Raw genomic sequence first — 1,032,739 nt, forward strand, 5'->3', positions numbered from 1 at the left:
CTGAATGAAACCTCATTTTGAAACGGCTGTTTGAATATGGTACTTTTATCTGCTTTACAACACTAAAAATGTGAATACACATCTACTTTCAATTATTTTATTCTCAATAAACTGTATGAAAAGATCCAAAGTAAGGATTTAAAACTTACAAAAAAGAATAAACAGTACTACATTTAAGATATCTTTTATAAAATAAATAATCCCATTTTTTCTTTTGTTTATAAGGTTAACTTTTAACTACAAAAATATATATTTTTTTGATACTGTAATGCAATTTATTTTGCTTTATTAATCATAAAACTGGTGAATTTAAAAATGTGTGCTTTATCAATATAAAATAGTACTAATTTATATCAATAAAGACATTAGTTTTATGTGACTTGAAATATTTTACTTTCAATGTCAACAGTGTAAGAAGGAATGTCTTTTCTCCCAACCTATCTCCCCCCCCCCCATAGATCATGTGCTTTTAAAACATGCTGGGATTGAGAGAGAGAGACATTCACAATTATTAACAGCTTCCCTTTCTTGGGGAAGGCCAGTAACTAATCCAATTTTACTTCAATATTAAAACTATCATTGCCACAAAGATATCTGGTGCCCAAACTCCATTTCCTTCCACATACAAAACTGAGTTAGTCATGGAATTAATTTTAATTTATACTGTTGTTCACATTTTTATTCCTACTGAAAATTTAATAGTTTTATTTCTGTATTCAAACATTCAAATATTGTCCAGTATTCTGGAAGTTTAAACAGTATTTAAACTATATATTGTAATAATACTCAGATAACTAAAGGAACTCTTGCCAATTTATCCAGGTATACTATATACTGAACAGGAAAGTAACTACTTTGATAAAATGCAGTTTTGATGATAGGAATACATGCATCTGAATAAATGTGAAATTTTCTTCTTTAGCTTTTTGATTGATGCTGTATATGAAATGCTATCATTAAACAACCTTGAACCAGCAGGTAACTCTGATCTGGACCTTTTAAACAGTAATAAGACTCCTTATAAATGTCAGTACAACTAGAGAAAAATAAAATTTGCACCAAAAAATGACTAGAGAACAAATGTGTATATCTAAAAAACATAAATGTAAATTGCATTTACCAATTATGCATAAGTAGTACAAAACTGTCAAAATCTCATAAAAGTGTCTATTTTCCATGAATTATTTTAAAAATCTACAAAAATTCTGTAGCATATTAAGGAAAGACATCTTGAGTGCATGCACACCTCAAATTGGGATTTAGTTATATTGATAAAACTTGGCAAATTGCACTCATCCATCATGAACAAAATACTATGACCTATAATTCACTTATTAAAGCACATATAACACTACTCGCCCAAAAGTATTTTGTAAGTAGAAAAGTGCATATATCCCCTTCTGTGAATACTGGAGGGAACAATAAATGTGATACCAACTACAAGAGTGTAAGTTGGCGGTGCATATGGATTATAATATGTATTAAAACTATAAATGACTTACACATGTACAAGACTCAAGCATTATAATGTGTACAAAATGGCAACTAAGCTAAACAAATCCCGAGGAAGGACACTTCTATAGGAAGCAGAGGTCATATTGAAAGTTAAATGGAATGAAGATATTTAGTTTTAGTATACTGCAGTAAGCTGATATTTTAATTTAACTTCCAGACCCCTTTTAAACTGTTTCTGTATGTAAACGCTTTATATTTTTCCCTTGGGGAGGGGATCAGTATTTTAACTAACCTGGGGAAAATAGTTTATTCTCCCCAGGTTAGATTTTATAATTTGTATTAATTCAGCAAATTGTATCTATTTAATTTTCTTGTATTTAAATAACTACACTGGAATGACATTCATTTTGAATCCAATAAATTGTATCTAAAATCAAAAGAAAGTTATACTGTATATATAAACACACACACACAGTATCATTCCATAAGCATACCCCATTACCTTTCAAGATGGGAAGGTTTTTGAGCTCTACTTTTTCATACAGTTTTATTTGTGTGCTAGCAAACTGTCATTAAGTACTTCCTTTGTCAACATAAACAAGAATGTATTATTCAATAAACGTTATAGCATTGGTCAGTATGGACTGGCAAAAAAACATACACACATGTGATTAATGATAGGTTCCCTCCTCTATAGGCTAAAGATGAGATAACAGGAGGGGTACTGCATTTATCACTACTGACAGGATCAAAGTATTTTTTTTTTTTTTTGAAAATTATTTTCACAGAACTAACTTGTTGCTGCTGCTGTACTTTTTTGAAAATACTGTCAGGACAAACAGCAAAACACATTTTCAAACTCTGTTATGTTATGAAAAACAATTTCCCTGAACTACTCAAACCTGTGCTTGATTGAGATTATGCTGCAAATTCAAGGCAAGGGATGGTAAACTTCATGTACTTTTACTAGAATTTATACCTTGTACTGTTTTTATGATTGGACAGGTAATAAACAACACAAAACACAATCTGGAAGAGTAACCAGCATCATCAACAGGCATGCCAAAGGAATTCTTTTCCTGGGCATTCACTATACAATGAAGCAAAAAAAGAATGACTTAAGTCATTCTTTTTTGCTTCATTGTATAATGAATGACTTCACTAAATGCAGACACTAAACAAACAGCTGAACAACTGAAAAAGAGTACTTCATCAAAGTGGAAATAAGTTACCAATGCTGAAAGTACTATAAAATCTTAGTCTGGATGAGATATTAGCATGTGTGTTAATGTATGGTTTAAGAAAATTGGAAATATCTTTGACTTAGTTGTCAAAATCTTGGCAATACAACAGTTCTAAAGAAGTGGACAGATAGCAAAATTAATCTCTGGAAGGCAGAATGGGGAAGAGGATGATGATGATAATTAGTGGAAATATCTTTCACAAAGTTGTCTTGGCATTTAATATTTATTTTAAGGACATTTAGGATAGTTTTGAAGGAGATGGGAGGAAGCATCCAGTCTATTGATGGTGTAAATTTTGGAGAAATGTATATTATATCAGTGGGATTTCACTGTGGTTCTGAACAACACACATTTTCTGACAAATAGAAACAACGTAATTATTTCCTTTTTACAAGTCTCACAACAGTTCAGATTTGAAACTGAATTATTTAAACTTCACAAAGTGATATAATAGAATAGACAGCAATTTTTCAACAATACCAAAAAAAAGTGGTTGTGAGGACTGTTTTCCCCCCCCCCCCCTCAGGTAGAGGAATATAATGAAATATATCATACTTAAATGAAATTAAAAAAAAAGACAGACTGCATATGGGTTACTGCACTAATGGCCATAGCTGTTTTATGTTTTCATAATGAAAACAAAAACATAATTTATGGGAAATAATGTAATTTAGGAGTAAAACTTTCAGGCAGTAAAAATAAATAATAACTTCCAATGTTCACCATCCTAGAATTATGGCTAGCCACATTATAATAACTTTCAAATCATTACATTCATTTCAAGTCATATTCATGTTCTCAAACAAAAATTTAATTTATTGAAAATTTTTTTGCTTGGACTATTTAGTGAGAAATGCTAAATTTAATTGGGTATGTATTTTATACAATATTAAAATAAAATTTACTTTTTCAAATTGGAGAAATTGAAGCACTCCCCTACTGCAATGAAGAAAGATATATGCTGTGAAGGCCAGGTATGCTTGTATAAAATTCATATACATTTATTTATATGCATTATATCCAATGCTAAAATAAACTTTCAAGTGTAAGAAAGCAAAGCACTCCCCCACTGCAATGAAGATCTGGGTAAAACAAGTAAGCTAACAAGTATGCCGTGAAGGCTAGGTATTTTGCTGCAATCCACTAATAATATATTTATATAATGTTCTATATATATAACCTTTTTTTTTTTTACTCATTTCCACAGTGGGTATATAGTGGATTTGAATACAGGTGTTTACTGAAGATTTATCATTATTTGTTCATTCTGCACAAGAGAAAGAAAGAAACCTGGTACTATGGCACATTGTGTGGGTCACTAGAGTTCTTTATTAGCCACTGTCTGATAAACTGGTACTTTTTCATATACACTTAAGTGGATACGAGATAGTACCAGCTGTTATAGGCTATAAAGTAATTTCTTGAGATGCTAAGGTGATGGTATGTGTAATAATGAAATATTTCATGTTTTCCATGACTTTGAAAGGTTAGGTTTAAAGTCAGGCCTGAATTTTATTGGTCAATGGATAATGAAGTGGGAATTATATATGGCACAACTGTACTTGTCAGAAGTTTGTCTGTCATTAGATCATTCTAACTCAAAAGAAATGTTTTTGATTGTTTTTGTTGCCTGAGTAGTGCAGTGTTAGATGCAAAGGCTGAAAGTTAAGTTTTCTCAAAAAAAATTAACCGTCTTTTTTTTTTTTTTTTTGATATTCCCAAGCAGTGATCACAACAGATTGCTGTATCTATCATAAGATAGCTACATCCATTACTATTGATATTTTCATATACTGTCAAAAAATAGTTCATGTTGTTTGTCTTGGATAGTATATTTCTCATTTATTATTCCATTTTTAAGCTATGTATTGTAGTGTAGTAGCCAGTGAAGCCTCTCTGATTTTGTACTGAATTCAAATTACCTGACTATATTTCAGATCCCCCCCCCCCAACAAACTGCATAAACTACTGAAACAAATGAGTGAAATTCTAACTCTCAGCATGTAATCACTAAATGAACAGAAAAAAAAAATAAGTTTACACCACTATTGTATAATACAAGTGAACTTGATATGTTTTCTCTTAAAGTCGTATCACGAAAACTAAGTAATAATACTGGTACATAAAAATAACATTTGTGCTAGGTTTGCAACTGGATATCTTCCAGTTCCATGTTTGGTCTCTAGACAAGGTAAAAAAAAATTTACAAAAATTAATTAAAAAAAATCGTTCACCCACACATGGTACTAATGCACTATTAGGTTTCAGCTTTTCATGAGTGTTAGTCACATTAAAAAAAAGAAAAAGAAATGCTGTTGTGGTGAATTAGTATGTGAAATTCAAGCTTACAGAAGTTTTATGACAACTATTAAGTTCTCATAAAGTAAGGCTGTAAATTTCTACATTTTAGAAACCTGGAAGCAGTAAAGTAGCTTTCAAATTGGAAGAATAGTTCAAAAATCAAGTGTGTTGTCAGATGGGTATAAGTAATGTCAAGTTTCCCATGCTGCCAAACCTGCCTAATCTGTGCAAGTCACATGAAGATTGAATTAATGGTCTATTTTTTTCTTCTTTTTTTTCAGAATTTCTATAAACAGATCTTACAATTCTTGTCTCGTAAAGAAAAATCTTGTAAATTTTATTAAATACAAAAAGTGTGGTGGTACAGATGAAGTACAATGCATCCATGCCAAAACTTTAGAGGAAGTTTCCAAATCATCAAAACTAATGGTCGCTTATAGGGTATCTAAACATTATACCATAATTAGAGGGCTAATATTCTAAATCATGAAAATCACTGTTTATTGTGCTAATAGCACAATAAACAAGAATCAAATGTTCCACATGTTTCATCAAAATAAATATATTTTTAATATATGTATTTCAAGAGTTTTGTAAAAAACATAGTATAACTTTTGCCCCAAAAAATGAACTTAACATAACAGGGAGAAAAAAAAAAGGGAAACAAAAAAAAAACCACCTTTAAGTTATCAACTTGTATATCTCACTAACACTCATTTCTGGCAAATATGCCCATGTGGGATTAATATACTGATTTCAAAAAAGAAATGAAACAGGTGAAAGCATTATCTTGCAGCAACCTAACTCAGTGGATAAGCTATTGCAAAAAATCTTCTGTTTTGGATATATCATAATGGTCTCCCAACAAAGTTCACTATGACCAATGCTATCCATGCTTTTTTTTCCCCCCTAAAGGTTAATCTTCCTCACATTTAATTGTGGACAACACAGATTGTCAAGCTATTGATGAGGACCATATATTAATAGGAGAGCAAGAATTCAATATCAAGATGGTCTCAATTTTTTCATAAAACTATGTTTACATATCGGGATATAGCTACATTTATTTATACAACTTTTTATATATATATATATATGTATATACATGTAGATATATATATATAATATCTCACAATACTTGTCTCTAAAAATAATTTCAATTGCATATTTTTTATACCATTATAATATGAAAGATACAGACCAGAAGTTTATTATAACTTAACTAGAAATTATTTATACCTTCCCTACTTCTTCTCATAAATAAGAAATGCAGCAGAGATTCCTTGAGACCTTTAAAATTTTGGTGACTGGAATTTGTAATGCTTAGATGCATCTTTTGGCCAGACTGTTATTAGTCAGATGGTGTGTCTCATAGTTAAAGTGGCTGAGAAGTAAATGCATACCAGGTTTAAGCTATGCAAACTTCATATAAGAAATTTATTAATTTTTTTCAAGTTTCATGAAAAATTTAGTATTAGTACTGTTTCATGATAATTTAATTAAAATATTATTATATATTATCTAACCTTGATTAACATACTAAATGATTATTAATTACTACCATTTTAGTTTGCTTAATTTTATTCAGCATTAAAACACTGATGATAGACTTGACAATAAAACACATTAACATACCTATATGACCTAAATTTCTACAAAAAAAGTAAACTATTTATAAATTCAGGTATATACAGTATCTCAATATTATCTGATCACATCAGGAACCTGACATGTTGGTCAGTCAATAGAGTATGGCTAACGTGCTAATTCATCTGAGTTAAATGAGGGTTTGATTATTTGAGGCTCAGATAACTGAGATCACTATACTTTTTCAAGTTATTTTTTTCTTTTAAATAGAAGACCTTTATCAAAATGCTAAGCAAAACCATTAGTTTTATTTTATATAGAAGAAGAAAGATTATTTATTTATTTATTTTTTTGAAGAAATAGCAAAGCGCACCGAACACTCAAGGATGTTGCAGATGAGATTACAGGGGAAATTTTCCATTAGTAATACATTTATATGAAAATTAGTTCCAACTTTTCTTAAACAGACCTTATTAATAATAGATAATTATTATAATTGCTTACTGTTTAGTTTTCTTCGAGAAAATCTGGTATAGCTTATACTGTTACTAAAATGAATGACAGTCATGTAAATAATTTTAAAGTGCAGATCAGCTGACACTAAATCATGGTTAAGTGGTATAGTTTAAATGCATCCTCAAAATGAAAAAAAAAAATAATAATAATAATAATGAACACCTATATCAACCCATTAATAAAATCTGTATGCATACAATGCTTTTTCATTTTGATTTTTTTCCAATAAAAAGACAAGATAAAAATGTGATAGCACCAAATTCACTGAAAACAAATCTCTAGAATGGATGAATTGAGCAATTAACCATTTCAAAATAAACTTATCTAGTTTAGTACAAAAATGATTAAAATGTTACATTCATTAAATATCTAATATACATTGAGTGCAAAGCAGTTTTAGTACTCATTCTCAAGTGCACCCATGGTAATGATCAACTTAAAATCAGATTATCTCAAGATGGAAAATAAGTTTATTACTCCCCCCCCCCTTTTTTTTTTAACCACACAGCGTGGTGAACATAGATCACTATAAAATCTATTTTTGCAATGCAATTCGTAAAGTAAGAAAAAACAAAATCACGTTTGTAAATCTTAAGCTGATCCAGTATTAGTAATTCAGTAAATAAATCTGCTTAAATTGTTCCAGGTTGGAAGACAAGATGCTGTTCAATATATTCAATGCAAGCAAACCTGTAGTATACTGTCCATTTATACTTCAACTACATAACTCTTGCATAACAGAGAAATATTAGCATTTGTGTAACTTTAGCATATGTATAAAAATTATGTGATAAGAAGAAAGCAAAAATAAGACATTAGATATAACTTATTTTTACTTTATTTTTTAAAGATGATGTTTACAGAACTAAGCTGCCGATCAGGAATGAATATTTGTAATGTGTACATTTTTACTATAAAGAACCCTACTTATTACATAAATTCATCTGATTCTTGATGTATTGAATTAGCACAAGAGTCATACCACTGTGAAACAAATTTCTAAAAAGGAAAACTTTATGTAGTATGTTATTAAAATTACTCACCATAATTGAAGATAATCTTGGAAAAAATTCACTCTTTCAAATACATCTCACTAAAGGGGGAAAAAAAAAGGGGGAATGCCCTAATAATACTTTAAAAAAATTTTGTGAGTGCTAAAGATCTTTTCTTGAAACCTTTCAGAATATATATATATATATACACACACACACACACACACACACACACAGGTATCTCTTGATTAACGTGACTAATTAATCCCTCGATGTTATGGCGTATATCAAAAGCGCGTTAATCAAATATAATAATCAATGGTAAAAATTACAATTCGTCCATGATCGATTACTGTATTAATAATTCGCTTTATATGGTACTCTTTTAGGAAAGATAAAAAATGAATGAAAAGTGAATGTTTAATAAATGCTTGCACCAACATCAGTTATGGCAATTTTTTACCCAAAAAAAGTTATCAAGAGTCGTTTGAAAAGTTTTAGTTTTTTCTTATAAGCATATATTCTACGATAACAAGCAAAATGACTCACTAGACATTGGCAAACAAGCATTCTTCGATTAACATCCAGATCCATAACTTGATGCTTAAGGGATTCTAAACTGCAAAATCTTTTGAATTTGAATTCAATAATTCTTTAACATCTTCTGCATTAACACTATCAGAACCAAGGTCTTCACAATTGCAATGATTTCTTCAACCACATTGTTCACAGGATGTTGAAAACCACCTAAGTCATCGCATTCTGGCAAAAGTTTTTTCCAAACAGCTCTCATGCAGCTAGAAGACACTTGCTCCCAAAAGTCATGAATGTTTTCAATTGCATGTTTAATATTAAAATTTTTCCAAAATTCTTGGAGATAATCACATTTTCTCCCATTAATGTCTTTTTAAGAAAATAGGCTTTGAAAGTTGCAATGACGCCCATGTCCATGGGTTGTAGCAATGATGTCGTATTTGGTGGAAATAAAACTTTCACATTCTCACACAGATCATTAAGACAATATCTAAATATTTTTTTTTATTTATTATACAGCAGAACAATTGGAGTTTGTAATACACCTACTCTTAATGTTGAATGGGAAGGAATGATGTCATCATGCTCACAACTTACTTTCTCTCAGCCAGGAAACACTCTTCGAGGTTTCAATGTTTTTGCGTGGTAAATTTAAAGGCACATTAATTAAAATTCTTGTCGCTTATATCAAGGGGTTGTCGCAAGTAATTTCGCTGTGTTAATTAAATTCCATGTTAAGCAAAACTGCATTAAGCAAGGGATACCTGTATATATTATATATATATATATATATATGTATCCCCTCTACAGCTGCAATCATATATATATATACAAGGGTGGTCTGAAAAGTTCTCGGCCTAACAATGAAAAAGCGAATTTATAATTTCGAAATTATTTTTATTTCTCAACATAATCTCCCTTAAGATTAATACATTTATTCTAGCGATGCTCCAGTGCCATTATCCCGTCCCTGTAGTCGTCCTCAGTAAGATCTGCAAAATACTCCTCTACAGCTGCAATCACCTCTTGATTCGAAGAAAAACGCTGACCAGCGAGGAAGAGTTTTAGTTTTGGGAAGAGGCAGAGGGAGCCAAATCTGAGGAATAGGGTGGATGTTCCAACAATTCATAGTGCAGATCCCTTAATTTTCTCATTCCCAAAACACCTTTGTGGTCAGGTGCATTGTCCTGATGAAAGATGATTTATTTCTTCTGCAAACCAGGTCTTTTCTCATGAATTTTTTTGTCTAGTCTGGTTAAATGATTGGAATAATATTCCTTGGTTATTATTTTACCCTTTTCAAGATAATTAATAAACAAAATGCCTTTAGCATCCCAAAACACCAATGTCATGACCTTTTCTGCTGATGGAACTGATTTTGTCTTGTTTGGCAGTGAATAACTGGCTTCTCTCCACTGTCTTGACTGCTGTTTGGATTCTGATGGGGAATCCAAGTCTCATTCCATAGTAATAAATTGATGCGCAGTATCAGTTTTATTCTTGTTTAAAGCGCAGCAAGCACTGCTCAGAGATTTTAATGCGAGTGGGTTTTTGATCTGCTGTAAGTGCGGCACACATCTTGTGTAAAGCTTTTTCATTTGCAATTCTTCATGCAAAATATACCCTACACGTTCTTTTGAAATACCTATAATCTCAACAATTTTGCACACTTTAACTTGCTGGTCATCCAATACCATATTGTGCACTTGATCAATGATTTCTGGTGTTGTTACACTTTTTGGACATCCTTCACGTGGATCATCTTCAAGGCTGGTTCTGTCACGTTTAAACTTGGCAGCCCATTACTTAATTGTCGAACACGAAGGAGAAGAGCGCCCATAAACTGTTATGAACTTCGAACGAATTTCTTTTGGAAACCTTCTTTTACAAAGAATTTTATAACTGCACGATACTCAATTTTATCCATTTCAAGAGATATAGACAACACTTTTGCTTCAGACAGCTGTATAAAACACACAACTTGATAGAACGACTTGCAATTTCACATGGATGCTTATGACAGAGGAATTTAGAAAAAAAAAAAAAAAAAAGATCTTGCAGATAATGTTGCCATGTATGATTGAGGCTGAGAACTTTTCAGACCATCCTCGTATATATAAAAGACATGCAGTTTGAATGAGTTCAATAATTATACTCAGCTGACAATTCTACATTCTAAACAAAACAATATATATACACACACACACATATATATATTTATATATGTATATTTTATATATATAATTCTATATATCTAAAATTATATAGATATATATAATTTTGGTACCTTAAAAAATCTCAATTACTTTCCAGTTTTCAAAACATTTTTTTAAAATCAACTTACACAACGTAGAACAAAGACAACCATATTTGAGTAGCAGAATAAATTTTTTTTAGCAGTTTAAACCCAATAGTGAACTTTTTTTTTCTTTCTTTTTTTTTTTGTCATTCAGATTAAGCTTAGAATTTGCTGTTGCAGCATTGTGTAAGATTAAGGAAATACTGTTATGGCTACAGCGTTTCAAATATCTAAACTGCGTGATCAGGAAGGGAGAGGAATTACTAGTCATTATATTGAGTTGCTAAAATCTACACTACCATATTAATTGTGATAATTATTACCAAACTAGTTATGAACTACAGATAGGAAAAAAAAAAAAACCTTTTTTTTGGTTACTCATTGGTGATTTAAATTAGTCTGGTATTTTTTCTTTGAATATTATATGTAGTTACATATCCAAAAAGGTTTTTTTTATTTTTTACCAAAGCTATCTGTAATGAGTTTTTTAAAGAAATATAATTTATAATGATGCTGAGTAAATTCACTGTGCCATACATAACTGCACATTAGTCATAAAATTTATTCCTAAAAGTGGAGCATGAAAATATGATGCACTTAAAAACAAACTAAAAATGTGCAAAAATAATTTTTTTTTAAAATCATTTTTTGTTTGGTGGGAACAAAAAAAAAAGTTTCTTCAGCCAAGATTGCTCAGTGAAAATTATTTCCATTATTATTATTAAGAAAATATTGTTACGAGTACAATGTGCTGTGCTTCATCTTTCTTCAGAGGAGAAAGTATAAGGATAAGTGTTTTGTACTTAGTAAGTTGTTTAATATGATATTCAGAAATTGATGTATTCACCTTTTAAAAATTGCCATTGTAATATGTCATTACTGTGTGTGTGTGAGAGAGAGAAATAAAACTATGCATGTGTATATTATATTTCTACAAAAGAATGCCAATATTTCAAACCAAATTACTGACAGTAACATAATCTAAAATGACATTACTTAAGTAAAGGGGATAAAAATCCCTTATTGTTTTTCAGCCAGTATGCAAAACTCTAAGATCGATAACTACGATCTAAACGTTTCATGCCGACGAACTGTCGGTGGATCCAAGCGTAAGTGACCACTTGGTAGTGCCACACCAAGGCAACTCGATCCCCTTTTTATCCCCTTTACTTATCAACCTCACCAGAAAAAATAGCCGTTTGGCTTTTCATCTTAGTCACGACATTACTTAATTTTGTACACATGCATGCCCATTCCTTTCTAATCAGGTGCCATACAACAGCTCAACAAGAAATCTGTAAATTATTAAGGTAATTTGTTTTGAAGTCATTTTCCTCCACATATGAGTAACTAGTTATAAGATACTTTATGCACAAACATTGTTCTTGCTTGGTAATGAATGAAAACAGTAATATAATTTCTTGCTAGTATAATTTATTTTCTAAAACTATCTCTAATCCAGAGTATTTTAATATGGTCTTATACAATTCTGCTACTTTCATATAAACAATGACTTTTGTATTGCTTTAGCTCTCAGTATCCCCAATAGGTCTAGCCAGTGCCAGCTCTAGGGGTTATGGCACCCTGATGCAATTTTAAGTTGAGCACCCATATTTAATAAATGCTAATATTAAAATGTGCTTTTATTTTATTTTTTCTTCTCACTTCAGCACCCTGATGTGAGGCATCAATTGATTACCATGTTAAGCCAATACTGGGTCTAGCCCCAACTGATGAAATCGCAATAAAGGTCAAAACTGGTCTGGGGCATGACCCTTTCCATAATGCATAGCAATATACATTTCTGAAAGGATGCATGCTGCGCATTATTGGATACTAAGACAATTTGATGTCAATCTGCCTCCACATACAAGCAACTTAGTTGTGAAGATACATCACATACAAACTTTACTCATGCCTGGTTAAAGGATTAAAACAAGAATTCTTGCCTGCATAATTTACTTCTTTTTTTTTTTTAACAAGTAAAAAAAAACTTTTCTACTTTTCTATAAAAAGGAAGTCTTCTGTATTTGGTGGTGCACAAAATGATTTAGTAGTTTGCATGCACTGATAATTTAGGCAAATATTGCAACACTGATGATAAATGCATCAAGCATGGATTATACAATAAATTTAAACTAACTGGCAACTGTAAAAAAAATCTATATAGCACCTGAGAACTCAAACATTAGTGCCTCCCAAATCGATATTCAGATAATAAAGGACAAATATCTTGGGCACCATGTTATGTAAAAGATAAAACATACATACACATCAAAAGTGTCATCCCTAAGAGTTAAGAGAAAATTACAGATATTATAGCCCCACTAATCTTTTGTACAAGCTGATAATCACTCACACTGATATTTCAGATGCAGATATAAAAAGTAAAATAATTTATTATTATTTCCAGTATTCTACCCAATCAAATTGGCATTAAGGGAACAATACACCAATATACAGATAAATGCATTTAAGTACAATGCAATGTAAAAGCAAAAGGAGTGACAAAGCTATTGTCCTAAAGGAAATCCTAGTGAGTAAGCTGGACATTTATGACTTGGTTTGCAGGAAAGTATTTCCCCTTCAGAGCATCCCTGGACAAGCAGATATTGCAGACTGTCTGTAGTCTAAGGGTGAGGTATATAATAGCCCCCAGCATTGGCTAAAAAAGATGTTATGTATTTGAGTAAGCTTATTAGTAAGGGCATTATAAGAGTGGATTATGTTTTACTCTATTCACTATAGGTTGTAAAATGCTACATTGTTGGGATGGCAGTGAAACTATTAGTAGGTATAGTTATCTGAGTGTAGATTGTAGAGTACAGACTGTGAATGTTAAGAATCCATGAAGCTGGCATGCAATTAAGATTCATTATTTACAAGGGATATACTTATTTTATTTCAATGTAAAATGGATTTCAGGCTGTTGGCTGTTTAGATGTGCTAAAAGCAAATCCAGTATCAGAGCAATGTGGCAAATGGACAATGCATACCATGTTAAAAGTTTAATGGAGTGAAACAGCACTAAGAAACGATTAAAAATAATATTTATATTTATTTCTTCCAATATTTCATCTCAGTTACAGAGACACTATTTTTGATCCTTTGTTTCTCCCAGCACTTAAGCCTTAACACACTAACGATGCATCATCCGAATTAAAACAGCTGGATGGTAGGTATGTTAGAGAGTGTTAAGAGCATTATTTTCAGTCTTCATGAAAGAGGTGAGGAGAATAGGAAAACTCATGATTATGACTTCTATTTGTTAGGCAAAGACAAATTCACAAAGCTCATTACGAATTAATATTAAAATAAATCTGACCAAGATATCAGTGCCAGTATTGTAGTTCAAATTGTAGTGAAAGTTTGTAGTTGGTGGGAGAGTTAATACAATTCATAATGGCCAATTAGGTTTGTGAATATTGGATAACCTATACATCTGGTGGACTTGGGGGGGGAGATTATACAGTTTCCACTTCATCAAGCCAACAAGTTATATTTTTAAGAGATGTGGACATCTTTAGGTCTGTGAACTGATAGAATTTGTCTTATCAACATTAGTTGGAACACCAGATTAGTGAAGTGAATAATTTATGAGTATAATAAGTATAGTTCAGAATTACTGTGGCATCACCCTTATCAATTTTTATTACAGTTATATACAAATATCAAAATTATATCTGGTTCTGCCACCCAGCTACTCAGGACTGCCTGAGTATAGCGATAGGCAGCCAGTCCATCCTAAGGATCTCCTGGCCAATTTCATGACGTCTACTGAATTTATTGAATATAGTGACTTGCAGAAACCAGAATTTATAAACATTGGCCCTACACTACGTATTTGTCAATTAAATATTGAATCTATTAGCAAAGCCAAATGCGATTATTTATCGAAATTATTGTTAACCAACAATGTTGATGTGATTGCTGTCCAGGAAACACGTGCTGCTGATCCTGAACAGCTCCTTAAAAGAGGTCCCGTTCCAGGTTACACTGTTATTGGTGCAACTTATCATGAAGTATATGGAATTGCAACATATGTGCAAAATCGTCTTAAAGAAGTTTTTCTTCTATCTCAAAATATTGTAGAAAACATACATACAGTAGTGATAAAAGTTCAAGGTATTACAATTATGAATATTTATAAGCCACCTGGATCACCTTGGCCGGAAAAAATTATTCCTATTGCTGAACATCCCGCAATTTATATTGGGGACTTGAAAATAGTCACCATGAACAGTGGAATTATGCTTGAAACAATGAATGTGGCGAAAAACTTGTTGATTGGATCGAACTAAATAATCTTCACTTAGTCTTTGATGCCAAAGACAAAGGCACTTTTAGATCTGCAGCCTGGAAAAGAGATTATAACCCTGATTTATGTCTTGTGAGCAAAAATAATTCAGGTCACCCAATTCAAAATCTGAGAAGGGTCTTAACTGACTTTCCTCATAGTCAACATAGACCGGTATTAATCACCATTTGTAAGATCAAAGCCTATCCCATGCTGGAATTTTAAAAAGGCTGACTGGAATAAATATGCAAATGAACTTGACAAATGTATTCGCTGGATATCTCCAATAAGTAGTAATTTTCATCGATTTATAGGTGTAGTCCTGCTTGCTGCCAAGAAAAGTATTTCTAGAGGTATTAGACATAACTATATACATGGTTGGAGCGAAGAATGTGAATTACTTTATAATGAATATCAGACAAACAATGACCCAAAAACAGCAGACAAACTTCGGGATATATCCCGAAGGAAAAAATGGGTAAATACAGTTGAAGGTATAGACTTTACTCATTCCAGCCGTAAAGCTTGGAGCCTTCTTAGGAAACTAGGTGATAGTGCTCCTTTGATTAAAGAACAACTAAGAATCACCCCAGATCAACTAGCTATACATATTGTTAATATATCATGTATCCCAATCAATAAAAAGCATACAAGATATATAAAGAGAAAATTAAAAGAATTTAGCAAGTCTTCACCTATAACTTCAAATTTTGCACACCCTTTTCGCAGCAAGAAGTTGAAGCAGCTTTAAAGGGATTAAAGCCAGGTAAGGCTCCTGGTTTTGATAACATTCATCCAGAATTTTTGATTAATCTGGGAAGAAATGCAAGATTATGGTTAACAAAGTTCTATACTGACATTCTTACAACTGGTAAACTTACCACTATTTTTAAAAAAGCAAAAATACTTTCAATTTTAAAGCCTGGTAAGCCTAATCATAAACCGGAAAGTTACCAACCTATTACTCTCCTCAGTTGTTGTTATAAACTCTTTGAAAGACTTATTTATAATAGAATAAGCTCCACAATTTTTAAAAATGTCCCAATAGAACAAGCTAGCTTCAGACCAAATCGTGGGTGTTGTGACCAGGTTCTCTCTTTGGTAACTCACATAGAAGCTGGTTTTCAAAAAAGTTTAAAAACATCAGCAGCATTTATTGATTTGTCAACAGCTTTCAACACTGTTTGGAGACAAGGCCTTCTATATATATAAATTATATAAAATTATCCCATGTAAAACAATAGTCCATATTATTAACAATATGCTAAGAGATAGAAGATTTATAGTGACTATAGGTAATAAAACTAGCAGCGAAAGGAAGTTAAATAATGGACTGACACAGGGATCTGTTTTATCTCCGTTATTATTCAATCTGTATATATCTGATCTTCCCGTCACTACGTCAAGGAAATTTTGTTATGCCGACGATATAGCAATATAGCAATAACTACACAGCATAAATCGTACAGAAGAAAGAAATTCTGAAAGTTGACTTAACTATTCTGGATGAATATTTTAAAAGATGGAGACTCTGTTTAAATAGGAGCAAAACGGTAATATCTTGTTTTCATCTAAATAATAACTTGGCAAATGTGAAACTAAAAATTGAATTGAACAACACTATACTTCCATATAATACATTCCCTAAGTACTTGGGAGTCACACTTGACCGTTCTCTCACTTTCCAGCAACATCTTTCAAACTTGGCATATAAACTAAGGACATGTAATAATATCCTACAGAGACTCTGTGGCACTACCTGGGATTCTAGAGCCTCTACTCTTTGGACAACAGCTCTTGCTTTGGTATTCTCAAGTGATGAATATTGTGCTCCTGTGTGGCTAAATAGCCCTCACACAAGGATTATCAATTCTCAATTGAACAATACCTTAAGATTAATTACAGGCTCTATTAGATTGACCCCAACATATTGGTTACCTCTTTTAGCAGGCATTATTCCTACAGAACTACGTAGATTGAATTCTTTAGTCCGTGAATTCCAAAAAATTGCTGGTAATCCAAACCTACCTATTCATCAGGATCTCCCAACTCTTAACGTCAATAGATTGAAATCTCGCCATCCATCACTATGAGCAGCAGAAGAACTAGTGCTAAATAATTTTAATCCTTTATCAAAGTGGGAAGAAACATGGAAGGAAAATACAAAAGAACATTTGCATAACATCTTTAAAGGTGATCAAATCATCACAGGATCAGATCTACCTCACAAAACATGGACGGTACTAAATAGAATTCAGACAAATCATGGCCTATGTGGAGATACTTTCTATAAATGGAACAGACAAACATCTCCAGAATGTGACTGTGGTGCTCCACGACAGACTATGCAACATATTGTAATAGAATGCATCTTCCGTGCTTATCAGAATGACTGGAATGACTTTTTACAAGCGGCTTCTGAAGCTGTGACCTGGATTACGAACTTAGATCTGAATTTATAATGATATATATGTTTCTTTTCCTTTATATAATATATTAAGACTTTTACTTTTAACTCTTATTTTAATTTTCCAACTTCTTGGATTAGATCTGTGTTTTCCTTATTTTAAGTTTTAACTTAAAATATTTGAAATTCTTCAATTCTGTTAATATATAATGACATCATGATTTTGCCATGAGCTATGTATGTATGTAAGAAAGAAAGACTATTTTTGGAATCTACAGCATCCCTAAAGATGTTTCAGAAATTAACCCAAATTTAAACAAATATGGTTGCAAGAAAGTTCCCAAAATTTGGGAAACATTAATCCTTAGAGATCCCAATTTAAAACCTAGGCCTCCTACAAACACCCATAGAGGGTGCACCACCTAGATAGGACTCATGAGTCATAGCCATGTGTTTCATTCAATATTGTATGTTACAATTGTTAGTTGAATTGCCTGAAGATGTCTCAGTAACTGAGATGAAATAGTAGAAGCATTAAAAATAGTTTAAAAAAAGATTAGTTTTTAATCTTTCCTAGTACTGTTCAATACTCACTTAAACCTTAACACATGGATGTACTTATCTGCTGCATTCTTCTCCTGATAATGCCAATTAAATGATAGCAAAATACTGATATATTTTTATAATGTATATGTTATTTGCTTCTGAAAACATAAGCAGTTGAAGACTTTTTTAGAAACCCTCTCAACTCTCCCTTCCACCATAAGTTTTAGGTCAATTTTATTGGAATAATGTTGGCAAAATTTCATGTTGAGAGTTTAAAATATGTTTACAGTGACACTATCTATAGCAAACCTGTGAGACCCACAAGAATAGTTTGCTATAACAGACTTCTTTTACCACAGTACTGTGAATATGGGGTGACTTTTCAATAGTGTTGCAGCAATGTTTTGATGTTTGCTGCCCTGAGAAAATCGACTGCTTTCATTTTAATCTTTAAAATGAAGCTGCTTGCAAATTTATTGTAAATTGCTCTCATAGAACGTGCAGGAAAATGTCCTTTAAAAACAATCCTTATGTAGATTAAAATAAAATTACTCATCTCCAAGGAAAAATATATTAAAAAAAAGTTATGTTGAATTTTTTTCTTGACAATTATTCATAAGACTATTACTTGTGGTAGGATTACAGTGCTATAATTTATTCACAGATATCTCTAATAATCTTGACGCTGAGACATGGCAACTATTAGACAATATGATTAGCAACAGTTTTACCAAAACATTTAATCACAGCAAAAAGACACAAACTGATAAATTTAATATACTGTATGATAATCATAGCAACTGCAAACCGTCTCTACCAGATAACCAAGTGATAATTAACCTATCTAAACACGTTTTAAGTAAACCTGAGATCTCTATCCTCAAAAAAAAAAAAGGATTCAATTTTGCTTTAAAACCCACTGTCATTCCTAAAATGAGTTCATCTGCAACTTAGAAAAAGCCTTCTCATTACTACCAGTTCCAATTGCTAATGACTTACGATTAAAAAGCAGCATAATGCTTTCAGCTCAGTCAAGATCTCCTAACACCAACTCTAACCAAATGGAAAGAAGAACGCTTCCCAAATTAAGGAATAATAAAGATATCATCATACTCAAAGCTGACAAAGGTAATAATACAGTTATATATTAAATACTTCAGATTATGAAGAAAAAATTAAAAATCTATTATCTGACAGGTCTGTATATGAAGTTCTCAGTAGAGATCCTACCACAAAAAACCATAATGACACTAATGAATTATTATGTGGAATGAATAACTGGCCTATAGAAATTATAAAAAAAACTAAAATCTATGCACCCGCTTACTCCTAGATTGTATGGCCTTCCAAAAATTCATAAAGAAGGTATACCATTATGTCCAATAGTTGATGGAATCTATTCTCCCACTTACCAACTGTCAAAGTATCTTGTGAAGATTTTACAACGCATTCACATCGCGGATACTTATATTAAAAACTCAAAACATTTTATAGATAAAATAAAAAACATCCCTATTTTTGAAGAGGATATACTAGCAAGCCTGGACATTACATCTCTGTTTACTAACATTCCAGTGGTTGAAGTCATCAACATCTTAGACAACTTGTTCCCAAAAAACATCACTACTTTGTTCAATCACTGTTTAACTTCTATTTTATTTGGCAAAAAACGATCTACAAACAACTCACTGGATTAGCTATGGGTAGCCCCCTATCACCTCCTTGTGCTGGCTTATTCATGGAAGATCTAGAGAAAAAAATCTTAACCCAGATCATTCCAAAACCGAAAATTTGGTACAGATATGTAGATGACATCTTTATCATTTGGGATCATAAGAAGAACTAATGAATTACCTCAACCAAATCAATAGTTTCCACAATACCATCAAATTCACATTAGAAATGGAAAAAGATAAAAAAAACTGCCATTCCTTGACATTTTAATAAAGAAACAATCCAATAATAGTATCAACCTATCTGTATACAGAAAACCTACAAATACTGGACGTTACCTCCATTTCAACTCAGCTCATCACATAGCTCAGAAACTTAGAATTATCCATAGTCTCAAGAAAAGAGCTATACAGTATACGACAGACAAGGATGACCTACTAACGGAATTAACCACAATATCCAGAGAACTTTCTTTAAATGGTTACCCAAAAAGACTCTATAACAAGATTCTCTTTACTGATATACCACATTGACAACGTGATGACATCCAATACATCAGTACAATTACGATTCCTTTTGTCAGCAACCTTTCCAAAAAATTAGCTAACCTTTTAAAACCACATAAGACACATAAGATCAGAGTGGCATTCAAACCAATCAACACTATTCGGAAATTTTTAAGATCACCGAAAGATCCGCACCCATTCTACAAGTACTCTGGAGTATATAATATACCTTGCTCATGTGGTATTAGTTACGTAGGTCAGACCTCTAGAAGCTTTGAAATGAGAAAGAAAGAACACATAGGATATGTCAGAAATAACAGACAAGACATTTCAGGCCTTTCATGCCACTTTGCCTCTACTAACCATCACATTGAGTGGGATAAGAGCCTTATGCCATACATAGAAGATAACTACCATTCAAGAACCTTTAAAGAAGCAGCTACAGTCACCCATAAAACTGAAAACCTAAACAAGAATCAAGGTCTAATTTTATCAGAAATTTGGAAAACTTTTATCAGATCATTAAACATCAAAGAAATGAACTTTCATAACAATTACGTAATGAGCCATAACGAATAAATCAAGTTAACGAGACATGCACATTGTCAGGCACAATACCAATTTTTTCTATGAATTAGAACCATCAGTTATAACCTAGTCTGTAACCTTCATTTTAGCTTACTAGTTTGTATTCCCTGAGGATGCCAATAGAAAAAGATTGGCGAAACATGTAGGAGGATAAAATAAAGCTACTTGACAAAGATTATAAAAAAAGTGTAATAGTCATATTAAAAAAAAATTTAAGGTTGGAATTACAAACAGAGATGCAATTTTATGGTTTTCATTATTGTTTAAGTAAATAAACAGAGTACAAAAAGTCAGTCTAATTACTTACGACTTCATTATCATCTAGGTAAATGATAATGAAGTGAGGCATTGCTACTAGTTTCCTAACAATAATTAGTACTGCATACGAATAGATTGAGTGATTGGGCATGGAAATGGGGATGTGAATTCAATGTTGCAAAATGTGAGGTTTTAAAATTTGGAAAACAAAGATGGGATGCAAATTTTATGCTTGGTGAGAATATATTGTTGGAGGTAGAGGAAATAAGAGATCTGGGGGTGATAGTGGATAAGATCTAAAATTTAGGGGACACATTGCCAAAATTGTGAAGACAACACAAAAGGCTTCTGGGAATGATGCGGAGGACACTGACGTGTAGAAGTAGGGAGATTCTTGTTCCGTTGTATATAAGGCTTTGATTAGGCCACACATGGACTACTGTGCCCAGATTTGGTCACCGGGTTTTCAGAAGGATGAAGAGATGTTGGAAAGGGTCCAAAGGAGACTGACTAAGGTAGTTTCTGACCTCTGGAATGTCGAGTATGAGGAAAGATTGAGAAGACACACATGGACTACTGTGCCCAGATTTGGTCACCAGGTTTTCAGAAGGATGAAGAGATGTTGGAAAGGGTCCAAAGGAGACTGACTAAGGTAGTTTCTGACCTCTGGAATGTCGAGTATGAGGAAAGATTGAGAAGATGTAACATCTTCTCAATCCTATAACGACCCCTTACAAGTTGGTAAGGGGTTATGTTATAGGATCAATGCTGGAGAAGTTTTACAGAGAAAATAGTGGGAGATCAGGGGAGAACCAGAGGTCATCCCTGGAAACTGTATGGAAACTGTATAAAGAGAGTGTGAGTAGGGGAGTGAGAGGCAGGTTTTTTTCGTGCAGAGTTGTGAATGATTGTAATGCTGTGCCTGAGAATGTGGTGTCTGCAAAGAGTATGAATGTGTTTAAAACACAGTATGATGAGCTGTGTGTGTGTGATAAAAGGACCTCCCAGATGAGTCTTTGACTCCATGAGGTCTTGGGGTGGTAATAATAATAATAATACATCAGATTTTCAAAAATTCTCATAGGTATTTGTTTTGTGTTCAGAAATGAATAATTCAGTTAGCATTATTGATATTTTCATGCTCATAACTTGGAGTTAGCTAATATGCAATTATATACAATAGACAGCTTTGGCAAAATATAGCTTAAACATTTTATAAGTAAATTCAGGTTTGACCTCATAAAAAATTAGAAATGAAACTATTATTACACAAGTTATCCTTTCATTATACGAAAGGATAAATCGATCCTTTCATATATTGAAAATATAGGTATTTTTCAAATCTTTAAGCTTATAGCAGGTATTTAAGCTTATATAGAAAGTGTTTCTCAACCTTTTTTGGATCATGCCCCACCTCAACGTCTCAAAGATTTTGATGCTCCCCCCCTCAGCATAATAGTCAGCCAAATTCTGAAAAAGTGTAATATAAATATGTACATGTACATTTTTTAATTGCCCACACTGAGAAACACTGTTATAGAAGGTACATAAATATGGCAGTATAAATTATTGTCTTATGCACTATATTACATATACTTATGTCACAACCAGCTCATTATTTTATGAATATCATTCCTGATCAAGATTGCCATTAAATATTGCTTTGCAGTATTCTGCTTTGGTAGCGCTGTTTCTTAAAATAAAAGATCATGAACCAAATTATTATTTTAGTAAGAAGCTGAAGTATGAACATACTTCAGCTTCTTAGTTTGTGTAATGTGAAAACATAAGTTTGTTTCAGTCAATTTCCTAAAACCAGGACTAAATTTAAGTTCAAGTCAGTACTTCATTCATATAATGGCTTAAAGCAAATATGACCACAGAAATATTGCATGCAACTTAGATGCACATAAAAACTATATAACAATATGAAAGGGAAAGCAGTATCAGAATTTACAAATCTTTATATATATACACATGTGCAGGTACATTACAATTGCCACAGCACTGCACCCTGCATAACAGATGCTGCATCTTACATATACAAGGACCCTTTCTTTACAACTAATACTTAAGTACAGTTTTACAAAAATGTACTAAATTGTACGACACTGGAATGTTAATGATTTGTCACTGACTTCTGTATGCCTGCATACATAGTTAACTTTAATTACAACACTGACAAATTTCTCTATACCTCTAACATATTTTGCTAAATCATTTAACAGATTTATTTTCATCCAAATTCTTTACATACACATATAAACATCAGTGCATCATATGTAAGGAGGGAATTCCAGTCCTGTTTGCTCACTTTGATTTTAATATCAAAATACGCTAGGTATGTTCATTGCATATACCATGTCTTCTGTCACAAAAGATTTACATTTTGACTTCATCATGTAAATACTGGCAAAGGCCAAAAAAAAAACTGCTATGATAATGTGTATTATCACTTTATACATGGCAAAAATAAGAAATAACCTAGGTTTACTGATCCTAGATGCTGAAACTTTGTGCAAAATCAAATCGAAATATAAGTTATTAAGCCAAAGATTTTCTTGACCATACTTGATAATGAAGGATGATATTTCAGTTGACTTTGTGAACACTGTCTCAAATTTTCAAGCTATGGTCTTTCTGATGGAACATCTGATAATGGCAAATAAATAATTGGGAAAATCCCATTTTGGAATGAGGCAACAGTCTTTGGACAACATTAATTAAAATACAACATATATTGTCTGATGTTAACTATTTATTCACAGATAAGCCAGACCATGTGCTGAAATCAGCAAGACCTGGAGTTGAGATCTTGAAAGATAAATAAAAGTAGTTTCCTATAGGATGAGACTGCATGGTCATGCTACAGCCTCCTCTTCTTTTAGTGGAATGTCTATTTTGACAACATGACCATTACTGTTCATGTGACCATTTGTGACCTGGCCACTAATTGATGTATCTGCATCCCCTGCTGCAGATGATGCAGTGAGATTACTCTCCAGGGCTCGATACAGGAACAGGTAATCATCCTGAAAATAAATATGTTATATCAATATTGAACTGTAAGTTATAATATTAATAATAAATAAAAATATCCCTTCAGTATTATTTTGTTTGGCTCATGCTCTTTAACTACATAAACACTGGCTGAATATATTTCTTGTTGATACAAAAGCATTAGTATGTAGTAGTAGACTACATTCCAGTTTATGAAACTGAAATGTAGTCTCCTACATTAGGCAGTTCAAATCTATATTATATTATATTATATATTTGAACTCTCTAATGCAGTTTCCAAAATTTCTTGTCCACAACCCAATATTCAAAATGACATTCACCTTCAGATTCAAATTTTGCGACTCAGCACATTGGAAAATTGTTTTAGCATCAGTGCACATCACAGAATGAAATGTAACTTGAATATCAATTTTTGAAATAATTTCAAATTACCACAAGTTATAAGATATTTAAGTGATGTACATAAGTGAAATATACTCCAGCATAATAATGTATGCCATATTCAGTATGGTTAGTTACTGAATTTACAGAGCATTTAGCATACATGTTCCTGCTCCAACCAAAAAACCAACTAAAGCTTTTTATTCCCATATATAGGGAGTAAGTGAGGCTGTTCTAGCCCTTTCTAACTTTTGGAGACTGAATGGGGTTCAATCTCCACTGGTAGCCAATCAGAGAAAGCTGGCCCAAGGCTATCACTAATTTAATCAGCACACAGTGAAGAGATGACTAGCAAGTGCTGCCATCTTGTGGTCCCTAATCCTAACACAATATTTTTCATCATCATCATCAAATCATCTACCCTCAAAGGTACATGGCAGGAATTTGATGTACCCTTGAGGTTTCATGTAGTACATCAGGATATGATAGTACTACATGAAAAAAATTACATCATTACTAACTTCCTATCTACAATTTTCCTCCAAATCAGTCTGTTACTTGTCAAGACCCCAACATTATCAGATCTTATATTTCTATCGTCTAAGGCACTTTGTACCGTATCAATCCACCTATATCTTGGTCTTCTTCTGGGTCGTTTTCTAATCTTTCCTCGCCCATTCTATTTAAGTGACCATACCACCTGAGATTAGCTCTGCTAACGCATTGCTGGATGCTGACAATGTCAAGTTATTTGCTAATATCCTTGTTTTTAATATGATATTGCCATTGATGCCATCTGTTCACGCCTATAATCTTTCTCAGGACTCTCATATCTGCGGTCTCTAGTCTTTGGTCAAGTGTTTTACTTCTCACCCAGCTCTCAGATCCATAAGTTAAAACTGGTTTGAACACTGTCTTGTATACAGCTAATTTAGTGTTCCGACTAATTTCTCTCTTATTCCATATGAATTGACTTCCCACCATACCAGCTTTGCTGATTCTGTTGTCTATTTCTATATTTAATTTACCATCTTCAGTAAAAATCATGCCTAAGTAGCTGAAATGTTTTACTTGTTCCACAGGTTCTCCATTCACAACACAGTTGACATTTTCAATGATTCTGCCTATTTTCATTGTCTTTGTCTTTTTATTGCTGACCTTCATACCATATCTAATACAACAGCTATTGAATTTAGTCAGAGAGTCTTGCAGACTTGTAGCGGATTTATTTAGAAGTATAACATCATCCGCATAAAGCAAAGAGCTGACATTAACATCTCCAATTTTGATATCATGTTTAATACCACTTTCCTTCATAATGTGATCTATATAGATAATGAATAACAGAGGGGATAATGTACATCCTTGTCTCACACCAGATTTAACATTAAACCATCTTCCTGTACTTCCTTCAATTCTAGCTGCTGACTTACAACTCAAATAAAGACTAAGTATTGCTTGATATAATGCCCCACTGACACCATATAACTGCAGCGTATTGAATAGCTTCTCTCTTGGCACCTTGTCATATGCCTTTTCCAAATCGACAAAACTTAAATACAGATCTTTCTTATATTCCCATGCTTTCTCGACTATTTGTCGTAAAGTTAAGATCTAATCCTGACAGCCTCTATTTGGCCTGAATCCAACTTGTTCTTCGCCAAGCTTTTCTTCCACAATTCTTCTCAACCGTTTCTCAAGTATACTTGCATAGATCTTGCCAGGAACACTCAGTAGGGAAATACCTCTGTAATTCTCACATTCAGTTTTATTTCCCTTTTTATATATGGGTACTATGAGAGCTCTACTCCAATCATCAGGAATTCGCCCCTCTGTCCAGGCTTTCTGAACGATGTAGTGCAGCCACTGTAAGACTTTTATGCCACCATACTTGAGCATTTCTGGTCGAATATCAGCTACTCCTGCTGCCTTTCCACATTTCAAGCCTTTGATGCCTTTTTCTACTTCAAGTATGGATATGTATTCCTGACTGCATGCCTGGTCAGTGTTTTTTTTACCACAGTGCTGTCATCACTGCTTGTTTAATTTAGCAGTTTTTCAAAGTAATTACTCCATACTTCAAGGATATCTTTTTCTCCCATTTTCATGTCACCTTTATCTTCTCTAACTCCTTTTACTGCACTCTTTCCTCCATTCCTAAGCTTCTTCAACAACCTCCAGAATACTTTGCCACCTTCTTGATATTTATTTTCTATATTCTTGCCAAAGTCCTCCCATGACTTTTGTTTTGTGTTAGTAAAACACATGTTTTGTGTTTAGCATTCTTGCATTTGTCTCTATATTCTCTAAGAGCACAAGCTGACTTATTTGCCAGGAATTTTTGATAGGCTTTCTTCTTTTCCTTCACTGCCTCTTTAACTTCCTGTGTCCACCATGGAGTTCTAATTTTTCTATCCTTGCAGACAACTTCACCACATGCCTCTCCAGCTGAATTAATCAGGGCTTTCTTCAAGGCTTGCCACTGAATCTCCAAGGTTTGATTCCTGTTCTCAAACTCTTTCATTTTTTCTTCAATAATCTTAGTGTATTTTAGTCTACAGTTCACATCTGAGAGCTGCTCAACTTTTATTCACTTTAAAACTTTCTTACATGTTATTCTTTTCAATATGAAATTCAATTTTATCCTGCTCAAAACTAAATAGTGATCACTTCCCATTTCAAATCCTCTGTACACTCTGGTGTCCTGCACCAGGGAGAAAACATCACTATCAACAATAACATAGTGAACGAGACTTTTCTTATTCCTTGCTTCTTCTCTCCATGTGAATTTGTGCACATTTTTATGTTGAAACATGGTGTTAGTAATAGTCAGTCCATGTCCCAAGCAGAAATCCAACAGATATTTGCCATTATTATTAGCTTTGCTCTTTTCTCCAAAAATTCAATATTTTTGTATGTGTCATAATCATTTCCTACTCTGCTATTTAGATCCCCAACAAGGGCCAACTTTTCCTTTTTCATTGTGTCAGTTGGTTTTTCTAAAGCCTCAAAAAATTCCTCCACTTCTACCTTAGTAGAACCCTCTGTGGGACCATAGGCACAAATAAGTCTCATTGTCCAGTTCCCCATTCTCATATTTGCCCACATTACTCTGCTTGAGACTGACTCCCATTCAAGAAGATTAGCCTCGTATTTTGTGTTGAATACTATGGCTACTCCTTCTTTTCATTGATTGTCATTGCCTGAATATAACATTTTGTATTTATTGCTCAGAAAGATCTGACCAGTTTTTGTCTTTTTTGTTTCAGTCACCCCTATTATGTCGATCTGGCACTTATCTAATTCCTCAGCTAGCTCCATTTCTTTGTCATTCAGGCTTCTTATGTTGATAGTACCGATCTTTAACTCTGGTGATGTTGAGTTGGGGTGTGTGGTTTATCTAAAATCCACAAACATACCCCCCCCCCCCAAGACTTATAGTAGATGCCACTGATGCTCCATACTACAAATTGTCAAAACTGCTGGCTAACTCTCTTACTCCCTCCTCACCGGACTTACCACATTCTATACAAAACTCTACCCATTTTAAAACCTCGATTGAAAATCTAACCTTAAATAATATACATATATTGGTAAGCTTTGACATCACCTCACTGTTATCAATATTCCCTTAAATGACACCTTAACACTTTTAAAAACATTTTTCCTTCTGATATCTTAAATCTCTTTTCCTTTGTCATCAATTCTGGGAAGAACAAGATTTACAACCTGATAGAAGGAACCACTATGGGTCCCCTCTCCCTCTAACCCCTCTTGCCAATTTTTACATGGAAAATTTTGAAAAACAAGCCATAGACTCAGCCCCTCTCAAATCTTCTATTGGCTGAGGAAGGAGTCTAATGCTGGGCCACATTAGACTCCATCCTCAGTCACCTCAATAATCTACATCCAGGAATCCAGTTTATGATGGAAAAGGAAAAAAAACAATAGTTTACCCTTCTTAGACACCTTAGTAACGCGGCTTCCTAATGGTAACCTTTCCTTCACTGTATATAAAAAACCCACTCACACAGGTAGATACATTCTCAAACTTTCCCCCACCACCCCTCTCAACAATATGGCACTATTAAAACTCTAACCAATAGAGCTTATAATCTTTGTTCCGGTGTACCCTCTCTTTCAACCAAATTCAACCACATGTGCAACACCATCCATTCTAATGGCTGCAGTGATTACAGAATGGAAAAAAAAAAAGAAGTTCCTCCCCCATTCCCTGGCCAACCCTTCAGAGAAGGATTTCAGAAATGGCATTAACCATCCCCTACATCCATGGCACATCAGAAAAAATAGCCAGGTCTTTAAAAAAAAGTACAACCTCTACACAGCTTTTAAGCCCCATCAGAAACTTGCTAGCGTAATCTGTTCTACCAAATATCATCCCCCTCCTTCTCTCTCTCTCTCTCTCTCTCTCTGTGCCTGGAGTATATATATATATATAAAGTATCCTGCTCCTGCAAGTTGGCTTGCTTTGGACAGACAGGTAGATCAGCAATCATCCGTTTAGAAGAACACAAATCATACATCTGCAAACATGACTATTGTTAATCTGGCCTACCAGACCATGTATTGGATCCAACCCACAAGATCTCCTCAAAGAAAACCACCATAGTAAATTTAAAAAGGAAAGACTGTTTTTAAAATCTGCAGTGGCACTCAGAAATCAACTGAATTTAAATAAATATGGAAGCAAAAAACTTCCCAAAATTTGGGAAACAATAATTGTCAGAGGTCTCACTGGACATCCTAGGCAACCTACAAATGCCCATTGAGAGTGCATCACCTAGATAGGACATCAGTCACCCACATTCTTCATTCAGTATTGTGTTGTCTTTGTGTGCATGTGGGTTACAAGTTATTTCTAATCCCTGAAGATGTCTCAGTGACAGACAAAATATTGGAAGCATTAAAATTTAGTTTTTAATCCTTTCCTAGTGCTGTGAATATTCCATTAAACCTACAACATGATGTCCTCCCAGCACTTAAGCCTTAATACACAGAAGAGAAATGATCCTATAAATGTTTTGTATATTTTCAGAAATATAATTTGAATTTAAAGTGATATAGTGAATCATACTTAACCTTAACTAAGTGACTATGTAATGCTGAAAAAATGGTTGACTGGAAGTAGTACTTTTAAAATTTAAGGTTTGCCCACAAAATTAATCTGCAAGAAAATGGTTATTCCTTCTTAATAGGTAGTAAGCTATTAATACATCTTACTTGCAAAAAATAAGCACATATGGTATGTGTACAAATCTTACAAATAATAAGTACACACATGAACAATGTTTTCATGAAAATATTCCAACCTGAGTTTGCCAAATTCCTGGCCTGCGCATGTGGTAGAGTTTTGCATACATATACACATCTACACAGTTTTCATGTTCAAGCTGCTTATGCAGAGTGGTTAGACAGCAAAAGCTAGCAGCTTCAGTTCCTCCAAACCTAAATGGAAAAGAGAAAAAAAAAAAAAAATCATACAAAAAATTATGTACTTGGACTTAAAAAAATAATTTTTAACAGAACACAGAGAATTGCAAAAAACAAACAGAACTTTTGGAAAAAAATATCAACTTTTAAAGCTAATGGTAGTCAATATTTTTTAAACACAAGAAAAGGTGATTGAATATTGAATTATATAGTTAATCAAAATTAAATTCTGAATCAGCAGATGTTTAAAACTGTCCATAAACAGAATTTAATCACATTTCCTTGCTACAAATACCTCTCATCCAGAGTATCCTAATGACTCATGATACCACATTTTTCAACATGTGCATATATATATATATATATATATATATGAAAATGATTTCTACCACCGATGAGAAAACAAAAAATGTTGAAACCGAACTAGTTAGTGACTCTTCCTATAATGCATGGCAATACAGTCTGAAAGGGAGTATGCATTATGGAATGCTAGGGAAATCTGATGCAAAGTCATCTAGTTCTAAATAAAAGCAGCCTAGTTGTGAAGTTACTTCATGTACAAACTATTGTTTGCTTATGCTTTGGTAAAGGATAAAAATAAGAATATAATTTCTTGTTAAGTGTAATTTTTATTCACATTTGATGAAGCACTATAGCTGCTTCACTACAAAGATGGAATTACTGCCTTTCCAAGGATATATCTATTCTGTTTTATAGAGTCCAAATTAAGAATAGGTTGAAATTTTGGCTTAAGTACAGGTACGTGACTGGTGCAAGTGGTATGAGTGACTGTACAAATGACACGGAAAATGAAGAGAATGACCAGAAGGTAATGGATGAGATAGCACACTCACGTACAATTCTTCACAGAACAAAACATGAGATTGGTTGGGGACACCTGGTGATGGTATGACACAGATGCAAAAGAAAAGGGAGAGAAAGCAGAGTATGAAAATAAGGATCAGATTTTGTATGGTGATTCAATGATATGAAGAGCCCTTGAGGAGAGTGTGACAAAATCATGTTTTCTTGGAGCTAAGATAAAGAAAGAATGTTAGTTATGGTGTAAGGATGCAGAGATGTTTATTTTGGCTGGTACAAATGATTTAGCAGGTGACAAGTGTGGTATGCGAGAAGACATGAAAGAGTTGCGAGTGCATGCGAAAATGAAGTGAGAAAGTAAAAGTTGTGAGTTGGGTACCACAGTATGATAGAGGTGACAATAGATGAAGAAACGTTTTACTGGAGTGGCAGCCATATGAAGGTAAAAGATCATTGCTGGAAGACCTGATAGAGGTATTCTAAATAAGGTTGAGTTTTTGGCACTGGTCAGCACAACTTGACCAAAAGTTATAGGCATTAATGAGGCATGGTTGACTGAGGATGATATGGTCAGAGGAATAGAATGTAGTGAATATAATGTCTTCAGAGAAGATAGAAGGAACAGGATGGGTGGGGGGGTGCTAATGATAGCAAAGCTAAAACCAGTAGAGAGTAATCATGGGGGTGGGGACAGAGATTCAGAGGGCAGTTCATTTGAAACTATCTGGTGTGAGACAGAGGCTAACAGAAGTATGTAATTGGATGTGGCTATAATCCAGGAGGTATAAGGGAGAATATGGATGACATGCATTCACAAATTAGCATGATGAGATAATGAGCACAGATTGAGTAATTATTATGAGGAATTTCAACTATAGGAACATAGATTTGGAGGAGGAATCGTCACAGTCATGGAAGGAAATGGAATTTATACAGCTTCTGAGAGATAATTACCCGAGACAAGATATAATGGAGGGGACATTACAATGTTCAAGTGTGCTGGATCTGATCAATGCATCAGAGAATTTAACACTAACCAATCTTGCTATGCTGCCTCCACCAGAAAGTGATCACGTAGTCTTTAACTAGGAGATTGCCAGACATGCAGAATTTTCTATTAAGAAGGGACATATGAAAATTATCTCTTCCATGCACCACCAACATGGGATGTTGGTGGTGCATGGGAGGTAGTCAAGGAGTGTTTGAAGAAAGCAGACTGAACATATACCTAGAGTCAGAAGGATAAATCAGGTAGGTATTAGATGGATGAATAGCTTCATTAAGCAGGAGTTGCACACAAAGAAAGAGCTGTGGTGGGATTATAAAGAAAAAATTGATCAGCATGTACATGAACAGTATAAGGTGCAGGCAAGAAGGGTGGCTGGTATGGTAAGGTGGATTAAAGCTAAAGAGGCCAAAAGAAACCCTAAAAAGTTCTTTTGCTATGTGGCAAGTAAAAGGAGGAATGACCATGGAAGGATGACTTTAAAAAGTGCTGATGGTGGGGAAATAATGGAACCAAACCAAATAGTTGAATTACTGAGTGGGAATTTTGCAAGGGTATACTATGTAGGTAGTGACACTGACTAAGAGGAGAACAGAGGTTGAAGAAATGGAGGTGCTTAAAATATACTGCAGAACCTCAATGCAAACAGTACCATGAGATTAGATGGCATATCAGCCCATGTATTTCAAGAACGTGCAAGGGAATTATCAGCTCCTCTGACTAAGCTGTTTAAGTCCCAGTACTAAAAAGAGGACAAAATAGTCCCATTTCAAGATTAAAGATATGGGAAATTCTGGATGTCTGTATTAATAAGTACTGACAGAACTATGTATAAAATATTCAAATGAAATGCAATCAACAGTATAGATCAATACTTGAGGTAGGAAAAAAGCCATCAACATATATAAAAGTTTTATATGGCAGTACTGTCAGAAGTCCTGGTAAGAAGATCAAATACTTGATGATTGGAAAAGAGCTCTCATGGCATCAATATATATATATAAAGGAAAATAAAAAATTGAATGTGAGGAATGTTTCTACTGCGTGTTCCAGATAAAAGAAGAGGTTAAGAAAAATTGTGGAAGATAAACTTGAAGAAAAAGATAGTTTCATGTCAAATACAGGTTTTCAGGTCAATTTTTCACTTTAAGATCAATAGTTGAGAAATTCTGGTAATATAACAAAGCTCTGTTATTAAGTTTTATTGTTCTAGAAAAGACATATGCCAAAGTGCAAAGAGAACATCAGTGAACAATGCTGATCTACAACTCAAATATAAACTGCACATCACTTGATATAGTGTCCTGTTTACACCATGTAGCATTTGAGTTGTAGGTCAACAGTAAGAACTGAAAGAAGATAGTTTGATGTAAAATTAGGCATAAGACAAGGGTGCATTCCTCCAGTCTTATCCATCATCTATGTGGATCATATTATGAAAGAAAGTGGCACTAAGCCTGATATCAAAATTGATAATGCTCTTTATTTTATGTCGATGATGTTATATACCTAAATAAATTCAATACAAGTCTTTATGATTCCTCAACTAAATTGAATTAACTTCTGTAAAGAAGTTGGTATAAAAAGTAACAATAAAAAAAAAACAAAGACTGCAAAAACTGGGAAGAATATCATTATACAGGTTCCCATTGTTCCTATTCAGGATCCAGCTGGATCCTGAATAGGAAATAACAGAATAGGAAAATACAGAAGTAAAATATTTCAGCTAGTCAGGTACAATTTTTAGTGAAGATGTTTATTAGACACACACACACACACATGTATTCACAAGAATATAGTAATTTTATTGCTGCAAATATTTTGACCAGAAACTAACTGGTCATCATCAGTGCATCAGCATAATCACAAGATGAAGCTACAACAAAGAATGTTAATCCTATTTACAGAGCTGAGTCACATGCCACCTAGTGGGTGGTTACAATAAAATAAGATTAGAATTACAGCCTAAATTTAAAATCAAATGATTTGAAATAAAATTAAATTAGATACAGCATTATATTACATTAAATTAAAAAAAAAAAAAATAATTAAAATAGGGTTGGGAACATTATTGCTTGTCATTTATGAGGATGAGATGCTCACAAATCTTGGCAATAGAAAGACAGTCATTCCAATTTAAATTTGGCTGGTATAGAAGTGGTGCTTCAGCACTCTCTTTAAATAACTGCTCAAAACTAAACCGATGTAAAAGGCAAGTAGTGGACCATAGGATATCATGGTGATATCCTATGGTCCACTCCATGCTGAGCAAGGCCAGATTTTTCACATTTATTGTTGTTAATATAAGATTTTTGTTCTTATAGTTATTTTTCAACAGAATGTCCTGTTTATCCATCCAAAGTATGAGCAGAGGCACTTTTACTGAGTTCAGTGTGTCTCTGCTCAGTAACCCTCCCCCAGGAGTGAGTATTTACTGAGTGTGTTAGTCTGTACATATGTGCATGCATAACATAGCAGACTTTTAAAAAACATGATTATTTCTGTAACTGTCTTAATTCTTATTCTCATATCCATTCTAAAAATAGTTTTAAAAAATTTCTGAAGAATTTTTGCTGAGTGTTGCTGAACTATTATTCATTATATGATTAAATATCTTAATTTAGGTATAATAAATTTAGTTTAATCCTTCATCCAAGTGTAAGCAAACAAAGCTTGCACCTGAAGTATCTTCAGGACTGAGGCGACTCGTGGTAAAGGTGGACCAAGCTCTCATCACTCCTTGTCTTAGTATTTCCCATAATGCAAAGCACATCTCCTTGTGGACATGTATAATGCTATGCATTAAGGGAAGGGCCACTACCCAGCCTGGTTTCGACCTTTATCGAGGTCTCGTCAGTGGGAGCCAGACCCAGAAGTGGTGATACTAAGACAGAAGCAATGGAGAAGTCACACTTGGATTAAACTAAATTTATTATAGTCTAACCAAGTGGAAAAACACTTCCAACATCTTTCTCTAAATCCAGAGTAATTTAATAATAAGGTGTGATTGGCAACTTGTTTAGGTAAATACGACTTCTCCATAGTATTTCTAGTAAATCAGCCAAAGCACTAAACTAACAATATACAACACAGTGCTCTAACCAAGTTTAACTTTGATCTGATAGTTGATCAAAGATCAGAGACCACAGAAGCACCATAACATGGCAGTAATATCTGATTTTCAAGTGTTGTATATAGAAAGTGTTTAGCGAATGCTAAAATCTCTGTAAAAGAAAATTTAAATAGTATAGTATTTCTATAGCAATAATTAGGATTAAACAAGAGCATTAAGCTATTGTAAACTAGCATTACAGATTGGAACCTTAGATTCAACTATTTTTGTAAAAATTAATTTGTAAGCATATATTTGTAAAAGTATATAAAAAGGTGTGGAGAACATTACCGATCCACTACAACCATTGGTCCATTTTGATACTCTAAATGCCATTCCTGCACTAAATATACAAGATCAAAAACACTGCTTAATGGAGAACAGCATTCTGGCCACCCTGAGCACTGGATAACTCTACAAATGACTTCATAATCATCCTGAGTTGACTGCAAAATAAAATCTCGAGTAATAAAACTACCCTGGTATGATTCTTCATTCATTTTTACTTTAAAAGTTCCATAATCACTTTCTTCATCTTTTTCTGGCCAAAAGCATGGATATTCCTATAAGAAAAGTTCCAACAATTACTGTAATATATATGACACAAAGTAAGTTTTTGTTAAAATTATTTATTAATGATAATAATAGAAAACACCTGGCTCAATTTTTTTTTTTTTATAACATATGAAATGAAGATGCTTCCAGTTAAATCAATTAGTTGTAAATTCTCCAGCCATTCAAGTTTAGAAATGCTGTGTTTTAACAGTTAATAATGATGACATTGCGATTAAGTAAAATAAACTGAAAGTTAATTGTTGTTTATCTGCAGTGTTATTAAGTATCCTTAGGCCATATATGAGTAAGATGACCGTGGATGAACTGAGATGAATTTTATTGTCTGGTATGAGACCATGTCCTCTCAAGCCTGAGGTGGTTTGAAAAAGTTCAATGTTTGGTCTTTAGAGTAGGGTTCCTGTATTATACAAAAAATACTTTCACCATTAAAATGGTATGACTCGAACTATAATGGAATAGTGGGGAGGATGGGAGTGAGGGAAAGAAATCATTCATCACCTCTGAGGGGAAATATTTTTCCATTAAAAAAAACAATTAATTACATAGTGAGTGGAGTGTGTGTGTGGAGAGGGGAAAGGCAGAAGCATCTAACTCCTCATTAATCGATGTGTCAAATGCTTTGCCTAATGGTAGAACTTTTGTAAAAATCTGAGTGCAATTAAATGTCAGTGCAGTTTATGAAACATCAATCCATTTTTAGCTTATGTACACATATGCTTTTGTTTTGCTTAATTTATCACTGCAAAATGCCCCAACCAAAATTAATTTTGTTTGTCATTCTGCCAATAAAAATTATCTGACTGAAACCAAAACTGAACTGCGCAAACAAATTCTACATTCTAAATATGAGATTTCTTAAATTATGTCTAGACATAGGGAATCTATAGCTATATATGATTTTGAACCATTTTGTCCATTCAAATGATCTGAACACAGCAAAATCTGAGCTGGCCTGACAGACTCTATATGAATTCCAATTGTTAATAAAATCCATTAGTCCAGATAGAGCTTGCAAAATTACAATAATCAAGAATCCTGTCTAATATAAATTATTATTAGACAGGATTCTCTATTGAGTCCAAACTCAATGTGAGAAACCCACACTAATCATTACTGATACAATGTCTATCATAACTTTCCTTAAACTCATTTACTAATAAAGTAAATGAATTTAAGGGCACAGGTGCTAAGTGTCACATAGTGTTATGGCTCTGTATTTTTGTTTCTTTATTAGAGTATGTATTTAAGTATGATCCAAATTGATCCAGTCTTCTCCATATCCTTCTACCTAAATTTTATATCTTTCTCTTTAATATATAACCCGGGTTGACCCCTAGGGATATTTCCTCTTCAGAAACTGGCAAATTTATATTTTAACTGCGCCAGCCAGCTTCCTATAACAAGAATAAAATTCAGGCTCAGAGAAATATTCCTAGGTTTTAAGCATATATGTTAATCTAAATTCACACGCGAGTATATAGATCTCGGTTCCTTGCAGTCATGACCTAAGATCTAATCTCTATTATATAATTTTCTAAACTCTTTCCTGCTATTTGGTTCGAATTTTATAAGTGGTAGGTTGACACCTCGAATTCAGGCAAGACTCAGATTCAAATAACAAAACATGTTTATTAATACTAAAAGACAGGTACATTAAATCTTGTATCAAGTTATCAAAACTTCTGAATTTCTAGCTAAGTTAATGTCTTATGCTTATCTATACAAACTGTTCAATACTAATCTGACTTTCTCACATAAACTGACATGCAAAATCATGTAATACAATGGATAATTTAAACAATGTTACATTCAAGTCAAGTTCCTTCATTCACATTTACTTTAAATAGATATTTCTCATCTCATTTCTCTCTTAGTTAAGTTTACTCAATTAACAAAGGGTTTTCACTATTTCAATCATATACACGTTAGAGATTTATGATATACAATTCTTTGTCTAATAGAATTGGCTGTATTAATTACTCTATCCTATCAAAGTTCTCTAAAATGTCCTCAGTCTTGCTTTATCAAGACACAAATTCTACCTTCAAACAATCTCAAGATATAAAACAAAAGAATCTTTTCTTTACCAAGTCTCTCCTAAGGTCTATTAGCAGCCATATATTGCTCGGGTCATCCTTCGTCTTGTGACTGAGTTGTTCCGTTCTCTACTACCGGAAACAAATCAAGAAATGGCTGTTGCTACAAGCTTTCTACGCTTGCTCGGGTGGGTCGTTCAGCGTTTGGCACCATTCTGCACGAGATGTTGATTCTTGTACGGATCTCCACAGAATACTTCTCAGCGCAGGTCATGAATACGGCCGGCTGTCGTCAACATAGCACCCTCAGCTTGTCCTATCTCCGATCACTCGCCGAGAGTCCTCGATCTCCAAAATCCCCAAAGAAAACAGGAAAAAAGCCTTGAGCTTGGCGGGTATTGCCTTAAATACTTTTTCTCAGCGCCCTCTTTTCTGTATTGTTTTTCGCACGATCCATAGCTTACATTGCCCTTAGGTTGATCCCCTTTCTTTCCCTCCTTGCTATTAGATGTTGTTTTCGAGGAAAAGCACTTATTTCAGCCTTCCCCGTAAGCTACAGCCTTTGGCGTTACGACAGGTACTTGCGGCTTAGATGTGACCGTTGATCCTATTAATCATTTCTTACCTAGCGACTTACGATTTTATGATAGTTTGATAATACATAAATTAAGCCATTATTCTTTTACATGAAATGCTAATCTGACATTATTCTTGATTTTTAGCTTTCCATTTTACAATAAATAAATTCCAATATATTACTCATACTGATACATACTTTTATATACAACACCTTAGGTGTTTCTCACCTTCTGCTGGTAAGCAGGTATTATGCAAATTTCTTTGTAATTTTGTAAAGCTTACATGTTAGATCCTGAATGAATAACTTGTCAAGAAATTCTCCATTCAGTATCTAACAATAGATTTCTGTTTAGGCTATGTACTAGTCATTACTATGTAATGACATGTTTCAACAAAATAATATGCATAAATTCACAGGGAGAGAGAGAGAGAGAGATTGAAATTGAGAACATACATGAAATAAGATTCCACACCCAGTTGGAATTATGGCCAAAACAAATGTAGGCCATGAGGTCAGTATATACAGTAAATGCATATACTGACATATAATAAATAATAAATATGTAACAAAATAATGCACTATAACAAACTGCAGTTACGACCCAGCCTAGGTCATATAGAACCAATGCTATTTTAATAAGCTCACTTCTGCAAGCAGCAAAAGCACAAAATGTTTATAACAGTGAGCTGAATTTCTTTATGGCTTCATAATCCACATCACAAAATACAGCTGTTGGGAGTAACTGAATAAAATTATTTACATTTTGTATTAAAACTAGAAAATAAAAGAAACTGCTAATTAGATTTTTTATTTTTTATAGCAATTCATATTTGTTAATTATATTAATTCAATAAGAACCAAAAATAGACGTTTATCTTGATTTTTGACACTGGCGCCAGACACTAAATCAAGTCATTCATATTTATTGTAAAGAACTGGTTGAAAATTTTGTTGGCAATAGCAAAATGAGGGTAAAAAATTGAGTGGGGAAGATAATTCAAGGTAAACCTGTGTGAAACAGTATATAGAATTTTGACTATGACAATTACAATATAGAGTGCTACTTTGGGTGGATGGGAATCTGTAGCTGAGATCAAACAGAGAAAATGGCAGAAAATTGTGCACTGACAACAGACACAATGGACTGGCAGGAATCATACATAAAGCATATAAAACAACATGAAAAAGTACAAATACAAACAATAATTAGAAATATATAAGAAAGAAAATCACCAAAAGAACATAAAATTATGAAAATCCAGAATTTTCATTGTGGAAAAAAACACAAACTCCAAGACACCATCAGTAGAATTCAAGATTAGAATCAACATAAGATGCATCAACAGAAGAGAAGTGGAACAAAGAAATAGAGAAGAACCATGCTGACATAATGTTAATGAAAAAAACAAACAAACAAAACAGGTGACATTTTTCCTTACAGGATGTTATATTCAGGAAAGGAAGGTGTGGCTACAGCATTTAAACACTAAACAAACACAAGAATAAGCTTTTTGCATTGTGAGGCAATATCAAGCAGAGTAATGTGGACCAACATCAAAATGTGAAATTGGACAATGAGACATGGTCCCACAGAAAGTATCTACTAGAAAGACATGGAGAAATTTTTCAAGTCATTAGAGAAGGGAGCACTCACACAAAGAAAAAGTCAGTACTTGTTTCTTATATTACTGTCTTAACAGTAATATAAGAAATGGATATAGAACATACAGAAATGTTTTGGGAAAATTTAGAGAAAAGCTAATAAGTACCTGATGGATATCTGTTCAGAACATAGAGTAGTCAATTTAATACAATCTGAAATTCTGATGCAAGAGGAATGCATCAGAAATACACTTCAATACTGAAAGCAGAAAAAACAACTGCAATCATGATATATAGAAAGAGAGCTAAAGAAGGTAGTATTAAACCCAAGATGCTTTTATACTGCTATATTTAAAGCTAATGTTTGCCCTAAATCAGGTTTGTTCTATTTTCTTGCAAGCTTTTTTTGACTTCAGAAAAGGCTAAAAGGGGAAAATTGAAGAACATACCTGATTTAAGACAAACATCAGCCTAGCTGGCTGAGTAGATAGTATAACTGCATTCAAATTAACAGACTGTGAGTTTGAATCTCACCATGAGCATGAATATTTGTGGATGCCTTTACATAGTATATGAATGTCAATGTCTGATGTGAGATCATCATCTTGCTTGTCAGAGGCCTGAAGTGGCTTGAAATCAGTGGTGTAGCTAGAGCTTTTGCCACCTGGAGCAGTCCCTGAGATGGAGGGACCACCCCAAGTAATTTTGGTGTATGGAGGTCCCTCTCCATACACCAAAAATACCACAAAAAGTCAAAATGACTTATAGGGAAATAAATTAAAACACTATGTTTATTTTTGAAGTAAAACTTTAATTTCAACATTCTAAAATGTTATTTTTCTTGCTTTTCTGTTAGCAAAATTGTCGATGACATTGGCGAAGTCTATTTCATAGTAATGTAGGTAATTCTTAATCTATTTTATTTAAAAAAACTCCTCTCACAACTAGCAACACTTACAGCAATTGTGAAGAAAATTCGCAGTAGTATTACAATATTTGGAAATGAGTTCTCCATTATTTTAGAATTAACTGCAAAACTTCAAAGTGCCGCCCAGGGCGGACCGTCCCCTCCGCTCGTCCCTAGCCACACCTCTGCTTGAAATATTTCATGTTTGGTCTCTAGAGCAGCATCCAGATTATATAACCCTTAGCCCACCCACCTATTAATACTAATGCACTATAAGTTTATTTTTGAGATAATGTAAGACATGATAATTAATAAATACCATAAAACAGATTAACATTACGCACATATTTTAGTGTAGCTCAATGAAAGTGGTGTTTGCACTCTTCAGCACTAAACTGCCCCAAGATAGACTTAAGTTCCTCTATCTAGTCACCAACTAGAGGAACTTTTTCTAAGCCTATTTTTGGCTCTTCCCAAATTAGTCGATCTCTGGCACAGGCAAGCAGCAAGGTTTTTTTCTCATCCCATAAACTCAAGAAAATCAACTGTAGAAACCACACTATTTCAGACATTAAAAATATTGTTAGGGTCAGAGACCACAAGATGGTGGCACTTGTTGAACCGTCTCTTCACTGTGGGCTACTTAAATTAGTGATAGCATTGGGACAGCTATCTCTGATTGGCTACCAGTAGAGATTGAACTGCCCTCTGTCTCCAAAAGTTAGATAGGGCTAAAACAGCCTCGCCTACTCCCTATACAGGAATAAAAAGGCGTTAGCTGATTTTATTATATATTTTTTATTAGTACAAAATTTTTGCCCTAGTATCAAGCATAAAAAAAAAACAGAAACTTGCATATTCAATAATGACTGGTGCAAGCTGCATGTACGTGATGTAAAGTGTAATGGTCTAATTATTATTATTATTATGTAACACCTCCAGGGAGTCCAAAGACTCATCGAGGGAGAGTGTGCCAATAGCATTGAATGATTGAACCCTTCCAACTACTAACTGCGCTCAAACTTGCTTAACTTTTTGCAAGCCATTAGTAGCAGAGGCTCTACCAATCGACCAACATTTGGTTCTAGTAAAAATTATTTTAATAAGATTTAAAAAAAAAAGTCCCCGTATATGCCTGGAGGAGTGTCCTAGGTTCGATTCCTGTCGATGACGTGAGGAGTGTAGGATCTTCCTCAGCCTTAGCCAGTCTTGGGCATGGACAGTAGGGTTTTTTCCCCAGTTTATCCTGGGGTTTTTCATCCTGCAAAGCAGGCAAACCAGCCTTGAGAACTCAACACTACAGGGGCATAGGGCTGACCACCTTATCCTGTGAACAGTTTGAGGTCCGATGATTAATAAACCCTCGACACTGCAGGGTAAAAGAGGGTATAATGAAGATGAGATGAGATGATTTAAAAAAAAATATCTGGCAACTTGAGACTTTACTAACCAAATTGTACTCTACTGGCTTAAACTCAACATGATGAGATTTCATGCAGGCTGGGCTGTTGCCAAGTTAAACAACGTCCCCATTGTTTTTGTCAGGGACAAATAATGAAAAATGAAAAGATGCAATTGAAACAACTATAAATACAGAATATAAGAGTGCTTACTATACAAAACAATTTTTGACCTTTGTGCTTCTGATGATATTTTATTAATTAGGACAGTCATGTAGAATGAATGTATCATGACAATCAATATATTTTTTTGCTATTTTATGTAAATATGGGTAGAAAGTATTTAGTGGTCCATAAAATTGATAATGTCATGAATTGATTTATTCTTAAGGTTAATTAAGGAAATTTAAATGTATACATAGTAACCAATGAAAAATAATTGAAATATAATGATCAATAACTTTATTGATCTACTTACAATTCTATTTAAAGGTATGTAAACAGAATTTTCTAAACTTTCAAAGAAAGCAGAGAATGTACACAAACAACTATTAAAATCTGAAAAGTGTGATTAAAAAAATAAAATAATAATAAATAACTTTTAAGTGTAAAAACAGTAACTGACCTTTTCATCAACAAAGGACAACATGACTATGGTCTGACAATTGTGGTCCCACACCATTTTCCAAAAATCTGCTATTGTATCAAAGGTAGGATGCTGAGTTATAATGAATTCCCGTAACTTGTGAAATCCCTATAAAAATTAATAACATTTACAAAAATATACTATTATTTAGAATAAATAATATACTTCACAGTTTACAATAATAAGAAATGAAATTAGATTTCAAGTACACTTTTTTTTCATTTAAATCAGCTAACAGGAAGGAACATTGCTATTTTACATAAATAGCAATATTTCTTCCTGTCTCTCTTTAGTGTTTTATAATGTATAAAACAATACAATTGTACATGCTGAACACTTAGTTGCAGTGGCTAATACAGTGTTCTGAAGTGCAAAACTTTGTGAATGTGATAAGGAACTGAAAATACCTTTAACTTGGTTGTCTAACAAGTATTATAATAACAACAATTCATGTATGCTCTAGTACCACTCCATAAGAAAGGATCAAAATCAGTCATGAAAAACTATAAGCTAGTTTATGTTCCAGATGTGGGAGAGATTGGTTACAAAATAAAAAACTGAATTGATGAGAATAACAATACTATCAGAAAGTCATATGGGTTTGTTAAAGGGCAATATTATTTCTAATAATTTGACTGTATTTTATGATAGAGTACATCTGTATTTGATAAAAGCATTTGACAGAATGTAACATACCAAATTATTGTTGAAATTGAGTGGGATGAGGATGATAAATAATCAACTGGTAGCTACAGGAATGGATGATAGAGATGCCAGTGAATAGTTTGAGAACTTTTGATAAATATTGTAAAGAATTCTGTTTTGAGGCCTACTATTTAATTTATGTACTAACAATGTAGTTCAAAATTTGAGTAGAGATATTCAACTATTTGCGGATGATCCTAAATTAGGAAGAGTAATGATATACTAGTCTGAAAGGGCTGGCTAATGTGGAAGAAACGGAATTTGCCAGTTCCATTTCTAGCCAGACCAACATTAAGGTCTGGCTAGAGGAAATGGAATGACATTATATCTGTGGAAATGCATTCTTGCCTGTTCCACAAGGTGGAAGAGGCATGATGCATGTTAGGGAGAAGGAGATGAAGTTCAAGGGACATTACAAAAGTTGTGAAGGTCACTTTTACAGAACTACTCCAATAATGGAAAGGACATTGAGAAGAGATCAAGAGGTGAAAACACCTTAGCATAAGTCATTAATCAGGACACATATGGATTAATGTGCCTAGATCGGATCACCTTGATATCCAGGATATAAGAAAACAATAAATTGGAGGGGAGGTCCAAAAGCAAGTGATGACAGATTGTCATGGGACTGTGCAATCCTAAATATAAAGTTAGATTTACAGAATGTGATTTATAGACAGGAATAAGATAATATAAGACTTATAAGTTGATAAGAGGAGCCTACCATATAGATGTAGCAGATAAATTGCATAGGGCAGCATATAGCCACCCCATGCAATATATTATATATATATATATATTTACACCCAATTCTCCATTTACATGGTAGATTGGTTCCAGAAAAAACCATGTAAAAAAGAATACAGAGATATGAAAAAAATAGAAGAATGGTTCCCGATGTGAAAACTGATATGAACAATGTTATTTTCAAACAAAACACGTGAAAATCATCGAATAAAACTCTATTTAATTTTCATGAAATATTTTTTTTTATTTCAAATACTTCTTTAAAGTATATACATGTGTATTTTTCTTTAAAAAAATAGTGTGTCACTAGTAAAACAGAAATTCAAAAAGGCCCAAATACACCAGCGCATATGGTTATTAGTTAAATTTTATTTGGAGTTACTTTCTGACAGTAGCCGCATTTTCTTTTGTCACTTCCATCATTTGAAACACTTTGGCCATCCTATTCACAATGCAATGGTGAAACATTTTCTTCAGTTATTCAGTAAAAGGAACTAAATTAGCACTAATTTCCAATAATTCTAAAGACTGATTTTTAAAAAAATTTTTTTTTAACACGAACTCTGTAATTAATTGTTGAGATCCTGTTTAGACTAGATCTTTGTATAATTCTTCATATCACACCATACATGACTTCAGTTCATGTTTAAACTGTTCAGCTCATTCAGTATTTGGATCACATGTAGGAAAATGATTTTGCAATTTACTAGCCATTTGAAGCCCTTCTTTAATTAATCCTGCAGTGAGTGGAATCTCTTTATCATCATCGTGATAACGTTTTCTTTTTCACCGAGATTCTCAAGGTCAGCTTCTATTATTTTGTCATCACTAACAACCTTGTTAACCATCAATTCTTCAATATCTGCAGATGAAAAATCATGAAATCCTTCTCCACCAACTGCATGTGCTAATCTGATGATATTGGAATATTCAGTTGTATGGGGGTACAGGGTTTTCTTTATCACACATTCTGGCCAAGTAGCTTTCCAGCATGCATTTAATCCCTAAGACTTAGGGATTAAATGTATGGATTGCATTTAATCCCTATTAAATGCAATCCAAATGGAAAATTGCTTCCACACATCAGTAACTGGCAGTAAATTATCCTTATCTAGTTTATCCAAAATGTATTGGAATATTCTTATGTAGTAAGTTTTGAAGGTAGCGATCAGACCCTGGTTTAGTGGTTGTAATAAGGATGTTGTGTTAGGTGGCAGAAAACAAAATTCCACATTTGGGTATTCTAAAACAGGATGGCCAGGCGCAATGTCTATAATCAATAAAACTTTTAAGTCCAGATTATTTTCCCCATCAAATAGCATTTATCTTATGGAACAAAAAATTGATGGAACCATTCATTAAAAATTTCTTTTGTAACCGAAACTTTTTGTTTGCCTTCCGGTACACTGGTAACGTGTTAAAATCCACACCTTTCATTGTACGTAGTCTTAGGGATCAATTAATGAGTAATGGTTTTAATATATGATCTCCTGAAGCACTGCTGCAAAATAACAGTCACACGATCCTTACCCGCTTTAAAGCCAACAACACTTATTTTGTTATTTCACTATATAAGTTCTACATGGCATTTTTTTCCAATAAAAGGCCAATCTCATCTGCATTCCAAACTTGATCAGGAATATAGCCACTATTTTCAATAATTTTGGACAGTTTTGAAAGGAATTCCCTAGCTGCTGCTTCTCCTTTTATTTTACATTATGAAGCACGTATCTTTTGAGAAATTTTTTAAGCTAACCTGTGCTTGCAGAAAAATCACAACAGTTGTTTGATGTTGTTGGCTCCTTTTCCTGAATCTGTTTTTGTACAACCGCAATGCTTTCTGTTTAATTTTTCATCTAAAGGTATTCCTTTTTATGAGCAATCTTCTACCCACATGCATAGGGCCTTTTCCAAATTCACTTTTATAATGCCTTTCGTAACGATGACAACTTGGCACCTAATTTTGTTCCATAAAGAACAGATTTTCTAATGGCCTCTTCATTTTTCTTAATCATTCTCACAGTAGCTTTGTTCAATCCAAAATATTTCCCTAAGGATGTTGAACCTTCTCCAGCTGATATACAAGACATGTAAACAAGAAATGATTGTTTAGCAAACAGCTCAACTCCTTCCAAGCAGATTTATATAGGTGGACCTTCCACAATAAACCAACTTAACTTTGAGGAATCAGCATAGCACCCTTCTGCTTAACTTCAGGGAATCGTAATTACAAAAATAGATTTTTTTTGTTGTTATCGCCACAATTGGCTACATTCTGTAGCATAGAGTAATCCCTGATATTTAAAAACATCAAGGGGTTCCCTAAAATTCAACTATAAGTACATATGTATTGTTCTAGGAAATGATAATTATAATGGAAATACCCTTTTTAACAGAACTGAATTCAAACAGAAATTTTAAAAATAAGCACCATTTGAATCTTGTTAAATCAAAACATACCATGTAAAAACAGAATCGCCTTTACTTTCTAAACCGTGTTATTTAGAAATCGTGTAAAAAAAAAAAAGGCCATGCAGTTTTGCTAATCATTCTTTCCCCTAAGTGACCATATACAACCTAAGATTAGCCCTGCTCACACATTCTTCCTAAAGTGTATCATCTTACATTTGGCTACATTAAACTGGTAGCTATTTACCTTTGCCCACACTGCCAAACTGTTTAAGTCTTCCTACAGGATCTCTGCATCACTTTTTGCGGTTTAGTGTCAACAGCAAACAACTGAACATTTCCTATATCGCTGATGCACAAATTAAACAGAGGGCAAAGTACTGAGCCATGTGGTACACTACTGGTCACCTGCCTTCTTCTGGACTCAACTCCTTCATAAACAACTTTTTCATATTTGTTCATCAGCTACTATCTGATCCATAACCACCTTCAATTACTTCAATTTATGCAAGAGTTCTATGTGAAATCCTGTCAAATCCTTTGCAAACTCTAGCAATATCACTGAGTAGTTATTTCCCCTATCCAGCTCCATTGTCCCTTTATTATAAAAAGTAAGCAAATAACTAAGGCAAGTCCTATCCTTCAATCATGCTGCCCCTTACAGCGTATCATAGTCCTATGATACTCTATAAGGGGCAGAGTATCATAGAGTATTTATAGAGTATCATAGTCCTATGATACTCTATAAGGGGCAGTATGATAGAGTATCATAGTCCTATCCACCTAGTCCAGAAGTCTGTCTTTTACCAATTTCTCCAATATCTTAACCAACACTCCTGAGATGCTAATCGGCCAATAATTTAGTACTTCTGTCTTGGAGCTTCCTTTATACTGTGGTACTATTTTGCCCTCTTTCTACTCCATTGGTTCACCTACCCCAGTACTATGGAAAAGTCCAACAGTTTGGTCAGAGGAGCTGATAATTCTCTTGCACATTCTCACATAATACACGGGTCAATATGCCATCTAATTGCTTAATTCTCACATTCAATTTTTTAGTTGACTCTTGCTATTATTAAGTGGTAAGGACCAAAAGAATATTTTGCTATAATGGATAGTTTGCTATAGTGAATTTTTCGAATAGCATGGGCATTGTACCTATGGAGTTTTGCTAAGTAATTTTGGAAGTTTGTTATAGTGAGTAAGTTTGTTGTAGCAGGCTTTGCTATGGTAAGAGTCAACTGTATTTTCCTTCCTTTTTTTTTTTTTTTACTGATGGGTGCCATTAGAGTTCTGCTCAAATCATAAAATTCATCCCTTGTGACCAGTCCTGAATCACACAGCATAACTTTTGTACACTGTAAAACTTTTGTATCAAGCATTTCTATTCAAATACCAAACTTTTCCACCTGTCCTTTATATTCCGATTTTTGATAGATTAATGGCATGTCCTATACAAGCCAAAAGATACAGATTGAAGAAATAAGGATTCTGACAAAATGTTCTTTATTAATTCAATTAGACAGAGATTCCTGCATACATTCTAATCATAAAATTTAATTCTGCTATTTGGTTTACTTTTAACCAAATCAAATTCCAGGAATATAGCCATATTGGCCTATGCATACAAAGACTTGTCCACTGGAAACAGATGTTTCCTCCATCAAAGCTCAATAAATTAAATTCACCTATCTCTTCAAGGAATCCTGCTTCTATATCCCCTAAAAATGTACATAAATTCACATGGAGAGAAGAGAAAGGAATAAGTAAATAAGAATAAAATAAGATGTTTTCTCACTGGTGCAGGACAGAAGAGTGTACAGAGGATTTGAAATTGGAAGTGATCACCATTTCATCTTCAGCAGGATAAAATTGAATTTCATTTTGAAAATAGCATGTAAGAAAGTTTTAAAGTGAATAAAGTTGAGCAGCTCTAAGATGTGAACTGTAGACCAAAATACACAAATATTATTCAAGAAAAAACGAAACAGTTTGAGAACAGGAACCAAACCTTGGAAATTCAGTGGCAAGCCATGAAGAAAACATTGATTGATTCAGCCAGAGAGGCATGTAACTCCATTGTGGACACAGGAAGTTAAAGACAGTGAAGGAAAAGAAGAAAGCATATCAATAGTTCCTGGCAAATAAGTCAGTTTGTGCTCTTAGAGAATACAGAGACAAATGTAAGAAAGCTCAACACTGTGGAATACTAGTCATGGGAAGAGTTTGGCAAGAACATAGAAAATAAATATCCAAAATATCTCAAAATAATCTGGAGGCTGTTGAAAAAGCTCAGAAATGGAGAAAAGAGTACTGTAAAAGGAATTATAGATGATAACGGTGACATGAAACCTGGAGAAAAAGATATCCTTGAAGTATGGAGTAATTATTTTGAAAAATTGCTAAATGAAACAAGCAGTGACAGCACAGTTATAAAAAACACTCAACAGGCAATGCAATCAGGAATATATATCCATACTTGAAGTAAAAAAAAAAAAAAAAAAAAAAAGCCAAAAGCCTGAAATGTGGAAAGGAAGCAGGAATAGCTGATATTTGATCAGAAATGCTCAAGTATGGAGGAATAGGTCTTGCAGTGGCTGCATGGCATAGCTCACAAGGCCTGGACAGAGGGAACGAATTCCAGATGATTGGAGTAGAGCTCTCATAGTGCCCATATACAAAAAAGGGAAATAAAACAATGTGAGAATTACAGAGGCATTTCACTACTGAGTGCTCCTGGTAAGATTTATGGAAGTATACTTTGAAAATTGTGGAAGGGAAGCTTGGTGAAGAATTCAACATATATTTGGCCAGAATCCAACAAGCTGGATTCAGGCCAAATAGAGGCTGTCAGGATCTGATTTTTACTTTATGACAAATAGTTGAGAAATCGTGGGAATATAACAAAGATCTGTATTTAAGTTTTGTAGGTCTATGAAAGGCAAGTCTGTAAGATTCCCTGACTAAATTGAATAACTGTTGTAATAAATTTGGTATGAAAATCAGCAATAACAAGACAAGGACAATGAAATTAGGCAGAAACATTGAAAATATAAACTGCATTGTGAATGGAGAACCCATAGAACAAGTAAAATATTTTAGATACTTAGACACAATTTTTAGTGAAGACTGTAAATTAAATATGGGAACAGACAACAGAATCAACAAAACCAATATGGTAGGAAGTCAACTGAATAAATTTAGATGGAATAAGAAAGAAATTAGTCAAAACACTAAATTAGCTGTATACAAGTCAGTGTTCCAAGCAATTTTAACTTATGGATCTGAGAGCTGGGTTAGAAATAAAACACTTGACCAAACACTACAGATCACAGATATGAGAGTCCTGAGAAAGATTAGGGGGTAAGAAGAGATGGCATCAATGGCAATATCATATTAAAAACAAGGATATTAGGAAAGAACCTGAGCAATCAGGAATGTGTTAATAGAGCTAATCTCAGGTGGTGTGGCCACTTAAACAGAATGGGAGAGGAAAGATTAGCAAAACAAGTGTTCTCTGCCAGGATAGCAGGAAAAAGACCCAGAGGAAAACCAAGATATAGGTGGACTGATACAGTACAAAGTGCCTTAGAAACAGAAATATTTGATAATGTTGGAGTCTAGACAGATAACAGATTGATTTAGAGGAAATGGTTGATAAGAAGTTAGTAATGGTGTGAATTTTTCATTTAGTACTATCATAATATCCTGTACACCCCTTGACAGTACGTCAGGAATTTGATGATGATAGTTATCAGGAAATAAGAGCATTTAACTTAAAAAAAAAAGACAAGCCTTCTAAACTCAAAGAGCTACACATGCTTGTCTAGAGCATGTACAGCTCTCTAGAACAGTTTCTAGAGCAGGCTTCTACAAACATCCATGCCCAAGGCAGGATGTATTGGTTGGAGAGTGGGTAGCATACCCACTCTCCAACCAACTAGTTTTTAATCCCCCTCCCCCCAAATCTTAAACCAGGCAATTAATACATTTTTTTTTTTTTTGGATTACTTTATTTCAGTATAGGTGCTTGCATAGTCCTGTAGAAATAGCATTGTTATTAGACAGCTTAAAGAAAGCTGTTATAGATTCAAGTCTAGTTGCTGATCTCAGATCAGTCAATCTTTGGCACAAGCAGGTAGGGTTTTTTCCTCCCCACCTCCATGGTTAAAAACTGACTGTAGAACTTGCACTATTTCAGTATAATATATAGTTGAATAGACCTTAACCCTAAACCTTAAACACGTGTTAAGGTTTAGGGCTAAGAAATTGGCAATTGTCAGCTCTTCCTCGAAAGTCGATCCACTGATCAACCACTACCTGCCCTTTAGCCATGATTGATGGCTCATACACAGATCTTTGAAAAGTTAGGGATAAAGAAACTTTTCACATGTCCTTTAGGAATAATTTTTTTTCCCTTTCTTCCTCCCAATATGCTTTTATACTGTTGCAGTAGCATCACCTCTTCTTGTAAAGGCAATTATGCTCATAGAATTGTAAAGTTATTGCAATTATGCTCATGGAATAAAATAACCAAAGCCCCCTCCCTTTTTTTTTTTTTTAAAGTTATCTCTCTAATTTATAGCTCATGATAAACATATTACTTCTTTACTATAAAAATTTAGCAACATTTATTAGAGTATCTTTCTTTTAAGGTTACACGGTGATCAGCATTCATATTTATCAATTTAGGGACACAAAACACACATGTTGAAAAGATTATTTTACTAATTATTAATAAAATAACTTGACATTTCGACCCCTGTATTGAGGTCATCATCAGAAGGATACATGTGTATAGGAACCAAGCTACATGCTGTTGTACTTTATAAAGGTAAATTAAATTTACGTTGTTAACTAATCATTTTCTAAGCCTGACCTTTTGTGATAAAAAAAAAATTAAATAAAAACTACAATAAACTCTGCTAAAGTCCTCACGTACTAAGATTCATCTCGAATTGTACAGTTCATATTGTTATATTACAATATGTTATATTGTAATATGTTATATGTTATATTATGATTGAAACGATGTAGAGACAGCAACTTAATACCAACTGCATTGAACTAAAGAAGAAATTTACATCAGCTAAAGCGCTCCGTATCTATGCCAGGGTAGAAAAAGTGTTGTTAAGGGAACAGATCCACGAGGCACGAAAAAACATCTACTCAAGCCAAAGTGTTACAACTAAAATTTGAGCTATCCAGTTACATTAATCCAGAAATCTGGGATATTTTGGACAAGATCACAGACGACTCGGCCAAGCACCTATTACTCAAAAACAAAGAACAATTGATAAAGAAGGTTCAAGCATTAAAACTACAGGAAAGCACAAGACAATTACGACGCCATAACGAAAGGAGCAGCCATCACCCACAAATGAAGCTAGGAGCAACCAACCACCATCGGACAACTGTCTGGTTATCAACCAGTCAGATTACAATCTCACCCAAGGTGAACTCGTGCTGTTGGAGAAAGAGTTAAACTACGCCATTGCGCTGCGGTCAGTAAATAAACTTGACATAATTTATCATATCGAGAGAGGTTTAAGATCGCTCCCCGCCAATTTAGCTGACAAAATACGGATGGAAACTGCTTGTTTAATAAATTCAAACAAAAAATTGAGCAGCAACCTAAACAAAGCGGAAAAACTGGCCCTCAAATCCCTAAAAAAATAATCATGACATTATTATCACAAAAGCAGATAAAGGGAATGCCACTGTTGTTTTAAATCGGACAACCTACATAGAAAAAATGAACCATTTGGTATCGGACCACAACACCTACCAAATGGTAAATTACAACCCCCATGCAACGTAACAAAAAAACAAGTGAATTACTTAAATCAGTAAACACGTGGCCAGAAGAAACAATTAAAAAATTAATACCACAGTATGCCTGCGCGCCCAGAATTTATGGCCTGCCAAAAGTACACAAAACAGACACACCATTACATCCAATTGTGGAAGGAATCAACAGCCCAAATTACCAATTAGCCAAAAAATTAGTGGCCACACTCAAGGAATTAGTAGGTCATTCCCCTTCCTACATAAAAAATACACATTTCATAAACAAAATTAAAAACATTACACTCAACGACCAAGATCTAGTAGTCAGCTTTGACATAACTTCCCTTTTCACCAATGTCCCAATCAATGATACTATCTTGCTCTTACAGAACATATTTCCACATGACATCACAGCCCTCTTAGCCCACATCTTCTGCTCCAGGTATTTCGTGTGGCAAAACAATTTTTACCACTTCTCCCCCCCCCCCCCCAATAGCGAACTTTTATATGGAAGACTTTGAGCAACAAGCTCTAGAGTCAGCATGCCTAAAGCCCAAAATTTGGCTCAGATATGTCGACGATATTTTCGAGATTTGGCCCCACGGCCACGAAGCACTAAATACATTCCTTAGCCACCTGAACAAACAACACAAACACATCCAATTCACCATTGAAATAGAAAAAACAACTTTCTTCCGTTCCTAGACACACGTCTTCCTTCAGGCTGTCTCTCCTTCTCAGTCTACCAGAAACCTACACACACAGGCCAGTACATACACAAAATTTCTTATCACCACCCAACAAAAAAACTAGGGATCATAAGCACCCTTAAACACAGAGCTCAAACTATTTGTTCAAATGAACAGCTCTTAAGCATGAATATGAGATCATCAAACATACCTTTATAAAAAATGGATACAGTATAAAAACCATTCACAAGATCCTCCACAGAGATACCACTAATAAAAACAGATTTCAAGAATGCTATTGCCATACCATATGTTAGAGGCATTTCTGAAAAAATAGACAGAACACTACACAAATACAACATCAAAACCACCTTTAAACCCCCTACAAAATTAAGACACCTACTCAGTTCTTCCACGGATCCTCTGATACACCTAGCCCACCCAGGGGTTTACAAAATACAATGCACATGCAACATACCATACACACATAGGGGAAACAGGATGAACCATCCCAATCAGGAAGGATGAACACAAACGACACATTAAATACCTCCATTTTGGAGGTATTTAATGTGTTGATTGATTGGAAAGGTACCAAGTCCCTACACTGCACCAAAACCTGGTTCAAGTAGAAATTCAAAGAAGCATGTGAAATGCTCAAACATAATCCGAATCTGAATAAAAATGGTCTAACCATTCCAAGAATGTGGAGGACCCATCTGCAACCTTCATAGCAACCACAAAGAAAAATCTCAATACAAGAAGACTTGGTGAAGTGTTTTTTTTTCCCTGAACATTCAATAGCAACCTGAACTGTACAAATCTAGAAGATAATCGTAATATAACAATATGAACTGTACAATTCTAGATGAATCTTAGTACATGAGGACTTTAGCAGAGTTTATTGTGGCTTTTATTTATTTATTTTTTTTTTATCACTAGAGGTCAGGCTAAGAAAAAGATTAGTCAATAACGTAGATTTAATTTACCTTTATAGAGTGCAACAGCAAGTAGCTTGGTTCCTATACACATGTATCCTTCTGATGATGACCTCAATACAAGGGTCGAAACATCAAGTTATTTTACAAATTATTTTGTAAAATAAAAGATTGTGTTATTTGTGTCCCTAAATTCATAAATATGAATTTATTAGAGTATGTTAAATACTTGCATCTTAGTCTTTATCTTTTTGCTTCAAATACCAGATTTGATAACCTTAACCTTTTATCTTCTACTACTTTGCCAGCTATTTATTTGGAATATTATCTCAAGTAATTAATAATATACCATATTTGATAACCTTAACCTTTTATCTTCTACTACTTTGTCTGCTATTTACTTGGAATGTTATCTCAAGTAATTAATAATACACAGGTAACCCTCGTATAACACGGTCTACAAATTGTAGTAACCCTTGTTCAATGCGGTTTCAATATAACGCAGTCTGCAAATTGTAGTAACCCTATATCTTTTCATATATTTTTCACTGCATGACTTAAAAATCAAATTTTATGTTCATTAAATTTGCATCTACCCTTATTGCATATGTAGTTATAAGTAACAAATTTATATTAGGGGAAATATCCTTCAGCATGCATGTACGTCAGTTATTTACAGTAAATGAAGACGATTGAAATAGTTTTCGTTTTCTGCCAGGAAAGCACATTAAAAATCATAAGTGTTAATCTCAAGCTGAGTTCACTTTATTTTCTGATGAGTTACATACAATATGTAATGCTTTTTTATGTAAAAAATTTACTTTTATAGTAATGGCCACTTAGAGGGCTTTTGCGATATGGTTGAAAACGAAATTGGTAAATTAACTGATGGGAAAATAGATTTAAATTAGGAGGAACTGGTATAATTAATAGATGACGTCAAAATGAACAAAGTTCTGATTGTGACGAATCCTTAAAGAATTCAGTTTAAAGAAATTAGCAGAAGTTATTCTTGCAAATGAAGCTGACATCAGTAAAAGATGGAATTGCAATGGCAAAAAGAAATCTAATAAATAGTCATTTGCTCAGAGGAAGTCTTATCAAGGGTGTATGGGAACAGCAATATGTTTTAAAGAAGCGCTCAATAGAGCGTCCCAGAAAATTCACAAGATAATTGGATATTTGTTTAGCTCCATGTCATGAACTTAATAAAAAAAATTGCAGCATAGTGGTAAGTAAGGTTTTATTACTGACTTCTTGATAATTAAACCAGCCGAAGCATGCAATTAGAATTATAAATGATGAGTCTTTGACTCCATGGGGTCTTGGGTAGTAGTAGTAATAATAATAAGAGATTTCAAGTGATGACGATGTCTGGCCACTTGAAATAAAGAACATCTACGAAATGTTACTTTTGAAGACAGTGATGATGATTAAAGTATGCACTTTATTTTATTTTGCCTAAAACATTTGTGCATTATGTGCAATACAATTTTTAATTTTAAAATATGTATTTTTTGTTTCATAGTTTATATGTTTTTTTTAACTTACATGAATTACCTGATTAAATAAAAATATATTTTTGTTGAGTATATCATTGTTGTTTATATATATGTGTGTGTGTGTGTATATATATTTTTTAAAAAACCGATTTCGGAACCTAACCCTACTTTTTTTATGTGATCCGAGTCTCGCATAACGAGATTTATATAATGTGGCATTTCTACGGAACCTAACATATGCATTATACAAGGGTTACCTGTATATCATGCAGTGTCCTGCATATAAAAAAACCGTTCAACTTTTTTTAAATATAATGACAACATTAAAATAATTACTATTACAAAAGGCAAACTTAATTTTTATGCTGATAATTTGCTATTTAATTTTAACATTCTCTGTTGATCTGTTCTTTATATGAATTTTAAACTGAATGTTAAATTCTCACCTGTAAAAAGGTTCCATTAATGTAGTCAGATCCTTCCTTTCCAGGTTTGGGGGTAACAAGTACCCTGTGTGATTCAATTGGGACTAAATTAAGAGATCTGTTTTTCAATTTATTGCATGGTTTCAGTGCTGATACTATGCTGAAGTCTTTGGCTTTAAAACCAGTAACTAACTAAACAAACAAAAAAAGTTTATCAAAATAAATTGAAAGAAAACAATTCAAAGAAAAGTAACAAATAGTTTTCCTTAGGGAAATTATAAAATTAAAAGGTATGCAGTAATCTATCTTTTTAGGACAACCACTAAAAAAATTGAGAGAATGACTCACAAAAATTACTGTACAGAATGAAGATTATATTTAAAAATATGGGCATACCAATTTTCATTAATACTGTGTACCAGTGATACTGCAAGGAAATGGATTCTAAATGCTATCACAGATATCATCCTAACCACTGTATTAAGAAATCAATTAGTTCTTGCAAATGAAGCTGACATCAGTAAAAAATGGAAGTGCAATGGCAAAAAGAAATCTAATAAATAGTCATTTGCTCAGAGGAAGTCTTATCAAAGGTGTATGGTAGCAGCAATATGTTCTAAGGAACTACTTGAGAATAAAGAATTGTTTTGGTTTATCTAATTCCACAGCCATTAAGTATGCCGAAGTTATGGATAAGGAGATACACTCCACACTGACTGACAACTCAAAACATTCTGATATTTCTCTTCTGGAACAATTTGGTTTGATATTTATCAGTGTATTCTAGCTTATGTTACAATGCTGAAAGTCAAAGATTAAAATTTTTTTTTTAAAAAAAACATACTATAATGATACTAAAACAAGCGTATAAGTATAGGTGTGTTGGGACCGGCTCGTGCAAACCGGTTGTTAATGTTTTTAAGTCGGGTAAGCCAGTTATTAAAATTCTTTATGAAAGGATAGATAATGAATGATAGTATATACTTTTTCTCGTAAATATTTTGAAACTGTATAATAAACACTTACATATATTATTATCATCAAAAATAAATGCATAAAGGAGAATTCACTAAACATAAACTCAATTTACGAATGGGAATTTGGAAACGATTTTATTTACTAAACAATGTCTGTATTCATTAAAACACAAACACGTTATCAAAACTCCCGTACTGGGCATTTGAATAAACAATAATGCCTTATTTTTCGGCGAATTTCCAAGAACTTGCAACAATTGTTGCACTATTGATAAATATAAAAATTCATTGCGACAGCTATAGTCTCTGGTCATTTGATTGATTACTCACAGTGTATAATTGTGCCAGTCATAAATGGGTGGTAATATTAGCGTTACATTTTTTTTTATTTTTTGTTCAGGATTTCATTTGATAATACATAATAATAATCGTTGTAGGTAAAATAGATTACAGGATAGGTAAGTTGTATCAGAATACAGGATAGGTAATATAGGAAAATTTTCTTTATATGTTTTTATTTCGTTTTTTTTTTTTTTTTTTTTGTTTATAATTAAAATAATTTTAATCAGGGTTAGAGTTTTGTGGTCGAAAAAGCAGATAGCCGTTGGTTGAAAAAATGAAATAGAAATAAGCAACAATAAATATTCTGTTTTTTTAATAAATGTATGTAAGAACAACATAATGCCTTTCCATTAGAAAAATGTTAAGAAAATTTTTTTCTCCAGCCCTTGCTATTCAAAATGTCGAAGAGGCAAAGCGATTTACGAAACTTCTTAAACATTAAAAGGACAAAATTTGAAGAAGCAGAAACAAAGACATCTGAAGATACAATAGAATTTTGTGAAGAATCAAATTCTTCAAATATTGTAGAAGATTCGATCTGTGACGATAATGAAAATTCTTTATTTTCATTTTTTCATGAAAATTCCTTATTTTCATTTCATTATCGAAAACAACTAATAACTTTTTTAGAACAGTATAAATGGCTTGATATAAAGGAAGGGAAATTGGGATGCAAAGATTGTTTCAAAGTTGGAAATTGAGGACATTTAGGAGTATCTGTGGAGAAACGTGTGCATGTATCAAAAGAATGGAGTATATATTTGATTGCCCCAAATGGAAGCAATAAATGTTCTAGACAGGCTTTTTTGAGAAAAAAAATTTGAGAACATAATTTGTCAAAATCACATAGTCTTGTACAAGATTTATTAAGGAAATCAGCTAATAATGCTATACCGAATTTAATAGAAAAAATTAATTCTGAACTGATTGAAATTACTGTGAAAATATTTAACACTGTATATAAAACAAAATAGACCCTTAGCTGATATTGAAGGGACACTAGAATTTCAAGCAAAAAACGGTGTTAACAGAAGAAATTGTTTACATACACAATATAGTGCTACAAATATTGCAGAGCATATTGCAAATGAAATTAGAATAAAAATATTTAAAAATGTGATCAACGAGAATTCTAAAATTTGCATTATAATTGATGAAGCATCCACAATTTCAAAAAGAAGTACTTCAGAAATCTATTTACAATGTAGTGTACCATCCATCTCCAATCCAGTTATGTTGTTTGTTGCATTGAAAGAACTGATATCTACAACTGCAGAAAATATTTTAATGTCCACATGGAATCAATTTGGTTTTGATTATGAATATTTACAAGCAAATTTAATAGTTTTTTGTACTGACGGTGCCAGTACAATGCTAGGGAGGAAGTCTGGAGTGGCTAACAAATTGATGGAAAAATTTCCAAAAATAATTGTTTGGCATTGTTTAAATCATAGGCGTCAGCTAGCATTTGACGATTCCATTACTGATATAAAACAAACAAATCATTTTGAAATATTTTTAGATAAAATTTATTCAATTTATCACCAATCAAATACAAATAGAACCTGCAGCTATAGCAAAAGAACTCGATATAGAGATTATTAAAATTGGGCGAGTTCTCGGGCCACAATGGGCCGCATGTAGTTTGCAATCTGCTAAATCAGTATGGCGAACATACCTGCTTTGTATCAGCATTTTGCTCAGTCTGCAGTTTATACAGGTATGGCAAAAAGATTAACAAATATAAATTTTTTTAAAGTTCTGGCTCTAATGATAGACATTCTCAAAGAATTTTCTTTACTTTCACTTGGCCTTCAATCCCGAAAAACAAATTTAACCAAAGCTCAAACGTTAATAAAGCATACAATACGTGCTTTTGAACTTCTTAAAAACAATCACGGAAAGCATGAGCAACAAATTAATGAGTTAACGGAATCTGACAAATATAAAGATATTCCATTTTATAACGACACAAAAATAATGTCATTTTCCAAAGAAAAATTGCTTGACAAAATTATTTATTTTATGAATTTGCGACTTTTACCCAGCAAAGCTAATAAAGACTTAGAACTATTTGATTTACTAGATGAATCCACATGGCCTTATGAAAAATTAACTTCACCTTGGATGGAAGGAGAAAGAAAATTAGATCAATTAACTGAAGTTTTGAAATACCAGATAAATAAAAATGATTTTCGAGATTTTGTGGATGACAACATAAAAGGAAAAACTGAATCAGTTCCTACAACAATTAAAACAGCTAGAAAAATAATTAACACTATAGCAGTCAGTAGTGCTGAAGCTGAAAGAGGTTTTAGTTTAATGAACGTGATATGTTCAAAACTTAGAAACAGTTTAACAGTTGAACATATTTCTGATTTCATGACGATTAATTTACTGGATTAAAAGAATTAAAAGAATGGGATGCTACACCTTTCGTAAATTCGTGGATATATAAAAATCACAGATTGGCCACAGATATGAGGATATGACAGAAAAAGGAGAAAACTTTTTAGTGAAAATCAAATTTCTGTTTGGAAATTATTATAAAAATTTTGGAAAAATATTTTTCAATAAAAATAAATATTGAATTATTGTTTAGTTTTGTTATTATCACAATTTGCTTCATGAATGGATTTGAAAACTCACTATGTATCCTGTCAGAGACCGATGTGAAATATTCATCAATTAAATACCTTTAAATTTTCATTGTAATTTGCCGTCATAGTGCAATTTCTCGTGAATATTGCCCCGATCTAGACTCACAGATAAATATGTGAAAAAACATGATGGCAGAATATTCCACGCCGGCTTTTCCCTCTTTCCCCACATTTTTTCCCTGGTCACATCAGCCCTGGTTCTATAATTTGCAGGGCCTTGTGCAAAACAGAATAGCAATGCCCCTCAAAAATAAATAGTTTAGGGCACTTGCTTTGCCAGTGTGGGGCCCTCTACCTCTGCACTTGCCCTGGGTCACATAAAGCGAGCCGGTTGTTAAAAATTTACCAACACACCACTGTCTATAAGTATAATGTAAAATTAGCATATAAATGTTTCATGCTGTATAAAAGATAAAATTAATACAATGATATTGATTAATATAACAGGCCTGAGCACATAAGGCAGTAAAATAATGATGTTCATTAGAGAAATGAGGACAACCTGTCAAAATAGAATAACAGTACTCACATACAAGTGTGCATTGCCCATTAAGGGATGAATTGTGTAAGATGAATGACTTATGCAGAGCTAAGTAAGAACAACTTCCTCTTTACAGTTTGTAGACTGGACTACCACAGTTTAATTTCTGGATTAATCTAGAATAGTTTAATATTAATTTGTCTCTGCTACATTATCTCTACTTCTTGGATATTAGTTTTTCTTTATTGATTTACTGTAATTAGCATAAGGAGGCAGATGATGTTGTATAGGATGAACTAACCTAACTGCAGTGTCTGTGGCCTCATTCATCTTCATCTCACCATGTTTCAGGATCTAACATATACGTGAATGTTCATATAAAGCCTTCTTTGTTCCAACACAATAAATCTTGAAAGTTTTTCCACTTGGTTATACTATAAATAGTATAACCAAATTCCAGTAGGATCATGCAGGATATTCCACACACACAAATTAAAGTTATAATGTAGTAATTGTGAAGTTGTTAGTTAAATGTTGTTGTTTTTTAATTTTATTATTATTCTTTTTTTTTATGTCATAAGCACAGCATTTTGAGAAGTTTAGTGAATAAATGTGTTCATATGATTTGTAATTTTTACTGTATAACTAAACTTATGAAAGAAGTTGATGTGAGTAATGCAATTCACATTACAGGAATAATTAAATGGACTTTCCTTAGTGCATAAGACATTATATGAAGAAAGGTCATAAATTTAATTATCTTCTCTTCTTCAACCGTTTGGTTCTGTCCACTGCTGGACGAAGGTCGCCCCATGATTTTCCAGACCATTTGGTTTTTTGCCTCTCCCATCAATCTCATTCCTGCAATTTGTTCCAGTTCATCTCTCCACTTTCTTCTTGGTCTTCCTCTTTGTCTTGCTCCATCTATTGGTCTCCACTCTGTTGTTTTTCTTGTCCTCCTGTCACTGCATCTGACAATATGGCCAGCCCATCTCCACTTAACCTGTTTAATGTATTTTACAATATCCATGACACCTATTTTAAATCTTATCCAGGTATTTGCCTTCCTATCTCTTAATGTTATTTTCAGCATACTTCTCTCCATGTGATGTTGTGTTGTTCTCAGCTTTTTGTTTAGGGCTTCTGTTAAAGTCCACATTTCTCCTCCGTATGTTAGGACAGGAAGTATGCTGGTCAAAAGCTTTCCTTTTTAGACTCATAAGGATGTTACTTCTGAATATGTCACTCATTTCCCATAAGCCACCCATCCAAGGTGAATTCTTCGTTCAATCTCTTTTCTTTGGCAATCCTCAAAGGATAACAATTGGCCCAAATATACATATGAAGTAACTTGTTCTATTTCATGGCTTTCAATTTTGACAGTTCTATGGTTGTGTATTTATTCATCATTATTTTAGTTTTTTCTCTATTTATTTTTAATCCAATTACCCTGGAGGCTTCATTTAGCTGATTTAGCCTTTCTTCCAGATCTTCAAGATTATCTGCTATTAGGACAATATCATCTGCAAATTTCAGATGATTCAGCCTTTCTCCATTTGTGTTTATTCCTTTTGTCTCCCAATCAAGGCTTCTAAAGACTTCCTCTAGTGCAGCTGTAAATAATTTGAGAGTATGGCCTTGCCGGATGCCTTTTTGTATTGGGAACTTTTCACTGTTTTTATATAATTTAATTACAGAAGTTCATTATTGTAAATATGTTTGATTGTTTCAATATATGGTTTCTCAGTTCCCTGGGTTTCAAGTGCTTTTAGTATTGCAGATGTTTTAACTGAATCAAATGCTTTTTCGTAGTCTATATAGACCAGACAACATAAGGGTTTATTGTATTCAATTGATTTTTCAATGAGTTGTCTTAATGTATGAATTGGTCCAAAGTATTGTAATTCTTTCTAAATCCAGCTTGTTCACAGGATTGCATTCCCTCTAGTTTAGATTTTATTCTATTATTTATAATTTTTGTGAAGACTTTATATATGGTGGGGAGTAGTTTTTAATATCTTCCTTATTGCCCTTTTTAAAAAAATTAATATTAGAAGTGAATTGTTCCAATTTTTTTGGAATTTTTCTCTGTTTTAGGCATTTATTAAAGAGTTTAGTCAGCTGTTTGATGACAGGGCTTCCTCCAGTGATGGCCCGTACATAAGCACTGTGACACTGCAGCACTCCCAAGGAAAAAATGAAAAATTTAAAATTTGTTTGTGTTTATAAATAATAACATTGCTTACAACATTATATAAATGCAATACAACATGTTAAAGGTTATTACAGCTCATGTTTTGACAGCAATTCAGTAGTTAATAATTGGAATTGTTTGACTAACGCTTTAGATTACGAAACAAATACACTGCAATCTAACGCAGTATCAGAATTATCAAGTTCGACCAATCGCAGCCAGTCTCGCCGATATTCGTTTGCGCTTGTGATTGCACGTTACAAGTCATTCCGACACTGCTTGGTTGGGCAGTGTATCATATGCTTGCACGTGCTATTTCTGTGAGATATGAAACTTTTATTATTGGTGCGTGTTCGTGGTGAGGGTGAACTATTTTTTGCAAATCTTATTTTATTCTGTTAAAATAACATATAATTATTTATTTATTATAGATACAAGGCTGAATTATTATGAATGTCACTGTTGAAAATATGAAAAGAATTATATTTATTCAATTATCGTTACACGAAACAAATACACTGCAATCTAATGCAGTGTCAGAATTATTGCGTTTGGCAAAATGCAGCCAGACTCGCCAATATTTGTTTGCGCTTGTGATTGCACATTACACGTTACAAGGTCATTCCAACATTGCTTGGTTGTGCAGCTTGCGCACATTATTTCTGTGAGATACGAAACTTTTATTATTGGTGTTTGTTTGTGGTGAGGGTAAAATATTTTTAATAAAGCAATTTTTTAATATGTAAATTTATTTATTAATAAATTGGTAACTGATTAGGAAAAAAAGAATTTTTTAATTTTTAATTTTTTATTATTATTTTGTATATGCAGCACCCCCACTTAAAATTTTCACCGGCTGCCACTGGCTTCCTCCCAGTTTTAAGAAGTCTACCATAATTCCATCCTCCTGGGGCCTTTCCATTCTTCATTTCCCACAGTGCCATTTCTACTTCACCTTGTAAGATCTCAGGGGCATCATGTTCTTCCTCACTCGAGTTATCCATAGATGATTCTTGGATGTCTCGGTCTTTCTCTTTATAGAGTTCAGTATAAAATTCCTGAATTCTTTTGATTATTGCATCTCTATTTTTTATGAGTTCACCAGTTTTTCCTCTTACAGCATCTATTTCCTTTGTTCCAACTGATAATGTTCATCTTAGGACCTTCATGTTTTCTATTGTTTCTTTAATTTTCCTAGTATTATATGATTTAATTTCATGTTTCATCCTTTTACATATAGTTTTACAAATTTCTGCATATTCAATTTTATTGGTGTCATTCAAATCTTTTTTAATATCTCTTCTTTTCTTTATCAGATCTAAGGTTTCCTGTCTTAGTTTTTCCTCTATTTGGTGCCTTTTTACACCTCCTATTTCTGGTGTACAATTCAAGATAGATTTTGTTAAGATTTCATGCTAATGAAATCTTAAGATACTGCACTATTTTGCAATATCTAACTGCAATATGAAAAGAATTGCTGTCAGCATTTCAAGCAAGGTACTGAAACCAATAATGACAGTGCACAATGGTTAACTGAGTGATTGCAGTACTGTATTTCAAAGTACGTGCAAAGTAAAAAGAACGTTCGATGTCACTAAATGTTCAGCTGTTTGGAAGGGAAAAAACAGAAGGAAGAGAATTGTAGTATTGTTGTGTCTTCAATATAAGAAGCTTGAGCAGAAATTAAAAGTAAGTTAAAAATAGAAGACAGAGAGGAAATCCTGTAAAAAGAGACAGCTTATTGAAAGAGTGTGGCTTATTGTGGTTATTAATCCATATAGGATTTTATTCAGTTAAAACTGAAAGAAACTATTGCTTTCCACTTCATAGAGCAATGGGTATCAAGTTTGTTTGAGAGTCATACTTATTTTTTTATTTAGGATTCTCAGTCTAAAGCATAATTTGAAATTACAGATGTGGTTTTAGTTATTTTTTTAATGAAATATGTTAATAAAGTCAATTCAGTAAGCGATGAAACTGTTGATTTTAGTAGTTTATTCAGTGGAGTTTGCTGTGACTTTCATATAGAAAGTGACTTAAGATGAGATATTTTGGATGAAGGCATGATTCCCACCCAATGTTATGTGATTTTAGGATGCAGGAAGAATTCAACTCAGTTATGTTGCTCTTATATAGGAAGAAAGTTCCTGTATTAGCTTTTCCTCATAATGATATTATTTAAGGAAATTACAACATATACTATATATTAATTAAAATAATAGCTTTTAATTATCAAAGAAAGAGCCATGGAGCTTCGTTTCAGCAAAGTAAATTATATAAAAATAGTGGATATTAAAGACTCTTTCTTTGATAATTAATAATACGTACCAAACAAGAATTCACTTATGAGAAATACAACTGTCTGACATAGGACTGCTTTGGTACTGAATGAGAGTTCTTGCTTTCTTAAGCTTTCTCTTGGTTTCCAAAAAAGAACAGCAGACCTGTGCATTCTTGAAGTTTGGTCTGCCACTTTGGCAAATGAGAGTTTGACATGGTGGTGGTGGCACTTGCCTCTGGTTGTGCAGGGCTGAAGTTCGGGGGTTGATGATCGGATGGAGTACAGAGATTCAAAAGAAATCCAGTTTTGGAGCTAACTGAGTGTCCTTTTTGGTCACTCAAGAGTTTTTATAAGTTGGCAGTTTGAACAAATTGAATAGCATGGTCTCTGAAGAGAACCAACCAGTTTGAAACAGCCATCAGGCCAGTGAATCTTTATCAAATGCATTAATAAAAGAACACCAGGGCAGCACTCATGTCTTTTAAAGTAGTATAAGCTAAGACAACAACTCTGATGCTGAGGATTGCATCCGCATAAACTCTCTGGTCAAAATTTCAGAACTTCTTAACTTTCTACAGATATTCTGATGTGAAATAATTTTGGATCTTTAATATCCACTATTTCTATATAATAACTTTTAATTAATATTTCAGTAAAGTCAAATTGATATCATCAGAGAACAAAGAACAGATCGATATTGCATGCAGGCACTACATTGGGTAAGTATGACTGAAACAGAACACTAAAGGCAAGTCCTAAATAGTGCCTCCACCATAAGAACATCCACCCCAGCCTTCTAGTGGGCTGGGGTGGATGTTCTCAGATGCTGGGCTGAATTCTATGTACAGGGATGTGCTTCCCAGATTTGAGGCAGATTCATACAAGCAGATTTGTTGAGGTTTGGATAGTTCCTTAGGATGAAACAAATTCTAGGAAAATCCTTTCATATTTAAATTTTCTTCTATGAAGTAAGATGGCCTTTTCCCATTGAATCCTGTGGCAGGTGTCAAAGGCATTGGCAGCAAGTCCCAAATAGTAGAAATGGATGTAGTCCTTGTGTTTAGCAATTCCATGTCAGTTGTCCTGCCTATCTGGCCATAGTAGAACAGCTTACAGTTGCATGGTACCTGGTAGATATTGAGCAGATGTAGAGGTTGTGACTGGCTCTCTCTCTCTCTCTCTCTCTCTTTTTTTTTAAGGGGGGGGGATAAGGGATGCTAAGTGGTTTATATATATATATACTGACTTATATAATTTGACTTACTTACTCACTGCATCCAATTAGGATACTTTAAGTTTCGAGACACCATCTATAAACAAAATTTTGGCCTTGCAATGGGTAATCCGTTGTCACCTGTACTTGCGAACATCTATTTAGAAGATCTGAAAGCTAAAGCCATCTCTTCTTATCCTTTAAAACCAAGAATTTGGAAAAGATATATTGATGACATTTTCCTGATTTAGAGCCATGGCCATGACTATCTCCTGAACTTCCTAGAACATCTAAATAATCAACATCTGAACATAAAATTTACAGCTGAGTTTGAAGCTAATGGTTCTCTTCCTTTTTTGGACATCAAACTGACCTGTTCCTCAGAGAAATTAAAAATCTTGATTTACAGAAAAGTTACCCACACCAACAGATATCTCCACAGTCACTCCCATCATTATCCTCCTCAAAAGTTTGGAATCATTTCTACGCTAGGACATCATGCTCGCTCTCTTCTTGATGATGAGATAGAACTTAATATTCTCAGGTCTACTTTTCAACTAAATGGTTATTCACTAAAAACAATTGACAAATTTTTATTAAATCCACCTACTCGCAATAATGAAGAGACCAATATGGTGAAAGGTAATATTTCTATACCATACATAAGCTCTGTCTCACCCAAATTAGTCAAGGTTCTTAGGAAATACAACATACGAACTTTATTTACTCCTCTTCCAAAAATCTGCTCTTTAGTGAACCATCCGAAACCCAGACATCACAACCTTAAATATCCCGGTGTCTACCACATTTGGTGCAACTGTGATATACCATACTTTGGCCAAACATAAAATTGATCGAGTTATGCATTAAAGAACATAAGAGAGAGAGATGTCAGTTACAGGAGAACACGAGCCAGTGCTTTGTCTAATCATGTTCTGTTCTCGGTCGATTCTAATGAAGAAAACCTCAGCCATACAGTCCTATGGGACAAGTCTGATAACATTTTCCATTGCCAGAATGAATTAGAAAGAAAGATAATAGAATCCAAAGAAATCGTTCTCACCCCCCCCCCCCACTACATCTCAACAACAACCTGAGTTACAACCTTTCAGACTGTCATTCGTATTTCACTTTCCGTGTTGTTCGCGAGATGCTATTATGTGCATGCATATGCCCAACAACGAAGCCAACGAGAGAACAGTTTTGAATGTGCAGACTTCAATGTTTCTAAGTCGAATATATATATATATATATATATACACACACACACACACACTAACTTTCTGTGTTGTTTACAGTTATTTCCTCTAGATTTTACTGGTTATTTCTTTTTAATGTGCACCTGAAGAAGACTGATACAAGCTGAAACTAGTTGTGCTATTAAGCTTTGCTTTAATTTTTCTCGGTTTCCAGTCATTCAATATTTTTTAAAAAATGTATATCAACCAAGTAAATCAATCTTCCTACATATATATATATATATATATATATATATATATGATCTATAAAGTGGTTACATTTTTGCAATTTTTGAGGTTTTGCTATTTTTTGAGATGTGCCTTAGATATATGGAATGATGATAGATTTTTGTGCAGTCTGTTCTGGAGGGGAGAAAAGGAACGTGGCTTGGAGACTTTAATATTTTTTGGATTTGGTGGGGGATTGTGGCTGTTGGCTAAGAAAGTTCTGTGAATGTGTTCAAGTTCAGTGGTGAGGGCGTTATCAGAGTTAATCAATTTTCCCCTATTGTACAGGGTTTTAATAATCCTATACTCTTGTGGGAGACAGGGAGTGTGGATTTTCTGTAACCTGCTGAAAATGCCAACCATCTATTGTCTGTTGTTGTGCAATCAGAGTACCTAGGATGAGGAGGCTGTTTTTTTTTTTTTTTCTTTTGTCAAGGTGAACTGGATACTGGGCTGCTGGTTATTAAGCTAAGTTAAGAAGTTGTTAAGAGCTTCAAAGTCATGTGCCAAATGGAGAACATATCACCTACACAGCATATACAAACAGTAGGTCTGTGTGTCAGAGAGGTGAAGGCTTTTTTTTCCAAGGTATCCATGCAGTAGTTTGCCAAGGGTGAGGGAGTGATCCATGGCTGTCCTCTCTTATTTGTATATAGAATTTTTCTTGTCAAAAAAAAAAAAAAGTCTGAATTTATGGCGAAGTTAAACAAGACTGAGCTATTGGGAGGAAATTCTGTTTGGATAAGGCTAAGGAGTTGTTAAGGATAACACTGGTGAATAGAGATACAACATCAAAGGAAGAGGTTAAGGGGCAGAGAAAACCTCATACCTGAACACACTGACCATTATATCAGTGTGTTGGGGCATGAGGAATTTTGTGAAGACGTGTTGTTAGTATAACGAGTGAGCACTTTGGCTAAGTATTTAGCTACTATGTGGGTGAATCAACGCCATCCACAACTGGGCTTAGCTTATTCTGTGTGTGAGTTTTCGGCATCCCAAAGTAGGACAGTAGAACTGTCCTACTTTGGCCAAACAGGCAGGACAGCGAATATCAGAACACAAAGACTACATCCAGTTTCACCAGTACAGCCATTTTGGTCTTGCAGACCATGCTCTGGATACCTGCCACAGAATACGTAGGAAGAAAGCCAAAGTAATACACCACAGCAAGTTTAAGTACGAAAGATTATTCATAGAATCTGCCTCAGCTCTAAAAAACGCTCCAAACCTCAACAAATTTGGGTGCATGTGACTGCCCCAAATTTGGGAAACTTACATCATGAGAACATCAGCCCAATGGCCAAGACAACCCAATATAGCCTGCAAGGGGGGCACCATCGGGACTTTAGGAACAACAATAGTTTCTTATCTTCTGCCTCATTTGGTTTTTGTAGTGTCTGTGTGCACGTGTCATATTTGTATGTTCCCATGAAGATGGCAATGTGACGTTGCCGAAATATAGGAAGCATTTATTAAAGTTTCTTTTAATTGATATTGCAGTATACGTTGTGAATTCCTTAAATAATTTAATAGTAATATAATATAATAATATATTAATAGATAAAAACAATTTTATGCAGCTATGGAAATGGAGAATCTTTGCTATATTGAAAGCTGCTACACATACACTAAAGGAGGTAACTGCTAACATTTTGATTTTATTTAACTAAGCACAGGATCATCAATTTCCAAAACAAGTTTCATTTCATACTCCCCAGTCTCAAATAGCAACTTTTTAAAACAAACTGTTCTTTGAATGCTGCAAAATTTGTATCTGAGTACCTAGTTAAAATGTTTCTAGACTTTATTTTTAAGTGCTTACCTTAAACTGTTTTTCTAATAATGGCCATGAGCCCTTTTCACCTGTTTCACTATTACTGTCAGATGTTTGCAAACTCTGAATGTAGCGAGGTAGCTGACTGCTTGTTACTTCAGTTTCCCCACTATCTATAGCTTCTTGTAAAGCATCATGAATGAAGATATATTGTTCCTAAAGAAAACAAAAGAAAATAAAATATACTGCAGTGGCAGCCCATAGATAAGCACTGCGACACTGCAGCACCCCCAAGGAAAAAATTAAAAAATTAAATTTTGTTTGTGTTTATAAATAATAACAATGCTTACAACATTATATAAATGCAATACAACATGTTAAAGGTTACAGCTTATATTTCGACATTGATTGAATAGTTAATAATTGGAATTGTTCTATTAACGCTTTAGATTAAGAAATAAATGCACTGTGATCTAACGGCGATATTCGTTTGCGCTTGTCATTGCACGTTATGTCATTCCCAACTGTAACTGCTCAAACGGCAGTGTATCTTTAGTATGCTTCTGTGCGTTATTTCTGTGAGATATGAAACGTTTATTATTGGTGAGTGTGAGTGGTGAACTATTTTTTGTAAATCTTATTTTATTTTGTTAAAATAACATATAATTATTTATTTATTATAGATACAAGGCTGAATTATGACTGGTGTCACTGTTGAAAATATGAAAAGAATTATATTTTTTCAATTATAGTTGCACGAAACAAATGCACTGTGATCTAATGGCGATATTCGTCATTCCCAACTGTAACTGCTCAAACAGCAGTGTATCTTTAGTATGCTTCTGCGCGTTATTTCTGTGAGATATGAAATGTTTATTATTGGTGCGTGTGAGTGGTGAACTATTTTTTTGTAAATCTTATTTTATTTTGTTAAAATAACATATAATTATTTATTTATTACAGATACAAGGCTGAATTATGACGAGTGTCATGTAGAAAATATGAAAAGAATTATATTTTTTCATTTGTTTCATGTAACGATAATTGCGATCTAACACCGATATTCGTTTGCGCTTGCACATTAGGTCATACGATACACTGCCATTTGGGCAGTATATCATGCTTCCACGCGTTATTTCTGAGATATGAAACATTTATTATTGGTGAGTGTTCGTGGTGAACTATGTTTTGTAAATCTTCTTATTTTATTTTGTTAAAATAACATATAATTATTTATTTATTATAGATACAAGGCTGAATTATGACGAGTGTCACTGTTGAAAATATGAAAATAATTATATTTTTTCAATTATCGTTATTGAAACAAATGCACTGCGATCTAACGGCGATATTCGTTTGCGCTTGTCATTGCTATTGATAAGAAACTTTCATTATTGGTGTTTGTGGTGATGATGAAATATTTTTAATATGTAAATTTATTTATTAATAAATTCATTACTGATTAGGGGAAAAATTTTTTTTTTTTTTATATATGCAGCACCCCTACTTTAAATTTTCACTGGTCGCCACTGATACACTGGGTCCTCAAGCCATCATAACTTAAGCCTAAATGCATGTGCTTTTCTGCTGTATTATTTCTAAAATTATCTAGCTGGTAACATTTGTTTAGTTATTTTTACATGGTTAGCTACTTTTTTTAATTTTTACATGGTTAGCTACTTTTTTTAATTTTTATATGGACTGCATCTAAGATCGATTTTATTATTATCTTTTTTTTTTGTCTTGGCAGACAACTTCACCACATGTTTCCTTGCATAAGTTAAGTTAATCGACTGTCTTTATAATTTTGTCACGTAGTCAAAGTTTGATTCTTGTTTTGAATTTCCTTCTCTTTTCTCTCAATAATATTTGTAAATTTGAGTCCACAGTTTAACTCATTAACTGTCTGATTTTGAGTCATTCAGAATGCTATCATATATTTTTCTCTTCAACAAGATATTCTTTATTACATTCATTATTAGGCAGTGGTCAATGCCTGTTTAAATTCCTGTGTACACTCATCTATTGAGAGTAAATCTGAAGATATCACTTTCTACAAGACTTTTCTTGTTTTTTTTTGTGTTCTTCATATGCCAATTTCTGCATATTCTATACTGATTAGTCAATGCCATAAGCAGAAGTCTAACAAGTACATGTCATTATTAGCCTGTCCTTTTCTAATGTTTCTGATATGTCCTAGGGTGATTTTCTACTTCTAGTTCTTATTGTTTCCAACAAGAACTAGTTCTTATTTATATCGTTTGTATTAAAATGACCAGAAAAATGCCTGTACTTCGTGCCCACTAGTACCTTACACTAGATTACTGTAATAAATAAGTCTCTTTGTTGACTTTTCCATTTTGAAATTTGCTCATCTCTGGACTCTCTCCAATGTTTCCACATCATAATGAAAACCAAGTGACCAAATCTGAGCAGAATAGTCCAAGTGTAGTCTGATCAGTGCTTTATACAGTGGCATAACCACTTCTTTATCCCTACATTAAGCATCACTCAACCTGAATCCCATTCTACTTTACATAACTTCCAGGGATTGCCTCTGGTTCTTCCCTTCTCACCTTCTACGCTTTTTTAATCCCTCTAATTTTATTGATTAATCCAATAAAATCCTCTCACTAACTTAAATGTTTCTATTATATCATCTCTTTTCCTCCTATCCACCAAGCTCTGCAGTCACATTTCTTCAACATCTCTCCATAGCAAGCATTCCAAAGTCCTGTTATTGTCTTAGTCACTTGTCTCTGGACTCTCTCTCTCCAATGTTTCCACATCACAATGAAAACCAAGTGACCAAATCTGAGCAGAACAGTCCAAGTGTAGTCTGATCAGTGCTTTATACAGTGGCATAACCACTTCCTCATCTCTACATTAATCTCCTCAACCAGCCATGATGTCTGGTTATCCAGCTAAATCTGGATATGATTCTGTAACACACGTTGAATAACATGGATAAGAAGTGCAATTTGGTCTCTATTTCATCCACCTTGGCCCCTTGTTCTTTCAGCAATTGTAAGTTCAAGTTGGTAAGTTCTTTTATGTTGTCCATCCAACTCTTTGTGGTCTTCCTCTTCTTCTCATTCCTCAATCTTCCCTAACATAACTGTCGTTTCCAATGATTCATCAGCTGACATAATATGCCCAAAGTACATCAACTTATGTTTAGCAATCATCACCTCCAAGGAGCATTCTGTCTTTATACTCTCTAAAACCTTCATATTGTTCATTCTTGCAGTCCATGGGATTCTTAATAGTCTCCTCAACACCCATAATTAAAATGAATCAATTCGCTTTCTGTCTTTCTTCTTAATTAGCCAGGTTTCACATCCATATATCATTACTGGAAATACCACTGCTTTGACAATTCTAACTTTCGTGGCCTTACTCACACTTCTATCTTTCATAGTTTTTGTCAGGTTTGACTTTGCTGTTTTCCCATGACTATCCTTCTTTTAATTTAATTTTCACATTTACCATCATTTATGATTCTTGATCTCAGTAAATCATAACTTTCGACAATTCTATTTTATCTCTCTTTATTACCTCCCAGCTTTGTTATTTTCCCTCTTAACCAATAAAATCAACCTCTCCACATCTTTCTTAGTTTCTGCTATTAACCCTCCTACCGACCAAGGTGGAAGAAATAGCAAGACTACCCCAGACTTTTTCATGGATCAAAACTTCATCAGCATTCTATCTTTTATCAAGTATTTACCTTCCTCCACTGTTAATCCTTAACAGCAATTTGAGAGCCATTAATGGATTAACTGTGGTCGAGCGACTTTTGTGTCACTTGTCTTTACATGTACTGTGTTACTTCGAATTTTTTTCACTGTACTTGGATATTTGATCTTTTTTTTTTTTTTTTTTTTTTTTTTTGCTGAACAATTTATACGGGAACAACATAGGCATTAGCTGATTTATTTATTGTGTCCCTTTCCAAAAATAGAAGTTTCATATCTGCCAAAATAAATAATCAATCCTGAAATGACCATAGATCAGCTTTTGCAATGAATATACTTTAGCAATAGTTAACTTGCTCCACTTTACTGGCAATATAGATTATTTTTTTGCGAATTTTCAAATGTCTGTTTACATTTAAAATATTTTGTCAAATATTTATATTTTTAAATAACATTTAGTGAAATAAATATGACATTTTGCTTTCTTTCTTTGCAAAATAACTTTATATGGATTGTCACATTTCAATTTCAGGAATGATTGTTTTTTTTTTAATGAACAACAAATGATTATAAACTGCATTACTCGGTTTCCGATATTGTGTTTTTTTTAGTATCAAAAATTTATACCTAATGGTATTTTATCAGAGACTCTTCACCTTCTTCTTTTGCTGAAAATTGCTACAGAGGTTTTTTTTTTTTTTTTGTAGGATGCATATTGCTATAATATCCAGTGCTTAACCACTGTAGATATGTTGAAAATATAATAGGAAGGATATCCTCTATGGAATGATTAAAAATGTATGCTCATTTTTAGGATTTTTTACTGCAACCCCCCCCCCTCTCCTGTCCTGGAACTGAGTTGCATAACTACTTTAAATTTCTACAGCTTTGAAAGCTTTCAGACGGTATTCAAAATCTCTTATTTCAGTTTACCGTTTTGACAAAAGAAATAAAGCAATAATATTGTTGTATATCGAAGCTTCTAATTCTGTACTCTTTCTTTGAATCTGAAATCAGCGGTCTGTTGACATTATTCTAAGATTTAGAAATACTGTGCTGTATTTTCAACATGTAAAACTGTATACCACACAAAGAAATTTCCATTGCGTTATTTCTGTTTCTTTTTTTTTTAAAAAAAAAATCTAAATATTACTACTTCTATTTCTGCTGATTGCTATTTCTGAAATACGTCTTAGAAATGCTGAACAATAATCCTCTTACCTAGAGGAAAAGCTAAAAGTCATAGATTACTCTTTTGAGAAATACAAGACAGAAAGTTTCCGAGAAGTCGCACTAAATTGCCTCAAGCAAGAATGTCTTATTTCGTTTTCTGTTGTTCAGATATCCTAACACAGTAAAACTGACATTTCTTTTACAGGCTGATGAAGTATTTATGCCAAAAATGATTTCTTTATTTATAGTGATCAGTTTCACTTTTATTATCAAAAAATTCTAAATTATTTGATAATTATCTTGAAAAAAATTACTGCTATTGCTGCTGCTGCTCTTGCTTGCCATCTCACAAATGAATTGCATATTGGGTATACTTTCTAATATTCCTTTCTGCCCGGCAACGTAGACTAATGGAGATTACTAACTCCCCCGCCCCACACACACCACTGAGAACCAGATCAAAAGAACATGCCCAGAAGGCAGCACACTAAAGTACCTCGTGCAATAACCGAATATTTTACAGGCAGAAATTCCTTGTTCAGTTTTTCCATCTTTCTGATTGATTAGCAGACATTCAAAGCATATTCTGATATTGCATTTGTAGGATGACAGTGTTTTTAAATATTAATTTCCCCTATTAGCCAACGTCACATAACTTTCTGATTTATAATAATAATAATAGGGAAATAATATGTATATTTTCTTATTTATAATTTGCAAATTTATAATAATCAAAACTTAGTTTTTCTGTGTCGAAAAAAATAAACGTTATGTGGAACAATTATTACGGAAAAATCACGAATGAAATAAAAACTGTAACCTGAAAGCTGTTATGAAACAGCTTTCGGGTGTCTGGTAATGTTGCAACGGGAGGGGGTGATGCTATCAAAGTCGAAATAAAGTTCATTTCTATTGTGAAAATATGAAATTTCACATTTGATGCATGCACATATACATATTTTGTATTAGAGAATATATGCAAAAGTATCACTTATATTAAAATTGGCAAAAAATATATAAACTAGGAGAAAATATATACATATCAATTTAAATAATAACTGTTTATTTCATTCTATAAAGACCGATTATACAGGGAAACCAAGAAAGTGAAAGTACAAAGAACAGTAGATTACTATATAATATAAAGAAAAAATTTAGTGATATGATTAAAGAATTTCATGTTATTCTCTGTAAAGCAAAGTTGCTCCGGTGTGTCCTAAAGGAAATCTGTGAAGTATTATTCGATTTCGATGGTTTTGTACAAAAATAAAAATAATATAATCTGGAACGTCAACAGCTGGTTTTCTTTTCTTTTTTTAAAAGAATATTTCAAATAATTATCGTGAATTAATTTCTTTGAGAACAAAGCAAAATGTTTTGCCTAGAAAGCGATTAGCAAAAAAATAGCGCAAAAAATTAAAAATGAAATTGGTTCTCCAAGGTAAGGCAATATTTAAGTGAAGAAATTATGCAAGACCTTTATTTTGTCCAGAAATTAAAATTGTATTGTACAATAAAAAGAGAAAACAAAAATATAAATAATTTCTCTATTTTTAGTCTATCCTATATAACTAAAATCCAGTCACCCAGCATAGAACAAGTATGTACGTTTCTTGTTATAGGCAACTGAGAGGTAGCTATGAACATGAGATAATCCGATTAACCGTTCTCTTCAGCATGAGGATTTATCACACCTTCTAATGGACAGGACAGTCAAATTGCACTTCTTATCCTGATTCTTTAAACAGGTGGGCTGAATCATATCCAGATTTAGCTGGACGTCTGTAGACGTTCTGGCCGTTTGGTAGGTTAAGGAGGGTTGTATCATCTTAAAAACATTTGCCATTCGTAGACACCGTATGGTCACTCCCATAACTCAGAGTTTTGAGAGTGAAGTCCTCTGCTAGAAGTGCAGATGCTCTTTCCATACAGAGTAGGACAATCATAAACATCCATGCCCATGCTGGAATTCAAACCTGCAGCCTCTTGCCTGGAGAGCAGATACGCTAACCACTCGGCAAATTGAGCCAAGTGGTTATCATCTGCATATCTTAAATTATTTTTCTGCCAACAGTCTTAATTTCAGCTGGATCTTTATTTAGCTTATTTATTTATTTATTATTTATTTAGCTTATGCAACCAGGCATATTTAAATAAATAAATGTTCCTGTGCTCTTACTTTCTGGCACATAATTCTGCTCCTACATAATCTGCCAGGTCATGCTTGGAGGGGAAAGAGTCTAAGTAGTAGTATTTGTGAAGCATTATTGAGAACATGTTATGGCAAGAAGACCAGTCACTCTCTGTATGGGTGTCATGTGCAAGAGTCTATTCCTATCACTGCATGTAGCTATGCTATCCTTTTGCCTAACTGAATCAAAAATGAAACATAAGACAAAAAATGACAGCATCACTCCAACTGAAATAAATCTCCCTTAAAAACTTAATTCAACAACAATGCTAAACCAAGCACAATATACAAAACATGCTAGAAACTCTTTAAAAAAAAATTATGCATCCACTTTACCAACATCTGTGATATAAAATGCCAAACATGACATATTATCACTTACAGATATCCATTACCAGACAACCTACTTCTGACAGAAACAGCATACCTCAGTGTTTTGACAGAAGTACAGTGTAAAATGAAGTCGTACTGGAGCATATGAACTCCATTAATGACTCATATAAGACTACCAACATTAAAAGCCTTACATAAATCTAAGCTAAAACAGCTTCCTGTAGACTCAAATGCTGTGATAAAAACAATCACAACCAAATGTATAAAGGAAACAAATCAGCTCTTATACAGCACAGCTTATATCATTACAATGAAGTTTAGCTGCAAACTGCAAAACCCAAAGTGAAGCAATTAGCACTGTGGAAAATCTCGTTGGAACAAAAAGTCAACAAACTTTGAGCTGATCTGAGTAACTTAAAGAGTCTTAAAGGTCAGCTGAAAAATGACAGCATCAAAAACAAACTCATAAATATATATGATTTGGTCAACAAAACAATTGCTGAAGTTACAGAAGAGCTAAAGCCAAGAATTATTGCAACTGCACAGAAAATTAAAAGATACGAAGCAAGAATCGACCCCTACATACAAATATGCAATTTTAGCTGAACCAATGTCACTTCTTTTGGTTTCTCGAGAAATACAAATGCAAACAATCATTCATCAGGAAAAGAAGAAACACTCAAATTTTGGAAGCCAATCTAGGACAATGAACAATAAAGGTAATTAAGGAAATAGAATCAGAAATGATGAACTGCATGCATTTTGATTAAAGCATCTAACCAGTCTTCATGGTTGAATGGCAGAACAATTTAATTATTTGTAGCAGTCAGGCTTGGTGGAAGACTGAATGATATCTGAGCATACTTTTTTCTTTGCAAAAGATAAGAGTGCAAAACAGAAGTAACTATTTTCCAATAACATGCCTACCAACTGTACTTAAGCTGTTCACTACACTCATAGCAAATTCCATATACCACTACTTATCAGATGTATCTGATTGAACAAAAAGTCAATTTTTAAAACTCTAGAGGAACAAAAGACCAGATCCTTATTGATAAAATGATCCTCAGAAATTTAAAAAGATGAAAAATGAAGTTAAACATGGCATGGATAGACTACAAGAAAGAATCAGATTCCCTCCCACACTCCTAGATTCTAAAATCAATAGAAATATTTGGAATTAGCAAAAACATAAGTTCGTTTCTGGCTGCTGTTATGAAATCATGGAAAACAATTGTAATAGTCAATAGTGAATGATTTGGAGATATTAGCATTAAATGTGGAATTTTCCAAAGTGATTGTTTGTCATCATTACTCTTCAACATTTTTGTGATACCTCTCTCTATGATTTTGAAGAAAATGCAACTTGGATATGAAATTAATAAATATAATATTAAAATTTCTAATCTGCTATATATGGATGACTTGAAGTTATATAGAAAATCGGCACAGCAAATAGACTCATTAATGAACAAGGTCCGTATTTTCAGTCACTACATCAAAATGGAATAAGCGAGGAAAAAATTAATGATGCCAGAAATTTCAACTTTTGATCAAGGGAAATATATCAAAGCCATTTCAGCTAATGAACACTATAAATACAGTAGTCCCTCCCCTCTTATCCACAGGTTCGCTATCCAAAGTCAACCCCAGTCCAAAGATATTAAATGAAAAATTCCGAAAATAAACAATTTATAATTACATCGACAAAGTGGAATATTAGATCTAATATTATTTCAAAGTTGAATGTTTGTAGAAACTATGAAAGTTTCATAAGTTGATCTCATTGCTTACTAGAATACAATCATCGGCATCCCCGAGTTTCCTTAGCAAATTAAGTCAAGTAGGTAGTGAGACCCAGGGATGTCGATGATAGTATTCTCTTAAGCACTTCGGTCAATTTATGAAACTTTCATAGTTTCTACAAACATTTGACTTTGAAATAATGTTGGATCTAATATCCACTTTGCCTATGTAATTTTACATATCCGAAATGAAGCTGTATGGCTCTTTCTTTCAGTAATAGACAATTCAGCTGATCCCAGAGGTAGTCCAACACCAGGGCAACTCGTTGCGAAGGTGGAGAAAGCTACACACATGCTCAGGTTGCTAAGATTCCATTCACATTCAGATAACTTTATTACAGTATGTTATAATTGTTCTATTTTATTATTAGTTAGTTATTGTTCTTAATCTTTTACTGTGCCTAATTTATAAATTAAACTTTATCATAGGTATATATGTATGTATAGGAAAAAAAACATAGTATATATATATATATATATATAGGATTCGGCACATATTCATGGGGGATATGTCTTGGAACATATCCCCCATGAATAAGGGAGGAATACTATACCTAGGAATATTAGAAGCCAGTTATACTCTCCACTAAAAGTTAAACAACAGGCAGCAGCAGAATACACCAAAAGAGTCAGGAATATTCTGAGAACTAAACTTAATGGATTGAACACAATTGCAGCAATGAAATCTTGGGCTATACCAGTGGTCCAATACAGTTGGCATAATAGATTGGACAAAACTGGACTGCAAAATTAGAAAATTAATGACTATGCATCATGCATTACATCCATGGAGTGATATTGACCGGCTATATTTACCAAGAAGAATAGGTGGATAGGGTCTTCTCAAGCGAGACAGACTCTCAGAGAAGAAAAAATTAGTTTAAAAAAATTACACTGACAACAGCACTGAGCAAATATTTCAAGTCATTTCACAAAAAGGCCTTCTAAAAACAATAGGAAATAAATCCAATTACAAAAAGGAACAACAAAATAACAAAATAAATATATGAGCTGGAAAAATAAACCTTTGTACTGCCAATTTCTTTGAGATACTGAGGGAAAAATCGATGTGACCAAGATGTGGCAATGGCTGTAGTATGGATATATTAAAAATGAGTTCGAGAACAGGCATTACAAAGTATTGTAACAACAAATGCAGATTATGCAATCGGACAGATTGCATAATCTGTAGAACATCTAATCAGTTTGGATTATTGACATCACAGTACCCACCAATAACAATATCAACAATAAAGAATTGGAAAAAGTCACTAAATATCAAGATCTGGCAATTGAAGATGGTTGGCTGTGGCTTAAACACCAAAATCATCCCAATTATTATCGGCACATTTGATGAAATTTCAAAGAAGATATCCAACTATTTACAAGAATTAAACATCCACAAAGTGACTACATATGATCTACAAAAAATGGCATTACTTGGAACAGCCTATATTTTATAATACTATCTGACAGACTAATCTTAGAGATTATTGAATAGAATCTATTCAATAAACTGCTCTATATCAACAGTCAAATTGTTGTTTGATTGATATCTTGTTTTGAATGTGTTTCAATTGTGTGAATAAAATAATAATTCTCTACTTGATAATTACCTCTGTTTGAACTAGGAAATTCCTCTGTTGACGAATGTGCTTAAGGAAACCACAAACATTAACACTTTGACGATGTTTGATTTGCTTTAACATGGCATCTATTACTATGTATGTCCCTGTTCTTCCAACTCCAGCACTAGTAAAAATACATATAATAGAAAATAGATTATCTCTTCATATATGATCACAGATTATGCTTCAACATTCCATACAAAATCAAGTGATCACAAGAAAAAATAATAGAAAAATATATGATAAAAAAAACTCATAACAATCAAGTGGATATTAAATCCCAAATCCAGCATTATTTCAAAGCTGAATACAAAAACTATAAAAGTTTCGTATGAAGTTTGGGCAGAGAGCTTACGAGAATACACTCGCATTTACGAGTTGCCTTAGACGGACCTTATAGGTGGCATAATCGCTAGTCCAAGTGTCCGTATATTTGCCTCCTATTGGTCCATTTTGAAAAGGTTTCACTGGCCTGATAGCTGTTTCAAACTGGTTGGTTTTTGTCAGAGACCAAAAACTCTCTTTCAATACAAAGGAACTTGAAACGTCAGAGAAGTGTATTTTTCATAAGCGAACTCTCGGTTGGTGCATAAATGAAATAATACTGGATTTAATATCCACTTAATTTTTATAAATTTTGCATCGCCAAACTGAAGCCTGTTGGCTTTTTATTTTAGTAAATACTTTTATGCATTGATCGAGAGTTCGCTAAGATAATCAAAATACATTAAATCACTATTAATGGCAATATATCATCTCTGTCAGGTGTTTTAATATTTTGATATACTTTCTTTTGTATTATGTCAATTGCTATATGAGATTTTTACTTATTAAAATAAAGAGCCAAAAGGATTCAGTTCAGCAATGCAAAATTTATAAAAAGACTAGTCTTATTCTTGTGTAGAGGCTTAAGTGCTGTGAGGACATTATGTTGGAGGTTTAATGGTTTTTTTTTACAACACTCAAAAAGAATTAAATTAGAATTTAATACTCCTACATTTCGTCCTAGTCACTAGGACATCTACGGGGATTACAAACACAATTAATGTAACATGCACACAAAAACTTACAATACTAAGCCCAACCACGTGGGTGACACTAAAGTCCTATCTAGGTGGAGCGCCCTCTAAGGGCGGTAGTAGGTGGCCTGGAATGTAAGGTGGGACCTCTGGTGATGAGTGTTTCCCAAATCTTCGGAAGCTTAATGCAACCGTATTTGTTAAGATTTGGTTGGTTTCTGAGAGCTGCTGCTGCTTCTAAGAAAAGTCTCTCTTTCTTGAATTTGCTGTGGTGGAGCATGGTGGTTTTCTTCCATGATACTCTGTGGGTGGTGTCCAAAACATGGTCAGCCAAGCCTGAATGGCCATAGTTGTGTTTAACGATGTATGATTTGTGTTCCTCCAGGCAGATGGATGCTGATCTGCCTGTCTGTCCAAAGTATGCAAGCTTACAGGAACAGGGTACTTTGTAAACTCCAGGCAGAGAGAGAGGGGGGAGCTGATCTTTCGTAGAACGGATAAGGGTAGCAAGTTTGCGGTAGGGCTTATATGCTGTGTGTAGGTTATACTTTTTTATCTCAAACCTTCTATCTGGCTAAGATATGTAGATGATGTGTTCTCCATTTGGCCTCATGGCCCAGACACGTTAGACTCCTTCCTTGGTCATCTCAATAGCCTACATCCAAGAATCCAGTTTACTATGGAAAAGGAAAAGAACAATTGTTTACCCTTCCTAGACACCTTAGTCACGTGCCTGCCCAATGATACACTTGCCTTCACTGTATACAGAAAACCCACACACACAGGCAGATACATTCACAAACTCTCCCACCACCACCCCTCACAACAATATGGCATCATTAAAACCCTTACCAAGAGAGCCCACAATCTATGTTCCAGTGGAACTGCCCTCACTACTGAGCTTAACCACATACACAGAACTTTCCTCTCCAATGGCTACAGTGAACACAGTATCAAAAAAATAATCAATTCCTCTCCCATTCCCCGTCCCTCTCGTCAACAAGAATTTAAAAATGCCATCACCATACCCTACATCTGAGGCACTTTGGAAAAAATAGCCAAGATACTAAAAAAGTATAACCTACACACAGCATATAAGCCCTACCGCAAACTTGCTACCCTTATCCGTTCTACGAAAGATCAGCTCCCCCCCTCTCTCTCTGCCTGGAGTTTACAAAGTACCCTGTTCCTGTAAGCTTGCATACTTTGGACAGACAGGCAGATCAGCATCCATCTGCCTGGAGGAACACAAGTCTTACATTGCTAAACACAACTATGGCCATTCAGGCTTGGCTGACCATGTTTTGGACACTACCCACAGAGTATCATGGAAGAAAACCACCATGCTCCACCACAGCAAATTCAAGAAAGAGAGACTTTTCTTAGAAGCAGCAGTAGCTCTCAGAAACCAACCAAATCTTAACAAATACGGTTGCATTAAGCTTCCGAAGATTTGGGAAACACTCATCACCAGAGGTCCCGCCTTACATTCCAGGCCACCTACTACCGCCCTTAGAGGGCGCTCCACCTAGATAGGACTTTAGTGTCACCCACGTGGTTGGGCTTAGTATTGTAAGTTTTTGTGTGCATGTTACATTAATTGTGTTTGTAATCCCCGTAGATGTCCTAGTGACTAGGACGAAATATAGGAGTATTAAATTCTAATTTAATTCTTTTTGAGTGTTGTAAAAAAAAACCATTAAACCTCCAACATAAAGATTAGCCTTAATCTGTGTAATGGGAATTATACAGCAATGTGGTTTTGCTAAAAATGATCTGATTTAGCATATCTGCTAAATTCTGATGAATCTATATCAAAAGATAGAGATTCTGGTAATTACTAGGGGTGTGTGAAACTGCTCATTGAAATGTTTCAAATGGGTGGTTTCAATCAGCAGTACTGATAGGGATTTAGCAAGATGGATAAGAAATCGACTAGAGGTTTCACCCCTCCCCACCTAGCATTTAGTGGAATGACTTCCATGAGCTATGAGAGGAATACCCTAAAAAAATGGGACAAAATGAACAAAGTGCAAATTATAATTTCATACAGAGTAATATATAGACTGATACAAATTGAATGACAAGACTTGAGGAAAAAGTTACTGAATGCAAGGCATGTTGGTAATTTGATTGACCTAATACTAAATTCACAAATCATATTTATTTAATTAACATAATTAATCATATTTAATTATGACAAGTAGTAAAGCTGATATTATAAAATATATAATACTCATACTTCATTTCTAGAAGAAAGTGGCGATATAATACATATATCTCTAATCATCATGCAAATACTAGATTATGGTCTTAATTTTAGTGACTAAGATTTTTAATGGATGCCTGGTTGGTTGAGTGGTTAGCAAATCTGCTCTCCAATCAAGAGGCTGCAGGTTCAAATCCCTCCTAACTCTGTGTGGAAAGGGAATCTATTACCACTTCTTCCAGCAGAAGACTTCACTCACAAAACCCCATGAAGTGTGGGATTAACCATAAGGCATCAAGTGACATCCAAAAAATTAAAACAGAATCCTGAAGGTGTTTGGAGAAGATTTACTAAGTATACTGAGGGCATGTATAAGAATTATGAGATTCAGTTTGGCAGCTGTAATTTGATGAGTGCTGCAGGGAAAAGAGAGAAGAGTTAATTGAAGTTTAGAAGTCAGTTGAGAGACATGTAACACAACTAGATTGACTGCATTTAGCATGGGTGGTGCTACTAGGAAGCACAATAAAAAGTGAAAAAAAAAATTACGAAATATTTATCAGGTTAGGATGTGATTAAACTATAATATTGTGTAACTATTACTGCAGCTAGTATTTTGCCAACATCCAAACTGCATCATCCGAGTAAGGCAATGACTGATAAAACCATTACAAAATACTATAAAATAAAGAAAGATACACAGGACAACGTTCTGGATTTAAGCTGGGATATGTGTTACAAATCATGGCATAAACCAGAGGACAAGATGATTAGAAATGTAGACTACTATATTATACACAACAAGAAACCAGACAACTATATTACAATATATTACATATTACAAATATTGCCTCCTCTGCATCCACTAACTGCTCCCTAAAAATACTGGCTTCTGTATAGAAAGATCAGTTACAATGATTAACTATCTCCCCCTCTCTCTAAAACTCTGCTTACTTTCACACAGACATTCAGTTTCCCCCTGATGCATCTTCTATAAATATTTCAACAGTGACTGTTCATTGGTACTGGAATCAATTTCCCCCACACTCTGTCATACCTGTTCAAATGCGTGCAGTAGTTAATCAATACTTCTTTACAGTTCAAATCCAAACAAATCTATCCTCTTTGTTCATCCCTTCACAGTTCAAATCCAAACAAATTTATACTCTTTGTTCATTCCTTCTACTGCTGCTCTCTGGAACAGTCATCCACCTTGTATTTCCCAAGGAATACAATCTACAGCTATTCAAGTTAAATTTGAACAAGTTCTTTCTTGTCCATCTACAGTACTAGTGTACTACAGGATGAAAAAAAGAAGTAGGACAGCAGTCATGTTCTTTTAAGTAGTGCAAGCTAAGGCAACTCTAATGCTGATGATAGTATTCTCATAAGCTCTTGGGTCAAATTTTACAAAATTTCATAAGTTTCTACATTCGGCTTTGAAATAATGTTGGCTCTTTAATATCCACTTTTTCCTATGCAATTTTACATCGCCAAAATGAAGCCATATGGCTCTTTCTTTAGTAATGAATTAGATAACTGTTAAGGGTGGAGATTGTTCACTAAATAATATCAACTGATGGATTAATGAAACAGTTTAGGTAGAAATTAATATATTGTTAATAACACTGATAGGCTCTATAGCCAGTAATGACAATGACTTTTGGAAGAAAGTTTGAATCCCATCTAAGATAATTTCTCAACTGAATGTAAGTTAGGTGATTCCTAAGAAAGTGCAAGGTTTTCAACCCAGAAACTTGGATTTTTTTATCATTCTGCAAAAAAAAAAGCAACTATGGAGTATGTGCAACTGAAAGCAAGAACACACTAGATGTCCTTCATTGCTCGGTGAAACACTACCACTCTGCTTATTGGACCTGAAGTGGCAAATACTATGTTTCGCCTCCACAGCAGGATTTCTGGACTCCATCCCCCTTCCTCTCTTTTCCATGCAGTGTGGTCATACTCTTCAAGGGCATGCCTAACATACTTAGAGACCCAGATTCTCCTCCATTTTAAGGAGACTTTGTGGTAACACAGGCTGGCCAGCACATAGTATACAGGCACAAACCGATCAGTAATGAGTCAGGGGGCTTCCTGGTCAACTGGAGCATAATCCCACTGCCACATACTCTGCCATTCTTCCTTCGTGAGTGAGTGAGACCACAAACACGTAATGGTTTGTGGGAGGCACTGTCGAGGCCAATTAATGGCAAGGAGGCTGGTCACACTCTGCATAGGGGTTATGTTGACAGGTCTATCTCCTCAACTGCATGTCCCCACTCTTTTCTTTCATCTAATAAACCAAAAATGAAATATGAAACAGACAAACAATGATTGCAACATTTTGAACAAAATCAAACCAAACACAATATTCCAAACTTACCAGAAAAAACCCTACTGAAAAAAATTATTTCCACATCCACTTTACAAACATCCATGGCATAAATTCCAACATAAACGGCAATCATCACCACTTACAGACATCTAAACTAGACTTTCTTTTCTTAACAGAAACCCAATTTGCAGCTACATCAATCAGTTCATTTTCAATGCCCAAATTATACTCTTCACAATTCATTTCACCAGAAAGGTGGCACCTATGCCTTTGTACATTCTGACACTATGTGCCAGAGAATTACAAATTTAGAATCCCCAGCTTTGGATCTCCTCTGGCTGAAGCCTTCCTTGCCCCATCTGCTTACTCACAGATGCCACTAGGTCATACACCAGGTGGCGCCTGTGAGTAAACTACCATAAACTAGTGCTCCCGCATTTTATTGCTATTGCAAGAGTTCATTCAAATTAAACATCAAGCGGAAATCTTAACAATGGGTACTAAGGAGCAGAAAACTCCAGCACAACCTGTAAGTACTTTTAGTGCATTAAACCAGTTAAAAACTACTGTAAAGATTTCCGTTTGAAGTTTAATTTGAATGGGAAACTCTTGCAATAGCGATAAAATGCAGGAGCACTAGTTTATAGTAGCTTACTCACATGGTGGCAACAAAATCCAACGATGAACAAGCACCCGTGTCTCACCAGCGTAGCACTGTCGATTGCTGAGAAACCCATAAAGTGGTGCAACTACAAAATTGATATCAGCAATGAAAAAAAGGGTATAATGTGCGAATTCTGTTGCCACTGGATACACGCTTCCTGTGCAAAAATGGACGAATCGATGCACAAGATACATATCGACCTTAACCAGCCCTATTTCTGTTTGCTGTGCCTCCCATCTGTAAAACAGCTCCTGAACTTAGGCAAACGAATTGGAAACCTCGAACAGCACATCAGTGCTATGAATGAAACTCTTTCCTCCAAAATACAAGCACTAGAAACCAAGCTTGAATCAACTGACAATCAGCGCCACAATGCAAGTTCACTCTTCCCTGAGAATGAATTCCATGAAATAATCGCATCAATGGTACACAACTCAATGGAGGCCAAAAACAAAAAATTCAACGTCGTCATTTTGAACTTTCCAAAAGAAAACGGAAAAGCACTGAAAGAAGACATCATCAGGTGCCATTGTTTCGGATTCAAACAAAAGAAAGGACGGAACGAACTTTACACACCTCATAAAATGACTTGCAACACAGCGACAAGCACATCAAAACTAATAACAGCGATCAACAAGTTCAAAGACACTTATGTGCAATCGCACATATGTGCTTGACCAGATTTATCATTTGCACAAAAGAGAACAAGGACACCAGTTTCGAAGACAACTTGTAGAAAAACATCAAAATGGTGACTACAGCTGGACCATCAACTACAGACAAGCTAAATTGGTGCAAAAACCAAGTGACGCCACTAGCAGTCACCATGGTGACCAGTATGAAGGCACTGCATAGGAAACGTGCAAGACCGATGAAGTCAAACATGTGACTCACAAAACCCTATAAATCCACTTCACCAACATCCGTGGCCTAAACTCCAACCTTAACACTGTCCACTACCACCTGCAGTCTACCAAACTCCACCTACTCTTGCTGGCAGAAAATCAAATCTCACCTCCTTCCAGCACTATTCACCTCAACCTTCCAAACTACACACGCTTTAACCCCAAGAGTGACATCTGTGCATACATCTGCCCAGAACATACCTTGCCAGAAAGCTCACAACCTAGAATTGCCCAACTTTGACCTTCTTTAAATGAAAATATCCCTACCCAACTCAGTCAAATTTAAACGTTGTCTCTATCACTCCCCTAATGCAACCAACCACTCTGAGCTCTTCAATTTCCTCTCCTCAAAAACTGACTTTCCCAACAGCAAAATCATTCCCCTAGGAGATTTTAATGTCCATAACACCAACTGGCTTTCCTCCTCCAGCTATACAGATCGTGCAGGCAGAGATGCTGAAACATTTGCCATCACCAATGACCTTGCACAGCTAGGTCAGATGCCAACCAGAATATCCGATAACCCAAACCACTCTCCAAATACCCTAGACCTTTTCCTGACCAATGGCAAGACCCTTTCAAATACACAGTGAATGTAGAAATCCTGCTAGGCAATTCTGACCATGACCTAGTGCCCCCCCCCCCCCATGCAACAACGCTTACACAGCCACTCCCATACAATAGTTTGGCATTATAACAGTGCCAAGTGGGACAGCCTTCGCAACTTTTATGCCTGTATGGGCTCAACATAAAAAAAAAAAAATCTGCTGCATTTACCAGTCTCCAAACTGAAACCACAAAGATCTCTTCACCTTCTTCTTCATGAAACTCGACAAATCTACAATCCAGCTAATCCAACAGCGAAATCATTGCCCTGGTGACCTGAATATCCACAACTCCAACTGGCTTCCCCTTCTCCAACACTACTAATTAAGTAGAATGTGATGCAGAAGTTTCTATTAGAAGCAATGATCTAATGCAAATTGTGCAGCTATCTATCTACCTGAATTCCAGGTAATCCCTTATACTTTCCCAATACTCTTGATCTTTTTTTTTAAACTAATTCTCCTTCCAGACACACTGTAGAGATTAGCTCTCCTCTCAGTAACTCAGACCACCACCATCTTGTGCAAGTTTACAGTCTTACAGAATGTCCCTCTTTTTACCAAACCTGACCTCATGTCCTCTGGCACTACAAAGTGGGATGATCTCCAGCACTACTATTCTTCTTTTCCATGGCATGACTATTGTTTCCACTCTTCTGACCCAGACACCTGCACTGAGTGAGTCACAAAAATCATCCACATTGGCATGAAAGCATCCAAAATTCCCTTCCATCTTCCAAGCCCTGGTTCAACAGAAACTGAACTGTATGAAAGCGGTTGAAGAAAAAAAAACTCAGCTTAGCACAGGTGGGTTCTTGATGCAAACTACCTGTGGTAAGCTTAGTTTTTTTCCATACTTAGCTTATACATGGGCTAAGTATGAAATAAATGTAAAAAAGCATGCAATAAATGTAAATCAACTATCAGCAAATCAAAACCAACTTCATAAAGACGAATAGCAGAAAACATGTCCAAATGTTCCTTCTGATCCCTCACAAAAGCCATCAGATGCAACTGTGAATGAAATTTTTATGTATATTTTGTTCTTCATTCACATTTAACATAACCTATCATATATTAAGCATGACTTGTTTAAAATTTATTTGTTAATCCCTTGCTTAAGAATTATTTTTCATGTATTATTCCTGAATTTCATCAGCTATTATTTGATTAAATAATTTTAATGTATATTTTACTATTGGAAGGACCCAGTGATAAATATCATTTATCTTATTTACTTTATTCCTTCAATAATATTATGAGAAATTATATGTATATAATTTAATGTACCTTATATATATATAGTAACATATATTTTATTATTATTAATTGTAAATGAAATGAAAGAGAAAATTAAGTAACTGTAATATTTTATTAATGTTTTTCATTACTCAATGTAAAAGTATAGCCTTATGTAACATTAACGCGAATGTTTACGCTTTGTTCGTTGCCATGGAGAGAGAAATAAAATGGAACGTGCGTGGGTAGACCGTGAGCTTCGATAACGAGGAGAAAAGAAAAATATGAGTGGTAATATAAGAGTAAAGAAGAGAGAGTTTTTGAAGCGGGAAGAAGGAAGGTTATAAGCAAGGGGGTGAAAGTAAATAAAAAGGACTGAAGGGCAGGAATTCAAGAGAGTAGTATTTAAAAGTGTGCTAAGACGAAGTGAAAACTTATAGATAGCTGAAAGTAAAGTCAGCAGTGGCATTAATAGGAATTTGGTGCCATATTTGGATAATTAAAGGACTGGAAGGTTAATGAAGGATTCAGAATAGATCCAGTTAGCTTAGAATTACTACTTATTTCTATATTGCTTTTAGGAAGAATTGTACGGAGCTTAATTTGTTGTGAAGTAGTAAACAAGGATATCAATCTGCCCTATAGTTGCTGTCGAGAATTGTGAAGCGCGACAAATAATAATCTAGTTATGACCTTGAAGAATTCTTTTTAAATGTGTTCCATAGGTGTAATAAATATAATTTGAAGATGTACTTACATTAAATCTGACGTGCTGAAGATTAATTCCGGTAAGGACAGTCATATTTTATTTGTTTCTGTGTATGAAGACTTGAATGATAGTTCCATTTTTGCTCATTCTAACATTTACTGTGGCATATCGCCGAAGTTAGAAGTTAAAAATAATTTGCCTTGAAATAATATCTGCCGTGTTTAATGATATGATAAGTGCCAGGTGAGAGTTATGTGTGGAGTATAACTGAGAAATATGAGCAAACTAATTAAACAAGAAATTCTGTTGTATTAATCTGAGTAAGGAATCTTGTAATTGAGAAAACTGTGAAACTTGTATGTGAAGATTTGAAGACTGAATTAATATAAATGATTTGACCCGATGTACTAACCTAATTGTAATGTCTCAATTTAGAAGTGGAATTCATGTATTTATCATATAACCTTATATTAAATGTTTTGTTTTATTTATTTCAATACTGTGTTTGCCTGATTCTTTTTTATTGCACCGTTCATAAATAATTCGAATCTAGCAGGAGCCTCAAGTGAAAAATATTGAATTCGGCCTGAATGAGTAAGGAGACTGCTAATTTAATTGAAAATTGATTCTACTATTTTATATAGACTAATCTAAATATAGGGTGGCACAGTATAAATATAAATTTCTCTATATTTGTATTAGTGATCAATTGGCAATTAATAGATTTTATTAATAAGAGTACGTTACAACAAAATGGCGGATTCGAAACTAGGATGTATGTTCCAACACAACTTCTGCTCACCCTGAGCTCCCGCCTCTCACCCATCCAAATGGTACCACTGTTACAGCACCCCAAAAAAATAATTACCTCATAGCATCACATCTTCCCTAGATGCCAAAGGCAAATCTTCATACCATCCTTCAGTGGAGCATAAATAACCTAATCACCTTGAACGCCACCAAAATGTAATCCTGCCTTTTCTCTTGCTGTATACACACTACGAGACAGTCTGTGTACTGCTGTCCTTTCACCATAAAACTCCAAATCAATCATCACCAGACAGGATGATCTATCTCTCCTTGGACTAACCAACTATTTAGACTTACATGCTTCAATGGTTTCAACTCATTTATTCTATTAAACCCTATAATGACCCTGGACTGACATTTACCACCAATCTCATACAAATATTGATTATGCGTTTCCACCAAGAGAGGTTCAAACACATAATCAATAGCTACCTCAGCTTTTAGGCATTATTTTACATTAAAAAAAAAAAAGTTATTTTACACCCATCAGCTACTATGTTGTGTCATTATATATGCAAATTTACTTATCTCTCACTTTTCAAACGCACAAATCAATTACTCTTAGTACAAACCTGGATTCTTGGCTCTATCTCCTTTTCAAGCATAAACACATTTATTTAATTTAAAGACTGCACCAGTTCTATAATAACAATTTATACTATCAGGGAGATACTTCCAATAACCCAGAATATGTAACTATCCGTTAACTCCCTCAGTCAGTCATGGCCAAAATTCTCACTTTAATTTTACCCTTCCACGACAAGTACGTATTTTTAGAGCGGTGAGTTGACACTCTTAATCAGACAAGACTCAGTTTAGAAAAAGAACACGTTTATTCTATAATATCAATATACACTAAATAATTACATAAATTCACATAAATTAAGATTGCAATCTCATACAAATACTAAGTTAGGAAAGCTAGTTTCAGGGTTTGTCCCAGACATATAAAATCTTAACTCTTGGCAAATTGCTTATACTTAATCGCCATTTAACACATTACACACACAACAATTCCTATCTCTGCAACTTTATCAAACTTGTCTTAACAATCTCGATGTCAGGCTCAAGCCTAATTGAACAATCACTTAAAAGTCACTAGTTAATATTGTTCTGCTTTATCAAGTCTCTTGCATCTAAATTTCTTCACTAACTCACAGGCTTCCAAAACAAAAATAATAAAATGTTTACATTACCTTCACATGGTTTCTGAATGGGTCTGCTGGCTGATACTGTCGTGGTAGAACCTGAGACTTGATTCTTTGTTTGGACAACGTGCAGCATAATATTTCTGCTTAGTGGCTACCCTCGATATGCACGATGGCTACCTTCATTATCTGAGGACTTCACGGGAACATCGACGACTCAGCGCCTGCTTGCGATGAAAGCGGTAGCTTCGTCACGCTGGAAACTCCGTCCGTAAATTCAGGAACTGCTCAATTCAAACTTCCCGCTGCCACGCATCCTTGCCTGCCATTCTGCCTGGAACCAGCCACCTCGACTTTTTCCTTACGACCACGAAATCCTGGGAAAAAAAGTCCTATTCCTCCTCCTGCAATCCCTTATATTACGCATCCATAATACCCCCTATCCTCTCCTGAAACACCTTGTGCGGCGCTACGTTAGTCTCGAACTCCGGAATGATGTCAGCACTTTTTTTCTGCAGCAGGAAATCACGTGACTGTTGTTATGCACATCTGCTCCTCGTATCACACAGCCTCAGGCGCTTACACTAACCGTACCAAATCTTTGGACCCATCCTTACATGTAGCTCAGTAGAATATTTAAGTAAATTTTAGTTACACTGTACAAAACTAAATCTTGAGTTATAATTCACAAAAAAACTTCTAAATAACATAATACAATTTCAAATCTGTTATGCATCTTTATAATTTTCTAATATCTTGTTAGAAAGACTTATAAAGAAAACTGTTAAGCCCATACCCAATGGCCAATCTTAAAAAAGAAAAAAAAAGCTATCCCAATTTTGGGAGCTTACTCTTAGCAACACTCCTCAAATTTGTGCTAAGTGATTTACATTTTATTAATTATTAATTTTTTTCCATGAATTCTATTGTTTATTGCCTAATAGCAAGTGGAGAAATGATGTTTTCCAATTCACTAGAGCATTGACAAGGAAAGTACCTGTAGAAGAGCCACAGACCTGAAACATTGCATCTATGAGATAGAGGCTGAGTAGAGTGAGAGCCTGTGAGGGAAGGGTCATATATGAGCTGAACTGCTCTCCTCTGGAAAGCATCAAGAATTTTTAAGATTTTAGGTGCACCACTCCAAATGTGTGAACAGTATTCTAAGGATGGATGGATTTGGGATTTATATAGGATTAGTTGTTGAACTCTGAATGGTCTTGTGACTTCGTTTCAAGAGATCATGCAGATTTCAACAAGTACAACTTAGCATATTGAATTGTTCATAGTAGAAGATACTTGCATTTGGTAAAATTCAGATGATATTATGTTTAAAGTGTAAAATATTAAGATAATAAAATATAATACTTAGCACAAATTTGAGGAGTGTTGCTAAGAGTAAGCTCCCAAAATTGGGATAGATTTTTTTTTTTTTAAAGATTGGCCATTGGGTATGGGCTTAACAGTTTTCTTTACAAGTCTTTCTAACAAGATATAAATTTTGTGTAAGACTTTAGTTTTATTCCGATGAGTTCTATGTCCAGTAGATATCCAGTAGTGGTTAGGTTTGGCTGGCCAAACCTAACCACTCAGACTCATGGAGCAGAACATAACCTTGATGTTATCTAAGTGAATCTGTGCATACTCATCAGTCTGTCCATAATAAGAAAGATGACATGAACATGGAATCCTATAAACTTCAGGATATGAAAGTCGAGAGTATTTATCTTCTGGAAAGTCCAGGAACGAGTTTAATCACCAACCTGTACAGAAAGGAACTTGAAGGTTAACAATGTCTTTAAAGTATTGCAAGTCTTTCCAATACATCTTTAGAATATGGAATTGAAATCTAAAAGCTTCTTCTAGAAGAGGATTGGGTTGATGGCCATAATTATTTTATTGATCAGTTTAGTACTGTAAAGAATGGAGGTGAAGGTAGCTCTAATAAATGACAGTTCCTTATTCAAAAGGGAATCAGTTGAACATAAAATGTGTGCATGAAGCATTTTAATAATACCTGATTATTGAAGTGGGTGATGATGTCACACAGCATAAATGTACTAAATGTAAAATGGAAAGGCACCTGGACTTGACAGAATACTAACAGAAATGATTTAAAAATGGAAGAGATCCCTTGCATATAAACCAGCAGAATTGTATATGTGTTTAAGAACAGGAAGAACTCCTAAAAGTTGGAATAGGAAAATCATCTTTCTACACTGGTTTTCATAAACTAAGGAACAAAGAAAAAAATTACAATAATGCAAAAACTGTAAGATCAATTTTTATGCAATTCAGTGAAAAGCAATATGATGTGAGAAGTGAAAGAAACACAAAAAATATAAATGAACAGTTAAATTCAGTAACAAATGGATGAATGAAGACAATGATCAAAATGATATTGTCCAATTGCTTCAGTAAGGAATCTGATAAAGAACAGTTCATTATTCAAAATCTGCTGAACATAAGATGTGTGCATGATGTACTAGCATTTTAATAACACTTGATTTCTGAGATTGGTGATGATGTGACAGAGCATCGAGGTACTTTTCATCCCATATTTCCTAATGAGTGGAAGGAGAGCAAGGTAATACAGCCCATTATAGACTAATTTGTATATCTGGAGTAGCCATTAGGGTATCAGAAACCACATCCAGGTAGGTAGATATCACTTTGATTCTTTCCAGAAGACAGTGGCTTTATTAAAGTTAGATATTGCTTGGCAATCTGTTCACAATTTAAAATACAGTGAAAGCAGAATTGGATAAGGGATTGGATTATACTTCAGGATTTTGGTAAGGCATTTGACAGGATTCCACATTTTTATTATTTATTTATATTTTTAATATTACTTTCACACATGAGAGGCTACAAGGACTATAAGCATGTGATGGGTGAATTAGTATAGTAGAATGGCTGAATGGGTTCAGAAAGTGATATATGGAGGTGCTGAATATAAGAGATGAATGACCAGCGAGTAACCATAGGGTTCTATGGTTGGAACATTGCTGTTTAACTTTACACAGTTAAAGTTTAAAGGCCACACTACCAATATGACATCGGATGAAGAAGAGAACACTAACTTGTAGGAATAAGGAAATTATTCTCCCACTTTACAAGGCTTTTATAAGACTACAATTGGACTACTGTACTCAGATATAGTTGCTTGGCTTCCACAAAGATGAGGAAGAAGTCAAAATGATTCAGTGCTGCATAACCAAGATAGTACCTTGCCTGTGGAATTTTCACATGAAAGCAAATTTCAGAGTTTGAGAAATAGAGTTTGAGAAGATATATGTGTGTGTGACTCCCACACAAAAGGTTGTAAACCTAGTACTTCAGTATCTTGAAAGGGCTAGGGATTCTCCCCCCCTATTTTTATTCATTTATATCAACCCTATATATATAAAATGATAAGCCTTTTTATAAACACAGAGTCCAATATACAGCATATTGGACTCTGCATAAAGACTTGAAGAGTGATCAACTTCTTCAGGACTTTAGCGTCTTCTTTTGATAAACTTCCTGGCTGCTTGGACATCATAGGCGGTTGCTAGTAGAGCTTTTCTCCATTGGACATTCAATATGAAATCAGCCATAATTACTGCTGGGTTTGCGCGTATCTCTTGAGGAAATCGGTCTGCTGCAACCCAGAGACGAAGATCCAACAGCACTCAAAGGGAGAAAAGCCTTGGTGATGTGCAGAAGGAAGAGCCCCCTGACTATGACCGGAACCCAAAAGCCTCGATGACGAACGTAAGAAAAAGCCTTGAGCCAAGGGCCACAATCTCCTTTTATGCAAAATTGTCACCCTTTGTTCTCTATGGCTGTCTTTTTGAGATTAGCCTCTAGTGATGACATCAATTCTAACCAATCGGTTAATAACGGCTGACCTAGCAACCTTTGGTTAGTGTTTCGCCATTGCTAATCCCAACTCACAGATTTACATATAGTCAATGTACATGCACTTTTAGTGACACCTTATTTAGTACATTATACTTTAAATATTTCTAAATATCGAGAAAGAAAAATATGTAAAATTGATTGCAAAAAATTACCAAAGTAAAAATTATTCTGCAAGAGATTTTACACCCTAATGCAGAGTCAGGAAACTAGATCATCAAGGAAAGAATGAGGAAAATAGGTGTGAAAGTTCAGCTATATCATGCAAACATGATAAAGATATGAATGGCTTCGAACATGGTTATGCATCTGGCAAAAAGATGGAAATATATGCTTTGGGTTTGGACATTTTGAGTATGTCTGGGGAAGGAAAAGAGAAAATTCTACAACAAGGCCAAATAGATTGCATATATAATTATAAGAATAGGTTAGGTAGTATACATAAATGCCAGGAGCATCAGAAACAAAGGGTTGTTTGTTTGTTGCTTTACTGAATAAGAGTTAGTGAAATCTAGCTATCAGAATCAGATATGGTAACTGGAATTGAGTGTAATGGGTATACTATTTTAAGAATGACAGATGAGAGAGGAGAGGATGGAGAGTACTAATGATATCAGATGACTTAAGTCTAGTTAGGGGAGAATTGCAAGAAAACAATGACGGTAACAGTGTCCCATGTAGCAGTGAGTTTGAGGCTATCTGGTGTGAAGTGTCGGCTAACAGCATGAAATATATGGTGGGGTGTTGCTACAGACCTGGTGCTCAGTTGCAGGGGATGAAGAAATGCATCGCCAATTTAGTCTTATGTATGTACTAAATGAGTGATCATTATGGGTGACTTTAATTATCTAAACACTGATTGGGTAGAAGAGAAATCGCATGATAAGAATGAAGAAGAATTTATTGAATTGTTGTGAGACAACTTAGGAGAATACTATCTTTGGTCCTAGGCCGTCAGTTACTAAATGGGAAAAATGTCAGCAATGCATGGTAATCATCGAAAAAGTACCTGATTGTGTCCCTAATGTTCGAAGAATAAATAGGTTGGGAGTGAAATGGATGTGCAATCTTATTAAGCAAGAAATCCATAAGAAGAAAATGATATTGGAAAGAATAACATGCGAATAAGAGCGAGAGAGTTATGAAATATATATAAAGTGAAGGCAAGAAAAGTAATGAGGTAAACTGTGAGGTTACAAAAAAGTAAATTGTGCAAAAAGCTAAATCAGAGTATGAAAAGAAATTGACTATGCAAGCTAAAGGCAACACTGGACAACAAAATTTTATAAGTCATGTCCCCTAGATTAATTTAGTCATTCCTTACATATTTCGAGGTGCTGAACACAAATATGACAATGAAAATTGGCTATGGTTTAAATTAAGGGGATAAAAATCCCTTATTATTTTACAGCCAGTATGCGAAACTCTAAGATCAAAAACTACGATCTAAGAGTTTCATGCTGAAGAACTATCGGCGAATCCAAGCGTAAATGAACACCTGGTAGTACAACACCAAGGCAACTCGAAGCAAAGGTGGAGCAAGTTCCCTCACTATCCTTGATATTTTCTCATAATGTAAAACACAGCTCCTAGGAGATGTAATACTGCCTTACATTATGAGGAGAGGTCACTGACCTCTGACCAGTTTCAACCTATTTTGAGGTCTCATCAGTGAATAGGTAGACCTGGGTGATATCAAAGTTTAAGTGAAAAGAACTTACATACCTTCACTATAAGAATGCCAGAAAGGTATGCCCATATATTATAACTAAGATAAAAAGCCAAATGGCTATTTTTTATTCAGCATGAAACTCTTAGATCGAAGTTTTCGATCTTAGAGTTTCGCATACTGGCTGTAAAATAATAAGGGATTTTTATCCCCTTAATTTAATTAACTTTGCCAGAAAAAATACGGACATTTTCTTTGAGAAGATCCCATTGTATTCCCATTGTAGAAGTCCCAGTAACTCTGCTTTGCCTTGGACAGCTCCAGATTGTGAACAAGTTCGTTAAGTTCTTGTGTGAGAATGTGTGGTATAGATGACACACTGTGGCCAGCATATGGATCATCATTAGATGCCGAAGGCTCGAGAGAAACTGACATCAGCTCACCTCTGTCCTCTTCATCCTTTGAATTGATGGAAAATTCTTTTGGAGATTTGGGAATGGGAAGCCTTTCACCGTGTGGAACTGGTCAAAGAGCAGATGGTATATTCGGTTACATTACTGTCCACTTCTTTTTCCTTGTGATGCCTCCCTAAACAGGTGGTACCAAGCAGAAGTAGCGGTCATTTGCATGATTGTTTGGGTCCATCCAAACCATAGGAACAGCAAATGGCATTGACAGCTCACTACCTTTCAGCCACTTTGGAAGATTTCTAGCACATGTACTGCAACATATGTGTGGGGCTCAAACCTTGTCCTGGTCTCTGATGTTACATTTGAAATAAGGCTGATATGTCTTTTTCATCGACAGAGTGATGTCCTTTTTTCTGGCTTGCAAAAGTCACTTTTCCGCAAATGTAACAAAAGTTATTTGCACTATTAATAGAAGTATGAGGGATCACTACTGCTGGATTTACACTGCAGGGATCACTTGCATGGTACTTATGATGCAGTAGTAAATGGGAGTGTCGCCAAGGAAGTCACACAAACACTTGCTCACCCTACAAGACTTCACTTTATGCTAATGATTGCATCATCTTATGACATCGATATCATGACTCAACTGCATTGTATCAACAAATGAATGCAATAGCTCCCTGGGTTGTTGTTGTTGATGATTGACTGATGAAATATGAAGCAATATGTTGTAATCAGGAGATTGAAATACAGCATTGCCAAATGATATCTATGTACGCAATGCAGACTGAGTCTCTCCGGAACAAGAGCCAATCGACAGATTTTATTGTCATTTTTGGGTTCAGCACATCGAAATTAGCAAAGAATTGCTATTTTCATTTCAGAGGCAAATTGTGTGTTGCCCAGTGCAATCAAAGAATTTTATTTTTATGCTGCAAGCAAAAGAAATAATGCTGTAATGTTGAATAACAATGAAGTAAGCTAATGAGATTGTTCAATTAATGAGTGCTCACTTTGCTAAGATATATCAACCAGGTGTATGTAACATGGTGCATAGTGCTACTGCTACATTGGTTAAAGAGTTAGAGGTGCATAAAAATGAGGTTGAAGAGCTGTTGCATAACCTGGATAAGAATTTATCAATAGGGACAGACGAATATCAGCATGTTTGCTAAAGGTATGTATGATAATTCCATTTTACAAGGGTGGTGCAAAAACTGATGTGGTTAACGATCATGAGACCTAACAGCATCTTTGGGTGTGGCAATGAAGATTTTAGAGAAGTTAGTAAGAACTTGCATACAGATATGGGTAGACAAACAAGCTATACTCTGCAAGGAGTAGCATGGATTTACTATTCCTTGCTCACATTTTATAACAATGTTACAAACGATTTGGAGAAAGAGAACAGACTACACAAAAGGCTGTTGCATAAACTGGAAAATATGAGATTGGAATATAAACTCTTGACTTGAATCAATGGATGGTTGACAGACAGATATCAAAAAGTGGTATGTGGTGTGTGATTGGTGTGACTAGCACTTTAAATCTGCCAGGTGGTGTGCCTCAGGGTTCAGTCCTTAGGCGATTGTTGTTCAATCTGTACATTAATGACATTAGGAAGGGGTCTAACAGATGTGTAATTGTTTGCCGATGATGTTAAGATAGGCAGGGAAATCAGGGTTGCTAATGATATTCAGCGCTTACAATGGTTTGAATAAGCTGGAAATTTGAGCAAATGAAAATGGCTCTCAGTTTAGTGTTAGTAAGTATAAAGCTATGCACTTTGTCGTGATGAGATTTCCAGCGGCATATTATATTAACAGGGATATGCTACAAGAAACTGATGAGGCTAGGAATCTTGGAGTAATGGGAGACAGGAATCTGAACTTCAAAGGTCACATAGCAAAAGATGCAAATACAACTCAGAGAATAATTGCAATGTTCAAGCAAACCTTGACATGTAAGGATAAGGAAGTCATACAACTGGATTATTGTATGCAGATTTGGTCTCCCAGGTTTAAAGTGGATAAAGAAGCTGTGGAAAGGGTGCAAAGAGTTACAAAGACTATATCCACACTATGGGATTTAAATTATAAGGACAGATTGCGAGTATGCAGATTACAGACAGGTTAACAGAAGAAAGAAGTGTGATATGATAGAGGTCTAAAAACTTCTGAATGGGTGTTATAGGATATTGTATGATGAAATTTTTCATTATATGGAAAGTGGGGAGAGAAGATAGGGCATGGAAGTTAAGTTTTTTTGCAGCCAAGAAAGGATTAAGAGCTAGATTTTTCTGAAATGTAGCAGTGAGAGAATGAAATAATGTGCCTTTAGGAGTAGTGAGTGAGTCTAGTGTGAATGAATTCAAGGGAAGGTATGACAGCTGGTTTGGATGATTTATAGCCTCTCTCGGAGTCCTTGGCTCCACAGTTCAGGGTTTCCCAAATTGTGTTGTGCGGAACACCAGTGTTCCACGGAAAGTGAATAAGTGTTCTGTGATGTCAGTGACCAAGCCATGTATTTTTAAATGTGGAAGTAGTTTGGGAAAGGGAATACTGCTGTTTATGATTGGTCATAAAAAGCCTGCAAAGCCGATTACATTGTTGTAATCGGCTTGCAGCATATCCTCTGTTCTCAAAACTGAACGAAATAACATCTGTGTTGCAAATGTCAGTGACCAATCAGCAAGGAAGTATAAACTATAGTCTGTATCTGGTTCTTAAATCTAGTAATATTGAATACTTTCTTTGCAAGTTCGTATTCTAGGGTGAAAGTGCTTGTTTTGAAACCGTAGTGCCATGATTTTTTAAAAGTAATAGGCCTACAGATTTAAATTTTAATATGAATAAGAGACAAGGATCTTTGTTTAATTTTGGTATTAAAAAATCCCTTATTGAAGGTGTTTGTGACGCAACATTCATCTACCTCCAGCCTACAAAGCGATCTCCGGAATGTACAAAAGGAGGGGGAAACTACCAGCACACAGGAGAAAAAGGCTGCATTCACTCATAAGTACTTATAATAACATAAATTTTTGGTGATCAGAATGGGATATGTCAATGAAATCAGCACAAATCAATTTAATGATGTTGGCCTGAGGAAACTACAATACGCTACAAGATTTCATTAGTCCAGTGATTGATAACTGATTTAAATGTAATTTTATATTTGTCAACATGTCACACCATATAAATAAGTGTACTAATACTCTTTATGATTATGTCATAATTAATTATTAATACATTACAAAATAATCAAGTTGTTCCGTGAAAATTTCAGGATTTGTGAAGTGTTCCGTCGTAGGAAAAATCTGGGAAATGATGTCTTAGATAATGATAACAATTAATGAAGGGTCACTTCCCAGACCAGTTTTGACCTTTATTGAGGTCTCCTCAGTGTGAACCAAACCCGTGACGATATCAAGGATACTTGGAAATACTTTCAAAAACATGTAAACTCTTTCTTCCTCTTTGCACCAGATTTGGAGGGGAGGAGAAAGTACTTTTGTCATATGGAAGCTGGTATCTGATGCTAGAAGGTTTTTTTAAGATGAAATGCAAGGAGAAAGAGAGAGCCAAAGCCTACAATGCATGACCAAAGTAGTACATATATCAAGATCTGTCAGTTTTCTTCAATAACTGTAAGAGGTAATTAGTTATCTGCAGGAAATGGAGAAGGACAATGAGCCAACTTTACTACTCTTACATTTCAAATACATTTTGAATGTATTGTAATAAACTAAATACTGAATAATTTTCTATACACAACAAATGAAACATTCAATTTAAGTTTGGACTAGATATCTCATGGTTTATTTTTATTTATTTATTTATCTATCACAAAGAGACTCCTCTGTACATTAAAACTGAGCTATATGAAAAAAGAGGATTCTTGCAGTTAGTCGAGTCTTAGGCATTGGATAATCCCCCATCCCTACCGGCCTGGTTGGCTGAGTTTTTAGTATATCCACTCTTTAGCCAAGAGGCTGCAGGTGTGAATCCCAACTAGGGCATGGATGTTTGCGATTGTCCTCTTCACCGCTTATTATATGTACTTCTGTAGCCTGTGTCTTGGTGCAATATGACTTTTGATGACTTTGCAGCATAAAAATCAAATCAAGATTCAACCCCCTCCCTCTCCAAAAAAAACTTGGTTCTGCAATGAAAAGCTATAGTCATAACATAGGATATATAACTGTCAGCTGGTTAGCAAGTCGCAATCTGGAACTTGCTAACCTACACTACAGTTCACAGACTGTACTATAGTATTCTGAGGATCCACACATAACTGTTATTTCACACAAACTAATCACATGAAAACTTTTAATACTATATTTCTCACCTGCAATGGACAATAATTGGTCCTCCATTTGCTAAATTTGCTGATGATGATTTACGGACAAAACTAAGAACAGGTAATGGATGTTCTGGAACTCCATGATCAGGCCAATTTGTATAATGATACTGATAAACTGTTCTTTCAGCTGATGCCTTCTGTAAATAATAACTTAATTACTCAGTGAAGTAATAAGAATATTACCTTAGTTATATTTAATTACAATGGTCAGGCAATATTAAAAGAGGAAATTTTTTTTTTCAAATAAAAAACACATCCAACTGACTTCCTGTACATTATTTTACATGAGCAAATAAGAAAAGGGCAAAGAAAGATGAAATCTTTTAAATTAAAAAAAGATTAAAGTGTTTTGTGAAGAAAACTGCTTTTGTGGCAGATTTCTTCACAAAACTGACACAAAAGCACTGGAATATCATGTCTGGAATGTGACTGGAATATCATGTCTTATTTACAGTTTTAATGTCAAAAAACACTTAGCTGTTAATTAAAATTAATACGAGGGTTGTTTGATAAGTCTATGTAAAGTCAAAAAGATGGTGCCATCGAGGTTATTTTTAGTTGCTGGCAACTGTTGGAGGATCACACACTAAGTTTCAATCAGATAGATCTATTACTCTGTGTTTGGAGTTCATTTGATCGATCAAGTATCATGATTTGTGAAAAATGGATGAGAAAGAATTTCGTGTAGTGATTAAACATTACTTTCTTGAAAGGCAAAATGGCTCAGGAAACCAAAGCTAAGCTTGATAAACATTATGTTGAGTCTGCACCTTCAATTAGAATGGTTTATAAGTGGTTTAGTAACTTTCGAAGTGGCCATATGAGCACAAGTAACACCGAATGTTCTGGAACGCCCTGTTGAGGTCACTACTCCAGAAATTATTGAAAAAATCCATGATATGGTGATGGATGATAGAAGAGTGAAGGTGCGTGAAATTGCTAGGGCTGTGGGCATCTCAAATAACAACGTACATAATATTTTACAAGAACATTTACATGTGAGAAAACTATCCACAAGATGAGTGCACGTTTGCTCACACTGGATCAAAAGAGTCAACGTGTGAACTGTTGCAAGGACAGCTTGAAGCTGTTTCAATGGAATCCAGAGAAATTGTTGCATCGTTTCTAACAGTGGACGAAACATGGATTCATCACTACCAGCCTGAGACCAAAGAACAGTCAAACAATGGGTTGCAAGTGGGGAATCTGCACCAAAGAAAGTGAAAACCGTTCCTTCAGCAGGTAAGGTTGTGGCCACCGTCTTCTGGGATGATGCTCGTGGCATAATCTTCATAGGCTTCTTGGAAAAGGGCAAAACAATTACCGGAGTGTATTGAGTCTTTGCTGGATCATTTAAAAGGAAAAACGACCACACTTGGCGAAAAAGAAGATTCTTTTTCACCACAACATTGCACCCACTCACTCTTCTGCAAGTGTGATTGCAAAATTGTTAGATTTATGCTACGAAGTCCTTTCGCACCCCCACCCCCCCATCAGACAGTGTTCAGTGTGAACACTGTCTGATTTTCACACTGAAAATTGTGCTTAAACAGCTAAAATATTTTACTTGTTCTACAGATTTCTAATACACATCTAGTTAATGTTTTCAACGTTCCTGCCTATTTTCATACTCTCTGAGTTTTCAAAATAGCAAATCTCTGATTTTCATACTAAATTTGTTACAGCAGTTATTTAATTTAGTTAAAGAGTTTGCAGATTTGTACTGGATTTTTATAAAGTAAATAGCTGAGGGAAATAACTTCAATTTTGATATCAAGTTTAATGTCCACAGAGATAATGAATAACAGTAGAGCTAGCATATACCTGATACAATCTCCCATTTATAGCATGTAATTGCAGAATTTTGAAAAGCTTTATGCTTGTGACTTTATCATTTGCCTTTTCCAGATCTACAAAACTTACTCAAACCATGTTAATATGTTGCAAGTCCCACTGATAAAGATTTGTTGTAAACCTGGTTATACTATAAATTAAAGATGCCAAGAAATTATATTCTTGGTTTAATCCTTTATCCAAGTGTAAGCAACAAAGTCTGCATGTGAAGTAACTTCATGACTGGGCAACTCATATATAGAGGCTAATCACTTCACATCACTTGCCTTAGTATCCCATAATGCAAAGCACATATCCTTATGGACATGTATAATGATATGCATTATGGGAAGGGTAGTGACTGTGGTAGTTGCCCAGTCATGAAGTTATTTCATGTGCAAACTTTGCTTACACTTGGATAAAGGATTAAACCAAGAATATAACTTCTTGGCACCTTTAATTTATAACCAAGTGGAAAAACTTTCAAGATCTATCTCTAATCCAGAGTATTTTAGTAATAAGGTGTGACATCTCTTTTGGTTACTTGTACATGGAAATATGATTCTGCATTACTTCAACTTTGGTATCACTTATGGATCTGGCTTGCACTGATGAGACTTCAATAAAGGTTGAAACTGGTCTGGGTAGTGACCTTGCCATAATGCATAGCATTATATTTGTCCATAAGGATTATGGGATATTAATGCAAATGATGTGTAGTCATTAGCCTGTATATATGAGTTCCCGAGTCGTTAGGTTACTTCATGCATAAACTTTGCTTACACTTGGATAAAGGATTAAACCAAGAATATAATTTCTTGGCATCTTTGATTTATGTTGTAAACTATAGTATTGTTAGATCTTGAATGATGGTTCTATCAAGAATAGAACTGCTCCATTCAAGATTTAACAAGAACAACCATATCAAGCAAAAGCACACTCGTATTCTTGGCAAAACAGACATAATATGTAAAAATGCAGATGTTAACTTTGCTTAAGAAGGGAATTAAAATATAAAGGAAGAAATTGAATCCTAAATTAAAATGAAATTGAAGAAGGAAATAAATATTAGATTGTATTATGTTTAAAGTGTTGTTTAAAATAGATGGAAATCTTAAACTTTCAAAAGAACCAATATTAAACTATGCCATGTATAAAATAGCGTATTGTCGTGCGAACGAAAGTACAAAGGTTGCTGTGTGACCACCAAAGATGACGTAACGAATGATGAGTAGGCATTCGTGGAAGGCGCTTAAATTTTGCATTCCCCGAAGAGAGCGATCCTCATTCAGCGAGGAGGTGACAGCCAATTGGAAAGCATCATAGACAAGCTTGGAGTATGGAAGAGAGCGCTATAGAAGAGTTTAAAAACGAACTCACGGGACTGGAGGCTCTCTTAGTTCCCTCTACATTCTGGTTTTGGTTCCTGTGGTGTTCCCCAGTCGTGTGTGGCCCCCCCCCCCCACGTGGGTTACAGGCTCGTAGTTCTGAAGCGGGTCAGCGCACGGCTGATATCTGATAGCTTCTCTATTCGGAACTCTGACAAAATTTATTTATTTTAGCTGTGCCAGCCAGAGTCCTAGTACAGAAATTTCTGTTTCGGCCATCGGTCTGGTTCTAACCGATGAGAAGGCAGCAAAGGATTCTCTTTGAAGATAAATTGTGTTGAAAGCAGCGTCGCGAAAAGTTCTTAAGCCCAGAGGAAACAAAGGAAAAAAATCGGGATGAGTATGTGACTCCATGTGGTGGCAGATCACCGTACAGAGGGACAATCCATAACAAAGAACAGATGGAAGGATCGAGAAATCATCTAACAAGGTGGTAACGTACAAAATCTTCATTTTTTGTATTATCTATTAGTGATGAGTGTAAAAAAATGGACAGAGATTAGAAAAGAAGATAGTGAAAATTTAGAGACAGTTTCATGTGTTAAGTTGATTGAATTGGACTGGTAGTCTACGTTCTTAGATTGTCTAAACCCTAGTTAAAAGCAGTAATTTAGTTTGATATCGGGAACCATGTTTGTGATTTAGATGAATCATGAGAGTGTATAAATAACTTGCCTGTTTGATTACCACTGCCTTGCTTTACCTGTTTTTTAGTATTGATCTTGATTAGCTTTGAATATACGTGTTAGTCATATTGATCTAGTAGTCTGAAAGCACGAGAGCATGCAACACTTAGTTGAATGCGAATTGATCTTTGTTAGCAAGTTTTATTTTGAATTTGAACTAGTGTTTTATGATGAATGTGTACTTATTTAACCTAGAGATGTAAGATTAGAGTATTTTGATAATTAGAATGTTCCTTATTGTTTAGCTAGTAAATTAGAATTTTGATATGACATATCTTTGATGTGTGGAAGCTTAATGTATTATGTAATCTTGATAATTAATAAACATGTTTTTCCTATGTAAGTCTGAGTCTGTCTGAACATGAGATCGAAATTACTACTCGCTAAAGTTCGAACCTGTGAATAAGGGGAAATTAAAGAAAGTTTAGAAAACTGCAATGTTGAAGTTTCTATAGTCACTTAATACCTTAATAAGATTAGGTAATACTTAAACTCTGGGAAGGTTTCTTTGTACAAGAACTCTTCTGTACTAGGACTCTGGCTGGCGCAGCTAAAATAAATAAATTTTGTCAGAGTTCCGAATAGAGAAGTGGCCCCAGAGAGAGATAGGTTAGAGATTTCAGGCTTAGTTGGTATGACAAGGATTTAAGATAGAAAATTAACAAGAAAGTGATGCCACACAAAGAAGAAGAAGGAGATATAACAATGGCGTTATGGATTGTCCCCTTTTGCGGTGATCTGCCGCCACGTGGAGTCACATGCTTGTCCCGATTTTTTTCTTGAAACTGGTTCTGGGTAGTGACCTTGCCATAATGCATAGCATTATATATGTCCATAAGAATTATGGGATATTAAGGCAAGTGATGTGAAGTCATTAGCCTGTATATATGAGTTCCTGAGTCGTTAAGTTACTTCATGCATAAACTTTGCTTACACTTGGATAAAGGATTAAACCAAGAATATAATTTCTTGGCATCTTTGATTTATGTTGTAAACTATAGTATATTAATAAAGTGGGTGGATTAGGAATTTTATTTATTTTTACACAATCCAGAAACCCACTTTAAAAACCAAACACGGAACTCCTTCACGACACTTCACAGGGTAGCAGTCTTATACTGGACAATCCATCAACATTCAAGCCTGGTGGGATTTAAACCTCAAATCCCAATAGTTGGAGAGGGAATACATTAATCTCTCTGCTTATCAGGCTGGCACTTCTCAACTATCTCTTAAAGTAAAAAAACATGTTCTCAACAATTTGGCCTGAATTTAGAATGTCCATGGAAAGAATTCTCTTTCACAATTTTTCTTAACTTCTTCTCAAGTATACTAGCAAAATCTTTTCCAAAACATACAACAGGAAATTCCTCTATAATTATTTACTGTGCTCTGCAACATCATTAACAAAGAGAATGTGAAATTTTTTTAAATTGAAAATTAAAGAAGTTTAAGAAGAATAAGTTTAGTTAAAGTAATTTTTTCTACAAGATGTTTAATCATAAAACAGCAGTAACCACTACTGAAAATTTTCTGGCTGTATCATGTTTTTGGGAAACTTATCGATATAATAACCAGCTAAATTTTTGTAAACTCTGAAAGGCAAGTCACCAGCATGTTCATAGCATGCAGGAAAAGCATATGTCATTGTAAACTTACTAAAAGGTTGTTACTGATGTAGATATGAGATAACTGTGGTCTTTCCTCCGATTCTAAATGAATCAGAGGAAAGACCACAGAAAATTCATTTAGAATCCATCCCTTGCAGGAACATTCTCATGATGTTAAGCAGTACCACTTTCATGCTAAATCAATAAATGTTAAATTGCTAAATGTATTGCAATTTAATTTGTACAAAATCTATAACACATTTTTTGTGTAATATAATTAATTAGTATGCTGACAATAAATTTATGTCTACATTTACCTACATACAGGTAAAAAATGTAGTTCATTCTTAGCTTTTGGAAACTGTATATAAAAGTATAATCAGACAAGTTTCAACTTATTCATCTGAAACAAGAGCTGAAACAGTTAAGATCAACCAGATAGCCTACTACAGATATGAGAACTCTCAGGAAAATTGTGGAAAAATCAAAATTTGACAATATTAGAAATGAAAAAAGTGTGAAAGAGAGAAGAAAATACAAAAAGGGTGCTTTACAACCAGTAATTGAATGCGCAGCAAAGAGGAAAAAGAAATTGCAAAAGTATGCAAAATGCAAAAGCTCAGAATTAGATGTAAGCACTAGAACAGAGCTTTCCAAACTGTGTGTCGCGACACATTAGTGTGTCGGCTGTAGTATGAAGGTGTGTCGCGCGAACATAAAGCATTAAACAGAATAATCGCTGAAAATTTCCTCAGCGGAATCCATTTCTCAATGTACCTGTACGACTTTTAGTTAGCGCCGTTAAAGAAGATATTTGGTCAACTGCTCGGAACCTCCTCCCTGAGTCTATACCAATTTGCATGCAACCATCATCATCAGTTTCGTTTTCATTGGTTTCTATAGTTCATTCAAGTATGAGCAACAGTAAATGTAAACAGAAGCTAAATTGTGCAGAGCTGCACTAAGGAGTTCCAAAAATACTTTACTTTAAATAGAATGTAATTGCAAGATATTTTACGCTCTAGAATTTAAATTTCACTTTCAAAATTATATTATTATTACGGGCAACTCCAGGGAGTCATTAGACTCATCGAAGGAGGCCTCAAATCATATTCATCACAACTATTCGACATTCATACAGTATCTATCATACGTCGCCTTAAACTCATTCACTGTCACAGCATCCACCACAGACTCTGGCAGCCCATTCCACTCATTCACCACTCTAAAAGTAAAGAACTCAGCTCTAACACCTTTACTAACCACACTTTTGCCCAGTTTCCATGGATGTCCCCTAGTCCTCCCACAACCAGCCCTGTTCTCAAAAATATCTTCCGAATTAATTTTATAGAAATCCTTCAGTAATTTGAATGTCTCAATCATATCTCCCCTCCTCTGCCTATCAACCAATTTTTGCAACCCACAAATCCTCAACCTGTCCTCATAAGATTCATTCCACAGACCTGCTATCATCTTGGTCACTCGCCTCTGGATCCTCTCAACCTCCTCCCCATCAAGAAGAAACCTAGGTGACCAAATTTGGGCACAGTAGTCGAGATGGAGTCTTATCAAGGCTCGATACAGAGGAACAATAACCTGCTTGTCAACGTATTCTTCAGCAACCAAGTGATTTGATGAGCTGATTTGGCCACTTTTGCAACGTGCCCCCTAAACTTAAACTCCTTATCCGCCAACACTCCTAAATCTCGTGCCTCATCAATTTCCTGGAGTACAGTTCCACCAATGTAGTAAACTGCTGCTAATCTATTCAGCCCAAAATGTATAACCTTACATTTTGCCACATTAAATTGACATCCATTATCCTTAGCCCAGACCTCCAATCTATCCAAATCATCTTGCAAAATTTTGACATCATCTGCATTCACTATTGCCCTAGCCAACTTTGCATCATCTGCAAACAAATGAACTGTTCCTCTCAGATCCTTTCCTATATCATTAATGAACAAATTAAACAGCAGTGGTCCAAGAACAGATCCTTGTGGCACACCATTAGTCACAGGATGTCTTGTGGACTCTACTCCTGAATAAACCACTCTCTGATATCTCTCCGTCAACCACCCTCCTATCCATCTCACCAACCCTATATCCATCCCCATATGCTGCAATTTACTGATTAGAATTCCATGTGGTATCCTGTCAAAGGCCTTAGCAAGGTCCAGTAGAATCACTGTAAACCCATTACCCTTATCCAGTTCAGCCGTCACTGTGTTATAATACGTGAGCAAGTTACTGAGGCATGACCTACCCTTCACAAAACCATGATGTCCCCAATATAGTATCCCATTTTCATCTATCCAATCTTGTATTTTCCTCTTGACTATTTTCTCCAAGACCTTGATAATGATTCCTGTTATGCTGATTGGTCAGTAATTTTCAACAGCAGCCTTGGAACCACCTTTATGCAGCGGAACTATTTTCCCCCTCTTTTCACCCCCTTGGGACTGACCCAGACCCGAGGCTCAAATTAAACAAAATGGTCAAGGGCACTGACAATTCTTTAGCCGCTTCACGTACGACATGAGCTGGTATACTATCCAATCCCACAGATGTAATGACATTGAGGTTCTGTAATAGACTAGTTACCTCTACTTCATTCATCACAATTCCAGTATAAGCTGTTGGTTCTTCCATTCCTGCAATGTCACCACCTGGTTGATATACTCTTGCAAAGTGCTCGCTCAGTAATTCCACTATATCGACTGATTCGGTTACCTTCCTATCCTCAGCATTCTTTAAAATTATTCTGCCATGAACATTTTTCCTTTTACTTGCAACATACTGAAAAAACTGTTTGGGATTCTCTTTAGCCTGCATGGCCAATTTTCTTTCGTAATCCGTTTTTGCTTTTCTTACCACCCTTGTTACCATCCTGGCCTGAGCTTTATACTGTTCCTGCGCCTGCTGGTCACCTTTCTCCTTAAATTCCCTCCACAATTGTTTCTTTTTTTGCAGCTCAAGCTTAATAATGTTATTCATCCATTTAACCCCTACTTGATTTATTATTCGGACTCTTGGTATACAGTCAACCATTGCCTCCTGCAAACACTTCTTAACCATCTCCCATGCACTATCAACATCCAGCCCTTGCAGTTTTACATGCCATGGCAATGAACCAAGCACACTCCTAAGCTTGTCATACTTACCAGCTTGGTAATTCTACATGTACCCTGTCTTAATTGTAAATTCCACTCCTTTAGCCACCTCCCAAGTCATGACCTTATGGTCACTCTCACCAATTGGTGGCAACATGGTCATGTTCGTTACAGCCACATTCTCAGTTGCAATTACTAGGTCAAGCACTCTCTACCCCCTGCTATTTTCCACTACATGCTGTCGCAGATAGTTGTCCCTTAACCGCATAAAATCCAATTCCTTCCTCCCATGTGCCCTCTCCTCTTTCCAGTCAATGTTACCATAATTGAAATCACCCATAATAATTACCCTCCTTCCACTCATTTCTTCTATTTGCCTATGCATACTATCCCCACCATCTATTCCATTACCTGGTCTATAGCAGCACCCAATTGTATATTTTGTTCTGCTAGATTCTATCTCACACCAAACAGCCTCAAATGTGCTCTTTTCTCTATCCTGCAGTTCAACTTCTATACTCCTTGGCTGCAACTCATCAGCTATCATCAATAACACTCCTCCCCCCCTTTTTATTCTCCCTGTCACTCCTGAACATGCTATACCCATCACATTCAGTCCCACTAGCTTTATCATCTTCTGTCAGCCATGTTTCACTAATACCAACAACCTGTGGCCTGGAAGTGCCAACCAAGGCCAAAAACTCTTCCTTCTTGTTCCTAATACTCCTGGCATTAGTGTACATGAATTGCAGAAGCCCATTAGTCCCATCCCTACTTTGATGCCTTATACTAACTATCCCATTCTGATTTGTTGTTCTTTGTACTCGCTTGGGCATATTATACTCATTCATAGACTCAACTGCCTCCCTAAAGTCAGCATATCTACACTCCCCCCCCCCCTAATAAATCTAGTTTCCCTGAGTCTGTACATCCACCACATCATTCATTAACACTATTTCAAGTCTCCCTACACCAACTCCATTCAAATGTAACCCATCCATCTTATATAAATCCTTTTGCCCATCGAACTCACTCCACACATCCACAAATTCCACACCACTCTCCATGCATAACCCACGCATAAAGTCATTGGCAATAATGGCCCTCCTTCTAAACACTTCACTGTCATACCGCGGTAAAATACTCACCATCCTAACTCTCTCACTCTTCTCTTTTGCTACATCAAGTAATTCCCTCACATCCTCTATCATTTCCATTTTGTCTTCTTTCAAATCATTTGTTCCTGCCACGATTATCATTCTCTTTCACCCTCTGTTTTTGCAGTCTAATAGATTCGCTGATGTCCTTTATGTTCACACCCAGCTGGTACAATTTTGTCAAACTCTCAACTATCACACCTCTTAATAGCGAATCCCCATACGGCACTCGCTCCTTCATTTTATTGACGTTTACGAACATTCTATTATTTTTCGTAACAGACTTTCACCGTTTATTAGTCGGTATGTTCAGCACACATTTTTCCATACGCTCCAGTTGCCTTTTTGCTCTGTATATCGCTCCACTCAAACATGCGATTTCACTACTTGCATTTATCTCACTATTTTCATTATCAATCAAATCATCCATTCGTTCTGTATTTCTACCTTCATTTACTTTCAATGACGCTCTCACACCTATCTGGCACTACTTCGCAATTCTCTATCACATCGCCATTTTCTACATTCTGACTATCATTAACGATATCACTCTCGCCACCCGAAACACGCTTGAGATCCTCATTCTCCTTACACTTTCTGCACATATTAACTCCACTATCACCATCTAACCAGACTCCCACCGCTCTTCACAAAGCATAAATCTCACAGACAGCACATTGCATAAACTAGTTTACATCTAAGCTCTTAAACAAACATGGCGACCCGACTGCCATTTTTTTTTTTTTTTTTTTTTTTTTTAATCAGTGCCATATGTATGCTATCTTATCTGAAAAATTAAAATAACATAGAAAACACACAAAAATCGCACAGACACACCAAGAAACAGAAAGCAAACAATACTACGTAAAATTCTAGTAAAATTGCCAACGATAACACAAAAAACTACTAATCTTTTCAGGAGCTCTCGACAAGCCGACGATCATATCAGTGCGACACCTAGCGAAAAAGATAAGCCCATTAGTTCCATCCCTACTTTGATGCCTTATACTAACTATCCCATTCTGATTTGTTGTCCTTCGTACTCACATATATATACATATATACATAACATATCATATATACAAACTATCTTTTAATTATTTTTAACCTTTAAGAATATTTCATAAATATATTTCGATAAATAATGGAGAATAAATGCAGCCGAATTCATCCCTGTGGTTTTATCACGTAGTAGTTGCTCGGTTTTATTATTGTTCGACCAATAAAAATAAAGTGCCCCACTTATTCATACAATGATTATTATTAATGTTTATTCTAACTGCAACGTGAAACGAAGAGCTGGTGCTTTTATTTTATGTTTAGTTACTGTTAAAGCTTTACAATAAATTCATACCGTTTTATTTATCAAATTGGTGTTGAGTTGCCCATAAAATGGATAAGTTTCTAATTAATAAAATAAAAGAAAAGCTGAAGGTGACGTTTGTAATGAACAAAATGTATCGACTATACAGGAAACTACGCAAGAATCAACTGCTGAACGGTCTGCATTAATACAGAAGAAGTATAAAGGAAAATTTCCATGCCTCGTTTATACAATAAAGATTATATGAAATTGGGGTTCACATTTTCTGGTAATGAAACCATCCTTATCCCCAGTGTTTAGTTTGTAGGGTGATACTTGCAAATGAAAGTATGGTACCAAACAAATTAAAGTGCCATTTTACCTTAAAACACAGTCATTTGTCAGAAAAGCCAGTAGAATACTTTATTGAACTTTCAAAATCTATAAAGAAGCAGTCTACATCGTTCACCAAGAGAATGAAGACATCAGAGAAAGCTCAAAGGGCAAGTTACTTGGTTGCTCAAATAATTGCCAAAAACAAGGAGCCACACACTATTGCTGAAACCACTATAAAGGAATCTTGCTGTCCTATTGTTCGAACAATGTGTGGACCCGAATTTGAGATAGAAGTTAATAAAATCCTTTTGGCAGATTACACGATTGGAAGACGTATTCAAGACACGTCTGCTGACATTAAGCTGCAAATAAAAGATATTTTTCAAGATGATAATATAATTTTTACATTGAAGTTAGATGAATCAAGAGATGTCAGTGGGTTAACACAATTACTCGTTTTTATACGTTTCATTCATACTAACAGAATTATTGAGCAATTCTTGTGTTGTCTAGAGCTTCCAATGAATACTAGAGGCAAAGATATATTTAAAACAGTAGATTGCTTCATGAAGGAAAATAATTTGCTATGGTTAAATTGCGTAGGAATATGCACAGATGGCACTCCTTCAATGGTTGGTTCAACAAAAGGTTTCACAGCTTTAGCAAAGAAAGAGAATGAAAATATTATAATTGCTCATTGCTTTTTACATCGTAAAGCACTAGTCGCGCAAACCACTGGTAATGAATTAAAAAAAGTTATGGACAAAGTTGTTCAAATGGTCAATTACATTAAAAGTAGCCTTCTTAAATCAAGATTATTTGTTAAAATTTGTGAAGATATGGGGGTAAAATTTAAAAAACTTATACTACACTCAGAAGTTCGTTGGCTGTAAAGAGGTCGAGTGCTTTGTCGTGTATATGAATTAAGGGAAATGATGCTTAAACTTTTTGAGGAAAATCAACAAAATGAATTCTGCAATCTAATTCAAAACAAATTATGGTGCACAAAATTGGGACATATTTGAACACTTAAATAAAATAAACATCAGTATGCAAGGAAAAGGAGAAAATAAACAGCGGCTGATAAAATTTATGCTATGAGAGACAAGATAGAAATTTGGAAAAGGAAAGTGAAAGAAGGACATTTTGAAATGTTTTCCAAAACTGCAGACTGTGAACTAAAATGTGATATCAGCTCGCTAATTGTTGACCATTTAACAATGCTTGGAGAGAAAATTCATCACTACTTCCCAAATATTGAAATACAAGACTATGATTCGATCAGAAATCCATTTTTTTTCAACTGCAACGATTAACTTGTCACTTATTGAAGAAGAAGAATTAGCTGAAATAAAAAATGATCGAAGTCTGTTAATGATGTATGAAGAGGGTGATTTACACAACTTTTGGATTCGTGTTTCAAAAATGCATCCAAACATGGATGCATTTTAAAAATTAAAATAAAGAGTTAAAAATTATTTTGCAGTTTTTCACTACATACATGTGTGAAGTATTCTTTTCAACGATGGCAAACTTGAAGACATTGAAACGTGGAAGCTTAAGAATGCTTGATGATGAAATGCAAGTGTCTTTATCTACTATTCCACCAAATATTGAAAAGCTGTGTTCATCCCATAAAGCTCATATATCTCATTAAAATTCTATTATTATATATTTCTTTCTTTTCTTTCTATTTCTTATAACAATGACATTAATCTTGGAAATAAATATAAATATATTATATATTTTTATTTTGTATATTTTATTATATATAAAAATACAGTATGATCGAAAAAACTCAACAAGTGAGCTATGAAATCTGTTTTCCCTATGTTAAATACATTGAAAAATTAAGAAGAGAGAATCATTTCAGCTCACTTGATGTGTTTTTTATTCGATCATATTGTATTATATATTTTTAATAAAAATGAAAGGTTTTCATTAGATAAGTTGTGTCATGAAACAAGTTTAACCTCTGGTTTGCTAATAGACTGTGTCGTGCCCTCAAGACTAACTATATCACGCAACCTTTAAAGGAGCTCCATATTTGATCTTATCAAATATCAAAAGGAGTTGCTTGTTATAGTAATGATGGGATCAGTTTTAAAAGGAGTAAGTGACTTACTATAAATAGTGAATTTTTATTAACCTGGTATCGGATGAACAGGAAGAGATTTTTAAATAAACCTTCTAAAAGTTATACAAAATAATTGTAAAAGCATATACTTAAACTACATATGATCTGGCCACATGACCCATGAGAGGCACATCAGACTGAATTACTGTGCCGCGAAATTATGTTTGTCTAAAAAGTGTGTCACCAACATGCAAAGTTTGGAAAGCACTGCACTAGAATATGGCAAAAATGGTGGAAGGACAGATTACAATACATGGCATTGCAAGAAGTCTATGACCACAGGCAGAAGATGAAGAAATTATCTCAGCAAGCCCAAGAAAATCTCACCATCTTTTTATTATTTTATTTTATATGGTGAAAAAAAAAAGTACAAATTTTTAAGGAAGGGCAATGTTAATAAGATATGAGGATGAAAAAACCAGAAGAAACAGGTGAATTACTGAGTGATAACTCTGCTAGAGCATATTATCCAGATGAAGATAAAGCAGACAGATGTGAAAATAAAGGTAAATAAATTAAAAAAAACAAGAAATTTCTTTTTGTGCGACTTTTTCGAAAGCTCTTCTGGTCATTAACAGGATTTTTGCAAAAGAGAAAGCTATTACACTGGGTCAGCAGCAACACTAACAGATTGCTGAGTGCATTCTACTACAGAGATGCAGGAAGAGTGAAACAAAACAATGCAAATCAAAAATTATTTAATCTAGTTTAACAATATAAATAATTTCTTATTCCATTTGGTCAGTAAGAAATGCAGACAATACAGATATCTTTTTCATGAGTATATTCATAATAGAAGATTTCTACAAAATTTTGGAAAACAAACAAAAAGCAATCGCAGATCATAAAAAGATGCATTTGTCAATAACATTGTTGTGTACTGCAACCATTCATTATTACATCAAATGAACTTTTGGCAGTTCATTAAAAATTACAAAAATGAAATTTTTGTAATTTTTGACAAATGCACTAGAGAGACAAACACTGAAGAAAGAGTGAGCCTAGAAGACTTCACTTTTGCATATTAAAGCTATTCTATAAAAGGATGTTAAATATCCATTATTTATTTATAGTGAAATACATAGAACCTTAAGTTTCAAAAATAAATGGAGTACATACAGTAACAAAACTCTCAGCATCAGAACTTCCCTGGTATTGTAGTACTTAAAACATAATGAATTCAATGAACACTGACTAAACATACACACATAACCACAGTAATAAGATTTTTTAATAAATAAACATTTCATCCTAAGTATCATAAGGCATATACAGTACAGTTAATTCAAACACTACCAGGAGTGAATTCTAGCGTGAATTTGATGTCCTCGCATCAAATTCACGCAAGAAAAAGAATCTCCACAAGGTATCTCCTTCCTGGATGTACACATCCAAAGAAAAAAAGATGGTTCTATCTTCACTTCTGTCTATCATAAGCCAACATTGTCAGCTCGCTAAGTTCACAATTCTTCGTCTCACCATCCATCTCAAAAATTTGGCATCATTAAATCATTAGTAACCAGAGCACACAGACTCTGCTCCTCCGAAGAATCTTTAAACCAAGAATTGGAAACAATAAAAAATACAGCCATACAAAATGGATACAACCCCAAAACAACTCAAAATTATTTGTCACTTCCCCACACACACATCAACCTAGACAAAAACAAGCCTGTAGGATTCCCATACCTTATGTCAAAGGCATTTCCGAACGTCTTTCAATTGTCGTACTATGGACAGACATGTGGATCCATTAGCAAATGCATTTAAGAACATCAAGACCATATCCATTTTATCAAACTGCTGAAATCTGGCCTCACACACAACACGGAATTGAAAACCCAAACCACAGGATCCATTGGAAAAAGATCAAACTTCAACATAGATCTTTATATAAACATGAACGTGCTGAAGCCCTTCCTCACAGACCCAATTTGAACTGTAACGATGTTCTTACAATCCCTAAAGTCTGGTAAATTGTCATCCTAAATTGTGTAAAATAATATTATACATGTTATCTCATTTTAATGTAACTCTTTTTTTTTTTTTTTTCAGATATATTTTAATTTAATTCTATAACACGCTCCTGCAAGCATAGAGGGATTCCATTGTAAGCATGTGCCAGAACTGTATGTGATTCCTAGTATTGTTTGAATTAACTGTACTAAAGATGTCCTATGATACTTAGGACAAAATATTTACTTATTAAAAAATCTTATTACTGTGGTTACATGTGTATGTTTAGTCATGAATGCTCCACAGGTTTCATTATACAATGAAATCAATGAACACTGCTCAAAAGTACTAATAAAAGATTTGCCTTTTATTAGTATTTTTGATGTGTTTCTGGTTCTCTTCGTGGGATAAGCAGAAACCTTATGAGAGCAAAAACCATTTTCTCAATGCTGATGTTGCTCAATATTATGCTAAGTAAAGCCAACTTTATTTTGCAAAATTCTATCCATCTAGTTGAGACTCAGGTGTTGGATGTTATTCATAATTTATTTTGATGGTATTACAACAGCAAACAAAACTAAATTATAAAAGACTGTTTATTAACTGGCTTATATTTCAATGGATTTCAAACCAGCATCTCCTCAGAGCAAAACATTTTACAGGTTAGAAGAATGTTTCACAACCATTTGCTGACTTCAAAATCATCCAGTATGACTTTCCAAAACCACATACATAGAGCAAGCGCTATTTCTCTAATGATACAGTCCTTTCCACAGAACTCAACTATCTTCACCATACAAGGTGCAACTGGCAGAAGGCTGTACTAATAGTTGTTAGTACAGCAAAACTGCCTTCCGCCATACTAACAGTAGTTAGTACAGCCAAAGATGCCATTACCCAAGATTTCCTATTTTCCCATGTAATACACAAATTTGCTGTAAAAATATCAACTATGAAAGATAAATAATTCTACAGTAAGGAATACAAAGCATATTCATTATAAAAATCTTGAATTTGAGACTTTTTATTTTTTAAATTATATATATATATATACATAAATGGAGTTGACTGATGTTTATTCAAAACTTGGGCAAGCATTTGTTTTAAAATAAGGACACTTACATGTATTAAATATTACCTTTTTTATCTTTAAGTTACGAATGATGAAGGTGCGAACAGTGTATGTTGCCATTGCAACCTCTTGAAAAAGTTTAACTTGAATAATTCCATAGAGCTCTGTACCTTCCTTTGGCCAATACATGTCACATTTTCTCTGTTAAGTTAAATCACATAGACATTTGAAAAAATCATAGCAGAAACACATCAAGGAGAAAACAAACAAACAAAATCATGAATTCAGTATTAACTGAAATTTTATCTATTTTTCTAATCTACAATTATTATTCTGTTTTTGCTATTATTAGTCCTGGTATAAAAAATCATCACCATGATTTGTATTTTTTAAACATATTATTAATAATGAATAGTAAAATGTTATACAGGGAAAATTGATAATTATCAAATGGTCTGTAATTAAAGTTCTAATTATTGTAACTTTAGGAAATGTAAGAGTTTAGGAAAGCTCTAACTAAATATTGGTTTCAGGAAATAAACTGCAGAAATAATCTTAGTATCTGAAGAGATTTACAAATTTAATCTTGCAGGCCACAGTTTTTACTATTATTATGGTTTATTGAGCCCCAAAGTCAAGTTAATATTTTTGTTGTGAGCTCTATGTGATGGCTAGCAATCAACAGAAATCAATAATGCATATAGAAAATGCATGGTGGTTTATGTCGTCATGAAACATTGGGCCTGCTTGGCTTCTACAAAATTTGAATAATCTTACTAAGTATAGTCTGCCCTCATTAGAACATAGCAAACTCATAAGAACAAAATCAAAAAATAATCTTTATAGTGAATTTCCTTTACAACAGCACTGATGCTATTGAACCTTTACTCAGGCCTGTTTTAATAGTTTGTAACAGTAAGTTTATTAAAATGGTATGTGCTATAGCAAATATCATTTTATTTAATAAACAAATTTAATTTAAATTTAGCAAGAGAGCAAAGTAACCTGAAACAGTGTTCTAAGACATCATGAAGTCTCAGTTTATCCACTAACTTATATTCATCCATTACACTGGAGCAATCCATATGTTGGATGGATATAAGAAACATTCATAATTTTGAATAAAAAAAAAAAGATAACAGATATCAAAAAATTAAAATCAAGAAATAAAAGCTCCAGAATTATTTTATTTGTATTATGCTATTAGACTAAGCATTAAATAAACTGCCTTAACACATATTTATTGCAATCTTAAATTATTTTAGTTGAAACTCCATATAAACATGAAGCATATAACACAATTCAATTTAATTATATGAATATTTGACAAGTTAAAAGTCCATGACTTTCAACCCATACTTGATGGGTTAAAAGTTATGGATGTTAATCAGTTACCATAATAGACATATTTGCAGCTACAGTTTTAATACATTATCATCAATCATAAGTTTCAAATGCAATTAAATTAATTTTATGGTAAGAGACAATAATCAGGCTTCTATTCCCTAAAATGTACAGCAAAACATTTCTAATGAAACTGAACAAACTGTTAAAAAATTGTGCAAAAAAAGAAGAAAAACAGCAAAGACCATTTAAAAGTAGAAACTAAAAAAATAAAACTAATTTACAGAACCAAAAGAAAAAAAGGATCACATTATAAAGGGTGTTGGGAGAGAGATTACTTACGCTGTCATCCAAATCAGAGGTGCTAGGTTCGTGCTGGCATGCAAGAAAAGCAAGACAACATGCCCCATGAAAACCTACACATCTGATGGAAACTCTAATAAACTATATGTCAAGCAATCTTAGGAGAATGTATGCATAATACTGTTATAGAATTTCCTACAATTTTGAAATTGCTAAAAGTAATGCTTTGATATACAAAAAAAGGCTGTGCATGCAAATATATGATTACATACCGAGATGCTTTTTTTTATTCTTATAAGTATTTTGCATACAGGCTCCAGTAGAAAAATCACTAATAACAGCTGCTGATAAATGCATAAATGTATGAAAAAAAAAGTATGTACACACACACACACACACCAGTGGCATAAAACAAGATGTTTCTAAAGAAGTGGGAACTAATTTTCAATATTCACTTACACCAAAATGACAGTGCACAGTTTGTGTGCTATCATTTTGATGAACAAGTGTTTTGGTACAGCAGTCATATGCCACTAATACACACACAAAAACACATCATACATACATAAATATATTGTGACTTATATGCATACACACAAACACACACACACACACACGTGTGTGTGTTTGTGTGTATGCATATAAGTCACAATTAATGAAATATAAATAAATTACATGAAAATAGTATTAACTATCACATGAAGCACAAACTGTTATATAAATAGTTTTCTTTTTAATATTAATTTTTTCAAATGCTACACTATTTCAAGTGACTCTTGAGTCTACTAAATTAAATAAATAACTTCAGTTTTTATTAAAGGAATGAGAGATTCTTTATTTGCAAGATTCAGTGGTTGGTTATATGTGAATGAATAATTTCACTTTTCTTTTCATATAAATTGTTTATTTTATGACAGCGCGACCAGTATTGCTGACAATGATTTATGTCGTTGGAAGTTTTTTTTCACTTGGTTAGACTATAATAAATTTAATTTAATTCTTTATCCAAGTGTAAGCAAACAAAGTTTGGACCTGAAGTATCTTCAGGACTGAGGCAACTCGTAGTAAAGGTGGACAAGCTATCTTCACTCCTTGTCTTAGTATCTCCCATAATGCAAAGCACATCTCCTTGCAGACACGTATAATGCTATGCATTAAGGGAAGGGCCACTACCCAGACTAGTTTCGACCTTTATTGAGGTCTCATCAGTAGGAGCCAGACAAAGAAGTGGTGATACCAAGGTGGAAGCAATGGAGAAGTCATATTTACCTATACGAGTTGCCAAAAGGTGCCTCACCTTATTATTAAATTACTCTGGATTTAAAGAAAGATGGTGGATATTTTTTTTCACTTGGTTAGACTATAATAAATTTAGTTTAATCCTTTATCTAAGTGTAAGCAAACAAACTGGGACCGGCTCCCACTGACGAGAACTCAATAAAGGTCGAAACAGGTCTGGGTAGTGGCCCTTCCCTTAATGCATAGCATTATATATGTCTGCAAGGAGATGTGCTTTGCATTATGGGAGATACTAAGACAAGGAGTGATGAAAGCTTGGTCCACCTTTACCACGAGTTGCCTCAGTCCTGAAGATACTTCAGGTGCAAACTTTGTTTGTTTACACTTGGATAAAGGATTAAACTAAATTTATTATAGTCTAACCAAGTGAAAAAAAATTCCAACATCTTTTCATCAAAATTCCAACTCTAAATCCAGAGTAATTTAATAATAAGGTGAGACAAAAGTTTGGCAACTCGTATAGGTAAATATGACTTCTTCATTGCTTCCACCTTGGTATCACCACCTCTGGGTCTGGCTACCACTGAAGAGACCTCAAATAAAGGTCAAAACTGGTCTGGGTAGTGGCCCTTCCCTTAATGCATAGTATTATACATGTCTGTAAGGAGATGTGCTTTGCATTATGGGAGATACTAAGACTAAGAGTGATGAGACCTTGTTCCACCTTTATTATGAGTTGCCTCAGTCCTGAAGATACTTCAGGCATAAGCTTTGTTTGCTTACACTTGGATAAAAGATTAAACTAAATTTATTATAATGATTTATGTCTTCAGAATCAAAATTGCAACTGCAATAAATAAATAAACAAGTTACTAATGTGAATTATAGAAAATTATGCATATAACTTAAAGTATACAAATATAAGTTCATTAGAGAACAAGAATAACTGCCATTCCTTCCTAATGGCATATATTCACCTTTAACCCCCCCCCCCCCCCAATGAAGGAGTCAGTGATATAGGTCACCAAACTTCTGCTTCTATCACTGAAGAAACCACACACCTATAAAACTTATTGTAATAAATAATTTATTTATGAATTATAGTTAAGGTACCTGTGGCATAACTATAAACAACAAATTACAAGATAAACACAGATAATTAACTGCAATGAAAGTACAGATATTTCATACTGAAAATAACAGTACATCATCAGTGTGTAAAAACAAGTAAATCAAAGGAATACAAGGTATATACAACAATCAATTTACCAATTAAAAATGGTTGCTGCAAGCTGGATGTTAATATATTAATAAAGAATATTAAAACTATTTTTGATGTTTACATAAAATGAGAATCTCCCAAACTTTTTGGAGAGAGAGAGAGAATCATTCCAATTCAGGTTAGGCCAATGTAAAAGGAGTTTGCAACTTTCTTTGAAAAGGTGTTCATATTTAAAACTGCTTCTATGAAGAAGACAAGCTTCATTCCACTGTATACTGTGTTTAGTGTCAATACCATGCTATGTCAGACTAGACTTTTGAGGTTTCACACATTCAATGTAATACTGATGTTGATTAACATCACAGTCTTTCCAAAGTATGTCAAATTATATTCACAAGGGATCTGGTAAATATTAGCAAATGATAGAGGTGACAGTGTCTTTTGTAGATGGAAAGAGATGAGAAATTTTGTTGACATGGAAATATGTGGGAATAATCTGATACTTCTTCAAAATTCTGCCAACAGGTGTTGGAACATAGGAGTAGTCAATTAGCTGCCAGATTTGATGAGGGTTATAACCATTTAATTCTATTAAAGTTTGATAGTGAGAAGTTCTTGTTGTAAGCTTGAGGGAGAGGAGCATACATTATGTGCTTTATTAATTAAAGACTTGATAATACAATTTTTTGAGAGGTGTAATGAGCAGACTTTTGATGAATGTATCTACTAGCAAAGATACGTTTTTGATAAACACTGATTGACAAAGTGCCTAAGGCAATGTGAGTAAGAAGGATGTCTAAGAACGGTAAACTACCAGCATTTTATTTTTCCATGGTGAACTGAATTTGTGGATGAAGACTATTGATCTGTTGTAGGAAAGTGTTAAGTTCATATTTAGAATGAGGCCAAACATCAAAACATTAGTGACATAATGAAACCAAAGAGAGGGTTGGGGATGAATGGATGAAAACAAGGTACCTTCTAGATGGTTCAAAAAAAAAAAATAAATAAAATAAAATAGTTTTCCAAAAGTGGAGACAGAGAGCTACCCATGGCAGTGCCTTCAACCTGTCTATAGATCTTGTTTTTCCAGCTGAAATATCCTGATTGCATAACAAAGTCAAAAATCTTCACATCAGAAGGGAAATCATCATATAGTAAACTAACATTGTCAGATAATGAAATGTTGTTAAAAAGAGAAACAATGTCAAAGCTGACTAATATATTTGACTCTTGTATTTGAATCTTCTTGATTTTTTCGAGAAAATGTGTGGAATTCTTGATGAATGATCTGGATTGTCCAATATGGACAGTTAATAAACGTTAAAGAAATTAGCAATTCTATAGGTGGGAGAGTCAATCGATACAATTCACAGTGGGTCTTATTGGATAACATTCTATATGAATTTATTAGAATAAAGAGCTGAAAGGCTTGACTTCAGCGATGCAAAATTATATACTTAATTTATATTTTCAATACATAAATATATTTATGAATTTATTTATATTTGCTTGTAATATTTAATTTTATCATCAACAATCCTATACAATTCTTTTATTTTGTATAAAAAATAATAAAAATCCATCTTGTAGCACTTAGGAGGGCGAAGAACGCTATGTTTATATGCATATCATACTGCTTATCGTGTTTACTCTGGCTCTAAATATTTGGACATTACAATTAAAGACATAATATTTATTATAGTTTTTATTTTAGAACATTATGATAATGGATTTTATTTTTAAGTAATTTTGAATTATACTAGACTGTATAATTTGATAAAGATAATAAACAATATTTTTTCATGAAACAAAACAAGAAGAATATATTTTATTTTTAAGTAACTTCGAATTATACCAAACTGTATAATTTTATCGATAATAAATAATATTTTTCATGTTTAATTTTTTTTTAAATTTTTACCGCAATTTTGATATTTTATCCAAACACATATATACTTACTTACACAGTGTGTATGTATATTTCAAAAGTTGCAGCATCCCCACAATTTCAAGCCACGAGCCGCCACTGACTTCCACTTAATATACTATTATATATTTATAATTATATAATATATATTTAATATATTTATACTATCCACTGTATTTAATATATTCACTTAATTTATATACTTCTATAAGAATTTTTGGAAGACCATATAAATGAGGCATTCTTCCAAAATGGCATAAGTATCCAAAGTATTTTGATCCAAGCTAACAAATTAACTGTTTGATTTATGTTTTTATAGGGTTATAACTAATTTCTTGATAGGTAGAGGTGTCCTGTAAAAAGCAATCTATCTTCCTCTCATAGTCAGCATTATCCATTACCACTACAGCTTTACCTTTATCCACTTTCGAAACAGATATATAGTTCTTTTGTCTTAATGAAAACAGCACATGGATTTCAGTACTAGTTAATTATGTGGTGGTAATTTGCTTCTAAAGAGTAAAGCAGACTTCAAAGCATAGTTTATTATCATCTTTGCTTGGAAGTCTTGATAGATGGCATTCAATGTTATGCAAAAAATCCATTCTGTATCTTGATTGTTTGCATAACATCGAATGCCATTTGTTGGGACTTCCAAGCAAAGATGATAATAAACTATGCTTTGAAGTTGCTGTTTACTCTTTAGAAGCAATCACATCCATGTAATTTATCTAGTATGAATCAATATAACACTGAATATGTGAAACCTGAAAAGTATGGTCTGGCATAGTGTAGTATTGACACTAAACAGAGTATCTGGTGAGATGAAGCTCGTCTTCTCCACAGAAGCAGTTTTAAATATAAACACTTTTTTAAAGAAAAGCTGTGAAGCCCTTTTACATCAGCTTAACCTGAATCATTCTGATTCAGATTAAGCCGATGATTCTCCCCCACCAAAAAAAGTTTGAGAGATTCTCATTTAATGTAAACATCAAAAATAGTTTTAATATTATTTATTAATATATTAATAGTTAGCTCACAGCAATACTTGTTGCTGTGAGCTAACTATTAATTTCTAACACACTGATCATGTACTGTTATTTTCAGTCCAAAATATCTGTATGCAATTTGTTGTTTATAGTAAACATTTCTTATGATGTGGATGACATCTATTGTGGGACAGAAGGTAGACTGAAATGAACATGTCAAAGAGGACACAAAAACCTGGTTTAGTATTTCATAGTAACAATGAAAACATAGAATTTGTATAGGAAGAGACAAAAAATGTCATGAATTTCATAAAACAGCTATATAAGAAGTTCCAAGAAGTGGAGATGATGTGAACCATAATGCAACAGGAACCAAGGGATGATGCTAATTTATACAGTTGAGCAGTTCAACACAAATGAAATGGACTATGGAAGGCAATACATGCTAACAATGTGATGGATGTGATATATGGAGTAAATTATGTCATCACTCAAGGGCAAAAACAAACATTGTTTTCTATCAAGAATGCTTTAAAAAGTTTTCTGTTTGTAACTTTCTTTAATTCACTGTTGTAACTTCTTTATTTACTGTAACAACTTAGATTCTGGAGAAGCACTGACCAAAGAAATGGCTAAACTGGTTTAACTATATTAAAGATGATTTAATTATATGGAAAAATTCTGCGAAAGAAATCGGAGTAGATTCTTCATTTTTCGAAAGCAAGGTGTGGTATTACAGGAAAATAATAGTCAGAAATATCTGTATTAAATGTATACATGTAATATGTATATTATAATATTAAAAACAACAAAAACAGTGCAGTTTATGATGATCTGTCTGAATGATTCAAATTTGGATCAACTTACGGAATATCTTAGTCTGGTTCTGGCAAAGTCTATGACTGGTATGAATGGCAGGATGTTATGTAAAATTTATTAGGTACTTTGTATTCTTTGTATTCTTGAATTTTGATCTCAAAAGAATGACTAGTTTGTTCAACATAAGACAGCTGACAAGAACAAAGGCACTTGATAAATATCAGGTGTTATCAAATTTACTGCTGTCAACCTACTGCTCTCATCTCAGTGCTTTCTAAGGTAATGGGGAAGGTATTCAATAGTTAACTTCATCAATTGAATAACTACCAGCTAAACAGTAATCATTATTACAGATTCTGTCAAACTTCTCCAAACCAAAGAAAGGTTTAGAGAAGTTTGTGCTATTTCACTTGACATTTCCAAGGTATCTGGTAGGATATTCCATAGAGAGCCTCTCAGTAAATTATCATCTTATGGTTTATATAAACGAGTTTCTCATCGACCTCAAACCCTATCCATAGTTTAGCTGATGAGAGAGCACTTTCCATTCTTCTTAGTCATCCAACTCTTGCAGTGCTCAACCAAACCAAGCTAAAATGTATTCTACCACTCTATCTTTGATGATGACAAGTAATCATCCTCAATACTTCCAAAACAGCAGTTCTTCTTCCTTTACCTTTAATAACATAACACTCAGCTAAACAGTCAAGAGTCAGCTAAACCTCTAGCCATTACTGGCACACTATTTCTATAGCATTCTCAATCTCCAAAAAAACTTGGAATTCTTTTTTATTCAAGATGTTACTTTTGAAATGCCCAACCACTAACTTTGTATGAACTCAAGTCAGACCAACCTTGGGGGTAGTACACCAAAACCCACTGTTCAAAAGATCACTAACTGAGAACTCCTCCCTCACAGACTCTCTGCAGAATTTTAGTATCATATCTTTTCGACAGATGGGACATTGTTCAGCAGAAGTGATATCCATCATTCTTCACTTCTCTAATAAGTGCCCCACAATAATATCACCAGACCTGTCTAACATCCATTTACGGTTCAACTGCTAACTGACTCATCTTTCATTCCATGTATGTCTGTTCTCTGGAACAGCCTTCCACACAAAGTATTTCCCAAAAAAAAAAAACTACAATCACCAGCTATTTAAAATGATCATCAACAGATTCATTATATCTTAACCCACATCCATATGCAACATCAATTTGCTACAAATTCTGTATTGCAACCTGTCATTGGTAAACATTAACAAAAAAAGTAAGGATAAGGAGAGGTACTTTGTACTAGAATTTAGATACAAGGGAAAGACAGTTTTAAAAATGGTTTCAAGTTATATGTAGATTAGATTTGTGAAGAACTTGTGCTATCAGCTCTGATGTTCCTTTAAGGTAAAGTATGTCATCATACTTTACCTTAATGGCAACTCTTAACATTTGATTGGGGTCTAGCTGAGGGCTGATATAGATCAAAGATATTCTAAATATAATCAGTAACATCAATTAGCAATCGTAGCAACTTTGTTATTTAGTTCCTCCAACAGAGTGGATTCAGAACAGATGAAGTGAGTTTAGTAAATCAAAGTTTAACAAGACTTATCTTCTGCAAAGGATGACATGAGGACAATTGGAAGTAAAACTGTTTGATTCTAATTCAATAGTGAACATGATACAAATGCACATCACTGAGGTCTCACCAATAAGACCTCAAGAAAGGTTGAAACCAGTTTGGGGATCCTTTCCAAAAAGGAACTGTGCATGCGTGTGTGTGTGGTGCATTATAGGATGCTAGCACAATCTGCTGTGAAGTGCTTCTGCATACAAGCAGATCAATTGTGAAGATACTTCACGTGAAAACTTATTCTTGCTCCTAAATGCATAAAGGATGAAAGCAAAAAATTTCTTCTGAAATATGATTTACTTTCTAACTCAATAAAAACAAAATCTTGTTACAACTATCTTTCATACGGAGTGCTGTACAAATACTGTAATATACCATTTCATTTCACTACTTGCATTACCTCCCTGGGTCTAGCTTATGTTGTTGAAACTAGTCAGGTGGTAACTTTCATCATAATTCACAAAAATATGCATGTCCAAAAGGAAGTGTATGATACGTTATAGGACTCTGGGGAAATATGAAGTGAAGTCACGTACCTCTACATATAAGTAGTGAAGCTGTGCAGATATTTCCCATACAAACTTTTGGCTATTCACGCTTAAGTAAAAGATTAGATCTTCATCTCAAGCATAATTTACTTTATCACAAAGAAGGTTCCCCTTTACATGTTCACGTCAGGAGGTGTTTTGCATGTTTTTGTTGTAGCCCACGGGCTACAATAAAAACCGTGTGCCACTCCTTCATCAGACAGGTGGGCTCACTGACACAAAGTTTATATGGCATGTTAGTTGCAACTCTTTCAGTAGAATTTTATTTTAAGTTAGCATTCATGATCTATCTTAATGACATCTAAAATTTCAAATGCAATAGAGCAAACACTTATTTCATGTAACTGAAAATTTGGACAAATGTTAACACAGTTGTTTTTAGTTAGATACTGTGTTTGGCGGTACAATAAATGGTTTTGCTTGAGTCTATGCAGCATAGTTTCTGTGGGAGAGGATGTGTTTCATTAGGTAGTGCTGTTTTTATTTCAAATTAAAATTTTGGTGACAAATATATTACACAGACTGCAAATATTTCTGTACCTTATTCAGTGATACAAAGCACATCTCCTTGCAGACATGTATAATGCTATGCATTAAGGGAAGGGCCACTACCCAGACCGGTTTCGACCTTTACTGAGGTCTCGTCAGTGGGAACCAGACCCAGAGGTGGTGATACCAAGGTGGAAGCAATGGAGAAGTCATATTTACCTATACGAGTTGCCAAAAAGTGTTTCACCTTATTATTAAATTATTCTGGATTTAGAGAAAAATGTTGGAATTTTTTTCCCACTTGGTTAGACTATAATAAATTTAGTTTAATCCTTTATCCAAGTGTAATATCTTCAGGTATTTTCTGAAGTATCTTCAGAACTGAGGCAACTCTTGGTAAAGGTGGACCAAGCTCTCAGTTGCCTTAGTCCTGAAGATGCTTCAGCTGCAAACTTTGTTTGCTTACACTTGGATAAAGGATTATACTAAATTTATTATAGTCTAACCAAGTGGGAAAAAACTTCCATCTTTCTCTAAATCCAGAGAAATTTAATAATAAGGTGAGACACCTTTTGGCAACTTATATAGGTAAAGATGAATTCTCCATTGCTTCCACCTTGGTATCACCATCTCTGGGTCTGGCTCTCATTGATGAGACCTCAACAAAGGTCGAAACCAGTCTGGGTAGTGGCCCTTCCCTTAATGCATAGCATTATACATGTCCACAAGGAGATGTGTTTTGCATTATGGGAGATACTAAGACAAGGAGTGATGGGAGCTTGGTCTACCTTTACCACGAGTTACCTCAGTCCTGAAGATACTTGAGGTGCAAACTTTGTTTGCTTACACTTGGATAAAGGATTAAACTAAATTTATTATAGTCTAACCCAGTTGGAAAAAAACTTCCAACATATTTCCTCAACATTCACTTTGTAAATGATGTTTTTTTGTAGTGTGGTCAATCTGTTCAGAGACTGAATTCATATAGTTTATACATAAAATTAACTCCTTCTACAGCTGCATCAACTTCACCACTGAATGAGAATCAAACAGTTGCCTTCCCTACTTGAACTTGCACTCATACTGGCACAACTCAATTTCTGTCTGGAAGATTACTTTTACAGGTCATTACATCCAATTGTCCTTATGATCATCATCCATCACAGAAGAAGAGCACTGTCAAAATAGTAATGCAAATATGAACTCACACCAAGTGTTATACTGAATCCATCCGGCTGGTAGAACTAAACAATATAAAAGTTGCCACATGATTATTAATAGGTGTGAACAGGCTAACATTCAGAAAATCTTTGATATTTACCAACTAGACTTCAATGTTAGAAGAGAGAGAGAGAGGCACTTAATAAACCTAGAGTTTATTAAGTGCCTCTCTCTCTCTCTCTCTCTCTCGCTCTCTAGTCAGTGTACCTTATGTTTGACAAATTGGCCATCCCACTAAGATAACAATAAAGATTACTAATTTATTAATTATATGAAGAGCCAAAGGCTTCAATTCGGCGACATAAACTTGTTTAAGTTAAGGGATTTCATGCCGAATATAGTAAATATATAAAGTTCGGTGAGTCCAAGTGTAAGCAAATACCTGGATAGTGTTACAACTGACCCTTTAGGGAGTGCAACACTGAGGCAACTTATGGTAAGGGTAGAGCAAGCTCCGATCACTATTTTGTAGCAAACAGAACTTACATATACCCTACTATGAGAATTTGGTATTTCTACAAACTTGGTATTTCTAGGTCTACCTACTCACTGATGAGACCTCAATAAAGGTTGAAACCGGTCTGGGTAGTGACCTTCTCTCACTCAATGTAGAACACTAATACAGCTCTTAGGAGCTGGGTTTCACATTATGGGGAAATATCAAGAATAGTGATCGGAGCTTGCTCCACCCTTACCATGAGTTGCACTCCCTAAAGGGTCAGTTGTAACACTATCCAGGTATTTGCTTATGCTTGGACTCGCTGAACTTTATATATTTACTATATTTGTCATGAAACTCTTTGAGTTTCTTATTTGGTTATGAAACAATATGGAATGTAATATCCCTTAACTTAAACAAATAAAGATTACACTAAATACTCAAAATATGAAGAGAGAGATAAATGGAGATGTGTGAAAATTATAGATCTATAACATTGCTAAGTCACAGTTACAAAATCTTCACACACACATTATTCAAAATAGAATCCAGACTTTAAAGAACAAGATAATAGAAGAAATCAAGCAGGCCTCAAAACTAGAAGTTCTACCTCAGACCATATTTTACAGTTAATAAACTTGGTGAGAAGTACAGGGCATACAACTTACCTATATATATTTGCCATTTTATTGACTTCAAACAAGCATGTTGATTCCACTGACAAGAACAAAATGATTAATAGGAGAAATCAAACAGGCCTCAAACCTAGGAGTTCTACTACAGACCATATTTTTATAGTTAATAAACTTGGTGAGAAGTATAGGGCATACAACTTACCTATATACTCCATTTTATTGACTTCAAACAAGCATGTTGATTCCATTGACAAGAACAAAATTATAAACATCTTAAAATCTATTATGTTAAATTCAGAAATTATTTACACCTTTATTATGAATTATTATAAAGATACCAAAGAAACTGTGAAATTTAATAAAATAAAAACAGATAAATTCAAAGTAGAAAAAGGAGTAATACAGGGTTGCTCACTCTCACCAAATTTATTTACTACCTATTTCGAAGAATATGCAAATCCATAGTTGAAGAACCAGGTCTACAAATAAATATCAACCACATTAAATATATAAATGATTAATTATAATGAAGAGCCAAAGGCTTCAATTCGGCGACATGAACTTATTTAAGTTAAGGGATATTATATCCCATATTGTTTCTTAGCCAAATATAGAAACTATATAAATAAAGTTCAGCGATTCCAAGCGTAAGCGAATACCTGGATAGTGCAGCAACTGACCCTTGAAGGTAGTGCAAGCTGAGGCAACTCATAGAAAGGGTGGAGTAAGCTCCGATCACTATTCTTGATATTTACCCATAATGTGAACTTAACTCCTAGGAGCTGTATTATTGTTCAACATTATAAGAGAAGGTCACTACCCAGACCGGCTTCGACCTTTTTTGAGGTCTCATCAGTGGGTAGGTAGACCTAGTTAATACCAAGTTTGTAGCAAACAGAACTTGCATCCCTTCTATGATAATTGCCAAGAGGTGTCCTATTAAATTACTAATTATAATGAAGAGTCAAAGACTTCAATTCGGCAACATGAACTTATTAAAGTTAAGGAATATTATATCCCATATTGTTTCTTAGCCGAATATAGAAACTATATAAAGTTCGGCGATTCCAAGTGTAAGCAAATAACTGGATAGTGAGTTTCTATCAGTTGCCTCAGCTTGCACTACCTTCAAGGGTCAGTTACTGCATTATCCAGGTATTATAATATATAAATAATATTATTATTCTTGTGGAATCTAAAGCAAAATTGGAAAAAAACAATAATAATTTTAAACAAAGATTGCAAAACTTTTGGAATGAAAATTGATCTAAGCAAAACTAAATGAATTTAAATATTTCACAATAAACTTAGAAAAGCATATGCTTGAATAAGTAAAGTAATTTACATATCTTGGCAGTCTGTCTCATTACTTACAACCTCAACAACACAGAAAACAGTAAAATAGAGACTTAACAAAGAATGACCTAATATTAATAAATTAAACAAAAAATGAAAAAATAACACCATTTCAAAAAGCCTCAAACTAAAACCATTATTATATCTACAGAAACAAATGGGGCTGAGACATAGAGACTCAATCAGAAAGAAATACAGAAAATCATAGCATTCAAAATGAAATGCTTAAGAAAAATAAATAAGATTCACTGGTTAGAACACAAAACAAATGAGCAAGTCAAACATGAATTAAACTATAAAGAAGATAATATAGTTATATTCTCAAACAGCAATTAAGATGGCTTGGACAACTCCAGACAATGTCTTCTAAGAGATTACTAAATATTGTCTTGAATGGAATCACTAGAGAAAGATCATCAAGAGGCAGACCAAAAAAGAACCATTACAGTCTTTGAAGGAAAGGTCACAATTATCAAGCTTCAGAGAGAGATGACAGAAATCGCCAGAGATAGAGCTAAATGACAAATATTTCATATGGTAATAAACCCATCATCTGACGGATGATAAAGACGACTCATACTTGATGTTTAACAAGTGCTTCTCCCTAGTCAGCCTTTTGTTCTACAAACTGACCTTTCCATTAAGGTAACAAAAAGATCACATCAAGTACTCAGAATATGATTAAGATGGCTTCGTATCCGATGCCAATGACATTAGTCACTGGTATGGGATGCAAGATTCAAATACAATTTTTTCTTCTTGTAAACATGTGATACATTACTTCGATATCCAAGTCTCAATTATTCAGACTGTATAGCTATATCTCAGTTTTGAGAAGTGATTATCATAAACTGTCACTTAAATTAAAAAATAAATAAACATAAATAGAAAAAAGAGTATACAAGTAACCCTCGCTTATCACGGATGTCAGGTTCCATAGAAATGCTGCGTTATATCAATCGCATTATGTGAGACTCAGATCACAGAAAAAAGTAGGGTTATGTTCTGAAATAGTTTTATTTTTTTTAAATTATATAAACAACAACATATATATTTATTTAATTCAGGTAATTCATATAAAAGTTAAGAAAACAAACTTTGAAACCACACATCATATAAAATTATAAATTGTACGTAAACTTCATTGCACATAATGCATAAATGTCTTTGGCAAAATAAAAAAAAAGTGCATATTTTAATCTTCATCACTGCCTTCAAAAATAACATTTTGTAGATATTCTTTATGTATGAGTGACCGCACGTCATCATCACTTGAAATCTCTTGGACATAATTTGTATAATTCTCATTGCATATTTCGGCTGGTTTAGTTATCAAGTCAGTAATATGACCTTGCTTACCACTATTGATGAAATTTTTATTAAGTTCATAATATGGAGCTAAACAAATATCCAATTGTCTCGTGAATTTTCCGGCGTGCTCCATTCAGGAATCATTATCTGTAAAATAACTTCCTTGCCAAGTCCAATCCTTCTGCCAATTTCTTTAAACTGAATTCATTAAGGGATTCATCACAATCATAATCCTTGGCAGAACTTTCCCCTCCATTTGGTTCGATGTCATCTATTAACTGTACCAGTTCCTCCTCATTTGAATCTGTTTCCCCATCAATTAATTCACTAATTTCGTTTTCAACCATATTGCAAAGGCCCTCTCCACCAAAAATGTGTGCGACGTTTATTATACAACTTACCTCTTCATCCACTGGAGGTACGTTCTCGTACCTCCAGTTTGTCAAAGAACAATTTCAGGCCATATTTTTTTCTAGCAAGCATTCAGTGTAGAGGGTTGTAATTCCTTAATGGACAGAGAAATAATTTTCACACAATTCAATATTGAAAACTCTTTCCACGTTCGAGGCAGAGCCATGTTTGAATTCCATTTTTGCCAAAATTAATTGAAATGTTTGATGAATATAATATGACTTAAATGTTGATATTATTCCTTGGTCGAGTGGTTGAATAAGTAAAGTAATATTAGGCAGCAAAAAAGTTATTGTAATATTCGTATGGCTTAAATTTGTTTGGTGGCCTGGTGCATTATCTAAAATTAGTAGAATTTTGAAGTCGATATTCTTTTTCTTTGTGAAACTTTCTACATCGAATTCAAAAACACTTGAAAAAACAATTTTCAAACATGCTAGCTATAACCTGCTAAAGGGTATTTCTCTAATATAAATTCACTATTTATAACTACATGCACAACAATAAACACTTTATGCGGTAAACAATTGACGCTACACACACACCAAAATATATATATGTACATGCGTGCTAAAGAGTATTTCCCCTAATATAAATTCGCCACTTATAATTGCATGCATGATACAGACAGACACAAATTTAAAGAAGATAAAATTTGATTTTTAAGTTGTGCGGTAAAAAATATATGAAAAGATAGGGGTTACTCAATTTGCAGACCGCGTTATATTGAAACCGCGGTGTATAAGTACTGTGTTATACGAGGGTTACCTGTATATATATATATATATATATATATTAAGGATACCAAGTAATTTTATAAACGTGGTTTTTTTACTCCTTTTCCCAAGTAAGCAAAACAGTTAAGCTTGTGCCTGAATGTAGTTCAAGTCTAAAGGTAGTGCAACACTAGGGCAACTCGTTGTAAAGGTAGGTAAAGCTCTGATCGCTATTCTTAGTATTTCCCATAATATAAAACACATCTCACTAAGAGATGTATACTGTTATACATTATGGGTGTGTGTGTGGGGGGTCACTACCCAGACCAATTTCAACCTTTTTTGAGGTCTCCTCAGAGAATAGCTAGACCCTGAAATACCAAGGTTTTTAGTAATATAAAGTCTTATCAACTTTACCTATACAAGTTGCTATAAGGTGCTTTTACTTTTAATAAGAAACTCTGGATGAGATAAAGATGTTAAAAGTTTTTTTTACCTTGGGGATAATATATATTAAGGATACCAAGTAATTTTATAAACATGGTTTTTTAACTCCTTCTCCCAAGTAAGCAAAACAATTAAGCTTGCGCCTAAACATAGCATACCTTGAAATACCTTGGTATCCTTAATATATATTATCCCCAAGGTAAAAAACTTTTAACATCTTTATCTCATCCAGAGTTTCTTATTCAAAGTAAAAGCACCTTGTATAGGTAAAGTTGATAAGGCTCTGTATTACTAAAAACCTTTGGTATTTCAGGGTCTAGCTCCTCACTGAGGAGACCTCAAAAAAGGTTGAAACCAGTCTGGGTAGTGACCCCCCCCCACACCCATAATGTATAACAGTATATATCTCCTAGTGAGATGTGTTTTACATTATGGGAAATACTAAGAATAGCAATCAGAGCTTTACCCACCTTTACAATGAGTTGCCTAGTGTTGCACTACCTTTAGACTTGAACTACGTTCAGGTGCAAGCTTAACTGTTTTGCTTACTTGGGAGAAGGAGTAAAAAAAACCATGTTTATAAAATTACTTGGTATCCTTAATATATATTATCCCCAAGGTAAAAAACTTTTAACATATATATATATATATATATATATATATATATATAACTCTTGGATTAGATAATTTTGGCAGCTGATTGATTTTCTTTTATACTCTAACAGTCTGTTCTCCACTTCTCTTACAGTTGTGACTATGGCCCAAGGTAAAAGCATGGCTTATCACTTTTTAAATGCTTTTTACCATCTCTCACAATACCCATATAAAAATGGCAAAATACTAAAGGGAAAACTTTTTTTTTTATAATAAACATTAATTTTTTTTACTGAGTTTGATATAAAAATTTCTCTGAAGTTTAAAGTATAGTATCCCAAAATCTCAAAGTTTTCTGAACTGGCTAAAATTCATAAAAGTTATCTTAGTAGTGAAAACAGTTTCTTCTGTTAGAAAGATTTTGATTTAAACACCACATTTGGGATACAAGAAACATTTATTTCTAAAAAACATTTAATCTAAAAAAAAGTGAAGTAATGGAAAATATCATTAATTACAAATAATGCCATTCAAGTACTGGAATATTCTAGACGATGCCACATGGCCTACACTTTACCAGTTTTACAGAGATGGGCTATTCTTGCTTCAACATGACAATGCACTATGCCATAAGCACACTCCATTTCAACATTGTTTCAGGATATGGATATACAGAATTTGGAGCGGCCAGCTCAAAACCCCGAACTCAATCCTATAGAGGCCCTTTGGGATGAACTTGAACATCGGATTCGGGTTAGAACGACACATCCAACTTCTGTGTCTGAACTGACCACTGCTTTGCTGGAGGAATGAAAAAATATATCTGCAACTAGTTCACTGAAAGTTTTCATTTCATTGAAAGTGTGCCAAGGAGGGCCAACTCCTTACTGATTGTGCAATAAATGAAGTATTGTCTAAACAGCTGGTGTCCAACACTTTTTTTTTCCAGATAGGGTATATGCTACATTTTTTATGTGACTCCCATCCATGAAAAATAAAAAATTGTCAACATTGTTTAAAAAACAATATAGTACATTAACACCATGGGTCAGCAAAGATTTATTTATTAACTTATACTAGGAATTCTGACTTAGCATCCAATCCTCATCTTCTCATTGTGCACTTCATTAGTAGGTATCCAACTGGATAGATACTGAATAAACAAGGATAAACAGGCAAGTTGGGATTTAGTTGATGAAATTAGTTGGATGGAATAACAAGATTAAATATCATTCTGCATAGAGTACCCTACTCGAGTACTCCAGTTCCCTACCTCAACGGTTTCTGTCAGGGAAAAGTCAGCTATTCGTGAAAAAGCTAATCATTCACTGAGAAGTCAGCTACCAAACAAGCTTTCACTTAACATCAATAGAATTCTAGATAGATAATCATTAAGAAGTATCAGCAGAAAAGAAGTGGAAATAGCAGACGAAACAAGGAACAACCATCAATATAACTGGTTTTACCAACAAGAGAAACAGGTGCGATTCTGCTAAATAACAATTACAAGATGTTATATTCAGGCAACAATGATCATAGTTATACTATCGAATACTAAATATGAGGATAACATTCTTGAATACTGGCCAGTTTTAAGTAGAATGATGAGGGTAAACATCAAAACTGAAAATAGTAAAATGAAAGTCATCTGTGCCTACAGTTCCACAGAAGGTTCTACTAAGGAAGGAAAGAATGGCAGAATTTTTCAAATCATTAGAGAAAGCAGCATAAAGAAAAAGGAAAAGTTGGTTCTTGTTGGAGATCCAAACAGCATAGTAGGAAAATGAATACCACACATATAGAAATATTTGGGAAAAATTTGAAGAAAAGAGCAAAGTTAATAATGATGGTAAGTACCTATTGGATTTCTGTTCAGGACATAGAATAGTCATGCTGCAACATAAAGATATGCACAAATTAATGTAGAGAGAAGACACAAGATAATATTCATTTCATTCTCACCACCTAACTGTCACTTGCTATTGAAACACTTTTGATACAAACTCGTCTTCCATAAATCCTTTAATTTTCACAACAAATACATCTCACACACATTGCACTGTACAAAAAAAAAAAAAAAAAAAAACGACATTATTGTACTTAAACAAAACAAATAAACAAAAAACAAACAAAAAAAAAACATTTAATTACAAACTAAACAACTCATTCAATCACACACCTGTATAAAGCTTAACCTAATATTATTAACTAAAACATGAAAAAAATTACTTGTCTTTCAGCAGAGGTAATAACAACACAAGGAAATATTACTTTGAAAAATTGTTAAATGAAATAAGAAGTGACTAAGAGTGGCAGAAAATTTCCAAGAGGAATACAAGCATACCAATACTTGAGATAGGAAAAAACAATCAACGAACATGAAATGTTGAAAGGTAGCTGGAGTAGATAACAACTAAAAATGCTCAAATATGGAGGTCTAAAAGTTTTACAGTGGTTGGGCATCACTGCATAATTCAGGTCTGGTTAGGTGGCTGAATTCTAGATAATTAAGTAAACATACCAGCCACTGAATTAGAAATTTTTATACAATACCATGTTGGACCTCCTTTAGTGACTGCCAATATATATCTTCTTCAATTCCCTGTGCATAGTTTGGTAAGATATGGGTTGGGAACAGCTTTTATTAAATGCTTCAGTTAATTGCTGCACATAGGAAGTTCTGTTTGTCCATATAAACCTTCTCAGGCGACGCTGATCTTGTTCCTGACAGACTGTCTTAGGACTACAGTTACACCTCTTAGACAAGCAATGTGGGTTATTTTTCCACTGATTAACCATCCAAGATATCTAACCTTTAGAGAAACCAGTCAGCTCTGCTGTTTTCAAAATTGTGGCTCCAGCCAGTGGGTACCCACAAATAAGTCCTTTATCAAACTCTGAAAGATCCTTTGTTTTTTTTTTCATTTTGATCAACACTATTGCCAATTTGACCAGTAGCATTCTTAAGATAGTTGCATAGACAAGTGGTGATGCATATGACTAAGCATTTTGCATATAAGCTGCGTATGTGATGTTTATGTATATCTGCATAAAGGTTTCTAATTCAGTGCCTGGTATGTGTAGAATACTTATACTGCCCATCTATAAAATGAGAAATGAAAACTGAATTTTCCTACTCAGTGTTCCAGAAGATTTATGAAGCATACTTGAGAATAAGCCAAGAAAAATTGTAGTAGAGAAAGAAAGAGCAAGCAGAGTTCAGCAGTCAAATCAAATAGGGATTGCCATGATTTGTGCTTTACAAGATATAGCATAGAAATCATAAAATATAACATTCCATATTTTTAAGTTGCATAGATATGGAAGAGGTATACGATAAGATACCAAAACAAAAGCTATTCAAAACTCCACCATATATAGAGCAATACCTAGTCTGTAATTAAGTTGTTAGTTAATAGTCAGAATTGAAGATGTTAAAAGTTTATTTTTCACTTGGTTAGACTATAATAAATTTAGTTTAATCCTTTATCCAAGTGTGTGCAAACAAAGTTTGTGCCTGAAAGTATCTTCAGGACTGGGGTAAAGTGATACAACACCGGGCAACTCCTTGCAAAGGTGGAGCAAGCTACCAACACTCCTATCTCAGTATCTCCCATAATGCAAAACACATCTCCTTGTGGATGTATAATGTTATGCATTAAGGGAAGGGCCACTAACCAGACTAGTTTCGACCTTTATTGAGGTCTCTTCAGTGGGAGCCAGGCCCAAGTGGAGATACCAAGGCAGAAGCATTAGCAAGGTCAAAGGATTAAACTAAATTTATTATAGTCAGAATTGAAGGAAGTATGTGACAGTCAGTCTGTGAAGACAGTCTGATGTAAAATCAGATGCAAGACAAGGGTTGAAACTATTTTCATCATTCATCACCTATATGGATCAAATTATGAAGGAAAGTGACATTAAACCTGATATCAAAATTGGAAATATCAAACTTTAGCTTTTCACTTCATGTAGATGTTATACTCTAAAATAAATCCAGTAAAAGTCTTCATATTCTTTAACTAAACTGAGTAAGTGCTGTAACAAGTTTGATATTAAAATCAACAATAAAAAGACCAAAATTGAAAATAGACAGGAACAGTGAAAAGATTCCACTGCATCCTTCTGAATTGGAACCTAGAGAACAAGTAAAATACTTAAGCTATTTAGACACAATTTCTAGTGGAGATGGCAAATTATTATTATTATTTAGACAGGTATCTCCATGGAGTCAAAAAACCCATCACAGGAAACCCACACTATCTATTATTCACACAATACTTATCATATATCTCCTTAAATTTATTCACTGTTTGGTATCTCACAACCATTTCTAGTTCTATTCTCCAAGTAAAGAACATAGTCCACACATCCTTATAACCACACTCTTAGATAACTAAATGTGACCCCTTGTTCTTCCTCTACTTCCCATGTATTGAAAAATTTCTTTTAGGTCAATCTTATCCTTTTAGAAACATAACTTTCTATCATATCTCACCCATCTGTCAGCTAAACTCACTCTATCCTCAAAGGGAGCATTTCACAGACCTGTCACCAGCTTAGTGACTCAATTCTGAATCTTCTCCACCTCTTTCTGATCCCCAAGAAATGCGGGTGACCAAATCTGTGCACAATAGTGAACATGTGACAGAATCATAGTCTTATAAAGAGGGATAATAACCTATCATTAGTTGTCAAAGTGTTCTTCACCATCCAAGTAATCCTCTGAGCTATTTTGCCAACCCATGCAATATGTCATCTGAATTTCAAATCTCTAACCATCATCACCCAAAAGACCCTTGCCTCATCAATTTCCTGTAATCTAGTACCATCAGTATATGTATGTAATCTTATGTAAGTGATTTCATTACCTTACATTTTGTAACATTAAATTGAAAATGAGTGTCCTTTGCTCACACTGCCCAATTAATTTAAATCATCCTGCAGGATATCTACATCATTTCTTTTTTTTTTTTTTTTTTTTTCAATATTGCCATCACCAGTTTCTCATCATCAACAAACACCAGAATACTCCCCCCCCCCAAATCTTCCACTGTATCAGTAATGTACATATTAAAGAGCAGTGGTCCTTGTGGAGAACCCTGGGACGCTCTGCTAGTCACCCTCATTCACCTTGATTCCACTCCATTATAAACTATCCTATACATGCCACCAGGAGAGAGAAATTTAATATTCCATTATATCTGTATTTTAAAATTCAGATTTTATCGAAGAAAATGTATACGTTACATTTAAAAATGATGATATTCTGGTCAAATGTGATTACACAATCCAAAAATGTGGTTTGAGATTTTTTTTTTGGAAATTAACTCCTGTGTTGGGAGTTTATTTTTCACTTGGTTAGACTATAATAAGTTTAGTTTAATCCTTTATCCAAGTGTGAGCAAACAAAGTTTGCGCCTGAAAGTATCTTCAGGACTGGGGTAAGGTAGTGCAACACCAGGCAACTCGTTGCAAAGGTCGAGAAAGTTTCTCCACCTTTGCAACGGGTAAGGTAGTGTAACACCATGCAACGAGTTGCCTGCTGTTGCACTACCTTACCCCAGTCCTGAAGATACTTTCAGGTGCAAACTTTGTTTGCTCACACTTGGATAAAGGATTAAACTAAACTTATTAACTCCTGTGTTAACATTTGACATTTGAAAAATTCCTTATTTTTATTTTTTATTTTTTTAAATAACTTTTGCTGGAGCATGAGAAATCATAAAGATCATATTTCTCCCTTTTCTTACTATGTGCAAGGTACTGAATATTCATTAACAATCGCAGATTGTTCCCTCTCCACTTCATCATCATCATCATCAAATTCCTGCCATGTATCCTCAAGGAGTGTACAGGATATGATAGTACTACATGAAAAATTTACATCATTACTAACTTCCTATCTACAATTTTCCTCCAAATCAGTCTGTTACTTGTCAATACTCCAACATTATCAGATCTCATATTTCTATCGTCTAAGGCACTTTGGATTGTATCAATCCACCTATATCTTGGTCTACCTCTGGGTCGTTTTCCTGCCAACCTGGCAGAGAACACTTGTTTGCTAATCTTTCCTCATCCATTCTGTTTAAGTGACCGTACCACCTGAGATTAGCTCTGCTAACACATCCCTGGATGCTGACAATGTCAAGTTCTTTCCTAATATCCTCATTTTTAATATGATATTGTCATTGATACCATCTTCATGCCTATAATCTTTCTCAGGACTCTCATATCTGCGGTCTCTAGTCTTTGGTCAAGTGTTTTACTTCTAACCCAGCGCTCAGATCCATAAGTTAAAACTGGTTTGAACACTGTTTTGTATACAGCTAATTTAGTGTTCCAACTATTTTCTCTCTTATTCCACATGAATTAATTCAATTGACTTCATACCATACCAGCTTTGATGATTCTGTTGTCTATTTCTATAGTTAATTTACCATCCTCACTAAAAATCGTGCCTAAGTAACTGAAATGTTTTACTTGTTCCACAGGTTCTCATTCACAACACAGTTGACATTTTCAATGATTCTGCCTATTTTCATTGTCTTTGTCTTTTTATTGCTGACCTTCATACCATAGCTTTTACAACAGTTATTCAATTTAGTCAGAGAGTCTTGCAGACTTGTAGCAGATTTATTTAGAAGTATAACATCATCCGCATAAAGCAAAGAGCTGACATTAACATCTCCAATTTTGATAACATGTTTAATATCACTTTCCTTCATAATGTGATCCATATAGATAATGAATAACAGAGGGGGATAATGTACATCCTTGTCTCACACCAGATTTAATATTAAACCATTTTCCTGTAATTCCTTCAATTCTAACTGCTGACTTACAACTCAAATAAAGACTAAGTATTGCTTGATATAATGCCCTACTGACAGCATATAACTGTAGCTTTTTGAATAGCTTCTCTCTTGGCACCTTTTCATATGCCTTTTCCAAATCGACAAAACTTAAATACAGATCTCTGTTATATTCCCATGATTTCTCCACTATTTGTCGCAAAGTGAAGATCGGATCTTGACAGCCTCTATTTCACCTGAATCCAACTTGTTCTTCGCCAAGCTTTTCTTCCACAATTCTTCTCAACCGTTTCTCAAGTATACTTACATATATCTTACCAGGAACACTCAGTAGGGATATACCTCTGTAATTCTCACATTCAGTTTTATTTCCCTGTTTATATATGGGTACTATGAGAGCTCTACTCCAATCATTGGGAATTCATCCCTCTGTCTAGGCATTCTGAACTATGCAGTGCAGCCACTGTAAGAATTTTATACCACCACACTTCAGCATTTCTGGTTGAATGTCATCTACTCCTGCTGCCTTTCCATATTTCAAGCCTTTGATGCCTTTTTCTACTTCAAGTATGGATATGTATTCCTGACTGCATGCCTGGTCAGTGTTTTTTAATCACTGTGCTGTCATCACTGCTTGTTTCATTTAGCAGTTTTTCAAAGTAATTACTCCATACTTCAAGGATATCTTTATCTCCCGTTTTCATGTCACCTTTACCATCTCTAACTCCTTTTACAGCACTCTTTTCTAAATTCCTAAGCCTCTTCAACAACCTCCAGAATTTTTTGCTACCTTCTTGATATTTATTTTCTATGTTCTTGCCAAAGTCCTCCCATGACTTTTGTTTTGCTAGTTTTACACACTGTTTAGCTTTCTTACATTTGTCTCTGTATTCTCTAAGAGCACAAGCTGACTTATTTGCCAGGAACTTTTGATATGCTTTCTTCTTTTCCTTCACTGCCTCTAACTTCCTGTGTCCACCATGGAGTTCTAATTTTTCTATCCTTGCAGACAACTTCACCACATACCTCTCTAGCTGAATCAATCAGGGTTTTCTTCAAGGCTTGTCACTGAATCTCCAAGGTTTGGTTCCTGTTCTCAAACTCTTTCATTTTTTCTTCAATAATCTTTGTGTATTTTAGCCTACAGTTCACATCTGAGAGATGGTCAACTTTTATTTGCTTTAAAACTTTCTTACATGTTATTCTTTTCAATATGAAATTCAATTATATCCTGCTCAAGACTAAATAGTGATCACTTCTCATTTCAAATTCTCTGTACACTCTGGTGCCCTGCAACAGGGAGAAAACATCACTGTCAACAATAACATAGTCAATGAGATTTTTCTTATTCCTTGCCTCTTCTCTCCATGTGAATTTGTGCACATTTTTATGTTGAAACATGGTGTTAGTAATAACCAATCCATGTCCTGAGCAGAAATCCAACAGATATTTGCCATTATTATTAGCTTTGCTCTTTTCTCCAAATTTTCCCAAAATATTTTTGTATGTCTGACAATCATTTCCTACTCTGCTATTTAGATCCCCAACAAGGACCAACTTTTCCTTTTTCATTGTGTCAGTTGGTTTTTCTAAAGCCTCAAAAAATTCCTCCACTTCTGCCTTAGTAGAACCTTCTGTGGGACCATAGGCACAAATAAGTCTCATTGTCTAGTTCCCCATTCTCCTATTTGCCCACATTACTTTACTTGAGACTGTCTGCCAATCAAGAAGATTAGCCTTGTATTTTGTGTTGAATACTATGGCTACTCCTTCTTTTCCTTGATTGTCATTACTTTAATATAACATTTTGTATTTATTGCTCAGAAAGATCTCACCAGATTTTGTTCTTTTTTGTTTCAGTCACCCGTATTATGTCGATCTGGTACTTATCTAATTCCTCAGCTAGCTCCATTTCTTTTCCATTCAGGCTTCTTATGTTGATGGTATCGATCTTGAACTCTGGTGATGTTGAGTTGGGGTGAGTTTTAGGATTTGTTCCAGTAGCTGACTTTTCGCTGTTCACCCTGGTTCTCTGGCGAAAACAACAGGGGCCTTGTTTAACCGGGTGACGCCCCAGCCGGCATGAAATTTTGTCATGTTGTACCATCATTTTGTATTTTGGTTTAACCAATAAGAATACAATTTGGTCGGCTAAATCCCAAATTGCCAGCCCATCCTCGTTCTTTCAGTATCCAGGTAGATACCCAACAGGGTGCACCACGAGAAGGTGAGGATTGGAAATTAGGTCAGAAGCCCTGGTCCGTTCTCCGCATTCCTTTAAAGGCTATGTGGAGGTCTCCTCTCAGTTATACAGCTTTGACCCTTAAGCATCTCACTTCTTCCCCTCAAAATTCAATTCTTGTTTCTAATTGAAGATGTAATTGTGTCACTGGAAAACTATGAGATACCTTTTAGTAAAGAAGGAATGGAAACCCATTCTGCACCTATATAATTTAAAATGCTATAGTTTATAATTTATAAAATTCAATGGCTTTTTTGATCAAAAATTCTGTCGAAACAGATGACTGGCTTCATAATTAAATCTTCTTTTACATTAGAACTTTTTCCACACAGAAGATTCTATTCCTTTACTAATAAAATATTTTCTGCCAATGCTGTTTCTATAGTCATTACAATCTCAGAGAAATAAAAGTGGTATCAGGAAACAAAAGTCAAGTTGGTCGGTAGCCAAAGTGACTATGTGGTAGACTAATATTGTCATGTAGTCCTGCTGATCACTTGGCTATTTTTTTATGTGAATTCAACTCATGAACAGTAATAAACCTATAAGGAATAAAATAACTCTGAAACTCTTCTCTAAAGATATGGAACATTTTCATACTGCTTATATGCAAATCTCTTCAAAGATATGAGGACTTTCAGGACTTCATAACCTAGGCTTAGTTAATTATCCTAGATGAAGATGTCAGGGTTTTCCAATTTTAAACAGTTGAAACAGTAAGAAAACATTGCATATGTTCTCCCATCTCCACTTATGAAAAGTTGTAAATAATTAACACATTACTTCTTACAGTAGTAGGTTAAGAGATTTATTATATTTATTTTTTGTATTTTTTTTTAAATGTTTAGATAATCCAGAAACCTTGCTTTTTTTTTTTCAAGAACTTTTCTCAAGCCACTTCAGACTTCTAATAAGTGAGGCAGTAGTCTCAACACTAAGTGTTAAAATTCAATCTCTCACCTAAAACCACTTACAAACATCCATGCCAATGGCAAAATTCAAATCTGCTGTCGGTTGGAGAGCAAGTATGCTAATAACATGGCAATTAGGTCAGCAGCACATTCTCTAATAAACATATTAACAGATATGAACTTGTTAATCAAGCGAAACCAGATTCTAGCTGTCTCTTGCCTATACATTTGTTAATTCTGGTTGAGATCATACAATGAGGAAAATCAAGAATATTAGACAACTTAGATCATAAAAAAAGCTTTTATGTGGTGATTAAGTATATTTTGGGTGAATGAGATTCATTCCTCTGATTCATATTCTATCTAACTATATTTAATTTCCAAGAAGTTATGAGAGGTCAGACAGCACACTACACGAAATCTTTAGAAAAGAGCAAATTTGCAATATGAAACTTTAAGGATGATATCAGACCATGGAGAGAAAAAAAAACTTATTAATAGTTGTATATTTATCAGAATGAGTGGATGGAAGAGGACCAGAGAACTATAACAGGTTGTTCAATGTGTGTGAAGCTGAAACAAATATGAATAAATGGTGGCTGGACATGTCTAAAGAGGAAGGAATTTAATAATGTGTTATATGATAAAAGTAGTGTGAAAATGTCTATCTAAAATAAATGTTCGAAAAACTAAACATTATATTCTTTGCTTCTGCACACACACAAGCAACAGATTTTAGGGAGTTTTCAAAGCAACCACAGGTTAACTGATATAGTCAATTGTATATTTCAGTTAAATGACCAGCAAAATAGATTTTCCAATGCAATTAGATAAATTATTATTATATTATGTTGAAAAAGAAAAGAAAAATATCCAGTTTTATAATATTCAGGGAAAATGTGGCATGCTCATCACATGTAAAAAATATGTTCCTAGAAAGTGCCTCCTCTATTCCTGCCTACAGCCAGGTTTCTGTGAACAACATTAATATCTGTTCAAATGGAGGAATCATCCTCAGGTTATTTATCTCAGAAACTAACTCAGATTTTTCATCCTGCAAAACAGATCAGAAGAACACGTAACACACTGGCCTCATAGGCTTAGTTTTTTCATCTGTAATTTCAAACAACCAAAAGAATGAAACAGAACACCTCTGAAAGCTTATGAGTACCAAGAAATACTGGAGGTAAAATTATCAAGGAGAAAAATGATAGTTGTTTGAATCAAGGTACACTTAATTCTCACAGTGACTTCACTACAAACTAGTAAAAAAAAAAAAAAAAAAGTCCTACAAATTTTCATAGCAACAATGCCATTTTAAAGGAAGTTCACTACAACAAACTATTCCTTACTTTCTGTATCAGCTGATACTGTTTTGTATCAGTTCTATAATAAGGATTCATTACACAATCAGTCCACGACTAACGATAGAGTTCCATTCCAATGATCCCATGGTAGATTGGAAATTACCATATAAACCCTCATTAATATACCCAAATGTAAAATGTGTAGGTCTGGTTATGTTATATTTTAAACCAATTTTACTATTTGTTTATAGTGATGTAATACAATTTACAAATTACAATATAAAATTACTATGTACAGTACCGTATTACATAATGAAACATTCATGTACAGGGCTTTTGTATACTTACCAATAAATGAATCATCCAGGAATCAACTGGATGATTTATCACAGAAGGCAAGAGAAGCTAGGTAATCAACAACAGATTCTTCTAATTTGGGAATTGCAGCAAAGCATTTCATAATGGTTCAACATAAGCATAATTTATGGAAAGTTTGAGCTTATATTCAGGGAGGTGAGCGATGGGAGTGGACTTCCTTAAAAATATATACATTGTGCTCAATTTAGTCTGCACAGGTTTTCCTTTTCTTTTCTGCATACATTTCTCTGTAACAATTAATTGCAGCTTGCATCATAAGCACCTCTACCAATCTCACCCCCATTTTGGGGGGGGATCTAAGTGTCTTCCTATTCTGTTTTTTTCCTCTCATCTTCAATTTTTTTGTACGTTCTACTTATTCATTGTCGCCCTCCAATTCTTAGCTGGCATTATCTTACCAAAAATTTCTTGTAAGGCTTGTCTTTGTTGAATCTTGTGAATGTATGAACATGTATTTTCAACACCATTCACGCACTTTGCTGTTACCTTACTCCATATTGCATATACATTCTTATACAATACAAGCTATCATATTCCTTTTTAAAGTCTCTGAGAGCTTACTCACCATCAGTGGCAGCAATAGCTTGAGAAAAACAATTTCTTAAATATATGGCTTGAAGGCAGTAATAATATCCTGGTTCATGAGTTGCAGGAGTGAGATTGTATTCAGTGAACACATTAATGGATGGTTGTCGTAATTATGAGTGGTCACAAGTCGCATACATCATAGGTCAAGCACTGATTGTATGATCAACCCTCATTACGATAAGCTTGTTTGTGGAAATTTGCTATAGTGAATTTTCTTTAGATAGAATTAATGTTTTGGGTGGGACATTCTGATCACCCGAGTATGCTATAATGAGTTACCTACTCTATTAACAGAGGGAAGTTGAAGATTTGGCAGAATCATTGTTCTTAAGCCAGCTAGCTAAGCTAATGCCTTTTTATTCCCTTATAGGGAGTAGGTGAGGCCTTTTAACCCAATCTAGCTTTTGGAGACTGAGTGGGTCGTTCAATCTCTACTGGCAACCAATCAGAGATAGCTGGCCCATGACTATCACTAATTATAAGCCACCACCGATGAAGAGACCGGCAAGCAAGTGCTGCCATCTCTCAGTACCTAAACCCTAACAGGATATGTTACTGTCTGAATTAACACGTTCGCTGCCAACTACGAGTATACTCGTAGTTGGTATATGAGCCACACAAGCCAGCTATGAGTATACTCGTATGACGCTTACCGCCAGAAACAAGATTACCCGTACTGACCTTGAAGAAGTGAAAATGCTTGGCTTGTGGAGCTAGCAGCAAAACTGTGTATACTCAAAAAAAGGTATATGCTCCACACAAGCCAACGAGTATACTCGTATGTCGCTTACCACCGGCAACGAGATTACCTGTACTGACCCTGAAGAAGTGAAATTGCTTGGCATACGGGAACAAACTATCGCGAAGTAGCGTGGCAGCGAACGTGCTAATGTGGGTGCTACAGTCAATTTTCTTGAGTTCAACCGTAGAACCAACATTAATTCTTTGAGTTGAGATTTTAACTGCAATTTCAGCATTCTTTATCAAATGTAATTCCTACTATGAGCGGTTACAAAACCTATAGCACATAGTAGGGGAGGGGGGATTATCAAAAAGAAAGAAGGAACCTGTTCATATGTGGAGAAAGGATTAAATACCACCCAAGTCATATTATGTTTGTGATAGCAATAGGAAAAGCTGTACCACAGGTGTAAATGGAAGATGACAAATACTGAAAAAACTAGGTACATTCAATAATTTGGGGATTTTTGGGATCTCGAAAGTAGTTTTGTTCAAAACAAGATAACTTTACTTTTGTATTACTCATAATCCAATAAATTCTATTAGCCTGTCAAAGCAGTTTCTTTTATTTTCAATAAGCAGTTTTTCAGAATAAGTTGGTAATCTTATAGCATGTATAGCAAATATGTCAATACTGGCCTTTCTTTAAACTGAACAGATCAAAATTTTTGTCTTTCCTTCAAATGGCTGTAGCTGTAACTGCTATAAATATGAATAAGTTACAGCAGGACTCCACATAAGAATGCATCTTCTGAAGCTAGTTTTAAATTATTCTGAATGAATAAAAAATTAAAAATTAGTGAATTAAATATCAAGCTGCTGCAACTGTAGAGAAATGTACAGCAAAAATAAAATTTGAATAATAATTTAATTGATAACTTGCTTAAATGAGCAATTAAAACAAGTTATTACAACATTTTAATATTCAAACATGCCAAGATAAAACAAATTAAAAAAATAATACGAGTTTATAAGCATCATAAAACACGAACAATAAATATTAAGCAGCATGCTTAAAAAATATATATAAAATAAAATAAAAAAGACTGCATAGGAGCTGTAAATGAATTTGGTACACTGATGTCAATGTAGATTCATATGCAATAATTGTATCAACCTACATTTCTATCAACAGATTCCAGGAAAGAAATTCTTAAAAAATGTAATCATTAAATAAGGCTAACTCCTGAAACTTTCAAAACAAACTTAGCAAGTTGGTTATTAAAACTTACCCTTCCCCTTTCAACAAGATTAGTAATCATGACAATTATGAACACTCGTTGTTCCCAGATCATTCTCCAATAATCATCAAAGGTTGATGGTAATGGGCCTTGAGTTCCAATGTAGGCCCTGGATTTACAATATCCCTTAAAAAAATTCACTATCATAAATAGTTGTTTAATAGTTTTAATGGATATTAAGTATATAATTTAAAATCAAGTTTATTTTTTATAATCATATTTCATTTCCAAATCACACTTTTAAGTACAAAGCAAAACATCATCACTTAACCAACCAAATGGCTGATTCTGCTTGTGGATAAAACAGATATCAGTGGCTACCATTTCTTGTGGATGTAATTTGTTTGTCTAAGCTTTTAAAATCTATACACACAAGAATACTGACTCGACCACAATAAGATATGAATGCAATCTTTGGACACGTTCCTTGTATTGCACATTATCATGTGCATGTGGACATGGGATATATTGGTTCAGTTTTGGTTGTACCTAGAACATATTTACTGGATGGAATTTAATTATATTGGCATTTAAAATCAGTACTGAAATCTGCTGAGTAATATGCATTTTTGTTTCAAATGGTTTATTTATTGTGGCAAAACAAATTTATATGTTATGTCTACACAGTACATAAAGCCAAAAAGAGGATCAGTTTCATAAAACACAGACTTTTGACACTTTTTTTTTCCACACAAAATTCAACACTAAATGTTATCAAAACTCTGACAATTATGAAGACTATAATATCAAAAGTTGCTGCAATGAATTTCAATAATAGATTCAAGACTGACTGATGAAAACTCCTTCCTCTAAAATAGCACAGATTTTAGTGAAGACAGCAAATTAAATTTTGAAATAGACAACAGAATAAGCAAAGCTGGCATAGTGGGGAGTCAGCTGAATACATTTATATGGAATAAGAGAGAAATCCGTCAAAACATTAAACAACTGTCTGACCACATATCCGAGACCCTAATCTGGCAACGTGCCAAGAAGAGTCAATTCACACTAAAGGGGAGGGAAAGAAATAAAGGATGAGCGAATTGGTCACCAACACGCAAAATCACATGCTTTATGCATAAAATCTTCCAACTGTTATACAAACAAAATAGTTACCACTTTAAAAATGACTATGTTCATAAAACAAAAGTTAATTTTCCGACGTGTAATAATAAACAACTCACCCAACAAGACAGATTGATTACCCTATTATCGGAATGGATTCTCCTTCTTCTGACATGCGCAGAAGTGTCGAAGGGTCTCGCATCTGTGGGTGTACAGTAGCAGTATACAAGACAGTGCTCAAAACCAGTTTTTGACAGTTGGGCTTGAAATAAAGAACTTAATCAAAGATTGGAGACCATAGATATGAGAGTTCTGAAAAAGCATAGAGGAGTGAAGTGATGGCATTAATGGCAGAATCATATTAAAAATGAAAATATTGGGAAGGAACTCAATGTTGTTAGCATTCAAGGAATATGCGAGTAGAGCTAATCTAAATCAGATGGCTGAAGAAAGGTTAGCAAAACTGATGTTTGATGGCATGAAAAAGATCCAGAGAAAGACTAAGCTCTAGGTGTACTGATTCAGTCAGGAGGCCCTTAAAAGACTGAGATGTTATATACAACAGTATTGGAGCACTGACAAGTAATAGACTAATTTGGGAAAAAATTGTTGATAGGAGATGAATAATAATTTAAACTTAATCATACAGTGCTGTCATAGATCCATATATCAGGAAATTGATGACTACGACAACAACCTTATTTAACCAAGCAGGAGTAAACAAAAGTACATGAAATATCTCTATAACTAGGTAACTTATGTGTGTATGTGTATAGGGCAGGCATCATTTTACCCAGTGTTCATAAAGTGAATCATTCATAAACTGAGGTAAATTATAATGTGTTTAAATGAGATAGGTTCCTTCATTCTGAAAACTGATTTCTATGAGTTAATAATTTTGTAATTTTTATAAAGAATTATTATTACTTTATAATTATACACATGAATAATGTTTATAAATGGCATAAGACAATAAGTTATAAATTAAAGTAAAAATCCTGTACAATAGAATGACGCTCACCAGTTGCGATATGTAAAATCACTTCTATTTTTTCCTGAACGGTAAGTGCTTTACTGTTATTTTTTACTGAGGAAGATATGGAATTAACTATATGTTTACAAGGCATTTTTAATTTATTGTTTAAATACTAATATTAGTAAAACTTTCACTTCTTAAGCAGTCATTACAATGTGGTTCACAGTGGACCAAAATGTAAATAAACCCTTTTTTGTAATCTCTACACACAATGACACAGAACATAAAACAATTACAAACACTGCCAACATGCTGTATACATTTATTTCTGTCTTTCGTTTGGGTTCATTTACGTGTTTTGATTTTTTACTGTTGATTTTGAAATGTTCATTAATTTGAATCTTCATAAACAGAGGAAACATAAAAGAGGCCTTCCTCTCTCTTTCTCTGTACACACACACACACACATCATTATGGAAAGATTCACTATCCAGAACAGTTTTAAATGCTAGTCCCCACTAATGAGATTTCATAGTCTTGTCAGCTAGACCTGGAATCACTGAGGAAAAAACAATGAATCATTCACGAGTCATTTACAAGTTGTAGTTTGGCATAGTATGACTTTTGCTCTCCTTGTGTCAATAATCCTTAAACCATCGATCATTTACAAACGATTATTTCAGAGGGATAATCATTTGTAAATGCTGCAGTCTCTAGTATTATCCAATTTGGTTCTGTTCTTTAAGATTAGTCCAAAAGAAATAGCTGCCCCAATTAACCAGATTCTACTCTATAAATTAAATACTTTGTGAGTGGGGGGGGGGGGATTAAAAATTATGAATATCCCTATGGTTAAATAATTAAAATGGTAATTTCATATATGTTTATGATAATGAAACCATTTACTATCAGACTAGTTGTATTTTAGACACAAATTTGTTTTACTAATTTAGCTGTTTAATGAGGTGAACAGAATTCTGCGCGCGCGCGCGCACACACACACACACACACACACACACACACACACACACACACACACACACACACACGAGTCATTTAGAAGTTGTAGTTTGCCATAGTATGACCATAGGTTGTACAGAATTTTATGACAGTAATAAACAAAAAGTTGCATCATTAACTTCCTACCAACAATTTTCTTCCAAATTAGCCTTTCATCTGTCAACATTCCAATAACAGATCTTATATTTCTCTTCTAAGGCATTTTTTACTGTATCATAGAACCTATATCTTGGTCTTTTTCCTGTCAACCTGGCAGAGAACACTTGTTTTGCTAATCTTTAAGTACCATACCACTTGAGATTAGCTCAACACATTCCTGAATGCTAACGATGTCACAAAATGTGATACTGCCTATTGCCATCTGTTCAGTCCCCCTAATCTTTCTTAGGACTCTCATATATGTGGTCTCTAGTCTTTGATCAAGAGTTTTATTTTTAATTCACTCTCAGATCCATAAGTTAAAACTACTTTGAACAATGCCTTGTATATAGCTAATTTAGTGTTTGAACTAATCTCTCTCTTATTCCATATAAATTTATTTAGCTGGCTCCCTACCATACCAGCTTTGCTAATTCTGCTGTCTATTTCCAAATTTAATTTGCCATCTTCACTAAAAAATTGTGCCTAAATAGCTGAAATGTTTTACTTGTTCCATAGGTTCTCCATTCAGGATGCAGTAAATGTTTTCAATGTTTCTGCCTATTTTCATTGGCTTTATCTTTTTTTATTGGTGATTTTCATACCAAATTTATTACAGCAGTTATTCAATCTAGTCAAGGTATCATGCAGACTTAATTTCTGGATTTAATTAGGAGTATAACATCATCTCCATAAAGTAAAGAGCTGGGATTAACATCAATAACAGTGGAGATAATTTACATCCTTGTCGCACACTGGACTTAACATCAAACCATCTTCTTGTACCTGCTTCAATTTTAATTGCTGATTTATAACTCAAATAGAGACTATTTATTGCTTGATATAATGACCCATTTTTACATCATATAACTGGAGCATTTTGAACAGCATTCCTCTTGGCACCTTGTCATATGCCTTTTCCAGATCTACAAAACTTAAACAGATCCTTGTTATTTTCCTACGATTTCTCAACTAATTGTCTTAAAGCAAAAATCTGATCCTGACAATGTCTATCTGGCCTGAACACAGCTTGGTTCTTCTTGAAGCTTCTCCTCCACAATTTTTCTTAGCCATTCCTTAAAAATACTTGAATAAATCTTACCAGGAACATTCAGTAGAGAAATTGCTCTATAATTCTCATATTCAGTTTTCTTTCCTTTTTTATGGATGGGTACTATGAGTGTTCTACTCCAATCATTTCGAATTCGACCCTCTAAATTATGCAGTGTAGCCACTGTAAATTATTATTACTACTTGACACCTCCAGGAAGTCCAAGGACTCATCGAGGGAGGGCACCTACTCTACAACTCTGTCTCCACCACTCAATCCACCAACTACACCAATGCCATCTACTGCCAACCACTACTATTTTCACAGGCATTATACCTCTATATGTTAGCATTTCTGATTGCATATCATCTACTCCAGCTGCCTTTCCACATTTCAGGTTTGTGATAACTTTTTCTACTTCAAGTAGATATATATTCAAGATGGTATTTCTGTTGAGTGTTTTCTACCACTTTGCTATCACTACTTGTTTTATTTAGCAATCCTTCAAAGCAATTACTCCATACCTTAATCTTTATCTTCAGTTTTTATTTCCCCTTTGTCATCTCTAATTTCTTTTACAGTACTCTTTCCTCCATTTTTGAGCTTTTTTAACAGTCTCCAGAATATTTTAACACTTTCCTGATATTTATTTTCTATCTTCTAGCAAAGTCTTCCCATGACTTTCGTTTAAGAGACTAATTTTACACAGTGTTTAGCTTTCTTATATTTTTCTCTGTATTCTCTAAGAGTATAAGCTAATTTACTTGCCAGGAACTATCAATATGATTTCTTCTAATTTTCCTTGATTGCCTTCTTTAACTTCCTGAGTGCACCATGGAGTTCTGATTTTTCTAACCTTGCAGATTGAATCAATCAACTTTTTCTTTAGTGCTTGCCACTGTACTTCCAAGGTTTGGTTCTTGTTTCCAAGCTCTTTCAGTTTTTCTTGAATAATGTTTGTGTATTTGAGTCTACACTTCACATCTGATAGTTGTTCAACTTTCATTCATTTCAAAACTTTCTTACACATCCTTCTTTTCAATATGAAGTTCAATTTTATTCTGCTCCACACTATATGGTGATCACTTCCTATTTCAAAATCCTCTATATATTCATATCCTGAATGAGTGGGAAAACATCAATGTCGACAATAACATAATCAATGAGACTTTTCTTATCCCTTGCATCTTCTCTCCATGTGAATTTGTGCACATTTTTATATTGGAACATGGTATTAGTAATAACTAGTCCATGACCTGAGCAGAAATCTAGCAAGTACAGGTATAGTACGCCCACACTTTGGAGAGATGTCATTGGGTCAGTGCCAAAAAGAGTCAATTCATGTTGAAGGGGAGAAAGAAATAAGGCAATGTACGAATTGGTTACCAACACGTGAAATCACGTGCTTTAAACGTAAAATCTTCCAACTGTTATACAAGTAAAATAGTTACCAGTTTAAAAACGACAATGATCATAAAAGAGAAGTTAATTTTCCAACGTGTAATAATAAACACTCATTCCACAATACGGATTGATTACCCTATTATCGGAATGGATTCTCCATGCCAGAAGTGTGTAAGGGTGTCATATCTGTGGGCGTACTATACTTACCATTATTGTTAGCTTTACTCTTTTCTCCAAATTTTCCCAAAACATTCTAATATATCTAGTAATCACTTCCTACTCTGTCCAACACTAGTCCCCACTAATGAGATTTCATGGTCTTGTCATTCTAGACCTGTGGTATCAGTGTTTAGATCTTCACCGAAGACCAACTTTTCCTTTTCATTGTGTCAGCTGCCTTCTCTAATCCTTGAGAAATTACTCCACTTCTTCCAGTGGAACCTTCTGTGGGACTATAAGCACAAATAAGTCTCAATGTCCAGTTCCCAATTTTGATATTAGTCCAAATCACTCTACTTGATATTGCCAGCCATTCAAAAAGATTATCCTCATATTTAGTGTTTAATATTATAGCTATTCTTTCTTTTCCCTGATTGTTAAGGCCTGAATATAACATCTTTTATTTGTTGCTTAGAAAGATCTCACCTGTTTTTGTAATTTTTCTGTTTTGGTAACACCTGTTATGTCAATCTGGTACTTATCCAATTCTTCTGCTAGCTCCATTTCTTTTCCATTGATATTTCTTATGCTGATGGTACCAATTCTGATCTCTACTGATGTTGAGTTGGGGTCTGTTCAAGTAGCTGACTTTTCGCTGTTCACCCTGGTTCCCTGATAAAAACAATGGACCTTCTTTAACCAGACGACACCACCAACCAGCATGTAATCCATAGTGTTGTACCATCATTTTGAGTTATGGTTTAAGCCAATAAGAATACAATTTGGTCAGCTACATCCCAAATTGTCAGCCCATCCTCGTTTGTTCGGTATTCAGATAGATACCCAACAGGGTGCACCACAAGAAGGTGAGGACTGGACACTAGGTCGGAAGCACTGGTTGCTTCTCTGCATTCCCAAAAAGGCCATGTGGAAGTCTTCCCCTAGTAATCTAGCCTTGATCCTTAAGCATCCCCGATAAATATCAAATTACATTAAATTCCACACAGCGAGAGAGAAATTATCATTTTGAATTGTTCAAAATAGCAAAAAGAGCAATGCTGCTATTTGATACAGATGTCTGGTGGGAACAATGCAGAAATCAGTACGCTGGAGTGATTATGGATTTATAGTGACGACAGAGAGAGTGAGATTTTTAAATCACTCATATTTTATTCTCAGTTTTTTGGAGCCTATGGAATCTTTCTTCGGCAAAGTGCACCTGATCCAAATCGTTCTGGGTAGTGTGACTCTTCACGAGATGCATGACATTACATATGCCTGAAAAGAGGGTGTGTTGTTTATTAAGAGATATTAGATAAATTGATGTGAGGTCAACTGTCTCTATTAGAAGTAGCCTAGTCATGAAAATCTTTCACATTCAAACTTTAGTCTGCTCATGCTCTGGTAAAATAAGAATGAAAGCACTATAATTTGTTTCATTACATATACAGTTTTGTATTTATTATATAGCTATTATATATATATATATATATATATATATATATATATATATATATATATCCCACTGATGAGACCTCAATAAAGGTCAAAACCGGTCTGGGTAGTGGCCCCTTGCCTTTAATACATAGCATCATACATCTCCTCCAGGATATGTGCTGTGCATTAAGGGTAAATATTAAGAATAGTGATCAGAGCTTATTCTACCTTTACCACGAGTTGCCTTGGACTTGTACTACGTGCAGTGTTAGCTAGACTTGTCTGTTTGCTTACTTGGGAAATGGAGTAAAAAACCAGGTTTATATTTAAAATAACTTGGTATCTTTAACATATATTATACCCAAGGTTAAAAAACAAAAAAAACTTTCTACATATATATATATATATATATATATTTTAAAATGTATTATTTATTTTTTGATAATCTTTGTATTTTGCTATTAACAAATGATTATTTTGGTATTTTAAGACAGGAATAAAATCTCCATTAATGGTATCACAGTACAAGTATCTTGTTCTTCTAAAGTGATACTATCTGTTATTAAAAGAATTGAAACTTGAACCCAGTCAGAATGTGTGTGTGTACTATGGACACAATTTTCTCTTACGACTAAAACCGTCTAAATTCAAAATTTCGTTAAATTCCATCATTCCACCAAACAAGAGATGAATTATTAAAATTTCAAATTCTTCTGAAAATAAAAACAGATAAAACTATAATGAGGAAAAAAAAAAAAAAGCACTTTCAACCAGTCTACTTAAGACAGAAAATTAGGCTTGTTTATGCAAACCAAATTGTCTGCATAAACACAGGCTGAAATGTGTTGAATTTTTGATAGCTGATATGTCACTGTTTTTGATATCAAATAAGGGAAACAGATTTGTTAGAAACATCATTTAATAAATTTAAAATATTCAAAGAATGTCAAAATTTATACTGTACTTTACGATAGACTGTAGACAAAATTTTATTTTTGCCCAGTTTTGTGACTGGGATTTAGTTTCAGTTAGATCATTTCAGTTAGAAATGATCTAACTGAAACCAGAACTGAAATGACTTGATAAATTTTAGCATAGGTCACAAATACCAAATTTTATTTAACATTCATCCATCCAAGGCTAAATTTTGCCACTAAAAATTATCTAATTAAAACACATGGGCACATTCTAGTGTACTTCTTAAAAAAATCATACATCATCATCATCATCAAATTTCTGATATGTAGCATCCAAGAGTGTACAGGATATTATGATGATTCTACATAATTAAGTTTGTCATTACTAACCTGCTATCAATAATTTTCTTCATAATTATTTTTCTTCAGTTAACATGAAAAAACAGAAGAGATAAGTAACACTATTTACTTAAGGCCATATATTTCAGCCTGAATATTTGGCCATCATCAGTGGCAACAAGAGTTAATTACAAAGTAGAATGTGAACAATGGATCGTTTTTTTTTTTTTTAAATAGCTAATGAATCTATTGTTCATGTTCTACTTTGTAATTAACTATTATCACATATATTTGGGTGAGGTCAAGGGAAATGTATTATATTTTATATATAATATATTTGAAAAATATATATAATGTAGGCCATATATATTTCAGCCTGTAATATTCAGGCCTTAAATAAATACTATTATTTATGCCTTGCGATTTTTCCTGTTAACTGAAAAAAACCTATAATGGCACAAGTATCTCCTAAACAACTCAAACTATTTTGTTACCTGTAAGGATTGTAATACTGTCATTTTCTAAGCTTGTCTTCTAAGGTATTTCTACCTGCATCAGTCACTTAAGATATTGGCATTCCTTTGAGTCTTTTTTCCCCTTGATATCCTGGTATCAAACACCTGTTTTGAAAACCTTTCATCTCCTATTCTGTTTAATTATTAACTCTGCTCATACACTACTGAATGCTAACAACATCAAATTCTTTTATAATATCCTCATCTTTCATATGATCCTGCCACTGATGTCATCTGTTTACTCCCTTAAGTTTTCTCAGATATTTGTATTCTCTAGTCATCATCTATTATTTCTAATCTAACTCTCAGATCCATAAATTAAAATTAGTTTAAACATTGCACTGTATACTAGTGAATAGCACATGTTCAATTTTGTTAGGAATCCTGCAGACTTATGCTTCTAATAAATCAAATAAATATAACATTATCTACATAAAGTAATGAGCGGAGATTAAATCTGAGATGTCACTTTCCTTCATAATGTGATCCATATAGATGATGAATAACACTGGACATAATGTGCAACTTTAACAATATTGATTTAACATCAAACCATCTTCCTGTATCTCCTTCTATTCTAATTGCTGACTTAACAACTCAAATGTACACTGCTTGGAAAGAAGTCAATGGACACCATAGTATGAGGAACATACAGCCAATGGCACCCACCTTAATAAGATGTATGTAAGCCCTCCTTTCACTGCAATGACTACAGCAATCCAACACGGCACACTTTCCACAAGCATATGATAGTGATCAATGGGAATTTTGGACTATTCTTCCTGTAGTATTCCACAATAGTCCAGGACCTCATGTAATGAGGTCCTGAACTATTGTGGGGCAGATTTCCCTTGACCTCACCCAATGGTCCAGTTCATCCCAGAGATGTTCAAATGGGGGGAGATCAGATCTCTGTGAAGGTCAGTCAAAGTGTGGTGACATTCATGTCTACAAACCACACAATTACAGCAGCAACCTTATGACATAGTGCATTGTCTTGCTGAAAGAGACAATAGTCAGTTCCATAGAAATGCCACAAAGTAGGAAGCATTGCATCGTCTAAAATGTTCAGATGCCCTTCAGAGTTCAATGGTTCGTAGCACCGCAAACAGAGATGTGAGGCCAAACCAGGAAAAACAGGACCATACCATGACCACCACCTCCAAATTTCATAGTTAGAGTTACACACTCTGGTAAGAGACATTCAATGGGCATCTGCCACACCTGTCTATATACTGAGGTAGAGGATGTAGCATGATTTATCACTCAATAACACAGCTTTCCAAGTTTCCATGTCCTGCACCACTGAAGATGACACTGCATGTTGGTTCAGGTAATGTGAGGATTGCATACTGCAGTCCTCGCATGGAAATCCATGTTGTTAGCCTCAGTTCTGAATGTTTTTGTGCAGATTTATGTTCTATTCGATGCCCAGAACTCCACATTGAATGTGTCAGCTGATGAATGGCATTTTTTACATATTATCCTTCATAGCATCCTGTGGTCACGTTCGGTGAGTGTGGTGGGTCATCTACTGCAGAGTGCACTTGCAGTCGACTCCGTGTGCATCCATCTCAGTACGGTATCACTGATTGCTGAACTGGATGGCCCAGTTCATCAACAATTTGCTAAACAGATAGGCCTACAACATGGCATACTATCACAAGGCCTCTTTCAAACTCCATCAGTTCCCTTCTCCCAGCCATTTCACCTGGGCAAAGTTGCACCGAATTGGGAGCATTATATTCCTCCAATTCATACCGGCTACAAACACACAACTTGTTTCATGGCATGATGCACTATGCTAATGGGGGGGTTCCATTGACTTTTTTCTAAGTAGTGTAGATTGTGTACTGCTCAACATAATGTCCCATTTATATTATATTAACTGTAATGTTTTTGAACAGCTTTTCCAGATCTACCAAACTTAAATACAGAACCTGCACATTCGCATGATTTCTCAACTATTTGTGTGAAAATATCATCCTGATCATCCTATTTGGCCTGAACCTAGTTTGTTCTTCTCCAAGCTTCCTTTAATAAGCTAGAATGTAAAAATTATAGAACAATTGCCTTGATAAGTCACCTTGGTAAAGTGATGATGATCATATTGACAGAAAGATTGAAAACACAACTGGAAGCATACCTTGCAGACGAGCAAGCAGGATTTAGGAAGGATAGCACTACAATTCAACAGATTTTGACAATGAGGTTAATAGCAGAAAAAGCTAGGAGAAAAAACAAAAACATATATACTTGCTTTGTTGACTTTCAGAAAGCATTTGACAGTATTGACCAGAAAGTGACATTAGCAGTTCTGGAATCCTATGGAATTGATAAAAAACTAATAGCTATATTAAAAGATGTTTACCAGAATGCAGTTGCAGCAGTTAGAATAGGTGATGATTTGGGGAAATGGTTTAAAACAAGCAGAGGTACTAGACAGGGAGACCCAATATCACCAAGCATTTTCATCGCAAATTTAGAAAGAGCAATGGATAAAATGAAAGAAGATGCCAAAGGAATATCTGTACACAGAATGAGAATTAACAATCTGAAATTTGCAGATGACATTGTTATTATCGAAGAAGACAAAAGAGAACTACAAAAAACACTGAAACTGTTAAATGAGGAAGGGAAGATATTTGGACTTGTTATGAACTTTGAAAAAACAAAGACAATGGCATTTGGTGAGAAGAACATGAAACAAAAGATACAAGTGGATGGAACTGATATAGTAAATGTAGAACAATTCACATATTTGGGAAGTAAAATGATTTGGACTGTAAAAAAGAAATAAAGATCAGGATTGCAAAGGGAAGAACAAATCTGAAGGCCATGGATAACATCTGGAAAAGTAAAGTGATCAGTCTGCAAACAAAACTAAGAGTATTTGAAACATGCATCTTCAGTGGTGTACTGTACAGATCTGAAACGTGGGTAATAAATAAGGAATCAAGAAAAAGAATTTTGTCATTTGAAAGAACTTGTTACAGGAAGATTCTAAGAATAGGATGGGTACAGAAAATCACCAATGAAGAGCTCTATCAGAAGATACAACCAAAACAGAATCTAATGCAGAAGATTATAAAATGGAAGCTGCAATTATTTGGACACATCTGTAGAATGAGTGAGGACCGGAAGATAAAGACATTTATGTTTGGTATTTTGGATGGTTTAAACAGAAGAGGTAGACCATACAGAGAATGGATAGACGATATAAAAGACTGGTGTGGAATGGGTGTACAAAAACTGCGACTGTGCACTGGACAAAGAAAGGTGGAAGAAGATAGTGAAACAGGCATCAGACATCAACGGGCAATGAGCCCATGATTTGTGATGATGAAGCTTCCTTTCTACAATTTTTCTTTGAATAAATTTTTATCAGAAACACTCCATAGGGAAATTGTTCTGTACTTCTCACATTGTGTATTTTCCTGTATATTTACTGATATGTGCTCCTGACTGCATTTCTCTTGAATATTTTCTCTTGAATTTCTCACATTGAACATTTCTCTTGAATTTTTAAAAAAATTGCTAAAGCAGTGACACCATGCTGTCACTGCTTTAGCAATTTTTTTAAAGTCCAATCATCTAGAATATCTTTATCTTCAGTTTTCATGTCACTTATTATATATGATTCTTTTTATAGTACTCTTTCCTCCATTTCAAAGCTTTTTCCATTGCCTCCAGAATATTCTGTCACGTTCTTGATATTTTCTATGTTCTTACCACAGTCTTCTCTTGATCTCTGTTTATCTAGTTTTACATGGCACTTTGTTTTCTTATATTTTCTCTGTATTCTCTCAGAGCAAAAACTCACTTACATGCCAGGAAGTGTTGATACTTTCTTCATTTACTTCACTGCCTCTTTAATTTCCTGTGTCCACCAAGGTGGTCTGATTTTCTAATGAATTTCCAAGCTTAGGTCCATGGTTTCAAGAACTCTCATTTTTTCTTGAATAATATCTGTGTATTTGAGTCTACAATTCATCTCGTAAGGCTGCTCAACTCTGTTTCTTTTTTTTAAACTTTTCTTCTCAATACGATATTCAATTTTATTCTGCTCAAAACTAAAGGGTGATCACTTCTTATTTCAAATCCTCTGCATACTCTTGTATCATGAATGCATGATGGTATAACTGCCACCTCATTAATAACATAACATTAACATAACATGGTCAATGAGACTTTTATTTCTTGCATCTTTTCTCAATGTGAATTCATGCACATCTTTATGCTGAACTTGGTGATAACTAGTCTAATGGGTACTTATTATTATTATTATCTTTGATCTTTTCTCCAAATTTCCTCCCAAAAAATTATGTATGTCTGGTATGTATGTATGTCAGCCATACATTTATGTATGGCTGACATACAAAGAAATTTATGTATGTTATTTACCAGACTGCTGTTTAGATTTTGAAGGACAAATTTTTCCCTTTTTCTATGTCAAATGCCTTTTGTAATGTCCCAAAAAATTCCTCTATTTCTTCCTTAGTAGAGCCTTGTGTCATCATCAATTTCTCAATTCTGATATTTACTCACATTACTCTACTGATATTGCCTGTCAGTGTTGAATACCGTAGTAACTCCTTTTTCCCTGATCATTACTGCTTGAATACAACATTGTATTGTTGCTTAGAAAAATCTCACTTAATTCTATCTTCTTTTGCTAATACCTATTATGCCAATTTGGCACTTATCAAATTCTTCTGCTGGTTACATTTATTTTTTGTTGATGCTTCTTATGTTGATGATGCCAATCTTGAACTCTTCTAATGTTGAGTTGGGATTTGTCCTGGCCTGACTTTATGCTGTTTGCTCGATTCCCTGATGAAAACAACAGGGGACTTGTTTAACTGGGGACATCTTAGCTGGCATGAAATTTTGTCACATTGTATCATGGTTTAAGCCAATAAGAATACAATTTGGATGGCTAATCCCAAACTGCCAGTCCATCCACATGTGTTTGGTATTCGGGCAGATATCTACTAATAGGGCACCACAAGAAGGTGCCCTATTCACATCAGGTCAGAAGCCCTGGTTGGCTCTCTGCATTCCTTAAAAGGCTATGCAGAAGTTCAATGTTTCCCTCACAGTTACCCAGCTTTGATCCTTAAGCACCCCTGTACCATTTAGTTTTATGTTAAATAAAACTAATAGTGCATGCTGTTTTTTTTTCTTCTTTTTTTTCTAGTAGATGTTTCCAGTCTCATATTGATGACCGGGGTGCACAAGAAGGTGAGGATCTGATATTAGAAGCCCTGGTTGGTTCTCTGCATTCCTTAAAAGGCAATGTGGAAGTTTCCTCCTGGTTCTCCAGCTTTGAGTCTTAAGCACCTCCTGAACTATTAGTTTTCTGTCAAAGAGCTGTTGGAAAGGGAATAATTTTTTCAAAGGTTCTTCACAAGAGCAAATAGTTAGAGATATTGTTAATTTGTGATTAATTTTCAGATCATTAACTGACTTTGGGAATACAATATAAACTCCCTTTTGCCAAGCCTCTAGAAATTCATTCTCATAACAATCCTGTTGAAAAGGTAGAGAGCAGCTGATCCATGGAAGATGGTGACAGATATTTGACTACCTCATAATGGTTGCTCATTGTGCATCCAATCTGTTGCGGCATCAAAAAGAATGTGCAGTATATCTTCCCTTTGTTTTCTAAATTTCATCACATACCTCTTTGGTATTGTTCTCTCATTCTGAATTCTATCATGGTTTGTGAAATGTCCAGTAATACACACTTTGTAATATGATTCACTGCTTTCTTGATAGAGAGGGAGCTAGCTGTTGCAGAATCAAATTCTGCTGAAGATGAGAATCCATTTTCCATCATGAATATCATGATGAAATATATAATTGACAAGGAGTAAATGGTTTATTCCCCCCCCCCTCCTTTTAATCTCCTCTAGTGAGATGCTGACTAAATCATACCATTCAGGGATGATGTGAATGTAAGAAGGTTGGAAAGAGTCATATATGTTCTTTTCCTCTCTAGACATATTTTAGTGTTACTTTCTCAGTATAAAAGCTTTTTCAATTGGAAGTAGTGGTGGTACATGTTCTCTTCACCTTCTGATACACAATATTTGGGATGACCGAGTTTCTGGGCCCAACAGCCACATAGAATGTTCCCAATGTTTGGGATCCACAAGATATTTTCTAAAAAAATTTAATTATCAAAAACACAATACAGGCATTGTGTTTTTTCCACTCATTTTAAATTTGTATAATATTTTCGGTTGTCTGCTGTAGGCCATTCGATTTAAATGTTCTATCAATTTCTGTTTATACTGTCTTATGTAGTAATTAATTGGTTTTATATTTAGGGATTATAAAATTTCTTCATTTGTTTTATTGTCTCACTTAGTGCAGGTGAGTCAATTCAAATTTTGTTTTTTGTATTTATTTGCATTATGGGAAAAATGGCATTTGTATTTATATGTATAATATTTTATGTATGTTATTACTGTATATGTATTTATTAATGTGAAAAATATTATACACATGAATTTTTGTCTTTTATGAAAATTGCCTTGAGAACCACATGCAGCTTGCGAGCTGGGATCTGGCAGCTGCTGTTTTGAATCTTTCTAATCCTTTTAATTTTGGCATATCTAAGCTGAAATAAAAAGGAGTGGCTTCATTTGCTGACAATTCTAAAGATTGAATGATGCAACCAGTAGAGGTCACATCATGCAACAATTTCTGCATCAAATATGGAGTACTCTTGTTTCTTATAGCGATTCAATTGTCCTGATACTTTCCACTCAATTGGTACAAAACGGAAGGGGAAGCTTTATTTGCAAACTTTTATGTTTTATGGGTTGTATCAATCAACTGTTTTCAACTAAATTTGGAATATTGTTTTTTTTTAAGTTGCTGGGGTTCTATGGGAACTGCAGCATAATCGGAGCAAAATAATTGGTGGGACTGTAGAAAAGTGATAAAGTGAAATGCACAGACCACTAAGGGTTACATTGTTCAACCAATTTCACCCAGTTACTCTTTTGACTATTTCCTCCATTTCATTAAAAAAAAAAAAAATCTCATAAAACTACATTTCAGAATGTATATGCATGAACCAAATATTCAGAAAGCTGGAGATTGTTGAAATTTTGAAGCAGCTAGTGTAGCACAGATGACATTCTTTTACTAGTAAATTTTATTGTAATTTTTCCTCTCAATTTGGGTATTTCCACAACAGCAGCAACAACAAATAATATAAAATAATAATGTGCAAGTAAATTGCAGATAACTTTCTGCTTTCTCAGAATTTGGTACATTCTTACATGTGGAATGCCATTTTCCTTGTTATTTTTATTTGGTTGTACAAAATATTGCATCTTCCTCTGAAAATAAAATAAAAGAGACAATTAATCCCATTATAAGATTAAAAACTGGATTCCTGACTTCTGGGACTTGGTATAACAGATGTTAAATTAAATGGAGCAATAAGCATTCCTTGTTTGTTTAGCTACTGAACACAAAAGCAAGAGAGCAAAAGTTTATCAGGAGTGAGTTATATCATCAAGTTATTACCGTAATAACTACGTAACAAAATATCTCATCACACCTGAAATAAAGCAGAAATGATTTGCAATATAAGTTTTAGTCATTCCACACTTATTTAAATTTAAGTAATATAAGGATAAAGCTACTTGAACAAAATAACTCACATCAATATAATTGGCATTGACATAATCTGTACATTTCTTCTGACCAAGAATAGGTTTTAGGCAAACTCGGGTATGGTCATCTGCAAAATAAAGGTGTATATACATATACATATATTTGTTTGTTTCTTGTGATCAAACCAATCATACTGTTTATCATACTATAAAAAATAAAATTGAAACCATAATCTACACTTACATACTACCTCAACATTGTCATTTTATAAATATCAGTGCATCTGAGAACCATGCAAATGCCTATTTACTTGCAGCCCATCTATATAATGAGTATGCTGCACCCACCAACTGTTTAATTATGTTTAATAAATTAACTGATAAGAAGCATTTGAAAAAAAAAATGTTTGCTTCTAATGCTTAATGCCTGGTGAATGCTTTTTTCATTAGCTGCTACAATTTTGCATAAGTGGTATAAGTGACCAATGTTCCTTCTAATTTTTGCTGGCCTGTATGCACATGGGCTTCCAGTCTCCAATTCAATGTGTGTGGTATCCCAGCCTGTACTCAGAACAGTGAAAGTCACAAGCCACAAACTCTTAATTTCATATGCTTAAAATTGGTGACATTATAGTTGTTAAACGATCTTGTACAGTGCATGCTAAATATTTCTATGAAAGCAAACTAAATGCTTACTTCTTCAACTACTTAAATACTGCTTATAGACATAGCTTGTTTATAAACTTTGTTTTTAATTGTCAATTTTTAGGGAAAGACACAATGTATACTGTTATATTAATTAAAAAACTAATTAATACTTCCTATATTTTGGTAATGTTACATTACCATCTTCAGGGAACATAAAATTAATAACATGTGCATGCAGGCACTAACATTGAACAAATATGGCTGAAGACAACAACTGAAGTCGGTCCTAGAGTCCTAAAAGGTGCCACCTAGTGGGCTAAAAGAATGCAAGCTTCCCATATTTGGGGCAGTCTCATGCATCCAAATTTGTTGAGGTTTGGGGAGTTTTTTTAGAGCTGAGGCTGATTGCAGGAATAATCTCTCATATTTATTCTTGCTGCGGTGTAGTAAGGTAGCTTTCTTCCAGCGTATTTTGTGTGCAAAGCATGGTCAGCAAGTCCTGAGTGGCTGTATTGGTGGAAAAGGATATAATGGCACCTTTTAGGTGCTATTATATCCTTTTAGGACTCTAGGACCGATTTCAGTTGTTGTCTTCAGTCATATTTGTTCAGTGTTAGTGCCTGCATGCACATATCATTAATTTTATGTTCCCTGAAGATGGAAATGTAACATTACCGAAATATAGCAAGTATTAATCAAAGTCTTTTAATTAATATAACATTATACATTGTCTTTCCCTAAAAGTTGACAGTTATGTATCACAAACTTTTAAGTTTATCTACAAGAAAAACTATTTTTTTTTCTTTTTTATGTTGAGCCCACACACAAGAGATTGGTTAATCAACCTAAAGTATGTTAGTACCATGTATGGATAGTGGGTTGGGAAAGGGGAAACTTGTTTACATTTGATTTAAAAGCCTGTATATTGTGTTCCTTGGGAAACACACCAGGGAAAGATTGTTCCACAACAGAGCAGTAGCAGGGATGAAGGAGGAGCAAAAAAACACGTTCTATGGATTTCAAGATATTGGAAGTTTTTTTTTTCCCACTTGGTTAGACTATAATAAATTTATTGTAATCCTTTATCCAAGTGTAAGCAAACAAAGTTTGCACCTGAAGTATCTTCAGGACTGAGACAACTCATGGTAAAGGTAGACCAAGCTCTCATCAATCCTTGTCTCAGTATCTCCCATAATGCAAAGCACATCTTCTTGCGGACATGTATAATGCTATGCATTAAGGGAAGGGCCACTACCCAGACCGGTTTCGACCTTTATTGAATGTTCAAGTACAGGTCAAACTCCAAAAACTCAGCATTGTTCACCTCATTGTTCACCTGGTTGGCTCTACACCGTGGCAGGCTCACCCCACCACCAAGCAGAGCAGCTCATTTGCTCATATCTCATTTGATGGGTAACAGCAACATCCATGCCTCAGTTAACTTCATGGGCACCAGCATTGCCATTCATTACCCCCACACACACACCCAGGACCTGGGTGACAGCAACAACCAAGCCTCAGTTAAAACTTCATGGGCTACAGCATTGCCATTCATCACCCAAGCTTCCAACCGGTTTCGACACTTTTGTTGAGGTCTCGACAGTGGGAGCCAGATCTAGAAGTAGTGATACTAACGCAGAAGCAATGGAGAAGTCATATTTACCAATATGAGTTGCCAAAGATGTACCACCTTATTATTAAATTACTCTGGATTTAGAGAAAGATGTTGGAAGTTTTTTTCACTTAGTTAGACTATAATAAATTTAGTTTAATCCTTTATCCAAGTAAGTTTGTGCCTGAAGTATCTTCAGGACTGAGGCAACTCGTGGTAAAGGTGGGCCAAGCTCTCATCACTCTTCGTCTCAATATCTCCCATAATCCAAAGCACATCTCCTTGCAGACATATATAATGCAATGCATTAAGGGAAGGGCCACTACCCAGACCGGTTTTGAAATTTATTGAGGTCTCGTCAGTATGAGCCAAACACAGAAGTGGTGATACTAAGGCAGAAGCAATGGAGAAGTCATATTTACCTATACGAGTTGCCAAAAGATTAAATATGACTTCTCCATTGCTTTGGTCTTGGTTTCACCACTTCTGGGTCTGGCTCCCACTGACGAGACCGCAATAAAGGTCGAAACCAGTCTGGGTTGTGACCCTTCCCTTAATGCACAGCATTATACATGTCCATAAGGAGATGTGCTTTGCATTATGGGAGATACTGAGACAAGGAGTGATGAGAGCTTGGTCTACCTTTACCACGAGTTGCCTCAGTCCTGAAGATACTTCAGGTGCAAACTTTGTTTGCTTACACTTGAAACCATAATAAATTAAACTAAATTTATTATGGTTTCAAGATATACTGTGAACAGATGTTGAGCAGCAGCTGAGTGGGAGAATTTCTGATGCTATATCAGATGAATATTTACCATGGAGATATTTATAAAACACACATACTGCAGAAACCAAATGCCTGTGCAAAAGTGGGAGGAGTGAATTGGTAAGAGATGGGTTATTAATCAATCTAATTGCCCTCCTGTGTATTAAATCATGTATTTTGAAGGAGCTCTTAGGGGCCCACTTCAAATGTGAGAGCAGTTCAATAGGTGAGTAGATTTGTATAAGGTTAACAGCTGTTCAGAGGTGAAGTAACATTGTGAGTGAAAGAGAAATCCTAGTTTTTTTTTTAGAAGCTGAGGATGCAATAGTTGTGATGTGTTTGTGCCAGGAGAGTCTTGATGTCAGGGTGATTCCAAGAGAAATCTCATCTTGTCTGGAAATTTGAGTGTTGTCAAAAATAATACCAGGAGAAAATGGTTCTTTTTGTGAGAAATAAGACAGAACAGGGTTTTACTAGCATTAAAATTGATAAGGTTATCTGTGCCCCATTAGAGAATGGCTTGGAGATCAGAATTGAGGGTAGGTGGTTGATGTTCTGTAGGTTGATGTGAGTTGTGTAGAATAAGGTTTATCAAATGAAATATGCTGTCACCTGCAAAACCGTGTATTGGATTGGAGGTTAACTGATACATAGAAGGAAGAGGACTGGTGAGAGTAGAGAACCTTGTGGAACCCTGGCATTAGTTAGATGGTGAGAGGATGAGGAACTGTCTACCATTACACATAGTGCACAATCACACAGAAAGTTGGCAGTCCAACTGCAGAGGTCCTGAGACAGACCAAATGGTGGAAGTTTGCTTAGTAAGCCTTTTGGCCAGATCTAGTCAAAAGCTTAGGAGATATTAAGTGCAACTACTTGAGATTCACCAAACTTTTCCATGGTATTTGTCCAGAGATGGATGATATGTGAGAAGATCTCCTGTTGATCGCAACAACGGAATTCATAGTAGTGGTCGTTTATTAGTTGGGTGCCTTCAGGATAGTGTAGGAGTTGGAAATTGATAGTTCTGGTTCTCTCCATTACTTTAGATGGAACTGAGGTGAGTGAAATAGGGTGATAGTTTGGCAGCAGTGATTTATTGCCATTCTTGGGAATGGGTTGAATATAGGCCAATTTTCAGGTTGTGGAATAGATACCAGTGGAGCAAGAGAGTATATACAGGCGACATAGAATAGGAGTCAGTTCTGGTGCATAAACCTTCACAACAATTGGAGGAATGCCACCAGGGCCAGAAGACTTTTTGTGTTTAATTTAGACAATATTTTTCTGATCTCTTTCTAGCAAAAGGTTATGGGGGGAGGATTTTATATTTGGCATGTGATATGGTTGGGGGCATTTACCATTGTCAGTAAGGTGTGCAATTGAGGCAAAGTGTAAAGCCAGGAAATTGATTTTTCTGTAGGTGATGATGCAATAGAGCCATCTGGGCATGATATGAGTAGGCAAAAGTTACGACCAATTGCTTTGGCAAGAGACCAAAAGGCTCAGCTGCCTTTTGGACAGGCTGCAAGTTTCTTGCTTTTTGCTCTTTCAAACTCTGTTTTGGAAGAATTGATAGTTTAATTGCAGCTAATTTGAGCTTGAGTATAAGCACGAAAGGAGGATGGAATTCTTGATGTACGCCAGTTGTGGTATGCTTGATTTTTTTATTTGTATAGCTTTGGCACATCTTTTGGTGGGCCAGGGTTTAGGGAACAGTAGTTTAGAGTAGTATGGGCAATGTATGTTTCCATGCCAGTAAGGATTACTTCAGTGCATATGTTTGGGTTGGAAGGCTGGAAACAATAGTCCAACAGTGGGAATAATGCAAAAAAGTCACAGAGGCTGTCCCAATGTTATAATGCCAAACTACTCTTGTATGGGAGTGGCTGTGTAAGTGTTGTTACATGGAGGGGGGGGGGGGAAGCACTAGATTGTGATCAGAATTAACCAGGTAGGCCCACTAATTCACTGTGCATCTGGAAGGACCATTGGTGAGAAAGAGATCTAGGGTGTTTGAGGAGTGTTTGGGTTATCTGGTATTCTGGTTGGCATGCAAACAATTTGTGTAAGGTCGCTGGTGATGGCAAATGTTTCAGCATCTCTACCTGCTCTATCTGTACAACTGGAGGAGGAAAATCTTAGGATGATTTCACTATTAGGGAAGTGGGACTAGAGAAAATCAGTTTTTAAGGAGATGAAATGTAAAGAGCTCAGAATGGTTGGTGGCATTAGGGAAGTGATATAGACAGCAAATGAATTTGCCTGAATAGGGAAGGGAGCTTTTCAACCAAAGAAGGCCAAAGTTAGGCAATTCTAGGTTCTGTGCTCTCTGGCAAGGTATATCAGAGCAGAAATATGTGTAGATGTTACCAATGTGGCATCTGCGCATATTATAAACTGCATGTATACATGCAGTTTATAAACACATTATGTCAAGTTCTAGAATAGGTTGTTCGTTGATGTTGGCATTTCAACGTATTTGTCCAGCCATTCAAATTTAAATGAATCTGCAGCTTTTTTTCACTTTAATTTCAACCATGACTTTTGAGGGTTTAATGCACTAAAACCGATAATGTAACATTACTCATATTAATGTTGTCCTTTTTTTTTGTTTAGCTGCGACTTGTGAAATTGCAAGCACTAAATTAATTCACTTAAATCCATGTAGCTACAAAAATCCATCACCATTTACATGAGTGCAAGTGAGTGCACTGTCTAGACCAGGGGTGGCCAACCTTTTATAGTTCATGCATCAATTTTTTTCATTTTTAAGTTAGGATGCGCCATGCAAACTTATACCACTTTTCCGCCCTTTTAAAATATGATAATATGGACATATTTAACAGTTATGCATAAATGATTTATTATATATATATGGTAATATAGACACTTTTAGCAGTTTTAAATAAAAGGATTTCATATAAAGACAAGATAAACATTAATTATTTTATTGAGACTTTTGAAATTGCTTTGCTTTGGCTAAGCTTGTAGTTTGGAGTTAAATCAGTTATAGAAAGAATCAAACAGTTTTTCAAATTTGAATCAGTCAGTTGCGACCGTAGTTTGTTCTTAATCATTTTCATTGATGAACATGCTTGTTCACATCTGTATGTAGTTCCAAAACGACAGATATAACTGAGCAAATTTTCTCAGGTCTGGAAAATGTTCACAGGGCAACTATTGCCAGAAATTAATTATATCAGAAGCATCTGGGAGTGATGGAAGTTCATTAAATTTCATTTTCAATAAAGAATTGGTTCTGAGATCAATAAGTTCCATTTGTATGTTAATAGACATCGTCAAGATTTTTTGTTCAGTAAGTGAAAAGGGATTTATAAATGCAAGTATGCAGTCTTCTTCAGCAAAATCACTAAAACGACTGTTAAAGGACTCTTGCAATAATCTGAGTTTCTCAGTATATTCTGTAAAGTTGCCATTATCTTCAACAGATTCACTATGTTCTTTTAAATGTGGAAATTGACTTAAATCCCTGGTTTCTAACTGGGAGATGAACAGTTTTAATTTCATTTTGAATGCACTGATATCATTTACTAAGCTGGGGAAAATTTGTTCTTGCCCTGCAGTTTCAAATTTAGATCATTGAGGTGGCTGGTAACATCAACTAAAAATGCTAAATCAAATAGCCATTTCTCAGCACATAGCAGGGCTTTTTCCTCATGCAGCTCATCCTTCTCTTCCAGAAAATTATGAACACTTTCTTTCAGCTTCCAAAATCTACTGAGAACTTGTCCTTTAGAAAGCCAGCGCACCTCACAATGAAGGATGAGTTCACCATATTCCATATCTAGCAGTTCACAATATTCTCTGAATTCTCTTCTGTTTAACCCTCTTGCTCTAATTTTATTCACACACTTTACAACTAGTATCATAACATGCTTCAAATTTAGTTTTCCCACACAGAGATTCTTCATGTATAATACAGTGATACTTTAGTAGAGAACGACCTAAAAACCTTTCAAGTAAAGTCAAAGTCCCAGAAACGCTACCTACCATTGACGGTGCTCCATCAGTGCAAACACTGATGAGCTTACTAGAATCTAGTTGTTGATTTTCTAGACATGACTTTACTTTGTCAAATATGTCTGACCCTCTTGTTTTTCCATGAAGTGACTCAAGAACGATAAGTTCTTCAAAGATGTTAAAATTACCATCAGTTCCTCTTATAAAAATGCTTAATTGGGCTACATCACATATGTCAGCTGATTCGTCCAAGGCTAAAGAAAAGAAAGAACAAGCATGAACATGGACTTTTAATTGCTCATTAACATCATGGGGAAAGTTCTTCGATGCGTCTTACAATTGTTTGCTTGGACAGAGCAATTTGGTTTACTTTTCTTTCAACATTCTTATCACCATGACATTTTGCAAATTTTTCGAGATAGGGCTTAACAACTACCTCTCCATCAGAGAAAAGCTTGTGTTTTTTAGCCAACACAAAGGCAATTTCATAAGATGCCTCCAGCATCTTATCTTGTCTCTTTTTTTATTTCTTCCTTTTTCTTAAAATTCAGCTTGATGTTTTCTATCGTGTCTGTTAAGATCATGTCTTCTATTATCCGAGAGAGTGCTTTCATAAACAATGCACAACGGTTTTCCTGAAGGGTCCGCAATAAACAAGAACTCATTTTCCCATGGTTCATTAAACTGGCGCTTGCTATCACCTTCTGCTTTTCTTCTGCTCATTTTATTTTGCAAAGTAATGGGTAACTGACTGTAAAAAAAAATTATCCCAAAAAGTAAAGCTTATTATTAAATAATTTATTTAAATTATTTTATCGTTTTTAACATTATGAACATTCAAAAACAGTTCTACAAGTTTAAGATAAGATTCCTGTTTTCATGAAGGCCAAATACAGTTCTATAAGTTTAAAAATCATATATATATATTTTTTTTTCATAGAGAGTTTTCGTCTCTCTCTCGTAATATATTATGTCCAATGAAATACGAGATTGCTTCCTGCCATAAAACAATCGATCAGCTGGCAATCACACACACACAACCCAAACATCCTCATTACGAAAGCTTTGCTGATGATCAGTTAAATTTTAAGAATAAATCTACTATACGTAAATAAAAAGGAAAGATATTGTATAAAAAAAAACATAAAAACACACACATATAAATACAATGAATAATTGCAGGTTTCAATAATCATCAAATTAGTTGAGCGGGAAAGAACTTGGCATACGCGTTCAAAATGAAAAAAATTATTTTTAAATTTACAGAACTATATTAAGCCTTTATGAAAACAGAAATCTTATCTTAAACTTAAAGAACTGTTAATAAAAACATATAAGTTCAAAAACATGGGATTTTTCAGTCACATCGAATCAAAAGTTCATCGAACGTTATGACACGAGAGTCAGCTGTAAACTGATTGAGTAACTGGTGATGCATGTCAGCATTTGCCGGTGCTTGTTGCTTCAAGATCAAACAAGTATGATAAGTGCACACTCTAGAATTCAGTGGTAGGTTAATTGTATATATATATATATATATAAATCCCATAGAAAATTTTAAAAAAATTTTTCTCTGGGGTTCAGTGCACCACTTCTAATCATGTGATGCGCCACAGGTTGGCCACCCTGGTCTAGACAGTAAGCATTCTAAATAAATATGTCTCTGCATATTTATCAGTTCACTCACACATGTAAGTTAAAGCTAACTAATTAGTGTATTAAGCTGGAATAGGTTAGAGTAATATTGTAGTGGAGACAGTAGAGAAATTACTAAATAAAATAAGTGACAAGTATGACTTATCATATAATTAATTTTTATAGTACATTCAAAAATTATTGAGTGTAAATTAGACATTCCGAAAGCAAAAATTTTGTGTGCACAGTTAAAGTTCGCCCACCGATTAGAGATCCTTCGACACTTCTGTGCATGCATAAAAAGGAGAATCCATTCCAATAATAGGGTAATCAATCCGTATTGCGGAATGAGTTTTTTATTATTACACATCGGAAAATTAACGTCTGTTTTATGATCATTGTAGTTAACTATGTTGCTTGTATAACAGTTGGAAAAATTTACCTATAAAGCATGTGATTTCGCGTGTTGGCGACCAATTCATACGTCCTTCATTTCTTACTCCCCTTCAGCATGAATCGACTATTCTTGGCAAGTTTCCAAGTGGAGATCTCAAAAGCATGGGCATACTATACTAAGGGATGTGTGCTACCTTTTTTTGTCGTGTATATATATGTGCAGTTGAGAAGGAACATTGTGAGTGACTATTCACTTGTCAGTGCTGGCATGTGAAAGAATCAATTTTTGAGGTTTCAAGTCCTTTAAAGGCTTAAAGGAAATATTTCAAATAATAAAAAAAAAATAATTTTTTGTTTGAGTGCTATATTCCTGTAAATAAAATTAATATTAACAGTAAATTACAGTTCATTTTTTTTAAAACTTATGTATCTTATAATCTGAAGTATTATACTCTTGACAACTCCATAAAGTTGGGTATATTTTTTTCGTTCATTTATTTTGACATGTGAATTCTGTTTAGCTGTAAATAATCTAAAGTTCACAAGAAAGTATCAGTCAAACAGAGGAAAAAAAAAAGATTTCTTTTATATGAATTATGCATACATAGATACACACCTACATCTGAAATGTAACATTCTGTCTAGTAAGATACTTGCAAAAGTTGATGTCAAAGTGAAGTGCTTCACACAGTCAGAACATTTCGTGCATTTGTCTATTCATTAAGATTTAGGCTCAATTCTGCCTATGATGTAAGGCCTTTTCAAGTGAAAGAGTTCATATGTTCAGAGTCAATGAGATTGACTTTTTATAGGCAGCCACTATATAAAAGTAACAAACATGTTTATAGTTTTGACTGCTAGAGTGTGTTGTAATCGTAGGTACACTTTTTAAGTCAGACGACATAGCAGTGTCCATGTGGCAACCATTGAAGTAAGAGTGTGTGAGTGGAGTGCATCCTAAGTTGCATCATGAAGCAAAGAGCTGTGATAAAATTTTAATGTAAATTAGGAAAATCTGCTACAGAAGTGTACCAAGACCTAAAAAAAGGTTTTTGGTGATGACTGTCTGCACAGGTGTTCTGCTGGTTTTCAACATTTTAATAGGGGAGGGAGTCCCTGAAGGGTGAACTACGCTGTGGATGGTTTTTTTCCGACGCTGCTGGAATTCTCCACTATAAATTTATTCCCGAGGAAACCACAGTGAATGGTCAGTATTATTTAAGAGTGATGCAACGTCTGTATGCCCAAATGCGAAGTATCAAGAAAGAACTGTTCCACAGCAACAACAATTGGTTTCTGTTGCATAACATCTGATGTTTTTTTGTCCTTGATGGATGTATTATTCAATTATATACCTATATATCCATACAGTATACCACAAAAACTAAACAGAAGAATGCGTGAGCAAGTAGTTAAGAAAAAATAAGTTACTTATTGATAAGTTTCTTGAACACCTGGATGTCACAGCAGTCCAAAGGGGAACACAGTATGAGGAAACCTACTATAAAGAAAAGAGGCAGATGAAATGAAAGAAGACAACAGAAGTTTGTTCATAAGTTAAAGATCATCATGCATGAATGTTAACCAGCTGCTTACATTTACTTATAGGATAGTAGTGGAATGATGGTGGCTAATCCAATGAAGCAGTATCCATAAAAATACCTATGGAAAAAGGAATATAGCAGAAACTGAATATCTATGAAAAAGTGCATGGAACATGTGTGTGTGTGTGTGAAGGGGAAAGGGGAGTGAATTATCTACAGAATGTCCACTTCTGGAAATAAACAAGCATTTTAGGGATATCAGGGATATAATTGATATTCCACTCCAAAACTGAAAACAGTACTCTAAAGCTGGACAAAACATGGGATTTATACAACATTTGGAGATATACAGGTAAGAAGCAATGTCTTTTAAATAGAAGAGGATACCAATTTTTTGGAGGTTATGGATTAAGGTTATGGTTTTTGTGCCAGGAAAATCTACAGTTGTAAATCTAGAGAGGAGAAATCTGATTTTGACCAGAAATCACAACATTAACAAAGTTAAGTGGAAGTGAGATCTCTCTTATGAGAAATAAAACAGGATCATTTAAATTCACTAGGTTGTCCTCACTTCAATAGAGAATGACAATGAGATCAGTGGTAAAACATTAGTTAAGGAAGATCTTAAAACCTGTTTCATTGAAATTATATTTTTCTTCTTTCAAATGAATGGAGAGGAATGGAGAACTATCATTATCAAAACTATGCATAGCTTTCAAGTTAGTAAGAAGAGATCGTTGTACATGAGGATGAGCATAAGCTAAAGTATAGATCACTGCAACACTGGTGGCAAACCAGTTGAAAGGACAGAATTGGCAGATTGGTATAGAGGCCTCCATGCCAAATGCAACTAGATGTCCTGGAAATGTCCAGAGTGAAATTTCATATTAATAGTCAATTTGAAGTATTCTTCAAATGCTTCAAATTGCGTATTCAGTTATACTTACTAAAATTTTGCATCTAAAATATTTCTTTTTATTAGGAAAGAAATTAAAGTCAGTGTGGTTATCAAAAAGTCAGAATTTTTTACCTTAATAATAAAAGTTTTCATACACAAAATGAGCTGTTAACTGCACAAACTTCATAACTTAAAATTAAAGAAATACTGTATGTACATGTTTCTTAAATTTACAGTTTTAAGTTATGAGATCTTTATGATATATACGACATACTTTAAGTAAAATTTCACTTAAAGCTGCTCACATACTGTTTTGTTTACAGAACAGTATGTGAGCAGCTTTGAATTGGAATTGCTAAATCTTACTAAATAATAAGTATAGGATTTATTTTCAGGCAATAATGATCAAGGAAAGGAAGGAGGAGTGATACCATTCAACACCAAACATGGTGATAAACTTCTTGATGGGAAGGCAGTTTCAAGTAGTATTATGTGGGCAAACTTTAAACTGGGAAATAGACAATGAAACTTATTTGTGCTTATGGTTCCACAGAAGGCTCTTCTAAGACAGGAGGGAAGAATTTTTTTAAGTCATTAGAACAGGCAGCTGACATAAAGAGAATGAAAAAAGTGGTTCTTGTAAGAGATCTAAACAGCAGATTAGAAACTGAATCCCACCAAGCATAGAAATATTTTGGGAAAATTTGGAGAAAAGGGCAAAGCTAATTATAATGGTAAGTATTTGCTGGATTTCTGCTCAGGACACAGACTAGTCATTACAAATACCATGGTCCAACATAAGCATGTGAACAAGTCCTTGTGGAGAGAAGACACTTGAGATGTTAAAAACCTTATTAACTACATAATTGTTGATAGTGATATCTTCATGCTGGTTCAGGATACAAGAGTGTACAGAGGATTTGAAATTGGAAACGATTATTACTTAGTGCTAAGCAGAATAAAAATGGGTATTACATTAAAAAGAACAATATATAAGAAAGTTTTAAAAAGAATTAAAGTTGAGCAGCTTTTATAGGTAAATTGTAGACTTGAAAAACATTACTGAAGAAAATATGAAATAAATTGAAAGCAAGAACAAAACACTAGAGTCTCACCTGCAAACTCTGAAGAAGACATTGACTGATTCAGCTAGGGAGGTATGTGGTGAAGTTGTCTGCAAGGATAGAAAAAGAAAACCATGGTGGATACAAGAAGCAGTCCTGGAAAAAAAAGAAAGCACACCAAAAGATCCTAACAAATAAATCAGCATATGCCCTAACAGAATACAGAGAAAAAAAAGAGAACTAAGCTACATGTAAAAAGAGATAAACAAAAGTCATGGAAAGACTGGTAAGAATATACAAAATAAATATCATGAAGGTGGCAAACACATTCTGAAGGCTATGGAAAAAGCTTAGAAATGGAGAAAAAAGTAAAAGGAATCAAAGATGATAAAGATGAAATGAAAACTGAAGATATTCTAGATGTCTGAAGTAATTACTTTGAAAGACTTAACAAAACAAGCAGTGATGGAACCATACTAGAACATTTTCAAGTGGAACGCAAACAGAGTACATATCAATACTTGAGGTAGAAAAAGCCATCAAAAACTTAAAATGCAGAAAGGCAGCCAGAGCAGATGATATCTGTCTAGAAATGCTTAAATATGGAGGTATAAAAGTTTTGCAATGGGTACACTGAATAATTCAGAAGGCCTGGTAAGAAGCTTGAATTCCCAATGATCTGAGTAGAGCTCTCGATGTACAATTCGATGTAGCTTAAAAATTTTACAAGCACTTTACATCGATTTTTACAGAGATCACATCTAAAAAGTTTGTATGTATAAAAGAATGTATATAATCCTAAGGAAAATATAACCTGCCAAACAATGTAGTAAACAAGCAATAGTTAGAGTTAGTAACAAAGGAAAATGCTGTATCACTAGAAACTATATATCTTTGTTCTAACTAAGTGCTTTGAAAACCTTGTTTACATGCTCTATGCCAACCATCAAGGTCATTCTCAAAAGGGGTCGGCATGGATCACACAAAGTTCTGTGTCCGACTAATCGGATTTGTGTAGTACACCAGGAGAAGAAAGAATGGGTCGGCCTAAACAGAAGATCTAGGAGTTGCGCCGAATTCTTCGGGGCCTCGACCCTTCGTGCAAGGTCCCAGAGAATGTGAAATAAATAGAAATTGAGGAGAATATCGAGATGGGCAATCGGAAAAAAGTGGACACGACTATACGGCTAGGGCATGCCAGATGGCAGGGAGAAAGGGATGCCGATCCACCTGAGGCTGTTTTGATCTTGGATTTGGCTGTGAAAAATTACCAGAAGCTAATAATCAAGGAGAAGACTTCAGCGCCAAGAGGAGAATGCATTGCCTTCTGGACGAGACCGCATGAGTTCCACGTGTTGGACCCCCTCGTCCGAAGCCCAGGAGATCAGCATTCCAAAGCCCCCGCCAAAAATCCTTGATGAGGCACAGGTGAAGCACGACACTGCAGAGAGAAAATCTAAGACCTGAGATGAAAGAAAGTCTAGGACTCTAGTGAAAAATCCTTGAATAAGTGCATGATCCAGAAGACAGAGCATATGTGAGTTCATTCCAATTTTTTTCCATATTTCTTTTATGTAATATAGGAGAAATAATTTAGATGAACTGTTAAGATATAAGGTATTAGAAATAAGCAGTGTCTATAAGAGAGTCCTTTCATTTGTTAATAATTGGTGTACAATTTGTGAGATAACTTGGCATAGCTAGCTAACCTCTTTGTGAGTAAACTAGAGTTTCAATAAGTTGATTTAATAAGCAGAGAAGTAAATGAGTAATTGTACTGTAAAGTTATTTAGTATTGAAAAGGAAAGTTTTGTTTTATTACGCAAAAAGTCTAATGGATAGGTAGAGAGAGCAACCTCCCTATCGCTTAATTAATGTATTATTGTATTAAGGAGCCTGTGTAGCTCAGTGGATGTGGCATTTGCCAATCACGGCACTTGGCCGCACGAAGGAAGACTTGGTTTCGAGTCTAGTCGGCAACTAGAGGAAATTTTTCTAAGCCTTTTTTCGACCGGTTCCCGAGTTAGTCGATCTCTGGCACGGGCAAGCAGGTTTTTCCTCCTGGAAACTCGGGTTTTTCGTCCTGTAAACTCAAGAAAATTGACCGTAGAACCCACATTATTTCAGACATTAAATATATTGTGTTAGAGTTAGGGACCACGAGATGGCGGCACATTTGAGCCGTCTCTCTTCACTGAGTACCGCTTAATTAGTGATAGCCCTGGGCCATCTATCTCTGATTGGTACCAGTGGAGATTGAACTGCCCACTCAGTCTCCAAAAGTTAGATAGGGCTAAATGGCCTCGCCTACTCCCCATATACGGGAATAAAAAGGCGTTAGCTGAGCTGATGTAAATAAACGTGTTTTGATTGTATAACAACAAATTGCCGCCTGATCCTTTAAATTACAATGCACTGTTCCCAAATAAATGCAGACCTGAGAGCGGGAAACAAATAAGGCATTAAAAGCATAGTTTAAATACTTGAGAACCACGACTGTTTATGTAAAGCTTAATTGAAGGAATTTATGCTAGAGATTGAGGGATCTACCGGCCGCATTACCGAGTCTTATGCCAAGAAAAGACTACTGGTGGCGCAATCTGACAAATAAATTTTCCAGTACTCATAGGCATACAACAAATAGTGTGAAGGGTGGAATAGATTTTTGTACGAAAGAGTAAGGTCAATAAGGATTAAAGGGAGAAAAATAAAATAAAGGCAAAGATAAAAGAATAAGTAAGAAATTACAAAAGAGCACTACTATAAAGAATAAAGATAGAAATTAGAATAAAGCATTAAAGGGAAAATATTAAAGATAAATAAGATATTACAATGGAGCAGCAGCATTAATACACTAAGTAGTTAATACCCCCTTATTCCAAAAGTAGTAAATACCCCCCCACCACCATTTACATCATGGTGCCTAGCTATAAAAAAAGAAAATAAAACTACATGTGAGAATAACAATAATAGAGGATTATTACTTCTATATTACCTTAATAGAGGAATTTCTCTATTAAGGGTTCCAGGTAACATTTGTGCTAGTATACTTTAAAAGAGGTTGAGAAAGATTGTGGAAGAGAAACTTGGAAAAAAACAAGTTGAGTTCATGCAAAATAAAGGTTGTGAAGATCAGATTTTCCCTTTATTGACAAATAGTTGAAAAATCATGGGAATATGATAAGGTGCCCAGAGAAAAGGTTTTCAAAACACTACAATCATATGGGATAATTGGAATATTATACAGAGTAATATATAATCTATATTTAGTTGAAAGTCACCAGTTAGAATTGAAAGAAATACAGGAATATGGTTTGATGTAAAATCAGGGGTAAGACAAGGATGCACATTATCTCCACTCTTATTTATCATCTAGATGGATCATATTATGAAAGAAAGTGGTTATGCCTGATATTAAAATTGGATATGTCAAACTTAGCTCATTGCTTTATGCAGGTGATGTTGTACTTCTAAACACATCTAGTGCAAGTCCCCAGGATTCTAACCCAAACTGAATAACAGCTGTAAGAAATTTGGCATGAAAATCAAAACTATGAAAATAGGCAGAAACATTGAACATCAAGTCCTTTACAGAACCGTCTTTTTTCTAACCCAACTGTCAATTAGTTCATAACTTAAAACTGGTTTGAACTTAAAATATAACTTAAAACTGTCTAGTACACTGCTAGTTTGGTGTCTTCTAATTTCACTGTTATTCTATATAAATGTATTCAGCTGGCTACCCACCATACCACCTTTGCTTATTTTGTTGTCTATTTCCAGATTTAACTTGCCATCTTCACTAAAAAAAAGTGTACCTAAATACTCAAAATATTTTTCTTCTCTATAGGCTCTCTATTCATAATGCAATTGATAATTGCATTCTGAATGGAGAGCCTATAGAAACAAAATAAGCAAAGCTGGTATGGTGGGTAGCCAGTTGAATAAATTTATATAGAATAAGAGAAATTAGACAAAACACCAAACTAGCAGTATACAAGACAGTGTTTAAACCAGTTTTAAGTTATGGATCTGAGAGCTGGATTAGAAATAAAGCACTTGATCAAAGACTAGAGGCCATAGATATGTAGGTTATGGCATCGATGGCAGAATCATATTAAAAATGAAGATATTAGAATGGAACTTGGCATTGTTAGTATTCAAGAATGTGTTAAGCAGAGTTAATGTAAGGTGGTATGACCACTTAAACAGAATAGGTGAGGAAAGGTTAGCAAAACAGCTGTTTGATGGCAAGAAAAAGACCAACATTTAGGTGGATTAATTCGGTCAGAAATGTCTTAAAGCATGAAATGTCAGATATGACAATATTGGAATGCTGACAAGTAACAGACTAATTTGGAGGAAAATTGTGGATAGGAGATTAATAATAATGTAAACTTAATCATGTAGTTCTATCATAGTAGAACTACATGATTAAGTTACATGATTAGGTATCATGAACACCCCTTGAGGGTACATATCAGGAAATTGACAATGATTTACATGAGTTCACAGTCCAAGGATGATTCCAAAAGGAAAGCAGAATTTTTTTTTTTGGAGGGAGAGGGAGGGGGGGGGCAACAAAAAAGGAGTTGACAAAGGAAAATGCAAAGTTCATTCTAAACTTAGTTCATTCACGGCATTAAAATGCATTGCATATTTCCAACCTATCGTGAAGTATGAATTTAAAAACAGAATAAGATATGAATTGCAGACCTACAGAAATTACTTACAAAAGTTAAAAGAGTGAATGTTTTTCTATTTATTATTTTTTTAAAAAATGTGGCTTCACACAAGAAAGGTTTATTTGTAAACTTATCATAAATTTGTACTATGGATGGGCTAAGGATATTTTTTTTTGTATTTTTTACATTGCCCAGAAGCCCAACTCTAAGAGACCAAACATGGAACTTTTTCAAGGTCTCCAATAAACAGGGCGATGGTCTCATGCTAGATGATGAAATTCATCTCCTACCTAAAGACAATCACAAATGTTCATACCCATGGCAGGATTTTAACCCACAATTCTTAGATGGAGAGTGAATACACTAACCATTCGGCCAATCAGGCCAGCAATTTAAGAATAATAATGAACACCAAGCAAATTCTATTCAGGATATTGGCTAATCATTACCACATTTTAACAAAAAAAAGTACACAAGTAGAGAGAAAGAAAGCACATATGCATACAAAAAAACTTACCGAGTACATTACTAACGATAATTAGCAATGCTGGCCTGTTTGGCCGAGTGGTGCGTATCTGCTCTCCAGCCAAAAGGCTATGCGTTCGAATCCCACCGTGGGCATGGATGTTTGCAATTGTCTGTGAAAATACTAGTGGTAGTGGTGGACAGTAGGTGGTGTAGATGATGCGACTTGCTGTATTTGGTGAATTGAGTGGTGGAGACGGAGAGTCGTAGAGTAAGTGTCTTCCCTCAATGAGCCTTTGGACTCCTTGGAGGTATCACATAATAATAATACCTCTCGGAATTCAATTTTCATGGCACCACAAACAGAGGTCCAAGGTCAAACCAGGACAATACCACAACACTGCCACCTCCAAATTTCATAGTTGGGGTTACACACTTTGGTGAGAGATGTATACCACTGGGCATCTGCCCCACCCACCCTTCATTGCTCAGAAGATAGTGCAGCACGATTTGTTGCTCCATAACACAGCTATCCAAGCTTCGATGTCCAACTGTACATGCTTACAATTATATATTTGGTTTAATCCTTTATCCGAGTGTATGCAAACAAAGTTTATGCCTGAAGTATTTTCAGGACTGAGGCAACTTTCGGCAAAGGTGGTATAAGTTCTCATCACTTTTTTTTAAATGTTGGGCCCATATACGAGAGGTTGGCTGGTCAACCTATAGTACGTTAGTAATGTAAATGGGTGATGGGCTGGGAAAAGAGAAACTTGTTTACATTTGATTTAAAAGCCTGTATGTTGTATTCCTTGGGAAATACATCAGGGGGAAGACTGTTCCACAGTACTGCAGTAGCAGGGATGAAGGAGGAGGAAAAGAAACTTGTTCTGTGGGTTTCAAGGTGTACTGTGAAAGGATGTTGGGCAGCAGCTGTACGTGTTTTAATGGGCTTAGTACAGAGTGGGGGAATTATTGATGCTGTTTCAGATGAACATTTCCCATGGAAATATTTATGGAATATACAGACTGCAGAGACCAAGCATCTATGTGATAGAGAGGGGAGCGAGTTGGTGAGAGATGGGTAATTTATCAGTCTAATTGTTCTCCTCTGTATTGAGTCAAGCATTTTGAGGGAACTTTTAGGAGCCCACTCCAAATGTGAGAGCAGTATTTGATAGTTGGGCGGATTGTCTTGAGCGAAAGAGAAAACCTAGTTTTTTGGAAGCTGAGGATGCAATAGTTGTGATGTATTTATGCCAGGAGAGGCCTGATGTCAGGGTAATTCTGAGAAGAGAAATCTCATCTTGCCTGGGAATTTGAGTGTTATTGAAAACACTGCTGGGGAAAAATGGTTCTTTTTTTGTGAGAAATAAGACAGAACTGGGTTTTATTAGCATTGAAGTTGACGAGGTTATCTGAGCACCATTGGAGGATGGCTTGGAGGTCAGAATTAAGGGCAGTGGTGGTTGATGTTCTGTGGTTTGAAGTGAGTTGTGTAGAGTAGGGTTTGTCAAATGAAAGGGAGGAGTGTAATGTGCTGTCATCTGCAAAACTGTGTATTGGGTTAGAGGCCAACTGAAGTAGGTCATTGATATACATAGAAAGAAGAGGGTCAGTGAGAGAACTGAACCTTGTGGGACCCCAGCATTAGTTGAATGGTGAGAGGATAGGGGGCCATCTACCATCACACATAGTGTGTGTCCAGACAGGAAGCTGGCAATCCATCTGCAGAAGTCCTGTGGCAGTCCAAACGATGGGAGTTTGCTTAGTAAGCCTTTATGCCAGAATCAGTCAAAGTCTTTAGAGATATCAATTGGAACTACTTGGGATTTGCCAAATTTCTCCATGGCATTTGTCCAGCGATGGGTGATGTATGAGAGTAGATCTCCTGTTGAACAGCTTCGATGGAATCTGTACTGGTGGTTGCTTAATAGCCGGGTACCTTCAAGGTAAATTAGTAGTTGAGAGTTGATGGTTTTCTCCATTACTTTAGATAGGACTGAAGTTAGTGAGATAGTTAGATGGCAGTGATTTGTCACCCTTTTTAGGAATGGGTTGAATATAGGCCAGTTTCCTGGCTTTGGGATATATATATACCAGTGGAGTAAGGGAGTGTGTACAGATGGCATAGGATAGGAGTCAGTTCTGGTACGCAGACCTTCAGGACAACTGGAGGAATGCCGTCAGGGCCAGGAGACTTTTTTGTGTCTAATTTAGAAAGCAGGTTTATGATATCTTTTTTGCAAAAGGATACAGTGGGCATTGTATGGAATGACTAGAGGGCATTTGCCATACCAGTTATGTGTGGACTGGAGGCTAAGTGTGAAGCCAGGAGATTAGCTTTCTTCTATGGATGATATTGCAATTGAGCCATCTGGGTATGATAGCGGTGGGAATAGCGTAGGGCAAAAGTTACGGCCAAATGCCTTGGCAAGAGACCAAAAAGGCATGGCTGCCATTTGGAAAGGCTGCAAGCTTCCTGTTTTTTGCCAGTTCATATTCTGTTTTAGAGGCATTGATAATTTTTTAGCATCTGTTTAGGGTTTCAGTATAGGCATTGAATGAGGATAGGGTTCTTGATTTGAGCCAGTTGTGGTATGCCTGATTTTTCATTTGTACAGCCTTGGCACATCTTTTGTAGAACCAGGGTTTAGTTAGGGGACAGCAGTTCTGGGCAGTGTGGGGAATGTATGTTTTCATGCCATCGAGGATTACTTTCGTGATACGTTCGATGCATATGTTTGGACTGGAAGACCATAAACAATAGTCCAACCATGGGAATGAAGCATAGTAGTCTCGGAGACTGTCCCATTTAGCACTGTTATAATGCCAAACTCCTCTAGTGTGGGAATGACTGTGTAAGTGTTGTTGCATGGGGGGAGGAGATGAGCACCAGGTTGTGGTCAGAATTATCCAGGGGGGGCTCAATACATTCACTGCATATTTGGAGGGGTCATTAGTAAGGAAGAGATTTAGGGAATTTGGGGAGTGGTTCGAGTTATCTGGTATTCTGGTCGGTTTTTGAACAATTCGTGTAAGGTCGTTAGTGATGGAAAATTTTTTCTGAATCTCTGCCAGCATGATCTGCGTAACTGAAAGAGGAAAGCCAATTGGTGTTATGGACATTGAAACCACCCAGGAGGATGATTCTGCTGTTAGGAGAGTGGGATTGGAGAAAATCAACTTTTGAGGAGAGGAAATTAAAGAGCTCAGGGTGGTTGGTGGTATTAGGAGAACGATAAAGACAGCAGATGAATTTGACTGAGTGGGGGAGGATATTTTTAGCCAAAGAAGGTCAAAGTTGGACGATTTGAGGTTAGGTGCTCTCTGGCAGGGTATGTCAGAGCTGATATATGCTCACATACCACCCTTAGGTCGAAAGGAATTAAATAGTGTATAGTTTGGGTGGTTGAGATGGATAGTGCCGAGGGAAGGTGAAATTTAAGTTTCTGTTTTAAGAAGAGTAGGTGGGGTTTAGTTGACTGCAGATGATAGTGTAGTGGATATGCAAGGTTCTGTGAGGCATGGATTTGACCGGAAGAGTCTTGCACGTTTCCTATGCAGTGCCTGCATATTGGAGTCCTTGGTGGTTACTAGTGGCATCACTTGGTTTTTGCACTGGTTTGATTTGTTAGTAGTCTATTATCCAACTGTTGTTTCCATTTTGGTGTTTTTCTTCCAGTTGTCTTTGGAGTTGGAGCCTTTGTTCTCTCTCTGGGCAAAGGTTAAATCAGGTTGAGCAAGCATGCGCGACTGGGAGCAAGTGTCCTTTAGCTTGTTGTTTATCGCGGTTATAAGTTTGGATATGTTTGTTGGTGTGTTGCAGGTCACTTTCACGAGACGTGGAAAGTTCGTTCCGTCCTTTCTTTTGTTTATGGGTCCGAAATGATGGCATTTGATGATATTTCTGGAATCGAAATTGCATTCTCCTGCTAGTTTGCTGATGTCTTCTTTTAAGGATTTACCGTTTTCTGTCCAAAAGTTAAGAATAATGGCGTTGAGTCTCCTATTTTCAGCCTCGAGTGACTCATGTACCGTTGATGCGATTAGTTTGCGAAGTTCGTTAGCAGGCATGGGTGAACTTGCGATCGGGTGCTGGTCGTCGAGAATCTCGAGCTTAGTTTCCAACTTTCCAATTTTGGAGTAGAAAGTATCGATCATAGTATTACGCTGTTGTTCGAGGTTTTCAACTCTTTTGCCTAGGTTTAGTAGCTGTTTTACGGAAAGAAGGCACATCGTACAGAAGTAGGGGTTGGTTAAGATCAGTAAAAAGCTTGTGCACCGATTCATTTATTTTCGCACAGGAAGTATTATTATTATTATTGTTCTGGGAAACTCCAAGGAGTCGACAGACTCATCAAGGGAGGCCCTAACATCATGTCTGGAACAACTATTCAACATTCACACATATCTTGCCTTGAACTCATTCACGGTCGTAGCACCCACAACAGACTCTGGAAGCTTATTCCACTCATTCACCACTCTCCAAGTAAAAAACCTAGCTCTAACACCCTTGTCAACCACGCTCTTGCCCAGCTTCCATGCATGGCCCCCTAGTCCTCCCACCACCAGTCATATTTTCAAAAATATCTTCTGGATCAATCTTATAAAAACCCTTCAGTAATTTGAATGTCTCAATCATATCACCCCTCCTTCGCCTATCGTCCAATTTCTGCAACCCACAAATCTTCAACCTATTCTCATAAGGTTCATTCCACAGACCTACTATCATCTTGGTCACTCGTCTCTGGAGCCTCTCCACTTCCTCCCCATCACGAAGAAACCCTGGTGCCCATAACTGGGCACAGAAGTCCAGATGGGGTCTTATCAAGGCTCGATACAGAGGAACAACAACTTGTTTGTCTCTGCATGTTAAAGTATTTTTCAGAACCCAAGTGATTTGGTGAGCTGTTTTAGTCACTTTTGAAATGTGCTCCCTAAACTTCAACTCCCTATCCACCAGCACTCCCAAATCCCTGGCCTCATCAATCTCCTGGAGTACGGTTCCACCAATGCGATATACTGCTGCTATTCTTTTCACCCCAAAGTGCATAACCTTACACTTTGCCACATTAAACTGACATCCATTTTTCCTAGCCCAGTCGTCCAAACTATCCAAATCATCCTGTAAAATTTTGACATCCTGTGCACTCACAATTGCTCTACCCAACTTTGCATCATCAGCAAACAAGTGAACACTTCCTCTCAAATCCTTTCCAATATCATTGATGAACAAATTGAAGAGCAGTGGTCCAAGAACAGAGCCCTGCGGCACTCCACTAGCCACAAGATGTCTTTTTGACTCCACTCCTGAATAAACCACTCTCTGGTATCTCTCCTTCAACCACCCTCCTATCCATCTCACCAAACCTATATCCATCCCCATCTGCTCCAGTTTACTGATTAGGGTTCCATGTGGTATCCTATCAAAGGCCTTGGCAAGGTCCAGTAGTATCACTGTAAACCCACTACCCCAATCCAGTTCAGCTGTCACTGTGTTATAAAACGTGAGCAAGTTACTGAGGCACGATCTACCCTTCACAAAACTATGTTGTCCCCCATACAATATCCCATTTTCATCTATCCAATCCTGTATTCTTTTCTTGACTAATTTTTTTAAGACCTTGACAATGATTCCTGATATCCTAATCGGTCGGTAATTTACAACAACAGTCTTGGAACCACCTTTATGCAGTGAAACTATTTTCCCCTCCTTCCACCCGCTCGGGACTAACCCAGACCCGAGACTCAAATTAAACAAAATGGTCAAGGGTACTGACAATTCTTTAGCTGCTTCTCGTACTACACGAGCTGGTATACCATCCAATCCCACAGATGTATTGACATTGAGGTTATGCAATAGACTACTCACCTCCTCTTCATTCACCACAATTCCCGTATAATCTACTGGTTTATTCGTTTCTGCAATGTCACCACCTGGATGATATATTCTTGCAAAGTGCTCACTCAGTAACTCAACTATCTCAACTGATTCAGTTAACTCCCTACCATCGGCATTCTTTAAAATCATTCTGCCATGTACATTTTTCCTTTTACTTGCTACATATCTAAAAAACTGTTTAGGATTCTCTTTAGCTTGCATGGCCAATGTTCTTTCGTAATCCTTTTTTGCTTTTCTTACCACACTCGTCACCCTTCTGGCCTGCGCTTTATACCGTTCATGTGCCTGCCGGTCACCTTTCTCCTTAAATTCCCTCCATAGTTGTTTCTTTTTTTGCAGCTCAAGCTTAATGGTGTTATTCATCCATTTAACCCCTACTTGATTTATTATTCGGACTCTAGGTATACAGTCAGCCATTGCTTCATGCAAGCACTGCTTAATTACCTCCCATGCACTATCAACTTCTAGTCCTTGCAGTTGTACATGCCATGGCACTGAGCCAATCAAACTCCTAAGCTTGTCATACTTTCCAGCCCGATAATTCCACATGTACCCTGTCTTAATTGAAAATTCTACACCTTTAGCCACCTCCCAAGTCAAGACCCTATGATCACTCTCACCGATTGGTGGCAATGTGGTCATATTTGTTACAGCCAAATCCTCAGATGTAATTACTAGGTCAAGCACTCTCTGACCCCTAGTATTTTCCATTACATGCTGTCGCAGATAGTTATCCCTTAATAACCGCATAAAATCCATTTCCTTCCTCCCGTGTGTCCTCTCCTCACTCCAATCAATGTGACCATAGTTGAAATCTCCCATAATAATCACCCTCCTTCCACTCATTTCTTCTATTTGCTTGTGCATATAGAAGAAATGAGTGGAAGGAGGGTGATCTGTCACCACCATCTTTGCCATCACCTGGTCTATAGCAGCACCCAATTGTATATTTAATTCTGCTAGCCACAATCTCACACCAAATGGCCTCAAATGTGCTCTTTTCTCTATCCTGCAATTCAACTTCTATTCTCCTTGGCTGTAGCTCATCAGCTATCATCAACAATAATCCTCCCCCCATTTTATTCTCTCTGTCATTCCTGAACACACTATACCCATCACATTCAATCCCACTAGCTATCTCATCTACAGTCAGCCATGTTTCACTAATACCAATAACCTGTGGTCTGGAAGTGCCAACCATGGCCAAATACTCTTTCTTCTTGTTCCTAATACTCCTAGTATTAGTGTACATGAATTTAAGACTCCAATTAGCCCCAACCCTACCTTGATGCCTTATATTAACTATCCCACTCTGGTTTGTTGTCCTTATTTGCTCTAGCATATTATATTCATTCTTACATTCAACTGCCTCCCTAAGGACTGTATATCTACCCCCCCCCCCCTTAACAAATCTAGTTTCCCTGAATTGCCATCCATCTTATATAGATCCTTTCGCCCATCAAACTCACTCCACACACCCACAAATTCCACACCACTCATCATACATAACCCACGCATAAAGTCATTTGCAATTATGGCCCTCCTTTTAAACATTTCGTTGTCATACCGTGGCAAAAGACTAATCATTCTAACTCTCTCACTCTTTTCTTTTGCTACCTCAAACAATTCATTCAGGTCCTCTATCATTTCCATTTTATCTCCTTTCAAATCATTCGTACCTGCCACAACAATCATTTCTTTCACCCTTTCCTTTTGCTCTCTAATAGACTCAGTTACATCCTTTATGGTCGCACCAGGTTGGTACGATTTTGTCAAATCCTCTACTAACACACCTCGTACTAACGAATCTCCATACAGCACTCTATCCTTCATTTTGTTCATGTTCACATTCATACGTCTATTTTTCCTGTCATACCTTTTATTATTGGTTGGTTCATTCAGTCGACTTTTATTCATGCATTCTAGCTGCTGTTTTGCCCTTTCTATCGCACCATTCAACAACGCAATCTCACTCAAAGTATGTAGTGAGTTGCAGCAGAAATCGCACAATATACCTTTTTTCCTTTCTTTAACTTCAGTTTCACAGCTGCGACACTTCATAATGTCATTCGGTTTGTTGGTGGGCGGTAACACTACGATGACAGGACTCGAGGTAATCTTCCGTTGTTGGCCTTTGTTGTCGCCATCTTTACTTTGCACGGTAGGCATAGAGCTTTCATATGGCTGTTTTTTTGTTGTAAAAAATAGCTGATTTAATGGACTATGGGTACTTATGAATTGTACTTAAGTAATCGGCTCCTTAGTACCCTCTTTTAATTTTCCATTTACTGCTTATTTTGCACAAAAAAACACTCGCAATTACGATAAAATGCAGGAGAGCACAAGTTTAACGTTACTTATTCACAGACGCCACCTCATGAAGAACTGACTTGCCTTAGTATCCCATAATGCAAAGGACATCTTCTTGCGGACATGTATAATGCTATGCATTAAAGGCAGGGTCACTACCCAGAGGTGGTGATACTAAGGTGGAAGTAATAGAGAAGTCATATTTCCATATACAAGTAGCCAAAAGGTGTCACACCATATTATTAAAATACTCTGGATTAAAGATAGTTGATTATAAATTAAAGATGCCAAGAAATTATATTCTTGATTTAATCCTTTATCCAAGTGTAGGCAAACAAACTTTGCGTCTGAAGTATTTTCAGGACTGGGCTATCTCAACTTTCTATCTATCTATCTATATCTCTAAAAACAACTATCTCTAATCTAGAGTATTTCGATAATATGGTGTGACACATTTTTGCTACTTGTATATGAAAATATGACTTCTGCATTACTTCAACCTTTGGTGTCACCTCTGGGTCTGGCTCCCACTGATGAGACCTGAATATAGGTTAAAACTGGTCTAGGTAGTGACCCTTCCCATAATGCATAGTATTATGCATGTCCATAAAGATATGTGCTTTGAATTATGGGATACTAAGGCAAGTGATGTGAAGTAATTAGCTTCTATATATGAGTTGCCCAAATGTGAAGTTATTTCACATTCAAACTTTGTTTGCTTACACTTGGATAAAGAATTAAACCAAGAATATAATTTCTTGGCATCTTTAAGATTTTCAGATGTATACTTCAACCTGAAACAGACAAACATTACTAGGGAAAAGGGTGCAAGTGCTGAAAACAAGAACCAAACAATAGAGAACAAATCACAAAATTTGAAGAAAACACTGAGTCAGCAAGGATGGTACACCAGAGGTGTATCATCTTTGCCTGATTAACAGAGGCAAATACTCTGCAAATTTTTTCATTAACTTTTTTTTTATTTTTGGGAGGAGGAACTTGGTTCTTCATCTTATCCTGTTTCTCTTCTTCTGTACCTTGTTTGTAGCTGTGTCTTCCTCTAAGAACTCTTCTTCCACTGCTCTATATCTTCATTGTCAATCTCTGACTCCAGCTCTTTAACCAGCATGATCTTGTCACCTATCTCTTATAAGGCTTTGTCTTTATTAAATTCTGTGAATGTATAAATATGTTTTCAGCAGCATCTTTCAAACACCATTCAAACACTCTACTGTCTCCTCAATCCATGCTACATTTACATTCTTTGTACAATGTGAAATGTTATAACCCTTTCAAAAGTCTCCAATGGTTTCCTCATCATCATCAGCAGCAACAGCCTGAGAAAACTAAATATGCTTTGAAGGCAGCAACAAAACCCTGGTCATCATAAGTGCAAGTGGTCCTAAGTCAAGGACTGACTGTATATAATGGAAAAGTTTGTTCCAAAGAAATGAGCTAAATGGAATGAAAGTACAAGGGGAGTAGCAAGTTGCTCGTGTTGCTGTAGGTTTAATAGAGATAACTAACGCTAGTTCTGATGAAGAATGTCCATGGAAATATCTGTTAAAGAGACATAATGAGGAAACTGCGTACAAGACAGCAACTGAAGAGAGTCTCATCAATCAACTTAGGGCAATGAACTGCTCTCTTTTGAATAGCATCAATAATTTTTGAGGGGGCTTTAGGTGCAACACTCCAAATATTAGAACAGTATTCCACCAATGGGCAGATTTGGGATTTGTACAGAGTAAATAATTAGACTGATGAAAAGTCATTTCTTGAGCAAACAAGGAAGGAATGGTTTTTTGGAAGCTGAAGAGGCTACAGATTGATATGATCATCTCTCAAAAAATAAGTAAGAGTTAGTCCAAGAAGAGATCTGATTTTGACTGATGAGCGATGAAAAAAATAAGGGAAGAACTACATTTTTTTTTTTTCATCATCAGCAATTTCCTGCCATGTACCCGCAAGGGGTGTACAGGATATGATAGTACCACATGAAAAAAATTACATCATTACTAACTTCCTATCTACAATTTTCCTCCAAATCAACCTGTTGTCTGTCAAGACTCCAACATTATCAGAACTTATATTTCTATCATCTAAGGCACTTTGTACCGTATCAATCCACCTATATCTTGGTCTTCCTCAGGGTCGTTTTCCTGCCAACCTGGCAGAGAACACTTGTTTTGCTAATCTTTCTTCGCCCATTCTGTTTAAGTGACCATACCACCTGAGATTAGCTCTGCTAACGCATTCCTGGATGTTGACAATGTCAAGTTCTTTCCTAATATCCTCGTTTTTAATATGATATTGCCATTGATGCCATCTGTTCACGCCTATAATCTTTCTCAGGACTCTCATATCTGCTGTCTCTAGTCTTTGGTCAAGTGTTTTACTTCTGACCCAGCTCTCAGATCCATAAGTTAAAACTGGTTTGAACACTGTCTTGTAGACAGCTAATTTAGTGTTCCGACTAATTTCTCTTTTATTCCATATGAATTTATTCAATTGACTTCCTACCATACAAGTTTTGCTGACTCTGTTGTCTATTTCTATATTTAATTTACCATCTTCAGTAAAAATCGTGCCTAAGTAGCGGAAATGTTTCACTTGTTCCACAGGTTCTCCATTCACAACACAGTTGACATTTTCAATGATTCTGCCTATTTTCATTGTCTTCGTCTTTTTATTGCTGACCTTCATATGATATCTATTACAACAGCTATTCAATTCTCTGACTATTAGTCAGAGAATCTTGCAGACTTGTAGAGGATTTATTTAGAAGTATAACATCATCCGCATAAAGCAAAGAGCTGACATTAACATCTCCAATTTTGATATCATGTTTAATACCACTTTCCTTCATAATGTGATCCATATAGATAATGAATAACAGAGGGGATAATGTACATCCCTGTATCACACCAGATTTAACATTAAACCATCTTCCTGTACTTCCTTCAATTCTAACTGCCGACTTACAACTCAAATAAAGACTAAGTATTGCTTGATATAATGCCCCATTGACAGCATATAACTGCAGCGTATTGAATAGCTTCTCTCTTGGCACTTTGTCATATGCCTTTTCCAAATCAACAAAACTTAAATACAGATCTCTGTTATATTCCCATGCTTTCTCGACTATTTGTCGTAAAGTTAAGATCTGATCCTGACAGCCTGTATTTGGCCTAAATCCAATTTGTTCTCCACCAAGCTTTTCTTCCACAATTCTTCTCAACTGTTTCTCAAGTATACTTGCCAGCAACACTCAGTAGGGAAATACCTCTGTAATTCTCACATTCAGTTTTATTTCCCTTTTTATATATGGGTACTATGAGAGCTCTATTCCAATCATCGGGAATTCGTCCCTCTGTCCAGGCTTTCTGAACTATGCAGTGTAGCCACTGTAAGACTCTTATACCACCATACTTCAGCATTTCTGGTCGAATATCATCTACTCCTGCTGCCTTTCCATATTTCAAGCATTTGAAGGCTTTTTCTACTTCAAGTATGAATATATATGTATTCTTGACTGCATGCCTGGTCAGTGTTTTTTACCACTGTGCTGTCATCACTGCTTGTTTCATTTAGCAGTTTTTCAAAGTAATTACTCCATACTTCAAGGATATCCTTTTCTCCCGTTTTCATGCCACCTTTATCATCTCTAATTCTTTTTACAGCACTGTTTCCTCCATTCCTAAGCTTCTTCAACAACCTCCAGAATATTTTACCACCTTCTTGATATTTATTTTCTATAAAGTCCTCTCATGACGTTTGTTTAGCTAGTTTTACAGTGTTTAGCATTCTTGCATTTGTCTCTGTATTCTCTATGAGCACAAGCTGACTTATTTGCCAGGAACTTTTGATATGCTTTCTTCTTTTCCTTCACTGCCTCTTTAACTTTCTGTGTCTACCAGGGAGTTTTGATTTTTTTATCCTTGCAGACAACCTAACCACATGCCTCTCTGGTAGGATCAATCAATGTTTTCTTCAGAGTTTGCCACTGAATCTCCAAGGTTTTATTCCTGTTCTCAAACTCTTTCATTTTTTCTTCAATAATCTTTGTGTATTTTAGCCTACAGTTCACATCTGAGAGCTGCTCAACTTTTATTCGCTTTAAAACTTTCTTACATCTTTTCAATATGAAATTCAATTTTATCCTGCTCAAGACTAAATAGTGATCACTTCCAATTTCAAATCCTCTGTACACTCTGGTGTCCTGCACTAGGGAGAAAACATCACTATCAACAATAACATAGTCAATGAGACTTTTCTTATTCCTTGCCTCTTCTCTCCATGTAAATTTGTGCACATTTTTATGTTGGAACATGGTGTTATTAATAACCAGTTCATGTCCTGAGCAGAAATCCAACAGATATTTGCCATTATTATTAGCTTTGCTCTTTTCTCCAAATTTTCCCAAAATATTTTTGTATGTCTCACAATCATTTCCGACTCTGCTATTTAGATCCCCAACAAGAATCAACTTGTCCTTTTTCATTGTGTCAGTTGCTTTTTCTAAAGCCTCAAAAAATTCCTCCACTTCTACCTTAGTAGAACCTTCTGTGGGACCATAGGCACAAATAAGTCCCATTGTCCAGTTCCCCATTCTCATATTTGCCCACATTACTCTACTTGAGACTGACTGCCATTCAAGAAGATTAGCCTCGTATTTTGTGTTGAATACTATGGCTACTCCTTCTTTTCCTTGATTGTCATTGCCTGAATATAACATTTTGTATTTATTGCTCAGAAAGATCTCACCAGTTTTTGTCTTTTTTGTTTCAGTCACCCCTATTATGTCGATCCGGTACTTATCTAATTCCTCAGCTAGCTCCATTTCTTTGTCATTCAGGCTTCTTATGTTGATAGTACCGATCTTTAACTCTGGTGATGTTGAGTTGGGGTGAGTTTTCAGATTTGTTCCAGTAGCTGACTTTTCGCTGTTCGCCCTAGTTCCCTGGCGAAAACAACGAGGGCCTTGTTTAACCAGGCAACGCCCCAGCTGGCATGAAATTTTGTCATGTCGTACCATCATTTTTTATTTTGGTTTAACCAATAAGAAACAATTGGGTCGGCTAAATCCGAAATTGCCAGCCCATCCTCGTTCGTTCAGTATCAAAGTAGATACCCAACAGGGTGCTCCACCAGAAGGTGAGGATTGGACACTAGGTCAGAAGCCCTGGTCGGTTCTCCGCATTCCTTTAAAGGCTACGTGGCGGTCTCCTCTCAGTTATACAGCTTTGACCCTTAAGCACCCCCTTTTTAATGAAAAAAAAAAAAACAAAATTGTGTGTTTTGGAAGCATTGAAAGATAGTGTGCAGATCAGTGTTTAGAGCACTCATTGCAGATGACCTTGAAGTTTGAGATGTATGAGCTCTGCAAAGTTTGTCATGTGTATAGAACGAGTGGAGAGTGCTATCACCAGAGCACTTTAGAACACCTGCATTAATAAGAATATCTAAACAGAGAGAATAGCTTCTGCTACATTACATGTAGTGAACAACTTAGGAGAAAAATGGGAATCGTTTTACAAAGAAAGGCAGGCAGGCCAATAAGATTGCAAATTGCTCAGAAGCCCTTGATGCTTAACTACTTTTAATGTTTTGGAAATGTCAATTGCAACAAGCACAGGTTTCTTTAACTCTATGGCATGTTTACAGAGTTGGCTGATGCAGACAAGGAGATCTGCTGTGGATCTTGACTGGGAGAATCTGTATTGGTAATCACTGATTAGCTGACTGTTTTCTAGATGTCAAAGTTGAGAGTTGATGGCCGTCTCCATATTATGTCAATAATTTGATGGTAGACAAAAGACACATCACTTGTTTTTTGAAAATGACTTGCTATGGGATGGATGTCTGTTGACTACAATATAGCATAGAGATTATAATGAACATATGTTATTTCAGGAGAACATCTTTTGAGCCCAATGAGTGGGATTCCATCAGGACCAGAAGCATTTTTGTAACCAGTTTGTTCAAGATTGATGACTTTCTGGCAGAAGGCCAAAGGATGCAAGCAATGCAATGTTCTAGGTCAAGAAAGAACATTAATGCAGGAGATAGATGAGAAGAATGATACCAGGAGGTCAGCTTTATCTTTGTGTAATGTCTCAATACTACCAATGAGTGAGAAAGAGGTGAAAGCATAGATGGACAAAAGTTGATTCCAACAATTGATTTTGTCTACCAAAAATGCAAAGGACCAGTAGGCATGACTGCCATTTGCACAGGTGGTAAGTTTTCTATATTTAGCCATGTTAATGATGGTTTTGCAAGCACTGCATGCTTTAGTGTAGGCTGTGAATGAAGTAGAGAGTTTTTGTCTCAACCCACTTATAAGCTGTTTTCTTTTTTCAGACCACCCTGGGCCACATTTTGGAAAACCATTGCTTGGATATGATAGGAATTTTGAACAGTGGGAACAGAGGCTTTCATTCCAACATGAATAATTTCAGTAAAAGGAATGAGTACTTTATACTGAGAATTAGTATAAAATTCTGCAAACTGTGCTTACCTTTTAACTTGGTACTACAAAAGGAATGTGTTGCTTGTTCATTATCTGCCTTTGTGGTCTATGTTTTACAAGAGCAAAACTTTGAAAGTTTCTACAAGGAAAGAATCAATCTGCTGCTCTATAAAATTCAAAAGCATTTTATGCACACTTTCTTTCTTAAACTACATCATGAAAGGTCGAAAACCTGTGTATGCACCTTATGTAACCCCTGTGTGGCACCATAGTTACATAACTTGAGAACCCTGTTATGAAACCCAAGGAGTCAGATATAAATATTACAAATTATTAATATACACATATAATATTAACACTATTAATCATCTAAGAAAATCATTCTTGCATTCCTTACATGCCACAATATTGACATAACGATTTTTGTTCTTGTTCTCAGATAGCTGGGAATGCTCAGATGATAATTCCAAATCAGTAGCTTGCTGAATAGCCTAAAAAAAAAAAAAAAAAAAAAATACTATAAAGGCACTGTGAAACTTTTCTCTATATGTATGAACTTAATAAAGTATAAAAACCAATCTCTCTCTCTCTCTTGAGAAATTCAATGTTTTTGTTAAAAAAATGCTTAAAAAAAGAGAAGGTGATTTACTCATTCTTCTTTGAAGATAGCAGTTTCTCCCTCTTAGAAAATGTAGCAACCCACTGAATCTAATATATTAAAACATGTTATACACAAAAATCATAGAGACCAAACTAGACAATGCCATATAGACAAACTGGCCAGACAACAGATGCAGAAAAGGGATTAACTAAACCTTCCTACATGGCTGAGAGAACAGCATCTCCACCTTTAATCAATAGGACTATTTATATAATGATATCTGTGAATGCAGGCGAATTTCAATACAAAATGTGAGAACATCGCTCTGCTTAGTGAAGGCTTGATGTGACTTGAATGTTTCCTGTTTGGTCTCTAGAGTAGAGTTTCCAATTATCTAGCTCTTAATTTATCCACAGTGCTTAAGATAGTATATAGCTTTACAAGTTTTTGTTAGTGACATTCATGTGAAAAAAAAAAAAATAAATAAATGAGGAAAAGTATCTGGTTTCGATTCCTATTCATGACGTGGTCTCTTTCAATGAAAATAGATGAGTTTTCATCTATTTTCATCAAAAGGTGATTTAGAAGGTCTCATACAGAGGTAGAGGATTTTTTTCACCGGAAACTCGGGTTTTTCATCCCTCAGAACAGAACTGGCTCATGAACACACTCGGATCTATAGTCATAAAATACATACTTAATCCTTCATTAGGAGGGCTCAACCAGTCCTAATGGAAGATGGAGAAATGGAGGAACCCCCATACGAATAAAATTAAAAAAATTGAGGAAAAGTGAAAGATTTTGAAAGCAACAATGAAGCCTAAGAGAATGAGGCAAAAAATGAAGAAAATATTGATTAACAGAAGGAAAAGGATGTGATGAAGCTATCCTGTAGAAACAAAAAAATAAGAATGCCATACATTTAAAGAAGCAGTCAAGAAATGAAGAAATTATAGACAAAGTCTGGCCAAAAAGTAAGCATATGCTCTTGAAGAATAGAAAAAATATAGGAAAGCTAAGGTATGTATAAAAGTTACACAAAAGTCAAAAAAAGATAGTTGAAAGAACATGTTTCAAAGGTTATCAAAGAAAGCTTAGAAATGCAGGACAGAGTACCATGAAAGGAATCAAAAATCAAAAAGATGACATATTCTGAATGTCTTGAGTAATGAAGGTCATCAAAAGCAAACTTCATTATCACCTGGATGCCTACTAATATGAATTCAGTCATTTTCAATCATAGCACATCTCCTAACTAGCATTATCCACCTCTGGATGCAAGCCGTGGAAAGTTTTGGAAAAACTGATGTCGTCATTCTTGGAATTTCCAGAATATTTGATTAGATCAAGAATAGAGATGTGTACTTAGAGATACTTACCAAACTACCACAACACAGTAGTTTGGCAAGTACACTCTTTGCAAATTGATCACAATACAACCCTGCAATCTGAACTGTGATCTGACGATGCAAGATTTGCTCTTAATTTGGAAAGAACTTCATACCCTCTAGAATGTAAGAAACGTTCACAAGAGCTTACTTTGGGTGAATTAGCCAGCCTCCTATAACCAGGTTGTAGAATTTCTGTCTCTCATGGAAATCACACAAATCAAATAGAAAAAAAAGCAGTTAATATAGATAATGCAGTGGTCTCATTCTTAGTTGCATTATCTATAGTTCTAACTACTCAAATATTTTTACCAAAGCCAGAGTATTTCAGTACTTCAGAATTTACTCTTTCTCCCATATAAAAATGACTCTCTCTCATTAAGTTCAAATCCTTTCCATAGTTTTCTTGATGACAGAACTCTATTCTTGTTGTTCATGATTTGCCAAACCTTGTATGTTGCAGTTTTGAATTTATGGCCAAAGCAACTAAGGCTATAAAGTTAGCATATTATGTCAGCAAACCATTGTTCTTCTGGCTGGTTTGCATGTTTTTCAGTTTCATATGGAGATGAAACAATTTTTTCCTCTTGGAAACTCAGGATTTTCAACCTTTAAAACAGATGATCTCAAGAACACACACAATTTACAGATACAACACACACACACACTGGCTTCATAGTCTCAGTTGATATGTCTTAATCCAACACAACCAACCTGCTTTGGATAACAACAACAACAAAAAAAAAAAACCTGAGTTTCTGGGAGGGAAACCTTCCACCTCCCATATGAGACTGATTAACTCACCTTCACTGGAAAAGCCATTAATACGTTGATTGCCAACTATGAGATAATTCATAGTAGGCGATCAGGCCGACTATGAGTTTATCTTGTAGTTGCTAGACTTGCCTTTTTCGTAGTATATAAGCATAATTAAGGATAGTTGGCTTCTGGGAAGAGAATAAAAAATCAAGGCTGGTGTACATGAACAGAAAATTTATTCATACAGTGAAAATCAAGTACAAAGTAATAGAACAATTTTATTTTTGTGATATTTTTTAAAACAACCTTCCACACAAAGTGCTGGCTTCGCTTTGCAGGCTGGACAATAATAACGTGTTTCTTTTAGCTTGGGTACAAATTCAACATGGCTTGTCAGAAGCAGTTTTTTTTTCAGTAGGTGGGATACTCTCTAAATAATGAACATCTTCCGATCTAACTTTCTTTGAAACTGTTAGAATCTCTTTTCTAATCAATGCTTACAAGAATGCTTCTCTAAATTTTATAAGTTTTATGTTAGAATTAGTTACTTTATGAAAAAATTTGAACACATTATGTATATAGATTTCTATAATATATAATGCCATTTTTTTCAGCCCTATAATGGTCTTTCTTAGAGCTGAGTAGTATGACAGCATTTGATCTGATCGGTCAATGCGGACATTCCTTATTATAATCCCGAATTATGTTTAGTTTCATCAAAAATTTTCCGAAATTCTCTAGCAAAACAACGACAAGTCGAAGCGTGTCTGAGTACAAACTCATAGTTGGCAAAGAACGTTCTGTTACATATGCCAACTAGGATATAACTAGTGAGACCTTTTTTTCCCAAAAAAACACATTCTGTGTTTTTTGGTGATAACTATGCATTATAATTAGGGTTTTGAATAATATGATATGATTAAATCAAATTGGCTTCTGAGACCCGAAATCCTGAAAATTGATGTGGCAGTCAACGTGTTAAGAAACTTTTTTTTTTGGAGTAGATAGGATTGGAACTCCAAGTTTTTCCAACCATAAGGCATTGTGTCAATACTGACTGAGCTATGCAGGCTTGACAAACCTTACAAGAACTCTCACTATAGCTAATACCATTTGTTACAGTGAGTGAAAAGTTCAAAAGTGAACAATGGTATTCTAAAAGGAATTCATTATAGTAACATATACCCTATAACAATTTATTCTTGTGATTCCTACAAGTTTTCTATAGTGAATGTTCACCGTATGTTCAAATGTTCCAAGCTTCAAGATCTTCCATAATAATACCTTAAACAATGATCTCCCTGCCATAATCTAGTAAGGTGAAGACTACCTTGCCAACTTCAGTGAGACCAAAACACGATCCTGCCTTATTTTTCATAAGAAAGATTTTGCATTCCCAGTCAAGAAGATATTTCTTTTATTAGGTTGCTTTATACGTATCTAGTTTTTCCTGATACAAGAACATCACACTCACAGCCCATTCTGCTTCCAAAAACCTTTATGTCCCTTTCGACATCCTTGACAAACCTTGTACAATAAGGTTTGTCAAGTAAGTCAGGTTAGGTCTTGCTTAGACAAGTGTTCAATATAAACCTTAAATCCAATGAACTTTCAAATGTTGCTTTCATATTTGGGGAATGGTGTATGAAAAACTTCCCTAAAAATACTGGATGATATCAAACAATGACAATTTAGTTTATAGATTACACCTCCAACTAACTCCAATAACTTTCTCTTAGATATTCTGCCTTATGATTTTTCGGTTCTGCAAAACTGGCAACCACTGTTCCTCCACTTGCTTTATGTAACATAAATACACAAGCAAGCTCCAAAATGACTGAACTTCATATCATCTTTCATCTATCTCTGTTCTTGAAAAACCTGCCCCCCCCCACACACACATGCACAGTTTCCCATCAAGTGATGGATCAATGATGTGTTCTTTCCCCTTAACCATGCCAGATATGGTATTGATGTGCCATAGGTTTTTCAACTTCACATGTGCACGTATGTGGAAGGAAGAGGTTGGGTTGATATTAAAAAAAAATTACTTTGAAAATATAATTAAATTTAATAACAGATGATAAAATATGAACTGAAATCAGCAGTATACAACATTATTTAAGGCAGAAAAGGCCATCAGCAACCTGAAATGTTGAGATATGCTGGTTTTGCAGTACCCTAACTGCATGATCCATATACATAGTTCAATGACAGATGATTCAAGTAACACACTCATTTATATTCATTTACAAAAAAGGAAATAAAACTGAATGTGAGGATTATAAAGGAAGATCTCCACTGAGTGTTTAAGAAAAGATGCACAAGCATAAACTGAAATATTCTAAGCAAAACTAACTAAATATTCCAGGCAAAAACTAATGAAATTGGATTTAGACCAAAAAAAAGTCTCAAGACTAGATTTTTAAACCTGTTTGGCATAAATGGAACCCTATTCAGAGCAACACAATGCTTATACTTAAATAGTACATTCTCTAGCAAATGTGTATGTTTTGCAAATGAAACATTTTCGGCTTCCATCCTGCAATATTTGATTATGGAAGTGGAATGAAAAAGCTTTTCTAGAGACCATGCATGGTTTTATAACCATTTCATGTCTCTAATATCCAGTCTCTGATCTGCCAGAAATTTAGATGGCATTTCCTTCAACTAAGATATGCTTCTGAAGTAGTAATATCTTTTTCAGTGAAAGAGTATATATATATATATATATACATATATATACATATACACATACTGCATTTCATCAGTGCATTCAAAATTCATATGCTGATGCTGTACAAATAAAGGAAAATGGAGAATTTGAATTAATATAATCTAGAATTGTAAGCTGCAAAGTATTTTGGAATTTAGATTTTACATAAACCAAGATATGTTTAAATCTTGGTTTATGTCATTTATGAAACAAATTTTTAAGCTTTGTGAAGCTGGGTTCTCAGGCATAGGAAGGTTTTGGCATTTGGGCAGTTGCCAAGGGTGCCTGTGACAAGATGTTTTACCGAGTATCGAAACTGTCACACTATAAAAGGTCTTAGCAAAGAATTTGTCCAGGATATGCTTGTCTCTGAGTATATATCCAACAGTGGATCATAAGACCTATTGTAATGATTGAGCATTACTGAAAATTCATATGATTTATTTCCAGGATAAAAGGCAACCTATCCCGTGAATGTTGTTTAGGACTGAACAACCCCAGGTCAAAGAAACCTAAAGGATACAAAATTAAAAATTGGTTCTATTTATTATTATCCAGTTAAAGATATAAAATAATAGACATTTACAATAAGAAAAATTATACCAAAGGCTATTGATGATAACAGAATGCTTAAAAATAATGTTGTGATTGCATTTTAATCAAACCCATCTAAATACTAATTTGGTAAGACCTTTCACACAACCTGAATAATTTTCAGTACAGAATTTATTTATTTTTAATAATGGCACTTCATTAGCTGAAAAAGAAAAACTAGTCGAACTATCGAAAAATGAGGAAAAAAATCAACCACCGAAAGGAAGGAGTATAAGTACTCACTCAACCCCAAATGTAAAGAGTTGTACTGTACTACACGTGATAATCTTGTCCCAGTAAATACCATACCATACTATTGATACCTTAAGCGTGTTAGTATTTTCCCCAGAGATTAGTATCTTCTTAGAACTCACGTTATGACAAGAGGAAAGGATACATCTTAAATGTTTGGAATTTTCCAGATTAGAAACATTTTATTTAAGAGTTAGGAAAACTGTTGAACAGAAATACAATCAAGTTAGAATACAAGATTGTATACATAAATTACACAATAACTGAAGGTTAATGATAACATGTTTATTTGGATATTTTAAAGGCAAACTTTGCACTGCTGTTTGTTTTTCTTTCTTTCTTTTTTAATTAGATGTGATACAGAGTAGGAAGGCAGAAACAAAGTTTGAACACTGGATGGAAGTAGGGGAGTGCTGATAAATTTTTAACAATTGGCTTGCTAAAAACAAGAAAAAATAATAATGTGATGGGCTCTCCCTTTGTAACAGTTACAACCTCCACTTGAAAGTATAAATGAATTCCATTATCAGGCAAACATCTGCTTAATTTTACCTGGGCCACTTCTTATGGTAATGACCTTATTAGATTCACAATTCTAGAAATGAGAAAGCTTTCACAGACATCAAGCATAGGAATGTTATTACCTTAAGAAGAAGCCCAAGCAAATTTAAGCAAATGTTTGTATTAATTTAATATTCCTGTAAAATTGTTAGAGGATATAATCCTCACACAAGTTGCCATGCAGAGAAAAGAAGCACAAAGAGTGCCAAGAGAAGCACATCCCTTTGCTGGTTGGATTTTCTTTGTCACCATATATGTGTTATTTATACAAGTCACTATGAAGAATCATGCGATAGCACTCAAAAGATATGCTAATAAAATTGCTTGAAGGAAGCTCTTTTCATGAAGGAATAAAGTTTCACACTTGGATATCTTGTAAAGTCTCAAAGACATCATCTAGGTGATTTCACATGGAGAAGAATTATTGGAAAGCTTGAAGAAGGCTGCAGAATTACTGATATTACCAGAGAGTTTGGAATCTCATATACTGTTGTATCCAGGCTCTGGGCAGTGCTTCAAATCAATAGAATGTGTTCCAGAGGTTTACTAAGAGGTCGCCATCACTTTACCACAGAGCATAAAAACAGATTTCTGGTTAAGATAGCAAAATGCAATCAATGCACCATGGCAAGTCAGCTCCATTCAAGCACCGGTATCAGATATCTTTACAATTTGTGGCAAGACATCTGTGCCAAGTAGGCCTATATGCCTGAAGGCCTGTAGTCTTGCGTCCCTTTATCCATAGCTCAACGTAGAGCATATTTTCAGTGGTGTTGTATCCATAAAAAGTGGACACCAATGGGCTAATGCAAAGTTATTTTAGTCTTTCCTCTGATTCTAGATGACAGTTGATCTGGCATGAAAGTGGCACTGCTTACAATCACAAGAAACAAGAATGTTCTCGAAAGGAATAGATATGACACTGCTAGGGTCATGGTGTGACGATGCAATATGCTTAATGCATACACTGCGCTACAAGTGATGGAAAAAAGGACTATGACTGGTGAATGATATTGCAACGAAGTTCTTCAATGTCATGTTTGATTGTTCCAAGGTGCTGTAAAGATGAAGAAATCATTTTTATGAATGAGAATGACACACCATATCATACACGAGCAGTAGAGATACTTCTGGAGATTGAGGATATCAACTGAATTGAGTGGCCAGCATGCTCTCTTGATCTCAACCCCATAGAATACATTTGGGATGCAATAGGGAGATGTATTGCTGCTCGAAATTCACCCCCATAAAACAAACAAGACCTTATCCTTGCTCTGAAAGAGGAGTGAGCCAGTTTGCCTCAAAAAGCTCCTGAATCACTTGGTACTAAGAATGGCATGACATTGTGAGGGCTGTATTGCAGTGACGGGATGGACATATTCCATAATGAAATGTCTCTCCGCATAGTTTTCTATAAGCACAATGTGCATTAATTCTTTAACTATGTCCTGAGAAAATTTGTAAAATTAAAAAAAATTTTTTTTTTTTAAAATTTGTAAAAAATCTATAACACATTTTTTGTGTAATATAATTGATTAGTATGCTGGTAATAAATTTATGTCCACATTTGGCCTAGTCGTGAAAATTTTTTTTCATATACAGGTAAAAATATATTTTGTCCTTAGCTTTTGGACACCAGTGTATAAAAGCTTATTGCCAAATTCCATTAGCCACTGTGGATTGAAGTGTGCGTCTCTCTCTCTCTGCAGTTTATAGTAATTGTCGATTTAACAACTGGCTGTCCCAAAATTTTAGGATGATCAAGGATCATCCTGAAATGTTTAAAAAATGTTTTTAAAACAAACCTCCATGGCTAACCATCTTGGTTTACCTGGGAAAGTCCAAATACTTATCCTTTATCCTGAACGTGTGTGAAAATCCTGGATTTTGTGAACAAGGCATTCAAATTTTTAAAGAAAAAAGGGGAAAATTAATTGAAATTAATTTTATAAACTAGGATCTGTAATAAAGTATTAATTTCTGATGTGAGCAATTGTTATGATTCTGATTTCAGTTATATTTCAGCAATAGACCAATGTCCTTAAAGAAAATATGTTGCTTGTTTTGTGGTTCCACAGGTTGATACTGGGTCATTATCACACACATACTCTTAATAATACTTAAATCATTCTTCATTAGACAGTAATAGGACTCTACTTATAATTATTAAGAGTACTATTTATCAATAAATATGTAAACTATATATAAAAGGGCTGTGTAGCTCAGTAGAATTGACTTTTGCATCCGTTACATTTGGCTGCCATCGATGGAGGGCATAGATCATCCACACTAGCTGTGATACCTTCTCTTATACTAATTTACGTTGGATGCACTCACCACTTCAACAGGCAAACTGTTCTATTCACTCGCTGCTCTGTGAGAAGAAAATCTAGCTCTCACCCATTTGTTAGCTGCACACAAGTTTTACTTCCATGGATGTCCCCTTGTCTTCTTCCCACTTTCCATATAACGAAAAATTTCATCAGTTGATAACCTATATCACCCTTTCAGAAGTTTATAGACCTCTAATATATCATCCCTCTTTCTCCTATTTACCGGTGTCCTGCAGGCCACACTCTCAAACTGTCCTTGTAAATGACATTCCACAATCCCAATATCATCTTCATTACTTAAATAAATTATAATACTGGAATTAACTCATGTAAAATATTATTTATTAGTATAATTTTTGCCTGAGTATCACAGGCATCTTTGGTACAAGGTTGAACAATAACTGACAATTCCAAAAGGCACCACCTAAGTAGCTAATGCAAGATAACTAAAAAAAGGGCATTAAATTTCCTAACTTATTAAAAAATAAAAAAACAAATAAAAAATTATATATATATATATATGCACACAATTACAAAAAAAGTTAGGAAAGATTAGTTGACTTAAAAAGTACTATCTCCCACAAAAGGGATAGACATAGATCATCAAATCTGTTTAAGTTAAAAGAGTAAAGTAAAGTTTCATATGTTTCTTTATAAAGCTGTTCCAAGAGGAACCAACTTTTGTGAAGGGCTCTTGTCTTGTTCCAATGAACTCAATGTCTAGTGTTGATGGCATGCTCTGCGAGTCCGGACTGTTCAGGTTCAAGGTATTGAATATATAATTTGTGTTCTTCTAGCCGAATAAAAGCAGATCTTCCTGTTTGTACAAAATAAGATAACCCACAAGAGTAGGGAATCTGGTAGGCACCTGGATAATTGAGATGTGGAAGCTTGTATTTTGGAGAAGTGAGAAAGGTGGAGATTTTTCTGATGGGACGAAAGGCAACAAAATATTTAGTGATTTTAAAATGCATAGTAAAAGTTTTAATGACATTTTTTTAGTCATCTTGCATTAGCTACTTAGGTGGTGCCTTTTGGAATTATCAGTTATTGTTCAACCTTGTACTGAAGATGCCTGTGATAATCAGGCGAAAATTATACTAATAAATAATATTTTATGCGAGTTAATTCCGGTATTATAATTTATTTAAATATGTCTACTCATGATATTTCCTTACTGTAACACATCTTTATTACATTTCTTTCAACAGCTTCTTTATTCCCTCCGAATCCAGGAGACAAAATCTGCACACAGAGTAGGTCAGGTGCTGTCATACCAAGGCCTTGTAAAGTATTTACTGTATTTCATAGAAGCATGCAAATTTACCAGCTATACTTTAGTATTTGCAAAGAAGTACACAAAACAGTGAATTATTTCCCTGACTCAGTCAAAATAAAGTTGAGTCGACAATTAATGAAGACTTCTTACTATTCCTTCACAAAAATTTCAAAGCCCTTTTTTTTCTTTTGTAAGAGAAGAGAATGGGATGGGTGGATGGGGGAAACCTGCATCTCATTTATGACTATTCCAGTACAATAGCACCATCCAGCATAGAAATCCAGAAGATCATTTTCCGCCACTAATCAAATATGTATCAAAATTAAATAGAGTTTAAATGATAATGCTACTGACTGCTTATGTTTCTTAAGTGCCCACTTTATTCACACAGGCAGTGTGAATGCTTAAATATAATAAACATTCACAGTATCAATATATATATATATCCCCCATCTCCCCAGAATCACTATTTTTAATATTTTTTTCTTAATCAGAATCTTTAGTATTGTAATAAAAGTTTAATTCAAACATGAATTCAAGTAATGCCTGTCTGGGTATTCCTTGAATTACTGGCAGAGTGGTTAGCATACTTGCTTTCCAACCAAGAGGCTGTAGTTTCAAATCCCATCATGGAAATGGATGTTTGCGATGGTCTTTATGTGGAAGATAAATTTTATAGCCCAGAGCAGGATTTCCCAAATTGTGTTCTGTGGAAAGTGAATAAATGTTCTATGATGTCAGTGACCAAACAGTGTATTTTTAAACATGGAAGTAATTCGGGAAAGGGAATACTGCTGTTTTTGACCGTCATAAAAATTGCCCGCAAGTCGATTACAATGGGTGGCATATCATCTGTTCTCAAAACTGAACGAAATAACATCTGTGTTGCAAATGTCAGCTACCAAGCAGCATATTTTTAAACATGGAAATATTCATGAATTATCGTTAATTTTCACACATCAAAATCTTTCAACATTCGGGAAAGGGAATGCCACTGTTTATGACAGGTCATAAAAATTGCCTGCAAGCTGATTACAACAATGGGCGGCATATCCTGTTCTCAAAACTGAACGAAATAACACCTGTGTTGCAAATGTTAGTCACTAATCAGCAATGAAGTATAAAGAAAATTTTTCCACTGAAATTGAAGATCAAGGTAGTCTGTATTCGATTCTCAAATCTAGTAATACTGAATACTTTCTTTGCAAGTTTCATATTGGAGGGTGAAAGTACTTGTTTCAAAACTGTACTGCTGTGATTTTTTAAAAGTAATAGGCCTAAAGATTTAAATTTTAATATGAATAACAGACAAGGATCTTTGTTTAATTTTGGTGTTAAGAAATCTATTATTGAAGGTGCTTGTGCAACAAATAATGATTCATCCACCTCAAGCCTACAGAGCGATCTCCAGGATGTACAAAAGGAGGGGAAAACTACCAGCACACCGGAGAAAAAGTTTGCATTCTCTCGTAAGTATTATAATAATATTATAAATTTTTGATGATCAGAATGGGATATGTCAATGAAAATCGGCACAAATTAATTTACTAATGTTGGCCTGAGGAAACTACGACATGCTAGAAAGATTTCATTAGTCCAATGATTGATAACCGATTTAAATATAATTTTATATTTGTCAACATATCACACTGTATACATAAGTGTACTAATACTCTTTATGATTATGCCATAATTAATTATTAATACATTACAAAATAACCAAGGTGTTCCGTGAAAATTTCAGGATTCGTGAAGTGTTCCACCCTAGGAAAAATCTGGGAAATGCTGGTCCAGAGAATTTCATCATCCAGAGTACCACTCCAATTATTGGAGGCCTGAAGTAGCTTGAAAAAGTTCCATGTTTGGTCTCTAGAGCATGGTTTCCGGACTATATAAAAAATAAATGAAAAATATTGATTTCAAATCTATAAAATTAATAAGAATATATATATATATATATATATATATATATATATATATATAAAATACTTACCCCACCCATGGTACTAATGTACTACTATAGGGTTACATATAAACCTTTCATGGGTGGGAGTCATATAAAAATTTATTTTTTTCCTTTCTTTAGTACATCTGATTGTCACAGAAATTTATTGAGGAATATGTTTGTTTTTGGAATACAGGTATCCTGGTTTCATAAATTAAAAATACTAAAATACTGGTATTAAGATTCTGACTGGTATTATAGACTAGTATCTACTACATCAGCTTACTAGTCAACTACATAATTATAAAATTAAGAAACCATCAATCTAATAGAAATCAGTGAATTATCTTTTCTTATAAAGATGATTTAATTCTTTCTCAGGCGCTTCGATGTACTTTATTGAAAAACATTATCATCATCAAATTCCTGATATCCTAGGGGTGTACAGGATATGATAGAACTACATGAAAAAATTACATCGTTACTAACTTCCTATCTACAATTTTTCTCCAAATCGATCTGTTACCTGTCAAGACTCCAACATTACCAGATCCTTCTAAGGCACTTTTTACTGTATCAATCCACCATATCTTGGTCTTCTTATGGGTCTTTTTCCGGCCAAACTGGCATAAAACACTTGGTACAGGGACCATACCACCTGAAATTAGCTATATTAACACATTCTTGGATGCTAACAATGTTAAGTTCTTTCCTAATATTCTCGTTTTTAATATGATATTGCCATTGATGCCAACTGTTCAAGCCTCTAATCTTTCTCAGGACTCTCGTATCTCTGGTCAAGTGTTCTATTTCTTACCCAGCTCTCAGATCCATCCGTTAAAATTGATTTGAACACAGTCTTGTATACAGCTAATTTAGTGTTTTGACAAATTTCTCTCTTATAAATTAATTTCTCCATGTAAATTTATTCACTTGACTTCCTACCTTACCAGCTTTCTTGATTCTGTTGTCTATTTTCATATTTAATTTACCATCTTCAATAAAAATTATGCCTAAGTAGCTGAAATGTTTTACTTGTTCAATAGGTTCTTCATTCACAATGCAGTTGATATTTTCAATGCTTCTGCCTATTTCCATTGTCTTGTTATTGCTGACCTTCATACCCAATCTATTACAAGAGTTATTCAATTTAGTCAGGGAATCTTGCACACTTATAGCAGATTTATTTAGTAGTATAACATCATCCACATAGAGTAAAGAGCTGAAATTAACATCTCCAATTCCGATATCAGATTTAATACCACTTTCCTTCATAATTTGATCCATATAGATAATAAAGAACAGAGTGGGATAATGTACATCCTTGTCTCACCCCAGATTTTACATTAAAACCATCTTCCTGTACTTCTTTCAATTCTAATTGCTGATCTAACTCAAATAAAGACCAAGTATTGCTTGATATAATGCTCCATTATATCAAGAATGGCTTTTCTCTTTGCAAACTTGTCATATGCCTTTTCCAGATCTACAAAACTTAAATACAGATCTCTGTTATATTCCCATTATTTCTCAACTATTTGTCGTAAAATGAAAATCTGATCCTGACAGCTTCTATCTGGCTGAATCCAGCTTGTTCTTCATCAAGCTTCCCTTTCACAATCCTTCTCAAAGGTTTCTCAAGTATACTTGAATAAATCTTAACAGGAACACTCAGTAGGAAAATACCTCTGTAATTCTCACATTCAGTTTATTTCCATTTTTATATATGGGTACTAATAAGAGCTCTCCTCCAATCATATGGTATTTGTCCCTCTCTCGAAGACTTCTGAACTATGCAGTGCAGCCACTGTAAGACTTTTATACCTCTATATTTGAGCATTTCTGGTCAAATATCATCTATTCCTGCTGCTTTTTCCACATTTTAGGTTTTTGATGACTTTTTCTACTTCAAGTATGGATATGTATTCCTGATTATATGTCTGTTGAGTTTTTTACTACTTACTGTCATCACTGCTTGTTTCATTTAGCAATTTTTCAAAGTAATTACTCCATACATCAAGTATATCTTTTTCTCCAGTTTCCATGATGCCTTTTTCACTCTAATTCCTTTTACAGCACTCTTTCCTCCATTTCTGAGCTTTGTCAACTGCCTCCAGAATATTTTGAAACCTTCTTGTATATTTATTTTCTACGTTCTTACCAAGGTCTTCCCATGAGTTTTGTTTAGCTAGTTTTACACAGTGTTTAGCTTTCTTACATTTGTCTCTGTATTCTCTAAGAGTACATTGATTTATTTGCCAGAAACTCTAGATATGTTTTCTTCTTTTCCTTCAATGCCTTTTTAACTTCCTGTGTCCACCATGGAGTTCTAATTTTTCTATTCTTACAGACAACCACACCATGTGCCTCTCTGGTTGAATCAATCAGTGTTTTCTTCACTGAATTCACTGGCTTGACACTGAATCTCCAAGGTTTGCTTACTGTTCTCAAACTATTTCATTTTTTTTTGAATAATGTTTGTCTACAGTTCACATCTGAGAGCTGCTCAATTTTATTCACTTAAAACTTTCTCATATGTTCTTCTTTTCAAAGTGAAATTCAATTTTATCATACTCAAGACTAAATAGTGATCACTTCCAATTTCAAATCCCCTGTACACTCTAGTGTTCTGCACCAGTGAGAAAACATCTCTATCAATAATAACATAGTCAACGATTTTTTTATTCCTTGCCTCTTCTCTCCATGTGAATTTGTGCATATTTTTATGTTTGAACATTGTGTCAGTAATAGCCAGTCCATGTTGTGAGCAATCCAACAGGTAGTATTTGCCATTATTATTAGTTTTGCTCTTTTCTCCAAATTTTCCCAAAATATTTTTGTATGTCTGACAATGATTTTCTACTCTGCTATTTAGATCCTCAACAAGGACCAACTTTTCTTTCTTCATTGTGTTAGTTGCTTTCTCCAAAGCCTCAAAAAATTCCCCCACTTCTAACTTAGTAGAACCTTCTGTGGGACCATAAGCACAAATAAGTCACATTGTCCAGTTCCTCATTGTGATATTTGCTCATGTCATTCTACTTGATATTGTTTGCCATTCGAGAAGATTAGACTCCTATTTTGTGTTCAATAGTACAGCTACACCTTCTTTTTCCTGATTGTAATTGCCTGAATATAACATTTTGTATTTATTGCTCAGAAAGATCTCACCAGATTTTGTCTTTTTTGTTTCAGCCACCCCTATTATGTCGATCTGGTACTTATCCAATTCTTCAAGCTTGCTTCAATTCTTTGGTTCAGGCTTCTTATGTTGATAGTACCAATCATGAACTCTGGTGATGTTGGGTTGGGATGTTTCAGGGTTTGTTCCAGTAGCTAACTTTTCACTATTTGCCCTATTTCCCTAGCAAAAAACAATGAGGGTCTTGTTTAACCAGGAGATGCCCCTGCCGGGATGAAATTCTGTCGTGTTGCACCATCATTTTATATTTTGGTTTAAGTCAATAAGAATACAATTTGGTCTGCTAAATCCCAAATTTCAAAAACAATAATAATAATAATAAAAAAAGCATAAGCGGCATATCTATATAATAATAATATATCATTGTTATCAGAACAATGATTTAACCACTTCTTTACATGTACCTCATATTCTCTAGTAAATCCTATATCACCATCAGCATGAAGATCAGCCACATGTTTGTTCCAAAGTGTGACTGGAATGGATGCACATTCTGTATCTTCTGGAAATAAAAAAAAATAGCTGGAAATGATCTCAGTATCAAACACAAATTAACTACTATATTCTATGTATGATTTCAGTTGCCCAAAAGTTAAATCATAACAAATGTGAAAAGGCACTTTTAGTAGTTCACAAACATATAATGTTGGTTATTTAGTATTTCAATAAAATACTAAATTAATAAAAGCCTCTAGCAAGAGTGACCTTTATGATATATATATATATATATATATATATATATATATATATATGTTAAAGATACCAAGAAATTTTATAAACTTGGTTTAATCCTTTTTTTCCCCAAGTAAGCTAAGTTTGCGCCTGAAGAATTTTCAGGTCTAAGGCAACTTGTGGTAAAGGTGGCATAAGCTGTGATCGCTTGCCTTAGTATCTCCCATAATGCAAAGCACATCTCCTTGCAGACATATATAATGCTATACATTAAGGGAAAGGCCACTACCCAGACCAGTTTCGACCTTCATTGAGGCCTCATCAGTGAGCGCCAGACCCTTAGGTGGTGATACCAAGGTTGAAGTAATGCAGAACTTATAATTTTTACCTATACGTGTTGCCACAAGGTGCTTTGACCATATTAAATAAAAATCTCAGGATGAGAGAAAGATGAAGAAAGTTTTTTACCTTCGGTATACTATAAGGACACCAAGAAATTTTATATACATATAAACAAAAAGATAAAGTGCCACTGATAGGTGCTTGATATATACAACTGCATAAAGGAAGCCAAGAACTTTTTTTTAAGTTAATAAATTATGTTTTTCTCCCCTTTAATTTTATTATATGTTCACTAATTTCCTTTTTAATTCCGCCTATTACATTCAGTTTTAATTGTTAAACCTCTAATTTGTTTTAAATCTCACTTTGATAACTATTAGAATTGTTTGTAAGGAGGAAATCTTTTAAAAATTATTATTTATTTATTTTTAATCAAGTGCTTATTCCCAGGCATATATATATAGTGTTGCATCAGATACACATTCAAAACTTAGGATTAAATTTTCAAGTTACAAATAAAATCCACCTAAGCTCTATATATATCCTTTATCATTTTATTATCAACATGTTTATATATTTCATTTTTTATTTAAAAAAAAAATATATATATATGTATGTATACTGAGTGGTTATTTTATTACAAACAGCATTTAATACCAAGTGAAATCTCCTATTGCCTTAAGAATGGCCTATAATCTCTATGGCATTGATTCAATTAACCTTTAATTAGTCGCATGGGGTCTATTTGACCCCAGCCATCATTTATGTTAGATTTATGACACAACCAATGATGGATTTTTGTTGCAATTTCGAGTAGCTGAATTTCTTGCTGCCCTTGTGCTGAATCTGTCATATACTGGCTGTCAGTGCAATCAGTGGTGGAGTAAGGCGTGATTTCTGATGTTCAGACCCCATGTGACTAATTATGTAACAAAAAAAAAAGTGCAACTAATTAAGGATTAAGATCTAAAATGTTCTTCTGGAATGTTCATCCATCCTGTCAATGGCATTGCTCAGTTGTTGCAGACTGGTGGCATGTTGCTGCTGTGAACTGCTCATTCCACCTCATCCCAGAGAAGTTGGAGTTTGGGGACTCAGCTGGCTGATTTTCTTTTCTTTTTTTTTTGGGTCCACTAGAAGTTGGTTGATAAACCTATAGTACATTAGTACCATATATGATGAAGTAAAGAAAACTTGACATCACATTCCTCAAACTACTTCAACATGCTATGTGCTTTGTGGCATTGTCTTGCACGAAGTACCCCATTTCACAAGGGGTAAACTACGGCTATGAATCTTTAATGGTACTTGTAACATGGTAAAGATTATTAGACAAATATATTCATAAGAATAAAGAACGATAATTTTTATTACTGCAAATATTTAGGCCAGAACTTAATGGATTAATCATCAATGCATCAGCAAAATCACAAGGTGAAGCTAGAACAAAGAACATTAATCCTATTTACATGATCAGCCACATGCTGGAATGCCACCATATGGTTGGTTACAAATTCAAATGGGATTACAATTAAAGCTTAAAATTAAAATGATTTAAAATACAAAAATTAACTGCTTGGGAATTAGAGCAGATAACATGTGATCTAATGAGCAGATGCCTATTTTTTTGAGACAGATGATGAACTGGATCTTGCAGCAGCAGCCTGTGAAGACAGATTTGCAGTATTCTACAAATATTCTACATGGGGCACAGGAAAGGAGGATGTCTAGGAAGGCTAATTTTTCTGTCCTTTTCTTTTTCCCTGGTGAACTCAATGCACAGATACAGGCTGTCTGGCCAGATGACAAACACATCATCCACACAGCATGCCCAAAAGAAGGTTGAGGTTGTAGAGAATAGAGAGTTTTCAAGATGCTCTAAGTAGAAATTGGCAAGTGCAGGTGACAAGAAGCTTCCCATAGCAGCTCCTTCGATCTATTTGTAGAATTTGTTTCCGCAGGTAAAATAGCCTGAGTGCATAACAAAGTCAAACAGTTTGACTATGTCTGAGGGAACTCTTCTGATAACAGTTGGACAGTGTCAGCAAGAGGTACAGTGATAAATAAGGAATGAATGTAAGAAGCAAGATTCAGCCCATTATCCATCTCAAAAAATAAGCATCTTCAAGTCCTTACCCAATAGAGCACATGTATCTGCTCCAATTTCCAAACTAGAACTGAACACCATCCAGTACATCATATTATAGAAGGGCTTCACCTCAAGGAAGTTTAACCACATCCTGGACATATACAGGCCTGATCCCCAGAACCCTGGTTATCATCTACAAAAGATAAAGTGCCCGATCCCTCTCTGATATTTACCAGGTTCAGCGTGAGTGTCTAATGACTTTATCATAAGTTTATATACACTCAAATACACACTTCCATATTTTCACATCATCTTCCCTTTACATATTAGGCCCAATGACCTGTCATAGCCATGTAATTTGGAAGTATTTTTTGGCAAATGCTACTTTCTGATAAATTAACACAATCGTTATCTACACGCATGCACATGTGAGTGTGACATAATCAGAAGTGATGTTATCAATTGGCTTCCATTATGATGCGTTTCATGTTTTAAGGTCCAAGTTATCAGAATTTTTCTTGCAGGAGGAAAAATAAACAATAGCAGCAAATGTTCTTATGTACAGTCACACAAAACAGAAATAAAATATATACTTCAAATGTAGAATATTTCAGAATAAAATGCCAGGACAGCTTAAAAAGATTAACTTACAATGTAATCCCATCAGTTATTTCTATACCAATTTTAAAACAAGTCCTTTTCAACTACATCTCACATACAAAATTTTAGGTACAATAACTGGTTATTCAAATATTGACTATTCAATGATGAACGTTAAGAAGACTTTATTTCTAATGCTGTGTTGTTTTGATAGTTGCCAAAAGCGATATGTGGTTTTCCTATATTCAGTCAACTATGAAAGTTCGTTCATATTTCATATCATATCGTTGAGGAACAAAGCAAGTTAACTTTAGCAAAAATACATCTATTCCTTGCTTTAGAAAAAGAATTTTACAATTGTTTCTTTTTATTTTTCATCTATCTTTCCTTTCATCATATCTGAACATATCACACTTTGTATGTATAATGAGAATGCATAGTATGATGACATGATAGTTTAGTGACTGAACTTTAGTGAATGCATAGTGACTGAGATAGTTTCTTATGTCAGTGCAAACAGCTAGAGAAAGTAGTTTACTCATGGTAGATGAAGTACATTTATCACTGATAATCAAGATTAAGATTTTTCATTAACTTGATTTATTTTGGAACATAACTACAAGTACTTTTAAGTTCTAAGCAAATATGCTATGCAGATTTCTCTTGAACTAAAGCTTGAACTGATTTTTCCATCTGTTTCCCATCAATACTTCTTAACTATTAGGTGTGGATAGCCTTAGTGGCCTCACTAGTTTTTGCTAATAAATATAAATACTTCTGCTTCACATGCTTTACATAACAAGAAACAGACATCATTCTGAAAAGCAAGTTTAATAATATACAGCATAGCATTCTTTATAGTTTCCATAATCCAAATTAATAATTAATGATAAAATTTGTTTATAAACATATGATGTAAAGATGTTTAGATGGGTACTATGAAAGTTCTAATCCAATCACGAAATTCAACCTTCTAACCAGACTTGAGATATACTGTAGTCATTGTAAAATGTTTATACTTCCATATTTGAGCATTTCAGGTCAAATTATCATTAACTCTGATGGATATCTCTGATCCTGATCCATCAAGATGAGCAAGATGGGCAAGAAATCAGAGTTTGGCTGCTCTGTGTGCATTGAACAAATGAAGATAGACAGATGATGGTGTATGAGACTTCTGTAGTTGGCAAAATGAAAGGTTGTGGAATGGGTTGCAAGCTTGCCATGGATATGTTTGGTGCAGGTAATTTGTCAGCACTCATGCCAATAGCCGTCACAGCCTCTTTAACACGCCTGCTAAAAGAGTGGATGGCAGTCTGGCATGCGTGATGTAGAAAAAAAGAGACTAGTCCATGTAGCAAGATCTGGAATGGACTTTATTTTTAGGGCATAATTAAGGAAATATATTTTTCATCTAAGTGATAGCTAGGGTTCATTTGATTCAACATAAAGGCTTTGAACGGGAGGGAGATGTGTGAAAAAGCACTGGTAGCTTATCGGATACCTTAATGATAGACCGGGTCCAACCACCGGAGATGCTCTCCTTTGCAGAACTATAAACCTGGGACCCCATAATCAAGCTTTGAATGTACATGTGCACAATAAATGTGGAGGAAGGAACATCAATCAGCACCCCATTCAGTAGAGGATACAGTGCAAAAGATGTTCAATGCTTTTTGCACTTATCCCAAATATGATGAATGCGTGTGTTTCTATTAAAGATGAGCCCCAGAAACTTGGCCTCTGGAACTACAGGGATACTAGCTTGTCCCATTCTTAAATCTAGATCAGGTGGAGAGTGCACTTCTGGCAGAAGTGTACACAGATGTTTTTTTCAGCAGACAACCTGAACTCATGAACAGACATGATCGATTGCCTGTTGAAGTTGTCTTTCAATGACTCGCATACTGCAGGAGTGATGGTAAATTGTGAAATCATCGACATAAAGACAATTGCCTACATATATCCCCTCAGACCAAGAGCAAACAAGTCCTTTAATATGCCATTTCTCCAGGCTGTGTCACAGGCCTTCCTATGTTGAAGAACACTGAAACCACATGTTCTCGTTTCAGGAAAGCATCTCTTATACATGTTTCTAAGCAAAACATGTCTGAAAAGAAGTTTGTTGCTTTCTAAGTACCAGAGAAGCCTTGCATTTATCATTTTTTCCAAGACCTCAGAAAGACAGCTAGTCAGAGCAATGGGACGATAATTGTTGGTCTGAACTGGATACTTGCCTGGCTTTGGGATAGCAATGACAATCAACTTATGCAAAGAGTATGGAAACTCTTTCTCTGAACTCATGCCTAAATAGCCGAAATGTTTCACTTGTTCTACTGGTTTTCCATTCAGGATAAAGCTAATTGTCAATGTTTCTACCTTCAATGTCCTTGTCCTTTTATTGCTGATTCAATATCCTTCACATATGGAAATGTTTCTTTAATTATACAACAGGTAGGGTTTACCTGGCATGCTCTGCAGAGCTGGAGAAATCTAATTCTATTGATATATTTGGCAATTTAACTATTTACTTCACACAGATGTTGCACCTCCTGAAAACCAGCTTTCCATAAAGCTGAGGTCTGTTTATTCCCAGTGTGGGAAGTAATTCTGTTTAGCACTTGTCTCTGAACCCAAACCACACTAGAACATCAGTCGAAATTATATCATACTGCTCACGATTTCATGTCTGCATTGTTAATCTTGCTGTTGTATATGTATGCTTATAATTCTGTTTCATTTTTCATACTGAAAATTCTAGAAATTAAAGTTGTTTTAACCTTCCTACCGGCCAGGACATCTATAGACGTCCAGCTAAATATGGATATGATTCAGCCCACCTGTTGAAAGAACCTGGATAAGAAGTGCAATTTGACTGTCATGTCCATTAGAAAGTGTGATAAACCCTCACACTGAAGAGAACGGTTAATCGGATTATCTCGCGTTCGTAGCTGCAGTTGCCTATAACAAGAAACGCACTTCCTTTTTCCATGCAGGGTAACTGGATTTTAGTTATATAGGATAGAATAAAATAGAGAAATTATTTATATTTTTGTTTTCTCTTTTTATTGTACAATACAATTTTAATATCTAGACAAAATAAAGATCTTGTATAATTTCTTCACTTAAATATTGCCTTACCTTGGAGAACCAATTTAATTTTTTATTTTTTTTTTGCACTAATTTTTTTTCTAATCGCTTACTAGTCAAAAGATTTTTCTTTGTTCTCGAAGAAATTAATTCACGATAATTATTTGAAATATTCTTTTTAAAAAAAGAAAAGAAAACCGGCTGCCGACGTTCCAGTTTATATTATTTTTATTTTTATACAAAACCATCGAAATCGAATAATACTTCACAGATTTCCTTTAGGACACGCTGGAGCAACTTTGCTTTATAGAGAATAACATGAAATTATTTAATCAAATTACTAAATTTTTTCTTCATGTTGTATAGTAATTTACTGTTCTTTGTACTTTCACAATCTTGGTTTCCTTGTATAATTGGTCATTACAAAATGAAATTAACAGTTATGATTAATATTTATATTTTCTGCATAATTCAGATATTTTATTCTCCAATTTTTAAAGTAAGTGATACATTTGCTTATTTTTATCATTCAAAATATGTATATCAAATGTGAAATTTCATTTCCTTTCACAATAGAATTGAACTTTATTTCGCCTCTGATAGTTTACCCCCCCCCCCCAGTTGCATTATTATCACACCTGAAAACTGTTATGAAACATAGGTACAGTTTTTATTTAATTCGTTATTTTTCTCTAGTAATTGTTCCACATAACTTTAATTTTTCAATACTGAAACTATGTGGTGATTATTATAATTAACAAATTATAAATCAGAATTATTTCCTGATTATTATAAATCAGGAAATTATGTGATATTTGGATATAGGCGAAATTAATATTTAAAATCACTGTCATCCTTCAAATGCAATATCAGAATAAAGTGAAAAACCAAACAAGAAATTTCTGCCTGTAAAATATTCAGATATTGCTTGAGGATCTTTAGTGTGCTGCATGTTCTATTGTTCTGTTTCTCAGTGGGGGATGTTAGTAATCTCCATTAGCTTTGAGCTGGGCAGAAATGAATTACTGGGCAGAAAAGAATAATTAGTAAGTATATTCAAGACACAATTCATTTACAAGATGGCAAGCAGCAGCAGCAGTAGCAGTGACACTCATGGTAAGAAAAGAAACCTTCGTGGGATGCAGAAAAGTTGGAGCCTTCGCCTTTCGAGCAGCTCTTGTTCTACCGATGAGGAGAGAAATCTTTCTAGCTCTGAAGATAATGATTCTGCCTGTACTTTAGATATGTCTTCGTGCAGAAAATGGGTGATCGCCACTGAACGTACACCAGCTTGTCCACGGTTTCCTTTCATAGGTAAGCCAGGAATTACTGAAGACTTTGACTCCAGTAATATTTTAAGCTCTTTCTGTCTATTTTTAGATGATGATATTCTTTCCTTCATAGTGGAACAGACTAACCTTTATGCTTGCCAACAACATCAGCAAGTTGAGTACAGTCCGCAATCTTGCAGTAAACTTTGGAGCCCAATAGATATCAACATGCTCCTTACATTTATAGCACTCTTGATTGTGCAAGGTATCGTGAAAAAGCCCGCTCTCGAAATGTATTGATCTACAGACTGGATTCTGAACACGCCAATGTTTCGTGATGTTATGACTGAAAAACAATTCAGTCTTATCATGAAGTATTTGCATTTTCAGAATAATGAGGAATACGATCAGGCAACACATCCTTGCCCAGTCCTCAACAAAATTTATGATTTTCTGATGAAAATCTGTCAGAAATGTAGATCACTGTACATTTATTTATCCATTGTAATGCAGTAACCTTTCCCCAATAAAGGGTCTAGTAATGCAGTTACTAGACCCTTTATTGGGGAAAGGTTACTGCATTACAATGGATAATTACTATATGTGTCCTGAACTCGCTGATTTGCTTTTACAGCATTGTACAGATAGTTATGTTACTGTAAATGCAAAAAGGCGAGATATGCCTCCAGATCTGGCTTCAGGAAAGCTATCGAAGGGGGAAATCCGAGCTTATCAGCGAGGGAAAGTCTTTGCACTACGTTGGAAAGACAAAAGAGATGTTTTTCTGCTGTCTTCCCTGCACAATCCATCAACGGAATCCGTGGAGAAGCATGGTTTGAAGAAAGAAAAACCCACTGCTGTGTGTGCATACAATGACACTATGGGTGGAGTCGACAGGGCGATCAGAAGCTATCATTCTACTCTGTAATGAGGAAACAGCATAAAAAATATTACAAAAAAGTGTTTGGACATGTATTGGATTTTGTTATTTGGAACAGTTTCCTCCTGCACAAGAAAAAAATGTTTGTCTACCATAACATATCTAGAATACAGAATAGAAATTGCGAAAGCATTGCTGCATGCACATGCACCTTCTTCAGCAAGCAGAAAAACAGGAAATCCTGCCAGACATCTGACATTGAACGCTGCTAACTCCAACCATTATCCCGAAAATCTACCACCAACGGCTAATAAAAAAAAACCTGCACGCAAATGCTATGTATGTAATAAAAAAAATATCAGAAAGGAACCAAAAATCTGGTGCCCTGAGTGTAAAACTGCTTTGTGTGTTTACCCTTGCTTCAAGATGTTCCACACTGTTCAAGAATTTTAAATTCTGAACAGTATGAAATAAAGAATGTTTGTTTTCAAGGCCATCAAAACAGTCCTTTTCAGGACTACAAATATTGATAGAGGGATACCTGAATGTACTGTTTCTTTTTTCATCTTGAAGGCTAATTTTTAAGTTCTTCTTAAGACACAGAATGATATTTTCGAAGGAATAAAATATAAGAGGAATTGGAATACTCTTTCCAGTTCCTCTGGAACTGGAAAGAGTATTCCAGGTAAAGTATTTCACCAAAACAATAAAAAATAATGAAATAAAATCTACCCTATATATATATATATATATATATATATATATATGTAATACATTTATTTTTTTAACTTGGGGATATTGTATATTAGGATAACCAAGTTATTTTATAAACTTGGTTATAAATTTCAAAATAACCGGAAGGCGAGATATGCCTCCAGATCTGGCTTCAGGAAAGCTATCAAAGGGGGAAATCCGAGCTTATCAGTGAGGGAAAGTCGTTATTTTATAAACTTGGTAAAAATAACCAAGTTTATAAAATAACTTGGTTATCCTAATATATATATATATATATATATATATATATATATATATATATATATATATATATATAATGATGATAAGCCTTTTTATGTCATGTTTTTCAAAACGTTTTGAAAGTCAGGGGCTACCCTGAGTGTCGAGTCTTCAAAATTCGAGACATCAGAATTCAGGGGCGGAACCCCCTTTCGAGTTATCACAATTGAAGGAGAACTGGCCTACCATACCGGAACACAGGGGGTTGGGCATACCCCCCTAGTTAATAAATGAAATATATAAATAATAACGGGAACATTTTCACCTTGCCAACACTCAACATTGTGATGTGGGTTCCAAATTTCTTGTTTTGGAGATATATATATTACAAAGTTTTGTAATAAAAATTTCTGCTACAATGGAGTTTGGCAGAATCAACAATATTATTACTACCTTATTTCTGTTTCTCGTGTGGGAGAAAAACAGTAAAATGTCACTCTTATAATTATATGAGATGTTATAATGGCAAAAATATTAAGAAAAAAGTCATTTGAACTTCCTCTTCAAAACACAAAGAAAGAACATTGTAAATTCAGCCAGTGGAAAAGAAAATACTACATATTTTTCTTCTGTTATCTGATTTTTTTTTCTTGTAGTACAAAGAAGAAATCACTGCATAAACATGAAGTCTGCAGAAGGGAAAAAATCTGGAAATTGGTTACATTATAACGAATAGAGAAATCATGTCAGAAAAATTATTCACGTATGATTCTAATCTCAGCAGACATAACATTTTCTTCTAGATTAGATATCTAAAGTAACTGAACCTTTGCTACTATTTTACACTAAAATGAATGGGAATGTTCCCCAAGTGATTTATGTTTGTAACAGCTGTCTTGCAAACAATTTATGAAATAAATTATCTGAAATATCCGCAGATTGATTAGGTATATACCCCCCCCCCCCAAAAAAAAAAGAAGATTATGAAATGCATATGCACCTTTTCTTTGAAAATAATTCAAATCCTCTTTTTCAAGATAATTGTATGATTTAATTTCTAATTTTTGATAATAAAAGTGAAACTGATCATTATAAATTAAGCAATTATTTGGGCATAAATAATGTATAAGGATGTAAACGAAATGTCAGTATTTCTGTTAGGAAATAGATAATCAACAATCAAAAAGGAAACAAGACATTCTTGACATATTCTGCACTACTGCCTGAGGCACTTTAGTGTTCTCCCCTTTCTTCTCAATAGCACTGAGAGTAATAAGCCTTCAACTTTTCCTCCAGTTAAGAGGATATTACCAAGTATTTATAAGACGTAATATTTAGATTTTTTTTTAAAGAAAAACAAACAGAAATAATACTACTGAACTTTCTTTTGTGTGGTATGCATATAAACAATTTTGCATGGTGAAAATATAGCATATTATTTCTAAAATTTCACAAAATTTCAGCAGACAGTAGAACAGCTGGTTTTAGATTGCAAATAAATAGAACAGAATTAGAAGCCTCACGATACAATCTGATTGCCATATATCTTTTGTCAAAATGGTAAAATGAAGTAATTGATTTTGAATGCTGTCTAGAAAATCTTTCAAACCTGTATAGAAATTTAGAGTAGTTATGCAATTGAGTTCCAGGAGAGGATAAGGAGGGGGGGGGGGGAGAAGCATTAGAAAATCTTCAAAATGAGCAAAAATTTTAAATCATTCCGTATATGATATTTTTCACATTAAATTTTCAACATATCCATGAGGTTAGGCTAGATATTATCGTAATATGCATAATACAAATAAATAAATAAATGACGAAGGCAAAGAATCACTGCTAAAATATCATTGGATATAAATTTTTGATACTAAAAAGACACAATCAGAAACCGAGTAAAGCAATTTTGCATTTTAACATTTTTTTTAAATTTTGTCTTTATTCAAAAAATCGTTTCTAAATCTGAAATGTGATGATCCATATAATGCCATTTGGCTAGAAACGAAAGCAAAAGGACATATTTATTTCAATAAATATTATTTAAAAATATAAATATTTGACATAATATTTTCAAAGCAAACATTTGAAAATTCGAAAAAAAATTATTCAATTATTATACGTAAAGTGAAAGAACAACCAGTGCAACTCTTCCGGTGCACTGATTCATAGAATAAAATACACCAAAGTTACTATCACTGAACAGATTCATTGCAAAAGCTGATCAGTGGTCATTTCAGGATTGATTTTTTTCGCATATGTGAAATTCGTTTCAATTTTTGGGAAGAGACACAATAAATCATTTTAGAGGCAAGAAAGGTCAAATCACTTAGTAAATGAAATTCTAAGCAACACAATAGACGTACAGACAGGGGGAGGGGACACAAAGGTCACTCAGCAACAGATAATCCACTAATGGCTATAGAATAGCCATAACGAGATTAACGGTGGAGGAAGGTAATGGCATGATAAAAGGCAGAATACCGATGAAGTTTTGATCCATGAAAAAAGCTAGGGAGTGTTGACTATTTCATCCACACCGGCCGGTTGGGAGGTTAACAAAAGCAACTATTAATTCCTCTTTGAGTGATATTATTTATTAATTAACAATCAATAATTAATTACAATAATTGCTTAATTATTGTAATATGACATTTCTATTATAAACACATCACATGTTATTTCTCTAGCATATGATGAAGAAAGTGGCATGATCTCTGGAAAAAAATAAAGAGTTCTGGACCAATATAAAGAGTTCTGGTGTGTACATTGAATAATTAAGGCATAAAGACTTAACAGAAGGACATATTAATGATTTTACCATCAAGAGCCAGTAAACAATCTGTGATTCAAGTTAATAATTTTAGTGGCTTCCCCATGGAAATCTAGAAGGAAAACTGAAGTGTAAAGCAAGATGATCAGGAGCTAACTGGGACCAGGAGACTCAATCTTTCACGCACATACCCACAACCATAATCATTGCTATATAAGTGGGTGGTTTGAAAAGTTCTCAGCCTTGACCATAAATGGCAACACTATCAGCAAGTTTTTTTTTTCTTTTTTCCCTAAGTTGGTACATCTCTCATAAGTATCCATGTGAAATTGTTTGTTTTATACAGCTGTCTGAAACAAAAGCGTTGTCTGTATCCCTTGAAATGGATAAAATTGAGTATCATGTGGTTATAAAATTGTTTGTAAAATTAACGCCAAAAGAAATTCATTCGAAGTTCATAACACGTTATGGGCATTATTCTCCTTCATTTTCGACAATTAAGAAATGGACTGCCAAGTTAATCGCTGCAGTACCAGCCTTTAAGATGATCCACATGAAGGACGTCCAAAAAGAAGTGTAACAACACCAGAAATCAATGATCAGTGCACAATATGGTAGTGGATGACCGGCGAATCGAAGCGTGTGAAATTGCTGAGACTATAGACATTTCAAAAGAATGTGCAGGATATATTTTGCATGAAGAATTGCAAATGAAAAAGCTTTACGCAAGAAGGTGCTGCGCTGATCAAAAACGCACTCGCATGAAAATCTCTGAACAGTGCTTGGAGTATTTTATTAAGAATAAAATGATTTTGTGTGTCGATTTATTACTATGGATGAGACTTGGACTAGCCATTACCCACCAGAATCCAAACAGCAGTCAAAACAGTGGACAGAAACCAGTTGTTCAGTGTCAAAGAAGAAAAGGTCATGGCCTCGGTGTTTTGGGATGCTAAAGGCATTTTGTTCATTAATTATCTTGAATAGGGTAAAACAATAACTGTGGAATATTATTCTGACCTTTTAACCAGACTAAATGAAAAAAATTTGTGAGAAAAGATCCAGTTTGCAGAAGAAAAAAAAATCATCAGGACAATGCGCCTCCCCACAAATGTGTTTTGGCAATGGGAAAATTAAGGGATCTGCACTATGAATTGTTGGAACATCCACTATATTCCCCAAGATTTGGCTTCCTCTGACTTCTATCTCTTCCCAGAACTAAAACTCTTCCTCACTGGTCAGTGTTTTTCTTCGAATCAAGAGGTGATTGCAGTGTAGAGGAGTATTTTGCAGATCTTACTGAGAACCACTACAGGGATCGGATAATAGCGCTGGAAGAAATGTATTAGTCTTAAGGGAAATTATGTTGAAAAATAAAAACAATTTTAAAATTATAAATTCATTTTTTTCATTGTTAGGCTGAGAACTTTTCATACCACTCACGTATGTGTGTGTGTGTGCGTGCTGCAAGTAGTTTTAAACGGTTCATTTTGCTAGTGATTTTACAACTTCTCGCATGGTGGGCTGATAATATTAAAAAAATAAAAAAATAAATGGATAACTTCCTCTCTTCTCCACAGTCTTAGTCACTCTTCCTATTGTTGCTCCTCTCATATCTTTTCAACATCTGCTCCATTCTCACATCTTTCACTTATCTACCACTGGCACTCTCCAACTACCAATTACTTCTCTAAATGTCCTATCTCACTCTGCAAATCTCAATTTATTCCTCAATCTTTTTAGTTTTCTAATATCCTCACTTGTGTTCATATCTTTCGTAATAGCTGATTAACAAATCTTGAAGTGCAGTCTCATAACAATGCATATTATAATATTTAATTAATATTAATCTCTCTCTTTTGTATGATATAAACCCTAGATCAAAAATGATATTAAAGCAACTGATATAACCACAAGAAAGAACATACAACAATATAAGTCATCTTCATAACTCTGCTACCAGCTGTTATAACCACTTTCTTGTGGTTATAACAGCTGATTTAATATCATTTTTGTTCTAGTTTTTTAGCAAACTTTCCAGACACACCTCACATGCAACATTCATGCCACTATCAACCTTCTTTCACCAGATCATACACCTGCTTTTTCATAAGTTTCCTAAGATCACTCACTGCTCTTTCACATCATCTCTCTTCATTATCAAACAAGTACTCATTCTTCTTGTTACATTCTCACTACTCTCACCCATTGGTATAATATTGCCAATCAACTCTGCATTCAAGTCATATTTTGCACACACCATCCTTCTATCTCTGAAAAACCATAACTTATCCACTTATATTTTTCTTTTCTAAATAACTTATGGAATTGAAACAACGTAGATCTGAATATAAATTAAATTATATTTTAATAGATATTTCCAATATTTCGGCAATGTCACATTGCCATTTTCTAAAGGAACTTACAAAAAGGCAGGTGCACACAAGGCAATAACAATACAGTAACTGAGAATGAAGATTTGAAGCTATCGTTCTCCTAGAAGTCCTGATGGTGCCCTCTGGCGGGCTAAGTAGGCGTTCTTGGCCGTTGGGCTGAAGGTCTGCTGATGTATGCCTCCCAAATTTGGGGCAGTCGCATACAACCAAATTTGTTGAGGTTTGGAGAGTTTCTTAGGGCAGAGGCTGATTCCATAAATAATCTTTCGAATTTATATTTGCTCCGGTGTATAATTGTTGCTTTCTTCCACCGTATTCTGTGGCGAGTATCCAGAGCATGGTCTGCAAGACCAGAATGGCTATACTTGTAAAACCGGATGTAGTCCTTGTGTTCAGAAATTCTGATATTCGCTGTCCTGCCTGTTTGGCCAAAGTACGACAGTTTACAACTGCAAGGGACCTGGTATACACCAGGTAGGTCTAGGGGAAGTGGTTGGTCTTTGGTAGAACGGATAAGGGATGCCAATTTTCTGTAAGGCCTGTAACAGGAGGTGAGGTCATGTTTTTTTAGAATTTTGGTAATTTTTTCTGAGGTGCCTCGGATGTAGGGAATGGTGATGGATTTAGAGTAATCTTTTTGTGGAGGGGGGAGGGGGGGCTGTGGTTTGTAGGTTTTAATATTTTTTGGATTTTTTAGGGGGGGTAGCCATTGGCTGAGAAAGTGTTGAGGATGTGATTTAGTTCAGTGTTAAGGGCTATGTCGTTAGAACAGATTAGTTTAGCCCTGTTGTATAGTGTTTTTACCACTCCATATTGTTGTGAGGGGGGGGGATTGTTGGTGGATGTATCTGCCTGTATGGGTGGGTTTTCTGTAAACTGAGAAAACCAAAGTTCCATCAGGCTGGCAGGTGACTAGTGTGTCTAGGAAAGGGAGGCAGTTGTTTTCCTCTTTTTCCAGGGTGAACTTGATTCTGGCGTGTTGGTAGTAAAACAACCAACACGCCAGAATCAAGGAAAACAACTGCCTCCCTTTCCTAGACACACTAGTCACCCGCCAGCCTGATGGAACTTTGGTTTTCTCAGTTTACAGAAAACCCACCCATACAGGCAGATACATCCACCAACAATCCCCCCCCCCCTCACAACAATATGGAGTGGTAAAAACACTATACAACAGGGCTAAACTAATCTGTTCTAACGACATAGCCCTTAACACTGAACTAAATCACATCCTCAACACTTTCTCAGCCAATGGCTACCCCCCCTAAAAAATCCAAAAAATATTAAAACCTACAAACCACAGCCCCCCCCTCCCCCCTCCACAAAAAGATTACTCTAAATCCATCACCATTCCCTACATCCGAGGCACCTCAGAAAAAATTACCAAAATTCTAAAAAAACATGACCTCACCTCCTGTTACAGGCCTTACAGAAAATTGGCATCCCTTATCCGTTCTACCAAAGACCAACCACTTCCCCTAGACCTACCTGGTGTATACCAGGTCCCTTGCAGTTGTAAACTGTCGTACTTTGGCCAAACAGGCAGGACAGCGAATATCAGAATTTCTGAACACAAGGACTACATCCGGTTTTACAAGTATAGCCATTCTGGTCTTGCAGACCATGCTCTGGATACTCGCCACAGAATACGGTGGAAGAAAGCAACAATTATACACCGGAGCAAATATAAATTCGAAAGATTATTTATGGAATCAGCCTCTGCCCTAAGAAACTCTCCAAACCTCAACAAATTTGGTTGTATGCGACTGCCCCAAATTTGGGAGGCATACATCAGCAGACCTTCAGCCCAACGGCCAAGAACGCCTACTTAGCCCGCCAGAGGGCACCATCAGGACTTCTAGGAGAACGATAGCTTCAAATCTTCATTCTCAGTTACTGTATTGTTATTGCCTTGTGTGCACCTGCCTTTTTGTAAGTTCCTTTAGAAAATGGCAATGTGACATTGCCGAAATATCGGAAATATCTATTAAAATATAATTTAATTTATATTCGGATCTACGTTGTTTCAATTCCCTAAGTTATTTAGAAATGCATAACCAACGTATAAGCCTTTCTACGAGAATTATCCACTTATAATCCACTGAGTACATGTAGCACATCTCACATTTAACAAAACAACTAAAAAAATTTAATTTATAAGTAAACAAAGCAACTGCCATATTGTTTTTGATATCCATTAGTATATGTCACTCTAAGTCAGTGTTTCCCAAAGTGTGGTACATGTACCACACTTTGGGAAATGTGTTTTAATGTGTATTTTTTTAATGTGTACCACACATTAGAAAATATGGATTAAATTTTAATTACTTTTTCCTTGTCATTTATCTGTAACAATGAAGAAAGTTAAAGTTCTATACAAAACGTGCGTCTTGGCACATATAGACTAAAAATTTAAATCCAAATAGTTCGAACCACATTGTTAGAAGCTTTTTGCTAAATTTTGGAATAGTTTGTATCTTAAATTGTAAGTCATCAGCAATGTTTCCCCATGTATGTATGCATATATACATGTTTAGTCATGTTTGTCACAAGTTGTGACTGATGTACCAGTGTGCATGAATAATTCTCTAACTTTTTTTTAAGAAGTTGTGCTGTTAGTGATTAATAAATCTTGAAGTGCAGTCTCATAACAATGCATATTAAAATGTTTAATTAATATCTCTGTTTTGTATCCTCAAACCATTTAATATGGATTAAAAAAGTGATGACTGAATTGCATAACAGAATAGAGTGAATGAAATAAAATCAAAATGTTTGTGATAACCAAGAAAAAACACACAGATGCATCCAGATCAAATATTTGTAACAAAAGTAATGAGTGTGAAGCAATCATTTATTATAATGCAAACATTAAAAAAAATAAATACTTTATAATTATTCGTGTTTGAATGAAAAATTATTTTAACTTCTCCCAATCTGCCCGAGAACTGGTATTAATTTTAAAAGAACATGCAAGAACCGAAAGTTTGGAAAACCTGCTCTAAGTTTAAAGAAAACTGAAACAAACAAGCACACAAATTGCAAATACCACTACAAGCACAGAACTTCATCAAATTTCACAAATAAAAATATTAAAAAAAAAAACAGTTAATGAACGAAAAACACTTATCTAAACCCACAGCCCTCTTGCTCACATCTTTCTGCAAAGTATTCTCTCTCTCATCAATCTTTTCTCTGTACTGCTGGAAATGTTATATGCCCTGTCTCATAAGATTTTTATAATACCAATTTCTTGTGACAGATGGTTGTGGAATGTTGCATGGAAGTATCATCCATGTGTGCAGCATTGGTTTTTTTTGTAGACTGAATAGCTAAGTTTATTCTGTTCAAATGCCTCCAGGAAAGTGTCTTAAAATAAAGGCAGGGATCTCTTGTTTTTAATTTGATAGTGAACTATATGAGAGAGGATGAATGCTGCCAAGATGACCCAATTCCTGCCACTGTTTTACTGAGCTAGGCTATATAATGAATATATCAACATAGCATATACCCAATGTTCAGATTGTAATTTGTGATCCTCCAGGGCCTGCTTTTCAAACAATTGCCCAAAACCATTCGGTTAAAAGTAGACATAGTGATGAGTCCACCGCTAGGCCTTCTTTTTTGTTTGCAGAATGCATCTTGGAATTGAAAGAACATGTCATTGGTGCGCTATTCATATAACATCACAGTATCTGGTGAAAACATATCTTGTAATAGTCTAATGGTTTCTGTTTGAGGTACACTGGTAAACAGTTTGTGTCCAGGCTTGCTAGTGGATCAGGGTTTCTATTATACCCCCCCAACCCAAATGAAGTATGCAGTGTTCTTTAATAGGTGTCTGTCAGGCACATAAGTGAGGCTACCAACCGTGTGAGATACTCAGAAGAGAGTGGAATATTTGGCATCCACAGTAGCAAATGCATCTCTTGCTTGTGTATCTTTGGAGCTCTGTAAAATCTGGGAAAGAACTAGCTAGTGGATGTCTAGAAGACAAACAATTAGTTTTCATTTTAAAAATTTTTATGGAATTTACAACTGTGTTAAAAAATTTTTTATTATCCCGACGTTTCGATCTTCACATCAAGATCATCATCTGGAGCGTACATAAGTATACAGAACAAGCTGAGTTACATAGTTACATCATTAACTGTAAGCTAGAGAAACAATGATTTGATCACATGTTATTCTACTGGCGTGACCTCTGGTGAATAATTAAAAATAAAATAAAATAAAACTTTTTTTTTTTTTTTAAAAACTCTTTTTTTTCTCAACACTCTTTTCTAAAAAAAAAAGTTTTTTTAGAAAGGAAAGGAAAACAATTAGTATTTTCAGGCCAGTATTGTTTAATCCTGCTCAACATACATAATCATTCCAAAATAGTCTATATCAGATGTAAACTTTAAACATAAATTGCATGCATGTCATATATCATTTAAAAAGCAAAAAAAAAAGGAATTCATAAACATAGCACAGACTCTTACCAAACGTTTCTGACATTTCTGGAGTTGGTCGCTTACAGGGCGGGTCATCAAGATAATAGTATGCTGCCTGAAAATACTTCCTGCGATATAAATTAGATTTCTTAAATAATTATCATAAAAGAGAAAAATTAATAATATACATCAATATAAGAAAAATTATTTTTAAAAGAAACCCTTTTAAAAATTATTTCTTTAATAGTTTAACTTACATTTTATGCTAATAAACAACTTAAAAATAATAACTAACAAAAAAGATAATGATGTCTCACAATGAGCTGAAGTGTTTCTTTTTAAATGCACAACTCCTATGTTAATTTTATTATCTGAATAGAATATAGCAATTCTTGGCTTTAACACACAGAAGGTGAACAGCTTGGTTGGAATGATCAAACTTTCTATGACAGGTTTTTCTGTTCTGTGGGAATTCAACTAATACTTCTCACAATCAGAGGACAGTCAAATATTCTTTACTCAATGGAATACTTTAGTAGCATACAAAACTTAAAACTGTACTCAAACAAGTTCTTGATTATAAAGAAAAATTATTTACAAAACAAATACAGTCATACCCCAACTTACGCGAATCCGGAGTTACGCAGTTTCTTATATGCACGTATTCCCATCCCGCTTCACCACTAGTCGTATCTTTCAGGCGCCGGCTGCATTCGCCAGTGTCGTACATGCTGTGAACAAGCACTGATGTGTTTCGCGCGGTCTCCATTCCTACACGATTTTTATAGTCTACAAACCTCGCGATTGTTTAATGTTATGTTCTTGATAAAAATTTTATCACATAAAAAATAATAATGTCATCCGAAAGAAGCAAGTCCGATTCTTCTACTGCTAGCAAGAAAAGAAAAACATTGACTTTGGAAACAAAACTCAACATTATTAAGGATTTTGAAGGCGGAATGAAAATTTGTGAGCTAGCAAAGAAGTTCGATCTACAGGAATCCACAGTAAGAACAATCATAAAAGAAAGGTTTACAGATTTTGGAGGACATAGATTCAGACGAATCTATTAGATTTTATGAAACGATCAACATAGAAATAACTTTTTTGTACGAGAAACTACAATTATGATTAGATTTCTTAAAAAATATAGGTGTTTTTGTAAACCTTTGGTCCCAATTGTATGTTTGTATATATAAATTACATGCAAAATTATACCCCAAGTTATGCGAATTCGACTTGCGCGCTTTTTGTTGTTTCCACCTACCGCGTAACTTTGGGGTTTTACTGTATTCAGTTTTAATTAATGATGAGTATATATATATATTTTTTTTTTTAACAGACTACAGAAGTATCCATAAAAGAATGCGAAAAATAGCACAATGGAGATGGAAAACTTTTCAAGTCAGCAGATGATTTTTAAAAACTGATTGCACCAGATGCAAATAAGGATTATCCTGAATGGAGGGACTGATGATGCCCAGTTTCCTAATTTTCAAGAAACTATGATCAAAGGTTGTTTTACAGTAGAAATCAGACACAAAAAACATAAAATATATATATATAAAATTCTTACAATAAAAAAAAAAAAAAAAATTCAGTTTCTTGGACCTAAACACCATCCACAAAAACAAGTGAATGATACAAATGTTCAAAACAGCTATAAAAGTAGCAGTGCACTAATAACCTAATTTTCTAGGAGAAGCTTCTCCTCCTCTAATCATCCTTTTTCTGGAAAAACCAATCTCTCAAATATGTATACTCATAGATGTACACAGGCCCGTTTCCACATTTTGCGGGGCCCTGTGCGAAATGGAAAAGCAGCCCCCCCCCCCTGAAAGTTAGTAACATTTATGGAAATTTTCAATGGAAGGATATCTTGTAAATTAATTAATTAAATCAAATATGAAAAATATTTATGCACATAAATAAAAAAGTATGCTCTTTAGCATCAATTTAAGTAAAGGAAAAAAATTAGTTAAAAAATAAATGTGTTTGTATGTACATGATATATTATTTTATTATGTAAGTACACCTTATAAATAAGCCAGAACAATGATTTATTTAATAATACATAATAATCTAAAAATATCCATTTTTACTATAAAAAAATGAAATATATGCATAACAATGTATAAGATTTAATCTTAATATATTAAATTTTATTTAACCTAATGTGCTTATCAATAAAATCATTTAAAGGCTATCAAAATTCAAATTTTTTTTTCAATTTCATGCTCTATAGATATTATTGCCAAGGACGACAAACATTCATGAGACATAGAAGATCACAAATAGGTTTTTATTACTTTTAATTTGGAAAATGACCTTTCTGCTGATGCAACCTAACTGGACTGGTCAATAATATTTTAAATGTTATAGTAATATTTGGATAAATATCCGTCAATTTATTTGCAATTATGAATTTTAAAATATTAATGGGTGCATCTTCTGGAACAATATTTCTAAAAATAATTAATTCACTGTAAAATTCAGATTCATCAATATCTGTATTTAATTTTTGATACAGCTGTTGCAGCAAAATTTTAATTCATTTCCTCTCATTTTTCTTATTAATTTCATATTATAAAGAAATGCAAATGATTTTTCATGAATTTCATACAACTCAAATACTTTTTTTGACAGATTGTACAGCAGTATCTAAAATTACAAAAAAAAAATTCATCCTAAAATTATCTTTCTTATCACCTATGTGTGATTCATCAGGCGCTTCATAATCAAAAAATACTTTTCTTCGACATACTGGACTTTCTTTAAATTTAATTTCTGTTTCTAATAGATTTGACAGTTCTTTAGCAATCTCAAAACAGCTATCAAATCCTGATATTCTCTGCTCTTCAAAGTACTCTTTATTATGCTTAGTTGCTACGTCTATAGGAATTTTTGTAATACTTTACTTACTAAATTAACTTTTGACAAAAGCTTTTGACCAAATTACAAGGCTTAGTATAAACTCAAATGAATCTATATGTTCATATATTGAAACCACTTCTACTTTGATAGTATTATCTGATGCAGTTTTAGATAATTCTTTTAGTGCATTTAAAAATTCGGGAATTTGAATGAAAGCGTACAGCTCTAACTGATTCTATTCTACATTCCCATATTGTATCACATAGCAGTTTTGGAGTTAATTGTTTAACAAATTTCTTTAATATGTCCCAATGTGAAGTTGAGGCAGCAAATAATGTATATATTTTTTGTATAACATTAAAAAAATTTATAGCTATAATTGATGATTTAGCGACATCCCTAAAATCAAATTTAAATAATGACAGGTGCAAGGAGTATAAAATGCCTTTTCGTTTTCATTTAAAATGTAAGCATGGACTCCCTTATATACTCCTTTCATATTCGATCCGTTATGATACCCTTGCCCTCTACAATCTGACAACTTAAGATTTAATTTATTCAAAAGTGATTTTATATTTTCATATATACCTTTACCAGTAGTGTCATTAGTTATTAAAAACATCAAAAAGTGTTCAAATTTCAATATCTGCTTTATATATATGTAAAAAACTAAATATTAATGAAATTATTGAATAGTACTTTGCCTGTCGCATCATATTTACAATATTTTGTTGAATTTTGGTTCCCATATCAACAATTCATTCATTCTGCACAATTGGTGATAGATATGAATTTTGTTTCTTACCTATAATTTTTTCCCCCAAACATCGGTATTAAATGTTCTTTTAAAAGTGGATCAAATTCTGCAATTAATTCTATGATTCCTAAAAAATTACCATTATGGGCTGTGTACAAAGTATCAAAATTACCTCTTAAAAGGTAAATTATGTTCCGATAAATAAAGAATTGCTGCTCAAATTTTATGACATTTTGATTTGCCTGATCAGTTGTATTGTGATTTTTTAAATTGCATTCCATTTGCATCCATAAATACATGCATTTCATGTGCACTAGATTTCGTTCCTGCGACTTTAATCTTTCACTTACATGTCGCCAGTCAGAAAAGCCATTATTAGATAAAAAATTATCATCAAAAGAAAATAATTTGCAACAAAAACAGAAAATAGAGTTGGCAGGGTTTGAATATACAAACCATCTTCTGTTTTGCTTCTCTCCATTTGCAATTGTCCTAACACAGTGAGCTGTGGAAAAACACCTCTTGTAGTCATCTTTTGGAAAATCATTTTCAGTCAGAGGAGATGGTGGACCACGTTGTACAATATGTGTTAGTGTTGCGTTGTTCAAAATTTTGGGCCATGTTGCTGGATCATCAATTGTAAATAGTTCACCTTCCTCTGGTGTCTCAGTTTTAAGATCTTCAATACTCATTGTTTGACCAAACGCTTCATGTTCTCAGCTTCCTTTGAGTATTTCAGAACTCTCATTACTAATTAATGTTGAAGCCGAAGAATTCTGAAATAGTTATTTCAGAACTCCCGATATCAACTGATGTATCTGAACAAATATATGAGTTCAACTTCATAAATTTAAACAGTGAATTTCTTTGACGTTCCTCAGCTGCTTCTTTTTCTTGTTTTCGCTTTCGTTTTTCATGCCCACTTGGGTATTTTCTTTCATAATAATAATCTCTCTCGACTAGTCATACTTAAGAATTAAATACGATAGATTTAATTATAGAATAAGTTAATAAATTTTAAAAAAATTACTTACCTGATAAATAAAATATATCTAAAATAGATAATATTAGAAAATAAATAAATCTAATGTAGATTGAAACTGCTATTGAAGAAAAATTCTGATGTTGGATAACCTAAAACCATTTTACAAAATATATTTTTTAAGATGTTTTGCAAGTAATGTCACATACAAAAATTGCCTTGACAGTACGTGTATATACTTGTTCATAAAATCATAAACTAAAATCAAAAAACTCCTTAAAATAATTAAAAACACCTGTATCAAAATGCACTTTTCCCTATTTAACACTATGTTGTACGATATTGTTATATATCTTAGAGTAGTTTCAGATACTACCGCTCTAGCGCTATGATCTTAAAATTTATTCCCTATACCAATTACTGTTTATCCTAATGTTATTTCATCGAACAATAGAGCCAGACCGCTGGTCTGGCTCCGGCCATGAGATACTGGGCGAGCAGTAAGGCGGTTCAGTGCCAACGAAAGAATGACGCGCCATTATCAGTATAATTTTAATGTATTTTCATGAAAAATTCGGTGTTTATTTTACCAAGAAAATTTATAAAAATTGTGCGGTGCGCGAGGCCCTGTGCCACCGCACAGTTTGTACACCCATGAATACGGCTCTGGATGTACAGCATACTACACTAGTACTACATAATAAGTTTACATTATTACTAATTTAATTAACATTATTACTTAATCTGCTTTCTCACAGGACTCCAACATTGTCAGAGCTTAGATTTCGGTTTTCCACGGTACATACTTCTAACAGTATCAATCTGGCTAGAACTGAGAGAGTATTTTTTCTGGCCATACTATTTATCCATTTTTGTGTGCAACATAAAAATCACTGCCACCTTAGTTTGCAAAAGAGAACTTTCTGGTAGTTAAAAATTGAAATTGAAAATACTCATCAGAGCACTAACAGATCTTGGACAGGCCAAAAGATTTATCCACAAACTTACAAACAGTCACTCATGAAACATTTGAACATGTGAATCCAACTTGTCCTGTAATGTAATAGTATGCATATGAATTTAGACTTGAAAAATGTTGAGTGTGATTTGATGTCAGAATGCAATACCCATGGGGTGCTTAAGGGCCAAAGCTGTATAACTAAGAGGAGACCTCCACATAGTCTTTAAAGGAATGTGGAGAACTGACCAGGGCTAATCTGACCTAATGTCCAATCCTCACCTTCCTGTGGTGCACCCTGTTGGGTATCTACTTGGATACTGAATGAACAAGGATGGGCTGGCAATTTGGGATATGAAAAGAATAACATATAAGAAAGTTTTAAAGCAAATAAAAGTTGAGCAGCTCTCAGATGTGAACTGTAGACTAAAATACACAAACACATTATAGAAGAAAAATTGAAAGAGTTTGAGAACAGGAACCAAACCTTGGAGATTCAGTGGCAAGCCTTGAAGAAAACCATGATTGATTCAGCCAGAGAAGCATGTGGTGAGGTTGTCTGCAAGGAAAGAAAAATCAGAACTCCATGGTGGACACAGGAAGTTAAAGAGGCAGTGAAGGAAAAGAAGAAAGCATATCAAGGACTTATTGGCCAGTTAAATCTGGCAAATAAGTCTGCTTGTGCTCTTAGAGAATACAGAGATAAATGTAAGAAAGCTAAACACCATGTAAAACTGGCTTAACAAAAGTCATGGGAGGACTTTGGCAAGAACATAGAAAATAAATATTAAGAAGGTGGCAAAATATTCTGGAGGTTGTTGAAGAAGCTTAGAAATGGAGGAAAAAATGCTGTAAAAGGACTTAGAGATGATAAACGTGACATGAAAATGGGAGAAAAAGATATTCTTGAAGTATGGAATAATTACTTCGAAAAATTGCAAAATGAAACAAGCAGTGATAGCACAGTGGTAAAAAAACACTGAACAGGCACACAGTCAGGAATACATATCCATACTTGAAGTAGAAAAAGCTATCAAAGGTCTGAAATGTGGAAAGGTAGCAGGAGTAGATGATATTTGACCAGAAATGCTGAAGTATGCTGGAATAAAAGTCTTACAGTGGCAGCACTACATAGTTCAGAAGTCCTCGACAGAGGGACAAATTCCTGCAGACAATGTCATCTCAGAGAAAATGCCAAAGTTTTAAGTGAATCTTGAAGGAATCATTGTAGGAGGACAATCAAGTGGTAGACCAAAATCAAGTGGTTAGTTTTTGAAGGAACGGTCACAATTATGGAGTTCAGAAATGACAGATTTGGCCAGAGAAGATAGCGCCACATGGGAAAGATTTGTTCATAGGGGGACTCAACCTATCATCTGATGGATGAGAAAGAAGAAGAAGAAAAAGAAAGAGTAGCATGTGGAAGAGATTCACAGATAGAGATGACAAGCAAATTATGATCAGTATAAAGCACAGGCCAGAAGAGTGACTAGTATCGTAATGCAAAATTGATCGGAGTATGAGAGGGAATCAACCAAGCATGCAAAGAACAATCTAAAACAGTTCTTTCAGCATGTGGTAAGTAAAAGAAAGAAATGACCACAGTAGAATGATTTTGAAGAAAGCAGATGGTATAGAGGTGACTGAAGCAAATGAACTAGTTTCAGTAATTTACCAACTTTTTATAATAAAGTGACAGCTGAGTTGGATAAAGGTAATGGCTACATGGTGATATTGTTGAATTTCACAAAAGCATTTGACAGGATACCACATGGAATCCTGATATATAAATTACATCAAATGGCATGGGCATGAAGGTGGTGATGCATGAAGATGTGCATAAGAGGGTGGTTGTTGGAGAGATATCAGACAGTAGTTAATACAGCAGCAGCAGGACCCTATAGAAGGTCTGTGACTAGAGGCATGCCACAGGGCTCTGTAATTGGGCCACTACTATTTAATTTGTTCAGTAATGATATAGGAAAGGATCTGAGGGAAAATATTCAGTTGTTTGCAAATAATGAATTTGCAAATTAGGTAGTCCAATAGTCAATAAAAATTATGTTGATATTTTACAAGGATAATTTAAATAGACTGGCAGTAGCCTTAGTATTCACCACTAAATATGACGCTAATCTTCTTCAGTGGCAGGCAATTTCAAGTAGAGTGATGTGGGCAAATATCAGAATAGGGAACTGGACAATGACACTTATTTGTGCCTATGATCCCACAGCAGGCACAATTGGAGGAATTTTTTGAGGCTTTAGAGAAAAAAAATAATAATAATGGCAAATACCTGTTGAATTTCTGCTCAGGGCATGGACTGGTTATTACTAACACAATGTTCCAACATAAAAATTTGCACAAATTCACATGGAGAGAAGAGGTAAGGCAAAACATGAAAAGTATTGATAACTCATGATTAATGTTTTTGAAATGGACCTACCACAATGACTATATGGACTCCACGGAGGCGCCATATGTAATAATAAAAACAATAATTTGTGATAGGGATGCTTAAGGGTCAAAGCTGTATAACTGAGAGGAGACCTCCACATAGCCTTTAAAGGAATGCGGAGAACCGACCAGGGGTTCTGACCTAATGTCCAATCCTCACGTTCTCGTGGCGCATCTTGTTGGGTATCTACTTGGATACTGAACGAACGAGGATGGGCTGGCAATTTGGGATTTAGCCGACCAAATTGTATTCTTATTGATTAAACCAAAATACAAAATGATGGTACAACATGACAAAATTTCATGAAGACTGGGGCGTCGCCCGGTTAAATAAGGCCCCCGTTGTTTTCGCCAGGGAACCAGGGTGAACAGCGAAAAGTCAGCTACTGGAACAAATCTGAAAACACACCCCAACTCAACATCACCAGAGTTAAAGATCGGTACTATCAACATAAGAAGCCTTAATGGCAAAGAAATGGAGCTAGCTGAGGAATTAGATAAGTACCAGATCGACATAATAGGGGTGACTGAAACAAAATAGACAAAAACTGGCGAGATCTTTCTGAGCAATAAATACAAAATGTTATATTCAGGCAATGACAATCAAGGAAAAGAAGGCGTGGAAATAGTATTCAACACAAAATACGAGCCTAATCTTCTTGAATGGCAGGCAGTCTCAAGTAGAGTAATGTGGGCAAATATGAGAATGGGGAACTGGACAATGGGACTTATTTGTGCCTATGGTCCCACAGGTTCTACTAAGGTAGAAGTGGTGGAATTTTTTGAGACTTTAGAGAGGGCAACTGGCACAATAAAAAAGGGAAAGTTGATCCTTGTTGGGGATCTAAATAGCAGAGTAGGAAATTATTGTAGGACATACAAAAATATTTTGGGAAAATTTGGAGAAAAGAGCAAAGCTAATAATAATGGCAAATATCTGTTGGATTTCTGCTCAGGACATGGACTGGTTATTACTAACACCATGTTCCAACATAAAATGTGCACAAATTCACATGGAGAGAAGAGGCAAGGAATAAGAAAAGTCTCATTGACTATGCTATTGTTGACAGTGATGTTTTCTCCCTGGTGCAGGACACCAGAGTGTACAGAGGATTTGAAATTGGAAGTGATCACTATTTAGTCTTGAGCAGGATAAAATTGAATTTCATATTGAAAAGATGTAAGAAAGTTTTAAAGCGAATAAAAGTTGAGCAGCTCTCAGATGTGAACTGTAGAAGACTAAAATACATAAAGATTACTGAAGAAAAAATGAAAGAGTTTGAGAACAGGAATCAAACCTTGGAGATTCAGTGACAAGCCTTGAAGAAAGCCCTGATCGATTCAGCTAGAGAGGAATATGGTGAAGTTGTCTGCAAGGATAGAAAAATTAGAACTCCATGGTGGACACAGGAAGTTAAAGAGGCAGTGAAGGAAAAGAAGAAAGCATATCAAAAGTTCTTGTCAAATAAGTCAGCTTGTGCTGTTAGAGAATATAGAGACAAATGCAAGAATGCTAAACACTGTGTAAAACTAGCTAAGCAAAAGTCATGAGAGGACTTTGGCAAGAATATAGAAAATAAATATCAAGAAGGTGGCAAAATATTCTGGAGGTTGTTGAAGAAGCTTAGGAATAGAGGAAAGAGTGCTGTAAAAGGAGTTAGAGATGGTAAAGGTGACATGAAAATGGAAGAAAAAGATATCCTTGAAGTATGGAGTAATTACTTTGAAAAAATGCTAAATGAAACAAGCAGTGATGACAGCACAGTGGTAAAAACACTGACCAGGCATGCAGTCAGGAATACGTATCCATGCTTGAAGTAGAAAAAGCCATCAAAGGCTTAAAATGTGGGAAGGCAGCAGGAGTAGATGATATTCGACCAGAAATGCTGAAGTATGGTGGTATAAAAGTCTTACCATGTCTTACACTGCATAGTTTAGAAAGCCTGGACAGAGGGATGAATTCCTGATGATTGGAGTAGAGCTCTCATAATACCCATATATAAAAAAGGAAATAAAACTGAATGTGAGAATTATAGACGTATTTCCCTATTAAGTGTTCCTGGCAAGATCTATGCAAGTATACTTGAGAAACGATTGATAAGAATTGTGGAAGAAAAGCTGGGTGAAGAACAAGCTGGATTCATGCCGAATAGAGGCTGTCAGGATCAGATCTTCACTTTACGATAAATAGTCGAGAAAGCATGGGAATATAACAAAGATCTGTATTTAAGTTTTGTTGATTTGGAAAAGGCATATGACAAGATGCCAAGAGAGAGAAGCTATTCATACACTAGAGTTATATGGTGTCAATGGGGCATTATATCAAGCAATACTTAGTCTTTATTTGAGTTGTAAGTCAGCAGTTAGAATTGAAGGTAGTACGGGAAGATGGTGTAATGTTAAATCTGGTGTGAGACAAGGATGTACATTATCCCCTCTGTTATTCATTATCTATATGGATCACATTATGAAGGAAAGTGGTATTAAATATGATATCAGAATTGGAGATGTTAATGTCAGCTCTTTGCTTTATGCGGATGATGTTATAGTTCTAAATAAATCCTCTACAAGTCTGCAAAATTCTCTGACTAAATTGAATAGCTGTTGTAATAGATATCATATGAAGGTCAGCAATAAAAAGACAAAGACAATGAAAATAGGCAGAATCATTGAAAATGTCAACTGTGATGTGAATGGAGAGCCTGTGGAACAAGTAAAACATTTCAGCTACTTAGGCACGATTTTTACTGAAGATGGTAAATTAAATATAGAAATAGACAACAGAATCAGCAAAGCTGGTATGGTAGGAAGTCAATTGAATAAATTCATATGGAATAAGAGATAAATTAGTCAGAACACTAAATTAGCTGTATACAAGACAGTGTTCAAACCAGTTTTAACTTATGGATCTGAGAGCTGGGTTAGAAGTAAAACACTTGACCAAAGACTAGAGACCGCAGATATAAGAGTCCTGAGAAAGATTAGAGGCTTGAACAGATGGCATCAATGGCAATATCATATTAAAAACGAGGATATTAGGAAAGAACCTGACATTGTCAGCATCAAGGAATGCGTTAGCAGAGCTAATCTCAGGTGGTATGGTCACTTAAATAGAATGGGTAAAGAAAGATTAGCAAAACATGTGTTCTCTGCCAGGTTGGCAGCAAAACAACCCAGAGGAAGACCAAGATATAGGTGGATTGATACGGTACAAAGTGCCTTAGACGATAGAAATATAAGATCTGATAATGTTGGAGTCTCGACAAGTAACAGACTGATTTGGAGGAAAATTGTAGATAGGAAGTTAGTAATGATGTAATTTTTTCATGTAATACTATCATATCCTGAACACCCCTTGAGGGTACATGGCAGGAATAATTTGATGATGATGATGATGATGCGAAGAAAAGGAATTGGAAATTTCATCTGAAGGTGAGGATGGAGAGCAAGAACAAATTACGACTGCTGAAATCAAAAATGTTTTGGCAAAGTGGGAGGAAGTTCAAAATGTTGCTATGAAATGGAATCCAAACAAATCTGAGGTTATCAGAACTGCAGATCTATTTAATGAAAAGTCCATGCAGTTTTTCAGAAACATTTTAAAAAAGAGGCAGAAGCAAACGACCCCAGACATGTTTTTTACAGGTCCATTTGTCAAAACACTCCGAAGTAAGCCTAATTGTCCTTCTGGTGAAGATTGATAATTAAAAACTGTTTTCATGAACAATTCATTTTATTAATGTTCATTTTTTTGTACCAAATACATATATTGTATAATAAATAAGTGATATTTACCATATTTTTATGACTTAAATGAATATTATCCGCATTTTTAATATGTACTACGGTTGTGGGGAGGAGCCGGAACAAATTAATCGATTTTCAATTAAATCTTATGGGGAATCGCTAGAAATCGATAGAAATATCGATTTCTAGAAATATCGTTATGGGGAATCGATAGAAATATAAAATCTGATAATGTTGGAGTCTTGACAAGTAACAGACAGATTTAGAGGAAAATTGTAGATAGGAAGTTAGTAATGATGTAATTTTTTCATGTAGTACACCCATTGAGGGTACATGGCAGGAATTTGATGATGATGATGATGATAAGTTGTGATAAACACCACAGAGCAAGTATATGATTTCTTTTTTTTTTTTTTTACTGTTTTATTCAATCTACAAAATGTAGCCATTTTAACTAGGTAAAAGTAGTGATTTCCTGTTGCCAGCATATTACAGGAGTATTTTCACATCAGTGTAATTTAAGCACTTTGCATGCTATGAACTCTACAAAAACCTGTAGTCGTATACTTCAAAATTTTATAGATCAGCAGCTGCTTTTTCTTTCTCTCATTTATAACTATTTAAATCTTCATTAAGAAAACTTTTTTTTTAATAGAAACAGAGTAAACTGCACTTCTAACTTACCTCCACAAAATGAAGGACAAAATGGCTAACAATAAAGCAAATGAAACACACACAACCCCTGCTATAACACCTGCACTAACAGTAGAATCAGAGTAGGGAGCACTAGTATAACCTAAATACAAAGGAATTTAAAAACATGATTAGTCTTGAAACTAAAGTAACTTACAAAATACAATTAAGCAGTCAAAATATATTTTTAATATAAAATGACTACACACACACACACACACACACCTATTTCTCAATTTTAAGAATAGTTATTCTCTTCTCACTCTCTCTTGTACACAGTAATTAACATGACATCTATCTAGCTACTCAATATCTGACTCATGTATAACATAGAGAAGGATGACATATCGCTGCAAAGTCTTATCATCAACCCAGCCAAAAGTTCAGGTACCACTGAAACTTGAATCAACTGTGCTAGCATCCAGTGGTGGTTCCCACACACTTTTACAAGAAGAACAACAGCCAATGTTCATGTTACTTTCTCATCATCCTATAACGTTTACTCATAGAAAAAATAAATTATCACCTCTGTTCTCCACTCCAAGAAAAGGATCACTATTTCTTATATCCATCATGCCTCATAAAGATAGCTCAAAGAAGACAGTTTACAAGTTATCTTTCACCCTATTTACAAAAATGCTTTCTTGCATTTTTTCATGGAGAAAAGTTGGATCCATTGTCACATGTAGGAGCATACCAGATATCTCACTCACATGAGTGAGACTTACTCTGGTTCAAGAGAAAAGTAAGTATTCATCTGCCAGGAAGAATATCAAGAATATGATATATGATATGATAGAGGAGATTATGTTGAAAAATAAAAATAATTTTTAAATTATAAATTCGTTTTTTCATTGTTAAGCCAAGAACTTTTCAGACCACCCATGTATACATTCCATACATGCTATACAAAATGAAATTTTTCATATCAACTTCAAGCAAAAGATATCACCTGCATTGCTGTACCTCATACATTTTTTAATATGTATAAATAACTGTAAAATAAACAATCAACTATGTGCATGATTAATTAAAACAAAGATTAATCAGTAATTAATAAAAACACATCTTAATGGCAAAAAGAAACATAAGTGGTCATGAACAATACCAGTATCTTATCAAATAATACAATATTCTAAATATTCAGTAAATATTTAAATCCAAGTTTAACTTAATTAAATCTAAACCTAAACATAGTACAATTTTTTTTTAAAGCAATATCATTATTTTTAAATAAAAAAACAGGTATCTATCTTTTTGGAACACTCTTAACAGCCGCCTTCCTCAACATGCCCATGTAGTGGCTGACCAATGTTATACTCATTATATGGGTTTAATGGAATAAATACAGCACACATAAATAATTAAATAACACATTTAATCACTCCTATACAGCAATCCCTCGATTAATGCACCCAATGCATTCTTTAAAACAGGCGCATTAATCGAAAATGCACTAATCAAATATAATAACCTATGGGAAAATAAATAATTTGTTCCTCAAATTTCTTTTTTGACCCTTAATTTTTTTTATAAAAGAATTAGGGTATGTCTCAGGGCCTAGTTAAAGGAAAACCATGAAGCAGAAAGACAATAAAACATATTCAGAATATAAATTTATTATTCTGCTTCTTAACAAAGAATTGAGCTCACATAGTTTGGCAGGCATTCTGTTTCTTTTTTTGATACAACTGACAGTATGGCCCTATTGCCTCTTCTGCAAATTTTACTGGTTGTCTCTTCACCAGGGTCAGTCTTTCGTACAATCAAAGTTTTTAAGCATTGCTGCTTAAAAACTTTGATTGTACGAAAACTATTTTCAAATTGTTCCTGTGAAACCTCTTTGGGCTTGTCAGTGATTAAATTTTCTTCATATTCTTCAGGATCTTCCTGTTGTGCATCTAAATTTAGCAGGTCAGAATGACTCAACTTCTCAGAATGAGATTTAATTAACTTCGATTCATTTGAAAAGCCTCTAAAATCATTTGCACAATGTGGAAGAATGTGCTTCCAAATGGCTTGCACATTGCTAGCAGTAATTTCATTCGACTTTACGACTTTATAACCAGGCTGAAATTTCTGTGATTTAACTAGAAAAGTCCTGGAAGACATTCGCTTAAAAAAAAAAAAAAAAAAAAGGCTGGTTTCATCGACACTGAATATTTGTTGATCACAATAGTCCCCTTCTTACACAATTTTCTTCTAAATCTCTGGATATCTCCTTATCTGTGATTAGAATATTATGTAGGCTATTTCTCTTTTTGAAATGCTCAAATCACTGCATTAACGTGGAATTCTTCTTCTTTTCCATCATTGATAGCCCTTTCTTTCCAGGTTACAAAGAGACAATGCTTGATTTAATAAGACTAGTGTTTAGCTGGATCCGTGTTTGGTTACAATCTTCGATCCATGTAAAAAGAAGTCTCTCTAATTCAATCATTATAATACTTTGATTTTCAGTGCACGCATGATGAACTTGAAGCAGCCTTACCTTTTTCTTTGTATTCAGCAGTTGATTCGCCCATTTTTGCTCTGGACTCACCTTGTTCATTTTTCTTTATTATTTCAAGTTTTTCTTCCAATCAGATTACTTTTCGAATCATTTTCGCCCTTCTATTTTTTGCTCACTAATTCCTTTGCTCATGTTAAAGGTTAGGAAAATAATTTAAAATAAAAAAAGTAAGAAAAACAATTGCACGAGATATGATCAGCAAAATGCTATGTAAAGCAGATGACATAAATTTTGGTGGTAAATTTTGAACATAGTGTACATGGAAATAGTGTAGTATGCCATTAAAAAATAACTTTGTAAAATGTTTCAAATCGGTAACTAAATTATTTCATCCTGGCGAGTGATTTTTTAAAATAGTTAGCCATAAAAAATTTATAGATAAAATTTTTAAAATCTGTAACATTTATTTTTAAGATGTATATAGGCGCACTAATCGAATTTGGGTATCGAAAAAAATGAAGCACTAATCGAAAACTCACTAATCGGGGACGCATTAATCAAGGGATTGCTGTATTTCATCTCAGTCACAAAGACCTCATCATCATCAGGGAAACAATATTAAAACTGCAAAAACACATACAAATTTGCACAAACAATAAATAGAAATGATTGGACTGAAAGCGTAAAGCCCTATGAGGAAGGGGCAGTGCTCGCTATGGAAAGTGTTGGCTAGCCTTAGCTGTGCTGGGCAGCAAGCCTAAGTATTAGTTTCCTCGATCTTGGGAAGCTTAATACAACCATATTTATTAAGATTAGGTCAGTTTTTAAATTCTGCTGCTGATTCTAAAAAAAAAAGTCTTTCAAGTTTGTATTTTTGATGTATTAAGTACAGTATTTTTTTAACATTTCATTCTGTGCAAGGTATCCACAAGGCATGGTCAGCAAGACATGACTGACCAAAATTATGACAACAGACATTTTTTATGTTCTTCTAAGTGGATGTTAGATCTCCCAATTTGACCTTAAAAAGATAAATTGCAGAAACAAGGAACTTTGTAAACACTGATAGAGGAGGAGGTAGAGGATCCTTGGGAGAACAAATGAGAGTGGTCAGCTTCAGATAAGGTTTGAATGGCATGCAAAAATTGTACTTTTATTTAGAATTCTGGCTTTTTTTTTTTTTTTTTTTTTTTTTTTTTTTTTTTTGAGGTGTCCCTTTCATAAGGAACAATGACAGCATTGCTACAGTCAGCATGTTGAGAGGGATGCGAGTAGATGAGAGGAATAATTAATTTGTTGATCTTTTTGGCATTGTAGCTATTATACAAAAAATCTGGCGAATAAAGGAGAGTTTAGCAAGAACAAGGAACTGTGACCAAATAGAGAACTCATCAATGTATTATCTTAGGCAGACAGGTTTGAGAATAGCAGCATCAAGAGCATGTTTTCAAAATGTTCCATATAATAACTGGCTAGGGGGCTAACTCTAATTCTTAGGCCTTCTGCCAAACACAGCTAACAGCACCCATTTTCTGTTGGCCAGAACATATAAATGCCCCTCATAGATCAGCATCGGTAGAACAGATTGGAGGCTCTATTAACAAGGGTTTTGATAACACTTTTGTTGGGGGGGGGGGGATAATGGGAAAGTTTATGTATGTATCTACCCGTGTGCATGGGTTTTCTGTAAACTGAAAAAGAAAGGGTACAATTGGGAAGACATGCAATATGTATCCAAAAAAAATGAGGCTATTATTATTATTTTATTTTTCTATAGTGAAATGGTGCTGTCTGCTGAGATGGAGGAGGAAGGAGTCTAATGTGTCTAAGCCATGTGACCAAATAGAGAACACATCAATGTATCTTAGCCAGACAGGTTTGAGAATAGCAGCATCAAGAACATGTTTTCAAAATGTTCCATATAATAACTGGCTAGGGGGCTAACTCTAATTCTGCCTTCTGCCCAACGCAGCTAACAGCGCCCATTTGCTGTTGGCCAGAACATATAAATGCCCCTCATAGAATTCAAGGCTTTCAGTCTAATAATTTCCACTTATTGTGTGTGCAAATATTTGTGTGTGTTTTTGCAATTTTAATATTGTTTACCTGATGATGTCTCTGTGACTGAGATGAAATACAGCATGATTAAACAAGTTGTTTAATTATTTATGTGCTATATTTATTCCATTAAACTCCATAATGAGTTGAAACCAGCAAGGAAGTCTAAATATTCAATGTTATACTCTGAAATAAATACGGCAAGAATCGTCATGATTCTTTAATTCAAGTGGATTACTGCTGTAACAAATTTCGCATGAAAATCAGCAATAAAAAGGCAAAATCAAAGACAACAGGCAGACAGATGGAAAATATCAACTGCATTCTCGATGGAAAATGTTAAAATATTTCAAATATTAAAGACAACACAATTTTTAGTGAAGATGGCATATTAAATATGGAAATATATAACAGAATAAGCAGTGGTGGTATGGTTAGAAACTAGATGAATAAATTTAGATGAAATAAGTGGAAGCAGATAAAATGCTTAACCAGCTACATAAGACAGCATTGAAACCAATTCTATGTTATAAATAAGGAAGTTGGTGGGAGGAAAAAAAAAAAAAAAGCTGATCAAAGAACTAGATATGAGAGGTCTGAGAAAAATCAAGTTGGTTGATTTACAGTTTACTGGTGCAAGGACAGCAAAGGTTATGCTGCACCATAGCAAAGGCATTATTATAAGTTAATAATATTATGAAGTCTGGCATTATCCATCTTCTCTAATATCTTACAAATGCAGCTAGTCAGAGCAATAGGTCAATAATTGTTTGCTTGTGTTGAATCCTTTCATTTTCTGGATTTTATCTCATAATATTTTTGTACTGGCTGTTTGAGTAATTGATGAAGTGAAATGGATCCAAGATTGTTTTTGACTCGTTTTGGCTTTGGCCCAAGCATTATGTTGTGCTGGGGTATCTATGAAATATACCCCATGCTCTGTCTTGATCTTTTTTTTTTGGCTGGCTGGCACTTTGAGTTCCACCAAGGCTTTGGATAGAGTGGGAAGTGAGATGATGTTTTTGGAATTAGACTGTTGTTGCCTGGATAATACACTCTGTTACAAACTTTACTACTTCACTGATAGGTGTTTGATTGACTAAGCTTAGCAGAATTTAATTTTGCGGAAAACTATAAAATGCGATCAACAAATAATGACTAAGACCTAAGACTCCATGCTCTTGATGTTATGCATCATTTTCAATTTTAATTAATTTAACTGCTGTTACTTCATTCTTCTTTTTTTACCAGTAAACGTTAACACCTATTTTCTTGTCTTGAAGAAGCCAGACAGAATTAGCTGGCAAAACTTGCCGACAACTGTATATTTATGAATAACTATGGTCTACTAATAAATTCAAAAGGAAAATATCTCATACTGACTGTAGCAGCATTAAATTTGGTCAAATAATAAAATGAATTCCAGTCAGCCTGGTCCATTTTCCATATGAGGATCCATGAAGAAGAATAAGGTTCCTATGAAGACACTGTGCAAAAAACAGGAAAACAATTACTTCCATATATGTTCTCTTCGACATCCCACGACATTGGAAAAATAGCAGGGGAGCAAATTGTAAGATCTATTGCAGAATATGAGTGGGTAAAGTATATGGAAGAAGGTATTGAGTCCATTATTCAAAAGGGAGAAGTCATGACTGCCAAGGATTCATTCAATGATACAATCTCGTCCATTTGTGTTGGCGCTTACAGAGTGCTGTGCCCATTAAAGTAATCCATAAGAAGTACAGGCTCAGGAAGTTATAATATAAAATTATTAAACCCCATCTCATTTATCTCTATAACCTGTTAGTAAATAAACTGAACATACTGTAATAAGAAATTCCATACATAAATGAATTGCTTCCAGAACATTATTAAGCTGGACATAATGAAATATGAAATGTCACTGCACTATGAGCAGGACCATCTCCAATTCTGTTCTTGCATACAACAGTATGCAAGGACAGAATTCCTTAATGTAGGGTCCTCACTAGGTTTTAAATGTTTCCTGCAGACAGAAACAGAAAGACTTGTGTTTCTGCAGGAAAATCTTAACATTATCGATATTCTGGCAAAAACCACAGCAGTTCCATTGTAAAAACTGTCTTATTGTTTTGGTTTTGTAGACTTCTCCGATTTACAGGCGGTTGAGGGCTTACTTTTATCAGGTTTATATCTTTTATATCTATCAATTGATTTTGGGAAGTATGGATGGCCACTATCTATCTCTTCCTCTGGGAAAAAATTCAACACATCAATGGATGTGTCAGGATCTGTTGGTAAGTTTAATTTATGTTCAATAGATACTAAATCATTCATTTTTGCAGGGTGTGGAGAGGGAGGGAGGGGGGGGGTTGGTGGTTTGTCTTTAAGTGATAACCTTGCATTAAATTTTTTTCGCAAGTCGGTTCTCATCAAATAGAACCATTTTTGAAGTTGTTTCTGAAGCTGATGCACTCAACAGAGGAGCAGTCATGATTGTAAAGAGTTCAGGTATGGTGAAATAGACATACAAGTTTGAGTTACTGAGGATATTTTCTACTACCACTCTCTCAGCATAAGAAGTTCTCAGGACAGGTGTGATGGGTAACTTCCTTTTTGCATGCCAATATTTGTTCTGTTTTAATCTTTTGTATTTAATCTTTCCACTTCTGACATGCATGAGAGTAAGTGGGATGATCTCCCTGATGGTGGACACATTTAGCTTTCTTTTCAAAGCAAGTTTGTTATCATGCTCTTTATTACCACATAAGGCACAGGTGATAGAGCCATGACAGACACTTTGGGCCTGTCCATATTTCTGACATTTAAAGCATCATAGTAGATTCGGGATGTACAGTCCAACGGGAAAGTCGAGATGCTGTTCCTAAATGGAACCAAATGACAATCCCTACAGATCAGGATGCACCTTATACTTGTCACTCCCTGATCTTTAAGCCCAGAACATATCCCTTCATCACTGAACAATATGTTCTGAGCATAAAGATCAGGGAGGAATATGTTCAGAGGAAGAGGCACTTTGAGGAGAATCTATTCTGAGAACACTACTCTAAAAGAGTTGAGTGTTTTGTGTTTTATGAGGTCTTAATGTAATTGTATTCCAGCCATTGATGCTGTTCTGAGTAGTTTTTCCATATCTTGCTGACATGATGTTTCCACAAGGATATCACCAGAACATAATTTCTAACTGTTTTTAGAGAACCTGCCAATCCTTCTACCCCTTTCGAATAAAGAAGGGTGATATTTTCCCTATTGGTTTTTGATCTGTTGCATGGATGATCAGAAAAACTGGTACATTTATACTGGAAGTTTTTTCTCACTTGGTTAGACTATAAATTATATATTTAGTTTAATCCTTTATCCAAGTGTACACAAACAAAGTTTGCACCTGAAGTATCTTCAGGATTGGGGCAACTTGTGGCAAAGGTGGAATAAATTCACATCACTTTCCTTAGTATCCCATAATGCAAGGCACATCTCTTTGCAGACATGTATAACTATGCATTATGGGAAGGGTCACTACCCAGACCGGTTTTGACCTTTATTGAGGTCTCTTCAGTGGGAGCCAGACCCAGAGGTGATGCCAAGGTGGAAGCAATGCAGAACTCATACTTCCATATGGCCAGTTGCCAAAAGGTGTCACACCTTATTATTAAATTACTCTAGAGACCTCAATAAAGGTCAAAACCAGTCTGGGTAGTGACCCTTCCCATAATGCATATATTATACATGTCTGCAAGGAGATGTGCCTTGCATTATGGGATACTAAGGAAAGTGATGTGAACTTATTCCACCTTTACCACAAGTTGCTCCAGTCCTGAAGATACTTCAGGCACAAACTTTGTTTGCTTACACTTCCATAAAGGATTAAACTAAATATATAATTTATAGTCTAACCATAGTCTAACAAAGTGGAAAAAAACTTCCAACATCTTTCTCTAATCCAGAGTAATTTAATAATAAAGTGTGGCATCTTTTGGCAACCGGTATATGAGTGTTGCATTGCTTCAATCTTGGTATCACCAAGATTGAAGAAAAATGACACCTTTGGGTCTGGCTCCCACTGAATGTTCAAGTAGTTCTCTTGTTCAGTCGCAGACCTCCTCCCCACCCAGCATGGAGCCACACATGTACGCCCACTGAACAGCAATGACTGTACTCAGTAGTGGAAGTTATGGCTATCCCAGACCACGAGATGAGACTTATTGCAACACTGTTGACCCTTGCAGGCAAGCCATCAGCCAATTGATGCTGGAGCATCCAGGATCACTCAGCCAGCTGAAGCAGAGGCCGAAGTAGTGCAAGACTACTGAGATCCCCTTTCTAGATGTCAATGGGTCACAATACACAACAACATTGTAGCAAGGCATTGGATCCCAGTGATGATGGTCTGGAAGAAAGGATAGTAAAAAAGATTCAGGAGAAGAAGAGCAAAGAATATTGGGAAGAAAAGCAAAGAAAAAGAGGAAGATTGAAAAGGGCCAGTACCATTACTGGGAAGACCCCCCCCCCCAACACACCACTGAATAAGTGCCCCATGGGGAGGGGGAAATCAGGAATAAATATGGTATGAATGACAATATCATTTTAAAAATAAAGATAAGAAGAAGGAACTCTATTTATTTATTTATTTTTTTTTTTTTTAAGCATTCAGGAATGCATGAGTAGAGCTAAGGGTAGGAAAACAAGTATTTGATGCTAGGATGTCAAGAAATGACCAAGAGGAAGCCTAAGGTTAAGGTGAACTGATGTAATTAGAAGTGCCTTAAAAGATCTTAAATTTCAGTCTTCTGAAATATAAGCATTCAGGAATGCATGATAATGACAAGATTATGAATCTTTTTATTATCATGCTTTCTAATAACAAGATTATGAACAAACCTGTTGATAATCTTGTTATTTGTCACGATGAAAACTGGGAACAGTTTTCATCGTTAGTAATAATTATCACTAACCTCCTGATCAACAGGAGGTTAGTAATAATAGTTAGCTATCATAGTTTCCCCTACACCATTTGGAGGTAAATATCAGGATTTTTTGATAAGTAAGATAAAATATATATGTACCTACATAATTTCTTTTTTTTTTTTTATATAGGTGTAATTGCCTTGTGTTTGCTTGTTTTAAAATAAAGGGGAACTTATTGAAGATTAATGCTGAAACAAAATTTAGCTATTCTTTCTTATGCATTATTGCAGTCACACCTTCCTGGAAATCATGATATCGATGTTCAGAAATAAACCCTCATCAGACATAAGAAAACTATATTAGCATAACAATTGCACTTCTACTGAACCTGATAAGGGTTTGTTCCTGAGATGTCATGATGATTAATTAGTTTGGAATAATAATTTATGGTTCCTTGAGAATTAAGTGAGACTAATGCAGAAAAGTATGTTATTAAATCAAAGAACAGCAAGTAATTAATGAAATGATAGCAGGTTGTGCATTAAGCTATCAGTTATTGAAGATTAATGCACAACCTTTTTTTTTGTTTGTTTGGAGAAAAAAAAAAAAAAAAAAAAAAAACAAGAATAAAAAAAACTTACTTTGTAGTAATACTTTCCTAGGTTCAGAAAACTGTCCTTTATACAATTTGGTTTTTTCAGCTATGCTTCGTGTAGCTCCACGGACTTTAACCTCATACAAAGTGTTGGCAGTGAGATTAGGAATGAACATCTAGTTTTCAAATACAGAAGAAAAAAAAATAAAAATCAAAGTGACTTAATATGCAAGCTTTTTTTTTTTTTTTTAAGTATAAAAAAGGGCCACAATTGTGTGGTGTGTCAGAATAGATTACACAAATGAAAATCCTGATTTTAGCCATCTGGCTGAGTTTGAATTACAGCCAAAACAACTAAGGCTATGAAGGAAGTAAATGTCTGTTAGCTGCATGTTCATTTTGTCAACTTGCCTAGCATTAGAGGTTAAGCAAACTGACAAAACGAACATGATGGGAGGAATCTTTATCTGGACGATTTTCAATCGAAGGCGAGTTAGCCGATCTCATACGGAGGTAGCAGGGTTTTTTCTCCCGGAAACTTGGGTTTTTCATCCCGCATACAGACAAATTGGCCCTTCAGAACACGCACAATTTACAGACATAGAATACTAGTTGCAGTGGTGGTTGAGGTGGCAGTAGATGGCGTTGATGGAGATGATTCGTAGTAGAGGTTTGGTGTAGTGGTTGAGACAGCTGTATCAGTTGAGACAGTTGTAGGTGTCCTCTCGCGATGAGTCTTCGGACTCCTTGGAGGTGTCAGGAATAATAATGACTTTGGTATAGTAGCTTTAGTTTCATTGCCAAACCAAGCATTGTCATCACTCTGATCCATCAAGAGTAACTAACTGATCCAATGTTTTTTTTTAAGTTACCTGCAACCACACATGAAAAAAAAAATAATAATAAAATAAAAATGTATTACTGCATAATATACCTTATTATAAGAACTGCTGTATTACTTATGTTAGTATAAGTAATATAATAAGTAATTACCCGATTTAAACCAAAAGTAAATTTGGTCAATAAATATGGAGATTCTTAATGACAAATATGGAAATGATAAAAGAAGAAATAAAATAATGTATTTTGCAAAGGGATCTGATTTTGTTCATGTGGGGGAGAAAGGGAGGAGGAAAAACAAAAAAAACATTAATTTTTTGGCAACTCTAATAATAAGTCTTGCACAACTAGTCATCAGAAATATCTGATATTTAAAAGAGACTTCTTTTTATTAAAAATTCAATATAGTTAAAAACTTCGTGACTCACTTTAATACTCCCAAATAGTATTAATTATTCCTAACATTAAATGTATTTTTTCTTTTCAAATGGTAACTTCCATTTTAACTATCTCACTTTCTTTCTCTATGGGCAAAAAAAAAAAAAAAAAAAAACTAGTTGTGTCTTAAGGAATGTTCCAGGAGTTAGCATTAGCCTTGGCCTACCTGTTTAACAATAGTTGCAACAGCACAAGTCACAAAGGAGTGAAAGGAAGGCAAAATTGTTCACTTCACAAAAAGTGATGATAAGACTAAGGAACAAGTTATATGCCAATGTGCACATCTGGAGTTATAGTTAAGGTACTGGATTGGTTGGTGAGAGATAAGATACAAGGGTGATCTGAAAAGTTCTCGGCCTAACAATGAAAAAAATGAATTTATAATTTCAAAATTATTTTTATTTTTCAACATAATCCCCTTAAGACTAATACATTTATTCCAGTGATGCTCCAGCACCATTATCCTGTCCCTGTAGCAGTTCTCAGTAAGATCTGCAAAATACCACCCCCCATCTACAGCTGCAATCAAACAAAACACCTTTCTAATCGCTAGATTAGAAGAAAAAATGCTGACCCGAGGAAGAGTTTTAGTTTTGGGAAGAGACAGAAGTCAGAGGGAGCCAAATCTGAGGAATTGGGTAGATGTTCCAACAATTCATAGTGCAGATCCCTTAATTTTCCCATTGCCAAAACACTATTGTGGGCAGGTGCATTGTCCTGATGAAAGATGATTGTTTTCTTCTGCAAACCGGATCATTTCTCACAAATTTTTTCATCTAGTCTGGCTAAAAGATAGGAATAATATTCAACAATTATTGTATTACCCTTTTCAAGATAATTAATAAACAAAATACCTTTAGAATCCCAAAACACCGATGCCATGACCTTTCCTGCTGATGGAACCGACTTTGTCTTCTTTCGCAATGAACAACCGGCTTTTCTGTCCACTGTTTTGACTGCTGTTTGGATTCTGGTGTGTAATGGGGATCCAAGTCTCATTCATAGTAATAAATCGACACACAAAATTGGTTTTATTCTTGTTAAAATGCTCCAAGCACTGTTCAGAGATTTTCATGCGAGTGCGTTTTTGATGCGCTGTGAGCAAGTGCGCACCCATCTTGCACAAAGCTTTTTCATTTGCAATTCTTCATGCAAAATATATCCTACACGTTCTTTTGAAACGCCTATAGTCTTAGCATAGTCATCCAATACCAAATTGTGCACTTGATCAATGATTTTGGATGATCACATGGATCATCTTCAAGGCTGGTATGGCCACGTTTAAACTCGGCAACCCATTTCTTAATTGTTGAAAATGAAGAAGAAGAGTGCCCATAACCTTTTATGAGCTTCGAATGAATTTCTTTTGGCATTAAACCTTCTTTTACAAAGAATTTTATAACCGCACGATACTCAATTTTATCCATTTCAAGGGATGCAGACAACACTTTTGTTTCAGACAGCTGTATAAAACAAACTACTTGATAGAATGACTTGCAATTTCACATGGATGCTTATGACAGTTATAGCAACTTACAAAAAAATCCTGCTGATAGTTTTGCTATCTATGGTTGAGGTCTAGAACTTTTCAGTCCACCCTTATACAAAAGTGGGTTGATAACAGTGGTATTCTTTGTGCTTGTCAACGTGGGTTTGTTAAAAGAAGGCTGTGCTTTACCAACTTGTTGCTGTACTATAACAAGGTGGCATATGTACTGGACAAGTGAGATATACATATAGTGACATACTTTTATTTTGCAAAGGCTTTTGATAGACTGATACGCAAGTGATAACTAAATGGGAGCAGGTGGGATTAGATAGATTTGTGGGTTGGATAGGCAAATGACTCTCAGATAGGTATCAGTGAGTCATGTAGGCCAGGGGTGGGGAATCTTTTTAGTATCAAGGGCGAAAATTGCTAATTTAAAAACTTCCGCGGGAGACTGGTAAATTTTAACACTTATGTATAGTTTACATAGTGTGGAATATATATCTCAATAAGTAAATGTGCAACATTTTCATCTGATATGGTATCTTTTAATTACAATTGTGTAGACACATAATTATAACAATCAAGCAAAGGCTATATTTAATTTATTTAAAAAATTATATTTATTTTATTTTAACTGAGAACTTTATTAAAGCAATAATAGCATAATAAATATTTCATCCAAGTTAATGAAGCTTACCTTTAATCTTAAACCATTTAGTGAGAAGGCTGAAACTGATTTTTTTGTGAAAGCTTAGAAATATTCGCCGCCCTTGATGAGATGGCTACTCGTAGTTCATTGGCGAGATTTTCGTCAGTGAGTCTTATACAAACATGATTTTTTACCAGACTTAATTTTGAAAAAAAAATTGCTCGCATTGATAAATAATAGAAAACTGAGAAGCTATTTTCAAGGCATTATTTTTTAAAGAAGGGAATTTTTCAGAATCAATACATTTGTAAATGTCCAATATAGGCAGATTACTATATTTTGATCTCAAAGTGTTATATAACAGCAAAGGGGTGAATTGAAATAGACTCGTGGGCAAAATTTCACCCGCAGGCGAGGGTTTCCCCACCCCTGATGTAGGGAGATGTCAGGGAAGAGGAAAGTCACTATTGGTATGCTGCGGGGGTCAGTTATGGAGACATTGTTATTTAACTTGTATATTAATGATAATGGAATGGGTTTAGCTAGTGATATACAACTGTTTGCAGATGATGCAAAACTGAGGAGAGTGATCAGGAATCAAGCAGATGTTGTGGCTTTACAGGAGGACGTGAATGGATTGTAAGAGTGGGCAAGTGTAAGGTTGTGAAAACTGGTAGGCAACAATGGGATGCCAAATATGCACTTGGTGGGGAAATTGTGAAGGACAAGTGAGGGAGGGGACAAGAGAACTTGGAGTAGTGATGGACTGCGATTTGAAATTCAGAGGTCACATTGCATAAATTGTAAAGTTATCACATCAGATTATGGCAATGATGCAGAGGACCTTAACATGTAGAAAGAGAGGTTATGGTCCCATTGTATAAGGCAGTGTTTCTCAAAGTGTGGTACACGGACCACCGGGAGTCCATGAAAGGTCTTCAGGGGTTCCATGGCAATTTTTGGCTATGCATCATTAACGCATGGAATAAAATTTAAGTTTGAGATCATAAAACATTCCTATTGTATCACTGAATAAGGTACAGAGACATCTGCAGGCTGTGTAATATATTTCTCAACAAATAGTGCAATTAGAAACAACTGGGTAAAAACGGCACTAACTAATGAATCGCATGACCCCTCCCACATAAAATGCTGTATAGTAGACAATCAAAACCATATGGTGCACCGGAAACATATGGTTTTGTTTGAGTGAACATGTTAAAACTAAGAAATATACAGTGAATGTGTTTCAGATATTATATATTCGGTTTTCGGTTGAATTCGGTTGAAGAGAATTAGCATTTCAACTGAACTGTCGGCTTGCCTTTGTCAATTAGTAGCGCGATCTTTTGTTAATACCGCACCAATCATATGAACGTCTTCATAGCAGCTTTATCTCTACTGGCATACCATTGCTGTCTGTTTCGAGTTCTGCTTTCACTAGCCATTTGTTGAAGGACTGTTTGTTAAATACTGTAATTTTTTTTAGCTTTCAAATTCTTAAGTATGGATCACTGGTTAAACACTGGATTTTTAAAATGCGCAAAAGAGAGGAACATAGTAGATACAAGTAGCTGTCAGCAACAAGAAAATGTTGATATTGTATCTGGATCAAGTGAAATGGATAAGTGTGTGTTGTCTGACATCTCTAAAGAACCAACTAGGAAGAAGATGAGAAAACTTCGTAAGTACGATATAAATTACTTGAAATGTGGATTTTCATGGACAGGAAATGAAGAGGAACCTATTCCATTATGTGTAATTTGCTGTGAAACTTAAAAAATGAAAGCATGAAACCATGTAATTTAAATCGCCATTTTGAATCGAAACATAATGAATGCAAGGACAAACGTGTCGAATTTTTTCAAAATAAACTAAAAAATTTAAAAGAATCTCAAAAAGTGATGTCAATCGTGTCAGGAGGTGAAAACATGAAGGCTTTAGAAGCTTCATATCGTGTGTCGCTATTAATAGCAAAAAAAGTGGTGCAGCGGAAACAATTGGTGAAACTTTGGTCAAGCCAGCAGCAAAAATAATAGCGGAAATTATGATCAGAGATAATGCAAAAAGATCTTTTGATCGGATTTGCCTTTCAAATAGTATCGTTCATCGAAGAATCACAGAAATGGTTGAAAATATAAACCAAACATTATTATCCAATATACATAAGAGTCGTTATTATGCGTTGCAGGTAGATGAATCCACCGACATTACAAATTTTGCAAATCTTCTAGTGTTCATTAGGTACGAAAAAAATAAAAAAATTCACGATGACCTTTTATATTGCCAACCCTTCCCAGAACATACGAGAAGAAATATTCAACAGTATAAATACTTTTATGCATCAAAACAAGCTTGATTGGAAAGGTTGTGTTGGAATAAGCACGGATGGAGTGAAATCCATGGTTGGATCTAAAAAAGGGCTTGTTTCAAGGATTCAAGCTGTTGCACCAAATGCAAAGTCGACACACTGCTGCATATACAGGGAGGCTTTGGCTACACATATGATGTCTACAGACCTAAGAAAAGATCTTGACGAAGCTGTAAAAATCATAAATTATATTAAAGGCCATCCTCTAAATGCCAGACTTTTCTCTCAACTTTGTAAAGAATGGGAAGCAACTATACACAACTTCTTTTCCATACCGATATTCGTTAGCTTGCTTGTGGAAAAGTCCTTATTTATTTGAACTTGGGAATGAACTACAAGTTTTTCTTGATGAAAAGTTTGAATTGAAAAAACATTTACATAATTGGAAATGGCTCAGTCAATTAGCATACCTGGCAGATATATTTACTGTATTAAATAGTCTTAATTTATCTTTACAAAGCAAGGAATAACTGGTAATTAGTTTACGGAATTAACAACGCATATAAAGTATATTAATTAAAGGTAACTTTAATGAATAACTTCTATATTTCGGCAATGTCACATTGCCATCTTCGGGAACATAAAGATATGGTATGTGCACTCAGGAACTAACACAAAGCAAATGAGGAAGAAAGCAGGAAACTAATATTGTTCCTAAAGTCCTAATGGTGCCCTCTTGCAGGCTAATTTGGTAGTCTTGGCAGTTGGGCTGAAGTTCTCATAATGAAAGTCTCCGAAATTTGGGGCAGTTTCATGCACCCAAATTTGTTGAGGTTAGGAACGTTTTTTAGAGCTGCTGAAGATTCTTTGAATAATCTTTCGTATTTAAACTTGCTGCGATGGATTATTTTTGTTTTCTTCCAACGAATTTTATGGTGGGTATCTAAGGCATGGTCTGCCAGCCCAGAGCGGCTGTACTGGTGAAACCGGATGTAGTCTTGGTGTTCTGAAATCCTGATATTTGTTGTTCTGCCTGTTTGGCCAAAGTAGGACAATTTGCAGCTGCAAGGGACCTGGTATACACCAGGTAGGTCTAGGGGAAGTGGTTGGTCTTTGGTAGAGCGGATAAGGGATGCCAACTTTTCATATGGTCTGTAACAGGAAGTTTTTTTCACCAGTACAGCCGCTCTGGGCTGGCAGACCATGCCTTAGATACCCACCATAAAATTCGTTGGAAGAAAACAAAAATAATCCATCGCAGCAAGTTTAAATACGAAAGATTATTCAAAGAATCTTCAGCAGCTCTAAAAAACGTTCCTAACCTCAACAAATTTGGGTGCATGAAACTGCCCCAAATTTCGGAGACTTTCATTATGAGAACTTCAGCCCAACTGCCAAGACTACCAAATTAGCCTGCAAGAGGGCACCATTAGGACTTTAGGAACAATATTAGTTTCCTGCTTTCTTCCTCATTTGCTTTGTGTTAGTTCCTGAGTGCACATACCATATCTTTATGTTCCCGAAGATGGCAATGTGACATTGCCGAAATATAGAAGTTATTCATTAAAGTTACCTTTAATTAATATACTTTATATGCGTTGTTAATTCCGTAAACTAATTACCAGTTATGTCTAACCAACGTATAAGTCTTACTACTAGAATACAAAGCAAGGAAATTTCTACATTTCATGTCCAAGATAAAGTGAACACACATTGACAAAAATGAAGTTATGGCAAAAGCGGTTGGTAATGGAGAATTTGAGGCGTTTCCATCACTTCATGAATTGCTCGCAAGTTCAAATGAACAAATTAATGATGATGATGTGAAAATTACTATCATGCAGCATTTAAAAAAGCTTACAAATGAATCTAGAAAAGTATTTCCCTGAATTGGACATTAATATTGAGTGGATGATTTTATTGAAAGATACCCTTTCGATAAAAACAAATTTATGCCAAAGGGTCTATCGTCAATAGAGGAAGAACAACTTTTAGAACTAGCTTCTGATGGTTTCCTAAAAAATAAATACAACGAGAATACGTTATCATCATTTTGGCTACAAATACAGAATGAATTTCCTGAATTTTTCTATTTCCAAGTTCATATCTGTGCGAAGTTGGATTTTCGGCCCTTGTAGATATTAAGACGAAGAAGAGAAATCGCATTATAGATGTCAAACCGCATCTGAGATTGAAATTAACAACTATAGAGCCAAATTTTGCTGAAATTTTATCCTTTCATTGATGATAAATTATTTCAAGTAAGTAAAACTTTATAATATCTTTATAAAGTTTGTTCCATTGAAAAGAAATCATATTTTTTGTTTACATGAACATATAAATTCAAATAAAATAGATATTTAATTTTTTAATATTTTAAATTAATTTATTTGTTTTAATTAATTAATTTTTCAATTAATTAATTAGGAGGTACTTGATAATAATGAAAATTTAAGAAGGGGTCTGTGGATATCTGAAGTTTGAGAAACACTGGTATAAGGAATTGATCATGCCTAATATGAATTAATGTCCCCTGGTTTTCATAGTAATGAGGATATATTAGAAAGGGACCAGAGAAGGCTAAAGGTGGTAACTGGTCTTTGGAATGTGGGATATGAAGACAGATTTACGGAGTGCCATTTGCAAAGCTTTGTGAACTGGAAGAGAAGGGATATGATTGAAACATGTAAGTTGGTAAGGGCTGCTACTGAGTTAATGTGAGAAATTATTTATAGAATAGGAAGAACAAAGCGACATCCCTGGAAGCTGTATAACGAAGAGCAAGGGAATCAGAAGCAGGTACTTTGTATGGAGAGTGGCTGGTCAATGGAAAGTACTGCCTGACAGTGTGGCAAGTGCAGTGAATACAACAGATGAGTTTAAAGCACGCTTTAATGAACTTTGTGTGTAATATAATATCATCATCATCATCATCATCAAATTCTTGATACGTACCCTCAAAGGGTGTACAGGATATGACAGTACTACATGAAAAACTGACACCATTACTAACTTCCTATTTACAATTTTTCCTCCAAATCAATCTGTTAACTGTCAAGACTCCAACATTATCAGATCTTATATTTCTATCTTCTAAGGCACTTTTTACTGTATCAATTTACCTATATCTTGGTCTAACTTGGGGTCCTTTTCCTGCCAACATGGCAAAGAACACTTGTTTTGCTAATCTTTCCTATCCCATTCTGTTACCATACGACTTAAGATTAGCTCTTCTAACAAATTCCTGGATGATGACAATATCAAGTTCTTTCCTAATATCCCCGTTTTTAAAATATGATATTGCTACTGATGTCAACTGTTCACCCCTCTAATCTTTCTCAGGTCTCTAGTCTTTGGTCAGCTTAACTTTTTTGCTGAGCCATTAGTACCAGAGGCTCTACCAATCGACCAACCTTTGCTTTAATATAATCTTTGTTATAATCCCACGATTTCACAACTATTTGTCATAAAGTGAAAATTTGATCCTGACAACCTCTATTTGGCCTGAATCAAGCTTGTTTTTCACCAAGCTTCCATTCCACAATCCTTCTCAAATGTTTCTCAAGTATACTTGAATAAATCTTACTAGCAACATTCAGTAGGGAAATACCTCTGTAATTTTCAAATTCAGTTTTATTTCCTTTTTTATATATGGGTACCATGAGAGCTCTACTCCAATCATCTGGAATTTGTCCCTCTGTCCAGGCCTTCTGAACTATGCAGTGCAGTCACTGCCAATTTGTAAGACATTTATACATCCAAACTTGAGCATTTCTGGTCGAATATCACCTACTCCCACTGTCTTTCCACATTTTAGGCTTTTGATGGCTTTTTCTACTTCAAGTAAGAATATGTATTCCTGATTACATGACTATTGAGTTTTCTTACTACTCTACTGTCATCACTGCTTGTTTCATTTAGCAATTTTTTGAAGTAATTACTCCATACATCAAGGATATCTTTTTTCTCCAGTTTTCATGATGCCTTTTTCATCTCTAATTACTTTTACAGCACTCTTTCCTCCATTTCTCAACTTTTTCAACAGCCTCCAGAATATTTTGACACCTTCTTGATATTTATTTTCAATGTTCTTAGCAAAGTCTTCTCATGACTTTTGTTTAGCTATAATAATATTAGTTTAATCCTTTATCCAAGTGTGAGCAAACAAAGTTTGCGCCTGAAGTATCTTCAGGACTAGGGTAAAGTGATACAACACCAGGGCAACTCGTTGCAAAGGTGGAGAAAGCTATCAACACTCCTAACTCAGCCTGGCTCCCACCGAAGAGACCTCAATAAAGGTCGAAACTAGTCTGGGTAGTGGCCCTTCCTTTAATGCATAACATTAGACATATCCGCAAGGAGATGTGTTTTGCATTATAGGAGATACTGAGTTAGGAGTGTTGATAGCTTTCTCCACCTTTGCAACGAGTTGCCCTGGTGTTGTATCACTTTACCCTAGTCCTGAAGATACTTCAGGCGCAAACTTTGTTTGCTCACACTTGGATAAAGGATTAAACTAATATTATTATACTCTAACCAAGTGAAAAAATAAACTTTCAACATCTTTCTCTAAATCCAGAGTAATTTATTAAAAAAGGGTGGCACACCATTTGGCAACTCCTATAGGTAGAGATGACCTGCTAATGCTTCTGCCTGGTATTTCCACTAGGGCCTGGCTCCCACTGAAGAGACCTCAATAAAGGTCAAAACTAGTCTGGGTAGTGGCCCTTCCTTTAATGCATAACATTAGACATATCCGCAAGGAGATGTGTTTTGCATTATGTTTTGCATTATAGGAGATACTGAGTTAGGAGTGTAGATAGCTTTCTCCACCTTTGCAACGAGCTGCCCTGGTGTTGTATCACTTTACCCTAGTCCTGAAGATACTTCAGGCGCAAACTTTGTTTGCTCACACTTGGATAAAGGATTAAACTAATATTAAACTAATATTATTATACTCTAACCAAGTGAAAAAATAAACTTTCAACATCTTTCTCTAAATCCAGAGTAATTTATTAAAAAAGGGTGGCACACCATTTGGCAACTCCTATAGGTAGAGATGACCTGCTAATGCTTCTGCCTGGTATTTCCACTAGGGCCTGGCTCCCACTGAAGAGACCTCAATAAAGGTCGAAACTAGTCTGGGTAGTGGCCCTTCCTTTAATGCATAACATTAGACATATCCGCAAGGAGATGTGTTTTGCATTATAGGAGATACTGAGTTAGGAGTGTTGATAGCTTTCTCCACCTTTGCAACGAGTTGCCCTGGTGTTGTATCACTTTACCCTAGTCCTGAAGATACTTCAGGCGCAAACTTTGTTTGCTCACACTTGGATAAAGGATTAAACTAATATTATTATACTCTAACCAAGTGAAAAAATAAACTTTCAACATCTTTTGTTTAGCTAGTTTTACATGCTGTTCAGCTTTCTTACATTTGTCTCTGTATTCTCTTAGAGTACAAGCTGACTTATTTGCCAGAAACTTTTGATATGCTTTCTTCTTTTCCTTCACTGCCTCTTTAACTTCCTGTGGCCACCTGATTTTTCTATCCTTGCAGATAACCTCACCACATGCTTGTCTGGCTGAATCAATCAATCAGTTTTCTTCAGGATTTTACCACTGACTCTCCAAGGTTTGGTTCCTGTTCACGAAGTGTTTGATTTTTTCTTGAATAATGTTTGTGAATTTTAGTCTACAGTTTACATCTGAGAGCTGCTCAACTTTTATTCACTTTAAAACTTTCTTCATGTTCTTTTTTTTCAGTATGAAATTCAATTTTATCCTGCTCAAGACAAAATGGTGATCGCTTCCAATTTCAAATCCTCTGTACACTATAGTGTCCTGCACCTCTGGGAAAACATCACTATCAACAATAACATAGTCTATGAGACTTTTCTTATTCCTTATCGCTTCTCTCCATGTAAATTTGTGCGCATTTTTATGTTGGAACATTGTGTTAGTAATAACCAGTCCATGTCCTGAGTAGAAATCCAACAGGTATTTGTCTTTATTATTAGCTTTGCTCTTTTCTCCAAATTTTCTCAAAATATTTTTGTCCTCCATTTCTGAACTTTTTCAACAGCCTCCAGAATATTTTGAAACCTTCTTGATTTCAGTCACCCCTGTTAAAATAATGTATGTCTGACAATCAATTCCTACTCTGCTATTTAGATCCCCCAACAAGGACCAACTTTTCATTTTTCATTGTGTCAGTTGCTTTCTCTAAAGCATTAAAAAATTCCTCCACTTCTACCTTAGTAGAACCTTCTGTGGGACCATAGGCCCAAAGAAGTCTCATTGTCCAGTTCCCTATTCTGATATATGTCCACATCACTACTTGAGACTGCTTGCCATCCTAGAAGATTAGCCTCGTATTTAGTGTTGAATACTATAGCTAGACCTTCTTTTCCATGATTGTCATTGCCTGAATATAATATTTTGTATTTATTGCTCAGAAAGATCTCACCAGTTTTTGTCTTTTTTGTTTCAGTCACCCCTATTATGTCAATCTGGTACTTATCCAATTCCTCAGCTAGCCCCATTTCTTTCCCATTCAGGCTTTTTATGTTGATAGTACTGATCTTGAACTCTGGTGATGAGTTGGGGTGTGTTTTAGGATTTGTTCCAATAGCTGACTTTTCGCTGTTCGCCCTGGTTCTCTGACAAAAACAATAGGGGCCTTGTTTAACCGGGCAACGCTCTAGCCAGCATGAAATTCTGTCATGTTGTACCATCATTTTCTATTTTGGTTTAAACCAATAAGAATACAATTTGGTTGTCTAAATCCCCAATTGCCAGCCGATCCTCATTCATTCAGTATCCAGGTAGATACCTAACAAAGTGCACCATGAGAAGGTGAGGATTGGACATTAGGTCAGAAGCCCTGGTCGGTTATCCACATTCCTTTAAAGGCGATGTGGAGGTCTCCTCTCAGTTATACAGCTTTGACCCAAAGTATCCCCATATAATAATAATATCTATATCCTATAATAATATAATAATATATAATATCATATAATAATAATAATAATATCTGGTTTAATAATATCATTATCTGCATAAATTGACAGGATTAACATCTGGAATTTTGATATAAGATTTAATACTATTTTCCTGTATGCATTGTAATATCGATGTTTCTATATGTATGATTTATGCTTAATTAGTTGTTTACTTATATCTATCCTTTCTTACCTAATACCGTATATAACCAAAATCCTGCTCTATTGTTACATATTTACCTTTCGTTATTTATTCTTTCTTCTCTTACTTTAATCTTATTCTTATATCTAGGATTGTTTCCTCTTCGGATACTGGCGAATTTATATTTTGCTGCGCCAGCCAGTAGCAAAATATAAATTCGCCTGAGACAATATTAAGAATCTAGTATTGTCTCAGGGAGACAATACTAGATTCTTAGCTTTCTTACACAATATCTTATTTAAACTGCCATATAGATTCAGATTATTGCAGTTGTGACCTAAATCTATAATTATATTCACTCTCTAAATCCTTCCCACCAAATAGGTTCTATTTTTATAAGTGGTAAGTTGGAATCGTAATCAGGCATGACTCAGGTTCAGGTAAACATGACATGTTTATTGGAATATCTAAAACACAATACAAAATTCATACACTCACTTATGCTCAATACTAAATAAAACTCGAATTAAGAGATTAACACTTTCTAAATTAATTAAATCTTATAAAGCATGCTAAACACAGTAACTGCATATTGGGATAGATAGCAAATGATATGAAGTTAAGCTAAATACCTTTCAGTAGTATTACTCGCAAGAGAAAACTAACAAACATTCTAATGTCACTGAGATGCTAAATTCTACTATTCTTATCGCATTAAATTAATCCTATCACATACAAAATTTACAAAAGATCTCTTCCAATCAATTCTTCTTACTCTCAAAGGAGGTTAACTTTCAAAATAGAGACTGTCCACAGAGTTCTTTAGAATACAGTTCTTAATTTCACATTCGTAAACAATCTTCTCTCTTCTAATGAACTTTCACACAAAATTAGAGTAAGTGCACCTTACCGAGCTTTTTCCACGTAGTTCTGCGCCACGTGTATGCTTGGATACTTCTCATCTATTGGTTGTCCATACACCAATGTAGGGGTTACGCTATCTTCATTATTTCTGCTGAAAACGGACTCAAATCTTTGCATTTCAGGAACAACTCGATGGGACTTTTCAGCGACAGCTTGATTCTGCTAGGACTGGAATTTTTACCTTCAGCTTTGCATAGAATCCTACTTCATTTTAAGAACGCTCGCAGTCCGACATCTTATCACACACTTCACCCCCTTACGCGAAACTGCCCGCTAACTTCCAAACCACCACAGGAAACGTTACGACCAGAGAGACTCCTCCGATACGGGATCAACCCCCTATATTCTTCTATAAAACGTCCTTTTTTCTGAGTCCCTTTTTTGCACACGGCCCTTACGGTTCATCCTTCACCTTTACGATGCTGTTATACTTGGATTCACAGATATAACAACGTAATTTTCTGAGTAGGCTATAGCCGCTAGCATTACACTGTACATGTGTAGCTTTATGCCTTCCAGGAATTATCATTTAGCAACTTTTTAGATGACTCACAGTAAATTTTACATAGTTTAATTGAGGCTTAAATTTAAATCAGATTATCTCTCTTTTTAGACATACTTTAAAATGAAATCTTAATATAATCACCACAGCTTAAATATAAGGTACTTAAAATAAAGAATACAAATTTTACATAAAGTGAAGAAGTTTCGCTTTTAATTACAACTGATGTGCAGGTATTTCTCTTTGTCATCAAGTTTTATATGTTAGATTCCAAATGAATGATTCTTTCCAAGATTCTTTCATTTAGGATCTAACAGTATTCTACCATGTCTGCCTAATATATCATAGTCATGTGTTTAATCCTATATATCTGGCCTATTTATAAGCTTTTGTTAATGTTATGGGTAATTTTTAACCTGTATGACTACCAGTGTTGAAGTAAATGTGTTACATATGCATTATATTGTTTAACAGTCTGAGAAGAAAAAAATTCATACATTTTATATGTGATACAAGACAATTTATTTTATTATTCATTAATAATACCATCTTGAGTTACTTTTATAGGGGGGAAATAATAATTTTCTGTTCTTATAAACAATGACAGCATTCAGCATTATAAATTATCAGAATTCAGTGCATCCAATTCAATATAGATATCTCCTGAATGCAGTTTATTTTGTATTTATTTATTTTTTTACAGATTTCTGAGATCATGCCAACCCTTCTGGATGAAGAAGACTGACATTTTCCCAGTTGGACATTCACCTGTTGAGTGTGTAAGATTAAGAACAGTAGTGTACACTGCTTGAAAAGAAATCAACAGACATCACAGTGTGAGGAACAAACAGCCATGGTGCCCACCTTAATAAGAAATAAGATGTAGAACCTGCTTTTGCTGAGATGACTACAGCAATCCTATATGGGGTATCCTTTCCACAAGTGTACGATAGCAATTAATTGGAATTTTGGACCATTTTTCCTGTAGGCATGTAATAAGGTCCTGGAATGTTGTGGGGTGGATATACATTGACCTCATCTGACACTCCAATTCATTCCACAAATGTTCAATAGGGTTGAAATCAGGGATCTATGGAAACTAGTCAAGAGTGGTGACATTCATGACACAGGAGGTGTCACGTAATTATCTTGCTGAAGGAAACAATGGTCAGTTCCATAGAAATACCACAAAGTATAAAACATTGCATTGTCCAAAATGTTCAGATACCATCTGGCCTAGTAGGCTAAGTGCTCTCCACCTGCTCTCCAGACAAAAGGCTGTGGATTCGAATCCCACTGTGGGTATGGATGTTTGCGATTGTCTGTGAAAATACTAATAGTGGTGGTGGGCAGTAGCTGGTGTAGTTTGCTGTAGTTGGTGGATTGAGTGGTGGAGATAGGGAGCTGTAGAGTAGGTGCCCTCCCTCGATGAGCCTTTGGACTCCTTGGAGGTGTCACGTAATAATAATACCTCTCGGAATTCAATGTTTGTGGCACCACAAACAGAGGTCCAAGGTCAAACCAGGAAAAAAAAAACAGGACCATACTATCACAATGCCACCTTCAAATTTCATAGTTGGGGTTATAGACCCATCCACCTGCTCAGCAGATATTGCAGCATGATTTGTTGCTCCATGACACAGCTTTCCAAGCTTCCATGCCCCACTGTACATGCTCTTTGCACTGAAGACAACGCTGCATGTTGACTTTGGTAATGTGGAGCTTGCATATTGCAGTCCTACCATGGAAACCTATGTTGTGAGCCTTGGTTCTGAATGTTTTTGAGCAGATTTGTGTTCCAGTCGAATGCCCAGAACTCTGCATCTAATATGTCAGCCGACAAATGGCAGTTTTTGCACATTATCTTTCATTGTACTGTACAGTCACATTTGGTGAGTGTGGTGGGTCATCCATTATGGGTGGCACTTGCAATACTCCCTGTGCTTCCATCTCAGTATGGTAATCACTGATTGTTGACCTGGGATGGCCCAATATGCCAAACAGATAGGCCTGCAACATGGCATCCTATTGCAATGCCTCTTTCAAACTTCATCAGTTCCCTTCTCACAGTCATTTACCCAACACAGTTGCATTGACTTGGGATCATCATATTCCTTTAATTTATACCAACTACAAACACATGATTCGTTACATGGCATGATGCACCCTGTTGATGGGGGTGTCCATTCACTTCTGTCAAAGCAGTGTATGTATTGTATCTTCTGATGTTTTCTGTTTGTTATTTTGGTTTTCTGTTGATGATTTTATGATTTCTGAAACTGGCTGGGGTTTATTAAGGGTGATAAATAACATGATATAAAATTATTCGTTCTTATAAGGAGTTTGATTCAGTGCCAGAGCTCCTCATCCCACCATGAAGCCATACATGGACATCCACTCTCTGGCAACCAGTATCTGTGCTCAGGAGTGGAATTCCAAGACCAGTGCTGATGGCATAAGGGCAGCATAGCAAGCATCGAATCCTGTCCCTAGACCATGGGGATTGTAGCCAAGCCCACTAACCAACTGATCCTGGCCATCCAGGACTTCCCCCTTCTGCCAAATCAGAGGCCAAAGTAGTGCAAGACTATCAGGATCCCCCCCCCCTCTTTCTGGATGTTCATGGATCAAACAGAACAGCAAACATAGTGGCAAGGCATATGATTCCAGTGATGGTGGTGGTCTGGAATATAGGATGGTAAAAAAGGCTCAGGAGAAGTAGAGTGAAGAATATGGAAAGAAATGCATAGGAAATGAATAAGGATTAAAAAAAAAATACCATCATTGGGAGGCTTTCTCCACCATGAGCAGGTATATCTCACATTTTCACTAAAAATTATGCCTAAATAACTGAAATGTTTTACTTCTTCTATTGCTTATTTTCTATTGCTTATTATTGATTATTTTCACAGCCTGTCTTTTTACTGTCAATTTTCATAGCAAATTAATTACAGGAGTTATTCAATTTTTGTTAAGGAATTCTGAAGACTTGTAGTGAATTTATTTAGGAGTATAACATCACCAGTGCTCTTATCGGCTCACACCTAAACAATAACACAACATAATCAAATTTTATGCTGGTATCATCCAGTTAAACAAGGCCTACTGTTTTTGACAATGAACAAGTGCAAACAGTGAAAGTTGGCAACTAGAACAAACTTCACAAATTCAAAATTATGATCAGTGGAATTACAGATGAGCAGCATTAATGTACAATGCATTAATAAAAAAAAAAAAAGCAGTGGAACTGGCAGAAAAATCAGAAGTACAAGGCCAACATAATTGATGTCACTGGAAAAAAAAGGCCAAAAGCAGGTGACATTCTTCTAAATAATAAATATGAGTTACATTCAGGCAATAAAGATAAGGGAAAGCTATAGTATTTAACATGAGATTAATCTTGAATGACACACAATATCAAGTAGAGAGATGGGCAAACATCAAAAAGAGGAAATGGACAAGGAAACTTATTAGTAGCTAAGGCCTCCACAGAAAGTTCTACTAAGGAAGTAGAAGTTTTTTTAGTCATTGATTGATTGAATTCTGGCTTTATGGTGTAAAATCTCACATGAATAACAATGTATCATGTTCATTTTACAAGATTTACCTAAAGACACACACACATACACACACACACACACACACACACATATATATATAAAGAGAGAGAGAGAGAGAGAGAGAGAATTGTCATTGCCTGTAAACTTACCAAAAATTCTTTGTATATAATAATTTTATTACGAAACTACGTTTGGTCAAATGTATGACATATGAAGATCAGAACCCTAATAAGCATTTTGATTGCACATCACAGGAGTCTAAGAAATGCTCTGAAGTAGAACAAAGAGAAGGCTTGAAAAGGAAATGATAAATAAGTGAAAAAGAAGACTTAGTATGAAAGGAGACCAAATAGATAATTCAACAAAAATGGCAAAATCACAGCTGATGAAAAGGAGGTTGAGCAAATTCAAAATATCAATTTAGATAAAATGAATGAGACAAATAGTAAGAAGACACCCAAGCAACAAGACTGGTGTGAATATAGCTCAGTCTGGGCTGAAAGCCTATAAGACAAGATTATTGCTGGCCTGGTTGGCCAAGTGGTTAGCATATACGCTAAGCCAAAAGTATGACCATAGCCGTCCTTGCACATTTACAATGGTGCAAAGACAGCTAAGATCATACTGTGCCATGACACAGGTTACAGCAGTACACAGGATATTAATAAATAAATAAACAGTTATACAAGGTTTTAGTATCTACAATGCAGTATACACATATAAACAGATTTATGATCAAATATGTTTGAATAAATTAATTCTTTGTAAAAATTTTAAAATGTCATGCAATTTTTCTGAGTATGATAACATCTACCTGAACATACAGGGCTCATCCAGATAAGTAAAAATGTCATTCCTCTCTCGTGTGAAGTGTTGGCACTCCACCAGAAATGACTAATGGGGAGATGGGGTGTCGCATTTCTCACACATAAGTGGGTTATCAGCCCTCATTAAAAAAGAATGTATAAAATGACTATGACCTATGCAGAGTAGCAAGAACAACTTCTTCTCTTCTGTTCCTATGTTGAGTAGACTGCCAATGCTTAATTTCAGGCTTAATATCATGCAATTTGTTTGTCAGTGCTTCCTTCCTTCCAGGAGTAGGCATTGGGCAATTAACTTTGATTGCTTGTAGTATATTTCTTGTAGTATACTACAAGAAATATTTCTTGTAGTATACTACAAACAATATATTTCATATATTGTTTGTAGTCAGTATATGGTGTACCACCAAACAGTATGATGAAAAAGTATGAGCTGATCTGAGAATATGTGATGCCATTTCCCTTAATTCCCATCCACATTGGAACAATAGTGCCTCTCAGATGTATAATCCAAGCATTGGAGTTGGATTATACACCTGAGAGGCAATAGGCTGTAAAGAACTCAAAGTCTGTATAATTACACACTTTTGGTAGGAGTTTTCTTTTATATAATTTCTTTCACAAGTGCAAGCTGAATGCCATGCAACTATGCTGTATAATATACTACAATCAAGTGGGATCTGGTTGGAGACAGTAATGTTAGGAAACACAGCAGCACAGCCAATGGAGATCTCTGATCTTGAACCATCAATATATGTGGGCATTAAACAATTGAAGGTAGACAGATGAAGTTATGAGACATCTGCAGTTGACAAAGTGAGAGACTGCAGGATGGGGTGCAAGCCTACCATGGAGGAATGCTGTTTGTTTGGTTCTGATGTGTGTAATACTGGACCTCCCAATGTAGAGAGAGAGGAGACTAATCCATGTAGGATATCTGGAAGGGACTTCATCTTTAAAGCATAATTAAGATACAAATGTTTTTGTCTAAGGTACAAACGGGATTTATTTGATTCAACATAAAGACTTGGACTGGGTGATGTGTGAAAAGCACCAGAAGTTATTTAGATACCATGATGGTGAATAGGGGTTCAACCACTGAAGCATGCTCTCCCTTGCAAAACTGTAAACCTGGGATCTATAATCAAACTTTAAACATACAAGTGTGCAATAAATGTGGAACAAGGAACATCGACCAGCATCCCATTTTGTACTGGATAGAGTGCAGAAAATGTTAAATTTTTTTTTTGCATTTATCCTGAAGATGACTAATGTGTGTAAAGAAAGTTAGCATTTTGTCAAAGATGAGTTCCAAGAACTTGGCCTTGGGTGCTATTGGGATAACAGTTTGTCCCATTCTTAAATCAGGACTGGGGAGTGAAGAGTACATTTCTTGCAGAAGTGTATGCAGACAGTTTTTTTCTGCAGATATCCTGAACCCATGACAAAAAACCCACGAAAGGACATGATTGATTGCATGTTAAAATTGTCTTTCAATGATCCTCATATTGCAGAAATGACAGTAAATTGTGAAGTCATCACATCAAGGCAATTGCCTACGTGGGAGGAAGCTGATCAGTAACTGAGTTCATTTTAATACCAAAGAGGGTCACACTTAAGACAGCTTAAGGAATTTCCTTTTCTTGATGATGTGGCAAAGATAATGTGCTTCCCACTCAGACTTGAAAGACTCAGTTGGATCTTCTTCAGCTCATCTATCTCTTAGGATGGGTAGAGTCCCCTGCTAAGGGGTCACAACGAATTAATGCAGTGAGTAAATCACTCCTCTGCTGCATCTCGTAAGGGGGAATTTTTCTTTTGACTGTAGATCTGTGTTCATGGAGTTAGTTTGCCTGTTCTGAGAGAAGAAAATCCTAAGAAAAAACCTTCTACTTCTATATTAGACCAACTAACTCACCATTTGATTGAAGAGACCTCATAAATATTCCTCACAGCTGGATAGAAAGTTTTTAATAAGAACTTTTTATCCAGCTTAGGTTTCTCTTCATGGGCTTTGTCATGGGTTTAGGATCTCTGCAGAAAAAGCTGTCTGTGTACACTTCTGCCAGAATCAGGAAGGTGTCCCCTCAGACCAAGATGAAATAGGTCTTTTAATATGCTATATCTGCAGGCTGTGTCATAAGCTTTTTTTCATGTCGAAGAACATTTGATTGTGAAGAACATAATCAGAACTACATGTTCTGATTTCAGGAAAGTCTCTCTTATACATATTTCTAAACAAACAAAATGGTCCAAGGTTGATCAGTGTCTATGAAAGCCACATTGTGTGTTGGAAAGAAGTTTTTTGCTCTCTAAGTACTAGAAAAAACCTTACAAAGGGAGCTAGTGAGAGCAATGGGACCATAATTATTGCCCTGTGCTGAACTCTTGAATGGTATAGGGGTAACAACGACAACTGATTTATGCCAAGAGTCTGTGACCTCTTCCTCTATAAATATTTCATTGTACAGTAAGAGAAGGAGATCCTTCTCTTACTGTACTAATTGTGCTAGATTCTGTCTCATGGAGACAGGAGAAGAGCTGTTTTGAATTCCTCCTTAACAAATGGCTGATTGAAAAAGGTTAGCAGCTATTTCTTTTGTTGCTCTTTCAATATTTAAAAAAAAAAAAAAATCAGGAAGATATGAAACTGTTGCCGAGATTCTGGCAAAGTTTTCTCCCAGAGTGTCTATGATAATGTGCTCAAGTTAATGGGATCAGAAAAAAATACATCCATTATATTCCAAGGTAGACAAACAGTGTATTCTGTATCTACCTTTCATCTTCCAGATTTTATTCCATGCAATATTTGCACTGATTGTTTAATTAATCAATAATGTAAATTGAATCCAGGATTCATTTTGACTCTGACATCTCACATAACATACTTTGGCATGAGCATGTTTCAATACTATTAAGTTTATTGTGGTACAGTATCTACGAAATATACCCAATGCTCTATTTTGATCATTTTTGGCTCCTTGGCACTATGGGTTCCACCAAGGCTTTAGACAGGGTGAAAATTGGGAGGATTGTCTTTTAATTGCTGCAGTTACTGTCTGGACAATACAATCTGTTACATACTTCACTGTTTCACTGATAGGTGTTTGAATGACTGCCTCAGTATTAAATTTTGCAAGATTGAAAAATGTATTCCAGTCAGCATGATCCATTTTCCACATGGGTATCAGTGTGGAAGGACAAGGTTCCTCTGAAGACAGTGCTAATAATGGGAAAATAATCAATTACGTATATGTTTTATTTGACATCCCATGTGAGTAGCTGAAAAATGGCAGGGGAGCAGAGTGTAAGATCAACTGCAGAATAAGAGCTGGTAGGCATTTGGAAGAAGCTAATTACTGATATTAATAAGGGAGAGGTCATGATGGTAAGTGCCCATTGGATTTCTATTCAGAACACAGACTAGTCATTACTAACACTATGTTCCGATATCAATATGTGCACAAATTCACAAGTAGAAAAGACAATAAATAGGAAAAATCTTATTCACTTTGTTACTGTTGATAGTGATAATCGTGATATTTTCATACTGGATCACGACATATGAGTATATAGAGGATGTGAAATAGGAAGTGATCATCTGGCTGGGGCATTGCCTGGTTAAACAAGACCCCATTGTTTTTGCCAGGGAACCAGGGCAAGCAGCGAAAAATCAGCTACTGCAACAAATCTTAAAACATACCCCAACTCAACATCACTAGATTTCAACATAGGTAGGTACTATCAACATAAGAAGCCTGAATGGCAAAGAAATGGAGCTAGCTGAGGAATTAGATAAGAACCAGATCAACATACTACGGGTGACTGAAACAAAAAAGACAAAATCTGGTGAGATTTTTCTGAGCAATAAATAAAACTACACCTTCTTTTCCATGATAATCATGGAAAACAAGGTGTAGTTATAGTATTCAACACTAAATATGAGGCTAATCTTCTTGGATAGCAGGCAGTCTCATGTAGTGATGTGGGCAGACATCAGAATAGAGAGCTGGACAATGAGACTTATTTGTGCCTATGGTCCCACAGAAGGTTCTCCTAAGGTAGAAGTGGAGGAATTTTTTGAGGCCTTAGAGGAAGCAACTGAAACAATGAAAAAGGAAAAGTTGGTCCTTGTTGGGGGATCTAAATAGCAGAGTAGGAATTGATTGTCAGACATGCAAAAATATTTTGGGAAAATTTGGAGAAAAGAGCAAAGCTAATAATAATGGCAAATACCTGTTGGATTTCTGCTCAGGACATGGGCTGATTATTACTAACACAATGTTCCAACATAAAAATGTGCACAAATTTACATGGAGAGAAGTGGCAAGGAATAAGAAAAGTCTCATTGACTATGTTATTGTTGATAGTGATGTTTTCCCAGTGCAGGACACTACAGTGTACAGAGGATTTGAAATTGGAAGTGATCACCATTTAGTCTTGAGCAGGATAAAATTGAATTTCATACTGAAAAAAAAAAAGAACATTAAGAAAGTTTTAAAGTGAATTAAAGTTGAGAAGCTATCAGATGTAAACTGTAGACTAAAATATACAAACATTATTCAAGAAAAAAATGAAAGAGTTTGAGAACAGGAACCAAATCTTGGAGATTCAGTGGCAAGTCTTGAAGAAAACCTTGATTGATTCAGCCAGATAGGCATGTGGTGAAGTTGTCTGCAAGGATAGAAAAATTAGAACTCTGTGGTGGACAAAGGAAGTTAAAGAGGCAGTGAAGGAAAAGAAAGCATATCAAAAGTTTCTGGTAAATAAGTCAGCTCAGCTTGTACTCTTAGAGAATACAGAGACAAACGTAAGAAAGCGAAACACCATGTAAAACTAGCTAAACAAAAGTCATGAGAAGACTTTGGTAAGAACATAGAAAACAAATATCAAAGAGGTTTTAAAATATTCTGCAGGCTGTTGAAAAAGCTCAGAAATGGAGGAAAGTGTGCTGTAAAAGGAATTAAAGATGAAAAAGGTGTCATGATAACTGGAGAAAAAGATATCCTTGATGTATGGCGTAATTACTTCGAAAAATTGTTAAATGAAACAGTCAATGACAGCACAGTCTTAAAGAACACTGACCAGGCATGCAGTCAGGAATACATATCCATACTTGAAGTAGAAAAAGCCATCAAAGACCTAAAATGTGGAAATACAGCAGGAGTAGATGATATTCTACCAGAATGCTCAAGTATGGAGGTATAAAAGTCTTACATCGGCTGCACTGCATAGTTCAGAAGGCCTGGGACAGAGGGACAAATTCCAGATGATTGGAGTAGAGCTCTTATAGTACCCATATATGAAAAGGGAAATAAAACTGAATGTGAAAATTACAGGGGTATTTCTCTAATGAGTGTTCCTGTAAGATTTATTCAAGTATACTTGAGAAACAGTTGAGAAGGATTGTGGAAGAGAAGCTTGAAGTACAAGCTGGATTCAAAGCAAATGGGGCTGTCAGGATCAGATCTTCACTTTACGAAAAATATTTGAGAAATCATGGGAATATAACAAAGATTATTTAAGTTTACAGATAACACTAACAATAGGAATCTAGCGTTGATGTATATATATATATTTTTTTTTCACCAGAGGTCAGGCCAACAATTATTATAGCGGTTAGTCAGTATCTTTAAGAAACCAGTTTGATTGTAGTGTAGCTTGTTTTTTGTGTATAGTTGTATGCTCCAGAAGATGACCTTGACATAAAGGTCAAAACGTCGAATGTAGATTTTAGTTATATTAAACTAAAGTTCTTATTCAAACACGGTAGTTGTCCCCATAATTTTCAAAAATGCATTATTTAAGACTTTCCCAATGTGTTCAGATGACGACCACGAATAGTCGAAACGGTCCACACCCCGTCAACCACCTTTCCCCTTCCCCCTCCCTATTTTTAAAAAAATTAATCCTTTCACTTTTTTCCCCACCCTATATAAAAGTATATGTTTCTATATATTACGAAAAAAACCTGGGTTTTTCTAACTTATTCTACCAAACTGCCTACCACCCCCCCACACACACACTCTGCAGTTTTCGACATCGCAGACTGAGGAAAAGCCACAACACCCAGAAAAAGGTATGTGCAATTTTCTATTCCTCAGGCTACATATACTTTTTAGTACATCTACACTCATAATGCCCTAAGAATCCATGAGTAAATAGCCAATGACATTTAAACAGGGGTACTCCAAAACTGAAGCAGGCAAAATAGCTGTAATTATAATAGCATTATTTAAGTTTTTTGTAGATCTGGAAAAGGCATATGACAAGGTGCTAAGAGAAGCTATTCAATATGCTACAGTTATAGGTGTCAATGGGACATTATATCAAGCAATACTCAGTCTTCATTTGAGTTGTAAGTCAGCAATTAGAATTGAAGTAAGTAAGTAAGATGGTCTTATGTTAATTCTGGTGTGAGACAAGGATGTACATTATCCCCTCTGTTATCATTATCTATATGATTCAAATTATGAAGGAAAGTGGTATTAAACCTGATATCAAAATTGGAGATGTCAATATCAGCTCTCTGCTTTATGCAGACGATGCTCCTAAATAAATCCCCTACAAGTCTGCAAGATTCCCTGACTAAATTAAATAACTCCTGTAATAGATATAATAAAATTAGTTTAATCCTTTATCCAAGTGTGAGCAAACAAAGTTTGCACCTGAAAGTATCTTCAGGACTGGGGTAAAGTGGTACAACACCAGGACAACTCGTTGCAAAGGTGGAGCAAGCTACCAACAATCCTATCTCAGTATCTCCTATATAATGCAAAACACATCTCCTTGCGGATATGTCTAATGTTATGCATTACGGGAAGGGCCACTACCCAGACTAGTTTCGAACTTTATTGAGGTCTCTTCAGTGGGAGCCAGGCCCAAGTAGAGCTACCAGGCAGAAGCATTAGCAAGTCATCTCTACCTATAGGAGTTGCCAAATGGTGTGCCACCCTTTTTTAATAAATTACTCTGGATTTAGAGAAAGATGTTGAAAGTTTATTTTTCACTTGGTTAGAGTATAATAAAATTAGTTTAATCCTTTATCCAAGTGTGAGCAAACAAAGTTTGCACCTGAAAGTATCTTCAGGACTGGGGTAAAGTGGTACAACACCAGGGCAACTCATTGCAAAGGTGGAGCAAGCTACCAACACTCCTTTGCAACGAGTTGCCCTGGTGTTGTACCACTTTACCCCAGTCCTGAAGATACTTTCAGGCGCAAACTTTGTTTGCACACACTTGGATAAAGGATTAAACTAATTTTATTATACTCTAACAAAGTGAAAAATAAACTTTCAACATCTTTCTCTAAATCCAGAGTAATTTATTAAAAAAGGGTGGCACACCATTTGGCAACTCCTATAGGTAGAGATGACTTGCTAATGCTTCTGCCTGGTAGCTCTACTTGGGCCTGGCTCCCACTGAAGAGACTCTAGCTACTCACTGATGAGACAAGTTCCAGATTTAGCGGCCCCGAGAGAAAGCTCCATGTTCCAGTCTTCTTTTGGATTCCAGTTACCAGATCCCGAGAGAGAGCTCCTATTCCAGTATTGTTTGGTAAGAACCCTTCTAGTTTTTCCTTTGTTGGTTTTTATTTTTTGCGGCCTTGTTCCAATAGGTGCAGGTCCGTTTTAGGGTATTTCCTTTTGGGGACTGAAATTTGCTATTCCATTGATAAGGTATTTGCTTTTAAACAATGTCGAAATTCTTGCCAAGAGTTCGTACTCTCGGGATCGAAATTGACCCAAACATCGACAAAGCGACGTTTGTGAGAGCTCTTCTCAAAGTCGTCAAAGCAGAAAGTATTTACGGGCTTACCCCTTATGGGGGGGGGGTAGATTCCAAATAGTAACAAACAACATAGAAACAAGAGAAACACTCCTTAAGGGCGTAGAATGTGAAGGGAAAATATACCTACCCTTCCTAGTTGGAAGTATTTTAAAATCCATAAAAATTGACAGGTTTCCACTCGAATATCTAGAGAAAGGGGAGGAAATCATTAAAACCATTTTCTCCAAGTGGGGGACTGTCCGAAACGTAACATTCGGACAAGACGCGGATATCCCAGAGTGGAAATCAGGGGAAGTGAGCATTTCAATCGAGATGAAAACCGAGGTCCCCAACTTGATTTTTTTAGGCTCAGCAAGATTAATAGTCAATTATCCAGGCGTAAGAAAACAATGTTTTCGGTGCACCGCTTTGGGTCACCTTAGCGCTCACTGCCCGAAAAACAACACATGCCACAACTGCTTATCGACAGAACACACATTGAATCAATGTGAGTCACAGTGCCGTAAATGTGGGAACACATCCCATAAAATAGATATTTGTCCTAATAGGACCCTTGCAGAAAGTGCAGGAGGCGCCATAACACCTGCGGCAGTAGCCATTCCTAAGCTCTCAACACAGGACTCTCGAGCTACCGGCCAAACAGTAAACGAACCACAAACAACTGAACCAGAAGAGTTTCCAGCCCTCCAACCGCCAGTTACCGCAACGACTACATTAGGAAATCAGGCAATAACTGGGAGGAACGCAGAAGGGAGAATTAGGAGGAAAAAGAAACAGAACACTAAGAAATCTTACACCAATGAATCAGAAGGCAACAATAACAGCACAGAAACAGAGGAAATGGAAATCAACACCAGTACAACAAAACGACCCATCACGCCGGAAGAAGAAGGAGAAATGAAACGAAATAAACAGGACACCGAAAGCCAAATAGAAGCCTCAAGTTCAGATGAGGATGAGGAAGGAAATGAGATAATATCGTGAAACAACACAGAAAATGAGGAAGAAACCTCTTCATCAGAAGAAGAAGACAGAGAGCAAGGAAACAATCCAGAAACTAAGGAAGGAACAAACTTGGTTAAAAGCAATACTCCAAACGGCTCTGTCATTTTGAAGAACTTTAAGGGATCTCCAAAAACGGCAGGAAAACTATTTCAGATAATGACCACAAAAGGAGAGCCAACTTTCTTGCTCTTTAAAAGGAGCAATAGACTCATATGGGGAGAACTCTATGTAAAGGATATAACCAAGGTCGAGCCCCAGCAACTGGACTTAACAGAGGAGGAAAAACAACACTTATGCGACACATTGAAGTCGCTGACACGAGTAGATCTGGAAAAGAGATACCCAGGGATAATGAAGGAATTTGAAAAAAGAACTTTACCAGTAGATACAAACACCGGTTCTTCTCACGCCATTACAAAACCGGTAAAAAGAAAAGAACCCCGATATGAATATTCGAATGTAACAGAACGAATCCTATTCTATCTTAGGAATAAACCCGAGATAAAAATCAAAGTCCACACAGCTGTACAGGAAAAGGGAGACGTGGCTTTGCAATGTGAAGGTGAGCTAGAGAGTCTTAGAATATGGCTCAAGTTTGGGAAAGTCACTTACGACCGAGCGGAATGGAATGAATGCTTGAAGAGAATATGGCAACTTAATGATGAAGAGTCAGTACACGTACTCACAGTGATGGAAAACGTGGTAAAAGACTATGAGGTAGCGGTAAAAGATAGCAGGGCAAATATGACTTAAAAAAAAAAAAAAGCCCCTAAGTTTCTTGGTTCTATTTCTGTATGTTCACGCTTAATCCACATAGGAGGGGGAAGACCTGAGAATCCGAGCGGCGAAGGCTTACAGCTCCTTGCGGGCTGCATCACTCGGGCCAGGCTCTTCCCCTGTTCTTGCAGTACTTTTCTGTTAATTCACCGACTTTTGTTGTTCTGTTTATGTGTATTCTAGCTCCTTTGTCGTTTCTGTTTATGTGAATCTTAGTTCTTTTGATTTTCAATTTATGTGTGTCTTCCTGCATTTGTCTTTTCACTTTTCACTTCTTTCATCGGCCAGACATCTGAAGAGGTGGCTGTCCGGAGAACGCAGAGGAGAACGGATGGAGGGAGATGATGTCGGAGATCTGCTTGGTGCTGGCATTTAAGTCAGGCCAAGTAGATCGACTGAAGCCTCTTTTAACTATCTACTACTATCCACTCTACCTTTCCTCTCCTCTCTCACTATCAGGCTGACTCTCAGCACAACTTTTTTTAAAATCTAAAGAGGCCAGTGATGAAAGGCATGAACTCCCATTCTACCTCAATAAAGGTCAAAACTAGTCTGGGTAGTGGCCCTTCCCTTAATGCATAACATTAGACATGTCTGCAAGGAGATGTGTTTTGCATTATAGGAGATACTGAGATAGGAGTTTTAGTAGCTTGCTCCACCTTTGCAACGACTTGCCCTGGTGTTGTACCACTTTACCCCAGTCCTGAAGATACTTTCAGGCGCAAACTTTGTTTGCTCACACTTGGATAAAGGATTAAACTAATTTTATTATACTCTAACCAAGTGAAAAATAAACTTTCAACATCTTGTAATAGATATGGTATGAAGGTCAGCAATAACAAGCCAAAGACAATAGGCAGAAGCATTGAAAATATCAACTGCATTGTGAATAGAGAACCTATTAAACAAGTGAAAAATTTCAGCTATTTAAGCAAGATTTTTAGTGAAAGTGATAAATTAAATATTGGAATAGACAACAGAATCAACAAAGCTGATATGGTAGGAAGTCAACTGAATAAATTTATATGGAATTAAGAGAAATTAGTCAAAACACTAAATTAGCTGTATACAAGACAGTGCTCAAACGAATTCTAACTTATGGATCTGAGAACTGGGTCAGAAGTAAAACACTTGACCAAAGACTAGAGACCGCAGATATAAGAGTCCTGAGAAAGATTAGAGGCATGAACAGATGGCATCAATGGCAATATCATATTAAAAATGAGGATATTAGGAAAGAACTTGACATTGTCAGCATCCAGGAATGAATTAGCAGAGCTAATCTCAGGTGGTATGGTCATTTAAACAGAAGGGCGAGGAAAGATTGGCAAAACAAGTGTTCTCTGCCAGGTTGGCAGGAAAACGACACAGAGGAAGACCAAAATATAGGTGGTTTGATAGGGTACAAAGTGCCTTAGACGATAGAAATATAAGATGTGATAATATTCATGTCTTGACAAGTAACAGACTGTTCTGGAGGAAAATTGTAGATAGGAAATCAGTAATGATGTAAATATTTCACGTAGTACAATCATATCCTGTACATCTCTTGAGGATACATGGCAGGAATTGATGATGGAGAATGTAGTAACACTGTCTACAAGGACAGAAAAAAATTAGAACTCGAGGCTGAACTCAGAAAGTTAAACAGGCAGTTGTGGAAAAAGAAGAAAGGATATTAAAAGTTACTAGCAGATAAATCAGCATGGGCTCTGAGAGAATACAGAAGAGAAAAATGTAAGAAATGAAAGCAACTAAAGACTATTGAAAAAGCTTAGAAATGGAGGAAGTAAAAGGAATTAGAGCTAATAAAGATGACATGAAAACTGAACATATAAACATTCTCAATGTTTGGAGTAATTATTCTGAAAGATTGCTAAATGAAATAAAGTAGGAATACATATGAATAACAGAGGTGGAAAAATTCTCAAATGTTTAAAAGTAGCTTGAGAAGATGATATTCTTCAAAAATGCTCAAATATGGAGATATAAAATTATTATGGCTACACTGAATAATTCAAAAAGTTAAATTTGAAATGATTGGAATAGAGCATTCATAGTATCTATTTGTGAAAACAGAAATAAAAGTGAATGTGAGAATAACAGGAATTTTGTTACTGAGTGTTCCAGATAAGATTTATCAAGCATACTTGGAAGAAGCTAAGAAAAATTGTGGAAAAGAAACTAGGAGAAGAACAACCTGGGTTCAAGGCAAACAGTTGAGAAATTATGAGACAGAACAAAGATTTGCATTTCAGTTTTGTAGATCTGGGAAAGGTATGTGTCAAAAAGCCCACAATGATATGGTATAAATGGAATATTATATTGTATATCACAATATAGCACCTCTCTTTGAGTTGCAAGTCAGCAGTTGAACAGAGGTTGGTTGTAAATTCATGTGTGAGACAAGGTTGCACATTATTTCCACTATCATTCATCATTTATGTGAATCACACTATGAAGGAAAGAGACATTGAGCCTGATATCAAAACTGGAGATATTCAACTGAGCTCTTTACTTTATCGAGCAATGTTATACTCCAAAATAACTCATGGGACTGACAAAAATGCTGGATTAGAAACAGAGGTGACCATAGACTGGAGACAACAGATATGAAAGTTCTAAGAAAAAAATTAGGAAGGAACTTGGCATTGTTAGCATTCAGGATCACCTCAGCATTGAAGAATTCTAAAGTGTCATAGTCACTTAGACAGGGAGAGAAAAGGTTGACAAAACAAGTGCTTGTTGCCAGGATGGCAGGAAAACATCTAGGAGGAAGACAAAAATCCAGAGACTGATACAGTAAGAAGTGCCTTTGAAGAATGTCATATACAGTCTGATGATATTGGAGTCCTGACAGATAACAGATTAATTTGGAGGAAAGCTGTCGATAGGAGGTTAGTAATGATTTAGACTTTACATGTAGTACTAACATAATATCCTGAATGATATAATAGTTTGTTATATCATACAGGAGGGTGCATAACAAGAATTTGACAATGATGAATTTCAAAAAGTGCTGAGATTAACATCTCCAATTTTGATACTAGAACATGCTACTTGACTTTCATAACATGATCTGTACTCTTTTCTAACTGGAGACATATAATTCAAACACCCATTATGTATATCTTGATACATTGTTTTGTATGCACCAAATTATCGAAGCCTCTTCAACAGCCTTTCTCTTGGCACCTTGTCATATATCTTTTCCATCTATAAAACTTAAATATTTATTCTTGTTATGATTTCTGAACTATTTTTCTCAAAGTGAAAATCTGATTGACAACCTTTATTGGGATTGAACCCAATGTTCTTCTCCAAGGTTTTTTCCCACAAGATTTCTTAATTTTTCAATTTATATGTATTAAAAAATTATCTTATTATTTCCTAAATAAATGTTGATGACATTATTGTATGCCCACAGTTCATAGAACCGAGTCTGGCAGATTGCCAAGAATAGCCAATTCATGCTGAAGGGTAGAAAGAAATAAGGATATACAAAAAAGCAAAATCACGTGCTTTATACATAAAATTTTCCAACTGTTGTACAAGCAAACTAGTTACCACTTTAAAAACTACAATGTTCATAAGATAAAAGCTAATTTTTCGACACGTAATAACAAACATCTGATCCCACAAGATGGATTGATTATCCTATTATCAGAATAGATTCTCCTTCTTCTGACATGTGCAGAAGTGTCGAACGGTCTCACATCTGTGGGCGTACAGTAGAATGAATAAATTGCATATCTTAGTATAAATTAGGAACAGGTATATCCAATGGTGTGTTGGTAAATTTTTAACAACGGGCTCGCTTTATGAAAAATTTGATTCTTCACAAAGTTCTATTGTATCTTCAGATGTCTTTGTTTCTGCTTCTTCAAATTTCGTCCTTTTAATGTTTAAGAAGTTTTGTTCTATTTCATTTTTTCAACTAACGGCTATCCGCTTTTTCGACCACAAAACTCTAACCCTGATTAAAATTATTTTAATTATTAAAAAAAAAGAAAAAACCGAAATAAAAACACATATTAAAGAAAATTTTCCTATATTACCTACAACTTACCTATTATGAAATGAAATCCTGGACCAAAAAAATGTAACACTAATATTACCACTCATAGTCGATCAAATGACCAGAGACTGTGTTACATCCTGAATGAAGCACTTTATTAAAGAAACACTTCATTCAGGATTTAACAAGTCAGAAAAATCAGCTTGAGAGAAAAAACTTGTACTCGAGCAGAAGAAATAAAATACTAACTGTAAATGGAAATAGAATTACCTTCTTTTAATAGAATTGTAAGACCATGTAAAGAACTTTATGTATAAATTAGTATTATATGAATGCATCATGTATACAATGAATGGATAAATTAGATGTAAACAATAGTCCAAAGATCACGGGCAGGCCTGAGGCGTTGGCAATCTCAGAAAGCAATGCACGTTTGTTTCCCGGAAGACGTTGCTATGATCTTGCGATGTGCCGAAGCTGCTGAGGACGAAGAAAGTAGCGGGCGGGAAAAGATCATGGAAAGTAGTAAGAGGGCGCTATCGCAGCTAGTAAAGGGGGGGGGGGTGAGGAAGGGAGAATAAAAAGAGTTTGCACCCCTTTCTCAGGGCTTTTTTCGCCTGTTTTGCTGGATGATGATTTGACTTCTCTCGTGGACCGGTGGTTCCTGATGGTGTTCCTTGGCGATAGTTCGATATCGGAGGGTGCGCCTTTCCCTTCGATGTCGAAATTTCTGCAGGTACGAAAGCATGAGATGTTGGCATATCTGTCTTCGCTCCTTCGCTGAAAGTTCCAACAGAATAATATCGCGGACGTATACCAGAACCGGCAGTAGAAATGACGATGGTCCAAAACAGATCGAGAACAGACGAGGGGAAAAAACACCAGGTGCAGAGCACAGCTTAATCTGATGACCATAGTGACCCACCACGTGGACGCAGGCTTATGGAAGTATCGACAAGGTAATTCAAACAATGAAGGACAGTTCAGACGGACCTGAAGATCCTGCCCCAAGAAATGGTAAAGTACAGATTTTGTTGTATAATTACCCAGTCGGAAAAAGGGGAAAGATCATTGTAGTTTATTAATCGAGTATGGACAGTATTTAAGAACTTTAAGTGATTATTTAGCAGTGGCTAATGTCCGTAAGACAAATTGTTTGGAATGATTATAGAAGATTGTGACTGGTTTAATATGCAAGACAAACATAGTAGGTAGAATATAGATTAGAAGTGTATAATGTGTATATTATGTGTGTTTAGTCTTTAACTTAAGAGAAGGATTTATTGTTCATGTATTAGAGTATTAATCAGTTTGAAAAGGTTTGATTTAGCATGTCATTGAACTAATTGAAAGTGAGATTAGTCTAAGTGTATATTATGTCTTTGGATTCCAATAAATATGTTTTTTCTTTTATACCTGAGATTTGCCTGTGATATGAACCAAAACTACCACTCATGAATCTGAACCATAGGGGAGGAGGAATTGAAAGAAAGGTATAACATGTTGTTATAGAGGTTATGACTGCAAACCAGAATTTACTTAGCCATAGTAGAGCATTTGATTTATGAGTATAAGCACTAATATTCTCCTATGTGCACCAAAAGTCTGGAAAAGTCTCCATGAATAAGAGTCCCCTCTATTCTAAGATATTGGCTGGCTCAGCATAAAAAATAAATTTGTCAATATCTGAAGAGGAGACGGCCCCAGACAGAAATTAGAGGATTCGTTTCTTATAGCAAGGAATAACCTTTAATAGTCAGGGTAAGCAAGTGAGTAAAATTAGGAATTGGCCAGAAATATAGAATTTGCTTTCCTTATAGAATGAACACATAAGAAGTGATACAAATGTTAGAGTCAAGGAAATTTTGTAAGTCTTGTAGTTAAAGTAGAGAGGTTAAATACATAGGGTAAATAAAATATATTAAGGAAGAGCAAATATAACAATGGCACAAAGAGAAAATATAACAACTGTAGCCTTGCGATGAATTTTTGTATTTATCGATAGTGTAACAATGTTGCAAGTTCTTGGAAATTTGCCGAAAAATAAGCCATTATTGTTTATTCAAATACCAGTTCGGGAGTTTTGATAACGTGTTTGTTTTAATGAATATAGACATTGTTTAGTAAATAAAATCGTTTCCAAATTCCCGTTCATAAATTGAGTTTGTGTTTTGTGAATTCTCCTTTATGCATTTATTTTTGATAATAATATTAGAATATACATACAGCATGTTCCATCCTGTCTTGAGTTGTTGCCATAGCTATTTCTTCAAACTCCCAAGAGCTTTCAGAACGGTAATAAATGAAGTAGTAATCAATCCTGTTATAAACAACATGAGGCCTTTCCCACTGCAGGAACAAACTGTCCAATGATTGGCATGTCAAGTTCACAATATGAGGTGCACTTGGTCCTATTTAAAACAAAACTTAACTTTACCACAACAATAAAATATTTATTGAATTCCAAAGTGTGACAAAACACTGGTTCTCACATATTAGTAACAAGAACAAAAAATTCCATTTTAATTTAATGATATATGATTCTAAAGCAGTGACGGTTAATAAACATATAAAAACAAAAACCGTTTATAAAGTCTCACCACTAGTATATTGTTATAATACTATTCATTTATTATTCAATCACCCCCCCCTCAGCTTCAAAACAGACTTTTTCATTAGAACACTTTTTTTTTTTTTTTGAATTGTTGTTATTTGTTGTTTAGAATTGTGGATGAAGCAATTCAGGCTATAAGGCCACTGTGTTATGCATATATATTTTTAAATTGCATGTGTTCTTCTTGCTAGTTTGCCTGTTTGGTAGTATGAAAACCTTAAGTGTTTCAGATTTATTTTTATGAACTGTATGTAATTTTTTCATGAGAAAATGTGCCATATGCTTTATTCTTGAGATTAAATAAATTGATCATATCCAAAAGTTTAAAAAAAAAAAAAAGCTCTTTGAATTGAAGTTCTGTATTACATGCACTTTTGGGCATAATACAGAACTTCAAAAATCAATTTGCCTATATCATTACTAAACTATATTATTAGTAAACATTACTTCAATAGAATATGGAACTCAAAGGTGATGATAGACTGATCATACACTGTTTTCACTATATTATTTAAGGAAATTACAACGTACTAGGATATACATTAAAATAAATTTTAATTATTTCTATATTTCGGCGAATTTCCAAGAACTTGCAACATTAAGTTCTTGGAAATGCAACATTGTTACACTATCGATAAATACAATAAGGAGGAATAAGGAGGAGACATCAAACACACTGAATAATGGTCAGTTTTGATGTCTCCTCCTTATTCACGAATGTCCCACTCAAAGAATCCTTAGAGCTAATCCAAGCTAAATTTCCTCCCGATATCACAGCCCTATTTCAGTTCACAATGAACTCAGGCTATTTTGTTTAGCAAGGAAAATTCTACAAACAAATAGAGGGGACAGTCATGGGTTCTCCACTCTCCCCACCCTTGGCCAACTTTTATATGGAAGCGTTTGAAGAGAAAGCCTTAACCTCTGCCCCACAAAAACCAACCATTTGGCTTCGCTATGTAGATGATGTATTCGCTATTTGGCCACATGGCTCCGATGCACTCCTCCCCTTCCTAACACACTTAAACAACCAACACCCCAGTATCAAATTCACCCTAGAAGAAGAAAAAAACAACTGCATTCCTTTCTTAGACACACTAGTCACCCACCAACCTGATGGAATCTTGGTTGTCTCAGTATGTAGAAAACCCACCCATACAGGCAGATACATTCACCAACAATCCCCCCCCTCTCACAACAATATGGAGTCATTAAGACACTACACAACAGGGCCAAACTTATCTGCTCTAATGACAATGCCCTAACCACAATCTCAACACTTTCTCAGCCAATGGCTACCCCTCCCCCCAAAAATACAATCCCCCTCCCCCTCACAACAACACAACAAGGATTACTCTAAATCTATCACTATACCCTATATCCAAGGCACCTCAGAAAAAATCGCAAAAATCCTAAAAAAACATAACTTAACTTCTTGTTACAAACCATATAAAAAATTGGCATCCCTTATCTGCTCAACTAAAGACCCCCCCCGACCTACCTGGTGTATACCAGGTCCCTTGCAGCTGTAAGCTGTCCTACTTTGGCCAAACAGGCAGGACAGCAAATATCAGAATTTCAGAACACAAGGACTACATCCGGTTTCACCAATACAGCCACTCTGGTCTTGTTGACCATGCGCTGGATACCTGCCATAGAATACGGTGGAAGAAAGCCAGGATAATACACCGTAGCAAATACAGATATGAAAGACTTTTCCTAGAATCAGCTTCAGCCCTCAAATTTGGCTGCATGAGACTTCCTCAAATTTGGGAAACCTACATCAGAAGACCTCCAGCCCAATCACCCAAGAATACCAACATTGCCCGCTAGAGTGCACCATCAGGACTTTAGGAGAAATAACAGCTTCATACTTCTTCCTCACTTATTGTTGTGCTGTGCCTATGTGCACGTGTCTTGTACTTAAGTTCTTGAAAATGGCAACGTGACGTTGCCGAAATATAGAAATATATTAAAATTTATTTTAATGTATATCCTAGCGTTGTAATTTCCTTAAATAATATAGTGAAAATGCATAACCAACGTCTAAGCCTTTCCACAAGAATTACGATCATACACTGGTCTTAATGAAGATGAATATTCACCTGGAAACAATAAAAATTAAAAGAAAACAACCCCTAAAATGGGATCTGCAGATGGTACAAAATACAATACTAAAATCAAAATTTAATGAAATGTTTCAGAACTACTATTTGCACAGTTGCAAAATGAAAACGAACCTTCTCAGTGGAATAAACTACAAGCAGCTATCATAACATCTACTAAAAACCACATCAATAAACATGATGAAAGAAAGAAAAAAACATGGATAACATAAGAAGTAATTGACCTTATCGATGAAAGAAGAACATGGAAAAGCAGAGCAAATGAAGAAGAAAGATTAAGATATAAAACATTGGATAAAAGAATCAAATGATTATGCAGGAGATTGAAAGAAAACTGAATAAATAGGCAGTACATTGAGATAGAAGAATTACAAAATAAGAACAAAACAAGAGAAGCATTTCTGAAAGTGAAAGAACTTAATGGAAAAAGGAAAAGTACACAGTCTAATAACATCAAGGATGGGAACATAATCATTGATAAGGAAAAGATCAATGGAAGATGGGCGGAATCTTATCTCTATGATGATAATGGCAACATGATAGATGATTCATGACACCTTAAGTTAAACGTAGCAACAGATACCACTCTACCGACAAGAAAGGAGATACAACACATTAAGAATCTTCCTAATAATAAATCCCCTGGGTGCAATAATATCCTAGCTCCAATAACAAATATTTAGTGGAATGCATTCAGGACATCTATAAAGGAATAGAATTACCTGAAGTTTTTACAACATCTATCTGCATACCAATTCCAAAGAAAAATAATGTACAAAATTGCAAGGATCACAGAACTGAGCCTAATATCCCATGCATCTAAAATTATTTTAACCACTGTTAACAAAAAAATTGAAAGAGCCTTAATCAGTGAATTGAGTGAACAGAAAGGCTTCAGAAGAGAAATGGGAACCATTAATGCTATCTTGGAACTTAAAATACTAATAGAAAGATCACTTGAAAGAAATAGGAACATATATTTATGCTTCATAGGCTTTCAGAAGGCTTTTGACTAACCATAATAAAATGTACAATATATTAGATAAATTAGACATAGAAGATCATGTACTTAGGATTATAAAAATGATTTGCACCAAACAGAAAATGCAGCTGTTTAACTCTGAGACTTCTGAGGTGAAAATAAAAAGGAGTTAGACAAGGTTGTATCCTTTTATCAAATTTATTTAATATCTATTGTGAGTTAGTGATGAAAAAGATTGAAAAACAAAAAATAAGAATTAGTATTAATGGTATAAAATACAACAATCTTAGATATGCTGATGATACCATTCTAATAGCAGAAAACAAAAACAAATTAATCAAATTACTGTTACTAATTGAAGAAGGTAAAGAATTTGGATTAGATATAAATGCAAAAAAGATCAAATTTATGAAAATCTCAAAAGAAAACAGATCCGAGCCAGAAATATTCATAAACAATATAAAAATTGAACATACAACAGAATACAAATATTTAGGCACCTACTTTACTGCAGATGGAAAGCAAGATAAAGAAATAAAAAATAAGAACAGCCATAGCTAAAGATGCCTTCTGGAAAAATAAAGATCAGCTCAGAAGTTCTGTGGATATCGAGACAAAGAAAAGAATGATAAGAACATTAGTGTGTTCAGTTTTCACATATGGAAGTGAGACCTGGGTATTCAAACAGAGAGTAAGATAACAGATAATGGCCTTTGAAATGTGGTGCTATAGGATAACTCTGAAAATTTCATGGACAGATTATGTGACAAATACACATGTCCTACAGAGAATGAGACACAGATCTTTTATACAAGAAATGATCCAGAGAAAGATGAGATTGGCAGGACATGTACTGAGAGGTTCAGCAGGACATAGGATGCTAACAGTTTTAGAAGGAAAAATTATGGGAAAAGGATCAAGAGGTAAAAAAACGAAGGACATAGTTTGAAGATATAAGATCTTTGACAGGATCACATGGCTAGAAACAAAAAGGAAAGCCACCAACAGAGAGAATTGGAAGGACATGGTGCTGAACCCCCTCACTAAGGAAGCTACAACTCACCCATGGTTGGAGGTGAGTGGATTTCTTGATCCCCACTAAAATGTGTTCATTTCAAAATTTAATTTTGAAATGTCAAATGATTAAATGGCTATACAAGAAAATGATGTCACAAACTAAAGAATTTGAATTTAAACCACTAATATTTCATGAAGAGCATTTTGTTACATCATCAAAGCACATAAGAAGTGCTTCTGTTCTGCCACTCTTCCACCAGTCACATAGCATTATTAGGAACCTGTGGAAACTGAGAAAAAACTGTAAACAAACATAATCGAAAGGCAGATAAGAGCAAAGCTCACTACAAGATGTAAAAGTGTATAGCACAAAGCAAGTTTAACAAGAAAATGATTAAATTTACAGTGAAATTGATGATTATTTGTATACAATGAATAGAAATGTGTGTATGACACCATTCTATTCAAAGGAACCAGGAAATATATATAAGTCTCTCTATCTCTCTCTTCTATATCTATCTATCTATCTATCTATATATATATATATATATATATATATATATATATATATACAGGTGATTAAAATTAAAGTATCCCTGTTGAAGACCTTGTGGAATACCATCCAGTGATCCAAGTGTTGTGAAACTTTGCAAGAATACATTGCACATCAAGCAGAAGCAATATCTGAGGGAATTAAAAAGGTAATTCCAAAATTCACCACAAGGGACAATGTATGATGTACCAAATGTAAATGTAGTAATTTTTCTGTGTGCATCTAAGAAGGAAAAAAGTGACAGAAGCATAAATAACACATTTTTTTCACTTCCATTATACATTCACAGGATGTACTATTCATTGTGCCCCTTCCTGGAAGTTTAATATAAATTAAACATCCAACATTCCACAAACTGCCTCCTTTGCACAGTGTGTTCAACAGCAGAATGCAGTTGGTTGCGACTGCTGTTGTGTACATGCTAGATTATGCTGTCTTTCAGCACTGGCAAGTTATCAGGATCATGCCAATAAACCCTGTATTTGAGAAATCCCCAGAGCCAGAAGTCGCACAGGGGTCAGAGGTGAACAAGGTGGCCATGCAGTGGGAAACGTATAGCTGATTATTCTGACTACAGTAAAATGTTCTTGAAGAACCTCCTGTATGTATCAATCGATGTGTGGAGGGGCCCCATCCTACATGAAAATGTTTTAATCCATGTATAGGTACTACTGTAGCTGTGGCACAATAAAATTATTTATCATATAGCAATACCTCTCAGTAGGAGCTGAGCAAGTCACAGGACCCAACTAGTGAATGTCCTCAAAAAAGAATGGTCCAATGATAAATGAAGATGTAAACCTGCACCAGACAGTAACTCTGGTTTCATGTTGGAGGTTTAGCACTAGGAAAGGATTAAAAACAAATTTTAATGCTTCCAATATTTCCTCTCAGTCAACAAGACATCTTCAGGGAGTATAAATAACACTTTATAACACACACATAAACACAATACAATACTTAATGAAACGCAGGTCTCTAAAGTCCTATCTACGTGGTGTGCCCTCAATGGGCATTTGTAGGCAGCCTAAGATGTAAATTAGCACTTCTGACAATTACTGTTTTAGGAATTTTTATGCATCCATATTTGTTTAAATTAGGTTGATTTCTGCCGCTGCAGATTCCAAAAGCAGTCTTGCCTTTTTAAATTTACTATGGTGGAGTATGGTGGTTTTCTCCTAGATTCTGTGAATTGTGTCCAATACATGGTCTGCAAAGCCAGATCGACTATAGTCATGATTGCAGATGTAAGATTTGTGTTCATCTAAATGGATAGTGGCTGATCTACCTGTCTGTCTGAAGTAAGCCAACTTGCAGGAGTAGGGTACTTTATATACTCTAGGCACTGAGAGAGGAGGGAGCTGATCTTTGATAGAAAGGATAAGGGTAGGGTTTTCAGTGGGGTTTAAAAGCTGTGTGGAGGTTGTACTTTTTTTAAAGCCTGGTTAATTTTTCTGATGAGCCCCAGACATAGGGGATCGTGATGACATTTCTGAAATCTTTCTGAAGGTATGGCCAAGGAATGAGGAAGAACTGATTATTTTTTTAATTCTCTAAGCACTGTAGCCATTGTATAAGGAAGGTGTTGCATATATGGTTGAGTTCTGTTGAAAGAGAAGTTCTACTGGAACAAAGATTATAAGTTCTATTGGTTAGAGTTTTAATGATGGCATATTTTTGAGAGGGGTGGTGGTGAGAAGAACTGATTATTTTTTTAATTCTCTAAGCACTGTAGCCATTGTATAAGGAAGGTGTTGCATATATGGTTGAGTTCTGTTGAAAGAGAAGTTCTACTGGAACAAAGATTATAAGTTCTATTGGTTAGAGTTTTAATGATGGCATATTTTTGAGAGGGGTGGTGGTGAGAGAATTTGTGAATGTATCTGCCTGTGTGAGTGGGTTTTCTGTGTACAGTGAAGGAGGGTGTGTTGCTAACGTGTCTAGGAAGCTAAACTACTGTTATTTTCCTTTTCCATCGTAAACTGGATTCTCGGATGTAGACTGTTGAGGCGACTGATGAAGGAATGTGTCTGGAGCATGAGGCCGAATAGAGAACACATCTTAGCCAGATGGAAGGCTTGAGAGGGGTGTTCTATGCAAAAATTTTTCTATGCAAAAATAAACAAGTGGGGGATGAGAGGGAAGAACACATAGCAGTTCTCCCTGTTTATAAAGATTTATTTTTCCAACAAAAATAACCAGAATTGATGGCGAAGGAAAAGAGATCTAAGATATCAGAAGGGAAAACATTTCGTAACAGTGTTAAGGTGTCAATTAAGGGAATATTGGTAAACAGTGAGGTGATGTCAAAGTGTATCAATATATATATATACATACACTATTTAAAGTGAGATTTTCAATCAAGGTTTTGAACTGGGTATGATTTTTTATATAGGACGTGGTAAGTCGGGGGGGGGGGGGGAAGAGAGTTTGCCAGCAATTTTGACAATTTGTAGCATGGGAGCATCAGCAACATCTACTATAGGTCTTAGTGGAGAATTAGGTTCGTGGATTTTAGCTAAGTCATATATCTGTGGGGAGACAAGACCCAAAGCACTTGAGTTCTTTTATAATGTCCAGCTGCCATTTCACTATTAGGATAGTGGGACTGGAGGAAATTAAAGAGCTCAGAGTGGTTGGTAGTATTGGGAGAGTGATAGAGACAGCAGATGAATTTTACTCAGTGGGGGAGAGATATTTTTAGCCAAAGAAGGTCAAAGTTGGGCGATTCTAGGTTAGGTGCACATGCAGCACAGAATGATGTTAATTCTGGAGCACTAATTTTTATCTGATCTAGTGAATATCATCTGGAATAGAAGATTTATTGGCATCTGGGCTACTGAGTGTTTTTCTGATGTCAATTTGATGAAGGATCAGAGAAGGCATGCCATGGGTAGAATAGTGACGGAAGAGTTGACTTGTTCATCTAAACAAGAGTTGGAAGAAAAGACTGATGCAAGAGACTACCTTAATTATAAATGTAACCATTGTTCCAACAAGATGTGAGAGAAAGAGAGGCAAAAACATGGTAAAGCAAAAATTTTGGTTAACAGCATTAGCAAGGAACCATTTCTGGAATACTCTTGAGTTCCTTTATCACACCATGCTGGATATCAGCGATGTCAGAAAATCTTTGTCCTTTTAGAACAGTCATTAATTTTGGAAATAGCCAGAAATCACAGGGAGCTAAGTCGGGTGAATAAACAGGATGACCTAATTCAATAATCAATTTTTTGGCAAGAGACTCTCTTATAATGAGCATGCTATGGCTTGGCAGAATGTCATGATGGATGATCCGCTTGTCAAACCACAATTCAGGTCTTTTTCTCTGAACAGAATCTTGTAATCTTTTCAGCACCTCTAAATAGCATTGTTGGTTGACCATGTGTTCCTGTTCAATGAATTCATAGTGACTATCCCCTTGTGATCGAAGAAATACACCAGCATGGTCTCAAACTGCGAATGTGACATGCAAGCATTTTCCAGACATGGCAAATTCGGAGTTTTCCACTGCATGCTCTGGCGTTTTGTTTCGGGATCATACTGGAAGCACTAGGTTTCATTATCTGTAATTACTCTCAGAAACATGTGCTTATTTGCAAAAAGATCAGTCGCAACTTGAAGCCACTGCAGCTTCTGTTCGCCCGTCAAGATTCGAGGCACACACTTATAACAGCTTCAAGGTTTCAGTAGCAGTTTTGCTGATTTTCACACAAAATTTGATGTCAACACACTGCTCCAAATTTCGATCACACATTTTTACGCAAAAGTTTACATGCAGATCTCTATTGTTTTTGCAACAGCCAACTAGCAAATGGCTGTATCGACTTGAGGTTTATGCATACATTAGTTAAAAGATGTACAAACACAATTAGTCATGTGACTTCAACCAAATCACCACATGGGAGACAACTATGCAGCTGCTCCAGGAATTAAATTGGCACACCTCGTACAGGTCTATGCCTCTACTGCTGACAAGAATGATACCAAGATCAAAGAATTTTATGATCAATTAAAAGAACTAATTAGAAATACAAAGAAACATGATATTAACATCATCATGGGTGATTTCAATGCTAAAGTTGGAAAGTAGAGGTGGATATTAAAGTTGGAGAACCAATGAGAGAGGAGACCATTTTATTCAATTCTGCTAAGAAGAGGAACTAATAATCACAAACACATGGTTTAAGCTACCACCTTGAAGGCTATAAAAACTGAATGCATCTGTAAATACTTGAATACTTGGCAATGGATTATGAATACTTGGCAATCACCACAGGATAATAATACAAATAGTCAGACACCAAATTGATTACTTACTAGTTAATCAATGATTTTAAAGTTCCATAATGAGTGCAAAAATCTATCCTAGTGCAGATATTGTTTCTGATCATAATACACTGGTGACAGAGTTAAAACTTAGACTGAAAACTATCTTTAAGAAACGTCAACAAAAAAGGTTTGATCTAAGAAAGTTAAAAAAAACTCAGAGATAAGAAAAAAAAAGCTGAGTCAAGATCTGAATCAAGAGATAGAACTTATCAAGAATGATGATGGCATAAGAGTTGATGAATCATGGGATAAATTAAAATCTGTCTTCGTAAAAAATGTGCCAAATGTGTCCTGACAGAGCAGTAAAAAAGAAAGATTGGATAAGTTACAAAATTCTCTCTCTCATGGATCAACACAGAACAAGGAAAAGCATGACAGTTTTAATCTATACAGAAAGCTGAAAGAGACCTCAGGTATATTTAAGAAAAAACAACTACATATCCTTCAAAACAAAAAAAGGGAGAAATAATATCTGAAAAGGATGATAAAATACAATAATGGATGAAATATGTAGCAGAACTCTTTACTGCAGTGATTCTCTACCTAGGGATGTGCCTTCTTTGGGTTCGCAAAATACCTAAAGGGGGACACGAAGAAAGCGAAGAAAGTGGAAATCAAAGGAAAAACTGAAAAACTACTTTGTTGAAACAAAATCATTTAATGAAACTATTTGACACAAAAACATTAAATACACTCTGAAAATAAAATAATAAAATCCACTGTATTTAATAAACTAGTTATGCTTATGGGAACATATCAATATTACAAAATATACCGAGCAACTAATTAAAACTAAACAATATCACCGAATCTAAAAATTAATGGCTTCCTTGGGCCTGTTGCAGAGCAAAGCTTTTCATATGATGAATACACTGGAAATTGAGACCCATAGTTCTCTATTTAACTGAGATCTATATTTTGTTTTTAAGGCAGTCACCACAGAAAATCCGATTTCACAAATCAGGTTTCCTGAAGCTTTTAGCACAAAACTGAGCTAAGGAGGTTCATCCAATTCATACCACTTCACAGATGGAACCACCCTCCATGCCCTTTTAGGTATGTCCATCAGACTGGAAAAGCATGTAGCATAACCAGCCACTCCACAGGACCAATTTCGTTTGCTCCATCATCTAGGTTCTTCTGCATGCCACGGTCCAATAGACCAACTGATATTGTGTATTCACATCATCATTGCTAATAAACACTTGTGGAACTATAGCTCCTAAGTGAAAATTTGTGGCATTTATGATTATTTGCAGATGTTTCGTTTCCAAACAGATTCTCTAGGGTTTGAAAGTGAGATAGCCAGCTTTATTAAAGAGCAGACTCTTAGAAGTTAATGTTTTAGACCTATCTGACTGCACTTAGAAAATACTAACTACTGTGCAATAATAAATTTAGTTTAATCCTTTATCCAAGTGTGTGCAAACAAAGTTTGCGCCTGAAAGTATCTTCAAGACTGGGGGAAAAGTGGTACAACACCGGGCAACTCCTTTGCAAAGGTGGAGCAAGATACCAAACTCCTAATCTCAGTATCTCCCATTATGCAAAACGCATCTCCTTGCGGATATGTATAATGTTATGCATTAAGGGAAGGGCCACTACCCAGACTAGTTTCGACCTTTATTGAGGTCTCTTCAGTGGGAGCCAGGCCCAAGTGGAGATACCAAGGCAGAAGCATTAGCAAGGTCATCTCCTCCTCCTGTACCACTTTTCCCCCAGTCTTGAAGATACTTTCAGGTGCAAACTTTGTTTGCACACACTTGGATAAAGGATTAAACTAAATTTATTATAGTCTGACCAAGTGAAAAATAAACTTTCAACATCTTTCTCTAAATCCAGAGTAATTTAATAAAAAGGTGGCACACCGTTTGGCAGCTCCTATAGGAGGAGATGACCTTGCTAATGCTTCTGCCTTGGTATCTCCACTTGGGCCTGGCTCCCACTGAAGAGACCTCAATAAAGGTCGAAACTAGTCTGGGTAGTGGCCCTTCCCTTAATGCATAACATTATACATATCCGCAAGGAGATGCGTTTTGCATTATGGGAGATACTGAGATTAGGAGTGTTGGTATCTTGCTCCACCTTTGCAAAGGAGTTGCCCGGTGTTTGTACCACTTTTCCCCCAGTCTTGAAACTTTCAGGCGCAAACTTTGTTTGCACACACTTAGATAAAGGATTAAACTAAATTTATTATAGTCTGACCAAGTGAAAAATAAACTTTCAATAACTACTGTGCAAGCACAAACATTTTTTTCCAAATGATATTCAGACTACCAATTCCCTCTGAATTGTTGCTAATTCCTTCTGTGTACTTATTATTCAGCACATAAGATCAAAATAATTTCTAAATGGTTTGCTCAGAAGTCATTTCAATTCTTTACTCATCACAAAATTTGCATGCCTGGTGTTGTCATATCCACTTCCTGCAAATGGACAGATATCTCATGGTATTTGGTAAGACAGTGTATATTCTTCGAGTAATATAAAAATTTTTTAAGAGTGAGAAAAACTACATCCGAAATTCCTTACCTTGAACATCAGTTTTAACTTCTAACGGCAAGCTCGCTCCTCCCTCAAATTTAGCAGTGAAAGCTTTCACCCATACTTTATACTGTGTATATGGTTCTGAAATTTAAAAAGTTTACTGTTATCTTTCTGCTAGTAATTCACACAAAAACAGAAAAGTAAGTCTCTATTACTGAAATGTTATGAAGACATTCATGACATACAAGCCATACATTATGGGATAAGAGTCAAACCACTTTAGGCCTCTAAATAAACTAGGATGGTTGCACATTAAAAATAAAATTCACATAAAAAACCTGAAGATACTTTCAAAAATTTTAACTAGTTGGTTTGAAAATGGATATTTAGGAACATTCTTATACTAATTTGTCATAATTTGCCATTATTAATCGTGCTCTTTTCAAATTTATTTAAAAATTTTTCAAAATGGAAATTTCTCCATATTTCTATAAGTCTTGGATTTATTTCCTATTTCAATTTATCACTCGCTTATTAATTTACTTTTTTAAATTTCTTTCTCAATTAAATACCAGTTTATGCAATTAAAAGTCATTCATAAATCTTTCCAAATGAGCTAATATGTTTCACATATAAAAACTACTTTCATACTTAAGACTAGTATAGTACATTGACAAGATATACTTGAATAATATCAGACTTTTCAAATACACCCTCTTTACATGCTACACTCTGAATTTTTATATTTCCTTATTTTACACATTCATTCCGGGTCATGTATAGCATGAGTGCCACAATCAGGCAGCAGGTCATGTCCCATCCGGAAAGCAATTTTTATATTGTAATGTTCATTTCAAACATGGGCCAATAATGGGAAGGTGGCATACAACATACTACCTTTCTAAGGCAAGACAACATGCTCCGATCTTCGTGTAGTGTAGCCTATTTCTGCAAATGGAACTGTGATGACCCAAATGAAGTACAGTCATCTTCAAAAAGTCTACATTCCCTACTTGGAGAAAGGAGAAAAATGCCATCTAGATACATGAGTAGTTGACGAATTTCATTATTCAAAGAAACAACTGGGTTATACCACGGGAGTTAGAGGTGACTGTCACTATATTTAGTCTCCAGAGCAAGGTTTTAGTGCTCTTCCCATCTTCTCACAATCTGAGGTTATGCCCTTTAACGGTCAGCCTGTTTGGTCGAGTGGTTAGCGTATCTGCTCTCTGCCAAAAGCTTGCAGGTTCGAATCCCGCTGTGGGCTTGGATGTTTGTGATTGTCTGTGAAAATACTAGCGGTGCTGGTGTAGTTGCTGTTCGTTGTATATGGTGGATTGTGAGTGGTGGAGACAAAGAGTTGTATGGAAGGTGCCCTCCCTCGATAAGTCTTTGGACTCCCTGGAGGTATCACGTAATAATAATAATACGGTAACCTCACTATAAGAAGCCATTCCTACTACATTTGAAGATACAGCAGTAAAGCATTTCTGCAGGCTGGCCACTGAACCAATAATTCTTATAATGCATCCCAACTAGGTAATAAATAATCCTGTTGGCACTTATTCTGAAAACCAAGTATAGTGGGAGTACATTAAAGGAGAAAAGAAGCCGTTGGAGAGGCTGCACACAAACAGGAAGGCAGTGTTTCCTGTGTGAGAAGAGATATGTTTCTGAGTGTTCTTACTCAGTAATAAACTTTAAGATATTGCCAACCAGGAAAGACAAATTCAGTAGTTGATTCAATTTGAATTTTTTTTTTCTCCTGAGGATCAGAAAAAAATCTGACAAAATACAATGAAAAAAAAAGAACAAAATAAAAATCAGCATCCATGGGATCTAACAATTGGCTGTAAGATATGCCATCTCCAGAGGAAGGTTTTTGGACTTATAGATTTTTTTAAAATTCTATTTTTAATAATTTATTTCTTGTAGTCCAAAAACCCTGCTCTGGAGACGAAACATGGAAATTTTTCAAGACACTTCAGATCTCCATTAGCAGAGCGATGGTCTCACACTGGGTGATGAAATTAAGCTCCCCACCTACAGACAATTGCAAATATCCATCCAAGTAGCAGGATTCAAACCTTTGACCTGTTGGTTGGAGAATGGATAACCACTCAGTCAACCATGGCAGCTCAGAATTCTCATTTTATGCAGAAAGATAAGTAAAATGTCACATTATTAATACATGAAAAAAAAAATTTTTTTTTAAGAAGCAAATTAAAAACAGCAAAATATTTTTAATGTGTGATTAAAAAATCATCATTAACAAATTCCTAATTTAAAAATATTTCTCGACTAAAAATATACAAATTTAAAGTTTTGTGATTTACCATATGTCTACTAAAAATGCATAATTGCAGTCAAATACATCTAGTTCATGCATGGTCCTATAGGCATTTATTAAAATATACAAATACTTTATTATTGGTTATTTATTTATTCTGACAAATTATTCTTATCGTTGTCCCAAAAATGTATAAGATCATGTATTATTTTCTCCACTCTGCAGTGATATATTATGATATTCAGATAACACCTGCATATAAATATTTGCTAATTACAGATTATTTATTTTTTCCTTAACATATTAATTTCCTATTTGAGTTCCAGCTTCAGTGCCACATTCTTTGTATGAGATGATTCCTCCTTCTTCTTCCTTTCACGTATTAGGCCAATGGCCTGCTACGAGGCTATCCTTAGTCCTTTCGAACCATACCCACCCCCGTGGATAAGGTGGTCAGCCTTATACCTCCGGGAGTGTCCCATGTCTATAGATGTGTGTGTTCACGGGGTCGGTTTGCCTGCTTGCAGGATGAAAAACCTCAGATAAACTGGGGATGATTCCTATGCCACAAATCATCCCATTCAGTCTGAACAAGACTAAGCATGAGACCATTTGTTCTAATCTGATACAAATATGTTAACTGAGTATCAGCAATGGTATATGAATATTCTGTTCATAGTTATTCAAAACTGCCAAAAAGCAATGGAATTATCACCTAATAGCATTATTCAAAGGATTTAATTTATCCTAAGATGTGAATATATTTGAAACTAAATGAAAATAATGGAATTTTCAGCATGTATTAAGGTAATATGTATAAATAAATATACAGATTGTATGCGATTTTTGTATTTCTATGAATTTTTGTAAAATTAAAAGCTGTAGAGATTTTGTGTTATATATAAAATCTGACTGAACAAGACTCAAACTATTAAAAATAGTAAAACACATGGAACATTCAACAATAAAATGAACAAATCATGTAAAATATGTTTAATCCAGAATTATCTTCATACTTTATCTAGTATGTTTTGTAATCCTTCAAAGCCAAAATATTTGATATGTCATGGTTTGTGCCTAATTATCTGCATGTAGTCAGTATAGGGAAACAGGAAGTGTTTCATTAGGTGATGTGATCCCTGGCTATGGTATCTACAGCCTGCTGGTCAAATTTATATAGCAACTTCCGTTGTACTCTAGTATCTTTTCTATTAGCTGTCTTAAGGTGAATAATTGGTCAATTGTGCTTTGTCCTGGTCTGAAACCTGTTTGTTCTTCTCCTAGTTCTACATATGGCTTAATTTGTTTTTGGAATACTTGAATAAAAAACCATACTTGGAATACTGAGGAGACTAATACCTCTGTAATTATTGCACTGTTTTGTCTCTTTTTTTTGTATATATGAGTCATAACTGATTTGGTCCAATCAGTAGGTATTGCTTCATTTTTGTAGATCCTTTCAAATAACGTTTTTAATGGTTCCAAAAGTTGTTCCTTTCCTGCTTTTAAGAATCCTGCATGTATTTGATCAATACCAGGTGATTTCCTAGTTTCAAGTTTATCTATGCTGTGTGCTATTATTTCTTTGGTAAAAATATTTGTTTCCCATTCCATTTCAGTGGCTGGAATAATAATATAATCAGAGCTGTTTTTATTATATAAATCTCTCAAGTATTCTTCCCACCTGGCCATTCATTTTGTTTTACTTTCAATTAGTTGTTCCTCTTTGTTTTTGATCATTATCATTTTTGTTGTCTGTGTTCTTACTAATTTGATCTATTTGTTTATATAATCCATGGAGGTTATTTTCTTCTGATAGCTTCTCTGACATTTTGCATTTTTCTTCTAACCAGTTATTTTTGTCTCTTTTAACTAATTTTCTAATTTCTCTGGTTAATATACCATAAAATAACTTTCCCTCTTTGGAGGCATCTGTAGCTAAAACCAATAAATGGAATGAGACCAAATTTTATATTGAGACTTTTGAAGGCATGGGGAGATAACTTCCACAAAAAAAAAAAAAATTAGTATCAAAAGTCGCCGACAGGGGAAATTTTGGCACTGGAAGAGCCGAAAACAAGTGGATAATTACATTAAAGGCAGATAAATTGGAATAATAACATTTTGATGGTGTAAGCGACAGCCACATCACTCATTCCAGCTGGATATGTGGCGCGTTACAATGATAAGAAATTCAAACTTAACAAGCAACTTAACAGCCGCGTCACTCATTCCAGCTGGATATGTGGCGCGTTACAATGATAATAAATTCAAACTTCTTAATCATAGCTCTCAGTGCTACAGCTGACATAGGACCTGTATGCAGGTTATGAAGCCTTCTAAATTCCTGAAGGGCCACTATGGGATTGCACTGTTTAAGGTAAAACAACTTAACAAATAAAGTTAATCTCTATGTTGAGGGAAACAAATTACCCTTGTTTGCTTCGATGTCAACAACTGTCTCTACTATACGCTACGAAAATGAAATTCCTGTCAGATTCTTCCACGTGGATAACTCCATGGGAGAAACAATACAACACCCATCAAACTGCTACCCAACTCTTTGGTTTGGGAACAATGCTGAGGCAAGGTAGGATGCATATTGAGCACAATTCGTCAGTCATTTGAATAACTGCCTGAACATTCCCAATCCCGTTTTAAGTGGAATTGGTGGTGCTGCTGTCACATACGCACAGTAAAATTTGCATAAACCTTTTTACCTGCGTTTACTGCAAATATCTGACTGCTTTCGGTTCTGCCAGCAGCAAAATTTCCCCTGGTGGCGACTTTTGGTACTAAATCTTTTTTTTGAAGAATTCATCTCCCCATGCCTTCGAAAGTCTCAATATAAAATGTGGCCTCATTCCATGTATTAGTTTTAGCTACAGATACCTCCAAAGAGGCAAAGTTAATTTATGGCCACCCTGCATTATATTCATTTCTGTTGTAGTTCTGTTTTAACTTTGTGATTTTCCTTTGATCACTTAGCCTTTTTACTTCATCCCAGATCCAATCCTTCTTACTTTCTCTTTCTATGTAAGCTACTGTATTTTCTGCTGATTTTAATATTATTTCCTTTAATTAGCACCAATGTTCTTCAATGTTTATATTCTGTTTTGGTAGTTCCTTCAGGTTTTTATCTAGTTCTGGTTCATATTTTCTTAGATTATTGTCTTGTAGTTTATTTATATTCACTCTTCTTTTGACTCTAAAAGTGCTTGCAAATTTTAATTTTATTCTAAGTTTGCTAATACTAGCTTATGGTCTGATTCACAGTCTGCAGTAAAGGATCTGCAATTTAGGATAATTGAGTTCCATCTTTGGTTTACAATAATACAGTGGTGCCTTGGTTAACGATGGTAATCCGTTCCAGGATTACTGTCATTAACCAAAACTGTCATTATCCAAGGCGCGATTCCCCATAAGATTTAATTGAAAATCGATTAATTTGTTCCGGCTCCTCCCCACAACCGTAGTACATATTAAAAATGCGGATAAAACTCATTTAAGTCATAAAAATATGGTAAATATCACTTATTTATTATACAATATATGTATTTGGTACAAAAAAATGAACATTAATAAAATGAATTGTTCATGAAAACAGTTTTTAATTATCAATCTTCACCAGAAGGACAATTAGGCTTACTTCGGAGTGTTTTGACAAATGGACCTGTAAAAAACATGTCTGGGGTCGTTTGCTTCTGCCTCTTTTTTAAAATGTTTCTGAAAAACTGCATGGACTTTTCATTAAATAGATCTGCAGTTCTGATAACCTCAGATTTGTTTGGATTCCATTTCATAGCAACATTTTGAACTTCCTCCCACTTTGCCAAAACATTTTTGATTTCAGCAGTCGTAATTTGTTCTTGCTCTCCATCCTCACCTTCAGATGAAATTTCCATTTCCTTTTCTTCACATCATCATCATCATCAAATTATTCCTGCCATGTACCCTCAAGGGGTGTTCAGGATATGATAGTATTACATGAAAAAATTACATCATTACTAACTTCCTATCTACAATTTTCCTCCAAATCAGTCTGTTACTTGTCGAGACTCCAACATTATCAGATCTTATATTTCTATCGTCTAAGGCACTTTGTACCGTATCAATCCACCTATATCTTGGTCTTCCTCTGGGTTGTTTTGCTGCCAACCTGGCAGAGAACACATGTTTTGCTAATCTTTCTTTACCCATTCTATTTAAGTGACCATACCACCTGAGATTAGCTCTGCTAACGCATTCCTTGATGCTGACAATGTCAGGTTCTTTCCTAATATCCTCGTTTTTAATATGATATTGCCATTGATGCCATCTGTTCAAGCCTCTAATCTTTCTCAGGACTCTTATATCTGCGGTCTCTAGTCTTTGTTCAAGTGTTTTACTTCTGACCCAGCTCTCAGATCCATAAGTTAAAAATGGTTTGAACACTGTCTTGTATACAGCTAATTTAGTGTTCTGACTAATTTCTCTCTTATTCCATATGAATTTATTCAATTGACTTCCCATCATACCAGCTTTGCTGATTCTGTTGTCTATTTCCATATTTAATTTACCATCTTCACTAAAAATCGTGCCTAAGTAGCTGAAATGCTTTACTTGTTCTACAGGTTCTCCATTCACAACACAGTTGACATTTTCAATGATTCTGCCTATTTTCATTGTCTTTGTCTTTTTATTGCTGACCTTCATACCATATCTATTACAAGAGCTATTCAATTTAGTCAGAGAATCTTGCAGACTTGTAGCGGATTTATTTAGAAGTATAACATCATCCGCATAAAGCAAAGAGCTGACATTAACATCTCCAATTTTGATATCATGTTTAATACCACTTTCCTTCATAATGTGATCCATATAGATAATGAATAACAGAGGGGATAATGTACATCCTTGTCTCACACCAGATTTAACATTACACCATCTTCCCGTACTACCTTCAATTCTAACTGCTGACTTACAACTCAAATAAAGACTAAGTATTGCTTGATATAATGCCCCATTGACACCATATAACTGCAGTGTATTGAATAGCTTCTCTCTTGGCACCTTGTCATATGCCTTTTCCAAATCGACAAAACTTAAATACAGATCTTTGTTATATTCCCATGCTTTCTCGACTATTTGTTGCAAAGTGGTTCTTGAAAAGTTCTTTTAGCTCGTCAGCAGTCAGTTCTCAGTCATGCATCCTCAATAATTCTTCAACATCATCTTCCTCCACTTCCAAGTTATGATCATGAGCAGTTGTGACAATATCCTTTACCAATTTGTGTCCTTCATCTGAAGTTTCTTCATTACCAAAGGAAGGACACAGTTTCCTCAATGCTACTTTGAGACATTTCATTGTTGCTTCTTGCCAAGCCTTTACAATTAGCCTAATTGCTATGATGTTGAATTCTTCCTTCCAAATTTTCTTAGGGTTATGTTGGTAGCCTCACATATTTCAAAGCACCTGGTAAAAAGTGCCCTTGTGTAAAGTTTTTTAAAATTTGCAATTATCAGCTGATCATAGATTGAATCAGAGATGTAGTCTTGGGAGGAAAAAAAATCACCTTGATAAAATCTAATTCCTCTGGTAGCTCTTCTTGTAAGCCTGTTGGATGGCCAGGTGCGTTATCCAAGGTTAAAATGGCTTTTAGAGGCAGATTGTTTTGCTCAAGATAGGCTTTGACAGTTGGTCCAAACACTTCACGAATTCAGTCTCTAAATTCTATTCTTGTGACCCAGGCTTTGCTGTTAGACTTCCACAAAACACCGAGATTGGATTTAGAGACATTGAACTTTATGAATGCTCGGGGATTCTCCGAGTGATGGATTAACATTGGTTTTACCTTGCAGTCTCCACTTGCATTTGCTGCTAAAAGCAATGTTAACCTATCATTCATTGGTATATGCCCAGGAAGTGTTTTTTCTTCTTTTGTGATAAATGTCCTGTTGAGCATTTTCTTTCAAAATAATCCAGTCGCATCACAATTGAAGACTTGTTGAGGTAGGTATTCTCCTTCTTCTACAAGTCTTGTAAAGCTATTGACAAATTTATCTGCTGCTGCTTTGTCAGCACTAGCTGCTTCTCCATGTCTGACCACACTATGAATTCCTGTTCTTTTTTAAAGTTGTCAAACCAACCTCTGCTACCTTTGAAATCATTATCATCTACCTCAGAACTTGATCCCGAGGTCTTCTTTTTCAAATCTTGATAAATCTGTTTAGCTTTCTGATAGATTGCATTTTGAGATGTAGTATCGCCCACCATTTCTCTTTCTTTGATCCAAATTAGTAATAGATTTTCCATTTGCTCAAAAAGAAGCCCTCTGACATTCAACCGTGAAGTTCCCTTAGCAACCATAAGTTCTTCTTTCTCAGCCAAAATGGTTGATATTGTAGAATGACTGGTTTCATATATTCGAGCTAGCTGCATAACTTTCACACCCTCATGATGTTTTGCTATTATTTCTTTTTTCTGTTAAATAGAGAAAGTTTTTCTGTTTTTTTTTTTCCCCTCACTAGCTTTCTTTTTGGGACCCATTTTGTCACATGGTAAAAAAATTCACTCTATAAAAAATAAGATATGCAAAACACGGTATTATTACAAATTGTACAACACTAAGACGAGGGGTACAAAGAACATATCGTCACCTGAAAATAAAAGTAAAAGTTCAAAAAAAAAACTTTTTGAAATAAAAGTTAAAAGTTAAATTCGAAACCTGTAATTTTTGACTAAGTGCATTTTGCTTGTAAGGTGACGATATTAGATACAGTACTTACCATAACATACACTGATTAGCAGCTTATAGATACAACGATTATTATACAGATGAGATTTGATTTTGCCTTTTGATGGTGAACAAACAGTGACATGCAACCACCAATTTATTGTCTATATGAACCAACACATAAAAAATAAATGCTTAAATACTAATTTCATCATAAAACACATTTATAACCACAAATTTTAAAATAAAGCACAGTACACTACAAGAAAAGAAACGATAAACGGAAGACGTAAACAGTTGGCTATGATGGGTCAAACATATCTGAGCTTCACAGCTATGCCGCGTGGCTGTTCTCTATTCGACAATGTCTTCCCGCACGTAGCTGAGTGCGATTGGAAAATTCCGTTTTTTTTAGATCGGGTAGAGGTTCACATAATCAAGAGTCGTAAACCAAAGCCTGTGTCATTAACCAAGAGTTTTTTTCTTACAGCCACTCATCGTTAACCAAGTATGTCGTTATCTGAGGCCGTTGTTAACCAAGGCACCACTGTATAGTTGTTCATATTCTTGGTTTGTCTATCTGGTGATATCAATGTTCATTTTTTGGGGGGGATTTTGGTTGTTTAAATCCCAAACTAGTCTATTATTTGAGCAGACGTTTAGTAGTCTTTTGCCACATACATTACTTTCTCCATATTCAAACTGTCCATTTACACATCATCATCATCATCAAATTCCTGCCATGTACCCTCAAGGGGTGTACAGGATATGATAGTACTACATGAAAAAAATTACATCATTATTAATTTCCTATCTACAATTTTCCTTCAAATCAGACTGTTACTTGTCAAGACTCCAACATTATCAGATCTTCTATCGTCTAATGTACTTTCTACCGTATCAATCCACCTATATCTTGGTCTTCCTCTGGATCGTTTTGCTGCCAACCTGGCAGAGAACACTTGTTTTGATAATCTTTCCTCGCCCATTCTGTTTAAGTGACCATACCACCTGGGATTAGGCTGACACATTCCTGGATGCTGACAATGTCAAGTTCTTTCCTAATATCCTCGTTTTTAATATGATATTGCCATTGATGCCATCTGTTCACGCCTATAATCTTTCTCAGGACTCTCATATCTGTGGTCTCTAGTCTTTGGTCAAGTGTTTTACTTCTGACCCAGCTCTCAGATCCATAAGTTAAAACTGGTTTGAACACTGTCTTGTATACAGCTAATTTAGTGTTCCGACTAATTTCTCTCTTATTCCATATGAATTTATTCAATTGACTTCCCACCATACCAACTTTGCTGATTCTGTTGTCTATTTCTATATTTAATTTACCATCTTCAGTAAAAATCGTGCCTAAATAGCTGAAATGTTTTACTTGTTCTACAGGTTCTCCATTCACAACACAGATGACATTTTCAATGATTCTGCCTATTTTCATTGTCTTTGTCTTTTTATTGCTGACCTTCATACCATATCTATTACAACAGCTATTCAATTTAGTCAGAGAATCTTGCAGACTTGTAGCAGATTTATTTAGAAGTATAACATCATCTGCATAAAGCAAAGAGCTGACATTGTCAGCTCTTTGCTTTATGCGGATGACGATGTACGTCCATCTCCAATTTTGATATCATGTTTAATACCACTTTCCTTCATAATGTGATCCATATAGATAATGAATAACAGAGGGGATAATGTACATCCTTGTCTCACACCAGATTTAACATTAAACCATCTTCCTGTACTTCCTTCAATTCTAACTGCTGACTTACAACTCAAATAAAGACCAAGTATTGCTTGATATAATGCCCCGCTGACACCATATAACTGTAGTGTATTGAATAGCTTCTCTCTTGGCACCTTGTCATATGCCTTTTCCACATCGACAAAACTTAAATACAGATATTTGTTATATTCCCATGCTTTCTCGACTATTTGTCATAAAGTGAAGATCTGATCCTGACAGCCTCTATTTGGCCTGAATCCAGCTTGTTCTCCACCAAGCTTTTCTTCCACAATTCTTCTCAACTGTTTCTCAAGTATACTTGCATAGATCTTGCCAGCAACACTCAGTAGGGAAATACCTCTGTAATTCTCACATTCAGTTTTATTTCCCTTTTTATATATGGGTACTATGAGAGCTCTACTCCAATCATCGGGAATTCGTCCCTCTGTCCAGGCTTTCTGAACTATGCAGTGCAGCCGCTGTAAGACTCTTATACCACCATACTTCAGCATTTCTGGTCGAATATCATCTACTCCTGTTGCCTTTCCACATTTCAAGCCTTTGATGGCTTTTTCTACTTCAAGTATGGATATGTATTCCTGACTGCATGCCTGGTCAGTGTTTTTTTCCACTCTGCTGTCATCACTGCTTGTTTCATTTAGCAGTTTTTCAAAGTAATTACTCCATACTTCAAGGATATCTTTTTCTCCCGTTTTCATGTCACCTTTATCATCTCTAATTCCTTTTACAGCACTCTTTCCTCCATTCTTAAGCTTCTTCAACAACCTCCAGAATATTTTGCCACCTTCTTGATATTTATTTTCTATATTCTTGCCAAAGTCCTCCCATGACTTTTGTTTAGCTAGTCCATTTACACTTGGCCAGGTATCCCAGTCTTTGCCTAGTTTTGCATTTAAGTCCCCCCATTACAATTAGGAGGTCTTGACTTGATGTCTCCTGTACTGCTTTTTGCAGATCTCTATAGAACCCTCAATGTATTCTTCTGATGATATTGAAGTTGGTGAGTATACTTGAATAATAGTCAGTGATCCAACTGATCTTTTAAATCTTGCTTTAACCTAGGTGAGATAGGATTGTAAGACAATACAGAGTTTTGAGCCTTTAGTTTTAATATAATTGCTACTCCCTCTTGATGTTTATTGTCCTCCCTTCCTGAAGTTAAAATTTTGTACTGTCCATCGTGAAATTCTCCTTTTTCAGTCCATCTGCTTTAGCAGAATCCAATCACTTCCCACCTGTAGTTGTCTAATTCATGCAATAATATTTCCAATGCTCCTTCCTGGTGAAGGGTTCTTACGTTCCATGTTCCTATACTTATATTTTTTCTGTCTACTGTGATATTTTGTTCCAATAACATATTTTTTGCTTTCACTATCTTGGTTCCCTAAAAGAAAAGAAGAGAAGTCAATGGACATCTCCATGGGCAAGAAGCATTGCACCATGCAACAAGTCGCGTGCTTATAGCTGGTTTAAATTGGAGGAATATGATGCGCCATAGTCAGTGCAACTGTGTCCTTGTGAAATGGCTGCAAGAAGGAAACTGTGACACAGCTTGAAAGAGGCACTGTGATAGAATGTCAGTTATAGGCCTATCTGTTTGGCAAATTGGACCACCCCAGGTCAACAATCAGTGACACCATACTGAGATGGAAATGCAGGGAGTCAACTGCAAATACTACTAGCAGTGAACAGCCCATCACACTCACAAAATGCGACCTAGGATGCTACGAATAATATAGAAAAAACTGCCATTTGTTGGCTGACATAGTGAATGTGAAATTCTGGATATCGACTGGAACAAAAATCTGCACAAAAGCATTCATAACCCACACTCACAACATGGATTGAATTTCCATGTTCGGACTGCAATATGTAAGCCCCACATTACCTGAACCAATATGCAGTATTGTCTTCAGTGGTGTAAAGAGCATGTACAGAGCACATGGAAGCTTGGAAAGGTGTATTATGGAGTGACGAATCACACTACACCCTCTACCAAGCAGATGGATGGGTGTGGCAGATGCCTGGTGAACATCTTTTAAAGAGCGCATAACCAAAACTATGAAATTCAGAGGTGGTGGTGTGATGGTACAGTCCTGTTTTTCCTTGGGCCTGTTGGTGATGCCATGAACACTGAACTCCAAGAGGTATCTGAACATTCTTAACAATGCAATGCTTCCTACTTCATGGCATTTCTACAGAATTGACTATTGTTTCCTTCAGCCAGACAATGAACCGTCATAAGGATACTGCTGTAATTGCATGGTTTGTGGACATGAACATTACCACATTTGACTGGCCTCCACAGAGCCCTGATCTCAACCCTATTGAACATCTACGGGATGAACTGGAGTATCAGGTGAGGTCAAGAGACGTCTGCCCCACAACAGTGCAAGACCTCAATTACATGCCTACAGGAAGAATAGTCCAAATTTCCCATTGATCGCTATCATACACTTGTGAAAAGTATGTCCCATAGGATTGCTGGAAAGTATGTCCCATAGTCTTTGTAGCAAAAGGAGGTCGTGCATCTTATTAAAGTGTGCACCACGGCTGTTTGTTCCTCACACTATATTTCTGTTGACTTCTTTCCAAGTACAGTAACCCCCACCCGACTTACGTAAATTCGCAGTTACGTAATAAATCTCGAAAATTACAATTAATAGCGTGTATGAACATGTTTGCGGCTTTTGCGTTTTTGACATCCATTGCAGTATGCAATGACATAACGTTAACTAAACTCGGTATTCACAGCAAATGTAACGAATAGTAACGGGCAGTGACAGGTTACCAGTAAAAGTTGAGAGCAACAGAGGACAAGTGCGCAAAAGCCGTAACATTCAAACTGAAACCTACCAATTAGAAATAAGGACTCTGTAAACAATTCCTCCTTTCCCCGACCCGTCAGTAATCCATGCCTAGTGCAGCTAGTTTAGTCACTTGTTTATCACCGTTAGTGTTCGTTGTTTATTTACCCTTAAAATGGATTCAAAACGCAAAACCGAATGCGCTGGTAATAAATCTAAAAAATAAAGGTCTGCAATTACTTTAGAAGAAAAGTTGAAAATAATTCGTATGTATGAAGATGAGAAAATTATATCAACAATAGCTTGGGATATAAACCGACCTATTTTGACAGTGAATATGATAGTGAAGGATAAAGTTTGCATTGTTGAAAGCATGAAAGGTGCAGTAACATTGAAGGGTACAATCATTACCAAGAGGAGGCTAGGCCTGATTTCAGAGATGGAGAAATTGTTGTCTCACTGGATCGAGGATCTGACACAGAAGCCGTTGAGTTTTCTGATTATCCAGGAGAAGGCTATGTCTTTACATAAAGATTTACAAGAGAAGGCCGGCATCACAGACACAGAGAGTGCATTTAAAGCTAGTACTATGGTTCGAACGATTCAAGAAGCGTACAAATCTACACAGCATCAAAGTCACAGGTGAGGCAGCAAGTGCAGATACAGACACGCAAGTAAATTTCCCAAACTTCTGGCAGAAATAATTGAGGAGGGGGAATATTTGCCTGAGCAAATATTTAATATTGATGAAACGGCTCTGTTTTGGAAGAGGATGACAACACGGACATTTATTGCAAAAGAGGAAAAACCTATGCCTGGATTCAAGGTCACAAAAGATCTGATCACTGTTATGATTGGAGGCAACATTTCAGGGGACTTGAAACTTAAACCGCTTACAGTGTACTATTCCCAGGGACCGCAGGCCTTTAAGAACATTGACCCGAGTAGGCTGCCCGTGATCTGGAAATCCAATACCAAGGCTTGGGTTACACATGTGCTGCTCACAGACTGGTTCAATTACCACTTCATTTCCCAGGTGAAGGAATATTGTGCCAAGAAAGGAATCTCGTTTAAAGTGCTTCTCCTCCTGCACAATGTCCCCAGCCATCCAGAAGAGTTGGATGACATTCATTCTGATGTAAAAGTTGTTTACCTGCCTCATAGAACCACTGCACTGTTGCAACCTATGGATCAATGAGATATTGCGACTTTCAAAGTCTACTATCTGCAGCGTATGTTTTCCCAAGCAATCAAGGCCATTGATAGTGGTGAGGATATTACGTGATTTCTGGAAGAATTATAATATTCTTGACACTATCAAAAAAATCGGGGTGGCATGGGATGAAGTCAAGCAGACAACAATGAATGATGTGTGGAAGAAACTCTGCCCAGAAATGGTGCAAAATCGTTTAAAGGAAGAAGAGCAGACAATGACTGATACAGTTGTTGAGTTGGCACAAGAATTACAGCAAGCGACGGAGACATGTGCGCAACTGGCAGAGCAATTAGAGCTGGAAGTGGATAACGGTGATGTTAATGAGCTTCTTTTGAGTCACGATGAAGGCTTACTAATGATGACCTTATTCAGTTGGAGGCATTCCGAAATTCCGAAGAAAATACTATGCCGATTGAAAACCGCCAACTCCAGACGTTAAGAAATTTACAACAAAGGGACCAGCCGAGGCTTTTAACCTGATAGACATGGTGCTAGCAAAATTAGAATCGATGGATCTGAACACCAAGCGGTTCGAGAATGTTATGATGTTTCATTTATAAAATAATACTGTGTAAATAATATATATACCGTACATATCTGTATATATACAGTACATACATATAATAATAATAAACATTGCAGTTTCTTACGAAGTTACACTCAAGCAATTTACAAATTCGACTTGTGTAAAATTCAAGTTACGTACAGGTTTATGGAACGCATTACTTATGTAACTCGGAGGGGGGGGGGGGATTACTGTACTTATATATAGAAATGTGCCAAACCAGATAATGGTTTGGCCCATTTCAATATATAAGTGATTGGAAAGAAGTCAATATTTTTTTTTTTAAATGGAGAACCCATCCACAAGAGGTTGGTCAACCTAGTAATACACTAGCATGGCAGATGAGCAATAAGAAACTTGTATGCATTTTACTTGAAAAGCTGTAGATTGAATTCTTTATGAAATGAATGCAGTAAGATACTGTTCCAGACAGTAACAGTGGGAGGGATGAACAGTCTCTTGCCACATGAGAAATTTGTTCTGTGAATTTGGAGTTGAACCATGAGAGGGTGTTGGTCAGCTGTTGCATGCATTTGGACATATTTGCAAGAGGGTGGAGGAATTCTTGATGCCATTTATGATGAACAGCAGCTATCGAATGCAGGCTACAGAAACTGAAAGCCTGTGCGAAAACTCTGAAGCAATGTGCTGTTATCAGCAAAACTGTATACTGGATTGGCAGTCAGCCGAGGTACATCATTTATATATAGAAGGAAGAGAGTGGGCAAAAAAATAGAACCTTGTGGAACCCTAGTATTAGACCAGAGTGTATCGGGAGGTTGTCAATCAATGGCTGGGAAGATTTGTGATCTGTATAGGGTCAGGATTTTAAAGCAATTGAATGCTTTAAAGCAATTGAAATTAAAGAAATCTCTTGAGCAAAAGAGAAAGCCTAATTTTTTGGATGTAGAGGAGACCATATCTGTGATATGTTTGTGTCAAGAGAGATTTGTGGTTAGAGTTATTCCAAGAAGCTATATCTTATCTTGAATAGAGATTTGGGTACTGTCAAAAGGCAAGAGAAGAACATGGTTCTTTTTTGTGAAAAATAATGTGGAGCTGTGTTTTGCTGTCATTGAAGTTGACAAAGTTATTCAAACTCGATTGATGAATGTTTTGAAGATCAGAATTTAAGGTAGTAGGGGTTAAAGTTCTGCAGGTAGTGGCGAGTTGTGGTTGTTTTCAAGGGTTACGAAACGAAAAGGAGGAGAGCAATGTGCTGTTATCAGCAAAACTGTATACTGGATTGGCAGTCAGCTGAGGTACATCATTTACAGGGTGTTCGGGATAAATTTGACAGTTTCGTAAGGAAAAAGAAAATCTTCTTTGTATCTATTAAATTTAATGAATTGACAAAAAAACATTACAGGCAGAGTTAATTACAATACTATCAACAAGATTTACTCAAAATAACCACCATTAGCATCGATCACAGCTTCAATTCTGCTTCGGAACCTCGAACAAGCTGATGCTACAGTCTCCCTGGGAAGGGCCGCAAAAACTGTTTTAATTTTATCCATTAACTGGGCTTTTGTATTACTGGAAGTGCGATTGGTGTCTTTTTCAACTGCGCCCCATACAAAATAATCCATGGGGTTAAGGTCTGGGGAGTTTGGAGGCCAAACATTTGGACTGGTGAAGTCGTAGAAATTTTCAGACAACCATTTTTGACTTTTCCCAGAGGTGTGGCAAGGGGTCGAATCCTGCTGCCATACATACGGCCTACCATTGGCTACCCTTGTTATCCAGGGCTTGACTATAGTTAGCAACTCCACGAACAAAGCCCGAATTCCAATGCCAGGGTTCTTCAACACCTGTTCCTGCAGATTTGCGAGGAATTCTGCTGTACGAACGCAATCAGATCGTCTGCTAGGGATCTTTCTTCTTGCTACATCCTCGTAGTCACCATTGCAAGTCTCTAGTTCATGCCTGATTGTTTTTACTGTATTCAGGGAGCATTGGGCAGCAGTCGTAATATCCTTATTTTGATGGCGGGCACGAATCATCATGATACAAGTTATTCTCTTCCATGATTCAGGTGGGTTCCAGCTATCCATCCTTTCTGACATCTTGTATATGAATGAAGAAGGGTCCAAACTTTTAAATGAAGAGAAGTGTGTGTTAATACATGTAACTTACGGAAAAATATAATTAATTATAAATATGTCAAATTTATCCCGAACACCCTGTATATATAGAAGGAAGAGAGTGGGCAAAAAAATAGAACCTTGTGGAACCCTAGTATTAGTTGTACTGATAGAAGATAATGAGCCATCCACCATCAATTGAAGTGAGCATCAAGTAAAAAATCTGGCTATTCAATTGCGGAAGTCAGGGGACAGATGGAATGATGGAAGTTTACTTAACAGACCTTTATGCCAAACTCAGTGAAAAGTCTTGACTGAGATTTGCCAATCTTTTCCATGGTGCTTGTTCAGAGGTGGGTTACATATGTAAGCTGATTCTCTGTTGATTGGCAGTGAAAGAATTCATACCGTCCATCACTTATTAGATGAGAGTCTTCATGGTAGCATAGGAGTTGGGTGTTGATGGTTCTTTCCATTACTTTAGAAAGAACTGTGGTGAGAGAAATTGGATAGTAGTGTCTAAAGATAAAGAATTGTCACCATTCTTAAGAATAGGCTGTATATGGGCTAGTTTCCAGACTGCAGGATAGATGCCAGTGGAATAAGAAAGCGTAATAATAGGCAGCATACAGTGAGAATCAACTCTGAAGCAGACTTTTAGAATAATTGAAGAAATGTCATCAAGACCAGGAGACTTTTTTGGTATCCAGTTTGAGCCAAATTTTTCTGATCTTTTTTTTTTTTTTTTTTGAGCGAAATTCAGATGTGACATTAAGGTTTGGAATGGTTGGGGGACCTTTACCATGTATGTTGCATTATACAAGTCCGTAAGGATATGTGCATTGCATTATGGGATACTAAGGCAATTGAGGTGAAGTCATTGGCCTCTATATGCAAGTAGCCAGTTGTGAAGTTACTTCATATGCAAACTTTGTTTGCTTATACTTGGATAAAGAATGAAACCAAGAATATAATATTTGGCATCTTTAATTTATAGACCTTTACCATGATCAGTTATGCAAGAAATGAAGGAGAAGTAACCAGGAGGTTGGTGTTTTCTGTGGGTGATAATGCAACAGTACCACCCGGATGTAATAGTGTTGGGAGTAGTGCTGGAAGTTATGGCCAATGGTTTTGAGAGTCCAGAAGGCATGGCTGCCACTTTAGCAGGATGCAACTTTCCTGCTTTTAGCTCTCTCAAGATCAGTTTTCAATATGGTGATAATTTTCTTGCAGTCATTCCAGGCTTTGGTGTATGGAGTATAGGAAGATGAAGTTTTTGATGCAAGCCAGTTGGAGTATGTCTGACTCTTCTTTTGTGTAGCCTTGGCATACTTGTAGGAGAACCAAGGCTTACATAGGGAACAGAATTTAGGGTGGAACAGAGAATAAATGTTTCCATGCTGATGAGAATTATATCAGTAATTCATTCCGCACATAGGTTTGGCTATGGAAACATAGTGATGATCGTTCTATTTGGCTTTCTTGTAATGCCACACAACATGTGGATGTAAGTGGTTGTGTATATATGTTGCTCCATGGAGGAAAAAATCTGAACTAGATTGAACTCTGAGCTTCCTAGAGGGCAAAAAACATTCACAGCATATGTAGATGGGTCACTAGCGAGGAAGAGATCCAGGATATTATTTGGGGTTGTCTGGTATTATGGCAGGCATGTAGACAATTTGTGTGAGATAGTTTGTGACTGCAACAGTTTCAGCCTCTCTACCTGCTTGATCTGTGGAGTCAGAAGAAGGTAGCCAACTAGTGTTGTGAATACTGAAGTCAACAAAAAAGATGACTATGCTATTCAGAGAGTTGGATTGAAGAAAACCAACATTTAAGGAAAGGTGATTGAAGAGTTCAAAGTGGCTATTGGCACAAGGAGGGTGGTAGTAGAGACAGCATATGAATTTGGTAAAATGATTTTTAGCCAAAGGAGGTAAAAAACTGGGAGATTCCAGGTTGGATACTCTCTGGGCATGGTATATTGCAGTGAACATCTGCACAGACCCCCACATCTGCAATAAAAGGAGTCATAGTTGCATAGTCAGGAAAAGTAAACAAGGTTTTGCAGACTGGAGATGGAAGTAAACATAATTAAGGTTAGAACTGAGAAATTGAGTATATGTGCGAACTGGATCTGAAAGGTTCTGCAAAGTTTGCTGTTGACTAAATGGATCCCAGATATACAGTGTTAGGGATCAGGGACCACACTGGTTATTTGCAGAGTTTGATTTTTTCACTAGTATCTGTTCTTTATAATTGACTGTCCATGCTTTTTCGCCTGCCTGACATTTTTCTTCCAGTTCTTGTTGTAATTGCTGCCTTTTTTTTTTTTTTTTTTAAATCACTGCATGTGTCTGATCTAGCTAGGCTTGTGCATGTAATGTGGGACTGATGCCTTCCAACTTGTTATTTGCAGCTGATATGAATACCAATCTACTTGTCAGGGTATTGCAGGTCATTTTTATTAAATGCAGAAAGTTAGTTCTGTCTCTAATATTGAATTCAAATACCAAAGATAAGCTCACAAATAAATTTTCAAAATCTTTAAGTTTTTTAAATTTGGCTATAAACAAATATATCCGTAATATTATCTATCATAATTTTTTATCTATTACAAATTAAAGTATCTTTTCTCTATACTGCAATATCTGGTTACTCACCGACCGAGAGTTCACTCAAGAGGAATTTAACTTAATGACATAAGATAGTTGCTGTGGAATATCTGACACAGCGCTGTTGCTCTTTTAAGGTTTTGTTGTGTCTATGATGAGAATGAACAGTTCGTAACATTTATTGGCAAGTGAAAACCTAATCAGTAAACTAATAAAAGGTGAATATATGGCCTCTTGTGCAGAGATCACATCCTTGAAATACTGCAAGACAAGGCAACTCTAATGCCCTCCTGAAAAAATTCGATCAATGAATATGCTTGAAGCTGGTGTCCAAATAAATTTTCTCAGAAATTATACTGTAGAATAAAGTTATTTCATTAGCCTTGAAATTTTTTTTGAACAACTGAGCATGGCCTGTTATCCAATGCAGTCGTATCATCCATATAGTGAACTGCAAAAATTTTGCTTGTTTGTCATTGCATCTTTTTTTTTTTTTTTTTTTTTTTTCAGATTTGTTAATGTTAAATAACATTTGTTGTTTTGATGGATTTACTCTACATTTCATCTCTATGCTTGCATTTTTACATGATAAATCATAGAACTCTACTTCCTTTTTCCTGAATTACCCATATATATATTTTTTTTTTTGCATGTTTCACATTGTATAAATTTTGAATCTTCACATAAATTGTAAAACTATCAAATACTGCTTCATTATTTATGGCCCAAACTGTACTCTTTTGAAATATTTTAAGACAAATTTCTAATACTTCATAATATAATCAACTTTTAAGACTGCATAATATAAACTAAAATAAAAACAAAATATGAAGTGGTGCAAGATAAGGGAAGGCCTTCCCAAATTCTTTGTGTTTGTTATGACACACACATAATAGGAATTTTTTTGTTGAGAGACCAAATATCTGAAAAACACATCAAATCAGCTAAACTGAAGCAAAAACCTAATATTCACCACATCTCTCTATATATATATATTACTCATGAATTTAACTTAATGAACAAAACAGTGTGTGTGTGTATCTGACTTTAATATGTTTATTAATAATGTCCTAAAAAGGAAGACATTTAACCAGTGTATACTTCTAGTCATCACATATTCTGAAACTTGGTTACAAAATATAAAAATATAAAAACAAAATATGAAGTGGTGCAAGATAAGGGAAGGCCTTCCCAAATTCTTTGTGTTTGTTATGACACACACATAATAGGAATTTTTTTGTTGAGAGACCAAATATCTGAAAAACACATCAAATCAGCTAAACTGAAGCAAAAACCTAATATTCACCACATCTCTCTATATATATATATTACTCATGAATTTAACTTAATGAACAAAACAGTGTGTGTGTGTATCTGACTTTAATATGTTTATTAATAATGTCCTAAAAAGGAAGACATTTAACCAGTGTATACTTCTAGTCATCACATATTCTGAAACTTGGTTGCTACTAAAAACATTATCAAATAAACTAACAGCAACTCAAAGAAAAATGGAGAGGTTGATGCTAGGCATCACATTAAAAGATAAGAAGCAAAACACCTGGATACGAAGCCAGACCCACATCACTGACATCATTCTTCACCATAAGCGACTAAAATGGAAATGGACTGCCCATTCTCTTCTGAACATCTATCCAGAAGAGAAGATGAGCGATGGACCACCATACTAACGAACTGGATTCCAAAAGAAAAGAAATGAGGGTGAGGACATCCTAAAAGATGGTGGAGTGATGAATTGTCGAATTTCGTTGGGGAAAATTGGTCAACCATTGCCAAGAACAGAGAAAGGTGGAAAGAACTGGAGGTGGCCTTCATCCAGCAGAAAATGGCTGAAAAGAAGACAATTATTAATGTCCGAATCTAAAGATTACTGTTTCATGGAGTTGTAAAATTTTCACTTGATCAGGCTTTGTTTCTATGTGTTATGCTGTTTTTCTATTCTGACTGGTTCTATTAACAAGTATTACTACTTTCAACATGTTAACATTGGGTAGTGTCTGCAGGTACCAACAGTGATACACAAGAACCTGCTTTACTGTATTTATTGTTTCTGTAAGGTTTTTGCATTTTCAAACAGTTTGTATGCCATGTTAGTTGCAACTTTTTCAGCAGAATTTTATTTGTAAAATTTAACATTTGTGACTTGTGTTAATATCAAAAATTTAAAATGCGGTTCAAACTAATTTCAAGTGTTTATATACGAGATATAGCAGAAAAGTAATGAGACAAAATTTATATAAAATTGTGGATTCAATCAAAATATTCTAATATATCATGGTCATTTTCAATGTAGCATTCTTCTTTTTACCGTTCATTTTGGAAATTATGGACTTCACAACCATGTTATAAATAACAAATTTAATTTCCCAACATTTCAACCTTCATATTAAGGTCATCGTCTGGAGTATATACAAATATACAAGGAGAAGCTAAGTTATATTTCACACAGTATTCTAATGAAATAATGATTTGATCAACAGTTATTCTACTGGCATGAACTCTAGTGAAAATATAATAAAAAAATAAAATACATATAAAATTAAAAAATTAATTCATCAAAAATTAATCAAAGCTAAATTCTATTTAAGATAACATAAGAGAAACGTTCTTTCATATAAATAGTTTTCTTACAGTAACAATGATGTCCTATTTTTAACATGACAAATCGTTATATTAGATTTAAGATTCTGGATTATTTATAGTCCTGTTTATAGAACTATAGATAATACAGATAATCTATAGATAATAGATAGATAAGACTATAGATAATCTCTTAGGAAGAATGGTTCCATGATTAGAATATGTGCCTTCCATATTCCTGGGATTTTTAGACCATCATTATTGTTAAGATTAGGGTAGTTGATTGTTTACTTCACACCAAAACATGGTATGAAGTAAACAATTTGTGCTTTTCCAGTCAATTCTATGTAAAGTGTTCAGGGGATGATCAGAAAGGCCACCTTCACCATAGTTATTATATTTAATGTGTAGTTTACATTCCTTTTGTCTGATAGGAATTGTGTGTCGTTTCCCCTATTTATGGTAGATTACAGGTGCAATAAATATAGCATACTCCAGGGTAGGCCAGCAGAGGGAGTGGGTCTTTGGATGAGTTGAGTAAGCTTTTTAATCATCATAGTTTTATTATAGTCTGGTTTAAATTTGTTTTTTTACTGAGGTCTTGTAGAGAATTATGTTAATAGTGTTTTGGCTGTAACGATTTTTTTAGAAAAGTATTGCTGATAAATAATGTTAAATTCGTCTTTAAGAGTTTGTTCATTGGAGCAAATCTTCAAAGCCCTGTTATTTTAGAGTATTAATGACACCTAGTTTTTGTGTTGGGTGGTGGTAGGAGTTTGTGTGTATATATTGGCCAGTATGTGTTGGTTTCCGGTAAACAGTGAAGGAAGACATGTGACAAGTGTATATTTAATGTGTAGTTTACGTTCCTTTTGTCTGATAGGAATTGTGTGTCGTTTCCCCTATATATGGTAGATTACAGGTGCAATAAGTATGGTATACTCCAGGGTAGGCCAGCAGAGGGAGTGGGTCTTTGGATGAGTTGAGTAAGCTTTTTAATTTTGCAGGAGATTTAAAGGTGGCTTTGAGGTTATATTTCTGTAGTATTCGGTTTGTTTTATCTGATGTCCCTTTAATATATGGAATGGTTATAGTTTTATTGTAGTCTAGTTTATCTTTGTTTTTTATTGAGGTCTTGTAGAGAATTTTGTTAATAGTGTTTGGGCTGTACCCATTTTTTAGAAAAGTATTGCTGATAATTAACTTTAAATTCATCTTTAAGTGCTTGTTCATTGGAGCAAATCTTCAAAGCCCTGTTTTTTAGAGTATTAATGACCCCTAGTTTTTGTGTTGGGTGGTGGTAGGAGTTTATGTGTATATATTTGGCAGTATTTGTTGGTTAATGGTAAACAGTTAAAGAAAAATTGCCAGAAGGAAGACGTGTGACAAGTGTATCTAGAAACGGAAGTATGTTCTGCTTTTCAACCTTAATTGTAAACTGTATGCATTTGTGGTGCTTGTTTAAGTGGCTAAGGAAAGTGTCTAGCGGCCAGATCACAAAAACATCATCAACATATCTAAGCCAGACTTTGGGTTTTAAAGGAGAGGAATCTACAGCATGTTGCTCAAAATGTTCCATATAAAAGTTGTGTGACAAGTGTATATAGAAAAGGAAGTGTGTTCTGCTTTTCAATCTCAATTGTGAACTGAAAGTGTCTAGTGTCTGGCAGCCATAGGGCCAGATCGCGAAAACATCATCAATGTATCTAAGCCAGACTTTGGGTTTTAAAGGAGAGGAATCTAGAGCATGTTGCTCAAAATGTTCAATATAAAAGTTGTGTGACAAGTGTATGTATATGTGTGTGTATATATATATATATATATATATATATATTTATATATATATATTTATAAATATATATATATTTTCTATATATATATATATATATATATATATATAGAAAAGGAAGCGAGTTCTGCTTTTCAATCTCAAGTGTGAACTGTATGCATTTGTGTTGTTTGTTTAGGTGGCTAAGGAAAGTATCTAGTGTCTGGCAACAATGGGGCCAGATCGCGAAAACATCGTCAACGTATCTAAGCCAGACTTTGGGTTTTAAAGAAAAGGAATCTAGAGCATGTTGCTCAAAATGTTCCATATAAAAGTTAGCAATAGGGGAATAGGGGCGGATAATGACGAGCCCACGACTGTGCCTTCTTTTTGTAGGTAGAAAGCGTTTTGCCATACAAAATAACCAGAACATAATACTTGCGCAAAGAGCACAGTGATATCTGGACGGAATTTGTTCTGTAAAAGGATTGTGTCATTAATTGGGACATTCGTAAAGAGGGAAGAGATGTCAAAACTGACTAATAAATCAGCTTTTTCCAATGTAATGTCTTTGATTATGTTTATGAAGTGTGGTGTGTTTCTGATATAGGAGGGGGGGGGGGATTTTGTTCCTGTACCTTTGGTAGACCGTAAATTCTCGGGAAATGAGCGTATTGCAGAAGTAATTTTTTGACTGTATCTTCAGGCCATGTAGTAACTGATTTGAGTAGTTTCTCTGTTTTTTTTTTATTTTACTGGTTGGGTCTTAGTCAACAACTTGGTATTGTTATTTATATATTGGTATTGTAATAACTTCAGCTCTAGTTATTACAATGTCGGTATTTGATTTTAGTGATTTCACCGCTATTAATTCGTGTTTCGGTAAGTTGCTTGTTATTGTTTTCTTATCGTTTATATTTAAAATGTTGGCAGTTTCTAAACGTATTTTATCTGCTATGGCATTTGGGATGAATCTTAAGCTTCTTTCAATATTACAAATAAAATCCAGTTTGCTCATCGAACTGAGGGCTACGGCAAAGTTTAGACTTTTGCTGGGTAGCGACAGTTCATCTTTGTTTCAGGCATGGTTGGATATGTTAACTACCTTACTGTTACCTGCAGGCGATTGGTGACTCCTGTTATTTCTTGCTTCTGGTTGGTTGTTAACGTTCACTGCGGAGAAATTCAAATTTGTCCATTGGTTTTGTCAATCTTTTAATGAAATTTGGATATGAGATTTTCTTTCTTAGTTTAAAGGATATGGTTCACCGTGTTGTCCGTAATCTTCTCAAGGATAATCCAAATATCTGCGTTCAAGTAACTTGAAATTTCAGATTTTAAATTTTGCTCCTGGTTTTGAGTAAAGGCCAAGTTTTTTCTAGTAGCCTGGATCTGTTCTATGAGTAACGCGTTCTCCATGCAGCAGTATATTCATTGCGCCTTTGTTGAGGTAAATTTTCTCTTTAGTTTGATGCAATTCGGAATGATATCGCTGTCCCTACAATGTTTTAAAAATCTCAGTCGATTGATCAAACCAGAAACATGAATCTTCACGAATTATTTCTTTTAGTGTTACATGGTGATCAGCATTCATTTTAGAAATTATGGACTTTACAACGGTGTTATAAATAACTATTTTAATTTCCTGACGTTTCAACCTTCATAATAAGGTCATCATGTGGAGTATATACAAATATACAAGGACAAGCTGAGTTACATTTCACACAGTATGCTAAAGAAACAATGATTTGACCAACGGTTATTCTATTGGCATGATCACTAGTGAAAATATAATAAAAAATAAATAAATAAAAAAATTACAGATAAAATTAAAAAATTAATTATTTAGAAACTACATCAAAGCTAAATTCTATTTAAGATAACATAAGAGAAACATTCTTTCATATAGATAATTTTCTTACAGTAACAATGATGTCCTATTTTTAATATGACAATTGTCATATTAGATTTAAGATTCTGGATATCTACAGTCCTTTTTACAGTTAACTCTTAGGGAGAAAGGGTCTGTGGGTAGAATGTGTGCCTTCTATATCCTTGGAATTTTTAGACTACCGTTATTGTTAAGATTAGGGTGGTTGATAAGAATCTCACAGGCTTCCTTTAATTTACGTTCATACCATGTTTTGGTGTGATGTAAACAACTGGTGCTTTTCTTTACATAGTCAATTCTATGTAAAGTGTTCAGAGCATGATCAGAAAGGCCAGCTTCACCATAGTTATTATATTTAATGTGTCGTTTATGCTCCTTTTGTCTAATAGGAATTGTGAATCCTGTTTCCCCTATATATGGTAGATTACAGGTGAATAAATACAGTATAGTCCAGGGTGGGCCGGCAGAGGGAGTAGGACTTTGGATCAGTTGAGTAAGCTTTTTAATTTTGCAGGAGGTTTAAAGGTGGCTTTAAGGTTGTATTTCTGTAGTATTCGGTTTGTTTTATCTGATGTCCCTTTAATGTATGGAATGGTTATAGTTTTATTGTTATATCTTTGTTTTTTACTGAAGTTTTGTAGAGAATTTTGTTAATAGTGTTTTGGCTGTACCCATTTTTTAGAAAAGTATTGCTGATAATTAACTTTAAATTCATCTTTAAGCACTTGTTCATTGGAGCAAATCTTCAAAGCCCTGTTTTTTTAGAGTGTTAATGACACTAGTTTTTGTGTTGGGTGGTGGTGGTAGGAGTTTATGTGTATATATTGGGCGGTATTTGTTGGTTTCTGGTAAACAGTTAAAGAAAAACTGCCAGAAGGAAGACGTGTGACAAGTGTATCTAGAAACGGAAGTATGTTCTGCTTTTCAACCTTAATTGTGAACTGTATGCGTTTGTGTTGCTTGTTTAAGTGGCTAAGGAAAGTGTCTAGGGGATGAGAGAGATCGTGAAAACTTTGTCAACGTATCTAAGCCAGACTTTAGGTTTTAACTCTCTTCTTCTCATGAAACACACTGGTTCCAATGTTCCTTTCATGCAGTATAATATGATTGGAAGTCCTCTTCTGTTACATCATTTATGGCCTCTCTCGTGGCTTTTTGGACGTTTTCTACAGTCTTAAAGTGGCTGCTTTTCATCTTGTTTTTAAGCTTCGGAAAAAGAAAAAATTCACACAGACAAGTTCAGTGAGTATGCTGGCTGTTCCAACACTGGAATGAATTACTTGTGAAGTGACAACGCAGATTGAGAAGCCACATTGTCACTATATTAGAACCAGTCATTTTCAACCTCTGGATGCATCCATAAGATGCATTTTTGGAACCGTTCAAGGATTTCTGTGTAGTAGATGTGACTGACAGTTGCTCCAGAAGGTACAAATTTCAGGAGAACCATGCCAAGGCTATTGAAAAAAAAAATGGCAATCATGGTTTTGTTTTAAACTGACTTACTAATGCATGTCTTCTTTGGTCTTGGAGAATTTTTCATGTTTCACTGCAAATTTTGGCATTTTGTTTAGGATCACACTGAAATTACCAGCTTTTGTCCCCAGTAATAAATGATATAAAAAATTGGGTTTGGTATGAAATCAGTCCAGCATTTCCACAGAAATATTGCAGCAGCAATCTTTTTGATCATCACCGAGATTTTTTGGGAACCATCTTCACAGAGATCTTTCGCATTTCCAAATCTGCATTCACATTCTTGTGAATGGTGAAATATTATAAAGTCTCCTAAGATTATCTGGAGTGTTAAACATTGATCTCTGCAGACGAAGTGCTGTAGTCAGCTCAGCTGATGTCGTTGTTCATTCTTCTTGCGACAAAATGAACTACATATTGCTTATCTTCTACACTTTCTCTCCCCTCTAAAAACATCTTGTGCCATTTAAACACTTGAGCATATGATAAAGAATCATTACCACACACCCACTTAATTTTATCAAAAGTTTTGGGAAACTGTCATACAGTTTAACACAAAATTTACTCGCACAACATTGTTTAAAATTTTACTTCTCCATTTTTTTGATGAACACACCAGATACACATTTGCTATAATAACTCTACGAGTGTTTACCCTACCAATAAGAAATTGGTTCTGGCAGAAAGAGCAAGAATCACTAACATACTACGTCATTGTCTGCAATAGGAAAAAAGTCTTATTACCTTTCTGCTAGATCCTGAAATCTAGCAGAAAGAATTTTCTAAAGCTTTTTTTTTTTTTCTGAAAATTTGCTTTGCATAACTCATTTGTTTTCTGCACCCAATCACTGCTGCATTATAAACAGGCATAACCACATAAGGAAACCTTATGTGGTTATGCTATGTTCCATACTGGAACAAATCTGAAAACACATCCCAACTCAACATCACCAGAGTTAAAGATCGGTACTATCAACGTAAGAAGCCTGAATGGCAAAGAAATGGAGCTAGCTGAGGAATTAGATAAGTACCAGATCGACATAATAGGAGTGACTGAAACAAAAAAGAAAAAAACTGGTGAGATCTTTCTGAGCAATAAATACAAAATGTTATATTCAGGCAATGACAATCAAGGAAAAGAAGCAGTAGCCATAGTATTCAACACAAAATATGAGCCTAATCTTCTTGAATGGCAGGCAGTCTCAAGTAGAGTAATGTGGGCAAATATGAGAATGGGGAACTGGACAATGAGACTTATTTGTGCCTATGGTCCCACAGAAGGTTCTATTAAGGTAGAAGGTGGAGGAATTTTTTGATGCTTTAGAAAAAGCAACCGACACAATGAAAAAGGAAAAGTTGGTCCTTGTTGGGGATCTAAATAGCAGAGTAGGAAATGATTGTGAGAGACACAAAAATATTTCGGAAAAATTTGGAGAAAAGAGCAAAGCTAATAATAATGGCAAATATCTGTTGGATTTCTGCTCAGGACATGGACTGGTTATTACTAACACCATGTTCCAACATAAAAATGTGCATAAATTCACATGGAGAGAAGAGGCAAGGAATAAGAAAAGTCTCATTGATTATGTTATTGTTGATAGTGATGTTTTCTCCCTGGTGCAGGACACCAGAGTGTACAGAGGATTTGAAATTGGAAGTGATCACTATTTAGTCTTGAGCAGGATAAAATTGAATTTCATATTGAAAAGAATAACATGTAAGAAAGTTTTAAAGCAAATGAAAGTTGAGCAGCTCTCAGATGTGAACTGTAGACTAAAATACACAAAGATTATTGAAGAAAAAATGAGAGTTTGAGAACAGGAATCAAACCTTGGAGATTCAGTGGCAAGCCTTGAAGAAAGCCGTGATTGATTCAGCTGGAGAGGCATGTGGTGAAGTTGTCTGCAAGGATAGAAAAATTAGAACTCCATGGTGAACACAGGAAGTTAAAGAGGCAGTGAAGGAAAAGAAGAAAGCATATCAAAAGTTCCTGGCAAATAAGTCAACTTGTGCTCTTAGAGAATACAGAGACAAATGCAAGAATGTTAAACACTGTAAAAGTAGCTAAACAAAAGTCATGCGACGACTTAGGCAAGAATATAGAAAATAAATATCAAGAAGGTGGCAAAATATTCTGGAGGTTGTTGAAGAAGCTTAGGAATGGAGGAAAGAGTGCTGTAAAAGGAGTTAGAGATGATAAAGGTGACATGAAAATGGAAGAAAAAGATATCCTTGAAGTATGGAGTAATTACTTTGAAAAAATGCTAAATGAAACAAGCAGTAATGACAGCACAGCACAGTGGAAAAAAACACTGACCAGGCATGCAGTCAGGAATACATATCCATACTTGAAGTAGAAAAAGCCATCAAAGGCTTGAAATGTGGAAAGGCAGCAGGAGTAGATGATATTCGACCAGAAATGCTAAAGTATGGTAGTATAAAAGTCTTACAGTGGCTGCACTGCATAGTTCAGAAAGCCTGGACAGAGGGATGAATTCCCGATGATTGGAGTAGAGCTCTAATAGGTCCAATATATAAAAAGGGAAATAAAACAGAAAGTGAGAATTACAGAGGTATTTCCCTACTGAGTGTTCCTGGCAAGATCTATGCAAGTATACTTGAGAAACGGTTGAGAAGAATTGTGGAAGAAAAGCTTGGTGAAGAACAAGCTGGATTCAGGCCAAATAGAGGCTGTCAGGATCAGATCTTCACTTTACGACAAATAGTCGAGAAAGCATGGGAATATAACAAAGATCTGTATTTAAGTTTTGTCGATTTGGAAAAGGCATATGACAAGGTGCCAAGAGAGAAGCTATTCAATACGCTGCAGTTATATGGTGTCAATGGGGCATTATATCAAGCAATACTTAGTCTTTATTTGAGTTGTAAAGTCAGCAGTTAGAATTGAAGGAAGTACAGGAAGATGTTTTAATCTTAAATCTGGTGTGAGACAAGGATGTACATTATCCCCTCTGTTATTCATATCATTATGGATCACATTATGAAGGAAAGTGGTACTAAACATGATATCAAAATTGGAGATGTTAATGTCAGCTCTTTGCTTTATGCGGATGATGTTATACTTCTAAATAAATCCGCTACAAGTCTGCAAGATTCTCTGACTAAATTGAATAACTGTTGTAATAGATATGGTATGGTCAGCAATAAAAAGACAAAGATAATGAAAATAGGCAGAATCATTGAAAATGTCTACCGTGTTGTGAATGGAGAACCTGTGGAACACGCAAAACATTTCAGCTACTTAGGCACGATTTTTAGTGAAGATGGTAAATTCAACATAGAAATAGACAACAGAATCTGCAAAGCTGGTATGGTGGGAAGTCAATTGAATAAATTCATATGGAATAAAAGAGAAATTAGTAACAACACTAAATTAGCTGTATACAAGACAGTGTTCAAACCAGTTTTAACTTATAGATCTGTGCTGGGTCAGAAGTAAAACACTTGATCAAAGACTAGAGACAGCAGATATGAGAGTCCTGAGAAAGATTAGAGGCATGAACAGATGGCATCAATCGCAATATCATATTAAAAACGAGGATATTAGGAAAGAACTTGACATTGCCAGCATCCAGGAATGCGTTAGCAGAGCTAATCTCAGGTGGTAGGGTCACTTAAATAGAATGGGAGAGAAAAGATTAGCAAAACAAGTGTTCTCTGCCAGTTTGGCAGGAAAACGACCCAGAGGAAGACCAAGATATAGGTGGATTGATACAGTACAAAGTGCTTTAGACGATAGAAATATAAGATCTGATAATGTTGGAGATTTGACAAGTAACAGACTGATTTGGAGGAAAATTAGATAGGAAGTTAGTAATGATGTAATTTTTTTCATGCAGTACTATCATATCCTGTACGCCTCTTGAGGGTATATGTCAGGAATTTGATGATGATGATAACCACATATGTTCAGCAATAAAAATTTTGAAAGTGGATGTTAGGGCAAATGTATTCATGTTAGATAATGTGTTTGCTGCTACTATAAAACTGTTTTGCTAGCATATATTCAGAATAATGTGTGTAGGAGGGATGCATTTTTCATAATGTAGGGTCATTTTGATCCAGGTGTCTCTAATTAAATTCCATTATCTGTCACTAAATATATTACACAGACTGTAAAATGTCTCTGTAATGTATTTAGTGATACAATAAAATTACTTGGTTTACTTGCTCTTGCAGTATATCTGTTGAAGATTTTGAGATGTTTTTTTTACACTATTTAAATATTTTTAATTCCCTCTTAGGAAATAATAGATCAAATGAGTAAAAATTCATGTATTCCTGAGGAAGGAAAAAAGGAATCATTCTATTTATTATAAAAAGTGCACTGCATCTGAAGAGCCATTCACAAAAAGAAAAAAAAATCTTATGTAATGAATGTAGGATTTGTGGAAGGGTGGATAATTCCAATGATGATTGGAAATTTTATATATATATATATATATATATATATATATATATATATATATATATAAAATTCTTAGAAAACAAAGCAAAATATAAACATATGACACACACACACACACACACACACACACACACACACACACACACACACACACACACACACACACAACAAATTGTACAAGATGATTTCTTGCTTCATCAACCCACTGCATTCCTGCCAGATCTAGATGAATCGCCTATCAGTATTATTATTATCATCCCAAGACACCATGGAGCCAAAGACTCATCTAGGAAGTCCTTTTGTCATACACACACACACACACACACATATACAGCTTATCAATACCACACCTTAAACACACTCAGATTTGCCACAGACACACACTCTCAGGCAAGGTATTCCAAATCATTCACAATTCTGCATGCAAAAAACCTGCTTTACCAATACACAACTTGCTGATACCTATCAGATAGCCAGTCTCCGATCCAATACACTAATCTAATATCCAACCCCATCCACTCTAGTTTGACTATCAACTTATCATGCAGTAATCTATCAAAAGCCTTTGCAAAATCTAAGTATACTACTGTGCATCTCTCTTCCTCTGTCCAAGGAAGCCATCACTTTATTGTAATAGGTAAGTAGATTACTATAACATATATCCTTTTGGTAATCCATGCTGTCCATCAAAGATAATACCACTGTCGTCAACCCAATTCTGGATCCTAGTTCTCACAGCTTCTCCAACAACTTAACCACAACACGTGATACACAGATAGGCCTATAATTTGATGCTTGAGTTCTATCACCTCCCTTATGAAGCAGAACTATCTTTCCTTCTGCTACTTTGGAACTCGACCCAGTGCAAGACTGATATTAAAAAAATATGTCAAGGCAGATGTCAACTCCTTGGCACATGCCTTCAGAATATGTGGTGATATATTATCAAGTCCCACAGCTTACTACTTTTACTGATTGTAAAAGTAGTAATTACAGTACATCCATCTGATCAACTCTTAAACAATAAGGGAAAGAAACATGAAATTTAGAATACAGCTTCTTATCATAACTTAAAGCAACTCAAATGTTTGGTTTGGTTAACCAAACTATATCAAAATTTATCCAAGCAACACTAGCTATGACTACCCAATCTACCCAGTAGATTGGGTAGTCAAATTTTTCAACATTTTATGACTTGTATATTACATATTTTTCTTAGTGAGGAACAATGAATTTCATTTCAATAGTTCACAGAATATCATTAACAGTACAGGCAGATTTAATTTCTCATATGTATTATTTGCTTTTCTCCTTTCTGCTTCCCTGTTATTTTTTTATTAATATCTCCAGGCATACTCAGTTCTCACTACACCAAAATAATACAGAACACAGAAATAGTTTGCTATAGTTGATAGCCTTGACAGAATGCATTTCCTTTAGCCATTGTGTGCATATAGAGCTTTGGTCAGAACTTTTCAGCAGTTACAGTGAGTGAGTGAGCTGGTTATAAGTGTTTTGTAAAGGTATTTAAATATCTTTATATAATTTTGTTTACCAAAGATATTTATTGTCAGTTAGTTAATTAAAATCTGAATAAAGAATATATACATATATTGCTATGTTGATTAAATTATGTGTTTTAAAACATTATTCTCTTGTAAGAAGAAGATAGCAACAGGGCTTATAGTTTCAATATTAATAAATGACTAGCAAGGTTGTTTAGCCTAACTGTGCCCCAAGTCACTGACAGAAACAGTTTTTCCATTTTAGAAGCGACACCTATAGACATTTTTTATGCAGAGTACACGAACCAGACATGAAGTGGAAAAGAGCTGTTATCTTCACTGCACATTGATAAACATATCCCATCCACCATAACTGAGCTTCTCTTTCTGTTTGTGATATCCAGCTATTGTTACATCATGCATGCACAATAGTCAGAAAGAGAATGTTTTGAGCATACAGTGTATGCTCAAAACATTCTCTTTAGAGCATAACCGTACACTAGAGCAGGGGGTCTCCAACCTTTCAGAGAGTGCGGGCCGCATTAAAAATTTCAATGAAGCCCGCGGGCCACTAAGTTATACAGCGGTACTTAGAATTGTAAGATGCTTTCCAGATTCACAAGGAACGCTGTGCGTTTGATATTTTACATAAAATTCTATAAAAATAAACAAACTCAGCTTTAAGAGCATAGGTAGGAGTTGGGTTCATGATAAGTAAATACAATCAATACTTGAAAAAAGATAATTTAATGAAAAATCCATTTTTTACAATGTTAATGGGCAACTTGGCAATGTATTTCCTTGACCAGCTTGTTGATGTTGGCATCAATGTTGGAAGTCGCTATGTGCAGAGTATTCTCGAGATGTTGGTCTGTAATCTGAGTTCTTGTCTTGGACTTCACATGCTTCATTCTAGAGAACTGCTCACATATGTATACGCTTCCTAACGAAGCGCACATCTTCAAAGCATGCCGGCACAGATTAGGGAATGCATCCTCAGAAATGTAGTCTTTGTAAAATGTAAGCAAGGGCACATTGAATAATTTTTCTCTCAAAGAAGAGTTGTTTTGAAATTCAAGCAGCTCCATTTGTACCGAGCCTGGCATTTCGGCAACACTGACACTGAATGGCATTGAAAATAAATTTAAAGAACTGTTCGTCACGAAAATCACTAAATCTCTCTTCAAACTCACTTTGCAACATGGCTAATTTTGTAGCGTATTCATCAAGAGACAAACAGTTGGACTCAGCAAGAAGCTGAAAATGAGTAAAGTCTTTTTTTGCGAGTTGTGCCTCCCAAAGTTTGAGCTTGGCCACAAAAGTTTTGATGTGATCATATAGAGTGTGCACCAGTTGATCTTTGGATTGTAGCCGCGTATTTAGGTCATTCATATGCAACGAGATATCAGTCACAAAGCCAAAGTCTGTCATCCACTTCGGATCATTAAATTCTGCAATTGGATTCCCCTTGGTTTGCGGCTGTATTTCACTCCTTAAGTCAAAGACTCTTTTAAAAACCTTCCCTCTGCTGAACCAACGCACATCACTATAATAAACCACATTGCCGTGATCTGCTTCACACTCTTGGGTCAAAAACTCTTGGAATTGACAATGATTCAATCCTCTTGCCCTAATAATGTTGATGACAGTTACAATAACTTTCATGACATTCTCAAATCCAATAGTTTTCACGCACAAATTCTCCTGGTGAATTAAATCGTGGTAATGGATGAAATCTTTTCCTTCTAGTTCCGGTTCTTTCTGTAGCAGCGCAACAAACCTTTCATTCTTTCCCACCATAGCAGGGGCACCATCAGTTACCACACCCTCGAGGTTGGTTAAGCTGAGGTCGAAACGCTGGAGAGTTTTCTTGGCGGCTTCAAGAATATCAGTGCCTCTCATCGTTCCCTTCATAGGTACAAGTGCTAGCAGTTCTTCTGTCACATTGAATTGTTGATCAATGCCACGGATAAAGATAGTCAGTTGTGCTGTATCCTTCACATCCGTGCTCTCATCTAATGCAAGTGAATATGACGTAAATTTGGACGACCGTTTTTTTAAAGTTCCTTCAATGTTCTTCGCCATGTTGTGCTACAGTTACCCCAGACAAACTCGGTTTTTTAAATACTTCCTTATTATTTGGGCACAGAATATCCCAGTAGAGATGAGACACTCTTTCACAAACTCACCGTCCAAGAAGGCTTTTGATTTTTTAGCAATTTTTTAAACTATTACATAACTTACTTTGACACACGCTTCGCTCTCTTCTCTCTCCTTTTAAAAGTACCCTGCAGGCATTTTAAATCAATTTGGAGACGGTTCACTTTGTCCACACGAAGCCGTCCTTGAAGGTGATTGAAATTGGATGCATGCTTTGTCTCATAGTGTCATTTTATATTGTATTCTTTTGATACTGACACTGACTCACTTCAAATTAAACACACTGGCTTATCATCGATCGGCACAAAAAAAGTACAAATCGGTCCACTTTTCATTAAAAACCCGACAAGAATCACTTGATTTAAGCATTTTACTTGACACCATAGTGATGGAAGGTGAACCCAAAAAATGATCCAAAATGGCCGTGTAAGGGTTATTATCTACTGACTATGTCTCACACTAATGAAAAAAGTCTGGCAATATAAAACCACAATAGGCTATGGCTGACACGACAAACCTGCGTGCGCTTATTACACGAATATCACACTGCTCACGACTGACTGTGGATAAGATCTTCTTGTATTTATATGAAAATAACGAAGTATCGAGAACCTTCGAGATGTATCTGGAAGGCACTAGACAGTGCACTCGAATGAACTGCTGCTTCAGCCATCTACCTGCGACGTTGGTACTAGTACTTAAGTACTACTTGGTGCTGGTAGATGGCTGAAGAAGCATGTATGTAAAGTATCAAATGCACAGCGTTCCTAGTGAATCTGGAAAGCATCTTACAATTCTAAATACTGCAGTATAGCTTAGTGGCCTTCATTGAAATTATTTTTTATTTAATCGCGTTTTAATGTTAAGTAGTTATTTTTTCAAAATGGCCGGTGGGCCACAGATGGCCTGCAGGCCATGCGTTGAAGACCTCATGCACTAGAGCATAGACTGTATTCTCTACATGCATTAGAGCATACAGTGTATGCTCTAATGTGATATAATATTGGTTGGTTGGTGGTTTATAGACACAAATAAAGGTCATACTACTATGCTAACCCAGAGGTTAAAGCAGCACACAGGAAACAATAAATAATTGTAAAGAGATAAATTAGTAAATAATGTACTGTACAAAAAGCAAATTTTAAATAAATTAAGTTAAGCAATTCATTATCTACACATAAAGAGAATTTATAATCAAATGTGCTTGTATAAATTAATTCTTTGTAAAATGTTAAAATCTTCATGCAATTTGTCTGAATCTAATAAGATCTGCCTAAGTGTGTTGCATGGCTAGATTAGTAAAAATTTCATTCCTCTTTCTCTCATGTGAAGTGCTGACAGACACTCCACCAAAATATGATAAATCTTGAGACATATGTTGCATTTTCCAGACACAGGTGGGCCCCTCAGTAAATAAGAATGATTAAGATGACTGTGATCTACACAGAACTTAGCAAGAACAACTTCTTCTCTTTTATTTCTATGTTGACTTGACTGCCAATGCTTAATTTCAGGCTTAATCTCGTGAAATTTGTTGGGTAAACAGCAATAGTCTATATATGGGGCTATCAAACAGTGCATGGAAAAAGTATGAGCTGTTCTAGCAGCTGAACATGCAGCTGCTAGAACAGCTCATGGAATGCATCAGTTTCACAACTGTCTATGACAGTTCTACAATTTATATTGCAGTTGTAGAATTATACAAAACCCTAGATACAGATTGCACAAAGGAGAGGAGATAGCTTAATAAATTATAACTCTGAATAAATTATATATTTTTGGTAGGGTTTTCTTTTATGTGCACAAGAGCAAGATGAACGGCACACAACTCTGCAGTATAATTACTGCAGTTCAGTGGGGGATTGGGGATAATAAAGTTATGAAAAACAGCAGCACAACCAACAGTGGTCTTAGATCTTGAACTATCAGTACAGATAGGCAAGAATTCACAGTGGAATGCTATGTGTACATTAAACAGCTGCAGGTAAACAGATGGAGTATGAGACTTGTGTGGTTGACAGAATGAAAGGTTGCAGGATGAAGTGTAAACTTGTCACAGAGGAATGCCATAATGTACAGTGCTGGTAACATAATCTGTTTTGCATGGACACAAAAGAGGCATATGACAGTCTGACACTATGTCATATTGTGTAATATTGAGCTTTCCATAGTAGAGGGAAAATACACTACTCTATAATGGATGTTCTGGAAGACTATTTTTAGGGTATAGTTAAGAGACAACCATTTTCATCAAAGCAGCAGAGGCTTTATCTGCTTCAAATCAAGAATTTGAATGGGCAATGTGCCAAAAAGCATCCGCACGGTCAGCCTAGTGGATGTGTGCTTCACAACCATATGCCTGGGGAAGGAGTGTCCTAGGTTCGATTCCCATCGGTGATGCGAGGAGCTGAAGGATCTTCCTCAGCCATAGCCAAATTAGCTGGTCCTGGGTGTGGACAGTAGGGTTTTTTTGCCAGTTTATCCTGGGGTTTTTCATCCTGCAAAGCAGGCAAACCGGCCTTGAGAACGCAACATTATGGACATAGGATACACTGGGGTGTAGGGCTGACCACTTTATCCTGTGAAAGGTTCTAGTTCAATGATTAATTAACCCTCTACACCGCAAGGTAAAAGAGGGAAAAAAGAAGATGAGATGGGATGTGCAAAAAAATGCACCAATAATTATTTGTATACCCTGATGATGGATAGGGTCCAATGATCAAAGTATGCTCTCCGTTACAGAACTGTAACACTTGGGACCCATAATGAAGCTTTGATCATACAAGTGCACAATAAAGACAGAGCAAAGAACATTGATTCACACTCCATTCTGTAGAGGATAGAGCGAAGGATATTCAATGTGGTTTTGCACTTTTCTCTAAGTTGACAAATGTGTGAAAAGGAATGTAAGCTTCCTGTCAAATACGAGCCCCAAGAAGAACTTGGCCTCTGGTGCCACTAGAATAATACATTTTCCTGTAGAAAATTTTCAGTATTGAGACTACATGTTTTTAGATGTAATATGTTTAATAAAATAAACATTATAACCCTACAAGTTTTGTAAGTCATCAGACTTACATCATCACAAATATTAACAAAAAGTTATATACAAAATCCAGAAAAAATTAATTATGCACAGCAGCTGTTATCAGAACTTCACAATAGGTACATACAAACAAGTAACCAAAACAGGAAAAACGTTAAATTATCTATACACATTGGAACAATACTAGTTATTGTTCATTAAACATTATAACCCTACAAGTTTTGTAAGTCATCAGACTTACATCATCACAAATATTAACAAAAAGTTATATACAAAATCCAGAAAAAATTAATTATGCACAGCAGCTGTTATCAGAACTTCACAATAGGTACATACAAACAAGTAACCAAAACAGGAAAAACGTTAAATTATCTATACACATTGGAACAATACTAGTTATTGCCGTCATGTTCTGTAGCATTATGCATGTCAATCCCAGGTCCACAGTAGTTAGATTTTTACTGAAAGCAGACCAAACATGTAGAATTAAGCTTGATTTTTGTTAGTGTGGGGATTGGCAGCATTTCAAAAGTTTTCCTTAACTTTCTCACAAACAAGAAAGTGCAAGGAAGCCTCTAAAATGCTGCAGATCCACACATTATAACAAAAATTAAGGCTTAATCCAACACCAAGTTGGATCTGCTTTCATTAAAAATCAAACTACCACAGACCTGGCATACAACATGCACCATGCTACAGAATGTGACAGCAACTAGAATTGTTCCAACACATGTACAGCAATTAATCGAACATTTAGTATTCTGGCTACTTTTTTGTATGTACCATTTGTGAAGTTCTGATAATATCTAATATGTGTAATTAATTGTTTCCAGTCTTTTTTGTGTATAACTTTTGCTAATATCTCTGATGATGCAAGTCTGATGATTTATGAAACTTGTAGGGTTATATTGTTTATTTTATTAAACGTGTTATATGTCTAAAAACATGTGGTCTCAATACTGAAAATTTTCTATGGACCTGCTAAACCACAGAAACTTATATATTTAATACTTTGTCCTATTTTCAGCAGAAGTGTACAGAGACACTTCTTTCTGCTGAAAACCTGGAACCTTTGACTCAGAGGACATGAAGAGAGATATCAATTGCTTGTCGAAGTTGTTTTTCAATTACTCTCATATTACAGGAGTGACAATAAATTGCAAAGTCATATTAATATGAAAAGCATTGCCTAATGTGGGAGGAAGCTGATTAGTGACTGAATTAACTTTGGAAGCAAAAAATATCACATTTAAAATGGAGCCTTGAGGAACACCCTCTTTTTTGATGACATGGCCAAGATAATGTACTTCCCATTATCTTGGACTTGGCTGGACACGAAGTTTTTAATAGAAATAGGTGTCCTCTGAGACCAAGATTAAAGAGGTCTTTTAATATCCCATATCTTCAGGCTGTATCATAAGCTTTTTATCATGTAAGAGAAGATTGAAACCAGAAATTCTCATTTCAGAAAGGCATTTCTTATATAAGGAGTTTCAAATTACAGTACTCCTATTCAGAACAATCTATAGAGATAACCAATAGATGAAATACTCTCAATATTTGGTAGGTAACTCAACCAGATCATAGAAAAAAGATTTTGACAATAAAAAAAATTCAAAAATATCTGACAGGGAAAATATGGCTGTGAGCAGGAGTAAGTAACATTAAAATGAACTGGATGGCATATGACTGAAACGATTCAGACTCTATGACAAATGAAGTTATTTGATGATGCTTATTTCCCTCATTTCATAAAATAATGTGATACAAAAATCATATCACATAGAGATGACATGCTGCAAGGAATTGTCAAGGAGATTCGGATGATCAATGGAGGTGATGTTCAACGTACTGGTGTTTGTGCAGGACCAATATCTGATACTGCCATACAACAGAATGCAACTGATCTGTCAAAAGTTTCGTGCATGATGTGCATTCTGTCTTTCAAATCTGCCCAGTGGAGGACTTTGACTCGATACACCATGCTTTTGGGGTAACCCCCAAAGCAGTGGCGGCCGGTGAAAATTTTAAGTGGGGGCACTGCATATACAAAATAAAAATAAATAAAAAATTCTTTTTTTCCTAATCAGTAACCAATTTATTAATAAATAAATTTACATATTAAAAAATTGCTTTATTAAGAATATTTCACCCTCACCACGAACAAACATCAATAATAAAAGTTTCTTATCTCACAGAAATAGCGCATGCAAGCATACAATACCCTGCCCAAACGAGCAGTGTCTGAATGACTTGTAACGTGCAATCACAAGTGCAAACAAATATTGGTGAGTCTGGCTGCATTTGGCCAAACGCGATAATTCTGACACCATGTTAGATCACAGTGTATTTTTTTCGTGTAACGATAATTGAAAAAATATAATTCTTTTCATATTTTCAACAGTGACACTCATCATAATTCAGCCTTGTATCTATAATAAATAAAATAATTATATGCTATTTTAACAGAATAAAATAAGATTTGTAAAAAATAGTTCACCCTCACCATGAACATGCACCAATAATAAAAGTTTCTTATCTCACAGAAATAATGCGTGCAAACATACGATACGCTGCCCAACCGAGCGGCGTCGAAATGACTTGTAACGTGCAATTGCAAGCGTAAACAAATATCGGCGAGTCTGGCTGCGATTGGTCAAACGCGATAATGCCGAAACTGTGTTAGATCGCAGTATATTTGTTTCGTAATCTAAAGCGTTAATCAAACAATTCCAATTATTAACTATTCAGTCACTGTCGAAACATAAGCTGTAACCTTTAACATGTTGTATTGCATTTATATAATGTTGTAAGCATTGTTATTATTTATAAACACAAACAAAATTTAAATTTTTCATTTTTTCCTTGGGGATGCTGCAGTGTCGCAGTGCTTATGTACGGGCCACCACTGCCCCAAAGTCAAAATTCACAGGGATAACCTCAGTGACTTTCATCTGGTGAAAGTAGTTTCACGTCCTATATGGGGAGGTGCTCAATCTTGCATCAACACTATTGTATTCAGGCACCCTCTTTGCTGCAGTTGAAGGATGACAAAACTACTCAGCATGTTCCAATAATGCGCAGGCATTACCATGCAGATCATAGGCTAGTTTGATGAATTTATTCAAAGAAAAATGGCCCGATAACAAACTTAGCCATAAATCATATCTATACTTGATCTTTAGCAAATGAATAGAAACTTGTTGAAATGGATGGGGGATTCTCTGTAGCCAAGTTGGCAACGACAACTGACTGAATGCAATCAATCTTGAAACTCTTCCTGTGTAAGTATTCTTGTCTAGTAAGCAAAGGTGATCCACAGAAGATGATGGAAGATGTTTTGTCATCTCATGATGAATGTCATTAAACCATAGTGCACTGGGATGAGAGAATAACAGTGCTCGTTTCAGTTCCTGGTTGTATGGCTCTTGCAAATTTATAGAAAAGTTTAGCTGCTGTTTCTCTTGTTGTTCTTTGAATATTTAAAAGTCAGAAGGATACGAACAGCATATATTTCCTCACAAAATGTCAGTAAAATTGGGTTTGGGTTCAGCATCAACAACTTCATCTTGATCAAAAGTAGACAAATGCTGTGTTCTACATCTATGCTTCATTTTCCTGAAGCAAACTTGTTTGATTAATAAATAAAGAAAATTAGATCCAAGATTGGTTCTGAGTTGGATGTCTAATGTATAAGGGTGGTTCCATTTTTCAACATACTCTCCCTTTACTTCAAAACACTTTTCATATCTTTGAATTAGCATTTCTATGCCCTTGAAAAAATAGTTTGTACTTTTGACTGCAAAATGGCCTAAAACTGCATCTTTCACCTCACTGTCATTTACAAATTTTCCTCCTCAAAGGTCTTTCTTCAGTTTTGAGAAGAGGTAGTAGTCATGAGTTTCTTCTAGATCTGGGCTGTAGGGTGGGTGTTCCATCTCCTGAAAGCCACAGTCCTTCTGCAGCCTTCACAACAACAGCCGTATGGACTGGAGCATTGTTGTGACGCAGGCGAACACCATGTCTCAGCATTCCTCGTCTCTTCTCCTTTATAGCATCACGCAGTTTGTGCAGGAGCAAAGCATAATATTCTGCATTCATGGTGGTATTCCTTTTCTTGAAGAAAATCAAAGAATTCCTCAGCAATCCCAAAAGACTGTTGCATGATGTTGCATGACTGTTGCAAGAATGTTGCATGACTGTTGCATGTTGCAATGACTTGGTAGACTTGTGACCTTGGTTTTTCTCAACGGTGCTTCAAATCTTCCACTATATCATTAATGTACAAATTAAAGAGAAGTAGTCTTAGTACAAAGCCCTGGGGCACTCCACTAGTCACACTCATTCTCATTCACCTTGATTCCAGTCCACCATACACCACCCTCTGATGTCTATACCCCCACCCCCCTATATATTTGTTCTTCTGCTAATCAAAAGTGAAATATTTCACTTTTGATTAGCAGAAGAACAAAGTAATCAACTGATTACTTCGCTCTTTACCCAAGACCACAAATGGCATTTATTTGTTGTAGGCGTTGCAGATTCTTGAATGAGAGGTGACATCTATATCTTAATCTACATCTATAAATTACTACTCATAATTATGAATCCAGGATTGTCTTAGCAGAGCTAATCTCAGGTGGTATGGTCACTTAAACAGAATGGGAGAGAAAAGCTTAGCAAAACAAGTGTTCTCTGCCAGGTTGGCAGGAAAAAGACCCAGAGGAAGACCAAGATACAAGTGAATTGGTACAGTAAAAAGTGCCTTAGAAGACAGAAATATAAGATCTGATAGTGTTGGCATCCTGACAGATAACAGACTGATTTGGAGAAAAATTGTAGATAGGAAGTTAGTAATGATGCAAGTTTTTCATGTAGTACTATCATATCCTGTACATCCCTTGAGGATACGTGTCAGGAATTTGATGATGATGATAAATTAGGAATGGAAAGAGAAAGAAATTTATCTGATTCAATGATAGACATCAAAAAAGCAATTTAGTGTCAGTGATTTCAGACATTAATAGCAACTTTCAACCTTTTTTGAGGTTTCATCAGTGAGTAGGTAGACCTGGAATATCACAAGGTTTAAGTGAAAAGAACTTGCAATACCTTTACTATACGAATGCCATAAAGGTGTGTTTGTATATTATAACATAAATTGAAAGCCAAAAGGCTATTTTTCTGGCATTCGTATAGTAAATGTATGTAAGTTCTTTTCACTTAAACCTTGTGATATTCCAGGTCTACCTACTCACTGATGAGACCTCAAAAAAGGTTGAAACCGGTCTGGGTAGTGACCTCTCCTCATAATGTAATTACAGTATTACATCCCCTAGGAGCTGTGTTTTACATTATGAGAAAATATCAGGGATAGTGAGGGAGCTTGCTCCACCTTTGCTTCGACTTGCTTTGGTGTTGTACTACCAAGTGGTCATTTACACTTGAATTCGCCAATAGTTTTTCGGTATATATGAAACTCATAGATTCGTATTTATTCGTATATATTCGTATCAACTGCAGGCGCAAACTTGACATTTTGTCTGTTTGCTCACTTGGGAAAAATGGAGTAAAACCAGGTTTAAAATTGCTTGGTATCTTTAACATAATTATACCCATGTTAAAAATACTTCCTACATTTAGATCTCCTCCTGAGATTTTTATTTAATAAGGTTAAAACACCTTATGGTAACTTGTTTTGGTAAAATACTTATAAGCTCTGGATTACTAAATCTTGGTATTTCTAGCCTGGCTCCCACTGATGAGACCTCAATAAAGGTCGAAACTGGTCTGGGTAGTGGCCCCTTGCCTTTAATACAAAACATCATACATCCCCTTCTTGGAGATGTGTTTTGGCATTAAGGGTAAATATTAAGATTAGTGATCAGAGCTTGCTCCACCTTTACCACGAGTTGCCTTGGTCTTGCACTACCTGTGGGATCAGCTAGTCTTGCATCAATTGCAGGCGCAAACTTGACATTTTGTCTGTTTGCTCGCTTGGGAAAAAATGGAGTAAAACCAGGTTTAAAATTGCTTGGTATCTTTAACATAATTATACCCAAGTTAAAAATACTTTCTACATAGATTCGTAGTTCACCATCTTAGAGTTTTGCTTACTGGCAGTTGAACAACAAGGGATTTGTATCCCCTTAATTATTATTAAGAATGCCAGAAAAATAGCCATTTGGCTTTCAATTTATGTTATAATATACAAACACACCTTTATGGCATTCATATAATAAAGGTATGTAAGTTCTTTTCACTTAAACCTTGTGATATTCCAGGTCTACCTACTCACTGATGAGACCTCAAAAAAGGTTGAAACCGGTCTGGGTAGTGACCTCTCCTCATAATGTAATTACAGTATTACATCCCCTAGGGGCTGTGTTTTACATTATGAGAAAATATCAAGGATAGTGAGGGAGCTTGCTCCACCTTTGCTTCAAGTTGCCTTGGTGTTGTACTACCAAGTGGTCATTAACACTTGGATTCGCCGATAGTTTTTCGGTATATATGAAACACATAGATTCGTAGTTCATGATCTTAGAGTTTTGCTTACTGGCAATTGAACAACAAGGGATTTGTATCCCCCTTAATTATTATTAAGGATCTTTGTAGTTATGGAAGTGTAGAGTTACAAGAATTGTCATTAGTTTAAGGTTAGTTTGAATTCGATGTGTTGTATGTGCATTAATTGAGGAAGAAGTAAGACATTCATCTACATATTTAAAAGAAACACACGTATTAACCAGAGTGAAAATTATTTAATTGTAAATATTTCATCCTAAGTATCTTAGGACATCATCAGTACAGTAGTTTAAGTTTACTGTACTGATGATGTCCTAAGATACTTAGGATGAAATATTTACAATTAAATAATTTTCACTGTGGTTAATACGTGCGTTTCTTTTAATTATGATCTCACCACAGGTTTCGTTATTTAAAAAAAAATCTGCATATTTGTGTTAAGTAATCGGGTTAAGGACAGTTTGGATTTGTTAATATCACCTAATGAGAGATACCTATTGTGAACTAGATCTTGTTTGTTAATTTTTGCATAATTAATTTTAGGGACCTTCATTTAGCTTAGTTGTGATTATCATGTATTGTATTTTAGAATGAATAAATTTCTTTGTTTCTTAACCCAAAATATGTGTATGATCTTCAAAGCCAATGCACCATCTGCTAAAAATATCGAACCTGTATAAGTAAAAACGTGGGAAATGGTTACGACTGCTGTTTAAAAATATTAGTAAGGGCTTGTTTAACGTTGATATTTATTGGAATCATGATAATCTGTAGGTCAAATCCCTGACAAGAACCTCTCTCTTGTATAGGAATCAAGATGCCACAGCTAAACAAATAAATTTTCTTGATTCTGAAAAGGACTTGTCCCCAGAATTTATAGATCAGGAAGAATTCTCCTTGTCTGAAGACTTTGCACACGATTTAAGATTGAAGGAGAGGCCACGAAAGATTACAACAAAGGCGCAGCAGACAAGGGATATAGTTGAGGGTTAAACAAGACAAGAATTAAGATTTATCTTTGAATGAGTTTTAAGAGGTATATTAATATGAAAAATATAGAGGAGCACATATATGTAAAATAGTAAGCAATAATAAAATTAACAGATTTTAACAAAGGTACTTTGCAGAACAAGAAATATCACTGATTACAAATTTAGAAAACTATCCTTAACATATTTTGAAAAATATCTAACAATTGAACTTAAGAAATAGTCATAGTAAAATTTGTGTGGGTACTATTGTGTAAAGTGAAAAAAAAAAAGCAATAATTAAGAGGTACCTACTGAGATTATTGAGCACATGCTCCATTACAGGCTGTGGATTGAACACTTTTCTCATTTCTGTGAGGTTACGTGCCAAGTTTAAGAGATATACATGATAACCTTGAATCACTCCGTTGGGCGATTCTGGTTCTTGCCATTTTAACTTAAGTAATGTATCAGTAACTTTAACTACGGTCAAATTTCTTGGACGACTAGGAGCTAAAAAGACAAAAAAAAAAAAAAAAAAAAAAAGTGACACATGATGTTTAAATGAGATATTTAAAATTTATCATTAATTAATGGGAAAAAAAATTTTTATATATGGAAGACCATTATGAATATAGCCATCTACTTGACTAGACTGGGCATAATGAAAAGTTATTGATGTTAAAAAACTAGATAAGTTCATTTTTTTTATGGTTAGTGGAAAATATATAGAATAACCTTCACTTAGGGGTTATGTTACACTGACAATTTACACAGTTTTAAGATTGAAACAGATATATGTTACAGGTGGAAAGTATATTAAATAATATCAGCTGACATATGAATGATGAATAAGTAATTAGAAATCAATAATTATTAATGAAAGATTTGGTATACATAATTGTGTAAACTGGAGTGACTAAAATTATTAACTTAACTAATATTATAACTAGCATTGTTGAATGTGTTGGTTTTGTTAGCATCATTAACTACTACAGATGTTTACTGCAAATGTTAAATGATAGTTGACAGTAATATAGTAACAAGTTATAAGTGAAAATGAGTAAGTACCTATTAGATTTATTTTGTATATCCACCATATGCAAGTTATTCCTGGACTGTGGTTGGATGGGATTGAAATTTTGCATTTGGAATACTTACAAAAATTTGAGAAGCCATCTCAATTTTTGTTTCATTTGGACCTTTTGTAAGAGCAAACTATTTAAAAATTATATATGACAATAACCCCATCCTAACTAGATGGAATTTAATAAAATTTTATATTTAAGATATATATACTGGTATATGCCCACATGGTTAAATTTTAGTTACTATCTCATAATTTTTGGAAACATAACTTAAACTTATAGTAGTAACTTTGCACTGACTGGGTGGAATTCAATGAAAATTAGTATTTAAAATTTATTAAAAATTTGTTATTTCACTTTTGATTTCAATTAAAAACACAAAACAAAATTATAAATATAGTATGAAAAAAAAATATGTATATATAATATGTCATTAAGTTTCAGTAAGGAAATACCGTGAGTAGACATATTACTAACTATTATAATAACGTAAATTATTCTTTATTCATAGAATTTTCACCTGAGTATCACAGGCATCATCAGTACAGGTAGAAGGCTAATTAAACAATAACTGTTATATTCACAAAGCGCCACCTAAGTAGCTAAGGTTAAATTTCCTAAATTTATTTAATTAAAAATAACTTAATAATAAATAATAAATTAATAATAAATAAATTAAAAAAAAAATAAAAAAATAAATAAATAAATAATAATAATTAAATAAATTTAGGAAATTTAACCTTAGCTACTTAGGTGGCGCTTTGTGAATATAAAATATAAATATAATAGTTAGTAATAATATGTCACTGGAAGACCAATCATATATTATATATACAGATGTAGTAATTATACAGATAACAAATCAAATCTCCAATACCAGCTTGCAAAATTACAAGAAACCTGTAGAAATTATATTATTATTATAAATTCAAAAACAAAGATAATGAAAATTGGAAGACACCAGAAAGATATACATATAACACTTGATCAGGAAATTATAGAATAGGTTAATGGTTTTAATTACCTAGGAGCTTACTTGACTTCAAATTTAAATGACAGAGGATCAATAAAACACATTCTCCATAGCATGATCAATGATGAATAAACTTAATAAAATTTGGAAAACAACAAAATTCTTACAATTCTCAAAATAAAATTATATGAAAGGATAATAGTACCAAAAGCTCTCTACGAGGCAGAACTCTGACCTTAAAAAAAAAGGAGCAGAGCGGAACTTATTGGCTTTTGAAATGAAATGCTTCAGAAAATAAACAGAACTCATTGGACTATAAGACTAATGCAAAAGTTCTGCAAGATTTGAATATCCCTAACTCAACAATTCTTAACACAATTAAAAAGCATCAACTCTGTTCCTTTGGCCACATTGTGCAAATGAAACCAGATGAACTTCTTTATCAGGTATTTGAGGGCACTATAGAGGGTACAAGACTCAGGGGAAGGCCCAAATTAACATGGCATAAAGTCCTTAGAACTGCAATGGGCTTTCAAAGCTGCTGGCATATGAAAACGCTTGCTTTGGACAGAGAAAGGTAGAAGGCTCTTATCCATAAGGGACTCAACCTGTCCTGAGGACAGAAATAAAAGGAAAAAGAAAAGTGATCATTAGGTGAAGCAAAAATGATGGAACAGTTCTGACTCAGTACACCTGCAGTGTACTCAGTCGGAACTGTTCAGGGTGTGACAAGTTCAAATGTCTGTTTCTATTTTTATTTGTTAACTTTTCCTGACTATAGATTTGAAGATGTCCATGAAATTCAGTTGTTAAAAAAAAAAAAAAGTTATATCCACTTAATCTTTAATTATGTCATTTTCCTTTCTCTCAAGTATATAGTGAACAGAAAGCAGAAACAAAAGAAAATTTGACAACTATGAAAAATAGCCTCCAAAATTTAGAAATCAGCATATGGCAATAAAAGGCTGTGTTGTGAGCATTCATACTAGCTTTAATATGTTCTCTGAAACATCTTACATATTTAAAAAAAATAATCTAGTGAAAAATAATAACATGAATCTAGTGAGGCTTTTATGAATATATTATGAATTTAATAAGAATAATCAGATTATTTTCTAATCATGATAATATCCAACTTTTCATGTTCAAGTTGGTGCTTCATGAAACACTAACACAAAACGCTTCTTAAAACTAGCTGGGTTCAGGTGTGCTTGCATCTCATCTCATGATATATATATTTTATTCTTCCGTGTAGTTTAAAACTGATGGATGGAATGAAAGATGACTGGGATTAGCTTGTTTAGTGAAAGCAATTCAGCTACAAAAGGACACTGGGCAGCTGTTGCTCAGATTTGTTTGCTGTAGGTTTAGCAGAAATGGGTGACATAATTAATGCTAGTTGTGCTTAACAATGCCTCTGGAAATATAATGCAGTAACTGACTATCTTGAGACAGTGGCTGAAGAGAGTGTCAGAATTTGTTAATCATCCAATTAATGACTGGTTAAAATTACAACAGTCAAATGACTGTTGTAATTTTAACCAGTCATTAATTGGATGATTAACAAATTCTGACAAACTCTCTTTTTTATTACATCAATTTTATTATGTACAACACAAAGCATAAATGCAACAGTGTTTTCAAGGAATATGTTAAAAAAATATTATATATATATATTGGCATTTGTCATAAATGGTAGCATACCCTGCATAATTTTCGTGTCTAGGTTATCAACAACTCAAATCATTTTTACACACTAACTTTCAAACGGTATTAACTTCCAAAATTATCAAACACCATCAAGTCACGTAACTGTGAAAATAGTTCAAAATTGTAATGGATTTAAAATTAGTAATATCCTATCATGATGCCTTTAGGATGGGATTTAAAGTAGTATACAACAAATAGACTGATGGTGGTTTTAAAATTACCATTTCCCAAACACTGGCTTCATGGTCCTATCTAGGTTTTTTTTTTATTATTATTTTCAAATTATTTTTTTTTATGTTGCTCTCAAAGGTTATTGCGAAACAGTACACTTTGTACCATGGGTGGACTAAAGATTTTTTTTTTTTCTATTTGTATCAATTTTATGACTGGATGAAGAGAAGTTGTTTCTACATTCTTCCTGTAAAATAACCAGCACAAGCATTTGAATCTGAATACAGGTAGCCCTTGACAGGATTCCGTTCCAACTTCTCCGTCGTAAGTCGAGGACTTTTTTAAATTCTTGATTTGTTTGATTTCTGTTATATTTTCATAAATTAGGTTTCTCTTGAACTTAAAACAGTTAAAAATGTATAAACTCACATAAACATTTATAAATTAAGAAAGAAAATTTAAGAAAAAAATACATAAATACATATCAAAAATAGTGCACTTACTTTAATATGAAATTCCTTTAAATATCAGTGGGGTGCTTAAGGGTCAAAGCATTATAACTGAGAGGAGACCCCCACATTGCCTTTAAACGAATGCAGAGAACCGACCAGGGCTTCTGACCTAATGTCCAATCCTCACCGTCTCGTGGTGCACCCTGTTGGGTATCTACCTGGATACTGAACGAAAAAGGATGGGCTGGCAATTTGGGATTTAGCCAACCAAATTGTAATTCTTATTGGCTTAAACCAAATTATAAAATGATGGTACAGCATGAGAAAATTTCATGCCGGCTCGGGAATCGCCCGGTTAAACAAGGCCCCCGTTGTTTTCACCAGGGAACCAGGGTGAACAGCGAAAAGTCAGCTACTGGAACAAATCTGAAAAAACACCCCAACTCAACATCACCAGATTTAAAGATCGATACTATCAACACAAGAAGCCTGAATGGCAAAGAAATGGAGCTAGCTGAGGAATCAGATAAGTACCAGGTCGACATAATAGGGGTGACTGAAACAAAAAAGGCAAAAACTGGTGAGATCTTTCTGAGCAATAAATACAAAATGTTATATTCAGGCAAGGACAATCAAGGAAAAAATTAGCAGTAGCCATTGTATTCAACACTAAATACGAGGCTAATCTTGAATGACAGGCAGTCTCAAGTAGAGTGATGTGGGCAAATATCAGAATAGGGAACTGGACAATGAGACTTATTTGTGCCTATGGTCCCACAGAAGGTTCTACTAAGATAGAAGTGGAGGAATTTTTTAATGCTTTAGAGAAAGCATCTGACACAATGAAAAAGGAAAAGTTGGTCTTTGTTGGGGATCTAAATTATTATTATTATTATTAAACAAGACCTCATGGAGTCAAAGACTCATCTAGGAGGTCCTTTTATCTCACACACATCTCATCATACCGGGTCTTAAACACATTCAAACTCCTTGCAGACACCACACTCTCAGGCAAGGCATTCCAATCATTCACAACTCTGCACGAAAAAAACCTGCCTCTCACTCCCCTACTCACACCCTCTTTATACAGTTTCCAGGGATGACCTCTGGTTCTCCCCTGATCTCCCACTATTCGCTGTAGAACTTCTCCACCATTGATCCTATAGCAACCCCTTACCAACTTGTAGGTCTCTATCATATCTCCCCTCTTCCTTCTCTCCACTAGTCTCTGCAAATTACATCTTTTCAATCTTTCCTCATACTCGACATTCCAGAGGTCAGAAACTACCTTAGTCAGTCGCCTTTGGACCCTTTCCAACATCTCCTCATCCTTCTGAAAACCAGGTGACCAAATCTGGGCACAATAGTCCATGTGTGGCCTAATCAAAGCCTTATACAATGGAACAAGAATCTCCCTACTTCTACACGTCAGTGTCCTCCTCATCATTCCCAGAAGTCTTTGTGTTGTCTTCACAATTTTGGCGATGTGACCCCTAAATTTTAGATCCTTATCCACTATCACTCCCAGATCTCTTATTTCCTCTACTTCCAACAATATATTCTTACCAAGCATAAATTCTGCATCCCATCTTTGTTTTCCAAATTTTAAAACCTTACATTTTGCAACATTGAACTCACACCCCCATTTGCTTGCCCAATCACTCAATTTATTCAAGTCTTCTTGCAAGGCCACAACATCTTCACTACTCTTTATGGTTCTTCCCAACTTTGCATCATCTGCAAACAACTGAATATCTCCATCCAAATCTTCGCCAATATCATTAATATACAAGTTAAATAGTAATGGCCCTAAAACAGATCCCTGAGGCACTCCACTAGTGACTTTCCTTTTCCTGGATATTGCACCCCCATACACAACTTGTTGATACCTATCAGATAGCCAGTCTCCAATCCAATGCACTAATCTAATATCCAACCCCATCTGCTCTAGTTTGACTGTCAACTTATCATGAGGCACTCTATCAAAAGCTTTTGCGAAATCCAAGTATATTACTGTGTATCCTTCTCCTCTGTCCAAGGAAGCAGTCACTTTATTGTAATAAGTAAGTAGATTACTAAAACACGACCTCCCTTTAGCAAATCCATGCTGTCCATCAAAGATTATACCATTGTTGTCAACCCAACTCTGGATTCTAGCTCTCACAAGCTTCTCCAACAACTTAACCACAACACCCGACACACAGATAGGCCTATAGTTTGATGCTTGAGTTCGATCACCTCCTTTATGAAGTGGCACAATCTTGCCCTCCTTCCACTCTTTAGGGACTTGACCAAGTGCAAGACTCGTATTAAAAAAATATGTCAAGGCAGGTGTCAACTCTCTGGCACATTCCTTCAGAATACGCGGTGATATATTATCAAGTCCCACAGCCTTATTTAGATCTAGTTTACTCAACTCCCCAAACACCTCTTGCTCACTTACAGTCAGTCTCTCCTCCCCATCATCAACTGCTCTTAATCTCTCCATGAAGTCACATTCACAAGATTGAAAGATCTTTATGAACTGCTCATTAAGTATCTCCACCACACATTCTGCAACAGCTGTCTTTATACCATTTCCTCCAATCAATGTCATCCTTCCATAATCATTCTTTCTTTTGCTGGCTACATATCGAAAGAACTCCCTAGGATTCTTTTTAGCTTCATTAGCTAACTGCTGTTCATACCTCTCTTTAGCTACTCTCACCAACCAAGTCACTCTCCTTGCCTGGTCTTTGTAGAACTCATGAAATTGGTTACTTCCACTTCTCTTATGCTGCCTCCACAATGCCATTTTTCTCTGTATTGCATGCTTAATCTCTTTATTCATCCATCTCACACCTAACTTATTTAACCTTCTCACCCGTGGTATACATTTAGACATTGCATCCACTAAATATTTTTTGAAAATCCCCCAAGCTGCATTGATCTCTTTTCCAGCTAACTCCTCATTCCATGCTACACCTGCAAGCTGTCTCCTGAGCTCTTCATAATCACCCCCCTTGTAGTTCCACATATACCCTTTTTTCACAGGGGTCCTTGCACTGCTGGCAACCACCCAAGTAATCACCTCATGGTCACTTTCACCAATTGGTGGATGATTTGATACCTCATTGATAATTACATAAATAGCAGAGTAGGAAATAATTGTGAGACATACAAAAATATATTGGAAAATTTGGAGAAAAGAGCAAAGCTAATAATAATGACAAATATTTGTTGGATTTCTGCTCAAGACTGGGACTGGTTATTACTAACACCATGTTCCAACATAAAAATGTGCACAAATTCAAATGGAGAGAAGAGGGAAGAAATAAGAAAAGTCTCATTGACTATGTTATTGTTGATAGTGATGTTTTCTCCCTTGTGCAGGACACCAGAGTGTACAGAGGATTTGAAATTGGAAGTGATCACTATTTAGTCTTGAGCAGGATAAAATTGAATTTCATATTGAAAAGAATAACATGTAAAAAAGTTTTAAAGCGAATAAAAGTTGAACAGCTCTCAGATGTGAACTGTACACTAAAATACACAAAGATTATTGAAGAAAAAATTAAAGAGTTTGAGAACAGGAACCAAAGTTTTGAGATTCAGTGGCAAGCCTTGAAGAAAAGCTTGATTGATTCTGCCAGAGAGGCATGTGGTGAGGTTGTCTGCAAGGATAGAAAAATCAGAATTCCATGGTGGACACAGGAAGTTAAAGAGGCAGTGAAGGAAAAGAAGAAAGCATATCAAAAGTTCCTGGCAAATAAGTCAGCTTGTGCTCTTAGAGAATACAGAGACAAATGTAAGAAAGCTAAAGACTGTGTAAAACTAGCTAAACAAAAGTCATGGGAGGACTTTGGCAAGAACATAGAAAATAAATATCAAGAAGGTGGCAAAAATATTTTGGAGGTTATTGAAGAAGTTAGAAATGGTGGAAAGAGTACTGAAAAAGGAGTTAGAGATGATAAAGATGACATGAAAAGATATCCTTCAAGTATGGAGTAATTACTTTGAAAAACTGCTAAATGAAACAAGCAGTGATGACAGCACAGTGGTAAAAAACACTGACCAGGCATGCAGTCAGGAATACATATCCATACTTGAAGTAGAAAAAGCCATCAAAGGCTTAAAATGTGGAAAGGCAGCAGGAGTAGATGATATTCAACCAGAAATGCTGAAGTATGGTGGTATAAAAGTCGTACAGTAGCTGCACTGCATAGTTCAGAAAGCCTGGACAGAGGGACGAATTCCCGATGATTGGAGTAGAGCTCTCATCATTCCCATATATAAAAAGGTAAATAAACTGAATGTGAGAATTACAGAGATATTTCCCTACTGAGTGTACCTGGTAAGATATATCAAATATACTTGAGAAATGGTTGCGAGGAATTCTAGAAGAAAAGCTTGGTGAAGAACAAGCTGGATTTAGGCCAAATAGAGGCTGTCAGGATCAGGATTTACGACAAATAGTGGAGAAATCATGGGAATATAACAAAGATCTCTATTTGAGTTTTGTAGATCTGGAAAAGGCATATGATAAGGTACCAAGAGAGAAGCTATTCAATATGCTACAGTTATATGGTATCAATGGAGCATTATATCAAGCAATAATTAGTTTTTATTTGAGTTGTAAGTCAGCAGTTAGAATTGAAGGAAGTACAGGAAGATGATTTAATGTTAAATCTGGTGTGAGACAAAGATGTACATTATCCCCTATGTTAGTCATTATCTATATGGATCACATTATGAAGGAAAGTGGTATTAAACATGATATCAAAATTGGAGATGTTAATGTCAGCTCTTTGCTTTATGCGGACGATGTTATACTTATCAATAAATCCACTACGAGTCTGCAAGATTCCTTGACTAAATTGAATAACTGTTGTAATAGATATGGTATGAAGGTCAGCAATAAAAAGACAAAGACAATGAAAATAGGCAGAATCGTTGAAAATGTCAACTGCATTGTGAACGGAGAACCGGTGGAACAAGTAAAACATTTCACCTACTTAGGCACGATTTTTAGTGAAGATGGTAAATTAAATATGGAAATAGACAACAGAATCAATAAAGCTGGTATAGTAGGAAGTCAAGTGAATAAATTCATATGGAATAAGAGAGAAATTAGTCGGAACACTAAATTAACTGTATACAAGACAGTGTTCAAACCAGTTTTAACTTATTTATCTGAGAGCTGGGTCAGAAATAAAACACTTGATCAAAGACTAGGGACTGCAGATATGAGAGTCCTGAGAAAGATTAGAGGCGTGAACAGATGGCATCAATGGCAATATCATATTAAAAATGAGGATATTAGGAAAGAACTTGACATTGTCAGCATCCAGGAATGCGTTAGCAGAGCTAATCTCAGGTGGTATGGTCATTTAAACAGAATGGGCGAGGAAAGATTGGCAAAACAATGCCAGGTTGGCAGAAAAAGATTCAGAGGAAGACCAAGATATAGGTGGTTTGATAGGGTACAAAGTGCCTTAGATGACAGAAATATAAGATCTGATAATATTCATGTCTTGTCAAGTAACAGACTGATCTGGAGGAAAATTGTAGATAGAAAGTTAGTAATGATGTAAATTTTCCAGGTAGTACTATCATATGCTGTATACCCCTTGAGGGTACATGGCAGGAACTTGATGCTGATGATGATTAAATATTAGTTAACATAAACATAAACAAAAACTTATTAACGGCATCTTTAATAAGTTTTTGTTTATGTTTATGTTAACTATCACTCATTTGGACGATATGAGTATTTCTCACGATCATGAGTAGCTTTTTTAATCAGAAAATTGGTTAATGTTGTCTGTTGGTTTTTTTTTTTTCTTCATATATTTTGCGATAACGTCTGACTGCTTTTCGACTTTTTCAAAGCGATCAGTGTCTTGATCCATATTTTCGAACAGCTGAAGTCCTTGATTTAGTTTAGAAAATACTTCAGCTAATCCTTTTACAGTAAATTTTTTTAGCGATTTCTCTTCATCTTCTTTATTATTCCTTTCTTCCTCTACAACTCTTTTGTTTTGGAAAATCAAGTCTTGATTAGTCAGTTCACCTTCTTCGTGATCTGCTAATTCTTCTATATCGGTAATATTGATTTCTAGATCCAGTTTAATTTCAACGATTTCTTCACCAATTTGTTCTAACATACTATGCTCATTGTATTCCTCGAGTGTCTCCTGCAGTAGTAACTTCTTCCAAATTACTCGCATACATTGTTCTGATACTTCCTTCCATGAAGTTCCAATGTTCTAGATACACTGGTTAATATCGTAATTTTTCCAAAAATAGCGTAATGTTATAGTGTCCATCGCTTGAGAAAATGTAGGTTTCAGATATGTCTTGAATGTAGCAACTGAACCTTGATCCATAGGTTGAATCACAGCTGTATTGGGTGATAGATACATCACATTTATATTTTCATTAAAATCGGCAATGCGAAGAGGATGCCTTGGAGCATTGTCCAGTAGCAATAAAATTTTTAAGACAGTCGGCACGTACTTCTGGAATAAAACAATTTAAGAACCAGTCTTCAAATAAAACAATGTCATCCAAGCCTTAAGATTACTGCTGTAGTAAACCGGCAACTTATTCTCGTCAATGTTTTTCAAAGCTCTGGGGTTTTGTGAATGGCAAACAAGAAATGGTTTTAATTTAAAACCAGCAGCATTTCCTCCAAGAAGAAGAAGCATAATCCTATCTTTAAATGCCTTAAAACCAGGCACCGATGTAGCTTCTCTGTTCGTTCTGGCATTCTTTTCCAGAACAGTCTGGTTTCATCTGTGTTAAAAATCTGTTCTAGCAAATAGTTTTCATCATCTCTTTCAGATTTTTATTGAAAATTTCTGCAGTTTCAAAATTGGAACTAGCAGCTTCTCCCATTATTCGTATGTTATATAAGTTAAATCAGCTTTTGAATCGATAAAACTAACCTTTACTAGTGTTAAATGTATGCTTGCCATATTTATCTTCTTGTTGTTTCCTTAAATTGTCAAATACACTGCATGCTTTTGTCTGAATTGTAAACAAACTGAGAGGAATATTCTTGTTGATTTGATCATCTATCCATATCATTAAAAGCTTCTCCATTTCATAAATTGGCCCTTCTCTCTTTTTTTTTTTTTTTTGTTAAAATTGTACATTTCATATTAACTGCTTCCATTATTCTTGATTTACCTTTTATAATTGTTGAAACAGTTGAATGCGATAGTTTTCTTCTCGTGCTATTTCACCGACTTTCTTTCCTTTGTCATGTTCTTTAACGACCTTCATTTTAACATCTAAACTTAGCTTTCCTCGCCTTCTTTTTTATGTTGAAATTTTCATCAGTAGTATTACTTCTCTTGCTGGACATGATGATAGGGTTACGATGAGATACAAAAATTGCAAGGAGAGAAACGAACATTCGACTGTTGATTAGCACCTAACGTGCCAAAGGCTGTGACGGCTATTGCGTATTGATTGATGATAGGCTTTGCGTGTCGACTAATGGCGATGCTGCGATACATATTATTATTATTATTATTATTGTTCCGGGAAACTCCAAGAAGTCGACAGACTCATCGAGGGAGGCCCTAACATCATGTCAAGAACAACTATTCAACATTCACACAGTATCTATCATACCTTGCCTTGAACTCATTCACGGTCGTAGCACCCACAACAGACTCTGGAAGCTTATTCCACTCATTTACCACTCTCCAAGTAAAGAACCTAGCTCTAACACCCTTGTCAACCATGCTCTTGCCCAGCTTCCATGCATGGCCCCTAGTCCTCCCACCACCAGTCATATTTTCAAAAATATCTTCTGGATCAATCTTATAAAAACCCTTCAGTAATTTGAATGTCTCAATCATATCACCCCTCCTTCGCCTATCGTCCAATTTCTGCAACCCACAAATCTTCAATCTATTCTCATAAGGTTCATTCCACAGACCTGCTATCATCTTGGTCACTCGTCTCTGGACCCTCTCCACTTCCTCCCCATCACGAAGAAACCCTGGTGCCCATAACTGGGCACAGAAGTCCAGATGGGGTCTTATCAAGGCTCGATACAGAGGAACAACAACTTGTTCGTCTCTGCATGTTAAAGTATTTTTCAGAAGCCAAGTGATTTGGTGAGCTGTTTTAGTTACTTTTGCAATGTGCCCCCTAAACTTCAACTCCCTATCCACCAACACTCCCAAATCCCTGGCCTCATCAATCTCCTGGAGTATGGTTCCACCAATGCGATATACTGCTGCTATTCTTTTCACCCCAAAAAAACAAAAAACAAAACTACACAATATTAAGTAATTTGTATCGATAACTGAAAATGATACTTATCTTATCTGGAGCTTGCACGAACATGACACATTACGAATTCATCTAGCGGCGACTTCCCGACATAGATTATGTTATAAAACACTTTAGTACACTAACCACGCTAATAAAGCTCCAATAATATACCAAAGTTACACACTTAAGTCCATTAAATTGAATCCAAAACATCAATAAATCAACAAAAAACACAAATCTCTCAGGAGCTCTCCGATAGCACGTCCGTTCACCAGCTAGCCTCGACACCAAAAAAAAAAAAAAAAAATACAAAAGCAATGTGATATATGTATATATTGTACATGCTAGAGGCAAATTTAAATTAGAGAATTTTTAATAATAATTTTTGGCCATTGTAAGTGCAAATCGTCATAAGTCGAGGACTACCTGTAATTTAAAAATGTCAATGCAAGGAGATGGGTAATGACACAGGACTTAATCAAGGCTTCTAAAGCACTTCTGACTGAATCAATTCACCTAAACCTTGATCTTCCTCTGGATCTCTTTCCTGCCATCTTGGCATCAAACACCTGTTTTGCTAACCTTTCTTCACCCATTCTATTTAATGGCCACACCACCTTAGATTAGCTCTGCTGACACATTCTTGAATGCTAATAATGTCAATCCTTTCCTAATAACATAAATCCTTACCTTCTAATAATGTCAAATCCCTTTCTTCATTATTAATATCTTCATTTTTAATATAATTCTGCTATTGATGCCATCAGTTCACTCCCTTAATTTTTCTCAGAACTGTCATATCTGTGATCTCTAGTCTTTGATCAAGTGCTTTATTTCTAATCCAACTCTCAGATCCATAACTTAAAACTGGTTTAAACACTGTCTTATATACTGCAAGCTTTATATAATTATATGTTTTGGCTAACTTCTCTCTCTTATTCTATATAAATTTATTCAGCTATTTAAACTAAAAACCTAAATAGCTGAAATATTTTACTTCTTCTAGAAGATCTCCATTCAGAATGCAGCTGAAGTTTTCTGTGCTCCTGTCTATTTTCATAGTTCTGGTCTTTTTATTGCAAAATTTCTCACAGATATTATTCAGTTTAGTTAGTGAATCGTGGAGACTTGTGCTTGGTGTGTTTAGAAGTACAACATCATCTGCATAGAGCAAATAGCTGTCTAACATCTCCAATTCTAATATTAGGCTTGATGACACTTTCTTTCCTAATGTGATTCATATACAGGGTGTTCGGGATAAATTTGACAGTTTCGTAAGGAAAAAGAAAATCTTCTTTGTATCTATTAAATTTAATGAATTGACAAAAAAACATTACAGGCAGAGTTAATTACAATACTATCAACAAGATTTACTCAAAATAACCACCATTAGCATCGATCACAGCTTCAATTCTGCTTCGGAACCTCGAACAAGCTGATGCTACAGTCTCCCTGGGAAGGGCCGCAAAAACTGTTTTAATTTTATCCATTAACTGGGCTTTTGTATTACTGGAAGTGCGATTGGTGTCTTTTTCAACTGCGCCCCATACAAAATAATCCATGGGGTTAAGGTCTGGGGAGTTTGGAGGCCAAACATTTGGACTGGTGAAGTCGTAGAAATTTTCAGACAACCATTTTTGACTTTTCCCAGAGGTGTGGCAAGGGGCCGAATCCTGCTGCCATACATACGGCCTACCATTGGCTACCCTTGTTATCCAGGGCTTGACTACAGTTAGCAACTCCACGAACAAAGCCCGAATTCCAATGCCAGGGTTCTTCAACACCTGTTCCTGCAGATTTGCGAGGAATTCTGCTGTACGAACGCAATCAGATCGTCTGCTAGGGATCTTTCTTCTTGCTACATCCTCGTAGTCACCATTGCAAGTCTCTAGTTCATGCCTGATTGATTTTACTGTATTCAGGGAGCATTGGGCAGCAGTCGTAATATCCTTATTTTGATGGCGGGCACGAATCATCATGATACAAGTTATTCTCTTCCATGATTCAGGTGGGTTCCAGCTATCCATCCTTTCTGACATCTTGTATATGAATGAAGAAGGGTCCAAACTTTTAAATGAAGAGAAGTGTGTGTTAATACATGTAACTTACGGAAAAATATAATTAATTATAAATATGTCAAATTTATCCCGAACACCCTGTAGATGACGAATAAGAGTGGAAATAACGTGCATCCTTCTCTTATCCCTGATTTGACATCAAACCATCTTCATGTATTTCTTTCAATTCTAACTGCAGACTGACAACTTAAATACAGACTATGTATTGCTTTGCATGATGTTCCATTCATCCCATATAATTGTAGTGTTCTAAAAAGCTTTTCTCTGGAGACCTTGTCTATATGCCTTTTCCAGATCTACAAAACTTAAATAAAGATCACTGTCATATTCCCAAGATTTCTCAACTATTTGTCTTAAAGTGAAAATCTGATCTTGACAACCTCTATTTGGCCTGGACCCAGCATCTTCTTCTCCAAGCTTCTCTTCCACAATCTTCCTCATCCTCTTTTTAAGTATGCCTGCATAAATCTTACCTGGAACACTTGGTAGAGAAAGTCCTCTGTAATTCTCACATGCAGTTTTTTTTTTTAATTTAATTTAATTTAATTTAATTTTTTTTTTTACAGATGGTACTATGAAAACTCTACTCCAATCATTGGGAATTTGACTTTCTGACCAGGTCCTTTGTGAATTATGCAGCGTAGCCACTGCAAAACTTTGATACTTCCATACTTAAGCATTTCTGGTTGAATATCATCTACTCTGGCTGCCTTTCGGCATTCCAAGTTTATGATGCCTTTTTCTACCTCAAGTATTCCTCTTGAAAATATAGCATAGTTTCATCACTGCTTGTTTCATTTAAGTCTTTCAAAGTAATTACTCCAGACATCTAGGATATCTTCAGTTTTCATGTCATCCTTATCATCTTCAATTCTTTTTACTTTTTCCTCCATTTCTAGGCTTTTTCCATAGCCTCCAGAATGTTTTGCCACCTTCATGATATTTATTTTCTATAATTCTTTCAGTCTTCCCATGACTTTTGTTTATCTACTTTTACATGTAGCTTAGGTCTTTTACATTTTATTCTGTATTCTTTTAGGGCATGTGCCGCCTTATTTGCTAGGAACTTTTGGTATGGCTTTCTTCTTTTCCAGGACTGCTTCTTTAGCTTCTATGTCATCAATGTCTTCTTCAGAGTTTGCAGCTGAGACTCAAAGGTTTGGTTCTTGTTTTCAATTTGTTTAATTTTTTCTTCAATAATGTTTATATAGTTGAGTCATTTACCAGTAAAAGCTGCTCAACTTTAATTCTTTTTAAAACTTTCTTACATACTGTTCTTTTCAATGTGATATCCATTTTTATTCTGCTTAGTACTATGTAATGAGCACTTCCAATTTCAAATCCTCTGTAATACTCTTATATCCTGAACGAGCATGAAGATATCACTATCAACAATAGCATGGTCAATGAGGCTTTTATTTCGAGTGTCTTCTCTCCATCTGAACTTGTGCACATCTGTATGTTGAAACATGGTGTTAATAATGACTAGTCCATGTCCTAAGCAGAAGTCCACCAATTACTACCGTTATTATTAACTTTGCCTTTTCTCCAAATTTTCCCAAAATGTTCCTATATGCCTGGTAGGGTACATTTCCTACTCTGCTGTTCAGATCTCCAAAAAGGACCACTTTTTTCATTTTCTTTATGTCAGTTTTCTGTTCTAATGACTCAAAAAATTCCTCCACTTTTTCCTTGGAAGAACCTTCTGTAGGAACAGAATCATCGTCATCATCATGCATATCAAGGATTTAGGCCTAACATGGCCTGTTCCGGCCTTAGAAGTCATCGTTTAAGAGGACATCCTGATTTTCTTTTTCCTAATGGCTTGTACTTTAAGGCTTGTTTTGGTAATCTTTCTGTTTTCATTCTTTGAACGCGTTCCATCCATTTATGTTTATATTTTTTAATTTTTTCTATTACTGGTTCTTGGTTTAATTCTTTCATAATTTCTTCGTTTCTTTTTGTGATCAAATAGGGTATACTTTGCAGTTTTTCTCATAAACTTCATTTCTGCTGTTGTTAATCTCTGTTTGTCTTTTTGTTTTATTGTTCAGATTTCGCTTCCATACATTAAGACTGGTAGGGCTATTGTATTGTATACTTTTAGTCTGGTTTGTTTTTGAACTAGGTTTGGTTTAAATATAAAGTTAATTACACCTGTTATTTTTAAATATTTTGCAATTTTTACGTTTATATCTTTTTCTTTTTCATATGTGATCGTACATCCTAGGTAATTAAATGAATTCACCTGTTCTAAGATCTTGTTATCTATTACTATTTTAGTTCTTGCTGGATCTTGTCCTTTAAAGGCCATAGCTTTTGATTTTTCTGTTGATATTATCATACCATAATCTTTCGATATCTCATTTAGATCTAAAATAGCTTTCTGTAGTTTATCTTCAGAATTTGTAATTATTATTTGGTCGTCGGCAAAGAGGAGAGTGTTTAAGTTTACTGCAGAAGAAAGTTTAATTCCTTGATGTAAATTTTTATTCCATTTTATTATTATTTCATTTAAGTAGATATTAAAAAGAGTTGCTGAGAGGGGACATCCCTGTTGGACCCCTTGGTTTATCTCTCTCGTATATGATAGCTCGTGATTTAATCTTATTTGTATTTGATTATTTTCATATATACTTGTGATAGCTTTTAGGATATTATTTGGTATTTGTCTTTCTTTTAATATGTTAAATAAAATGTTTCTTTTAACTTTGTCAAATGCTTTTTCAAAGTCAATAAATGCAATATTTGTTTCTAAATTGTATTCTCTTCTTTTCTCTATTATTAATTTTAGACAAAAGGCCGGGTCTATACATGATTGTCCTTTTCTAAATCCATTCTGTACTTCTAAAATAAAGTTTTCGGAATATTTCATTAGTTTGCTATTTAAGATTCTGCTATATATTTTGCAACAGGAATTTAGTATACTGATATCTCTATAGTTTGGTAGTTTGGTATTTGTCTTTCTTTTAATATATTAAGTAATATGTTTCTTTTAACTTTGTCAAATGCTTTTTCAAAGTCAATAAATGCAATATTTGTTTCTAAATTGTATTCTCTTCTTTTCTCTATTATTAATTTTAGACAAAAGGCCGGGTCTATACATGATTGTCCTTTTCTAAATCCATTCTGTACTTCTAAAATAAAGTTTTCGGAATATTTCATTAGTTTGCTATTTAAGATTCTGCTATATATTTTGCAACAGGAATTTAGTATACTGATATCTCTATAGTTTGGTAGTTTGGTATTTGTCTTTCTTTTAATATATTAAGTAATATGTTTCTTTTAACTTTGTCAAATGCTTTTTCAAAGTCAATAAATGCAATATGTGTTTCTAAATTGTATTCTCTTCTTTTCTCTATTATTAATTTTAGACAAAAGGCCGGGTCTATACATGATTGTCCTTTTCTAAATCCATTCTGTATTTCTAAAATAAAGTTTTCGGAATATTTCATTAGTTTGCTATTTAAGATTCTGCTATATATTTTGCAACAGGAATTTAGTATACTGATACCTCTATAGTTTTTAGGGTCATCTCTATTACCTTTTTTAAAGATAGGAATCACAATTGCTTTTTTCCATTCTATTGGGGGGATACCATTTGAATAAATTTTATTTAAAAATAATAAGAGTCATTCTTCGAATCTAGTTCCTGCATAGAATATAAAGCACAAATAAGTTTCATTGTCCGTGTCCCCCATTTTGAATTGCTCAAATAATTCTACTTGAAAATGCCTTCCAATCAAGTAGTTTATCTTCATGTTTGGTGTTGAATGCTATTGCTATTCCTCCCTTTCCTTGATCATTACTGCCTGAAAATAACATCATATACTTATTTAGTAAGATCTCACCTGTTTTTGTCTTCTTTGTCTCAGTAATGCCTATTATGTCCACGTGGTACTTTTCCAGTTCTTCTGCAGGTTCGCTTTCCTTTCCATTAATACTCCTTATATTAATGGTTCCTATCTTCAGTTCTTCTGATGTAAGGTTTCTTCTTCTAGATGTTGAATTGTTCCAGTAGATTACTTTTCACTGTTTGCCCGGTTCCCTGATGAAGACAGTGGGAGCCTTGTTTAATGGTGATGCCCCAGCTGGCAAGAAATATCATCATGTTGAGATTTCATATGCATTTGTGGTTTAAGCCAACAGACAGTACAGTTTGGTCAGCTAAGTCTCAAATTGCCAGCCCATCCTCGCTCATTCAGTACCCAGTAGATATCTAACAAGGTGCACTACCTGAAGGTGAGAAATGGACATTAGGTCAGAAGTCCCAGTCAGTTATCTGCATTCCTGAAAGGGGATGTGGAGATCTCCTTCCAGTTACTTGGCTTTGATTCTTAAGCAAGCCCTTTTAATACCTTATAGGTTAGTAATTACAGCTATTGAAAAGAAAAGTGGATTTAATATGACGAAATTCCAATTATAAAAGTGCTTCTATGGAGTACAAAACATGAGTCCAATGAATCTTTCTGATGAGGTGTAGCATTAATATACCTTCCAGTGTTAGTTTTCTTTCTGCAATTGAAAACTGTAACATGCAATCTTAAGTTAAGCCAATCTAAGAAAAGAAGACCGAATTTATAAACTGAATTATTATTATTTTATATTTTATTTTATTATTATTATTTTATTTATTTATTTTTGAGAAGGTGGTGTGAACTTACAGTGAAGAGTTCCAAACTGCAAATATATCATTTAGAAATGTTTGATTTAAAAATATAATTTCTGACAAGAGAAATAAAGTGATATTAATAGGAATAGCATAAGACTGTCCACAAGGATAGCAATTCCTTCATGGACAGGTTTATTGCCTGTCTTGTAAAAGATGATAGTGATATACAAAAATGTGGGATCCTCACTGGGTTTCACAAGTCTCCTACAAGCAAAAGCACACTAGTTATGCTCCTGAAAGATGACCTTGATAGTATCAATGTTTTAATGAAATCTGTAAAACTTTCATTGTAGGAAGATATTAATTACTTATGTTTGGTAGATCTATCTGCTTACAGTTTTGGGAAATTTTAATTTTTTTGTTGATCTTGAATTTTTCCTTATTCCTCTGGAAAAATCTCTAAGATGTCAAAATTCTACTCCATCTTGGATAACTGAAATTTTGATATTTTTGGATTACTTTGGGAATACAGAAAAATCCTCTTATTTATTATCATATGTGGAGGCTTTTCCTTGTATTCTGGTGGTGCATGTGCCACTATTTTTTTAACCAGAGGACTTTTACGCAGCAGAACCAGTTTCAGTGTGTTTTCTGGAGAGGTCATAAAGATCACATACCTTGATTTGTTCTGATCAAAAGCAAACTAGATCACAAAATTCAGGGATGATGTACCTGGAAGAGGTGAGCAGCAGTCGTGTGTGTTTACTGTATCTCTGGACACATTTTTCACTTTTACCTTCTCACTGTAGTTCTGATATCCTTCCTCTTCACCAGCTGACAGAGAATGTTCTTTCTTATCCTTTTACTTTTAACATGCTCAGGAGTATACTGGATTTCCTTATTCTTTATAATTGGTGCATGCAGGTGTTCTGCACTTGTAGTGTGTTTTCATGCTTTTTACTGTCATCCTAGCCCCAGATTGCAGAGCAATGACAGGGGGTCTAAGCATGGACATATTTCTGGCACTTGAAGCAACTCAAAGGATGTAGAGCCTGGCAAGAAGTCGAGATAGACTACTTTCATTGATAGAGATTTAGGGATGTTAAACTGAAGGATGATATTCCTGGTGTTGGTACAAGATTAACATCCTTACAGATTGTCATTTCGGGTTGTCACTCCTTGATTCAGAAAAAATCTCATCTGGACCTCCTCTTCAGCGGTCCAGATGAGGAGATTTGCTACACTTAATGTTTTATGAGAACCGGATATTCCCCAAGCATATGTTGCTCAAAGGAGTTAGTTGCTTGGAGCATTCCCGAGAAAAATGTTTAGAATGTCTCCTGAACAGATTTATTCACTGATTTTGGAAATCCTGATGAAGAGTTACATTTCCCCAAAGGACTTTCACCTGTTGAATATATGACTAAGTGTTGAATTTTTTCCCCCCTTACTTTTTATGTTCGATGATGTGTCTAATCTTAGTTAAGGCTTTCTTTTTTTTCATGAAGGATTTAGGGCTATCACAGATACCATAACTGAAATCCTTGGACCCCCCACCCCTTGTCCTAATACTATGGAGAAGAAGACATATTGTTATGCCACTAATCCTTGCAGGTGAGCTCACTCACCGAATGACTGGCAGATCATCCAGGCTGTTTACCTTGCCAAAGCAAGGGTTAAAGCAGTGCATGCATATTGCTGGGATCCCCCTTTTTTTTGGATGTCCACAGGTGACACTACAAAGCAATTATGTTGTATGGCATTGGTGGTGGTCCATAGAACAGGAAACTGAAAAACACACAAAAGGAAGTAGACTGAAGAATATAGGAAGTCAAAAATACAGAAAAAGACAAAGAACGAAAAGGATGAGTACAATCAGTGTGGTGGTGGTGGGGTGGGGGGGGGTCATCTTGACCATTGTTACACCTGATATCCTGAGAATATAACATTCTCAGTTATCATGGTGTAACATGAAAAATAAATAACATAAATAAAAACCCCTGCATAAAAGGAATAATTAAATGAATAAAATATTCTTGCATCCAGTATAACTTGAGTAAAATGTAAAGGTCTATTGTTTAGTTAAAATAGCAAAAGAAAAGAATGTATTAACATGTATTATGACTAAACAAGGAATTTGTATTAAATAAGTGGCTATCTAAGAATCAATGTTGTAATGCGATTAAGAATGAAAGAGTTAAGTACATAAGTAGAAAAGAATGAGTCATGAAATACGCTATGTGAGAGGCTACAGATTAAGCATTAAGTAGAATTCTGAGAAAGGTATTTGAAAGGGGTTAAGATAGAGGCTAACAAGAGAAATAACGGAATATCGCTTAGGGCCTATACCCGGATAGAAACTTCGTTACGAGTTGCCGATCAAAATGACGTATGGCGGCAAAATGCTACCCAATTGGTAGACAGACAAAAAACAAGTAGGAGGCGGGAGAAAGAAGTAAGAAAGGGCGCTGTTAGGGAAGCAGCTATAAAAGGGTTGGTAACCTCCCCCTCGAGGCAGAGAAAAGGTAGGCTCTTTTGGTTTTTGGAGAAGACGTTTAGATAGTCAAGGAGGCTTGAGGCCTTTTTGCCTTTTGCCAGAGGAGAAGAAATGTTTGGATAGTCGTGGTGGTTTTAGTTTGGTTTTCTAGTGGATTTCACGGTGTTCCTGAGTGGAGAGATATGGCTTATATCCTCATGCCACAACAAGGAATCGAAGGTGAGCGGGAAAGCTATTCCCGTATTCCTATGTAGAAAGCGAAATATGCCATAGAGTCATGGGAAGCTGTGAAAATATCGATGTCCTCGTTTCGGATAGTACAGCCGACGGCGCAGATGTTTATATAGCCCTGAATTGCAAGAAGTTATGCATGCAAGTTCGTTCAGTAGAAGGTAAAGGCCCGTAAGTGAAGCTAAAGAAAGGTATTGTGAATTTTGTCTTATGTTAACTAGAAGTTGTTTGTGATAGGTACCATTGTCATAATACGGAACTGTTAAAGTGATTAGGGAGAAATTATAATAAGACTTCAGAATTTAATAGAGAGTGTTAAAAGTAAGTTAGCTAGTGTTGATAATTTGTGAATAATTAATTGTCCTAAGAATCTTGAGTGCCTACTATATTGTAAAAGGAAAGTTAATGACATAGTTGTGTTAATGAAGTAAATGGTTTTGTTAATATTGAGTTTGATTAGTGTGAATTGAGTAATCAAGTAGCCTGAGGAATTTGAATGCCTAGTGTGATGTGTAAAGAATCGGAATTGTCATAAGTATGTGCTAGAGTAGTTAATGATTTTGTTAGTGCACTTGAAGTTGAATAATCTAATAGTGTGTGGTAATCTAATTTGTCCATGTTAAGTGAATTCATGTTTTGTATGAAATTTTGTGGCGGCATGATCATAGTAACTTTTGTCGAATCATAGCCCAACTACTTGTATTAAGCTAATTTTAGTGTGTAAGTAATTTAGTTGAGTATTTTGATATGTACCATGTTTAGAGAAATAATAAACCTTTTGTTTAATGATAAAAAAGTCTGATATTGCCAATCCAATGCACTGAGCCTAATCACGCGGAGAATTATTGTTAAGAAACAGGAAGTCTAATGAATTGAGTTAAGTGTCACGACTGCAATAGTTACACTTTCAGATATTTGAGTTCCTTTTCTCTGTTTATGTATAAAATATCTTAAACTAAATATCCCAAAGGGCACAGTTAAAATACAAATACTAGGGATACTACGGGGAACAATAACTCAGATATTAGTAGGAATTTTGGTGATGTCTTGAAAGTAGAAGTTAGAAGAACATAGACGAAAGCAATTTGTAAGACAAACAAAATCGTAAGATAGGGACATGACACCATGAACAGTAATCCACATGGAGGCAGTCATTAGTGCTCACATAGTAAACATGACAGCAGGATACATCCCAATGATAGCAGTCTGGAGAAGAGTTAATTTAAAAAGGATATAGCAAAGGGAACACAGTAACAAAAGAATAGAAAAAGGGTAAGAATGAAAATTGCTACCACCACATCTTGAAGGTCATTTCCATCAGGAGCAGGTACCTCACATACAAGGGGGAACCATCAAGGTCCTCTCATCTTCGTCAAAGCAGAAATCAGAAATGAAACATTCAATAACTAAGCTCTCTCAGTGTTCATGGGTTGCACAAAAAAAAAATAATAATAATAATAAAAGATGCAATACACGTGATTTTGATGATGATAGATAAAGACCCTGAGAAACAAAAATACAAGAAATATGAAAAGGAAAGTGTACTCCAAGTATAAGTGTCCCAAAAAAAGACAGATGTAAGAGTATAAGAAGAGAAATTAAGACAGGACTGAGTTTAGAGCTTCAAGTTAAAAGCCTGTCAACTAGTATTCAAATTAACAAGAACTACAGAATCTCACTGAAGAATGGTTTCAGATCAGATTTTAAGGTTGTAAAAAGAGATATTCTAGATGATTGATTTGTATAAAGTGAAGTTTGCCACATAAGAAAGCATTGTGCAGTGTGTTGTAATGAGTAAAACTGAGTAAGAAAATGGAAACTTGTTCCCTAATATCACAGCATGTTAGACATAAGCTTTCAGGATGAATATTTATCAGAGAACAAGCTAGCAACTCATTTGCAAAGTCAAAAAATAGACCATAAGATGGGAGTTCATTTAACAGACATTTTTGCCAAACATGCCTTATAGGTATCAAAACAAAATTTGAATTTCCCAAAATGTTTCTATGGTAGAATTTTTACTGGCTTGCTTATTAGTTTGGAGGTTTACAGATAGCAGAGAACTATTAATGAAAATTTTCCTTACATGACAAAGAACTGAAAGCAAAGAATAACAGTCTAATGGGAAATATATATTTCCTCCTGAGGAACAGGCCAGATATGGACTAATTTCTTAGGTAAAACTAAAACAATACCGGACAGGATTATTGTACTATCTAGTATTGTTTCAGTTTAAATAAAATAAATAGTTTAAAAATGCAATCATTTTGGAGTAGAAAATGTTAGACAAATGTGAAATGTCATCAGATATTGAAAAAGCATCAGATGTTAGTTTGGAATGACAGAAAAATTACATTTACCTGATTATCAATATTGCATCATTCTATCAAATTTATTTGTTGTCTCTATCACTCTTCTTATGCCACTAACCATCTGAAATTTTTTTATTTCTTTTTTATAATTGAAGTAATTGTTACAGATATGGAAACATTTATTCCTCTTTTCACTTTAAATTTATTTCTCATCACTTAAATGTGCCAAGGAGCTTCCAGCAGAAGAATCATCAGATGTTGTTAGTTTGGAATGGGCAAAAGAATTTAAAAAAAACTAAAAAGCTAGGAGAAAGGAATTTTGTGGGTAATGAAGAAATAAAATCATCTCAATGCAAAAGAGGTGGAAGCAGGGTAGGAGAAAAGTTTCCACCAATAGCTCTGAAAATGGATCAGAAAAAATGACTGAACTTTGTCAGTTTTAGGTGTGCTTTAATATTGGCAGAAAAGGAAAATGGAGATCTCGAATGAATACATGTGATTCATCTGCTGAAGAGCCTTGGCACATTTTAAGTGATGAGAATTTAAAGAGAAAAGAGGAATAAATGTTTTCATATCAATTAACAATTACTTCAATTACACAAAAGAAATAAAAATTTTATAATGGTTAGTGGCATAAGGAGAGTAATAGAGACAACAAATAAATTTGACAGAATGATGCAAAGATAGTATTAGTTTGGTACATTTCTTTATTGTTCTGACATGGGATATATTATTATTATAACCTCAAGGCCCCATGGAGTCAAAAACTCATATCGGAGCAAATATATAATGGAATGCAAGATAACCTTTCCTTTAGTGTTACATAGTGATCTGCATTCATTTTGCACAAATTATGGACCTCTACAACTGCGTTATAAATAATTATTTTAATTTCCCGATATTTCAACCTTCACATTAAGCTTATCATCTGGAATATACACATATATATACAGAGACAATGATTTGATCAACAGTTATTCTATTGGCCTGACCCCTAGTGAAAATAAAATAAAATTACAATAATAAATGAAATGAAATAAATTAACTACATTAAAGCTATATTTTATTAAGACAACATCAGGGAAACATTCTTTCATATAGATAGTTTTGTTACAGTAAAAATTATGTCCTAATTTAACATGACAATTGTTATACCAGATTTAGGATCCTAGATTACCTATGATCCTATTTATAATTAACTGTTAGGGAGAAAGGTTAAATGGATAGAATATGTGCCTTCCATATGCTTGGGATTTTTAGACCATCATTATCATTAAGATTAGGGGTGATTGATAAGAGTCTCACAGGCCTCCTTAAATTGATGTTCATACACTGCTCAAAACCATTAGGGGGAAATATATTTTGGTTTTCTTGCAAATTATAAAGTTATAAAAATAATTTACAAATGCAACACATTTATTTTAAAATATTCTTAATATATAACAGTGTAGAACATGCAACTGCATACAAAATCATGTTAAGACTTGTCGAAAAGTGTCTTAGCTGTATTAGCATGTGGGAGGTATAAAAGCTTGTTGTGCTCACTTCCATAGTGCATAATTATCACTTCAAATGTAAACTTGTGTCACCTACCATCCATTATTTTGTTAAATATGGCAGAGCAACATGGTATCCCAGAACCCACTGGTCAATTAGAAGCTGGACAAATGCAGCAATTTGTCTTTCAAGCACGTTTCGTATCTCAAAGTGTAATTTTGCAACTTTGGAATCGCTCTCCAGAGATGGGAAATTCGAAACCATCTTCATGGCACAGGTTAATATGCTCGAAGACCAATGGTTTGCATTCCACTTACTGCAAATCACAAAAGAGCCCGAAGAATTTGGGCACAAGAACACTGCAATTGGACAAATGAGGATTGGTCTCGTGTACTTTTTTAGTGATGAGTTCAGGTTCAGTCTGCAACCCGATAACTGACGTATCTTGATATGGCGTGAAAATCCACAGTTTGTTTGTGAAAGACCACAACATCAAGGTGAGTTTGATGGTATGGGCTGGAATAAGCATATGTGGCCATACTGATCTCTATTTTATCAGAAATGGTTCCTTAACAGCTCAAAGGTAACGCGATGAGATTTTGGAACCTATAGTTCAGCCATATGCTGCTGCAATTAGCCAAGAATTCATTTTTATAGATGACAATGCTTGTCCACACCATGCAAATTTGGTGCAAGAGTTGGTTGAGAAAGAAGGTATGGAACAAATGGACTGGCCTGCCTGTTCACCGGATTGTAATCCAATTGAGCATTTCTGCTCGACTGGTGCCACCACAATCGCTTCAAAGCTCGAAACTGCTCTCACAGAAGAGTGGGGAAATATCCCACAAGAACTGCTTTTAACAAAAGCATTTTTGGCTATTCTTGTTAAAATTATTTCACACTAAAATGTGTACTTTGTTAAATTTGTAATAAATATCGATTATTTATACAATATCTCATCCATTACACCCTATCCATAAGTAAGAAATATTTATTCATCTATAAAGTACCCAATAGTTATAATTATTTGCAGAAATTTATAATTATCCAACAAACTAAAATATCCCCTAATTGTAATAGAAAGGGGGATGGTAAATCCCTTTATGTTTTTATAGCCGGGTACGAAACTCGGATCAAAATCCATAGGGTTTCATGCCATATGCTATTAACATATTCGCTGGTAAAATAGCCTTTCAGCTTATTAAATTAGTAATCCCCTAATTGTTTTGAGCAGTGTACCATGTTTTGGTGTGATGTAAACAACAGGTGCTTTTCCAGTCAATTCTATGTAAAGTGGTCAGGGCATGATCAAAAAGACCAGCTTGACCACAGTTATTATATTTAATGTGTTGTTTATGTTCCTTTTTCCTGATAGGAATTGTACATCCTGTTTCCCCTATATAGGAGAAATTACAGGTGCAACGAATACGGTATACTCCAGGGTGGGTCAGCAGAGGGAGTGGATCCTTGGATGAGTTGAGTAAGTTCTTTAATTTTGCAGGAGGTTTAAAGGCAGCTTTTTTTAAAGTTGTATTTTTGTAGTATTCTGTTTATTTTGTCTGATATCCCATTAATATATGGAATGGTTACATTTTATTGTAGTCTTGTTCAGAAAGCACATATTCTACCCACTTAACCTTTCTCCTTAAGAGTTAATTATAAATAGGCCCATAGGTAATCTAGGATCCTAAATCTAATATAACAATTGTCATGTTAAATTAGGACATCATTTTTACTGTAACAAAACTATCTATATGAAAGAATGTGTGGACAGACTGTTCGTCGAACATGTTGTTTATTATTTTAACGGTATATATTGGAACACAGAAACTAAGTAAATAATTAATTTATTAACTTATTGCTGATAATTTGTCAGCAATAAGTTAATTATCAGCAATAAGGAAATGCAACCGTGGTGATGGACACAACTGAATATGAAAACAAAATGCACACACTATTACAAGATCAGTCAATACACAAAATTATAGATCGCAATCCCACCAACACACAAAAGAATAAGGCACGAAAATTATTGAAAAAAGTCACTTCCTGGCCCAAAGACACAGTTAACAAACTCAAGCCCTTCCATGTTAAAACACCGAGGATCTATGGAGCACCAAAAATTCACAAGCAAGGCACACCCCTACGCCCAATTGTGGACAGTATAAATAGTCCCACATACAAACTGGCTAGACATTTAGCGAAGCTACTAGCCACTCTCACAAACAATTCTCCCTCCTTTGTCAAAAATTCAGCACACCTAAAAAGCATCTTACAACACCTTATCCTAAAAAGCTCAGACTTAATAGTAAGCTTTGACATCACTTCACTATTCACAAATCTACCACTAATAGAAACCCTCAATCTACTGAAGTCACACTTCCCCCCTGATATATTTGAACTATTCAAATTCACAATACATGCAGGATATTTCACATGGAAAGGGAAAATATACAAACAAATAGATGGGACAGCCATGGGCTCCCCCCTTTCCCCCCCCCTAGCCAACTTTTACATAGAACACCTGGAAAAACAAGCAATCAATACAGCCACTCTCAAACCAACACTTTGGCTACGCTATGTTGACGATGTGCTTGCTATTTGGCCACATGGCCCAGAGATATTGAAAACATTCTTAGCACATTTAAATAGCCAACATCCAAAAATCCACTTTACTATGGAACTGGAAGCCAACAACTGTCTGCCCTTCCTGGATACACTTATCACACGTCTTCCAGATGGTTCCTTATCATTTTCAGTTTTTAGAAAACCCACACATACAGGTAGATACTTACACAAACAATCACACCATCATCCTTCTCAACAATATGGCATATTAAAAATGCTAACCCATAGAGCGAGAGCAATCTGTTCCAATGACAAGGCTCTTACTGCTGAACTGACTCACTTACGCCACACCTTCTTGACCAACGGCTACAATCCACATAAAATAAACAAAATACTAAACACTCTTAAGAAACCCCTCCCACCATCCACCACAGAGAACTACAACAAAACAGTCACCATCCCTTACATTAAAGGCACACCCGAAAAGATCTCAAGAATTCTCAATAAACATAAACTACGCACTACATTCAGACCATGTAGCAAATTAGCTACCCTCATCCGCTCACCCAAGGACAGCATTCCTCCTTTATCACATCCAGGAGTCTACCAAGTACCCTGCTCATGTAATCAAGCCTACTATGGTCAAACAGGAAGAACTGTGAACATCCGCATCAGCGAACATAAAAGATACGTCCGGAATTATCATTATGGGAAGTCGGGCCTAGCAGACCATGTTCTGGATACCCCTGCACACAGGATCAACTGGAAAAACGCAAAAGTACTACACAGAAACCCATATAAATCAGAGAGATTGTTCTTAGAGGTGACAGAAGCCCTAAAACACACTCCAAATCTCAACAAATATGGCTGTATTAACTTGCCTAAGATCTGGGAGACAGTCATATTAAGAAAAAACTAGCACCTTTCTAGGACTCTAGTAATATGTGATAGCTTTTTTTTTTTTTTCAGATAGAGGGCGCCAAAATCAGGACTCTAGTCTTTGTGTTGCTGCTACAATTTTGTTTAAGTACACCATGTTGTTATAGTCTCGCGTATTGTGACAAACAGTGTTTTTGTGCTCTGAAGATGCTGGTTATAACACCAGCGAACTATCAGTAATAAGTTAATAAATTAATTATTTACTTAGTTTCTGTGTTCCAATATATACCGTTAAAATAATAAACAACATATATGAAAGAATATTTCCCTGATGTTGTCTTAAATAGAATATAGCTTTGATGTAGTTAATTTATTTCATTTCATTTATTTATTGTAATTTTATTTTATTTTCACTAGAAGTCAGGCCAGTAGAATAAAAGTTGATCAAATCATTGTCTCTTCAGCATACTATGTGAAATGTAATTTAGCTTGTCTCTGTATAATCCAGATGATGACCTTAATATGAAGATCAAAACGTCAGGAAATTAAAATAATAAGTTATAAATAACAAGGTTGTAGAGTCATAAATTGTGTAAAATGAATGCAAGATAAGTAGTGATTGAAGAAGATAAAGATGAGTATCTGCTAAGAAAGTCAGACAGACCTTTGAAAGACTGGAAAAAGAAATCAATAGTTCAATAGAATAGTTCAAATCAACAATGCTGGAACTAAGAACTATGCATATACATATAAGCTTGATCGTAAAGATTTGGGAAGGTTTGCCTTTTTTTTTTTTTTTTTTTTTTAACACAATTACACAATTAATTTTAGTTTGCTTGTCTTTTCCATAGCTACACATAAAGTAATGCTGTGACTGACAATTATATAATGGATTCTCTGCTAAGCCATAAATAAATTACTTAATTTAATTCTTCTAGAAATCATGGGCTTAGTGCTCTCCCCCCCCCCCCACTACTCAGATTATTCACTTTTTAAGGCATGTCTTAAGTGAATAAGTCTGCTGCCACTTTTACCAGAAGAGATTGGCTTTTCGGATCAACAGCCAAAGCAACTAAGCTAAGGCAGTGCTGAGTATTAGTCTATGAACTAAACCTGTTCCTCTTGAGGGGGGGGGGGGGGAGAATGACCTGTTTTGTGGGATAAAAAACCCTGTGGCAAACTTATGTTCAGCTGAAATGTCCTTATAAGGGTTCTTTGCATCCTAGACAGGATTCAAATGTAGGCCTTTTCAACTCAAAAGGCATTGTCAATACCAAATGAGCTCACCAAAAGAGAGACATCAGGACAATTCACTACCTAACATTGAAGCATTCCAAAATATTACCATTCATTTCAATTCACTATCTAGAGGCCAATATGTAGAATGTTTTAAAACATGTATTACTCACTCAAATAGAGAAATGATGGATATCTCTCCCCACCCCTTTCTCTTACTCAACATCACTTCACCACGGGAAAAAGAAAACCACAAATTTATTCTAGAGTCCAAGCAGTCTGTGGTCCTTCAGGCTTCCAACAAACAAAGTGAATAACATTACAGAAGCATTGACTTTGCTTCGAATGAAGTATGAGAGGTGCACATTGACATCCGCCTCCTGGTTCACTTATAGACAGTTAATTTCCAGCCAGATAGTTTAGTATTTCTTGATGGGAGGATTCATCTAGGGATAGTAACAGGCCTGCTGACATGAAGGTGTAGACAGAAATTGGTTGAGGCAAACTAACTGGTGTAATTGCTTAGAAGTACAAACAAAGCAAACTAAAGCTATGAAATAGATGCTGAAAGATGTTTCACTTGATTATACTATATACTGAAGATGCCATGAAATTATATTCTTGGTTTAATCTTTGCAGGTACTGCCACCTGTTGCTGACAGATGGCAAGTACTGTGCTAAAAAAAAACCTGTTCTGTTGTAAGTAGTGGAATGCTCAACACATTACATAATCATTTGAAAATATGCAGGGCAAGAGGGCAGCTGTAGAATGCAAGTTCTACTGTTTCCAATCAGTAACGAATGTCACAGATTGGATCTTCAATGTTAATGTACCTCCATTAACATTGGAGATAATATTGGCTGGAAGGGCGACCACATGCAAATCCCCAGACAAGATCCCTTCTGTTTGGGTATCCTTGGAACTTTAGTAAGTTATGAAAGAAAGTGTTGTCAGTACCCAACTGTGGAAGTTCATGGCAAAAGTGGTTTAAAGATATCTTTATACCAAATTTTACTTTTCAATGCCAGAATGTCGTAACAATCTTAGAGTTAAGAACAGAATTTTGTAATATTCAGGAACAACCTCAGCTTTTGGATCATTATTAATCATTTACTCCAAACAGGATAAGATGAAAATCCAGGTAGTACCAGAGAAGGTCTGCACATGTGTAATCAGTCTGCAACATTTGATGGATTTTTGAAGCTGTATTGCTGAAATAGCAGAATTTCAAGACTGGAAGCCCAATGCCTTCATGCTTCTTTCTGAAGAAATTCCTTTTTAACTTCTTGGTATTGGCTGGACCAAAAATATTGCACAAGTTTACTATATAATTACTTTTCTTCAGCTTCTATAATGGGATAGTTGTCTGTAATATTTATTATGTACAACTGAGCAGGGAATATTATGGTTTTAAGTACCATGGTTTTAGAAGAAAAGGAAAGTGGTTTAATTTTCCAGTCTTCTAAGGTTTCAATGTTTTTGTATATAAGTTCTTGTATATATAAGTAATATAAGTTCTTGAACTGGTAATATTAGATAAGTGAAGAACAGAATTTTTTCTGTTCTTCACTTATCTAATATTATCTAAACTTTTCTGTTCTTCACTTATCTAAAAGTTTTGTCTTAGGGGTTAGTCCAAAAAGAATACCTCCAAGATCTTTGCAAAAACTTTAATTGTGTCTTATCTGCATTAGCAGTTAATCCACTGATCTTGCTGAATTTTTTCAAAATACCAAAAAAGATGCATATGAAATCATTATCCTTCAAAGTACCTACTACATCGTTGGCATATATTAATACCTTATTTTCCTTCATAGTTGAAGGAACTGTTATTCCTTGCATAGCATGTGTATTGTCAATGTCCTGCAAGTAAGGTTCAAGAACCAATGCAAAGAGTAATGGATTACCTTGCTTGACTCCTTTTTGAATTTTGACTAGGTCTAATAGGAACCCATTAACTAGGATGTGGATAATTGAATTGGCATAAAGCTCCTTTAATAGTGGATAGCAGCTTTTTGTCCACCAATTTGATGGAGGATGTTGAACAGAAAGGGATGCTGGACATTATCAAAATCTTGAGTAAGGTCTACTGATAGCATTACCACTAGCTGCTTTTCATATTAACTAGCGAAGTAGATCACATAGAAGAAACATATTAAATTCTATTGTTCAGCCTGGACCTCCATACACCTGTGTGCTTCTAATTATACATCTCATTCTTACTTTAAGAAATAGGTCTCCAGCTGCTGATTAAGATATGATCTCTATTAGATTTTGGAATGAGGATGGTATGGCTTGCTACAAATTAACACGGTGTGTGTCCTGATGAGAGAAAATAATTAAACAGTATAATTAGAATGAGAAGAATAAAATCTCAAGCCTTGCAGTAAGTTCTATTTCTGGACGATCAGGTCCCGAGTATTTTCCTACCTGGCATTCTTTATAGGCTGTGATAACTTTAGATGCTGGATCTGTCAAGCCCATCTTGAATATGAACAGGAAAGCCATTAATGTTGCAAGAGTCATAATTTCCCACAGTACTTATTGTCTTGAAACAGATTTTTATAGTGTTTTTCAAAAGAGTCAAGGATGTCTTGAGGGGATGGAGTCTACACAATCAATGCAGATTTGAGTAAAAGTCCTTTCTTCACAGAATTTAGTGAATTGTCTATTGAAGAATGCAGCTGAAGGGTTATCTGCTAATTGCTGCTGTATTCTTATTTTAAAATATCTTTCTTCCACTAGTTTCTATCTTTGTGTTAATGTTTCTAATGATGTTGCTGCATTCTAAACCATTTGGCTGGTTTGTTACAGACCAGCTTCTCTTTAAACAGGTCTTTCATCATTTTTCTATCTCTTCTTCAAGATGGAAGTGATGCATAAGTCATATATTACCAACATATGAGTAGTTGAAAGTTGTGAAACCTTATTATTAAAATACTCTGAAATTTCAACATCTATCTCTAAAATTAGAGATAGATGTTGAAAGTTTTTTTCACTTTGTTATACTATGTATTGAAGATACCAAGTAATTATATTCTTGGTTTAATCCTTTATCCAAGTGTAAGCAAACAATGTTTGCACATGAAGTATCTTCATGCATAGACTACTTATATATATAGAGTATAAAGGTCGAAACCAGTTTGGGTAGTGGCCCTTCCCATAATGCAATATGCACATCTAAAAGGGGGTGTCCTTTGCATCATGGGATACTAAGACAACTGATGTGAAGTCATTAGCCTCTATATGCAAGCAGCCCAGTCGTGAAGATACTTCATGCACAAACACCGTTTGCTTACGCTTGGATAAAGCATTAAACCAAGAATATAACTTCTTGGCATCTTCAATATCTAGTGCACTGGTGTCCAAAACCTAAGGATGAACACTATTTCTGAAGATTATAACTGCAAATTCAGACAAATCAGCTGGTGGCAATTTGTATAACTGATGATTTTGAGTAGAAAGTGTATACACATTCAAATTTTTGAATTGCATGCAAAGGGATCACATGGTAGCACTCAACACAATAAAAGACAAAGTGCGCTAAATGAATTGTGTATGAAGGAAGCTGTTTTTGTGAAAGAAAGCTGCAAACTTGGATGTGTTACCCGCATGAAATCATCTAGATGATTTCATGCGGGTAAGAATCATTGGAAAGCATCATTAAGAAGGACGCAGAATTACTGATGTTGCCAGAGAGTTTGGAATTTCACATAGCATTGTATCCAGGCTCAAGGCAGCATTTCAAACCAATGGAATGTGTTCCAGATGTTTGCTAAGAGGTCACCCTCGCTCAACCACAGAGCAGGAAGACAGATTTTTCGTTATAACAGCAAAATATACTCAACACACCACAGTAGGTTGGCCCCATTCAAGCACATGTATGCAGATATCTCAACAAACTGTGGCAAGATGCCTGCGACAAGTAGGTTTATATATTTGGTAAGAAATAATATGTGCACATTTGGTTGTAGTCATGAGAATTTTTTTCATATACAAGTAAAAATGTAGTTTTTCCTTAGTGTTTGGACAGCAGTGTATAACCAAGTGACAAAAACTTTCTAACATCTATCCTAATCCAGAGTATTTTAATAAGGTTTGATGCCTTCTGATTACTTGTATATGGGTAATATATGACTTCTACATCACTTCTTTCTTGGTGTCTCTTCTAGGTCGGGCTCCCAGTGATGAGACCTCAATATAGGTCAAAACTGGTAGTGGCCCTTCCTATAATGCACTGCATTTATATACCTCTGAAAGAGTGTGTCTTTTGCATTATGGAATATTAAGGCAAATGATGTGAAGTCATTAGCCTCCATATACAAGTAGCCCAGTCGTGAAGATACTTCACGCATAAACATTGCTTGCATAAGCTTGAAGAAAGGATTAACCCAAGAATATAATTTCTTAGCATCTTCAGTATAAAACTATGAGGTTAGTGTATAATTGCAATTAATTGCACCTTCTGTGGTATGAAAAACCCTCGCTTCTTCATATATCAGACTGGCTAACTCGCATTCAAATGAAAAGTCCCTGTAAAGCTTCATGTGGATTTGATGTGTTTGAAACCTACTAGAATTCACACCATGCCAGAAATGTATGGGATAGGAACACATTGCATTGTTTCATTGTTGTTTGAGCTAGGCTTACAGGAATCAAAAATATGTTGTATAGTCTGTTCTGAGAAGCCATTCAGTTCATAAAATGTTTGATGTCAAGAAGTTCTTGCTGTAGCTGTTGTGATTTAGAGAATATAACATGAATAAGATGTAACAGAAGTTTTATTATTCCAGTCTTTTGAGAAGAATGGTGAGTGGAATGCTGTTGAATGTAGCATTCAGTAAAGGTAGGCTTTCAATAAATGGAAGTAATTAGTTCAGCTGAAGAGAAGTGAGAGATAAGATGTCTAGGAAAGCTAGTTCATTTTCCTTTTCTATTTCTACCATGAAATTGATTCAGTGATGATTCAGATTATTTATTTTTGATAAAAAGGCAGGTAATGTATCTTCATTTTGGGGCCACATGGCAAAGACATCTCATGTAATGTATCCAAATGAAGGCTGAGGTTGTATGGATGAGGAAAGGTTTCTTCTAGATGTTCTAGATAAAAGTTGGTAGCAGCAGAAGAGAGTGAACTCTCCGCAGCAGTTCCTTTGACTTGTATGTTAATTCTGTTCTGACAAATAAAATAACTGGTGTGGATAAAAGTCAAATAATTTGAATATATCTGGCAAAAAGGCTTCAAAAGAGAAGATGAAGGGATAGATTTCTCATTTATCCAAGAAATCCGAAGAACTTTTTATGAAAGAAAAGAAGTTTGCCAATTTTAGACTTTAATAAAAGGACTAAGAACTTAGTTCTACAATATGTGGTTCTCATCTTCATAAAATAAACATTCTTTCTTCTCTTCCAGGTGTCTTCTAAGTGTACATGACAGTCATGTTTCCTACTTCAGACAAACTAAATCTTCAGTAGAGAAAAGACTGCAAGTACAATACATCCATCCCGCATTGCCAATAAAAAATTTGAGAACACTAGCCTATCACAACAAGGAATTAATACTGACCATGATATTCTATGGACTGAAACATGCTTATCAAATTGTTGAAAATGGAGTAAGCATGTTTGAACATTTTTTTTTTATTGGCAAAAACGCAATTGTTTAAACAAAGTGCTTGCTCTACCAGCCACACTTGAATTGGAAAAACTGCCTTTCCCTATCAAAGATATGAGATAGTCTTATTTTAATCAAACATAATTAACATTTTTTTTTTAAATAATCCATTTCCTCTGTTATCCATTTGCAGTTTTCTATGTAAGAAGGTAGCCTGAAAGATTCTTGGCCTAACAATAAAAAAATGAATTTATAATTTCAACATTATTTTTATTTTTCAACATAATCTCCCTTAAGATTAATGATGCTCCAGTGCAATTATCCCATCCCTGTAGTGGTTCTCAATCAGTAGTTCCCCTCTACAGCTGCAATCACTTCTTGATTCAAAGAAAACCACTGACCAGCGAGGAAGAGTTTTAGTTTTGGGAAGAGATAGAAGTCAGAGGGAGCCAAATCCAGGGAATAGGGTGGATGTTCGAACAATTCAGAGTGCAGATCCCTTAATTTTCCCATTGCCAAAACATTTTGTGGGCAGGTGCATTGTCCTGATGAAAGATGATATTTTTCTTCTGCAAACTGAGTCTTTTTTCACGAAATTTTTCATCTAGTCTGCTTAAAAGATCGGAATAATATTCCCTGGTTATTGTTTTTATTTTTCAAGATAATTAATAAATAAAATGCCTTTAGCATCCCAAAACACCGATGCCAGGACCTTTCCTGCTGATGGAACCAACTCTGTCTTCTTCGGCATTGAACAACCGGCTTCTGCCCACTGTTTTGACTGCTGTTTGGATTCTGGTGGGTAATGGTGAATCCAAGTCTCATCCATAGTAATAAATCGATGCACAAAATCAGTTTCATTCTTGTTAAACGCTCCAAGCACAATTCAGAGATTTTCATGCGAGTGCGTTTTTGAACTGCTGTGAGCAAGCACAGCACCCATCTTGCACAAAGCTTTTTCATTTGCAATTCTTCATGCAAAATTATATCCTATATGTTCTTTTGAAATGCCTATAGTCTCAGCAATTTTACGCACTTTGACTCGCCAGTCATCCAACACAATATTGTGCACTTAATCAATACTTTCTGGTGTTTTCACACTTTTTGGACATCCTTCACATGGTTCATCTTCAAGGATGGTACAGCCACATATAAACTAGGCAGCCCATTTCTTAATTGTCGAAAATGAAGGAGAAGAGTGCCCATAAACTTTTATGAACTTCAAATGAATTTCTTTTGCCGTTGAGCCTTCTTTTACAGAGTTTTATAACCGCACGATACTCAATTTTTTCCATTTCAGACAACACTTTTGCTTCAGAGCTGTATAAAACAAACTACTCAATAGAATGACTTACAATTTTACATAGATACTTATGACAGATGTACCAACTTAGAAAAAAAAAAATCTTGCTGATAGTGTTACCATCTATGGTCAGGGCCGAGAACTTTTCAGACTACCCTCGTATAGCATCACATGGCTCTTACTAATTTTAAAACTAATCTATTGTGACTGAACAACCTATACTGTGTGAAATTATCTTAAAAATAAATAAATAAATATGGCAAAGCTGATCAAATTTTCTCTCAACTTTGGATACAGGTAAAAAACACATATTACAGATGCTGTATTTCATGACTTGGTATTTTGTAGTCTTTAATATTTTAAAGTTAATAAAAATTCAAGTCCCTTACCTCCTTCATCTGTCATGACAGCAACAGTTGCTGCGGGCCCTCTACCTGCTGGATTAAATACTTGGACAGACACTAAGTACTGGGTAAATGTGTTTAGGTTGCGAATGACATAATCCTATTGAAATATACAGTTTATATTTCACTGGCATGAACAAAATAAAGGCATCAATCTCTTTTGAATTCAATTATATTAACTACAGTTTAAACTGCATTTTTAGAACATTCCCAATTATTTAGGATACTCATAAGTATCCTAAATCTACCTCTCTGTTTGGTGGTAAAAAGAGTATCAAACAAAAATTAAATAATACAGCTACAATTCTTAAATGCTCTAAGAACCATGTTGAGCGAGACAATCGTGTATCTTAAACTATGTGAGTTATATGGCATAGTTTTTTTTTTATGATATGAAAGGAAAAGCCCGTATATAGATAGAAAACCTTGCTATCTTTCTGATGTCTGAGATGGCAAGTTTGTTTCTAACATGCAAGAATCCCACAGATATCCCTGCACTAATGCCAATGATAAAAAAAAATAAAATAATAAAAATAAAATCAAGTTTGTTTGTTTTTTTTTTAAACAGTTTTCAGTGTTTTGAGAAATTGCAGCCAAGATAAGTTAACTTTTTATGACTACTTTTAATACAGAAAGATATTTACATTCCAAAGCAAGAATTTGTTTTATGATTTTCAAAACTACATGCTATACTACCAATTTGAAGATGATATACTTAGCAAAGCTTTTTTTTCTCTAAGCATCAAAAGTTATTATTATTACTATTATTATTATTATTATTATTATTACTATTATTATTATTATTTTATCACACACACAGAATATACTCAGAAGAATGTAGAGGCTTAACAAATACATACAATTTAAATACAGCAATGGTATAATGCAAAATAAGATCATTTCCATTTATATTCTGAACATATTTAAAAACTGTGGAAGTATTTTTTATATAAAAAATAAACTAACATTTAAAACTATAGAAGACAAGAGAGGATCATTGAGCCACTATGCACACAAGATGCTCATGAATAACTGCACTTTATTAAGTTTAGCACCATGATACCAAATACACATGAGTGAAACATGCTAGTTAATCAGCATGACTTGAATCAAACAAACAGATTACATGCAAGGTAATCTGTTAGCTTCCATTTCACAAAATAACAGCTGCATCATTATCAGAGCATATACAAATTCTCTGATGACTAGAGAGAGAAAGAGAGAGAGAATGTGAAGTATGATGGAATTTTCAATTATGGTGTGTTGCATGACATCTGACCAGTTTAGTCTGCTTGGGAATGTGGAGGTTCGTTGATTAGAATAACTGGATATTAGGATAGTGCCTCAGTGTTCAGATAATAGGTAAAAGTGCAATAACCAATATGTTTAATAACTTATATTATGATGCTTATTTTCAGATGTTAGGTTGAGATTCTAAGTTAAGATAATACATAAATTTCAAATAACCAAATAAGTCTAATGAAAAATTAACTTTTGAATGTCAGAGAAAAGTTTGAAAAGGGCATACACTTTGGAGGATAGGTGCCAAAGTTACTTAAACCATAAATTAAGATATAACAACTAGGACCAATACAAATGGCTGGTGTCAACCCTCACAAGAAAACTACACTTTTTGTTGTACTGTACCGTACTGTACTTACAAACTCAAATGCACAAAATATTTAATTTCATATCTCAAATACATTTATTGCAAGTTTGCATAAATAATTATGAATTATGAACTTGACATAAAACTCTTATTCACTGAAAACTTATTTTAATGATATTATAGCACCAAACAAACTAAATTATGCAAAGATGTTTATTAACTAGTTTATATTTTGCCAGTTAAGAAAACTTCATAAGCCTGACATCTTAGCTGCTTATCTATGAATCTTACCTATTATATTTATTGATATTAATAAAACTGCTTAATAGACTATGGTTATTAATTCATCTATTTTTTTGTGGTTTAATTCACAACACAAAGAAAATTTAAAAAAAAAGTATATATGGGTATTTATTATCATCATCTTCAATATCCTGATAGTACAGTCAAGGGGTATTCAGACTACTATTACAGCACCACGTGATTAAGTTTACATTATTACTAATCCCTTATTAACAATTTTCCTCTAAATTAGTCTATTACTTGTTAGCATTCAAATACTGTCATATCTACTACTTTGTTCTTTCTAAGGCACTTCTGACTGAATCAATCCACCTAGAACTTGGTCTTCCTCTCAGTCATTTCCTGCCATCTTGGTCAAACACCTGTTTTGCAAACCTTTCTTCTCCTATTCTGTTTAAGTAAGCATACCACCTTAGATTAGCCATGCTCTCATACTCTTGAATGCAAGGTTTCTTCTTAATGTCTTCGCTTCACAATGTCTTCATTTTTAATACGATTCCGCCATTAATGCCATCTGTTCAGGCCCCACTACATTTTCTCAGAACTCTCATATCTGTGGTCTCTAATCTTTGATCAAGTACTTTATTTCTAACCTAACTCTCATATCCTGAACTGAAAACCAGTTTGAACACTGTCTTGTATATACAGTCTTGCGATAAATACCATTACAACTTCCACACAATTCTGAGCTTCCCAGAGAATTGCACAAGCCCAATTACATTAGTGGCACTATGTGCAACATTCGCATGAGTAAAGAGAGAGTTGTCTGGCTGTAAAGGTTAAAATGCAGTGGAGAAACTATGAAAACCATGCAGCTGTAATAGCACTTCACAAGGATGGAATGCAGCTGCCTGTTGTTTTCAGCATGCTAAAAACACTTGGGATCAGTAGGATGTTTGTGTATCAGACTTAACCATTATAAATATATAGAAGACATATCTGACTGCCAAAGAACTGGTCAAATATGCTGCATTAGGATGCAACAGCTTCTGAAGGCTGTGAAGGCAGCCCTCACAAGCTGTAATTCTGTGAGAACGATGTCACGTGTACTAACTGATGACCTGTGGTGAGAGCCTATCATCATTCTACTGGATACTTCCTAACACTACAACCTATGTAACAGAGGGTGATAAAATCAAAGGTATGTGAATAACAGACATAGAGATATCTTCTTCTTCACAGATGAGATTTTCACCAGTGAAGAATCATTTAACCATCAAAACGATCAGGTATATGTCCTGCAACATTGCCTCCAATTGGAGGCAATGTTGTGAACATTCTGAGTAGTTCTGTTATCAGATTGACTGTTGTGGTATCACAGTGCTTGTGTTCAAGTAACCCTTATTTTACTTAAAAATGGCCTCAAAGTGCAAGAGTAGTGATGCTGGTAATTCTAATATGCCAAGGAGAAGCTGTAAAGTGCTTCCTTTTAAGTGAAAAGGTGAAAGTTCTTTCATAAAATAATAAATAAATAATAAAAAAAAAACATATGAGGTTGCTAAGATTCCATTCTTAAAACACTTAAGGAATTGAACAACGTAGTTAAGGATATAAATTAAATTATACTTTAATAAATATTTTCCGATATTTCGGCAACGTCACGTTGCCATCTTCTAAAGGAACTTACAAAAAAAGGCACGTGCACGTAGGCACTACAAACACAGTAACTGGGAATGAAGAGATGAAGTTATTGTTCTCCTAAAAGTCCTGATGGTGCCCTCTAGCGGGCTAAGTAGGTGTTCTTGGCCGTTGGGCTGAAGGTCTGCTGATGTAAGCTTCCCAAATTTGGGGCAGTCGCATACAACCAAATTTGTTGAGGTTTGGAGAATTTCTTAGGGCTGAGGCTGATTCCATAAATAGTCTTTCGAATTTGTATATGCTACGGTGTATTAATGTATACTTGTGAAAACGGATGTAGTCCTTGTGTTCAGAAATTCTGATATTCGCTGTCCTGCCTGTTTGGCCAAAGTAGGACAGCTTACAGCTGCAAGGGACCTACACCAGGTAGGTCTAGGGGAAGTTGTTGGTCTTTAGTGGAGCGGATAAGGGATGCCAATTTTCTGTAAGGTTTGTAACAGGAGGTCAGGTCATGCTTTTTTAAGATTTTGATAATCTTTTCCAAGGTGCCTAGGATGTAGGGAATGGTGATGGATCTAGAGAAATGCTTGTTGTGGAGGGGGTCTGTGGTTTGTAGGTTCTAATATTTTTTGGACTTTTTTTGGGGGGGGGTAGCCATTGGCTGAGAAAGTGTTGAGGATGTGATTTAGTTCAGTGTTTAGGGCCAAGTCGTTTGAACAGATTAGTTTAGCCCTGTTGTATAGTGTTTTCACTACTCCATATTATTGTGAGGGGAAGGGGGGGGATTGTTGGTGAATGTATCTGTCTGTATGGGTGGGTTTTCTGTAAACTGAGAAAACCAAGGTTCCATTAGGCTGGTGGGTGACTAGTGTGTCTAGGAAAGGGAGGCTGTTTTTTTCCTCTTTTTCCAGGGTGAATTTGATTCTGGGGTATTGGTTGTTTAAGTGTGTTAAGAAGGAGAGAAGTATTTCAAAGCCAAATTCTACAAACAAATAGAGGGGACAGCCATGGGTTCACCACTCTCCCCACCCTTGGCCAATTTCTTTATGGAGCCCTTTGAAGCCTTAGCCTCTGCCCCACAAAAACCAACCATATGGCTTCGCTACGTTGATGATGTGTTCGCTATTTGGCCACATGGCTCTGAAATACCGTAGCAAATACAAATTCGAAAGACTATTTATGGAATCAGCCTCAGCCCTAAGAAATTCTCCAAACCTCAACAAATTTGGTTGTATGCGACTGCCCCAAATTTGGGAGGCTTACATATAAATTAAATTATACTTTAATAAAAAATATTTATTAAAGTATAATTTAATTTATATCCTTAACTACGTTGTTCAATTCCTTAAGTGTTTTAATAATGCATAACCAACGTATAAGCCTGTCTACGAGAATTAAGATTCCATTCACATTCAGAATGGAATCTTAGCAACATACTGTAATAACGTTTATTACAGTATGTTGTTATAATTGTTCTTTTTTTATTATTAGTTATTGTTGTTAATCTCTTACTGTGCCTAATTTATAAACTTTATCATAGGTATGTATGTGTAGGAAAAAACAGTATATAGTACATATAAGGTTCGATACTATCAGTGGGGGGGGGGATCTTGGAATGTATCCCCCTGCAGATGTGGGTGGGAACTCCTGTAGTCAAAAGTGTCACACCTAATTACCAAAACACTTTGAATTAAAGATAGATGTTGAAAGTTTTTTTAACTTGCTTATACTATAAATTAAAGATACCAAGAAATTATATTCTTGTTTTATTCCTTTATCTAGGTATACCCAAACCAGTTTCAAACTTTATTGGAGGCTCATCAGTGGAAGCCAAACCCAGAAGAAACACCAAGGTTGAAGTAAATAGCATCTCTTCTGGGTCTGGCTCCCAATGATGAGATCTCAATAAAGGTCTAAACCAGTCTGGGTAGTAGCTCTTCCCATAATGCAATTGATATAAAGTTATTAACCTCCATATACAAGTAGCCAATCATGAAGATACTTCACCCACAAACATTGTTTGCTTACACTTGGATAAAGAATTAAACTAAGAATATAATTAACTGGCATCATTAATTTAAGTACAGTATAACCATCATCATCTACACCAACACCATCTACCACCCATCACCACCACTAGATTTTCACCGACAATCACAAACATCCATGCCCACGGTGGAATTCGAACCCGCACCCTTTTGGCTGGAGGGGGGGGGGAATATGCTAACCACTCTGCCAACCAGGCTGGCAATATAGCAGCCAAATTAACTATAGTAACATCCTTATTTACATTGACTGTAATTCCAATAATTTATATTCTTCGAACACCCTTTTTAACCATGCGATAAGGCTTAAATGCTGGGAGAACATCATGCCCAAAGTTCAATGGAGTATTGACAGCACAAGAAAGGACTAAAAACTAATTTTAATGCTACCAATATTTTGTCTGTAACTGAGACATCTTCAGGAAGTACAAATAACACTTATAACATACACACGCATGCGCGCACACAAAGATAACACTATACTCAATAAAACATGTAGCTCTGATTCTAAAGTCCTATCTAGGTGACATGCCCTCTATAAGTGGCTACGATGTAAATTGGGATCTCTTTAAATTAACGTTTGCTAATTCTTGGGAAGTTTATTGCACTTGTATTTGTTTAATTTGGTTGATTTCTGAGTGCCACTGCAGATTCCAAAAACAGTCTTTCTTTTTTAAATTTACTGTGATGGAGCATGGCTGTTTACTTCCAGAAGATTTCAGTGGTATCCAATACGTGGTCTGCAAAACCAGATTGACAATCGTGATTGATTGCAAATGTAAGTTTTGTGTTCATCTAAGCCAGTGTTTCTCAACATTTTTTGGATCATGCCCCACCACAATGTCTCAAAGATTTTGATGCTCCCCTCTAGCATAATAGTCAGCCAAGTTCTGAAAAAGTATAATATAAATATGTGCATGTACATTTTTCTACTGTCCCCCAATATATTCAAATTGCCCCCCCCCCCCGTGGGGCGTACGTCCCACATTGAGGAACACTGATCTAAACAGATGGTGGCTCATCTACCTGTCTGTCCAAAGTAAGCCAACTTGCAAGAACAGGTAGAACGCATAAAGGTAGCAAGTTTCCAGTGGGGCTTAAAGCTGTGTAGAGGTTGTACTCTTTTAAAGACCTATTTCTTCCAATGTACATGTACTCCTAGACATATGGAATGATGGTGATGGCATTTCTGAAATCCTTCTAAAGGGATGGGCTAGAAAGAAGGATTAATTATTTTTATCATTCTCTAAACAATGTAGCCACTGGATAGGAAGGTGTTGTGTATATGGTTAAGTTCTGTTGAAAGAAAGGCTCACTGGAACAAAGATTGTAGGCCCTATACATTACAATTTTAATGATGCCATTGTTGCGAGGAGTGGTGGGGGGAAATATTGTGAATGCATCTGCCTATGTGAGTAGGTTTTTTGTATACAGTGAAGGAGAAGTTACCATTTGGAAGGTGCATCACTAGAGAATGCAACATCTACATATCTTAGCCAGATATAGGAATGTTTGAAGGTGAGCTGAATGTATGGTTCATTTTTCAAAGTTTTCCATGTAAAAATTGGCAAATGGAGATGAGAAGGGAGAGGACCCATAGCAGTTCTCTCTGTTTGTAAATTTTGTTCCTCCAAAAAAAATAACCAGAATCGATGGCAAAGAAAAAGAGATCTATGATATCAGAAAAAAGAAGAAAAAAAGTTTTTAAAATGTGTAACGTGTCATTCAAAGGAATACTGATGAACAGCGAGGTGATGTTAAAGCTGACCAACACATTGGAATTACTTAAAGTTAGATTTCCAATTGAGGTTTTAAAATGGGAAGTTTTTACATGGAATGTGTTAAGACCAGTGAGGGGAAGGGGGTAAGGGAGTTTGTCAGCTTTTTTTTTTTTTTTTTTTTTTTAAATGTAGGAGGCCTGTGAGATACTTTAATTATCCTGGATTTTGGTGGGATCATAGTTCAGTGGAATGTAGATAGAGTAATTGCAGAGAATAATAAGAATTATCATTATTAACAGCATCTCCATGGAGTCCGGAGATTCCTTGCAAGAGAACCAAAACAACCATCATACACACAAATCCTATCATACCTCTCCTTGAATCCATTTACCATTAAGGAACTCATAACTAATTCTAGCAATCCATTTCCCTCACTCATCACTCAATTGTTTCAAGTCCTGCTATCACAGTCATTTTTCCTCTTACTTGGCTGCATAATGAAAAAAAAACTCTTTGGAGTTTACTTTGCCTTGTTCAGCTAATTCTCTCTCATAACCCGATTTGGCCTTCTTACCATACTTGTCACCCTTCTTGCTTGCACTTTGTACTGTTCATGAGTATGCTGATCACTTTTTTCTTTATATTATTGCATCAACAGTACATGAGTCGATCGAGGCCAAAAACAAGAAACTTATCTCTGTTATTCTGAACTTTGCAATGGAAAACTGTCATTAAAAGAAGATGTTAGCAAATTAGTAGAAGAATGCCACTTCAAACCCAGAAACATCAAATGCCATCATTTCGGACCCATAAACAAAAGAAAGGACGGAACAAACTTTCCACATCTCGTGAAAGTGACCTATGACACACTGATAAGCACATCCAAATTAATAATGGCGATAAACAACAATTTAAAGTACACTTGCCCCCAATCACACATACATGCTTGACATGACTTTTCCCCAGAGGGAACAAAACCACCAGCTTCAAAAACAACTTGAAGAAAAATGCCAAAATGGACATAACAATTGGATCGCAAACTACAACAAGCCAAACTAGTGCAAAAATCAAGTAACACCTCTAGTTGCCACCAATGAGACCAGTATGCAGGCACTGCATAGCAAACATGCAATACTCTTGTGGTCAAATACATGCCTCACAGAACCTTGCATATCAATTTCACCAACATTCGTGAACTCAACTTCAACCTTAATAGTGTCCAGTACCATCTGCAGTCCACAAAACCCCACTTACTCTTTTTAGCAGAAATTCAAATCTCACTCCTCCCAGCACTATCCATCTCACCCTTCCAAACTATACACTGTTTAGCTCCTTTCAACCCAAGAGGGGCATCTGTGCATATATCTGCTCTGACTTACCCTGCAAGAGCACCTAACCCAGAATCATCTAACTTTGACCTTCTTTGGTTTAAAATACAAATCTGAACAAATCTGAAAACATACCCGAACTCAACATCACCAGAGTTAAAGATCAGTACTATCAACATAAGAAGCCTGAATGGCAAAGAAATGGAGCTAGCTGAGGAATTAGATAAGTACCAGATCGACATAATAGGGGTGACTGAAACAAAAAAGACAAAAACTGGCGAGATCTTTCTGAGCAATAAATACAAAATGTTATATTCAGGCAATGACAATCAAGGAAAAGAAGGAGTAGCCATAGTATTCAACACTAAATATGAGGCTAATCTTCTTGAATGGCAGGCAGTCTCAAGTAAACTGATGTGGGCAATTATCAGAATGGGGAACTGGACAATGAGACTTATTTGTGCCTATGGTCCCAAAGAAGGTTCTACTAAGGTAGAAGTGGAGGAATTTTTTGATGCTTTGGAGAAAGCAACTGACACAATGAAAAAGAAAATGTTGGTCCTTGTTGGGGATCTAAATAGCAGAGTAGGAAATGATTGTCAGATATATAAAAAAGGCATACAAGAGGCAAGGAATAAGAAAAGTCTCATTGACTATGTACACTCTGGTGCAGGACACCAGAGTGTACAGAGGACTTGAAATTGGAAGTGATCATTATTTAGTCTTGAGCAGGATAAAATTGAATTTCATATTGAAATGAATAACATGTAAGAAAGTTTTAAAGAAAAAAGTTGAGCAGTTCTCAGATGTGAACTGTAGACTAAAATACACAAAGATTATTGAAGAAAAAATGAAAGAGTTTGAGAACAGCAATCAAACCTTGGAGATTCAGTGACAAGCCTTGAAGAAAACACTGGTTGATTCAGCCAAAGAAGCATGTGGTGAGGTTGTCTGAAAGGATAGAAAAATCACAACTCCATGGTGGACACTGGAAGTTAAAGAAGCAGTAAAGGAAAAGAAGAAAGCACATGAAAAGTTCCTGGCAAATAAGTCAGCTTGTGCTCTTAGAGAATACAGAGACAAATGTAAGAGAGCTATATACTGTGTAAAACTAGCTAAACAAAAGTCATGGGAGGACTTTGGCAAGAATATAGAAAATAAATATCAAGAAGTGGTATTCTTCAACAACCTCCAGGAAAATATTCTGGAGTTTATTGAAGAAGCTTAGAAATGGAAGAAAGAGTAATGTAAAAGAGTTAGAGATGATAAAGGTGGCATAAAAACAGGAGAAAAAGATATCCTTGAAGTATGGAGTAATTACTTTGAAAATTGCTAAATGAAACAAGCAGTGATAGCACAGTGGTAAAAAACACTCAACAGGCACACAGTCAGGAATACATATCCATACCTGAAGTGGAAAAAGCAATCAAAGGCTTGAAATGTGGAAAGGCAGTAGGTGTAGATGATATTCGACCAGAAATGTGTAGATGATATTCAACCAGAAATGCTGAAGTATGGTGGTATAAAAGTCTTACAGTGGCTGCACTGTATAGTTCAGAAAGCCTGGACAGAGGGACGAATTCATGATGACTGGAGTAGAGCTCTCATAGTACCCATATAAATAAAACTGAATGTGAAAATTACAGAGGTATTTCCCTACTGAGTGTTCCTGGTTAAATATATGCAAGTATACTTGAGAAACAGTTGAGAAGGATTGTGGAAGAGAAGCTTGGTGAAGAACAAGCTGGATTCAGGCCAAATAGAGGCTGTCAGGATCAGATCTTCACTTTACGATAAATAGTTGAAAAATCATGGGAATATAACAAAGATCTATATTTAAGTTTTATCAATCTGGAAAAGGCATATGACAAGGTGAGAGAGAAGAGAGAAGCTATTCAATATGCTACAGTTATATGGTGTCAATAGGGCATCATATCAAGCTATACTTAGTCTTTATTTGAGTTCTACGTTAGCAGTTAGAACTGAAGGAAGTACAGGATGATTACATTAATATTAAATCTGGTGTGAGACAAGGATGTACATTATCCCCTCTGTTAATCATTATCTATATGGATCACATTATGAAGGAAAGTGATATTAAACATCATATCAAAATTGGAGATGTTAATGTCAGCTCTTTGCTTTATGCGGACGATGTTATACTTCTAAATAAATCTGCTACAAGTTTGCAAGATTCTTTGACTAAATTAAATAACTGTTGTAATGGCTATGGTATGAAGGTCAGCAATAAAAAGACAAAGACAATGAAAATAGGCAGAATCATTGAAAATGTCAACTGTGTTGTGAATGGAGAACCTGTGGAACAAGTAAAACATTTCAGCTATTTAGGCACGATTTTTACTGAAGATGGTAAATTAAATATAGAAATAGACAACAGAATCAGCAAAGCTGGTATATTGGGAAGTCAATTGAATAAATTCATATGGAATAAGAGAGAAATTAGTTGGAACACTAAATTAGCTGCATACAAGACAGTGTTCAAACCAGTTTTAACTTATGGATCTGAGAGCTGGGTCAGAAGTAAAACACTTGACCAAAGACTAGAGACCACAGATATGAGAGTCCTGAGAAAGATTATAAGCGTGAACAGATGGCATCAATGGCAATATCATATTAAAAACGAGGATATTAGGAAAGAACCTGACATTGTCAGCATCCAGGGATGTGTTAGCAGAGCTAATCTCAGGTGGTATGGTCACTTAAATAGAATGGGCGAGGAAAGATTAGCAAAACAAGTGTTCTCTGCCAGGTTGGCAGGAAAACGACCCAGAGATAGACCAAGATATAGGTGGATTGATACAGTACAAAGTGCCTTAGACAATAGAAATATAAGATCTGATAATGTTGGAGTCTTGACAAGTAATAGACTGATTTGAAGAAAATTGTAGATAGGAAGTTAGTAATGATGTAAATTTTCCATGTAGTACTATCATATCCTGTACACTCCTTGAGGGTATACCATGGCAGGAATTTGATGATGATGATTTAAAATATCCCTTCTCTACTCAGTCAAATTCATCTGCTGTCTCTATCGCTTTGCTGCCACCAGCCACTCTGAACTCTTTAATTTCCTCTCCTTAAAATTTGATTTTCTCCAGTCCCACTCTCCTAACAGTGAAATCATCCTCCTAGGAGACTTTAATGTCCATAACACCAACTGTCTTTCCTCCTCCAGTTACACAGATCTTGCAGGGAGATGCAGAAACATTTGCCATCACTAATGACCTTACACAAACTGTTCACGTCAACCAAAATACTTGATAACCAGAACCACTCTCCAAATACCCTAGATCTTTTCATTACCAATGATCCTTCCAAATACGCAATGAATGTAGTGAGCCCCAATGAGTAATTCTGACAATAATCTAGTGCTTATCTCCTTCCCCGTGCAACAACACTTACACAGTCACTTCCACACAAGAGTAGTTTGGCATTACAACAGTGCCAAGTCAGACAGAATCTGAGATTAGTATGCTTCATTCCCATGGTTAGACTATTGTTTCCAGTCTGCCAATCCAAACATATGCACCAAACATATCACCAAAGTAATCTGCACTGGGATGGAAACATACATTCCCAATACTACTCTCTGAATTGCCATCCCCTATCTAAATCCTGGTTCTCCAAAGATGTGACACGGCAGTACAAATGAAAAATCAAGCATACCACAACTGGCTCAAACAAGGGCTTCATCCACCTTCAATGCTTACACTGAAGCCCAAAATCGATGCAAGAAAGCTATCAATGCTTCCAAAACAGAATATGAATGGACAAAAAGCAGGAAACTTGCAGCATGTCAAAATGGCAGCTGACTTTTTGGTCTCTTGCCAAAGCAATTTATTGAAACTTTTGCCCTACGCTATTCCCACCCCTATCATACCCAGATGGCTTTATTATCACCCACAGAAAAAGCTAATCTCCTGGCTTCACACTTTGCCTCCAATGCACGCATAACTGACAATTTCAAATGCCCCCAGTCATTCCAACTACCCAACATGAAATGTCGCCTATATTCTTTTGCCAGAAAGTGGTCAGAAACCTATTGTCTAAAGTAGACACAAAAAAATCTCCTGGCCCTGATGGTATTCCTCCAATTGTCTTAAAGGTCTGTGCACCAGAACTGACTCCTATCCTATGCCACCTGTACATATACTCTTTTACTCCACTGGTATATATCCCAAAGCCTGGAAATTGGCTTATATTCAACCCATTCCTAAGAAATGGTGATAAATCACTGCCATCTAACTATGTCCTATCCCACTCACCTCATTCCTATCTAAAGTGATGAAGAAAACCATCAATTCTCAACTCCTACACTACCTTGAAGGTGCCTAGCATTAAGCGACAACCAGTATGGATTCTGTCGCTGCCGATCAACAGGTGATCTACTCTCATATATCATCCATCTATGGACAAATGCCATGAAGGAATCTGGCAAATCTCAAGTGGTTGCACGTGATATCTCCAAGTTTTTGACCAGATCTGCCACAAAGGCTTACTAAGCAAACTTCCATCATCTGGACTGTCTCAGGACTTCTGCAATTGGATTGCCAGCTTTCTGTCTGGATGCACCCTATGTGTGATGGTAGACTGTTCCCTATCCTCTCACCATCCAACTATGCAGGGGTTCCATATGGTCCTGTTCTCTCACCAACCCTCTTCCTTTTGTATACAAATGACCTACTTCAGTTGACCTCCAACCAATATACAGTTTTGCAGATGACAGCACACTACACTCCTCCCTTTCATTTGACAAACCTTACTCTACACATCTCACTTCAATCTACAGAACATCAACCACCAATGCCCTCAATTCTGACCTCCAAGCCATCCTTCAATGGGACTCAGATAACCTCGTCAACTTCAATGCTAATAAAACCCAGTTCTATCTTATTTCTCACAAAAAAGAACCATCATCCCCAATGTTATTTTTGATAACACTCAAATTTCCAGACATGATGAGATTTCTCTTCTTGGAAATACCCTGACATCAGGCCTCTCCTGGCATAAACACAGACCATAACCATTGCATCCTCAGCTTCCAAAAAAACTAGGATTTCTCTTTCGCTCAAGACGTTACTTCACCTCAAAACAGCTGTTAACCTTAGAAGTCATAATTCCGCCCAGTTATGGAATACTGCTCTCACATTTGAAGTGGGGCTCCTAAAAGCTCCCTCAAAATAGCAATTAGGTTGATAAATAATAAAGACTAAGTATTGCTTGATATAATGCTCCATCGACACCATACAACTGCAGTGTTCTGAATGGCTTTTCTCTTGGCACCTTGTCATATGCCTTTTCCAGATCAACAAAACTTAAATACAGATCTCACTTATATTCCCATGATTTCTCAACTATTTGTCATAAAGCAAAAATTTGATCCTGACAGCCTCTATTTGGCCTGAATCAAGCTTGTTCTTCACCAAGCTTCTCTTCCACTATCCTTCTCAACTGTTTCTCAAGTATACTTGCATAAGTCTTACCAGAAACACTCAGTAGAGAAATACCTCCGTCATTCTCAGACATTCAGTTTTATTTCCCTTTTTATATATGGGTATTATGAGAGCGCTACTCCAATTATCTGGAATTCATCCACCTGCCCAGGCCTTCTGAACTATGCAGTGTAGCCACTGTAAGACTTTTATACCTCTATACTTGAGCATTTCTGGTCGAATATCATCTACTCCAGCTGCCTTTGCACGTATCAGGCTTTTGATGGCTTTTTCTACTTTAAGTATGGATATGTATTCCTGACTGCATGTCTGGTCCGTGTTTCCACTGTGCTGTCATCAATTGTTTCATTTAGTAATTTTTCAAAGTAATTACTCCATACATCAAGGATATCTTTTTCACCAGTTTTCATGTTACCTTTATCATCTCTAATTCCTTCTACAGCACTCTTTCTTCCATTTTTGAGCTTTTTCAACAGCCTCCAGAATATTTTGACACCTTCCTGATATTTATTTTCTATGTTCTTGCCAAACTCTTCACATGACTAGTTTTACACAGTGTTTAGCTTTCTCACATTTGTCTCTGTATTCTTAAGAGTACAAACTGACTTATTTGCCAGGAACTTTTGATATGCTATCTTCTTTTTCTTCACTGCCTCTTTAACTTCTTGTGTCCACCACAGAGTTCTAATTTTTCTATCCTTGCAGACAACCATACCAAATGCCTCTCTGGGTAAATCAATCAATGTTTTCTTCAGGGCTTGCCACTGAATCTCCACGGTTTTGTTCCTGTTCTCAACCTTTTTCATTTTTTTCTTCAATAATCTTTGTGTATTTTAGTCTACAGTTCACATTTGCGAGCTACTTAACTTTTATTAGCTTTAAAACTTTCTTACATGTTCTTCTTTTCAATGTAAAATTCAATTTTATCCTGTTCAGGACTAAATGGTGATCAGTTTGAATTTGAAATCCTCTGTACACGATAATGTCCAGAGGGAGAAAACATCTCCTTATTCCATGACTCTTCTCTCCATGTGAATTTGTGCATATTTTTATGTTGGAACATTGTGTTGGTAATAACCAGTCCATGTCCTGAGCAGAAATCCGACAGATATGTTGCTATTATTATTAGCTTTGCTCTTTTTTCCAAATTTTCCAAAAATATTTTTGTATGTCTCACAATCATTTCCTACTCTGCTATTTAGATCCCCAACAAGGACCAACTTTTCCTTTTTCATTGTGTCAGTTGCTTTTTCTAAAGCTTCAAAAAATTCCTCCACTTCTACCTTAGTAGAACCTTCTGTGGGACCATAGGCACAAATAAGTCTCATTGTACAGTTCCCCATTCTCCTATTTGTCCACATTACTTTACTTGAGACTATCTGCCAATCAAGAAGATCAGCCTCGTATTTTGTGTTGAATACTATGGCTACTCCTTCTTTTCCTTAATTATCATTGCCTGAATATAATATTTTGTATTTATTGCTCAGAAAGATCTCACCAGTTTTTGTCTTTTTTGTTTCAGTCACCCCTATTATTTCGATCTGGTATTTATCTAATTCCTCAGCTAGCTCCATTTCTTTGCCATTCAGGCTTCTTATTTCGATAGCACCGATCTTGAAATCTGGTGATGTTGAGTTTGGGTGCATTTTAGGATTTGTTCCAGTAGTGGACTTTTCGCTGTCAACGCTGGTTCCATGGCCAAAACAACGGGGACCTTGTTTAACCCGGCAACACTCCAGACGGCATGAAATTCTGTCATGTTGTACTATCGTTTTATATTGTGGTTTAAGCCAATAAGAATACAATTCAGCTAAATCCCAAATTTCCAGCCCATCCTCATTCGTTCAGTATCCAAGTAGATACCTAACAGGGTGCACCACGAGAAGGTGAGGATTGGACATTAGGTCACAAGCTGGTCGGTTCTCCACATTACTTGAATGGCTATGTGGAGGTCTCCTCTCAGTTATACAGCTTTGACCCTTAAGCACCTCAGGTTTGTTTTCTGGAAGGTAAAATGGATAGAGTGACTGAGTCATTTTATATGAGAAGTAAGCAAGCAATAGATTTGGTAATGGTAGTGGAAACAAATGACTTGACTGGGAACTAGGAAAATGTGGAACTAGATATCAGGAAGGTGGAGAAGGATAAAAGATAATAGTGTGATAAGAAAGGTAGTCAGCATAAAGAAATACTGTTAACTCCCACTATAGTGAATGCTATTTTCATGAATTTATGCATTATCATAAGTTCTGAGAACTACTGGCTAAAGCTCCATAAGCAGAGATCCAAGTATGATGATGAGATGAGGTAGAAAGCAAGGATCGTGAATGAAGAGAAAGGAGGAAAGTTTGTTAATGTGTGGAATAAGTTTGAAGGAAGAACTGAACTGTATAAAAAGTGATAGACTGCATTTGAATGGTTTTGATGCAAGTTATTTGGAGAAATTCCTGCTGGAAGGGAAAATAATGAGTGCAGAGAATGGATCTGAACAAGAATGAAGTGATGTGGAAGAGTAAAACAGTAAGACAAACAAGGAAATGAGGGGTTGGGGGATCAGGGTGGACATGGAAACACAGTATGAGAAAAGTCATTCTTCAAAGAGGAAGTGAAGTGTGGGTAGACAAGACAGGAATGGAATGGCCTGGGATGTAAGGGGAACAACTGGGTTTGAAGAGAGTACCAGGATGTGTAATGAGAATGGAATGGAATGGAATGGAATGGCTTGAGGAAGGCATGGAGAACCCACATAAGTGGTATCACTTAAACTTGTTATAGAATCAGAAATGAACTGTTATGTCTAAGTTTTAAAAGAGGTATACTGTGAGTAGACATATCGATACAAAATTAATAACGGAAAAAAAAAAAAAACTCGCGTACAAAGATTATTTAATAGTATAATTTTCGCCTGTGTGTCACAGGCATCTTCAGTACATTAAGCTCAAATTAAACAATAACTGACAATTCCAAAAAGCGCAGAACATGCCATCTTCACCAGACACAGAGTTCATTGGAGAAAGACAAAAGTTCTTCACAAAAGTCAGTTTCTCATGGAACGCCTTTATAAAGAAACATGTGAAACTCTACTTCATTCTCCTAACTTAAACAGATCCGACGGCTTACGTCTATCCCCTTTATGGGAGATAGTACTTTACAAATCAGCTCATCTTTCCTAAGGAAAGTTATTGACCTTTTTAGTTATCTTACACCAGCTACTTAGGTGGTGCTTTTTGGAATTGTCGGTTATTGTTTAATTTGAGCTTAATGTACTGAAGATGCCTGTGACACACAGGCGAAAATTATACTATTAAATAATCTTTGTACGCGAGTTTTTTCCGTTATTAATTTTGTATCGAACTGTTATGTCTGTATACAAATTTCTGATACAAAAGTATCAAAAACAAGGAAATACAGCTTCCATGGATGGCATCTTGTTCTCCCTGTCGCTTGATATTCTATGAAAAATCTCATCCATACTAATCTGGTAATTAACCCTTACCAACTTATATATCTCGATCATGTCTCCCCTCTTTCTTTTATTAAGTAGTAAAAATGCAGTATGAGTAGCAGCTAATGAAGCAAAAAAAAAAAAACCTAGGGAGTTCGTTCTTTCGATAAGCAGCTAGCACACACAAAAAACAGAATGATTATGGCAAGATGACACTGACTGGAGAGAATGGTATAAGGATAACTCATAACTGCTGTAGAGGATATAGTTTAAATATTTAAGTTAGCAGTTTAAAAAGGTCTTTCACCCTTGTGAATGTGACATCATGAAGAATGAGAGCAGTGGATGAGAAGGGCCTGACTGTGAGTGAACAAGAGGTATATAAGTGGAATTGAGTAAACTAGATCTTATGGAATGCATTTTTGGAAATTATGGAGGCAACTACCGTGTTTGAATAAAAACTTTAGTTTACTATTACTAAAATTTTTTTTTTTTTTTTACAATTCGACGTTTCGACCTTTATGTCAAGGTCATCTTCTGGAGCGTACAAATATACACAGGAAACAAGCTATACTACAATCATACTGGTTCGTTAAAGACACTGACTAACCGCTACCACAGTTGTTGGCCTGACCTCTGGTGAGAAAAAAAAAAAAAAAAAAAATTATACATCAACGCTAAAGTCCTATTATTTGTTGTCTACTATATACATATATTAACATTATATTAACATCATTCCAGCCAGTTGGAGTGGAATGGTTTCTAATAATAGCAGATTGGCTAGAGTCCTGACTTGTGTTGAATCTTTCACATTAGGTTGGCTGAATGTGTGCCATCCAGATCCTTGGAATTTTCATACCATCTTTATTGTTGATATTTGGGTGGTTTATCAGGATTTCGCAGGATTCTTTAAATTTTCTTTCGTACCATGTTTTTGTGCGGTGTAAGGAGCAGGTGCTTTTCCAGTTGATTTGGTGTAAGGTGTTGAGTGCGTGGTCTGAGAGGCCTGCTTCACCATAATGGTTATATTTAATGTGTCTAATGTGTTCTTTTTTGCGTATAGGGATTGTCCGTCCTGTTTCACCAATGTACGGTAAGTTACAGGTGCAGCGGATGCAATAGACTCCAGGATGTGCTAATGGGAGGAGAGGGTCCTTAGAGGAGCTGAATATGGTTTTAAGTTTAGTGGGTGGTTTAAAGGTGGCATTAAGGTTATAGTGTTGTAGGATTCTGTTGATTTTTTCTGATAACCCTTTAATGTATGGGATGGCTATGGTTTTACTGTATTCTAGATTCGTTTTTGTTGTGGTTTTATAGAGTATTTTATTGACAGTATTTTTGTTATAGCCATTGTTTATGAATGTGTCACTAATGATTTTTAGTTCTTGTCTCAGGGCCTGCTGGTTAGAGCAAATAGTTGTGGCTCTGTTTTTAAGGGTGTTTATGACTCCATATTTTTGTACTGGGTGGAGATATGAATTCGCATGTATGTATTGGCCTGTGTGTGTCGGTTTTCGGTAGACCGTGAAGGATAGATTGCCTGAAGGAAGACGTGTAACTAGTGTGTCTAGGAACGGGAGCGAATTTTGGTTTTCGATTTCGATGGTAAATTGTATGCGTTCGTGTTGTTTGTTTAGGTGGCTGAGGAATGTGTTTAGCGTTTGTCGACCGTGCGGCCAGATCGCGAACACGTCGTCAACGTATCTGAGCCAGATTGTCGGTCGAAGCATGGCGGAATCAAGAGCCCTTTGCTCAAAGGTTTCCATGTAGAAGTTCGCGATTGGGGGGGATAATGGTGAGCTCATGGCCGTACCTTCCTTTTGTAGGTAGAATTTGTTTTGCCACACGAAGTAACCGGACTTTAGTACGTGGGCAAAGAGGGCCGTAATGTCGGGCGGAAATTTGTTCTGTAGTAGGAGAATTGTGTCATTGATGGGGACATTAGTGAAAAGGGCAGAAACGTCAAAACTGACTAATAAGTCGTCTTTGTTGAGTGTTATGTTTTTCATTATGTTTATAAAGTGTTGTGTGTTTTTTACGTAGGAGGGGGAATGACCTACCAACTCCTTGAGTGTTGCCGCTAATTTCTTGGCTAGCTGGTAATTGGGACTGTCTATTCCTTCCACTATTGGTCGAAGGGGCACATTTTGTTTGTGTATTTTCGGAACCCCATATATTCTGGGGGGGGGGGCGTAGTGGGGTTTGAGTTTTTTTAACTGTGTCTGGTGGCCAAGAAGTGACGGACTTTAATAGTTTTTCTGTTTTGTCCTTTATCCTCTTTGTTGGGTTATAGTTTACCATTTTATATGTGTTGTTATCGGCTACTAGTTGGTTCATTTGCAGTATGTATGTTGACCTGTCAAGGACAACAGTGGCACTGCCTTTATCAGCTTTCGTTATTATTATGTTTTGTTTGGCTTTTAACGATTTAATTGCTGCTAATTCTGTTTTAGTCAGGTTGTTCTGTATGGTTTTCTTGGTATTTAGGACATTACTGGTTTCTAGTCGTATTTTGTCTGCTATGTTGTTAGGAAGGGATCTGATGCCTCTTTCAATGTGGTAGATAAAATCTAATTTGTTTACCTTTTTAGGCGCTATTGCGTAGTTCAGTCCTTTATTCAGCAGCGTGAGTTCGCCGTTGTTCAGGGTGTGGCTTGATAAGTTGATCACATGGTTCTTGCTTGTCGGTGGTTGGTCGCTTCTTGTCTCCCTAGTTTGTTGTTCATTGTTGTTTCTCGGGGAGGAAGTCCTCTGATTGGCCGCCATATTTTGCCGTTGTTTCAACCTGTGGAATTTTTTCTTGAGTTTTTCTTTGTTCTTTTCCAGGGTATGCTTGGCCGAATTGTCAGTAATTCTTTCAAGTGTTTGTAGAATGTCTTGGTTAACATAGTTCGATAGCTCTAATTGTAATTCCGAAACTAGATTTTGTGTTGTAGCTAGGTTTCGGCGGGCTATCTTATGGAACTTGATATATCACCACTTACCTTGAAGGAATGGCAGGAAGTTGACATCTGCCTTGGCATATTTGTCAAGATTGAAAGGAGTGGAAGGAAGGAAGGCAGGATTGTATCACTTCAAAAGGGAGGTGACAGAACTCGAGCATTAAATTATAGGCCAATCTGCATGTCAGGTGTTGTAGTTAAAATGTTAGAGAGGTTACTGAGAACCATGATCCAGAATTGATTCTTCTTCTTCTTCTGCAGCTTTTCCCACTTAAGTAGGGTCACTGTTTGTAGTGAGTCTCCTCCACAACCTCCTGTCTTGTGCTGTAGCCACATCCAAGTTCTTCATCCTCAAGTCCTCCTCCACCATCTCCCTCCAGATCTTCTTTGGCCGCACACGCTTCCTCCTCCCCTGCACATTCATCTGCATGACTTTTCTTCCCACATACTCTTCCTCCCTCCTTATCACATGACCAAGCCAACTCAATCTTGCCTCCTGTATCTTTGCTCCTAAGTTCGTAACTTTCACCATTCCCCTTACATAGTCATAGTCATTTCTCAGACAATCCTTTCTGGTCACACCGCACATTCACCTAAGCATTCTCATCTCTGCTACCTCCATCCTGCTGATGTTATATTTCCTCAGGGCCACAGTTTCCATAGCATACGTCATAGCTGGTCTCACTACTGTCCTGTAGATTTTGCCTTTTAGATTGATCGGCACCCTCTTATCGTATAGTACTCCAGACATCTCTCTCCAGTTCCTCCATCCCACTTCCTTCTCAGCCTCACCATCCTCTTTCATTGTTGAACCCAAGTATCTAAAGTCACTGACCTTCCTGATGATATTTTCTTACAGCTCTGGATCTGTTTCCTACTGCCATCCACTTTGCAACACATATACTCTGTCTTACTTCTGCTCACTCTCATACCTCTCTCTTCCAGTACTTTCCTCGAACTTTCAGTTTAGCTACCACTTCTTCTCTTGATTCTGCACACAACATAGTCCAAGGCGTGTCTCCTCTCACCTCCTCCGTCACCACCTCCATCACAATATTAAACAGTTACGGACTTAATGCTGACCCTTGATGCAAGCCAACTGTGACTGGAAAACTTTCTGTCTCTCCCAGACAGGTCTGAACACTTGTCTTCACATTTCTGTACATCTCCTGCAACAGCCTGCCATATTTCTCTGGTACCTCCAGACTTCTTGACTTGGCACTCTATCGTACGTTTTCTCCAGATCAATAAATGCCAGATGTAGCTCCCATTGCTTCTCTCGAAACTTTTCCATCATCTGCCGTAACCCTAAGATAGCATGTGTCGTCGATTGACCAGGCATGAAGCCAAATTGCTCCTTTGCAATCTCCACCTCCTTCCTCAGTCTTCCATCAAGAACCCTCTCTGGGATTTTCATTGCGTGGGACATTAACTTTATTCCTCTGTAATTCTTACAGTCTTGTGCATCCCCTTTACTCTTGTAGATGGAGAAAAGAGTACTTTTCCCTCCATTCCTCAGGTATATTTTCCTGTTGACAAACTTTTATTAACAGCAGGTCACGTCCCTCTTCCCCTAGTGCCTTCCATGCCTCCACTGGGATCCTGTCAGGGCCAATCGATTTTCCATTCTCCATCCTCTTTATGGCCTCCTTCACTTCCACTCTACTAATGTTCTGCACCATCCCCTCATAAGGTTCCCCATCTACTCTGTGAGGCCTTGCATTTTATTCATTCAAAAGCCCTTCAAAGTATATTTTCCATCTGTTTCTTATATCCACATCCTTCCTTAATACCCTTCCTCCAGTCTTTGATCTGCCTCATATGTACGATGTCCTTTGATGCCTTATTTCTACATTTTGCCAATCGATAAATCTTTCTCTGTCCTTCCTTTGTTTCTAATTGATCATAAAGGTCTCGATATGCCATGGCCTTCACCTGTACAACAACTCTCTTGGCTTCTCGCGTTTTCTCTCTCTGTACTCCTCTCTGTCCTCTTCCACTCTTGACTCGTCCCACTTCTGCTTTGCCTTCCTCTTAGCCGTCACTGCTTCTTGTACATTATTATTCCACCATCAACACTCCTTCTGCTCTCTAATCTTACAGGATGTTTCACCAAGCACCTCAATTGCACAGCTTAGAATTGGTTTTGAATTATGTCTCCATCAATTTGTACACTTTCCAGTCCATCCGAAATCCTCTCTAACATCTTCTCCCTAAAACAGTTCCTCACACACTCTTCTTTTAAGCAAAACCACTTAATTGTCTTCCTCCCATGGCTTCCAAAGGTTCTTATCTTTGACCTTATTTTAAAGTCTGTGCACAGCAGCCGGTGTTGCTGCGCCACTTGATCTGTTGGGATTGCTTTACAATTTGTTACTGCCTTAAGATTTTCCTTCTAGTCAAAATGTAGTCAATCTGTGAACTGTTGTTGCCACTTCTAAATGTTATCAAATGCTCTTCCCTCTTACAGAAAAAGGAGTTCACAATTGCCAGATCAAACGCTACTGCCAAGTCCAAAATCCTCTCTCCATCCTGGTTAATCATTCCCACTCCATGGCCACCACGCACCCTTTCACAGCCCCTATTCTGTCTCCCTATGTGTCCGTTCAAGTCTCCTCCAACAATCACAATCTTGTTTTCTTCCAGTTCCCTCATTTCTTCATCCAGCATGTTCCGGAATTCATCTTTCTCTTCTGCTGTACAGCCAACTTGTGGGGGGTATACACATAAGACAACCAGTTGCTCTTCTCCAAGACCCAATTTCATTCACATGATCCTGTTGTTTCTCCTACCTACTTCCAGCACTTTGCCCTTCATTCTGCCACACACCACAATTCCAACACCATTTCTTCCCTCTTTATTCGCTCCAGAGTAAAACAATTTATACCCATCTCCTAGTTCTTTCGCCTTTCCCCCTCTTCCATCTTGTCTCCTGCATGTATAAAATGTCCAACTTCCTCTTCCTCATCATGTCTGCCACCTCTTTTCCCCTTCCAGTCAAGCTTCCAATATTCAATGTTCCCACTCACAACATTCTCTCCACTTGCTGGGCTCGCTTCTTTAACTGCACCTGCCCCTTGATGCGGTAGCCCTGGTCCACTTCTTGTAGCTGTAGGGCGATGTGGCTGCATGTCACTTAAGGGATACGCCCTAGCCCTTGTATCACTTTCTTTTCAACTCATTTGATCATAGCTAGAGCTGGCAGTGAAGTTTTATGACCAGATTCCCTTCTTGACATCAACCCTCGCCATGATTCATAATTGATTACCCCAAAATACAAAAGTTGCAGGATAGTTTGATACTTTACAGTGAAATGAACAAGTTATTTTTGCCAAAGAAAACTGGTAATTGTCATTGTATTATCATTGATGGACAGCATGGATTTGCTACAGAGAGGTCATGTTTTAATAATCTACTTACTTATTACAATGAGGTGACAGCTGCATTGGATGAGGGAGATGGATATACAGCAGTGTACTTAGATTTTGCTAAGGCCTTTGATAATTACCACATGATAAGTTGATAGCCAAACTAGAGCAGATAGGGTTGGATATCAGATTAGTGCACTGGAGTGGACTATCTGATAGATAAGCTGTTTAACCTGTATGCTAATTGTGCTAGACTTGAATGAGAATATTCAGTTGTTTGCAGATGATGTTGGAAATCTATGAGGAGTAGATGTTGTTGCCTCATAAAGAAGACTTGAATAGAATGAGTGAATGGGCACATGAGTTTTGCAACACTGAACACCAGTTCAGTGTTGCAAAATGTAAAGTTTTAAAATTTGGAAAACAAAGATGGGATATAGAGTTTATACTTGGTGAGGATATATAGCTAGAAGTGGAGGAAATAAGAGATCTTGGGATGATGGTGGATAAGGATCTAAAATTTAGAGGACACACTGCCAAAACTGTAATGACAACAATGAATTCCAGCAGAGTCCAGTGGATAGGACGAAAAAGGATATGATAGAGACGTATAAGTTGGTAATGAGAAGTTAGTTGAAGAGGTTTTTCATAAAACGGTGGGAGATGGCAGAGAACAAAAAAAGGCCTTCCCTGGAAGCTATATAAGGAGGCTGCAAGCAAGGGAGTCAGAAGCACATTTCTTGCATGGAGAGTTTGAATGATTGGAATGCATTGCCTGAGTGTGTGTTGTGTCTGCAGAGAATTTGAATGTATTTAGGGCACGATATGATGAGCTGTGTGTATGACAAAGGGAACTCCCCGTGAAGAGTCTTTGACTCCATGGGGATCTTGGGATGATAATAATAATATTATTTACATCTTGAAAAGTGAGAGTGGCTCCATAACAAGTTGACTACTTTGTTGCTGTTTTTGTAAATTTTACTACATCTTTCCTATTGAATTATTGTTCATGGATAATTTATATACAGTTACCTTTCATACAATAAATGAAAGGAAACAAAATTACCTTCTTTAGTTTTGTGAAATGGTGAGGAAGAGAGACCAGTTAAACTTCTTCAACAGGAAAAGTTCCTTATAAAAGATACATAGATAAAAATCTGCAACTCAAAGAGGTATTTGAGTTTCAGATTTGAGTATCTGTTCCAAAATACAAAAGTTGCAGGATAGTTTGATACATTAGAGGGAAATAAACAAGTTATTCTTGTCAAAGAAAACTGGTAATTGGTTAGTAGGTACTTGAACAGATGGAGAGGTATGTTAAAGAAAATGACATGCCTTTACAATAAGTCTTTTTCTCTTTGATTTTTAACTTTATTAAAGCAACTATCACTAATTTTTCAAATAGAAAGCCTGTTAGTTAATCAAACAAGATACAATGTGGACAGTATATTCAATGCTCAGATAGAAATCAGAAAACTTCACAACGTTTTATTATTATTATTATGTGACACCTCCAAGGAGTCCAAAGACTCATCGAGGGAGGGCACCCACTATACAACTCTCTGCCTCCACCACTCAATCCACCAACTAGGTCTGGTTAGCAGAGTGTTTAGTATATTTGCTTTCCAACCAACAGGCTGCAGGATCGAATCTCACAGAGGGTATGAGTTGATGCTTGTTATAACTGGACAACTTTTTTGGTGTGAAATTAGCGATTTTTTTATCTGTTTTGTTGTGTTTTCTGATCAGAAACTTAGATTGTTATAGTGCTATATAGTTAAAGACCACGTTGTCAGGCGATTTGAATTTGCAGGATATTATCCAGTGCAGTGTATGCACCAAGAAAATTAAAGAATTTGGGGAAGGAAATTGAAAACTGGAGAGAGAGAGAGAGAATATGTATTGAGTGTTTTAAAATGAGTGTCTGTTAGCTGACGAGGATGAAACAAATACCAACAATAAGATGGAAAATGATGTTAATAATATTGAACATGCGGCCATTGATACAGAGGAGGATGAAATGGATATCAATAAAGAAATAGCAAGCTTAAATGTTATCCTTCATAGGACAAAGCGTGAAATTGAAAATCTGCAGAAGCAACAAGAGTTAAGCAGGGCTGAAAAAGGAAAGAAGCAGGTGATATGAAAGAATAATAAAGACCGACTGAACAAACAAGAAAAACAAGTTAAGGAGAAAATTATGTATGGAGATTCAATAATCAGGGGAGTAAAAGTACAACAGTATGACAAAATCATGTTTTCCAGGAACAAAAATTCACGATATTAGCCACACCATCTGGATGCAAAAAGGTAAGTCGAAGGAAATGATTGCCTTGGTTGGTACCGATGATTTCAGAGGAAAGAAGTATTCCATGAGAAAGGATGTAAAGGAGTTGTTAAAAGAGGCAAAACTGAAGAGCGAGAAGGTGATGATTGTAAGTCTCCTATCACGTTTTGATAGAGAGGCGAACCGAGGAGGAGGAGGAGGGCATTGATAACCAATGAATCTATACATAGATTGTGCAAAAGGAATGACACAGAATTTGTGGGTCTGTGATCTCTGTTTTGAGAAATAAGGATTTGCACAATGTGGATGGACTGCATCTGAGTGGTTTTGGTGTTAGGTGTCTGAAGAGAGCTTTATTCACCGAGCATGCTGACATGCAAATTCAGGGAAACTTAAGAAATTAAGGTGGAAGCAAGTGAGTTTGTGTGAAGGCATCCATGAGGCGAGTGGATGTGAGAATGACCAAGTGAGGAATCTAGTCTCTCAAGCAAAAATATTGAATAGGATAGTGAATTCAGAAAGTAAAGGTGGGCAGGGAACTAAAGGGATTCTGCAGTTTCTATATACTAATGCCAGAAGCATCAGGAACAAGAGGAAAGTGTTTTTGGCATTGGTTAGTGCAACTTTTGCCAAAAGTTACAGGCACTGGTGAGATTTGGCTAACAGCAGACGATGTAGTTACAGGGATTGAATGTGAAGGCATGATAGCATGAAGGCATGAATTTTGAGGCATGATAGAGATGATAGGATGGGAGAATACTGCTGATGATAGCAGATGAATTGCAACCAAAAAGAACAGGAGACAGTGTTGTGTCCCAATTTATGATTATTATTCTATCTAGTGAAATTCTGTTTATCTATATTCGACATTTATCTATGTACGAGATATCACTCCAAAATACAAATATTTAAGCTATTTCTCCCCTTAGTGTCCCTAATATTTATATTATACTGTGCCTTTTGAGACATTTAGTTTGAGATATAAAATACAAAAACAAGGAGCAATTACAAATATATGTCTGAGTGTGAAAAGTCAATATTGCAGTCATGACACTTTATCATAATTCATCTAAATATTCCCCCCCCCCCCTCAACGTGATTAGGTTCGTATGTTTTCAAGTGGTGCATTGGGCAGCAATTTCAGACAACTGTATTATCAATGAACAAAAGTTTATTAAACTCATCAGCATGTTACAATTCAAATTCTAATATATAAAACTGAATTCAATACTAAGAAAACATTTACAAAATAACATTAGCTAACCACAATTATTTGGCTAAGATCCTATATGGGTATTGCGATCATGCCGCCATAACAAATTCAACACATACAATCATATGTATAATCCCAGATCTAATTAACACTTGAGTTAACTCTATAATAGTCTGAATACGCTATATGCTGTAGCACATGGACATATGTGATCAATTCACTCTATTTAACTATCTAAAACTATGTAGATTAAACTATCCTTTCACTGTGCTAATACATAACTTTGACATTTATAACTTTCCTATAAGTTACAATACACATGAATAAATCTCAGGACACTTGAATAGTTATATAATTAATATTAACAAGCATAGTCTCATTACGATCAGTCATGTACTATAGTCCTAGTATAATTTTCCTTAGTCTCTTCAACTGTTCAGTAATAGAACAATGATTACAATTACCTACGATTTCAATTAACATGAGATTTTTACAGTACCTTTTGACTTAAGTTTTCTATATTGGCCTCTACCGTTTTTCCGATTGTACTATCCTGGGATGAACTCCTCTATAATCTGTCACTCCTAAGTTCTTTTGGCATTAAACTGGGCTTTTGCGATCTTAAATTTTTGTACTTGAATTAAGGACACACTTAGAATCATCGATACAATGGCTGTGAAACTCACCATGTGGGCACTGACTCCTTTATAGATTTCTTCTTTTCGTTGTTGTCACTGGATGATGAAACACATAGATAATACCTTCTTTCCTTTAGCTAAATGGCATTCCTCGTTTCTTACTATAGGAATACAAAATCGAAATCCCGCTCACTTTTGTTCCCTTGTTGTGTCGGATGGAGATTAACTCCAACGTGCCACTCAGGAAAACTGCGTGAAAAACCTATACGAAAAGCTCACGAAGAAACTATCCAGGAAAAAGCCTGGGGGGGGGGTTCTAACCCTTTTATACCTTGACCCCTAATGACACCTTCTTTAATTTCTTTTCTCCTCCCCTTACTGGATTCGACTTCACCAACCAATTAGGGTGGCATTTTCCTGCCAAACATCCTGCGGTCGGCGAGCACAAGACTCACATGTAACGATGTCTCAATTCGGGAATTGACCCTGAGCGATAGTCTTTTGCTTTTGCTAGCCTCAAATTAATCTCCCTTCCAAAATTTTCTAAGAATTTACTTAATATTTTAATCTCTCATTTCAAGTGTTAAAACAAACTAGTCTCTCACATATAATTTCTTATGACTAATCTTTTCTCTCTTACTTAACTAATTTTTTCATATCACAACTGAAATATATTCCTTCTTTTATTATTTAGTTCAACAAACACTTTTTTTTGTTATATATTTTACTTGGATGCAAGAATATTTTTCTTTCTTTAAATAATTTATGTATTAGCTCTTATACAGGGGTTTTATTTTTTTTTCTCTCCATGTTACACCATGATAACTGAAAATTCCACATAGTGAAGGTATCAGGGTGTAACAACAGGCAGGAGGGTGACTGTTCATTTGAAGCAATCTGATGTGAGATTAAGACCAATAAGACAAAATATACAGTTGGTTGTTGCTATAGGCCAGGGAGTTCCACAGATGATCTAGAAGACATGCATCGCCAAATTAGTACAATGAGTACAGGTCGAGTGATTATTATGGGAGACTTCAACAATGGAGATATAATCCGGAAGGAAGAAAGATCACATGACAGAAAGGAAATAGAATTTATACACCTGCTGAGGGATAATTACTTAAGGCAGCATGTGATGGAGGGGACTAGGGGTGGGATAGTATTGGACTTGGTCATAGGATGAGAACAGCTATCCATAACCGAGGTGACAACATTGTCTCCAATTGGTGAAAGTGACCACATGGTCTTTAACTTGGGAGATTGTAAAACATGAGGAATATTCTATCAAGAAGGGGTATTTGTGGAACTACAAGGCAGGTGATTATGACATGCTTAGGAAAAAACTTAAATCTGCACCATGGCATAAAACACTGCAGGGTAAGGATGTCAGTAGTGCATGGGATATAGTTAAGGGTCATCTAAAAGAAGCAGTATTAAATTGTATACCTGGGGTAAGGAGGGTTAATCGGGTTCGAGTTAGATGGATGAATAATATCATTAAGCATGAGCTGCAGAAGAAGAAAATGCTGTGGAGGATATATAAAGAGAAAGGTGACCAGCAAACTCATGAACGTTACAAGGCTCAGGCAAGAAAGGTGACCACAGCATGGCAAGGAAGGCAAAATAAGATTATGGGATGAATTTAGCCGAGCAGGCCAAAGGAAATCCCAAAGAGATCTTTCGTTATGTGACAAGTAAGAGGAAGAATAATCTTAATGAGTGATGATGGTCACGAGGAGACAGAAACAGATAAAATAGTTGAGTTACTGAGCGACTACTTTGACCAGAAAGATATATACTTACCATATATCTTCCTGGTCAGGTTACTGCTTTAGCCTTTGTGGCAGACACTAATGTGGAACAGATGTGGATGAATTTGAGGTTCTTAGGGTATTGCAGAGGGATACTTAAGGATCAAAGCTATATAACTGAGAGGAGACCTCCACATGGTCTTAAAAGGAATGCGGAGAACCGACCAGGTCTTCTGACCTAATGTCAACTCCTCACCACGTGGTGCACCCTATTGGGCATCTACCTGGATACTGAACAAATGAGGATGGGATAGAAATTTTCAATTTAGCCGACCAAGTTGTATTCTTATTGGCTTAAACCAAAATACAAAGCGATGGTACAACGTGACAAAATTTCATGCCGGCTGGGGCATCGCCCAGTTAAACAAGGTCCCAAATGTTTTCGCCAGGGAACCAGGACGAACAGTGAAAAGTCAGCTACTGCAACAAATTTGAAAACACACACCAACAACAACATCAGAGTTAAAGATCGGTACAATCAACATAAGAAGCCTCAATGGCAAAGAAATGGAGCTAGCTGAGGAATTAGATAAGTACCAGATCGACATAATAGGGGTGACTGAAACAAAAAAGACAAAAACTGGTGAGATCTTTCTGAGCAATAAATACAAAATGTTATATTCAGGCAGGGGGATCTAACTAGCAGAGTAGGAAATGATTGTCAGACATACAAAAATATTTTGGGAAAATTTGGAGAAAAGAGCAAAGCTAATAATAATAGCAAATACCTGTTGGGTTTCTGCTCAGGACATGGACTGGTTATTACTAACACCATGTTCCAACATAAAAATGTGCACAAATTCACATGGAGAGAAGAGGCAAGGAATAAGAAAAGTCTCATTCACTATGTTATTTTGATTGTGATGTTTTCTCCCTGGTGCAGTACACCAGAGTGTACAGAGGATTTGAAATTGGAAGTGATCACTATTTAGTCTTGAGCAGGATAAAACTGAATTTCATATTGAAAAGAATAACATGTAAGAAAGTTTTAAAATGAATAAAAGTTGAGCAGCTCTCAGATGTGAAATGTAGACTAAAATATACAAAGATTATTGAAGAAAAAATGAAAGAGTTTGAGAAAGGGATACCAAACCTTGGAGATTCAGTGGCAAGCCTTCAAGCAAACTCTGATTGATTCAGGCAGAGAGGCATGTAGAGAGGTTGTCTGCAAGGATAGAAAAATCAGAACTCCATGGTGGACATAGGAAGTTAAAGAGGCAGTGAAGGAAAAGAAGAAAGCATATCAAAAGTTCATGGCAAATAAGTCAGCTTGTGCTCTCAGAGAATACAGAGACAAATGCAAGAAAGCTAAACACTGTAAAACTAGCTAAACAAAGTCATATAAAGACTTTGGCAAGAACATAGAAAATAAATATCAAGAAGGTGGAAAGATATTCTGGAAGTTGTTGAAGAAGCTTAGAAATGGAGGAAAGAGTGCTGTAAAAGGAATCAGAGATGATAAAGGTGACATGAAAATGGGAGAAAAAGATATCCTTGAAGTATGGAGTAATTACTTCGAAAAATTGCAAAATGAAACGAGCAGTGATAGAACAGTGGTAAAAAACACTCAACAGGCATACGGTCAGGAATACATATCAATACTTGAAGTAGAAAAAAGCCATCAAAGGCTTGAAATGTGGAAGAGCAGCAGGAGTAGATGATATTCAACCAGAAATGCTGAAGTATGGTGGTATAAAAGTCTTATAGGGGCTGCACTGCATAGTTCAGAAAGCCCGGACAGAGGGACAAATTCCCGATGATTGGAGTAGAGCTATCATACTACCCATATATAAAAAGGGAAATAAAACTGAATGTGTGAATTACAGAATTCCCCCACTGACAGTTCCTGGCAAGATTTAATCAAGTATACTTGAAAAACGGTCGAGAAGAATTGTGGAAAACAAAAGCTTGGTGAAGAACAAACTGGATTCAGGCCAAATAGAGGCTGTCAGGATCAGATCTTCACTTTACGACAAATAGTTGAGAAAGCATGGGAATATAACAACGATCTATATTTAAGTTTTGTCAATCTGGAAAAGGCATATGACAAGGTGCCAAGAGAGAAGCTATTCAATACGCTACAGTTATATGGTGTCGATGGGGCATTATATCACGCAATACTTAGTCTTTAATTGAGTTGTAAGTTAGCAGTTAGAATTGAAGGAAGTCAGGAAGATGGTTTAATGTTAAATCTGGTGTGAGACAAGGATGTACATTATCCCCTCTGTTAATCATTATCTATATGGATCACATTATGAAGGAAAGTGATATTAAACATCATATCAAAATTGGAGATGTTAATGTCAGCTCTTTGCTTTATGCGGACGATGTTATACTTCTAAATAAATCTGCTACAAGTTTGCAAGATTCTTTGACTAAATTAAATAACTGTTGTAATGGCTATGGTATGAAGGTCAGCAATAAAAAGACAAAGACAATGAAAATAGGCAGAAACACTGAAAATATCAACTGCATTGTGAATAGAGAACCTATTAAACAAGTGAAACATTTCAGCTACTTAGGCAAGATTTTTAGTGAAAGTGATAAATTAAATATTGGAATAGACAACAGAATCAACAAACCTGGTATGGTAGGAAGTCAATTGAATAAATTCATATGGAATAAGAGAGAAATTAGTCGGAACACTAAATTAGCTGTATACAAGACAATGTTCAAACCAGTTTTAGCTTATGGATCTGAGAGCTGGGTCAGAAGTAAAACACTTGACCAAAGACCACAGATATGAGAGTCCTGAAAAAGATTAGAGGTGTGAACAGATGGCATCAATGGCAATATAATAAAAATGAAGATATTAGGAAAGAACTGGACATTGTCAGCATCCAAGAATGCGTTAGCAGAGCTAATCTCAGGTGGTATGGTCACTTAAATAGAATGGGCGAGGAAAGATTAGCAAAACAAGTGTTCTCTGCCAGGTTGGCAGAGCAAAACGACCCAGAGGAAGACCAAGATATAGGTGGATTGATACAGTACAAAGTGCTTTAGATGATAGAAATATAAGATCTGGTAATGTTGGAGTCTTGACAAGTAACAGACTGATTTGGAAGAAAATTGTAGATAGGAAGTTAGTAATGATGTAAATTTTTCATATAGTATTATCATATCCTGTACACCTCTTGAGGGTACATGGTAGGAATTTGATGATGATGAGGATATTGCAGAATCTCAATGTAAATACAGCTGTTGGATTAGATGGAATATCAGTTAGGGTTTTGCGAGAATGTGCAAATGATCTGGCAATGCCTTTGACTAAGCTGCTTAATTTAAATCTCAGCTGTGGTAGAGTTCCAAGGGAGTGGAAAGAGGGTAAAATTATTCCTTTGCATAAAGGAGGTTCTAAGACTACAATAGCAAATTATAGGTCAATCAGAATTTCAGGCACGGTTGTAAAAGTACTCGAAAAATTGGTAAAAAAGAGAATTCAAGAGTGGGTAGATAAAAATATGATACTGCATGAAGGTCAACATGGCTATGTGAAGGGTCAGTCATACCTTAGTAATTTACTAACTTTTTATAATAGAGTAACAGCTGTTGGAAGAAGGAAAAAGCTACACAATGATTTTGCTGGATTTTGCAAAGGCATTTGACAGAATACGACATGGAACTCTGTTACATAAATTAGAACATATGGGGATGGATATGACACTGACTGCTTAAGTAGATAAGAGGGCAGCTGCTGGACAGATACCAAAAATTGGTATATACAGAGAGACAGAATCGAGGTTGAAACAGGTGACTAGTGTTATGCCACGAGGTTCAGTGCTGGGATCATTGTCATTTAATTATTACATAAATGATATAGGAAATAACCTGAAAGGAAATATTTAGTTGTTTGCTGGTGATGCAAAATTAAGTATAGTTAATCAAGGCGATGTGGAGAGATAGCAAGAAGATTTAAATAGGCTCTCACTATGGGCAAAAGTTAATGGGTGTCAGTTTAATGTCGAGAAATGTAAAGTTATGCATTTTGGGATAAATAGACTACAAGCTGTGTATTACATTAATGGCAGTGTACTCCAGAAAATGGATGAAGTTAGAGATTTAGAAGTGGTGGTAGATAGAGAGTTAAATTTTAGATGACATATTGCTAAGGTTGCTAAATTTTAGAGATAAGGAAGTTGTAATTCCTTCTTATAAGGCCTTAATACACCCACATCTGGATTACTGTGCTCAAGTCCCCTGGGCTTCTTGGGGATGAGTAAGCGGTGGAGATGATTCAGAGGCGAGTGACCAAGATGGTGAGTGGAATGTGGAATGTTCCCTATGAGGATCGATTGAAGGTGTGTGGATTGCAGAAGTTGGTTGATAGGAAAAAAAGAGGGGATATGATAGAAACATTTAAGTTGCTTAAAGGATTTTATAGGATAGATGCAGGGGAAATATTTCAGCACTTGGCTAGAGGGACCAGAACAAGGGATCATCCCTAGAAATTGAATAAAGGTGTGGTCAGTAGGGGTGTGGGGATTAGATGTTTTGCTTGGAGAGTGGTGAATGTGCGGAATAAGTTGTCAGAGTCAGTTGTGAGTGCTTTTTCTGTTAATGGGTTCAAGGAGAGGTATGATAGATTGGGTCTCCCATTCTATCGTACCTCTCCTTGAGACCCAAGGAGAGGTACGATAGATATGGGTACCTCCATGGAGTCTTCCGACTCTATGGAGGTGCCCATATAATAATAACTACAGCAAACTGCATCATCTACTGCCCACCACCACCACTAGTATTTTTATAGACAATCACAAACATCCATGCCCATAGAAGGATTTGCACCTGCAGCCTTTTGGCTGGAGAGCAGATACATTAAGCATTCAGCCAACCAGGCCATTTTCAGAGGAAATTTTTAGGTAACATAAACAGTCTAGGTGCGATATTTAGCTAATGAATGCCGAGATCTATCTGAATGGTGAAAAAAAAAAAACAGATGATGGCAAAGTATTTGATACATTTAGCTCACCTGAGGATATGGAAGATTTTAGGTAAACATTTCAGTATTTTGATAATAATGAAACACACTTTTAATAAATCCGATGAAGGAATACGATTTCATTTCAAAGTTGTAGGTTAACATTCAAAGATACATGATTTTTTTGAAAGAACAATGAGAAAGGACAAGTTTCCATTTCTGAAAACAGTCTAAAATCAGGTCGGTCCCAACAGTATCTCTCTTATTGTACTCAAATTGTGTGCCCCAGAGCTAAAACTTGTCCTATATTGTCTCTTCAATCTTCTATACTCAGCTGGCACCTATCCCATCTCGTGGAAACTGACGTATATCCAACCCATTCTAAAAAAGGAGACAAAAGCCTACTGTCCAAATGCCATCACCTCAATCCCCTCCAAAATAATGGAGAACATTATCAATGGTCAATTTCTTCACTATCTTAGCCTACATCACTTACCATTGGACATGTGCCATGAAAAGATTTGGAGAAACTTATACTGTTGCCCTTGACATTTCCAAGACTTTTGATTGTGTCTGTGATCAAGGCATGTTTTGCAAATTGAATTCCTTCAGTCTACTTGCCACCCTTTGACTGGACAGCCAGCTTTCTCTCTGGTCATTCATTGCATGTTATGGTGGACGGAAGCCTCTCTTTAAGCTTTGCCACCAGGACAGAGTACCTCAAGGCTGATTTTCTCTTATACATTAATGATCTACTCTCAATCACTACAAATTCTATTCACAGCTTTGCCGACAATAACACTCATCCTACTCCTTTGACAAAAGATGTAGTTTCCAGATATCCCTTTACATCGAAATTATGTGCAACCGGTACCTTAAATACTGATCCCCATACCATCCTTCACAGTGAGGCAAGGATGGTAGTCATATCCAATGCTGCCCAGTCTTTTTCTCTTGCAAAAGGGATCTCAGCTCACCTCTCATCCTCAGTAAATACACACAATACCAAACAGTGTGAACTCTATCTCCTTGGACTGACATTCACCTCCAACCTCTTTTGGCACAAAAGCATCACATCAATAGCTTCCTCAGCTTCTAAAAAACTAGGCATTCTTTTCTGCTCAAGAAGATATTTTATACCCACTCAGCTACTAACCGTATACAAACCCCAAATCCACCCATTCTTAGAATACTGTTCACACATCCAGAGTGGAGCACTTAAAACCTTCTTAAAACTTCTTGATGCTGTCCAGAGGAGAGCAATTCAGCTCATAGATAATCCTTCTCTCACTGGCTCACTTCAACCTCTATCTCAAAAATTGAGTGTTTCAGCTCTGTCTCTTTTACAGGTACTTCGATGGTCACTGCTCCAGTGAAATGACAAACAACATTCATCCACTTAAAGTTAGGCGTGTTAAAACAAGAGTGGTTGCTGTTCAACATCCCCTTACAGTACAACTGCAAACTCATAAAACCTGCTTCTCCATTTCCTTATTTATTCCATCTACCTCTGTTCTCTGAAACAGCCTCATGATGTGTTTCCCAACAATTTCAACCTACAGCTCTTTAAGAATATCATTAGGTTTCTTCTTCATTAATCCTTATCTATACCTCACACATGGCACTGATGTGCTATAGGTTCTTGTACCTCTCGTGTGGGATAAATAAAAAAAAAAAAATATATATATATATATATATATATATATATATATATATATTTTATAGAGTATTTACTAATTGTTTTTTAATAAGAAAAGCAGTTATTGAAAGCTTGTTGGGTTACTCCTAAATTACATAAAGGACAAAATCTTTGACTTTTATAAAAACAAATATTTTAATCAAAAAAAGCTTTTTCGCTTGGTATTTTCTTTATGAATTTAGGAGGAATTATAATAAGTGCTGCAGATGTTAACTCCCTTCAAGAAGTGGAAAGTTTTTTAATTGGTTATACCATAAATTAAAGACGGCAGGAAATTATATTCTTTGTTTCATCCGTTATCAAGAGTAATAAACAAAATTTGCACGTGAAGTCACTTCATGACTGGGCTACTTGTATATACATGCTAATGACTACACATCAGTTGTCCTAGTATCCCATAATGCAATGTATATATATCCTTACGGACATGTATAATATTATGCATTATGGGAAGGGCCACTACCTAGACTGGTTTCGACCTTTATTGAGACCTCATTAGTGGAAGGCAGACTCAGAAGTGGTAACAAGATTGAAGTAATGCACAGGTTGCATTTCCAGTCATGAAGTGACTTCACATGTAAATTTTGTTTGCTTACACTTGGATAAAGGATGAAACCAAGAATATAATTTCTTGTCACCTTTAATTTATAGTATAACCAAGTAAAAAATACTTTCAACATCTATCTCTAATCCAGAGTATTTTCGGGATAAGGTGTGATATCTTTTGATTACTTTTATATGGAAATATGACGTGTGCATTACTTCAACTTTGGTGCCACTTCTGGGTCTCACTCCCACTGATGAGATGGTGTAGACCACCCACATTATGCAATATTCACCACGGGGAGATAAAATTCTGTCTATTTATGCTATGAGAGGTTTTTTTACATTCTTCCATCCTCTTAATTCAATGTGGTCTCATAGTCAATTGCACGGATGACTGGAGAGCAATCCCAAACAGAGAAGGCCAACTCAAGGCTGTTAACTCAAACAAGGCTAATCACCTGGGTATCAGTCATCTTTGCGCTTTAGTTTCAATTGATCTTTTGGTTGTTCATCAATATGAGATTGTTGAAAAAGGAAAACTGATAACCTCAGGCTCTCTCGCACCCTAAACTAACTACTGTAGACCTATGATGAGCACCACTACTTTTTCACCTCAATAAAGGTCAAAACTGGTCTGGTATTGGCCCTTCCCATAATGCATAGCATTATACATGTCCGTAAGGATATGCGCATTGCATTATGGGATAATAAAACAACTGATGTGAAGTCATTAGCCTCCTTATAAAAGTAGGCCAGTTGTGAAGTGGAAACTTCATGTGCAAACTTTGTTTGCTTACACTTGGATAAAGGATGTAACCAAGAATATAATTTCTTGGCATTTTTAATACCTTCAGGACGGTTTGAATAGACTTTCAGATTATACAAACGGCTGGGAATGCTGTTTTAATAAGTTCAGGGGTTGCATTTGAGATAACAGAGATAAAAGGTTGTATGCTGTATTGGTGAAACTGCACTTGAGGAAGTGGATGAGATTTAGATCAGGGAGTGATGATTGGCAGGAACTGACATGCAGATGATGCACTGTAAATGCTGAAAAGATTACATATAAGGTGGCAATTGTGTCATTTCATTGTATAAGGCTCTGGCCACATCACCCATGTGTGCTTACATCTGGACACCTAGGTTTTACTGTGACATGGAAACAATGGAGAGGGTACCCATCTCTGTGTTAAGGCTTAAGTGATGGTAAAAACTCATGATAAATGAGTTCCTCCCCCCCCCCCAAAAAAAAAGTTTAATGGAGTGAAACAGCACTAAGAAACAATTAAAAATAGTATTTAATGATTCCAATATTTCATTTCAATTACAGTAGATATTTTCAGGGAATACAAAATAAGACAAGTGAACAAAGAAATATTAGGATTAGAGAATGTTGGTTATGGGGGGGGAGTTGAGATAATGTAAATTGCAGAAAATAGGTTATATGATGAAGATTTTAAGTTAGTGAGGGGATTTTACTGGATTAATATAATAGAATAACAAAAAGAGTTGAAGGTGAGAGAGGAAGAATGAGAGGCCATCCCTGGAGATTATGTAAAAGTGGTGGGAGGAGCAGTTTTTTTTTTTTACACGGAGAATGGTAGATGAATGGAATGCATTATCATTATGCAGATTGAATGCTGGAAGCATTAAGAAATTTAAGGCTCAATATAATAAATATGTTGCTAGTTAAGTTGGACCTCTTATGATGAGTCAACTGACTCCGTGAAAATTGCTGTAATAATAATTTAGAAAAAAAATGTAATACAATAATCTACCATGTATCTGACCACTTCAGGAAGGCAATTTGCCAAACCCAAAGAGGAGTCTGCATGCTGCCTTTCATTATAGTGTATTATATGGCTTCAAAGACTAGACCCAGTCATTTCAAAACTAATAATAATAAAATAAACTTTTATAATTAAAATTTTATAATTAAATTATAAAATTTCCTTAAGATATTTTATAATTTCTTAAGGAAAATGCAAAAAAAATGTTAAATCAAACTATATGGCTCTGTAAACTATATAGTTTACATTTTACTTACAGTTCAAAATCTGATCTGAAAGTAATTTCTTTTCCTTAAAATATAAGCAATGATTATACAATATTTTAAAACAGCAATCCCATCAACTAAAAGTAACTGATGGTACATCAAGTACTATGGAGGGGGATTAAGATTTAGAAAATCCAGGAACCTAACTTCAGATGTTAACAATGGCTTTAATGACAGGAAAACCTCGCTTAGCACAAATTCGATATGTGTGATAATCAGTACGCACGACTGAGTGAAATGATACTATCTCCCGCTTTAAGCGAGTAATTAATCAGTTAACGTGATGTTTTTACATTATGTAAAATTTTTTGTCGCCAATCTGCAGCGAACGGAAAAGCTGGAAGTCATTGAGAGACATGAAAGTGGTCCTAGTAATACATTGTGCAAGACCTGGAACAGCAAGTCTACAATTTGGGCTATATTAAATAAGAGCAAATACAAAGAACAAGGGAAAAAAAAGTTGCTATTGCTTCTTTAAGCATGCAAATTACCCAAATAGAAGCCATTTAATGATCGAGATAGAGCATCTTCTATCACTCTGGATTGAAGATTATAACCAAAAAAGAATACCTCTTAGTAGAGGGAATGTTAGCCTATGTTAGTTTATCGTGCGCAAAATCCAAGATCTAACATTATTGAAGAAATCAGCACAATTGGAAAAAAATTGGATTTAATGAACTGGATAATGAAGATGCGAGAAACTCTCGACTGCCATTCAGAACAGTTAAGCGACAATGATCTCCTTCAAATAGAAGAACAGTGTGCATATGAAGAAGAAGATAAGGAGCGCGAACAAGAAGAGAATGTTACGACTAAGAAGAGAATGTTACGACTAAGAAGCTAACTGCAAAGAACTTGAACTAGTTTTCAATCACATTGAGCATGCTACAGAAATTTTGTTTGATGCTGATCCTGATATGGAACAAAGCTTCAAAGTCTGCTGAAATCTTGATAAAGCAATTGCAGCTATCAAAAATTACATCACAAGATGAAAAATTCGAGCACAATTGAAACATCTTTACTTAATTTTTTGTAAAAAAATAGCTCAATTAAATGTTTAGACATTAAATAAAAATGTAAGCAATTGATTTTTATTAACTTCGATGATTTTATCCTCTAATATAGCTTATACTGTAATTTTTTTTTCCAAATTTACGCTAAATGATGGATTAATTATAATTATTCCTATTGTTTACTGTATTTACTTAACGCGATTTTGCTTAGTGCACATTAACTGATGAATTAATTAATCACATTAAGCGAGGTTTTCCTGTATTTTTCATCCCTACTCAAGCCACATCAAACCACTAATAAACAAGTAAGGCCCATAACCTTAACTGCACTGAGTGATGAGATCCATATATATCACCAAAACACCTTCTCAAACATCCATACACTGTTGGATTCAAACCAAAACTTGTTGACAGCATGGCAAACAAAGCTAAAAAGATTTAAACTCTTTATGGTGCTGCATCAAAGTCTTTTATGGAGAATTACCTCATATTTAATGAACTACAGTTCTACAAGACTACCCATCTATTTGTTAAGGCTTAAGTGCTGGGCAAACTCATGATAAAAGTTTAATGGAGTGAAACAGCACTAAGAAACAATTAAAAATAGTATTTAATGCTTCTAATATTTTATTTCAATCACAGATATTGTCAGGGAACACACAGCACAAAACTAACTGAAACATGTGGACGAAAGACTAGAGTCCTAACTAGGTGAGGTATCCTCTATGGACACCTGTTGGAAGCCTAGGATGTAAACCAGGATCTCAAAGTATTAGTGTTTCCCATATTATGGGAAGTTTTATGCAACAATATTTATTTAATATGGGTGCCGACAAGTGTCCATACAAGATGCCCCACCTAGTTAGGACTCTTCTTTTACAGTTCTACAAGACTACCCATCTATTTGTTAAGGCTTAAGTGCTGGGCAAACTCATGATAAAAGTTTAATGGAGTGAAACAGCACTAAGAAACAATTAAAAATAGTATTTAATGCTTCTAATATTTTATTTCAATCACAAATATTGTCAGGGAACACACAGCACAAAACTAACTGAAACATGTGGACGAAAGACAAGATGCCCCACCTAGTTAGGACTCTTCTTTCACCCATTTTTAGTTTCAGTGAGAGAGAGAGAGAGAGAGAGAGAGAGAGAGAGAGAGAGAGAGAGTGTGTGTGTGTGTGTGTGTGTGTGTGTGTGTGTGTGTGTGTGTGTGTGTGTGTGTGTGTTTAAAAGACTGATTTTGTACTCCCTGAAGATGTCTCTATAACTACACACACACACACATAGTATTTAATACTTCCAGTATTAAATACTATGTTTATTTGTTTCCTTAGTGCTATTTCACTCCATTAAACATATCACGAGAAGACTACAAATTCTCTGAAGCTAGGAGAATGCCCTCGTATATTGCAGACCTTTATAGTATTAACGACAGGAGAGCCACAGCAGCTATAAACATCTGAAAAGTGATTTGTTTAGCATTATGGTTTTCTGTATTTCAACAGGATGTACCAAGCTTTTTTTTTTAGCTTGGTCAGGAAGAAAATTATACCTGAAAAAAATTATATTCCTGATTTAATCCTTTACCAAAAAATAAACAAATAAAAGTTTGCACATGAAGTATTTTTGCAACTAGGCAACTTAACTTCACATCAAATTGTTTGAGTATTCAATAATGCACACTATATGTTCTTTCCAAAGTATATATTGTCATGCTTTATGGGAAAGGTCACCACCCAGACAAGTTTTGAAATTTATGAGGTCTCATTAATGGTAGCAAGATACAATAACATGCTGAGAGATATAAATAATGCAAAGTCATATTTTCCTTGTAGAAGGTTAGCAAAATAATGTATCACCATATTATTAAAATAATCTGGATGAAGGATAGTTTTTTCATCCGCACTTGCCTAGCAAATAGATTATACCAGACAAAAATTATATTCCTGTTTTAATCCTTTGATTATTTCCACATTGCATGGAAACATAAATTTCTAAAAATGGGTATGCTTCAAAAACAACTTTTATCATAATCAAATTCCTGATGTATGCTCTCAGGGAAGTGCATATGATATCACAACAGTACAACATGAAAAGTTAGTTTACATCATTACTAACTTGCTACCAACAACATTCCAAATTCATCTTTTAATTTGCTAGGATTCCAATACTGCCAGATCTCATATTCTGGATCTCTCAGGCACTCTTTACTGTGTCAATCAACCTAGATCTTAGGGCTCCTCTAGGTCCTTTTCCTGCCATCCTAGAAACAAACACCTGTTTCGCTAAGCTTTCCTTTCCCATTCTGTTTAAGTGAATATATCACCCGAAATTAACTCTACTCACACACATATTCACACTCTACTAACAATATTAAATTCCTTCCTAATATCTTAATTTTTAATATGATTCTGCCACTGATGCCAAATGTTCACTCTCCTAATTTTTCTCAGTACTCTCATATATGAGGTCTCCAGTCTTTGATCAACTGTTTCATTTCTAACCCAGCTCTCAGATTCATAAGATAATTTATTTGTATAGAGATAATTTAATATTTTGACTAATTCTCTCTCTCTTATTCCATATAAATTCTATTGTCTATCTCCACATCTGATTTGATGCTGTCACTAACAATTTTGCCCTTATTGAAACAGTGGCGCAATCAGGATTTAATCTTGGAGGGGGACGAGCACTAAAGATTTAATCTTGGGGGGGGGGGGGGGAGTTGAGTAGACGATTTTAGAACACACACTACACATTGCATACGAGCTAAGACTGAGCATCTGTAGTGATCGGCAATACATAATACCCGTGATCTCCTCTGGCCCGGCTCGGGCAAATGAAGTAGCGCCAGAGCACTACTTCATTCGCTTTGTGTTCACAGCGGCCAGGATTCCCGAGTGCTATAGGGTATTCCCACCTTATGTGATTGCTAATTCATAAGTAGCATAGAAATAGAAGGCACAACATAAATAAAATAATAATAATAATTTTAATTAGGAAAATATTTTTGGAAATTTTTCTAGTGTTTTTTCCATCCTCTTTTTTTTTGGGGGGGGGAAGGCCCCTTGGTCCCCTTCCTGGGTGTGCCAATGAGTTGAAATGTTTTGCTCGTTCTATAGGTTGTAACTTTTTTCATAGTTTTTCATTCCTTTTACATACCATTTCTAAGATTTTTCAATAGCCACCAGAACATTTCGCCATCTTATAATAAATTTAGTTTAATTCTACATCCAAGTGTAAGCAAACAAAGTTTGCGCCTGAAGTATCTTCAGGACTGAGGCAACTCGTGGTAAAGGTGAACTTCTCTCATCACTCCTTGTCTCAGAATCTCCCATAATGCAAAGTACATTTACCCAAGGACTTGTATAATGCTATGCATTAAGGGAAGACTGACGAGACCTCGATAAAGGTCGAAACCGGTCTGGGTAGTGACCCTTCCCTTAATGCATAGCATTATGTATGCCATAACATTAACATAATGTCATTAACAACAATAACATTATGTTGCATTATGTATAACATAATGCAACATAATGCAAAGCACATTTCCCTGAAATGTGCTTTGCATTATGGGAGATACAAAGACAAGGAGTGATGAGAGCTTGGTCCACCTTTACCATGGTTGCCTCAGTCCTGAAGATACTTCAGGCACAAACTTTGTTTGCTTACACTTGGATGAAGGATTAAACTAAATTTATTATAGTCGAACCAAGTGGGAAAAAACTTCCATCTTTCTCTAAATCCAGAGTAATTTAATAATAAGGTGGTACACCTTTTGGCAACTCGTATAGGTAAATATGACTTCTCCATTGCTTCTGCCTTAGTATCACCACTTCTGGGTCTGGCAACCACTGATGAGACCTCAATAAAGGTCGAAACCAGTCTGGGTAGTGGCCCTTCCCTGAATGCATAGCATTATACATGTCTGCATGGAAATGTGCTTTGCATTATGGGAGATACTGAGACAAAGAGTGATGAGAGCTTGGTCCACCTTTACCACGTGTTGCCTCAGTCCTGAAGATACTTCAAGCACAAACTTTGTGTGCGCCTGAAGGATTAAGGATTAAACCTGGATGAAGGATTAAACTAAATTTATTATAGTCTAACCAAGTGGGGGAAAACTTCCAACATTCTGCCATCATCTAATATTTATTTTCTATATTCTTACCAAAGTCTTTATATGACTTTAGTTTAACTACATTTACACACTGCTTCATTTTCTTATCTTTTTCTCTGTATTCTTTCAGCGCACACAAAAACTTACTTGCTAGAAATTTGCAATATGCTTCAATTTAGTTAAGCAATTTTGCAAACTAGCACTGGATTTAAGAGAACATTATCTGCATGCAGTAAAGAGCTAAGATTAACATCTCCAATTTTAGCACTTCTTTCATAATGAATGTTGATGAATATAGATGAATAACAGTGAAGAGAGTGTGCACCTTTGTCTTTAACCTGATTTTACTTTACATTTACTTGACTGATTTTGCACTGGACAATTTTCCTATATACCTCTCAATTCTAACTGCTGACTTACAACTGAAATGAAGACAGCATATTGCTTGATATGTCTCATCTATATAGTGTTTTGATCTGCTTTTCTTTTGGCAACTTGCCAAAAATTGCCTTTGCCAGAATTTACATTCAAGGTCCTCACAATTTCTCAATTGTCTGTTTGAAAGTTGTCTGATCCTGACAACCTCTACTAGCCTGAACCCCACTTGTTCAAGTTTTTTCCCCACAATTTTCTTACTTTATTACTTTTTTTTAGCCTTTTCCCAAGTATGTTTGCATAAATCATACCTGGATAACTCAGTAGAGATCCTCCAATTCTCACATTATTTTATTTAGCTTTGTAAGATATAGGTACTCAGAGAGCTCTGCTCCAATCCTTGGGAATTCAAGCTTATGACAGATCTGAATTATGCAGTTCAGCCAATGTTAAACTTTTATATCTCCATATTTGAATATTTCTGGTTGAATATCATCTACTCCAGCTGTCTTTCCACATATCAGGTTTTTGATGGGTTTTTTTTCCTTCCTCGTGTATTGATACATACTCCTGACTGAATTCCTCTTGCATCTTCATAACAGTACTTCATGATATAGACACTACTAAGAGAAAATGGATATATAATTAATGTACTGAACATACTAATATATTGCCAGTTTTCTACCCAGCATCATCAGAGCACAATTTAATTATGGCAAACACAAAGCACTCGACTAGATAAGTGCAGGAACAATTTGTAGAAATTTGGACGTGCTTTGCCACATGACAATAATAATAATTCCAATTGTAAGCAAAAAGAACTAATGTTCTCACAAGATGGCCTCTAGGGGCTGGATAACCATAAAATTTGGAAATTTTATAAGGTTGGAGTTCGGAGTTGGAGGTCGGACTTCATCAGCTATGAAGCACTCCTCCATGAGGTTGGAGGAGTGCTTCATAGCTGATGCTGATTCCAAAATTATCTCAGACCTATAGTAACTTGTAGCAAAGATGTCTTCCTCCATTTAATCCTGTGTTAAGGAATGTCCATGGCATGGTCTGCCAGTCTCAACTTGCCACAGATGATTGCAGATGTAATATTCATATACTCTTTTACGCAGATTTTAACAGATTATCCAGACTATCCAAATTAGGTTAAACTGCAGACATAAGGAACTTTACATATTTCAAGGATAAGGCTAATCCTTAGAACAGACAAAGGTATTAGCAGAATGAGTGGTTTGAAAAGTGGCACAGAAATTATGTTTGAGGAGAAATTAGTTATTTTTTCTGATATATCCTGAATATAAAAGATGGGATAGTTTTGCTGTGAACTTGTTAGCTGCAGGAGAGTGGTGTGGGAGAGCAATTCGATATTTCATCGATTTTATAATAGTTGTGTCTGAGCTCAGTTTCAAGGGCTATGTCATTTGAACAAATATCTTTGAATTTCTAAGCTACGCAGTTCGTCTGCGAGTTTTTTTCAAATTGTCGAAATCTCTAAAAAAATTTCCAATATATTTATTTAAAAAAAAACACATTTAAGTGGACTATATATATATATATATATATATATATATATATATATCCACACAGTTAGCCTAGTGGCTATATGCTTCACAACCATATGCCTGGGGAAGGAATGTCCTAGGTTCAATTCCTGTCAGTGACGTGAGGAGCTGAAGGATCTTCCTCAGTCATACCCAAGTTAGCCGTTCTTGGGTATGGACAGTAGGGTTTTTCCCTCAGTTCATCCTGGGATTTTTCATCTCACAAAGCAGGCAAACCGGCCTTGAGAACTGAACACTACGGACATAGGATACATAAGTCTGATGATTAATAAACCCTCGACACTGCAAGGTAAAAGAGGGTAAAAAGAAGATGAGATGAGATGCATATAGTAAGATTTATTCAAGTACTTAAGAAGCTATAAAAATCTCTGGAATATCAAGCTGGATTTAGGTCAAATAGGGATCAGAAACAAATATTTCAGTATATATAATATTTCACTTTATGGTGTTGAGAAATCATAATAAATTAATAAGGATGCACTAATAAAAAGTGACTATGGACTGCTGGGCAAGGTCCATGTCTTTTAAGTAGTAAAAGATAAGGCATTCCTATGTTGAAGGTTTAGTCTCATAAACTCTCTGGTAAAATTCAAAACTATTGTTTCATTACATTTGGCTAGTAATGTCTAATATCTTCATTATATATTAATAACTCTGCCAAACCAAAGCATTTTAAATGCTATGATTTCAGATCTTTATAATAATTATAAGAATCTGTTTAAGTTTTGTTGATCTAGAAAAGGTATATGATAAAGTGCCAAGAGAAAATATATTCAAATCTTTAGTTAGTTGCAAGTGCCTTGACAATGAATGAGTTTAAGGAGAAGTATGATAGATATTGTGTGAATAATGGTTAGTATGGATCTCCTGCAATGAGTTTTCACAGGAGATTCACACTACTAACCATTATTCACACAACACTTATTGTACTGCTCCTTAAACTCATTCATTGTTTGTCAGGGCACTCACAGCTACTGTGGCAATCCATGCTAGTCAATCTTAATAGAACCCATTTAGTAACTTATAAATATTGATATGTTTTTTTTGTGTGTGTGTGTGTGTGTGTGTGTGTGTGTGTGTGTGTGTGTGTGTGTCAACCATCACCACAAATCTTTAATTTCTTTAATTTAAAGTGTATACTCCATCTGCACTGTTTTTCATAATCTACGTGGATCAGATTTTGAAAGAAAGTGGCATTAAAATTCCTATGAAAATTGGAGATATTCCACTCAGTTCCCTGCTTTAAGCAACATTATGTACTCCAAAATAAATCCGATATACAAGATATTAGAAAGGAAACTGACAATGTCAGCATGCAAATATGCATGAGCAGAAATCTAAGGTACTGGTCACTGAAACAGACTGGAAGGGAAAAGCATGTCAAAATATGTTGATGCCAAGATGGCAGGGAAAAAACCTGCAGTCAATCAAGAATAACATGGATTGATGCCTTATAAGATAAAAATGTTAAGTTTAACAACAACAATAAATTTAGTTCAATCCTTTATCCAAGTGTGAGCAAACAAAGTTTGCGCCTGAAAATATCTTCAGGACTGAATATGGTGTTGTACTACCTTAATGGGGTAAGGCAGTACAACACCGGGCAACTCGTAGCAAAGGTTGACCAAGCTAACAACACTCCTATCCCAGTATCTCCCATAATGCAAAACATCTCCTTGTGGATATGTAATGTTATGCATTAAGCGATTGGCCACTACCCAGACTAGTTTTGACCTTTATTGAGGTCTCTTCAGTGAGAGTCAGGCCCAGAGGTGGAGATACCAGGCAGAAGCAATAGCGACGTTGTCTTTATATATAGGAGTTGCAAAAAGGTGTACCACCTTTTTTTATTAAATTACTCTGGATTTAGAGAAAGATGTTGAAAGTTTATTTTTCACTTGATTAGACTATAATAAATTTAGTTTAATCCTTTATCCAATTGTGAGCAAACAAAGTTTGCACCTGAAAATATCTTCAGAACTGAATATGGTGTTGTACTACCTTACTGGGGTAAGGCAGTACAACACCGGGAAACTCGTAATAAAGGTGGACCAAGCTAACAACACTCCTATCCCAGTATCTCCCATAATGCAAAACGCATCTCTTTGCAGATATGTGTAAAGTTATGCATTAAGGGATTGGCCACCACCCAGACTAGTTTTGACCTTTATCGAGGTCTCTTCAGTAGATGCCAGGCCCAGAGGTGGAGATACCAGGCAGAAGCAATAGCAAAGTCATCTTTACCTATAGGAGTTGCCAAAAGGTGTGCTACCTTTTTTATTAAATTACTCTGGATTTAGAGAAAGATGATGAACGTTTATTTATTAGTAAGGTAGTAAAACACCTTGCTGGTAACATATATACACATATATAAATACTTCTAAGCCACACTATTTTGAATTTGGTTCTAAATATGCAGTAATCATGTTTATGAATTTAATTAATAAGGAAATAAGTTTACATTTGTGAGTTCATAAAATTAAGACAATGCTATCAATGATAAATTTAAAGACTACAATTTCTTACATTATTTACCACAGTAAGGTAGTACAGCACCATATTCAGTCTTAAAGATATTTTCAGATGCAAACTTTGTTTGCTCACACTTGGATAAAGGATTAAACTAAATTTATTATAGTCTAACCAAGTGAAAAATAAACTTTCAGCATCTTTCTCTAAATCCAGAGTAATTTAATAAAAAAGATGGCACACCTTTTGGCAACTCCTATAGGTAAAGATGACTTCACTATTGCTTCTGCCTGGTATCTCCACCTCTGGGCCTGGCTACCACTGAAGAGACCTTAATAAAGGTTGAAACTAGTCTGGGTAGTGGCCAATCCCTTAATGCATAACATTATACATATCCACAATGCGATGTGTTTTGCATTATGGGAGATACTGGGATAGGAGTGTTGTTAGCTTGGTCCACCTTTGCTACGAGGTACCCGGTGCTGTACTGTCTTACCCCAGTAAGGTGGTACAACACCATATTCAGTCCTGAAGATATTTTCAGGTGCAAACTTTGTTTGCTCACACTTGGATAAAGGATTAAACTAAATTTATTATAGTCTAACCAAGTGAAAAATAAACTTTGAAGTTTAACAACAGTAAGGACTTGATAAATAATGCAAAGTTATTATGTCGCAATATCGTATTTAACAGCAGACCCTTTGAGGGCACTATTATTGCTCAGGACCTCCTTAAATTTGTTTGCTGTTCATGTTCTCACTACTCTATTAGAGAATGGATTCTACAATCCAACCACTCTCAATGCAAGGAAACCACTTTCAAGAACAACCATCATCCTTGCTCCTTCTCCCTTGTTCAGCCATACAAAAGATCTCCCCAGTGTCAATCCTATTACTACCTCCCAACAGCTGAAATGTCTCAATCACACCACCTCTTCTGTCTTATCAATAAAACTTGGCAGTCCACTTGCCCTCATTGCTAACATAGTTCAGTCCTGATATCATCTGTTATATGAATCTGCACCTTCAAGGGTAATTTATTCCCTTCAGATCCTGGTAACCAGATCTGAGCACAGTAATCCATATATGATCTGATCAGGACCTTCCACAATGGAATCAGCACTCTGGCTAGTGTCCTTCCAATACTGCTGAAATCCTCTGTGATGATACACTAGTGGAATTGAGGAGAGAACTGTAACCCCTTGTATGGCTCATCTCCTGCAAACAAGCTTTTGGCTACTTGCAAGCATCCGATCCCCCCCCCCCACACACACATTTGTATTTTATTTTATTTTTTAGCTCACACGCTTGGAGGTATTGTGGTATACACACGCTTATTGCTGTTATTTGAATAATCACGAACTGGTTCCAGGTGGGGAACCTATATATAGGAATGTTATCTTATATTAATAATTAAACTGGACTTGTGTATGTTTAATAGAACATATATATAACGCGAATCATAGAGCAAACAAATATTGTTCAAATAAAGGATGAAACACAGCTTACAGAAACTTCGAAAAAAATGGAGCTAATCATATACATACACACACAACAGAATTCATTTTTAGATGCATTTTGCATCTAAAATGCAAAAAAAAAAAAAAAAAAAAAAAATCATCAAAAACGTTCCCAAAAATTTCGACAACTGTCGACTATTGGAAATAGTGCGCATTAACACACTTGATCTAAATAATCAGATTATATAATTCCGTAGTTAATAAAGTAACAAGAAAGATACCCTAATTCTCTCATAACATTCCATGAAACCAACATGCAGTTTATGTTTAAAAACTTATTTGTTATTATCTATCCAGAATGGCAGAAAAATATATAGGATATTCTTAAATTAACAACAACCTGATAATCAATTACCTCTTTTCCAAATCGTGTGCTAATAAATTTATGTAAAGCCGTTCTCTAAAAAGGTAGTAATAATCTATCATTAAAACTGAACCAATTCCGCAAATTCATGTTTTTAAAATACCTCGTAGATATTTTGAGTTAGGCTTAACCTGATACGATGTTTTACCGATCATTATTATTTACCTGTGAGGACACAAGATGTCACTGAATAGCAACAGCGAACGCTCACATCCTCATAGGTGTCTGTTGCAGTTTTTTAAGCTGTTGGCAAACTATCGTTGTGTTTCATTAGTTCACCTGTAGCTATATCTAAAATGTTATTAATTTCCATTTAAATAAGAAACCTGAATATTATTCCTACGAGATAAATATTTCCGATTAATGTTTAGAAATAAAAAAAAGGGAAAGTTTTCCTCCATACCCTCTAGAATGCATAAAAATAACAGTCTGCACCTAATTAGTATAGTCACCTATTGAATCAAATGTTGGCATTATTTAAACATCTTTTTTTCTTAAGACCATTCTTAAATAAACTACATGTCGCATGCTATCAAAGGTTATCATTCACGAAAATATAGGCTAATTATCATTCAATCTGCATATGCAAAGAGAGGTGGTAGATTTAACAGTATTGCTTCTTTACTCATCCATATTCTAAATAGCATATCAATATTAATATCCCGAAACAGTTTTCTAAAGAAATCAGTTAGAAAATTGTTTCGGGAAGTACATAAAACGTGAATGGTGCAATACTAAATGGTTTGTCAAATGAAGAAGGGCAATGAAGTCTATTCCCTTCAGGAAACTATCAATACGATTTGGAGCTAGTGAAAAATCAGAATAAACATACCACCTGCCATACACGTACCGAACGACCAGTGCAGGGACTGGAGTTCTAATTGGATAATAATAACAAAAAAAGTTATCATAACATCGTAGTATAGTAAAAGGCTCCTGTGCGAGATCTGATCAAGTGGCTGGAAATGACACACCAAATATAAATAATGTTCGCTAAGAGATCTCCTGTGCAACGAGAGTAACAGAAAGCATATTGATTATCTACAGGTTGGTTGCTGATTACTGAATTCATTATTTTCGAGAAGGTCGATGAGATGATAGTTTGATATTGACAACTGTTTAGTTTTGGAGATATATCAAGTAGGAATTTATTTCCATATTGTTGAATGAAAGCCAGTTGAACACAAACAATTCTAAAGTTGAATATAAGATATGCGAGTCAATTCTGGATCATAAATTTCGAATATAATTGAGAAGGTATACCATCAGAAGCAGAAGATTATTATCCAAAAAGGATTCTTCTAATATCTTTCTGATAGAAGACCAAAAGAGGAATGCAATGAGCTGTTCATGATATCGCGGGAGGCAATTTCTCTTGGTCATTTATTATTATTCGTGACACCTCCAAGAAGTCCGAAGACTCATCGCGGGAGGACACCTATTGTACAACTGTCTGTCTCCACCGAACCTCTACTACCAATCACCACCTTCAGCACCATCTACTGCCCACCACCACCATCACTGCTAGTGTTTTTTTGTCTGTAAATTGCGTGTGTTCTGAAGGGCCGATTTGTCTGTATGCGGGAATGAAAAACCCGAGTTTCCGGGAGAAAAAACCGTGCTACATCCACATGAAATCGGTTAACTCACCTTCGATTGAAAACGTCTATATAAAGATTCCACCCATCATGACGAGAATCGAACTTAGGCCTTTGTCAATTGAAGGGCACAACGTACCGTCGTTCTTCCAATTACGCTATGGAGGCAATAATTAAATGAGAGTGAGCCTGATTTGCAGGATAAAAAACGCAAGCCAACAGGAGAAGCCCCAGTCATCCCCATATAACATTAATTTGCCTACACTTGGTAAACCCTACTTCGTGTCCAATGTTCTAAATGCCGCAGAGTTTTCTTAACTGTTATCTGTTTTAACCATTTTAAGGAGCTGAAGTTGTTGGACAAGCGTCAATTTTTTGAATGAATGAATTAAGAAGTTCGTTAGTGTACGACAGAAATAAGCTTTAGATAAAAAAAAAAAGTGAAAAATATGCAAAATGTGTCGTAGACAAAAATTCTAACAAATATAAAATAGACCTAATTTTATTGCCCATTATTCTACTGCTGTTTTTCTATACTCACAGTAATAACAGCAGGATCATGCGATTGCCTAGGATAGTTGACTCGCAGCTCCTTACAGGTATTGCATTTAAGATTTAAACTTAAATTTAAAATTTTATTAATGTGATTTTTTCCTCCAACGAGGAAGGAAAAATTACCCGATAAAAATATCAGAGATATAATGAGACACAAAACAACATGCTGCTGAGATAGTCTATTGATTGCCAATCAAAAATTATACAATGATAATGTGAAATGAGACGATTTTTAGACGCACTGCTTATTGGACGCATAAAGCTGCTTGAAAGAGACCATGTTTGGTCTCTAGAACAGTTTCCAGACTATGTAAAAATAAACATAATAACACAAAAATATATAAAACTAACTATAAATAAATAAAGGCCTGTGTAGCTCAGTCGAAGTGGCTCTTGCTTCCTCTGTAATTGGTTGCTTGAAGTTTGACTTAAGTTCAAGTCTAGTCGCCAACTTGAGGAACTTATACTAAACCTATTTTCGACCGGGATCCTGGGATTTTTCTCCCTGGAACTCAGGTTTTTCGTTCCGTAAACTCAAGAAAATCGACCGAAGTACCCACATTATTTCAGACAGTAACATATCCTATTAGGGTTAAGTACCAAGAGATGGCAGCACTTGTTTGCAGCCTCTTCATCGGCGGCTGCCTATAATTATAGTGATAGACATGAGCCAACTATCTCTGATTGGCTCCCAGTGGAGATTGAACTGCCCACTCTGTCTCCAAAGCTAGATAGGGTATAAAGGCCTCGCCTACTCCCTATAAAGGAATAAAAGGCGTTAGCTGATTTATATATATATATATCCTTAGCCCACTCACGGTACAAATGTGCTATAGGCTTGCAAATAGCCTTGTGGGTGGAAACTACATAAAAAAATACGTCTACAATACCTTCGAAAAACAGAATTCCTGAGTTTACAATGTTTGATAAACTCTACACTGGTGGTGCAAAAAAAAAAACTCCTCTTATAAATAAACATATCAAGGATTTGGAATTCCTAGGTAGAACCAGAAAGCTAAAACTAGGTATTCTTTTGGTACAAAGGACGAGTACTTCTCGATTATTCTTCTGATACGATTTACTTAGAGATGAAGCTCTTTGCCAATTACTTCACAAATGATGCCCGTTTACTCTTTAGTAAAGGATAAAAAAAATTAAAACTACGCGAAGATAAAAGCATCATTTGGTGCTGAGAATTTCCTCACTTGTTTACAAAAAAATCTATAATCCACGGTTAAACTGTATTCGCAATTAGAATCTATTCTATATCCTAAAGAGGAATCCATAACCAGTTTACATAAGAAGGTGTGACATTCTAATGCAATATTGCTCTCAATATCAGTTTCTGTAGATTAATAGAAAATATCTTCTCACAGTCAACTACTTAGTTCCCACTCATTTAATAAATGATCACAAGTATTGATTCTACCACAAACATTCCCTGGATTATTCTTTTAGCACAGACCTTCAGACAAATGCCATTGTGACACTAGAAGAAAACCAAGTCGTTGCTACTAACAGCAATGATATATATAAGTTTCTTGTAAATTATCACTCTATGGTTCTCCTACCTTTTGCAATTAGTTATCCTGTTTACATTTTACAATGTATGTGAAGCTTGTGGAAATGACCTTTGCTTCTACAAGGGTGGTCGGAAAGGTTCTCGGACTACCAATGAAAAAACAAATTTATAATTTCAACATAATCTCCCTTAAGACTTATACATTTATTCCAGCGATGCTCCAGCGCCATTATCTCGTCCCTGTAGTGATTCTCAGTAAGATATGTAAAATATCCCTCTAGAGCTGCAATCACATCTTGATTCGAAGCAGGGAAGAGTTTTCGTTTTGGGAAGAGATAGAAGTCAGAGGGAGTCAAATCTGAGGAATAGGGTGGATGCTCCAACAATTAACAGTGCAGATCCCTTAATTTTCCCATTGTTAAAACACCTTTGTGGGCAGGTAAATTGCCCTGATGAAACATGATTTTTTTTTGTTCTGCAAACCGGATCTTTTCTCACGAATTTTTTCGTGTAGTCTGGTTAAAAAATCGGAATAATATTCCCGGGTTATTGTTTTACTCTTTTCAATGTAATTAATAAACAAAACGCCTTTAGCATCCCAAAACACCGATGCCATGACTTTACCTGCTGATGGAACTGACGTTGTCTTCTTTGGCAACGAACAACCGGCTTCTGTCCACGGTTTTGACTGCTGTTTCTCATTCATAGTAATAAATCGTCGCACAAAATCGGTTTTATTCTTGTTGAACCGCTCCCAGCACTGTTCAGAGAAATGAATTTTTAATAAATGATCACCAGTATTGATTGAACCGTAAATATTTCCTGGATGATTCTTCTAGCACAGACCTTCAGGCAAATACCATTGTGACACTAAAAGAAAACCAAGTGGTTGCTCCTAACAGCAACGATACATATAGGTTTCTCGTAAATTATCACTCTATGGTCCTCCTACCTTTTGCAATTAGTTATCTGTTTACATATGGGTGGCAGAGTTTTTCATCTAGATAAACAGGCAAACCTACCAGAACAGAACAACACAACAACACACACACACAGATTGACACCCCCCACGATACATAATGAAGGTAGGATAAATTGCCTTATTGAGGCAATAATTAGGTGTTAACAAGAAACCAAGTTTTTCATGGTGCTGATATGCACATAAATTTATACGTAATTTGGGGTATATTTTGTTCACTATCCAACAGCTGTGATTCTATTCTTTTCCAAGTACTACACGCAATCCAAAATACTGCATTCTGTCTAAAATCATAAATCTGCATTATAGATATTCGTACTACTTACAGAATGAACAGTTTCCACAAGTTCATTCAAATTCAGCGATATCAGTGAACCTGTTAAAATTTAATTAACTGAAGCATAAACCGACCAAGAGTACCAAGTTTTTATTTTAGAGTTCTGTATATATTTCCACTAGAATAAAACAGTAATAAATCACTCTCTATATATTCACGCTTGGGGACTCTGTAGTATGGAAACATTTCTTCCACTGATATTCTTCCAAAAAGCATATACGAGTATTTCTAATCTCAAAACGGACCCTGTAATATATTTTAATAAAAAAAATAGCTCGGGTTTATAGAAGTATATAAAAATTTAAATTTTTCATATAACTAATCCGGAATTTTGATAACGTATACTATTTTATCCAAGGAAAAGGAAATAGTATATAAATATTACAAACATTTCTTAGTAGTGGCCGAACCACTGAGTGACTAATTTTCTATGAGGTTTGAAAATTTGCATGAAAAGTGTCATGCTAAAATTTAGCTTTTGCTGAACTTGTGAACTGAAGTACTTTCTGCGATTGAAACCAATCTGAAACGCAGAAAAACTTTTTTACTTGTCGCTCAAAAATTTGAATATTGATCCTTTCTCATGTCAGGCAGTTGACTGCTGAATAAAGTGCAATGAGCAAATACAAACAGGTCTGAAATGTATTTCATTTTGTGTGTTCATGTTTTGGCCTGTTTTAAATAAAACAGACCAAAACTATAAAACGATTTCTAAAGAGCTATTGTTTCTTCGAAAGTAAAGAGAAAGCAATTTGTAACTTATTTAATATATATAATAACTCAATTTTCAGATAAGAGAATCTTCTATTCTCTATGATAGTCATATTATGTAGTACATAAGCTAAATTGTTATATCTGTGGCTCTGTTCACTTTAATATTGCAACCCGCTCACCACAAGGAAGGTGCATATTCCTGTATGCTCCCTCTCCCACAGCCTACTTTACAATGAAGAGGGTTCTTTCCGAAACACTGGTTAGCACTGTCATAAGATCTGTGAACATGTTAGTTAAATCCAAGCGTATTTGATGTTGTAGGCCTTCTTCATTAGAGTTAGCCGAAAATAATACATGGCTGAACAAGGCGCTGGCCCTACTTCTGTTGTTTTAGGAAATGTCTCTTTCACGCTCTACTATACGGAGTTCGATGGATTTTTCTGCTCGACCATAGTACGGTTTGCCGCATTCGCAGAGGACTCTTTAGACACCAGGATACTGGAAATTATTATGTCTATTCCTTTGGACGGCTTAAGATTGAGCAGAGTTTTGGTAAAGTAGTGAAAAAAGTCATGATATTGTATTTCCTTAAAATTTTGCTAAAACTACACTCTCTTCCTTGATCTAGCCAAGATGTGAAATTAGCAGCTTCGCATAAATTTTTATCAAAATTTGCTTTGACTGACTCGACGATGTTTTATCACGAGAATTACAAATAAAAAAAAAAAATCTGGAGTCGTAATCGTAAATCGAAACACCTGCCTGGTCCGATATTTGGAAATCGTCGCGTGACCATGGAGCAATGCGATTGGTCAAAACAATGAGCCAGTTTATTTAGTTATTTATTTCTTGTGGTTTTTAAAGAAGCACTAATTTTTAGATATTTTGTTTAATTAAAAAAACTAAATATGCTCATAATTTTATGTCCAAAATATATTTTAATTGCATTCAAAGAAGAGACTATTTTATGTTGGTGAAGTTGACCGTTTTTTCGTTAGGGAAATTGAGTTGTTGCCATCTAAAAGTGGAACAGGGTATATATGTGTGTGTGTGTGTGTGTGTATATAAACGGGGTGGCCATAAAATAACTTTACCTCTTTGGAGGCATCTGTAGCTAAACCAATAAAAGGAATGAGACCAAATTTTATATTGAGACTTTTAAAGGCATGGGGAGATGATTTCCACGAAAAAAAGATTTAGTACAAAAATTCGCCGATAGGGGAAATTTTGGCTTTGGCGGAGCCAAAAACAAGCGGATAATTACATTAAGGGCAGATAAAATGGAATAATAACATTTCGATAGTGTAAGCGACAGCCGTGTCATTAATTTCAGCTGGATATGTGGCACATTACAATGATAATAATAATAATTAAACTTGCGAGAGACACAGAAATTAATGTAGTGATTGAGCTCGCAGGAAATAATGTTTTATTCATCAGAATCAGGATCCTCTGGACCACATACACGATTTTCAATGTACTGACCTTCCTTGTTTACAACAAATTGCATCTGGTGTGCGACATGATTTTCAGCTGAGTGTAAGGACTCGGATTGGATATTCATAACAGCCCGTTTTATGTTCTCTTTCAAGACATTCAAGTTGGGAACGCCACGAAACCACATAACGGATTTCAAATACTCCCACAACCAAAAGTCACACGGGGTGATGTCCGGGGATCGAGACGGCCATGCCGTCAGAAAGAACTGACTGATAACCTCTCATTACCGAAATGCTGGCATAAAAGGCTCTGTACTGAACTTTCAATGTGTGGCCATGCTCCATCCTGCATAAACATTTTGGAGTCCAAACATTGTCTTTGCTCCAATGCAGGATGGAAAAAAATTTCCAGCATTCGTCGATAAATCTCTCCAGTAATGGAACAGGTTACAGGACCTGTAGGGGTAATATGCTCAAAAACGTATGGTCCTATTATGAAATCGGCTGTGAAGCCACACCACAAGTTACTTTTGGAGAATGCAGTGGTACTTGCTGGATCGCTTGCGGATGTTCAGATACCCAAATTCTGCAGTTGTGAGTGTTGACCGACCCATTCAGATAAAAATGAGCCTTGAAGAATCATTGTCGACCGCCATTCGGGCAAGAAACGTTAGCGCGAAGGTCATGCACTTATCATAGTCTATGATAGTTAGTGCTTGCACACGACTGAACTTATGCGGATAGAAGTGAAACATTTTCCGTAAGATTTTTCAGACTGTACCATAAGCTACATCAAGTTTGCAAGCTATGGCACGAGCACTTGGACCAGTATTGGTCCCTGTGTCGTCGAACACTTCAGTAGCAACGCCTGTTACTGTCTCTTGCACTGCTTTCCGTCCTCTGCCAGGTCTAACTCCTAGTGATCGAGTTTCTTCAAACTTCTTAATCATAGCTCTCAGTGCTACAGCTCGCATAGGACGTGTACGCAGGTTATAAAGCCTTCGAATTCCCGAAGTGCCGCTATGGCTTTGCACTGTTTAAGGTAAAACAACTTAACAAGTGAAGCATGCTGAGGCAAGATAGCACTCATATTGAGCACAATTCGTCAGTCATTCAAATAACTGCCTGAACGTTCCCAATCCCTCTTTAAGTGGAATTAATGGCGCTGCTGTCACATATGCACAGTAAAATTTGCATAACTCTTTTTACCTGCATTTACTGCAGATATTTGACTGCTCTCGACTCCGTCAGCGCCAAAATTTCCCCTATTGGTGACTTTTGGTGCTATATCTTTTTTTTCGCGGAATTCATCTCCCCATGCCTTCGAAAGTCTCAATATAAAATGTGGTTTCATTCCATGTATTAGTTTCAGTTACAGATACCTCCAAAGAGGGAAAGTTAATTTATAGCCACCCTGTATATAAATAAAAAAAAAATCAGCTAACGCCTTTTATTCCCATATACGGGAGTAGGCGAGGCCATTTTAGCCCTATCTAACTTTTGGAGACTGAGTGGGCAGTTCAATCTCCACTGGTACCCAATCAGAGACAGATGGCCCAAGGCTATCACTAATTAAGCGGTACGCAGTGAAGAGAGACGGCTCAAATGTGCCGCCATCTCGTGGTCCTTAACCCTAACACAATATATTTAATGTCTGCAAATAATGTGGGTTCTACGGTTGATTTTCTTGAGTTTACAGGACGAAAAACCCGAGTTTCCAGGAGGAAAAACCTGCTTGCCCGTGCCAGAGATCGACTAACTCGGGAACCGGTCGAAAAAAGGCTTAGAAAAATTTCCTCTAGTCGCCGACTAGACTCGAAACCAAGTCTTCCTTCGTGCGGCCAAGCGCGGCGGTGTGCAAACGCCACATCCGCTGAGCTACACAGGCTCCTAACCTGTATATATATATATATATATATATATTTTTTAAAATTATATATATATATATATATATATATATATATATATATATAAAATAAAAAAATAAATCGGCTAACGCCTTTTATTCACTTATAGGGAGTGAGGCCTTTATACCCTATTTAACTTTTTGAAGACTAATTGGGCACTTCAATCTCCACTGGTAGCCAACCAGAGATAGCTTGCCCATGTCTATCACTAATTTTAGCGGTCACCGATGAAGAGGCTGGCAAGCAATTGCTGCCGTCGCTTGGTACCTAACCCTAACATGATATGTTACTGTCTGGAATAACGTGCGTACTACGGTTGATTTTCTTGAGTTGACGAGAGAAAAAATCCGCTTGCCAGTGCGAGATATCGACAAAATCAGGAACCGGTCGAAGAAAGGCTTAGAAAAACTTCCTCCAGTCGGCGACTAGACTTGAACTTAAGTCTAACTTGGAGCAACCAAGTGCAGAGGATACAAGCGTCACTTCTGCTGAGCTACACAGATCTATATAAATTTCTCTCTCTCTCTCTCTCTCTCTCTATATATATATATATATATATATATGTATGTGTGTGTATGTGTGTATATATATATATATATATATATATATATATACACACATACACACACACACATATATATATATAATTATTATTCAATTAATCTTCTTCATTCATTAAAAGCTCATCAGACTTTATTTCCAAGATTAAAGACTTCAAATTTTCCAAATCGGATATCATGGTAAGTTTGATAATGTGTCGCTTTTTACAAATGTCCCTACAGACTAGGTTCTTGTAAAGGACAAGGTTTCAAAAAAGATCTTCGTACTACTATCGCACTGGTCAAATCAGGATTTTTTAAATTCGAAAACTCTATTTATAAACAGAACTCCGGTTTAAGAATAGGAAGTCCATTGTCTCCAGTCCTTGCAAACACATATCTTGAAAATTTCGAATTAAAAGCAATTTCTTCCTCTCCGTTAAAACCAACGATATGACTCTGCTACATAGATGACATACTCTTGATTTGGCCGCATAGCTTAGATAACCACAAAATATATCAAAATCATTTGAACGATATTCCTCGAAATCATAAATTCACATATGAGCTCGAAGTGAACGGCTCTCTTTCGTTCTTGGATATTCTAATAACTAAATCAGCTGAACATATTAAATTCTCCATTTTTAGGAAGCCAACGCATACCGAAAGGTACGTTGACGCTGACTCAAGCCATTATCCGCCACTGAAGTTCGGCATCATCACAATTCTTGGTCACCGAGCAAGATCTCTGCTTGTCAGATGAACAAGAATTTAAAAATGAACTCAAACGCCTTCAAAATACTTTCATAAACAATGGATACTCTAAAAGTACTATAAATAGAATACTGTTTAACCATCACCATCAACAATACAATGAAGATACAACTAATACCAAAGGCTGCATTTCCTTACCTCATATTAGCTCTCTATCCCCAGTTGTAGCTAAAATTTTATGGAAATACAATATCAAGACTTTTTCACTACTTTACCAAAACTATGCTCAATCTTAAGCCGTCCAAAGGATAGACATAATAATCACCAATATCCTGGTGTCTACAGAGTCCTCTGCGATTGCAGCAAACCGTACTATGGTCAAACGGAAAAATTCATCGAACTCCATATAGTAGAGCATAAAGGAGACATTTCCTGTAACAGAAATCGGGCCAGCGCCTTTTCTAGTCATGTATTATTTTCGGCAAACTCTAATGAAGAGGGCTTCCAACATCAAATACGCTGGGATTTAACTAACAACGTTCACAGATCTCATGACGAATTAGCGTGACGGATTCTAGAATCCAAGGAAATCGTTCTTACTCCCGTCCATATCAATAGCAACCTGGGCTATAGTTTGCCAGAATCTCACAGCTCTGCCATTCATTACTGGAAATCACGAGACCTTATACTGCGTATAAGGTCTCGTGATTTCCAGTATGGCCATGTTGCTACAGCCAGAGTTCTTTCTTCCATTTAAACGGTAACCTCTGTTGTTTTATACGTTCAACTGTGTAGAAATTCAGTATTCTTATGGTTTTCTCTGATATTTTTTATGTCGTTTTCACTTACACCTGATGAAGTCTGTTCTCAGACGAAACTAGTAGTGTGTATTAATAAAGGGATTCGAACCCGCAGCCTTTTGGCTGGAGAGCGGATACGCTAACCACTCAGGCAACCAGGCTGACATTATATATATAAACACACGCACACGCACACATATATATATAGATACAAAATGTCGTTAAATTTCCGCAACCTTCCGCAAAGAGAGTGACTGAAATTTTGCAAGGAATATAAGTGCACCTCTTCAGATGCTTTGATTATTGCAATTATATAAAAAACCAGCGAATACACCTTAAAGGTCGGCTCTCTAGTTTATTACATGTGGTCTGAAAAGTTCTCGGCCTAACAATTATAAAACGAATTTATAATTTCAAAATTATTTTAATTTTTCAACATAATCGCCCTTAAGACTAATACATTTATTCCTGCGATGCTTCAGCGTCATTATCCCGTCTCTGTAGTGGTTCTCAGCAAGATCTGCAAAATACCCCTCTACAGCTGAAATCACCTCTTGAAAAACACTGAGCAGAGAGGAAGAGTTTTAGTTTTGGGAAGAGATAAAATCAGAGGGAGCAATATCTGGAGAATAGGATGGATATTCTAACAATTCATAGTGCATATCCCTTAATTTTCACACTGCCAAAACACCTTTGTGGGCAGGTGCATTGTCCTGATGAAAGACGATATTTTTCTTCTGCAAACCGGGTCGTTTTTCACGAAATTTTTCATCTAGTCTGGTTAAAAGATTTGAATAATATTCCCCGGTTTTTGTTTTACTCTTTTCAATGTAATTAATAAACAAAATGCCTTTAGCATCCCAAAACACTGATGCCATGACTTTGCCTGCTGATGGAACTGACGTTGTCTTCTTTTGGCGCTGAACAACCGGCTTCTATCCACTGTTTTGATTGATTTTTGGATTCTTCTGTGTAATTGTGAATCCAAGGCTCATCCATAGTAATAAATCGACGCATAAAATCAGTTTCATTCTTTTTAAAATGCTCCAAGCACTATTCAGAGATTTTCATGCAAGCGCGTTTTTGAACTGCTGTGAGCAAGCGCAGCACCCATCTTGCACAAAGCTTTTTCATTGGCAATTCTTCATGCAAAATATATTCTACACGTTCTTTTGAAATGCGTATAGTTTCAGCAAATTCACGCACTTTGACTCGCCTATCATCCAATATCATGCACTTGATCGATGATTTTTGGTGTTGTTACACTTTTTGGACGTCCTTCACGTGAATTATCTTCAAGGCTGGTAGGCCCACGTTTAAACTCGGCAGCCCATTTCTTAATTGTCGAAAACGAAGGATAAGAGTGCCCATAAACTTTTATGAACTTCGAATGAATTTCTTTTGCCGTTAAACTTTCTTTTACAAAGAATTTTATAACCGCACGATACTCAATTTTATCCATTTCAAGGGATACAGACAACACGTTTGCTTCAGACAGCTGTATAAAACAAACTACTTGATAGAATGACTTGCACTTTCACATCGATGCTTAGGACAGATGTACCAACGTATAAGAAATCTTGTCGATAGTGTTGCCATCTATGGTTGAGGCCGAGAACTTCTCTGACCACCCTCGTATATAATTGCACTAAAGAGCCTCCGTCGCTATTTAATAACTTCTATGATATTAGATCAGCATTAGTAAAATGTATAGATACAATTCTGACCGCTGACTAGATGAACTATTTTTTAAAGCCAAATCCCGTTAATTTAGCTTTGCAAAAAATTAAATAAGATTATCTTCAGAAAGAAACATGGATTGTACCGCTCTATCCCAGAAAATTCATCGGTAGAATTTTCACGATTACATGCGTGCATGCCACTACTCAGGAATGGGAATACTAGAATGTGGTGGTTCTCTGATACATCTTCCCCTTTCACCTGCTACACCTACTAAATTTCCATGCTGGTGAAAAGTGGAGATTCAGCATCCTACACTTATTCAAGGTTTTGTACTATAATAATAATCCGCTAACGATTTTTATTCCGTAAGAAGATTAAAACTGCCTCGCTAAATCCCTGTCTAACATCTGGAGACCGAGGGGACAGTTCAATCAACACCAGTAGCCAATCAGAGAGAGAGAGAGGTGGAAAGCTGTCATCAATTATACTGGTCACTCGGTGATCAGATGTTACTGAAAAGTGCAGACATCTCGTAGTACCTGTCTGAAAATAGTGGGTTCTATGGTACGAAAAATCTGTTTCATGATTTTAAAAAAAAACTGCTTGGCTGTGTTCAGCTATTCCAGTCGTCGATTAGAATCGAACTTAGAACGTTCTCTTTTTCTGGCAGCCTAGCGCGATCCAATGAATTACAAGGCTCTTTAATAGTAGTATAGAACAATAAGTTGCTTACTCGTTTTGCATAATGTATACCGACATTACTAGATTTATTGTCATTAATAATAATGATAATAGTAATAAATCTACAAATGTCAGTTTTTGGACGTCATTCACGTGGATCATCTTCAAAGCTGATGAAGATGAGGCCACGTTTAAAAAATGAACACATAAATCCAATAATGCTTTTTACTCCCCAGTGGATGGAAGTAAACGAGTTCGTTTTAAACCTTAAATAACTTTCTGAAGACTGAAAGTCAATTTCCATCTTTCAATCAGAGACAGCTGGCCCAATTCATCAATGAATTTAAACAGCATCCGGAGAGTACAGCAGAAAACTGCTATTATCGTGGTTCCCAACCCTGATACAGTAAGTTAATCTATTAAGGAGTAGTTTCTATGGTCTATTTTCGTCAGTTGAGAAATAAAACGGGATTTTCTAAAAAAACAACACTTCGTGTCGATGCCAGAGATAGAATAACTCGGAAAACAGCCAAAGAAAGTATACAAAATTCTTCTAGTAGACTACTAGAATCGAAGTGAGAACCATCATTCTCTGAGAGGCCTATCACTATGGATAGAAATATATACACGTTAACAAAAGAATAATGTTTAATTTGCCAAATATTTCGGTCTGAATATTACAGACCATCTTCAGTGGCTACATAGGAATAGTTTTAAAAAAATAAAGTGGAATACGAACAATTGATCATTCACACATAGCGATATGACGTCATGCGGCTCGTTCTAAGTATTAGAAGAGTAAACATTTTTAAAGTCATAATTAAAGATATTAATTCAGAAATTCATACAATAATCTTAAATAACATTAGACTAATATAAGAAATTTACAAAAAAATAAATAAAAAATAAAAAAATAAATAAAAATAATGTGTTATCCTAATTAAACTTTCCCAAATTTTTGATATAGATATACAGTCATTACGATTCAAGTTAGGACGTTGAAGTAAGGCCTCCGCACTTTTTTTAAATAAATGTTCAAATTTGTAGAGACAGCTGTGTAGGAGGAGAGTCTTGGACCAAAGGATGTTGTGGCTTGTTTCTAATCCATGCTGAGCTAATCCAGATTTCTCAGGTTTGTTGTGTTGAATTGATGACTGATGCTCTTGAATTCTTTTTTCTATAGAACGTCCAGTTTGTCCAAAGTAGGAAAGATTACAATTACAAGGAACTTGATACACACCAGGTAGAGACAAGGTTGAGCGTTTATCTTTAGATGAAGGAAAATAGGTGGATAATTTGTTAATAGGAGTATAAGTGGCTGTTAAATCCCATTTCTTCAGAATTCTTGAAATTGGTTCTGAAATCCCGGAAATGTAAGGAATTGGAATTCGGCAGGCATATTGAATCTTTGCTGTTCTGTGTTGGATTGTAAGAATCGAAAAGATGTGTACTCTTTTCGGAGAAGCCATTTAGTTTCATGTGATGTTTGATAGTCAAGAGTTCTTCCTGTAATAAATGAGCCGAATTCCAATTCCTTACACTTCCGGGATTTCAGAACCAATTTCAAGAATTCTGAAGAAATATGATTTAACAGCCACTTATACTCCTATTAACAAATTATCCACCTATTTTCCTTCATCTAAAGATAAACACTCAACCTTGTCTCTACCTGGTATGTATAAAGTTCCTTGTAATTGTAATCTTTCCTACTTTGGACAAACTGGACGTTCTATAGAAAACAGAATTTAAGAGCATCAGTCATCAATTCAACGCAACCAACTTGAGAAATCTGGATTAGCTCAGCATGGATCAGAAACAAGCCACAACATCCTTTGGTCCAAGACTCTTCTCCTACACAGATGTCGCTACAAATTTGAACGTTTATTTAAAGAAAGTGTGGAGGCCTTACTTCAACGTCCTAACTTGAATCGCAATGACTGTATATCTATATCAAAAATTTGGGAAAGTTAATCAGGATAACACATTATTTTTTTAAATTATTTATTTTTTTTTGTAAATTTCCTATATTATTCTAATGTTATTTAAGATTATTATATGAATTTCTGAATTAATATCTTTAATCATGACTTTAAAAATGTTTACTCTTCTAATACTTAGCGATATGACATCACGCGGCTCGTTCTATGTGTGAATGATCAATTGTTCGTATTCCACTTTGTTTTTTAAAACTATTCCTATGTAGCCACTGAAGATGGTCTGTAATATTCAGACCGAAACATTTGGCAAATTAAACATTATTCTTTTGTTAACGTGTATTTATTTCTAATCATTATGTCACAAGTATCGTTAAAATCAAATATATCACTATAGATGGAAACTCCGTTTGCACAGGTCACCATAAGCGTATAGAAAAAGATTTATTATTATTTATAACTATAGTTTTACAATCTTCTTCATCTTCTTCTCTGACACTACAGCTCTATGCAGGGCCTTGGCCTCCATTTTAGGGTTTCATAACTCGCTACGAGGTGGGGTTGTTGCCCCCACGCTATAGTCTTACAATACTACGAGTATTTTAACCATTCAAATTTTTCACTACACATTACTCTTTCCCTTTATGAGAAATGTGGTTAAATATTAATAATGAAATCAGTGCACAATCCTAAAACTCCTTTTATCCCTAAGGGATTAGGGGCATCTCTAATTCTAGCTAATTTTTGTAAGACTGGTAGGTGATCAAGCTTTTCTTCCCTCAGACAATTAGCTGCTGATATCACCGAAAGATGGCAGAAAGGCTGACAATGATTCAGCAGATAACTTCAGGTACCATGCATTCTCAAGTTCTGTCCTTGAGAAAGGAGAGTTATTACATGACGATTGATCCTTGAAGACATTCCCAATACCCGATTGATCCAGGCCTTGCTATTCAGTATCGTTCTAATTCTTCTTGCCGAAGCAAGGAGCAAAATAGTGCTAGAATATTAGGCCACTCCAAATGTTCACGTGTTGTTTTGTGCGCAAATATGGCATCGAGGCGCTCGATCCCAGTGACGGTGGTCTGGAAGGCAGGACACTAAAAAAAAAATTCAGGAGAAAGCGCGAGTACTGGAAGTAAAGCATAGAAAAATAAAAAGAACGATAAAGGGAAGTACCATCACTGGGAATTACCTTCCATCACGCACAAGTGTGTCACATGGAGGGGTTATTTTTCTGAGCTGCGATGTGAAACGAAAGAAATCTTCATTATTCAAGATTCACTTTTGTCGATTAGCATTCAGAAATATATCGCTAGCCTATACACGGATTCTCAATTTATTCCGAGGTAATTATTATAGAATTGTGTAATATCCTGGAAATCATACACAAGCAACTCACATATTGTGAATGTTAAAAAAATTAATCTATTCCAAATGATAAATCCAATAATTTTGAATGAGGGGATCCAAAACTAGAACAGAAGAAACCTGCGCCAGAGATCGACTAACTCTAGAACCGGTCGATGAAAGGCCTAGAATCCTCCCACTAGAGGAACCAGCACCAGTTTCCACTCTTTCAGCATTCATTGATGGTGAGCCCAAACTATCAATAAGTCAAAGCTTCTCAAGAGAGCAGCGGATAACTGCCGCGATCTCATGGCCCTAAACCATGGGTTTCCAAAGTATTTTACCTGCTTACCCCTTTAGAAAAGAAATTCTACTTAACTGAACCATTTATCCAAAAATACACGCATTTTAACTTTAATGGATGATCATAATAAAAATTTGTTAGGATTAATTTATTAAAAAATAATAAATTCATTATAATACATAAGTTACAATCAGTTCATAATAACTCTGATTTCATATTTATTTATAGTCAACTCTTATGTTACTCATGTAAAAACATCATTTTTGAATGTTGTTTCCCTCTAGCATAATAGTCAACCAAGTTCTGAAAAAGTATAATATAAATATGTGCATGTACATTTTCTAATTGTCCTCCAAAATATGCAAATTTCCCCACGTTGAGAAACACTGGTTTAAACACTATATTAATCCATAGGACACACGTTCTGATGTTAAAAAAAATCAGCTAACGCCTTTTTATTCCCGTATATATGGAGTAAGCGAGGCCGTTTTTATCCCTATCTAACTTTTGGAGACTGAGTGGGCAGTTCAATCTCCACTGGTTCCCCATCAGAGATAGCTGGCCCAAGGCTATCATTAATTAAACGGCACGCAGTGAAGAGAGACGGCTCAACAAGTGCCGCCATCTCTTGGTCCCTAACACTCGTATTTAATGTCTGAAATAATATGGGTTCTAGAATCGATTTGTTTGAGTTTACGGGACGAAAAATCCGAGTTTACGGGACGAAAAAAACCCGCCTGCCCGTGCCAGAGATCGACTAACTCGGGAACCGGTCGAAAAAAGGCTTAGAAAAATTTATTCTAGTCGCCGACTAGATTCGAAACCAAGAAGTCTTCTTTCGTGCGGTTAAGCACTGTGGTGTGTAAACGCCATATTCACTGAGCTGTTCAGATAATTTCTTGTTTTTCTCAGTAAATTATTAATATCAATGACAGCTTCTTCATGATAAGAATGCGGGAAAGACCCATTCATAGATATATTTTTAGATCATACAATTTTATATTTGTTATATTATAATTTGCTTGAGACCAGTTTCGATTTGTTAGCATCTACTCGTATATAAAACACTTTTTCAAGTTGTTCTACTCCAGTGCGTCATATCAAATCCGTTTGGAATCCCTCTCCTTAATGCTAACTTTATATCTTTATACCTAAACGTTAATTCTAATGTTGAATTATTTGAGATACGGTCTTGGGACTTTATTTCTTCTCCAAGGATCGACTAATTTGGGAAGAAAGATTCTAATATTTCCAGAAGAAAATATTAGAAACCATTTCCCTAGTCAACAACTAGGATTGAACCCATAACGTTCTTTCTGTGAGATGCCTAGCGCTGTTGATGAAAATGCTATTTCCAGAGGGCTACCAAGAGAGCCTACGAAAAGGTTTGAGAATGCTATGAAATTAGATTGCCAATTTATTTATTTATTTAAATAATTACTTTTTTTAAACCCAATTTGGAGAATGGAACGGGTTCTGGAGTTTCTATAGTTACATATGTTTACATATGCTGACGGTGTGCATGGTTGAATAATCCAAAGAGGATGTTTTTCTTACCCTTGTTTTTCTCACAGCAGAAAATGGACATTTTGAGAAATGTTTTTTGAAGTAGCATAATATCCCCCTTCACCACTGAATCAAATTGTCTAAATCAAAAGAAATAAAATCAATATATTTTACTGCTTATATCATCATCATCATAAGCCACTGTTAATCCCCTGCTGGATGAAGGCCTTTCCAAGATTATTCCAAAACTGTCTGTCCGTGGCTTTCCTGCCAATCTGATATCATCAATCCACAATGATTTAGGTTAGCATCGTGGTCGTTTTATCTCGTAGAATCTAATCTAGTACTTCTTTTGCCCATCGTTGATCTTTTCTCCGAGCAATATGTCCAGTCCATTGCCGGTTCACATGTTTCACTGTTCCTGATTTCAGACTGGTTTGATTTATTATCCACGTATTCCTTTCGTGGTCCAGTCTTATAATACCAACCATACTTCTTTCCATTCTAAATTGTGTTGTTCTTAATATTTGCATTTCCTTTGCATTTAGTGTCCATGTTTCACAGCCTTATTCAAACCATAGGAAGAAAAGATTGACTAAAATTTTCCTTTTCAGGCATAATGGAAGTTATGCCTGAAATGGCTTTTGAATATTGAATATAATTTTCCAAATGTATATAGAAAATTACATGTATGCTTGAATGTGTTTGGAATGTTATATTTTGTTTTGGAAATTATATTCAAATATTGAATGTAATTTTCCAAATACCTTCCACCCAGGCATCGCGCGTCTTTTAATTTCGTCAAGATATTTTGTTCCATTGATATCGTTGTCCTAAGTATATGTAATGATCTAACTTGCTTATTTCATCATTACTGATTTTTATTATTTCTGGATAGCTGTAGAACATAACTTGGGTCTTCATTAGGTTTATCTTTAGGCCAGCTCTTGTGCCAGCAATTTGGAGTTCATAGATACGAGTTTGCAATTAATTCGCAGATCAAGTAAAGATAACAATGTTATCTGCAGAGCGTAAATAGCTTAAATATATTCCATTGATCTTCAGACCTTTCCGTTGTCAATCAAAAAGTTTGAATATTTCTTCTAGGCACGCTGTGAATAATTTTGGAGATATTGTGTTACTTTATCTTATACTCCTCTGTATTTCCACAGTAGAGATGTTTCAACTGAAACGAATTGTTGTTGTGGCATTGGTGATATGATGGTTCTGACGTATGGCTCCTCCACTTGTTGATTTCGTAATGCTTTATGTACTGCACAAGTTTTTACTGAATCAATTTGGTTTTCTCATTGATTATGAGAAAACCAAAACATAATGATAAATTATATTCATTACACCGTTCGATAATGTGTTGTACAACTTGAATATGGTCCATTGTATTAAAGCCACTTCGAAAGCCTATCTGTTCTTTTGGTTTGCTAGGTCTAGAATCGTACAAAGCCTATGAGCTAAGCCGTTTGTAAATACTTTGTAAACCACTGATAGTAGACTTATGGGTCGGTAGTTCGACAAGTCTTCTACCTCATTTTTTTAAGTACAGGAATTAGGAGCCTTCTTTCATGTTCTTGGTGTGTGTGTGTATTCAGACAGGCAAATTATCTTGACGAGGTTAGAAATTTGGTGAATTAACAAAATTTTACTTAACACGTCATCTAAGATGATCTTCAGCAATACACACAGCTCACGTGACTCATGCGTGCTCTTTCCTCAGACTCGTTTTCAACACGAATGCGATAAGCGCTAATTTTAGTGTTTTATTGCTGCATATATGTGTGACGTGGTTGACCGAGGATGATATAGTAATAGGAGTAGAATGCAAGAGATAAAGTCCCTTTAGAGAAGACTGAAGGAAAAGGACATGGGTTTTGCTAATGAAAGCAAAGGAATTAAAGTCGAAAAGAATAGAAGTACATCAGAGGGACAAGGATTCAGAGGGTAGTTCATTTAAAGCTATCTGTTGCTATAATCCACGGGTATTCTGGAGAATGCTGGATGGCATGCACTCGCAAATTAGCATGATGAGTACAGGTCGAGTAATTATCATGGGGGATTCCAACTATGCGGATATAGATCTGGGAAGAAAATGGAATTTATACAACTGCTGATAGATAATTACCTGAGGCTACATATAATGGAGGGAACACGAGGTTCAAGACTGTTAGATCTGCTCATTGAATCAAAGAAATTAACACTAACCTGTCTAGCTAGGCCAGTGATGGCGAACCTTCTTACCCAGGTGTGTCAATCGTCTTTTTTTTTTTTAAATATTGACATTGTCGATGTGCCACTTGCATACATGCATTATAAATTTAACTATATAATCATAGATGATGACTTATACATATATCATATCAGGCTATTTATTTAATAGGACACTGATATAAAATCTATGAATTCATATTATACAATTAATTTAATAAAGTGAAATTATAAACTTACATTACATTTAATGACTTTTCTGTTGCTGAGTACTGGTAGAAAGTTGCTTAATAGAAGGGCTATAGTGTGTATGCATTTTAATGCTACACAGGCAGTGCTCAAATCATTGCTCAATCAATTTCTCCCTTTCGATTTGATATTATTTAAGGTAGAAAATAGAGTTTCACAAGAGTGTGTAGAAGAGAAAATTGTTAGAAGAGCTTTAGCAAAGGTTTTAAGAGCATGAAAGTTTTCGGGAAGGCTATTCCACACGCTTAGAATTTCACAATCTGAATTTTTACATGCGGTATCATGCAGACGTTCCCGCTCAAGTTCTTCTAATTCATTTCTAAGAGCAATAGACTTTATTTTCCAGATAGAATTACACTGGAAGTCGGCTAGTTGCATGTCTAGATCTTTTAAATTCAACCACTCAAATCCATCTAATTTAAGATCCATAAATTCTGTTTCATCAGGATACTTTATGAATTGGATTGTTTGTTCCAACATTCGAAATTGCTCAAATCTAGAAGAAAACTGATCAGTTACTGACTTTAGAACTTCGATAGATTGGTTGATATGTTATTCACGATTTTTGGGGTTGGTTTCGTTAAAAAAAATTTTCACTCTTGGGAAACACTTTCAATGAACCGAAACCTACCTTCGCCTTAACTGAGAGCGATCTTACACGATTTATCGCAGTTTTTTCATCGGAATACCAATATCTTTCAACATCCAAGGTGTGTCGCCTGAAACCTTCAAGTGTGTCAGTGCTGACACGCGTGTCATAGGTTCGCCATGACTGAGCTAGGCTGCCTCTGCTTGGAGAAAGTGACCATTTAGTCCTGACCTGGGAGATTGCCAGACATTGGCACTCTCAGGGAGGGGGCCAAGGGGCCCTGGCTCCCCCCAAAAGAAAAAGGGAAAAAAAAAGACTAGAAAATTTTCCAAAAATCTTTTCCTAATGATTATTATTATTTTTATTTCTGTTGTGTCGTGTCTTCTATTTCTATACTACTGTACTTATGAATTAGCGGTCGCTTAAGGTGGGAATACCCTCTGGCTCTCGGGAAACACGGCTGTTGTGAACGCAAAGCAAACGAAGTAGTGCTCGGGAAATACTTTGTTTGCCCGAGCCGGTCCAGAGATCACCGGTATCATGTATTGGCGATCACTGCAGATGCTTAGTCATAGGTCGCATGCAATGCGTATTATCAAATCGTCTACTCATCTCCCCCCCCCCCCCCAAGATTAAGTAATGAGTACTCGGCCCCCTCCAAGATTAAATCCCGAGTGCGCCACTGTTGCCAGATATGCATAAGTTTCTATTAAGAAGGGATATACGTGGAATTACAAACCAGATGATTATAACAAACTGAGAAGACAGCTTTCAGCAGAGCAATGGCATAAGAATTTGAAGGAGAGAGATGTTGGTGGTGCATGGGAGGTGGTCAAGCGGTGTTGAACAAAGTAGTATCTGAATGTATACCTAGAGTCAGAAGGGTAATATAGCAGTAGAATGCAAGAGATATAGTCCCTTTAGAGAAGACTGAAGGAAAAAGACATGGGTTTTGCTAATGAAAGCAAAGGAATTAAAGTCGAAAAGAATAAAAGTACCACCAGAAAGAATACTAAGAAGAAGAATGTACGAAATGAAAATTCGTCGGGGGGAAAAGAAAAAAAAAAAAAAAACAGATAAGTAAATATTTAGAAAAATGAAATTTGAGCTAGAACAGTGTTCATAAAGAAAGAATATATATATATATATATATATATATATATATATATGAGAGAAAAGGAAAGAAATCTAGGGCTTTGATCCACCTAACCTACACTCTAGTAGTTGTTGGTGATTTAGGTGATTTAATAATGACAGCAAAGTTCTTGACTGGTTTATGGCATGCAATTTGAAGCCAGTTAATGATGTGAAAGGATGCTACCATCAGACGTAAGTTTATTGCTTGAAAATGGACTACTTTTTTTAAAATTAATCCATAGTAGTGCTCCTAAAGCTCATCCACCAACAAATAAAACTATTTTCCAATAAAATCCTTGCACTGTTATTAACACTTCAGTTCGATAACTAAGGTTAAATGCATAAATTTTATAACGACTCTTCTTCTCCTAAGGAAAATAACTGTATTCTTTTAGCACCAACTTTTAGAAAGCAATAGACAGCTACTCTCAAAAGAAGTTCATCACCGGTACTTGAATTTAAAGTTAGTGAGAATTTTATGGCTTGGGGGTAAGAGTATTGCAAAAAAAGCTGCCGTCATTTCATGTTCTTAATCCTAACATGAATTATTATTTGAAATAGAGAGAGCAAGTTATGCGGTCGATTTTTCTGTGCTGGGAAGTTCAAATCAGAGTTTCTCGAGGGGGGGTGAGTATGTATTTTACCTGTATCAGTAATCAACAATCTGGAAAACTGATTTTAAAAAAATCTACAAAAGTTTCTATAGTCAGTGACCAGAATCCAATCTTTCTTCTGGCTGTCTCACATTAAACTGGAATCGTTATCACTAGGTTACACTGACACAGATGTGTTTCATTAATATAAAAAGCAGACACTATTTAAAAATTATTACATTCTTTTGATCATTCTACATTTGTTTTTTTAAGAGAGTTGGTTGATTGATTGATATGGATTTACTGCCGAAGCAACTCATGCTGTGAGACGTATTATGTCTGTTAACTGCGTTTGTTCTAATGCCACTTTGCTGTTTTATGGGATGGAAAAAAACAGAATTTCCGGAAGGGGAAAAAACCCGACCACCTCTATATCAGACCGATTAACTCACCTTCAGCTGATAGGCCCTGATAAGGTTCTTCGAACTCTTGATTTTAAGGGAAGGGTATGGAATTTGTAAGTCGACACCAAACTTAACATTATTTGGCATACGATTCGTTTTTAGGTGCCTTTAGCAACGATATTGAAGTACGTTATAAGTTTGTTTTGTCAGTCTGTGTCCATTTTGCTGTATATGCTAAGCTTCACCCTTGCTGTTTGGTAAATTTTGATGAAATTTAGATTTTTATCAAAATTTTTCAAGCTATAACAATTTTGGTTTACTGGTTGACATCACAAAGAATTTAGGCCAAATTTTATGAAAGTGTATATTCCCACCTTAACCTAATAACTGCTATGACTTGTCGTTTTTTTTTTTTTTTAAACTATGAAATATCATCTACCCTGATGTGACTAAAAATGCTCTTCACTTGCATAGGATGCTTAAACCTTCTACTTTCCTTTACAACAATTACACATATTCAGCTTAAACACAACCATATTTGGGTTTAGTTGAGTAAGTAATCTAGGAATGCAGAAAGCTGGGTTGCAGCACATACTTAAAAAATCTGCTTGTGAACAGATAAATCGCAAATAATTTAATAGAAGTCACAGGAAAACTTGGATGCTTTAGGCTTTCTGAAACAGGGGATTTCTTTTCTTCTCTTCATTTTTTTTTTTTTAGATAGTTTATTTTTAAGTGTCAATTCTCAGTGGACTGGAGTGTGACGTCCACAGCGCTAGATCGGTTGTAGTAAAGTTATATTCTAGTCGCTGTCTAGAGGAACGTTTACTGTCTTTTTTCGCCCGATTACCGAGTTAGTCCATCTCTGACACGGGCAAGTGGGGTTTTTCTCCCTGAAACTCGGATTTTTTCCCCATAAACTCAAAACTATCGACGGTTGAGCCCACACTATTTTCAGAGAGTAAGCATAGTGTTCGGATTAGGGACCACGAGATGGCGGGACTTGTCAGCCGCTTCTTTTCACCGGACGCATGTATAATTAATGATAGTCTTGGGCCAGCTATCTCTGATTGGCTACTGGTGAGTATTGAACTTCCCCCCCCCTCAGTCTCGAAAAGTTAGGACTAAAATGGCCTCGCCTACTCTCTATACGGCAATAAAAGGCATTAGCATATATATATATATATATATATATGCTAATATATATATATTAGTCGATTGATTGTAGAAATCAGAAATGACTGTCGGCTTCCAGTCATTTAACCAACTTGAAATATGTCTCTCAGCCTAGAAAATCCTTTATATTTTATATTCTTTGTTTTAGTTGGTGTTTCAATGGTTTTGAGTTGGATGGACTTGTTGAAGTTCCTGTTAAACCTGAGAATGACAGACGTATACTGGAAGTAGGCAATCATTCAGCATGAGACCTTTCCACCTACTTCGGATTTAAACATGGACTGCACCTATCCCGCAAACTGTGACTTCGCTCGAAACTTGAAATGCCAGAAATATCTCAGACACCATACTAGCATCATATTAAGCTTTGTACCTGTGATTAGACTGCGGGGAAGGGGGGCTTACTACGACACTGTTCATTCTATGATACCTCTAGTCCAGGGGTAGGCAACCTGCGGCTCGCGAGCCACATGCGGCTCTTTAGTTCCATACGCAAATATTATTTATTTTATCAAAAAAAAAATTTAAAAATCGTTCTGAATCGATTAACGAGGATTAGGCACCGATTCTATCTCTCAGCCACTTGTACTCGCTTTTCACCGCACCCCTCCCCCGTGACACACGCATCGTCACTGTCGTCAGTCCGTCGGAAGCTCTCGGAAGTTTATATGTTTGGCAATTTTCATTGATTTCGGCATAGCTGGGCATAACACCTTTAATCGTAAACTAAGTATCTAATATTTGCCAAAATTAAAAAAAAAAAACTAAAATGTGCAGACTGCGCCGTGATAAACACGTTCTGACAAGTCCGTTCGTGCCAGTTGGCGATCACCGCACACGGAAGGCGACCACAGATGCGACGAAACTATGTACTTATAGTCAATCAGTACGTGAGAGAGTGAGACAAACAGTGTTTCGTGTCTAAATTATTTATTTTAATAATTAAATTATTAGAGAATTATTTATTTTATTTAGGTAGGTATTTTTAATTGGGAAATATCGTTGTAAAATGTTTTTTGATAAATTATATTTCATTATGCCCAGCTTCTCGTATCCGCTAAAACAGTACAAGATAGAATAGCTAAAATGTCTTCAAATGTAACATATTTGCAGGTGGAAGATATTCAACCTTCTTCTGCCTTATCACTTGCTATAGATGAGTCTTGCGACATAAAAGACACGGCACAAGTTGCCCTTTTTGTCAGGTATATATCTTCCCAAGGTCCAAAAGAAGAACTTCTAGGTACCCGAGAGCGGTAGCAATCGGGACAAACTAGAAGGGAAGATATAGCGAATGCCGTGCAAAAATGCCTTGAAGACAATAAGATCTTGTGGCTCTTTAAAAACTTTTTAAAATTTTGTGGCTCTTTGAAATTTTGTAAATTGTAATTTTTGACTCTTCCGACTCAAAAAGTTGCCGACCCCGGCTCTAGTCGAATGACCACGGGCCATCTGGGACCGCTTGTCGTGCTGAATAAGAGGCTGAAATAGTGTATGCTTATGATAAAGATACCATTTGTGTGTGTTTTTACGAGTTGCATCGCATGACAAACGGGGAGGCATGGCGCTGGATCCTGGTGATATAGTGGTTTGGAAAAAAATCGACTAAAATAGGAATAGGGGTGAAACTAATTGTGATTTAACAGAACTTAAGTAGTATCGCCATATCTCCTTGTGATAACACAAAAAGTGAACTCACCAATGTTTATTTGTTGAATTGGAATGAATTCATCCTGATAATCACTTATATATATAAATTATAATATCCTTGCTGGATGGCATCAGAATTGATAAGACAATATTTGAAAAAATCGAGTACTGTACATTAGGAGCTGAGCAAATAAAACTCACACACTAAATAGAACCACTTACTTATTGGGAAAAATCAAAACAGGAACAAAATCAGAATTATGAAACGCACAAAAATGAGAAAATGAAATGGATCTGTTTGAGGATTTCCTAGGAATGCAGAAAGCTATGTTCCATAAAAAATCCAAAAAGTCAACACAGCATTGGTTTTATATAATAGAAAGAAAAGTCCAGCTCTTTGATGCCAGTCGTATGAGGTGAAGTTTACTATCACAAAACATTCTCAAACCGTTTCACAAATCCACTGAGCAGGCTAAAAATGAATTAAACTGATCTCTTTAAGGTCGCAAATCAGTGTTTAAGGTGACTTATATGCTAAACGTTCTGGTGAGTGACAGCTGAGAACAAAAACGAAAGGTGTGAGAAAGGGTAAAGTAATGCTCGAGTAAGCGAGAAAGTAAAATAAGGGAAAGATTTGTACTGCGATTATATGCTAGGATGAATGCTTGTGGAGAACGTGACGAAATCGTACTTCACGGGTACAAAGATTACCGATGTTAGCAGGGCTATTAGGTGGCAGAAGGGCATAGTAAAAGAGTCGATTGTTTTCGCAGGAACGAATGATCTGAAGGGAGAGGATATAAAACACTTATTGAAAACAGGAAAAGAAAAAGGGTTAAGGCAGCGAGTCTCTTGCCATGGTAAGCCAGGCGAGATGAAAAGAAGGGCAGGTTGCGAATGAATCAATGTGTTGGTTATGCAGAAGGAATGATATAGATGAATTGAGTGAGTCTAATGGACGAAAGGACTTACATAAGGCATATGGTTTGCACTTGAACGGATTCGGTCTTAGGAGTACGTAAAAGTGCTGTTGAACAAAGTGAGATTGGCAGGCGCAAAATCATGGAAACAAATGCTACAAGGGAGGAGGAGCATTTATACGAGTGTGCTCATTCTAGTGAGACAAATGAGTGTGAGAATGTACAGAAAAGCCTAAGATAGTATCGCTGGTAAATAACCACAATGCAATAGTTAATATAAAGCGTAAGGATAGCTGTAGGCCTAAAAAGCTATTGCGTTATATGATCATAAATGCCAGGAACATTCAGAACAAAGGAAGGGGAGGCGCTTTTGACATTTCTTCGTGAGTAAAAGTTACAGGCATTGCTGACATAAGATAATATAGTGAGTGGAATAGAATGTTAAAGCTGTAGTATTTCAGAGAGGATAGAGAGAAAGGAATGGGGGAGGGGTACTGTGGACAAAATATACAGTTGGTTGTTGTTTTAGACCAGGGAATTCAAACGATGATGCGGATGGTATGCATCTGCAAATAACTTTGATAATGGAAGATGAGTAATAGTAATCGCTATGTCGGGGGGGGGGAGGACTTCATCTTTGAAAAGACAGATGTAAAGGAAGGACATTTAGGAGGAAGGAAATAGAATTTATGCAGTTTGTACTGAATAATTACCCGAGGCAGCGTGTGATGGAGTGTACCAGGGGTTTAAGAATGCTTTATCTAGTAATTGCATCAGAGGATTTTTCTGTAGCTAAGAAGACCACATTAACACCAACTGCTCAGGGTGAAATATGGGGTCTTGACAAGAGAGATGGCTAAATATAGGGAATTTAGTTAAGAAGAGGTATGCGTGAGAACAGAGCTAAGTACAATCGACCGATCAGCATCTGAAAAGTGGTGGTCAAAGTATTGGAGGAGAAGTTGGTTAAAGGAAATCTCCAGGAACGGTAGATTGGAATGGGACACTATATGGGGCATAGCATTGTTTTGTGAAGGGTAGGTCATGCCTCAGTAACGAAGTTACTTTTTATGCGAGAGCTCAGTTGAATAAATGCAATGCCTATACTCCAGGATACAGCACCATTGTATCCTGGAGTATGCAAACAGGATACCACATGGAATTCTGATCCATAAATTGCAGCAAATGGGATGGATATGAATTTGGCAATGCAGATAAAAGGATAGGTGATGGAGAGATACGACAGCAGTTTATTTGGGGATGGAGTGCAGTAGAAGGCCTGTGACTAGCGACCTGCCAAGGGTCTATATCTAGGCTCGACTATTTAATTTGTAGATATAGGAAATGATCTGAGGAAAAATATTCAAATATTGGTTCTTTGGCGATAATGCAAGAATGCAGATTTTTTCAGCAGGATGATGTAAATAAGCTGCTAGTACAGCAATCCCTCGATTAGTGCGCCTAATGTGTTCTTTAAAACAGGCGCGTTAATCGAAAACGCACTAATCGAATATAATAACCTATGGGAAAAAGTATAATTCGTTCATCAAATTTCATTTTTGAACCTTAATTTTTTTTATAAAAGAATTAAGGTATCTCTCAGGGCCTAGTTAAAGGAAAACCATGAAGCTGAAAGACAAAACTTATTCAGAATATAAATTTTATTATTCTACTTCTTAACAAAGAATTGAGCTAACGTAGTTTGGGGGGCATTTTGTTTCTTTTTTTTTCATACAACCGACGGTATGGCCCTGTTGCCTCTTCTAATCTTCTGCAAATTTTACTGCTTCTCTCTTCATCAGGGTCAGCCTCTAAGCATTGCTGCTTAAAAACTTCGATTGTACGAAAAATATTTTCAAATTGTTTCTGTGAAATCTCTTTTGGCTGACTTTCAGTGGTTAAATTTTCTTCATATTCTTCGGGATCTTCCCGCTGTACATCTCAGTTTAGCAGGTCGGAATCATTCAATTCTTCAGAATGAGATTTAATTAACTCTTGGACGTTATCATTAAAGGGGAGAAAGAAATGAAGGACGTACGAATTGGTCGCCAACACGCGAAATCACCTGCTTTATACACAAAATTTCCCAATTGTTATACAAGCAAAATAGTTACCACTTTAAAAACTACAATGATCATAAAAGAGAAGTTAATTTTCCGACGTGTAATAATAAACAACTCATCCCCGAAGACGGATTGATTACCCTCTTATCGGAATGGATTCTTCTTTTTTGTGACTGCGCATGTCGGATGGTCTCAAATCTGTTGGCATACTATAGCAGACCACATGTCCGCGCGGTTAGCCTAGTGGCTATGCGCTTCGCAACCATATGCCTGGGGAAGTAGTGTTCTGGGCTCGATTCCCGTCGCCGATGTGAGGAGCTTAAGGATCTTCCTCAGCCATAGCCATGTTACCGGTCTTGGGCGTGGACAGCAGGGTCCCCCCCCCCCAGTTTATCTGGGGTTTTCATCCCGCAAGCAGGCAAACCGGCTCGTTGAACACACGGATCTAGAACCATAAATATTTAACCCCCCATGAGGGGGCTCAACTCGCCCCAGTAGGCACGGTGGAGAAAAGGGAGAAAACTCCATATGAATGAATAAATAAATAAAGCAGACGACGTAAATTTTTGCGGTAAAAATTTGGAACATAGTATACATGGAAGTAGTGTAGTATGCCATTAAAAATAACTTTGTAAAATGTTTTAAATCGGTAACTAAATTATTTCATTCTGATGAGTGATTTGTTAAAATAGTTTGCCATAAAAATGTATAGACAGAAAATTTTTAAAATCTGTAACATTTATTTTTAAGATGTATATAGGCGCACAAACTGAATTTTAAAGGCGCAGTAATCGAATTTGGGTATCGAAAAAAATGACGCACTAATCGAGGGATTACTGTATTGGGAAAGAAAAACTGATGCCAGTTTAATGTGGCAAAGTGTAAGATTATGTATTTTTGGGCGAAAATATTGCCAGCTGTGTACCGCATTGAATGAAACCAGGGATTTGGGGGCGTTGGTGGATAGGCGGTTGAAGATTAGGGTCATATTGTAAAACGTAAGTAAAAGCTCACAGAATTACCTGGTTATTGAAGAACACCTGATAAATAGAGTTACACGGGTTATTACATCTTTATGAGGCATTGAGATTATGTGCACAGATTTTGTTACATGGTGGTTTGGGGGATGAGGAGGAGTTGGAGAGGTTCAGCAGGTGAGTGACCAAGATGGTGGCAGTTCTATGGAATGCTCCTTCTCATGATAGAAATTACTGAAAATTTTATTTGATTGACATAGAGGAAATTTTTCAGTATAAGTCTGGTAGGGCGAGAACTAAAGGCTTCCTTGGATATTGAGCAAGAGTGTGAGGACTAGACTTTTTGCTTGGTGAGTGTGAATGAATGGAGTGGGATGCCAAAGTCTATTGTGGGTGCCATATCAGTGAATGAGTTCAAAGCGAAGTATGATAGATATTATGCAAATATTGGTTGGTGCTTGGCATGAGGCCTCTTTCGATGGGTCTACGGACTCAACGGAGTTGCCATCTAATAATAATAATTACAACAACAACAACATCACCAAAACAAAAACCAATGTTGTGAGCAATATTTGATAACTCAGGGTGGACATTTTCTATTAATGGTGGAAATGAGCCATAGGTTCAGTACATAATTCACTCTATTCGTCCCTTATCCTAATGTATATGCTGATATACAGCAGAGCTTCATTTCGTCTGAAATGTAATTGTGAAAGGACAACTTCCAAATGAAAAAGTTTCTATTAATTTTAATAGAAACTATCTCGTTTAATGTAGTACTGAAAGTGCGTGTACCAAGGTTGTTTGCTCAATGGTTATGGCTACATTTAGTCAGAAATGGCTTCGGTAGTGATTTAGCATTTCGCTAGGAATATGTAATAACGGCAAAAGTAGCACATCATCTTATAGATTCATGAATGACCTTTTTAAGAGACAAAGGAATAGTGAGTATGAAGAAAGTGTGATAATGAAGTGCGAGTTGAATGAGAATAAAATGCACGTAGAAAGATATCGATATAATGATATCATGAAAATTAATGAAATGGATATATGAAATAGAAGAAAAAAATAAAGAGAGTTTCAATATATGACGATTCAGAAAATACATAGAAAAAAGAATGAAGTGATCAAAGTCCATTACGGATCGAAAATTAAAGATGCATTTTAAGCTGCGGAGGGTATAGAAATGAAGTGAAATAGGTGGTTTTAATTGTAGATACACATCATCGATAGCTTTTACATGAAGCAGGATATGAAAATGAGACAGAAGAGAGTGAATGTATGGGATGTGCAGGTTGTGAAAACACGTGTTCATTTTATTACTGACTTTCGAGAAAGAAAGATTGAATAAGAAGGACGGTCTACGCTTAAGTTGGTTTCGTCTTCTGACAGGGGAGACAGTAAAGTGCAGGATAAGAGAGGATTAAGGATGGAAGCCTGCACGGTTTGATTGAAGAGCCCAAAAGTTAGTGAGGGGTGTGATTACAGAATGGAATATTTTCAGAAACGTAATTGTGCAATGGAGTTATGATTTTGTAATTGTAATGTTAGTAATTGCTAATAGGCGAAGTGGTGTTTGCTAAGAATACTCTGGAGAAGACAATGGCGAAACTGGAATTTGTATAAATCCATTAGTTCAGCATTATAACGCTTTCACTTATCGGATGCCACCGACTTATACTCTACTTTTTTTGTAATACCATTACTCTCGAAGCCAGTGATGTGTGGATCTGTACGCTTGGTCATTACTAAGAAGTCATAATGGACTCTCTCGCATGCACAATGTAAAGAAAGTGATTTGATAGAACTTAGTTTGATAGAAATATTCTGAAATTATTTAAAACTAAAATTACCACAATGATTAAAACTAAGACAAGAAATATTTGGAAAACTAAATGTTCATATATTAATAAATTCATAAATTAACGCTAAATAATTTTCTTCAGAAAGGAAAGAGGTTGATTCTTTACCACCCTTCAGTTACATCTGCGCGGTGGAAAAAGTGAAATCGAATTGTTTATTTGATAGAATAGTAACCTTCTGTGCGACCCCCCCCCCCACCACACAGAAGATTATTCTTTTGTCGCAAGGTTCTCATTGGAAAAATATTCTGAGCCATTTCGCATTAATCGTATAGTTCCTATATTAGGTATTTCATATAGCGAACGAAGGGTTATACGAGATGCATCGCATATTAGATATAATATTTTTAAAGAACAAACGTTTAGTTGAGCGATATATAACAGTTTTAGAAATGCGCATTTTTTTATTAATACCTTTTTATTGTATACTATACGTTATTTTGATAAATATGTTCTTAATATTCCACACCAACAATAATACTGCATGATATGTAAAATTCAAATGTATGCATAAAATCTCACAAAAGTTGCTCATAAAAAATATAAAATAAAAAAAATTAAAATAAAAACAATAATAAATATGAATTATTTTTTCTTCTCCAAAGAGTACGCGGGGTTCGATTCCCTTCCTTCCAAAATTATTTCTGCACGTGTAATATTATTGAATACTCCATACTGAACAGAGATGGTTGCCATGACTCTGAGAGCCGTAACACTCTGAAAGGTTTATTGATCATTCATGTTCCAGTAATGTATTAAAGCCTAGAAAAATACTAATATATCGCAATGGTTTTAAAACAATGTCTAAGATAGCAGAAAATATATAAAGTGGACGTACCCCGATGTCTGGATCACGAAGAATTATTTCTCTTTCGCCTCGCGTTTTTTCGCGTGGTCGATAGGCAATGCGATAGCCCAAAAATTCGCCATGGATGGTATGTCCAGGAGGTGGCGCCCACTGTAGGTATATAGAAGTACTACTTGTGTTATACGCTGTCGTTATATTTGGCTTGCCATCAGGAACTGAAAGAAAAACATAAAACACTAGATTCACCTAAAATTTATTAATAAATACGTCTAAACAAGCATAAGCCTAAATAAGCAGTTTTCATTACAGGTAAGTCCATAATATTATTTTATATATGTACTTGAGAAAGAAACTCACAAGGCTTGCATATAATGTTTAAGGTCTAAAGAAAAGCTCATCTTAATCAATAAAAATTACTTATATTTCTCATAAAATATGAATTGTTTCCTTTGGGACACACTCCATTTGTTTTGCACGTAAAATATATAATAAATTATATGGCAAAGAAGCGATGGCGAATTTAAGAAAAAAAAAAAACGAAAAAGCAAGGACGTTGATATGACCACACAGGCTACAAAAGCCTAAACAGAAGATTAGATCTTGACTATTGTCACAGGTTAATTTCGCCACACTTATAACCTGATGAGAACACGAGAAAGCTGTCCTGGAAAAGAATTTGAAATTCACTTAAAGCGACTATTAATTTAATCGTTTGAGCAACCAGTTTTAAAGAAAGAGTTTAACTATAGAACATTAATGACTAGGCTGACCATATTTCCTTGAAACAAAAACGGGACGGGGTTATGTAATATTCTGTATTAATGAAAAAAGTAAGACGATAAAAAAGTTTTACTTCGCCCAACATGTATGATGATAAAACGTCGGTAATTATTGCTCCTAATTTGGTACGTGCTGAAGAAAATTTTGATTCATAAATTTTATTGATCAATGTTGACAAGCTGTCCACGCGCTGTTCCTGCATAGGCATTGCGGAACTGCAGCACCCCCAATTTTTCTTCATATATAAATATGTTTATTAATATTTGCTTGTAATATTTAATTTTATCATCAACAATCCTATACAATTCTCTTATTTTGTATAAAAAATAATAAAAATCCATCTTGTAGCACTTAGGAGGGCGAAGGATGCTAGCAGCACTGTGTTTACTACAGTGTCATATTGCTAGTATTTGCTACTCGCGCAAGCACATGCACGTCATAGTGAGATGCGAGCTATGGTAATAGCGTAATGCGGCACTGTCCTTTGCGCAGTTCCACTGTTGTTTAGATGCAGTTTGAGCCAGTAGTAGTGTTCGTAGTGCTTATCGTGTTTACTCCGTCTCTTTAAATATTTGGGCATTAAAGACATAACATTTGTTATAGCTTTTATTTTAGAACATTATCGGGGTTACGATAATGGATTTTATTTTTAAGTAATTTTGAATTATACCAAACTGTATAATTTTATCGATAATAAACAATACCTTTTAATTTTTAATTTTTTTTTAATTTTTACCATAATTTTGATATTTTATTTAAACACGTATACACTGTACTTACAGTGTGTATGTATATTTCGAAAGTTGCAGCACCCCCACGATTTCAAGCCACCAGCCACCACTGGAGCTGTAAATTTGGGCGAAAACTTGGGCTGTGACCCACAGTATGACAAGCTTCACTTGTTGCAATTTTATCACTTTCGTTATCACCACCACATCTCACCATATACAAGCTAATGTTTTATTCATTATTTTTTTTTAGATGCTGATGTCGCTTCTGCCTCCATGAGCAACAGAAAAAATGGACATTACAATGTTGACATACTACTTTTGTTCCATCGTTACACAGTTTGTCCAGTTTAATAAAACTGGAGTTATTAAAACTGCAGTTTCGCCTCTTTGACATTGCAAGGATAGCCTTAAAGCTTTAAAAAATAAAACTTTAAACTTTAAAAAATACGAAATTTAGATCACCGACATTGAATAACAAAGCCACCAGTTAGCATACAGACAAAACAAAAAGTAACGCTACAGCAGAACAGACGCCGCGTCGTCCTATTTTATATTAGGATAATGGTGATGAGACAATGCTGGATGTGACATGCTGTGGAGTCTTATTCCGGAATACAAAAAAAAAAAAAAAAAAAAAAAAAAAAAAAAAAAAAAAAAAAAAGATTTCCATCCAGTTAACAAAGAATCAAAGATCCATATATATATATATATATATATATATATATATATATATATATATATATATAAACGCAGCCTTATTTTGTCCCCTTAAAAAGGGGACAAAATTGACCAAAAAAAAAAAAAGCGGTACGTAGCCGACATTTAGAACGATAATTTGTAAACAATCACATGCAAATATTTGTATTTTTATAGTAATCGGAATGTCTACAGCCCTTGGTTACGCACAGTTCCTTCCAGTCTACTTTAATTTTTTGTTCTTTATTCCTAAGTCTTTTCTTTTACTATCAATCTCTATATTACCACTTGGAAAATAATTGTAGCATATATTTTATAACATAGTATTACTTTTTAATATCTTCTTTAGTGTTAATAAATTTCAATTTCAAAAAAAAAAAAGTCACATTTTAAGGAAATGAGCATCCTTTGTTATAATGTATTATAGTTTTATCAGACACCATAAAACAAAATTTAAAACTAAAAAAAAAAAGTAAACTGCGTGCACTCTTTTTAACACAAGCATACAAAAATTTTATTATTATTTTGTTAAACTAGTAAAATAAAATTTTTGAATTTAGCTCAAAATTAACACACTAACGAATCTGCTCTTAAATTGGGGCCACATTTGTGGAAAAGTTTGGAGATCTCAATCTCAACTAAACTGTACATATCATTTTCAGAGAAATGCCGTAGAATAGAAAACGCCAAAAACAGCTTGATCATACAAAACTATTTATATTCCTAAAGGCATAAATTTAAGGGGGGGAAAGAAGGGAAAACACAGTCTGAATTGCCTTGGTTTAAAATTATATTTCATAACATTCCACACAGAAACGCATGAACTATTTGGCCGACTTCTAGCTAGTGACATCTGGCGTAATTACTGGATACTTGCTAGCAAATGCATATATATTTTCTGGTTTTTCCAGATCCTTTACTCGGTGAGCTATTTAGTTGTCCACGAAACTTTTTCCGCCCAAGACTACTTCATTCCTCCAATAAGCGCGCGCGCGGGGATCTTGCACAGGGTGTAGAAATTCGTCCGATACCTCAAAATGATATGAAAAACATACCTTAAATTTTAAATAATTTAAGACCATGTTTTTTAAACTGCAGGTCACGACCAACATTTTTGCAAAAAAATTAAATACAATAGAAAATATATTTAATTTTTTTAAGACATCAAGTTTTCAGATATATTCTAATAAACACCAAACTGGTACAGAATATTGCAACTCACTTTTGCAAGTCTTTCCTACCGAACAGCGAAATTCGAAAATTTTCAATGGGCAATATGACTTAAGAATCATTTTGAATTCTCTCGTTTTTTCTATTATGTGGAGATGCAGATGGCAGCTAGAATTTTAAACTTAATGCATTAAATATAGACGAAGGATCCTGCCAACTTTTGAAATTAGCTTAACTCTAGTTGGTCGAGTGCATAATGAATCCGCTTTCCAACTTGGAGGTTCGAATTTCACTGCGGCAAACATGTCAGCGAATGTCTTTAGGTGGTGGATGACTTTCATTACTTGGGGTGAAAACAGTAAATGCATATTGGTGGATGAAGTCTTAAAAGGCACTGTACCAGATCTCTGGAGTTTTCCCCGGATTATCTAATCCTTTTGTTCATCCTCGGTACTGATGTGCTCTAGGTTTGCACCACAAAAAAAACTGTTTTTCACTCTCACCGACGATGAATTGTGGTTTCTGATGTTAAATAACTTTACCAGATTTTGTAAATAGACTGAGAGATTTCTGTGCTTTCAAGACCCCGTCCCTATGTAAATATGAAAGTTCCAAAAGATCATCGAACTTTATTAAATCACGCCATTCACAAAATAGTTTATAAACTTGCTATTAGATGGCAGCACATTTATACATGACCACTACTTTTAAAGAGTTTCAACAGCTGGAAATTGCTCATAATTTTAGAAAGAAATGGAAGGTTTTTTTTTTATGGAAGGTTTCCTTAAAGATCGATGCACGAGTTGCTTTTAGATTTATAGGAGGTATTCGTGCTTTTCTAAGTATGCTCTCTCGCGAGCGTGTTTCTAAATATGAGAGGAGAAATCAATAATGATATGAACTGTAAGGATCTCGGCACAAGAAACGAAAGGGAGGGAGAACGAGATTAAATATAAGGAACGCGGCTGTGCGTGCTCCCAGAACTGAGGCAAACTGACATTTATGAAGCGCGAAATTTTTATGATTATTTTTAAGAGTGTTGGACTTAAGCAGGCTCTGACAGTCGATGGTGGAAAAGGATACACGTTTATCGCATTTTAAAATACGCAACTGGCAAAAGTCGACACGACGAAAAATGAAATTTCGGAACTTTGAAGTAAAGCGTATGGAAAAATATTCATGTACGACCTCGTAAAACATTTTCGTTTATGAAGTAGTATAAATGTACTTCTTGTTGCGTGAGACTATCACGAAATTTTATAATTATCTAGACACAAATGTAAGCTAAAAAGATTAAGGAAGACAATAAATTATGAGATATAAAAATACAAGGATATATGCACAACATATATCTCGTATTTCGCAAATTTTCATTCTAAATTGTGATTTTATACACGGTGTGGGTTAAGAAATTAATACTTGGTTTTAATCCTTTTCCCAAGGAAGCAAAACAATGTTTTGCGCGTGAAATATATTCACGTCTGAATTACTTGTATATAGAGGCTAATGACTTCTTATTACTTGCCTCGGTATGTATCTAATAATGCAAAGCACCCCCCCCCGCCCCTTTGGAGCGTGTAAAATGCTATGCATAATGAGAAGAGTCACTACCCAGACCGGTTTCGACCTTTATTGAAGTCTCATCAGTGGGAGCCAGACCCGGGAGAGATACCAAGGTTGAAGTAATGCAGAAATGTCTGGATAGTGGCCCTTCCCATAATACATAGCATTTTACAAGCTCGAAAGGGGTGTGCTTTGCATTATGGGATACATACCGAGGCAAGTAATAAGAAGTCATTAGCCTCTATATACAAGTAGTTCAGACGTGAATATATTTCACGCGCAAAACATTGTTTAGGAAAAGGATTAAAATCAAGTATATAATTTTTTAGTATCTTTAACGTATAATAAACCCCAAGGTAAAAAAAAGGTTTCTACACACACACACACGAGTATATATCCGTGGCCTGTGCAGCCCTGTGCAAATGGCATTTGCTTCTAGAGAGCTAGACCATCTAAAGAAAGACTATAATGGATAGGATTCTAGTTGCCCACTAGAGGAACATTTTCTAGTGTTTTCTTCCAACGGTCCTTGATGGCCAAAAAAAAAAAAAAACCCCTACTTCAAAACTAAAGTGTAATGCTCAAACATAATATATATACCTATTAGGTTATGGGGATGAGATGGTCGCGCTTTTTGGCCAAATTCTCTCTCTCTCTCTCTCTCTCTCTCTCTCTCTCTCTCCCCTGAAAGCCTTGGTTCATTGATAGATTCGAGTTCACTATCAATGAAGACTTAAAGGTTGGAGATCAATATGTCCACAGACCTTCAAAACATGAGGGTGAAGGAACTCCGCCTACTCCCTTTGGGAATAAAAGATGTTAGATGATTCATTTTTTATGCATATCACTAGTACAACCACTTCATATTTATGCTCTCCTCCTCATGACCTTTCCGGACCGTGGAAATATTAGTACACCAAAAGGATAATTTCATCAGCTGGCACATTTCGTCTACGTTGTATTGATTTTGCGTTTTTGGTATTTGGGATACCGATCTGCTAGTACAAAATAGTTACTCATCTTACGAAAATCAGACCTCATACATAGTCGATCTGAATATCCTTTTTACGCCAGTGAAATTCCTCATGAGTGTGTGTGTGCGCGCGCTTGTGAGAAAGATATAGTTCTTTATCTCATTTTGCGCATGAGCTAAATCAAAATTATATAAATCAGTATATGAGTATGTATATAAAAGATCCATTTACATTATTAATATGTAAATTAGAAGTTAAGAAAATTAAAGAAGCATTGAAGAAAGCCTCCTGTTAGAACCAGGTGGTTTTAAGAGATGTTCACAGATTATCTGGATTATCACTGAAATATAATCCAGGAGCCACCTCTGGAGAACACACATGGTATCCCCTTTTTTACTTCCTTCTGTTTTTTTTCCCTATCCTATTTCAGGCCTCTAGTAATAGACGGTGGTTTAATAGAACCTCGTCTTATACCTGACATTGTAACCTAGTTGATAATGGACTTAATTTATTTTTAATCATATATTTATGGAACGCACTTGTAGTAGATGAAATTAAAAGTAAATTAAGTACTTCATCCACTTGGTTGAGATTTTACTTTACACAGCTGTTTTATGTGTTGTGACTTATTATATAGACTTATTACATACAGTAGCAAGCAACTTAAAGAAAATTTTCAATTTTCAGGAAAATAAGTATAAATATTAAACTAAAACTTTACCTAATAATTTATATATGCTCCCTTGTTCCTGATAAGTTCATTACTTCGCTTAGGCATGGACTATACCAACGTAGAACACATTTTCTTATTTTTGCATCTCGAAACCATATTTTTTTTTATAACGGATTGCATTGCGTTATTCTTTGTATCACAATTTACTTTTCGAAGTATCTTTTTCGCTATGGCCCACAAATTTTCTATTGGGTTAATATCAGGAGAGTTATCTGGCCACTGAAGCAATGGGATGTTGTGATTTTTGAGGAACTCTTTCATATTTTTTTTTTTTTAAAGTGTAGCATGGAGCAGGATCCTGTTGGAAGATGAGTTCTTCATCTTTCTAGATCTGTGGGAGCACTCTTTTCTCCAGTATTTTTGTATATTGGTCACTTTTTAGCAAGCCGTCAACAGGCACAAGTGATCTTGAACATTCATGTGTAAAACAATCTCCCCTCCCCCCCCCACACACGTACAACACACAGATTATCTTTTTAGCTGGGTGTTTAGGAACTTCTTGGAGGTGGGTGGGAGGAGTCTTCTCAGCCGCTTATTTGTGAATATAAAGTACTTGATCTCCTTGGACAAATATATGGCTCTCATCTGAGAATCTGACCTCCTTCCACTTCTCAACATACCAATCTTTGTACATTTTTACACCACTAGAGCTTAACGTGACATCTTGACATTGAGTACAGCGCAAAACATGCAGCGCATCCCACCTTTTATTACCAGACTTACGCAGACACTCCCTGAATATTTGCTTGCGGTAGGATCCGAAATTTGCATGGCACGTAAGGTGTACAAATACTTTTGTGAATATAGTGTATATGCTGACTGTTCTTCCGTATATCATATATATATATATATATATATATATATATGCGATATATATGGAAGAATATCTACTGTGCTTTCCATTTGAGCAGCCTTAGTTTATAAATAAAAGCACTTGTCTGTTAAATCATTTTGCATTGGCCAAAGCATTAATTATACAGCTGCAAAAATATATCGAAAAATGATTTAAAAAAGCATCTACAAAAATTGAAAACCATCTGGCATGATTGTGCGCATCTCTTCAAATACCCACAGCATATAAAATACCCATATAAAATTGTTTTAAAAAAGTGCGTCCAGCGATCCTCCTTTTTGTGCTCGAAATGTATGCAGTAAAGTTGAAAGAAGACACTTGTATAGCATTACTTCATATTGACAGATCTAGTGCATCAGAAATTCCTGACGCACCAGATCCTTTGCATCAGAGAAAGTGATCAGTATTGTTTGACATTTGACTAAACTCACTAGTTTTTTCTTCAGCCAAAAAATGCTCCAAATGCTTGTAATATTTCATACATTCTGTGCCATCCATTACATTTGCCACAGTACACTCCTTGCTGTTTGAATACATCTAGCGAGACGAAAGGAAACTATATTTATTCTTTAGATTCGGTTCATTCAAAGCGTCCACTTGTTATCTTTTCATACAATCGGCGTTAGAACATGTTACCAAACATCCTCGATATTATTATTTCCGTAGTAATTTAGCCTCAACGTGGTTCACTGATTAACAGAGGGAAATCACAAACATATGAGCCCCATAGTTCAGTTCAGTATCGAGGATACATTTTTGTCGATAACATCTGGATTCGAACCCTGCGTAGGAAGAAAAGAACTTTTATGAGGGTTATTCAGCTTACGGATGTGGCAAAATTTTTTTCTACTAGAAACACGAGCTTTGCTTTCGCGCACTAAGGCAAATCGGCTAGAAGAACATACACAATTTACATACAAAATAATTATAATTTTATTTGAATAAGACTAACGACTTCCCCCTCTTAAATTTATGGTTATCCAAGGATAATGGCAGTTCGTGGCCATAATATTAGGCTGTTAGCGCCAATAATGAATTAATTACAAACCTGTTCAAGGTTTCAGTCGTTATTTGGCCCACTGCACAGTCGCACTCAAATTCGAAATATATTTTCTGAGAGAGAGAGACCGCTTTTATTGTCTAAAACCGAGCTCCCATTTTCCATGACTCCAGTAACCTCTTCTTGAATGCACGGAACTATAAACAAAAGCAATATTGACTGAATTTTGCTCTTTTAGAAATCATATCTCCACATGTTTTTGCTCTCTGATGTATCGCCATTAGCAAACAGCAAATTTGGTTTCTTGAAGATCAAGCAACATATCTTTAACGAATTCGTTTTAATTTTTCTGGAGGATATTTAACATATATTCCGTGTAAGTTGTTCGTTAAGTTTTTTTTTCCTGTATGAGGATATCACGAACCTGCAAATGCTATTTTGTTTTCTGACATTTCGGATTTTGGGAGTTGGTTTCATTCTATTAAGAAAGAGGAGAAAAGTTTTACATCATCTACGGAGAATAAGAACTCAAAAATGCTAAAACTACACCTTCACTGGCACTTGGATACTAGTTCGTACTTCCGTGGTGTTGAGTTCACAAAGTTTTCACGAAGAGATCAGTAAAATGGAGTGAATGCATGATGAGGCGCTTCGTTTGATCATAAAACACGAAAATAAAATTGCTCGCATGTGAACAGAGAATGAATCGCCTCATGACGCTAGTTGAAAAAGAGGGTAATGCTGGTATTAGCTCCGCCATATCGCGAAGTCAACTCGCATGAAGTAAGATGTGATCCTTCCATTCATCGGATACCAAAGGGGTTGCGTCATTCAAGTCGAAGAGGAAATCAGGGGTGACCTTTCACAAGTGCAGCTTGATAACTATTTTTAGACGCAAGTGTATGAACATTTTAAACTTTTTATTTAAAGTTTAAACATTTTAAACTTTAAAATGTTATTTATAGTTTAATACTATTCCTAAAGAATCTTCCAGGCAGTTCATGGCAAAATGCTTATTTGGTTTCAGGTTTACAAATCAATATGATAAATATTATATTATCTTTAATTCAAGAGAACGAAACGTTAATAATGTAGTATTTTGAAATATTTAGTTATTTCTTTTAAGATGTATTCTAATGTAAAAAAATCCTATCTAATGTACTCATTTAATACCTTTAGAGATTTTTTTTTTCTCTTGTGATAATCCCAGCAGTAAACCCGCTCGAGCAACAGACAGTTAAGAGCTAATTGCAACAATATTGCGTTTCCTCTAAGAAAGATGTTTTCCTCTGTGTGAGGAAATTCTGGTTTATTTATTTGAGTCTCTCTGATTGTTGATCTGTTTTTGCAAGACATTAACGGAAATATGATCCAAATACACTTTTACATCTTGACATTTTGTTCTCTTTGCTAACCATTTAAGTATGTTGTAGTTATAGAAATATTTTTGAAGAATGTTTAAAATGTCAATTTAACATAGGGGCTGTTATATCTTTCTTTCATTAATGAGGCTTTTATTTATTGCTTGATTTGAGAAAGAGAGTCAGGATCATAAACAAGATGACCGAGTATACGTCGGATCAAGTGAACGAGACTTCTTTTCTTAAATGGCCTTTCTAGACGATAATTCGCAGGTGTTCACACTAGTGAGATTTCAAAACTAATCACAATCGTATCAAATAAGAAATGTCCACATTAGAGATAATAGAGAACGCACATAAGATTGAATTATATCCATATAAATCAGTCTGTCTTGATAAAAACAAGATTAAGAACTTCGAAGTACTAAGATCAGTTTGCATCCAAGGCATGCATGCAAGTAATAATAACAGAAACTCACCTTCTCGAAGGGTCACCATGTAATAGGATTCTTTGCTGGGTGTACTAGATCCAATGGCGTTCACAGCTACTACTCTGAAAGAATACACCGTGTACGGTTGCAGACCGATCACCTGGTAACTTGTACGATTATCAGAAGTCATGATTCCATTCGACGTGTCCCAATCGCCCTTCTCTCCCACTCTGCAATTAAACGAGAAAAGAACCAGCTTGTTTGCATGTTTTTGGTTTGATGGCGCAATGATATCTATGATTACGCTGCGCCAGTGCACATGTAATAAGTAAGCGGCATATATGCCTAAAATTTGCATATGGAAAAAATGAAACATTTCTTAGAATGTACACAACATAAATAAATAAAAAACACTAATTTTTGCTTTATGCCGATAAACAGATAAAATCAATGTATAAAATAGGCATAAAAACAAGTACAAACATGCATTTGTACTTGTTAATCATAAATAAAAAAAAAATCACGTACTTGTTTGTACGTGTATATCATAAAAACAAGTTTTTAAAAAGCATATATACAATAAATTAACAATAATAAATTGTTTAACCCAATATCTAGAGCTTGTGAAAGCTTTTATTCGCAAGCCGAAGGGTCGTATGTAATGTGACGGATATTGTACAATTCTTCCACTGTAGACAAAAAAAAAACATTTGGCTATCTGGAATGGTCTGATGGGGATTATATTTTTGTAACAAATAATAAAGTCAACTGTTGACGTCGCAGCAAAAGGTGGCTCATTTGCCTCGACGTACACACTAGGGATTGGCGAATTTCGAAATGCGCCAAATGCAATTCTAATGGCTTGATGGTGAACAAGGTCTACTCATCGTAGCGTACATCCTTTGGTAGACGAATACACTTGGAATCCATAATAAAGTTTCGATCTCATAAGTGTGCCATGCAGACAGCGGAAATAACATTTGTCTGTACCCCATGAGGTGGAAGAAAGGGTGTTCATTGCTTTATGGTACTTATCTCGTAACTGACGTATGAGAGGTAGGAAAATGAGTTTGCTATCAAATATGACTCCAAAGATCTTGGCTTCTGATGCAACTGGGATTAATGTATGTCACAGTCTGAGTTCCAGGTTAGGATGATAACCACGTCTGCGCCATAAGTACACACATACTGTCTTCTGCTGTTAAAATCTGAACCCATTTGCAAGCGGCCATTTTGAGAGATAGTCAATGGCTTGTGCAGTTGTCTTTCTATAACCCTCATATCACACTGATGATAGAAGATGGTAAAGTTATCCACATATAAGGCATTACTTACTGTTAGAGGAAGTTGTTCTGTTATCGAGTTGACCTTGAATGTGAAATGCGCGGCACTTAATACTGAAACCATGTGAGACTTTCTCCTCTTGGGAATACGGTCGGAAGATAGAGCCGTTCACTCGAAATTAAAACATTCGGTTACATAAGAAGTGCTTGATAAAAACAGGGAGGTTCTTCCCTCTAAGACTAAAATTGTGCGGCTCTTTCAGTTCCGAATCTCCAAGGAGTATCGTATGTTTTTTTTCCAATAGATGCCTCCAGCCTGACTAGATGATCAGTAGTAGAATGACATTTTCGGAAGCAGCATTATGTTTTCCGGAAAAAGGGTTGTTCTCTCCAGAAATCATAAAAAACGAGAGGTAAATATTTTTTCCAGAATCATGCATAAGCAGCTGCTCAGAGCAATTGGACGGTAGTTATTTGTGGATTTTGAATCCTTTCCTGGTTTAAGAAAGTCAATTATAATGGTCCATTAGAGGTATCGGACAATATGCCCTCAGAAAATTTTGTTGTAAAGCTGCAACAATTGATCCATGGATGACGATGACAGTCTTTATCATCTCTTAATGGATATTATCTGGTTCAACAGCAGTTGGACGGCACTTAAGCAAAGCAGATTTCATATTTTATTTAGTGAACGGCTGTTCCATTCTTCGGTGCCGTCCGACGAAATCTGGATTGGCTGTTTTTCTGCTTTACATTATTGAACAGGGAACTCGGGAGGATATCAAGTTGTTAATGTTTCAGCAAGAATCTCCCCTAGAGTATCGGCAATCGTTGTTGGATCATTAACTGCATCAATTGTGTTCAATGATGGAGAGCTGGTGAGTGGTATATCTGACACTGATTTTTCAGCTTTTGCCTCAGACTTCTTTAATGTTTGATAGTTCTAGTTAAAGAAGACCGAAACTGGATCTAGGATTCCGACGGATATTTCTTTCTCGGGTTCGAGCACGTTTGAAAGCCATTAGCTTTGTGGGATACCTTCGGAAAATGCCCCAGGCTTTCTTCTGGGCTTTTTGGCTGCTGCAATCGTCATAACACGATGACTTGGAAGAAAAGTGGAAACCGACTAGATGTTTTAGGAACTGTGACAACTTGTATAGACACTATTACATGATTAACTGCATCGCTCATGGTAGATGAGCTGACCGTCGCAGAATTCAATTCTGATAATGAGAAAAATGTGGACCAATCATCTTTCTCAATTTTCCACCTCGATATACGTGGAGTATATGCTTGTCCATACAGAAAAGTGGTTATCACGGGATTAAGTCGATGGCAGTGAATGTTCGGGTAGGCACATGGAAGTGTGTTGTTTTCTGTGTTTACGTGAAAGACGTTTGTTGAGAATACGTCAATAACGATTCTTCTGATGTTTGTGGGGATACTACCTAACAGAATGTCTCTGATTAAATCCTCCATTAAGAGGGATGGTAACTGCAATATGACATCATCAAGGCCACCTTGAGGAATATCTGTGACAGGAGGAAGATAGATGTAACAACAAGGGGATATGGTTGTCTACAAGATATTGATTCCTCCGTGGGCAGATCCATCCCCTATCCTCCTTACCAATGATGGTAAAATTGTGGAATGAAGCATCATCATTACTGGGTTTATACTTCTACAAGAGAACGTTAATATTGTCTATGTTTTGTCGGAATCCACGATGATTCAACTGTAAGAATGTTTTCATTCTTTCTTTTTTTTGTGGTATCATTTGATTTCCTTATCTTGAGAAGATTTATTTTCATTAATCTTGGAGTTATATATTTTTTTAAATTGTGGACGGCCAGTATCCATCATTTCGTTTTTTTCTGGAAAAACATCCATGACTTCATCAAATTCAAATTTCCTGTAGGACACTGGGTGTATTAATTATTTTATCTACTTCAGGGGAAACGGAAGTATCCATGGAATCTGTTGACTGGCCATCTATTAGAGGATCTCGAGATATTTCTTTGATCCGCTCGGAGCACGTGCAATTATTTCTTAATAAAAGGCTTTCGTGTTGTTATACCATTTTTGGAATGTTTCATGATTTAGTCAATAAGGATATTTCTCATTAATTCGTCCTAAGGAGATACCAAGCAAGTCATATCATTCAGGGATGTTATAGTTATGAGAAGGTGAGAAAGAGTCAATCAGGACGCTTTCTTTGCAGTTGCCTTCTCAGCGTAAGAGGGTTTAGCAGATGTTGTTGCTCCTATTGTGGCATACAGCCTCTTGATAGATGATGCATTGCTCCCTCTCTAATTTTGTATTTCAGTTTCATCCTTCCATTTTTGAATGCTCAGGAATATGCAGGGTGGTTTCCCTCAGAGTTAGAGCATTTCAGTGTATTGTTCTTTTATAGTCTTTATTGCCACATCGGATATATGTGTCAGAGCTATAAGAGGCAGTTTGAGTATAACCATACTTCTGACTTTTAAGGCAGCTTAAAGGATTCGGGATATTATTATTATGCGACACCTCCAGGGAGTACAAAGACTCATCGAGGGAAGGCACCTACTCCAACTCTTTATCTCCACCAACTACAACTAACCGCAACTACGCTCATCATCTACACCAACGCCATTTATCTCCCACTATATATAGAGACTTACTGAACAATTCAGATAGCGTACTTAGGCAGATGTTTATAGTTTTGGTTTGTTGACAGTAATGATGATGTTCTTAGCGGGAACCAGATGTCTAACCCTACGTATGACTATCCTTCAAGTTAGTGCCGATCTCATCTGGAACATCAAGGAGGTGCCACTCTAACATTAGGCCTCTAGAAAAGTTAGAAACTTTGTGGGGTAACGTAATTGGTGTTCCTCCGATAGATGTTTCTGATTGTGCAACTATAGCTGCTTAAATAAGGATATCCCTTGAACGCGGTTTTTTACAGATTTTGGAGAAACTCCCAACCATTACAAACCATTTTGGATAAAGGGCGACATTTTTCCAGTTGCCCTGTTGAATGTAGGATTAAGAAAATGGTGTATCTGTAACAGCCCCTGATGTTTTTTGTTTCTTAATTTGCTTTTATATTTTGATAATTCTATGAATTTTTTTTTATTAATCTCGGTTGGGGCTTGTTCAGGGTTCTGTTAAACGAGAGGATGAAAATTATTCATACTCTAAGGGAGATTCAGCACCAGAGGTTCACACCCACCACGGAGCTACACATGGACACTCACTCTCCCTCAAACAATGACTGCGCTCGGGAGTGGAACACCAGGGCTACTGCGGACGCTATTCGGCCACCACAGCAAACCTTGTAACATGTCCCCAGGCCATATGGAAGGAGACTTTCTGCAACACTATCGACCCTTACAGGCAAGCCCACTAGCCGATTGTTCCTGTATCTCTCTTCTTGCTGAAGCGGAGATAAAAGTATTGCGAAACGACCAGGATCTCCCTTTCCGGATGTCAGCGAGTCGCACAGTACGTCAAACAGAGCGGCGGGGAGTTGGATCCCAGGGATGGTGGTCTGGAAGAGAGCACAGTATAAAATAAAAATAAAAAAAAAAAAAAAAACGGCTCAGGAGCGAAGAATATGGGAAAAAAGCATAACGACGAAAAGGGCCGGTACCATCACTGAGAGGGAACCCTCCACTACGAATAGGTGCCTCACTCGCATTAACTCAATATTATTAACTAATATTCACTCAGTTAAAAAATATCTGTATGATTAGGTTTACATTTAAAATCTCTGTTGTCCCTAATTGGTTTTGAACTATTTCAAATTGTTACCATTTCATGACAAATTCCTGTGTCCTTTAAGGATGCACAGGATCTATGATAGTAATATATGATTAAGTTTGAATTTTTACTAAACCTTATATCAATAATTTTTCTGCAAATTAGTGGTTTTATTTGTGAGATCTCCATATTGTTATGTCTTATACTCGAATGTAGGTTTTCTAAAGCAGACTAAGAACTTCGGTTTATAAATCAAAAACTGTACGTTGATAAAATAGAAGGCGATCCAAGTAGTTGTCATTACAATGCTTACACAAGGTGGCGCATAAGTCACGAAGGGATTTAAACATTTAACAAACTTTTATTTATTAATTATTTGTATTCCTTTTTATAGACCTGGAGTTTTTTTTTTATTAGTTATGAAAAACCACATCATATAAATGTCTTCCATTTTCGGACTCACAAAGTCGGACCTTTTCTCCGGCATGTTCCATGACAGCTGTTAATGTTTGTGGCTGCAGTGCCCTAATTTCTGCACGAATATTCTCCTTCAGCTGTTGGATTGTCTGCTTGTTGCATACACTTTTCCCTTCAGGTAATCCAATACGAAGAAGTTTGGAGCCGTCAGATATGGAGAACGTGCAGATCGCGAAACATTCTCTCACCGAAAATGTCGAGTTTCTAAGGCACAAATAAAATTGCACCATTTTAGTTCGTTATTGGATTGCGAACTTTTCCTTGATTAATTTCCAAAATGTTCCTTAGAATACCTGAAAACATATAATGAAAAATTAATAATCCAAAAAGTTATTCACATTTTAAACCCCTTCGTGACTTATACAAGAGGAACGCTGAATTAGTTCAATGGACAAAATTAAACTACTTCTTGAAAGAAGTTCCAAGAACTGTCCATAAACGTGGATTAGATTATATTAAATAAGTATAATCATATATAACTATTGATTGAGAGGGCTGGAAAGTTACTTAAAGTTACCTAGGATTTTCAACTGATACTGGGTTTGCTGGTCTAAACATTGAGGTAGAAATGTTTCTCTTGCTGGAAAACCAGTTTTCCTCCTACAAAATCGGAATGACAAAAGAAAAAAAATTGTTCTATGAAGTATTTTGTTTTCAGACCACTCATAGGTCATACTTAACTCTTTTTCCAAGTTTGTAGATGCATGCGTAATACAGAGCAGATAAAATCAAATACGCAACCACAGGTTCAAGACAGCAAAGGTTAAGATTGCACTAAGAAGCAGCCACCAGAATATTAGATCGGTGAAAGGTGAGTTTTCGGCAAACAAGTTTGTCAGAAAACCGAATTTTCAGGAACAACAACAACAACAAAAAAAAAAAAAAATAAATAAAATAAGCTGTCACTTCAGTATAAAACTGCTGAACTCGCGTTCATATCAAAAAGTCATAATAAAGGTTTCCCGCGAATTCTAGAAGGGATTTGAACCGGTCATTAAACATTATTTTCTACCGACTGCGCTAAGGAGGTGCTTCATGAAGGCTTACTCAGGATATATGTCACTCCTAGGCAGCATCTATCCTGCTATATGGATATATCTCCACTAGGCAAGCACTATTTTCTTGTTCCTAAATTAAAGAAAATATGTAAGATTAAAAAAAAACGGTGTTTTTATGGATGAGATACAATTTTGCCGGTTTTTTCACTCTTAGGCACTGCTTTAGTTGCGACGGCGGCCGTAGGCTGAAGTGCAACTTACTGAACCACTTAGATTCAAGACTGATGAAACCATAATTTTAGCAAATGCGATTCAAATATGTCAGCAAATATTCATTCTTTCCTTCATTTATTCTTTAGAACACAAAAAATACTAAAGAAAAAATAATTACTCTGAAGGTGTAAATGGTCTTTTTTTTTATAGTTATAGAAAACTTCAGAGAGCTTATCTTCACAAAGCTTCAGCTGAGAGGTTGCGATCAGCTTTATCACACAAATACATGTTGGTAGTATTCGGTAAGGATGTTCAGATCGGATTTCTACAGACTAACTTCTGAAAAGAGAGGGGTCACGTAGCAAAAATATCTGGCTGATGGGAAGGATCAAGGCAGCGAACTTGGTGAGGAGTTGTCACTAGAGTCTGTCATCGAAAAACCTAAGGAGAAAAATCCTCCATGCTTCCATGGAGGATTAATCTCATATTTCATTAAGCATAATGACAGTACAATTCTTAAATGAATATCCATGTTGGGTAAGTCAAATAACTTTTTTTGAGGGATGGGTTGGATATTTTGCCAAAGGTAAAATCAAACGTAATTTATTCTGACCCAAACATATTAGTGTGTGGAGCATGACTGTTACAAAAAATCTTATTCTGTAAATACCACACGGCAACATATGGAACTACGAGTACTAAAACTTTGTATGTCGTACATAAATTTCCGTTGTCAAAACATAATGGAGGGAACTATCGGTAGCAACAAGCGAAAAGATGTTACGTGCTCTTGTTTGAAAGCACATGAATGATGATATTAAAAAACCTACAACTAATTACATAGAATAACCTGTGGTGAATAATATTCGCTAAAGAATCATGTGATATCAATAAGGACTTATGTATGAAATTTTACACGCATTTGTATGATATATAGCACACCGAAGCTTCCATTATAATATTAGTGAGTGTTTCACGTCTTTCTCAATTTGGAAGTTTCACACCAAATAATCCCAAAAAGTCAAACCAGTAAAAGAAATTTACTAGGAAAGAAAAACTCAAAGCTCCTAAATATCCACACAGCTCGGAGTTGACTTGATCACACCCCTCTAGTGTCTTATACAAATTTCTCTTTAAGCCTCCAAACTGACATTTTAACGAATAAATAAATTTTTTTTTCTGCTTTTGTATAATACTCCCCCCCTCCCCATTAACCAGCAGGTTGATGCGTACTTCCTGCATGAATTCCGACATGGCTAAGCTCTTCAAATTCACCGTATTCACTTTGGAATATGATTAAGGCTAGAATATTTTAAAGGTGGTGTTTTTCCAAACACCAACTTTACTCGGTAAGTTGAGAAATACTGGTAACTCACACACTGGATATGTGTCAGTTATTAGCACTAATATAGAAAGCAAAACATCACTTGGTGCGTATATTAAAAAAAAATACAATTTATGTATTAGCATAAAATCAATGGGCATTAACTGAAGAAAAATTTCTTGTACTCCTTCACTTTAAATAATTGTAGCGCTGTTATATTTATTTAAACATCCATGCATCTGAAAGGTTATTTATTTTGTGTGTGTATTGTTTTATCTCTTGGTAGAGCTTCTCCCAGATCGACAATTTGTCACAGTTAAAACGCCAGTGCCACTTGAGGATCTTTATATTCACGTGACATCTTTTTTAAATTGCGTAATTTTAAAAACTTGTTTCGCATAGTAGCACGAAGCACGTAGTCCGCTGCTTTGGAAAATTAACAATGCTCGCAATAATTAATCACAAAATCAAACTGTGCATGCAACATACGCACATCACAGCGCACGCAAAATTTCAGTTTTTCATTGTGAAGTTTTCGCATCGAAACACACACACATGAATTTCTCAGCTTAAAATACTTAAATACATGCAGCATTTTTTTTAAATAAAAAAGAGCTCCCATTATATGGATGTCGATGTCTATGATATATTAAACAATATCTGAGAGTGCCCTCATTTTACCTGAATTGTTATTTTGCCGATCTCTACTATTGACTTACATTAATCATTGGCAGATATGAGCGCACATACAAAACTGCTGCGGACTGATAATACGTATTTTATTACTTGATGGTAACGTAGATGACTTTTTCGTCCAGTATCGTGCATTACTTCGCCACGCCCATTATTTCACTAGATAAGTTGACATACGGTGCGTTAGTCGAGAGCCTTCATGCATTACAAATTACCTAACCTATTTATTCGAGATAACTCCTCTTCTCAGTACAATAATTCAAGACGTGTATACAGGTGGATAAATTTCTCATATAGTATTCATGATGTTATTGTGAACAGAGGCAAATGTATTCTCAACATAGACTTCATTTTTTTTAAATCAAAGCTTTAAGCATCGGTATAAGCATTTTTTTTTACACTTTCCGCTTTTTTTAATGACATGCGAAAAACTATCCAGGTAGTTAACACCTGTGCTCATGGAATGATTATGAAACTTCACATCTGCGACTAGAGTAAATATTCACGGCGGTTATTTTCGTATAACTCGCTACAATTCAATTATTTTTTGAAAAATAAATTTATAAAAATTACCTTTAAGTGAAAGGTCCAACCCCGTACAAAAACTACCTTGCTTTTTAGGATATTCAAATCTCTAACAATAAATAAATTATTTACGACATATACACCGAGTAGCGTTGTTCCGAGAACGGAGTCTACCTGCGTCACCCATGTTTACGCGATATACTTACTTGACTCGCCCATGTCGTAGGACAATTATTCATATAGGGAGGAAATCGAGTGAATGAAAGGATATTCCAATTAGGAAGAAAATATCAAGATAAGGGATTATTGACATCTATTTTAATCGACGGACAGCTTTAGTTCTTGTCGATCAAATAGAAACTAGAGCTTCTGTCGATTAAATATACACTGCAAAATACAATGTAAAAAGTGTAGTCGCTTGATCATTCCCTGTGGCCACGTATTTAAAATAATTTCTTGTGGAGTGGGACTCCTCCCACTCTTGAATAATAACTAAAATCTTCATAGGAATCAGTGAACAGTGGATCCTCCACTCGGTCCTCAAAGATTTATAATCCCAAACTATCCTCCACTTTAATACCCCCCCTCCAAAAAAAACACTTTTTTAAATAATAGCAATATATCTATTTCAAAGCACCAGCATCTTATTTTCCATAATGCCTGTAACGATATTTTAAGAGCAATGCACGGCGTACTTGCAGTAAATCCTTCTTTTGTCCTGCTCGATGTAATAACAGAGGCTCTTGAAAGAAACTCCGATTCATTTTAATAAGACATTACTCCTCTTTCACTATGCACTTTTTTTTTTGATTACGAAAGAAAAAAAAAACTAAGATCTACAAGGCCAGTAAATTTGCCTGGGTTCTTCTGGATGGTTTGACTGTTTAGATGGATAAAAAAGTTTCGGTAAGAAAAAAAAACCTTCCATCTCCGTATGAAACCGGTTCAATTACCTTCAGACGAAAATACGGTTTAAAGGTCCTTCGGGAAACTGACGGGATTCGAACTCAGGCCTTTCCAACCAAAGGACATCGTCGATACTGACTGAGCTACCGAGGCTCAGTCTTTCAGCTCCATGTAATCTTTTTCTATTCTACTTAGAAAACTTCTTCATTCAATTTAAACCGCTGAAAAGAAGTTAACGGACACCCCATAGGCAAGGTATAAATTGAAGTAATATGATGCTCCTAAGTCAGTGCAATTGTGTTCGTTTGAAATGGCTGAGAGAAGAGAGCTGACGAAGTTTGAAAGAGCCGTTGCGATAGGATGCCATTTTGCAGGCTTATCTGTTCGGCAAACTGTTGACAAATTAGGCCATCCCAGGTCAACAATCAGTGATACCATACTGAGATGAAAGCGTAGGAATCAACTGCAAGTGTTACTCGTAGTGGATAACCCACCACACATCGTACGAGGGATAACAAGTAAAAACCGCCATTCGTCGGATACACACGTTGAATGCCGAGTTCCAGGCATCGATTGAAACAGAATCTGCACAAAAACATTCAAAACCACAACTCGGATTTCCATGGTAGGACAGCACAGGCCCCACATTACGCGAAACATCATGCAGAGTCGTCTTCGGTGGTACAAAAAAGCGTGTACAGTGGGACGTAGAAGCTTGGAAAGCTGGTTATTGAGCGACGAATCAAGCTACACCCTCTACCAAGTAGATGGACGGGTGTGGCGGATGCTCGGTGAACGTCTCTTAGCAGAGTGCGTAAATCCCAACAATGATATTTGGAGGTGTCCGTGTGATGGTATGGTCCTGTTTTCTCTGGTTTGGTCCCTGACCTCTGTTTGTTGTGCCACAAACATTGAACTCCGAGAGGTATGTGGACATTCTGGACAATGCAATGTTTCCTATTTTGTGACGTTTCTACGGAACTAAAAATTGTCTCTTTCAGCAAGACAATGCACTGTGCCATAAGTGGCGACTTTCATGTGGACATGAACGTCACATTGACTGGCCTCCACAGTGCCCTGATCGCAATCCTATTGAACATCTGTGGATGAACTGGAACGTCAGATGAGGTCAAGGTACGCCCACTCCACAACAGTCCAGAACCTCCTACATGACTACAGGAAGAATGGTAAAATTGGAAGGTATGGCTCATAGCATTGCTACATTCATCGCAGCGAAAGGAGGTCCTACATCTTATTAAGGTGGGAGCCGTGGCTCTTTGTTTCTCACGTTATGGAGTCGATTGACTTCTTTCCAAGTCCAAGCAGTGTATAATGTTAAGTAGTCCCGGCAAACCAAACTGTGAAGGGAGATTCATTGAAAGACTACAAAAAAGCCAATAGACCACGAAGAACTTGGCGTTGGTTGTTTTATAATAATAATAACAATCAAAGTATATCTATCATAGTATTATTTGAAGCGGCAGTGACTGCCAGTGTTGAATTTGTGTTGGTATATCTCAGGTTCTTCACATGTTGATTGTTGAGGCATTTTGGACAATAATGTCCAAATGGTTAGTTGGAATTTAGACCTGAACAGTATTTTATATTTCCCGATGGGCTAGGCGTCAAGCTCAAATTTCTAAAATAGGTTGGCAAATAGTAACTGATATTCTCCAGTTTCTGAAGTATTCCTAGATAGAGGAACAAATCAAAATCACTAATAGTATCACACTAGTAAATGGACGCATCTCCGTATTACTACATACCGAATGTTTATTATATTATATTGAATTCATTATATTTTGTATGCACTTCGATTAGAACTCCCAGGAAGCAACGTAGAGCGAAAAAAGTCAGATTTATAAAAGTAACTAAGTATAATTGTAGGCAGAATAACAAGTAATTATTTTGGCAATACTTATTACTTTTGAAAGTAATAAGCAATAAGCACTGCTTGTAGCCTTTTCTTTGCATATGAGATAGATCTTGCTGTGATATCTCAATGTGAAGCAGCATTACTAGTAACGATTTCTCAAACGATATTATGTGTTATTAGAAACGGTTATTTTTGTTTTCAGTTTAATACCGGAATTCATCATTCTAATTGCCGAACATTAGATGACACATCTTCGTGTAATTAGCCAGTTCCATTTGGGCAAACTAGGTTTTAATAAAACCATCCAACAAATGACGCTTTTAAAACGTACTTATTACCGTGCAAATGTATATAGCAGCCGATTGAAAAACGCCACTCAGTTTTAATGAAAACACCACGAGGTAACAAAGAGGATGAAATCCGAACTGTCACATTTTCACGATGGATGGAGACCATTAAAGTACTTCAGGGCCGTCATATGTGTCTCGACCATCCTTGAATACGCGAGCAATGGGAAAGAGAGAGGGAAGGGAAAAAAACTTGGAAGGTCACAGGTGCATGAGCCTAATGATATTCATAAAAGTAGGGCATCTAAGGTGAAGAGTAATTATAGAGGCACGGAATGGAATGAAAAACGGTCGTAAATCATGGAAGAGAAGTTTCTCAGCGCTACTTTTTTTAAACGGGACACTTGTGAATGAACGAATGAATAGGGGAATATCTCCAAGGAATCTTGAAATGTAAAATAATGTCTTTTAAATCAACCTTTTGAAATTTCACCACTCTACTAAATATATATCTTTACCTCGGAGATTTAAACATGCTAATTGCATATCCAATCAGAAAATTAGATTCTAAAAAGTGGTTTCTCGTAGTCTTGCACTAAAAAAGTTATTCCAAAGTTATCTCACCAGAGGGGTTCGAGTAATGCCGTAATAGAATGAAATGGAAAAATCTCAGGCGCTGTGGAGAATTGCGATGCAAATCTCACTTTTTTTGCAATTTCTATTTCTTCTCCACTCTCCTCCTCTCAGTTACTAGTCGCAGATGAAAAGCAAATGCAGGATTTGCATTTGCTTTTCATCTGATTCTGATTGAAACCTCTAATGCAGTGCAGTAACTGTAAATTATCTGAATAATGTGCAAGTTAGTCACTAATTAAATCTCGTGTTCTTTGAAGTATGTTTTAAACACAAAACCAAAACAGTCTTCTATAGCAGATGCTGCAAAATTTCTCTGATCATGTTTCGTATCTCCTTCATTTATCTCTTAAGCCGAACAGGCTGTTATGCCAAAAAACTTCTCTTCTTTGGTTAATTTTTCTAAGATAAATCAATTAATATTATTTATTTTTTTACTACTCTGCTCTCTGTCAGATGAGTTCTGTGGCCAACCTAGCTTCGTAGAAGTGAACAAAGCTGTCATTTGTGACCATCCACCCAACCTTCACAGTTGAAAAATCCCTCGTGTCTCATATCTTAGACTGGATTCGAACCGCTCGGCATATGTCATTTTCCTAATGCCACCGAGGCAAATTAGCATACAATACAATCGTGTATTGTATGCTAATTTGCTAAATAATTTTATCTAGTAACAGTTAAAAGAAAGCAGATCAGGTGAGCATTATATTCCATGTTATAAAGAAAAAAGAAGCGAAATTCCTCAACATTCTTCAGGCGAAATCAGATTTAAAAATATGATTTATCTTCTCAGAAGGTTATTCTCGGAAAACCTACAATGTGAACCTACTTTTACAGATATCTCATAAGAAAATTCTAATTAATGCATTTTATCTTGGATCTGTAATTATGAATTGAGAAGAATCTTACGATAATAAAGATAACAGATATTCATAGAGAAGTGCTATTTACGATTCTGAGGACGTTGCGGTTCCTTCTAAGTACATCCTGTAGCAACGACTTGAAAATTCTGGAGTCGTATCTCGTTATAAAGGAAGGAACTTTCAGGCTAATTCGCCTTCGGGTGAAGGCGAATTAGCGGGAAAGTTCATCCCTTCTGCAAAACAGACAAATCACGAACTCAAAGACCCACAGCACAGCAAAGATCGGATTGACTTCCCTATCATAACATTAATTAAGTTTATATGAAGCCGAGATTGTTTTATATGTAACAAGGTTGCCCTTCAGAATCCCATTCTGAAGGGCAACCTCGTTACTTTAACCTCTTCCCCCAAGAATACATTTATATGGATGCGTTTCCATAATACATGGGGGATCATTTCAAAATTGTTTTTGTCTTAGTTTCGCAAGATGTTCTCACTTTCACTTCCTTCTTTGCCAATCTCAATTGGTTAGTGTCAATAACACGAAGCACTCCGAAACATCTACCTAACCTTAGAAATTTGCATAATTTAAATTGCATATCTAGCCCATATGCAATATTATATTGCATATGATACACGCGAACATGATACAGGGATGTGGTGTCTAAGTAATCTCAATAAGAGCGGCAGCGTTTCTCTTTGCTTCATCTGTTGACTGGTCTTGGATGAGATTTTGATGCAAACTTGTTCTTTTACGCCTTTCTCGTGTTCCAACTATAAAATTAAAACCTTGCACGCATACACACACATACTCTCTCTCTCTCTCTCTCTCCAGTAAACATTCCACTTGACGAGCTCACCTATTAAGAACAGGGGACAGATTTGGGGGAGGAAAGGTTTCTAGTAGAGGGAACGCGTTACATGAGAAACAGCAGCTCTTTTCCAGATTTTAATGGTTCAGCGTCTGGCGTCGAGTGGCAATTTACATTACCGCTCACGAGACTCTCGGCGAACAGGGCGATTAATGGAGGTCCAAGCTGCGTTAGGGAGGTAGTAAAAGTAGCCGTCGACGCCGTCGTCGAATATGATGTAGAAAGAACGCAGTTTGGTTTTTCTCCAGGAAATGTGGAGAATGCTGGAACGTCAATTTGCATGCCTGATTTCGTGTGGTCACCTACGCCACAGCCTTTTGTTAGGCACACATAGAACTCTTTATTAGGTGCGGGAACAGCGCCATCTATTGTTGTTTTCTCCTTACAAGGAGATTTAAAATTTTAAGGCCTACGTTGTGCAGTTAATACTGAGCAGGGGTGGATTTTTTTTTTCTTTTCTTCTTTTATCCCTCGAAAGAAACCGAGTGTAGTAATGAATGGACTTTACAGTATTTCTTCCTTCTCACTTTCTTCCATCACCACCATAAACTTTTCCGTTAGTTTGCTTAAGATAGGAATGGCGAGGGATCATAAAATATGAACCGTTTACTCATGTTTACGGGCACTGCGAGTTGAGTTTTCTGGCGTACATGAGATTCTCGATAAAGTACGTTTCTGCATTTATGTGTGGGGATCGTTTTAATGAAGGCTGGTTCCTTAAGTTCACTCGCTTATTGCGATAGTTCGCTAACTCTAAAATATGTCAGATATTGCTTCTTGTCCATGAGAGGCACGTTACAAACCACAGGCCTACCAGACGCTTTCTTAATGTTCAAATATAAGATTACATCGAAGTCACGCTTCATAAGGAGAATTTCTGCACGTTATGCATACATTACAGCAAACATTTTCATAAGATATTATCCGTGCTTGTGGAATGTTGATCTGGAATCAGCTTCTCTTAGACATTCAGATCGAATTATATTTAATTATGCCAATAAATATTTTATTTATGCCAAACTGAAGCCTTTCGGCTCTGTAGTTAAGTGTTTAATTGTTAACAGATATTTTCTAGTGTTTCATGTATGTCATGTAAGGCTAGGGAACCCTAAACACAAACCTACTTACGACTATTGAGTAATACAGCACAGACACACATTCTCGTGATGATATCACTATTAAGATGGCACTATATTTCAGAAAATCTAACTTGGAAAATTCAACGTCTTAGACTTTCCTCTGGATCTGTTCACATTCTTATGTCTTATATTTAGACAGTTCTTTCTTTGTTAGACATAATGTCGGCCTGGTTGGCCGAGTGGTCAGCGTATCCGCTCTGCACCCAAAAGGTTGCAGGTTCGAATCCCGTCGTGGGCATGGATGTTTGTGTTTGTCGGTGAAAACAATAGTGGTGGTGATGAGCGGTAGATGATGGTAGTTGCGGTTCGTTGTAGTTGGTGGATTGAGTGTAGAGACAGAGCTGTAGAGTTGTTGCCCTCCCTCGATGAGTTCTTGGACTCACTGGAGGTGTTACGTAATAATAATAGCCTGCTCTGATTCAGCGTTCTGGGTCTTCTCAAAAGTGTTGGTTTGGGAAGATTGGGACTCTGTGCAGGCAAGTAAAGTTTTTTTTTTTCCACTATATTTTCCTTCAATCATTACTCACTAGCACGTGAAGTCTGACATGACTCATTGTTATGCTGAAAGAGACACGTGGATCTGTTCTATAAAACTGCCACAATGTTGGAAGAATTGCCTTATTCAGAAGAAATGCCTATTCATTGGCATTAAATCCACTAGAGATTCTCTCCCGAACACAAGAAAATCGGCGACCGTCTCTTCTTCGCCCTATCTACTTAATATGACTACTCTTTTGCAGTTTGTGCTGTTAAAAATGGAAACAAACGGTATCTCTCTTTACATAGTTGTCTACTATGAATTCCAATAAAAAATACGGTTGATGGTTTATACATCGGATTTCCTTATCATCTAGGCCATGGTTTATATAGCAAGGATAGCCTTGCCATCCTTGTGAATCTAGATGTATTAATCGATATTAATTAACATTTCGTTAAAATTAAATGTTCATTTTATTATGTATAAATAATATTTTATATGAAGTCCATAAACGCGCAGAAAGATAGCTTCCTGCGATTTTGACTTATGCGGAACTCGTAGATTTCCATCGGCTGATATTGCCTTGCCTCCCACTGCTTTTGAGTGATTCAGTTTTTACTATCACGAAAGAATACGGCATTGATATAGCATCCTGTGACAAGTTGTTTTATCATAAGTTGCTTGTTTTATACAGCCGTACAGACCGCCTATACTTATTTCAACATAGTGTATATCATTGTACTCAAAGGTGGAGAGTTCAAAGAGGTCTGTCTATCCCCCTATGAAAACACACTTCATATTTTCATATTACAGCTAAAGTATTGACCCATTTTGTTTTCGATTACTTGCTTCAAGTTGTTCAGTAAGATGTACTCGTATTTTAGCGACAAACATATTAGCTAAACTTTCTTTACATATATATTTGAGAATCCACCCAAGAAAGACTGCAGTACATTGTCATTTATTAACGTGGATATGATAAAGTTTAGATGAATTAGAAGCCTTGTTCTAAACATTCACAGGACTTCTATGAAGGGATTCGAACCCAAATCCTGGGGACTGGACACTTGGCCTCTAAGGCCGGAGTGATATATTAGATTATACGGAACAAATGCCCACTGCAAAACGAAAGACAATTTGACCAGCACAAAAATAAAAATCCTGTAGAACATTCAATCGGGATTTGACTGTATTGGAGGTCATGATACCCATTGCAAATAATAATTCTTTACAAACACCGACGCAGTGGTTTCCAAAAACTTTACGCAGCGACACCTCTTCATCTTAGGAATGTTTTTCTTCACCTTTATCAGCATAATTCTTACATTTCTTTTTGTTCGGTAAATGATCTTCATACATAATTGTCATAATTATTATTAATAGAAACATTTATTAATGCATCCATCTAAAATGAATTCATTCATATTAGATGGATGCAAGTAATCACATTTGCCACTTATTTCATTTAAAATATATTAATATATTGGAATACTTTATTTTTTAGCTTATAATTCATAGACAGTTGTTGAGCTTTAAAACTAGAACAGTAAATAGTTTTATCAAAATTACGCTTAAAATAGGAAAATGCGAATTCTTTATTTTATTTGTGTATAAAACTTTACATTTGTTGAAGCAGTTAAAATTCATTATGTTTTATTGTACACTAAATTTAATTGAAATATATTTAAAATAATTTTTTTAAAAAATTTAGTTATGAAATATAGTTTTCTTCCTTTCACGGTATTGCCTACTGCCTGCCCCGGGTCCACACCATTTCTTTAATGGTATTCCTGTTTCTTTATCCTTTGGGTTTATATTTTAAGATTATTTTTGGTAGCCTATTCGGTGGCGTTCTGTTCACATGTCAGATTTATTTGTCAAGATGTGTCCTTCTGTAGTTCTTGTAATATTTCAGCGTTTCTTTTCATTTTTTTTTTAAAAATCTGGTTTAGTGCATCCTGCTGTTCGTCTTAAAAATATTCGCTTCTGCTGTTTATTCTTCGTTGGTCTATTTTTATTATTTATTTCTTTCCATCGTCCATGTTTCACTTTTATATAACACAGTGACTTTAGCTAAAACATTTAATATTCTTAATTGTGCATTTTTTGTACAAAATTTGATTTAAAATATCATAATCATACTTATAATTTTGACGAATTCATTATTTTCATGTTTTGATCAATGTTGATTATAGTAGCCAAGATAATTAAAATTTTTAACTTGTTCAATTGTTTTGTTATTCAGTACCATTTTGCTTCTTATTGATTCGCTTCCTATAAATGTCGTAAATTTTGTTTTCTCAGAAGATATTTTTCATTCCATGTTTGGTAACAATCTTGTTAAGGATGTAGAGCTACTCATAGTTCATCTTCTTATTAGCAAATAAGATTTGATCATCTCCTCGTACATATAATAACATATTCAGCCGGTAATTTGATTCTAACTGTATTCCTGCATATTCGCACATTGCCATTCTTTTCTCATTAATATATTAAAAAGAACTGGAGATGAGCTACATCCCTGCCTCCATATATTTTTATTCATTATGTAGATATGTCATTGTTTGTTACTGTTATAGCATAATTTTCGTATATATATTACCAGTTGCTTTTATTAACTGTGGATATAATTCGAGGATATTAATTTGATGAAGTCGAATTTTCGTCAAGTTTTTTGTTTTAGTTCACAATAGTTTTCATTTTAGTTCACTATTTTAGTTGAGTGCCGTGTGTTTTAACTGTCTCTACCATGTTTCTTAATAGTGTTGTGCATTTTTAATAGTGTAAACAACTTGGCATTAGTAATATTTTATTAATTATTCATAGTAGTTATAAAATTGATATATTTCCAACAAAGTGTTAAAAAATTTGTAGCCCCCCTCTTTTTTTTTGTGAAAACAGGCGACGTGGTCTGTTCCTCATTGCAAAATTTTATTTAATAGATTCAACAGTGGCTTATGTGTTTCCAAGTTAGCATATTTAAACTTCTATATTTATACAGTTTACATATTTAAATGGTTCCATAAAATATAGTTAATTTTTAATTTAATAAATAAAAATGAAGACCTAATTTTACGTTTCCTCTATTTACGAGGATTCAAATTAACGAACATTTCAAAATCAGAATCATAAACAACAGAACAAAGGAAAACGCAAAAACAAAAGCATAAACTCAGCAAGTCGGCAGCGGCGTCTTTTGTTTTATATGTACGGCATTGTAGGTAGAGATTACAAAACAATTTATTTACGTTTTGGTCCATCGTGAAATATTGTAAGGACTGATAAAAAAAAGTGAAAGTTTTAGTAATATTAGTGTTTAATCATTAATTTAAAAATCTCATCTAAACGTAGATCCAATTTGACATCTTCCTCAGAAAAAACTGGAAATGATTCGGTGAGCCTCATTCTAATGTGTGTGTTAAGATAATTAAAGATAATGCCTTCTACAGTTTCAACAATAGTAACTAATGCAGATATGATCGACGTTCACATGCAGGAATTGTTAATGCAAAAGTGTCAAGAGTATGCATGTCATATTCAAGGAGCGAAGTAATGGGAGGAAAAATTCGTTCTGTGGATTGACGATGTGAATCAAAACAAGTAACTCAAGCAGTAATCACGGACAAGTACTTGTTTAATGAAACAAATTAATTCCTCCAGTTTTCTTACTGAGGAAATCTTTCTCATTTAAATGCATTGTAATTTTACTTCAATTTACGAATGGTTAACTTCATGAACAGTGGCTGGGAACCTAACCGGTTGGTAAAATGAGGCCTTCCTATAACTACTATTATATAAAGTATATATTTAAAATATTATGTTTAAAAATGTAAATTTTAAACGAAACTCTTGTAGTTTCTATATATATAGAAACTAATATATATATATATATATATTCCGCTTTGAAATAATGTTGGATTCAATATCCACTTAATCTGTATCATTACTTTTAAACATATATTTAAATTTAATAAAAGTATATACATATGCTACATTAGATAAATTGCTACAAAACAACCGCTGGTACGCGAATGGTGTACTTGCGGTGTTTGGATGGTCTACAGCGCTTGTTTCGTAAAACAGATGGTCGTACATATGCATTGCTAGCGGAAAAAGTCGAAAATGAAAACGATTCCATACTTGAATGTCAGATGTCACTGTCAATAAAGTTCCAGTAGGCTATACCGTCGCGCGCACACACACTTTATATATATATATACACACACAAATGTACATTTGCACATTTGTATATATATATACTCTTTACAAATGTACCTGCTCAAGAAGTTCTCAATCTTCTCAAGAACAAATTATCAAAAAAACTCTTTGCTCTTCTCTCCCATTGCATAAAGTCAGGATACTTCAAATATGATAATAAGATCTACTTACAAAACTCAGGTCTGGCTATGGGCAGCCCACTCTCTCCGATTCTCGCGGATATATTTCTCAACGATTTTGAAGAAAAAGCTATTAATTCCTTTCACTTTAAACCAAAAGTCTGGTACCGCTATATTGATGATATTTTCCTCATCTGGGAAGATGGTGTCAATAACCTCTATTTATTTTTAGACCACCTAAACAAGTGCCATGAAAAAAAAATCTCTTTCACCTTCGAAGTGGAATCAGATGGCTGCCTTCTCTTTTTCGACCTCAAACTTACCAGATGTGCTGAGAGCATTAAATTCTCAATTTTTAGAAAGCCTACTCATACTGATAGATACCTTCATGCTTCCATCACTATCCCCCACAAAATGTGGTATTATTTACACCTTAGCTCACCGAGCCAAATCATTACTTACAGAAGAAACAGAAATTAAAAATGAACTCATTTTTCTTAAAAAAAACTTTCATTAACAATGGTTTCTCTCCAAAGAAAATTGACAAATTTCTTTTCCCCAGGACTCAACTACTTCTGAAGATCCCTCTTCCTCAAGACCCGTCATCTCCTTGCCTTACATCAGCTCTCTCTCCAAAACTGGCCAAGATTCTCAAGAAATTTAACTTCAAAACTTGCTTCACTACACTTCCAAAACTTCGTTCATTACTTAGCAAACATAAACATCTTCCTACTCAGTTTCCAGGAGTGTACAAGATTGGGCAGACTGCCAAATCCATCCTTCTACGTTTGGATGAACACCGTAGAGATATCTTCTATAACAGGACTAGAGCTAGCGCTCTCTCTAGCCACGTTCTCTTTTCAGCTAACTCAGACGAAGGCCGCCAACACATTGTAAACTGGACTCAAATTTCTAACATCCATGTGTGCTACGATGAACTCGAAAGAAAGATTGTCGAATCCAGGGAAATTTCTCTGGATTCCTCTCATATCAACAACAGATTGAGTTACAATCTCTCTGATGCACACGTTGCTTCTGTTCAGTACTGGCGCACTCGCGATAGCGCGTAGTATACGTTTGTTTGAAACTCATACTCGCATTTGTTTTTCAAACACGCTACTGTCTTTTTATACTTGCTCTGTTATTACAATTTTAAGTCTCTGTCATTTTTTTATATATTTCTTTGATTGTGATACCTGAGGATGTTGATCTATTCAACGAAACTAGTAGTATCTTTTTATCTCTTGGTAACAGTCATTAAAACTTTTTCATATATATATATATATATATATATATATAAATAAAGGGAGCAGTTTAATCTCTACAGGTAGTCAGAGGTAGCTGGCCGAATGATATCACTAACTCTTCAGGGTATCCGGTGAAGAGACGGGAGACAATAAAGCCATCTTGTTGTCCATAACAATATATTATTGTCTGAAATAGTAGGGTTCTAGGTCAAATTCTTGAGTTTCTGGGAGAAAAAGCCGCTTAGGACTTTCCTCGAGTAGCCTAGTGCTATGGGTACAAACGCCACTTCCATAGGGATACATCCTCGCACGTGCTATCTTTTGAAACACTGATTTCAAAGACTTTTTTTACATATTTTAGTAGAGTACCAAGTTAGCTATCTCTCTCTCTCTCTCTCTCTCTCTCTCATAGTATGCCAACTCATTTCTGAATTTAGAAGGATTTAATATTTCCCCCCCATTCAATTAATAATTTAAATGAATTATTAATTCAATTAATTTGGCAAGTAATTGATAATCAGAGCTGGCATGCTATCCACTCGGCCAACCAAACGGTCAAATATTGATGTATTCACACTGAATAAATCAATATAAATTTAAATTATAGAAATCTGCACACATATTGAAGATATGATAAAACGTTAAAACATGAAAGATAAAATTCTTTTAACCTGGGATTGTCTTCTTTGTAATAATCTTAAGTGCGGAATAACTGAATAGCTAAAAGACAGTTTTGCCGATTGTTGTTTTCAAGCTTTTGAAATGAACCGGTCGCACGGATGTAGATCAAGTCGGAAATGACGCATAATTTAACTATAATAGAGCAGCACTTTACCGGAGGAACAAAAAAAAAAACAACATTTCTACGTTATTCAAAGTCTCTCAAAACATTCCATAGCAGTGACATCATAAAGAGAGAGAGAGAGACTACAAGCAACAGCACCAAGTTCTTAAAGCGAAAAACCGATTCCTTGAGACACTTTCAAGATAGATGAGAGCCGAAATATTTCTTTTGTAACCTGCGTGATAAATCAACTTGCCTGGTATATCGTGAAACAGTGACACTTATGAAAAACATTGAATATCAGAGGACATCACGAAACTAAGAGCGAACGGCACTATACAAAGAGGCAGAGAAGTTTTACAAGCAAAGAGAAACTTAACTAAAGAACAAATTTAAGCATTTAAAAAAATATTCTAGAGATGCCACTTTTCAGTTTCTTCAGATATTTGCTATTAAGGGAATTTATTTTTATGACAATGAACCTTCCATGGAACGAAGAATAACCTCGTCGTGTGCAATATAAAAATCACAATGGAGTGGAAAGACTACTTGGGCTCTCTTTCAAATAAAATCTCTCTCTCTATCGCGACATCGATTTCACTTTAAGCTTTGCATATAAAGTTTCATCGGAAGTATTCGTAATAGTTTAAATAACAGACCAAGGGGCTGAAAACTGACGCTGTTTACTCACATGTTCACTATTGTTCTGCTGTTCCGAGTTTCGTCAATCAAACAGTGCGGAGAACAATAAACCGCAAATGGATAAAACTACACACATAAGAGAACTTGAATAAGTGACTAGTAAGTGAAGCGTTATTGATTTAACAGCTACGTAATCCAATCAATGCCAAGAACATGGATAAGCATTTCAGACATTTGGCAGCCGGAATATACACACAAAGAAGGGGAACATAAACAACAACTACAATCTTATTTCATGTCTTGATCGCACTCCGATGACAAAGAAAAGGATAAGCCTTCTTTCTCAGGAAGGATCTAATGCTTCTTCCGCGTTTTAGTCATTTCTCTTGTTTCTAGAGATGGTTTGCCGGAGGTAGTTTATGCAGCTTGTCCGGGAATAGGAGAAGTCGTCTTTTGTGTGTGTGTGTGTGTGTGTGTGTGTGTGTGTGTGTGTGTGTGTGTGTGTGTGTGTGTGTTCTGTTAGTATTTTGTTTGTTCATAATTGTTCTTTTTTTTTCCTGATCCTTTTGCAACTTTCTTTTTGCAAAAACAAATATGAAAGAGAGAAGACATCTGGATTTCTGATAAATAAAAATGATAAGTGATAAAAATTTAGTGAACCTATACTATTTCATGCTGCCTTCAATTCGACGTTTGTAGCTTTGTTCAGTGTTCATGTCCTTCTACCAGGAACTCTTCTTCAGTTTGAAAAATTCCGATTGAGTAATTTTTATATCGTGTCACAGCAATGCATCCCACAGCATTAACATGGGAGTGTCACATGCTGTTTTGGAATGGTTTTTCTGAGGTCTTCTATTTTTTCACTTGTTAAATGCGCCATCGATTTACAGAAGACGCGGGGGGTGGATTTTCGTAGAAAATTTTCAATGTGAAATTCTACACACTGTGTGCAGACATCTTATAGTTAAAGAATTATAGCTAAAATCTCTGTAGTGCCGTCTCATGCCGTATGCTACTTGTCTCACTTCAGAATACAAGAAGCGTGAGATTATCCCGTTATCTTTTATGGTTACATGCATGCGTATTATTTTCTAAATATTAATCTCAATGATATTCTTTAGAAAAGAAACTTGGCTTGATTTAAGCTTCGGTGGCGAATGTGGTATTTCAATTTTAATTATTATTATGATTTATTTTCCCAAAAATGAGCAACATACTTAAATTTAATTTTTTGTTTTATATTTAAATATAATTATATAGTTACATTTTTATACAGCTAATTTTACACATAATGAAGCTAAATAAAACACGTGTGTGTGTACACACACACACGTTCAGTCGTAATACACTTTTCACCTATGCCACAAAGATAATCTTTGGTGGTGGTGGGGAGGAATGATGTAATTATCTCATCGAAGCGATCCAGTTCAAATGATTCCATTCTTAATTCTTTTAGATCTAACAATCTTTTTCTTCCAATAATTTTTTTTCCCTCCGGGAGTTTAGTTCAAAGAAACCATAAAATCTCTTATCTAGTAAAGTTGTTTTATGTTGCTATGGTTCCGCTCCTATTGGTTTTGAAATTATCAAGGTTTAATCAATCTTTGTACGTCACGCATGTGCTGAATGACAAGACTTTCATATCGTATCATTGATTTTTTTTTCCGCGCAGAAAACTATTGTAATCTTGCTGTACGCGGTGTCAGGAAAGGAATGTCTATCGAACGATTTCGTGCATCACCGTGTAAAGTGTCACTTTGAATTATCTTAAATACTAACGCATCGCATCCAAACTTCAGTTCTGTTTACGTCGACAGCTAGATAGTCGATAGTGATCTGTCACCAGTCGATTTACGTCCATTTTAATGTATATATTTTGCTTTCTTTTCTTTAGTAAATATCCTTTAGTTACTTTCATCGTATTTATTGCAAAAGGTTCTGTCATATCTTATATTAAAACAAGGAAGAAAGGAATCTCCCCCCCCCCCCCACCACTCCCCGCCCGAAAATAGCTGACAGGCGATTGACAACTCGGATTCCAGACCGCATTTCATACAAAACACTGATTAACTGAAATATTTTCTGCTACCAAGTCAGAGATAATAGGAAGATTAGGAACTAGTTCAACCTACGTATGCTTATTGCTCTAATCCGAGACAGCGAAGAACACTCAACAAGGCTCCCTCTCTACTTAGAGATGAAAAAACTCTCAGTGCCAGAACTTTTTCGTTCTGGTCTTCCATGTTCCCATTATATAATACTGTGAAATTTGAGGGCATGACTGCTACAAGTGTACCAGTATTAGAAGTATCAATGAAGCATAAAAATGAAGAATTATCATCTTTCGTTTATTGTAAATGAGAGTTTAATTGTAATATTCATTCTGACGCGTTGCATTTCAATTTATATGCTTCTAAGCTATAAAAATAGTGAAATTGTCTGGGGTATTTATTAAATGCATGTAGTATTTCAATTCGGTTTATATTGGCGCGTTTTGGTGTTAAAATTAACAAAATGACAATAAACCAGGTGATGATGATTGCTGTCATTATAACAAGAATGGGACTAGAACGAAGATGCGTCATTTTTTCGGACAATTTCGATCCCTGTGTTTTGTTAACATTTTATTTCTCAGTTCTAGATTTAGAGGGAGGAATACGTTTACTCCTTAGGACCTACAGTACCATTACATGTAAATCCTAGTGTGGTTTTTTTATGATTAATTTAGTTAAATGAATTTCTGATTTTCTACAGCACAAAATATTTCTCAACCTAAGTGCACTTATGGGGCATCCATTTCTTATCCGGCAGTCTACGCTTCCAATTACAACACCTAACGACACAACCAATTTATTTTCAGTTGTCATACGAGAACCAAGAAGGAGGACACGCCTTCAGATATTTGAGTTATATTCATAAAACTCAAGTAATTTCGAGCTGAGAACCCTGGCATGTATTTTTGCTTTATCATGGGAATAACAAGCCAGCAGAACTTTTAATACCTTACTGAAGTATATTTATTCCTTCCTAAAGTAAGTAGTTTAGGACATCCTTCGTAGTTAGAAGTGAACTCGGCGTACTGCTATGTGACCCCAAAGTCAACTTTTCCACTACATTATAACGCACTAGCTTCTCGCCACCTCTTTCTCTTTCCTGCATATTTTCCAGATGCGCCCTAACTTTTCCAGTGTCACTCAGAGTGAAGTGTGGTGTAAACTTTCTGCGCGTGCTTCCACTCACTTAACTTTACGGCATCGGACCAATGAAAGCTTGGACAGTCTTTCGAAATTAGGGAACTGAGTGCTGCACAGTATGGGCCAAAGAAAATTCCTTTAAACTCACAACTCTGGCTCGAGCGGTTAATTACATCTTGTATTCCATGCGAACAGCTCGTGACATCACACTGCATGTGCCCCGCGAACGTAGAATGATTAGCATTCATCTTGGTTTATTGGAGCAGAACTCCGTCCGGTCATATGTATGAGTCGATCGATTTCAAAGGCATAGGTTAAAAGACACTTCGAAAGAAACATTTGAAGTTTCGAGATATTGAAGACGACGAAATTAAATTTCTATTATGAATGAAAGAAGGAAAGAGCAGGGGAGGAAAGAGAGGGGGAGCTTGAACACTTCTGACATTAGAAATATTTATAGCAAACGTTTACACTCTTTCAATTCTGGCTGTCACTTTGATTCGCAAGTTATGAACACACAATCCAAGGAGACTTCGTCTTTGGGGATCTTAATAATTCTGCAAACAATTCATTCCAGGAGTGCGAAAGATTTTCATTTGATTCAAAATTACTCTGCAGCAAGACTGTTTTGTGCTCAATGAATTATCAGCTTTGAACGGAATCTTTAAGAATAAGAAAGAGCAAACATTTGTGCTTCATTCTTTAAGGGTTTCCTTTCATGTTTCAGGAAGACACACTTCTAATTACTTTTGTCTGAGAGTGAAAGAGGACGCTCACAGAAAGAAACACAGGAACTGCAACAAATAAATTAAACTGAATAAAAAAATACAATGCATCCAAGCAAGTCGAGTCTCGCCTACACGATTACGCTTTAGTCAAACAAAAATTAAATTTTCTTCTTTTAATATGATTTTAACCATTTGGATGATTATCAGCCGAGTTTCGCAAAATTTGTATCGTGTTTTCTCATTTTTTATTTATTTATTTTTTGAGATACCATTCAAATGTCAAACTCATTTCTGAGATCAGTAAAAGCACAGGTGATTCGTTTAACCTTTTTAGATTGGTTCCAATTTTTTCCGTGGAAATACTCCACGAAAACCATAGAGCACACTAGATTATACAGCATAAAGCTGGAAAAAAAATTTTTTTTTTATTTCCCTTAATGAATTACTACATGGCATAAAAATGTGGATCGACTATACAAGAGAAACGTTTTGTGCCCTTCATGCAGGCATTCTCGATTTAATGTCAGGATTTAGGTTCCAATCAGAAAGATATTTAAGGTATTTTTCGTACCTCCTTCCATTCGATATTGTGGTTGAGTCATTGACTCACTCGGTCACATGAAATGGGGCGAGGTTTTACTCCGAAGAAATGTATTCCAAATTCAGATTATTGATCGCATAGTAACAATCAATTACTTAGGTTATTTCAAAATTACATTATATATATATATATATATATATATATATATATATATATATATATATATATTAATACTCGAATATTTGTGTGCGCGCGCGCTTGTATGAAAATATTTCTCATTATTCCGGAGAGCTAAAGGATTCTTAATTTCCCAAATCTTTCTCATTTCCAAAATTAGTTCAGACTATGCATCGAAAGAGGGACTCATAAACAGAAGAATGCAAGAATCGAGGAAATCTAGAGAAGAATGCAACAGTCAAAGTACTTCTCGCAAAGGTTGAAATATAAGAAAAACTTCAATAGACGGGGGGACATTCAAGTAAAACTACACATACAGAACGATGCAAAAATAATCGGGAAAATTAACATTAATCACAGAAATACTTTTGCTGTTTCTATAATTAATTTATTTCGAAAATTCCAGAATGAAATGATAACACAATAGATTATATTTCTATCCAGAGAAAAAATACGCGACAAACTTCTTCCTATATTCGTTATCTCGTAAAACATAAGTGAGAAGAATAAAACGTGCAGATAACTAAAACGCAGTCTCACAGTGATAACGACGTGAATGGCTTAATGGCTGTGACAAATGACTTTATTATCGTTATTTCAGGGGGAAAAAGAGCGAGAATCACACCTTGCTTCCCTAATTTTTTTTTTTTTTTTTTAGAAATTAGATTCTCATTACTGTCTGGAATTCTGTCTCTGCTTGCTAGCTAACCGTGCTTCAACTGGTCACTTTTATTCTTCCTGAACACTTCTCCACCTTTCATCTCTAGAAAAATACACCGCGGTTAATTCTACTTGAGTTGCGCTAAAGAACTCTTTTGCACAATTCAGAAAGCACGAGTTAAAAGACAGAATAGTTTTCTTTTTCAAGAACGAAAAATAAGCTATCACTGCTGAGTTGGCGAATAGTGATAAGATCACGAAGGATGCTTCAAAAATTCTACAGATGAACGATCTGCGTACATCTTTCTACTGAAGAGCAACTCCTCTTTTTTCTTTCTGTCGTGTTCAGTAGGTTTGCGGATTGTTATCATGATCTGCTATAACGCTCGAAAAGAGGATGGCTCGTATCCAAAAACCCACACAATTTTGTGTCTACAGTACAGAACGATGAACTGAAAGAAATCAATAGGAGAAATGCTAGAGGTACTCCGGATTACAGAAATCTCCTATCAGTAGTAACGTTTAATGTCGGACATAATTGGCTGCCAGAGAGACGAATGATGCTATAGTGAAACCGCACAGTTACTAAACCAAACTCGATAATATTGGCGTATAATGGCGCTGGATTGGCAATACGGGACAGTGAAGACATGTTGGATGGAATGAGAGAGAGACCACTGAACGACGGCTCTCTCTCAAAAATGGCAGCAGTGCTCGTGAAGTATTGGAAAAGGTAAACTGGAGGAAAAAAACTACAGATATACTAAAGATAAAAATGAGCTAACGATAAATGCTCGTAGAGGCGAGAAGGTGTACATGGTTATAAAGAGAATAGAAACATCGAAACCTGGAGAGGGAAGATAACAGAAAAGTGTTACAGTTAACTGGGGATCTAATTAGGGGTAAATAAAAGATGAGGAAACAAGTTTATAGGGCATGAATGATAGATCGTTAGTTTTAATCGGTGACATTTAAGAAAAAATATCATGAACTAAGAAATTTAATTATATTTTACCAACGTGTAATTTCAAATTAATTAGAATAATTTATGGGAAGTGCACCGCTCAGATATTTTAATGCCTACGTAAATATCTAACACATCAGACTAAAAAAAAAAACCCGATGAGGTTGGCTTTACGAGCGAATTATGTGCAGCGAGTAAAGATACTACATGATTACGAGTCATGCATATTTCGACTTGCAATAGAAATATCTAAATGATTATACCGCTGGTAACCAGCGACGAAAAAAAAAAAAAGCATATTTTAGTTTTATAGGTGGGTCCTAACAGAACTAGGAATTAACATTTATATTTTCTAAAGAGATAATCAAGTAGTTTCACTAACAAAGAGATTTTTTGCGATAAAAGAGTTTAAAGACGATTGGAAAGATGGCAAAGGTTTTGTGGTTCGTAGAACAATCCAGCGAAACAATAAAAATGTTGAGAGAAGAAGAAATGTGATTTATTAGGGAAGGTCAACTAGATACGCGACAATGAACAAACTTTTTGCAATGATGGGATAATAAGAATTTCTCAAGTGCCCAAAAAAGATCTTTCTTATCCTCATTCTGACACTGATGCAGAATTTGAAGGCAATTACAGAAGGAAAGGTCAAGAAGGTATATACTGTGCGTGTGTATGAATAGATAGACACTCTATCGAATAAATATTGTTGAGGATAGTTACTTATTAGTTGCAGAATTAAGTTCCGTTTATAATGAGTGTAACAATTTTAATTTCTTATGAATTTCCGATGCAGGATGTCGTTCAATACCAACCAGTGGAATACAAACCTTTAGGCAGATGTATGCAAACGTCTGGTGGTCAGTATCGTCTGTAGTGTTGATCACAATGGGAAAAACAAAGGAACTTTCTCATTCAATGAAGGGCTGTTGTGGGCGCCCGTCTGGCTAGAGCCACGATTTTGTGGCTCTAGTTTGTAGATAATTCAATGGTCGGTATGCGTATGTCATTATTGCCTCTAGAACTGAATGGGAACTTTTCATGAATGGAAAATGGAGAAATTAGTCTCAGGTTTTTTTTTTTTTTTTCCAGTTTTCATATAGCATATCAACACACTTTTTTTTCCTTAAAATTCATCATCAAGAGGTTTTTCTCATTATATGCGTTCATGTACGTAAACGCCGCTTGAAATTTATTTTCTTTCCTATAAACATCTGTAGTTTTCAGGATAAAGTATTTAGAACGACAAACATATTCCAATAAACGAATTAAATGAATAATAATTGAACCGTTATAACGATGCTTAATGTATAAATTAATATTTTCCTTTCGTTTTCGCCACGACGAAACTGTGCATTTTCTGAATGTGTGCCCAGCATTAAAAGATGCGCGCTAATAATATTACAAAGTAGGCTTCATCAAGCCTTCGAAACATCAATTACTGAAGCTGGAAATGGCGCTTTTTCCGACTTCCATTGCTCTTTTACTCTTGAATATATTAAACCCTTTAGTTTAATTACATTACAATAGGTATCTCAGCATTATTAATTTGTGCCATAAGTGACTAAAACCCATAAGTGTATATTTTAATTTACTCCGCGAGAGGAAAAATATTAAGCAGTAACACGGAAATGCTTGGACATTTTGATATCGAATTAACATGGGAGAGGAAAAAAAAACAAACTACATTTCCGATTCCATGCCGAAGAACAATAGACACAACGATTAAGATCTAAATAATTAAAGTGTTAAACTCTCCCGAGCACGTAAACTGTGTTCCCAGACAACATAAAGTGGGATTCAGATCGTTAATTACATTCTCTGTCACAGACGTACATCAAGAATCTCAGCAGGATTTCGAAAAACAAACTTTGTGCTTCTAGAAGGGAAAAAAATGTCAGCACAAGAAAAAAGAATAGTTTCTAGAATGTTCCAGTGTTTCTTTTTTTTACTGTTGCTGTAAGCTGTGTCATTACCGGACGTGCTAAGAAGGAAAAGAAAAGATGTCTCGTTAAATCTCAACAAATCGAGATGACAAAGAAGTGATCAAGCGCTTCATCTGCGTCAACTCAGAAGGAAAATATCAATTGTCACAGCGCCACAAATAACAAAAGAAAACAATCTTGTTCCATAACCCGGATGATCTAACAGGGATTAGCAAAAAAAAAAGGAAAACAACGACGAAAAAAAAGTCATTTTCAGGTTTAGTTATAAGAGAAATTAATATTCTTTAAACTTTGAGAATACTCAGAGCGAAGGGAGCCCTCAAGAAACGCTTGGATTTTTCCTTTAATGCCAAGCAATGGACCACCGTGGCTTAAAAGAGCAATGACGCAGTTTAATTGCGACACTAACACTGCTGCATGTGAAATAATCTGCTGAAAACGAGAATTAGGTAAAAAATACAAAAATTTGGTGCACTCTCCCGTTTTTATCTGCATAACCTTTCGAATTTCTTTGAATTGGACACATCGTACTGAAAACAGGAAGAAGCCAAAATGTCTGGGGAATGGGAGGAGGAAGGAATGTACTGACATTTGATTGAGTCACAAAGGCTTTGCAACCGAGGTGAAAGAAATACACACCAGGGGGCTCCATGAAACGATGTCAAGAAGAAATCTCCGGCATCCACTCTTCAAAAACATTTAAGCCCAATTCAGTGCTGCCACTCGAATAATGCAGTTTTTCAAGGATCTAAGACAGAAATTTATGTAGAAGCTGCGTAATGGGCGAGAACTTTTAACGGTATATTGTGGATAGTCCAGTGACATCCTCCCAGTTGCATTTTGGATGTCATCGGTCAGCATCTTTCAAGGCATTTTTTTTCTCTTTTTTTTACGAATTTTCCTTTACTTATATTGCATGTACCAAATGGTATTTCAGGTTTTTTTATTTTTTTTTATTTCACGTTCTTTTAGCTGTATTGATAACTAAAACGATACTCCCAATTCACGGTTATGGCATTTTTTTAAATTTTTTTTTATCTTCATTACTGGGAGGGAAAATGTGTGGTGGTATTGCAAAATACATTTTTGTATTCATATATAACAGACATTTAGTTTAATAAGTGGTACGCTCGTCGATATCTCAATGAAATCAAGCAACTTTGAGGGAAAATTTAGGAAGTTATTATTACAGGGAGAATTCTTCTCTTTTCAAGAGTGTAAATTATTATTCTTTCTCTCCATCCTTCAGCTCCCGTAACTCAGTCGGTATAGGCAAGGCTCTTTGGCTTGAAAGACCTGGAATTGAATCCCGTCCACGACACAAAGCACGCTTACCAGGCCTTAAACGGAAGGTGAGTTAGCGAGTCTCATACGGAGATGGCAGGATTTTTCGTCCCGCAACCAGGGACAAAAGAATACTTATAAGCATAGCGCTTTCATCCTCGAATTGTGGTTACGAAATCCAAGAATACTTGGAAGGTTGCGGGCGCTTAATTGCCTGTTCGAACGACTGATGATAACGGTCTGTTCTTCCGTATTTCCGTACCCATTATTTCAATAAACGTTCGGTTTTCCTGTAAGGTACAGGAAGGATAATACCTCTAGAGTGCTTTATCCCATTTCCTCCAAATCCATCCTATGTGGTGTGTGTGTGTGTGCGCGCGCGCTTCCAATTTTCAAATTATGAAAGGAAGGCACGACTCGAAACCACATTACTTGCTATTTCACCTAAGTGAGGTTCATTCGATTAATCGCCTGCGATCAGGCTGAACCGCATAATATTACATTAACTTAGATGTGATACATTTAATCTCTCTCTCTCTCTCTCTCATTCATGGACATGTAAATTTTACACTCTCACCATTTTGTCGAGACTGATGTGTCTTAATTAAAATTAGTACCAGAATTTGAAAAAGCGGAAATAATTTTCGATAACTATATCTTCCTCCTTTTTTTTTCCAAAAGAAAATTTTTAAAAATTAAGAAAATTTGAACTTTACGAGACTTTTTGGCCCAACGGATAGCGTCTCTTGTTCCCGCCCTACAGATCGCCGGTCTAAATTCCACTAAGGAATGGATATTTTGTGAATATATTCAGAAGGTAAATTGTTGTCACCTCTCGGTGTGAGGACTGTGTTGTTTTGAACACCCTAAATGGCTTAAATATTTCCATGTTTGATCTCAAGGGCAGGGCTTCCAAGACTAACTCTTGAAGTTAGCGTATTTGCTACAAATAAAACCTAACTTGCCTTATATATTCTCTCTCTCTCTCTCACATATAAACAACTTGCACCAAAGCTAGACTAGCATTATTCTGACTTTTAAGTTCTTGTATGTATTTATCGACAGTGAGTGGGTTACAGGCTATTCAGTAATTCAACTCAACTGATTTACTGACATTTACTGACGTAATTAATCTCATGCAGTATTAGAAGCTAGCAGAGCATCGTTAATTCAAGTTTTCAAGAATTTGCAAGGAGCTCAATTTTATAGAACGTAAAATTTTGTAGAATGTAGTAAAAGTGCGATATCTGAGAAGGCAGTATGTATTTTTCTTGAATATTAGCCCAATACTTTATTACATTGCGTAAAACGGCAAGAAGCAAATCCGCTGATTTTGCAAATCAGCGGATTTGCAAAATAACTTTATCTCAACAGCGGTTAATTCCTCACCGTACACAACCATTTAAGACATTGCTTCAGCATCAACTTCATTCAATGAATAAGGGTGTTCCCATCCCTGTCTCAACTTTTCAGAATATTTATGGCAGCTGGCTAGCCCATGAGCTGAAGCGCAAAAAAAAAAAAAAAAAAGAAGTAATGAACCATAATTCCACTTGTACCCTTAGAAAACTAAGAGGGGCGTTTTCTCTTGCATAGCGATCTGAAAGAATTGGGATCTCTGCAGAAACTAGAAATTTCTTCACTTAATACTCCACCCATGCAGGTTTAGTAACAGCTGCCATAAGTCTAACAACACTGTGTGTGTGAGTGTGTGTGTGAGAGAGAGAGAGGCAAAGCGTTGAGGGGGAAGCTGAGAGGAATGAAAACTAATCTCACTGTAATCGCAGCAATGGCCAAAGTTCTATACTTCGGGTTTCCTGCAGCTGCCAGGGAGCTAATACACCCACACTGAAACATGCTGAATTCCCTTGTTAATCTCGAACAAGGTACTATTGTCGATATGCTTGTTCTCATTGGACGTCCATTAGGCGGACGACTTGAGGCATCCAGCATTATCGGCACACGGTACTAATTACAACACCCTGAGAGACAAGAACGTTGTCGTGAAAAGAAAGGAGAGAGAGAGAGAGAGGCGGGATTGCAGACGGTACTCCCTAGAACTATTGTAGGCTGCTACAAATCCGATTGCTCTTCCTCACAGATGCGGGCTGAGTGATAGAAGCGCAAGAGAAGAGATTATTTGTGTCGTACAAATTGGATTTACGGCCCGGAACGCGAGACGTCGTCTTTTGCATCCCATCCCTGCGTTTTCGACAGACTAAACGCAATCAGAGATCGCTATCATTTACACATTGTACAGATATCATTTCCCGATTCCTCCACGAGGTGGCGTGAAATTTAAACCATTAGGAAATTTAGACGAAAAAGTTTTATCTCGAGTTTTAAACAGCGTTGTTTACGTCTGCTTATGTTATTTCATTTTATGCTTTTTTTTATTTTTTACGTGAAATAGTAAAGGTGTCTCATCCACTCTTATCCATTTTTTTAAAAAATGTTTTGGGCAATTATACGTATACTTTTAAAGTATTATTTTGGATTTTCTTAACTTGACATGAAAACATAAAAGACATTCAAATAATAAACTGTTTATTTTAATAATTGCCTTAACTTATGACTGTAAATTTATAATTTACGAGCATTTTTTTACGAGTGCTACTTGAGAATCAATGCCGATTACCGGATAAGTGCAAAGGGATACTTCTCCGGAGGCAGTATGCCCTCTGAGATTAATACACAGAAATTACATGCCCATCCCTTTCTAAAGGATTTTATAACGGTCCTCAGTGAAGCATGTCTGCATTCATCAATCAAAAAACAATCCAATGTACAAAAAAGATAAACCAACCACTGAAAAAAATACGATAGTAGTTACAAATTAAACGTAAAGTTTATTTTTTATATTTTTATATTAGTGATTTGTTATTCTTGCTGGTTGAATTTTAGCGTGAAATACATTTTTACCAAGCAGCACAATCATTGATTCCTCGGTATTGGCTTTCAGGATTTTTAGACGATATCATTCATTTTTAGCTTAGATGACAGGACATTACACCTGCATGTAATTTATACTTCACTTATGTAGTTTGAATAAAGTTATCCAAATTTAATTTTTAAGGAATTCATAAGGTATTGGATAATGAAACAGAGAAGCAGCGGTTTATTTTCTATTTTGCTCCAGCAGAGGTTGAACTTTCATGTCAGACAATAACATTCCCAAATTTGGTTAAAATCAGTTGAACACGAATCCTAGATGGAAAATTATCCCCCATGAAGCCTAGAGGGAGAATTTAACCGCATCTTCCTCTATATTGGGTCGATTGTGCTGAAATTCTGAGGAAAACTTAAGCACCATAAGAAGTGATTGAATTCCAGATTTAATAGAAATCATTTGAAAGATGTAATCCCGTACTCAACCTAAGAAGAAGAAGAAACGAAGGACGCTTTTAGACTGGTTCTTGTTTTTATATCATTTTATTTATTTATTGCTGGTTATCTATGGTTAATTAGTTATCTCGTTAATTAGATTGGATGCATCAAATTTTGCGCGATGTATCCTGTAGTCTCTGAAACAAGAGCGACATATCAACAATATTCAACCTCCAATCGAAGTTGGTCACGTGTCCAATACGGGGAATACTAATTCTTATAAAAAGAGTACTCAATGCCTCCGCAGTACTCGTACTCTGAGTAACTCATATCATCCTGAAAAAGAAAAACTGTCAAAGAAAATAACCGTGTTTTTTTTTTTTTACATAGCCTTCGTGATTTTTTTTAATCAACGAAGCTGACAATTACAGGGCATATGATAAGACTTTCTGTTCATCCTTTATTAAAAAGGCTAAAAAGATCCTCATAAATCGATTCCATAACAGAATATGAACCAAGGATTTAATTTCGATCCAGTTAAGGGAACTGAATTTCACTTTTGCACATGCGTTTTACATGAGCACTTTTTATTGTTAATAGTAAAATCCTGTACTGTTTTAATCAAGCAAAATGAATTATTATTTTTTACTTGATTTTGGTGGTATCGTAGGGTAAACCAATTAGTAATTGTCACTTTCTTTAGATACTGGTTAACTGAGAATTCAGAAACGGAAGAAGTCAGTAACATTTAATTCTTTATTCTCCTTCCAGATGGTAGTGGTGTTGTGCATTTTCTGATTTCAGAAGGAATATCAGGAAGGACCACCCAACTACACTTCTGAAGACTTTACTCAAAGCTACACACATTTTCTTTGCAGTCTTCTTTTTTTTTTTTTTTTTCATGAAAATGAAAAGAAAAGCACCTTCATTTTCCTTAAATTACCAATAACTACAGATTTATTTTTTATCAGCTTTGTGAATTTATGTAATAACCAATTGAACGAAGAAATTCCAGTATCCGTTGGTGATCACGCACGTGCAGAGAATGTTTAGCAAATTGTAAACAACAGTTCACTAGCAGTCAATTCTTAAGAAAAAGAGATCTTATGAGGTATTACTTTGGAAATTTAAGCTAAAAATAGCAGATTATATATATACAGTAGTATCTCCCTAATCCGAACTAATTAAAACCGTGATCGTTCGGATTAGTGAGAAGTTCGGATTAGAGAATTTTCCCTCAAAAAGACAACAATAACTAGCGAAGACAAAAAGAATCAGATTCTAATGGTACAACAATTTAATTCTGTAAATAAATGAAGAAACTGATAGAAAAAAAGCTACTGTACTGTAATGTAAAACTTAAATTCTCGTAGAAAGGCTTAGACGTTGGTTATACATGCTTATTAGATTACTTAAGCAATTTAGGGAATCTTAAGGAATCATTGTACGTTGTAAATTCCTTAAGTAATCTAATAAGCATGTAAAACTTAAAAAATAATACAAGTTTATTTTAATAAAAAAATTTTGTTTGTATATATCTGTATTGTTGAGGATTCTGATTTAATAAAATTGCATAGTTTAGTACGTAACTTAATTTGCGTAAAAAATATCACTTCGTTCTACACAACACAGAAAAAAGTTTCACAAAATAACATACAAAAAAAGTTTTTTTTTATTTCTTTGTAAAAAAAGTCGCTGATTTTCTTTTCGTTCTTGGAAGCTAAACTTTTTTCGAATGCTTCTTCTCGGAGCTGCATTAACAATAAAATTTTGTGGAATGGCGTATCATTCTATACACATATTAAAACTGTCAACTGCCTCTTCGTGTTTTACTTTATTTCTTCTAGTTCTTTATCGTCATCATCATCTTTTAATTCATTCTGTATCGTCATATTTATAATTTCAGTATCTGATTTCATTTCGAAATCACTTTCTGTTCTACCTGTAATCCATTCCTTATCTGTTTGTGAAATATCAACATCCGGATTTATATTTTTAACCAAATTATGCACGTTTTGAATTTCCTCTTTTTGTGCATCATTGTAGTTATCTTGGTAAATTCTAGAAGGCCACAATGTTTTCCCTGACGCTTGAATTGCTTCAGGTTCGAGGCTTCCCAAGCAGCAGCAACTGAGAATGCTACATCCTCAAAATTTATATTTTTTATTGATGTGGTAACGTCATAATTTTGGAAAATTACATTTAAAAGCAGGTCTTTACGATCTTTTAATTTAATGGATTGTATTATGTTCTGATCCATTGGTTGCAACATTTTGAGTACAGTTTGGAGGAAAAATAATAGTACACAAAATAATAATACGTAATAAATAAAACTTTTTTTCTTTCAAATCTCAGTTCGGATTGCTGGAGGGTTCGAACAAAAGAGGTTCGGATTAGCGAGATACCACTGTATATATATATATATGTTTAGAAATTTTAATGACTACAACCACCAAGATAATTAAGAATAAAAGTTTATTACGGACACAACTAGTTTCGTTGGTAAGCCAAGTTCTTCAGGTGTCAAAGTACAAAGATGTATACACAAAAAAGACCGACAGAAACATTACACACAACAACAGAGCTGTCAAAAAATTACAGTTAAGCAAATTGGAGTCCGTGCTTCAGTTCTAGCTATATTTACACGCGTGCGAGTGATCTCGGAAGAACGCCAGCATTGAGCAACAGAGCAATGTGAATCTGACAAATTGTAGTTAAAGTTATTCAAATTAAGGGGATATTAAATCCCAGATTATTTTAAAACCGAATAAGAAACTCAAAGATTGGAATCAGAGAGTTTCATGCCGAATATAATAAACTATAAAAATATCGGCGAATACTAGCGTGAGCTAATGCAAGTAGTCCTAGTACGTAGTACAATACCGGGCAACTCGTTGCAAAGGTGAGTAAAGTTCTGATCGCTATTCTTTGGTATTTTCCATAATGTAAAAACACATTTCCTAGGAAATGTATGCTGTTATTACATTATGAAGGGAGGTTACTACCCAGACCGGTTTCAGCCTTATGAGTAAGTAAAGCCGTCTCTAAAAATTCGGACGATCCCTAGGCCACTCAATCGTGGGCGAAAGACCGTCCATCTCAGCATTGGCTCCACTCAGTGATGGCCTTCCACCCACACGCCACCACCGAGCAGAACCGCTCAAATTCCGAAGAAAATCATTCACCGACAAAGCCCCTCAGCGGGCCGTGCCGGAGAACACTTTCCCCGGAGACTCAAATTGCTCCCTTAAGGCAAAAACCTTAAGAGAGCGAACTCATAATAGCCCCCACCGGTTTCAGCCTTTTTTTGAGGCTTCATCAGCGAGTAGCTAGACCTAATACCAAAGTGTATAGCGAAAATAACTTGTATACTCTGTACGAGTTGTCAAACAGGTGTAACCATTAAGTTACTTAAATATAAAGAGCCAATAGGCTTCATTTCGGCGATATAAACATTATTTAAATTAAGGGGATATTACATCCCACATTGTTTTAAAATCGAATAAGAAACTCAAAGATTGGATTCAGAGAGTTTCATGCCGAATATAGTAAACTATAAAGTAGTCCTATAGTACGTAGTACAATCTCGGGCAACTAGGACGGGCAAGTAGTCCTCACGCTAGTAATCGCCGATACTTTATAGTTTACTATATTCGGCATGAAACTCTCTGAATCCAATCTCTGAGTTTCTTATTCGGTTTTAAAACAATGTGGGATGTAATATCCCCTTAATTTGAATAATGTTTATATCGCCGAAATGAAGCCTATTGGCTCTTTATATTTGAGTAGTTAAGGTTGTTGTTATTCATGCGGGTAGAATCGAGGGTGATTTCTTTTAACTACAGACTCAGCTATATATATGTACCCTATAGATATAAAATGATAAGCCTTTTTATGAAACTTTTTTTGTGTCACGTTTTTTGATACGTTTTGAAACTCAGGGGCTACCCTAAGTGTGGAGTCTTCAAAATTCGAGTCATCAGAATTCAAGGAGAACGGGCCTACCAGTCCGGAACTCGGGGCGGTAGGCGTCAGAGCCCCCACAGTATATATATATATAGCTGAGAAAACTGCTACTGCCGACATAAATAAGAAACTATCCCACCCACCAAATGTTGGTTGTAAACCTGTAGTACATATTAGTCTTCAGCTGGGTGGATTACGACTAGGAAAGTCGACGTTTCTCAATCACATGCTAATATATTGCTCGCGAGTGATTATACTATGAAAAACTTGGCACAACGTTTGCCGTTTAAAGTCCGTAATATTTATAATTCAAGTCAAACGAAGGACGCTATGTGAGGTCTTGCAATAATTTACAGATCAATAATACATTTTTAAAATATTAAATATTGTTTCATTAAAATACTCCATAACATCATCAAAGGTTATTTTAACGAAGTTTTCAAGAATTGTTTCGTGCTAATCAAAGATAATACTACGTAATAATAAATTACAATATAATAATAAATATAATAATACTACATAATAATACATTTGCAAACGAGATGTTCTGTAAACGAGGCAAGCAATTCATGGCATTTTAAATGGACTTATTAGATCAGATGTAAAAATGGAATAATAATATAGATTACTGTATCGAAGAGAATTTATTAATACAAAACAGATGTAGTCTCTTGGCAAAGACAATACATTAAGACCTTCACTATGATACTCTGGGTAACAATCATAATCAGTGTCAACGAAATTTTGCTGAGAAATGGAATTGAGTTGCATTTCGTGACGCTTCATTCATATTTAAAATGCATACTTTTTTTTATAAAACTGTTAAGTATGATATTCTTTTTAAAAAATTGTATGTCACAGAAAAATAAATCAAAATGATAAATACACGACGTAAATTTCCAGCGAATCGAAGTTATGATTAATGTAAGATTTGTTTATCTACTTAGACAACACATAAAGAACGGATAAACCCACGTGCTAAAATTAAATTAAATTAAATCAAATCACGAAATGCAATCAAGTATTTCTAAATTGTAAGCTTTTCGGTAAGGTGATGGCATTTACTTCTTCAACGTCCATTTCGAAGTTGTGTTGCTACAGCAAGTTTTTGGTCTACCGGAGGTCGGTGTTGTGAACTCGCCTTTTTTCTTTCTTTATTATTATTTTTTTTAAAATCGCGATTACATCAGATTTTCTGTCGCCGTCAACAAGAGTCTTAGAAAAAGAAAAATAATTCAGCTCTTTAACGAGAGGGAGGAGATAAGGAAAGTTCATCGCAACAATTGTGAAGTTTCGGGCTGAATTTTCTGCACGGATAAAATACGCGATTGGAAGCAACCTTGTCGTGGAGAAATCCATCTCCGTTTTTAGTTTTCGGATTTCCGCCTCAAATCCCCATGTAAACACCTCAGATCGTTTGAATACAAAGCTGGTTCGGTCCTCGAGAAGAGATTCATAATTCTATGAATGTAAAAACACCTCCTCAACAGATGCCGCTGCAGTTTTCAAGTGGGATAACCAAATCAAAACTATGAGTTTGGCACCTTTTCCCTCTGTGAAAACAACCTTCAACACAGAGAGGATTCGATGGCGTTTTTCCGAATTTGAAACAGGATTTTTTTTTTCCCACGTAGATGCTATTTACCAAATCGTTCAAGCTGTTTGTTGAGCTTTCCTTTTTTTTTTTTCTTCTTCTTTTTTTTTTTTTTTTTTCGATGGAGCGGACATCGCCGATGATAACAGATTCTACATCATTTATACGCCGAGGAGTCTCTTTCTAGCAAATTTATGAGGTGGTGTCATTGGATAACCGTCAGTCCAAAAACTTTTTGAACACATCTCCTCCTATTATTGCTTTCCATCTTCATAATTTTACCCCCCCCCGACTGTTTTGGTTTTAAAATGCAACTGAATAAAATATTTAAGTAAAGAGAATAACTTTACTTTAATATAACGTGCACCAATGTATTTGTTTGAATTAGGTTTCAAAATCAATCGAATTACAAATAAATCACACCGGACTTTATTATTTACAAACAACGAGTATACTTTATTTGCAAATGTAACTGAAGATGTGCTTTGAGACGCTTTATTAACCTTCTCAATTCACTTGTGTATCTTAATTTAATATTTATCATTTTTTTTTTTATTCCGGACTTCATTCGCTTCGCTAACAGAATGCTAATATGCGTATTCTGCCAAATGGAAGAAAAATATTTATTTTGTTGCATCTTGTTTCGCAGGGGGAAGAGAGAGTATGCTACCTGATTAATGGGACAGTGCTTATTTAGTGGGAAGAAATTCGGTTCTTTTATTAGTGTTACGTCACAAAAACAATAATATTAATAATATAGAGATTGGATACACAAACAATAATCAAGTTACTAATTTGTTGACAATAGGAATTCGAAGTAGAAATCTGACTTGCTTAATTTAGGAAGGCTTACAGAGAAATTGTGGAAAAGATATGAGTTAGTTTCCTACAAACAGCTGACTCGCTGTAGGAGGGCAAAAAATGCATTCTTTTCTTCGAAATCTGATTTTTTTTTTATCTTTCGTTATCTGATGATTTCGGCATCCACGCGTTTCAAGAGAAATGAAGTATCACAAGAAGACTGCTTTCGTCTCGCACAAAATTAAAATATTTAGAAAGGGTCAAGTCGACATTATTACTCGGAAGCGAGTCTGAAGGTGGCTTCGTCTTATTAACAGAAATTAGAAATGAAATTCAAATTTCATTTCACTACGATGGCATTCTTCATAAAAGCTTTCATTAGCTCGGTGTCTTTGAAGATCTCCTCCCCATCTTATCATAGAAATGGTTCTTTATTTATGTTATTATTTTAAAAAAAAAAATTTTACGCAGTATTATTAACGTCGTCCATTAATTCGAAAACCTACTTCCATTCGATGCTTTTATTGCTTTGGCTTCTTATTTTAAACGACGGCTTACATCTCTATTTGCTGCTCGCTTTCCTTTGATATGGATTTTTGTCTTTTTTACTCAAAAGCTGTTCGATTACAGTCCTACCTTGGGGAATCGGAATGCTCGCATTTTAAACTCCGGCAGATCAATAATGCATTTGTAAACTTTATATGTAACCGAAGGCCTTGCGTTTGGACTCTTTATATGCAATCTGCGGACTGACAAATGTTCGTTCTAATGATATATGCACATTTTATTGAGAAAACTTCTTATGTAGGCAAACGTACGCTTTGGACGAATGGATTTCATTCCCTCTCTCAACTCCGAGCTTAACTGCCATGAGTTCTAAAAGTGTATTTCCATGGGGGAGTCAAATTTCAGGGATATATCGTCCTGTTGGTGAAGCAATAGCAGAACTAGGCTCCAACCAATCGGCTGCGGGTTCGAATCTCACCACGGACATGGATGTTTTGTGAATGACTTTAGGTGACAGATGAATTTCATTACGCGGTTTGAGACCACCACCCTGCTTATTGGAGGCCTGAAGTGGCTTGAAAAACCTTTCGTGTTTGACCTCTAGGAGGGGTTTCCGGAATATCTAATCCTTAGCTGATTCATAACACAATAAATAAAGCACACTTTGGTCCATCCAATTCAATACGTATGGCTAAATTCTTCCCGACGTAGATATGTTAATTACTGTTTGTAACGCGATCTTTCTTTCTTCACCCACTGAACGTGTGTAATGCAATCGGTGCTCACGTGCAGCTATGATCATTTCTAGAAAGTATATCGCCACACATTTCTAATTTTTTGGAAATTTAGTATAACACCAATATTTACAGGCAGCAATCCTTCCGAAACGTGCTGTTATGGATCACGGAATCTGAAGACGACGCACTTTCCAATATATGAAGGAGGATTCGGATTTGTGAGAAATATTCAATTAACCCGTCACCTCATTAAGCCACGCTCGCTCATAATAGGAATTTTCTCATTAACGAAGATAACACTTGCGATGATTCATTTCCCAACAGGTATACGGATATTCTGCAGCGGTCAGGACAAACTTCACTTAAAGGAGTCCTGCACTTCTTCCTTCGAATCGCATTTTAAGGATTAAACTTAAACCGGAGGATACCTTAGTGGGCATTTTATAGCCCTAGGTTACAAATTTGATCGCTGAATTTGTATTAAGCATGATAAAGAGAGAAAGAAGGTTGTAAACCGGCTCCACTCATCATACAAAAACACACGCCGACAATGAAGAAAAAGCAAACGAGGCGCACATAAATTCCGACGCTTTAAAAGGAAATCGTGCGCTCAAAGAAAGCTTGTTTAATCATCAATCATCAGTTTTTTTACAGCTTTGTCATAAACCCGTGCCACAAGCAGTAATAAATTTCTCCTTCACTTTTATCTGCGGTAAGAAACAAACAGGAAATCACTCCTTTTAATAACCGATGTCGGCCATCTACGCGTGTCACCAGAGCCATACGCACAGCGACGCGGTAGGAGAACCGTTGTGGAAGTCAATTAGAGGTTAAACAGGACCCAATCCGAAGTCCCTTTAATGGTCGAATTGCGTATTGTTCGGAGAACGCGAGCGTGCGCTAATCCCCCATTATTCCAACGATAGACACCAAAGTTTTCGTCAATTTGCAGAACTGCTGAGGTGAGCGAGAAATGGTTCATTTCCTGAGAAACGTAATTTCCGCTCGGCGACCATCATCCTAATTAACACACTGTAGCGTCTTCCCCCGCGAGACACCAGGTGGAGCCTTTGGAAAATGCTGGGATAGCCACCGGAATTCCAATAAAGCCTACCACTTGGATGGAACGTAAATTTTCTAAACGCCCTTCTCGTCCCCCCCCCTCCTCACTAACTCTTCCGATCTTTTTTCCCTTCCCCTGCCAAAACACATTCCACTTGATTACAAGAGTTTTCAAGGACGCCAGAAGGGCGCATGTCATTGCCTGACGACTTAGAAAAAGCCGTAGCAGCCATTCGAACGGGCAGCCATATCATTTATAAATTGACGGCTATGCGATGCATTCTCCGTTTCTTTCATTTTTTTCTCCCCTCGTTCAGAGTGAGAGTTCTTTGGTCAAAGTACGATCGCTGATTGGCTAGAAAGAGCGCTTGCTAAAAGGACAATCGCGCAAAAGGTTGATCAAGATAATCAAGACTGCACTTCGTAAATAAATAAAAAAAGTACACTTGCGTGGTGTACTTGTCATAAATTAGCAAGAAGTATAATTTCTTTAGTGATATTTGAAGATGTCACAATGGAGAATCTGCTGGCATTTTTTAAAATTAGTATTTTAATAGTCAGCTCATTTTATGTGAGGAACATGACATTAAGTCACTTAAGTGATTAGCTTAAGTAATTAATAGTTTTAAGTGCGGAGAAATAGCAAAAAGCAAAAGAAAGAGCTGCTGTAATAATGCTGCGTACTGTTTGTCGGGGGTTATTCAAGTCTGCGAAAGGAAGCTGATCGCAAAATGTGTAACCGTAAAGAGAGGATGAATTGCTGAACAACTTTGTGGAAAATAAGCTTAAAATGAGTTTAAATTGAATTACAGAGGAAGGGATAGGATGATGAATATAATTAGAGCGAAAGATGAAACAAATTTTGTGAAATTCATTTTCGAAGGAGAAATTCATTCGTTCATTTCGCTTCGCGAGTGTAATGAGTGGATGAAAAACTTCTTTCTTTTTTATTGCTTTCTGCCATGAAGACATCATAATGTTGCAGAAGAGCCAACTCACGCGGCGACCTTCGTTAGAGCATCTTTATTATTCATCAAATCATCTCTCTCTCTTTTAAATGAGGTTCACTTTGGGTTCCTGGACTAAACAGCGTTCAAAATGCGGTACTTTCGGGCGCTGCTGGTTGCAAAGGAACAACGAATTTTGCATCCCAAAGAGATGAATGAAAGAATCTTATCTCTCTCTAATTAGGGCAGAGCGTAATTACAATGAGAACACGAAATGAAGCATGAAATTCATTACGACGCGTTCTGCTTCATATTTAATATTCTTCGGGCGAAACTGTTAAATGTGGGTTAATGGACATTTATACGATTGTTCTGCATGTTTTATTGGTTCGTCACGTACGAGTTCAAACGGCTGCAACAGCTCACATGTTTTCTCGACTTTACGAAAACCACAACTTCCTCAATAACCATTTAGTTCATTCTGAGGGTGCCTACGTAGTCTCTCGACAGCTCTATAACGCTAGATGTGCGCAGTAGAATGGGTTAGATTCTTGTCCCCGAGTAGAGGAACTGTTTCTAGGATGTTATTGTTTCCTTGATTTTCAGCGGAGACAAAAGATTTTTATCTCAGGATTTTAACCCTACAATTCAGAAAACACCAATATGGAACTCACATGAATACGTATTTAAAATTAACAACATTAGATGGTTATCAGACTCACTCTCAATCTCCTCTCGTAAGCGTTCGCAGAAGGGCATAACTACAGCGATGATGAGGGACTTGGATGGACTGGCTGTTTAGGTCTGGTCTCCTGGTTTCCGTTGTGATTCTGATATATTGCAGAGGGTACAAAGGAGAGTGTTAAAAATGATATCAGGATTGTGGAATACTGATTATGAAAACATTTGAGAATTTGTGGACTGCAGACACTAGCAAACAAGAGAAAGAGGGGTGATATGATTAAGACTTACAAACTTCTGAAAGGGTTTTAATTGATGGAATTTTTCAGTTTATGGAGGGTGGAGAAAGGACATTATTGGAAGCTGAGAATGAAGGCCGCCAAGAAGGGTGTGAGGGTTAGATTTTTCTCTCAGAGGGTAGTGCGTGGTTGGAATGGATTGCCATTGGATGTTGTGAGTGCAAGCAGTGTGAATGAATTCAAGAATAAGTATGATAGCTGGTGTGTGTAGTATGTGGCCTCCCTCAGTGGGTCTCTGACTCCTTGGAGGTCTCTCTTAATAATAATCATAATAATAAAAAACAAGTTTAAGAATACAAGGAGTACCTCCTCGCTCACATCACTCTCTCCGACCTGGACTCCAGCTGATTTCTGATTGTGAAGCTACCTGAAGTGCAGAGTTTGCAGAAGAACTCTCGAAATGATTCCAGATTTGTAGACAACGACGCGGTTTACCTGCTAATACATGACTAGCGGTCTACATGACGTGTTTGGATGCTGCTGGCGCACGTCGAAACATGTCATAACACAATAGTATTACCATTAAGATAAGATGCAGCAGTAACGAATATTGTGAAGGACACTTTGGAGCAAAAGTTTGTATTTCTGGAGTAAAAGTTCAATGCGCAACTTGGCACACACCCGACTTATAACTGACCTCTTGCTGATGCGCGTCTCAACATCTCGGGAGTTAACGAGTCTTCAATTTTTTTTTTTTTAATTCGTGTAAAGAACTCACTTTTCTCCTTTACGTAACCCTATACTGATAAAGTTGTAAAAAATATAAGGCTGAAAATAAGAAATAGTTCAAGAAATTGGTCCCCTATCTACTTAACTAATCCAAAGCTTGGCGCTTCATATTTCCAAAATACACATCCAGCTCTAAAAGGACAAAAGGACGTCCCTCAGTTTCTGAAACAGCACAATTTTGTAACATACTAATTAAAAAAGTTTATTGTTTATTGACGGAACTATTCAAAAGGATTCATTTGGTCCAAAATGTCATCAAAAAAGATAATCCACATCCACTGTGATTTTATACCCAAGTAGCAAAACAAGTGCTTGCCTTTGAACTTTGTTTTCATTCTTAGGTAAAAATCATAATGGATAATTATTATTCTTTCTTTCTTTCTTTCGAGGTTTAGCATTTTTCCTCTTGCACTGTCCAGATTTTCAGCGAGTAAACCAGAATAATCCCAAATTTCATACCGTAGCTATTCATATTTCCTTAAATGCGGAATGTTGCCTCGTTTTAAAATATGGCTCTTTGTCATCTTCTATCTTTTCACGCATAAATATGGTCTTATCTCAGGTATGCGTTTCAGTGATATGACGACCGATCTGCAAATTACATGAATTATGCGGCACTTCCTCCCTCCCCAAAGTGCTTCGTAAACAGTGGACCAAGGAACTTCCAACTTGCACGGTTAGTTAGCTACCAAGTCCGAAGATGGATTCGTAAAAAGAACTTACGAAGCACTCAGCCGTCTCTTGAGACGCTCTCGAGCTTCCAGAAGACTTATGTTTCTCAGTATTGTCAGTTTCTTTGTGTCACGATTCGATGCATTTATCGTCAGATCACACACAAATCAGCGACTGCGATTTTGTGAAGCACAAAAGCACTTTTTTGAACTGTTGTCACACCTTGGCAGCAACCGATTCAGAATGCGATGGGGGCGCATGCGCACAACACTTTCTGAGCACGTGAACGCCGTTATATATTTTTAAAGATGGTCTTGCCCGTTTGCAGACATTAACTCCGCTATGGCCGTTGGACCTGAATGACATTTGGTGTTTAAGATCTCAAAATATGTTCTAAGTTTTGGTTATAAGAGCAAAATTAAACCAAATGTTTCGTTGCAAAACAAAACAGCTCCAATCATCCCTAAGTTCAACTGCTGTGGCCGTGAGTGACGTCACTAGTCACGGATGCTGTGTTTAAAGCATCTTTTTCTGTGAAACAATTCCTTTTCCCTCTCGTTCTTGATTTTTTTCCGCTGTGATATTTGGAGTGCGAGTTCGTAACTTCTTAATAGATGTTAAGATGACAGCGAGACAATAAAAGGTGGTCTACCAAAAACAGAAATAAATATGAGAAAATTATATTTTTTCTCATGAAGTCAGATGATTCGTCATGATTTTTTGAATATAGTGAATATTTATGAAACAGGAAAAACAAGATTTTGGTTAATACTTCATTTAGTTAGTTGCAATTAATTTAATTTCTTTTATCCATTTGGAATATTCGCTTTAGTATAATATATAAAATCAAAAAGCGAATGTTTGTTATCATCGCCAAGAGATGGCGCCATCATGCTATTTGAAATTGATAATTGGAGATTTACTAGAAACTGTGAACAATCCAAAGAAATTTCAAAAGCCGCTATCTCTCATCTTAAAATAAAATGAAATAAAATAAAAACGCTTTACATACATTCCTTTAGTTAAATTCAACCATTGAATACATTTCAGTTATCTCCAATTGCAAACTTTTTTTTTTACTCGTTTTCTTTTTTGTTTTTCTTTATATAAAAAAAAATATCACAATGCGACAAGATAGAATGAGGCTTGATTACATATACGCATATATATGTATATATACAGTATTTCTGTTTATTTAGATTACATTTAAGTACAAGTGTGCTTACTATGTCGATTAATTGATCTATTTTCTAAGTTTTTCCGTTTTGCAGGATAGTTAGAAGGTTTCGTTTGATAGCCAAAGCATGGAGGCCAGTGCAGTTATCTCTATTAATGACGTGCGTGGGTGTGTTCTTCTGGTCGTCTGTTCTGTTTTGAGTGATGAAAAAAAAACAGAGATTTAAGGAGAAAGAACCTTTGCAGTTCCACATAAAATTGGCTAACTAACTTTCAGGCGAAGAGCCCTTATAAATCTCCCTTTTCAATATACATGCACGGTATAAGTTCGAAGTCACAGCTTGTGACGAGCATTTTTGTTTGCACGGTCAATCTGAACGTTATATAAAAGAATATTTTGCAATTTTAACAAGTCACTGTTTCGATATTTTTGGCATAAATACCTTTACTACGTTGTCAAGGAACACCCCGTGTTGATTGGCAATTGCAGTTAACATTAAATAATTAAATATTTTACAAGAAATCATCGCTTAATTGCTTCAGGACCCGATTACTTTTAGCAAATTGCAATGCCTGTTTTTGACTGTTTTTATCATTTGTATTTGTTCATCCTGCGCTACCAAATTAACGTTTGGCAAATTATTTCTAGCACCGAATGAGTTTCCTTTCTTCGGGCATGCGGTGCTTGTAAACAAATTTTATTGCTATAAAAACGTTTCAAAAGTGTCACACAATCATCGGCACTTAATATTCTGGCATTAAGAGAAAAGAAGAATGGAAGTTAAATCGATTTCTCTCTCTCTCTCTCCGGATACTTTTTCTGCGCATTTCCTTCTCCCCCGGTTGCCGTTTCCACTTCACGTGCATGTCGAGCATTTTTTTTTTTTTTTACATCCATCTACTCTCCCTTCACGAGATAAGAAATCTCTTCCTGCCTTGTTCTCCCTCCGTCCACAATACCTTAGGGAGAGAAAGGGAATATCACCGAATGGGAATATTAGGCTAGATTATTAGGAGCGGGGTAATAATTGCAATCGACCAACTGCGATATCTGTTATTTGGGGATGTATGCAAGCATTTACAACTGTAGAAAGAATAAGAGAAAAGATGGAGACTAAAAACTTCGAAGCGTAAATACTTTGAAACAAATAACTGTGAAGGAACGCAGAAAAAAAGGTTGGGAATCATTAGGGGATAAAAAAGAGGGTGGCTTAATATGGTATAAGCGAGTATTGTGGTAGAGTAAAAAATAAAAACCAAAGTAAAATAAGGGAAAATGCCAAAAAAAAAGGTACGAATAGAAAAGATGGGAAGAGTTGTAAAATAATAAAAAAAATAACAAAAGAAAGAAGAGAGCGGAAGAAGAAAACATTCAGCTTAATTAAATCACTTAAAATTATTTAAGCCATTCTTTCCAAATGACAAATTAAAATTGCTAATTTTCCTCTCCACCAGAACGGCAAAGGTTCCCATTTCCTCTCCGTTAATTAAAAAGCTAACTTGTACAGGTTATCTCGAAAAACCGATGCGCCAGATGGTCGAGGGACAGGATTAGCTCACAACGCGCCAGAAAGGTAGCGACGAGTTGGCGGAGTTACAATAGAGAAGTTCCTTTTATTCTATCGGCCATTTTGTTGATGAAACTTTGCCGCGGAGGAGAGTGGCGAAGTATTGGGGTTTAATAGGCCTTTTATCATGTAAATGGTGATTTAAACAGCTCCATGGGGATTACGCAAAGGGCTAACAGAGCTTGTTTGTTCGTGGGAGAGAAAGACTAAATGGCGAATATCTATATAAAATGGAGAGTCGTTGGCGCAGTCGCAGGACTAAATTTTGCAGAACTTCCATCAGAGATTTTTCATTTGTTCAGTTTTACTGCGTGTTTTATCGTCCATATCAGTCAACGGTAAGCCCGAATGAATACTTTGGGTTTATGGACTCGCGCAGGTCATCGTAGGTTCAAAAATAAAGATTACTTAGATCTTATTTGTTGAAGCCAACGGCACTGTGGTGGTGGTATCTAAGCCACGTTTTCCTTTTACCTGTACCGAGCAGGACGGCGCTAATGGAACGCAAGCCAATGCTAGCACCTAATAGATTTCCAGTTCCACGTGCCATTCCGTATCATTACCGCACAGTTTCGACTGTAACTAAAGGAACCTCGCAAGAGATTATCTCGCTGAACGTTTACGACTTGCCCAAATAACTCGATGACACAAGTGTTGCAAACTTTACGGCTGGAAAGAAGGGGGGAGGGGATGGAAGAAACGAACCCTTTCAAGTTCTGCAGTAAAAAAGAAAAAATTCGAGTGGTGTGCTTTTCGAAAACTCTTAGATCGACTGCCAAGCACTTCTTGATCACGCTGAGTGCGACGCAGTGATTTTTCCACCCTACGTGTGCAGTTTGGACACTTGATTTACATATTTAGCAATATATATCAAGACTAGATGAAATACTTCGACCATGCGGGTATTGTGAAGACTAGCAGATATAAACCAACTATTCACTGTGTGTGTGCGTGTGTCTAATCTCCCATATTAAATTAGATTTAAGATATTCTTCACTACGAGCGGTTTAAAGAAATGTATCTGTTTTTAAAGTGATATTACAACATCCCACCCACCCACCCACATTTCCTGTGGATTTCGCAAAGCTTCTCACGTTAACAAGGTTTAACTTAAAACAGATTTGGAATCTGTTTTCTAGGTACTCCTGTAGAGCGTGTTTTGGTCTTTCAAGAAGGTAGATAGCAATCTTTATTGACGAACAGTAAGCTTACCCAGGTAATAGCTTGGGTTGTAAGAAATCGATGACATACAGCAGAAAAACGAATCAGTCCAAGATTAGATCGCGCACATGAAGAACGCGTAAGAGACCCGATAAGTTTCGGACCCTTTAAAAAATCCTGGCTACGCTCGAGTTCAGCTGTGAGCCGTTGGAAAGCAAGTACCAGCACTAGTCAAAGTATTTTAATAAAGTTGCACAAAACCTTCAACTTTTCCTAACTGATTTGCATATTAAAAGCATGTATTGAAGAGTAATCAGACCATAAAGTTCTCACATAGCATACTTTAAATTACAATGCGGGCGTAGATTTTTGCTTTACATTTTCCAATAAACGCACCAAAAGATTATCAACTCTGTGATAACATTGATGAAATTTTAAACTGCACAATTATTTTCATTTTGTGCAGGGCATTGTCACTTCGTTTAAATAAGTGCGGTTTCTGTTCAACACCTTTACGTTACTCATCAGATATCATTAATGCAGCATCTAGGAAACAGTTACCGAAACCCATATTAAAAGTTGATTCCAGGAATACGAGGTTGGCTAAAACATAATGAGCCAACGAAATCACTTTTTCCAAATGTTCTGCAAATTATGCGTGATTATAACAGACTTGGCATAGGCTTATAACTTTCTAAGAGGTTTTAATACTTCCTTTTACATTAAGAAAAATTCCAGTTAGTACGACTTCAAGTTTTTCTGTGTTCTTCAGGTTAATGTAGAAAGATTGTTCTTGCAGAATTGTCGATTTTGTTGTTGTGCATCTTTACATGAATGAATATTGTAAATGGATCTGTCGATATCGGGTATCTCGCGAGAGCCCACCGACATCATTCTAATTAATTAATTACCATCAACAGTGGTGCAATTTAGGTGATGATGCGAAGTTGGTTGGCTGCGACTGAGATTTATAAATATTAATTGTCCCGCTGTCATTCAAAGTGCTATCAGAGGAAACTCGCCGTGGCATTTACGTGTCTCAGCAACAAATGCGACGCACCCTTTATTGATGACCACAAACATGAAACTGCGCTTTTATGCACGTTTGACACCTGAAAGCTCAAAGGAAGCTTGCGAACGATTTCACTGCTTTAATCTGAAACAATATCAACATTTATATTGGAAAATGGCTTACTGAAAGTCATTAATACACGCGTCGTGTTCTATCCAAAATTAATTATATTCATGCGCAGATGATATGGGAACGACTGATTGCGATGAGGCAGTTTTCATTAAAAAAAAAAAAAATCTCCTCCTAAAGCGATCATCAATAATATTAACCAAACTTTAACGGATGTTGTTTACAAGTCTTTAAATAAATAAAGCACACTTTGTACTATTTTTTTTAATAGCAGACTTCTCTGAATGCAGCCAAAATGGCAGCAGCTCAGGAATAAGGGACAGCGCCCCACCATCCAAGTCCTGATGTGTGTTCCCAAAGAGCATACAAATACTATGATTGTTTTGATGTTTCATTATTACGAAGTCACTACCGACAGTTTTCTTCCGAATTTGTTTTTTTATTTCTCAAAATTCCGATATCGTCAGATCTGATATTTCGGGCACTTTTAGCCACTTAGATCTTGTGGCTAAAAAACCTCCTCTTTTCCCTGAATTCTGGCATCAAATCTGTTTTGGTGACCCCTTTCTAGAACACTCTCGTACGACTTCGATGCTGCATTGCATCTGATTTTATTTTAATTTTTTTAAAAAGTATTAATTTTATGTTTGGTTATTTTTGCAGATTGGTTTCACATCCGAAATTCATTTTCAATCCGTAATTAATTTTCACTTTTACTTGAATTTTGTATTTACTATTCCTTTATCTGTTAGCCTTTCTTTCCATTACCTGACTCACAGTAGCAATTCACAATCTGATTTAACATCGAAATATTTTCCTTTAATTCGAAATGATTCACAGAATACCAGTAAGTCGAGAAATAGCAAATTTAGGTGAGATTTCTGCCCCTCCCCTTAAGCTTCTTTTATTAATGTCATTTAAACTTTTTCCAGGTTTGTTTTCTCCAAGCAGTGACTCTCCATGATTATAAAGTCAACATTTCGTACATTATTCTAAATGTGCAGGTATGTTGGAAGTGTCGGAGTATGCTTCTTAAAGGCAGTGGATTTTAAAATTTTGGACTGGGAATCAGATCGCAAGCGAAAAGTGAACAGGATCGGTGATCTGTATCAGAAATTGTAAGCAAAGATGGGGAGGAGAGGAGATGGATTTGTTACAAAAAACACACGCACATAATAATGGGATGGTTGGAAATATATTTGCAACATCTTTTTATAATTGAACTTCCAAACACGACAAACAACTTTGCAACAAACAGTGCAGACGATCCTCTAATATCCTTTTAGATTTACTTAATTTCCCACGAGCAAAAGTCTGCTCCCCCAGTATACGCTGACATCGTAATTAGAACTAAGAAAGGAACAGGTCACCAGCCGGTCCATGCCGTGTTTAACACCAGCGTATGAGTGACAAATTGTTATATAAACTCGTGACTACGGTGTTTCTGATGGCGTGATATTCTATAAATAATATCGAACTCGATATAATTTCGAAGAAGGGACGAAACCGCCAGAGGTGGGTTGGGCACCCTTTAAAAGAGCATGGCTATTGGTTCATTACGACAGAATATTGAGCAATACATGAAAAAGGGAATACTCTCAGGACCTATTTTTATTCCTAACATATTCTCATTACTAATTCGCTTCGTTCACTTAAAAAAAAAATAATTTTAAGCGAAGGGACGTCAATTGAAATTGAAAGAAGGCTTGAATTTATCTATTATTAAACAGACTGTTCGCTGTCGTTACTTTCAAGTCCTTTGTGGGCGCCGAAAACAGTTGGAACTGTTTGTTCACGATAGAAAACGGCACTGGAATTCGGTCTGCGAACGAATCGTGTGACGACAATCAAAGCAAAACCCGATTTTTAACGAGATAAAAGGCGTCGCTGTTGTTAGTCGGTGTCAGATCACAGAATTAGGAGGATTACTCGAAAGAAATCGCAGAGCGACTTCTGTATCCTAACACCACCTTTTTGTTCTCTGCTTCGTGAACGAAATCTGATCACTTTACTCGTTTAATTAGATGAGACGGTCTTAACAAGAAGAAAATTATCTTAACGAGTCCATTATTAACAAGTTGGAGTGATGCAGCGAATGCTCTTCGTTAATCCAGCTCGCCCCCGCCGCAGCGAAATTTCGAGTTGTTACCAAAGGCATTAAATGATACCAAAGGCATCAAAAACCGCAAGTTGTTCCGAGAGAGGTAACGGTGTAGGGAAGAGGGAGGGATGGGGGGGGGGGGGAATGCACGAGACTTTTTGCTCCTTTTTCAGCTCTCGACTAGATAATTAACTTCGCCTTGTGAACGCCGTGCGAAACGCGTTTCCAGCGGCAGAGCTTTCAATCCGCTTTAATTAATGAACCTAGCTGAGTGGACACGAGTGGTTCGGTTCATTGGGCCGACAACTTTAATCGGTTCCGTATGCCTCACTTCCCCAACACATTCCGCTGTCCAGCAGAGGGGGAGAGGGAGGGGGGTTAGGGAACGTTGTCTTATCTCGACGCGGTTTCAACCGGGCTCCTGTGGGATGACGAACAACAATAATCTTACCATTTCTTCCCGTTTACTTATCTCGGCAGACATTTTTATCTCCCGAGCGCCAAACTTCGAATTTTAATCTTCACGTCTGGTCGATCGACGACTTTTATAACTTTCGCTAAAGGTCACCGCTTTTATTCTTGTGTGGCTACGGACGAAAAGTATTATTGCTCCTCTTAGCCGTTTGTCCTTGTCTGATCTGCGAGACGTATGGTATGCTAGCACAAGGTAAACACTGCTCACCTGGAGTGTGTTTTTGTTCTCGTGTCCTTTACTCGCTTCTTCCACCCGGCGAGGAGAATCGAATTTTGCCTTCTTTTCACAGCTTTTTGTATTTGCACACGTCGACATTGTTTGCCCTTTCAACATAAATCTTCGACCATCTTCACTTACACTGTCCATATACCAGACACTTTTCGGTTCACCGAAGGACTCGACGCCGTGCAGGATTAAGGGGAGTTACGAGTGCTGCAGGCGAGTACTCCTTCTTGAACCCGTCCTCGACTGAGTCAAATGATCCAAAACGCAGCGATCGATCAAGTGGTTGTAAAAGATAACTGAAGTCGCCACTCTGTTTATTAATTGCACGAGTTCTATAGATCGGTTGGTTTTCACGGTGGTATGAAGCATATCAAACTATTTTTTTCATATTGAACGAGAATTTGCTATATCGAAAAGATATTTCAGATCCATGAAGCGGAGGAAGCATTACTAAGAGAAAGTTTCCGAAATTCACTTCCACATTAATTACGAAGACAATAAATAAACATCAGGCTACGCAGGTGATGCGTTTTCCCACATTCAATTGTCAGATGAATGCGCATCCTCCACGGATGAAATAAAGTGACCGTTTCAAAAGTACGCGTGAAAAACGTTTCTTGTTGATAATAAGTTTGGTGTGTTGCCTCCGTAGATCAATAAATGCCAACCCTCTGGTTGGAAAGACCTTGGTTTCGAAGTGCCTTTAGCAGAGATTTTCACCCAAAGGTCAGGGAGGTTCTCCTTCCCGGTAACTCGGGTTTTATTTCCCAACCGGCCAGAAGAACACACTTCATCATGAATATATTTTATTCATAAGACTAAATCCTAACATTGTGTGTGGCTGCGAAAGCCAGTTTAGGTAGGTCGTGGACCTAATTGAGACGGATTATCAGCATTATGGTTTGTTGGGTAATAATAGTTTATCGTAAGCTAAGGCAAACGCAGTGTTTGCATATATGAACGAGTTAATTTCTTGCTCATTCATTCTGTCCTGGATGGACATTCATAAAGAGCCGCATAGCTGAGTTATGAAGACAGCCATTCCCAAACTTGTGTTTCTTTGCGATGAAGTTCATCAAGTCTTAATATATTTTTCGTATCATAACAGATTAAAGGCCGCAGTAACTCTTTACCTAATTTCAGACATTTTCGGCATTTTACTGTCTAGTCTAGACTTGAATATAATATTTAAATCAACTTTATTGTTATTTTGAGATTCCGTCCACGAAATCGCAGATGAAATTTTTGTTTTATTCAGAAAAGAAGTTTGGCCGAAACTTGAAAATAAATAAAATGCATTTTTCGAAGAATGAGTTAATTATAAATTCGAGTAATTAGACCATTTCATATGTTTAATAAGTAATTTATTACAAAAGTGCGCATGTGTACATTAGGCACTTTTTTAATCAATGGTTTGGTGGCTTTTTTCATTGGAAAAGCCGCCACAACGTACAATAAGTTCATCGTCTGTTAGTTTTTCACTGAATCTGTCTAATAAAAAATGTTTCTAAGTCATCATTACGTTGTAAGAGAGAGGGTTATGAGTTGTTAAGATCAGTTTCAGGAAAATACAATGAGAAGAGTGAAGTTCCACTCCATATTTCCAGGTACATGAGAATATCGAGCGAGCAGTTCCCTGACAAGAAATCGATTTAAAATTTCAAATTTATAAAGTTTCTGTACCGTTTTTTATTGTATTTGGAAAGTCAGTAAAGTCCATTATATCCAAGGAATTGTTTTATATGTTTAATTTAGCTTCCGTTCATCGGGAGCATTGCACTTTGACCTTTCTATTTTTTTCTTCTATGGACATCTGCGCTGAAATCACGTGATTAACTTAGAATTGAATTTTATTGTTCTTTATAGCTTCACCGGTGCAGTGGTTTTGTTGATAACTTTGGATAAAAAAATTATGTCACCATCTTTCAAAAAAAGCTTCATCTCAAACTTAGTCCTTAAGGAGAACTTGTTAGAATCAAATTTACTTCGCAGGGTCTCTTACTTGTCTGGATTGGAAGACAGAAAAAAAAAAAAGCGAAATGAAATTCGCTCCTAGCTGTCAAGTCAACCTGTGCTCGACTCGTTCCCAGTTTGATTTTTATTTACTGTTTCTCAGAGTTTTTTCACCGAATATTTTCCCCCGAATAATTCTTCAAGGAATTCCTCCTCATAATCTATTTTAGGGCGTCCTAATTATATCGCAAAAATATCCTCTATTTCTATAGAGCACGAACGTAATGTATGGTGTCAGTGAAAGAGGATTGGCAGCGCTGACGGAAGGAACTATAATTACGACGAAGTATAATTTTGAAAGCGATGTAATCGCAGATAGAAAGGCAAGCAGCTGTGTTTGACACAGCAACATTTTTATGCCCTTCGTGTGTTCCTGAAGGCGCTTTGTGTTCTTTCTTCTGGAAGAATAATTGGGTCGTCCTCAGGCGAAGGTCTGGTCGATAAAACAAATGCCACGTGGACAAGCCAGAGGTATTTCCCAACTTAAGTCCCTGCTAGAGAAACTGTTTCCTAAAGGTAATCCCGAAGACGAATGGAGGAGTCAGAGAGAGGGGCGAAGGGATACGTACAGAAGTAAGGGGATAGACATAAAGGCGAGGGAGGGACTTTTACTCGAAGCCATGTTTTGTTTTGGCGTCGCTGTTGTGGAACACCACTTTGATAGGCCATAAGTCATCCGCAATGTATGGAGGGAAAGCGTCCATCAAGTTTCAATTGTGGGAAAGTCCCTTCTGACGTTCATTCACTACTCGAAGAACATCAAAATACGCACATATCCTCCCTCCACATCCTCCTACTTATTGAGAGAGAGCATGAATGATGTGCGCATTTCCATCGAACGAGTTCGCTAAATTTAAAAGGCATTCGTTTTTAGAACGAAAGCTCTAAACAGCTTTCTTCCCGGAGAACACTGGACTGCGAGATCTCACCATTTAAGAATGTACATCTCGAACTAGATGTTTCTTATTATCTCATACGCTAACTACTTATAAGAATACACGGTCATGTAACCTGGCTTCAGAAAGTGCTATGTTATGGCATTCAGGACACAAACTGTAGAGAAAGAAGCATTCTCTTCAACGCAGTCCAATATTGAGATCAGGCGCGGGTACCCTTATAAGATCTTTTATTAAATAGCGTCATCAAAGAGCGCAATTAAACTTTGACGAAAGAAAAAAGCAACACTACAAGGAATGCTATCGCGCAAGCTCCATCCGTTTTTATTTTATAGTAACAGCTGGGCATAGGGAAGGAAACCGTTCTCAAATAAAACAGAAAATATAAAAACCCTCTTTTTTAGAATTCCAGTAAAAAAAAATCCATACAACCAAACATGGAGAAATAAAAAGATATTTGGACTTCTGCTGCCTTGAAATTTGCATGCAGAAAACCTTATTATCGTAATATGTTTTTTTCGTTATTTTCCCCAACAATGGAGGTTGCCAATGTTACTGGATGTTGGAAAAACAATTAGAAAATAATGAATTGAAACCAGAAGTCGTTTCTCGACAATTTGATAGAAACGAAATTCGTCTGGATCGCTCAATGACTTTTCTAAAATTTGAGTGATCTGGTTCAGGTGCTAATGATTGTATTATGATAAGAAACACTTGGTGACAATAACGCTCGTGGAGAAAAGAAATATCGTCTGTCATTGGAAACGGGCTGTTTCAAAGACGGACTGCACGAGAATACCCAGTTTTCATTCATTTAATTGGCTTGCTTACGCAAGTATTCTTTAAGTAGAAACTATTCTATTGTAAAAAAGATTCTAACACAGAATCTTTTTTACATTGTTTGCCCATCGCCATGCTTGATTAGCACCATTGTTTGCTCATTTAGAGGGACTGGTTTGAATTTTCACCATTGAGGTTCATAATCAGCCACTCCGATTTAAAAGGATATAAACAACAATGCGTGGAAGGTAGTTACCAACAATGATAGTTAAATAAGAACAACCCTCACATTTGAATCGATCGAATTTCGAAAAGAGAAACATTCTGATGTCCATTTTTATATTTTAATAATAGTTTTGTTGAAACGATGCATGAGCTAAAACTCTCTCTCTCTCTATATTTCAAAACTATAACCAACAGCAGTCAGCTTTTTTTCCCCCACGAAAACAATTGGGCTCTCATCTGGGTGAGGATGCAATAGCCGGTACTAATGTTCTTTTCTTTATATTGTTCATCCTTAACCTGTTATGTCTGTCGATTTCTTGGACACTCCCAGACTTCTATTCTCCGTGAATGAGATTTTTTGTTTCGAGCAGACCCCCGCTGTTCTCCTCCTCGGTGGTCATTTTCAATCGCGTGTGTTCCAAAAATATCATCTCACTTCGTTTAATGTCTCGATGATGACAGAACTTTCTTTGTCCAATATACTCGGACCGTAAAAGAAACTGATTTATCCCACATCCATCAGTAACTTCGCCGTAAGAAAATTCCCCACATCTTCCTTTTCTTTCGAAGAAAGAATCTGGTAGATGTCCCGAAATATTTAGTGATTAAATTGCATTTCAGAAGAAGGCAAAAGTAATCTTGCATAACATAATATCACCAAAGCTCTTGGTCTCTCTATAGCCAGGAGTCATCTCGGTGCATAACTCGAAAGGCATCCTGTGTCAGTCAATATTATCTGCTTGTCCGTCGTAACGATCTGCGAATCCGAACAAGGAAAGGTTTGGAATTATATCAGGCAGCTTTTGAAAGATGTATTTTTTAAAACCAACCATTTAATTAAGTTTACTCTTATTATTTTAAGTTATACTTCAGCTTTTAGGAAATTTGAGGTTCCATCTAATATATCGGAAATGGGTTCTTCAACAGGGCCTCAATTACTAAGCATCGTTCAGTTTATTTTATTTACTTATTATTTTGAACTACACTACAAATGGCATCTCAGCTGGACATTTTATATTCTAGCTAATTTCTCTATCTTTTTAGGTGAATTTTGTAAAATGCGCATTCCAAACATTTATTGGCTTAATTTTATTCAGTCTTGCGGGCGCATATCTCAACTCAGACAAATTTTAAGCGTTTAATTTGTGCTTAAATTTGTCGAATATCTAAATTTTGGTCTCTACAGGTCATTTTCAGTGGGAAATTCGAAACGATACAGAATTATAGGCTACAGATGATAACAAATAAACTGAATCTAAGATACATAAACAAAAAAGGGGTTTTTGGATTCAATTACGGTGACAATAAGTTACGAAATCGTGAAATAATCTGTTGCAAGACGCATGTTTTCTTCGTAATATTTTTGCACTTCTTTTGTGTTGCTGAGTAATATATTTGAATTGTTTTTTATTGAATAATCGCGAAGTGTTTCCCTTTTCCCTTCTTATTTGCAAATAGCTAATCCTTTCCATAAGGGCTATCGTCTCACATAACTCTTTGCAAATGCCATCGTGTGTGTCAACTTCATCAAAGTGACATCACACCCAATGCCACTTGGCACTACCCATCTTACTTCAAGTTTCTTCTGTTCATGAAAACTTCTTCAGATGCACAGGAACTTCTGAAATGTTTCAGAACATGAACCTAAGATGTGGGCTCCGTTATGTCGACGAGACGAGACTTCACGACCCAGCAAATATGGAAAGGAAGAGTTGAACTTTTTAAAAAAAAAAAAAACGCTGGAACAACATGAATGCAGACATTTTATTTCTTGATAGAATATCTAATAAAAAAATTACTGACAAGCTCCAGTAACTTTTCCTCTTTCAAATAGTTCGGTCGATCATCGGAATCGTTAGTCACGGAACCAAGTGATAGTCGTGGATATTTAAAAATGGGAGGATTGAACTACAAACAAATTCCACTGATTACGAAACTAAATTTGGTGCTTACGAGACCTTGAACACGACACTCTGAATGCTTCTCACCAACGTACAAGTTTTCAACTAAGTTTCATTCCAAAACTAAGCCGAAGCAATTAGATTAAATACTTCCAACAGCAGTAAAGGCTTCCTTCCGTTGTTAGGAGGGCGCACTGCCATGCTATGCAGGTTTGCTAAGGCTAAACATAAGTTTAGGGAGTGAAGTGCGAGAAGGTCTTCGTTTTTCTGCTCTTGACTTTCTGGTAGCAGGCAGAAGGTTCCAGCTGTCCAATTTGTGGATGCATCGTTGTAAACGGCAACAGAAGAAAGATGTGGAAACAACTGCTGTATCTTAGCAGTTTAGTCGGAAATAACTCGTGTCTGTTATTGGAGAAGATCTGTGGGGGAAACCTTTCTTGGGTCTTGGTCTACGTGAACTAATCAGAGTCATAAGCAGAGGTGATGGAAATACAAATCTATTCTTCTTCGCCCCTTGTAAATGATATAAATCGATTTTTAGATGCAACAAGCAAACAAAATACGAAGCATAGCCAGAGTTGTACCAGTCTAAGTAAATACAGCTTAGATTAGTATGACATTTAAAGACATGTATGGAAGTGATCCAAGAAAATAACAACAAAAAAAACCAGTGAGTTATGTTATAGCATAGTGACACCATCACTATTAGAGAAATTGAACAAAGAAATGCACTGTGCACAGTTTATTGACTGCTATTCGTAACACGCGATTAGATTTTTCTATCTGATTTTAACTATTCTGCCAACTTTTGTTCCCAAATCCCCTGGTTTAAACTAAAACTGAGATGAATGCCAAATTTTGCTTAAGATTATACAAACCCCAAGGTACAAACCCCCTCTGGTTTACAAATAAGCCAGAACTGTTATTCTGTGTTGGAGGATGGTCAATGACTCGTTGCAGGTGCTTACGTTATTTGCCAAAATGGTTGATATAAACCTCAATGACAGCGATGCCATTAAAATGAGAGAGACTCGAGTAAGGAGGAGGAAGATTACTTGACACGATTCATTCTGATGGTGTGCTCCGATAATTTTCCTCCTCACTGTCAGAATAATCAGAGTTAACGTCATCAGATATTTTAGCATTCTTTCATTCCAAAATTATTAATATATCCGTGTAATGTACAACTGACAGTGAAGAAATGAGGGAACTGGAAGAAAACGAGATGGTGATTGTCAGAGGAGACTTGAACGGACACATAGGGAGGCAGAATAGAGACTGTGAAAGGGTGCATGGTGGCCACGGAGTGGGAATGATGAACCAGGAAGGAGAGAGGGTTGTGGACTTTGCAGTAGCGTTTGATCTAGCAATTGTGAACTCGTTTTTCTACAAGAGGGAAGAAGATTTGATAACATTTAGGAGTGGTAACAACAGTTCACAAATTGACTACATTTTGACAAGAAGAAAACATCTTAAGGTTGTGACAAATTGTAAAATAATTCCAACAGATCAAGTGGCACAGCAACACCGACTGCTGTGCACAGACTTTAAAATAAGATCGAAGATAAGAACCTCTGGAAGCCATGGGATGAAGACAATTAAGTGGTTTCGCTTAAAAGAAGAGAGTGTAAGGAATCGTTTTAGGGAGAGGGTGTTAGAGAGGATTTTGGATGGACTGGAAAGTGTACAAGATCGGTGGAAACATAATTCAAAAGTAATCCTGAGCTGTGCAATCGAGGTGCTTGGTGAGACATCTGGAAAGATTAGAGAGCAGAAGGAGCGTTGGTGGTGGAATAATAATGTACAAGTGGCAGTGACAGCTAAGAGGAAGGCAAAGCAGAAGTGAGACGAGTCAAGAGTAGAAGAGGACAGAGAGGTGTAGAGAGAGAAAGAAAGCAAGAAGCCAAGAGAGTTGTGGCACAGGCGAAGGCCATGGCATATCAAGATCTGTATGATCAATTAGAAACAAAGGAAGGACAGAAAAAAATTTACCAACTAGCGAAATGTAGAAATAAAGCAGCAAAGGACATCTTACATGTAAGGCAGATCAAAGACGCTGAAGTAAGAGTATTATGGAGGGATGTGGACATAAGAAACAGATGGAGAATATACTTTGAGGGACTTTTGAATGAGGAAAATGCAAGGACTCACAGAGAAGATGGGCAGCCTTCTTAGGGGATGGTGCAGAACATCAGTAGAGCGGAAGTGACGGAGGCCATGAAGAGGATGAGGAATGGAAAATCGGTGGACCCGACAGGATTACAGTGGAGGCATGGAAGACACTGGGGGAAGAGGGGAATTCACCTGCTGTGGGACCTGTTCATGAAAGTTTACCAACAGGAAAATATACCCGAGGAATGGAGGGCGAGTACTCTTGTCCCCATCTACAAGGGTAAAGGGGATACACAAGACTGTAAAAATTACAGAGGAATAAAGTTGATGTCGCACACAATGAAAATCCTAGAAAGGGTTCTTGATGGAAGATTGAGGAAGGAGGTGGAGATTGCAAAGGAACAATTTGGCTTCATGCCTGGTAGATCAACAACTGATGATATCTTTGGGTTTCGGCAGATGATGGAAAAGTTTCGAGAGAAACAACGGGAGCTACATCTGGCATTTATTGATCTGAAGAAAGCATACGATAGAGTGCCAAGGCAAGAAGTCTGGAGGTGTCTGAGGGAGAAGACGGTTCCGGAGAAATATGTCAGGTTGGTGCGGAAGATGTACAGAAATGTGAAGACAAGTGTTCGGACCTGTCTGGGACAGACAGAAAGTTTTCAAGTAACAGTTGACTTGCATCAAGGATCAGCATTAAGTCTGTTTCTGTTTAACATTGTGATGGAGGTGGTGACGGAGGAGGTGAGAGAAGATGCGCCTTGGACAATGTTGTATGCAGATGACATCTTGCTGTGTGCAGATTCAAGAGAAGAAGTGGGAACTAAACTGGAAAGATGGAGAAAAGTACTGGAAGAGAGAGGTATGAGACTGAGCAGAAGTAAGACAGAGTATACGTGTTACACAGTGGGTGGCGGCCAGGAGACAGATCTAGAGCTTAAAGGAAATGTCATCAGGAAGGTGAGGGACTTTAGATACTTAGGTTCAACAGTTGAAGAAGATGGAGTAGCTGAGAAGGAAATGGGATGCAGGATACAAGCGGGTTGGAGGAACTGGAGGGAGATGGCTGGAGTGTTATGCGATAAGAGGGTGCCGATCAATCTGAAAGGCAAAATCTATAATACAGTAGTGAGGCCAGCTATGACGTATGCTATAGAAACTGTGGCCCTGAGGAAAAATAACATCAGCAGGATGGAAGTAGCAGAGATGAGAATGCTTAGGTTGATGTGCGGTGTGACCAGAAAGGATCGTCTGAGAAATGACTATGTGAGGGGAACAGTGAAAGTTACGAACTTAGGAGCGAAGATACAGGAGGCAAGGTTGAGATGGTTTTGTCATGTGATGAGGAGGGAGGACGAATATGTGGGAAGAAGGGTCATGCAGATGGATGTGCAAGGAAGGAGGAAGCGTGGGCGGCCAAAGAAGAGATGGAGGGAGCTGGTAGATGGTAGAAGAGGACTTGATGAAGAACTTGGATGTGGTGACAGCCCAAGACAGGAGGATGTGGAGGAGACTCATCATCAACAGTGACCCCACTTAAGTGGTAGAAGCTGCAGAAGAAGAAGTATTGCACAACTGACAGTCATAAAGCTAATTTCATAACGGCTTCGAGAAGCAATATTAGTGTTGCGGACTGACCTCTGAATCTTCAAGTAATTATTCAAAAAAGAGTCACATCGAGTATCGCTGCGACATCTTGTTTATGGCCCAAGAAGACTGGAAATATTAGCAAATGTAAACCAACACGTTCTCATACGGCTAAGATTTCAATCAATCAACAGATTTCAAATTCGGATCTCCTCTGCGAGGAGGCTTGAACCTGGAACCTGTTGATTGAGGCAGGGATGCTATCCTCTTAGCAACCGTGGCCGGATCTTTCCAGTGAAGTTAGCCATCATACGGAGGTGGAAATGTTATTCTTCTTCATAAAGAAATCAGCAGAGAAGAAGATAAGCAATTAAAGTTCTATCAACTGTACGAATTAACAATTCTTTCAAAATTCTTTCAACTATAATTATATATACATATATTTTACTAATCAGAAACCTGAGTATGTGTATGAAAGATTAATAAGGCGATGACTCAAATGAAATACGCGGGTGACCTCCAAAACCGTACAAAATTGCGTATATCAGCTAACTTAATTACATTCTTCAGACACCTGGTATATAATTATCTGAAGGAATAATTGCAACCCAAGCTTTCATTCATCAATCGACATGTTCAATCAACTTTATACTAAAACAGAAATTAATATTTATCAGTAGTTGGAACTAAAGGCATTTATCATCAACCGGGATGATTCCACTTTAGTATAGAAACTAATTTATCGAAATTTGCACCGAACAATCTGTTAACACATTCTCAAAGAATTTTAACTGAGTGTGCTGTTTTCAGTGATTCATAGAGCACGAGCACCTGATATTTGTCATGTATGAAGCGCGCGCTAACCACCCCTCCTTCCAACACACACACACGCAGAAGGAGGGAGAGCAGAGAGAGAGAGAGAGAAATATGTCCCGCTATGTGTATTAGAAGATATACAAGTAGAGAGTGGGGGTAGCCAAGTTTCCAGGAGTTAGTGCATTCAGCAAAATATTTTGTTCTCGCTGCCTTTTAGCATAAAAACAGTTATTTATTATAAAGATTTCGCTCAGCCTTTTTTAGAAGATTTTAAATTTCGAGCATGGCATAGAACTGGTTTGTATTTTCAGGATTTTTATATAGATATAAACTGCAGATGCTGTTTATAAAGTAGGTTAGAAAAACCTCGAGTTTAATATGGTTCAACGAAGTGAGAAATTGTATTCCGTAAATTTTGACAATCTGCCAAGCACTTTTCAAACTTAGGCCTATCACGTTCCAAAAGCATAAAATTCAAAATTTCATGCAAAAAACACGTTTGTTTTCAGTAAGGGAAAAAAATCTGTCTTTTCAGTAGTGTTGACAGTTTTGTTTGTGAAGTACTGGAGTTTAACTAAATTATATTTATTTTATCTCCCTTTTCTCTTTTCATTTATGATATTCATTAAATGTGCGTGCTAGAAATGATCTGACAGAACTTTTCTGGCAACTGGTATTAATTTTTTTTTTTTTCCAAAATATGCTGGGCAAACTGGGATATCTAATCTTACTGTGACTACCTAACTTATTTCTGACGGTGTACTTATTGATTTTATCCATTATACGGTCTGGTTGATCCCAACAGACTAGTGAAAAATTGAGGAACTAAAAACTTTGTGAAAGTCCAGTGAGAGAGAGAGAGAAAGAAAAGGAGCACATTGAAGAGGCGTCATCTCCTCATTGGCATGCAACACCACATCTGTGCGGAAGCAGCCAGCCACGCGCTTATTACCTATCAGCTAACTACATTTGTTTCACTGTGTACTCTGTGATTTCATTTTGTTACATCAGCCCAACGCGAGCTTCTTCTCAATGCCTTTTTCTTCCTTCCCTGCAGACATTTTCATTCTTAGAGATGAAGGCAAACAAGAAAATGAAGGGGAAAAATTTCGTAATTTCACTGGTCTTCTCCCCCACCTATCCGCAACCTTGTCATCATTCTAATGATATGCAATATGCATGTGGTTTAGTGTGGACTCAAACGTTTTGTATATGTATTTTTTGTCCATGCAGTGCATTAAATCGGCATATATGAGCTTACGTAATGTTGAAGAGTCTTAGTAATTTTGTTTTATTGCTCGAAATGCTTCTGCAAATGCAACAAAGTATTCTCGGTCCATCCGCACCAATATATTATTTTGTTTAATAAATTACTTGCTTGTTAAAATATTTTTTATGATAAATGGTTGAATTTTAGTGTAAGGATATTCGTAGCGAAAAGGCTAGCGACTTAGGGTTGGCGGATACACGCTAATTTACTTGGATAATCTTCGGTTTTACCAAAATCAGTGTCTCTACAAAGCTTCGAACTGTCACGTTAAAAATTTGGATCTAAGAAATACTTTTTTTTTTTTTTTTAAACAAATGCGTTTTGAAAAGATTACTCAGTAACAAACATGCTACACACGAATAAAATTTAGTTAACTTTAACCAGGTTTCCTTATTTTTTTTTTTTTTTGCACTCTAATCATTAACGAACCATGCAAATTACCAGACTCGAAGGCTGGTTTGTGAAAGAATAAAACAGAAAATATTCGTATAACTAACTACTTCCTTTCATTCGCTAGGAACCAATCAGTGATAATTACAGTGAATCGTCGGGGTTTTAACACCGATGAGGCACGCTCTACATCAACCACTTTCAATTGACGAGATGTTTAATTTCTCCATTCCAACTAAAAATTAAACCAGTCTAAGATTTTGTTTGATTACAGACTAACGTGGATTATTACCGGCGAATGAAGGCTTATTAATGCGGTCACGAGTGCCACTCATAAATATTGTAATTTCGAATCTGCTGCTAGCTCTGGGGATGTCTGTATTTACGTTACATGCCGTTCGCGAGGGACGTCCTCTCTTTCCCTCTTCGATGACAGCACCAGACAGTCTCCATTCCTTTAATCAAAGCCTGGGGGATATTATAAAGACATATTTACATCCGCGAATGGACTGTTGTGGTTGCGACTAGTGGGATTTTAAATCCCTCTTCCAAACACGAGGTTCTTGTGACAAAGACCTTTGTTATGCTAAGATTATCACACTCAAATTAATCTATGCTTTGATTCGATTGCTGGCAACCCAAACGAGTATTTACTTGAAATTAACACAGCTACAGAGCAAACTGTCATCTATTTTTGTCCAGGCAGTCGGCAGACTAATTAGTATCTAATGTATCTGCCAACGCTCTAGACAATGGCGGGCAAATTTTTAGCGTAATTAAATCCTCTTGTTATCCACTCACAATTTATTTCTCCGTGGGAGGAAGAGAGAGAGCGATAGCAACTGGGAACAACGAATAGAGAGAAGGAAAAGAACTGGAAATGGCAGATAAATTCGTGCACGATCTGAGGAAACCCGTCAAAAGCAAACGAAGGTTCATCTCGGTCCGTCACTACTTCTAATCTGATTAGTGAAATTAATTCCGGTTGAGAACACGCGCCTCCAAGTGTGCGCGAGCCAAAACGTGAACGTTAGGAAGATCGAGAAACGTGTAGATATCGCGCTACTATGTACAAGACAGAAAAGAGAAGGAACGAGGAGAGAGCGTATCTATGGCAACACCATTGTTGGAACCCCAGTGCTCTCGCCAGCCGGTCTGTTAGCAAACGACTGAGTTTGCATAATTTCTTGCTGAACTGGTCTATTCGATACTCAATATCTGGATCGCTCAGACGAGCCTCGTGTGTGTGCCTATCTGCAAGTGCGAAGAACATCGGAAGGGGGAAAATGCTCACGGTGCACTATGCAAAATTACCTGCATTTTAACTACACTTCAACACCGAGTAAAAATAAAATGATTTAAAATGAAATTGTATAAAGACGGCGAAAGAAGTAGATTTTTTTTCTCTTCCTCGTGGCAAATTGTTCCATTTCTGAGTGAGCTGCGTTTAAAAGGATTTTTTTTTCATGCATTATAAACTTTCTCGCACTCAGCTACAGGTGGACGATTATCGAACCGTTTCCTCAAGTTTACAAGGCATAAGCAAACGAAACGATCCCTTTACGACGACGATTTCGAGCATGCTATTGTCCGCATGGAAAAAAAAATTAGCGTGATTGGTTTGAAAAAAAAAATCTTTGCAAAAATTTGACATTTTTGTTATTTTCATATAATCTCCTTTTTAATGTTATTAATTGAAATATCCTTTCCCCAAGATCTATCAGTTATTCCAGAACTATCTGATCATTTTTCTCTCGTTTTATCAAATGTTTTTTTTTTTTTTACTTCTTTAATTATTTGTAGCTTACACTGTCACATTTTTCGTAGATCATCTTTACATGTCAGTTGTTCTCTTATGCCCTATCTTCATTGTATCTGTTAATTGCTTAACTTCACTGGCTTCAATTCTTAACTGTCCACCTTTCGTCTTCATAAAATGGAATGTTTTCGATTGCTATTCTTGAAATCGTATGTTATTTTCCATAATCACTACTGCTTTTGGGACAGTATCACTTTCAATTTAATAATTGTTATTTATTTATCGTATGGCTTGTACACATGGTTAAAAGACAATAAGATATAATACACATCAGTATAGATAACATACACATATATGATTAAAAAAAGTCTACATTCAGGCAAATACAAATATGAAATTTATGACAAGCATCAGACAGAAGAATAGTCATATTTTGACATTTAGGTTGTTGATCCAGTTGATCACCTCTAGGGATAGGTCAAAGATGTCCTTAAAGTCACCTGGATATGCTGTCAGCTCGCATTCCTGTGCTATATGGTAAATGGTTTGGGTCTCGGCTCCACAGGGACAGTGGGGATTTGGTATCTTACCCTACTTTGAAAGTAAGTCTCCACATACACCATGGCCTGTACGAATCCTGTTAGCCGTCGTCCATATATTCCTGGGCAGGTCAAATCCAGATGGTTTTTGGAAGATGTTTATGTGATTGCGAACTTCAAGTGATACTGCGTGGGACCACAGTACATCCCACCTACTCACCATACTGTCATTCTGGCTAAGAAGATTACGGGCAGTTTTTATGGCAGGTCTTCTGGATTTTAGTCTATTGGATAAAGCATCTGGAATAAATGCATGTATTGGGAGATTTTGGTTATTTAAAATTCTTTTATATTCATGAAGCAAGGCTTCCTGTCGTCGCAGTTCTGGAGGAGCAATATGGCTCAAAGTGGAGAGCCATTGTAAGGGTGTACTCCTAATGCAACCTGTTATTAAACGCAGAGTGGAGTTAAGTTGAGTATCTAGTTTACTGACATGGTAACTATTGAGCCAGACAGGAGCACCATACTCTGCTGCACTGTAAACTAGACCCATTGCAGTGCACCGCACAGTTGTGGCACTTGAGCCCCATATAGTACCACAAAGCTTCTGAACTATGTTATTTCTGGTGCGAATTAATCATATGCTGTTTATATGCCAGAGTTATTCCCAGATATTTTGGTGTCGGATTAAACGAAATTAATATGCCATCAGCATATATCTCTGTTTTTTTTTTTATTTACAAGACTATTGTACAGGTGAAAGCAAGAACATTCGGTTTTACCAGAATTTGGTGTTAATCTCCATCTTTTATAGAACTGCCATAAAGCCGACAGATCATTTGTGAATATTTCTTCAGTTCTTTTGATAGATTTGTTGCTGATCGCCAAAGCTAGATCATCTGCATAAGCAAACTTCCTGCTGGCTGTTTCAGGAATATCTGCGATGTAAAGGCTAAAAAGCAGTTGTGCGAGCACTGAGCCCTGAGGTAACCATTCTTAAGCACTCTCTGTTTACTGATGCTTCCTCCGGTGACTACTCTGGAATATCGATCACACAGTAAGTTGTTTAGAAGATGACCCAATATTTTATATAGGATGATCTTAAGAAATTTATATGAGTCCCTCCCTCCAAACAGTCTCGTAAGCCGCTGTTAAGTCAATAAAGACTGCAGTAGTCTTCAGGCATCTTTGAAATCCTGCTTCAATGTAGGTTGTTAAGCTGAGAACTTGATCGGTGCAGCAGCGATCTCTTCTGAACCCTGCTTGTTCTGTTGGAACACGTTCCAAAATTTTATTACTGATCCTGTTCAATATTAGTCTCTCCAATAAGTTGTAGGTAGCCCTTAAAAGGGCTATGGGGCGATAGCTTTCAGTTCTGTCTGCTGACTTACCTGTTTTAACACAGCAATGATCTTTGTCCTTTTAAATTCTTTAGGAACGCAGCCACTTTCAAGCATATCGTTAAAGAACTTAAGCAGCCACGATCTTGCATAAGGTCCACAGTCTGTCAGGAATTCATTATGAATATTGTCAAATCCAGGAGCCTTCCCCATTTTGATGTTTTGAAGCGCCGAGTATATTTCCTCACGGGAAAAAGGCAAAGAGAATTGTTGATTCTTTTGAGTTACAGACTTCATAGCCTTTAGTTTGCGTTTTACCTCTTTAGTATGTTCTTTATCTATCGGAGCTCTAGAAAGCGAATAATTGTTATTAATTTTACCTCATCCAACACCCCTTAGTTTTTAGCTGGCTGCAGACACTGGTCATTAATTAGAATTCATTCCTAGAGTATGACAATAAAAATAATTGACAAACAAGTCACATACTGTGCGTGAATTTCAGTCACATGTCAGGAGAATTCAGCCGATTGAAACACATTTTGACATAGATAAAAACGAAGTAACCCGAATGTTTGCAGCCATCCAGGCCTTATTTATGCCTCAACCAGCATTCATTTTACTCTTCCAAATTGTGCGATTCTTCAGGGCGAGGGCCGTTTGCTGTCATGCGAATTCAACGTGTGCGATATTAGAATTTTATTTGAGGACTTTCTTTTACTCAAAATATACTTATTCCACTTTGTAAAATATGCACTCTAAGATCAACGATTTCCCACCCCTCTTAAAATCGATTTCCTCGGGTTTAACCATCCTGACATGTCTACAGCGTAATCTGGTGTAAGTTCAAAACGTTTGCTACAGCAATTATTTCTTTGAGTGTTTGTTTACAGACTTAAAGAAATACGGTGTCACACGTTTCATGTCTATTCCTGTTCTATCTCGACTCGAATCTTCCATTTCGAATATTTTTCTACGACAGAATTATTGTTATTTATTATGAAAGTTAGTTTATTATCTCTAATCACTTATAGTAACGACTCCACTGAAAAAACTAATTACTTACAATTACAATAACTGAATTAACTTACGTAAATATTCTAAATTAGTAGAATTTTCGCGTGAGTATCACAGGCATCATCAGTACAAGTACAAAGCCTAATTAAACAATATCCGACATATTCACATGGCGCCACCTAAGTAGTTAAAGTAAGATAACTAAAATGATAACAATTAACTTGAATTTACTAAACTTATTTTAAAAAAACCTATACATGTGTATACAATTATAAAAGTTAGGAAAGATTAGCTGATTTGTAGAGTACTATCTCCCACAAAGGGGATAGACGTGGACCACCAGATCTGTTTGATAGTACTGGGAGATAGTACTCTAGAAATCAGCTAATCTTTCCTAACTTTTATAATTGTATACACATATATAGGTTTTTTTTTAAAATAAGTTTAGTAAATTCAAGTTAATTGTTATCATTTTAGTTATCTTACTTTAACTACTTAGGTGGCGCCATGTGAATATGTCGGATAGTGTTTAATTAGGCTTTGTACTTGTACTGATGATGCCTGTGATACTCACGCGAAAATTCTACTAATTTAGAATATTTTACGTGAGTTAATTCAGTTATTGTAATTGTAAGTAATATGTCCACTCACGGTATTTCCTTACTGAAACTGAATAAACTAATCCCGATTCCCAAGAATACATTATTCTTGATTCAAAGTAAAATCATACGCTGAAGATACTTTTTTTTTTTGCATATGCCTGTTTTTGATACTTATTCGTTTCGGAATGCGCTATCTGAACTAGAATTTTATAAATCGACATTTGGCATAGAATATTACGATTTATTCAGAATCTCACGTAGAACATTGCAACACTACTTAGGATTTTAAAAAACGAAATAAGAGCATGCAGTAAATTATGGACGCGTGCACTTGACGCGACTCCCTCAGTAATCGTAGAGACCAAACTACGTGTAAGCACTTTGACTTACATGGCTATCAACTAGATCTCTGCAATGGGGATTGTAAACTAGATGGAACCCCGCTTCAAATATGTTTCATAGCAAAGAAACTTTAAATGCTTCGTTCTACCTTCCAGTGTGACGAAAGAGAGTGTCAGTTGTCACGTAATACACGACGTGATGCCGATGTACTCTGGTGTGCAGTTAGGAGAGATGTGGCGACGGGGTGTTTGTAGAATGGCTTTCTCAGATCACACTTTTTCGAGCCTTCCAGTAAACATTATAGTTACTGTAGCTTATAATGTACTGTAGCCTAAAATCCCCCCCACCTCAAATTGTATGTATCTTATCCTCTCCTTAAAGTGTTTGAGGTCAAGCACTTTTATGTGCTTCTTACTCACGAAAAGCTGAAAACTGATAATGCATTATTATCGCGTTGGGTTAAAGGTTATATAATCCAGGAAGGAACTCTGCTCTAGAGACCAAACATGGAACTTTTCAAGCCACTTCGGGCTCTAAATAAGCTGGGGTGATCTTTCACCGAGAGACGAAAATCATCTCTCCCTAAAATCCTGGCGACATGAAGCCTAAGCGCTGCCATCATAGATCAGTTAACTCCATGTACTGTATAGAGTCTGCCGATTTCAAGCATTCGCTAGCCTGTTTTTCTCATAGGCAGGACTCTACAAATTCTGATGATTACCCTATTTACCACGCAAAATAATATACTCGCTCAAGACCCCCCCACCATTTCTAAAATGAATGATATGTCCCTGCGTACCAATCGTGGTTTCTTTTCTTTATAGGAGTTCCATAAAGTGATCTGTGGGTGCTACATTTTTGTTTTTTTGAATCTTAAAAGATATTATTAAAAAGTAATTTTTTTATTAAATTAAATATATTCTGTTTCGTCCAGTCTGCAGCTAATCGCAAGTTGGCAAAATTTACTTGCCAGGGATGAGTGTTTGTTGATCCCTGGAATGAAAAACCAGAGTTCTCATTAGGAAAGATCGCACCACACTCGTGTGAGACTGTCCAAGTGATCTTCAGCTGAAAGGACCTTATAGAAGTTGTTGCTGTCCTGGAGAGGGGATTCAAACATAAGATTTCTCACCAAAGGATTAGAAGCTAATCAAGAGGCTCCATATTTAATATGAGAGTAGTTATTCGAAGAGATTTCAAAGATGGAGTCTTGATGAAAATGTTTTGAGTTTGGGAAGGATCTTCTAAGACTAACGTTTTAAATGTCTATTAAATATTGTATTGTTTTTTTTTTGTAATTTTCCACAGAAAACATTTATTTTCACATTATAGGAATGCATATATATACTTGCATTAAAGTCACACATTCTTGGAATAAAGATTTTAATTTTTAAAAGTACCACTTGAGGTTATTGTTCAATGACATTCACTTAATTTTTCCTCACAGAACAATAAAGCGCAACTCGCTTCAAGTCATCAATAGTCAAAAAACACAATCAGTAAGTCAAGTAAATCAAATCATAATTCCTTTAACGCATTTCATTTCCCAAAGGCGATACTGTCTTATCCTTTTTTTTTTTTTCTTTTTGAAAAGAGAAGCCAGCTGATATCTACTTTTCATCATTGCTGAAATTCAGTGTATTAAAGGATTTCAAAATCTACTTCTCTCCGAATAAATAATTATCTTTTGCGATATGCATTTTCAAGTACTTCTGTATACGTGTGTTGGAAACTCTTTTTAAAGAAGCAAACTAAAAAAATTATAATCACGAACTGGCATTTAAAATATAAATAAAGCATCTTTAAATACCTACAGGTTAGTCAAAGTTTAATTTAATTATCTGAGACCTTTCTATTATCATTTGAAAGAGGAGCATCTCAAAAGAAAGAATCAGCGTTAGTAAAAAGCAGGCAGTAACTTAAAATTCTCAACTACTCTTCACAACGCAATAAACATGAAATCAGAGAAAAGAAGAGGATTTATTGTAGCTTGTAATTGCAAAAAAAATATTTGTACTACAAATATTGAGAATGAAATAAACTTTGGATAAAATAAAAATTATTTCAAATGTCCTGAAGTTGTCATTTGTCAAGGAGAAAGAGAAACACTTCGAAAATGCTTTGAATAATAAAATTTAGATTTCTTGGAACTCTGGCAAGCAAAAAAAGAAATCGTATATAGCATGGCATGCAGGATAAATGTCACAAGATAATATATTCGATAAAGCCTTAACATGGAACGTATCGCATTTAAACTACTGAGAAATGAAAAATAAACTGTTTATTTTCTCCTGATGAATAATAAATGAATGTCTCCAGTGAAGACTCATTACACGCGGGAGAAATGGAAATAACAAGGATTACACAGCAGAAATGAATTTCAGATTTTTTTCCCTCTCATTTGACGTCATTTTTACGAACGATGCTTAAATAACTCGACGTATCCGAATCTGCCACAATCGAAGTAAATACTTCATTTTGAAATATAAGAAGTATCAATCGGTTTATTTACAAAAATGGTATTTTTGGTTTTGCAGTACACGATGCTAAAATGTGTGAAGCGCTCTTCAGGTGTGCTCCGTATTTTTCTTACGATGTTCCATGCTTGGATTTGTTTACATTAGATCTCTCTGTGCGATTCTCTGTTAGCTATTCATCTGTCAGTGTGGCGCAATGGAAAGTTACTTGTTGTAACTTTCCAGGAGACCAATTTATGGTTTGAATAATTTTGAATCCGCTCTCTCGTCAACGGCCACCTTAGGGATTTGACTGTCCATGCAAATTTCGCAGGTGCCGCCAACATGTGAACATCACTAGTAACTTATGCATTCATAACATCAATGATAGAGCGAATAAGGTAATGCCAGCAGCTCGTGCCACTTAATAATGAAGGCTAGTAATTACTAAATGGCTAATATCGATGCGAACAGGTAACGTCGTCAGTTCCTGAGGCTAAATTTAGTTTTCCATTCCCGGCTTACTCCTCCTCACAAGACTCGAGTGTTGACTCTTTCTCTCTCTCATTTGTTTCAGTGATTGAACAGAGTAGTGTGCGCGCGCGCACGCCCGCACGCAAACACACACACACGTGTTTGCAAGCTTAGTCATACGAAAGAGAGCGAGAGTATACTGGTTATGATTGGAATTACGAGGTAATAAACAAAGTGGTCAGATGTTGTGAAACCACGAGATTATCACGTGATTCACATATGCGGACAGACGTTTGTGCTTAGCGGAACATTCGAATTTATTTCCGAAGTTCGTCGATCCATTACGATGAGTAGCTACTTACACTGTGAATAATATGCCGTAAATCGTTCATTACTGACTCATCCACCTGATGTGCAATCATTTAGGAACCTGTTATAATAAGCTAGTGACACTGATCATTATCCAAATCTCTGTCAACAACACACACGGAAGTGAAAATGCATAGTGGATTCATGGAGGTTATGAATAACTAGTCAAGGAAGGACTCCAAAACAACTCGTTCAACATGTTCACTAATAGTTACAGATGCGGGTTGTAAGAGCATGGCATTATTTTGTGCTAAGAAAACCTCAAATCAAAAGAAGTTTGAAGTCCATGACATGTTAGTTTGACAAAGGGTGCGATAAAAATTTCCGCCTGAAAGACTTGTTTTTTGCAAATATTTCAAACATCTAAACTGGAAAGAAACTACTTTATAATAAATTGTAATAATTTCGGGTTAAAATTTAGTATAAAGTTGCCGTTGAGAATTAATATGGCCGGCAAAGTCAATTTTACATGCATACAAGATCTGGTTTAAAATTTAAGTTGGCCCAAAATTTCAGGAACGTTGTTAGACACGATCATGGATCTATTCTGTGTAATGCTACCTGAGCGAATCAGCTATTCATCTTTTGGCATTAAAAGCGTGTGAAACGTGATGGATTAGGCGTGAAAATGTACGATATACTTCGGATATTTAGAAGGCGACGAGATCTCCAGCATAATCAAAACCAGGGAAAATGTGTCAAAAGACCAGATTATTTTTTTAACGACGGTCCTTTTTTTTAATATCTAACGTGTAAAACAGAAGTAGATCGAATACAGAGGAAGAGCAAAAGTTGGTTAACATGTTTGAAAGTGGACGGTCAATGGATGGAGATCGGCAGCTACTTGGTTCTTACAGTTTTGAGAGAAAGTGAAGGAATGGATGCAGAAGAGCTAATCCCATGAAAGTACCTGTAGAAGAGGAATAAGGTAGAAAATGAAAAGGGATCAGCAACTGTTTGCAACTGACAACTGATTATGAATTGCAAACAACTGACAATCAAGTTTCTAAATAGCATCGAAAGTAAAGCGAGCGAAAGTAAAGGTGAAATAACGCGATCTCTTTCTTTTTTTTGGGGGGGGGGGGTTATACAAGATGGTATGTGTTGGTAGCGTGAAGGTTCACTAGGTTATCCTCACTATTCCCATTGAGGAATAGTGAGATCAGATAGCAAAACTTTTTTATGGAAGATCCTGAGGCTTCTAATGATTGGATACTACAGATTTGCCAAAATGAGGGCGGGATTATTCTCACTTTGGTGTTCTTCTGCATTGATCGCGATATCTGAGGAGAAGATCTATTACGCAGTGTGTGCAACCGGAGAAGAAGCTGATAATCCAGTTGCATAAGATCGAAGGAAGACCAGAGGAGAGTAGTAGTGCAGACCCGATAAAAAGCCACAGAAATGTCAAAAGCGATTACTTGAGATTCGCTAAATTTCATGGCATGATAGCATAGACTCATGAATCCAGAGATAGATCATGAATGTTAGAGGTTCAGCTCTGAATCGAGAGTGGTGTCATTAATTAGCTGGTGGGCAACCAGGTGGTATAAAAGTTAGCTGTAGCTGATGATCGCAATAGGTTTTGAAAGAACAGAAATGACATCAATTGAACGGTAGTTTGTTTGCTGATCTATCACGTCTCTTTGAAATGGGTTGAATGTAGGCTTGTTTCTATGCTGTACACTACATGCCAGTCTAGTAAGAAAGATTGAAGAGATGATATGATAGGTGTTCATTCGAGGGAACAAGTTTGTCACATGAAGCGTACACATATCAGCCACTGAATTAGAAACTCTTATTTAATACCCTGTTGGACCTCCTTTAGCTTGAATTACAGCGTATACATGCATATGCAGTTTGGCATAGATTCCACAAGATGTTGGATTGCATCTACGTCTACAACATACCAGGATAGTTCTTCACCAGATAGTCTTAACTGATTCGGATTTGACGGAAGAAGATTTTTGGTTTATTGCTTCACGTAGCTCCCTCGAAACTATTTGCCTACTGTGACTCGTCCGCCCACATGACTTTTTTCCAGTCATCCAGTGTCCAGTCACAGTGTTCCTGACGCCACTGTAGACGAACTTTCCAGTTCTTGCAGAAATCAGTGGTCCGGTATAGACAAACGACTGCCAGTACCGATCTGCTTCAATTCCCCTCGCATAGTTTGGGGAGATATGGGTTCGGAGAAGCCTTCATTAAATGCTACGGTGAATTGCACACAGGAAGTTGTTTGTCGTACAAGCCTTGTCAGACGACGGCGATCTCGTTCCTGACAGACTGTCTTAAGACCACAGTTACGCCTCTTATACAAACAATGTGGATTATTTTTCCACTGGTTAAACACCCGGGATATCTCACCTTTTGAGAATCCAGTCAGCTCTGCTTTCAAAATCCTGGCTCCAGCCAGACGTGCACCCACAATAAGCCCTTTATTGAACTTCAAAAGATCTTTTGTTTTTCCCATTGTGACTTTCCCAGGCATATGGTTTCGAAGCCCAACCATATGCCTGGGAAAAGTTGCGAATGCGCTTCGCAACTTTTCCGACAATACTATTGACCAGCAGCATTCTTAAATAGTTGCCTAGAACGCGTAGTGATGCACGTGACCAACTGTTCAGAATACACGCTGCGTAAGTGATGTTTGTTCGCACAATTAGCCTAGTGGCTGTGCGCTTTGTAACCATATGCCTGGGAAAGGAGTGTCCTGGGTTCGATTCCCGTCGTCGACGTGAAGAGGTTAAGGATCTTCCTCAGACATAGCCAAGTTAGCCTATCTTGGACAGCACGGTTTTTCTACCCTGCTGTCCAAGATTATTTTATTTGGGATTTTTCCTCCTGCAAGCAGGCAAACCGGCCCCGTGAACACACGGATTACAGTCGTGAATACTGTACTTAGGGAATGCAGCAGAGGAGTGACGAACCGGCTGCATTAATTCGTTGCAAACCCCCTCATTAGGGGGGGGAGACTAAACCAGTCCTAGAACGGATGAGAAGGATAGAATAGGAAGTGATGTTTAAGTATATCTCCGTAAAGGTTTCTAATTCAGTCGCCAGTATGCGTATTATGACAATAGGACCACATGCCTTATTCGTGTCCAAGTTATTCAGGACTCTTGTGATTTCTTTCTAGCGGAAAGGTGGCATGGTACGTGGCAGAGCGTGGGGGGGGGGAGGTTACTCCGCCATCATCATTGCAAGAATATGAAGAGAAGACTGATGGTAGTAGATCCAGACTGCCGTTGGATGATGCTACAATGGTAGTGACATTTGGGTGTGAGAGTGGTGGACACATGGGCTGGCAGAAGTTGCACCGATGGCCTTGGCTATGGACTAAGATTCGATTGCCATTATAACAGGAGATAAATCTGTCCAACTGAATAAACAAACAGATACTCAGCAACATTATATCGTACGCCGAAACGTTTGCCAGATGCTGAAAGGCGCAAATGTCGCTCCAACTCATTATGTTTGTCTCTCTCTCTCCACGTTTCTTGCCGAGCATGGCACTGTAAGCGCTGCACGCCCATTGTATTCTACAAGCAAGGCACTGTGCGACTTCTTTCCATTCCAAAAGATGCTGAAAGATGCAAAACATTTGCATCTTTCAGCATCTGAAAGACGCAAATGTTTCACTGTCATTATCCATGCTAGTGGTAACCAAATATTCAAAACAAGCTCGCAAACTCCTTTTCAATGTCATTATTCCTGATTCTGAAGATAAAATATTTCTTCAGCGATGGACGAATATAGTATTCTAATGTTATTGTTCATTGTCGGAGCAGGTTGATATGTTCAATGCATCCTGCTTTACTTCTAAAACTCTGTGGCCATTAAGAAAACTTGCTAATCAGAGTGTCCCCTCCATCAGAAATTAAAAAAAAAAAAAAGAATCCTGGGGTCTCATCAAATAAAGAGATTTAATGTTTCCTTTACATCTGCACATAGTTTTGTACAACAAAAGAGCTTTAAAACCAATCATTTGATCACAATCAGATCGGACGTCTTTTTTTCCTTCGTATGTTCTGTGAGAATAGGAAATCGCCTTGCTCTTCATATTACATATGAGAAACACGATAATATAAGGTGCGGATGGACACAAAATGTGGGGTGGGAAATTTTAATTTGTGCACTTAAAAGTATTATACAAAAATATTTAATTCAACACCTCAAACTATATTTTATACAAAATTATGCAAATAAATAAGAATACATAATTAAAACAATTTTTTTTTTGTTTCTGTCATTGTCTTCCTCTTTCTTGTCAGCTTCGTAAAAATTTCCTCTGTAAAACGCTTGCAACCTGCTTCACATCGACACTTCTATTCAGAGTGTGCAGCAGTGCACGTAACCTGAACAGACAGCTCCACCTACTTGAAAGCTTGTGCAGTGGGGAAAATTAAAAAGCTTAAAATAAAGTTATCTTAAAAGCAGCGAATGTCTAAGTTTTTATTTTTTATGATATAAAATATGTGAAGCTACTACACATCTTGTATCAAGAAATAGGCATCACTGCAGGCGCATTACCTTTCTTTTTATATATTTTTTTAAAACCACTTTCTAAAATAAGAAAAGAAATTCCACTGTTATTACAATCTCGGTAATATAATCACAACTCATTTTGTAATCTTATTTTGTGAGCTTATTTAGGAAGAAGAAAACCAAAATATGTGGAAGCAGACAACAGCGTTTTTATTTATACATAAGAAAAATGATTTTGTGGAATCATTCTAAAAAATTACACAAAAAATGAATGAAAGAAAGGAAAATATATGAAGCCCACCTTTCTGCACGGTATCAGAAGAACAAAGAATTAATAATGTTGAGAGATATGCACCATAACGAAAATAAGCAGCTAGACGGCATGGAAAAGAAATAGAACAACGAGAAGGAGAAAGATTGATGGAAGGAATTTGAATTACGAACGCAGAATATATTTTTTCCATAGAAAAGAATCTATAAATATACATAGACTCAACCAACTGGGTAGCTGAAATCAATAATAGATTATTGTATAACTGGACGAAACCGTCCTGTGAGCGCAGCGGAGGTAGCAGCAAACCAGAAAACTAGAATGAGATCAAATCAAACTGGCATCTAAGAAAAGTGAAAAGAACTTGCCGAGTTTTTCTTTGTGGAAGACGAACAAAGCGCAAAGAATAACAACCAACAAGTTTCGCGATTAATTCAACTCGTGGCATCATCGTCAGGATTATTACAGTTAATGTCAAAAAGATAACTCCAAATTAAATGCAAATCTACGGGGAGCCTCCTCTTCATATTTGCAATGAATTGTTTTTCAAAGCCTGCAGGCGGTTGCTTGAGTAGTTAATTTTGGTGTATTAATTGCATTGCGATTACATATTTCACTGATTTAATTCATATTTCTCAATACCAAGGGAATGTTATGATTTCGCTCGATGCTTTGGAATGACGAATGTCGAAATTTTATTCCAAGCAAGTGAAAGCATTCCCTCGAGAAGTTTGTCGAGAAGAATCTGTTTGACTTTTGTAAGGGTGAGCACAAGAGTTCGGTCAATATTTATGTTTTTGAAAAGATTAACATCCTTTGGATATTTTTTTAAACCATTGAGAGTTCTTCAATGATTTTAGGTAACTTAATACTTGAGTTTTAGAGAAGTGATGCAATGAAATAGGCTACAGCATCGAGATGGCCCCTGGTCATTGCTTAAAATCCTGATGTTAACTCTTAATCAATACAAAAATAGCTTCATTGAAAAATATACTGGATGGCAACTGGAAGATGCATTTCTGGTCATTTTTCTTAAGTGCCAAACAACGTGAGGATGGAGGCTTCTTCTAAAAGTGAAAGACCTGCAATTGTTTCTACCTTAAGATAAACAGAATGAAAGGAGTTCATTTCAATCCATCAGTAAAATTCAGTAAACTTTCTGATATCAGAAAAAGAACTGCTGAAGTGTGATAATAAATTAGTCAGAAATCTTCGACACATCTTAAGTACTGAATACTTCATTAAATTACAACACAGAAAAACATTTGAGAAATTTCATATTGAAGTTACAGAAGAAGATTCAAAATAAGGATCAGTCTTACCGTGTTTAGTAAAAGAACCAGAGAAAGTGTAAGATCATTCTGAGGGAGAAATAGGCTTATACCAGGAAGAAATCAATCAGAAATTGGGATCACATCGCTTTATACGATTGACGTAAAGGAATAGGGGGGGGGGCGGGAATTGAAGGATAGTTTGGAGCTACTTTGTATGGATGAAAACTATGCAGCCCTCTTGCGAGTCCCAATGAACTTCTAGGAAGAGAAAAGCGTGGAATAATAATGAATTGCAGTAGTTTTGGAAGAAGTGAACAGCACTTCGGTTGTTGTTGTCTTAGAGCGCATGCCGAATTGCGTTGGTGGAACACTGTTAATTGTATTAAGAGTCTGGTCGTGTGAGTAAAATACCATTAAAACCAGTATCATTGGAAGTTCGCCGCTTAATACAGTAACACATTAAGGAGGCTCATAAATTGGGTTGGGCCTAACGAGAAGTGTATGATAATGTAATGGTCGCCTAATATGTGTAATCATAATGGACACGTTGAAATGTATGCAAGTTTGTGTAATAAATGACGAGATATTGTTTAATATTGTTGCTCGATAATTGCATTCATAGACATGTTCGTGTTCTACTTAACTAAGTAGAAATCGAAAATACAGTCGCATATTAAGTACTCAATGGACGGATATACTTGGTTTAAAATTTCATGTTTAATTTTCCTCGTTAAGCAGCATTGATTAATTTTAGTAGAAACAATAGCCGATTAAGGGATACACAGATCCAAGATTCTACTGTGACGACATCAATTTGCATAATTGTAGAAGCATCTGTGGTTTAGAAGCATAGTTAATGATATAACTAAGCAATGATAAGAAGAAAAATAAAGCGCAGGTCATTGTGCAGTGCAAATTCACGGAAAAGGTTTTTTATAGTTTAAAAGTCCCAACTTTCTTTCTATCATCACACTTTCCTTCATGTTGAATGAGGGGTAGGTGATACAAATCAGGGTCTCCTGAAAGTAGAATAAATTAAATAGTTTAAAAAGTAGTATCTATACTTTACGTTATTTCCGCTAACGTATAGCATATTTAGTAGTGTAGGTGGTGATGGTTAGATAATCCAGAAACTGCTCCAAAGAGCAAACATTGTTTACCTTATATAGAAGCAGATTTAGACTTCCAAATAAGCAGGGCGATGGTCTCTCACGTGGAGCTACATACGCATATATTGACTATGGAAAACAAAACGTAAATATGAATTATACAATCATCATCTGGATAAGTAGTGCTGAACTAATAAGTATTTTCTGAGGAATCACACGTGTCTACGAATTTGTGAAACAATAGTTTTCTTAATCGCATTATGATTGGCTCAAAATAATTTTACAAGCTCAACGTTCAAAATGCGATTTTTTTTGTGAAGAAAAGCAAACGGCTCATTATTCAAATAGCTCCACATATTCTCTTCTGTACAGATAATGTATCAGTAGCGAATTCGAATTTGACATCAACGCCATCTGACGGGATACTCGAAAAAGTAATATTAACTTGGAAGTTGCAAGTATCTGCAAGATTTTGTCGTCTTTAACTGATATCACACGAAACGTGATCCACATAATAAAAGATGGACACGTGATTTCTCCTCCCCTCACTTTCATTGAGGCGACAGGGAAAATGCTAACGCAGCAGTTAAATGCCCTCTCCCCATAACAGTCTAAAAACGGAGTAAATCCTCCCATATCATTGACTTCATCTTGAAATGTAGCGCCCGGGAGCATTTAACAATTAAGAGTGTGCAGAGCGGGCAGGCCATTCGTAAGCCATTAGCATGGCTTCATTTCTCGCGCCCTGTCACTTCCCTTCGTCCCTGTCGGTTAACGGTCGAGAACAGCAGGCCTCGTAGGCATTTAACAATAGAGAGAACTGCATGCAGGAGACCCATTCGTCTACCATTAGCATGGGTTCATTTACCAGACTCCAGAACCCTTAAGCTTAACACTCCCGGTAACCCGTATGTGATTGCACGCTCCCTTCGGGAATCGATACCAATAAGTAGAGGAGGACAGGAAGGAGAGAGAGAGAGAGCGCAGAAGACGAAATTGAGTCTGCCCCACGTCTTCTTCTGATCCAGTTCTGCTTTCTTTCCCTCCCCCATTCCTTTACCCTCATGGCAAGCACACCACTGATCGATTATACGTTTCGCCGATTGATTACACGGCAGATTTTACTGCGTGCCGCGTTCGAGGAAATGGACGACATCGAACGTGGAGCTCCTCGCTTGCTGCTGAGGTGGGTAATGTTGAGACGCACGTGTATTAACATAGACATCGAGGCGACGGATTGCGATTGAGAAGGAGAGAGGGCGAACAGTACTGATCAGAATACACGGGTTTTTCAGTAATGAGAATCGAACCGCCCGCCTGCATAGAAATAGAAGGAAGAGGGCAGCGAGGAATTAGCCATCCCATCACATTATCGCACGTTCTCAGGTGCCTGCAAAGGGAGTTGCCAAGTAAAGTACCCCAGGGGGTTGCTAGAGCTCTCTATAATTAAATATTAGCATTGCGTGTGTCATCACCACAGCAGAGCAGCCCTATATCTTTGTCACGTGGGGAAGGCGTTGGGAATGCTCCATCTGCTCACCTTGCATTGCAGATCCACGATTTCGATAAACTAGCTTTCCGCTCAAGGAATTCTCTGTTTTTGTGCGAACTACTTTTTCCCCATCAGCATATCAAACCCCATTCTTATAACCAAGGAAAATGTCTTTTTAAAAATATACGAAGACGCATATAAGGAGATCTCTCCTTACTGTCACTATATCTGAGATACTAAGAGAGAGAGGGATGAACTTCGTCGTGACAATTATACACTCCTCCGTCTGAAACGATTTGCAATAGGCAGATTTATTCTTATCGGATCCACACTAATAAGTGATTAACAAGGCATGTAAAGCCAGGGGCACATTAGAGGGGTGAGAGGAAAAGAAGTGCGAAGAGGAACCAAAAACATTCCGTGCTGACCACTGCAACGCACTACTGCTGTCAGTAGAGAGCTCACCAAATAGAGGAGAATCTGCTGAATCATTCGTTTGTTTGTTTTAGAATTTCATCTTGAAATAATGAGAAGTGATAGACCCAAAAGTGTGTGTGTGACCTTTGCGATGGCCACTTCATCCAAAAGTGAAGAACTTCGAAGAGCAGCAAGCGCGAGAACTTTGCAAACACTGTGGCAGTGTGTTCCGATTATGAAATATTCGAAAAGCGAAACCCTGTTTTTGAAGAGTTGACAGAACCAAACATCTGATTGGGTTTAAAAGTAGAGGGTGTTGATGCGATTGAAGACCTATTGACGAACCACGGAGATGAAATGTGGCGTGGATCAGTGACACATCACTTTCTGCGAGTTAGCTGATGCGATTTCGGTGAGGTTAAGGTGTTTTGACCTTAATGTAGAACCCATGCAGAAATTTCTGGTCAAAATATGCCTTTCAAAAACTTAGTAACGTTCCTCGGTAGGTCATTTTTTGAGGGGGGGGGGGAAGGAGTATTGTTTTTCCAAATCTGAATCTGGAGCTGAGGAAAATAAGATTCAGTGACATCATTTCGATGCCAAAAAAAGCCAACCCGTTTGCAATTCGTCCAAAGCTAATATACAATATTTTTGAAACCATTTTATGTATTTATTTTTTTTTTTTTTTACAGAAATCACATCTTCGAATATCAAGAAACCTTTTAGTGAACGCAGTCCAAACATGGTTTTCTAACACTTGTCGCACTGAACCAGATTGTAGCATCCAGGAAACTCATTTATTGGCTGGTTTATTCGGGCGACCTCATAAATACGCAACCAACTTGTTATATTCGTTAGAACTTGTCACATACTTCGTTTATGAACACATTTCCGCTTCTAGTCTTTCATGTGCTCACTACAAAACAAAACGAGTTAACATTCATCGCTGGCCTGCGCTGAAGTGTTGCCAAGAGTTATAATAATAAGAACTATCGAATAAAAGTGAGAAAGGGTCATAACCTTTTATCTTCGTCCGTGTATTTTTTTCGTTCGAATGAAAGAATGTATTTCTTTCATTCGAAGACTCCCCCCCCCCCTCAACGTTACGACGCCTAATTGCGTTCAAATGATTTGTTTAAGTAGCGTTAACAGAATTGGAAATATAATTTTGGAGGAATCGTCTTCGAATATCACGAAAAGACAACCGAGGTTTATTTAATTTTTTTTTTTTTTAATTTCCACTAAGCTCATTAATTGATAAACTTAACGGCAGCATTATCACAGAACAAAAATATGAAACGATCTACCAACTATTATTTACTTGATAATTATCAGAAATTGCTCAAATTAACTCCGACTAGGAATAAACACACGACGCTGTTTTTATTAAGTATGAAGCACTGAAATTCTCGTGTGTTTAAACTCAAATCGAGTTCATGAAACCGAAATCAGCTAAACGAACCTCTTTCTTTGCTAATATGAAAAAATCTCGCGAAACTCATAGCAGGAAGAAACGAAGGAAACAGCGCCGTCCTGCTTTGCGTAATGCACAGCAATAAAACCCACGAGAAAGTCAATTAAATCGGAGAGGAGTACGAAGTTCCTTAGAAAGAATTTCCATAAAATAATTAATCTTCTAACCATCAAGCATACAATGGAGAAGTGATTAAATCTGTTTTAGAGAGATAGTTAAAAGTGTTCATGAAGCCTTTTTACTTTATGAACCTGTTACGTGCCGAGTGCACGTTATGGCGATTTGCTGCTTTTCATAAGTTTGCATTCCCTCGGTTTAAATGAAATTTTAATAAGGCATTGCTTTATAATCTGCACATACATTGCCGTATAATTCAGCCGGTGCATTACACGATACGGCGAGCTGATTAACCCTTTATGCACGTAATAAATGCGATCGCAGTGGAACATTCACTTTTCCGAACGCCTCATTTCTGATTGATGCTTTACGACAATCTTAAACAACAAACGCTTGGATGTTTATTTTACGGGTTCGTTTTATTACTCTGAAATGCGGTTGTTAGCTGCAATTGATTTAATTGGCGCATAAAATAGACCTCCGGATGATATTAGAAGCGGAGATTATCGCACCGTTCTCCGGCGCTTCCTTTTATTCAGAAGTGCTTTTCACAGTAAACACACACACACACACACGCGAGTGCATGTGTGTGAATAAATTTTTATAGCTTGAATGATTATTTTCGAGGAGACACACACACACAGAGGGACTGTCTGTAGCTCTTCGGATGATCGTAAAATAATTCTTAACGTACCTTTCTTGACTTTAAAAATGTAAAGTTATGTTTTATTTTGATATATCGACAGGATAAAATTGTAACAGCATGTTGGAGGTACAAGCAAAAATTATCCTAACGAATATTCTGCTGTAATTACGTATTATTGGGACTCAACTGTTATATTACATCTGATTGACAGTCAACAGTTTACCAGACATTTGTTTAACACGGTTCCTAATTCCTACTACGACAAACGATATTTTGTTGCATGCGGTCAACTATTATCTTGATAAATTCCTGGAAGAAACGTGAAAATCATGATGATCTATGACTGCATAATCGTATTTCTATTAGCATTCAGCACACAAGACTGAAAAAAAAAGTCGTACTTCTCACTGCCGTAAATGAATCCTAACTTGCAAGAAGTCGTTTGAGTACTCCCATTCTGGAGGATCATTTGAGTATCAAACTTCGATTTTTTTTTGTTTAAGGAAAGAAATACTTCTGAAATACATTCCGCTAATAAAGAGTGAATCCAAATCGACGTTTTACTGGATTTAATGGTTGGCATTTTGGTAAGAAATGATTCGAAAATCGTACAATAACGAAGTTAATTCCAGTTCTTTACACGGGTTCTGTGAACTTAATGTTCAGTATAACCATATACAGGGTGGCCATAAATTAACTTTCCCTCTTTGGAGGTATCTATAGCTAAAACTAATACACAGAATGAGACCATATTTTATATCGAGACTTTCGAAGGCATGGGGAGATGAATTCCGCGAAAAAAAGATTTAGTACCAAAAGTCGCCGATAGACGCATAGCTATATGAGTCCTACCTTGCTTCAGCGTGGTTTACTTGTTAAGTTGTTTCACCTTAAACAGTGCAATGCCATAGCGACCCTTCAGGAATTTCGAAGGCTTCATAACCTGCGTACACGTCCTATGTCAGCTGTAGCACTGAGAGCTATGATTAAGAAGTTTGAAGAAACTGGATCACTAGGAGTTACACCTGGCAGAGGACGGAAGGCAGTGCAAGAAGAGACAGTAACAGACGTTGTTACTGCGGTGTTCGACGACACAGGGACAAGTACTGGTCCAAACGCTCGTGCCATAGCTTGCAAACCTGATATGGCTTATAGTACAGTCTGGAAAATCTTACGGAAAATGCTTCACTTCTATCCGTATAAGTTCAGTCGTGTGCAAGCACTAACTACTCAGATTATGATAAGCGCATTACCTTCGCGCTAACGTTTCTTGAATGAACGGGGGTCGACAATGACTGGCCTTGGAGAATATTGTGGGGTGATAAGGCTCATTTTTATCTGAATGCGTTGGTCAACACTCACAAATGCAGAATTTGGGCATCTGAACATCCCCAAGCGATCCAGCAATCCCTCGATTAATGCGCCCCCGACTAGTGCGTCATTATTTTTTCGATACCCAAATTCGATTGGTGCGCCTATTATACATCGTAAAAATAAATGTTACAGATTTTAAAAATTTTCGATCCATACATTTTTTATGGCTAACTATTTTAAAAAATCACTCACCATTTAGTTACCGATTTGAAACATTTTACAAAGTTGTTTTTTAATGGCATACTACACTATTTTTCATGTACACTATATTCCAAATTTACCGCCCAAATTTATGTCGTCTGCTTTAAATACCATTTTTCTGATCATATCTCGTGCAATTGTTTTCCTTACTTTTTTATTTTAAATTATTTTCCTAACCTTTAATCATGAGTAAAAGAATTAGTGAACAAAAAAAACAGAAGTGTGAAAATGGTTCGAAAAGTATTCTGATTGGAAGAAAAACTTGAAATAATAAAGAAAAATGAACAAGGCGAGTCCAGAGCAAAGATAGGACAAGAACACAAAAATGGGTGAATCAACTGCTGAATACAAAGAGAAAGGTAAGACCGCTTCAAGTTCATCATGCATGCACTCGAAATCCAAGTATTATAATGATTGAATTAGAGAGACTTCTATTTACGTGGATCGAAGATTGTAACTAAAAACGGATCCCGCTAAACACTGGCCTTGTTAAATCAAAAGCATTAAACCTCTTTGTAACCTGGAAAGAAAGGGCTATCAATGATGGAAAAGAAGAAGAATTCCACGTTACTGCTGGGTGATTTGAGCGTTTCAAAAAGAGAAATAGCCTACATAGCACAGGCGAAGCTGCAAGTGCAGATAAGGAGATGTCCAGAGATTTTGAAGAAAATTGTGTAAGAAGGAGACTATTGTGATCAACAAATATTTAATGTCGATGAAACCGGCCTTTTTTTGAAAGCGAATGCCTTCCAAGACATTTCTAACCAAATCAGAGAAATCTCAGCCTGGTTATAAAGTCGAATGAAATTACTGCTAGCAATATGCGAGCCATTTGGAAGCATATTCTTCCACATTGTGCAAATGATTTTAGAGGCTTTTCAAATGAATCTAAGTTAAGTAAATCTCATTCTGAGAAACTGAGTGATTCCGACCTGCTAAATTTAGATGCATAGCGGGAAGATCCTGAAGAAGATGAAGAAAATTTAATCACTGACAAGAACAAAGAGGTTTCACAGAAACAATTTGAAAATATTTTTTGTACAATCGAAGTTTTTTAAACAGCAATGCTTAGACTGACCCTGGTGAAGAGAGAACCAGTAAAATTTGCAGAAGCAATAGGGCAATACCCTCAGTTGCATGAAAAAAAAGAAACAGAATACCCGCCAAACTGCGTTAGCTCAATTCTTTAAGAAGTAGAATAATAAATTTATATTCTGAATATGTTTTATTATCTTTCAGCTTCATGGTTTCCTTTAACTAGGCCAAAAGGGTCAAGATTTCTTTCATAAGGGTCAAGAAAGAACTCTGATGAACGAATTATACATTTTCCCATAGGTTATTATATTCGATTAGTGCGTTTTCGATTAATGCGCCTGTTTTAAAGAACGCATTAGGCGCATTAATTGAGGGATTGCTGTACCACTGCATTCTCCAAAAGTAACTTGTGGTTTAGCTTCACAGCCGATTTCACAATACGACCATACTTTTTTGAGCGTATTACCCCTACAGGTCCTGCAACCTGCTCCATTACTGGAGAGATTTATCGACGATTGCTAGAAAATTTTGTCATTCCTGCATTGCAGCAAAGACCACGTTTGGACTCAATAAATTTTATGCAGGATGGAGCACGGCCACACATTGAAAGTTCAGTACAATGCCTTTTACGCCAGCATTTCAGTAATGAGAGGGTTATCAGTCAGTTCTTTCCGACGGCATGGCCGCCTCGATCCCCGGACATCACTCCATGTGACTTTTGGCTGTGGGGGGGTATTTGAAATCCGTTGTGTATGTTGGTGGCGTTCCCAACTTGCATGTCTTGAAAGAGAACATAAAACGGACTGTTATGAACATCCGATCCGACTCCTTACACTCAGCTGTAGGGCATGTCGCACACTGGATGGACCACTCCAGGGGACCCTGATTCTGATGAATAAAACATTTCCTGTGAGTTCAATCACTACATTAATTTCTGTGTCTCTCGCAAGTTGTTTCAGTTTAATTATTATTATTATCATTGTAACGCGCCACATATCCAGCTGGAATGAGTGAAGCGGCTGTCGCTTACACCGTCGAAATGTTATTATTCCATTTTATCTGCCTTTAATGTAATTATCCGCTTGTTATCGGCCCCTCCAGCGCCAAAATTTCACCTATCGGAGACTTTTGGTACTAAATCTTTTTTTCGCGGAAATCATCTCCCCATGTCTTCAAAAGTCTCAATATAAAATTTGGTCTCATTCCGTTTATTGATTTTAGCTACAGATGCCTCCAAAGAGGGAAAGTTATTTTATGGCCACCCTGTACAATACAAGTGGCAAAATGGCGTATCAACTCATGTCATAAAAATGATTATTATTATTGTCATTTTCTGAATTAGACAACAAAAACTAATTCAGTGGTAGAAATCATATCCATATGTGTAAGTAAACGAAATGATAGACTAAGGTATTATAATAGTTCGTATTAAAAAGTTATGAAGTTTTTTTTAATTTCATTCTTATATTTTATTTCTCCGAAAAATAAAGTAAATTATACTTAAATTACATTCTTACTTGCTTTACCAAGCGAGAGCGTGTGTGTGCGCCCGCGCATGTAATGTTGTTGTGGTCCCACCTTATGTGGTGCAGATTTTACTTCGATACGTTAAATTCAGATGCTTAAACATTCCATATGTTGAGGCGTCTAAAAACATCGTCTCGATCTTAATATAAATTGGGAAAAATTACCATCGATGGGAACAACCATCAAGCTGATCACAAAATCTGTAGATGGATAAACGAAAGAGATGAGATCAAAAAATCGAATATCGGCAGATAGCAACGTCCATTCGTTCTTGTGGATGCAAGCGTATTCATTCAAGCAAACGATGGCTGCAAAGTAAAACCGGCGGCGACAGTTTGGGTGATAAAAGTAGCGCCCCCGTAGCACTGAAATATCTTAATAAGCTTCGAGACCATTCGCAGTAAAGATCGCTTATCGTCACTATTATGCAATATCAGGAAAAGCAAGCAATACAAATAATGGCCGCGCATTAGCATTATGAGAAGATAGCCGCTGAATGGCAAAGAATAAATGCAAAGTGATCTGTTGCAACGCCGAGGCGGTATGACTGACGGGAGAAAAGCGCGCATACACCACGCACAAACACACACACACGACGTTGTAAACGAAGTTCCACACTAAGCCGGCGATCGCCCTTTCTGTTCATCGATGACAGTCGCCGCCTGATAAGTGTGTACATTCACGTGCAGTATCAGCCGGGGCCGTCTTAACGATGGGGAGACCTTTAATGAACTTAGACAGTTGCATCGTTTCGGGCGACATTAAGCCTGATTAATAGTGACTTTAATGAATATGAAGTGGAGTATGCCGAGGCCCTCATCATCTGTGGCTTTAAAGAGGCAAAGGGAATGAAATGGACCCCGCTGATAAAGGTAAAGTAAGATCTGAAAGCCCCCGGAATGAACGATTAGACGGAAAATTAGTACTTACAGGCTTCAGTCAAAATATCGGGCGGTTCATCTATTCTAATATCAAAGGGAACGTTTTCTTTTCTTAAAACCTTTCTCTTTCTTTAGCGCCTTCTCTGTCAACGTCGTTTTTTTTTTTTTCGTTTATCACCTCTTCTCTCCCTCCACCCAACCTTTCAGGCAATCTATTCGGTTTCCCTCCCAAACTTCTCGTTTCTAAAATTGAATTTAACTCGGTCACGTGTTCCTAGTCCTTCGTGCGCAGTAGAAACGTATTGACGTTATCTTAAGGCAGCTCAATGGTTTGTATCGTTTCGTTTCAACAATAGTCGCCAGAGAGGAGAAAGAAAGAGTGTCTGTTAGGTTTCTGAGGAAATACAAGCTCGAACAGGGTCTACACAATCCCAATCTGTCAGATGCAGTGAGCGCAGTACGTTTGTGTGTCCCGAGCTGTTATCTGTGCTACCCACAGGCAGCCGGCCGTACACAATTACAACCCATATACGTCCTCCGATAATATGTGGCTCTGGGAATCGATTCCGCAGGAGCAACGGAAAGAAAAAAAGAAACCTTCTTCAGAAAAATTCGTGTTCTTCATTCAAGTGCGCTCACCTTGCTTTTTTTCCACTCGGCAGACCCTGTTGCTGTCAGCGATGGAAAATAACAAGGGTTAGGGGAAGTGACGAAGACGCTGATTTCCCCCGAGGAACGAACTGTTGACGTTCAACACATGCATTCCCTGATTCAATTCATTGACCAAGTTTTTTGTCTTGGGGTACTAAAGCACACGGGGAACGAGATTATAGTCTCCGGTGACTTCTGTCGCTTTCTCCTCCCTTCCGCACCTTTTTTTTTCGATGGATTCACGAAACGATAAATAGGTGCGACGAATTAACAGCAACACACCCGGTCTAGACGATAAGGAAGCTTTTCAATCGCGGGTTTCGAACCAGCTGGCTCGCACTTTCTTTGAAACTTCCAACAATCACTTCAGTGACGTCATTCACCTGATGCTTTTAGTAAAAACCGTGAGGGAACAAAAACGAATTTGATTCTGAAAGGTAAGAGACCGAATGAAGGAGCACACTTCTATTCTTTCTCTTCAAACCTATTAAGACGTTATTTATCTCAGAATTTACCAAACGCTACCTCCTTTCTTTATCTTTTCTTCCATGATCTTATTTTCCGTATCCAAATGAACCTTTTTCGTTTTTTTTTTCTGCAACGAGAAAAACTTATTATCCTATGAAAAGTGTCGGATTTGAATATGAAAGCCGCCGTGAACGCCTACCTTCAGCATTTCTAAAGAGATTTTCTTTCTTTTTCCCCACCAATGAAGTTGCCCATTCAGTAAGCAACAATAAGAAGCACTGATATTCCGTGGGAAGTTTATCTTGTAAGTATGCAAGTCCAATGCTCACTGCATTTGATCTTGCATACTTACTGGAGGTTGGAAAATGCGAAAGAAAAGAGAAGTTGGTTATGGATTCCGAACTGAACTGTCGTCTACAGCACCGTTAGGTGCACCTGATTTCCTTCCGATAAATAAATGCATCCTACACACAGACTTAAGCGCACTCCTTTAGAATATTGCCATTAGGAAGCAGATTAATTATAGCATTAGCATATCGGGATCCAGTGTTTATGATTCACGATTACTTATCACTTAAGAGAACCCTCTGCTAGACTAAGGTTATTTCAGCAGAATGCCAAAATAACCGTACCCGATGCAGAGAAATTCCCAATCACTTGGATTGGTGATGAACTCGCGTACCATTCGATATGATTGCGGTAATACACGGCTCACTTTTATTATTATTATTATTATTATTATTATTATTATTAAAATGCTTCTTATTTTGCCGAAAAAAATAGCACTGCAGCACTCTGAAGGGACACATGGACGTTATTATGTGTCATAATACAAGAAAAGCATGCAATCGATTGCTCCGAGAACACCCAGATTAGGAATCTGTTATTACTGTAAAATTCTCCACTCGTTCGCTCTCTTTCCGACTGAAACGAAATAATAATAATTGGCATTGACGATAAACCTTTAATTCATCCCACCACTTAACTCTGAATTTTATTAAATATTAATCTGTTCTGGCTGTCGAAGTAAGGGACTGACTCATTATTACAAAACGTGTAATTTGTGAATGAAGTGCAGTCTCTCTGTGGCAAATGGGATTCTACCCAGCGGTACCATTATCTTTATCGCCACTCCCAACAATAACTGTGGGTTCACGTGTGTGTGTTCACGCTTATTTTTTCCCCATGGGAGTAGATCTCAAGCACGAAAGATTGCTGGTTCTATCGCATAATTCATCAGTACAATGTGAATGGAACGAAATTGACAGGAAGAGTATAAAAAAAACTACCATTCGAATATTAACTATAGTCATAAACAGAGCATCGTTTTGTTTGGATGGGCTATCATTAAGGAAATGTTTAGTATATATGTTATTGTGATAACTGACATTCGGCCAAGGAAAATATCTTGGCTTTTAACAAACTAAGGAAAGCAAACTTGGTACATATAAGAATCAAATGCACTAACATTTCTAAACAGTAACAAACTTCAGTCGCTTGTTGCTGTTGTACTGGACAGTAATGAACAAAATAAGATAAACAGATGATTTCTCTTTTCATGCTAAACAGTAAATCACATTCCGTGAAACTGAGCACACGAGTGATTTCAGTCTAGTGAGGCGCATCCTATTATGTATGCACGAATAACTCACTTCTTACCTTTAACCACACTCTCAGTTTTACCAGCACGCTCTCACATTAAGGCCTGCGCAGGAAATGCAAGGGAGAAACGAGAAAATGCAATATGAAAAATCGCATGAACGTCAGTTTAAGTCCGGCATTAGTTCAATTCGCAACATTGCATTTGTTACATCACAGCTCGCCGACTGCAAACTGCCACAACTGCGAAGAACAAGCAAAAATAAATAAATTCTCTAAGATAATTATCACCTTAAATGTTATGCAATGACTTGAATGGAGGGTTGTTTCCACTATATTTGTGTTCTTCCAAACAGATCGTATTACGAAGAGGGAAATCACTTTGTCGATGTTTCTACTTACGATGACCTTTCTCCGTTCTTTCTTTTTACCATCCATTCGTGAATTTTTTTAGTAAAGAACACTTTTGATTCTTTTACGATACCGATACAGCGGGACTCGCTGAAATCATATAAAAATTTGTATTTTTTTTTTACTCCGAGCCTTTTTTCGATCTATTTCACCGATTCAGATATCCTTTTCTTCCACAAGCCTTTTAAAATTCTTGTCACGGCCGCTCTTCTCAAATATTTCCGTTTTGCTTCATGTCAAACAAATATCTAAGTATTTTAGAAATAGCAATTGTTTCGAAGTACAGATCTGGTTAGGTCATCACACTCAATTCTCTTTCTTGTATTTTTCGAATGGCCAAAAACTCACTGTTCTCTCTAAATCGTCTCCACAGCCTAAAATATTTCACTTGGCGATAAATTGTAGTTGTCATTAACAGTTCTCTACTAAGCTTTGCGTGAGAATCAGCATTACATCCTCTCTTAAACTACTCTATACTATTTCCAAAATCCGAGTTTGGGTGTTTCACGTAGATCGCAATCCCGCAAAGATATACCTAAGATATGTCGTCTTTCCAATCCAAATAAACAAACCCTCTACTTCGCTATCTCACCAGCAGGCAAGATAGCGAAGTAGAGGGTTGGTTTATTTGGATTTGTTTATTTTTTCTCGGAATCCAGACACATGTTGGATGAAACATGCCCATCATCCTAATTGGCAGAGCGCACACGCTACCCACTCTGCCAATCCCGCAATGAGCATGGATGTATGCAAACGCCTTTAAGGCGGCAGATGAATTTCATTTCATTCTATGATCTTCCATACAGATTATTTAATCCATCCAGAATAGAATTACTCATGAACACAAACGCAAAAAAGGGGGTGGGGAATGACAAAGATAGTGTGAAGTTTCACTAATAGACAGCAGTGTTTTCCACTAGTAAAAGAACTCGTCAGATGCTACTCGCGCATAGGCAACACAAAATCAATACATAACTGAGCAGATATTATGATTTCCCCCCACTTAATCATACAAAATAATTTTGTTGTGCAAATCTACCTTCAGCGGCTGGTTGCAGAATGTGCTCTTGAACCAGAGACGCGACACGCCTATTGATATCCCTCGGTAAAAATGTAGAAGCAAATTTCTTGCTTTCTAGTTGCTTTTTTTAAAACCTTTTTTTATAAGATTGCACATTAGATGCAATCTTATAGAAGCTCTACTTCTCAGACCACATTTCACTACCAGCCAAAGATAAGTTTTACCTCATCTTTTTCTTGAACACGCCATCATAGCCTGTGTAGCTCAGTGGATGTGACGTTTGCACACCACGGCGCTTGGCCGCACGAAGGAAGACTTCGTTTCGAGTCTAGTCGGCGACTAGAGGAAATTTTTCTAAGCCTTTTTTCGACCGGTTCCCGAGTTAGTCGATCTCTGGCACGGGCAAGCAGGTTTTTCGTCCTGTAAACTCAAGAAAATCGACCGTAGAACCCACACTATTTCAGACATTAAATATATTGTGTTAGGGTTAGGGACCACGATATGGCAGCACATTTGAGCCGTCTCTCTTCACTGTGTACCGCTTAATTAGTGATAGCCCTGGGCCATCTATCTCTGATTGGTACCAGTGGAGATTGAACTGCCCACTCAGTCTCCAAAAGTTAGATAGGGCTAAATGGCCTCGCCTACTCCCCGTATACGGAAATAAAAAGGCGTTAGCTGATTTTTTTTTTTTTTGAACACACCATCATCATCCAATATATGTATCTGCAAAGAGATAGTAATGCATAAAAAACTGTATTACTAACATCCTATCAGCAATTTTTCTCCAAATTTCTCTTGAGTGTGAAGATTCCAGTATTGTCAGACCTTATATTTCGATTTTCTAATGCACTTCTAACTACATCAATCCACCTACATCATAATTTTCCTCTGAGGATTTTTCCTAACATCAAGCACTTGTTTTGCTAACATTTCCTCCCCCCATTCTATTTCAGTAACCATACCAGCTGTGATTAGCTCTGCTAACTCATTCCTGAATGCTAATAATGTCAGCTTCCTTCCTAATATCCTCATTTTTAATATGATTTAGCCATTGATGCCATCTGTTCATTTCTCTGATGATGAAAAACACCATGTGTTAATTTTTCTCAGAGAGTTTCCCTTATCAGCTGCTTTCTTTCTAACCCAGCTCTCAAATTCATAAGTTAAATAGTGTTCAAAGCTAATTTAGTAAATTAGCCAAGACAGTTTTCAATAACCTCTTTCTTATTCCATATAAATTTATTCAGTTTACTTCCTACCATACTAGCTTTGCTAATTGTCCATTTCCATCTTATTACTTTCACTAAAAATCGTGTTTATTTTTCTGCTATTTAGCTTTACTAATTCAGGATGCATATGATGTTTTCGATATTCCAAAACATTTCTACAGCATGTCTTGTTAAACCAGATATTCCAAATTTTTATAGCAGTTATTGATTTAATGAATCCTATAGACTTGTTATACTTAATTAAATTCATTAAACTATCAGCAGAAAATAAAAACTGAGATTCACATAATCAATTTTTGACATCAGGTTGAATTCCACTTCTTTCCTTCATAATGTAATCCACATAGATGATGAATGGCAATGAACATAGTCTTAACCGTTGTCTAACATCTAAGTTCACATCATACCATCTTTCTGTACTTCCTTCAATTCTAACTGCTGACTTACAGTTTGAACATATACTATGTATTGCTCCATATTAAATAAAGTCCCGTTGAGACGATATAATTGTAGTGTTTTGAAGAGCTTTTCCATATCTACCAACTATTAAAGCGAAAGTCTGATCATAACAATCCCTATTTGGCCCGGATCCACTTGCTCAGTTTCACGTCCACAATTGTTTTCTTCATACTCCTGACTGCATTCCTCTTGAATACTTTCTTTCACCATGCTGTCAGTACTTGCAATAATTAGCAATCTTTCAATCGAATTACTCTAGACATTTAGAAAATCTTTATCTTCAGTTTTCGCGTCACCTTTTTTTCATCTCTGATTCCTTATTGTAAAAGGAATCATCTTTGATTCCTTCATCACTGGCCTCCCGAACATTTTGCCTCCTCCTGGATATTTGTTTTCTATATCGTTACCAATTCTTCATGATTTATGTTTAGCTACTTTTATACATTACTTTGCTTTATTAAATTTTCCTCTCAATTCTCTAGGAGTGCCTGCTAACTTCTTGAGTCCACCGTGAATATGTAATTTTTCTGTCCTTGACCACACGCCTCCCAAGCTGAATCAAAGAATATTTTCTCCAGTGACACCAAGTCTACCAAGGTTCTGTTATTGTCTTGAAACTTTCAATTTTCTCAATAATATTTACGTATTTGAGTTTACTCCGAAAGCTTTTTGACTTTGTTTTTGTCTTGCTCAGAGCTAAATGGCAATCTCTTCCTTTTTCAATCCTCCCACATACTTTTGTGTTCAGATCAAGTCTAAAAATATCGCTTTCAACATAGCCGATGAGTTTCACCATCTTTATGCAGGAACATGGTAATAGCAATGAGTATCCCATGATTTAATTGAAATCCAGCAAGTTCTTACAATTATTTGCCCTTTTCTCCAAATTTTTCCAAAACAGTTCTACATGCCGACAATTCATTTCTTACCCTGATATTTAGATCTTAAACAAGGAACTTCTGGGAGACCATAGGCACAAGTCTGCCTCATTTACCAATTTGATATTGCAAATTGTTGACCATTCCAGAAGTTTATCTTCGTGCTTAATGGCGAATTCCTACTCCTTCCTGTCCCTGATAATGATGGTGTCTGTCTTGAATTCTTGTTTATCAAGTTGAAGTTTTGTGTCAAAGCTGCCCTTTCACTGTATTATGAAATTATATTTCCCTTTCATGAACGATATCAAAAACCAGTTGTTCGTTTCGAAAACTTCGCATTTAGAAAGAAATTTATTGATATATAGGGAGTTATTCGGTCGATAGAAAATCTTTCTATACATTTCTTAATGTGCTTTTTTGTTCTAGTTCTTTAAGAAATTTATGGATTAGTATTTTAGTTTTGGGTAAATTCCAAGAAGACGCAATATGAACAAGATTAACGCCAATCGTAATAAATAAACAAAAATAGACAATTTAGTTGTCAGTCAGCTATTCGTTTCCAGTTCAGTTTAAATAACTTCAAGGATAATTGTCATTTAAAGGACTATAATTTGTAGAAACAAAACTCATCTTCATCGAAGGAAGTTTCTTAATTTTTAGCATCTTCTTAATTTTAGAAGATGCTAAAATTAAGCATCTTCTACGGTAAAGTCTATCGACAGCTTAAAAAACCTATATTCAGTTATTGAAATTTTATTTCGAACTTTTAATAGTTTTTCCAAGAAACTCCTTGCACTTGCATCTTAAAGGAAGCTGGTTTAGGAATCGAAAAATCTTACTTTCAAATGCTCTCGGTTAATATCGGACTATATCTGTGCTAAACGGTAGGCCGGACCATTTCGCCAAACTTGGTTTTTGTGTAAGCAAAGGAAAGCATCTCGTGCATAAAAAACTCCTCTTAACAACGACCAATGATGAGCATCCCTTCCAATGAAACTCGTGTCTTGCATTCCCTGCCGCGGAGAGAGGGGAAACCCTCTCCTTAACTGCTGTCAGCATCCGTGATGGATGTGGGAAACTCCACATCCTCCAACATGCAAAACGCACGTGATCAAAGAGAGAAAAAAAAAAGAATGTTTCAGTCCCCCCCCCCCCCCCCTACGCACATATGTAGGGATGACGTGCTTGCTGCCTGCCACATTTCTGCTCTTTTATTTAAGAAAGTGCATCCGTAGAAGTTCTTAGCTAGTTGGCAGGTATGGTCCCGTCCCGAAGGCTTCACTCTCTATATAAGCGTTTTGTTGATCACGCCTGCTAATGGCACACCTCCAGTTTTTCTTAGACAGGTGTAAAGAATTTGAAGGACTTTATCTGAAAGCCTTTAGTAACAGCTGTTTAGGATCCTGTTCTGCACCATACACAGAGCTGTTAAGCCTGTGACAGATGCGTGGAGCAGATAAGAGCGATTTTCTAGTGATGATCTACCTAAATTTCTATTGTGGATATTTAGGAAGGAGAACGAGATACTTCTGCTCTTTATTTATCTTGGAATATTGCAATTTAAGATAAGCAAGGAATTTCGGTGTTGTAGAATCGTATCGTATGAAAAAAAAAAGACTATTTAATGTCACTCATTCAGACAAACTGCATCGAGCATCCAGGTCTACTGCCATCAATAATTATAAACTCTTAGACAATTATGCAAAGTTCGACGAAAATTATGAATCATTTTTATAATAATCAGTACTTTTAGCAATCTCCCTCTTAGAACATTTTTCATCGTTGGTAACTTCGAGTGAGCAAAGACCAAATTGTTAACGGCAATTGTGCGGCTCTTGTGAAAAAATTGAGATCTGCACAGAAAGCGGATGTGGGGAACTCCTCACAAAACCAGTCCTAAAATCACAAAACTGGCGATGAACGGATTTGATATAGAAGCCTTAAAACTAATCTTCTGTGCATTCCATTTGCAGATATCTGCCGAAATTTCCCGTGACTGTGGCTTGTGTTTTCACTCTTTGAACATACTCGCCACCCTATTAATTGCCGATCCACTAACAATCATGTAATTTTTCTTATCTTGACGTTTTTGCTTTGAGAGAAGACTGGTAAAAGTTTTCGCATAAAAAACGATCTCCAGGGTTGATTAACGGTTCAATGCTTCAACAATAAGTTAAAAATAAACAGTCACTTTTTTTTTTTTTTGCTAGTTCCACTACCTTGGAAGTTTTGCGCGATGACTGTTATCGTTCACAGGTTGATATTGTTGGTAAAATAAAACAAAAAGCTCTCGAATTCTGCTTTTTTTTTTTGACAAAAAGGAAAGGGACTCGCAATTATTATGCAAAAGTGTACTTATTTTTAAAAGTTGAGAATTCTTATATTTTGAGAAGGCGATTTATAACCTCTGTAATAAATCGATTCTGTACTGAAACGGGAGTGTCAGCAAGGTGATAATATTCTCTCTCATTCCGATCTTAATCTTTATTGCATATATACTAGTGGTGGTTGGCGGTAGATGTCGTTGGTGTAGTTGCGGCTAATTTTAGTTGGTGGAGTGAGTAGATGCCCTCCCTCGATGAGTCCTTGGACTCTCTGAAGGTGTTATGTAATAATATGACCTGTTTCTGCCTTTTATCTTTCGACAGGGACTTCTGTGGGCCCGTTCAATCGAAATGAAGTCCGTTAGCAGTCCGACTATATTGCCGGCTTGGTTGGCAGAGTGGTTAGCGTATTCGCTCTCCAGCCAAAAGGCTGGAGAGCGAATCCCACTGTGGGCATGGATGTTTGTGATTGTCTGTGGAAATACTAGTGGTGGTGGTCGGAAGTAGATGGCGTTGGTGTAGATGAAGATAGTTGCAGTTGATGGATTGGTGAAGACAGAGTTGTAGAGTAGGTGCCCTTCCTCAATGAGTCTTTGGACTCCCTGGAGGTGTTACGTAATAATAATAATAAAAAAAATCCGCTGTACTAGTTTCACTTTCATATCCTTTGCTTGGAAAGAACCATATTATTTCATTCCTGACCGAATGAAATATCATAATGCCTTTTCAGCGAAGGCAGGTCACCATCAGAACAGCTAATACCTCCATATAACTTCAGTTTCTTAGCAGTACTTCTAAGCATGCCAACTCTCTGCTTCTATTATCTTCGATATATATCAAACAGTTCAGCCACTTCAAAACAAATATCGACAGATTCTTTCTTTCTCTTCTGAACATACAATTCACACATTTGCAAATTTAAGGGGCAGGTGAATACATAAATGCACATCTTTTATATGCATCATCATCAACAAACAACTGATGGATATTGGACTTGCCACCTTAGTTTGCAGGTGTACGATAGTGTCTTCGCTCTCGAGTCAACAAGCTGCGGGTTTCGAACCGGCTGGAACAAGGATGTTTGTGGAAGTTTTTCAATAGTAGATGATTTCTCCGTTCGACGTCAGATCCAACTCGCTTATTGGACGAACGACTGAGGCAGCTTGAAAAGTTTGAGATTTCGAATCTACATTCCTAATGTTAATTTATCTTTTCTACATATGGTTCTAATTTCCAGCTTGCGTTGTTTGTATTCATATTAGAATTGGATATAATTTTATAATAATGCACAGGTGAAGGGTGTCGTCGTTTGGAATAACGGCTGAAGCAACTAAGCCCGTGGGGTCAATGTACTGTGTCAGTAATGGCGTGTTCTGGCTGATTTTTTTTTTTTTTTGTTTTACTGGATAGAAACCTTTTACGGGATGAACTGAGTTGGGGACGCGTATTCACGAGTCCCCAACTCAGTTCATCCCGTAAATCTTTCCAATCACAGGTGGGGAGATTCTGGTGAAGAGTAAATTAATAGTGAAATGTTTCATCTCAAACTCGGGATGTCACTAAAAATATGTAAAATGTTCAAAACAACAAAGCAGCTTATATTGAAAATAAACCTTCCTAAATTTTCTAAGGACTGTCGACATACTTTTTCTCATTCTGATGTGATATTAATTATAATCACGGTCTCATTTTATGTGTTTAAAATGTGTTAGTATATATACTTCTCAAAACAATTAGGAGATATTTTGGTTTTCTTGTAAATTATAAAGTTATAAAAATAATTTACAAATGTAACACAATTTGTAATAAATATCGATTATTTAAACAATATCTCATCAATTACACCTATCAATAATTATTTGTAGAAATTTATATCCGAAAGAAACTGAAATATCCTCTTATTGTTTTGAGCAGCGTATATCACGAAGATGGGTAAATGCTATAATTTTGGGTATTGAACTTTTCTCCCTCCTGCTGTGCTTGAAATAATTTCTTACTTCTGGATATGTTAAGAAGCAATAAGTTTTCAGCTAGAGAGAGAAGAACGATCACGATAATCTCAGAAACAGAAACCCGCTTTCGTATACAGTTTAATGGAGCCCATCAGGTGTTCAGCCACTCCCTAACAACACAGATTTTCTTCCAGCAAACTCTTAGGACTTTTCGGCTCATCGAACTACGACCACCTGTTACACGAATGCGTGCGTAACTGAAGGTGGTGGCGGCGTCGACTAGTTATTGGCACTGTAGCACTGGATTACGATTCAGAAGATAAGCACTTCCGAGCAGCTGAGGAAGACACGAATGTGGCGTTAGAAGTTGAAAACACGCCATATATATGCGGAAATACACGAAGGCTGGGCGATTTTCTAAGATAGAGGAAGGGATTTTGACAAGTCAGATCGCAGCAGGAGTGTACTCATAAAGAACACGCTCCGGTTTACCATTTATCCGGAAAGATTTATCAAGCGGAGAAGATTTTAATGCTTGGCTTCTTTCGACATGCTAATGCGCACGGACGGAAACGATTCACCGACACCGAAAATGGACTCAAGTGCGCTGTTCTCTTCTTGCGATCCAAATATTTATTAGGACATGGTTGTCTTGATGATGTCGGAGAACCATCACGTCCCCCGCACAAGATCCGGTGTGATATCGGTACCTGAACGTCAGCTATGGATGTTGTTATTCACTCCGAATCCATCAGCAGATTATGCCATCCTTACGCTTGGAGAAAATTGTTTTTCCGCCATTTTCTTTTTGTTACGTGACTGAGTAGAGCAGATGACACACATCGAGGAGATGAGGCCTCACTAAGTGTACAATATCGTAGAGAAAGAGGGAAAGTATTTCTCCCTTATGCATTATGAAATATGAGTGAGTGGATGGGAAAGTGCTTCTTTTCCATGTGATGGTGGTCAGGGGGGGGGGGGGGAGTGAGTAGTTTACGAAATCTTCCAACCGCAGTACTGAATTCATTTAAACTTGCATGAGCCTGCAATTTTAGGTGTCTGTTGGTTTCTTGCTCGATCGAATCGAACCTGATTTCTCTATTATCTCGTTGCACATTTGAGACCGGTTTCGTCATCAACATTTTCAAATATGTTGTTGTTACATCCACTTTAGCTATTGCACACCCCCTAATTTCACCGTCCCCAGTGAAATATTCTGCCTAAAAACTTCCAAAAATCATTTTAATACAATCTTGCTTGGTGGAATTCCTCTTCAAACAACGCAATATTTTCATGCATTACTTTCGCTTTTATCACATCCCAAACCTCCTTTCTTGCTCACGACAATCTGTTATTATAAATGCCCCAATAGTTTCTTTCATCTTTTCGAAGTTCTCATTTTATTCTACGCAAGTTACTAAACAAACAATAATCCCTCTTGTGTTTTATAGTTTCACGACTGATGAGTTTGCTCTCCGCATTCTTTTCTCGTGATCACGAGTGAGCGAGGCGTACAAATTCTAGTATTATATTTTTGAACTTGATCTCTGTGGCGTACATTAAATATGTGATCATTAATCCCTGGCCTCACTAACTACACTCGCAATTTCTGCTATATTTGCATGTCAAACTTATTTGTTTCACTTACTATCAGGCGTTTTATTTTATTTATGCTTATTATTCCTCTAATATAAATAATAATGAAATATATAATGCTGTTTTTCCCTTTGGAATTCCATCTTTCTATCATAACAGCGACTGCCGAGCTAACTTGGCTTGAAGGCAACTAAGGGTCCCAGGCCAATACGTTCTTATTCGAAACTTCGGGTCCATAACATCAAACTATTCTTTCGGATGTTTTAATTATTAGCAGGCGTCTTCTTATACCAATCATTATCAAATAGCTGCTAGTTATATTTTTAAGAATCCCATTTTTCTTAAAAATATCGTCACACCTCACTTAGCATGGATTATCAGCCCAATCTAATTTTTTTCTTTTTATTTAAATGCATTTCAAATGATACTGTAAAATAAATCTGCATGAATTAATTATATTACTATTCTGTTTTGACTTTCAGTATTATTTCAACAGACCGAGAAATTTACAAAATTATTATTTTTTTTTTTTCATCATTAGAAGTTTCAAACACCTTTATTGCAATTTCTATCTTCGTTATAATCCTAATCATGCTGCATAGCCACATGAACAAATACGGTGTTCATTATCATACACTGTATTTCCCTATTCTTTAGTTGTTCTAAAGAAACACTAAAGACCATAAAAATTATCAAAATAAGAACTCGTGGCTGATAGTCAAAACAGATAAACTGTTTCATAAATAACTTAGGCTACTGCGTTAAGAATATGCATAAATATTCGCACTGAAGTTTGGCCACTGACTCCTTTGTGTTGATATTGATTTTACCTCGTGAGGGAGAGACAAAGAAAGAGGGCGTGCTGCGAGCATCCTTACTCGGCGAAGGACTCGAAATAGCTGTCAGGGATTTTCCACCATCACGGTCATACTCCCAAGGTAGGAAGCGTCTCATCTGGTTGAAGATGAACGAAATACTGAGTCAGAGAGAAAACAAACATAGTAGAAAGCCCTTGGCTGCTGAGACAATTGATTTTTTTAGGAATTTTGCAGAGTCTGAGAGTAGGTCGCTATAGTAACAAGATATTCAAGATCTCATCGTTTTCCTTGTGCCAGAAAAAAAAATGAATGAACCTGGGATGAAGGAGAAGAGAAGGGTGGTAGACAGCGAAAGGCCTTATTTCATATCCAAGTAACAGAATTTTGAACTGAAAACAACAAAACAAAACCGTCAAACTTAATATTGGGAGGCAATATCGCGTACATCTTACTTGGAGGCTGAAAACCAACTTTTTTTTTAAAGTCATTTAATTACGCTTATTATTCGATTAATTTTAAATAACAGAGATTACACTTTGGTAAGCTAATCTCGAGGATAGTCCAATAAGAAACTGGAATGCCAGTTTCTTAAAGAATGTGTTAATTGAGCTAATCTTTTATGGAGTCTTGAAAATTAAAGTAAACATTAAAGATTTGATTATGAATACGAAGTGCACATTTGTGAAATAGTAATATTTGCGCCTCTGCTTGGCGAAGTAAAATACATCAGCACACTAATAGATATTTCGCGCTCAGAAATTTATTTTAAAGACAGCTGATAGGTTTACGGCCTTTTGTAGGTGTGATTCACATAAAAATCACATAACTAAACAGTTCTGCAAAATTACAGAAATAGCTTCAAAACATGAGAGAATCTGACAGCGAGTTATCGATTCTTCTGATGTCTTGCTAATAAAAGAACAAAAAGAAATTCCAAGGTGGATGTATTTGATAAAATAAAAAGCAAGTTGCCGAAAACGACAACCCACAGGGAGAGAGTAACATTCTAATAGACCAGGTTAATTGTCAAATGATGTTGTAAGAACATTATCTGACAATTTAACAATTTTCTGCTTAGATGCAGAAAAGAAGGCCCTAACATTGAAAGATATTACCAATAATTCCTTTTGAAATCTTAGAAACAATACTGCTGAAAAATCGATACGGCTCAAGTTTTCGGATTATTAAAATGTGATATCACTGCAAGCTGCATTTCATAATATTAATTATGGAAAATGCTCGGAGAATTTTTTTAACTGAGGGTATCCTGATAACGAAGCAGTTCGGAGGTGGGAGTTTTATGATGTGGACAACTATTCGTAATGTGGATTAAGCCCATCGGTGTCAAAATACATGGAATCACGGTTGCTAGGGAAGTGCACTGTTGTACAAATATGCGTATCTTGCAGTGTAAACTTTGATACCAGACATTGCATTGTGACACAGAGTTCTGTGTCACAATGCAATGTCTGAACGTGGTTTGAAGAGAAAATTACATCGGAAAGTTGCGATCGTCAGTATACAGTCACAAACCGAATGCAATAGGCATGGTGTGGGATGGACTGGAATTGCGTTAGGGGACAACCAACATAAGTGTTTCTCTTTAGTATGTATTATTTATTCAATTGCATTAGTGAAGTTTCGTTTCACTGGTGGAACTTCCATTTACTAATATCCCCCCCCCCATCCATAATACCAGTTTTCTACCAGAAATTGGTTGCGCTGTTGAATGTGTCATCGTTACGCATTCAAGCATTTATTACAGCCAAAGGCGACATAGCACGTTATTAAGTTCTGTCAATAAAGATATTTGTTTATATATCTGCACGTGTCCCATGGCCTGAAGGTCCATCAAAATTGCTGTAAATTTTATATTCTTCGTAACACGTTACGCTTCGCAATAACAATAAGTTATTAACTTCTGTATCACTTTCTCCAGCTTTTCAGTATCATTCAAGTGAAAAATAAAATTTTAAGTCTGTAAGTTGCTTCAAGTGAATCCTAATTCTATGGAATCATTTAAAAGTGCATAATGAAAATGAGATGTATCAAAACTTGTGCATTAGCATCACTGGTGTCAGTCGGTAAAGGGCACACTCACCGAAAATAGACGTTTGCGTGTTGTGATATTATCGGGAAAATAGGCTAAGAGTATAACTTGATCGCATTCAATGTACGGAATTTGCTTAACTTAATTATTGTAATGGATGGTAGCAGAAAAACAAGTGGACCTTCAGTCCATTAAGTTTTACCAAACCTTAAAAATACAGCTGTGATAGTTTTCCCGTTCGTGATATGAAAAATCATTTCCCAAATGCGATGTCTGAAAGGACCGCCAGCTTAACATATAAAACATCCTCATGCTTTATTCACCGATAAAAATACTTCCCATAGAATTACCATATTTTTAGCATGCATTTTAAGTATACACATATACAGAACAATTTATTGCATTAAGTTGTCGCTTACAAACTCAAACTCGGGTTTTTCCAGCCTTTGGTTGGACAGAACCCAGGTTCGAATCCCATTTAGGAAACAAGCAACCTTATAAAATCCTTCCAAATGAAAGCGAGTTGCTCGGTATCATATGGCCTCATAGCCTTAATTGCTACCGTTGTTATCCGAAATCGAAACCAAAGTGAAGATGCAGATATCGAAGAAAGACAGATTAATTGTGACTGAAAGCCAATCACATCCGCCTGTCGTATAGAGGAGATTCGATTTTAGCTATTGTAGAACGATTAATTTCATAGTTCAGTCGATATAGACGAAGTCTTGAATGGATAAGCATTACATGAGCTTCATGATCCTTATTCATATAATTCTGGTAGTTTTTTTTTTTATATATAATAAAAGCAAAAGGTAAAAGGAATGTTTAAAAGAAGTCTTTTATGAAATAATTTTCTGTGGTTCGGTGGTAAGCATCTTCTCTCTGGTTACTATCAACAATGAATATCATTTCTCGGTTTCCACTCACAAGCCTTGTGCTCTGGAAGACCAGCCATTCATGCTGCTGGGTTGCGAATGTTATTGCGATTCTCATTAGACAGTATATAATTTCTGTATCCTTTCTGTGCGCGGCCTAGTGTTACAAAACATTAAGCGACATCCTTAAAGAATGAGATAAAGGTTTTGTGTCTTGTAGCTGGCATGAAAAAAAAAAACAAAAAATTAGTGAATATTGTCTGAAACACAATAAAATAACCAGAACATTAAAACGGGAACAGTAAAATTCTGCAATGGGCACACAATGCAATTCGCACTTGCATAAAGCAGAGCCATTCGCCTTAAACGTATAAACTTTGTTGCAAATTGCGTCACATTAAAGTAATAATGTTCGCTTTCAAGTGGGTAAAAGAACAGAACGCTGAACATGCTTAATTGCTATAATATCTCCAACGCTACTGCTGAAAGCTAGCGATTATATTTAAGAAGCTTTACTTAGTTTGTGCTCAAAAGAAAATGCAAAAGTTTTCTCTTGCGCTCTAAAAAAGAAAAAGATCATCTAATAAAGACGGGCAACCAAGCAAGCCATGAATCGCGGGCAACGTTAGCTAATTCTGCAGTCTAGCGTTTCCTTGGGGTCGAAGTTCGTTTGTATGACATCAGTTTCCACTACTGCTGAGCCAGTAGCGGCAGGAGAGAGGGTTCGACCCGAATCCATCTGGGAATCAGGAAGTAATGAGAAGATGGGTGACCTGTCACCTTACTCCGGGTGCTCTGCTGACGTATACAGGTTCCCCTACTGCTCGACCGCACTGTAACGGCTCGAGTAATGGTGGCAACACTCCGTTAAGGGCGATTTATAACTGCAGTCGAAGATCGGCAAATGGAGTAACGGTAAGCGCGCGGAACTTAAGGATTACGGCGGTCGTATGACCTGGACGATGGTCGTCCGTGCATTGCTTCCTCGGCATTTCTTTTATTGGAAGTGTCGGGAAGATGTAAGAGGCTGTCCGTTCATTTGTAGTGGAAGGAAGTGCAAAGACATGTGATCAAGCTTAAGACAAAAGACTTCTGGCATTAGGACTTCAGCGCAAACACAAGAACCATGACTTCGATGGGGTTTGGGGAAAATCAGTTCTTCAAGCGCGTAAAAAACATATTAGAGACGAATAAATGTAATACTTAGCCTTCGGAAAGCAGGAAGAGACATATTTGGTTATTTACAATTAACATCAAGACAGTTAAGACTAGATTATGAGAAGTGCTTATGTGTATATATTTTCTGTTAATTGTGTTTATCGGCTGGTTTGGTGTCTGTTTTCAGATCGGTGTGCATGGGTGGGGAGGGTGAACTTCCTCCAACCTGAGAGTTGGAAAGTCTTTATAAAAGTTCCTCGCATCTCCGATCCTTCCAACTTGGCTTGGTGGAGGAGGGAAGTGAGAAAAAGAAAGAAATTTAAAGATTCCAGTTTTCTCTGCTAGTTCTGAGTTTTATAAGACAGGCGACATTGCTCTCAAAGATCAGCCTTCCTTCAGACGATCATTCTCAATCGATGCCATTGGACAACTTCAAGCTGATCACTCCGAGAAACTGTGCGATGTCATCATCACCTCAAGATCAACAGACCCTGTCGACAGGTTGCACCTAAATTGACACCAGGGCAATCCCGGCATCGCACCGAAGTCTCTAAAGAATTTTTATTCAGGTCTCAAGACAAATTTCATCAATCGAATGGCTACTTGCAATGAAAAGTGGATCTGGTTCAGCTTGGATTAAATGAAAGCAGCGACTCGACCGCTGAAGAATCAACGATCTGAGAATTGGAAGTGAGGCCACTTGGAGAATAAGGTCTTGAATAAGCAGAATATTTTACTTCCGGTGGAAGATCAAGGGAGAAGATTATTGTGTGCTGGTTTCCCTAGGGCGTGCGATCAGCGCTAATGTCTATTATCACAATTGCAAGCTAGCGCGTGCTATTTTGCGCTGAACAATAAAAATGGATTTCCCTGCAACAAGACAACACTGGACTGCACTCATTACTTCAACAGAAAAAAAAAAAGTCAAGGTGCTTTAACAGACAACAACAACAACAACAAAAAAGACCGAACGTGACGCTGATTAGGCCAAGACCACAGAATGGAATGTATTGTATTATGTGACAAAATATTCAAAACGTTTCAATTACTTTTGCGAAGTCCATAGCTGAACTTTCGTATATTAAAAATGAAAAATTTAAATAATTAAATCTACAGACAGGAAATCATGCTATTCTTGCTGAAGGAATAGAAATATAAGTATAGAAATTACACTTGCTGAGAAAGAAAACTACTGCTTCAAGTAAATCTTAACCATTTAAACTGCATTATGCGCTATATAAATAACAGCCGTCGCGCGTTTGCATGCCGTGAAGTTAACTCTATCGCCATTATTAGAGTTAAGTTTTTTTCTTCCGCTATCCTATTCTAGATGTATTTAGCAGTGATCGGAGCATGTCATCATGCTTAAGCTATTCAGCTGAGCAACTACGCACAAAATAAAAGTCCTTCAGACAGGGAACTTGCACACGGCACAAGTATTGACGCATCCGGTACTATCACATAAGAAACTGGTTAAAATCCTAGACTGATAATAATAAGCCCGAAACAAATGACACATACGCGAAGGAGAGGTACAGAGGAATGAAGTTGTAAAAAGAAAGGAGACTGGCACACACCCGTATGGTGTGTTTCACCATGAACGGAAGCAATCAAGATAATGTGCTAAAAGCTCTCAGAGGGACAGTAAACCAAGCTCTCGAGCAATGGCTTCATTACCCTCCCCCCCTACATCTTACTCTTCCGACATTATTTCCGTCCAACCCGCAGGGAACACGGACGGGGGGGGGGGGCTGTTAATAGAGCCTCGCTACTGTCGTCAGTGACAGCACCTTCGATCAAATCCCAAAATGCCATTTGTCTGTACACAGAGTGTATGTGGAAGATCTGCTTCCCTTGTCTCTCGCTCCTTGATCGATGTTTTCAGTTTTCTGGGCATCCCACCGAAAATGCAGAAGTGATCATTAGAGGTTGGTAATGGTGGCATAAAGGACTTTGGAGGCCAAAAAGCACACCCAAGACGTTCACCCATTCTTTCCTTTCGAAAATTATACGGTAGTAAAGTAAATGTAAGGTTTTTACGCGTCTCCATTTTTTGCTGATCTTTTGTCATTTTTTTTTCTTGTCACTGAAAACACACTTCAGTTCACCAGAGATATTTGGAAAGGGGGGGGAGAGCAATTTCGAATCAAGTAATTTGTGATGGAAAAATAAGAAAGATCATACATGTAAAGATAAAGAAAAAACAGAGATAAAAAGAAAGAAAGTAAAATGATATTGATATAAGCTATCAGTTCATTCCTCTTGCAAGAACTGCAATTTTCTCAAACTCCAGGAGATGAATTACTTAAATCACTTTTTAATGAATCCTATAATTCTTGGCGGAAGTGAAATCATAAGCCAGAGAGATAGATGGTATAATTTTTTTTGCATATCAAAATCTCACTTGAATCCTTAAATTCAATTTTCATCTGTAAAGAATTTTTTGGCGTTGTAAATCACATGGCATGGGAGAGCAACTAAAGTAATATGTGGCTCGCAGAAGACACAAGATATTGAATTTGGCACAGAAGTTCAATGATGGGGAAGCAGTGTATTATAATTATGCCTCATTATATCGAAAGGGTTCTAACTCATTCAGAGATATCTGTTGTACGCAGTACAAAGTTTATCATACTACTCTAAGTTCTTTCACCATAATTCACTCTAAACTAATTGCATTCTCACCATCCTATCAGACATCATTCCACACAAACAAAAAGTTATTTTTCAATCTCAGGAATAGCCTCTTATTCCACCTCCTGGTTTTCACTTTGGAAAATCTATGTAACGTCTCTCCTACAAATACCGCTCAACAACTTATGTCTCGATCACATGACATCAACTAAGCTCTGCAGAGTCATCATCACCACAAACCATAGGCCCACTGCCTGTTGGTGTCCGATGCCTCCTTCACTATCTTCTTCCACCTTTCTTTGTCCAGTGCACAGTGTCGCAGTTTCTGTACACCCATTACACACCAGTACTTTATGTCGTCTATCCATTCTCTGTACGGTCTACCTCTTCTGTTTGAACCTTCATAATACCAAACATGAATGTCTTCATCTTCCGGTCCTCACTCATTCTGCAGATGTGTGCAAATAATTGCAGCTTCCGTTTTGTAATCTTTTGCTTTAGATTCTCCTTTGGTTGTATCTTCCGATAGAAATCTCTTTGTGATTTTCTGTACCCTTCTAACTTTAGAATCTTCCTGTAACAAGTTCTTTCAAATGCCAAAATTCTTTTTCTTGACTCCTTATTTATTACCCACGTTTCGGATCCGTACAGTACACCGCTGAAGATGCATGTTTCCAATACTCTTAGTTTTGTTTGCGGGCTGATCACTTTAATTTTCCAGATGTTATCCATGACCTTCAGATTTGTTCTTCCCTTTGCAAGCCTGGTCTTTATTTCTTTTTTACAGTCCAAATCATTTTACTTCCCAAATATGTGAATTGTTCTACATTTTCTGTATCAATTCCATCCACTTGTATCTTTTGTTTCATGTTCTTCTCACCAAATACCATTGTCTTTGTTTTTTCCAAATTTATAACAAGTTCAAATCTTTTCCCTTCCTCATTTAACGGTTTCAATCTTTTTTGTAGTTCTCTTTTGCCTTCTTCGATAATAGCAATGTCATCTGCAAATCTCAGATTGTTAATTCTCATCCCATGCACTTTTGCATCTTTCTTCATTTTATCCATTGCTCTTTCTAAATGTGCGATGAAAATGCTTGGTGATATTAGGTCCCTCTGTCTAGTACCTCTGCTTATTTTAAAACATTTCCCCAAATCATCACCTATTCTAACTGCTGCAACTGCATTCTTATAAACATCTTTTAATATAGTTATTAGTTTTCTGTCAATTCCATAAGTTCCAGCACTGCTAATGTCACTTTCTGGTCGATACTGTCAAATGCCTTCTGAAAATCAACAAAGCCAGTACATATGTTTTTGTTTTTTCTCTTAACGTTCTCTGCTAATAACCGCATTGTCAAACTCTGTTGAATTGTAGTTCTATCCTTCCTAAATCCTGCTTGCTCGTCTGCAGGGTATGCTTCCAATTGTGTTCTCAATCTTTCTGTCAATATCATCTTTCAAAAGATGACTTGTCAAGGCAATTGTTCTATAATTTTTACATTCTAGTTATTTCCTTTCTTGTATAATGTTACTGATATCGATTTCACCCACTCCTCTGGCATATCCCCTTCTTTACATACCATATTGCATAGTTGGTGCATTTCTGCAACCATACTTTCGCCACCATATTTAATCATTTCTGCAGTGATGTTATCATTACCAGGACTCTTGTTGTGTTTTAGCCGTCCTATTGCTTTTTTTACCTCTCCTCTTAAAATGTTCGTATCATACTCATTACATGGTGTCGATATCTGCTTCAATTCTTCAATCAGTTTCCCAACGCTATATAAATCTAGTTTTTCTTCATATAACTCACTACAGTCCACGGCTGTACAATTTTATCTTTATTCATCAATACTTTGCCTTTTTCATCTTTAATTGTGGTCTGTTTTGGTTGCCATCTTCTATTAATGGTTCTAATCTTTTTGTACACCTTTCCAGTTTTATGCTCTCCAATATTATTGCATTGGACTTCTAACCATTTCATCTAATCCATTCTGACTGCTTTTTTCACTTCATTACACTTTTTTCTATATTGCTCCTCTATTTGTTCTGATGTATCCTTTCTTATCTTCAACATTCTTTTTTTCCTGTACTAACTTCAGTGTTTCTTGCCTAATCCACTTCTCCTTGATCTTTTCTTCTGGTACTGTTTTTTCAATTATATCTTCTATCGCCTTCATTACTCCTTGCAATCTCTCAGATTCGAATTTTTTTATTTGTCCACACTTTTAAGTTTCTCTGCTTCTTCCTGTCTCTGCTTCACTTATTCTTGCTGTATCTGTTCGTTTCTGATGATGAGGTTTATTTTCTCTTTTTAATTTCAACTTAATGTTTGCTATCACTAGACTATGATCCGAGTCTTAATCAGCTCCTTGAAAAGTTTGCCACTGCTCAACTGATGTTATCCATCTTCTTTTAATCGTAATCATATCGATCATGTTCTTCGTTTTCCCATCATTTGATCGCCACGTCCATTTTCTACTGCCCTTTTGTTGGAATATTGTGTTACAGATCATCATCTCGTGGTCCCCAGCAAACTCTAACATTTTTTCACTTCGTTCATTTCTTTCTCCGAAACCATATTTTCCCATGACGCTTTCTCAACCATCATTATCTATTCCGGCTTTGGCATTCCAATCTTCAATAATTAGTACATCCTGCTTTGGTATTGTTTCTATTGTCTCTATCAGATCTTTGCAAAATAGGTCAATATCCTGATTTGTGCTGTCAGATGTGGCTGCATATATCTGGACTATTGATGTATTAAATGGTTTTGCTTGAAATCTTGCTACTATGATTCGTTCATCGACTCTCTAGCTCTTTTTTTTAAAAAGGAAGCCAACTCCTGCTTTGTGCTTGAATTCATGCCCTAACCATATGACTTCGTATCCATTTCACCCATTCCATCTCCGCCGGTCCTAATATATCACATCGATATCTCATCATTTCCTCGCGAAGTGCTTCTAGTTTTCCTGCCATCCAAAGCGTCCGTACATTCCATGTTCTTAATGATAGTAGTTCTGCTAGTTTCAGTTTCCTTTCGGTATCCCACTTTCCGATCCAATCCCGATCGGTATCGCGGACCTTCTTCATCCGGGCGACGTCTCCAAGCCGATATGCTTTGGGTGTTGATTGCATGGGCATCATATAACAATCATGTTTTTCCTTTACGGTCAGAGCATCGACACTCATCTGACCGACCCCTCCTCCTTTATCCAAGCTTGGGACTGGCATGAAACCCTTAAAGATCCAATGGATCCTTAGGGATCCCATGCAGAGTACATGCTCTCAATCTATCCTCAAAACCAACGATCTACAGTCTCGATATCATTTTGTTTACTCTCTTCAATAGCCACTCTTAACTTTCCTCATCCCATCTAAATTCAGATATCCAAACCTGAGCTAAGGAAACCAAAAGTTTCTTAATGGATTCGCTACATCCTTATCTCTGCTACACCAAGTTATTTTCACCACTGAGACAATCCAGAGAATAGCTTCAGTAGTGAAAAGAATTCTGGATTTCTTTGCCACATTTGCTTTGTAACGTATCCTGTGATAGTCAACTCCATATTCAACACTGCACCAAGATATTTGTATTTCTCTAATGTGGCCCTCTGGAAAAAAATACACAGCTTTCCATACGTGGATTCCAGTGTTTAATACGTTGGCAACTTTCTAAACTATTATTTTTATTCATGTTTCCTTCCCGGCCAATTTAAATCTACCTTCAAGAACTACACGCGAGTACCCTTCCCAAGCCTTTGATAATTCGTGTCATCTGTAAATAACATGCCCATACAATCCATTACAAAATCGCTGACATAACTGATGAATAGTCGTGGTCCTAGCTGGAATTCCAAGGCCAACTGCTTAGATAGCCATTTTCTAATACAATCCATTGATCTACTTTTAAAACTCGAAAATCCCAGACTGATCACGCTATATTCATTTCTCTCATCAGCTTCTCTTCTTTATTATAAAATCTTATCGATTGCAATTATCCAGACAAGCTAATCTTATAAAAATGAGGAAGAGTACTCCAGAAAATGAAATAAAATGAAAGCTGAGTAGAATGTCTTTCCATGGGTATCGAACTAAATCGTGAAAAGATGTTGACTTTATCTTGATTTTATAGATGGCATCAGATCCATCTCACTGTTTGTTGGGCCACCATGAATAATCGGAACAGCCCCGATATCATTTTGTTTACTCTCTTCAATAGCCACTCTAAACTTTCCTCATTACATCTAAATTCAGATATCCAGACCTGTGCTAAGGCAACCAGAAGTTTCTTAATGGAATCGCTACATCCTTATCTCTGCTACACCAAGTTCTTTTCACCACTGAGACACTGCACCAATACCGGATCATCAACTTCAGAAGGTGCCTAAAACTCTCCAAAATATGCTAAGACAAGCGAACACGATGAATTTTCGACAATTTCATTAGATTTGCTCTCTCAAACATTTTATTCCACCACATCACATTCAAAAGATAAGATCCAGATTCGATGACCGAGGGAAACTATCCGTTATCTCCTGTAATCATTCCTGGACAACACGTGAAGTAATGCGTTACGTTCTTTGAAGTGTGCATTACATGAACAGAAGACAGCGCGCTAACATGAATGGGTGTTGACAACGATTGCTATCAAACAAACCAAGAGCACCAGAAAAACACGACCCAGTTCATCAACACACCACCGCCGTACACTTTTGCAACTAAGCATGATGGGGGTCCAACAGCTTCGTGTTGTTGTTGCCATATCCTTGTCGCCTGAAATATTTATGAAAATAAATTCTTATCAATAAGGTGTAAAGTAGCAATGGCAAAACACCCTCTTATCGGTCAACTACAATGCTTAACTATTTCGAGATCAGTGACAACGTATAATATTTTAGTGAAAAATATACCAAAACACCTTAACTGAACTGAATTATCCTTCGGCTACGAACCAAACAGTCTGAAAGGAATATCATCTATCAAATTTCCATTGTGCATCTCACCACTACTGAGTAAATGGAAATGTACAGCAGTTATTGTGCAGTTCGTGTTATTGGAAACAGAAGTTCTGATATCATTCCACTCGCTTCTGACGCTTTTGTGCAAATGTGTTTTCATATGTTGACACTCAAAGAAGCAATGAGATGAACAAAATCTCTATAAGAAACATTGCCAGACGTCTGTTTTGAACCTGTAAGGACACCTGGGAAATACACTGCTATTATTAATACTACATTTCCCCCACTGTCTGATGCGCTTTTATAAGGAATGAAATACCTTTCTCTAGGCAGCCCTGACAATTTCCCATCTTATTTAAGTCTCGTATTGCAACGAAATCCTCTTCTCGGTTAATAGAAAAAATAAATAAATTGAAGTTTACTTTGCAGCACACGTGGCTCTTGAGGATACAAACACGTGTAACTGAATAAAGGCTTAAATTCTGTTCGGCAGCTTCATCACGTGATCTCTGTCCATTTATGCAGGTAGATATGTCCCGTGAAATAATAGCAAGATATCTGTTAGAGGTAACAATACTCCAAAAAGACTTTCCATACTTATTACTTTAATTATAAAATAGTGCTGGACGTATGTTAGGTTGAAGACTAAGAAAAAAGAAGATGACTTTCTAAAAGATTTTGGTTAAAAATACATATAAAAAGGCAGGGAAACAAAGTGAGGTATTTGATAGGATAGAAGCAAGAAATCAACGCGAAAGAGAAGCCAAAGTGTTCGTGATAGGTCGGAGATCTGATTGAAGTAAATGAATGGGAATCCTCTACCACGAATTCTTCTCTTGCGAGTGAAGTTTTTCACATTCTATAACGAAATCACTTCAAAGTGTGAACAGTAGTCCATAGTTGAATAATTTTTTTTTTTTAAATAATTTAAGGCCATGGAGCGAGTGTATTACGATGCCAGTTGAATGTTCATGTTTCGCAATTCCTTACCACACAGTTACAAGTCTTAAGAGTTTTATTCCATTCTAAATAAAGCAAGTTTCGTTAAATCTCCTACTTTTTCTTGTCTCCTCTTTCGTTACTTATGAAATAATTCTTTACTGTCGTTATACATTCCAATTCACTATCCTAGACAAACTACGAACACATATAAGTGGCATCGTTCTCAAGGTGAATTCATGCAGACTTCATTCGCAAAGAAAAGCGAGTTAAAACGGACATTATTACCCGGTAAGCATTTTCTATTAAGTTTCACAAAACATGAGAGAGAGAGAGAGAGAGAGAGAGAGAAAGTGTATCGTATACGTCGTGGCTGTTGCTTGAATGAACGGAATCTTAAACGATAAGTTTTTTTTTTTCTTAATTTTCATTTTTTACACGCCTGATGTCGGACAGTAATTGCGATCGACAGCGAAACCAGAAGACACGCGCATATTTTATTACGTCATCCCAGGAGGATGCGATCGATGAGATTACAAAAACATCCTCTGTTCCAAGATAAAGATAAGGGGGGGTGAGAAGAGAGCATCGATCCACTCTTAGACTAAATGAAACTAATGTTTTTTCCCTGTTTCTGTTACTCAAGTAACGATGGTTTAAAAGAAAAATACGACATAATTACACGTGTTCTTCCCTGGGAATTCCGGCCCAGTTTAGAGGCATCTGGAGAATTACGGACAACTTCTTTTGCGATGTGTCCATAGAGCTTAATCTGAATGAAGTTTAAACTACCCCAACCAAATGTCCATAATAATCAGAAGTCTTCAAATTATCTTTAAAAGATGCACAGCACAAATCCTCTTGCAACGCATCTTGAAAAGAGCAGTGCTTTTTTTTTTTTTTTTTTTAGTTCATCTGTTCTACATGATGCTCCTCCATGCCATAACGGAAAAAAATATAAGTATTGATTCTTGATAACGTTGCATCTGAAAGGGGTGATGCTTAGCGAAGAAGAATGATAGAGATAAGTACATTTTTGTTTCGCATCAAAAACTTCAAACTGTATAACCTCAAATCCCAGGTGTGTGTGTGGGGGGGTACTACCCCCCCACACACATACACCTGGGATTTGCTAAACTGTTTATGTGCCCGTGAACTTCGTCCGGTGTAAAACTACCATTCATTGCTTATTGGAAGAGTGAAGTGGCTTGCAAAAACCTTATGTTTGGTTTCAACAGTTAAGCTCACTGTTTGTCTAATCCCCATGCCACAGTATGCAGATGTGCTACAAGTTTGCAAAATTTGGGAATGTAATTGAAATAAAAATTAATTAATTAGGCTATTGACTGTTTAATTGCTGATCTCCAGCATTTGGATTTTTGGTTGTCTCGCCGCTTCTAAAGATCGATGACCGATGCTGATTATCAACTCGAAGTAAGTCAGTAAAATATCTAACTAAAAGACTTTTGGAAATGGCCAGAATTATAGTCCAAGACGACAAACAAAAGACTAATGCATAATTTCTATTAAATATAGTTGTTCTCCATGGATTTGTTTCTCAAAGGCAAACACTCGAGTTTCGAAGAAAAAGAAACCGATTTATTTATTCTTTTTCTTCGAGTCTCGAAGAAAAAGAATAAATAAATCGATCTCCGACCATCGTAAGGAGATCGATTTATTTATCACCAGCAAATTAGAATACGTTCTCATAAATTCCTTACAAATGTTTCTTGCATCGTAAATACAGTAAAAATACTATAATTATAATTAATGCATTGTTCTGTTTTTGCCGTTGTTGAGCTCATATTCCAGCGCCAAAGTCTCCCAATAAAATCATAAAATAGCGTCCAACAGGACAATGGTGCGAACAATCTCCGGTGTTATTCATCGGCTATGTGGATCATAATATGAACAAAAATTGCATTAGGAGGACCGATATCAAAACTGGATATGTCAATCTCAGCTCTTTCCTTTATACAGATGATGTTATATTTCTAAACAAATTCAGTATAAATCTGCAGGATTCTTTAATTAAAGCATAAGTACTGTAATAAGTTTGGTACGAAAATCAGCAAGACAGACAATAAAAATAGGCAAGAACATTGAAAACATTAAATGCAGACCAACTTGAAAGTTCTGAGAAAAATTAGGGGATTGAACAAATGGTATTAATGGCAGAATTACATGAATTACATTATAAAAAGAATGAAGATATTGCTGACAATGTTAATATTAGGGAATGTGTGAACCAAGCTAACGTAAGGTTATGTGGTCAGTTAAACAGAATAAGTGAGGAAAGGTTAGCAAAGCCTAGCCTATCGTCACGCATGGCTAAGGAAAATTTAGCGAAAGAAGGTAGGAAAAACGACCCAGAGAAAGACCAAGATCTAGGTGGATTGATGCAGTTAAAACTGCCTTAGAAGACTGAAATATAAGATCTTAATAATACTGGAGTCCTGGCGGATAAATTAATTCGGAAGAAAATTGTTGATAGCATGTTAAGAATAATATCTATTTTTATGTAATACTATCACATAATCGCTGACCATTCTTTTTATAATGGTTATGCATTAAATTTCAAACTTGAGACAATGACTAATCATTTTATGCAATTACTCCCAAAATTACTCTCGTAGCAATAGAGATACATACCGCATAACGTGGCCTATTTCTACGTAACGAGATAGAGGTAGGCCGCGTACAGTAATGCATACGAGGCAGCAGTGAGAGAATATCGCATATTTACCCTGCTCAACAATCTACCGCACAACTTAAAACATATAAAGAGCTACCGAACTCTAAAACGGACACCACTATGGAAGTGGTGCGAACATAATTACCGCATAACAGATGGCTTAAACAAGATCAACTATTACCAAGGAGATTGAAGAGAAATCGCGACACACAAAACAGATAATGAATGCTGCCCTGTCTTTTCATAAAAGCTTATTCTAGCTTTGAAGACGATGGGATTATTATGTCACACTATTCATAATCCTATTTTCACAATAATATCCATCCTGTATTACCTCAGCGTACACGACCACCGTCCTGAAATTACAAACTATTATATATTTTATAATAGCGTTTTAAAACGATAAATGAATGATATCCCTTACGTTGCACATTACTTTGTTTTCTTTATGTGACTCCCCACTCCACGAGAGGTTGCAAGGTTGAAGACAATGACAAATATCCATGTTGGGATTTCAACCAGCAGCCTGTTGGACAGAGAGCGGGTATGTTAACCACTCACCCAACCATGCTGGCAAATCGTCCTGTTTGACCTATACACGTTGGCATATTCTTAAACCTGTCGGTTAAGAATATCAACACTCGAATTTTGGAGTAGTTTAGCATCTCTTCGGCAAACATAATGCAACAAATAACTCGGTTGGAAACTCTTTGTATATTATTCAACCATTCCGTTACAATATTGACAGCACGCCGATATTAAGGAAGCGCATGAGTCCACGAGTAAGGATGCACGCGGACAAACTGCACGCAACTGAAACAATTTTAGTCGAATATGAGGAAGTACTGTTTGAAGTACGGATTCTCCATAAATATTCCTCACCTCAGTAGCGGTTACTAAAATGTGTTTATAAGACTGATGTATTCAATTTCTTGGAGTAAATTTCATCGGAAAATGCAGAGAAAAGCTTTTCCCGTTTCAGCTCGTCCTATTTTTTTTTTTTTTATGGTTTTGCTGTTCCCTGGAAAACAACACAAGAAGAGCTTCTCACAATTCCGTCTAGACGTGAGGTCAATATTGGCGCGAGATTTATCCCACTTTCAATGATGAGCATGAGAGAAACAAGAAGAAAAAGCTGTCTGAAAGGTGGACAGGCAGGTAAAGATCTTTGAGAAGCGTGTCTTAGCTTCGTAATAAAATAGTGCTTTTTTACTGTCTGACATGGCAAACAACCGACACAGGTTTTCAGGAAGCGGGGGTTGTTTGTCTGGTTAATATACAAGCGGATTTCATACGTCAATCTCAATTATAATCGTCTAGAAATTTATACGAAATAGACAGACATCCTTTGTAGGCTCCATTACACAACAAGTTCCAGTTTATTTCGCCCGAATTGCATTAGTTGTGATGAAACGTTTTAATTTCTGTGTATTTTACAGAAATAAAAATATCCCGATTGACGCTCGATTTTAAGGGAGAGTGTAGGGGGAGGTGACACTGGCGATGCAGTGGTCATTTTTCTTTCGAAACACAGATGAAGGAAGGCAGTAAAGGGATGAGTTATTTTGATTTATACAAACTCTAAAATTGCCTATTTTCCAGAAATAACAGCGATTTCGAGACTTGATTTAAAGTCGTTTTTTGTTTCCACTGTATTCGCTAAATGAGCGGAATCGCAATCGATTTCCCACTAGACTCATTTAATGATGGAATTCCGGAAGCCATTATAGTGTGCAAGATGGCACGAGCGTTTAGATAAGACCGCTTGTAATGAGAAGGATATCATCCGGGCAGAAATATTGTGACAATAGAGGAGAAAACTTAGATACTTAAGCTTGGATTACGTCGAAGAATGCACCTGATTTAAGACTTCCTCGTTCGTGCTGTTCATTCCCCCCCACTTCCTCATATCTTTGTCCTTTAAAGGAAAAAAATATCGAAACCTGTTTTTCATCTACAGTGGTTTTCTTTTTTGAATCGGGACTGGCAGAACACCAAACTGGTCGTGCAATGAAAATAATTCCACGTTACCTCATGCGCGAAAGGTCGAAAAGGCTTCGCATTTGCACCTTTCATAGCTAGCACATTAATAAGTCTATTGGCTAGCTATTGAAGTTTTATGAACTTCGCTATAAAATTATGGGAAGCTGATCATATTTAAAAAAAATTAGTAGTGATTAAATATTAAAATGCGTACTATTTTATTTAAAATAATTGGGCAAACAGTAATGAATACACAGGATCGACTGAAAAGGAATCAAGTATTTTCACGAATTTGAGGGCAAAAATATATATTTGAATACATCCATTTATAGGAATATATGATGATTAACCCGTCTATTACCTACAATGATTATTTTTTCTTTAGTAAACATAAAGCTAATTAGTTGTCAAATAATAATGGAGCACCTTTATTAACTGGGCTTCCACGAGTATCACCATGTGCTTGTATTATGTTTCTGTTACCATGACGATCATGAGCAGTCTGAAACAGGAAATGAACTGGTTGTTGCCATAGTATGCTATCAAAATCTGAGATAGCTCTGTGGATTTGATGTAAATGTTTGTGCAAGAAAGAGGAACGAATAATGGGTCATTTAATTGCCTTAATTCGGTACACTGACAGGACGGAGTAACTTTGTGATTTGTCAATGACCAAAACACGCGTGTGTATATCGATGAGCTTGTCAAATACGAGCAAGAGACCGACCGTTGTTTGTTGTCCGAAATAATACTTCCTCCAGAGAGAGACAGGAGCAAACCGACAATGCGAAGCGTGCTGAATGCGCGTGTGCAGTAATATCTCTCGCCGACTCTAATCATGGTATGAGTAATGGTCCATATGAACGCACAATGATTTACCCCTCAGGTCTTTAGTGTCACGTGAGATCGTTAAGAGCACTTGTAGCTTCTCCGAATAGGAGCTGGTGACAGTGGATTACGACACATTTCTGCACCCTTAATTATTATTTATTTTCGCATTAGCAGCCCTCCCGACAGAATGCGTCTCGCGCTATTCTGCACACCTAGCCATTTCAGAGAGAAGTGGTAGGATAAGTTACGCACAGACACCTCGAATATGCGATCAATGATTTGTGGGGAAAAAAACGAAAATGAAGCGTCTTTCTTCCTCCAGGAATCTCCATTCTTGAAGCATTTGCTGGCAGATCCCAAATGAGGGTCGCACTCAGCATCTTCTCTGTTAGTCTGTGGGTAAACAATGCCGTGATGAGTCAGTTTAAGGTTGCAAATGAGAGTGGCGTGACTACATGGGATATGTCCGATTGTCATGTGATCTAAACAGACATCAAAACATCGATTCCAATTTCCAGCAGTCGCGTGCCAAGCAAACATCCTTTGAGTTGTCAGGAATTGTGAACAACTAAATCTGGCTCTTGGGTCCTCCTAAAAGGATTGTTTGGAGTCGTGTAAGGTATTTTCCTCTTTCTTCCTTTTCCCAACACGGTGAATAGGACAGGATTCCCTTTGCGCACTTCTCAATGTGGTCGTCTTGTCAGATACTTCCGGAGAGAAAATTACTTTTTTTTTTTAATGCCTTCAGTAAATAAAGCATCCCTCGCCGGTTTCTTAAGTGTATTAAAAATATGTCTCGCATACCGTTACTTAATCCATCTCGAGACTTAAACTCGCGTGTGCAGTGTGATATGTCTGGTTCGTGAGTGAATAGCTCGCGAGCAGTAAAAATACCCTTACGCCGCTTCCGGCATTTAAATGAGTCGTTTGCTACTCCAATGATAGGACGCGTGCACGGTAAGATGAGAAGTGCCGGAGAGATTACACGATGGTGTTCGACTTATACTTTCTCCCACCTGCCGAGAGGAGTTGTGTCGTTTTAAGAGGATTGATATTAATAGAACGAAGGGAAGGGAGTGAACGAAGAGAGAGTGAAAGGGTGATAAATGAAAAAAAAATGTTGGCATGGAGATTATCGTTTTCTGCCATCGATTTTTTTTTTTTTACGAGACTCTACTCCATAATATTAAGAAGTTTATTAATTAATACAAATACATAAGCTATTAACGATAAAATACCTTCTGAAAACGCAGGTGTGGTTCGCTCTTTTATTATCATAAGCGATTGTGAATTTGCACTGACGCGTGTTTGCGATTCTTTGCTTATGTGAAGTCATTGACTCGCTAAGTCAATGACAAGCAAGCCTATCATTACAATTAATAAAAATTCAAAGAGATACTTAGGTCTATAATTATATCGATGTTCTTATTTTGTTTGCCATTTCTGGCAAACAAAATAAGATACATCATAAACTGAGTCTATTACGTAAAAATGTCAGTACGGAATTCCTGACATGCATGTATACTGGCAGATAAACTCCTCCCTCCAGTATGGCATCACTTGCTGGGATGGGGATTATTACAATAACCTACTGTTCCTGATAAGAATCCAAAACAAAACAATGAGTCAATGCTCGCTGACTGTGCAAGCATCACGCTCCACCGAAGAACATTGTTGATATCTTAACATTACGGAAACTTTACCAATCTTGTTGTTTACTGTACGTCAGAAATACTGAAAAATATAAAGAAGAAACCGTAGAATAAAAATAAATAAATAAATAAATATAAACGTTGCAGAAAGGCAATTTGTTTGGTAACGTCAGGGGAAGCTCGACTATTGGGCGGGCGGTCTCTATGTGATATTAATATGACAAGGATTTAGTTATAACCATATTTGTAAAATTTACTTCTGTGAATGTGGAATTGCTGGATAACTTAGGGGATAAGAATAGTTTTGACGACTTTTTTTTTCTCCGTCCAGGTCTTGGATGATTAAGAGTAATAGATGCTTCGTTGCTATACCAGAATTTCATAGTTTGCTGCAAAGAGAAGTTCTAGGAGACCTTCAACACTGACCTGTATAGGTCGTCATGCACATTATGTACACTAAATACTGTATTCATAAAACCTGACCTGGTTTTAAACACGTAAAACATTTCAACATGTGATGTAGGACCGTCTGGTAGAAAGGGCGGATCAAAATATGAATTCTAGCAAAGCTTCAAATATACAGGAGTGATTAGCGACAAACTGCGCTTTTCTATGAACATTTTAAACATTTTTGATGAGTATAATATTACTCAATATTTCTAATAAATCGCAGGATTCAAAATCTTGCGGAATAATAACTAACCAAAAGAGATGAAGTACTGAAAACTCGCGTAATTCTCAGGAGAAGCAGATGTTAGCATACCCAAGAGTTCAGGAGAAACAAAACTTCCGCTCCCGCAAATGCTACTCTAACACTTCATCGAGTACTGAAAGAAATATTTTGTTCACATTATGGAAATAAAACTATTAAAATCGCATCGAAACGTTGTTCAAACACCATCATTCATGCGGAACAGAAGCACTGAAGTTTTTCCCATGAATTTCTGGAAACTTTCATCTACTTTGCGAGTTCACAAAGTAGATGAAAGTAGATGATTTACCCCCCCCCCCCCAACCCAGCCCCACGCTTCTAACAATGATGCGGATATCAGCGCTTGAATATTCAGCGAGTTAAAACTTTCTCCATTTCCTTGGGGGATGCTGCCAGATAGTCCATTCCGAAGGATGAGCAGGTGGGGAGGAGGGAAATCACTGCCAGTAATACACCGAGGTTCGATCAGCAGGACGACACAGCACAGACAGGAGGAGGAAATTGGAATAAAAGAATGGATGAGTTCGCTTACCTGACATGTATGACGTAATGCAGAATGGCACTGTTGTGATTATCAATACTAGGCGCCCAGGAGAGATTAACCGATCTCGAAGTGAAGCTCATTATTAGAGGCATTCCAGGAGGATCCGGAATATCTGGAAGAAGAAGAAAACAGCGATGTTGGTTATCAAAATATGAACAAGAAATAAAAAAGGCTATTGTTTTTTTGTTTTTGTTTTTTCAGAATTAGCAGGTTAAGAAATGCGATGATATATAATAATAAAATATTCTAAACAAATAGTTATAATCACTGTTCGTATATTTCTTCACAGAAAAGAGTTCTTTTGCCCCCCTCTGATTCCTTTAAGCTTTTCTGATTGAAAAGTATCGGTTTTGACTTTTGTTCAAAAATAACTGAAAAAACTCGAACAAAAACCAATTCGATATCACTTTATTAGTGACTCATGAATGAACCACATTAGTCAATTAATTAGCTAATCAGAAAATCGCCTGAAGGAATTTCGGCTCAACAAGACGTGGTGACCGAGTTCATTAGCATGCTTCCCATCCAGCCTTGCCGGTGATCTTCCCGTCGCATTAGGAAACAAAAGCGAATCTCTGCAATTACTTTTTTATTTGCTCTTTTTGAGCATACTGTCGACACCACCAAAAAGCCCTCAGGTTTATTTCCTAGAAGTATGAAAATGCACCCATCTCGGCTGGCTTTTCCTCGTCAGTAAGAAGCGAAATTTGTCAAAGCCGATAATGTTTGCAGTGTTATGTGAAGATCTTGAAGAAAGTGGAGGCTGAAATACAGAGCAACGTTCCTCTCTCGACCTTGGGTAGTATCTAATTAACGTCTTCATCCCATCTAACATAACAAGAGCGTATTTTTTTTTTTTATTACCAAATCAAAATGTGGAATGCCCTTGATTATGCTAATCACAAATAACTAATTTTGAGCTTCACTTACATATCCAGATAGATTGAACATACTCTTGAAACAGAAAAGCTCATCCGAAATTTTCTACCTGAAGCAGACCCACTTTCGAAATACGCACTCAACATTTCTATTTCTTCTAAAATAATGCAAAGTAAGAAAATGCTGGATTTTTTCAATAATAATTGTCAATAGGCTGAAGCTATGACTGGTTGCTAGTTTACAAGAGATGGAAAAAAAACAGCCGCTGAATCGAGAGAAAATGGGATTGCTGCAAGGCAGACACGATTAACGCATCCGCATAAAATTCTACGGTTTAGAAAATCAGCTGCACGGAGGCAACCACCCGGTTTATCCCCTTTGGTGAACTGAATACTGAAAACCAATCTTGAGGTTCATTACACTATGCAGATCAGTTGGTACGGACCAATCTCATTGCAATGCCGCATAATGTAAATAAAATATCCCAGCGAATATAAGTCCTTTGGAGTCAATAAAAAAATCAGAAAAGGACCTTTTTTGTGCGAGTTAATTTTCTATTTTGCATTAGTGGATAGAATATAGGCAGGAATGCTTTATTAATAAGACGAGACCCATGAAAGTTCATTCCTTTATTATTTCTTGATTTCCGACTTGTACGGCCTCTGAATGGTTGCAGGCGAATAGTACAACGTGGATATGCTAAGGGTCACATAATCTGAGAACTCTACTTCAGACCTCCCATATGCAAGCGAGCTGTATCACACTGGGCGATAAAAATCATATACAATCTAAAGACATTTATGAACATCCTTGACGAGGTGAGCTCCAAATCCGTGGATATGAAAAACAGAGACGCCGACTTGGCCATCAGAGCAGTTGTTTAAGGCTTAGGAATGTTCTTGATGAAGAGTTCTTGATTACCAGCCAGACTAATTACTACAGAATTGATTACACGGCTTTATGTTTTAAGATTAATTGTAGAATTATTTAACAGTGGGTGATAATTACATCCGAATGTCCTCATTCTTTAAGGATGTCACTTATTAGAAATGATTGGACTTCCGGGAGATAAAACATGCACGTTAGCACCAACGGCAAGTATTGCGGCAGCGGTTGCTGACTGCGGTCTCATAAGTCGATAGAAGTCTTTAACAATTGTTATGGGAATGTTTGAAGAACAGGTTCAGCGCTTTGAGTTCTTCACGAATGTAATGTGATGGCGAATAAAGAATTACTCTGTCGGTGCCTTCACGTAAGCTTCACCGGAATGACACGAATAAACAGATGAAGCCACGATGATAGTTTGAAAGCAAGTTTCTCAATTGTGCGGTTTCTTTTTGAGTGCGGGGTGAAAGTATGAGCTTTCACTGTAGGGTGAAGCCTCCGTAGCGATTTCATTTGAATCACAGCCTAAAAAAAAATGAGATTCACGGAAGGGACGGGGGAGGACCTGCCACCTGCGTATGAAACCATCTGGTTCATCATCAGAAGAAAACTCCCCTACTGTAGTTGTTCCTCGCATCTCAGACGGAGATTCAAACCCTGCTACAGTGGGTAGGAATGACTGAGTTCCATTCTATCTTAGAACAACCAGAACATTTCTACAATGAAAGGTGATTTAGCGGGTCTCATAGGAGGTGGAAATGTTTCATCCTGTAAACATACAAACTATCCAGAGGGCGCTTTCAATTTGCAGATTATTCCCTTTTTTCTTAGTTTAGTTTAAAGAAAAAATTATGTATACTATGAAATCTCTTCAGATTCCAAAACAAAGGCCCAGTCATCTTTGCCTCGAATCGCTCTAGAACATCGGCCAATAATCTTCTCCGATTAAATTCGAGTAATGTTAAATTAGTAACGTGATGCATTTTTATAACTCCCAAACACGAGAAGCCGCGAAACCTCTGGAAAATCAATGGCTTGTGTGAGCATAGTAAAGAGTTGATGAGGAAGGATGTTCTACAGAACCGAAGTGTATACAACGTAAGAAGCATGAGAACAGCAGATTCGACGAGTCAGCAATTCAACCGTAAAAGAATGTTGAGCTGCTGTTGCTCGTGTTACTGTAGGTTTAACAGAAATAAGAAGCGATGAGGCGAGTGATGAAAATAAGACGCGATGACGAAAATATCCCTAAAATAGGCACAGTGCGACAGTTCGTGAGACAATGGCTGGAGAGGGTTTATGAGAGAAGAGTCGTCAATTAACCCAACTGCCTTCTTCTGGACATCAAACTTTTCAGAGAGAGATGTCCTAGGTGCACGCTCAAAAATGTGAGAGTAGTATTCTAAAGTTACGATTTGTAATTTCTAAAGTTAGCTGGACAAATAAAAAAGTAACGGCTTTGGCGAAAAAGAATATCAAGTTTTTTCGTACCTCCGTTTTGGTGGCACAAACCCATATTAGAAGTGATAAGTGTTAGTCCGAGAAGCGAGGTCTGGGTTTATGAGAAAAAAAAAAAAAAATTGTGATTTGTAAGCATCAAATGCGACTACGTTGTTATTCTCCACCGAAGGATGGTATGGAGATCAAAATTTAGATTAGCGATTTTAAAGCTTGAGATGTTTGAGCACTGCAAGGCCTATCGTGTGTGTGTGTGTGTGTGTGTGTGTGTGTGTGTATATATATATATATATATATATATATATATATATATATATATATATATATAATGTATGTATTCCTGAGCTTCTACTCCGTTGTTATGGTACATTTTAAAGAATAAATATTTAATGACTTTAAACCGAGATAAAATATTAAGTTTTAATGAAAATGATACAACATGTTTCAGCCTTTTTACGGCCTTCATCAGTTATCCACTAAAGGTAGAACACAATAATAAAAATTGAAGTTACAAAAAACTGAGAATTACAGGCAAAAAATGCAATACATAATTGACACAAAAACGTATTTTTCAAGTTGTTCTATCCAACGCGCTATTGTTTGTTGCATGCGTGCTTGCAAGTTCTCGTGAACGCCAGATTGAACAACTGCAGCATGGCTATCAGGGATGTTGTAACTCAAATTGCTGTTCAAATGTTCAGGATTAAGGAGGATTTCCTTGGACTCCACGATTTTCCTTTCAAACTCATCACTCCAGCGAAAAATGTTTTCGGATTTATCCCAGAAAACTGAGCGACTCTGTAGATCACCATGAGGATTGTTTGAGAAAAGAACATGACTGGATAGCGCAGATGCATGTGATCTTTTATAGAAGATGTCTCTCTCTTATGCCCCTCCATACGTAGTTCAATAGATTTGTTAGTCTGTCCAAAATAAGGAAGACAACATTACATATTCAATTCTTCAGGATGATCCAACAAGGGAACTACAAAACCGCGCAAACAATCTGTTAAAGACTACAATTGAACTTCCTCACAATATTCGCCTTTCTTTACGCTCTCTACACCCTCTTATACCACGCATTTATGGAGTTCCGAAGATCCACAAGAAAAACACCCCTCTTCGCCCAATTGTGGAAGGAATTGATGGTCCTACTTATAAGCTTTCGAAACATCTTGCAGAATACCTCAAGTGTCTCTCCAGTAAATCTTCATCGTTCGTCAAAAACACTACAAACTTCGTTTCTCATATCAAAAATATTTCAATAAGCGAAAATGATATCATAGCAAGTTTTGACATTATCTTATTATTTACTAACGTCCCTACTGAGGAGGTATTAACATTGGGAGATATTCATTTTAGGACAAATTGCTTAAAAATACATTTGCTTTATTAAAGCATTGTATTCAATCTGGCTACTTCAGATATAGGGACTCCATTTACAAACAAAACCAAGGCCTAGCAATGGGCAACCCTTTATCCCAGGTTCTAGCAAACATTTTCCTGGAAGATTTTGAAACGAAAGCCATATCGTCCTTCTCACTTAAGCCGAAACGTTTGAGACGTTATGTTGACGACATTTTCATTATATGGAGTCACGGACACACATCTCTCATGGATTTTCTTCATCTTAACAACCAGCATTCTAATATAAAATTAACTGCCGAACTAGAACGAAATAACTGCCTTCCATTCCTGGATGTAATTCTTACACGATGCTCTGATAGATTTAAAATCTCTATATACAGAAAACCACTCATACTAACAGATATCTGCACTGTCAATCTCATCACTTTCCACCACAAAATCTCGGAACTATTTATACCTTAGGACACAGAGCACGCTCTCTTTTAAATGAACCAGATGAGCTCCAAAAAGAAATTAATCACCTTTCTCTTATCTTTAAACAAAATGGATATTCTGAAAAAAACGATTAAGAAATTTCTTCTGGATCCTCCTAGGCAGTGTACTACGGAAACTACTGATTTTAAAGGTAGCATCTCAATCCCTTACATTAGTTCAGTCTCCAATAAATTGGCTAAAGTACTTAAAAATACAACATCAGGACGTTTTTCACTACACTCCCTAATGTCCGTTCTCTTATAAGCCATCCGAAGCCTATTCATCACAACCATGAATATCCAGGTGTATACAAGTTATGATGCGATTGTAATATTCCTTATTTTGGACAGACTAACAATCTATTGAACTACGTATAGAGGAGCATAAGAGAGACGTCTCCTATAAAAGATCACATGCATCTGCGCTATCCAGTCATGTTCTTTTCTCAAACAATCCTCATGATGATCTACAGAGTCACTCAGTTTGCTGGGATAAATCCGGAATCATTTTTCGCTGTAGTGATGAGTTTGAAAGGAAAATCGTGGAGTCCAGGGAAATCCTCCTTAATGTGAACATTTGAACAGCAATTTGAGTTATAACATCCCTGATAGCCATACTGCAGTTGTTCAGTACTGGCGCTCACGAGAACCTGCAAGCACGCATACAACAAACAATAGCACGTTAGATAAAACGACTTGAAAAATACAACGTTTTTGTGTCAATTATGTATTGCATTTTTTGCTTGTAATTCTCAGTTTTTTGTGACTTCAATTTTTATTACTGTGTTCTACCTTTAGTGGATACCTGATGAAGGCTGTAAAAGGTTGAAACTAGTTGTATCATTTTCATTAAAACTTAATATTTTATCTCGATTTAAAGTCATTAAATCTTTATTCTTTAAATAAATAAATAAATAAATAAATAAATAAATAAATATATATATATATATATATATATATATATATGGGAGGAGTGGGGAGTGCTCTCATCAGCAAAACTGTGAATAGGATTAAGATAACAGTGAAAGAGATAACAATTTGCTGAGAAGCTCTCGATGCCAATCCCTATCAGATGTCTTGGAAATGTCAAATGCAACAACCGTGTGCATGCAATTCTCCAGGCAAAGTTGGAGGTGATTTATATTTGGCATTTATGAAAAAATTGGATAAGAATTATGCATGGAGCCAGTTTTTTTTCTTTAGAAGACGTTGCAATAATACCATAATACCATGTGGGTGAGAGGGGGAGCAGAAGCAAATCATATGGGGAAAATTATCATAAATTGAGCTCTACAGGTTTTGCAAGAGGCCAGAATGCCTTTCCAAAGCTGTGCCAACGTTGTGGAAAGGGACATTCTGGACTTCTACAATTGGAAGAGACGGCAAGTTTCCCATATTTATTTCTTTCATAGTCGCACATAACCTTATGAATGAGTGTTTTGCAAGTATTGAAGTTTGAGTGTAGGCTGTGTATTAAGTTGGAGATTTTTTTTTCTTAAGGAACCTATATGCTTTTTTTTTTTTTTTTTTTTTTATAGGAACACTTGAGCACATCTCTTGGAAAACCATAGTTAGGATACTCGGCGAAGTTTTGAACAGAGTGATGGTGACGGCCTACATTTCATGATTTCTATAACACTACCACCACGAGTATCTCGATATGGAGAAAAGAAACATAAGTCTTCCCAGGAGATGAGAAGCAAACATCTCCTAAATCTTGCCACGGTGTTTTAATGCCAAATGATAGGAGGTGGTGAATGTCTGAAAGCAGGATATTCCACTCGAAATGAAACTAGAATGAGACTATGATCTGGATTACCAAGAGGATGGGTCACCTCAACAGTGTACGTAGAAGAACTGGTTAAGAAAGTTTATGTCACCGATCTCTGAAGGTGCTGGTTTCAACAGAACATCTGCTTGATTAGAAAACGAAACTCTTGTTCGTCAATGAATCCGTGCATCATATAACAATATCAAACATCATTCATTTGACATTAAAGACGAGTCATCTTCAAAAGAAATGCACAAATGAATAATGCAGTGTGTTCGTGTTCAGAAATGGGAATGAACTTTTGTTACAGGGTTCTCCTTAGTTGCGAAAACTCAGAGTACCAACCAAAATGGCGCTGTGCGGTGGCAGGACATGACTTTTTGCAAAACGTCTTCTGTAAAACTGCCTTTAGAAAAATGAAGATGTCAACTCTTCCAAAGATACTCAGGTGTTTATGAAATCTGCTATGACTCTGGGAAATCTCACGCATGCAAAACTGGCTGCAGTTATGAAATCCATCAGGGTGATGGATTTCATAACAACGTGTCTCACAAAAAAAAAAGAAAACAAACTGGCACAATAGCTCACGTGACTGCTTATACGCATCGTATTCAAAACATTTCTTCGCATGTTGCTTCACGAGTGGCAAAGTTATCCTATCGCATCGAAACTTAATTTAGAATTAAAGTTAATTCTAACGATGTGTGGCAATCCATAATTAGATCCAGTAAGCTATAGGAGGTACAGAGACAGCTGATTGATGTCGTCTCATATGTAACACGCAAACCTCAGTTCATTCATCGTTTCATTATGGATGGTTTCCTGTACATAATACTTCCTTTAATTTGATTAGACATATCTGCTGCTTTGCTAAAAGCATACTGAATTTTAGAAGCCGAACATGTCGGTGAACCTACTCGAAAAGTTTTTTTTTTTGTGTGTGTGTTTCAAAAACTGATGAAGTTATAACCTACTCGAAAACAGGTCTGTTATTTTTGCTCAGTTTAAATGTCGTGAAAACAAGTGCAGCGTTGTTTTGTACTTTGTTACCGCCGTCATGCACGTTTAACAAAAACTGAATATTAATACAAATGCATCAACTGAAGAATGAAAGCTCGCAAGATTCATAATGAAGAATTAAAATGCAAAGTCATACTGGGAGCACGCAAAGTTATTGGAAAGTTCCCAAAACGGTACGTATCATTATATTAGGCCAATTCTTCAAGATCACCGGTTTAGAGAAAATTATGAACTTTCGAAACTGACGAGTTAGTGATAGGTGAGCGTTTACGCTTTTAGCACTTCCTTGAAGCACACAACCTACAAAATGGTTCAGAAGTCGTAGATTTGAATCCTGGAGGACGTGAAGACGTTTAAAATTTCTAAACCCCATCTGAAGTTAACTCAGCTGGTGTCAGATGGAAGTGGCGAACCGCCTCATTATGAAATCAGAGGGCAATTGTCCCTTCTTTAAAATTAAGGCAGTTTTATTTTTATTTCTTAAAACATACGACACGATCCGAAACGCACACCCAACTCACAAACATAGTATGCTGGGACCAGTTACCTTTTCTTAATATAAAACAAGACCTGCCAACCTGGTCGGCCAAGTAGTCTTTTACTCAAATCAGTTAACAAGCAGTGGGTTCAGATCCCACCGTGGCTTGGATATCTGAGAAAGATTTTAGATGAAAATCCAATAGTAAGTGTGGTGATCTCATAACCAGTTTGTGAAATCACCAGCTTGGTGGTTTGGAAAAGCTCTACGTTTGGTTTCTAGAACAGGATCTCTGAATTATGTAACCTTAAACCTCGTCACTATACGAAACAATTTCGAGTGGGATTCAAATAAAAAAATAAAAAATTTCTCATTATATTCTGAAATAGCGGCCGCCTAAAAACACAACCGAACTAATATTATGGAAAAATTGAAATGGATTTGCACTCATATAAAGTGATAGAAAAAACAATAAGCAAAATAACTGATTAGCATTTAATTTAGTGAATATACGTATTAACTGAAGTCTTAAGGAAGTGTCAATCGATTAAATATTTCGATCGCCCATCTAACTAAACATTTATAGCGTAATAAAATGCTGAATCATACTATTGTAAAAGTATTTTTATTTTTTTCGCGATCAGTCGTGTATCAAATTTATTTCACAAAACCGTAATATTAAAAAATAAAAAATAAATAAATAAAACCAGCCCAAACTTCCGCATGTTCTGCATATGTCTAGTTCTCAAGGAAGGCCAATTCTGATTGCTCGACTTCTTTAGCGAGCCTTTGATTAATGGAGCGATGCCCTTTATGAACATCGTGACGAAACAGTGCATTGCAGATTATTCAAGTATGCTCAGAGGAAACACCTTGAGGATTTCAAGAAACCCAATATTGACTTCAATTTCCTGCATTTCGTTCACCAGATTCCGTATTTCTTCCAGTAAACGAACGTCAGAAAGAAATAGAATAGGAAGCAAAGAAAAAAACCACTGAATCGGAAACAGCTTGAAATTTTCAGAGATTTCCATAAAATAAAGCTTAAGAGGAAGAAAAAAGAACGAAGAAACTTGTCGGAGAAATTCACAAAAGAAACGTAGAAAGGATAAGAATGGAAAAAATCTAAGAATAAGTTGGCACATGTCTGAGGATATGTAGTAAAAGAAAAACCATGTCCTAGACCCCGTACACAGCCGCGGAGGAAGTGAGTGCCTTAGTTCTTTCCGCTACAGTGGATCGTAGAGGCTGAACTGATTTTTCTCTCTCTCTCTCTCTCTCTCTCTCAGCCTGTTGGCTTCGTAAGAAGCGAAGTCAGCGGTGAGCAATACTCGTGGACACCGGCGAAGGAGAGAGGGGGGAGGGATGGGATTGGGGAAACTTTAGTATGAGGGAGTAAGTTTGCGGCCAAATGAACCAAGTGTCGCAGACGGGGGCAAGGTACCCAGGCGAGGTTTTACGCACCGACGCGTATTTGCACGTGCGCCTCCACACACACAAGGAGGGCGTCGTCATTCCATCAGAGTGATGACATTTTCCTTAGCTCGGCCACTGCTGATTGGAGTTATGTCAGTGTGATGGTGGAAGACGGGATGGATCAGCATGAAGTAGCAGTCTGACATGATGAATAGATGTTCGGGCCCATTCCCCTGTAAATGTTATTGATGTTCACAAAACTCGTAAGCATGAAAGTGTATGGGGGGGGGAGAGTTTCTCAGTCCTTTAATAAAATGCCATCGTGGTATATTAGAATGTCATCTTCCTTTGCGGCATTCTTAAAAGAGAATTTCTATTAAACGTATTTTTTTAGACTAGACAAACCAAGCGAATTATAGCAGCTCGTCCCGAAACAAACGTGTAGGTCTTTACTCGGAATTCGAACCCAAACCTTTCGCTGTAAACAAACGATGGTTTTTCACCAAGTGATCTACAGATGCAGGTATTTCGTAGCCACTGCTGGGCGAAATCAAACAGTCGCGAATCTAATCCAGAATCAGCACACAGCGGCATAAATGGGCTTCGAAACAAACCGAAGATATATCGCACTCATTTCTGTCAAGTTCCTCCCTGGACTTGACGCTGTAGTGAATTATAGCGCTGTAATTATTGGATATTGTCTTAATCTTCTGTATTGTATTTAAATTATGTAATTAAGTTGACTAATGGCCGTAATCTTAAAGATCGCAAATATGAAAAAAGAATTCGCTTGTAAAAGAAAACATTTTCTTTGAACACCGAAATCCGTGCAATTAAAAAAACTGCCAAGAAAATAAGCGACTGCTGCTTGTAGCTATTTTTACAAGAGGTAAGGAATGGGAAAAAAAAACTTTTTTGTCCTTGTAATTACCCATTTGACTTCCATTCTCAATCACTCCCTCCCATGTACGTTTCATTACAATTTTTTGTCTTTCTTGTTTTTACTACGGCTATTATTAAATTTGTTTAGGAAAAACGAATCAATTCATTTAGTTAAGGGGAAAAAATAAGAACATGGGAGGTGGGGGTAAGAAAATATCCAAGAGGCTGTTGGTTGTACGACACAGTCGGAACAACGATTAATTCCGCCCATCTTTAACTATTCTTGCTCCCTCCCAACAAGATTAGCCGATAAATCACCTTCTTCATTGTAGTTTTTGTTTTCTTTTAATGTTTAATCAAACGCACTGCGCTAAATTCCAAGCTTGACTTGTTCTGTGTTGATTTTTCTCCGCAGAATGGAGTGAATTTTTATTTATTCACTGAGCTGTTGGTGAGGTGATTAACCCTTCGAGCGCCCCAGTGTTTTCCGGCAGGCAATTCGCCACATATTCGTCTCTTTTGTTCTTCGAAATAGCGAACACAAATTTTCTAGGAAACTCTGATCGACTCGATTTGTTCATAAACAGTTGAAACCATCGATCCTTTCCACCTTCCCCACCACTTTATTCTACATTCTCTGAATAAAACGAGTTCTAAATCTACTTACCCCCCCCTCTCCAAAAATTTTCAGAAATTTTCCGGTTATGTAGTCATCGTAATACAAACCTATGTTTAGCAACGCAATGGGATCTCACATCGCTGTGCGCTGCAGTGAAGTTTATTATAAACACTAAAATAATTTCTATCGCCGCTAAATCGAATCGCGACTCATCAGGTCTCACTAACAGCAGCGCGCTTCTTGATGAACCTGAACGAAACTAGATGAAGTCAAAACTTTGGAAAACTTTGAGGTTCGTGCTATGGCAGTCTGTCATCATCACATTGCTTAGCGCAGTTTCGAGAAGCCTTAAACTCTCATCGTAAGGACCAGTAAAGGAAGGGACCAGTTGACTGGATATTGAAGGAAATAACACCCATTTGAATAAAATCACAAATTCAGAGTTCGTTGTGGTTGTGATGGTTAATACAGAATGTCTCTGTATAATATATTTTGCTTGGTTTATTAATTTAAATTAGATGCAACAAAAGCGCAGACCCTGTCAAGTCCATAAAACTGGAAGATCAGGGAACGAATTACATTTCTGCCATTCTATCTGATTGTGAGGCATCAAAGTAGCATCGCATTTTAAACAAAGAAAAGCCAAAGCAGTTGTGAGGAAAGCTTTGCGAGGAAGGCGAAAACTGCCAGTGGACTAGCGAATATCTTTTGGAAAAACGGAAGCTGAGAGATGTTGAGAAAAGCACTCGACACTGGAGGGAAGCAGACAAGAGGGCGCCAAGAACGAAGAAATGTCGAAGGATCCAGACAGGTCTAGTCTTACTTCCTTCCTTCCCCTAGCAGTGTCAAGAATTGCTCTTTGTGGTAGCGATGGCATGGTGTCGCCTGTGTTCACGTGAAGAAGTCACACAGGAAGCCACAAGAATTTTTAGGAAGTATGCGCTGAGCAGGTAAAATCGTAAATTTTAAAAAAAAAACTAAACTTCAAAAACCACTTTACGAAACTACAAACTTGTTTCTTTACGTTTAATCTTCATCTCACAAACGATTATCAGTCATTTACAACTGGAAAGTAGATGGTGGGTGAAGTTCGTTGCTCGAATTTAACCTTTTTTTGCTCATTGGAAGAATAAACCACGAAAGCTGTGTTTGATTTTTGGAATTCCCTCAACTTATCCGACTCGCTATCTTGAAATGTACTCTAGGTTACTGCACACATTTCACGGATACGATTGCCTTAAAAAGAAATTAATTACAGGCTTAAGTTTATAGGGAATGGGAAATGGTCACAGTTGATCAGACTCAACACCTAATGACAAGAAATTTCTGTATTTGTGTGTAATACTTTAATTTTGAGAGGAAACAACAGACGTTTGCGGCTAATGAAAAATGCGTGCTATGCAAAAGAAAAATCTCAAATCGAGGAGAGAAAATCCTGCAAACTCGACACGCGAATTGAATTGATGTCTGGTGTGGAACAACTTCAATAATTATCCAAATAGGAAACGAAGAAGTGCAATTTCATGCCTCAGTTTGTGATGCTCCTGACAGTGCATTTTATTGTAATGAATAGGGTTTATCAAACTATAAAAATATTCTAGAAATAGTCGGCGTTTAATACACATCAACCACACTAAACAAGGCATTAATTCCCGTTGCCTAAACTCGTGCATCTTCTTGAAGTCTGAAGAAAAACTACTTGTAACATGACCCGTCGGCTAACGCAAAGCGAGTTGGTAAGAACCACGTTCCGAGACTTTAAAAGCTTCATTTATGTCTGCTGAACAGTGCGAGATGGGCGAGCATGCCTGTTGTAGAATAAAAGTGGTTTTGCAGGGTACGGAGGGCACAGGTAGCTTCGGTGAAACGACCAAACACGTTCGGCTTCTATGAACTCCGAGTGTCTCTCTGGGGAGCCAGTGGAGGGGGAAGAGATGGATAACGAAAGACATTCGGAGAAGGCATGAATGTATTTCATTCAAGTTTGGAGTGCGATTGGACGTTTGAAAATTGACCTTCGTATATTTGAATGGCGGAAAAGCCGATATCTGCCACACTCTCAAGGCAGGTCCGGATTTAGTGCCCTTTAAGAAGAAATATCATGTAGTAACTGTCTTCGTTAAGGGAGAGCTTCAAGAAAAAACTGAGTAAATATCAGATAGTACGCACTTTAAGAATCTACAAACTTAAGACAGTCACTGTGAAATGTGATAGCTACCTTTGACTCAGTTGAAAAGCAAAAAGTTTAAAATCGCCTCTAAAGCATTTAATCTCTCTCTCTCTCTCTCTCTCTCTCTCCCCTTTAGAGCTTCCGCGTGTTACGGCAAAAAGCTTTGCCGTTTGCTCCGGTTTCGCGTTTTTTTTTTATTTTAACAACGGCTCTCAACCTTGCCTAAAGATGGATAAACAGGCTTGAATAATTATTGGAATTTTATATTGAATTATAGTGAGGCTATCCATAATATTTTAACGTTTAAGTGGCCATTTATACAAACCTACCCTTGCTGTTTGGTTTCTGACTGCCTTTACATGAAAGAGCAAGTCTTCTTGGGTAGTTTCGTTTCTAGCAGCAACCTTGCAGTGCCATCCATTTTTATCGATAATTTTCATAAATGAAAGTTATTCTGTCCAACATATCCTGTTTTTCACTTAAGATGTCTAGAATCGCAGTAGATACTTTTCGTATTATTCATATTGGTCACGCTATTGCCTCTCTGGTTACCGTCCTTAACAGTAACTCGAAAAATTGCCACAAAAGCGTACATTTCTGCTTACAGAGAGAGAGAGAGAGACGTGACATAAATCATATATTTAGCACATATGTATTGACATCTAAACAGAGATAATTAATGGGCCTGAAAAAGGGTATATGTGTGTGTATTTTTTTTGGGGGGGGGGTATTCTTGTTGGGAAAAAAGTAAGAATACACAACTTCTAATACCGACCTGTCTGATATATCAAATTTCGGTAGAGCTATAGTTGGTATTTAGAAGGACAAATATCTTGCCTACACAGAAGTCTATATGAGTGAATGCTACACAGTATATCAAAGGAAAGACGGCCTTTAAGGTGGCATCACTAGGATGTAGATGAAAATCACCTCTTTGTTTATTTGATTCTTAAATCCATCGACAAATCAACATTTTCCTGTTCCTTTAACCATCATTCATATACAAGACCTGGGTTCGAATCCGGTCTAGGACTCAGAGAAACTTTGTAAGGATGTTTCATTTGAAGTTGGGTTAGCTGATCTCATACGAGAATGGACGGGTTTTTCAATCAGAAAACTCGAGTTTTTCATCGGCAAAACAAGCAAAGTAGCCAGAAGAACACACGCATTTACAGACATAACACGCCGATGTGAGAGCGACAGTGGCTTCGGCTATAAATTAAATCAATCAGCCAACCACTCTTCGTTTACAGTGTGTGAGTGATGCATTAACGATTATGGAAAAGAGGACGGACATTTCTTCTGTTTCAAGGCTTCAAACTTGAAAACTTTGTTTCCATAGACCAACTGCTAGGTAAAATTTTGGTGGAGCTAAATGGCGGTTTCTGAAGTTCCCAGGTTTCTCGCAGTGTCTTGAAGGGAGATATCAAGTGGGAAAGGTGAATAATCTAGTGTTGTGGATACCAAATTATTCACCTTGGTAATGGATACATACCACACCGATTTGATGGCAAAAGCAGTTTTGCATTTTAAACTGAAGAGTTGCATGCTTTGTATTACATATTGTGCGACGTAACTGGAAAAAAAATAAATTAGACTGCTGGTCCAGGAGTCATACTGAACAGAAAGATGATGAATACAACGCTAATGGTGGATAACTGCCGTATTGAGGACACCGGTGGGTAAGGATGATTCCAAGAAGGCATTGAACTGATAGCACCAGGGATTCTCTGCTCAGATTTGGTCGCCGGAGTTTCAGACAGAATGATATGGCGACAAAGAAGATGCAGTAAAGGAATACCCGGACTATGAACTGTTGGATTTGGGAGAAATGAAGGAAATGGGAGAGGTGGAGAAAATATGGGATCATCCCGGAAGTTGAATATGTTTGTGATCAGGAGCGAGTGATTACATTTTTCCGTGGTGATGGAGTGTAATAGAATGTTGTCGAAGGGAGTTAAGCGTGCGTCTCGAGGGAATGAGGTGCGATCGGAACTGATAAAGCGAGTCCCATAACTCCTATACTTAATTTGTTTTCTATATTGCTAGGCTAACTCCATCTGTTAATCCATTTAATCCAGTCGCTTCACTAAATAACTCAATTGGATTAAATGAATGAACCAACGTTTGAAAATTCAGCAGTCCAAGGACTCAATCATGAAAGGGTCTCTAGGACACACGAATGTCCTCATCTGCCTCGATGCTAACAGGCCTGTCTACACTCACATAATATGTCATTATTGAATTTCTTAATAAATGATGAATGAATTCTCCTTTCTGTGTGATAACTTTACTTGGAAGGATTTTTGCTTTTTCAGTTTTCCTTTGCTAGAAGAAATCAAGAGTGAGTAGCGCTTAGTAACAAAAACATTCTGCATTCCTTCTAGGAGTTTCTTTTTAATTACAATACATGTTGGTGTGAGCAATTCAGAATAAGTAAGGCCCGCATTTTAAGAGTAGGAATGCCTTAAGAAGGCAGCAAAATCAATGCCGTCGAATTAATGCTCGCGTCTTTTGTATAATTCCAAGTTCCAAATTGCCTCTTTGCCTGAGTGAGCGCGAGTTCTTAGAGGGGTTCATTTAAAGCTTTGAATGCGGCGAGCTATTTCAGAAGCTACTTATTTTCATTCGTTAATCTCCTAACAAGAAATTAACCGATATGTCAGATATCAATAGGATTTCTGTCGCACGGAATGACTATAAGTTGCAGTGCGATCATTAGGATGGTCGCCAACGCCACCTACAGTGAGAGATGAAAAAACTGCTTGCCAAACAGGCCAGACAGAACGTCCATTACATTGGGAGCTGAAAAACTTTCATGTGCCTTTTAAATAAATTAAAAAGAGTCTGCTGGCTCTACAGGAAATCCCCAACCAAATGTCAAGATCTGAAGAACAGCTCTGAAAACACTCCCCTGTAGTCCCCTGATGCCGTTTTTCTTCCGCCGTTCCCTTCTACGTCTTATTCGACTTCTCCGGGGAGTTAAAGAGTCGGAGAAAGTTGGGGCACTGTGGGATTTATGATTCGAAACTTTTCATAAGTGCACAGCACCGAAGAAATGGACACTCACTTGGTCCGACAAGTAAAAAAATTGTGGATAAGCTCTCAGCGATATTCAGAAAACTTTGCTTAAGGAAATGGCTTTCTACGCTTTATACGGAAAGGATTGGGCCGGAGGTGTTCCGTTTTGATTAAACTTAGTGCACTTCCTCATTCCATAATCATGATTAAAAAACAAACCTGAAACTAAAACTCTTTCTGGGTTTATATAATTAATGATTTATTTAAAATAAATTAAGATTTTTTTTAAAAAAATACTTATTATGATAACTAATCTTAGGTTCGTCTAAACATTCAGTGTAACAATTTCTCGATAGAATAAATCCTGTAACTTGCTGCAAAATAATTTACTTCTTTAACCTGTAAATAACGCAGCATCATTATTGCGAAATATTAGTGAGTGCGCTGTTGGAAATTTTAACTGATCAGTTTGAGAAACAGTATATTCTTGTACAGTGACGTCATTAGCAACATTTATGATTTCATTTCAGATTGTTCTGCGTAATTAATGATTAGATGCACACCAAAACTGAAATGACGCGAAATATTTTAGTCATGATCCTGGATATCATATTTTATCAAAAACCATCTCCAGCCAAAGCGAAATTCTATAGGAATAAAGTCATTCGGATAAAGCTTTTTTTTTTTTTTTGACTTTATTCACCGTTATGGAGGAAATATTGCATTGTTTTAATTCAAGTTTATAATAATTAGATTGGCGATATTAAGTGAATTTCGCTTAAGAATGACATCGATGTTATTCGACTTGGATCCTTAGTAGTTCCTATCGCATAAAGCGAGTAAGCTGTTTGATGGAGACGGAGACAGAGACAGGCTGTCATATGCACCGTTCGGTTCTGACTAAGATAGAAAATTAGTTTGAAGTATAAAGTTGGCTATTTCTAATTATTTCCCTCTAAGATTATCAATTTATTGATAATATTAAGTGTATAAGCCTATAAATAACTCATATAGGTAATTTAAATGTCGTAGCGTAATTTAAACCCTAAGTTCATAGCAATTAAATAATCAGAAAACAAAATTAATCTTAAAGCGGAATCCAAGTGCTTTACAATGCTAATGGACTGAATTTGTTTTTTTCTGTTACGACTCCAAGCATGTCTTCTTTCCATTTTAATAAAATGTTCCCTAATATATAACGTCTTCGCCTTTATATTTTAAAACTGACTCGATGATACGGCGCGAACATCTCGTCACACGAATACTGAGAACGAGGCACGTGATTGAGGGACAACAGAGAATCAACATTTGCCTACATCAGTTTCAGCTCTCATTCCGAGTAGGAAACCAGCCAATGAGTACAGAAAAAATCCACCCTTAGAGAAAGTCGCAAGAGTACTAATATAAAGTATGCAGCTCTGTCCGAAACTCACTAGCGCAGACGTGCACACGAGCGCATAGGGCGAAGCATTCAAATGAAATACAGATGTGAAAAGCGAAGGATTCGAAAGAGTGAAAATCTGCAGCAGAATTGATAATGGCGGGAGGAAGGTACGGATTCACGAGGGAAATGTCGAGAATGAGAGGATTCAATTGTTTTGTAAACTAATCGAAATTAACAATAAATAGACTTCGAAACAACGAGGATGGAATCGGCGGAGATATATTTCGCATCCTCATCGTGAGTGAAGGTATTCTAATTAATCACGTTGCTGAAATGAATCTTCCAGGAGCTTTGGCGTCGCCTAATCACATTTTCTCTTCAAAAGACACTTCAATAACGCATTTTGACTTATTTTCGTCCTCTTGCTGTCTCCGTAGATTCGATTTCAGCGAATACAATACGAATCTTCAGAGAATTAGTAATTCAATCACGGGAATACAATTGAAACCCGAAAAGACATTTTTAACCCTCTTCGTCGTTGAGCAGCACATTGAATTCCACTCGCTAATCACCCGCCACGCTTTTTAATCGTAACCAACCTTTCTTCCCATATTTATTCAATTCCGAAATTCACTTCAATTCGCCGGTCCGTCTTTTATTAACGCACAGCTCGCAGTTTGCAATTCTACAATGCTTCTCAGGAAACGATTGTCCCGACTAGAATTTAATGAATATTCCTCCCTTCGTTCTTGCAAACAGCATTATGAAAGAGAGATATCAATTTTGATGATTTCAGTGCCGTACAATAATCTGCGGAACGATGCTCGCAATCAAGTCAATTTCATTTTTAGAAACACCTTTTATAAGTCTCAGAAATCACTGCAAGTCTGTCGCATTTCTTTAGGAACGTAAACGCGAAACATTCCGATTATTCAAAGACAAACTCGGAAGAATTGCATTCGTTTTGTTTCTTTTTCTCTGCCTGCCGCTAAATTGTGAGTGTGCACAATTCTGTAAATCATTAAAGTTCTCAAAGCTTTTAACGTTTTATGAAGCGATAACTTTACAAGTGGATGGAGTGAATGAAAGACAAATTCTGTCACTTATTCTGAATTCAACAGATTTTTAATTAAATCTACAATTCTGTCTTTCATTCCTTATATGACCCTGTTTGTTTGCACGGACAGAGAGAAATACAAACGCGTTTTTGGATGTGACGTCACAAGATTAATTCGACTTACATGGGGTGTTGATAGGAAAGCGCTCTCAGCAGATGCATCGCAGTCGCAGGAATTAATGCTTAATATGATTATGGAATTTTAATATTAATTAGATAGGCTTGTAAATATCCCATTCCATTCACTTTACCGTTGTTATAATAGCGGTGCGATGTAGATCATCTTGAAGGCTTTCTTTGTTTTACTGTACGCAAAAGGATGTGACGGAATCCCTCTAATTAGTTAACGAGGCGAGCAGCCTCCAATTCTTACATGGGAGCTGGCAGGGAAAAAATATTTTGCTATTTCCTCTGCGTCATTCTGATCGTTGCTGCGCGTAGGTAAGATTTATTTATTGGTAATTGAAGAATTAAGAATTCACACGAATAAATCTGCATTATTCTTTCTATTTAATAACTGAACATTTACATGAGAGAGGATCAGAGAGACAGAGAGAAAGAAGGAGGGCAGATAGGTTAGAAGGGATTACAAAAGAGTGCCGCAATAATATAAACACGTAAATCACAGCAGAGAATCGTGAATTAAATGCGTGGACGACGTGTGCTGTCAAAAGTTGAGCACATATTGTCAGAGGTCAAGTGATTTCGCTAAACAGAAGTAAGAAAGCGTGACATTAATTAAGATGAAGTATTAACCTGTCTCAGGTTTACAGAAATAGAAAAATAACTTGACAATTACGACTCAGCTTGTGAATCATTATACAGTTCCCTAATTTGCTAATTGTTTTTTTAATCCCTGCCAATGCGCCCATGAAATGTTGATAACGTTCGGCTCGTTTACACAGAACTTTTTCAATTCAGTTTACTCCTCCAATTATGCAGAAGACAGCGGACATTAGTGCGTCTAAACATTTGTCCATTAATGTTTAGTGGACTTTGATCGTTATTAAGGAAAGAGGCCAAGAATCTTTCTTTTATCTTCTCTAACGACTGTTACACTTTTCATTGCAAGCAGCATTTTTTTTTCTTCTTTACTTTCCCAGCTAGAGTCTTAATAAGAAAGTTGAGACAGTGCATTCCGGCATTACCTAAGGGCTGCCGAGTGTTGAATTTCTTCGTTACCCAGAGGTTTTCTCAAGCGAGTGATGATGAAAAATAAAACGGAAAAAATAGAGAAAATTACTCGAACGGGAGTTATAAAACACCATTTGTTTAAATGCGATAGAAAACGAGGAGAAACAATAAACAACCAATCAGGTGGTCCATTTCAAAAACCTCGTATGAAGAAAGCAGCGATGCTGAACGCATCAAGATGATCCGCAGGCAGAAGTAATAACTCGATCGCACGAATTTCCAACGTATTTTATGGGCTATAACAGATTCAATCAGCGGTAGGGTCATAATCTCACTGCTGGATAGTGGCTGATAAAACTTTTAATTGCGTCTCCGTGGCATGTGAAAGGAAACATTATTTCAACTTAATCGCATTTTATAGCCCCCAGAATAATCATCAGGGGGAGGCTACATCGTTACGAGGGAAATTATGCTGTTAGCTGATTATAAAACTTCTTTCGTGAGTAGAAATCATCAAATTGATATCGTCCCACATGTTTAGACACGTGCTGTGTTGCGCTTTCATTATCAGAACGTACTGTATGGCGTGCAGAGCAAGGAAGAATAAGCATGAATGCGTGCTCATCGCATTTCACTGAGTGCATTGTTATATTCGTGCAACCATTTTAACACAGCGTGAACTACGTAACAAAGGTTGCACGTGATAATCAACACAGATTTCACTAAGCATGATTATTTGCATCTCATTAAATGTGATGTGTTTTATACCATAATTTAGAATTGAAATGATAATTATAATTAGAAATGCTCAATGGTTACTTTTGTTAATATTTCATTCGAGTTCTCCATAACTGAGATAATTATAAAATTAAAAAAGGTACCGACAAAACCACTCTCATAGACGCTTAATGATCGTTGCGAAACACATCCAAGAAGATGGTATTTTTTGTTGGAATTGAGTGCAGCGACTTGAACATGAAAGCTGTGCGGGAAACGTATCTTTTCAGGGGGAAACAATTACACTTCGTCGAATAATGAGTTATGAGTTTTTAAGACAATGCAGTTCAAATGATTTCGAGTGCTGTTAATGTTTTCTTTAGTGGGTCTTTTCCCCAGACCCACTAAAGAAAATCATCGACAGAAGAGTACAATTAAAACCAATGATGATACGAAAGTGCGTTATATCGCTGCCAACTTATATCGCGAATCCAGTTCTGGGAAAAATTACCTGGATTATTCTCAAAGAGAAAAGCTCAAGCACATCATGAGATTTTTACCAGTGATATATACACATAAATATCCTGCCTTCTCTCGATGGTTTATAAATGTTTCTAACTTGAAATATTCGGTGTAAATATATCTAAAGATTTTCACAGCACGTTCTTCAAGCTGCACCAGTTTGAAGAACGTGCAGTAAATTGTAATAGCACAGTTTTCTTGCTGTGCTATTACAATTCAATAACGCATTGCAATATCTTGTGTAATCTTTCTATGCAATTATTATGTGGAAAAACTGCATTGATCCAGCGATCACTCCTGATGCTGCAGCAACTATCGTTATTATTTTTATAAAAATTACCTCTCCTAAAACTGTTCACATTTAATTCTTCGACTTGACTACCGTGAAATTATCCCACCAGTCCAATAAAGTAAATGTTTCAACTCTTTTTTGCTCGAAAATGCATATTTACTGATCAATATCCTCTTTCCTTATACACTCAGAGGTAATTTTAAGTAACTCCTAGACTCAACTGTAGATCCCGAATGGAGAGAAGAGGATTTTTCAGTCTTTTTTTTATGCAAATCTCTTCTTCTATTGATGTCTGCTTGCTGGAATAAGCAATCAATAGCCTGTAGAATAAATGCAAACCCTACTCGTTCGATAAACGAGCTATTTTATAAAAAGATGTTTTCACATTTCTGAGGAGAAGATGGGAGCATTTAGCTTTTTTTTCGGGGGGGGGGGATAGTGTCAATCGTGCATCCGTTTTGAAAGAAATTTCCTCTACTACTTAATCAAAGAAAAAGGCGAAGTTTTTTTGTTTTTATTTTTAGTGATAAACAAGTTTTCTGCAAGCAATGTTCGACCCGTATCAACAAGAAATGGCAGACATTGTGTGAGAATTTTATTTCAACTTCACGGATTTTAATATACCGTGATAGTTATAGTAAAATATAACAAGAATTTATTTTATTTTATTTATTTCTAGCTGAAAAAAAAACGAAGGAAATTTATCAGTCGCTGACTGTGTGACGGTTGAGTTCCACAGAAAACGACTGTGATGGATGTTTAGGAGCTGCCACCGAATGGACACAGACGAACCGGAGACAGATGTCCCGACGGAGAGGCAAAGAACGTTTAGACATTGTTTTCAAACGTACCAGAGAGAGAGAGAGAGAGAGGGAGAGTACGAGACGCCAAGCCAGAAAAATCGTTAAAAATGAGTAATTAGTTTTAACTAAAAGTCGCTCGAAACGCCTCCTGACCTCTGTTTAAGGAACTAGTCTTAAGGTGATGCTCTTAAGTTTAGAGAATAGCAAAGAGGAAGGGGGTTGGTTCCCTTCCTTCGCTCTCTCCGTGCCGCAATCACCGCCGACGATCATCGATAAACATTGTGTTATCCGACAGAGATGACACTCTCGGGTATTTGGCATGCTAATGAAGTACACGGTTTCCAGATAAATTCCGTCACAGTACTACTAAGATAGTGGAGAAACGTGTCAGGTTGAACGATTCACGAGTGTGAAAACTGCGCCCCGCTTGGCGCTAGCACTCCGACTTGAAGCTTCCACTTCTGACGTTATCTGAGGAGCAAGCGATGAAGAGCTTATTAATATCGTGCTTATCTGATGGTTGCTGTAAGTTCCAGGGGGCACTGACGAGACGTACTTATCGCATGGGCACCATCGTTACACCGCCAACCCTATTTCCAGACACTTGAACTTGCGTTTATCTCCTTACCCAAACTCTCAACAAATCTTAGAATCTTAGCCTCGTACTACCCCCCCTTCGCTTTATGACTCTCTTTGCATATTTTATTTCGTTCTCACAGGTCTTGTAAGGGATGGGGGGTGGGCTGTTCTTGATGCAGACATCGACACTTCCTTTTGTAAAAATTAGATCGTGTTTATGAGTGTGCATAACTAGAATTTTTCTCTCACTCACTCATTCGCAGCACGTAATCAGTGGAGCTGATAAATTGCGAGTGGTTAGAAGTAACGGTATTGATTTTAACGATGGCTTCCCCCAATGGGGACAGGACTGCAGAGGTGAGTACTCGATGCTAAGAAACTACGGCCATCCATAAGTTGCAACAATTAGGAAGTCGAAGGAACATAAATGTCTAAGAAGCACAGAGTATACTTTATGAGGCCGACTTGGTTGGCCGAGTGGTTAGCATATCCGTTTTTCAACCAGCAGGCTGCGAGTTCGAATACCCCCTTGGATATGGGATGTTTGTGATTGTCTTTATGTGGAAGATGAATTTCATCGCCAGAGGTGAGACCGCCACCCCGCTAACTGGAGGCCTGAAGTGGCTGAAAAAGTTCCATGTTTTGTCTCTAGAGCAGGGTTTCCGGATTATGCAAAAAATAAGTAATTACGCATTATTTTCTCACACCAGTGGCGTTTCATATAATATACTCTCGCCACCCAGTTTTCATCTGACGAGACGTACTGCATGTGTCCATCAAGCCCTACTTCGAATTAAAGAAAAATTGTCACCAGGCATTAATTCATAGGTTTGTTTAGAAATAGAATGGAATAAAAATAGAATAAAATAGAAAAGGAAGAGAACTCAAACAGTTCATTCCTGGCTGCGTGTTTTGGAATGAATTGTAGCTCGTTCCGAAATGTAAAAATGTAACCGAAATATCTATACGAATGCTCCCAGGCGTCTTTGGGGTGAAGTGCGGACAAAGCTATCCGGAGAATAGCTCACTAGAGTTGGTTTCATTCAAAAAGTAGAAATATACTCCACACCAGTCATCCTACTTAAACACAGAAGGACTGCTGTTTTCATCTCTCCTACACTTGCGATATTCGCATCAACGTTTTATTTTTATTTTTTATTTTTCCAAAAATTCAGGAAGAGTGAAAAAATTTGGTGACTCATTACTGTGTTCTGAATTTAAAACCAAGGAATTCAGCAAATATTTTCAACAGTAGCGCGTTCTTCTCTAAGTTCACTGTATTAAGACCCAAAGAAAGTATTTCTAAAGGGCACGGGATAGAAGAATAGTTACAAGCAGTTATCTTAGATGAAATAAAAGACATCCTGAAAATTTTTCATTATAATAAAAATCGAATGTCTTTGTATTCCCACTTGAATGTTGAACTTGGCGATTTGTTGTGGAGCGTTGTTCTTTGAGTCTCAGTGTAGAGGACCACATGTTTCTGAAATCGTTTGCGATTAACGGTCCTCCGATTTCCCATGAAAATCAGTCTCCTTGTGAGACATTCTTATTTTCGGGAAATTGGATCCCAGGCAACTGAATGCGCACACTTTCGTCTATCTTTTCTGCTATGTCTTTTTAACTCAGTGTTTTTCTCGTTCTCTCCTTCTTGAGTCATCATAGTTCAGTTGGCAACGACGATGCCCTTTGAATGGAATGAACCAGATTCGAATCCTTTATTTGAACGTGCTCTGAGGGTGAGTTAGCTGGTCGGAGTTGGTTTCCTCATGGAAACTCGGGTTTTCTTCCCGCAAAGCAGGCCAAAGGAACACTCGCAATTTTTACGTGTTAATCCCACCTATGAACGGCTGTTAGCCTAAGAAGAATTAATACCGTGGGTGGGTTAAAGGATAGATAATGCAGAAATCCTGTTCGAACCTACTTCACGGTGGCGGTCACACACCGAACAACGAGATTCATTCATTTACCATGTCAAGTCATTCACAAGCCCCCTATCCCTAAGGCAATATTTGAACCGCACAAACCGTTGGCTGAGAGTGAATACGCCAAGCATTCGGTTAACTGATCGGCAAAACAAATGTAATGCATTCGGTTCGAAGCTTTCTTGCTTCTGCCACAATTCCAAACACCTCGTAGTATTACAAAATCGTGGAAAGTATTTAAAAATGTGGGAGGGCATGATTAGACATGCAAGGAATTCAAAGATGTAAAATTCCACAAATGGGAATGCCTTCAGCTAACAGTCCTCCCATCGAGACCACTGTGGTTTAATACGTAACGTTTCTGCACGCTCTCTCTCTCTCACACACACACATACACATCATGAATTCCTGGTGGAGAGAGTCCGTCGATGCACTCTGGGAAAAACTCATCATTGTTCATATTTTTTCTTTTCTTTCCATCAGTTTAGGCTAGTACAGTAATTCAGTATTCATTTTTTTTTATTTTCTTCTTTTTTATATTTTGTACGTAGTATTCGCGCAAAATGCGGGTGTGCGCACTTTTCGTAACACAGTACGTGACTTATGAATATTTCGCTGATGAGATAATGAAATGCGTCTATTTTGCAAACAGTTATCTTACGCAGCTGCCGATACCTTCACGACATGTTTGGATCGCTGCGAAGGATTCACAGGTAGACAGATTCAAACTTCACTGTAAAGATCCGCATTTTACAAAATACGTCAATAGAGGGCACGGCTGCTCTACAAAGTAACGGAATGTGTAAACATCCCACTCTGTGGAGGATAACAGAACGAATCAATGGGGTTTTCTAATCGCTGCTATTTAATATGGAATTGTCCATCTCGTCATTGCAGACAAATACGCCAGAGGCTACTACAGCCTGTGGTGACCTTTCTATCACTAATAGGGAGAGATGCCTTTTAACAAAGAGATAGAAGATCACTGCTTCTATGACACAGAGTTGATATTTACTCAGCTTAAGCATCTCTTGCATGACAGATGCATGCAACTAGCACCGAAGTGGACTGCGCCCAAGGCGACTGTCCCACCTTAAGTACAAAGCAATTCGCCATTCCCCCAACCCGTGTCAAATGACGTTCATCTGAAATCGCGTTTGAAGAGATTCTGTGTGTGTGTGCGTGTGCGCGCGCATCCCTGGCAGTGAATGATAACACGCATTCAGTCATTCGTAAGAAATGGGTGACATCACTTTGACCGGAAAGCATTCGGCACGTGCGCCAGATGGCAACTTTAGTATTTGCAGTTATTTAAGCCATACGTAATTCTTGCAACGTCCTCGAGGAATGAATATACGAGGAATGAGTTGTGTGTCAAGGTCTACCGACACTTTCTCGTCTGCATCAACATTTGCAATAAGGAATTGACGAGAGATGCACGAGCGTTGCTTAGGGGGAGACCAATGGTTCGCGTGAAACAGTGCACGGAACTAGCGTTCCCTAGCGTAGTGATGAGGAGTCCTTTACGAAGCGACCAGAGAAAGGTTGCGGCAGCCTATATCCTTTATTTGCCTTAAGGATAAAGCGGCATCTTACGATTTGCGCGTGCCGTCATCACCGGTGCGCTCAACAACTGTTCGGAGGATTAAAGTAAGGAAACGAGGAAGAGGTGAGTTATTAATTCACCGACGGTATTACAGTTTTCGAATACTCCGTTGGCAATATCGATTGACTACTCTAGCCACGCACGAGACAAACAGAGGTTGGCAGCCCTATGTTAGGAGATTACGTTGGCGCCGAAGTGGGTATTAGATGCTCCGTAAGAATACACACATTCGATGTTCCTCTAGAAATTTGCTAGGACTAATCTGTTTAAATAAAGGACTTGCCCGAGAAATTATAGGGTTCTGACGTCAGAACTTGGACGCGTCACTGGCAATTATCTTCAAGACATATGGGAATGCGCTTTAATGTTAATCACGTGATTATGTCAGATGACTCTAGAATACGTCACTGTCATGGGCTTAGCAGCTGGCAATGCCCTATACGCAAAAGATTGGTGGTTAGCACGAATATAATCCGTTTTTTTTTTTTAACCAGAAATCGATGTTCCATATAGAGCGCTCTTCATATAACTTCCATAAAAGTGAATGTACACAATGATTAAACTACAACAATGGTTCGTTAGAAACGCTCCTATATTTAAAAGGTAAACAATGAAATTAACTACTGCGAGATAAAAGGCAGCAATTAAACAATTGAAATTAAAAGCAATCAATGTTTATATTTGATTAAAAGGTGTTTTTTTTTAAATCGAAAAACAAATCTTCAAGAATCTCTCTCTCTTCCTTCTTCATCTTTTTACCTTTTCGACAAAGCATATTTGAATAAATTCAATAAAGGAAGATTTTTATTTACCCGATATTACCATTATTATCTAATTTGAACAACTGGATTCCAAGAGTTATGCTAAAAGTCGATACTGAACCGTTTCTAGCCTTTCCCAACAGCAGCAGAAGGAGAAAAATCACTTCCCTACCAATCTGATGAGAACGGAAGTTGGAGACAGATATCGACAGTTAGAGTAATTTCCGGTTTGCGCGGAGAAAAACGCATTCACCTCTACCTGCCAATTTCTTTAACATGGAGCCATTGTCGCTACAGTGATGATTAATGGCGACACGAGGTCCGGCACTCTGCGTTAGCATTATGAATGTTTGCAATATGGCAGTAAGTGACAGGAAATGCAGTAACCTGAGAACTCCATCCATTGCCGTGAAGAGGGCGCTGTTTCTACCAAAGTGCATTCTTGTCTCGAAGTTTTTAAAAGGGATTTCGAAATTTAAATTTGATATTTGTGGCAAGTGACAACCCCTTGCATTCTGAATTTTTCACTCATGTATTTTAAGGATATATCGATTTAACTCTAGTCAGCTTCTTGTTTTTTTTTTTAACTGGATAGTTTTTCCTATCAGAAATATTAAACTAGATGATTTTAATATTTGTGTTCAGAATTTCACTGTCATCTATCTTTTTAGGATATATATATATATATATATACAGTATATATTATTCTCGTTTTGCAAATCGTTATCAATGTACGGAAAGGCGTGTGTGTGTGTTTGGGGGGGGGGGGAGGTATCTATATCCATCTCACACCTGAATGTTTGAATAGGCTATAGTCTGTTTAGCGCAATGGATTGGTTAAAAGTTTGAATGAAATTGATATTTTTCTACTATGACAACCCCACACACCCAATTCATTTTAAGTGTCTTCCCTATCCCTGAAATCCTTGAGTATATTGTTGGGAAAAAGAAAGTTAAGAGAACTGGATGAGGGGAACATACACCAAAAGAGTGGAGTCCATCGGAGCAATTTTGTTACAGGATCAAGATTTTTTTTTTCTTCCCTAGACGGTAAGAATATTTTCCTGCTGCTTCGTGGTTTCCTCTTCAAAGTAGTGTTTTTCCCCTTGTGAATTGATAACGTGAGTCCGTAAGTCGCACCATTGGGAAACATTTGCAGCAGTTCTGTTCATTGAACTCAATAAGTGTGGCCTACCACTTTGGTTCTTTGAATCGTGATGTTGCCATCAATCCTTCAGTGAGCACACCTGATATTCAGAAAAAGAAACCCCGCTTCAAGGTAATAAATTAGAAATATAAGGTGAGGAGGAATTCCATTTTGTGGAGGAATTTCCTTCCCAGCCAAAGCGGGCGAGTTGGAGCATTGTCATGGAGAAACAGATCTTCATCGCATCACCTGTCGAATAGTTCTAAGTCGCATAACTTCGTGTAACTGGTGCTACTGAAATTTCTGGTTAACAGGCTGAACTTGGATGAATTTATGATGTGTAATTCCAGGAATATCAAAAACTTTAGCAGACGTCGCTCCACTACTCCAAAAACGAATCCACCATTAATTGTGATCACATCATTAATGACCGAATCACAGAATTAATTCTGAAAGCAAATTTTACTGTCTGAAATTTTTGTGGAGGTGTCTGCCGTTTTAAAGCAGGACGTGAATCGCATGCGCTGTTCGTTAAAGTTTTTGTCTCCCGCGGAAATGACGAAGTACACGTGGTTTACGAAGTATTATTTCTTGATAACGTAAAACAACTTTGAAATAAACGGCAAATCATCGATACGCAGAATCTTCTTCACGTATTTCTAGAGCGTTGTTTGCCGGTTTTTTTTTTTTTTTTTTTTTTTCAGGCATCCAATTTCCATAACAATAAACTTCTCAATTATTGATATTTCTAATTAGCCAGCCGGATAAGACTGAGAAATTAGCGTGTCCTCTACAAACATGTTGTGGGTTCAAATCCAGCTATTTTTTTTAATGTAATTTAGGTGGGACATGAATTTCATCGCCCATTTTATTGGAGGCCCCTGAAGTGGCTTGAAAAAGTTCCGTGTTTCGTCTCTAGAGCACGGTTTCCAGATTATGTGAGAAATAAATAAAAATATGAAATTAATAGATACAAAAGAATATATATATATATATAAAACAAGTTAAGAAATCTTAACCAGCCAACGGTATAAGTATACATAAATAATCAAATCACTATTACATCTTGTGAGATTACAATCCCTTCTTTTGAGATTCTTGAAGAATTTTAATAGATTTTTTTTAAAAAAATTCTTAGTAAACTTCATTGGATTACTGAAGGTGTATTTACCACCTTCGGATTAAAAAAAAATCGGTGCTATTTTTACCCGTATGGAGTCTCAATCTCGAAGACACGTAAAAAAAAAAAGTTTTCGTAGCTCAAGTTGTCAAAATGAAAAAATGCACGAGAATTCTATAGAAATATAGGAGCACACTGCTAATGAGCTTCAAGAATTAGTTACGAGCAAAGAAAGCAACAACCCACACATGAAAAAAGAAAAAAAAGTTTGCTGTCAGCATTGTAAACTAGGTGAGCGACATGTCTGCGGTGCAGGGGTTATTCTGTCACCCGCTAATCAATATACGTACCACGACGGAATTTTCCAGACGATGCTTTGCATTTCCTTTTGTGATTCATGAGAAATCGATCCTCCCCGTTGTCCTCATAATCCAATGTTACTTGAATCATGACGACATACGCGGCGCATGCGTCCCTTTTTTAAAATATATTATTGTATTGTCGGGACGACTATTTAGTTGCAAATGTTTGAGGATTAAGTATTGAGCGATGTCAGAGCGTAATTTCTTCTCATTCGATTCGATTTTGAGGATTTTCTTTGTTCTCATCGAGATAAAAGACAAGATCGAGACGTGCGAACAGGAAGGAAGTGCAAGAAATTTCTTTAAGGAAACGAAATTTCAAGCCCATCACTCTTCCAACTTTTTATTAGACTGACAAGATCTCCGAAACCGTCGAGGCTTGCAGTGGCCGGGACGAGTGGGAAATTACATGGGAAATAATTCACGCAGTACTTTGATCTTCTGGAACTCTCAAACTCACGCGAACACCGGGAATAAGTAATTTTCGTTTCCTATCAAGCGGAGAAATATTAAAATACTCCAATTATTCGTTGAACGTCGCTTCAGCAAAGGTCTGGAATATCTTAGATAACAGCGCCCTCTTCCTGATACAAATATTTCCTTTTTTTCCGAATAAATACATTAACGAAATACCTTGCGTGTTAGGAACAGCCCGCAAATAATGAACTGTGGTAATTTTTACCAACTGCGAATAATCAATGAAAAACATCAATCAACACCCTGAGACGATGAAAAGATCCTCAAGCCCTGAAAAAAAATCTATAAAATAAAAACAGTTTGCTTTTCAAAGTTGATGCACAGCTTCAACTGAGCTATTTTTCAAAAAAAAAAAAAAAGTATTAGCCTCGACTTAGTGAGTAATTGGGATGAGTAACTAGGAGGACTTAAACTCAAAAGACCAATGAGCATCTCAGTGCCAATCACCATTCTGCGCAGAAAATGTAAGGAATCATGTTTATCGCTATCACAGAAGTCGATGCTGAGTTGAATTCTCACAGACGAGTCGATTTATTCTAAACTTTCTGAACAGTTTGATTACATAATACGTCCAATATTGTATCACGCACATGAACTGCATTCTTTGAGTATAATGCATTTAAGAGTTCAATAGCGATACGAGTGTTTGCATCTTCTGTTTGTTCACACAACTACAAGAATGTCCCATAGACGTTGGACCGCATTATCAGTTGTAAGATGGGAGGACGACTGCCATCTTGAGGCGAAAACGCGTAGCGGGATCTTTCACATATCTGCCACCGAATTAGAAAGCTTTATGCAGATATACGTAAACGTCACTTACGCAGAGTATAGGCTAAATACTAGGTCACGTGGTCACCACGTGCTCTACGTAGCAACTGATTAAGAATGTTGCTGGTCAGTAATCGACAACAGTGTTGATCACAATGGGAAAGCACAGCATCTTTCGAAGTTCGATAAAGGGCTTATTGTGAGTGCCCGTTTGGCTGGAGCCACGATTTTGAAGACAGCACAGCTGACTGATTTTTCAAAAAGTGAGATATCCTGGGTGTTTAATAAGTGTAAAAATAGCCCACTTTGTTTGTCTAAGAGGCGTAACTGCGGTCCTAAGACAGTGTGTCAGCAAAGAGATCGCCATCGTCTGAGAAGGCTTGTACGACAAACAGAACTTCCTGCGTGCAGCAATTAACTAAAGCGTTTAATGAAGGCCGTTCCCGACCCATATCTCACCGAACTGTGCAGCGAATTGAAGAGGATCGGTATTGGCAGTTGCATGCCTATACGGAAACACTTATTTCTGCGAAGAACCACAAAGTTCGTCTCCAGTGGTGTCAGGAATACCGTGACTGGACACTGGAGGACTGGTAAAACGCTATGTGGTGCGACGAGTCACGGTACGCAGAGAGTTTGGCTGGAGCTACGTAAAGCAATGAACCCAACTTGCCTTGCACTACTTCCATCCAGAACTGAAGGATCTGTATGGAAGTGGTGTGTCATGGTACGGGGGCATGTTCTGTTGGCACTGAACTAGTCCCTTGACATTGCTGGATGGTTGGTTGTCCTCGAAGGAATATCTGAACAATGTTGCCGATCAAGTCCATCCTGCAATGCTGACTTTTTATCCAGCAGGTGACTGTTATTTCATGGACGACAATGCTATTGTCTAGCGAACAAGAATTGTTCAGCAGTGGTTCACAGCGAGCATGAGACTTGTGCCATCTTCCCTGCCTACTACAAAGCCCGGATCTGGATCTCATTAAGAATGTATGGAACATGTTAGAAAAAAGATCCGGGAGCAAAGTTCCTTTCCGTCAAAAGCTATCTGGTGAATGTGTAGTATGTTGTATACATAAATGCAATTCACCGCCTTGTGGAACATGTGTCAAACCCCATGTGTGCCGCAATTCGGGCTAAAGGAGGTCCAACATGGTATTAAATAAAAGTTTCTAACTCAGTGGCCGGAATGTGTGTGTTACTGCATGATATTGCTTGGAATTCATCACCAGATGGTAGAAGTGCATGAACTCCGCTTCCTGTTGGTAAAACAGCAAACGCAATGTCACGGGAAAAAAAGTTTCAGTTTAGTTCAGACAAAGTGATGTGTAGCAAAGTTACTTATATGTCGCATTATAAGTATTTATTTCAGAGTGAATTCACTCAACACAAGAGTGCATCTTATTTTATTTTTGAAGCATCCTGGCATTCTTGTTTAAACCCGCCGCTTAGACAAACCAGGAGTCCAAGCGCAGCCGAGATGTTTACCCTTCGGCGGGAAAGACCTGGGTTCAAGTCTACAAGAAGGTTCGCTTATTTGAAATTACGGAAGGCTATATGGTCAGTGAATTATGCCTCTTAGTTGCGAGTATTGGGGTGTTTGTTTTGCAGGATGAAAAACCCGGACGGTTTGCGTTTTAAGAGAAGAAAAATTCCAGTTTACGGAAGTAACACCCAACAACCTCCGTATGAGACTGGCGAACTTCGACAGAAAAAAAAAAAAAAATTAATAGACGTAATTACGCCGGCATCATAGCCTTAGTCGCTTTGGCCGTAATTCCGACGATTCCAAGTGCAGTACCGAAAAAAAAAACAGGGAATGCTGTTTAGACGGCTGGCAGAAAGCATTGCAGCACACTTTCCCATCGAAAAAGATATTTCCAAGATCATGACAGGTTCGGCACCGCGGTTTATCTCATCCGCTATTTCTTTTTGACTCTTCATCTACATTTTTCTTCATTTACTTTTTTAAGTATATTTTCTTTCTCCCCCCCGTATCTTAATATCAGTTATTTTCCATAAACTGTTTCATTCTATGCTCGTAACAAAAGATATATTTTCTTAGCTTTGGCTTCTCTTTCTTCCACAAATCCTCTTCTGTTTTCCCATTCAGTTTCCTTTTCGGATTTCATTCTCATTTTGCTTCCACACAGCAACGTTTCTTATTCCACTGTGGAAATCTTCATCACACTCTTGTCCCCTAGCGTAACTTAATACTTACTTCACCAAAAATGAAATAATAAAAGTGCTAATAAATGAGCATTAATAATAATTCATGCTGATTGCATCTGTTGGATTAATGCAACGTTAATCCAAAGAATTTAATCCGATTTATTTAATAAACCTCTTGTACGCGATGCTGATGATAGCCCGTGCACCAGTTGAAAAAGAAATGCGTAACCAGCGCGCGCGCGCACACACAGGCTGAGGAGGGGATGGCGTGTTGGCAGCACCAAGCTGACGGCAGCAAACACTTATTCCTCTTTTACAGTAAACGACTGTAATGAAAGGGAAGCCTCGTACTTCGAAAGCACACTATTTGTTTCCTCGCCAATTCACTCCACTCCGATATCAGTTTTTCAGCAATACCAAAGTTCGTTTTTGCTTTCCTGCGAAAAATAGGAGAAACGCACTAGTCGAAGACCGTGATAAAAGAAAGACCAGGCACTGCTTAGGAGAATTTTCTTTTTGCTCCTTCCGACGGACTTTATTAACGGACACGAACGCTGATAAATTCTAACCGCACACGGCACCAGGAACAATGGTTCCCATTTATCAGCTGTTAGCTGCTGAGACGTGTGCGTTCTCTTTTTCCCTTTTTATATTTTTTCCTACTCAAAACTTATGTCACTGCTGTTTTTTTTTTTTTTTTTTTATTTTAGTTTTCGGATGTCTCGCGGTGTCTATCTTTTTACCATGAATTTCGTACCTTGGAACTTGTGTTTTATTTCTAATTTCAAGATTCCATTCTTTTCTTTTTTCCTTTCACTGCTTTGTTTTCGGTAATTTTTTCTATCCGCATCTCTTCCTTTCTCGTTCCGGTTGTGTTTTGCCATTCCATTCTTTTACACTCTCATATAAATTTCCATTTTCTTTTTTTTTTTGGTTAAATTCTGTTTTCTTCTTCAAAACACATTTTAGAGAAATCCAATCCTGAACGTCGTTTGCATTCCCCAAAATTTGTCGGTTTTTTTTTTTTTGGGGGGGGGGTGTTCTTTACCGCAAAATTAGCAACTCAATTTTAGAATTAAGGTAGTATGTTTTTAAGCTGGAGTACATTTTTTGTCCCAGTTACATTCACATGTAATTCATGCTACATTCTCTAATTTGTCCAAGTCCTGAGCATTATATTTTTGTCCAAGTACAAGTAAACTCTAGTAAGAGCCATTTGATAAATATTTCGACGACAAAAACAAATGCGAAATGAAGTCAATGAAATAACTCAATAATACAGCACAGTGGAGGGGGGGGATTATTACAATAATGAGTACGCTGACCAAATTAGTAATTGACAACTTATTTTGCGAGCAAGTCTAAGCCCATTTTTCCGTTCTGAACAAATCAGTTTAGACAGAAGTCGATCTTTGTTTTATAGAAGCAAAAAGTAGGAATATACCTTCTCTACAGCTAGGAGAAGAGATTCTGATCTACTAATTGGTGTGTGTTCTAAGGCTGGTTGGTTTATTTCTTGGAAATTATTTCGAAGAAAATCCTTCATACGAAATTTGTCTTCATTTTAACGCTATATAAAAGGGTCTTCTCGCCACAGGCGAGATTTGAACCGGAATTTCTTTCCATCCGAAAAGCAACTATTGCATCGCCTTGGCCACTTATTTACAGAGGTGTCATTCGAGAGGATTTTCCGTGAGTGAAACGTAGAACGACTCCTCAATATCTGATTAGCTTTATCCACAATAAATTTAGTTTATTTTTTCCTTTTTATATTGTAACCTACCTAGAGATGTTATGCTGATAAATGGCAGTTTATAATCTTAGAGTTAACAAGAAATACTGCTAATGTTCAAACATCACTGACGTTAGAGTTACGATAACAATTTTGTAAAACTAACAATTACGTTCTGTCTGTAATATAATTTTTGAGAAACAAATACAATTCAGTGTTCCCGAACTGCTATCCAGGGAGAACTATCTCATACATGCCTTGTCAGTTCGTCTTTGGATAAAATCGGAACTCCCACAGAAAGAAAAAAAAATCTCATGATAACAATCAGCTAACTTGGAAATGAACAAAAACCGAGGAAGAGACGGAAATCTACAATCGATTCGCGGATCTTTTTCGAAAGATAACGCACGAACGTCATGGATTTAATTTGCTTTGGGATGACTTCAAAGAGTACAGAAGTACTTCAATCTCTTTTTTTTTATTATCTGTTTGAAAGTTATCGTACTCTTCGTAGAAACAAAGGCGTACTCGAAATTTCAGTCTAAAAATTTATTATCCGTGGAAAGGAGACGAAGCAGCTCGACAAAGAATTCTCTCTTCATAGAAAAGCAGGATACTATTACAAGGAAAAGGGGGGGGGGTATTAAAGCCAGGAAAAGATTTTTAAAACAGCTCCATTGTTGGTTTAGTAATAAGAGTTATAACATCGTAGTAGTAGTAGCAGAATGGAGCACAGAATGGTGTTGCATTTTCCCATAAATATATTACTATTGCAACATTTTCGCCATTCGAAATGCTAGATAATGAACTATATCAATTATATTAAATAAAAACAGAAAGAAGATTCACTTTTTTTTCTTTTGTTATGGCTTTAACTCGGGCAAGTGCTTTACTGTGCAGCTGTGCTCAGCCCCTACTGCCTTTAAAGATGTTCCAGAGCCTCTCTCCATCTTCCCCAGATGAGGAACTGGAATTCACAACCATCGCAATTCTTTCCATGCTGTTTGTGGTCCATTTATGAGTTTGCTTTTGTGCTAATAACAAGAGCGATATGCAACAATCTGTTTCAGCACACTCATTCGGAGAAATATTGCTTTCTATTTGTTGAGATAATTGCTTTTGTTACTTCGAAGGCATTGGATAAGTTTGGCACAAATTCCTTCTGAGTAAGTTTTAATATTCGTCATTTCTTTGTGCAATTTGATATTGGATAAATGGATAAATTGAGTAATCTGAGTGGAAACCACTCAGATTATTCAATACACGTGCGAAATTTTTGCTTAACTGGAGTGGTACAAGACTGTTCTTTGCGATATTATCTTCCTTTTATTTATCAGTAAATTTCTTAAATGATGCTCTAAATATGATTCTGCCGCGTGGACAGACAATCTTCGCTGACTTTATCTGCCCCAACACAATATCCTTCTCTCGCATCAAAGAATTCTCTTAAAGTGATATTACCTTTAAGAATGGTTTTCTCGCAAGCTCATCATTACTCCAAAATTGAAAAGCAAATCTGTGCAGAATGAATCCCGTTTTCATTCTTCTGGTAGCACTTTCTTCGACGGCGTGAATTTCCGTCCTCCCCGTATATTTGAGGACGAAAATGAATTCGGTACACCGCTGTAGGCTTTACGAGTTTATTTGTTTCTACTGTGTAAGCATAGGATTTTCGATGCGTATTATGGAGGTCAAAGGTCACCAGGGAAAACGGATCTACTTATATTCATTGGGTAAGACGACGGAAATCGAAGAGTGTAAATTTTCGTGTTTCCTTATTTTCATGCCCTTTTCGTCCCCTCCATCATTTTTTTCGAGAGTCCTTCCAGACTGTACTGCGTGTCTGTCTCCCGATGGCACGTGCGCCCGCCCACCACTCTCGACTGTCAGCGTGATCCAGGAGTCTCTGAGCGATGGGAACGCAGGCACCTGCTTGTGAGCAATGCATTTGTCGGCAGAAGTCGTGAGCAGGAACAATTTGTTTGCGCCTCATCGTCGCCTGTCATGGCGAGATTGGGGACCTGAGGGGAGGGGGGAATGAAATATGAAGCACACACCTGGGAATTACGTGCTGTCGCTCTTTGTAAAGGGAAGTGATGGGATTGGTTCGGTGGTCATTTTGATCATTGCTACACAGCGAGACTATTATCCATCGTGATTTCTTGAAGGGGGAAAAAGGAGTAATCTCGCATGACATATGGAAAAGAAAAATCCTTCTTTCTCTCGAACCGCGCACTCTTTTGGCGTTTATTCTCAATTGCTTATCACCTTCCTCGTTTCCATTTCACCGAAATGAGTTTGTTATTGTTTACGATAAAATGCGCATGAGCAGAAGAAGAAGAGAAATTTGGTTCCTTGATGACGTCTAATACGCATTGTCGCTCGCTCAAAGAGCGTGAAGGTGTGTAAGTCTCATGACGGAATGTGCGACATCGATAAGGACATAACATGTCGCATAGCACGTATTGTGAACATGAATTCTACGAAGCACGAACTACGCACTGTTAAAAATACATTTCATCACAAAATGGCGACATTGATTGCATTTCTACGCAGATAATTATGTAATAATAACTATGCAAAATAACTAATTAGAGGTTTCTTTCATCAAATTTAATGTCTTGCTGAAATTGAAATATTTCAGCGTTTGAATTTAAGCATTTATAATTAGCTATTTATAACGACTAATTTCTTAATTATTCGCTATTTTCTAATTCAAAATCCTACTAATCCCACATCTCGACGTTGTGCATCATCCGAAGGATTTGTAATAGCGGTTCGTAGTGCTGAGTGAATTCTGCCACTGCAAACGAAACCGAGTTCAGTTAATTCCTCTGTACGTCAAAATTAAAAGGAGAAAAGGGTATTGTCATAAAAATAATTTCCTCTTAATCCTGCCAATTATCTTCTTGCGTATACACTTTGCCTTCGCAAGATAATTCATAAATTTAACCTTGTTATCCATTATGTAACAGATTAATTCCTGCTGGTTGCATTAACCTTTTTTTTTCTCTGTCTTTCTTTATCAGATTATTGACTGCGACGATAAAATATCAATGGTTATTAAGAATGATGATGCCTAATGGTTGAACGACGAATCCTGAACGCTATGATTGATGACGGAAAGGTCAACACTCACGAGTCGAGATGCAAGTGAATTCACGACATGGAGATAGAAGCAGTTCCTTCGACCCCACAAGTTTGGGGTAAATGCAAGCATTTTAAAGATGTTAATCTAAATCGTTTTCTTTCCATGAACGATGCCATCCTTTTGATATCTATAATCTCCAAAATATTACATCACAAATATTACTTTATTTAAACAACTGTCTTCACCTCTAATTCGAACGTGTTCATTTGTTACAAGATTGACATGGATGCGTTTTAATGTGTAGTTCTATAATAGCCAAACAAACAATATAAATATAAACAAACAATAATTGTTAGCATTACAAAAAAAAAAAAAAAAAGTTCATGTGGCGTGATGGAATAGACAAAGGAAGACAAACGGACAACAATAAAAGCAAATACACGCGAGTCAGTAGTGTGTGTGGCACGAATCAACTGACACGTCATGCAGCGTAATTGAACAAACTTTTAACACGTATTAGCAGTGAGATTGCGGTCTTTGTCACGTACGTTGTTCTACACAAATTTACGCGAAGGCGTTTCTTCAGTTAAGGAACTTCTTATAGAAGATTAAAAAAAATATATATCGTACCGTAATATTTCACCAAAATTATAGTTTTATCGTTGGATTATCTCATTGAAAATTGCGTGCCCAACACTGTCTTGCAAGCGAATGAATTATGGTATGTTGTAAATCAAAACTAAGGCAGACACAATATATCACATTCTTAAAGGAGAACAAAAAAATCAATTTTTATAAATTTCAGTTAAGATACCTTATAAATGGTGGATATTTCTGGTAGTATTTAATGGACTTCTCTTTTTCTTTCTGGAAGCACGCAATATTGGAATATATCGGAGTTGGACTACAGCGAAAGCTCCGATGTCTGAAGATAATATATTGAACAATCACAAGTATAGAGCAGTGGAACGGTGTATTAATCATGGGAATAATAGCGTTCCAAAGAAGGAATTCGCCATGGATAGCAGAAACACTTAAGAAACCTTTATAGATCCCGTATTCGAATCATTACTATAATTTTATATCCATTATAAACATAAGTGATGGAGTTAAAAATAGTGTACACGCGCTCAGGAAACTGAAAATTCGTTCTGTTGTTCTATATAAATTATGCCTTTCCAATAATAACTAAGAACGTTCGAGTTAAGGTAATATTTCTAAAGAAAATTTAATGGGACTTCCATAAAATATGCTGTCAGGTAAGAAAACAAATTAATCCGATGTTGGTACGTTGTCCACCGATGAAGCGCATTGAGCGGAAGTGACGTATTTCTTTGTTCCAAATACGTCTCGTGTCTCTAATTGCCTTCAGTTCTTTCAACTCAGATGGTTGCTTCTTTTTATCACACTTTCTCTCGCTCTTCCTCCACACCTGTTACTTTCCACCTTTCTCATCAGTGTTCTCGTTTCCTTGGCGACTACTTCCCAACTGCGCATGCAGAATGCTAGCACCAGAGGCTATGGCAGGAGGAGGAAAAACCTCCAAGACATCGACAAACCTGCACACATCCTGGGCAGCGGAGCAAATAAAATCTGACGAGTTGGTGTGTACCTGGCAGAGACGCAGGGGAACACTTGGACTGTCGATAACCGGGGGAAGAAAATAGAAGAGGGTTTCTCATTGGTGCGTTCCCCCCTTCCCCAACTTTTTTTTTTTTTTCCCAGATAGCTCTGCCTCGGGTCACGAGCACATATCCCGCACACAAGTGTTGGAATGGAGAGGAAGAACGCTGTCGCGTGCCCAGAACAAATCGTTGGCACGACTGTAATACGGTGACAATTGGAAACACGCATGCGCAGACGGCAGTTGGATGCAGCAGTGTTACATAGATATGAAGTAATTCAGAAGTACGATGACCATAATATTGAATGCTTTTTTTTTGCTTCCCTCCTTTAAAGTTAGAGAAAGAGCAGCGAAACTGCAAGAGAAAAAAAATTATAATTCTTATCGCTGTCATCACTGAACTATTTGCTTCGTGACAGAAACATGATATCTCCTCAAATATTTGGGTAAAGTTCTATTTACTTTTAGTTGACTTTCTTTGTGTTGATTCAGTTTTTATCGATTGTTCCTGGAAGCTGAAGAGACAAAGTATGTATTTCTAATGCGCGCTTACTTCCGCCTCGTTTCTCTTGCCTTTCTCTCTGTTGTCAAGCTTTAAATGTTTTATTTGTTTATTCTTCTCCAAGGCTTTGCATTTAAGAAAGATAAATGGCTATTTCTATTTTTATTCCGGCAGACTGCAATTATACTTGGGAATCAGACTCAAAGATAAAGAAAACATCCTACAACAACAACAAGAGAAGCGAAGATAAAAACAATTCCAGAAAATACCACCAAATTCACACTTATAATCTTTCGAAGTTCGAACACGCCACATATTTGATTTAAATATTCCGAACTTTATTGCTTAACATGAAGCCGGCGTTATAGAAATGAGATAACTTAAGATAAAAAAAAAAAATAAAAGACAAAACGTAAGAAAATGGGAATACCAGTAATGTGTCAATTTAAATCCACCTTTAAATCTGTTTAATGGGACAGTATCACGGTATTAATGACACGTGCATTTATTCAAATTCCACATACTTTTTTATTTGCACGAATGTGTTCATCTCGGCAAAAATTCAATCAACGGAAAAAATGCAAATGATAAGTTAGAAGATCTTCTAACTTATAACCCTCGAGAGAGGCTCGCTCGAACTGTTTGAGTTATGCTTGCTGTTTACGAAAACACATAGTAAGTCACAGATTAAAATGCAAAATTTTTAAACTAACTAAAGCATGTTTACTATTACGATTTAAAGTACTTCATTCCGAAACTTTAAAATACAGTATATACGATACTGTAATAAAGTATGGTTTTGAACACCGTTATAAAATTATGTTTCGATACTAAGATGTTTAATTAAATGAATTATCACGTTTGTTATTTAAATACTGATAATTGCTGTACCTTGAATAATTTTTACAATTTCCTAATTTAAAGATTTGTTCATCATCCCGAATATAATGATTTCCTTCTGCATCGAATACCTCCATCTTCCTTTTCTGATTTATATTTGGTCGTGGGGCTGCACTCACACGTAGACTTTTATCTACAACCAGGTAAATTATCAATTCTTAATCTTTAATTTCAAACCACTCCGAGAAACTCACTTGGGTTGAGAAGACCTGAATTCGAGTTCCATAAAGGCATTTTACGTTTACGGCCAGTGGCCCACATTCCCAAGTAGTTATAATCGCTAACCCTAATGTTCAGCCGATATCTGCATAAAACCACTTCCCTCGTAGCGATGATCCAACAAAAGAGCCAGCATTCAAACTTTTCCATAATGTTTTACTGCTCTAAGAGAAGACAGTACCGAACCGCTCTCAGACTAAGAAATACTTTCTTTTACCATCCAAAAGGATTTTATATTGGCAACAACGTTCCCGAAAGTGACAATTTTAAAAGAAGTTGAAGGGAACGGGGTGGCTTCTTCATCGGGTGATATATTGCTTACCGACGACGGTTTTATACTCAACACAATTTTCTTTGTGCGGCTTTCTTTGAAGGAGTAGAATAGACTCCAGAAGCGCCACCTGGAAGTTATAAACTTTCCGATGTACAGGTGGTATTGCCAAAGGAGAAACGGTTTTTTTTTTTTTTTTTTTTTTTTTTTGAGGAAGGCAAGCCATCCTTTCATTCTTCTCGAGATTCTATCCTGCAAGCAAACATGAGCGCATTTTTATACCACTTCCTATAGCGAAGTATTTGTAGCCCAAATAATCACCGAACAATCTGCACAGAAGAAAAAAAATATCGATGAGGAAAGATACGGAGAGAACGAAATGTAATATTAGCTCTGTTATCACCTTTAAGAGCGGTGAAATTCTGCAGTGTCAATTCAATGTTTGGCAGATGCAAATTTTCATCTACACGTAAGAAAGAGCCTTCCCATGGAGAAAAATGTAGTGAATACATTTATCACGCTCTAGGAAGCTTTTAGTCTTCAATGAACAAACAGCAATATAAAATGCATTAATCTATATTAGAATAGTGCATGTTACAAAGATTGGCGGAACTTTTTCTCTAAAACCTCGTATTTATTTGGTCTGTTTCCTTTATGTGCATCGTGCGCATGTGCAGAATTTTTGAATTCGTTTTGGATTGAAGCGACATTTCAAAGCTAGAAACGTAAAAGTTGAACCCTTTTTAACATTACGATTTATTTTAGGAAGCATAAAAATGTGCCCTCTTTCATTTGCCTTGGCGAATATAACTACGACCATGAACACAGATGACGTGTCCTTTGAATTAATGAAATCACCTTTCTGGGTAAAGTGACAATTGCTAGGGAAAAGCGGAAATACCTTTAAGCATTATCAACCATGCTGTACAATGGAAGAAGGGCAGTTCACTTCTCTTAATGGCGCCCAAAAAGCGATTTTCGACAGTAATGAACGTAACCTAAGCTTCAGAAGATTAAAAAATATATATTTCGGAAAGAAATAGCGCAATCAGTTACAACAAATTAAAAGATTTTATTGCTTTAAATATTCAGAGGGAACTTTAAAAAAAGCGAGAAAAAACTCTTTCGTCGGAGGAGCCGCTTCTAGTTATTCATGTGCGCCACGAAAAAAGGAAATGACTTGTTCTAGTTGACTCGTCCTGTCACTAACGAAGAGAACCTGACAGCTAACAATGCAGCTCACGTGCCTCGAGGCTCCACGTGCTTAACGAGACGTCGTGCACAACAATTATTTCTCGGAGGACTCTTTACGTTTGCAACCAATTATCGCCGAGACCACAGAGGCATGCGAGGTGCTGCCTAAAACCTCATAAATAGGCCGGTCCGTCTTTGCGATCCGAACCAATTAGGCCGGCATCTAATGGGGATACGGGGGTGTGGGGAGATGTGTTCTTACAGCACCGTGACCTGTCTGACACTCCTAAACAATCCTCCCCAGGTTACGGTCGAAAGCAATAACTCAGGACAGGTCGAAGGTAGCGATGCTTTCGAGGCTTGCCGCGTAATCTGATGCAGCGTCCTCTTTGTGACACGGACGGAATAAGATGGCTACGCCAGGGATGATCATGACAGCTACTTGTTAAAGGACAACGCGAACGCTCCATTAAAGAGAAGGAAAAGACCTCGAGAACACGTAGGTTTGATGTGGAGTTTGAGCACGGGATCGTTAAACAAGCCACACAGCACGGTGAACTCGTTACGATGCACGTGCAGTCAAATACTGACACATGGCAGTGAGCGATGAGGAAGAAATCACTGTGATTATTTACTACGGCATTAACTCGATGTGGTTTCGTTACTGATCCACTTCGAAGCTTCGTCGTCTGGCAATTTTGAACACACCCTAATACGCGCTGGGCTCACGGTCGCACTCCAAACGGAGGAATCTTCGCTGAACTAGAGTCGCATTTCGTCCATCTTCAACTCCAAATTTCCTTCTGATTTTTTTTCTTTTATTATTTAACGCTGGAGGGAGGAAAGCCCACTCGGTTCTTCACTTATGGCAGAATCAAAAACCTGATTTCCTTCTTCAAGATCAGTTTAAACTCAGTTTTTAAAGGGAAAAAAATCGAAAAAAACTTGAGTCGTAATTTTTAGAGCATCTAAATTGAAAAAAAAAAAGCCTTTTAATTATTCTTGTTGGATATATAAATGAGCCAGTTACTTATTTACATGTGACGTCATATGGTCAATCCCGTACTTCATAGGGCTTGGGGGGGGGGTGAAGCTTTCTGGAAGATGTAGCAGTGTCGCAGATGCCCTTTCCACAAAGGCGGACAATCACAGAAATTCATGCTCATGCGGGATTCGAACCCGCCGCCTCTCAGCTAGAGAGCGGATACGCTATCTGCTTGGCCAACTACGCCGGCTATAAATGAGCTTCTGCTTACAAAATTCCAAGGTTTTAAGACTAGTGAAGGTGTCCGAAGTTTGTCAAAATAAAGTCTTAAAATTATACCTTAATTTTAAGACTTTCGTTTGTTTGAGAATTTGAAGGAAAATACAAAACACATTGTATTAATTGTTCCAATCATTCAAGAATCTAATAATAAATTGTTTCGCTGTAGTTTTGAAGGCTCCAGTAAGAAATGTTCTAATTCAACCCCCCCCCCTTCTTCGAAACTTTTCTGTTCATCGCCAAACGATCATTAATATCCCATTAGGTCTAAACTACCGATATACAAGTTTATTTGGAACTGTTTTCCTTAAGTGTAGGGAAGGGAAACGCCCGCGAATATCCACAGTGCTTGTCATTTTGCTAAAAGGTTTTAGAACAAATTCAGCTTATATGAGAAGGTTGACTCCGAAGTTCTTTCTTAGCTGGAAATCGCTCTCTGGTGATTTTCCTGAAGATCGGCAAAAGTTGATATTTGCACGCTTGCTGCAGGGAGATGACTCTCTGGATTAGAGGAGACAGTGGATGCAGGTTACGCTCATGCCAGGCGATTAATGTGGGAACTTTCTATAATTTGCCGAATTTTCAAAATAGAGATGTCTGATGTGTATTTTACGCATATTTGAAAGACTCGTGCATATAAACATGTAGTGAAACAAAAGATAACGAGTGCACATGCGCGTGGAATTCTTCCAAATGTTGCCGTCAATGCCACATTTCTCGAGCAGCCTTTGCTATGTAATTCTGTTACTACGTGCGTTCGACATAAATAACGTGGAATTAAACATACGAAAACCAGAACACCTCCCCCCCCCGTTCCCTTCTTCATGAAGAAATAAACAAACACTCGTAGCAATAAATAACGCACACCATCGTCGATAGCTACATCGTACGAGAATATTCCGTAGATTAACCGTCAATCATTCCGGCTACCGCGTTGATTCCCTTTTAATTAACATGGATTTCCTTTTTGCGCTTCTCGTTCGCCCGTACGATACTAAAACTAACATTAAGTGGACGCTGCCTCTTTAGAATGCAAACTATCTTTCGCGTAACGATTACAACGTCTTCATGAGGAAGCGCATTATTGTGATTTGTTGATGCGCCAACGTATCGATGGAAAGGTCGCTTCACGGCAGAGCTCGAAATCGAGCCCGAGATATCAGGCACACCTTGGATGGAACTGGTCAAATGACACGACTAACGGAGGCATCAGTGGCGTCAATCCATCAGATTCCTCCGCATTTATCGCCGAACGTGTTTATCATACTTAGAAAATAAGTCTTTGAATTGCGTCGTTAAGACGGTAGGCATTAATCTTAAGTCAGATACATTTTTATTGAGTTAGAGAAGACAGGCAGAACCAAATTTCGCCGGGAAATTTACCACGCCGAATCTCTCCACCGATGACGTCAATGGCTGGCGTGGAAAGAGCTTCGATATTGATTCATCAAAGCTTGCTTCTGAAATTAGCTGACATATTTGCAAGCCGCAGCCATACTTTATTTTCCACTCTTTTTACTCGGTTCGCGTGGTTCATTTTTCTCATTCCCCATTACCATTTCCTGTTCCTCTGAAAGACAATCAACCATGATTTGGGTGTCGGTGTTGTCGAATGTTCGGCCGTAGATGGTTGGTCTTGTTGGTGAATAATAAAGACTGACATTTATGTCGCCTAGTTTATGTTCATGCATAATGCATTCTCCCCTAACTACGTGTTTAATTTTACGCTTGCTGCTAGAACGGACTTCATTATTTTTCGCGATCACGGGAAATCCGCCATCTAATCTTAAAATAACGCTCTGCCACCCGCCACTCGTCGTTTTACAAATATTCCTGGTGCGTTAAGTAGAGCTTTACGCGACTGCCAACTACAAAGTGAGGCCCGATTCATTGTTTGCGTCACGCACGTGTGCTGCTCGCACTGCCATTGCACGTACTGCTGCTGCTATTGTGTAATTAACAGCTAGCACGCGACTGAGTACCTTCTAATAGGTTATTCTCGTACAGATGTCTCTCTTTTCTCCATTTTTACTCTCTCTCGTCTGTTTCGCGTGATAACGCGCACGTGCTATCAGCAAGTTATAGCAAAAAAAAAAAAAAAAAGTTTTTAAAATAAAGACATCTAGATAAGGTGGGTTAAATTAAACATGGCGATTTATTTTTCATTAAAACTCCATTGGAATTCCTTTCACACAGCTAACTCCGTGTGGATTTATTCCACACGGAGTTAGCTGTATTCTACATACGCTTAGCGTGTCTAAACAAGATGGTGAAATACAACAAAATGATTAAACGAGTTGATCACGTATGTGTGTAAACAGGGTCGTAAGAATTCTTAGCGGAACATTAACTTCTGTAAATATCGCGTTTGAAGAGCTGCATACTCTGACAATTAATTTTTTTTATTTAAAAAAAAATGCTTCTGCCAATACTCTCACATGGCTTTTAAGCAGATGATGCCTGGCAGGAAGGCAAGTTGCCTTTAAAGAATAGCACAAAAGACTTCAAAAAAAGCACTTTGTGGGAATCTCTTCTTTACATTCGTTTTCGTGTGGATTTGCATTTCCCAGCGTGCATTGCAGACCTGCTGAGGATCAAGCCATATTCTCTTTAATGATTACCCCCACTTCTAATTATACAATTTCAGTATTCTTAACCGAAAATGCACAATCGTGCATTTTTGTTATAATGACGGCCATTCTCTCGACGTGTCGTTCATCATGACAACACGGAATGCTGTTCCCGCAGGATTGTATTTGCCTAAAGATCTGCGAAAGGATTTCATGAACGTCTACAGACACTTCAGTTTCTTTATCCTTCTAAGCATGCTCTTAGCGTTCACACCTTTCATCAATTAACCCCCCCCCGCCCCGCCCCTCTTTCCTAGCTCTTCAGGACTCCGGCAGTAGACCAACCAGATCCCGAACTGAATGCAGTTTGATTATAGTGAGCCCCAGTCATGGCGCGTGTCCACACTCAAATAGTTGTTCCTTTTTTCATTACACCCATCTGTTAAGTGCTTTATCACCACTACACATTTCAGCGGAAACAAAAGTTCTTTCATCATCCGCCCACTCTTCAACTTTTTCTTACTTCACAATAAGTTAGAGTGCGTACTTACTCTGTACAGTTATTGCTTGCCGACAGTCTAGTACTCTTGGATGTCTTTGCTCTTTTATATCTTGCAGAAAGGTCGAGTGTCTTTTTTATTTTTTATTTTTTCGATGTTCTCTGTGTGTGTGTGTGCGCGCGCGCTCGATGGAACTGGTGGGAAAAGTTGGCGAGCAGAAGTTTTCAAGTATCTCTTGACACGAAGAAAGCTTTTCGGTCACATATCGAACCGCCCTTCTGAAATTGCAATTTCCCGACCCTGTTTATACTGTTCGCAGTAACTCCTACGTCGAGTTTCTTTAACGCTGTACACCAATTACTTCTTGTATCGGATGTACACTCGAATCCCAATAATGGAAACTCGCTGGAACTGACTGATGTTATTCTATCCACTCGGTACGGCGTTGAGAAGTTCAGTAATAGAAATGTGTTGCGATCCCGTAAACACTTATGCACTCTTTACCGCGGATAAGTGTAAAATAGGAATTTGATAAATTAATAAAAAAAAACACAAGAAAATATTGCTCGCAATTAAGATGCTCTTAAGGAAAATATCCACATAGAACACTCAAGGACAATTTAAACCTCAGTAACGTTACTTAGCGCATTACTTAAGTGAAATAAGAGCAAAAATAGATTAGATTATTACGATTACAAGAAAGTAACTAAGGCCATGTGATATCCTTAATTGTGTTTAGTTTTCTGGCCAGCGTTTCTGTTGTGTAGAAGTAAGAAAATAAATTCAATTGTGAAGATCCCCTTTCAAGTTGGACAAAACTCTTAAAAATATTCTTCGTGTTCTATATGGAATTTGAATCCGGATTTTTCCAGCCAGAAAGATGTGCCGTTCTTTTGTCTGCGCTGTAGAAACAAATTTGAAGCTCATCGGAGTTGTTGACACAGTATTCCTCTAAGACAGGGTTTCCCAAATTGTGTTCCGCGGAAAGTGAATAAGTGTTCCGTGAAAAATTATCAAAATTAATAGTAATATGAGCCTGGAATGGTTGTAAATGCTGCGACTCTAATCAAGGTGTTTCGTTGAAAATTTCATGATTTGTGAAATGCCGCTCTAAGAGATAAATAACTCCAATCTTAAATGCAGATACAAACCTTTGGTTTGTATCTACATTTCTGATATACAAACCTTTGGTTTGGAAATGTGTGTGGGGGGGAGCAATAACTATGACAATTATATTTTATTATTAAATAATTATATTTAAGTAAAATATTATAATTATATTTTACTAGATTTAATTATATTTTAATGACGCATATTGGAAGCAAAAATGCCTGATTGATGTTAATATCACAAATAATAAAATTGCATCTAATACTGCCCTGGGGATGTGTGTGTCATCTCTATTTCCCTTTTAACACCCCACTACTGAAACACACTTTTTCCTTTTCTTTTTTAATCGGGACATTAAAGATCGTTCATGAAATTGTTGTAGGAGGGAGGGAAAAGTTCGAAAAACTTCATCGGTTTATACGAAATAAACATCTTTCACGCTGGGACTCCTGAGAAACGTACAGATTTCTCATGGCACCAGTCACGTGACGCGATCACGCAACAGTAGACAATGACGTTAATAACCAGCACATAAGGACCTGATGTGGACCTCTATCTATGGATGCCAATAACATCCACAATGGCGACTCTGTGACAGGTCAATTTCCGAAAGATGAATGGAGAGAGAGAGAGAGAGAAAGAGAGAGAGACTTCCTTCCCCCCTCCACTTGCGCGCACTCTCTTCTGGAACGCTGCGTAAGCGTTTCTTTCAACTTTTTTTTTCTTTTCTCTTCCTTTTTAAACCGCCTTTTAATGGGTTGGCCGCATGCGTTCTTTTTCCTACGGAGGGATGCTGTAGGTGGACGCGCAAAAGTTTTATAATGATTTCTATGGTTACTTCAAGCCGAGATGGGAGAATATGATAAGGAGTTCGCGACGATGGCGTAATCCAGAAATCCCTTCATGTGTAGGCAAAAGAAAACGTATGCGGGGAGAACTCATTAATATTTAGAAAGAATATCAAATGCATTATTTCCCTACCCCGAGATTCCCGCCATTCTTCCGGCCGACTGGAGATCCTCGATATGCAATGACGAATCATGCAAGGATTGGGGGGAGATTAGGTACAACTAGTCGACGGGAGGAACGAATTGTTTTTTCGGAAGGATAATGACCGCTTTAGGGGATCTGTATCAGTTAAGTTTTATTATAGAGACGGCGTGTTCAACAACAAGCCGTAGCGGCTGCCTTGCACCGAGTTCGGCAGTTAGGAAACTATCGAAACGTGGCCCAGGACTGAAACATAATGAACCCCCTTATGGGTCATACAAATAATCCGCAGTGTTCAGAAAATATTTCAGATAAACAAAAGAACTCCCTTACATAAACGTTCAGATTTTTCTTTATTGGATGCAATTACTTCAAACCAGTCTTCCTAGTTTATATAAAATGCATCCGCTAGGTGGCATTCTGATTTCATTATTCGTCGAATGGTTTGTAACGGATAAGATGAACAGAAATTTTTGTGCAAGCGCAATCGTATGTTAATATCGCGCGTTTTTCTAATGCTGATCTACTTTTGAAAATGCGATTCAGTATTAATTCAGTAGCTCACGACTAACAAAGTCGAACCGTGAAGATAAACATTCGCATGTAATGTAATTTAATTTATTACACTTTGATTTCAGGTTTGCACCTGAATTCAAATCCGCCATCGTTCAAAACTGAAGATAAAAGTCCGTCTGCTATTTCACGATGACCCATTTTTAATAAATTACTACAATTCTATTACAATATTCTCGTTAAACAAAGAGTAAAAATAATATCCAAGCTGTTTTTAGAGAAATGCATTAGAACGATGGAAATCTCACTGCAGTACCGAATGGAAATTTATAATCTTCCAAAGGGAAAAAGGATCAATCGGCTTTGCAGTAATGATCATTGCTACGCGTCCTAAATTCAGGATGTATCGTAATTGTGGATGCAGAGCAATGTTATTACGTAATGCAGCAATCAATATTTACGTTATCAAAAAAATAGAAGGCATTCCCATATTACGTTCATCATATCGGAGAACGGGCGGGGGGTCGTTCAGCAATTTTGAGATTGAATCTACGCTACCCAATCTCAAGCCATAAGTGAAAAATTGGTTTGGAACAAAAGCGTTCATTTCGGGAATTTTAATCTGGTAAACTCAGAGCATAGCCAAAGCACGCATGCGCATCCAGCTTTTTCTGACTGTAAATGTAATTCCACGCAGCGAAGCCATTAAGTGTTATTAGATCAGAGAAGCGTAATTAGTTATTACTAGTTGCGTCGTTACAGATTTTCCAACCTCTCTCTGTCACCTGTGTATGCTTATATATCACGTGAGTAATGCACCCACAGTATGGACAGACATAATTTGTAGCAATGGCCATATTGTGTGAATGGCACTTTCATATGCGAAAGGAAAAACTGCTCGAGACATAACTTGAAGAAAGAGATTCTGCACAGTCCCTTTATATGTAGCATAGCGCTGAACTCGGGGATCAGCAGGTTTTTTTTTTTTTTTTTTTTTTTTCTTTACAAGAAGCAACTGATAGCAAAGATGCGATACATAACGGGCTGCTCCTTCCACCACTAGGGGATCGTTATGCCGCATTCAACGCTTCGTAATGAGTGCTTCTATGATGGTGGAATACACGGGAACGGTTCCTTAATTTGCTTTTAATTTGATAGATAGAGTTGATTTCCTAAAACCCGATCGCTAGAATTACTGGAAATAAAAACGCTTTACGATCTTTGTAAAATGAACCTGTCATGCTGCAGCGAACAGCGCTCAGGATGGATTTTTCGAGTTCATTAAAAACGAGATAGGCTTGGCTCTTACTTTAATACCACTTAATCTTATTGAATTTCTTTAAACAGTTCTAATTAGTACTTTATTGCTTTCTATGTATCGGTCTGTCTCAGATTGCTAAACAGATTGTTATATCAACCGATGAAAAACAGGGTCCTTTTCTACACAAACATTTCAGATTTCTCCTCGTATGAGACGAGCATACCCTTCAAAAGGCAATGACTGACAGCTCAAAGAATGTTCTTTAAACAAACAAATGAAGACGTGCACTTACAAGTAGGTCCAAGGCGATTCTTTGGTCGCCAATAATTGCTTATGATATGCAGTGTACACTTCAGGGAGTCGATCCATTCCCTGAAGTGTACACTGCCTATTCTAATCAACGTTTATTATAAAAATAACAACAGCGATAGCGGAATCATGCTGGTAAATGACAGGTTTATCATTTGCTCTTCAAATGGCTGCGCTAATGATTTTTCCACACACACACACACACTGCATTCGACACACCGCGGAAGGAACATAAGAACATGATTGATTAGATACAGAAAAGCAAAGATTGAAACAAGGGTCTCGCCACTGTTGTTTATTGAACTTAAGACGCACTCTCTCTTATATTTCCGGGTTATTTATTACTAAAAAAAAAAGAGGCTGAAGAAAGAACAATTCCTTAAGTAGTATACCGTGGCTCAGATGATGTCAATTAAGGCGAGCAACCTTTTAGCTACTTAAGAGAGTCGTCGAGTGGAAGATTTCGCATGTCTGAATTGATCAGAGGTTAGTGACGCGGAATATCTGCATGTCTTTTGTTTGAACAGTTGAGCCAACGTGAAGTGGTTGCTTTGGATGAAGTGGCAGTAATATGAATGTAAGTGGATTCATCTGAAAACAGCTCTGTCAGATGACATGCTTTACTTCGATGATAGCGCTCGTCGAATATCGTTACCAACTTTTTTTTTTTTGTGTGTGGTTTTTCTCCAGAGGACTCCAAACTTGAGTGGGTGGCTGCTCAAAATTATCGCACAATATTTCAAGATATAATCATGGTTGAGATAGCTTCGGAGCAGTGTGTCGTTCTCCGGTGCATTACAGTAACAGACGGGTCAACGGTGCCCGGGATATTGTTACGTATGGTTGATATATCTTCAAAATGAAAACTCTGCTTTAATTTATTTCAGAATATCGATACATCTATTTGCTTTCTCCTTTCAAAATAAATATTCCTTCATAATATTTTAAGTTTGCGTTGGAACTGAATCCAATAACAATTTACTTCCATGGCAAACCTTTTTTCTCCCCTCGGATTGACTTTCAGCATTTTTGCCTCATTTACGCACATAAATGCCAATCCTGCATTTCCAAATGAGGGGTCACACGAGACCTCCATCAGCTCATTCTTGCGTTTGATTTTTGCCTGCGAAGTCGATTCACACCAGCAACTTTTCGCGATGCAGGGAGGCTTTCTAGCATGTCCAATACAGATAAGTGCCACGCCAACTGCCGAAATCTCATTTGGGGGAACTACCCAAACAGCTGATCACGAAAATATGTGTAATTACGCAGACAGACGATGGCGCATTTTTTCTTCTCTCCAGAAGATGCGACATTTATTTCGATTTTCCCATTCAATGCAAAAAGTATCTTCTTATAAACACCCTACAGAGGGCGTTGGCCGCATAACGGAACTTCAAACTGGTCATCTGCTAGTTATATATGAGGATAAATTATAGGATTAAAAAAGGCGTGCAGTTATCCCAAAAACTGCAAAGGGATTTTCTCTGCACTAGCACACTCGGCACGCTCGCCAGCCTCGAACGGCGATATATTTAGGCAGACATTTTGAATAATGCACAAGTCATCGATTCATCATTAAAGGTAGCGCTTTTCTGTGGAGATAACCAAAAAAGTCTCAGGCCTGAAGCGATTGTTCGTGCAAATTCGGATGCAGACACACGGCGCTCTGGACACGTCGCAACTTTAGATATTACATGTGGCGAAAGACGCTAACGTGGACAAAGGCATTGTTGTCTCAAATTAGCCTAGCTCACGCGACTATTTCTTGAAAATAACCATGGACAGCGCGTGTCTATATTTGAGGGCGATTGTTTTGGTTTTCTTAACGTTAGAGTGGTGGTAGGTGATGATCAGATGACCACGAAAAATATCACACCGATATCTTCATTGAACTAAAGTTGATATATTGAAAAATAAAAAAATACACCTCTTTCGGTTGTTGATCAGAAGGCGGACAGTCATGATACGCCAGTTATCAAGTAGGCCTAATGCTGATTTATATGGATTCATCACCCACGCAGAGTAGTCGAGCAATGAGCAGAAACATTAAACGAGTCTTTGGGGTTTTTGCTAAATGAATAATTTTCTCTATTCATTGTACACATTTCCTAGACTAAAGAAAGTCCCCATACTATTTGAGAATGAAATGGGGAGTTGATAAAAGATAAAAATAAAACAAAAAGACACCATAAACTAAAAATAGAAATGGATGGAGTTTTCCAATACATCTGGTATTGTCTATTTGTGTCGATAATGCATTTGGCAAAATAATAGCTTGCGGGAATTTTTTTTTCTTTTTTTTCCCAGTTCCCCTTTCCATTTGCGCCGAAAGAAATCCAAGATTTCTTTCGGCGAAGTGCGCGTGCATTTATAACCTTTTTTTTTTCTATTTTAAATATTATTCAGATCATCACGTACTGTCTTGTCGGAGTAGTGAATGCGAAGATCTTGCATTCTTCGATAAAATTCAGCTCAAATAAAGACAAAGTTATTCAAACTAAGCTGGATCAGAAATTAGGTCTTTGAGCAACCACTGCCTCTAATAATTATTTTTTAACCAAATAAATATTTGGTAAATGTTTATGTGAATCCTTTCAGGAATTAATTAGTTCAAAATTAATCGGAGAAAGTTGAAAACACTCGACTTTCATCTCCTGCGTCCTCTTGTAAATTACCGGGAAAAGCTTTCAGGAAAAAAGGAAAAAAAAAAGTGAAAGTTTGCCGAGTTGCGTAGTGTTGGTCTGTCAAAGATATTCAGATTATTACATAAAGATATTCAGTTTCGTGAGCTTCCAGTGAACCACTAGTTTCTCGTAAAATTATACTTGCGATGAGATTAACTACCGTCTAATGTCTAAACCTTAAAAAAAGAGAGAGAGAAAGAGGACTCAAATTGCTTCAAAATAATTAACTTAATCTTTTAAGTAATACCTTCTTACCAATGAAGAATTATCGAGATGAGTGGAAATATTGAAAAAAAAAAAACTTTAACGTAACATTTCTTTTCTTAAAAAAATAGGGAGCTTTCCAGTTCATTGCTCTTTTGGATCAATAATTGCTACTTTATGTGAGCTTCACCTTATCATTACGTTGCCCAGGTGGAATTGCAACGATGAGCTAGAAACTGTTCCGAAGAAATCTCATGGTAGTACTGAAAGTCGGTGCTATCTTCGTATAGAATGAGTGGAGAAAACGCGCCTTGAAAGTACAGCCCATTTTTCTCGTGCACCAAGATGGCTAAAATTACCCTTTAAGCCAGGATCCTTCCTATAAAACCTTTAGTGCCTACGGACTAAAATCGATACTAAAAAGGAAAGAAAAAAATCGGAGAGAGGGGAAAAATAAACTTCGAAATCATATATCTTACAGTGAACGACTGGTCCGGATTCCTTAGGAAAAAAAAATAGAAATGTGAAACAAGTGTTGCACTGCTGCAGAAAAATCGACAAATACTACATCCACTTTAAGCCAGGCATCGTGCAACACGTGGATGTCTCGGTCATAACAATAAAAGGAACAGAACGAGACACGTGCTTCATTGTTTCATACAACTAGTTGCAATATAATGCTATGTGACGTGTGACACGTGTATATTTCCACAAGAACCGCAGACTTCGACTCGTAAAAAATTAAATTAAATGTTTAATTTTGCTTCTTCCTTCACCATGTCTACTGATGCACACAGAAAGGTAACTAAGTACCTAATTACATTGAGGCTGAGTTGGAATAGGTTAGAGATCGATGGTGGCAATTCATCAATCATTAGGAGAAGTAAGTTAGCATCTAATTACGTTTGTATGAATATCAATATGTTCGTGTTACGTACGACGTTAATTAACCAGAAATTGGACTGCAACATAAAGTAATTACGAACACTAGAGAAACTGAAGGGATGATAGCCACTTTCTCTAGTGAAAGGATGATGGCATCCTTTCGCTAGAGCAAACTAAAGGGGTGATATTTTTAGAAACATAAAGGCGCTTCGAAGCCTTTCAAGATGCCAGTTTAGCATAAATTCACGAAGGTGCATTTTCAGAAAAAACGGAGTCATCTCACCCTTCTTATTTAGAGAATTCAAGACCTTAGCAAAGCTAAGATGAACCATTTCTTTACACAAGAATATTAGGTAGGTAACCTCCTTAAAGTATTCTATTTTTTTTTTTTATTCGTTGCATCGATATTCTCCAACTAGTTAATCAGTGCTTTGCCACTAGATGGCGCTCACGGCATCTCTTTGCAGTAGAGTCCATTAAAAAGAATGCGAAAGTTTATTATATGTTCACCCTTAATTAGCTGGTGTACATAACTTCGAAAACAAATCGTTCTAATTAAGATTTGTTCAATTCTAGAATCGGATTCAATTAACTCCTTGTTTTCGCGGTGCGTGGTGTTAATCGTATCGATCCATTCTTTGTTTTACCGCATCAAGCACGTTATTTGTTGGTATAAATAAAACCATCACGCCTACGTTGAGACAATTGCTTACGTAGAAATGCAATGTTTGTGCGGTGAATTTATTCCGAAATTCAGATAGCCAACCCGTCGAGAAATGCAACAATCAAATAGCAATAATTACATTGGTGTTTGCAACAATTTATTCACGTTATTATAGAAGTGAGACAGATTTCGAACGAAACCAACACAAAAATACTGACAATAATTAGGAAATTTTATGTATTAAAATTCTGATGGAATTTAAAATAAACTTCAAACGTAAAGGAATAATGTCAAGTGCTGATTAAAAAGAGACTTCATGAAACTGAAAGAAATTTTATTGATTACATTTTCATTAGCGAAGATTGGGTCAATCAATTGCAATTGACATCATCATCTAGGACTTCGTAAAAAGAAAGATGACGTCCACCTTCAAATCGTCGTTGCCAGAAGAATAGGAACCAATTAACAGACATGATGATATGCTGGCTGTCCTCACAGCCTTAGATGCTTCGGCCGTAATTCAAAACATCAACACCAAACCCGCAGACATTCTCCCTGCTGAACAGGCCATCTCTTGCAAAGACAATGCCCATAAACAAATAAAGAACTAACAACACGCAGAATTCACTTGCTGTCTTTCTGCCGAAAGAAAGAAAGTAAATCTTGCAAAGGAATATAAAGAGTCGCTACAGCTTCTGTTTCACCGCCTTTTCTTGGCTACCGAACAGACTTCTTGACACAAAAAGCAGAACATCGCCATCAGCCTCAATGCGAGTCTAGGCGGTGTGTCCACGCGGGTAATTCTTTTTTTTTTTTTTTTTTTTCCCCCTTAACAAACGACCAGTAAACTGTAATTACGCTGCAGGTCACGTATACACAGAATGAGACAAGCGCGTGCGAGCGACGCTTACGACACGTGCAGAACAAGGTGTTTGTCCTCCTGACCTTGGCAAGTACCTAGAATGCCGATATCCCTGCAGAGACGTGTCCTTCTGTGTGCTTAAATCTCCCTCCCTCCCCGTCCCTTGACGTCCTGATTCAATCAAAACCTGCCCCTCATTGAAGGCTTAAAATTCAAATAAACCCATCCTCAGAAAAAGGATCCCATTTCGTTTAGCAGTGGAAAAATTAATGCTAATTGAAAAATTCAAACGACAGTTCATTTTATCGATTTGTAGAAGGTATTTTTTAATTATTATTATTATTTTTTTTTTATGAAATGCACATTTTCCTGTTCTTTAGAACGTCTTTCGCAAAAGTCCTTTTCTCACCTTTTCTGGTTAGCCAAGAACGAAACTACATGATTTTATGCAATTCAAAGCGTTTGCAAAAAACGCTGTCGACACGGTTCCTTTCCCCTCTATTGCCAGGGTCACCTTCAACATTGCGGTAAAAGAAATTTTTCTCGTGTCATTCACTGATCGATTGCCAATGAAGGTGATGTCGATATAACTTATACAGATACCATACTTCCACAAACCACATTTTAAGACAATAATAATAAATATTTCTTATATTTATTATCTCTGGAAATAGCATTTTAAGTTCTTTGGATAAATGAAAAGCAACTAAGCAAAAGCTTTGTAATAATGAGCTGAACTTTCTGATAAGAATACCTTTAAATTGTCATTGGCCACTTCAAAAAATAAAAAAAATGTCATCTCTGTTGTAGACTGGTTAACTTACTTTCCATTGAACCTTTCGAATCCAATCGATGTTCTCAATTAATTCGATTGCTGTACTTTCACTTTTCGGATTGTAATTTTAGGGACCAGTATCGAAAGAATTGTATTCACATCACAACTGATTTTTTCGTAGCGGTGAGAGAGTTTAGCCATTATCATAGTTTCAAAAAGGAAATTCATTAATATTTCATTTTCACGTGTAGTCTCCAAGCGGACTTTGAGCTAGCAGAATTCAGAAGCACACACGCACACGAGAAGTAAGAAAAAGTTCAAATTACAGCAGCTGACATTTGAGATCGCAGTCCAATTAACCATTCAATCGACTGTATCGTCACGGAGTAGCACAGAATTGTGGTATCATCGGATAATATTGATTTTCTTTATTACGCTTGGCATAAATGATGGTGGGAGGGCTCAGGACACGCAACAGAAATGGTCGCACTGCTTCTATGCTGGAAGTTTAAGCCACAGAAGGCTTGCCAAAAAATTAATGAAAATCAGCCGAATAAAGTTAAACACGTGGGGGGGATGAAGTTTGTTTTATTAATATCAGATTATGTTCAGTTTCAAAAAGGTTGGATTCATCTTAGGGTTAGTCTGAATTTCGGTTGATGCAACTAAGGCAATGAATCCGGTGCGTTGTGTCTGTAAGTTGTGCGCCTTCTTCTGAACGGTTTGCCTGTTTGGTGGAAGAAAATCCTTTCCCGAAAGGAGAAGACGACCCTACTACAATCGTATCTCTTGGTGGTTCAAACTGTTCCAGCTATCATTAAAACTGATGTAAGTCCTCATTCGACACAAGAAGTCCATATTCAAAATGATGCAAACGAACATACTGGGGTTCTTGGGCCTATCTAATAAGGAAATGGTACTGAAGTCGACCACTCCAAGGATAATTTTGTTTTCTATCCGAAATTACTAAACCAACAGAAGAACAGACATCCGCTTTTAACGAATATAATACATTGGCCTCATAGTTATAGTCCCTTTGGCAGCATAACCAGATTGGATTTCTGTTATGGTTTTTTTTCCTGATTTTCTTTATAATTAACCCTGAAGTGAATAATAGAAAGAAAAGACAATCACGTCTCTTGAAGTTCTTGTTCGGACTTGCCCAAAGGACGTTATCATCAGCCACCTACATAGGATTTACCTCTTTTCCCTTCGCTCTGATTTAGTCTTGTTGTATCTTCTTGTCTAATTTCTCTTTTTTTATTGTAAATTTCATATTTGTTCCTGATCTTATAGAAGCAGGTAAATATATATGATTAAGAACGACAACATATTGTTTGCCACTCCCCTCATTTTAGGACTTCAATAACTAAAATAAAAATAAACTCCAAGAGCCTGCGTAGCTCAGCGGATGTGGCGTTTGCACACCGCCGCGCTTGGCCGCACGAAGGAAGACTTGGTTTCGAGTCTAGTCGGCGACTAGAGGAAATTTTTCTAAGCCTTTTTTCGACCGGTTCCCGAGTTAGTCGATCTCTGGCACAGGCAAGCAGGTTTTTCCTCCCGGAAACTCGGGTTTTTCGTCCTGTAAACTCAAGAAAATCGACCGTAGAACCCACATTATTTCAGACATTAAATATATTGTGTTAGGGTTAGGGACCACGAGATGGCGGCACATTTGAGCCGTCTCTCTTCACTGCGTACCGCTTAATTAGTGATAGCCTTGGGCCATCTGTCTCTGATTGGGTACCAGTGGAGATTGAACTGCCCACTCAGTCTCCAAAAGTTAGATAGGGCTAAATGGCCTCGCCTACTCCCGTATACGGGAATAAAAAGGCGTTAGCTGATTTTTTTTTTTTTTTAAAAAAAACTCCATAAAATTTAGCTGAACCGAACCCACAAGTTTCGATGTTCATTTGTCTTCTAAATAACACTCCTATTCCATGGACACAATCAGCAGTGCTTTAGGTCTTTCTGAATCCTGCTTTCCTTGGAGATTGGCAAAAATTTGTGTTTATGTGTTTATTGGAAATATTTTTTACACAAATGCATTTATTGATGAAAGGAAATTGATTGGGAAGTAAATTTTAATATTTTGCCTGTTTTTAAAGAATAATCCTAAAAATTGCATCGTTCATGTTTTGTTTTTGATCCTGTCCTTTTACTTAGATAGGACGCACACATTTTTAATTAGCACAATAATGATTGGCTGCTATCGATTTCAAAATTTCTTTCTGCATTTCATCTACACGTTGTGCCTTTTCATTATCTTGCTTTTCTCACTGTCAGGACACACTGTATTGCCTCTCCCACTTCGAATATTATATTTTTGCTTTCATCTTCGTCTGGGTTTCGGGGAGACTTCAGATAATTTAGCAGACAGGATCTATTTTATTCTTCTCTTCTCCAATTAGTTCAATAGAAAATTGTGTAATCGGTAATTCAAGCCAAGCTAAATCGTTTCGAAGATCTCATCACTAACGCGATGAATGGTCTTTTCAAAATAGCATCCATGACCTTCTCATTAAATGTCTTACAGCACTGCCCTCGATATCCGTGATACAGCTACGAACACCTTTCTCCTTAAAAAAAAAAAAAAAAGAGAGAGAGACAGTTTCTGTAATAAAATATAGACACTAAAATTATCCAATAATAGAGAACGAGACGAGAGAGAAAGATAATAAGAACGAAAGAGCAAAAAGCTATCAAAGGAAAATAAAGAAGAAATTGCTTGACGTCACCCGCAGTGATAATGAAGCACGGTGGAAATCGATATTTCTGGCCTCACATCGGTGCCCTTCTGCTCAATGTCCCCGGGGAATTTTTGTATGGAGGAAAACCACACAAACATCGATAACATTCAACATCTAATCCGCCACATCAGTGGCGAGCCCGAGATATTGTTTCTTGAATGGCTAGCAAGGCGTTCATTCGCGGGAAATTTGGAGGTGAAGTTCGCTAAGATTTATTGACTCGGGATTCCTTTCGCATTATTTACCTTCAAGCTGGTGTGCATTTATCTTCAAGATAAATAGATTCCTTATCTAACAGAAAAAATAAAAAATAGGCAGAGACTTGAAGCGGCACAATAACGCTCCCGTAGCGTTCCGTTCTTCCCAGAAATGCCTTCCAGTCCTATCGACGGGTCGGCACGTTCTTCTCTTTGGACGTCATCATCTATTTTGGCACTAGGTCATCCAGAAAGGACGCCAAGGTGGGAGCAAAGTATAGCCTGGAACGTTCGTAACATGAGCAAGCTACCAGCCGACTACCGGTTCTTCGTGCATAATTCTCCTCGCTCGACCACTCACCCCGGCTTGCCCTCCCTTTCGGAGAGGACTCCTTTCTCCGGTCTTCCATGCAGCTTGGCTTGGAGGCTTAAATCCACAGCAGCCTTCGAGGGTGGGGCAAGGAACTGATAATTCCCGGGAGTTATATCCTGGAACATTAAACACAAGGGGAGGGGGAGTCGTAAACGTTGTAAGGTTATCTGAAATGCACCTGCCGTTCGACATATCGTCGGCTATCGACGTTCCCGAGGATACATAACACGATAATGGGTTTTTATGAACAAGATGATAAAACCTGATATCCGTGTTTACGATGGAAGGAAGGGAGGATTACATCGCAGCAATAAACTCGCGGGTAAACCCACCAGAAAAAAAAACTGTACATAAAACAGGTAAGTGTCGGTAAATAGAACGAGGAAAGAGGTTCACCCACTTCCAGTCATCCGAGCCGAATTTTACTACCCAAATCGGAGAATATCGATCACTAACAGTAACTGACCGGAATTGAAGGTTAAAAGCATCAGTTATGGACAGTTACAGACGTTTATAACACTCTTCAGAACTCCGACTGAGGTACAAAGTGGTAAACTTAGTGGAAGCAAAGTGAGCGATAAAGTGGCTTCCTCCTCCTTCCTTTCATGGATTAATTCTGTCTGGTTTCATGCAGTCTCTTTCATTATAGCCAACGGCCTCTTTGACCCATAAGGGGTCAATGTTCTATGTACGATTGTCTATCACACATTCCGTGGTTCATCAGCTTCATATTGAATTATTATTTTTTTAATATCTGTTCTGGTCTCAGAGGTTGCATTCCCAATGAATTAATTTCTGAATTTCAAATGCTTTTTTTTTCATTGGATGGTGTAGGTTTTACAGTATGCCCATAATCAAGAGTGCCACAGGAGTTTCTGTAACCCTCCCATGACTTGCGTCCAAAAGTGGCAATGGACCTGCCGTGCGTCGAGGGCGGCAGAATCCAATGTTTTCGGAGTAGCTGTTCATCGAAGTAAGTCTTAATCTTAACAACGTTAAATATGAAACGGAAAATTGTAAAAGAGAATACTTTCGGCGAAATCAAAGGAAAATAATTACGTATTATATGCTACTTTTCACGTAGACAAAATCGTGCGCTACCGATTATGACTCATTTGATGGTGTTGTGAAGACCAATGGAATAACGAAAGCAGTAAGCTCGTACCAAAAGGCCGAAAAATCAAAAGGTCAGCCTTCATAGTAAACACATGAAGGTGACCTTTTGAGATGACAAACCTCGAGAGAGAGAGAGCTCAAAAAGATCGTGTTTATCACGGTTAGATTTTTGAAAAGTTATTTTACAAGTAATTCAATTTTAATTCAATTTGTTTTAATTATAAATTAAATCAAAATATATCATTATTAAAAACAGTAGGCCGGTTGGAAATTTGAGAACCTCTGGGCGATGCCTTTATACGTCTGTCTATAACCCATAAACCACACAAATGACAATTCGTTGGTGTGGGTTAACGTTTTCGACTAATTATGAACATTTGATCGAGCTTTTGTAGCTACTTTGAAACATGTTTATGAAGTAGAGGGTGCTGATATCGCGTTAAGATTCACAGCATCTACATCTTTTCAGATATAGAATTAATTTGGATTAACTTTAAATTTTTTAATAAAAATTAAGGGAAAGATTTTATTAATTATTAAAGAATTAAATGATAATTCTCAGTTTATCTGTATTTCGCTGTTTTCCACTTTCCACTCTCAGCGATGCATTTTTTTTATCGTGAAAGACTAAACTCTCAAATCCTTCCTAACAATTTTGAAAGGCTGACCTGATGCTGCGTTTACTGCGATTGCAAGCAAATCGGTACTGGGAAATGCGGACCCTTAAAACTGAAAGATCTGGTCTGTTGATATCCGTAGTATAAACACATTCTTTTTATTTTTCTTGGCGCAACAAACCCTTAAATTGCTTTAAGACGTAATAGAAAGAAGCTTAAGTCGAATTTAGTGGTCGTGGTCCTCATCGTTTAGGAAAAGTTCTTGATCAAATAGATAAACTCTCTAAAAAGAAGGGATTGGATCCGATCTGAACATGCTCCTATATTTACGAAAATGTTCGTTTCTATTATAAAACTCACCCATTCAGTGTTGGGACCTTATGTTTCAACAAGACGGATTTCGTAATAATCATGTTGGATTTTCTCAAAATTTGTCTACTTTTAATCGGGAACTCTTCTCACTGACAGCGGAGAAAAATCAAACATGAAAACATAAATCCAGGAATTCCCTATCCTTAATAAACTGGAAGAACTTTTCGGAAATGCCTCTGGTTCTCTCCCCCCCCTCCCCTCGTTCTGTATACCAGGGAAAACGCATCTCTAATGAGCAAATTCGTTCGAACGAATGGAAGACCCAGAAAAAGCCGCATCACCGCTGAAACCGCGATTGTGTTAACCGCTAAATGTCATTAGTCACGTTCAACGCATCACTGATCACATCCACGTGTTTGTCGGAAGTGTCAAACTCATTGACGACTAATCAGAGCCTCAACACTGGCAACATTTCCTTTCTTTTTCTAAGCAACCGTCTCCAGTGAGTGTCGATCATGTGTCTGGTTATTCTACTCACGAGGTCCAGCGGTGGACGCTAATTGAGTAATAAGAACAAATTTAACAATGCTTAGCGTTACACAATTCTTCGTCGTGACCAAACTTCAGCGAAATGACGAAGATCTCCTCTCCTATCACATCAACTGTCTACGAACTCTTCGGCGAAAGTGCTATCATAGGTGGAATATTAGCGATTTTCACTTGTTTTATAAGTTCGTGTCGCCCTTCGGAAATTGTTAGCTGTCCAAGACATGCCGGTGTTGTTGATGGCAATAACGAAGTGTGACAGGAGAGTGTCAAAAGCAAGATAAATCGCAGATAAAGGACTGTGAAAGTACGGAGAAAGTGTCAGGTAGTGATGCGGATGAATAATCACAACTTAAGTATTTGGGAGGTTAAATGTCTAATGGATTTATCTTCAGTGATGCTGACTTACGTAACAATCCATCCGGATTGCCGTTTCCTATCTCACCAAGCATTTCGTTACCCGAGTAAAGGTCCTCGGCTAGCTGTTAAAGCAAAAACTCGCGACACCAACTAAATTCTCACAGATTATCTCTTTTCGTTTCCATGGTCATCCTCATCTAGGAGATTGCTCAGGCCAGTTGCGTTCACTCATTTCTTTTTTAAGAATTCAGAGATGAATTTTTGTGATGTCAGGTTTTATTGCATCTGTCGCTTTCTTCCGTATGAACTTTTTCTTTTTTTTTTTTTCATTTTTAGAATCGAGGTCTTTTTAGGTACTTACATTACATAGTGGAAGGTGTAATCGTGTTCACGGACAAACTTCGAATATGCTAATAGAAGAAGATTCTTCAAAAGTTGTTGAAGCTACTGTTGTCAGTCTCTGTGTGTGTGTGTGTGGAAGAACACGCACTCACACACCGTTTCATACTTTTCCGTTTCGAGCAGTGGGATTACTCGAAGAATGTTGCTTTCTTCCGCTCCATTGTCCGTGGTACTTAACTTTATCTGGTTTACTGCCGTTGGCTCTTCGTAGATTTTTTCCCCCCGGTCTTCTCTCCATTCCTCTTCTGGACGAGAGAAGTGTTCCATTCCTGTCCGGTAGAGATGTAGCATTTCTCTTCCATAATGCCAGCTGTCTTCCTATGCCTTTGATGATGCTTTTGTTGGTGATGAGTGCCCTTTGGATCTCTTTCTGATGGGTTTATTCACTGTTTTACAGCATCGGAGGATATTTTCTTTATTCCTTCCTGGCTTGTGATGTCAGATTTTATTGCATCTGTCCCTTTCTTCAGTATGAACTTTTTCTTTTTTTTTCTTTTTTAGAATCGAGGTCTTTTTAGATACTTACATTACATAGTGGAAGGTTTAATCGTGTTCACGGACCAACTTCGAATATGCTAATAGAAGAAGATTCTTCAAAAGCCTTTTTTCAGTATTAGCACTCTAAACGGGTGAAGCCACACACTCAGAAAGAATCCGAGGAATGGCAAGCTAAGATTAATTAATTCACCAGGGTGGAGAAGGCCAACGAACATCCGAGAAATAGCTGTTTTCTTTACTCACAATCGTCGTGAAATCAAGCCTTTTCTGAACATCAATATTCGATAAATACGTTCTTTCAACGTTCTCTCTCTAGTTTTTTTTTCTTGTTAAAAATGAATAATCACAACTTATGATAAGTTTAATATACTGGCGTGAATACGCCATTGTTATTTAGTAAGAAAACCTGATAATTAGCGAATTATGTAACTGATTTTCATACTGACTGCTCATCATCCTTTCGCTTTCATGGTTTTACAGTAGCATGTGCTCGCTGTCGATATTCTCTTTCACTAATAATTGTAGCATTAGTGAGGTGGTTCCAATAATCTTGATGCTACGTTCCATGAGAACACGTGCATTCGAATGCATTGTATTGCATATATTGAGTGTGGCTTAAAAGATATAGAGATGATGTCGTATAGCATGATTCTGCAGTTTAGACTGAGTTTCACTAGTTGCGCATGACGAAATAACAATTGTTACAAAGCATACAAAGATTTACATCCTTTTTCGGAAAATTGGAAAAAAAATCTTCGCATAAATAATCACTAGTAATAACATTACTTCTTTGTGCATTAGCGCAAGGATATCAATTTCTCGTCTCACAATTGAGTTGTCATCCATTCGGATAGCAGTAACTTTTCCTTCACGGTTGAATCTCGAAACTGTTATAAATTCGAAATTGTTATAACAAATCATTAAAAATTTACTTATTAATAATTTGTTATAACAATCATAACAAATGTTATAGAAAAGATTATTATAGATTGTTTTAGAATTGTTAAAGATTGATATTAAAGATTGTTATAGAAAATGGAAAAGTTATTATAACAAATGTTATAATTGTTATAATGCAATAACAGTTTTAAGAGCGAGTTTGATTAAAAACAAACTCCACATCGATCAACGGCTAAGATTATCTCTCCTCTCTCCCAGCTTACAACAGCACCGAAGATTTTTAAAAAAAATCTTATCCCTCGAATTTCCGATTAAATCTGATTAACTTGGCTCTGTTGACTTGAAGCGAATTCTTTTAGGTTTTCTACACCTAGCAAATTGCGAATCGTCAACGAATACCACACGACGCTTTCGTAAATCTTGTAAAAAAAAAAAAAAAAAAAAAAAAAAAAAAAACGGGCGTTTAAAATGCTCTGATATTTATTAAAAAAATCTAAAACAAGGGACCGACGGAAGACAAGAAAAAACTCAGCAGTGTCCCCTCAATTAGCGGATGGAAAAATGCAACAGCAGGCGTTCACAGAGAGAGAGAGAGAGAGAGAGAGAGTAAAAAAATGCGACAAGTGCAAGCACGGCTTAACATCGCTCAGTAAAATGTGCTGAAGATGTTGGAAAATGTTCGCGTCACATTTTTCGGAAGAAACACTGCAAACACCTGGACGAAACCTGCATCGAGAAAATCGACTCTTCAAAATCAGTGGAGAAAGATTCATAAAATCGAAATTTTCCACTAAAAGCATTGCGTATGATTTTTTTTTTTGTTTTTGAATGAAACAATTACTTGAACAAAATGCGGTATATTCTATAAGCTCAACTCGAATCCAGAAATGCGTTTCAGTCTTCTCTACATGTTTTATGAAACCACTTTATGGGACTAGTTAACAAAATAATTCATTTTGCATTCGGCAGCGTGAAAGACAATTTATCAAAATAACAAATAAGCCTTTCTGCGATGTCTTTTTCTTGAAATCACAAAACAAGGCGTATGGATTGTTTCGCTTAATCTGCGGCTGTTCCGAACATCTTTATTGACAAACCCTCTTGCGAAAGTTGTCTTTTAGCTAAACGACACAATTGAAAGTGGCTTCTGATTTAGCTGGAATGACATCGTTATTTTCTAGCTCCATTCATAACTCGAGCAGCACTAATCATTGCGCGAGCGTGTTCTTTCTTATTCCCAACACCATCAGCCGTGCAACATAATAACACTGGACAAATTATAATCTCTTTCCCGATAAGTCGAAGTGCCTTCTCTTTTATGAAAGGACGGGTTTAAGAACTGAGGGAAAAAGGCCAATCGATCATTATTCGCATGCTATTGTAATTATCATTTCCACAGCTCTTCCCTGTTTAAAGCAGTGCTAATAAGTGTAATTGAGCACGGACATTTTTAAACCACAATCTGAAAGGTAACAACTTCGATATCTTCGTAAGAATGCTTGTTTAGATGTGTTTCAAACAATTAAAAAAGGAATAACTTTCTAGCCAAAAATACAACTATCGGATTGCATACACATCTACTTATTGGTATTTTATTTTATTATTATTATTATTATTATTTTTTTTTTTTTTGCATCCCGCTCGCGAATATTTGTTGATAAATATATTTAGTACCGTGGTTGAGTAAGGATTAGCTAACGTACCATTTCATGCCTGGAATAAGCAATTTGGTGATGAAAGCACTAGAAAATAAACTTTGGCAACTGTAAGCGAGGATCGAATCAGTTTCCAATGTTTGATTATTACAAGGTTGAAAGAAAAGATCAAGCGAAGTTCTACCGCCCCTGTAAGTGGGTTGAATGTCATTAGAGTGCGTCCATGCGCATGGCTTGAATACCTTTACCGTCCACGGAGACAACAGTATTCTGTTGCTGTTTCCATAGATAGACAGTAACTTCAGATATTCTGATAGAATCAGTGATTTGATTCTCTCTTTTGTATTCATCTGTAATGTATGATAAAATTTTTCGGAGAGCCTTGAATCAAAAATCATTCCTGAATTTACTTTAGGGTAGTTGTTTTAATTAAAAAGATATCCTTGTTATCGTTTTAGTATCCTTCTTAAGTTAATAGCCAGCATTAAAATCTTTTTATGTCCTGCCGCTTCATCGATGCAAATCGTTGACTCGCACGGCAATTTATACCAGCAGATTTCATGAATTTGAAGTTCGTGTATTTTCGTCAATACTGCAGTTTACGACACCGGTCCATGTGTTGCAGCTGCCAACACACACACACAGAAGAAAAGAAAAGAGAATAAGTGAAAATTTTCGATGCCTTCAATCACCGTGATAGAATGGAATGGATTTTATGATGGGCGACACCGGAGAAGCAAGGAGACGTGACTTAAGAGTGCGTCTCCCTTCTAAATAGAAACAAGGGCAACTTCTTGGAAGCAAACTGAGTCAGCAAATTTAATGGCAAGTGCAAGTACAGAGCGTGAGTCGTAAACACCACCTGGTGTCAAATAGCCAGAGTAGCCAGGGAAAGGTAGTCGACAAAGGGACCTCTCGCTAAATACAAATAAATTCTCTGGTTGAGATAGTGCCGACATTTAGAGCATTATTAATAGCGTGGGGCTGGACGGTGTGAAGTAGACCGAGGGTAAGCTGCAGAGTAGGACAAAGAGCGACCCATGCACGGACGACTCGCTATATTTCACAATATACGAGATATAATAGACTGGTCGGCTTCATACCGACCAGTCTATTATATCTAAAATAAACTTTGTGTCGACTTGAATAAATGCGACTTTCATTTAAAGAAAAGTAACAAAAGCATACAGTATTAGTAACCTTTAAAAATGACAGAGGTTTCCTGGAATTCCGTGAGAAACTTAATTGTTTATCTCACTCCCGCTGACTTTTAAGTGCTTTATGTGATTAAAGCAGGCATCGTTTCTCCGGAAAACTAGTTAACGCCCTTTCTAATGATGTGAAACCCCCCCCTGAATGATCTCTGTTGCATCTTTTGACTGCCTCTAGTGTATCGTACGAACAATTTGCGCTCGCAAATGAATACACATAACAGTAACGAAGGCCAAAACCATAAAAGCACGCAATGATCACATTAAAATCATAAGACGACATTTGTGAGGTCAAAAAAGAAAAGAAAAAAAAAGTGGCGCCTGCTTAATGCAGTCGTGGCCAACTTTATTGGTGTTGGAAGCACCGCAATCTACAAATGGGCAGTCGCATGCCTTACAATGCAGAACAATTTTTTAAGTATTGAGAAAATAGTTCATTTCCACACCGTATCCATCCCTTTTTTTTTTTTTAATTACGCTTATGTAACTACCCTCTTTTGGTCAAGAATATTTGTATTTGTTTCCGGTGTCAGCAGGAGATATTAAGCATGTGTCCCTATACAAAACGTTCCGCGCGCGCGCACACACACGTTTAAATATAAAAGTGAAAAAAACACTACTATAAAATTCCCAAGTGATTTTTCTTTGAAATAAGACGAGAAAGCATTTTTTTTTATTATTATTTCCACCTTTTCCTTTGGAGGTTTCATCGGCGTCTCGCAGCTTATTCAAGTAGGATGCATGCACGTCTTCGAAACATCTGTAGGGAGTAGAAGCCTACGCGGTTCACCAGGCCATGAACAATAAAGCAATATACGACCGATATTATAGTCACGGTCACTAGAGGGCGTCCTTTTCAACACGCATGTCTGACAGGTAGCAATTAATTTTAAAAGGTGTGCTCCGGATAGTCATGATTTTCAGTCACGAGTACCCGAGTATGCACCCAGCTAGCTTAAAAGAAAGAAGTTGTTTTCTTGCATCTTTCTTTCTTAAATCTGCGGAATTAAACCGAAATGTGCCAATTTAACAATGTTAAGTACCCCTCTCTTGACACGTGTTTCCACTTACAATCGAGTCTCTCCCACTCAGGGAATGAGAACTGTTCCCACCACTCTTTTCCTCCCTCGGATAGTCACTAATTTCAAACCTCCTCGAGTAACTTCCTCAATACTGTGATAAATACCTCTTCTCAGATACGTCAACATATTTTTCGCTGCACCAAAAAGTTTGGATTGAGTGTACAAAATTACGAAGCTACCAGTCCAACCATGCCGTCCCCCAAATAAAAGGTACATATTTTGCTCAATGTACATACTATTACCGTTCACAGCAAAGTAGGCTAAAGTCGATTTATAAAACATGAAATAAAATGCATTAATAGGTAGTAAGTGGTTTACAGCAAATAAATAAAAGTTGCATCACGTGGTATTTCAAATTATGAAATATTTATTATAGATTACAAAGAGGAAAAAGGATATAACGATCAGAAAAGGCAAGGCTTATATAAAATAGATAGAGAATAGAAATAACAGAGTAAGTAACCAAAGAACCCCAGGGATGCAGAGTAGATCGGAGATAAGAGACACGCGGGCGAAAGAGCAGGAGCAGAAAGATGCAGATAACAGGACAGTGCAACTAAGTGCACACTTCTTGCGAAAATGGTGCATCGGCATTGTGATCCTGGCCTTCCATTGTTTCCAGCAGCAACACGGAAGTGCCTTAACATGCAAATGCAACGAACCACTTGGCAAACAAAAACAGACCCACATGACAATTGGAACCCGCCAGTCCTTGTGAAAGATGCGTCTCTTAGCTCCGAGGCAAAACTTCTCCACGGGGAGTGCTCAGGGTATCTAAATTATCACGGAGTGCTCAGGAAAGTTCTTACTGTCGATAACTTTAGAAAACGATCGGCGACTCTGTTGGAATACTTAATCCATTCTCTAATTATAAGTCTCGGCCCCCCTCCCTATTGGAGCGAGGTCAAATCTTTCTACACTACAATGGCCCGGATCAAGTAATCATTAATTCGGGCCCGGAAAAATCTTTTCTTTCAAGTGTCTAATTATCCCGCACAGAGAACTCATTAACGTTTAGAAACTTGGTGCTGTGATTAATTCGCGCACGTGCACAAGAAAGGGGGTATCTAAAGGGGGGGGGGGGAGCGCCACTGACGAGTAATTAGCTGACAACAATGAAATCGATACTTTGTACCTACGAATGTTTTCACCTTCGGCATGGTTGCGTGCGTTCTCTCTCTCTCTCTCTCTCTGTCGATCCCAGTGCCACATTTCAAGAGAATTGGAACGCATTTCATTTCCGCTGACTAGGGAAGGTCTAAAGAAGGCACGTGGAATCTTTCGCACGCTTTCTACGGACAAGATCTCAGTGCAACACTCCGAGGATCTGACAAGCGCCCTTTCGTCATCTACTGGAAATGGAAATACGCACCTTCGTTTGTTTATTGGATTCTTCCGGTGGATGACGTCACCCACTGGCTGTGGGTTCCAATCCCATCGCGATCATGGATGCTTTGTGAACGTATTTACGTCGAAGATGGTTTTCATTTCCTGGTGTGAGATCACCACTCTGCTTATTGGAGACCTGAAATGGCTTGAAAGAGTTTCTTCTTTGGAACTCTTTCAAGGAAATTCTCACCCTATTAACGTACCGCAGGTTATTGACCTTCCATCGTTGGGAATTACATAAAAAGAAATCCAGATGAGACTAGCGGATAGACATTATACCAATTAACTGATACAATCACAGGTAAATCCTCAAAGCGACAAGTGATTCCTCCTTTCTTTGAGACATTCTGTAAAGAGTAAGCCACGCAACCCACAGGAATGCATCAGAATTTTGAAGCATCGCTCACCGATTTAATCCTGCAAATTACCAATTAGCGTAATTTTTGATAAACACCACGAAAAAAGGGGACCGGTATGAAAACCCTGGCCATGGTGTTGCGAGACGTCATATGTTGTCGGAGAAGGGGTGACAACAAAATACACCTCCTTTAAAGACCAATTCAATGTCAAAGTGGTGATGAAACACAGCCAACGATACAATTGACCGCTGCTGATAGATCCACCAATGTTCGATGCGTCAAACTCAGAATTACTTTCTGCTACTTAGTCGTTTATCCACGATAAATGATATTTAACAGCCTTCGGAAAGGCAGAGAATCTGTGGAGAGTTTGGAAGAATTACAAAAATGATTTTTTTAAAATAAATTATTTAATCCATCGATTCTTTTACTGTACAAATGAAATCATAAGAGAGTTAAAGAGACAAGTTCCCACGCGAGAAATACGAGCCAGTGATGATTTGGGAATACTTTTACTAATATGATCAAGTGGGTTTTAACTTCTTATGGTAATCCCAAATAACAAAAGGCTAATGAAGTATGGGTGAGCTGAGGGTTTCAAGAAAAGAAGAAATTTATAAACAGCCGCTTAAATATCTGCTAAAATAAAAATAAAAGACTAAACTAATGAAGGGTATTCCAGAAATATAAAAGAAGATGAAGAAGCAAAGTTAGTTGAGTGAGTTTAGAATGGCAATTTGAGTAGGAAGTGTGATTACGGCTTTTGCCGAAAATAACAAATCACATTCGAATCGATGAAATCTAAGACTGCTACAAAAATTACATAGCAAAGTTGTCCTACTAGGACAGTTCCACTCTGTGGGGAAAAACTAAGCTTTCATAGAAATCTTCTACTGTAACTTCAGTTGGGATGCAGTGTTAGGAAAATGTGAGCCATTACCTGGCTTCTGTTAGATCTAAAAGCCACAGCGAATATAAATATCAACACGAAAGGGATATTTGATATTCACTATCATTTGCGTGCGAATAACTGCTGCTGGTGTCATCTATGCTTGATTGGAAAAAAAAGTTTAATGGAAGTAAGGTGAGTAGCCATGTGATATGTGGTTTTACTTTTTTTTCCTGAGGCATGAATGATGTGAAATCAAATACGTTTTCAAAATACATACTCCTGTGTGTGTGTGTGTGTGTGTGAGAGAGAGAGAGAGAGTTGACAAGCATACGTCCCGTACTTAGTGACGCCATCAGACCGTGGTCAAGAGGGCGCAGCTGTCAATTTGACCGTACTTTTCCCCTCCTAACATCCCCCGACGTCCGTAATTATGCCCTAGTGGCTTTAACAAGGATGACTATGTTGGAGAGCAATCTGGCGTCCGCTTGTTGGAGATCCACTTTAATTTTCCCCACCATGGCTTTTATGAGGAGACAAAGAGAGGGCGCTCTCGTTATAACAGTAATTTTGACCTCCGAAAGTTAAGGACGTAAGTATATGGCACTTTCACCCATGGGAGGTCACCTTCCTTTCCCCCGCCACTTACAGACTGAATCATCAAGGGATCGATACTGCCGATACCGTAAGAGGAAATGGGGAGGATGGTCACGGGCGACAATGGACATCCAGTATTACATGGAGACCGGCATATTATTACGTGTAAAAGCAAGAAAACAACTGCCGGGAGAGGGCTTTTAATGCAGGAAACGACAGCAGTCTTTATCTAGATAACAGCTTGGGCACATCTTCATTCCATTTAACGACTTCATTACGGACGGCAATGAAATGCGAATTGGAAGAGGCATCACGGAGTGACACAAGGAGGTCGCCAATCCACTCGCATTGGTTGTCCCACTGATGATTTTTTGAGTAATGTGACCTTTCGACACCTTAACTGGAGAAGCAGAGAAAAGTTACTCCAACTCAATAATATATTCGACTTGAATATGATTCTTTCTTAAAGAATGAGAATTCTTGGTCTAAGCCGCCCTTACTGGAGATATTCCATGCTATTTTGCACTCGTTGACTTCTCGGTTATCTTTTGGTGAAAATAACTCAAAATCATTCACACAACACCCGCTGTTGAAAGTACATGTTGGACTACAGTCTTATAAAGAAACCCAATTCCACAGACGTCCGCCTATCTGGCACATTCTGTTCAATAACAGCGCACCATCTATTGGGATTGCAGGAAGCATGCATCACATTCGTCTTACTTTTTTTCCCTTAATTTTTATTTTATTATTTTTTTATGTAACTCCCTCCCTCGAAATAGTTTTGTATACCTATAATACAGTGGATGGGCTAAGGATTATTTTCTATCCTATTTTTTTATTAATTTTATATATTTTCTCTTTTTTTACCTATTCCGGAAACTCTGCTCTAGAAACCAAACATCGAAGTTTTTGGAGCCACTTCAAGACCTCCAATAAGCTGGACGGATTGCCACCGCCACCTTATTGGAGGTACCTCCAATGCAGTACAGGTCGATGAAATTCATCGACCACCAAAAGGAATTCACTGATATCTAAGCCGTTTTTAGAGTGGAGAGCTCTCCACTAACCAGACTGGCAAAGAAACTTCAAGAAATAATTCAGAAAATTGACTCGGAATTAATTTATTAAATTTTGTTAGTTTTATTCAATTGCTAAGTTCTAAATACCGTTTTAAATATTCAGGTTTTTTTTGTAACATTAGCAACCATCGAAATTTGAAAGAAACTCCTTTTCAGAATTAATCCCATCAGTTCAACCCAAACCTCCAACGCACTCAGAATCCACACTACTTTAAAAACGAATTGAGTGATGTGCAAAATTATTCTCGCAAAGCAAGTTAATTTCATTCTAGCAAACGTAATATGAGAAAACGACACAAAACACTGATTGCTGCTAATTCCGAATCGTTTCGATTGTTTGAAGAGCACTTTAAAAATGCGAGAAGGTATTCATTGTTTGCACTTGTTATAATGAAGGAATCTGTTTTATCTGTTTTAAGTAACCTAAGGATTCATTTATTGATTTATTTAAACCTTAGTTTAAAATTAATTTAAAAACTTGGTTTAAATTAATAAGGCCAACTTATTAATTGTAAACAGAGTGTTATGATCACGTGGTTATCCGTGTGGTCTACAAATTTTTAATTCATAGTGTTGAATCTGAATACAAATGAATAAAAGTAAAAGTTTACTTGAATTAGCAGCGATACATTATCTTGTCTGCCTTAGATCGAAGTCTTAAAACAGGAAGAGAAGGGCAGTCCCAGAGAGCCATAAAACTGGATCTTCTTTTCTCCTTCTGAACTTGCAAGGGAAATGGATTTTGTTTTGTTGCTTCGTTCAATTTTTCGAAGTACCGCTGAAGAGAGAAAAAAAACTGCTTCCATTTACTAAGTTCCCTTTTCTCCAGCGCAAATTTCCCAGCCAACAACAGAATGAGATCCTGTGTTTGCGACAGGAAATTATTTATCGGAAAGTTGTCTGTGAAAAGGTTCGGGAGAAATTAGTGCCAATAAATAATTTGTGTCAGAGTTGCATGACTGATTGGAGTGATTGCTGTAGATGGGAATTCAGTGCAGTTGGCACATCAATCTCCTCTTTCTCTCTATCTACACGCACACACAGTCAGAGAACAATTAATTAAACACAGGAAATTCTGCTGCAGCGACAGTACTAACAAAAAGTGTCCTAACTGTTCTTAATCTAAACCATCTCCAGTTAAACAGGATTCTGCTCTGGCTGATGTCACAATAACCGCTTGCACGAGCGAGTGCCTGTGGAAGAGATTTCATTACGTCGCCTCACCGATTCGGCTGCAAGAAATGCATGCAGTTTCGTCGAGTCCCGCGGATCTGTTGTGGGGGGGGAGGTACGCCCTGTGCGTGCGTGTGCACTTGACAACACATGCTCGTACTGATGTGTGCGAGGAGCGGGGATGCATTGACTAAAGCTCATGCGCAGAGGGACTGAACGGGAATACCCCGAGCGTTCAAAGGAAGTCGGTAATTTGTAGCCCACGATGGTGCAACAAGGAAATTAATAGCAGCGGTTGAGACGTGTGAGTCATCGGATTTTCGGTTATCAACGGTACCCAGAACACGAAGGAACATATACAAAACAAAAAAAAGGTCTTTGCTACTCCCTCAGTCAGTATTAAACCTCCATACCTGCGTATTTCTAGGGAGAGATATCGAGCAGCTTTGAGGACGTCCTTCAAATTAATGTAAGAGGAAATCAAAATGAGTCCCCATCTCAAGACATCACTTTCCGTGCACTGAGGTCGGGTTTTCGTGTGTAACATTTATGCTACCGCCAATCCCTAAATGCGTGCAGAACTCCTGTGATTCGAGTGGATAATGGGAATTCTTTCTTTTTTTAACAAGCACTGCAATGATAGCAATCGGGATTCTTACTGCGAGTGGACAGCCAGCGAAGTTAATCTCTTGCCACCATCTTGCTGACGTCTGGAGTTCCTTGTTACAGATGTGGGAGTCAAATGACAAAGGTAATGGTGTTGGTTTCTGCTCGCTGCTCAAGAAAAATAGCCGATTCTTGGTCGATTCTTCTTTCGTTCCGTGGGGAAGGGTGGGGGGTAGGAAGGTATACAAGGCGCTGTTCTCTGCTGAATCAGCGCCGAAACCTGTCAGCAGAGAGAGGAGTGCATTATGTCCCGAGTAAAAAGTTCCTAGAACGGTCGTTAATAATAGTGTCAACTACCGAACAGACACAGCTTGGCCGGAGTTTACCCGATTAACCTAGTTGAGACTGTCATTCGGCATGAATTACCCATTGGCTTTTGTCCATTGGCAACGAGAGCAACTGATCTCTCTCTCTCTTTCTCGTTCTATTCATTCGTACAACCTAAATCTCCTCCACTCCCCTAACTTTTTCGTCGCCATCAGACGCAACCCAATAAGCCTCGAAAGTAAGAAAAAAAAAGTCTACGAAAACAAAGTCAGCAAATATCGGCGTACTAAGAAATCGCATTAATAAAAGGAAAAAGGAAAGAAAGGAAAAAATGGCGCGTTCCGAAATGCGTTCCAAAGCTTCCAAAAACGCCCAAGTCCGGGTGACAAATGTTGATTACTGCGCAATAAATATTTGTCTGGCGGGAGCACCGCTAGACCCCCCTCCATTCCAACACGACCGGAAATGTCTGGAGATAGAGATAGGAGACAGAACCGCGGGTGGAAAAATGATGACGCCATTCGACCAAGAGTGCTTCGATCACCTGGCTAAAAATGGCGTCCCTTTCCGATGATGTTCCGCAGCTTCCTGTTCCTGGCACATCAACGCGCCGATGGTCAAACGTGAGCTGCGGACACGCGTTTCCGAACTTAATTACTGTTACACGAACGATGTTTTCTTGCTTTAACGTACGGTTCCTGCCACGCACTGTTTGGACATCCGTATAGTAAGATGGCAAGGCGATAAAGAAAGAGCACTCTTCGTTGCTTCGCCTCTTTCTGCCTGTCGCTTATAAAGAGACATTTTTTTAATGGACGTGTTTTTGTGCAAACATCGCAAACGACTTTTTTTTTCTTTCTCCTTTGAGCTTCCTATAGAAATTCGCGGGGCCTCGAAACAAAGAGCACTCGCGCATTGTGAGAGTGATTCACCGGGTAAGAATTTTCTTCTTCCTGAATTATATTATGAAATTCTTGATTACAATATGAAACAGAATTAAGTTAAGGGGATAATAAATCCTTCATTACGATAAAGAGCCTGCTGGCTCTTTATCGTAATATGAAACAGAATTATAAAAGATTGGTTGCGCCATGCGTCCAGTCAATGCTTTTTGTGACATTCACAGAATGACTTCAATTATTGCAAGTTCAAAAACGTTAACTTCTAAATGAATGACAAGCAAGGAATATCACACGTTCGTAAATACAAAAGAAAGTGTTTCTCAAATAGTAATTCCAGTTTTTTCGAAATAAACTATTTTTTGCTATTTCATTAGCAGATTCGCTTATGAAGAGCATCCTGGTGATACAAATCAAAAATAACACGTAACGCGATTACGAAATATATTAATAACCCACGAAAGTTACGTAATCGATTACAAGTTAGTTTCAGCTAAGTTAATCGTTATGACTTGAGAAGTTACAAGAAAGTGCGATATTTAGGAAACCATTGTACTGCCACATTCCCACGTGCTACATAAGATACAATACTCGAGAAGTTTTCCGGTTTTCAGATTACTGGGGGGGGGATTTTTGATCTACCTAATATACGTATTTAGCCAACTAGATCATGCACACATTTTTTGTTTTTACACTGGATGCACGTTTAGGAATTTACAATAGCTGAAAAAAAAAGATTTCTATATTTCGATCCATTTATTCTGATCGTCAATTATTATAGATATTCTGATATTATTTGGTCAAATTATTTATTTTGGGGATCTCTTCTTCTATTATAAACAAGAACAGAATCATAAAACTTGCATCGAATGCGTGTAGTATTTTATAATAATGTGACAAATACTTCCTGCCCCTTCTGCGCCGTTTCTCGTGATGCACCTTTGCCTAGCAGGGAAAGCACTACCGCACTTAAATTCTCTTAATATTTTATATTAAGAGAATTTAAGAATTTATGGCTTCACTTTTTGGAGGGGGGGAGGGTTAAAGAGAGCATTTATTATGTGATAAGTGAAGACAATACCCATTCCAAATATTATAATACAGAACTTTTTTCCCCGCTTTTTCATGTTATTTAGTCGGGATGTGCAACTGGAATCAGTTTAAAAATCTAAGAAATGAAGTGGGTAATTCGTCTGGAGTTTGAGGACTTCATTACTGCCTTTGTTAATCTCTGGTCAATATTTAGGCGCTTCTCTCCGTCAGCTCTAATCACCGGTGCGTAATTCGCAGAACTAATCTCCATGGCACGTCTGCAGCACAATCAAGCTGACGTGCAGTGACCAACCATTCGGTATCCGATTAGGCTTAATTGCTACCGTGGCCCACTGGCCCTTAATAGGGAACTGCATTAACCAAACACGACTTCCTCGAGAGCCTTCCTCGTGAAGTTATTTGTACATATTTTAAGGAATAAAACACAGAAAGTGCCAGAAGAATTGCGGATGTTAATGTGTCTTATACAAGCGTGATAATGTAATTAATATTACATTTTCGCATTTGTTAAATTTCGTGTGTGGTGGTTCATCGACGTGATTGCAAGTGAAAATGAGGAAGAAAGAAGTTTGCCTTAATTCATGATTTCGTTGCAAAAGTTCGTAAACTTTGCTGTCCAAATCTGCTCGAATGGTTGCGTGCGTGTGTGTGTCATCTGTTTTTAAAGTTGTATTTTGAATCCATTTTTCGTCTGTCCAAATACAATAACACACGGTTGGCTAGGCTTCTTGCGAGCCATAAATTAGACATTTCTTCAGTTCCTTTGCAGCTTCCTTCTTCGCGGTAGTTTGGGAGTGTAACCATGATTTTGTCAGCTTATTTCGGAGCATTCCCATTCTAGCTGCAGGTTCGCGACCAATGAACGAGCTGTGAACTCCAAGTCCGGTGCAGTCGCACGTAGTAACAACCGTCTTCCCCCCCCCCCCCCCATTCACTTATAAGACTAGGTTTAGGGGCGGGAGCAAAAGACGTTTTTGGGCTAGCTAGCGCGCGCGCACACACACATTCATACGTAATGAGAGTCTTCGACTTTCAGAAACGACAAAGCTACGTATGCAACGAATAAATCTTTACAGGCGTAATCTTTCAATTTCATGGCCGCGCGAGCACGGACTTTCCTGCACGTACACGCGACTTACGAAACGAACAACTGCCACGCGCGACTGAACGCGGAAATTTCAAATTGCCTTTTGTGTTATTACAGTTGCAAAGTGCGGCAGTTGATTGGAAGACGTTGTAGCTGCGTGGGCGTATTACCAAACATGATTAAGGGAAAATGGCCTCTGATAAGTTGGGAAAACCTTCTTGAGACTTGTGTTGTTGCAGTCGTTTTAAACGATTACCTAAGATTGGTGTTATTTCCATGTTGGCAGTGCAGTTCCCAAAATAGTCATTGCATTGTTTGTTCGAGTACTTGGCGCACGCACGGGATTTCTAGTGTGGGGTGGCTGATGCTGTTTAGAGAACGAAGATAGTGTTTGATGAGAATTAGTTTTTATGTCACTTCCTTATATTCATTTTCAACTGGGCTATTTTTAAATAAGGCACAAATGTGTCATTCTCTATGGAGTCGCTTCTCCTAACTCCCAGTACTTCCATCGCTTTGTGTATCTTCCTTCAAAATAAGTACCAGTTAATATCAAGTTCTCCATTGGTATACCTGCTTGGACTTCGATATTATATTGACTAGCTTCCCTACAGACCAAGTTCTCATAGATGTTCTTCCCTTCCTCTTAGACGGGGTTCCCAGTCTGGTCTTTACAAAAATAATCTCAATGCTATTCTTGTTGCAGAATAAGTTTGAATAAAGTAATGCGTAATTAGATTCGGATTAAAATGCAGCGCAAATGTCCTTCTACTTTCTTCGATCAATCGGACAGCGGAGACCTTTAATTTTTTTAATAACTTCCATCCACGAACGGATGTAAACCTGTAGTACCGCGGATGGATTTAGTAAGTAGTCTAAGCAAGAGGGTGGTCTCGCAGAGGTCGATGAAAGTCATCCTCCGCCTCAAGTCAACGACAGACATTGATTGGAGCTTGCATAAAATCAACCTATAAAGTTCTAATAATAGCATATGACAGGTATATTTTGTTATTATTTTATTAATTTTGATTCATAAATTCCTGGTTTTCTATTTCCTCCCCAAACCAAACTGAATCTTGGTATTGCAGATCTCCTTTTTTTGGTTTGCTTCTTTCCCTGCGTTCACGGTTCGATTCATTTAATGCGTCAATTTTTGACATTTCAGAATGTCGTTCTTCTCTTCAGCCTGACCATTTAAGACTTATTTTCTTTTTTAACTTCCACACCCACTCTACTTCCTCCTTAGCAAATGCTTTATCATCTTAATCGGCACTCTTGATGGTCCTGCTGAGCCGACTTCCATTTTTCACGTTTTTATTCTCTTTCTAATAGCGGTAACGTCTTTCCACATGTTTCGCACGGAGTTTATCTTTTTCATCATTCACATTTCCTCCTTTTCTGTGTCACCACGACCCGCTTTTAGTGCCTGGCAGGTTTAATATTAAGTAATCATCTCTTCAATAAGTTATCAATGCCAAATTTGTTATCGCGTCTTATTTTTCACATTTTCCTATGAAGAAAAATCGTCATTTCAATAATAAGGCTTGTTTTTTAGTCATTCGTTTTATCATCTCCTATTTCATTCTCTGCACTGCTTTGTTCACTGTTGAGAAATTGTAGATACGAAGAGCTTTCTAATTCTGTGTTTACTTTCTATAAAAATTCGAAGCAAATCTTGTATTTTTTTAAAATTTTTTACATAGTACCGAAATTCTGCTCCACAGACTAAACATTGGACTTTTCCAAGCCATTTCAGCCTTAAAATAAGCAAGGAACTTGCACTCCAAGACAATCAAAAACATTCACTGCCAAGGTAGGATTCGAACCCTATTGGTTGGAGAGCAGAGGCTCTGACACCACTCGGCCATATATATTTAGATTAGATATCGTTGCTTTATTATTATTACGTGACACCTCCAAGAAGTCTAAGAACTCATTGATGGAGGGCATTCCACAACTCCTCGTCTCCACCGCTTGAGCCACCAGCTACACAGAATACCCTACTATCATTATTTACACACAACTCCATCTACTGCCCACCACCATCATTAGTACTTTTTGTCAGTAAATTGAGTGTGTTCTCCTGGCGATTCGTTTGTCTGTATTTGTTCTATACACACATTTAGATATCGCTATTTCTCAATATTTACAAATAATTCAGTTTAAGTTGTTACTAAATAAAACATTCTTGAAAAATGATATTATGATATGTTGGTTAATGTTTGCAAGGCACACGGCAGTTGGTCATTCTTCTTTCATGGTGAACATATAACGATAGTTTTCCGTGACAATTTACGCTCATCGACCGGTCAAGTTTTTTTTAATGATTCTAACATTATTATTATTATCATATTTTAGGCACGTATATACGGTTTTCTTAAAATTAATTTAAAAAATGTTAACGTGCTTTTTTCTAATCCATTTGTTGCCCATGAAGCACAACACAAAAAAACCGAAATTACAACTTGACGAATTTCACGGTAGAATGTTTAAGATTAAATCGAAAAAGTTTTGCAATTGTGTGAATATATTTACCAACAGCGTCGCTATAACTCAATTGTGCAAACAACGGGTTATGCGCTCTTTGGTTGGAAATTCCCCCCCCCCCCCCCGGCAAATTGACAACTAACGCGATTAATAGACAAAACACGTTTGCGGAGTATATTGACTAGTAGTGTAAAATGACCTCTCACGATATCCGCGCACTGACTCCCAAACATGGCATCTCTTTTCTCTATGTCCACAACAGAGATCTAACGAAGTGCCCCGCGAATTTTGTACTTCACCAGATCAGTTTATGTGGGTGGGCAGAAGCTTTCTTGAATTACTTTAAATACTGCGGCAGATCTCTGTTCATGTCTGAGCTGCTTGAATGGCAAATTTAATGTCTAAAGCAGACTCCTACGTTACATGTTGCATTGTTTGTGTGTGTGTGGGTGGGGGGGGGGGGTTACAACAACATCCTTCGAAGTACAACTTTTCATTATGATTTCTGCGCAAGTTCACTTCCTTAACTTTATTAGCTTAGTCTAATATATTCAGCTTGAAACGCGCTTTTACAGGTTTTCCTCTTCATCGGAATCGCATACATCTTTTTCAAGACAGACATCTTTATCCCTGTGATAACAAGATTGCTGATGCGTTGATCCTTTGGTTAACGTTGTCTTTGTCTCATCAACACGAACTTGTCACCCTTTCACAGGACAGTATGACACTGGGGAATGTCAAAGTAGATGGATGCGGAGGAGATCAATCACTCACCAATGCCGCCAGAGGGACTTGGTTGCTCCGAAAATATCAAACCCCGAAAATCAGTCGAATAAAAGCACCTTGTTGAGAAATTGCAAAAAATGCATCGAAAATCTAATCAAACATTGCAAGAAATATTAAGGTAAACGATTTGAGGCATTCTTTAGAAACTTAATTCATATAAGGACTTTGAGGTGAATGAAGGCAATATTTTAGTTGCTGCGTCGATTCGACTGTGGCGAAAACTGCTGAAGATAAGGTGAAGTTTGATGGAATTCAGTGTTTAGAATCTTTACCAGAAGTGTCTTACGATTTGCTTCCATTCATTGGAACGTTTAATGTCTCATTTATTCAAAAACTTTTCAAGTGAGGTATTAGTATTCTATTCTACTACGACTATCTCACATTGCATGAGGTAATATGAGAGCAGATACCTCCTGCATGGTGACCGCATCGTTCTCAATGTTCTAAACATAATTTCTGCTAGTTAAGAATCTTCAAGCTTGAACTTTGTGGCATTGTTTCTCTGTTCAAATATGCTGTAATTGAAGTCAGCAATGAAACTAAAATCATGGAATGTGGAAAAGAGAATGAACGTTCATATTTAGAATTAGCGAAAACATCATCCATTCTTCGACTGTGTGCATAAAAAAAAATTAAAAAAAAAATTCCACCTCCGTATAGTCACGGTAGTACATCAATATGTACTAATGTTTAATGATATGTACAAGTATGAATGTTGCATGAATGAAGGAATGAAAGAATATCTGAAGATCGCTAGGTCGCAGATGAATTTTATCATCCAGCGTGGGATCTCGAGAGCAAATTTTCGGGTTTATAAAGTCTGCCTGCGGTACTGAATTTGCTGCGAGTTCAACGTTTTTAGAAGGAATCGCCTCCAAAGTTATCTCGGTTGTGTAACTGAGTTTTTAAACCCCGAACATTTACTTAAGCTTGACACTGAAGAGATATTTGATAAATCCACGTTATTATTGTAGATATTGCATGTTATTCGAATCAGTTGAGGAGTTGGGTATCAGATCCGGTGTTTTCCCTTTCCAACTTGGTCTTAAGAACAAGAGGGGGAAAAAGAACAATTCTTTTAATAGATTAACTTGTTTTTATTATGTTTTTTTTTCTATAGTGGATTAAAAATTCATTTCTCAGATATATCAAATAAGTTCTGAGTCTCTTGAAACTTTTAAATTAAATAATAGAAGGGCATTATGTTTGTCTGTTTGGCGAAGTCTAAGAACCAGACTGTGTTTTTATAAATGCACTTGTAACCGTAGGCCATAAATATTTCAAATCAGTGTCGCTTAAAAAACAAAATAATAAACGAGCCTAAAATTCTTTTTAACGATCGTTTACTTCTGCAATGCAGATTAGCCAAACCACGCTTCCTAAAGGCAACATTAGTAATTTATAATTACCTGGACAAGGTTCAAGAAACGCGCTTCTCACAAAAGAAAACAAAATCCACTGTTTATACAAATAGCAGACGGAAAAAATGTATTTAACGAATGCGTATAAGTTTTTATTTGTTTCCTTGAAAGGCTTTGCAGTAATAGGTACGGATTAGCATATGAAAAGGACTATCGTGTGGCTCGTTGCACAGGGGCGGCGTGATGACACGTTAGCAGAAAGCGCACGTAATGTTGTGTGCATCAATAAACATTTAAGAAAAGTTTCCAAAAAAGGAAGAAAAGTACAACAAGAATAAAGACTTAACGAAATGTAAACGGCTAATATATATCAGGGTGATCTTTTAATCTTTTTTGTCATTTTTTTTTATCTTCCCAAATTGGAGCTGGAGGAAAGTAAATATTTCGAGAAAAGCGTGTTCATTCCCTCATGAGTTGAAGCCGTTATTATCATTACTGAGCTAATATTATGAAGTAATAGAGATAAATAACCACCGTGCCTTGTATTACGGGAGAAGTTGGCTTCTTTTTGTAAACTAATATGACACCTAGAAAAAAGCTTTAATCTTGTTATATTAATTACTTTTTCCAACGTAACTAGGGGGCGTGAGGGGAAAGGCGAATGTGCAGCTACTAAAACCCATCTAATTAAGTAACTTAATATAGTACGAACACAAGAAAGGAGTGAAAAGAAGGGAAATACGTCCCTTACTTTTTTGAAAGTGAAGATGGATACCGCATGCGGTTTCCTAGCTTTTACATAAAATAGTCGAGATTAAACAGCGCTGCACCATCAGCCAGCAAACACGTTATTAGACGGGAGATTGTACACAATTAGCGTAATTAACTCGCTTTAATACTTTGCAATCTCAGCTGCACAAAGAGTGGGTTATTCATCACAATGGCTTCGAACAGAAAGCTCTGAAATACTAATCCGCAAGAGCATCAAAGCTCCGCAAAAAAAAATAGTAATTCAAAGAAACGTATGTAATATCAGTACCTGGTTAGATTCTACGTTAAATCAACATGTTATCGCAAAGTATGTGTTAGAACGCCAGTCTTCATTTGCACTCCGAAAGAGCGAATGCAGAATATCCCTCCCTCTAGCGGTGCAGTTCCACTGAAAGCCCTCCAGAAGCAGTTCAACGTAAATCTACGAGAGGTGTGAAAAAATCGTCAGCTATGATTTTGTTTGATATGAGCGGTTCGAATCCCGTCTAGGATAAGAACAATTTTTATAAGGGTTTTTCGAATGCATAAAAGATAACCCGTCTCGCGTGGAGGTGGCAAAGATTTTTTATCCAGAAACATCGGACGCAACAGACAAACCGACTTCGGTTAACAGACAATAATGAACTCGCCTGCTAGGCTTAATTTCTTTAGCGAGAGCCAAAACAACAAACAACTTCCTGTCGATTTAGACTACAACTACGCGTGCAACGTTATGGCCCCAGATATGCTACACTCATTCAATGTCTGTCTGTTGGTTCGGGAAATGAACATGCCTGAAAACCCGCAGACTGTAGTTCGTTAGGTCGCCATGACAACGTCCTATAAAATAATCTAGCTTTTCTTCTTCTTCCGTGGACCAACTGGTAGGCTCAGAAAGGTGATGAAAAAAAAACGTAAAAATTGTTGTAGTCTTTTATTTTAAACTTTTTTTTTTCCAGGAAGAATAATTGCAATGAACTAACTTGCTGCCTCTAAATATCGAGCTTGGGCATTTTCCATATATCATGCGATTTTCTGCCTTTTTTTTTTTTTTTTTATAATCACGTTGCACTTTTCTGCAATTTTATCTTTGCATCGGTATCACACAATGGATTGTGCACTCGTTCCAACTCATGCGAATACTGCTGTGCACTGCGTTCTCCGCCATTTGCACTCACCTTTTGTAGATTAAACTAATTGTTGATAACTACTTAAATTGAATAATTGGCATGTTGAGACCAGCTGAGGATTCAAATCATGAACATTAACAAGAAACAATTCTCACCTTAATCCAGCATGGGAATTAATCGTTTGCCTTGTTTTAAAACGATTGACAAGTGCCTAAGTATCGATGGCAACTTGCACTAAATTACGGAAACGTTTTGTCGTAAAAACAGTTAATAAATAAAATCTGACGGTTAGTTAACCACTTCATTACGCATATGTCGCTATTGTTCCACATATTGTATTCTATATTATTATTATTATTATACACACTCTTCCAACGCTGACCAAATGATTTTGTCATTCTTCACAAAGCTCAGTTTGCTACAAGATGCTAAAGTCCGAATCGGTTTCAAAACGCTCGCTACAAATAGCGAAAATGGTACAGAATAGCAAGGTTATTTTCTTAAAATGTCCTCTTTTACCCAAGAAACGAGAACGAATCACTTCTTAAAACACTAAATAGCAAGAAATAAAGAGAGATTTTGAAAGAGGATTGTCACTAGCACGCAAAATAAGGACCCCTAGGAATAAACCTCATTTCACTTATGTGTTATCGCGCCCCCCTCCCCTAACCTTCCCCACACTCCGTGCACACAAACAGGCGCAAGCGCAGTGAATAGTAGCAATAAACAGAGAACTAAAGGAGCTCGATGTCTGGAACGGTACAATGAGATCCTGCAGTGCAAATATACGAAGCCGAAATAGGAATATTTCAGTGTGGAAGGAGATAGCAGAAGGAGAAAGATAGGAGGGGCAGTACTTCCGCAATGAGGTCTGGTATTGAAACAGTTATTGCGTTAGACTGCGGGCGCAAGGCGGCGAAAAAGTAAGTGAAGTAGCCCCACGGGAGAAAGCGAAATGGACAAGGTATGCGTGTGACCAACACCCTTGATAACGTGGAAAAGCGAGACTATAACAGAACGCGAGCGCGCGTGAGTTGGGTACGTGATGAGCAGGTTTCCACGAGATCCGCGTGGGTTGTTTTCTGCATAATATAGAACCCCCCTTTTTTTTTTCTTCGGCAACAGCGTGGTGCGTTACCTCGCGGTGCGAATCATATGATTGCACTCCAGAACGTGCAATGCTCCTCCTACGAACGTGTGGAGCGAGCTACGGCAGCGATTTTACGGGGTGACGCTACAACTGTGGCAATTTCCCCGGCGTTCCAATTACAGTAGTTGTCCGAGTCCCCCAAGAACAACGCACCGCCGTCTTGTGATTATTACCTTATCGGAAGAAAAAGAACTCAGGCCACCGCTTCGAACTGCATACATTGAATACGGCATGACAACGGGAGGGACAGAAACGGGGGATGAAGAATGAGTTCCTTCTGCTGTGAACAAAGGAAACGCCTTAATATCCTATTTTTTGGAGAGTGATCTAAGCGGAACCCACCCAGTACGCTGTTGGAGTAAGAGAAGATGCCAATACGAGTAAGCTGTGGAAGTAACAAGTAGTCAGAGATAGCATCTTACATGGCAAGGCTCTGTCTGTGCAGGCCTGAGAAATAACGCGTGTGCAGCATGGACTTCTGGTGCATTCTTTCTGCAGCGCCACACTTCTTCGGATCCTACCGACGCACGGTCAGTCACTGACATCACGATCTCCTGACCTGAATCTGAATCCGGACTAGAGCAGCATGAATAAAGGTGTCGTGACCTGTTTATATCAAGCGACAAAAGCAAAATACACACTTCCGGTTGCAGCATGGGGCGTAGTTGATTCTAGAACTTTGTCCTCAACCTTGAAAGAGAAGCAACATCGTGTATGGGCTGATGGTTTTGTACAATACCAGAATACGCACGCGCTCCTGTTAATTATGAGATTCACAACTAAGTTTATTATCAACTATTGCCTCAGTTGGATCCTGGCCGTCGTAACTCACTAAGCAACTGAGGCAATGCAAGTGTGGAGGGCGGCAAAATTGTATCTCCACCATAAAAACACTATGAATGATTCGTCTCATGTTCTTGGTGAGAATTTCAAACAAGTCATACGTCGGTCGCAGGTTTTCTACTGCAAAACCAAATTAAAATTTATTTATATCTTTGTTTTTTGCCACTCCTAACATTTTTTTTTTCCAGCGATTAAAGTCTTCGGCTTATGGTTGCTTCCTTGTAAAAAGCCAGCGGAGGCAGCAGAATTCTAACAGAATTCGATGGCACAACTGGAGTAAAAAAAATAATAAGTGATGGCTGTATTAAAACGAATTATGATTTAAGGGTCGGCAGTAACCACTTTTATCGATATTAACGAAAATCCAACCCGAGTCCTTTTCATGCGAAGGGTGCTCTCCACTGTTCTTCCTACTGCGCCACAGAGATGCGAATTCGATCTAGTTGAGTAAAAATATGTGGAAAGGAGCAGAATCCTTCAGAGAAAATCCTGCGATCAACGTTGTTAGGAAGAAACGGATTAAGACGACAAAAAATGCAAAACAACGAAGAGGCAAAAGGCTGAACGCGGGTGGGAAATTAATGAATAGTGAGATAGTCGGTGATTTCTTATTTTCCTAAATTACTGAACAAAATATTGTGTTGCTGTTGGAAGGCCAATGCAAGATCTTCTTGCTACTGTTTATTTGCTGCAGTACTCAACTATGAAAACGAATGAAAAAGCAAGAAATCTTAATTAAAAAAGTAAGTATAGCATAATTAAAATATTCCGTGCTGTTTGGAAACTTTGGCCTTTTTTAATTGAGGCAATCCCACACGTGCAGTTTCCAGCAACTTGATGCCGTGGGTGACTAAACCGCTGCAAATCGGCATAATTAAACTAACCGGATTTGCATCTTCTAACCCAGAGCGCTTATTGGATTCTGCCTGCTTAGGCTGTCCACGTGATTATTATGATCTGCTCGAGACAAAGAAGTCACATGGAAAATGGAGAGGTACACAAATTAATAAAAGTAATGTGTTGAAAGGTTTGCACAGACGCCCTGGTAGTGTATACAGTGATATATATATATACTGATACACTGTTACTGTATACACTGATAGTGTATACAGTAACTACACGTAGATGCAATGAGTGAGATCAAAATTGAGACTTTTTTCCCGTTAACTCTGGCCTTTCCTCTCCTTACGCAATTGTAATCAGACAGCAACTTCCAGTGATCATGACCTATGAAACTTTGAAAAACTGACTTCCCATTTCAACAAGTTGTGCCAATTTAATGATAATATGCTAATAATAACGTGTTTGGGGGACATAAGATATAAAAAAAAGGATAAAGACGATAAGAAAAAAAGCATGCTTGCACAAACATTTATTGCTCGCCGAAAACGAAAGCTTCTCATTTCCGTTGATCCAACTTCATACTAAACAGAAACGTGCATTTTAGCGTGAAACCCGCTCATTAACCCGAAAGTTAAATAATGCGATTTACGTCCATCTCTTTTGCATGCTGAAGAGTGTTTGAAATGACGGAATTTTGTTTCCTTCTTATGGGTTGTCTATGCTTAACTCGACTCAAGTGCCACCGTAAATTACTGCGGCTGCCATCTGTAACTGAGGTGCCTCCTTTGTGCACTTACAAAGGAGGCACCAAGTAAAGCGAAGTCGAATACTCGGGAAATGAATCCAGTTAAGTGAAACGCACGAAGTGAACTAATTATTCAGAAAAGCGCTGAGGAATCATCTTCGTATGTTGGGCTCTCTTTAATTCCAGATAAATATTACCAGAATGAAGGTGCATCAGTATTAAAAGTCTAAAGTTAGTTCGGATAAATAAGTAAGAAAAACTTTGTAAGGAGTCACAGGGCTTATCCAAATTAGATGCGATTCGCTTTCTGAACCAAACTATTCTAAATTCTTTCACTATTCACATGAAAGACGTGAAGTAATAAATCGGCACGAAATGAGCCCCGTCTGTCGTCGAGAACAACGCCTGATGAAAGTAAACTTGCCTTATCTTGATGTGATGAATGTTGTCTCCTAAATCTTCATTTTGATTGACACGAAAATAAAAACAGACCCTCCTCAACCAGAGAACGACTCTCTCTCTCTCCCCTTCCAGTAGTCTTTATGAGTAGCGACACATTAATACGCGATGTCACTCCTGAAGTGAAGCGGGGTCCCTAATAACGGCGCATAGAACAAATCGTCTCGCTCTGTAAACTTCCTGACGACTTGGAATCTGCTTCCAGTAAGATTGATTGACCTTTATATCCTTCGTTCATTCATTATCCTGTCCAAATTCCAGTAAAACTCCAATTTCTACGGAAGCCGGTGTCTGCAACACCAAACCCGGCGACTATATTCAGAGTGTCACCGCTAACCGTTTTTCAAACCTCCAGCTGTTTTGCGGTCACCGGAGGCCGGCGCATCTACTATGCACCACTGAAAGTTTCCTGTCATTAATTCAGGTAATCTTTCTATGAAAGACTTCTCATTTCTGAGAAAGAAGTCTCTTTCTTGGAGGTGATTGATTGCGTTTCTATCAACACGGCGCATATTTCTACAGCCTTCCATTAAATCACGCACAGCCACCAATATACACCGTTCTGTGTACGCCGAGTTTTGTTCCGATTTCTAAGACCGAGCAGCCAAAGATAGGCTAGCATATTGCCACGTCGAAGCTCCCTATTTCGGAAGTGATACAAATATTGCATGATCTTCTGAACTCCGAGCTGCTTCTAGAGAAGATTGCATACCGTTTCTAATATCCCGCTGGCTTATAATGGGTTCCCTTGATTACTTGGGAGCTCACAATATGGTCAACGGCAACAGGCGTGCCTGAAATAATAACACACAGCTATTCCTGTTTTTCTTGTGGGCGCTTCCGGATTCGTCACAGACTAATTATCTTATCAGAATAAGGGCCGGCTGCATGCAGAAGTAACACCGTATAACATTCCTAAAATTAAATCTTGACGATGCTATTACACTTGTTATGTGAACGTTCTTACGGAACTTGTCCTTTTCTTGCTTTGCATAACTGTACGAAGGAGGGAGACGCGCATAACAAAGTCAGATCTACAGTGAGATAAATATCCTACGCATCCGAAATAGCGGATGCGCTTTCAGCAGGTATGTGCAAACTGGGCTTCTTTTGGGAAGGGTTAATTTCATTCTCCACACGTTTTTGGTATTTTGTAATTTGCTAATAAGCTACCCTGAGGGAGATAGATCAGGTGAGCGTGATGCTCGAATTTCAAAGGAAGTAAGCTTTTGATTGAAAACTCACAAAGCTTCGGAGCTCTGTAAGTTTTCTTAGAGAACTAAGAGAACTTGATGGAAGCGGGATGTTTCCGTCACGTCTCGCAATCAGTTTTTTTTTTGTATTTTTTTTTCTTTACTATTTTACTTACTGGTGCTATCGGTAAAACTACCTAATGTGTTAATCGGTCTTATTTGTAGGGGAGAGAGGTTGTGCCGCTTCTAAAAATGTTGGGTTATACTCTTCTGAACCATGCAACCCAACTAGAGAGCTCACGCATTTGGCAGCCATCGCATACGTTGCCTGAGGCCTTAGTTTCATCGTCTAATATTAAATATCCTCATATATAATCATGAAATATCTTTTCTCTACTTGAAATTTAGTAGATGGACGGGGGGGGGGAGTTAGATTGATTTCTAACAACGTACCCAGTATGTCCATTTGAAATGAGTCTAGCATCTGAGTAATACCGAACAACTTACTCTGATGTTTCTGGTCTCAACAGTAATAAGACTTTATATTAATATATCGTCCCTAATAATCTAATCCGAGGTGGCCGCCAGCTTACCTATTTTTTTCTTAGGGTATTAGTCTCAACAATTACGACAAACTCCATCTTCAACTTTGTGTGTTGTGGCCGTTTAATACGTGGTGGAAGAAGGGAGGATTTTGAATTATGTTGTGAGAAAAGCCGGCATCCACCCAGAAGAGCACATGTCAGTTCCCAAGTAGCAATTTGCATGAGCTAAGCTTAGAGCAGCTACAAGAACGCTCTCACTTGTTTTTATAATGGAAAAAAAAAGCGATCTGATTTACCGCCTATGTGAACTACGCCCTTTTAATTAGCCGAGAAAGAAGTTGAAACTGTTATGACTAGAAAATTCCCCCTAGGGAGTCTAGTTCTGTACGACCGCAGTTGATGAGCGTGAAACCCCAGACATTCACAATGGCGCCACTGTCTCCACCCATCTCCCACTTTACAACAGTAGCGAGCACCACGAGATACCTTCGTTGTGTGTAGTTTTCTGATCAGCCGCTCCCTACTAAGGAAAATTTCATCTCTCTCTCTCTCCTCCTTGCCGATAAACGCAGCTTCTCCCACCGAGACAGAGAGAAAGATAAGATGAGCTAGCGAAGAACAGATGAGAGAACCAATCCACCGATGGTGTGCACTGCTTATTGCATTAGGCGGTGGAGTCTGAACTACACAAGCAAAAAGAAGCGGCCCCGTGGGAGAGGCAAAATCACAAAACCAGTACGGAGCCTATACAATTGACATTTCCGGAATACGAGAGGTAGATTGGTAAAGAGCGCGTGCGCAGATTATTAAGAAGGGACCCAAATATATTTCGAGAAGCAAATATGTTTTATTTCCTGCAGTTAAAACCTGCCATATGCATCGCAACACTGCGTATCAATAAGATTGGGGAATTTTCTATTTGGTCGTAATAGGAAGGCCATAAAGGAATGAGAGAAAAACGTCATTTCAGACAGATGGAAACATCTTTCTGAAAGGAACAGATAGCTTTTATTGTTTCTATAAGATTTTGTGGGTGAGGTAGTGATTTTGTAACCAACATCATGCGTCTCAATGCAAATCAGCACGTGGTTGGATTTAGAATTCCGCAGCATTTTTAGCGATCCTCGCTGCAGTTGTGTGCGGCTCTTTTTTCAATTTCGATAACATAATTAGAGTTCGATCATCACAGGATTGTACAACGAAAAGTATCATGCATGAAATCGCGCATTAAATGAAGACATCTCCAATGAATACATTCCACTTCGTTTTTTTCTAGTGTGAATTTTCTACGTGAATTGCATGGGTCAGTGGGTGAAGATTGCTTCCAGAACCCTTTCGTCTAGTTGTAATGCTTCATTTATGATAAAACGCACTGAAATTTATTTCAGTGCGTTAAAATAATTCAGAAATAAGTTTCTGCTAAAATAGGAACTTATCAGACATTATTACTATGGTATACTCGCATCAGACAGAATGAGCAACATAGGAGCAGAGGTGGCTTTATGTGCTGTGGAAGGAATAATATGCGGATGCTTTATCTATATTAATATCTATATCTATCTTAATCTATTCTTAGGAAAGGTTGTGAGAAATTAGAAAGCACTGTGAATAATGCTATACACTTAATGCATACTTGATTCGGTAACTGTTCATGTGCAAGATTGATATAAAAAGCTGGAAAACGTATCCTGTCGCATGCATGCAGATGACATTGGGATCATTTCAGATTTGCCAAAGAATTAGAAGCTGGACTGAATAACACGGTTAACACATGAGCTTCACAGAGTGTAAAAAGAATAACAAATGGCGCATCCGAGTACTGAAAAATCACTTCTGTGAGTCATGATGGCGTAGCTTACTAAAATATCCCTCTTATAACGTATCGAAATGACGTATAAAATAGAGCAAAAAAAAAAAAAAAAACGAGACGGAAAGAACTGCACTTTACTCTGGGCACGTGATCATAGTGATGCTAATACGAACTTTTTCTGTTAGAGACAAACTGAGACACGTTTTACATTTTGATGTGATGATAGTTAGTGTGCAACTTGATTTCATATTTATTCATGGAAAAAAAAGCTCCCTTCTTTATGAAGCAATTAATTTCAAGATGATAGAAACGCAGTTAAAACAGGGCGATGAGGTGCGATTTATTCATAAAATATCACTTTCAAATTCCGTTCTTCACCTTCTCGGAGTACCATTTTTCAGTCACGTGTAAGACACGCCACTTTCCATCACAGAGTCTCTAAAAATATAAACGGGTGCTTTCAAAGGCCTTTCTTATTCTATGAGCAACCACTTGTAATAAAATTGGCGCGCCGTTAGCCATTGCTTCCTATTTGTAAGTTGAAAAAACAGCCACTAAAGAATTCTTCTGAATATCAGAGATATCTTGCCACAGTGTCGCTTTAAATGCATTTCCCGATGCATATTTCATGTCGGAATAGTATTTTTTTTTATTAAATTTATGCTAATGATGTCATCTTCTCAGTAGTCGGGTTTTTTAAAAAGCTATCGCTGTATGCTGCGCTATCGACGTCGTCAATACATAAGATTACCGCTGTTGCTGTATTTAGATTAAAATGCAAACTACAGTATCTCATAACACAGCACTCCCCCTTGCGGAGAGCTGAGGTTTTTTTTTTTTTTTTTTCCTGTTATTACTGCACCGGTAAACAGCACATACAAGCGATATAAAGGAATTAAAACAGTCGTCCAACGCATGAGTTTTGGGGGTTGAACGGAATTACGAGACTTGCTCTGAAGCGATCTTATTTTCGTTGAACTGATTGAAGGCAATCGCAGCACCTGCGTATTACTGGGACATGCAGCACACGTGCAATATCACTGACTATTATTTCGAGTGAGGAAATAAAGAATGTGTTGTTATGCACGCACCATTTATAGTATATTAAAATGCACACGTGCAGCACTTTCAAATGCCATTTTATTATATGAAATTACATTTTTTTTTCCCTACCATAATCTGCTGAACACTTGGAAAGCAACTCGGGTGAAGGATCCCGCTAGGCAAGCAGGTTGCTCTAAATTACATCGCATTATCCGGAGCAAATCACCATTATCACCTCCAAATAAAACAAAGAACTCCTACGCTCGGAGGAAGTGTTCTATTTTCGGACGGAGGTGCCACCACTGTGATATCAGAAACGTGGCTATCTGTGCCATATTTCACATAAAGCTGTTTACAGAGAAAGCTGATAAGAATAATTAATTAGTCGAAATGTAGTTTAAAAGTTTGTTTCGCAATGGAGTTGGCATTGCGACTAAAGAACTCCTAAAACCCTGGATAAATTTTCGGAGGAACGATGTCCACAGCCATGATGAAGTTGACGTTGCACATCACTACAGTGACAAATGATATAGAATTGGATAACAGTACCGTTAAAGTTTATAATTATTAATTTTTAATGTAAAATAACAATTTATTATGGCTGACCGGTGCCCTTTACAATAAGAAAAAAAAAAACGTATTACGAGAGCGATTCTAATAAACTCTCGAGGAACCTTTTTTTTTTATTTCCTGTCATTAAAAGGACAGGAATAATTAAGATAGCATTAAATAGAATTCTGCTATACAATAACGGCAATTTCAAATATATCAGAAGAATTATGAACATTTTTTTTTCTTCGCGACATCCTTTCTTTGCTATCTTAAATTTACTCAAGCATCCACAGAGAAATAAAGGGTCGTTATTTTTTTTTTGTTGTAGTCGGGAACGAATTAAGATAAGCAAGACAGGTTATTTTCATATCTCCCTTTTCTGACATTCGAGAAACGAATGCGCTGAATCGAAGTGTGCTGGTGGTTGTAGGTCGTTTCTGTTCTCAATTTGTCTTTGTGCTGCAGAATAATTGCTCCCGTGCTTGCTATAATAATCTCTAGCCAAGAACCAGACAAGGAGGCGTGCAGATTTTCGTTTTCTGTATCAATTATAAACGCGCTCCTTTCTTTTAAAATGAGGGATATTGCTTCGGTGATTAGCTATTGGGAACGAAAGACCATTGAGAAACTCTCGGTCCCAAATACGACTGCGTGCATTTTCTTATTAAAATTATTTTTCTAATAATAAATACCCAAACTGCACACCCAGTCGTGCAGCGATGACGTCACAGAGCGGAGTTTTTTTTTCTTTTTTTAACGTGTTTTTCATTGTTAAATGTGTGAATGAAACCTCAAAGCGAAAGATCTGCGATGCCAGCCCTAATAAATCACCCGCGTATTAGTATTGTAATGTGAGACAAGCTGAAATATAGCTCTTATCTCCTTCAGGTAGCCATTTATTTGGAAATAAATAATAGAATAAAAATAGTCTGTCCGATCTAATATACCTTTTTTGGTCTGGCAGCTGTAGCTTTCTTTGTTCCATTGGCTATCCGTCTTGTATTTTTAAAGAAAAGAAATTCCCGGTCGCCACCGGTACGCCGCTAAAAATTGTGCCGAAGAAAATGGCTTCCATCTCCTGAACCTTGCCATACTGACAACAATGACATATTGGCAACCCTCAGGCTATGAGAAAAGATTATGAAAAATGCCAACCTCTCAACGACCTGTAATTGACAAGTAAAGGCGAACGCCTAAAGTTCGTGAGCTAGCGGCCATGGCTGTCACTTCAGAAGGCGAACGCCTACAATCGCGAGCTCTTACGCGCCAAATGCAGCCAATCATTTCGCTGTCATGGAATTCTTGAAAACTACGATTTCTTCCTCCCCCCCCCTTCTTTTAAACGTAGGGAAGCTCGGGAAATCTCTGCAGTTCCGAAAAATGCCGAATAATTTCTTGCATGAGGCCAAAGGGCTTTTATTTATTATTTTTTTATTTGTTATTTTTATCGTCATTCCCCAAGTCCCATATCTCTGATTTACATAGATAGCTTTTTGTCCCGCTGCTCTGAATACAGAACCCACGTGAGAGACGCACGTGTGGGCATTTATGCCTTACGGCTACGATAACGTGTGCTTGCTCTCTTAACTGACAGCTGGGACATCATTATAGTTCTTTGCCTCCCTTCCAGACGCCAGAACAGCGTTTTTTTTTTGTTTGTTTTTTTTTATTCTCCTTATACTTATTTTCTTCTTATGGTTTTTTTTTCGTTCTCGCATAATTTTTCTAACCAGAGGCTATTTGTAAAACCATCTTCGCATCCAAAATTTGGAAAGAACTTTCCTATCGCAGAGGCACGCAGTGATAGACAATAATTCAGACAAGCAGGCAGACTCGTGATATGAACCCGGAGATAATCAGGCGCCAAATTCCTAATGTGAAATTGCTTATCTAATGAATTTTCTTAAAGGACGTACAGAAGAATAAATTAATTGCTTTTATCTTAGTGGCAGAACAAAAATAAATAAAGCTTAAAAAAATCCAACAGCAAATGAATAACTTCAGACAAATAATTGGAACTTACACAAAGCAGTTGCCAGGCAACCAGAACGCGTCGAACTTTTTTTTTTATTATTGTTGTTGTTTAACGCCAGTACGCGTTTCCGGAGGCTTATTGCTTTTACTGTGTCGACACATAATATGTCGTTTATTTATACCCCACAGAAGACCCTTGCAAAAAGACACTTTCAATTAAACCCGCACAAAATGTGATTAGGCAAAGCAGAGACGGTTTGTAAATGGCTCCACAAGTAGAACATTCACTGTGGATTCCAACTGATATGAGTTGGGGGATGTAGTATAAGTATTCTAGTCATGAAATCAAATCTCGGCAGAGCAGAAGTTAAATGGAGTATGTTCGTGCGAGTAAAAGCCCGGCATTCCACACTTCTTGCGGTATCATCGTTGGATCAAAATAAATGGCCTCCGAGCAATAAAATAATATCAGAGTTGATCACCTCGACATTATCATTATAAGCAATGGATAATCAGAGAGGCCTTAGTTCAGCAACACACGGAGTTAGTAAGAACTGTAATGTTGGTGCTTTTTCCTTGCTAGACTGATTGTACAATCAAGAATTGCAAACAATGTTTTGCTCTTGCCTGAAAGTGGCTAACACCAGACAAAACTAATAATTATTTCTATAGAAATTTTCTATTATTATTAAAAATACATTTCGTCATTGTTTTAAATGAACAGTATGCAGGTTTGTCTCATGAACATTACGTGAATTAATAAACGCATACAATGTTCGCCTTTATTTGTGAATGCTGGAGTAACATTGACCTCAGCGCATCTAAAATTTCGGATCTTCCAGTAACACGACTGTATAGAACAAAACTAATTCAAATAGCAGCGAAGAATATTCGTTCATTGCGAGCCAGAGATATCTTCATGACAATCCAGCAAAGTCACAAAGACTAAATGTCCGGCGAATAATACCCAGACAACATTCTCTTGTCAGTCAGTCTGCAAGCAGGATAGTTAGACAAATGAGGTTATTCCATTGTATGTTGACAGCTGTGTATTTGGCGAGAACCCAAATGCCAGTGAACAGAAGTAGTTCGGAATGTTCTTTTTGGGGATGGACGTGTTTGTAATAAGTATATTTGTGCTGTAGGAATATCACTAGGATGAAACACACAGGAAGATATATGAAAGCATTGCGAAGTTTTTATGATCCGACATGCTCTTGTTAATAACGATACCCCCTCAGTAGAAGACGATGATATCCGTTTAATACATTATCTCAAAGGATAAAAAAAAAACGGGAGGAAATATATCCCTGTTAATGAAAAATCTCTCTACCCAAGCTGAAACCTAACGGTCTGTCGCAAGACTGTTATATTAACACCTAACAGTCTGTAACTCATCCAAGATTTTTTTAAAAAATGGGATTCGTTTAAGCCTACTATGGTACTAAAGATATGCAATCTTTCATGGGTAGGAACTGTTACATTAAAAAATGTAAAAATAAGGGATGTATATAACTGAGTGCACACACGCACACAACAAATAAGTTTTTATCTGAAAGATTGATGAGCAAATATCATAGAGTGCGCCTAACTGCACCTTTTATGCCTTCTAGACATGCTACACCTTGCCAGATAAAGGAGACTGATGGCACACTCTAAAACCGGTTGCTGAAGATCCACCTAAAAACATTTACTGTCGAATGGAGGGTCGAGAGTTCCACTTGCAAAAGAAATACTAAGGATTATCAATGTTTCTTTAAGAGCACTGCCCAGCGCTGACTTAATCCTTATGAGCATCGCTGTTAAGTCCTGATGTGTTCCTACCGCACTAGGAAAGCAACCTTTTGATAAGAGTTTTAATAAAAGAAGGCCGCAGCAATGGAATCGCTTTTATTAAAAGCAAGGTTTCATTTGTTACTCGAAGACCAATTCACCTCTCTCTCTCCGAGTCGGTCAATTTTAGAAATATCTCATCTCGAGAGGTTTCTAGAAAAAAAAATTCAGTTTATTCTTCGAAACGAGATCTTTATAACCTCAGCCGCAGTGGCAGTTTGGTCTGCAGAGTGTTGCGAGAGGATAACCGTCCCATTTGTATGCACAGTGGAACAGCAATTGCATTGCGGGATTTCTGGAGCTGGTCTACTGTGCTACGAAGCACTGCGCCAATAGGAAGCGAACCCTAAGCCAGAAAGTAATATTCAGATAAGGTCACTAAGATATGAAGTGTGTCTGTACAAGGCATGTAAAGAGCACGAGTTGGTGTCTTGATTTTCATATCTGCAGATCCTGAGATGTTACAGGCTTTTTCTTCGTTGCTCGTTATGAAGTCCGGAACCCCTCTAGAATATTTTCGAGACAGGCATCCTACTGGCTTACTTAGAATGTTGTTATAAGCAAGGAATTATTGTATGTTGCTAGTTTCTGGACATTGTTTCTTAAGTAGCGTCTGCCTTCCATATCGAAATGCTTTCCTCCATTGTAGCCGGTGGTATTTTGAGGACTGCTCTGCAATAATCATTTTTATGGCATTGCCAAAAGTTGAACAAAGAATCCCAGACTTAGTTTAGACTCGAGAATTTATTCAAAGTCTGTTAAAAAAGCAAATTCAAAATGTAGTTTGCAGCGACCTGAGTTAAGAAATTAAAATGGCAATGTTATAAATAAATCTTTTATTTTTTAAAGAAATGGAAGCAAATATTTCTACTGTCTTATCCCACAAAAGATTTCATTAAAGTCATTCTAGGAAGCCTTCTAAAAACGACAATAAGCTCTGCGCATGTCTGTGCGTGCAAAATGTGCGTTTCTTAAATCCTGAATATTACTGAATGTCACTAGCTTGATAAAGTTGAGTTATTTTATTCACTGCATGCATTTCTTGATTGGACAAATAAGCAATCTCTAAAAGGCAAACAGAGGATGAAATTGCGTATATAAGCAAACACTTTAAGAGACGGTTTACAGCAATTGCTACTCGCACTGATTATCGGAAATCAATGTAGCTTTCTATTCTAAACTGTTTCCTATAAGTTTTATGAGAAATGGTCTGGAGTTGGTTGCAGATGATCTTTTTGCCACAGCAGAAGCGAATCAGAGCTTTTGTTTTATTATTCAGAATCCTGATAATCTTTTAGGGAAAGATAAAATAATACGATGGCTAGTCGGTAAATGAACCCTTTTTCTGAAAGCCATGGTGAGGAGACAATGTTTTGGAAAGCGACTGACTCCAAAATAACACCTAATGCAATATCTTCTATTTATTGTTTTTTTTATTTTATAAAGAAAGATTTAGAACAACAATTAGTTAGGTATAAATTATACTTAGCAAGAAATTAGTCGCGAAGATGGTTCTCAAACAAACTTTTGTTTACTTACGCCTCTGAAAGATGAATGGAAACAGAAGAAGGTATTGTCAAATATATCTTTCAACTCGGATGGGGGTGGGGGATATTGACCATCCGGTGCAAGGTCGCCAGACTTATGGGAGAAGAAAAATTACATTTACGAAAAAGATATTACGTGAAGATTTATTGTATCTTTTTAAACTGACTTCTCTGACTTTGTCATAAAATGGTTGAATTTAAACCAAATTAAAACAATTTCACAAACTTTTTGATTACAGTCTCATCTATAAAATTCCAACACAATAGGTGTTGTTCTCATAAGCGTATGGAGAAACATAAAAATGAGTCTGAGACGTGATTACGTTTTTCCGAACGCAACTAAACCTATTAAAACCACAATAATGAGTACATGATGACCCAACAATGTTATAATTTCCAAAGGAACCTGTTTGCTTTCGTACGACAGTTTACTTTAAGAAACGGGTTTGTTAGAGCCCAAGCACTGAATGAAAGAATTCGACATTCCGTTCTCTTCTGTGTGCCTGAAAAAGGGCAGTTTCTAAATTAGTGCAGCTACTTGTGGATGCCGCTAAAAACGCATCAAAACATAAATATCACCCTCCTGTCGTTGTTAACAAGATATGCAAATCATGAAACCTGCTCCGAAACCCAGTCTTCAGCTAACTAGAAGACCCTTGCTGGAATTAACTCATAACCAGAGAGATTCTAAAATTACACTTAGACACAACCTATTTTTCATGTCGGCCATTTCTTCGTGTAACAAGAACTAAGAGTTCGGCGCAAAAATGAAATTGCTTCTACATATAAAAGAACAATAAAGATTGTATCGCCACCTTACCAGAACAGATAAAAGAGAGCTACAGGGAGAACCAAATATATCATGCGGACAGATCACACGTTCCGTAGCTTCTCTGGCAATTTCATATCGCCCTGTTATCTTTCCCGAAACGTCTAGATCTAAGCTACACAACGTATCAACTGTCACCTCTGACATCCGCTGCGGTATTCATTGTCTGCATCCCTACAACACAGGGTAATAAGAAGTCTAAACAGCAAAAAGCAGCCATATGAGCGCTGCTGCAAGAATAGAAATGACTAATTTATCCCCATAAATGACGTGAATCTCGTGGCTGCATTTAATAAAACAGAGCCCGTGAGAGTTGACACACCAATTCGTATTAAATGACAACCTGATCTTAATATGGAACGGCCACAGACAGCTCAGTGCTCGCGCTTTATTTTAAGGTATATATTCGTGATGGAAGTCGTGTCATATTCTGCGATTACCGAGGAAACAAGCATGCATCAAACAGTGACGTGAATATTTCAGTTAAAATATGGATCGCCATTTTGGGTAGGAATAATACGGGAACATGCGCAGCAAACACTGCGAAAGATGGCAGGAGTAATTGGTACTGAAGTGCAACGCGGAAATCAGCTGTTTGTTTCACAGGAGGCGATTTGGTTTTCACTTTCAATTCTGACCGAGGAGGAGCATCTCGTGGCAGAAAAATGCAACTAAGAAAAGGTAACTTAACCCACTTCGTTTTTTATGGTCTCCCGAATTCAAGAAATATGCGCGAGTTGAAGTATTCCTTTATTATTATTGTTAATTAATTCAGTTGTCACTCGGGATGACTGGGTGGATATTATCCAACTCATCATATGTTTGTTTAAAGTGACGCCGAGGCAACAACAACAAAAAAAAGGAGTGGCATCATAGTTGGAATAGCTGCAGCTACAAGATTCAGACCACTGGCACTTTGTGGAAATAGTGGTTTGAAATTAAAGAGCGACATCTGCCTACTAACAGTTTAGCGTAAGGGAATTAAATATACACTGTAATATTCATATTTTTCAATTTGCAATAACACAAATGTCTTTAAGCATAATGCTATGTATTAACAGATAAACTAAAATATATTAATTTTTTTTAATATGCTCGCAGCACGAAACAGTTAATTCCTAACCGAGTAAGTTTTATAATGCGATAGCGCGTAGTGCATTGGTTCCTTATTTTGAAGCGAAGAAAAAAGTTCTATTTCATCCTTAAAAAGAGGTTGAAAAAAAAGTGATTAAATGCCTTCCCTTCAGGATAAAAAAATAAAATAAAAAACTTGTCAAGATAGTACACGTGTGTTTCCGTCTTCTAAGAGCTGTTTTACAGGTTAAAGTTTCATTGAACGGAGATGTGAAAAATCTATACGACAAGGCAGATGGTACGAGTTACAGTTGCGTAAAGGCTTCCACGATATCTAAAACAGGTGTTCAAGTTCTCTTCTATCTTAATTTTTTTGTCCACTTTCTTTGAAATCCTTGACATGTCAATCGTGACGCTGCAGTACCTCACCGATTAAATCGGGCACTGAAAAGAGAACTTTAACTCTTTCTTTGCGTTCCCAACTTTTCTTGTCGATTGTTGCTATGGGGACCCTTTTGGCACGTGACGGCCTAGTGAATAGAGGATGGGAAGAGTGGAGAGAGAGAAAGGAGGGGAGACGAGAGGGAGAGAGAGAGAGAGAGCATGAAATCGACGAAGCATTTTCTTAAATAAGGATTTAACATTCTTAGATAGCGATGGTGTGGTTTATTAACGTGCTTCTAGGAAGAAGCAGGGGATTGTTAAGAAGAGCCTCAACTTTCTCAAATGCCTGCGTATCTTTCACAAACAGGGATTACGTCCTTTAAGCCTCCCTTAATCCCAGATTTTCTCATGTATTCTAATCACATCGCCCACCCACACGCGCGCAGTGTTAAGTCATTCGCGAGTGAAATTAATTGAGATGCCACCAGCGCAGAATTTTCTTTTCATTAGGCAAAGGAAATTGACGTGACATATCGCAATCTCCGTAGCACGGAGTTCATCAGTACATGGCAGCAGGATAGCAAGATGCTGTTAACCTAATAAACAATTGATGATGGGATACGATTTTAAACACAGACAGTTATTTGGATGGAATAATACGGTGAAAGATAAGAACGAGACTGAGGGACTCCGCTCAGCAGAGCAATGGTTATTGATGGGGAGATGCTGCATCACAGGTCACAACAGCAGAGGAAGTAATAAAGTTTCTCCAAACATTCTAAAAATGGGTCATCAGTTAATAGATATCCAAGTAACCTAATTATATTTAAACCATGTGAAGACAGTGTCTCTTTCCTGTTATTTATTTTATTTTTTTGCGAATAATTATTCTTCTTAATATTCTAAACTATTCATCAGAATCTGAGCGTGTGCAGTTTCACGCAGTCTCAAATAATTCAAGACTTCCGCAATGTAAAATTCATAAGTTGGGTTGGGTTGGTTATTTTAGATGAGCTCAAGGGCAATTGAAGTTAGGAAGTGTCTAAGCTTTTGTCGTGTTCCAAATTGAGGAATTATGACTGCCGGTTGCTGTTACAGGGTAAACTATACGGTTTTGGCCACGTAAAAACTCACAATTCCTGCAAGACACAGAATACGGTACGAAGCAGAGCGAAAAAGAGTAGAAAATTGTCCACACAGCAGTCGTGACATGACATACTTATCTCCAGTAGTTCAAGCTTTCCTTTTTTTTAAAAAAAATTTTTTGGAAGAGGAGGTTTCCCCGTTGTAAATTTATTCTCCGCTTAGGCACTGGCGCTCTTAGGTCATGGGCGAGGCATACAGATGCCTCCCTGTAAAATTCATATAGAATCTTATAAATTTTACATTAAGCTCATATTTAATGCTATAACTCAGTGTTTATTTTATAATTTTTACTATTATTTTTTAAATAAAAAAGCGCGGTATCCGAATGCAAATAGTCAAGAATTTAAGAAAATTGGTTTTTTTTTCATTTAGTTTCTTTATCTTATAATTTTCTGTAAGAACAGATTAAAAAAAAACTTGATAATTTTCAGAGCTTCGGTTAAGAAGATCTCCGTTGTTGTGGGATAACAAACTCTGAATAAAGACCTTAAAATGATACTGCGGTATTTTACTTACAATGAAAAGTATTCAAAAATATACATTTGAACAGAATTAATATAGAAATGTGCTAGCTTTTATCAGACCGTTACGTACATGTCAGATTATTAGAACAGGTAGAATCCCAAGATCTTATAATGAAACATCCACTCATCTGCAACTCAGGTATAATAGAAAACAAGTTATGGTAGAAAACAATACAGATTCAGACCATGCAAAAAAAAAGTACTGTTATTTATCGCTAGAAATTAATAAGCAATGCACATTAAAGTATCTGTCAGATTGCATACTGATTGATAAGTTGGAAATCGCGCTCTGGAGGACGAATTTTCTATGACACTCCAAGGCTTCCACAATAAGCAGGGCAGTGTTACCTTACATTACCTTGCAGCATCTGGAAAATTTAGTCAAGTCGTGATTAATACTACATTTATCTCCATTCGACCCCCCCACACACACATACACACTCCTCATTAACTGATTTTCAGGTTAGCGTAGATATATCGTTAAAATGGTATTTCCAAATAAGAAAAAAACCGTCTCCAATTAAAAAAAATCCCTAGCTTCAATCCAACTAAGATAAAAGCGCTGTCATAGTAACAAACTATGTGGCTAAAACGTAGGAAATGGTGGGAGATTTGCTTCTTTTTTTTCTCTCGTATATCCATCAAGTTTTCTGTAAGCCAAGAAACTTTGTGCTTCCGCATGTCCGTGTGCTAGTTGAAAAGGTAGAAATCTGGAGGGGGAGAGTTATCCGATTAAACCGTTTCATCTGTGTTGTCAGATTACGTAGCATCTTGCGACTTATGTAGCAGCGGAGGATACAATAGCAAGCAGGACCTCCCTCTTCGTCAGTGTGGTTTGTTGGCAAAAAAGTTTCGGAGTAACGAAAGAGGGATGATTGCTATGTACTTTCGGTCCTTGGAGACACTGACAAAATATTTTCTCTGAAACTGCCTGACCTGATACTTCAACCGCCGCTCCATTCTGTCTTGGGAGCCAACTGAACGCCACTAAATTCGATTACTTCCCTTCCAAACCGATCGTTCAATCGATAAATCAATTCCAGCAAATGAAAGGGAGATGAGGGATCGTTTAACCTAGCTTTTCACCCGCCGTACATACCCCCGGCGTCTATTCGGTCTGCCGGCAAACAGTGATAACACTCTTCATTTCCATTGCTGATGCACGAGGAGCGGCGATGAAAGAATTCGGTGTTTTGGAAGATGTTCGATTGTCAGCGTAACGGAAGAGTTCGCTTTTTTTTTCTTTCTTTCCTTCTCTTTTTTTTTTTTTTTTTTGCATATCATATTCTCCTGAAGCCACACACCCAACAATGCCCTGGAAAAGACTGCATTTTCATGTAGGAGGGAATCCAAGTTACCCAAAAGTTGTCCAATAATACCGCATACTGTTTTTCTCCGCTTTTCTAAAAGAAAAACAAGTTTCTTAAATTAAATGTTGTCAGAAGCCTTTCGTTTAAAGAAAAGTTAAAGGCATTTCATACACCGAAATTAGATGTATATTGACTAAGCCGATGTTATTCGATGATCTCCCTACTAACTCCCAAAAAACTTGTTTAGAAATGGAAATCAAAACAATTCTAAACTCTGACCAACTTTTATGAATTTAAATCTGTAACAATATTACAATAAAAAAAAGTATAAAAGCCGAAAAATTTTAAATAAACCAAAATATAGCAAAGTCATAATCGAATGACTTTGCTGTATCTAAGAAACAAAAAGAGATTTGGGGATCACTTCTGTCAGTATATCTTATTTTAAGAATAATTTTTTCATTGTATGAAGTTTCATCTGTTTGTAATTTATCTCCCATTTCATACGTAGCACACTCACAAGAACAAAGGATGGAAATAATTCGAAGTTTTCTGCAAGCAAGTAATGAAATTCAAAAGACCAGATGGTTATAATTGTGATGAAAGAGATGTTAAACGTGATAAAAATTCAGCATTAGTATCTGAAGATTAATAGTCATTAAGAAAATATCAAGAACTGTCTTAAAAATAAATCCTCGAAAATCTTTTACTCCCCAAAAGTAGACTGAGCTACTTCAGCCCAAAGTAACGTTTTGAAGACAAGTAGAGAGCCAGTCTCCATACTTCACCTTCAAGAATAGTGAGCTCAAGCTATCGATGAATTAAGGCTACTTTTGGTGAGAAGGACATAGACAGTAAGGCACACAACTCCCTCCGTCTCGTGGATCTAACCTTAATCCTCGTATTACCATCCATGTGAGTTTTACGGTCACGTTTTGAAATGCAGGCTTAAAAAACAAGCAAAAAATCTCCTCACGAGTGTCCAAAATGGACCATCGAGAAAAATTCAATTCAGAATTCGTTTCAGTTTATTTCCAACATTTCGTTAAGGTTGATCCACTTGATGGGGAATTTTTCTATTAATATATTATTATTATTTTGTAGCATACTATAAATGGATATTTTCAGGTTTTAAATTTAATTTATTATAATATGATCTATGAGCTCCGTAACTTTGTCGGTTTCGGCGATGCCCTTCCGTTGGAAAGACAAGGGTTCGAATCACTTCTGGGACGCGAAGAACCTTTTTCTGGGGTTTTCAAGTAATAGTGAGTTATCCGTGTTTTCATCTCCACGCGTATATAAGCAAAGTGGCCAAGAACGCACGCAATTTACAGACACTAGTCATAGGGGCTAACTATCTCATCCTGGAATAAGGACTAGAAAATATAAGGACCATCCAATGCCTGTGGAGCCTCCGTAGCTCAGTCAGTATAGACGAAGCCCTTCGGTCGAAAAGATCTGGGTTCGGTTCCCGTCCATGATGTGAAGAACGTTTATCTGGTCTCTTTCGACTAAAGGTAAGTTAGCCGGTCTCATAAGGGGTTAGAGGGTTTACGTCCCTCAGAACAGACAAAACAGTCCCGTGAACACACACACACACGGATCTACAGCCATAAGATATGTACCTAATCCCTCATTAGCGGGGCTAAACTCTCTCCGCCAAGGGGAGGGGGGTAACCCCATACGAATAAATAAAGGCCTATTGAGGACCACGTAAGAAGATAACGTAATCTTACTGTTTGTCTAATTAATTTTCCAAAATCCAAGAAAACAAACAAAGGGATGGATTGTTTCCTTCTAACATCTCGTTTACTGCAGTCTCAATAACTAGTAATAACTTCCTCCTCTCTCTCTCACACACACACAAAGGTCCTCCTAGGCAATATTCAGTCGGGTTATCTGTTTTATGTGGCATTTCATTATGTGTCTTAGTTTTTTTTTTGTGTGTGTAGGGGGAGGTAATATCGTTCTGAATGCCTTGGGAAAACCTCACGGATCTATTGTTACATATCTTACATCCTACTGTGCACGTGATGAATTCGGAAAAATGTAAAGCAGTGTGTTCAGTGCCTTCATGAAAACAGTTTATAAGACTAAGACTCGATTACTGTCTCTTAACTGTGGGCACCTACTGCTGTTTTGCTGAGATGAAACCAAGTGTTAGCCCACAGCACCTCAGTACATGACCGGTCGACTCACATTCACTTCAGGAACACTGGTCTCCTTGCATCCTAGATCGAATCCAGTTTAGCACGTCTTGAAGCTATTGAAGCTTGTACAAAACCCCACCTACAGGCTTCAGTTTCATTTACAGAATTCAAATCCGAAAAGATTGATTTAAATCTCTGCACAAATTGCCAATAAACAGGAATGCAAAACTGCTTTTCTACTTTTGTGGTAAATTTCATTTAGATCTGCTGTTTGGTGACTGATCAATCAGCCTGAAACTAATGGCCGTATCTTTCCAATTAAGTCATAACTGCGGATTTCTGACTACTTGCAGTCTTTGTATATATAATCGTTCATGCGATTTGAAACACTCAGAAATGATAGAAACTGTCACTCATTTGAATAGAAAATCAGCCAAGACAACTCCTGATGGTAGAGGGTGGCAACGTCTTTCTTGCTACTTAAATGTTTTAAACAATTAATATCTTTCATAAGCCCTTGAAAATGAAATTTCACGAAAAATAGTTACCGAATGCCGTACCAGAGTGGTATTCATTCTCGTTGAATCAACAAATAAATTGTGCTTTACTATAACCTTGCTGCTGAAGTTTTATTCCTCTGATTTCAGAAAAAGTCGCAGAATGACTACTCCATCTTCAGTGGAAGAGAAACGTTAGAAATATTTCTGGAATTCCAGCAGAGGGAAATCCTTTCCAGAAAAGAAGACCTCAGATTGTGAAGAAAGAAAACCTTCGCAATGTCTCTAAGGATCATTTCTTCCATCACTGTGGTTTTAAGTATCTTTTTGGATTGCGAGAAAGACCTTTACGTACACTACGTTAATGCACATTACTAATTTGAATATCACCACAGATAGCTTCGTAATATTTAAACTGAATTCTTGATTAAACAAACAGCGTATTGTAGTTGAATACACGAACTCCAACAGAATAAAATATTAACAGAGTGAGAGACAAATTCCTGGAAATTCTCACTGGAATTTTTCACTTTATTGTGATTGAATTAATGTGAAAGAAGCAATGCAACACTGATCAAAGTGAATGCACGGAATCAATTAGTGCAATAATTATGTATAATGCACGCAACATCTTTACTATTGATATCAGTTCTGTTGGGTCATCCGCCCTACTTCTGCCAGCGACCAAGAATACTTCAAATTCCCAGTGTTTAAACTATTCTGGTTTTCTATCACTAGTGCGACGCGTGTTGTGTATTTACCTTTGAAAAGCTGCGTTGCTAACGGCTTCCAGTAAAGAGCCCATTAAGCAGAGAAATATTGCAGTTCAATATTTCATGACTTTCGGAATGTCGGAAAACCAATAAACCGATGGCGCTGGCATGTCTCGACCAGAGGACAGCTCGGAAATACGTTGGGTGATGGTTTAAATCAAATATATTTACAGATATCAATAGTGTGCTTGGCAGAACTTAGCTGCCACCTCTTAATTCATCATACTCACTTCCAAGCATGAGAATTGAAGGCAAACTTTGCAGATTTCTTCCGATTCCAAGAAAAAATCGGAGAGGCGAGAGAGAGGAAGGGACGCTATTCCTTTTCTAATGAATGATTCTTTATAAACAGTACTTGAACGATGCATCAGATTGATTTTCAAATGATTACACATTTCTGCAAACCCAATGAAGTTGACTCAGTAAATAAATATGAATTTATATCTGCAAAAGCAGAGCGGGCCAAACTGGATGTAACAAATGACATAAAAGACGACAATCCTATACATTCGAAATTGGAATAGACGGTTGAAGTCACGTTTCCATGACGTCCCTTATCAGAGATCTAAACCCGCATTTTCTAACCACCGGTATGAGGATATTTGGTATGCGGTAGGCATATAACGCCCACACAAAATTAGTCTTCAATGGGGTTGGTTAAGTTGGGAAACACTGATCAATATTGTTTTGAACACTGGAATAATGCATCGTGGTGCATAAATTGAGCAGGTTCTGCACTGGAAACAGTTATTGCAGTGTTATCATCCAACTAATACGTTTTAGGAATATTCCGCTACTTCGCTGTGTGTAGGGAAAGCATTGAATATTCAATGACACTAGCCATTCATTTGAACTAAATTACGTCATCAAGAATAATTGCTATATATGGTAATGATAGCCACCTGGTAACAGCTTGTAGTCAAATTGCCAACTGTCCCTTTTTATTTCTTCAAGGCGTATTTTTTCTTGATATCCCACGCACACACACGCGCGCGCGCGCACACACACACACACACACGAGAAGTTGCAAAACCAATGGCACATCAGAGCAGTGTGTGGATAAAAATCCCATTTTATTCAGAGGGTTTGGTTTATACATCAGCGAGATAATCGAATCCAGGTCATTTCCAGGTAATAAAGTACGCATTCGCTTTTGCATCCAGTTTGTACATCGCAGGCTTTGCTTTATCAGTGCGCTGGAGGTCTAGTATGAGAGTGCGTGAACGTTGATTTTATCTGCTCTTGAGTTTATCGTATATATTTTAAAGCTAATAATAGATGCATAATAGGAAAAAAACGGACTGAAATTCCTTAGAATTATACACGCTGTGGCCACCAGGCTGACATATAAACCTCTAATAAACACGGGTGTTGAAGGTTTGCCAATATTGCTTCTAGAAAGTTTCAAACGCCATTTTTTAAAATAATATATATATATTATATATATATATATATATATATATATATATATATATATATATGAGATGATTTTCGCGAAAAAAAAGAAAAAAAGATTTAGTAGCAAAATTCGCTGATAGGAAAAATTTTGGCGCTGGCCAAGGAACCCCACTTTTTCAAAATTCGAGTCATCAGAATTGAAGGAGAACCGGCCTACCAGTCCGGAACTCGGGGGTTTGGGCGCCATAGGCGGGTACCATCCTCTTTCGAGTCATCAGAATTCAAGGAGAACCGGCTTACCAGTTCAGAACTTGGGGGGGGTAGGCGCTGTAGGCGTCAGGGGGGGGCGATATATATAATAAATTTTTTAACTTGGGAATATTGTATATTAGGATAACCAAGTAATTTTATAAACTTGGTTATTTTAACTCTTAATCCCAAGTATGCAAACAATTAAGTTTGCGCCCGAAACAAAGTTCAAGTCTAAAGATGGTACAACACCGGGGTAACTCATTGTAAAGGTGGGTAAAGCTCTGATCACTATTCTTAGTATTTTCCCATAATGTAAAGCACATCTCACTAGAAGATGTATACTGCAATGCATCTAAGAATACTAAGAATAGCGCTCAGCGCTTTACTCACCTTTACAATGAGTTACATGAGTTGCCCTGGCGTTGTACCATCTTTAGACTTGAACTTTGTTTCAGGCGAAAACTTAATTGTTTGCATACTTGGGAGGAGTTAAAATAACCAAGTTTATAAAATTACTTGGTTATCCTAATATATATATATATATATATATATATCGAATAGTCTCATGATGCATCGGCGATGTTGTTAGGGCTGTGATATCGGATGAGGTTACAGTGTGCCATCGATAGGTTACCCATGAAATATTAAATATGCTTCAATCCTTGATATATAAATTTAATAGGCCTAACTTACGGTGAGAGTAGCGGTACGCGTAAAATACTTCCTGGAGACTGCTTAAACCAGCTCAGTCAGAATATGTGCTGCGATGTGACTGACCACCAGATGAACTACGACGAGATGGAGAGACTTCTGCGATGTTGCGTAGGCAGAAAAGAGTCTGTTAGGTGATTGGTATTTAATTTCAAGGTTGTATTTTGTAAACTGAGGATGTATGTTGCGAGTTCCTTTCCATCAAAAAGTGCTAGACCACGTTAGATGCGCATCGAGTTCATAAATCCGAAGAAAGTAGAGTTCGAATATTTGGTGGTTGGTTTTACAAAATAAAAAGGTGGGGATGATGTATAGCCGATCGTTTTTTATTTTTTAAATTTTGATAATTCGTTCCAAAGGATCAATTTGTGAACTAATGCTTCTATTGAGATGTAGTCGGCGGCAAAACCTACGAGAGAAACACCGCACCAGTGTTTGGTTTTACTACTATAACAATGCTTCTGCCCACCATGCTTCATCTCTACAGGAATTTCAAACGTTGGACTCTGTGTTAAGTTGCAAAAAAACAACCGTTATGAAAGGAGACAACGCAGATAAATGCGGTTATCTTAAAGATAAAAATGCAATCTAATCTGCTGCACAAGTTCTTAGTTCATTCTCATCCGCCTCATATATGCATCTCCGATGACGCCGTCGTACCACAACACGTGACTTCCAGATTTCTTTCTACCTATATTCGTACTTTGTTCGCCTTCTATCTTTAAGTGACGCACATTGCTGAGAGAGAGACCAAGGAAGAAGAGCTTAGGATTTCCCTTATCTTATGCAATCACTGTCAAAGCGAACTGCGGTTTTGGAAGTTAAATGAGGTGCCATGCGATATAATGAGGCAGGTTTTCCTAATGAAGTGGTCACCGGAGAATATCGTATAACAGAACGGCATAAACTTGTTTAGGGGAGATCTTTTTGAGCATATGCAACACGGAAAGGTACTTGCAACTGGAATAATCATAAGGTTCTCATGTTTCACAATTTTAAAACTAATATTGCACTCAAGTGACAGCAGTTGGTGTAAATGGACCGATGAAATTTCAAGTGAACGCAGAACGTACTCGAAAGGTGGAGAGAAAAAGACTTATTTTTCCAATTTTTTTCCTTTAACTTTTCCACATGCGTACACACACACACACACATTGGGTGCACAGCGACAGTATACTTTCCGTGTCTGGAGAAAGATATTAAAATAGTAGCGTCCACCTCTAACGGTATCTATCGTTTTCGCTCTCTCCGAAAACTCAATACGTCTCACCTGAATACGTACCCCTTCTTTCAGCGCCCCCTCCTCTTCCCCACGGCGTGCCCTATTTTAATAACATTCTTTCATTTCTTCGTTGACGGCACAACCATTGCCCGCCCTTTCTCGTTTTACACTCGACCTCTTTCTCTCTATTCCCCTTTTCCATTTTACTTTCGCTCCGTTCGCCTGTACCCTATCAATACTGAAGTTTCCGCTTCCGAAGGGCATGCTTGACAAGAACGTGCATATAGGAACTGGCGTCAAGGAACGAATCTGGCTTTTTTTTTATTCTCGAAGAAAAAGAACTTTTATGGAATGCACACACACACACACACATCTCCACCATATTTTAAATGTTTAAACCTTTTCCGTATGCTTTCCGCCACATCCGTCCCCTTCTTCTCTAAGTAGACATAAAATTACTCTAAGAGCCGCCATCAACCGAGAAAGTCACGAAAAAGTGCCACGCGCCAGCCAGTGATTTTGGTTTTTTATTCATGATCACCATTCAGGAAGCCACGTCCAAAAAAACCCACCGAGATGTTTGTGTGTGTGCACGCGTATATGCTTAGCGAGAGAGGCAGCGTTGCATGAATATTCGTGGTTCTTTACCTCAACGAAATCTCGACCGCTAACTCGGGGTGATTACCACACGAGGATATTTACCTCCATTTATTAAAAGAAAGGAAAATGTGCGCGCCTGACTGAGTGAAGGAGGAATTGTTCGAAGCGAAGACCTGCGAAGCGATGAAGGTAAAGGAACTGTTCTTGAGTGCCAAAAAAAGAGAAAAAAAAAATGCAAATTACTTCACAGGGATTCCGTGAAATGATATTCACGTGTGCGATGCATCCCATAGAGCAGAGCGCGCAAACTCACACGTCTGTGTTGAGCCATTCTACAATCTTTCGCGTGTTTCTTTAATGGAAGAACTTCTCAAGAATATTGTTTGCATGAAGGGCATATTAGAAATAAAGAAAAATTCGGCTTACGATGAAAAACTCAAGTGGATCTCCCGGGAAGATCATTTCTGTGGTGCACAAAAGGGGAAGGAAATTGACTGAGGTGTCTCCGTGCATTTAGACGCCTGTATAATGATAGCAGATAGCGTTGTCTGTTTTTCTCTGGATTAGTAGAAGATATCGCATGATGCAGTAATCTCAGAAGATCCACAGTGATTTTGTAATGTTTAAGTTGCCCTCCTTCCCCGTACGACGACAAAAACACAGCCGAAGTAGCGCTTAAATATACCGGAACATTCTTGTTTCTCATCCTCATTCTTTCAAGATCGAGCTGCTACCAAAAATTAGCATTTCGGCAGTAGAATTAAGGTAGTTGTTTCAGCGATAAAGAGAAGCAAAGAAAGATGAATGCTATCACAGTATTTCTGAACTGATTAAGACAAGAACAGCCCTTTTGAAATCATTAATTCAGCCTACAATACAACAGTTAATTAAATCACATTTTACTGCGATACCCTGAACTGCTCTATCAGACCCACAGGTGTCTTTAAAATTAAGGTTGGTGTGTTGAATGCGTTCTTCTCCACCCGGTTTGTCTCTCTCTCGGCGGAATAAAATCAGTCTCCTGGAGAGCCTGGCGTAATGCTTGTGTGATAAGAAAGAAAGAAAGATGGGACTTCCCAAAGAGCTGATCATTCTAGAATTTCCTTTTCCCGGTTCAGGGAAACCTTCGCTGAACACTTCGATGTAATTCTATTAGAAAGTTTTGAATCCAGCTTCACTATGGAAAGCTTACATAGTGCTTTTGTAGCAATGCGAACTTTACCGGAATCCAACGCCCCTAAAGAGAATGTTTTATTTAAAGTATTAATCAAGACACAATTTCTTTCTTCTTGTAACTGAAAAAATGTTTTTTTTTGCAATTAATTTTTTAAATCTCCGTTTATTAATTAAATTTCGATCTGTAGACGATTTATTAAATCTTTGAATCTTGGACTGTTTTAATTTGGTTTCTGGAGACAATGCACCGCTTTGCCCGCTCCTTGCGGAGATCCTCAACAGTATAACACTTCGTCGTTGCGAGTGCGCTGTTCATAAACTGCCAATGCAAATAATTGGAGCGAAGGTATTCGTACTTTTGAATAATTGCACTCAGAGGTGCTTCGTCTTTAATGTATTTATTTTATCCGAACTCAGTTTGCGATATGCAGATTTCGTTTTTAGGCAATTGTCCGTAAAAGTTTTCATTTCCAATTTTAGTCGTATATTACATTACACTCGCTGCAAACTCCGTCTTCAACGATGCTTTATCATTTCAAGTGCAGACGCTGAAAGGCAACACTTGACGTTTTCACATGGGAGCCCTCGTTCGCGTGCTACGATAGGGAGACCTCCAACAGCAGCCAACCACGTTTTCTTCGTATATTTGTTGAAGACAAATGAACGTTTCCACGTTTCGTGTTAATTTCACTTGTGAGAACGTGCATTCTCCACGTGGCACGTTGTGCTAATGGCTGCTAAACAAAGGAACTGCTCGCAGAATCACACATGCAGCATTTGCATGGATGAAATGGAATATTCTATGCGAACAGATTAAGTAGTTGTTCAGTATGCAGAAAGTTTCTCCCTCTCTCTCTCTGTATCTTCTCTCTTCGTTCTCAAGCCTTTCTATCTGATGCTGCAGACGTTCGATTCATGTCGACGTGAAATCCAAGCTACCGGTGGCCTTGCAGATCCTTACAACACGCCGATTTTCTGTCTTACAATAGTGTGTTGAGCACTGTCGCGCATACTGCACAATTAGTGGCCATTGAAACTGCCACGGTCTAAAATGGACGCAACATTCAATCCTAATTACGGTGCATTAATTAGTCAAGCTCGTAATGAGTTACTTCGACTGTCTTTCGGAATGTTATTTTACAATTTAAATAAACTGACTAAAAGACTTTAATCAAAAGGATCAATAAATGGAACAAATTCAGTATTCAGTAGACGATTAAATGATCGTCTGCATGGTCATAAAGTGGGATTTCGACCCAGTGGGATTTGAACTCTACAACCCACGTCCGTTACTTTGCAGAGAGTTTAAGTTTTTTTTTTTTGATAATAATATTAGCACGATGCATAAACGGTCTCATTAATTTTGGAGTGGTTTTTGTGTATTGCTTCGTCCACCACAATCTCAGTTTTGCACGACAACCTCCTTTAACCGAGGTATCTCCTTGGAAGATACATCAGTTAAGGAACGGGACAGCTACCGCTAATTACATCAGCCATGAATAGCTTTTCCAAGAGAACAAAGCACATGACTTTGGCTTGCTGAGATAAGCTAAAGCCATCTTTTGTTACTTGGAAATTCGTTCCCAAGTCCTGTTTGCTTTGTGAAGATAATCCTTCAGTTTTCATCTCGTCTCATCTCTAGCTTATTCCAGAAAAACTGGAGCACACAAGACCTTTTTTCTTCTAGAGAAAGGAGGCATCTGATTAACAGATTTACCCTTTACAAGAGAATGTTAAAAAGTGCGCTATTTATACACGAAAGTGATTTAGGTGTTTTGACGTGCGGTCTCAATGCAGAAGTTATTACGCTCTGAAAGATTTATTGAGCAGAATAAGAAATGAACTTACTTTAAGGTAATGTAGAGGTGCGAATTCAGAGGCTAAGAGTTGGGCAATATCTCAAATACAAGTGCCTTCCCAACTGTCGGCGATAGTCAAAGCTGTCTTAAGTTCTCGTAGGATGAGATTGAATAGCCAGGGTACAGATTGTACAGTCAGGGTTCAAGGAATTTGAGCTGCTGATTTTGACAAATATCAAAATTTGCAAGAACAAAAAAAAATAGTTTACTCCAGTCAACTTGATGGTCTCTAGGATTTACAGAATCCTCCTCTTTAAATGTTGATGGTTACGAGGATAATGAACGCACCCTTATACGTTTTCTTCCTAAACTGCAAGAGGAGGAAGGTGGGAATATAGAATGTTAAGTCAATGGCTGAGAATATGGCCACATACTGCTTAAACTACACGTTTAAGCAGTATGTCACCTCAGTACTAATACTCTTTTGCAGCGTCCTAAGCCTGTTTATGTCCTCCAAAACAAGTATGTGATGTGACAACTTTAAAATACCCCATTGAAAGGCCCAGAATCGACAGCAGATCAAACGCGGACTTGTTCAAATGGAGCATTTGATTGTCACGAGGATTTTTTTCTGTGATTCATTTCTTATTTTGTCCGTAGGGTGGTTCAAGTGGCTTTGGATATCTCTTCTGGATGTGTCACAAGCAGACTTTTACTTCTGCAGTTGGTCACCGATATATTGGCTAAACCTTGGACAGCATTTCTGTTTAGTACTTTCGAGTTGGTGTAGCTTAAAAGTCTTGCAGTTTTCCTTTTTGGGAGAGAGGAGCCCATCTCCACCTTAGGAAAGATCACCATAGCATATCAGTTCCATCCAGAATTTTTATCTTCTGTTTTCCGCATGCATTCTCGTAATGCATGCCGAGAAGACAATAGGAACTATTTTGTATTCATCTTAGTCATGGCAACATTTTTTATCATCAGCTCACTGGTAAACTAGTAAGCGAATGATATAATAGCCTGATGAAGCATGAGGGAAAATAGTGGAACAGCTCCGTCTATTTGGATGCCCTTTCGTGTATTCTTTGCTACCAGACTGTCAGCTCTTACTATATATTATTGTGTGTGTGTGTTGTGTGTAGTTCTTTGTTCTCTTTCTCTTGGTGAGGGACATAGTGCTCAGTTTTATTTCTTGTATATCGTTTTTCTCCATCCAGTTTTCTTTTACTTTTTTTGGTTAACAAACATAGTATTAGAACCAACATACTATTTTCAGTATGCCCATTTGCAACTTCTAGTACCACAATGGATAATTGATTGTCGCTTCTTAATTTGTAAGCTTGCAGCATATTATCTCTTCTGCAATATGGAAAAGAATCTATCCTAAAATCGCATTACTAAAGAGGTAAATAATCTCTGTTTGCGTTTTAAAGTACCTGTTATTAAGAGAATAGATGTTGAACAGAAAGCAGCTTCGTTTTTGTTGATAATTAGAAAATATAACTTTTTAAATATACATTTTGAGAAGGAATATCCCGCAAACACAGATAATCTCGTAATCTACATCAGAAACTGTACATTTCTTAAGCCCCCTGGGATTATTATGACCATCTTCAGCCTGAAAGTATTCTGGATTAGTAATAATAAAGATTACATCCTCACAATCATGATTATCGGATGTAACAAAAATTGAAGGCACATTTTGAGCAGTTAGCGTGATTAAGGTATACAAACTGTTCGAGTATTGGCTACTTACTCGTATACAGATGAGAACATGTATTTCATCAGAGATGCAAGGCAGACGAATAATGATATGATTAGTTAAGCTTAAACAGTATGGGTGTGTATGGGTAGAGAGGAAGCGGAATTAACGATATGGCTCACTCAAGATTCCCGTTATAACATAGATGTGATGTATCAAACAGATGAGTAAGGAACTGCAATTAGCTGCTGAACAATTTGATCAATTTGGGCAACGGAAAGTAAAAAAATAAACAAACAAAAAATATCTCATTAGAGCAGGCTACCGAATCCAGCTTGCGTGTTTAGACGTCTTGTTGATATATCCTGTTCACCTCGGCCGCAGAAGAAAGCTACGCCTAATCAGGTCGAAGTTATTACGGAGGAGAAAAGTTTCCACTGCAAACAAGAAGAAGACAGATCGTTTGTAGTATGTCAATCGATTCGGCTCCAACAGTGACTAATTATGCATTCCTCCATTATTCCTCGGCCAAAGGGAAAATCCATAATTCGATGAAATTGCCAAGAAAAAAGCAGAAGAACGTACAGTTTTGCAAAATCTAGACAAGAAACGCGATTATCACCGGCATAATTTTTCACCCCAAAATCGACAGGTGTCAGCACGAGATATATTTTCTTTATGCCAAATCACGCGGTAAATGAAATTTCTTCAGAATTTCAAGTTTTTACTTTTTGGTCAGACTTGTGGAATCTTCTTTTCTCCTTAGCTCAGCAGTCACGCACGGCATCTTCCCGGAACCCTAATGTTGTGTCCAAAGTTAACCCCAGTGTGAGGATTCCTGCTACTTGTAAACGTCACGTGCTGTCCATTTGAGCAGTCTTACGACATTCATTAGTCCATAAATTATGCTGGAAAGATTAACACTAAAATCTTACGGATGGAAATGCTAATTCGGGCACTCCGATGAATGCAGCGGACCGTTGAGGGAGATTTCATTTTTATGAAAAAGCTCTCAACTTTCTTTTGAAGTTGCTTTGAATATTTACGTGGCTGCACCGACTCGCGTCAAAAACTAACATAAACGTATCCAGCACTACTTTGCACCAAACAAATACGATCCGATCACATTTAGGACGGCAGGACTAAATCCCTCTCCGCAAATCGGAGATCAAGCTGATATTAAGTTCTTTCGCTGCTGTCCAGAGAGAATGACATCACCTGCTTTGCTTAATGCTCACTCCATTTGTACGCCGTATTTCGTATGCCGACTTGTGGTGACGGAAAATTGTTAACTCGCACATTCCGGAACGCGATCTGCTCCAGAGGAAACAGTAGCGACAGGGTATACGTCAGTCACGTTCGGCCCAAGGAGACAAAATATGAATTTTAAAATGTGTCGCCTGATCGCCCGCGTAGAAATATTTGATGAGCAATGCGCGTTCCTAAACTAGCAGCTCTATGGTTTTGCCTCGACTTGCGAAATCAATAAACACAAGTAAATATATATTTTACACGTAGGGGATTTGCATCGACAAGCCTTTCAAAACGACGGCGACTGTTTCTCCAATAACGCTAACAAATAGAGAGAAAAAATATGGGAAGACACGCGCAGGGCTAAATTGCATCATCTGCACTTGCGACAGCGGAACACTCAGTGAATGTAAGGATGAAAAACGCAGCACTTGCTCACATGCTGCTTAGACTGTCTCACACTGATTTTGCTTTTTTTTTTTCTGTTGGGTGCTTCATTAAATCGTGGTTGCATAAGACTGACGCCAAGGACACCTTTGAGGTGGATCCACATCGTAACACGAAATGATCCAGTGAAAAAATGGAATCCAAACTTGACCCCCCCCCAAAAAAAAAAAAAACGATGACAAGTTTTTCATTGGTCTTTTTTGGTTTCACGAAAAACTGAACCAACCGCACATTCATGCTGGGCTTCGTTAAGGATTACATAATCCAAAATACTTCCATTTGGTAGGATGGTGAAAAGTATTATTATTATAGCATGGCATACCCAAGGACTCGTCGTGGGAGGACATTGTGCTCTAATACTTCACCACACACAGTTCATCGTCTCCGCCACTTAATTCTCCACCTACACACAACGCCATCTGCTGAACACAAACCACCAGCAACGAGTTTTTTGTCTATAAATTGCGTGTGTTCTGTTGGCCGATTTGCCTGTATGCGAGATGAAAAACCCGAGTTGATGGGGAAGAAACTGTTACTACCACAGTATGAGACAGGCCAACTCACCTTCAACTGAAAACACAAAGATTCCTCTCGTTCAAGACGAGAATCGAAGTCAGGTCTTTTCCAGACGAAGGGCTTAATGTTCCATTGCTCTTCCTATTGAGCTACTAAACGCCATTCGCAGTGTTCATGACAACACGTTCTCCACTAATTGTGAGCAGCTTTTCTAATGTGACAAGGCAAAACAAAAACATAAAAGGTAGATCGGTTATGAAAGAGTTGAGTTTCTGCATGGCAGAACTTATGGCATAAGACAGGAAGGATTTCAATTTCTACGAGTGTCAATAATCGCATAAATATGATGCTATTGATGAACTTGACATCCCAAATGCAATTTCGAGTAATCAAGGCTGATGACAGTTTTTTAATTTTTTTAACGGGTGTTCTTTAACTTCCATTTCTTTACAGCAGCGACTTGAGTCTCATTATAAATTCAATGATACACTTGTGAAACTCCCTGCATTGACCATTCTGTTAGGTTTTTTTTTATGGACTGGTGACCTACAAAGTAAATACGTAGCCACTGCACACGTTCGATCTACGTACAAGTGCGTAGCTCGAATTTAAGTGTAACGCCAGCAAGTTGATATGCTTCTATCTATTTCTATCTGTTCTATTTCTCGAGGGCAATGATACCATGTGACCCATCCGTCTTGGAAAAGATTCTAACGTAGATTTTAGATTTATTGGTAAATTTGGTCTCCGAATACCGAAGGTGAGAATAACTACGTGCCTCTGATGCGATAGCATTTTACATATGCAGTATAGACGCAGGAGTGGAGGTAGAAAAGCCGATGAAACACTGTGTGTGAGTGTCCATTTCCATACGAGCAGGCACTATGCAGCTAACACTGGGACATTCCGGTGTGTACGTGTGTGTTGTTACACTTTACAGCTATCAAGAAAGAGCAAAATAAAATAGAATTGAAAGAATTAATAGACATCCGTCGTTTCTAGATTTCGTTAAATCAATGGAAGAGAAAATCACTTCTTAAAAAAAAAAAAATGTCATACCATTGAAAACATCGTTAGAGACAAACTACTGTTTCAGCGATTAAAAATTAATCACGGGATATCGAGCTCACTTACTGTTCGTATGAGTTTCATTGACAAGCCATTTAAAGGAAAAGAACTGTGTGTGTGTGGGGGGGGGGGTAAGGATCCTTATTGTTGCCTTTTAATAATGCTTCACTCCAGTGAGTGAATAATGCTGTTTCCATCCTTTTACTTCTTATGGAAGTCTATAGACAGCGTCTCTGATCTCAAGCCAGCAGACAGTGGATTCGCAATCTCCATTCGAATCCAGCACCCTGCTTATTAAGCTCTAGTTGGCTAAAATTGCGCCGAATTACTATCAGACTAGTAAATTAGGTCTCTTAATTGTGAATGTTCTTTGACCGATTTGCTTCTGTTGCGGAAGAGAAAAATCTCCTTCCATACAAGAACGGCTGACTCAATTACAAACGAAGAGTTCTTTAAAAGTTCTTCGTGACCCGGATTCGAATCCCGTCCAGAAAGCGAGTATCCTTTATAGAAAGCTATTTCTATGCGACAGAGATAAAAAGTAGCTACGTTGAAGTCGTGAGTGGAGTTAAGTACTAACAGCGCCACCTCCAAAATGTTACCAACCTTTCACGGGTGAATTGGGGTGATACGATTGAGACCTACAAACTTCTGAAAGGGTCATAAAGGATTTCAGTCGATGGAATTTTTCATTTATGGAGGGTGGGGAAAAGGCGTCCTTGGAAGTTGAGAATGGATGCCGCCAAAAAAGGAGGTCAGAGCTCAATCTCTTATAGTATGGTGAGTGGTTGAAATGAATTGCCACTGGATGACGTTGCAATAAGTATGATAGCTGGTGCGTGTAATATCTGGTCTCTCTCGATTAGTCCCTGACTCCCTGGAGGTCTCTCTTAATTATTATTATTATTACCATAAAAAGCTTATGTCTTTAAAACACGTATGGCCGAGTCAACAACGTACCACCCTCCATCCAATAGACTGTTGGTTTGAATCACACTGTAGCAGTGAAAATCTTTTGGAAAGGTTTTTTTTTTTTTTTTTCAGCACTGTTGAGACCCACCGTTTTTCTTATTGGAGACTGAAGCTGCTTGAAAACGCATCCATGCTTGGTCTGGCCGAATTATTCAATTCCACCTATGACATCAGTGTACCATAGAATGCAGCTTTTCGTTTTACATAAAAAGTGAGCTAATTATTGGCCACCAAATTATAAAAAAGTGAGGAGAATCCCAAATACTTTCTATCATCTTAGTGAAATCTCAAATCAAAGAAACAGTAAAAGATAAAAATATAGACTCTTCGAAGATCGTGTCTTTTAATGCTTCAAAAGAAGTCATGCCTTCTCAAGACTTCTTTTGAAGAATTCGATAAGAGAAGTAGTATCCTGCTTAATTTGTTGTAATTCACAGATGCTTTGTTTGAAAAGTTTTCGTGCCCAGCGAGAGCTTTTTCTTCGTCTATAAAAACATTTCATTTAATTTTTATCTCCGCATCCACCTGACTCCTTTTACACTTCATGAAGCGAAAAGAAAGAATGAAGATCGCAGAGTTAAACTTCCAGACACGTTCCAGAGAAACAGAAAAAAGGGAACCATTCTCGTTCCACAAAGCGTTGAAATTATCGCTTAGCGGACGCCCTCCGGAATACGACGACTGCAAGGTGACAGGTTCCAAATCCGATGCAGAATGATGAACGAACGTCACGTCTGACTCCGGTGTGACCATGAATAATGTTCCCCGACGGGAGATATAAAAGAGCTGATGAAACTCACACATGATCAGTTATGAGCGACAGAAAAGACCCCTGGTGTTAATAATGAGCGTTAGTGGAACGGAAACGGAAGACAATGAGCCAATCTTGTTCGAGTTCGTCTGTGCGGTTGGATTGGTATTTAAGGATCACGACGATTTTCTTCCAATTTTTTTTTTTTTTTTGTGACATGAATGATAGCTGGAGAAAAGCACACGAGCGGAGGATTAAAAGCGACTTTTGCCGCTTCACAAATCGCTAATGTGGTTTGGCTTGGCGCCACTTGCAGGGAAGATTTCACGCGTGAAATCCTTGCCCAAAGTGGTCCCAAAGGTGAAACTGCGCGCAACTCGAACTAACCGTGCAGGCAGGCCACGTCACCATTTAAATATCAACAGAGACTGTCCGCAGACGGACGCCATTCCCTACGGAGAGGAAAGGGTCAGAGAGGATGAAACTAGTTCTAGATGAAGGTTTCGCTTTAGCTACGCTATCCCGTTCTACTCAACTTGCTATGACTGGAATTCTAGCCTGTTTTTTTTTTTTTAAACCGGTTTGGCATTCATTAATCAAACTCATATGTCGTCTTGTGCTTGGCACATACTAATCGCACCAATTCGCTAGACTTCATTATGTAACCTTCGTTTCAAGCACAGCCATAGAGGAAAATCTAGGGACCTTCGTCTGATCTACATGAATCGGCCCAAGGCCTTTTGGTATGCCAGCTATTCTTACAGCAGCAGTTCACAAGAAAGAATGAAGGTGGCGGTAAAATATTGCCCATCACGAGCTAAATGAACTTAAGTAATCTGGAATCTCAGGGTGAACAAACATTCTATGTGTGTTTCCTAACAAAGTTCTCTATGTACAAAATCCGTCTTTTATCTCCTGAATAGTTCTTTTCGTTATTACTTAGGATTACAAATAGCAATATGAAATTGTGAACCCTTTCCTAACTGAATCATTATTGTCTTAGGTTACAGGTGATGTTTTCTGAATATAATAATCGCAATTTTTCATGATGTCACGCTTCGATTAACTAACCGTTTGATGGCGCTATGATTGCCGAAAGCAACCAAACGATCTGGGATTTCAGTTTGTTTCCATCAAAGTTTAAAAACCTGGTAGGCTGAAGCCCGCTGTAATACATAGACCTTTTACGTCTTCATTAAACGAGGAATGGTGATCTCAATAGGGCGAAAAAATTTTCTGCTACCTAGCCAGATATTTGTGAATTGTCGTAATATTATGTTCAGCTTACAACGTTTATTTCATAGTATGAAAATAATAATAATATTAATCGAAATTACACTATTTGTTATAACAGAAAAATAGACTTAATAATCACAATGAGTTGGAATTTTCAATTGCCGATTGCACGAATTGACCGTGAAACAAACAGTATATACTTTGACAACACAAGAATCTCATTGCTGACGGTTTTTTTATTTATTTATTTTTTTTATGGAAATGAGTGCGCGCTTTCTCTCTAGGAATTATGCACAGAGAGGTCAAAAACAGATTAACCAAAAGTTTCAATTATTCCCCGTTAATACACAGAAAAAATGCTCCATTATTTTCTAAGGAATTATATATTCAATAATTTTAGGAATTATTCAAAAACGAAATGTCCCTTCAGGAAGCATAGTATGGTTGCTCTGAAAGGACCGAACACGAATGTAAACAAATATTTCAGTCTACTTTCCGTAAAATTGACTAAACACGGTAATATTCTGAGTTCAGACAAAAACCATTACACTAAAATTTAATGCCCGCGTTTACCCAGCTGGGAAGTGGTGTTCTGGTAATATTTATTTAATACGATGCCCGCGCGGTTAGCCTAGTGGCTTTGCGCTTCGCAACCATATGTCTGGGGAAGGAGTGTCCTAGGTTCGATTCCCGTCGCCGACGTGAGGAACTAAAGGATCTGCCATAGCCAAGTTAGCCGGTCTTGGGCGTGGACAGCAGGGTTTTTTTCCCCAGTTTATCTGGGGTTTTTCATGCCGCGAAGCAGGCAAACCTGCCGTGAACACACACTGATCTAGAGTCATAAATACTTAACCCCTCATGAGGGGCTCAACTCGCCCCAATAGGGACGGGGGAGAAAAGGGAGGAAACTCCATATGAATAAATAAATAAATACTGACGATGAGAAATTACCAGGAAATTTGGAACACAGTACGCAAATATTTTCCATTGTTAATAAGCTTTTTAAATATAATTTCACGTGCATTTTTTGATCTCTATAATACGTATTTCCTTAAAATCATGAATGATTCAAAAACAACAAATCGAAATATTTTATTCCAGGATTTCAGCCTTTTTTTTTTTCTCCTACATCGGGCAATTACAATTACTTTTAAAACGACCTCTTAACAAGTGAAGAAATAAATACTGTTTGTGGGACAAGTCCCACAAAGAGCAATTATAATAGCTATTCTGTTCCGATATTTGCTTTCATGGCTTCCTTTGTTTGCTACGACCAAACCCGATACGTAGTTTTACGGATACAAAACTGCATGCCCAAATCGCATTTCTCGAGAACTGAAATATCTTCAGTTCTTCGACCTGTGTCACAAGTGAGGTTTCTTACACACACTTTTAATGCAGTTTACCTCCCTCCGACCACACGCACCATTACAGGAAGGCTGATGACAAGGTATTAGCTCTGCTGTGAAATGCCTCTGAATGGACCAACGAGGCTGTTAGAGCAAACAGGCTTCTTGGAGAAATGGGTTGCCCCACTTATATCGCATCACTAATCGGCTACGTAGGATAATAACGGTCATGTAGTGCTGGCATACACACACTTGCGATCGTCCCTTTGTTATTTAGGCTAGTACATCCAAATGTATACGCAGAAATCTTTCTCTCTCTCTTTTGAAAGAGAGAAAGATTTCTCATAACCTCCAGCTAAACGTTTTTTACATAATGATTACGAAGAACATCTTCAAGACGAGGAAAAGTCCCTCCAGATGAAAAAGGAGACTTTTTTGCTATTCTTTAGCTGGAAAGTGTGCTAATAATGCTAAAGAATAGTAAGCCGAATAAGAACTCTGTGTTCTTACATTTTGCTATTTCTCACATATACCAGAGATCGGTTTCTCTGTGGCCAAGCGAAACGAGCAGTTTTAGTATTTTCAAATGTTGCATTATTTGTAAACGAAGCTCCGTATCTGTCATGAGGGAACAGAACATGTAGCGACGTATGACATCAGTTTGCCTACGGTATAATCGTATGCGTACGTCCATATTCCTCCTTAAAATTCCTTTGCACTTCGCCTTTATATTTACAGCAGCCCCTCGATTAGTGACCTAATGCGTTCTTTAAAATAGGAGCATTAATCGAAAACGCATTAATCGAATACAGTAACCTATGGGAAAAAGTATAATTCGTTCCTCAAATTTCTTTTTTTTTTTTTTTTAATTTTTTTATAAAAGAATTAAGGTATTTCTCATGGTCTAGTTAAAGGAAAATCATGAAGATGAAAAACAATAAAACATATTCAGAATATAAATTTTATTATTCTACTTCTTAACAAAGAAGTGAGCTAACGTAGTTTGGCGAGCATTTTTTTTTTTTTTTTTTTTTTTTTATACAACCGACGGTATGGCCCTATTGCCTCTTCTAATCTTCTGCAAATTTTACTGCTTCTCTCTTCTTCAGGGTCAGCCTCTAAGCATTGCTGCTTAAAACTTCGATTGTACGAAAAATATTTTCAAATTGTTTCTCTGAAATCTCTTTTGGCTGACTTTCAGTGGTTAAATTTTCTTCATATTCTTCGGGATCTTCCCGCTGTGCATCTAAATTTAGCAGGTCGGAATCATTCAGTTCTTCAGAAAGAGATTTAATTAACTCTTGGACGTTATCGCTGAAGGGGAGAAAGAAATAAAGGACGTACGAATTGGTCGCCAACACGTGAAATCACGTGCTTTATAGATAAAATTTCCCAACTGTTATACAAGCAAAATAGTTACCACTTTTAAAAACTACAAGGATCATAAAAGAGAAGTTAATTTTCCGACGTGTAATAATAAACAACTCATCCCCGAAGACGGATTGATTACCCTCTTATCGGAATGGATTCTCATTTCTGTGACATCAGCAGAGGTGTCGAAGGGTCTCGAATCTGTGGGCGTACTATAGCAGACGGCATAAATTTTGGCGGTAAAATTTTGAAACATAGTGTACATAGAAGTAGTGTAGTATGCCATTAAAAATAACTTTGTAAAATGTTTTAAATCGGTAACTAAATTATTTAATTCTGGTGAGTGATTTTTTTTAAATAGTTAGCCATAAAAATGTATAGATAGAAATTTTTTTACAATCGGTAACATTTATTTTTAAGATGCATATAGGCGCACTAATCGAATTTGGGTATCTAAAAAAAAAAATGACGCACTAATCGAGGGATTACTGTACTATTGTACTTGGGGGTGAGCGTTTCATTGCGCATGCGTTTTAGAAACCCCGTGAAATTGAGATACTCAGAATGAATGATGAGACGATCCTTCGACCCCGAAGACGGTAATACGTCGTTCAACGATGGTTGCCTTTGGTGTGTGTGTCTATCCTACATTTACTGGTCCCCCAACAACCACTACCCGAAGTTCGTGTGGATGATTCTCAAGAGAATCGTTAGCCTCAAAATCAGGAGACAGAAATGTGACCTCCGCTCATGTCTGTATTGCACCGAATGGAAGTCACCTCCCGAGAGTTTCCCGTCTCCAGAGTCATTCCCTGCCTATCTGCGATGCAATTCAAAAGTAAAGCATACTCATTTATATCTATCTGCAGAAAGACACTGCAGCCGCCTCCCTCAACGAATAGATGCCGTTCTTTACGAAGGCATCAAGCCAAGTGGCATCCCTTCTTATGAGTTGTCTGTCGTTTTCGTATCGGTGTTGCGGCAGTGTAGAAAGTTTGAATCGACGTCTTCAACTTGCCTGTCTTTGGAAAATACATGCAGAAGACTGATCAACTTGAAGAAAACAATAGGGAATGGCGAAGAGGGAAAAGTTGAGCCGAAGAAGATTGTCAAAAAGTATCATCAATTTGCTCCGTTTTGGGTAAAATCTTTGCATCCATTTTTTCATCTTGTCAAGAATTCTCTCCGGACAGGAATGTCTAACATACCAGCGATCGAATGCGTCTTTACATTAAGGTCATCTTGGAAATGCGTTTCCCGTGTGTGAATACTTTTTAATACAACTGGGAAACCCCCTCAGTGTACTAAGAACGGTGCAGCACGGTGCTTGCTTCGTTTTTTTGTCGGATTCTTTTTTTTTAATCCTTTTCGAGACGAAATCAATAAATGGATCCGCTGTCGTGTGACAAAAGTTATCATTTTCACTCCCCGCGAGGTCAATTTAAATGTTTCCGTTTCCCCCTCCTTCCTTGACGCCATTATGGCTGGTCGGAAAGGCTGAGGTCGCAATACTTTAAGCCTAATCCTTAAAGCCGCTTTCATTACAAGGATGGAAGTATTTGATGGGAAGCAGAGGACAAATCGAAGAAACAGTGGGGCGAAAAGACAACAGAATCGCTCGTGCTCTTCAGTTCTTTGAAAGTGACCTTCGCTGTTGGGGAGAGTGACGAAGGAAATTCCAATGAGACGCTAGAGAGTAGGATTTAGAGGACTAAACAGCGAAGTGACTTGTAATTCAGTTTCTATCTTCCCGAGATTACATGCGCGTTGCTAAGATACGGAAGCCAACGACAGCATTCGAGACACTCGGTGTGTGTGTTTGGTGCCCACGAGAAACAAGCTGATTTGTAAAGTGGTAGATCCGACGGTGGATTAAAAACAATGCCGATGCTGATATATAAACAAACGGCGCGCTCCTTCACTGCATTTATTCTCGCGTACATTTCAGCCACAACTTATAAGAATCAGCACAGTGAAGTAATTTGGAGAAATCTTTTTAGAATGACCGTAATGACTTTCGGTTTAAAAAAAGAAATTCCATTCGCCGGATGCAGTTGTTGTTGAAATAGTAAAAAGAATTCAGCGCACCTCAATCGTTTCATTATTATGCACGTAATGGAGCGATTTTGCGTCATCGTTAGTCGGGGATTTTGTTCATTTGTCAGCATTTACAAATTCCTAAAGCGCATCGCCACATTTTAAAAGTTATGTTACATTCAAATAAAAACTTCTTTCGCCACTGTCTTTAAAATCCTGCACCGCTGACATAAACGTGCTGGATGCAGGAGACGGACCAACGCCTGAAATGCTAACTCACGAAGGGGTCTAAAAAAAAAAAAAAACGTTAAAGGCACAATTTTGCTGAGGTGCCTTTAACGTTTTTTTTTTTTTTTAGACGTCAAGTATTAATGTTGTTATTTTCATGTTAATCGCTTATTCTACATCAAACTCTGTTCCCTTTTCGTATATTGCATGGTTCCTATGTGTTCAGGCCCATCTTCCAAATGCTCAACAGAAGACTTTTCTTCAAATCAGTGTTTGAATAGGAAGTTGTTCGAGTAGAGTTTCCCGGATGTAAAAATAATCGCCAAAAATGTATTCCTTCGTCCCTGAAAAATCAATGTACATAATTTTTTTTTTCCAATTCATGTGATTTTAAATTCCAGTATCAAAGCTACCGGAAAGCTACTGAATTCAAATCCATTCTGTTAAAATCTCAATTAATCACACGGTGGGTGAAATTACCGAGTGAACTTACGCATTCGGAGCGATTTTGTATCAAGAAAAATCTGACAGGCTCTGAATGAATCAAGAATCACCTGAAGGGAAAAATACGGGTGAGTACTTCCCACTGACATCTTTCTGAAGGAAACCGAAATTTGTGACTCAGTGAATAGTTGCAAAATACTGCGTCTCAGATTTAATCACTTTAAAATATCATTTTCATAGTGAGAGCAGATGTTCTAAATTCAAGGAAAGTTTATTAGCCTCCCTTCATCCGTAGCCCCCCCCCCCCCACCCCCCCCCCCCCCCACCCCCCCCCCCCCCCACCCCCCCCCCCCCCCACCCCCCCCCCCCCCCACCCCCCCCCCCCCCCACCCCCCCCCCCCCCCACCCCCCCCCCCCCCCACCCCCCCCCCCCCCCACCCCCCCCCCCCCCCACCCCCCCCCCCCCCCACCCCCCCCCCCCCCCACCCCCCCCCCCCCCCACCCCCCCCCCCCCCCACCCCCCCCCCCCCCCACCCCCCCCCCCCCCCACCCCCCCCCCCCCCCACCCCCCCCCCCCCCCACCCCCCCCCCCCCCCACCCCCCCCCCCCCCCACCCCCCCCCCCCCCCACCCCCCCCCCCCCCCACCCCCCCCCCCCCCCACCCCCCCCCCCCCCCACCCCCCCCCCCCCCCACCCCCCCCCCCCCCCACCCCCCCCCCCCCCCACCCCCCCCCCCCCCCACCCCCCCCCCCCCCCACCCCCCCCCCCCCCCACCCCCCCCCCCCCCCACCCCCCACAATAATAATAATAATAAATCCAAAATCCAGTTCTTTATTAGCAATTGTAAATTATATCGTATTATTATATGGATGTGAAAAATCGTAAAAGATAGGGCTAACCGTAGAAGTGGGATCTCAGCCTCCTATGCCACAGGGGTTGCACTAAAGGGATAGGTGGGTGTATATTCCTAGGAGTGGTTCCGGTTAACCGCTGATGACAAAATATATCAAAATAAGCAATTAGATTAAGAAATCTAAGAAACTAACCCTTAAACCTAAGGGTAAGGAGGTTTTTCGTATGAGATCGGCGAAACAGTAAAATAAATATTAGAATCAAATCCAAATGTTTATTTTAAACACGCCACAGAGCAAAAATAAAATTTACGCCATTCGCACAGCAGGGAAGAAAACGTTGATGGCATTTATGAGGGACTTTCTGCACGGGACTCCGAAATCGAGTTGAGCCATTAATCGCTGGCTGCTTGCCGAGTTATTAACTCCTCCAGTGAACAGGCTGCGGGTTCGAATCCAGCCGTGGGAATAGAATGGATGTTTGTTATTGTCTTTAGGTGGGAGACAAATGTCATCCCACGTTTTTTTTTATTTTTAATAAAAAACTTGGGAGTGCGATTAAAAACGCCAAGGAAAGTTCGGAGAAAATGCTTATGCATTTGAAGTAGGGAACATTATGACAAAGTGATAAGTAGTGAATTCTGGAGTGAAATGAAACGATGATTTACGAGCGCAGATGAAGTGTTTGTTCAAAATTTGCTTAGTGACACGGATGGAAACTATCGAGCAAAAAAAAAAAAAAAAAATGAGAGAAAAGAAAACCTTTAATCTTCATTTATTCACGTAATCAACAAAGAAATTCGATAATTGTTCAGGAGGAAGGGATTATCATTATATTACACTATATAATAATAATCTTATTATTATATAGTGTAATATAATCTTAGAAGATAAATGAAATTCACTGAGAAAATCACTTTATTAAAACTATTATGATTCCTTTTGGGTTCAAAATCATGTTGTATCCTACAAGCAGTTTACAAAACCACATTTATCGATGCGGCTCCAAATAACGCGATTGGAACACTTCAGTTAATAAACTGTTTTTCGAGACTTTGGTTTCTTAATGCGAAGTTGTCAACTTACAAGCCGCAGTCATTTTTTCGTCAAACTGAGCTCCCACCCCCCGCATACCTATCCGGGGTTAGAGTTTGAATCTGCTGCATGTAATGAAACGAAGCCGGTTTTGAGGCGCCGACGGAGATCATCGAAGTATATTAAGCATAAGCATGACAGTCCCCACTGTATGTCATAAAATGCCTTAATGAGGCAAGCAATTTTCCCATAATTCCCACTTTCATCAGACGAAAATGTCATTTTCTTCTCATCCATCTAAATAACCTCTTCCGTTTCTCGTATGTCTCTCCCTATCTCAATTTACCTACGGCCCATTGCTTTAAGTGAATAGGAGACAGCATCCCTCATGGCGGCGCCTTACAATTAGCAGCTAGTATGCTCTTCCTAGTGTCCATCCCCAGATGATCCAGACATCATGTCGCCTACTTAATGGTATACGTTACCCGGGGTGAAAGCCCATCTCAGGATTGAAGGTTGCCAAGAGTCCCCCCCCCCCCTTCTCTCTACACCCAAGTTTTCGCGTCGCCTCCAGGCTCGACATTCGGAAGCGCAATGCAACCACTAACAACAGACAATATGGCTTTCATTATTACGCTTTCAGCGACTCGATTTTACTTCCCTAGCCTCGAGAACTCGGCAGTCCGATGAGAGGTTAGAGATTGTTAGGTGATGCACTCGCCCGCTAAATTTTACACGAAACGAAATTAGAGGCGAGGAGGCATGGGATTTTAATGTTCGCTCTCCCCCTCGCGTTCACTCATATCAGATGATTAAGTGACAGCATAAATGACAAAGGCTGCTTTTTAGCGTCCTGACTTCCTTAAGTGAGCCTTCTGGTGTTTCTTAATTGCTAATCATTCACACCATAGCGGGATTGGACGCGCTCGTCGGGTAAAAGTGAGAAAAGAGCAGTCTTAGTGAGAAATGATGTCTGTCTTTCGAATATTCCCGGGAAAGCGCAAAACACACTCCAATAAGAAAACCACATACTGAAACTTAATCCTTATCGAGAGATGAACGATGCTCGGCTATCTTGCTGTCCCCCGGCAAGCAAAACTACACAACTCGTTTCAGCTTGTTCTGTGTGGGGTAATTTCAGCAACAGAGCAGCTTCCTTAAAAATAGCTTTTGGAAGTCAGCATCTGCAAATGTGTTTTTTGTAGAACGAAGTAAGCGGAAGATAAAAGTACTAATAGTCTTGGATGAGAAAGCATCTTTAGGCCTTAAATACTTTATTCCTTAAATACTGAGCATTAGAAAATTGGTATTCTTAATCTAGAACAGTGTACTCGGTCACCAAATAAAAATTGGTTTAATAAAGAAATACAAAATATATTTTTAAAAACTGCCGAGGTATGTATGATTAACATGCTCTGAAACTCAATAAGCACAGGAAACGTGCATTTCACTTCATCTCAACTGATGTTTCGCGGCTATTAAAAACTTCCCAATTACTTTAAAATCACTTTCGGATAAAAAGTACAGCGATTAGAAGAGGTGCTAATCATTGTCGGAAGAAAATGAAGATTTCGAATGGATAGAATAGTATCGCTATTCTATTAAAATAGCTAGTTCATCGGCATGATGAACTAGCTGTTTTGAGCTACACATGAATCTGATATTGCCTTCCGTTTATTTGGATTTTAATCTTCTTTTAACGTTCAGTTATCTTTAATAATTTTTATTTGTGTTAAATTAAGAATTTTAGTTGTACAAGAATTTTAATAATTTATTATTGAATATTCTGTGTTACTAAATAAATTGCTGGTGTTTATAGACTGTTCGAAAGGTTCCGGGACATAATTTATTTAAAATCTATACTAACGCTTATGAGCTATAGGAACAAACCCACTTCGAAATATTCTCCTCCTGTCTCAGTACAATGTTCCATGCTTCGGGTTGCTCTGCCGTGCACTGTTTACTTTCATTACGTCTCGCAACCTCCAAGTGCAAATTTTATCTTAAGGAATAAAAAGAACTCCCAGGTGACCAAAATTGGTAAATAGGGCATGTTCTTTTGAGCCAGAAACTGCTCGCGAGTTGAAAGAGCTTTTTCAACTCGCGTCCAGAGCAAGGGTCATCTTCAGCCGAAGTTCGACCATCTTTGAATCTTTTGAACCATTCGAATGTCTTTGAGCGGCTTAAGGCATGATCCCAGAAACTTGTTTTAATAAGTTTCTATGTTTTTTGGTCAAGTTCAATGCAACACTTGATGCGCTTATAAGTTATTCATTAATTCCCGACAGCAGGGACAAAAGCGCTTGATTCATCAAAGCACTGAGAGTGACTGAGGTGACATCATGACTTCTAGCTTTGTCATGTGACGACGTCTGTATACCCATCTGCTTACAAGACGATAGGCTAGCGTGCACAGTTTCATTATTATTATCGATAAGTTGATTAAATATAAATATTTCGTTATGAGAAGATATTAAAATGATAAATGCATATTATTTTTATGGAATTCGTTTTTAATGTTATAAAGTGTTAAAGAAATAATAAAACGATCAGTTTTATTATTTTATCACTTTTTATGGAACTTACGATCCAGGATGGAGGTTCATATTCGTAATTTTGGAAAAAAAAATGTCTATAATGTGTGATATTTTGTGATAGGAGATAGTCTGAAATGAAATAAAAAACTATGTTACGTAATTTATGGTTGAGCGCTTTAAAAAGCCACAAACATTTGCTAAAATCAACCACAAAAATCGTGTAATTATGGTAATTAGTGCTCGTGTGGAAAATAGAGGTGGCGTCACCTTGATGAATTTTTAGCTTCTGGAAGTTCGCAAAATTTATGGATGATCCCACTGAAAATGATCCTGGAAAAAAAAGCTATTGATGGCAAAAGAACTATAAACATTTGCTGGAAAATGTTATTTGCACTGACAGAAATAACATTTAATCATCAGCCTAAGTAAACTTGGAAATCTATCGTACACCAGTACTGTTGGGAATCCTGCTACCCATTCAGGCTGCCGGCAAGCAGAATAGCATTCTCCCAATTTTCCCAGTCTCCTACTAAAACTTGTTTACTGCCTAAAAATATTAACACATGTCACAGCACCGTGATTCGAACCCGCATTCTATTGGTGAAAGAGCGGAGACGATATCCACGATGCCTTACCCCCCCCCCCCCCCAGCGGGGAATTGAAGTTTTTTCTCCGTGTGAGTAGGGTTGATACTGATCTGTGCACAATAGAGGATAATATAAAATATGCGTTGTACAAAATAATGCCCTGCACATTATTATCGAAATAAAATTAGAAAAAAAAAAAAAGAAAGAAAACCAATACTTTAATTTATATACTGTACGTCTGTATAACTAAAATATTTAGACTCTCGGTTTTGCAGCATACTTGGAATTGATATTTCCTTTACGCCGAACTCGGAAAGAGAAGCCCACTAAATTCCACTTGTTTAATGGACCTTGCGAGTGTCCAAATGGGAGTATCGTATGCCATTGAGTTTCCATCTAATATCTTCTAGTAATTGGACCCCCTTTTTTCTTAACCCTTGATGGAAACTAAGTAGGAATATCGTTAGCCAGAAAAATCGGAAAGATCCATAACTGAAGGCTATTTATTTGCATCCTCATTAGTTGAACTTGCCTTCTGTTTGACTACGAGATCCAAAAGGTTTTTAGCTAGGAGCCTTTTATGGGAAAACATTCACCCCTTTTCATCTCTAAAAACCCATTAATTCTAGTGCATACACCCCGGTAAAGACCGAAAGAAAAAAAGTAGGAGGATATTTCACGAATGACTGACACAAACAAATCAGAAAAGATCAGAGTCGGTCGATTAACAAGCAGAGCTCAAAAAACATGCCATAATAAATCGGATAATATGAAACCAGGGATCAGTAACAAAAAAAAATGAACACAGTACCTAAAACGCATTGACATAATATTACACAGAATAAAGAAAGAGAAAAACAGAATAAGAAAGCTACGAGAAAATTAAAATAAACTTACACACACAAAATTCTAGTTGCGAATCTTAGTGTGTGTGTGTGCGCGTTGATTATCCACTGTGGTACATCATTACTTGAGAATCTGATGGCCCAACAAATGTTTTCCTTCCCATGATGTGTAATTCAGGTGGTCATTTCGCCGCATGATTTCCTCGTGGTGTAAATCCTACACTCTGTAGAATATCTTGTAAGACTAAGTCGTGCAAGGTGGTTCAAAACCCTCCACGTTTTCCTCATTACATTTTTACGTCCACGTTGCTCACCTGCAAGCACAAGGGTCAAATTACAAGTCCACTGTTGACGGCCAAAGGTGCTCACACACTACACGATGAAATACTGCCAGTCAAAAAGGAGAAAGGGGGGGGGGGTTGCTATTGGACGAAGTTTCGGTGTGTTCCATATAATTGATGGCGGGAGCGGATGGTCGACGCCGAAGCTGATTCGTCACTGTAAATGGGAGCCCCGTTCATATAACCATAGCATGGTTCATGCAGGAGGCTCGTAACGAAGTAGGGGTTTTGGCATTTGAAAGAGAGCTGCAGTAATGGCCTCAGGTGGCGTGAAGAAAGGTTTATCGCCGTCTAGTTGAGTCCGAGAACGAGATTAAGAAGCAGAGCAGACTAGGCGGCTTATTACGGACTTTAGTGCAGAACGGGATTACAGGTGAACGCTAATACACGGAAGATTAGAGAGAGAGCAATAATGGCGGAGCATTCAGGGCCTCTTTTTTCCTTTAAAAATAACATAGACGCTATTTACACAGCAGGAGGGGAATATTTCTTCATTTAATGATTTTATTTATTTTTTCCTGCGATGTGGAGATGTCGGGATTTACCCCTCAAGTAATTTATGTGTTTCTCCAAATTAGGAACCTTTTATCTGCCTTCTCGACGAAACGTGATATTGCGTGCTTAACCAGAAAATTACAGGAATCAGTATTGCATTCGCTTCACTGAATTATTAGTCTCAAAACCACTCACGTTAAGGTGAGCATTTATGAATAGGGGAGAAGGAAATCCCACTTGGATTACGATTGTTTTGCCGCTAACATTTTATTTAAAAAAAATACTCTAAGCATTCCGAATATTCCTTATTCTTTCCATGCTTGCAGAAGCCCAGAGGAAGATTGGCAGTAAATCTCAATTCCATTACATCCCTGACGTTCACGATTCGTTTCACACCCTTTGCTAGACATTAACGTCTTGTAGCATTTGCGCTTAATAATGAAACGAATGGTGCTCTGCAAACAACAATCTTAGTAATATAATTAACGAGTCACCGATGGGTCATTGGATCCTCTGTCGAATTCATATATTGCAGTAGAATTTGCTCTTCTTCCTTTAGAACCCAAAACTTGAGGGATCCTTGAATCTTTAATATTATAACGATTTCGCAGATATGTTTTCTAGATGTTTGTTACAGAGACCGAATTATATATATTTTTTTTCGTGCTACTTCAGGTCTTGAGATTTCATCTTCACTTCAAGACATTCGCAAACTTTCATGCGACAGTGTTTTGTGACTAAGTAGAAGATTTTGCTCAACTAATAAACCGAGTTGACAGTTATCAGATGCATATGCCTAAAACTTCCCCAGAACAGCCTCAGTTCATCGGAAAACCTGGATCATTGCTTGGACAGATTGAACCGTGGAAGACCCCAGTCACGAACAGCTTATTGCACATCGAATCGCTCACCTGAGTTGAGATCTGGTAATTAAGACCAATGAGAATCCGTAAGTTTTTCTTCACGCTCTGGCCTATATCATGGCGGAACATTCTTATGGAAGTCACCAGTATCCGAATTCTTATAACAGTCTCACTTGCGTAATATAATCTTATAGTACATAAGTCATACATGCGCATTTAAGAATTAAATAATCAGGGAGGCCTTTACAGATAAACATTTTCTCCCTAAACCATTTTAGGCCTCTAACAAGTAGGACAGTGGTCTCACATCGGGAGATGAAAATAATCTATCCACTAAAAATATTCGCAAATGTCCATTCCATCATGGGACTAATAGATCGAGTGGAAGCAAGAGAAGGAATGGAACTAGTCGGCAGCAATGTCCAACTTGGCTGTGGTATTCGGCCTATCTGAAACTAGAAAATGTAACGTATTCCATAACAACCCCCCCCCCCTCCCCCATAGCCTACTTGACATTGAAATCCAAGCAAGTTGTGATATTCCAGCCGGCTATACACGCCGAGCAGAGATGTTCGCATACAGCGTGAATTTCCCGAGATCAGTGTTGATCAACAGAGATTGATCGACCCAGGCAGCACTTTTTTTTTTTTTTACTGGTTAAGAGTGTCCCACTGCCTGTGTTTTGTGATTGTGACAATTTCTGGCTTCCTTTAGATTAGTGTGTGCGAACATTCCAACCGGGACATCGTGATCTTCTATTATACCTAGCTTAAAGCTCCTTGTGTTGTGCTATTCTACCTTTGTCGCTTGAAATGCGCAGAGCACTTACACAGACCCTGGAATCTATCTACTTTGACATGACTTGAATCTGGTGAAGTAGTGGATTTGTGGATGCGTTTACCTCAGCAACTTGCCAGTTACTCAGCATGCATTACAGTCCAAAATTCAGTCTTCGATGCAAATTTTCCATTCAAAAAAAAAAAAAAGGTCTTCCGGATACATTTCATCGTATCACTCTAAAAACGTCTTACCTTTGCGCCTTCATTAAAGATCAAATGCCAAACTGGCATTTTAGTCAAAGTATTAACAACAGGAAAATAAATTAATCAGAGCTTAAGAAAAATATATTGCGTTGGTAAATTTGCTTTCTCAGGTCTAGAAGAAAATGCGTTTAAAATTTTGTAACCACTAAAACTAAAAAAAAAAAAAAAAATGTGGGCCGAACAGCACTTCAAATGCAATTGATCTCGTAAAAGTATCCTTAGTAATTAGCAACCACCCCATAAAGTGTTAATTTTAAAACTTCGCCTTGCAGTGAAATCCTTCGAATGGACAGCGATACGGTTAACTGCCCATCCGCCGAATGGCTTTAAAGCTATTAGAAACTACGATCTGACAAGATTAAAGTAATTCACGGCGACGCTTTATCATTCATTATAAGGCTGCACCTCAAAGCATATTCCTGACAGACTCGAAGAGATGGGACCAATGTTATCTTTTACTGCCTCCTATTATAAGGAAGTTATGACCTATAAAGCCGGTTCTGTGAAAGTGGAAATATAACCTCGTTCCTGATAATGAAATACTCAATAATGAAATTTATGATACGCGTTTATAGTACGACTCTCGCTGGTGTTCAAGACGATACTAGCCTGCATTAAATTCGCTATCATAAGCTCTCTTTCAGTCGCGAACAAAAGTCTGCGATGCTTCAGTCAAGACACAGAACCAGAATAGTTCAGTGCCGGGTTTCTGAAATAAGTCGGGCACCGGATGAGCACCACAGATCCAGGAATGCATCATCACTGACTTCTCTACGTCTTCCCAAAGTAATTCAGAATTACAACAAGCGATGCATGAATTCAGATCTTACCTTCAAAACACTCCGGTGACATAAAAAAAATTAATTTACCTTCGTCAAAAGAAGTTCTTGGAGGTGTTTATTATCCTGATAGGCTCAACGACGTAGCACTTCTTAAGGTGTTCGTGTACTGCGTGTTGCACGTGCATGAGATGCAAAGAATAAAAAAAGAGTCAAAATTACGTTTTTCCACGTAAATTCAGCATTCATTTTCTCCTTTGTTCTTATGATAATATAACATCGAAACGTCTTCTTTGAGACCGCTTCGCTTCCTTCGAGTAAACCGGATAACTCGGAGAATCCGTTCTATATCGAAGAGCCGACAAAAGATTGGGTTCTTTGGCTGTGAAGCACGCGAAATGTGGGCTGCCTTTTACACAGCAAGGCTCGCATCAATAATAAAAATAGCGGGCCAAAGTCACTGCAGCGAAGCGGAACTTTTATGTGTGACGCCCAGTGCCGTTAGATGAACGTCACCTCCGTATGCCAGAGCATCTTAATCCGAACACCCTCTTGAACCAATCAATAGAGAAGATTGAAAAGAAATAGGAATCAGACAACGAGAGAAAGACACACACCCCTTTGCTTTATTAAACGTTGCTTTGCCACCAAAGTGTAGGAAACAGAGTGAGTTGATAAGGGGACAATGGCATACCGTGAGTGACTTATCGATCAGTTTGCGGAACTAGTATTGCTAGCTACGGAGAGAGAGAGAGGACCGATAATAAAGTTGATTTCCACCTTCGTGCAGCCTGTAGAAAATTTTGATTTGCAAATCGGCCACCTTCCAGTTAAGCAAGTCTCAACGGTCTGTTAAGACTGATGATTTGATTATTTCAAACTCCATCGCCAACAGACCGAATGATCAGTTGGCTGCGAGTCGCGTGCACGCACCCGCTCCAAACATGGAAGTCGTTCAGATGACCGAAGAGCAGTCACGACACACACCAGTCACGCAACTACGCCACGAAGGATCAGGAGACACAACGTTCTTGCACCAGCGCCGTTATTACGTGGGAGAGCTTTTCCTAATGATCCAGGGAGGAGGAGGTATTTATTCTGTCCTTGTTGCTTCTTTTTTTTTTTTTTTTTTTTAAATCGGTTAAATTGCGTAGGCCGATGATCTTATTGTTGTTCGGCACATTCAAATGCAGACAACCTTCTAAATAATTTATGAAGGCCCTTTGAGACGATGAAAGCTAGAGATGCGGCAATGACATGGTAATGGACTTGTTTGGGGAGAGCTTGGTGTATTGGATGAGCGCATTCTCCGTAATACAATAACAGACGACTTCTTGCGTCCTGGCGAGATTTACTAATGTAAAACTGGCAACCAAGAAGGAGAAAAGAGAAAGGAAAGATCGAAATGTTCCCCTTCTTGTAACAGAAGATGGAGTGATGCGATACGAAGTGTCGTCTGCCTATTGTTTAGTGACAGCATTCTAAGTTTCGGTTAAATGGCATTTGAGAGTTAGAAATCTCCGTGTTCTTGCGCATACTAGAAGCAAACTAATGCCTTCGCGGGCAAAGTGATGGATTGTCATTGTTCCTGAAAAGGCAAAAGGCAATGTAAATGCTACGCCATGTTGGGAGCTGTTAGAATTCCCAACAATGCTTAAATAGAGAAGCTTCACGGGTGATGCGGCATTGCCAAAATAAAATATGAATACGACGCTCTCCTATAATTGAAACTTTGGGTGGATTAGCAGAGAGCGATAGAAAAGAACAGCGAAAACTAAGAAAAAACGTTCATCCTAAAAAACACAATTTTTAATACTTGAAAACTGTTTCATTCAAATTAAATCGCTGCTTGCCTCGCTTCAGAGGATTTGTGTTGATTATTAATTTTACTCGGTAAAGCTAATTTCAAACATCGAACACTACGAAATAAAATAATTACGCACGTTAATGCGATATTTCTTCGTTAGGTGTAATTGACACACGAGCGTAGCATCCAATCTACCTGTTAGTTACATTCTGTCATGCTTTGTATGCACGCTTTTAACATGCACCGAAACAGACACGAACGAAGGCGGGAAACCTCCCTTGATAATAATAAACTATTTATAGTCAAGCTGAAGTATTACGTAGACAACCGAAATTTTGTCGGCCACCGTAACTTCCCTTCCTATCTTTAGCGCGGAATAATTGAGCGAAATGCATAATAATAACTGTAATTACGGCGTTGTGTTTGTCACAAATGCGATCTTCGTTTCAAAAACAACCTAACAGTTGATTTCTCGACTATCTTCGCAGTCGCATCCTTGAGAGATTTATTACATCGGATTATATAAGCACGAGACTATAACGGCAAAGTTGGAACAGCTTTATTCAGTTAGGCTATCATCAGTACGGAAACGACATGATTATGACTAAGGCTAACACCACCTGAAACTTCGAGAATTATTACATTTGTTTCTAAATAAAACGCATCACCTTTGAAGGGGGATTGATGCCTTTTCGTGGCGTAAAAAAATTCCCAAACGAGGTAGCGGATGGCAAACAGGATTCGAAAAACTTTTAAAACTGAAATGGATTTAAAAAGGTGAAGTTTCAGTTCTTCAGCATTTCAAATGAGCTTAATCAGAAGCTTGGTTTTGAATTATACTCAAGTGACTTAATTTTAGACAGCTGAGGAGAAATCGGGGTTCGTCTTAATATCTCTTAGGAGTTCAACAGGTAACCTGCTTGATAACCCGCTTTTCGTGTTTTCCTTGAACCTTATCTCGGTTATCTACAATCTTCCCGTTAGGTGAAATGTCCTCGTTATCAATCAATAGGCAATTCATGCAGATTTCAATCTTCAATCGATAAGTCAATTTCTTAAGAAAAAAAAAAAAAAACATATCAGGATTGCTCAAGAGAAGCGCATGCGTGTCACCCCAAACTGCTGAATCATTAATTACACTCTTAGCAACATCCTGAATGGACTAAGCAAACTTTGGTTTTCAAGAGGGGTCCTTTCATTCAAATGAACGATACACGACTCTTTTTTTTTTTTTTTTTTTAACCCTCTCGTCAGTTTGGGTCTACATTGAAAGCGTCGAAATGGATGGGGGTTTTGAAAACGAGATTTCTTTTCAAGTAGGAGAAGATTCTATTGGGGTGATGTCAAGCGTTCATTCGGCACTGGTGCGAGCGAGAATAATAGTCAAGTAGTGGTGATCAATCAACCCGCCATCACCCCAGTGACGTCAGAAAAGTCAATAGTTCCCAGCAGGGCTCTGTGGTTGCGGTGTTTTTCTGAAAATGTGCATTTCACTCCTTGAAGATGCTAAAAGGGCCACACCCCGTTAAATCATTTCCTGTTCTGTTTCCCTGAGGACATCCAGAAATAACAACAATTAATATGCCGCGAGATAAGAAGGAAATCGCGGGGAACACAAGATGGGAATAGCACACTGGTTGCAGAGGAAATGTTGACTCGATTTTTTGTACTTTTCTATGAGCCCATGTTCTCGTTATTGATTAAAACCCCCTTTTTTTGGAGGGAAGGTTATGTGAGTATTATTTGGCACCAGAGATCAGTTCAAAAGCCTAGAATATCTGCAACGGCTCACATCAAAAGTTATTTATCTTGTTGTCGACTGGAGTCAGAAGAGAGGTGAAGGCGCGTGCTATAAAAGGGTATAAATGAAATGAGAGCTCCTGAGAGATTATTGCTATCATTTGCTAGTGCAGCACCAAGAAAACTCATGTTAAGAATGGAAAGGAACACGAAACTGATAGTTTATTAATAATATTAATAATAATAATTAATATAAATTAATTGTTTCCAATTTTTATGCTAGTTACGGAGTTGGCACAGAAACTGTCAATTCAGAAAATTTTATTTCTTCATCAAAAAAAGTGAGTTGCTTGATTGGATGAGATGAAAATGATTTCATTGCCAAGATGCAGTTAGAATTCTGAGGCTCTTCCAAGTTAAACCTTAATAAATTGGTAACGATATAATTAATAAAAAACGAAGATTTTTCAAGGACATTAATTACATGAATAATTAATTCAATCATCATAAACTATAGAAAATGAAAGAAATTATTCAAACTCACTGGAGTGATCCTTGGTTTTTAATTCATAACACGCAAATTGTAATTGGCTTCGAAAGTTCTTCCGGCCTCTTTCATTTAAAACTAATTTAATAGTTGCGAACTAATTATTAATTCGATCAGAGATCGAATACCAGAAGTAACGTGAGGAAGGAATCAAAATAATTTCGGTTCTTTCCAACATGTTTCAAAATGACTCTATCATGGGAAACAATTTAAGTGTAACCGCTTAGTTTTTCGTTCGTAAAACAAGCTCTCACATCTCCAGCGAGAGACCTTCGTTATATCGCTGACCAGTCGCTCAAACAAACACTTGTGCCGTTTGGATAATGTGCGGCCTCAACAATTCCGATTTAACGTGCGCCAAAAGCAGTTTGTGAAGATATAAAAGCAACATGTTGGTTGCGATCCTGATGTTGTAAGGACGGACATAACAATTGAAGATTTCTGGAAAAGTCCAATAAAAAGAAGAAACTGCCCCAAGGTTTTGTTATAACGGAAATGAAATATGACATTTCGAAGACAAAGTCCTCTTTGGGAGGAGATCGACTGGGATTATGAGAGGATAGAAACTAATCATATTGACTTGTTGCTTCTATCGATACGGCATTATTTTTATCGAGCCAGCCCGCGTGCGTTTCCAATAGAGGTTTTATACAAAAGGTTTCCAAGTTTTACCGAAAACGTTTAAACAGCAAAAATCTTTTGATAATATTTATATTTTCCCAGTATTATGATACAATGCGAAACAACGCAGATAAATTGATTTCCACTCGGGATAATTTCCGGCCGTTTTTTACCTCATTGTAAATCAACGTACTTTAATATATGATTAATACGTACGCATCATTGGCATTAAATGGATAAGTCTTTAATATATTAAAGTGCGTATCTATTTAATGCCAATGATGCTGGTTGTAACAGCAAGCATGAATTTTGTTAAGATTCAAGTGGTAGATGAATTTCATCACTTGGTTCGGAATTACTGGTCCGCTCATACGATGCTTGAATTGGCTTGAAAAATGCAGTTTTTGGTCTCTCTCTAGAGTAGGGTTTCTGAATTATGTAAAAAAATTGAAATAAAATTAATAAATCTTTAATAAGTAATGTACCACATTATAAACCTTCCGTAGTTAGAAGACACAATCTCCGTAAGTAGCAGTTATTTGAATTTCGTAATACTTAAACCGGATATCTATTAAAACGGACGCAGCATCCTGCAACAACACAGATATCAAAAATGCTGCATCCGTTTTAATAGATATCCGGTTTAAGTATTACGAAATTCAAATAACTGCTACTTACGGAGATTGTGTCTTCTAACTACGGAAGGTTTATAATGTGGTACATTACTTATTAAAGATTTATTAATTTTATTTCAATTTTTTTACATAATTCAGAAACCCTACTCTAGAGAGAGACCAAAAACTGCATTTTTCAAGCCAATTCAAGCATCGTATGAGCGGACCAGTAATTCCGAACCAAGTGATGAAATTCATCTACCACTTGAATCTTAACAAAATTCATGCTTGCTGTTACAACCAGCATCATTGGCATTAAATAGATACGCACTTTAATATATTAAAGACTTATCCATTTAATGCCAATGATGCGTACGTATTAATCATATATTAAAGTACGTTGATTTACAATGAGGTAAAAATCCGGTTTGGTCTCTAGAGTAGGGTTTCTGAATTATGTAAAAAAATTGAAACAAAATTAATAAAACTTCAATTCCACATTAGAAGTTAGAAGTCACATTAAGAAAGTAGCAGTTATTTTGAATTTCGTAATACTTAAACCGGATATCTATTAAAACGGATGCAGCATTTTTGATATCTGCGTTGTTGCAGGAATAAAACAGAACTTCGCAAGCAAATAATGACCGTTTATCAAGCGAATTTATGTAGCACAAAATTATTATTTTCAATATTTTAACCTTCCTGCAGAGCAAGAAATATTTAAAAATTATCATCATTCTCTGTAAATGAAATTAAATTTCAAGGGAGCTGAAAATTATTTATTTAAAGGAATTACACTTACTTCAATGGATTTTAAAACTTGTTCCCCTTTTCTCCATTTTGCGAAATCGTTATGACCTGAAGGCAAAGGGATATTGCCAAGGGAAGGGGGGGAAATGAACTTTAAAGGTTGAAAATCTCCTTAAATGATGAAATGTGCTTAGCATTATAATTAACCTACCCTCATTTTTAAATTATTTTGAGTGCTAACGAACTAGAAGCACTTTGACGATATATACATGGACGTTTAATGCAGGAGAAAAAAGTGGGATAAAAAAGAAACGTATAGAGTTTTAAGCATTCCTAAGTTCTAGAATTTTAAGGAGGATATTTTTAGGATAAATAAATAAAATGAATCTCTCGGGGATAGTTAGAGAGCAAGCTTACGATTCTCAAATAAATCTTCTGGGATCCTCTCATTAGTGGCTAAGTCAAAATTTGCATAACCCATGATCTCACTTAATCATAAATTTCTCTTTTACCATTCAGAAGTTTTAGAAGAGTCTTACCTTGTACGAGCAATCGTACGACCCCTTCCCATCGTCTGTCATCGTTGATAACGCACTGATATTCACCGCTGTCTTCGTACACTACCGGCTGCAGATACAAGGAGTACGTGTCGGGTAGAAGGGAGACATGTGACTCGGCCTCCCATATCGTCATCTGGTCGTCTTGCATTTCCACGATCTTTCGGTACTCCTTCCACCATTCCACCCGGCGTATAACTGCATGATCAGGGACTAGAGGACAGGGCAATGTTGCATTGGTACGCGCCCGAACGTACAGCTGTTCAGGAGGTTCCAATTCCTCCTCTTCCTCATCTGAAAAACAAACGAATTTTTTCAATCAACAAGAAATTAAAATTTATTTAATCCAGATAGTAGGTTTTCAGCGTGCATATGCTAACACTCGGTTACATAGTCATGACAAAATTTATTTACCAAAATGTCACTATCTGTCATCGCTTCGCTATCAAATATTGCTGTAAATAGATTTATTTATTATGACTAAGGAAAGTCACTACCTCGTTATTATCCTATTGGCGGCTTTCTCCATAACAAGCAGAACAATATAATATTCCTAGAATGAACTCAATCACCACAATAATGAGATAATAATAATGCAATAGCTATTCCTCTCACAGAAAAGACTTCATTATTAAAACCGATCGTGATATTCCAATTAAAACGGATACGATATCATAGAACCATGGCAGTGTATTATTTACAAATAAACAAAGCAGACATATAGAGAGAAAACAAAAAAGTGTTAAATATAAAAAGTCAAATAAACTTATGTTTCGTAAAGCATTTTCCTAGGGGGAGGCACATATGATTATGTATAATTTTTATCCTACCGCTTTTATGTAGATAATGGAGATGAAAAAAGTGGGTCCTTGAATATTAATTGAATTCCAGCATAGAAAATAAGGTCTAAGAAAATTATCTGAAAAGGAATTTTTCATTCCACACGGACAGCCTTGTTGACACTTTCGAATATCTGGCGTCACTAAATATTCCTAGTAAGAGGAGTTCAGCTTTAATTAATAAAGTTAGTCGGACAGCGAGTTCTAAGAATCTGCTGATCCCATAATTAAACATCTTCAGTTAGTTGTGTTCAGAAAAATTGCTGAAATAAATATTTGAGTTTGCTCGTGTGAAGGATCAAGTGCGAAGGCAAGAGTGAGCAAGGTGCCTCTGAACGCCATTTGGAGCAAGTCTGCCAACGATTTTGTGCAGCCAGCGAAAATAACTGTTGCCACTTCGTGTAAAATTTCTAACGATATTCCAGCGACTTGCTCCGATACGTTGAATCAAGAGACATTCTGCCAGCATGTGTCACGCTGCCCTTACAACATAATAGCTGACCGGTGCGATTAATTCATCGTATTCAAGAACATCGATCAAAATCTAGCTTCCACCTGTCGATGGTGCGGCGCAGGAAACCTGACTTGAAGCGGCAGTTTTATTGTCGCAGACTAGGCTTAATTCAAGCATTTGGAAACAGGAACAGAACATCTGGCTACCTAATGCAGATTGATTTATTACTGTCTCATCGTGTTATTAATTCAGACTGACCGCCTTTACTTCGTTTTCTCCTTTGTTTCTTTTGTTCTAGCGGATAAATTTCTCAAATTCACAGTTCCCCCCCCCCCCCCCATGCACAATCATTTCAGATGTATTACATGCGATTGAATTACATTAGATTATTGTACAAAATACGCCATGATCATTTTTACACTGAATGTGCTTTCCGCGAAAGTTAGCTCCCCAGAACATTATGGTCTAAAGCCGAGACAGCTGGAGCAGCTAGAAGAAAACCCGACTGAGACAAAGAGAAGAATATTTAAGACACGACATTCCCGAGAATCCAGTCCATCATATCTTGTTGACATTACGGATACGCCGTGTTCTCGATTTGATAGATAGTTTTCACAAATGCACCTATTTTTGAACATGTTCCTTCTCGGTTTGCAGCCATTTTTACTGATAAGACCGAGGACATGCAACCTTATTGCATTTTTACGGCATGTCGACCGTAGTGATGTATGTTTTCTTTCACTGGATCAGTCACTGTCTCCAGGGAGCTCTAGAAATCCACCCACTAACCCTCGATATCAACTCCACAGCTATTCATCCGAAGACGAATAGCATGTTTTTATTGTTACACATTTGCTATTCCAAGTACCTGAAGATCCCCTTCTGCAAGTGTTAGGGGAAAAAAAGGATGATATTTAAGCCGCCTTACAGATGAACAAGGACAAACGTAGTAGTGTTAAATTTAAACTAATTTCTGTGCAAAATACGAAATTGCAACGAGAGTTTTCCCATCTATGCTATCTACTTACTTTCCTGAATTGCTTAGATATAAAATACAACTGATACACACTCGACACTTATTTTTATTCTTCGTAAACATCAGTCATGTAATAATATGGGCCATAACGGTATATTAATATATTTAGTGTAAACAACTTCACACCATCCAGCTCTTTTTTTTTCCCCACTATAGTGAAACTGGTCCTCCTGTTCCAGGCAGGGTATATGAACATCGATATTTTTACATAAAATTTCCAAATATTTATGTTTTTCTTTCCTGAAAGGAGGGCTTTAGAAACGTTATGAGGTCAGTTAGAAATTATTTCAGTGCTTGTTTAAAGTAATGAACACTTGTTTGTATGTTTTTGAATGATGTTGATAGTTTTACAGCGGTCTGGGATAGCTATATATGCAACCATCTAGGGCAGCGTTTTTCAACCTTCCTAAGCCCAAGGACCAGTAAAATGCCTAAAACAATTCTACGGACCACTAAGGTTTTTTTGTTTGTTTTTTTAATAACTTTTACTTACTTATTCAAGTTTAATTTGTTTTGTTATTTATTTAATTAATTTAAGTCTGTGTGCGGATCACCTGTCCCATCGTCGCGGACCACATGTTGAGAAACACTGATCTAGGGAAATGATTATGAGCAGGATGGTTTCCCGTTGCCTTCCTTGCCGTACTATATCCCATGACTGTAGCCTGTGTGTTCACGGGGCGGGTTGCTGCTTGCGGGATGAAAAACCCCAGATAAACTGGGGAGAAAAACCCTGCTGTCCACGCCCAAGACCAGCAAACTTGGCTATGGCTGAGGAAGATCCTTAAGCTCCTCACGTCTCCGACAGTAATCGAACCTAGGACACTCCTTCCCCAGGCGTACGGTTGCGAAGCGCAAAGTCACTCGGCTAACCGCGCAGACAAAAGCAATTTAGAATATCAAATATTGAAATGTTTTTGGATACAGTACAATTATTTCGTTTATTTTATTATTATTTGTTGTTTCCAACGGACATGACGTAATGCAACCACGTTTTCATGACAACAGTTGGCCCGACTTGCGTGTAACAAGTGCCGAGAAAACAAACCAGTTACGTGCATCTCCCATAAATTGTTATGAAGTAGGTGATATTTCAACGCTCTTCTGATGCTGAATTCGAATCGCCAAGTCATCTATCTCAGGATGACTTAAAACGAAGTATGAAACGAGCTGCACGAAGCCAAGTCCTCACTGAGACCGGTTGCCCAAAGCAATCGTTGGAATCGCCAGTTTTTATAAGCCAAATGCAACGGCTGCACTTGTATTGTCACGTGAGGGCCGCAATCCAAAGAAACTGTGCCGTGGACACAATATCACTCACAGATGCAAATTGCACAATTTTAATCTGTTAATATTTTGCTTCCATGTATATTTTGCATTTCCTCAGACGATGGCCACCAAATGACAGCTGAAATGCCGAGAGAGTTGTAAGTTAAGTAAATAGCGGCGATGGGGTAGGCTATTACAATGACCTTCGTAATTTGTGCTAAATATAAACGCACAAAGATCCCACTTTCTTTGTTTTGGAGGTAGCCTCTGCTGCCATATTGAGTGAATGTTTGTACTTCGAAGTTTGTTTTCCAATACACTTGAAAAGCGCCATCTTGTGTGTATATTGAAAGAAAACAAGTGGTGCGGATGCGGATAGGAACATTATAATGAGCATTTGAATCGCAGTAGCCATTTATTAAATTCTGTTTTCCATTCATTTAAATAACGACCGGTTTTCTACGCGCATCTCACACATTCCGTAAAACGTTTCGCCCCCCCCCCCGCACTCTATCCAATCACATTTTAATGTGACTACGTTTAGTGTTGGCTACACCTGCTTTTCCCAGGTAAGAATGATGTAATTAGAGGTACAAGGTGTTGAGTAAATGTTCCTAAATGGATCATTATTCCCGAGAAGCAATAAGTCCCTAATGTGCTGTGTTTCTTTCAGGGAGTGAATAAACTGCACGCGCAATTTGAGAATGCATTGACTTTTTTTTTTTTTTTTAATATAAAGGAAAACACTGAACTGTTTTACTTCCATTGAATGTGCAGACTGATGATTTGGGGTGTTCCGTCTTAATTAGTTTGGATCGCTCTTCTTAACGAATTCGTGGTATCGACAAATTTATAAATCTCCCTTCAGACTAAAAAAAAAAAAGCCATTTTTCTCGTACCAAAGAAAATCCAACTGAGCTTCATTTTTATTCGTTTTTAACGTTTCTTCGTGTTCTTGATCTATAAAACTGATTAATATATTATTTAATTTCAAACTAGTTCATTCGATACTTCTTAAAACAGCTTTAGTTTTTGTCTAAATATTCGTAAGCTTTTTTCCCCTGCTAACTCAATTCCTAGGTAAGCTATTCTTCATTTAGGCCATAAATATAATTTCCACGCAATCTGGTTGATTTATAGCAGATTCTTAAATTCGTGGATGTTTCTTTCCTCCCACCCCACTTTAACAACTAAGTAGCACTTACAACTCAAAATACGATGCTTACAAAATAGATTCCAATTATGATTCCGAGACAGTTTAAGACGTTATTTACTAATCTAATTGTAAATAACTTTTTACACTGTTTTGCTGCAGAATAAAGGACGGACATTATCCTCTCTCGATTAGATTAATACTAAACAATCTCTTGTTATTTCTTAAGCATGCCATGACTGTTATTGTGAATACGAAGCAGCTGTAGGTGCACGGAGGGGGGGGGGGGAGTTCCATGTGGGAATTCCGGATGCCATATGTTCGCAGAACTGCAAATATCGATTGCACGTCGGATTAATAAAACAAGAAGTGAAAGCGAGGTGCATATGTTGCGCTGATGCATATGCAGTACTCCCCACAGGAGAACAGTCGCCTCGCTACACCGCAGTTCAACAGCTGCTTGAGGTTATGCGGTTGTGTTTTCCGACCCGTAGGTGATACGCCACCATACCTAAGAGTGAGTCAGTCAAGTTTATTAGAGAACAGCAGGGCGAAAGCGAGCGATCGGGCGCGCGCACGTAGGTACACACACACACACACCTCAACGTCACGTCATTAAAGTATGTAGAGAGGCAGCGACCAAAACAAAGAGGATGGGGGGGGGGGGGAACATGAACGGCGACGTAATTCAGGACTTCAGTCGTATTGCCTAGCTGTCACTTCAGTGGTTCAAGCTGTTGTCGGTACTCAGTTATTCATTAATAGCGGATGCAGTGACTGTTTAACCACTAACTATTCCGAAACTGACAACGAAACTTCCCTAGATAAATGCTGATAGGAAAGGGGGGGGGGGGGTAATCAATCCCGAAAACTATAAACACGCAGTGCTCAGAAAATCAACGGATTCCTTCCACCATTGGTATTTTTGTCCAGGAACAAAAGATCCAAAAGCGGAATACGAAGATGAGTTGAGCTCATCACCTTAATGTTGTCAAATTCACTTCCGTTTTTATTAGCGAAGCCCGCACGTATTTGAACGAAGCAATTCAATTGCTTCCTTCAAATGAAAAATTTCGCCAAGGAATTCAATCAAAAAAAGAAAGTAATAATTAAAATATATATTCTGATTGCATGAAGTTGTCAAACTGTGAAATATTTTGAACAGATGTGAGGAGTCACTTTTACTTTTTTGCACTCTTTTTTACTGTGTGTGCTTATTAACACGTAAAAAGTGGGAAAAGTAAAACAAAAAATTGCAACAGAGACTGTTGAGAGGCGCAATTATACGTTGTAAATACCATGCGGTGCTTAATGAAACTACTCACTTCAAATAACAACAGCGCATAGAAAAAAGTGTGTTGTATAATCAGCCGCAAGAATTAAATTGAAAATCTCCTTTCTCGAGTTGGAATAACGAATGTGTTTTGGATGCTGTCGATGATCACAGCAATAACGTGCTTAAAATGAGTAATTCGACTGATTAAAACCTCCGCGGCCAAATGAGGCAGGAATTGTCGTTTTATTTCCATAAATTTCCTCCAATTCCTTCCGAGCGCATTTGGCTTTAAAATAATGGAGGGGCAAATTGCGCAATTTCTATTACTTCTTAAGCGTGTTGAAAATACGCACGAGGAACTACTTTTTTAAAAGTATATTTTAAGTACCGTTTTCCCGTCGCCAGAAGAATGCTAAACAATAGACAGGGTCTGTTGTGCGTCCCATTTAAACTTAATTCTACTTCGTTTCCTACCGAATATCTCAATTTATGTAATTTTATTGCATGCACGGCGGCTTGTTAAAATGTCCCCGTTAACCGCGTAAATTCCGTTTATTCACCGGAATGTCAGCTTGATTAAGAAATGATTCGCCTGATCAACACAAACTCAAAGCGAACACAAGCGAAACGATTTAAGAAAATTGTGCTTGAAATAAAATGCCGCTCCGAACTGCGCAGCTATCAAAACTATAAAACTGTCTTAAAGAAATTGACCAAAGACAAATGCATCGCTGAAAAACTACGAAGTACATTAAAAGTTGGACAAATTCGTGTTTTTAGGGAAGGAATCACTGCCAGCATTTTTCATCGGAAGCATTTGTCAAAAATAACCAGAAACGTCAAGAAATTTTCAAAGCAGAAATCGCTTTTTTATTTATTTATTTTTTATCGTAGAAAATTGTTCTGCTACAGGCTTCAAACTTTTCGTAAAGCACCGTTCTCTACATTCTCTCTCTCTCTCTCCTGATCATCCCACGTAAAATCTCTTCAGTAAGCACTTTATTTATTGTTTTTGCATTTCCAACTCAAATTCCGAATGAAAAGCCCCCAATAAGTACGAATTTAATGGAAGAAAATAAAATCGACCTTCTAACAACACCGCCTGATTTATCGCAATCTCCATACGCAAAACGAATGCTAAAAGATAAATAAAAGTCTGATTTTATAGCAGTTCTTAAAATAGCGCGTGTTAAGCTGACGCATCTACATAAACCTGCCAACGGCTTCTTAGACACTTTTTATCAAAGGTCCGAACAGTGCCTTTCTCAACAATTGCCGAATGCGTTGCTATGACGTTTTTCATGTGGCTTTCATCGCAGCACGTGTCTTTGGTACGTGAGATGTTTATTTCCAAGACAGGAAACTTCACTGTGGGCTCAGCTATCAGATATTTCGTGCCATAATTCCTTAAGTAAAGAAGTGAGGAGCAGATTTCTTTCCTCTACGACGCCAATATCTGCCACATTTATCTCCTCTTTTCTCCTGGCTGTGTTGTCAAATGACTTAAATCATGATGATGTTGTTCGCTGGCTTACTTGTGTCATCAACTTCATTTTATAAGAGCCGGAAAAAAAGCATTTTCTTGGCAGTTTGCAGCTCTGTAAGCAGTTTTCTCTGATGGTTTCGATATAAAATATGTAGCAGCAGTTTAAGAGAAGGAAACAGAAATAGAGAAGATTGCAGAGACTGCAGGGAACAAACAATTTTCTATAAAACGCGTTAAAGTACTCTGTTGTTTATTCTTACCTAATACGAGCGTCGTGAACAGGCAGAGAGTGATAGTAAGATTCTTCTATTATCGGCCATTCCGCCGCAAGTTTACGCAGGCAAATGCGAGAGGAGTTTTCATATAGCGTGCGAATATATTACTAATAACGAGATGTGTCAGAAAGTATCTGCAACATGTGCAGAACGTATAATTGCATGCCATCTGAAGAGAGCACCCGATTCTCCCAGGGGTGCGCAATCTTTTGCGCGCCTACGTTAAGAAAGATACGTTACCACATAATATTGCAAGCATGTTCACGATCTCCCCAATGACAACAAACAAGTTTTCCTCAACAGACAAGAGCAAAGAAGTTAGTAAAAGATTATAACTGCAAGATTACTTCACTGTTGCTTGAGGAAGGGATTGCAGTCGCCAGATCGTGTCGTTATTATTGCTGGATCTTAACAAAAATTAAAAGCCTGAAAATATGAGTTGTTAGTTTTAAATATTGAGTTACATCAAAATGGATTCACCTGTTCTTGAGGTTCTTGGGAGGACAAACAGATACATGAGAAAACTACTGCATTGGGTGGGGCGGCTGACGAACACAATACATATCATATTAGAACAGTCAGGTCTGCGCCATCATGTCAGGCTAGCCGAGTAAATAAGCGTGCCCTCTCACCATGAAATCTTCAGAAGGTAGATGAATGAATTTCGTGGCTCGAGGTGAGACTAGTCATGAACTGAACTGACTTGAAAAAATTCCGTGTATCTAGAGCAGATCTTTTAGATTATTTCAATCTTCTTCTACTACGCGTTATTCCCGCTTCCCATGCAGGGTCCGCGTGTTACTTTAGATGCGACTTCTTGTTAGTACTACTCCCAACCGACCCGTCGTCTGGTCTGCCGCTGGGGGGGGGATATATTTTTGACTGTAGAGGCGTATGTTCATGGGGCCGGTTTGCCTGTTTGCGGGATGAAAAACGCCAGATAAACTGGCGGAAAAAACCCTACTGACCGCGCCCAAGACCGGCTAACTTGGCTATGACTGAGGAAGATCCTCAAATTCCTCACGTCTACAACGAGAATCGAACCTGGGACACTCCTTCCCCAAGCATATGGTTGCGAAGCGCAAAGCCACTAGGCTAACCGCGCGGTTTTTTTTTTTTAGATTATTTCAATCCTTATTCTAAATACTAATGAACTACGGGCTTGCAACAGCCTTTCGTGATGGAATTCACATTTTAAAAAAGTCCTCGGACATAGACTTTGTTCCATCTGAAAGTTATCCAGTTGCAAAAGCAGGTTCTCAGGAAAAATTGGAAAGAAAACATTCACCTGTGTCTTGAATAAGGAAAGCAAAAGTGGTTAAATCGAAAAATTGAGTATGTATATCATCACACACGATTAGATGTTATATTTATATATGTTACATTATTTGAATAAATGAAATATTTTAACAACAAGACTGATTGAGGTAGATTGTTATACTTATAACATACTCCATCACTAAGAAAACCAGGATGAACTCCAGAGATATTTTAGAGATCATATCTTAGAAATTACGAATCTGAAGGAAGAAAATGCGTGTCTGTTTCAACCATGTGAAACTTAGCACCCCATAAACATTTACGTCTTTCTCTCTTTCCTCTCATCAACAAGGAAGGAAGAATAGTGCACGCGAGTTTAGTAAAGCCCTTAATCTTGCTATTTATATCACTAAATTACCACTTTGGAAGCCGATGTTCGTTAACATGCATGTTAACGGATAGAAAAAGTAAGTCTTGAAGGTTTCGCATTTAGTGTGTGCATCCTTCGAAAACGAAGACCGGGTACACTACACGCTACGTCCACTGGGAATCAATTCAGTACTCAATGTTCTGGCTCAAATTTCCGACCACGTGACCAGGTAATGGATATATTCGCCTTCATTACCTGCGTTCAGAAAAATAACCACTAGAGGGTGTTGTAGGTTACGGTTATTAAGTGCTAATGACGGGAGAGCAAACGAGAGTAATTTCTGTCAGAGATGTAAACATTTGCGTGTGGAAAAGAAGTTTTTCATACTTAACTCCACCAGACGGCAATCTGTATTAATGTGTGAAGACCATTTGCTTAAATTAAAAGAAAACTAGGGCTTAACTTCAAAAACTTCTTTTGTCTTACTTAAACTTCGAGCATCATCCAAGATAAATATGGATCCTTCATTTCACTGCGAAAGAACACGCTTAAGACGACTCTGGTGCCATTAAGAATATGTAGCGAGCCGGCAATCTTCATTTGATCATCGTAAATTTTATGACAACTACTGGCTGGCACACTTTACTATTGAGCGCGAATAAATAGTCGTTAAACTTTTACGCGCGTCTAAAAATTGCATAAATTATAGCCTTCACCACTTTCCACCATGAACCACCATAATTAAGAAATCCAAGGACGAGATTGAAACGCAATTACCCATAATTCTATTCACCCTCCATTTCCGTCCATCTAAAATATGCTACAGCATAAAGACCCCCCCCCTAATATTTTATTCCGCATTGTATAACAGATCCGGCATTGCCCGTTAGGATAAATTGGTTATGGCTAAGCACGTTGCAGCCCAAACTACTAACACAATGGCTCGCAGCACTATTTATGATCGCGCATTAAAACATTTTTCAAGAGGGGGACTTTATCAGTATTACAGACGCACTCGGAGATTGATGGGAGAATTGCGCTAAATTTTATGAACCCTAATTTATGACTCCCTCTTGAATTATAGAGGAAGCTGCATCGATTTTCGTATGCATTCTCGAAATAGTGACAAATTATAAGGGTGTTAGCCGAGGTTTCGGAGGAAATGAAAAATGGAAACGAGACACGTCCACTTGTTATGCGCGCAGATCAGAGAGAAAATTGAAAAGTTCTTCCTGTCTTCACGCCTAACCCCGGTGCAAATGGCAACCGGACGGTTCTATGAATACCAAGGAGGCCTTGTTCATCTCGCCGATGCGAATGACACTAACAGCACGAAAAGACGTGCTAACGAGGGCGATAAAGGACACGACTCGGCTATGACATAATAAATGCATTCGGTAGCAGACAACTAACAGGTGCAAATGTTAATCATTCTGCGCGCATGAGTTGAATTTTTTTTATCCAAAGTTCAGGAGATGAAATCGTCATTTTCTTTGCACTTCTGACTAGAACGGAGCAAGTTTAAGATGAATATGAGTTTTTGATGTCAGGGATCGGTGCTAGGCGATTTTATCCTTTGAACCTCTAAGTACCGCTCAGTTCGAAAAACGTTCCTACTTTGAGTTTTGTAAAAGTCTGGAATTGTATTTCAATTCAGATATATGGCACACGGACAAAAATCCACCTAAATGTGGATTTTTGTCCGTGTTTGGTGCCTGTTATTGCTTTTGTTTAGGACAGGCCGAAACAGCTGATGAAGTGGGGTGGATCATTCGGCCGTTTATGTTTGTTTTTCACGGAATTAACCGAAGTTTCAGAAGTAAAATCCTTCCGCCATCTTTGCATAAGACCATCTAACTCGCTTTCTGTTTAACATTCCTTTAAACATGTTCATGCACCCAAGACAGGAATGATTCAAACACAGCTTCCCAATCAAATTGCATGCGTTGTTCTGAGTGTACTCCAGAGGTGAGTCGGTGGGTGCGATTCGTCGAGAAAAGCTCACAACGAACGTTTGACAAAGAATTCAGTACTAGTTGGAAAAATCTTTAAATTTCAACTAATCAGTGGCTTAAATCTTACCACTTGCTAAACATAAAATAAACTTAAACCTGCTCCGATACTACTGGTTTCAGAGACTTCTTGGAAACGGTACTCACAGGTTAGCACTTCATTACAGAATAGTAAGAATATTTCATATAGTCGCTTAAGAGAAAGTCAAGCAAGAAATTTCATAATTTTTAGTCTCCCAAATGAAATATATAATTTATTTTAATGTATATACTGTACGAGAATAATTATTCATGTTACAAAACCCTTTATAAACACGGTCTAAGCTCTTCAAGTCGCATCACTTTATTACAATAGTTCAGCAATTGTACCACAAAAACTAAAACATTAAAAAATAATTTAAAATATATGAAAAACAAAACGTACTAAAATGTGAAAACTTCAATAATCGACCTGCTTTTTATATTCAAAATATGCAAATCCTTACAAATAGCATTCCCGGAGTTGGATCGTGGAATGATCGTTGGTTCTCAAGATGTGTCTCCCATCTGAAAACCACGTGGAACAAAGCGCTCTACTAGACGGTCGATTACAAAGAAGAAAACTCGCATCTGGATTGCAGCACACATTATCGGTTATGTAATATTTAATCCCGAAATTACAGAAAACTGTTGGAAAGTGAAGAATTTCTCTGCTTGTTCCAACAGGATGAGAGTGTCGCCTGTAAATAATTACAGACACTAAGGAAACGCTTTGGAAGTTGTCACTAGCACTGGAGCACTTATTTTGGACATGCATGTATATGCTGGTTTAAGCCTATCTATCCATCTAACTCCGAAACGCCTTATTTCAGAGTGATATAAGCAAATGGTATTTTCCGTGAAGATCGCGTGCTGTCTAGAGAGCAAATCACGTGGTCCTTAATGGTAGGAAGTAGAAAGCGATTTTTAATGTGAGAAAAATATATGGGGCAGGCCGTTGTGGAAATTATGGCATCCTGCAAGCAGTTCAGTGATGTGTGTTTGCATGATTTATTCTTTCGACGGCCACACTCGACGCTTGGAAGATGAAAATCTGGAAGGAACTTTTCATTACATCCCAGATGGGCTCAGTTGCTGAAGTGGGCTCGATCTATTCCGTGCACTGCATCTTGCATTAAAGAATCAGATGGAAAATATGAATCGCGATATTGCTGGACCTTCGACGATGGTGCGATCTCTGACACGAACACTTATTCTCATGAAGATGTACCGTATAAAGTTCTTATTCGTATGAGCCAGTGATTACAGGATGTTACAGATGCAGATAAAGCTTTTAACACAAAAAAAAAAACGGTATGCACATGCTGGTTAGCATAAGGAAGCCAATCAGAGGAAGAGGTGTGTGGGTGAGCGAAAATTTGAAGGCAAATAAGTTCTCTTTAAATATTAAATAAATGTACATCACATGTCTTTTAAATTCTCTCTCACGGTCACGCATTCCTCTGATTTCCTTTCCTACTGTAGTAACGGTCACGTCTGACATCGCATGCCAAAAGGTTATCATACATGGAATTCTCTTTATGTGATGCGCAGTGGCTCAAGATTTCCTTTCCTTATTTTGATCGCTTCCTTTACCGTTTTCCTAATTTTCATTATCTCTGAAAGTTGATCCACATTTGCAGGAGTGGTAAGCATATCCGTCCTTCAAACAGCAAGCTTAAGGCTCAAATTCCACCATGGGAATTAATGTCTTTAGATGGTAAATGAACTTTTTTGGAGACTTTTTAGAGGTGGCTTGAAAAACTTCATGTTTAGTCTCTAGAGAAGGATTCCCGAACTATGCAAATTACATAGTAAGAATAATTATAAACTTAAGCACATCCACAGTACTGCTGTGGTATAGGTTTACAGCCTTCGTGGGTGGTAAAAATAATAATAAAAAAAAAACAGCCTAAGTACCAGAATTAGTTAATATTTCAACGTCCATAATTCTGAATTGGCTCCCCTCAATTCACCGAGGAGAGCTGGAAGAGAAGCAGAATTGTTTACTAACACAAATTGTCTATCAACCTCTCAGATAACCCTCGTCATTTTTAACACCTTGAAGTTTTTCTTAAACAACTGTTCCTCAAAATCCTCCTTTGATCTTAATAATTTTGCGATAAATTTGTCCATGTTTTGCTCCCTTCCCTACAGCTCCTCTTCACGTCCAATTTCAGCCTTATATCCTACAACGGTGCTAATTGAAATAGTTTTCGTAATTTCTGTGCCTCTCCAGGATCTGATTATTGTGTTTACTTTAAGGAGAGTATTTAATTTTTATTTATTGCTGGAAGGAATACTTCGTTCCCAACTTCACTAAAAAAAAAAAATTTCCCATCCAAGTTCTGGTTCTCCAAACGTGCCAAATCAGTACAAGACAAAAATTCAAAATACATTCAATCGCTCAAATTAAAAATTCTTTTCATTCGTCTTACAACTAGAACAACGTAGAAACAAAACTTCCTTATATTTACAATATTTCGTGGGTTTGAGTCATGAAAACTGAAAATAATTAACAAAAAGTCTAAGTCAGATTTTTTAAGCGTCAATTGCACTAAGTTGTCTTCTGCTTAAATGACAGTCCAGCTTCCTAATCCCTCTCCAGTGTTGTTGGATAACGCTTGTGGTTTATTGTGTATTTCCCTCTCTGTCTCTCTGATATTGATGGATAGTAACATCTCATTCAGATGAGCCGGATCCATTGGCATCAATACTCCCCCCCCCCCAGCTCTCGTTTAGAGGACCAAGGCAAATCCTCCCAGTATTTCCAACAGCCCGGAAGCAAGCCTTTCTCCCTCCTATCTTTAAAAAGATATACAGATAAGCCAATCTACTATCGTCCTCATCCACAATATTCTTTCAAGAGGTGGCGAATTCATCAATAATCAATCAGCTTATTCACTTCTAGAGATCCATTGATTAATTAATGATTTTGTTTTCATACGAACAGATTCCGCCATTCTCATTCTACAGCAGACCCCTTCGCTAACATTACTCACCTTTGAACAAAAAACACAGAAAGATTTCCAGTAACACATTCATAAGGGAGCTCTCCAAATATGTTCATATTTGGAGATCTTCCTGACTATCAGCCGTCTAATGGTCCCCCTCATGTCCATTGCGATTGTATTTCCAGTTTCCTCCCTGGCTGTCCACGTGTCATTGTGGATGGCATCCTCTCATCAGATATCTTTACCAATGCTAGAGCGTCTATCCATATTCTCGCTGGTGGTGGTGGTAGTCCTCTTCATTCCTTCTCTTTATTCGAAAACCCCTTTTATTACTCAAATGAATGAAGCTTCAAGATCTAACATAAGTAGTCTTAAACACTAATCTCCTTGCCATATCCAACTGGAGTGAAGATATCTTAGTTAATTTCAATGCAATCAAAACACAATCCTGTCTAATTATTAGGGAAAAAAAGATCCCTCAGAAACCTATTCTCGTAATCAAACTCATATTCGTTTTCAGATCAATATTATAGTATATTTCATACTACTTTTCTCTTTTGTTCTATTTTTTTAGTGTACAGTCATTATTCTGTATAATTAAACTTTACATTTCGAATTCGCTAAAAACGCACAAAATATGACGAATCAATTGCAAGAAGAAAAAATACGGGAAATCAATGAGAAAAAATCAGTGCCAATAATGAAACTTGATTGCCTAAAAACAGCTTCAAGGATCTTCGTGCAGGATAAAATGGCCATCAAGGAAGAAGTTTTAATGTAAACGCATTCTTCAGGAATTCATCGATTTTTCTCATCGAATTCGTCAAACCAAACAGCAACTTCATAAATTTAATTATTTTCTTCTTTAGAAACTTTTGTATATTTACTTTTGTAGCAATAAAAGTCTGAAATTCAGTAACAGAATTTAAAGGCACGAAGAATGAATTTCATGTTGCCAATTGCGTCGAGACTGCATCACCGGAACTTCGCATTTATTGAACTTAAGAGATGGCGAATTCTCAGACTTCGTTACTTCTTTACTAGAATAGCTGCAATTAAACAAAATAAGCACCGACCATTGTCTGTAAGTAGTATTCATTCAGCTGTGGGAGTTCTATAAGAAAGCTTTTACACACGCATATTGGTAGCGTCTCTAACACTTGCACAACCCCGTAAGATGAATCTCCATTCGAGCGATGCCTTCCCTTGAAAAGTGTTAGCCGTCAATCGATAAGCAGTAATGGCAAAGTTTTGTAAGCCAACATACCTCTAGCAGTCGTCGTGCAGACAAATAATTTGTATGTTCTGAACGAGAACCGGGGGATTGGGGGGGGGGGACGAGTACGTTGATAAAGCAGCTTTCGTCGATAACGGAAAGAAAGATAATCTTCCCATTCCTCCGTGTAGTTAGCTGGATGCTGAGGCCTTGTTTCTGGCATCTGCACGCCCATTCATCATGTTTCTGGTGTGTGCATGACAAATTGACAGCACGTGCGGGCTACTACGTCTCGAGCCGCACAACTATTCTTTCAAAAGGATGCTTTACATGTTCAAACAACCACAGAGCATTTTTCTCGTTTATTGTCGTCATAGTCGTTATTTGGAGATCCCCATTCATTGGAACTTTCTTTGAAATTAAATTTGTTTTGAATACTTTTAAAATTTCCTTCTGCACTTTTCCATTCTAAATCAAATCGCCCGAAAGAAATGCGTTCTTTTTACACTTTTGCCACTCCTGATTCCAAAAATCCACCGATTCTTTCAGTGGTTAAGAGAGGAATCAGAATGAAAATGCGGTCATCTAAACTGCCAAGAATGAGCAAACCAACTACTAAAAATCCAAAGTGAAATGTATTGCACAAGAGCAGAGAATAATGTGGAAAATCGCAGCAAATCTCAGAAAACATCCTATCGTCAATGCCACGTACACAATGCCAAATAATACTTCTGACAGATCTGACACGAAATCTTTGAAATACGGCAGTGAAAATCTCAGGCTACTTCTTGTTATCGTTAGCAAGCAAGCATTAGGAAATCCCAACACGCCAATGTTCCTTACACACGAAAGGTATCTCCTGCTGCGATACAATAGTCACAAAAACTTTTAAAAAGCTTAAATTAAGGGGATAAAATAGTCCTAATGATCCGTTGAACATTAAAGCTCTTATAACAAAGACGACAAAACAGCCAATACCGTACTTCAAGTACCTTAAGGCTACCCACAAAGAGTTGCTGTATGTATTTCAAGATGCAGGTGATGTCCTGAGGAATAAACCTATCGACATCTTCTGGTTTCTTTCTCTCTTACACATATGCACACACAAACAAATAATTGCACTCCAGTATTGGAACAACGTGAGCGCAGATTTCTCTTGAGGACTGCTGATGTAGTACTGAATTAACCTTCAGAGAGCCGTGTAAAAAACGTCCTTCGATCTTTTAGCCACGCTGCATTCTTAGTCAAAGATGGAGAGCTATTAATGCTAATTATTTATTTAAAACTTTGCCATTAGAGGTTGCATGCTGTGCTCCCATCAGTTAACGAAGTAAAAAGAAAACGATGTTACATTTGAGAAGTTCTTCAACAACACGACGCAATACAACTAGCTAAAGAGTTCAATTCTGTGCTGCATGCCTACAAATAAAATCACACTACGGATTTCTGGCAGACAAAATATAAATGTAAAATATTTCACATTTAGTAGACATCAAGCCATCATTCGACAATTTTTTTTATCAAAATATGTGGAATTCATTTTTAATCTATGCTTGCATTAAAAGTGTATTTTGGGGCCACTTATTTTCGAAAAATAGAGATAAGAACTGAAATAAATCTGTTCTGTTTCTTCTTGAAATTGGAAAATAAAACTAAATTCATGCAGCGGTTCCTTTTGGATGATCTGAAGATGGTTATCAGGAAACCCAAAGGATCGCACCAGCCAATTAAAGAAGGAGAGGATTGATCGACTCAGCGGTGGCTCGATGGGCACAGGATTAAGCCCCACCTTTCATTTCAAAATCACATTTAATGCCACTTAAGATCAGAAAAAACAAGCCCAATTCTTAGGAATGAACAAAAACGTTCATCTCTGAAGGAAAATTTCAGTTTTTTTTTTTTTTTTTTTTTTTTTTTTTGTGGGAGGGGATGATCATTCAATTTTATGTTTATATTTTAGCGTTTCAAGTGTATTTCTGTACATTTTTAATGAAAGTCACAACGATGAAAGTAGAAAAATTTGTCACATTTAGCCATGTGATCCGGCACAGTGTGAAGGAATATTAATATAATTATAATGTTATAATGAATATAATTATAATGTTAATGGAATATTCATTCCATTAACATTATAATGGAATGAATATTATCTGTTTTAAAAACAGATAATACATCTCCTGAAGATTCTGAGCCCACCAAATGAAATCTTCCAAATTCTTCGAAAAAAAAGTACCGAAATAAAAAAGAGAATTTCTTCTTATGTAAACAAAAAAAGTAAATGAAATATGGATGCACTTTAAGAAAATCAGATACAGCTGTCCGCGCGGATAGTCTAGTGGCTGTGCGCTTCGCAACCCTATGCCTGGGGAAGGAGTGTCCTAGGTTCGATTCCCGTCGACGACGTGAGAAGCTTAAGGATCTTTCTTAGCCATAGCCAAGTTAGCCGGTCTTGGGCGTGGAACAGCAGGGGTTTTTCCCGCAGTTTATCTGGCGGTTTTTCATCCCGCAAGCAGGCAAACCGGCCCGTGAACACACACGGATACAGTCAGGAATACTTCAGACAATCCCTCCAGACATAGGTCTGAATTGTCACCTATGCCAGTTCCGAGCACGGATAAAAATAGGGGGAATTGAGGTGGTGCCGTACCTCCCCGTAAAAGGGGCTCACGGCCGTTGAATCACCATACGAAACGAATGAGATACACCTGAAGTTTAAAATATTTTCTTGAAAATCCTAACACATCAGCATTCCAAACAATTAAACTACCACAAGAAGCAAGTTCAATTTCTCCCGACATACTCCTCTCGTGCATGATCCCTATTTAAAAGTGACCCCAACCCCAAAAGTATCGTTTGAGTTTCATTCCTCTTCGTTATGTTATTCCTGTGCTGAAGAAGAAAACAGCCGAAATATGAAGTTGAAATCTCAAACAGCTTCACAGAAATTGCAAACGAAAACGCATGTTAGAAGTGTGACTGCATAATTCTAAAATTATCATTCGGAGACACGCAAATTGCATGTCTCGACCCAGCCTTGCTCTTTACTAGAAGTAACACATTTTAGTATCTAGCACGTGAATTGGGTATTAGCATAACTAATGAATACTCAATAGTGGTAAAAGTCATTTTCCCCATCTGAGCGTTGTTAGTGATTCAGTTAAATCGTTTGCTTTTATGTCGAACAGTGATGCAATCGGAATAATGTTCGCTAGTTAACACCATCAGTAGAAGTCAGTGGGAAACAAATCGCTACCTTTTTCAATGGCAGTACACATGAAAAGAGTTGATCTAGAGAAAAGATTCGGATGTTCAAGATTAACAACAAGAAGTTAAGGCGAATATTTGCGTGTGTGTGATTCATTAAGTATTTTCACCGGCTTATTTGGTTTACGGTAAAAAAAAATCTCAATATTTCCTTGCATCTGCAGAAAGAAAATTTCTGAATTCTGAATTTAAAGTTGTACAAAAATATATAATTTGAAAATAAAAAAATAATAATCAGCCAGTTTTTATAGGAAATGTTCACTTTATGATGCTTTAGGAAAGGGAATTAATTCTAGTTAAAACATTCTAATTCGAATTCATAATTCAGATGAATTTAAGTTCAAAAAGCGGGAATGTCAAAAAGTGTTGAAAACAAGTTTCACAGAATGGCTTAAAGGCCATTCTCTGAAAGTTGCTTCCAACACTTTTTCAGACTTATTTCCAGGGCCGGCATTTAACCACTTTCCAACTATTGCCAAGATTCTTGAAGTGTGACGAATGCCACAGTGTATGGAGAAGTGGCGCAAGATTTAAATAAAGAGTATTTCTAATGAGGTGTCCTTCGTATGGTCATCAACTCATCTTCTAACTACTCAAAAAAAGTACTGAACTGAAAGAGCGGAACAGTTTGGATGCAGAATAAACGTACTTCTCGGGTAAAAAAATATTTCTGCGATTCTCTTTCGTAGACTTTTCGAACAAGTTTCCCATTTATTTCTTCGCAGTCAATTTCACCTTTTTCTGGCAGCTGTTGATCTTGTCGCGAAGACTGCCGCGTCTAGAGAAGTCGGAAAGACTCCGTCCTAATCTCTGCACGTTTGCGGATGGACTCTTTCCGATACTCCTCTCTCCATCAAACTTAAGTTTCCCACTGCCATAATCTCGTCCGAAATGACTATTCACATGAAAATGGAAAGGATACGTTCCATCTTTTTCACTCCGACTTTTTCATTTTCTTCTTCTCCGAATTCGCTCATGCATGCACCGTACCTCCATACTGCGTAGCGGAAGAAGGGGAAAAAATCACCGGAGGGAGGGTCTTCAACTGTAACAGCGTCCAACAGAGAAAGAGATTTGAGTGTGTTCGCCAACTTCGCTTAGTGTTAGCTGGGATTTTCTAGAGGGGCATGGCGATTTCGCCTTTACCGATCGGTTCTACTCCTCTTCTTCTATCCGGAAGCGGAGATGGTTCAGTTGCGATATACCTAGGCATATTCTCAATGGAATTCCAAGCATAGAAACAGCGTGAAGGTTGGAAACAGCAACCCAGTAGTGAAAACATATACAAATTATAAGCAGCTTTGTGGGCAAGTTAAAATTTCTATATTCAACTGTTTTATCTGCATACTGTTCGGTATTTGGATACATCAATGTATGCATTCGGACTGTAGACCTTAGTACTATATTAAACTAAAGCTGAATTTAGAATAATAAACATCCCAAGCGGATTCAGATCACTCAAATGTATGGCTATAAGAAATGTATGAAATTAAGTGAGAGATTTTATGTGCTTTGCTTTGATCGTGTTCTGAATAAGGAAAGAATTGCGTGTTGAACTTGAGTGAAATTGTTTAGAGGGAAACGAGAATTAAGGGGACTATTTTGTAAAGATGGTTAAGTCTTGCAGCCTGAAATGGTATGAATAACTCTGAATTTCTATTGGAATAATGCATCTATATATCATACCGTTTTTTAGGGGAGAGGACGTTCCGATATTCTAACGACTTCCTTGTAAAATCAGTTTGCAAAACCTTCACTCCCTATTAAACAGCAGTCTATTATATATCCACCATAATTACACACTTTTAGTGACAGGAAGATACTTAAGAATCCAGTGGTGACCGGGTCGAATCGATATGTGAAAATCGGCCACCCGAGGCATTAACAAACTGATTGGTGGCCTGCATGGGTCATCAATTATTCCACCATGCCATCGACTCTTCCATAAACACACTCGCTGAGGATGCATCGAGAGGGAAAAAAATTAAATTATTGATGTTCAATCATTTCCCATAAAAAGGGATCTAAAAAAGGCACTAAACCTTATCATTTACCCGGTACGACACACAAGTTAGCTGAAGATTAAAAATACGCTCCATCGATATTTCAATAGTCTACCAACTTGCAACACTGGTGGGTCGTAATCGATTCTAATTCCTTCCTGAAGTAGATGAAGTCCGGCGCGCGCAAGTCGGTGGGAGAGGAAATTCCATTTTCCGTCAGATTGTGCGACGGCACTCCATCAACCTGACCCCAGGGAAGGGGGATGTTGAAGAGGCTCGAGGTGGGTAGAACCAGAAAGGAGGTAGACGGATGGGGGAAGATAAGGGGGGTGAATGCTCGAGGATGAAAAGGGGAAGAAACCCAGCTGGGGGAAGGTGGCTAGTGGTATTACAAGTAATAAATCAATATCGGAAAGCGTGGCTGCGTGTGTCAGCGCAAGCTGCTCGTGTTGACACGCGAGATTTATGCTACCTCTGCTACTCAACCAAGTGAATGTAGCGTTCTGGGAGTAGGGGAGACTACCCTCGAACATAGGGTGTGTGTGTGTTTCTTGCGGCCAACTTTTCCTCCCATTGACAAAAGGGGGAGGAGAGAACTCCTCGGACAAAGCTTCGTATCAGTTATCTGCATGCGGCAGTTTGAGTGAAGGCGACGTTTGTCTGTGTGTCTGTACAACATGCCAATCAGAAGAGCTTTTCAAGTGACTGCTTGAATAAATCGATGCAAGGAAAATGAAACGTCGAAGAATGAATGCCAAAAAAGATGCTATAAGAAAAAGAAGAACAGATAGAATTAAAAAAAATGGATAGAAAATGGAAGTGATTGTTATGAAGCTTCCGGGGGATATCCCCTTAGAGAGGTAGACAATAAAGCAAAATCAATAAGAATGTCTAAATATATTTGGGAAAATATAGAAATAACGAAGCGAGACTCAACTCAAATGAACCAAGTTGGCGTGATCCAAATACAGGGATGTCCTACAATATGGAGGCATCCCGTTATATCTAATAACCGAATATCAGCGTGTAGTTTAAATTTAAAATTAACGGTATTTATATTCTAATTCAGGTAATGCCAATGCAAGGTCCTGATTGGCAGAGCGAAAAGCATCACTTCTTTTCAACCAACAGACAGGATTCAAATCCCATCATGAGCAGATAAGACGTTTCTGAATATCTTTAAGGTAGTGGATGAATTGCACCTTTCTGAAGAATCACCTAAACTCCATCCCATCCCATCCGCACTACTAACGATAAATTTACAGCCTTCCATGGGTAGGTAGGATTCATGCAAAAAAAAATCTCAGCATGACTCAAAAAAAAAAAAAAAAAAAAAAAGGGTTTTCTGCAAACGATCTTACATAAAAGGGAAATATTGTGAAAAACAGTCTGTGAGAAATATTAAAATTTTATTCTGCCTGAAATTAAGTTAATAATATCCCTTCTTCGGATATGAAGGGCAGTATCTGTGTAGACCAATGTTGCAATTTAGAATCGGAAATGGCTCGAATTCGTTTCCTATGAGAGGATAAGTTCGGCATCAGATTATGAAGCACAATATTAGAATTATGTAAAGAAAAGCATCGAAGTAGATAGTTTAGAGTAACTTACTGATATTTCTTAACCCTCCACAGCTCGCAGCTTATCTGACAGATACATGCAAAATGTTTAATATAAATATTCTTACAGAATTCATCGTATAGCTTGGAGGTCATGAGTAGCTGTGCATTCATATGTTACGAGTGATATTCCGCACCGTTTTTTTTTTTTTTTTGCTGTCAGTTTGGTTTAACGCATGTTATGTAAAGGTTTGTGATATTTTACAGTAAATTGTATCTGAGAGATATACCGCGACCTCTGATATCAGTATAGTATGGTTTAGTTGAGTTTTTTTTTTTATTCTTTGTTCAATAATTTCTAGATTGTAACTGAAAATAAATAAACCATCATGTATTACTGAAATAGAGAACCAAAGGCTTATTATTATCACACATGTCCTCTAGGAGATATGCTTTACATTTATGGAAAATGCTAAGGAAAGTGATCTGGTGCTTATTCCACCTCGACTACGAGTTACCCATAAGGTTGCTTTTGTTTGCATCCGCTGAAACTTTTAGTTTCTATATATTCCGCACGAAACTCGTGTAGTTTCTATATTCAGCTATGAAATAATGTTGGATTCAATATCCACTTAATTTTTACCATCATGTATTGTATTTGTAGTGTTTTTTCTTTATGTTTTATTCATTTTAACACGTACTAGTAATGAATGTATCTCTCAGATATACTGCAATTTACGCTGCAATTTTACCACCGTGAGCTCCAGAGGGTTAATTTGTTAAATTAGTCTTAGTTGCTATGACTTTGACAAATTCATCATATTAAATGTGGAAAAATATGGAAATCATCGTGTTACAGCACACAAATAGAACATGCAGTCGATCTTATGACTTTTGAAATGCTAAAAATAATAAAAATGGTCCAGGAAAAAAAAAGGTCAAGTACGAACAAAGGGAGTATGGATAGGCATGAAAAATTATGGCAGTAGAGTTACATAGAAGAATCAAATACCAGAAGATATTTGATAAGATGTTTACCTGCATGAGAAGCTTTATCTGCTTACCGACCGACCTCATCATTTAATGATCATCGTGAATTTGAATCACCATGCATTTCACTCATCGGGAATTTGAATCACCATTAATCTGAATCATCGTCAATTTGATTTGGAATCATTGTGAATTTGAATCATCGTTAATTTGACATACTAAAACATGATGGATGATTAGGTGGTGATTATTTAATAATTACAACCCAATGGTAATTATTTTCCTGTTTAAAAGAGCAGGAAACACTAAACAGATAAACAATCACAGATGCAACAACTGATGGAATAGCCATTGAAAGCAATCAGCAAAGGAACAGAGGAATACACAGAATCCTGAATAAACACAAATGAATCAACTAGAAAACAAATGTTAAGACCATAGATCACGATTTCCTTAGTAAATATAAAATTAAGTAGAAATAAATTATGCACACATATTACGAAAACTAATTTGAAAGAGGCGAAATTGGAAATGAAAAGAGCCAAGATGCGAAAATAGGACTTTATTATACGATTATAGAGATTAAATAGTAGTATTGCTAATGCGAAATCAATGCATTATAAACGAAATTCAAAGCAGTCGTAACAGAAACGAGAACATGGAGGGTGAATAACAACACTGACCCTCAGAGAAACTGCAAAAGAATTTAATGAACGTATTTTACCTAAATTATAGAAAAATCCCCCAAGTACAGAAGAAGATAATGAGGATACGGAACTAAAAACGAATGTGAAACAGCAGTGCAGAAAACTCATTAACTGGATGTTGCTGTATTACAGTGGTATAGATCCGTTAGAAAAACTTTCATAAGAAATAAATCCCTTCTGGAAACAAGAGGGTCGATGTAATTGAAAAACTGTAAATAAAGCTGAATGGCTGTATATTAGCAGGCAAAGTCAACAAATGTGTGTTTTACTTTACTGGGCGAATGATCACGTCGCGAATTCGAACTATTTTTCGCATTTGATGGATTTCTGCTCCCAGATGATCTGAAATCTCTGCGGCCTTTAAAAATAAATGGATCACCTCACTAATCAGTTTTTATCTTGGTTTGGTAGCATCAGACTAATTTCTTCCAGATACCATTTCAGGTGGGGGAAAAGGGAAAGTAAGAGGAAGTAAATTGATTTATGTGAAGAAAAAATCATCGCTGAAGACAAATTAATTATAAATTTAAAAAAAAAACTCTAAATTTTGTAGAACCATAAGAATTAACACGTTTTTTTTTTAATAGGCTTATGGATAAAGCTTGCTGACGTTAGGTTTATTTCACTGTGCACAGTAAAAGGACTCGGCAAATAAAGAAAATAAATTTTAGTAAACAAATCAGCAAATTGAGATTTTGAAAAGAACTCGAGTTATGTCTTTGGCTTTTATTATTATATGAGAGATTTACTCGAAATGTATTTTGCACTAATGCGGTTTCTTTCGCAAATTATTCGACACCATTCTACATTCAAGTGACGGAACGTTTTCTTGAAAGTAAGAAATGTACACTAAAACATTAAGAAATTATATTTGACGGCATTGAATATATGAACGGAAAGGAATTCTAAGTGGTAGTACTGTGATCAGAATTGCTACAGCATTATCTGATCAAAAATACTTAAAAAATACCAAAAACTTAGAAAATTCGACAAAACTCGTCAACGCAAATAATTTCTGGCCTTCGTGGCTAATTGGGATTCGTCAGAATAAAAGTAATGGGCAGCGTGTGTTAGTCGGAGAAAGTCGTGAAATGAAGACTTATCTATGACATGAGGTGTGTGTAAAGGCTTTACATAAAAAGCTTCCTTTCTTCTTTTTTTTTTTGGTCCCAGCGCTCTCCAGAGGGCACTGAAAGAAGCACTCATCTTGCATCTGAATAAAACTGTTCAAAGAGAAATAAAAACGGAAAGTTTAATGAAAACGTTTACAGTTCTCTGCGCAGTTGCTACGTAATAATAATCTTTCACTAAAATGCCCCTGCAGAAATTAACACTTAGGTAAGAATATAAAATATTCATTTAATTCATTTCAGCTGTTCGTAACCAGCTGGAAGTGAAACCATTAGGAACAGCGATTCATACCGTAAATAGTTGTGGTATGAGAGTCGCTGCTATAAGCTTCTAATATTATTAGTTGGCTACCGCAGAAATTGCGATAAGCAGCAATGATTGAAACTATACTATACCCGTAGAAAGTGTACTGCAGTTATTTCTATACTTATATCAATACCGGATGTCCTACATATGTGATTGATTTGTTCTGTCTTCCCACACAATACGGGATGGTTGCGGTGCAGCCATCTGTGTGACGCTCTCCTGCAGCTGGCGTTAACGTCTGCTACAATAGCTTCCATTTCTCACCTTCCTTAAAAAGTTGCGCTCTTTTTCTTTCGTCGAACGTCCTCGAAAAAGCGCCATTCCCACGCACTCGCGTTTTCATTAAGCCCTACTTCTGTTTCTCCGTGAATATCACAGAATGTGAAACAACATGCGAATGGCTTCCCTGTCCAGTACATACCCACACAGCGACCGTAGCAATAAGGTGTACACAAACAAATGCTCTTTTTCTCTCTTTCTCCTCCGGATATGGCAAACCGGTGCTCTGTGGCCGACGAATAACATTTGTCACGAGCTAGGAGGTCACCGTAAGATGACATTAAGTAGGCTGTGTGACCGCCTAAGAGGCAGACAAGAAAACGTCGTGGTAGGATGTAGCAGTTCCTACCTCACCCACCAGGGAGCGAATGACGGTATTAAGTCTGGGAACTTCAATTTCGGGAACTATTCCGACCGAGAAATAGACAACGAATAGAAGAAATGAGGGGACTCAAGCAGAGATCACGAAAAAAGAAGATGAAAGCTGAAGATTTCTTTCGGTAGATAGAGAAAAAGAAAGGACGGGGGGGATGAAGAGAAGACCAGAATTGGTTCGAAATTCTAAAGGTTTCTTTTACTTACCTCTGTTTTTCTTCCGCAGTCATTTTCTTCTCAGCACGAACAAATATTTCTGCTTTATAAGCCTTTACTTTGGGAATTCCAAGGAACAGAAAGAGTTAATGATGCCCCAGGCTTTGAAACGTTTTTTTGGATCGGGATGAAAGCTCAGTTGTAGACTTCTTTGTGTTGGCTGGAGTGATACGTGTCTGGCGGCCCTCTCGCCAAATGTCATCTTTTCGCGAACAATGATCGGACTCCGATTGTTCGTTGCCGATAGGCAGAGAAAAACCATCATTAGACAACAGCTTGTTATACTGTTCGGTACAAAGCCTTACATTAAAATCAGATCCGTTTGAAGCATTCTTTCTTTACCTGTAAAAACAACAAAAAAAAAGACGAAGAAAAGGTTTTGCGACATCATGATTCTCTCCTCCTCCTCACGTCACTGACTCTCCCATTGCGTCTATGCCGAATGATAAATTTGATGTTGCAGACAAACAGATCGTCACCAGGAGGGTGCAGTTAAATATGCAAATAAAGGGAAACAGTACGTCAAATATCGCAAACTAAATAAAAATTAAGGTTTATAAAGAAATCGAAGGGGCAAAATTCTTGTTATCCCTCTACAGGTATTATTCATAGAGTTGCATGGTTTAGCTGTGCGCCGTTAAATTAATCATTATTCCGTTTTTTCAGTCTTCTGAGCCATCTCTGGGTGCTCTTTCTCTATCCTTTGCGATATCTCTGGCGATTTTCTATTCAAGTAAGCTGAACACGCCATTAGATTTTATGTATTGTACGAACGCTAGTACAGCTGAGTACTTGACATACTCTTGTTTGATAGTATTAATTCATCCGTGGTATTAATTTGACAGTATAAGTTATGTAGGGAAAGATATTAGATATTTCCTGTTGAGTTTTTCAAACTTACCTCACCAAATTACTGAAAAGAAATATCAGTCTACAACACAAGTATCGACGGATCAGATAAATATAGACAGTTTAGAAATGTAAAAAATTGCGTATACTTTTTTGTTGTTGTTCCAGATGCATCTCCTACTTCATAATCTTGGATACTTAAAGCAGTTGCATGCAAAAGATTGTGTTTCTTGTACCATTTTGTTTTGATTAATGAAGCCATGCCCACAGCTCCATCCTCTCGGAAATATGTCAGTCATTTCTATTAACACGTGGGTGGGCGCGAGAAGAAAATTCCCAGCTACTTTGTGTTTTCATGTGTGGAATTTCTTCTTCAGAAGCGATGATTAAACCTTCAATCTAATTATCTCTGGCTACGATGTTGTCCATGACATCAATTAGTCGCAAAAAATAGCTTGGCCTATTGTTGTAGAGACCAAGAAGAATCTAAATATTTGGCGTAACACAAAACAGTGGCGGATGAAAAGGCTGCAAAAATTTAGAGCTAATTAGGGCATTTTATGAAGGAAAGTTTGCTTAACATTGCACCCAGGAAGAAAAAAGCCTGTTTCTTTTATATAAATCCTTAACGGCCGGCGCCATGCATGGTTGAATAAGTAACCCATTGCTGCACTGTTCTAACAGAATTTCTTGTTGCCACACGACGTATATCAAAGTTATGTCTTTTTTGTGCGTGCGCTCTGGTGAGGCTTTTTTTTTTTATCCTAACGCAAACATGGTTTTTAGCAGCAATTTTTCTACTGACGTTTACGTTTAGAGTGAAATACTCCGCGTTATGATAAACGTTATTAATGTTAATATTTACAACATAACTTTGCTATGTTCATTGTACAACTTCTTGTGAAATCACGCGCATTTTGCACTGTGTCAATAGAGAAAAATACACGATTTAATTTTTATAAAGAAACACATTTTCAATTGTTTCAGCAGTAACACACAAACTTTGCGCTCTTCAAATGCATCGAAGTTCTCATAAACAAAAAACTTCCCTCGTTCAACGTGCGAAGGCTTATAATTCATGCTTTTCCTCCCCACAAGCCTTTCACATTCCTGACCTCACCATTAATTTTTTTTATGAAATTGTGCAGTTTATATTTTTCTCTTCCACCGCGAGCTCTTCCTCGAGGCGCGTGTTTACTGACAAAATTACAAGGAATTAATCAGACCTTCGCTCATTATTAACGCATCACGAGCTAATGTCTCGCCAGAGAACTGAGTGAAGAAAAAGTAAACAAAAAAAAAAGAGAAAAAGAATGGAGGTGCTATGATTGCGAGCAGAAGCCCTGAGGGGCTTAAAAGGAGGTTTATTTCTTCTCCTTTATGATTTACGACAATATACCTCACGTTCTGTAGCGTTGACTGATTTTTAGAATTAATAAGTCACGAAACAATATCGCAAGTCTTCCTAGAAATATCTGCTAAGACTGGAGGATCTTTCAGCGCACGAATTGCACTTCTTAAACAGGGTGTGTTTTACTTCCCATTTAATCTACCCCACTTTATGCCACCAGTATGTCATATTCCGCTGTTTAAAAAGTTTTCATTACTGGGTTCTTCTTTTAGTACCCACTCATTTCGAATTTCTATTTGCTAAGCGAACGAATGTCAAAAGTAGTATCTCTCAATAAAATGCTAAAAGATATTTTAAACGTCATATCAAAAAAGCCTTTAACAAGTAGTCTATTTTTCAAAGGAATATATCGATTTCAGCCATTATGAAAAACGAATCTGGTACTCCCTATTTAGGACCATCCACCAAAATCTAATCTAAATAGAAATATCAAACAGCACTGTTGCCTTAAAGAGAAGATGCAATCTTTTTTACTGTTTAAAATGTTCTGATTTGGTTTTCATGAACAGTAGTGGATTTAAAATTCTTCCCACCTTTTTAAAGTATATAATTTAGTTACTGGAAGTGGATGGTGGCGAGAAATATTTTTATAGTTATTCCAGAGAAGCACTCAGAATGTAGCCTTGTGAAGAAGAAGTAGAAATGGAGAGAACTGCTACGTTATAAATATCAGTAGAAACGCTAGCTATTGTAAATGATAAAATTACAATTTGATCATTTACAATAATCTATATACCTAATATATTTATAATTCGCGAAGGAAAATTCGTTCTTGTTTTGTATTCCCATGAATAATGAAACACAGCTCTGATTAAATGTGAAAATGAGTAAAAACTTCAGCAGTTCAAATCAAGATGTTTGAATGCAAAGAGATTTTATAGCGAGACAATACTGCAACTATAAAAAAAGTTTCAGGACTTCTTTGAAATGGGTGACTGTTAAAAGGAATGCAGGATGTTGCTTATGAAGCAATCTGTATTGTGCTTCATAAGAAATTGTATTCTTGTTTTAATCCAATAATCAAGCCTAAACATTGGCGTGAAGTAACTTCGCGACTTGCATGTGGAGGCTTTTGAAGGCACTGAAGTGTGGCGCATACCTTTCCAAATTCCATCTTTTATGGAAGGAAGCATGTTTTTGAATATTGAAAATGTGTTGATGAGGAGAGATTATGTCAGCTGGCTGCTTGTGCACGTCTACAGTCAATGTCTCTGTATAAAGTAGAATAACTTCCCTCCAGGAAGTCAATCTCATGCGAGAGGTTTCCCAATCCCCAAACGAGATATTCTTCTTTTTACGACTGAAATATGGACTCATAGACCATGATGGCTATAAGAAAATAGGAGTTCAAATTAATGTCTTCTCGGAATTGCATTGTAAGAAACGGCGTCTGCAAAAGGTGCGCGCGCGCACACACAAAGAAACATCGAGCGTGTTCATTCTGAAGCTTCATTTGTTTGTAAGCTACGTGTGCCCTTCATATCAGTTCACCAATTAAGGCGACTAACAAAAAATCCTCGGCGCACATTAGGTGACCGTTAATACTTTAATTATCTTCACTTGCACAAATCTCATTACAGTGGCACTCATTAAGGAAGCTCTCCGAGGCCCGTTTGTTTGTTATTAAGCCATACCCTTGTGGACGACATAAAAAGAGATTTTTTTTATTTAAAAAAAACACCGAAACCCACTAACCTTATACTGAAGAGTTCCCTTGTGTCCATTACAACGGAGCAAGACGAAAACCTCTATTCGAATAACACGGCAGATCCACGTCAGTGAAGATATCGACTTTTTCTCCCACCTTTACAAGGTTTAGCAGTGAGAACTAGTTTCCCTGATTCTAAAGTAAGAAACGCCACATTCAAAAGAACTAGAGCACGTCCATGGTGTGGATGGAGTTAATTCTCTTTGAGCAAGTTATGCAAGATCTCAAAAGGCAGGAAATGAATAAGAAACAAATAACTCTTTTCCGCTAACAATCGCGCTATCCCCTGTAAAAGCTGTTTCTCTGCATGATGTTTCTCTCCAACCAGAGTGTAAACTGGGAGGAAACGATGTTTGTCATATTTTAAAACGCGGACGTCATTGTTAAGACATTCAAGTTACGACACAGGAAAAAATATTCGTTGCGATCATCATCATCTCGCCTAAAACCTTATAGGCCGAGCTCCTAATAAAACACAGGCAGGTTTATAGCCTCCAGCTTCACGAGACCTGTATTAACGTTATGAGTATTTTTGGAAGGCTGTAAAGTAAAAAGAAGAGGACACCGCATTTTGGGAAGGCAGATCTCTGTGCGAGAGCGCCCCCTGTTCACTTTATTATGGTAATCATAACAAGCCAGGTGTGGCCACAGTAAAATATTGATGGTCGACTTTATATCCTCGGGAGAGTAATAAAATTTTCCGGTTGGGTGACTTGGCACGCGATAAAAAGATATTTGAAGGCGTGAACTGGACTAACCCCTTGCCGTTACGAAGGCAATCCGAGGGCTCTACTGCATTTACCCACGAATCGTGACCGCCGCTTCGAAAGAATAGGATGAGTTTTCGTTCGTCATTTCAGAGATGCGAAATCATCCCGCTTGTTGCTCGCATATCACCGAAATACAGCGATAAAATCGTAGCCGCACTGAACCCGTACTACATATGCGAAAATCGTGATGAAAGTGCGAACTGTTGCAACCTTTACTTAGCGACACCTAGCGGCAAATGTGACGCAGCCTCTGCCTGGTTCACCTGCAAATAGAAAGATGGAATCAGACCGGCGTATTAATCAATGCCTGTTTACATTGACGTTTGCAAACAATGCTTTGGCAATTCTTTCCGAGTCAGCGATTTGGCGAGCCGCCTTTGTTCCTTACAAACTATACAAAAATCGCCTCTAATCCGCGCACAGGAGTCGAAGAGTATGTGCGTCCATTTTTTCCTGCTGGGTATGCTTTCCTGAGCCGTAATGTAAACACACAACATATTTTATGACGCTATTGACATCGCCTGCGATAGCGAAGACCAAAGAAAGAAAGTTTAAATAAATCCCTCTCTCCGTTCCCCTAATCCAATATCCAATCGTTTACATAAATGTCATAAGCCTAACAAGGGAACCGGGGCACTAACTTAAACCTCTTGCACGCGTTCGTGCGTGCGCCAAAACTGGGGCGGTGCAACTCAAGCGTCCTGTTATTGTATGTATCTTGACAAAGAACGCAGCTAAGTAAATATCACGTGACTCAAGAGAGAAATTTCTCGCCGGTTTGCCTTATTCGACAGCTGATAACAATGGGCTGTCTGTCTGACAGGATTTTCGTCAGCGTTCCTAGGCGCGTTTCCCCTGTCACCAACTTAAGCCCGCCCGTCCGACAGACGAGCAAAAGTACCAGTTGTGTAAGCATTTGTCTGCCTCTTCGCGCTCGCTTTCCCTAAAGTTCCGGCTTTGTGATGAGGATTATACAGTGACAGTTATTCCGGCAGAGGGCACCTCTGACAGCTGTAATAAGGAACAAATCTGCAGTTGTCAACAGAGTTTGCTAACAAGAGCACAGATACAACTTATCTTGATTATCGCACTGATAGCAACGCCCAATGAAAATACTGGGGTCATACCCCGGAATTGGGTAGCCGATGGAAAAGGTTTTTTTCCTATCTTTTGAAGGGAACATCTCAGAGCATAAAGAATGCTTTAGAATTATCTTCATCTACAATTTATATAAAAATTGATTTACTTTAGAAAATTTCATTTTGCTTTCCACGCATACTTTGATATCAACAGCCAGCCATTTACAACAGTGTTAAAATTTTAAGTCCTAATTTTATTTTTATTATGTGGACTGTCTTTTATATGACAACTTATAACATATCGGCATTTGCCATAACAGGATAGCATAATTATGTTCGGCTTTCCATACAATAAGCGACGATTCACACTCGATCCCTTGCTCACGGAACCTTTCCATTGTTTGTGTGCTTTTTTCATTTTTTCACTTAAGTAGACAAATGTAAGACGGTTCAGAGTTTGAAAGATTGTTGGTATTTTATGTATTCATATTTAAGTGGATTAGCGCCGCAAGTAGAGCTCCTTATCAGTTCTGTAATCCAAAATATCAGCAGTATCATATTTTTATGTAACCGATACTGTGATGAGAAATAAACATAATTGAATTCTATACTAACTTTTCTGTTTAAATTTGAACGGTAACTAAAAACTATATGACCACTGTTCAAATTTGAATACTAATGGAGCGACTCCACGAGATTTGGTTCTGGAAGTAAACTCTTTACTAGTAAAAAGTACGACAGTTTTCTGTAGTAGTATGGCGAATATTTTTCATTCATTGTCTTACAAGTTTACCGGTAAATAATGAGGAAAAATGGATCTTCCTCTCGTGACTCCAATTCGCGTGAAAGACTAATTGAGAACGAGACTATGCGGGATAAGCCAAGCAATCATTGTTACGAAGAAATATCTTTCAGCACCCGGAGATAATATGAACGATAATTTTATTGTAAGATTCCCAAACCTTGATGCTATCTTATTAGTGGACGGGTTCGCGGTCTGGCACAGAAACCGGCTATTGTGAGAGCGTGAATGGCTGTGCGGGGCGAGATGCTGTAGGGCTCAGCAGTTTCTTTTTCCTCGTTAAGCAGCAGAAGAACCTCGCACCTTTTGACGGGTCGCCTTCCTAGGTGGACAGCTGTACCGATAGCAAACAACTGAGTGACACCAATTTCGGTGGACGTCACCCTTCGCATGCGTTTTCCAGCCGTTTCCGCGCAACACTCCGATAAGAAAATCTACTAAATCCCGGATGGTGACAGAAAACGTAGACGCCAATGGCACGTGTAAGGAAACTAAGCAGGCCACTCTTACGCCCAAGAGAACTGGTTGAAGGAAGTTCGTTCAGGCGAAGCTGGCAGGCGATACACCGGAGTTATTAATTCTCCTATAGCAGCACGAGGAAATAATTAGTGCCGTATGGCCGTCAGCGGACGGCTGTTAGCTCGATCAACACGAGTAATAAGCGTCTATTTGAATAATGACCGATAAAAAGAGCTCACGGGCTGGGGGTCTTTGTAGCAATAATCGCTGCAGACGGGAAATTCGTTCGGCTGACATATGACAGGATAAAATGTGGTTAAATCTTTCATTATCTTAATTAAACACGTGCGCGATACATTCTTGATCACCCATGGGGCCTCCGTGCTCACTCCGCTGGAGTTAATACACTCAGGACAATGGAATGTTTATTTACGGAGAGTGCACCACGGAGGTCATCGAGAACTGCAGTTACTGGACGGTCAGCCATGGTCGTGCTGCTTCCACTACGATGGTTTTGACTGCACGTCCTCCGTCCCCATATACATATCCGAAGTGCTCAACTAAGTTTGATTGAAAATGACTTAGTTTGAAACTGCAACAATTAAGACAAGTGCATGGGAGGGTTCGGGATCGAATGGGACGGGATGAGTACATTTAACTTCCAAACTTGCGTGACAAATGAAACATTAAAAGAATAGAAATGTTGCGTGTTCTCAACCTCCTAATAGGCAACCTCACAAAGCATTTCAGGAATACAGAATGGCTTTACAAGAATTTATTTAATTATTCGCATGATATATTACGCCTCAATAAAAGAAAATTAAGTAGGAACAATAGCTATTGTGTGGCACAGGGTGATACGGCTCGAGCTAACCACCTGCCATTAATCTGTTCGTAGCAGGCATGACTATGATGATTTTTTTTCAACTTTTCCGAGTTGAATTTCGCCATCAGCTCCTTCACCATATAATATCAGTGATCTTAGTGTGATAGGCTGCATTGTTTAAACCAATTCTATGAGGTATTAGTTAAAACGGGAAATTTGTTCCTTAAGTTTGCTTTTCCTTATGTCTGCTTCTCTATGCATTTGTTACTCTGCTTTATACTTCCATTCAGGAGCCATGGCAAGGTAATGGAACTTATTCAATTAAGGTTCTGAATATTTAACCGCTCCCAACTTGTCGCACACAGAATCGGAGCGACTTGCTCTCCGTCAGCCGCTATTACCGCTACAAACACTTCTGCCCGAGTTCAGTTTTTATCCGTCATTATTCAAATAATGCTAATTACTCGTGTTGACCTAGAGAACAGCAGGCTGCCGTCGTCCACAGCACTAATTATTTTCTTGTGCTTCTGTACGCAATTATGAATTGATAACTGCCGCTTATAGCCAGACATGTTTGTTGAACGAACGAGCACTTACGTCTTGCCCCAATTCTCTTATACACAAGAGTGTCTTGCTGGATTTCCGGAACATATTTGTGGGGTCTTTTTTGTTGTTGTGCTTTACCTGGCAACATCAATAGCCGCTCATTGAATTCACGTTTGACAACGTCGTTAACGGCTTAACTTGGTTTAACCACTACCAGAAAGTTTCGCAACACCGACCGCATTCCCCGGCGAGAAAACAGTTGTTAACCCCCATTTTCTTGGCCTACTTGCATCCCTTTCCTTTCCCCCTGTTAGAGCGATCGCTCACTGGTGACAGAAGACGTGTTGTTGGCTCTGCTGGCGGCGCTAATAATTTTCAGAGGATTTTCTTTTCCGTACAGCCAAAGGAACAAACAGTGTTTCTTACGTGTCAATAAAGACCTCGCGAGTTTCTCCCCAATCAGTTCGACATTGCCGATTGATTCCTTTCATCTTCGACCTCCACGCAATCAGTCTCTGTCACGATGGGGTTTGGCTCAGTTGTCCTGGCAACGGCAGTTAGTAAACGCTGTGGGTGCATGACATGGCGCGTTGCAGGAGTAGAGCTCTGATAAGTGAGCGGATCCCGAGACAGTCTAATTTACAAGCTATGAGAGTTTGCGGAGAATTATTAAAAAGGAACAAGTTCATCTTGATGAAATGGTTATTTCTAGTCGAATATCCAAGAGTAGGGATGGAAGGGCTCATTTTAAGAGAACCTTTGCCCTTTTCTTCTCTCAGAGTCCCTTCTTAACTCAAGGTCCTTTTTAATTTTTAAAGCATTCCGATGTTATTTATTGTATTTTTAGAAACTAGTAAATGACCAATACGAGTCCCATTAAAAACTCGTAAGTTACATTAAAAAGTATACTGCGAGAGCAAGTTTCTGATCCTCGTCAGTGAAAAATAAGTTTTTTCGGCCATGCGGAATCAAATAGACCCACAGTAACACACCTTAGTAGCAAAGTTAGAAATTAAGAAATTCTAATTTCCAACTAGAGTACTTACTTTCTCCTTCTAACTTGACCGAGAAAGAAAAAAGAATACATATGCGTCGAATGCAGAAGAACAGTCAATCTCCTGGCTTCAAAGCAGTTTCAAAAAATTAATATATCGTAATGAATGACGAATTATTATGAAAAATAAACTGCAGAAATATATTAAGTGCAGACAGGAAGTAAAGAAAAAAATAAACATTAAAAAATCTTTATGAAAAAAAAAAGAACTTTTTTAAAATTCTACTAAGGAAAATATAGTTGCAAAAACATTGCTTTGTCTGCGTTTCTTCAGCCATCTTTTGTACTGAATCATGACTTAATATTTGTAACAAAGTGAATCCATCTGCAACCGGCAGAGCAAACACGAGTTTAATTCACTGAAAAGAAATGACAGAAACAAGAATGGCATGTGGGAATAGCACGATAGAGAAAAATAACTAACTGCCTTCCGTCATCGAATTCTTAAATGAAGTCCCCATAGGAAGCTGCCTAACAGCCCAAACTTGGACCCCGTATAACATAACCGATGACATCATTTACTCCAGGGAAACAAATTCCATATTATCTACATACTTAATATTCCCGCACCGTTGATTAGCGCGATATTACCTCAAATTACCCCCAACACGTGGCCGGAATATCTAATTAGCTATTGTTAACCAAGATGCATTAATAGCCTTTCATAACATCCCCGTCTGCAGGGAGCTTGGCTTTGCAATATATTCCGATAACTGGTGGAAATTTGCAAACCTGTTTTGTTTAACATTGTGTTATCAGAGCCCGATAAAAATGCTGATGCAAGCGATTGAGCAAAAAAGGTGATTATCCAATTACTTACACAAGCAGGGCAAACTACGGTATCTGCTGTAGTGAAAAGTTCTTCACATTTCTTTAAACCAAAATTCTTACAAAAGTTTATTTTTCGCAAAGAAAGCGCTATCTATATTCATCTTCTGATGGATTATCTGGAAAATGGATCGGCTGTCAAGCAAGTGTGCGTCCCTTCCCCTTACATAAAACAACGCTCCACTTACGAAAGACAGTAATGTAAGTTGTTTGCCTCCAAATAGAGGTTTTAAGTGAAGTCGCTGATATGACTTCCTGTTCGGGTGTTATCACCAGCAACTTCTGCTTGCAGCGGTTCCTAGAATAAAGTTGCAGCGATATGCCAGATGTAGGGTAGTGCCGAGAATTAATATTCAATGCCAAGAGGAACTCGGACGTATTGGCAGCTTGACCTACAAAGCGCTGAATTCATTCGTCATCTTCTCTCTTCGGGCACTTTTGTCGTTGTTACCTAAATATTGAGGAATAAACAGACGTTATAGAAACAACAAAGTTTATCAGCGAAGCAAAAGTGATTCGATGGACTTGGCTGCTCGCCAGAAGTTGCCATCAAATTGAAGAAATGCAATAATTATTCGCATGCGATAATTTCCCACAAAAAAGCGTGCGTTTTGAGCTTGGACTGAATACAACAACCACAAGAACGCAGCGATATCAGGTATCTGACCAAACACAAGTTGTATCCTAATCTGAACGCTTGAATTTCAATGCTGATGCCGCATTGATGAAACTGAATTCCAACTCCCTGTTGAATTTATTCTGCACACCATCGAGCAACAAATAAAATTCCAGCGATTTTCTGTTTGCATGGTGGGTGCTCAATGAATGGTGTAAGTGGAAAGTCGAGTAAAAAACAGACTACTAATCGCATGATGAATATTCGGGAATTGTTGACAGAGCCCAAGTACCGTTACAGCCATCGAGAGTACTGTGATAGAATTGAAAATGTCCTCAATGAGGACGCCGTAGAAAGGCTTATTTAGAAACGTCCATTGGAGTGTGTCGGCCTGCTGAAACACACAGACGAAGGCAATTCTTGTTCAAGTAGCTCACATACAACGGCAGCTGGCTCATTGTCCCTGCAGCCTTTTGTGTATGTTTCTGACGCGTTGCTTCTTAGCAGAGTCTCGTGCTGCGAGATTAGAGAGCCGCCTGGTGAAACGCTACATAATGATAGGGCCTCCTTTGAATAGAGACTACCTCAATAAGGATTAAGTGGCCAGGATTATAGCGCTACCGCTTTACAAAAGGTCCCTTCGGAATAGAAACTGCAGAGTCGGATGCTGTCGGCTATAATCGGGTAACCCCGTCTTTTCCTGAATGTCAGAATGAGAAGTGCGTGTAAGCTTCCTGCAGCCACGGGGAGTCGTTAAAATAAGCTTCTGTCTACATCTGAATGGATACCGCTAGGTAAAACAGGTGCTTCTGTTGTGCGAAAAAGACTCGGAATGAAGAGGGAAGAATAGAAAAGTGACAGCCCAGTTCGTTAATTCTGTTTCAAACTTTGCAAGACTGATGTCCCCAGAGTCCTGCCGTACATTACCTGTGGCAGCGATAACGAGCCATTATTTTAAGATGCTTTTCTTACCTTAATTAACCCACCTTATTAATTGAGCAAAATCATTAGAAACGCCCCATCAGACACAGCAGGATGTTGCTGACAGTTATGATTAACGTAACTGTTAAAGGTATGCCTCGCTTAGGGAGTGAAGGGGGACGAACACTTGCATTGTAATTATCATAACCAGCCTCTTACATTACATCGGCAATATCGATCCTCGATCACAAGGACAACACGGGCTCAGCTGAATTTCTTTACCGAAAAGTGTTCCCAGCCGGTTTTATTTTTTTACTCAGTTTCATATGGCACCGTTAACTTCAACAGTAACTAGCAGAGTGCATCACTTCCGGTTTGTTCATGCAGTTCGGATCCCGTCCAGGATGCGAGGAATATTTATAGGGACTCACGTCAATTTTACCCGAACAGCCTGGAGAGTGAAACCTCTCCATCTAACATGATCTGAATGCAAGGGAGCAGTCAGAGAGAATACCTGCATTTACTCAAATCCCAGGTATTAGAGAATACCTGGGATTTGAGAGCTGAGCTTGGTTCTAGGGAGGAGAAGAAACTCAAAAGATCGAACCTGGATTGGGGAGGCTTATTAAAATAGAGAATTAAATTTTACCCGAGCAACTGAACCTGGATCGAGGTGAATCACGAAAACTCTACGTAAAAGATGATTTCCTTCCCTTAACTACTGAGAAGAAATCTGAAGCAGGAAGATATTTAAGAGAGCAAACGAAGATAAGCCGCGAGATCCTTCCCTGCGCACTTTCCATCCATATGGAGTCATAACATCTCCACGTAAAGACAATCTCATCTCGGCTGAAGAGCCCTCAAAAAGGATCTTTGCGCCTCAGACGGTACTAACGATCAGAGGAATTTCTATCCAGTGGGCATTGATACCGATTGAGCTGCTACGGAGGCTCCTGTTTGGGGGGGGGGGAAGATCCTATATTTGATTTAATTTTATATTACGAAGATGATCCCGCCGAATATGCACTCATATTTGTAATTTCGTAGCATATTTCAACAACTTAGTGATCCTTTCATTTATTGGCAATAAATTTCCTAGCAACAGTCATCAAAAATGGTGACGAGTGACATATCGAGGCTGATGTCACGTTTTTCCAAAATTTGATGAATTGTGAAAAAATGATATTCAGAGGGTGTTTTTTTTTGTTCCATTTTTATGGGTTATGTTTTTTTCGCTTTTCAGTATACCCTTAATTTCCTTCAAAAGTTCCTGGAAAAGTGACCACACTAGATAATACTGATGGGATTAGTACAAAGTTTCCACCACTAGGTTGCGGAGTTTTGCACTAACCATATTAGTATTATCTGCAGAATTCCGGTTATTCGGTCTTCATTTTAAAATTGCGTTATTGTGAAGTAACGCTTTGTAAAGTGAAATGGTTGGTTGTGGTCCTTGCCATTTTTTGATGGAGCAGAAGTCGTAAATTAAAAAAAAAAAATTCTTTCCCCCACTCTGAAGCAGTACTTTAGATTGGGTCCCCCCCAATCTAAAGTTCTGCTTCAGAGTGGGGGAAAACTAATATAAAAGCCTCGACACCTTAAAATCGCTCTCTGAGACAGAATTCCAACATTTTATTTGTTTTCGAAGTTTAAAAGTGGAGCAAATCTCTATTGATGACGACATCACGTTGAAGACGTCAATCGACTATTAAAACAGAAAAAAAAATGTAGTACGGATCACGTAACTTCGTGCGAATAGACGCAAAACAAACCGCGCGTGGGGTAATCTGTTGGGAATGTCATCTGGATATTGTCAAAGCACTTTGATACGAGATGTCTCAACATGCAAAGAATGATAGCAAATTATTATTTTTTTTTTTTAGTGAAGAAATTTTTGACCAAGACTCCCCTCCCATTCCTTCTTATTCTCAGGATTTCACACAGTATACTTTTTTTTTTTTTTTTTTTTTTTTTTTTGTAGGAAAACTTAGGTTAGTATAGAAGGGAAGATTTGATGACATTACACATAAAAAAAAAAAAGAAAGAAACCGGATGGCAGAGTTCAAAACACCGACTTATATAATTACATATTCTCAACAATGGCGCGAAGTATCAGGTCGTGTGGAAACTTCGAAGGAACAGAGCGTGGAATTGCAGGATCTTTATCAAATATCTCCAATATACTTTGTGCCAGTTTGTTTTGTTAAAAGTAAAAGAATTGTAGCTTGCATTTTTTAGAATCGTCACGCAGGTATATTCCTAGTGGAATTGCCGCATATTAAATCTTATTTTTTCCTTTAGTGAAAAAACATTTTTAGAACACTCACTTGAGAAGTGAGTGTTCTTAAACTGTCTTCATTCCAGTAAATTAATCTAATTTTTGGGTCTAATAAAAATTCCAGGCCGATCCACTCAGAATCCAATCGGAGACTTCTAATTTGTGCCGCTTTTTACCATCCACTGCATGACACTCGAACACTACTTTCGGGGAATTAACATATCGCTTGTGCCCTAAGTCGAAGGACATTCCAGTCATATCGCTGGAATCTGATTGAAGTCGCCGCGGATTTTAACGAGACGCTATTATACAGAAGCCCTCTTTAAGTGATTACTATTTTATCCAGTCATGAAGCAGCCAACAAAACGAAAATAAGTAAGAAGGGCAAATGAGGTGCTTTTCTTTGCGGTAATCAAAAAGAGAAACCTACATCGAGCTGGAATTGGGGTGGGCGGGGGAACGCAGGGGAAAAAAAAGAAGTAAGTCAACTGAAAATAACTAGACCAGCAAGAAAGTAGCCGCCGCTGGCTGTTAGAAAGATCAGAACAAGTTGAACTCAGTAGGAACACGCATTTTGTGCCAACAATAAAAGGCTGCAACCAATGAACGGAAGCTTGAAGAGAAGCGAACTTCCGGTTTGGCCTGAAGCAACTTTTAAGGATTTTTGTAGAAAAATGAGGGAAAGAAAAGTACAAATAAATGGTTTCAAATAAAAGTTTGGAGCAGTCGTTACAAGGTCTCTTAACAACTGTGGTCTTCAGCAACGGCAAAGAAAATGCCCTTCCTAAAGGGAATACGAAATGTTAATAGTTGAGAACATAACTAACCTATTTCGAAATCGCATAATGAAAGCATGAAATGGATTCTGCAGCCTCACTGAAACGGATGTTGGACAAATGGATGGCCGTCTCTTGAAGCCACATCAAATATTGAAACTCGAGAATTGTGCAGAGCTTAAAGTTAAGGGGAAGAACGAAAACCAACAGCATTTCAGAATGCATTACGGCTCTTATTTGGTGGTTGTGCTGTAAAAGAAAATCCGTATAATGGAAAGAAATGTCTTTATATTATTCTTTTTAAGTTTTTATTTATAAATTAGATGGTTCATGTGTAAGCATATAAAGCCGTCTTACTAATGAACATTCTCTCTCTCGTTGATGTATTTGTTGCAATAGCCAAAACATAACTGCAGACTGTATGTAGTGTTAATGCTTAATACATGATTCTGGATATTATTCACTGATCCTCTCCTTGATATTAAACTTTTGGAACTGAAAGTAAAAGTTGGAATCTCAAACTTATTCTGAGACACGCAATATCTCGAGCACAGCTTGCTATGATAGGACACAATGAGATTTAATGTACATACGATAAGGCAAGATTCTGTTTAGAGTTTTTTTTTTTTAAATGCTTTTTATAGACTTATTTTTATAGCGATATTAATGAAAGAAAAAAATTATTTGGTTGTGTGGTAAACAATTTGTTGCGGTGGAAGAGGGAGTAAGTGTTTGTTCTTTTGTGTGCAGTTTCAGTAGCATGTCAGGATTACTTCTGATAATTACTTTCCCACAAGTTATTAAAGCTGTGTTGTTTATTTTTGCTAACACTGATTTCGCACATGTTTTAATATCACCTGTAGTTCAGGATTTACTAAATCCCGCAGTTCTTCGATTTATCAGGAAAACGGTGCACTTAAAAGTGGTCGAAGTCTAATATTATCAGCAAGATGAAAACTCAATTTTCTGTGAGAATAATCCCTGCCACCTTCACATGACGTTCGGGGGGGGGGTGCTGCAAACTGCAAAAGCATACAAACACTAGCCACAGTAAAGTCCGAACAGGATAAATTTCATAGGACGGGAGTTTGATATTTTCATTCAAATAGGAAACTTTTTTTAGAAAAGGAAGAGTTTACTTATGCGATGTTTTTTTTTCCCTGCGGCGGCAAAAGATTTTTAAATTAGCAGTCATTCTCTGAAGTATTCATAAATACTTCAAGAGGTAGGTGTTGTTTGTATATTTATGAAGACAATTCAAAACATCGATTCCAGTAAGAGCGTTCGCCTTAACGGAAACATTTACAAGAGCGGTAGTCAGTCAGTCCTTTTAAAGATGTCAAGTGTCAATGACATGCACGGTGCTTCAATGTAAATCATGTCGGATTGACAAGTGGCAGTATTACAAGCCTCGCGTCGGCATCAGCGACATAATATTTCCTCTTCACTTAAACACTAAATATTTACTTCTCACTAATCTCCACATCCAAGCTATCACCGTCTTCCTTGTGCGGTGCTGCATCAATACCTATGAGCTCCTTACACTATTGGAGAGCATATTTACACTAAAGACGAACTTAATTATGCCTCTGTGTCCTTGCTCAAACAGTGAAATATTTTTGCGAACACGATGACCTCTGAATTGGGCTGGTACTAAAGCAGACGACGTTCACCAGACAGGGACCGAATGTGCTATAAATGTGGAAGGATTAAGGGATTTTATCGATCGAACCGTTGCTGAACTCAGGGCGACGCTTCTGTAATCGGCATCTACTGCAAATACCGAACTTTGAGGTTTCAAATGGAAACTGCGCACTGAAGGTACGTTTTCCGTTTCAAATATCTCTGCATTAATTGACGAAGAATATCATGGGCCTAATTGAAAGCAGCCCGATTTGGCTTATTTCGCCGTCAAGACTTTATATGTGCTCAGTAAAGAAGGTGAGCGATTTAATTTGGATTAGATAAAAATCGAAATAGTGAATCCAATTATGATTCCACCAGGAATGGTTTCACATTCAAATGACGTCATAATTCTGCAGTGTGGTACTCTATAGGAATCTTTCAATTTAACATGAGGGTAATGGGAATCTAACCCAGCATGCTTAGTAAAAACTTGGTATGCCGGTCACCAGCCCGAATAAATGGGGAGGGTTCAGCGCAGGGCTAGCAACCCAGTCTAAGAAAACAAAATTTTGCTATACAAACTGAAACCTTCCAAAATGTGATACCGGATGAAGAAAATAGAACACGAACTGCCACGGACATGAGGCACCTCTGTGAAAGGTCTTCTGGGAAAGCAGAGGTGCAGAAGAAAGTGACAGACACCTTACCAAAAGACAAGCTTAGACTAGGAGTTGGAATATTAGAAGCATGTTTAAAATTGGGAAGATATACTAAGTCTCGAGAGTTCTAGAAAAATACAGATTGGGCATATGTTGAGGAAAGAAGATAATAGTAAAACAGGTTCTAGATTTGAACCCACAGGGTAAAAGAAGGCAAGGAAGGCCAAGAGAAACATAGAAAAGAACAATACTGAAAGAAATAACAAATATTAATAAAAACTGGAACCAAATAAAAGCAGAAGCAAAAAACAGAGTTCGGTGGAAAATGGTGGTGGAAGACCTATGCTCCCAGGTGGAGTGAAGAGGATTAAGTAAGTAATGGGAATCTAATTTTAGTTAAGTAAGATTTTAGTTGAATAATTAAAGCATGACTGATATGCAGTTATCACTATTGTAAATTATTTTTGTTGATTATGACAATCAACTATATGCTGTATATTGATTGAGTGATATAAGGAAGTACGACAACTTCTTTCTCTCTGTTCGAGCAAATGTATATTTGGGATGGGACGGATGAAAAGAGAATCCTGTGTTGCATGCATCATTCTTCTGGATGTTCAGGTTTTCCCTTAAAATAATCCTACCCTTTTAATACAATATTTACAGGTGCATACTTACTGTCGTCACCTTCCCCTCGTTGTAGAAGATTAACTTATTGGCCTTGTTATTGTGAAGGACTTGTGTTGTCTGGACGAGTTGCCTGTTTTGGGTAGAAGGACATCCAAGATTCTGAGAGGGTAATAAACCCTGCTATCCTATGAAACCAGGAAACTCACCGTCAGTTGAAAATACCCTACAAGAGTCCTGTACTTGTTGGCTTTATCATAATTCAGCTCACATGATTAAGTTTTCGCTTTTTAGCAAGCGTCGGTTATATCACGCTTCAGGCGTCTCTAATTCCCACGCCTTCTAAAACTAATGAAATCCTTCCACCATTTTCCGAGTTTCTTTAAACTTGGGCATGACCGAAGTCTATACATGGCAGGCCATACATTCTTTCTGGGCAATCACTCCAAACTGCAAGCGAGCTGTGCAATTTGGAGTTTATCCTCAAGCGAGGTAATGTTGAAGATTAATGAGTCCGTGTGACGCGAGAGGCAGGGCTGTGTCATTAGTGTCTTCGCAAACGGCCCTGTGTGTTCATGAGCCGAGGCAGACTGACCAGCTAGGTTGAGCCCGGCTAGGTGAACCGAACGAATAATGGACCAAATGTCAGACTGAGAAATTAGGTCCCTGATTTGAAACGAGTCGACTAATAAGCTTCACTAACGAGAAACTCGCATCACTGAGAGCCGAGGTGGCGCGCGCCGCGATTGTTAATAATGAATCCGTAATCAGAAGATCAGGTAAAGATATCAAGTGGACGGTTTAAGTTAAAAGGCTTAGATTGGATTATGCTAATTATTCTGTTATGGGGACAGAAAGGAAGTGGTTTTCCAGATCTACTCCGGAACTTTAATGAAGTGATGTGATATCGAGTAATGACAATGAAAGGAATACAGCACTTTCTTGATACCCAAGTCATCAAGAAACGCGAGTGGATAAGACTTCGAATCGGAAAGGAAGATATTCCGCTTAACAGTGACTTCAATAAGCAATTATAGCTGGCTATGATATTGTATTGAGACAACCTTATATACGTTGCAAACCCACTCGTAACCTTGGCAGGATGAGAATTGCAGACATTGTCCGCATTTAATTTGCAACAACTGAAGTGGTGTCACTAGCACTCCTCAATTCAAGTTTTAAGTGGCTAGAAAGTAAGTTAGTTTTCACTAAGATTTATTTAATCGAAAGGATCTTATGAGGTATACTCGATTGAAAACATTATGAAGGGACAAAGAAGTTCATCTTGAACATATTTTTCTTAAGATGCATTTTACAACTGCCTGTAGCTCTGACTAGTAAGGGAGCAATTTTAAGATAAAAATTTGTGCTACGGCAACGTGGATGAAATAAAAATACTACTCAATCCAGAATGCAGAAGTATTAAATGAAATTCAGCTCATTAATAGTAATATTCACATTGGGTTTTGTTAATTTTGCTTCTGGAATTCAGTTGCAAAATTAACAAAAATACATTACAGTATGTTAGATAAGTAAGTTCTTCAAAGAATTATAGAAAAGACTAAGTGAGCGATACAGGTTGCTCCCAAAATGAATAGACTATCCAACAGATGACAGTGCTATTCATTTTGTGAGCGCGTTTTAGTTCTCTCTGAAATGAACTGATTAATTTGTTGTTTAGTTAATCTCCATCCTTCAAAGCGATGTTTAAATAAATAAAAGACAAGTGCATTGAAAGATTTCAATTTTTCATGATCATCCGTTAGGCACATCGTTGTGTTGTCACAGAACTCAGCGATGGATGCATATTTGATACGTTTGCATAAATTTAGCTTGTGCCTAGTTTTAATATGCAAATATGTTTCCCGTGCGCTGCATGTTTAGGTTGTCTGCTCAAGGATCCCTATGAGAGTGTCGCAGGTCACACTGCAGAGATTTCTCATCCATCACTAGAGTGAGCCCTGCCTAGGAATCGAAATGTTCCTTTTGGGCTCCTCCTCTGGTTCCTAACCCTCTAGCGGGTTAGGAACACTAAGCCTTTTCGTTCTGGGACTCACCCTCCTACTTCGAGAGGGAAGCTTTTTCTTACAGTCCTCACTTCAGAAGCGGCTGAAAATGTTCTTCGGCAGTGTTTTTGGTAAGAAACTGTAAAGTCAAAAGTTTTTGCGATCATATGCCTAAATGATGAGATTTTACAACTGGAATATTGACGATATACATCTGACAATATCCTTATGCAGCGAAGCCAGTTGAACTCCCGGAAGTTTTTGGATATTCCGTTGTCGGCCAGTTGTAGTCAAGTTTGCATGTAAATAAAAAATTAAAAAAAAAGAAAGAAAGATATACTGCATTAGTTTTGTCAGAGAGTCTCTTGTAAGTTATCGTGTGATCCAGCTCACCTTCTCCTATCTTATTTCCCTGCTTAACAGGGAAAGCCGTCCTGGATGTAGTTCAAAAGAAAATGCATTCATAAAACAAGAAAAACCAACACAAAAAAACCCATTTCCAAATGTCAATCAAATATATATATATATATATATATATAGAGAGAGAGAGAGAGAGAGAGAGTTTTTTACCTTGGGTATAATATATGTTAAAGATACCAAGTTATTTTAAATATAAACCTGGTTTTATTTACTCCATTTCCCAAGTAAGCAAACAGAAAAGTCAGTCAAGTTTGCGCCTGCAAGTATTGTCTTGCACTACGTACAGGATGAGCTCGACTTGCAACACTTGCAGGCGCAAACTTGACTGACTTTTCTGTTTGCTTACTTGGGAAATGGAGTAAATAAAACCAGGTTTATATTTAAAATAACTTGGTATCTTTAACATATATTATACCCAAGCTAAAAAACTTTCTACATCTATCTCTCATCCTGAGATTTTTATTTAATAAGGTCAAAGCACCTTATGGTAACTTGTGTTGGTAAAATATTTATAAGCTCTGTATTACTAAAAATTTAGTATTTCTTAGCCTGGCTCCCACTGATGAGACCTCGATAGGGGTCGGAACTGGTGGGGGCTGGCTTTGAGAGGTTCTGCTTGGGGATAGGTTTTTGCCTGTCTCTGAGTAGGGCCACCGCTGAGGTTATGGCTCTGCTTGGTGGTGGGGGTGAGCCTGCCACTGGGTAGAGCCAACGCTGAGAAGTTCTTCTCGGAGACGGGGTGAGCCTGTCACTGAGTGGAACAACGCTGGTCTTTCGGCCACTATGGAGTGGTCTAGGGATCGTCCTAATTTTTAGAGAGGTCTTTACTTAAATACACCTCAATAAAGGTCGAGCACTAGGTACAGGATCAGCTAGACTTGCAACACTTGCAGGCGCAAAGTTGACTGACTTGTCTGTTTGCTTACTTGGGAAATGGAGTAAATAAAACCAGGTTTATATTTAAAATAACTTGGTATCTTTAACACACACACAGATATATATATATATATATAACTCAAATATGTGCGTGTGTGTGTATATATATATAAAGAAGGAAAGGAAACTGATGGCCTTTTATACGACTCTCGGAGTTTTTTTGTTCTTTTTTTAGCATGCTCGCCTAAACAAAAATAAATGGGCATGCAGTTTTGGTAACAGTTAAAAACACTAAGACTTTATATATAAAGTCTTTATATATATACTAGGTGGGCTCCTCCCCCCTCTGGCGCCTACGGTGCCCAATCCCCCGAGTTCCGGGCTGGTAAGACAAAAAACGTGACACGAAAACGTTTCAAATTTCGGCTTATATTTTTATATATATAGAATAGATATATATATATTAATTTAGTAAATATGAAGGAAGCCGATTTTATGTTTATATCTGTGCATATATGTATTGCAGATGAAATTCAAGCACTTATTTTTACACGAATACTTTTATACTATAAAATGGTCTACAGATGATGGAGCCTCTTTGGGGCGACTTTGGAGTTTCTCCAGTCAAAAAAATTCCTCATACTCCGTTAGAAAATATAGAACATCAGCACTACAAGTACTATGTGGATTAAAGAGAGGATGTTAGCTTCGACAAGATGGGATGCTGTCTCGTATTTTGAATTCTAAGAGCAATAAAAGGTCAATTCTATCAGACAAAAAGAAACATTGGAATGCCTCAGTCGATAAAAGTTGTATGAGTTCTACATCCATCTCCCCAACGTATCATCCCACCCTTCTCTCCGTCCTTGGTTCTTATCTAGTATAGTGAACGTGCACGGGTTGCTGACTCTAAAACAGTTGCAGCTAAAGGCCAGTCACTGGAAACGGGACTGATCATAAAAATCCCTTATCGCCTATAACGACAACTCACCCTTTCAAATGACTCAGGGGAAAGCTTATAGTCTCTTGTTCCAAGACAGACGGAAGTTTAGTCGAGAACATAGCACACATACTTACATTTATAGTGGGGTGTTCTGTTTGAGAAAGAATAGTTAATATGGTCCTTGCGCTCTTTCCTCTGAAGCAATTAAGCCGAGGACGAAGTAACCAACGTTGATCCTTGTAAAGAGTCAATTTGGGGGTGAATTCGTTGGAAGATTTATTTCGCAAGTTTCTTCTACCACCATTCTCAAATTTTCCGTGTACCTTAATAAAAGTTGTGGAACATTCCAACAAAATTAATATTTTATGGCTAGTTTAGGCCAATAACTTCCTTTCAAATTTGTTATTTTTTTTGATCAGCTCTACACCCCATCTTTTATTTTTTTTTACATCTATAACCAAATTAGCAATTACGCTATTGAACCCATTTTCTTTCAGGTATTCAATTCCCTTCCGGTATTCTATTTCAATTTAGACTTGAAATGCAGGTTAAGATAAACAAAAAATTTTAATGCGTAATTAAAAATGAAACATTATTTGAAAAGTATACGATTGCTAGAATACATATCAAGCAGGTAGCACTAGAATCCTTAAACTTTGGGGTAAAATAAAATGCATTACATTGGAAGAAGAAACCTTGTTGAAAGACGACGACATTCGATCCAATATTAAAAGTACGCACCGGCCAAGATACTCCAATTTTATAGAAACTCTCGACAATTCTGTGTCTTGTTCCAATGCCAGCGAATTTTAAATATCGTAACATTCGTAGACGATCATCGTCCTTTAAGGAATTCTAGATTCGGCGTGCTGTTCCGGTTTCACTTCATCTTTTTCTTGAGTCGTCTTTGACTTCTTTGTCTACCAACCCAGCCAGGTGGCATGGGAGTGTCTTTGAGTGATCTCATCCTCCATTCTTTCAATATATTTTATCTATTACCGAGTCTATTTTTAGATTTGATGTGTCTGTGCGTTATATTTTTTTCTAAGAGTGTATTAGCCTGCTGGTTTAAGTAGAAATTTCATTTTTTTCCACTTTTTTGTTCTTCAATTTTTGTGGTCAATTCTACACAGTGGTGAAGATCTCAGAATTTAATAAACCCTCATTCTTGTATGCTTTTCAACTTGGTTAGGTTTGAAAATGCCAGTGATCATCCCGTTATTAGAAAGTTTGAAATTTTGGTATCAATTTAGAAAGTATCCGAGGTATTTAAAGCAGTCCGTGTGTTCGGAATCATATTTTTATACTTTAGATTGCAGACAGTCCTTTAAAAGTCGTACATTTTTTTTGTTACATCTGCTGATATTGCCATAAGTAAAATTGTGATCTTTTGAAGTTCATTTTGATTAAATGGTCATCTGCATAAAGAGATAACTACAGTTCCAAAATCCAGTTTAAATTCTGGTTTTACGATATTCTTCACTATTTCGTGTATAGGGATATTAAATAAGAATGGTGACATCAGACATCCTTGAGAGCAGACACCTGTTCATTCTGTAACTTCATTAGTTCTTGAAACTATTTGATTGTTTCGATTCATTATTTATTACTGAGAGCAGCTGATTTTGAATGTTCAACTTCTTCAGTATATAATATGATCCAAAACTTGTCCTTCTGACTTTGCCAAATGCCTTCTATTAATCTGCAATTGCTGTATGTGAGTGTTTGTTTCTATGGTTTAATGTAAAATCAGGTAGATACACGATTCCTTTATAGACTCCATTTTGTTTTTAAAGAATTAATCTTCTACATATGATTTGAGTTTCGAAGTTGATATTCGTGTGTGTATATATATATATATATATATATATATATATATATATATATATATATATAGGCATAAAACTAAAACCAGAATTTAATTTATTTTATATGTTGCCTTTTATATATTGGAATGCTAATGGTTTTGTTCCAGCTTGCTATGTCCTTGATGACAGAAGCAAAATATCGAATTTAATTCTCTAGTTGAACAGAAATTCTGCGTTTTTAAAAAGATATATTTATTCCATTTTCTGCAGGACATTTTTCTAATTTACGTTAATATATTAGTTTTTTTATATGTTATTTTCTCCTTTGTATAGTTACTAATGAAACTAAAATTGATATATAAATTACTCTCTTACCATTAAATTTGGAAGACGTTAAGCCAAGTTGTCCTTTGATTAAGTCGAAATTTTCTTTTACATTTATTATTCTTGTTTCTTAATATTTAGTATGTAGCTGGTTTCTTCACTCTAAGATTTCCTTCCCATTGCGCTATAAAGTTATCTTGTGTTTATTCTTTTTGTTTGCCTGCTTTTTTGCTCTTTTGTGTTTGTAATTAATTTCTGCCTTTGTGTATTTATCCACAGTTTATGCGATTCTTTTTCGGCTTTGATTATTGCTTTAATATTCTAATCACAGTTTCTTATTTCCTTCATTTCCTCATCCATTTACATTTTTGTTCGAAGACATCTATTGTTTATTTTCTTAATACGGTTTTTAAATCCATTTATTTTTATTTATTCTTTGCAAATAGAAGTAATTAGTGCTTTTGTCATCCAAACGTCGAATTCTGAAAATCCTTGGGTATAATTCTTTGTTACGTTTAAGGCATCTTCGGTGCATTTTTAATTATCCTTTCAATAGTTAAATGATGTTCGGATTCTATTTCCGCTTCACTGAATACTTTTCTATCTAGAATCATGCTGTTTTAATATTGGTTATCATAGTCTATTATACGTTTTTGGGTTCTTTCTTAAGTGAATTTATGGCCATAGCTGTGCTCAAGAAATGTTAGTAATTCCATTGCATATGGCAATGGAATTACTAACTGAAATTACTATTAATGGCGTTCCTATAATTAGTATCAGGCGGAACGTTTCCAAACCGACACTGAAATCTCCGATCATCAAAGCGATAGGCATTCTGGTTTATTTCATCTTTTATTCTTTGTAAATTTGAATAAAAAGAAATATTATCTTCTTCTCTTCCTTCCTATGGGATAAATACGCCAGCAATGGTCAAGAAACCACGAATTACTTAATATAGCATTCTCTCGCGCCAGCGTTTATACTGCGATATTGTTCTTAATACTTTTTTCAAATAAATCATTCGTGTTATTGAAGCAAGCTGCATAATGCAAAACAGTACAAAGATTTATATTAATATGAGGGAGCATAGATTGATATATCTAAGGATGAGGGAAAAAATAAGGCGAAAACTTCTTTTCTCAAGTAAGTCCTTTGAGGACCTCATTGAGGAAAGAAGAGAAAATGGCATTCCGAAGTATTTGAGAGAAATTGTCAAACCACATACTTTCGTAACATAATTTCACTGGACATCAGCAAATTCCGCACCTTGGTGACGTGTCCCAAGATGATCCTATGCTAGACGTTTTCATGAGATTAACTCTGAAGAACTGTCACTCGAGATACACCACTCGTCCATCCATCTTATAGAGGGTCTGTCACTTTCCCTTTTTTTCCAGGAACATTATCCTCTCATACTGATTTCTCTGTTTCCATGTGTACGAAGTATTTCAGCGTTGTCCTGCCAATTCTCTTAAGGAGTCCTAAAGTCCTACCAATCCTATCGACCGCATCCATGCATACACCTTTCGGTGTAAATTCTCAAATGTCTTTTGTATCAGCTATCCTCTTCCTATCAGCCTTCTGGTTCAATGTTTCACATCGGCAAGAAGCTACAGAAAAAACTGCATCGAAAACCGTCAGCGTTGTTCCTGTGGTAATAAATCATCTGTCCTTTCAGACTTTAGATAAGTCTATTTTCCTAGTTATCCATAATCTTCTATCTTCTGAATAGCAATTTTTCACATTGACAACCACAGATACCCAAATCTGCTGTCAATTATTTCTCTATTAAAATAATCTTGTTTCTTAGGATCGCCTCCATACTTCCTTTACCATAATATTCGGCTTAGTAGACCTGAGTTTCCATCACTGCTCTCATTAACTGTGTCAAGAATTCGCTGTAGCTCGTCCTTGTCATTACACAGAGGCGTTTCATCGACATATCTCAGACTGCTGACCAACCTACCGCCTATCCTGATTCCTGTCTTCAATTCATCCAGTGCTACGCACGCATGATGTGCTCATCATAGATACTGAACAGGTGAGGAGAAAGTAGGTAGCGTTGCCTAACTCCCTTGTCTACTGGAAGCCAATCAATTAACCTGTCACACTTTTCCTTAGTGGCCCCTTTCTCACTGTCCAAGTTAGCTATCAACCTGGTAGTGTTTTGAGAAAAGCCATGACTCTCATTATCTCCCACAATTTCACATGCTGAACATAGTCAAATCTTTGTATTACTCTATGAAGCACTTTACCATAGAAAGACCGATCTCTTTATACTTCTAGATGATCTGCCTAAAACAAAGGATCTTTGGAACCTTTGCCTTTTTTTCTTTCTTTTTTTTTTTTTTTGAAACGTGCCTTTTCCTCAGACATCTCAGACTCGATTCTGTCTAGAAAACCTTTAGTATAATTCTTCTTGTATACGAGATTAATAGTTCTCTAGTTTTTGCAGCCCTTCGTATCCTTTTCTAGTGCAGTTCTATGAATAACGACTTCTTCAAATCTCTAAGTCATACTCTTGTCTTATATCATTATAATCAATTTATGAAACACTTTTATCCTTCCATCTCTCGTGGCCTTAATTAGCTCTGCTTGGAATCCATATAAGGAGCAGTTATTAAGCAGGAGCTTAAATGCTCTTTCAAACTTGGTCGAGATAGTTTCAACTGAAGATTTCCTTGGAGGATATCTTCAATATCTTCCACACCTCTTTCTCTCCGCCTTACAGTTCCTCTTTGTATTCTTTCCAGTTGTTTTTAATTGCATAGTTTTTTTTCTGACCTTGACAGCATTCAATACGGGTTTAAACTTGTGCTTGGCTCACTAACTAACCCAAATAATTTGTAACTGTACCTCCTCTTATGGTATTTTGTTTACATTTATTAACGCATTTGTCCCTCTTCTGCCTGATGTGTTTCTTGATTTTTTTCTGTGTTCTTTTATATTCTTCAGTCTCTGTGTCCCTACTCCTCTTGATCAGATCCCATGATCTTAATGATCGTGGGATCTGATGTTGATCTCTTGGTCTTCTAACTGGGCCCAGATATTTGTTGGCAGTATTTGTATTATGACGGACTCCATCCAGAGTATTTCAGGTATGTTCTCCTCATCATTCTCCAAATGCATCCCTTTATCAGGTAACTATATACGGTTTTCAACATACAATCTGCCATTGAATTAATATTCTCAGCTTCTTTCCATATCAAGTTTATGTTTCGCTCTATTTCTAGGAGTGTTTTGGATTTCGCAGCAACTGAAGATCTATTTGTGCAAGCAGTCCTGAGTCTGCAATGTTTTAATCCAATCCAGTGTCCACACATTTTCTTTGTTCTTTTCCATATTGAAATATCCGTTATGATTCATGTCGAAGTTCCTGAAACATGAAAACTACGTAAACTGGAATGCAAATAAATAATTTGCTTTCTAAAAATAATTATTTACAAGTAGACGTTTCGCTAATTCAAGCTAGCATTATCAGAGGCAATTTTAAAGACACACTCAGAGAAGACTGAGAATGAAATGACTTCGAGAAGGAGAGTCAGGATCCTTTCTCCTTCCCAGATGTCTCCAGTATTTTTGAACAGATAGGACAAACCGTCTTGGCAAGAAGAAAAGAGTATAAAAAAGTATATGCAGCCTAAAGCAAACCAGCAGAAGATGCCTGGGAAAAGTGGAACATCATCAGGTGGAAGAAAGTCAAGCTACTAAACAGGTTCCATTTCATATCACAGACTGTGGAATTGGCTCATGTTCCACATCAGCTGAACAAAACACGACCCGAGGAGCGATTTTGTGCTGCCCACGGTGCAATTTTGATTTTTCACGAGCGAAAAAATAAAATGACAATTGGAATCGAATGCGTATTAGATATTTTAATTTGATCACTAATCGATAATCTCGACGTTGGTAATTTTATTTGGCGTTTTTACATCACTATATATCCACATGTTTTTCAGATATTAGATGTGTCAAAGAAGCGTTCTTACAATTTTTTTTATGCTAACAGAAGTGAAAAGGAAAAGATTTTTTTAAAATTACTACCAACAGAGAGGTACCCGAAATTGAGGAACTTTGCACTCAAGATATGCTCAATGCTCAGGAGTACATATCTGCACTTTTTCAACCATGAAATTCATTAAACCAAAGTACAGATATTCATTGACAGATAATTCTCTTGCAAATTTACTGCGATTGGCAACTGCAAGCATCGAAATTGATATACAATAGGTACTTTAGTAAGCGAAGCCGAACTCTCGCTAAAATGAAATAAAACATTGTTTCTTGTGTACTATTTCAATAGAAACTTTTATAAGCACCATGACTTTTCTTTCTTATGAAAATTTCGAAGTGCTTGCTAAACCTAACCAACGTAGGACTCTCCAAGTAATGTAATGTACACGGTGGCCATAAAATAACTTTCCCTCTTTGGAGGCATCTGTAGCTAAAACCAATAAACAGAACGAGACCAAATTTTATATTGCGACTTTCGAAGGCATTGGGAGAGGATTTCCGTGAAAAAAAATGATTTAGTACCAAAAGTCGCCGGCAGGGGAAATTTAGGCGCTGGCGGAGCCGAAAGCAGTCAAATATTTGCAGTAAATTCAGGTAAAAAGGATTATGCAAATTTTACTGTGCGTACGTGACAGCAGCGTCACCAATTCCACTTAAAAAGGGATTGGGAACGTTCAGGCAGTTATTCGAATGACTGACGAATTTTTATGCAGGATGGAGCACGGCCACACATTGAACGTTCAGTACTGCTTTTTACCCCAGCATTTGAGAAATGAGAGGGTTATCAGTCAGTTCTTTCCGAAGGCATGACCGCCTCGATCCCTGGTCACCACTTCATGTGACTTTTGGCTCTGGGGGTATTTGAAATGCGTTGTGTATGTTGGTGGCGTTTCCAACTTGCATGTCTTAACACTTTCATTGCCAAGCTGAAAATTGGAATTTCGTGTGGTGACCAACTTTTTATTTTTTTTATTTAGTTAACGACGTCCACGCGATAACGCGTGATCGGCCGTTTGGTGAGAACTCGCATCGCGCGATATCACGTGTTTGGCAATGAACATGTTAAAAGAGAACATAAAACTGGCTGTTATGAACATCCAATCCGGCTCCTTACACTCAGCTGTAAATCATGTCGCACACTGGATGCAATTTGTTGCACACAAGAAAGGTCAGCACATTGAAAATCGTGTATGTGGTCCAGGGGACCCTGAATCTGATGAATAAAACATTATATCCTGAATTCAATCACTACATTAATTTCTGTCTCTCGCAAGTTGTTTTTTTAGTTTAATTATTATTATTATCATTGTAACGTGCCACATATCCAGCTGGAATGAGTGACGCGACTGTCGCTTATACTGTCGAAATGTTATTATTCCATTTTATCTGCCTTTAATGTAATTATCCGCTTGTTTTAGGCTCCGCCAGCGCCAAAATTTTCCCAATCGGTGGCTTTTGGTACTAAATCTTTTTTTCGCGGAAATCATCTCCCATGTCTTCAAAAGTCTCGCACTGTCCTCTCCTTCTATCAGCAGTAATCACAGGAGAGTGCCACTGTAGCCTTCTATACATGTTACTATCGTTGTTCTCTGGGTCATTTCATTCACAGTTTTTGCCGAGGCGTGTGTCTGTAAAATGCTTCTGATAATGTTAGTTTGAGCTGGCGAAACATCGGCGTATAATTAAATAATTAGTTGCCAAATTAAATATTTGATTCATTTTAGATAGTTTTTAATTCGGAAACTTCATCATGAATCATTTAAAGAATTTTAATTGTATTTTGGGATTTAGGATGTGGTGTAGAACACCACATTCTAAATTTGACGTTACTGTATATTTAGATGACTCAATTTTGAATCCAATCATTTCTATTGGTAAAGATTCGAACTGATAGCAATTCCAAACTGGTTAGAATTTAAGGTAATTTGCTAGTTGGAAGTCGCTGGTAAGATTTTTGAGTCTTTTCGATTTTGGTTTGAGAAGAATAATTTGTAGTGAAAAAAATACGGTAAACAAAACTATTTGTGGTTGCCCTACCAAAGTAAAAAATCGCTGCTGGAAGTTTAATAAACTTGCACCTAACTTTGGACCGGATTTTTAAAGAATGCCAAAAATATAAAATAAATTAGATCGTGATAAATCTCACGAATACGACCAATATTGACAACCTAAAAATATAGCTGTGAATAATTTTAAACTGTTTGTATGTAAACAGTTTAGGATGTCAAGACGATGCATTGTGTATATTTAGTAATGTACATATTGAGTTGGTAATGTAGACCCATTTTTCCCCATATCTTAGATTCAAGGATGGGTTAATGATTCATTTAAATATTTTTCTTTATAAAATAAAACGTTTTAATGACAAAGATTTGAAAATAAATTTCTCTCGGGCTGAATGAAATTTAACAAAATTTGGTTTAGAATCTTCGTTTTAAAATTTGGCGTCATTTCACTTGTGATTTAAGTGGGGCAGTTTTATTTACCAAATGTGGTAAAACTAAACTACTTGTACAATAGTTGCTGTTGTGAAAATGAAAGGTCAATTGACCAATCTGCTGCTAAGAATCATTGATACTATTTTATTTTGTCTAGTTATAATATCGGATGATTTAATAATAAAACGGTCAGAGGTTAAGCGAATTAGCTGACCAACGAAATTTCAAAAAAAAAAAAAAAAAATCTAAATTTCATCCAAACTCCCTCCAACCAGAAAGGAGGAGGTTTGTTTTTGCTCTTGAAATGGTGTGACTGGAACAGTGGCTGCGATCGCTCGACAGATTTGTGTGCGGAGTTTAAGCATATTGAATATCAGTGAAACAACTTGTCAAGCCAAGCCGAGCAACGTAATGTAGGACGGATAAAAAAGAGATCACTAACTCTTTACTGCTGTTCATCTCCCAAGCAACCAACTTAAACAGAAGCTGATGGACTGAATATGCGAACCACAAGTGGGTGCAAGAAAACTGCACTTCGCTAGAATCTTCGAAAAGGTAATTCCTACCATCTTTTTATACGAATTATTTCGGTGCAGCAGTTTCAACCATCATCACTCAACCGAGCCCACCCATCGCGGCCACACCACAATAACAGGAGGGCATCGCAGTGTTTCTCGCACTGTCAGCAATGCTTCGAATACCCGTCAGGGGAAGTAACTTTCTAAATTTGCATGATGGATGTATTAAAGCCCATCATCCCACAGACGCTCCTTCACATTTTTGGCGGAGGTAATCGTCAAGCAAGAAACTCTGCAGGATCCGTAGAAAGAGTAATTTCCCCCAGTTATTACCCATCGGTGGGCGGGCAATTAGGCGAAACTACTACCGCCATCTGACGTCGATGTACATCATTTATTACGAGTCTCGAATTGCTCGCGTTTCTCACGCATCTTTCTCCCCCCCCTCCCCAGTCTCCATCCTCCTCCTGGATGGCGTGAGTGCTCGCAACTTATCCTTAGATCAATAAGAAAGCTCATTATCAACTTCCTTCGTATTATTTTAATCAAATGAACGCTGCATCTGTCGGCAATTACCTATAATCCGCGTCTCTTTCCCGACCTAATCATGCCAAATTTTAAGGAAAGTGCCGAAGTTCTACGAAGGACCCTCAGAAGTGGAGGGGAAGAATGTTCGATAATTATAACGTCGTTAAGACAAGAGCCTCATTAAGGAAACTTTTTGATAGACGATACCGTTGCATGGATGACAATCAGGCAAAGTTACCGGCGGATTGCATTAAAGTAAAACGGCTGTTACTGTGTGCGCCTGATTAGCATAGCATTGCTGTAAAATGGTGGTTCCCAATAATATACTAGGGACCTGGCTTTTTATAATGCAAATGCCGAAAGTGATCTGAAATTTTATTAAAAACGGTCTGCGGTGCATTAGTCGGCCTTGAAGCAACTTGCGAGGCATTTACATCGCGTACGATATGAGCAAGACAGCTTCGGGCAAATAAAAATATTCAGACTTGAAGAAAGAAGCTAAAATTTTCAGTTAAAGTGTTTGATTTACTGTTAGATTGTGGTCACGCTGCACAAATATAAAACTCTCCTTCCCAGAACAAAATCCATTTGGAGTAGAATACTGAAAAAAAAAAAAAAATGCTCCTCTTATTCTCATCGAAAGTCAACTTTAACCCGCGTCTTCTTCGAGATAAATTGCGATTCCCCTTTAAATCACATTAGTTATCGTCTATAGACACCATTAATAAAACCGCCTTTAATCGCCTCCGTCTTTAATTTCTCCGAGCTTCAAATACACGTGCGCAACACACCGAACAAAGCAGGTAGCGCTCTTGACTTTTTTCTCTCCCTCCAATGGCGCGGTTTAAACAATGAAATATTAATTACAGCACTTGAATGGTGGGAGGTTATGAACAGTTGGAGCCATTACTATATGAAATGCGCTTTTTGAAAATCAGAACAATCTCAAAGAACCAACTGTGATCTCGTTAGCCTATTTTTATTTTCGATAGCGAAAAAAAAAATGCAGCATGTCGTTAATCATGATCAATTATATCTCTGTAATTAGCGCGAGCGGGTCAGATTTGTGAGGGATAAAGAATGCGCAGTTATTAATTTAATAACATTTACCTTCATGCTTAACTTAGTGTTTTCGGCTGAGAAGAGAGACGAGGTTTGAATGGTAACCCATCCGGAAAACTGATTAGAAAGAGCTAGTTATCTTTTCAGTTGCCAAAGCAATGAATAAGCACCTTATAATAATGCAACAAATCACAATCCAGTTGAGTTTAGCTGCATTCTTTTATGGCTCACAATGTACGAACCTAATGCACCTTTTCTGTGAAATAAAACTGGCAGGTATATAAAAATTTCCTGCCACTCTCCCCCCTTTCCTAAATATCCCAAACAGAATAAATTGTCCTTTTCCCTCCCAAACAGAATTAAAAAAAAAAAAAAAAAAAAAAAGAAAGAAACCCGAGACACGGTTTGAGTCATTCTTGTTCTTCAAAATCTCGGCTCTACTGCGAATGACCTTTCACCTTCTAAAGAACCCAAATTCCGAGGACTTTCCGCCTTTCGTTCTTCTCCCGTGACATGAACACCCTTCAGGCTATTTGCACAGCGAGGTCTACCGACATTATCCGTCTTAAAGACACGCGTATTCTGCAGGTTTATCTCTTTAAATCAGATTTTATGACCCAGAGAGGGAGGAGATAACATGGCCGCAGTGCATTGACGCCTAGTACAAGTGTACGGCGGTTAGAATTGTGTTAAAGGAAGGTCCTTGACGCTCGTCTGGCAGTGAAATATTTGACAGGGTGTCAAATGCTAAAGTCTTTTGCTTTGCTCTTGTATTCATTTCCCTACCCTTCTCTCCATTTCGGGAGCAGAGCATGGTGGCCAACGGGATGTATCGAGAGAACCACACCGAGCACCGTAATGAATTACGCTTGGCAAATGAATAAACATACAACGCATCTTAAGTGGCGCGAAAATAATTAGGCGTACAATGAATCTACCTGAATTTGATTACGATGCCTTTTTCATTCAGTGAAAATGGACTCCTCCGGCAGCCGGAGGAGAGCTAATCTCCTTCCAAAGAGAAAAAATAATTCTGAATTTTCCGTAAATAACAACAACAAGAAAACTCCATACATTTTGCAGTTATTATACAAATGAAACATTGAAATAAATGTTAATAGTGAAAAACTGAAGTGAGCAGATATTAAAATACCGAATATTTGTCAACCGTTCTCCTAAAACTGAACTACACACGTCTGGAACTATTTCCTCTGTTCAAGTACAAGAACGCTTACAGCGTGCTAGCATTTCAGACTCACTTTATAAAGCTAGTCTGAAAATGTGTACCACGCAAGAATCACAAGTGCTCTCGCAGTGCCAGCTTCAGTGCGAAAAACAGAACTAAGCAGAAGTGCGTCGTTTTGCATATGTCGACGATAGAAAGTTAAAGTTAGGGAAGAAAAGCGTTACCTCACGAGAAAAAAGGAATAAAAAAAAAGCCACCTAGAATATGTCAATGATCAAATACTGCACATTCCTATACTTTTTTTTTTTTTACTTGCCATGTGGATAGGCTGGTAATCGTGAACATCATTCAAAAAGAATACTAGGTTTTTAGCTGCTTAAAAGAAGTCAATATAATATTCATCTTCGTATTTTTAAGATTTACTACGTTATTCCGAACCAGTTACTGTTTAGCAGTGTTTCATTCAATCGCTTGATTAATATTCACCATCACCAAGAGAATTAAATTAATGCTAATAACAAATATTCACAAACTTTTTTGCAAGAGTTCGAAAGAGATATTTTGCGGCATGCGATTGCCTAATTATCTAACCCTTGGGCCAACTAAAGTGCGATTATTAGTTACAGCCTTTTTGTGAATTGGACTGGTTGCCTTTTGCTTGAAAATAGAGATGTTATCCATTTCAGTCTTTAACAATCTGTTATTGGATAAGTTAATCAGAGTATTTCTCAGTATGCAGCGAAACGTGGCTCCGAATTACGTCAGTCACTTCTTAATCAAATGTATCGCTGTGAAAAGTGATGCATTTGAAGCTGCACAAGCTACTGGAGAGATTCGAGAGGGCTTTCTGTTTTCCTATATAATGAGAGTAATTCTCTTCCGGTTTGTGGAAGAGCACTACACTGTTTAAAACATCCATCGCATTCCATTACGACAACACGGAATATTTCTAACAAACATTGTATTGTTCGCGCTGTCACAGATGTTTGATTCAGAATGACTTCTCAAAACAGTGTCCTAATACAAAATCAGTGGCGAACAGAACCTCCATGTTGCGCGGACATCTCATCGCTCTCAGCATTCCCCATCAACTATTTTGGACAGGAGGGCAAACGTAATACAGAAGTGAATCATCGGCTTTCCGCTCTTACCAAGAAGTGTTGCGCCTACAAAATCTGTATTCTGCATTAAATTCTCTCTCCGTTGCACAAACACGTGATGTTTCTTTGATGAAATTCCAACAGATGTTTCTATAAGGGCTTTACCGACAGTCGAAACTGGCACATCCAATCAACATTCGCATCATCACCACCACTACTGTATTCATGTGTCTCTGGTGACTTGTGTAGCGAACAAGTAATCCTAGGCTGACCAAATGTTTGTAAATACATTGATCGCAACAAGACCTCATGTTAATAATTCGATATAAAAACTAATTAGTTATGAACTTGTGCATATTTACCTTGGATTAAGGTACTGTCTTGAGATACAACGCGAATTAGCCAAATTTGAAAATAACAAAAAGTAGCCATTCCGCACTACACACACTTATTTTAAATATCTACGTCTATCAAAGGACCACAAAATTGTCAATTTAACTGGTCAAAAAACTGCACAAAATTCGAGGTCAGTAAACATGCATTCTGTTTGAAGTGTTTTGAGTTTATGATATAAAATTTCCGAAGTTGCGACCACCCAGAGATTCTTCCAATGACGAGATTCACCTAAGCATTACTGGAAACCAAACTCTTGACCAATTCAGATGGCTCAATTACAAGAACCTGCACTTTCGAATGAAAGCAAAAACTTAAATGATTTGTTGACTGGGTTGTTTCTGCTGAAAGAGGAAGGACTGCACTTGAAGAAAGAGGTTTCTGCCATCGTTAGGCCACCTTTTCAGTATAAAAATCGAGTGTAACTAAACTTTGTTTTGGGCTATTATTATTTTATCCGCGTGAATTAAAACACACAGGATGCTAAACACAAACGAATAAACGCCATTGAACATACAAAGCTATATTTATTTGTGCAATTTATATGAACTATTGCATTACTTTAATGATTGCATAACTCCAGCATAACAAATTGAAGTTCATTTTAATTATAAGTTGCTTTCGATTTCCGAATACACTCTGTCAATCGATGACAAGTGAAATTGCTGTCTGTACGAATATAAAGGGGCAGTAGATGTTTGAAATGAAGGTGCATGTGTTTCATGACGTCACATCCGTTTTTTCTTTTTTTTTTGTCTAGGTTATTTTCAACAACTGGAGTTCTACATTCAGCGCTAAAACAAACATTTAAGTAAACAAAGTAAAGAAATATCAGTAAACAAGCAAACTCGTCGGCAAGAACATAAACAGGCAGTTTTTCAAAACATAAACGAGGGTGTCTTCCACGTCAGAGATATCGACTAATGGCATTCTTGGTGAAACTGCTTTTTTTAGCGGCCGCTGAGAAGTCAAGTTCATATATAACCTTTTGGGGTTGATGAACTGCATCGTATAATTTTCGCCAATTAAACTTCAAAAGCTATTATAAAGATACTTTTCGATTGTGTAAATAGCAATGAACCAAAAACCTGAAATAAAAGAAAAAAAAACAGAATTCAAAAGTTATGTTTGTGACAAATCAACGAATATTTTAATGTCACCTACATCACGGAAACAAAATCATTGCCACATGATAAATTATTCAAATCTTAACCGCATTTTTAAAAGTTAATTCGTGCGAATGTAGTTCCTTGATAACGAGAATACTCGATCGATTCTCCGTCCAAAGATTTCACTGCAAAACGCAATGCCTTGGCAAAAGATTGAAAAGCAGCGGTCGAAAGTTCTCATGGAAACTGCCAACGAAATTAGCGATGAGACAATCTCTTAATTCCAACATGTAAATGATTCGTTAGTTATGCAATTATATCGCTACCGTAGCGTATAAGAATTCCAGCGAGACTACCGGACAGAAACACTAAGGGAGAGAGAAAAAAAAAGGAAAGATCCCATCCATTACCCTACAGAGAAACTGCATTAGCAGGAGAGCCAGCTCTCTGGACACAACGAAGAGTCTTATCAAAACAGAAGGGCTGGGGGGAAAAGAAAACAAAAAGTTATGGTAACAGCAGCTGTTTGCACAAACTGGCGCTTTGGCTAGATGAGCAGTGGATCCCGAAGAAAACATGGGTGTGCATGTCATTAAGGAGGTCGAAGAAATGTTCGGCGGAGAACCTGTTCAATTGCAAAACTTTAAAGAGATCAATTCCGTATTTAAATCAGCTTTTGAATATTTAAACGCAGTCGACTAATGCAGCCATTAAACGTAGGGGTGGCTTCAGCTGCTCGTCTCCGGCTTTCTGAGAGACAAAGCACTTTTCTCGGTCAAGGGTGTTTCGACCACTAGAGGAGGAGGAAAAAAAAAATAAATGCAATTTGAGATATCTCGACCGAGAGTCTCACGAGAATCGAACTCCCTCCACCTGCCTTAGCAGCTGGCCATTTGCCAGTGCCCATACGTTCAATCGTATTGATTGGCTCTGTTGTGGCGGCACCAAAAACTAGCCACACTCTGCCTTCCCCTCCACCGTCCCAGTTCCACCCCTGCTGCACGTCTTGCAACAGAGAAAAGAACGATACCGAGTTGCAAACGGAAATGTCTAGTTTGTCAGTCGGCAAAATGGGTGTGTCATGAGAAGCACGCGACACCGCATTCGTGATGTAACGCCTCATTAAATGCGCATTAATCTTCGAGAACAGTATTAGTTAATTCCTTTTTTTTTCCTTCTCTCCTCTCACCGCTTTTCGAGTAACGGGAGGCTTCACCTGTATTTGCAATTCCAGGATCTACCACTGGAAAACACACGTGACTGTGACATCATTTCCTCCCCCAACTCGTTCCTTTCGGACTAATCTGTGGCTCGATAGCAATTAACGTGAGAAGCGTGACAATCGCGTGATTGAACATCGCTTTGTTACGTCATGCAGTCAATGAGATTTGCAATCAACAGATGGAGTGAACGGTTTCACACTCTGGCGAGTAGCCGTGAAAAAAAAAAAAAAGAGGAGCAGGATTATGAACCACTAGATATCTAAGAACGTGAACTTCAAGAAGCTTCGAAGTCAAATCTCACGAGTAGTGCAGTCGGTAATGACGCTATCGTAGCACAGATCTGTCCGATTGAAAGTTGTAAACATCACAGCCCTCAGGGCAATCGTACCTTTTTTTTCCTTGTAAAATATCGACATTCAGTGCTTGAGTTGGCTACTCTGAAAAAATAGCTGCACCATAATGTATTAAGAGCAGTTTAACTCGCAGAGAGATTCCATAATCGAACCCATCCAGTTGTTTTTATCTCAAGAAAAAAATTTATTCATTTAAGCTAAGAAAATCATGCAGCCGAGATTCAACCAATCCATTATTGTATTTTTCAAATAAAACTAGACATAATGAATAATCATTCCCCTAAAAGGCTTTTCATAGAAGCCTGTTGCAATATGCCCACTGTTGCTTAATCTGCCGAGTTGTTGCAGACATTGCTAGTTCCCAGTGGACAATGCGAATCACTCTTTTCCGTTGTGAACTTGCTAAAATGCTTCCAAAACGATTTAGACATTCTTGCTAATCCCATGGAATTCGAAGCCACACGGAGTAAACCAAGCTACAGAGCCAGTTAGCTCAACCTATCGGTTTTTCATAACGAACTACTGTTGTTCTGATCAATTAAATCTTGAAGCAGCTTTGAAATACTGCAACAGCTGGTGAGACTCAGCGTGTGTGTGGTGGTGGTGTGTGTGTGTGGGGGGGGGGGGGAGATAGGATTGAATCGAATACCACAAGTACTCTATTTATTCATTTCCCCCTCCCTCACCCTGGTGGCTTCGTTCTTTAAATTGCGCCGTAACGACACCATCGAAAACCATAAAGATGTAATTACCGATGAATACCTATTTCTGTATCGGGAGATGGGATCACTGAAGGGCGTGGCTCACGTCCGAGACCGATCAACGTCAGCGGTAAACAACGGAGACACGTATTTCCGAGTATGCAGTTTCCCCCTTCGAAGTCCTTCACGGCATGGCCGTACCACCCTCGGAATAACGGCATTAACATTCACGTGATTATTAAATATTGATGGCGATGGCACTCCGTGACTTTTTGACGTTTACCGTTACCACCCATGGACGCACGAACGAACGAACGGGGGGGGGGGATGTGAAGTACGAGAAATGGAGAAACGTCAAGCGTTTTTAACATTGCTTTGCGAATCCGTTCTCGTACGAAAGATTGACGGTGTTGCAAATATGAAAGCAACACGGAATGGAGGGCGGAACTGCACACGGAACTGGTGTTCACTACACCCACCGTCATTCCGGTAATAACGCAACTGAGCGTTTCGATCGATCCGGATCGAATAAAACTCTCGTAAAAGAACGGGGATCTTTAAATCATCCGGAACGACAGGTGGAGTGTTTGTTGTCCCCCATCGTATGCATGCAGTGGATGCGACACATTTTGTCATTGGACACTTTGCGAGAGTCGTTATCATCTGGAAGTAACCATAGAAACACGCTCGATTGAGCGTCCAGTAAATGCGAGTTTTACTAATTCTCTGAACTCCCTTCTTTGCAGCTCGAAAATTTGGCAGAAGAAACGAATGAATGTCCAGAAAGCTCAAATCCCAATATCTCCATCACCAATAACAGCTTACGACTCGGTACTTAACACATTTCCTCTCTGGGGAGGTAACAAGAAAAATATTAAGAAAGTAATGAACTCGCATCTGTTACAGGATCAAACACAGTCGGAGCTGGATGGCGCAGCTGTAATGGATACTTCCGTGGATCATCGTGCGAACAATCGCCCGTCCTCCATTCAGCTCCAAATTTAACATCTTTTCCTCTACTTTAAAGAAAGCAAAGGTGGTAAGAAGCGAACTACTTCGTGTGCCTACGCACAATATTTTGAAGTAAATTCTGTTCGAAGTTACTTGAAATGAATGTTGCTCAATTCGTATTAGCACAAATGCCGCTAGAATAATTATTTGTCTCTTATAGCTTAAGCAATTGATTTCCCCCTTGGTCCGTATTAGAAAGAAGATAAACTATTCGCTGAAGTCGGGAATCCTCAATTGCGGGAGATTGACATATTCTGAAGAAACAACGGGAGAAATACGTTTCCCCTTGTCAATAATATCCTCTAAATCTGAAGCAAAATTTTGCACAATAGTTGCGAGTTGATAATCAATGCACTGTATTGTGCATTGACTGCAAAGGCTTTAAAAAATGTAGCATCCGAATAAGCGAGCTTGCAAAACGCAACAGTAAAATAATTTACAGATAAACTGCGTTATGGCGAAATTTTTGCATCCCCCCCCTCCCTAAAATGGGAGGCCACCACTATTTGGTGATATACTACAACTGGTGCTTGATATTCTCAGAAATAGTAGAATCTGATATTCACGATCTGCGGTAAGATTATCAGAACTCATCGATACGCCACAGACTTGAATAATTTATGAAAAATTAAGCCATACTTCGATATGATAACGTGTGCCTGAAGAATATCATCGAAGAAGGCTTCCCTGTACTTGGACATATCTGAAGTTCATTTTCAAACCCTTAGCCAAAGCGTTTAAATGATTTCGAAAATTAGTAAAGAAATGAGTAATAGGATCTAAGGAGATGCGTCTTAATAGATATGCCGTGTTAGAAAGGAGTTGTTTATCTTGATGTTGTGACAGATTATTTGTTTACATTCACATTATTGAACAAATGTAAGCAAGTCTACCGCAGCGCACAGTGAAGGAAGCAACAAAAGCCCATTGTTAGCTCAACACGTACAGCATAAGTCGATCTGAACTCGCGTGCTAGCTTTTTCACTTTCGTGCTCAACAATGATAATGATCAACGTAGCTTAGGGATTTGACAGCTGCCCGGCTGGTGTTATCATTTATTAAGCACTCCAAGCTGCTGACGTGTTACAAGAGAAGTAAGAGTTATGCAGGCAAGCAAATGGACTCTTCGGTCTGCTGGCCACGTTATTGATAAACCTTTCACCCGTTTTATTGAAATACGGATCTTCTTTCGGTTCACTCCCAGATTTGAAGTGAGGGATCATTTCAGCCAAGAAACGAGAATCGCAAAACTATAAAAGTTTTAAAAGAAACGTTGAAACAAATAAGGAAAAGAAATAATTGTGGCATATGACGTTCCGGGGTTTTAAGTAATGAAAAAAATTGATCCCCGTTCAAATGATTACTCTTTTCGGAAGCAAAAAGACAATTAGAAACTTCGCTGCACTTTGCATGCTCTCGGGGAGCTGAATTTAAGAAACCCGAAGGATGCTGCAAAACTCGGCCATCCTACTAATCTAATGACCTAAAGAGAGAAAACTAGTTAGCAAAACCTCACTGATGTACTTCAACAATAAATAGGACACAATCGTCAGAGGGAGGGAGGGCGGTAAGAAGATGCGTAACTTTGAGAAATAGACAACAGAATACATCAGTAATTTCTCTCATTCTTTATTTTTTTAAAGAGGGGTAAATGGGAATTTTTTCTCCCAAGATTTCTGGAGACTGCTCTAGGAAAGAAATAAACACGGAACTTCTTCAACCCCAATTCTGATAACGGTGTAGCAGAAGTTTTCCTTCCGGAAGGGTGGTGATCCGATGAAAGGTAATAAGATTCATGTACCTTCTAAGCACATCACAAATCGTCCATGCCCACAGTGGGATTATAACCCAAGTCCTGTTGATTGGAGAACAGATGCCAATCACGCAGACATCTTCTGTCGTACCGACTGAAGACGTGAACTTTGATGGGAAAGACCTGGGTTCGAATCCAGTCTTAGAAGCGAACCACCTTTATAAACGCTTTTCAAATGAAGCAGGTCTGACAGAGATGTGGCAGGGCCACATCTGTATCGGACAGCAACTCAAATCAGTTCAGTAATCAATAAACAACCCAATCAATTCAGCCATGCTAGACAGATGTACTAAATTTCACAGAAATTTATCTCGAGCGATGGTACTGTGTGAACACAGAAACAGGAAGGACAAATATTTCGATCGAAGTTTTGAGTACCATACTTTTGGTACTCAAAAGCAGGGCAAAGAAGTTTAAAATCATCTTACACTGAATGAGACCAGTGAAAGGAAAGAAACCTCAAATATGCCCCAAGTTAACTATATTCATTATTTTCTTCATTGATGTGCAAAACTTCTTAGAAGAATTCAAAAGCAAACTGCAGTAATTTGAAATCTATCTGAAGTGGGAAAATTAAACTTATGCTTTCTGGTGGTTATTTTATTTTTATTGCTTTAAATGTTGTGGATAAAACATTTTCAAGTATTTGTTTCAGGTCGTTTGACTTTGCTATTAAATAAAGTTTTATTTATTTTTCTTTTGGTATGAAATGGTCTATATAAATGAACAATACTGTAATACACGTCCCGATTTAATTTGATCCATTAATTTCGCTGTAGATGGGACTACACAGCAATGGCTTTGCATTTTTGGAAACAAATTTATTGCAATGCGATATTATAATGGTATAAAGAGAAAACTAAGAATTTTGAGTTCTCAAAAATCCTTTATATATATAGAAGTGAATGATCTTTCGTGGCTCTGCCCTATAACTTAACAAAATCCGGTTGAGTGTTACTTTTTAATTCTAATGATGAGTCGACTGCGTTATTCACTTTAACTAAAGCACCACTAAAATTATGCTACGAATGCTAACACGAGAGAATTGGACCGAGGCTTTCAGAGCTAGCATTAATGCTAGCTCTGAAAGCCTCGGAAAATGGTATCACACTTTTGGTATTTGAGAAGCTAGAAAATGACATTAATATTAAAAAATTCATAAAAGGTGGGAAGAGCTGCGCATGTACCCAGGAAACAGAAGACCACTAAATGAACCCTACTACGACATTCCAGAATGATGAAGTTCTAGACTTCATTAACCCTGCTGAGGTCGCGGCTTATCTGACAGATACAAACAAATTGTAATATAAATATTCTTACACATATCCAGTGTATAGCTTGGAGGTCATGAGTAGCTGCGCATGCATATATTACGAGTGATATTCCACACTGTTTAATGCGGTGAGTTTTGATTTAACACGTGTTATGTAAAGGTGTACGATAGTTCATAGTAAATTGTATCGGAGAGATACCGCGAACTCCAATGTCAGTATAGTATTGGTCTAGTTTTTTTTTTTTTTTTTTTACCATTGGAAATGGCTGCGAAAATATATCGAATGGATGATCCATCAGATGTTGAAGAGATTCAGCGATTTTGTTACTCGAGTCCGATGATGAGAATGATGGAGTCGAATGCGAAAGTGATATTCGATAGTAAATTGTATCTGAGAGATACCGCGAACTCCGATGTCAGTATAGGATTGCTTTAGTTGTTTTTCTCTTTGTTCAATAATTTCTAGATTGTAACCGAAAATAAATAAACCATCATGTATTATATTTGCAGTGTTTTTTTTTTAACATTTTATCGCATTTTAACAGATACTAGTAATGAATGTATTTTTCAGATACACGCGACCTACGCTGCAATTTTTTAGACCGCGACCTCCGCAGAGTTAAATTTAGCACTCAACATGGTGAAATGGTCATCTTCTTTCAATGCAAAACAGAATTACGCAGTCTGGGATATTTCATTACTATTATAAATATATTGGATTCATAAATATATTCCACGTAATTATGAAAAACAACAGCTCCTTACCCAAAACCCAACCAGAACTCTTTTTTTTTTGGTAAAAAAATACAAAAGGAATGAGAATTTCTTAAGTATGCATCTCAGTGTGTCGGAAATGTGCGCTAAAAGCCACCAATTTCTTTTATGGATGCTTGTTCTTATCACCGACACTCCCAATCGAAAAATGACCGTTGACCAGAAGAGATGCCAACATGCACCACTCCTAACGCGCCGACTTAGCTCTCTTCAAATGGCTAATCAGATCAAGCCATTTCCATGGCAACGGCAGACGAGTACCGATGTGGCCCTTTGCGAATGCAGGAACCAAAGTGCAGCAACTAGTTCCACCGATTGTCGCTCTCAATTCTTTGTGGAGCAAAGGAGGTGTCGCTGGATTCTGTTTCGCAATTCGTTCACATCCGTTGCTCGAGTCTTCGTAATCACCTCCTCTTCTCACCTGTTATTTGTTCTACTTATCTCCAAATTCATTTAACCTTTTCTCTACCCACTTAATACAAGTTTAGCTTCTAAGCATGAACTAAGATAAGAAACGACTCGTTGATTTCGGTGATGCACGCGTCCTTCAGCTACCTGCAGTAAAACGTCGCTTAAGCAGAAATTTTGTACACTTTGGCCACTTTCATTTCGTTAAAAAAAAAAAAAAATACAGAAAAACACGTTAAGAAATGCAAATTTTTTTTTTGTGTTGGTGAAGAGTTAAATTGCTAGATCGCGTGATGAAGTACCAAAAAGAAACTGCGTATTCTAAAAATAAATAAATAAAATTCTTTCGATATTTTCGAGTATCTTTAGTACCGTTTAGTAACTTTCATCTGCTTAAAACAGCTCCCGTGGAATCGAACATACGACTTGACGTCCCTGGTTTTTATTAATCGAGAGACTTGTCTGCACATTGATGAGACGATTCCAAATCTTGATTCACCTTCTTTTGCAAATAGTAAGATTCAGGTTGGGCTTGCAGTAAAATCTAGTGTTAGAAAACAGGATTTAAAATTACATATCATTCCATTTTGAAGGTAGAATAATATCGTAAGAAGGGACTTAAAAGAGCTGACAAATCCCTGCTTAAACCGTCTGAACCTACTTGTCTTTATTGCTGCCTAACATTATTCAAGATCCATCCCAACCTCTAGACCGATCCGAACTTGCCCCAGCATATCATAATTAGCAGTTTGAATGGACTTGTGACAGAAAAGTAGTCTTCGAAATCATCATACTGCGAGAAGAGGGCACAGGCGTCGTCACTCATGAGAAATCACTGAACTTCTGGTATTTCTCATGTAAAAGAACTGCGGGGGGGGGGAAGGAACTATGGTTAAAAATTGAGCGTCCTTTTCTAAAGACAAATGAGCTAGCACCGATCTAGTAGCAACAGATTTCTATCACTAAAAGGGGAAAGCTTTTTCTACCCTTCACCAGGGGGCACTGCATCATTAATCATCTTCACTCACACCATTAAGCGCAGCCCACGACAGCTAAGTAACAATATGCCTTTCTGCTTCTGACTCGCTCTCGTGCCAAAGAGGGCGCTACTCTCACTTTCTTATTGCTCGCTACATTCAAGGAGGGGAGTTTAGAGATCAACGCTGATAAGAAGGAATTCTCATTTAAGAAAGGAAAAAGATAAAATTTTCCCCCGCTCTTAGCTTAAATTACCCACAGTTCCTCGCGCGTGACAATGGTATAAGGGTATTTACATGGTAAGTGCTTTTTCTTTTCGTCTTCATGCCGAGACATCTTTGAGTGTGTATAGGAAGGGGGGGGGTTCGATCCATTGGCTTTTTTTTATTATTATTCTTTTTGGAAAATACTCTGTTATCTTATTCAATAAGGAAATGGTGAAAAGAAAGCCATTTACGAGGAAGAGAGAACAGAAAAATTAGGACAATTATTCCAAAAGACTCTTCTTGAAAGGGAACTTGGATATAAAAGCTTAGTCGGATGGATTTTTTATTTATTTATTTTTTTAAATTGGATTATGTTAAATTTGACCGCTTGGCCACGAATTAAAGACACTCGAAGTGTTAAAAGTTGCAAAATGATTTATTTTAAAAATTAGCGAGAACCGGAAGTGACTTTTTAAAAGCCATTAGGAAAGTGGTCTGCGAATCTGTCTTCATCGGTGTCAAATTTGCAGCTGGAAAATGTTTCCCGGTAATACCGGAGAAGGAAAGAAGATTAAAACGAAGATGAATTTATCTCTGTTACAACGAGAAAGGATTACCTATTGACATGGAATGAATGCCATTTATCTTGCCAAGCTATTTTAGCAAAACTCTAGCATTAAAAGTGGCAAAATACATCGGACGAGGTGTGCAGTTAATCTCAATGGAGGTCACGCACACCAACGCAAAGGAACAAGCTAAGGGTTAACGCAGTGCGATCCAAATTGTAGAGAACAGAGAGAAAGGATGATGATAAATGGAAGGATGCTGAAGCAAGCCCATACGAAAGAGCATTCATCCTGTTGATGGAAGAGATCCAAGTTATCTGTGGATTGACCATCTCCATTTACAATCTTCCATCAAGGGCTAAAAAGAGAAATTTTTGATTTTTGGTGGGAATGAAATTCTGGGGTGCAGATGGGGGTTAACCATTTATGTTCCGAAAAAAAATTATAAACTCTTTTGCGAATTCAAATTATTTCTAATAGTGGGAATTAAATAAACGGAAATATGCAAATGAGGTGCAAATTCAAACGAAGATATGAAACGAAAAACAGGACATTAGCTCCGACGTCCCGACCACAAAATGGTAAATAAACCCTCACACCACGTATGACTTCCAGAAAGTTATTGGCTGCAGTCTGCATTATATCTTGTTTTGTTTCCATCGGACGCTACTCTTTGAAATGCTCGAATAATTTTTATTTATATGTTATATTTTATGAAAATTATAGAAAAAAATACAGAAATATTTTATAAAACATAAAATTCGTATTTTTTAAAATTTTATTAGATATTCTTATATTATTGAAAATACTGTTACATATATAACGCGTTTTAGAAGTATTTTATCATTGTTAAAATCACCCATAAGCATCTTCTTGAGTGCAGTACCTGCTCTTAGAAGGAATGTGATATGTCTAAAATGGATCGCAAGAAAATATCTCCCATGCAGTCATTTTTATTTTCCGTATTTTAATTGACTTTTGTATGTTAGTAGTGTTTTTTTTTCTTTTTTCCTGTTGTTAATTAAGCTTTTGCGTTTCCAGTAAAATTTGTTGTCTTCTATTAGGGCGTACTCAAATGAAATGTTCTTCGCTGTTAATTGAGGAATATCAACCAAATATAGAATAACTGAATGTACCATAACGGGGGGGGGGGGAATGGTTTGGTCTTTCTATAGTTTAACTTATTTTACCTTTTTTCTGCAAGACATTGTGGATTTCGTTTTTGTTTTACCCCCAATTGTCTCCGATTTTTATCTTTTCTGTTCCCATTTTATTTCGCTGCTTTTTTTTTTTTTAATGACTATGCTTCGGCCGTTGCTTTCTCCCTCCTCCACACACACACACACACACAACAGGGAGTCTCCTAGATAAAGAAGGCAAATACCATCTCGAGCGCGAGTTACATAACGAATTAAAGTTTGTCGAAATCCAAGTTCCGGCAGCACTAAAGGGCTATAAATTGGTGCGAATGAGGCCCCAGTTCTCTGCGGGTACCCATCTGATAGGCAAATACTGTGACAAGGGGATTAAACAACGACAAAGGAAACTACCCCAGGAGTCTTAAGGCATGACGAGAAGGAAGGCACGCTTGACAGTTAATTAAAAGCGAACCCTTTTGATTCAATAATGTTCTGGATTTGTTTTGTTAAAGGAGCGTTCTTGCTGCGTGTCGGTTAGAAAGGCAAGCAAACGGCGCTGTTCTCACGCACTGATCCGTACTGATCGCCGTTATTATTCCGCGTGTCCGTTCCTGTTCTTTGGACTTCTTATCGTTTAGATAGTGAAGGGTTTCTTTTAATTGGACTTCTTGTATGCCGCTGCTGTCTTAACCAATGAAGCAATAAACTGAGTGTGTATTTCAACGAACGTCTTTTCTTCCACGAGCAGCTCTCTCTCTCTCTCTCTCTCTCTCTGGCTTCCCATGAAATACAAAAGAAATCAATTTCCCGGCGATTCCTTTAGTGTTCTTCGCATTTCCCTTTCTTAAAGGAAGGAAGGAAGTAAACTGAAGATTCCTTCAGTACGCAAACAAACATTTCTTTAGAAATTTCGGTATTTCTTAAGCATTGAGATCATTCTCACCTCAAATAAAAGGTTGTCAACACGTGCAGAGTTGACACACCAAATGAATTAACTGGATTCATTAAAAACATTTCCTCGACTCACTTTGAATCGAGCCACAGTTAATGGCTTCTTATACAACTTTCTTTTCTTTATTGTCACTATTAAAGTATGTTTACCTACTAAGGACGGGTGAAAAACGCCAGCTGCGACCTCAACAATCTGAGTCCACGGCTGATATGCGTAAATAATGCTGTACGGCTATTCTTATTTAAACCCACAATAACATCTACATTGCGTGACGTTATTTGCCTCCTCCGTTCGCTGTTAGGGGATTGGCGACTGTTCGACTAAACAGGGGAACTGTTCAAATCTTAAACAGCTGTCACATTTTAATAAAATTCGGAATACTTAATTCGGCCAAAACTCTTGTTCACATTCGCGACCTAAACGCATTTGGAATTAGCGTTTAATGTCAAAGGGCTGAACAAAAAATGAATGCGAGCACTTTGGACATAAAAAAAAATTAAAAACGTCGTGCTACTGATAGCATATTAAAGTGGAAATATTAAACACAATTAAGAAAAACTGCTGCAATAGCGAAAGAAGTTGGAAACTCAAATTCTAGAATGAAATACAGTTAAAGAGAACTGAAGAGGGAGATCCAATATTTTCCAAAAGGAAAATTATTGATAAACAAATAAAGATTATCAACATGAGACATCCGTTGATTTTGAAGTTGTCTTCGCATCTAATGAAACAAATGAAATCCAACAAATGAAAAGATCAAGCATCCACATCCTTAATACGCAAACAACCCGTCACCCAGTTCCTTGATCCGAGTTCGTAATGTTACTGACCTGCATCGTGATGTTCTATCGCTACTGTTGCGAACAAAGCGGTCCTCTCCAACCATTCAAGTATGACTGGTTCTGGATGGCGATATGCATTCTTTATCACCGCTAGTAATGCCTGCCGCCAGCATCGTGACCTCTTGTTTATCTTTCCCACCGCTACTTTCTCGGTGGTTGTAAATGAAAGGAGGGAAGGAAGGAAGGACAATAGTCCGTCTGGTGATTGCATTTCTGAAAACTCCAGAAACTGCATCCTCCCAGCAAAGCAATGCGAGCCGCATTTAATGGCTGACGTCACGGTGACCGCAAAATATTCATGCAAGCATCTTCGCCACAACCGTAGCATGCCATGACAAATGTGATGCGACAAGGGATGAAGTCCATCATCCAGCATTCGCCGCATGTCTACGGAGCATTTTCCTCCATCCCCATGGCGACAGACCTCCTGACACCAGCACTCGGTGCAAACTTTGTTAGCGATCACGATTCACTGTTTGCTTGTCATACGCACGCACTTACGCCTCCAATCATCTTCGATGACGTCACGTCGACTTTAACATTGTTCTTACGGCATTGTCGAAGTGGGTAACGGGAGGGTGGAAGCAGTTGAGGCAAGTAATAACCGGAGCCGTGCGGAGCCTTCGAAATTGAATACCAGCAATGAATTAACGTCGCCAAGTCCTTGTTGCAGTTCCGCTAACAGTACTTCTCCTCCGGAACCACATCCGTTTACCGATTTTGTGTCCTGTCATAGCTCCCACTGTCACGATGAAGACAAATCAGCGACTCCGGATTTTGTCTGCTCAGCAGAATATTGGGAAGAAGTTTTGAATTAAGTTTGATGCGCGGGATGAGAAGGAGCCGATTGTGAAAGAGGAATGAATTACTTCCGTTCAATTAAACATCTGACAACTGAAGCCACACGCACACATCTTAACGGGATTAGATGGAAGCGCGCACACTGCATGCAGGTGCACGAAAGTTTCTCGTGCGGCTGCAATCAGCTCATTTCAGCTAAAAGGGGGGGGTTCGCATTGTAAAAGCAGCCAAGTAATTAACGTCTTCCCGATCTTCAGTTTCTTTTTCGACTCCACTCGGAGCTCAAAAATAAAGATCTGCCACAATAATAATCGTTTATTTAAAATTCAATATCACAGGATTGTCTACCATTGCGATAATGCATAATCTATATAACGTAAAGGAGATATTAAATTTTTAAGAAATGCAACTCACCCACACACATTTCAGAGCATCAGCATATCGTTTTACTAGTCTGGCTCACTACACCCTTGCGCCATCGTCACACAACAAACGAGCCTCATTCTCTCGTGAGATCCTGTGTTCTGTTGAAAGCTGTCTTCAGGCATGTTTCGTGTATCGTTTCATCCAATCAGCTGTTTCGGTTTCTTTAGAAAGATCTCTCAAAGAGTTGTGTCCGGTATTGAATGCCACAGTACAGCGGGAGAGACCTTAACAAAAGCCCTGATGGACTTGCTGAATCCATCTATAAAGATGGACGTAAGATACATGTATTCCTTCTACAAAAGGCTTGCCAAGTGCTGCCAAAATATAACCGAAGTGTTAAAATCGTAAAATGATTTCAGCGAATTTTCTTGGTAATTGAATGATCGTTTTAGCAACAAAGTAAATTTGTGCTGAAAGAATCAAGAATTTAACGTAAACAGGCAGCATTTGTTTGAACTGTTTATTTGCTTAAATAATCCGAGTCGAAACTGTAAATCCATATGTTATGATTAGCGTGAATTATTTCTGAAATAACTGGACAAAATCCTCTATTGAAGAAATACGATTAGGTTACATTAAGAATCGCTTATACCACAATAATTTGCGATGCACAACAGCGCATCTCTGTCTATGGTTCAGATTTGATTACCATTAACTATATCTTCTTGCTTTTACAAATTTTATTTGTTTGTTACATTTATTAATTTCAATAACGGAGTTATTTAATATCATATGACCGACTTTTTTTGTATTTTATTAAATACGTACCAATAATTTGAATGTATAATAGAAATATGAAGAAAATTCCATCTGCTCTTATTATCTACTTATGAAACCAACTTGACGCAATCTGAAATAATTATTAGAGGAAGTCTGTATTCCTAGTGAAAATTGGAATTGTAAGGTGATCATATACACAGCTTTTTCTAAAGAAAAAAAAAGTTATTTCTGAACAAAAAAAAGCTTATTTAAAAAAAAAAAAAAAATTAAAAACATTCCCATGGTATCTTTTTTTTCCATAAGTAATTCAACTCATTATGACTGCAAGCCTTTCTAAAATATAAAACAAAAATTGCGCTAATATGCATAAGCTTAATTGTGAAATTTTTTTCCCAGAATGTGAAAACATTCTGACTGGCAAAAGCAAATAACTGCAAATAACTTTCTAATATTTGAAATTTTTATTAATATTGCAGACTGAGTGGAACGAATGTCTTCAGGCAGTAGAGAAATTTCGTCCCCAGTGAGAATCCCTCCCCCACCCCGATTATTAGAGACCTGAAGTGGCTTTAAAAACTTCCAGGTTTGTTCTTTGGAACGAATGTAATGGCAGTGTACTCTGTAGTGTTACTATGCTACCACCCACACAGCAGAATAATTAAATATTTACAGAATTCAGGATGGCAGTGTAAACAGTTTATCGATCGCAGTTCCATGTGGAGAATTGTTTTCGTATTAAAATCAATTCTCCCTTAATGCATTTAAAAGATTTCTTTCCCGTATATTCAAATGAATACTTTCATGTGAAAATCCCAGAATCCATAGCAATCTTCCCTGTAACGGAGATTGTTATGGTTTTCGCTTTCGTGAAAATCCAATACACTTGAAGGGAAAACAGCAAGAAAAACATTTTGGAATTCCATCAATCTTTCATCTAAAATAAATCAACAATTCCGTTTCTCCGCATCGATTTAAAAAAATTGATATTCTACTTTTGTTATCAGTGTATTAACTTAATCAGTTAATGAAAAGTTCAAAAAATTAGTTTATAAATGTTAGTGCTGAAAGCCATTTTTTGTTCAAATAATTTTCGTCAAAGGGCTTGACCGTATACAGTCGTTTATTATTTGTTAGGCAAGCAATAAGCACATCCATTTACTGCACTCGATATTCTCTCTATTAATTGTTTTTCATTCAATCATAAGTATTGATGCCTAAAAATAACAACAATCCATTAAAATCACCGCAACTAAATCTGCAACTATCATTTCGGAATAGCCATTTAATTTACTAACATGATTAGAATCCCCCATATCATCTGTAATGTATTATGCAGATCGAAACGGATATTTCTGAAAAAACGGACACTCACGTTCACAAAAATATACGCAGACGGTAATATGTGGTTTATGAAATTTATTTCAGTACTATCGGAATGACGGAAATAAGAACTGAAGTTATTTTTGGTCGTAAACATTTAATTCCACCGATATTTTTAGATCTCTTCATGTTTTCCCTCACTTCATCTCTTTTTTCCACCCGCTTATGATGATCGTTATATGCAGTGTTTTATAATTATTGTAATAGTCCGATAGATGTACTATTACAATAATAGTACATCTATTTTCTTTAGAAAGATTATTATTAATACTATTAATAACATTAATAGTATTAATTCTACTATATAACAAAAACCTTAGCAAAGAAATCTTCGTATCATGTTGTCGAAAAAAGTAATTATTTTCATTAAAAGACTTATTACCGATTTAAAAAATATTGCGAAAAATGTGAAATGAAGGAATTCAGCATTCCCTACTGCTAACAAAAAAGAAATTCCAAATGTAAATTTTGAATTAAAATAAACTGCAAATTGAAATATAAATGAAAATGGTAAAATGCAGAAATAAATGTATAACTGTCTAATATACAACTTGTAAATTGTTCTTATGATTTCTATTAATTTAACGTTATAATATTATATTCTTCAATTATAATAATATGTAACAAAATGTACACGAGAGTCATGTAATTTCTTTGAAAGAATAAAGCGTTAAAAATGGCCTATTCTCATTCACAAAAGTTCAAAGAATGTAAACTACATCAATGCGGTACTAATGTAAATATTTCTAATGACGATCGTTTCCGCTCTCTAACATAAGTCATACGTTCGAACCCCACTACTGAGATTTGAGGATGTCTGAATGGATACGTACTAAAAGATTGGCATGTCTCCCAGACAGTTCGTGGACACTTAATGACGTTTCATGCCTGACTTCAAGAATATGATTTCCGAATTATCTAAACTATGTACGGGACTGACGTACGATAAGTTGTAAAACCTTCTTTGATAGGATTTACATAAAATATACGTAAGCAAATGCGAATTTTAATTAATATAATTGACTTCAATATCGTAAATGAAATTATTTCACTTGTATCATAATAATAAAAAAATCGATGCTTAATTTTTATTGTTTAATTGAAAGATTGCATTTCCTCTTTCAGGAATAAAACAGGTAAGCTATCACAGCAATATGACAGCCCATGATGAGCAGCGAGGACTGGTCTTGCTGCGCAGTGGAATTTCTGAACCGACTCGCACATGATCTCATTTCAGTCTTCGTAAAATAAACGCGCTGCAGAAGAAACTACGCTGGTTACAAGAAAGCCATAAAATAATATCCGTTTAAGTACGTGCAGATTTATAAACGACAGCAAAAAGAATAAATGCTAAAAGTGGTAACTTCACTCCAAACTAATTCTCATAAAAATCTCTCGGAGACCTTATTTGGATACTCAGACGGAATGTTTCCACAAAGACACGTCCTGGAGGTGTGAAAGCAATAACTGGTGCGTACAGCCACATAAACTAAGACGAGATTATTCCCAGATGTATCTTCTGCCACTAGTTACAAGATTTCGAAGTCTTCGGAGAGCTCCTATAGAATTAATTGGCTTGATTTTCAAGCACCATAACTACTTTAAGATCCCCAACTGCGTCCTAATGTATGGTCCCTCTATGCCGAATTTAATTTTGGACATTCTGTCTCCGGGGTACCGTAAATCACATTACGGGCAAAGCGCTTCCGATGTATTCACATAAATCGATACTTTGTTCCCCCCCCCCCGCTCCTTAATCCGCCTTCCATAAACTTAACCACCATCCATCTTCAATCCAGAAGGCCGAGATCGATAGCTGTTGTTAACTTCCATTCCCACTATTTGTTTTCGGTTTATTCTGAAGTATAGCACCGGTGACATTTTATTTCCTTCTCTCTGGACACGTGGTCTGCACTTCTCCCAAGTTCCGTACTCTTTAATATACAGAAGGAGACTGCCCACGCATTTGAATTGCCACTTCAGCCGTCATTCCTACAAACACTCGTGACATACTCGGTCCTCACCATTAATGGATGGTGCTAGTCCGAGGGCTGGCACGTGGTGATTTTCCACTAAAACACAATGTCGGGCAAGTGACCATCGAAGTTGTTAGCTCGGAGAAAAGCCAAGTGGAATAGTTCGCGAATATTAAATATACGTGTGAGATTAAAACAAGGATATTAGTAGATATTTGCAATCATCTTAAGGTGATTTACGAATTAAGACGGTATTTAAAACACGTATTAAATACAGATTACATTACCCGTATGGACGAAGCTCAAACTTACCTTAAAAACTATTTAGGAAATTCAAGTCTGCTATCAAAATTATCGCACTCTATGACACTGTTGTGCAAACATGAATTTCTTTTAATTGGGAAAATGTCATTTATAGAAGTGTTCATTTCTGAAGAGCCTCCGTAGTTCAGTCAGTGCAGACGAAGCCCCCTGGTCGGAAAGGCTTGGATTCAATTCCCGTCAGTGATGGGAGGAACCTTTATCTGGTCTCTTTCGACTAAAGGTCAGTTAGCCGTTCTCACACGGAGTATGGGTTTTTCTCACCCGGAAAATCGAGGTTTTTTCGTCTACTAGAACAGGCAAACCGGTCCCGTGAACACACACACTTCTACAGTCGTAAAAATTGTCCCCCCACCGCGACAAGCCAATTGGGGTTTCCCACAGTCGCATAATAATAGCGAACCCTGCACCAAGTGGGGTAAAAGTGTATAAAATAGGAAAAGATTCATCATTTCTGAGTAAAAACCTCCAATACATCACACTCCGTAGTAGGATTTACCATTTTGTATCTCAGAGTTGGAATGTTTACTACGATAAAGCGCCAAGAGGCTATTTTTCCGGCGGCGTAAATTAAGTTAAGGGGATAATAAATCCCTCATTATTTTAAAGCCGGATACGAAACTCGGAGATCGAAATCTAAGAGTTTCATGCCGAAGAACTATCGCAATTCCAAGCGTAAGTTACCACATGGGTGGTACAACACTACGGCAACTCGGAGCAAGCTCCCTCACTAACTTTAATATTTTCTCATAATGTAAAACGCATCTCCTAAGAGATGTGTTACTATTTTACATTATGAGGAGAGGTCACTACCCAGACCGGTTTCGACCTTTATTGAGGTCTCGTTAGTGAGTAGGTAGACCTGGAAATACCAATGTTTAAGTGAACCGAACTTACATAATGAACCGAAAATAATGAGGGATTTATTATCCCCTTAACTTAATTTACGCCGCCGGAAAAATAGCCTTTTGGTTCTTTATCGTAGTAATGATAATAGATGGGTACACCGGTCTGGCAATTCGTTAGTAGGGATATATGTAAGTTCGGTTCACTTAAACCTTCGTATTCCAGGTGTACCTACTCACTGATGAGACCTCAATGAAGGTCGAAACCGGTCTGAGTAGTGACCTCTCCTCATAATGTAAAATAGTAACACATCTCTTAGGAGATGCGTTTTACATTATGAGAAAATATTAAGGATAGTGATGGATCTTGCTCCACCTTTGCTCCGAGTTGCCCTAGTGTTGTACCACCCAGGTGTTGACTTACGCTTGGACTCGCCGATAGTTCTTCTGCATGACTCTTAGATTTCGATCTCCGAGTTTCGTTTCCAACTTAAGTTAAGGGGATAATAAATCCCTCATTGTTTTAAAGCCGGATACGAAACTCGGAGATCGAAATCTAAGAGTTTCATGCCGAATGGTAGTTTAAGATAATGATGGGAATAGATTATTAGCAAATCGTATGTGCGCTCATTCAATGCTCGGTTTGTCCGTTTTAAATCAAGTCGATACGAGTGTTTAGTTCGATTAAAACTGTTGCAGAATGTGGCAATTAAAGTCTCAGCCAATTTATCACTCTGTCAATTCCGGCTCTGAGGGTGACTGCCGAGTGCTCAGAAAAATAATACAAGTTCCCTTGTATTTAAAAAAATAAAAAAATAAAATCTGGAGTTGGAAGTCGATCGAAGGCATAAATAAGGCGCTCAACTTGACAATTACAGAATTAAAGAACATACGACCGTTTTAAGTTTTGAGAAAACAATTTGGAGATATCGTAGATATATAGTTAAGTTTGCATATCAAACACTAAGCAAATAAGTTACGTTACAAAAAAATAGCAAAATTGGCCCATCTTACCCGATGGATTTCAAAAATAAATTAAGTTTCCTGGTTAGGGAACCATTAAATTGTGAAGTCGCGATTCTTTGATCGCGACTTTAAAGGAAGCTAACTTTGGTATGAATCTACATACACTTAAGTAACAGTATTTGTATCTACATGGATACTAATGTGTGTGTCCATGTGGTGTATCTTGTTTAACGTAGCTAGTTGCAGGCCTGGTTGGCCGAGTGTATGCCGTACCAGTCCAATAGGCTGCGGTTCGAATCTCGGCATGGGCATAGATCTTCATGTGGGAGATGAATTTCATCACCCGGTGTGAGACTACTATCACGAGACATGTAAGTGGCTTGAAAAAGTTCCAGGTTCAGTCTCTAGAGCAGAGACCTTTCTTGAGAGGATTCACATTAAAAAAAAACAACAACTTTAAAATGCTGTTTTGACTCGGATTTTCCCATTCTACTGTCTTATTTTAACCAGTAAATAAATGATTAAGTATTTTTTTTATATAATTAGTATTATTAGTGCTAGTAATGAATAAACTGCAATTTCGGTTTTTTGTTGCTTTAAAAAAAATAATTTTCTAATGTCATTTCCATTGGTGAAATTTCACTTACTCGAGATGTTTATTTACACGAGACTTTGAAAAGTGCTGATTTCACTACTGGACCCTTCAACAATCGACCCCTTAACGCTGAACTTTAGCCATAAACTGCACCAATTGGTTCAAGGTCCGATGTTTCGAACCTTGAACGGATTCACATTAAATAAGAAACATTAAAATGCTGTTTTGACTGACTGACAATCCAATGCTGCAAGTACATTTTGCAGAATACGATTTTGTTTAAACTGAGCCTTATTTGTCACAAAAACCTTAAACCTTTTCAACAAATGGTGAGGTCAGTGGTGACGGGAACAGACAGCGCTAAAAGTTTATTTTCCGCAAACGTAACAGAAAATCACCTCCAGAACGTGTAGCTGTTAGACATTCGTGCGTTAGCAATAATTCTAAACAGATTAAGCCAACCGTCAATCAATCACAGAGCGTCTTGTTCTACATTCAACACAGTTTTACTCGCGGGAGGGTCAACGACCACGAAATAGTCGAAGCACGAAAACTTCAGCAGGGGAAAATTTGTGCCGGTTTGTGTTTGTTTTTTTCTGTCCATAACTGCTTCTTTATGCTGAGTTAGCCTTCCACGGATAATTGTTATAGGCGAACTTATTCCCTCACGATGGCAGCACACGTCATTTTGCAAGGGTTTCTTTCGCTATGTTTGTACATCGTTAAAGAGGTAGACCCGCCAATTCCATTTTAGAAAGGCTTAGCCTGATTACCGAGCACTTGAATGAAGCGAAAGCCGACTAGATGTAATAAGTTCCCAGAGGGGTGGGAACGTATGATGATATCTTCATATTGTCTTCCGTCTCTTACTTATTCAAGTTCCTTTCGTCCCAAACCTTCATAAAACTTTGGCTCTTTTTAAGCCATTTTAACAAATTATTATCATCAACAATTTTAGAACAACATCCAATGTTCTTTAAAAAGCATTTAATAGTCACATTGCAACATATTCTTGAAGCGCGGAGATTCAGATAATATGAAAAAAATTAAAATGAGGAAATGTTTGATCAACGTTACCTTTCAGGCGCATTTGTATCTTTATGTCCTTACTTGTTACTCTTCGCGTTGCTTCATTTCATATATTATTAAAAACAGAATAAAACCCAATGACAAAATTTAAAACTTTTTTTTTTTTTTTAATGCTCGCAAACAAGTTTGTTTCGTTTTCGATAACCGGATTCACCAAGTGAAGGTCATTTTGGCCAGCATAGGACTGGTTAAAAATTACCTTCGTAATGCATGTCCCACATATGCACAGAAATTGTCTTTCATAACAAAGAAAAAGGGAAAGAGTAAGCGAAATATTACAAAACGTCACTTAGTCGATTAATTTTAAGGTTTTCCAGTTAGAAAAGATTCGCCAGTCACACCCAATCATTTCAAAATTGAATTTAAACTCCTGAATTTTACATTTCATGAAATAATGGCAACTGAAATGAATCTCCAATAATCAAAAAAAAAAAAAATCCTTAATGATCTTTGCAAATTATCTCTGCCTACATCAACGCCACCTAGGAATAATTAATCCTGGAAATCACACAGGAATATAGAAATAATTTTTATCCGTGCAATTCTGTTAATCCCACACACGCTGGCTTTTCAGGTCGCTCAGTTTGTGTAAATTACTTTTTAAATGTTAGCACTTGAAATCGATATGGAAATAACTAGTGAATGGTACTTGGCGTGTTTTGACAAAGAGGTTGAAGAAGAAAAAGAGTGTAGATGTTCTTCCCAAGAATTCTATGCGCCCCATGAGCCAGGCCAAGTAAGCTAAGGCATTCGACTAAACTTCGAGCGAAGTAATGCAGATATGCTACTTCTTGGCGACGTCCAGCTTCTTAAAGTGTAGTGTCACTTTTGAGAGATAAGCCATTTGCTCATTGAGCCTTGCTCTGTGATTAAGGTGAGTTATCTTGTGTGTGTGTGTGTTATGATCTAAGCTAACTAACACAGGCAACAAAGTCAATATACGAAACACGCGCAAACATGAAAGGATGCAGTGCAGAATCCCAATAAAAACTCGACCTGTTTTTCTATTGCAGAATTGGTATCAGCCAGTAATTATAGTCATCAGAAGCTTCAACCAAGTGTTAAAACTGATAACGGCGTTAATTAGTGAGGGGATTGCCAAATGCACGTGTTTCGTATGTGCACCTGGACAGATCCGCTGTAATCATGAAGCAAGAGCTAAAGATGGTCTCTTAAGCAATATTTTTTGTATTTTCTGTAGGCATTTATTAGGAGTTCGCCGAGGAAAAACTAGAACAATTTCCTATCCATGGAACTAAAAGCAAACAGAAGAAAGGTCGTTTAGTTTAGTAAGAGCTTAAATATTTTGTAACAGAGGAGCGAAGACTGTTTACTTAAAATTTGGTCCTTAATTCTAATATTCATACTTGTAGAGGGTGCAAAAACTGCATTTCAGAAGCATCACCAGGCTTCTGAAATGCAGTTCTCTAATTCTGTCGGACCAAATGATTTTTACTTTAAATCACTGCTTATCAATGAGCACCGACAATTATTTTAATTTATCAGATAGTGGCGGTTTTATTCTCATACGCAGAAGTGCTAATAATGTAATTGAAAGAAAAACAACTCATAATCTTCCAGGACTTCAGTTATTTCTAATTAAGGAACATTGATTTCCATTCTATTCATGATAACGGCGTTAAAAACTCTGTAAATTCTAGAGAAGACGCCGAAAATGGCTAACTGGGGTGATTTCATGTGGAAAATTAGACTAAAATCGAGAAATAGACGACGCTTTGTAGATTACTAATTACTATAACTGCAAAAAATGTCTCTTCTAAAGAAGAAATCTGTTCAAAATGACCAGTTGTCAAAAATGTATAAAATAGTCGAATGCTGTGGAATTACACACAAAATAACTTCTGACCAAGTAAATAAGTGGGTATATGGTGGGCGTAAGAGACTGAATGTAGCAACTAAATTCACGTAATCATAAAATAGCTTTCCTACTGTAATAATAAACTGTGCAGAAACAGTGGAACCATGCCGCTGACACCGTGTGTAAATGTAATTTATGAACATAATTAATGCGAAATGATTAGAGTGAATAATTATCGTATTAAGTAAGTAGTAATAATAATGATAGTTTATTACATGTAATAAAAGGCGTGTTCTTTAAAAAAATCAGGAAGTAGCTGAATTTATGTTGTTCTGAGGTTTGTTTGTTTACTTTCGGGGGTTTCAGAACAGTAAATGAAAAGGTATTACGTTAAGCCTATATTTGGAATTCTAGGAAATTACAGTATGGTGTGATTCTGCTCTAATTATAATTTGTGATGTCATTACGATCTAATTCTAGAACAGCATGAATTATGAGGGATCAACGATGCCCAGAACTCGAACATTATTGATCGCCATTCGGGATTATATCATACACTGATTTTATTATTACATAAATCAATAATACAAATGAAAGTCTTGAGAAGCTAACAGTTTCAGGATTACTTGATCCCCATTGATTGATTGATTAAAAACGCCCCATACGGTAGTAGAGATGGCTTCTGGTAATTTAATAGTGGAGCGGTTCGATGGATCTGAACCTTCCGGTGGAAATTTATTCATATCAGGAATTGATTAAATTAAAAACACGCAACAAGAACGGTGTATTGTCGGTACTAAAGACTGTCCAATAATCACCTATCATATCAGCAATCTTTCTGTGCTAAAATCTGTTCTGAATTCTCTCCGTTTATTTTCGCTGTGATTATCTATCTTTCAGAACTGGCATCACTTTAATTAACCTGTATTCCAGCCTTCCCTCTCACAATGGATTAACTTGAAGCTCCCGTTTCATAGCTGTCACCATACGAAAACAGTTTCCTATTTTGAGTTTCGTGTCATAAAATCGGCTTTTTATCTCAGCAAGAAGCACCTAGTTAATATTACTACGCATGTTCCAGCCTCGTTATCAGACCCTATATCCGGCCTCTGTCATGTCAAAACTCTGTTCGCTGCGTTTCTGCCACGGTCGAATGGCGTGTGACGTATGTTGCAGCAGGTCTCGTGTCTCGCATGCAATTGTTGGGATATGGCAGACACGACAAGTGTTGGCGTGTTTTGTAAATTAATTCAAACTTAAAAAAAAATAATAATAAAAGTCAGGGGTTTGTTGCATAGACAGTAACACACCCAAACCTCACGGTATATTTAACGAAAGGGGGAAAAACAAATTAAGACTGTCCTACTATGCGAAAGTAATAAAAAGGTGTTAAAAACAGCTGCAAAGAGTGTAACCTCGATTAGAAGAGGCATTCGTGCGTGATTCAAGCGTTTCAGAGAACACGTGCTTTCAGTTACATCTGAGGAGATCAATATGACACCCCCACTCCCCGTGGTTCAGCGAGACCAATAATCTGGCTCACAGTAAAGAAGAGCGAACGGAAGAAAGAAGAAGAAAGCCTCCAACATCCTGAGATCGACATGTCACTACCAGCTAGTATCGTTGTCAAACCCTTTCCCTCTCGTTGGGAACACCTGCAGAAAGAAAAGCAAAATTTCATTCAAACTCGAGCTTTTAGTGCTGAGAGCAAAAGCTTGGTCTCGCGTGCTCTTCATCTCGCTCATTGTTGCGTTGCAGTTGACGTCACTACTCTTTTGTCGAACGTTTTCTCGTTTTAAAAGCTACCCCACTCCTTTCTTAGCGTCTACTACTTCTTGTTTGCTTCTGCAGTCGCAGCCTATTAATTTCCTGCTAACAGCCGGGAACTTTAAAGCGAACGGACGCCAAGAAAAGGGCGCCCAGGAATACTGACTGACTGACCGCGCTCTTTTGAATAGCCCCCGCAGGTTGTCGCTACTCAATGATTCCGAGTTTATTCAAAAGGCACAGTTAAAGCGGGCTGATGTCGGCAGCGAGGAATTTCTCTTTGGCGACCAACTTCTCCCTCCCATTAAACAATGCATGACGGATGCATTTTTAAGTCTCGCAGGGTCTGCTTTGGAGAGAGAGTAAAAAAACAAGAGTGCAGAATGTGATGACTTGCAATGACATTTTCTTTCTTCCTACTCATTTCTGCGATGGTTTAATTAAAGTCAGGCCGATGATGTGCGGTTAGAAAAGCGGCTAGAAGCAAGAAGTGGGCATATCGGCATTTATATATCGACCTTTGATTTTTCACTTGGACCGGACGAGAACGATGAACTGCTTTCACTTCATCCATTAACGATCTCAGTTGTTTAATCAGCTCGTGCTGTGCTACGATACCGGAGACTACCAAGATCGTCTGTGCAGTCTTTATTTGATTGTGCATGTCTTTTTCCAAATCTTTCCCCTAATCTGTGCTACTTTTTAACTGTTTTGTTTGTCCCGCTGTAGAAACATTCGAAGATTGTTTTTCCATCTGCCTTTGCTCCACCGAATCGTTTAATTTTCTTGGCTGTCTTTCGTTCTTTTTCATCTGTTTTGTCTCCTCATCATGATCACCACGAATTTCTGCTTGGGACCCCCCCCCCCCCACCTTCTCCTTCCCTAAATGAAAGAGAGAAGAGCATAGTACAAAACTATTCTTTCATTTCTCTCGCTGCGTATCTTTTTAAAAGGATACCAAAGAATAAGAAACTGCATTATACATATCTCCCTTCATAAATAATCAACAGTTGCTATATAATTTTTAAAAAAATGGCAGACGTTGAGGTTCACGTGCAGAGCAAGAATGCGATTTTACCTTCATGTTTTGGTTCGGGCCACAGCTGGGAAGTCACCTTTTGGAAGATGAGTGGTGTTCATCGTAGTTGAATGTTTGAAATCGACAAGTTGAAGTCAAAAATAAAGTCCCGTAAAAATACTTTAATTATCATAAAATAATAAATAATTTATGTGCATAACATAGCGTCTATTTCAGTAAACAGATTAGAGCATTTAGATCCGAATAGTTTGAGGCACTTGGTAATGTTTACAAACGACTGTTGAATGATATCGAAATACACAACAAAATACGGCATACATACAAAGGAGGAATAATGAAAATGGCATGCATGGTGAAATATTGTCAAATAGTGATATTTAACTGATTTACGACACACTTGGGAATCACGTGATATAAGCAATAGCATCTTACCGTGCATTTATACAGAAAAATCGTGAATTTTTTTTCTGTATAAATCAATTTCTCTAGATCCGTACACGAGAAAAAACTTGGCGGGCCTTACCGGTCGAATAATATGGTTTTCTTTGCTGCTTTTCGTCAAGTAATTTGTTTAATGTTCGACATCGCTATAATGTAACTCTCACATCTTTAAGCTAATTTGCTCTGTTTTCCGTTACTATAAAACCACCTCAGTCTTTATTCAATGAAATCGATAAGCCTTATTATTTTCACTTAAATCTACAACCTATAATGCATTAATATGGGGAGGCTAATGAATAGATAACCCCAAACCCTGCCCCAGATAAAACATGGAATTTTCAAGTTGCTTCAGGTCTCCAAGTAAGCAAAGACGGTGATCTCACCAGGCGATAAAATCCACATCTCACCCAATGATATTCACAAGTAAATCTTAGGACAATGTTTCTCAAACTTTTCTAGCCGCGACCCACTTAGACAAAATATAATTCACGGGCCCAACTAGCCCCCATACCGCACTCTACTCTTAAAATCAAAGTCTTCTTTAGTTGTCATAACATGCACAACCTTAATATATTTCAGTTGAAAATTAGGATAGGATTTCTCGGTGTATTTCTCATAGTACTGTGGCGACACACAGTGGCTAATTTTACGAACCAATATACACTGCCGTGCTAAGACATGATATGGTAAAATATTATGCATACTACATTGAAATTAAATTAATTATATAAAAACTTTTTGCCTTTTGTAAAAACTTTTATGGAAATTATGTAAAAGTTTTATATACTAAGATCTAAAATAGTATTTATTTAGTAATAAAATTATTTTAAGGCTAGCACTTTAAAAAATACTGTCTAAGGAGGCAGATGCTTTGAAACTTGAGTATAATCTAATTTCCTCTCCAATCCTGGAATACGCTTTTTAACGTATTTATGTACATATTCGTTGGATGCGGTGAAATCTTCGGATTACCTTAGCAGGGTTAATTATCTATATTTGTCTCTAGCCAACAATTACGGAGGTCCCCCCCACCCTCTCTCTGTGTGTGTAAACATGGAGTCATACGTCAGCGATGACCCTATGCGTCTTCGAAAACAGTGTTGAGAAGGCGGGGAAATACAGTAAAGCCTATTTTTATGAGTTATGCGTGGAATAATGAAAAGGGTTGTTATACGTGAAAACCAATGATTTCCGCGACTTCCACCTCCGATAAGCTAACATGAATGGGATTCTTATGATAGCTGACTTTTTCAACTCTAGCGTTACCACGACCTTCACTGCCCATAGAAGAACAGATCATTAACGTCACATGACAGGATCATTAAGGACTGGATTGGGTATCAGTCGTCTAATGGCTTCCATTCCTCTTGGATTGCTGTCTGACTTCGCATTCCTCACAGAAATCTCGCAATTCTCTTAGGAATGTTCGCTTTGGGATTTAGACAAGAAATAGGAAGCTAGCCAAGATTTCAACTCGTGAAAGCGTAAACTGAATCCATTACAGAATCTGAATATATCGAAATGCCTAAGAAGGTTCTGTCTAACCGGCACCCCAGGCGCGCGCGCGCAACACACACACTAACTCCCCTTACTTTGCTTACATTCCACATTCTTTTTCTTAGTTCATCCTTGCATTCTCATTTCCACACAACTTACTTTTTTTTACCCTTTATTTCTTTGAATCTTTCTCTCAGTTCATTCCGGATATGCGTCCGAGAAAAATCATTGGTAATTATCCAAACGTTCTATCGCAGCGCCCTCTTTTCAATCAGAAGTGATTGATCTGTTGGTTCACCAGAAACAAAGTACAACACACTAAATGTTTTTCTTCTTTTTTGTTCCCAAATATCTAATACCGCTGTCGTTAATTTAGGACTTATTTTATTAATTACTTATAAAATACTTTTGCTATCAATCATAAATTGTACTCTCAAATCATCCTTTTATACCGAATTCACCTTGTATCATTTTACTGGTGACTTTGCTTCCCTTTTATATCCCAATCTAGCGTTCTCCTTCTCCATTATTCCCAAGTGCGGTGATAATAAATACAAAATTCCCTGTCTTCGACAAGCACCTCCGTTCACTAATTAGCCGAGTCCAATAATGAAGTCCTGGAGATTTAAATCTCTTTTACAGCGGACGATTCCTGTTGTGTCATGCGCTTCGTTTTTACGTTGCATTGGAAATAAGATCGACTAATAAGAGAAGTTCATTTTTTTTTGTTTGTTTATTTATATAAACAGGTCAATGGAATCTCCTCTCGATCATTAGTAATACGCTCATCGGTGGCATCTTGCGCTCGTGTATTGAACGCCTCTATTTACGTATCTGCTCAGTTGTTTCTAACCATCATTAACTCGATGCCCGCATACGACAGCATTCTGCTATCGCTCTCCGCGGATGACCGAGAGATCCATAATGAGAATACATTTTTCTATTTGCCGGAGTTTTTACCTGTTCTCTTGAAGGATTCGTGATTGGCATGACCGGGAGCTCCGTTGTCCCCAATGAAGACAGTTGTGTGTCATTACGGCCTGCTGCTAAAATTCGTTGCGATATACTACACCCCTGTCATGTCCTTAGTCAGGTCTCATTTGCTACCTTCTCGCATGCCTTACGGGCTGCGTGCCCCCTAGGAATACATACGATTAAGTAACCAATCAAAGCGATCGATCCAGTGATAAATGAGGCGAGTCTGGTGGGTAGAAGGAGTACTCGGGTGGGAAGGGGAAGCAAAATAGTTTGAATCAACTATAAGCGATACAGGAACACTGCGGAATTGTAACAACGGGGGATGATGGATCACATCGCTGCTTGTAAGTTTCTCCTATATAGTTTTTTCCACTTCTTAGATGTTTGTTGGCGATTTTTGGCTTCAAAATTTCGCACTGATGGCGAAATTGTGAAGAACCTTCTTCACAATTTCTTTCTTGTGGAGAAAGTTTGGGGTGTTTTCTTTATGAAAGGGATACAAGACGAATCAAAGTTTAGATGGGCAAATCTGAATGCATAAAAATCCCAAACTGACAAATTATAGCCGGAGCTTTATCATGGCAACGAGAAATAAGTTCACTTGGACTGCCAAAATGCTTAAAAAAGATTCCACTATGGTTTGGCAAAGTGCACGTAACATCCGCCAAGTCATCAAAATGAAGCTGCAGTTTCCAATAATGAGCGGCTTGATCTCCAACTTTGCTGAACAGAAAGGTTCACCTCAAGTTGATAATAATATAATAATTACCGGTGACCTAGAATACATGAAGAACAAAAGCTCTTAATAACATGTAATCTACACGGTAGAAGAATGAATAAATTCAGTCTTGCAAAAATTAACAAAATTTCCTTCAGAAAGGACGAATATTGAGGCTCAGTTGCTTGTAGTCAATTTTTGTTCTCACTTTTAATGCAAAGTAGAACAACTTTTCTTTGTAGAAGAAGCATTTCTGATCTGCATTTGCAGTGGTGTTATGCAATGCAAACCACTTTTATTTAATAAATTTGGGCCAACGATACAGTAAGAATATGTGACATACTTTGAAATATCGACAGCTGACGGCTATTTTTTGTTAGGACTTTCTTTACTCTGTAATCAGTAAGTACCCCTAAGTATGCTTTGCAGTCCGAAAAGATCTAGGAAACATGAGCTTGAAGGTGTCGCGATAGAGATTCATGAACTCTAAGTGCATCCCGTTGATGTTTAGTGGGCACTAGATTTTTGGATTAGTGAATGTGCATAACATTATAAGTGGACATTTAAGTAATTTAATAATATATCATTTTAAAATAATAAAAAATTGTCATGCTTAGTGGGATACTTTTTTCCGACCTACTACAAAATAAGAAAAAAAACGAAAGGTAGAATGCTATAGTTTAATTATAAAGTTCATTTCTACAACTGAAAAGTAATACGAATATTAAGAATAATCATGAAATTATTTTATAGTTAAGAGTGGGAAGGAGATAAATCAGCATGGATTGGGGCAATCAAGAAACGTTCGCAAGTCAAAAAAGTTCCTAAAAATTTTACATCTCTCTCTGTGTGTGTTTAAAATTTAATATACAAGTATGAAACACAAACGTTTTAACTTCAAATGATCACGTTTTATTTTTGCACGTTTGCTTTAAGACACAGCTTAAGCGCTTTGTAATTTTTTAGTTACCGTCCTGAAATCGCTTCCGGTATTAGGTTTTGTACGCATAGCAAAAACCAGCCGAAGGAATAGTAATCAGGTGGTTGCTTTCGCAGCAGAATTCTCTTCCTTTCAGCAGCGTGCACCCTCCTTGATAGCGGTTCGCACAAAGTGATAATAGCATTTAAAAGCAGTCGGAGGATACAAAATGATATGAGTTCATTATGAACTAACGCTATAATACTCCGTTGCTTGCGAAATTTTCCATGTTACTGCCCGTTCTATACAAAGCCTCTGAGCAATGATATTTCGTATGTATGGATATCACGTGCACAAGCCCGAATTAAATGTTGGGTAATGGGAAATTACGTCTTCGTATCTAGCTTCCCCTTCTGTTATCTACCTGATACAAGTTTTCATAACAGAGATGGGGGGGGGAGAATGATATACTCTAAGCTTATTGTTTCTTATTTCTTACCCAGACTCCTCTAAAATCCAACTAAAACCTTCGGTGGTTGTAGGCCGTAGAGGGTATTCTTCTTTCTATTAAATGCGTGTTTGCCCATGTCTGAAGACCTAAATCCCTCGTGAGAAGATTGAATCCTGCTCTTAGTGTAATCTATTGTCAGGGCGAGTAAGGGAGCAAGTGACAGAATGCTGCTGTTCTAGGGAAATCTGGAGATATTCTCGTTAAAGTAACTTCTTCGGCCATTTCCCAAAAGAATGCCTTTTTTTTCGTCTTCATCTCTCGCTATTCTCCAGAAATAAACAACCTCTCAACCAAAAACGAAAGCTTACAATAGAACACGTCTGGTTAAGAGGGATACTCTGGAGGAATTAAATCCAAACCAGCCGGGAGGAGGAGAAAAAAAAAAGAGCGAAGAGAAATTGGGTAGGAAAAACGAAGTAACACCGCGAGAATTACACACGTCGCAAAAGGTTTAAATGCCACAGTTCCGCAGGGAGAAGAGTGAAGAACAGCAAGGGGAGGGAGAGAACGGATGTTGGACCCAGTTGCCTCGTTACCATATCAATCACTCCCTGCCCGCTTGATGAATGGCAGCTTTGCAATTCGTGACGGCCGATGTAATGAGGAAACGTGGTCAGGCCAGAACTCATCAGCATCGAGTAATGTGAATTTAATGTTAGCCTTCGGGAGTGCTTTCTATATATAAATACATATATCGTAACCCTCTCGCCGCTTCAGAAAGGCTTTTTAATAGGTTGCAAACAAACTCATTGCCAGAGAATGGCGTTTGATCAATCTTTCCCAAGCCGATAAGCTACTCGTCGTGTAGATGCGCGTGCGAGACTGAGTTCGGAAACAGATCTCATTACTAGTGACGCGACAGAATTAAATCGTCAGAACTCTCTCGGTGTGTGTCTAATGCTGCACGGTGATTTAATGAGAAAAACGTAGTGGCTTGCTCCGTAATTCATGCAATGTCTGTTTGAAGCACACAAAGTCCAAACAGAAATCGTCAATTACTACAGCTTGTCTGTTGCAAAGAAGAGAATTTTATGACCCTTCATAAGCTTGTGCGTCTCCCTTGGGAGCTAAGAAGAGAAGGAGTGATTAATTGACTCGTGCAGATTACAAAGAAGTCAAAATCTCTCCAATTTTTCACTTGAGATCCTCTCATTAAAATATGGAATGTCTCCGCTTCCTGCTAGGCCTAATATTGAGGTATTTCAACCGTGTGTTGCGAAGACGACGAGAATCTTTGTCATCATCTCGCATACCCAGCATGTCTTTCTTCCACTAGAGATTGAAGGGTGCTTTTATAGTGATCTCGTATTTCCTTAGGGTAAAACAAAAACTCCTAGGCCTCCTCTTTTTATTTCAGTCAACTTGTAATCATTGCGATAATTGATCCAACTGGATTAATTCTACCACTGCCTTGGGAAAATGGAACTTATCCGCAGTTTTTCCTCTGGTATCGAACCCAATGAGTCACAGAATTCCCTAAAACTAGCCGGTCTAGATTTCATGAAACCTGTTGCTAACTGATTATAGTAAAACCAGTTATATTGTTTCGACCAACAGAAAAAGGAAAGCAACGAGTTCTTTCTGTTTTCAGCTACATAAAGGCAAGCTTTGTCACAGGATTAGGAGAAGCGTCAGAATTTTCATAAAGTTCAAATTCCGTGATTTATAAAGCCCAAATTTCAAAAATTGAGAAGAGACCTAACCGTCTCAGAATTACATACATTGGCTCAACTGGAAGAGTAATTGAAAACAGAATGAATAAGGGAATGAATAATACATAGGATTCACGTATGCAGGCTTCTGCTATAGCCGTCCATAGTTTTCTTAGAACAATTACATGGAATTTGGCCACAGTTTTAATTATGCACTTAATACTTGAATTATGTGACCATGTTCTGTTACTAATCACAGAATTCAGATTTTTTTTTTCCTTTTTTTTTTTTTTTTAAACTCGAAGAACGTGCAATTATGGAAGAGCAGCACATTAAAATTTGACAGTTCTGTAATAATGTAGCCTTCATGTCACAGAAGCCATGTGCATGCGATGGGAAAAGCGTGATCGGTAGAAAACATTCTGCACCTGAGGCATTGTTGATCAAGTGTCTCAGATCTTTCTTAGAGGACGGCATAGTTCAGAAAGCTAATGTTATTTACATATTTTTGCATTCATTTTTACCTGAGACTGTATCCCTCAAGTAAGTGTCAACAACAGCCAATTCACTGGCATCACCGTTTTTACATTTAAGTGAACAAAACCTCTTTTTTACTCATAAGTATTGCACTTTCGGATACATGATCAAGAAAATTAACTTGTTTTAGTAGATAAATCTTTTTTTTCGCCGAGCATTCGTGAACAATATTTATCTCAATGCAGCAGATAAAATTATGGAGTATGGAAAACGGATAAAAATATTATGCGATGACGACATAAATAAAATAAGTGGAAAATAAACGGCTTTTAAATCTATTCGCAAATTATTTGCTGTGGAGAAATTAGATAAAAGCTAAGGGAAGTATCGTAATTTTGATTATTATGAAACTTTATTGGACAACATAAAAAGCGCAGATCATTGGGTTAACAGTAATTCAAAATTCCGTAATCATGCGGGTGCAGAACAAAATTTAATTACGAGGACTTTAAATAAGCTCTGATGCTCTGAAATGAAAAAGACCCACACATTCGAGTCTTTCATAATGCAGAAATTATGAATTTATTAGCGCATCAGCCATGGATATTTCCTGTGATGACTAGCGAAATTAAAAGTTAACACAATTTTTAAAGATTTATCGACAGGAAAGAAAAAGATGCAATTGGAAAACGCTTTAGGGGGTTCACTTAGGGAAAACATTTCCCAAAACGAGAAGGAACTTTCTGCTTCATCATCCAATCAATTCAAATTAGAAAACCACTAAATGATAGAAGATATTTCAAGCTGAAAGTAATATTCAAAAAGCATTTGGGTGTGATCAAGAAAGGGATGGCAGTTTAGCAATTGCCGAACGATATTAAATCTTGAAACGGAAATGAGGAATCCACGATCGAGCGGATATAACAATGAATCCCTCAAGAGTAGCAGCTTCGAAATATTTTGGTGTTAAACACTCTTCCTAGGAATATTTGCTACAGTCCTTATTCAGAAGCAGAGAACGTATCTTCTTAGAGTAGTTTTTTTCCCGATTCTCAGATGGGTAGTTGGTTATATCTAAAGAGGGGCGAACAAGGTCACCAATACCCATATTTTTTAATTGAGTATCTGCTTCGAACAGCTGGTTTGTATTCGGAAGGAGGTATTCGCTTGCCATCTCCATATGAGACGACCAATTCAGCTGAGAAGACTCAGAGGTTGGCCAACGAGATGCACTGGGCCCAGATGAGAAATAATTTTGGGACCTTATTTTAACAAGGTTATTAATATCTTAATTTAATTAAATGAATTACTTTAACTGATTATTAAAACATTTTATTAAAGCATAATTATGTATTCATTACAAATAAATTAACACATTTATTAAAATAATTATACCAGTATTTATTTCATCACTGCTTTAAAAGAAATACGTGAAATGCATACAAAGATAAAAATATCATTATAAAAGAGAAAATCTTTAAATTAGAGACTTGTATGATAAAAAAAAGGTTTTCAATTAACCTCCAGGTCTGTTTTCCTCATCCACCGGAGACAGCGTCGTCTCCGGTGAATTCCACGAAATTATTTTAAGCACGAGGATGTGATGGCATTATGATGTAGTGACCCTCCCGTAATGAAATTCTGGCCACATGAATATTATTATTTATGAAATCCGTTTATAAATTAAAATGTATATTCAGAATTTTAAAATAAATAAATGATAAAATCCATTTGATTTAAAAATTTGGAATCCCTAAAATTCAGACTCAGAGTCTAGTGGGTTATTTTACGATCACTTTCTGAAGCTAGGACAATGTTTGTCTGGAGAACACGCACCTTTGTGTGTGTGTGTGTGTGTGTGTGTGTGTGTTCCTAGATCAGTTTGCCTACTTCGCAGAAGGAAAAGTGTGATCTCAAGTTAAGATCAAACTTTGCTTGAAATATAATCTAATGAACTTCATGTTACAGACGGAGGTTGAATCACACATCTAAAATTAATGAATAATCGAAACAACGCTACCACAAACTCCATTTATAATTCACTGTTTTCATTTTAAAAATATTAAACTGTTGCAATAGTAAAAAAAGAAATATTTGTCTACCGAACATTGATGAATTTATAATGTAGCCTTTGTCTGTGTTGGTAAGCATCTTCTAAACTTCAGATCCAAGTTCGTCATAGTTTAAACATCTTTATGAATCACGGCTATTAAGAAGTTGATTCACATTCCCAGAACTTCAATTGCATAAAGGAAGTTTCATTTCTGATCATTGTAAACGAGGCACTGTTGTATAAAACAGCACTCACGCAGCATAGAAAATGTTGATATATTTGCTTGCATCGTAATGTTGCAAATTATGAATCTTTTGAAAACTACTGCGACTGTTAATTCAGAAATGAACAAAACAAGCCGAAGTAGGAGCCATAATATATTTTACCGAAGAGCCATTTTGAAGCCCGTAATATCGTCAGTGCAGAAGATATTAGTTAGAACTTGAACAACCATACGAAGGCGGACTTGTTCTTCTCCGGATTTCATACTGAAAAAAGATTAACCACTCAGGACAAACAACTTACAGACATAATACACTGCATTCATAGCATTAGTTGTTTGTGCAGTAATTGCAAACATCGGCAACCCAATGATTTGCATGATGGGCTTCCCTGTGCTAAGTGATTAAAATGCATCAAGATAAAAATCAACCAAACGAATTTTTGTATTAGAACTGCAAATACTCAGATCCGATTAGAAAGTTTCTGGACCTTGGTCTAAAAGCGTATATACGTGCATGTTCTTGGATACGTTCCGTATATATAAGGTGATGATGTCGCACTTGACGCAAATCGTTTACCACCAAAAGACTTTGACAAACACGCATGTCACAGTGGGAGTTTAACCCACGGTCTGCTGGTTGGAAAACAGATGCGGTCCTCTCGGCTGCTGAAGCTGGCACTAACTACATTGTAATGTAGTGCGTGCGTATTACGGCATAACTAATGTTAGTGTAGGAAACAAAATTATATAGTAGGAACGATCTTAGGCAGCAGTCAGAAGGGAATAACAACGGAAACGTAATGATCCACTCCCTAATATATTCTTTAGCATAATGTAACTAGCTGACTGAAATATTTAATCTGGATGCCGAAGCATGTTTATCTTTCTGGCAGACGGCGTTCCCTACTAAACTAGTCGCTATGCTGTTAATTACTGTGTTCAGACATTATTATCAAACACAACAGTGTTAAACTCGAGACATTTACCATTCCTAGTAAGTGTCTACTGCACTCATTAGTGGCGATTAAGGAAGACCTGCTTGAAGAAAATTGTCTACGACAAAGCCTTTAATTAGTTCTAACAGATAAAGTACACTAATCACATTCCATCGTTTATTCAACACCCGCGAGTGAGAAGCTTAGGGTAGTTCCCGCGACAGTGTTCCATTCACAGGTCAAACAAACCAGTCAGACTTTTCTTTGGCGGAATTCCATTAATTAAACTCGGTTGTTTTTGAGTGGACATCAAAAATGGTAAACTGCAGAGATTATTAGCGCACAAGTTGAGATGTAAGCATTGGTGTTACCGGATTTTTTTTCTAATATAGATTCTGAATTTAGAAGATAAAAAAAGTATAAATTGGAATCTATTATAAGTACCACGGGAGTGCTAAGGTTCAGATAATCCAAGTAAACAAGGATCTTTTCAAGCCACTCCAGGCTTTCAGTAAGCTGAGTGCACACCTGATCATGAAAATCATACTGCCCAAGGACAAGCATCAAATGCCATAATGGAATTCTAACGTATCTATTGGTTGGAAAGCAGAGACGCTATCTCTTCTGCTTGACAGATTTTTTTTTTTTTTTTTATCATAAATGAAATAGAGTAATGAAGTATTTATTTGCAGCACTAATAGTTATATTCATTGCATGTTTCTAAGTATATCCATCTATTTTCAGTAAAATATAACTAAGAAAATTTGGGTGGTCAACCTCTTTATAAAAACTTGAATCAGTACAACAAGTGCACAGCTCAGCTGATGCTCTGAAGTGGAGCAGTTGAAACACCCCGTTATCAGGAAACGGATCTCTTGCAGAGCAGAGTATGTAGGTTTGTTGCTAGCGTGCATTGATCGATCATTCCTATGGTAATATTCCACCAATATTTTCTGGTACGGACTGTGCAATGTGGACTAAATTCATAATCATAAATTCTGATATAAGTAGCCAAGAAACGACGGTCCATCTTACCAATTAAGATGAGAATATTTTGAATTTGGAAATTAATTTAAGAAGAGATAAATTAACCCCGTACTTCTTGAAAAGCACTGCGTACAGAATGATCTATGAACGGCAGCATAAAGGAGTTTTGAGAGGGCGGATCCCGCAAGATTTCTTTTTTTTTTCTTTTTTTTACGGCTAGGTATCCACTTTCACAAATGCAATGCGTGAACCCGTTACTGCTACCTGAACTTTTTGACATTCTTATGGTAGGCAGCCAAGTACTGTTGTCCGTGAATGTGGTGTGTCTCGTAAACTGCACGGAACCCAGACAGCTGCTAGCAGACAGGTGCTCTTGTGCGACGAGGAGCCGCCTTTTGCGAACCAGTTCATATCAAGGTCGACAGTAGGTTGAGGGGTGTTTCCTTACCGATCGCTGTCAAACGGACGCCGTCTTTCACGACCCGTTAATCTTAATGCGGGCACCACCATGGGAGGGTAGAAGCAGTAGGCCCACTGGCTGATATGGTCTGAGATAAAAGCTCCATATAATTACTGGTTTTAAACGCCTGTCTTGTCGTCCGTAGATGCCTTGACCCGGAGCTTGGTTCCCTGCTTCCAGTAGCTGTAAGAGGCACACAGTCGGGCTGCTCCCGAAAGGGCAACATTAAACTCTGGTCGTGGCCGGGAACTTAATGATTGTGTTGCGAGAGCTCCCTCCCTGCAGAGACCTTCGTAAAATAACCGCAGTAACGGAGCATTAGGGCAGTTAGCGGGTGTGGTATCGACTGCCCCCCCCCCTTCTTATAATGATCGTGTTGGAGTAAGGCACCTGAATGTGGTTCCTGTCTACAAAGCGGATAGGGATAAGCTGAGCTCTTATCCCTACCTGATGGATTTCTCACTATTTTTTTTTATTCAAATGTTCTGCATTTAATTTTGCGTTAGTAAATATTTCTTATATGCATTTTGATATTACTATTCCACAGAAGTATGGTTGTCAATCATCATAATCCGAACTACAGATTTTCTTCATTCTGTATAACAGAGTGGCTTCTCCTTCATCTAAAGAAAATGTTTTTCAGAGATATTCTGATTCAGTGTTATTCAAATTCGTCTTTTATTCTTAATATGGGGATAGCCATTGTAAATAAACAATTTCATTACTCTTCAGAATTAGTTTGCTTTGTAGAATGTTTTTTCGATGATGTCATTTAATTTTTATGCAAAAATTCATATATTACACGGATAATGTATTCGGAAATAAAGCACTTTCATTCTTTTATTTTAAAATAATCAAAGGAATACTAAGATATGATTATTCTCATTTGCAACATCGTCCATCTTAACCAACATGATGTGTAAGCTTGCGCCTTTATGGATTTGATTATGTAGAACTCTGAATAATGATTTCCCAGTCTACGTATGACAATCCTAATGCCATCTCAGAATGCTCAGAGAGCAATTAAGTTATTAGCCACTTTCTCTCTAGTTCAGTCCTCTGATCTACGCATACACGCAATGCAGTTTACATTGCACGAATCTTCTAGATGAGATACATGGACTCATGGTGATTGTCATAGTAACTGGTGGCTGTGCTGCTTCCTGCGTTTCCCGGAGACTTGTTAAAATACGAACACCAATGGAATGCTTGTCTGGATGAACCCCACATCTCCAAAACAGGCCATACTAACTCTTTCTTTTTCATTCACTGCTCGTGTTCTTTTAATTATTCCTTCTGCTCAGACTCCAATTCGACTTCAGCAAAAAAATAAAAAATAAATAAATAGAATGGTAGGATTAATTCGCCCATAAAAATTTAGGATTTTCTTTCTTTAGCGAGTCTGTAATAAAAAAATAACAGAATTTACACAAAAATATATTTATTTTCTCGCCCACATTAAGTACTGGCTTTCAGGTTTTAAGTTCTTCTAATGGCATTTGAATTAGATTAATTAGTAGTTTTTGCCCCTCAGATTTTGCATTTAGTAAATGTACTAAGGGGGGGGGGAGGAAGTCTCTATTCAATCTCGAATGCTAAATAATTTAGAAAATGTTGTTTTTATTATTTTTTGTGAATCCATTGTTATCGACATGTGATACCGTTTTACATCTGGAACACAAGAGAAGAGCTTCCAATAGATTTTCAATAAAAGCTCTTCGTATTAATGCTGTCCTTTACTCAGAAACAATATCCAGAGCATCAGTAATGAAATCGGTTTCAAATCTCGCAAAAAACTTAGTATGTATACTTTAAGTGATTTGCTCTCTTCTGTTTCAATTTGGGATCTATTTGTTTTGAATAAGTCACAGCCTTTCCAAGTAAATCCGAAAATGAAATAAAGTTGGGCAAATTATGCAACGTATGCGGTCAATATTATTCGTTATTTAAAACCAAACATGGTGTTTGGTGTTCAGACGCTTTCTCGTCTACCGAACGCCTTTTTGTCAGCCACTCAACCTCGTGGCACTTGGAACTATAATGGCGCTTTAGTGGTTCAACTTAAAGAATTTTCGATTTTCTTTAACTCGGTCTGTCTTCATTCTTCACTTCATTCAAAATTCCCTTTCACTGTTTCAGGCCATTATTTAATAATAAATTTACTACTAAACAATGGCTTGGAAAATATGCTAATTTTTTTCATGGTTTATTAACACATCTAAGAGCCTTGAAACGAGAATTTAGCCTCATTCTCGGATTATAGTGAATCACGCAACGAAAGCAAAATCCCCACCAACAAATAAAACATAGACAGGCCCATATTATATAGAACCATTTGCAGAAAACACACTTTCTGTGTGTCATCCAAAAAGCAGCACTTACACCTAAACGCAATGGTGACTCTCTTATTCTTAATTTCCAACTCCTCTCCTCCTTACCAAGGCAACTCGGTGATCAAGGCAATACTACACTAGAAACAGCGCGAAGCGTAATTCATCTCATCTCGTGTGAGATGAGATGTATTACGCTTCACAGGGAAAATTGTTCAAATCGGAAGAATATTAAACAATCTCGATGTCGAAAATTCCTCTTCCAACTGTATTTAAAAGTGGGGCTTCGGAACAAATACAGCCGTGTCGTCTGTGAATTCTTTCCGATTATCTAGAATGCACCCCGAAATCCATGAGGCATCATCATCTTATGTGTGTGTTAGTTGCTCAGGTCACTGCCCTCATTTCACTCCTCTCTAAAGTGATGGAGTAGGTCAGTAACAGTTAACTTTTTCACCAGCTAGAGGTCGCCAGTTAATCAATTGCTGCCAGTAATGATCGTCACTCTAGATTCGCATCACATCTCCCCAGCCAGCGTCACCTACTCGTACATGTGGACAAGAGCCATTTTGGAGAAGCCTGTACTGTTTCTCTTAACATTTCCAGAATAGTTGATCCAATCTACTTACAACCTTCTGTAACTGAGTAACCAGTTGTATTTTCCTCGTATTTTTGAGTGTGTTCTAGTGAACGGCTTGAGATTTCTCCACCGATTCATGGAAAATCTGTAGCCAGTATGAGAATTCAGTTTCTACAAGAAAATACAAAGAGAAAAATAAACGAAGCCAAGAAAATTCTCCAGTGTAATTATTACCAAATATAATGGTAATATGGCATTTAATTAAAAAAAAAAACTAGCACCCGTTTGCACAATTGTTGCTGTTAGTAAGTTAGATTACTTACTAGCAATAACAAAATCTATAAAGGTACCAGCGTCTTATACCTGTCAGTTGCTCAGGTCACTTTTCCTCTAAACGAGATTGTATAAAAAAAGTCATTATTTAATAACCGCTGGATTAGGAGGAGGAGAAAGTTCATATTTATTGATTTTATAAGAAATGACAGATTTCATTTTAGCTATAGATTCATATTCGAACCCACTTTATGTTCTTGAAGATGGATGGCCGAGAGTATATGGTCTTAACTTTACACTAAGCGAATATAAATTCAAATCTCACAATGCGTGGACGTTTGCGAAAGTTGGTGAGAAGTGCTTTATCACTGGTGTAAGACCAACGCTCTGCTTGTTGAAAACTTAAAGTAAATGGGGGGGGGTCCAAGTTTGACCTCTGCAGCGCTATTTCTGGATTATCTAAACACTTAGCAGGCGATGGTATCGTTATATTGTAGCCATAACTTTCGTGGTGGGTGGAAGGTTGGGATAGTCACATAATTGTAATTCAAGGCTGCTGAGCGCGATTCATTTTTGTCCAATTTTAATAGTTCTATGGTTTTGTTTAGATCGAATAATTTATAAGACGTTTTCAGAAAATCATACTGTCTTCGATTGGAGATTGAGAGAAGGAAGAACTCTACGATGCTTCATTTCTATAGGGTGTGTGTTTCGATTTTATATAACGCGAGAAGTAAAGGGGTAGGGCTACTGTTTTATCGCATTTCATTTTGCAGCGAGAGTGATCAAGTGATGTTGAACAAATTGCATGGTGGTTTTAATTAAATGAATAATGCAGCAAGCCGTGATATGCTTGGAAATGTGAAACTAAATTTATACATGATGTGACAAAACTTCTACGGTAATTCTGAAATCAATATACTCTCCCGTGCTACGTTTCCTAGAAAAGGTGTGGGCTAAAACTCTTTGCTGACCTCGTTTATTAATGTCACGTGTTACTCCACATGATTAATTGTATTGTTTGTTTTTTAAATGACGTTGCGTTTATCCATCTAATATCTTCTCATTCCGGGGAGGATACAAATAAACAATGTTGTGCACCTTGTAAACCAAAAACTACTGACTGGATTGCCAACGCTGTTAATGATAACTGGATGACGACAAATAATAATAATTTTATTGATATCCTGCGAATATGGCAGACGCTATAGAAACAAAGAATGTCTCTTATCAATTTATTAAGCAGTTGGATGTGTGTAAGAATCAGTGCTCAGCCGTGAAGCTAGCATAATGTACTTTTTTTTGTAGAGGAGGTGACCCTGTTACCAATTTAAGATGCGCAAATTTACCTACATTTTAAAAAATTCTTAGGATTCGAATCCACGTCTTTCCACACAACATGTGGGAACACGTTGCATCTTCCTTCGGATTATGCTATTTATTTTATCGACGAATGAGACAGTGGTAGTTGGCTAGTCGAGAGCGAGATGGTCATACTGGCTGCTGCGATTCTATAACCTTCAGGTCACTGGTCCAAATTCCACCACTTGAGACAAGCGGATCTTGGCTTGAGAAGTTTCGAGTTACTGATTACCAAGGAAGAAAGAACGCGTTCTCTGACTAACATCCCTTCATTGTTTTGAGGCAGCAGACTTTTAGGCTCCAGTTATGCCGTCTCGCCCTTACACTGTGCCACCTGGGGATCATTAATTCTCTCCCACAATTACAACCAACTGTGGAACTCTGAGGGTGTGGCAGGCTGGAATTTCGTTATTCCTATTAATGGATTCCATAACTCCATACCTTTGCCTTGTTGCTCACCTAGAACAGCGTATGCACGGTGGATTCCCAAAATTACAGAGTTACCATTAAAATCTTTACTCACCGACACGCATAACTGGTTTGCAAGAGAACAGACTAGAATTAAGTGCTTACTCAGCGGATAAATGTGCTACTTGAGCTCCTCTAAACGAATCATTTGTGTCAGAGGTGTAGTCGTCTGTGATATCACTCTGAAGGTCATCGATCCGAAATACGTTCATTAATCTTATAATTACTGAAGCTAAAAGACGAGTCAGCTACTAAATCAGCTATTTTTTTAAAGAAATTCTATCAATCAACGCTCAAGTTTTTTGCTTCTGGACGATAGGGTGGGAGAAAATAGGCGAGTTTATTAAGACATTACAAATGCACGGTAATTTCCGTTGATTTCTTACCCACCTTTCTGCAGTTAGCACTAATGGCACATTTTGAATCAAACTTTTGTCCAAGCAAATTTCGTTTATCATTTCGGAATAGTTGCATCAAATAATGCGCGCGTCACATCCACAACAAGAAGATTACACTTGCCGCCTGGCGATTAGAACCGCTGACGAAGTTCGATTTTTCTCAAACCCTGTTAACGTTTTATTTTGATGATTTCAAATAAGAAAAGCGCGAAATTGTTGATGAGTGCTACGCAGCTAATTAGCGAAAAGAAATTGTTAACGATTTGGTGGAATTATGACTAATCATTTAATTAAATCCATCCACGCAGCCGCTAAAATTAATGGCATTTAATTAATGGTCCACTTTTAATAATTTAGATGATACCAGCGAACCTACGGAAATGCCACGTACCTTTTTTCGGAAAACAGTCTAGAAAATAACGCATTTACTTCATTTGACCCAACGGCAGTGAAACGTGCGTTAAATTTCACAGGACGAACAACGAAGTTATTCAAGAAAGTGACCGATTAATAATCCACTCCTGAATCTTCTTACATCGCGTGAACAATGAGAAAGATCGTATTCATCTTTTCTGTACCACGGAATAAACGTATAGGGTTGAATATGGAACCCACAAATTGAAAAATTCATTATTAAAATAATCTATTTAATCAAAATTCCATTCCCGTGTGCATTTTCTGCGATTTATTGGAAATTTTCTCGCAAATATTACTGAATATCTTACAATGTGTATTGATTTAGCAAAGATATACTTCAAGCCTTTATTGGCCAAAAGACGCTTGTCATGTTGAAGGCATGTTTACGAGATGAGTATGAACATTACTGAACTGCTCCTTAGAGAGTATAAGCGAAGAACAGATACGATCGTTTGCTTGAGATCTTCTCCGAAAAACAGCTACATTATTCGGTTTTATAGCGGAGAATGTGCGAGGTGTCAGTAGGATTTTATGATTTTGAAATTCTGATGCAGCGAACCCTTTTTAAGTAATTTTTCTCGTGTCTACTATAGCCTGAACATTTATTGGAGCTGAAAGCGCTACATTTTAAACTACCAGTGGGACTATCTCAGCCTGTATCAATCCATTTAGAATCAAACAGGGGAAATAAGGCAGCGTTATAAAATTTCTCTTGTCGGATGACACGCTGATGGATTCAGTGGAACACGAGGGTTCTGCTCTCACCGCCAGGCAATTTGTCCTCCTCGAAGACGTGCGAATTCAGTGTTTATTTTCCAATTTGAGAAAGTGGGATTATAAATCTATTAAGGAGATAATTATACATCATGTGGCCCACCCTCAGACTTACACAATTAGCTCTAATTATTGAACAACTGTTTAATTACCCTTCTCCAGAGAGGGATGATTATACTGTAAATGGTGGACTGGCAATTTTGTATTTAGTAACCAATACACGCATGGCTTCATGTGGTTACGGCTGTCGAGATCTTTTCGATGGACCTGCTGCTGAGATTGGTTATGTATCAACAAATGATGACCACTGCAACAAATAAGTTACATCTGAGAAGAACTTGTAAGGGTAATAAAAAAATATAAACTTCATGACATGAAAAAACTGCTTGAAGACATAGTGGATCTAAAGAACATAAGTTGATTCTGAAAGTAACACTTGCAAAGAGGTCAACAGGCAAATCAAAAGAAACAAAATGGATCTTAGTAGCTGGCAAATCTCGTTTAGAATACTACTAGAAAAACAGTAAAAGCGCGATAAATGCCCTTTATTTATGAATAAAGTACATCACTAGGTAATCAGTGTTCTCTGCAATGAATTTCACGAGGCAATTTTTTTTTTTTCATATCAACATTCATAATTGATAAAATACACGAGAATTATGCCAAGGGGCCTAAAAGTAAACGATTGAATCATTGCCTTTTTTATTCTGAAATAACTATACCAGAGTTTGCAATTAGGATTGCGCACACAGAATTTAAAAAATGAATTTTTTTCCCGCCAATCATGGGAGTTTCTTTGTTAAAGGTTAGCCAGATATAAACTTGGCAAAGTACTGTTCTTGATTAAAAAACAGTTTTCTTCTTCAAAATGAATAAACAGCCAAAATTCAAATGAATACTAAATATTTTACTATATTTATTATAAATAAGAAAATATTAAAATGATACCTCGCATTTGAAGAACTCACCAGTAGTTGCCCATCATACTATTTCATAAGGAGATTGTAGGTCATTAAGAAACCAATAGAGGGTATTTGGTTTATTTATTTTTTTAATAGGGTTTATTTATAATTATAATAGGTTTTATTTGGTCATTGCCTAAGGGTATCAGGTAGGGATTGCTGTCGTCATTGTAATTCCTTGAGGCATCAGCTGTTGATCACGTAGAGGGTTGGAAGTTACGGATAAGTAGCATGGGAGGTTTAGAGATTAAGAATTGCTGACGTCATTTGTATCATAGGGGCATCATTTGTGTCAGCACCCTCTGTAGTTTGGTTTGAGTGATGCATTATGGATTCGAGTGTGGCATTCTAGAATTCCACACTTCTCAGTGTATAATTGTGGGAAGTGCCCTGGGAAACCAGCTTTCAATGACGTCCGTGTATTGTGCCTTTGGTTCGAGTGTAGAATTATGAGAAGTGTCCTGGAGGCCATGTGTGTTGGATCTTTGGTTCGAATGTGGAATTATGGGTGAGGATATTTGGTTTGATGGTCACGTATAGGGGTTTTAAGAATTAAAATCTAGTCAGATACCGTTCCTCCATCTGAAACAAAACTTTTCCTTTGAAAATAATTTGATAACATTCTTCATAATTTAAATAACGAGAAACATTGAAGTACGAAATTTTTTAAAAATTGCATACTTTAGTGTTTTTTTTTCATTTTTGCAAATATAACATTTTTAAAAATCGGTTAAAAAATTACCAGAAGGTAATGATTACACGAGGTCACATTAATGACTATTTTATAGCCATTTATGTGTACGCTGATGCGAGAGGAAATATACCATTTTTGAAATATGAGAAATTATGATTTTTTTTACCTGTATTAAGTCTCGCTGCAGTTACTGCACTGTCAAGATATTTGGCTAACTAGCAGATATCAAAAATTATCATTTTTTACATTTGTCGTTTTCAATGCATGAAGTTAAGTTCTGAAAAATTGAGTCTTGCGATCATCCAAGAGTTATACGCTAAACATTAACCTGTTCTTTACAAAAAAAAAAAAAAAAAGCATGCTTAAAAAATAAATAGAACTAGAAATTTAAAAATTGGTATTGCTGTACCAGGATAACTCGGTTGAACAGCTAACTCCGCTGCTCATTTACTGCACCCAACAGAAGGCAGGTTAAAAACAATGTCGATCTTCAGTTATATCCTGTCCCTCATGTTTTTTTGTTTTGTTATAAATTTATCAGTCGTAAGTTGATGAAGAATCTTGAAAGCACCAGGAGGTTTTCCGATCAGCTAGCGCATAATCTGCTGAAACTTACTCTTCTAGATCGTGCCTCAAGGGAGGAGAGTGTGAAGATATGAAGAGAGCACAGTCGAGGAATACTCCTCGAGTGGGAAAAGAGTTCGTGAATCTTCCACTCCCACATTTTGAAGCATTTTAGCATGTCTTCCCTTCTCTTTGAATTTCTGACATCACTAATCTTGAAAATCCAATAAAAATCCAGTAGCGTTGCGAATCAGAAGAAGAAATCTCCCATAAAAATAAATTCGTAAAAAATAAAAATCCGTTCAAAAGCTTCCACTTCGTATTCGTGGCCTTAAAAAGAATGAATGATGTACACAACATATTTGCATCCAAATCACACCTTTCTCAGAGAACCCCGAACTGAAAAACTACTGCACCTTAACCATACTCAAAGTAATCCTTCTGTCAAGAAGACGGCATATGCGGATTTATCCAATCTGGCGTTTCATGTCAGAGAATATTAACCCAGAATCCTCCTCTATACGATCTGTTCTGACAAAAAAAAAAAAAATAAACAAATAAATAAATAAAAATTCCTTACTCCGCTTTGCTGCATTCATTATTTTTTTTTATCAGTCGTCAGCTAGATGGTCCCGTTCCTCTTTGTCTTTAATGCTTAATTTTTTGCAGTATAATTATCCAAACAATGAAGTCATTTCTTTTGGAAAATCAGTGTTCACAACTCTTTAGCTCTAATGATCAAAATGGAAATAGATCCGATATATTTGCTCTCAGTAGTGATCTAATGCAAGGTATCTATCTATCCACATGAATACCAGATAATTTTCACAACACCTGGGAGAATTATCTTGTTCCACTGGGATAATGATTTCCTTTTCTGCAGAATATTCGTCAGCAAACCATTCTTAATCTCGTGCGTTTTGGCATTACAATCGATTTTTGCGCACCCTTTCCATGGTTAACTGCTTCCACTTTCCCTCTCTACATATGCTCAGAATATAATAAATTTAGTTTAATCCTTTATCCAAGTGTAAGATACTTCAGGACTGAGGCAACTCGTGGTAAAGGTGGACCAAGCTCTCATCACTCCTTGTCTCAGTATCTCCCATAATGCAAAGCACATCTCCTTGCAGACATGTATAATGCTATGCATTAAGGGAAGGGCCACTACCCAGACCGGTTTCGACCTTTATTGAGTCCAATACTGCTAATGCTAAGATGAAGATATAGCAAGTATTCGGCTTGGGCATGAGTAGTCAAAATATGCTCAGAACAGTTGAAATTATCCTTGCGAGCCATTCAAAATCCCACAAGATCAAAACGTTGGTTCTCTAACAAGCGTATCAAAAGGCACAAAAATTCTGTATCTCAACTGGGTCGAGTCAAAAACCCAAGCTTCGCACTGCATCCCGCAATATCTGAGAAAAGTTTGCCCTGATCCAAATCAGACTTCGAAAGTATCAAGTAGAGAACTTTTCGTACCATACATGGCACAGCTGGGAACTAATTCATCCGAAGGGTATGGAATTGATGCAAAAAGTCTGAGAAGGATGGTGAAGAGATCTAGAATGTGGTAGTGGGTTTTCCATAGATATCTAAGAAAATACGACCTTCGGGATTTTGGTGATTAACGTGTAAAGAAAAAGTAGCTTACGGTCATTTGCTAATGTTAAGATGAAGATATACAAGTATTCGACTTGGGCATGAGTAGTCAATTATACCCTCCTTTAGCAAATATTTTCGTGGAAAAGTTCGAAGAATACGTTAACATTTGCATCGTGAGCTAAACAGCTTCCTTCCCTCGCTCAATTCATTTTATCAAAAATAAAAATTCACATTAGTGTTGGAAAACGAAGCGAAACTCTTTTTTAAACATCTTAATTGTAGAAGATGGTATTAAATTTCTCTCAAAAACTTTCTCACTGTACATCCGTTCATCGCGCTTCTCATAAGTTTCACATCATCATGCTATTAAAAAAAAAATATTCACCAACATAAAAGATGAGAACAATCGGGCAGGAAGAATTCTAATTTTGCTCGATCAGTCCATCCTTCTTTATATAAAGAAGCCCATTCAAACGTTTCTATACAGAGAAGCGCCACCCTGCCAGAGTACTTCTGTACGATTAAAAAATTATCAAATAATTCACAGACGTAATCTGCTCACATTGGCTCCCTCAGCAGGAGGAACTCATCACCTTGAATGACGTCTGGAAATCTGCAATACGATCTCTTAACACACATACAAGATTTCAACTTTTTCTACAGCCATCTTCATGGTCTCTGTGAATGGGTATTGCATGATCTGTGCATATCTCTACCTCTCTTTCCTTTCATATTTGCTTTACTTGTTCTTTTTTGTAAATATACACTAAAGTACAATCAGAACTAGGTCGTTTAAAGAATCCTAATGCAGCAATAATTATTAATAAATATCCAGTTTTAATTACTTTAAAATATTCTGAAATTCTTTTCATAGTTTTGAAAAACTTTGTAGTGTTGAAATCAAATGTTTTAGAATCACTAATCTCCTTGCTGTTCTTGGGATAAGCACAACGTTGCGATTGTCCTTGAAACTAAAGTGCTGTTAAGTCTTCTTTCTCGAAAAAAAAAAAAAAACTCAGTTTCTCCACCATACTTTTTGTAATACTCAGATCTCCATTATGATCAGCTTTCTCTACTTTACACCTCGAGCCTTCACTGACAAACGCATTGCATCCGTAACCTCTAAAGATCTGGGTGTATATCGCTAATGACACTACTTCTTACCTGTAACAACTCCTAACATGAAAGTCTCCTTAAAACGCATGATTCCACCCAGAAGAGGAAAGCCTGTTTAATAGAAGACAGACTCTCCCTCTCTCTCATACACACACACTCCATTTTCTGATTGGACGTTGTTGATGTTGTCCCTTGACATCAACGATTTCGAGACGCTTTAATTTGACTTTAATGAATTTCTTTCTCATAGGACTCAAGAGATATAACATCATTGAATTTGGGTTCGAAATTTTTTTGAATGCTTACATTTCGCTTCTTTTAATAGTATTATTAAAAGTATTAAATGTATTCCATTCTCCCAAATAATAGTATTATTTGGGTGTGTGTGTAGGGGGGGGGGATTGATACCTTGTTCCATCGTTTTTATACTGTTCTATAAGCGCAAAACACTTTAAATCTTTCTTACATACCCAGAATTTTAAATATGGGTAAGAAATCAATAATTTCTTTTTCATAGAAAATGGAAATACATTAGTTAAGTTGCAACAATCTGTTGCAAGATCTTTTGGAAATCATTCGCCCCATACATCACAGAACGGCCTTTATTCTGAATCTAGCGAGTCACAAAATAACTTTGCAAAGACGTGCATCAATAATCAAGTGGCCGCCTTTTTATCTTGGTCCCGGTTTCACATCCCCAATTAATGACTCGGTCAAGGTCTCACCACAAGATTGTGCGATTTCTTAACGAGCCAGAGACACCTAACAAAATCAGTCCAGTTTGAGTTGTTTTACAATTTCTAACTCTGACACGTTCATTGCCAAGCTGAAAATTGGAATTTCGTGTGGTGGCCAAATTTTTTTTTACTTGATAGCGACGTCCACGCGATATCGCGTGATTGGCAATGAAGGTGTTAAAGAAATGAGATTCGAAGGTGTCTGAGCATAGTTTCTGTTATTACAGTTTTCCCTGTAAATCGGGTTCGGACGAGTTCAAAGTATTCTTGGATCCATTTCCAAGCTGCCACGGTAAGTGACCACAGCGACAAAATGGCGGTTTGTTGAAAATAATTTAAAATTTTAGTTGAATGTACACAACATATTTGCATCCACCAACCGCCTAATTCCTTATAAAATATTCTTAAAAACCTACAGAAAAGGTACATACTTAAAAAAAAAAAATCTTGAGTGATTTTTTATTTTATTTTTATTACTGATTTCGGATTGGGCATCTCGAAACACTTAAATTAATTTTAGTCATAAAAACCGCTAATCTGTTAATCGGTATTATTAATTTATCAAATTAATATTTAAACTATTATTTCAAGATCTTAAGTGATCTTCTCCTGCATTCTATTCCAGTCTACCCTTAAACCAGTGAATAAAATGAAACCCCAAGTTCAGAGAAGTCTCGTATTGAATCACTTTTCCAGACAATCAGCGAAAGTCATTTCCGCACAGCGAAAATTCTACAAGTTTCATTGACAAATCAGCACTTTCAGACTTCTCTTTTACTAACAATTTTTTACTTGACGCCAAAATAATAAGCAGCACCTTGTAAAAAGTAACAGGTTGTTTTAATCAGTGGTTTACATTTATAAAGATATTTTTGTTTTGAAGAATGAAATTTAAATCTCCCAGGAGTGTTCCACTTGAAGAAAATATGTTTCTTAAATACTAAAAATGATGCCCAAAATATTTTTGCTAAACGAAACAAGAAATAATCAACTCTTGCTGCTAAATAATTTGCTTTTCCATCGCTCCAATGATATTAACTATATTGCAGGAATGTAGATTATTCATGCAGAAAGTTAAAAAGGACCACCTTCGTGCCACTGTATTGGTGACTGAAAATATTAAGCTGATCTGAGAGTAATATTAGCTTTTGTCTGTCATAAAAGTCGAGGCGGGGCAATAAAATACAAGAAGGTAGTTTTTATTGAAAATCTAAAGTTAATAGCAGAAGATGATGAATGAATTAAACAACGACAAACATTCAAAAAATAATTTCAGATTCTACACGCTACTCGAAATACATCTAACATATTCATACTCCTTTTACTACGAATGCTTTGTTAAAATAAAAATCCAGAACTCGTGTTATTTTCTTTCCTCTGTCAACTGAAAATGCACATGAACATGGCAGCTGAAATGTTCACTGGTGATTCAAAGTGTGAATACAAAAAGCCGCCGTGGTCGGTTCGCGATAATACGGCATCTGTAAAGAAACACATCCTTGATATATGAGGGGGCAGGTAACTACGGTGCATCACAGGATGTTAGCATTCGTTAGAGTAAACAGTTTTAAATAGGCCATTTCCACTAACTCCGGATATGTCTAGGAGTGGATGGCATTCTCGACAACACAGCTAAGAAAGAATCACCAGCAGTTCGTTACTCACGCCTTGATATTTGTTTAAGCTGGACTATGAGCTCTTATTTGCTGCCATTCACCTTAAGTTTCGTTAGCGCATATGCCTACCTACCAGTTCTAAATTATAAGTTACACTTAATGGGTAAAAGTGAATTTATAGAGTGGTCCATATTTCTGACAACAGCAATACAGACAAAAAATATTATGTAAAAAGCAATATTTATTTTGATTTAAATTTTTAAAAATTCCATAATATTGCCTTTGTGGACTGCGAGGCGATAACGTGCCCCTCCCCCCCTTTCTCTCTCTCTCCAACCAGTGGGCTGCGAGTTCGAATCCCACTTGCAGTTAAAGCTGTGTGAGGCAGTTGCTCCAACTTATAGTTCACTTCAGAACATTCACAAGTATTTGAAAGAATTCACATCAAGGTGGTGACCAGGGTATGCTACAACTCGCGATCTCAACCATTTTTGAAAATATAAGATTCGAAGGGAAAGTGGCATTCTATCCTAAATCCATCGCTTGTTTTACCACAGATTACGCGTAGCTGCAAGCACATGTTCTCACACTGTTTGTACTTGGGCACATACTACTGTGCGCTGCAAACTTCCAAGGATCTGCATTCTAAAAAGTGTGTGTGTGTGTGTGTGTGTGCCTTATCGCTTTGAGCTGCGTTATTCCAGAAGAGGAGGAGCTTCCAGTAATTAACAGATTCGAAAGATTCCTTTCGAATCTGCTCTTTAGACCACCTTCGAATCTGTTCAAATCATTCGTAATAATGTCTATTGCAGATCAGCTATTTGCAGATGCAATTTGTTTCCCTGTCATGCATAACTGACGTTCTTCCAAGACGTGCTATCGCAGGTTTTTCCCATCATTTCACCGCTCTTAGAAATGATGAGCCTCTTGAGATCACTAATATCGCTTATGAAGATGCCTTTACCGACCACGTGATGTAATACAAACATTTTCTGGTTACCAAATGGGAGACGTGGCTTGTCGAGATTGCCACTTTTCACATCTATACACCGTAATTTCCTACATCGAAACCCTCCATAGAACTCAGCTGGCTTGTGCTACGGTGATGAAACAACCCACTCCCCAGAGTTTTCAGAAGACACGAAAGAAAACAAATGTTAACGCATGTTCCAAAACAACGAACCTACTGATCACCGAATTATTCCTCTTCAAACTTCCTTCTGTTAACAGTCGGTAAGAATGCAGGCGTGTTTTATTTACTACGCGAGTCTAGATTTCCTTGTAGACAGAATCTCTCTCTCTAGCGCGAGCACGTCCCGGGCAGCTCAGAAGTGAGTGACCTTCCAAGCAGAACTTAAAAGACGTTCTGCATGTTGAACGTTTCTTCTCTTAATTTACATTTTTCTTGGAGGAATTTTTGTTTCTCTTGTCACGCTACTTAAAGAGGCTTCGCTGCAGACTGATAAAAACCAGTCGTGCCACGTGAAAAACGTGCTTGTTAATCACGCGCGGGGTCGGAGTTGCTTGGCGACCTCTGCTGACAGACAAGTTTTGCCCGAAAGGTTAAAAGAGAGCTTCAGACAGACCTTAGACTTTGCGCCCCGTTTCAGTGACCGAATCTTATCAGTTGGGCAAGTTAGAAGTGCAGCTTGAAGTGGGTTCAAGAGCCTGCAGCCATTTCGCGAACGTGACGCAGTAACAAACTAACCTTTCTCTTCCAAAGAATACATCATTCAAATACAGAGGAACTTATTAAAGTCTTTCCAAGAATTGCCGTTAATTACTCGCGTCCAACGTGCGGCCGCATGAAGCAGGCGTATGAGTGGCGCTCCTGGAAGTGCAACAAGTGCAGACAGAGATAACTGGGGTAGTAATTCGCTTTGCAGCTGCATTCCTCAGTGCATATTTGAGAAAGGGTTGCACTGTTTTCTGAATGAATACATTCGCAGGTCTGAGTTCGGAAACGTCAGCTGCATCATATTTGCAGGGTATCCTCGGGTTGTGTTATTTTCTTCTCTCATTCTACCAGAAAAACATCAGCATTTAATAGATGAAGACGAGAAAAATGCTGTTAATGCTTGCCTTTTTGTTTTGCATGCAAATTAATACGTAAACTGTTTTACAAGATGAGCAATTTACGTAATACGGGGCTTCCAATAAACTTATTGTAAACCGCATTCTTGCCAATGATTCATTTAGCAAATGATACGCACAAAGATTTTTTTGTAGGATAAACAATCCTAAATTAGTTATGCTTTACTAATATACGTTTATAGCTTCTAGGGAACAAAGCAACCAGAAAATAAGTTACATTTGTTACACTCAAATAAGTGATAAAATCAAATGAAATAAAATCAAGTAACGCTTTAAGATTATATCGAATTTGTTCCTTAATCTCTCTCTCTCTGTTTAGTGATATCTTGATCTTCTCTAGTAATTTAAATTCATATCTTCGGTTGCTATTTTAGAAATCATGTAAGCCTGTGCAAATATCTCTTTCTGAGCATTACCACTGGCGCAACTCGACTTCCGACCACACTTTTCGCTGCCTGTCAAACTTGGTTCGCGTGGTAGAATTCGTTTTTAAGTTCCCCCATGTTGTCCGTCTGTCAAAACTGAACTCAAGCAGAACTTCATTGTAATGATGTGTGTTAACCATCTCCTTCCCCCCCCCCCATGATCCGCTGAATGAGTTCTCTTCCAGTCTTCTTCTCCTTGATCACCCACCACATCCCGCTGTGAATGTCAATCATGTTTTGTGCCACTCATTCAGTCCTCGAGACGCCTTGCAGCACTCGTTACTTCTTTCTGGTGACAGCTTTATGGGAGAAATTTCGTTAACTTTTCAAACCAAGCAGGGAACTATCTTCTAAGCATTCTTCATGTCCTAAAGAATGTCTCTTACTCAGAGAAAGTTGGGCATGGCTCTGTTCGGCTTCCACGCCGTATCACGAATGACACAATTAGTAAAAAATGGTAACAAGTGTCAAGCAGGGAAATGAAATGCAAAATTCAATATTTTACGATATGTGGTATAAGTATATACGAAACCAGAAAGGAAAGGAAAAAATTTCGCGGCAATCTCAGGCTACATGTGTACTCATTAGAGAGTAAGCACTTCGCTCCATATCACTGAGGCTACATCTAACACGTTCTCCTTTTTGGCTCTTGCTTTATATATCCGAGAGATACTTTAATTCAGTATTGCCATGCTAGTTGAGAATCTTAGTCACAAGTTGACAATCTTTAACATTCTTAGAAGGCAATAATGATATTTGTTAATCGGAAGATAGAAAAATCCATTTGTTGAGTTAATCCGGAACTGTTGCTATGTTTATTCTTCTAAGTCACAATACAGTTTATTTTTGATACAGTACCGTTTCTGTTAATGCTAATCTTTCAATAATATCCTGGTACTTTCTTTCCCATTTTTCTATTTTCGTACGTCGCTAAGGATGTCAACTGCCTTCCCCGGCTTTCTCTTATTTTGTGTTCAGATGCATTCCAGGCTAAAAAACGCTTAGAGGAGAAGTTCATCCAATGCATTGGTTGCAAGTTATCCAATGACGCATTTGTGTTCGAAACGTTATCAGTTGTGTTTGTTCAACTTTTGTGTTGCAACTCCAACAAACCTTAAAGTTTAAATGAAGTTAGAAACCAAAATATCCAGGGAGTGTTTCTACCAATTACATTTTTCTGTTCCCCATCAACCAATGTTATTTCATTTGCTATTAGCAACAATCAGCTAAGCCATCTCAACCTTCCTCCTTTAACTGAAATTTACGTAGGAGTAAATTCAGAAAGGATTAAATCGAAAATGGAAGCGATAAATCTATTATTAATCTCGAAAAGGCCTCAAACTACTCATTCTTTCAAGTACTTTTGAGAGAGAGCAAACGAAACAAAATTTCTAATATTTTAATAAGATATGCAAATACTCATCCTTTACAAAAGGTTTTGAATATCTTATCTGCAGAATGGAAATGCAGGATAAAATGTATTCATTGATATCGCATTTTATATTAAGACTACCGCACTTCACATCCTTAAGGCAATTCAGCGACACTTCAAATCTGTCGCAAGAAATATCCAAACGTAACTAACATTCCTCATTGTTTCCATCCATGCTCACCTACATTCCACCCAGACTTCTATAGCGAACGACAAATAAATGTATGTCCCTGTTTCTAAGGATAAACGTATTCCCCCCTGACTTCATTTGCTTGAATTACTCACACTTCGTGCAGACAAAGCAAACTGGAATGATGATAATTCAACGGTAATCTATTGGTGCATCTTGTTTTCGTCTTGTTCTTCAAACACTCGTAGATAGCCGTGTATCCTGTAGCCGCGGGCCTTACCAAGAAAGTGTCAACAATTTATCAAATTCGTCGACAAACTACTCACAAACAAGCACTTCAATGGCCTACTCAATTGTGGAGAAAATACTTTCAAGAAAAAATGTTTCAAAGGAAGTAATCAAACCGTACGGAGTTCAACGAACTGCCTTTCGGTGATGTTCTTAAAACATACCATTTTCTTTAAAATAGTTGCTTTAGTACGAATTTCATGTCCACATAAAACAAAATGAAGCTATGAGTATTCTCCCTACAGAATGATGATGTCTGTCGGTTCTAACAATTTTAGTACTTTAGGTAGCTAAATGTTATTAAATAATAACACAGTCTTAAAGGCTATCTGAGTTATGCTAAATAAATTCTGCGAATAGTAGACTAATTTATAGAAGATCTTAGAAGTAGCGAAGAGCATATTGTTTTAAATGTAACGCAGTTTATTAGTAGAAACATCAGTGGTTTGGTTGGCCGAATGGACAGCTCTCCATTCTCGAACAAAATAGGTGCGAACTGTTGGCATGCGTGTTAGAATATCTTCAGCTGAATCCCATCTTCCTTTTTAGAGACAGACCAACCCTGCCTTCGATAGAACCTTGTTCTAGAGAACAGGGTTCTATCGATTATCTAATCCTTATCTCCACAATAGATGGTACTAATTAAAGTGAAATAAGTGTGCAATGAGCATTAAAGAATACAAGTTTATATTAGCAACAAGCTTGCTTTCCCCATAGAGAAATTCTTTTAATTATCATCAACTGAGAAAGTGAGTAACTGTTGACTATATGAGGATGGCAACGTGAGTAAATCCGCTTATCCCCTCTTCCTTCAAATATTGAGTTCTGTACCACGGAACTATCATTTATAATTCAATACCCATTGCAACCCCCCCCCTGTGTTCAGTGCTTAAAAATAGTACCTGTAGGCTTAATTATAGTACTAACAAAACTTGTTCACCTTACAGCATTCTGGAACTGTGGATGCACAGGATGCTGGTGACATGAACGTCTTATCATTGAATTTAATGACCAGTAGAGCTCTTTAGGAAAAGCCAAGGGGGGGGGGGGGGTAATATTAAAGAGCATAAGAGTGAAGGAAGAAAAATTTACTCCAAATTTAAAGTTGAGCTGTGTGTGGGCGGCGAATCGTTTCTGCGCATTGTGTTAACACATTAGAGACGAGTACAGGAAAAGCTGCTTGTCCGGATGACTGAGTTTATGTACAGCTTCCGCAATCTCCAACCAACAAGGCTGTGGGTTCGAATCCCAGAATGGGAATGGATATTTGTCAATGGATGTCTCTCATTAGATAGATAAATTTCAGCGGCGGTGGTTTGAATGACTTCAAACCACCGCCGTGTAGAAATCGAATAACAAAATACTATGAACATAAGGATATCGAGCTTGAAAAAAAAAAAATTACGAACATAAACCACATGATAAACACAGAATAATAACAGGATGATTTAAACAAGAAAATAAATCAAACACGCTAGAGCAAAGATTACCAATAATACTTCATCCATTTATAAAGAAAGGAACAAAAAACCGATACAGTAAATTTTACTCATGTTGTATACAGAGAGAAAATGTCAACACTAACCAAACTGGGAAAAAAAAAAAAGCAGAGCCACAAGAGTACCCACGACAGTACCACAAACTCTGTTAGTGTCATGGTAAAAAACTTGGTAAACAATCACAATCAACTAAAAACATCACTTCCGATTATGCGAATCAGGTGATACCATCCGTATCACGCGCTTTTGTTCGCACCTCGGCTATTGAAAAGAAGTAGTTGTTGTATACTAACATTAAAAAAATATATATTAATACTAAACAATCAACACATTGTTCATGTGGGTATTAACCCTGTAAAGACGCCATCAGTTAGTTTGGGCTAGAAAAGGCTCTTTGCCCGCTCATAAACCATAGCACCGCGCTGAATAATGCGAGTGTTTCTAAGAGTGCACCAGATTGGCAGCGTATCTGAGGGGCAACGAGGTTAAGAGTGTCGCAATAGTATATATTTTGAAGGAGGGGGGGGGGGGATGGATGATATTAACATTAACTCCAGATTTTCTTGACGGATAATGGAAGGTTGTCAGACTCATCCATTTCCTACGAGAATCACACAAACAATGTGCCAAGAAACACACGAGAAACTAACAGATAAATGTGAAGATTTTCATCGATCCGCAAAAGTACCGCAACTTTTTTATCCAAACATTGTACTGGAGATACGATGCTAGGACTAAATGCAACTATAAACAAGCGTTTGAATTACTATTATGGGTATTGTAGACTGCAAAATATATGCAAATCAGTTCCACTTCGTTAATTAAGTAGAAATACACCCATGAGACTCACCTGTCATGACATCTTGGTGGTAGAGGGTAGGGATAGCGATCATGTTTCCAGCGCTAACAGTCAGCAGGTGAAGTCAACTAGAAACCAGCAGCATATTTGAATAAAGTGGCGTATCGGATCCGAAGTGCGCATTCTCCTGCAATTATCTTCATAAAAAGTAGAAACGGCTGCTATCATACACTTACATTACGCTCTGCTGCTGTGTGGGTGTGCTTCTCGACACGTAGCTGCTTAATTTGTTCAAAACGACGGGTGCGGCGGTCATTGCTTGGCATCAGCCTTTCTCAACGATTGGCTTAGGGCAGCAGGCCACGAACTTTTCAAACTCAATTCGCTACCGCTACTCAAAGGGTTCCAAAGTTGCTTCATTGTATCCGCCGCCGTTTGAAATAATACTCGCCGCTTTGTGCGCTTTTAAAATTGATTTTATTTTCAATGGACTGCTGCCTGAAGGCATCGAACAGTCAATGTTCAGGGGAAATAAACCGCTAAAACCAGGAAAATTCTCTGAATTTACGAAATCGGTTGGCGAGTTTTGTGGCATTAACCCCTTTCATCCCCCCCCCCTTCTCTCCACTGTTCACATTTTCTCTCTCTCTCTACTGTGCTAAATAGAGTGAAGCGCACGCTTACTAGCTATGATGGTCCTTACTCGTTCAAGGAGTGTTGACGCCACGCTTCATATTTGCACAGAAATGACTAGTGTAAGGGCTGTTGGCGACAGTCACATGTCGTTTCTTCCGAGCACCATATTTATAGCGGCAGTCAAGCTGGGAGCATTGATTAGATTGCTTAAAATGTGCTGTCCCTCTTTCAATCATTGTAACCTTTCTGGTTTTAAAATTTCCCAAATAAACATTTTATTTATGATTCTGGCAGCAGCAAATCACTCAGCTATCCTCATATGCATCAGGCAAAACTCAAAGGCACGCCCGTCATAATTCTCTCCACCTGTACAGAACTAACAGGCGCTCACTTACTTCGTTCATTAAAAAATGTAGTTCTTTAGCTCGAAGTCAATGCAGAATGTAAATTTTCATTTACAGTCAAAATTTTGAATATGAACGCAATAAAATATTAACTCCTCGCTGAAATGATCAAATATCCTGAGTTTAAATACACAGACTTCTAAACACCAACGACTAAAATACAGAACTCTCATTACAGGTGGATGTACCATTGTCAGCTTATGTAGGAATCATATTGGAAATTCTGTTGATAGTCAAGAGTATTCCAATTAAGTATTTCAGATAGGGAAGATATCGTGAATGCTCATAAGAAAATTTTTGGCATGTTAAACTGGAAAGGAAAGAATAAAAATAATTGGAATTAAAAATCAGGAATTCAGTTCTAGATGTGAAACGGGTGACTCAGAAGAAGCTTTATATAGCAGCAACGCAAGAGAGCTTTAGATCAGTTAAGAACAGCCCAAGTTATTGGAAAGATTCTGTATAAAGAGACCAGTATTAAACTGAAGTGACATAGGTTTTCAAAATATCAGGAACTCCAAAAGATTCTAGTTTACTTGTGAGTAGAATGAGAGGTATTACTTTGCAGTAGCATGATCTGTTGACATTCCAGATGAATTTGTTTTCCTGTCTACTACCTTTAGATACGCTGTATTTACTTAACTATACTGAAATTCTATCTGCAGAGCACAGCGCATATCTCTCATGCTATAGCAAGTACGTGGCATGAAATTAAAAAAAAAAAATGCGCGAAATCATGAAGAAATGGTAGGCATCTGCATGAAGCAAGTGAGAGGAAAGGAGTAAAATATGAAAGGGTGAGTGGGGAAGAGTGCTGTGCGGAATTAGGGGAGGGAGTGGAGCGTATATTATATTGACGTTTGCAAAAGTGAGGAGAGAAGTTGGAAAGCAAGCAATAGAGCGTGCTGCAGGAATAAAGTGAGGAAGACGCTAATGTACGGAGACCTCATAATTGGCCGACGGTATCAATGATGACAGGAATGAATGAGTTGATGTAAATCGCGAGACAAGAAATTAAAGAGGAATATTAAAGATGATGATGATGCTGAAAGAGCAAAAGGAGTTTGGTATGCTGCTTAACTAAGACATTTGGAGAGAGCCAAGGAGAAAAGCAGGGTTTTAGGAATATTTTAATATAGAAAAATAAATCAGAAATATGTGAGTGGGAGATGAGTTTCAAGAGAGAAAGGAATTACGTTACGAATGGGCATGCCTGAATATGAATGTATTTCAGTGTGTCCAAACAGGAATCGAGTTGTTGGCTGGAAGGTAAATTGGCTCGGAGGAGATTGTTGTAAAGAGGAAAGTATATTGGGAAGTTCACTAGACATAAATCCGAATTGAATTTCAGAAATTGGGTCAAACGCCAGTATACATATCATTTTGTCGAAAATACAGCCGATGAGTTATATGTAAAATTCATGAAAAATTGCAACCGTATAGTACACCATTGCCGTGGGGGGAGGGTGACGGTTAGATAATTTGGAATCATCTTGTTCCAGAGGCCAAACATGGGACAATTTTGTCAGACCACTACATGCTTCCAGTAGCAGAGTGCTAGTGTCACACCAAACGATAATCTGCCACATATAGTCACAAACCTCCGTGCCTGCAGTCGGATCCGAAGTCACAGCTTGTTGATTCAAAGGCGCAAAGGATATTCCACTCAGTTAAACTAGGTTGGCTTACCATTGATTGGTTTATTTGTCAGAAGATAACTGATGTTTATGCCTGTGAAATGCTTTAATGAAAATAATATTCTCACTAGAAAAGAGTGAAACAGTCTGAGAAGGTGGAGAGGAAATGTGAGAGGGAGGAAGCTTTACTAATCCAAACAGATGACGAGCCAGCCTGGGAACAACCGGTAAAACAATGGTGGAAATGAAAGGAATTAACGAGACGTAACTATCCGAGATTTATATTTCAAGAGCGAATACTGAGGGCGATGATTTCAAAATTGTTCATTCAGAGCAGCTTAGTAAGTGGGCAATCATTTTGAGTCAATTATGGAAAAATACCGACGGGTTTAGTACTTTGATATAAAGAAGCGAATTTCTTCCGGTTCCATTGGGATCGTTACTCGATAGCCTGTGAGAAGAAACATCAGGTTCCAGGATATCGGATTTCGTCATAAGTATGACAGAATATGGTTGTGGATTTGAGTTTTCATGTCATTTGTAGTTGATGAGCAATACTAACATGAAATATCGCTAGCCATGTCCAAGACTAATGAACATGGCTGGCGACGTCCAAGTACCGAAGTCATGAAGAAAACTGGAGCTTCTTGGATAGCAGAAAGAAGAAGAAAAGCAAAAAAAAAGTTTGAAAAATAATAGAAATATTTTGGACAACTAAATCTCCAAGTTCAATTAAGAAGCCATTTTAAACTGTACGAAGCAAGTTGAAATAGCACTGTTGAACGTGATTTGGCAGAATACAGCTAATGAATGACAACTAGTCCCTCCCTCCCCTAATAAAAAGGCAAAAGCAACTGTAATAAAATGGTAGAATGATGTTGCATTATAAAATAGTTGTTCGACGAAATTTCAAAGCAAATATTTGGGACTTTGTGTTAGAAAAGTCACAGCTACAATTTGTAACAACACAACTCCATTGGCTCTGCCTGTTTAACGCATGAAATAAAATAAATACATTAAGACCATGAACAGTGATAAAACAGAATTTCAGCCTCATTGCATCGCGCTCGATTTGTTAGTCTCTGAAGTGGTTCTTTCGCTGAATTGCGCAAGTCAATATCTAGCGATGCATTAAATGCACGGGCAAACCACAACAAAAACATAACCTGAGCATCGAGAAGCGCTCGGCAAAACAAGCAGCAAGTCTACGCCTGCAACAAGCTGCGTCTGGTGCAAAATATCGGAAACGTTTGTCATTTTCAATCCCATCTCTAGAAGCGCACGATCCGAAAAGTTTTGAAAACACCGCGCTAAAATCAACTATGCGAGGGGAGTCTTCGAGCAAACCCACATTCTTTCCGTTCAAGGTTATGTACGTCATCAGATGTCAGACAAGTGGGTCTGTAGATGCAGCGGCGAGCCTGAGTAGACGATAAAGACACGGTCCATGACTGTGTAAAGGCGGACCCACGAAACTTGGCGCGGTAACCAGTCTGCTGTAAGTACAAAATGCAATCCTTCATAACATCCACCGAACTCTCTCTTATTCCCTCATCATTTTCAGGTTTGCACTGTTTCCATCACTGTCTCCACTTTTATTTTCAGCATCACACAATGCATGCTACATTACTCTCTCTCCAGGAAGCAAATAAATATCTGTTACCTTACGCCACTGCCGAAAACATCGGATAATGTGACATGAATAAGAAATAAGAAAGTTGGTCTAATCTTTCCCAAATTTTCAGTTTGCCGATAGCAAACTCACTCGTGGACGTCCCTGACCTACTTGAAAGCGCAAAGCGATGACTGTTTAGGAGTAGAAAAAAACCGAGGATGTTGTTCTACAAGAACGGAATATGGACAACGAATAGTCAATATATCGACTGCTTATATCACCGCCTTCCGAAAAATCAGTTTTCTTGCATCCATTTTAGGTTTTTTTAAGGTCCATCCGTTTGCTTTCTTTCGAAATATGGAAATATAAGCCTCTGACTTCACGAGGACTTTTCTCAGCCGTCGTCCTGTCTTTTGCAAATAGGTTTTGGTCAATTAAAAATGAAGGCGTTCCTTCGTGTTTAGCGCCCACCTGTTTCTAGACAGTGGAAGAAAAACAAAAGGCTGGCTTAAGTGTTTCTAAAACTAGTACCATGTGGAGTTTATCACTCACTGGCGACATATCAGAAAAATAAAACCGCGCAATGCCTTCAATTCTCGGCTCCGACACACACTGAGTTCCCTTTTCATTCGTTTCGATGCGAAAAAACAGTCATGCTTTCTAAGCACAGGTGGGCACTGGCAAACTGAATGCATCGCGTGCAAGGTCACTATTCTGATGAAGGCGCCAATCAGGACACCTTTGGTACTTCGCCAACACCCTCGGAGATATTACTAGCTGGCGCAGACGATTTAACTTCTTTATAAACCTCTGCCAAACGTACAAGTCGGGAAACGCTCTATTACTAGGATGGATCAATTACGCTATGAAGGGATTTTTTTTAAATATAATAGCTTTTTACCGTGCTACTTTCACATCACTAAAAAACAGCTTGATTAATTAATGATTGATGATGCAAGCCAAATTTGAAGCACAATATCCGCGCCGAAAACCTGATGTAATTGCTCTCCAAAGCAACAGAAATTCTACGCTCTTGCAATTGCACTGTTTCATTAACCGAATTATAAATTCTTAACCACAACCAAATTTTCTGGCAGCAGTTCTTTCTGAAACATCTGAAAGAGCAAGTCGAACATCTCTCAGATGTGAAGTATAAATTTATAAAAATATTATTTAACAAAAAATGAAGGCTTGAAACAAGAATGAAATCTTGGAGACCGACTGGCAGACTATGAGGAAAAGATTGGTTTAGCCACAGAGGCATGTGGTGAATTTGCCACATGCCTCTGTGGCGATTTTCAATCCTGTAAGGATTGAAAATCGCAACTCCATGGTGGACTCAGGAAGTTAAAGAGTCAGTCCTGTAAAAGGAGAAAGCGTAAAGAAAAATCCTAGTAAGTCAGCATGTGTAGAGAAAAATTGAAGAAAGCGAATCAATATGGAAAAGTAGCTAAAACTGGAAAAGGAGGAAAGAATTCTGTGAAAGAACCAAAAGATGATAAAAGGTAACTCGAACACCGAAGAGAAAGATATTGTTGATATCTGATGTAATGATTTTGAAAGTGCTTAATGAAGCATTCAAGAGGAATGCAGTCAGAAGGTCTTATCACAAAAACACAAAAAAAAACTTTTATAATGGCTGCACTATATAATTCAGGTCTGGTCAGAGGATCGAATTCCAGACATTGCAGTAAAAGATGCTCTCACAGTAAAAGGCGGAATAAAACTAATGTGACAATTAAGGAATTTTCCAAGTGATCGTTCCAGGTAAGATTTATTGCAAGCATATTTGAGAAGATTTAAGAAAAAATTGACGAATGGTTGAAGAGCGGTTTTCAGGATAAATGCGTCGCAAAGATCAAATTTTGAATTTAAGGCGAACAGTTGAGAAACATAGGAAAGATCAGTACATGAGCTTTACGTACCAGATCTTAGTAGATTTGGAAGAAGCCTATAACAAGGTGGCAAAGCAGTTCACAACACTAGAGTTATGTGGTTTAAGGAGGACTTTGTGTCTATATTTAAGTTGCATGTTAGCAGTTAGAAATGAAGAAGGTGCAGAAAAATAGTCTGGTATGAAATCGAGTATAAAACAAGCGTATACACACACAATACTACGGTTTCCTATTTATTATCATCGCCATGGATCAACACTATCAGACATTAATTTCAGCTATTTACTTCATGCGAATGATGTCATACTCAAATAAATCTAATATACCATTTTGCAGGATGCATTCGAATTCAATCATCTGAATTGAATAGTCGCCGTAATGAGTAAACCTTCCTGGTAGATATATTCACTTATTCCGGCAGCGATTTTCTACTAAGTCTGTTGGTTGGAGAACGGAAGAGCTGATCACTTGGTCAACAGAGCATCGAAACAATTCTAGCCATAACGCATGTGATCGCTTTCACACCCATCCTGTAAATTAATGTAAATACTGACCATTTGAGGAATACTTGAATTCTAAATATTTAGTTGTGAGATTTTGCTCAAGGTATTTGCATTCAAGATTATTCTGAAATGTTTAGTTCGAGAATGGGTTTCTTAGCTTTATAACTTGTTCCGAAGACGCAAAACTTGCTAATCACCTGAGTAACCTCCGCAGCAGATGGAAATCAATCAATTTAAGGAGATGACTGTTCAAGGTCATCGCCCGTACTGACAAATAGGGCTCAGCAGCAGCAGAGAGGAATCAGAGACCTTAGGATACATGTTGGCATTTACGATGCACTGTTTGCATTTTTTACTTCGTGCAAATAAAATAAACGATGCTAAAAGCATTCTCACTTTGAACTTAAAGGAATTTGAAATTAAAGGAGTCTCTCCAATGACGAAGAGTCTATCAATTGTATCATTTCCCATTTAATGTCGTAAAGGGCAAGTCACGTGGAATTATCAAAATGTCTAAAATAATACCAACGAGCATGTATGTTGTGATGCAGGGTACAATAGACTGTCTTATTTGTGGGTTTAAACTTCCATTCAGTGTTTTGATTCTCAAGGTTGGGTCCTTTAACCCAGCCTTGAGTATTTCTAAGCACTTGAATGAGGATATTGTTTGTAGTTTCTAAAATTTAGCCTTGTGCTAAATAAGTGTACTTGATTCGTGGAAATAGTTTTAAAAACGTTCCAACATTTAAAAAGAACTCGCATTCGGAAGCCACTAATCCCGAAACCCTTATCAATTTGATAAGGGTTTCGGGATTAGCTAGCATTTTATGCAAACAAATTGGTGCCATGCTACCAATTGAATTGCATTAATTCGCCTTTATTTCAGATTAGGTTACTACTGTATTCAACTTAAATAGAGAATGGGTAAAAATATGAGGGAACAATTGATGAATAATTAGAGATTGGGTACACAGAATGAGTGTGAAACTCATTCTGTGTACCCAATCCAACATCGTGCATGTATAACTTCATTTGTTCCAGTTATCACAATGATGACTGGAAACATAAAAAAAAATATAGATATAAATAAATAGCCACTGTTTCCTTAGACTTCGCATTTTTGCAAAATTCAGCAGGTACCATTTAAGAAACATTAAAATTCCAAAGAATTTTGAGCCCAATTATGATTTCCAAATCTCTCTCTAACATTCCAGAATAATAAACTTTACGTAATGGGATTTTAAAAAAATCCGAAAAGCATAGCGAAGCGATGTCGCTCTAGTTTAATTCCAGTGCAGCATAGATAAAACTCGAACCAAACTTGTGTAAAGAATTGCTTCAGCAATTAAGATTAAAATGACTACGAATAAAAAAAAAACGCAAACTTTGGAGAGCTGAAGAAAGAGGAAAAATCATAATTTGAATTTAAAGACATTCTTCCGATGCAAAACAATCACATTTGAATTTAAAACGGTAATTTTATTGGAGTGACCAGATTGGAGCCTCCACTACCACCCTTTACCATTAAATAAACATAAAACCGCTATTTTGTTTTTCAAGTATACAATATTACACGAGTCACAAAATGCCCTTATTCTATTTTGCAAAGAAATGTTATGCTTATTAAAGCTATACCGTAAGGTTGTTTGTTCTCTTTCTGTTCAGAAAGAAACGCAGGGTTGTGTTTGTTCGTCTGATACCAGGACAAAGGAATTCGATTAAATTTAAAATATCTTTAAATATGTTTTTCAGATAATTTAAATTGCTTTTATACATTTAAAATCTTTCGCAGAGATGGAAACTGAAAATGAATTAATTTGACTGATCTGATGCAATGCAATGAAGTTACGCAGCGAATGAATTAGCAATCTCGATACTAATCAACGAAGATATATTATTAATCTTTCCTTTTATCCATTTACCTTTTAACAACTCGTTGCTTTTAATTAGTTCGCACGAATAAACATCCGCAATGTCTTGCTACGTCTAAATTTGCTTTAATAAGAAAACGCATTTCAGAAAATTTGAATATTCAATAATGGACGTCCGCTGCGAATGAAAGGGGTTTCGATTAGTAGAAATTCTCCTTAAGAACTGTCAGAATTATTTTAAATTTATGAGAATTAAATGCATTTAAAGTAATAATGATAAATATCTGGATAAGAGGGCCAATATTGTGTTTCTTCATTAGCTGGCTGAAAAAGACATGCGTCCAATCATTACTTTTGCTCCTTGATGAAGCAAACTTTCAGGCGAAGAAATATCTTCAAGCTTCTTATTGGCGTAATGATTGCGAGGAAGCGCGCGGACAATTCTGTGAAAAGGGTGCTACCCACACACGAGAGAATGGAACCGATCAATCTCGACCAGCGCCCGTTTTAATTCAGTCATGATTAGATTCAAGCACCGTTCCCATCCCTAGTTGTGCGACTGCTATTAGGGAAATATTTTCTTACTTAAGAAAGGGTAAAATCAATGTTAAGTTGTAACCAAATAGGAAAAAGGTTTTGAGGTTTCTATGAAACCTCAAAAGGAACTTCGAAAACTAATCGACAGTATTTATAGCAAGCTCATCTAAATTTCCGTATGAGTTGCCGCGACATTACATTCAAGATTTTTACAATATTTTAGAGCACGAATTCTACGGCCCTCGATAATTTACTCACTGGAATCATTCAGACGGAATCATTGAGTAAATGCCCGCAATGATCGAACAAGATTTCATCGCTCAGTGGGAAGGGAAACTTTTATTTGATACTCTTTTAGTCACTCCAACTTGGCTCAATAAACGCAAGTAGTAGCCTTGAAAATTCTTTCTTACAGTATTAATTGCACCATCCTGGGAATGTCCACTCACTTCGTGCACCAAAGTTCATGACCTAGGCGAAAACTATGAGCAAACAACTAAAAAAAAAAAAAAGAAACGCCAATGGCGGATCCACCCATTTCTCTTCCCTTCATTTTGGTCTTTCAACCAAAGGAAACAAAAAGAAAGAACGACAAAAGAGGAGCAATATCTTTGGTTGCACTCGTCCGAAAAGCCGCCTGTACACAAAACCAAGAAGCGTTAACCGTTAAACAAAGCCTCTTCTTGCAAGACTGCCTCGACAATGCAGCGCGTGCTGTTACACCACACCGAACTTCAATGGCAAGATTGGGCGGGACCGAGACAGACTACTCAAACGTAAGACTAGACGAAAATCTAAGACAGTAAACAGGAAAGGTGAGCGGTTAGCCGTGACTGAATAGGACGGTGTCTTATTACACTTAACACGTCGTGCTGTGTCCAGTCCGACATCTGCATAATATAAACGAGACCACCGCGAGCTTTTTAATATCCACACTCGGTTGCCTGTCTACAAAATTAGAAGTCGCACAGAACTTCGGTATTTTTTAGTGTCTTCCCTTTCCATATAAACGGATATTTCTGCAGAAGTGTTAATTCGAAGGCTTGAGGCTTTATCTGAATTAGGCATGACAGAGAGATAAGACTTCCATTTTAAGGAATCGTAGGTTCCACTTCCTGATCTGCCGAACAGCATTCCCTATATGAAAAAAAAAGCAAATCCCCCCCCCACACACACACACACACAGTGAGATATAGTTAAGGCTCTATATCCAATGGGCTGTGATGTGCTAAAGATTTCCCACCTTTCGTGGATGTGAATGCCACAAAATGAAGATTTCAATTCGGTAATTTGTTATTCAAGAGTAACGCAAGAGATATCCGAAGACATTTACTTTGACATAATTAATCTTTAATTGTTCGACATGTAACTCCTTTTTCTGCTTAACTGCTTCTGACCTTTGAAAGGAGGAAATCGCGTATCTCTGAATAGAAGGAAATGCACGAGCCACCAATCTCAGGTTGGTCTCCGGAACGCCTCGTGTTCAGTCAGTGAAATTGACTACGTGCTCTCTGGCGTCATGCAAACAATGCTGCACATCATTCACACTGGTGGTGGATTTCATTGTTGTTTCAGAGCCATTCTAATTGGCTTCGGTAATCCCTCTCCTCTCGCGAACACACCTTCGATGGAACAGAAAAGGCCGTGAAATAATTACCTGGTCTGATATAGGCAGAGCTTCAGAAACTAGAGAGAGGGGAAGAATGAGTGGTCCGGTTAATGAGTAATGGCAGGGGAAATTTTGACATTGTTCGAAGCATTTATCGCTCAACGTAGAATCTGTAGGAAGATGAATCACTCCACATAAAACTCCGGTGAATCATCTCGGTAAATGAATATTTTAATTAATTTTAAAATTGCCTCTCGGGAGCAGCTGGAGATAAAAAATGACTTCGGGATCAAAACGTGTAAGCACGCATTGATATTAATGAGCAAATAAACAAAGTAATGTCTAAGAAAATGATATTCTTGAAAGAAAGATTTTTATGATGCAATTAAAAAAGAAAAGATGCGCACTTAGAGTAATGCTGGATTCTCATATGCAGCACGTGATGCTCGGTGTCTGAAATGGCATCTTTCTTGTTGTCTGATACACCTGGCAAGGTTCCTCGCTCAGCAATCTTCTTTGTGCGGCCCTCATTCACTTAGTACACATTAAAAGAAGGCGCACCTTAAGAAGGATGATAATATCAATATGCACTACTGCTTAACGCTAGTTAGCGAAGAGGACGAGATGCGCATGCGTAAACTGATCACCTAATGAGAAACCCGGATAAAGAACGAAATTCTAATGGAGCTGTCTACGAGGTGATCAGTTGATGGCCCCGTGGAAGAAGTGGAGGTCAAAAAAAAAAATTAGAGAAAGTTTGTAATGGAGGAAACGGGAGAGATGACACAGCCTACGTATAAATAAAACTCTAGAAAAACAGTCACGAAACAATTCTGGTCGTCCAACAACCTCCCACATAGCGACTGCATATATTGTTAACGTACAAAGATAGGAAGGTTTTTGCCTTACGACAGCGGATGCAATTAGGGTTGGAGATTTAATTCCGCGTGTACGGAACGCATTCGCGAGAGACAGTAGAAGCAGATTAAAGCAGTGAGTCGCGATTCCCTTCGGAAAGGATGTTTTTTGTTTTTTTTTAATTTCTCTGCGCTGAATAAGATCTTGGCATCCATTTATTTAAGTAACAAGAGAACTAGTGAAGCATGAGCACTCCGCGTTATTTAATGCTACTGATATACACACGGCCTTGCACGTGCTATTTTCCCTTTGCGCTTACTTGATTGAAATGGCCAGTGCGTAATTAGGACTCCTTGGTCCATAAAACATTGATGCTGAAGAATTTTAATACCAAAATCTTCCACAGAAACTATCTTTGAATAGATCATATTAGCAGCACAACGTACGGTCTGCGGATAGAATGGGAGGGCTATCGAAATCATCCAAAATATTAGGATAGCAGCTGCTTCTGGCTAATATCTGAATTTATCTCACTGAGCGAGATTTACAATGTAGGGAGAGCGTTCGTATGGCTCCATATACATTAGATTATATTAATAAGTCAGGTAGAAATTCGGCTGGGGTCCAATAACAAGATTCGAGGTCATCAGTAACGTAATAGAAATATGCTCCCTTGATTTTTTATTAGCATACCCAACATGTTTCCAGATCATTAATTACTTTAAAGCTTGTTCAAAAAGTAAATTTCGATTTCGTGTCTTTATGACATTTTACACACATGATTCGGATGCAATCTATAATGCTTGGAGATTGCGCAACTTTTTCTGTTGTTGCGGACATCAAAGAGGATGGTGCAGTAGCTTCATGACTCGAAGTGACAACATGCTTAGTTAAGGGACAATACTTGTTTTGTCACGGATGTGGGGAATTGGGACAAATTTATGCTGCATCTCTAAAAAACTAAACATTATCAGTTACAAAATCTGAGCTTGATTTTTAAGAGATAAGCAAAGTTGAATTTCAACAGCAGAAGTCAAGTATTTGTTTCCTTCCTCGTTGATATGTGAGCTCGATATTCAGTCAGCTGATGGTGCATTGATTTTCCCGGAGCCTCCATAGCTCAATCAGCAGCGACAATACCCTTTAGTTCGGAAACTTTAGTTCAAATCCCATCTTGGAATTAACAGACATAAATCAAACATAAGCAGTGGCATTGAGTTGCCATTTTATTAGAGATACTCGTCTAATAGAGAGCTACACCATCGCCAACCTTTAGGAAATCATCGATACACCAGAACCTGGATCCACGAGATTCCAAAAGTACTTCACACGAATTCTATCCCTTGCAGTCATCGTTAGTTCCAGATTTGCTGGCAAGGATAGATTTTGTAATATGGTGGAAGGCCACATTCCAAGGATTAATGGAAGGCTGCTTGGTTAGTTTACGGCGTGGTAACATAAGTTATGTTTACTACTGCTTCTATTTTGCAGCCGTTAGGTTTGTTTTTTTTGTTTGTTTGTTTTTCAGATAAATTCGAAATTTAAATGGAAGAAAAACGTTATCACCGTCGTTTAATGCAGCTTAAACCAATGTTCTTGGTTTAAAAAAAAAAAAAAAGGGTTCTACGAAAACGTGTAGGGGAGGGGGTGTTCCCCGCATACACATTTATAACGTGAAAAAACCTTCAGAGAATTGGGGAAATAGTAATTTTTTGTTAAATTGACTTATTTCTAGGATAGTTCTGTTTATTTATCGTGTTTTCTTGATTAAAATATTTTTTCAAGTAACATTCGCTGTCATTTTCCGATAATTTTTATGGAAATTTTCATAGGAGTACGGCGAAAAGAAATATTTCATGTAAGGTTCCACACCCTCAAAAAGGTTAAGAAACACCAATCTAAATTATCCTTCAGCTGAGAAGCGAAGTCCTCAAAAACGTTCTGCACGTCTTAGCCTGAATTTACTGGCCAAAGGCTTCTTTCTCGTGACTGTGCTACGGAGATAGCCTTTAATCCGTTAATTTGGAAATTAATAAGCAAAAATATTGCAGGAATTTATTTTCATTCATAGTAGGCTGAATATGGGCGAAATTATAATGTTATGGAAAACGGAAGTAGGATAGTGTACAAAAAAAAAAGACATAAATAAATACACATAAATCTTTTAACGCCTTTATTCCCTGAATGGGAGTAGGTAAGACCATTTTGAAGACAGGAGGACAGCCTTTGCTGTCACCGATACGTGTACTAAAACTATCAATGATTTCATGTATCAAACCAGGAGAGTATGGAAGACAAATGCGCTGCCACCATTGCTTGGTCCATGACACTATATTATTATCTGAAACATTTTCTTGGTCGGAAGTTTAAAATACCATAGTTCCCGGAAGGGAGGACCCTAATTATATATTCCAAATACCGATTCATTCGGGAAATGGCTGAAAAAAGGCCTAGAAAAGTTCTAGTCGGCGACAAGAATCGACAGAAGATGTTCTCGTGCTGTGGAAAGTAAAGGTTATTTCCGCAAGGTTGCATCTGCATCAAGAGATTAATAATAGCAGTAGTATGTTCGGAAGCACAGGTTAAGTGAGAATTTGGAATAACCGTGTTTTAGAAAGTAAAAGACTAAATATGGAAGAAATTTCATCTTTGGCTCAACGACTTTCAGTTCGCTCATCCTTCGTCGACAGACAAGGAATTAGCTTGTCGGACTGTCTGCCAAGCAGACTCTATATTACTGTCCCTGAGAAAATACATTAGACAGGGATACTCACTGAAGGGGAAGAAGTAGGCGCCGGAAAAGGGACAGAGATAAAAGAAGACGATAGAGACGGTGGGGATATTCAACGCCTCACGAGTCACGAACAGGGAAAAAGCAGTTCACACTCCGCCTGAGGAGAAAATTGTCGACTGAATTTCTAGCGAAAATTGCAGGAAATAGACCGATGGTGGTAGTTGATATAACCTTGAACGCTGTGCATAGACAGAGGGAGGCAGAGGAAATGAGGAAAAGGTGTAGAAAGCAACGTAAAATGGAGCACTTCACGAAGTCTGCGCGGACTCTTCATATCACCGGTATAACACTGGCTTTTGAAATAAACGTTGAATCAAGAAAAGTAACACTTCTGCTTACATTAAGGAATTTAATCTTGCTTATTACGCTAATCGCAATAAGCAAGATTAAAAGAACTGCTACAGTGTTTGTGCAACAATCCTTCTGCGTGTTCGTTCTATTTGATTACTCAGCAAAATAGAATCTATGTTAGTCTCTCTGAACTTACTGCTGTTCCACCTCTGTGTTATTCCAAGTGCCTTGGTTCTCTGGAGCAGCCTTTTAAACGAGGTGCTCTTCAACAACCACCTGTGGATTTTTCCAGAAAAATGCCAGCAGGTTCCTTTTTTCCCAGCCCATCCTACCCCTAATATGCTACAGAGGCACTTCATTACTACTTTGTCTTTTAATGTTTCAAACCTGTTAACGAAGCGCCAAAAATTCATCGCATTAAAAGACAAAGTAGTAATGAAGTGCCTCTGTAGCATATTAGGGGTAGGATGGGCTGGGAAAAAAGGAACCTGCTGGCATTTTCCTTAAAAACCTAGGAGGTAGTTGTTGAGGAACACTTCGTTTAAAGGGCTGCTCCAGAGAACCAAGACACTTGGAATAAGACAGAAGTTCGGTGAGTTTGAAGCTGAACTGTAAAAGATGTCGGACAGTTGCTGTTCGTGTTTTAACAGACCCAATGGAAAGCTGAGAAATGACGCGTGCCAGAAATATACGCATCTCAATGTACGAGAGTAAATCACGGCTAGGTTAAGCTCGTAAGTGTGAATATCTACATTCGAGTTCCTGTATCTCTAAAAGAAAGGCATTTTAATAGCATCACGCATTCTGATTTTTTAATCCCAAGATGTCATTCGCCGAACCTGTTACTCTGTCACCAACAGGCGCACTCCTTTCAAGCCACGTTACTATCACAATAGAGGAGCTCATCGCACACTCCACGGAATCCTCTTAATTCTTCGCAATTTCCAAAAAATCCGTGGTGGGAACGAGAACAAAAACCTAATTTCATTAGCGCGGGGATTACAGTCTTAATCCCGATTTATTTTGACATCACGGTGACTCTTTAATCACTACTCGCCCAGTCAGTGGTGGAGAAGAAATATGAGAAGGAAAGGAGTGACATAGACTCGGCAGCCTCTTCGCAGAAAGGCTGTCGGTGTTCACATTTCGTGCAGCAACGCGTGACCTCAGCCACGAAACAGACAATAAAAATAAATTAAAACTGGGTTAATTACCGTCAGATGATTATCAGCAGATTTCATTACCGGCCAGATGCGCAATAAAGTGCACTCCGCTCCCGGCGGTGACATAAACTTATGGACCTAAAACTTGGGGGATTATGTCGATGCATCCGAGGCGTAATTGCACTTCGAGGCGACACAGCAGCACATACCGGCGGTGAAAAATGTGATCTGCCAACCCGATGTGTATGTGCGCTTTTGTGTTCATTAGTTGAGTCTCTATATATAACGGAAATTGTTACCTTGTCTAGCCAATCTATCTCTCCCTTGTTTTCCGTCCCTCCCCTTTCCTCGTGGTCCCTCCAGCGTCGCCTCATCTTTCTCTATTTTATTTTCTCGATCATATCCCCGCGTTGTTCATTTGTCCCACTTCCTTCCTTCCTCTCTCCATCCTATCTGCTGCTATCCTTTCTTTACGTGCATCACTTAGTCTGACCACTATTTTGCTCGCAATTATGGCATTAATGTGGAGATGATCCAGACTGGCTGAGAATAGATAAAAGAATCTCGATGGGGACCGCGCTTATTTGCCCGATATTACGGGTCGGAAGCACTGATCTGATAACGAGTGGATAAATGCAGAATAGTAGCAGTAACTTGAAAATGTGCAGGACGAACCCATCCTAAGAAAAATGCCTGCATCCTCCTTTAAATAGCTCAATTAACGCTAAAGTTTTCTAACCTCTTCGGTGAGGTCTCTGTGCGTCATTTTTCATTTTAACTTGTTTCAAACGACTATTTACAAGAACGAACAGCCCAGAGATGACATTAAAGTCATTTGAAACGATTAAAAAATCAATGGACATTATAGGAAAACGATTATGCCCCCCCCCCTCCACTCTTTACCAATTGTGGATTTTCAGAAGTACACTCTCCAGATTAGGACAGAAAAACTAGGTTGCCAAAAACTCTATTGTTATGTGTAATTACCCAATTATAGCCTCTTTTTTTGCCACAGGCCTCTTGTTGGACAAATTCCTTATGGCTCGATAATTGCCGAAGTGCGACCGCAGCGCCATAATTGCCGATTTCTCGAACTTCAGTAGATGAAGAGTAGCAAGTGGGAAAAAATATAATAAAATAAATAATACTCTAAAATAAAAGTATCAAACACAATCGCCTTCAGTTTCATGATAGTTACTTGCTCAGTTACAGGTGGCGCTTGAGAAATTCGTTCTAAAAGGTTTTTTTTAGTAAACGAGTATTTAGGTTTTTTAGTATACGTCCTAGCAGCTAGTTTGACGTAACTAATAGGTCATACGAGTATTTGTCATCATTGTCCAGTTATATGGCTTGTAACTCTTAGAATTCAGGTAAAAAAAAAAAAAAAAAAAGCGGTTGTTTTGGGTCATGGTGAAGTCTCGTAGTGCAATCGCGAGTTATTCAAGTTTAAAGCGTAAAACAGACTGAAATTAAAATGCATCCCACACCACACTATTGCTTTTAAAAAAAAACACACATTCTTCGTTTTAAAGACTTGTCTCAGAAACCAAGTTAAGCATTTAAATCACTTAGAAAATTAATCTCGCATAAGCAATAATATGTCTAACGCTCAGAGGCGACGCTAAACTTCTTGTCACACACCAAACTGTAAATTAACACTTTTTGAATCAAGTTTTCGTCAACAGCTTACTGAAAGTTCACACGAGTCAATGCTTCACTTGCGCATTCCCTTCAAGAGCAAGATAAAATGTTCGCGTTAGCTGTTCCGAGAAAAATCCTCGACAAATGTCTTATTTATACACAAAACAGCATAATGATATCAAATATGTTAAATAATGATATTAAATACAGAAATAATTTTCAGATATAATAAGAACTGGTTCATTATTTTCGCTAAGAATTTCTTCTGGTCAATATTCGCACGTAAATGGAGATCAGCTAAGTTCTGCTGGAAAAACGCTACACCACTGCCAGTGGCTGTAAACGTGCCTTGATATTACTGTACAAGGAAGGGAAGAAAGCAGCAGTTTCTCTATAGAGAATAATAATAAATTATACGCTTCTACAATGATTCAGACACGTAGAATTGAAAACGTCAAACCACAAGCTCTCCCTCAATTGCATTGAATTGTCTGTTGAGAACTGAAATACAAATTATTAATCTATGAATTTATCAATAATTCATGTTTCGGTTAGCCACTGGTCTCTTTCAAGTAATATGGTATATTCAATTTTGACTTTCTTTTAATTTTATTCTTTACATTCTTTATCATCCCCAACTGAATTAAGGTTCGCTGCTATAGGACGTGGAAAATTCCCTAAAACGAACGCTCCTGATAAAAATTTCTACTTTGTGTTGTAGCCCAACTTAACAAATATTTAAGACAAAGTTTCTTGAACTGGCAATAACTTGTTGACCGATCACCACATACTACTATATGAACTTTGAACTCTGAGAAGAAAATATTCTTAATAACAAAGCAACCGTTCTACATTAAAATATAGTTTTATTTCGATGTATATATCTTTTCAAATATAACAAAATGGTGCTTCGGCGACGAATCTGCGAACGTCTTTCTTTATGAAAACAAAAGTAATCCATAAATAATGGTACATTCGATCATTTTTCGAAATATTCGTGTCATTTCATTCTGTTTGATGTATGAATACTTCATTCAAACTGCTTCGCAAATAATGCCGAACTACGCATTATGCAATTTCCAAGCAAAATTACTTACCTTCCACATGTTTACCAAAGCGATTATCCATTTCAGAATACATTTCTTCAGAAGTACCTTAAAGCAGCAATAGCCATAATGGTAATACAATTGAAACGACAGAGAAAAGAGGAGATCATTTCCTTACATAGGGTGCTCTTGATGAAATGTATTTAGGGTAACAACTCTAATCTAACAACGATTTGATTCTAGAATATTTCAATCAAAAATTTATTTGTATTTGTGAGTTGGCACCTAAACGATATAGTGAATAATAAAAAAAGTAATATAATAGAAAAATATTCAATCATCTCTCGTTAATAATCTTTACTCGCGAACAAATTTATACCAAGATTAAGGTGATTGGGAGGAGAGTGAAACAGGAAAAAAAAAATGTACTTGCTAGAGTGCGTACAATATCAGTACTGGTTTTATATTACGAGTACCGAGATTGTACGCTCTTGTACCATCAGTAGTACTGAAATGTATTTAAATCCGGCCTATTCCCTGAATTTTCATATTATTCCACTTAGAAGAGATGATGCACATATTTTGTGTAAGAGGCAACACTACTCTACGAAAGCTATTAATAAAATGCAGCTTTTAAAGCGCGTTTCATCGTTCCAAGCAATAATATTCAATATATCACTCTCTTATATAAAATCCAAATTCTTTGAGCATAATGTAAATATTGTTTCGCCTTTTTCCCCCCTTACAATCGATGATGGCGCCATCTCACTTCTCCCAGACAAAAACGAGCCATAATGATGAAAAAAAACAAGTTGAAAGCCTTGTTTTAAACAGATACTGTCCAATACCATATTGGATTTCTTTTTCGTTGGAGTGGTAGATGTTATTAAATCGGAATACGATTTTCAGATACAAATTCGTGCAGAGAAAAGCACGGAATTGCGTTCAGAAAGTTCATTTATAAGTCATTCGTTCGGAATTCATAACCTAGTTTCTCACAAGTACGATGTAATGAAAGCTTTGGTTTCCAAGCCAGTGCAAGAAAGAAAGAAAAAAATAAATAAAAATTCGCTAATATGCAAGTAACATGAATTATTGTACATTTCAAATTAATATTAGTATATGACAGTGCTGTTGAAATGTCAGTGAAAACCCAAAACAGAAAACAAACCGTTTTGACTATCACCAATCCAACATGGATTGAATCAGCTTAACTATGCAAAAATGTTTGATTAACTTCTGAAGATTCCATGCTGTCTGTTAATAACAAACTTCAATATTTCAATGGCAATTGCCCGTATATGTCGGTGTATAACGATTCTCAAATACTACAGAAAACCCCTCGAAATCACGGGTCGTCTTATACTTACTTGAACATTTAGGTAGTTACAATACATCGTTATATAAGAAAATAAGCAGTGTTTATAAACAAATCAAATTAATTTTTTGTTACATACATTTATTTAAAATATTACAATAGATGTAAGTCTTAAAAACCAAATAATAATTATTGACCTCAATTTTCATGTTAATTTTCTTCATCGTCTGTTGAAAATTGTTCTTCAGATTCATTGTTTATATGATCGTCATATGGATCCAGTTCGAATCCTGTGAATTGATTTCGTTTTCATCGTCATCAGTGTCCCACAACAGATCATCTTCCGTACCATCCATAAGATTAGAAATACCACACTTTTTAAATGATTTTATTACAGTCTCTACTTTTACTTTATTCCATGCTTTGATCACAAAATTGCACAACATATCAAGTGATGCAGCGCACATAGATTCACCGTTTGTAAATGAATTTTCACCAGTAAACATCCAATTATTCCACTCTTCTCGCATGTGATCTTTAAATGGTTTGTTCAAGCAGACGTCTCGTGGTTGCAATATAAAAGTTAAACCACCTGGCACAACAGCAATTTTTGTTTTTTTTTTCCTAAAAGACTTAGTATTCTCAGTTAAATGACTACGAAATATACTCCATACTAATAAACTGCATTTCTTTATTATACCTTCTGGTCGCTTGTTCACACATTATTTATCTATGAATAATGTGTGTAACAAGTAATTTCACACCATTTTCGTCCATCCATCCTGTTTCGTGAAAATGTACAAAAACACCTGAAGGAAATTTTATCTTAGGTTTAGTTTTACGTTTGAAGATGATCATTGGTTTTAACTTGATTCCATCAGCCAAACATGACAACACAACCGTAAACCTTGTTTTTTCATGACCTGTACTTAGAACTAGCACACTTTTACTACCTTTAGACTCCATTGTTTTATTGCTTATCATATCAAAGCTCATAGGAGTTTCGTCCATATTTCCAATATTCGACAATAGAAACTTAAGTTCTTGTCTCAACTGAATAATAAAATTTATGGAAACTGGGAAGTTTGTGGTTAAGATCTGCTGGTAGTTTTTGAGAAATTTTCGTTTTTTTTTTTTGTCGTATGACCAAATTTTGTCTGTTCATAAAACGATTACACCATCCTGACATAGCCTGAAATTCTATACTTTCATCCGGATTCAATCTTGACCCTTTTAGTGCATATGCTTTAATCATGTTTCTTGTAACAAGATAACCATTCTGCCTTTGTTTGAATATCCATTCTGCAACGTGATTTTCCAATTGCGGCCATCAGGTGATCCCCGTTCTCATCGCACATTTTTTCTTTGGCAATTTTTTTAAATATCTTCTTTCTTCTTCGATTCTCTTACCATCTTCTCGGTTATGTCAAACTTTCTTGCAGCAGCACAGTTATTAGTTTGCTTTGCCATTTCAGTTACCCTTATTTTAAATCGAGTTTCATACTTTCTTCGTTTTGTTGCTGGGTCCATGATTTTAATAATCGTAAAATTTTAAAAACAATGCAAAATTAATAATTAATTAAAATTGGGACTAATAAATTTTAATTAGGATAATTCGCGTAAATCTATGCTATGCAAAAAAATAACGATGCCATCGATATAACAACAATACCTAACGTTGCATTAATACAAGAAAGAAGAAATTGGGGGGGTCGCCTTGTATAACCGACATAAGCTTAAAACCTAAAAATAGTCTAAAATTTAGGCCTCTTCTTATACGCCGGTCGTCCTATACGCCAACATATACGATATATTTATGGATATATATTTTTCTTTGAATTTTCACTACTAGTTTGTTTGTAAATAGATCTGTTTCGAACTCCTTATATCTTTAACACTGAACCCAATGAGTAGTAGTGGCGTCAATCTGCATCGCACATAATTGAACATATACCACTGACCCAAATCCAACAGTTGTGTATGGGAATTGGCGATCATATACAAACTTTCAAAATCAAGGAGTGACTATTGTCACCAATGATTAAGTCCTGATCGCTGTGAACTTTGAATAACCATCTTTGGGACCACTGTTGCTATAGGATACACGTCCATACTCCAAATGTCACCTCTACAAACAGTTCTTAACCCAGCAGTGCCACCCAAGCCATGGCACTGAACGATGTCAACAGGGATGGGAGAAGCAGTGCAGGTTCTTTATGTTCACCTACAAATAGCCTTATTAGCAGGTCGTTTCTCCTTTGTGCAGTTCCTCTACTTGGCAACCCTGCAAGGAATAGCCGCACAACTCAGTGACGTCACAGCACGCTTCGCTTTCGGTCGCATCGCACTAAGCCACGTTACCTATCTTTGGAGAAATAAAATTTAAGTATTCATTCTGGTCGCAACGAATTATGGGCAAATCTTCGGCACTGATCAGAGGCACGTTCGGCAGTAGCATGCCATCGATCGATATGAATCATTTAGAAACGCTGAAGTCACGCGCGGGAAGAATGTGCTTAAGATAAAATCCTCGTTCAAAAATTGTTTCCCCAATGCTGTTTCCGAAGTTTTAAAGCGGGCATTTGAATTCCCGTCCGAAAGGAAACGCCATAGCACTGCGTACTGCCACGATCTGTTCGTTAAGTTTTGCTGTCACATTTAAAGAAAGCTGTTTACAGAATAATGCCGGAAAAAACGAAAGTGAAAAAAACCACCGTTTCCCCATCTTTTACGACAACTTTCAGTGAGCACACCCAAGCTACTGCCGGACAGAGAAGCTTACATCGTAAGCATTACATTAAAGATAACGATCGGGAACATTCTCCAGGTCCATATTTCATCTTGAAGAGGTAATGGCCACAAAAAGTTCCCCGGGCTACGGAATCCCGTTCACAAGCAATAAAATTTGACAGAAAATAAAAAAGAATGCTGCAAACATTCTTTGTGTTCGCAAAATGACTTCCACTATTACAGCTAACATGCCCCTGCGATACGGCATGACGGATTTCTGATACTAACTTGGGGGGGGGGGAAGTAAACCGTTTGATAAAAAGTATTTGACCCAAGACTGACCGCTTAAGAATTCGCCATTGGAAACGAACGAATTAGAGTATACGCAACTTGGTCCAAAGGAATATTCTTATTCGTTCAAACTGCTATGAAATGTGTGCGTGCGTGCATCATATCGTTATATTCGCCAGTGCAGACGAAATCTACTTGCAATCAGAGCTCTCATTACAATGTTAGAAGCAGTGTCGACAGCATCGTGTGGAACTCCCCGCTATCATAATAAGGAAGATACTGTCTGGACTAATTGCTTCGGTTCTGCAACAACAACCGCGATCCCTATTAGATGATGCTGTCTCCTCCCCAAAGAAATGAATCTCTTAGAACATTTTATTAAGTACAGGTACAGGCTACGAGACAATCTTCGAAAATTTGTACTATCGGGACACAATGTCCACATTCCGAATTTGTGGGTCAAGCAGTGAGAAAGATCCCACTGTTATTAGTAGAAATTTCTTTATTTGAAATTTCAGTTTTCAGTAAATTGACGGATTTTGCTTTTCGCTCTCCTATATCTGCTGAATCGCATTCTATCTGGGAAGGAACCTAATTATTTCCGATTTACTAGGGTAAAGTGAACTTTCTATATCGTCTATATGGCTTTCATACCTCCATACCGCTTGATGAATGCAAGAAGCAGAAACACGTCGAATTAGTTTGATGCTCGCCATATTTCACTGGACAGTATGTTAATCAAGTGACAGACTGGTCTCCAGGTGATCTCTACTCGATCTAGGTGAATTTTAAATCGTGCGTTTGCCCCCCCATCCTCCACCACGTCCTTCCTTCTCTCATACAACACAAATATTACTCACGAGACAGTCTAAATGCAGCATTCATCTTTACGGTTGTCAGGACAGACAGCACGATGAGAATGTAGCCACCTGCTCGGTACTACTCCCATCTCTTTTACCATCCATCTGACTCCCCTCACGCCTATGTGAAACGCAAGGCCACGCGAGAGGCCAAACAAATAAGAATCCCGGCAATATCATCGTTAAGTGGGATAACAGCTGGGTGAGGCCGCTACGTTTTCGCAGACAGTTCCATGTGGACATATTAAACACAAACCCGGATGAAGAACATTTAAGGGACGTTTCACCTACTCTGTGCAGTCGCTTAATTTCTGTGATTAACTGGTCTTGGCGAATTGAGTTCATGCGAGTTGAGTGAGAAATCTTAACGAAATAACCAAAAGTATTAATGGAAAAAAAGCGGTATGTTAGACTTGTAGAATTGTAGATTTTAGGATTTTTACTAGTGATTAAAAATATTAGTTTTTGATCTTGACCGCATAAAATTCAAAAATGACAAGTGGAAGTTCGAGCAGAGTACAAATTGGAACTGATGAGTATTAAATTGATTCAAATATTAAGTTACATCCTAAAAGTTGTGCAAAATTAGGCTAACTCAGCGCAGAAAATTTGGAATGGCTAACAGGGAGATAATATATAAAACTATTGCTGATTAAACTACTCTAAGTGTGGCATGAAATAGCAGGAATGCCCATAATAGTCACTAGCTGAAACCAAAGGATTAAAAAGTAAGGCCTTGAAAATATTATAATCCTGTGTGCTCCTAGGTTTAACCAGCAGTGAGGTCAACGCTGCGTGTAGGAGATTTACACATGATATTAAATATCAGGTAGTTATAATTGTGAAAAGAATTGCTTTAGAAAAGAATGGATGGGATATCTTGAAAATAATTTAAATATCGCAGTTTCTTTCAGCTTTCTTCTTTGGCCAAAAATCAGGACGTGAGTATTGGATATCAATTCCTTTGGTTTGGCTTAAAGATAAGATATTGATGTCAGTTTCTTTGAGAGGCTACCACTTATTCAAATCGCATAGACTGTCTTTATATGCTGGAAATTCTAAATCAATAACTTATTTTATTCTCCTCTCCCCAGTTGTTTAATGAAGAAAGCTGTATTACTTAATGTTAACCAACAAATAGTTTAAATAAATTGCCTTCTAATTAATATTAGAGAGACAAACCAGCACGAAATTATCGTATTCAAACAATGTCACGATTACATGAAGAATTTGGACATCATTCATCCCTGAGAAACTACTGGTCAATTGAAGCATCATTGAAGAAATGCAGATTCACATGGAATGGGATTTCTGATGAAATTTCCAGAATGAATCCTAGGAAACGCATTAAAAAAAACCAAAGTAGAAATCCCTATAATACTAATCTTCATCCACAGCATCCATATAATGACAGAGAAAGATGACAGTTTAGTTGCTGGAGAAGTTTAATTGCAAAGCTGAGCAACTTGTGGCTGTTCTATGACAGTCACTGAATGCCGCTCACGGCTAAATAATTAATGATATGAACTGCGTATACAGAGTTTGATTAACCAAGGCCAGACCAGGCAGAAAATGGGTACCGAAATGGGATAGAGTAAATTCTGCATAAACACGTGACCACAAACACGAGTGATGTATTGAATTCTGCACGAGTTCCGCTGTTAATTACTTGCTCGGTCCTTTCTTCTTCTTCAGTGCCGCAATTTAAACTATTTCATTCATTTTAAAATGCGTTCGTCCATTGAACCTCACTACAGTGAAAGACGTATTATGTATGAGTAAGCTGATTAATGCATTGAACTGAAGCAGCTGGGAGGAGCAGAAAGAAAAAAAATATACATAAGTTTTTATTATTTAATATTTAGAGCGATTATCCCGGATACAATATCTCCGACTAGCATTTCGTATCCAATTCGTCGTGCCGTCAAATATATATGGTGTCATTATATATAGAAAATATGGACAGGATAAAGCGAAGAAACAAAAACAGGCTCTTTTGTTCCCTCACATTCTACAGATTCCATTTATAAAGGATCTGCAGCAATTAAATGCTTTGAGTGCGGCAGCTCGGATAAACCCACCCGATATCGTGACCAGGCTTACGGATCATTGAACTGAACCACACGAATAAGAGGAAGGTGTGTGTGAGAGAGAGAGAAAGAGAGCGCTGTGATAGAAATCTTGCGGATACCGTTGGTCCCCTTCCGCCAGGTGGCCCACTCGAGTATTCCTAACAATGAAGCGTATGATCGCTAACAACCAAGGTAAGTGTCTATTAAACCTGCCTGATACCTTGGCAGTGCACTTGATAAAGACAGGAAGGACTAAATTAGGAAGCTTCTTCCTTAACCGGACTACACAGTCAGGCTCCACTAAGCATAACTGATTGCCAGTGTTGCACGTGGGTTGCCAAGTTGCTCGCGCGCGCGTCACGCTTTCTCGGCTTTTACACCATTTTTTCCCTCCAACAGGAATTTATCTTCTGGCTTTTCTTTTTTTTCCCCTGCTCCTGAGGCCCAGTTCAGCTTGCAGAGGACATCGGAGAAAAAGTTAGAATTTGATGCACTTATCCTCCTGTTTAATGTAATTTTAATCCGAAACAAGTAGTATTCTCTTCTTTCTTTTCGCTGGCAGCCGTCTTCTTTCAAGCAGCGTCTCACTCAACTGGAAATTCTTGCCCTCCCACCCTTCAAGGAAAATCCAATTCTTTACTCGAACATTGCATTTCAGGAAACATGCGACCATTTAAATCAATATGCCAATAAATCGATACGTTCTTTTCCTCCCACAAAAGAGTCGAGGCGGCCTGATATTGGTGGAGTGTATTGCTTTCTAATATATTTTCTTCTCGTGGCATTGTTGCTATAGTTTGATCATAACAGATATCCTGCCCACCACAGATACCTACGGTTATTTCCTCCCACAACTATTCGAACTCTCGCGAAAGTGCACTCTTGTGGGGTGAGTGGGATGGCTGTGTTTAAAACTTTCACGAATAGTGACCTTTAACCTACAAATAATGAAAGTGTGCGGTCAAAGCGTCCATAAATTATGTTAGCCTATCCTATTAGCAGACAGAAACTAAGATTGAACAAAGTAAGCCAAAGCGCAGTTTTTTTTTTTATTTTATTTTTCGTCTTTCCTAGATAGAAACAAATACTGCATATAAAGTTTTTGACTTCAAAAGGCCATCAAACATTAATGTTCTTGTAATGAAAGCATTAATAATGTAAACGTAAATAGACCTCTCATTATCCACGCGATCAAAGTTTAGTCAAAAAGGTATCTAAAACTAAAACACGGTTTTAGAACCCTAACACTCGAGAACTTATCCAATAAAAGAAACATAAGCAATTTACTTGCAATTAGCAAAATTCGACTAACACAAAAATGGGCGTTTCGCGAAGATATATTTCGGAGAAAAGCGGAAAAATATCGATTACAGTGTACACGCAGAAACTACTCTTTCCATAGAAACAAACTCGCGATCCTTGTTGTCAAACAGTGAACACTTGTGTAGAGGGAGAGAGATAAGCTGTACAAGGCCAATCTCCCGCTACTTTTTCTCTCAGTGTGAGCAAAAACTTAAGGATGACTAATGTACATCCTGCTGCGCCAAGAGATGACAGAGCAAAGGGCAATAAACAGTCACAGGATTTACAAGAAGCAGTATTTTGAAAACCCAAGTATCATTCAGATACGTACTGCTCATATGTTTATTCAAATGAATACTTAGATAAGCGTATATATTAAGGAGGATCTTGTTTACTGACACTACGTTTCCGTATTTCTTAATATCAATTGTGATATAAAATAGGAAACATGAAAGAATAGAAAGTAAACTTTACCAAATATACTGAGGCATACCAGCTTAGTTTACTAAGAGGACAAACGTAGAATGCTTTGAATGAGTTTGACGAGAAGGTTTAAGACAACGAAATAAGCATGGCACAGCTAACAAACTCTAAACCAGGATCACAAAGATGGCAGAGTCTATCTGGTTGGCTTTCCGATCAACAGGCTGATAATTCGAATTCTACTGTAGGAGTGAATAATCGCAAATATCCTCAGGTGGTAATTGAAAGAGCCTCCGTAACTCAGTCGGTTTCGACGATGCCCTTTGGTTGGAAAGACCTGGGTTCGAATACTGAACTTTATCAAGACTTTTCAATCGAAGGTAAGTCACCTGGTCTCGTATGGAGGTGGGTGGGTTTTTCCACTCGGAAACAGGTAAACTGGCCATAAGAACACACGCAATTTTCGTAGACATAGAACACAGAGAGAAGTAAGATTAGCCAACATATTCTGTCTGACCTGGTTTCGAAAGCCTGACATAGTCTACGCATGTGTTAAACAGGGAAAAAGGAACTGAGTTTCATCGCCCTACCCACTGGAGGCCTAAAGATGTCTTAAAAGAAAAATCGTCATATTTGGTTTTCAGAGCAGGTTTCCCCCGTTATTTAATCCTTAACGCATTCACCACGTTAATATACAGATATATAATTACAACCTTTTGTAGATCAGATTCACATTTAAAAAAAAAAAAAAAAAAAGTCAAGTGACCATGAAGATTCAAATGCTTAGTGAAATTTCAATAAAAGTAAAATACATAAGTTAAAAGGAAGAAATAAAAGATTGCCACTGAATTTTCGAATGGTTCGAATTGTAGAACAGCTAGTCCCCTATTGATTGGGAACGCATTTAATTATTTTCTTAATATTGATTTAATACGATATCTGATACTATTACATTGATCTATTTTGCACGTATTAAACCTGGAGGGCGAGTGAACAGGTAAAAATTAACTAAAATTTAATATTTTATTTATTGATTGTGAAAACGCTGACTGGAGAGGAAATCTGAAATTTTTTTCCGAAATTGTTTTACGGAAAACCTAAGACTACGTAGAGTAAGTGCATCACGCCTGCCATTTTTTATGTATTCTCACACGACTTGTATATTTGTTGATGAAGGGGGAGAGAAAAAAAAAACTTGAATTCATTCTGAGACCAACCAAAGCACCCTCACATTTGAAAAGCAGCAGAAAAGTTCAAGCCTTAAAGAGATTCGAATTCAATGACTTCAGCGAAGAGATACGTGCCAGCCTTCCGACTGACTGAAACGTATACAGAGGACGGTCATTTCGCAATATCTTTCCATGATAACGAACAACAACGTCATGTAATGAAGACCAAAAACCTCGAAGAGTGTCCTATGATCACAGCTAATATTACCTTGCATCGTGATTAGTTCTACAGAATTATTTGTTGAATGACTAGCAGTCACTCATTTTAAAGCACATCAACAGAAAGATAAAGGAAGAAATAAAAAGTATCCACGGTTCTAGAAATAACTGAAATTAATTATTGCAGTGTATTTTAAATAAATTTAGATATTTTTTCCTAATAATGTCTAAATTTAAACTAATATTCGTGTTGATTATGGGAAAATAATCATCTTTGGATAATAATTAGCTAAATATCATTATTAAAACAATTGTGATCAACGTTCATAACGGTCCTTCCTGAATATCTGATTGACAACCTGAAAGTTTAGGTAACCGGATATACTCAGTTGCTTAGTCCAAAAGGAGATTCATACATGATTAAGCTCTAAATTGCCTATTTTGATGATCAGTTTGTTTTCCAAGGAAAAAAGGAGCTTTTTCTGAAGGGAAAAAAAAAATTCCATCCAGAACTCATTACATCAAACAAAAATCTTAAAATATGTTCGCACTCTCATTACTCGTATCGTTTCCATTCAAATCATTAGGAAAGCAGAAGAGTCGCTGCCATAAATTTCTATGACGTCGCTTAATCTGCAGTCAGACAAATGAAGTTCCTGGAGGGATCTCAGAAGGTTTCCAAGATGCCTTCAATTAACGCAGGTTAGATAATTATGTCCTTTACGTAACAGCAATCAATTTATTGGGGAATGTTCCAGGTGAAAACGCCAAGCCAAAACAGCGATGCTCCATTGTTTATTCCAATGACAAACATTCCGACTTATAATAATTAACTAATGGTTAATTAACCAAACAATTAATGAACTAATTCTGGAGCTCTTACTGTACCAATTCTAAGAATTGGTACAGTAAAGTACCAATTTATTTATTTATTTTATTTATTTTTTGCCACATTTTTCTATTGGACTGTTTTAATGCTCTGCCGATACAATTTATTTTATTTCGCTTATTCTACTTTTATTATTTTACTTATTCTGGATCGGATAGGAACGTATCTAATTACTTTAAAATAGCTTCGAAGAAGTTTGTTGAAATATAAATTGAGGGGGTTCTGTACTCGAAGCGTATTCCATAACCGCTGTAGTAAGCTGTTTGTAAGATGAAAGAAAGCGGATACGAAGGACTAATTGCTAAATTATTCAGGTAGTTTTATTCGTTTGATGTCTGACTACGAGTAAAATCGAAGACCGGTCAGATACCCTTCTAAGTATGTGGCACCAAGAGAAAGCGTCGCTGCAAGGGCTGAGCAGGAAAACAAAGTCTGAGATGTAAACACCAAGTATAATACGAACAGGAAATGGCATCAGACGAATTCCGCTGTCCTCAGCTGAAAGTTATTTCTTTCCCTACCTCGCGTTTACCCACTCTCTTATGTTAAGTTGACTCAGCTTATGGCTCGAGTATCGACTTTCAATTGTAGAAAAGATAAGTCCACCACGAAGCAACCTTATAACCGCGTTATCGTTTCGGTGCGATAACACGCTCTACATGCGCACCTAGCATAGCAGATAGGTTGGACTGTGTGCTGAAAAGGGTCGCGTTTAGAGAGGAGAGGAAAAGCAGGGCTTATCTCTGATTTACCTCCCCCCCCCACACACAAACACCTCTTTACCAGTCTGAGATTCAGTAGAGCAAATTTTCTGCACCAATATGGAAGGCAAGAAAGTCTCACTGCGATGGCAAAGAAGGACGAGTTTCTGGTAGGTAATGGCGCACCTTTCAAAAGAATTGCAGGTGACAAATGGTGCCGATTAAGTGACTGTCCAGGCTTCTAAAGAAAACGAAAGAGAGAGAGCGAGTGTAATTACAAGTTGTTCCCAAATGCAAGTTACTAATGAACTTAGTTCGATGTGTAGGAGTTTTGCTCTTCCGTCCATCACGAGAAGTATTGGCCTAAATCTCATTCTTAAACAGATGAACTCATGTTAATCCAATTAAGATCAACGAGCACGTGTAACTTCCCCCTCCCTGTGACATTTGGAGTGCTTCACTTTAATCCCTCTCCATCCTGGGACCCTCAAACTATTATTTCACGCTTTCCTCGAGCGTGATGCTATCTTTCACCCAGTTATGCAGTACGTACTTGGCTTTCCTTTAAACCTTGAGTTTTCGTGCTCGGCTTGTGTATTTCTTCTCGAAAGATGCACAGCCTAACTTAATAAGTTTATCATTGCATTTTGTGTTAAAGTAGATTTAAATATCCGTGCCACTAATAACAATTGTTGGATAACAGTTTAAAATGGGAGGTTTGTTGGCACACACCTGGGGTCAAGATGGCCTAAGATGAAAGGCAATTTGCAGATATCTCGAAGGAAGTACGGTTACATACATGCATGAACTCGCATGTCGCTTAATTATGTGCAATTTCTTTTTGGTGAAACATGCAGAGATGAGTGACAGATTCTCCCACAAATGAAAATATTTCGCGCAGTTTTTGTCTGCAAAAATGCTAAGGACGCTTAAAAGCGGATGCGCTCAGAAAACTAAAGCACGTAGTCAATTATGACACTTATGACAATCCACTCAGTCTCGAGAATATTTTTCTATCCGAATAAGAAAAACAAGGGTGTGGTGAGCAAAACCCAGTTGGAAGCTGCGATGATGTACTGCGTGGGCACCCATATTTTTACCACAACGCACATAAATAAATGCTCGCTTCTTTAAAGTCGGTATACCAAGACAAAGACATTTGTTCGTTCACCTAGCGAAACTACACAAAATATTCAGAATCCAAGATCATCCGTTAGAATGCACGAGTGCAGTTTTTTGCAGTTTTCTGTCTCCCGAGCTACTGTGACCTGTCGAAGTCAGCACGATCGAAATGTAAATCCACGAAATGCAGTGGAAGAGCAAGTGTCCAGAAAGCGTGTGCCGCTTGGCATGTGTCACCCACAAATGGTAGAGAAATTCTACTTGCCGAAGCAAATGACTAAGGTAGCGGAACAACGAAAACTCGAGAAATAAATCAAAAAAGTCAAAAGTAGGTAAGTACAACAGGGAAGTTAGAATCTTTACTTAATGGCTTGAGGCTGGTTTTAGGTTAGAGAGTTTGGCCTTCAAATGTATCTGGAATAAATTTTGTATATTTTAATCCCAAGTATCATTGCCTGCAGGTTTACAATCGACTCACAGCTTCAGATTTCACAACACGAACATCGTGATGCTAAATTTCACAAACCATTTCGATCTATTTCCTATAGTTATCGGTCAATCATCTTATTACCAAATCGTTTCGAGAAAGAATGTTACAAGATTAAAGACAACAGCTAATTATCATCAATTAGTCAATACACGTTTCTGATTATTTTCCTGAGGCAGCATGAAAAAAAGAAAAAGAAGAACCTGTTGAATAATTACAATCGTAAATGCCAAGCGATGCTGCAATATTAGTCGAAGACCTTCATATTAGACAGCGCCACTGAAATATAGTGGCAAAAACTAGAATCACCAAGCTGGATAAGAATAGCACCTGTGTATAGGCGAGCGTCCTTTTACATCATTTGCGGAGAGAGGAAAAATGCAGTGTATCGACAAACAACAACATAAAAAAAAAAACGTGTGTCTGTGTCGCTATCATTTATGCTGCACACACATGACGTGGACGGTCGTTTCACGCCTTCCCTTATGCGTTATAGCGAAGATAGCGATGTATCCACTTCATCTTATAGGCTTTCAGAGGCTCTGCATAATCGCTGTCGCCACAAGCTCTATCACCTGTTTTGTTTAGGACGACGTCCCGTATATTTATGGTCACGCATGCTCCCAGTATCTTCGAAGCGGTCCCTAATGGTCTTTCCGCATGGAGACAAGGAACTGTACGTTTCTTTCACATCATTAATCATGGCCACGATAGTCTTACGATTGTAGGGCACTCTATTACCTGATTCTCCTGTTTTTGTGAGTCTCGCTGCTTGTACCTGCCACGCCAGACTTAAATATAAGCAAATCGATTAGGCGTATCAGAAAAAATGTGCCGCCTGCATCAGCGGGGTTATTGCACAAGCGCCGGCCACTCTACGTGTGGTCATTAAAATGTGATGTCTGTTTAAAGAAAGTATTTCTCTACCTGCTCTAAAATAGCACAGCATAACCCGCCGCTCAAACGACATTCTTTACCTCCTGAGCTGGCCAAAGAGATGGATAATCGCCAGGCCTTTGTATTGTCAATGTTCTTATTAAAGATACTGAATCGCGGTCATCTTTAACCAGGCAGTTGTGCTGTTTTGTAAGAACCTGTTAAACCTGTCGACTTTGCATTTACAATACCACTTTTATACCTCTTTTCTTTCTTTCTGGTTCTAGGGAAAAAATCAGAAAGACTTCCCCAGATATCATATGCCCTTCTCCCCGAAAACGTCTGAATATGCAATAGAAGCGTTTACCACAGCTTTTTTTTTTTTTTTTTGTTACTCCCACCCCATTAAAGGCTTTAAAAACCAATAGTATACATTAGAACCGTGAGTTTTCTATTATTTTAAAAACATTTATTTTTAAATGTTTATATTTACGTAATCCAGAAACCCAGCTCTTGAAACCAAACATGGAACGTTTTTGAAGCCGCTTTTTAGGCCTGCAATAAACACGACAAGTATCACACTGGTCAAAGAAACGCATCTTCCAGATGAGTTTCTTTGACCAGTTCCAGATGTTTGTGAAATATCCGAAGATATTTCACAAACATCTACGCCCATGGCTGGAATCGAACCTACAGCCTGTTAGTCGGAGAGCGGGTACGTTAACGACTCGACCAGCCGGGTCAGCAAATCTAGCACGAAGATACGAAAACTTGGTTTCACATATTCATTTTGTAATTAATAAAGCTTGGCCATTGGATGTGAAGGCTTCTCGTGGGAGGAAGCCCTTCTTCGCCAGCGATTTCTGGACAGGAAACCAGCAGATAGTTGAGTTCAGACAATTCGGGTTTTTCGAATAGTGGTGTTAAATGCAGAATGGGTTAAAGAAGTGCTGTGATGGTGGAATAATAACGTTATGTGCACAACCCTCGACGGAATTGGGAATTTGATAACAATAATATAGAACGGGATGTGTGGTGGTTACTTGTATTATCATTTTAGTTGAAGCAAGCAGGGCATCGAAGCCCTATGGTTAGTATGTATTGCAATGATCTAACAAAAGGAAAAAATTCCTAAAAAAAAAGCAGCTTCGTAAAGAATAATTTTATTTTCACGTGTTGAGTTATGCATGTTTAGTTTTAGCGATACGAAAACGGCTTGTTAACGTCACATACATCTCTGAGCAAGTGTGTGTGTTTGTTTTAATCCCCTTACCTGCCCTAGTGAATTTACGAGGTGGTACTAATCTAAATTCTGTAGTTGACAGAGGAGCAAAGAAAAAACGCCACAGAACTTGGGTAAGATGCAATTAGCAAATGTCTATCAGTCCGTTTCCGCCCATCCAAGTTTTTTTCTAGATATTGAACAATGATTCAAACCGTGACACAAAGCTTGGCCATATCTACTGTCCAGTAGATTCATTCATCTCTACATCATAAGCGCTGTGGCATCTTCGGCTTGGAAAGAAACATACTTGTGATCACTCCTCCTTTTCTTTCCCAAATATTGATGATGCTGTGGTTGAACTCACCATTTTGACAGATCACGCGAACCATATCCTGACCAACATGAATCCGCGTGGCATAATGTATCTCACAGCTATCCTCCTTAAAAGAAGGGGAGAGATATAATGTGTCGTTAATAATTAATTAATTATTAACGACAACGTACTAACTGAAAGGATTAGTTAATCTCATTCAACAGCTGTGCCAAATGAAAGCAATAAATGGTATTTAGAGCAAAAGGAAGTTTCCAAACACAGCTAGCAAAATTGGGAACTAATTCATCGTACCACTGCGTGAGGTGTCAGTAGGAAGTTTTCTTCTTCACGTTACTGATCAGTGGGTACGTTGTGGCCTGAGAATTAGAGGAGTTGTATTGAATAAAAAAAATGTCTTTTCTCTCTCTGTTTAATAAAGTGATGATTTATTGCAAACTGCCATCACAAATTCTGCGTTTCGAATGTAGTCCAAAACTCAAACTGAAGCAGATTAGAGAATTCACAGAATAAACTCACAAATTCAGCTTATTAGTTGCCAGTTACTAGTTCGAAGAACTTTTCGTGTTAGCCATTGAGGTCATTTTTTTTAATGATGGTAGAAGCAAGTAAGGTTATGAGGCCACTTTATTATGAACACACAAATTAAGAAATGTGTGTGTTCTCTAGTCCGTTTGCTTGTTTTGAGTGAAAAAAAAAAAATACCACCACCATCTGAGACTTCCCAACTTCCTCTATTCCAAGCATTGAATTTTTTTTATTTTTTTTTTCGTTCATCTGCTGAACAGGCAGAAAAATGCACTTTCAGAAAACTGTAGATCTGGGCATGCGCAAAGAAAGTTGGAATGTAACGAGTTTTTCCCTTCTTCACAGTGGCGATCCATTCCTTAAAGACATTGTTGAACTTCTAAGGTGAATAACGAGGCGAACATTCTGCTGGCTGAGCTTACGAGTAAATATACCATCCCAAGGGCAGCCGCTATAAATATTTACTGCGCGTTAAAACAGGAGTTTCTTCCATTTAGCTGAATTAGTTTATCGAAATTTTGCGTTGTTCGTTAAGAGGCAAGAAGACTTAGTTCAGAAATTTCCGAGACGAGTTCGCATCGATGAATTTTGCGTGCGCCCGCACACAACGGTGGTCGAAGGAAGAGAAACCCTTCGTTAATGACGCTATTAAAAAGGTTATTCGGGACTCGTTACGCAAGAGCCTAAGAAAGAACTAAGAGAAGTATCTCCGATATAAAGTTCGTCATCTTCGCTGACTTCGCAATGAGAAATCTCCATTCCAAATGCCTCTACCATTGGCTGGTCAATTCTTATTCTTTATAATATTTTTTTCCATAGAATCAGCAAGTGTTTGTGAAGCAACAACTAAACCACTGCTGGGTGGTTTAGTTGTTGCATCAGCAGTACTTTTAAAATCAGGAATCATATTTAGATGCTTCATTCTGCAGAGTCCCTCACCATATCCCATAATTCCTCAGTACACAGCATCGCATTTGAAATGCCTCAACCAGTACCTGAAAGCACGCAACTCACTCGTTTTCATATATTCAAGGTACTACTGTACTGATATCCAGACGGACGTGTGTCGTAACTTTCAGACCGTATCTCCTCCGTCTTCTCTAAGTGAGCGTTTTTTTACTTACCAACGAACATATTTCAAGATTATCTGTATCTTCTTTCGATACTTCAGTCCGCACTAGCGCTGTGTTCTTCCCATCCAAGAAATTGCTTTTCTATGCATCCTTATTCTCCATTCTTATTATTAAAAATCTGTTTTAAGCAAATCAGTAAACACAGATTGCAACGTAAACAAATCAGTTCGAATCTTTCTTTCATACACATTATAAAAAGCTAAATTATGACACCTTGCTTGATGATATGCGTGTCTGGATATTCAAGTGGCAAGCACTTTCACTCTTCAACCAATACCACTGTGGGCATGAATGTTTTCGCTAGACTATTTTCAGCCACAGATATGCGACTATAACACTGCTCACTGGAGGAGTGAAATGTCTTTAAAATTCCATGTTCTAGAGTAGGATTACAAGAACATCTGGTCCTTAACCATCTATTCAGGATGCTGATGTACGATAGGCTTATATTGCATAAGCATTAAACAAAGAAAATGGCAAGTACCGCCTATTAGCTACTAGTATGTACTTGGGAGTCAAGCGCTGAACTCATAAGATACCATGCTATAAAATAAATATTAAATAGAATTGCGCATTCAATGTATTTTTCAATCCACTAACTTTGGTCCTTTTTGCTTAGGAAGGTATTAAATTTGTTTTGTAAGACGTAGAGAGAACTTTTTTTCTCGTCTTATGAGAGATAAGATGGATTTTGCGGGTGGCACCAAAGGGAAAAGACATGAAAGAAAACTGTGGTGACGTCACACCTCGACCATACAACCTCTTTGAAGCCTTGTTCATACAGTACAAAAACAAGCATGATAAGACTATTTTGGGATTTCTGAATATTTGAACAATGTTAATTATTAAAAGTGAATTTTAATTAATCATAATACATAATTTTGTGAATTGGTAAGTTGTTTACTAGATATCGCATTTACTTAAGAATTTTTTTTTTAGCTGTATCTTCACAAGATGCTAGTAACCAGCTTTAGTTAGACGAATTTAATTGATATTTGGGACATTTATAAAACTTTCATAAAAAAAAAAAAATCCTCGGCCAGCATACGATACTAATGTGCTACAGGTTTATAACCTTTCGTGGGCAGGACACGCACAACGCATTTAGTGACAAAACGGTCAGATGAAAAAATTGCTACAAATGACAAGGTCTCGTTATTATGGAATGTTTTACTAAGATTTATTGAATGAGCAGTCATCGCTTAAATCATGTTTCAGTGGTAATGGAATGGAATGTTACAACTGAGAAACTCGAAATTCGACTTGAAAAGAGTTCTGGTAATAAATGACGTCAAAGTACAAGAATGATCTCACAAATCTGCCATTTTTACGATTTCCTCGTATAATTTTGAGATATTAGATATTCTGAGATAATAGTTTTCTTGATTTCGATATTGTTAACATTGAAGAACATGAAAATTAAATTTAGACATTTCACTCGTCATCATTAAGCTGAAATCCTTATCAGTCGGCAACGACCGTGCCTCTTGACATTGCGCAGTGCAATAGAAATGAGCGTACACCTACCTGCGCTATTTCCGAGTCCATCCGTGTCACGAAATAATTTACGCTAATTCATCACCATAACCACTGCTGTCTTTTCTCGTGGGCCTACACGAATCAGGCCTCAGCACGAGATAAGAACATTTCGGTTGGATGAACCTTCAAATTCTGTTCCTTAAATAAATTCCTTGTAATTTATCTTTAAAACAAATGCTTTCCTTAAAGAGCAGTTGGAATACTTTGGACCATCTTTCAACCACACGGAATTAATTTCGTATGTTCATCACCACAATGATAAGCGTCCCCCCCCCCGTGATTCCTATCGATGACCCATTTTTCTTAACGAATCTCATCTCGCCTTCGTGTGATCTTTACTTTTCTCTGTATATTAACAAATTCCCTTGTCTCCAAATTCCCTTGAAAGATGGCCGCAAACTGATGCGACTCGATTAATTAAATTTCCTGGCAGTGATTTGAACAATTACATTCTTCAGATTTTAAAGCAGAAGAAAAAATCATAATCTAGCAACAAAAAAAAAATTTCATTATAATATGAAGCTCAACTCAAATATTCCCACCTAAAAGCCACACTATTTACAAATAACTATCGGATTCTTTCTTTCTTTCATTTGACTTAAGTCAAATGAAAGTCTTGTAAAACCTTTATAAGGCAAATAAAGTGCTAACTTCATCATAATATAATGTACAGTGTTTAAAAAACCTTGTGTTGGGAAAATTTACACCTGCAAGTATGTTTCGTGAGTTTTGAAATAACAGTTAAATAATAATATTTAAAGTGCTCTGCAATAATAACAATAGTTCATACCAAACGTTGTCAAGTAAATCTGAACATTTATTTGAACGAAAAATGGTCCCGCTAATACTGGCCTTATTAGTAAGTAGAGAGTCTCCCGTGTGCAAATAGAATGCTGTATTACCTTCTGCACCAAATGAAGAAATTTCTGAAATGGGATAAAGAGGCTCACCAAGTTCTGCTCACAATGTTCTTTTGATTGAAAATATATCAATCGTGAAATGCGTTGGCTTTTTTAAATATTTCCAGATGAAAACCAGGCGACGACAGCAAAGCAATAGCATCCATCTTTACTCTCGAAAAGAAATCAGAAAACACGAATGGAGTAACCCAAATAATCGTCAATGAGACAGGATGAAGATCCTTGTCATCACGAAACAAGGAAAAGCTGATTATTTTATTTCATTTTTTTATTTATTTTTGCATCGAGAAGATGCGCACAATGCAATCAACAAATATTAGGTATGCGTACATGTCACATGGTGTAATATTAATTTTCACAGGAGTTTGGACTAGTGCTTGGCGTTTAAATATCGCCCTTTTTTTTCATACAAATTGATGTTACGACTCCACACGAATTGAAATTTCACAAGGAGTCTCACTTTCCTCCAATTGCTCTTATAACGCGCCAGCTGGTTGAAAGTGGCATTGGCATATTCGTAGCGTAACTGGGCCCCAACGCAGGGCGCTTGGGAGTGGTGACAGCCACCTTGTCACTAAGCAACGCACTGTTCGCTGTTGACGAGAGGGATTACGTTCTTTCCCATGAAACATTACGTCACATCCATCTTAAACCGGAAATAATATAATATTTATTACATTTTAAAAGAAATACAACACATTGAAGATGCAGTGAGTAAAATTGCACTAGTACAGGAACTAGTAGTTAAGAGCACTCGAAGTTATGACTCGCTTCGAACGATTTCAATGCCTCGAAATGGTCTTGGATATAACAGTGAAATAATCGTAATTATTTCCCTAATTTCAATCCCGAAATTTCGCATTGCCACCATTTCGCTAATTTTGAAGCCGACTATTTCGTGAGCACGAGTGACCACAACGTGCGCAGGCAGAGAATCGCTAGGGCGAGTAAAATTGTCACTGACCGACAAAACCGCCGAGGTTCAGCGAAGACCAACTGTCAACAATTACCGCCTGCAACTGTTCCACTAATTCATGCACGTGCTGCAGACTGCTCTTTGTGATAACGCGTGGAGGGAGGCAAGATAAACAATTCAGTCCAGTTATTAATTCCAAGGACAATAATAAAGTGCATCGTGGGATCTCAAATCTAAAATCACGAATGCAGTAGAAACAATCTACCCCATCTGAGCTGCTTTTTTGTCATCATCTTAGTTGGAAGCTTTTGTTTACGTTCTGGCAATCGTGATGTGTCACTTTCCATTAATACGTTTATTTTTTCCAACTTTTTGTAACTTATGGATCGAGAAAGATGCTGCGTCATTATTGATGCACGTTGCAGTAACGTGGGGGGGGGGGGAGAAGAAAGTTCACGCCTATTTATGAAACATTCTCAATCCATTTAAATTATTAAACTGCTTCCGGTAGTAATTTTAGCACTTGGTGGTTCCATAAACAATATGGATTGATGCATAAAAAAAATCGTCTGTGCCTATGATAACATCACGTGACTTGTTTTTATGCGTTTTTACTGGTTAAACGAATTCTTGATATCAAGATCACCTGAAAGCTATGTGATCGATTGTCAATTTCTAGTCTGGTATACTCACGAAATAATACGTACGGAAATTGGGTTTTTAATTGCAGCAACTTGAAACAATTCCTCGTCGTGAAATGAGCAGGTTTTTGTCATTCATGACATCTGCGATTGTTCAATAAATTCCTCAGAAAAGCTTCCACATGATGAAACTCTCCATCAGATAATTACGATAATTTCATATTTAAAAAAAAAAAAACGGCACATATCACTATTAAGATATATTAATCGTTCATTAAGAGTTACTTGCAAAGCGGGGGGTGGGGAATAATAATGTGCTTCTCGCTGGCGACTGCAAATGCAGCCTACCGATCTTTACGGTTTCAGAATTTAATATCCTCTTTTGTCTCCTTTTTTTCGTAAGAAATTTGCCATTTATGTTCTTATTTTGTTATGAAAGCCACTTTACTACCCAGAGTTAAGTAAAGAGCATGTTTTTTTTATTCTTTTTTTCTCCTACATATCGTGCCGTTAATGCCAGACTAAAATGTTTTCCACAAAACTAAACGAAACAAGAATGCTTTATTGCTAAACAAAGGTCAAGAGGGCGCAGCTATCGACATAAATAATCCTCACCACCCTTTCTTTACTTAGAAGCTAAGACATTACCTCGACAGAGGGGATAAAAAAATGAGAAATAAATAAATAAAAAAGGCGAACGGGTATGTTGAATAAAAAAGAAAAAGGGTTGACAAACGGCAGGGATTACAGAAAGCGCCATTCCAGCCCCTTGCCGTAGCCAGTTTCGTACATATTTACTTTCCTTGAGAAAAATTCGCCATGAAAATGTTCGTCGCCATATTTTAAACCCTGCAGAACGACCGCAGTGGGAGTGCAAATTACAATTTACGGATTTTTTTTTTTTTTATTTAATATTTATTTCTGTACGTCCACTTAACGTGAGCGCAGTAAAATCGAGAAGTGTTAATAGTCGCACTCTTATGTTAATAAAATTCCAGAGCTGAGTAATTGCCCATCAGAAAGATGTTTCAGCGATGGCCATTACTGCTTTCTTTTGATGCCGCGAGCATTAGCATGCGAACATAATGCATCTTGTACGACACTGGCAGGGCACTACTTTTTTTGTAGAATGTAATAAAAATAGCAAAGGACGTTCGATGAAATTCATAGTCCCAGTGTGATGGGTCACACAAGCCGTATGACTGCATTTACTGCGGCCTATATTCTGAGAAAATGTGTCAAGAGGCTGAGGACCCTAATTATTACGATTCCGAGAGGATGCCACAAGCACTGAGCGGCATTTCGGAGAAATAGTTAAAATAATAAGGTCGGACATTGCATCTTTGAGAAATAACGTACATCGTGCAGTATTCTTCAGGCTTTCGCGATGGTGTTCTGGTATTGATGTACGATATGAGAACTGGAAGAGACAACGCCATCACTGCTACTCCGGCAAATATTAGAGTGTGAATGATGAGCTTGTTTATTCGCAAAATCTCTGCTGTCTCGATAAGTGAACTTTGCTTTAGCTAACGAGGAGGAGGATCCAGAGTGCTTTCTGTAATTAATACCAGACCGTATTTGGGTTGACTGCTGGAACCAGCACATCCAAATTCAAAGAGTGAAAAAATTCGTTCGCCACAAACCTCCTGAATTCGAATCTCAGCGAAATTTTGCTCGGACGAGTTCGATTAATTAAAAGCAGCCAGCATTCATCCCAACTGGATCAGGAACTGCTGCCGATTACTTGCATAATTCGAAACCTGCTCAGCACGCCACTCAGTAGCGTTCACTATGAACCTAAAATCACGCGGTGCGAACTCCACTAACTTCGACGGGATGTTTACTTAAGACTTCACCTGAAAGAGTTTTTCTTATTCTCCATAAATGTATGAAAAAGTAGTAAGACCAGTTTCAGAAAAGAAGGGATGGCCACAAGTAAATTCCAATGGAGCAACTGCTTAATAATAATGGTGTGTCGAAATAATGCTTTCGTTCGTTTTCTGAATGAGCAGTATTTTTTTTTTAAATTCGGATTACATCTTTTTAATGAAATGGCAGATTCAAAGTCAATTAAATATTTTTGGTACTTAATTATAAAAGTTACTTAAAAGAAGCTCTTCTGTACCTGATGAGAAAAAAATAAATAAATGTGGCAAATGAGGTACTCTGAAAATTACGATTAGAAAAATTAATCTTGTTTCACAGGGAACAAGCAACCAATAGGAATGCAAGGGAATGTGTAGTTTAAGGAGACAGATCTGGAGCACGAATCGGATCAGTAACGTCAACTACATGTGAACTTTAACTAGAAATGAACGTGGGGTTGGGGGAGGGGTCTCTGATAGATAATGATACGCAGGATTGGTACGTTTATCCCTTGAAATCAATAATGCTTAAGTTGACTAAAAATTCAGATATCTTCAAGAAAAACAGATTTAGCAGACTTATAAAGAACAGTTATTTGACTAAAAAAAAAAAGATGCCTAGATTAAATGCCACTCACTCGAGCCCATATAGTCGCCTTTTATCGATGTACTGATGAGTTTTTACTGGCCTGACAGCTGTTTCGAACTGTCGGTTCTCATCGGAGGCCAGGCACAAACCTAAGAGGGCAAAAAATTCTCTGTTCGATTTAGAGTTATATTCCTCAATTATATATTATGACTGAAGAATAATTTGTCCGCGACTTAAAAGTAGATGGAAATTATAACATAGTTAAGAAAATAAATATGAAGTATCAGATGCAAGTGATAGCTATTGGTTGTTTATTTTAAATCGAATTCAAAGCTGAACTATGTAAAATTCAACTTTTAAAAAATTGCGTCCCTATTTCCGTACGGTCCGTTTCCTATTTCGTTTATCCCTTCTGCTGATTAAAATAAAAACCGTGACCTCGCTGTCACTGTCTTGTTTATATGCAAAGCACGTGTATTAATTAGCACATCGAGTTAAAAAGTCCAGTTAATGGAAAACTAAACACGCACTTCAAAAGCAGGCACTCAACAAAGCCACCCCTCCCCTCGTCTGTGTTCCCTTCTCTAATTACGTACCACATTCCAGTTGAAACACTATTATCCACTTCATTTTCTTCCAGTACTGTTAACATGTTTACGAAGTAAGGACCTTATTGTAATGCAGTATCCGAGTGTGTGCATGCACGTGCCCCACAACAAGAACACTCGTGCGGTATCACTAAAAATATAAACTTTACGCCCGCCCTGCAGCTTCATTGCTTTGAGTGTTGTGAAACACTTCAAGCAAGGCGATGCAACATTTGAGTCGATGGGACATTAAAATGTTGCATCCCTCATGCGTGTAATGATTTACGAACACTTCCGAATGATACTGTGTTGCTTATTTTTGTTTATAGCTTCTAATGCGTCTTTGAGAGCTGCAAGCAATGTGTTACTTAGGTAGCAACGAAATTGCTTTCGAATGATTGGACAACTGTTTTTCTCTGATCTTCAATATCCAACATCCTATCACATAATGACTTCCGTTATCATGAGGTAACTTTGTCTTTCGGTGTTGACTCCACTGAGGAATTTCTTGCCATCTCAATCGCTTCAAGTATTCTCTACCAGAAAGATCTTATTGGCATTGGCGCCTACGTTTTTCCACAGAAAACCAACATAGTGGATATGATTTTCCCTCTCTTTCACTCAAGGATGGGTTCAGCTTACTGATCAGTTGCTAGAAAGTATTCAAACAACAACAAAACAGCATATGGGAACGTAAGAAGAGAAGAATTATGCCTACTAACAAAATTCTTTCTTACACAGTCGCGTATTGACTAACGCTATTTGCCTTACACAGGTTTGTAACACTTCCGTCTCTCCTAACTTAGCAGACAATGCTGAATCCACAATTGTCTCGTCAAGAAGTAATGTGGAAGTGTAAGCCCCATTCCATTGATTAGGGGTAAATGTACTGACAAGATAAGGAGTTGGGTGAAAAGTCAGAAAAAAATGGATGAAAAACTGAGAAGTTATGATGGCTCGACAGTTGGGCGTATAAACATGCAACATAAATCAGGTCATTGAGCTGACTGTTTATACGCTAAGAAAGAAGAGTAAACAACAAAATCAGCAGTGGAAAATTTCAACACTGTTGAGGTTAAACATGATTGAAATAGGAAAAAAGAAGCCCACTGCGTGTTGATATATGACGGAGTGTGCTCCTTTGTGTTCAGATGCCGCATGCCAGCAGTTCTATAGGCTTTCATCGAGCACCAGCAGAAGTATCCACAGCGCTAGCGAAACACGCCTCAGATAAGTGAAACGACATTTTGCATAACGCATAGCGAAGGGGGTCGTGAGGTGAGGGTGTTTAGCTTTTTATCTAAGATTAGATTGCGAACCACCGTCACTATAAATTTATATCCCCCCCCCCCTCAACCCAGACACCGCCATCTTAGTCGAGTAATGATCTACCGGAAACCAGTGGCTTTTACAAAATATCTGTAGAGTCATTTCCACCATCATCTGTCACTGTTACAGGATGTCGATATCTGAACGCTATACATGAACGCTACTTAATCACTGCGGCCATTCTGGTATTTAATGCCTCCAAAAGGTTGGTTTGATGAATGCCACGTCTAGCATATTCGGTAATGAACATTGTGAATCATAATACGAGCATCTGAAAAGCAGCAGATAACGTAAATTTAGAACTTCAGTGCTCGTGATGTTCCATTGTATTCGGCTATCAATAGAGCACCATTTAAAACGGCAAACACCAATAAACATTCAACTTAGATGTTGCTGTTAAGCACTTGTGTGTTTCAACAGAGCTCACGTCAAGTAGCGTACAACAATTCATGCAGAAAAAAAAATGAAACTACATACATCCGTCCAATGATGTTCCACACCTCGTAAGGATATCGCCATCGAGACAGACAGAGCCAGGTGCAAGTATTTCTTCATGAGATACTCTCTCCTTCTAGCGAAATAAAACAAAAAATACTCTCGGTTAAGCTAGAAATGGGGGGGAGGAATAAACCGAAGTGCAACTGAATCTTTTCGTAAGGGGGGGTGGGAGAGAAATAGACCATGAAAGGTCACACGCACAGCTGACAGTGGCGATAAACATGGTTAAAGCTACGGCAGTGCTTTAGTATGGAAGGCAGAAAGCCTTTTATTTCATATTAAAACAGACACTTCAGTGTTCACGCTCATCTTAAACTGATGTTCTGTGACTTGCTCCGGCTGCTGAAAAACAAATGCTGTTTGCAGTTCCCTGTTTTTGTTTCCTGTTAGGTGCTCTTTCTCTGTCTTCCCTTCTTTTTCATTATTTCCAATCCTTTTGACTCGAATTGATTCGATGCCTATGTTGGCATCAATTTATTATCATTATTACACTTCGTGCTTGAACCAGCAGCGAAGAATGCAAATTCGACTCTTTCACGAACACAATATCATCTGATACAGCATCAGTTTCGTAATAAATCAAGTTCTCCTGTAGTCAACCGTTTTACCGCAAATACTATTTTAACGTAATGATGACATTTTTCGATTCTCAGATGCCAGTTTCCTTAACACACAACTTATATCCCAACAACCAGTACTTGAAATTCAAAATATCAGAAGAGTGGGTTGGGAAATCACTTACGGACAAATATGCTTTTGATAAGCAAGTTATCTTATAATGGAATAAAACTCTTTTTATAATGTTGTTATATTTGAATTTAGTCAATAAAATTATCATTTACCTGTATATGTGTAGAATTTTGTTCGATTAGGATTGGGAAGTTGGTTAGTGGTAGATGACACAGTTTTGAGTGTTTAAATATTCAATACAAAACATCAAACACTAAAATTGGAAAATTAAAAAGGAAAGTGTTTTTAAAAACCCATACGTTAGCTTCCTTCTTGTATTAGGTCGCATTTCATGTAACCCAACTGATGTTGCTAATAACGATAGAAGAGAAATAAATATTATTGGGGAGAATTGCAACGAAAATTTGCAATTTCTTCAGTTGTTCGATGGAACTCTTTACGGAAAAGAAAAAAAAAATGAAAATAAAAATTGGAAGGGGGTGTTAAAATATGGCAATACAGTGCTTCTCGGGAGAGGGGAGGGAAGGAGAAAGGAATGTGCTTTCATATGCAGAGCAGGTTTAGATTACACCCGACCAACTAGTGTCATGAAATGAGTGTGTTGTCAACTGTGTTCCTAAGTGAGTTTGTACGTTATACTGATGAAAATCTCGAATCCGGTGAGGCGACCACTCATTTATGAGACTGGGTGACTGACCTTCAGTTACAAAATACTCAAATATTCCTAATTTTCTTTAATCTTTGACTCCAGTCGTAGATTAAAAAAAGGATTTCAATGCCATTCGGACCAGAGGACAGTGTCGCTATCGACTGCCCTAAGGAAAAGCAACTGCATGTAAAAAACTTCCTGTGATAAACCATCAAACTTATTTCTGAAATATTATATTGTAGGGGAACAAACTGGGTAATATGAAAATATGCCACATGACTGTGTAATCCATTACGTGAGCTTGCAGTTGTAAATCCAGCATGGTTGTCCAAGTGCACAGTGTCTCCACTGCATAGTGGATATTTGCGAGTCTTGAGATGACAAATTATTCAGGTCGCCTCGTGCGAGACTACCACCTTGCTTCTTGGTCTGAAATAGCTTGAAAAAGTGCCATGTTTAGTCTGTCTTAGGTTTCCCGAATATTTAACCAATCATAGGGTTACAACTTTTCATTTCATTGGTGGGGGGGGGGATTCACCTAAAAATATTTTTTTCAGTATTTCATCATCGCCACCAGTTTCGTTCAAATGAAGGTTGACCTCGTTCTAGGAACGCTGGATGCGAGTGTTTAATACTCGCATGTGGGTGTTAAGCAACTGCGCACAGTTCACATGCTATGAGGGGTTTAAAGGCAATTAAAATGCCGAACTTTTAGTGCCTAAGGTCGAAATTCTCTTCAAATATTTGCTTTATTAGAGTATCAATTAACACAGAAAAAAAACATTTCAGGATTTCCATTTCTTTCAGCACAAAATCACGCGATGGAATTAACGCTAATAAGCCGTATTTAACGAGAAATTTTCTGTAAGTGGTAAAGCACTTAACAGATATCTCTGGAGCGTTAGTCTGGAAAGTACTAAGGGAGTTTATGAGAACAAAGCCTTTCAAAGCCATAAGGCCTTGAAAGGATGACTCGATGCCCTTTAGTTGGAAATATTCGAGTTTCAACCCCGTCCAAGAGGCGAGGAACCTTTATAAGGACTTAACTGAGTCTCAATCGGTCTCAGAAGGTGGTCGTAGGTCCAGGAACCTCGAATATTTCATCTGACGCAGAATACGCAAACCGGCCAGAAAGACATTAACAGTGGAATAGCAGCCGTAGTTAACTCAAAACATCCTACAAAGATGACTGTCAAAGAGAATGGGTACGTTGAAACTATAATATAGCAACGATCAATTATGGCTGCAAAAATTGTAAGCGGAGTGGGAAGAGGGAATCAGACTAGAATACTAAGGACGATACACATATTTAAACATAATATATCCCTATGTTTATCGCGAACATTAGGCGATTACTTAGATCAGTGTTTCCCAACGTAGGCAATTTGAATATTTTGGGGGGGGGGCAATTACAATGACGTTGCATTCGTCACCTCATCATCGATATACTCAAAAAAACTCACCATTCTCGGCGATAAATTGTCGATGTTGCAACCGTGACTTTCCAAGAATAAAAGCTGACATCACTCAAGTCAACATAAATACAGTATCAAAAAGAACTCTCAGAAAAGCAAAATGATGAGTCTATTAAAACTTTATTCAACATAAAAGGAACAATGGCATGGCTTTCTGACGAGACAGAAACGAAATACCGAAATTCAAATAGTTTTGCAAAAAAAAATACTGTTGCCCTTCCCGTCGTCATATTTAGTTGAATGTGGCTTTAGTGCTGTAAATAACTTGCTATTGAAAAAAAAAATCATCTGGATATCACAAACCATGGGGATTTGAGATTGAAAATGACTAAATTAGTATTTCAAATAAAAACTCTTTGCAGCAGACATCAAGCTCAAGGATCGCATTAACTTGGATTTTATTTTACCGAGTTCAGTTCGATTTATGTTTTATAATATACAAAGTGTAATATAAAATTTATATTCATTGAAGAAAGTCAAATTAAAAACAGTTTTACCTTTTTTATTTAAAGTACATATTTATATTATACTTTTTCAGAACTTGGCTGACTATTATGCTAGGGGGGGGGGAATCAATCTTTGAGGTGGAGCATGATCCAAAAAACGTTGGGAAACATCGACTTAGATGGAATGACTTGTAACCGAGTGGAGGGGGGGGGGGAATTGTGTGTGTGTGTGTGTGTGTGTATATATATAGAGAGAGAGAGAAAAAATAAAATATCTCAATCAGTTTCTTTTTTTTTTTTTGAATAATTAAAAAAAAAAAAATTAAACCATTATGAAATAAGATCTTTGTAAGAAATACCATACACAGCAGAATCAAATTTGATTGGCTCTCTAAATAAACTCAATTTCTACGTGTGCTGTTTACACACGTTCATAAATTTCAGCCAAAGCATTTTAATTTTAAGAAAAGGGCACGTGCAAGGTTCAAAGTCCTGGAGCCCTTATCTGTCTGGGATGGAAATTCCAACTCTCCGAGTTAGTAACGCAGGCAGTCGACAGATTATCAGGGCCTTCTTCTATCACATACCCTCACTCCCTGAACAGTCGGTTTTTGAACGTACATTTACGTCGTCATTAGAAAACATGCACTGTCATAAACTACCATTCAAGAATCGTCTGTCGAATTACGTCATTAAATACAGTTGCGAAAACAAATTTGCTAGAAGTGAAATTAAAGAATTGCTCCGAATGCCACTAATTCTGTGTTCGTCGCATATAAATGTTACATACTAGTTTCATATATTAGAATTGGGAATGAATCCGGTGTTGTCTCCCACCGAAACATCTGTAACGAAGAAGCAGCAGGCCTTACAAAGACTTCTACACATAAAACCTTGAAATTCAAGATTTCACCAGGCTTTCTATTAATCCTTACCCTTTAATCTGACGAAGTGGATTAGAAAAACATAGGAAACACTAAAATTATATTTGGATGTTTACAGCTACTTTAAACTGAGAGTTTGTTCAAAGTTGTTCAATAAACGGCAGAAGTGACCCATTACAATATCAGTCACGTAAGGCGCGCGCTGAATTTTCTGTTTGGCCACACGCGATTCTCTTTTGCTACAGAAAACACAACAACATAAAACCATGCACCCGACTCACCTGTGTAGAACTCTCCCTCCAACATCACTCCCGTCACCAGAAGCACCAGGGCGAGCATCGAGGGGAGAAGCCTCCGTTCCATTATGTCCTTGTCACCACCTCCTCTGGGATAACCATAAGGGCCGAGATATATTTTGCAAAGCACACAGAACACGCGCGCGTACACACACTGAGGGAAAGAGGGAAGAAAGAACTGACGTGCGCACTACACTGCCAAACAGTACCAGTCGGAGTTTCGGCGCTTTTCCTTGTCCTCACCCGAGTAGGATTTCTACACCTTGAAAATCTACTCACCTCCGTGCACTGGTCACGGTTGCTGCCGTCTAGCTGACACTTGCATTTACTTACAATATCCAATTACCCCTTCAGAAGAGAAGACGACGTAGGGGGCAAAGTTCGCTGTTACCTTCTTCACTCAGATAACTTTTCGCAGCTGCTGCTGCCGCCACACGCTTCGTCAGCCAGTCAGAACTTACTAGAACACAACTGTGGTTAAAGTATGCGAAAGCGACAGTGGCGCTGATCTCTGCGTGTACAAATGGCAATGTTTACTCCTTCTCGACCTTTAAAAATCACTTCTAGATGAAGTTCGAGGCGAGGGTATTCTCTTCATGCACTTTCCCCAGATTCCGGTTGCACTCGGAGGTAAGCGGCCCAAAGCGTTCGCGAGTATTGTCTCATTTAATTCACTCTTTTAGGAGAAAAGTGAATCAGCCGCACCCGCCGACGATCTGTTCCAACTGTTGCACGATAACATTTACACGAAATTCTTGGTGTCACCGAGCACTAGATAAGAAGCTGAGCCGATTAGTTGCGCTGTCCAACGACTCAAACGTAGATCCGCACTATTTGCTGCAACGCGTTCACGTCTCCCGTAACTTCACATCGAAGTTATCAGCGAAAAGATGCATATTTTATGCAAATTCTCGATTTCGGTTCTGGCGTTACGCGAAAAGATCGCAGCTTCTGTCAGCAGTACAAAAACATCGGGAAAAAATTCCATCGAAACGGTCTCTTTCCTTATCGCGTCACACCTGCCGCCGCTTCGAACGAAAACATATTCGCAAAACTGAACAGAACTTTCGAAAACTTTATGAACAACCGGTATCCTTAATTCGCGTCTTATTTCTCGTGTCAAAACAAACACCTGCCGGTAAACCTAAAAACTCTCTTCACACGAATAGTAACAAACTCCGTCGGGAATCCGCAAGACGCTCCTATCCTGAACGATCCTTCGACAAGCACTCTACTCTCGCGGGCAGCAAACTCCTCAACTTAACATCCCCTAAGAACGGCAGCCACTGTCATCCGGCCGGTCAGCAAATTCGCGCACGCATTGTTGACGAACTACTAGCTCCCTCTAGTAGTGACTAAGTCAACCATAGCGCCGTCGATGGATGATGATTGGATAAGATACAGGTATTTGAGATTTCGCTATCGTCAACGGTGAACCGGAAAGGTAAGCAAAGCACCAGAAGAGGAACGGGAATTAATTGACGTTAAAAGTACGAAGAAGGAACAAAAAGACAGCAAATCAACATTTTGAATGAATTGAATTTTAGTTCTGTTTGCTGACAGGTTGTCTAATTATGACCCTCGCATTTTTACGTGAAAGGTCGTTCTTGAGGAAGGCTCGGTTTTCACGGAGAGAACATCAAACTCTTTAAACATTGGTGAGTAGCATTTTCTGTGAAAAACACTTTTATCGATTTCTTCCCGTTACTCCAGAACCAGCCCAATAAGAAGAATTCCAGGCATAGCAATGCTTGGAACTTTTTCAGTTTTAAAATATTTACTTGGGACACCTCGAAGGTCTGTTCAGTGGTTCCCAACGTCATGTTCAGAGCGCCACCTGCTTTTACTACGGCTACTAAAATAAATGATTAATCTAAATTGCAGCTTTGAATAAAAACTGATTAGATTTCTGAGGAAAAATGAAAAATGTGGTTATTTTTAGCAGCTTTTTTTTTAACAATATTGGAAATCAGTTTTTCAAATATAAGAAAATTTGCAAATTACGTCCTAGTTAGGATTGGATACGAACACATCGATGTTTCAGAAGTGAAGCAGAAACAACAGCAAACATGATTTAGAGCTGAGGAACTTGAAAGAATATAGACTTTCTAGTTTTTTTTTTCTTTTAGTGAAGACGTTGTGCATTAATTCATCGCTGCATCCCAAACTGACGAATAACATCACCTTGGTATTCAAGAGATTCTTCTCATAAAAACAACTAAAAATGTGACTTCATGATTGGTTGCTTCACTCGATCCATATTGAGTTTTTGTCTGTGTAATACTAGGGATGAGAGCGATCTAATCCGGCACCCGACAGAATCTTCATAGTTTATTTCTCGGTTTATTTTTTGAGACATCTAATATCTTTCCAGTGTCTGAAGCAATTCTAAAAACATAGTAAATTATTAATAAAGTAAATAATTTTTTCTGATTTCCCAATATCGGCATCGCAGTTACCTCGTTTCTGTTCAATGGTAAAATTTCAATATATGAAATAAGACCGGACCACAGATTTAAAAAAAAAAAAAAAAAAAATGCATCAGTTATACCAAACAAAGGCTTATTACTAATAGAGACCACTGAACAGTGACAAAAGGAACAGCTAATGATTGCTTGTTGATATAATTCCTGAGTTTTCTTTCAATAACACTCTTTATTCATGCCTACTGTTTCAGTATCATGTGAAGTCCTATTAAATGGATATCAGCTAGGACGGCGAGTCGCTAGCTATCATTCGACTAAAATTTGAAAATAACAACAATAAAAATCGATCCATATGAGATTTCATACGTGGCGTGATTAGTAAGACAAAAGTCGTTATTTTTAAACCAAAGGAAACGACAGCAAGAAATGTTACAATCACAGGGGAAGGATGAGGACCATCCTTCTGAATCTCCTTGAGAATGAAAACAGACTCCCACCTCTAATCTTCATTTATTATATTTTATCTTCTTCCTTCTTCTAAAAAAATTATAGTCCATCCTTAATAATTCGGCTTTTAATTCGCATATCTTGGAATTTCCGCATTTTTAGTTCCCACATATTTTTATCTCCACTTTTCCGCTTCCTTCCTTCCTTTCAGTTATATTTCAGTTCAGTTATAGAATTTTTATCGCTATACTTCTGATGCCGCTCCAAATATGGTGCCCAAAGTCATGTTCACAGCGCCACCTGCTTTTACTACGGCTACTAAAATAAACGATTAATCCAAATTGCTGCTTTGAATAAAAACTAGCATTCGAGCATTCTACAAAAAAGTATGTCAAAAATTATTCCTTCCATACTTTGTGCTTATTAATGTCTTTAAAATATCATTAATGTCTTAAATAAATTGGAGTAAAAAAGCCAGTGACGTAGTACAAGGGATACTCCTTAAGAAAACAGGCAAAATAGCCATAAATATTAACAGCTGAGAGATTTTGCTTTAATAGTTTTGGGGAAGTGCAAGTAGTGAACTAAGTCTTGAAGAATGTAAGTAAGTTTTACAACGAATTCGGGCCTGAGGAAGTTATATACCGAGTCGATTTGAATTAAACTCATTAACCTTATAAAAAAAAACTTAAGTGAAAAGTGAAAAAATAATTACATAAATGAAAAGATGGAAAGTATAATCATTCATGAATTCGTTTCAGTAAGTTCGCCAGTTTAGTTTTTCGAAGCTAAATTATTGTTAATGGCGGCTTATTTCTGTAAGATGGACGTCAATATACTGTTTTCATACGTCATATTATTGCGTAATGTGAAACCAGTCAATTATAAGAACACGTCCTGGTGGATCTTCGAAAACAAAACTGTGCAAAACTCATTTTAATTTGTTTGCGATTGCAATCACGAAAATAAAGTCACATTCAAAAAAATTGATTTGGCATCTTAATATTTTTCCAGGCATTATTTATCTGAATAATAATAATAATCTTAACTGAAGTTCATATAGCTCTTTCTACTTAAATTACTGATGTTAATATTGGATTCGGATACACGTTAAAATGTTTGCTTATGTTAAATGGCTTCAATGATTTATTATCACTGAGATTGTCTCAATCCTCTGTCTCGTATCCTTTCTTCTGGGTTTAAATGTCAAAGATTTTCTGTGGGCTACAGCTAAATAATAAACGAAACCATACAGAAAATGTTGCTGCTAACTATTTAAATACATACAGCAAATCATTAAAAAATCTACAGATCTGTGGTTTATTAGAGATTCGAAATATCTTTACCAAAATGCAGATCGGTAAAGCACTGCAACATCTACTGATGAAACCTAATTGGTAAAGCTATGGGATTAAAACAAATTGAATAAGTGCTGTTAATTTTGCTGGTGGAGTGACAAAAGCTACTGACAGAGCACGTGGATTTTCCAGTTTATTTAAAACTGAAGTAGTAAAGTCGAAAGTTATCTTTGTATAAAAATAATAAAGAAAATTTTGTGAACAGTTCCTTAACTTTAAATTGGCTTTAAATTAAAGTTAAATACACAACCATTTTATTCAAACAACAAATAAAAATTAAACCAAGCATTATAAGAAAAATGTAATAATGTGAATGCAAGTAAAAGTAATTACAGAACCATTTCCTCAATTCTTGAAGAAAATACGAAAGTTCAAAACGAAATTGTTTTTACTTTAAATCAAATTATATTTACCTAACTTTTAAAAATGAAATTTCACATCGATCATGGTGTCGGCGTCGCTCAGGTATTTATGAAAACAGGAAAGATTATATTTGTTTTATATGAAGAACACACGCTCTCCCCCCCCCCTTTACATATGACGCTTTTCCAGAAAATGAAGAAAATCCTTTCATTTTTACTTGTCTACTTCGCTTTCTCTGTACGAATGGAAGGCGTGACGTCAGAAGTGCAGGAGAGCTTTGGACAACAACACGCGCCTCAAGTCTACTAGGAGAAAACTTAACGACCTCACTCTCAACTGAAGAGCAAGCACGCCTGTGTACAAATGTGGGTCTTGCCGCATCTCTTCGTTAAGGTCACACATAACCGTACAGAAACAGACCAGTGTGATTCCAGATCTAAAGATGAAACGGAAACACACACCAGCAAGATGAAGACCGTTTATGCTACACGGAACAGTTTTAATCTTGCTAGTGCTTTTCCAAAATGAAAAACAACTTTCTTCCCAAACCATCTGGTAGTAATAAAGATATATTTTAAAATGAGTGAGTGTGTTCACCTGTAGAGCAATCGAAACGTGCACATAACATGCTTTTTCTATAATGTGTATCCGGCAGTGTCAATGGAAGTGATGCAACTTAATTGCGATTATGAAATATAAAACGTTTACGTTAAAAAAGACACGACACTTCTAAAAGCAAGAAAGGGTCGAGATTTTGTGATAATGATCTTTAATTATCAAACATAAGTTGAGCCTACACTTTGTTTATTCAATTAGTTTTCAATAGCTTGCAGGTAAACCCTCAAATGTTTCGTCAATAGAGCACCATCTTAGTGGTTTAAGCACATTGTTCATCTGATTACATCCCTCTTTTGGACTTTGGGAGATCAACGGCAATACATTATCACGTATAAAAGTCTCCAGCAGAAACATTTAGTAACAGTTTACAACGTGTTTTTGACTGAAGAATGGGTAAACTAGCAATTTAACAAACTGTAAACGTGGCATCATGAGAGTTCGCTTCAGAATATTCCATAGACAGTACAATAACCAAATAGTGAAACACGTGCAACTAGTAAACATTAGTAGCTATCTCAGGCTAGAAATGGGAAAAGAAAAATTTGTACTGGATGGTCTGGGTGGCACTGTGAGTTAAATTTGTGCTTTGCTACGAACCAGCTGCGAGTTGAAATCTTGCAACGGCAGAGATATTTGAAAGTCTTTGGATGATATACGGTTTTCATTTGCTGCGAGTAACATTGCGTAATACAGGCTTCAACTGGCACGAAAGACCATGTTAGATCTCGAGTGTTTATGCTTGACAGCCTATCCAAGTTGCTAATGTGCTATGGGTGGAAACCTTTCTTGGGTAGTGAGATAATATACTGAACAACGTCTCAGTCCAACAACAGCATAACATATCGCCTTGCATTACGCTCTGCATTTACATTTATTTCAGCTATAACAATAACAAGCAACTCCACACAGTAGAAGGGGAAAACAAAAACTGATCGCATCAGTATTCTCTATATATGTGCCTACTTCGTTAAGTTTTCAGTCCTATTCCATCATATAAGAAAACTAGAACCAGGACAGAGAGAAAGTAGTATATACTCATAATGCTCTCTCTCTCCAAATCTTGTACTTCTAGTCAATGAACTTATTATGTATAGTAAAAACAATGTAGATCATAGGAGACAGTTAAAGTAGTCGATTCGGATGCTTTTTACAGCAGAACTGATCAATGACATCAACTTATCGCTTGACTGCATAGAACTTTACTATTTCTCTGGTTATGTTGAAAATTTTGAGAATTCTGGTATAACTACCCTATAGCTAATAATAAGATAAGGGGAGGGAACCTTTTAGTTCTTTAATTCTGTACCACTTTCATATACCATTCGGTACCCTTCTTCAGGAAAGTTGGTTAGATATAAGCTAACTAACAGGGATCTTTACTATGTCAAAGGTAACTAGAACAAAATCAACAGCTGAAAATGACTTAACAACAGATGCGTGATTTTTGCGCAGAAGACAGAAATAATTAAAACGTTAAGAGATAGACACACAACATCTCTAGCAATACAGAAGCATCATCAAGAACATAAATACCTCAGCTTCTCTATCTAAAAAGGGATATAACTATAGGACAATAGTAATCAAAATATCTTGCAGTCCCCCAGGTAACGGCAAATAAGAAAGAATACAATGTGTGATAAACCTTCCTTATATCCAGCATATAATAGACAAATTTTAAAAATACTTCGACAATATGATATAAACGTAGGCTTCAGTCCTTCCCCCACCCATGCATGATCGCAAGATTTTTATTTTCTCTTAAACCACTTCATCCATCGCAGAGATTTGTAGCATCCATGTTCTTGCAGCATTTGATCTGTGGAGGACAAAAAGGACGTTTTGGGGGAGATCCTCATATTGAGCATTTTAAAGATGTAGAAAGCAAACGAAAAGAAAACACAAATTCGGATTATCTATCATAAAACCATCGAGAATCATTCTCTTCTTTGTCAGAAAACAGAAATAGATCAAGGAAGAGCTTCAGAAATGCCGCGCACAGCTACACAATGCAATCAAAACCAAAATATCTTTTACATCAGTTCTGGTCAACGCCATAGGAACACCCACATACCTTGTATTTATGTGGTCTTGATATCGAAACCCTAAGACCATCTTTTATACATGTAAACATTATCTTACACAACATTTCGTACAGGCCAGCGTGCATCTCTTTTATGATGCCATTCATCTTGTGACAGTTCCTCGTTCTTTTAGAGTGAACCAGCCTGAATCGCACATAACGACATCTGTTTGAGACTCTTATTAAGCTGCATGCAAAATCTTAGGCTTGAATTAGAATTGAAGTAATGTCATACTACTTTGATCTCCTCACTGAAATGAAAAAATGTCTTCTGGTATCTTTTGCAGCATCGATGGACTACGTCTCACATATTCCGAAACATTGCTCTACACATACTCTCGGTTAATAAATACGGATGGGGTGGATGTTTAGTAAAATTGTGGGAGTTGAGTTCCTTTCGCTTTACAACCTACATCGTCACTTCACTTACGAGAGCCTCACCTTCAAAGTCACTACATTATGTTTTTAGTCATTTTTGGCTGAGGAACCTGACGTAGCAACAAACTTCACGCTTTTATAACTAACCCCTGATTTTTAGATGTAGCCAAACATCATCTTTGATGGACTGTGATCCAACAGAGGGTTCAAAAACCAATACAGTCAAATAGCATCAAATATAATTGTGGCCCGAAAAAGCAAAAGCACAATGCGTCGGATTCACTGTTGTTGATGAAGTACAATAGCAGATGACTTTGCGGAATTCTACTCATGTCAACTAAAATCAAACAGCTAAGTGGGCAGTTGAGAAGTGGAAAGAAAAGGTCTTTCTTTTCTTTCCACTGGTTCGCCTGACTCGATGAATCCCCATGCCAAAAAGCTGATAGTGTAACTGTGTGATCTTGGCATACATTATTAAGACCTCCTGCTGCCGACAGAGAAAGAGACGCCTCATTACCACATCCTACTCGAACACTATTGCCGAACATATGCATCACTTTACTGATCACATTTTATCGACTTGTAACAGGTACTCTCAGCAGGATAACTCCATGATGGTTTTCCAGGCGTATGATGAGGCCTTCAAGCAGGAGGTGTGTCAGCTTCAATTCAAGGCTACTGTGAGATGCAATCGACTCTGCATTGTCCTGCTTGGTTTGGTTGGAATTATGACCGAAGAAACTAAGACAGGACTCGCATTGTATGCACTGCTGACGAGCATTGGGAATGCGTTAAAACAGGACTCCGCATTGGACAGCATTTCAGTGGAAAGATTTTCGAACCTCTATGAGCTCGACGAGTGAAGGTTGCTCCGAGAGCTAACGAGATCTCACTCACTAGATAGCTCTCTCTCTCTCTCTCTCTCTCTCTCTCTCTCTCTCTCTCTCTCGCTTTCTCTTATACACATCAGCGCGCTCACACACACACACACACACACACACACACACAGAGAGAGAGAGAGAGAGAGAGAGAGAGAGATCAACACAGCTTGGAGATAACTAAAAGTAGCATGAGAAAGTCAGCGATGAACAGAGCGATGTTACTTCATTCGGTGTAAATTACTGCTTAGTCACAAAGATAATTCTGAAGGACTTTTTTTTATCAAGTTTTCGTTTATTTTATCATGTACGATAATACATTCGAAAGTCAATAAGTAGCTTATCTCCTGAATTATGCGAGAAGCGGTCTGGGAAACTGCATCTTCTGCATTATGAAATTGATCGCGGATATCTGGATTTCTCTTTCTAAAATATTGCAGAGCTTTAAGTTCCGGTGTCCACTTTCCATCTCCCTTCATGTTGGCCTGCCCACTCTTTGTTAGCAAATATTTCTTTCGTCTGATCCGCTACTTTAAATCTGCTGACGACGAAACCTCTACATCTTTATTTTTGTCAGCAGCGGTTCCTTCCTTTTTCCCCTTGTTTTAAATAGCACTATTGGTCTTTCTGCAGTCCAAACAGACTGGACGCCGAAATCAATATTATTACTGTTTTTGTGAATTCGTTAAAATGCTCGCTCGGTAAGATCATTAAAGCCTTCCTTCCTTCCTTCCTTTAAGCCTACTCAGTCAGTCCATCTCTGTTTTTTCTCATAAATATTAGCCACGTAAACAAGCAAAACCGCTAGTATAAAAATCACATGAATAATGATACAATAGCACAGCACAAGCAAGTTATATCAATTCGTCAAGCATTGAGAGTAAAATAGTAAAACTTGAGGTAAATACTAAACACTTTTTCAAATAAAATACCTTCTTTGTGTTTATTTATGACATACAGTGTTATTAGTTTTTCTTCCCACCGCCTATCTGAATAAATAACCGTTGGAAGATACGTGTGGCTGACGTCAGAGATCAAATGCTTAAACTTTGATGATGGTCATTCGTGACATCATTTTGATTCCTGCTTTATTTTGACATGAAACTTTCAACGAGTGAAAATATTTCTATAGACGGACGAATAAAACGAATGTAACTGATACATGTGCAGTCGTTGCAAAACGTACTTATAAAGAATAAATAAAGAACGAATTCAAATACGAAATTGCTTCAAAAGAAGAAAGTAGTTGAATTCATTTCGACGGAATGTTTGAAAAATAGTCATTCGGATTGAGTGAAATAACAATTGATAGAATTTAAATGAAACCAATTTATCTTAATAGCATGTCAGTGCTCGCTCAACAATTTGACATTTGTGGCGAACTGCGGTAAATAAACACCTTACCTTTCATCTCTTTTAATATTGCACGTTACAACATCTATTACACGTCAATCATGGACTCATTTCTACTTGGAGACAATCGTTCTTTGTGCGCTGGAGACTTCTACTGAAAGTCTTATTTCTGGTTCCATAATTTGAATTAGCAAGTTTTCCTGCCTAACGCGGCCGACTTGAACACACCATTTTATATAAATTGTACAGATTTGCACATTATAGTTGGTTGCAACACTAAGTTAAGATGTTAAGTAATGGCTTACAGTAATGCTGCGATCACTGACACATCTAATCAACGTATTCTAATCTGCGTAGTTGCCGATTCTGGAGCGAATCCTAGTTAAAGCAACCTCAGCATTAAAATGAAAGCAATAACTCTCCCTTATTGTTGTGGAGGCGTTTACAGAGTAGAGACGTGCTCAACTTCTCAAAACATCTCTACATTCTCAGCAAGTGCAGTTTATTATTGCGTTTCTGTACCCTTCAATACCCATATTCAATACTTACCAATTCTCTACCTTCTCCGAAAGTATAGAAGTTCTCAGAAATATAAAGAAGGTTCTAAAAAAAGTCAAAACATCCTAAAATGGGTGAGCAGTCCCTCTGTATTCCGTACTTTCAAGTTGTAGCTCAGAATGTTAGAGGAAAATACAATTTAGTGAATAGTATTTCTTCAAGTTCTAATTCAGAATGAAACCTGAATTGTTATTGAAAAACATTTCCTTCACATGTAAAACAAATCCCAATGTAGATGCATTGGTGACCGCTTGGCTGTATTTTTCCTTAAGTGTTGAACTCAATGACGTAACATGGCCAAAGTAACCTGTCTTCTTGGGAAACCTGATTAGTGCTCTGATTACTCCTATCTGCAAGGTGTATTACGGTTGCAAATTGAGTGTATTTTTGTGGCCGCGTTTTCTGTTTTGCGGTGTGAAAAACACGAGTTTCGGGGAGATAAAACTCTGCCGCGTCTATGAGACCAGCTAACAGGTGAAAAATCCTCATAAAGATTCTTCTCGTTCCTAGGCGGCATTAAAACCCAAGTTATTTTAACCAAAGGGCATCGTTGAAACCATGCTATGAAGGCTTGGGTGTGTTTTTATATTTAAATACTGTGCAAGTAACTACAACATCACAAAAGTTTTACCGTCCTTAATTTAAAACCACTGACAAAAGAAGTAAGGTCCAGTAAATAGCACACTTTGTAAACAGAAGTATTCGTTTATACTTCGGTCTTCGTAAATGTAACAGAATGACTGATTAGTCAATATTTTAATCAACCAATTGAAATAAAATGACAACTGCATATTCCAACAAGAAGGCTTAACTTTTTACTCACAAAATTTCTGACTGCAGAAGTTTACAGTTTAAACATTTCAAAGTTGAGACAAGGGAAAGCAGCTTAGTGTCAACCGCAACATTTAACAAGTTTAACACTAAATTGCTCTTGCATAACACTGTGGTATGGCAGCATCGTAGACTGCTAATTTCGACTCCCGTGATGAACAGTGGGAAAGACAAATGAATCGAATGAAATAAATATAACGAATGAAAAAAGAACTAAAATATAATACTAAAATTCGTGTATATTCTTTAAAAAGAATTAAAATAGCTAAAACCATTCTAACTACTGAGCTTTAACACATTGTATAGAAGATTTACAAATAACTTGAAGAAAAATGTCACTTCCAAGCTACAAAAGCTAATAACATTCCTTGGTATTAAAGTAAGTTTTGTGTCTTACACATGTAACAAAAATTATAAAGAATTTATTAGAAAACTCCAATAAATTTCAACCAACGTTGCGTGGACATCGTCAGGGAGACAGACTGTTAACTACATTCAAAAGATGAATCAAAATAAGTCATAAATCATGCGTACATTAGCGCATATATATGCGTATATTTCCCAAACTTGGATATTGGCACACAGCCTGGTCGGTTCAGATTTGGACAATTTCTTAGCGTTTCACATTTTTCGAGGAAAAGACGATCGAATTTGTGGAGGGAAGAATTTTTGTCTCATTCCAAAGAACTCAGTGCTCATGGTGTCAATAGCGTGAAAAGCAAGGCCAGACGTCATATTCCAAAAATGTAATACAGTCTTGATGTAATACACTCTTTAATCAAGGCAGATCGGCCAGTCTGCCCAAAATAGGAATGATGACATGAGAAAGGTTCTTGATAGACACCTGGTAAGGAGAGAGGTGGTAATGTGTCCTTGTTGATGATAGGAAGGAAGTTTCTGAGCTTTTGAAGGAAGCATACAGATTGAACTTACGAAGAATCCATGCTGTTTGTTCCGAGGTTCCTTTAAGGTGGGCAGGCCGTACACTTTTCCCGATGCGGGCGGAGCCAGAGGATAGAGTACTACGGGGGCCCCCTTACAAATAAATAAAGGCAAATAAAAACAATCAATATATACAAAAAAAACTTTTATTACATTTATTAAAAACAACTTATGCTAAGTAACATATCAAACCAAATGTTAAACTAGCGCTAAGTAAAGACACTACAATCCGCCTGTGTATAAGTACGGCCCTGAAGGTGGGAGATGAATTTCATCACCCGGTGTGAGACCACCATCCCGCTCATTGGAGGCCTGAAATTCTTGAAAAAGTTTCATGGGACTCTAAAGCAGGGTTGCCGGACTATGCAAAAATAAATAAAAAATTACAAAATTATATAAATTGATAAAAATGGCAAAAAAAATTCTTAGCCCGCTCACGGTACAAATGTATCGCAGGTTTATAATAACCTTTCGTCGGTGTGAACCATACATAAAAAATAGGTACTAAAATTCTTTTGACATTAGATTCTGGCATGGTAGAAGGATGATAATTATCTTGGATGAAAATTATCATGGTAGAAGGATGATTGATAATCATCCTTCTACCATGCTACTCCTTCTACCGTTCAAAAATTGATAATTATAATTATCAATTTTTGAACGGTAGTTTTGTAGTATCCATTACATATCACATTGCTTTTAATTTTGTTCACTTCATCTAACAAAAGGGGATCAGAAGAGAAGGTCATGTGAGTTCCTTGTATAAGACTCTTAATAATACCCATTTTTTTGTGATGAATGATGGTGGGAGGATGAGTGAATGTATCTACCAGTAAAGGCTGGCTTCCAATAAGCTGCAAATTCAACATGACCTGTGGAATGACGAATTATTACTGTATACAAAAAGGTTAGTTGGTTATTGGACAAACTGACCATTCTTCTTTGATTAGAATTGAAGTAAACATCAAGACTATTACATTTTTTGGAATCTGACAGATCTGGCCTTGCTTCTCACGCTATTCGAACACTAGGCACAGAGCTCTTTGGAACAAGAACTTCTTCACTCCAGCAAGTTCAAATTCAATTGTCTCTTCCTTGAAACATGTGAAACGCTAAGAAATCGTCCGAACCTGAACCGACCAGACTGTGTGCCAATATCCAAGTTTTGGGAAGTGATTACTATTAATTACGACAAGCAAAAAAAAAAAAATATTATTTTAAACAAATTTTAATCTATGCAACTTACTACAATTGTTACTCTGAACTCTTATAGTGAAATATCATATATATACTTCAGCTACGACCGAGACACGAGCCATGATTTACGATTGATTATTTTGATTCATCTTTTGAATGTAGTTAACAGTATCTTCCTGAAGATGTCCATGTGACGTTGGATGAAATATATTGGAGGTTTTGAATAAATTCTATATAAATTTTGTTACATGTGTAAGCCGTGAAACTTACTTTAATATGTCTAATGCACATGTTCCATTAAAGCTATTAATTCCATGGTATTCGTAATTAACGGCATTTCTATATAGCATTCGGGGACTAGCAGGAGAATCCTCCAATGTTATTTTTCGTGATAATGTTAAAAGAATGGTAATAAAGAAATTAAGACGTTGTTCGTAAGAAATTGGTATCAATCTTAGGAGCTTAGGTCAGATCCTTCCACTATATGATGATGTCCGTGTTGAATACACTGGGATCAGTATTAACGAAAACTACATTCAATCCTAAAATCCAAACCAAACTTCAATTTGATTTGGATTTTATTCACGCATTATCATCTGTGGCAATAATAAGCCAAGTCCAGGGTAATAAGTGACAAATTTTAAGTAAGAAAAATTATTTTCTAAGGCAGTAATTCTCAACCTTTTCCCACTTGTGTACTCCTTTTAAACCCATTTCTATAAATTGTACCCCTTGTTTTTAAAATAACTGTTTTTAAATACTGACGTTTATTGTTACATAACTAACGTTTTGCATTTTGTTTACTTTATTTACTTGTTTTTCAGCCATTACTGATTATTTTTCGTGTACCCCTGAACGGCCCAGCACGTACCCCCGGGGGTAAGCGTACTACCGGTTGGGAACCGATGTAACGTATGTAAAGAACAAAACCGGTATATGTGTTTGTACCGATTTAAAAACATATCTGCCAAAATTAAAGGTTTGTAAAAATTTTAAAAACACAGGAGAAATTTAAAGATTCGGATTAAAAAGTGCCTGAGTGTAAAAGGCTCAGGTGGATTGCTGAGTGTTAAAAGAATGCTGTGCTCATTAGCGAAATGAGGACAGCTAATAAAATACAATTACGGGTTATCACACTCGTCAATACTCTCTCTCTTACGTACACACATATCAACAACCCTCAATAGGAAGGAGTGTATGAGATAAGCATGAACTATGGAGAGTCGACAGAAAATCTTCTCACGAACCCTGGGCAGATTGGGATGTCACAATTTAATTACAGGATTAGGATTTATTTAATATATCTAGATGAATTCAGTAATCTTTGCGACTGGAATAGTCTTCATTTTGTGATCTGTCTATAAATAATGTACGGAACAGGTAGAAAACCAGCTGACGTACGTGCAGTATCTATAGCTTCGTATCCCTTGATCATGATGTGACTTGCGATCCAGCAAAAGATGAACATAGAAGCGAAGCCTCCTGATCATTGTAAATGATTTTGGATCGAAGAAAGAACTGGATTCGAGTGATATACCATACTTCTTATTGCTTTATAGAACTCAGCGAATCAGTGTAAACTCACCTTTTGATAGCCTTTCATGTTTATATAATGTAATGCAAGTGCTGCGGCATGCAACTCAGCTATGTACTGTATTCCAATAGGATTCGATTAGATATTATGCTGTCAAAGAACACACCAGCAGAATTCAGTAAATATGCTAATCTATGAACATTTGTGTAAAGGCAGAAAATCAGTGTTCTGCTCGGTGGTTCGAGCAGAACACTGTACAAAACCCCTTTTTTTTTGCTGGTAGAGACAAAAAAAAAGGGTTTTGTATTTCATTAAGCTGCACAAAGAGAAGCTGCATAATGGAATGCTAGCATGCAAATGTGAAAATGTGTTTTGTGGAGTCCGTGCGGTATTGTCTACCATGACATCTTGAGCTCGTAATAGTTTTTAGATTCCTGTATGACACCCATTAGACCAAGAAGAGTTTAATAGGTGTGATACAGTTTTTCAAACATGGACAAAAGTCCACAGGATAGCATGATAGTGATATCATTTTGGTGGAAAAGAAAGCTACTGGCCTCGAAGCAGCACAGACTGTTCCATTCGCTTCATCGTAATGAACAGGGACAGGTGATGTGCCATTCTGACTTCCACATGATGGAAAGAAAAGAACCGTCGGAGATTACCGTTTTCAGCAGAGGCATACACCTGCCACCCATAATCTACTTTGATGGGATAAAAGCGTGTTAAGGGAGTAGAAAAGAACATCAGTCTGCTGCCCGTGAGGTAAAAGACAGGGTGCAAAGGATGTTCGATACGCAATGTTAACTTTTGCTGAACTTCGCTTCTGTTGCAACTGAGACTGTTTTGTGTCAGAATTAAAAATATGTTTAAGAACGACGGACCGTTTATCTGCACACTTTTGTGCACACAAAAGGTCGCCTGTGTTCAGAATTTAAATTTACTGGCATGTGCCCATGTGAAAAAACTAATTAGGAGCTTGCTGCAACTGCAACGATCTCTCCAGGACCTCATTACATCAACGGAAAAGGAAGAAATCAAAGCAGAGAGCGTCTCTTACAGCAAGAAGAAAAGCCATGAGAGAACGCAGAGGCTACTCAAACTGCGAAGGTTCAATACGAAAAGTTCTTAATAGATAGAAGGTTTCTTCTAATACCAAAGTTGTAAAGGATTTTTATTATACAACTACCAAGCTGTGTCGTATGCTTTCCATGTCAAAGAAATCTAATATTCAATGCTCATTTTAACGGAAGCATCTTCGCTTAATGTTTCTAGTCGTATTTTATAAACTACTGTACGATGATTTTTAGGTAAGCGAAACTGGGGCTAGGAGGTTACTCGCCATAATTGTCATCATCATCATCAGGAGTTCTGAAAGGCCCTTAAGCGTCCCCGACCATTCTTGGATTTCATAGCCATAATTCTAGGAGAACGTGTTTAATTCTATGCCTATAAGCATACTTGGTATATAAACTTCATGTGTTCTCCTGGTCGGGTTTGCCTGATTGGGGAATGGAAAACTTAGCTTCCCGGAGAGAATCCTCCATCTCCGTCTGATACCGTCGAACTCACCTTCAGCTGAAAATCCCTGAGATTCTTCGCGTCTTAGACGGATTCGAACCTAAGTCTTTTCAATCGAAGGGGTGCGGCTTTTTTTTTTTTTGCTCTGTCTTGATCTTTTAAATCTCTTTCATGTCCTTTTGCCTTTGTCATGCTCACGATTAAGCTAGTTGACTTCAATGATCTTCCCAATTAAAACATTTACGTATTTTGCTAGTGCATAATTTTTTTATATCTGACGCACACACGGATAGATTGCAAAGTTACGATATGCAGTTCGAGCATGACCGTATTTTGGGCACCTCAGTCTCAATGGATTCGGACAAAATCTTGTGGACTCTTGCAAATCAGATGAGATCGTTTGCTTTTTACATAAGATGGAAACCTTCAGCTTCTGAGAAAGCAAATAGAAGGCTGGAGTGTTGGACGTGAGGATGATAATCTGATTTGGACAAGTAATATTATCATCGCTACCTATTAGAATTCTCCTTATGGCTGTCACTCCTCGATTCCTCAATTCGGGGTAAAATCTCCTCCCATTTCTGGAAAATCTATGAGATTCCGCTCTGATAGCATATTCTGGAACAGTTTTATGGAGAATAACTTTAACTTTAATCAACAGAACTTGCATTACTCAAATCAGTTCTTTAAATGTTTCTTTGAAGTTGTTCCAACGAGGATATCTCTTCAACGAAGTCTTCAAAATGAGTGTTGGAATCCTCTCACATTTTCCCAACCTTTCTGGATTGAGTAGGGTGACGCTTTTCCGACTGAACATTTTGGAAAATGTAGGCACATTAGTGAAAGAGTATGTTGTTTTGATTTTATTATTTCTTTCTTACGATGGCCATTACATTTCATTTTAAAATTTATTTCTTTTATGAATACTTGAGTCGAAATATACATTCATATATTGGACCTTGAACAAAAGGGAAGAAAAAAAAACGCATGTGAATATCAATTTTTCGGATTGCAAAATAATATTTTAATGCTGTTTATTTCAAACATATTATTTCGGGGCCCTTTCTCCCTGTCTAGTTTTGTAACCAGCAAAGCTCTGATTTATTTTTAAGCGATAAACACGTCAATAACTGGAGAATGACCCAAGTCTCTCTCACGATATTGATTCCTCGTTGCTTCTGCTTTCTCTTTGTCTTCTGGATAGGAAACTTTCAATAAGTAAATACTTCCAAATGCATGCATTTAATCCTGCTGCTAAACATCGCGTATTAATCAAAGGGCTTTGTTAGAAACAGAACTCAAACTTCCTCCGCACATAAGTATCAAAGTTCGTCTCGAACAACTCGACGAACTGAACCTTGAACGCATCCATTTGAAATTCTGATCACACGCGATCGGCGTCTGCATTAAATAGTTTGAGTGTCCGATGTCGGCGCATTTCTTAGAAAAATAAATTATACCGGAAATCCTGCTTCGTTTTCTCAAGACAGATCAGTCCGTGTGTTTCAAATGCCTTCGTTTTACGCAGAAATGAACGTAGATGATTTTTTTATGTTAAGTTGTACTATAAAAGCTTAATTAAATACTCTACAACTTTATAAGATACTTTCAATAAGTACTGTGATGATGCCACAGGGGAATGAAAATAATCAGTCACTCAAATAATGTTCATTGCCATAAAGTGAGTTAACGTTCCACACGTTAAAACTATGGATTCATTGAAAATATGCATCATATTCGAATAGCCCATGAACTTTATACCGAAGCAAATTTGCTATACATTGCCGAAGACGCGCGGCAATGTTCTAGCAAATTCTTAACAATCATGGTTTAACAGTCGAAGGCCGGCAATCAAATTACTCTGAAGCTTTACTTCAATCAACAGACACTTGGTTAGCCAATATTTGTCCTCAAGTACTTATTATATTACATGAATAAAATAAAGCTTCTTATATTTTAATCACATATTGTTCCTCCGCCTTAAAATCGTAAAACAACAAAAGAAAATAAAATCAAAAACATTACGCATAACATTGAACGAGGAATCTCGCCAGTGTGAAAGAATGGGGACAACTAAAATTTCGCAGAAAGCAACAAAGCAGCATTGTGTTTCGAAATGTATTAGTGGCTTTGGTAGATGATTGCATTTCGACTATTATTTTTATTGTATGACCGTTTGACAAATATTTATGACCAGAAACAGGGATTGGTTACTGAAGCCCGTCGGGAATTTTTCTTAGCATAATCAACTTCTCTCCTTACCCTTCGTTTAGCAAGATGCAAAGTTCATACAAAATGAGTCACATTAAACACTTTAGGAACCTTCGATAGTTAAAGATCGCGGATGCGAATTCATCGAAACCACACAAGATGCTGTTTGTGCGGTCTCCATCATACCGACAAGTGCATTGAGTGACCAAGGTTATATCAATTTTCAATGCTTTTTTAGAGTGAGATTCTTTCAAGTTTTCCTCAAGTTTACTAAGTTTACTACTGCCCCAAGAGGGATTTACTGTGTTATAGAATGTTTAAATTCCCATTTTAATCTCCAACCTATATCACTTAATTAGTTTTAAAATGCATGTTATACCAAACGTTTTTGTAACATCGTTGGTATGCATATAGATAGTTTCTTACATGTTATGATTATGCTAGATATTAGGTTCTCCACTGGATTTTAAGAAGCAGTTCAGCGGGCAACCACCGTCTTCTTCGTTATGCAGCATAATAGTACTGAATGAGTATGCAGTTCTTCTGAACCTTCCTTTATCATATGCAAACAATTTTCTTTCATTCTTGCGGGCTTCTTTGAATGTCTGGCTAGGATATAACTTAATTATCTCCTTGGCTATATGCCAGTTTGTGGCTTGCCAAACATGCCATTTAAAATCCTCAAAAACTTCTCGTAAAAAACATCGCAACATTAAAAACACCTAAAAGCTTTGCGATGTGATGTAAGTGCCAAAGCTCCATTTTTGCTCTTTCAGAATGAAGCACAATTTTGAGTCAGAAACTTAGTAGTAACAGATTACTGAAGTAAATAAATTTGCAGAAACAAATATTGCTGCAAAGTCTTAACTGAAAGACCACACAAAAAATTTTCGAAACCGTAAAATGGACTTTCAATTCATAGCAGTAATCTCTGGGCATTTTCCAAAACAATATTTTTAACGCAAAATGTTTCTTAGTTATTTAATCAGTTATTATGAAAATTCAAAAGTTATGCAAACTGATATAACTAGTTTTATAGCTTTTGAATTTGCATAATACTGTTTAACGTAATATTTTCGATTGTTAGTTCAAGAGCTTATCGAGGAAGGGCACTCCAGTCCACCTTCCACACTGCTTAGTCCTCCGTCCACATCACAATCTATCAACTATACATAGCGCCATCTACTGCTCCAAATAGTACATGTTGTATGTAAATTGTTGTATGTTGTATGTAAATATATATATATATATATATATATGACAGAATGATCATTGACTCGGTTAACATACATAGTTTTATGAAAAATATTGAATGACTAGAACCGAGATTTAATTAAAAAGGTTTTAATATAAACACACTACTAGTTTCGGCCTGTAACAGCCTTCTTCAGGTGACATTATAAAAGAAAAAACACTAAACATTGAGGGTTAAAAGACTATGAACAACATAGACAGTCTTTATACATAATTAGCATGAAAACGTTGTAGTTGTATTTGAAGCTGTTCTTTCATTTGTTGCATTGTTGGGAGAGTGCGTGCTTGCTGCATCACGTGAACGCCAGTACATGATTACAGCTGAATGACTATCCGGGAGGTTGTAGCTTAAGTTGTTATTTAGATGAACAGGATTGAAGATGATTTCTCTCGATTCCACAATTTTTCTCTCTATTTCGTCACTGCAACGGAAGATGTTTGTAGATTTTTCCCAGCAGACTTTGTGACTTTGGTTATTATCATTAGGATTAGCCGAGAAGAGGATATGACTTGATAATGCACTTGCTCGTTGTCTCTTGTAAGTAATGTCTCTCATGTGTTCTTCCATACGCATTTCGACAGATTTGTCTGTCTGCCCGAAATAAGGAATATCGCAGTCACATAATATTTTATATACGCCAGGGTATTTGAGTTGATGATGACAAGGTTTTGGGTGGCTAATTAAGGAACGGATCTTTGGAAGTGGAGTGAACAAGGTTCTGATATTGTATTTTTTTAGAACTTTTGCTAATTTATGTGAAACAGTACTTATGTAAGGAATAGATATATTGCTTTTGAATCTATTTGTTTCTTCTGAATGATGTCTGGGAGGATTAAGAAGGAATTTGTTAATGATTTTCTTGGAATATCCATTAACTTCGAAAGAAGTTTTCAGATGGTTTATTTCTGTAAGCAGTTCATTTGGATCATCAAGAAGAGAACGGGCTCTATGTCCCAAGGTGGAAATTATTCCAAGCTTATGAGGAGGGAAATGATGAGATTGACTGTGCAGATATCTCTTGGTATGTGTGGGTTTTCTATATATCGATATTTTTAGTTTACCAGCAGAAGAGCGAGTCAGTTTGACATCAAGAAAAGGCAAGGAATTATCCGTTTCAAGCTCAGCAGTAAACTTAATACTTTGATGTCGGCTATTGAGATGTTCGAGGAAAACCATAAGGGATTCATGTCCATGGCTCCAAACAATGAAGACATCATCCACATAACGTATCCAAACTTTAGGTGTTAAAATAAAGGAAGAGATAGCTTTGGTTTCAAAATCTTCTAAGTAAATATTTGCAAGAACAGGAGATAAAGGACAAATTCCTTCTTAATCCTCCCAGACATCACTCAGAAGAAACAAATAGATTCAAAAGCAATATATCTATTCCTTACATAAGTACTGTTTCACATAAATTAGCAAAAGTTCTAAAAAAACAATATATATATATATATATATATATATATATACTAGGACCGATTTGCCTGTACTACGTATATGTGATGAAATAACCGATTTTTAGCTCTGGTAAAAGAACAGTATGTGTAAAAAAATTAATACAAAATGAACTTCAGAAATTGTTACAAAAGCAAACCAGAGTAAGCCAGAGTAAGAAACTTCAGAATTAAGTTTGATTGCAGTTCTTAAACATACTTTTATTTTACATCCTCCCCTCCAGATTTTTGGGGGGTATAATGTGTTGTTAGTTAAGTTTTGCTACACGTACAGTGGAAGGTACTGTACATCATGTTATGTACATATGAGCATGGAGGTATTATGCAAATATATGTTCACGGAGTCCCTTTGCTGTTCGAGGGAAAAAAAACTTCGTTCCCTCATGCAGAGAGTGGATTAGAAGCCAAGTTTCTCATAAGTTCCACTTTTTTGGTCAATGGACAGCATCCCTACCGACTGAGCTGCAGAGGCTCCCCGTTTTTAAACACATTGCAGTGCGTATTCTTCCCGTAGTATTTAATTTAACGAGTTGTGTTGGTTTTTTGCAAGTCAGTGAAACAATCCAAAGGAGTCTTGCAACCTTTCATTGTGCTCCTCGAGCTATTTACAAGACAACGAAAAAAATATAGATAATAATAATAGTAGTAATAGTAATGACATCTTTGCTTTCAGCGAAACTAACCCAACGGCTGGTTTTGCTGAAAGGGAAGATTTGCGAAATATATGGGACGGAGATGATCTCTCGTAGCGGAGCGATATCCACACAAACTTTCATGAATGATCACTTAATGAGTTCATCATGGCGACCTCTACACAAACAGAACAATCTAGCATCTTATTTTATTATAAAAATAGTTTTTTTGGGAAATGTTCAACGAGCCAAAATAGCTCTTATTTCGTTTTCCCCAGTTCAAAAGAACTGAGTTTAGGGTAAGTTGATCCATAGGCAGAACGCTCGAAAATGACAGCGCGTTTATTTTACTACTGTGTGATAAACACCTTGACTGCTGACTGTACAACGTCTGCTAAGTTATACAGGTACAACCTGCTGTTGTTTGAAATATGGAAGCCCTATGTATTCATTCCTGCCTTTGTATTCTATATTTAACGGAAATATGACGTCACATTCTTCGGTGACAAAACGAAATACGACTGAGAGAAATGAGTAGGCAAAAATGTGATCGTTTAGGGAAATGACTAAACGATAATATCGAGAATAACAGCGATATCAAGCTAAGAAGATGAAAATGGGAAGAACAGAAACGATGCATTCAACACTTGAGCACTAATAGAATTAAAAAAGAAAACTACGTAGGAAAGAGAAATTGAAGCAGAACGCAGCGAACAAAACTTCTAAGAGAAAGAGAGAGAGAGAGAGAGGGGGGGATGCGCCGGATAACACAAAATAATGACAGAGCTGGTAGAAAAAAATTGACGAAGCTATTCAAGCGCACCTTAAGAACATATGTAAACAAATGACAAAAAAAAAAAAAAGAAATGAATAAAAATATTTTAAGTTATATCGACGATATAAGTGGCTTAAAGACGAAACCGTTTCCATTCAAGAAATCTCGAAGTCATCTTTCATGTCGATCAACGGATCTCTTATTAGTAAACATGCTTTCACCAACTTAGCTTCGTGTCATCGTCATTTTCATAAATGAAGGAAACATCCGTAGCTGCTTCATCAATGAAGCCGCTTAATAAGTTTGTTTTCAGCCTAAAAATTACCAGAAAACAAAAAGTGTTCATTATGCAGTGGATACTTCTATTCAAAGTTGCTAATTAAAAGGAGATCAAACCGTGTGGTTGTTTGGAAACGTATTCCTCTGATTGAAGTAGAGCTTCTTCCACCTGGTATTAAAGGATTAATAATGTCGTACTTTTAGACATCCAATTAATGCAGTCGTCGTATGCTGACGCCGCTACCCAATAGAAGCTAATGCATAACCTTCAGTTCGTTTATTTACTGGAGCAGAGAAACTGCCTTCACTGAAAATAACTTCCAAAATACATTTTTGCCCTTAAGACTCTTGTTTTGCAGCTAGAAGATCATGCAGCCACTCGGATCATTCAGTTCCAAAATGTAGACTTTACGTTTTGCAGTTTCAAATTGCAAAGACAGGATAGCAGATTAAAATAAATGAAAGCCAAAGACAGAAGAGAATATATTTCATAGTGCGTTTAAAAATATATTTCGACAGCACACGAAATTATACTCCGTTCCCGTCCAAATAGGGGTTCCTCTTTGGGAAAAAAAAATTCTCTAAATATTAATTTTGTATTTTTAAATGCAGGACAGTAGCCCCTCTTTATTCCTCGTCGTGGTAAGAATAGGAACGGACCGTGCGGATGAATCATGTCTGTAGTGTAGGTAAGAAATACTACCAGAAGAGCCTAACATCACTACGCTGGGCTGAACGCAGGGGAGAGCATCGTCAAAAGACTGGGTTAGTCTCTTGTCTCAAGATGTAAACGTGTTTTGATCATAATGAAAATGATGAACAGTACAACCGGACTGAATTTACGGAACCGACGGACTGGATAAGGAGATAGAAAACTTGGAAACGACACGGTTTGAAAATAGCATCTTGGAATGTAAGATAGGTAAATAAAAAAAATAAGATAATTACAGAAGTTAATGAAAAAAAATGTTAAAGCAGTAGCATTATCTGGAACTAAGAAAAAAAAAGAAATGTAAAAAACACAAAATGTACATAACAGAACCCGGCGGAGTAAGTAAGCAAGAAAAGGGAAAAGCGGGAATAGCAATAATAATAATAATAATGATAATGATGCGCGAACAACGTTATCAGATAATAAAAGAATGTAACCACCTGTCAGAAAGAATCATACCTATGAGATTAAAGACGAAAGGGCATGCGACTAATTTCATAAGTGTTTATAGTCCTGAAGAAGAAACAGAAATAAATCATTTCTGCGAAAAATTACAAGAAACTCGAGATAAAATAAAATTTTCAGAAATAATCATTATAGCTGGAGATTTAAATGCACCAAGTGGAACCGGGATAATACTAGGAAACGATTTAACGAACCAGTGCAAAGTAACACTGGAGTTAAATTATTGCAGTTTTGTGCGGGCAATGAACTGAGAATAAATAAATAAAACATTCTACCAACGTAAAGAAAAAGGTAAAATAACATGGAAAAACCTTAAGACAGCTACCATAGACAAGATAATAACAATTTTTAAGCCTGAAATAAATATCTGAGTTGTGGCATCGGTTACCATTGAAACTGAGAATATATTACTTGATTGACATTGCGATTCAATTAAATGCGATTGAAATAAAATAAAAAAAGTAACACATGAATTAATAAGATTAAAGAGGAAAAAAAAAGTTTAACACGGAACTCATAAAAACAAATTAAAATAAGTTTCGAGATGAAACTTTAATGAAAACACGGAACTGAATCAAAGTTGGGAAATCTTAAAAAAGTATTAAAGAAAGAGTAAGCATGTGAAGGCTTAGGAAAGAGAACAGCTGCAAATGAAAGAAAAATAAGCTTTTTAACATATCTACATGATTAATCTAAGTACGACAGGTATAAAAGTTTTTAAAAGGTGGGCCTCGTTTACCGGTTGGTTAGCATATCCACTCTCCAACCAAGAGGCTGCAGGTTCTAATTCCGCCTTGGGCATGGATATTCGCGATTGTCTTTAGGTGGAGATGAATTTCATCGCTCGGTGTGTGAGACCACCAGCTCGCTTATTGAAGGCCTGAAGTGGCTTGTTAAAAAAGTTCCAGGTTTGGTATCTAAAGACCTTTCCGCAATCCAGGTTCTGCTTTTCATTACTGAAATGCACAACAGAAACTGATACCTTCACCTCTTTTAATCCTTCGTATACGGAAATCAAAAACTGTCACTAACGTTATCACGTTGCTTTGCAGAAGAAGCCGACAGGTCCTCTTCCATCTCTTCGTATACAAATTATCTTCTGGCCTAGCATTTGCGAATGAGATGAAACTTTTATTCATAATATTTCTTCAGATAAAGATCATTCGTGAAAGATAATATTTAATTGTGGTGGATAACACACATCCCCGCTGTTGGTGTACAGCAACATCGTGCCTTAGTACCGTTTCATTCAAAACAGAAGTGCTTTTCGATCTAATGTACAACTTTATTTCTTTGAGAAGAAATTGAACTGCACAGACAGCTGTGCTGTAAACCCGTCTACATTCGTCTCATCCCAGTGAAATAACCCAGAGAAAGAGGCTTGTTACATTCAACTCATGGTGCTATAATTTGCAGGCCGTTTACCCAACTGCTCACCCTAAGACATTTAAGTCAAATCCAAATTGATTTATGATTCTCGAGTACCATTGAAATGCGCTGATTTGTTAATCCACGAGAACCAAAGCGTCTATCATCATTAGGCCCTCCGTCATTAATCAAGTGTTAGGTCCTTATCCTCCACCCGATGTTCTCGTGTTTGCGTTACGGGTTAATACTGGCTGCATTCCCAGCCATGCGGACCAACGGATCTAAACAAGGTGCAAACAATCGAAAACATTCTTTTAAAGCTCACCTTTCCGGCAAATTACCTGTTTGTGATCTTGAGTATACTGGGGAGTTATACTAGAAAGCAAAATCGTCATTTCTGTATCTTCAGGGCGATCCACAGCACATTTCACTGTTAGAAAAAAAAAAAAAATAATAATAAATAAATAAACCACTCGTAATGCGCAGAAGTGGCGAATGACTCAGTGAAGACAAATGTTTCGGCAAGTGACTTGTTTCTCTTTTCTTTCCTCTTCAGGTTTGATGTGAAGTCTCTTGGACATCTTCCTCTGGGCCTTAATAATTCGGTTTGGCCAAATTTCAGATTTAATATCAGAAATTGGAAGGAAGGAAGGTAAAATTAAATGAAATCACTAAAGTGAGTTTGAGTAGGAATAACGACACCTTATGTAGAGCATGAATTATTATGAACTCCGTTTTATTAGGCTCATTGTATAAGCCCATCGTATTGCAAGAAATGAATAGAAAAGTAGCACCAGTCGTAAAGACAGCAGTGCAACGTATGAAGATCCTATAAACCAAAAGTATGGAAATAGTTGCATAAAAAGAGGCATTTGAAATTTAAAAATGACTGATAAATTCCAGATAATGAATTGAGCAGAATAATCCCTTTGATTGTTGCCGAATGCGCAACCTGAAAAAAAAAAAAAAAAAAAAGACTGCATCAGCAGTGAAACAATAAGAAACGAAGAATTGTTCACCAGTCAAAATGGATGTTTCCAAAAGACAAAATTCTAGAGACAAACGAATGACTGAAATATAAGAAATATTCGATTCGTTCTTTAAATTTACCACCTCAGTTTGATAACAGAGTTGGGGGAAAGAGTCTGCCCACATGATACTGATGGTGTATACGATACGGATCGGAAAAAAATAAGTTAGGAGACATGCGTACAACTAAAATTGCAAGCACGTGAGCGACATTAGGATGTTTTTTAATTGTTCATGGGGGAAAAGCGAGAACAGAAATATAAGATTACGTTCTCTAGACAAGATTAATATCCCTAGAAGAGCGACAAAGGGTGAACTCCATTGCATGCGTTTTGTTAGAGCGTATTGCGTCTGTCATTGAATGTCGCGAAAAACGTAGTTTGGTCTTCACGTAAAGTCAATTACTGTCTTCACTTTTCAAAAATAAAAATAAAAAAATAAATTTCTCGTCAATTTTTAATCAAAATCAGATATATTTAATCAGATATATTCGCAAGCAGATTGTTGTGTCGTAGTGTGATGACCGGAGCTGTGAAAACTGACTTGGAATCGAATGTCTCTAATCAACTTTGAAAAAGATTTCGTTGCTGAGTATTATTTTTGCTGAAGCAGAGCTGTAGATCGAGAATACGAATGCCGTCGAAATGTTTAAATAGGCGTTTCAAAATACCCATTAAAAGTCTTATATTTATATTTGTCTGCGTGTGCTCGACGTGGGGTGCAGTGAAGACTGAGATAGAAATTTATTGATTTTTTTTAAATGCTGCAGAAGGCTATTCCAGAGGACAGAGGTGGACGGAATAAAAGAGGAAGAGGAGAAGTAGGCTCAGTGTATTTGCAGTTGCACAATAAAGGGATGCTGGGCAGCTGCTGCTCTTGTATTAACAGCTGCAAATGAAAGTGAAAGAATGATAGTTGTCAATTCACTGGAGCAGTGACCGTGGATGTACCTGTAGAAAAGACAGAGCTGAAACACTGCGTCTGTGAGATAGAAGTTGAAGTGAATCTGTAAAGGGAGGGTCATCATTGAGCCTAATTGCTCGTCTCTGGACTGCATCGCCCCAAACGTATGAGCGGCGAATTTGGGATTTATAGATAGGAGTGGTTGGGTGTAAAATTGCCTTTTGAACGAAAGAGAATGCTTGCTTTCTTGGATGGAGTTCGAGGGTATTAATTTTTATGCAGGGAAAGACTGGAGGTAAACGGTAGTCCAAGCAAAAAATCTGATCTTGTCTGGTAATTTGTGTGTTACTAGTAATTTGTGGGTAAGCGTAGTGAGGTGACATCTCTTTTGCGAGAGAAAAAGAAAGACTCTGTTTTGGTGGCATTTAATGCGAAAAGGCCGTCCTCGCCCCATTGAAGGATAGTATGAAGATCAATGCTTAAGGTACTAGTTGTAGACGATCTTGTAGTCTGGGAGGTCAGAGTACTGAATGGTTTGTCGAATGAGTAGGATGAGTGGAGAGAAAAGCTGTGGCAGGATTAGTGGTGATTGCGAGTAGGTCATTTATGAACAAGAGAAAGAGAGTACGTGATAGAACAGTCTTGAGGCACTCCAGCATTGGTGGCGAAGCACGAAGAGAGGGAGCTATTTAACCTGACTCGCAGAGAAGGAGCAGAGAGAAAGCTGGCTACTCAATTACAGAGGGTAACATGCCAAAATGCCACACACGATCGAAGGCTTTGGAAGGTAAAGGCGACAGCCCAAGTTCCTCCGAATCTTTTAATTTCACGTGTCCAGTAGTCTGCTGATGCCTGATTTGAATATGTTGCGTGCTTCAGTATAGGCAGGGTATGAAGCTCGAGTTCTTGAAGTGAATCACTTACTGTAAGCTAATTTTTTTTCTTCGACTGCTTTGATATACTTTCAGTTGAACCATGGCTTGAAAAGTGTGGATGAAGATTATGCTTTGAACTGGAGACAAAGATTTTCACGCCAGTGAGAATAATTTCTGTAACTCGTTTACAGCAGGCGTTTGGGTCAGATGAGCGGAAATAATAGTCAGACCAAGAAAAGGAGGAATATAAATTCCGAAGGTCATCCCAGTTGGCTCCTTTGTAGTGCCAGAGGACACGAGGTCGGGAGTGGATGGTGGAGGGAAGTTCTGTGAGAGAGGAGACTTGTACAAGATCACGATCAGAGTTGTCGAGAGAAGACGTGATCTCTACAGTGTATCTGGAAGAAGAACTAGTGAAAAGGAGATCCAGAGTATTTGGAGTGTGAAGCGGGTTAACAGGAATTCAAGTAGGTAGATGTACGATTTGTGCTAGGTCGTTACTTATGGGCAAAGACTGCTTCTCGTCCAGCTTTATCAGTGGCGTTAGAATATGGGAGGCAGTTAGAATTGTTGAGGACGTTGAGGTCGCCCAGAAAGACGACCTCACCATTTTGATAGCTGGATTGTGGATGGTCGAGTTTCATGAAAAGGAATGTGAAGCGGTCAGAATGGTTATCAGTGCTTGGAGACCGGTAAATGAAACAAATGAATGTTACTAAATGGAGTAAGGAAATCTTGAGCCAGAGAATGTCAAAAGCAGAGATTCTAAATTAGCCATTCTCTGGTAGGCTACGTCAAAAAAGCACAGGTGCCACCCTGGTGGCGTAAAGAATCGTGAAGTGTGTAGTTTGGGCGCTGGATGTGTACAGTAGGATATATAGTTGCAATCTGGGTTTCTGTTAGGAATAAGATGTGTGGTCTGGAAAACTGCAAGTGGTGGTGAACGTCATTTATGTTAATGCCACAATGTTAGTTAAGTGGGTGTGTAAGCGAGTTTTTAGTGACGTGATTCCAATTTGGTTTGAGTGGGTCTGTTTGCAACGTGACTTTTTGAGGGGATTGGTTTGTGAAGGAAATTCATTTTTGTCGCAGTGTTAATGTCATTGTTTATAGGCGCATTCATAAGTTTAATCATGATTAGCTGGAAAAATATAGTGGAGACGTGCAATGAGAAAGACAGACGCTCGGACATAACGTCTATTCAGAGAAACCAGTCTCCATACGATGACGTGGCCTCGACAGTGCCTTCCATATACCACTACACGGATCCCCCCCCCCTCTAGGCACGACCACTATTATGCGCCAGTTGACCGGGAAGCCTCCTGACTCGTTACTGATAGGTTTGGGCCCGTTCACTAAATGGCGGCCGGCCTGCAGTATCAGTGTTTTAACTGATGTACCCTCGAAATGGAGGAGGTTATGGGTTAAGTACGCTTGTTATGGCCTTGAAAGGTATCACTCGCACTGCCTGAGAAGAGGGGGCGGAGGAACAGAAAGTTAGCAAAAATGGAAGAATATCTTACTATTCGGGTAAAGTTAAACTCAGAACAGTGGAAGATGAAACCAATTTAGGAATCACTGCATTTGAAACAACGTAAACAATGATAAAACTACTGTCTATTCACGTTTAGAGAACAATTGTAAGGCTTCATTTTGAATACTGTATTGCTGTTTGGAGTAGTCATGGATATCGATATTATGGAGAAAGTGCAGAGGAGGGCGATCACTCTGATATCTGAAATGAGCGGTTACTCTGATGAAGAAATACTTGGATTTTGTAGATTGCAAATGTTCAGAAAGAATGCGAATGAGAGAAGATTTGAGTAATGTTAAGAGAATGAATAGATGAATTATACAGATGTTTTTACAATGCAGGTTTTAAAATAAAGTGTTGCCTTAAATTTGACTTAGGAAAAACAAAATTCTAGTGCAAGATAGAAAGTATAAGTATTGAAGCATAAGTTTCGTTAAACAAAACCAAGATTCTCTTAAAATATGCTAAATAAAACAAGAAATACACGTAAATAAAGTAACCATAGACTATTGATAACCTCTTCTCCATTTCACTGACAAACAAACAAAAAACAATATCTTACATATCCGATTGCAGCAGAGATTACACATTGGATCGTTTTCATTTACAAAAAATTAAATAAAGATAAAAACTTTCGGTTTCAATCTGTTGTAGCATAATAGAAAAAGAAGAAAGAATTCCTGTAACAAACGAGTCACAAGCATCTGAAATCGTATCCACTTCCTTTTCTTGTAGAGGATTTTTGTTACCGGCCGGCTTATAAGATACTGGTAGACAGTAGTGAAAAATTAACGAAAATTAAGTCCCTTTAAGAAAATCGTCAGAACACACGAACTTAGTCTCTTAATGGTCTTTGTCTCTCTCTTTAATCAAAATATTGAAGAGAAATTCAGGAAGAATGGTAGCCGAAACTTCACATCAAGCTACAAACATAAAAGGAAATCAACTTAAAGAAAGGTGAAGTTCACATTTTGAAATAATTTTAGAGAATGTTTCGAAAGAAAACGATCCCAATTATGCTTTAAAAGAATAATTGAATAATTATCGTTTTTCCTCTTTTGAATTTGGTACTGAACTCATAAGTTTAAGATCACTTTTATGGGAAAAAAAAAAGGTACTCAGTGAAACTTCTTGACTGAATGAAAATTGTTAATTCTTGATTGCAACAAATGCGACGATGAATTTCTTTAAAATGAAAGTCGAAACCGGATATTTAAAAAGGCCATTTGTATTATGCTCTACGAATATTATCAATTAAAATCGTGGAGAAAAAAGCAGTTCCGTACTTTTCAGATAAGAAAATCGATACATGAAAGGAAAAGAAAAAAAAGAAGCAAATAGAAGGTAACATTTAGGAAACAAAACCAAGAACAGCACTTATCTCATTTTGAACAGACTCATCGGAAGAAGAGCTAAAAATAGCATCGGAAACTGTTTCCACTGCGAGAAAACCCTAATCATATTCGCCACTGTAAAGCGCAGTATAACACCGAGTAACAAAAGACATGAAGATATTCCATTAGAAGCCCCAACAGGCTGGCAAAATAAGCACCAAATCAGCTTAATAAGTGAAAAATGAAATTCTCTTCGCAAGTATTGAAACGCATCTCGCTTTTGTCATAAAGACACCGAACGATAGATAACAGCTCTTCGTCCTGCAGGTAACAGCGGATTAAGAGAAAGAAAAAAAAAGTTGCCAACGATGAGAAAGTTGGTTCAGATTAGTCGAGAAGGGTTCATAGTCCCTAATTATGAATTAAAATGTTCCATAATAACCTTAGGCGCGTCGATATTTAAAGGTTAATTGAGAATGTACTCTCGTAAGACAAAAGGACATTTTTAAGCGCCTTCTAAAGAAAATTTTGAAAAGCACACACAAGTTTGTTTGTTTGTTTTTTATCCGCGCTTTTAATGTAAGTATCGATTGACAGTTTTCCTAATGGCATCGAAAGGTCTCTTCAGGCGACTTTGTTAATGATATTGATTGGAAGTCAGAAGAATCTTTCAACCTTAACGCGGTTGTAGCGAGGAAAATTAATGGCAGTTGTCCAACATTTATAATGCTTTGTGACTGTACTTGACAATTCCAGTAATCATCTGTGAAGCAGAGAGATATTTTCCGATTTTTTCCCTTTCGATAAATAATTGTCAAAAAAAACCCCTCTAATAGTGGAATGGCGAGGTCAATTTCATGTCTACTGAAATCCATAAAAGAAAGGCCAACAGAAGTCATGGTTATATCTTTGAAGAGCTGATTTTTTAAGTGATGAGGCATTTTGGCATTTATCCGTGAACTGTCAATGGCTACCAGCAATCGATCACTTTATCCTTCTTTCCTTCTTCTTTGTTGCCAGTTTGTCACTAACAGATTACGCACGCTTTGGTGTCGTGGATGTAATGCCTTGCACTCGAAAGGCAGCAGAGTCGAATCCTATTGTGGCGAATTGGTTTTTAAAATCTCTCATGCTCTTAAAAATTATTAAAACAATAATAAAATCAGATGTCAGATAATTTTCATCGGTGCGACGCCATGTTTAATGAAAGCTGGAAACGACATATCAAAAATCGCGTTTCTTTTACTGAGTTGGTATTCCGGCTTAATATTAGCAAGGATAAGAGGATGAATGACTGATAGATATCAGAAAGTGGTATACGGGGGATCTGAGTCTGCAAGGTTTAAAGTAACAAGTTGTGTACCACAAGGATCAGTGCTTGGTCCACTGTTATTCAATCTGTACATTAATGATATTGAGAAGGATTTGACAAGCGACTTGCTGATGATGCAAAGATAGGTAGGGTAATCAGGAATGCTTCTGATATGCAGTCATTGCAGAATGATTTGAATAGGCTGGAATTGTGGGTATGGGAAAATGGGTGTCAGTAAATGTAAAGTCATTCACTTCGGCATGATTAGATATCCAATATCGTATGGGATTACGCTAGAAGAAACTGATGAGGCTAGGGATCTTGGAGTGTTATTAGATAGGAAGTTGAAGTTTAGGGGCCATGTGGCAAAGATTGCAAATACAACTCAAAACATAATTGCAATGCTGAAACGAACGTTCACATGTAATAATAAGGATGTTATTTTGCTTCTTTACAAGGTTTTGATAAGACCTCACTTGGACTATTGTGCGCAGGTCTGGTCTCCTGGTTTCCGTTGTGATTCTGATATATTGGAGAGAGAGTACAAAGGAGAGTATTAAAAATTGTATCAGGATTGTGGAATACTGATTATGAAGCAGATTGAGAATTTGTAGATTGCAGACATTAGCAAACAGGAGAAAGGGGGGGGGGGTGATATGATTGAGGCTTACGAACTTCTGAAGGGATCATACAGGGTTTCAGTTGATGAAATTTTGCAGTTTATGGAGGGTGGGGAAAGGACGAGAGGGCATCCTTGGAAGCTGAGAATGAAGGCCGCCAAGAAGGGTGTGAGGTTATATTATTATTATATATAATAATAATAAATATATGAGAGAGAAACTCATTTTCTGCTCTTTTCCTAAAACCAGTCTATAAACATATAATTGACAGACAAGACAGAGCCCACTTCATAGCTTTAGGTGCCTCCATATACCGTAATCTAAAAGAAACCATAGCAACAACCTGGCTGTTTAACAATTATCATGAATGGAGTTTACATTCTTTTGTCTTTCAGCAATTTCGTGGCACTTTTTACCTCTCAAAAATTACCCATCACAAGTCACATCATGGTCTAAAATAAAAAAATAAAAGAAAATAAATAAAAAAACTAAGAAGTGGAATTCACATATTTCAAAGTTCCAAAGTTTATACGCTACAAATATTGTGTGTTAAGTTTGTTTGTTTAGAAAAGACAACTCTCCTACAATAAAAGCATTTTTGAATCGGCAACAATTAATCGAAGCTTATATTAAAGCGAGCTTCCTCCTTCCCTCCCAGAAAACCTTTAATTAAGAAATACTTCAGGACCGATGCCGGAGTTCAGGAAACAAAGAGAAAATATTGCTTGAACACGTTCATCTGTATGTTAATGACTTCATGTTTTGCTCCTAATCTCTCTCTCTCTCTCGTTCGTTCCTACGTCAATGCTTAAAATGTTTCATTTTTTGTCCGTCTCCAAACGACCTTTGTTATTTCAAATGTTATTGCGTTTTCGCAGATGAAATGAAGTTTTCGTCCAAAGTCAGAAAAGCAGTGGAAGAGGGGATGGTTGATGCACGTGTTGAAGAGGGGGGGGGAGAAAAGAAACGAAAAGGGGAAAAATGCATTCGTCACTGCTTCCATTTCCGGATCCTCGCCAGCGCTTCACTTCAGAAATCTCTGATTAATTAAAAGAATAATTCGGAAAATCTCGTTAAAGAACTTTCGCGTGCTTGCCAATTACCCCGACAAATTATAACGTAACTTATGTGTTTTCGTCGTCATTTACAAGGACCGTCTTCGCAATAATTACCGTCTTCGTTCCCGCACATCTAACTGCGGCAGATACTACTTGGCGTCTTTAATTAACGTCGCTGATTTGCATGTTAACGTACTCTCGCCGTCCATTTGGAAAATAATGTCCGCTTCTTCCCTGAGACTCTCTCCCCTCGGTTCCTTACCTCGGCGGCATCACTAAGCGTTATTACTAATTACTTTATTACTTCGACCTGGGGGATGCTGAAAGTCACGTGCGAATGGACAGGAGGATGTAAACAGCGTCGATAAGTTTTCGGGCCTGCCTGCCTGTCCGGTAGGCACATAATTAAAGGCGATCTCGCAGTACCTGCCAGAAGAAATATGAAGTCAGACTCGCACTCGGCTTCTCTTCATTTTCCATTGACGAAGGAAGTAATCACTCCGCTAACGGTACTCGAAACAGTCAGTGATCGCATAAAAAAAGTTTTCAAAACCGTAAAGTAGCTCTGCAAAATTCACTAATTGCGTTAATTATGATTCATATTTTTATCCTTTTTCCTGCTTAGTCGAAAAACAAATTATTCCTTTCTAAAAACCCTTGCTTTGATGTACTTTATCTGCAATTAATTATACATTCACCTTAGTACTTTTCGCATGTTATTTCTGTACTCGAGTTTCAGCACGCGCTGAAATATTAGCTTTATCATAAGAGTATTTATGGATAGTATTACATTGCTAGTGTTACTAGGCCAGATTTATGCTTTTGGCTTTTCTCTACATCCTTAATATGTTCTTTCATACGAATCTCTCTCTTCCGAACGTCCTGTCTCCGTAACAGACACCTCACGCGCAGAAAATTTTATATACACCTGGTCTTTTAGGTGGTAAATGAAACTGTTTTGGCGACCTCAGCATGGAGGGTTTACCCCAGTTGTATATAAAATACTCTGCGTATATAAAACAATTATATAAAATTAAAGTTTTTTCATTCTGTATTAAAGTTATCAATGCAGAAAATGCCTAAAGCTGTATACCGTATTCTTAAACCTCATATTTTTATATAAAGTTTTTATAATCAGAATATTTTTTATGTAGTTCCCACTCGACAAAGTTTTTTGTAAATCTATAGTACGTTCGTAACGAGGAGTAAAGATTACTTTTTCTTGTAGTTTTTTATTTTATATATATATATATATATATATATATATATATATATATATATGTGTGTGTGTGTGTGTGTGTGTGTTAAAGATACCAAGCTATTTTAAACCTGGTTTTACTCCATTTCCCAAGTAAGCAAACAGACAAACAGTCAAGTTTGCGCCTGCAAGTGTTGCAAGTCTAGCTGACCCTGCACGTAGTGCAAGTCAAGGCAACTCATGATAAAAGTAGAATAAGCTCTCATAACTAATCTAATATTTACCCATAATGCAAAGCACATCTCCTGGTGGAGATGTATGATGCTTTGTATTAAAGGCAAGGGCCACTACCCAGACCGGTTTCGACCTTTATTGAGGTCTCATCAGTGGGAGCCAGGCTAAAAATACCAAGATTTTAGTAATACAGTGCCTATAAGTATTTTACCACAACAAGTTACCATAAGGTGTTTTAACCTTATTAAATAAAAATCTCAGGAGGAGATATAAATGTAGAAAGTATTTTAAAATACTTTCCATGGTAACTTGTTGTGGTAAAATACTTATAAGCTCTGTATTACTAAAATCTTGGTATTTTTAGCCTGGCTCCCACTGATGAGACCTCAATAAAGGTCGAAACCGGTCTGGGTAGTGGCCCCTTGCCCTTAATACAAAGCATCATACATCTCCTCCAGGAGATGAGCTTTGCATTATGGGTAAATATTAAGATTAGTGATCAGAGCTTACTCTACTTTTACCACGAGTTGCCTTGACTTGCACTACGTGCAGGATCAGCTAGACTTGCAGCACTTGCAGGCGGAAACTTGACTGTTTGTCTGTTTGCTTACTTGGGAAATGGAGTAAAACCAGGTTTAAAATAGCTTGGTATCTTTAACATTTATTATATTCAAGGTATGGTTTTAAGTCACTTCAGCCTCCAGTAAGGAGGTCGGTGGACTCAAACCGGGAGATGAAGTAAGCAGTAATGTTTAATTTATATATTTTGTGTCCCGTATAAAATACTCAGTTATGATACAAGAGATAAATGCACTTTTATGTTTGTTTCAGATTTCCCAATCTCAAATAGCGCCATCTTATATCAACAATGGTGGATGCAACCTGGAATCCTAGTAAGAAAAAAAAAAAACGATGGTTCAAAACAAGACACTTTTTGCTAAACACAGCATAAAATTACTGCGATGATGTGCGAGTAATTCGAATATTTACTTCCAAAGAAGAACGCTTATAATCCTTCTTTGGAAATCAGAGAAAAAGTTTTAGCTTATTCCTAAATTCATCTTCCACCTAAAGATAATCAGAAACATCCATACTCACAGCAGGATTCGAACCCGTAGTCTCGGCGAATCAGGCCGGCAGTTAGTTTGATAAAGGTGAATAAAAAAAAATTACTTAGCTACATTTTTGTTCAAAAGGAGAATATGTTGAATTTGCATGATTTTCTTCTTACAATAAACACTGCATTTATTGCGATGTTTTAATTAGATGTTTGATTCGTGAGGTTTCGAATTAAACTACAAAAATGCGTTCATTATTTCGTCATCGTATAACTGGAATGCACTACTCAAAATTACAGTCGGTGATGAAAAACAAAATAATCAATTAAATATTGGCTCACCGCTGCGATTATTTTTCGAGATATCGAACAATTCTACTTCTAGAATTCACTGTCGGTGCAATTCAGTCAGTTGTGTTGTAATTTGACCATAAGTCACAAGATGGCAGCTCTTTCTATCGTTAACAAAAAAAAAAAAAAAAAAAAAAAAGCTGATTCGCTGTGCCTTCCGGGTTTTTAAGTAGAAGAGTAAAGTATGTTTAACATCACTTTCTGCATACAGTACATCAATTATTTAAATAAACAAGGTCGTCAGGACGAAATCAATAATTGTCATCGATTAGCGTTGTTTAAAATGTTATTTTTTTATTGTTATTTTTATCTTCTCTCTCTCGGTTCCTTTCTTGAAGGAACAGAGATTGGCTTGGCTTATGCAATGTACACACGAAGTATTTGCAATCAGATTTTACTTTTTAACAAACACGTCCTTTATTTTATTTTTGCTTTCATTAGGTTATTACAACAAGCTGTACATATAATGAATAAATTTACTTATTTCTTAATGAACACACACACACGCACACACACACAAAAAAAACGACTTAGGAAACTCAAATATTTTTGCATTTCTATTTTCGAATTCCAAACTCATTTCGCATTTTTAAACAATAACAAAGCGATATTGAACAAATGCATTATTTATCGCTTGGAAAAGATGCAGTGTCTAATTTGTTTGTCAAAGAACTGAGTTATATAAACTTCATTAAGATTATGCAGAAATAAAGGGTAGCAACAGACAAGCATACACCGATCAAATAATGGATACTCCAAATTTCAACAGAAGAATAAAAGAGGTGCACATTAAGATTAAAGGTCTATACTGTACTGAACCAGACGAAATACCATTAATTGCATGGGAACTGCAAGCGGATTCCGGTTATAAAAGCTATTTCTTTCTTTTCCTACGGAGAGATTTTTATCCCGAGATGATATTCGAAAATTAAATGATAGGCATACAAAAAAGTCAGCTTTAAACCCAAAGTTCGCCATTTTATAACGACTCCTTTGCAGCGCAATTGAAAGAATAAGAACTCGTGCTCTTAACTGTTGAGTTTAAAATATTTGGGTGAAAATCCTGTCAAAAAGTAAATAATTTCCAAGTCTTCCAAACTGAATTTGAATATTGACGTTCAGACGAAGGCAATAAAGATTTTCTCCTTCCCGGATTTTTTTTTCCTCCCAATTCCTGACCAAAGAATACGGAGCTAACAAATTTTCAACCTTCTTGAATTCTATGGGACAAAATAGACTAATCCTACTTAAAGAAACACTGACTCAGAAGAAATAAACTTCCTTAAACTACAATCCACTTAAATTTAAGGTACTTTACATATTCGTGAATAAAACAATTCTTATAAATTCCACACGATGTGTTTTATATTTTATTACTTCAATATTGACAAGAACAGACAAGGAGAGTTAAAACTGAAAATGCTTGCAGACGCGAAGACGTAGATTCTACATCTGGTTAAGACTTAAGAAAACCTATGAGGGGCATCAATCGAAAGCGAGAAGGAATGCTTGAGATGCTGTGGTTTCATGATCTTGAGCACTCTTTGGAAAACTTAAGATACAGAGTGATTTTTTTTTTTATTTTAAACAGTAAAGAGGGATTAAATCAGAATCTAATCTAAGGACGCTCACGAGAGAGATTTCGTAAGAAGGCTTCGGATGTAAATAATATTTGAATAAAATAAGAGTGCCACGTTTGATCTATAGAGTAGGGTTCTTCCCAGATTACGGGACTAAATGTACGATAGGTTTACAGGTTTAAATTGGTAAAATTGCCGTATGAAACATTTACGCTTGTTCTCTTTCTCCAATCGCAGGGAAATGAACGAGACTTGCTTGAAATACAGTCGTCAGTAAATGCAGATATTTGAACTTTTCCTTTGCGACTGAAATTTAATTAATTTCTGCGTAAACCTTCAAGTGTCATCTTGAACTTTGCAAAACGAATGTTGCACGGCCTGCACAATTGCTTCTTATGCTGCAGAAAATAATTTTAAGAGTCATTGCGCCGTTAATAATTAAACTATATTTTCTTAAAGGGATAGATGTTGTTGCTTGGAATTTCCTCCACCGAAGTAACTAAGGCTGTGAAACCATTGTAACCTCAGTTCTACGTGTGTTCTGGTGCACGTTTACTGGATGAAAAACAGAGTTTTCCAGAGGGGAAAGAAACACTTCTGTATGATAATGACCAATTCACTTTCACATTAAGAGAAACCTTTATAAAGGTATCCTAGACGAGACTCGAACAGGTCTTTCATTCCTTCTGTAATTAGTCGATACCGAGCTAGGAAGTATAAGGGAATAGTACCATCAATTTCATATATTATGTAAACTCGAATGCGTCCCCATAAATTATTATTTGCATTTTAAGACTCCTCTACTGTAATAAAGTGACACATACACTGAGTGGCCAGTTTAGTAAGTAAATTATCATCCTTCGCGCTTCAAAGTTAACATCGTGTTTCCATTCCAGGCTCTATAAAACGATACTCAGACGCAGAAAGATTGTGTGTACATGGGTAGAGAGGAAGGGAGAGAAAAGCGCGATACTGTGCCAATAGCGCGCGATCTGAGAGATTGCAAGGGTGTGATAGTCGACTGGCATCACGAAAATTGTGTATTGGCAAAGTGTGCAGAACAGTGTCACTAACATACTTCTTCGAATGGTTAGCAAATACACAACATCCAGCAATGGCAATACGATGGTGGGTAGCTTGTTGATGTGGAATGCAATGGTGGAGGCTTTTTCAACAATCGCGAAAGCTAAAGAGACTGACTACAATTTAGCCCAAATGGCAGTTCAACAAAACAGTAAGTGAAATGAATCATATCGGAAAGCATATTGTGGAACCTACTATGAGGATTGCGTTTGATCTCAGCTAATAAAAAAATGGAAGCCGCTGCGGGTACAGTGGACAAAGGAACATCCACCCACTAAATGATTGGAAAATGTCGCCTAGTCCGAAGAAACAGTTCCTAAAAGGAATTCCATTAGGCTAGCTTAATGGATGCGTTTACCTTCCATAAAGGCAATCTCGCCTTTATCGTGAAAACCTCTTAGAAATAATCCTGAAAAACACTCTTGTAATGAATTTAAATTCCTAGATAGGATTCAAACCCATACCCTTTCAATCAAAGGACTCGTATTACTGCCCTTTCTAATGATTATTGGGTGTAATTCTCAGGAGAGAGAATTACTCGTATTTGAATATTTCTACTTCACTGGCTTGCTCACTCACTACTAGGTGGCAACTCGACTGAGCATCTGTGGGATGAAGTAGAATATGCTGAGCATGACAAAAACCCTCGGTAGTCCAATATCAGAGCAACCCGGATACCAACATAGAAGCCCTTTCCACACGTGTAGTTAGCATACTATCTTGAAAGAGAAAATATCGCTCGAGCGTAGAGTATTGTGTACCCGTTTGCAGAATACTCGATGCGGGTTCAAAACCAAGAAATTTATGCTGGCCAGAATTATTTATTCTAAATAGTTATCTGACTCTCTTCCGAACTGTCTTGAAACTTTTTTGGCTGTGTGTGTGAGAGAGAGAGAGAGAGAGAGAAAGTGAGTAGCAGTAACAGAGTAGAAATGTCATTCTGGATTAATCTACCATCGAGTCGTATGATGGGAGTCCCATGTATACTAGCGAAGTTATGCAGTTGGGGGGGGGGGGCAATGCAACACGTTGTTCTGGACAGATTATGAGAGATCCACCACCAGCTTGAATCGTACAATGCGTGGTGAAATCAAACTCATGTAGTCGACTCCAAACTCTGGCCCTAATTAGCCGTTGTATATTAGAAAGAATTTCGATTTTTAGAACTCCAAGACTTTGGGTCAGTGGAAGTCAGGTCAAAATCTCCTCTCCTGGAGCCATTTGACTGAATTGTTTTTATATTAATGAGCGAAGTGACGGATTGTTTTCCAGTTTTTCATACATTTTTAAGTGAAATGCATACTTCGGAATCTATTTTCGGTGATTACGTCTACACTGCTTTGTCTTTGTTGCACTTAACCAACGACGGAGGATGGCGAAATGTTACAACTGAACAAATAATGTTATGAAACTTTCAGCACGATTATCCCTCATTAAAACACACAAAAGTTGTTCCAACTGAATCAATGCTGTGTAAACAGCCATTTCGGAGCATATTAACATAAACACACATACAATTTTATTAAATATTTCTCTCTAGCCACCAGATATTTCATGTGAAGGATGCACAAATTCACATAGCACTAAATCTTTTGCAAATCAGAAATCTTTGCACTATAAATGCGCTATAGAATATTTAGTAAATAAGGTACGCAGACGAAGAACAGGAATTGACGCGACTCATTCCCTGCGTTTCGATAAATTAATGCAATAAAAATTACGATTTTAACTTTTGAATATAAATCTGTAAAAATAATGATCACAACTATTATGTTCAACAAAATGTACACAAACATTTTATCTAAATATCATAAACAGCTTTACCGCAGATTAAGCAGCTCAGGGTGGCTTTTTCTTGCGAATACCTCTTCTCTCGTGAAAACGGCACAGCGGTGCACAGTGAAGTAAAACCAAGTGTCCTTCAAGTAAGTAAATTTGTGCTTTCCTTTCTGCTGAATCATATCAACGCAATCAATCTCCACAGCCAGCTAACCTCCATGTAATCCCTTAGAGATTCGCTGCATTGTTTTCCATTCTGAACACCATTGATGGGGGGGGGGGTATAAAGAGAGAAAGAAATAACTGAGCAAGATCTCATATGAAACGAACACGTCCCTTGCTTGGAGGGCCAAACTGCATTACCACTATAATCAGTAAAAACACGCACTCTTTTTCTTCAATCAGCTTCGACTCCTTTTTTTCAAGACTCCAAGTAGGCATGCTGAAAAATCCAGCGCGTGTACTACTCACGCTAGCAGCGCGGATTCTACTTTACTTGAAAGCAATTTACTAAAAGCATAATACATAAATTGAAATTAGTAGAAGAAACAAATAATATTATACGAGATATAATTAAATCCTTGTTCGCAGAAATGATAATGAAATTGACTGCAGTGTGAGATTAACAAGAATAAACAGGAAGGGGAAACAAAGACAAGGAAGTGGTGTGCGTCTCACTGCAAGTAGTAGATTTTTTTCTGCCAAAAAATGTCCATGTGGTTTCTAGGTGACTAATAAGTTGGGCACTGTAATGACCGTGAAAAACACACACACATACAAAGAGTACATACAGATAAATAGGATCAGGAGCGTCGCTTAATACTATTTATCACGACACATCGCCTCTTTTCTAGACTTCAGACACAATGTACTCAACCACAACTGATTTATTCACCAGTTGAAAGGATTTCCATTACAGCTCATGAGTGGCCAACCAATTATAAATAAATAAATTTTCTAACTCCTTTTCATTTCACAAAGAAATTCTTTGAGCCCTAAGTTTTTTAAAAATTCATATGCAGTTGGTATCCATCTCTCTCTCTCTCTCTCCATCGCTGAGGTTGAGTATTGGCGCCAGTGGTGACTAATTTTTGCTTCGTTTACTTTCTGCTCAACTGCATTGCTATTTAATTCAAAGTAATTTACTAATTTTGCGTATACTTTTACCTTAAAAAATTGTCCTTCGTACATGATCGGATTTAATAAACTGTGTTTCTAACGTAAGTTAGTGACTCATCTCTAGTTAAAATAAAAGCAACGTAAATAACATAGTTCTGCTAGGAAAAGTAAACGGTGCGTTTATATATCAACCAATTATTTATTTGAGCTTAAGTGTGCAATTGTTCTTTGAAATCATCATACTTGCTTTTTCAATATTATGCTTAAATTACATCGTTACCTTCAAAATTGTAAGAATGCAGAACGAATGCCCCATAACAATATCTCGCGTTGCTACATCGAACGACTAAAGTGGACAAAATTATTCGTGCTACTAAATGACAATAAAGCTGACAATAATGGTTCAAGGACAATATAATATCGCAATAAACTCTTGTTTAAATCGCTTTTATATTTTATTCTGTTATATTTTATTTTTTCTCTTGATTTGTTTGAAAAATAAACGCACTTCTTATCATTATCGGTTTCCACCAGAGATATTAGCTAGTTGAATACTGGATCACCTGGGAAAACTAACCCACAGAGATAGTCCAGACTCACTAACTCAATTGAGAAAAAAAAATCCAACAGTATATTACTGTTTACTTGTAACATTGTATATGTTACCGCCAAAGCTCGAAAGCCGTTAATGTGCACATTACCTAGCTAATCTGCAGATTAACTGATTTGCTCCATTAACGTGCGGAATCAAGAGTTTTCCGCATTTTACCTAGGTAATGTGCACATTGACGGCTTCCCTATCGTTAAAGTTCAAAAGTTTGTTTCTCTCATTTCCTTTCCCTACTCCTTCCCCCCACTTTTAGTTTGGTTTCGCCAGTATCATATGTTTGGCAAATTCATTTCCTTAATTGTAATAATATTTTAAACCGTTTGATTCTTTGTTTTATAGTTTTTTAATTGATTGATGATTGATTCTATCAACTAATTTTTTGATTATTTGATTGTATTAACTTGATTCTTTAGATATCGAAAAATAAATAAATAACATTATGTTAATTTAAGCGTACAGAAACGTTGCTGTTGTTCCAGCAAAGATCTTATTTTCACTTTAACGAGTGCCTAGTAGGTAATGTGCAGATTATCTAGGTAATTTGCAGATTACCTAGCTAATTTGAGAAATGAAACATAATTTTAATGAAAAATAATTTTCGGCACTTTAACGGATCACCCTAGTTAATCTTCACAATACCTAGATAATCGGTAGAATAACTGATTTCTGCACTTTAGCGGTAACATATATGCTCATTTATGCTCTCTCCTTCAATCACAAGACATTCTTTTTATTATTATTATTATTTTGAATTATTGAATTTCTCCGTAACCGTAGCCGGAATGAATCAATCATGAGAATTTTTTTTACAAATGAATGCTATTTAAAAAAGGAACACCATTGTTCTTTTTCACATATCTATAATTTTTTTAGATTCAACTCAGCATTTCAAATCAGCTGTAATTCAACTTTCACTTTGAAATGATTTATCAAATGATATTTTTTTTTACAACGCATTTCTTTGAGAACTTCATCGAGCCGAGCACAGATCTATTTATGAAATAAACCTGTTGGAATAAACTTTTTTTAAATTAGGATTTTAAATTATGCACGATTTACTTCCATTAAAAATGTCTCCTTACATTTCTCCATAGTTACATTTGAATTCTCTGAACTTATTCTTTAAGTTAATTTTTAATTTTGTGAAATTCCGCCCCAGGTGCCTTCTAATTATCAGTTCTTCACTTTGTCTTCATTCCCCTTCTAAGATCAAATGATCACTATCACGGAGAGCGTTTAAGTAATTAAGATGGCTCATCACTAATTCCTCTGTTGTTATTTGAAATGCAAGTTCCTATCCCCTCTGTTAAGTTCGCGAATGTGTTGCATCAGATAACTGCCAGGAAGATTTTTCTAAAAGTGTATTATCAACTGCGTCATTTTCCCAGTCAGCATCTGTATTCACATCCCCCGTATCTATCCATGCTTATTACGCACAATTATCTGCCACTCCAGGCTAGAAAAGAAATTCAATGTATCATCGATTTCATCGATTGCTTAAATACTTCTTAGGCAAACAAATGTTTCTTTTTCATTTTTAATTTTTTATCCATAATCGGTCTGTTCTTGAGGCTTTTATTCATTCATTAAAAACTTAGAAACGCAGAATAAATCGCCAAACTGTTGTTGCATCTTCCTGCCGCATCCCAATGCTGGAACCATCTTAATTCAGTTGCTTCCCGTTATTCCTATGATATTGTGTCTGCACTTCATTTTCTGTCTTCCTCTGGATTAATCTCTCTCTTTATGATAATCCATACATTATTCGGGACTGTTCATCCGTCATCCTGGATAAACGGCCAGTCCAGTTCCAGTTTACTTGTTAAGCTTTTTAAATTCGAATCGAATCGATAATATTTGCAATCTGTTTAATGCCCTTTTTTTTTTTTTTTTTAACTTTCTGTGTTATTTTAGTTCCACAAATCCTTCTGGACCATTCTCGCTGGTATGTTCTTTGTGTGAGTGGGTGAGAAATAAGCACCGTTCAAACGATTCTTCTGAGCAACGCTTCATGTTTAATAGATGAATAATCGTTAGATAAGCATTTGCATATTGGACTAAAGAAAATTATAAAAACCAATTTGCTTTTATATTTCAGTATTTTCGTACCACCGATCTTAACCTTAAAAATCGTCGTCTGATCTTTTGCAAATACGCAAGGAGAAAGTCGTCGACAAAATTAAATCGTAAACACCACAACTCGAATAAGGAGCACTTCCCTCTTTGATTTAAAGAATCTTAATTATTCTGCACAAATTGCTTCGTATCTCATTTTCTTTAGTCTCAGAGGAAATCCACTTAATGTATTTTCAACATGAAAAAAGCGCGTGAGTTCCGACCAAATATTAAAGAACCCACTTCTGAAACTAATTTGGTAGGTGGTTTTGTTGTTGCAGTTCTTCCTCTTTCGTAGGCGCTTGGGTATCTTTGCTAGTTTTTAATCTTGGATAATTCGTTTGATCTAATCCGATTATAATCTAAAAAAGTATCTTACCGAATAAATACGAGTATTATCCTGTTTCTTCTCTAATATGAAGACCGAACGGGAAATAATCCAAAAAGCGCGTGTATAGTTATGCGTTTAAATTAATGAGTTTTCCTGTTGTGATAATACTGAAGAAATCTGACACACGCAGAGTGCTGAGCAAGTTCGTGTTACAACAAAATGGCCTCTGCAGTCGTTTAAAATTGCAACTTGATAACACTGTTACACTTAAACTTATAATTCGTTTTTATGGTAATAGGAGCAAGATGAACAGAAAATCTGTTGTGGTTTAAGAAGAAAGTTTATTAATTAACCAGAATGTTTCAAAATGGAATGGATAATTTTAAAATATTTAAGTTACCAAAGAAGTAAAACACTCAGTCCATGCACAATAACAACTGCTTTTACCATACTGGAATTCAGGAGTTATTTTTGAAACGTACATTCAATGATTGTCCCCATTTGGACCTCTCAGAAACATTTAGAGCATCTGGGATCAATGATTTCACAGCCAAGTGCAATATTTTCATATTGCTTAATGGAAATTACAAGTCAGTAAAACGTCTATTTTACAGAGAAGATTTTCAGCTTTCTTTCAGTTCAATCCCTTTTCTTTTTTTTTCTTTGATTATTCCCCAACTATGGAATGAAAAAGTGTTCTTCAAGAGGCATGATTGGTATGCTATGGATAGTCTGTATCTCCACTCAATCAGAGGCGTGTTCTTACCTCGTGTTCAAATTCTGGTTGTTCAATAAGCACGTTTCCTCCTTTCCCTTTATATTGCCCTCTAACTATCTGCAAATCCTGTTCACAGTTCTGCAAAAGTACTTATTTCCTCCTCCTCCTTTTTCTCTCGGAAATTTTGCGATATGCAAGCAAGCAAAATCTCAAGAAAACTCTACGGTAATGTTTCCAAACGTGATTATATACAATTCTCCAATACGAAAAGGATAAGTTGTGAAACAGTTTAAATTTCATTCGTAACTTAAATGTGACCGATCGTTTTCATTTCCCAACGTGAGATAAGTCTGTCGAATGGAGATGTGAAGTATCTCAAAGAGTATGTTTGGTCTCCAGAACAGGATTCCTGCACTATCAGATCTTCAGCCCACCCTCTCTAATATAGTTCACACAATATTTCCTGAGTGTTATTATCATATAATTATCATTAAAAAATAATCCATTCTACCAATTCTAAATTTTAATAAACTCCGGTCACTAGCCGAGAAAATACTTTCCATTGTCGGATAAAACAACTCGGACTTCTCCTGGCATAAGCATATCGGATCTATCGTTACGGCTGCAACAACAACATAAAAAGCTGCTTATTTCTGCACTCCAGACGCTATATTTTATATACGAAGTACTAACCACTCACAAGTCTCAAATCCATCCTGATATAGGATAGAGTCTGAGATATGTCCCACAGGAGAGTGCTGCACTTCTAGCACTCTCCACGAAACCTGTATAAATTCGGACAACAAAAATCAATCAATCAGCATCGATTTCACTTTAACTGCAGACTCACTTTACACACTGATTTATCACGTGATAGTAATACATGCACGAATCTCTATGGTAACTTAACAGTAAAACAAGTTTAAAGGCAGACTTGATATAAATCACATTGTTAGAAGTTTTTTTTTTCCCACTTGGTTAGACTATAACAAATTAAGTTTAATCCTTCATCCAAGTGTAAGCAAACAAAGTTTGCGCCTGAAGTATCTTCAGGACTGAGGCAACTCGTGGTAAAGGTGGACCAAGCTCTCATCACTACTTGTCTTAGTATTTCCCATAATGCAAAGCACATCTCCTTGCGGACATATATACTGCTATGCATTAAGGGAAAGGCCACTACCCAGACCGGTTTCGACCTTTATGGAGGTCTCGTCAGTGGGAGCCAACCCAGAGGTGGTGATACTAAGGCGGAAGCAATGGAGAAGTCATATTTACCTATACGAGTTGCAAAAGGTGTCACATCTTATTATTAAATTACGCTGGATTTAGAGAAAGATGTTGGAAGTTTTTTCCACTTGGTTAGACTATAATAAATTCCCTTAATGCACAACATTATACATGTCCGCAAGGAGATGTGCTTTGCATTATGGGAGATACTAAGACAAGTGATGAGAGCTTGGTTCACCTTTACCACGAGACTCAGTCCTGAAGATACTTCAGGCGCAAACTTTGTTTGCTTACACTTGGATAAAGGATTAAACTAATTTTTTTATAAATCACATTACTTCATGATTTAGGCTTGCGCGTAGACCCACACTTCACCGTGAGGGTGATCGAAGCCAAATATGAGGGAATAGGGTGGTTAATCCTTATTCCCGAAATGTCTGTAAATTGCGTGTGTTCTTCCAGCCAGTTTGTCCGTTTTGAGGGAAGAAAAACCCCTCCGCCTCCGTGAGTCTGGCTAAAAACACATAATACAGATTCCTCACGTCATAGACGGAATTCGAACCCAGGCCTTTCTAAACTAACTGAGCTACGAAAGATCCATAAATATCCATGAAACATCATTTTAAATTTACGGCATTTCGTTGCATTTCGATCAAATCCTTTGAATGAAAGTTGGTATTCTTAAATTATCTAGAATAGCTTAAATTAATTCGGAAAGTGTTAACAATTTTTTTCCTTCTTCAGATATATTTGTAGCTGATAGAACAGAATGTATAAGAATAATGATTTATTAAGTAGGAGATGATGTGAAAGAAAGGTGATGTTAAGTGAGGGGGGAGGGTTCGACAACAGTACTTTGAATAACGTTTGAATAAGTACACGTCATGATATAATCATTGCAAGTTGGTGCCGTAGTGTTGGGGGGGGAAGACAGGGGGTTGAGAGAAATAATTTGTTAATGTTCTTTTTGAACATTAACAAATAGCTGTCACCTTTGACAGCAGTGGATTGAGTGGTGGAGACGGAGAGTTGTAGAGTAGGGCCCTCCCTCGATGAGTCTTTGGACTCCCTGGAGGTGTCACGTAATAATAATAATAATAATAATAATAATAAATACGTTTATTTATTAATAATAAATACGTTTATTTATTAATAATAAATACGTTTATTTATTAATAATAAATACGTTTTACTTATTTTTTAAATACTTGTACAATAAATTTAATAAACTAATAAATTAATTAATAAATAAATTAATTAAATAAACTGTGTGATATACTTAATTTGCTGCTCTTATTCCAAAATTGGTAAATACTTTTATGGTTTTCTTTTCATATCCTTTCAATTTGGAATTTTTTCTGCTAGCAAATAATCAGTATTTATTGTTAAAAATAAAATAAAATAAAAATTGATTATATATTAATGCAAAGAAATGGGGGAAAAAGAAAATAATAAATTCAGGTCTCCACTTGCAATATTTGGAAGCATTTAAAGAACTTCATAAAAAATAATGCCAAGATAACCTAATTAAAACAGTATTATGAATCGTGCAATTGTTTTATAATTTATTCGCCCATTCAATCCTTTGAAAAGCCGTCCTTTAACTTCCCAATGTCTAGCAAGATTTATACGGACGTCCAATGATTGAAAGTGTTACTGTTTGCTACTTTCTGTGTATATGACAGTAATATAACAAACAATTTCTAGTGAACTATCTTTTGCATTGATTTTTGTCCATGAAAAATTGCTTCCTTTGAAATAATGGGCAAACGACTTTTCATCTCTAAGCAAAGTTTAATAAAAGTATGTGTGACGTCACTGCACTCCTATCAACAAGACATGTAATGATGAACTCGCGGTGTTGCCACAACTAACAATTACAAAGATAGAAAATTACAGCCAACTTCAAATCTTTTATTTGATTGCAGTTTAAAGTTATAATTCTATGGAGCAATTCGGATAATGACAGTTTCGAGATAATTCATTCAAATGAAGGAACGTATAATAGCAGAATATTAATAGCCAGAGTGACGCGTCGACGAGCCCTCGCCCATAAACTGTGATAAGCTCATTTGAAGCATTTAATGTAATTGATACATATTGCAAATCGACCACGAATGCTTTCTCTATTGCTTTTGAAGTGTGAATATAATAAGTCTCGTCATCAGCAGCTCCCTGGGATTTGATTTTGTATTTGTCTCACAGTAGCAACTTAATAATTGGTGAATAGAAGGCCGATATGTTTCATTACTCTGAATTGCACTGATTTCAGTACTTGCGATTCTTCCATCAAACACTTTGTCCATATTTAATGTTCCTGTCATCTTGAATTACCAAGTTATTCCTAAACTTGTCGGGCAGTTCAAGGACTGGTTTCTTCTTCTTCCATGGCATCGTTGTATTCGCAATAGAATGCCACTGTTTCCACCCCCACTCAGCCAAATGTGTCTGCATTCAGCATACGCAGCAAGCCACGTTACTGCTTTCTTTCCACCCCTCTCTCGTTTTGACATCAAACTACTTAAGTTCTGGTAAAAGTCGGTTCCATACAAAGTAACACTTTCTCTACAAGAAGGGGGTTCACTAGCATCCGTAAAACTTCGCTATACTTTGTTAACTTCGGCTCTCTTTTACCATTACTTTTTCATGCGACTCCTATTTATATTCTGGACTATGTTTTTTATGTCTGTCATCTACAAAAAAGTTATTAGTAAATCCATAGTACATTTGTACCGTGGGTGGACTAAGATTTGTTTTCATTTTTTATCAATTTCATATATTTTTTTTGTAATTTTAAAAAATTACAATTTATTTTTACATAGTCCGGAAACCCTGCGCTTGAGACAAAACATGGAACTTTTTCGGCCACTTCAGGCCTCCAATAAGCGGGATGGCAGTCTCACCCCGGTCGAAATTCATCTTCCACCTAAAGACAATCACAAACATCCATGCCCCCAGCAGGATTTCAACCCGCGAACTGTTGGTTGGTTGGCGAGCACTTTTTAAAGCCACTTCAGGCCTCCAAGAAACGGGACGGTGCTCTCATGCACGGTGAGATTCATTTGCCATCTAAAGCCAGTCACAAACATCCATGCTCATGGTGAGATTCGTACCCGCAGTCTGTTTGTTGGAGCAAACCTAACCACGCCAGCAAGCTTTTCACATGCTCTCACTCGGTTTTCGGCATTTGTCTCCCTGCAGAAAAAGATTCAGTAATGAACAAAATGACCAAAGAGAAATATGGAAACATCTCAGAATTTAGCAGCGAACCAAAGTTCGACATATTGAACGTGATGCGTTTTGAAAAAGCTACTTAAAATGTTCAACTGGCGGAGGGAAGGAAGCAAGGGACGTGATTTTTCACTGTACATTGCAAAGATCAACACTTTGTAATACACTTTGAAGCAGGGCTGTCGTCATCCGCTGAGCAACCAAGGCAATGTTTCGAGTTTTGAGGGCGACACAAATTGAAACCCTTAAAAATGAATAATTGGACATATTTTATTATTTTATATTTCATTCCTTATTTTAACATTCGTTTTAAATTTATTTTACATTGACAATTTTTACCAGCGGTCGCTAAATTTGATTGTGTGCATAATCAATGAATAATATTAATGGTGTTTATATATATAAGTGTACGAAACTTATACAGGGCAAAATACAATGCATTTGACGTGAACATTTGAGGTCTGGCGTGCTACAAAGTCTAATTACTGATTTCCATGTCTCGTGTAAAATTAGACTTCGAATCCTTTGAGGGTTCATTATGAGCGAATAACATCTCTTCTCCAGTCTCTTTAAAGAGACGTTCTCAGAAATGTTTTTCTAATTTTTTTTTTCTAAACAAGGTAAGCTACACATATTATATAGATGTGAGAGTTTGAAACTATTGAGAAAAAAAATTATGGAAATTTCACTATTCAGAACAACTTAGGTGTTATTTTAGTAATTTATTTCTAACAGATTTTATTAAATTTCAGTGCATACCAAGTGTTGACTGCCTTGCACACATTGAAACGATACTATACTGCATTTCTAAGAAACAAATAATATATGGAACTCAATCATTACGACAGTCCGACTTAGCATTCTTCAGGTCATCCACATTTTGTGGATGACCTGAAGAATGCTAAGGAACACTGTGGCCAACAGTGTGTTCCAGTGGCAAAACCACATTTCGCATGCTATGCAAAGTGAACAGACATGAAGTCAGTGTATGGGATTCTGAAAATCCACACATCTTTGAACATTCAACAAATAATCAAAATAGTTAATAAAGTCTAGGGATCATTTTTTCTTTAAAAAAATAGATCGGAAGTATATACTGTACTGCGATATGCTGATAGTATAGTTATGAGCTGCTCCATGGAGACAAACGCAATACTGTCTTCCAAGGAGGTGGAAAATCCGTCACATCCATCATACTGTAGCAGCCCTGTAGAATATGTAATTGCATGGTGCATGGCCGATGGATTGAAGAAACGGGGGCTACGACCTGGCCTGAACGATCACCTGATCTAACTCCTCATGCCCTTCTCTTCTGGGGTTACTTAAAGGGCAGTACAGGTGCCGTCATTGCCAAAAAACGTGGATGACCTGAAGAATGCTAAGTCGGACTGTCGTAATAATTGAGTTCCATATATTATTTGTTTCTTAGAAATGCAGTATAGTATCGTTTCAATGTGTGCAAGGCAGTCAACACTTGGTATGCACTGAAATTTAATAAAATCTGTTAGAAATAAATTACTAAAATAACACCTAAGTTGTTCTGAATAGTGAAATTTCCATAATTTTTTTTCTCAATAGTTTCAAACTCTCACATCTATATAATATGTGTAGCTTACCTTGTTTAGAAAAAAAATTAGAAAAACATTTTTGAGATCGTCTCTTTAAAGAGACTGGAGAAGAGATGTTATTCGCTCATAATGACCCCTCAAAGGATTCGAAGTCTAATTTTACACGAGACATGGAAACCAGTAATTAGACTTTGTAGCACGCCAGACCTCAAATGTTTCAACAATGACTGTGACAGAGCAGATACGAGCCGTACTGTACTGTATGAAATATGTAAACATTCCACGTTCCAAAATCAACAGCTCACGTACTGTGCCCTGTTTAAATCTTAGCATCTGTTACTATTACACTGAAGGAGTTAATATAATGCAACAAAACTAGTCTGTGTTCTTTTTTTATCCAAAATTTAAAAAAAAAAAAATCCATCTGGTCAAAAAATAATCCAGAGTTATATCATTCTAGGAATTTTGCTTCGGATAAGAAAGCTGATGAAATCACAAAGCAAAGCAGAAACACAACATTGCAATAGAAGAATATTCACTTGCGCTTTCTAGTGAAAATATTCTTGTATTGTTTGTACAGCACAATATCGCAGCAGAATAATATTCCGTGGCACTTATAATTGTAGATCTCTTCAAGGTGAAAAATTTTAATGAAATGTGATCGGACTCTCGAAAGTGCGAAGAAGAAGAAAGCACCTGATTAACTCCATCTGGGATAAGAACTCTGTGGGCGGAGTAGGTTTTATAATACGCAAAATGCAAGAGATAATCTACACACTATAGAAATAACAATCACAATAAGATATGTATAAACAAAACATATCAAATTAAAAATTTACAAGTTTATGCCCCCATTCGTAACAATCTTTAAATTACAGTAAAAAATGATATAATTATCGTGGGCAGCTTAAATGCAAAAATAAGAATGCCTCATTCAAACAACTGAAGCCTCCACACATTGAATTCAGGACAGTAAAACAATAATATCCTAAATTCAATGGTCGAGTCCGGATTGGAAAGGAGTAATGAGAAAGATTGCTGGAATTCACTGAAAAGAGCATATTTTTTTATTATAAACTCATTCTTTAATAAAAAAAAAAACGTGTTTTTTTAACCAAACAGATTTTATAATAACAAATAGGAAACATTGTCAATGATGAAATACTATTTTAAAACAGTTTTAATATAGAAAGTGGCCACAGAATGGTGAGATCTAAAATGATAATTGTAAAAAAGTGAAAGTAGGAACTACTAAAACAGAAGTTCGATGCAATAAGCGCCAAGAAAGTTTAAAACTTGAAACGCATGCATGCAGTTGTTGCTTTAAAAGAAAACCTTCAAATAAAACTACAGAACAAGGGAAGAAGACCGAAATGAAATTAATCAAGAACTAAGAAATGCTATGATGAATATCGTCTGTGGGATAGGTAGAATGATTTCCCATGCAAGAAGTGACAAACCTTCAAAACAAACTTAAGATTCTTAAGAAAGCGCAAAGAAATAAAAGGAGATGCTACTATAAAAAAAAATTGAACAGAATACTCGGAAATATGCAAAAACAAAAAATCAGAAAAAAGAATGACAAGTGAAAGCTGATCAAAATAAACCTTTGAAAAGAATAAAAATATGAAAGTTATGAGAATGACTTTCATAGAAAAAGGAAAAGAAAAGAAAAGAAACTGTAGCGCTAAAGGGAAAGAATGAAAGATAGAAATGAATAATAAACGGAATTAAAGAATATTATGAAGAACTTAACAGCGACAAAGAGAAAAAGGTTAGAGGTCAACATCTTGATGAAGAGTTGAGAATTGGGTGTGCGAAATGTTACGAGAGAAGTTGAGGTAGTCTTTAAAACAAAGAAGCGGGGGAAAGGACCCCGGAAAAGTAAGGATTCGAGCGAAATTGTTGATATTTCGAAGAAATGCAGTGGTTAATTATCTGAAAAAAATGTACGCTTTGTTTAAAACAGAAAAATCCCAGAAGCATGAGACGATGCATTAATAATAATTATTTATAAAAAAGGTAAAAAAGAAATTTTGAAAAATTATCAGCAGTTAATTATCAGCAGTATACAAAACATTTACAAAAGTAGTAAATAACAGAATACCTCGGCTAGTGTATGTAATTACAGGAGCAGATTCAGTCGTTATTACAGTATCTTGGTATCCATTCTCTGAGGCAAATTGTAGAAAAGACAATCAAATATAATAAACCACTCTCTTTAGTTTTTGTGAACTTTAATAAAAAAATTTTAAAAAAGCATTTTTCTCCGTTACCTCTCCTAGAATCACTGTTAAAACAGGGCGCGCGCACACGCACGCACGCACGCATGTACACACACGCGGGCAGAAACTTAGAAATACTGCACACACACACACACACACACACACACACACACACACACACACACACACACACACACACACACACACACACACACACACACAGTCATGTCACCTCCATCATATGAAAAGTGAAAAAAATTCCGATAAATAGGAGAATAAGACAGAAAGACACAAAATCTCCAAAACATCTCTTAGAGCAATGCTTCCCAAACTCATGGTTGTAAAGGATCCCTTGGAAAAATTAAAATATTTCACAGCCCCCCCCCCCAATCGAAAAAAAAAAAATCCTAATACAGACATAGATTATTGTAATATATATATATATATATATATACATTTTTTTAAATCAAAAAATCATGTTTTTTGTAAGCTTCCTATAATAGTACAATATGTTGAACAATCATATGAGTAACGTAAGAGCAACAGCTCATCCAGGTTACGATATGCATAGAGTCACAAACATTTATGTAATGCATTTTCATTATATACACATATGTACATTCATATAATACACATATTACATATTATTATAATATAATTGCATAATAAAATTGCAGATAAAATAAAATTTCATCATACAGAGAAAGTTGCATAACAATTAATTAGGAACAAAATAAAACAAAGCAGTTAAATAGCATTTAAATTTTACGTTTTACACATAAGACTGGATCTTTGAATACAAATATGCTAAAAACCAATAATTTATACAGTTATTTTGAACGGAGCTTCCTCATTTCTGTGCGAAAATAAATATTCTTCGATTAGAGTTTTGTATTTATTTGGGTTAGTTTCATTTCTTATTGTTAAAGGTAGTGTGTTGAATACTTTTGGCGCTAAATAAGTATAATGTTTGTGTATTGCTTCTTTATTTGCTTTCGGAACTAAATATTTTAGTTCCGAAAGCAACATTTTAGGCCCTTATGTATTGTATTTATATTTAATACAAAACATACACAGCGAATATCGCAAAAATCAAATGCAAATATTACATTTTTAGCATCTTACATACACATTTGACATGACATACTTAGTATTAAAACATTTTAAATTTGTTTTCATTATTTCACGGCCCCCTCAACAAAACTAACAGCCCCCAAGGGGGCAGCTGCCCACAGATTGGAAAGCGCTGTCTTAGAAGAAATATTTCAAAATTAAAAAGAATCATAAATTACAAGTAGACAAAGAAGAGAGATTCATATGTTTATCTGGATCGAATTATAAAATCAAAGATGGACAAACAGAAGAAAATGAAAAAAAATAAAATAAAACTGTGAGAAATAGGCAATATTCCAACTAGCTTTCGACCAGTACGACTTACCTGAAATTTCATATGGACGTGGAAAAGAAAAAAAAACAAAAAAACTTGACAATTTAATTAGAGATATAAGTTCACAAACTGAAAGTTACCCAAAGAAGAGGGGAAAGGCATATGCTTGGTGTGACGCTCAAAGACAGAACTGACATTATTTCTTCTTCAGGATGATATTAAATTTAATTTAATAAAATATTAATTTAATATGATTTAAATTTTTAATAGAAATAGTGAATAGAAAACAAAATGAAATGAAATAAATAAAGTTTTTAAGATTTACTTTAAAAAAGCATTGCCAAACTTCCAATTGTCTTAAAGTTTGGTTCAAGTAAGATCGAGTTTTTTATTTATTTATTTATTTTTCCAGAGTTCCAACTGATAGAAACAGCGAGAGCAGCCTTTTACGTAACGAATACTGCGGATTATCCAATTCAGAACGGGTTTCAGCGGCAGGAATAAGTTGGCCCCATTCAATAACAGCAATTCTCTACTTCTGATTCGAAAAGGAGAGAATGAGCGGCGGGGGGGATGGATTTACAGGAAGTCTGCATGTGCGTCTCCCAACGCTCAAAATGTTAGTGCCATGCTTTATTTTCCGCAAGCATGGATGCTCAGAGATGAAACAAAGGATGACGCGAAAAACTGTTTATCTCTCGAACAAAGTTGGCTCCCGTCTTTCCTGCTGCTACCCGTTTTGTAAAGTAAGCGAATACACTTACTTAACAAAACGGTTACCATCTCCTTTTAGTATATGAAATCTGTAAGAAAGTGAAACTTAAGTACTGACAAGGTTACAGCAGAAACAGGATTCAAAAGATAGACACGCTCTTGACGACATCACACACCGTGGCCCGGTAAATTCTTTTTTTAATTTCCAATTTTTTTAAAAAAAAACCATACATTAAACTAGCATAAATATTAATAATTAATTATGGCATAATCATAAAGAGTATTAGTACACTTATATATACGGTGTGGCATGTTGAAAAATATAAAATTACATTTAAATCAGTTATCAATCACTGGTTTCCTCAAGCTAATATCATTAAATAAATTTGTGTTGATTTTCATTGATTTTCATATTCCATTCTGATCACCAAAAATTTACAGTATTATTCAGTGGAAAATTAGTTACTGTATTATTAAATTGATTTTAATGAATTTGGTTTGAAAAAAAAACTGGTAGTGCGAAAAATATTTATGCATTGTAACTTGCCAAAGAAGTTAGCTGAGCAGGGAAAGCAGCAGAAGGATGTCAATTAGTTGGTGAAACACTTATTATCACATACACACGCCAAATATTTATATATGCAAAGTATGTAATTTAATAAATTAAAAATGTATGAATCTCTCAATTCTAAACACTAGTTCCAACACTAATGAATATTTTGAATTTTAAAAAAATAAATCTCTATGCCAATTTACTTTTAAAAAATCACGGCACTCTGTTTTCGAGACGAGCACTTACACACTGCAATGCAAACTTCAGAATAACCAGTATTTAGTATTACTAGATTTGAAAATCGGTTTCAGACTACCTTGATCTTCAATTTCAGCGGAAAAAGTACACTTCCTTGCTGATTGTCGCTGACATTTGCAACACCGATGTTATTTCGTTCAGTTCTGAGAACAGAGGATATGCCGCCCATTATTGTAATCGGCATGCAGGCAATTTTTATGACCGGTTGAAACAGCGGTATTCCCTTTCCCGAATGTTGAAAGATTTCGATGTGTGAAAATGAAAATTAACGATAATTCATGAATACTTCCATGTTTAAAAACACGCGGCTCGGTCACTGAGATTTGCTACACAGATGTTATTAGGCGTTCTGGGTCTGAGCTAACATTCACGAATATTAATCTCCTCAAAATATTTCCACTATAAAATATTTATTCATGTAAAAATGCTTAGAAAAATAAAATGACATATTCCAGGAGAACTTCTCACTGCCCGGTGTAATTGATGTCAGGGCCCAGTACAAACAGCGGCCCGGCGAATGAGAAACACTGCTCCATAGGGTTTCATCATCATCAGCCACTGGGGATAATGTCACCCTCAACAAAGTCTTTGCAAAAACTTTTACGTACACTCCTTGAATATGTTCTGGACAGCAAATCCTTCTCTCTCTCTCTTGCGATTTAGGATAAAATTATTTCCTCTAACTTCCCAAAGCTGGAAGTGAAGCTGAATCATTTGCTAAAAGTCATGATCTAATGCTAATTATTAACCTGCCAAGCAGAATACAAATCATCATTCTGGGCGTTTTCTTAACCACTCTCCCTCCAAATACACTATCGATGTTTGCTCTGCTAGCAACGCTGACCATAACCTTATCCCCGTCTCCTTTTCTGCAGATCGATCTCCTCTCAGCTTATCTCAGCGTTGTACCCTATGGCACTACAACGGTGCCAAGTGGAATGACTTCTGGGATTTCTGCGCCTCTTTTCCAAGATGTGATTGCTGTTTCCTCTCTCACGATCCAAATAATGTTTTGACCAAATAACTGAAATAATCCTTACTAAACAGAGGGCTTTCACTTCTCACTCTACAAGGAGTGAGAAGTGAAAGTTCATTCCACGTCTTCATTTCAGAATACTTCAATACTCAAATGATTCAAGCTTCATGAATTTTCATACCCAATGTCCTAAACGCCAATTTCCTCGCCATTTTAAGTAGGAAGAAAGAATTCTATCGAATTTCAATATCATCCTTAAACACTGATTTTCCCATTCTGAAGTGGAGTGAAGATGTTCTAGTGAATTTCAATGCCATCAAACACAGTTCTTTCTAATTGCACGGAAGAAATACTTTACTCGCTCTTTTGATAATATTCGGATGAGTAGTCAAAATCGGTTTCCTTTCTTGGGTTGACTTCCACATCAAACTTATCCTTGCATAAACATAATACATCCATAGTCTCCTTAGCCTACAAAAACTTGGTATTCTTTTTTCGTTGAAGACATCATTTCTTTCCTGCTGAACACTTTATAAATCTTAACACTTTATAAATCCCAAAGCCGACAACCTCAGAATATTGTTCTCAACTTTAGGGTAGTGCATCCAAAACCTCCCGAAGAATTCTCGCTTGTTTGTCTTCGAACTGGAAGAACATAAGTAGGAATGATACAAGATATCTCTAGTAAGAGGATAATTTACGTTTAATCGCAAAATTTATGCTTGTGTTATGTAGGGGCTTCTTCAGCCCCACTAAAAATACAGGGTGATTCAAACAGATAGACTCAATTTCGTACGGCTATATTTCCTGAACCATACATCGTATGTGCATGATCTACATAATATTTGAAAGAGGAGGTCCTATAGTTTGAAATACTACCGCTAGAGCGCTTGCCTGGTGCACAGCCGTGCAGCAGCGTGTTGTGAGCAAAATGGCTACTATGCAGCACAAAATTTTTTGCGTTCGTGAGCTCGTTAAAACCGAGTCGGCGACTGCGACGCAGCGTTGAGTAAACAAGTTGCCTGTGTAAGGTAAAAGGCTCGGGCGGACCGCGTGTATCGGAAGACAACGTGACACGAATTCAACAGACTTTTGAGCGTAGCCCAAGCAAATCAACCCGTAGAGCGAGCAGAGAACTTGCAATACCGCAACCAACTGTCTGGCGTGTGTTGAAGCGCCGTTTACTGTTCAAACCATACCGCCTACAGCTGGTTCACGCACTTCGCGCAAACGACAAGGTAAAGCGTGTCAAATTGTTTTGACCGTATGCTCCAAAACATGGAAGATGACACTTTTCTGCCGCGTTTAATTTTCAGTGACGAGGCGACGTTCCACCTAAGCGGGAAAGTAAACCAACGCAATGTTCGCATATGGGGACTACAAAATCCCCGTGAAACATTGCAACATGAGAGGAACTCCCCGGAAGTTAATGGTTTTGCTCCTTATCGAGAACAAAGGTTTATGGACCTTTCTTTTCAGCTGAAGAGACCGTTACTGGGGGTAACGTGTCTGGACATGCTTGAAAACTGGCTTCTTCTTGAAATGAATGAAGATTCAGAAGACTTCATTTTCCAACAGGACGGAGTCCCACCCCACTGTTCGAGATTTTCTCAATGAATCTCTACCTCAACGATGGAAAGGTCGCATCGGGAATGAAGACCTGGCGCTTCATTTCTGCCCCCATGATCTCCTGATCTCACAACCTGCGACATTTTCTTGTGGGGCTTGTAAAAGAAGAAGTTTATGTACAACCTCTATCAACAATTTTGGTTGACCTAAAAAACCGTATCACAACTGCGGTGAACTCAATGACGCAATACATCCTATTTCGGGTATGGGATGAATTCAGCTACCGTCTTGATGTTATCAGTGCGGCCGGAGGGGGATACATTGAATATCTATAAACTTTATTGGGAGTATAAATAAATATACTTTACATCGTCATTAGTTCTATATTTGATATATAGACTTACAAAATTGAGGAGAACTTCTCCGGTATGATTCAATACATATTTTTGAATCACCCTGCACAACAACGTAACACACTGCTCACAGAAAGATTCCGAAAAGCACTACAGCAGCTATAGTAACAATTAAGACTAAAATAAATAAATAATAATAATATACACTTGTTTTTATTACTTATAAATAAATACATTTATGATTATTTATTTTAATTAGGAATTTTTTTACTTTTTATTACCTTACTAAAACTATTTTGGATATTTTTAGAATCTTTCTATTAACTGTTTAAATATGAAGTTGCATTTTTTAGTTGTACTGAAGATCCCTTAGATCTGATCTGATCTGATCTGTTTCATGCTTGTGCGTAGACCCAGGCCATAACGCGTGGTCACTCGAAACCAAATCCGACGAAATAGGATGGTTATTCCCGTAGTTTCCTATGTCTACATATTGTGTGTGTTCTTCTGGGCAGTTTGCCTGTTTTAAGGGACGAAAAACCCGAGTTTCCTGGAGAAAATCCCCTCCACATCAGTAGTAGACTGGCTAACTGACCTTCAGTTGAAAGGGCATTATAAAAGGTTCTTTATTAGGACTGGTTTTGTTAGAAAGACTCGAGTTCGAATCCCACCCCAGACGGGATTCGAACTCAAGTGTTTCCAACAAAAAGGCACCTTCGAATCCGACTGAGCTATGGAGGTCTTTTCTTAGATACATTGTCGAAATTTCACCGATTAGATTGTTATTTAACATAACTCATTCAATTCTTGACTGTATATATACAGAAGAGGGCAATCTGCATAATAGGTGACCGCTATCGTTTTTGGTTCCACCGAATTGGCCTTTTCCATTCTTCCTTTCCTCCAACCATGTAAGAATCTGAGCAGCCGTTGACCAACAGTTCAAACATATTGAACCATTTCCTTCATCCCATCTACATTTTGTTCTTTGAAACGGTCCGATACTGTTTTCCCCACACGGCATTTGCGTGTTATCTCGTGTGGACTCAATACAATAAAACATTCAGTGATGTGCATTATATTCAACAATGATGATTAGAATATGCTGCTTTTCTCTTTTTTAGAAAAAATTATTCAGCTCATTAAGGATTCACACAACAAAATTTTTCACAAAATATCAATAATCTTGGTACATGTTCTGAAAAAGGTTAGGAAAAAGCAGGAGCGGTTTGAAAAATGGAAACCAAAAAATAAACATATTGAGGTCAAAATAAAAACCATGTACATTTGCAAAATCGATCTGAAAGGTTTTAAAAGGTTTACTTTACTTCTTCATATTTAATCGATTTATCTTTGCTTGGCCTTTCATCGTTGCTGTTTTTAAGGAGAGTTGAAATTAGGAGGGTCATGAAGTATATCTGATTTTGTTTTTCTACTTTTTTTTTCGCCATAAGAATATTTTTCAGCATATTTGCATCTACAACTGTCCTTCGTTAGTTTAAAACCATGTCTCTGGTATGCAGTTATTCAGAAAATGTAAACATATCCTTATTATTTAACTTATTCATGTTCTTCCGTTAAGTCCCCTGCTGCTCATTTTGTCTGTTTATAACCTGCAGGTCTTTCTCCGTAATAGTAGAAGGTCATGTCAGAAACCAATTCGACTGTTTCCATCTGCAGACTTCAATCTATCTACATTTCTTAGAAGAGGACGCCTGTAAAACGAGTAGTTGTGCAGCTATTAGCTCAAAAATTAATGAAAGAATCCGGTTCTCAGTTCGCGCTGCCTTACTATGTTACTTCGACAGTCTTGAAATAACAGATAATTTTCCATTACGTGGTAACAAAGTTCTAGGGTAACAAAGTTACCCTAGAACTTTGTTACCACGTAATGTAGTCTATATTCCAAGCTGTTAAATCTTAATTTCTATTTCTCACACCAACGACATATCCTGAAAATCTTTCCTGAGCAGTAATCCCTGCTTACCATTGATATTTTTCCTTTGGTTGTGTTCATTTTGTCGATCTTGGCTTCTTCCTTTAAATTTTCAATTCCATGATCAGTTATTACTAATAAAAATTAAGAACCATAACTAATCCAATCATACATGAGATGAACTTCATCGCTAGGTGTGAGGCCACCGCCCCGCTTATTGGAAGCCTGAAGTATCTGAAAAAAATTCCGTTGGATTTCTACATAGTCCGTGGAGTTTACGGACTTGTAAGAAATAAACAAACAATGCAATAATAATTCTTATTCCACCCGCGGGTACGAATGTACTGCAGGTTCAAAAAACCTTTTGTGGATGATAGCGTCAAACATTTTTTTTTTTTTAAATAACAAACACCCACTGTAAAATAGAAGGAACTACCCAGGATCACGAATATTTAAATACAGCATACTTAAAAGTTATTTTCTGCATCTCCTTCCTTTTTATCGTAGTAGTCTCCAACTTTGTTAAAAGGACATCTTTATGAGGTGGGGGAGAAATCCTATTTCCATTTACTTATAATTTTACTGACATCCGTCTCTGCGGACTGTTCTTAAAAGTAGACTTCATTATTTTTCCGATCGCGGATTTAAGACTCACATATCAATTTGCCTTTTCGCGATTCAGTTCTCTTTTTGTGAATTGGGATAACAATGCACTCCTCCATTTAAATGAACTTATTTCGAACATAATAAAACCCTAATTATTAATTCTAATAATTTGAACCACTTCTTATTGCTTTTGATGAGACATATTTCTCGTTTCTCTCTCTCTCTCTCTCTCTCTCTCTCCCAAGTTTCATCAAGTTTCATATAACCTACTGTTTTTTACCAAAAGAATTTAAAATTACTTTAATTTTAATGAAGACATTTTAAGTTCTCTATCTCTGTAAAAGGTTTATTTATGTGATACAAATGAATTAGTTAACACGATATGCGAAATGGATAAGGATCTGATTCAGTAGCCATTTCGCCTTGGGTATCAGTAATAGTCACTGAACTGTTCTTCGAAGCCATCAACGCCATTTATAATTTTCGTTTATGTTTTTCCTTCAATCAGAAAAAGATTTCTTTCTTTGGTAATCCTAGTTTTGACTAGGATTACAAAAGAAAGAAATCTTTCTTTTGTACGAATTGTAAATTGATAGTACGAATGATAAAACTTCCTTCAGCAATTCCACTTATCGTTGGCATTTAATCCTTGAAATGTTTTATCCAATTTTTTGGATAAAAAATTTGTTTTCCGTGAGAAAAGTGAAATATATTATCTTTTATATTTCCTCTGTAGTTAAATTATAAATATTTCTAATTTGTTACCAATCTGAAAGTAGATCATAGTGGATAATCCTCTGAATAGGTTATCTACTATGATCGTGATTAAGATAATAATCATAATAAAATGGGCACAGCAGCTCTAAAAACTTGGATTGAGAGGAAATGCTTGTACTGGGAACACAATATCGACTCCATATCCATTTGTGAGAACAATTGTTTTGCATGAAAATATCGAAGAAGGATCTAATAGTAAAATCAGCAGGTCCTTAACAGCAGGGCATCTCATATCGGTTATTTGGAATTATAAGCAACTATAGATGTGATGTCAGTTTATTATGTCTGTTAACTGCGTGTGTTTCCTACTTGGCGGGTTGGACTGTTTTGCTAACATAGAAACCCGAGTTCCGAGAGGAAGACCTTCCACCTCCAAATGAGACCGACTAACATACCTTCAACCAAAAATACCCTATAAAGTTTCTTCTCGTGCTATATGAGATTCAGAGTCAGATATTTTTAATCAAAGGACATCGTCGATAACGCCTAAACTACACCTCTTGCATTTGGTTATTCGGAGTGTTTTTCTAAGAAATTATACATTCATTTACAGCAGAATGAGAAAAATTTTTGTAATATATTTCCAAATCAAGAAAAAAATCTGAATTTAAAGGGGGAAAATCAAATCGCACTTTATGAATACTCGTTTCAAACATAAGCAACTAGCAGGAAATAGGAAGGCTACAAAGTCTTTCAGAAGATTGCGCATTAAAGACATACTTGAACCAGTGATAAGTCTATACAGAGAAAGACGAGTTTACGTAGGGATGCTTTCATTATCACTTACCGTCCTCTCCCTCAAAAAATGTACAGACCTCCTCACAGAAAATTAAAAAATGAAATCTTATCAGCGATGATTCCGGGTATAATTTTAACCCTGACGGATTGAGTCCTATTTCAGGAGTTACAATATGTAAATGGTTTCACTATCCATAAAACATTTATTTATGATGCCAATAGCTTGAAGTCCTGTAGACTGTGATCCTTAGGAAACCCAAAAGAGGGAACATTTGAAAAAAGAGAGCAGTAGAAAAAATGAATGAGAGGGGAAAAAAGTTTCTTCTGTGAGTTTGAAGTTAATCGTGAAGAAATATTGAATAGCTGTTGCACGTGTTTTAACACATTTAGTATAATTATTGATGACAATTCTGATTACCGTGGAAATATTTTTAGAAAATGCAAATGAAGCTCTCTAAAAATATTTGACTCAGTACAGAAAAGAGCTTCCAGGTAAGAATTGCAAATTTACCGAATTTTTCAAGTAATTTCCGAATTTTACCGACTTTCTAGTAATCTGGTAAAATTTTTCAAAATCACTGGTTTACAGGTAAATTACTGGAAATATCTTACATTTTCAAAAAAGTTATAGTGAAAGACAATCAATAAATTAAATGGATTTAAACATAAAACGAAATAATTTTAAAAAAACGACATTAAATTTCATGAAGTTATGCATAACGTTTAAGTTATTGTTGTTGTCTTGTCCTTTGAAGAGTCCTAGATGCCTCCAGTGCGCTCCCCGCACTGCTCCGGCCATGTCGATGATCTCGCTCGCACAGAGCTGCCGTTCAGGACAAGGATCCACTTTCCGCAAGGCCGCTGCAATTGCTGGACAGGCAAAGATGTGAGTGGGTATCAGTTCAGTATTGGGGTAGTTGACTCTTCATTAGAAAATTGGGTGCCGTTGCCACGTCAGTCATCTTGAAATCGGACCATAAGAAATTTGGTCAAGAGTTTCAAGGGTCCAGGGGGGGGAGCGAGGAGGTGTGGTCGGACTCCCCCCCGTTTAAGTTTAAGTTATTAATATTATTAATATAAATGACAAATAAAATTTTTATTTCGAAATATGAATAGCAACTTTAAAGATAACAAAAAAACAAACATTTCTAGAGCTTTATTATTATTATTATTATTATTATTATTATTATTATTATTATTATTAAAGTGATTGTGCAGAAAATGAAACTTATCGAGGCTGTTGCCTAATGTTTGTACAAATTAATTCGCCAGGGGAAAACGCTCTCTTAGATCCGACATTGTTGACGGACTGGTCATTAGGCAATCAAAAGCCATTTTTCTCTTTTTTTCTTCTCGAATATAAGTCAGTTCTTTTCTTGTGTGCGGTCTTTAGTGTTTTTACTTTTTGAGTTTAGATCTTAGGCTACCTCAGTTTTTTGTTTTTTTTTAAATCGCCAATCGAAATTTTTCCTTCATCGATAACTCATAACTCAGCTGATGTCGAAGGAACTGAATATTCAGGATCCTGAGAAAAAAAACTCTCTAACTTCAGTTGAAATGTTTATTATTATTATTATTCATTATTATTATTATATATTTTATATATATTTATATATTATATAATATATAATATATAATAATATATAATAATATTATATATTATTATATATTATTATATATTATTATTCATTATTATTATTATAGATCAGAGGGCGCTGTGTAGGTATACGAACGGTTGTATGGTCGTATCGCTGGTCCCGTTTTTATAGTTTTAATGTGGTGTTAACTCCTGTTTTTTAATTTAAAAGTGTCATAAAGTAACTCTACTTGTCACGCTGAAGACAGTGACATGTAATTCATCGAAATCGGCCAAATGGAATCCAAAATCTGAGTGTGCTAAAAATTGAAGCGTACGCCGCGGTTGCTAACGAGTATAGAACAAAGGACGTCGCCATCTTTGCAGCTGTCCAAAGGAAGAAAGGTGAGTCATGAAGTGCAACAAGTGCCTGAAGGAATTATCGTCCGACGGAAGTCATATAACCTGCAGGAAATGCCATAGGAATCTTCACTTTACATGTTCCGGACTTTCAGAAACAACTTGGCAACGTAAATCCAATGCCAAACGAGAAGAATGGAAGTACCTAAACTGTAAAAAGAACAAAGAAACGCCGCCACCCACGGCACAACTGATTACACCGGAGGCAGAATCGGACAATGAACTGAACAGACAACAAAATACCGGTGAGTCTTATAATTTGAATTCCGTAAATTTATTGCTAGAAAAAGGTGTAGAAAATATAAAAGACAGCTTGGTAGATCTTGTCCAAGAACTATTTGATAAACAGAATAAAGAAATAACAAAAAAAAAAAAAATAGCGAATATGAAGAGTTTGTTAAATTTAATAATTCAAAAGTCGAAGAAGTCTTACAAACGGTAAAAGACATTAAAACCAGCATTAACGCTGACAGGCAGCACAAATTGATAAAAGACACATCGGAACTCCGTCAAGAATTTAATTCCCTGAAACTACAATACGAAGTTTTAAACCAGCAACAACATAAAGACCTTGTCATAAATGGTCTTCTAGAAACCGAATCCACAGAAAATCTCAGAGACGTAGTTTTAAGGTTAGGCCATGCAATTGACATCCCCCTAGAGAATAATGATATTCAAACCATAAATCGGTTTCCCAGGAAGAACAGAAAACAAGGCTCGCCACGACCTACACCAGTCATAGTTCGTCTGACAAGCAAGGCTAAAAGAGACAATCTCATAAAAGCCAGCAGACTGAAAAAACCAGCAGTCAAGGATTTAAATGCATCGCAAGACAATACGCCAATCTTTCTATCTGAGTATTTAACACCTTTCAATCAGAATCGTTTGTACCAAGCAAGAAAAGAAAAATCAGAAAAAAATTATCAATTTTTATGGATCAAAGACGGCAAAATATTCCTGAGAAAGTCACAGACTTCAAAGTCTATACAAATAAAAAGCTCGGAAGATATAGGCAGGTTGCCAGAGTGAAACAAAAGACTCCAACTTAGTTCAAAAAGAAGATCTCAATAGAACAAAAATGAATGTGAACCATTAGATAGATGTAATAATTACACCAGAATACATCAGTAATTGTACTTTCGAATCGATTGATGCATGGAAACAAAACACGGTACAAGCGAGAGGTCTCTCAATCTTGCATAATATCAGAAGCATCCGAAAACATTGGTTATTGTTACAGGCCTATCTGAGGAATTACAGTGATATTATTGATATATTGGTTCTTACAGAAGTATCCATAACTAATGACGAAGCGACTGCTTTCCAAATTCCAGGCTTCCAACAACATAGATCATGCCGCCAAACAAAAAGAGGGGGTGGAATATGAATATTTATCAAACAAAAATTAATAGCAAAAGAAACGGCCTATCAGTTTGAGCATGCTGAAACCCTTTGCCTCGAAATCACTAATACCACTAATACACAGCATCCCATAATACTAAATGCTATTTACAGGCCACCAAACCAAAACATGATAAAATTCTTGAACGAACTCAATTGCTGGCTTTCAAGCCAAGAAATATGCTCAACCGAACACCTAATGATAATTGGCGACATAAACATAAATATTGCAAACGAAAACCAGAACAACACTGTACAATACCTAGATCACTGCCTCCTGTCTAGATCATATAAACGTCCGAGCACCACCAAATAATTACACTGCATCAGTCATAAAGTGCAAAGTAGCAGACCATTACTTCACCGCTCTAAACCTGCACACCAAGACAATATCCATGCAATGTCCCACAGAAGAAAAGCGACAGAAAACAATAATAGACGAAGAAATAGTCAACCAAATAAGAAAAACAAACTGGGAACACCTGACATCAGATTCAACAGATATCTTATACAACAACATTAAACTCACACTGGAGGAAATATATAAGAAAGTTACAAAGAAAATCCGAATTCGTTCAAAAACAACACAAAATCCTTGGATAACAAACACAAAACTTAATCCTAGAAATACACAGAAAGGACGCTTTATGGAAAGAATTAAAGCGATATCCAAATAACACAGCTTTAAAAACTGAATATAAGATAACAAGGAATCGCCTTACAACACAAATCAGAAATGCAAAAAGAAGCTACTACAGAGACAAACTAACCTCTGCACAAAACAACATGAAACAAACCTGGCATCTGATCAATGAGATGCTAGATTTTGTTCCCAATACCACCGCCTCCGAAGCCATAAAACGCAGCTTCACGAAAGACGCAAAACCTATCCAACAACTAGCAAATGACTTTAACCAATACTTTGCAGACTCCATACAAGAATTACACAGAAATATTCCCCCAATCACAAAACGAGACCCTCCACTTGGACCACAATCAAAACAGGCATTATGGTTCCCAACCATAAAACAAGCAGAACTTCTCTCTGCAATAAATCAAATTAAACCAAACAAAGGCCCAGGAATAGATGGTATCAGACCTAAAGATATAAAGCAACATGCAACTAGTTTAAGTCCTATCCTACTAAAATTAATAAATAAAATATTTAAACCAGGACAGATACCAAGTATGCTAAAGACAGCCATAATCATACCCATATACAAACATGGAAAAAGAAATTTAATCAGCAATTACAGACCCAGAGCAACATTACCAATTATCAATCAAATTATGGAGCGGATCATACTGAAGAAACTCACAGCATACACTGAGATCTTTCATATTATCCCCAAAACACAATATGGTTTTCAGAAAAATAAGGGAACACCATCTCTCTTGGAAGACTTTACAGACGTAATTAATACCGCCTTAGACAAAAACAAAATTGCCATGGTAGTCTTTATTGATCTAACTAAAGTTCGATACATTTACACATCAAACCTTGTTAGAAAAGCTGAGGCATGTTGGAATAGATGGGCCTCTTCACAGGTGGTTTACAAACTACCTTCAAAATAGAAAGCATATCACACGTATCGGGTCAAACCGAAGCAGAGAGCTACCAGTAACCTGTGGAATACCACAGGGAGATGTACTCTCCCCCAACTCTATTCAACATTTACACGCACGATATTAATCAGCTACCACTCAAAGGTAAGATATTCCAATACGCAAACGATACAGCAATAATATCCATCCATAATAACGCAAGCATAGCCCAAAAAAATATGCAACATGACATAAATCTGATCATAGACTGGCTCACGAAAAACTCGATACACCTAAACTCAGAAAAGACAAAATTAATGATATTCAGAAATCCACTGACTCGACCAGTTGATAACAAATATATAACCATCCAACATCCACTTTCCAACACAAAAAACACAGAGAACAGCAAAACCACTACAATCACTCAGGTTGAAACAGTACGATACCTTGGAATTTACTTCGATGCAGATATGAACTGGAATAGCCACATAAACCATCTACACAACAGACTCCGAACAATAAGTGGCAAACTCTACAGGTTAAAAGAAATAGTTCCCATACGCCTAAAAACAGTGCTTCCCAAACTTCTGGATATTAGGGCCCCCTTTGCAAAAATTAAAATATTTCACGGCCCCCCAAAAAAATAGTAATAGAGAGATATATTATTATAATATTTATTGTATTTATATTCAATACAAAACATACACAGCGAATATTGCAAAAATCAAATACATATATTACATTTTTTTGCCTCTTACCGTTTGGTTCTGAAGACGATGCGGGCTGTTCTGGTAAAATATGAAATACTGTCCTTTTTTTTGAGTTTGTTTCTGCTTCTTCTGATAGTTAGCGGGAATTTTTTTTATTTTTTATCAGCCACTTAATCCAACTCAGGGTTAAATGTTTTAACGTAGAATAGATCAAATAATATCACCACTTACCGATACTCGCACACCACAGACTGATAACATGAAATTAGTGAATATTACCTGAATAAGGGAATCCGTGGACCAGGAACATTTTTCTCTTTTGTGACTTTTCTCCCTTTACGGTATTTAAGCCTAACGCGAAACAGACACCAAAGGCAGGTTATTAAAACGTGCATATGATTGGTGCGGTATTAACAGAAGATCGCGCAACCGAAAGACAAAAGCATAGCAGACAATTGAGTTGAAATGCTAACTCTCTTCAACCATATGTGAAACTGCCATAACATTCATTATATATATATATATATATATATATTACTTGGTTTTAACACTTTTATGAATTTTAGCACGTTCTGTTGAATTTTATTGCTGGCTTGGGAAATCGAACTCGCACACATCTAATAAATAACAATAGTTTTTAGTTAGATACTGTGTTTGCCCATGCAACATATGGTTTTGTTTCAGTCTATACAGCATAGTTTCTGTACGAGGAGACATGTGATTCATTAATTAGTGCGTTTTTATCCCAGTTTCTCCAAGTGCACTATTAGTTGAGAAATACATTACACAGACTTCTCATACCTTATTCACTGGCATAATAAAAGTACTTGTTTTTATTGCCCCTGCAGTATAGCAGCTGTTACGGAGGGCGTGTTGTTTACCACTACAAGCGAGTTACTATCTCCCCACATGAACTTGTTTAAGCTTTTTTTCATATGTGAAGTATATGAGAAACTTTTATTGGTAACAGAAAACTACCTCGGATGACAGTGATAATATAAAACGAGTTTTGATATGTATATAAAGTCAATATCAACAGTCCCTGATTACGGATGCCTGATGAAAGGGAGAGGAAGATTTGGAGCTTCCCTGGAGAGCATTCGAAGTAAATACAATTAATCACTGCTTTGAAATGAAACATATGAATAAGCAATATTTACTAATATTCATTAAGCAAAGTTTGTGAACCAACACCAATGTGTGAATTTTTCCATTAAAATATAAAAATTAACAAAAAAGAAATAATAAATAATAAAAGTTAAATACGTTTATTTTAAAATAAAAAATCTACTTAGTCTTAAAACATTTTACATTTGTTTTCATTATTTCACGGCCACCCTCAACAAAACCTACGGCCCCCAAGGGGACCGCGGCCCACAGTTTGGCTGATCTACATAACAAACACAGTTTGGCTGATCTACATAACATAACAAAGCGCTGATCTACATAACAAACTCCGAACAATGTGGCAAACTCTACAGGTTAAAAGACATAGTTCCCATACGCCTAAAAACACTAATATACAAAGCACTATGCCAAAATATACTAAGATACGCTATAACAATGTATGCTTTCTGTGCACCCTACAAATTAAATAGATTAATGTCGCTACAGTACAAAATGACAAAACTGATCTTTTGGGAACAAAGAGAAAATCACGACCTTATAAACATTGCAATGGCAGAACACAAAATACTGACAGCAAAACATTTATGTCACTATGCAGCTTTGCTAAAACATTATTTCGATGCCAACTACAGGACAGTTACAAATACATACGTATAACAAGACCTCAGACTACTAATTATATCACATATAAATACAATAATCACTACGGAAAGGCCACGCGAAACTTCTACATCCCAGACATGATAAGCAAATTACCTTTTGAATACAGAAACCTTACAAACTGCAATAGCCTGAAAAGAGCTCTAAGGACATACTACGAACAAGAAACACGCACCCAAAATACCATACAAACTTAATCAAACACAATATATTCGCTCAGGCTTCCAGTTCAGCGACGCATCAATACATTCCAAGTTATTTGTGTGTGTGTGTGTGTGTGTGTGTGTGTGTGTGTGTGTGTGTGTGTGTGTGTGTGTGTGTGTGTGTAATTATAGAAGATAACTGAATTATGGCCCTGTACTGTGAAAAACACTCTTCTCCCCACTTCATATGCACAGATGAAAGCAAAAAAAAAAAAAAAAAGCTGAAATTTTATCGTAGCACCAAATTAAGTTCATTGGCGAAAAATCCTCTCTCCAGGTAACTGATGACGTAAATTTATTCATTCGTATATACTTCATAAAGTTCCGAAACATATTTATAATGTAAATTTTCAAAAACAAATATATATATATATATATATATATATATATATATATATATATATATATATATATATATATTTTTTTTTTTTTGTAATGACTTGAAATAACGTTACATTTGGGATTCCTTATACCATTACGATAATTCACAAATACAGTACTACATTTAGAAATAAAAATGTACTGATATAAAACTGGCATATACCCCTCTGTCCAAAATGAAACCGAACTTTTCGAAAATAGAAGAAACTAGTGGCGTCACCAGTTGTATCTTTTTGTTGTCGAAAGCAGCAACCTTCATTAGTGTTGTATCAACTATTTATGACATTTGTTTCATTAGAAGCCGAGTTATAGTGCCAAGAGTGACAGTGTGTTTTGACGAACGATCGGAAAATGAGTTTCAAACAGAGAGCTGCGATTGACTTTTGTATTAAACTTGGTAAAAGTTTTACCGAATCAAATGCTTCAAACAGCATTCGGCCTGGCCAAACGGTCAATGGTGAGTTTCATCTCGAAGTTTCGAAGCGATTGATAGCAAGAATTCGTCGCGTACGGCATGAATATCGTGATGCAGGCAGCTGGTTACTTTTGCACGATAATGCACTATTTCATCGTTCGAACATTGTGAGACAGTTTTGGAGCAAAAACCAAGTTTGTGTGTTGGATCACCAGGGGCGGCTCGTGCATAGGCACTAAGGAACTGCAGCAACCCCAATTTTATTCGATATATAAATATATTTATTCATTTATTTATATTTGCTAGTAATATTTAATTTTATCATCAACAATCCTATGCAATTCTCTGATTTTGTATAAAAAATAACAAAAATCCCCCTTGTAGCACTTAGGAGGGCGAAGGACGCTAGCAGTGCTGTGTTTACCACAGTGTCATATTGCTACAAGCCCAAGCATATGCACGTCATAGTGAGATGCGAGCTATTAGCATAATGCGGCACTGTCCGTCGCGCAGTTCCACTGTTATTTATATGCAGTCTGCGCCAGTAGTAGAGTGTTCGTAGTGCTTATCGTGTTTACTCTGTCTCTTTAAATATTTGGACATCACAATTAAAAGATTTAATTGTAATGTCCAAAAATTGTAAATCCATTCCTTTAATTAGAATTAAAGGAATGGATTTTATTTTTAAGTAATTTTGAATTATACTAAATTGGATAATTTTATCGATAATAAACAATATTTTTTCATGAAACAAAACAAGATGAATATATTTTATTTTAAAATAATTTTGAATTATACCAAACTGTATAATTTTATCGATAATAAACAATATTTTTTCATGTTTAATTTTTTTTTAAATTTTTACCATAATTTTGATATTTTATTCAAACACGTATACACTGTACTTACAGTATGTATGTATATATCTAAAGTTGCAGCACCCCCAAGATTTCAAGCCACGAACCGCCACTGTGGATCACTCGCCGTATTCACCTGATTTATCACCCTGTGACTTCTTTCTCCCCCCCCCCCCCCTCCCCGACTTCATTTGCCATGAAAGGAAAGCGATAGGACACCACTGAAAACGTTCAAGCGGCAGTAACCACGACTCTCAACAGTATCCCAAAAACTGATATAAAAAACTCATCTAACGAATTAATTGACCGTGCCAAACGCTGTATCGAAGGTGAGGGAGAGTGATTGTTTGAAATAAATGATTTGAATAATTATAAACTGCCTGTGTTTTATTTTCTATCAAAAGTTCGGTTTCTTTTTGGACAGAAGGTGTGTATATATACAGTATATATATATTGTATTTAATAATTTGTAAAAATGTGCCTACCAGATACCGAAGGGCTATGTTATACGGTCAGGCGAGTTTCAGGCATACAACTCGCTCAGCATGGCGTACACGTGCTAATAATACTTTACGAGTTGCTAGTACTGCGAGGCTAAATGAATCACGAAATACGTGAAGTAACAATGCAGGCAGTAGAATGCTAGCGTAAGCATGTCGCTACATAGCCACGAAAACTCTTCGAGCGGTTTATTGAAACAAGTGACTACAGTTTGCAAAATTACTTGGTATTAAAATTACTACAACATGCATTACATGTTACAATATTTTTAATTTGCGAAAAATACCGGTAAATTTCAAAGGATTTTTGCTCAGTTTACTGCTAAAGTGGTAAATGGTTTACCGATATTGAAATCCCCCTCTCGAGGTGACGATGAAGGTTTGACTGAGCGGTTACCTTATCGGTTGTGTGTTGGAATCTTGCCCTGGACATGGGACCTTTACGATTAGGTGATACATGAATTTCATCGCTCGATGCGAGACCATCTCTCCGCTTACCAGAGGCCTGGACAAGCCTTGAGAAGCTTGCATATTTGATCACAATCAAATTCCGAACAATTAGTGATATCTAGAGCAACCACTGCTTGTTCCCCAAACTATTTCATGGCATTTCTCCAAATGGGGATGGCATAAGCAAGAAGATTACTCCCTGTTGATCGACAGTAATGAAACTCATAACCGCGATCCAACGATTACTGTCACTGGGTTCGTCATCAATATGGGATCTCCATCAATAGTTAAGATACTTCTGGATGCAGAAGCTAAGTTTAAAGGTTTCCTACATTACTTTAGAAAGAGCTGAAGTTAAAAATTGTGGATGGTGTATCTGGATGTTCAGTATCCAGTTTAGATAGTGAAAAGTCTCCTAGCTTATAAAAAAGCCAGGAACTAGAGTTTTCTATGGTAATGATGTATCAAAATCATCGAGTTTAAAAGAAATGGGAACAGAATTAAAAAAAAAAAGTTAGTGGCATGTTTTCTGGTTACTTTTGTAAGTGATCAGAAAGAATGGATGCCGTTTGGACATAATGCACTTTACTGTTTTCAGCTCTTTCACAATCAACTTTGGATGTGTTGATAGTTTGATTACAGCTATTTCACGCTCTATTATAAATACAAAAGGCGATTAAGATTTCAATAAAAGCGATTTGATGTGTCTGGTTATCCTACTGCACAGAACACTTTTTGGAGAATGAAAGTTTTTCAGCGATACGATTGCTGCAAAAGTTTGTACCCGAAAACTAAAAATGAGCAGGAATTACAAAGATCATCTTGCTTAGCATTCTTATTCTTATAATGGCTAACAACACACAAATGATAATGGCGATGTGAGTGTTGTGCCATGAAAGCAAAAATCAACAGTGGCGCTAAATTGCCTAATGGACAAACAATATCCACAGTATATACACTTACAGAAGTTACTAATAAAGATGAGATGGGGGTGTTTGGTTTGGGGTTTCTGGTAGGCACGTAAACAATTCGTATAAAGCATGGGTGACAACAAATGCCTCCGCATCTCTACCCACTGGACCAGTGCAGTTGGAGGAAAGCCAGTGTGCGTTTTAAGAGTTAAAATATCAGAGGAAATTGATTTCATTCAGGCTGTAAACTGCAAGAGTTCCAATTTTTTGGCACACACCTTGATTAGTGGCATACATCGGCCGATGTTGAGAGATCTACTGGTCAAAAGACCACATCATACTAAAATAAAATAAATCCTCTAAAGCAGGGGTCGCCAAAGTTATTTGCCCGTCGACCCTTTCAAGAGTTTCTTGACTTGTTATCGATCCCCTATATTTTACTATTACGTAATTATAATAGGACAAGCAAAAAAAGACGCTTAAAACTGAATTAAATATTATCCATACATATTTTTCTGTCGACCCCCAATCGACCCCTGAGGCCGAATCGACCCCTAACAATATCATATCAACCTCAGGGGGTCGATATCGACCCCTTTGGCGACCACTGCTCTAAAGCATTTTATTCCCAGAGAAAGTAGGTGGTCTTTCAATCAAAAATAAGAGGACACTCAAGGCAATGTGCTGCCATCTATTCATTAAAATTAGTACTAGAATTGGAATCACGAAGTAAATAGGCTCACCGTTATTTTTTTTTTACTTTTATTTATTTGGTTGGAGATAATTACTGACCTTGAATCCTTCAAATCTTGAATTAAAGGAGGTCAGTAATTATCCCCAACCAAATAAGTAAAAGTAAAAAAATAACAGTGAGCGTATGTACTGTGTGATTCCAATTCTACTACTAATTTTAATGAATAGATTTACAGGTTATAAATGACTGGCACGTTTATTATTTTTTATTTTTTTTAATTAATTTTTTTTTTTGAGTTCTCAGAACCAGAATTCCGGGAACTGGTACCTGAGAATAGTGACGTAAGAGCAAAAAAAGTTGGTAATGAAATTTTTTATGTGAACGAAACATGCCCGCACAAAATTTTCGGGACATGTCCATGAAAAATTTTACCTGTGCGGGTTCTCGAAAAATAAAAGAGGGTGGGAATTTTTGTTAGTAGTGTGCTTAGAAAATATCACACTTCTGCTCAGTGGCACACTCAGGATTTAATCTTGGGGGGGGGGGGGAGACGCCGAATTGAGTAGACGATTTGAGAATAGACACTACATATTGCATACGACCTATGACTGAGCATCTACAGTGATCGTCAATACATAACACCGGTGATCTCCTATGGCCCGGCTCGGGCAAACGAAGTAGCGCTCGGTCTGCCCAAGCAATACCTCGTTCACAGCGGCCGTGATTCTCGAGAGCAATAGGCCCGCAGTGGTGGCGAACGTTTTTATGTGCACATGCCAAAAATTTACACATCAAGTTGCTGACGATGTGCACAGTTTTTAATAAGGGAAAAATTAATTGAAAATTAATCTAACTTTATTTATTTATTTATAAATTTATAATATATATATTTATTTATAATATTTTAAAAATAATTATTTATAATTTTATAAAAATTATCGATAATTTTATTTATAATATTTCTTTATATATAAATTTATAATATTATTCAGTGTAAAACTGATTATTATATTATTAAATTTATTTTAATGATGTTGGTTAGGAATAAAAAATGGTAGTGAGAAAAATATTTATTCATTGTAACTCACCATAGAAATCAGCTGAGCAGAGGAAGCAGCAAAAGGATGTCAACTTGTCTGCGAAACGCATATCATATTTACTCGACTATAATTTGCCCTCGCGTATAACTTACACCCCTGATTTTACTTTATGAAAAAAAGATATTAAAAGGTTTTGCATATGCTCAGCACACGAAAAATGCTTAAATATGTTCAAGTCGAGGCGATAGTAACTCGCTCCCCGTGGTTAAACAACACGCCCTCCCCAACAGCCATTACTGCAGATGCAAGAAAAACAAGTAGTTTTATTGTATCCCTGAATAAGGTATAGAAGCTTTTGCCATCTGTGTAATATACAACTGTTTTAATTTTATCCATTAACTGGGCTTCTGTATTACTGGAAGTGCGATTGGTGTCTTTTTCAACTGCGCCCCATACAAAATAATCCATGGGGTTAAGGTCTGGGGAGTTTGGAGGCCAAACATTTGGACTGGTGAAGTCGTAGAAATTTTCAGACAACCATTTTTGACTTTTCCCAGAGGTGTGGCAAGGGGCCGAATCCTGCTGCCATACATACGGCCTACCATTGGCTACCCTTGTTATCCAGGGCTTGACTACAGTTAGCAACTCCACGAACAAAGCCCGAATTCCAATGCCAGGGTTCTTCAACACCTGTTCCTGCAGATTTGCGAGGAATTCTGCTGTACGAACGCAATCAGATCGTCTGCTAGGGATCTTTCTTCTTGCTACATCCTCGTAGTCACCATTGCAAGTCTCTAGTTCATGCCTGATTGTTTTTACTGTATTCAGGGAGCATTGGGCAGCAGTCGTAATATCCTTATTTTGATGGCGGGCACGAATCATCATGATACAAGTTATTCTCTTCCATGATTCAGGTGGGTTCCAGCTATCCATCCTTTCTGACATCTTGTATATGAATGAAGAAGGGTCCAAACTTTTAAATGAAGAGAAGTGTGTGTTAATACATGTAACTTACGGAAAAATATAATTAATTATAAATATGTCAAATTTATCCCGAACACCCTGTATTTCTCAACAAATATTGCAACTAGAAACAGCTGGAATAAAACGGCGCTAACGAATGAATCACATGTCCCCTCTCACAGAAACTATGCTATAGAGACTCAAACAAAATCATGTTGCATTGGAAACACAGTATCTAATTAAAAACTATTGTCCAATTTTTCAATTACATGAAATAAGTGTTTGTTTTATTGCATTTGAAATTCTCAATGTCATAATGACAGATCACAAAGGCTAACTTCAAATAAAATTCTACCACGAATTGAAACATGCCCTATAATGGGTGTATGAATGCACCTGCCAGCTCAAACACAAACAAGCAGCAATAAAATTGAAACTGTGTGGGTTGAGCCTGTCGGTAATGAGAAGTTCCGTCGGAATGATAAACGACACCCCATCGTGAATGTGTCAAAAGTAAGAAATATACAGTGAATGTTGTTATGACAGTTTCAGATGTTATGGAATTCAGTTGAAGAGAATTAGCATTTCAACTCAACAAATGTTGGTTGCCTTTGTCTTTGGATCGCGCGATCCAAAGACAAAGGCAATACCGCATCAATCATACGCACAATTGTTAATACCGCATCAATCATACGCACATCTTCATGCATGCTCTCTGGTGTAAAACAAACTTTAACTTGTACTTATTGTAACAATTAAAAAATGGTTGAATAATTTTACGTGCCAGCAAAATTATCGGAAGTGACACATTTGGCACTCGTGCCATAGGTTTGCCATCTATGCTATAGCGTATCCCCACCTTATGTGACTGTTAATTCATGAGTAGTATACACCCTCTGTCCAAAAACAAACCGAAAATGTTTTCGAAAGTTTTCGAAAATAGAAGAAACTAGTGGTGTCACCTGTTGTATCTTTATGTTGTCGAAAGCGGCAACCGTTATTAGTATTGTGTCAACTGTTTATGAGATGCGTTTCATTAGAAGCCGAGTTATAGTGCCAAGAGTGACGGCGTGTTTTGACGAACAGTCGGAAAATGAGTTTCAAACAAAGAGCTTCGATTGACTTTTGTGTTAAATTTGGTAAAAGTTTTACCGAAACGCATCAAATGCTTCAAAAAACATACATTGGTGATTGCTTATCCCGTACTCAAGTTTACGAGTGGTTTAAGCGATTTGAAGTGGTTGTGAGACGCTTGAGGACGAAGAAAAGCCGGGCTGTCCAAAAACTGGACTGAGCAAAGTTAACATCCAATAAGTGCGTGATTCTATCAACAAAAACCAGAAATCGTCCGTGATATTCATTGAAGATGAATTGGGTATTCCAAAATCAACTGCGCACAACATTTTGACCGATAGTTTGAGCCTTCGTAAATTGAATTCGCAATTTGTTCCCCACAAGTTGACCGACGACCAAAAATGTATCGAATTGAACACTGCAAGGACCTCATTAAAATCACTCGTAAGGATTCAATCTTCCTTGAAACGATCGTTACTGGTGACGAAACGTGGTGTTTTGAGTACGAGCCCGAAACAAAATGCCAGAGTGCTGAGAGAAGGCCACCAGAAGAGAAGCATCCGAAAAAAAGTCGCTGGGAGAAGTCAAAAGTAAAGAAAATGCTGATTTGTATTTCTACGATTCCAAGAGCATCATCCACAAAGAATTCGTTCCGCCTGGCCAAACGGTCAATGGTAAGTTTTATCTCGAAGTTTTGAAGCGATTGATAGCGAGAATTCGTCGCGTACGGCATGAATATCGTGACGACCGACGGTTTGTCAAAACACACTGTCACTCTTGGCAATATAACTCGGATTCTAATGAAACAAATGGCATAAACAGTTGACACAACATTGATGAAGGTTGCCGCTTTCGACAACAAAAAGATACAATAGGTGGCGCCACTAGTTTCTTCTATTGTCGAAAAGTTCGGTTTCTTTTTTGGATGGAGGGTGTAGAAATAGAAGACACGACACAACATAAATGTATTGTGTCGTGTCTTCTAAATAAAAAAAAATATTAATTGGGAAAAGATTTTTGAAAAATTTTCTAGTGTTTTTTTCCTTTTTCTTTTTTTTTTGGGGGGGGGGGGGTGGAGCCTTTGTGCTACTGTAATGAGCTTGTACGTTATAAGAGAGTTGAAAGAGGTTATTGAAAATGAATTAACCGCCAAAATAGCGAAGTGAAAGTAGAGATCGTTAGAGATACGACGCGGGAATTACAAAAAATCGAGCGCCGTTTGAATGAACATAGGGAAAGAAAGAAAATTAAGCAGCAGAACAAGAAACAACAAAGCATGGAGTCAGGTAAGTTAGTAACGAAAATCAGGTAATAACGTTGTTGTAAAAGGAAGGATATTATTTGGTATGATGACTCTATAATAAAACATGCTGTTGATGAGCGGGTTATAAGTTTTCACGGAGAAAAAAATGAAAAATATGGCAAATGCAATTGAAAAACAGAAAAGAAAAGTAAACGAGATCGTAACTGTATGAGGTAACGACTTAACTAGCGATAAGTTCAGTTGAGAAAGGACATGAAAGGGTTGTTGGAAGAAGATAGAATGAGAGTGAAGAAAGAACATGAAAATCGTAAGCATATTACCTCAATATGACAAAAGTGAATTAAGAAGGACTATGATGGCAAACAGTTCGATGCGTAGGCTGCATAGAAGGAATGGATGCGAGTTTTTGGATGTGTGGGGTGAGTTTGATGGAAGATTAGATTTATTTAAGAGGGACAGGCTACACATGCGTTTGGTATCGGGAGTCTTGAAAAATCCATAACTGGTATGAGACCAAACACGGAGAATCAGGGAAAAAACTAAATTATAATGGAAGGAATGGTGAGAATATGAGTGCAAGAGCGACAATGTTATGCAACTGTGTTAATGACGGGAAAGAATGGATGCGAGTTTTTGGATGTGTGGAGTGAGTTTGACGGAAGATTAAATTTATATAAGAGGGACAGGCTACGCATGCGTTTGGTATCGGGAGTCTTGAAAAATCAATACATCAAACGAGAGAACGATTTCGACTTTGTTTTCGTCCGGACTCATCAAATGTGTGCACAGATGCCTGCATATTTAGTAGATGATAGCAGTAGAGAACAACAGAAATCTGCAAGTTGTCCAACTGTGTCATGCAGACTTCAGACAAGAGTATACAAAAGAAAATGCAGGTAGCTTATTATGTCTATACATAAATGCTAAAAGTATCAGAAACAAAGGGGCAGAGTTTGTTGCCTTGATCAATATGTTGGGATCTCAGATTACAGGTAATAGTGAAGCCTGGCTATCAGATTCTGATATCGAGTGCAAACAGTACAGTATTTTTAGGAAGGATAGGAGAGGAAGGGGATTACTGCTAATGATATCGGATGACTTGCATCCAGTTAGTGTTGAGACTTATGACTGTAATATTAGTAACAGTTTTTCATGTGGCAGTCAGTTTGAAGCCAGCTGGTGTGAAGTGGATATTACATATGAGGTGGTCAATTACATAGTGGGGTGTTGTTACAGAGCTGGTGGATCGGTGCTTGTGATGAAGAAATGCGTCACCAAATAAAGACGATGGACGCGAAAACATTGATTGGGTAGCAGTAAAATCTCACGAGAAGAATGAAACTGTATTCACTGAGCTGTTGCGGGACAACCTTCTCAAGCAGCATGTGACAGAAGGAACTCGAGGTCAAAGATTGTTAGATTTCATTATAGTGTCAGAGGGTTTATCAGAGACTGATGTATCCAACTATCCACCAATCAGTATCTCAGGAATGGCGTTAAAGACGTAACTATTCTGCTTCTGGTTGGTGACAGTGGTCATGCAGTACTCACTTGGGAAGTGACTGTTTATGAATGTTCCATTCAGAAAAGGTTACATGCTGAAATACAAAGCAGGAAATTATGACCAACTGAGGAGTATATCGCAGCGCAATGGTATCGGTTGCTGAATGGAAATAATATCGACAGTGCATGGGAAGCATTTTAAAAAATGCTTAAACGATGCAATATCAGAATGTGTTCCGAGAGTTCGAAGAATAAATACGGTATGAGGAGTAAAGTGGATGTATAATCTTATTAAGCAAGAGATTCGTAAGAAAAGAATGATGTGAAAGAAATGCCGTGTGCATGAGGATGCTGTCTGTTATGAAAATCATAAGCAGTAGGCCAGAAGAGTCACAACTATTGCACGGAAAACTAAGTCTGAGTATGAAAAGAAACTGGCTTTGCAATCTAATGAAAATCCCAAAAGAATTCTATCGATATGCTGCAAGTAAAAGAAGAATGAATATGAAAGACTAATTCTACTGAATACAGATGGTATGAGGTTGACTTGGGTTGTTGAACTAATGAGTGCACATTTTGCTAAAAGCTCTCAACCTGGTGTATGAGACATTGAGTTCACTACTACCACTTCACTGAATGAAGAATCTCAGGTGTATGTGGATGAAATGTAAGAGCTTTGTTCAGCTGAACTGGCTATTCGTTTAACCAGGCTAAATAAGTCGAGTTTCAGAACTGGGAAGATTCCACAGGAGTGGAAAGAATGTATGGTAATCCCATTGCACAAGGACAGTGCAAAGACCGATGTATCCAACTATCCACCAATCAGTATCTCAGGAGTTGTGATGAAGATTTTGGAAAAGTTTGTAAAGGCTTGCATTCAGAAATGGGTTGACATGGAATCTCTACTTTGCAATGAACAGCACGGGTTTACTAAGGGAAGGTCATGTTTTAGCAACTTGCTCACATTCTATAATAATGTTACCATTGAGCTAAACAAGGGGGAATGGATATTCCATGATACTTTTGTATTTTGCTAAGACTTTTGACAGAATACAACAATGTAGAGTGTTGCATAAATTGGAGAATATGAATTTGGATAATAAAATATTAGTGCGAATAAAAGATGGCTGACTGACAGATATCAAAAAGTGGATTATGGGGGGGGGGGATGTCGGTCTGCAAAATTTAAGATAACAAGTGATATACCACAACGATCAGTCCTTGGTTCACGGTTATTCAATCTGTATATTAATGACATCAGGAAGGATTTCTCGGGCGATATTCAGCTATTTGCTGATGATGCAAAGATAGGTCGGGTAATCAGGAATGCAGCTATCAACCTGGTGTATGCAACATTCAGCTCACTGATACTTTTTCAATGGATGAACTTGCAGTATGATTTGAATAGGCTAGAATTGTGGGAAAATGGATGTCAATTCAATGCCCGTAAATATAAATTCATGCACTTCAGCGTGATTAGATATCAAATGTCTTATTGTATTTGTCTTATTATTATTATTATTATTATTATTATAAAAATCCTCCATGGAGTCAAAGACTCATCGTGGGAGGTTCACTATTATAAATAGTTTATTATACTGCGCCTTAAATATATTTACTGTCTCAGCGCTCACCACACTCTCGAGCAATGCATTTCAATCTCTCACCACTTTCCATGCAAAAAACTTGCTCCTCACTCCCTTGCTCACATCCTCCTTATACAGCTTCCAGGCATGACCTCTTGTTCTCTTCCTAACTTCACCCATTCTGTGAAAAACCTCCCTGGCATTAATCTGGTAATAACATCTTAACAGCTTATATATCTCGATCATATCCCCTCTCCTCCTATCCACCAATTTCTGCAAATTGCATTTTGTCAACTGTCTTCATACTTAACATTTCAGAGACAATCGTCTCTGAACATTTTACAACAGATCTTCATCTTTTTGAAAACCAAGTGACCAAATCTGTGCACAGTAATCCATATGTGGCCTGATCAAAGCCTTGTATAAAGGAACCATAACATCCTTACTTCTATAAGTCATTATCTGCTGTGTTGTCCTCACATTTTAGTAACATGTCCCCGAAATTTTAGCTCCTTGCAGATGCGTAGCTAGGAAGGAGAGGAGGGGTGGTCCACCCCGGCGGCACTTTGAACCTTTTTGAACTTTTGCAGTTAATTCTAAAATACAATCTCGAGAACTCATTTCCAAATATTGTAATACTACTGCAAATTTTCCTCACAATTGCCGTAAGTGTTGCTAATTGTGAGAGGAGTTTTTCTAAATAAAATCGATTAAGAAATACCTACATTACCAATGTAACGACGATTTTGCTAACAGAAAAGCAAGAACAATATCATTTTAGAATGTTCAAATTAAAGTTTTACTTCAAAAATAAACATAGTGTTTTAACTTATTTCCCTATACGTCGTTTTGACTTTAGTATTTTTGGTGTGCATTGAGAGCGGCAGCAAACTCAGGGACCTCCCCGGGTGGAAAATGCTCTAGCTACACCACTGGGTCCTTATCTACAATCACTCCCAAATCTCTCATCTCCTCTACCACTTCCAAGATATTTCCACTAATTGTGTACTCTACATCCCATTTCTGCTACCCAAATTTCAAAATCTTACACTTTGCAACATTTAATTGACATCCTCACTCATTTACCCATTCAGCCAGTGTATTCAAGTTCTCTTGCAAAACTACAGCATCTGCTCTACTCCTGATAGCTCTCCCCAACTTTGCATCATCTGCAAACAACTGCATATCACCATTCAGACCTCTCCAGATATAATTTGCATAAACATTAAACAGCAATGGATCCAAAACAGACCCTTGAGGTACACCACTAGTAACTTTCCTCTTCTGGGATATCGCTCCTCCATAGACAACTCGCTGATACCTACCAGACAGCCAATCTCCAATCCAGCAAACTAATCTACTGTTCAGCCACATTCGTTCCAATTTACTTACCAGCTAGTCAGGTTGCAATTTATCAAATGCCGTTGCAAAATCTAAATACATCACTGTATATGCACCACTCTTATCCAACGCATTGGTCACTTTATTATAAAAAGTAAGCAGATTGCTGTAGCACGATCTTCCTTTAGTAAATCCATGCTGGCTGCCAAAGAGTATTTTTCTGTTGTCAACCCAATTCTGAATCTTAGTCCTAACTAACTTCTCTAATACCTTAACCACCACTCTAAGCACACAGACTGGTCTATAATTCAAAGCCCTACCCAATTCAAAAGGGAGGTGTCCCTTTTGAATTGGAACAATTTTATTCTCTTTCCACTCTTTTGGAACTTGATCCAGTGAGAGACTCATGTTAAAAAGATATGCAAAAGCTTTGTTAACTCTCTGGAACACTCCCTCAGAACACGTGGTGAAATAGCATCAAGTCCCACAGCTTTATTTACATCAAGCTTATTCAATTCCTCATATACCTCCTGTTCACTTACTAACAGTTCCTCCTCCTTCTTTCCCACTGCTTTCAAATTCTGCACTATGTCACATTCATAAGAATGAAATATCTTTATAAATTGCTCATTAAATATCTCAACTATATCCTCCGCAGCGGATATCATTCCTTCGTTTTCACCGATCAATCCCATCCTATCATCCTACCCCCTATCCTATGTCACCTATATATATACTCTCCTACTCCACTGGAATCTATCCCACAAACTGGAAATTGGCCTATATTCAGCCCATCCCCAAGAAGGGTGACAAGTCACTGCCATCCAATTACAGTCCTATCTCGCTTACCTCAGTCCTATCGAAGGTAATGGAAAAAATCATCAATTCCCAACTCCTACACTATCTTGAAGACACTCACCAAATAAATGAGAGCCAGTATGGATTCCGCCACTGCCAATCAACAGGAGATCTACTCACATACGTCACCCATCTTTGGACGAAGGCTATGGAGAGGTTTGGCGAATCTCACGTGGTTGCACTAGATATCTCCAAAGCCTTTGACCGGGTCTGGCACAAAGACCTACTAGGCAAACTACCATCATTCGGTCTGACCCAGAGCTTCTGTGGGTGGATCGCCAGTTTTCTGTCTGGACGCACACTCTGTGTGATGGTGGATGGCTCCCTATCCTCTCACCACTCAATTAATGCTGGGGTCCCACAAGGTTCTGTACTTTCACCAACCCTCTTCCTGCTATATATCAATGACCTACCGCAATTGACCTCCAACCCAATACACAGTTTTGCAGACAACAGCACACTACACTCTTCGCTTACATTTGATGAGCCTTACCCTGCACAACTCACCTCAACCTACAGAACATCTAAGTTTCAGTAAGGAAATACCGTGAGTAGACATATTACTAACTATCAGAATAATGGAATTAACTCACGTCAATTATTCTTTATTCGTAGAATTTTCACCTGAGTATCGCAGGCATCATCAGTACAGGTACAAGGCTAATTAAACAATAACTGTTACATTCACATAGCGCCACCTAAGTAGCTAAGGTTAAATTTCCTAAATTTATTTTATTATTTATTTATTTATTTTTATTTATTTTATTTTAATTATTTAAATTTCATTATTTAGTTATTTAATTATTAAATTTAGGAAATTTAACCTTAGCTACTTAGGTGGCGCTTTGTGAATATAACAGTTATTGTTTAATTAGCCTTGTAACTGTACTGATGATGCCTGTGATACTCAGGTGAAAATTCTACGAATAAAGAATAATTGACGTGAGTTAATTCCGTTATTATAATAGTTAGTACTACAGAACATCAACCACCGCGACCCTCAACTCCGGTCTCCAAGCAATCCTCCAATGGGGTTCAGATAACCTCATAAATTTCAATGCCAATAAAACCCAGTTCTGTATACTATTTTCCATAAAAAATAACAATTTTTTCCCAATATCCTTTTTAATGATCATCCTCAGCTTAAAAAAAACTAGGATTTTTCTTTCGCTCAAAGACGTTACTTCACCCCCGAACAGCTATTAACATTATGCAAGTCACAAATCCGCCCAACTATTGAATACTGCTCTCACATATGGGATGGAGGCCCTAAAAAACTCTCTCAGAATGCTCGACTCAATACAGAGGAGAGCAATTAGACTCATCAGTGATCCATCCCTTACCAACCCCCCCCCTCTTTCACACAGACGTATGGTCTCTGCAGTATGTATATTCCACAAATATTTCCATGGAAAATTCTCATCTGAAATATCATCAATAATTCCTCCGCTCAGTACTAAACTCATTGGAACACATACAGCTGCTGCACAACATCCCTTCACAGTTCACCTAGAAACAAACAGAACAAATTTCTTTTCCTCTTCCTTCATCCCTGCAACTGCTGCACTGTGGAACAGTCTCCCACCTGCTGTGTTTCCAAGGAATTCAATTTAGAGTCATTCAAATCAAATGAAAACAAATTCCTCCTTTCCCAACCCACCACCCATACACGGTACTAATGTACTATAGGTTAGCCAACCAACCTCCTGTGTATGGGCTCAACATAAATAAATAAAAAAAATAAAATAAAATAAAATAAAAAACCATAATCATTGTTTCTTCAACTGGCCACATATCGAAAAAACTCCTTAGGTTTTTTTTTTTTTTTTTTTTTGGCTGTTTTAGCTCATACCGCTCTTTTGTTACCCTTATCAAGCGAGTCATCTTCCTCACCTGCTCTTCGTATGGTTGAAGAATATGAATTACGGTTGAAGAAACTGACCAGGCTAGGGATCTTGGAGTGTTAGTAGACAGGAAGTTGAAGTTCGGGGGGGCCATGCAGCAAAGATTGCAAACACAATTCACAAGGTAATTGCAATGCTGAAACGACCTTGTAAAGATAAGGATGTCATTTTACCTCTTTATAAGTTCTTGATAAGACCTCACTTGGATATTGTGAGCAGATTTGGTTTCCGTTGTGATTCTGATAGTGGAGAAAATGCAAAAGAGTGTAAAAATGATATCAGGATTGTGAAACACTGATTATGAAGACAGATTGAAAATTTGTTGACTGCAAACACTAGCACAGAGGAGAAAGAGGACATGATTGAGACTTACAAACTTCTGAAAGGGTCATTTCAGTTGATGGAATTTTTCATTTTATGCAGGGTGGGGAAAGGACAATAGGACATTCTTGGAAGCTGAGAATGAATGCTGCTAAGAGGATGAGATATAGATTTTTCTTTCATAGAGTGGTACGGATTATGGAATGGATTGCCATTGGATGTTGGGAGTGCAAGCAGTGTGAATGAATTCAAGAACAAGTATGATAGCTGGTGCATGCAGTATGTGGTCTCCGTCGATAAGTCCCTGACTCCTTGGAGTCTCTCTTAACAATAATAATAATAGTTATTATTTTAGCAGCTAGATAGCTAGCTTACAGCACTACTTATAAAGTAATAAATAAAAGGAATCACACATACTATATTTATATACTTGGCTTCCGTGTTAAAAATAGATACTCTTTAGGAAAAACTACCGATTGAAAATCAGCAGTCACAAAAAATATTAACTCTCCACATACAGGGTGGCCATAAAATAACTTTCTCTCTTTGGAGGCATCTGTAGCTGAAACCAATAAACGGAATGAGACCAAATATTATATTGAGACTTTTGAAGGCATGGGGAAATGATTTCCGCGAAAAAAAGGTTTAGTACCAAAAGTCGCCGATAGGGGAAATTTTGGCGCTGGCGGAGCCGAAAGCAGTCATATATTTGCAGTAAACGCAGGTAAAAATGATTATGCAAATTTTACTGGGCGTAAGTGACAGCAGCGCCACCAATTCCACTTAAAAAAGGGATTGGGAACGTTCAGGCAGGTATTCGAATGACTGACGAATTGTGCTCAATATGCATCCTACCTTGCATCAGCGTGCTTTACTTGTTAAGTTGTTTTGCCTTTAACAGTGCAATGCCATAGCGCCCCTTCGGGAATTTAGAAGGCTTCATAACCTGCGTACAGGTCCTATGTCAGCTGTAGCACTGAGAGCTATGAATGAGAAGTTTGAAGAAACTGGATCACTAGGAGTTACACCTGGCAGAGGACGGAAAGCAGTGCAAGAAGAGACAGTAACAGACGTTGCTACTGCGGTGTTCGACGACACAGGGACCAGTACTGGTCTAAGCGCTCGTGCTATAGCTCGCAAACTTGATATGACTTATGGTACAGTCTGAAAAATCTTACGGAAAATGCTTCACTTCTATCCGTATAAGTTCAGTCGTGTGCAAGCGCTAACTTCCGCAGATTATGATAAGCGCATGACCTTCGCGCTAACGTTTCTTGCCCGAATGGAGGTCGACAATGACTGGCCTTGGAAAATATTGTGGGGTGATGAGGCTCATTTTTATCTGAATGGGTTGGTCAACACTCACAACTGCAGAATCTGGGCATCAGAACATCCCCAAGCGATCCAGCAAGTACCATTGTATTCTCCAAAAGTAACCGTTGATGTCGCTTACACCGTCGAAATGTTATTATTCCATTTTATCTGCCATTAAAGTAATCATCCGCTTGTTTTCGGCTATACCAGGGCCAAAATTTCCCCTATCCGCGACTTTTGGTACTAAATTTTTTTTTTCGTCTCATCTCCCCATGCCTTGAAAAGTCTCAATATAAAATTTGGTCTCATTCCGTTTATTGGTTTTAGCTACAGATGCCTCCAAAGAGGGAAAGTTATTTTATGGCCACCCTGTACATTAAAATTCTATATGTCTGCAAAAATACTTTAGCATACCACCAACTGAAAGGAATAACTGGTGGAATGAATTATCCCACTTACAAGCTGGCTAAACACTTGCAAAAAGTTTTCTGAAGTATTGAAAACACCTCCTCCTACATTAAAATAATAATAATAAAAAAGCTCCACTTCTTTATTAGGTTATAGGTATTTCAAAAATAACAAACATTTCTCTCTGTGTTATTGTAACATTACCTTATTTAGATTCTTTTATATTTAATAAGTTCCATCAAAAACTATTAGCTGTCTTTCACACATTACTAATCTACATTATGGAAGCTCTCCTGACAAATGAACAAAACCACAACTCAGATCTACTGACCATGTATTCATCATCTGGCAACATGATTGAAAATTAACCATGTTGGAAATTAGCAGTTTCTACTCCTTTGTATGAAATTAACACTTTCCGCCTGCAAATTAAATTCACTCTTAAATTATAAAACAACAAATTTCCTTTCTAAAATATGTTAGTTACAGCAAACTTAAATGGCTGCCTCATACATAAATACAGTTTACACAAAACCAGCAAAGACTCGAGAATGAATAAAACTAATGCATTAAGAAACTTGACAACGGAGCATGAAAAATCACTAACTGTAGTGTCGATTCATCACCATTTTTTATACGTCAATTTTTATATAACCTTTTGGGGTATTACAATCCCAAGAGATGCATATCAAAAGTTGACGTAGTATTTAGGCTGTACAGCCTACTGTAATAATAATTATATGATTAAGTTTACATCATTACTTGCTGATCAAGAAAGATTTTCTTCTGAATTAATCTGATATTTTCAGGTAGACAATAATCAATCGGCCCTTTATTGTTCTAAGTCAGTGACTCCCAAACAGGAGCACGAACCAGGACATTTAGGGGTACGCGAATAAAATTAATAATGGCGGAGAAAGGCATATTAAGTCAACAGTGTAAGACAAGATACAAGTCAAAAGTGTGAAATTAATTAAAACGTTATGACAAGTGGCAAAGCGGGTTTCATTCGTTATATAACTTCGAGAAAAAATCCGTTCCCTCGCTGTTATTTTGGTGAATGGTGGGGAGTCCCTCCACCATTTGTGATGACTGAGTTTTTCTGGGTCTTCTCTAGGTCTCTTCTCTTTGTCATCGTTTTAAGTTTTCAATTAATTTTTCAATTCATGTATTATCAGATATGGATCAGTGGTTGAAAACCAACACAGTAAAAAATGTGAAATATAATGTGGATAGTACCAGTCACCAACAATTTCTCAGAATACGTCTAACACTTTGGTGCAAAACAGTAGAAGTCACAATCTTCAGTTTTTCGTACAGGTAAAAAGAGAAAGTCCCGTGATGAATACACGAAGTATGATTTTTGTATATAGGAGATGAGGACTCTCCTAAGCCCTCTTGTGGAATTTACAAATAAAACTTGCAAGCTATACAAACAAGGAATGCAGTTTTTTCCACCGCTTAACGAAACATCAGAATATAACATCGTTCTTGTCGTCAGCTAACAAAGATAACGAAAATGCGTTTGAAGCCTCCTGTATAGTAGATATGGTAAGAATCATACTATAGCTGAACATTTAATTTCTCCTTGTGTAAAATATGTCGTTCTGGTGTATGCTTGAAGAACATGTAAGGAAAAAACAGTCCCTCTTTCGAACAATACAATGACTCTAAGAATTCAGGATATATCTGATATGTATGTTTAATTAGTAATACACTTTACTAATTAAAATTAGTAAAGTCTTTGCTATTCAAGTTGACGAAAGCACAGATGTTACTTATTTCTCTTTTGCTTGTTATTACGAGTTATTTGGAAGGCAATGAAGTCGAAGAAAACATTTTGCTTTTTCATCATCTGTCAGAAAGTACAAGAGGTGAGGATATATTTAATGCTACTGATTGATATTTCAGAGAAAAGGACATTGGTTGATCTAATTGTTGCAGGCTATGCAGTGATGGGGTCAAGTCTACGTCAGGTTTGTACTCCGATCTTCGCGGTCGTGTCATGAAAGTAGCCCCCAATATAACCTAGAGTCACTGCTGTATCTACAGGAAAACATTAGCATTTAAGCACCTCCCTGCTGAATTATAAGTCGTTCTTAATGAAGCTGTTAAACTGGTTAATTTTATAAAAAGTCCAAAAATTCGAGGATTTTCAAAGCACTTTCATCATCTCTTCAACTGTGAAGTGATAATGAGTCTTCATCAGTGGCGTAGCTAGAGCTTTTGTCGCCCGGGGCGGTCCATGAGTTTGCCGCCCCTCTCCATACACACCAAAAATATTACATATTACAAAAAGTCAAAAAGAAAGAAATTAAAACACTATGCTTATGTTTATTTTAGTTGTAAGTATAGTTGTTGAAAACTAATTATTGCTAAGTTAACATAAATAGAAGAATCGTCGAAAAATAAAGTGTCTCACGTGAAAAGTGTCGCCCGGGGTGGACCTCCCCCCCCCCCCCCCCCAGCTACGCCACTGGTCTTCATTCTATCCTGTTCCTTTGTACAGAAGTAAGGTGGCTCTAAGCTGGGTAGAGAAGTCTTTACCCAGCTGTTCGAATTTAGACATGAGGTCCAGGGCTTTTTTTTTTTTTTTTGAAGACCATACTTTTCAACTTGCTTGACTGTGATTGGCTTCAGGCTATTTCATATTTTTCAAATATTTTTCTACAAATAAACAGTCTAAATTTGCCACTTCGAAAACGATTCTCAAAGTTTCAGACAAAATCGAATCTATGATTAAAAAATTAGATTTTTGGTGGTCATGCATTGAAAAAGTCCAACCTGAGGTATTTGAAACTTTACACAATTTCTTATCTGAGAACAAGCTACATACAACTCTCCGAGGAAATGAGCGAGAAAAAAATCAGCTTTCGAGAAGTACATTTCGACTGATACTACTTGAAAAGCTGAATTCAAAGAAAAATTCCTTAACTTTTGGGCAGACATCAGCAGAGAATATGAACAGCTTTCTAACAAGGCGCTTAAGTTTCTGTTGTCATTTATAAATAAGGAGATGGCGAGGAGAGTTTTCTCTTCTCATGCCTTTATAAAAATGAATACCGTAGTGAGCTGAATGCAATTCCGCATTTAAGACTATATCTTGCATCAGTCGAACCTGATTTCAAAAAACTATGTACCTCAAAATAAGCTCAAGGATCGCACTGAACATTCGTTGTGTATAAAATATTTGTTATTTTTTCAATATAAATATTATTTCAAACCATTAAAGTTTTTCAATTATTAATAAATTAAAATAACAAATGTAATGTAATGTAATCTTTATGTAATCTGTGATGTATTTATTTGTCATTGTATCTTTTGAGTTTTGAATGTAAATATGTATGCACTGTCCGTTCAGTTATTCCAAAAAAAAAAAAAAAAAATCAGCTAACGTCTTTTTATTCCCGTATACGGGGAGTAGGCGAGGCCATTTAGCCCTATTTAACTTTTGGAGACTGAGTGGGCAGTTCAATCTCCACTGGTACCCAATCAGAGATAGATGGCCCAAGGCTATCACTAATTAAGCGGTACACAGTGAAGAGAGACGGCTCAAATGTGTCGCCATCTCGTCCCTATATTGTGTTAGGGTTCGGGACCCTAGGGTTCCTAACCCTAACACAATATATTTAATGTCTGAAATAATGTGGGTTCTACGGTCGATTTTCTTGAGTTTCCGGGACGAAAAACCCGCTTGCCCGTGCCAGAGATCGACTAACTCAGGAACCGGTCGAAAAAAGGCTTAGAAAAAAATTCCTCTAGTCGCCCACTAGACTCGTGTCTTCGTGCGGCCAAAAGCCGCAGTGTGCAAACGCCACATCCACTGAGCTACACAGGGTCTACCTGTATGCATTTTTATTACTTTTTATTCCATTGCTTTTTTAATTCCATTATTGGGCTATTTATTTACAGTTACAACATATGAATTTGAAATAGCAGCAAATATATTAATTAAAAATATTCTGCTAATATGAAATGTACGATTTATGGAAATAAGCTGCCAAGAGATATGCAGGTGAAAAAAGATTGGGAACCGCTGTATTTAGGCATGAAACACCTGTTTTTAACTTTTTCTATACCATTCTGTTTAAGGGAACACACCACCCATATAGCTCTGCTCATATAACCTGAATGAAAACCATGTTAAGTTCTTTTCTATCTTCATTTTAACATGATTCTGTCATTGAGGCCAACTTCTCACCCCGAATTTTTTCAAGCTTCTTAATGTCTTATGTTCCCTACTGGTTTATCAATTTTTTTTTTTAACCAATCAACGAGATCGCTTAAGTCAAAGTTCTTTGAACATAGCCAAATATACTACTAGTTTAGTCTTTTGAGCAAATTCTCCCAATTTCCATACGAATGTATCCAATAGAGCTGATTGGCTCTATCAGCTTTGCGTATTCTGATATTGATTTCAATATTCAATTTGCAATCTTCACTAAAAGTATGCCTAAGATGTTACGATATTTAACTGGTTCTTTAGGTTCTAAACTGAAAATACAACTGAAGTTTTCCACGTTCCTGCTATTTTCATTATTTTGTCTTTTTCTTGCCATTTTTGTGTCAAATTTTTATACTTTTTCAAGTTAGGTAGAGTCATAAAACTGGTACTGGATTTATTTGGGAGTATGACATCATCTGCATAAAGCAAACGAAATGTTTTTCAACTGAAGTGAAGATCTTCATTTACGATGTCAGGTTTAAATGTGCCACTCAGTGGCGGCCGGTGAAAATTTTAAGTGGGGGTGCTGCATATACAAAATGAAAAATAAAATAAAATAAAATAAAATAATAAAATTATTTTTTTCCTAATCAGTAACAAATTTATTAATAAATAAATTCACATATTAAAAAATTGCTTTATTAAAAATATTTCACCCTCTCCACGAACAAACACCAATAATAAAAGTTTCGTATTTCACAGAAATAATGCGCACAAGCCTACAATACACTGCTCAAACGAGCAGTGTCGGAATTACTTGTAACGTACAATGACAAGCGTAAACGAATATCAGTGAGTCTTGCTGCAATTGGCGCGATAATACTCACACTGCGTTAGATCGCAGTGCATTTGTTTCGTGTGACGATAATTGAAAATATATAATTCTTTTCATATTTTCAACAGACACTCGTCATAATTCAGCCTTGTATCTATAATAAATAAATAATTATATGTTATTTTAACAAAATAAAATAAGATTTACAAAAAATAGTTCACCCTTCACCCTTACCAGGAACACGCACCAATAATAAAAGTTTCCTGTCTCACAGAAATAACGCGTGCAAGCATATAATACATTGTCCAAACGAGCAGTATTGGAATCACTTGTAACGTGCAATGAGAAGCGCTAGCAGCAATTATATACCTTTTCCAGATGCACAAATCTTAAATATAGATCCTTGCTACATTTCCCACAATTTCCCTTAAATCAAAATAATCCTTATAACCTCTAAAAACCCAACTTTTACTTCTCCGTGTTTCTCTTTCTCTTTATATATATCATCTCACTTTCCTTTTACCTTGCTGTGTCGAGTTTATTAATCATCGGAACTCAACTGTTCACAGGATAAGGTGATCAGTCCTATGCCCCCAGTGTATCCTGTCCTGTAGTGTTGAGTTCTCAAGGCTGGTTAGCCTGCTTTGTGGGATGAAAAGCCCCAGGATAAACTGGGGAAAAAACCCTACTGCCCATGCCCAACACGCTAACTTGGCTATGGCTACTAGGCTAACCGTGCAGATTATATATATATATATATATGTGTGTGTGTGTGTGTGTGTGTAGAAAGTATTTTACCTTGGGTATAATAAATGTTAAAAATACCAAGCTATTTTAAACCTGGTTTTAATCCATAAAACCAGGTTTAAAATAGCTTGGTATCGTTAACATATATATATATATATATATATATATATATATATATATATATATATATATATATATATATATATATATATATTATATATATATATATACATACACATACACATAGGTTTGAACGCGGGTGTTTGAACTGCGTGAATCCACTTAAACAAATTTTTTTTTTCTTAAATAAAAATATTGGAAAGTTTTTTAGAGATTTCGACAATTTGAAAAAAACTCGCAGACAAGCCGCGTATCTTAGAAATTTCGAAAAAAATAAGAAAATATATCACATGAATGCATAAAATATATGTAGATACTAGTCTATTTTATCATTTACTACAATAAAATATACACAAATCTATTATAAAAAAAAGTTTAAATTGATCAAAACTAATGCACACACAGACACTTATTACACAGTATTAAATCATAACTGCATAAAATTAACTGTTATTAATTAGTTAAATTAATTAACTAGTATTAAAAAAATATAACGATTCATTCATTAGTATATAGGCTAGACCAGTGGTGTCGAATCTTTTTATGTGAGCGTGCCAAAAATTCACAAATCGAGTTGCTGACGTGACTGGCAGTTTTAAATAGAGGAAAAATTAATAGAAAATTAATTTAACTTGGTTAATTAAACAAATATAAAAGTACATTTAAATTAGTTAGCAATCACTGGACTATTGAAATCTTGTAACATATTGTAGTTTCCTCAGACCAACATCATTAAATTAATTTCTGCTAATTTTCATTGACATATCCCACTGTATTATTAAACTGATTTTAATGATATTGGTTTGAAAAAAAAAAAAAAAAAACGGTAGTGAGAAAAATATTTATTCATTGTAACTCACCATAGGAGTCAGCTGAGCAGGGGAAGCAGCAGTAGGATGTCAACTTGTCGGCGAAACGCTTACCGTATTTACTCGAATATAACTTGGCCCGATTTTACTTTACGAAAAAAACACATTAAAAAGTTTTATATATACCTCGCACACGAAAAATGTTTAAACATGTTCGCATCAAGGCAATAGTAACTAGCTCTCCGTGGTTAACAACACGCCCACCCCAACAACCATTATACTACAGATGCGAGAAAAACAAGTAGTTTTATTGTATCCCTGAATAAGGTACAGAAGAGCTTTTGCCGTCTGTGTAATATATTTCTCAACAAATATTGCAACTAGAAACAGCTGGAATAAAAATAACAAAGGAATCACATGTCCTCTCTCACAGAAACTATGCTATAGAGACTCAAACAAAATCATGTTGCATTGGAAACACAGTATCTAATTAAAAACTATTGTCCAATTTTTCATTTACATGAAATAAGTGTTTATTTTATTGCATTTGGAATTCTCAATGTCATAATGACAGATCACAAAGGCTAACTTCAAATAAAATTCTAACATGAATTGTTAGGTCGAGCCCACCGGTAATGAGAAGTTCTGTTGGAACGATAAACGACACTCCATCGTGAATATGATAAAACTAAGAAATATATAGTGAATGTTGTTATAACACTTTTAGATGTTATTGAATTCTGTTGAAAAGAATTAGCATTTCAACTCAACAATTGTCAGTTGCCTTTGTCTTTGGGTGGTGCAATCTTTTGTTAATACTGCACCAATCATATGCATGTTTTCATAGCTGCTCTCTCATGTAAAACAAAATTTAACTTGTACATATTGTAACAATTAAAAAAAAAAAAAAAGGTTGAATAATTTATAAGCATTTAAAAAAATATATTTTATTTTCTCAAAAGCATCCATGTACATTCGGGCGAACTATTTACATATATACAATAAGTACATAGCATGCTTATTTCAGTTAACAATTTTCATTTACAACATGATAATATATACAATAAAATAATACAATATACAATAATATATATGCAATAAATACATGGCATCATTGACGTGCCACATGTGCCATAGGTTCGCCACCTAGGGGCTAGGCTATGGTGAAGCAATCGTATCAATTGCATTAGGGCCTAGGCTACCATAAAGCAAACACATCACTGCTTCTTCATTATCAATGCATGAATCGTTGTACCTGTAAATAAATATGAATATTTTCTTTTTCCATTATCTTTTCATTTTTGATGTCTAGTGTTAGTAATACGTATAACATCTACAGTGTTTTGTATCATATAAGCCTACATCAATATTGTCTTATTGATGAATCACATATCTTATGAAGACATGCAAATCAATCTCATTGATGTCGCATGTCATCTGTAAATTTCGGATGCTGAAGGCAAAACTTCAGCATCCTAAAGAAATGCCTGAAATATGTGAAAATTGGAACTTGAAAGAGATGAAGTAACCTTGGAGAGGGTACAGAGATGGGTAACAAAAAATGGTATCAGGACTATACATTGTTGGATATCAAAATATACTGAAGGCATGCAGACTGCAGCATTTGGTCAGTAATAGACAAAGGGAGGGGGGGGGTATGATTAAGATTTAAGTTGCTGAAGAGTTATCAGATTAACACTGGGGAGATTTTTTCACACAGTAGAATGAGGTGAAGGAACAAAGACAAGGGGACAGCCCTGAAAATTGCAAGTAGTAGTGAGTAAGTTTTGCACAGAGTGGTAGGAGCATGGAATGCATTGCCGAAGGTGATGAAAGTGCCAATGGTGGATGAATTTAAGGAGTGGTATGATAGACTGTGTTGACTTAATATCCTATAATGCAAAACACATATACTTACGGACATGTATAAATCATTATAAAGACAATATCTGCTTTGTTTTTCATTTAAAATCTTATAATCTCGCACTCAATACATAGTCATAAAACAAATAAATTTGTTAGTCTATAGAGCGTGAGAACATAAGATCTAGTAGAAATAAATAAATGGTGGCAATTGACCATTTACACGAAGTTTAAGTAAAGAACACAAAGACGGAGGAGGGTCGAGAAATAAAAAAAAATAATAATATAATAATAACCAGTTTGTTCATTGATCACTGCTGTTGAAATTGCAGGCTTCAGTTTGTTGGTAGCATGAGAAAGCATTCTGTAACTAGTCCCCCCCCCATCATGAGATTTTTTTTTCAGTCTCATAAGCATACATCTTAGTGGAGATGTGGAAAGCACTGTGAACAGAATGAGCTATGCAGATACTATCCCACAAACTTTGTGAACATACCACTACTCTAGCTCCCTATTTGAACCTGCTTCAGGCTGTAGTATAAATTGAGTGATCCACTGAAAATATATCGAATTTCTGTTTAGGGCAAAACAACACACCACACACTTTAGTGAATAGTTATAGTGTTAATTTCATACTGTTTTTTTTTTTTTTTTTTTTTTTTGTGACCGATATTGTCTATTCTTGTGAAGATATGCATTATTGAGTGAGATGCTTAAATAAGAAGAGGAAAAGATTCATTGGGCAGACTTAGAAGGAATAGAACTAATGCATAAAGAAATAGATAGGATGTAGTATGTTTTACCACCAAAAGGATTTCTACTTGAACAATAGATTACATCTGAATGGGTCTGGTATTAGGTGCTTGGAGAAACTGTTCTGTGAAAGAGTAAATGTGAATAGGAGTAACGAAATGTTACTCCTATTCACATTTACTTCCTATAAATTTCATTACTCAATTAAGATTCAGTGTGCTTTAGCTCATGCTGCATATGTATTTATTTTAATAAAGGCTATTAAGCTGCATTTCTTCTGTGAACAATAATGACATGCGACTATCCAAATATAAAGGAGACAATTATGGAATTGTTTGTTAACTGCTACTGCTTGCATCTTCATTTATTAAAATGCATTCTGCAAGATAACAACCTGGACCTATTACCGGATTACATTTGGTAAAGGATTACCATCACAGCTTATCTGCAGTTTTCCAGCTGAGAACCTTAATTTTCCATCAAAGAATAAGCATACTGGTATAGTGAATCTTTTTCTCAGGTACAGTAACATCAGAGGATGGAAAGGACAAAATTGAAGCTGCAAGCCTTGGGTTCCATTGGTAATCTACTCGAGAAATGAACTGTAGGCTGGTGCTTGACTTTAGTGCCAGTGGCTGTGTTCATCTGTAATGCTTTAAATAAGATGCCAACTTTTGACATGGCAGAATATACATGTGACTCCTGTTAAATCTGAGAGTGATAGTTTTGTTGGGCTGTCAAAAAAAAAAAATGTCATGAAGTTCATGCACTGAATAAGTTAAATTGTAAATCATGAGATTGGCAAACATACCATTTCAGTTAATTTGATATACCATGCCAAAGGTTATTAGATCTGGGATTTCCCTTATATGATCTGCTTGGCTCAAAATTTCCTTCCCTCACTTTGTTGCCTTCATTTGGTGCTCTCCTAAGTCTGTGACTACGTTTACCATTTTAGATTTATCAAAAAATATCAGCATGGTCATCAGATAGTATGTGATTAATCTCATTTCCAAAACACTAAAGTATTTCAAATTATTAATGATGAAATCTTCTGTGAAGATTTCATCATTAATAATTCAAAGTGCCACCCCCCCCCCCCGACCTTTAACTAGACTGTTAAAGGGAAGGGGGAACTACCAGATAATTATCTTAATTTCTCCCAGTTCTTTTATTTACTAGTGCCCATCCTCTCAAATCCAGGGTTGAAGCTAGTTCTTCTCTTGGTAACTATGACCAAACTTCATGAACAATACTCAGGCAAGAAAGGTGACCGGCATGGCAAGGAAGGCAAAATCAGATTATGAGAAGAATCTGGCTGAGCAGGCCAAAGGAAATCCCAAAGAGTTCTTTCGTTATGTTGCAAATAAGAGGAAGAATGACTATGGAAGTTTAACCTTAATGAGTGATGATAGTCTCGAGGTGACAGAAGCAGATAAAAGAGTTCAGTTACTGAGTGACCACTTTGTGCGAGGGTATATCATCCTAGTAAAGTTACTACTTTAACCTAAGTGACAGACACTAATGTGGGAACAGATGTGGATGAATTGGAGGTTCTTAGGATACTGCAGAATCTCAATGTAAATACAGCTGTGGGGTTGGATGGGATATCAGCTAGGGTTTTGAGAGAATGTGCAAGGGAACTGGTAATGCCTTTGACTAGGCTCTTTAATTTAAGTCTCAGCTCTTGTAGAGTTCCAAGGGAGCAGAAAGAGGACAAAATAATTCCTTCACATAAGGGAACTTCTAAGACTGCAGTAGTGAATTATAGACCAATCAGTATCTCAAGCATGATGGTAAAAGTACTAGAAAAATTAGTAAAAAAGAGAATTCAAGAATTGGTAGATAAAATTACAGGCAGTCCCCATGTTATGGATGAGATACGTTCCTGAGAACATCTTTAGGTCGGATTTGTACATAACTCGGATCCCTGATGAACAGCACATATACGGTAATAATAATAATAACAATACTATAATGGCTCATATGTGGCAATAATAATACAGTGTAATACTGTAATCATCATCATCATCATGCATGATGATGATGATTTAGGCCTAGCATGGCCTGTTCCGGCCTTAGAAGTCATCGTTGAATCGTTTAAGAGGACGTCCTGGTTTTCTTTTTCCTAATGGCTTGTACATTAAGGCTTGTTTTGGTAATCTTCTTGTTTTCATTCTTTGAACGTGTTCCATCCATTTATGTTTATATTTTTTAATTTTTTCTATTACTGGTTCTTGGTTTAATTCTTTCATAATTTCTTCGTTTCTTTTGTGATCAAATAGGGTATACGTTGCAGTTTTTCTCATAAACTTCATTTCTGTTGTTGTTAATCTTTGTCTTTTTGTTTTATTGTCCAGATTTTGCTTCCATACATTAAGACTGGTAGGGCTAATGTATTGTATACTTTTAGTCTGGTTTGTTTTTGAACTAGGTTTGGTTTAAATATAGAGTTAATTACACCTGTTATTTTTAAATATTTTGCAATTTTTACATTTATATCTTTTTCATTTTCATATGTGATCATACATCCTAGGTAATTAAACGAATTCACCTGTTCTAAGATCTTGTTATCTATTACTATTTTTGTTCTTGCTGGTTCTTGTTCTTTAAAGGCCATAGTTTTTGATTTTTCTATTGATATTATCATATCATAATCTTTGGATATCTCATTTAGATTTAAAATAGCTTTCTGTAGTTTATCTTCAGAATTTGTAATTATTATTTGGTCGTCGGCAAAGATGAGAGTGTTTAAGTTTACTGTAGAAGAAAGTTTAATTCCTTGATGTAAATTTTTATTCCATTTTATTATTTCATTTAAGTAGATATTAAAAAGAGTTGCTGAGAGGGGACATCCCTTGGTTTATCTCTCTCATATATGATAGCTCGTGATTTAATCTTATTTGTATTTGATTATTTTCATATATACTTGTGATAGCTTTCAGGATATTATTTGGTATTTGTCTTTCTTTTAATATGTTAAATAATATGTTTCTTTTAACTTTGTCAAATGCTTTTTCAAAGTCAATAAACGCAATATGTGTTTCTAAATTGTATTCTCTTCTTTTCTCTATTATTAATTTTAGTCAAAAGGCCAGGTCTATACATGATCGTCCTTTTCTAAATCCATTCTGTACCTCTAGAATAAAGTTTTCAGAATATTTCATTAGTTTGTTATTTAAGATTCTGCTATATATTTTGTAACAGGAATTTAGTATACTGATACCTGTATAGTTAGTTTTTAGGGTTATCTCTATTACCTTTTTTAAAGATAGGCATCACAATTGCTTTTTTCCATTCTATTGGGGGGATACCAGTTGCATAAATTTTATTTAAAAATAATAAGTCTTTGTTTGAATCTCGTTCCTGCATATTTATATAGTTCAGAACCTAGTTTATCTTCTCCAGGTGATTTTCCATTTCTTGTTTCATTCAGGCTGATTTCTAATTCTTCTTTAGTTATTTCCTTTTCATTTTCATTAATTGTTTGCAAATTGTCTTTTTTAAAATATTTGTCTGTCCACAATTCTGTGTAGTAATTTAGAAATTCTTCTAATTTCAATTCAGTGTTTAATTTTATGTTTTCTTTGGTATCTGCATTTAAATGTTTCAAAATTTTATATACACTGGATCTTATTTTATATAAATCATGTTCTAAATTAGAAACAAATTTGTTCCATGATTCTCTGTCTTTTTTCTGACTTCTCTTTTAGCTATGGCTTTCTTTTATATTCTATTTCATCTTGTAATCTTTTACTGCTTAACCATTTGTGATAGGCTTTTTTTTCTTTTTGATTATTTCTTTCATTGTATCATCCCAGATCTTGTTTTTTCCTTTTATTGGTCTTTCCTAAGCTTTCATTTGCTGCTGCATTTAGTATCGTTTTTATATTAAGCCATTCTATTTCTGTTTCTTTATTTTGTCTAGATATTGGTTAATTCTTTGTTCATATAGCCATTGTACATTTGTGTCATTCAATAGTCTAGTTTTATAAACAAATGTTTCAATTTTTCTTTCTGTTCTTGTTACTTGTAGCCATTTAGATGGTAATCTTAATTTTATTTTAACAAGGCAGTGGTCACTGCTTATTTCATATCCTCTGTGAACTCGAACATCTAGTGAAAATTTTGATGTCTTTTCATTTAGTATAAAGTAATCTAATATTGATTTCCATCCTCTTGCTGCCCAAATATATTTATGTATGTCTTTATGTTTATAGAAGGAATTCATTATTTTTAGGTTATTATAAACTACAAAGTCAATCAATTTTTTATCATTCCTGTTTAGAGTATGTTCTCCATGTATTCCTATATTATTAATTTTCGTGTTTCCAATTCTTGCATTTAAGTCTCCTGCTAAAATTATGTAATCATTTTTATTTATTTTATTATATATGTTTTGTAGCTGATTATAAAAAATCAATATTATCTTGTTCTCTTCCCTCTTCTGGGGCATATAAACCAATTATTGTTAAATAGCCTCTATCTATTTTTATTCTAGCTTCTATTATTCTTTCATTCCATAATTTAAAATGTTTTAACTGTTTTGAAAGGGAGTTATGAATCCAAATCATGACTCCTGCTTGTGCTCTTTGGTCTCTGTCAACTCCACTGTATATCACATTAAAATTTTCAGTTCTCATGGTTCCTTTTAATTTCTTTTTTGTTTCAGTAATTACTGCTATTTTAAAATTTCTTTCATTTAATAATTGGTCTAATTCTATTTCTTTATATGCTGTTCCTCTTACATTCCAGTTTGCTATGTGTATTATATTTTGTTTCCATTGTTTTTGTTTTACCTTTTCCATTCCAGGGTTGTTTCCTATAGATTCAATCCGATTATCTTTTTCTGTCAGCTTACTAGTAGAATTATGTTCTCCATTTCTGGGGACTAGCCTGACGATGGAATAGTTCAGTGGTAGGGCTGCTACCTTAAGGCTTCTGAACTAGCCTTCTTCCAAATTTAAACCCATAGGAGGAATAGAGTATATTGAAGGGGGAAAGAGTAGATTATAGAGTAATTATAGTAAGATTTATAGAGAGGGCATAGTTGCAAGGCCAGAAATGAAAAGACCCCATGGCCTTTGAGTACTCTAATAGCATAGGGGTCATAAAATAAGAAGAGTTGGCTGATAAGGCCTTATAGGAAAGATTAAAGTAATTGGATCTTCCTCAAAGTAGTAGAAGGAGAGGGTAGATCCAGCTAGGGGTCCATGGGAGGGCCGCTTCCCTTACAATCATCTTGATTGTAAGGGAAGCGGTAATAATACTGTAATAATAATAATAATACCACTCCTGTGCTGTAATAATAAGTTACAAATAAATGAAACTACTGTACTCCTTTTAATTCAAACAAGCAGAATATAAAAACAAACTCATACAAAAAGTTTAGATAGGAGAAATTTCAAAAATAATATTTTATAATGTTGCATCAATGTATTGCTTACTGGAAGGGGTATTTTTGAAGCAAGAAGGTAGGCTAGCATTAATCGGATGATGATGATGAGGAGGATGGTGTGCTGGAGAAACAGGATCAGATTCAGGTGCTAGAGAAGATGGACCTGCTGCCGGAGAATCAGGATTTGATTCTGTTGGAGGAAAGCTTACCACTGAAGTCAGTTAATGAAGAAAAAAAGGTATCTGGGGTTGTCTGCACAGCCTTTTTCTTTTTTTCATCATAAATGGCTTTGTAGCAGTTGACATTCTCACTAACACTGCACAGTAAACCTTTGTAAACTGTTAGGATCTTCCACCTCAAGCTTAGTAATTCCTGCTTCAATGAGACAAAGGCCTCATCTAATTCTTTTGTCTTAAAACTTTCTTGGCTCTGGATCTTCAATTTCTTTGTGTTCTTATGTTTCTATCAGCTACTTCTCTATCTCCATAAGGTCTTCATTGGTTAATTCTTGTGAATGGAACTCTAGTAAGTCAATGACATCATTTTCATTCATGTCCAATTGCAGTACATTGACACTGCCCACCGCAGCTTTTCTGGTTTCGACAATGTCTTCTGTGAAGCCACGAAAATCATCACAGAACTGAAGGCACAGTTTGTTCCACATCCCTTTCATTGCTGATTGCTTCACTTCCTCCCAAAAATCAGCAATGCTTTTGATGGCATCATAGATGTTATAATTCTTCCAGAAGCCTAATGCTTTATCAATGAATGATGGCATCAGGCTCTCTCTCTCTCTGAACACTTAATTATTTCGACTTTCGTTTCCGTTGTAATCATTTGTCTTTGCTACAGGCTCACCTGGACTTTTGCTTTGCAAGCATGGCATAAGGGTAATCATAGACTCAAAAAATCGAAGACGAAAGTGATGCTGTGCATAAGCGACAGTATAAATGAAACTAGCCACTAGTGTAAAGATGCTGTGCCAACGAACCACTTAAGCCATGCAGGTTTGTTTACATGCGCAGAAGAAACTAGTTCCAAATTATTAATTTAATTATTTAGTTATCAATTATTCTTATGGGGGAGCCTTGGTAGCCCATTTGTAATTATGGAACGGCATAAGTCAGGTCGTCTATTACCCAGGGAGCAATTGTATGATACTGTATGAGGGTCAGCATGGCATTTTGAAGGGTCAGTCATGCCTTAGTAATTTACTAACTAATTATAATAGAGTAACAGCTAAGTTGGATAAAGAAAATGGCTACATAATGATTTAGAAAGAGGCATTTGACAGAATACCACATGGAATGCTGTTATGCAAATTAAACAAAATGGGGATGAATATGATACTGATTAAGTGGATGAGAGGTTCGTTGCTTGACAGATATCAAAAATTGGTATATGGAGGAGCAGAATCGAGGCCAAAACAGGTGACTAGTAGTGTGCTACAAGGTTCAGTGTTGGGACCATTGCTGTTTATTTTGTACATAAATGATATAAGAAATAACCTGAAAGGAAATATTCAGTTGTTTGCTGATGATGCGATAGGTAGAGTAATAATTAAAGGTGATATGGAGGATTTGCAGGACAATTTAAATAGGCTATCAGTATGGACAAAAGTTAATGGATGTTGGTTTAATGTCAAGAAACGTAAAGTTCTGCATTTTGGATGAACAGATTATAAGCCAGAAAATGGCCATCGCTCTGTTAGTGAAAAAGGTGTATCAGCTTATTTCAGATATAAGATCAGGGACCAGAACAAGGCCTGGGCTGTGGTATGTGTGCTAGAAATCTTCCGAAGTGGCTGAAAGGCGGTAGTGTCAATGCTGTTCCTATGGTTTGGAGGGAGAAAAGCAATCATGCAAATGACTGGTACTTCTGCATGGTACCACCTGTTTTGGGAGGCATTACGAGGCAATATTCCATGTCACACAGTGATTGTAAACTACAATATTCTCATATTATTTGAAGAGAATAATATCAGAACATTGTAGTGGACAGCCCAGAGCTCCACCCTGAATTCTAAAGAACATGTTGTATGAAGCGGAATGTAGATTTAGGGCACAGACATGACAGTCCTCTTTACTAGCAGAACTTAAGCAATGCTTTTTTTAGAAAGAGAAGTAGAGCACAATACATCAGTGGCATAGCAAGGGAGTGCAGAGGGAGCAGTCCGCCCTAGGCAGCACTTTGAACCTTTTTGAACTTTTGCAGTTAATTCTAAAATACAGTCTCGAAAACTCATTTCCAAATATTACTGCGAATTTTCCTCACAATTGCTGTAAGTGTTACTAGTTGTGAGAGGAGTTTTTCTAAATAAAATTTGATTAAGAATTACGTACATTA

The 1,032,739-nt window shown here is 36.6% G+C and overlaps 1 protein-coding gene and 1 non-coding gene across 3 annotated transcripts; one reads left to right on the forward strand and one right to left on the reverse strand.

Moving 5' to 3' along the window:
• The first annotated feature begins 866 nt into the window (after positions 1-866).
• LOC150108835 (small nucleolar RNA SNORD36) lies at positions 867-940 on the forward strand. The gene has a single exon (XR_016550510.1). It is a non-coding gene; the product is annotated as a small nucleolar RNA SNORD36 (small nucleolar RNA).
• Positions 941-23,150: 22,210 nt separating this feature from the next.
• LOC150108836 (putative receptor-type tyrosine-protein phosphatase mosPTP-1) lies at positions 23,151-926,141 on the reverse strand. Of its 2 annotated transcripts, none has more exons than XM_090403658.1 (25): positions 925,666-926,141; positions 754,755-755,066; positions 609,538-609,661; positions 481,969-482,150; positions 471,659-471,843; positions 387,987-388,101; positions 350,417-350,614; positions 303,714-303,809; positions 291,784-291,968; positions 257,327-257,456; positions 247,259-247,370; positions 234,848-234,927; positions 215,707-215,804; positions 200,070-200,163; positions 167,331-167,410; positions 150,616-150,750; positions 118,819-118,953; positions 102,147-102,298; positions 80,157-80,292; positions 69,389-69,556; positions 55,971-56,141; positions 42,724-42,852; positions 35,289-35,560; positions 29,937-30,072; positions 23,151-24,236 (listed from the first exon to the last, which is right to left on the reverse strand). In XM_090403658.1, exons 1-25 carry the CDS (start codon positions 925,745-925,747, stop codon positions 24,066-24,068), a joined length of 3,678 nt encoding a protein of 1,225 aa, XP_090259784.1. In that variant the 5' UTR covers positions 925,748-926,141; the 3' UTR covers positions 23,151-24,065. The 2 variants fall into 2 exon arrangements, 1 of the variants encoding a protein (XP_090259784.1); XR_016549344.1 differs by having other exon boundaries at positions 24,104-24,236; positions 35,476-35,560.
• Positions 926,142-1,032,739: the final 106,598 nt, after the last annotated feature.

Source organism: Typopeltis vanoorti, chromosome 2 (assembly GCF_054136105.1).
Source record: "Typopeltis vanoorti isolate ZY-2024b chromosome 2, IOZ_Tvanoo_1.0, whole genome shotgun sequence".
Classification (NCBI taxonomy): Eukaryota; Metazoa; Arthropoda; class Arachnida; order Uropygi; family Thelyphonidae; genus Typopeltis; species Typopeltis vanoorti.

Bases quoted from the DNA above. Each gene is read 5' to 3' on its own strand.
- LOC150108836 (XM_090403658.1), bottom strand. From the start codon at position 925,747: ATGGAACGGAGGCTTCTCCCCTCGATGCTCGCCCTGGTGCTTCTGGTG. The intron at 303,810-350,416 runs GTAGGTACCTCT...TTTAAATTTCAG, and splicing joins GCATGTGCTCAATAATCTCA to AACCATATACACAGTATAAA. The intron at 257,457-291,783 runs GTATGTATATTC...TTTGAAAACTAG, and splicing joins AAGACAGGATGGAACATGCT to ATGTTCATTCCTAATCTCAC.